The sequence below is a fragment of the Peromyscus eremicus genome, chromosome 20, assembly GCF_949786415.1.
Source record: "Peromyscus eremicus chromosome 20, PerEre_H2_v1, whole genome shotgun sequence".
NCBI classification, from domain to species: Eukaryota; Metazoa; Chordata; class Mammalia; order Rodentia; family Cricetidae; genus Peromyscus; species Peromyscus eremicus.
Genome location: NC_081436.1, coordinates 62,943,827 through 63,863,826, shown reverse-complemented (window position 1 = coordinate 63,863,826; position 920,000 = coordinate 62,943,827). Strand labels below are relative to the sequence as shown.

Here is a 920,000-nt window from a genome sequence, read left to right as displayed (position 1 = left end):
CTGTACATGTGTGCTCACACACACACACACACACACACACACACACACACACACACACACACACGGGGGAGGGCGGGGATAAAGAAGTAAATAAGATAATTAAAAGCTTTAGTGAATAATTAAATGAAGTATAAAAGCTTTAGCTGCCAACTCTGCCTTAAACATGCAGTGAAACACACAAACACATAAAAAGGAAAAAAAAAAAAACAAGTTCTGTGTCTGGAGTCAGTCTCCGCCCAAGATGAACCTGATTTTCCTCCCTGTCTCCTCTGATTATCATTCTCAATTATTATATATCCAATAAATACTGAGATCAGCACTGCAGCCTCTGGGAACCTTGTATTAAACTAACGGCTCTCTGCCTGTTGTACTTCCAAGTAATGGTGGTTAAGGACTAGTAAAGAAATGAGCATGGCAGTGTCATTTAAAACGCGCGGACACAGGCGCACACACACGCACCGTCAGCAGGGTACAGGAGTTACTCTAGGCTAGTCAGGCTTCTCTGAGGATGAGGTAGGTGATCTGACCCGAGGGACTGGGAAGACCCCACCATGAGCAGACCTGCAGGGAGGAATAGGGCTGAGAGCCTCTGTGACAGTGGACTAGAAGATGTCTGCTTCAGCTGGAGCAGTGTGAGCAAATGGGACAGGAATACAAGGTGACAGGAAACAGAGGGAGGGGCTGGAGAGACGGCTCCGCAGTTGAGACACACTTGTTCTTACAGAGGACCCAGGTTGGATTCACAGAATCTACATGGCGGCTCACAACCATCCATAACTCCAGTTTTGGAGGAAACAACACCCTCTTCTGATCTCCACAGGTATCAGACACACACATGGTATGCATACATACATGTGAGTAAATCATAATACACATAAAATAAAATAACCTAAACATGATTTTAAAAAAATAGCTGGCAGTCCAAGTATGATGGTCACAGCAAGCACATTACTCCAAAGGCCTGCTAAAAGACACACTGTCTCAGCTACAGCAAGCTCTAGTGAGTGTTTAGGGCACTGGTCTCCCACCTCTGAGCAACCAGCAGATGCATTGCAGTCCGTTGGTTTTTGTTTGTTTTTGTTGAGACAGAGTCTCACTCTGTAGCCCTGGTTGTCCTGGAACTCACAGATCTTCCTGCCTCTACCTCCTGAGTGCTGGGATTAAAGGCTGCTGACACCACACCCCTAGACTCATTGTGATGTTTTCAGAAGGGATGTCGATACAGGTCGCATTCCAGGGGCAGGGTTCACAGGCAGGCTTCATCTGTAGTACACAGAATGTTTGTGTCCCTACACAATGAATATCTCGACCTTCTTACCCGTAATGGTATTAGGGTAAGATGGTATTAGGCCTTTAAGAGATGGTTTGGCCCTGAGAGTAAAGCCTTCATGAATGTGGTTAGTTCCCTTTTAAAGGGACCTTGTTGTGTGACAAAACCCCCTGGGTGGGGGTGCAATACACCTGTCTACTCACCCCAGACAGGGAGCCTATGGCAGACCCAAGGACAGAGACCACCAAGTCAAACTGGGGTTACTTACAGGGGTGTGGGTGAGGGTTACTCACAGGAGCAGAAATGACCCATGACAGCTGCATCACCAGAGCCCACCCCAGCGTGGGTGACAGCTATAAAGCCGGGAACCCGGAGCACACCACACAGCCTGCAGGCAGATCAGCAGGCTGGAGAGTGCCCTTTCCAGGTGCCTCCGTTGGTTTAAACTTCTAGGCAGGTTGGCACGTTTCTGCTCCTCCCGGGCAGCTGGTCTGGTCTCAGAGTCTTCATGGCAGCCCAACCTCCTTGATGTAGGAGGGACTCTCAGCTTTTATTGCTTACTCCAGCAGGGAGGGGCCAGTGAATCTGGTCAGTTTCTGGGACTTCCTGAAGCTACTTGGAGTTGTTTATCTCGCTGTTGAAGAAGCTTAGTGAAGGATGGAAGGAGTCAGTCTCAGAAACTGTTGCACAACAGGCCCTGACCAGTTCCTCTTCCCATTCTGGCCACATCAGGAAGTGGTTCCTTGACAGACTGAATTTATTAATCTTTTAGTTTTGGACTTGTAGGCCTCTATAACTGTGAGAATTTTTTTTACATTAGTTTATTTGTGTTTGTGGGATGGGTAGGTGGGTGTGCGTTTCTATTGGTGCTTGAGGAGGTTTCCGCCTTGTGAGTTCTGGGGATCAAATTCAGAATGTCAGGCTTGGCAGCAAGTATCTTTACCCACTGAGCCGTCCTGCCGGCCTGAGAAAACAGCCTTGTATTGTTTATATTCCATCTGACCCCTCTTACTGCTTACTCCAGCAGGGAGGGGCCAGTGAATCTGGTCAGTTTCTGGGACCCCTCTTACCCTGTTCTGGATCTACTGAACCCCTGCTGAACCCCAGGAATGGAGCCCAAGGCGAGTGTCGTACCCCTGGATCTGAGGACTCAGCGAGCATCTGCAGGGGTGTGTAGGTCTGAGGACTCAGCGAGCATCTGCAGGGGTGTGTAGGTCTGAGGACTCAGCGAGCATCTGCAGGGGTGTGTAGGTCTGAGGACTCAGCGAGCATCTGCAGGGGTGTAGAGGGAGAAGGAAGACTCAAGGCCTCTCCTGTGCTCCTTCCTCACTACACAACCTTGAGCACAGGAATCACCCACTGCTAATATTAAATGCTGTGGTCCTTTCTGTGGGCCAGGCTTACATGCATTATCTCATTTAATCTCCAAGAGGGGAGATAACAGCGCCCACTTAAGTGTGCACTAAATAAATGTTTTTTAAAAAAGAATTTTTTGTTTAAATCAGACCAATGATTGTCTGGGAAAACTGAGTAGGGTGGTACTTCAGGGATTTCCCCTGGTCATGAAAATAACTATTGTGATGGTGTGGGAGTTACATGCATGATTGTTGTAGCCATTTGCCACACTTGTACAGCCAAAAGCTGTATATGGAAATTATCTTAAAAACTGTAAGAAGGGATGGGGAGAGGCCTGGGTGTGTAACCTACAAGCATGAAGACTTAGATTCAGTTCCCCAGCACCTACAGAAAAGCGGGGTGCAGGCGCCTGTGTCTGTAACGGCAGCACTGGGAGGCTGAGCCAGGAGACCCTGGCAGCACACTGGCCCATGGAAGCACTGGAAGCCTCGGGTTTATCGGAGAGCGATTGCGGAAAGATCATCACCCTCTGACCTCCACGCCCGCCCGCACTGGTGAGTGTCCTTTCACTACTTACAACGCACACACAAAAGAAATTTAAATAAATGAAAGAATAAAGCTTACCTTATTTTAAAAACCCCCACAAGATAAATAGTAATGAAGTGGGAGCAGGGAGGTGACTGCATCTGTGTTCTCTTTACTTGAATATGTTCAGAATTTTCCACATAAATAAAAACTAGGAACGTTTTTATTAAAAACAAAGGAAGGTAGTCTTGGAGAAGAGCGAGGAGCCATGAGGTCTGAGGCCCACATAGGGGAGAGAGGTGTGGGAACAGACTAGAAGGTCTGGGGAAAAAGTCCTTTCTCTCCTGCACGCAGCTTGTCAAATATAATCCTGTGCATAAATTTGTACTTCTCTTACCTCCTCTCCCCCTCCTCTCCTTTTTAATTGAATTTGAATTTTTCCCCATTGAATGTTCTAACTATAGCAGCAAGCTAACACGTCTATGTATTTGCACAGATCACTATCTTAATAGTTACCATCCCAAGAGAAAGAATTAGAAGGTAAAAACTGTTTAAATGTGTCTACCCGGTAAGTGACTTCAGCGAGGGACCCACAAATTCAAGCTAAAATTGCTTAAGAAATTTCCACATGAAGATGGTTGTGTTCCCAGAAATGGCTCTCATCAAACCAAAAAATGGGGGGTTGGGGAGGGAGGTTAGTGAATAGCCTTCATGTGTAGATGGATTTCTCCACCACGGCCTGGGGTTGTCAGAAAAAAGCCTCCAAACTCATGGAAATTAGCAGTAATGAGACATAAACAGTCAAACCTCAAAATAACATCTCTGGCCTTTAGAATCAACACAGCTCTCCTGTCAGCCTGCACCTGGCCTGTCCGGCTGGATCTGGGAGCCAGTGGGGTTTTAGGCCCCTTTTAACAGCTGCCAAGAGCACATTACTCATGGTGGGGATGCTGGCCTTTTATGTTGCCACAAGTGGCCCAGCCGTTGTTTGGACCTGGTGGAGTCCATTGACAGCTTTTCCTCAGAGCTGAGACTTTGCTGTCTGATATTTCCAGAAGCTCCAGTGTGTCCAAATGTTACCCATGTATGCTGAGCAATAGCTCCAGGCTCCTGTGCTGGCCCATAGCCACACTCACTGCCTAGCTATGTACCCTGGTCCTCGGAGAAACATAGCCCGGGGCCCAAGTTAGACCCGCAGAGGATTATGGCCTCTGCCTGGTAAATGGTGGTCTGCCTGGTCAGTGCCTGGGTTCTCAGCACAGTGGAAGAGCTGGGAGGTACCAGTTGAAAATGAAAATTGCCTCCCAAAACCAATCTCTAGAACTGCAAATAAGCCTAACTGTAAAGTGCACCCTTGAAACACACCAAGTCACGTGGTTAGTGTGGTTACATGAATAAGATATTTTTAAATCCCTATGTCTAATTGACCATATTCTCTGCATTTCCAAGCTGCAGGTTAGCCTGCTGTGATTAGATTTGGGGTTCAATCCTAGTAGATCATTAAAATCAGGTAATTATAGCAAGTCACCATATTTTATTATAATTATTTTTTATCGCCCTATGTTTGCTTCCCTTTTGGATCATAAGTGTCTTGGAAGCAAGGGCTACGTCTGCCTTATTAACTAGTATGCCTTCGAGGCATAGTCCAAAGACAGCCCTCAAGTAAATCTTTCCTGAATGAATGAATTAGGTGACCATCTATCTAGTCTTGGAGTTGCTACAGGCTGTGAAGACACACTGGAATTTCACACTGCGTGGGACTGTTAGCTGAGGTCTAAGCCATTTGCACCTTTCTCCTTCCTACGACAGACGTTAGAACACCTCCCCATAAGGACTTGGGATGTACCAGTGTAGAGCACCTGCCCAGCTTGCATGAATGGGGCTCCATTACAGATAGGCGTGGCCACGTGGCACCACTCTAACATTACGGCATAAGAGGCGGACTGCTGAGATACATCTGGAAAAGATATCTTGTTTCCTGACTTTAAAAAATACTTTTTTCAGATAAAACAATAGAACTTCTAGAGTTTCCCTTTCCCATTTTTTATTGCTGTGAATGTAGACTCAAAGCCAAACACCATGACCCTCATCTTAGAACCAAGAGTGGCAAGTAGGGGGAAGAAAATGCAGCACCCAATGACTGGAGCACAGAAACATAAAAATAATCTGCCTCCTCATGCTCCACTGAGTCACTGGAACCATCTCTGGAACCAATTACCTCCACCCTCCTGCTTAAGGAAGATAATATAAATATCTGTGAGGTTTGCGTCACACTCGGTCTCACTCGATTTTCTGTTACTTGCCTTTAAATACTTCCTAGCCAGTGTCTTTTCTGCCTTCCACAGTTGATAGATAGGACAGAAATTGTTTTGTTTTGGTTTTTAAGTGGGTTACTCCCAAGCACCTAGCTTAGAATGTGGTAACGACCGATGCACGAACAAGTCATCCAGGAGCTGACAGAAAAGCGTTGCAGCAGGTCGCTCCTGAGCTCTTGTTTTGTCCAACTGGCTGCTGAGTGACTGCTGTCGGAATCTGTCCGGTTGGATATGGTCGGAATCTGTCCGGTTGGATATGCTCGAACCATCATATTTATCAGAGGTTGGTTTCTAGCAATTGTAATTCTTGGGTCTTACTCTTTGATTTATATAAAGTATGGTATATCAAAGTACATGCTGTCTGCTTGTCTTCTTAATATACACAATGCACACATATTTGTTCTGGAAGCTTGACGAAAAGGAATTGTCCTTCTAAGTTTCTCTATTACGTTTATTAGCAGACCCTTTCTATGAAATATGGAAACTATTTCTCCTCTTTGAAATTAGCTGAAATTGGTTCCGCCGAAGATTGTCAAACTCTAGCTGTTTGCTGACATCATTTCATTTAGAGGTCTAGGATATGTACCATCCATGGGGTTTCAAAATGTTTGATGTTTGGAACTTCTAAATTAAAAAAAAATGTGGAGCCTTGATCAAATGGAAAGGTTTTAAATATATCTAATGCAAATTGTAATGAAGCAAAATGTATACTAGCTTAGAGTCAATGACCCGTGTTAAAAGAGGGTCTGAAATAACAAAGGGAACAGCAATAATGCAAATATTATGCTAATAAGTTTAGGGATTGCATCTGTGGGAATTATAATAGGATTTCTCTTTCCTTTCATGCCCTTCTTCATCAGAGCCCAAGTGAAACTAGAGTAATGCGTTTTCCATCAACAGGTGGCCACCCTTGGCCTGCCTGCGACAGGGGGCCTTGATTGCTGCAGAACCGATGCCCTGATAGCTGGCAAAGATAAATGTGATGGTTTTCAAAGCAAAGCAAAATAACATCCTCACATAAGAACCATGATCAAAAAATTCTCAAAAATAAGCCAGCCAACAAAACAAAAACCTAGTCACAGTAATAAAAATAGGGAGGGGTCTTGGAAATGCCACACAAGTCCTTTAAGCAAAATAGATGGGTTCTCCCTAAGATGGAGCATCCTACAGGCCCACGATGGGAACATAAATTATTGTGTAGGCTGGACCCATGAATAAGATGAACTATTCTACAGTTGTTCAAAGAAGTTGAAGCTGGGCATAGGGCATGTGGTAGTGAGTTCTAGGCCAGCCTGGCTACAAAGCAAGACACTGTCTCATATAAATAAAGAAGTAAATAATTGAAGCCCAGGGAACCAGCCAAGTCAAGACAAAGTGTACATGAATAAAGTTAAGTCAAAAAAGCAGAACATAAAACTTGAAAAACGTGTGTGTGTGTGTGTGTGTGTGTGTGTGTGTGTGTACAGAGGTAGGAGAGAATTTGGAAGCACATCAACTGTTTTATGTTAAGCCAGCCAGTTCTTTTTATTTTTTCCCCTGTGGAAGTTGTTTAAATTCATGATGTAAGAGGAAGAAACGTTCTCACACTGGAGGAGGTTTCAGGCCTTCCTAAGTGGGGGTACTTGAAGAGGCCTGACACCCGGAACAGGAAAGCCAGGGACTGGAAGACGACTCAGTAAGTAAAATGCATATTACACAAGTCCAAAGCCCTGAGTTGGGATCCAAGTACCCATGTAACAGACAGGGACACACGTGGAGGGAGTCACATGTGCCTATAACCCCAGTGTTGGGGGTCAGGGGCCACTGGCCAGCCAGCTAAGCTGAAACATCAAGTTCCTAGTTCAGAGACCCTATCTCAACAAAAATAAAGTGGGCTCCATAAATGAAAACACTCATTTTTTTGTGAGTGTTTTCTGGCCTCTGGCCTCCACATGTGTACACAAGGGGCACATCACCCCCATACACATGAATACACACACACACACACACACACACACACACACACACACAGGGGGGTGGGCAGAGCAGCCTGAAGACAGGAATCTTGTTTTGCTTTTGCAGATCTCGTGGCCAGCCTTCTTCCCTAGGTGGCCTCCCCGTCTTGTTCTTCAGATCATGGTTTAGGCAGCAGAAAGAACCCTTGTCTGTTTAATAAGTTTGTGAGCAAAGGCCGGCTGCTTCCCTTTCAACAAACAAGTGTTATCTGCTTCTCTGCGAAGTTGAGTTTCTGCTCACCCTAACTGCTTATACAAAGCCGTCTGTACACAGGAGAAAGAAATGACAATACAGTGTAAGCGGGCAGCCCTGTGCAGAGCATGGAGTCAGAACAGTTTATTTCTGAGATCCTTTCTTCTTTTTTATGCATATTTCTCCCTCATTTAAAGGTCCAGATGGCTTGTGAAGCTGTGGCTTTCATCTTGCATCAACCTATTAAGGACTAATGGAGCTATTTCTAGCAGTCTTTAAGTTTAAAAGAAAATGAAATAAAACAACAATTTGAAAAAATGAGAAAGATCATAGGCCAAGGAATGAGTCACTATTGACTGAAGTTTGGACATGGAGGTAGGGTTTGACATTAAGCCACACCACATAGGCAACAATCTTTGTAAAATCCGGAACCGAGGAACAAAGGGTTAGACATACTGAGCCAAGGTCAAAATGCTGAAGAGCAGGATGGGAAAGATTCGTAGGTGGGCCTGCAGAAAGTGCACTAAGAGGCTGAGTTCAAGGAATGTGCTCTTCCCATACTGTCTGGGCAGCAAGCACAGAAACTGTCACAGAGCTGTAGTCGGTGGTGACACAGTACAGCCCCTGTCAGAAGGAAGAGGACAAAGTCTGGTTTTAACATAATGAGGGACAAAGGAGAGAGCAGGAGAGAAATGTTCACTACAGTCATTCAAAAATGGGTTCATCTGGAAAGAGTTCTGCAGAGGAGATGATGTTGCTGCAGTTCAGACTTTCCCCAGGGAGCCGCGAGGAGTCTGAGTGACTAGACTGAGTCAGTGTTTGATGCCCATCTGCTCCCCAAAGTCACCATCAGGATGTAATGGCCACCCTTCTCTGTGCAGCAGCCTCTGGGGCTCTCCTGACAACCCCTAAAGCAATTTTCTAACCTTACTTAGGCTCAATAATCATAATTTTTCTGCCAACATTAATGACAATTTTTATTTTGCTTTGTTTTTATTCCAGGTTGACCTCAAGCTTGCTGTACAGCTGAGGATGACCTTAAGCGAATCCCTGTCTCTACCTCCTGTGCATTGGGACTGCAGGCGTATGCCACCACACCTACAGTCCTGGGGATAGAACCCAGGCCTTCATACATGCTAGACAAGTACTGATCCACTGAGCTACAGACCCAGCTGATAATGGAAACTTAGCTTCAGATCGAAAGCTATAAAATAAAGCATCCAGACCTCTGGTGTCAGGAAAATATGGTTACTAAGACGTGCATGAGAATTTCTGGGGAGCTGAACATGGTGATACACGTAGATGGAAGTTTCTCCAGTCCCACCCAGCCCCAGGGTCCCACAACCACTTATAAAATAATCACTCAGAGACTTAATATTGATTACAAGCTGTATGGCCTGTGGCTTCGGCACATTATTAACTAGCTCTTGTAACTTAATTCAGCCAATTTCCATTAATCTACGCACTGCCACGTGGCTGCCTGGCTCACCGGTACTTTCGCATCTTGCTTCTCCTGGCAGAGGCTGGCAGCATCTGCCCACTCTCTTTTTCTCCTCTCACTCTCTCTCAAGGATTTTCCCGCCTGGCTCCATCTTGCCCTGCCATAGGCCAGTGCAGCTTTATTTATTAGCCTATGGGAGCAACATATATTCACAGCATACTTCTGTGACATCCCACAGCAGGTAATCCTGTAATCCCAGCACTTGGTCTGCTGAGGCTAAAGGAGCATGAATTTGAGGCCGTCTTAACAAGATGTTGAGACCCTATTTAAAGCCAAAGCAAGATAAACAGTACCTAAGAGCTGGGGGGGAAATGGTTTCTGTGCTGAATGCATCACTGCTTTAACCGAGTGACCTAAGCTGTGGGGAGACAAAGACAAATGCTGCAGCTGATGTAGAGAAGGCAGCCCCAGGGCCTTCAGGGTCAAGAACACAAGTCAGGGCCAGTGAGGGAGACATGCAGCCAGTAAAGGTGCTTACCTCAGAAGCCTGGTGACCTGAGTTCATGTAGAGCACACACAGGTACACACAGAACCACACACACACACACACACACACACACACACACACACAGGCACACACAGACACACACACAGGCACACACAGACACACACAGACACACACACAGACACACACAGAGACACACACAGACACAGACACACACACACAGAGACACACACACAGGCACACACATACACACAGACACACACACAGACACACACACAGGCACACAATACACACACACAGACACACACAGAGACAGATACAGAGACACAGACACATGCATACACACAGGCACACACATACAGACACACAGAGAGAGAAAGAGAACAATGAATTTTCTAAAAAGAATATAATTTCATTCAAATGCATCTAATTGTAAAGTTTTTTTTTCAGCCCCGCTTTCCAACCGAGACTTTTATTGCTCTTGGCCCAAAGACCCCTACTTGATCACCCCTCTGCCTGTTGAAAGTGCAAGCTCTCTAAAGAACTCTGTTTAATCTTCAAATCAGCTCAGGAAGATGGAATTACCATCCCTGGAAAAGTGCAGTTCGGTTTCAGGAGACTTAGTGCAGCTGCAACACCAGGATGGAAATGTGACTGGCTTGGAGGCCGGGCATTAAAGGAGCCTTGCTTACCCTAGTGAGTAGCATGATTCCATAAATCACAGGCTAACCTTTGCTCTGCTCAAATTAAAACATGCACCGTCATAGCCTCCCCCAATCAAGACTTGTCATCTCCAACATCGGGATGGAAGACACAGATGCCGAAGAGGGGCCGGAGGGAAACAGAGGAGGAGGAAGTGATAATCCTGATGATAGTGACCGCTGTGTTGATAGGAACCAGAGTGCCTGCACCGTTTCAAGAACCTTGTACAAGTACAAGCGCTGTTGGAAAGGAGCCTTCCAGCTTTGCTATGCGCCTGACTGTAGAACGCTGATAAGCTCCAGAGAGAGAGAGCAGCTGGAACTCTGCAGGCTGCTTGGGTTGCCTTTCTTGATATTTATTCCTAGATCACATTTGCAGCTGCTTTTATCTGCTCTTTAGAAGTTCTTGTATTTGGGAAATCGTTTATGGTAAAATAAAAGCCCACTTGCTGACATGGAAATGTAATTTATTAGCCAGCTAGAAAACCAGTTATCTCTTAATGCATATATATGGAATCTGGAACTTTCTACTCTGTTCAAGACTCCATTTAGAGAGACTCAAATCTGTCATACCCAATGTTGCTTGGGGCTGACATTGAAAATAGTGCCCACTTTAAGAGAAAGTAAATGTGTATTTCCCCGTAACATGCATGAAAGAATGACCAACCGAGAATAAGACAAACATAGCTGGATGAGCAGACTGTAGGGAAATACAGCCTCGCCTGATCTCGTTAAAACAGGGTCAACAGATACCCATTCCTCCAGCAAAGGAGCGTTAGAGTAGGGCAGAGATAATGTCGTGAGGAAACTGACCCCAGGAGAGCTAAGGTATAGGCTTTGGACACAGTAAGCTTGGCTGTAGGCTGCCATCAACTGCTCCTAACCAGGAGGCAAGGCAAGGTCCTAAAAGGCTCCTGGCCTTGGGTGGGGGTGGGGTGAGGTGCTGTGTGTGGGGGTCAGAACCTTGGGGGGTCAGAGGACTAGAATCCAGAGCAGGCTGTGTAAGAGCTGCAGCCACACAAAATAAAGTCTGTGGTATCACGGGTATCTTCAGAGCCAGGGTTTCTAGGCTGATGTCTTGGTTTGCTTTCTGTTGCTGTGATAAAACACTAACCAAGAACAACTTGGGGAGAGAGTTTATTTGGCTTACACATCAGTAAGGAAAGCCAAAGCAGGAACTCACAGCTGTTTACCTGCTTGCATTCCTGGCTTCTTTTTTTTTAAGACAGCCCAGGCCCACTGGCCCAGGGATTTTACCATCCACAGTGGGCTGTGTCCCCCACCCCCCAAATCAATCAGCAATCAAGACCAGCATGGTGGAGGTAATCGTCAGGTGAGGGTCTCTTTTCTTAGGTGACTCCAGCTTGTGTTAAGTTGACCAAAAACTACCCGGCAAAGCTGGATACCTAAGTAGATTCAGAAGTGGGATCAAGATGTGTGGGAGGGTGTAGATCTGAAAGCGTAAGCGGGGGCCGCGCCTCCACTTCAAGCCTTGCTGCAGCACTTTTTGGGTCCTATCAGCTAGGACAAACCAGACCGAAGAAATCATTTCGTTCAGTCCAGCTTGGTGATGCAGTGAGTGTGTTGGGCTTGCTTATAGAAACACGGGTGAGGGGTTCCTTACAGGATCGAGGGCACTGTGGTTTGCTTTCCACAGCTGCGGTAAATTCCATGATCAAAGCAACTTGGGGATGGAAGGGTTTATCTGGGTCACACGTCACTGAGGGAAGCCCAGGCAGGGACTGAAGCAGAGACCTTGGAAGGACACTGCTTACCGCTTTCATCCTTCATGGTTTGCTCAGCCTGATTGTTTCGTACAACCCAGGGCCACCTGCCCAGGGGTGGCCCTGCCTCACAGAGTTGCCTGCAGGCCATTCTGATGGAGCCTTTTTCTCAACTGAGGTTCCCTGTTTCCCTTTTTCTCAACTTTCAAAACTTGGGTTTTCTCAGCTGAGAAACCCAACCATCGTGATGGGTAACAACAGCATCAGCATCATCACAAGGTCCCAGCCAGCATGAGTCACGAAGCTGCGTCACCAGTAACCAGGCCAAATCAACCCTCCACATCCTGTATAAAGAAACCCTGTATAGTCCCAAGGCTGTGCATAGCAGGAGCAGGGTATGTGGGGGAATATGGATAAGGTTGGTGTGGAACATGGGTGATGATGGTGGAAGGTCTGAGGACTCCACCCTCTACCAGGAACGGTAGAGACACACCTGTTCTTCTTACGTCATGTCATTCAGGAGGACATGACGTTACAGGTTACATTTGGCCCAAGGCTCAAACTTTAAATGTGACAGAATGCTGACAGTTTATCCCAAGTCACACAGAGGCCAGGGCTGAGGCCCTAGTGGCTTCCTGTCATGCTCACAAGTGAATCAGATGCCGCCCCGTAGTGGACAGGTCTAATCTGTGTTGCCAACTTGGCTTGATCTGGAATCAACTAAGCTGCCAGCCAGTGGGCATATTTGTAAGGGATTTTTCCGATCAGATTGTTTGAATTGGGAAGAAATACCCTAAATTCAGATGGCACCTTCTGGTGGTGCCCCAGATAAAAAGGCACAAAGAAGAAAACACTACTTTTTTCCTGCTTGCCTTCAGTCCTCTGGCAAGTCAGCCAGCAGCATTTCCCATGGATTCAACTTCAGTTCCCACCTCCAGGTTCCTGCTTGCAGCTCCCATCTGACTTCCTCCATGACGGAGTGTGACCTGGAAGTGTGAGAGGAAACAAACTCTTCCCTCTTCAAGTTGGTTTTGGTCACGGTGTTTTACCACAGCAGTGAAGCAAACTGGGACTGTGGACCTGGGTGTTTTGTCTTCCCAGCAGCCCTTCCTTTGGGTCGTGCCCTCCTCATGCTCAGGAGTGGGAATGTGACTCAGGTTTATTTCCCTGGTGAATTAGCCAGATAGGCACACTGCACCATAAGCCAGCATCTCCAGGCCTTCTCCTGCTAGGCATTCATTATTTACAAATAACCTTTCTAAATGCTTAAAATTTATTCTTTCATCTAAGACTCATGTAATAGGATACAGTAACACTATTACTATCTCTGTTTATATGAAGGAACTGAAATACATACGCAGTCACTGTCGGAGATTATACGACTAGATGGCAGAGGTAGACTGCAGAGTCAGCCTTCTCCTACAGCTTGTGCTGCTCATCCCCAAGGGATGACAGTCGCTGCCCCGGGATTATGAGGATAACCTAAACTGGAAACAGTAGTGGCCACTGTCCCAGGCCACCGGGCAAACAAGAGCAAAGGAGAAAGACCAGCAGCCAACGAAGAAAAGAAAGGGAATTCAAGGTGTGATTTGAGTGTGTAGGTGTGCCTGGACCCATTCACTCACGGCTGTGCAGTGACACAGACCAGTAAACTCTCTAACCACAGGGAGTTGGGGGTTGTCACCCAAAACCTAAAATATCCTGGCTAATAAGGCTTGTCTGGGGGTGGGGGGGGGGGGGTGAGGCGACCAGGTAAAGGAGAGCAAAGACGTGAATCAGGATGTGGAAAGCCCAAGGTAACATTTTTAAAATTATTTTATCTATTATTATTCTGGGTGTGTATGCATGTATATGTGTTGTGTGTTGGGGGGCACCTATGTGCCATAGAATGCATGTGATCAGAGGACAACTTGTAGGAGCTGGTTTTCTCTATCATATGGGTCCTGGGGATCCAACTCACATAGTCAAGCTTGGTGGGAAGCCCTGCTGGGCCCATCTCGTGTCCTCAGGTTGGCAGCTGTGGTATACTACTGTGACATTCACATTGCCTTCATTACCATGGCCTGTATCGGCGACCATCTGCAAATGTGCTGTCTGTCCACAGACGCAATCCCCCGGCCCCTGAAAAGAAGCCTAAAGTCAGAGGCAAACAAGGTTATCACCTTACCAGGACAAAAATGTGTGATCTGCCTTATAAAAGCCTGGAATTTACAGCACACTACAAATAACCCATAGAGAGCAAGTTAAACACAAAACAGCCACACTTTGGGAACTGTGAAAAACAAGATTATGGTAGTGGTTGTGTTTTGTAACACATCTGCATGCCTCCTCCAAAGAGCCAAAACGGTGGGGAGACTTCCAGGAACAGCCACGGAGAGTCTGCCTCACCGACTGCTGGCCGGTGTAAACTGTCCTTTCTAGGTTCCTGAGCTCTGGAGCAGGGGACTTAGAGTTAACATCAGTCAGGCTCCTGAAACGGTATCTGTTCCACAGCAAACACCACCCCAGGAGTCTCTTCTTGGCTCCCCAAAGCTTCTGAAATGCTCTTTTAACTTTTCTAATTTTAAAACGTGATAATGAATTGCTGACTCTCCTGAGAGGAAGCACAGTCCTACTTGAAATTACTTCCCCACAAAGCAACTTTGTGGTCCAGAAGGCACTTCTTAAACGTACTGACAGATTCTGTGGAGAAGGGAGCATGGAGGGGTTTACCAGCTGGTTCTTGGAAGATGACTCTTTAGTCAGCACACCCACCCGGAGACCAGCGGTGAGAGTCAGAGTGGATTTTTAACTCAGCCAATACTTGGAGGGAGGTGTGGTGGTGCAAGTCTATAGTGCCAGCGACCACAAAGGCTGAGGCCGACGGTGCTCCTGAATCAAGGAAGTCAAGATCTCAGAGTGAAAAAAAAAAGGTCAAAGCTTAAGAAACTGAGACAAATGACCAAGAATCCACAGCCAGTAAAGCAATAGCCTTGTAAACAAAATGCAGGTATTAAGTTTGCCAGACCTTTGTCAGCAGCGACAGGGTAAATAAGTAACTCATGCTTTGTGAGTGTGTTATAACTTTGTTTCAAAAACCTGAGGGGCTGAAAAGATGGCTCCGTTGGCAAAGTGTCATGCAAACATGAGGCCCTGAGTTTAAATCCCCGGAATCTGTGTAAAAAGCCAGGTGCGCACCTGTCACCACTGGAAGGAGGGACCGGAGACAGAAGGATCCCTGGAGCTCCCTGACCAGCCAGCCTAGTGAAGTGCAGGTTCAGTGGGAGATAGTCTCAAAAAACAAAAGTGGGGAGTGAAAGACACACCCCCACCCCAATGTCAGCACACACATGCACACGCCCACACCAAGAAGTACAGACACACAGCATACCAAAAAAGCAAAATGAAATAAAAGTTGAATTATTCATCACAGCTTTTTCCTCACAAAATGCACTAGTTTGAAAAGCCGAAAATGCTTGGTTAGCAAGATCTGGATGGCTACAAATCAGTGCTGAAGAGGAAAACTGTAACAAGCAGGCCGCTCCTGGTGGGGCTCAGCCTTGGAGGAGCTGGAATGCACTGATTTGATTCTCCAATGCAGGACTGAGTACACAGCCTTTCTCAAAGTTCTTCAACAAAGGAACAACCCCACCACTACCACTGTAGCAAAATTATTAAAATTTTGATGTGTCCTGAACACTGTGTAGGAAACTGTCATGATCTCAGGGGTCTCTGTCAGGGCTCACATTTTACTCTGTAAATCCTAATTATGCTCCTGCTAGCTGAGGCCTAGCACCTGGGGTCCTTCTGGGACCTCCTGGCTCCTGTTCTCTCCCGTGCCTCCGCCTGTGTGGGAGAAGCCAGAAAGTACAGCTGCTGCCCCAGGCCCACCAGCTCCACTCCAGGCTCTGGAGCTTTGAATTCCCCCTGCATGTAATTATAAAGTATGCATCCAGTTATTTACTTTCCCTGTTCCATGCAGAGTGTGTTACTGAATAATCACAGTTCACAAGTAAACCCAGCTTTTCTGCTGCAAGGTCTGAATTAAAAAGATTACAACCCTCTATCATTCCACCTTAAACAGAAACCACTGCTTGTGCGGCTTTAAGAAGAGGACGGATGGAAACAATGAATCTCTGTGCTCTCAGGAACGCCAGCACACTGTGGAATTAAGATGTTTACATGCATTTTGTTGTTCCTGACAGCCCTAAATTGCCTCGTTTAGAAAGGTAGAAAATAAAATGTCTGTATCCCTTGCATTTCCAGGAACCAAGTCTGGCAGCTGATTCACTGTTGTCTTCTAAAATTTGAAGCAAGAAAAATTACAGCCGAAGTGGCATCAATTTGCTCTATTTATCTTGGGAATTAACTTTAAAGCTTAATTGTCAGAGACAGTGACCTCTATCCTCATGAAAATCCCCAGAGAATTAGACAGACAGGCTACTGGGGGGCAGGGGGATGGAATTCAGGGTTGAAACCACACTCATGGAGCCTAAAGGAAAACTCAGCCCAAGGATGCACAATGGCCCTACAAGGACCGTTGCTCAGCACTCAGACCAAGTTCCTAACCCACTGCTTCTCTCTGACCTATGTTTCTGCCATCGAACTGCTCCCAGAATTGCCTAGATGTCCCTTGCCAGAGGGAAAGGAAGTATCATTGAAAGAAGCTGAGTTGAGGTCTAACTCTAGACCCGGTTCAGCTCTCGAAAGACCTTCTGTGGATGGACAAGTAGCTAGAGGATGAATTGAAGAAACTCTGATTGTTTAGGAAGGCCTCTGGGCAGGATTTTGCCTGGAAATTTCTCTTAATCTGGCAGAACTTGGAACAAATGTTTGGCTGAAAGCATATACTATCAAATTAATAGAACAATTGTAGGATAGAGAACAATAAGTCAAAAAACAAAACTCCAAGCATACAGCTCATAAAGTTTGCTTTATGTAAGTTGTACAATGCTGGAAAAGTACATATTGTACTCAGTGAAATGACACTCCCACCCCACCCCCATCCCTCCTGCCCCAGCCCCATCCATTCTGCACAGACTTAAAAACAAAGAAGAGGGAAAGAAAGGTATTTGAGCAAATGATGTCCAGGCCTCTGCTGTGGTCAGTACTAAAGCCAGGTACTCAAGAGGGACATCACTGCTGTAATGAGGTCATGGAATAGCTAGAGGAAACACTGACTTTACAGAACAGCCCATTGGAAAGTACAAAAGCCTCAGCTGACTGGCCCTGCCCTGTATCATTGCCTTGTAGAAGAGCTGTGATGAGCGGAAGCGATCAACCTGAACTGGACTGCCCCTGAGTACACAACCATCTCCTTTCCTGGATCTGTTAGATCAAGTTCAAAATCTGCAAGAGATGACATCTGCTTTCTCTTTTCTCTAGAGCATGGAGCTCATTCCTTGCTTTGGCTTTGTCTGTTGAGCGGTCTCTCTCACTCTAGGAAAGTTGTTCCCTTGACCAAGGACAGTTCCAGGAAATACTTTCATGCAATGATGAGTAGGTGGAGAGTTGCAGTTAGCAAAATCAGATCAGGGAAATCAGTCACAGTGAGGGCCTGAATGTCAGATATCAAAGCCAAATAATCTCAGGGTGGGGTTCTCCAATGGACTGAAGAGGTTTCTGGGGCAATTCCATCCCACCAGTAACAGTAATTAATCCTGGGGAGTAGGAGAGCTAATCTGAGAACGATGCAGAGTTTATCTTCTCAAATACAAGCAAGTGGAAGCCAATGAAAGGGGACACGAGAAAACAGATTTGTGGTTTGGGATCTGAGGAAAAAAACAGGTCATAGGGAACAAGACTTTGGAATAGTTACCTCTCCTTAGCTATTCCTAAGCAGCATTTTGGACCAATAGTTCTCCAACATCCAGCTTAGTCACCTGGAGAGGTCTTTTAAATGGCCGGAATCCCAGACCCAGCTCTTGAGAAAGTCTAGTATATGGACTGGGCAACAGTACTACTCAGGTTTAGCAAATGGATTGAGACTGAACTTTTGAAACATTTGGACAGAAACAGATAAACAATAGGAAGCCATTAGAGATTTTAATATATTCAAGGAAAATGTTTTAAAAGGTCCTTAAGAAAATACCTGTTAGTAGAGACAATGGTGTGAAGGAGCTCTTCTCAAATTCTATAGCCAAATGTCACCTTAAAGAGGAATATTCCCGTCGGTAGACTGTTAGAATTCCACCCAGCCCTTCCTAACTCAGCCCTTCACTCCACACTCCACAGAGGACAGCTAAGGCTGGACTCTGGTACCTGAGAGTTCTTGGCAGCACACAAGACTTGGCAGATCAAGTCAGCATCTTTTCCTGGAGCCAAATGTCAGCTTCACTCTAGATGGAGTTGTGAGCCCTAACAAAGAGAGCCCTCACCTGAAGTGGTAAGTCCCAATCAGGTCTAGCATACGGAAATTCATCCCACCCACCCTCAAACCCTGTCCTGCCTCTGCAGCCAAATGTGTAAAAAGAGAGGACTATAAGTTACTGTCATCAAAATAATTTCTCATTCCATGGTCCAAAATCCTTAAAGCCCAACATGTAGAAGAGGGCCAAACCAACTTAGGTGGGCTTTTCTACCTTTGTGGGCGATTGGAAACTGTATGGTGAAGAATCACTGGGTGTTTTAAATACATGTGTATGTGTGCTATAGAACATGCATGCCCTTCCTATACATCAACTGTATACATTACTATTTAGACATGTAATTACACCCTAAAAGGGGGAAATACGTTTGTATGTGAGGGGTTGATAAAAGAAAATGTGATTGTACACAGACGGAACATTATACTTTATTTTTAAAATATCGTATGGCTGGCATAAACAAGTCATAGCTTACAGATGTGTGTAAGTCAGCATGCACTGTGCACATCTGCTGGTTGGGAGTGGGGAACCTGGGCTTTAAAATTTGTTTGGGCTGTGTGTTCTTTTCCTTTTCAGCAGAGTGGGAGCCAAAAGGATTGAGTTACGGTAGAATATAAAATACCTCCTTTAAGGAGATGAATGTGTAAAAGGAGCTATCTAGCCAGTTCTCTCAGACACGGGAACCCCCTGGGGCTTGTGTAGATGTATATTAGTATCTCCTCAATGACACTCCAGATGTTCCTGCAGCGGTGGAATCCCACTCCCCACACACTTGTCCCAAGCCAGGTAGCAACCTGAAGAGTGACCGCAGATGGGAAGAGGAGCAATGGCCTTTGCTACCACCCTGTCTGCCTCCACGGGGAAGACCAGTTACTGAGATCCATCCTAGGTTTGGAGTGAGGAACTCAGCCTGTGAGTACTCACATGTAAGGCTCGGAGGCAGAGCTAACCCGGCAGGCAGAGGTCCTATCAGACCAACTTTAAATGGTAATTAACTTTCTCTATACTTATCTTTTGAGATCGTTCTTGGGCTCTGGCTGAGCAGAGACGTCCTCACTGTGTGTGAGGTCTGCCTGCAGTTTTGACCCTGCCCTCTGAGGAACCTGAGCTGTACTTTCCCTCCACCCCTCAGTTTCTTGCAACAGAGGCTATTAAAAAAAAAAATACCACTTGTTCCAGCTTTTACAGCCCCCTCCCCAACCTCTACCCCACCCCCACCCCAACTTGTTCTGCCTCACATAGCAATGGGGCCAAGAAGAAGCTGGGACTGCCTCCACGAGTGATGTACGATCTCTTTTTTCAGCCCCTCTCCCAAGGAAAACATGGAGTACCGCTGCAAAAGACTAAATCGTTCAGCCTGCCCAGCACGGTGCCATGAGGTGCCACGAGGCCTTCCTTATGGATCCATAATCTCCCTTTTCCAGGCTGGCTCCTGACGTCGGCTTTCTTTGTCCCGGCCTCCTCACTCTGGACAGAAGGCTGTCTACAGCAGCTCTAACTGGAGTCAAGACTCAGTGAGCAAAGGACAGGTGGGGGTAACCGGCTCCACGGCTTCAGAATCCCGCAGATACAGACTCACAACGCCCGCCAGAGCAGCGAAGGGAGAGTGCACGGGACCCCAGATGCCCGGCAGTGATTCTGGCGCCAGCGCATGATGTCACACTGCAGTACACGAAGGAAGCGGGCTGCAGCGCACACACGCTGTGGCTCGGACTACTGGCTGTCCTCAGCGTCCATTCTCTTCCTAAGTGGGAGAAGTCTGTACTGCATCTGGAGACCCAGAGAAAAGATTCCATTTGAAAATCTCCCTTGCCACCGGATATGCCTAGTGACGGGGTCCTACTTTCTGTGGTGTCTCATCAGAGAGTGAGCTTGTCTTCCTCCTGTAGTCCTCGTTGGCACTCGGTCAGAACGTAGCCATGTTGGAGTAGAAGGTTTAACAGAGTCATCGACAAGTGGCAATATTCACTCAACCTAATAGAGTCATCAACCGGTAACCTTGGGTCTGGGATTTTGTGATTTACATGGTACCAAGGTTATAAATGTATGTGCCTCTCTCCACAATAGACTGAAGCTCTTTATTCACTGTTGAATCCCACTTACCCAGGGCTGATCATACTGAAACCACAATGCATACATTTTAAGTTATTTAACACACGAGTCATTCACATTGGTGCACATCTTTAATCCCAGCACTCAGGAAGCAGAGGCAGGCCGATCTCTGTGAGTTCGAGACCAGCCTGGTCTACAAAGTGAGTTCCAGGACAGTCAGAGTTACATGGTGAGACTCTGTTTCAAATAATAACAACAACAACAATAATAATAATCACATTTAAAATCTACCCATCATGCCCTTGCTTCCCCGATTTACAAGCATTTTAGAAACCGTTGCTCTTAATACAATCCAGGTTACTACCAGGTCATACAGCCTGTCAAGATAATGCGGTCAAGGGTGAGACAGAGGGGAAAAGGACTAGTGAACACACCCATATGACACATTCGTGGTCTCCTTCACACTCTCCAGGGCCTGGGTGGGCCCAGACTAGGGCATTTGGATGCGCGCCTCATGGCCTGGGCAGCACCACATACTATGTGTGCTTTTCCAGGCAAAGGAAAAGGTGACTGAGGCCTAATGCACATTAGAAATTCTGCAGCCTGGGACCCTGACATCACAGCACCCACCCAGTCCGGTTCCTGGAGACAAGCCTGCTTGCCAAGCAGAGCCTGGGTGTGTGTGGGGACAAAGGACAAAGAGGGTTAGGTGACTGTAAAATGGCATGTATAGTTAACACATGCAGTGTGACCAAGTGTGCACAGGGTACGAAAGGAGTGGGCCTCTCAGGGTGTTTCTCTGATTTATGACATTATCTAAGTTTAGGGCTCAGAGGCAAATTAACAAAGCTTATCTCTTTCTATAAGATTTGGACTCTCTGAGCTTGCATCTGAGTTTATCCTGGTCCACAAGAACCAGGCCAATCTACTTCCTTGACTCCTCTGAGGAGGGTAACAGAGCAAGAAGTAATCTTTTTCTCTTTGGGGCTCGTAAAGAACCAGAAGTGAGAAGAGGCCCATCAAGGCACCGGCCTACTGAGAAATAACATCGCTGTACACGTCTTCTGGTTGGAAAGTCAAAGGCTATGCTGCTGCTGGCATTCACTTTTCTTTCTTTCTTTTCTCTTTTTTTTCCTTTTTTCTTTTTGGTCTTTCGAGACAGGGTTTCTCTGTATAGCTCTGTCTGTCCTGGAACTCTCTCTGTAGATCAGACTGGCCTCAAACTCACAGAGATCCACCTGCCTCTGCCTCCTGAGTGCTGGGATTAAAGGCCTGCCCCACCTTGCCTGGCTAGCATTCACTTTTCAATAAATGAGCTGGCTTAGACAATGACCTTCTCCCCTTGACTTACAAGAATGACTTAAAACTGTAGGAGAATTCAGCTGGGCCGTGGTGGCGCACGCCTTTAATCCCAGCACTCAGGAGGCAGAGGCAGGTGGATCTCTGTGAGTTCGAGGCCAGCCTGGTCTATAGAGCGAGATGCAGGACAGGCACCAAAACTACACAGAGGAGACCCTGTCTCAAAAAAAAAAATTGTAGGAGAGTTCAACATAGTTTTAAAGATTACTGATAAATAGAAACGCTAAACACTCTTAAAACCAAGGGAAACCAATCTTAAAAATTCTACTTTCCTTCCCCTATCTCAACAGAATAAAAGTTCAAGGTTCCCAGCAGTGACACAGTTACCCAGCACACAGTACATAATAGACACTAAAAAGTATTTGTTGAAAGGGAATTGTATGGGCCTTATAAGTTGGCACCACATAGTCTATTTGGAGTTTGGCAACTTGGATTGGATTCAAGAAGAGTGTATAATCCTCCGGGGAAATATTCTCAGGCAAACAGCTACAAGGATCTGCATATTCCTTTGTTAAAACTTGTGTCTGAATTCAAATATTGGCCTTGGCATTTCCTCTGTGCTGGCTGCTCTGAATGTTACTGTGTCAAACTATTTGCACTGGGAAGCAAAATCCTGTTAAGAAATAGGATCCCTGGTTGTAAAGAGATTACCATGCTCCTGACCATTACATATTTTATATTTAAAAAATCCTCATAAGAAAAGATCATTTTAAAATAGCGGCTATTTGTTTAGGCTGGAGACAGATGTGTGTATAACTCATCACTGTGGTCAGTGCAAAAATTAATTTTTCTATGTTTTCAGTGGCTTTCCTGTATTAACTCATTAAAAAGAAGCTTTTTTAAAGTCTGGAAATTGAGGATGACAAAGCCTTTGATTAAACTGGATTGGGGCAGGCTACTGTCTGTGAGGCTTTCTAGTACTCTTACTGCTAATAGTCCTCTGACCCCCAAATCTCTGAGGGAAACACATGGTCAGTGGAGGAGACTCTTTGTTCAATGAAAACAGACACAGGAGTCAAGGTCTAGAGAGTAAGAGAGAAGTGGCCTCTCCGGGAAGTGAGTTCAGTTGGCGTAAGATTAAGAAGCTTGTTTACATTCAGGGCTTTAGTCACTCCATAAGAAAATCATTTCGTACTCCTGAGAGAAACGTAAAGGACTTGATCCAATTTAAAGGTGGCAGATCAGCAGGTCCAGAATGAAGACCTACGTGCTGACATGTGGCCTGGTAGGTGGGCAGTTTGGAGCAGCAAGATGAAGAATGAGAGTTGGTTGGAACCAGTGCAGACAGAGTGGGTAAGCTGAATGTGTAGATAGTTTCAGGGTCCTTCAAGTGTCCTAAGAGCCTCAGGTGACCCTGGAACACAGCAGCCCCTAGCCCTTGCCCACACTTCATCTCATCAGGTCCGACGACACTTTACCCCTATGCCGTACCCTTGTGACCTAATGCAGAGAGGACAGGCAGGCAAGGGCAGATGTGTGTGGAAGGGTACACAGCACACATTTAGAGTCCCTGAGAGGTGGTGACTGTAAGAAAAGAATGACATTCGTCTGGATAAAGAGAGTGGGTGAGCATTCCAAAAACAGGAACTATAAAATGAGGTTAGATGCTTGGTGCACTTGGTCCCTAACGGAAACATTTGTTGAAGTAAAATGAGATCTAGTATTAGATTAAAGATTTGGTGGCTGCTAAAGAAGACACTCTTTTGGTTTTTCGAGACAGGGTCACAGGCTTTCTCTGCGTAGCTTTTTGCCTGTCCTGTATCTCACTCTGTAGACCAGGCTGGCCTTGAACTCACAGAGATCCGCCTGCCTCTGCTTCCCAAGTGCTCGGATTAAAGGCTTGCACCACCACCACCCGGCTAAAGAAGACACTCTTATCCTCAGCAAGTTTCCAGGGATATTGAAGTTGTCCCTGTAGAGCCAGGTGACCAAAGGGAAGAAATCAGTGACTGAATGAGCAAGCTGCCCCACATGTATAGTTCCCCCCCCCCCCCCGGGAAGGAAGAAAGAAACGGGTGGGGAGGAGGAGGAGGAGGAGGAGGAGAGGGAAAGACGAAGGAACCTGAAAGAGGCATGGGGCTTCACCATTGCTCCCAAATGTTGATTTCATCTAGATCAGTGATTCTCAAATTATAGTGCCTCATATTCACCTGGAGGACTTATTTAAATGCAATTTGCTGGGCTCGCTCCCAATTCTGACTCAGTAGGTGGGGCAATACGTTTGGCTTCCCTCACAAGCTCCATGCTGATAATAGACCACACTGAGAAGCTTAAGTCTCCTACTGTCTGTGGATAACTGGAAATGCCTAGGCTGTCTTCCGGCCAGCATTTTAAAAAAACAAAAGTCAGCGGCAGAGGAGGAGCTGCTGAGCTGGGCCAGGAGGATTGGAACTCATTGGAAATCAGGATTTCCGTTAGAATTCCCATCGTTTTAACATTAGGAAGCTAATGCTAACACACACAGGCACACACACACACACACAGGCACACACACACACACACACACAGGCACACACACACACAGGCACACACACAGGCACACACACACACACACACACACACACACACACACAGAGCCACCACGTGAAAGTCCGATATAACACAGTTCCACCTGCTGTCTTTTAAGACATGATAGCCCATCTGGTCCCAGGAGAGACGCAGTCTTCTGGGACGCTCCTGTCTCTTGCCCTCTGCTGTCTTCCTAGTTGCGGACACTGACCAGCTCAGCAGGAAGAACGTAAAGCTGTCTTTAACCTCTCACCTAGGAGTTGACCTGACTTTCCATCCAGGAAAACTGCAGGAGATCCGCTGCTCTGGGACACTGGGAGGACAGAGCCCTCCGTGTCACCACGACCCTGGCAACCACGCTTTCGTTGCACTGGTCTTGAGATGCAGAGCCGGCTCTTGCGGGTCTTGCCCGGTACTTGTGGAAGCCGGTCCACTGTTTCTGCGGTTCTACGCCCTCCTCCCACCCTACCCCAGACTTAGTGACCTGGAGACCTGCTATGCTCTAGCCGGCAAGAGATCATTGGGCCGCTCTCGCCCTGGTGACAGGTCGCTGGGGTGGCCTTGTTCCAGCCCTGGACTTGACAATCCAAACACAGACTAGACCAGAGCCCTGGGTTTGCCCCCCACCCCCACCCCTCCCCGGCTTGGTCATGCAGCTTTCACCGAGATTCCATGTTTGGCCTCCCCAAGCTGCTTCCCCTTTAGTGTGTCCGGGTGCCCCCCAAGGTGGCAGGGAGAAGTGTGTATGCTGCAGACTCTGGTGGGAGGAAGCTGAGTGAGAGGCTCGGGCACAGGGAGGGTGCCCCTGGGGACAATACGCCCTCCTCACCTCCCTCTAGTGGGTATGGTCCAACAAAGGGCGCCCGGGGCTGGTCAGTCAAGCCTGACTTGGGATTGCCAGGGCGAGGATCCATGACTTGGGTGTCAGTCTAGCCGCCAGCTGTACACACTACTTTTCCTCTCCTGCAAAGGGGCTCGGGTTCAAGCCAAGGGAAGCAAGGGGTGAACGAGATCGGGGGAGGCCACACACTCACTCCCTGGAGCCCACGCCACGAAGTGTTCGACCTGCGCCTCCAGGGGGCGCTGCCGCCCTTCCAGCGGGCTGCAGGGCTGCGGCCGGCCGCGGCGCTTTCCCACCTTGTGCAGTCTGAGAGCCCAGCCACACTTCCTTAGAGGATGGGATTCTTAATCCTGGCCCCTACTTCCGCACCCTCAACTCCGCGTCAAAGGCGTGCCAGCCTCTCCGCTCCCCTGGGCCCTCTTTGCTCTGTGACTGGAGTGCACGCGTTGTCTGCAGCAAAAAAGCAGCAAAGGTCTCCTCTCCGCAGAGGCTGGGGAAAGCTGGGGACCGGGAAGCCGGCCCTCAAAGGAATCCTAGGAAAAAAGATAAGCTTTCCATAATTTGATTTTTAAAAACGGTACAGGTTAGTTAGCATGCTCGCAGCGTGCAGTCAACTCCAGTGTGGCACCTGCTGGCTCCACCCGCAGACTCCTGGGTGGGCTGGGGGCAGTACGTCGCCACCACTCCCGGCTCCTCTGAGTTTCCTGTGCTAGGCCTTGACCCTTCCTCCCATAGCGTAAACGTTGCTGTTGGGTTTGGGGCTGCAACCGCCCAGCCCGCTCCTGATCAGTGTGTTAGCCATTTCCTCGCAAGCGTCCCTGGTGTCGAAAGCCCAGTGCCGCGAGGACAGCAGCTGACCCGATTCGCAGGAATTTGCAAGTGGAACAGGCAGCTGAGCTCCGGAGGGAGCTGGGACAGCCCCGCGGAGACTTCAGACCTGGGGGCACAGCTGGCCTGCCGCTGACTCCGGGCGGGACCTCGGCTTCTGCACGCCAGGGCCCCGCGGCTCCTTGATGGTAGCCGGGTGGGCCAGTTTTTCTGCACCCGGCGTTGTTGGGGGTCTAGCTGGTGAGCGACTCGTGGGCGGGCTCTCCCAAGGAGTGCGCCCCTGACTCCGGCCAGCACTTGGGCCTCCCGGGGTCTGAGCACCCCGAAGTTCCGGTGAGGGTTCCAGGTGAGCAGCAATGTTCCGGGATGGGCAGGTGCAGCCCGCCGAGCCTGCAGCCGTGCGCGGCTCAGCACCGCCGCACCCCTCCAGGCCGCCGGGGCTCCCGGGGCCGCCCGGCTACGCTCAAAGGCGCCAGCTCACTCTTCCCCACCTTGCAGCCACGGCAGTGCTGGGGCTGGGTCGGCCCAGAGTTCTTCTGAGGCCCGGGTGCGCGAGGTAAACATGTTTACAGCAAAACCCTGGCTCCGGAGGTTTTGGGAAAGAGGGTACAGCTAAGGGGAAGGTGGAAAGCCCATCTACCCCAGGGGGAAAGCGGGCGGTTCGGTACCCAACACACACTGGGCGGGAAGGTGCGAAGCCTGCTGCTGGAGAGGTTGCCTCCGCTTCAGTGCAAAGGAGCCAGGAAGCACGGGCTCAGCCCTCAGGTCACCACCCGGTGCGTGTCTGTCCTGGGGGGTCTGAATGAAGAGAAAGTTCTCTCCCGTTCTCCAAATTGAGAAAGGCTGTGGAAGGAATGAGGCGGTTGGAGAGAGGGAACCGCAGGCATCCTGGGAGCTGAGGCTCGGGACCAAGCGCTAAAATGAAAGCACCCTATGGAACCCACTCGGAAAAGGGTTTCTTAAACCCCCTAACTCTCCGAGGCGTTCTCCTACTTCCACGGTGTTCGTCAATTTTATTTTGAAGTGGTTAAGCCCTGCAGGATACTGAACACGGAGTCGCATGTCCCAGGCTCACTGTGTAATCCTTGAGAACCGAAAAAATCCTTGAGAACTGGGGAAAAGGGGGGAAAGAGGACCTTCTGCTCCTGAATTATGTTTTTACCAAAGAAACGAAAATTTATATTCACTTCGACGAATAAAATAAAAGGCTTTTAACTTAATATGAGGTGGTTTGCGTAGTGACCGCCTGCCGCCTGTGCTTAGCCTTTGACGGCTCTCAGCGTGCGGCGCACGTCCAGCCACCTCCCCACACAGTTGAGGTTATTGTAATTGTCCTTTGAGAAGAGTGACTGAAAAGCATCTTTTGGAGGGACGCTTTTGAATTGTACGGTTTCTTTAAAAGATCTATGCGTCTCCAAGCAGCCGCTAACGTAAGTGCCCTTTGGTGACTCGTTTGGGACCAAGGACGGTTTGCTTAGTTTTGTTCAAGCGCATCTGAAACGAAGCTATATGATGTAGATCTGTGCCATTCCCTGTCACTCTATTCCAAAGGGGCTGGAGTGCCTTTTCATTCACACGCTCACAAAGTAACTAAACCTTTAGGAGAGCTAGGAAGCCTAACAGTGCACGTCAAATTCGATTAATTTTTCTGGCGGCTGGACAATGAACTCAATTTTTGCTAAGAATGAAGATAATGCATGTTTTGAGACGCTGGGATAGTATTTTCCTAAAATTTAAAAATGATTGTTCTTCACCCATTCCAGATGGGCTCTTCGTTGTTTGCCAATGGATCGCAGATGCCCACTCCTTTAACCAAGTTGGTTAGCTGCTTATGAAATGTACATTAGCTGATTAAAGCTTACATATTGGAAGAAATTTCTTCTGGAACATTCCACATGTCTTGACACTAATTATGAAATTAGTCAATTGTCACTTCCATAAACAAACTTCGTTTTGAAGACAGTGAAGGAAAACAGGCTACACATATAGCCATAATTGATCAAAAGTATGGACAGAACTATTTCACACTGGGGCAAGGGCGGTACATGCTGGAGAAGAAAATCCAGAGCTGATTGCCTCGGCCCTTTGAAGCAGATGATCATATAAACGTGTTAAGACGTGGAAACGAAGCCGGCCAGCTAACGAAGTAGAAGTACAAAATGCAAAATGCCCTTTGGACTTCTCTGAGGAAGCAAAGACCCAGAAGCTGAGCTTCCAACAGTGTAAGGAAAAGTGCTGTCCTGGGAGAGGGGATGGGCGTTGTCTTAGTGTGTGAGATTCGAACTGAGTCACCTTGGGTTCTGTGTCTGGGTTAACAGGGAAACCTCGAGCAAACCTGCGCCTTTAAGACTCAGTTGCTATCCAAACACAAGTAAACAGAGTGGACCATTAGCGGGCGCCGGGCGTGGAGGCGGAGCCTGGGTGCCGCGGCCCCTCTCCGCTGCAGGACGCCCGCGGGGAGGGGAGGCGGGGCCGCTACTAAAGCCTTGGACTCGGGGCGAGGGGCAGCCTGGGGCGGGACGCGGGCTGCGACGGAGCTCAGCGCGCTCGCTGCCGGAGGGGGATGGCCCTGCAGGGCTGCGGGCTCCGACTTCACCCGCAGTCGGCGGCGGGAAAGTGGCCCGGGCACCGCGCTCTGGGCGAGCGCTGAGCACGCCTCCAGAGCACGCGCGCTCTTTTTTACACATTCCGCTCCCACGGACCGACGAAGAACACGATCCGCTCCCCTAGATCATGTCCTCGGCTCCCGGGACTTCGCGCCGAAAAAGAAGTTCGCCCAGCTTGGACCTCATGACCTTTCCAAGCTGTGCGCGCTGCTGCCCCGACCTGGTCTGAACCGCGCTGCCCAGGCAGTCCTCGGCGCTGGCGGTGAGTGTCTCCGGGGCCCGGCTGTAGCTGTCCTAAGGAAGGATGTGGGGGTTCCAGGAGCGCCCCGGTTCTGTGTGGAGAGCCACAGGTTCAGAAAAGGAAAAGCACTCCCGTGCACCCCAGTCCCGGGCCTCGTGCTCTGGCTCCCTCCGGTCCCTCGCACGCAACTCCCAACTAACACACCCAGTCGAACTTTTGTGTGCTGCCCCGAACTTTTGCGTGTATTTGGTTTGGGTAGATTTACGCCTTCGGCAAGATTTATAAAAAGGCAGATCGTCGTATTTTGTGGTCAAACCCCATCATCCCAAGACGTTGCTCCCCCGCTCTAGAAAGCCCGACCCACGCGTCCCACAACAGCCCCGGCTCGCAGCACAAAAGGGCCGGGACACACGGTGCGGCCAAGCCGGCGACTCCGAGGGCGCATTTCACGGGGGGAGAGTCCAGTCATAGGTGATCCCCCCCCCCCAAGCGTGTGCTGGCCTCTTGCTTTTTCCTTCCGCTCCCTCCTTTGCCGAGAGGGCAGCAGGCAAGCTCCCCAGGGGCTGAGACGCTCGGATCGTCGAGAGATAGCCGGGAAGGGGGTCGCGGTTGTGGGAAGAAGGGAGGACAAGGTGTTCGTGGAGACGGCCGCGCCGAGTCAGTCTCCCCACCTGTGAGCAGAGAACAAAAGAGCGCTGACTGCTCCCGAAGCGAAACCGGGTGCAGCAGACAGCTCACTGCAGCCGACTCCACAAACTGCAGTCTTGAACAGAACAAGAAAATGACACAGGAGGAGCGAGGGAGCGGAGACAAACCCAGATTATGTGGAAGGCATCCTAATTTAATTAACTCCTTGGGAGGGCAGAGGCGCGGGGAAGGGGCAGGAGCTTGGTGGCTGCCCCCTGCACCTAATCAAGTGTCCCCCCCACCACACACACACCATCATGAGCTCTTTCTTCTAGAGCTCTCTGGTTTATATAAAATTCTGTCGTATTTGAGTATTCAGCGAGCATACCCATCTATCCGTCATTTCACTCAGAAATCAATACAGATGGGTTAGCAGATGACCCCAAACTGTGTTATTTTTAGATAATTCAGTGTAACACCCCTGTTACCAAAGTTGAAGATCCTTTATCAAATTACCAGAGAGCCTGTGTTCCCGGGTGTTTTGAACGTCTCAGTAAACTGAAATTAGTACGTACAATTCTCCCCTGCTGACAACCAGTGAAACTTACAAAACGTCTAACGCCTGGGAATTCCATTGAAAACTGATGAAAGAAATGTAGCCTCATCTCCACTGAACCGTTTATGACTTTTCATGGTTTAACTTTCTCTCCTCGCAAAATTAAAAGTAACCAGTGGTCCGAAACAGGCCGGTGGAGAATTGACAGACAGCGGAGGACTCGCAGTTAGTGCCTGAAGTGGAGTGTGCACTCAGCCAACCCCAACAAAACGAAAGTGCCTTAGAGCTCTGCCTTCACCTAAGCCATGGCTTGACGCACATTGCCAGCGACCGAAGCGGGCTGTGGGAACCCGAACTCCCTGGTTAGTTAGGCCAGCGGTGTGGGGAAGCTGTTTAGGGGAGTTCTGTTTGTGAAAGGGTTCCGGATGGCGCACTGGCTTGCTCTTCCTTTGCAAATTACAGCAAACTTACTGTGAAGTGGCAGTTTGGGACCAACAGAAATGATAAAAGTGTCCTTTATGCAGTATACGTTACTGGAGGAGGAGAGTGGCCGCAGACAGTTAAGATTGTGACCTTTGTGGCCAAGTTCACTTAGAGGATTTAGAGTAAAAAAAAAAAATCATAAATGCTGATGGTCATTCTGACGACCAACACTCCATCCTGGCCCTACACGGCCTATGCTGAGGATCATGCAGGGCCTCTTGTATTTATTTCTAAGAAATCTAGTCTGGGAATACACCCAACTAATAATTTCGGTTTCCTCTCTGTGTAGAAGAGAGGCTGCTTTTCAACACTAGGGGGAAAATGTTTTGACTCCCTGGAAAATCCTCATTACCCACGGAGAAGGAGCTAAAGATGAAATTTATTATTTTTAATTGAAGAGAAAATAATCAGTGATGTTAGTAGAATCTCCCCCCCCCCCCACACACACACTCCATAGGAGAGAATTTGAGGGCTGAACAAAAGTGAATAGTGATTTGTGTGGTGGGAAAGTTTATTACTAATGGGAGTTTACAGTTTCGGTTGAATGGTCTGACTGAGACCCTCTGACTGTTACACACCTCTCATTAACTCCCAGCCTGAACTCCCAGACCGCATACCACCAGGCAGAAGCAGTTCATTAATAAATCTCTTGTCTCCAGACTGTTCCAAGCAGCGGAGGAAGGTGGGGGCCCACGGAAGCAGCCCGTTCCAGCCCTGCCAGAGCGCTGCGTCATAGCGCAGCCCCCTGAGCCTGCTGGCAGATGCACCCCAAGCACCACTTCATAAACGCCTGGGGAAGAACAGTGTGGTGTAGGAGGGGTTAGCGGGGCAGGGGGAGCGGGTCCCAGGCCCCAGGTGTTGGGGTTAGCGGCGCGCTTGGCCGGCTTGCTTCCTTGCCTGGCGAAGGTCTTGCTCTGAACCCCGCACCTGGAGGCCACCCTCGGCGGGGCTGGCGGAGCCCGCTTATAACAGGGGGCGGCTGTGGGAGGCTGTGGGCCCACTGCGCACGCAGGTGAGGTGCTCCAGGGAGCCCGGGCTGCCCAGTGCGGACGCAGCCAGCAGGCCACACACACCCCGGGCCTCCCGAGGGGGCCAGGTCGGGAAGCAGACCCCTCATTGAGAGCCTGGTGCTCAGTCTGGGAAGAGGGGTTCGGGCCTCAGAAACGTTCTGTGTCCTCACCCCAAGCGGGCTGGCGTCTGAACCATCTGGAAGGGATCTTGGTAGGGGTGGGAGGAGGGGAAGGGGTGAGTCCAGGCCGAACCCAGCCCCCGGGTGTCACTTTCCTTTCCTGCGGGCCCGTCACTGCTGATAAATGGGAGGAAGGCCGAGGAAGGCGCAGGGAAGCCAGCGAGGTCAGCGCGGGGCGAGGCGGAGCCCTGCTAGTGCCCCGGTGAGCGCGGGCGAGGCGACCACAGCGGGGCACAGCGTGGGGACAAGCCACGCACGTGGATCGAACCGGGCCTCCGGGGCCGGCTGGGAGCCACGGCCTGCGGCGTCCCGGGGAGCTGGCCAGCTTCTCCGAGCCACCCCGCTGGCTCTGGGCCTTGACCCCTCAGCCCTCCTGATCCCCCCTAAGAGGATGCGGGTGACGGGGTCCAGGCTGGCGCCTTTCTTCCCCGGGCGGGGTCCCCTCTCCGGGAATCCGATCTTCCTGCCACCCGCTCGCCAGAGGGCCACTTGCCGCCCGGGCCCTGGAGTCCTGGAGACGGGAACTTAGGCGATGTAACCGGCGGGGTACTCGCGGGGCTGAATAATAATCACGGTGTCTCCCTCTCTCCCCTGGACGTTTTTAGGGCCTCCTCTGCGTGCTGCTGTTTTTTTCTTTCTCTCGCGCCCGCCGGCCTCTGAGACCTGGAAGAAGGGGGCGGCTTCCCGCAGCCCCCCGGCGCCGCCGCCAGGAAGATGGGGAGCAAGGCCCTGCCAGCGCCCATCCCGCTCCACCCATCGCTGCAGCTCACCAACTACTCCTTCCTGCAGGCGGTGAACACCTTCCCCGCCGCCGTGGACCACCTTCAGGGCCTGTATGGGCTCAGCGCCGTGCAGACGATGCACATGAACCACTGGACGCTGGGGTACCCCAACGTGCACGAGATCACGCGCTCCACCATCACGGAGATGGCTGCGGCGCAGGGCCTCGTGGACGCTCGCTTCCCCTTCCCCGCGCTGCCCTTCACCACGCACCTGTTCCACCCCAAGCAGGGGGCCATCGCCCACGTCCTTCCAGCGCTGCACAAGGACCGGCCCCGTTTTGACTTTGCCAACTTGGCGGTGGCCGCCACGCAGGAAGACCCCCCTAAAATGGGAGACCTGAGCAAGCTGAGCCCCGGGCTGGGCAGCCCCCTCTCGGGCCTCAGTAAACTGACTCCGGACAGAAAGCCCTCCCGAGGGAGACTGCCCTCCAAAACGAAAAAGGAGTTTATCTGCAAGTTTTGCGGCAGACACTTTACCAAATCCTACAACTTGCTCATTCACGAGAGAACCCACACGGACGAGAGGCCATACACGTGTGACATCTGCCACAAGGCGTTTCGGAGGCAAGATCACCTGCGGGATCACAGGTGAGGCTGGGAACTACGGGACATCCCAAGTGTCACTGAAATCCAGATCCCTCCCAAAGCCGGCTTCGGCGAACCACCAGCGCTTACCTCCCCACCCCAAGCCTGCGGCCGCCGCTGTGTCCTTTGGGATGAGAAGCGGCCTTACTCGGTCCTCGAGCAGGAAAAAAATCTGGTAGCTTGGCTTTGGCCTAGGAGTCAGTAATTCTATTTCCTCTGGGTCGGCCTCGGTACTGAGTGAGGAGTGAACAGTTAACCTCAGACCCCGGAGTCCTTCCAACTGGGTGGACTGGGTGGAAGGGGGTGCAGCGTTGGAGGCTGTGGAACCGTTTCCGGACAATCCATTGGTCTCTCCCCACCTCCCCGAGTACCCTAGAGCCGCCCACAGGCTTTCTTATTCTTTGAGGGGTCTCGAGGTCGCTGTATTTAGCAACAGCTCCCACCACCCTCACACCCTGGATTAGTAAAAGACAGCGGGCTAAAATAATTCCCACGGTGGGGGTGTGGGGGTTTCGCCGAAATCTTACCTGTGACTTCTGAGGTGGGACTTTCGTGTCCGTCCCCGAGGCGGTGAAGTGCTTCCCAAAATCAGCCTCCACCCCACTCAGCCTTGCCCTCCGTCTTGACTTGGTCAGTTTAAATCCCAGGGAAAAGCCTGGAGGCCTCGAACGGCTCTTTGTGCAGAGCGTGGAGCTCCAGAAATTCGCCAGAGAGGGCGGTCAAGTGTAGATAAAGCCAGCCGGCCCCGAATGTTCCCAAGAGTCTGTTAGCTGGGGTTAACTATAAACAGAATTTCACAGAAAATCTAAGAACAACATAAACAATAGACATTCTGCTTCCTTTGCCCTCTCAAAATTTCGTTGGAGTAATTGTGGAAAGTAAATCCTAAGCCAAAGGGATGATCATTTCAATGAAAATTTGTATTGATTTTCAGGTATATCCATTCCAAAGAAAAGCCCTTCAAATGTCAGGAGTGCGGCAAAGGATTCTGTCAGTCTAGAACTCTAGCAGTTCACAAAACTTTACATATGCAGGTAAGTTCATTTTTTTTAAAAAATTGCTTCATTTTTATCATTATGGCTTTACAAAAAGTGTTCAAGCCAGGGTCTGTTTCTTAACGCTCTTTTTAGGTTAGCTTTGGGGAGGGGGAGGCAGAGACCCTTGTGGTTTTTTTTAATATAAAATGAATATTACATAACAAAGAATTTTTCTTAACGAACAGGCCAACCAGTCTATAATAAATCCTAATGTTAGTATTGTATTTTTTCATCCCATCTGCTCCGTGTTTAAAACTTCCGTGTTTGGGAGGAAATAAAGGTAATTTTGACAGTGGAGCCAGGGTGAAATCCCATATGCTCTCTTTCCCCGGGGCCTCGTAATTTGTAGCTTTCAGGACGTTGAGGAATAGTTTAATTTTCCAGCAAACAGGAGCTTCATTTCCCGGGAGAATGGAGTTCCCTAGGAGAGGATTGCCCCCCCCCCTTTCCTGCCCTTGACGGGGCGATGAAATACGTGGCCACCGAGGTGGTCTTATCAGTGCAATCGGGCCTCCGCGGGCGCCTGTACGTGTGCTTCACGATTGGCGGATGAAGAGCACAGATCTGTCCCTGCAGGTCCCCTCTTTTGTTGTGCGCGCTTGTTATGTTAGGGCTTGGTACAGATAAGACAGAAACTGTTGAGGTGGGTGCCCGTGGTGGTGTGAAGGATTAATCCTTTGCCTTGCTTCACATCTGAACAGGAATCTCCACACAAATGTCCCACATGTGGAAGAACCTTTAATCAGAGAAGTAATCTGAAAACTCACCTTCTCACCCATACAGACATCAAGCCCTACAGCTGCGAGCAGTGTGGCAAAGTGTTCAGGCGAAACTGTGATCTGCGGCGGCACAGCCTGACTCACACCCCGCGGCAGAACTTCTAGCGAAGCCCAGGATCTGCCCTGTCCACGCCTCCCACCCGAGGGGCCCACCCCCACCCCCACTGACCCCAGCTCTTCCCTGGCTGCAGCCGCACCTGCAGCTCCCGAGAGTTAACTGTTCTTCCGGAGGACTGAGAACTCTTAGAAAGCCACACACTCCCCCCTTCGCAACCAGCATGTACTAGATCCGTGTAGATATTCACGGCTCATTTTAGAGCTCTGTACATAGTGTCGTGGGTCTTCGTCCCGTTGTGTTGTTTTGTTTTCGTATCTTGTTGGATGCACCCAGACGTGGAAAATGGAAACCAAATTTATCTTTAAAGACTGTATTTTCAAAATAAAACTTTTCTTGTTTCAACGCTTCTTGAGATGCGTCTGCACGCTAGTCAACTTCTGTTTTCCCTGTGGGTTCCAGAGTGGGGGACAACCCCTGGAGATTCAATGGGAAGGGTGTTCTTTATTCCTCGGTTTTAAAAACAGGACTTCTCGTTCTCTTAATAAAATTTGAGCACTTCCTTTTTTTGTACTGTGGCATTTTGGAATGGGATCATGTCCGGTTTTTTTTCTTTCAAATATATAAAATTGAATCGCCTTGGAGTCCTAGTCCTCTTGTTTACTGCAGTCCCTACGTTTGTAAAGTTTATTCCTTCAGGTAAGTATACTGTAGTAATCACTGTTGATAACACGCTGTTCACTGTTATGCCCTTGAAAGGCCCTGATGGCAAGAAATATAGGAGAGGAGCTCCGTGTTCTGGAAGTCCTTGACCTGTTGTCGAAGTTTATGGTGGGCAACTGCTCCTGCTTTAGACTTTGAACACTGATTTCTCACTATAAACACAGACTTTATCCTGCCTTCAGGGCATGAGTGTAAAATCCTCCTGCAGAACAAGAAGATACGGATGGAGAAAGGAGGAAGGAGAAACCACTTAGTAGTGTTTGCACACAATATTTCTTTCCAAGGGTGGAGATCAGTTCTGTCAGAAGGGTAGGATTTCTCCACAAAGCAAAGTGAGTGAGGTCACTGGCCAAGGTCTGCCCTTGGAAAAATGTCAAGTGTAGGCTACTCCTTGTAGGGAGCTTGCAGTAGATACATGGTAGCCTTCTAAAGCATGTCCCTCTTTCCCAAGTAGCTCTGGAGCACAGGACACTGGGGCAGTGGCAGCCTGGAGTCAGCAGGATTCGGGTGGAGGGCTCTGGGTGGAGGTAAACAGCAGATGGATCCAGATGAAAGGAAAATGACTCAATTCAGAGAACATCCCTGGAACCTGTGGCCCAGTGGCCCAGTAGGCGCTCATAAATAGTTTAATACTGAATAACAGGCTGAATCAGGCATTCTCAGATTTCTTTTAAAAACTGTATTATTTGTGCAAGGACAGCTTGTTTAACCTCCGGGGATATCAAGCAACAGGTCTTTCGTTTGTTTGATACCTTAGGATCTTCCAGAATGATAGGTGGGGATTTGAAGATAAAATTTGAAATTTCTCACCAGTGCCTGTTTGATATAATTTCCCAGGGGATTTCAAAGCATTTTAGGTTCTTCTGTTATCCTGCTCTCAAGGGAGCTGGATGAGAGTCACCTCTCGGTCTCCCAGGGGCTCATTTCTCCACACCTGTCTCCTCACCTGTCTGTGTTCTCTAACACAACACAAATGCATCCTCATAAAGAAGAAAGCTCAGAGCCTTCACTAGGAGTGAAGTGGTGTGTGTGTGTGTGTGTGTTTAGAGGAATTAAATGGCTGTTTATTTTCTTCTGTTTGTACAGAATTAACTCTGTGACCTCCCCTAACCCTGCTCTCTCAAGATTCTGCTTGCCTTGACATGGAAGATTTGAATACTTTAGGGCAGGATTAACATTGACTGTCCCTAGAGACAACCCCCCACCACCACCAATCTTTCAGGATTTTTCCATGTATTCAGACTCACAACCCCACCCCCTACATACTACAAGTGTCACAGTTCCCCTGCACAGAGGTCAGATGAATCATAAAAGGATGACCCTTGCCCATTACCAAGCTGCAAGCCTGTCGTGGGGGTCCCTACCACAGATAGATACGTGGATTGATACAGCCAGCATATCATTTCCTCCCATTTATTCTAGTTGGTAAAGTAAGGCTCTTAAGTGAAGGAGGAAACAGAGAGAGAGCCCAGAAGGCAGTTCCCCTTCCCATCCTCACACCATTTCAAAAGTCAAGGTCAATTCACACACAATTTATTTCCTTATTCCTTGATTTATCAAATGTCTGTTGTGTGCTTTTCAGTTGCCGAATCCTGTGACAGTTGCCCCTGCTCTTTGGTTTCATTTTTGCTATTGTTTTATGTAGAGACCAGGGCTTCCACGGCAGCTCAAGCTGGCCAAGAACTTACTTTGTAGCCCAGACTGGCTTTGATCCTTCTACCTCGGCCTCCTGAGTGCTGGGATAACAGGCATGGGCCACCACACCGGACCTGGTTTTCGTTTTCTGTTTCTGTCTTATGCACATAAAGGCACATTTAAAGACTCTTGACTTCTCAACTAATTTAGAAATCTGTATGATAGAGCTTAATTTAATAGCTCTTAGGTCCAGTGGCCATCTAGGCTCAGACAGGACAACACTTTGTGACCTCCACACAAGTGACTCCACACAGTCTTCATGATTCCAGGTAAAATTCTGAATAGTTGATCCCTCTCCAAACTCTGCGGGGTTTTCTCCTCTATGCTTAAGTATGCAGGAAATGAATCTTGTGTGAGACATTCTTCTAAGACATTATAAGGACAAGGCAGATCTTGTGTCTTGGGAAATAGAGTTGCTGTTTTTTATTTTATTTTATTTTATTTTTTTAGTTCAGAGAAGAGTCATTATTTGTGTTTTAGATTAGCCTGTGTTTCCTTACGCCCCCTATCATAGTCAACTTATGAATCAATTGCCTTGGCAAAAGACTTGGCAGAGGAAAGATCACCCATCATAACCACAGTGCAGAAAAATTAATGAACAGCAGTTACAAATGACCATTGAGTTGTGACTATAATATCATCTTGTCATCTGTGTGTGAGATCTGAAAGACATTTCTGAACACTAATTATATTGTGACCAGTTGCCTGTGTGGAGTTATGAGTGAGGGTTAGATGCTCTCATGGGCACTTAGCTTGATGTGCAGGCCATTGCAGCCTAAGGCCTTTATTACTGCAGAAATTAGCATTATTATCTTGCCATATATCATTGTATAAGAGGAAAACTTCATAAAATCTAACTCTAAGACAACTACGTGCTTTAAAAGTCAGCAAATTCAGAGTCTAAAGTTATAAATCGGCCCAATTACCTCTGCTGATAAAATAAAAACAGTGTCGGGAATTTCCTCATTTCACCTCTGTCTCAAGCCTGGATGGGCAGCCAGCTCCTGGGAGGTGCTTGGGAAACAGAAAGACTGTCAACACATCCAGGTTTCACACTATGTAGAAACAACAGAAAGTCTTAATATGAGATAAGTACGGAATGAGCTGCTTTTCTCATTACCATATCATTTCTATATTATTGTAATAAGGGAAGAGAACAAATTGACGAAACCATATAATACATTGCAAACACTTGTACGTTGGGAGGATTACTCGTATTCACACTCACCAGTGTGTTATGTTGAGACAGTATTTCTCAATTTTTCCCTTCTAACATGTCACTTGACATTGATAGCTACTACTGATGACAATGATGAGCAACAGAGGAGGTGGAGACGCAGAATGATTCAGCTCTGATGACCTGAGATAATTCAAGTTCATTCTTGTTTCTTTTCTTCTTTTTGTTACTTATTGCCTGCACCCCACACAAATTACCTTATTATCTAAGCTATGTGAGTTTTCTTTATTGAAACAACCCAAAACAAGAATTGATAGTTTAAAAAAAAAAACGTAAATAACCTTTAAAAGCCCACCCCTCCAAAAATTTTTATAAATTATGCCATATCTGCTAGGACAATTTTTAATGAAAGAAACAGAAAATGTAACTAGTAGGCGCTTCAACAACAGAGGATTCTTCTTCTGTTTGATAAGATGTCTTAAGACAGGGTCAAGAGATTTGTAATTCACTGAAGTGACAAGGTCGTTTGGACCCAGCTCTTCCCACTTTTCTGTTCTTCCATCTTTACTGTGTAGACCGGGGCTCCCTTCAAGGCCACAAGATGGCTGCAGCACCTCCAAGCCCATTGTTCGCTCATCAGACACATTCCAGAGGCAGGAAAAGATGAGCTCTTCCGTGTGTTTCTTTGTAAGAACTAGGAGTCTCTCCCACAATCCACCTGCAGACCTACCTGGTCTCCTTTGTCTGAAAAGGCAAGCTGTCTTCCTGCTCCTCCTCCAAGCACTAATAAGAAGAGCACTATAGCATGAATGGCCAAGACTGCGTAAAAATCACACTAGTAGGTCTTCCCCGAAGCCCAGGACTACCTGAAGGAGAACATAGATAGGAAAGCAGGCTACCGTGAACAGGAGGCAAGGTTGAGAAATGAGGTTCCCAAGGGCCGCAGAGATGCCTCAGCCAGAAAACTGCTTGCCCTGCAAGTTTGAGTTCAAGCCACAGCATGCACTGAAAAAGGCCTGTGCGAGGGAAGTCACTCAATCCCAGTGCTGCAGAGGCAGACACAGGTCTCAAAATACCAGGTGGACAGAGCCTAAGGAACCGTTTCTGACCTTGACCTCTGGCGTAAACATTCACCTGCACATGGATGATCACACACACACATACACACCACCACCACCACCACCACCACCACCACCACCACCACCACCACCACCACCACCACCACCACCAGATAAAGCTTCTGTTAATAATATTATGGTGGAGAGGCTGATGTCATGTCAGACGCAGGATATATCGCATACATCTATTTATTTCAACAATATAAAATGACAGCAACCTTGGAACACTAAACAGAAAGACTGAAACACACCAAAAAAGTTAGTAGCAGAGATTCCTAAGTGATGGACTCAGGCTCACTTCTCTTTTCCTTTTTTTAAAAAAAAACTCTTCCTCAAAAATCATGTTTGTATGTTGTTGTTTTTTGGTTTTTGGGGGTTTTTTGGGTTTTTTTTCGGGGGGGAGGGGAGTTGTTTTTTTGAGACAGGGTTTCTCTGTGTAGCTTTGGTGCCTGTGCTAGATCTCCCTCTGTAGACCAGGCTGGCCTGGAACTCACAGAGATCCACCTGGCTCTGCCTCCTGAGTGCTGGGATTAAAGGTGTGCACCTCCACCACGCAGAGTTTGTATGTTTTTAAAGACAAAATGTAATACACAGTATTTTAAAAATTCAAAATAAAGCCTTAACATGCTAAATACATTGGTATTTCTGTCTCGATTTATTGCCTCTGAGCGGCCTTGCTTGTCTTTCTCGCAGCCCCGTACGGCCTCCGGTGGCTCCTGACCCCCTCTCTTCACTTGGTTGTATGTTTACTTTCTTTTAGTTTTCTCTCCTTTCTTCCTTGATTTCCACTCAGAATTCCTTGTCCTATTCTTTAGATTTCTTTATCCTGGGTCTGTGTTTTTTCCCTTCTAAGAGCTTCTTCAAGAGTGTTCTTCAAGCTGTCACATTCAAGAGCCTTTTTTTCTGAGCCCTCCCCAACCCCTCGGGTGAGTTGGAATTTCTGGTGATAACGACTAAGATCTCTATTTTAAACAAACACTTCAGGTAGTTCTTATGTGTGTTAGAGCCGGAGGACTTCTGAGTTAGCCTTTGACACCACTGTCCCTTATCTTATCCATCAGCCATTTACTATGTGCTTACCGTAATAAACACAAAACAAATCTCGACCTCCTTTCTTTACTGACTCCCTGGCCTTGAAGTTGTCAGGTTTTCCTCTGCCCTGACTCCTGCTGCCCTTCCACAGTCTTTCCCATCTACTTTTCTATCGTTGTCGCCAAAATTTTCATTTCTTTTCATATTGGTAGACGTTCTTGGCTTTGATGTCTTATTTCTCATTCTTTGTCTTCCTAATCTACTCACTAAAGAGGCAAAAAAGGAATAAATAGAGTGCAATATTTGATTAAATGAGAACATAGAGTAAAAAGGGGGAGGAGCAGGCATCGCAGTAAGCATAATTTTGTTTTCAATCTGTTGGTTGAAATATTGTTATTGAATGTCTTTTTATTTTCACTCCTATATGGAGAATATTCGTTTACTATAGTGATACTTTATATATTGAAGTACAAATGTGTGATAGTTTTAAAGTAATAATTAGTTTAAATTGCTTTTTAGATTTTTGAAAAATATTAACAATACCCAAAAGCCTCAGAGCAGGAGGTATTTTGAGATACAGCTGCGGGACTGTTTATGGGCAAGACATTTGGCCAGAGGCTCAGTGTCTTGTCTGTAAAACAAGGATTTACTCTGGAGCTTCCCAGTGACTCTAGCTTGGAAGGTTCGCGCTTTTCATTAAGAAAGTCTAAGTGTGACTTAAAAAAAGTATTGTTGACATCACAAAACCCAGAAAATAAGAAGTCCCACCAGCTCTGGCACATCAATAGAAACAAATGTGACCTATACCTCAGACTGTTCCTTTTGTTTTCACAGAACCGTTAATGTTTAGAGAATCCACAGAAGACTGTTGACCAAAAATAACGCATTCACACTGAAAAGTAAGTGCATTTATTTTTAAGTGATAAAAGCAATCACATTTATTGTAAAAACAAACAAACAAACAAAAAACAAAAAAACTCACATAGTATAGAAATATATTAAGGAAGTTTAAAAAATCTACCTACTGTGACCTCTGTCCTGCAAATGAATCATCTTAATTCCATTCCAAGAGACAGCCACTGTGCGCGTTGAACATGTCTTCACACATGTTTTGCTATGAATAAGCAGACTGTGCGTACACACACACACACACACACACACACACACACACACACACAGTCATCTATTTTGTAACTTGATTCTCTTTCCTTAACAAACATTTTTTGAGATCCAAATACATAGATCTGCCTCTAACGTTATCACAAGAAAACAAAACAAAACACTTTTAGATCTAAAGATTGCTTAAGAATCTGAAACAGAGAAATAAAAAAAAAGAATAATTCTGTTACTGAAGTTATTTGCAGAATGCTGCCCTTGACTGACAGTCTTTTGTCCCTGATCTGCGTGGCGGCATCTGAGAGCGCCCGAAGGGTTCTGAGGATTCTTCAAGGTGTGTCACATTATGGTTCGTGTCAGCGCACCTTGCTCTACCTCCCTGGCAAGAACTGAAAGATACAGTTCTTAAATCCCCTGGTGACCCATTATCTGTGGATCACTGGCGAGACAGAATGTAATAGCTCCTGCCTCTTCACCAGCATAAACTTCCCGGAGAAACCCGACTGCCGAGCCCTACATCCTCTATCCAAATAGGAAAGCCAGTGTAGGAGCAAAGAAGTACACTGAGTAGACAGGCTTTTCTCTTCTTTATTTATTTTAATTTATCTATTGTGTGAGAAAACAGTAACCATTTAATTGTAGAGACCAGGACTGGGAAAGTCTTGGCGTAACCCATCTTCACGTGGATTATGTGAAATAAAAGGCTCATGGGTTGCACAAGCTGCAGCTTTTGAGACACCAGGTAATGGAGAGCCATCTTGCCTATGTGAGAACAGCATAAGAAGGTTTAGTTGGTGTTATGGGTCAGAACTGATGACTTCCCATTACCTTGTTCTAAAATAATCAGTGTTTCTCTGTCTTAAAAGCATTTCTTTTGTGAATTGAGTCACAAAGACTCATAACTCTCTGAGGGACTGATTCGCAGGCCTCTGAAATGTTTACCATGTGGCACTGTTTTCGCAACATCGTACACTGACAGTGTTGTGTTGTAAATATTGCAATGTGATGACAGGACATGGCCGTGGTTTTGTGTGGTTCTGATCTAGGGCCATCTAAAAGCTCCTCATGTCATAATAATTGTCTTTACTTCCAAAGGGATCCTGCTGACTCTACCTCTCTAGAGATAGAAAAGGAGAAAGATAAAGATGACAATCTTATTAAGACTTGATTGACTCTTTGTTTCCTGTTAGGCAAAAAAAAAAAGTACAAATAATCTGACCACCCTTTTCTAAAGTAATACAAAGCAAGTAATCAGATCCTGTGACCTAGACTATTGAAATTGAAAATATATTCCTTCAGCCCTGTGGGTTCATGAGAGAAACTCCAGCAGAAAGAGACATGGATACGAATATTTTCTGATACATATACACACACGCACAAAGACCTACTTGTTTTTGTTATTGTTTGTTTGTGTGTGTGTGTGTGTGTGTGTGTGTGTGTGTGTGTATGTGTGTGTGTGTGTTGTGGGGATTCTGCTGGGGGTGAGACAAAGACTCTACCATTGATCAAAATCCCCAGCCCTCATATATTAAAACTCAAAAGAACATAAATATGCAGTAATAGGACAATGAATAAAACTCATATTCACACAGAGAACAGCAGATAGTACTAAAATGACCATATAACACGGTGTATTGAGTGTAACGCTATATATTAGAAAGCAAGTTGTGGGAAGGTAAGAACACAGCATTCGCAGTTTGAGGACACATAGTTTACATAAACATAATGAAAATATAAAATGTTCTCAGAAATAATGAACTCCAAAGGCTGGATAATGGTTATAATAACTAAAGAGAAAGAGGAAAGAAATTGAGAACTAGTATTGACTGGGGACTTAACATTTATGGTCTTTTTTTTTTTTTAAAGATATCTGAAGCAAATACAGAGAGGAAGACAACGGAACTGGACAGTAGCAGTATTGTGTTATAGTCGCCTCTGTACTTTCCTGGACGGTTGGAGATCCGCAACCTCTCTCTCTCTCTCTCTCTCTCTCTCTCTCTCTCTCTCTCTCTCTCTCTCTCTCTCACACACACACACACACACACACACACACACACACACACACACAACTTGGGATCAAATCCAGGGCCTGCCACAACCTAGTCAAGCACTCTGCAATGGCTCATGTGTGTGTGTGTGTGTGTGTGTGTGTGTGTGTGCATAGACACACACACGCACACTCGTGCTCGTAGGGTGTGCATGTATGAAGGCTGGAGGTTGACTTCAGGTGTCTTCTCCCCATCTTATTCTTTGAGACAGGGTTTCTCACTGAACCCAGTGCCAGCTGATTCAGCCATACTGTCTGGCAACCAAGCCCAGAGGCCCCCGTCTCTGCTTCCCCTGAGTTGGCATGACAGGTGTGTGCTACCGTGCCTTTTTTTGCGGGGGTGGGGTGGGGGGTGGGGTGGGGGGGTGGTTCTAGGGGTCTGAACTCAGGTACTCAGGCCTGCACAGCAAGCATGTTACTTGAGCCATTCCCCAAGGCTCCCTGCCCTGCCCCTAAACTCATTTTCCAAAGAAGAATCAGAGGTGAAAAGGCTTCGGGAAATGTCTATGATTGGATATTTAAAAAGAAGTTCTTCAGAGGCGTTGGTGATGCACTGGGGTGCCAGGGATGATGTGTCTGTGCACTCGGAACTTATATTCTACCAGAGAGACTAGATTGGAGGAGGAGGAGGAAGAGGAGGAGGAGGAGGACGCAGAGGAAGAAGAAAAAATTAAATGACATTACATAGAGAATTTTATTTCATCTAAGGATGACAAAGTGGAGGGGCAGAAAAGTTACCTGATTTTTCCAAGATGCAAACTGTTTCTAGAACCTTCCTTCCCACCTTCCTCACATACTTCTTCTATTACTGTAACAGCATAAGCCAGTTTGCTAAAAACCTAACTAAATAGCTATAAGGAATTTGAACATTTTGAACATGACATTAAATTTACACAGCTTCTTATTAGTTAGGTCACCACTATTTATCCTCATTTTATGGGTGAAGAAAAAGGTGAATGGGGAGTAGCAGTGGGGTGGAGGGGCTTGCCTAAGGCTCTGGAGGTAATAAGAGTGACAGGTTCTGGGTCAGAACTCAGAACTCCAGCTAATTTAATGCAAAATCTTGACTATGTGTCCCTTGGGTCTTGTTTTTCAGGTTAATGTGTGTCGAGTTCACACATCCCTGTGAAGCCAACAGCACTCTGGACACCGTCAGGAAACGTATACTAATATCTTGTCAGGTGAATTGTCTAATTCTTTTCATTTTCGAAGTTGGAGATTCGTTGGTTAAAAAGCTTAGCATAGCTTTTGTGTTCATCGAGGTGTGCAAATTTCCCCCTCCAGATGGACACAAAGAATGTGGGGTTATCATTTCCCAAGCTGGGACTGAGCCGCTCAGAGCTCTGCAGACAGGCTGCAGGCGAGCTCACCCACAGCTGGTAAGTACGGGAAAGAGAAAGAGAAGGAAAAAGAAAGAAAAAGAAAAGGCCCATGATGAGCTGACCCACTCGGTGGTGTTACCAAACTCCAGCATTAGCAAAGTTTCCACTGATTGGCTTCATTTCTATCTATTAAAACAATCCTACTGTGATGGAATCTAAAGGTGATAATTCTGGCTCCTTCCCAAGTCCATTAGAAAATAAATGGTCACTTGTAGAAATAAAATTGTCTTCTTTTTGTTTTCATTGTTGTTTCTGTTTTTTGTTTTGTTTTGTTTTTGAGACAAGGTCTCCCTCTTTAGCCTTGACTGTCCTGGAACTTGCTCTATAGACCAGGCTGGCCTCGAACTCACCGAGATCTGCCTGCCTCTGCCTCTGCCTTCCAGATGTTGGGATTAAAGGTGTGCACCACCACTGATGGGCTGAAATAAAACTCTTTAAAGAAGAAAACACACACAGCCCCTTTGTGTTTTAAAGAAGAAAACAGAAAACCCTTTGGTATCACCTGTGTGAGTAGACAAGAGGACACTTAGAGGAGGCAAGTCTGTCCTCCCACCTGGCGGGCCTCAGGGATTGAACTCTGGCCAGCAAGCTTGGTGGCCAGCTCCTTTACCTGCTGAGCCATCTTGCTGGCCTATATCGAAGTCCGTAAAGGAAATACATTCCAAGGTGAATTTAAATACACAACTGCAGGATGCAGTGTGGCCTAATTCCACCACCACCCTGGACTCCATTTGCAGAGCTCACTTCTCCACCCACATGTCCACTCACTACAGCTCACACTCCACCCACATGTCCGCTCACTACAGCTCACTTCTCCACTCACATGTCCGTTCACTACAGCTCACACTCCACCCACATGTCCGCTCACTACAGCTCACACTCCACCCACATGTCCGCTCACTACAGCTCACTTCTCCACTCACATGTCTGCTCACTACAGCTCACACTCCACCCACATTCCCCTCACTACAGCTCACTTCTCCACTCACATGTCTGCTCACTACAGCTCACTTCTCCACTCACATGTCCACTCACTACAGCTCACACTCCAGCCATGTGCCCCTCACTACAGCTCACACTCCACCCACATGTCCGCTCACTACAGCTCACTTCTCCACTCACATGTCCGCTCACTACAGCTCACTTCTCCACTCACATGTCCGCTCACTACAGCTCACACTCCACCCACATTCCCCTCACTACAGCTCACACTCCACTCACATGTCTGCTCACTACAGCTCACACTCCACCCACGTGCTCCTCACAAATCTGATTACAGGTTGAGGTTGGAAGCGCTCAATATTGATTGGTTCAGGAGTGCTCGAGAATCACTTGTTATCTTCAGTTTCCAGCGAGTTCTCTTTCCTGGGCTGATGTGTGAAGCCCTGCCTTCTAAGGATCTCTCCAGGATCCTTATTAAGAACATCTGTAGGGAGCATCAGGACGAAGTGTTGAATTTCACCCATTTGGATTTCATTAAAGTGTCTATAGTTGTCAAGCGTTTAGAGAGTCAAGACACCAAGAGTTTGGGGTTTGACCCAAAGGAAATTGGTCTTCATTTTAAAGCTAAACAGGAGAGATAAATGAGCCAAAGTTTTCTTTCTTTCATTCTTTTTTGAGAAAAGGAGATTTAAAAAAAAATCCTTTCAGATGTATACTCTGAGAATGGAAGCTTCACCAGCCATGTGTTCTACTGTAAGTTTTCCTAAGGCCAGAACAAATGTGGGTTTATTTGAGGTGCCCATAAGTCAGAGTTCGTGGACCTTGGTGGGTCCACAGGCTGACTGCAGAGGGCCCATAAACCGTGAAACTTTAAGCAAAATGTCACACGCATATATAGATGTTATTCTGGAGAGGGGAAGCTCTAGCCTCCATTAGGTTTTCAGTGTCAGCTGTGACTCAGAAAGGTTAAGAGCCCATGAGACGGCCCAGTGCTCAGCCTGATGAGCTCGACCCCTGGAATCTCTGTGGTAGAAGAGAACCTGCTCCTGAGGAGGAAGAGAGAGAACCTGCTCCTGAGGAGGAAGAGAGAGAACCTGCTCCTGAGGAGGAAGAGAGAGAACCTGCTCCTGAGGAGGAAGAGAGAGAACCTGCTCCTGAGGAGGAAGAGAGAGAACCTTCTCCTGAGGAGGAGAGAGAACCTGCTCCTGAGGAGGAAGAGAGAGAACCTGCTCCTGAGGAGGAAGAGAGAGAACCTGCTCCTGAGGAGGAAGAGAGAGAACCTGCTCCTGAGGAGGAAGAGAGAGAACCTGCTCCTGAGGAGGAAGAGAGAGAACCTGCTCCTGAGGAGGAAGAGAGAGAACCTGCTCCTGAGGAGGAAGAGAGAGAACCTGCTCCTGAGGAGGAAGAGAGAGAACCTGCTCCTGAGGAGGAAGAGAGAGAACCTTCTCCTGAGGAGGAAGAGAGAGAACCTTCTCCTGAGGAGGAAGAGAAAGAACCTGCTCCTGAGGAGGAAGAGAGAGAACCTGCTCCTGAGGAGGAAGAGAGAGAACCTGCTCCTGAGGAGGAAGAGAGAGAACCTGCTCCTGAGGAGGAGAGAGAACCTGCTCCTGAGGAGGAAGAGAGAGAACCTGCTCCTGAGGAGGAGAGAGAACCTGCTCCTGAGGAGGAGAGAGAACCTGCTCCTGAGGAGGAAGAGAAAGAACCTGCTCCTGAGGAGGAAGAGAAAGAACCTGCTCCTGAGGAGGAAGAGAGAGAACCTGCTCCTGAGGAGGAAGAGAGAGAACCTGCTCCTGAGGAGGAGAGAGAACCTGCTCCTGAGGAGGAAGAGAGAGAACCTTCTCCTGAGGAGGAAGAGAGAGAACCTGCTCCTGAGGAGGAAGAGAACCTGCTCCTGAGGAGGAAGAGAGAGAACCTGCTCCTGAGGAGGAAGAGAGAGAACCTGCTCCTGAGGAGGAAGAGAGAGAACCTGCTCCTGAGGAGGAAGAGAGAGAACCTGCTCCTGAGGAGGAAGAGAACCTGCTCCTGAGGAGGAAGAGAGAGAACCTGCTCCTGAGGAGGAAGAGAGAGAACCTTCTCCTGAGGAGGAAGAGAGAGAACCTTCTCCTGAGGAGGAAGAGAAAGAACCTGCTCCTGAGGAGGAAGAGAGAGAACCTGCTCCTGAGGAGGAAGAGAAAGAACCTGCTCCTGAGGAGGAAGAGAGAGAACCTGCTCCTGAGGAGGAAGAGAGAACCTGCTCCTGAGGAGGAGAGAGAACCTTCTCCTGAGGAGGAAGAGAGAGAACCTGCTCCTGAGGAGAAGAGAGAACCTGCTCCTGAGGAGGAAGAGAGAGAACCTTCTCCTGAGGAGGAAGAGAGAGAACCTTCTCCTGAGGAGGAGAGAGAACCTGCTCCGGAGGAAGAGAGAGAACCTGCTCCTGAGGAGGAAGAGAGAGAACCTGCTCCTGAGGAGAAGAGAGAACCTGCTCCTGAGGAGGAAGAGAGAGAACCTTCTCCTGAGGAGGAAGAGAGAGAACCTTCTCCTGAGGAGGAGAGAGAACCTGCTCCGGAGGAAGAGAGAGAACCTGCTCCTGAGGAGGAGAGAGAACCTTCTCCTGAGGAGGAAGAGAGAGAACCTGCTCCTGAGGAGGAAGAGAAAGAACCTGCTCCTGAGGAGGAAGAGAGAGAACCTGCTCCTGAGGAGGAAGAGAGAGAACCTGCTCCTGAGGAGGAAGAGAACCTGCTCCTGAGGAGGAAGAGAGAGAACCTGCTCCTGAGGAGGAAGAGAGAGAACCTGCTCCTGAGGAGGAAGAGAGAGAACCTGCTCCTGAGGAGGAAGAGAGAGAACCTGCTCCTGAGGAGGAAGAGAACCTGCTCCTGAGGAGGAAGAGAGAGAACCTGCTCCTGAGGAGGAAGAGAACCTGCTCCTGAGGAGGAAGAGAGAGAACCTGCTCCTGAGGAGGAGAGAGAACCTGCTCCTGAGGAGGAAGAGAACCTTCTCCTGAGGAGGAAGAGAGAACCTGCACCTGAGGAGGAGAGAGAACCTGCTCCTGAGGAGGAAGAGAGAGAACCTGCTCCTGAGGAGGAAGAGAGAGAACCTGCTCCTGAGGAGGAAGAGAGAGAACCTGCTCCTGAGGAGGAAGAGAGAGAACCTGCTCCTGAGGAGGAAGAGAACCTGCTCCTGAGGAGGAAGAGAACCTTCTCCTGAGGAGGAAGAGAGAACCTGCACCTGAGGAGGAGAGAGAACCTGCTCCTGAGGAGGAAGAGAACCTTCCCCTGAGGAGGAAGAGAGAGAACCTGCTCCTGAGGAGGAGAGAGAACCTGCTCCTGAGGAAGAGAGAGAACCTGCTCCTGAGGAGGAAGAGAACCTGCTCCTGAGGAGGAAGAGAGAGAACCTGCTCCTGAGGAGGAAGAGAACCTGCTCCTGAGGAGGAAGAGAGAACCTGCTCCTGAGGAGGAAGAGAACCTGCTCCTGAGGAGGAAGAGAGAGAACCTGCTCCTGAGGAGGAAGAGAGAGAACCTGCTCCTGAGGAGGAAGAGAGAGAACCTGCTCCTGAGGAGGAAGAGAGAGAACTTTCTCCTGAGGAGGAAGAGAGAGAACCTGCTCCTGAGGAGGAAGAGAACCTGCTCCTGAGGAGGAAGAGAGAGAACCTGCTCCTGAGGAGGAAGAGAGAACCTGCTCCTGAGGAGGAAGAGAACCTTCCCCTGAGGAGGAGAGAGAACCTGCTCCTGAGGAGGAAGAGAGAGAACCTGCTCCTGAGGAGGAAGAGAGAGAACCTGCTCCTGAGGAGGAAGAGAGAGAACCTGCTCCTGAGGAGGAAGAGAGAGAACCTTCTCCTGAGGAGGAAGAGAAAGAACCTGCTCCTGAGGAGGAAGAGAGAGAACCTGCTCCTGAGGAGGAAGAGAGAACCTGCTCCTGAGGAGGAAGAGAGAGAACCTGCTCCTGAGGAGGAAGAGAGAGAACCTGCTCCTGAGGAGGAAGAGAACCTGCTCCTGAGGAGGAGAGAGAACCTGCTCCTGAGGAGGAAGAGAGAGAACCTGCTCCTGAGGAGGAAGAGAGAGAACTTTCTCCTGAGGAGGAAGAGAGAGAACCTGCTCCTGAGGAGGAAGAGAACCTGCTCCTGAGGAGGAAGAGAGAGAACCTGCTCCTGAGGAGGAAGAGAGAACCTGCTCCTGAGGAGGAAGAGAACCTTCCCCTGAGGAGGAGAGAGAACCTGCTCCTGAGGAGGAAGAGAGAGAACCTGCTCCTGAGGAGGAAGAGAGAGAACCTGCTCCTGAGGAGGAAGAGAGAGAACCTGCTCCTGAGGAGGAAGAGAGAGAACCTTCTCCTGAGGAGGAAGAGAAAGAACCTGCTCCTGAGGAGGAAGAGAGAGACCCTGCTCCTGAGGAGGAAGAGAGAACCTGCTCCTGAGGAGGAGAAAGAGAACCTGCTCCTGAGGTTGTCCTCCGACCTCCACACTTGTACCATGACACTTATGTATAACTGCATATAAACATGAACACATGCACAAAATAAATAGATAGAATAAAAATTTTTTAAAACCTAGCCTCTAAAAGATTAAAAAATGTTAGTTTATTTTCTTATTTATTATATATTTTTAAATTTGCAAAATAAGTAGTTTTTAAATTTCTCTTTTATTAAGAGTATACAATGCATATAAAATTTAAAACTCTACCAAAATATAATTATTTAAAAATATTTTCATAATTCATGTAATCTCTACTATGGAGTTCAGTTTGCATGAGCACACACCCTGATTTAGTCTGGTTTAACAAAAATAATCTGACTCGTTCTTTGCCATGAAAGGGTGAGAAGTGAAAATATGCTGTAAAATCGGCACAAAGTGAAAAAAAAAGTAAAGCCGTTTAAAAGTTTTTCTCCATTACATTCTCTGTTATAAGAGGTTTTCTTTTTGGCCAATCAGTTATGTTCTGATTATACTACAGTGGCATGTAATAATTTAAGTTGTGACTTTCTGAGTCAAAACAGCGATTCTGTTTGGTAAAGAACAGCAAATGACACAAATTCTGATGAGAAAAAGCACTGGCTTGTTTTGTTTTTGTTTTGTTTTGTACATGTATAATGAATACAAATTTACACAAAACATATATGTACAGGTAATAAATATAATTCAAAGAAAAGAGATTATCAGTTAGAGAGTGGGAGGCCTGGGGAGGTTGAGGACTGGGAAAGGCTGGAGGGAGGAAAGGGAGGAGGAGGTGAGATGTAATTCTAGTTCAATTAAAAACATTTAAAAAAGAAAAATAAAACTTTGGACATTTGGTACAATTTAAAAAGCCATATTTAAAATTCAAATGTAATATTTATTTTCTGCATGTGATTTTTAACATATTTTGAGCGGATCATATTTGGTTTTAAAAACAGATTATGTAGTATGCATCCAGCTAGCAGCATTTCTTTTTCAGTGTGGTTTTCCTGGTGACTCACCCACTTTAGACTGCACAGATGAGAAACACTGCATGAATCCTTGGTTGATGGACTGTCTGTGGCTTGTCTTTCATAAAGAACAGTGTACAGCTTATGCCCCCCCCCCCCAGCTACCTCAGGCACAGCCTACCCTGTCTGTCTTACCTGCTCCTTGTGCGGCAAGCCTTCCTCGACCACCTTCTTGAATTTCCTATGCTTTCAGTCAGTTCTCAGCTTATTGTACGTGAACCTGGCTTGTTTCCAAATTAACTTGGCTGGTCTTTTCATCTTTCCTGTCCTTTCTCAAAAGCCTTGATTCACCCTCTTGATATTCTCCAAACCAAGCTTCGTTCCAGGCCTCACATTCTCCACGTCTCTGACATGTATTTACTGTATGTCAGTAACTTTTATTTATGATGTTTCCAAGTGTCTTTATTCTCTCCTGAAGCTTTGCCTCTCTCTCTGACTTTGCCTCAAAATATTTTCTTCTTTCCAATCTGTTCTTAAAAGCATGCTTGAGTTTAATTGTTAGTGAAGCATGGGCTCTCGCGGAGCTGCTCATTTGTTTGTATAGTCATGGTTTGTTTTCTGTCCCCTAATTCCAGTTTTTATTTAAATAAGATTACAGATTATGGTCTAAAATTATATCTCAATAAAACAGATACAACTCAGAAAAAAGTGAAACAGAAAAAGCATGAAGTAGATGAAGTTATATAAAAATATTGTGCCTAGACACTAGCCATTGTTACTAATCCATGTTCTGCTTAGCCCTCCTGGCTCTCTGGAGCCTGCCTGTCAACCAGAAATTCAATCTTCTCTGCTAATTCACTGTTCTAGAGCTACACAAATACAAGTTATACCCAAGACTTTAGCATAGTGACCAGCACATAGGTGCCCACTAAGAGTTTACCAAAGGAACGGGAACTGAGTGATCGAATCCCCGCGTATACACATCAGCACAGGACTGAACATCTAAATAACTTCTACGGCTAAGCAGTCAATTTAAGGCTTAAAGATGTTGACTCTGACGTTAGAAGTAACGAAGTGACAGAGCTGGAAAGCCTCAAGTTGAGCGTTCAGGTCAGTCCTTTGAGAGCCACTGCCTGACAAGAACTGAAATTCGGTTTGTGGACTAACGTCATGTTCCCAGTCACCTTCTCGTTGCGGGGATCTCACACTTATGATGACCCAGTAGTAAATAATTTATCCCTACACAAGTCTCCCTTTGGGAAGCAGAGCAATTTTAAAAAGTTTTCTCTAAAATGTGTTTGCAGTAGTGGACAGGTGTTTGGAGGTGTTTCAGCAGCCGGGGTGGTGTCCCGTCTGTGATCTCCGTGTAGGATCAGTGTAGGTGACGAAATGTTATGTACACACTTCATTGCTAAGGAGGGTTTTGTTGTTTATTTTGTTTTCTGCATTCTAACCTCACCTCCGTTTCAGGTCTTCAGAAGCAATGCACAAGGAAACAAGACTTTATCAAGGAAGGTGAGGTGGAGGTGGGGAGCATCGGTAAGTTTTCAATGCTGTGATCTTTCTTATGGTTCAAGAAAAAAACAGAGTATTTTTGTACTTGGGAGGAGCTCAAGCCATGTCTTTGTCTGTCTCCCGCACAGTATTAGTTCCACGAGGACCTCTTTCTAGTTTGTGAGGCTCTGTACCATAGCTCTGAGTGTTAAAAAAAATGCATCATCATGTCAAATACCACCTCACAGCAGCTTCCAGTGGTAGGTTCCAATTCTGCCCTCTAATGTCAGTACGCCAATAACTTGGGAGAAGTAGAGGAGAATCCATCTTATATAAACAGATGAGATATTTGTGTTGAACTTCATAAAATGTGTAGAGTCATTGGGCAATGGATCCACGTCATCAGGCCCTCAGCAAATTGCACAGCTTCTTCCTTTTAGATTCTAGACTTGGAAGTTTTCATTTTTTTTAATCCAAATGTGCCAGTGAATTTAGCAAGATTTCAGTCTTCCTGGGAGATCTGCCAACAATTAGCAATAAGTCAACATTAGCACACCTCTGGGAGGAGAGCAGGGTTAGAAGCTCATGCTTCCTTTCCGCCTTTGGTGGTGTGGTTCGGAGGATTAAGTCACTGGCTTAAGCTGAAGCCTTACTGGGTATGAAGCGCTGAAGTCTGTGGCCTCAATTGACTGAATGATCAAGTTGAACGCCAGGCTGTCAAGAGGACTTGTATCTCTCTGATTTGCCTAATAACTGATCTGATTGCAGCCACCTCCCCCTCTAACGAGGAGACTCCATTGTCCTTACCCTGCAAGTTCTAACTTGTGGTCCCATCTTGACTCAAAAGGGTCTGAAGCACATGGCAGTGTGTCAGCCAGCAAAGCCACCACTTCAAGAAACGAAAGAAAGAGAAGAAAAGAAAAGAGGAAAGAGTGTACTGTGGCAGCTCACAGAGCAGGGCTCTGAGCGCCCACACCTGGCTGGCCCTTGTGTGACACGTCCTCGTCTCCTTAGTCATCCAAATAATAACTTCCAAAAACGTAAGAAAAAAAAATGAGTCACCCTGGTACCAAGCCTGAGATAATGTGTATCAGCTTTGCTCGCATCCTCTGGGGTTCGGGAAATGGCTTGTTAGAACTGAGTGCCATCCCTGGCTCTTCCCTGGAAACGCTTTTCTTAAACGCTGCTTTTGATCATATTTTTAAGACATAATTAAGGATCCCTTTCCTAGTCATGCTTTCTCTCTTGAGCCTTATGGAAACAATCCGATGGAATTATACAGCCATGGCTCCACTCACAGGAGCTCTTGGTAACGATTAAGGGTTCCTGGCTGAAACAATATGAGATAGGTGTTTGCCTAGTGGGTGTGTCAGCAGGAGGGGTTACGTTTTTTCTGTCTACACCCTGGGGTCCTATAAGGAAGCCTAGGGTCTGTATGCAACCAGGACATGCTCCTCTGACTCAAATTATGTTTTTCCAGTACTTCTCATTCAATAGCTATTCAGTAAATATTTTAGTACTGTTGTGTGTTAGGCATTGTACAAAAATGTCTGAGATAAATAAGGAAAAAGAAACCCGTGGATACTAGGAGGGAGAGAGAGAGAGAGAGAGAGAGAGAGAGAGAGAGAGAGAGAGAGAGAGAGAGAGAGATTATGATGCAGGTATTCCTAAGAAGTATGTAGAAGGTTCCTCTGTCAGCAGGTGCAGAAGGGCAGGGTGAAGGGGCACTCACAGGGAGAGAATACGAACCGGTGTGGAAGAACATTCAGATAGCTGTCTCCAGTGGAGGCATACTGCTTTGGTAATGATCAAACAGCAAGAATGATGAAGCATAATCCACAGAATAGAAGTATTTTTAAACACTTTGAGAAAAAAAAATTTATCATCAAAACACCTGGACCACACAATGTACATTAACAATTAACGTATCTGTGAAATCTGATAATAAAACCCCATGATTACTAAAGTATAACCCAGCATTTTCCATACTGCTCTAACCGTAGTTCTGCTCCACTGGAACGACCTAGATGGCTTTTAGAACCTTTAGTCTCTTTCTGACTGAAGGTCTGTGTGCCTTACCCTAAAAATGCCACACAGGAAGCTGAATGTGATGGGGCATATCTGTTGCCCCAGCACTCAGGATGCTGAGGCAGGAGGATCATGAGTTTGATGGCAGCCTGGATTGTATACATGAGTTCACAATAAGGCTATAGGCTATACAATAAGACCTTGTCTCAAAATACAAAAGAAAACAGACCCCTCCAGCTGCCTAGGCTCTTCACTGAGGTGGATGGGCTGAAGCCCTGGGGTAGAATATGCTGCTGCATTCTTTGAAACAAGTGTGAAGAAAACTTTCAAGAACTGCCATGATCAAAAGTCCCTATACTTTGAAATCCATAATCATATTAGAGGATTAAAAGCACATCACTGAACAGTAATTTATTCATTTCCGTGTCTCCTTAGGCCTTTTGATTTTGATAATACAAATAGTGTGTTTCTGAATTGGAGGAGATTTCTGAAGTGTTCTCTAAGACCTTTCTCTTGCCTTCAGTCTGGAAGGCTCCTTTTGATACAATGTTTGCTTGCTATATACTTAGGTTCCTGTCAGTTTCTGGCTTTGCCCAACCCACCTTTCTCAATGACTTTTGCCTAGAAACATGAGGGTTATGAAAGATTAAGAAGTCTTTACCAGGAATGTAGGGGGATGGGAGATGTAGGTCAAGAACAGAAAGTAGCAAATACATAGAATAAATGGGTTGAAAGATCTAACAAAGCAAGGAACTCTACTTACTGACTAGTGGCTCCCCATGCTGTGCACTTGACAATCTGTTTACTTAAAAAACAATCTAATATGCATCATGGGAACATTAATAATGGTCTTCTATTCAAGGTTTCTTTGCTTAATGTATAGATACAGCTGTAAATGCAGCAGAAAATGGGTAGGCTCTGGGATGGTGGGTATATTCATTTGCTCCACTATTGTAACTCTTTTTGCTATTTTTTGAGACAGGGTTTCTCTGTGTAGCCCTGGCTATCCTGGAACTAGCTCTGTAGACCAGGTTGGCCTTGAACTCAGAGATCTGCCTGCCTCTGCTTCTGTGATGCTGGTGTTAAAGGCCTGTGCCACCACTCATGGCTTTTATTGTAAACACTTTAACATATGTATTCAATATACATACATATGTATACATCTTATAAGATCATGTTGTATGCATTATAGAATCACAATACATCTATTTCAAGATCATAGTTGCTGAGCCCAGCAGCAAGTCTCGAATTCCAGCTAGTCACAAAGCTGAGGTAGGAGGACCACAAGTTCAAGGCCAGCCTGGGCAACTTTTTGAGCCCTGCATGGTAAAGTAAAAAGAGGGCACACTGGTAGACTGCTTGAGCAGCACGCTCAAAGCCCTGGGACCCACCACTCTCGTTTTATTATTTTAGAAGTCAGTGTTAAATAGAAGCTAGAGAAACAGCTCAGCAGTGAAGAGTGTTCGCTGCTCTTGCAGAAAACCTGAGTTCCATGTCAAGCAGCTCACAGTCCCCAGTGACTTTGACATCCTCTTCTTCTGGCCTCCTCAGGCTATATACACGTATGTTGCAAACACTCATATACACATTTATATAAATAAAAACAAACTTTTTTAAAATCAGAGTCATAGGTAGCTATGGTCACCACTAAGGATAACTACCAGTCATGCTATCTTATGTAATCCATACAACAATCCTCAAAGTAGCTTCTATCAATCCCATTTTGCAGAAGATAAAACTGAGACTCAGAGAAATCAAGTACTTGTACATCCTGTAGCTACTGTGCGGTTTCACCTGACTCTTGAGCCCTGGTCAAGTTACTTATCATTTTAGCACTGAAGTTTTCTACTTGAAAACATGGACCTTTTAGGGCTGTTAGATTCTAAGAACATGGGGGATTTGATGAATAATGTGTGTGTAGGTGGGGGAGGGGGTTGTAGGTCCAGTTGTAGAGTATGTACTTAGCAGCTCAAGATCCTAAATTTAATGTCCATCATGGGGGCAGGGCAGGGCCATTGGTTAGAGTTGCTATCGCCTATATGATGCTTGTTTGTATACTTCCCTGCTACCCTCAGGACCCTGACTGTCCGGGAACTCACGCTGTAGCCCAGGCTGGCCTCGAACTCACAGTGATCCACCTGCCTCTGCCTCCCGAGTGCTGTTCTTTAGCATTTTGACTGAATTCATTGGAATCCATGGTTTCAGTGTTACTGAGCTCAGATCCCTGCTGACTCCATAGTTGTCCATTCCTCGGGCCTCTCTACTTGCATGTCTTACAGACACACCAAAGTGTGTGTTCCAAACTGAACATGCCATTCTTCTGTCCCAATCCCATTCCTCTCTCAGTAAGTGGCACCACGGAGTCACCAGCAAGCCTGGGAATCTCTCTCCTCATTCTCACATCTCCCTCAATCAGTCATCGCATGTCTTTATTATCTCTGCTATCAGGCCCTCCCTTTCCCCCTGTAATCTCTTAATTTCATTTCCATAGCCACTATCTCCGCCTAAGCTTCAGATTCTCATCACTTCTGCCAGGCACCATTGCAATGATCTTCTGACTTTCTACCTGCCCTCAATATTGCTGTCAAGACGTTCCTTCTGAAAAGCAAAATGCATCATGCATTTCACAGTTAAAATCTCTCAAGGGTTCTCCACAGCCTTCGGGATCGGGTTCAAATTCACTGCACAAGAGCCACCAGGTCTCTTGCAGCTCCTGCTGATCTGCTTCCCACTGTTTTTGTTCATTTGTTTCTGCTTTCATAGACTGCAGGTACTGCTCCAAAGGAAGCTGTTTCTAGCCTTGGACCCTTCTGCATGTCACGGATCTTCCCCGGCCTCCAATTGCTCCTTTCATTTCTGCCTTTAAAGGCCAGCTCAAGAGTCACTCCTGTGCATAACTTTTCCTTTGTACCAACCCTAGGGTCTCATGACACTCATGCATTGCTGTGTGAAAACATTTTCCATACTATCCATTTTCATCAGCTTTTAACTCAGTATCAAAGTCTATTCCACATAGTGTCACTCCCCCCCCCACCCCCCGTGACACACACATAGCGTGAGCACTTGCACACATCATAGCAGATGCTGCATAATACAGGGTTAAGGGAGTGGATTCTGAAACAGATGTTTCTAAACTTTGGTTATGGTGTCTACACCTATGAATCTGAAGGAGCAGCCGAGCTCCACGTTAAGGCGGCACCAAGGCTCGTGTCCTTCAGCCACTTCTCTCTTCCCTAGGCTTGCTTCTGAACTGACAGCTACACTCCTTTCACCCCTGAAAGGAGAGCCAGTGGCAGTCTAGGATATAGAACAGTATGATTGGAACTGACCAAATGAACAGGCTTCTTGCCGTCTACAAACTTGAGCTACTGTCTTCCTGCATAAACTTGAGCCAGGGGCCGAGGTCTCAAGGACTTGGTTTACATCATTAAGGATGCCCTCTTCGATGCCATCAATTGATTTCTACTTTCTTTTCCCCATTTTTCCAGACGCCTCTTAGTGTTTTGTGTAAATTATTCACCAAATTTCTTTCTGAATGTGTAAAGATTTTAAAGACTAAAAAAGGAAAGAAAAACAACCAAATCAAGCTAGTGAAATGTTCTAGCTAATAAGCTTTTCTAGCTTTCTTGAGGTGGTGGGGAGACGTCCAAACATGAAAAGACTTTAGGAACACACATCCTATTCACAACTTTATTTAGTACATGATTAAATAAGGGGCTAGCAACTTGCTTAAAACCCCTTAGCTGAGAGGAAGAGCTGTATATTTTCATTCTACCAAGGTCTGGTCCTTGCAGTCTTCTTGGAGACTCTCAGGTAATTCGCCTCAGCCAACGCATTGTCTATGCAAGATCCTTCAGCAGCAGATGCAACTTAATTATCTGTAACTATCTCCTGAGAGCAAGAAGAGAATCGCGGTCTATGGGCAGGATTCAGGTGTAGCTCTTTGTGTTTTGACCCTGATAGAGTAACAGAAGTTGCCAAGGGACCTCAGACTGGGGCTGGTTCAAGCCACTGGTCCTCTTTGACATTTTCCAAAGACAGAATTGATGCCCAGAGTCCGGGCAGAGAACGGCGCGCCGCAGGTGGAGTTTGCAATGGCTAGGAGAAATGATCAGCAGAGCCACTTCACACACAGCTTTAGAGATTTGGAACCCCAGATGCAGGGCTGGGATCAGGCTTTGGACCACCGCCGCGCAAATCTGGAATTCTGTCGGTGTCCTCTCCAGGCCTGTGACCAGACTGCAGCCTGCTCACCTGTCCCTGAACGCTCTTAGCTGGGACCAGGCAGGTCCACACTGTCTTTGACCTTCCTAATGAGTGGATGGGCTTCTCTTAGAGACTTCGTCTTGACCCGCACAGAAATCTTCAGGTGGAGATCCTCCTGAGAGCCCACTTGATACTTTCATAGCACCTTTGGTATACCCGAAGCTGTTCTGCACTACAGGTAAAAGGATGAATTTAACCGCAGGCTTGCGATACTCATTTCACATGAACGAAGAAATAATTAGGTCTTGCCGGTAGGTTGTGGCGTACGCCTTTAATCCCAGCACTCAAGGCCAAGGCCGAGGCGGCTCTCTGAGTTTGAGGCCAGCCTGGTCTACAGAGTGAGTTCCAGGACAACCAGAGCTACACAGAGAAACCCTGCCTCAAAAACAAACGAACAAAAACCCCAAAGAAAATAAAGAAATAATTAGGTTTGAAGTTGATGATGGCTCACACAAATGCAGCTTTGGGGGAGAGAGAAAGCAAGCCGTGAGGGAGAGGATAGAGAGCAGGAACGGGAAGTGGGGAGGTTGGCAGGTAAGCAGATGTATAAACAGGGAAATGGGGAGGGAAGAAGGCAGACTAGGTGGAGAACTGGGCAGAGGCGAGGCACGGAGTGGGCAGGGACAGGCAAGGCTCCAGGACCTCTCTACAAGTGTCGCAAGCCCCACACACGGCCGCGCCCAGCCTCGCCGCACCGCTGCAGCCCCGCTCGCTGCGCCCCCACGGCCTCACTCCGCGTGGGTCTCGGCGGGTCCCGAGGCGGCGAGGGGGACGGGCCACGCGGATCCGAGGCCGGGCTGGCTGACCCCCGCGCGGACGCGAGCCGAGGGCCGCTCTCCCTGCCCGGAGCCGGGCTGCGGCCACGCGCCACGCGCGCTCGCGGCCCTGGCGGCGGCTGCCAGCGTGCTCGCCCTTCCCCGCCCTCCGCGCCCGCGCTTCCGACCGGCAGGGGGCGCTGCGGGGACGAATTCGGACCGGATGCCGAGGGGAGGCGGAGTCCTGGACCCTGGACGGCTCTGCCTTCCCCTAATGGAGCAACCCCACTTTGGGGGACCTTGGGGTGGTTGATGTTTGCACCTCCTCCTTCGCCCTCTTTTAAATGGAAATGTAGGATTGAAATGTCAGTACAAGATTGAAAAGTAGAAATGAAATGTTCAGGTTTGGCGACCTCGCCTTCTAAAGGAAGCACAAAGGACAGAATTTTAATTCTTGGCTATTAATAAGTATTGTAACAGTCATTAAAAATTCTTCAGTCTCTGGAACAAAATATTTATTAAAATTTGGCCTATTTTGTTGAAATAAAGATTATTACAAGGCTTTTTTGTTTATTATTGTCTGAGAGATTACATATCAGTAACCCAGGAACAAGGCAAAGTCTATCCAATTTATAAAGAAATTTAAAAACACATTTATATCAATGCTCTTTATAGTAGCCTTTGTCAAACTATCAAAATTATATGATTTTTGCATTCATAGTGGCCAATGAATCATTTATGAATCTACTGTTAGGGAAATGATGCGAAGATGAAATGAATTATTTAACTTATTGTCATGCTTAAATGCAGAGCCAAATCCTAATGGGGACTAGTGTTGTGTAAACTCTGATCAGAGATGAGGAGAAATCCCCAAATCCGCTGTGCACGTGGCCAGTTTAGACTCCTGAGTCCTGTGTAAACGATGGGACTAATATGGGATTGAGTTGTCTCGGTTATGTGAGATGTACGCCTCAAAGGGATGGGCATCCCATTAAAGCTGGCACTGCTAGACTTCAGTTTTCAAAGGTGATTTATGCCGTTTTGAACAATTATTTGGCAGTGATTATAAAAGACAAAGTGCATGGGACATGAAGAGACTTGTCATCTGTTAATGTTTACTCTAATACATACATGTGTAATTATCTAGTATAGCTTCTATTTCAAAGAAGATTCCCAATGGCCCTATAGTAGCATGATTTGAAGATAATGTTATTCTGGCCAAAAATTAATCACATCAGGACCCCAGGACATTAAACTTAAGATCTGTATGATTGGGGGGGGGGGGGGAGAGGAACCTCAATGACTGTAGTTCAAGCAGATGTTAGCTAGTTAGGCATTTCCCCAGCTTCTGCTAAAACACAAATCTTCAACCTGCTGTGCGTGTATCTGGTAGTGGAAGTCTACCTCTCTTGTATCAGCTACACCCCAATCAGGGGTAAAGTAAAACTGGTTAAATAGTTCTTTCTCTTTGGTAAGGTTAGATTAAGTTAGATAACTTAGGAAAACTACATAGGACACTAAATGTATTTAGCAGATTACCTTTCATTTGTTCATTATATACAAATCTCACTGAGACCTGCAGTGAACTGTCTGAAACAGTTCCTTATGTTTGTTTTACAAGAGGGAACAGAAGGCTCACAGCAGTGTCAACTCACTCAAACGCCAGACAGGGTTTTTTAGTTTGTGTTTTATTGTGCAATGAGACACCATGACCATGTTAACTCTTATGAAGGAAAACATTTAATCACAGGTGGCTTACAATTGAGTGGTTTAGTCCATTATAAGCATGGAGGGAAGCATGGTGGCATGCAGACAGACATGGTGCTGGAGAGGTAGCTGAGAGTTTTACATCTGGATCATCAGGCAGCAGGAAGAGCAAATGAGCCACCAGGCCTGGTTTGAGCTTCTGAGACCTCAAAGCCCAACCCAAGTGACACATCTCCTCCAATAATACCACACCTACTTCAACAAGGCCACACCTACTAATAGTGTCGTTCCCTTTGGGCCCACGGGGCCATTTTCTTTTTCATTTTCCTTTCTTTTTTTTCTCGAGACAGGGTTTCTCTGTGTAGCTTTGGAGCCTTTCCTGGAACTCACTCTGTAGCCCAGGCTGGCCTCAAACTCACAGAAATTCTGAGTGCTGGAATTAAAGGTGTACGCCACCACCACCCGGCTTCATGGGGCCATTTTTATTCAAACAACACATAGGGCTAAAAATGTCTTCTTTTATATATTTACCAATTAAATGGTACATTTTAAATCTTAAGCTTCCTGTTCAAATTCTTTTTCAAATTAGTCAATATCCATCTTATTTCAATAAGGACATCACGAAGTCATTACTGATTAAAATGTGCCAAAGATTTTGATTGAAAACTTGAGTCAACCAACACCTGAATGCCCTCCACAGTAAGCAAGCATCGTTCTCCAAGGACCACTCCTGTTACTGTTTTGTTTTGTTAGTTTCATAAAAGTTAGAATATAGCTCTTTGCTTAGCGTTTGGATATGTCTCCCTTTAGCACCAATTTCATAAGTGAAGAGAAGAATACATTTATGCATCGTTGTAATAGATGTAGCATCATTCCTGTGGGGATTAACCTTCATTGTGGACCTGACGGGGCTCCCCTAGGAGACAGACTTCTGGATGTACCTATGGTGGTGTTTCTGGAGAGGTTTGATGGGGGAGAGGGGGAGATGACCCACAGTGACTGAATGTGGGTGGCACCATAGCCCCGGCTGGGGTCCTACACTGAACAAAGGGAGAAATGAGTGTCAGTGCACCCTGGTCTCTGTGTCCTGCCCTTGCACGTGTGAGAAATGTTAGCAGTGTGTTTCCGCTGCCAGGATCTGGCCACACAAACCTTCCTTCCCTTCTGTCACCCTGTGAGGTCATATGTCACATCAGTGAGAAAGTAATGGATGCAGCATCTTACATGTGCTTGGAATTTAGTGGGCACAATAAACATATTATAGTAAACGACGTTTACATCTTTGTCCACTTCATCTCTTTGAAATTCTATTTGGTCCTTAAAGCCTGAATTAAATGATAAATCTTTTGCGAAGTTCTCTAATCTCTCCCACCACTAAATTCTCCAATGCCCTATGCATGTCTCCTTAGAGCATTTACATATCCCGGGTGTGTAAGGGTGACTTGTGCTTACAGACCCCAGGTGTGTAAGGGTGACTTGTGTTTACATATCCCAGGTGTGTAAGGGTGACTTGTGTTTAGTATCCCAGGTGTGTAAGGGTGACTTGTGTTTACGTATCCCAGGTGTGTAAGGGTGACTTGTGTTTAGTATCCCAGGTGTGTAAGGGTGACTTGTGTTTATATCCCAGGTATGTAAGGGTGACTTGTGCTTACATATCCCAGGTATGTAAGGGTGACTTGTGTTTACAGACCCCAGGTGTGTAAGGGTGACTTGTGCTTACAGACCCCAGGTGTGTAAGGGTGACTTGTGTTTACAGATCCCAGGTATGTAAGGGTGACTTGTGTTTACATACCCCAGGTGTGTAAGGGTGACTTGTGCTTACGTATCCCATGTGTAAGGCTGGCTTGTGCTGGTTTCACACTTTCCCTTCTGGACGGCAAGCTGTTGACAGGCAGCAGCAGCTTTGTGTGTCTTGAGTGGTGTCCTCTAGAAAGGGGACCAAGTGAACAGATCCAAACGTGTACAGCCCAGTGTGAACTGCTGTAACTCCCTTATAAATTTCTGTAAAGTATAAAATTTATAAGCAAGGACAATTTGACATACAAAACTAGCTTATTGGAGCTAGGATGATAACTCAGTGGGTAAGGTGCTGGGCTGCACAAGTGTGAGGACTGGAGTTCAGACCTGTAACACCCACGTGACAAGCCTGGTGGATGTGGCAGCCCCATTATCCCAGCAGTCCTGGGAGGTGGGAGCAAAGAATTCCTGGGGCAAGCTGGCTAGTGAGACAAAACCAACCTGTGAGCTCCAGTGAGAGACCCTGCCTCAGAACACAAAGTGGAAAGTGATGAGGGAGACACTGTTATAAACCTCTGGCCTCCACACATACATGCATATGCATGCACCCAAATACGTGTGAACATGTTTGAGCACACACACACACACACTTAACTTGCTGAAATTGGTCGTAATCATTTCTCATTTGGTAGATATTCTACAATACTTGCTTCGTGATATAAAAAAAGTAGCATTTAGTGCTGCAATTAACAAAATTTTAGCACTAATCATGAATCTACAGCAACACTTGCAGGGATTTTTAGTATAACCTTCTATGTCTAATAAAATTCATTTACCCAGCTGCATACTGCTTCTCTACATTATAGAGCAGAAATGTTACATCAAAGCTGTTACATGTGTTTTCAGAGATGGTGATTAACGTTTGGTATTGGACGATTATTTTTTCAGCTTCTATTAAAAGAATTAAGTCCCAAACAACATTATTTTTGTAAGAATAAAGCAACTTGAGGGCTAGCAAGATGGCTTGGTGGTTAGAGGTGCCTGCCAACTAGCCTGCTGACCTGGACTGGATTCTTAGTGCCTCACGGCCTGGGTGCCCCGAGTTGTCCTTTGACCTCCATGCACATGCTGTGGTGTGTGTGCATTACATGTACTAAAACATACACCCTCCAAATAAATAAATAAACATGATTAAATATATAACTTACTTAAGAATAATTAACAGGCCTGGAGAGATGGCTCAGTGGTTAAGAGCACTGGCTGCTCTTCCAGAGGTCCTGAGTTCTATTCCCAGCACCCACATGGTGGATCACAACCATCTATAATGAGATCTGGTGCCCTCTTCTGGTGTGAAGGCAGAACACTGTATACAAAATAAATAACCTTTTTTTTTTTTTTAAGGAATTAACATTGAAATATATATTTTAAAGAACAAATTGAGAAAAAAAACTTACCTGTAAATGGATGGTTCTCCCCCACCCATTAATTCCCAAATAACCACTCAGAGGCTTAATATAAATTATAAATGCTTGGCTGGTAACTCATGCTTATTACTAACTAGCTCTTACACTTAAATTAACCTATAATTCTTATCTATGTTTCGTCATGTGGCTTGGTACTTTTTCTCAATGCAGCACTCTGATCTTGCTTCCTCTGCATCTCACTGGTGACTCCTGGCTCTGCCCTTCCTCCTGCCAGAATTCTCCTAGTCTGGCTTCCCACCTAACTTCCTGCCCAGCTACTGGCCTGTCAGCTTTTTATTAAACCAATTTGAGTGACAAATCTTCACAGTGTACAAGAGGATTATTCCACAGCACTCACCTTTATTTATTTTGCTTCCAAATTTACCAACTTTGGTAATGATTTAGACTCAGTGGAAAATCCTTGCTTTTCACACCATTCATTTTATATATAACATACTATTAGAAGCATATACCAGGAGTACTTCTATAGCTTTTAAGCTACCATAGGAAGTCATGGGCTTCAGCAGACATGAATACTATGGCACTTTGTACACACTCATAACTATAGTACCCTCTTGTGCTACCTAATCTTATGTCAACTTGACACAAGCTAGAAGTTGGAATAAAGCCTTTTCTCCCCAAGTTACTTATGGTCATGGTATTTTATTGCAGTGTTTAGAAATCCTAACTAAGACATAGCTCCTGTTCTTCCCTCCCCACCCTGCTGGCCCCTTCCTTCCTAAATAGTCCCCCTTTTCTGCTTTCACACCATTCAGATATACATTTGTGTCTTTAAATACATATATTAATTCTTTTATTATTAATATCTTTTTATATCTAAAAAATGGGTTCCATATTTGGGATAAAATATAATATTTGCTTTTCCTTTTTATTTTTTACAGTTTTAAAGTTTACACTAATTTAGATAGTCATTTTTACTGCTTTAAAATACTATTTTATTTTTTGTGTACCTGTGTTCCAGAGTGTATGTATGTGTGCCATGCATGTACATGAGACCAAACACAGAAGTCTGAAGAGGGAGATGGATCCCCTGGAACCAGAGTTAAAGAAGGTTGTGAACCACCATGTGAGTGCTGGGACCAGAACTTAAGTCTACAAGAGTAATAAATGCTCTTAACTGCTGAGCCATCTCTCCGGATCTTACTCAGCTGTCAAGATGACATTCCACACATGTATAGAATGTGTTTGTTTATATTCACTCCTTTCCACTCCCACTCCTGTTGGCCTCTTTTTTCTTCCCAACTAGTTCCCATTTAATTTATTTTTTTCTTTTCATCAGACCTGAGGCCCGAACCCAGGGCCTTGCGCTTGCTAGGCAAGCACTCTACCACTGAGCTAAATCCCCAACACGCCTTTTACTTTCATCTTTCCCTCCCTTCCTCTCCTTCCAGTAGATTTCATTAGGGTTGCTTACAGGACCACAGAAGAAAATGTCTCCCCTCCTTTAGAAACCCTCAACTTCCTAGTGATTCTTAGGGAGGGGCAGGCCTCCTGAGTACCTCCATGCTCCATGACAGAATATTGGTCGGTCCAGTCTTGTACAGCTCTCCTGAAGTGAATGAGAGCCTCTAAGAACTCGAGTCCAAAGGCCATGTCATGCCTAGAAGACAGTATTTCACACAACTCCTTCCCATGTTCTGGTTCTTACATTCTTTCTGCCTACTCATCAACAGTGTTTCCTGAGCCTTGGAAGGAGTGAGGTAGACATTCCACTTAGGGCTGAGCACTCACAGAAACATTCTCAGCTCTCTACTGGTTATGTCTCTACAGTAACTGGCACCCACAGCAAAAACAAGCTTCTCTGACTAACGTGGACAGAGGCACAAAGTTATGGCATAAACATAAATATTCAGAAGCCAGTCTGACAGACACACCAGAGATAAACAGATTGCCTGGACTCTCCTGTCTTTGTAGAGTGAGTCTACACAGGGCTCTTTGGAATAATGTTCAGAAGTAAGTTTGCTGGTCCGTTCGATCTTTTCATTTTAGCTCTGCCGCGCAGTCGTAGCAGCCGGCAATGGAAACGTGCGGACCTTCTAATTGCAATTGCTCAGAAGACTCAGTGTCCCTGCACCAAGGGGACGGATTTCCTAACGGGCGGAAGACTGATGTCGTTCTAAAGTGGGAACTGGGGGTCGTGGGAGAGATAGGTTTCTAGTCTAAGATTTAAAATATGAAAGTACAAAGTGTGTACTTCTGAGTGTCTTTAAAAGCAGCTGTGTGGCAAGTTTATCACCCAAATAGTTCTTTCTCAAGAAGGAGACAAAACAAACAAATAAACAAACCAACTCCATGCTGCTCAAATTTTAAAGTAAATTTAAACGACAATGCTAGGATGTCTTTTTTTGTTTTTAACTAAATGAAAGCAACCTTTAAAAGTTTATTTCCTTGGACACTGAAATGTAATCTGTGTTGGTGAGGGGACTCGAATAACAGATAAAAATGACTTACGGCCTGGTGAAATGCCAGGCTGAAATAGATGCTTGCATCCCTGCTTCCCCTGGACCAGCTGTTTATGCTTAGTCTTCATTTGCTGCTTCAAGAGTCATATTTACACTTCTCCAGATACACTTCGTCCATATGTGCCTTGGCCTTAGACGTCACAGAAGGCTCTTTTCGGGCAACTTCCCAATCTTCTCGTTAAGAAGATGTCACGCTCACCCTAAATAACCCTATAGACCATGTCAGATGACATCACCACCAAAATAGCCCCATAGAAAACGTCATCTGATATCACTTATGGGCTTCCTTTCATTTTTTTTCCAGTATTGGTCTTTGCCGGGTTGCTCCTGCCCTTTCAATAGCTAGGATGTTTTCTTTTTTCCACAGATAGAAACCAGTGATCTAAAATACTTCACATTTCACTTGGTATGAATTTAGTTCCTTTAAGGGAATCACAATGTAAAGATGCTTTTTGGTTGTTATAAGTGGGTGTGCCTAAAGCCCACTGACTGCACTTTGGTTCCTAAGTGAATGTTGGACTGTGATTTCCTAACTCAATATAAAAGACATCACAGAGTCAGGTGCAACCCCAGCTGTGTGGAAGCTGAAACACTAAGATCTCAAGTTTAAGGCAAACCTTAGCAACTTATGGAGAACCTGGAGAGCAAAGTAGACTACATTTTTGTCTAATAACTAGTTCATTTCTGTTTTTTCCAGAAATTTAAAAAATTATAAGTCTTATAAATTATTTTTATGAGTGAATTAATGTGATTTTTTTTTTACTTTGACTGCTGAAAATAATTATGCATATTTATTGGGGGAAGACCAAATCAGTGAATTAGTTTGATAGTACTTAATGGTTGATTCATGGAAGCTGGCACAAAGACTTTTATTTTTAAAGCCTATTTATTGAAATATGCAATGATCTAATAGATCTGAATTATTCAGTATCAAAACAGGCTTAAGAACTTCATCTGTAAAAGAAGTGGGGTCTTACTTGTCATCTTTCAGGAATATTTAAATTTTAACTTAAGCAATGCCAGATAAATTATATTATAAAATAAATTTAACATGCTACAATTATTAGCTCTCCTGCATCTTTAACGTTGCTTATAAGAAGAATGTGATCTGATAAACATGCCCCACCTCTCTCTCATATGTTCTCGGTAGGAGAAGATATTGGGGCTGGGAAGATGGCTCCGTGTGTAAGACACCTGCTCTGCAAGCACGAGGCCCTGAGTTCAAATCCCTGGAACTCATGTTAAAGCCAGACACGGCAGCTGTGTTTGTAATCCCAGCGTTCCTGTGACGAAACTATGGATGGTTGAAAGGAATGGTATGTGTTAGCAAAAATTAATGTCTTCTTTAAATTTTTAAAAAATTTTTCCAGGCATGGTAGCCTTTCATCCCAGCACTCAAGAGGGAGAGGCAGGAGTATCTCTGAGTTTCAGGCATCTAGGCCAACGAAGACTGTGCAGTGAGACCCTGTCTCAAAGAAACAAAAAACGCATTTTTAAAATTTACATGAAAATGTGGTATTTTAAAAATATTACATCTAATGCAAAAGTTATATGAATTTTCAGTATAAAATTGTGACTGTTAGAGCTAATAGAATTCTCCATCAAACTGTGCACTGCCTGTCAAGACCATGAATCATTCTATAAGCCAGCTTTGACGGTTGTGAGATATTGACAGCTCTGGCATGGTGTACTAGATTACAGTTTTATGTTTCGTTGAGTGCTTCTACTGCAGACCTCCTTGTCGTCTGGACCATTCGTTTTGATGCTTAGCCACAGACTTGTATTTTAACATTTGCTGTCTGCTTTGGTCTTCTTAAAACCATAATGCTGTCAAAGTCAGGTTCTATGCGTTACAAGATTTTTAAAAGTCTGTTTCCCAACTCTTGAGAATAGTTTTGGCACACAGTACTTATTCAATGAAAAATTCTTCAAATAAATGTTGACTTTTTGTTGAGTGTTCTGCAAGACAGTTTTCTAGAGGTGTGAAAAATTGGAATAGATGGTCTACAGCATGGTGGCACACTCCCTTAATCCCAACACTCAAAAGGTAGAAGCAGGGGGATCTCTGTGAGTTCAAGGTCAGCCTAGTCTACATATCAAGTTCCAGGACAGGCAGGAATACATAGACTCTGACTTAATAATACAGAAAGAAAAGAAAAAAGGAAATAGATGATCTCTGATGCTGTGATATACATAGTCTAGTGAGAAAAAATAATCATACCAAAGCCTGTTTTATTTATTAGATAAGCAATCCTTGATATGTAATTTTGAAATCCAAAATGCCCAGAGACTAGTTTGTTTTAGACAATGTATTTGGAAATAAAAATCTAATCCAAAATTAAACCATTAGGCAGAAATCCTGACTTTTACTGGTGTGAATAATTTACAGCCTTTTGTTCCATTTGAGGGAATAATTTATAGGTTTACTACAGAAATACTAATAGTTTTGATTAATTGGTTTTATCTTGCATGCTATGTGTGCTAAATTATCTTTTCAAAAACCCAAACTTTTGTATTCTAAAAATCTATTAGATCTCAAGAACTTTGACATTGTAAAATGCATAATCTACAGAGAGTTAAATGATAAAATTTGTAATAACAACCAATACACAAGAAAAGTGTCTAAAACCAGCACTTGGGACATAGCTAGTCCTTGAGTCACTGTGTCTCTGTGGGGTGTCCCTGGAGATGGACAGGGACTCGGTCGAGGCTCCTACAGGCCAGAGGAAGACAGGTAGGAATGCTTTCCTAACACGCAATAGTCACATAAGAGAGTCCAGTGAGAAAGCCAGGCTGCCTTTAAGGACACACGGAGTCCTTCAAGGAACAGTTCACATTCAAGGCAAGGTCAGTCATCACGGGGATAGAAACAATTCAAGAAATGCTGTGGGATGATCTGTATGTCAAATGCTCTGATTGGTCAATAAATAAAACACTGATTGGCCAGTGGCCAGGCAGGAAGTATAGGCAGGACTAACAGAGAGGAGAATTGAGAGAACAGGAAGGTGAGAAGAGACACTGCCAGCCGCCACCATGACAAACAGCATGTGAAGATGCCGGTAAGCCATGAGCCATGTGGCAAGGTATAGATTTATAGAAATGGATTAATTTAAGCTGTAAGAACAGTTAGCAAGAAGTCTGCCATGGCCATACAGTTTGTAACCAATATAAGTCTCTGTGTTTACTTGGTCGGGTCTGAGAGGCTGTGGGACTGGCGGTGAGAGAGATTTGTCCTGACTGTGGGCCAGGCAGGAAAACTCAAGCTACAAAGAAAGAGCAGAGGGACACCAGAAAGGAGACAGGAAGTGAGAATCAAGTGAGGGTCTTGGACAGTTATACAGGTGAGAAACCTGCCAGCTGTTCCGCATGAAGTGGACAGCCTGACTTAAATCATGGAAGTAGGTATGGACCGGTATGGACAACAGTGCTGGGACCCTAGGTCTGGTGGTGGGCCTTTGGAAGGTCGTTAGCCCTGGTACCCCCTCCCCACATTACACATGAGTTACGCATAAACCTGACGTTAACAGTCATTTTCCCAACATCTATAGTAACTGAGCCGCAACAGAAACCATTGCCTTTTAGTGTTCTTCCCGCTACCATGGGGATGGTATTTCAGTTTGCATTTGCCAAGACTGGCCTTTCAGAGAATATGAGATCTGGGCTGAATTACTATAGTAATTTGTGAAACCTTTATTCCTCTTAAATATGTACATATCATGGTGCCAAGGAAAGTCTTGATTTTTGCAATCCCCGGTCACCAAGGTAGTGTGTTTTCCACATAGCTTGGGTGTAGATTTCTGAACACCTCTCAGTTCCAGTTTCCACTGTTATTCTGTGACTTAGATGTGTGTCTCTCTTTGCTAGGATAAAATATTGCCATTAACATTCAGTGGCTTTAATTATTTATGAATTAAAAAGATATAGGCTATATGGCTTGAGATTTTCTAAGGACTATATGCATTATATAGTGATGTCTGTATCTGCATTGAATAGAGGTAGGTATTTTGATAAGATAAAATATAAAATAAATTAATGGCAACAATATATTTAACAATGATAATTTTATATTTGTGTGCAGGTATTGAATAAAAATGTTTCTGCCTTTACGTTGTTTATGAATCAGTAAGAATTTAGCTTGAAACAATGAAGGCAAACACCGGAGCTCTGGAGCTCACAGTCTGTGATAAGTGTGATGTGGCTGCCTATTCAACCCCTCGTTAGCACTGAGTTACTGTCTCATAATGTAAATATTTTGATACCATACCTCCCTTGGCTCATATGAAAGTGCCTTAGCATTACTAATGAAAGTTTTCACTCTTAAAAACCAACTCAGAGTATAGTGTTCCTAATTGCAGGTCCCCTTCTTGAGGCCTAAGCATGTTCAAGCAGTATCATATTTACCTCACTCTCTGTTGTATCAACCAATGCCAATTTTTTTTTGTTGCAACTGCAGAGCATTGTGATTGACTGGTGAACATTTTAATGAAAGAGATCTAGAGAAAGATAACATTTTTCCAAAGCAGGACCCTGCTGGTACGACTACCTGTTCTGTGGGTATTTATTTAGTCTTGTCAGTTAATTTAGATAGAACGTTTGAAGTTACCAGTTTGTGACAGTCTTCAGAGAATGAACCATTGTGTGAAAATTTCTTGTAGGTACTTTCCCAAACAAAGAATTTTTTTTCAAACTTGAATGTGACCCACGATATGGAATACATTTTATGTTGTGACCCAGTATGCACATACGCATATACCTGGGACAGAACGTTCATGAAACAGTGCTTTCTTTGCTACCCGTCATGCACATAGCTTTTAAAGCTCGGTGTTTAGAGTGGTTGATCCTCCATCCACTAAATTAATTCCTAACTCTCAGAAGGGTCACAGTCTGCCTTCTGAAAAGCTTAAGCCAAACATTTTTAAAGGGCGATTACTGTGTATTCCTTATCTTTTCTTCCCAGTTCCTAGGGTTGTGCTCACTGGGGATAGACCATTTAAATGTTTGGGAAATATTTCATTTGTCCTTAACCTAGTTTCAGAGATGTTATGATGTCACCGAGGTTTATCTACAGAGGCTGTAGGAAGCTCTTGAAAGAAATTTATCAGTAATTAGAAGGTGAAGCTGAAACAAAGAAGAAGTCCTCACACCCTGAAAAAAACAACTGCAAAAAACCGTAACAGTGTTTGGTGCCCCACTGGAAACTTTACTATAAGTACTGACATATCTTTTTCACAGGCCATCACTTCAATCAGAATGAACAATGAATTTACAAATAGAGCTTATTCTTTTATAATTTTTATACAGAACTGTTGTCTCAGCCATACAGCACGTTCCCTCCACTGCTTATACTGGCACTGTCTTCACACGTCAGGTAGATATCACAGCTCCTAAGAGTGGTGCACTGTTGCATATCCCCTGTTATCATTCCTCAGATAATAATCGGAGTCAGGGCTGGAGAGATGGCTCAGGGGTTAAGAGAACTGACTCTACTTCCAGAGGACCCGAGTTCAATTCCCAGCACCCACATGGCAACTTACACCTGTCTATAACTCCAGTTTCAGGGGACCCTGACACCCATGGCAAAACCACAAATGCACATAAATAAATAAATAAATAAATAAATAAATAAATAAATAAATAAATAAGTAAAATAATCAGAGCCAAATACTATTTATGTATAAATCATATTTTTGCCTTCTAATAATACAAACTCCCCCCTCACAGTATTTGCTCAATTTAGGGCATGCTATTCAACCATTTAAATTTCTCATCTCTACATATTAATAGTATTTTATAGGGACCTCATGATTATATTGGCACCTTATAAATGCTACTCTAATTCAATTCTGTTAAGACAAATACTATCAGAACGGACATTTCTGAACAGATCTCTGTGTTTATCAGTTGTTGATAGCTTTCTTTGTAGCAACATTTTCTGTTTAGCTGAATAATTAGTTGAGTTCAATAAAAATTTGGGTTATTTGATTTATTTAAATAAACAAAAATGTACATTTAGTTATCCTGAGAGTTGGGAGGCTTACCTGGGGTCATTTTACAAGCATTTTCATATAATGGCATACAACCTTTAAAAAAATTTTATTCTTCTTCTCTCATACATTATGTCCCAAGAGCAGTTTCCCCCTCCCACTGGCATTCTATCTTAACAACACTAAAATTCGCGTTTTCTTCTCAGCAAAATTCCAAGTCCATCGGGGAAGCTTCTGTTCCTTTCTCTTTCCGATTACTCTTCCTGTGTTTGTGTTCTTCCATTATTCCCATAGCACACAGATAACCTGTCCCTCGCACACTGTACAAGCTCATCGCATGCTCACTGGTGAGCTTTTCAAACTAAGTCATTTGCTCAACGGTTTAGGGTCATCAGGACTCTCTGATCTTTAGGTTACTTTTGGGTAGTGAATTAGGTTAGAAGCTACAAAACCAAGCTTGCAATTCCGTGTATTTGTGAGTGTTCAGTACCTAGTGATTTTAATCTATTCTTCAATATTTCTTTCAAATTATTCCTGCCCTAGGGCTGATATTTGCTTTTGTTTTATCTGTTTTTTTTAGCAAAATATGAACTCAACATGACATAATTCTAAGAATGCTCCTTGAACGTTTGAAAGAGCGATGCACACATAAACGGCTTAGTGTGGCCCTTCCTGTATGATAATTAAATAAGGAAAGAAAGATGTGTTAGGAGAGGCTGAGATAATCTGAAAGAAAAATCTGGTGAATAAAACTGTGACAGCTTCTTTTCTGGGCTGTTGTATTATTTTCTCTTTGAGAAAACCAGGACAAAAGGATGACTGTCCTGAGAACCTGTTAACTCCCTTCGGAGCACAGCTTCGATGCTTCACAATGTCATACTTACTATTTTTTCCTTTTCATAATTTTCAAGTGAACCGTAGCATAAGTGGTTTATTGGCTTGTTCATTCGTGTTTAGGTGCTGGGCATCGCTAACTCCTTGACCTACAGTTTGAAATGACTATTCACTTCCCATACCACATTGACTATCAAACTGTTCGATTTTCACTCAAAAAAAGTTCAGTTTGTGTGAAAAGGAGTAATGCCAGCCAGCAGAGCACTCAACACAAAATGAGTCTGTGATGATGGTTGGCTGAGGTTAATATTTCAAATTTGTATTTTTTTATAAATATGTTTATAAATTTCAATCACTCTATATTTTAAATGTTAAAATTTCATAAAGCTAAGATTTTTGTAAATTTCTTTCTCATGCTTTATATTTTCCTCAAGTTTCTTAGCTAGGAACACTACCCTTCCAACCTGTTCTGTTACCTTATTTCTTATACCAATTTTCCATTTAATAACCTTTTAAATATACAATTATTTACATTTACGATGCAAATTGAAAATAAATTTAAAAATCAAAGCAATTACCCAATCTGATAGTCTATGGTATTGAATATTTTAGTTCCATATTATGAGTTATAATAATTTGCATTATTCAATAATCATGTAACAATAGGACATTTAGTTGTTCAAGTTATAGCAATTGTTTTGAATTACATAACCTTGTCTAAATTTTATTGTCTATTAATTATATAAGTCAAATTTACATTGCATTATTTTTATGAGCAACAAATATTGTATGACAGGGGACATTTTAGCCTATTGATATTAAAAAAAGTAATAAAACAATTTAACAATTTAAAAGCCACACAGTGAATTATATTTTACTTAATAATGTTGTTAGGGCTTCTTATTTTTCTTTCAAACTATTATTTTGTTTTCTCACCAACATAGTGAACCCACACTAGCCTTCTTATTTTAAACATTAATGACAATTCATGCTTTTGCAACTGAAAAGTGCATGTGCTTTTGTTGCGTGAATGTGATTTAGTGAGTATGGTTCTCTTTTCAGGAACCTTCCACTAAATGTTGGAAGAGGCACAGACAACGTTTGCAGTTTTTGTTTCGCTTAGTGAACACGTCATGAGCTTTCTGCACGACAGCCAGACAGCAGCCTAAGTACAGGGGTTGTGTTCTTACGTGAGCAAGGAAATGTTCTGCCTCCAGTTCCCACATGCTGTTCATTTTTTCAGTGGTTTTTGGACCTCCTATTCCGCACCACTTAACCTTCATTCTTTCGGGCATTCATCTGTTCAATTTGGAAGGCAGAGTGATTAAACTGTTTTCAAAAGTTTCTGTGTATGAAAGACACTTCATGGAACCACCTACAAAAGCCACAGAAGGGCTTGTGCAGACCCCCAAGATGTGCATGGTGTCAAGAATGTTCTGAGGAAAGAAAACTCACAATCTTATTTTAAGAACATCTATTGATTATTTTTTTAAAGTCAAGTAAAATTCCCCCCCTCCCCCACTTTTTAAAGTGCTCGATTGGCAGGCGAATTTTTAATGGCATCCGTTTTCAGGAAACAGCAAGGGACTGCCAGAGTCTGAGGCCACAGCTCTTGGCCATCTAGGAGTCTGGGGCTTAATTTGGAGTTAACTTGTTTCACTTACCTGTTTGCTGACTCTTTACACATGTACTCAGTTTTCATCAGCTTCTCCTCTTTCCTTCAGCATAATCGCGTCATCTCCTTAGCCCGGAGAATCGCTGTCTGCTCCCCAGCTCCACTAATAAAGACCTTTAATTCGAGACTGGCATTCTTTGAGACAGGTCGCTACTTGGTTTTGTTTTGCTCAGATTCGTTATCAGGATTGTAGTGACTGTACTTTCGTTCCTGTGTGTACAATAATTTATTTCCTAAAGTATTTGTGTTACACATTTTTTGTACTGGGGACTGAACCCACTTTTGTTCTCTGGCTTCTTTATGATTTATAGAGATTCTAAAAACAAAGCAAAAAACACCCCAGCCACAATCCAAACCAAATACATTCTTTTGGTTCTGAAAAAAATCTTAATTCTTCATTTTTATGCTTCTTTGATTTCATTCCTTAATTATAAATACTTAAAAATTAGTTTGAAAAATATTTACTTGAAATCTGATAGTTTCTTCCTCTGGAGTTTCTCCTTTTCAGTTTTACCTTCAAAAAAGCCTTGTTATGGAGGTGGTAACTCCTTCCACCAACTTCATCCAAAATGAAGTGAAAACTTGAAATAGTCCAGTGAATCAGAACTGCTGTATACAGGGAGAAGTGAGGTGAACATGATCAGAATACGTTGTGTGCACACATGAAATTCTCTGCGTTAATGAGAAATATTGTATTAAAAACCTAGTTGGCATCCAAACCGGGTACACAGACTACAAATGAAGTTCACTTTTACAACGTGGCTGAGAAGATGACGCAGAGTTAGAGACCTCTGCTCCTGCCCAGGACCCGTGTTGGGACGCCACCAACCACCAGGTGCCTCACAGTAACCCCAGCTCCAGGGTGTCCAACACCCCCTCCTGGGCTCCACCGGCTCCTGCACGTGTGTGCTACACATAAACGCACGCAGGCACCTACACACAATAATAAATAAGCACTGAAAACTTCCTTTAGAAATACAGTTGTTGGGTGGCACTGTCTCAGGCTGTCTACCAAGATGGTCCTCTCTTCCTTGTTTTAGGTAGCATATCTACCTGACTGGATGTGAGTTTCTCTCCACGATTTGTGTTGTTCCACAAGTACTGAGAGCCACATGGAGTTTCCATTTTCTCTAAAGGGCTTTACAGCAGACATTGATTTAGCCTCCTGTACGTGGGGCAAACAAATTCCAAGTCACTTGTTGAAAAGGCTATGAGCCTCCTGGATTAGCTACCTCAAGAAGAGCACCGGACTGGGTCCAGAAAAGGGACTGCAAGTTTGGTTACCCTTCTCAGAATTCCTCGAGGATTTTATTTGGCTAAGAACTGAGCACATTCTGGGTCACCTTCTCCCTCACCATATCTTTCATATTTTCACTGGATATCTTCCTGCTCCAATTTTATTTCAAGGTTGGCATTTCAGGTGCCTATACTTTATTAGTTTTTGAACCTTCATGTGCTGAATTTAACTACCATCATTTACAGTCTTACCATATAAATCTCATATTTTTGTATCTTTAAAATCACCTTTAAGTGTCTGGTGTTTTGAAAGAAAATGGCCCCCATAGGGCAAGGCACTATTAGGAGGTGTGGCTTTGTTGGAGTGGGTGTGGCCTTGTTGGAGGAAGTGTGTCACTGTGGGGGTGGGCTTTGAGGTCTCCTTTGCCTAAGCTTTGCCCAGTGAGACAAACCACTTCCTGTTGCCTAAAAGTCAAGATATAGGACTCTCAGCATCTTCTCCAGCACCATGTCCTGTTACACCATGATGATAATGGACTAAACCTCTGAAAATGTAAGCACCACAATTAAATGTTTTCCTTTATAAGAGTTGCTGTGGTCATGATGTCTCTTCACTGCAATAGAAACCCTAACTAAGACAGTGTCTCTGAGCCCAACATTTCCTAAGTCAAAATTTATACATCAAGTTTCCTTCTATGCATATCTGTTTTTTTTAACTTAAAAATATTTGTGTTGTATTTTTAATCATGTGTATATGTTTGCATAGGGGTATGTGTGTGATTGCCTCTAAGGAGGCTAGAAAGAATGTTGGATCTTTTGAGCTGGAGTTACAGGCCATTGCGAACTGCCTCCCATGGGTACACAGAAGTGCTTTTAACCACTCAGCCATCTCTCCAACCCCACCTTGAAAGAATAAACAGTATATGCTCTTAATGGCTGAGTCATATCTCTGGCCTCTGAACATACCAATTTAGAAAACACAAACCACTTTATTTTTAGTAAAACCGAGCTGGTTTCTCCTCAGACCTCCTCTTTCTCTCTTATACTTCATCTAAGTACGTGGCACTTAGCCAGGGAGCCAACTGTGCTGGGATCAACCTGACTCACTAACATTTTCAAATCATCCCCTTCTATATCTGCATAGTTCACAGAGTCTACAGGAGGTCCACGGAATTAATATATGTAAATAATAGCTATTTATAAACAGAACAGACCACTATACCTTCAAGTTTCCTTAACTTCCTGTCTTCTGCAGAGAAAATCCAAATCACTGGTCTAGCTCTTGCCTGCCTGAGACTCACATTAGTAATGTGTGTGTGTGTGTGTGTGTGTGTGTGTGTGTGTGTGTGTGATTCCCAGAATTTCCTGTGCTATTCTCATGCCTCTGTGTCTTGTCTCCTGTCTTTCCCTCTGTCCTCTGTCTTTTTCTTGCCTAAGTAATTACTATTCATCTTTCAAGATTATGCTTGGATATTATTTTTCCCCCAGAAAACCTTATTGTGACCTTGTCCTCTCTGATTTCCCATAAATTCTGTCATAGCACTTATCTCTTTATCTATGGCTAGAATCCACTAGAATGAGCTCTTTGAAGATATGGGCCAAATTGCATTTGGCTTTGTGAAAGTATTATAAGAAATATCTGTTGAACTGATATTTTCTCCTCTCTGTCTTAAAAGAGAAGTTGTCCATGCCATGAAGAGTGTTGACAAAGGGGGAAACCACGCCAAACACACAGGCATGTCGTAGACTACTGATAGCTCTGTTGATAAAGGCAGCAAGGTCAATCATCTAAATGTTTCACTTGTTCCTTCACGGTGAGGGAATGAGGCTCAGCATTTCACACTGAGAATTCTACATCGAGGAAATTCTGCCCGGTTCTATAGAGCTGCCTAACTTGGACAACTTTTGGCATTCCACAAATGCTCAGATTTTTTTTTTAAGAAAGGATAAGCCATATGTAGCAGGTGTACTCTGCAATGGATGCTAATAACAGAGAAGAAAATACAGCTAACTGATCCCAGCTCTGGAACATCGCTCCTTAACTATGCTCCAAAAGCCTTTGGCAGGCATGTACTGGAATGCTCTGACTGTCCACATTCTTGGAGAGATGTCAATAGGAAAAAGTTGCTTTCATCCAGCCAGTTTTCTGCAGTTCTACATTTCATGAAGTTTAACCTCTGAAGGAATTTTGAAAAGAAAACAGAATGTAAGCACACTTAAGGAAACATATTGCTAATCCCACCTTTACCCATTCTCAAAATTGGACTAATTTCCCATATGTTTCTGGGAGAACTGGCAGATCATAATGCACAATACTGTTTACTGTCTCCTATTAGGGAGGTTTGTACATGAAAAACATCTGCATGGCCTGAAAATGCAATGCTTTTAATATTGTTGAGAGAGCCAGATGTTGTAAACAGATACTGTAGTTGTTCTCGGGGGTCTGTGATGCAGACACAGAAAGGGTAGTAGTAGTTTTATATGTTAAGAATTTAGGTAAAGATTTATGGAAACCTTTTGTAAGATTATTCTATTACTGCTATTGTTTTTAGTGCATGCATATGTAGAGTATATGTGTACTTACATGGGTGCATGTGTGTGCTCCTGTGTGTGTAGGGGGGCGTGTGTGTATGTGTGTGTGTGTGTGTGTGTGTGTGTGTGTGTGCATGTATATAAGTCAGAGGTCAATATTGAACATCTTCTCTTGTTTTCCACCTTATAGTTTGAAGTCAGGGTCTCTCACTGAATCTGGAGCTCACTGGTTGGTTTGACTATCTGGTTAGGAAGGAGCTCCAGCCATCTGCATATCTCCACCTCCCCAGAGTCAGGATTGCCAGTACCTAGTTTTTCACGTGTGAGCTGGAGATTCGAACTCAGGTCCTCATGCTCGTGTGGCAAGATTGTTGCTAAATGAACCATTTTCCCAGACATTTCTTTGGATAGCTTTTTATGAGGAACTCTAAGACCTAACATTTTTAGAAAACTGAGAGCTAAATATTTCCCATATTAATCTAAGGACTTCACCACTGTAAAGATAGAATCAAATAATTTTACTAAATTGAAATTTGTTCACTGAAGTTAAGGATAGAGGGATCACCACAAGTAGGAAATTTAAGGACACATGTAAATGAATAAATAACGTCAACATCACTAATTAGATTTAAGAAATCTGAAATTGCCGGGCGGTGGTGGCGCACGCCTTTAATCCCAGCACTCGGGAGGCAGAGCCAGGCGGATCTCTGTGAGTTCGAGGCCAGCCTGGGCTACCAAGTGAGTCCCAGGAAAGGCGCAAAGCTACACAGAGAAACCCTGTCTCGAAAAACCAAAAAAAAAAAAAAAAAAAAAAAAAAAGAAATCTGAAATTGTCTAAAATGTGTGTAACATTTTTAATGAGCCTCTGTGTGATCCTCAGTCACTTCAGAGTTCTGGGAAGATGGAATTAGGGAAGTAGGAGACAAGTCATCCAGAAGTCACTGCTGAAGGAGAGATGGGGCTAGCCTGTGCTCTCAGTCAAATCAGAAGTGCAGTCCCCTCCAAGGGACTCCGTGGCTGTTAGATGGAAATAAAGTGATCTTTGCCACTCTGCCCTTCACCTCACCGGAGCTTTAAAGTTCTGCTGCATAGAAGAACAGTCCTCTACACATTTATTGAAAGTTTGCTTTGTGACACTTTCAGTCTTGGAAAGATCATTGTGAAAAGCCATTATCACCCTATCGTAGTACCCCCGGAAGGTCCAAGAGTAGTTACATAAGGAAGCCCATGAAGGTCGAGTTCTCTCCACCCATAGAGATGATTCCACCAGTCTGAAACTAAGTTCTTAAAAACATTAGGAATGCATTATTTCAGAGTAAATAGAAACAGACTCAAGCATTAACAGTTTGAGATTTGATGAACTTTTTCTTTCAGTCAGATTAAATTTTTGGTGATGAGCATGCAGGTTCAGTTTAGATTCTCAAGTGAAAAGGCTGAATCCAAGTGTCTGGAGACATTCTTGGCCCTGTGAGGAGCACGAAGAGCCAAATTTTTCATGAGAAAAAGACAACCTGTTTTCTCAAGGTTTCTAGTCCAGCCAGGCAAATTCAAAAAGGGAGACTCTCGCTGTGTTTTGTTTTTGCTTTCTGAGACAAGGTCCTGTGTAACTGTTTGGCCCCAAACTTAACTTATACAGCATAGGATGGCCTTGAACTCCTGACTCTACTGGGATTACAGGCATGGACCCCATGCCCAGTTCTTAAAGAAAGGAGATGCTTTTTGTTCTTATAAAGATTCACTTTCATTTAAATTAGGGATGTGTATGTGTGTGTGTATGTGTGTGTGTGTGTGTGTGTGTGTGTGTGTGTGTATGTGCACATGCAAACATGAGTGCAGGTACCCGATGAGGCCAGAAGGGGTGGTGGGTCCCTGGGAGCTTGAGTTACAGGCAGTTGTGATCCATCTGACAAGGCATTTGGGAATGTGCGAGAGCAGTGTGTACGCTTAACCTCTGAGCCACCTCTCCAGCCCTGAGAAAGGCCATTGTTGGCTCCTCAGTCTGTAGAAGAGAAAAGGAAACCAAACACTCGAGGCAAGTAGCAGAAAGCAGAGTGGTGAAGGGTGCTGGTGTAGAAGAGAAAGATAAAGCGTATGCACAACGGAGTATGTGCAAGAGTGAGTGTGAGCAGAGTGTGAGCTGCAGCGTTTAAGGTCAGTAATAAATATTCAATCTTGGAAAGATCATTGTGAAAGGCCACTATCACCCTATCATGGGACCCCCGGAAGGCCCAAGAGTAGTTACATAAGGAAGCCCTTATTGGCTCTGTGTTTCCAATTTCAAGAATGGTCAATGGAAGGAGCGGTTATGTAACTTGCAGAAGGTCACATGGGCAGTTGGTGGGTGGACTGGATTTTAAACCCACAGCACTGATGCCAGAACCTGACCTCAGAGTGCTTACCAATCCCGTCCACGCTCTCTCCTCCCCTCTTGCCTGGCAGCCATTTCTCTGTTTTACTTTCCTTGGGGAGCGTTCCCAGCATTTCCTCATCACCTCTCACATCTTCTCCTTTTATTGTTAAATCACGGTTTCGATTTTCTCCTATGAAGAAGCAGAGGTGTTTTCAAAAGATGATTGCCCTTTTAGCAAACTAAAATGTTTGCTTGCTTACATACACATTCTGCCCTCATAATTCTCCCAAGATTTATTATGTGGAAAGTGTCAGAAATGTATGTGAAGTATATGCACAAGGAATAAAATCCAAGTACAGTTGGTAGTATAGAAAAGTTAGAACAATTGTAGTGACTAGCAGTGGGGTTAAACATAAGTCCAACATTACACATTATATGGTGGGATATTGCAAAACTAAGAAGATAATTAATATGGAATGACAGGGCAAGTGCTCACATATGTTTTTAAACTCATTATGAAACTGAAAATGTTTGATAAAGTTGTCATCCACACAAGATAATAAAAGAAACAAACACCCATCTGTCCAGCCTCCACTTGACTCACTAAAGAAAGGATAGGTTTAAATGTTAAGAACCTCCCCCATCTCAGGCTGGGAAGGTTATAGTCAGTGACTGCAACAAGGCTCATCTACCACTCATCACCAATCACTCATTACCATTTTCAATAAGCATAACAATGTCAAGTCTCTTTTGACATAAGGCAAATGGCATAAAGAATCATCAGTCGGGGCAGGAGAATTGGTCAGCAGTCAAAAGCACTGCTTTCCCAGAAGACCTGTGATTGGTTGCCAGCACCCACATGGTGCCTCATAGCCATCTGTGGTTCCTGTTTCAGGAAATCCAGTGCCCTCTTCTGGCCACCATGGGTACCAGCACTCACATAGTGCACAGATATCTATGCAGGCAAAACACCCAGGCACATAAAATAAAAGATTTATAAATGCAAACATTCTAAAAACAAAACAAGAACCGAGATGGAGGATGGAAGGCCTCTCTAGTTGTGGTGGCCACAGAGCTTATCAGTGAGCAAGGTGCTGATCTGGACTTCAAACAATGCAGAAAGTTTAGATAAACATGGCTCATTCTGGTCTTCGAACTACTTTATAATGCTTTTCTATTATTGAGGTCACAAAAGAGATTATGTTCATGTGGTTTCTGTCCATTTATATTTACCTTATTAGAATCTAAAACCAATAAAAATGTAAAATACTCACTTATTTAAAATAAAGTGTTAACATGTTAACATGGGGCTAAGTCTATAGCCCCAGGGGAAGATCCTTTCCTAGCACGCTCAAAGCACTGGATCCTATCCCCAGTAGGCCGACAAGAACAAAAACAAAGAGTGACATAATAGTGTATTTTAAGGAAATGTAGGTTTATTTCCCTAAATGACAATATTTATTTAGGAGAATGGTATGATTTTTACATGTTGCTCTATTTTTTCTTTCTTTATTATTAATTTTATTGTGTGTGTGCATGTATGATGTGCATACATGTACCACTGCATGCATATGAAGGTCAGAGGACAACTTGTGGAAGTCAGTTCTTGCCTTCACCGTGTGGATTCTGGGGATTGAACATGAACTCGGGTTGTCAGACTCGGCATCAAGCACCTTTACCCTCCAAGCCATCTCATCAGCCTGACATCTGGCACCTTTAGTATGTGGTTTAATAGAAGAAAGCTAGATCTCCTATTTACTTTATTATGATGTCACAAGTTACATAGCATCTGAGAAACTCCTTTGTACACTTACAAGAGACTAGAGTGAGAAGACAAACAGGATTTCAGCACCAAGAAACTTATTGAGGAAACAGGAGTATGGAATGCACAATTCAGAAGTGGGATAGGAACTGGGCTGGGGAGCAAGCGCTTGTGATTGTAACTGGGAAAGATGTGACCTGGAAGAGATGTTTCTAGTGGGCAGACTGGGCTATACCAATTTAAAAATCCTAGCATTTTTACTTGTGGCCATCATACTGGCCTCTACCGGGGCTTTTGAAAACTTCCTACAGGAACAATGGAATTTAAATTCATCATTAGTCCTAGGCTTTTATAAAATTATGTAGTTGTCAATATTCTTATAGATTGTTTTATTTAATGTTTATACATTTATTTAGTGTTCATACATTCGAAGAAGCAAGATAAGCAGTAGTGACAAAGACAGGAAGGTGAGTCTGCTTATTGATGCTCTCTGTTGAGCGGGAGGTTCACACGCTAACACACCATTGAGAGCATTAATCTGGAGTACCATGGAGGAGAGTTACTAATGTTGGCAAGTGGGTGAGATGGGCAGTTGGTGAGTTGAGCGTGAAATCTTTAAATGAAGTCCCCAGTACCAATACTCAGTGACGCTTGTGGGCCATAGTGTGGGACACAAGTGTGCCATAGTGAGAAGTATAAAATACAGCTCTAGAGTTAATTCATCAGGGTTGGTTTTTTTTGGTCAGGCGAGGGGGGAGACAGGAACTCACTCTGTAGACCAGGCTGGCCTTGAATTCACAGAGATCCGCCTGCCTCTGCCTCCTGAGTGCTGGGATTAAAGGTGTGTGCCATCATGCCTAGCTAATTCAGCAGTTTTGAGGAAGTGGGCAGGGGCTACCATGGGACAGTTTGAAAATACAAAAAACTAACAAAATGTCTTTCCTCTACAGCTGCGTCATTTCATTGCTAGGCCTTGTCGATTTAGCATCAGATATTTTAATCTCTTGTTTCCTCCAGTTGAATCACCCTTTTCTGTGTTTGTTTTTCCTCTGTGACTCAGTAACTAGAGAAGGAGTAATTGAGAAGATCACAACAGTTTAACCAAATACTGAGAACATCTTTACTAGCTGAAATAATTATCAGGAGAGACGTGTCCAGACACCCTGGGTAGCAGCACCACCTGCAGGGGGTGGGTAAGTCTGCACAGGCTGTAGTACCTCTGTGGAGACCTGGGCTGCTGCACATGGAGGTTGGGGACATGCTATGTTGGTTTCAAAATATTATTGTCCTTATTTATGACCATCTTTGCTGACTTCAACTTGGGCTTCTGAAAGCTTCAGGGCAGGAACAATAGAATTAAAACAATAATTGTTTCCAGGCTATTATCAATATTCCTTTGGTGAGCACCTACTAAGAGTGGCTGTGGAGAACACAAAGATCAACCACAGCCTCCCCCCCCCATGCTCACCCACACTCTGAGAACTTATAGAACCTTGTCAACAGGTAGGAATGGACTCCATCTAGGGCACTCAGCCTTCTTTGGTGCAGGCTGAGTGCTGTTTGTGACGTTTCAAAAACTTAGGTGTACGATGATAGAAAGGAATATGTATTGCACACTACTGTATGTGAACCAATTAAAGATGTTCTTTCCCAGTGTAAGGCTCCACCAAAAATCTCATTGGCACTCAGCTGGTCCTACAAGGGATCAGATGAAAGACACTATATGGTTTAGTACAAATGCATGAACTTCAACTTGAAGTCAAGTCTATACTACCAATACGACAATTTTCTTTTCCTTGTTAAATCATGTCCGAAGAAGCTAAAAAGATGTCTATACATTCCTACTCTTTTTATAGTCTAGATAACAAGTACAAAATATTTTATTCCTAGTTTTTTTTGTTTTTGTTTTTTGTTTTTTTTGTTTTCTGAGGCAGTACATCACGATGTAGCCCAGGCTTATTTCAGCTTGAGACCCACCTGTCTTTGCCTCCATAGTTCTGTGATTGTAGGCACATGCTGCCACAGCGGGCTCCTTAATTTCTAGAATTTGAAAAGGAAGTGAAACAGACCAGGTATATGAGAAGCAATGTGAGAAAACAGCCTTCATTGTCTTCTCTTCATAGCAAAGAAAACATCTTGGGGGGAGGGGGGGCTGGGAAGACAGCCAGCGGGAAAGTGTTTGCTGTGAATGTATGAGGACCTGGAGCTGGGGGATAGCTCAGTAGAAGAATGCTTGCCTGGAACATGCAAGACTCCTGGGTCAGTCCCACCAAGACACACGCAAACAAACACAAGTAAGGTTGATCTTCAGGACAGTAGTATTTTTTTAAATCTGAACTTAGATTCTTCACGTACACTCATGCAGAATTTTTAGGGACAGTCATCATCATCTTTCTCTCCCATTTGACAGTCTCAGGCAAGGACACAAACTTGTGCAGTCACACTGCAATACAGCACTATCTCCCAAACGAAACCACCACCAGCTTCAGCTCAGCTGTGCTGCTTGCAAAAGACCCTCACCTCACAGAAGACACTCCCTCACTGGAGGGGGTGGGCAAAGTCATGGGACCTTCACTGGAGTATCCAGCCACTTCTTTCAACCAGTTCTACGTAATTCTGTCCCAATTGCAGCCGGCCTCGAGGTTTCAGGGAGGGGCTAGAGTATACATGCTAGGAGCGGAGAAGATCTGCACTGGCATGGGGGAGCAAGCACCCATACAGGTGCAGACCATGTGGCTGTTTAAGGCCACCCTCACTCCTCGCTGTAAGCCCTGACCAAGCTTCCCTAAGGAAGCCTAATAAGCTCATTGGTTTCTTGGGGGAACTTTGGTAGAATCGAAGAACTTGAGTTTGTCATTGGGACCTTATGGGGATGGGGTAGACATTGCTTAGGCCCCCAGGGTGAAAACTCTCTCAGCACATATTTTGTCTTTTTTTTCTAGACATTTACACTTTCAAATGAAGACTAAGGTTGAGTCAAAACTCCCAATTATACCATGTTCAAATATCACACAAGTTATGAAAGTAATGGTAGAAAGTAGTGAGTAGAATGACATTGTCAGAGGTGAGGGGATCTTAGCTTTTATGGAATCCTGAATTTCTCTATGTGTGGTCATGTCTACCAAAGACTTTCTTACTCATTACAAATACACTATTGGCTTGTCCTCGAAGTTAATCTATTTCAGATTCTAAGGGTGAGTAGAAGATTCTTCATTTTAAGTTCCTTAAATAGATAATCACATTAAGATTAGGGAACTAGGAATACATCTTGTCATATTCCTTCATACCACAGTACTGAAATAACAAGAGAAATCAAATAATTTGGTCAAAGTGCTGTAGCCAGACAAAGGCAGAGGTCAGACTCGGAGACTGTCAATCCTAAGTAGTTTGTACTCAGTTGTAAATACTCAGGGACCTCAAAGAAAAAGGAATTTATTTGAGTTCTTTGTTCCTTGGTATTCTTTACAGACTTAATACCAATGCTTTCCCTTTAATGGGCTCCCAGCACTTGCTAAGTGACCTGCTTCTCTGGGGAAATTTGGGAAATAGCAACAACAGGAGCTTGTGGACAAAGAGATCTTGTTATGTTGCTACTATCTTAACTCTTTACAGTGAGACAGACAAAATCATTTTAACAAGAACATACACTCATTTTTCTCAAATCATAAGACATAATAAAAAGCAAATGGGAAACACTTTGCTACTGGTGTTCAGCAGGACTATCCCACCCTCCGCAACCGCGAACCATATGGTATCCCCTACCTGGTTCAGTATTTAACCTAAGGATTTATTGCTGGGTGTCTTGGCAGCAAGCTGTGTGAGCCGAAGTGGAGTCTGATTGAGTTAATTAATGTGGTGGCAGCTTGGAATGCTGTCCAGCTGCCAGTGAGAATTATGTTTGTTTGCTTTTGGCCCAAGTGTGAAATGGCTGCCTGTTGATTTCAGAAGTGTGAGCGTACATTTTTATATCTCACACAAATGAATACATTTTTTTGTACCCTACACATTTGGGGAAATGCTGAAATTTATTGGGTAATGTAATGTTATGTACCACTTGTGTGGCAGAAAAAGAACGGTGGAATTTTGCCGGAGAGGTTGACTTTGCATCTGTACAAGAAAGCGAAAACAGGTGGTTTATACTGTGAGCAGGTAAATAAACCACCTGAAATTAGTTCACTGGGCCTAAGGCTTTAAAGACTAACATTAAAAGCAAGTTTTCTCAACTAAAAGAGACCAGCTCTAGTAATGATGAAATAATTCCGAACATAAGAAACATAGTTTTAAATTTCTCCCAGAAGGAATGGCTCTCGGGTTCTTCATGGGCTTGGAGGAGTGTGCTTTTCTCTTCCCCAAACACAACCCTTACTGAAGCCGTCACCTCGCTGTGCACCCCTCTCTCCTACGGTGACTGACGGGGGTGACCGACTGCTGCTGGTTGTCCTGGAAGGCAGTATGGATTTTGACGCTTATTACTTGTGTCTCAAGGGAGTTCTGTAACCCAGCAGGTAAGTGCTGATATTGGACAAAGTCCCGTCGAAGGTGCTAGGCAGCATTACTCCCCTAGTATTTTCCCCAGTGCTATTTTATTGAGATAACATACGTCAACAAAAGCAGAGTGGGTTAAGAAAATGCATATTTAGAATATATGAATACATTTCCTTTATTTCACTGTTCTGAAAAATTTAAAACAGTGAAACTAAATGAAATCACAGAGTACTTAAGAGCAAATAATATGAAGAAAATTCCTTCTCTCTCTCTCTCTCTCTCTCTGTGTGTGTGTGTGTGTGTGTGTGTGTGTGTGTGTGTTTGTTGCTGGGTGTCAAACCCAGCACTTTACTCATACTGAGTAAATGCTATTCCAAATGAGCTACTTCATTATTATTAATAAAGGGTCCCAGAATTATTTTATAATGATAAGAACATTTTTAAAGATGTGAATGTAAGTATATCAGGAAGATTATATACTTATTATATATTTATACTTATTTCATAAATGAAAAAGATGGGAAAAAAAGCACAGTGCAATTCTACTCAAGGTTCTCCCCCTGACCCCTAGAGTCTCCTAGAGTCTCACCATGTAGCTCAGGCTGGCCTGTGAATTTTGGCTCTTCCTGCCTCACCCTGCCCAGCAATGGAACTATAAGCATACACTACTACATTTAATTTGAATTTCACTTTATTAGAAGTTTGGGGAAGGTCATTTTTTTTCTAGTCACCTATTGGCTGGTTATTTTTTTGTCAACTTGACACAAGCCAGAGTCATCTGGGAAGAGGGAACCTCAATCGAGAAAATGCCTCTATCAGATCAGTCTGTTGGCAAGTCTGTGGGGGCATTTTTTGACTACTGACTGGTGTGTGAGAGACTAGACCACTGTTGGGGACTGCCATCCTTGGGCAGTGGTCCTGGGTTGTATAAGAAAGCATGCCACTAAGGTGGATCTCTGTGAGTTCAAGGCTACCCTGGTCTACAGAGTGAATTCCAGGATAGGCTCCAAAGCTACACAGAGAGAAACCCTGCCTTGAAAAAACAAACAAACAAACAAACAAACAAACAAACAGCCTAAACAGCATTCCTCCTGGCCTCTGCTTCAGCTCCTGCTGGTTCCTGCCCTGAGTTTCTGCATTGATTTCCCTTTATGGTAGACTATAAGCTGTTGTCTTGAAGTAAAACCTTTTCTCTCCAAGTTGCTTTTGGTTTTAATGTTTACCACAGCAATAGAGAGCAAACCAGGATACCTGCTAAATAGCAGAACATGGTATTTTCTTTTCCTCCAGTGATCTTTTGCTGTGAGCCGCAGAAATATGAAGTAGGAATTCAGCTGACTATGGCAAGGCTAATACCTAGAAGAAGCTAAGGGCTCTTCCAGAGGATAAAGTCAAGGCTCAAGGAGTCTTGGCGACATTGGCTTTGAATGTATTAGCCGTTTCCTGCAATGAATTTCTTATGTGCTATTGCAGCTTTCCCATTTGATTCTCTTCCGAAGAACTTCTAACAGTGTGGTTGATAATTCATTGGGCACAATGTCCCCCTTTACAATTGGGGTATTTGGATAACATCCCCAACCTTGCTGACAGCAGCCACACAGCCAGACCCCTGATTTCAGGCCTTTCTGTAATTGTCATCATAACAACATCTGGTCAGGACCATCTTTGCAGGAAAGCATCTTATCTGAGATACTTCCCAGACTCTCTGAGAACAGACTCCAGACTATTTGTTAGTTCCTGAGAGAAGGTAGAAATTTACAGTGAGACAACCGCCCAGGCCAGGCTGATGTGCTAATTAATCTTCACCCTCCTTCTTCCAAGTGCTATCTTTAGTTCTAGATCTCCCTTTAACAATTAACTCAGAACTAAAGGATTTTACACACTTGGTACATCAAGCTGTGACCCAGGTTGCCTAGTTACAGAGTACACTTCCCCCATCCTGCCAGAAAATAGCGCAGCTTGTACAGATTTCAGTGCCAAAGGGAAAAAAAGGCAGTTTTATTTTCACTCGTGACTTAGTGACTTACAAAATCCTAATGTTTTACCTAACCACTTCTAAGAATAAAGTTTGAATACATAAATTCCCTTTTTAAATCTATTGACCAAATTTAACTCTTAGTTGATTCATTCCCCGTTAGTCACTTCCATTTTGGGTTGCTAATGATGGCTGACAAGTACGAGTCTTTGTGTGGATCTTATTGTCTTTCCTTTTGACCCTGAAAGAATTCAAGTCTGGTGACCTTGCCTCGGCCAGAGTATTGCTGATTACATGGGTATATAACTGAAAACCTCAGAGACTTGGGGGAGAATTCAGATGGGAAAAAAATTAAGATAGGAAGAACTAGATGGGGAAGAACTAAGATGGGAGAATTAAGATAGAACTTAGAACAGCAGAAAATGTAGAGAGAATAAGGCAAGAAAGGAGCTAAGTATGAAGCAGAAAGAAGCTGTGTAGAGAGAGAACTGACTCAGAAGAATAAAGTGAATGGACTAAAGAGTTTCGTGTACGTAGATTCATTTAACATTTCTCAGATTAGTTAATTCACCACTTGTAGCATCTCTTCTGGAACTCTGGGAAAAGACTATAGAGGTACTGGTCCCCAATAGTCTTTGTTAATCTTTGGTGTAATATTATTTATGATGCTCTTCTGTTGTTAATTATTTTTTATGGTAGGACTGGGGACATAGCTCACTTAGTTAAATATTTGCCTTACAAGAACAAAGAACTGGGTTTGATCTCCAGAACTCATGATTAAAAAGAGCAGGGCATGGTAGCACACAGTTGCAATCCCATTACTGATGGGCAATAGGAGATAGGCAGGTCCCTACTTGGTAAATTCTAGGCTTAGCAGAAGACCCTACCTCCGAAAACCAAAACAAAAAAGATGATCAGTACATAAAGTACCTCCCCCTCTTTCTCTCTCTCTCCCCCCCGCCCCCGACACAGACACAGACACACAATCACCCAGTAAACATTATTGTACTCTGCATGTGTCTTAGTTAGGGTTTCTATTGTTGTGAAGAGACACCATGACCACAGCAACTCTTATAAAGGAAAATATTTAATGGAGTGACTTACAGTTTCAGAAGTTCAGTCCATTATCACCATGGTGTGACATGGCGGCATGCAGGCAGACATCATGCTGGAGATGTAGCTGAGAGTTCTACATCTTGCACAGGCAACAGAAAGTAAACTGAGATACTGGGCGTGACTTGAGCATATATAAAACTTAAATGCCTGCCTCCACAGTGACACACTTCCTCCAACACCAACAAGGCCACACCTCCTAATAGTGCCACTTTCTTTGGGGGCCATTTTCTTTTAAACCAATACACCATGTTACAGGGATGGCATAAGTTTGATTGTTCACAGGAAAGTAACCTCAGGGTTGTTTAAGGTGGTATTGCTGTCAGAGTGAAGAATAAGTTAGACATATTAATATAATATACACCCAGTGGTTATCAGGCCGAACTTATAAAAGACTGCTGCCAGAACTTCTAGAACTTACTTGTTATTATAAGACAATTCAATAAATCTAATTTGGCATCAGGGAAACTGTTTTCCTTTAAAAAATTCTTATATTTGTGGTATGTAATGACTATGGAAGAAAATCATACACAAAATTACCCCGATTTTTTATTACTATAATATAATCTTTTGTTTTCTTTAAAAAATGAACAAACTCCAAGTCTAATGCATGCTGCCCATGTACACATGGGTGTTGGACCCTTCACTGGGGTGTAGGCAACCTACCAGTGGCCACATGCCCAAAGGAATGTGGCTCTCCCTTCCTCAGCAGCAATAGTCTCTCTGCCAAAGGCGAGCACTCAAGGCCACACCCCTAACCATGCTGGAGCTTTAACTGACCAGATCTGGCTAGGGCTTGTGCAGGTAACCACAGCTCTTGAGAGCTGATGTGTGCAACAGCTATGTCATGTCCAGAAGTCAGGATTACACAGCTTCCCTCCCCATCTGCCAGCTTTTTGCTTTCTTCCTATGCCCTCAGAGATGTTCTCTGAGCCTGCACTGAGGAAGGCTGGTATAGATGATTCATCCACAGCTGACAGTTGCTTACAATTAGGCTGGTTAAGAGTCTGCATTAAGCATTACACACTTGTGGGCAGATAGAAAATGGCCCTGTCTTAGTTAGGGTTTCTATTGCTGTGAAGAGACACCATGACCACAAATAACTCCTATAAAGGAAAACATTTAATTTAGGTGGTGGCTTACTTTTTCAGAGGTTCAGTCCATTATCATCATGGCAAGAAACATGGTGGCATGCAGGCAGGTGCTGGAGGAGTAGCTGAGAGTACTACATCTTCCAGGCAACAGGAAGTCAACTGAGACACTGGGCAGAATCCTGAGCATAGGAAACCTCAAAGCATGGCCCCCACAGTGACACAATTCCTCCAACAAGTTCATATACACTCCAACAAAGCCACACTTCTGAATAATGCCATTCCCTATGAGATTGTAGGGGCCAATTACATTCAAACTACCACAGGCCCCTGAAGGGAGTTGCTTAGAGATAGTTCTTGTGATATTATGGTGAAGAATGTGGCTGCCTTTCGCCCTTGTCTGAAGAGTCTGCCTGAGGCTAAAGTGGAGAGTTTTGGATTCATTCTGTTGGCAGAGGAAATCTCAAAACAGCCTAGTATCGACTCTGTCATGTGGTTATTAGTGATATCTCTGATGAAAAGGAGCAAGCTGAGCAGGGTAAACTACAAAATGTAATATTTGAGGAGAAAGGCAGCACCAGGAAGTGGAATGGAGCTGAGTCCCGTGTTCAAGGAGATAAACAGATTAAGAAACGGAATAAAGGGAGTGGTGACCTCAGGGCAAGATCCCACCCAGGTAAGCTTCCAACTTGTGGAAAGGAATGAAAGAAAAGCTTAGAGCCCTGCGTGGTGTGCACGCCTTTAATTCCAGCAGTGGGAAGGCAGAGTCTGGCAGATCTCTGAGTCTGAGGCCAGCCAGGTTTACAGGGTAAGATCCAGAACAGCCCAGCTTAGTCAGTGAAGGAAACCATTGAAAACAGAAAGCTGGTGAAGATGTAATGGAACAAGGAGGCATGTTCCAGCCCCAGCAAGCAGCAGAACTTGGCAGCTTTGGACACATGGTTCTGGAGTCAAGGAGAGAAGAAAGGGACTATGGAATTTGCCTCTGGAAATTGCTGGGCATGTGTCAGGGGTGTCCCTGAATGGAGGCCCAGAGAGGCCATTGTGTGAAGCTGTGAAGGATAAGCCTGGCTTGTCTTGAAGACCCAAAATGTTAGAGATGCCAGAGTCATGGGATACCTGCTAAGGAGAGTTGCTGACAGGGAGTGGAAACCAGCCCAAGAGAAAGACTGTGTTTCAGTCAACAAAGCTGAATGGCATTTGGAGATCTGAAGGGCAGCTCTTAGACGTCAGGCATGGAGTTTGGAGTTTGCCTAGGTGGTTTTTGGTCTTTCTTGGGTCCAGTATTTCCTCATTATGTTCCCTTCTCTATATTTTGAAATGAGAATGTATATCCTGTGCCATTATATGTTGGAAGTATGTGATTTGTTTTTTTAAATTTTTATTTTATAGGGGATTACAGTTAAGAGATTGCATGAATTGCAGAAGAGACCTTGAACTTTAGACTTTTAAATATTGTTGAGACTGTTATAGACTATGAGGACTTTTAAAGTTAGACTGAATGCATTTTTCTATTATGATATGCCTATAAGCCTTTGGGGGCCAAGGAGTATAATGTGGCAATTTGAAATAAAATAATCCCCAAAGGGAATGGCACTATTAGGAGGTGTGGCCTTGTTGGAGTAGGTGTGGTCTTATTGGAGGAAATGTGTCACTGTGGAGGTGGGCTTTAAGGTCTCATATATGTTCAAACCACACCCAGTGTCTCAGACCACTTCCTGTTGCCTGCATATCAAGATGTAGGACTCTCAGCTCCTTCTCCAGCACCATGTCTGCCTACACAGCTCCATGTCCCACCATGATGATAATAGGCTAAACCTTTGAAAATATAAGCCACCCCAATTAAATGTTCTCCTTTATAAGAGTTGCGGTGGTCATGGTGTCTCTTCACAGTGACAGAAATCCTCACTAAGACAGCTCTGAAGAAAGAAGAATCTCTAGCCAAAGTTACAGCAGCCCACATGCAGGGTATCAATTCAAATACCCAGAAAGCAGCTTGGCAGCCTGACCATTCATCAAACAGCAGTAGGACCCCTCCAGGGTCTATAATCCCCCAGTTCAGGGCTTTTGCCACATAAACTTTATGACATTAATGTATTGCATACTTGTTATGGATGTTTAGCTCAGAAAAGGTTTTAATAAACACATAATGAGATATCCTAAAGTTCTAACATTAGGAGGTTAAGGTTAAGATAACACTATGTTATAGGTTTTTGAAATGTATGGAAACTGTGTGTTTCTCTATAGAAAATACATCAGAAGGACGATGTAAAAGCCAGTTCTGTGGCAGAGTGACTGAGTTTCCTCCCCAGGTTCCACTGCAGACAGGCCTGGTTGCGCCTGAGATCTTCATGGGTTAGTTCATAAACTGAAGTCTTCGATTCCAGTTTGAACTAATTTTTCCTTATAATATGGTAAGAGTATAACTCCATTCTTTTGCAAGTAGATTTCTGGTTTTCTTAGTAACATTTATTGAAAATAAATGTTCTTTTCCAACTGGTTTGCATGTCCAAAAGTAACTGACCATAGATGTCAACTCTCAGTTTTATTTTGCACTTTGTATGTCAGTCCAAAATTATCAAAAACTGTTTTTATTCCTGACAGTCTATAGTAAAAAGTAAAAAATTTTTTGAGGCAGCTTTTTACTTCGTAGCTCAAGCTGGCCTTGAACTTGCAATCTTCTTGCATTAGACTCTTAAGTACTGGGAGTAAAGCCATGTGCCATCAAACCTGGTTTATAATAAATAATGCTTTGTCCAGTACAGCTCCAGAAACGGCCCTGTCTGGAGCAGGGAGGAAATGAAGAAATGACAGACAGACATGAAAAGAACTGATTTCCACTGGGACTCTGTGTGGTTATTGAAACACCCTGAAAACCAAGAGAGTCGTTAGTACAAACAGACACTGGAGTATGTGACAAGTTTCTGAAGGAAAAAGCATAGGCCCAGCAGGCTCCTCCTTGACCAGTCTTAGCTGCATGGATGCAATTACCAGGTAGCATTTGCAACTTGTAAAGCATTAAAACAAACAACCAACCCTTTGGCTGGGTGCCTCCTCTGTCAGTACATTGGCTGCCTTCTTGTCTCCCAGGACTAGGCATTTATATATGGAAAACACTAATTGAATTCAGTTGGTTATTAAAAAAAAAGACATTGTGGTACTTTAAATAAGAACAGTCCCTGTAGGTCCATGTATTTGAAGACCTGATTCCAGTTGGAGAAACCGTTTGGGAAGGATTAGGAGGTGTGACCATGGAGAAAATGTGTCACCAGGGGCAGGCTCTGAAGTTTCAAAAGACTTGTACCATTCTCTCTCTCTCTCTCTCTCTCTCTCTCTCTCTCTCTCTCTCTCTCTCTCTGAAACCTCAGCCCCAAACTAAATGCTTTCTTTTATAAGTCGTCTTGGCCATGGTGTTTTATCACAGCAATTGAAAAGTAACTAAGACAGACATGGAGTTGGGAGCTGTATGAGGGTGGATCCAAGAGGAATTTAGGGAGAGGATTGGAGGGTGAATATGTTCAAAATACTTTGCATGAATGTATGAAATTCTCAAAAAAATAATAAAAATAGTATCTTCTTCAAAAGAATGGTTTATCCTGGATTTTCCAAGTTACCCCTAAATCTAATGCCAGGTCTCTTTGCGACAGTAACAAAGGACAGCAACAAATGCAGACCAGGAGCACACGGTACAGTGCTGGAGGTTAAGAGCCAAATGATGTAAAGCCAAGGAAGGCCAAGAGGTCAAGAACCAGCAAAACTGGAAAGCCAAGAAGGCAGCCAATGTGCTGACAGAGGAGCCAAAGGGTTGTTTGTTTTAATGCTTTACAAGTTGCAAATGCTACCTGGTAATTGCATCCATGCAGCTAAGACTGGTCAAGGAGGAGCCTGCTGGGCCTATGCTTTTTCCTTCAGTAACTTGTCACATACTCCAGTGTCTGTTTGTACTAACGACTCTCTTGGTTTTCAGGGTGTTTCAATAACCACACAGAGTCCCAGTGGAAATCAGTTCTTTTATGTCTGTTTGTCATTTCTTCATTTCCTCCCTGCTCCAGACAGGGCCGTTTCTGGAGCTGTACTGGACAAAGCATTATTATAAACCAGGTTTGTTGACATATGCCAGGTGGACATTGCCTGGGCTCCTAGGCAGGCAGAGAGTACAGGCTCCTGAAGATGGCCACCTCCCCCAGCCTCGACTCAGGGCCCACACAGATGGCCAGTCACTGCTCAGAGCTGCCCCCCCCAATGTAACAGGAAATCAGTTAAACAGAAGGCAAATTGGGAACACACTGAGTTGGGTTGGGGTGGGGTAGGGCTCGGACGTGTATCTATCCCTAAGGGGTTGTTGTTTTTTCTAGTTACTCAATTTTTCCCCAAGTAGTTGAATACATCACCCCCTTTCCTGCAAAGTAAGGGCAGGAACACAGTCCAAGAACCAAGGAGCTGGAAAGCCCTCCCTGCACTTCCCTGTTCCCAAAGTCTCCCCAAAGCACCAGCATAGAACTACCCATCTCTAGATTTCCTTCACCACACGCTTACAATTGCATCCTCTTCCACCTATTTATTTATTTATTTATTTGGTTTTTTTGAGACAGGGTTTCTCTGTGTAGTTTTGGTGCTTGTCCTGGATCTCGCTCTGTAGACCAGGCTGGCCTCGAACTCTTTTTTTTTTTTTTAATTTTTTTTAAAGATTTATTTATTTATTATGTATACAGTATTTTGCCTGCATGTGTCCCTACAGGCCAGAAGAGGGCACCAGATCTCATTACAAGTGGTTTAGCCACCATGTGGTTGCTGGGAATTGAACTCAGGACCTCTGGAAGAACAGTTGGTGCTCTTAACCACTGAGCCATCTCTCCAGCCTGTGGCCTCGAACTCTTTATCCTTTGCTCTTCTTACTTCCCTTCTCATATGTTCCCTCATCTAACAGACCAGAGTTCCCCGAAGTCAGTGTCCGTGCCCCTGTTTGTACCCGTGTTAGGTGCCACTTTGCTGAATCCTGCCTGGTTCCAGGGACTTGCTCTGACTAGAGACAGTGAAAAGCTGGACTCAGGTGGGCAGGGCACTGACGGAGAAACCACAGCTCCCTGGAGATCAGCATGTTTGTCGTATACAGTAGAACAGAGAGGCAGGGTTACTGCATACAGCTGAACAAGGACATGGGGTAATTACATACAGACAAACAAGGAGGTGGGGTTAGCTAATCTCAGTAGAGACGGTGTCTGTAGTGGAGTGTTTTCAGAGAAGCAGCCTACAGGGAGAAAACAGGTAGGTGCCCTCTGGGCAGTTATCTTGAGATTTCATAGGAATGTATAGGATGAATCTGTTCATTTTTGTAACCAACAACAAAAAGCACCTTTAGGACTTACCTATTTTGCAGTGTTACAGAGTGGGGACTGAACCCAGGGCCTCGAGCACTCTACCCATAAGGTACACCCTCTTCTTTCCCTTCTCCCTTCCTGAGGTAAGTGTTCTGCCCCAGGTGGCCTGGAACTGGCTGAGTTTCTCAGATGGCCTTAAGCTTCCAGTCTTCCTCCTCCTCTTCCTCCTCTTCTGGGAGCTTTCCCGCTTCCATGACAACTTCTTCTTCCCCCTAACTTTTCAAGGCTGGGTTTTTCTGTGTAGCCCTGGAACTTGTTCTGTAGACCAGGCTGGCCTTGAACTCAGAGATTTGACCCTCCCCTTGGTGCCGCCCTGTGTCTTGATGTAAAAGCCTCATTTTAAAGAAAAACCCCTCCCCTTCCTGTCTCTGCCCCCCCCCCCCATTCCCAGGAGGTGTGCCCACTTGCGCTTTCCCTCCCTTCCCTTTCTTCCTTTCTCTCTCTCCCCTATCTTTCTCTTCATCTCTCTAGCATAATAAACTCTCTCCACATGGATGCAGCGCCTGGGTATGAGTGACTGTTCCATGCACTGCCACCCGCCCGCCCGCCCGCCCGCCCACAGCTGCATCTGCCAGCCATGTTTCCCTGCATGCGTGGGATACCCTGGCCTGGCCAGCTGGGGTCCCCCATGAGATATATCACAACACTTCTGCCTCCTGAATGCTGGGATTAAAGGCATGTATCACTATTGCCTGGATGCGTTAGATCTTTTTGGCTCAGGCTCTCAGGTCCTGGAGTTACAGGCTGTGCCGCCATGTTCAAGAGATTATATTTGTGTGGCTTTGCATTGTACTGACATTTAACAATACATTTTCCATTCTTGCATGAACGCTTGCGTTGAGCTCCGCCTCCCCCCCCCCCCCACTAGGCTTCTCTGTGTGTAGCCCAGGCTGTCCCGGAACTCACAGAGAACCGCTGGATTAAAGGCGTGCGCCACCACCGCCCAGTGCTTTCTTCCCTTTTTTTTTTCTAATTACATTTATTTATTTATTGACTGGTTGTTGTACATGCATACACATGCGCATCTGTGCATGTGTGCCACAGAATGTGTGTGTGGAGGTTAGAGGACAACTTGCCAGTGTTTGTTCTCTCTTTTTACCGTGTGAGTACCGGGGATTGAACTCAGGCTTGCCCACATTCAGGCCTTATTTTTTCCACCTCAGTTCACCCTGTGTAAAAGCCCACAGACACACCTAAGGATGCACTCATTAATGCCTTAATTGCTTCTTAACCAAGTTGAAAAAACTGAATTGTTCATCACACGTCCACCCTGGTTACCTTGCTACCCAGACAAGGCACTTTGACGCATACATAAATACGCTCTGTCCTGATCCTCCTCCTCCATCCCGTTTGCTTCCCCGACCACTGAGGTTCTATCCCTACCCTCCAAAAGGCTCTTTGTGTCCCATGTATTCCACTCCCTCTGTTTTGAGTCTCTCTCCTCCCTTGAGGTTTCCTCTTCCCCCTCTTGGTCCCCTTTACTTTTGAGATCCTCTCGATCTAGACTCTACATATGTGAGAAAACAGGTGTTTGTCTTTCTGAGTCTGGCTTAATTCACCTAACGTAATGATCTCCAGTTCTCTTTTTCTGAAAATATTATATCCTTTTTTGTTTATAGCTGCCAAAATTCCATTGTGTGTAAATGCATTTTCTGTATCCATCCGATGTTGATAGACAGCTGGCCTGGTTCCACTACTTAGCCTTTGTGAGTAGTACAGCAACAACCATGGAGGGATGTGTGGTCCTGGGTGTGTTGGCTGGGACTCCTCCAGCTTCATACCTACAAGTGCTATAGCTGTGCTGTATGATAGTGCTAATTTTAGTTTTTTGGGACCCTCCATATTTTTATTGTGGCTGCATATTTATACCAGCAGGGGATAAGAAGTTCTCTTTCTCTACATTTTTGCTAGTATTTATTATCATTTGTTTTCTTGTTGTTAGCAATTTTGACAGGGATTAGATGGACTCTCAAAGCAGGTGTGTGTGTGTACATGTATTATGCATATGTGCCTGTATGAGTGTGCACATGTGTAAAGGTACATGTGGAGTTTGAGTATCTTCCTCTTTTGTTGTCTGTGACAGCTATTCTTGGTTGTAAACTTGACACACTTTAAAGCTAGCTCTTGAGTTGGGAAGACACACCTTCAACCTCGGCCACATCTGCTGGAAGCCTACATAAGGCCATGGAAGAAGGAAGCGTTTGCTCTTTGCCTGCTTGCTCTCACCTTGCTGGCAAGTTCATTCCTTCACTGGCATTGGAGTCTACTTCTTTGGAATGAATTCTAGTGTACAATGAAGACCAGCTGAGACATCCAGCCTTGTGGACTGAGCAACTATTGGATTCTTGGATTTTCCATTCATAGTCAGCCATTGTTGGGTTAGCTAGACTGCAGCTTGTAAGTCATTCTAATATATATATTCATTCTATGACATATATTCTAATACATATACATACATGTCTGTGTGTATACACGTGTATGTGTGTGTATATACATACGCATATAATATATACATGTTCATCCTGTAAGTCTTGTTACTCTAGAGAACCCTGAATAATAGAGATTTTGGTACCAGGGTGGTTCTAGAGCGACAGAAGTATGATGATGAATCTTTTAAGTATCTGGAATTGGCTTTTCAGGTTGCCCACACTCAGTTATCTCAGCCTCTCCTGGGAGCTCAGAAAGGATTCAAAGCCCATGGTGTGAACTATTTTACAAACTTAGAGATAAATGCATTTGATTCTCTTGATTCACTGATTGTGGGTGGTGAAGGATTGATTGATTCTGCACATGAAACTTTTGGCAATTTTGGAAAAATTAAGGAAAATGATGATGCTGGATGGTTGCTCTTAGTATCTTTGGATAAACTGACAAAGGCCAGGGATGAAGTTAGTGATAAAATTGACTGGCTCCAGAGGCATAGGAACAGTCAAGATTTCTGAGTGTGTCCTAAAAGAGAATCTTTCCAGCAGCCACAGAGCCCACGTTGCAGAAAATCAAACCCAAGTCCTCATTACAAGGCTGGCTGAATTACAGTGAAAACTCAAGTCCCAGCCATTAAAGTCAGGACATTAACTAGTAAAGAATGGGATCCTAACTTGGCCTGGGAATGTGTGGGAGGACACTATTGAAGCTGAGAACTTTGAACCCTCAAATTCTCAAGGGTTTATCTCACCTGAGGAAGTAGTACCCTCAGCCCTACTCCTTGAAATATTGTGTTACAAATTATGCCTGAATGTAGGCTAAAAATAAATAATTACCTTCTCATAGTTCTAATGTATTTCATGAATTCAGGGGTATCCTCCCTGGCTCCGATGAGGAGGGGGTTCTAATGGTTCAAAATTAACTAGCAAGCTTTTGACGGAGAACTTTCTCAATTTGCTAATACAACTACAGATCCTGCAGCTAATAGCATGTTTACTGGTGGGAAAGCTGAGTTTCTGCTCAGCCCCCTGTGCAGATGCAGACTGAGGGCGTTCCTGTACAACTGCTCTCTCCCCAAGCTGCCTCGTCTTTCAAGAGAGACTTCAGAAAGATTGTGCACATGTGATATTTGGGAAAGCCTACTCATTTGACAAACAATATTGGTGAAAAGGAATTAAATTTACTTTACGTATAGAACAATGCTCAATTGAACACAGGTGGATAACTACTAATTTTTGATACTACAAACTGTGCCCGGATAATATTCTTAGGCTAGGGATTTGGCACCTTTTCCTGGCTACAAAATAAAAATGGCATGTTTAGCATTCTACACATTATTTTTTGCTAAAACATATTAGTCATATTTATTGCTGCTTATTTTAAGAAACTGGCTAACATCCTGATAAAGTTTTATTAGATTGTCACACATCTATATGTTTAGTGGAATTAGTTTTGTTTTTGTTTTTGTTTTTTGAGACAGGATTTCTCTGCATAGCTTTGGAGTCTATCCCAAAACTCACTCTGTAGCCCAGGCTGGCCTCTAACTCACAGAGATCTGCCTGCCTCTGCCTTCCGAGTGCTGGGATTAAAGGTGTGTGCCACCACTGCCCAGGCTGTGGAATATTTTTTTAATATTAAAACTTCTCAGTCATAGCTTCAACCTAGTTGCTGTTCAAGTGATGCAGGTAACTTAAAATGTTTACTTTGCTAATTAAGTTTTCATAACTCAAATTACATGGTTATTTATTAAGGTATTTGAGGAAGCAGCTGCTATGAATTAGCAATTGCTTGCTGCTTTTCTGCGTGTGAAATCTAATACATTATTTTCACTATTAAAATAAACTTTGGCATCTCCATAAATCTCATTTTTTACAGCAATCACCAATTCTCTTTCAGGAAATAGTAATTTTTTTTTTTAACTTCAAAAGAGTTTTAGGCATGAGTGGGTACTGAATAACCTACAAAGGAAAACTATTTTCAAGACACAATGTTTTCTTCAGAAGTTGCCCAAAGTAAGACGCTGGTAAAAACAAAACAAACAAACAAACCAAACCGACAAGAAAAAGGAGACAACTTATCCGGTGCTGTTTCCACCCACTCAGGGTACGTCTTCCAAAGCGGACGTCTGAGTGTCTGCTGTCAGCCTACAAGTGGCTGTAAAGAAGCATTTTACACATCTATTTCATAACATAACCCACACTGGCCCTTAAAACGGAATTTATTCCTTATCAGTTATTTCACTTTTGATCCAGACTGTAGTCTAATAGTTGCCCAATCACCGTCTCTGACCATTTGTCCTCCTTTCTATGCACCTGCACTCGCTGACTATGGATTATTTCACCATGCTTTGAGAAAGGAAAAGAACGAGCTATGTACACGGTTGCTCTAAGCGCATTCTTCCAAGCTGTACACCTCTGGTCTCAATTTCATGCCCTCAGCCACCTTCCCAATAAACTTCAGTTGTAAATTTAAATCTTCCGCCCTACTTAGCTCCTCCTACCTGCCTTTTACCTCCACCCCACCGGACCCGGTTCCTCTTCCCAGTTCCCCCAGTAGCCGCGGGAAACAGCCGCCTGTTTGCAGTGCTGGAAGAAGGCAGGCTCCTGCCTCCGCCGCAGAGCCCCGACATCGCGCTTCTCCAGTCTCCCGGCCTGCCCTGGGGCGCCTCCTCGCCACCGCCTCTGACCGCAGCGCCACTTCCGGATCCCCGGTGCCTCCGCTTTATCGGTCCGCTCCCCGCCCCGAGCGCTCCGGAGGTCGGTCCGAACCCAGAACGCGGTGGCAGCGGGGGTGCGGGCCTAGCCCAGCCGGAGTCGTCCCAGGCTGAGGCTCCGAGTCGCTGTTCCTGCCGAGAAAGCCTGTCGGACAGCGAAGCGGGCACACCCGGAAGTGGCGCGGAACGCGAGCGGCGCGGCGGCGGCGGCGGCGGCGGCGGCCAGGTGCCCGGAGGTGGAGTGTGAGCCGCCGCTCCGTGGCGTGTTCGGCTTCGCAGCGGGTGCGGCGGCTGGAGCGGGCCGGACGCCAGCTCGGCTTCTATGGCCGGAGGTCCGGCTGCGCTCCGGGAGTCGACCGCCTCGGGGGCAGGCTGGGCTACGGCAGGGCTGGAGTGAAGGGGCCGTCGCCTGCTGTCGCCGCCTCTCTGCCCACCCCAGGCCAGGTGAGGCGCGCGGTTAGCGGGGAAGTCGCGGCCGGACGGACGCGGAGGGCGTTCCGGGAGAAGCCTGCTGACGTTGTCGGCCTTACCAGCCTTCCTGAGAAGTGCTTTTCCATTCGCTGCCCGCCGATTCAGATGCGTTTCTATCTTTACCCCTTTCAGGATCCGCCGTTGAGTCCTCGCTTTGAAGATGCTGGAGTCGTACGTAACTCCGATTTTAATGAGCTATGTGAATCGCTATATCAAGAACTTGAAGCCCTCGGATCTCCAGCTTTCACTATGGGGTGGGGACGTGGTTCTCAGCAAACTCGAGTTGAAGTTAGATGTTCTGGAACAGGTACGTTGTACGGCTGTCAGTGGAAACATCTTCGGTTGTTAGACATAACCTGTTTACTATGTTTTGAATGACAAGTTTCCTGCTAGTGTGTTTTGCTGTGTAGCTAGAGACTTGATTTTATAGAAAAAAAAAAAAATGAGACTTTCTGCCTAGCAAGGGTTGTTTATTCTATTAGGATTCCCAAAGGTTTTCAGCTGATAGGAAAACAGTTCTGTTCTTGTTAGCAGAATTTTTCGTCCTGTTTACTCAGTTCCCAAGCCTTGCCAACTATGCACAGTCAGTTTTATATGAAGCTGGAAAACATTACATTCTTGTTCTACTTTTGGGTCATCGGAAGAGTGAAAGACAGCAAGGTCGCACACATGTCAAAGTTCCGTTCCTTTTACCAGGAAAAATGACATTACCCATGGCATCCTCAGAGGTTGTGTAGACACAGATGGAGAATGATGATAAAATTGGAAACATCTTTATTAATCACTTCTTATTTTTAGCATTGAAACGATCTGATGCAAATGAACTGTGACTTCAAAGTTCACATGTTTATTAATTCACTTACCACATTTATCAGTAACATATGCCAAGTACTTCTGTTCTGCTTGAGGATCCAGGTTATCTGTGGAAACCAGCTGCTCTATAGGAGATAAGGAAGGACTTGATCTGATGGTGAAGATTTTCATAGAGTACTCTTTCCTGTTACTGGATAATCTAGATCCTTCCTCAGTTCTCCTCGGGCTTAATTGGATGTCTTAATATTTTCATTTACAGTTTTAAAAAATGGTAACAAATCTGAGGTATAATAGTTCAACTTTCATGATGGCTGTATCTGTGAATGTACCATCAGGTTGAAGACATAGACTGTTTCTAGTACCCTACAAGGTTCTCCTGCATAACTAACACACCTCACCCCTAAAACACTGCTCATCTCATTTCTGGATGTTTGTTTTACACATACAAATAATTGAATTTGGAACTCATGCATGCTGGTCACATGTCCTGCTGAGCTACGTGCCCTGGCAGTTAGATTTCTGTCAAGAAAGAGGTTTTTGCTTTTTATAAAACAAAAACAAACAAACAAAAAAATTATTTATTTTCCTATTTTTTTTTTTTCCGGTTTTTCGAGGCAGGGTTTCTCTGTGTAGTTTTGTGCCTTTCCTGGAACTCACTTGGTAGCCCAGGCTGGCCTCGAACTCACAGAGGTCCGCCTGGCTCTGCCTCCCGAGTGCTGGGATTAAAGGCGTGCGCCACCACCGCCCGGCTTATTTTCCTATTCTTGAGGCTCAGCTACATTGGAGTGATTTCTGATTTCTGTTTAGCTCCTTCTTTACTAACTCCCATATTGTTGTGAGCAGTAGTTTGTATAAGATGGTCACAATTTAGCTGGATGGTGGTGGTGCAGGCTTTAATCCCAGCACTTGGGAGGCAGAGGCAGGTGGATCTCTGTGACTTTAAGGCCAGCCTGGTCTGCAGTGAGTTCCAGGACAGCCAGGGCTGTTACACAGAAACCCTGCCTCAAAAAAGAAAAAAAAAAAAAAAAAGCCACAATTTATCTGTTTTATCAGTAGCACTTTTGGTTGTTTGTATTTTTGGCTATTATAAAGAAAGTGCCTATGAACATTCTTACATGTACATTTTTATATACATAAGCAGTGATTTTCCTTTAGTATATACCTAGGAGGTCGTCATATGTTTGGTTTTAATATGTATTGCCAATAGTTTAACAGTATATTCATAATAGTGTATTAACAGTCATACTGTGACAGTTTTAATTATTTCACATTTTTATTCCTACTTGGTATGTTTGTTGCTTTGAATTTTGGCTTCCTAGTGATAAGCCATTGTATTGTCTTTGAATATCTCTAATGCTTATTGGCTGGTTATTTGGATATCTTTGGTAAAGTAAATTCTGATTTTTTCTTTTTTTTGAGACAGAGTAGGGGAATGAGATTATTTGCTTTTTCTAATTGCTGTGTTGGAATTGATTTTGTTTATGTTGTTTTGGATCTGAGTATTGAATCCAGGCGCTCACACGAATTAAGCCTGCCTTTTGTGAGGAGGCTGCCCCTCCAGCTCTGTTTTGTGTCTGGGAAATGAGTTCTTTGTCAGATGTGTGTTAATATCGCGTCTTCCAATTTGTTACTTGCCACGTTTACTTTCTTAAAAGCATATTGATGATAGACGTTTGTAAATTTTTTGTCCATTATATCAGTGTTTTCCTTTGTGCTTAGGGCTAGTCCTATCTTGATTAAGAGATCTTTGTTTTTCTAAATTATCAAACAGATTTTGGTAGGTTCCTTCAGATTGATAGCCCATGTACACTGTTATACCATTATAAGTAATGCTAGTTTTATGTCTTTTAAGCCAGTTATTTTTTTTAATTAGTATATAATATTTAGATACCATCAATGGTTATAGTTTTTATTTTTAGTACTGCATGTCTAGAAACTCTTAACAAAATGTGAGCAGATGTGATGAGAATAGACTTCCTTTTTGTCAAATTGGTTCTTTCCTTTCCTGCGTGGGTCCTGGGGAGTGAACCGAGGTCATCAGCTTGGTTGGCAAGCACCCTACCTGCTGGGCCACGTGCCTACCTTCCACTAGTATTTTTTATTTTTATTTTTTAAGCTAAAAGTTATTTTTTAATTTATTTTAGGTGTATGATTGTCTTGTCTGCTTGTCTGTCTGTGCACCACATTTGTACTTGGTGCCCTCAGAGGACAGAGGTGTCAGATCCCCTGGAGTTAAAGATGACTGTGAGCTGCCACGTGGGTGCTGGGAATTGAACCTGAGTCCCCTGCAAGAACAAGTGTTCTTAGCCGCTGAGCCATATTATTTTTGAGGTGTCTTTTTTTCTTTTCAGTTTTGTTAGATTTTGCCTTATGTATTTTGTGACTTTCTTGTATATTTTATGTGTTCTTCATGAATTGATCTTTTTTTTTTTTATCACTGTAACATGTCCTATTTGACCTTTTGTTTTTGGTTTATTTGGTGTGGCTGTGTGTTTGTATGTATGTATTTATGTGTCTGTGAGCATGGTCTAAGTGTTTGAGGTGTATGTACATTGGCATGTGCATGTGTGTTTGTGCCTCTGTGTGTGGGTGTAGGCCAGAGGAGGACACTTTGTGTACTGCTCTATCACTTTCCACTGTTTCTTTAGGGAGAATCTTTACGGAACCTGGAGCTAGGCTGATGCATGCCAGTCCCAGCAGTCCTCCGTCTTTCCTCTCCCCCAGTGCTAGAGTTATAGGTGTGGCTGTGCCTCTTTTTTTTTTTTTTTTTTTTTTCCCCTCCATGAGTCCAGGGATCTGAACTGGATGCTCAGATTTTCTTAGTATGAACTATTACTCAGTGGGCCATCACTCAGGCCCACCCCTATTAGATTTTCATATTTTGGGTATGGTTTCATGTAGTCCAGGATGGTCTCCAACGCTTTTGATCTTTAGTAACATTTTTTTCTAGATCCCCTTATGATGTCGATCTTATCTGATAATAGTATAATTTAGCTTTCTGTAGTTACTATTTGCGTGATATGTGTGATGGCTAATCCTGCTTGTTCATTGACCGACCCCGAGGAGAGAAGCTCAGTCAGGAATTGCCTTCGTCAGACTGGCCTGTGGGCATGCCTGTGGGCATGCCTGTGGCCGCCTACTGTGCTGCTGTCCCTGGGCAGGTGGGTCTGCTGTGTAAGAAAGGCAGTTGAGCAAACCCGGGAGGAAAGTCAGTAAGCAGCATTTCTCCATGGTCTCTGCTTCAGTTCCCGCCTTGGCTTCTTTTGATGGTGTACTGTAACCTGGAAGCCACACACACCTCTCCTCTTCAAGTTGTGCTTATCACAGCAACAGAAGGCAAACTATATATAGGACAATATATGTTTTGTTTTTTATTTTCATTACATTTGTGTTTTCATATCTGAAGTGTTTCTTTTGTAGAGAGTATATAGTCACATCTCTTATATTTTTAAATCATCTGACAGTCTTTGCCGTTTGGTTGGAGTATTTAATTCATATATGTTCAGTACTTATATTTTATATGGTTGGATTTTCATCTTTCATTTTCAAATTACTTTCTGTTCTGTCATTTTTCCCCTTCTGGTGTGCCTCTGCCATTTACTTTTGTATTTAATAGAGATTTTTCCCAGCTCCTTATTCTTTTGATTTCAAGTTATTTTTGAGTTACTGTCTTAGTGATTGTCCACAGGATTACAATATGCAGTTGATTCACCACACTCTGAGATTAATGAGAACCTTCATTTCACTTCATTGTGTGCCTTTTTCTGGGGATGGGAATAAACTCCATTTACTTTAGACACTAACAACGTAGCAAAGAAACGATTCTACTAAGTCCGGCTTGGGGAACTAGTGAGTACATTAAAGTTACTTATGGGAGTATGAGTGTCCCAAAGGCACCTGCACCCCTGAAAATCCCACCTTAGCATGGGTGACAACTCATGTTTGTTGCATCCCTGGAGCTCACTGCACAATTTGCAAGCTGCCCTACCCAAAAGTCTCTCCTCTCTCCAATAATTATTTATTATTAATCTGGGGCAGGGGGATTGTTAACCATCTAACATTGAGAGCTTTCTAACTAAGGTACACTTCATTAGCTTTTTGAATCTATTAAGTCTTCCTTCTTCCTCTAGGAAGAAATGTTTTCATTTAAGAAAAATAGCCAAACAAGTCACTCTAATACACTTTGCCCTTGAAAAACCCCTTTTCTGGCTGCTGTGTTATTTTTGAGGGGAGCATGAGCAGTGCCACTTGACTTGAGCAGGGCACTGATGACAGAAAAGAAAGTCTAGCTTGGGGAGCTTGTGAGCGCCTGTAGTTGCTTCCAGGAACCTGGGTGAGGGGAGCAGTGTTTGTCAACCTGTAGCTGGAGAACTTTTCTCCAGCTCCCGCCACCAAGTCCCGCCAGTCCCAGAGCCCACTTATAAAATAAACACACAGACTCTTACATTATTTAAACTGCTTGGCCATTAGCTCAGGCCTGTTATTGTCTAGCTCTTACTCTTATATTTAGCCCATTTCTATTAATCTTTACTTTGCCACATGGCTCATGGCTTACTGGTACCTTACATCTTCCTTGTCCTCATGGCGGCTGGCAGTGTCTCTCTCTCAGCCTTCCACTTCCCAGAATTCTTTTCCTTGTCCCACCTATACTTCCTGCCTAGCCAATGGCCAATCAGTGATTTATTTACTGACCAATCAGCAACACACTTGACATACAGACCATCCCACAGCACTTCCCCTTTTCTTTTCTTAAAAAGGAAGGTTTTAACTTTAACATAGTAAAATTACATATAACAAAACAATTATCAAGCAAGAATTACAGTTACAATATTAAAGAAGAGATCCTATCTATCTTATATTTGTAAGTTTAAGGTTTTATATCTAACTTATCTTTTATTATAACTAAGGAAAATTGTAAGTATCTAGTCTTTAACCACATCAAAGACCTCAGAAGGATATACTACTACCTGAGAAATGGAGAAGGATATAAGCAACTTTTAGGAGTCTTGTAGGGTAGACAGAGACAGCTGGCAGCCTGGACAGTCATTCAAAGTTCTCTTGTAAGGTTGGGGCATCTGTCTTCAGCCCACAGGCCTAGAGTCTCTTATTCACTTTTCTCTGTGTCCTGTAGAATGTCTGGCAGATTTCTCTGCAAAGCAGGAACCTGAAGGACCATTTTGTCAAGCAAAGTTCAGTGGTCACCTTTGTATGGGTCCTGCATGTCCAGTTGATCAGGCAGTCCAGGCAAGAACAGTTTCTTGCCCAAATGGCTATTTTTGTCAAGGTGAAGATAAACTCCGTATGGAGTGTCTTCGATGCCCATCCTCCTCTCTGAAGTAAATCGGTGCTGTCAGGAGCAGACATGTCTCACTGTCCAGAAAGTCTAAATTTTTAAAACATTTTAAATGCCATATTCTGTAGGTCTTTGAAGTGTTTGAAGACTACCTATCTATCTGAAATATAACTATGTATACCTAGAAGACTTAACTAACATGGCTACAAATATGATTATCATAGATGACTAATTATTAATCTATTTTTTAATTATCCATTATAATTTTAAATGAGTTACATAAACATAATACCTCAAACAAGAATAGAAATATATATACAGTATAACAAAATTAAGTTTAAATTTGTATCAATAAACTAAAATCTATAGCAATGTAAAACATTTTAAACAAGTTGTTACTCTTTAAAAGTAGGTTCATTAATCTACCCTTTCATCCTATCATATCTAAACTATCCCCCTTTTTGTTTTAGAAAGAGATTGTATTTATAATCAACCTGATTTAAATAAAAATATTGGTTTTTGTCTGTCCCACACCAGAGGGCTCTTCTGATTTGGGACATAAGAATCTCTTAACCATTTTTTTTTTTTTTTGAGCAATATGTCTGGGTTTAGAGGGGGAGTGAGCCAATTCCATCTCTAAAGCCAGCTTGGTATATTTGGGAATTTGGGCGTAGCTTCTCTTACTACTTCCTGCTGGAGGGGGGCGCTGTATCTTATGGGGACACGAAGAAAATTTTAGGATCATGGAGTAGTCCATGAGGCTGTATCGTCTGAGCCAGTTGCCTTGGAACCATTATGGATGTTGAGTCATCTGGGCCATGGTGTCATTGGAGACCTTTCAGGGGGTCTTGGCTGGTCAAACCTGATGTATCTTAATCTGGAACAAATCCATAGTCTCTGGCTTTCTGTGGAAACAAAAGAGACTCTTTTCCAAAGCAACATATCCTTACATCCAAACTTTGAAGTCAAGGTACCTTTAAAATATACATTTTGGCATAACTCAACAGCTTTTACAATCAAATGTTTTTCTGCAGTTACGAATATCAAAGAGAACATAATCCAGATTCTTTGTGTGGTAGCCATCTTTACGTGGCTTATTTTTTTATATTAGCGTGAGCCTATTGCTTTAAACTGCAGCCTTCTAAGCCTGAAATGGCGCAGTGGCTGCTGGCTCCGCCCACTTTAGCTTCCCAACATGGCGGCAGTCCGCTTTCCGCCAGCTCTGGGAGCCATAACTCTCAGAAATAGTGGGTCTACACTTTTACCAAAGTAGCTTGTAGCCCAGAAACCTCTTTTTTTTTTGTTTTGTACTAGCAAAGGCTAAATTCACCACACAGTTTAATGTGCTACTTGCAGAGGCCTCATTCCCACCATACTGCAGGTCGAGAGCGCACGCTAGGAACCCGCCAGTAGCTCAAACCGGCAGCTGCCGCTTATTTGAGAGAGACAATTAGGAAGCTGTTTTTAGGTCCATTTTAGAATCTTTTTTCTAAGTTTTTAGGTGGAAACTCTTGCCACCACGTTGGACGCCATTTGTAGCTGGAGAACTTTTCTCCAGCTCCCGCCACCAAGTCCCACCAGTCCCAGAGCCCACTTATAAAATAAACACACAGACTCTTACATTATTTAAACTGCTTGGCCATTAGCTCAGGCCTGTTATTGTCTAGCTCTTACTCTTATATTTAGCCCATTTCTATTAATCTTTACTTTGCCACATGGCTCATGGCTTACTGGTACCTTACATCTTCCTTGTCCTCATGGCGGCTGGCAGTGTCTCTCTCTCAGCCTTCCACTTCCCAGAATTCTTTTCCTTGTCCCACCTATACTTCCTGCCTAGCCAATGGCCAATCAGTGATTTATTTACTGACCAATCAGCAACACACTTGACATACAGACCATCCCACAGCATCAACCTGTGGTCTCGACTATGCTAACAGCCCTTTCACAGGGGTTGTTGATCGGATATTTACATTACTATTCATAACAGCAAAATCATTTTATGGTTAGGATCACCATAACACAAAGTGTGTTAAAGAGTTGCAGCATTAGGAAGGTTGAGAACCACTGATTTAGATTATAATGGGTGAGGGAAAGACAGCTGCATCTTTTTTTTTTTTTTTTTTAGTTTGGGCATCATCAGTTTATTATAAAAGGGAGGCATGGAAATTATTTACATGATGAATAGTTCAGACCGTCAGCGGAATGGGCAGCTTCATGTGACACCATTTCAACAGTGATTTCATTCTACATACTTTCCAAGAATGTCACCATCTCTAAATAAGAAGTAATCCTTGTCGTCTAGAACTACTTTGGTGCCTCCGTATTCTGGGAGAAGAACTTGGTCTCCAACGTTGACACTGACTGGCTGAATCTCTCCACCCTTGCCTTTGGCGCCTGATCCCACAGCCACTACTGTGGCTTGCAATACTTTTCCTTGAGACTTTTCGGGAAGCATGATGCCACCCTTGGTCACGGTTTCGGCACTCCTTTCAACCAATACTCTGTCAAAGAGCGGGAGAAACTTTCTGAAAGCCTGTCCAGCCATGACTCGTGCCGCCGCAGCTCGGACTCAGCACCCGCGGCCGCCGCTGCAAGGAGAGTCCTGCGGGCCCGGCTGGGGGGGGGGGGCGCACGTGAAAAAAAAGGCCAGCTGCATCTTTGAAATGTTCACTCAGCATAGGTGATATATTCCCAAAAGCTGCATCCCTGGAACTCTCTGCCCAGCTGGCAGATCAGTCACAGAGGAGTCTCTTCTAAGCAACAGTTGTCACTGTTGATGTATCATTGGGGAGGAGCCTTGTGACTCTGTTCTGATGTTCTGAGATTCTTTTTTTTTTTTTTTTTTTTAATTTTTATTTTGCAATACAATTCAGTTCTACATATCAGCCACGGATTCCCTTGTTCTTCCCCCTCCCGCCCCCCTCACCTTCCCCCCAGCCCACCCCCCATTCCCACCTCCTCCAGGGCAAAGCCTCCCCCGCGGACTGAGATCAACCTGGTAGACTCAGTCCAGGTAGGTCCAGTCCCCTCCTCCCAGGCCTAGCCAAGCGACCCTGCATAGGCCCCAGGATTCAAACAGCCGACTCATGCAATGAGCACAGGACCCGGTCCCATTGCCTGGATGCCTCCCAAACAGATCAGGCCAATCAACTGTCTCACCCACTCAGAGGGCCTGATCCAGTTGGTGACCCCTCAGCCATTGGTTCATAGTTCATGTGTTTCGGTTCATTTGGCTATTTGTCTCTGTGCTTTATCCAACCTTGGTCTCAACAATTCTCTCTCATATAAACCCTCCTCATTCTCGCTAATTGGACTCCCAGAGATCCACCCGGGGCCTAGTCATGGATCTCTGCATCCAGATCCCTCAGTAGTTGGATGAGGTTTCTAGCACGACAATTAGGGTGTTTGGCCATCCCATCACCAGAGTAGGTCAGTTCGGACTGTCTCTCGACCATTGCCAGCAGTCTGTTGTGGGGGTATCTTTGTGGATTTCTGTGGGCCTCTCTAGCACTTTGTTTCTTCCTATTCTCATGTGGTCTTCATTTACCATGGTCTCCTATTCCTTGTTCTCCCTCTCTGTTGTTGATCCAGCTGGGATCTCCCGCTCACCCAAGCTCTCTTTCCCTCGACCCTCGCCCTTCACTACCCCCACTCATGTCCAGGCTGTTCATGTAGATCTCATTCCATTTCTCTGTCATTGGGCGATCCCTGTGTCTTTCTTGGGGTCCTGTTTTCCAGGTAACCTCCCTGGTGATGTGAGTAGCAGTCCAGTCATCCTTGTTCCACATCTAGTATCCTGCTATGAGTGAGTACATACCATGTTTGTCTTTCTGAGTCTGGGATACCTCACTCAGGATGATTTTTTCTAGATCCATCCATTTGTCTGCAAACCTCATGATATCATTGTTTTTCTCTGCTGAGTAGTATTCCATTGTGTATGGAACTCAAGAAATTAGACATCAAAATGCCCAACAGTCCAATTAAGAAATGGGCTATAGAACTGAACAGAGAATTCTCAACAGAGGAAACTCAAATGGCTGAAAGACATTTAAGGAATTGCTCAACATCCCTAATCATCAGGGAAATGCAAATCAAAACAACTCTGAGATACCACCTTACGCCTGTCAGAATGGCTAAGATCAAAAACACTGAAGACACCTTATGCTGGAGAGGATGTGGAGCTAGGGGAACTCTCCTCCACTGCTGGTGGGAATGCAAGCTTGTACAACCACTTTGGAAATCAATATGGCGCTTTCTTAGAAAATTGGGAATCCATCTCCCCCAAGATCCAGCTATACCACTCTTGGGCATATACCCAAGGAATGCTCAACCACACCACAAGAGCACTTGTTCAGCTATGTTCATATCAGCATTGTTTGTAATAGCCAGAACATGGAAACAACCTAGATGCCCTTCAACTGAAGAATGGATAAACAAAATGTGGTACTGTTCTGAGATTCTTGAGTCTTGAAAGTTAGGAGAGCTTCTCCGTGTCTCTAGGAGGGTGTCTTTTAGTTTCGCAGAAATACGGCACAGCATCCCCCTTCTGTAGTTGCTTTCTTCACTGGAAGAAGAAAGGAGGAAAGAGTACCTCAGCTGTCCATATATAACCATCTACTTACCTTTGTTTCTGGGCGGGTTTTCTTTATAATTTGATATGACTTTGAAGAACTTTTCATATTCTGCTAGTGGTGAATCTATTATTTATTCTTTGTTGATTTATGTGTCTGCAATTACATTTTAAAAAGTGTACACATTAATAAATAAGGGATCAGAGCTCACTGGTTTAGGTTTGTATTCTGTGATGGTTTGAATGTTGACCGTCTTTTCATGTGCTCGTTGGTGTATGTAAAGATGGTCAACTGTGTAGACCAGGGTGGCCTTAAACTTAGAGAGCTGCCTGTTTCTGTCCAATTCTGGGATTAGAGGGGTGCACCACTATGCATGGCTCCCCCATCCATTTTTAAAAATAGGATTTTGTTGTTAGATTTTAGAAATTCTGTACAGTAGATACTAACACTTGTCCAGATAAACGTTTTTCATCTGTTTTCTCTCTTATCTGTTGTTAATGTGGCCCATTTACTCTGTTTTCTTTGCTGTTCAAAGGTTTTAAGTTAGATATAAACTCATGTGTTTTGTGTTTGTTGCCTTTTATGTTCATTTAATATTTTAAATTTATATTTATAAAAGAACACCCCCTCACACACAATTATAGCTTACCTAATAGTAATTAGTTTTATAGATAAAGTCCTTTGTTGCCTACTTTGGCCTTAAAACTTGATCCTCCTGCCTCAATTTCCTGAGTAGCTTGATTATAGGCATGGATCACTGTGATTGGTTAGACTCAGATTTCTGAGAGATATTCAACTCTCAGCTTAAATCTTGGCTAGCAATATCCCATGTACAGCCATGTACAGCCATGTAAGCCATGTACAGCCATGTAAGCCATGTACAGCTATGTACAGCCATGTACAGCCATGTACAGCCATGTACAGCCATGTACAGCCATGGACAGCCATGCACAGCCATGCACAGCCATGTACAGCCATGTAAGCCATGTACAGCCATGCACAGCCATGCACAGCCATGTACAGCCATGTAAGCCATGTACAGCCATGTAAGCCATGTACAGCCATGCACAGCCATGCACAGCCATGTACAGCCATGTAAGCCATGTACAGCCATGTACAGCCATGTACAGCCATGTAAGCCATGTACAGCTATGTACAGCCATGTAAAGCCATGCACAGCCATGCACAGCCATGCACAGCCATGCACAGCCATGTACAGCCATGTACAGCCATGTACGCCATGTACAGCCATGTAAGCCATGTACAGCCATGTACAGCCATGTACAGCCATGTACAGCCATGTAAGCCATATACAGCCATGCACAGCTATGCACAGCTATGTACAGCCATGTACAGCCATGTACGCCATGTAAGCCATGTACAGCCATGTACAGCCATGTACAGCCATGCACAGCTATGTACAGCTATGTACAGCCATGTACAGCCATGTACGCCATGTAAGCCATGTACAGCCATGTAAGCCAGTACAGCCATGTACAGCCATGTACAGCCATGCACAGCTATGTACAGCCATGCACAGCCATGTACAGGTGTTTTAGAAAGCACCTCTCCTACTCCTTTCCTGGCTTGTAGTTCTCATTGTCAAGCCTCACACCACTCTGTAAGTACTTTGCCTCTTTAGCTCTGTGTGTGTGTGTGTATGTGTAGATATTCTAGTGGAGGGTTGTGAGTACAGCATTTTAAAGATGTAGCTTTGTATTTCTAGGAGTGGAAATAACAGAAAGGAAGTAATTTGTTGTTGGTTACTTGAAGATCTAGGTACAGTAATCAACATTTGTATTTTACCCTTTTCAAAGTAGATGCACCTTGTTTATCACAATACTTCGTTGTAGGCGGACGTTTCCTGTCCCGACTGCCCAGTCCCAAATAATCGACTCAGAGACTGAATATGAATTATAGTGCTCGGCCAATACAATAGCTCAAGTTTATTACTAACTAGTTGTTACAACTTAACCCATTTCTATTAATCCATGTACTGCCCCAAGGCTTGTAGCCTTTCCCTCTATCCCATTTTGTGTGTCCAGCTCGTTCTCTGTCTGTCTGGACTCCTCTCACTCCCCCTTCTTCATCCCATCCTTGTCAGGTTGGCTCTCCTGCCTGACTGTATCCTGTTCAGCTATTGGCCAGTCAGCTTGTTTATTAAACCAGTTACAGCTGCAAATCGTCACAGTGTACAAAAGGATTTTTCACAGCACTTTGTAAACAATCTTATTGACAATCAGATGACTACTAAATATAGAATTTGATTTGTACCACTGACATGGCCTGTATGGCTCATAATTCCATTCTCTAACGTAGAGAACTGCTCCTGTTTTAGTATGTTGATAGTAGCTCAGTTGATGAATTAGCATTCTGATGACACTAAGTTCTTGAATTTAATCCAAGTATCTTCTCTCTGAGAAAATTGATTTGTGTCCATAGACTGCAAGTTTGTTAGACATTTTGCAAATACATTGTTGCACAAGTCAAGAGGTGCAAGAGGTGGAAATGTTACCACTCATTGTGATTGAAGACAGTGTTAGTAAAGGAGGTAGAAGGAAGAAGTATTTAGTAATATTGTGTTGTAAATACCGATTAGCGTATAATCTTGTGCCAGTGGAAGAGTATTTGAAGACGTTATTACCTCTTTAAGCTTACTATAATGAGATGCACGTATTAGTAAAGGTTAGTAACAACAAAATTTTTGTAGTCTGGTTTTAGGCAAAAAACAAAACAAAACAGCAACAACAACAAAACTCCGGTTGTAGTCATACATCCGACCCACACTTATATAGTAGTAGTAATTATAATATTAGTGCTCGCATCCTTAGAGTGAGTTCTGTGTGAGAAAGACAGTTTAAACACTTTTTATGAATGAATTGGTTAATCCTCAAAACTATTGTTCTAATCTAAACATTGCAGATAATGAAAAGAAGGCAGATGAGACAAATTTGTCCAGTGTGACTGGGTTAGTACATGACAGAGACAGGATTTGAATCCATATCTGATGGTTCCACAGTTACTGGTTTTAACCACTTACCTGTACTTAGATGTATTTTTATTATGTTATGAAACAAGTATTCAGGCAAAAAATTATATGTTTAATAGTTATTAAGTTTACAAGTACCTGCAGAATTGTACAAATGCAGTAAATATAGTTTCTTTGATTTGTTTCAAAAATTTTATCTAAAAGTAAGATTAGTATGAAGTGATTTTGGTCAAATTTATGTTTATTTTTTAAATCTTTGCCTAATAATAGTGGAAAGCACATGGAAGCCCTTCAAGTTGATACCCTCATCATAGCTAGGTTAGATATTTAATTAGGTGCAGCACAGTAGATTATCCAGTCTCTGTTTCCTCAGGTCAGTCTGTGTCTCCAAGCAAGCCTCTTTTTCAGCTTGTTTTAGGGACATGGTTGGAGGCATGTTGTGAGAGATAGGGGAAAAAATACCATCATGGATAGCCCAAGTCTTGCTGCTGACTTCTTCTATGATTGCTGCTACTCCAGCATTTATAAACCTGTATCATGTACCTGAATTGGTAGACTGTTCCTATTTGGCAGATTAGGAAACTGAAACCTGGAGAATTTAAATAAGTTTTAAAATGTAACTTGTATAGCACATTTTTGTGGTTTATTATTACCTATAGTTTAACTTTTTTTTTTTTTTGTTTTGTTTTTCGAGACAGGGTTTCTCTGTGTGTAGCTCTGGCTATCTTGGAACTCACAGAGATCCACCTGCCTCTGTTTCCTGATTAAAGGTGTGTACTGCCACCGCTGGGCTATTGATTCTAAATTTTGATAAGCAGTAATGCCTCAAATTTTTTTGAAAAATTTCTTTTCCTTTAAGAAAGGGACTTATATATGACAATAACAATACTTTAAATATTTACTAACTTTTATTTAATATTTTGTGTTTTAAGGAACTGAAATTACCATTCACTTTTTTAAGTGGCCATATTCATGAACTGAGGATTCATGTACCGTGGACAAAACTGGGCTCCGAACCTGTGGTAATTACCATCAATACAATGGAATGCATCTTGAAACTTAAAGATGGAATCCAGGTAAGGAACTGCTGAGCCTAGCTGTTACTGTTAACTACTTTCCATGGTAATTTATTTGCTTTCGGGTATGTCAGCTGTCACATAAATCTTGTATACTTAACTTTCTACATGTCTATTAAAATAACATAATTATTTACAAAGCTATTTTTAAATTTTGATAAAGTATCTAAAGGGTGTTTTTTATATAAATTTTGATTAGTCAGTTGTAATCCTACTAGGGATCATGTAGAGTTCTCATTCCCTGTATCCCTCAGCACACTTGATCTTTATTTAATTGGATATCTGAGACAAGATCTTGCTTTGTAGACTTTTGTTCTGGGACTATTCTTGGTATGCTTGCTCATCATTGCCTGCTTGCTTTCTAGTCTTAAGAGAATTGACAAGTATGATTGAAATGCCATTCTTTATAAGAACTATAAGACAGTTTTAGTGTATCTTAAGTAGATATACTATCTTATCTTAGATAAAAACTTTTAATTTCTGGGAAATTAGGGTTGTTTATGAGCTAAAAATTATTTCCTATTTGAAGTAAATACTTTTGTTAGAGTAACTCATTGGGCTTCTATATTTTTTAAAAATTTGTTTATGTGATCTTTGATTCTAAATCTGTATTATCCATTTTCATTTAAATAATGTGATTCTGGGAAATAAATAGACCAGTGTTACATTCTCACAAAAATTTATTTTGTGAACTTTTAGTATTTGAGATTTATTTATAAATCTGTAGTTATATTTCGGCCTAGTTTCCTTTTATACTTATACTTGGTAATTAATTAGTAGTCCTTAACCATCATCTGTTATTTGGATTTAAGTTTAGAGAAAAAAAATCTGGACTTAGTTATACCACCCATGTGGTGTTGTACATTAAAAGAGGGAAAATTACCCAAACACTAAGCATTTTTTCAGTGGGAAGGTAGAAGTTCCAAGGCCAGATGTCCTATAAAAAACACATTTTAAATGAGACAGATTACAACTAATTCCACAGTAGGGGCTGTAGAATCATATTTGTAACACATGACTTAGTACAATCTAGAACTAATATCTGATATTGGTCCATGCAGATGGCTACTGCAGGCTGATCAGATTTCCTCCTTGCACAATATTTGAGATGTGAGTTTTGTGGTATTTACAGCAAAAGGTCAAGTGTCATAAATGTAAACCACTCTCAAAACAAGTCTTTTTATAAATGTTTAAAATTTTGGCAAGAAAGAATTTTGAAAATTGCATTTGACATTTGGACAAATTATTTAGTATTATACACCCCTAGAGAGTAATACTCAGGTTTATGCTAGTGATTGGAATTACATTTTGACAAAAATCATTACAAATGAAATGACATTTTAATGATATTTAAATCTATCTTCAGGTTTTAAGTTTTGATTAGTAGTTTGTAATAAAGTTAAAACAATGCCAACTGTGAGTACAGCTGAAGAGCTCCATTCAAATGGAGCTGTGTAGATGTGACGTCTTGGGAAGTTTGGGTTAGAGGGCAGGTATATATGGGCATATGGAAAAGTTAGTACTAAAATATGATTAAGAGCTGTCTGAGCCTTAATTGTTGTTATTATGCAGATACACAATTTTAACTGCTCTGCTAGGAAGGCATAGCTTGTTTGTAATGTTCACTCAGTCAACACCTGCCTATTACTTAATTGATGGTGACCTGAAAGCATTTCTCAAGTTATTCTGTTTTTAGCAGAGGCCACTTAGGGAAAGAGATTACCAGTGATTTAGTGTGACTATGGCCAACAGGGTTATAATTGACTGCCTTAACATGCATTTGTAATCCATTGTAATTACAAGACTTTTAGAATGTAAAGGTGACCAAGTTGCGTTAGATAAAATGAAGGTTACATTGCTGGTCATGCAACATCAGTTTTGACATTTAGAAATTCATTAGTAATGCCTTTAACTATCTGCTGTCTACTGTGATAGTCACATCTGTGTCAGTCATTGTCCCTACCTTTAAATCTTCTTGACTTGTTACTTTTGACCTATTTTCTTCTCTTTTTGGACTTCATATAACAATTTGATTCATGACATATTATGAACACTCCAGTGTAATCTAATAAAGTCCTGTGAACATAAAACTAAAGAGCTAAAACAGTATAATAGCTTACATTTAACTGTACATTCCTTTCTTTTCTTTCCCTCCCCCATCTCTCTCTTTCTCTCTCTCTCTTTCTTTCTTTCTTTCTTTCTTTCTTTCTTTCTTTCTTTCTTTCTTTCTTTCTGTTCAGCCTTTGTGGGCTTGTTCTGTAAAATAGGAATAGACTTTCTACACACTTAAAAAATTCTGTGATGGAGAGAGATATATATCTATATCTCTATATATACATATATTTATTTTATTAAATCTTGAAAAGTATCTCTTCAAATTAAGTGAATGGAAATTTATTTTAAAAACTTATTATGATTTTTTTTGTATCACCTAGAAAGTAAATGTTTAAAATCCTTTTTTTTTTTTAAAGATTTATTTTATTTATTATGTATACAGTGTTCTGCCTGCATGTGTCTTTGCAGGCCAGAAGAGGGCACCAGATCTAATTGCAGGTGGTTGTGAGCCACCATGTGGTTGCTGGGAATTGAACTCAGGACCTCTGGAAGAGCAGTCAGTGCTCTTAACCTCTGAGCCATCTCTCCAGCCCCTTGTTTTGTTTTTTTAGGGTCTAAGTATGTAGCCCTATCTGTCTTGGAACTTGCTGCATAGAACATGCTTGTCTTGAACTCACAGAAATACACCTGCCTTACCCTCCTTAGTGCTGGGATTAAAGGCTTATGCTGCCAGACTTACTCATGTTTAAAATCTTTAAACTTAATAAATGCAATAATTTTTAAGACTATCTATAGAATTAACTTTATTATTATTAAGATTGAAGAAATCATTTGAACTTACATCAAAGCTTCAAAATATCATAGAAGAACTAATAAGCTTTAAATTTTTTTTGGTTAGTATATGTAGTTATAAACCCTCCTCAGTATTTGGAGTTATAGAATAAGTTTTTCCCATTATCTTTTCTTGCATTTTCAGATGCTATGAGAATCCCTTATTGGCTTAAAATTTCTGATTAGGGCTCTGGAATTGCCATACTCTGTGGGAGCCCACAGAGTTTTCCTAGTGAGATCTGAGCTTACTTTACCCAGCAGGGCTGCATAAGGGGATGGATTGACCATGTGCATGGTTACCAGGTGTTTGGAAGGGTCTGCTTTTGGTTGTGCTTAGGGGAGGTCTTTTGTTCCATCCCTTGGCATTCCTTTAAAAAGCCCTTTAGAAGAGACAGAAGGGGCTGGTGGATAAGGATCCAGGCCCTCCCAAGGCTGTCCTGTGTTTCTGTCAGTCTCTTTCTCCCCTCTGTATTTCTCTCTAAATCTCTTATCCCTCACTCCTCAAGAGTACTAAGGGGGAAAAGGTGGGGATGGTTCCCCCACAAATGGTGCCAGAACGGGGACCCAGGGACTTGACGAAAGGGGTATCAGGGGGCTTCGTGGGTGTAAGGCATGCCGATAAGGAATTGATAAAAGTGACAGTATCTTATTCTCAGGAGTTAGGCGGTGGAATGATGAAGTTGGAAAGTGAGACTGCAGCATATATTTTTATATATCTAAGTTTCTCTCTCTTTTAATTTCTATCTATAAAAATTAATGAAAAATATAAAGTGGAATATAGGAATATAGTATAGGAAGAAATTTAGAGTAAGGTAGAATATAGAATTATTGAGTTAGGAATATAGTTTAAGAAAAAAATTTAGAGTGAGATAAGCAAAAAGACAGAGAAACTATGTCCTTGATTTTCTAGCTATGGGGCTGTGAATGCAAAATCCTGGGGAAGAATCAGAAATATCTGTCAAAGATGAAAAAAAAAATCAAACCAACAACAACAAAAAACAAAAAACAGGCAGAAAAAGATTTCCATGGAAGCTCTTGACCTGGAGACATCTTAGAATCAAGCTTTAAGAGGCAGAGGAAAGAATTTTCCTGAGGTGGATGTGGGTGAAATAAAACTTTCACTCCTCTGATGCTGCCACTGTATGAAAACATTGTAACATCAGAATTAGTTTCTCTTTGGCCATGAAGCCAAGGAGAGGAGAGGTCTTAGGAAAATCTTAATAATCCCTCTCTAAAAAACTAAAAGCTTTTCAGACCTTTTCTTTCTCAGATTTTTTTTTTCTCTTTCTGTAAGGGCAAAAATTTAGCTTACTTGGAAACAACATCTATAAGTATGGGAAATTCACCTGTAATTGCTTTAAGAAAAAACAAAAAACTTCTTGGAACAGGGCAAATCCTTTTTGCTAGTCCTGTCTCTCCTTCAAGGCAGTATTAGAAAAACAGCAGCCAGAGTCCCCTATGGCTAGAGCCTAGCCAGAAAGTGCAGGCAGAAAGTAGAGCAAGAACAGCCTCCCCCAAGGTGAAGCTACAAAAGAGGCAGGGAGGGTCTGCTGGCATGGAGGAAGCAGTGGAGGCTTAGTTCCCAAAAATCTCTCTGAATAGGCTGAAATGACTTTTCTTTAGGTCCTTTCTTTTCTTTTCACTGACCCGGTAAAGCGGAAGAGCAAGCCCCGAGAGGTTTTTGCTTCTGTCACCAAAATGCCTGTCCAAATGTGTGCGATTCGGTGGGCATGACCCTGCTCTGGGGATAGTGTCAGGTGAAGGAAATACATCTATCAGTGCCAGCTCAAGGAGAATCTTCCATGGTAAAAGAACAAACACTTGACTCAAAAATCTCCTGTGGTAAAAGCAAAAGTATGAAAACAAACTGTGTAAATGGAAATGGAAGTGTGGCATACCTGAAAGGCATCTTGGGAAATGTAGTCTGTAATATCATTCGTAGCCATGGAACAATAAAGAGAAAGACAGTATGGGAACACGGAACAATAAAGAGAAAGGCAGTATGGGGAATGTAGTCTTTCAGCTCAAAATGGCGATACTGCCCCAAAACTCTGTTTTTTTTTTTTTTTCCAACTCCAAGAAGTAAGAACAGGTGAACAGCTTGGCTCTAAGGAGATTATTAAAGTGCTAATACCGTTTGTCAACAAGCTACTTTGAAATCTTTTAGAAAACAAGGGAAAATGGTCTTTACACTGGGAAATTGCTTCAGGTATGAAAAAAAACTTAAAGAATGGAGTTGTGTTTAAGATACAAGAGGGAAACACTGGCATCATTAAAAGCACTCATGTTAATCTTAAAAAGCAGGTTTGAAAAATTAAGAAGAGGGAATTTTACTCTCAGTCAAGCTTAGATGAACTAGTCTCTGACTTAAAACTCTCAAGAAAACTTTCAGAATGATATCAAAGTTGACTTTAAACTCTGAGCTTTAGAAATGATTTGTGTACTTTCTGTTTTTGTTAATACTTGTTAAGAAACCTCTTCTAGTTGTTTGCTAATAGAGTTTGCTTTTGAATATAAGTTAGTTCTGTTAAGAGATTCTTTCTAGATGTTTGATAATAGTTTCCTCTTGAATATAAGTTTGGTAAATAGTTCTTCTAAGAGATCTCTTCTAGATATGTGCTAATGTTTGTAAAATAGTTTCTTTATGAATATAAGTTTGTAAAATAGTTCTATAGTTTCCTTTTGCATATAAGTTTGTAAGAAGTATAAATGAGTATATGTTGAATGTGAGTTTGTGAAAAAGTGTAAATGTTGAATGTAAGTCTAAATGTTTAATGTAAGTTTGTAAGAAGTGTAAATACATATAGTAAATAGTCATGTAGTTGTAAATATGTATAGTAATGTTCATCCCAGAATTATGGTTGTAGCTAGAGTTTTCCTGCCTGGCCCACAGTCAGGACAAATCTCTCTCACCTGCCAGTCCCACAACCACTCAGACCCAACCAAGTAAGCACAGAGACTTATATTGGTTACAAACTGTATGGCTGTGGCAGGCTTCTTGCTAACTGTTCTTACAGCTTAAATTTCCATAAATCTATATATTGCCACATGGCTTGTGGCTTACCGGCATCTTCACATGCTGTTTGTCATCGTGGCGGCTGGCAGTGTCTCTCTCTCAGCCTTCCACTTCCCAGCTTTATTCTCCTCCTTGTCCTACCTATACTTCCTGCCTGGCCACTGGCCAATCAGTGATTTTATTTATTGACCAATCAGCAAAACACTTGACATATAGACCATCCCACAGCATATGGTGATATTAATGAATCAGAGTTTGGTTCAGTTAAGGGAATCTTTAAGTTTGATGCAGTTTATTTGATGCGGTTTGCATCAAGAGTTTATTGATTTAAAAAAGGACTTGGAACAGCTAAGTCTTTTATAGACATCTTAAGACTTATTCAGAAAAGAACATTCCATTTTGGTCATCCTCTACTCCTCTACTGGGGGGTGTGGCAGCCTAGGGATTGCTGGGTTGTTCAAACTACTTGCAAGCTCCTGAGTCAAGAGTTGAGTTAAGCTCTATACTCCCTCCTGCCAGAGGCTGGTGGTCAGAAATGGGCAGCTTTCTTCTTGATAGCTTCCAACCTAAGCCAAAGTATACCTGATGGAAAGCTTATCTCCAAGACGGGTAATGGAAGAAATAATCAAGGAGGACAACCTAAGATAGACCTAGTCTATCTGAGAGGCCTGAGGGGTTCTTTAAAAAATTAAGAGGAGGGACCTGTGGGAGCCTACAGAGGTTTCCTAGTGAGATCTGAGCTTGCTTTACACAGCAGGGCTGCATAAGAGGATGGATTGACCCTGTGCGTGGTTACCAGATGTTTGGAATGGTCTGAATTTGGCTGTGCTTAGGGGAGGTCTTTTGCTCCACCCCTTGGCATTCCTTTAAATAGCCCATTAGAAGTGACAGAAGGGGCTGGTGGTTAAGGATTCAGGCCCTCCTGAGGCTGTCCTTTGTCTCTCTCTCCCCTCTATATTTCTATCTAAATCTCTTATCCCTCACTCCTCAAGAGTACCCTAGGGGAAAAAATTTGGAGCTGATCTCCCACAATACTCTTGGTTTTATCCTTTTTTTCTAGTGTAGACCAATGATGACCTTGATATAATGTAGATAACACAGTCCAGTTTCTGTCTGTAGCCTCTTTTATTTGAAGACTGAGAAGCAAGAATTTTATATATCCCATGGCTAGCACCTTTACTGCCTTTGGAGAAAGGAGCCCTTGCCTTCTTTGATGAGCTCAGTCTTTTGGCATGTATAAGAAAGAGCTCCAGCCAGGTGGTGGTGGCACACGCCTTTAATCCCAGCACTCGGGAGGCAGAGCCAGGCAGATCTCTGTGAGTTCGAGGCCAGCCTGGACTACTAAGTGAGTTCCAGGAAAAGGTGCAAAGCTACACAGAGAAACCCTGTTCGAAAAACCAAAAAAAAAAAAAAAAGAAAGAGCTCCAAAAGCTGCACACTTGTTAACAAACTTTATAAAAATTCGTTATATTATCATGTAGTTGGAAGAATATTTTTAGGTGGATCCTGTGTTTAAGTAACTTCCAGACACTGGCCACATACCTGCTGCCTGAAAACTTAAGGCCTTGGGTTTGAGTTCTTGTTTCATGTGTTGTAACTGGAATGAACAAGTACTTGATTTTGATGTTTTCTGCAAGAAGGTAAATGGAAGTATCAACAAAAGTGAACCCACTTGCAGTGCACTGATTTGACTAGACTGGTCAGTAAGTCCCATGGATCCTCTTTCTTCTGTTCTCTGGCACTGGGATTACAAGCAATATGGCACCAAAGTCCTCAGCTTTTTTTTTTTTTTTTTTTTTTTTTTTTAACATGAATGCTGGCATCTGAACTCAGGCCCTTGTTCTTGGTGGGGAACAAGCACTTTACCAACTGATCTCTGCTCACCAGCTCCTTTTACACTTTTGTTGTTGTTGTTGCTACTGGGTGTTAGTTTGTGGGGTCTCTCTCTCACCCTGGTAGAAAACTTTGTTTCACAGTCTTTTTTTTCTTTGTTGTTCATCTTGGGTTATTTCATTGACCAGCATTATCATTATGAAATGCTGTAGCAACACAATTCTTTGGCCCTAACTCCATAATCTTTATTTCTGTTCTCTTTGAACTAGTCTGTGGCATTGCTATTGATCTTATTATCCTCTTCCCTTTGCTGCAGATCCCTCTCTGTGCCTTCCTTCAATAATTATCTTTCACTTGCATCTTTTATCTGCATAATCGGCACATTGCTGTCATTGTTTAAAGTGCTTATTTTTTTTCTATACTGCTCCACACAATTCTTCCAAGAAGCACAAAAATGAAAGGTGAAATTAATATACAACCAACCATTTAAAAATGTACAACTTAATAGATAGTGGTATTATATTTTGTATAAAGGTTATTGTATTCACAATATTTTATAACTACTAGCATAGTTTAGTTTCAAAACTTTTTCATCACCTCATTAAGATACTCTGTACCTATTGATGCTTGTTTTAATCTGCTTTCTCTCTCTGGGTTTGTATATTCTAGAATGTTACATAAAGTAGTAAAATATCTGACATTTGTGTCTAGCATCTTTTGCTTAGCAAGATGTTTTTCAGATGGTCATTTAAGTTGTAGAGTATGTGGTAGTTTAAATGAGAATGGCTCTCATTTATTTGAATACTTGGTCCCCAGTTGGTGGAACTGTTTGGGAAGGATTGGGAGATGTGGTCTTGTTGGAGGAGGTGTGTTAAGGGGATGGCCTTTGAGGCTTCAAAAACCTCGTGCCATTCCCATGTGCTCTCTGCCTCCTGCTTGGGGATCCAGGTGGAGCTCTCAGGTGCTGCTTCAGTGCCATGCCCACGTGCTTGCCTCCTGTTTCCCACCACAGTGGTCGTGGACCTAACCTTTGAAACTATAAGCCCAGTTAAACTCATTCTTTTATAATTTGCCTTGGTCGTGGTGTTTTGTCACTGCAATAGAATATTAACTAATACAGAGTAAATCAGCAATTCATTTTCATGGCTGAATAATATTGCATTACATACATACAAAACAATGTATCCATTTTTTTCATGGATATAGACATGAGTTATTTTCACTTTTTGGTATTATGAAGAGTGATGGGATTACAAGATTTATGTACGAGCTTCTGAAGAAAGTCTCTTGGGTATATCCCCTGGGAAGTGCTTCTGGGTCCATATGGCAGTTCTCTGCTTAACATTTGGATGACTTGCCAAGTTGTTTTCCAAAATAACCCTACCATTTTATGTTCTCCCTTTTAATATTCAAGAGTTTGTTACTGTTTGTTTATATCCACGGAACCAGTTATTTTCCTTTTATTTCACAACAGCCATCCAAGAGAATAAGTGATATTGCATGTGTTTTTGATTTGTATTTTCATAGTAACTAATGATGTTGAACATCTTTTTATGTTCTTTTTGGCCATTTGTATATCTTTATAAAATGTCTTTGAGTAAAATATACATATTATGACTTTTTTATTTTCCTTTCTCCCTCCCTCCCTCCCTCCCTCCCTCCCTCCCTCCCTCCCTCCCTCCTCTCTGCTTCCTTTCCTTCTTTCTTTCTTTTCTTTCTTCTTTTTGAGACAGGGTTTTACTTTGTAGCCCTGGATGGCCTATGTAGACCAGGCTGGCCTTGAACTCCACAGATCTGTTCCTCTGTCTCCTGAGTGCTGGGATTCCACTTTTAAATGTATAGTGGCATTATGTACTTGCCTATTCATTGCCATTCAGTTTAAGTTGGTAAACAACTTGTGGTTTGAAAAAAAATGGCTCCCGTAGAGAGTAGCTTGTTGGAGTAGGTATGGTCTTGTTGGAGGAAGTGTGTCACTGTGGGTGTGGGTTTGAAGTCTCCTGTGCTCAAGCTTCACCCAGTGTAGTAGAGTTTAATTCCTGTTGCCTGCAGATCAAGATGTAGAATGTCAGCCACCTCTCTAGCACCATGCCTGCCTCCCTGCATGTTGCCGTGCTCTCTGCCATGATGATAATGGACTAAACCTCTGAAACTGTAAGCCAGCCCCAATTAAATGTTTTCTTTTATAAGAGTTGCCATGGTCATAGTGTCTCTTCACAGCAGTAGAAACCATAACAGACAGAAATTGGTACCAGGGACTGGGGTATTGCTGTGATAGGCCTGACCATGCTTTTGTTTAGAGGAATTTGGACTTTAGAAGTTTGGATTAGGAAAGCAGTTGAAAGCTTTAAGTGCTGCTTAGTGGGCCATCCTAGTAGGAATATGGAAGACAGTGCTGCTGAAGGTCTGGCTCAAGAAGTTTCAGAGGAGAAGAATGTTGTTAGTTTGTGGCCTAGAGACCAGTCTTGTGATATTTTAGTGAAGAATGTGGCTGCTTTTTACCCTTGTTCAAAAAGTTTACTTGAGACTGGGAGATGGGTGGGATTGGGGTGCATGGTCTACATGACTCAGGGCAACAGCAGGATGTCCAGGGAGTTTCCATGGGGTCCAGTGTTGATGGCGTTGGGGTTGAGGAATATACAGCTGCTGGGGCCATGCTGACCTGAGTGGCCTGTGCTGCTACCCATGGCCATGGAGTTGTCCGGGCCTGCTGCTGCCACATCTGTGTCCATGGGTCAGGTTACCACCGAAGGCAGTGCAGATGCCTGGGGTTGACACCTGAGGCCATGTTGGTGCCCCAGGATCATGCTGCTGTTGGGACTGTGCAAACCAGGGTGGCCTGTGCTCTCACCTGTGGCCATGTTGACATCTGGGTCCGAGCTGTGCCTGGGGGCCATGTCTGGGTCCATGGCCCTACTGCAACCAGATCTGTGTTCAGGTCTGTGGCTCCTGTTGCCATGGAGCCTTGTGACTGCTTGGGATCTCTACCTCCACCTGGGACCATATTGGAGTCCAGGGACCACAGGAACCATGCAGCTGCCGATCTGAGAGGCCTAAGCTGCTGTCCAGGGCCATTTGACATACAGGCCCAAGCTGCTGCTGCTGGCCACATTTGAGTCGGTGATCATGTGGCAGCTGGGGTCTGTATTGATGCCCGTTGCCCATGTTAATCACAGGGGCCCATGCAAACCATATTTTAAACCATGAGTTGAATTCCAAGGACTTCAATGAGTGGTCCTACCCTACTTTGGCTCTGGGATAATGGACCAATGACCCCAGCACAGGAAAGCTGGCTCTGCCCCTAACAGGAGAGCTGGCCCCCCAATACTTGGGAAAGATGGTTCCACCTCTCCACATGAGTGTTCTGGAGCTGGCTCCAACTCTCATCCAAGGGGAGTGGTCCCAGGGACCCAGACTGACAAACTCAGCAGCCACCCAAGTACACATTCAGGGCTTTGAGCTAGCACACTCAAACATCTACCCCATCTATGACCTGCTGAAGTTTGTGAAGGGACTGGTCCTGAAGAACCATGGCTGCATGGTCTACATGACTCAGGGCAACAGCAGGATGTCCAGGGAGTTTCCATGGGGTCCAGTGTTGGTGACGTGCTGGAGGCCAGAGGCCTTGAACCCGGCCAACAACATATTACACAGTGAACATTTGCAAGGAAACTGCATGATACACAGCAACTCCCAAGACCACTAAGACAAATGAAGAGGTGATAGAGAGGCAAAGATGGAGGAGCTAAGTTTTTCCTTTTTTTTGGTTTTATTTGCTTCTTGGTTTGTTTTATTTATTTCTTGGTTTGTTTTTTTTTTAATTGAAATTGATATTCTTAACTTGTTTTTTACTTTTTATTTTTATTATTTCTTTTTTATCTTTATCTTATTATTTCTCTTTTAATTTTCCTTTGGGAGGGACACTACAAGGGTGAGGGGTAGATGCAGAGGGACTGGGAGATGGGTGGGATTGGGGTGCATGATGTGAAATTCCCAAAGAATCCAAAAAAAAAAAAAAAAAAAGAAATGGAATAAAGGGCATGATGACCTCAGAGCAAGATCTCACCCAGCTAAGCTTCCAGCTTTTGAAAAGGGTTTAAAGAAAAGCTCAGAGCCCAGTATGGTGGTGTACCTCTTTAATCCCCACACTCCTGAGGCAGAGGTAGAGGGATCTTTGAGTTTGAGGCCAGCCTGGTCTACAGAGCAAGTTCCAGGACAGCAAAGCTGATGCAATGAAGAAAACTATGGGAAGCAGAGCTGGTGAAGATGTAATTGAATGAAGGGGGCATATTCCAGTCCCAGCAAGCAGCAGAACTTGGCATCTTAGGCTACGTGGTTCTGGAGTCAAGGATAGAAGAACGGGACTATGGAATTTGCTTCTGCAGCTAAGGAAAGCTGCTGAGGCCAGGTATGTGTCAGGATTGTCTCTGAATGGAAGTCTAGAGAGGCTATTTATTGTGTGAAGCTGTGAAGCTGAAGCCTGGATTGTCTTGGAGACCCCAAGATGTTGGAGATGCTAGAGCTGTGGGATACCTGCTGAGGAGAGCTGATGGAGTGGAACCAGCCCAAGAGAAAGAAGTGTGCTGCAGTTAACAAAGTTGAAAGGAGTTGGAGATCTGAAGAGCATATTGACATCAGATATGGAGATGCAGAGTTTGGAGTTTGCCCAGCTGATTTTTGGTCTTGCTTTGGTCCAGTATTTCTTTGCTGTGCTTCCTTCCCTATGTTTTGGAATGGTAAAGTATATCCTGTGCCATTATATGTTGGAAGTATATGATCTGTTTTTTGATTTTGATTTTATAGGGGATTATAGTTAAGATATTGCATGAATCTCAGAAGAGTCTTTGAACTTTGGACTTTTAAACAGTGCTGATACTATGATAGACTATGGGGACTTTTGAAGTTGGACTAAGTGCATTTTGCATTATGATATGGCTACAAGCCTATGGGGCCAGGGAGTAGAATGTAGTGGTTTGAAAGAAAATGGCCCCCATATAGAGTGCACCATTAGGAGGTGTGGCCTTGTTGGAGGAAGTGTGTCACTAGAGGTGGGCTTTGAGGTTTCAAAAGCTCTTACTAGGCCCGGTGCTATTCTCTCTTCCTGAGGATCAGTATGTAGCTCTCTGCTACTGTTCCAGCTCCATGAGTGCCGCCATGCTCCCACCATGATGATAATGATAACTCAAGCCTGAGGACCTGAGTTCAATTTTAATTGAGTTAAATTTTAATTAATTAAAAAAGAAACACTTTGCTCCTTCCTCTTGCCTTTCCATTGCCTCTTCGTTCCTCTTAATGGCATTGGGAGCTGCAGTGTGTCATGCAGTACACCCTTTTGTCCAAACAGCTTTCCTTGCAAATGTTCACTGTGTAATATGTTGTTGGCCGGGTTCAAGGCCTCTGGCCTCCAGCACGTCACCAACACTGGACCCCCATGGAAACTCCCTGGACATCCTGCTGTTGCCCTGAGTCATGTAGACCATGCAGCCATGGTTCTTCAGGATCAGTCCCTTCACACATTTCAGCGAGTCATAGAATGGGTAGATGTTGGGGTGTGCCAGCTCAAAGCCCTGGATGTGTGCTTGGGTGACTGCTTAGTTGTCTGTGTATTTTCCCAGCAATAGAACTGGGAACAGTGACTAAAACATTAGTTTTAGGATTATCTAATCAATTTTTAGTTTAGCTCCTGAAACAATTAGAATATCTAAAAATAAAAGTAAAATACCCAAGCAGATAACCTTTGGGTGGGTAAAAGTATAAATAGAGCATACGACATAGTTTGAAAAAAGTCTAAGAATTTGGGAGTAGAAGAAATCATGGTTTTCTGAGTGTTACCTGTGTCTGGAGTCTAGAAATAGTGGAAGGAAGACTTTAATTTATCTTTTTGGAATGTACCACTTTACTGTAAAGATGTGATTTTAAAAGTACATACAATAACAATAGCAACAATAGCAGCAACAACCACAAACTCCAAACAGTCTGACTTGTCTCTCTCAGGTTACAAATGAGCCTGAAATTGATGTTGCTTGAATATCAGAGTTGGCTTACATGTTTCCACACAGTCACTCATTCTTTACTTACTGAGGAAGTTGTCACTGTTGTTGGCTGTAGATAGAAGTCTATGGACTTCTGTTGTACTTGCTTATCCTTTTTGATCTGGAAAAGGTATATATTTATTTTTATTCTTTTATAGCTTTTTAATGAAGAAGAAATACTTGGCTAGAATCTAGGAGACTGTAGTTTCATGAGGGTTCTGTAAGAGCGTTATGAATGAGCGAACATTGGGGTTGTAATAGAGAGAGGGACCAGTGTGACCTTAATTCCAGTGTCCAGTGCTGTGAGCACTATAGTTTATATGCCTAAGTGCTCGCAGAAAAGAAACTGTGGTTTGAGACTTCATGACCTGCTGGTGGTTGCACATTTTCTCTTTGCTGCTCATATTTTGCCGTTGTAATTGCTACTTTCCATTAAAGCTAGCAAAGCCATAGATTGCAACTTCCATCTGTTTGTTTCTGTTTGCTCCACAGGTTCAATATGCAGTAATTTCTTGAGTTAGATCTGATGATTAGATGCCTGTTATTTTCTTCCTTAAATGTATTCATTTTAAAAATAGCGATAGCCTCTGTGTGTGTGTGTGTGTGTGTGTGTGTGTGTGTGTGTGTGTGTGTGTGTGTATGAGCGGCACACGTATGACAATCAGAGGACAACTTGTGGGCGTTGGTTCTCTTCCAGCTAGTGAATCCTGGGAAGTGAATCTAGGTGTTCATGTTTGGTGACAGGTGCCTTAACCCACTGAGCCATCTTGCTGTCTGAACTTACTTGTTTTGTCATGATTTTCTTTTTATTTTTTCGAAATTATACTGAGCCTTTGTGTCTAAACTGAGTTTCATTTCAGTAGACTTAAGTTTTTTTTTTAATTTAAAAATTATTTTATGTGTATGAATGTTTTGCCTGTTCATAGAGGCCAGAGAGGGCATCAGGTCAGGTCCCTTAGAACTAGAGTTACAGGTGGGTGTGAGCCACCATATGGGTGCTGGAATTGAGCCTGTGTCCTCAGAGTGAGCAGCCAGTGTTTGTAACCACTGAACCATCGCTCCAGCCCCTGGAGTTGGGCTTTACTAATCTGACCAGTTCTGTCTGTTAATTGGAGTGTTTCAGATTTTTATATTTCTTGTACTTTTTAATATGGTTAGATTTAAGTTAATGTCTTTTATGTTCCATTTGACTGCTCTTTTTTTTTTTCCCCTTTTGGATTGAGTTGTACAGTCATTCTCCTTTATTTCTTGTTGGTCTTTCTGTGAGTTCTGTCAGTGGCCAGTTGTGGTATGGAAATACTAAATGGAAAATTCCTAAATAAACAATTCATGTTTTAAACGGCACATCATTTTTGTTAGGGTCACGAAGTCTCTAGGATATGGAATAACCCCTTTCTCCCCAGCATATCCATGTAGTATGTGCTACCCACCTGTTAGTTCCTTGGTAAAAATTCAGTGAAGTTTCATGGTTCTGCAGTGCTTATGTTCAGATAACCTATTTTACTAAAAAATAACTCAAAAGAGCAAGAATAATTGTATGATATTTTGATTGTATTCAGACAAATAAAGCTTGCTTGGAGTCAGAGGGCAGAGCTAGCCACTAGCTGACTTAAATTAACCATAGAGGTTTGGATGGCTGTAGACAGAGAGGAGACAGGAAGTAGTAAGGTGGGGTGGAGAGAGGATCTCAGCCCTTTTGGACAGAGGGATGGTAGAGGTAGGAGGCGACTCTGATCTTTTAGGTTCTTACCCTAATATCTGACTCCTGTTTTTTTTTTATTGATAAAGATTAGATTAATGCTTCAAATAATGATACTTGCAATTTTGATATGGCATAATTATAATTTGTTTTTGGTATAGGGTCTCAAGTTGCTTAGGCTGACCTCAAACTCTTGACTATGTAGCTGAGGATGACTTTTAACTCCTGTACTTCCTGCTGTGGTCTACCAAGTGCTGGGGTTACAGGCATGTGCTACCATGTCTAGCACAATTCTGTTATTAGTAGTTATTTTTAATGTTACTAAAAAGGTTTATAAATACATTTATAAAGGAAAAAGATGATTTCTCTATTAGGTATTTGTTTCATTGCTGCTACAAAGATACTTGACAGAAGCGGCTTAAGGAAGGAAGGGTTCCATCTCCAGAGAATACCGTCAGTCATGGCGGGGAGGACAGGGAGGCAGAACCAGAGGCTGGGCATAGTGCCTCTCCAGTCAGAAGCAGAGAGCAGCGAATGGTTGTGCTCAGCTGCTTTCTCCTTTTTCCTCCTTCACCACATCCCCGGAACTGTAGAACCTATGTGCATTCCCACTTCAGTTAACCCAATCCTAAAACATCCTCACAGACATGCCAGAGATTTGTTTCCATGGTGATTCTAGATTCCATCAAATTGACAATGTTAGCAATCAGGTTCCAGTTTCTACTCTACAGGTCTTCTATTTATCTACTTACCCATTTAGTTTTTGGGTATGATATGTGTTTGTGTACATACTATGATGTGCATGGAGAAGCTATAGAAACCAAAGGACAGCGAAGGTTTGAGGCACCTTGTCTGAGGCAAAATCTGTTTTCCTTCGTTTGCTAATGCACATGCTAGGCTGTCTGCCTTTAAGCTTTGGGGATTTTCCAGTCTCCACCTCCCACTAGAATTACAGATCTGTGCTACAGTGCCTGGGTATATATAGGTTCTAGGGATTCAAACTCAGGTCCTGATGCTTGCACGGCAGACAATTTACCCACTGAGCCATCTGCTTACTCTGCTTCAGTTATTGTTCATGGACGTGTGTGTGTGTGTGTGTGTGTGTGTGTGTGTGTTGGGTGCATTCATGTCATGGCGTTTGTGTGGATATTAGAGGACAATTTAAGGGAGTCACTTCTCTTCTCTCACCATGTTGAGTCTGGGGACTGAACTCGGGTACTCAGGCTTGACAGCAAGTGCTTTAGCTCACTGAGCCCATCTCGCTGGCCGCAGCTTCTTTTTAATAAAATGGTTAGTTAATCTCTAAGTCACGTTTGTTTATGGGAAAGATAAGAAATGCTATTTTTCCTGCCAATAAAATTACTATAGCATTGGCAATGCAAATACTAATTCAGGAGGGGAAAATGTTCTTAGGGTTTTCTTTATGTGCTGCTTCCTATTAATAGAGTATTTTCATATGTATCGGTGAAAACCCAGTCAGAGTAGATACACCTTTAAGAAAATTCAATAAGTTAATATTATCCTTTTCTTATAGTCAAGTGAGATGAAGTTTAAACTATTGGAAAATATGGTCTCTCGAAAAATGTGATGCATTTAATTTTTAGTCTTTATTACATAAGTATGCATTTTTTTTTTAATAAAAGTTAAAGGTATTGAGACCTTTTCTCTACCATTGTTTAAAATATCTGAATATATATGGATAGTCTAGAGTAAACGTTAGAGAATTGTAACTACTGAACAGGATTCCTCATTAATTCAAACAAGAGCATAGTAAATAGTATGCTTTTGCTTTCTTCTATAGCTCTTCTTTAGGAGCCAAAGTCCCCTTCATAAAAAAAAAAAAAAAAGATGAAATGCATCATTATTATCTAAAAAAATTTGTACTTTTTTGCCTGCTAATAGTATTATATATAATTTGATATTTCTGATTTTACTTAAATTATTTAAATCTTTAGTGGATAAGTTGGCTTCAGTAATACTGTTGAGAGTAATTCTGTGCTTGATTGAAGATTGACCTGAAATACAACTTTTTCTACTTTCATACTAAACACGCCTTGCATTGGTGTTATTGATTGGTGGTTGTGCTGAGGGTCCATCCCAGAGCCTTCAGACGCCAGACCAATGCTAACCCCGCTAGCCTCTAGAAGTCATGCATGGTCACTAGGTGCTTGTGACGTTCTGCCTGCATGCTCATCTGTTTCCTCTTTCTACTTTTGATCTTATTATGTTGGCCAGATGATGAACAGATCTTCTTGCTTTTACTCACCCATATGTTGAGAACAGGGTGTTTAAGATTATGGGAAGCTGTGTATATTATTTCTTTCTAGAATTTTTTTTCTTTTTTTTGTTTTTTTTTCGAGACAGGGTTTCTCTGTGTAGCTTTGGAGCCTTTCCCGGAATTCACTCTGTAGACCAGGCTGGCCTCTAACTCACAGAGATCCTCCTGTCTCTGCCTCCTGAGTGTTGGGATTAAAGGTTTGTGTCACCACCACCTGGCTCTAGAAGTATTTATAGTTTGCTTTTTCCCTGAGTCCCTGGACTTGTTCGTCTCTTTATTGACTGCTTATTTACTTTTTTTTTTTTTTTTTTTTAATTTTTATTTTGCAATACAATTCAGTTCTACATATCAGCCACAGATTCCCTTGTTCTCCCCCCTCCCGCCCCCCTCACCTTCCCCCCAGCCCGCCCCCCATTCCAATCTCCTCCAGGGCAAAGCCTTCCCCACAGACTGAGATCAACCTGGTGGACTCAGTCCAGGTAGGTCCAGTCCCCTCCTCCCATGCTGAGCCAAGGGACCCTGCATAGGCCCCAGGTTTCAAACAGCCAACTCATGCAATGAGCACAGGACCCGGTCCCACTGCCTGGATGCCTCCCAAACAGATCAGGCCAATCAACTGTCTCACCCACTCAGAGGGCCTGATCCAGTTGGTGACCCCTCAGTCATTGGTTCATATTTCATGTGTTTCCGTTTGTTTGGCTATTTGTCTCTGTGCTTTATCCGACCTTGGTCTCAACAATTCTCTCTCATATAAACCCTCCTCATTCTCGCTAATTGGACTCCCAGAGATCCACCTGGGGCCTAGTCATGGATCTCTGCCTCCAGATCCATCAGTAGTTGGATGAGGTTTCTAGCACGACAATTAGGGTGTTTGGCCATCCCATCACCAGAGTAAGTCAGTTCGGATTGTCTCTCGACCATTGCCAGCAGTCTGTTGTGGGGGTATCTTTGTGGATTTCTGTGGGCCTCTCTAGCACTTTGTTTCTTCCTATTCTCATGTGGTCTTCATTTACCATGGTCTCCTATTCCTTGTTCTCCCTCTCTGTTTTTGATCCAGCTGGGATCTCCCACTCACCCAAGCTCTCTTTCCCTCGACCCTCGCCCTTCACTACCCCCACTCCTGTCCAGGCTGTTCATGTAGATCTCATTCCATTTCTCTGTCGTTGGGCGATCCCTGTGTCTTTCTTGGGGTCCTGTTTTCCAGGTAGCCTGCCTGGTGATGTGAGTAGCAGTCCAGTCATCCTTGTTCCACATCTAGTATCCTGTTATGAGTGAGTACATACCATGTTTGTCTTTCTGAGTCTGGGATACCTCACTCAGGATGATTTTTTCTAGATCCATCCATTTGTCTGCAAACCTCATGATGTCATTGTTTTTCTCTGCTGAGTAGTATTCCATTGTGTATATGTACCACATTTTGTTTATCCATTCTTCAGTTGAAGGGCATCTAGGTTGTTTCCATGTTCTGGCTATTACAAACAACGCTGATATGAACATAGCTGAACAAGTGCTCTTGTGGTGTGGTTGAGCATTCCCAACAGTCCAATTAAGAAATGGGCTATAGAACTAAACAGAGAATTCTCAACAGAGGAAACTCAAATGGCTGAAAGACATTTAAGGAATTGCTCAACATCCCTAATCATCAGGGAAATGCAAATCAAAACAACTCTGAGATACCACCTTACGCCTGTCAGAATGGCTAAGATCAAAAACACTGAAGACACCTTATGCTGGAGAGGATGTGGAGCTAGGGGAACTCTCCTCCACTGCTGGTGGGAATGCAAGCTTGTACAACCACTTTGGAAATCAATATGGCGCTTTCTTAGAAAATTGGGAATCCATCTCCCCCAAGATCCAGCTATACCACTCTTGGGCATATACCCAAGGAATGCTCAACCACACCACAAGAGCACTTCTTCAGCTATGTTCATATTTACTTTTGAGTCTTCGTCTCACTGAGTAGCCAGGGTTGGCTTGGAACTTAGCATACGGCCCAGGCTGGACTTGCGCTCATAGCCTCCCGTCCGCCTCCAAGCATTGTCATTACAGACGTGCCCTGACACCCTCTGCCGCTCTGCCTGTTTTTAACGGACTCTGTCTTGTCTGTTCTCTTCGCCTCTTCTCTTACTGAAACTCAGTTAAGGGAAGAGGAGTGCCGCATTTCTTTGGCAGTGCTTTTTTGTCGGTCATGAAGTTTGAACTCGCCTCCATCTGTTTTTACAGGTTCTCTCATAATTCAGATATATTTATTTGTGGTCTGAATTTTTTGCATAGGTAATAAAATCAAATCACTAGATTATAAAATGTCTTCAGCTTGAATCATAGCTACATTTTAAATACTACGTTTTAAATGGAGACAGATGATCTAGATACTGGTCATGACTCTGTTCTGAGCCCACGGCTTGTTTTGTAAATGAGAGTTTTAAGAGATGGTCATAGTTATTTGATTGCTGTCCTCTGCGATTGTTCTAGTACTTCAGCAGCACAGATGAGTAGAAACAACAGAGCATATATCGTTTGCAAGCCCTGAGCATTTATTTAGTGTCTGTCTTTTCACAGAAAAAGTCCTGTTTTAAAGTTACATAATTATTTGAAAATTTTATTTAAATTAAAAATATAAAATATATTTTCATAGGAAATTTTATATTGATGATTATTAAACATTAGATAATCTGTATACATTTTTATTGAGTTGATACTTTATTGAAAGTTACTGTATGTGTTACATTAATATTATGATAAGAGACAATTTAGCAAGGTAAATGTTAGATTAACATATACTGTGATATCCATGTAACTAGAACCCTGTGTAGTCATTTTGTGTTAACTAGAGACAGGGGAATGAGGTAATGAATTATTAAAATCAAATTATTAGAATATATATCAACTATTGTTATAGAGAGAGACTGTTCATGTATCTTTGTGGTTATATAGGTTTTAAGGTTTTGGATACACACACACACACATACACACACATACACACACACTTGACTTCACAAAAGGTTTTTCAACACGTATTACCTTGGCAGTACAGAGGACCTGCAGTATTGGTATTGGGTGATGCTGGACTTGCTTATCTAAATTCTACAAAGTTTCTTTCCCTTTGACATTCTTTTTTTTTTTTTTTTTTTTTTCCAGGTTTGTGTTAGTTCCTTTCAAGGACTGAGACTTTATTATTGGTTTCATATATAGAGCTTGGTAACTGTCTTCTGCTGTTCCTGATCGCTGGCTGAGAGTCCTTTGTCATTTTCAAGCTTTTGAGTGCCAGAGACTTACAGGCTGGTCTTAAAGCCCCCAGGGTCTCATAGTTCTTACTCCTGAACACTACAGAGGCTTATGGTCTGAGGTTTTGAGCCAGAGACTAATAACTTTTAGGTGTTCATCAGAGGTGTGTTGTGCTAGACTCTAGATGCCAGCTTCTAGCAACTCAGTGTTCCAGCATCTAACTTAGGTTTTGGGAACAGTAGCTAGTGGTACAGCAGCCTCTGAGCTTTGGGTATCAAGACAGTAGCTCTTAACATATAGCATCTCTGCCTTTTCCTGAGAGCAGGGCTTCCAGTCTTGTCTCTTTAGGACCATTGCCTTCTGGAGTTAGTTCGTGGTCAGCGTCTGCAGTGTCTTGTGTCTTCCAGCCATGTCCTTTGCTGGTGCTCTTGCTGCAACTCTAGGCTGAACTCCAGGCCATGTCTTCCCTTGCTGTTACTAGGTCGTCCCCTCTGCCTGTTGTAGAAGTTAAACAAGTTTAGGGGGCTGGGAAGATGGCTAGGCAGTTAAGAGCATGTTCTGCTTTTGTGGAGGACCTGAGTTCAGTTCTCAGCGCCCATGTGGAGTTGACTCACAGTCACCTGTGTTCTAGGGTATCCAGTGCCCCCTTCTGCAGAATGCAGCAGTACTCATGTACGTGTACACACACACACACACACACACACACACACACACACACATACACACACACACACGGAGAGAGAGAGGAGAAGAGGGAGGGAACTAAAAACAAATCATAAAAATTGATGAAACCACTTAGGAGAAGCCCTGCCTGGTTCTTACGTTGCAGCACTGGGGTCAGGGGTGGAGGGTCCAGGATGGAAGTACAGGTGTGTGGGGTGGAAATAGGATGCAGCTTGTTTGAGAAACCTGACTGTTCCAACAAGACAAATAGCCTGCTGATGAGACAAGTAGTCTGCCTAGGTAACTAAAAGAAGTGAGTGTGTGTGTGTGAGTGTGTGTGTGTGTGTGTGTGTGAGTGAGTGTGTGTGTGAGTGTGTGTGTGTGTGAGTGTGTGTGTGTGTGTGAGTGTGTGAGTGTGTGTGTGGCTTGTGCTCAGGTTGCAATTCTGCCTGTCATGTATGGCCAGTTCCCTCCCAAGCCATACAGATCACCATTGAGAAGCTTTGCTTGTGAGTCAGTCACAAGCCTCACATGACACCTACATCACAAGCTTTTTTCTGAGTCTTTGGGGAGGGGCTCCCCATCTGACCTGAGTGAGAACAACCGAAGGGGGAAGGGTCAGCTAGAGTCAACTGAGGTCTCCTATGTGGTGTCTTCTGAAGTCTGTGTGATGTCTACAGCAAGGCTTGCAGAGTGGTCATGGCCACTTGATTCCACTGCTCCTGGAAGCTGGAGCAGCCTTTCCTCAGGATTGTGGAGTGTTCGAAACAGCTGGCTGCCAGAGAAGGGACTGCTTCATTGAAAGACCCTTAACGAGGCCTGTGCAAGGGAGGGGTCTGACAGCTGTCAATCAAGTGGCTGCTCCTATCAGCTTAGAAGAAAGAAAAAACAGTAAAGGTGCTTACAGGGAAGGCCTACCAGTCATGGAACTGACATGCTCAGCTGCTTAGTCTCTAGCTAAATACCCTTAGGAAAAGTGGGTCCTTCAGATCCCTCTCCTGGTCTCGTAGCCGTTCTGTATCCTCTGGTCTTCACTTCCTTCTGGCAACCTCTGGCTCTCAGCAGAGCCGTGCTCCCCTGCAGTCTCACTCACAGCCTGAGTCACCTCACAGTTCCCTTCAGGCTTCCTTGCTAGCATTTCTTCCCTTCAGTGTTTCCGTTTGTCTCCTCAGGCGTGTTATCAGAACAAATCCTCCCTTTGTATTGGAAATCTAAAGTTTCAAATACTTAGACTTATTAGATGAGTCCTGAATTTTTCGAGACAGGGTTTCTCTGTGTAGCTTTGCGCCTTTCCTGGAACTCACTCTGTTGCTCAGGCTGGCCTCGAACTCACAGAGATCCGCCTGCCTCTGCCTCCCGAGTGCTGGGATTAAAGGCGTGCGCCACCACCGCCCGGCCCAGAGTCCTGAATTTTCATCTGATCTCCATTCCTACATAGTCATATTTGTTGGTATGATGTACTTCCTGGAAATGCCCTTTAACGTTTATTATTTTATTTAAAAATTATATCCTTTAGGAAAACTCACTTGTTCTCCCCCCGCCTTAAGATAGTGTGGAGTTTAGGAAGAAGTATTTTCACATCCAATTCATGATCAAGAATCTCTTTTTCAAGCCTGGAATCAGTGGGCCCCATCAGCATCATTTTCAAAGTCCGGTCATAGTCCACAGTCTTTGGCTCCTGAGAATGAGGTAGAGTTATCAGTTGAATTAGGGCATTAAAAGCAGATGATTCCTTTGGGGTCAGGGAATGGCATAAGGGTAGTGGGAGAAGGAACTGAGTCAGTTTCAGAGATTATGGGTCTCGTTTTACACCTCTATATTCTGGGCACTAATGTTTAATCCCTTTTTTTGTGCATGTCTGTGTTGTACATGCACGTATACATATATACAGGCATGTGTGTGTAGCTGGAGAATTTCTCTCCAGCTCCCGCCACCAAGTCCCGCCAGTCCCAGAGCCCACTTATAAAATAAACACACAGACTCTTACATTATTTAAACTGCTTGGCCATTAGCTCAGGCCTGTTATTGTCTAGCTCTTACTCTTATATTTAGCCCATTTCTATTAATCTTTACTTTGCCACATGGCTCATGGCTTACTGGTACCTTACATCTTCCTTGTCCTGATGGCGGCTGGCAGTGTCTCCTCCACCCAGCTTCCTGTTCTCTCAATTCTCCTCTCTGTTAGTCCCGCCTATACTTCCTGCCTGGCCACTGACCAATCAGTGATTTATTTGTTGACCAATCAACAACACATTTGACATACAGACCATCCCACAGCATGTGTGTGTGTGTTGTACATGCATGTGTATGTGTATACAGGTGTGTGTGCGTTGTACGTGCATGTGTGTATGTATACAGGCGTGTCTGTTGTACGTGCATGTGTATATGTATACAGGCCCAATCACTTGTGCTTTCATTGTTGAGGTCAGAGATTGAAGTTATGTGTCCTCCTGGAATGTTTTCCACTTTGTTTTATGGTAGAGGGTCTTTCACCGAACCTGGAGCTTGTCAACTTTGGCTATTCTGGCCAGCCAGTGAGCTCCAGAGTTCCACCTGTCTTTGCCCCCTGTGGCTGGAGTTTTCATCCAGTCCCACCCGGTCCACAGCTGCTCAGACCCAAGTAAACACACAGAGGCTTATATTAATTAAAACTGCTCGGCCATTAGCTCAGGCCTACCACTGACTAGCTCTTACACTTACACTCAGCCAATTTCTGTTAATCTATATGTTGCCAGGTGTTCTGTGGCTTTACCTGTGTGCTGTTACATGCTGTTCCCTGGACGGCGGGCTGGCATCTCCTGACTCAGCCTTCCTCTTCCCAGAATTCTCCTTGTCTGCTTATCCCACCTATACTTCCTGCCTGGCTACTGGCCAGTCAGTGTTTTATTAAACCAGTGTACAGAAGTGTTATCCCACAGCAGCCCCCAGCACTGGGGCTGCAGAAGGTACTGCTGCCCAGCTTTTTATGTGGGTGCTGAGGATCTGAACTCAGGTTGTCTGCTTGTATAACAAACAGTTGTACTGGCTTTAGTTAATTCATCTAGAGTCATCTGGGAAGGGGAACTTTAACTGAGGAATGCCCCCAACAGATAGGCCTGTGGCGTGTCTCTGGGTGCATTTTCTTGATTCATGATTGATGTGGGTAGGCCCAGTCCACTGTGGGTGGTGCCATCCCTAAGCAAGGCAGGCCTGGCTGGATAAGCAAAGCTGAGCAAGCCAGGGGAAGCCAACCAGAAAGCAGTGTCCTCTGTGTCCTCTCCGTCAGCTCCCGGTCCTGGTCCTGGCCTGTCTTTCCTCAGGGAGGGACTGTGGCTTGCAAGGGAGTGAATTTTCCTTCCCAGTGTTTGTCACGCCTCTGAAAGCAAATGTGAAGAGCGTTTATCTGCGAAGTCATCTATCCCCTCAGGGTCTGTGTAAGAAGCCCGCATTGGTGTTCCCTCACCACTCAGGTTTCTGAAGTTTTGCAGCTATTACTTATTGGCACCTCTTCTTTGGAATGTTTTTCTTCATATTGCTACCTTCCCACTTGCAGGCTTTATTCTTACCAGCACATAGAATAAATACCTAATTCAAGGACACTACCATTGGTCTATTTTCACAGCATCCTATTTTATTGCTCTCCATAGTGCCTAAACTTGGGCTACTCATTTCTCATTTTCATAAGAACTAAGCTGTTTCCCTTTTCCTCTTTTATTCTTCCTTCTCCTTTCCTTTCTTCTAGTGGAAAATCTTTTCAAGCTTCATGTTCTTTGTGATTCTTTCGTGGCTCCTCAAGCACTGGTCAGGATTGTGCATTGAGTAGTGGGATAGTTTTGAGCCATCCTCTCCTTAATGCTTTAATATCCTCATCTTTAAAATGAGGATATTCTTGTATTCATTGGTTTGAATAGGAAGAGAGTGAGAGATGTGAGTATATGTTTTGACAATGTGATAATTTGAGAGCATCATGAACACAGATTTTCCTAATTTTTTCTTTCCTACTTTACCTTACTCCTTAGGTTTTTAAAAGGGAAGTCTTAGTTGCCTTATTCTTTAAATCCTTGCTGCTCAGCACATACAAGTATTCAATGAGGGAAGGAAACTTCTTTACACCACATGCTACCACAGATTAGGTCTGAAACTGCTCTTACTGTTTTAATGTGTGTATCTGGACAGAAGTACCACTTACTCTATTATATGTTTTCTCAAAGTGCTCAACATATACTTTTCTTTGCTCAGCTATTACTTGTTCAGGAAAAGTACTCATTAATGTATAGTGTAGTAAATTAAGTGCCCAGTTCCCACTCTAAATTCTGGTAATTATTATATGATATAATGTGGTTTTGGTCAGGTTGCCTCTCTCTGTATACTTTCTTCCCCAAATTTCTACTTACTTCGTTTTCCAAATTCAGTGGTTCAAGAAAGGAGTATACAGAGAATTGTCACAGACCTCAGTAAAGAAGAATTATTCAGTGTGTTACTGCTGACTGGCATGGCTGGATTGTAATGTAGCCAGAACAGTATTCTGTGTGAGGGAGTTGAAGAGAAGACAGAAAGACTGGCTGATAGTTGAGTCATCTGTGAACAGGAGCTCTTGTCCTGTAACCAGGTAGTGTGGCTCTCAGAAGATGGGCCCCACCACATAGATGTGTTCTCAGTCACTACACTTTTATTACTAAACTGTGGACTACTAAATGGTACTCTTGGCTTTGGTGACAAATTAGTTATTTCTTTGCTTTTTGAGGTAATTAAGTGCAAGAATGAAAGGTTGTCATTTTCTTTCCTACCCTAATTGCTTGTTAAAGCCTATATGCATAAATGAATTTTGGGCTTAAGTCTCTGACCCATGAATGTTTGAAGAATGTATTAAAACTAAGGGAATGACCCAAATTAAGTTCAATACAGCTCTTAGTTTTTAGGGGTGAGCCAGAGATTCCCACTTAAAACATTATTATTTGTGTGTGTGTGTGTGTGTGTGTGTGTGTATTTGTGCATATGTATGTGTATGTGTGACCCTGGAGGCTAGAAGAGGGTGTTCGATCACCTAGAGCTGGAGTTAAAGGATGTTGTGAGCTGTCTGATGTGGGTGCTGGGAACTGACTCCTGTCTTCTGCAAGAGCTGCAAGTGCTCTTAACTCCAGAGCCGTCTCTCAGCTCTGAGGTTCCCATTTTTGTCACGAGGAATAGTAAAATATTTTCTGTGTTTCCTTTTTGTCCTTCCAAGCAAACGTCTGAGTTGGCTTCTGCTTTTCTGGCACCCTAAAGGGTATTGGTGCTCTTTGGGGTGCCTTTTGACCTGAGCATTACAGTGCCTATTACCTGAGAGGACTGAAGGGGAGTGTTCCTGAGTCTTGTATTAATTTATTTCCAAAATCTTTTCAGTGTCTCAGGAGCTCTTGGTGTCTAGAGCTGCTGGGTCTTGGGGAATATTATTTTAAGGTGTGTTACTTTTGTTTATGTTGCATCTGTTTAACTCTGTGAAGCTGTGTTACTGTGCCTGATGGTCTAATAAAGAACTGAATGGCCAATAGCAAGGCAGGAGAAAGGATAGGTGGGGCTGGCAGGCAGAGAGAAGATATAGAAGGAGAAATCTGGGAAGAGAAAGGAGAAGGAGCCAGAGAAGGACGAGGACCAGCTACCTAGCTGCACAGTGAGTCTCAGAGTAAGAGTAAGATTTTCAGAAGTAAGAGAACGGGAAAAGCCCAGAGGCAAAAGATAGATGGGATAATTTAAGAAAAGCTGGCTAGCAACGAGCCAAGCTAAGGCTGTGACTTTATAATTAAGTATAAGCCTCCATGTGTGATTTATTTGGGAGCTGGGTGGTAGCCTCCCCCCACCCCCAAAGAAAAAAAACCACCCAACAACAGTGGGTAAGCCTTCATCCTTTTCTGCTTTCTGAGTTCTATCCCAGAAAGCACAGTGCACATCACTTTTTCTCTCCCCGTTGGCTCACTCTTGTATCTTAATTTATTGCCGTTTTTACAACGATGCAGTTACCTATTTTAAGTTTTGTTCTCAGTCTTATCACTGCTTTGTGAATTTGCTAGTTGATGTTTTTCAAGTTTTAATTGACTAGACCTGTAAAGGCCAAGGGGACAGTATGCTACCTGAGGCCATGACCTGTCAAATGCAAGTAATAGATATATTTGCATTCAGTATTTGCTGCATTTCCCTCTGTTAGGAAGAAATGACATTCTTGCTTATTTAACGAGGAGCGAAGGGCAGCATTTTTAGAAATAGCTATGTGATCCTCAAGAGAAAACATTTTTTTGCAATGAAATAGGCTTTCCAGAAATTTTGGAAAAATTGAAACCCCCAAAAAGAAAGATAGAAATGTAATATTTTGGGGTTAAAAGTTATCTCAAATATTCTGACTAGTATTTTTGAAAACATAGTTACTTTTATTTGAAGTTGGAAGTTTTCAATGGATAAAAATGTGTAATATTCTAAAGAGATGCCTACTGGTGAAAAGCACAAGACAAATTTAAAAATAATGATGAAACAATTCGAGTTTTAGAATGTGGTACATTTATTTTGTATTTTTATCTTGCTTTATTTTTATTAATTGGATTGGGCAGGCTTTGACTGGAAGCCCACTTGTAATTGAGACAATTAAAATATAATTGAAGTCAAATAAATTCACATTACAAAAGGATTCTTACCTAATTATAATATGTATATAATCACAGTTTCTTAACCACAGTTAAAAAAGTATTCACACATTTGGTAATGTTTGTTTCATAGCGTATATTCCTTTGAGTACCATGGCTAATGCTCATTTGTATACATACTAAAATTTCAAGTATATTATAAATATATTAAGCTTGCTTTTCTTTCCAGTAACAACAATGTAGTTCTTTAGAGAAGCTTTATTAACAGTGAATTTATTTATTTTAAAGAAAACCTCTTTAAAAACTCATATTTAGTCTGCTGTATTCTCTTTTTGCTTCTAATAACATTTTAAAAATAAAAATAACTTCTTTCTTTTGCTTTAAAATGTTTGTCATCTCTTATACCCCAGATTTATTGGACTGTGGTAGCGTTGAGTGGCTTTTGGCTGGAGTGTTTATTATGACATCACTGTAATTTGATGCAGGTTGTGATTTCAGATGGTTTCGGTGTTAAATATTTTCATAATTATGCTAGTTTTGGCAGTTCATGTAAGATTTTTTTTCACATCTCCTTAATGAACGTGTTTTACTTCTGGGCTTTTGAGGCAAACACGTTTCAAAAATTAATAGTGTGCTTTTAATGTTAATATTGTGCAGAAGCATCTAACTGGATGTTGTAAGGTCGTTTCTTGAACTGAGGGTAATTATATTTAGGTTTTGCTCTTAGTAGTAGTCTTGAAGTATTGGAGGTCTGAAGCATGCCCGTGGCTACAGAAGATGTCATTGTAAAGCTGGAATTAGAAAGTTTTGTCGAATGAAACATTGTGGAATTATTACCCATTATCTTAAAAATGAACAAAAGTTTATGCACATTCCCTTTGTTTATGATATCAAATATTTTGCTTTTTGCTTATATGAAGTTTCAGACAATATTTTCCCAAATGTGTCACTAGCATCTGAAGTTATGTTGTATTGTAAAAGACTCACCTTTTATTAGGCTATATTTCTCTTGTGTTATTGAATAAGGATTTTTCTCTTTTTGTTGAATGTATGTGTGTGTTATGCTTGTATGTACTGTGTGTATGGTTCACATGTGGGTGGGTGTTTGGTATGTGTGTGTGCATGCTTGTGGAGTCCAGATGTTAAAGCCAGGGACGTTCCTTTGTTCCTCTAGTGTTTATTTACTGAGGCAGTGTCTCCTGCTAGACCTGGCGCTTGCTGACTCTGCTAGTCTGGCCATAGCTGCCCTGCTGACCCCGTCTCTGCTTCTTGAGTACTGAGATTAAGTGGACTACCATGCCTAACTCTTTGGTAGTTGCTGGGAATGCAAATCTTGTCCTCATACTTGTGTGGCAAGTGTTTTATCCATGGAGCATGTAACCCAGCCCAGAAGTTTTGTTTTATATATATTAGATTTTATTTATTTATTTTAATTTTATGTGTATGGATGTTTTTCTTGCATGTATACCTTTGCATCATGTGCATGCCTGGTGCCCCCAACGATTAAAAGAGGGTGTTGGATCCCCTGGAACTGGAGTTACAAACAGTTGTGAGCAGACATGTGGGTGTTGAGAACCAAACCTAGGTCCTCTGGAAAAGCAGCCCAATGCTGTTAATTGCTGAGCCATTTATCCAGCCCTTGAATTCTAGTTTTTGAAAGAAGGTCTTTATGTTTTTTAGTTGCTCTTACTACCAATTAGATCAGCAAATTTAGTAATTATTAGTTTTGTGTGTGTGTGTGTGTGTGTGTGTGTGTGTTTATGTGTGAACTAAAAACTAAATTTCTCCCCATTATTGTAAATGTCATAGTAATTCCTGAGTAGTGAATTGGAGGTCAGGGCACCGTCATTTACCCTTTGTATTGGACTTCTCACTGCATATTTGCATGTCTCAAGTTAAAAATGTGCCCTTTTATTCTTAAAACGAGAATAAGTTGACAATTGTACTTACCTTATTATTTGGTCTATTCTCTTTTCAATTAATTAGTTAATTAAATTTGTGTGTGTGTGTGTGTGTGTGTGTGTGTGTGTGTGTGTGTGTGTGTGTTGTCTTAAGGTGTAACTTATCTAGTTTTTCCAAATAGAATAACTGTGTTTATCTTCCTGTTACTTAAAAAAAAAAAAAAAGACAAAAGAAAAAAAGAAAAAGAAAAAAGTACTGCTTGGAACTACCTAATAATCTTTTTGATAGATTTTTGAAACCCTTAATGACAAGCATAGTAACTAATTTATCTTAGGAAATAAGTCCACCAATTAAGACTATTTTGTAAATGTTGATTTAGGACATGAAAATTATAATCATTTGCATTTTATAAATGAGATAATTAAAAATGTGCAATTTAACTTTCTATGATATCCATATCAAACCCATGTAAACTTTATATCTACCCTCAATAGTAATTTAGTAAGTATTGTTAAGTAGTATGCAAAGAGTGTAAGAATCATGACATTAATAGTTAAAGATAACTAAGATGACTGCTTGGATTCCAAATAATGAAAATTTTAACATAGAAGTCAAAGAACAGGACATTAATTCCCTTTCTATTTATTTTGTGTTTTGATATGGAAATCATTAAGAAATTTCTATTAATAGTCATGTAGTTTTATAAAGCCATAAATAAGAAGTCTTTGGCTATTGCCAGGTAATTTGTTTTGGTAGTGGCTGAAGAAAGAAGCTTTGAAGTAGTTCGTGTGTGTGCATGGTGGCTGCACTTGCCTTTGTGTGCACTGAGGCCAGAAGAGGGTACTGCATGTTCCCCATCATTCTCCACCTGATTCTGTTGAGGCAAGGCTTCTTTTTTTTTTTTTTTTTTTTTTTTTTTTTGGTTTTTCGAGACAGAGTTTTTCTGTGTAGCTTTGCGCCTTTCCTGGAACTCACTTGGTAGCCCAGGCTGGCCTCGAACTCACAGAGATCCGCCTGCCTCTGCCTCCCAAGTGCTGGGATTAAAGACGAGGCAAGGCTTCTTGTTAACCCTGGAGCTTGTAGGTTTTGGCTAGCCTGGCCATCAGAAGGCCCCAGTAATCCTCCTGTCTCTGCTTTCCTCTGTGCTAGGTTGCAGGTGTGTGCAGCACCATGTGTGGTGTGTTAGGTGTAGGCTGGGATCAGCAGTCCTCATGCTATGTATCAAGTGCTGTTGACTGCTGAGCATCCTCCCAGGCCTTAAGTTAGTTATTGTTAAGTGCTGTTTGCAAATGCAGAATTTGAAAATTGGTTACATCAACTTTTAGAGCTAAAATATTGAAAGTCTGACTTTTAGTAATCATAAATTCACATGCTGACCAAAATTTCCTAGTCCTTGAATGTGATCAATGTTTCTTTTTCCTTTAAAACAAAAATAGGATGACCACGAAAGCTGTGGTTCTAACTCTACCAACCGAAGCACTGCTGAGAACACAAAATCTTCTATAAAACCTCGAAGAGTCCAGCAGGCTGCTCCTACAGACCCGGATTTGCCACCAGGTAACCTCTGATGTTGAGATTACTGCTCTTACTGACCATGTGCTAGTATTTGTAGAACATATATTTTCAGTCGTATTTGCTGCCATAAAATGTTTAGGCCATATGACCGTGTGCTTTGCCACATGACTTCAGAACACGTTGGGCCAGAGCCCTCACAGATGGCTTCTAGTCAGATCTTGGTCCTTTCTTCAGTAGCAAGTTAGAACCTCTCTCGGCAGAGACTCAGGGTCTCCCTCCTATGCTTTGTGTTAGAGCCAAGAGAATACACTGGGTCACTGAGTTAGCGGATGCTTAATTTACCAGGGAAATGATAGGATAGTGTAGCTGTAGCTGAAAGAAACCATAGATATAACCTTTTTTATTTCCGGATGTCTTTATTTACCTGCTAGCGTTGTAGTCAGACACATTGCTGCTTCCACAAGTGAGTTGTCAGTTACTTCTCCTTCGATTTAAATTTTTTTTTTTGGATTTTCAAGACAGGATTTCTCTGTGTAACAGCCCTAGCTGTCCTGGTACTAGCTCTGTAGACCAGGCTGGCCTTGAACTTACAGAGATCCACCTGACTCTGCCTCCCGAGTTCTGGGATCAAGGGTGAGTGCCACCATTGCTTGGCAATTTTTAAATTTTTATTAGTCAACTGTTTTGTGTGTTGTAGTGGAGATTGGTGTATGCTTCATTATACTACCTAGGTTTGAAGGATCTCGGCTAGTTCTAATCCAGTTAACGTCAGAGGTTAGAGTTAGAGACACCGTTTTGCAGCCCTGCTGCCTTCAAATATGTGTTCAGAGTTCCTAGTGCCCTTAAGTGAGAGTTCTTGGCAAGTGCTACGGGCAGCTTGGTGCTGATGCTTCTTACGCCGGTCTCAGCAAAGTGGCTGTCTGCTGTGGATACCGCTGTACGGCGGGCCCGGGCGGGCCTGGAGAAAACTCCAGCCACAGCTGTCTGTCTGCCTTGCAGTTGCTTTGAGCTGGAGAAGGTGCCACAAGGTATTTCTAAATGTTTCCAATTTTGCTTAATTTGGTTCCAGAAGTTTCTCAACTTTTTCTTACTAATTACTCCTTTGGAAAAAATTAGTGTAAGTTGAACTGGTAGTTTATACTAATTTTTTTTAAATTTTTTGGTTTTTCGAGACAGGGTTTCTCTGTGTAGCTTTGAGCCTTTCCTGGATCTCTCTCTGTAGACCAGGCTGGCCTCGAACTCACAGAGATCTGTCTGCCTCTGCCTCCTGAGTGCTGGGATTAAAGGCGTGGGCCACCACCACCCAGCTATACTAATTTATTAAATGTGTAGCTTCTTAATTTCTTCAGGTTTGACAATGTATCTTCTTAAACTTTCCAGCATCCCCCATGGTGTATAAACCTGTCTCTTGCTCTTTCCCTGTCTCTCCTGCCTCCTCTCTTCCTGTATCTTTCTTCCCTTCTGTCAGTTTTAGGTGAACCAGGTTTTGTTCCGTATTCTGTTTTTCTTAAGAAAAACCTCAGAATGTTGTTACTTATTAACTGCAGACAGAGCCATTCTAAGGAGGACTTGGTGTGGACTTGGATTTCAGACACTTGACGGCTCTTTCGGGTCAGCATTAGGATTAGATGGCTAGAATTAGGACAGCTGGCTTATTTGTAGTGCCGTAAAACAGCTGGGTTCTCCCTGGGCAGCTTGAGTAGCTTGTGGGTCAACATGTGCTTTCTACCTTGTCTGAAAAGTTAGGAGGTTGGCAGGAAGCAACTGGATCCATCAGCTCAATACTGGGAGTCAGGGCAGGTAATTTTTGCTCAGGCGGGAAAGAGGAAACATTGAGACGCTAATTGGGTAGGCCAACAGTGATCATTTATTTAAAGGATGACCTATACTGCTATTATTCTGCATTTTTTTTTCATGGTAGAGGCAAACTCTTGTTTGTAGTTTTCTTAAGGCAGAGTTATGTCTCTGTGGTTATAGTTTTTAAGTTGGAACATTTGTATGAATCCAAAAATGATTTAAAACTTTAACAATGAATAATGTTTATGTGTGTGGATGTTTTGCCTGCATGTGTCTGTGCACTGTTTGTGTTCCTGCTGCCTGCAGAGGCTAGAAGAGGGCCTGGGCTGGAGTTACAGGATTGGACTAGGCTCCACCAGAGAGTAGCCAGTGCTCTTAACCATGGGACCATCTTGCCAGCCCCTCCAGAAATGATTTTTAAGAAAAGCTTTGGTGTTGTTAATAGATAGGCATTTGTTCTGCTGTTTTGCTGGATAAGTAGCTTTCTAACAGGCAAAGAACAGAGTCAGTATCTAGAGCAGTCTTTCAGATTGTGTATCTTTCCCTGTTAGTGCATTGTTAAAGCAGTTTAGTGGGTCCCAATAAGCGTTCTTAAAAATAAATACTCAGGATAGAAAACTGCAAGATAATAGCATGTAGTGAAAGTAAGATCTTAGGACACGTGTGTATGTGTGTGTGCGTGTGCGTGCGCGTGCGCGTGCGCGTGCGTGTGCGTGTGTGTGTGCGTGTGTGTGTGTGTGTGTGTGTGTGTGTGTGTGTGTGCTTGGGCTGGGATTTAATGTCATTTCTGACTGGATAAAGGTCAACAGGGATGAGTCTAACTGATTTGAAGCATATGTATTTTCTTTAAGTTGGTGATACACATCCAAGAGCAGCAGTTTGTGGGAGTAATAGTCTTGAGTTCTGGGCTTAGCTCTCCTGTAGAGACACTGGCAGTTTTTCCTGGCTGTTCACGGTTTTGTGCCTTCCTCCATGTTCCCTGAATGGGTTTTTTGTTTTTTTTTTTTGGTTTTTCGAGACAGGGTTTCTCTGTGTAGCTTTGCGCCTTTCCTGGAACTCGCTTTGGAGACAAGGCTGGCCTCGAACTCACAGAGATCCGCCTGCCTCTGCCTCCCGAGTGCTGGGATTAAAGGCGTGCGCCACCACCGCCCGGCATCTGAATGGGTTTTTTGTAGTTGCTGTTTGTCTTTTCTCTCCCTTTTCTTTTCCTTTGCTGTGGATCAAACAAAGCTTAACACAGGTTAGGCAAACACTGTACCACGGAGGTCTGCACTAGCTCAGGTTTCTGTATTTTATCATGTGTAAGTGAGTATGTCTCCCTTCAGTCTTTCTGAATTAGAGTTTGGCTTTGATTGAAGGCCATTTTCTTTAAAATGTCCTTAAAGAGTATTGCTTTGATTTTAGTCAGAGTCTATTAATTGACTTACACTTTTCTTTATGAAATATTTTCTCTTTTAAATTTCCTACTTTAATTGTATGCTAGAAAGCTCAGAGATAAAATTTATGTTTTGCTATGTAGATGTAGTATAGACGCATTAACACACACACACACACTTTAGTGCAAATATTTAGGGTTTAGTTAAGGTCAAAACTATGTACTCATTGGACCAGTAACTATAACTTAGTCCTTTTTGATTACCAGTAGCATAAGAGCAAGCAAGCACATTCTGTGAAGGGTCACTTCGACCACGTAAGCCATGTTTTGTCCGTCTTCCGAGAATATGGTGGAACCAGCTATATGTGATGAATAAAGTAACAACTGGCTGTGTGCTGATAAAACTTCAGTCTTGACAAAGTTCATACAGCCCATGCTATCACGCAGCCCATCCTCTCCGATCACAGTGCAAATGATTAGAAGAACGTAACTACTGATGCATTTGAGTTCACATTTACTGGGTTTTTTGGGCGGTGTGTGTGTGTGTGTGTGTGTGTGTGTGTGTGTCTTGTCTTTTCTAAGCTGTTTTTGTTCTGTCCCGCCCTTGTTTACTGGTTTCATAATGCTAAAGTAGCTGTTCACTGTGCGTTTTTCTAGGTTTTTATGGCTGTACTTGGGAGGACTTCAAATGATCCTTCCTAGATCGGAACAGCATTTACTGTGCAGCCACAGGCAATGCACATACGCTTTGCTTTGTTCCCTGGATGTTTTCTTGGTTTATTATAACATTATTCCAAGACATTACTATATTTTACATTTAAAAAAACCAGTGCTGTGCAGTAGTAGTTTCTCTATAGTTTGCTAAACTATCTGTTATTCTTTAGAATGTTTTCATTTTTAGTTTTGTAATAGTTTAACATGTAGGGTAAGTCCTTGCATACATCTCTTTATTTCCTTAAAGAGATTCTTACTAATTTATAGAATTAAAATGTATAAATTGTTTTAAGGTTTTTCAGCATAGGTGACAAAATTATTGTGTGATAATCCCTTATTCCAACAAGGTTTTGGTGCATTACTATTTATTTTTACTATTACAAATCTTCTATTGAAATTTTCAGGTGGAAAAATGCTATCCCATACATTTTATAGCTACATAGGATTAATATTTTACCATCTAGAAATAGTTTTGTCACTTTGTGTAAAAAAAAACAACTAAACCTTAAAATATTTTATTAGCTGATTAATATTCTGCTCTTTTCAGTTATTGCCCTTTGATTTTTTTAATATAAAAATACCACTTGTTTGGAATTAAGAAGCCTTTATCATTTTTAGTATATTTACTTGCTTTTGTTTTGTGTATGCCTGTGTGTGTATGGTCACATTTGTGCCGTCGGGTGTGTGTGGAGGACAAGATGAAGAAGTTGTTTCTTTTTCCCACATGTGGATCACAGGGTCAGGTTCAGGTTGCTAGTTAAAAAACTGAAGCAAGTGATTTAACTCCTGAGTCATCTCGCAATGCTGCCCTGTGTTCTTTATTTCCTTCTTTCACTTGTGTGCAGTACAGGTGTGCACACATGTGTACATGTGCAGTACAGGTGTGCACACATGTATACATGTGTAATACAGGTGTGTGCACACATAGCAGCCTAGGGCTAACATTGAACATGTTTTTTTTGTTGCCCTCAACTTTATGCTTTGTGGCGGGTTCTCTCACTGTACCTGGCATGCATCAATTCAGCCAGACTGGATGCCTGTGGAGGTCCAGGGATCCACCCGCCTTTGCTTTCCATGGGACTCAGGTCCTCATAGTTGAGTGGCAGGCAGTTTAATCACTGAAGTATCTCCCCAGCCTTGCTTTTTCTTTTCCTTTTTTTCCTCTGAAACAGTGTCTCACCATATAGCACTGATTGGCCTGGATCGTGTTATGTAGACTAGACTAGTCATGAACTCACAGAGATCAGCCTGCCGCTGTCTTCTGCAGCTCTGTGTTCCTTCATGTTTACTTTCAGTTGTCTTCTCCTTGTCTTCTTCTGCACTCAGGTTTCTTCTCTGCTGTGTGTCACATTACATGTTAGCCAGTGCAATCATTTCCCATAGCTTTCTGTTCTGAGGCAGAGCTTAGATATTATTATGTTCAAATGTAGTAAGGATGGAGTAACATTGCTGTACTTTAATTAATTGATTAATTCACTTTTGAGATCATTTCTTGTTATGAAGCCCTGGAACTCTGCTTCCTTCTACCTCAGCCTCTAGGGCAGCTGGGACTGTAGGTATATGACACCATACCAACTGTTCATGAAACAGGCAGAAACCAGACAAAGTATGTATGTAATACAATGATCATTGTGTGGGATCTAGTGTTACCATTATTAAATATGGTCTCTGGTTTAGTATATTTGTTCATGTTTCCTTATAGCGTCTTTTAGTAAAAGCGTATGTTGGGCTGTCTGCTAGTCTAGTTTATTTAAACTTTAGCTTCCATTTTACAGAATCGTCTAAAACAATATTCACCTTTTATACACATTATTTAGTAGCATTTTAAGAGTATTTATTGGTAGACTTACAGCTAGCTAACTGAGCCCTTTACTTGCTTTGTAGGATACGTGCAGAGTTTGATTAGACGAGTTGTAAATAATGTAAACATTGTTATAAATAATCTCATACTAAAATACGTTGAAGATGACATTGTCCTTTCTGTCAACATCACTTCTGCTGAATGCTATACTGTGGGTGAACTATGGGATCGGGCATTCATGGATATTTCTGGTGAGTAAATGTCAAGAAAATAGTGTTAGTGCGTGCTTTCCTGTAAATGATAAAATTGCATTCATTTCTTAACCATTTTTGGGGACCTTTTGGTAGCTGTGATATATATTTTGCATTTGATGTGGGAAAAGTGCATGTATACAAAAGTTAGCATATAGCTATGGGAGGTTAATAGCAATTTAAGAACCATCAGATTGCTTTTGAAAACTTAAAATTTTTATTCCCTTTTACCTATCATATGGTGTGATATGTTATAACAATGAAAATTATATTTGCTTTGTATTTTTAATGCTTTTTAAAAAATAATCATTTTATGCACATTGGTGTTTTAGTACCCTAGAACTGGAGTTACAGACAGTTGTGAGCTGGAAATTGAACCTGGCTCCTCTGGAAGAACAGTCAGTGCTCTTAACTGCTGAGCCATCTCTCCAGCCCCATTTTTAATGCTTTTTATTGAAAGAAAGGAAGTATATTGCTTTACATACCGAACGTTTGGAAGTTTTTGATTTTCTTGAAGCTTTTGGTTATGACTCGCCTCACTCTTGTGCTTATTGCAGGGAGTTGTACAGCACTGGCAAAGCAGCCGGGCGCTGTCATTTGCCGTGGCTCTTCCCGGACTTAGGCGGGTAGACATCTGTGCTGTGCGTTTGTCAGGGGAGGTTCTAATTAAATAAATCATAAAATTAACATATCTGACACATTTAGAAGTGTTCTAATTTTCCTGTTTTGCTCACAGTGGTTTTCTTTTTTTTTCTTTTTTTTTGTCTTTTTAAGCAACTGATCTGGTGCTGAGGAAGGTTATCAATTTTTCTGACTGTACAGTTTGTCTTGATAAAAGAAACGCGAGTGGTAAAATCGAATTTTACCAGGATCCTTTATTATACAAATGTTCTTTCAGAACTCGCCTTCATTTTACATATGATAACTTAAATTCCAAGATGCCATCTATTATTAAAGTGAGTATCTCTTTTTCTAGTAGTTTGTTTATATACCTTTATTTTGTTTATTGGTTCTTGTGCATGGTAATTATAATGGAAATAAAGGAAAAAACCTTCATCAATATATGTGCTATTGGTTTTTGTAAAAAGTTAAATGTATTAGTTTTTATATTTTTAACTTTTTGTACAATGTATTCTGGTAGAGATATTTTGGAGATAAGTTTTTCTGCAACTATAAATTTCCATTTTGGTTTTGCTATCTGTTATTAATCCTTACCTTATTTAAGTACTGAGGACATCTTATAAAAAGTAGCGCAAGCCCTGAGATTGAACTGCAATACCACTCAGGAATTCAGTACAGCAGTATCTGTATTTTAGTCCTTAATATTTGCTCAGCATCATCTGATGACTAGTCATGTGCCTTAAGCTGTTTTATAAGATTTGATATGATAACCTAACCTAATACTATAATTTATTGGCTCAAAATTTTTTGCTGCTGCTGTTGAAACTGGATCTAACTCTATAAGCCCAGGCCATCCTGGAATTCATTGTATACCCCAGGCTGGGTCTGAATTAGTGGCCATTTTCCTGTCTTAGCTTCCTGCCTGCTGAGCCACCATGAGCTACCATGCTAGGGCAAGTATTAGCTTTTGACCCATAGTTTCAATATGTAAATAAAGTTTTAGAGTACTGGAGTTTTCCAGGATATGTCTTTTGATGCATGTAAAGATTCACTGTTTTCTAAGGTGGTATATCTTTCATTGTGTGTAGTATGTAACCATACGTCTTGTTTTATTACCCACTAGTTTTCTGAACATTATCACATTTTATGACTGTCTGTATAAAAATTAGATTTTCTTTTTTTTAACATTACATTTTTAGTAAAGCACTTTAAAAAAATATAAATATCTTTTATTGAAACTTTGAAAACTGATTTCTAAGAACCTGAACATGTGTTTTAATATTTTTAATTTTCTGGATGTGGAAACCAGGGACCAGATAAGTGATTAAGTTGATGTCATATAAATTAATAGAGCAAGAGTGCTGGATGACTGATTCCTGGTTTAGGGTTGTTCCAGCTCCCGACAGGAGGATCCACTTGCACATGTATAATAGTATGGATTATATTTATGAGAACACACCCATAAAAATCACTCCTCCCTCTCTCTCTCTCTCTCATCATTAGGTGGGAACTGTTTTCCCTTTCATTGAAAATAGATTTTTTTTTCTCATATAATATATCCTGATTATGACTTCTTCTCTCTCTACTCCTCCCAGTTCCTCCCCACCTCCCCTTCTATCCAGATTCCCCGCTTTCTGTCTCTTATTAGAAAGCAACCTTCTAAGAGATAAGAGAAAATAAAGTATAATAAGATAAAACAAAAACTAACATTTCAGACCAGGACAAAACAAAAGAAGGAAAGGAGCCCGAGGGAAGACAGAAGGAGATGATTAGATGCAGAGACCCACTTGAGAGTTCTCACTCAGGAATCCCATACAAACACTCAACTGGAAGCCATGATATATACCCAAGGGACCTGTGCCTTCCTTGAGAATGCTGTCCCAGTCTGTGAGTTCATATGTGTGTTGATCCTGTTGATTTAGAGGCCTTGTTTCCTTGTGTTCTCCATCTCATCCGGCTCTTAACACTCTTTCCACCTCCTCCTCAGGGATCCCTGAGGATAGGGAGTTGATGGAGACATCCCGTTTAGGGCTGAGTGTTCCAAGGTTTCTCATTCTCTGCATAATGTCTGGCTATGAGTCTCTTTGTTTGTTCTATCTACAGCAGGAGGAAGCTTCTCTGATGATGGCTGAGCAAGGCACTGCTCTATGTATAGCAGAATGTCATTAGGAGTCCTTTTATTGCTGCGTTCTTTTAGTAGAACAGTAGTAGTATTTGGGTTTCTTCTAATTCCCTGGGCTATCTAGCCTCAGGTTCTTGGTTACCTTAGCAGTGTTGAGTATGGGTTCTGTCTGGTGGAGTGGGCCTTAAGTCAGATCAGATAGTGGTTGGTTCCTCCCACAAGCTTTGTGCTAGTGTTGCACTAGCGTATCTCCCAGGGAGATGCCATTGTAGGTCGGAGGGATTTTAGCTGGGTTGGTGTTTATATCTTTCCTTTGGTAACATGCAGAGTACCTTCCTGTACCCAAACTGCTGGAACTTAGGGGTGACGGCTCTATGTCGGGCACCAGCTGAAATTCTCCATGTTCAGTGAGTTGTGTAGGTGTTGTCCTCAGCAATAAGGGCCTTGCTAGTAAAGTACCGTAACTCTGCCTTACTTTATATTTATATGTACAATTTTGTTTTTCCTTGATGGGAATCAGTCATCTGTATTTTACTTTTATTTCCCCACTGTGTTTAATCTATATTGGTTTATCTAAATTTGTTAGTCTTTTCTTCTATATTTGAATGAATGAGTGTGTGTGTGTGTGTGTGTGTGTGTGTGTGTGTGTGTGTGTACACATACACACGGGAAAGTGTTACTCAGTAATAGTATCTCTGTCTCAGGAAATAAAACTTATGTTTCTAAGCATGAATTGGCTGTTGACGTACATGTACACACAATACACTTTTTGAAATAGAAACTTGATATATATTGTAGGCTGACCTTCAATTTGTGATCTTCCTGTTTTATCCTCCATAATATTTTGTATTGTATCATTGTGCCTGGCTCCAAAACACATTTTGAAATCATATAATAGGTGTATAGAAGCTTTACTATATAAAATAATCTTGCTCATTAGTGCAAGTTTAATTGTCCATTATAAGATTTGGCTAAATTAGAGGAAAACATAAAAAAATAAGTTAACTAGAAGGAAGGGTTATTATTGGCATGCTATTAACCTGTGGTTTTTTGTTTTTTCTTTTTTAATTGAGTAACTGATATTTTATTTTGAAAAGTGCCTTGGTGTAAAGAAGTTTGCTTATAATTGCTCTTTTTTTTTCTTTTGATTTTTCTAGACAGGGTTTCTCTGTGTAGTCCTGGCTGTCCAGGAACTTGTTCTATAGACCAGGTTAACCTCAAACTCAGAGATCTGCCTGCCTCTGCCTCTGGAATGCTGGGATTAAAGGCATGTGCCACCACCACCCAGCTTGTAAGTGCTTTTGACTCTGCTGATTACCACAGAAACTTTTAAAAGTATATGTGGCTAAGCTTACAGATCATTTAAGATAGTTTTCCCTTAATTATTATTCATTTTTATTTTGTAATTTTGTAGACCTTTTTCAAAGGCTTAAGTGGATTTTGAATTTATTTGTATTTTGTGTAGGCTGTTACAATTTTCTATATTTTGTATGAAATGTGTTTTAGAGATTGTGTCATAAGAAATAGATCATGTGGAAACATAACTTATTTGATTTCCCCTCTATTTTTGGAGTTTACTCTTTCCTTCCTTCCTTCCTTCCTTCCTTCCTTCCTTCCTTCCTTCCTTCCTTCCTTCCTTCCTTCCTTCCTTCCTTCCTTCCTTCAGATGGTACTATGTTTGTTAGCACATAAGGTGAAGGGTAGCTTTTCTCCTGCAAGAAATTGAGGTGATCTGCCTGGGGGAAAAGCTAGTTGCAACCCTTTATAGAACAGGGTGAAGGGCTTGAAAATGGGGAGATTGCTGCAGCCATGGGAGCTATGTGCAGTTCTGCAGTCTGTCTTTCCAGATTATCTTGGGGGATGGTTGATCTCTGTAAACACTTGTCTGGGATGACTGAGCAAAACCATCTTTAATGTTGTAGGAGTCCTGTTTTACCACCAATACACTCTGTCATTCTACACTCCTAAAAGATTTAAAACTGGGTGGCAGGGGTCTTGATCCTTTTTAATTGCTCCCTGCTGAGGAGGGTCATCTTGAGGAGGAGATAGTTTAGGGTTCCTTGAAGAGGGGTTCTCTGGTTACGTAGCAGGAGGAGAGTTTTAACTTGATTGGTCTCAAATGATCATGCAATTGCCATCGTGCATTCCTGGAGAGCCTTTTGAAAAGTAATTATATAGGGGTCTGTAAATAGATGATTTGGTTATAGAGCAAAACCGAGAGATTTCCCAGAAAGGTGGATGGGGAGGGAGAAATGGGGGCAGGAGAGACAGAGTGAGCTGGGTAGAGGAAGTGGGTATAAATCGATTAAGGGCGACAGTGACAAGTCCCACTGCCAGGAAGGCTGCACCCCAGTCAGCTAGCAGAAGCAGCGAGGAGCCACAGAGCACTGGGGGAAGGGAACAGGAGGAAATGGAGGGCTGATGCAAAGAGCTGGCCTGGGGTGGATGGGATGAAAGTTCCTTCCAGCCAGGGTTGCTCTGCGGCATTCGAAGGGCTTTTTGCAGATGTGTCAGGAAACAGTGTCGGAGGGTGAGAGCCATTGGGAAAGCTTACATGGAACCTTTTGTTCGGGTATAGGGCGAAGTTCAACAAGTAAAACATTTAAACGACAGGGTAAAAACATAAGAAGGCGGAAAGGAGAGATCCAGGGGAGGAGCCAGAGTTGGAGGGAACCAGATGCCCATACATAGGAGGCTTGTGGTTGAGTTATTGTTTGGTTCTTGTGTCTTTAGCCCCATCTCAGGCAGTTAGAATTTGTAGGTGCAGAAGCAGCGTCACTGTGGAGGAGGGCACAGACCCATCCTTAGCAGCCCTCAGACCAGTCTTGGAGTGCTGCAGCAGCCAGAGGATTGAGGTGGTGCTCAAGGAAGTTAAGCTGACCTAAAATGTAAGAGGTTTTTCTTTTCTGAGAGCTGGTGAGACAGAAAGGTTAATTCATGGGAAGAAGGCTTCAGTCCAGCTGTTTTAGTTCCGAGTCCTGAAAAGAACGGCAAGGAGAGGCATGAGTGGGATGGCCCATGGCCCATGAGTCCACCTTTTAGGGGTCACTGGAACTGCTTTCACGGGTTTGGGGGCACTGATCTATTTTTCACTGCTTCACACTGGCAAAATGGGTGATGGAGAAGGGGCAGAAGTTAGTGTCTCAGAGCAGGGTCCATCCGAGGGGCTACAATATAACTCAACAGAGGACAGAGATCCGTAACGTGAGTCGGGAGATAATAACTGTACAGCCTGTGGGGGCTGTTAAGAGACAAAGTTAATGAGGAAAGGTTTTTTGTTTTTTTTTTTTTTTAATTAAGAAAAAATTTAAAACTCATTTTACATACCAACCACAGATCCCCCTCATCCCTTTTCCAGCTCCTCCCCCCATCCTCTTTCCTCACCCCCCATTCCCTCCTCCAAAAGGGTCTTTTTTTTCCTTAAAGAATGAAGTTTGTATATAAATATTTAGTCATGTATGATTAATTCCTTAGGAAAGTTTTCTATAATTTTATAGGTATAAATATCTTATTAATGTGTTTAATTTTTTTCTAAGACTTATAAATCTTATATATAGATTTATATTGAACAATTATCTCCAGAGAGATTTAACCAGGACATATAGCCATTACTATTAAGGAGACTGTTCATATTATACTCTTGTTAGCCTGAAATATTTGAAAATATTTCCAGCTTGTTAGGCAAGGAATGGTAGGTAGTTCAACTGGTATTTATTTATTAGGATTATGAAGAAAATAACTGGACATTTGATTGTTGAGATATCCATTCAGGTTCTTTGTCTATTTTTCTGGTGAGGAAATCTTTACACACTGGTTTTTCAGTAACTCTTGATGTATGTATCGATGATAGATCGTCCTTTTCTATTGCTTCTCTTTTTTTTTTTTTTGGTTTTTCGAGACAGGGTTTCTCTGTGTAGCTTTGCGCCTTTCCTGGAACTCACTTGGTAGCCCAGGCTGGCCTCGAACTCACAGAGATCCTCCTGGCTCTTCCTCCCAAGTGCTGGGATTAAAGGCATGTGCCACCACCGCCCGGCTCTCTTGCTTCTTTTGCTACGGCCGCTTCCCACTGGTGCTGTTGTCACAGTGCACCCACATCAAGGATAGGCAAGGCACAGGGCGGCAGGGGCTCTTCATCGGGCGTGGGAGGTCCAAGGAGCGGGAAACCAAAGACAGTCTAATTGGGACAGACAACTCAAGAAGAGCTTAGTCTGGCTGTGGTGGTGCGTTTGTGCCTGTAATCCTAGCACTCTGGATACCAAGGCAGGAGGATTGCAAGTTCAAGGCCAGGCTGGGCTGTATAGCATGACCTAGGCCAGCCAGCCGCCAGCCTGGTTCTTCTCTCCTACAAATTTAGCAGCAGATTCATATTCTTTCCCACTCATTTTCTTGTTCATTCATGGCTTATTCAGTGTGTGTTCTCAGGTAGCTTTTAAGGAACCTGGGATTGTTTTTGAAGTTTTGTCCCCAACTTCCACCCCACATCCATCTCCCTGGCACCTTTATTTGGATGCCTTGATTTCCAGTAAGAGGATGACTAGGACTTCTCTTTGGTGTTTCATAGATACTCAAGTGCCAGTTATTCTCAATAAACTAAGAAGGGCTTGAATTTATGGGTAATTGTTTCCCTCCCCACCATGTTTATGTAACAGCAGGAAACAATTACAGTTTAGCTGTGTTTGTATTTTATAATTATTTTTCTTTTTAAGGAGAAATTTCAATGCTATGTCCTACGTGGTGGTAGTCTTATTTTTTTCTTATAATTGATTCATGTTATAAATTTTGTGTCATGTTTTAATATCTTTAAAGATTGTCTGAAGAACTGCTTGAACATAGTTACTTGATTTTATGTATTTTGACAATAACATTTTAATTATTTCCATACTTATACACTTATAATGTGAGTCTTTTACGCAGTTTTAACATACGGTTTTAGGTTGCTTTATGGTAATAAAATTGAAAAGAATGATTGAAGTTCTACTAAAGTGACATCATGAAACTCACTATTTTTTGATTTGACCTTTTTTTTAGAATGATGAAGTGTGAAAATACTGTCATATTCTTCAATTGTTTGGTGACATTTCTCTTCTAGAATAATCTAGAACTCTAGTATGAATATATCTTCTGGTTATTAATTCTGTTTCCACAGTATTTGTCTTAGTCTGACTTTTATCTAAAGTATATTCATCATAGTAAATTTTTTTAACTACTAGAATTTCAGAGTAAATATTATTTTGGTTTAATTATTAGAAATGCTTGTTACGTTGTTGCTTTTTATATTACATTTCATTTTAGGACTTGGAATTGGTCAACTTAATTTAAAAGATATCTTTAAACATCTTTTTGATAATGCTTTTTTTTCTCCAAAATACAGATTCATACTTTAGTAGAGAGTTTGAAACTTTCTATCACAGATCAACAGTTGCCTATGTTTATCCGTATAATGCAGCTTGGGATTGCTCTTTACTATGGAGAAATAGGCAGTTTTAAAGATGGTGAAGCCGAGGACCCTACCTGTCACAGTAAAGATGCATTAGGAAACATTACAGGTTAGTATAACAGAAACTTAATTTAGAACTACCGAGTTTCACTACTTAAAACTTGAAGAACAGAGCAGAGTGAAGCCTGTCAACAGTGACAGTTCGGTTGCCCCATCCTGACATGTCTGCTGAAGCCACCCTGTGTTCATTTGCCGCCCGCTGTTCTGATGGTTACGTTGTCACAGCACATGGCTTTAATTTGCATAATTTTGATGGGTAAATATTTTGAGTGTTTTCATAGGTACTGGTCTTTAGTTATTTGTCCTTGTAAAATATAAGTTAAATATTGCCCATTTTAGCGGTTTTTCTGTTTTATTATGAATTTGTGTTTATGTGCTCTGGCTTCAAGTCACATTTTGTGAGTTTTCTTTGTCAGCCTGTGACTTGCATATTCATTTTTAATTAAAACGTTGTGTACACATGTATGGTGGGAGTGGGTGGGTGTGGGTGGGTGTGGGTGGGTGTGGGTGGGTGTGTGGAGGTCAGAGGAGAATGTGGTGGGGTCCATTCTCTTTTTTCACTTCCATGTGGTTTCCAGGGATGGGACTAGGGTGGTCAGGCTCGTGGGGCACCTTAGCACCTTGGGCATCTTGTCACCCAGCCTCCTCATTTTTAATAGGTGGTTCATGAACAGAAGTTACACATTTTGACAGAATATAATCAGGTTTTTCTTCAATAACTGCTGCTTTCAGTGCTGGGGAGTTGGTACAGATGTAAAAGCATATGCTCGGCAAGCTTGCGGACAGGAGGTTGGATCCTCGGAACCACATAGATGCCAGCTGGCCCTGGAAACCACCTGTAATTCCAGAGTAAGCGGGTAGCCAGCCTAGCTGTGTCAGCGGCTCTGTGGTGACTGAGAGACTCTGCCTCAGTGAATAAGGTGGAGCGCCATGGAGGAGGACTCCTGATGTTGACCTTGGGTCTCTACACTCCTCACAATGCTCCCACATGCCTGAGAACAACAGATGAAAGAAAAATATTACTTTCTGGACCTCAGAGAGTGACTAGGGTTTTTTTGTTTTTGTTTTTTGTTTTGTATTTTATCAGAGGGCGAAAACAGCTCTACTGTTTGCTTCTGAAGGAGCTTGATTAAGTTTTACCATTTTAAAAGGGAGGATGTTTTCTTTACTGTTTTATTGTGTACGTGTGTGATTGGGAAACCCTGCAGAGCTCCCAGAAAGCTCTGGGCAGTTTGATTATGACACCTGCTGGTGTCCTGTCTTCTTGTCCCTTGTCCTGGGGCTCACGGAGGCATCTGTACCTGGACATCTGCAGCTTCCCTGAATAGTGTAGACACAGTCTGACCACACGTCTTCATTTTTTCCTGACTCTCTACTTCAGAGAGTTCCCGTCACATGCATTCAGGTGACCTGTTTGATGGAGCTCTTTTGAGCTTGCCTCAGCTGTTAATGTTTACCTTTCGTTCTGTGTTTCATTCGATACAGTTTTTAGTTCCTGAATAATTCACTCATTTTCTTTTGCAACTCATCTGCTTTTAGCTTCATCTACCAATGGAAGTTCAGTTGGAGACTTCTGTGGTTCATGCCAGTTTAAGCCTCATGAAGAGGTGTGTGTTCTGTAGCTGCTTGGTGTCCTGTTCTAGCACTGTGATCTTATTTTTCTGGACTTGTTTCTATTGTTTTACTTTTCCCTCGTTATGTTTTTTATTTGCCTTAATAAATTTTATTTATTTTTTAAGATGATAATCTTACTGGCTGCCAGGGCCAGACTCAAGATTGTCGAGTTTATGCACTGCTGCCTTAGCCTCTGGAGGAACCAGGATGGAAGATGTGGAGGAACTGGGATGGGGGATGTGGAGTCCCGGGATGGAGGATGTGGAGACTGGGATGGGGGATGTGGATTAACTGGGATGGGGGATGTGGAGGGACCGGGATGGGGGATGTGGAGGGACTGGGATGGGGGATGTGGAGGAACCGGGATGGGGGATGTGGAGGAACCGGGATGTGGGATGTGGAGGAACCGGGATGGGGGATGTGGAGGAACCGGGATGTGCACCACTGCCTCTGACTGCCTAGTTGTTTTGGTTGAGTGCTAGACATTGTAAGTTTTGTCTTGCTGAGTTTTAGATGTATTTGTGTTCCAACAAACAGTGACATTACTTGGAAATGATTCCTTTGTGGCTTCTTCAAGTCTGTTAGATGGCAGCAGAATGTCTGTCAGCTTAAGTGCCTAGATCTGCTGCTGTTCTCTCTTTAAGAGAGACTCCTGAACTTGGTTGAGTTTCTCCTTTGAGGGATATGGCTTAGAGTTCATTCCAGCAGTGAGATGGGGGTGATTAAAGAGTTCAGTGTTCTGTCCTTCCCTCATGTTTGACAGCCATTTTTGTGTGGAAACCTTTATCTCTTACATTTTATCTTGGTTTTTAATTGGGATATTCTAAATACTTAGAGCAAATAGATTTGATTACAAAAGACACTAATCATATAGTTCCACTTTTCTTATTTAAATCTCTTTATTTAGTTAAAATGACTATTTTGATTGGCAGGTACTGAAGATGAGACAAGAATAGACATGCAGTGTTCTGCTCAGTACAAAGGCCAAGAGTTACTGTCGCAGGACTATGAGGAGCCTCAGGGATGGGTGTCCTGGGCCTGGTCATTTGTTCCTGCGATTGTGAGTTACGATGACGGGGAGGAAGACTCCCTTGGGAGTGACCCCGTATCAACCATGCTCCAACAGACAGTGCAGACTCTGAAGGACCCCATTGTTTCTGTAGGATTTTATTGCACAAAGGCAACTGTGACTTTTAAAGTAGGTTTCTCTTTCTTTTGTTCTAGTATCTGTTAACTTTAATGTTTAAATTGTAGCAGCATTGTAATTGAACCAGGGCGAGGTGGGGGCTCAACGGATGAAAGGTAGGATCTCATAGTTCTTCATAAAATTGCCTGATCCTTCTAACTGAATTCTTGACTTTGATTTCTTCTTGTCTTGTTAAAGTTGCCACCACTTTTCTTTGTTATCTGTGTCATATAAACTCCCCTGCCCAGATTATTCAGTTGGCATATAAACCTGCTTTAATATTAAAAAAAACCAAAATCTTATAGCTGGTGCTAGAGAGGTTTTGGCGATTAAGAGCTCACATTGCTCTTTCAGAGGGCTGAGTTTTGGATCCCAGTTCACATCAGTCTCCAGGGGAGCCTGTGCTCTCTTCTGGCCTCTGTGGGTACTGCATTCATGTGCACACAGCCCCACATAGACAGACAGACACATAATTCAACATAAAATAAATCTTTAAAATCTCACAGCTGCCTCTTTCTGTGATTTCCTTACAGCAAAGTTGATTTCATATTAATTATTCATTACTAATGAGACTGAATGTGACATTTTCACACACGTGTGTAGCACGTACCGGAAGTTAATTGTGCCCCTCTTCCCGTTGTCCCCCTGCATCCCCTTCTCAGCCCTTGGAGTCACTGTTGCCGTCAGGCCGTCTTCCTTTGGCTTCCTCCGCCAGAGTGAATATGCAGTGCTGATTTTTGTTTCTTCTTTTTCTTTTTTTGTGGTAGTGGTGTGTATGTGTGTGTGTCCAGCATGTTTCATTTAATGTAATGTTTTCTAGTTTCATACTTTTTCCTGGAAATTTCATTCTTTATTACTGAGTAATATTGTGTATCTGTATCACTTAAATGTCATTTATTTCATGATAGGTTTCTAAGCTGTTTCTGTATCTTGGCTATTATAAATAGTGGCATAATAAATACGGAATGGAGGTATCTCTTTAGTATGCTGAGCGTTTTCTTTGAATACGTATCTTAAGTGGGCTTCTGGGTCATATATGGCAGTTGTATTTTTTATTTCACAGACATCTCGATACTGTTGTCCATTGGCCATGTTGATTTGCATTCTCACCAGTAGTGTGGCCAAAGTTCCTTTTCTCTGTATCTTTGCTAATGCTTGTAATACGTTTTTATTGTTTATGTGTAGATTTACCAATTTTACTTCATTTGTGTGAATGTTTTGTTTGCATGTATGTATGTGTTCTATTTGCACCTGATACTCACTGAGGTCAGAGGGCAGTGGGTTCCCTGAAACTGGAGTTAGAATAGTATCTGGGTATTGGGAACCGAATCCATTGTGAGAGTAGCAAATGTTCCTAACTGCTGAACCATTTTTCTAGCCTACATTTTTATTTTATTTGCATTTTTACTTTTTTTTTTTGGTTTTTCGAGACAGGGTTTCTCTGTGTAGTTTTGCGCCTGTCCTGGAACTCACTTTGTAGCCCAGGCTGGCCTCAAACTAACAGAGATCCACCTGCCTCTGCCTCCCGAGTGCTGGGATTAAAGGCATGCGCCACCATTGCCCAGCTGCATTTTTACTTTTAAAAGAACTACTTTTATCCTTCCTCTCTTTGTTTAAGACAGTTCAATTTATATCTAGGTCCTCTTCTATTTTAAACAGCATTCAACTACTTTCTTTATTAAAAGTGAATATAGCCAGGCAGGGGTGGCGCATGCCTTCAATCTCAGCACTTGGGAGGCAAAGCCAAGAGGTTCTCTGTGAGTTCGAGTCCAGCATGGTCTACAGAGTGAGATCCAGGACAGGCATCAAAACTACACAGAGAAACCCTGTCTCCAAAAACCAAAAACCAAAAAAAAAAAAAACCAAAAAAAAAAAAGAATGTAGCTATATATTCAAATAGAGTACATAACATGTATGATCATAGTGAGTAAAAGGGAACATTCTTTTGTGTAAGTATAGTTACTAGTACTTTGGTATCCCGTATTTGTTCTTTGATAATATTTTGCCTTCCCTTCCTTTCAAATACAACTCAGCTTGAATTTTGAGTTGTTTCCTAGCTTTTTCTAATACTATTACCATACATGTCTGTAATCAGTTCTTAGTGTTTGCAACAAATATTTACATATTTATTTGACCCAGAGTCTCATTTAACACAGGCTGGCCTCAAACTTTCTATTTAATAGCCAAGGATGACATTGGATTTCTGATCCCGTGTCCTCTTAAGTGCTACGAAGGTTTACAGCTCTCTACTGCTGTGCCTAACTTCAAATATTAATGCCCGCTGTGTCCCTGAGTGAGACTGCGTGAAGTCAGCAATCCCAGTCTAGAGCTACATTGTAATTGTAAACCTAAATGATGTAAAGAACGTTTATTAGTGAGTTAGGTAGAGAGAGAGGAAAGTAACAAAAAGGGAGAGAATTACGCATTTTAAAATTGGTTGCCAAGGAAGGTTGTTTTGTGAAGGAAGCATTTAAGCAAAGGTTCCTGAAAGAGAAAGCCTGGTGGATATATGGGAATGAGCATTTCAGGACTAGCAAGTGTTCAAGAACTGTCAAGTAGGCAGCTAGTTTAGAACAAGAGCTAATGTGTCAACAGTGTAAACCTGTCTGACAGTGGGGCTTTGCAGCAGTGTGGTTTGAAAACCACTTAGGTCATTTTAAACTTGTCTTTATTTTGAGTGAGTTAGGAAGCTTTTGGACAGAAAAATTATATGGTGATTCAAATTATTCTTTACAGTGGATCATTGTGATTGTTGTGCTGAATGAATGCGTAGATGCTGCCGGGGGTCAGATTTGTACCTTCCCTCTCCCTGGAGGGCACCGTGGTGTCACATCTCATGCTTTAACACATACAGACACAGAACACTTGGTTTTCCTATGCTGTCCTGCACTCTCCACTGTTTTACATTTTATGAAATTCCAACATTATCCATTTTATGAATATTGTTTCCTAAATCTCTATGTCAAGTTAGTCATCATATTCCATACTTCTTAGAAGCTATCCACAGACTATGAGGTTTTTTTTTTTTTTTTTTTTTTTTTTTGGTTTTTCGAGACAGGGTTTCTCTGTGTAGCTTTGCGCCTTTCCTGGAACTCACTTCGTAGCCCAGGCTGGCCTCGAACTCACAGAGATCCGTCTGGCTCTGCCTCCCGAGTGCTGGGATTAAAGGCGTGTGCCACCACCGCCTGGCCCTGACTATGAGTTTTTAAACTTAGTACATCAGTATGTATTTTTAAAAACAAGTAAGTAGTGAGGAAAGTCAAAGATTAAAAGTTAAGTACTGCCTTTTCTAATGATTTATTAAATTACTGTAAAAATTGTATTCCATAGAACCAGTGCCTATCACTTATGCAAAATATCTGTGGAGGGACAGTATTTGTTATTAGTCAGTAAAATTTTTGTTTGTTTGTTTGTTTTTTGTTTTTCAAGACAGGGTTTCTCTGTGTAGTTTTGGTGCCTGTCCTGGATCTCACTCTGTAGACCAGGCTGGCCTCGAACTAACAGGGATCCACCAGGCTCTGCCTCCTGAGTGCTGGGATTAAAGGCGTGCCCTACCACCGCCCGGCAATTATTTTTAAAAATGTAAAGCATTTGTGCTTCTCTAATGTTTCTCTGAGGAAAATATGTTGATATATAGGAGGAAAATATTTGAATTCAGGGTTCCGCTTGGATTTTAAGAAGGTATGGACTTAATTTGTGGTTTATATTTTGGTCAGAAAATAAGGTCATGTTTCTATATTAGCATTTGGAACAGTTGATATTAGTCCAACAAAAATCATGCTAAATTAAATGTAGCATTTTTGTAGTAATGTTTAAGTTGTTCTTGTAATGTTTAAGTCCTTTTAATCAATTAATTGCTTTTTTCTGTGGAGTAATTGTAGACAGCTGAAGGCTGATCAAGTTTTGAAATTCATTTTTACTTAAATATTTTAATTTCAGAATTCTTTTTAAAAATAGCAACTTTGAGAATGCCAATACTAGAAACATATAAGAAATAAAAGCCTATCTGTAACAGAAAAAAGTATAGAATCATTAGATTAAATGAGAACAATTAGTTCTTCTCAGTATAAAGTAGCTAGGCTTAAAATTATAATTTCCAGTTCAATAACTTTTATTTGGCTTAATTTTTTTTTTTTAAAAATGTGATCTCTCTCTTTGCATTTCAATTTGAAGTATATTATATATCCATTTTGCAGAATAACACTAACCAGATCGTTGCCAAAGCCAGGAAGGACACGTTAATTAAAGAACTAACCCTTTCATAAGGGAAGGGATGTTAAATTGCAGAAGAGTTGCAGCAGGACTGCACAGTTCTCCTCTTTGCGCGTTTCTCCTGTGTTTGTTACCAGTTTGTGCTGTCATGTGTGTCAGCCATGAGCAAAGTTAACCAGTAGGCAAAGACTGTGTAATACTAGTTGTTTCTAGACTGTAGTTAACCCTTGTCACTTTATTTTTCCGTTCTGTGATGCAAACTAGGCTGGCCCATTGTGTTCACAGGAGTGTAGTTCAGGTCAGGTGTGCTCTCTTGCCCCCTGCACTTGGACTTCAAAGGCAGGGGTCTGCTGCACATGTGAGCCAGCCTGGTGGACATGTTGAGCTCTGGACCACTCAAGGTTGCATAGGGAGACAATATCTCAAAAAACCAATCTGCCAAACAAAAACAACCAAAAGGGGAAGTAATATAAACACATTCTATAAATAATATACTACGAGTTTCAGGAAACAGCAGTGTTTGTATTGTGTCATTGGTGGTCCACATGAGTGCTTGTTTCCCACAGATGACAAGTGTTTGTTGCATGAATGAATGGGTCTGTGAGATAATGTAGGGGATGCGTTTTGATAAGGAACACCTGTGATTCTACCTCCTGTGGGAACTAGAAAGTCTTACTGAATCTGTGTTTCTCTGTAGCTTCTTTCTTTTAAAAATAGTGGAGAATCTTGGAAATGATTGAAATTAAACATATTTGAAAAAATAAATTAAATGAATTAAAGTCATAATATGTATATAATACGTTTTTAATAGATTATTTGGGCCGTTTTATGAGTGGGACTGTGAATATATGTAGCTTTTTTTTTTAAAGTGCTATGAAGGAGTTAAAAATGTTGCATGTTTGACTATTTTTTAGTCCATGGATAATTCGTAGCAGCTGTTTTTTTCTTTCTTTCTTTCTCTTTTTGCACCTGTTTTTCTGCTTAATAATTAAATTTCCTGAATCTTAAAATTGGCCTTATTTTCATAATGTATAATGAAAATGACAATGTATTGCTATTTATGGCTAGTTTTGATTGACTTGATATCCTTCTGTTTCTTAGCTCACTGAAATGCAAGCTGAGAGTAGCTATTATAGCCCACAGAAGGTCAGATCTAAGGAAGTGTTGTGTTGGGAACAAGAAGGAACTACAGTTGAGGTAATCTGTCAACATTAATGTGGGACACGGGCTGTTGTCAGAGCTGTGTGTTTAAAATACTTAGATTTACAGACTTGCAATCATTCTGTTTTAGTCAGTATTATTGATTGGAATAATTATTACTTCAATATGCAACATGAATTTGTTTCAGAATGTGTGTCTGTGTGAGTGTGGGAGGCTTGATGTTCACAGAGTTCCAACCATTGAGGCTATGAAGGTTTGAAGATACAGAGACAAGAAAACTGTCTGTGTCATAGTGTATCATTGTTGAATGCGTATGAAAGACAGCAGTTCTAACTGTTTTATGTAGAGAGTCTACAAGGAAATCCTGTACTGCCGTTGTTCTTCAATACAAGTTCTCCATTCTGATGTCCTTTTCCCTTACAGGCACTTATGATGGGAGAGCCTTTCTTTGATTGTCAGATTGGATTTGTAGGATGCAGAGCCATGTGTCTTAAAGGAATTATGGGTGTTCGAGATTTTGAGGAGCATATGAATAGAACTGAAACTGTAAGTCAAGATCTTCCCCTTATTTTAGATAGAATGCAAGGATAATGAAGTGTACTAATAACCATATAAGATCTGCTTGGCTGCCTTTGACTGTGGCTTGAAAGAGGGCCTTTCCTGTTCCCTCTGCATTTCCTGTGTAAGAAATAATGTATCTCAGGAGATATAAAAAGTTGATAGCACTTAACACTTAGATAATCATTCCAAACATATTTCATTCATAAATGCTTTATTGTTTATGGTAGTTGCTTGGAGTTCCTTTTTAGTTTTTAAATTGTTCTTTGTCAAAATAGCAGTAAACAGAGATCACATTCCTTTCCTTTTTGTAGGAGGACATCAAGCTTTAGTGATTTCTGTTGAGTACTAAAGGAGTGAAGTATCATTAATAGTAATGACTTTTTCTACTGTTCAGATTTATACATTCATTTTGCAGGAATCCTGCTTCTTCATTTGTGGTGAAAATTTGAGTACAAAAGGTTTGACATACCTTACAAATTCGTTGTTTGATTACCGAAGCCCAGAGAACAATGGTACCCGTGCGGAGTTCATCTTGGATGCAGCTCACCATAAGGTCCGGGATAGATATTTGAGCCAAATACTTGCTGTGGGTGGGTGGACACATTGTGTGAGTACTTGTGATTGTTGTTTGCTTCTCAGTCTCTTCCAGGCATTGATTGTTTATTGAAACATTTGGAATGTTTTGGTCTAGGTTCTGAACCTAGAAAGGCTTAAGGGATGTACAGAAATGTTTAGCTTTTTGTAGTATAGCCATAGTTTGTTTATGCATACTTTACTATTAATCAGTTATGGAGGAAACACATAGAATTACCTCTATTAATTTTTTTTGTCTCTAAACTGTAAGATTGATGAAAAGGAACAAACTTCACTTTTCACTGCATACTTTTTTGCCATTTTTTCCAATTTTTCATATAAGATTATATTAATATGGTTACAGAATATTAGTGAATTTTCAGATAATTAATTACAAATCCTTTGTATTCATGTAATATAAACTTATAATTTACATTTTAATTTTTTAATTGAGATTGGCTTTCATAGTTAAAACTAAACAATTTAATGTTTCCTAGTGTGATGAACACACGTTTAGAACATTCGAGTGTATTGTCAATGTTTGAAGTGTTTCATGTCAGTATATTGAGGTAATTGTGGACTGCCTCAATTTAAGGATGCATTATTGAGCAGTTTTGTGATAGTGGTAAAGGTCAAGAGTATGTACTACATACTCATTAAAGCTATTCATTAACTAGCCGGTGTTCCAAATGTCTAGTAGAGATATGGTTGGCCTCCAGTGAGGTCGGCATTAGAGGAACACCACTCTTCTTAGGAGGGAATTTTCTGGAAACCTCTTTTCTTTTGCTTTGCAATCCTTTGGTTTGATGCAGTCAGTGTAGGGTTGTGAACCAGATGTATTCTGTTTTAATACTTTGTTCTGTCCAACGTTGTGCTTATATTTCTGTGTTTATTGGCAGGAGACACATACTGAAGTAGCAGGCATGCAGAGGTTTGGTGCTTTCTACATGGATTACCTATACACCGTGGAGCACAGCAGTGGCAAAGGTGGGCTTCTCTTGATTTGCAGTTACCGCTCCTTAAGCAGCAGAAAATCAAGGCAACTTCAGAGTTAGTTGGCCCTTGGCATACTATATTCCATTATATTACATTTATCTTCAGGTATTTTGGGGGGAAGGGTTTAATTTTGGTATTGTAATAGAATTTTAGTGTTATAATAGACTGTTCTAATAGATCCTGGCATTTTAAATCCTTTACTTGTATAGCTGTGCAAAAATACATTTAAAATACCCAACTAATATCAGTATCCATACACATTAAATATAAAAATTATATATATAAAATTTCATTTTACATTAGCATGTCAGAAAAAACAAACACTTATTTTTCTGTACTAAATATATTTTGAAGACTATGTATAGAGATTTTTATTATAAGTTTGTTGTTATGAGCAGAAAAGTAGAAATAAATTCCTTCAGTGCTGAACACAGGTTTAAATAGACATTTAAATAAGTAATAGTTATAAACCATGTTAGAAACAGGAGCATAAATAAGGAGCGAGGGGAGGTCAAAGTAAAAAGTGACAGTTTGTTTGAAGGGTTGGAAATTTCAGAGTTGATCTTGAAGGTAAGGTCTTTTTTATAAAGAGAAGAACATGAGGCTGGAGAGATGCTTCAGCCACTGAGAGCATCTGGCTTCCTTCCAGAGGTCCTGAGTTCAATTCCCAGCAACCACATGGTGGCTCACAACCATCTGTAATGAGATCTGGCGCCCTCTTCTGGTGTGCAGGCAGACGTGCAGACAGAACACTATACATAATAAATAAATCTTTTTTTAAAAAAAGAACATATCAGCAAATTTCTGTCATCTTTTTTTTGCATTGTTTTTGTGTTTTTAGTTTTCATTAATCAGAATTAAATATGGTGTTTATACATTTACTTTTTATGTCTGATTGATGCTTAAAATACTAATATAAAATTGATTTCTAGGTCCAGCAAATCAGCAAGACTTTCCTTCTGGGAAAAATGAGGATTTGGGAATAGTCCAAGAAAAGTCTACCAAAAGCCTCGTTATAGGTCCTCTGGATTTCCGCTTGGACAGTAGTGCGGTACATCGTATTTTGAAGATGGTTGTCTGTGCTTTGGAACATGAGTATGAACCATACAGCAGGCTAAAACCAGGTGTGTTCTTGGCTTAATTCTTGACTGCCAAGATGTTTCACTGATTGTGTGATTCAGTTTTACTTTCTTTCTATTATATTCTGCCTGTTAGCATGGGCTTTCTTTCACGTGTACATCTGTCAAATTAGTGAGTGAACTTGTTTGTGGAAATCGTCAGGTGAAATGTGTAATTTTGGCATCAGGGCTTGAATAAGCCATGTTCGTCAGTGTTTCCTTGTCATGCTTCTTTATCTTTTATTTTATGTGCATTGATTGGTGCTTTGCCTACATGTTTGTCTGTGTGAGGGTGTCGGGTCCCCTGGGACTGGAGTCACAGACAGTTGTAAGCTGCCATAAGGGTCCTGTCATGCCTTTTACTAGTCTTTTTAACACATGATTGTGAAGTATTACCTGAACGTGCATATTTAACATTCAAGAAAACTTAGGAACTACTGATAAAAATGAGTTTGCTAGACAACTAATTTTAACACATGATATGAGATATTATATTTTCTGAAAACAAATTACTTTTAGTTCAGTGAAACGACTCTATAGAAGAAAGACCATACTGAGAGAGTGTAGTACACCAGTTACGAACTCACCTATGGAATCACAGTATGGTCTGAACTTCAACCGTCACTTTTTTTGTTCCATTTAATTCTCCCCCCCCCCCCAAAAAAAAAAAAAAAAAAAACAACAGGGTTTCTCTGTGTAGCCCTGGCTATCCTGGAACTTGCTATGTAGACCAGGCTGGCCTTGAACTCACAGAGCTCCACCTACTGCTGCCTCCTGAGTGCTGGGATTTAAAGGCATGTGCCACCACCACCAGTTTAACTTTTTTTTTTTTAATGTATATTGGCCTCCCTTCCTTCCTTCCTCTCGCCCTCTCTCCCTTCCTTCCTTTTTGCCTACCTCTGTGTCTGTGTGAGAGTGTTGGATCCCTTGGAACTGGACAGTTGTGAGCTACCAAGTGGGTGTTAGGACCTGAACTCGGGTCCTCTGGAATAGCCAGTGCTCTTAACAGCTGAACCATCTCTCCAGCCCCTTCAATTATCTTTTTATTTATGGGTGTGTATGTATGTTTGTATGAATGTATGTATGTGTGTACAGGTGCCGACAGACACCAGAAGAGGTCAGATATACTAGATCTAGATTTACAGGGTTGTGAACCTTCTGAAGGCTGGGAACCAGATTTTGGTACTCTGGTAGTGCAGTAAATGTTCTTAACTACTGAGCCATATCTGTAGTCTGTGATCTCACTTTTCAGTAACATTTCAAAATTTCTATTCCTTTCTCTATATATACTGAATTAAAATTATTATGGAACATAGATAATTGTTTCTTCAATATTCATTTTTTTCTTATCATAGAAACTTCTATAATAAAATTAAAGAATATGCATCTTTGGTACATTCATGTGATGATGTTCTGGTGACCAGGATGGGAGGTGAACTTTGTGTGGAGTTTGGGGCTATGACTTTAAAAGGAAAGAACATGCCTTTTTCCTTTTCTTTCTCTTTTTTTCCTTTCTTCTGTTTCTTTCTGCCTGGAAATCAAGTGTAATCAGAAACTGGCTTTGCTGTCGTAGACTGAGCTGAAAGCTGCATGCCATCCTTAGGAACGTCAGGGCAACAAGGTGAACTCAATACTGTGGTTGCACTGTGTCGAGCCTGGAGCCTATAGACAATAGATATGTGATGAGACATTTGTCCAAGGTTAATATTCAGTGGCTTCCTTGATTGCTCTCTACCTTTCAATTTCAAGCTGAAAATAGTTGACTTTAGTGTAGAATAGTGATCACCAGTTGATGATTTTAATCATCAACCCAGGAAACAGGTGAAAGTTGTATGCACACAGAGTTTCATTTTGAAGACATGGCTTTATCATTTTATTTACCAAAAGTGTGAAATGTCCTCCTATTTACCTGCAAGGTGATTTCCAAGCCCCATATACTTGACATTAATTCAAAGAGTTTTAATTCTAAATGAAAACAACAACAACAACAACAACAACAACAACAACAACAAACAAGCACACAAAACAAGGTGTCTTGGGTTTCTATTGCTGTGAAGAGACACCATGACCACAGCAACTCTCATAAAGGACAACATTGAACTGGGGTGTCTTACAGTGTCGGAAGTTTAGTCCATTATCATCATGGTTGGAAACATGGTGGTGTGCAGCAGACATGGTGCTGAAGAAGGAGCTGAGGGTTCTACTTCTTGATCTGCAGGCAGCAGGAAGTGAACTTTCTATCACACTAAGCATAGTTTGAGCAAAGGAGCCCTGAAAGCCTACCCACACAGTAACACACTTCTTCCAACAAAGCCACACCTCCTGATAGTGCCACTCCCTTTGGAGGCCATTTTTTCCCCCCAAATCACTACACAAGGTGATGAATATTTCAAGGCAATTGGTGATCTTTTCTGAAGGCAGATTTTTCTGTCCCACCAGCCAACTCCCAAATAACCACATGGAGACATCTTGTTAGTTATAAAAGCTGGGCTGATAGTTTAGGTTCGTTACTAACTAGCTCTTAGAATTTAAATTAACCCACTTCTGTTAATCTGTGTACTGCTCCAAGGCTCGTCCACCCCATCTGTGAACTTCCCATGCTGCTTCTTCTGTGTCTGCTGGCAGCTCTTGGAGTCTTCACCCATCTTCTGCCAGCATTCTCTCTGCCCTGAAAATCCTGTCTAGCTATTAGCCATTTAGCTTTTTAGTTAAACCAATCACAGTGGCATGTATTTACGCCGTATAAAGGAATATTCCCACAACACTTTCCTATAGAAGAATTATGTCTATTCATCTATATACATACATATATAATGCATATATACACACAACTAAAATTTTAAAATAAATAAAATTTGAAACAGTGGATCATCTGATAAATGTGATATCTGTATATATGCCTTGTAATCCTAGTACTTGGTGGTGGGAGTCATTATACATGGCCAGCCTGGGACAGATAATGAGACCTGGACTTAAGCAAACAAAAGCAGGAGTGCAAAGCAAGATGTTAGTAATCAGTGAGAAGATGGATTTGTTCTACACTTTTGGTCCAAAAATTAAAATTTCTGTTTCTACTTGTTACACATATGTAGAGAACAAAAATTAAAAGAAATTATAAAAAATTAAAATAAACTTAGAGTTTAAATTTCAAATCAACAAGCAAGCAAATAAATACCACCCCCAAACAAAACAAAGAACCAGCCTGTGGTATGGTCAGTTCTTGTATTGTTCCTGAGTGATTTTCGTTGTAGAGTGTTCCCTTGGCATTCCTTTTTCTGTTTGGGTAAGATTTCAGGATTCTTCTCCTTTGTGTCTTCAAAATCTTGGAAATCCTGAGACGTTCTTCAGGGATCTACTTGGCTTTTCTTGTGTCACTTCCTCCTTCCCCCAGTGTCTGTGGTGTTTGTTTTCACTAAGATCTTCTACTTGATATGTAGAAGCTGGAATGGTGCACTGCTGGTGTTCTGACGGCAAGCTAGTCTATCATGTATATCACTGTCTATTGAATATAAGTATATGATATTTAAATATTTATATAAATTTATGTATTGAATATTAATATGCAATATTCAACTAGAATTTTACTTCCTGTATTGTCCAGTTTTGTTTCTTTGCTGTACTTCTGTCTTTAATGATCACTTTTCTGTTTAGATTATTAATTTTTGTAAAATGTCACACAGTTTTATTAGTGGTACATATTCTACTGTTTAAGCATGAGCTTAAATAGCAGATGTGCAGTAGTAATAATTGTCTAAGCAGGATATAATAGAAAAAAATGATATGATTGATGATTGATCATGATCCTCACCTATTGCTTCCCTAATGATTTGTGGACTGAAGACCTGTAAGTTCATAATTTATATAATTGGAGTGAATATACCCTGCTAATTGATGCTTGAATTCTACAATTATGCTAGTTGAATTCTTACATATCAGCCTGTAGATATGTATGATTACATATGTTTTAAATCTTAAGTTGTTAACAATTCTCCTGTATTGTTTTTATGTACTTCCCCATCAGTATATATTTAAGTGAAAAGTTAAGGGTACAGTTCTATGAATTTTACAAACTTAACCCCATCTATTTACGTAACTGCTCTAGAAACACAAAACATGATCAGTTTAGAAATCCTCTTTGCGCTTTCTTCAGATCATTCATTTTTCTGGCTTCAAGGATAACCATTATCCTTACTTCTAACATCTGAGAGTACTTTGAGTGTTTGAATGCTTGTTTCTACTATTTATTTATTTTTGAAATAAGGTCTCATGGTCTAGCCTTAGACAGCCTGGGACTTGCTATGTAGATCTGACTGACCTTGAACTCATAGAGATCTATCTGCCTATGCCTCATGAGTGCTGGGATTAAAGGCATGTGGTACCAACCTTGGCTTGAATTCTCATAAATGGAATTATACAGCATTTGCTCTTTTTATATTTGCGGGATTGTTCTTATTGAAGTATAGGCTTCTTTTGTGTGGATATAATCTACTTATGCATTTTACTTTCAATGACTATTTGGTTCACTTTTAGTTCTTTTGCTGTTTTCATAGCGAACACTAGCTTAAATGTTTATACATTCCACTCTCAGTGGATACTTCCAAAATGCATGTGTGAGTGGCTGAACCTTTCACTCCTATGAGTATGAAACTTTCAGTTGCTTTTGATCAGGTTATCACCTGCTACCAAATTTTTATGATCCACAGGCAGAAATGGTTTTTTATGTCTTAAACAGTTAAAAAATTTCATTTTGTACATATTAAAATTGTATGAAATTTAAATGTGAATGTCTCTAAGTGTATGTGTGTTTCGAACTCAAGGCCTCATGCATTCTAGGCTACATCAAGTTCCACGAACACGGATTTGTTGAAGCCCATATGATTGTTTCTTGTCTTGGACTGCTTTTGTGCTCCAGTGGTGTATCTGGGTAATTGTGACATGATCTGGCCCATCAAGACTAACATTTATTTACAGTATGACACTACAGATAGAGTTTACTGACCTTCCCTCCTATATGCCTGTCAAAATCCAGTCATTTCCATCTTTTAAATTTAACCGTTCTAGTGGGTGTTCTGTTATGATACCTAATAATGTCTAGCTTTTTATATACTGTTTGGTGTTTGAAGAAGTCACATTTTGGGTAAGGTGAATAAGTTAGCTCAACTCCGTTTTCTCTTAATTATTTCTAAGGGGTTTTACATTTTAAAAAAATACCCATTTTGGGGCCTGGAGAGATTGCTCAGAATGAAAATCGTTTGCTGCTGTTTCATTGAACTCAGATTCTATTCCCAGCACCCATGTAGCAGCTCACAAGCACTTGTAACACCAGTTTCAGGGGATCTGACAACCTCTTCTGGCCTCTCTGGGTACCAAGCCCTTCTGTGCTGCACAGATGTACCTGCAGGCAAAACGTAAAGAAAATACAAAAAATACACACATAAAGAAATCCTAAAGGACATCTGTCTGTCTTTGTGGGTATCTCTGTCTCCATCTGTATATATCTTTGTCTGTATATCTGTCTGTGGCAAATAGTTTTTCTAGTTTGTGTTTTGTCTTGTACCTTTAATTTTAATGTTCAGAAAATTGGTATTATTTTAAAGAAAGAAATTATGAACTCCTGAAAAGAAATATCAAAATAAAATATTTAATTTCTGTATACCTAGGACTTACACATTTATATTATCCAGTAATTTGTATTATAATCTAGAGTAACTAGATTTTAACTATTTTATGACTGTTTCATTGTTGAAGAATTGCCCTTAAAAATCATGGAGCTGATTAATTCAGTTTTTAGTTGGTTAAGAAAATTAACTTATTTAAAATATTCTTCATTGACTTTTCATCATTTTCATTTTAGAAAGTAAGGATGAAAAGGAGGCAGTAGTGACTCCCGAGGACGTGGCTGCTTTGGAGGAATACATTCCTACGCGGCATACGAGTGTTACTCTGCTCAAGTGCACTTGCACGATTTTCATGGCAGAATTCAATTTGCTAGACCGTTTGCTTCCTGTCATCATGGGAGGAAAGGTGCGTTTGCTGTTCATGACCTGTTTTCTCTGGTGCATGCATTATTAAAGTGTATCTGCTTTTATTTTTCCCCTTATGGGGTAAACGCAATATAACTATAGTTGTTGATTTTTAGAAGCTAACATTAAATAAAAAACTTTTAATAAATCTTAAGTTAAGGCTGTATAAAGAAATGCTGAAGAGTATGGCTTCTAGAAATGAGAGCATATACTGCTGTGTCATCTCAGAGAGCTGCTCTACAACTTCAACTCTTCCTTTCTCTTCAGGGTTTGATATTTCAAACAGTTGTTAATTTAGGGGTTAAGAAATCAAAAATTCTGCTGAATTATCTTTATTTCTTTTAAAAAATATTATATTTACTTTCTCTGTCTCTGCCTCTCTGTCTCTGTGTTTCTGTGTCTCTGTCTCTGTCTCTGTCTCTCTCTCTCTGCACCCTGTATCCCTTGGCACACTTTGGGAGGTCGGAAGATAGCCTGTGGGAGTCAGTTTTTGCCGTCTAGCATGTGTGTCCCAGGGACTGACGTCAGGTCTTAGGTTAGAGGCAAGTGCCCTTACCTGCTGAGTCGTCACCTCACCTGCCCTTTACGTCTTTATTTATACAATGAAGGCAGAATCAGTATTGCTGGCAACTTCTCAGAGGACCAAGTGACTTCAGTCATGTGTCAAAGACCATATATTTGTCCTTCATTGCAGCTAAGTGTTTTATAGGTCCACAGCTGTACTCCAGGAGTGGTTTTTAGAAAGCCCTAATGTCTTACTGGAATGAGAGAAGCCAATAATCTAAACAAGTCATCTTGTTCCTATTCAGGACCGGAACTGGACAGTTTTAGAACTAACACACTTCTGCTTGTTCTTCCTGCTGATATGTCACCCTTATAAAGGCTCAAAGGAAAGAAGCCGGGGAAGGGTCCAGCACTCTCTTCTGACCTCTGCAGGCATAGGCACACACCCATTCCCAGATACACATGCAGGCGAGACACTCCTATGCATGAAAAAAACCTAAAATAACCTTAAGACAAAATCCAAGGAAGATATGGTCCCTACACGGATCAGAGGTTGAGTGCACAACCACTTGCACTAAGAAACCACACAAATAAGAAGAAAGAGGGGTAGAGTAGCCAGAGTTGGAGGACCTAGAGCTGGGCATTTCACAAAAGCGTGGTTCAAAGTGGAGAACCAAGAAAAAAATCAAGGACAACTTTTGCCAGTAAACTCTTAGGCTTTATTAAGCTATTGGGATTTTTGAGTATGGACTTCAATCCTAGTAGCATCAAGGAAAAAAAATTAAGGTAAAGAATATTAACAGAAATTGAGCCAGGCATACTGTTTGCATGCTTTAATTTCAGCACTTGGGAGGCAGAGGCAGGCAGGTCTCTGTGATTTTGAGGCCAGCCTGGTCTACATAGCAAGTTCCAAGACTATATAGAGAGACCCTGTTTTTTTTTAAAGGAAAGAAAAATTTAAAAAAAAAATTACCAGAAATAAAGGGAACCACTCCAGAATGCTACATGTGTCTTTTTAAAGATTGAGGGACATACACAGTTCCTACAGCTGTTTAGTCAAAGTGGGTATTTTGTATGATTCCATTACATGGAGTTTAAAAAGAGACCAAACTGATCTACAATGCTAAGAGAGAATGCTGGTTTCTCCAGTGCTGGTGTCAGCCTTCTGGAGTTCTTCAAATCATTGTGCTTCGAAGTTCAGATCAGTGTGGTTCATTTTAGGTTTTTCCCCCAGGTACCCACACTAATTTAGAAAGCAAAACAAAGCAATAACTGAATTGGAAGCAGTTTCACAATTACTGCTGATGTAAACAGTGAGGGTAGTATGTTCATTCAGTTAATTTTAACCATGTTTCTCTGTGATATCACTGACTTTTGGGTTAGAGAAACAGTTTGTCAATAGATTGTCTCAAGACAAGAAGGTCTTGGTTTTCTTTATTGAAAGCCAGAACCGGGACATGTTGAGAGTTCTAGGAAAGGTGGGGGTACTTCCCATTAGGGTCCATTCTCTTCCAAGCCTGTCTGTGCCAATTTGTGAGCTCGCTGCCACTGCCAAAACCTCTTTGAGATAGAGACTTTTGTGCCTTTAGCATTTGTACCTTTTTTTTTTTAAGGTTTTTAAAGGCAGGGGTTTCTCTATGTAATTTTGGAACCTGTCCTGGAACTCGCTCTGTAGACCAGGCTGGCCTCGAACTCACAGAGATCCACCTACCTCTGCCTCCCCAAGTGCTGGGATTAAAGCCGTGTACCACCACTGCCCAGCTTAACATATGTATCTTAGTAAATATGTTTTGGATCTTATTTTTGCTTCGTGTATACTTTATTATGTCTCATACAATGTTTGGTGTGATCCTCTCCCGTTTAGAGTGGTTAAGGAAATAAGGAGTGTTACTTTTTCTGTTGAAAAATAGAAATCGTTAGCTAAAAGAGCAAGAATAATTTTACTTAAAATGCATTCTTTAAAAGTTGAGGCATGCCGGGCGGTGGTGGCGCACGCCTTTAATCCCAGTACTCGGGAGGCAGAGCCAGGTGGATCTCTGTGAGTTTGAGGCTAGCCTGGGCTACCAAGTGAGTTCCAGGAAAAGGCGCAAAGCTACATAGAGAAACCCTGTCTCGAAACCCCCCCCCCCCCAAAAAAAAGTTGAGGCATACTTGAAATATCTGGAAGACATTTGTATTGGGTTATTTCATGAGAGTACTAACAAAGGTATCTCTGGAGGTTTCTCACTGTGAAATAGGAGGGTCTGAAGTTTGTTTAGAGATATATATGTAAATCAGTCATTGTTCTGCTCAGATTAATACCATTACTTTCCAGAACTCAAGTAACTTCATGAATGCCACAAACTTCCAGTCACTTCGACCTTTGCCATCCATTCAGATATTAGTGGATAAAATTAATTTGGAACATTCTGTTCCTATGTATGCTGAACAGCTGGTGCGTGTAGTCAGCAGCCTTACTCAGCCTTCTGATAATCTTCTGCATTATTGCTATGTCCACTGCTACCTTAAGGTATGGAAAGAGAATTTTCCTGTTTGTTAGTATCTGTTCACTTTAGTAATATCAAATGAATTGCTTATGAAATCTTTGTTCTTAAGGTTGTAATTTTATAAAATCAATATTTCATAAGGTAAGATTTAAGTAAGATTTAGTCACTACTCCACTATAAATTAAAATGTCTGTATTTTAAATTCCTTTGAATTCCAAGAAATTAGTAGTTTGATATTTGTAAGGCAATTGTGATTTTACAGTTTTAAAGATTTAAAAATATCAACCACAATGAGTTTTGTAAGCAGTATAACAAAATGTTTAATACGGGTGCTGTTTTAAACAAACCCAGGATACTTGGAAAGAAACATTAATATAGGCGTAGTGCTTTTTAACACTTTAACATACTTACTTTTAGTCAGTTTCTTCTTCTTGGACTCACAGTAATTCTTGATTTAAAGGAAACATCTTATTTGTTTAGTGAGTCTGTGTGCAGGCATGCATGCATGCATGTGAGTACACACCCTTGTCCTTGTGGCTCTGAAGCTGAGGTTGACATTAGATGTCTTCTTTGATCACTCTGAACATGATTTCTTGATAGTGGGTCTCCACTGCACTTGCAGCTCATGGATTAGCTGACCAGTGAACCCCCTGGCTGAGGTTACAGGCATGTGTCACTGTGGCTGGCTTTTATCCATGGGTTCTAGGGACCTAAGTCAGATCTTTACACTTGTGTAGCAAACCATCTCCCCAGTCCTTCTACCTCAAACTTAAAAACTATTAGGAGTAATCTTGTAGGGCCAGTGAGATGGCTGAGTGGGTAAAGGTGCTTGCTTCCAAGCTTGCCATGGATATGGGCACATATGGAGTGAAAGGACCACTTGGGTAAAAAATACTTCCTCTAAATGGGTTTCAGATATTGAACTCAGCTTCTTAGGCTTGGTGGTGCTTAAAAAAATTCTTAGTTATATATGTATGATGTAAAACAGATATAACACTAAAGATAATACTTTTATATCTCTTCAGATTAATTTTAAGTGTAAAATATTGAAATGTAACTGTTGTTAAACTGTTTCAAATAGAAGACTGTGTTTTGTAGGAACTTCATTTGAGAGGTGGAACAAACATGGTAACATATTTATTGTGCAGCTGTTGGTGGTGACTCCCATCCTCGCTTACTCTACTCTGAACATCTGATTGTGCTCTGTTGTTCTAGGTGTTCGGTTTCCAGGCAGGACTGACATCTTTGAATCACAGTGGATCTTACTGCTTACCTGTACCAATTATTCCCTCTTTCAGCACTGCCCTTTATGGGAAACTTCTGAAGCTCCCCACTCTCTGGTAAGTAAGTACTTGTTGAACTTTGTGATTTACCTTCATTTTTATTTTATAATTTCTGGATGGAAAAACTCCAAACATGTCTATCTTATGCTTATGTACTAGCTTTATACAAAACTTTAGAAAACAAATGAAATTTTTTTTTTTTTATTGAGACCTAATGTGGAATAATCTTTCTGTACACTGTGAAGAAGTGTCACTCTGATTGGTTTAATAAAAACCTGAACAGCCAATAGCTAGGCAGGATTTCCAGGCACAGAGGATGCTGAGAAGAACAAGGGAGAGTCACCAGGAGACACAGAGGGAGCGAGACATGCTGGAGGACAGGTAAAGCCATGAGCCATGTGGCAATACATAGATTAATAGAAATGGGTTAATTACAGTTGTAAGAGCTATTTAGTAATAAGCCTGAGCTATTGGCTGAGTATTTATAATTAGTAAGAAGTTTCCATGTGGTTATTTGGGAACTGGCTGGCAAGAAAGAAAAGTCAGCCTACAACCTAAGAAATGAAAACCTCTTTTTTAAATTAACGTAATTTTTTAAATGATTCTTTGGGAATTTCACATCATGCACCCCAGCCCCACTCATTTTCCAATCCTTCCATGTCTGCCATCCACCCTTGTACCTCTCCCTACAAAAGAAAATTAAAAAAATAAAAAGAAAAATAATAACAAAAAAAGAGAAAAAAAAATCACTCCACTCCTCTGATTTTTCCCACCTCTCCATCACATAGCTTTTTGTTGAAGTGGTCTTGGGAGCTGCTGTGTGTCATGCACAATAACCTTTTTGTCCAAACAGCTTTACTTGCAAATGTTCATTGTAATGAGCTGTTGGTCTGGTTCAAGGCCTCTGGCTTCTGGCACACCATCAACACTGGACCCTCACCGAAACTTCTCTGGGATATCCTGCTGTTGCCCCAGTCATGTGATTCCACAGGACCAGTCAGTCATGTGCTCCAGTAGGTCACAGATGAGGTAGATGTTGGGATGGGCCAACTCAAAGCCCTAGATGTGGGTTTGGATGGTAGCAGAGTTGGTCAGTCTGGGCCTCCACCAGGACCAGCTCCCTCAGGAAAGGGTCAGGGCCAGCTCTCCCTCGCACATGCCATTGGGGCCAGCTCTCCCTCAAGCAGGGATGGTGAGGGGTAGGGCCAGCTCTTCCTCTTGCAGGGCCAGTTCTCCCATTGTGTTGGCTGGCGAGGGGGGGGGGGGGACAATTTTTCCAGGGCCATTGAGGCACCTGTGGACAGCTCTCCTGCATCCATGACACTACTGTGCAGTTCTCCTGCTGAGGCAACCATTGTGGGGCAGGACCAGGTTTCCATTGCCAAGGCCACAGGGAACAGGTGGGAACTCAGGCCATGGACATCATTACAGTCCCTGGCAGCAGTAGGGCCACTGACTCAGACATGGCCCTGGCCTGCAACTCGGCCCTGATGTGTCACCATGGATATTCTTTTCTAATATACTGTTCCCTTAATAATATACAATTTGAAAGTAAAATTAGTAAGGTTCACCTTTTCAAAGAAATTTGCCTATTAATCCAGAAAGTTTGTAAAAGGACATAGTATAATTAACTCTTGGAATGTATCCTGTGAATAAAGCCATTTGAAAGTTACTCTTAATGCCTCTGGTAGGTTTATTTTAGTAAATGTAATTTTCCTCACATGTCATTTATTATGCTATGCACAGATGGATTTAACTTTATATACATGGCGTATTCCATTTGAGTCTAATGCAGTTTATATTTTTATGTGTTAAGAAATGGGGGCTGGGTATGATAGTGCATATTTTAATACCAGCCACTCAGGAGACAGAGGCAGGTGAGTTTTTATGAATTTGAGACCAGTCTGGTTTACATAGCAAGATCTATGACAGCCAGGGCTACATAGTGAATAGTGAGACCCTGTTTCAAGAAAAAAAAAAAAAAAAGAAAAAAGAAAAAAGAAAAAGACCATAGGATTTTTTTGTAGTATCAATTTTGGTATCATTTTTACTAAGTGCTTCAGAAAACTGTTATCTCAATTGTGTTATTTTATTTACATTGTGGTCAATGAAATACTTAGTTTCTTTGTAAGAAAGCCTTTTGTGTTGACATTTTCTGGATAGACATGAACAGGCATCTGCATGTTCCAGAAGTTTAACATCCCAGTATTTGACTTTGCAAATCTTGCCTTTGCCTTTGAGTGACTCGGGCAGATTCTTGTGTTTTGCCCTTAGCACATTTTGATTCCTTTAGCATTTTAGGAACACAATTTATATTTTGGTCTCTGTTAGTTACTTTTCTTGTTGCTGACTCAATGCCTAATGGAAGCAACTTAAGTGGAGAAGGGCTTTTTGGTTTATACTTTGAAGCTGTGTAATCAATCATGTTGGGGAAAGCATGGTGCCAGGAGTGGAAGACTGCCAGCCACATTCTATCCACAGTCAGGAAGCAGGGGCCAGAGTATAAAGTCCCACCCCTGTGACCACCTCTTCCAGCACAGCTCTACCTCCTAAAGGTTACAGCCTTTTCAGACAGTATCACCAACAGGAAAGCAGGTGTTCAAACACATGAGCACACCGGGTCCTTTAACATTCAAACCACAGTATGGTCTGAATTACTGAGATCTACCAGCGACTCTCCTACCTCCAAGACCACATACTACCATGGGGAGCAGCAAAGTCTCTAAAGCCTCATGGTGGTCCTGACATCCCTCTTGAATCAACAACCTCTTTCTTAACTCTCTTGTGAACATGCTCCTCTTTGACCTGATAAACTGGGCAGCAAATATTTTCTCTCTCATATCCTGTTCTCTCAGGAATGCCTGTCCTTTTTCTGAGGACTTCTAGGTCTTGAAATTAATGAAGACCTCAGCCTGCAATCACCAAGTGTTCCTAATGGCTCATACGAGACAGCCAGTCAAAGACTGAGTAACTTCATATTGCCTTAGTTTGTATAGCCTTTATTTAATGGAGGAATGAGTGGGTAGTATATTAATTCCCTTGTTTCTAAAGCATTCATACTTACTCCATTTACCTCCATGTTACATAGTCTCACAAGCCAGGTTCTAAGTGTCTCTTTCCCCAATTCAGGCAATCCAGTTACAAGGTATTCTCTGATTACTATAGTTTTCTGTAGTAAGACATTTTTGAGGCCCCCATCTACTAGTTAATTATGGATTTTCCTTTCTTTATTATTAATTGTTGCAAATGAGGGCTATCTTCTATCTCTTATTATGTTTTCCTTCATTCACTGTTTGATTTTTATTGTGAATTCCAAGGTTTTGGATCCCAGCAAAGGCTCTGTACCAGTCTTAACTTGTGTGCTCTCTTTCCCTTACATTTGGCCAGCTGTGAAATTAGTAAACCAACACCTCTATCTCCTCCTTTGGTTGTTGGTTGTTTTTGCTATTTTGGGGGGCCTGCCACCCAGCTCCCAAATAAATCACTTATGGAGGCTTATTCTTAATAATAAATGCCCAACCTTAGCTTGCCTTTTTTTTCTAGCCAGCTTTTCTTAACTTTAAATTATCCCATCTGTCTTTGGCTTCAGGGCTTTTTTCTTTCTCTATTCCTGTATACCTTTTCATTTCTTCTTACTCCATGTCTGGCTGGGTGGCTGGCTCCTTAATTCCTCCTCCTCCTTCTTTCTATTTATTCTCTCTGCCTGCCAGCCCCACCTATCCTTTCTCCTGCCTTGCAATTGGCCGTTCAGCTCTTTATTAGACCATCAGGTGTTTTAGACAGGCACAGTAACACAGCTTCACAGAGTTAAACAAATGCAACATAAATAAAAGCAACACACTTTAATATTCTACAGCATCCTCTTTTTCTGCCAAATCAGAGCCTGATGTGAAGAATGGCATCTTCATGTCTTTTTTCTGTTGTATTTTATGCCTTACATAGACAAGTTTTTTTATGAGCAGTCAGCTTGATCTCAGTTATATGTCTTAATGTCTACAACAAATGCCACTCAATAGCCACCAAAGCTTTTTTATGACATTGTCTGATAGATGCCACTTCTTTGAGGATTGCTGTATATTCTTAGTTCATCAGTTGCTTTGGAGGTATCTTCTACTCATGAGGTAGCTGCCATTTTTAGTGATTGGAATAGGAACAGCCCCCATCGGCTCACATATTTGAATGCATAGTCACCAGGGAGTGGCACTATTTGAGAAGGATTAGGAGTGTGGCCCTGTTGGAGTAGGTATGACCTTGTTGGAGGAAATGTGGCTGCTGTGGGTGGGCTTTGAGGTGCCAGAAGCCCATGCTAGGCCCGGTCTTGCTCACTCTCTCTCTGCCTGTGAATCAAGATATAGCTCTCAACTACTTCTCCAGCACCATACCTGCCTACATGATGCTTTGCTTCCTGCCATCATGATAATGGACTACCCCCCTGAAACTGTAAGCAAGCCCTCAATTAAATTTTTTCTCTTTTAAGATTTGCTTTGGTTATGTTGTCTCTTCACAGCAATAGAGCATTGACTTAAAACATCATTCATGAAAGAGGCATGCCATCTCATACCGTGAGGAGTAAGATGACCTCCCTAAGGATACTCTACTATGAGATACCTCAGCTAAGGTTGCATATCTTATCACGCATCACAGTGAACTGTCAGTACAACAAGGATATATTACCCTGTATCATATAGGAGAAGGTAGCCATATCTGAATTGCTTCTTCTTAAATTTCTCCCTTGAACTGATGAGCCCCAGGTTCATGTCTCAGCCATTGCAGGTTACATATATACATGTAACAAACCTACCCAACTTATCTTTGTCTTTGTCAGTCCCTGTTAAGAAACTTATGCTGTGGAGCAATCCTTTTCTATACTATGACTATGTATTACAATAAAAATTTGACAGATTGGTGGCTGGGTAGGAAGTTAGGCAGGAAAGCCAAACTGAGAATGATGGGTAGAAGGAGGGCGGAGTCAAGGGGGATGCCAGTGAGCCGCCCAGGAAGCAAGACATGCTAGAGGACAGGTAAAGCCATGAACCACATGGCAATACATAGATTAATAAAATGGGTTAATTTAAATGTAAGAGTTAGCTAGTAACAAGCCTGAGCTACCGGTTGAGTGTAGCCGGAGTTTTCTCCAGTCCTGCCTGGCCCACGGTCAGGACAAATCTCTCTCACCTGCCAGTCCGGCAGCTGCTCAGACCCGACCAAGTAAACACAGAGACTTATATTGCTTACAAACTGTATGGCCGTGGTAGGCTTCTTGCTATCTAGTTCTTCTATCTTAAATTAACCCATTTCTATAAATCTATACCTTGCCACATAGCTCGTGACTTACCAGTATCTTACATGTTGGTACTCATGGTGGTGGCTGGCAGCGTCTCCTCACTCAGCCTTCCTGTTCCCAGAATTCTCTTCTCTGCTTGTCCTGCCTATACTTCCTGCCTGGCCACTGGCCAATCAGCATTTTATTTATACAGAGCGATATCCACAGCATGTTGAGCACTTATAATTCATATTCAGCCTCTGAGTTGGTTATTTGGGACCTGGTGGTCAGGACACGATACGTCTGTTTACAAACTTACCTTTGTTAACTTGACTGGAGAAATGTGAATAAACATGTCTTTACCCAAGATAGGGCACTGATGAAAGTATTCTGTCTTTGCTCAACTTAGGAAACTAGTACGTTTATTGGGGTTGTTTACTGGAACCTGAATAATGACATAGCAAAGCCTACATCCCTGGAGCTCCTGGTAACTTGTAGGCAGCTCAGCTGGTTGGAGTGCCTCCCTCCCCAGCAGTTCTTACTACTTCTCTAAACTTGTGGATGTTGTGACATTCTGAAGTGCTTTGGCCTGTAAGTTTTATTTATTTCCTGAGTTTTATGAGGTGTTTTGTTTCTAGGAAGGATTGCTTAAATTCAAGGAAAATGGCTATGGAACACAGCTGAAATTTCCATAGTTAAAAAAGGAATATTTAAATAAGGTTTAGTAATATGTAGATCTTAATAGTATGAAATTCATGTAAAATAGGTCTACAGGCACCTGAAGGAAAATATTCCAGTTTAAATACTTTTGAATGCATTCAACATCAAAAATTATATTTATTTCCCTGTGCTTTGTAGTTTTGCAAATAAGACCATTCCCCATAATTTGTAACACATTTTTTTGTTGTTTACAAAGGCATGTTGCTTTGAAATATTTTCTTTATAGTTTTTTCTTCATAAGTACTACATTTCTTTAGTTCTTTTTTTCGTTGTTTCTTTTCTTTCTTTCTTTCTTTCTTTTTTTTTTTTTTTTCTTTCCTAGATAACATTTCTCTGTGTAGCCCACGCTGTCCTGGAACAACCTCTGTAGACCAGGTTGGCCTTGAACTGCAAAAATCCACTTGCCTCTGCTTCCTGAGTTCTGGGACTAAAGGTGTGCACTGTCACTGCCTGGCTAATAATTACAGAACTTAGTACATTCAGATACTGCTAAGATAAGTGCAATTGGAAGCCAGTAATCCACTAGATAAAACAAACCACACAGTTGGTGATTGAAATCAAAATCCACACAAAGGCCGAGAGTTCTTTTGAGCACTTTTTAAGATTACTGCAGTTCTGCTCCCACTGGTTTCTCTTTCCCACATCGTACAGACTGTCCCATGAGGATGAACACGTTCATATCCCAGAGTTCTTGAGCGTAGGTAGATGATGCTGTGTGTGTAATCCATTTTTGTAGCATAAAGAACATTGGAAATACTCTTAGTATGTTTTGAGTTAGCAATTAGAGTTTATGTAAATGAGCAAAAATGGTTTGTACTTTTTATGTAAAACTATTTCTAAATTGAACTGTAAATTCTGTATGAAACTTTAATGAGGTAAATTAATATTTCCAAAATATGTGATTAAATAACATTAAAAATACATTCTTTCGTTTAAATTTATTTTTTATTATTTGAAATTTTGGGTTGTGTTTTATCTTTCATTCTGAACTTCATGGTTTTGAAACATAAACTTCAAAACCTCTTTGTTTGTTCAGTGGTTGTCATCAGTTTAATATGTAGTTCTCTTGTCTCAGAAGCAAATTGGACTGTGTCAGGCATGCCAGGACTCAGTGGTCAGCAGCGCTTGATAGAAGTCTTGATCAATCACTTTAAATTTGTAGTTGTCTGTTCCCAAAATAGGAGGGTATTTCATGGTTATTAAAGAGTGGCCAGTGGATAATGTGGAAGCATAATCTTTTTGCTAGTATCAGTTTTAATCCTTAGTCCCATGCCGATCGCTGTTTTTAGATACCTGTTGGATTTCCAGATGAATGTTGAGAACGGAAGAACGTATTTCCAAATGCATTTTTTAAAATTTCAATTTGAGTATTCTATGTAGAAAGATGTGTTTATTGTGGATGTGCACTGAGATATTTCCTGACTGAACTGGACCTTTGGTAACTAGCTTAAAGATGAAACTCAGCATTGTTAGTATCTCAGTAGCCTGTGTAAGTTTCTTTATTTTACAGTTTATCATTAGCCTGATTCTAATAGTGGCTTAGTTTTAGCTGTTCTGTGTATAGCACAGGTAACATATATTCCATTTTGACTGATTTATGTCACTCAGTGCTTGTGAAATATATCCAGACAGTGGAATGTAGTTTTGAAATTGCTTATTATTGCTAGTGTATGATATTCTATTACATGAACATTTTTAATTCATATGTTCTTGATCTGAAACTTTATTCATTTGTATAAAATTTTTTTATTCCTTTGCCATTTCCCCTTAAGCTTAAGTTGTGCCATCTACTAAATATTTTTCAACTAACCATGATGCAATAGGGCACTGTGCTATGTGTGAATTTGGGCAAAAACTGTAGTAGAATATAGAGAGCATGAATTGTCATGTGTCCCTGGAAAATTAAGTAATAATGGAGAAGACACTAAAAAGCAATCACCTCTATATTTAAAAGGTGAGTATGAACCACTCTGCTCTGTGTGTTTAAGAAAGGAGACTATTTCTTCAGTTATCAGGGACAGCTTAAGAGAAGAGGTTCTGTTAGGACTAACCATCCCTTCCATGATTGAGGGAAGTTTCTGCCATCACAGGAAATACAGTGAGCCAAACTCTGCAGAGTCCCTTGAACCTTTGATTTGCGTATGAATACAGTTATCTATACTTTTTAATGTCAACAGTTAAAGGCAGTTAAGCTAGTTAATCATACGTTTATTAGCCCTATTTGTTTTTGATGAGGTTTTAAAACTTGTAGTACAATTTCAAATCACTTTTCTTCAGTACTTGTTTAAAAATGTTGTTTATTTGTTTATTTTTATTTTTAAGACAGGGTTTCAATCTGTAGCCCAGGCTGTTTTGGAACTGAGAGTGATCCTCCTGTCTCTGTCTCTTGAGTGCTGGGATTACAAGCATGAGCCACCATGCCCAGGTTAAAGTGTGAGTTTTATTTACCAAGATACATGTGACATGTTTTGAAGGTTGAGTGCATAGAGCTATTACTTGAGGTGCAGCCGTTTCTTTGGTGGTGGTGGTTGGGCCCTCACAGTGCTCTAGCCTTCTTGGGATACAGTGTCTGGAGGGTCACTACCATGTGAGTGCTAGGAATAGAACTTAGGTCCTCTTAAAGACCAGCCAGTGCTCTTAACTGCTAAGTCAATTCTCCAGGGTCCCTTCTTTAAACTTCATTTGTGTTTTTTATGTGTGTGGTTGTTTTGAAGGTATTTTTATGATAGAATCTAAAAGAATATTTCTGATTAGATGCTAAAATTTAAAAACACATCTCATCTAGAATATGCAAGCTTCTTCACTAAAAATACATAAAAAGGAATGTCCTGGCTTGTTTTATTTCAACTTGATACAAGCTAGAGTCATTAGAGGAGGGAGCCTCAGTTGACAAAATGCCTCTATAAGATGGGCTGTAGGCAACCTTGTGGGGCATTTTTCCTAGTGATTGATGGGTGGTGCCATCCCTGGGCTTGTGGCCCTGGATTCTATAAAAAAACAGGCTGAGCAAGCCATGATGAGCAAGCCAGTAAGCAACACCCCTCCATGGCCTCTGCATCAGCTCCTGTTTCCAGGTTCCTGTCTGTTTTTGAGTTCCTGTCCTGACTTCCTTCAGTGATGAACAGTGATGTGGAAGTATAAGGCAAAACCTTTTCCTCTCCAAGTTTCTTTGGTCATGGTGTTTCATTGCAATAATTGTAGCTCTTACTAAGCAAGGAGTGTGGGTAGTTTGGCTAGCTTGTCCTTTTTAAACAGTAATTTGAGCATGTATCCCTGTTGTTTTTCTATAGATTTATTTTTTAGAATGTTTATTTAACTAGATTCCTTTTTAGCTTGTTTTCATAAACATTTACTGGACGTAAGTTACAATTATGTCCTGGAGCATAAGAGCTCCAGGTATGAAGAAACCAGTCATGATACAAAAATGATTAAATTCTGAATATAAGACTAATATAATTTCTAAGTTGGTGGACTTAAAGATTTATATTAAAAAGAACAAACTAACACACAAAGCTGCCTCTCAAGAGCACTGCAGTCTTCTTGAGAAAAGCGCACTTCTGATACAGTTCTGTGAATTTGCATGAATTTTGAATGCTGGTATTTACAAGGTGAGCATGTATACCATTCCCATGACAAAAACCTATGTGTCCTTGAGGTTGCAGAAAGGACACTGCCACAAAAAGTATTCTTCCAATGTCTATGAAAGCAGCAACTGTAACAAGACCTGAAAATTCTTCATCCATCTCTGGAATTTAAACATAGCTTAGCGAGGGTGAGTGTAGTTGTTTGTAGGCCTGACTAAAGTTACAAATTCTAAAATGTAAGTCAGCTGTCTGATGCGTAGAAGTCAATGAATTTAACGTTTTTTACCAGCCCGATAAATTTTCAGTAGAATCTCATCAATGTTCTTTGCTACATTAAAGATTGTTTTCATCTTAGCTTTAGTGGACTATAGATTTACTTCCTAGGTATATATATATGTCTTTTCCATCTGCCCTTGGACTCTGTAGGATGTGGTCTTTTGTTCCATGTTTCAACCATGTTATACATAACAATAATTCTTTGTTGTATTTTTAAGTAGCATCATGTATGTGGATAGACCTTATTTTGTTTCTCAATTCACATTTAAAAAATGAATTCACAATAGTAATTATAAGTATATTACAAGAGAAAGCTCTGGTCTTGTCCATAGACCACGACAACAACATATTTGTATTACACTTTCTCACTTACACATTTTTAACAAATTTTAAGTAATTGACTTGCATTTTTATTTGCACAGACAATTCATGCATTTTATAGTGATGTTTGTATACTTTAAGATTATCTTAATGCAAGGTCTATTATGAATCTTTATTTTTAATATACAATGTAATACTTTTCAAAAATAATTTTATTAGCATATATTATCAAAATAGCAATTTTCCTGATGACAGGTTTCTAAATCCTTTGAGTTGGTCAATCTTTCCCCTCCCTAATTCTTCTGAATTTGTTTGTTCTTTGCTTCATTTTTACCCTTCTGCTCCCAATAATTCCCTCTCCACTGATAAAGTCTCTTTTTGAAACAAGGCCTTTCTATAGTTCTCTGACTGTTTTGGAATTCACTATGTAGGCCAGGGTAGCCTTGAACTCTGAGATCCATCTGCTTCTGCCTTCCAAGTGCTGGACTTAAAGGCATGCACCACTACATCCGGCTTATAAAATGTTTTCATTTTTTAATATGACAGGATGTAATGTCTACAGTGTCCTTAGCTAGCACTGGTGGTGTTGAGAGCAGGATGTTTAGGTGCACTGCCCAGGACCTTGACATTGCAGTGCAGCACCATGCAGCATTGGAAGAGCAGCGAGAACAACACACACTCTAACTCAAATGTAACTTTGTTAGAGGAAGCAGGCTGGCACCTGTTCATCCATTTCCAAACTAATTGTTGTCACTGCAGTGCATAAGATCGATGCACAGCGTCTGTGTGTATGTTCCTTTTTGGAAAGTGGTTGTCTGGGATAGGGGAGTGGACTGGGAGTAGAGAGTATTCACTTTCATTTATCGTATCATTTAATTTTTAAAAAGAACTTAAAAGGTTTTACTTTGAGTAGGAAGTGTTATGTCAGTTAAGTAACCATTCTATAAAACAAACAAAAACCACAATTTTTCATGGTTTAACTGGTCTCGTAAGTTAGTAAGATTTTGTATTAACTTTATTTTGGAAAAAAAAAATGACCTAATCTTACTTTATTGTACATGATATGAGCAATAACAAAAATAAATTTTGGGAATCAATCTGTTTTCAATCTTTGCTTTTGGGAACTCTATATGAATCTTTATATCCAGCTGTTGATGAAAATATTTTTTTTTAATTTCTGCAAAGTGTGTCTTAGAGTGGGTGACCATGCCTGCAGCGTGCATACGGCAGATGTTTAATGCTATCTGTTGGAAATTGAGTGGATTGTTTAATTTCTTGGTATGCAATAGGAAGAACCACACTGCTGAATTTCGTTTTTATGTATTGAATGCAAGAATTTTAAAAATAGAAATTGTATTGGCACAGAAATTTGATTGCCTCTGTATTATAATTTGACAAGAAATGGCAGATCACAGTCTTTTACATTGTAATTAGGGTATATTCATTTAAAGTATTTGCTACCATGCAGTTAAGATCTACTTGTTTCTATTTCCTTCAATTTATCCTGGAATTTGTCCAAGTTGAGTTTTAATGAGTTTTTTTATCCCACTAGTTACACTAGGATTTATTTTTCCTTAGAGAGTAATGTTTGAATTGATAGTTTTTAAATCTATTTTGTAAAATGAACATATATTCAGACCAAGATTTCTGTATATGAACACTAGACATTTGCCAAATTAATGACTTTATATTAACCAACAGAACTATTAAAATACAGCGTAGTGATATTTTAAGACAAGTCAGAACTTGTTAGCTGCTTTTGTATGCTTTTAGATTGAGTTGTTTTAAATAAATGCGTAGTGGTATAAATCACAAGGAAAAGTCACACTTTTATTGTATATTTGCACTGACGTTTTAAAGAGTCCCCCAAGGAACTTTAAGTTGTAAAATCTATTGATCTTTAAAAATTTTCTGAAGCAAAGATAGTATAACATGAAGATTTGGTGAACTGGGTAGTAGAAACACCAACATTTGTTACTTTCCCTTGTTGGTAACCTATGAAATATAATTTAAAGTTGACAAAAGAAAGAGAAAAGCCTTCCCTGTTGATATTGTTCTGTCACAACAGTAGGTACATTGTGTCAGTTACTGTGTGTTGCCAAATCACTTTAAGTTTGTTTAGTTTAGTTTAAATACTAATTTAAAAGAGGTGTAGTAAACTATACTTATGTTTGTAATTGTTTTACTGAATAAGAAAAACCTTTAAAATGTCATGTGTATATGGGAAAATTACCTTGCTTTACTATGGAAAAATGACTTGTGCAAATTGTATTTTCTCTGATAATAAATCTGAAGAAAAGAATTACTCTCCAACCTGGGCAAACAATAGAATGTAAAATAATTAAATTGTTTTTGAATTTGCATATGGTTTTTATTCAAACCAGTGTAATCCATTGAAAATCATTTGACATTACATCTGATGGTTTGAAAGTCATCGTATTGTATAAAGTATGTAAATTTATTCTGAGATAATAAAGTCCCATTTGTGTCAAGTATCCCTTCTGTAATTTCATCTTACAGTATGGTGTTCTTTTAGGAGCATGACTTTGGTTCTACTCCTGTGCCCAATGCTGTGTTGAGATGAAAGTGCATTGTCTAGGTTTGTGACACATTTTCATAATGTAGACGACTCAGTTGTTTGTGTTCTTTTTTTTTTTTTTTTTTTCCAAGACAGGGTTTCTCTGTGTAGCCCTGGCTGTCCTGGAACTTACTTTGTAGACCAAGCTGGCCTTGAACTCACAGAGATCCACCTGCCTATGCCTCCATAGTGCTGGGATTAAAGGCGTGTGCCACCATGTCTGGCACTTGGGGGTTTTGTAATTGCTTCTTGAATCTAATTTGAATTAATGGTACTAGATACCCTTTTGGTAATATGCGGTCGAGTGCTGGGATTAAAGGTGTGTGCCACCACCACTTGACTTGTGTTCTTTATTAGTATTAGTAGTAATAGGATTTTTATTTGTCCAGGAATCCAAATGGAAATCTGAGAAAGTGGTAAAGAGAAGCAGCTGTCTGTTTTGAAACTCTCAGGAAATGGAAAAAAAAAATTTAGAAAAAGGTCCACATTAGAATAAATACTGTTTTGTGAATTCTGTTTGATTTTATACTTTTCCATTCTGATGACCAAAGTTCTGTTTATTTGGTGTAAAGAATCATGTGTGCAGTGTACATTTATTTTCTGATTCATTCACTTTAGTGTCTTGACTGTTGGATTTTTGAGACAGGACAGTCTTGGCTATCCTGGAACTCGCCCTGTAGACCAGGCTGGCCTCAACTCACAGAGATGTGCCTGCCTCTGCCTCCTGAGTGGTGGAATTAAAGGTGTGCGCCACCATTGCCTGGCTATCTTAATTTTTATGGCAAAGCATGATCAAGACTGTGGATTGAAGGGTAAATTTAGGTAGAATTCTTTGATGCTGATGAATGTTGGAAAGTTGTGGGGACTTGTGGTGGCTATCTTAATGTGTAACTGGGTATTTTATTATCTGGCATGCCAGTTAAGAGGTAGGCCATTCTAGTGCTTGTCTTCCCATTGCTGTTTTGGTTTTTTTCTTTCTGAGGGAGGATAATGGCCACTTGAAGCCATGTTCCTGGGATGCTATAGGGGATTTCTCTCCTTCCTTTTAAAGCAAAATTTAGCATTTTAATAATTTAACAGTACACAACTCAGTGCTTTTTAGTATTTTTATAATGTGGCAATCATCCTCCCTCTTTAATTAAAAAATTTTAAAACTGCAAAAAATAAAAAAAAAATCATGAGTGTGGGAAATGGTTCAGATAGTAAAGTGCTTGCTGCACATGAGGATCTGAGTTCTAATCCACAGAACACACATCATTTGGATATGTCAATGCATCCCTGAAAATACCAATTTCACTGATGGGACTGGAAGGTGGTGGTGGGGGGCTGTGGGAGGAGGATCCTCGGGGCTTGCTGGCCACTCCACCCAGTCTAGCCTAATTGGTGAGTTTCAGGGTCAGTGAGAGGCTGTCTCAGAAAGTAAAGTGTAGAGTGATTGAGGAAGACACCTGACATTGGCTTCTGGCTTCGCTCTCAACACACATGTACACATGTATAAAAATACATGAACATATACATGAGTATATGCACATGCATACCATACACAAACATTTTTAATGTATACCTTTTCCCCTTTTGTAGCAAAGTTTCTCTGTGTTGTGTATAAACACTATTCACTTACTTATTTGTATTGTTTTTCTTTCTACTTTTATGTATAGGACCAAAAGATCTCAGACTGTTGTAACTGAAGGTATTTTTGAACTCCCACATCTCACAATTCAAGCAACAAGAGCACAGACACTTCTGCTGCAAGCGATATATCAGAGTTGGTCTCATGCTGGAAACAGCAGCTCTTCAACAGTGAATGAAGCTTTGATGACTGAAGTCTTCCAGACTACAGGTAAGAGCATGCTTTTCCTCCTTAAGGAAAGTCTGTTTTAGAGGTGACTAATATTTAAATCCCTGTGTCCAGCAAGCTCAACTTAAGGTATATTTCTATGAAAGTAGATCTTTACTTGACTGATATTTATACCACATTTTTACAAACCACTCATCATTTCATGGCATCTAGACTGATTTCTTAAATTGGCAATTATAAGTAATGTTCCTCAGTGCACATGAATGTTCTGGTGTCTCTGTTTATTTGCTAGGTCATATATGTCTAGAGATATAGCCATTTCTTTTGGAGTTTCTGGTTTATTGAAATATGAGTTTTTCAATTATTCTTCAATGGTCCTTTACACCCCATTTGTGTCTGCTGTGATGTACCCTTTTTCTTCTCTAATATTTGTCTTCACTGTTTCATTTTGTTAGTTTGGTTAAGAGTGTGCCAATCTTGTGTATCATTTTAAAGATCCACCTCTTTGTTTCATTGATTTTTTTTAAACACTATTTTAACTACTTTTTACCATTTATTATTTCTTTCCATCTTGTGGGTTTGGGTTTGACCTGTTTTTGAGTTTCTAAGACCTTAGTTACATGTGTATGCTATTTATTTGAGTTCTTTCTTACTTAAGTATAGCTACTCATATCTATAATGTTGTCTCTGAGAACCACCTTTGCTGTTTAAGTTAGATTTTCTTTGATTCTAGGAAGTTTTTGTTTCCTCTGTGATCTTCTTTAGTGACATACTTGTCATTCCAAAATCAAGTTTTCAATTTCTATGTGTTTTTGTAATTTCTTTTGCTGTTTGGTTATAATTTTATTCAATTATGATACAATAAAGGTCATGAAGTTCAGTATTTTTGTGTTTGTTTGGCCTCAATGTGATGTATTTTAGAGAAAGTTCCATAAACTTTCTAGTATAAAGTCTCTTCTAGTTAGATTTCTATGAGGAGGATTGGGAATGGGGGCTCTAACTCACTAGGTGTCATCACATGACAGTAGACAGGAGGACATTTGTCTGTCTGTCATCTTTTGTTCTCTTTCTAGGCTGGCCTCACACTTGGGATCCTACTTCCATTGCCTCCTGAGTGCCATGGTTGCACGTGTGCAGCCTTGCCAAGCCTCTCTCTTCTTTTATGGCACTGACATCGAGTCCTGGGGGCCTACTTTGATGGTATTGTCATTCTGTTCACATCATGCTGGGCGTGCATTTCAAGTTCATGACCTGATGAAGTTTCTGTCCTCTCAGTACCTCACAGAGGGGGCTAAACTCCAAGACGTCAACCCTTGTAGAATACACTGGTATCATATGCATCTCTAGCTGAGTTTCCATGTCCATGTAAGCTCACTCTGTTTCAAGACCATTCAAAATTTTATTATTTCTTTCACTTTTGAGATTGTAATACAATTATATCATTTCTCCCTTCCCTTTTCTCCCTCCTTGTTGTCTTTCAAATTTTTCATTAGTTGTCATGTGGATGTCTGTATGTGTCTATACAAACATATTCCTAACCTGCTCTGTCTGTACAGTGTTACTTGTATGTATGTTTTCAGGGTATTTGGTATTGGATAATCAGTTAGTGGTGCTTCTGAATTCTGAGGTTGGTTGAGGCTGTTCATGAAAGTACTATTATAATTGAAATTACCTTGTTTATTTTTCACATTTCTATCTCAAGTGATATTCTCTCTGGAGGTCTTTTTTTTTCTTTACTGTTTATCTTACTGCCTACAGTATTCATGAAGTATTAAAATTTTTATTTTTGTGAATTGGTTAAAATAGCCTAAAAATGGTTAGTAGACTTAGGGGTATTGATTTTCCTTTATAGTATTTCTTTTTTTCTAAGCAAATTTACTTTCTCTTTCCCTTTATGAATTTATAATATGAGCTGTAACATAAAAAGAAGCTTTTTGTAAATTCTCCTAAAGGGATGATAGCTCAAGTATTAAAGAAGTCTTCCAGACAAATGGCAATAATTCAATGTTTTGTAACCTGGTGTATCATAAGATCTTAGTTTAGTGGAACTAATGTTTTACAGACTGAGGAATTGGGCAAATGGGATTGTTAGAAAATGTTACCTCTTTTCTAAGTACCTGAAAAAAAAAATGAAACAAGTCATCTAAAACACTTAAAATAGTATGGGAGCCCACAAAAGCTTCCTAGTGAGATCTGCGCTTGCTTTACAGAGCAGGGCTGCATTAGGGGATGGCTTGACCACATGCACAGTCACCAGGTGTTTGGGATGGTCTGCACTTGGCTGTGATGGGGGGAGGTCTTTTACTCCACTCGTTGGCATCCCTTTAAAAACCCTTTAGTAGAGACAGAAGTGGCTGGTGGTTTTGACCCAGGCCCTCCCGAGGCTATCGTCTGTTTCTAACTGTCTCTCTCTTCTATATTTTTATCTATATATTCCTCATTCCTCCTTGCTCAAGAGTACCCTGGGGGAAAAAGTGTGTGACTAAGATTTTAGCTTACCAGATGCAGAGAGATCCACGGCCAGGCGCCAGGAGTCCAAATGATGAGAGAGAGGAGGGATTTTATGAGCAAGGGACATTGAGATCATGATGAGAAAACTAGTGGAAACTCATGGACTGTGGACCAATAACCAAGGAGCCCCCATGGTACTGGACTAGGCTCTCTAGATAGGCGAGACAGTTGTTTAGCTTGAACTGCTTAGGGGGCCCCTAGGCAGTGGGATCAAGACCCATCCCTGGTGCATGAGCCGGCTTTTTGGAGCCCAGTGCCTATGGTGGGATGCTTTGTGCAGCCTTGGTGCAGGGGACAGGGGCTTGGACCTGCCTCATCTGAGTGTACCAGGCTCTGCTGACTCCCCATGGAAGAGATGGGAATGAGGGTGGGTTGTGGAGGAAGGCTGGGGGGTGGGAGGAGGGAGGAGAGGGGAATCTGTGGTTGGTATGTAAAATGAATAGAAAATTTCTTAATAATAATAATAAAAAAAGAAATCTGAAAAAAAAGATTTTAGCATACCATTTTCAAAGTTTACCTGTAGTATAGAACGTATCATCACTTAATCCTTTTTCTGTTGCTATGACAAAATAGTTTGGGTTCATTACAGTTTGGAGAGATTGATTTTGCTCACAACTTTGGTGGCTAGAGGTTTCAGTGTGGAGTGCATGTCCTGCTTCACTCTGTCAGGGACCCTTCTGGGTGTCACAGGTTTTAGAGAAGCAGAAGGGAGCATGGCTAGTTCCCTGGTTCAGCAGGGAGAGCTCCTTTGTCTACAGTTCATGTTGAATACACTTGTAAGAATCAGCTCCTCCTGAAGTCAGCAGCACCCTTCCCGTGAGCACATTACACTCTGATCTCCATTCCTTTTTAAAAGGTTTATTTATTTTTATTTTATGTGTATGAGTGTTTTCCCTGAATGTATTTAAGTGTACCATGTGCATGGGTGTACCTGAGGAGACCAGAAGAGGGTGGTGGTCCCCTGGAGCTAGAGTTCGTGGCAGTTTTGAGCTGCCATGTGGGTGCTTGTAACTGAACCTGGGTCCTCTGCAAGAGGAGTTAGTGTTCTCAACTCCTGAGCAATTCTCCAGTTCTTAATGGTTTCACCCCTTTACCTTTAACATTGCTGCACTGGAGACCATATTTCCAGCATGTGAAACTTGGTGGATCACACTCAAGCATGCATGCCTGTTACTGTAGAGTGCCATTGTGTGTGTATTTCACATTTTGTTCATCACTTGGTATATATTTGATTGTTAATCTTGTTCACTGTTATGCAGTGTTGTTATACTTTCATACAAGTTCATACAAACACATACTGTCATTTCTCCATAGTATATTCCTAGGAGTAGAATTATTCTGTATGAATTTATAATATGAGCTGTAACATAAAAAGAAGCTTTTTGGAAATTCTCCTAAAGGAATGATATGAGAAGTCATTCTGTATTTAATTTTTCGAAGAACTGCCAAACTTTCCAAATATGTAACTGTAATACACTCTTATTGGTGTGTGTGGTGGTGTGCCAACCTCTCCACATCTTTGCCATATTTTAATCTGTAAGGTTGGTGCTGCCGTCATTGTGGATGTCAAGTGGTGTACTTGAGGCTTGATTTTTTTTTTTCCCCCATGAATAATGATGCTGAGCACATTGTTAGGCATCTATTTGCTATTTATATATCTTCCACTGAAAAATGGTTATCCTTTTGAATTGTGTAAATTCTTTTATATTTTGATTACAATACCCTTATGGTTTTCAAACATTTTCTACTTTATGAGTTCTTTTCGTTTTTCTGAAACAAGTTATCCCAAAACCCACATACATTCATGTCCAAGCAACTTGTTATAGATTAACAGAGTGTAAGCAAGCGGGTATTTTTCTCATACAGTTCTTTTACTGGCAGGCTGCATATTGTGGTTACAAAGAAAGAATCAATCACTTTATTACTTATATAAGGAATCTTAAAAGAATCACAAACCTAAACTTTCATCTATGAAAAATAATCAATCAGCTCTACATTAAATCTTTAGGGTGCATACCTATTCATCAACAGTTTTGTATATCAGGAGATTGAGGGTAAAAATGGGTACAAGGAATTAATCATCATCTTTGACCACCAACAAATCCCAGCAAGGAAAGTACATCAGCTAATAATAATTGGGCTGCTTTGTTTTTGATCCTTGACCTTAATGAGTCCCTCAGCTATGTGTTCTTGTCAGCTTTAGATGTTTTTGAGAGTTTTTCATCTTATAGCTATTATCAAAATATCTTAATCTAACCTGAAGTCATTCTAAGATTCGTTTGCGCTATGATGCACTCTGAATCCTGTGAATACATCTCCCAACATTAAGATTAAAAGAATTGAAGCCAGCCTAGCTCCTGGAACTCAATTGTTTTTCTTAATTATTAACCTAAGGCACAGTCTATATGGCTCCTCAATAGAAACTTATTGTCTTCTAGCTGTGTGACATTTCCTTGTTTTGTTTTTTATCCTCTGCAGCCTCTGCTTTATCAGAGGCAGGGCAACATGTTATCCTACCTTAACCCATGTTTTCCACTGAACTAACCTCTATCATAATTTTTTACTATATTTATTAAAAACTCTCAATCATCAAAATCCTACTGAAACTAACACTATTACTGTATAAAATCACTGCTTCAGTTAAACAATACAGCTTAAGAGGAAATCATCTTCATAATAATCCACACGTAAAAATGCCCAGTAGAACAGGGTGTTCCCAAGAGATGATCATACTGCATTAAGGGGAGACGGGACCCCCCACACCCATTCACACCATGCCAGATACCAGAGGACAGTGGCAGCAGCAAGCATGCAAAGACCCAGCAGTAGCAAGAAATACTCTGGGGCTGAGGCTCTTGGGGCCTGTCTGAGATTCACCTGTCAGGGTTCTGTTTCTTGGTGGGCCTATCACCTGAAGTCAGTTGCCATTTGGTGTTCCTGATACGGCCACTGACAGGTTTCCTCTGCCCAAATGACTCTAGCTTGTGTTGAGTTGACATAAAAACTAGCTACCACAGTCAGGTAATATGAGTATTTTTCCTTTTTAATATTAAAATTTAGGAGAGATCACTTAATTGGTGTGTGATAATCCATCTTTTAAATACCATTTTCTTTCTTTAAAAACAAACAGACAGACAGACAGACAAACACTGATCCTGGAGATTGCAGAGCTTCACAGGTGAAGCAGGTTCTCTACTACTGAGCCATATCTCCATTTTCTTAGTTTTGTTGTTGTTGTTTGTTTCATTGAACTGAGAGGTTAATTCTCTCATCTTCCAAATGGTGGTAGAATTATTATAGCTGCTTGTGATTACTATATATTATCTGTGGAGATGACATTTTTCTTGTCTTGGACGTAGAATCTTGCCAGGAATCATCTATGTGGGGTATTCACTATGGAAGTGGTTCTAGGGAGTAAGTTCCTAGAGATTTCTGTTTTCCTTGGAGTGTGTTTGATTCAATGTTTTAGCTGAGCAGATAGAGGATAGGTAAAGCTGAATTACAAGAACAAGGAGAGAAAACAATTTGCATAGAAGACAGTGATGTTGATACGAGAAGAACACAATTCAAGAGGTTGGTTATGTTTTGTTTGAACTTAGAGAAAAGAGTCTTCATTGGTGTCTCTTTAATATGCTTGATTTCAAGGTGCCAAACAAAGCTCATGAAACCTGTGACGAAACACATGTTCTCAGTTTTCCTACAGAGTCCAAAGGGGAGTGCCGCAACAAATGTGTAAATGGATGTGACAGTGCAGTGGGATAATAGAAATAAGAAACTCTGTTCTTTCCTGTTCACATATTCTACAGCTGTCTGCTAAGCATTCTCCTCTAGTGAGCTGCATAATGGAAGGAGTGGACACCATAAGCTTTACTTGAATACTCGGAGTTGGCTCACCTATTTTAGGATGACATTTCTTATACATTAATTCAGTTGGCTTTTTACCAGTGATATTGTTGTTGGCAGGCTATAGATTCTGTTCTACACATGGAAAAATTTATGGTCAAAGTGATATAGTGTTTTTTTTCCCCCCTGAAATATTATATCATAGCTATTCACTAAGTCAGTTTTTGAAGTAAGATCTTTGGATCTTTCTTTTATTATTTTTATTGTTTCAAATTATTTTCCTAGTGTATGAGACCTGAAATAACTGGCAAAGATTAACATCTGGTAACCCATTAGAAATTATTTAATGAATGTCTAGTGAATACTTGTAGTTCATTTAAAATGTAATTTAAAAGAATGTATTAGAGTTGTAGTGTTTGGGCTTAATTTTTAATACTAATTGGGATCATTATTTTATGTAATTTTGTTGTTAATATTTCTGATAGTCATCAAAACAGAATTAATAATTCTTGTCATTTTTCCTGAAGATAAAATACTAAGTTACATGTGAATTTGCTTTGCCATGGAAAACAACAACTTTCTATTCAGATAGTTCATTATTTTGTTGACTTAGTTCCTTTGATCTGATATTTTCAAGGAAATAATTTACAGATTTAAAAAGGTATAAAATAATGATCAAGTGGATACTTGAATCCCCCATTTAAGTGATGTCTTAATGTGAAAATAAAATTCTACTTTCCAGAAAGTAACTGTAAAAGTATTTTATGCAAGATTTCATATGGGATACCTTAATGGTTGAATAATAAATTTTACCTCATAAAAATGAAATTCAATAATACAGTAGCTTTCTCAGCTCAGTAGCATCTGGTCTATTCTCTTGAGAGCCAATATTTTCCAACTCATTAGGATCATGTCATTCTGTATGTCGTCAACATTGACTTAGCCAAGCTACCTTTACTTACACAACCGCCAAACTATTAAATAGGTCTCTTGTGGAGTGAAGTCAAATATTCCTCTTACTTTACTTCTGTCTTAGAAGAGAGGAAGAAAATATACATACTGTAACATTTAAACATCTGGTTTAAAACCACATCAGTGTAACTCTGAGCAAATTTACAGATTTGGTATTCTTCCCAGGTGTGCATATAAAAAGGATTTTGGAATTATTGAATACTCTTAAACCACTTAGAAAATGACTGAGGGATAGTGAGATGTTTTTTTCTGTTTCTCTCTTTTCAAACTATTTTCTCTGCCCCCAAATCTGAAAACATGTCTTAAGTGTTCCACTGTACATATTTTTGATTTGTTTAAGAACTATCTTGCTGTATAGTGACATTAGCTATGAATATTTATCTAATAATAAAAACACTGAATTGAGTTATATTTATGTTCCAGTGGAAAGATGAGCACTTCTTTTCTTCCTTCTCCTTCATCTTTGTTGTCTTATTGAGATCACCAAGACTGGCCTCTTGTCTTGTAATGATGCTTTCTCACCTCTAGAGTGCTTAGATTATAGGCATTAGTGAATTTGCTCCGCTAAAGCTTCTTGATAGTTAAATTTAAGCAAAAAGCCATTACCTTTTGCAAGTCTTGCAAAAATATATTTATGTGTTTATTAGTGTGTTTCCATGTGTGTGAGTGTGTAATCTACATGTTTGTAATATATGCAGGTGAGCATATAGCTACACATGCATTCAGAGTCCATAAAGGACTTCAGTGTCTTCTCCATCACTCCTCACCTCACTGACTTGAGACAAGGTGTCTTCATGAACCATAAGCTTGGAGTGTTGCCTAAGCTGGCTGTCCTGTGAGTCTGGGAATCTGCTTCTCTCTCTGCACCCCAGTTGTCGAGGTAGAAGCATGGTCAGCCATGCCCAGCTCTGTGATGGTATTCGTATGCTGGGATTCGAATTCAAGTCTGTATGCTCTCAGAGCAAGAGTTCTTACTGTTGAACCATCTCCTCAGTGTCGAGTTTTCTGAATTTTAAAATGTCTATGTATGTTGTACTTGCTACCTTACTGTTGCTGTGATAAAACACCATAACTAAAGCAACTTACAGAAGAAGGAAGATTTATTTTAGCTAGTAGTTCTAGAGAGATGAGCTCCATCATGGTGGAGAAGTGTGACATGTGGCAGATATGGAGGCCAGATCAAGAAAGCCAGGAGCTCACATCTTAATGACAGGCATGAAGCAGGGAGAGTGAACTGGAAGTAGCAGACTTTCCTGCGGTGACACACTCCTCCTGTGGAGTTGTACCCCTGGCCCTCCCCGCTCAAACAGCACCACCAGCTGTTCAAATTCCTAGACTGTGGGGAACATTTCCCATTCAAACCTCCATCTGTATACACATGTACGTACACACACACACACGTACATACACACACACATTCATAATAAAAATATTTGAACATCATGCTTCCTTTTCAATTGAATTCCTGTCTGGGCATTGAGAATCCATTCATCAATCATGTTATCACCACTAATAAATCTATTAAAAATGAATAATTTATGTAGGTCTCAAGGACTGATTTTGGATGTTAATAAGGTATGTGTAACTTAATTTCTTATGGTATTTTCATTTAGACATTTGATAATGTTTCTAAAGTATTGTTTTTTTCAGATATCTTTTAGCTCAAGAATGGCTTCTTTTTTGGGGGGTAGGGGGGTGCTTCATCATCAAAAGGGATTGGGTGAATGATTGAATAATTTCAAGTAGGAGAAAATAACCTTTATAAAATCTGAGTCTACTGTGAAGACTTGAGAAAAACTCAAATTCTTAAGTATTTCACTGGGCTTTTGAAAAACATGCAATTTTTGTCTTTATTATGATTTGTTAGTCTTACATAAAATCTTTTATAAATATCAAGAGTATATTTTAATATGAATGTTGGTAATGATGTAACTATAGAAGAATGTGTTAAATTTGTTAAGAAAACATGTTGTTTTTGGCCTACAAAAATACTGTATTGAATATTTGCTTATTAACTTAAAATGTACTTGTCAGTTCTGTTCACTAAATAAACTTGAAAATATGTATTATGTCATATGCTTAGTTTTAGGGACAGTTAGTTAACCATAAATAGACATGGTTGTGGTATGTTTTGTATCAGCTATGACAGGATCAAGTATGACTAAAGATACATAGCGGTTACTTACACACGCTATGGGAAGAAGCTGTTGATAGGGCAGTGCACACTGTCAGTGGCGCTTCCGACAACATGTTACAACTGGGCAGCTTCAAACAGCAGCTGCAGGTGTCATCTTAGTCCGGAGATGACATGTCTGAGGTCAAGGTGCTGCTAGCCTGTGGTGAGTGCTCTAGGGAGAGTCTTTTCTTGCCCTACCCTTTGGTGGCTGGCAAGCTTTGCTTTTCCTTGGTTTGCAGTTCCAGTTCTGCCTCTGTCATTGTTATGATCCCTCTCCCTCCTGCTCTTCCCCTCTCTCTCTCCCCCTTTCCCTCTGCCTCCTCTTTCTCCTCCTCCTCTACCCTTTTCTCCTCCTCTCCCCCTTCTTCTTCTTTTTTTCCCCCCATGAATAGTCTCTTGTGTGTCAGTCTCTTTTGTATAAGGACAGTTACTCAATGTAAAAATATTCCTGGAGTGAAGACATACTTGGAGGAATGGGCACAAGGCATCTTCCTTTTCATTTACCATCTACCAGAAGACAAGACTTCTGGCAGCCATTCTGCTCACATCTGAATGCAATCTTGAAGGTGTTTGCCGCCTTCTTTGAACTCATAGATACTTCTGGCTGGATTCTTGCCCACTGCTTGCATGTCTTACACTAGTCTTCCACATGGTCAGAGTGAGCATGTAGTAGAACCGAAAAAAGAGGAAAAGGAATTGGTTTGCCATCTGCCCAGAGTGGAAATTTCTTCCTGTGTCAGTGTATTCTGGGTCTCTGGTGTTCAGTATTTCTGGTGGACTTTTTTGTTAAATACTGACACACTGGATTATGGAATGGAGCATTAGATGTGACCTGATTTGGTCTGCAGGCAGCAAGGTGGAAGCAGTTTTGCTCTATGGAACCTATTACAGCACTTCTGTATATCATTACCAGCTTTTAGACTTACGACTCCTTTCCAGAGAGCAGAAGCTGGCTACCACTGCCACAGAGAGGTTTAGGTTATCACCTTTAGTTATCAGATACAAAGGGGACTTTGGGTCTACAGACATAATTTGAGATGTTTTTGTATAATGTGTTCAGACTGCACGAAATATGAGTCCTCTCTGTCAGTATACCATATTATAATTATCATTGACATGATGTCAGCAGCTAACCACCAGTGGTAAGTTAGTCAGTCCACCATTATCTAAGAACTGCAGTACTGAAAAATAAAATCCATGCTTCAGGTCTGTAATGGTTTTTCTTTTCTGTGTATCGCGTATTACTTATTACTGCTTTTTCTTTCCTGTTTCACTAATTAAGATTATATAATCACTATTTTCTAAAGTTTTCAGTGTTTTCTATGTCCTGTTTCTATTAGTGTGTTTCAATCATTCCAATATAAATGATGGCAGGGGTGAGTAGAGGAAAACAATGACTTACTTTAAAGTTTCATGTCTTTTTCCTGCTTAGCTAGGCCCTTCCACAGTTGGTAGTGGAAGTGGTGACGGTGAACCACTTGTTCACCTGTGCAGAGGGAAGAAGTCATTTGGCATTTCTCCATTTAGTGAGAATGCCAGCTTTGATTTTCTTTCAGAGGTACTTGTGGGACTGAGGGGAGTCCTTTTTCTTCTGAGTTTGTTGTGCTGTACATTTCAGCTGACCTCCCTAGTCCATTTCTGCTTCCTGAAGGTTCTTTTGCAATACTAGCCCTAGTTTGTGTTGAATCAAAAAAAAAAAAAAAATGAGATAGCTTTGCTTAAATATACTTTTTTCCTTGTTGATGTAATGTTATCAGTGAGTTTCTCAGCATCCACTCTTCTTTTGTTCTCAGTAGACTTTGTTCCTTTTAGAGAATTCATCTTTTTGCCCTGTCAAACTGTAATCCAGTTTTTGAGGAATTGATCCATAACTCAATTTCATTTTCCTCTTCTTTAATTCTATATTTATTAGTTGGAAGCCCTAATTGAGAACAACAATGAGATAGGAAAGAATGTTGATCGTGCAAGTCAGAAATGATCCCCCTTCTAAGGTGTTTTCCATGGGAAGTGAGGTATGATGCTATGAATCGTGAGTCTGTTGCATACTTCAGTTATGCTACATTATAACCAGGAAGATGGGAAATCGGAGGAAAGGAGACATGGTAGGTAAGAAAGAGAGGAGGAATCTCAGAGAAGTGGTGTGGTAAAGCTGATGTCATTTGCAATCTCAGAACTTATCTAGTGCTCTTTCTTTCCTCTTAAAAAACAAAAGTAAAACATGAACTCAAGTCTGGGCTGCTTCACTAGCTACACTGAATTCAGCTTTGGGCACAGCTTTGTTTGTAGTGCTGGAGACTGAACTTGGAACTTTGCACATTATCTGAGTACCCTCAGTTGCCAATCTAGTCTAAAGCCTCCTGTAGCCACATAGTGTCCAGTTACTGTAACCCTAATCTCCAGTCTGTTTACGATGTTATTCGTTTTCTTCTTGATCTTGCTAGTACTTTCATTGTGACATAAAGAATCTTGAAGGATACAGCTTGTCATAAAATGTAGGGTAAAACTCTTAACATGAAAACCATGTGAAATGATTGTGATACTATTTTTGGATACTAGTATTTGTAGCTTTGTTTTCCAGAATGATCATTGTTCCTCTTTTATGTCTCTTCTCTTAGAGATATTCTTAGTCATACAATGAAGTTTCTAGGTTAAGTCAGACTTTCATATGCTCCAAATCTCACTTTTTCTTCTTTCAGATTTATTAGTCTTTTTTGTTTGTTTGATTTCTGTTTTTTTGAGACAGGGTTTCTCTGTGTAGCCCTGACTGTCCTGGAACTCACTCTGTAGACCAGGCCAGCCTCAAAATCACAGAAATCTGACTGCCTCTGCCTCCTGAGTGCTGGAATAAAGGTGTGTGGCACCCAAGCCCAGCCCAGGATTTATTAGTCTTAATAAGTATCCTCTGTAAATTCTTATTTTTTAATTCAGTCAGGCAATGGTCACTCTTTCTTTCTTTGTAGTATTATAGATTATTATATCATGTCAGTCTAGCAAATGTGTTTATTAAGTGTTTTCAAAGGTCTTTCAGTCTAGCTGAGAAATACATAATAACATGTATTTTATTTGTGTATGTGTGCGTGTGTGCGCGCACGCGCGCGCGCGCGCATGCAACCAGTGAGATGCTACCTATAGAGGCCAGAGAAGGGAGTTAGATTTCCTGGGGAGGCTGAATTGCCTAAATTGGGTGCTGGGAATTGAACTCAGATCATTGGGAAGAGCAGAGAGTGCTCTTAACTGGTGAGTTACCTCTCTGTCCCTAACATGTATTTTTTGATAGCCATCACTCTATTGCAGTAACTTTTTTCCCCTGTTCTGTGGTAAGATCTCTCAAGCTAGTTCAGGCTGTCTTGAGCTTATAGTTCTCTTGCTCCATATCATAGCCCTGGGATTAAAGGTTTGTCCCATCATGCCTGGCTTTGTCACAGTAACTTTGTGCTATGATTCTTTCCAATTTAGTTTGCTGTGATAGATGATATTGTTATATGAATCATAAGCTATTCCTATTAGCTATCATTACTTGCTCTTAATACTTAGATTTAGTTACATCTTTGTGTAGTTTGTGTATCAGGGTAACTGTAGCCTCATAAAAAGAATTTGGTAATGTTCCTTATGTTTCTATGGTGTGGAACAATTTGAAGAGTATGGGTATTAGCTCTTCTTTGAAAATATGGTAGAATTCTGTGATGAAACCGTCTGGTCCTGGGCTTTTTTTGGTTGGGAGACTTTTAATGACTGTTTCTATTTCCTTAGGGGTTATTGGTCTATTTAAATAGTTTATCTGGTCTTGATTTAACTTTGGTATGGGGTACCTATCCAGAAAACCATCCATTTCTTTCAGATTTTCCAATTTTGTGGAGTACAGGTTTTTGAAGTATGACCTGATGATTCTCTGGATTTCCTCATTGTCTGTTGTTATGTCTCCCTTTTCATTTCTGATTTTGTTAATTTGGAATGTCTCTCTTCTTTTTGGTTAATTTGGATAAGGGCTTATCTATCTTGTTGATTTTCTCAAAGAACCAACTCTTTCATTGATTCTTTGTATTGTTCTCTTTGTTTCTATTTTATTGATTTCAGCCCTCAATTTGATTATTTCCTGGTGTCTGTTTCTCCTGGGTAGTTTGATTCTTCTTGTTCTAGAGCTTTCAGGTGTGCTGTTAAGTCATTAGTGTGATATTTCTCCAACTTCTTTATGTGGGCATTTAGAGCTATGAGTTTTCCTCTTAGCACTGCTTTCATGGTGTCCCATAAGTTTGGGTATGTTGTACATTCGTTTTCATTGAATTCTAGGAAATCTTTAATTTCTTTCTTTCTTTCTTCCTTGACCCATTGGTGATTCAATTGGGCATTATTCAGTTTCCATGAGATTGTAGGCTTTCTGTAATTTTTGTTGTTGTTGAAATCTAACTTTAAGCCATGTTGGTCTGATAAGACACAGGAGGTTATTTCAATTCTTTTGTATCTGTTGAGATTTGCTTTGTGACCAAGCATGTGGTTGATTTTGGAAAAGGTTCCATGGGGTGCTGAGAAGAAGGTATATTCTTTTGTGTTAGGGTAGAATATTCTGTAGATATCTATTAAGTCTATTTGAGTCAAAATGTCTTTTAGTTCCCTTATTTCTCTGTTAAGTTTCTGTCTGGCAGACCTGTCCATTGGTGAGAGTGGGGTGTTGAAGTCTCCCAGTACTAATGTATGGGGTTTGATGTGCAGTTTAAGCTTTAGTAATGTTTGTATTACGAATGTCGGTGCCCTTGTATTTGGGGCATAAATATTCAGAATTGAGACTTCATCTCGTCGGATTTTCCCTGTGATAAATATGTAGTGTCCTTCCTGATCTCTTTCAATTGATTTTAGTTTGAAGTCTATTTTATTAGATATTAGGATAGCTACACCAGCTTGCTTCTTCAATCCATTTGATTGGAAAGTCTTCCCAGCCTTTTATTCTGAGGTGGTGTCTGTTTTTGAAGTTGAGGTGTGTTTCTTGTATGCAGCAACTGGATGGATCTTGTTTTCGTATCCATTCTGTTAGCCTGTGTCTTTTTATAGGTGAATTGAGACCATTGATATTGATGGATATTAATGACCAGTTAATGTTAATTCCTGTTCTTTTTTGGTGATAGTGTTGTATGTTTCCCTTGGGTATTTGTTGGTATGGGACTATCTATATTGCCTGTGTTTTCATGGGTGCATCTAACTTCCTTAGGTTGGATTTTTCCTTCAAGTGCTTTCTGTAGGGCTGGATTTGTGGAGAGATATTGTTTAAATCTGGTTTTATCATGGGATATTTTGTTTACTCCGTCTATGGTGATTGAGAGTTTTGCTGCGTTGGCATCCATGGTCTATTAGTATTTGCATAACGTCTGTCCAGGACCTTCTGGCTTTTAGAGTCTCCATTGAGAAGTCAGGTGTTATTCTTATGGGTCTGCCTTTATATGTTACTTGCCTTTTTCCTTTGCAGCTCTTAATATTTTTTCTTTATTTTGTATGTTTAGTGGTTTGATTATTATGTGGTGAGGAGACTTATTTTTTGGATCCAGTCTATTTGGTGTTCTGTAACCCTCCTGTATTTTTATAGGCATTTCCTTCTTTAGGTTGGGAAAGTTTTCTTCTATGATTTTGTTGAATATATTTTCTGTGCCCTTGAGTTGGTATTCTTCTCTTTCTTCTATCCCTATTATTCTTAGGTTTGGTCTTTTCATGGTGTCCCAAATTTCCTGGACATTTTGGGTCATGACTTTGTTGGCTTTAGTATTTTGTTTGAGTGATGAATCTATTTCTTCTACTGTATCTTCAACGCCAGAGTTCCGCTCTTCCATCTCTTGCATTCTATTGGTTATACTTGCATTTGTAGTTCCTGTTCGTTTACTCAGATTTTCCACTTCCAGCGTTACCTCAGTTTGTGTCTTCTTTATTGACTCCATTTCAGTGTTGAAATCTTGAACTGTTTCCCTCACTTGTTTAATTGCTTTCTCTTGGCTTTCTTTAAGGGATTTACTGATTTCTTCCCATTTTTTGTTGGACTTATTCTTGATTTCTTTAAGGGAATTTTTCATTTCCTTTTTAAAGATCTCTATTATCTTCTTAAAGTCATTTTTAAGGTCGATTTCTTCTGTTTGCTCTGTGTTGGGATGTTCAGGTCTTGCTGATGTAGGTTCTGATGGAGCCATATTGGTTTTTATATTGTTGACTATATTTTTGCACTGGCACCTACCCATCTCTTTCTCCACTTGGTGCAAGCAGTGTCTGTGTCTGAGGAAGCCTCTCCTGGTCTGATTGATACTTTGGTCCCGTGGGAGCTCTTGGTCTAGTTTGGGCTCTTGGTCTAATCGGTGCTGATGTACTCTTTTTCTCAGGGAGCAGCTCTTAGTCCAATTGGTGCTGGTGGGCTCTGTCTCAGGGAGTAGCTGCATTCTCGGAGGGTGCGTGGGCTTGGGAGGGATGGGGCTTGTGAGTTACAGGATCTGGTGGGGGATGGTGGTAGTCCAACCTGCCTGCAGGAGGTCTGCTGACTGGCCTGAAACTGGGACTGCAATGGTTGATGGTATGGGGACACAGGGTTGTGCCCCTGGGCCCAAAGCCTAGGGGCTGGGGTGTTTTGCTATGAGAATTAAAAACGCACCTCTTAGTCCAATCGGGTGTTGGTGGGCTCTGTCTCAGGGAACAGTTGCAGTCTTGGAGGGTGGGTGTGATTTGGAGGAGGTGGGGCTTGTGGGTTACAGGGTCTGGTGGGGGGATGGCAGTCTGACCTGTCTGCAGGAGGCCTGCCTATTGGCCTGAGACTGGGACTGTAATGGGTGGTGGTGTGGGGACGCAGGGTTGTGCTCCTGGGCCCAAAGCCTAGACAAAGACTCACCTCTTAGTCCAATTGGTGCTGGCCGGCTCTGTCTTAGGGAACAGTTCTATTTGATACTTATTTAAAACACTAGTTTTTATTAAGATTTTTTTATGAAAAAGTTACCATATTCATTCATGTGTTTGCCATGTAACTCATAAAAATTGACTTAATCTGAGGCTCAAGAATTCCTGGGCTTTGGCCGGGCGGTGGTGGCGCATGCCTTTAATCCCAGCACTCGGGAGGCAGAGCCAGGTGGATCTCTGTGAGTTCGAGGCCAGCCTGGGCTACCAAGTGAGTCCCAGGAAAGGCGCAAAGCTACACAGAGAAACCCTGTCTCGAAAAACCAAAAAAAAAAAAAAAAAAAAAAAGAATTCCTGGGCTTCAAGAAATTGTCACTATTAATTTATTTTCATTCTTCAGAGAATTATTATATTTTGAGAGGCATGTGTGTATGTGTGTTTGTATAGGTGCAGGTGCTCTTGGAGGGCATAGGCATTGGATCACCTGGAACTGGAGTTACGGGTAGTTGTGCGCTGCCTTGTGTAGGTTTGTACATGAACTCAGGCCATCTGCAAAAGCAGTGTGTACTCTTAACCATGGGTCCATCTCTTCAGCCCCTGCTTTTTATTCTTTGAATCACTATTTAAAAAAAATGTTTTACCCCAAATACATGGGTTGATAATGGCATCTGACTCTTCTGGCCTTACTTCAAAGACCTATGCTTGTGATCAATCAATCATAAATTTTTGACACATTCATCTTGTAAATACGTTCACAACATTCATTTTTCTCCAACTTTTTTCATTTTCTCATTGTCCTAAAGAAACTCCACCATAAAATCCCCTTCCATTTTTTTTTTTTTTTTTGTCTGCCACATAGCAAGGGAACTTTGGAAATGTAGATGTAATGAAGCTACCCCTATTAATTCAGGGACTCAGACAGAGTCTAGTCTGTCCTGCTGACTCCTGAGAGAGGTGCTTCTCCTTGACATAGGTTTGTCCCTCACCTTCTTTTGATTCTCTATTCTATTTCTCTTTAAAATTTATCAGTTTATCCAATTTATCAGTTTATCCCAATTCCAATGTTAGTTTCTTAAAGGAGCCTTCTTTAAATTTAAAATACTTTCCATGACTGTAGTCACTATGCCTTACTTGTTCCTCAGTTGCTAGTATTTCCTCAGCAAATGGTATTTACTTTGGACAATGTCTAGAGATTGTGTGTGTGTGTGTTTCAGAGTGTCAATAGTTAACTAATTCTACTAATTTTAAAAGAGTATATCTTTTTCCCCCTGCTTTTCCACCTGTGATACCATTTGTGGTATAAAGAATATGAAGTTAAAAATCTGTATGTGTAGTAAATGAGCAAAGTTACCAGCTAAAGTTAAGTTAGGAAATTTAAGTTACACATGGCAAATTGTTAAAGTAGATTTGCGATATACTTTCATTGTCTTCAGTCCTCAAGACCATCGTCCCTACCCCTGGAATTTCACTAGAAGGACTCACAGGTTGAGAGTAACCCTTGATGAGAGTTTCTCTAGCGTTATAGTGAGGTCATGAAGGGAAAGACACAAGCAGACTGAGGAGACATGCTCCCTCTGCTCACTGCCTCCTTCCGGAGGGTGTATTTCAGTTTTCTTCCCTTTACCAGCCACAAAAATGCAACAAATTCTGTGATGTTTCTGCCTAGGGTATTTCCTTCAATACCCAAGTTTTTTATTGTATGCTTTTCATATAAGCAACCTCTGCTTTGCAAGTACCAAAATCCCAGGCTCCAAAAAGAAAAGCAATTGTTCAGTATAAACTATATTTTTATTGGTATAAAATCTAGGCACAGTCAACGAGTCTTATCTGTCAGAGAATGGGGTAAATGAAGTTCCCGCATACTGCCATCCAAGAGACAACTTCCAGGCAATCATTCTAAGGATGGCAGTCTTAGGGATGCTATAATTTTTATTTAATCTTATTCTTACTAGGTTTTTTCAGACAGGGTATATCTGTGTAGCCCTGGCTATCCTGGAACTCACTCTGTAGACCAGACTGGCCTTGAACTCACAGAGATCTGCCTGCCTCTGCCTCCTGAGTCCTGGGATTAAAGGCCTGTGCCACCACTGCCTGACTCAGCTATGATTAAGAAAGTTTGTATAGTTTTTACCTGCTGCTTGGGAGTGTGCTCTCCTTCTCTTCCTTCCCCACCCTTCTCTCCCAGCCGGCCCATGAACTTCCAAGAATTCTCATTTCCACCTTCACCTTCCATTTCACTGCAGGTATGCTGGCAAAACATATATGTTCTGCTACTTCTGGTTTTATGTGGGTTCATGGGGATTTGATCTCTGGTCCACATAATTGTGTGGCACATGCTTTTACTGTGCTAAATCACCAAGCCCTCTTTTTGTATAGTTCTTAAAACTATCCCCCGCTCCCCATGGTATCTTCTATTTTTTTAGTTAGGGAGGATATGAATGGTGAATATTTTTAGCTAGATGCCTTGGAAAGTGTTAAAATTCGTTTAGTAACTATGAAAAGGGAATGAGTATTGAATAGACAGCTTTCAGTTCTACTATGTAAAAGTATTTAAAAATCTCCTTTAGTGAAAGTTTGAATGCCTGATGGAATAGATCCTGTGCCACACTTGAATTGTGTTTGTGGAACTCAGCCACAGTGATCTGTTCTCTGATCTTCAGCTCACCTCTGTTCTTTTTCTCTGTTGGCATATTTCTACTCCCCCCGCCCCTTTTTCCTCCTTTTTTCCCTTTTTCTTTTTTTGGAGGTAGGGTATTTACAATGTAGCCTTGGCTGCCTTGCTTGTATTCAGTATATAGGCTGTGATAGTTTGAATAGGTATGGTCCCCATAGACTCATGAGTTTGAATGCGTGGCTCATAGGGAGTGGCACTATTAGGAGGTATGGGTTTGTTGTGGTAGGTGTGGCCTTGTTGGAGGAGGTGTGACACTGTGGGGGTGGGCTTTGAGTTCTCATATGCTCAAGCTATGTACAGTGTAGGAGACAGTTCACTTCCTGTTGCCTGTGGATCAAGATGTAGAACTCTAGCTACCTCTCCAACATCATGTCTGCTCAAATGCTGCCTTGCTTCCTGCCATGATGATAATGGACTGAACCTCTGAACTGTCAGCCAACCCCTATTAAATGTTTTCCTTTATAAGAGTTGCCATGGTCATGGTGTCCCTTCACAGCAATGGAAACCCTAACCAAGACACAGGCCAAGCTGGTCTCAAAGTTGGAGCAACTTTCCTGCTTCAGCCTCCCGAGTGCTGGGATTACAGACATGGGCCACCGTGCCTAGTCTCACTTACCTTTATCGTCAGTATAAACTTCCTGCCTCATTACTTTCTTTCCCATGTCTTTTAGGTTATCTTCCCCCGATGTCAATTTCAATTGTGTTTTGTTTACTTTTTATTCTTTGCCTGAGGAATGTAGCCTTATACTTACACCAAGGGTGAATGAATGAATACAATAAGGATTTGGGTGGGGAGGAGGAGTAGGGTCTAAGGAAAAGGAAAAATGAGAGATTAAAGTTTATATAACATTTTGAGAATTCTTTATTTAATAACTAAGAATTGTCTTGTCTAGTATCTTAGGCACTAGCCGCATGTAGTTTTTGAGAGTTAATGTGTGGCTAGTCTGAATTGAAGCGAAAAACCCAAATAATAAAATATCTGCTGTAGAATTCATACTTTTTAAGGGAGTAAAAAGAATGTGGAAATATCTTCACTTTTTTTTTGTTTCTACATTTTATGCATCCAACAATAATGTTTTAGATGTATCTGGGTTAATAAAATGTTAATGATTTTGCCTATCTTTATTTAATACCATGCATGTGTTACAAATTTTAAATTATGTAGGTGACTGCCATACAGTTTTATTATATAGCACTGGCTTAGAAAGTGAGGTGATGATGTTCTACCTATTGTTAAAGTTCAAGAGTTTAAACTTTAGGCTATTACTATGAAGAAAGTGTGGATGTATTTGTTACTTCTTATCACTAACAAAAATATCTGACAGACCCAACTTAAGGGAGGGGCAAACTTGGCTCAGTGGTTTAGAGGTATTTCAGAAGTTCATTACTTCTGGGCAAGGCCCAGTGGTCAGAGCCACTTTGTGACCCTGGGAGCATGGGCTACGGACTCTTCACTTAGTGGCAGACTTGGGAAGCAGAGTCAGGTTGGAAGAAGGAGCTGGTATGACTTTTAAAGGTTTGCCCCTAACTACCTACTTCAACCATCTTCTGACATGGTCCCCTAAATGACAGCCATCTTAGGAATAGGTGTTTAAAACATAAGGCTGTTGGAGACTTTAGATTCAAACTCTAACAATGACTGAAGGTGACACATTAGCTTCTCTTTCTTCTTCACTGTCTTGCAACTAACTTTGTGGCAAAATTAGTTTGCTGGCCCATCTGGCCTACTCTTTTTGACAGTCCTTAAGCTAACAGTGTATCTTGGCATTTAAAACTGCCAAAGGTTTCAAAAACATACAACAACAACAACAACAACAACAATTTGACAGAGATCATATGTCATTTACGCAGTCTAAAATATTTATTGTTGTAGAAAAGTTTACTGACTCATAGTTCATCTCCACTGCTTTCTCCCTGTAATAACCCTGGGGGTGACCAAAAGGACATTGCCCCTTTGTAATGAGAGCTGTGTTTAGTAGTAGTCTACTTCATTATTGAGTAATGTGGGTAACAACCATTTGAGTGGTTGACAATATTAGGTGCCTGTGGATTGATAAGCGTCCTTCCAGTATTTCTGTTGAGCTGTAGTGTGTTCTTTGGTATAAAAGGTACATTGCTGGCATCTATTGTGTAGCCTCAAGTTAAAAAAAGTCACAGCTTAATTTTGATGTCTCCGGTGGTATAGCATCAACTGGCTGATGAGTAGACGGTGAATGGTATGTAGGCTTGATGTTAGTTTTCTGAGAGCAGCTTGACAGGGATGGGTGACATGTGAGCATGGCTGATTTCACAACATAACTTTTTTCATGTTAATAGTCATTAGTCTACCAAGGGTGGCAACCTTTGCATCACAAACATATTTCTTTCCTCTTTGCACCGTTTATGATGCTATATTGCCATGTCTAAATGGAGATGGTTCCAGACAGCAGTACTGTCCTTCTGCTTGACCAACAGCTTGGTTCTTACTGGTTAGCTCTTCTTGTGCCATCAGCATGGGTAACATGGATGTTTGATCAGATGTTTTTGTCTTTTTCTTTATAGTTTGTGGCACTTGATCTTTAGTTTATGTGCCTGCTGCTTCCTATAGAAACAGGCCCCTGGAAACAACTTATGACAAGACCCATCAAGAACAGTGTTGGCCAGAGTGAAATTGGCCTTGACGTCTATACATTGCATGTGGGAGCTGTAGTTGATCAACTGTAGTACTATGATGGACACTATTAGCTTTCAGTTCTTGGTCACTATCGGGGAATTGACTTTGGTTTTTTGGAAACTTCCATGTATGACAGGCTTCTAATAGAGCTTACTGTTTTACTTCAAGTGGTGGTGCAATAGGGGTTAAGTTTCTCTACTAGGTTTAGCCAAATGTGCTTGAGACAACTGTAGCAGAATGCCAGAGACTGGGTAATTTATAGTGAACAAGATATTTATTGGCTCATGATTTTGAAAGGATACATTTGCTAGAATATATAAATATCTATTGCCTTCCATTGTCCAGTTACCCACTGTTTTTCACTCTGTGTGGTATTTATGTCCTTTACTTGTTCTGATTTCTCAAAAAAAGATTAGTTCTTACTGGGAAAATCACAAGAGTGACTTGCAGACCTCAAATGTGACTGAACGAGATACCACAAAATACTTTGACCCATGAAACATTGCTGTAGTTGGCTTATGACTACTTTGCCTGCTTACTAATTTCTTTTCTTTTTTTTCTTTTCTCTTTTTTGAAAGTCATAGACAATTTACTACTCTGTAAGAAGATAAGGGAGAAAAAGACCCATCCTTGGGTAGCAGATAATAAGCAAGAGTCTTCTCCATTTGAGAAAGTTGTTCAGTTGCTGTGCATTTCCATTATTTTTCCAGGGTAGAACATATTGGAGAGATATAGAAACTCACAAGCTTGAAGCCAGGTTATTCTTATATTCTATAACTATGTCATTTGCAGGACTGTTGTTGCTATAGAAACTGGCTGTGCCCCAGACAAATGGGGTGCTATTTTGTTACCACAAATCTTTATTCCAGTCTTCACAAGGAAGGCACTGCTATGTGCTTTCAACCAGAGTCTCTTGTCCAGGGTTCTTGGTTTGGTTGACCACCTCCTACTCAGTACAGCTCTCATCATCCCAGTTCTCATCATGTTGGGTTACAGTCTGAGGAACCTGTCAGTCATTGAATGATAAGTAGCCAATTTGTTTGCAACATTAGGAGGGTTTTTTCTGCACTTGATAAATGACAAGGAAACCTGCAGGCCATAATGTGGTGATTTTGGTCATAGGGGCACAGGGTTCAGAGTCAGGATTAGCATCTTTGTCCTTGCTGTTGACAGAGGAGTTTGTTCAAGGCTGGCTAGTTTCTTGTTGCCTAGTCAGGTCTTCTGCAACCTCCTGCCCACCTCTGCCTCTACTGGAGTTCACTGCTTATGGTATCTTGGCATGCTACTTAAATTCTCAAAATTTATTGTTTCTTTAGTGGAAAATGTGGATATAAACATTTTTTGTGTGATTTATCATTATGTAATTACATTAATAGCAATAGCAAAATCTATTGGCTTGTTTTATAATTTATGAAAGATGAGTTTTTTTAACTATATAAAGGAAAATAAGTTAAAACTGTAAGGGATTTAGATTATATAAAGAGCAACCAATGGTATTTGTAAAAAGGAGGATGGAACCTCCTAACAGTTACTTATTAAACTTCATTGTACTGTTTGTTTTCTAACGCCCTTTCCCCACAGAAGCCTGTGTGTTTTTCTTACAATGCCTGCCCTTGTATTTACCGTAAGTTGCCATCTAGTTCCTTAAGTGTTTCCAATTTCATTTAATGGGCTAGGGGGACATTTTGTTTTATTCTGTTTCAGGCAAATAGCTTTTAGCATCTGTTGCAAACAATGGCCTTAATGCAGCTATTAACTTTTCGTTATTAATATATGAGTCATTCTAGATAATTTTTATTAGTATAAGGGAACTTTACGATTAAAAAATTATTTTTACTGTATATTAGAAAAAAATATATCCTGCATGATTTTAAATATTACCTAAAATATTTTTTGAGTAAAATCTTGGTTATACAACATTGCTTTGTGAAAATTATAGATACTGTTACAGAAAATGTTAATAATGACTTCAGTTACTAAGTATTTGTTATGTGCAGGCACTCTTTTGAGTGCTTGATATCTTTGTTGCACCCTGTAGTGTCTTATCAATTTTAGGGAACGCCTTTAGTCCCAGCACTCGGGAGGCAGAGCCAGTGGATCTCTGTGAGTTCAAGGCCAGCCTGGGCTACCGAGTGAGTTCCAGGACAGGCGCAAAGCTACACGGAGAAACCCTGTCTCAACCCCTCCCCCCCCAGAAATAACACCCACAGTTTTAGGGGAAGATACCAAAGTCCTCATGTCCAGGTAAGCCTGGGTCACAGGAAGGTTCTGGAGCTGGAGCACCGACTGCGCGTGGTGACTGTGCCCGCTCTCCTAGCGCTGCACCACTGTCACCGGCCACCTCGCTAAGGAGAGGACAGTGCAGCTGCTGCGTGGATGACCTGGTCACAGGTTGCTGTAGATTAGGTGACGTTTATAAACCTCTCTGGGTCACAGCACCTTTCTATTTTATAATGTGCACATGTGGAGTTGAGTAGCGATGCATTTAGAAATCCAACAGTAATTTTAAGCATTCAATGAAGCACTTGATTGTATTTTGGACACAAAGAATGCTTCCTTTTTAGAAGAGTCATGGTATAGTTAGTTATCGTGATGGTTTGTACCACTCTTGCACCTGCTTCTTTTAAAAAGGAATGTCACAGTTTATAAATACTAAGAGTTAGTTTTCTTTAGGTCACTCACAACTGTGTTATAAAGTACTTGACATTTTAGTTTTAGGATTTAACCTCCTAACAAACATCACGTGACATTAGCAGCATGGTGCAATGAGAGCTCTCATAGGAACATTTGGAATGGAAAGGACGACTTTGGGTCTGTGAGGTTGTGTGGGCTTGAATGTGATTTTTATTTGATATATGAGCTGTGACATAACTGTTGCCTGACTGAGATGTGCTTGTAAGTGCGACACTATGCAGATGGGTTTTTTCTGAAACGAAGCCAAAAACAAATCTTGAATGTGTTCGTTTACTGGGAAAATAATACTTCATAGAAACATATGGAAACATTTTTACATTTTTATTTCATTAAATGAGCCTTTTACTTTCTAAGTATTTTTATGATTGTTCTAGTTAATATGTCATTTACCTCATATTTTCCGAGTTTGGTGAGACACGGGAAATCTTACACAGGAAGTACTGAGATGTTGGGAAGCAACCAGCTTACATTTAGGAACTTATGTGTTAGAACTAGAGTAGATGCTTATGGAAAGTTACGATTGGATGGCTTACATTCTTTGGCTATTAATAATAAGAGCAGCTATAGTTAATTCTTTTAATCTCCAGTGGGTCTCATGAGGCTTTGTACAGAGTGGTTATTTTCTTTTTACTCAAATTATAAAATCACAAAACATTAAAGGAACTCATGAGGAAAAAACAAGAGAAGAACATGACTGTTTTTAATTTTTCTTTCTTTCAATCTCCTGCCTTTATATAGAAATTTTATGTGGTTTTATTTGCTATGTATATATCATTTTATGTTATGCTTTTCATAATATTTTAAAATTTCTCTTTTGGTGGCCACATACCACTCCCATTGGCTTTCTCACTGCTGCCAGGCATACAGAGACATTTTCCTCAGATTCTTTACGTCTTTTTCTAGCTCTCATTGTGTTTTCCTCTTCTGTCATGGAGAAATGATGGTGAATGTGGTGTATATTGTCTTTTCATTATATTGAGTAATTTGTGGTTTTATTTTCCGTTAGTTTCATCTGTAGCATATGTAGACCTTGTATTGATTTGTAGCCTTTCCTGTGTTTGCGTCCTTGATGGAGGAGGGAGCACTTGAGCAGTTTGCTCTGTACCTTCACGTGTCACCAGTGTTGACGACTGGTGGATTGAATTGTGTATCGTGGAACCCTTTCTAGAAAACAATTCTGGTAAAATCATTCAGATGAGACAAGGTATATAGAATTCACTGTTCAGTGTGAAACACCTTGTTCTCTAATTGTAGCTAATGTCATTATTATTTATCCATTTGTTTCACAAAACTTTATTCTGAGACTTTATTCAGCCTTTCCACAGCTATGTCTTGCATTATTTCTTCTTTTTTAATCTTTCTGGCTCTGAACCGATACTTGTGTTCGCATCCTTTCCTTTCTAACTGGGACTGCTGCACTGTATCTGAGTAGACTTAGTGATAATGCTGCAGAGACATTCTGGTTGTGTCCTTCTTTCTACCTGTAAGATGAAATTGGAATTGTCTCTCAGTGTCAGTCTGTAATCATTTCATGACCTTCTCTCAGCCTTGGAAACTTTCTTCCTTGAGCCCCACTCTTTAGATGTTTGAATAACTGGGAAATGACAGTTTTTTTTTTTTTTTTTTTTTTTTTTGTGATCTCTGGGCATCGTTTTTTTAAGTAGTAATTCTTAATACCAGTCTTACTCAGAGTATAGCAAGAGGGGTCTCACAAACCAAGATGGTTGGTGCTGGTAACATTTCCTGTTTAATCAATTTGCCATCCTTCAATAACATTCTTTGCCCAAGTGTTTATACTTTCTGTAATTAGTTATGCATATGGATAGTGCTGTGCCCTGGGCTCTGTGTAAGACATCAGCAAAATGTGTAGTTCAGCTTTCTTCCTTGTCATTATCTCCTTGGTTAATTTCAAAGCAGGTTTCCCAAGAGCTTTGAATAATAATAATATCTATAATAAAACTTGTGCATCTAGTATGAGCTGCTTTTTAAATGTGAAGACAAAATGGGGGTATCTTCAACTTAATAGTGCCGTAAGGTTAAATGATTATATATATATATATATTGTTTGGCAGTGGTTTCCTTACTTGTAAAATTGCCCTTTTTCATATTAATTTTGAATTTCAACTTCTAATTCTTTACAGTAAAGGACTATTTTTTAAAGTTAGGCTCCGATTTTAATAATGAGTAGTAAAAATTAGTTGTTTTGTTAAAAAATATGATCAATAGATTGCTGAGTAGAGTTTAAGTTGCCTTTTTTGGTGACAAGTTGAACTAATAGGCTCTAGTATTTTTATATAAAAGTTTGTTCTGGTATATTTCATCTTTCAGTACTCATACAGCTAAGTGATTATAGAGTTTCTTCGTACATGATGTCCACATAAGAACTCTTTGTACTTTGGGCGGTCCTGTTATAGGGTTCCTTGCTAGAGTGAGTAAATACATTACCTCAGCCCTTACCCAGCCTTCCATTGCCACTGATGACCCAGTGCTTAAGTTGTAACTCTATGCTGCCGACTGGGACCCAGGGGACTTATTTTATTTTATTTTTTGATGCCTTGCTGTAGGCAATTTTAAAGGTGTGGAACTAAGCCATTCTCTCCCTTGGACTCATTTCCACTTTTATTTCCTATGGGACAGCTAACCTTCCTTTAAAATAGTTGGATTTTAAAATTGTTCACCTAGTCAGTGATTACTGTGTGTAGTAGTTATACTACTGGCTCCGTTTTAGCTCACCAATTTTTTTTTTTGTTTTAAAGTATGGCTTAACTGTTAGTGTTAAACAATTCTCAGACTTGCAATTTTATAATTTATCATGTGCTTTTCTGTTGTACACTTTATTCTCTCTGGGTGAATGTTTTTCATGGATTACTTTTATTTTATGCTTATATACTAAGACTTTTTGGCCTGATTTTTCTACCAGGAGTGTGTAATTGAGAACTGACAGATTATATGAAGTTGAAAAGAAATTTAATGAGTTGTAAAAATCAGTGCTTCATTTTTCCTTGGTAACTAATATGTTATTTGTGAGGAAGTATCCTAAAAGGTTCCAAATGAATAAGCCTCCAAATTGCTTAGTAGTTTTCAATTTTAACACTAATAACTACTTCTTTTAAACAAGTTGAATTTTACTCCCTAAGAAGAATAAAGTTATTTTTAGAGCGCATGAATGTTTGAGGCTTAAATATGTTAATCTCAGTTGTTCAACCTCACAGATAAAATATATCCATGTAAAAACTATGTTTACAATAAGAAGTATGCTCTTAGTTTAGTTTGTTTCCTTTTTAAAAAAAATTATAGAATTTTTTTCTTTATTTTTTTATTTTTTCATCCTTCTGAGATAGTATCTCATACTATAGCCCAGGGTGGCATCAGACTTAGGAGCGGCACTCCTATTTCAGTCTCTGAAGGCCTGGTATTATGATTGTGAAAGATTATGCCCAGGTGAATATTTTATTTTGATCTGCTGTATTCTAAGGCATTGGATTTATCACTTTGAAAAAGGTGTAGGTCGTCTGAGTTTCCTCTTTAACAGGGAAACTGGCATCATAGGCGTTGAACAGTGTGTTAAGTCCTCTGCAAGTGCAAGTGGGAGCCAGAGAGGATCAGAAGCTGGACTGGATTTGGTGATTCACAGAAGAGTTGACATTCTGTAGTGTTCTCTCTCTCTCTCTCTCTCTCTCTCTCTCTCTCTCTCTCTCTCTCTCTCTCTCTCTCTGTTATACACACACACACACACACACACACACACACACACACACACACAGGAGGGATGGAGTGGGGTGTGAATGAGGCTAAGTTCTTTTCATCAAGATATTGATGTAAGTGAATGGTATGCTCTGTAAAGAATTAGCATTTTATTTATAGATATAAGGAGTGTGTTTTGAAACTGTCTGAATTACTAGAAAACAGACATTTAGATGGGAAGCAATACTTCTGGGAAGAAAAGGCTGGGTACAATTTTAGGCAGAAGAGTAGTCATGTTTTGAAACCGACTTGACAGAAGTCTCTGCTAGCTCTGTAGGGAGCTCTAAAGATAAGACTTTGGAGGAGATGACATGGGTGGAGATGTCCAGTCACTTCTGTCAGCATCATCAGACACTTACTGTGGGTTTCCCCAAAGGTAGTACACCTTTGTCAAGAAATCTGAGAGAAACTGTATAAAACTGGAGGCTTCAGGACAGTTAAGTTCACTGCAATTAGTGTGTTCTTGTTGAAAGGTAATTGAAGGATCTTATCTATGTGTGTGCCACAGGAATGAGGGTGTGCTGTATCTGAGTATGAAATTAATCAGTAACACATTTGTTCATTGAGTCCATAAATATTATTTGATACTTATTCTGTGCTAGGAATAGTGCTGGGCATAGATGGTGTGAACAAAATAGGTTTCTCCCTGTTTTCCTATAGTGTGATGACATGGGGAAGAATGTTTCAAGCTGATGAGAAATGGGTTACAAAGGACCTATTATGAACAAGATGTAATACAAAGGAGGCAGTTTTGCCTAGAGAGTTTTGAGAGAAAAAAGTGTATGTACATGTTTGTGTATAGTAAAATGAAGATAGAGATTTTAATAGTAATTATTTTCTAGAACCCTTGAAAACACAATGTGAATTTTATAATTCCAATAGCAGTGGAAGTCATCAGTTTTAATCAAGAGGTCATTACAGTTTAATTTATGGAGTAAAATATTAACTGATGCCCACTAGTTTCTGTTTTGAACAGTCATGGTACAAATGTATCTTGACTTCTGGCTTATGTTATGGCGAGTCCACCAGAGAAGACCTTTATTGTGAATTGAAAGTCTTTATTCCACCTGGCAGGGACTATACTCAGGTATTCAGGACCCAGAGTGTATCCCAGAGTGTTTAGAACAAGGGGCTCTTAAAGGCAAAACTCACATCCTGTTATCTTGCTGGGCAGCTGCAGGCGGAGGTTTTGTGCAAGCAAGCAGTTTAACAGAAGCCAAGATAAAGTTAACTGGGTCATCTTGACCATGGGATATCAGACAGGCTGCCATGTTTGCCTAGCATTTATGTGGGTGGTGGGAAATCTCTGAACTACATCCTCACAACCTAAATGGCAAGAGTTTTAACCACTGAGCCTCAGGTAACTCTGCTTTTGGCTGGAAAGAGCCAGCCTACTTATAGAAGTCTTAATGGCATGTTTTCCTTGCTCTTAGTCATTCTCTTCTCTCCCCGACCTAACACTCTTCCCACCAAGCTGTTCCCACCTGTGAATAACTTAGTCTTTCCTCAGGTTGGTGGGTCCTCTTTTTCTGTTGCTTGCAGCACTCTAGGCCAGTCTATCTTCCCATCCTTTTCTGGTTTGCCTAAAAAAAATATTTTTCATATCATTTCTTTGGGTGATCTATAAGGGCCCCTTTCATTATATTTTTTAGCATCTTTCACTACCGTTTTGATAGTATTTATCATATTTCATTGAAATGTTTTATTTAGTTATCAATCTCTAAATTTATGTAAGACAGCTATGGTAAAAATAACAGTGTATATAGATAATAAGAAGAAAATAAATATGTTTTGAAAGAATAACTTCCAGCTCTAGTATTTCCTAGTTTTTAAATTTAGGGAACATATATTAAGTGCTATGTTACCTTTTTGCTCATCTTGGTGGGAATGGGAGACAACAAGTGGTGATGAGCCATGGTTAGGTAAGGATGTTGCTCAGTTCAATTGTGAAGACTGAGTTAATTTGGATCAGTAACAGGTAAAAATAGCTCATGTTTGTAGGAAATCTTGCTCTTATGTATTTTGTCACTCTTTTGGTGGAATAAAAAAAGTTGAAGGATGTTGGACTGCAATGAAATCTATATTACAAGAATAAAAATTTTGTAAGCTATTTACTTTATGTGAAAACTAAAAAAATCCACCATTTTCAAATGTTCTGTTTCTACACTGACAGTTATTGGCCAATTTGCTTCACAAGCAAAAAGATCTGATAGTTGTTCCTAAGTGCTCAGAGACTAACTGGTGTTGAGAATAAGTAGCACTGTATGCTAAGCATGGCATGTCACATGGTGATGCTTTGCTGCTCTATAATGATTGATAGAGTTATGCCCTTGACAACCCCACCCCCTCTCACTGCAGATCACTTTACTCTGTTCATGTCTTTTTGTTTTCTGACCCATTGGAGTTAACTTGAGTGGTCTCTGTGACCATTGAGTTATCTAGTGCAGCCAGTGGGCTCAGCAGTGGGTTCATAATACTTCCGTAGATAATGATTTGCCCTTTCCCAGAATCATTCAGTAACCCTTAGTTCAGAAGGGAGGGGTAGGCTCTGTGAGCAGGCCCCTCATCATTCCCTGGATGTTAATAGAGCTGGTTTTGTTCAGGGCCAATGCAGGAAAACATAGCTGCGTTAAGTTTGTCATTGCAGTGGCTGTGTCACACTTAGAGGACAGTGTTTTGCTGCCCTTCTCCTCATTTGCAGGCTTTTATATTATATTCTTGCCATTCCTTTGTCTGGGATAGCCTAGCTGTAGAGATGGTTTTAAATGCCCTGCTTCTGGCCGAGCCATTCAGCCATGCCCTTTTCTCAGTACATTAAACAGCCAATAGACTCTGCATTTACCACATGTTCACTATAAAGGAAGCTTCTCCCATGAAGGCTGAGGACAGCATTGCCTATAGGTATCAACATAGATGTTGGGAAGGCAGTTTAACACAATTGCCTGGGATTGCTAAGTGCTTTGTATCCCAACTCTCCTGACTACTCAGTGGCAGGGCTGACACATTCTGTGTTCATCTGAAGTTCTTGAAACAACTATATGCATTCTGTCATGAATTTTGACTACTCAGTTACATTGGATGGTCCGTTATTTGAATGTATAAAGTTTTAGGTATAAGTTGATGAACAATAATTAGATACTTTGTCTACCTGGTCAACCGTGTTTGCAGAATGAGCTATGCCATTAAGGGTTCTTTTTATTTCAGTCCACAAATCAGTACTGTTACTGTAAATGCCTGTGTGGCTCTGCAGCCTTGGTGGTTGTCTCTTAGTGATATGATGCAGTGTGCTTTCATGTCATTGCTGTCCCACCAGTGCTAACTGTTCTGAGAAGCATGCCTCAGTTTCTGCATTAAACTATCAGGTTTTTAATCCTGTGTGTGTGTGTGTGTGTGTGTGTGTGTGTGTGTGTGTGTGTGTGTCGTTACCTATGTGTCATGGCACACATGTGGAGGTCAGAGGACAACTGTAGGGTTGTTTTTCTCCTTCTACCAAATGGGACCTGGGGAGCAAACTCAGGTCATTAGGTTTGGTGGCAAGTGTCACCAAAAGACCTTGCCATCTTGGTAAAGACCTGATGAGCAATCTCACTGCTCCTTTAAAAACTCTTCAAATCACCTCATTTATTTATTCATTTGTGTGTGTGTGTGTGTGTGTGTGTGTGTGTGTAGGGAGAGAGAGAGAGAGAGAGAGAGAGAGAGAGAGAGAGAGAGAGAGAGAGAGAGAGAGAGAGAGAGTTAGAAATCCTATTTAAAAAACTTTGGGATATAATAGATTCCTCCATTTTATCTGATTCCATGTTGCTTATAAGACAAAGTGTGTGTATTTACTTTGCTTTTTATCTTTAGAATGTTGAAGTTAAAATAAGTTCATATATGTATGATCTTTTAATGTGTGACACAGTATATGAATATGTGAGGTTTTGTTTTTAAAGTTAATTTCCTTATGCCCCTACCCCTCCATCTTTTTTTTTTGTGTGTGTGTGGACTCAAACACATGTAGGTTGTTTTCAGTGTATATTTAAATGTACAGAAAATAGAAAGTATTTTTGCATACTTTCATAAAGAATATATTGAGTTTTGGGTCTTTTCAGAACCATTAACTTCTCTCCTGCCTTCTTGCGCAGCTCCCACTGAAACCCTTCTTTCACAGAGCTTTCCTACTTTGACTTCCTTTCGTTTTGACACACCAGGTTTAGTTATGGTTGCTTGCCAAGCATGAGTTAGGTACTGCTGGCTGGAGCTTGGGCAGCTTCTCAGTGACTATACCACGGAAGGGAGTGACCTCCTCCCTGCATCCATTAACTACCCACAGTTCCTCAGGGAAGGGTGAGGCCCTGGGCTCCCCTCACACATGCATGACGCAATGGGGAGGTGTGTTGTATAGGGCTGTTCAGTAACCACATCTGCAGGAGCTCGTGAGTGTCATGGCTGTGTGTAGATGTAACCGACCGTCTTATTAAATAAGAAACACAGAACCAATGCAAAGAAGAAAGCCAAGAGATCAGAGCTAAGAGCCTTACCCACCTGCTGCAGCTAGCCTCTTCAGCCAAGAGACCTCTCCGAAAGAGACCTACTTTCTGTCTGTCTTTATATAGACTTTCTGTTCTGCCTTCTCATTGGTTGTAAACCCAACCACTTGACTGCCTCGCCACTGCCTGTCTGTATAGACCTCCAGACACACATTGGAGCGTGTGTCTCCAATGCTGGCTGTATCCTTGAACACACAGAGATCTACCTAGCTCTGCCTACCAAGTGCTGGGATTAAAGGCATGCGCCATGAACGCCCAGCTCTGCCATGGCTTGCTATTAGCTCTGACCCCCGGGCAACTTTATTTATTAACATACAATTAAAATCACATTTCAGTACAAATAAAATACCAACATAGCTGTGCCTTGTCCAGAAGCCCTGGTGATATCACTTCTTCCCAAACACGGAGGGAATGACACAACATGTCCCACTTCGGGCTGAGCACTCCAGTCACTTCGAAGGATGCTGCTACAGTGATGTAGGTAGCACCCCACCCTTCCATCCCGAAGACCGTAAGTCAAGCTTCCTAGTATTTTTGTTCTTCTATGGGCCCTCTCCCTGAACCCGGGCTCTTTCTCTGACGTGCTTTTCACTAGTAGATTGTGGGGAAGGTGATGCTGTTTTCTTTCCAAGGCTGGGTTGTAAAAGGCATTGAGGTTTCTGCCTGGATCACTTGGATAGTGTACTCTGAGAACATCTAGATGTTCTGTCTATTATAACAGAGGTGTCAGATACACTGGTTCAGTTGAGATTTCATATGTTCCAGGCTTACCCACTGACAGCAGCTTCATGGGAGAAGCAAGTAGTACAAAAAAAATGTTGAATTGTAACATTAAAACAAAAGATGATGTCCGAAGCCACCAGATTTTTGGAGTAGTTATACAGGAATAAGTAACTGGCACAGATAACTTTAAGACTTGTTTTTAAGGGGGCTGGAGAGATGGCACAGCAGTTAGGAGCACCTGCTCCTCTTTCAGGGGATTTGAGTTCAGTTTCCAACAACCATGGTGGGCACATCACAGCCCCCTGCACCTCCAACTCCAGGAGATCTGACAACCTCTGTGGCCTTCTTTGGCGCTTACACACAGGTGGCACACATACATATACACACCACATATACATATACTTAGATATAAATAATAAAAATAAATCTTATGAATAATTTTTATAAAATGTATTTTATCGTTGAAATTAAGAAATATGATATTCTTTTTATCCTCACCATTTGACACTTTTTGGAATGTGGTAGTTTGTGCCAAAGGACACCCATGTCTTGTGACAGAATTGCAGTTAACAGATATTTTATGGTGAAGATTCCATCTAGATCTAACTTTCTATCTTGAAAAAACCAATAAAATAAGATAACTCACCTTAAAGGAGCTTAAATAAGCATGAACATTCCATTCCTTTCTCTTTACTTACTCCTTTCCTGCATTATGTACTAGGTTGATAGGCCAGTAAAGTAGTTCTGAACAGGCTTCCTGACAGGGAGATTTGTATCAGACTGGTGTAATCTTGAAGAGTTTTTGTATATTCCAGATAGAGGAAAGCACCAATTCCTTGTGTGACGGACTGCTGTTTCTTGATTACTAACTCTTTGACCTCAAGTTCCGCGGAGGTCAGTGTATTAGGCATAATGCATTCAAGCTCGTTTTCTAAGTTATCTCTCATGTTTTGTCAATTGCCAGGTGGACTCTGAGCATCTGGGGGAAATGTAGTTACTCATAATTATTATGGCCTGAAGTGCTTAACAGATATTTTTAAAGAGTATTAATAAGGTCAAGCTTAATTAGGTCGGGGGCTTTCATATGATGGTGAGAAGACCAGGCCTTTTTCATGTATTTTCATATATTTCCTTAGCCAATTTAGGCCAGTATACTTGTATATCACTCTTGAGAATTAAATGTTTTATTAGTGTTTACAGTTTATCAAAACAGTTAATTTAAGGTAGTTAAATGTTGCCTAATACATAATTTTAGGCTTTATTATCATGTATTAAGAATTATATCTTAAATATAAACAGCAAAGCTGAATTTTAAACATTATACAACTAAATGTGTAACTAGTAAGTATGTTAAGATATAGTGATTATGATTTGTAATATTATAAATTTTGTAATCATGATATAAGTTCTGATAACTAAAATTTAATTTATAAAGCAATTCACATTTTGCACTTAAATAAATTTATATAAATTTTATTATATTTAAAAGTAAAAACAGATTTTACTTTTCTTCAGCCATTCTAACAAAAACTTAGTAATAAGCACACTTTACTTTAAAAATGACACAATCCTTCAGTTATTTTGTAAAACTAGCATAATCATAAATTTCCTATCCATGGTTTTTTCCAAAACTCCTAACCCATATTGTTCTCTCCGGACCTGTTCTAAGGATGACTAATTCCGCTGCTGAGACCTCCTTTATGTGTTTGATGGACACTTGGCTTGCTGGAACACAGCTGTGTGTTTATGTGCACTGCACACCTGCAGGCCTGACAAATAGCTGGGCTGTGCAGAGGATACAGAGTTACGCTGGCAGCACTGCAAATGAGGAAGTTTCTGTTTTGAAGTCCATATGTGTGTGTGTTTGAGATGCCAGCTGGTATATTTATGTTGCATGCACAGATGTAAAAGTGTCAACTGATTTTAGAGCAGACGAAGGCCTACCTACTCCTATGTACTTTGTGTCAACGTTAGGAAGTGGTATGAATGTTCTTACAACTTAGGTCTTTCAAAGTAAAAGCTGCTATTAAAATTGTGAATGTAGGGCATGATGAGAATAGAGGATAGTAACATAATGAGAACATTATTGCTTTACCATTAGGTAAATGAAGTCCTGACTTATTATAACCATTAATGATGTGTATCCTCTTCTGTGGCTAGCACAAATTGGCTTTGTGTCGAATTCAGTTTGTGCAGACTGAAATGTGAAAGTCAGACTCATAATAGCTACTTAGCTCAAAGGCTTTGACTGCACTGTTTTTAAAAATATATTTAATTTTAAAAATTGAACTGATAGTAAGTTCTTGACAGTTTTACCACATGTATTTAAATTAGTTATGATAGAGATTTCAGCCATTGTAAGTACCAGGAATAATATTTTCTAAGTTTAGGAATTTTTTATTTTTATTTTTATTTTTTTAGTTTAGGAAATATTTAAAACTATCTAAAATAAACCAACTAATTAATCAATCCTTTGAAAGAGCTGTCAATTGATTCTATTAAAATAGTCTCTGCAAATGAAGACCCAAAGATTTTTTTTGAAATTGATCTTCAAATTAATATTTGAAAATTAGATGCTTTGTATCTGTTATGTGACTGAGGAATTAGATATGGATTTGAAACTGTAAAATTTATGCTCACTGCAGTCATATTCCCTAAAAACTAGTATAGCTTTTCAGTTAATTAAGTATTTTTAGCATTTAGTTGGCTTCTAGTATTAATTAGATCTATTTCAATTGAACTATTTAAAAATATTTGCTTTTACTATATTTGAAATCTATACAAATTAAGAATTTTTAGACATTTCCAAGTACAAGAGAGGAATTTTAGAACTTACCCGAATAACATAAGATATGTTAAGCTATAATTTTAAATCCTGTTTTGAATTTGGAACATTTGGATTCAACATGTAGCTCTCTATTAGTTGATTCCTCTGAATTTTATATACTTTTCATTTTTCTGAGTTTATATTCTCCAACTTTTAAAATCATAATTATGTTTCACTAATGGTTTGTGTGTTTCTAATTACTATTTTTATTGATGAAGTCAAACTTATAAATATTCTATGCAGTTATTTGAATAGTATTTTAGTTAGCGTGTCTTCATTTTCATCATTAGATGTGGTATGTTTTTCTATATAGAAAGGATATATATTTGATATAATTTTTAAAATGATTTTATCTAAAAATCTTACTTTCATTGACTTTCAGCAAATGTGTAAAGAGCTTGAACGTTTAGCATTATATATGAACCTTAAAAGTTTGATTTTTGACTAAATCAGGTTTCTCAATTCATGCTGACAATTTGATGTGAGATAAGTTTGTGTAATGAGATAGAAAAATGGAATAGAAACTACATCTCTTAATGTCTGATCTGAGCAATTCAATGTTTCTGACAAAGCATATAATTTATCATATAATAGTGTGGAATAGTTGTATGAGTTATGAGGACAGGTTCTTCGAGCTTTAGTTTGCTTGGGTTTTTCCTCCAGAAAAGTGGAACAGTAATTCCAGCTAAATATTGTTGTGGATATTTAGATAATGAACAAAGAGCCTTTCTGTGGGCAGTGTGTAGAGCGTGTCGGTTGTGGTCAGTGAAACTGAATATTTCTTTCACAGCAGCAGTGGTAACGGTTTGAAATGATTCTTTACATGGGAAGTAAGGGATGTGTCCGCTGGCATGAAGATGGAAAAACCAACGCATAATTGTTGTCATGCACTACTTCCTCGGGAATATTTTCAAGAAAGAACGAAACCCCATTTTTTTTTTACAGTGGAAAGACAGAAGCTTTTACTACTCATTTGAGAGATTATGTTCCATATATTGTGAGGTTATTTCATGTCAGGGCCAACCGCCTTTCCTAGGCTATCACTTCAAACACTGTTGCCGCCACGGCAGGTTGCGAGCACATGATTGAAGCTTCTAGTTCTCAGCTCCTGCACAGATGTCTTTCAATAGCTATAGCCAGTAATTTCTTCAAATTGCTCACTTTATCAGCAGCACATGTCATCAATCCTGAAGTGGTTGCTCAAGTCAGACTGCAGAGTCTTTAGCTTACAGATGCAGCTGCAAACAGGTGAACAGGCAGAAAGTAATTTGTGTCGCTTGGTGGCTGTCAGACGAAAGACAGACAGTCTGTGTTTCAAACAGATTGCAGGCCCTGCCCGTGCGGGTCAGACAAAAGGGGTCTCTCCAACTGCAAATAATTCCAAGGTTAACAGATTTTCCTTTCTGCCATTAGGTGATTTGTTAAAATTTGAAACAATGAACATTATAAATCTACACAGAAACTGGAGACAAGATGAAAGAGAAAATCAGATTATAAATAGGTTTACATTTGTCCTTCCAGAAAAGTACAACTGGCATTCATAGATGCTTTTTTCTCACAAATTAATTCAGGCCATAACAAAACAATTCTTTGATACTTAAAGATTGTAAATATTTAAGTTACATTAAGCATCACTGCTATGAAAACACAGTACAGCCAGAACAGGGCAGTTTTATGAAAATATTTAGTTTCAAGATTGTTATATTGTAGATATTGGAATTTGCTCTTGTCAGACATTTTTTAGTGTTTTGTGTGACTCTTTCCTAGTGTACTTAAGAAGTAGTGTATGCTAGTTACACCATACGTTTCAGAATATCTTAATATACAGTAGATATAAAACAAAAACTTGCATAAAGAAAAGACTTCCAGAGTATATGTATCTAAAAACTTCTCCTTGGTTTTGTTTTCTTGGATTAGAACATGAGGTGGAAGGGTACTTGATTCTTTAAAATAGTCATACTTTAGAAGACTGTTCCATAATTGTATTAGTATTGGCAATATTCATCATTTTATCCATAAATCTTTTTTTATTTTTTCAAAACATTTTTTTTTTTTCTGTGTAGCTTTGGCTGTCTTGGAATTTGTTCTGCAGACTAGACTAGCCTTGAACTCAGAGATCTGCTTATGTCTGCCTCCGCCATGCTGGGATTAAAGGCGTGGCCACCATTCCCAAATGTTATTATTGATAAACTATCTTATGAGACTCTCAAATCAGATAGGTAATAATCATCAGTGTTAGGCTGTGTAAGTGCAGACTCTCTTCACAAAACAGAGTGAAGAAATTTGCTTCCCATAGTCTTCGTGAGTATCTCATAATTGAAGATTATCAAACAATACATACGCACTCTTATGTACATTCAGATATTCATATGATACGGTGTTTCAAATATACATGCCATGAATGCACTTGGTGCCTCATTCATTCATTCATTCATTCATTCATTCATTCATTCATTCTTTCATGTCTGTGTGGCACATAGGAAGGAAGTAAACCAGTAGCTTGTGTTGTTATCACCCAGAACTTGTGTGGTACCGCAGTGATTCACAACTCTGAGTGACTGTGTGCTGATTTATCCATTTTTGTTCTTTTATTCAAAATTAATTTAATATTGTAATTATTATAGATAATGGGTCTTTATGCATATTTTAAAGCATAGTGTTATGTATGAAATCTGATGCTAGTTTTGTTTATATTATGTGACTTGGGGAAGTTGATAAATGTCTCCTTAGTTTTTAATGATCATAGTACCATTGAAGTCATTTTCATATTAAAACAATTATCGTAAGTATTTTGTGTGATGTCTTGCAAAGATTTTTAGTGGTCACTGATGGACAGATCCTACACTGGGCCTGCAGCCTTGACGATGCTCTCCCTCACCCCACCCTTAACCCCTGTGTGCAGGGAAGATTGTCAATGTACTCGTCTGTCTGTCTGTGTGTGTGTGTCCGTGTCCATGCAGGTGCCTGTTTGCCATGCAGACAGGTTCAGAAAAAGGACATTGGACATCTTCCTCTGTTGCTCTCTACCTTGTTGTTTTTTGTGACAGGGTTTCTCATTAAGCCTGACGTTTACCATTTTTTTGCTAGACTGGCTGGCCAGAGTTCCCAAGATCAGCTCGTGCCTGTCCTTAGTGCCGGGGTTACAGACATACATGGCAAACCTTGGTGTTTTTTACTGGAGATTCTAACTTTGGCTTTCCTGCTCAAAGAGCAAGTGTTGCTACTTACAGAACCGTCTCCTCAGTCCTCTAGAGCCTGATCTCAAAGTTGCCACCACTGTTGTAGCAGTCTCCTGTGGCCTCAGGACTGAGAAGAACTGCCTTAGGACAGTAAGTGGCCCATGGGTCAGACCCAGCCTAGCGCCAGTTTTGGACTGTAGCAAAGGCAATCATTATTAATTAGTTTTTGGCTCAGTTATGTTCTGTGGCTCCTTTGTGTGACAATAGTAGAACTGAATAAGTATAACAGAAACTTTACATATTGCACATACTAAACATTTATTTTTAGCGTACTAGAAAAAAAAAGTTTGCCAATCCTCACTGTAGACTGAGCTGTTTCAAGCAAAGCTTCGCATAATCCTGGATTTCATGTTTTGTGTTTTTGATGTGTTTTTTTGTGTCCTTGATTTATATATTTGAATGTGCTAGATTTTTCCTGTGTTTTATTTCATGCCTAATAAATTATAACTGTTTAAGGCGTGCATATGCTTGTAGCTCTTTGAATTCTTCAGCGTCTGTCATAGGTATTTTGCCTTGTTTAGTAAGTTTATGACTAGTTATTTAGTACTGCTGTAGGTTACTTACGTGGGCACCATCACGGGAGGTATGGAGCCTTTGCCTGACCCATTTCTACTTTCTGTTTTTAAGTTTATTTCTCTCTAATTTATTAAAATAAATATTATAGTATTCCTAAGTTATCATTTTATAACTATGAAATACCTCTTGTTTCTCCGTTTCTGTAATTCCCTGCAGTCTTTATATAGTGTACTTAATTTTTAGGTTTGTCTGAGCTATGGAACAATAGATCACATTTTCATCATTGTTATACTTTAAATAGCCTTCGTTCCTTAATTTTAGATAGTTTTGGCAATGACTCAGCTATTTTTGCTTGGAAATGCCTTGGGGGCTCTGGTGGATATGGGCTTGCTGCAGTCTGAATGGATAGCTCCTCTGTCCAGGCCCTTCCTGGGCCAGCACCCACTTAGTTCTGGCTGCATCTCCACTGCAGTGCTTTTCAAGTACTAGGTGGTTCCAGAGATGGTCAGTGGCTCTCCCAGGATTCGGTGATGTTCTGATGGAGTGCTGTGTATAGCCGCTTTCTAGAGCCTCACAAAGTCTGACCAAGCGTTTTATCTCAGCATTGTATTTCAAATATACGTACCACACATACCTGCATTATGTATTTATTAAGAGAGCAATATCATACATAATACAATTTTTCATTTGATGTCCTAAATAAAGTAAATATATTTTATTGGTCAGTGCAAAAAGTACTTCGGCAGTCTAAAGGGCTAATCGGAGTCTTTTTATGCACTGGAAACGTGCTGTGCAATATAAGCTGAGATCTATCCCACAAGGGAGGAAAATGGGGTAGGTTACACACACCGTTCCTCTGAGTAATGCAGGTAAGAGACTCCATCACTCACTTTTGGCAGGTGATTTTATGTGAGCCTGCTGGTGAGGTGACTGTTTCCACAGACACCATTCAGCATCCAGTTTTGCAGGATAAAGAAGCTGGCAGCATTCTAGCAACATTTCACCAATGTCTTGTGGGCAACAATGAGTGAGTGCTTATTAGTGGAAGCAATGCATGGTAACACTGCATAGTATGTGCAGCTTTTCTGTGACTTATTTAAGAAACATTATCAGGGATGCAGTAAAATTTTGTACTTTTGTTCTTAATGAGGAGGAAAGGTAACTTCCTGAAATGTCTTTTATAGATACATACAAGTACTTTGAAAAATATACACATTGTTTTGTTTTTCAAGACAGGTTTCACTGTGTAGCCCTGGCTGTCCTAGATCTCACTCTGTAGATCAGACTGGTCTGGAACTCACAGAGATCCATCTGCCTCTGCCTCCCTAGTGCTGGGATTAAAGGCGTGCACCACCACCGCCCAGCTGGAAATATTTTTGAAAGACTTACTAAGTAGTATTTCTTTGTAGTTTTAACCTGTTCTCCAGAAACTGTATTTTATAGTGTTATGTTTGGGCAAATTTTGGGACATAGGATAAATTTTTAGGATAAGCACTTCAGTCTAACTATGTTACTCACAAAGATTTGCAGGCCATACCTATATATTTAAGCTCTTTTATTTCTCTTCTTTGACACTTTGATTTCCTTAGAGAGAGAATATGCATCCATTGTTTAAACATTGAACATTCCTTCACAAAGAAATTTTCTTGTACATGAACTAAAAGTTAAATCAAGAAGATATTAAATATGTTTTAGAATTGTTTTAATCTTTAAACCTTTGAATGAGTGGGTTTTTAAAAGGTCTATCATTGATACAGCTTTGTCTCTCCCTCCTCCCTCCTTCCCTCCCTCTTCCCTTTCTAACTCCTTCCTTCCCTCCCTCTTCCCTTTCTAACTCCCTCCCTCCTTCCTTCCCTCCCTCCCTCTCCCCTTCTTGTTACTTGGACTAATTGTTTCTGATCATAGTCTGCTTCCTGTTTCTATGGAATTACTTGTCATGAACAGATCATATGAAAGAATCAAAAGTGTGAATCTCTAGAGATGTAGAAATGTTTACTGTTGTCTAATAGTCTATGATACAGTTAAACCACAGTTCTGGGTTATTATGAGCAAGGTTTGTTCAGATAGTCTATGATAGAGTTAAACCACAGTTCTGGGTTATTATGAGCAAGGTTTGTTCAGATAGTCTATGATAGAGTTAAACCACAGTTCTGGATTATTATGAGCAAGGTTTGTTCCGAGCTTAGTCTTCCACTTCTCTTTGATTAGCATTCAAGAGTACTGCTTATGAGTGTCACGGTAGCTATATACTTAGTTTTTTAAGAAACTATCGAAGTACCTTCAGTAATTTCTGCACCAGTTTGTGTGTCCTACACAGCACATGTCCACAGCACAGTGCTCAGTGTCTGCACATCCTCACCAGCATATGATTTGTCATGTATTTGTTTTAGATGCTGGGGTAGGTGTGTAATGATGTTATTGTTACTGTACTTTTTTTTTTTTAACCTAAATGCAATACAATGATGATACATATCATTTTATTCACAAAAAATTTTACACATTTCCTATTATTATTTGTGTATTTGGAGGAGTCTTTATACATTCTAAATATGTTGGTTCTTTGTTGGATCTGTGATTTTCAAATGTCATTTCTCAACATCTTATATCTCTTCTCATTCTCATATGGCAGGATTCTTTATGGATTTTTTTTTTTTTTAAATTTAGGTTAAGAATTCTTTGCCTACTTCTAGGTCCCAAGGCTGTTTTTTCCTGCCGTAATTTTTTGGTTTTTCGAGACAGGGTTTCTCTGTGTAGCTTTGTGCCTTTCCTGGAACTCGCTTTGGAGACTAGGCTGTCCTCGAACTCACAGAGATCCACCTGGCTCTGCCTCCCAAGTGCTGGGATTAAAGGTGTGCACCACCACCTGCTGTAATTTTTAATGGCATTGTATGTATTGAATTTTCTTCCACTTGTGAATTTTTCTTTCTATTATTGAGTGGGGTTCAGTAACTCTCACTAATTGAATTGCTCTTACACCTCTGCTAGAAGTCATCTAGGAGATTTATGTGTGCCTGTTAGGATTCTCTGTTCCACCCCTTCATTTGGGTGTTGGTCTTTCACCCTGTTTGCATGGACTGATTCTTCTTCTAACATATAGATCTAGTGTTGTTAACTTCCCTTTTCACACCACCCTGCCATGTTCTGCCAGTTTTGATACATTATATTTTTATAAATAGGTTAAATAAATGTCTTTGAGTCTTCCTCTTTGACTTGTGAAATACTTAAATTTGTTAATTTCTCAGCATTGGAAGATTTCACATTTGAAACTGCTGTGGTCATAGAACAAACTCTATCAACTCAGTTCTGATTTTGATGAGATTCCGTTATGGGCCGGAAGACTATGGACTGCCCTGTTACATCTCCTGTGGGTCTTTGGGCACAGTGCACATTCTACTTCTTCTATAATGTGGTTGGAAGCTTGTGATGTGGTTTTTATCATCTATTTCTTTATTGAAATTGAAGGTAGTTGTCAGTCCCTGGGAATGTTTCCGAAGTTTGTAACTGTAGCATTTCAGCCAAATCTGTTCCGATATTCCACATCTATGCACCCTGGTTTACACACATATTCTACAATAATGCTCCCTGGTTTACACACATATTCCACAGCTATGCTCCCTGGTTTACACACATATTCTACAATAATGCTCCCTGGTTTACACACATATTCCACATCTATACTCCCTGGTTTACACACATATTCCACATCTATGCTCCCTGGTTTACACACATATTCCACATCTATGCTCCCTGGTTTACACACATATTCCACATCTATGCTCCCTGGTTTACACACATATTCCACATCTATGCTCCTTGGTTTACACACATATTCCACATCTATGCTCCCTGGTTTACACACATATTCCACATCTATGCCCCTTGGTTTACACACATATTCCACAGCTATGCTCCCTGGTTTACACACATATTCTACATCTATACCCCTTGGTTTACACACATATTCCACATCTATGCTCCCTGGTTTACACACATATTCCACAGCTATGCTCCCTGGTTTACACACATATTCTACATCTATACCCCTTGGTTTACACACATATTCTACAGGTATGCTCCCTGGTTTACACACATATTCCACATCTATGCTCCCTGGTTTACACACATATTCTACATCTATACCCCTTGGTTTACACACATATTCCACAGCTATGCTCCCTGGTTTACACACATATTCTACATCTATACCCCTTGGTTTACACACATATTCTACAGCTATGCTCCCTGGTTTACACACATATTCCACATCTATGCTCCCTGGTTTACACACATATTCTACATCTATACTCCTTGGTTTACACACATTCTACAGCTATGCTCCCTGGTTTACACACATATTCTACAGCTATGCTCCTTGGTTTACACACATTTTAGATTTCCATGTCTTCTTACAGAATTTTCTTTTGTAATTTTTTTTTATTACTTGAAATTCTACGTTAACATTAAAATGCTTGTTGATAGAAAGGCTCTGTCTTTGTGTTCTATGGCACAATAGGGGAACAGGAATATAGCTGAAAAAGAACATGTACTCAAGCATAGGTAGAAGAGAGAATTCTGCTTGTTTTGAGCTGTAGTCTGTCTGTTGCCTCAGTTGTCCTTGAACTCTGGATGCTCGTGCTGCCTCCTCACTAGTGCTGGAGTGCAGCCTCGCTGGGATTGTGCACCTTTCACCAGGAAGAAGTGACTCAGGACTGAAATGAACCATATGTCCGTCCTGATGTAGCACATGACTCGAAACATCCCAGTGTACCCTACATTTGTGTGACAGATTATCATAGAAATGGAAAACTAGCTCAAGTGGACTGAGACTTAAATGCAAGACTGAAGATCCTGGAAAAAGCAGAAGGGGAAAGCCTCATGCTATAGGTGTGGACAGTCATTTTTAGGTTAAAAACCCCAAAGACTAGACAATAAAAGAAAAGTAGACAAATGGAGTTTCTCCAAATAGAAATAAGTCAGATAGTCTCCAACTGAGCTTACTGTCTTGTGTTAACTGGTCAAAGGCTCAACAAAATGTAAAATCATGATAGTATGGAATAGCATTCAGCCATGAAGAGAAATGGATTTCTGGTGAACCTTAACAGTATCATGTTACGTGAAAGAACTCAAGCAAGTAGAGAATAAGGTGGTGGTTACAGGGAGAGGGGAGAGTTACAGCTGGACAGACATTTGTATATTCTCTTTGGAGAAGTGTTTTCAAGTCCTTGGCCACCCCCAATTTTGAAACAGGGTCTTGGTGTGTATTGCTGGCTAGCCTGCAACTTGCTATGTATATGAGCTTGGCCTTGAACTTGAGACCACGCTCCTGTCTCTGTCTCCTGACTCTGGGCTTACAGGTGTGGCCACTGGGTGAGGCCCTTTGCCCCTTGTGAAGTAGGCGCTCCTGGTTGTCCTGGAGGCCATGTAGGCTTTGTCACCTGCCGACTCCTAGAGTGTCCTGGGTGACGTTCCGTCGCCTTAGTTGTCCCTTCTCCAGCCTTTCACTAGGTCCTTTCTTCATTTCATCTCAGTTTCTTCTTTAGTTTTTACCATGAAAGAATGTTTACTACTTAGCATTAATTAACTACTTGAAAGCTCTTTGCTATAATTGAGTGATGAATGTCCCTTTAATGTACAGTTTAGAATAATTTTCCTCTTTAGAAATCTTTATAATTGGTATTCTCTTCTATCATTTTGTAGATTTTCTTTCTGAAGCACGAGTTCTGGCTGCTTGAGTGTCCTGCATGGCATGTTATTTTATTTTATAAAATTATAATTTTGACGGTCTTAATAGGAAAAGTGTAGTTCTTGGGTTGCTTATGATCGCTGCCTTTCAGAGGCAGTTATTTTTATCTGACTCATAGATATTTACTGGAAACTCTTAAACAGCATGCTTTAATAGAGTTTTAAATTATCTGTCTTTAGGTATCTATATAATTTTAAAGATCAAAGTCTTGGTTTTGTATGTATATAGGTGTTTGCCTTCATGTATGTGTGTGCACCAAGTGTGTGCTTGGTGCCCTCAGAGGCCAGAGGGACCATCAGATCCCCTGGAACTGGAGTTACAGATGCTTGTGAACTGCCATGTGGGTGCTGGAGATTGAACCAGGGTCCTCTGGAAGAGCAGCCAGTTCTTTTAACTACTGAGCCATCTCCCCAGCTCCCTCATCTATATAATTTTTAGTATTGGATTTAAGGAGTTTAATTCTCCATTGTTTCTTCAATAACTTTTATCAAAACAGCATTTTTTTATAAAAATTAAATTTTGTTAAAATTATGTGTTAGGGTTTATGTATACATGAGTATAGATGTCCATGGAGACCAGAGGCATTGGACCCCTTGGAGCTGGAACTAGAGGTGGTTGTGAGCTGCCTAATATGAGTACTTGGCTCCTTTGTAAGAAACAACACATGTTATAACTTCTTTACCATCTCTACATCCTTACAGCACATTTTTGTTCTTACAGTTCTTTAGTATACAAATAAGACTGAAATAAATTTCAGATAAAATCAGGTGTCAATAGGTCTGCTATATGGAGTCTCTAGGGACAAGCCTTTGCCTTTTCTAGGTTTCTGAAGTATCAGCAGCTAACTCTTGGCTCATGGTCCCCTTCCCCATCTTCAGAGGCATCAGTATCATGCTTCTATGACAGTGGTTCTGACTTTATGTCTCTTTCTTTCTTCCTTTCTGTTTCCTTTTTGTTTCTAAGGGTTTTTCACATCACATCAGGTTTACCCGAGTAGTCGAAGTTCATCTCCCCACTGCAGATCAACTCATTAGGGTCTTGTATGTTCTCCCTGTCTCTGACCCCCACCCCACCCCCTCCTTCTCAAGTAGGTCAGTATTACTGTCCTTGCTACCAAGGATCTAGTTTTTAGGACCAATACTATATGGTCTTCCTTTCTCCTAAATTTTTGGGCATTTTACATCATAGTTTTTTAAGACTATGGATAGAGTGTTACATGTGATCATTGAAATTTTCTCTTTTAAAACTTTAGTAGTTTTGTTCTTGCCTTGTTAGTGTTTTCTGTACATATTTTTGATTTATTTTCTAAAACTGGTAGAAATTCCAAATGCATGCTTAATTTTGGAATGATTTTTAGTATACTTTCCTCTTTTCAATGTCTGGTTGCTCCCCAATCCAAATCTAAGGCGTCTTGAAATTTCTTTGTCTTTTTGCTTTTTTCTTTTGTTGCATTCTGTTTCTTGGATAAGTGTTTTCTTTCTTGACGAACACTCTTCCTGGGGTATAATACTCTACAGTTACCATTCTAGTGTAGGAAGTCATCTAGTCTGGCTGAAGAAATCCTTGTTTCTTTATTTTACCTCTTGTCCCAGTTCCATTTCTGCTGCTCAGGTAAAGCACCCTGACCCCGCAATGCAGCTTTAGAGAAGAAGGCTTCATGTATGGCCTACACTTCCAGGTCACATTTTATTAATGGAAATTCAAGGCAGGAACTTTAAAGCACCATGTCTGCAGCCTGCTTCACTCTTGCTTGTGTTGAACTAATTTTCTCTACTCTTACATAGTCCAGGCCCTCAAGGTGGGAATGGTGCCATTCACAGTGTCCTGGATCTTTCTGTATCAGTTAACAGTCTAGACAATTGCCCGCATCCTCAGATACGCCCACAACCAACCTGATCTAGATAACTGCTCACTATGACTCTCTCTTTGGGTGATTTTGGGTCATGTTAAGTTGACAACTAAGCAGCACATTTTATATGTGATTGATAATTTGGCTGGGTATAGATTTTTAGATTGAGATTTATTTGTCTATAGTGTTTCAAAGCATGCTTTATTTCCTCCTGCTCTCAGTGATTCAGATGTTTGATGTCATTTTTTTTGTTATTTAACCTTGTGTGTGTTGCCTATCTTTGTTCTTATGGGTCTAGGGTTATCTTTACTTTGGTGTTATTTCAGAAGGATATTGCATGCCATACTATTTCACTCTCCACTCTATTCATTTGAAATAGGATTTCTCACTGAACCTGGAGGTAGGTTTGGACCCAGAAAGTTTCAGAGGTCCTCCTTTCTCAAAAACAGTGTTGGGATAGATCTGTGGCCACACTCAGCTTTTAACTTGACTGTCAGATTCTTAAGCTTGTATATAGCTGACTCTTATCCAGTGACCCATCTCTCCAGCCCCATGCATCCACTGTAATAAGGAAAACTGTGGTTCAGATTTTCCCACTTTCTGATTAATTTTTGCCAAATCTGTATTTCTCCAAGCCTTTGTTTTCCTATCTGTAAAATGGGAATAGTAATAGCTTTCTTATTTTTTTGTGTGATGAATAAATAAATTAGGCGTAATTAAGTGTTCAGCCAATGCCAAATGTTATAATAATTATACTACTAGCACTATGATTATATAAGTTTTTCTGCCATTTAATTTTCTTGAATATTATTTAAACGTTTCCTGTCATGGAATTTGAAAACCTGCGAAATACACAACATTTGGATGCCACTTTATTGGCTTCATACACTCTTTAAACCTGTTACAGAGCTCAGTTCAGCTTTTGTTCTGAAATTCTATAAATTAAACACATGCTAAACATGACAAATTAACAATTAATTGATACACGGTTGTAAAATGACTGTTTTAGAGTTTCTTCTGCTGTGGGATACGCCATGACTAAAAGCAATGTGTGGTAAACACCATGACCTTGGGGTGGAAAGGGCTTATTTTGCTTATACTTCCTGGTAACAGTCCATCACTGAGGGAAGCCAGGGCAAGAATTCAAGGAGAGCAGGAACCTGGAGGCAGGAACTGTAGAAGAGGTTGTGGCTTACTGGCTTGTTTCTCAGGGCTTGCTCAATCTGCCTTCTTATAGCATTCAAGATCACCAGCCTAGGGGTAAGCCCTACCTATGACATCAAGATAGTACCTCACTGACTTGCCTGTAGGCCAGTCTTAATGAAAGCATATTCTCAATTAAGAGTCTTTCTTCTTAGATGACTCTAGCTTATGTCAAATTGACAAAAATCAACCAGTACAATGACTAAGGTGAAGATTAGAAAATTAAGAGTTCTTTCAGAAATGAGGGTTAGTATATGGGAAGTTTTTCCAACATGTTGTGATCATTCGGGAATCATTTAGCATGGTAATTCCTGAACACTGCTTAGGAAGACTTTCATATACTTCTGGAGAAACAGTAGGTATTCATGAACACACAATAGTTGGACATGAGATTTTAGAAGAAATTTTAATATGACATAGAAAGCTTATTTTTAAAATCATGTAGAATTAAAGAATCTTCAAATATGAAGGATAATACTTTGTTTCACTAAAATTTGAGGTGAGGAACAGAAGGGAAATAGTATTCCTGGATGTTTATGAATATACTCAAAATGAGTGGTAGAAAGACAAAATTATTCTGTAACATATATGGCATTGTTTAAGACTTTGGTTCTTTTTTATTACTTTTCGTAAGTGGTGCAAAATTTAGTTAATGCCTCTAATTTGTGATATTCTTATCTATACAACGAGGATACTAACATTAAATCATAGTCTTTTGTGGAGATTGAATTCATTTGTATGCATACCACAATACAAGTCCTCAGTAAATGTTAACTGATTACAGATCCTCCTGTGAAATTTAGTTTTCGCCCCCAACCTATGCATCAAAAATGAGGAAAGCAATATCTGTATTACGGTCTTCTGTGCAGACTGACTCCGTTTGTGTAGCTAACACACAGTGAGTCTTGAGTAAATTCTGTTAATCAGAGATGACTCCTCCACTTTCCTCATCCCCCCTTTCTTCATCAGTGTTATATTCTGTAGGTTTCTCTGTTTGTATGATCCTCCCTCTGCTTTATGTCCAAAGTCAGGGGTGACCATTAAAATGAAGGTTTCTCAACTATTCTCTATTAATAAGTATCATCTAGTAGAGATATTGATATTTACTTTTTTGATTAATTGATAAAAAATCCTTTGCTTTTTTTGCTTGTAAGAGATTGTCCTTTATCTTACAAACTTTCTTGGCCTCAATCTATCTCCTTAATCAGGTAGTTTTCTTTGTAAATATCTGTGCCAAAGTAAGTTAAACTTGTATTAAAATATAAAATTTATTGTGTTTTCTAAAACTAAATATGATTTTTAAACTTCCTTTTGAGTTTTATGTAATGATTTATCCATTTAGTTTCATGTCTTGAATCCTACTAATCAAGATCTGGTTACAAGAATAGTTATGAGAGTTCAGCCCATTTATTTTAAAATTGCATTTTTTTACCTTTTAAATATTGAACTCTGAAACCTAACACAAATACTATAAGGACATCTAAGGTAGATAATTAAAGTATAATTAACTTTAAATACCTTGGTGAAGGAATATAAAAATTATTTAAATTCAATCAGCTAGTACATTTGCAGTTTTCTTTTATTAGGTGTGAAATCTAAGAATCCCCTGCCAACTCTTGAGGGCTCAATCCAGAATGTTGAACTGAAGTACTGCAGCACATCATTGGTCAGATGTGCCTCTGGGACCATGGGATCAATAAAAATTTGTGCCAAAGCCCCAGGTATGTGCAGCTGGACCGTGTAAAACTTTATTGCCTGTGTAGGAGAATCGGCCTTGCCTTTTACAAGGAGCGTTTGCTGAAATAAGAATTTACTCATTGTTCCTATGAATCAGAGCTTTTCATTGTTTTGTTTATACTTAATATTTTTAGCAGTACAGGGATGATACTTACAAATTAATTTTTATTTAAGGTAAAGAACTTCACGTATTTTTAATAGTAGTTATGAGGAAAACATTAAAAGAATAGTTATTGCTATAGTTTTGATAGAAATGTGCTGTGATAATGTATGATAATTAAAAATTGAATTAAGATGTTAGCATTGTAGATTTAAACACCTCATTTGGGTGTTACAAAAGTTAGTTTGTAATTGTATTCCTCTGTTTGCAGTGTTTTGTTGCATAATATTCTCCTTAAGCTATTTGCAGTTCTTTTAGCAAACTTAAATTTCATCACATCATAGTATGTATTTTGCTGAAGTATATCTCTGTCATTTCATTTTATGAACTGTTCTGAACATGTTCTGCGTTCATTAGCATCATGTCAAAACTTCATTCTTACAGCTAAAATGGCGTTATCAGTCACTCTTTAGATTATTAACTAGATAGTTACAGTGGCAACTATATGTAATCATTATTTTAGTGATATGGTTTGAGATCAAGCATCCCCAAACTATTGTATTTTATATAAATATTATTAAAATTTTTTCCTTTTATTTTTTCAATCAAAATTTCTCTTTAGGTGACAGTGGAAAGGAAAAGTTGGTTCCTTTGCTTCAGGGTCCTTCTGACACTAGAGACCTTCATAGTACCAAGTGGCTTAATGAGAGCAGAAAGCCCGAGTCCCTCTTAGCTCCAGACCTGGTAGCCTTTACCATCCAGGTTCCCCAGGACATGGACGACTGCCACCATTCTGGTACGTGCGGCCTATCGGCTTCCTTCAGTTACGTTGCCATCTTAGAAGTTCCTTTCAGTGCGGACTTCTAAGTCAGTTTCTGTTTGTTGGGATATATTCTGTAGTTAGTCTTTAAAAATTTTTGTTTTATTTCATAACAGTATTGATAAATGAAGTTTATAAATCGGGTTTTATGAAAGATTCAAACTCTTTGTGTAGCATGCAACCACAGAATTGTGTGTGTGTGTGAGTGTGTGAGTGTGTGTGTGTGTGTGTGTGTGTGTGTGTGTGTGTTTTAGATTACAGCTTCTTCTATAGTACAAATTTTCTAATGCTGCAGCACTTTGGCTGTGACCCACAATTTACCAAATTTATTTATTTACCAATTTATTCAAATTACACATTTGGCCCACTCATAACTTTTTAAAAAGTAAAAGACTTTGATAGTGAAATTTAAAAAAATCTAAAAAATCAAAACAACTCAGAAGTTGTGATTTCATTTTTAGGTTGTGTTTTTTCTGTTTTGCATTGCCTTCTATTCAGAATCATATCTGTCATGTTGAGAGGCTGTATCTTAAGGCTGAATGGGGACTAGGAAAGAAAGATGAGAAGCAGAGGCCAGTATTAGCCATGTGCACAATGATGTGCTTGGTAAACCCAGGGTAGTCAGTCAGCGGGGCTAGAAATTAGGGATCCTTACAAAACTTCAGTGAGCTTTCAAATAGTGTGGAAGAAGAGAGCTCTGTTGACATCAGTCAGTAAAACACTAAGTGGAAGCACGTGTTAATATATTCAATCAGAAATTTGAGAAGTTTTATAATTGCCCAGACAATGAGTATGTGTAGACCGATACTAAGGAAGCAAACAGTTACATATTCAGGACTATCATAAACATGTGAAATGAAATTTTGTTACAATCTATGTGTAGCTGAGTCATTAGCCACATTCAAAACTTGAAATGAGTAGTTTCAAAGGCTAGTTTAAAATGCCTTACCATGATGCTGGCAAAGAGAGTGCTTTTCAGAAAGAAGGAATTACTTGCAAAGCAGCATGCCACCAGCACACAACCAGATACCCAGACCCATGAAACAGAATAGAAGACCCAATGATGATCCCACACCACTAAAGCAGTCTGAATTTTTCCAAAGGTATCCAAAACATACTTCATTAAGAATGGTAGCCGTTCAACAAATATTGCTGGTGAAAACTGAGTATGCATACACAGAAAACCAAAAGTAGATATCTGTTCCTCACCCTGTCTTAATTCAACTCCAGATGGGTGAGAGATGGAAGGACTGGAACTTTGAAACTGTTGGGGGAAGTAGAGAGGAAACATTGGCTCCCTAGGACTCCTAGTATACCAGAAATAACAGCAATTGAGCAATGGGAAATACGATCACATGAAGTTAAACAGCTTCCGCATAGCAAAAAATGTAGCAGTTGGCCAGGACCTACTCCACAGGGCTTGGAGCAGCCCAGAAATAAGAGGCGCAGTTGATAAATATGATCTCCTGAAGTTACAAAAGCTTCTGCACAGCAAAAGGAATAGTCAGTGAAGTGAAGAAGACACCGTTCCAGAATCAGAATCTTCACTAGGTGCTCACAGGGAGGGTGAGGAGTATTGACATGGAATATCTAGAAAAGGGAAACAAGATGTCAGAAAAGCAAATAATCTAATTAGTAAGTGGGCAAGTGAAGGGGACAGATACTTACAAAGTGATAAAGTACATAGGCCAATAAGCATATGAGAACATCTTTAGACTCTTTAGCTATCATGAAAATCCAAATCTAAACTACACTGGAATTCTGTCTTATCTCAGTCAGAATTAAATTTTTCTTTTTTTAATAATATTTAATGTAATACAAATGCTATATACATACAGTTTTGAGGAAATAATGACAAGAAAGGTTTTTATACGTGTCCTTTCAGAATTTTTATCAGTCACAAGACATGAACAAATGTTTATATGGATACAGGGAAGGGAATGGTAATATAGTATTGTTGAGCATGTAGATTGGTTTAGTCACTATAGGAATCAGTTTAGAGGTTTCGTGCTGACAGTTAAAAATGGAAGTATTTCATGATTCAGGCATACCATTTCTAGACGTGTGCCTTAAAGAGTCATACTTGGCTTACTACAGAGATACCTTTGTGCTCATGTTTATTTTCCCATTATTTACAAAGTCGTTAGAGAATCAGCACATACTCCATATATACCTATCACCAGGTGAATGGATGAGGAAAATGGCGCACTCACGCACACATGCACTTGGAATTGTAATAAAATGAAGCACTTTGATAGTTAATAAATTCCAATAAAGAAAAGCAGTGTGCTTTTTTAGGAATTATCTTCTTTAAAGAGGAAGGCTGTAGTTCATAATAGTAGTGTGTTGAACACTGACTGATACAAGCATGAGATGATAATTATGGACAAAATATTTTTCTAGTATTCTAAGGCAGAGAGAATCTTGTGAATCAAATGGTCTCTTAACTGTCCTGCTCTTACAGCACAAAAATATCCATTGGCAGAACATAAATCAGTGGCTGTGACTGTGTTCCCACACAGCTTTATGTACTAAGATGGAAAGTGGCTAGTTTGGCCTTTGGGTTTCCTAACACCTGTGCAGAGAGGTAGGCATGGTGATTCAATAAAATACCTTTGTTAACGTCTATTTAATCATGTTTTAAAAATCTGCATAAAATTAAGCACCTTTGCACAGTTATCCATGCTTTAGTTTTAGTTAGAATTTGTGTTCAAATCCGGAAATTATCAGGGTGTTGAGCTCCCCAGACCATCCAGGCTCTGTGCTGCCACCCAGTAAAGCACAGTGGTGTTTGAGTCCATCATTTACTGTTGAGTTAGACAGTCTTCTATTCTTTTTGTTTTCTCACGTACAGAATTAGAATAATGAGCCACGCATATTTAAGTAATAATGGAATCTTTTTCCTAGCAATATTAGTATTATGCCTGATAATTAAAGACCATTCTTAGGGTTACAAAATTTATCTGCCTCTCACAAAGTTACAATCAGTCTAAGAACAAGTTGGTATAAAAAAATATCTGTGACATTTAGGGTACTTATCAGTTCAAATTTTATAATTTCTTATGATGTTAAGGAAATTCACATAATCATGTTCAGATTTATGTTTGGTGGTATTTTTATAATTTCTCATGGTTTTAAGGAAATTCACATAATCATGTTCAGATTTATGTTTGGTGGTATTTTTATGGATTTGTGTGTAAAATGTTAATGTAATCATGTATTTGGTTTTTAAAGAAATACTCTTTTGGGCTTATTTTACTCCTTAAATGTAATGTATTTTTTATTTCTTTATTCAGGGTATTTTAAAATAAAAATTTCTACCCACCTTGGAACTACCAACCACATTCATGGTTTAGGATATAGTAAGGAACACATAAATATTTTTATAGAGCCAGGTTCAATGTGAGGTTGATAAATCTTTTGAACAGGAACCTGGATTTGAATTGAATGTGTGCATCTGTGCTTGGGTATCACTGATGTTATAGCCAAATTATAAGTCAGGATGTCTGAATGAAAGAAAGGTAAACAGTTTATAGACAGCCTTTCCAGACTGAAGTATTAACCCCTCAGTGCTGGAACCCTGTCTGGCTTAGACCTGTGCGTGCTGCCTCAGTCTCTATGAGTTCTTGGTGTGTCAGTCCTGGTGTCTACAAGGCCTTTTTTCCTTGGTGTCTTTGATCCCTTCTGGCTGTTAAAATCTTTCCGCCTCCTCTTCTACAGAGTCTCCTGAACCTGAGGGAGACATCTCGTTTAGGACTTAGTGCTCCAAGGTCATGTACTGTGCACATTGTCCAGTTTTCTGTATTTGTTCCCATCTGCTGCAGGAAGACGCTTCTCTGATGATCCAAGGAACTGATCCATGAGTATAGCAGAGTATTGTTAGGAATCCTTTTATTGCTGTGTGACTGGCAGATAGTGAGGCAGGGCCCATGTGTACCCCCACCCCTAGGCGATACATGGTGGACACAAAACAAACTTAATGGTGACTTTGGAGGTGCTTTGTCTCACAGTGCTTTGTCTGAGTATTTTTTTTTCCTTTTAACCTTATAGATCTTTTGCTTATATTTGTGGTTTCCATTTTTTTTTAATAGGGTTTCTGTGTGTGCGTGTTTGTGTTTCAGCATCTTTGTGTTTCTTGTGCTTGTTCTTTGACTCTTTTGTTTGTTTTTATCCCATTTATCTGGTTTGTTTCTTTTAATTTAATTTAATTTATTATTATTATTATTATTATTATTATTATTATTATTATTTTAGTTGCCCTTTTTGTTTTCTAAGGAGAGAATTAAAGAGTGGATTTTGATGAATGGGGAAGTGGGCAGGATCTGGGAGGAGTTGGGGCAGGAGAAACAATAATCAGAATATGGGAAAAAAAATCTATTTTCAATTAAAAAAGTTCCTAACTTCGAAGAGTCCCCCTTTCCCTTTATAGCTTTGTCTCAGAAAGCCTCACTTGAGAATCTCACAGCATTGCTTTGCCTTTGAAGTTTTAGCAGCTCCCCTTGCATCCTCCTTCTCGGGGTGGGGGCTGGGGTGTGGGGGTGCCCTCTCCACTTGACAGACTATGTTTACAGGGAAGGACCCGAGAGTTCTTGTGTGGTCTTAGCATGCCAGTTCACATGCTATCTTCATGGTCCCCCTTTGGTATGACTGCTTAATGATGTGAACATTGTGATGTTCATATATGTTATTAGAAGTAGACAAACAGGTTTTTCCGTGACTTTTTCATAAGTAGAAGCATTTGATCACTGTAATTTATTTATAGATACTACTTTAAAATTAGTTTTAGATAAACTCTTCATCTTTTATATATAGACTCTCGCTTTTCTTTATATGTTGTGTTTTGTTTTTATAGCATGATTTTATAGCAAATTCTGCTTGCTAAAAAGCTCTGCATTTTTATTAAGTGTGGTTATTGATATAGCAGTTGGTTATAGAGTGTGTACTGTGTAGAAATATGAAGTAATCTTGGAGGACTGTGTACACTCCAAGTTCCTGGGTGCTGTCTCTAGGCCAGTGTTAGGAGACCTTTTCTCCATGGCCCCCTCTTGGTTGGCTCAGGTCTACTGGCCTGGTTTCTCTCCCTGTTTCTTACTGTAATTACGTTTTCTGCATATACTGTTTTTTTTTCCTGTTGACAATTCTTAACATCTGTCCTTGTTCTTTATCTCTGTGCTTAGCACCATTCAGTCTTAAAATCTCTATCCAGTTTTTCCCTCTTTCTCTGAAACTCCTCCATCCCCCAGTTTGAATAGGTCTGTTACTGTTTGTCATAGGTGCATGTAGTTTTCTCTCTTAGCTTTGGTGGCATACACACTTACACAATCTGTCTTTCTCCATCTGACAGTGCTCTCCATAGTTAGTCACTGGATGTTTGTCACATGGTATTTAGGTCCTTACATTGTCTGACATGTAAAGAATGCTTGAGATGTTTTGGCGGGTAATGAATAAATGAGTGAACATTCCTGACAAATAGTCAAGCTTATGAATGTGTTTGATAGACAAATAGTGTGTTTTTAATATGTACTAGCTCTCTCAGCCTCTCCTTTCCACTGTTTAGCAGGTGACTGTACTGGTAGAGAATGTCTGCCGACGTCTTCCTCTGACAGTTCTAATCACCACTAGATAGCCTGTTCACTGGATTATAACTTGCATTGTTCTGGCTTCACTCTTTACAGTGACATGAAACGACATGTCAGCCTTCAGTGTGCCTCCTGAAACTTCCCTTCCCAGCTTTCTCTGCGCATCTTCTTCTGTGATCTTGCCTTTGCTGTGGAAACCTTGGTCATTCTCGGCTCTGTTAGCATACTAGTCTCCATAGGCCTGAAACGTTGTTTACAAACCCCAGAGTGCAGGTACTGACTTTTGTTTTGGATTATCGTTTCCAAGATGTCTGTGTAGTTTATAGCTTTGAAAGATAACATACAGTGTCTCCTTTAGGAATCAAAGGACGTACTGCGTATCTTAAAATAATCAGTTCCTCCACTCAGGTTCATATCGTGTGTGTCTTTTGGCATGCACACATATGTTTGTGTCACAATGTCTGTGGAACATGGGAACAAAGGTAGCTGTTGCCACTGTATTGGTATCACAGTTGTGCTTATTATGTGGTAACTGAGGCTTCAGTCCCAGTCAGGGGAGTCTTTTCTTCCTCAGCACCCACACAACTGATTAGTAAAATTTCAGGTCCTTCATAGTTCTTGATGCCAGAGTAATGTTGTCCTTTTTGGCTCCACCTTAAAAAATAAACAAACAAACAAACAAACAATTCCCTGCCAACATGTTTCTCTTTTCTTCCTTAAGTGTAGGTCATATTTATTTATATTTGTGTGGGTGGGTGACATATGTACATGCGTTTATTGGTGCATTGGGTGTCTTTTTGTATTGCTTTCCACTTTATTTTAAATTATTGAATACTTAATGAACTTGCATGTCATCTTGTGTAGGGACAAGCTAATTATTTTTGTACAGTTCCAGTTTTATATGCCGCTGAAGTGAGTATATCATCTTGTTCCTGAGATAGGTTCTCTCACTAAACCTGCCTGGCTGGCCAGTGAGGTCCTGTCTCTTCCCTCCGTTGCTGGCACACGTGCCTTCCCTGTGTTTTCCATGTGTGTGGAGATTTGAACTCAGGTCATTTTATTTCGACAGAAACTGCTTTTACCAAGTGAGCCATCTCCTCATCCCCAAGGTTATATCATTAAATTTTTTTCTTTTTATTATTTATAATTGTGTATGTGTGTGTTGGCGGAATTGTGTTGTGTGGGTATGTACATGTGAGTCCAGAGTTATTGGATCCCCCTAGGGCTAGAGTTATAGGCAGTTGTGAGCTGCTGTGTGGGTCCTAGAAATTGAACTTGCATCTACTGAAATTGAAGTATGTAGTCTTTACCTCTCAACCATCTTTCCAGACCCAAGAACAGGTTGTTCTAAAGATGATGCTGTCACTCTCCTTCTTGCTATTTGATGATCTCATCAGTACTTGTGTTACCAAGTAACTATGTATTTATATCTCTGTGTCCATTTATTGTTTTTTAGAATCAGCCTCCAAAGTTCAGCCAATACCTTAATGACTTTCCCCAAAATATATTAAAAGTGTTTAAAATTAGCATGAACCTTTTTTCTCTATTTCATAGTCCATTGATTTGCTAGCACTGACTGAATATCTCCTTCTTTTTCTTATATATAAGATTAGTTGCGCTCTCTCTCTCTCTGTCTCTCTGTCTCTGTCTCTCTTTCTCTCCCTCCCCCCCCTCTTCCTTTCACAGGTCTAAACATCAGTGTCAGCCATTTTCTGTATGATTTAAATTCATCCTCATGTTGGTTTCCTCTGTCTGTTTGAAACTGACACTTACAACAGTGCTCCAAATTGACCACAGGATTCTACATAACACAAGGATATTTCTGCATGCATTTCTCAGACTCATATAGACTTAATTTTAGTTACTCTTTGTTTTTAATTTGTGTACCACTGGATGCAGTGCCGTTTTTCTCATACAAATGACTTTCGCACAAAGACAATTTCCTATATTTTATATATTTATATTAGTTTATGAAAATGAAAACTCTAGAATGAATTCTGTAGAGTGCACCCTAGTTTAGTTTGTTCACCGTTAATAGACAGGACCTCTTTGAAAGTCTGGATGACTTTAATTATTTGTGCAAGTTGAAGTACATGCTTAATTTTTTTCTCTTTCTTTCTTTTTCTTCCTTCCTTCCTTCTTCTCTGTCTCCTTCCCTCCTTCCCTTCTCCTCCCCTCCCCTCCTCTTCTCTCCCCCCCCTTTGTAAATGTTGGGTGGTGGTTTGAGTGAACTGATCCCCATTACTCTGGCATTTGAACACTTGGTTCCCAGTTGATGGCCATGTTTGGGAAGGTTTAGGAGGTGTGACCTTGTTGGAGAAGTATGTCACCAGGAGCAGACTTTGAGGTTTCAAAGCCAGGAGCCATTTCCAGTTCTACTTTCTGTTAGTGGTTTAAGATGTCAGCCCTCAGCTTCTGTTCCAACTGCCATGCCTGCTGTTTGCTGTCTTTTTACTGACCATGACATGAGCCCAACTGAACTCTTTTGTAAGTTGCGATGGTCACGGTGCTTTATCACAGCAGCAGCAAAGTGACTGATACAGTCTTGTAGTGTAGCCCAACCTGACCTGGAACTTGAGACCTTTCCCCCCATCCTTGCTGAGAGCTAGGATTATGGACCTGTGCCACCACACACAGCACTAGGTTTTCTTTACTGTATAATACTGAAAGCACCATTTTCATTTTAGAGTTGAATTTAGATAGAAATAGGTGTTTTCAATGCTATTCTGCAATAATGTAAGTGTTTCTTGTAACATAATCTTTGACAATTTAACATAATATTGCAAATTTAAGACATTCTTTTTATTTTCCAGAATTGTTAATTTCATAAACCAGTATAAGGGTTTGTATTTTATTAGGTTTTTATGAATGGAAATTATTTTATCTGTTACTTACCAAATATGAGAGGGGGCTTGTTATTGTTAGTGGAAAGTTAAAATTACAACTCTGGACTCAGGAAATCAGCTCAGTTGAATTAGTCTACCTTTTTGTTGATTAAAACATATCAGAAATTGCACACCATTCAAAGTTTTTTGGTCAGATAGGAATTTCTAAGGAGATTTAAGAACCTCTGCTTTCATTAGGGAAATGTCTTGTTTCACAAAATTCTCTTCATAATGGAAAATTAGGTGAATTGCCTTGAAGTTATACTTTTAGTATTTTTGACAGGACACTTGACTAGAAATGTTTATATATTGGACCAATTAAAGACAATTCACATTTGTGCTTTGTGTATAAATAGGTAAAAATTATACCCATCTATCTTACTACATTTCCTCTCTCTTCCCTGAGGACTTTACTGTGGACTTCATCTGTAATTGTTGCCAGTTTCTATCATGTTCCCACTGGGCTTCTGGTGCAAAAACCTTGTCCTCTTAATGACAGAGCTTGCCCGCATGATTTCATGCTCTTAGCATTTTTGTTCATGGGAATTAGGAGCAAAATGTAACTACAGCTGAACAGAGAGTCTATTTTTGTAGTTTTGGAGTTTGGGCTCTGTTATTGGAACTAAATGAAGAGATGCAGGTGTTCTCCAGTCCAAAGCCTTTGGGAGTTTTGAGGGTAAATGCTTGAAAAGAAAATGCATGTGTTTCCAGAGTCAAACAGCAGCTGTGAGACAAGGATTTATGTTTTTCTCAGAACTTTGGGATTTCAGAATGTTACATTTAATCACAAGCACAGAAAGGGGAGCAAATGTTAAAGATGTTAGGCATAAAAGTAAGTTTACTGATCTCTTTACCTTGCAAACTAGTTGTGGGAATATGTGTACAGCTTGACTTTTAAGCATGATGTAACAATTTTTAAAAGATTATAGTAGTTACAGGATATAGCATTTTGAGAATGTTGCATTTGTAGTGGGAAATTTTTTATTCCACTAATTATATAACAACCTATTTTCTATTTAGAGAAACATATACATTCTCACACATACTCACTCATTAGATAATAGGTGTGGAAAATATTATCCATATGTACTTTGATTATAGCTTTTTATGATAAAATTTTTAAGTCATAACAATCTTATAAAAACTAAAATATTTTTTAAATACAGTAAGTATAAGTCTATAATAATGAATTTTGACAGGTTGACGCTTAAATAAAGCATATATAAATACATTTTTTTTTTTTCCAAGACAAGGTTTCTCTGTGTAGCTTTGCGCCTTTCCTGGAACTCACTTTGGAGACCAGGCTGGCCTCGAACTCACAGAGATCTGCCTGGCTCTGCCTCCCGAGTGCGAGTGCTGGGATTAAAGGCGTTCGCCACCACCGCCCTGCCTCCCCCCCCCCCCCCCCCCCCCCCCCCCGAGCTGAGGACCGAACCCAGGGCATTGATCTTGCTAGGCAAGCGCTCTACCACTGAGCTAAATCCCCCAACCCATAAATACATTTAAAATGGTTTCTCGGATCATAAAGTCTTTGTATTTTAGTTGCTAAAGAAAGACTAAAATATTTCAGTATTTATTTGTATTCTTGCATTTTTATTTAGCTTCCTTTTTAAAACTGCTTCTTTTTGACTTTCTGAGGGTCAAATGTACCCTGGCAGGCTTGGTACTCAAGGTAATGCCCATATTGTCCTCAGGCTTGCAGCCTCCTCTGTCTTCTGCCTCTGGAGTGTAGGGTTGTTATTATTATTATTATTATTATTATTATTATTATTATTATTATTTGAGACAGGGTTTCTCTGTGTAGTTTTGGTGCCTGTCCTGGATCTCGCGCTGTAGACCAGGTTGGCCTCAAACTCACAGAGATCCGAGTGGGTCTGCCTCCCGAGTGCTGGGATTAAAAGCGTGTGCCACCACCGCCCGGCTGGAGTGTAGGATTGTAGGTGTGTGCCCCCATGCCTTGGCTATTGTGCTGATTCTTTTTGTGTAATCAGTCATTATTTATTAATTTATGCAACAAGTACTTTGTTATAGATTTTCTGTAAATAATCGTCGTTGCTAGTGGAAAATGCTAGTATGTTCAGGAGACAGACATACAAAGTCATGGAAGAAGGAGTGAATGGTATGATAGGTGAAGGGGCTGTTTTCTTTCTGATCTTCTGGGCTCAGCTCCATCTTTGTAAATTGTAGTGCTTGGACCAAGTTAACCTTTCTGAGTATTGGTTTCTCATCTTTAAAAAACTGATCTATTTTTCTCAGATTTCTTTTTTGTGAAAATTAAGTTTAACATAATAAACTCAAGTTTGTTGTTAACTAAAATGTAATGAAAGCTTCAATTATTATTTTTTAGTTAATATATCATGTTAGACATTTCAAATTTTCCTGATTCTTTTATTTTCCCTCCTTGTTCTGTTCATCCCACCTGATCCCTTTGCACTTCAGTTTTTCCTCCAGTTACTTTATAAACCTGGTGGTGTTTGGTTCTAAAATGGGCAGCAAAGCCTTTCCCTGGTTCCAGAATGTTCCTTCCACATTTACGCGTCTCCTGAAATCCTGGTTTGGGAGTCAGGAGCAGTTTCAATAGCAACAGGAAATTACTTTGCTCCTGGATTCTGGAGGGAATCCAGAGGGAGGGACCCCATGAGTCTGTGGGCGGTCACTCGTTTTCCTCATTTACAGCAGAAGGCTAGAAGTTTGTGTTTTTACTGTGTTTAGTAAAAGAGAAATGATAGAGAAAATAGTAGTAATTTCACTAATAAGTAGCAAATTAATATAAAAGAAATAGTTTGGAAATGGGCTACATGTGTACTAAGCTATAAAGCAACTGTAAAATCTGTAGTATTTAATCATTTATTTAAAGTCTCTTTAAGTGAATCAAAAGTCACTGTTATCACCCAAGTTTATATTTTCGAAAATGATATAATTCTTCAAACTGTTTTAGCTTTTCAAATGCTGGCTTTTGTATTTCATGTCAGTCACACTAACCTTGCGAATCTATCCATATTTTGAAGTTGATTGTTAGCAACATTCAGGGTTGAAATTCCTATTAATCTTTGCTCTCTTCCCCCTTCCTAGGTGTTTTAGCCCCATTCCACAGCTCTATCCCAAAGACAGCTTTTGTATCTCATTGTAATATACACTGGGCAGTTCCTAAAGACAGAGGCCATTGTTACTATATGAGAAAGAAAAAAATATTTTTGCCATTTGGGTATAGCATTACTGTTTACAGGTTTTTGTGACTTCATTCCTAAATTGCTCAGTGGGAGAAAAAATGTCGTCTGGCTTATAGAGAATAATTTGGAATAAAGGTAAACTTTATGATTCTTGCAGAGATTTAAGTTTCTACTTAGTGTTTAAGTTTCTACTTAGCTCATTATTGGTGAGGGAACCGGGCAGATGTTACAAAAAGGGTGAAAGAGAATCTTTAAAATCCACAAACATTTGTAAACCATTAATAACATAAATTGGGGATTTATAAATTGGCTTTTTTCAGTAGTGAAGGAGGCTGGTTTTCTTTCTGAAGGAGTTTGTTAATATTTGCGTACCTATAGTGAAGAATTATTTTATATTGCTTTCATTTATTTATAATGTATTGTGCGTGCGTGCGTGTGTGTGTGTGTGTGTGTGTGTGTGAGAGAGAGAGAGAGAGAGAGAGAGAGAGAGAACTGAACTCTCAAAGGTGATGAAAAGTGCAGAGGCCTCGAGAACCAGACTCAGAGAACCAGAAGGTGTTCTGAGCAGTGCAGAGCACAATGCTGCAGTACGTGATTTCCCCTCACCCCTAGCTGGGTCCAGATGGCCAGGCTGATTCTAGCTTGGATAGTTTAAATTCAGGCACAAGCTAGAAGTAATGTGGTGAAAGCAGAGTTCAGTGCGTGGAGGGAATTAAGGGGAAATGTTATTCCCGGCAGAGGGCAGTGATGAAGTAAGAGTCCCTCATGTCTGAGGGAGGTCACAATTGTAGTTAAATTTGGTATAGACCTTATCGTGAATTTGGCTTTTGAAATCTTGGCATACTAAAACGTCTTCATCTAGTTGTTTGATTAGTAACAGAAAAATCTCAGGGTGAGGTTTTTTTTTGTTTTTTTTTTTTTTCATGGTGGTTGTGGTGTTTTAAATTAAGTGTTCAAGCCTGGCTTTAAGTAAATAATTTATTTTAAGTAATTAGAATGTTCTATTGAGAAGAGAATTCAGACAGCAAATACTTAAACACCTCGTGTGTGCACAGTCACTCTGTTTTAATCATTAAGGAAATAGCTAATCGCGCACACACTGGAAAGAAGAGTTCCCTTTCACAGAAGTGACTTTCGGTTGACCATCACAGTTTTAGTTTCGTAGTTATTTCTCCTTTATATTTATTATGAAAATTCAAAGGGAAATATTTAAACTACATGACTCTTTTCTTTGAATATAACAAGTTAGGAATTCTAAGTAGATTACATTTTTATTTTTCATTTGAAAAGTAGAACTCTGAAGTTGGATGGGAATAGCTGAATGAATATAGTAGAAAAGGTTCTACAAACTCTATTATGGATGACTTGTGAAATCACATAAATATAAATATTCCATAGATAGTAATCCCAGAAAACACAAGCAAAAAAATAAGTTAACATGTAAAAAACATAAGCTACAGGTAGTCAACAAAATAGATCTTAGTATACCAAAACATCTTACTTAAAACAACACCCCCACTGCCACTTTTTGTGTGTGTGTGTGTGTGTGTGTGTGTGTGTGTGTGTGTGTGAAACAGAATGTCTCTACAGAGTCCTGGCTATCCTGGAACTCATTGTATAGGCCAGGTTAGCTTTGAACTCACAGAGATCCTCCTGTCTCTACCTTCGGAGGGCTGAGGTTAAAGTCGTACACCACCACTACGCATGGCTCACATGTTTTTGATAAATGATATAATAGAACTGAGAAAGTTATGAGACTAATGGCTTTATTAGTCCTTTTGGATTATATTTACAAAGTCTCCAGAATTTATAAAGCAAAGTTTATGTCAGACTTTATCGGAGTTACTCCCCATAATCCTAGTTCTAAACTGCACCCTACGATCACTATCCATGATGCAGAGAAAGAACTGTATTTAGGTCTGCAGAGATGGCTTAGCAGTTCAGAACATTTGCTGCTTTCGCAGAGGCCCTGGGTTTCGTTTTGATTCTCCACATCAAGTGGCTCACAACTGCTTGTAACTTCAGCTCCAGGGCATACAGTGCCCTCTTCTGGCCTCCACAGGTTCTTGCATGCATGTGCAGGCCTGTGTACACACACATCCACCTCCCCCCCACCCCCCATTTTATTTAAAGTACAGGATATTCATGTCAGTTATTTATGGCAATCAGGAGGGTTTTTGCTGTCAAGTAGTAATTAGGAACCTGTAAAAATATTTGATGTCATTGGAAAAGGTTCATATTAAAAGCTTGTTTTAAAAAGTAGTTAATGTAGCCTACATTGAAGAGGACTGGGAGTATAGCTCGGTGGCAGAATACTAACCAGGCCTGCCCAAGGTCCTGGGTTCAAGTCATAGCACTGCCAAAATAATCAGTACAACAAATAATGCCACACTGCTTTATTAATGACTTTTCTTGTAGCTGTGGCACTATACCCGACAAAACAACCGCAGGAAGTAAGAGTTAATTCCGGTTCACCGTTGAGCCTTCTCGGTGACACCCAAGAGTCTTCAACATGGAGGGCACCATCCCATAGACCAGGGTCCCAGAGTGAATAAGAAGAAAAAGGGAGGAAGCCAGCATTATCTTTCTGCGTCTTGACTGGGAACTCCATGTTACCAGTTTCCTCATGCACCCACCAGCATGCCTCCCGCAACGCTGTATGCAGCAGAAAGCAAAAATGCAGTTGCTGCTGTTCCCAGTCAGCTACTTGCTCAGCAGTGTGAACCACAAATAGTCTCACATGGACTGTCTTGCGAAGCCCGGATGTGTGTAAATGCTCTTTTGACTTATAATGCTTCCAATTGTTAATGTGTTTGTTGGGATATAATATCATCTATTCTTAATGGTTTGGAGGCTGTTGCCATTGTAGAGCTACCATTCTTAAAGGACACTGTAAGAAAACTTTAAAGTTGATAATGCCTTTGCTTTGTTTTTTGAAGAGTAGGTCAAAATAGTTGTGGAATACCTTTGTATAGGAACTTAAAGGTTGAAGCATTTTCAAGACAACAGAGGTTTGTGGTGGCTGTTCCTTTTGATTATACATTTGTTTCTAATTAACCTTTTGACTGAAGCATAATTCATGATTATTAGCTAAGATTTTTAATTTTGGAAGTAGGACATTACCTTGATGTAAATGAGTAAGGATTGAGAGGAAGAAAAAAGTCAAGAATTTAAAGAAGTATTATTACTTCATATGAGCACGAGGCTTTCTTCAGCAGCTCTATAGGTGTAGAAGGCAGGCCACACTTAGCTGATCAGTCTCGATAGAAAGACAGGAAGTAATGGGCTGTCCACTGTTGGACAGATGATGTACAGTCATTAAGTGGAGGGAAAAGGAATAAGCAACGTTGAGTTAACTGGAATAGGTGCTTTTTAAAAAACTGTTTTCCCTTATAAAAGAGTTACTAACCCTATCGGAGAATTTCAGGGTAGAAAGCCTTTCAAGATTATTTCTAGTTGAGAAGAGTAAAGCGAACATCTTATAGATGGCCAGGCATTGTTTTCAGATGTAAGCAGGTAGAGAATGAAAGAGGGAAAACTGACTCTTGCAACCCAGAATTCCCACTACTGTGCAGAGCAGCTGAAGTGGCCCTGTCGGGTGACCAAGTGCTTATCTTCATTCATTCATTCAACACATTTTTTTCTTTCTTTTTTCCCCCCAAACCTTGTGATAAAGAAATGAATTAAATTCTTCCTTTCTATTTTTAAAAAAAGAAATTTACTTACTTTAATATGTGTGAAGGTTTTGCCTACATATATGTTTGTGTAGCACATGTGTACAGTGCCTGTGGAGGCCAGAGAAGGGTGTCTTAGCATCTGGAACTTGAGTTACAGACAGTTGTTGGCTACTTTGTAGATGTTGAGAACTGAATCTGGGTCCTCAGCAAGAGCAACTGTTTCTTACTGCTGAGCCAGCTCTCCAGCTCCCTTCTGCTCTTCCTTTTAATCAACTTATAGTTTCTTACAGATCTTGGGAATTTTCATTGAAGTTCTTGTGATATGGGAAAGGATTCCTGCAATAAGTCATGGCCAAGTGAGACTTAAATTGTGAACTATATGAGGAACAGTGGGTCATTTTGGAGTGGGACTAAATAATTCCTCTGTAACCAAAGCTTAAAAATGGGACTAAATAATTCCTCTGTTACCAAAGCTTAAAAATAGTATAAGATCATGTCTGAAAGAATAAGCAAGCCTCTTCATATTTTTTGAGGCTGTGAAAATCATTTGAAAAGACTGAATTCTGAGTGGAAAAGTCAAAAGGTTTTGTCAACTTAACGTTTGGAAACCAAACTGGGTGGTGGTGTGGTTGAGTGTGGAAGGAGGGTGGGGCGTAAGTTAGCAGAACGGCCCAATGCAAACAAAAATGCTACTGTTAGTGTAAAGAGTGCCACAGTCTGTACCGCAATAATATGCTGGAATTAATAGAAGTTGTTGATTGGATTTGATGTGTGAGGTAAATGGCACAGCTAACAAACATTCAGCGTGTGTGTGTGTGTGTGTGTGTGTGTGTGTGTGTGTGTGTGTTTAGAGATCTCGGTAGTCTCCAGTGCCTTTCATAGCAAAGAACCTGGAAGACCCTGTCTTCGATTGCTGTTTGACTAAATAAATTAGAAGCAGTAGACATTGGTTTCACTATGGTTCTGGATGCTGCCAGAGGGTACACCTGGCCAGGGTCCTCTTACTGCTTCCTGAATTTAGAGAGCTCTTGTGTATGCATCGGACAGTTGGGCTGCACGCCATTGCTCAGATGACTCACTCAGTGCTGCAGCCAAGGCCTCCCTTCTGGAAACTGATATTATCAGTTCAGTTCAACATGAGTTCTGGAGGTGATGTTCAAACCACAGTGATGTCTACACGGATACTTCTCAGGTTCTTCATTTGTGTTGAGTGTTCTTCTAAGTAGTTATCTAAGCAGTTTGATTCAAGAATACATGTTCAACATTTACCCGCGAACACGGTCTCTGCTGAAATCCAGACCTCGAGAATTGGTTGTTCAGTGTACTAAAGTTTGTTTTGTTTTATTTTACTGGCTGCAAGCTGCATGCAAGGCACTATAAGAGGCTGGCTTTAAACTGTGGTCCAGTTAGGGCTATGAATAAACTTGCATGTAACTATTGTGAAAACAGAGGGAGAGACTGATCAGAATGGGAGAAAGGCTTGAATAGTCTTAGGAAAGGAGAGTTAAGTTTCAACTATTATTGTATATGAGTTCATAGTTCTTATTTTGGCATTTTAAGTACTTTAAGTTTACATTGTTTTGTTTTAAATGGTAGTCATTATTAACTGAAGGCCACGTTGCTTTAAAAGTATAAAAAATGCATTTAAGAAAATTGCTTGACAAGCAAGGCAACTTTTCTTCTAAGTATTTCAGTTTCTTTAAGTAATTGTTACTAGGATATCATGCTTCTATCAGGCATGGTGGCATGTGAGTGCAGTTCCAGCGCTCAGGAAGTAGAGTTGGAGGACTGTGACTTGAGGCCATCCTGGGCTATATCATATAACCCTGTCTGAAAAAAAAAATGAAAAGAAAAAAAAAGAAATTAAAAAGAATATTGTATTTCAAAATGTTTAACTTTAAAATTATTTTAAAGTATAAAATATTTGGATCATCATTGTCAATTCGGCTGGATTTAGAATTACATCAGAGACCATGCCTGAGAGTGAGTGCCCTGTGAGAGCATCTCCAGAGAGGTTTAACTGAGGCAGAAAGTCTGTCCTGTGTGGGCAGAACTGCCGTGGTGTATGTGGCGGGGGAGAGAGCAGGAGACGGGGAGGAGGCACCCAGACAGATAACCCGCATGAAGATGGGAGAAAAAAGTGGTGGTGGGGGTAGGAAGGGGGTCAATCGGGAGTGAAGTGTGTTAAACCACGTTGCACACATGCCTGTGTGAGATTCTTGATACAAGGTGAGGAGGAGATGGACTAAGTACCATCGTTCACCTGCCTCTGCTTCCTGACTGACTCTGTGTTGTTAGCTACCTCACATCCTGTCTCTCCACCTTTCTGCCATGCTATGATAGATCTGTCTTCCCAAATTGTGAGCCAGAGTGAACTCTGTCTTCATTTGGGTCTCTCAAGCATTGTCACAGCCTCAGGAAGAGTAAGTGATATAGCTTGTTACTGCTGCTTTTGTTTTCTAGAGCAAACCTTTTTTTTCTTTATTATTTATTCTTTGTGTCTTTATTATATATCTAGATCCCATTCATTTCCCTGTCCCTGCGAATCTGACCTCCGCCTCTGCATCCCCCTCCCCAAATAAAACAAAATTGAAGAGAAAAAAGGAAAAAAAATAAAAAAATGGGGGGGGGGTTAAAATCTGATTATGGAAGCTGCAGTGTGACACAGTGAGTCATGCCGTAAATCCCTTTGTTCATACATCTTTACTTACAAGTGTTCATTGCACAGTCATTGGTCTGGTTTGGGGCGTCTCTTTCTACTACACTGTGGATGCTGGGTCCTCGCTAGGACTCTCCCTGGATATCCTGTTGTTGTTCTATGTCGTGGAGATCCTGCAGCTTTGGGTCTGTGGGTCAGGTCCTTTCATGTGCTCCAGCCGATCATAGATGGCGTGAATGTTGGGGCAGGCCAAGTCATAACCCTGGATCTCAGCCTGAGCAGCTGTAAGGTTGGTCAGCCAGCCAGTTGGTCACCATCAGGATGAGCTCTCCAGCGTTGCCCAGGCTAATTCACCTCTTGTAGCAATAAGCCAGGGGCAGGACCAATTCTCTTGCTCTCCAACCCTCTGGTCGGCTCTCCCACATCTGCACCATTAGGGTCAACTCTATTGTGTTGCCCAGGAGCGGTACAGGGGCCACTCCCTGAGTACTGCAGCTGGTGAGGGATAGGGACAGCCCTCCTGCTCTTATGACCCCAAGGCCAGCTTCTCCACCTCTCTCAGGTGTTGATGGGCAGGAGGTGGGTGGGGGAAGGACATCTGTCTTCTGCTCATACTACCACATGTCGGATTATTAGTGAGGGCATCTTTGTTTTGCCAGGTCACCCTCACCTCTGACCCTGGGGCAGCTTTGCTGTGCTGCCTAGGTGAGGAGCAGGGCCAGTTCCCTGAGTGCTAAAGCTCTCTCATCTTTTGCAGGCCATAAGGGGAGAGGGGTAAAAGGGGTGTCTCTCACCCTCCCATACTACCACATGACAGACAAGTAGTGGGGATAGCTCTCCCACGCTTACAACTTCGGGGCTGGCTCACCTACAATTCCACCAACAAGGTTGGCTCTGTTGTGTTGCCCAGGCAAGGTTCAGGACCTTCTCTCCCAAGTGGTGTAGCTGGTGGAGTGGGGGATAGGGACAGCTCTCTTTTTCTTATGACCACAGGGTCAGCTCGCCAATCTGCCTCAGGTGTGGATGGGCAGGGTGAGGGAGTGAGGAGGACATCTCTCCCCTACCATGCCCCCCACAAGACAGATGAATAATGGGAATAGTTCTCCCATGCTCTCAACTTCAGGCCTGCCTCACCCATACCTATGCTAACAGGATTGTCTCTATTGTGCTGCCCTGGAGCAGTACAGGGCCTGTTCTCCTGAGTGTTGCAGCTGGGGGGGGGCGGTCAGGAACAGCTCTCCCACCTGCCTCAGCATTGATGGAGGAGGGGGAGAGCATCTCTCTCTCTAGTCCATGCCATCATATGGCAGATTTTGGGGGTGGCTAGGTCTCCCACACTCACTACTTCAGAGCTGGCTCACTCACCTCCACCAACAAGGTTGGCTGTATTGTGTTGCCCAGGCTAAGTGTAGGGCCTACTCTCGTGAGTTTACAGCTCTCCTACTCTTAGACCACAGGACCAACTTTCCCACCTGCCTCAGGGGTTGATGGGTTAGGGGGAGGGCAACTTTGCCTTGCCCATGCTGCCACAAAAAAAACAGATGAGAAATGGGGACACAAACTTATAAAATAAATATTAGAATGGTTAAGATTATGTTTAGTTTATATGGTTTAGCTTAGAGCTAATTATTTGGTAGAACACAATTGTTTGTCTCAGAGAAATAAATTCAGGATTGAATTAAGATTTTATTTATTACTGCTGTACTCATTGTTATAAAGCATGACAAAAGAGACCTTCAATCTGCCTACAAGGGGAGGACTTGACACAAGTGTTGATGCATTTGGAGTGAAACATCTTTATCAGACAGGAAGCCCCCTTTCCATCCTTGAATCACTAATTTCTAATCCTCGAGCAGCAGCCTGCATGGGGCCTGTGCAGTCCTAGGAAGATAAGATGCCTGCACACAGCCACACGGAGCCCACACTCCTCACAGCTGGGACGTGGTGAGCTCGTGTCATTGCCGAGGGTTTAGCTTTAGGGATGTGATCAGTTTAATTACTGACCAACTTTATCCACCACTTTTAATGAGTATGGTGTCTAATGCCTGTGAGGTTGGTTAAAAAGATAATGTTCAGATGTTATATGTTCTAGATTTCAAAAATTTATCATGGAGTTTAATGTTTTTACTAGCTTATCACATGCACTCAGATCAGTAAAACAGCCAAGATCACCTGTAATCATAGAAATAAATTTGTCATTTTGAATGGAATCTTTAAAGTGTGTTTGCTTTTAAGAATTAACTGTATATCTCAGTACTGCAGTTCCAAGGTAAACTTTATACTTTCTATTCATTCATCTGAAAACTTGGGTAATTTTCCTAAAATAGTGCTGAGGCTTACTTTGAATCATAAATATTTGTACCTCTTCTGTATTTTCTTTTTATTATCTTTATAGTGACCATCCCAAAACAGAATTTTAGAAACTCGTGGTTCGATGCTTCATAGTTAAGAAGGAGTTTTATATAGTGAAAGAATGTCTTGAAACCCAGGCTCTGTGTGAGTTACTTGATCTGTCTTTGGTCATCTCTTTGTCTGTTGCACAGTTTCAATAGTCACAGCATTTACGGTTAATTTATCAACTATTGCATAAATATACCCTTTTAGAGAGGTCACTATTCATGTGGCAAACAATGGGAATTTCTTACATGATCTTTCAGAAGATGGCAATGAGTTGCTAGTCTCACAGTATTTATGTATTATGATAATACTTTATAGTTGAAAGTTATGGTGCTGACTTTGTGGATGGTGGGGCCAACACTGATGTTGTTTAAATTTATGTATTAAAATATTTGTTGCTATTTGAAAGGTAAGGTGCTCTCATTGGCAGTTGGTAACATATTTTTATTTTTGTTTTCTGTGTACAATTGTATATATTTTTGAGGTACAGTATGATGTTCCAATACAGGTATGATTGTAAAATGACAAAGTTAGAGTAATTGGCATACTCATCACCTTAACCATTATTTCTTAGTATTAATAATGTTCATAAGCCTCTCACACTTACTGTCAAGTAATCAATATATTATTGTTAGCTATAGTCACCCTAGTGTGTAATAGAACACTAGAATTTGTTTTGTCTGACTCTGATTTTGTTTCTATTGATCAGACTCTTCCCATTCTTCCTTTCTTCCTGTCTTTTCCACTGTTGGTAACCACCATTATATTCTAATTCTTTGAGGTCAACTTTTATGAATTCCATCAATGAGTGAGGAGGTCATGTGGTGTTTATCTTTTTTCCCTGGCTTACTTAATTTTGTGTTCTCCACATTTGTCCATGTTGTCACAGGTGAGGGGTTGTGTTTTCTTCTTCTTTTTTAATGAAAGAATAGAACTCCATCATGTATGTGTCTCACATTTTCTTTCTCTTCATCTAATAAAGGAACTTAAGTTGCTTATATGACCCATTGCCTTATGGTAGAGTCATATTGATTTATAGATAAAGTGATAGGTAGCGGAAGCATTATGGAGATGGGCTCCATAATGCTTCTTCATAGAACTCAACAATGTTCATGAAAGGGGCTGTCTTGGAAGCAGAGACCAGACCCTGAAGGCACTTATTCTCAGTCTTCCCAGCTGTTAGATCCATGAGAAGTAAGTGTCTAATATTTATAAATTATCCAGTTTAGGTATTTTATTATGGCAGCATAAAGGGACTACTTCATGTTGAATAGTGTATAAAGTCCTATCTGAGTCAGCCTTTTTCAACTTTCATGATGAAAATTCAAGCAGGAGTAATTCCTTCTCAAACATAAGAAAAACGCAATATGCTACAAATCAGTTGGAAAGGAAAACGTCAAGAAGTAATAATAATTTTCTGAAACGCTGGCCTGGAGACTAGCAAGTGTTAATATTTTGGTGATCGTACTTTTAAAATGTTTGTTTGGAAGATAAATATAAATTTTACCTAAGTGATTTTATTGTATGCTTGCTTTTTCTCTCATCTGTTTCCTTCCTTCCTTCCTTCCTTCCTTCCTTCCTTCCTTCCTTCCTTCCTTCCTTCCTTCCTTCCTTCTTCCCTCCCTCCCTCCCTCCCTCCCTCCCTCCCTCACTCCCTCCCTCCCTCTCTCCCTCCCTCCCTCTCTCCCTGTTTGCTAGCATTCTCTGCCAATAGTGAGAGGCTTTTCAGACTCATTTTCTGTGATATCTTAGCAGTCTTTCACAAAGTTGCATGAAAATTAGTATAACTATTATCTTATTGATGGAGGCAGAACAATTTAATTTTTAGTAAATATTTCAGATTTTATTATGAATGATTATCTTCAGAGAATTACAATGAATCTGTCTTATATTATAATGAATATGTTTGAGAGGAAGATGCGTTTTTTTTTTTTTTAATTTGGGAAATTTCAAGATGTCATATAAATAGTCCCCAAGAAAGGTTCTCTTGCTTCAGCTTACTCTCAGAATTATTTGTGAAATAATAATAGATAGATAAATAATAGTAGACTTGTGAAGTCTCTTCTTCAGTTTCCTTGTCCTAGCACCATTGAGAAATTGTCTCAGCTTTGGAATCTTGCAGACTCCTTCCAGGTACCTGTTCGGGTTACCTCTTTTTTGTTTCTTTGGGGCTTGTATGACTCTGGAGTCTCATTTCCTCCACTGTAAAGTTGATGAAACCATCTCCTCTTTATGCAGTTCTTTTTCAAGTTGAAGCACAGGGAACATAACCAGCCCCATGCCAAAGAGCTAGCTGATGGCTGGTGCTCAGAAAACAGCATTTGTGCTTTGCAGAAATGGTTAGTTGCTGTGGTCAGGAGTACAGCCTTTGGGGTGAGACACATGTAGATTCAGATCTCTGTGCTGCCCATTTGACAACAGTGAGCATGGCTGTGATTTACTTTCTTGGTTAAAAGAAAGATAAGAGGTTAGTAAACTAGCCAGTGGTTAAGATTGTACACTTCACTGCCAGAGGACCTGAGTTCAGTTCTTAGCACCCATATCAGGAAACTCCTAACTGCCTTGGACCTCCAGTCTGGGGGTCTGTAATACCCTCTTCTAGCCTCCATGGGTACTGCATGTATGTGCATACACTCACTCTGGGGTACTTGTATACACATAACTAAAATGAAAAAGTACAAAATTATGTAACTGTTTCATTGTTTAAGTAAAGTTATATATGTGAATTACTCAAAACAGTTTTTGGCAAACATTCCTTTTATTACTAGGAATATTAGATTCCACATTTAATGTGAATTTATATTTAGGTTAATTACTCTATTGTACTAAAAGGACAATTTTTTTTTTTCTGTTTTGTATTCTAGAAATAAGGTTGTAGTGTTGGGAACATGGTTCAGTGGGCGAAGTACTTGCTGTGCAGTGTGAGGCCCTGAGTTTGGATTTCCTAGCACCTGTGTGAAGAGCCAGGCAGTGACACCTACCTGTAATAACAGCACTGGGAAGGCAGAGAGACAGCAGGGTCCTGGGGCTTGCTTGCCTAGCTGAAAAGGAAGTTACAGGGTCAGTAAGAGACCTTGCCTTAAAAATAAGGAGGAGGGATTATAGGAGCAAGGGGTGGAGGTCAAGATCATGGTAAGGAAAACCACAGAGACAGCTGGCCCAAGCTAGTGGGAGCTCGCTGACTCTGGACTGACAGCTGGGGAGCTGCATGGGACTGAACTAGTCCCTCTGCATGTGGGTGACAGTTGTGTGGCTTGATTTGTTTGTGGGGCTATTGGCAGAGGGACCAGTCCTTATCCTGGGTACATGAACTGGCTTTTTAGAGTCATTCCCTGTGGTGGGATGCCTTGCTCAGCCAGGATCCAGTGGGGGAGGGGCTTGGTCTTGCCCCAACTTGGTATGCCAGCCTGTGTTGACTACCCAAGGGAGGCCTTACTCTCTATGAGGAGTGGATAGGGGGTGGGGTGGGGGGAGGTAGGGTGGTTAGAGGTTGGGGAATGGGAGAAGGGGAGGGAGGGGGAACTGTGGTTGGTATGTAAAATAAAAAAGAATTTTTAAATAAAATGTAAAAAAAGATGATTAAAAACTAAGGTAGGGAGTGATAGAGCTGACATCATCATATGGCCTTCACACACATGCATGAATGGAGGATGGTTCGTGCATACACACAAGGGGTGGGAATTATTGATTTGTGGTTAACATGAACTGATTATCTTGATTAGTTTTAATACGTGATTGTGTAACGAGGCCAGACTGAGAAAGAAACACATCGTATGTCTTTCCTTTTATGTGGACTCTAAAACATACATCTATAGATGACAATGAAAGAAGAATGGTTAGGAATAGGAAGGTCTAGCAGCAGGGAGTTAGAGGTGGGCGTGTATCCTGAGGACAAATAAAAGGCAAAATTCTTTGTTTAAATTATGAAGACACTGTAATCAGATACATTATTTTATACAATTAATATACGCCTTTTTTTTTTTTAAAGAAGAAACTGGATGAGATTTGGAGTAAAGCCTGCTTCACATGTTTCCAGGCTGGTATTTACTAAGTTCAATGTGTACAATTTAAGTCTAGTTTTAACAAGATGGTAATGCAAATTTGGAATCTTTTGTTAGTGGGAATTCTTTCTTGGGACTATATAGGGAGGGCTATGCTCAGTGCCCATAAAGTAAGGTATACTATAGATGTTCTTACTAGAATGATATGCTTTTCCATAACTTATGTTTATATCTATGGTTCTCTGTAACTTAAGATTAAATTCCAGATTTATATAATGCTTTGTGATTCTGGAAAGGTTTCTGATTCTTTATTTTGTGTTATTATTGGTATGATGTGAAAATTAATACTAGATATTTCACCATATCATCATGAAGATTAAGTGAATTCATGTGAGTAAAATATTTAGAATAACATTTGATATTATGTTTAGTAAGGACCCTTCCTGTCTGAGGGTTTCTATTGCTGAAGAGACACCAATACCACGACAACTCTTATAAAGGAAAAACATTTAATTGAGGTGGCTTACAGTTTCAGAGATTTAATTCATTATCATCATGGTGGAACTTAACAGTACGCAGACAAACGTGTTGCTGGCTACATCTTGATCAGAAGGCAACAGAAATGAACTGAGACACTGGGTGTAACTTGAGCATATATAAGACCTCAAAGCCTGCCTCCACAGTGACACACTTCCTCCAATGAAGCCAAACCTCCTAATAGTGCCACTTCCTTTGGGTGCCATTTTCTTTCAAACTACAGCACTCCCTAACACAAATCAGATCATCTTCATTCTCTCCTTATCAGGAAGCACTTCCCTGTCAGGGATTCTTGAATATAAAGACTAGAAGACATTTTAATGATGCTTTATATTTTGTATACATAAAAATGATTGCTTTGAATGAAAACCAATGTTATTGAAAAAAGTATTGAATCTAATGACTGAAAGGAACCAATACCAAATCCATGCCTTTTAATATTTTTAGTTCTATAAAAATGAATTTTTTAATTTGTATCATATCCCCTACCATTTGCAGCCACAGCATCTTCTTTGCTCTGCATATGAATTTTTGGTTATATCAGGAATAGCTGTGTTGGATATCCCTGGTACAACATTTGGAAGTTAATTTCCTCATTTCAGTCCAAGCTTTTCATGGTATCATTTCAATGTGGTCACTATAGCCATATGTTTACTGATCACTCAAAGTTTTTTCCTTTCATTTCCCATCTTTTCTGAGTGGTAAGAAACTATCAGACTTTTCTATAAACCTTCTCTGGATGGTAGAATCTGATCTTGTTTCTCCCTCACAAGTGTTCTTTAAGGGCCTCTTCCATTGCTTTCTACTTCATCTCATACTTGTCAGTAGGACAGCTCTGTCCTCCATGTGCAGCATCCTCCCACACTGGAACTACAGCCCTTACAGGAGTGTGCCTGTGTCCTGCTGTCTTCCTCCTCAGCGTAGATAGTGTAGTGCTTACGCTGGACATCAGTCTTTCTTCTTTCTTTGTCTTTCCCATTCTCCTCATCGCAGATATCCTCATTCAGAATGTTTTCATGGATTCTCCCCCCAAACAGGTAAGAGCCTCTTTTACTTGCTTCTCGTCTACATCCTGGAGGTGTTTATGAATATTTTTATTAAAGTTCCTTCCAAACACAATTATTTTTGTCATTGTTTCCCACTAATTTATGAGCAGTTCAAATTTGGGGTCTGCTCCTTATGTCTGGAAGTTCACTTTCAGGTATGTGGTTGGTGTTCAGTAAACATTTGTTCAATTAGGCAAGACATGGTGGTGCATGCCTGCATTCCCAGAATTTCAGATGGAGAACAGCATGATTAGGAGGTTAAATTCAGCCTCCAGAGGGTCTTTCCATGCCTTCCTGGCGCAGTGAGACCCTCTGCTACTCCCCCCCATCCAGAAAAATGTCTGTTGGATGACCAGTCCTGAATAAAAATTTACTTCAGTAACAATTACATGCTAAGCCCATCTAACATGGGAAACAGTGAGAATTAACTTAAGGCAAAAATAGGAAAATGGGCTGGTAACCAGTGTTTTATCTAATAATTAGCACTGGCCAATTTGCTAGTGTCTTCCCTTATCAGGTCTCTACATTGTCATTAGTGTTTGGTCTTCCTGGCTTTCTTATTTGTATTACTCACTTTGTCAGAAACAATGGCTGCTTCTCACTCAGAATAAGTGTATGCTTGCAATAACTCTCTCTTTCATTCTTAGTTATTTCAGAATGGTATCATTTTTGTTATATTAGATGAAAACCAGTTCGAAAGGTGACCCTTATGTTTTTGCACATTTATTGCACAAGTGTGAAATGGATTCACTGAAGTAATTTAGGAATGTCTAGTTAGGAGGACTAATCCTTGGAGCAGATTAAAGAGATGAAGATAGAAATCTATGGCTTGTAGGCTAAGAAACCAGGAAACTGTATGTACCAGATGAATATTGTGTTAGAGAATTTTCTCATAGAAGCTAAGAATCTGAGTAAATTGGTGTGGATGTGGACAGAACGAGGTAAAATGTCCGGATTGACAGATGGGCTGGTGTGGTAGAGGTTATGTGTCTTCATTGTTGCATGCAACATCTTGTGCCTTGTAGGTGAGAAGAGAATGAACTGGCATGGGTTGAAGTGATTGCCAGTTGAAGCTGATAGACAGACCCCACACACAGGAGTGACCTGGCTTTGGGATTAAATGTAGTTACGTTTAATGCTGAAAGTCAGGATCACACGCTTTTGTTTCTGAATAACCTAGATCAGTCTTGGTCTTAATCACAGGGGAGAGACTAATGTTCAGATTTATTTAGTGAAAAACCTGGAGTAGTTTTCTGTGCCATTGGTGGAACAGATTAAACTCTGACTGGTTGAGTGATTCTCCCTCTTCAGTGTGGGGTGTGGGAGGATCTTCAGCCAGTTTGTCTTATTGGCAGCAGAGAACTCTATAAATAGAGTTTTCCCATGGAAGTGGTGTGTTAGTTGAAATTCCAGAACTTTTACTAAAAAATTTATGAAGTGGGATGATAGTAAGTTACTGAAGAGTCATCAAAGCAAGTATGTTATTAATTGGCAATTTCTTGACTTCATCCCTAGGGCCAGTTTAAAGAAAAGGGAGGGAAGGTTAGATTTGAAGCTATGCTTTGAATGCTGTGTGAGGTCTGTTTGAACTTTCTGCTTAGGCTGCAATTAATTAACTCAATTCAATTAGTATGTGAGTAAAAGTACACTTCTCTGGATCTATCAAAGGTATATTAATGGATTAGGTCCTGACAGAATTGTGATTCTGAGTCTGGTTAATATCAGAGTGCACTCAAATTTACCTGTCATCATTAATCTCTTAATAAAACGTAGCAATAACTACTCAGTATTTTATGTGTGTATTCTGAGGTTTGTTTTTCTTTAGCATATATCTCTACCTATGTAAGGTAGTGTATGTTTATTTGACTTCAGAGGACATGACATAAGTAAGTTTTAAGCCTCCTTTTTAAATGGTATTTTAAGATGTTCCCTTCCAGTTCATTTGACTACTTTAAAAATGGTTAGAAATTTCTATCCTCGGGCTTTATAGCCTTCTCACGTGTGTAATTTTACCACAAAGAAGGGTGTTGAAAGTTTCTGACCTTCTTTTATTTGCTGCTGTTAGTTTTTTAGTAGCTGTCTTAGTCAGAATTTTCAAGAGAAACAGAAGTGATAGATTTAACACACATTAAAGAGAGATTATTAGATTGGCTTACGTGATATGGTTAGAGTACTCAATGGCTTTTTTAACAAGGAGAGGCAGTGGTTGGTCAGTGTATTAAGCTAGGTCCCTCAGCAGTCCTAGCTGGTGCCCAAAGTCTATAGGATTCTTGGAGAAGCTCTGGTCTTCAGTCCATGTTGGAAGCCCACGGGAACTAGTTTTAATATCCACAAAGGAATCAGCAGGGTTTTTAGTTGACACTGGAAGTCTAAAGAAGTTGGCCTTAATGTCATCAAAGGAGTTAGCAGCAACAGGGCAGGTGGACATGCCAGTGCCAATGAAAGTCAAGAGAGCAAAACCACCAAGTCTTTTTCCCCCATTTCTGGGCCACCACTCAAAGGTACCATTCACATTGAGGAGGGTTCTTTTCACAGCAGTTAAGGCAGACATGGCCATAGGCCGACCTGATGTATATAATCCCTTACTGAAGCTCTCTTACCAGGTGACTCTAAGTCATGTCAGGTTGACTGTTAAAACTATCTATCAAGCCCGGTGATGGTGGTGGCGCACCCCTTTAATCCCAGCACTCAAGAGGCAGAGGCAGTCGGATCTCTGTGAGTTTGAGGCCAACCTGGTCTACAGAGCGAGTTCCAGGACAGGCTCCAAAGCTATAGAGAAACCCCGTCTCAAAAAAACCAAAAACCGCCGGGTGGTGGTGGCGCACGCCTTTAATCCCAGCCCTCGGGAGGCAGAGGCAGGCGGATCTCTGTGAGTTCGAGGCCAGCCTGGGCTACCAAGTGAGTTCCAGGAAAGGCGCAAAACTACACAGAGAAACCCTGTCTTGAAAAACCAAAAAAAAAAAAAAAAAGAAAAAAAAAAAAGAAAAAAAACCCCAAAAAACAAAAAACCACCCAAAAAAAAAAAAAAAGACCAAACAAACAAAAAACCAAAAAAACCCACCCTATCCATCAAGGTGGCTTTGTATCTTGATGCTCCCCTCACCTAGATGCTTGATCCCTATAGCATTTTGACTTTATTCTTAGTGGGTTTAGACTATAAACATGTACGAATAAAGTTTAGGTAGAGAATCTTATAGTCCATACACTATAAGACCAGTGTTACCTCAGTGTAATCTCTGAGGTGAAACTCCCAAGACCCATTTCACTATTAATAATGATTCTCAGTCAGGCAGCAATTATTCTCCTTTCAAAACCTTTTGGTATGAACTTAATGATGCTGAAAGCAACTGAAATATTCACAAGTTACTAGTACTTACTTGTTTTGTAGAGATACATATTTTCCAAGCAACTCATATTTCTGTGTGTGAGTAAAGCCGGGAGACCCTTGAAGAAATAGATTTCACAATTATCCACTTCAAAGCTGACTTTAATTTTGTTAACTGAGATATGAAACCATTGTATGTCTGTCCTAATTTACTACTTGTGCATATTAGTCTCTTAATTTTCTTGGTAGGTATATGTACTTGAGCTGTGTGTCAGTTAAAGACTACCATGTTTAGTAGTGTTTTTCTTAAGTGAAATTTGCTATACCATATATATTTTCAAGTATGTATAGTGTATACATATTTGCAATCATTGTATTTTCTTGGTGGATCAGACAAGAAAGTATACTATGGGCTGGAATGAATATATGACCTTCCAACCAAACTCAAATATTGCCTTGTTATATTGACTATTTCATCACCTTAGAATGGTTACTAATTAGAAAATTCATTTCAAGTTATTTCCAGGGACAGTAGAAAATACATGTTACAGAAAGAGATCTGTTACGAGAGAGACTTACTGTCATAACAGTATACTAATAAGAGCCTTACTATGGATGGAAGGTGGGCAAACAGAGGCAGAGTGGGGGAATATAGAAAGGCAATAGGTCAGTGAATATGAGCAAAATATGATTAAATGTCTATTAAAGCATGATAATGAAATCCATTATTTTTGAAGAGAACAATTCCAATGACTTAATATAAAGACTAGATTTAGATAAAGACTGAGCTGTTTCACATGTTGGGTTATTCAGTTCCTGAGCAAACTTGTAGCCAAGTGCTGTGAAACTAACTGTTCTATAAACAAATACTCCCCCCCCCCCCCCCCCCCGCTACCTGAATGATGTAAGGGAGAGAGAACTGGATACATTCCAGAAATCAAGTCCCATCTCACCATTGCAATCCAGTGTAGCCGTTCCTGCCTTGCACTGTCATCTCAGGACAAAGAAAAGGATAAAGGATAGAATAAGGACTTTGAATGCAGTGTATGAAAATGTTCTAATAATGAGAATAACTAATGTGAGCGTCTTCCTGAGAAGAGTTGATCTAATTGGAGTGGATTACATCCCTCGGAATAGCTTAGCTACTGCCACAGGGATACAGTGATGTGGAGTAGGTCTCTGTCATAACAGATCTCTTTCTGTAACATGTATTTTCTACTGTCCCTGGAAATAACTTGAAATGAATTTTCTAATTAGTAACCATCCTATGATGAAATAGTTAATATAACAAGGCAATATTTGAATTTGATTGGAAGACTACACAAGGAAGTGGTCAGGTCATATATTCATTCCAGCCCTGTGTATTATATTGAGGCATTTATACAATTTACTTGTCTATGGGTGTCATACTGGTAATGCAAATTCTGAAATGTAGGATTATGTGAAATGTTGAATATATTGTCTTCAAATTTCAAATGATAACATTTTTAATATTTCTGCTGGGTAAACTTTGCAAAGTTTCAGAATTTATTAAGTATGTACTGGCTAGTTTTATGTCACCTTGACACACGCTAGAGTCATCAGAGAGGAGGGAGCCTCAGTTGAGAAAATGCTTTCATAAGATCTGGCTGTAAGGCATTTTCTTAGTGATCAGTGGGAGAGGGCCCTGCCCTTGGTGGGTGGTGCCATCCCTGGAATGGTGATCCTGGGTTCTGTAAGAAAGCAGACTGAGCAAGCCATGTAAAGCAAGTCAGTAAGCAGCTCCTCTCCATGGCCTCTGCATCAGCTCCTGCCTCCAGGCTCCTGACCTGTGTGCGGTCCTGTCCAGGCGTCCTTCAGTGATCAACAGTGATATGGAAGTGTAAGCCAAATAGACCCTTTCCTCCACAACTTGCTCCTTGGTCAAGTGTTTCATCTCAGCAATAGAAATCTTAACTAAGACAGACTGGGTTTAGCCTTTTTTTTTTGTTGTTTAAATAATAATAATAAAAAGAGATGGAGCCAGGCGGTGGTGGCGCACGCCTTTAATCCCAGCCCTCGGGAGGCAGAGGCAGGCGGATCTCTGTGAGTTCGAGGCCAGCATGGGCTACCAAGTGAGTCCCAGGAAAGGCGCAAAGCTACACAGAGAAACCCTGTCTCGAAAAACCAAAAAAAAAACCAAAAAAAAAAAAAAAAAAAAAAAAAAAGAAAAAGAGATGGAGTATACATATTGAAGTAATTATAAAGAAAGATTTTACGTATGTAACTGGGAGAGCATAACTTTACTATCCTTGGCTGACACTTCATGTTCTTAGTATCTCCTATTCAATGTGACATCCAGAAACCAACCACATAAATGGACTTAAAGACAAAAGTTACATGATCATCTCAATAGATTCAGAAAAAGCCTTTGGCAGAATCCAATATGCCTTCATGATAAAAGTCTTAGAGAATGTAGGACTAGAGGGAATATACCCAAATACATAAAAGTTATTTTTGAGAAACACACAGTCAACATCATCCCAGATGGAGAAAAACTTGAAGCCATCCTTGTGAAGTCAGACATGAGACAGAGGTGGTCACAACCTCACTCCTTTGTAATATTGTTTTCTGTCCTAGTTGGAGCAATAAGGCAAGGGAAGGAAATTAAAGGGATACAAATGGCAAAAGAAGTCAAACTATCCCTATTTACAGATCACATGATACTGTATATTAGAGATCTCCAAAGTTGTACTAGAAAACTATTATAAATGATAAACAAATTCATTGGTGTAGAAGAGTACAGAATCAACTTTCGTAAGTCAATAGCTGTACTATATACCAGCAGCAAATGTGCAGAGAAAGGAGATCATGGATCCACTCCAATTCCCAATAGCCTTAAAGAAAATAAGGCATCTAGGAACAAACCTAACCAAAGAAATAAAGGACTCACGATGAAACTTTAAATGTCTGAAGAAAGAGATAAAGATACTGGAAAATGGAAAGACACCTCATGCTCTTGTATTGGTAGAATTAATGTTGTGAAAACGACTGTTTCACCAAAAATCGTGGTAGAGAATGATACACCCTTATATAGAATCCCCTGGATATGGAACAAAGAACAGTTATTACAGAGAGAAGACTCAGTCTTAAAATTGATTTAAAAAATTATGTGTATGTGCACATGCCTGTGAATGCGTGTGTACGCACATGTATGGGGTGGTCTCAGAGGCTAGAAAAAGACATCAGACCCTCTGAACATAGTGTCATATGCTCTGGAAGAGCAGCAAGTTCTCTGAACCATAGAGTCATCTCTCTAGTCCCCTTACATTTAGTTTTTAGTTCGACTTACTGACTTGTTACCAGTTTCTGCTGTTGAGAAGTTAGTTGACCTCTTATAGTCTCTGCTTCCTTTCTGGAAAATTGGGGTGATAGAATTTTTGTATGTGTAAAATAATGCGTTTTAGGTATATAACATGTTAATGCTTGCTTATTATCATCAGTATTTAACTACTGTTAAATCACATCATGCCTCACTATTTTCTGTAAGCTGAGCACATGTAAGGGAATGACTGTTTATAATAAGCACCAGGGAATCATGTGTTTTTCCTCCAATGTTAATGTTTTGGAGTTTTAACTTTGACAGTTCTGTTCCTTTGGATTGTGGCTTCTGGTTTCCAGTAGCATGTAATTGTTTGGCTTGGAGCTCTTACCTTTACTACTTTTCAAAAAGAGACAATTTCAGTCCTGAAGATGAGTTCTTTCTTTCAAGGTCCTGATTGCAGTTATTAGGAAGGCATTACCCCTGATATTTGTTGCCTAAGAATTACTGAATTATTTAGTGAGGCCACTGGACAACTGATGCCATCTTCTGTAGTAGAGTGTATGATTAAGGATTCACTAGGATTAGTGTCTGCCCTTTGTGACTGTCCTGGAATGATTGAAGTCTCCAGGGATGGTTCTTTAGCAGACTTGTTGCATGGTGACAAGAGAACAGAAGACACATCCAGCACTGCCATTCTACCTGTCCTTGGGCTTCCATTGTTGTGATAAACACCATGACCAAAAGCATCTTAGACTCCATCATCTAGGGAAGTCAGGTTTGGAGCTGGTGCTGACGCCATGGAAGATGCTGCTTACTGGCTTACTCCTCATGTCTTACTCAGCCCACCTTGTTGTAGCACCCATAACCATAGTGGGGTGGGCCATCTCAAGTAAATCATCAATCAAGAAAATGTACCCCAAGCTTGTCCACAGGTCTGTCTGGTGGGGGCATTTTCTCAATCAAGGGTCTCACTTCCAAAATGACTTCAGCTTGTGTCAAGTTGACATAAGAACTATTCAGCACACTACCTGTGGTTACTTGTTTAGAGTATTTTATCAAGTGTGGATTAGCAATTGCCATACTGACAGGCAAATTCCACTAGTAACCGTGTTAACCAGCCTGGTGTATGGATGGACAAGGTTGAATTATTCATGTTCTTTGGTCCTGCAGAGCAAGGAAGGAGTGCAGGTAGAAATTTTGGCAGATGCACGCTGGCTCATGAATACACCATCACTTCTCATGTTCGCTTTATTTTCATTCTGATTTTGTTAATCACAGGAGTATAGGAACAGAGACAGATGCCTTGCTTAATGATTTCCTTAGGAGTTAGAACAACATCTTTTACTCAGATTAGCAATTTTCTATCTATTAAGGTATATAAGGAAGGAAAGTAAAAATTGCCATTTACTATTATCAGATCCTATTCATAGCACTTTATCTTACATTTTTTAAGTAATGGAGACAATTTCTTCATTTTTAAACTGAGAAAATAGGCTTAGACATGCACATTTCAAGAGGGTTTATAAATTGTCTCAAAGATACACCAGTCATAAGCGGAAGAACCAGGGATAGAAGCAGTAAGTGTGTGCCCCATCGCCCTGTGTTCTGTTTGCTGTTCAAGTGGAACTGTAAACGTAGCAGGAGCCTGTAGCCGGCAACACTGCGCATCTTCCTGTCGCACTGCTTTGCCCGTGAGTGTGTAACTTCCAATAGTCTGCTGGGATTTGATTAGTCTTGATTGTGTTCTGATGAAACATTTTAATTTACTTGACTTGCAACCTGCTTTATAAAGCTAGTGATTTATTGAATATCTTGGAACCATATCCCTGACAGGCAGTATTTTAAGGTGAAATTGCTGTGTGAGGATTTTGTTAACCTGACGTTTTGTGGTTTCGCCTCATAAAACTGGTAAAGGACTCCCAGTGTGGAATGTTAATGGGGTGAAGTAATGAGTGCAGGCTGGGGTGGAAGCAACCAGACATGAGCAATCCTCCAGTTCATACTCAGTGATTCTCCAGGACTGCTTTGTAGACAGTAGCCTTTCTAAAGATAAAAGCATTTGATTAAGTTCTGAAGCTGTGCTTAGATGCCAAACTGTGCTCTACTCATGGGAAAGTAATTCATGTTAGGCTACTAGACTCTCTCGTGATCATTTTCACCTTTTAACTGAGTAATTATCAATTACTGATTTCTTCTAGGCCAGCAGTACTTTTACGTTCTTCTCATGTTCTGATGTCTGTAACCGTCTGTTCCACTTGTATATCTCAGTTGGTTAATGAGATTAGTTTGGTTTTAGGGTTAGTTGTGTGATTTTATTTCACTGGATCAAATAAATATGTATGTTTTTCCCCTTTACTTATTTTTTCTTGAAAAATTTAGAAATCACAAATGTTTAGAAGTGCCTTACTTACGGGGCTCTGAGCCCTCACTTTTAGACTCCATCAGAGGACCTTTGTGTTTTTCTCTGCCTTTTTTCCCCGCCACTGCTTAATAGGGTTTTGTATGTGGGAAAAATAAAACGAATAGGATTCTTCTATGAAGAAAGTTTGAAACCCACAGGTTCAGTGACAATATAATTCAAAAGTCTGCCAATCTTAATATACAGTGTTGTATTTTTTGGTTTGAATTTCAATGATAGAGCAAAAGAATGATCTTGAATCTTTTATTGTGAAGGAGATGTAATTGTTTATAGATGGAGAGGAATTTTAAGGCTTTTTGGTGAAAGTGATCAGTGGTAGAAGTTATAAATGTTTTTAAACCTAATTGTTACATTTTGATATTTTACAAGTTCCTGAACATGTAACCTAGTTTGTGTTGTTACTCTCAAGACTAAACACAGTTTTAATCTGTTAGTCGATTGCTTCATAGTCAGGCAACAAGTTGTAAACTTATTTTCTTTGTGATTCACTTAAATACATCCCATTTTAACTTACTCTTGTTTAACCTCCTTTAGACTAGATTCTGAGCATTAGACATAGAATTGTTGAATATTGTGTTCCTAGTTTTACTTTCTTTTCTTTGTGTTTAAACTGCTGAACTGTTTTGTTTTGTTTTGTTTTCCTCCTGAAGCCTTGCAGTACTATGTATCTGTTTTCAGATAAAATTTAAAGGTTTCACTCAGTGCAGCTGTTTATGTGTTATCTAATTTGGTAAACAGAAGTCAGTTTTATTTCAGGATTCCTTTGTTCTTGAGAATATGGCTTTTCAGGTTAAAGGGTAGTGATACTTTAACCTACCTCTCAAAGGCAGTTTGGTAAAAAGCATTTAGCTACAAGCACCCATCACAGAGCAGTTTTAATCTGTGCAGGTGCATGTCTTCAGTTAGAATGTGGTATATCTAGAGAATTAGAATTCAGATCTCTTAATGATTCTGATGATTCTTCATGATTACAAGGACCTGGATATGTATTTTTGTCAAGGTCTTTGGTCAAAAACAAGAATATCAGCTGTGGTGGTTTGATAGTAAATGGCCCTCAAAGGTAGTGGCACTATTAGGAGGTGTGGCCTTGTTGAAGTGGCTGTGGTCTTGTTGGAAGAACTGTATTTCTGTGGAGGCCGGCTTTGAGGTCTCATATATTTTCAAGCCAAGATCATTGAGAAAGACCATTTCCTATTGTCTGTGAGTGAAGGTGTAAGAACTCTCAGCTCTTTCTCCAGCACAATGTCTGCCTGCGTGCTGTCTTGCTTCCCATCATGGGGATAATGGATTAAACCTCTCAACTGCAAGTAAGTCACCACAATTACATGTTTATAAGAGTTGCCATGGTCACCATGTCTCTTCACAGCAATAGAAACCCTAACTAAGACATCAGCTTTCACTTATTAAATAATTTGTGTTTAACCTTCATAACTTCGTTTTATATACCTTTTACTTTATCTCACTGTTTACATGACAAGTATTTTAACAATTTCAGAAATAATAGTGATTTAAAAAAATTTGTTCTGACTAAATTATTTATTAATCATAGAATATGGCTGTGAAGGTCAATCAGCCATTCTAAACTTCTGCTATGATGATTGATTTACTTATAATAAATTACCTCTTTGTACCAAGTTTATTGAAATAAAAATAAATATGTCTTGCTCATCCCTTTCTTAGTCCTTCTCTATTGGGCTTTCTTTTGTTTTGCATATCTAGAACATTTATGTATAAGATTGGCGGAATGGAGAAGATAGCCACATAAATAATTATGTATATTTTTGTAGTTCACAAATGAAAATACTGTATACTCCCTGACATATAAAAGACTGATTAAGTGGCTATTGTGTGAACAAAGTTGTATTTTAGCAGTTCCGCTTTTCCATGGTTTTACCTTTGTGATTTCACTTATCATGATCATCTATAGTTCATAGGTATTGAATGTAAAATTGGATAAATCAACAATTCATAAATTTTAAATTGTTCACTGTTTTGAGTAACATGAAATAATCTTGGATCCACCTGCTTTATCCCATACTGGATGTAAATCATCTATTTGTCTAGTTTTTCCCTGCTTTCTAAGTATCTTTCTGGCAGTCATCTCAGATACATTACGAACTCTCGTGACATTGCACTGAGTATCATCAGGTAATAATGGCGCCACTGTATTAAGACTAGTGATATTGGTAATTCAGAACTGTCAAAGAACTCCTTTAAGTGAAAAGTTCTAAGTACAGTAAAGAAGAAAAATGCCGAGGTTATTAAGCTCTGTGGAATGAGTCTTAAATGAGTTTTAGTATGTCTAAGAAAATGAAAGACTAACACTTCAGAAAAATAAAGTTGAAGGTGTGTGTTTGCATATATAAGTGTATAATTATGAGAAAATTACTTCAGAGAAGACTGATTAAAATTTTCTATTCATAGGTTTTTGTCTTGATATCTACTGCATGATTCTCTTTCTCTCTCTCTCTCTCTCTCTCTCTCTCTCTCTCTCTCTCTCTCTCTCTCTTTCTTTCTTTCTTTCTTTCTTTCTCTTAGTTTAAAGAATCCCTCTGCTCTGAGAGTGAGGAAATGGTGTTGGCTCCAGATGTCACAACTACAGTGGATTGCAGTGTTACTGCCATTTCCATTTTGAAGCAGTTTGGGTGTATTTTTGTTATTGTTGTTTCCCGAGCCATCAGATACAATGGATTATATAGAAACACAACCACTAAGCATTCCCAGTGACCTTTATCTTCCTGTTTGGTCTATGACTGTTTGTTCCCATGGGAATTCCATGAAATAACATCTTCCTTAGCATTTTGCAAGATTCTTATGAAAGACAACCATCTAATGATTCCAACAAATAAAAATAGGAAATGAGAGCTTTCATTCACCTTTTTCTCCTATTCTTTTCCATTTTTTCCCTCTACTCCTTCAGAGTGGCATAACTAACATTTCATACCTGGAATTCTGTCTTGTACATTATTGGATATTTTGTAGCTTCTCTGATCTGTAGCATTAAATACTAGCACAACACCCACTAAGTTTCGATAACCAAAAATAGTTTTCAAAGCATGTCATTTTCTCTCTAGAATCAGTTACCCCTGTTTGCGAATCAATGTTTGGAATGTGTGGTACATATTAACTGTAGTATGTATTAGCTCATTTAAAATGCCTATTTAGAGGGCAAGTGTTTTCCTAATTATTTGGGATTTCAAATTATTTAGATGTGTTATTTGGACTAGGTCTCCTGGCACCATTTTTTGAAAACATGTGGGACTAGAATAATTTTATGTTAAAGTACCCTTTCAAAAAATTTTGAACATATATATTAAAAAGTTGTCTGGGTTTAGTTGTGCATGCTTTTAGTCCCACCACTTGGGCAGCAGAGGCAGGTGTATCTCTGTGAGTTCAAGGCCAGCCTGGTCTACGAATTCCAGGACAGCCAGGGTACATAGTGAGACCCTGTCTTGGAGAAACAAACGAACAATTACAGGCTTGGCCTCACGCTCTCCTTTGCCATCCATAGAAAATGTGAAATCCTACAGAGACCTGGCATTGCATGTGTGTATTTAAGGTGCAGGCTTTGGAAAAGAAAGAATTGGAATTGAATTATACAGAATAAAGTCAAAGTCCTGGCTCTTGCTCTTGAGCCACCACTTCCCATCTACTTCTTATCCCTGACCCCGAGTGTGTGTGCACCTTCCATCTGCTTCTTACCCCTGACCCTGAGTGTGTGTGCACCTTCCATCTGCTTCTTATCCCTGACCCCGAGTGTGTGTGCACCTTCCATCTGCTTCTTATCCCTGACCCCGAGTGTGTGTGCACCTTCTGTCTGCTTCTTACCCCTGACCCCGAGTGTGTGTGCACCTTCCATCTACTTCTTATCCCTGACCCCGAGTGTGTGTGTACCCTTCCATCTACTTCTCATCCCTGACCCTGAGTGTGTGTGCACCTTCTGTCTACTTCTTACCCCTGACCCCGAGTGTGTGTGTACCCTTCCATCTACTTCTTATCCCTGACCCCGAGTGTGTGTACCCTTCCATCTACTTCTCATCCCTGACCCTGAGTGTGTGTGCACCTTCTGTCTACTTCTTACCCCTGACCCCGAGTGTGTGTGTACCCTTCCATCTACTTCTTATCCCTGACCCCGAGTGTGTGTACCCTTCCATCTACTTCTCATCCCTGACCCCGTGTGTGTGTGCACCTTCCATCTACTTCTCATCCCTGACCCCGAGTGTGTGTGTACCCTTCCGTCTACTTCTCATCCCTGACCCCGAGTGTGTGTGTACCCTTCCATCTACTACTTTTCCCTGTCTTCTTTCAGTCTTATTCTCGGTCTCTTAAGTGTTTACTTTCTTTTTCATTTTTTTGTGTGTATGTGGAGTGCACAAACATGTTTATGTGTGGGTGTTTGTATGTGTCCACCTTAGGCTAGAGTTACAGGTGGCTGCCTATCTTGCATTTACATGTGTTCTGTTTATATAAATTCCAGTCCTCATGCTTGGCAAGTGCTTAACCACTGAGCCTCTGTTTCTTCTCTTTGCCCAATTGAAAATTGACCAATGAAAAGGAAAACAATGTTCTCTTGGGTTAGCTCAAGATGTTATTTGACCTAGTCATTATCTACAAACAGATACTGGAACTATAAATATCCTGTATTTTAATTGGCTTTTAGATATTCTCCAAGTTTTCACATTAGCCTCTTTTTAAAGTACCTAATAGTCATTGGACAAAAATGTAACCCCTAATCTTAAAAGCAGTTTAGAAAGGTAAATGGATTCAGTCTCTTCAAGTTCTTATTATTCTGGATAATGATTATTTCTTTAATTTTCAGCTTCCATTCTCTGCATGTTGAAGTATTCTTCATATTGTGTAATAATAGATAATTTTCTTTATCATACATTTGATTTCCTAAAGTTTTTTTTTTTTTTTTTTTTTTACCCTTTTCAAGTAATAAAGTGGTTTCAATAAAATCTTAACTTCTTTGGCTTATGATAGTGAAGAAGACCTATAAAAGAAAAGTTAATTGATGACTATTAGCAATTAATAGCCTTTTCTGTTGTTTTATGATGGACTGGCCCTGTAAAGTGCTTAGAAAAGTTTATTTGAGGAATCAGTTGTGTTAGTTTGCTAGTTTTTTTTGTTTTTGTTTTTTCCTTGAGACAGTCCCACTGTGTCGCTGACTGGCCTAGAACTTGCTATGCAGACTAGGCTGGCCTCTCACACAAACAGAGATTCCCTGTCTCTGTCTCAGTCTCTGCCTCTGCCTCCTGAGTGTTGGAGTTAAAGGTTTTCAATAGTAGGCCTGGTCTTAAGCAGCATTTTTATCATTGTATTGCAAGGGAGTAATTTACTACAGTAGCCATGACAGTGGCTGCTCAGTGACCATAAAACAGCTAAACTATGTAAAACTGTTTATATTCTGAATCCTAGAACCTTCCAATTATAGTTATAGGGCAGTTATTATCCCTTTAAAAGGAACTGTTTTGTTTTAATTGACATGTTGAATTAGCATAAGTTATATTAGTAATCATTTTGAAATACAAATTTTAAAATTTCAATTTAAGTGACACTTAACACTGAATTAGGAAATCAAATACAATCTGTAAGAGATAGATGATTACATCATCAGCATACAATAGTCCGTATTATATTTGTACATTTTTATACAAATAAACACAATGATGTTAATGTATTTCTTCATTGGTGATGTTTGTCTCTTAGATTGTTAATATAAATGTATATTGTGATTGTACACACACATACACACACAGGCATACAATTTTCAAGTTCCATGGGAATGTACATTAGGGCTTTAATTGGAATTTTCTTAACCTTTCTTTGTTTTATGCACATGCGAACCTCAACTGACTATACATTTAAGAGTGATTCTCAACAAAGATCAAAACTACTGGGAAAACTTTTGAGGGGATTATCACTTGTGATCTATGGAACAATGAATTAAATTAACAACTTTTTTAAGCCATTGGGCATTGAGGTTTGGGTTGGTATGTTGCATAGCAAAAGTGTTTGTATTGCTTTTTCCAACCTCATTTCTTTATTTAACTAATGCTGTATAAGCTGTATTTATATACCTATATTTCCTCAGTAATTGTTTAGATTATATTTGTAACTAAAAGTAATTACAAATAATGCTGCTATGAGCATTTTTATATATGTCTCCTTATGTACATGCATAGAAGTTTTACTGATTTTTTTTTTTTTTTTTGGTTTTTCGAGACAGGGTTTACTGATTTTTTAAGCTTTGGGCCTAGTGTTTAAGAAACTTAGGTTATGAGTTTAGTTAGGAAGTAGTTTTCAGAATGTGATATGACTTACCTCTGTCTCTTTTATCAAGTTTGGATTGATGGAATTGATGCTGTTTCTTATTGTACACTTTTCATTTTACTGTTGTATTCTGTTGGCCCAATGGTTGTGAGATTTGAACCAGACTTTTCTTCAGTGTCTGCTAGAAGATTTCTCTTTTTGGTTAAAAAAAAAAAGAAGATAGATTTTATGACTATATGTTTTTCTTAAAACAACTACAGCAACAATTCTATCTTTATCATCTCTCTCTCTTATCTATCTCTCTCTGTCTCTATCCATCTGTCTCTTCTATCTCTATCATCTATCTCTCTCTGTTCCTCTATCATCTATCTATCTATTATATCTCTATCTATCTATCTATCTATCTATCTATCTATCTATCTATCTATCTATCTATCAATCATCTATCTATCAATCATCTATCTATCTATCTATCTATCTATCATCTATCTATCTATCTATCTATCTATCTATCTATCTATCTATCATCTGTCTGCCTATCTATCTGTCTATCTATCCATCTATCTATTACCTACCAACTATCTATCATCTCTCTATTATCTATCTGTCTGTCTGTCTATCTATCTATCATCTATCTTTTTCTATCTATATCATATATCATCTCTCTGTCATCTGTCTGTTTTATTTTGTGTCTGTGAGTGGATACAAGGGTACTTGTGAAAGTCATAGGATACCTTGTGGGAGTCAGTTTGTTTCTATCAAGTGGATTCCAAGTATGGAACTTAGATCGTCTGGCTTGGCTAGCGGTAGTGTCACGGAGTCAATTTGCTGGCCCCTTTGCCTTATGCTTTTTGTTGTTGCTGCTGCTTTTTGCTTTTTGTTTTTGGTATTTTGAGACAGGGTTTCTCTGTGCAACGACTCCGGCTGTCCTGGAACTCACTTTGTAGCACAGGCTGGCCTTGAATTCACAAAGATCTGCCTGCCTGTGCCTCCTGAGTGCTGGGCTTAAAGGCGTGTGCCACCACTTTTCAGCTTTGGCCCGTATGCTTTTATGTTCTAGCAAAGTAAACTATTTCTAGACCATGGTTCACATGTGATATTTCTGATGTAAATTCATTCAAATTATGAAATAAAGCAATCATGAAAATAAAGTTTTCAGATGACAAGGGAAAGTTAACTCTTTAACTTCTGCAGTGTTAACTCCACAGACATAAACTAAGTGAATATGCTTCTTCTAGAGCACATGGAACAACTCTACTCTAGAAGCCCTACATCCATATCACATTGTTATGAGACAGTTAGGACTTGCAATATGACCTGTTCCTAGTAGCTGGGAGCCTCCTAACAAGTGTGCTTATTTTTCAGGTATTCTCGAGTGTTCCCTTCTTAAGGATTCATCATTCACACTTCCTCCTGTAATCTTTTTTGTTTCCTCCTGTAATCTTAAGACAAAATGTTAATAGGTAGTAATTAGTGCAAATGAGATTGAGATAGAGGATTTTCTTTTTTACAAGAATATGTTCAAATATTATTTTGAGGAAACTTGTAATACTCTATGGTATTAGTTTTTGTAATATTGAAATAAGATTATTTTATTGAGAGATTGAAGCAGCACAATCAAGAATATTGAAATAATCTCACGTCTTCGAAGCTGGTGTAGTCTTCTTCATGTTCTAATATGAGCGCAAGGACTGAAATAAAAACTGTGCTGGCACAACATCTTTGTTCCAAACCCTTCTGTGAGGGCTGAGAGTTTGCCTCAGCACCAGAACATTTGCCTGGCAGGCACAAAGTTCTTGGTTCAGTACCTATCATTGACAAGAAGATATAAAAAAAGAAAACAAAAGAAAAAACAAAAAAAAAAATCATGAAAGGAACTGACAAACTGACGTAGTGTTTGCTACTGAGTGGATCCCTGGAGCTTGCATGGTGGAGGAAAGAAGCACTTCTGCAAGTTGTCCTCTGGTCACCACATGCATGGCACGGCAAGCACCTCCCTCCCCCTCCTTCCACACACTGAGAAAATGAGTCAAGAAGTCCTAGCCTGCACGTGCAGTGCAGCTTCAGTGCAGCTCATGGTGGCGTCTTCGCTGCTGCTTCCCTTCTCTCCTCTCCTCTTCTCTCTCTCTCTCTCTCTCTCTCTCTCTCTCTCTCTCTCTCTCTCTCTCTCTTTCTTTTTTTGGTTTTTAGTTTTTCAAGACAGGGTTTCTCGTTAGATATGGCTGTTCTAGTATTCCCTTTTAGACTAGACTGTCCTGGAACTCAAAAATATCAGTCTGCCTCTGCCCTCTGAGTGATGGGGTTAAAGGTGTGCACCACCACTGTCCTACTGTTATCCTCTTGATTAAGCATGTGCATTGAGGGCCGGGAGGATGGGGATATATATATATATATATATATATATATATATATATATATATATATATATATATATATATATATATATATATATAGAGAGAGAGAGAGAGAGAGAGAGAGAGAGAGAGAGAGAGAGAGGGAGGGAGGGAGGGGCCAAGCAGGTACAGAGAGACTGTCAATGCCCTGGTGCCTTGTCTCCTTAAATATGCTCACTTTTCTTTCTAGAATACCCTTTTAACTCTCAAAATAGTGGCTTAACTCCCTAGATTATTAACTGTCTCACAATATGAATATCTTCAGGGTAGGAATTTCTCTTATCAAATTTCTATGAACTTGCAAAAATCATATTCATACAATAATTTATTTATGATGCTTAGTAACTTATTAGTGTTCCATATAATATAAAAACTACAGTATATAACATTCATATTATGTTGTGTTTCTAAATTAGTTGTTCAAATATTTATTCTGGTTAAATATGAGGGTTTTTTAAAAAACCCAGGCACAAACACACACACAAACCTAGCATTTGATTGTTTAGTAAACCTTTGTTATAATATTAATCATGTCCTGACAGAGGTGTTTTATTCCTGTCTACAGATAATAGATGATCAGATAACTGTATCATTAAATATCCTAATTTTTAGCAGACACAGTAGATACATAGGTGTGTTAGTCTACACCAGCATGGCTAGTGTTGGAGAGATGCAGTGCTGCTTGGCAGACTCGTCTTTACAGAGCCACTGTTTTCTCTTCAACAGGAGACTATGATCCATCATGCTTGTGTATCGCTGATGGATTAGTTTTCCTTTCTGGACTATTTCTCTGAATCTTAGCATTCCTTCTGATAGAGGGAAGTAGAGATGCTACCAACACGGGCTGACCTGAATCATTTAAAATTTTGGATGTTAGTTGCACTAGTAGACTGTAGTTGGCCTCCCCATTAAGTAATTTTCCAAAATAAAGTGAAATACAAAACTGCCTGTGCAGACTCTGACCACTATACCTGTTCCTCGTGGCATATGTGGGCATTGCCAAGCTGACATGGCCTCGCTAGGCTCTTTCTCAACAGTTGTGCTTTTCATTCTCATCTCAGCTTTTTACTTAGAATAGTGATGTCTTTATATCATGATAGCTCTCTAGAGTTAATCTCAGCAAATAGGGACTAATATAGGAAGCTAAATTTTAAGAGATGAAAGGAAACATGGAAATGACGAGGAAACCTTGAGGTTTAACATGTAAGGGGAATACATTGTTATGTGATTGAATAATGAACAGATTTAAGATGTCCTGAAAGAAAGATTCTAAAAATAATAGTAGCATAATTATTTTCTAAATCCTAAGTTGACATTAATTTACTTAAAAGTGAACAAACGAAACAAACTTATATTCTTGATAATAAAGAAATAACTGGAGAGGACAAAGCATGTTTTGTCTATATTTTAAAGAAAATTGTATGACAGAGCTCATGTAGTCAGTCATGAGATGTTGGAAGAAGTAGTCTCAATAGTTCACTCATTTGATGGCATAAAACAGTGTGTAGTGAGGGATTAGTGATTATCAGTACCATACAGAGATCTGTCTCTGTTCTAGTCTGTGTATTTACTTTTTGATGCAGTACCATATTCCGGTCCTGAGCATCTAGACAAGTGTTGTGCCCCTAGGCTTGTGTTCCCCAGCCCTGTGCATTGGTTTTAAAGGCAGGTGTACTTTCAGGGTGAATACTCTTTGAGGAAGTACATATGGTACAGCTGGCAAACTTCTTCCAAAACAAAGCAGAAACACCACACAGCAGTTGCATGCCCATGTTAGTACTTAATTGTTATGGAAAAATGCAACCCTGGGTTTAGCTCTCATTGTTCTATTTACCTGACCTGAAGCCACTGTTGATGTGTCCACCTCTTTTCTTCCAAAGGGACTAAATGTATTTCCCAACAAACCCTAGAGTCTCCATCTTTGGTGAAGACTCCTCACTGATTTATAGCAATGTAAAGTCATAAAAAGAAAGATAAGAACTCTGAAGAGCATTTTGTTATTCTTCCACATTATCTTTGGTTTTATGTGAGTTTTCCATTCTAAAATGTTTTTATTTGTAGTACTTGGATGTCTCACTTATTGTAGTAATATTCAAATTTTTAGATACATGATTAAGAAAATGATGATAAAATAGATTGATTTAAGTCATTTGAGCTCTCATTTGTGCTTTCTTGTTTTAGAACACAACATAAATATAAAGAGAAAGGTATTTAGAAGTCAAATAACACAGCTTGCTCTCTGAGATTTGGGCGGTGTTAGGAGGCATGGATTCAGTGAGAAGTGAGTTACAATTGTTACTCGGAAAAGCTAAAGATATCCAACTTTTAGGTGAAATCATTACCAGCTTGCTATTCCTATCTTTTTTCTTTTTAAGTTTCAAATTATGTGCTTTCCAAGCAATATAGAAGTATTCCAGAATACAGAGAAATGCCACCCATGCTAAAAGTGGTTGTTTCATTAGATTACTAAGACTGATTTTAGTTTTTCAAAAATTATTTTTGTATGTTCATGTTCTTGGAACTTGAATATATTTAAATACTTGTTCTTAAACTGCTTGTATTTAAAAGGTGTGTCAACTGCATTTTTTAAATGCAGTAATTGCCAACTACAATTTAGGTTATCTTTACTGTTTCCCTATTTAAAACAGTCTGATTATTTAGAAATCTGTTCTTAAGAGTTGTAGACATATATTTTATTGTTCTTTATAAAATTAAACTCTTTCACATGATAAGTTAAGAATATTTAATTCCAGTAAGTCCAATATTCTTTTTAAATATAACTAGCTCCTCCAACTGCCTGTGAAGTTATTGTTTATTTTCTTTTAGATCACTCTTTGTAATTAACCTTAGTTTTTAACCACGTGTGATATTTTTGTTTCCTTCAAACATAAGGAATTATTATTTTTAACATTTTATATCATTTCAGTGTAGTTTGAAGTGAACTGACTTGTCGTCTGTTTTGCATTTTGAGTCTCTTTCTTTGGTTTCTGTCCTAGCATTTGTGTTTTTCACTATACAAGCTTACTAAAAGTGAAGAGTTCCGATGAAATTGATCATTTATAGTTAAAGAGTAAACGAACAGCAAACACAAATCAAGACTTCTTTATTTTCTGTTAAATAGCTGTTACTTTTTGTGTTGTTTGGTTTTTCTCAACATGACACACTTAGATATATTTTTGAAGAGATATATTGTGGGAAGAGAGAACCTCAGTTGAGAAAAAGCCTCCATCGTATATTGGCATGTGGGTAAGCCTGTAGTGCACTTTCTTGGTTGATAATTGTTGTAGGAGGACCACCTTATTGTAGGTGATGCTACCTCTCAGCAAATAGCCCTGAGTTGTATAAGAAACCAGGCTGAGCAAGCCAGTAAGCAGTGTTCCTCCATGGCCTCTGCTCTAGTTCCTGCCTCTAGATTCCTGCCTTGAGTTCCTACCCTGACTTCCCTTCATGATGGACTGTTACCTGGAAGTGTAAAGTAAAATAAAACTTTTCCAAGTTATTTTTCTTTTCAAGCAATAGAAAACCTAGCTAAGACAGTTTTTTCCAAAGGAAATAATGTATGTTTTATCTACAGCATCATATACTGTGGGATTCTAAGTGGTACATACTTAGTGCCTTGTTACTTAGCTTGAGATTTCAGCATGTCTGTGTAGTGTTGGATGTTTCTTGGGAAGGTTTTTCAGTCTCTCTGTTCCATAGTTCCTTCATTCATAATAAAGAAAATGGCATTACCTTTTAGGTAGCAGTGTGACCTAGGCAAGAAAACAAATGTACAGTTCTTACCACATTTGTTGACACAAGTTGACACTCAGTAAATGACAGTAGTGATCTTCATTGGTAACCACAGCAGGATTTTGAGCTGTAATAGAGTGCATGTATAATGGAGTCCATGTCACATTTTCCACTAGTGACACCTTTTCAGTTGATAAAATTCTAAGTGATGTAGGTTTACATAGTTACACAAACCAAACATTTACTAATAATAAACCACAAATTATTGAAACAGCTAATATTTACGAATTTATCATTTACTAAAATTGAAAGAAGTTTGCATACTGATTAGACTGATATACTTATTTTTACATAAAGAATGAAATATCTGAATATTTGTCACTAAAAGATGTAGAGCATCTTCAGTGTTTGTCAGAGTTGATTGATATTTGATTTTTTTAAATTATTATTGTTGCGAACATTGCTTCACATAAATGGCAGAAGTATATTTAGAACCACTTCAGAAGTTGTTAGAATTTTTACCTTAATACCTGACCAAAATTAACTGAAATGTTCTTTTTTTTCTTTTCTTTCTTTCTTTCTTTCTTTCTTTCTTTCTTTCTTTCTTTCTTTCTTTCTTTCTTTCTTTCTTTCTCCTTTTTTCTTTTAAAGATTTATTTATTATGTATATAGTGTTCTTCCTGAATGCCAGAAGAGCGCACCAGATCTCATTACAGGTGGTTGTGAGCCATCATGTGGTTGCTGGGAATTGAACTCAGGACCTATGGAAGTGTAGTCAGTGCTCTTAACCTCTGAGCCATCCCTCCAGCCCTCTTTTTTTTTTTTTTAAAGAAGTAAAATCCAGCCACTCAATCAGCCACTTTTTTTTTTTTTTTTTCAATACAATTAAGTTCTACATACAGGCACAGATTCCCTTGTTCTCCCCCCTCCCGCCCCCCTCACCTTCCCCCCAGCCCACCCCCCATTCCAATCTCCTCCAGGGCAAAGCCTTCCCCACAGACTGAGATCAACCTGGTGGACTCAGTCCAGGTAGGTCCAGTCCCCTCCTCCCAGGCCGAGCCAAGCGACCCTGCATAGGCCCCAGGTTTCAAACAGCCGACTCATGCAATGAGCACAGGACCCAGTGCCACTGCCTGGATGCCTCCCAAACAGATCAGGCCAATCAGCTGTCTCACCCACTCAGAGGGCCTGATCCAGTTGGTGACCCCTCAGCCATTGGTTCATATTTCATGTGTTTCCGTTTGTTTGGCTATTTGTCTCTGTGCTTTATCCGACCTTGGTCTCAACAATTCTCTCTCATATAAACCCTCCTCATTCTCGCTAATTGGACTCCCAGAGATCCACCTGGGGCCTAGTCATGGATCTCTGCATCCAGATCCCTCAGTAGTTGGATGAGGTTTCTAGCACGACAATTAGGGTGTTTGGCCATCCCATCACCAAGTATTATAATATAACATAATCCAAAGACACTTAAATGCTGGGGGATCATAGGAAATTACTTAGTATCTTTGTTTTCTGCAATTAAAACATGTTTCTGATTATTTTGTATGTGCAGTAAAAGCACTGCAATTCATAATTATAATCTCAAATCTGAGCATAATTTCATTGGTCTTGCATGGCAAATGTGTAGTGCAGAGTTTCCATGCTCTGCCTTTAGACCCAGGCAGGGCTGCAGTGACATTGTGCCTTTGGATCCACTGTGTATTTGATTTTGGATTACCTTTGGTCTTTGAGCATTCAGAAACCCTTTACTGTTGCAACATTTCCCATGTTCAGTTTTGTGATCCCCTGTCATGTTCTATTTCTCTAAGATCTAGGTTCTATTTTGATAAAGATGAGATTTTTTTTTAAATCTTCGTAGAAACTTTTTGTAGAAAATTTTGTAGAAAATTTCCTCATAAATTGCTAGTGTGTTCCTAGAGCCGATCAATTCATTTGTTCCCTTTCCCTTTCTCTTCCTCTTCCCCTTCAAGGATTGTTAATGTTAATATTAACCTAATATTAATACTTCGTAATTATTATTTCAGGTTTGTTTGGTTTTGGTAATGAGTAATTAGAACATCCCAAAGTATTGCTCTTAGTTTCCTATTGGTCTAGAAAATGTGACAGTTACTATCTACCCATATGATTGGTCAGAACATCCCAAATATTGCTCTTAGTTTTCTATTAAACTAGATGATGTGACAGCTGCTATCCACCCTTATGATTGGTCAGAACATCCAGTATTGCTCTTAGTTTTCTTTTGAACTAGACAATGTGACAGCTGCTATCCACCCTTATGATTGGTCAGAACATCCAGTATTGCTCTTAGTTTTCTATTGGTGAATCTCACTTTGGTCACATCTGAGTGGCTGTAGTAGTCTACCTTGCCAGTTATTGGAGGATATCAGCACCACCTTGTGGTGCCTCCTTTGCTCTGCCATTAACAGTTAAAATTAAGAAGACCCTAGTGTCAAAAGTACTCTTGAAAGTGTTTACAGTTTTGATCACTTCGTCTTCATGTTATTTAATCTTTCATATTTCCGTCTTTAAATATGAAATCCATTTATTGCAATGATTTATTTAAACACCTTAGATTTCTATAGCTTTTAAAGTGTAGGAATATTTTAAAGTGTATCACTACTCTAGTAGTTTTTCTTGTTCTGTTCTAAGTTATATAATATTATTATGAGTCCTTTGATCTTAAAGTTATTTTACAAGTTCTATTTTTGTGTGGGATAATGTCTTAGTCACTATTGTGTTGCTGTTAAGAGATACCATGACCAAAGCAACTCTTATTTTTTTTTTTTCAAAAAAAGCATTTAATTGGGTGCTTGCTTATACTTTCAGAGGTTCAGTCCATAATCATCATGTCAGGGATCATGGTGGCAGTCAGGCAGGTATGGTAGCTGAGAGCTAAATTCTGATCCACAGGGAGTAGGCAGAGAGAGGGAGAAAGGGAGAGACAGGGACAGAGAGACTGGGCTTGATGTGAGGTTTTAAAATATCAAAGCCTGGGCTGGAGAGATGGCTCAGAGGTTAAGAGCACGGACTGCTCTTCCAGAGGTCCTGAGTTCAATTCCCAGCACCCACATGGTGGCTCACAACCATCTGTAATGAGATCTGGTGCCCTCTTCTGGTGTGTAGGCATACATGCAGACAGAACACTGTATACATAATAAATAAAAAAAAAAATCTCAAAGCCTATCCCTAGTGACACACCTCCTTCAACAATGCCATGCCTCCTAATGCTTCCCTGACAGCTCCTCAGCTGTGGGCTAAGCAACCAAATAGATGAGCCTACAGGGACCAGTCACTCACAGGTATCCACCTGCCTCACCCTTCTAAGTACGAGGAGTAAAGGCACATGCCACCGTGCTTGGTGTAACTGAATTTTGTCTTGACTACTGCTGTAATATAATTCATGAGTTTATCGTTATAAAATGTAATTCTTTGCCAAAAATTAAAATATACTGATCATTTCACTGAAAATAATTATATAATCATAAAATAACCTTTAAACGCAGCATTTTAAATAAATGCCAGGATATTGATTTTATTCCAAAGTTTCATCGTACATTTAAAAATTTTTGAACACATTGTTCCTTAATATTTTTCTCTCTTAGATTACTTTTTGATTTTTGTTTTTGATTGTTCAGATAGGGTCCTTTTCTTTGCCCCAGGCTATTTTGGAATGGACTGTGTGGCTCAGATAGGCCCAGTATTCTTGGCAAACCTACCTCAGCCTCTTGAGCATGGATGTTACAAATGTGAGCTTCCATGTCTGGCTTACCTTTAGGTCTTTAAAATTTTTGACTTGAAAGCAAAATATGTGAATTGTTAGGGCTGTGTAATTTCTTTAAAAAAGTTAATGGAGAAGGTTGAATGTAAACTTAAGGATTCACAAATATGGTAGATACTTAATAGAAGACATTATGCATTTTATATGAAAATATACTATAAGTGTCTCTAAAAGTAGTTAAGAATTTGTCTACTGTGTTCATTAGCCTTGACTGTAATAAGGAGCAGCTTAAATGTAGAGTGAAACAGAATTACCCATCTAATTCAGTAGATAGGTAAAACACATCTCAGATATGCTCTTAAGTAGTACCCTAATTCTAACTGAAGAATAAGGCTGGATATGTGGCTCAGGGCAAAGTGCTTGTGTGCCAACATAAGCACCTGAGCTTGGATGACCAGAATCCATATAATACCCAGTGGACATGGAGGCTTGCCTATAATTCCAGAAGGCTGAGGTGGTACCTATAAATCATCAAACTGGAAAGCAAGACTAGCTATAGTTGACTTCTGGGATTGATTGAAAGGCCCACCTTAAAAAATAAGGTAAAATACAATGGGAGAATATACCCCACATCAACCTTTGACCTTCACATGCATATACGTGTTGCACACTATAGACACACATGAGTCTATATATGTGAACAGGCATACATACTCATGCACATTAGACACATACACATACAAATAAGGCAAATTTGATGTGTGAGTGTATGCCTGTAATCCCAACCCTGGCCATTGGACATAGGCTCACTGGCAAGCCCGTCTATCCAGTCACTCGGGAGCTTCAGGTTCAGTGAGAGACCCTGGACAAACTGTGGTCGAGAGCAAGAGAAGACAACACCCAGTGTCGAGCTGTCTCCAGCACACAGGCACTCATGTGAAAATGTGTTCTCTCTCTCCACTAAACTTTGAATCAGTGTACAAGAATAATGATGAATTACTAAATTATAAAGAACTACTGTTTTTATCTGATAATACAATTTGGAAGCATTTTATTATTATAAACTTGAAAATTTTGTAACTAAGAAAATGCTGCCTTTTAAAATTCTGTACTTTGTTTTCTATTCATACTTTTAAACATATCTATGCCCCTTTAGTCTAACCCAGGAGCAGTAATAAAGGGTGATGTAGACAGTCTGTTATGTAACTTGGAAAACTGAGGCTAGAGATTCCAGGGCCAGAGCAAAGGAATTATAGTGATGGTCAGTTTGGATGGATAAGTTGTTAACCATTTCAAAAAGATGTTCTTTGCTCTGCACACTGGTTGTAGGTTCTATGACTGGAGTGTATGCATCACTCTGTTCACTGTAGAAATCTCTTTTCCTTGGAGGAAGTCACCACTCTTCCAATTCTGTTTTCTAGTCCCTTTTAGCAGGGAGTGGTGTTACTTTCATGGGCTTTGCAGCCACAGACTGAACATTCCACTGTCTTCTGTTTCGAAAGTATGAACTGTGAGCTAAAAAAGAAAGCAAGGTGCACCTTTTATTGCCCCCTTCAGTTTTCTCACTTGTGAAACAAGATAATACCTGCTTATAGAATAAATGCCCGGAAGTCATGGTGTCACTTGGTGTAATCACCAGAAGGGGCCGTAGAGTGATCTTATCTGAAAATCCAGTAGACCTTCAGCTGCGTTACTGGGGAACTGAGGCAGGTGTTCAGTATCTCATAGTAATGCATCTGAAGTTCTATATGCTTTTTACCTTAGTGGGTGGCAGATTTTTTTATGAATGGCTAGATAATTCATATTTTCAGTTTTTCTGTTCGGAATTGCACTGATCCATGCTGCTGCTGCTGCAGCTGGGCAGCCCCCAAGAATAATATGTCAGCGGACCAATAGGACATACTCCAGTAAACGTTCATTTATGGAGATTAGATTATTATTTCTCAAGTTGTGCATTGTTCTTTTAAAAAAATTTAAACTAAATTCTCCCCATTCAGACTCTGTAAAAATAGATGTTTGCTTACAGAATACAGTTTGCTTATTCCTTTCTAATGTGAAGGTAGGATCATGGACACTACAACAGAGCACCAGAGACTGCATTTCCCATGAATGAACCATATCATTGTACTTCTGTTGTAAATGTGAAGCACTCTGGTGTGTGTGTGTGTGTGTGTGTGTGTGTGTGTGTGTGTGTGTGTGTGTATGTATATGTGTGTGTGCGTGCTTGCAGGCACATATGTATTTGTGTTGTGCACTTGATATTGAGGTGACAAGTCTCCCTCAGATGTTGTTCCTCAGTAGCTACCTACCTTGATCTTTGAAATATTCTCTTGCTGGGATGTCTAGGCCTCAACAGATAGGCTAGGCCAGCTGGTCAATGAGGTCCCAGTGTCCTCTAGTTCCTGCCTGCCCAGCACTAGATTGCAAGTACCATGCCACTTTGCCCAGCGTTTTCATGTAAGTGCTCGGGATCAAGCTCAGGTCTTCATTCTGTGGGGAGAGCACTTCCCTGACTGAACCATCTCTCCGTCCTGGTCACTCTGATTTGGGAAGGATAACTTTTAGAGGATGTGTCTAGAATGGTTATCATGTCCCCTTAGGTTATCAGAGTAATTAGCACACCCCTCTCCACCCCAGACTGACTAACTAATGAGTAGAATTATTTTATTGAGATATCAGCAGTTGTTGCAGAATAACTCTGAGTCGGTCATCATGAAGAAGAGTAAATGGAGAAAAGTTGCTATTTGGTATGATTGCTTGAGACATATTCAAGTTCTCAAGCACCTCCTGAAAAGGCCGTCTTTATTAATGTGTGCACTGCTAGTTTCTATCATTTGAACACTACAGTGTTTGAGTCTGATTATGCTTACAAGAACACCCCCACCGTTTCCCCACTGGACACTGGGTCTTCCTCCTGTCCTTTGGAACGGTTGTTTCTCAGGCTGGTCACCTAGTTAGCTAATTGAACAAACTCTGCTCTGATGCATAGCAGTTCTATTAGGAAGTATCTATCTATCTATGAGGAAGTAGCTCTTCTTAAGTCTTTCTATAATCTCATCAGAGTAATAGGCTGTTAGAGGAAAGAGGATTAGATACAATCATTAAAAACATGAAGAACTTCATAACTAGAGTACTATCAAAAGCAATAATTGAAAAAAATAACAATCAGGTGTTAATTTCAGCACTTGTGAGGCAGAGGCAGGCAGAACTGTGAATTTGAGGCCAGCCTGATCTATGTAGTGAGTTGTAGGGTAGCCAGGGCTACATAGCTATAAAAAAAATAACAGCATGGATGACTTCCCTCTGGTATTTGTGACCAGCACAGCTGGTTCTAGGGCTTATAATTTCAGGTCCAGGACCTTGAAGACACATGTTTTGAAGGGGTGTTTCACCAGATAAAAAGATAATGTGAACCAATAGACCTTTTCATCGTCCGCTGTACTTTTTGAAACATTGAGTCGTGTCGTAGCATCTTAGTCCTCTGCATTCCATCTTCTTTACCCAGGCTAGTATAACAGAGCAGTGACGTTTGAAGTCCCCGACTACGTCACTGCTTGTGTAAAAGGAAAGTGTTCCTATTTAGAAATGAGAAAGTTGTTAGCTTTGCTGTATGTTATGGTCTATGTATCTAGTCTAATACAACACAGTTTTATGTTTGTTTGTACATAGTGACTGACCACATTGTCTTATGTACCAATCACACTTGAACTAATTTGATATAAACAAATAAGAATTGTAATATAACAGATGGTTTAAATTTTGCCTTTAACTCAAAATAAATAGACATCGTCATGTATTTTATTATAATTCAAAAATACAAAAAGTACTATCAGTCCTTTGAATTATTATTGGAAATATATGTTCGTGGTCTGATGCATACATAACATTTGAGGTTGGAAAATACTGTGAGGGGAGGGAGGGAGGGAGGGAGGGAGGGAGAGAGAGAGAGAGAGAGAGAGAGAGAACGAACTAGTAACTGATGGGGGCAAGAGGCCAAAGAGAGTGTGGGAGAAATAGTGTGACTTAGAGCTTAAGGGATGAGGAGAAAAGGATATTTGCTTAAAATGAATATTTTATAGACAGAGTATCAGACACTAAAAGAGAAACAATTTTTTTTTTTTTTTTTTGGTTTTTCGAGACAGGGTTTCTCTGTGTAGCTTTGTGCCTTTTCCTGGAACTCACTTGGTAGCCCAGGCTGGCCTTGAACTCACAGAGAGCTGCCTGGCTCTACCTCCCGAGTGCTGGGATTAAAGGCGTGCACCACCACCACCCGGCGAGAAATAATTTTTTTTTTTTTTTTTTTTAAGATTTATTTATTTATTATGTCTACAGTGTTCTGTCTGCACATATCCCTGCAAGCCAGAAGAGGGCACCAGATCTCATTACAGATGGTTGTGAGCCACCATGTGGTTGCTGGGAATTGAACTCAGGACCTTTAGAAGAACAAGCAGTGCTCTTAACCTCTGAGCCATCTCTCCAGCCCCGAGAAATAATTTTTTAAACAAAACCTACAAGTACAGATTTTTATAGTCAAATGACCTGATTTTGAAACCTCTTCTCCAGGCTTATTAACTTTCATGATCTTAGATATGTTACTTCATTTTTCTAAGGTTCAATTTTAACATCTGTTAGGAGTTTAAATATAACCTACTTCCTTGGGTTGTTAGGACGAGTGTAGTAAAGGCTGTGAAGTATTTAGAGTAGTGGCTAATATTTTACATGTTTTAGTATTTATATTTTATATCCTAGAGGAAGATCATAAGGACCACGGTTCATTTTGCATTTAAAATGTAATGATAAGACTAACAAGGGAATAAAGGAAGGACAGACAAAAGACACAAGTGCAGCAACACTGGGGTCAGGTGGGCTGTGCACACCCTGATGGAGCTGCACCAATGACCTCAACTCCCAGAACCCTGCTCAGTTTACTAAGTAAAGCACAGAGGGGAGGTGTCAGCACATCCCACAGGAGTTCTCAGTCATCCTGGAGGAGGAGCTGGAATTGCTAGTTTTTATACACACTGGTCAATCATTGGTAAACAGCTGTACTTTAACAGTGGGAGGCATTGCCTTTCCAAACCTGACCCACAGGAAAAGCTTTGGCAGTTTTCCTTAGGACCCTTTCCTTTGTCCTTTAAATGTCTAGCTCCTGTCAGACAATATACATTCACTCTTAACCTCACTGTTCAGGATCTTACTCATTCCTTACAATTGGTCATCTACTTTCCCATACATTCCCTGCTCAAATTATAGTCACCATTAACTCCTTTAACTCAGCCTTTCCAGACTCATTTTTCTGATGATGATTTTTTTCTCTGAAGACTGAAGCAATTAGCAATCTCCCTTGCCCACCCGCACAATACTTCAGTGCTTCAGGGAAGTCTACTGGTATTCTTCATGCCTGTTGCTCTGGGTGGAAGAGCTGTGCTCCTGTCTAAAGCTGGTCCATCCTACCCATCTCTTCCTTACCCTCAAGGACACTACAGCAGTAGCTGTTCTCCTCTTTATGTCAGGACCATCCATGCTGCCCTCTCTGCTGGATCAGCCTCAGCAGCTCTAGATATGCCTTCTTCCTCTACCATCTCCAGAACCCAGCACTCCCCTGGATTCCATTTTCTCTTACCCACTCACCATATTCCATTACTTCTTCATGTAAAAACTCAACAGAATCGTCTATCCTCTCTGTGTCCATTTCTTCTCGTCTTTCTGAACTTTTCTAACCATTCTTTTAAAAACCCCTCCTCTTTGTTTCATTAGAGGTGCTGTTGTTCAAGTTATGAGGAACCCATATCTATTCAGTTTGCTGTTCTTAGTCCTCGCTTAATCCTTCTTGTGGCAATATTTGACAAAGCTGGCAATTTTTTTTTTCAAGTTTGGAACACTTCCTTCTATTTGTCTTCCCTTTGTTTCCCTACTTCTCTGGGTACTCTTAACTCTTTTGTCTGATTCCTCATGATTTCCTAGGCCTCTTGATGTTGCAGGAGCTCAGTGTTGAGTGCTTGATACCCTTTGCCCTCTCCTTCTAGTCCTCACTGACATTACTGGTGGTGTCATTTCATTCCGAGGTTCTAAGTATCACTTATGTCTACTTTTCTCATATTTATCTGTCTTGGGCAAGGTCCTTGCCTTTAATTGTAAAAAGTATTTTTATTAATTCATTGTGAATTTCAGACAATGACATTCATCACATTCACCCCAACTCCTTCCTTAGCTCCTCCCATTCACCTCATCTCCATGCCCTACTGTGGCAGCTTCGATGATATGCCCCCATGTTCTCATGCTTTTGAAAATTTGATTCCCAGTTGGCAGATGAGGGGAGGCTTAAGAGATGTGACCGTACATCAGGAAGTGTGTCACCAGGCAAAAACTTGGAAGTTTCAAAAGACTTACACAATTTTTAATGTGCCTTTCTCTGGCTCCTGCTTACTGATCAAGATGTGAGCTTTTTAATTGTACTTAAGACTGGCTCAACCCACTACTGGAAACCTAGCCACCTATTGAGTGCTTGTGAAGTCATTGATCGTAGAGGAGCACCTAAAGCTACCACTTTACTAAACTAGCATAACTCCTAACACCAATCCAAACATTGGTCTTCATGTCTACAAATAAGGGTCATCCTCACTCCTTACCACAGAAATTTCATTTTTTGCAATAGATGGAAACCATTACAGAAAACCACAATCAACCAAAAGGCAGAGTTGTGGTACATAGTCCCAGCAGATACATCTGCAAAACAACCCCACAGCTGAAGCACTGGGAACATTATGGAAGGAGTGGAAAGATTATAAGAGCCAGAGGATCGGGGAGTTTACTTTGAAACTTTGTCTCCTAGGAATGTTAGAAGTTACACCCATGAAATCTTACCAATGTGAGTGCCTAAACATGAGCTGAACAAGGATGTCATCAATAGATGTGGCAAAGTAGACCAGGGCATGGGTAGAGGGACCCAAGACCATAACCATATACAAAGAATTGCAGGCAACTAAGGGATGCTGAAAGTGGGAGAAATAGTTCTTCTCTAGGGAAGAACACACTAATTTGTTGTACAACACCAAACTGTCAGTCCTGACATACCTATGAGTAACGTTATATAGACTGAGCAGGTTATAGCTAGGAACCTATATGTATATGCATATATGCATGTCATAAAATTAATGAAAAAAGAGGCTATGAATTTGAAAGAGAAAGAAGAGTAGTATATGGGAGGCTTTGGGAGGAAAGGGGAGAAATGATATACTTATGATCTTAAATAAAAGTGTGTGAGCTTTCAGCTATTCTTGCCACTGTTCTTTGCTCTGCCATCATGAACTCTAACTGTCTAAAACTGTCAACCCAGTTAAACACTTTCTTTTGTATGTTGCCTTGGACATGTTGCTTAGCATAGCAGTAGAAAAGTTACTAGTATGTTCACCAGTTGTGGTTTTCTTTTTTAAATAAAGTGTCAACTCCAATTTGTGCTAAATACACACACACACACACACACACACACACACACACACACACACATTCACACTCCCTCCCTCCCTCCCTCCCTCCCTCCCTCCCTCCCTCCCTCCCTCCCTCCCTCCCTCCCTCAACCCTTTCCTCCCTTTCTCTCCTAGGTGTGGGACCATTCACTGGAGCATGGTCTACATACTAGGAGCCATACCCTTAAAGAAAACTGACTTCCCAGATGCCATCAGCTGTCTGTAGATCCTCAGTTAGTGGTGGGTCTCATGAGTCTCTTCCCACTCCATGCAAGTCTCTTGACTAACTTGATCTCTTGCAGGAAGGAAGCTTTCTGTTTAGTAGCAACTCCATCACTCTGGTTTGGGACCAGTATGTGTAGTGTTGTCAATAATAGGATTTTACCAATAAGTTCTAGTGGGAAATCAAGACCAATCTGTAGCCTTTTCCCTTTAATTTTGTTTAATCAACTTGGACTTGGGCGTCAAGGAATATGTGTATGTGTATGATGAGCTGCTGCTTTTCCCTGCAAACATGTCTTTTCATCATTCTTTCTCTTAGGAAAATTTCCAAAGTCTTGAACATAAAGCATGATACCATCTTAGCTCTTTTTGCTTACATTAGTATCCAATATTATGGAATAATATAATAACCCTTTAAAAATATTCTAATTTAACTAATATGCCTTATTGATTTTTTTATCTGTTTTACTGTAATATTAATTGCTTACTGAATTTTTTTAAACTTGTAATCTTGACCACTTACTTTGGGATATAGACTCAAAATCAGAAGTCCAACCATTAGCTGAGTCTGATAGTAGTTGGAAAGTGCTACCATATAGGTGTATATTTATTTTGTTCATGTGATTGCCATATTTCCATGTCAGAATCCAAGTAATAAATTGTACGTCTTTCATCTAAAAATATTTCATTGAGGAATACTCATTTCATCAGTCATTTCATAAAATGCAATTCTTTTGTCTTTGCCCAAGTAGAGAAATTTGAATTATGTATTTACAAAGGACCCACATTTCCAGTACAGATCATTTAACCACATCAGAGCATACCGCATCAGAGACTAACTTACATTTAAAGGCTCTTAGATATATTTAGGAAACCTAAGTATTTCATATTGATTGTACTCAGAGATGGAGTTTTATACATTTACTTTTTAAAAATATTTTACTGATAAAATGTTAAATATAAAATACCCATTTGCATATTGGATACTTGTAATTTGGATGTTAGCATGCTTTTGTTAATTTATTTTTGCTTATATTTTTTAGAAAAAAACTACAAACACCATGATGTGTCAAGTTTACATGCCTCAATATTAAATAATGCATTTTCCAGATGTAATTCTCTTTTAGGTAAAAGTCAGTATTCTCATTACTTACTTAGCACAATTAACAGAGGTTTCTTGAAGTCACCCCCAAATGACATAGTATTCCAATTTTTCTAGTCACTCCCCCTCAAATGTTATTTAGAGACTTGTTTGTTTACAACAGAACCCACTCAAGCAATCAAGAGTCTCTTAAGCCTCTTGAATTTGGACCTTTCCTTTCCAATGTTCCCACAAGGCTCTTATTAGAAGTGACATCACTTCAGGCTTTTTATAGTCTTACTCTCATGGTTCTGTTCAACTTTTTGTTCTAACTCTTTCATTTTCTGTACATTATAAGTTTGATTTATTCCGTTCAACTTAAATTTTGTTGCTAAACCTGATAGATGATGTATACTTAACATATGTCACATCAGAGGAGGCACATATATTTGCTCATTGATAAATTCATGATCCACGACTGATTACTAAGTGGAGATTATGTTGAAATGTTGTATTTTTGTTGTTTATTTATTTTGTATTATTTTATATTTTTAGATTATAATTACATCATTCTCCTCTCCTCTCCTTTATTCTCCTCTCCTCCTCTCCCCTTCTCTCTCCCTTCTCTCCTCTCTCCCCTCTCCTCTCCAAATCCTCCCATATTCCTTTTTTGTCCCTTTTCAAATTTATGGTCTCCTTACTTCATTAGTTGTTTCATACATGTATTTTGAGCACAACATCTATGAGAAGTCTTTTAAGTCTTCTTCTTGGACATAGGGTATAGCACCAACTTTTCACAAATGATATTTTCATCTGTCTTCCAACTAATATTACTAGAGGCTTTTTCTGTCACTAAGTTCTTTCTAAAGTTTAGAAATAGAGTTAATTTCCTAAGATGTGAACCGGAAGCAGACAGCAGCAGAGCATCCATGTTCGTCTCTTGCAGACTGTGCCCCTTTGATCTTCTGTTCTCCACCCCACTCCCTTTGAGCAAGCAGCTCCATCCTTAGCATCGGTCCATGGGATTTAGACAGATCATCTTTCCATGATCATTTAGACTGCCTGTTTTCAAAACCTAGATAAGTATGACAGATCTCTCTGTCACATGAATTACCAAGTTTATCAACTTTTCATTTGTTAGTATACAAGAAATTACTTTCAGTCTTTATATTATTGCTATAATACTTGTAATATGGGTGGTACTGCACAGGGCCTCCGGGGCAATCATTGAGAAGGAGATCACAGCTATTCTTATCACACTAAGGAATAGTCTGAGTGTCCTTGCCTCTGGACATCATATGATGGGGTCTGTTCTTCTTGTTTTCGTTCTCCAGTTTTCCTGTCAGTTCTATACATAGTTGTCATACATGAAAATGTAAGTGATTGTGTAATTGAAGATGTTGCAACTGGTTAGTCCAGTGCTTCGTCTGTGAACGACAGAAGCCTCATTCACCATTAGTTCCCTCTACCAAACTCCAGGATTGTTTCAGTGCTCCCTCTCCAGCATCTACTGCCATTTTTGTTGTAGAAGAGAAACAAGCTTAGAATTCAGTCAGTGAGCACAGAGCAAAGGATTTAAGTGTGAACATTCCAGGGGGAGCCTTGACTTATTATTTTATGGTAGTCTATGCTTGAAAAAAAAATCTTTACTCTCAAAAGTTATTGCACCACAAGGAGAATGCAGTAAGTGATACTTAGCCTAGGAATCTCAAACACTTGTGTGAAGATAAATGTAAATTCACATACAACTTTGGGTTATTGGCCATTACTATGAAAGTATTATTGGTATACTATTTGGTTAATATGCCTAGATAGTATTTACTTTGTTTATGTTATTTGCTTTATCCATTAACTCCAATATTCCTAAGAACTATGTGTTTATTCTTATCATTTTAATACTGAGAAAACACAGGTTTAACCTTAAGGAAATAACTATACTGCAATTCAATCCCAGATTCTTGTGATTATAAAATGAGCTAATCCTTGAAGTGAGAATTTGAGAACACCATAATGTAGGAAGGATGTTTGTTAATATTTTCAGGTTATTGAGAAAACTTAACAGTAATCCAGTATTTGTTCATATCTTCTCCATGTTTACTTCTAATTTAGTTCTTTATACAACATTTTGGGAACAAATTGTTCTCTAAGAATGTAATTTGATCATATCCACCTCTTTATACACCTTTCTACTCTTCTTCAACTGCTCCCATCCTTCCCAACTTGATGTCCTCTTTTTATTTTTTTAATATAAAATACTGACTTGGTTTACAAATTTGCCACTGCACCTGCCTCAGCAGTATTTTAAAGTTGTAGATTTCATGTCTTGCACTTTTTGTCATATTTATTCCTCAGTAGTTAGCAGTATTGATACTACTACAAATCATACTTTTGAACTGTTTTTTAAAGTGAAGGCTATGAGTCATTCCATCACAGGAATATGTTTTCAGAAATGTGTTATTAGGTGATTTCTCCTTGTATATGCATCATAGCTTGTCATTATTCACAACCTAGATAGTATAGCCTAGCATAAACTAAGGTGTGTGTGTGTGTGTGTGTGTGTGTGTGTGTGTGTGTGTGTGTGTTACTGTTAGGGCTCAGTGGAAAACACCATGATATTATCCTGTCAAGCATGGATAGCCCCAGGAAGGGGAAATGGCTAAGTCCTCCTGGATAAACTAGGAGCGGGGTAGAGGGGAGGGAATGGAGATTTGGGGACATGGAGGGATGGAGATGGCTGAGTTGGGAAAGGGACAGAGTGGGAGAGCAATGAAAGAGATATCTTGACAGAGGGAGCCATTATGGGGTTAAAGAGGAACCTGGTGCTAGAGAAATCTCCAGGAACCCACAAGGATGACCTCAGCTAAGACTCCTAGCAGTGGTGGAGAGGGTGCCTGAACTAACCTTCCCCTGTAGTCAGATTGGTGACTATCCTAATTATTGTCATAGAATCTACATCCAGTGACTGAGGGAAACAGATGCAAAGACGCACAGCCAAGCACTTGCTGGAGTTCCTGGAGATCAGTTGAAGAGAGGGAGGAGGGATTATAGGAGCAAGCAGGGTCAAGATTATGATAGGGAAAACCACAGAGACAGCTGGCCCAAGCTAGTGGGAGCTCGCTGACTCTGGACTGACAGCTGGGGAGCTGCATGGGACTGAACTAGGCCCTCTGCATGTGGGTGACAGTTGTGTGGCTTGATTTGTTTGTGGGGCTACTGGCAGAGGGACCAGTCCTTATCCTGGGTACATGAACTGGCTTTTTAGAGTCATTCCCTGTGGTGGGATGCCTTGCTCAGCCAGGATCCAGTGGGGGAGGGGCTTGGTCTTGCCCCAACTTGGTATGCCAGCCTGTGTTGACTACCCAAGGGAGGCCTTACTCTCTATGAGGAGTGGATAGGGGGTGGGGTGGGGGGAGGTAGGGTGGTTAGAGGTTGGGGGATGGGAGAAGGGGAGGGAGGGAGAACTGTGGTTGGTATGTAAAAATGAAAAAGAATTTAAATAAAATGTTAAGAGTCATAATTCTATACCATTCCTAATTGTGTTGTGTGTGCTCAGTGGTCCTGCCAGCCTCGGGATAGCTTCCTTCTGAATGTCATCCTAGAAGTTCCTGGGGGTGGCAGTACAATGTGACAGTTGTGAGAGTAATGTTAATTGTTTTTCAAATTTCATTGTCCACAATCCTCTGTTAGCAGATTTCCAGGGTCTTGCATAGCTTGCATAATGTTAAATAATAAGATTTTTCATGCAGGAGTTGGAATATGGCCTGGTCACTCCATCTCAATACCAAATAGAATACTTTTATCATTCCATAGAGTAGTTGAGGTCAAGAGTGTTCCATTTCAGAATAAACCTGTTGAGATTCTTGTGAAGAATTTACCTGAGCTCTTCTATGCCCACCATGTGGGAGACTCACCTTTTCTTGTTCTTTTCCTGGCCTTCTGCTGACTGCTGTGGATGGATATCGAGAGTAATCAATTGCTCTATTTTGCTAGAGGCTGTGATATTGATTTATTTCTTTGGGGAATAGAGAGCTTTCTAAATGAAATTTGAGTCCCTTCTATGACTACAGGCAAGATTTGAGAAATTCTAGATAATGCAAAGTATTTCCTTGGAAAGAAAGAGGCTGCAGCGGACTTGCTTCTCTTGGGATGTCACACTTCCTCCTCATTTGTGATGGCGAGCTCACTCCTCCCAGCAGTGCTAGAAGATTTCATAGGGTACACCTTTCTTTTTAAAATAAGGAACGTATATTTAAAAATAAGGAGATATTTTTAAACTGTTCAGAAAGTGTTTTAGCAATAAAATATGTTCAGAAAGATAACATTTGTGTCAGAGCATATCCTTGTTTTTAATAACAGTTGCAAATTTGGAAGTATAGTATATTAGTTCTCCTATTTACTTGTAAATGGTTAGTAAGGTAATATGTAAGTATACATATATGCACGAAACAGTTTTCCCAGCTTACAGTTAAAGCTTTTACATCATTTAAACTCCCATTAGCAATGTGATATTAGGCCTCAGAAAACACTTTCTTAAAGGGCCAGTTTGATGGTAAATATTAGGCTCATGTGCTATATATATAATCTTTGTTGCAGCTGCTCACTTTCCTGTTGAGTGGAAAGTTACTTTAGACAACAAGCAATAGCTATGGCTGTATTTCAGTAAACTTCCTTTAAATAAGTCAGGTGACTGACTTATAGTCTGTGGACTGAAGCATGTATTAGCACTAATAAATTTATTTCCTTAGTCAGTGTTCAGATTTAATCTTTTATAATTATATGTCCAGTTTTAGAATTCAATAAGTTGATGAACTTCGGTGTAGCTATATTGTTGTTGTTAGAGATGACTTATTCTGAGATGGAATCCTGAGAGCTGCATGTGGCTATGAACTCACTGTGGACCCCAGGCTGGTACACAACTCTGATGTTCTTCTTCAACTTCACTAGTATAGAGGAGTAGGCAGGAATCACAAAGTAAATAAAATTGTTTTCAATTACATGTTATTATAAGACTCCTCATTGTTAAAAACAATACAGTAAGAAAATATTAATGTGTGTTATAATCCTGCTTTAATTGTATCAATAATTCATATATTTCTGTATTTTGGGACTATGTTCTGTTTATAAATTTTTATATCCTAGATAATAATTGCCTGGTATTAAGTGAGTAATACATTTACATTCTTAATCACTGCAGTCAGATACTCCATTTAATACCAAATACTGTTCAGGAACTAGAAGTCTCTATTTTTAATCCTCTTATTCCCATATAATCTTTACATCCTTTTATCCTTTACAACTTTTATCCTTGAAATTCTCTGCAATATTTAATATTTTCAGCTCTTCACTTTTACCTGTATCTTATTTTATGATTCTGTTACAGAGAGAAAACACAAAATTTAATCCAATGTCTAATAGGGTAAAGAAAACACAAAATACCTTTATACCTCACAACAGTGCTATTCCATGGAGTGTTCTGTGTAGTATAAAAACAGTGTTATTCTAGTTTATCCTCATATGCCTTAGTAAGTATCAGAAATGTGAGGTAGGCTACATTAAAGATGAAGATGGCATTTTACCTTAATATTTTTTCCCTCAAAGACAAACTAATTAGTGTGGGAAGTCCATTTCAGGTTACCTTTTGACAAATCTGAAACTTTGATTTTTGTTTGATTTTAAAGAATGAAATGAAGAAATTTTTTTAAAAAAATTCTTTATGTTCCAAGGATAACAACCATGATTTTGAAAGATTAAAAAAAAATAACTTGCAGCTAGAATGGAGAGTAGTATCTTGTTTGTATCAGTTTTAGGAGCTGTTCTGTGATGTGTACCACTAGCCCTTAGGTGAGGTATCAGGCTGTGATGGTAAATATCAGAAAATACTGGAAGCAAGGATTTACTATCGATAAAAATTTTAGTATGAAGGGGTCTGTAATTAAACAGAAATACATAGTGTCATCTCATTTGTCTTCTGTTACAATGATTTTGAAAGAGTAATTTAAAATGTCTATTGGTATACAGAAATTTAAAAACCTAGAGATACTGTAATGTGGATGACTTAACATTTGTTCTAATTAATTTAGAACATTATCATAACAAAATATTCATGAGCTAGATAGATGGCTAAGTCGGTATTAACAAGATCATCACTTTAGCATGGAGTTGTGAGTTTGGATCCTTAACATCCGTTCAGGAAGCTGGGTGTGGTGGCACTTACAGACACAGTCCTGAGCAGGTGGAGACAAAAGGGTCCCTGGGACTTGATGTCCAGTCAGTCCAGCAGAATTGAAATTGAGAGAAATGCTGTCTCAAAATAAGGTGGAATATGATTGAGGAAGATATCTAGTGCAATCTTTGGCCTCTACACACATGAACATGAACACCAAGAATTATACAAAATTTTATTAGGCTTTCTACATGAATCTATAAACTAAAACACATGCATATGGTATTTTTTTCTGTGCATTTGAAATTTTGCCCAGATATGGGGAATTGTATATATTCATCAAGAATAAAATGCTAAATCACTATAGTATAATATGAAATAATAAAAAATCTGAGTCAGATGCAAGGGGATGGACTATTAACTTTGTATGTTCTAAAACACTGTTAGAGATATTACATCTTGAGTAACATCAAGAGTAACAGCATACCGATACATTTTCTCTCTCTGACACATGGAGACACACACACGCGCACACACACGCACATGAAATCTAGTATTACATGTTCAGTTCATATTGTCTCACTTTGAATTCAAGACTAAGGGGAATATGCCATTCTTCAATGTTATACTGTGTGTGTGTGTGTGTGTGTGTGTGTGTGTGTGTGTGTGTCTCAACCTTGTGACAATGTGATGTGTTAGAAAAAATTTGCAAATAAAAAGTCATGGTGTTTGAAGTTGTTTATGATTTTATGTGGGCCACATTCGTAGCTATCCTTCATGGTTGTTTCCCAAAGCACCTGTCGATACCTCTGTCACCTTTATTAGGTGACAACATTCTTACCTTCATTGAGAAAACTGAGTTCTCAGTGACCAAAATGAACCACATAATGTTTAGTATTGTGGTCCGTCAGAGAATTCAAGTTGAACCATGTTAGGAAGGCTCAGTGGTGAAGGATGTGTAGAACTGGGTATTTAGGGAAAGACAAATGCATTTCTAATATACTAGTGTTTAGTCAGTGTTTGTGTTGAAGGACGTGACAGCAGCGTTGGTGAGTTCAGAAGACAGTGAAGAACTAACTCTCTGCAGGCTAAACCAGCCTCGCTGCCGTGCTGCTCTCCTTCCAGTTTCCACTGCTCACTCCTCATGTTCAAAGATGAGCTTCACTTTATAGTTTTATTGTTTTTGCTTTAAAAAGACAAAAGTGATTTGAATGATATTCAGAAATAATATTTGATTTGTATATTTACTTTCAAAAGCAGCATTTGTTTTTCACTGCTGGGTTCTTTGTTCCTTAGAGTTGGGGTTCTGTCTGGCACATTTTCTTTTGGCCTAAGCCATTTCTCTCATAATATATTGCAGGATAGTCTTTCTGCAGATAAATTATTTCTGTCATGTGTTTTTTCTTTTGTCTTGTTTATCTGGTTAGTACTTAGGAACGGGTCATATGTAACTAGATTCTAGATACAATGAGTGTGCGCTTGACGGCCTGCACATCCAAACAGTATTTATTACTTTTCTCCTCTCTTGCAGCCTCTTATTTTGGTATGTGTCATTTCAATAATTCTAAAATATTTTATTTTAGGTGCTGTATTTCTTTGTAGTGTACAAGGACTAGCAGTTAACATTGACCCAATATTGTATACATGGGTCATCTATCAACCACAAAAACGAACAAGTAGACATATGCAACAGGTGAGTGGTCCTGTAAGTTTTTATTTTAACAAATCCAACATTTCTTTTGTTGTGTTGAGTTAGATGCTGCTGCTGTTAATGACTGAGACTAGATGATGCAGGTATATCAGGGAGTTAGATGCTGCTGTTACTGTCTTAGATGATGCTGTTGTTAGTGACTGGGGTTAAATGATGCTGTTGTTACTGATTCTCTTCTTATTTATGTGTTAGAATTTCTTTAAGCCCCATTTTATGCCTTTCAAAGATCTGTAATTTTATTTATAAGAAGTTGTGTTCAACATAGTTTGGCTAATGAAGTAACTTTCTACATAGTTGATTATAAAGCAGAAGGACCATTTTGGCAGTCCTGTTTATTGTTACACATCTTTGGTTTTATTTAATAAACATACTTTGAACTTTTTTGTTTGTTTGTTTTTTTTGTTTTTCGAGACTGGGTTTCTCTGTGTAGCTTTGCGCCTTTCCTGGATCTCGCTCTGTAGACCAGGCTGGCCTCGAACTCACAAAGATCCACCTGCCTCTGCCTCCCGAGTGCTGGGATTAAAGGCATGCGCCACCACCGCCCGGCCCTACTTTGAACTTTAACCCTGGCAATTTGATAGTTCTGATACGTATTCATTTGAAACAATGTAAATTACAAAGGAAGAATAGGTCATTATAGTTTCTAGAATCGTTAAATATGCTGTGTTAGGATACATCAATGTGATTCTGACAAACTGTTACTGTTCTCATTTTAGATGAAGTGACATTTTTGAGGCTTTTGTCTGTAGTAACAGTGTTTAGTAAATAGCAAAATTTAGTCCCTAAGGTCATGTTTATGCTATATTGGATTGTATTTATTCATGAATAGTTGTAATTTTGCAGTATTCTCTTCGAGATGATTTTGTTATCATTTTCCTGTGATAAACTAATGCTATTTAGTAGTAGACAGATTGTTGCTGGAGTTATCTCCAGTCCTGCCCTGGCCTGCAGCCACTCAGACACACAGACACTTGTATTATTTAAACTGTTTAGCCTAATGATTCAGGCTTCTTGTTATCTAGTTCTTATATTTTAACCCATTTCTATCAATCTATAACTTGCCACGTGGCTTGTGGCTTACCGGTACTTTCACATCTTGCTTCCTCTGTGTCTGGCTGGCGACTCCTGACTCAGCCTTCCTGTTCCCAGAATTCTCCTCTCTGCTTATCCTGCCTATCCTATACTTTCTGCCTGGCTGCTGGCCAATCAGCATTTTATTTATCAATCAATCAGAGCAACACATTCACAGCATACAGAAAGATATCCCCAACAACAGATGAATCTATAATTTCATAAGATCAGTCTGTTCAATCCGAGGAGCATTTAGTTGCTGTTGTTTGGTGTTGGGTCACACTGTAGCCTCATCTTGCTGTGCACATGTTCTGCCACACCCCTAGCTGCATTACAGCTCCCAAGTAGCAGTCCTTAGAGTCTTGCCAGTCCTTTATCTTGATTGAATGTCTACACCATATCTCCTGTTTACTCTTCATTTTAACAAGTGTTTGCTTGCTAGACACCAAGACTGAAAAATGGTGTCACTAAAAGCTTCCATCCCTCTAGAATATTTAGTACATTTGAGAATATCAGAGAGTACCAAAAGGCCCGTTTTGGTGATGGCTGTGCCTGTGAAGGCAAGAGGAAATTTTCCTAAGCAGATGGTCTGTGAGAAGAAGGGGTAGGTTACAGTGTGTGCCACAAGAGCGAGGCTGACAGAAGCTTGTTCCTTCCTGAATATTTGGGCAAAGTCAGGGAAGTGAGAATCGTGGCAAGGAGGATTCTGGGCCTGAATAAACTGTTCTAGACACCAGCAAAAATAAGAACACAGTTCTTAAAAGCTTTTGTCTGGAATCCTCGGTGCTGGTAACTGAGACTTCATCCTGAAGGATAGCGAGGAAGTGCATGAAACGGTTGTGAACAGACCTGGATCTGAGAACGTTTACTGTAGTCTGGTGTTGGGAGGGCCTCTAAAGGGTTTTACTGTGTCAACATACTGAAGTGGAATCTGCCCGAGGATGGTTGTCCTTTGTCTGTTGTTGGGTGCACCCACACTGTGACTTCAGTCAGTCTTACCTAAGTGTTCCATCCTTTCTGCTAGGACTTACTTTCATGTCTTTGTTCTCATTTTTAGAAACATCCTCACTTTAATCCTTAATTGTGGGGCGTTTACCCAACCACCCCCACAGTTCCCCAGAGTTTTCTTGAGTGCGAGCAGCAGGAAATATTAGATAGAAGGATTTATTGCGGAGAATATCGCGGAGATAAACAGATAGAAAATAAAGGATAGCCTCGAGAGGGCCTGGAACCTATTCCAACGGGCCCCGACTGTCTCTGCCCCAGGGTTTTTATAGAGACGCCAAGGGGTGGAGCAAAAGACCTCCTCCCCCAGCACAGGCAAGTGCAGACCATCTCAGACACCTGCACTCAGGCCCGTGGTCTAATCATCCTCTATGTGGACCTGCTGGGTAAAGCCACAAGGAACCCGAGAACGGGCTCCCACACTTAATATGATTATAATTCTCGGAGCGCTTGATTTTCTCTCAGGTATATAAATGATGGGCAACAGCTGATGGGTCCATCAGGCCCCTGGCCTGGAACTCAGTTCTTCTGCCTTGGAGTCCCTTGTGGTGGAATTACAGGCATATGCCACCATGCCTTCTAACTATTTAAAGTGTTAAATAAACTTTCAACATAATTAACATATTAAATACTTTATTATAATCAGGTACAAAATATTTTTGTCCTCACATTTTCAGTTTTTTTTTTTTTCTTATTCTTAGGATAGATTTCCACTTACCTTCATTTTCCTGAGTGCTGGTTTGTGAAACGTTGTTGTTGTGGGAACCACACCACAGCCAGCTGCATGTACTGTTTTATACCAAACACCAGGCTTATCATAGCTGTCATCCCTTGTTTCCCCAGCTGGACTTTCCTTCTCAGTTGTGGCTAAAGCCCCGTATTTGATGACTCATGCAGTTCAGCATTGATCTTTCATTCTACAGCAAAAGCATTTTTTTTTTTTTTTTTTTTTTGGCCAAAAATCTGACAGGTTTGTATTGGACGTCACTGGCAGTAACATCAGACTTTATTTCACTGAATAAAGAAGAAACGGCTGCTTCCTTGTCCAGCCCTGACTCATGTGTTCAGTAAAGAATCCTAATGCTTTCCAGCTTTTTCTAACTTTCAGTGGTGTTCTGTGTTCCTTAAATATGCTGTGATTATCGCTTCATCAGACGACAAAATAGAATTCTCAAAATTCCTTCAAAAATTGGACTGTTCATATAATCAATAGTTATCCCCCCCATTCCCAATAACATTATTTCCTAGTTGTCACTTTCACATTGGGAATTTAGATTTGATTTGGTCTCCCAGTATTATGTTTATATTTCTCATTACAATCTATGCTAACCTATAGCCTTATAGGTTTTCATACGGAATTCTCAACCCTCTTTTGAAAATACTATATGGGAAATTCCAGAAATAACTAATTCATAAGCTTTGATTAATTGCTATTGCAGTATTGTTATTATGTTCTTTTGTTAACCTCTTATTAACATATAAATTAAACTTCACTATATGAAGTATTTGTATGGAAAAAAACTAGTACCATTGTCTCTTGGGATCCTTGAAAGACTATTGGTTCCAGGAACTAAAGTGTGTTGATGCTTGAGTTCTCTATGTGCAATGACATAGAATGTTCCCACCCAACCTAATCACATCCTGCCATGCTCTGGAGTACCAATAATAATGCCTAATGCAATGTAAATGCTCTGTAGGCGTGTTCCAGAAAAGACCTCTGTAAGTTTAGTATAGTTGCATTCTGCCCTGAATATGCTTGATCCACAGTTGGCCAAACTCATAGATCCGGAACTTACAGATAGGCAGGGCTGGTTCTGTCTCTTGTGAAGGAAATCCTCTAGTAGTATTGTAATATATTCCCTGAGTAAAAATGGGGATTACCTAACACATGAGAGAAACAAGAGAGAGAGAGAGAGAGAGAGAGAGAGAGAGAGAGAGAGAGAGAGAGAGAGAGAGATGTTGTGATTTACAACAGTGTTCAGACCCAGCTTCTAAAAGAGTGTGCTTAGTGATGCCATCTCTGCCCTTCGTTGCTTCATTTTCCTTTGTTTGTTTCCTTTGCAGCCTGTGGTAGCAGTTCCTCTTGTCCCTTCAGTAAACAGGAGGAAAGAAGAGGAGCTCTCTGTTGGAAGTGCCCCATTGGCAAAGCAGCAGTCATACCAAGCCTCAGAATATGCCAGCAGCCCTATAAAAACAAAAACCGTCACAGGTATGTGTGAGGAACAGATGTATCAATTTTCTGAGGATTAGTTTACCTTATTATTCTTTTCCATGTTTTTAATTAGAAGATAATATTAATTATTGAGGGAGGAAAAATTAAACACAATTTACATGATTAGTCATTATTCTCTATATAATATAAAAATAAATAGTACAGTGATTATTTTCCCCTTCAAATGATTGGTCTATACTGTGGTATTGTTGTTGTTTTTGTCTTGGAGAGGGGTTCTGTGTTTAGTTCTCCCTAGCTTTAGAACTCTCATGCTTTCTAAGTATACTTGAAGATTTATAGATGCTGAATACCATGGGCATAATGTGCTGTTTGTGAATTATGCATCCTCTTTCTCAGATGCCTACCACTTTTGCCTCTCTTGGGAGGCAAATATGGTAGCAATAATGTTCCTTGAGAATAAACATTTTTTAACTTAAAATTTGATTTTTAAAGTTTTTAATTAATTTATAGTGTTTGCTTTCTTTTTCCATTAATTGAAAATAGATTTTCCTTACCTAATATATACTGATTACTGTTTCCCTTCCCTCTACTCCTCCCATCTGGATCTACTCCATTTCTGTCTTTCATTAGGAAACAAATAGGCTTCTAAGAGTTAATAATAAAAAAGAGAAAACAAAAACTAACACATTGCAATTGAACACAACCAACAAACAGAAGGAAAAGAACCCAAGAGCACATTCAGGAGTCCTATAAAAACACTCAACTGGAAGCCACAATATATATGCAAAGGACCTGTGTAGACTTTGCAGCCGCTGGACATGCTGCTTTAGTCTCTGTGAGTTCATGAGTTTTGCTCATGTTGATTTAGGGGGCCTTGTTTTTTGGTGTCTTTCATCCCCTCTGGCTTTTATACTCTTTCTGCCTCCTCTTCTGCAAGGTTCCTTGTGCCTTGAGGGAGGCATTTGGTCTCTTATTCTCTGCATAGTGTCTGGCTGTGGGTCTCTGTATTTGTTCCTATCTGCTGTAGGAGGAAGTTTCTCTGATGGCCGAACAAGGCACTAGATCTATGATCTATAAGTGTAGCAAAATGTCATTAGGAATCATTATTATTATTATTGGAACAGTAGTGTTTGTTTTTACGCTAAGTCCCTGGGCTATCAAGTCTTTGGTTCTTTGTTACCCAAGCAGTGTTGTGTATGGATTCTTATCTCGTGGAGTTGGCCTGAAGACAAATCAGATTTCTTTGAACATACACTACACATATTAGTGTGTATTCATCATTTTTATTTATATTGTATAATAAATTAATGAATTTGAAAGTTATTTATAATTTATGGTCATTTGCATATATCTAATTTTTACTTGCCTTGTACAATGGAGAAATGAATTCCCCGACTCTTGTTTTTCTTTTTAATGAGATGATTTTTTTTTTCTGTTGCCAAGGCAATTCTCAACTTCATACCATCCTCTTGCTTCAGTTACCCGTACTACAGGTGCATACCACAACTTCAAGATTTATGCCTCGGTTCTTACTAGAAGTGTTAGTCTTATATTTTTAGCCACTGATGCAGTGTTGATCACAAGTTTGTCTCTAATGAAATTGTGTGGCATTTTTAGTTCATGATGACCAAAGCATGGTGATACCAAAGCACTGGGTTTGATTTGGCTTTTTAATTTCAACAAGAAGCAGTGTGTGTCTTCTTTTATTCTTGTGTAAGCCAGGCAGCAGGGCATGTGCTAAAAGGCTGGGAATATATTAACAGCACAGCAGTACAGGATTTTCTGTACTCTTCAGGAAGATCTCTGTCCTCCTAGTAATTAATTCCTAATGGTGTGATGCATTTGTCCAGTGTTTAGAAGATGATAAAATATCTGCAATAAACATAAAAACTCTGAAAACATAATATTGTGCAATTGTTAATTAGAATTTTATCTTAGATGTTTATATATTACTTATGATGTCAACAATAAAATCAGGCAGAAACTATGGCAAGGAAGAAATCAATCAGTAAGAACACACTGAGAAACAGCATGGAAGAATTAGCAGGCAATTTGAATTTAACATTAAAAAAAAATGACATCTTCATTGAGATAGGGATAAAAGAATATGTATCATCCATTTACTTACCATTCAATCTACAAACAAATACTTCTGTGGCCTAAATATTGGGTTTTCTCAAATTATTATGGAGATGGTGAGACTAATTTTATGAAGGTATAAGCCTTTTTCTTTTTACATACATAGAGTTCTTCTACGGTGATAAAATGTGGCATCTTCCCTTCTGTTGTTCCTTTTTTTATTAGTTTAACATGTCATTCTAAAGTCTATACTTTATTTATATAATAAAGGAATCATTCTAGTCATAGGCAATGCACTTTTCTAGGACAATTTTAACTGGGGAGACTGCCAATTTCTGTAAATGTGGATTCTATGACTTTTTTTAATATCTAATTTTAGTAACTTGATTAAAAGCAAAATGAGTAATGCCACTCCAATCAGTATCCATCAACAACAACTCATCTCAAAGTTCTCAGGCCATCCTTAATTTGGTTAAGTTTGAATTTGAACAGATATGTTCCTGATTATAGTGTGGAATTAGTATTATGCATTAAAAACTACATTTTTGTGAATTTATATGTTTTAGTTACTTGCTTTAATCATGCAGTTTAGCTTAAAGTTCTATTCTTTTGTAATTAATTAGGCATTTAATTTCATTTGAAAATATTAAAGAATTGAAGATGGACATTAATGTGTAATGTACTGTTGAATTTATTCTCTGAGATAAAATGTAGTGCAAAAATGTTTTCTGCCTTACACTAGAAAAAGATTGTGTTTCAAGAATTTTCTCCGTTGGGGTATAGACAGAGACCCTGTTCGTCTGTAGATTATAATGATGATCCAAACTTCCATTTATCCAAAATTCACTCTGAAGAATCAGTGAGTTTGTTAGGCTTACTTACCGAGCATGGTGACCCGAAGCAGCGTCACTGAAAAGTTGCCCCCATCATGGAAGACGACTCCCGCATGGTTGCAGAGATGGAGCCCCAGTCTTACTCTTGCCCAGCCTAGATTGTCTGACTCATCCCAGAGACTCCGAGGCCCCCGTAATTGGGGCAGAATTGCATCCAGTTGTTGAGATGACGGGATGGATACTCAGATGAGAGTCCCATGACTCTCCTCGCTGCCTCCGTCTAAGAGGGAATATCAACAGTTAATGCGCCCAGCTGAATATTGAAGTGGTGACTCTTCGGCGTGGGGATAGTGTGCTGTACAACAGGTTCAGAGTTACAGAAGTGATACCTGACACAACATAATTTAGTACTAAAACAACTGGGAAATACTGGGGAAGGCAGTGGAAAACTCAGTCAAAACTAGGTTTATCAATGTGATTGTCTCCATTTGTAAATTATAAGAAAATTATTTTTATTTCTGAGTCAAATATACCCCAGTGAGGCACTGATCTAGGAGTATAATAGAATGTTCTCAGGATACTTTTTTCAGTTTAATTAATTACATTTTGGAACATTTTGTTGAAACCAAGCTAAGGAATTTCCATCTTCCAAATATAAGATGTATATTTTCAATCCAACGGCAAAGGGCTGCTCTTTTTTAAAACAAATTAATTTTATCTTTAGGCTTTGTATTTGGGTATGTTTCTTTCCCATGTCTCTTTTTTAAGGTTTTATTTTTTTCATTGTGTGTATATTTGTGTGGGGGATAATGTAACCAGACTTTTCTTTTTGGACTGCCAACTCACAAAAAATGACACAGAGACTTATTATTAATTATGAAAACTTGGCCTTAGCCTAGGCTTGTTTCTAAGTAGCTCTTATAACTTAAATTAACTCATATTTTTAAATCTACGTTCTTCTATGTGCTTGTTGCCTTGTCTCGATTATGCCCATCCTGGTTATTCTGTGTCTGGCTGGTGACTCCTCCTTTCTTCTTCCCAGAGTTCTCTGTCCGTAGAAGTCCTGCCTAGCTAATGGCCATTCAGCTCTTTGTTAAACCACTCACAATGACACATCTTTACACAATGTAAAGGAATATTCTATAGCAGGATGATATGTGCACATGGATATAGGTGCTCATCTAGGCATCCAGGTCTCCTCAGAGTTGGAGTTCCAGGCAGTTCTAAGCTACCCAGTATGGTTCCTGGGAATAAAACTCAGGTCTTTAGTGAAAACTGCACCTGTTATTAACTACTAAGATATCTCTCTGGCACCACAGGAATCTTTTAAATGTGTGCATACATATTGAGACAACTGTAGTTAAAGATAGTTAATAAAATTTGTAAAGCTGCTTAGCCATCACCAGTGAAACAAATTTTAATTATCTGAGAAAAAAAGAATGAAGAACTGAAGGGCGCTTGCCATTTCCTTCTTTTGAATGTTCATTCTTCCTCCGATATACTGACGATCATTTGTAAGGGCACTAAAGTCTCCTTAGGCAGTTGGCTTTGGAGATCCTGTCTCTACCATTAGAGGCTGCAGTTCCAAGAGGATTGCAGTGCTCATGGAACATTTACATGGGTTCTGCGTCTCTTACGTTTATTTGTTAATTCTGCATGTATGTGTATGTGGGAAAGGGTGGCACTTTCACAGCATGTGTGTGGCTGTCAGAGGACAACTTTGGGGAGTTGTTGTTTTTCTGTTGTGTCTGGGGATTGGTCTCAAGTCTTTATGGGGATTGGTCTCAAGTCTTTAGGCTTGATGGTAAGTGTTTTTACCTGCTAACTATCTCACTGGCCTAATTTTGTTTTAAAAGCATTTTTAAAGATACTCCCTTTTTTTTCTTTACATTTATATATTTATTATTTACTGGGAGGTAAGTGGTAATTGCAAGTACATTAACTCTCCAGCCATCTTGACAGCCTTGTGACTTAACACCTTTTTATCTTTGGCTTTTTGACATAGGAACAGCTCTAATGTCAGTATATTTTATTTAATATCAACAAACTGCATATCTTTCTCATATTTAGGTAAAATATACATAGATGCTTCAATAATTTGCTCGATAATAGTTCTGTTTATAGATTTGTATTTTATATACCTATTTTAAAGGAAACTGCTATTTTTTAAATATTATCTGGATTTTTAGAGTTATGTAGAATAAACTTCTTCCTAATTAAGAAGGTCCAGATACTAGGCCGTCTGCTTGTCAGTCACTAACTTGTATACAGTTAGTTAAAGGTCAAGGGCTGTACAGATAGGCGGCAAGAAACAACACAAACATACAATTTCTCAGGAGCCAGGGTCTAAGAGGGCAGGACACCTGTCAAGGAGATCTGGTTCCTCATCAGTGTGTGCCCCATTGGAACTGAAACCTGCCCACTCTACATTTTATCCCCTAAGCTGACATGACTTGCTAATTAAAGCAGTGGCAGATCCTATATTGAATGTGAAGTAGAACAGAGCATAGCTGTTCTAGTCAGTCCTTCCCTAACTTAAGATGTTACTCTTCTCTTTTCCTTCTCCTTCTCCTCCTCTCTTCCTCTCCTCCTCCTCCTTTTTTTTTTTTTTTTTTTTAAATGTGCTCCAATAAGTATGTGTGGAGAAGTTGGTAAATCCTGAGAGCCCAAGACTGGTTGAAGACCTACATGCTGTGTTCTAAGCCCCAAGAGCCAGGACATATTCTTTCAGTCTTTAGAACCCAGAGTTATGGTTTTAGCATTCATGTGAGGCATATTGTTATTGGCTTTACAACCAGCGTCTCTGGTACATGGGAGTCATTACAATCTCTGGATTCTAGTTCCAGTAAACAGTTGCAGGAGACAAACAGCAGGCAGGGCCTTCTAGTGTTATAGCTCTCAAACAGGTCTTAGATTCTGGAATCCTCAGCCTTATAGTAATTTTATAGCTATAACATTGCAGTGATTTAACAGTGTTCTAACACTATTTACCTTCTACTTCAATGCTCCAGAGAAAGGGATATCCTCTAATCTGGCTCAAGGATGTTACACTTCTAGAATATTCTACAGCTTTTCTTGAAACTACAAGCAACAAAGATAAAAGAATCCCGTAGGGTCAAAAGCACATTTTGCATGTTCCATGGAGCCAAGTTAATCTGTGAAGCATATTGACTGGGTAAAGAAAGTATCAGAGGACTGTAAAAAGTCAATAGCACCTCTAAATTTGTGGGCGTAGGCAGAATGAGGACGATAATGACTAGTGGATGTTGAAACAGGAAGTCTGAGATTCAGATTAAATAGGATCGCATAGTGTGACTAGTTCCTTAGGAAGGAAGGCTGGGAGACAAGCCCCGAGATGTACAGGCATCTGGAGATCTGTGCGAGCTGGACAATGAAATGCTAGATGGGGAATGTACATCTATAGCATATTGTCTACTGGTTGATAAATCATTATTTACTGAGAATAAACAGTTTGAAATTAGAAAGATTACTCACAAAAGAAAGAAACAATAATCAAAAGGAAGAAGGGTGTTTATTGATTTCCATAACTAAAATGATCAGCAGGAAAATCAGATCTTGGGCATGAAGTAGTGCTAGAGACTGCACCGAGGAGGACTTTATCTTTTCATGGCCTGATTTTCTCTTATTGTTCATAAGTTTCTTGGCTGTAGTAGTCTGATAACATGGCTATGATAACCTTGAGCTCACATACCTAATGCTTTGTGATTAAAGAGAAACAGATCTTGTTTAGTGTCCATTGGAAGTATGCCTGGGGAGGATTTGCCTGACTTGTCCTGGATCGTGTGTCCATTCTTGCATAATTGTTATGTACAAGAGATTAGTTGTTATGATTGGTCCACTGTTATCACAGTTGTGTATCCAACTATCATGACATACAATACCAGAAAATGAAAAGACAGCAGAAATATGGCTCATAAGTGCAATTTCTGTGAGCAATTACAATTTGTTTCTACTAATGTTTCATTTTATAATTAGGTATAGCATAATTAAAAATGAGCAGATAACATATGCTGCAGTCACACATCCTGTTCTGAGAAGAGCTGAATAATGTGGGTACTATACACATGTCTATAAGAGATTGAGGATATAATCTAAACTAGGCATGTTATACTTAAGCCAGACTAGGGACTTTACAAGTCCCCCACTGAGGATCAAAGCCAGGGCTTAAGCATGCTCACCAAGTGTCCTATAGCAGAGCTGTAGCTCCAGACCATGACTTTTTGAGATGGGGGTCTTGTGCTATAGCTCCAGACCATGACTTTTTGAGATGGGGTCTTGCTCTGTAGCTCATCCTTGCCTGGAATTTGTGGTCTTGCAGTCTTGGCCTCTAGGCTTCCTAGTGCTGGGATCACAGGCTTTGAAAGTCTGCCTTACTATTTTGATTTTTAGCGTAGAGTTTATTCAGCCAGGGGACAGGAATTAGGATATATATAATTTTGAACAGCTCAGCTCTTGTTTGTATAATTTATAATTTATTTCTCAGCTTTATCTGTTTCATTGTAAATTTTTTCCTAGAAATCCATGAACTTGAGTCATTATAAAAGTGATTTGAACTATAATGTCAGTTAACTATGAAGTTCTTTGAAAACACGTTGTGGTGTTGATAAGTACATTGCAAGTGTCTCGAATATGAAGTTCTTTGGAATAAGTCAGTTATTCTAGTTTTTATATGAATTGGCAAGAATTCAGCAAAAATTCAAATTCTTTTTTAATGCAGTCTTTTCACTCCCTTTTAGCAGTCAGAATGAGATTATAGTTTCCAGATGAAATTCTGAATGTCAACATAGTGATGACATATATTTTCCTGGTTGGCTCAGCATGAGATGCAATTTTGCATGCCATGTCACGCTGACTAGCAGAATCCAAAAGCCATTATTTCCCAAGGGGCTTTCAAGAGTGAAACATCTAATGTAGTTTGTGTTCTGATGAAAATTTTCAGGCATTATTGAAGTTTGTCACAAGTTGCTTGAAGCTTAAAATACCATCTTGACATTAGAAATTAAAAAGGAATTATAAAGGTCATTTTCTCCTTTAATTATTTAGATGTATATTGCCAAGTGAAGTTACCAAAAATAATGATCATTGTAAAATACAGATCAGAAATAAATAAGATCTGGGAGATAATCCATAAAGGACTAAAAACTGTAATTTTGACACTAACCCGAATTCATCTCAAACTAATCACGTACTCTGATTTACTTTAATTATAAAACAGTATTAAAGTTATTCCTAATAATGTGCTATGTGCCCAACAAAGATATGTGGAAGCTCTTTAAAATTGTATACACACACCAGCAGGTAAAGATCACATTTTTTGTGTATTTTAGACATTAAAAGGAAAGTGTAGACTTGAAGCATAGTAGAGCTTATTTTATCTAACAGTCTCTACCTTGAAGACCGTAGGGGAGTAATCTTATTTTTTCTTTTTTTCCTTTGAGTCTTAATCATGTGCAAATTCCTTTAAGTCATTTCCATGGTTATCAAGTAGAACACTTGCTGTTCAGGTCTGATGATCTGTGTTCAGTCCCTGTGGCCCAGTATGATAGGAAAGAACTGAGTCCACAGTCTTGCCCCTGACTGTCATATATATGCTGTGTAATAAGGGCATCACACACTAATAATAAAACATAATCCATTATATCACTGCATGTGTGCAGAACAATTAGTTTACATTAATGCTCTCCTTTCAGTTTTATATTTATTTGTTATCTCAACTGGTTTGTAGCAACAGTAGTATTCTTCTTTATGAAAGCTGTCATATTCTATTTTCCAACAGCTTTCTGCTTAAGTATCTTGAACGTTCCTTAAGTCTAGAATGTGTTGTGATCTATGTTTTCTTAGATATGTTTATCTCTATACCTCTCCTTCTCCTGCTGTGTGACATGTTTGAGGCTGAAATCAAGATTCCTGCCTCTTGATCCTTTCCATTCTGTCTCTAGTTCCGATGCTGGTTCGTCCATCTGTCTCCATGCTGCAGCACTGGTCGTGGCTGTCTCACCCCAGTGTTAGTATTTCCGGGAAGTCCTAATTAGGCTCAGTGGTGCCCTCCTTCATCCCTTCAGTCTTGCCACATGTCTGCTGTCAGTTATCTGCTTCCTTCTTTAGAGTCTCACTTTCTTAACTGAATGTAGGATGCCATGAAAAATTTGACACCAGTACAATGTTCCTGAACATGCATTGACCCAAGTTAATTCACATTCAGACATGTAGTAAATCTGATGTGTTTCTGCAGTGCTTGTCTGTATCACACCGTGCAGCTTTACTGCAGCCTCAGTCTGAACATGCAACATGCATGCTTTGTATTACATTTGCCATTGTGCAACACAACACCAAGGAAAGCTGCTGAGATAACTTGACTCATATTCAAAACTATGTGATGAGGTACAGTGTTTTTACTACATACAATGTTTCCTGATGTTATGGATGCATAGTGGTTTAATTGTGGAAAACAAGGACTTTTAAATATTTTTCTTGGCGTGTAAGTATCAAATTATTAGAACTTTGGGTTTTAGTATGTTAGAAGTTTGATTTAAAGATTGCTGTTTGAGTTGCTGACTGAGTTTCATGACAGTGTTTCTGTATGTGAATGGATGCATGTGTTTCTGCACTTGCGTGTACATATGCCAGCCTTGGCTTGGTTGTCATCCCTCATGACCTGGGCACCTTTTTTGTTTGTGTGTCTTTGTTGTTGTTCTGTAAGTTCGAAGTTTTTAAAAACAAATTTCAATTTTTTGACATTATGGATAGAATAACATCACATCTGCCTTTCTTTATATTACATTACTTCTTTGAGACTTCTTCCCAGATCCACTCCTCTTTTCCCTACCTACCCAATTTGAATCCCTCTTTAGAAAACCCATTTTGGACATGGTGACTCACTGATCTGGAACTCCCCATTAGGCTAGGGCGGCTGGCCATTGAGCCTCAGGAGTCCCATCACTGCTTCCCCATGCTGGGGTTAGAAGCATACACTCCCACTCCTGACCGTGTAAAATGAGTTCTGGGAATCTAACTCAAGCCCCATGGTTGAATAGGAAGTACTGTATCAGCTGAGTGCTTTGCCAACCCTGCCTAACATTTTCATTCTGAAATAATCTTTTTCATTTTGATATAACTGCAAGTAATGCATATAGAAAGATTATTTTGTACTGGAAGCATAAGAATAGTTGGGGACACAATCCAGATTTAACCACTTCCATTTATTGCTGTACCATATTGCTCAGCTGTTACTTTGGATAGACAAATATTCCAATACTATTATATCGTGACCAATTCTGTGTTATGTATACTTAGGTCCAAATTCTGCAAGTTTATAAAAGACTAAATATAATTTTAGGAAACCAGTGTGTTGTTCAAATCTTAGATGGTCTTTTAATAAAAAGCCCAGAGTCAGATATCAGGTGAAAGCTGAAAGATCAGAGAAGCAGAGCAGCCAGCCACTACTTCTTACCTCTACTAAATCCCCAACCTCAAGAGAGTAAATTCCTGTTTCCTCACACCTTATATACCTTTCTCTGCCCTGCCACATTACTTCCTGGGATTAAAGGTGTGTGTGCTTCCCAAGCAAAGGCATGAGATCTCAAGTGTTGGGATTAAAGGTGTGTGTCACCACTGCCTGACCTCTGTGTCTAATCCTCAGGCAAGTTTATTAGGGTAGACAATATATCCCCACATTTCCCCCTTTTTTCTAAAATAATAAAAGAAGGTTATAACTAATAAAAACCCTAAGTATATACAATATATACAGTCAAGAATTGCATTAACAATCTGTCCATTAACATTTGGCAGATTCAGAGAAAACACTCCAGTATTTATCTTATTTTGATTAGTCCAAAATGTTGTACCTAATTCACTCTCTATCCTAACTTATATTACCAACCAAAAACTATCTTTTGATGTCTTTCAAACTTGCACACTTTACACATCTTTAGCGACTTTCTTTTCTGAATTTGTTAATGAGGAAAACTATAACTACAACTAGTCTTCAACTCCCTCAGAGACCTGAGAATGAAGTAATATTACCTAGTTAAACAGGAAGTGCAAACAAGCGACTTCCAAAAAATGTGAGGAATGACAGAAACAGTTGTCTGCCTAGAGAGTCACCTGAGGTTTCTGTGCAGTGTTGGGGCATCCATCCTCGGCCTACAGGCCTAACATATCTTCCAGATTCATCTGTGAAGCAGGATTTTCTGAAGGGCCTTCCTACCTTGTCCTGGTAAGGTGCAGCAGTCCTTTCTTTTGTGTCCTGCTTGTCCATTTTGGACAGCATGCTGTCAGCAGTTGAGGCAAGGGCACTGTCTTGCCCAGTGGCTAACTTTCGCCACAAAGAAAATAAACTTCATCTTCAGTGCCCATTATCCTCTCTGAAATATATTGGTGCTGCCACGAGTAGACATGTCTCATTGTCTACAACAACAAAAGAACCTATGTTATTAAAACATCTTAAATACCATATTATATAGATCTCTGAAGTGTTTGAAGATGATCTAAAATATATCTGTTCGATCTTGAAAATGTACCTAATCTGACTACAAGTTCGATTATAATAACTACTAACTTTCATTTTTTATATCCTAATTAGTTGGTAATAATAACTTTCAAGGACTAGGAATTAGCATTATATTGTTAAATGAACTGTATAGGTACAATACCTTGAACAAGATTAGAAATATATGTACAATATTTTCTAACAAAATTAATCTCTAATTTGTATCAATATACATAATTTGCATACAATATACAAAAATCCAATCCAGTGTAAAATCTTTAAAACTAATAGTTGCTTTCTAAAAGTAGATTCAGTAATCTACCTTTTTATCTTATCATATCCATATTCTCTCCTTTTTCTCTTTAGAGTAGATTCAATAATCTACCTTTTATCCATCATTTCTTTATGTTTTTTTTCAGAGTAGATTCAATAATCTACCTTGTATCTTATATCTATATCCCTTTTTTTTGTTTTTCTTTCTTTTTTTTCAAACAAGAACTCTAAATCTAATTTTCTTTGTTTAGCACTTTTTTGTGACCATTAGCAATAAAAACTTGTAACCAACCATCCTAAATAATGACAATTATCCATACCCAATGAACAATCAAAAACCACCCACCCCACCTTTTGGGAATGTCAGCGTCGTGTTCTTAAAATTACTTCCAGCTCTCTGGGGGCTAAGGCATCTTTAGGGTATTCTGAAAAGAAAAATTTTGGGTTGTCAAGTCCTGGGAGGGGTAGCTGTATCATTATTTGTTGTCTAGTCTCTGCATATTGGGAAAGTGCAGGGCTTGTCTCAAGCCCTTGCTCAAGTTATCTGTGAGGCTGGATCATCTTAGCTGGCCATCTTGAAAATGTCCTGAACAGTTTGTAGTCCAAAGCTGATCTTTGGGTGGATGTTTGTCAGCTTAGTGGTATTATCATTGTCCTGATGGAATCTTCGTTGTGGGGCCCCATCATCTTTTTGGAGACTTCAAAGTCACTGTTAGACGTGGTGATGATTCACTATAGAAAACTGATAGAGACTCAAACCTGAATCATGTACAGGAAGCTAGATGCAGCCTTTTTTCTAGAATTAGTTAGTACTCTATATTACCATTAATATCATGACAAAAATTTAAAATATTAATATATTAATCTTATGAATTTTGATATAAAATTGATACCTTAAGAAAAGTTTTTAAGAGTTAAAATAAAACCAAAGAATTATGAGATTAGTGGTAATAGAATAGACTCTTAATTTTGTTTTTCCTTTTTTGTCCCATATCAGGTGGCTCTTCTGACATGATATAGAGATTTTGTATTTTCCTTTTAACAAGCATGTTTGGGTAGTAAAGGAGAGAGTCGTACTCTAACTCCAAAGCCAGCTTTAATTTTCAATTGAACTGAGACTACTTAAAGACCATTTGCATTATGTATCTATAGAGAACAGCAGAAACAAACATTTAGGAAGATTTATGAAATTTTATCCTGTTAGATATGTGATATATGAATAGGCCAATTTACTCTTTTTCTTGGGACATTTTTTTTCTGGATGATTTGTCTTTTTTCTTCAGCTGTCTCATTTGTCCAGTGTTCTTAAGATTCCTTAGCCTTCATTCTCCTGAAAGACAAAAACAAAAACCTTTCCCCAACCCTAACTTTTTGGAGGTTCCTTTTTGGCAAGTTATATCTGATTAAATAAGTTAATTTAAATTGAATGACCATATATGAGACCTCAAAATCCTGCCCCCACAGTGACACAATTGCTCCAACAAGGCCACACTTCCTAATAGTGTCATTGCCTATGGGTCAAGCATTCAAACACATGAATCTATGGGGACAATACCTATTCAAATCAATAGATTCAATTACCTCAAAGACTGATTTATATACATCATGACATTTCAAATGAACAGTATTTTCATAGGAGAAATAAACGTTATTAGCTTTTTTTTGATGGGTTCAAAGCTGACACTTAGCTTTTCCTGATAAGTGCTACAGTTGAAACACTAAGTTAAATTGGTTCCCAGCATAATACTTTTTCCACAGCACATACATACATACATACATACATACATACATACGTAAATAAATAAATAAATAAATAAGGTAGTCAGTAGTGATAATACATCCCCAAAAACAATTATTTGCATTATTTTGAGCTAATAAAATTTATGTCTCAGAATTATCCTTACTCATTGCTAAAATAGAAAATGTTTACAATTACACTGTGATAATTGTAACTTTAATACATCTCCAGTAATACAAAGTAACTCACTTTAAGAATTATTTGTAGTATGATAGAAATATGACACATCCTCTATGCATTTGGTTAAATAAGATGTCATAGTGCAGTATTTGAATGACAGGAAATGAATGTAGTAGTTGAAAGAATAGACCCTGAAGGCTTTGTGTGTAGAGTCCAGTATTTCTGTTGCCACTGCCTGTCTAGTGACTTGGGGTAAGTTAATTAACTTCCTTGTGATTGGTTGTCTTATATAGCAGTCTTGTTGCATCTGGATAATAATTTATTCTTTCTGGGCTGTTATAGCTTTAATGGTTGATTGTTTATATGTATAGTAAGTAGGTGATGTAGAGGTTTCAGTAGTGAATGTAACTGTATATTAGCAAAGGTTTATACAGAATATTTATCCTGCCCATAAAAACATACTGAATTGTCAACTTACTTCCTGACAAAACACAAGACACAAAAGTGAGCTGTTAATTGTTAGAAAATATGGTAGATTGAAAGTAGTGTACATTTGTATTTCTAATTGCCACATTGTTAATAAATGATAAATATTAATTATGTTTTTCTGTAGTCAGAAGGTTTTTCCGGTCCCACCAGGCCCTCGCAGTCCCATGGCCCACTTATAAAATAATAATTGAGAAGCTTATATTAAGTATAACTGCTTGGCCATTATCTCCGGCTTATTACTGACTATCTCTTATACTTAAATTAACCCATAGTTCTTATCTTTGTTTAGCCACATGGCTTGGTACCTTTTCTCAGTTCTGCCTTGACATCTTGCTTCCTCTGTGTCTGGCTGGTGACTCCTGTCTCAGTCCTTCCTCTTCCCAGAATTCTCTTCATCTGCTCCCCCCCCACACACACACCTGTACTTCCTTCCTGGCTACTGGCCAATCAGTGTTTTATTTATCAACTAATCAGAGCAACACATATTCACAGCAAACAGAACAACATCTCACAGCACTTCCCCTTTTCTGTCTAATCAAAAAGGAAAGTTTTAACTTTAACACAATAAAGTTACATATAACAAAACTGTTATCAAGCAAGAATTACAGTTATAATATTTACTCTATTTGTATTTGTCAAAATTAAAGAAAACATTCTATCCTATATTTGTGAGTCTAAAGTTTCATATCTAATTCATCTTTTATCATAACCAAGGACAGTTATAACTATCTCGTCTTCAACTACATCGTAGACCCCAGAAGGATATATATTACCTAAGTAAACAGGAAATGCATTGTAAGCAACTTCCAAAATTCTAGAAATGATGGAGATAGCTGCCTACCTGGACAGTCATCCAAAGTTCCTCTGCAAGGTTGGGTCATCCATCTTCAGCCAGTAGGCCTAGAGTTTTTTAGTTGCTTCTCTCTGTGTCCGGCAGAATGTCTGGTAGTTTCCTCTGTGAAACAGGAACCTGAAGAACCATTTCACCTTGCAAAGTTCAGTGGTCACCTTCCTGTGGGTCCTGCATGTTCAGTTGATAAAACATTTTGTCAAGCAGTCCAAGCAAGAACATTTTCTTGCCCAAATGGCCAGTTTTGCCAAGAAGGTAAACTCCATATGGAGTATCTTCAATGCCCATCTTTGTCTTTGAAGTAAATTGGTGCTGCCAGGAGCAGACCTGTCTTATTGTCCAGGAACATCTAAATTTTTAAAACATTTTTAAATGCCATATTCTGTAGGTCTTTGATGTGTTTGAAGATTACCTACCTAATTGAAATATATCTATGTATACCTAGAAAACTTAACGACCATGACTATGAGTTTGATTATCATAGATGACTAATTATTAATCTTTATTTCTCAACTATACACTACAATTTCAAATGAGTTGCACAAACAAAATACTTTAAACAAGAGTAGAAATATATGTACAGTATAACAAAATTAACTTTAAATTTGTATCAATAAACTATAATCCATAGCAATGTAAAACATTTTGGTAAGTTGTTACTCTTTAAAAGTAGATATCTATATACTTTCCTCCTTTTTCTTTATAAAGATGTTGACTATGACCAATAAACAATAATAATGGAATATGTTCTCTGAATTTGTCAAATGCAAATGGACTAGACATTGTTGATGTATTTATTGCTTTTATATATTGAATATAGTTATTGTACTTATTGTAAATAGTTTTTCATATATTAGCTATAGTTTTTGACAAAAAAGGGAAAATGTGGTAATGTATTGTGAACGCCCCAATATACTGTGATCCCCAATAAAATTTATCTGAGAATCAGAGGAAAAAGCCAGCCACTATAAGTAAACAGAAATCAGGCAATGGTAGCATACGCCTTTAATCCTATCACTTGGGAGGCAGGGATCTGTCTGGATCTCTGTGTGTTCAAGGCCACACTGGGGAACAGAGCAAGGCGTGGTGACACACACCTTTAATCCTAGCACTAACCATAGAGGTCTGGAGTTTGTACAGATAGACAGGAAGTGACAGAGCTGAGCAGGAAGAGGAAGTGGTGTAGCTGGGCTGAGAGAGCCAATGGGAGAACAGAACAGAAAGGCATATAGGTGTGGGTATACAGGAAGTAGCTCTCTTTGGAGACTGAGGTTTCGGTGAGGTGAAGTTAGCTTGTGACTTTTCCTATTTCCCTGACCTCTCAGGTTTTCATTCCTATATCTGGCTCCGGATTTTTATCTAATAAGACCATTCAGCAGTTCTTCTACATTTTTCTTACTTGCACAATTCCTTTAGGCTACAATCAGATTTTAAGGACTGCGATTTTTAAAAATTGTATCATTTGAGGGCTTCATACATGGGTACTATATCTACATTCCTTCCTCACACCAGCTTCCTTATCAGATCATTGTGTGGGAGAACACTGTATTTACAGTAAGCACACAAGTGTCTTGGGAGGTGGCCTCATTTCATTGTTAGGGGGTAGTTCCCTTGATAATATTACCACTCTCTAAATGGATTTATTCCAAGTTATAAAAGTTATTACTTGGCTATAATATTTTTCAGTACTTTAAAAAATTACCATAATCCTCTGTGAAAATCTTTTATATTCATATTTCAGAAAAGATTTTAATTAAATTGATAGAAATTTAAAATATGTTTACTTTTCCACTTTCTTATGCAAAGAGGTCCAAATGAGTATAAAGTTAATTTCGATTAAGAAAATCAAGATAGGTAATTGTTATAAAGCAATTTATATCCAAATGCACACAGTAGAACTACTGTGTTCACTTCATTTGCCATGTTCTGACTGACCCCTCACAGGTATTTATGCCATGGTTTGTTGTTCAGTTTCTTGTTGCTTTTGTTTATCTAATAGACAAGTTCTCACTAAAATTTATGCTCTATTTTAAAATATCTTTGGATTATATCACAAAATTTTAGTATATTTCTATTTTGAAAGATATCGAAATATGTTTTTGTCAGTGCCTTGAACTGTATGTACCTCATCTTCAACTGGCTGAATTATACTTTTTACGGAAGGCAGTAATTGTTCAACATTTTCCGTCCCTCCCTATCATCTCTTCTTACTTTTGTTCTTCTTCTCCCTCTTCTGTTTTCTTTTGCATATAAATTTCCTATTTGTAGTAACATATTCAGTTTAATTTTCATATGAGTTTACTAAGATAAAAATACATAATTTGCATGTTGTTAGAAATTTAAAATAGCTTAAAGTTATTCTTGAAATTGTAAACAAACTTTGAAGGCCTGTAGTTCTTAATGAACAAAATTTTCATTAACAGTAGAATATAATTTTTATTTTATGATAACATAAGCTTTCTGTATACTTGGATTAATTTTTGTCACCATGAAATCTTTTGTAGTTGAGAAATTCTATGAGTCTTTGTCATCAGAAATTTTCATTTATGAGAAGACCCTTTTTCTATCACTTTATGATGATGTGTAGATGAATTTCTAAATAGTCTTATTAAATAAAAAACACGGAGCCAAATATAGTGGCGAAAGCCTTAGAGATCAGGGAAATAGGAATAGCCACCAGCCCACATTACCTCACTAGCTCTGTAGCTTTCAAATGCCTTTACTACCTGTCTACCCAGGTTGTTATTGCTATGCTGTTCTGCCCTCTCATTGGCTATCTTAACCCAGCCGCCTCACTTCCTTGTCACTGCCTGTCTATACACACCTCCAGGTCTCTATGGTTGGTACTGGGATTAAAGGTGTGTGTCACCACGCTTGGCTCTGTTCCCTAGTGTGGCCTTGAACACACAGAGGACCTGCCTGCTAAGTGATTGGATTAAAGGTGTGTGCTACTGCTGCCTGACTTTTGTGTTTACTTAAAATTGCTTGCTATTTCCTCTGATCTCCAGGCAAACTTTATTTAACATACAAATAAAATATCACCACATTTCAGCACAAGTAAAATATCACCACAATGGTGAATAAGTCTTTTGCAGAATCTTTATTGGCTTACTACTTTAGTGCTGAGAAATCAATAAAGTTACTGCTTAGTAAGTGTTCATAAAGGGGTGCCTCTCTGTGTAATCAATTAGTGCCTTCCCTCCTTCCAGAAGTTAGCTTCAGCCATCGGTGACTTGAATTGCTGCTGATATCAGTAACTTTAGAGGACAAAGTGTTGTGGCACATATGATCTCAGATAGTTGCAATGAATTTAAGCAGAGAAAGAAACCATCTTAGAATACTTTCAGTATAGCTTTGTGAAATTACAGTGTATGCATTTTGCTAACTAACAAGCTGTTCTTATACTTAAGAGTCCCGACCACTATCAGTTCCTGTGAAGGCCATGCTGCACATTCATGAAGGTTGTAGAAGTCCTGAAGAAAGAATGAAAGAATTTATTGGAATATTATGGAATGCAGTGAAGAGCCTCACATTACAGGTAAATTTAACTATTAGAAATATTATGGTTCCTCTCATAATGTTATAAAATTGTAGCATATTTAATTGTGGTATAATATTTCTGACAACATTCCCATGGTCTGCTCATGTATATTGAGGTTCAGGATGGTGTCCTCTAACATTTCAGGGTTTCATTTGTTTTCTGAGTCTCTGATTCCTCGGTAGTACTCGGCCGTTTATAGAGAACTACTTTTGTGATTTTGGTGAGACTGTCAATCATACTATCTCAAGTAAAGCACTATAAGCTGGTTACACTTGAATTAATTGAATTTTCTCCTGGAGAATTCCACCAGATTGTGGCCAGTGATGAAATAATCATATTTTTTGATGTCTGGTGAACTTCCTGACTTATCTTCAGGATCAGTTATGAGTAGACATTTTTGGACAGGCAGATGAATAGTCAATCACATTAATTATGAAAACATGTTTTATAACATTAATACTAATTGTTTTGTATATGCATGGTAGCTTCTTAGCAGGGATAAACCTGAAATCCAACTCTAGGAGTTGCCCCTCCTCCTATCAAAATTGAATGGTAAAAGTATGGAAGATAATCCATGTTTCTCTTGGAGATTTTATTTTGTTTTATTGTTATTTAAAACTTAAACTACGGTATCTTTAGATTCCATACCCAAAATATTCCCATGACATATTGTGCTGGCTGGTTTTATGTCATCTTGACACAAGCCAGAGTCATTACGAAGAAGGAACTTCACTTGAGAAGATGCCCTCACCAGGTTGGCCTGTGGGCTAGTCTGTGACACATTCTCTGGATTGATGATTGATGTAGAAAGGCCCAGCTCACTGTGGATAGGAGCTATAAGAAAGCAGGCTGAGCAAGCCATGAGCAGCAAGCCAGTGCACAGAGCTCCTCCATGGCCTCTGCATCTACTCCTGCCTCCAGGTTCCTGCCTTGAGTCCCAGCCCTAAACTGTGTTAGTGATGCTCTGTGACAGGGACCTGTGAGCTGAGATAAACCTTTTCCTCTCCCTACTGATGTTCTGTGACTGGGACCTGTGAGCTGAGATAAACCTTTTCCTCTCCAAGTTGCTTTTGGTCATGGTGTTTTATCACGTCAGTATAGACCCCACATAAGAAACAGACTAATAACATAAAACAAGAAATGAATTTGGTTACAGTTTTGTGTATTTGTTTTGTTGTAGCACGAATAGAAGGCTGATAATTTTGAAAGCCCATAAATATATAGGTAAATAATAACATTTTAAAGTATGTGCATCGTGTACATCTTCTTAAGTCCTTGAAGGCCAATATATTTAGTCTCACAGGTAATAGTGTTTATTCGTGGATTTAATTGTTTGGCAAATTTTTAGTTGACAGTATCATACATTTTTCTGTCAATTTTGTATTTCCCCTAAGGAAAATGACTTATCACTTACACCTCAACTTTGCTTGAACTTGTCAATAAGTGAATTTTATTGATTGCCCTAATAGATTTCTTATGTGGAACAAAATAGTAAACAGCATAAATGAAATGATTTTAATCTCTGGTGGCAAAAATCATCCTTTACTTATTTTACAGTTGTTTGTTCAGTACCTAGTAAATGCTGGGCACTGTGTTGTGTGCTGTAGCAGAAATGAAATGGTGCATGTTGACTTAGAGTTTATAGTCTGCTGAAAGTTTTGTAATATCCAGAAATTCTCTGAAATATTGTCAAGTAGTTTTGCACTACTAGAGAGTCTCACATGTTAATGAACCTTTCTGCCACTGTGCTTCCTTGGACTTTATTGTAAGCTTTTCCATGTCAGGCCCATTTCTTTTGTCTCTGTGTTCCTGAGTTCCAGCTCAGATCATTGTTGATATTCAAGAGTGCACAGATGAAAAACCATGGATGCCGTAGTTTACAGTGTTCATTTTTCTTTAATTTGAAATTGTCTCTTAAAGAATAAAGGACAGTCACTTAAAGACCACCTAGCACAGCATTAGAAAGCATTTACATATGAAGTGTTTTATAAGGTGGCCACTGACTAGTTAAGATTTTTCAAATTAATGTGTAACTAGTTCTCTGTAAATGATACATTTATACAGCATATAAATGACAAAAATTCTTTTTTTTCATTTCACTGAAAATAGATTCTTTCCTCATACAATATGTCCTGATTACAGTTTTCCCTTCTTCTATTCCTCCCAGTTTATCCCCACCCCCCCTTCCCGCCTCCCCTTCCCGCCTCCCCTTCCCGCCTCCCCTTCCCGCCTCCCCTCAGGATCTACTCCCTTTCTGTCTGCCCTTGGAAAAGAACAGGCTTCTAATTTTGAAATCTCACAAATAGAACCAGAGAACACCATGGCATAGATCTGTTTTAATAACACATAAACTTGAAATTTAAGAAGAAGAATACACTGCAATAATTTCATTTGTTAAACTATGAATACCAAGCCTTTTTTACTTTATTGGTTTACTGTCTGTATCTGATACCTAAGTGCATAGCCCCTGACCTAGTAGGAATTAAATAGAGGTGGTTCTACTTCAAGAATTTGTAATAATCCCTTACTTTCACCGATGAATGTGTTCAGTGTTGGCAAAAGAGCATGTTGCTACCAAAACTGAAACAAGATCCTTGAAACAGAAAGGATGTTGCCATGGAAAAATGAAGTAACACTCAGTGCAGCTGCAGTGCATTAATGAAGAGGATATTTTTTTAAAGATCATTTGTGTTTGGTGTGGTGCAGAGGGTCCCAACCAGGTGGTTTCCATGAACAGAATCTGACCCCCGACTCAGGATGTCTTACTGGCAGATTACTTCATATTCTTTCCCTTGGATTGTCAGGTCCTTACATTAATGCAGAATTTACAGCCTCACATTTATGCCCAGTAACATAAATCACTGAGAATTTTACATTAAACCACAGTTTAGACACAAGGTTTAACAGTTATTCTAAAAATGTGAAAAGATTCATGTGATAGCCTCAACGTATAGTATACATGTCACTCTATTTTGAGTGCTCCGCATTGTGCGTGTTTAGATTCTAATCGCCAAAGAAGTTCTCCTCACATGTGTCATCTTTAGTAAGCTTGTCTTCTAGACTGTTTACCTAGCTCATACTGTATTGTTATATATGCATTATTATTGTATCCCTGCTAGGAAATAGTTGATGCTTAAGTTAGTAGAGTGGGATGCTTTATGATTTTGCAAATTAGAGTGCAACTAAAATTGTATTTCTGATGCTGACTTTCTGTATGTGGTCACATGTTTTAATATTATTAAATGAATGGCCTCAAATTGTTGAGAACATTTTTAACATGACATCAATATCTACATGAAATGTTACTCTTTATTCATATTTTGTTCTTTTAACCTGAGTTAGGAAAGAATGCTCACTTAGTTTATGCCATTGTAAAATGTACAATTAAACATTACTAATGCATTATGTTATTTATTTAAAACCTACTAGTGATACATATAAGACTATTTAGACTTATTTCTCTTTCTCTTTATCTCTCTTTGGTTTTTCGAGACAGGGTTCTTCTGTGTAACCCTGGTTGTCCTGGAACTCACTCCGTAGACCAGGCTGGCCTCTAACTCACAGAGACACACCTGCCTCTGCCTCCTGAGTGCTGGGATTAAAGGCATATGCCACCCCTGCCTGGCTTGACTTCTTTCTCAATGAAGTACATTGTGATCTTGAGCTGATCAACTGTTTTACACTTGCATGCTTAATTTGCCTGAGCTGTAAGATAAGGTTCTAAAACTTACTAATATTTTCACAATAAATAATGAAGTAAAAAATGCAAACAGGCCCTCTGTGTGTCTTCATGAGTTATTTTTTTTTAATTTTTATTTTTTATCGAGACAGGGTTTCTCTGTGTACCTTTGTGCCTTTCCTGGATCTCGCTCTGTAGACCAGGCTGGCCTCGAACTCACAAAGATCTGCCTGCCTCTGCCTCTTGAGTGCTGGGATTAAAGGCATGCGCCACTACCACCCAGCGAGTTATTTTTTTTTTAAGAAATCCAAATGACAGTTGAAAAAGTCAGTTGATATATCATATACATTTGTTTATGCAAAAGGTTATGTGCCATTTTTTCCCTGAGTTCAGTAGTTGTCCATACCCAGAAATATGAAGCCAACGTAAACCAGGTTGTTTATTTGTAGGTCAGTGAATTATTTATTGTGTCATGGAAATCTAAGTGGAATGCCATGCTCTCATTAGAAATATATTACCTTGAAAGCAGGGATATTACTATACCTATTGTTATCTTTTATAAAATATGGTATCCTTGCTAACCCAATTACCTGAAGTATCCCACGGCTTAATAAGCAATACAGTTTTCATCTTACCTTCAAATCACGTCTTTGTTGTATAATTTCTATAGGAAACTAACAAGTTGTAGTTTATATTTACTTAACAAAATAACTCAAGTATGCTAAAATTTGAGGCAATATTATAGCCACATACAAAACATTATTTTGTAATAGTCAGCTAAGACTAACAGAGCTTAATCTTTACTGGTTCTGAATTCAGAAAACAAACAAACAAACTAACAGATATCAGTGAGTTTTGCATTTGGACTTATTCCGTCTTAATGTACTGTAAGTCTGGTGAGTTAAGTAACTTCTCAGTTTTTAAGGGGTATTAAACATTTTATGGAAAATCACAATTTACATAATAACTTGAAGGCTAAAATCAGAAAAAGTGCTTTGATTTCTAAGACTTTTCATTTTACCATGTGTAATACATATGGCGCGCACGCGCACACACACATTGCCTCTTAGGGTGTATATCAAAGTTTCTTACATACACACATTCTTTTAATGGTTGTTTAGAGCTGTGAACTGAGTATTTTTTGTGTATGTTCATCTATTTTAGTCTGTAATTTTAAAATACAGGGCCCTGAATGGGCGTACAAATAGCATTATTTAAAAAAAAAAGTTTGGATCCTTATCTGGCTGCTGCTAACCAAATCTAATGAACTAGAGAAGCAGGGTGATCTTTATCCATTTCCCAGCACATTTTCTAACTCGATCGTGGTTCTTGAAAAGTGGTGAAGGGCAGCTGCAGGTTTGATCTCATGTCACTGGATGCTTTAATCAAGTTTGTAGCTTGAAATTGTCATTTGGATATCTTAAGTAAAATATCTCATAAAGACACACACAGGGCATGCTCTTAGTTTTGACTTCATTATTTATTGTGAAGTTATTAGTCAAATGTATGTTTGATCTGACCCGCATATTTTCATTCTGCTTTTCTTTTCTAGCTTGATGTCCAGTCTTGCTGTGTGTTCATTCCAAATGATAGCCTGCCTTCTCCGAGTACAATTGTATCTGGTGACATCCCTGGGACAGTAAGAAGTTGGTACCATGGACAAACCAGCACACCAGGAACACTTGTCCTTTGTTTGCCACAAATAAAGATTATCAGTGCTGGTCACAAGTGCATGGAGCCTCTGCAGGAGATTCCCTTTGTCATCCCACGTCCCATCCTTGAAGAGGGTACATTTAAATATTTTTTCAATTTTCTAAGAAAGCGCCATATTGATTTCCAGAGTGGCTGTACAAGCTTGCATTCCCACCAACAATGGAGGAGAGTTCCCCTTGCTCCACATCCTCTCCAGCATAAACTGTCTTCAGTGTTTTTGATCTTAGCCATTCTGACAGGGTAAGGTGGTATCTCAGAGTCATTTTGATTTGCATTTTCCTGATGATTAGGGATGTTGAGCAATTCCTTAAATGTCTTTCAGCCATTTGAGCTTCCTCTGTTGAGAATTCTCTGTTTAGCTCTATAGCCCATTTCTTAATTGGACTGTTGGGCATTTTGATGTCTAATTTCTTGAGTTCCTTATATATTCTGGATATCAATCCTCTGTCAGATGTGGGGTTGGTGAAGATCTTTTCCCATCCTGTAGGCTGTCGCTTTGCCTTGTTGACCGTATCCTTTGCTCTACAAAAGCTTCTCAGTTTCAAGAGGTCCCATTGATTGATTGTTTCTCTCAGTGTCTGTGCTACTGGTGTTCTATTTAGGAAGTGGTCTCCTATGCCAATGCGTTCAAGACTACATCCTACTTTCTCTTCTAGCAGGTTCAGAGTAGCTGGATTTATGTTGAGGTCTTTGATCCACTTGGTCTTAAGTTTTGTGCACGGTGATAGATATGGATCTATTTGCAGCCTTTTACATGTTGATATTCAGTTTTGCCAGCACCATTTGTTGAAGATGCTTTCTTTTTTCCATTGTGCACTTTTGGCTTCTTTGTCAAAAATTATATGTTCATAGGTGTGCGGATTAATGTCAGGGTCTTCAATTCGATTCCATTGGTCCACATGTCGGTTTTTATGCCAGTACCAAGCTGTTTTCATTACTGTAGCTCTATAGTAGAGCTTGAAGTCAGGGATCGTGATGCCTCCAGAGGTTGTGTTATTGTACAGGATTCTTTTGGCTATCCTGGGTTTTTTGTTTTTCCATATGAAGTTGAGTATTATTCTTTCCAGGTCTGTGAAGAATTGTGTTGGTATTTTGATGGGGATTGCATTGAATCTGTAGATTGCTTTTGGTAAGATTGCCATTTTTACTATGTTAGTCCTGCCTATCCATGAGCATGGGAGATCTTTCCATTTTCTGATATCTTCTTCAATTTCTTTTTTCAGGGACTTAAAGTTCTTGTCATATAGGTCCTTTACTTGCTTGGTTAGTGTTACCCCAAGGTATTTTATGTCATTTGTGGCTATAGTAAAGGGTGATGTATCTCTGATTTCCTTTTCCGCTTCTTTGTCCATTGTATATAGGAGGGCTACTGATTTTTTTGAGTTGATCTTGTATCCTGCTATGTTGCTGAAGGTGTTTATAAGCTGTATCAGTTCCTTGGTGGAATCTTTGGGGTTGCTCAAGTATACTATCATGTCATCTGCAAATAGGGAAAGCTTGACTTCTTCCTTTCCAATTTGTATCCCCTTAATCTCCTTATGTTGTCTTATTGCTCTGGCTAGAACTTCAAGTACTATATTGAATAAGTATGGGGAGCGTGGACAGCCTTGCCTCATTCCTGATTTTAGTGGAATTGCTTTGAGTTTCTCTCCATTTAATTTGATGTTGGCTTGCTGTAAATTGCCTTTATTATGTTTAGGTATGTTCCCTGTATTCCTGATCGCTCCAAGACCTTTATCATGAAGGGGTGTTGGATTTTGTCAAATGCCTTTTCTGCATCTAGTGAGATGATCATGTGGTTTTTTTTCTTTGTGTTTGTTTATATGGTGTATTACATTGACAGACTTTCGTATGTTGAACCATCCTTGCATCCCTGGAATGAATCCTACTTGATCATGGTGGATAATTGTTTTGATGTGTTCTTGGAGTCTGTTTGCCAGTATTTTATTGAGTATTTTTGCATCAATGTTCATGAGGGAGATCGGTCTGAAGTTCTCTTTCTTTGTTTTATCCTTGTTTGGTTTAGGAATCAGGGTAATTGTAGCCTCATAGAAGGAGTTTGGTAATGTTCCTTCTGTTTCTATTGTGTGGAACAATTTAGAGAGTATTGGTATTAACTCTTCTTTGAAGATCTGGTAGAATTCTGCACTGAAACCATCTGGTCCTGGGCTTTTTTTGGTTGGGAGACTTTTAATGACTGTTTCTATTTCGTTAGGGGTTATTGGACTATTTAAATAGTTTATCTGGTCTTGATTTAATTTAGGTATGTGGTACCTATCCAGAAAATTATCCATTTCTTTTAGGTTTTCCAGTTTTGTGGAATAGAGGTTTTTGAAGTATGACCTGATGATTCTCTGGATTTCCTCAATGTCCATATGAAGTTGAGTATTGTTCTTTCCAGGTTTGTGAAGAATTGTGTTGGTATTTTGATGGGGATTGCATTGAATCTGTAGATTGCTTTTGGCATCTTGTTATTTTATGCTGGCAGTTGTAGGTTCCCCTCCACCCCCATTTTTTGTTTTATCCATATGAGTGTTTTGACTGCATGTATGTTTGTGTACTATATAAGTATAGACTGCAGAGACATCAGAGGAGTACATTGTATATTTTGGGACTGGAGTTACAGATAGTTGTGTGTAGCCGGACATTTTTCTCTGTCCCGCCCCAGTCCCACAGTCCGGCAGCTGCTTTTGAACAATAATCACTCAGAGGCTTAATTACAAATTGTTTGGTCCATGGCCCAGGCTTATTGCTAGCTAGCTCTGACATCTTAAATTAACCCATTTCTATTAATCTATGTATTGCCACATGGCCATGGTGTTACCATTCTACTGGCATGTTGCTCTTTGGGCAACGGGCTGGCATCTGCTCTGACTCTAACCTTCTTCTCCCTCTGTTTCTCTTGGATTTCCCACCTGTCTATATCCTGTGTTGCCGTAGGCCTTAACAGCTTCTTTATTAACCAGTAGTAGCAGCACATATTCACAGCATACATAGAGACCATCTCACAGCAGTTGTGAGCTACCATGTGGTTGCTGGGACTTGAACTCTGGTTCTCTAGTAGAGCAGCCAATGTTCTTAACTCTACAGCCATCTCTCCTGCCCTGTTTTGTTTTTGATATTTTAGTATATTTCAACTTCTACATGAAGATTTATTATAAATGTACTGTGTACTGGTATATTTTCTTGCTCTCATACTTTTAAATTATCATTTATATATTAACATAAATTACCTATAAAATGTACAAGATAATATGATTAAAAAATACAAACAAGGAAATATTAGGATGAAAATTGGTTTGAATTTATTTTATTTTTAAAAAGGTTTTATAAACTATACTTTGATTATATTCCTTCTCCTTCCCTAATTCCTCCCTGGTTATCACAGCCTCTCTACCCACCCAACTTCATGTCCTTTTTCTCAAAGAAATCCAAAATAACAAAAACCAGGAAAACAACAAAAAAGAAAATCAAAACTAACAAAAAAACCCCCAAGATCAACAGGACATAAGAATACCAAAACAAAAGAAAGAGAACACAGAAAAAACAGGGAGCCTATTTTGTGTCAGTCAGCTACTCCTGGGCATGGGACCTGCCCTGGAGTGTGGTTGATAGGCCCACTGACACTCCATTGGAAAAACACTTTTTCTTATTCCCAATAGGTACCAACCAGTTGCATAGCGTCTTGGTTAGAGTGGGATATGTGCTCACTTTTCCTTCTCAGTGCCAGGATTGTGTCTGCTTTCAGCCTGTGCAAGTGTTGAGGGTGATGTCACCTTCCTGTGTCAATCCTGTTGTGTGGGAGACATTATTCATGTGGAGTCACCCAGCAGCTCTGCTCTTACTCTGTCTCCACTTCCTGGTAGATCCCTGTGGTCTGAAAGACATCACACCTTGTCTGAGTGCTTCCAAGTCTCTCACTCTGCCCCTTGTTCACTTGTAGATCCTGTTTCCTTACTGTTGACTGCAAGTAGAAGCTTCTCTGATGACGCTTGAGTGGTGCTCAAATCTACGGTATAGCAATATGTCTGACACTGGGAATCTTTTAGTTATTATGTTCCTTTAACTGAATAATAGTATTAGGCCTGTGACCTGTCTAGTCATAGGTTCTTCTTTAGCAGTGTTATATACATACATGGTTTTTATTTCATGGACTGGCCTTAAATCCAAACAGAATGTGGTTCACTAGTCCCATAGCATTTGTTCTCTATTGCTGTGGTATATTTTGCAAGGAGGTCTCTGTGTAGGTTGTAGGGTTTATAGCTGGGTGAAATTGATGATTACCTTTCTCTGAAATTCATGATTACTCTGGTAATGTACAAAGTACCTTCCAGCACCATAAGCACTAGTGAGTATGGGTAAAGTTTCTAGTTAGCCACTAGCTCAGTTTCTCTGATGCCATAAGTTAAGTTTTCCCTTCAGTGATTAGGAGCTTACCCTCAGGTTATGGAAAGTAACCAATAGCTTTGTGATGTTTGGTAGCAGGGTGTGTGTGTGTGTGTGTGTGTGTGTGTGTACACATTGTATTGTGAGTCCATTTAGCTTCATATCATATGTGTATGTATTTTAGATAACTTCTACAGTAGTAGGCTTCTGTATGGCTTTTCAAAAGGCCCTAAGCGTTAGTTGGCCCTCCACCACATTCCCTACTTTGCCTGTCCTCTCATTCCCCTCCACATCCTATTCTAGTTTCCACTTCATGTATTTGTTACCCTATACTGTATTTCTCCTTCCATGGAAGCTCCCCTCCCCCCATCCCTTACTAGCTATTCAGATTGAAACGTACATGTCTACAGCATAAAACTGACACACAAATATCAGAGAAAACATGCAATGTTTGTTTTTTTCTGCATCCTGGTTACCTCACTTGGGGTGATTGTTTCTAGTTCTATCCAGTTGCCTGCAATTTCCGTTTTTCTTAACAGCTGTATAATATTCCATCATGAAACTCTACCACATTTTGAATTATCCATTCATTAGTGATGGTCATCTAGACTGTTTCCAGTTTCTGGCTGTTAGGAAAGGAGCAACAGTGAACATGGATGAGCTAGTATCTTTGGAGTACATTGTAGAATCCTTTGTGTATATCCCCAAGATTAGTGTAGAGTGGTGTAGCTGATCTTATGGTAAATTTATTTTCAGCTTTTTGAGGAACTGCCAAAGTGATTTCAATAGGGGCTATATTAGTTTGCAGTCCTGCCAGCAGTGAACAGTCCAATTTGATTATGATGGGTAATGTTTTCATGTGTTCTTATTCAGCTTGCAAGTGTTTTTATTGAGAAATTTTGCATTTCTATTCAAAATTACTAGTCTGTCACTTTCTTTTTTGGGGGAAGGGGTCTTTGTATGGTTTTGGTTCAAGGTAATAGTGGCTTTGTAAAGAAAAATAGGAAATGTTCCTTTAGTTTCTGTTTTGCTTAATAATTTGAGGAGTACTTTTGTTAGTTCTTTAAAGTCTTGTAGGATTCTGTACTGAATTCATCTGGCTATGGGTGAAAACTTTCTTTTCAGAATGAAGTCCTTCTAGTACCTTCTATAGAGCTGAATTGGTGCACATAAATGGATTGTTTGATGTTTTTTCTTTTTCCGTAGATTGTGATTGATAGTTGTACTGGGTATATTATTCTAGACTGGCATCAGTAGCTTCTTAGAGCTTGTTTAACAATGTCCAGGATCTTCTCGCTCTCAGAGCCTTCATTGAAATGTAATGTGTTACTCTCATGGGCCTGTCTTTTTAGGTTACGCCCCTGCAGTTTTTAATATCCTTTTTTTTGTTCTGTTAATTTGCTATTTTGATTATTTTGTGTTATGGGAAAATTCCTTTTTTTTTTTTTTTTAAAATCTTATTTGGTGTTCTGCATGCTGCTTGTACCTTGATAGGCATCTCTTTCTTCAGACCTGGGACGTTTTCTTCTATGACTTTGTTAGAGATATCTTCTGTGTCCTGGGACTCTTTTCCTTCTTCTATACCTATTATTTGTAGGTTTAGTCTTTTCATAGTGTTCAATATTTCCTGGATGTTTTGTGCCTAGATTTATTTAGATTTGACATTTCCTTTGATTTAGATACCCACTTTGTCTACCTCGTTTTTAAGGTCTCAGTTCCCTCTTCCATGGCTTTTCATCTATTGCTGAAGCTTACTTCTGAGGTTGCCCTTTTTCACTTCCACTTTTATTTCAGTGTGCGTTTTCTTTAGTGACTCTATTTCTTTTGTACATTCTTTCATGTCTTTGCCTGCTTCTGTTTTCCTGGTCTTCTTTAAGGCATTTATTTATATCCTCTTCAAAGTTTTTAACATGTTTTTGACTGATTTTGGAAGTCCTTGTCCTGTGCTTCAGCTTAATCGCTTTTCTCTGGACCTGAAACAGTAGGGCTCCTGAATTCTGAAGGAGGTGTATTGTCTTGGCTGTTTGTGTTTTTGCACTGGGATCTGGTATAGATACCTGGTCTCCTATTGTTGGGTGAGTATTCTGTCCTTTGGTAGCTGTTGTCCATCTTAGTTATAGTCAAATGTGGAGACTGTGTCATCTTGGAATCCCAGCCAAGTGTGGTGGATATGGGGCCCCTGGTAGACAGTCATTTTGCTGATGTGTGGGGAAGTCACAAGAGTAGAGATGAGCTAGAAGGAAAGACTGAATGGGGCCACCGGTTGGGTCACTGGCTCTTTACCAAGAATCTGATTCCATAGGGGAATGGGATTGGTTGGTGATTTGGGGTATTTTTATAGGCCAATGTAAAAATTAAAAGAGGATGATTTTAATTGCAGCCAATTGAGTTATGAATGAGTAAATTATGGAGAACTCATTGAATATATTGTTTTTCAAGTTTCTAACTTATTCACACCAAGTAACTAATTGTGAGATGACTGGAGCTACGGTTCATGTTCAATATGTACTTGATCTCTTAGATTGTAGTGTTTTCAGTTTCAGATTGATACCTCTACCTCTTTGAACTTGGACGTGCTCATTTCAAACAAAAGGTGAACTTGGAAAAAATTGGATTCATAAAGAAAATAGTATGATTATGTGTTGCAATAACAAGGCTCAAAATTTGACAGTACTACATAGGTCAACACCTTGTTCATATTATTAGAATGCAAGAATAAGAATTATGGTATTTGATTGCTGTATATTCTGCCTAGAGCCAAAAAGCAGATAGCCTGTGGATGTTTTAGCTCCAGATTTGATGTTTAATTCTCAGCCTTTCTTGAAATGAAAGCTCCATTGAAAACTTTTTTCTGGACTGGTAATATGACATATTAAAAGAAGGCTTTTTAAAAGTTCTTTATATTATCTTTGTCCTGATGTAAGGCTTCTTTCTCTAGCATCTTGAACACATTCATTCTTTCCTATTTGAATTTGGGTCCTGGGAACTCTCCCCTGCCCCTGTCTGGGGGTGTTCAGAATCCACCTCAGATTGTTGTGTATCCCATGCAAAATGTTCTGGTCATAACGATTATGTCAAGTTCAACTAGTGAGTTTTGGGGACTCTTTTTCTCAAGTATAGAATTAATTTTGTAAGGTCTAAATGATTTGTCCCTACATGTTACTGACATTCATTAATGTTTATGTAGCAGCTTTTAAAGATGTAGTTACCATGCCACAAAATTCCTTTTAAAGTATCTAATTTCATATTCTTCAGTATGTTCACAGTCCTGCGCAACCACCACTGTTGTCGGATTTTAGAATACTTTATTTCCTACAAAAGACATACCACATTGGATATTACTCTCCATTTCTTGTGATCTCAGCCTGTGGTCCTTATTAATATGCATTTATATCTGTATGAATTTGGTGTTTTAGATATTTTTTATGAATGGAATCATAGTATGTGGTCTTCTGTGACTGACATTTTAAAATCATTGATGTTGTAGTAGGTTTCATTTTTTGGATATTATGCTTAACAGCACATAGTTTATAGTTCTCTCTTTTCTAGGTTTCTTTTCCTTCCGTCTTCACCCCTCTCATCATAATCCTCAACCGAATCTTCATTACTTTTGTTCAGCCTGTGGTTTCTCTACTAATGTGATGAGAATAGATGTGATTCCCCTCTTACTGTATGCTCAGTTCCATCACCTAGCATGGCGTGTGAAAAGAATCGAGCTGACTACAATACCTGTAGTCTATAAGGTTTTCACACAATTTTTAAATATTATTTGAAAGTTCATCGGTAATCCAACAGATTTTTTATTAAAAGCCTTTCTAGAAAATTACAGAAATCAAAAATGGAATGATGTAGAAGCTATCTTATGAGAGATTTAAGGCTCTTTCTGTATTCACTTATTTTTAAAGTTCAAGATGCTGAAATCTATCATCTGATTTCAGATGCATTGGGAAGAGATGGTCCCTGCTGTAGCCAGATTTAGTTTATGTAGGATGTTTTGGTCAAAGTCAACATCTTCAGTTTCATTAGGGAGTTCTTGCAGTGAGCCTTGCAAATGTAATTTGCTACATCCAGCCAACACCTCTGAGCAGATGGGTTTTTACCCTGTGCCTAACAGAGGTTTGTTATTTCTTCTTTGAAAGAGTTGCTTGTGACGTTAACAAAATATTTTGACGGAAATGGAATATTGAGATCATTTGTAAGTTCAAACTTTGCTGCTGTTGGATTTAGTGAGTTTCAGTATAAGCTAGTGTGGAAATTATTCAGCATCTATGTAAAACATAACGGTGCTTTTTCTTTGTTGTTCTTGTTCACTCTATTGGTTTATGTGCATTGTTCTAGTTGAGTTGTTGAAAAGGTGTCATAATCAACTTCTATCAGTTATGAAGATGGTGATGTGCTATTGCAATATTTTATTTTCTCATTTTTTTCTAGGCTTATTTGTTTGAATTCTTAAATTATGTATTCAAATAGAAATCCTTTGACTCTTAGAAAAGAACTTCTAATTTTCTTTTTATGGTAATATTTTTAAATGTCTTGAAAATGACCATGCATATTTTACAAATGATGTTAAATTTCAGGCTGTTCCTGAGCCCGGGCTAGCCTAGCGTTTACGATCCTCTCCCCTCAGTCCCCCAAGTGATGGGATTAGTTGTGCAGGCTGTCTCACCCTTTGGTGCAGCTTTTGAGTTACCTACATCTGGCTAACTTGGTTGCTGCAGGCACTGTTCTCTTACTACTCACATTCAGCCTGCTCCATCTTTTATTTGTCTATGGGTTTGGTAGCTCCTAAATGCTAAAATGGATTCTTACACCATCTACGCCATGCTCGCCAATTTTGCCTTTATGAATGTTAGAACATTTACATTAAAACAAAACCTAGTGTGACAGAACTAAATGCTTACATAGTTTCCTGATCACCTCTTAAAGAAATCATTTTTTTCTTGGACACTAAGGAAAAGATAATGTTTTTCCTTTTTAATATTTGTTTTTAAAATCATTGTAAAATGTTTGATACTATTGTGACACCTAATTTTAGGTTCACAGTAGAATTAAGAGACAAATACAGAAATATCCTATATATTTTCTGCCTGTACACTTGCATTTCCCAGTTGACAGCATCGCAGACCTGAATGCTGTATTGGTTACACTTGATGGGCCTATTGAGACATCTTTATTTCTCAAAATTTGTAGTTTACTTTAGGATTGTCTTTTGGTGATATTTGTTATGTATAATGACAAATTTCTACTATTATCTTTTCATACATAGAATTTTCATTGCCGCCAAATTCTCTGAGCTACCCTTACTCATCTCTCTGCTTCTTTATCTGTTAAAAAAGCTGGCACTCAATGATATTATTATTTATTGTCTCCTAGCTTTACATTTTTAGCCATATGATAGTGCAATTGACATTTCTTCTGGGAATTTTGATGATTAGTATCTCTTTCTCTTTTCTATACTAGGCTTGCATTGTCTGTAGGACCTTTTATCTGTTCATCAACCAGAAATATCTCGGTTACTTTCAAATTTGGGCAACTTATGAATAATACACAAACTCACATATCTATAATATTTTTATGTTAACTCAACTCTGTTGAATAATTACAGAAGTGTGTGTTTGTTGGATCATGTACTCTGTTTACTTTGGTTAAAAACTGCCAAACTGTCTTCAAAGGAGGTGTGCCATTTTATTTGCAGCATCGATGAATGTGCCTCCTTCTGATGACCAAACCTGCATCATGTAAGGTTGTGTTTTTGTCTGTCTCACAGCCCTGCGATACTTTCTCCTTGTTTTAAGTTGCATATTCTTTGTGATATGTGAAAGGAAGCTTCAGTGCCATGTGCATTCCTTTTTGTTGTTAGTGATGCCTTCTAAGGCTTTTACTTTTTGAATAGAATTTTATTCTTACTCAAGTTTAATAGTTTTGAGTTTGGAATAATAATTCTTTATTAGATATCTCACTTAAATATTTTCTCCCAATCTGTGCATGTGTTTTCAACTCCTGAATATTTCTTTAGCACAGCATAATAGTGTGACGTTCATTGTAGCCAGCTCATTGGCTCTTTCTCTTGTGGACTGCTGCTTTTAATTATTTCTGAAAATCATCGTCCATTTTCTCCTGTTACCTTTTGGGAGTTTTCTTAGTTTTGTATGTTACATTTAGTTGTAAGCCATTTTGGATAATTTTTGTGAAATGCATATAGTGCTAATTTTTTCAAACAATTTTTATAATTTATGTAGTTTTAATACATTATATGTTTTATTTGTATTATAACTTTTTTGTTTTATTTTATTTATTTATTTTTTTTACATCCCAACTGCAGTTCCCCCCCCCTCATACCAGTTCTCTCCCCCCACACACACACTTTTCCTCCTCTGTTTCTCTTCAGAAAAGGGCAGGACTCCCATGGATAGCTACCAACCATGGTGTATCAAGATCAGTGAGAATAGGCAACTCCTCTCCTATTAAAGCTGGACAGTTGGACAAGACAACCAAGTAGGAGAAAAGGGTCCCAAAAGCAGGCAGCAGAGTCAGAGACAGCCCTGCTCCCACTGATAGGAGTCCCCAAGAAGACCAAGCTACACAACTAACATGTGCAGAGGACCCAGGTCAGTTGCTCCCTGGTTGTTGGGTCAGTCTTTGTGAGCTCCTAGGAGCCCAGGTTAGTGGATTCTGTGGGGTTTTTTTTTTTGTTGTTTGTGTGTATGTGTGTGGTGTTCTTGACCCCTCTGCGTCCTATAATCCTTCCTCCCCCTCTTCTCCAGAGTTCCTCTAGGTCTGCCTAATGTTTGGCTGTGTGTTTCTGCATCTTGTTTCATTAGTTGCTGGATGAAGCCTCTCTGATGACAGTTGAGCTAGGCACCAATCTGAGTATAGCAGAATATTATTGAGAATCATTTCATTGATTTTTTTCTCCCTCCAATCATGTTTGGTTCTATCCTAGGTCTCTGGCTGTCCTGCCTCTGGGTCCTGGCCATCAGGAGGAAGCTCGCTCACATGGCATGGATCTCAAGCTGGACCAGTTATTGATTTTCCACTCCCACAGTTTCTGCACCATCTTTACCCAGCACATTTTATAGGCAGGACAAATTGTAGCTTGAAGGATTCATTTCTGGGTTAGTGTCCCAGTCCCTACACTGGAAGTCTTGCTTGGTTTCAAGAGATAGTGAGTTCAGGCTCTGTATTTCCCATTGCTAGGAGTCTTAGCTAGAGTCACCTTCATAGACTCCTGGGATTTTCCATTGCACTAGGTTTCTAGTTTTTCCCAGAGATGCTCCCTGATTCTAGTTTTTCCCAGTATTCTCTTCATCATCCTTCTACTTGTGCCCTCCTGTTCCCATCCCCCCTCTTCCCCCCATCCACTGGTTATATCTATTCTATTTCCCCTTCACAGTATGATTTGTGGGTCCCCCTTTGAGCCTTCCTTGTTACTTAGCTTCTCTGTTTCTGTGGATTGTAGCACCACAGTTATCCCTTACTTTACAGCTAACATTCATTTATAAGTGAGTACATACCATGTTTGTGTTTCTGGGTCTGGGTTACTGCTGGTAGCTGCTGATAGCAATGGTTTTATCAGAGGCCGTGGGAGTATACAGCAGGTGACAACTAGTATGTAATAGGTTGACCTACCAGATGAATAACTCTCTCATGTGAAGCCCTACCTGGCAAGGCTGTGGGGTCATTGATTGTAAATGACTAGTTCCTTGTGTCTGTAATTTCTCTCATGTGCCACTACATTTCTTCTCTAAAAACTGCTATGGGTATTTTCCCCATTACTTGTGGGTTTTATCTCGAGAAAATATTCCATCTTTAGGTACACATACAGCTGTGGATGGTCAGGAAGATGATTTTTGCTTAAGCTGTATAATTCTAATGATAGAAAGAATGCTAGAATATTTTTCATAACTGACACAGGAAAGTAACAGTATTCTCAGTCACAAACACAGCTAATTTTAGACTTCAGAACAAATTCAAAACAGACTACATGCCCCTGCAGAGAATACACAAAGACAAATTCCCAGGTGTTTATTGCTGAATCAAGGTCAGATATGAAGCAACTTTGTTAGACATAACCCTCTGCAGTAATTGACTTTCTGCATGTACTCTCAGCCTCAGTTTATGTTTCAGGACTTAGGGTTCAGCCAACTTAATTGTTATTGTTAAGTCCTGACTTTCAATGTCATGTTTGATCTGGGAATCCTGACTAACTCAGAGCCAAGTGCACAGCCAAGTGTTACTCACTGGCTGGTCAGTGTAACCTCCCTAGCCTGAGAAAACCTTTGTGACGTAACATGTGTTATGAGAATGGGTAGGACCCTGAAAATGTAATACATAACTGTCCAGAGTTTGGCTGTTGGAGAGAGAGGGAGAGGGAGAAGGGAGAGAGGGAGGAGAGGGAGAGATGGAGAAAGAGAGAGGGAGAGTGCTGAGAGAGAAATGTAGTTGAGAGAAGTGTGTGTGTGTAGAGAATGTAGCTATGTTTAGAGACTTTTAGAAAAGAATTGTTCAAGATAGAGTAATAAAGAAATTTACCTTCAGAATTACTCTTAAGTTTTCCCTAAAGATCTTTAGATAGATAAGAACTTTTTCCTAAGCCATCACTATTAAGAAGCATTCTATATACAACCCTGTAGCAGTTCTGGGAGCTGGACTCCTGGGCGGCATTAGGTTACCTCACCCAGGATGTTCTTTTTTAGTTCCATCTATTTGCCAGCAAATTTCATGATGTCATTTTTTTTTAAAAAAAAACTGAGTAATACTCCATTGTGTAAATGTACCACATTTTCTTTATCCATTCTTCTGTTGAGGGACATCTAGGTTGTTTTCAGTTTCTGGCTATTAAAAATAAAGCTGCTATGAGCATAGTTGAGCAAGTGTCCTTGTGGTACAGTGGAGCATCCTTTGGATATATGCCCAGGGATGGAATAGCTGGATCTTGAGGTATATCTATTCCTAATTTTTTTGAGAAACTGTCATTGAATTCCAAATTGGATCTACAAGTTCCCTCTCCCATCAGCAGTGGACTATTCCGCTTGCTTCACATCCTTGCCAACATGAGCTGTCACTTGAGTTTTTGATCTTAGCCATTCTGACAGGTGTAAGATGGAATCTAAGAGTTGTAGTGATTTGCATTTCCCTGATAGCTAAGGATGTTGACCATTTCTGTAAGTGTTTCTCAGTCATTTGAGATTCCTCTGTTGAGAATTCTCTGTTTAGATCTGTAACACATTTTTTAATTGGATTATTTGGTTTGTTGATGTCTAGTTTCTTGAGTTCTTTATATATTTTGGAGATCAGCACTCTGTCAGATGTGGGGTTTGTGAAGATCTTTTCCCATTCTGTGGCCTGCCTTTTTGTCCTTTTGATGGTGTCCTTTGCCTTACAGAAGCTTTTCAGTTTCATGAGGTTCCATTTTTTAATTGTCGATCTTAGTGCCTGCACGATTGTGTTCTATTCAGGAAACAAAACCTTTCCCCAAGACTAATTTTGGGGAGGTTCTTTTTGGGCAAGTGTTCAGTGTTCTTCAGATTCCTTAGCCTTCATTCTCCTAAAAGACAAAATCAAAAACCTTTCCCCAAGACTAATTTTGGGGAGGTTTCTTTTTCGCAAGTTATTATCTGATTAAATGAAAAGGCATGTGTTACTGGTACAAGTTAGTTTAAATTGGATGTTCATGCTGGTTGATGAACTATCACCTCTTCTAATTAAGAGGTTTCTCTTGTTCAAAACGAACCTTTATCAATTTTGATGGTACCCACAGCTTATCTTCTCCTGTAGAAACAAAAGCAAAACCTCATCCCCAATGTAACACATATCCTGGTTTCCATTCTGAGGTCAGCACATCCTTAAAGTATATAGGCTGATTTAATTCTGTAGTTTTTTTCTATTATCCAGTGTCTCTCTGCAGCTGTTTTTCGTTTCTCATTGGCACTGAGAAAATTCAAAGTTAATAGAACATTATGCAGTCTATTTCTGGGGGTTTTTATTACCCCTTTCTGTTTATTTAGCATATCCTTTAGAGTTCTGTTTGATCTTTCTGTAACTGCTTGACCTGTAGGATTATGTGGTATACCTGTAATATGCTTTATATTGTAATAATAATAAAAAAAAAACAGTTTCATTTTAACAGAGACATATGCTGGAGCATTGTCAGTTTTGATTTGTGTAGGTATACCCATGATGGCCATAACTTCTAGCAAATGAGTGATTACAGAGTCAGCCTTTTCAGAACTCAAAGCAGTTGCCCATTGAAATCCTGAATAAGTATTGATGGTATGGTGTACATATTTCAGTTTTCCAAATTCTGCAAAGTGAAACATGTCCATCTGCCAGATTTCATTCCTCTGAGTAACCCTTTCGGTTATATCCTGCTGGTAATGGCGTTTGATTGTAGAAGGAACAAGTAGGATATTTCTTTACTATTTCTTTGGCTTGTTGCCAGGTTATGAAAAAATCCTTTTTTAAACATTTACTATTGACATGTTTTTTATGAAATTCTGAGGCCTCCAGCACAATTTCTATCAATAATTTATCAATCTCATCATTGCCTTGTGCTAGAGGGCCTGGCAGACCAGTATGGGATCGGATGTGAGTTATATATAAAGGATGACTACTTTTCCTAATTGTATCTTGTAATTGAATAAATAGTGAAGTTAATTCTGAAGCATCAGGGATAAATTCTGCAGTCTCAATATGTAATACCACTCTTTCAGCATACTGAGAATCTGTTACTATGTTGAGAGGTTCTGAAAAATCCATTAATACCAACAGAATAGCATACAGTTCTGATTTTTGAACTGAATTATAAGGACTTTGAACCACTTTACTTAAATTTTCTGATTTGTATCCTGCCTTTCCTTGTTTGTTGGCATAGGTATAAAATGTACGAACTCCAGATATGGGTTTTTCCCAAACAATTCGAGGCAATATCCAATCAACTCTCTTTATAAGATCAATTCTATCGCTTTTGGAATATTTGCTGTTAATTTTTCCCAAAAAAATTACTGCAAGCTCTTTGCCAAGGTTCACTTTCTGTCCATAATTTTTCAATGTCCTCCTTAGTTAAAAGTATGACAGTTTCTGCTGGGTCTATTCCTGCTAATTGACCAAGTCTCAATTTTCCTTTCCAAATCAAGTCAGAGATTTTTTTCACATAAGTTTTTAATTTTTTATTCGGTTTATTTGGTAAAAATATCCATTCCAATATAATGTCTTCCCTCTGCATTAATATTCCTGTAGGAGAATGCCTAGAAGGTAAAATAACCAAAATGCAATCCAGCTTTGGATCAATACGATCCACGTGCCCTTCATGTACTTTCTTTTCTACCAAGGCCAATTCTTTCTCAGCTTCAGGTGATAATTCTCTTGGACTATTTAAGTCCTTGTCACCTTCTAATGTTTTGAAAAAATTATTCAGTTCATCATTTTTACCCCAACAATAGTTCGTAGATGAGAAATGTCTCCAAATAATCTTTGAAAGTCATTAAGTGTCTGTAGTCGATTTCTCCTAATTTGCACCTTTTGGGGTCTAATTTTTTGTAGCTCTATTTTATATCCTAAATAATTAATAGAATCTCCTCTTTGTATCTTTTCAGGAGCAATTTGTAATCCTCAGGAATGCAAAATTTTCTTTCCTTCTTCAAACATTCTTTCTAAAGTATCTGCATTTGAGTCAGCTAGTAAAATATCATCCATATAATGATAAATTATAGATTTAGGAAATTTTTTACGTATCACTTCCAATGGCTGTTGTACAAAATATTGGAACAGAGTTGGGCTATTCAACATTCCCTGTTGGAGGACCCTCCATTGAAATCTTTTAACCGGTTGAGAATTATTGTAAGTAGGCACTGTGAAGGCAAATCTTTCTCTATCTTTTTCTTGTAAAGGTATTGAAAAGAAACAGTCTTTTTAATCAATAACTATGAGAGGCCATCCTTTTGGTAACAGAGTAGGCAAAGGAATTCCAGATTGTAGGGAGCCTATTGGCTGAATTACCTTGTTAATTGCTCTAAGGTCTGTTACCAATCTCCATTTACCAGATTTCTTTTAAATAACAAATACAGGAGAATTCCAAGGGCTGGTTGATTCTTCAATACGCTGAGCATTTAACTGTTCTTCTACTAGCTCTTCTAAAGCCTGGAGTTTCTCTGTTGTTAAAGGCCATTGCTGAACCCATACAGGCTTGTCCGTTGACCATTTTAAAGGTAGAGCTGTTGGTGTCTTTGGAAATTCATCAATTGTTGTGCCCTGTTCTTGTATAATATGGTTGGCTGGTGACCACTCATTAGAATAATATCTTCTATCATTTCTCTCAGAAACATGTGCTAGTTTATGATTTGTTTCTGAGGTTGGAGGGATGTTAATCTGAGTATTCCATTGTTGCAACAAGTCTCGACCCCACAGGTTCGTAGCTATGTTAGCCAAATATGGTTTTAATTTTCCTCTCTGTCCTTCTGGACCTATGCGTTCGAGCCATGTTGCACTCTGTTTCACCTGAGATAATGTCCCAACTCCTAACAGTTGAACGTTTACCTCCTCAAGAGACCAAGTTGGTTGCCAACATTCTGGTGCAATTATGGTAACATCCGCACCTGTGTCTACCAGACCAGACAACAAAAAACCATTTATTTTTATTGTTAATTTTGGTCTTTGTTCATTAATAGAAGTTTGCCAAAAAATTTTCTTTATGTTTTTTCCTGCATTTTCTATTCTCTCTGTTTCATCATCCCTACCAGCATGATTTATTCCAATAGGCATTTGATTATTTAATTGCTCTGAGTAGGGGTTTCCTCTACAACTGCAGGAAAGGTTTGAACTGGATTTGCTATGGGAGCCTGCCTGAGGCTCCTCTGGGAGTTTCCTGAAGACTGAGGCAAAAGATTACCTTGCTTGTCCCTTGTTGATCTACATTCGTTGGTCCAGTGTTTTCCCTTATCACACCTTCTGCATACTCCAGAACGAAGGGGCATTCTCTTGCCATTGTTCTTTCAAGAAAGATTGTTTCTAGGAATGACCTGTTTACAGTCCCTTTTCAAATGTCCTTGCTTTCCACATCCAAAACATCTAACATTCCTCAAACCTTTTGAAATTGCTTCTCTTACCCACATAGCATCATGGTCATGAGCCTCAACATTAACCGGGTCTCTAATCCAATCTTCCAAAGGTGCAGATCTTGCCTTTAACGGCCTGATTATTCTTTTGCATGCTGCATTCGCGTTCTCAAAGGCCAAAGATTTGATTATTATCTGACTAGCTTCTGAATTTGGGACTATTATCAGGAGAATGAAGGTTAAGGAATCTGAAGAACACTGGACAAATGAGACAACTGAAGAAAAGGGACACATCATCTTTCCCAGGAAACATAGTAAAATGGCCTATTAGTATATTATCTATAAAATTTTATAAGTCTTTCTAAATGTTTGTTTCTGCTCTTCTCTAAAGAAATTTAACGCTGTTGGTCTTCTAATAGTCCCAGTTCAATTAAAATTTAAAGCTGACTTTGGAGTTGGAGAATGGCTCCCTCCTTCTTTAAACTCAAGCATTTTGTTAAAAGGAAAATGCAATCTCCCTGTATCATGCCAGAATAAAAGAGCCATCTTCTGCTATGGTACAGGAGAAAAGCCAAATTAATTAATGGACTATTATATTACTAATCTCAACTCTTTGTTTCTATTCTGATTCTTTAAACTTTTCTTAAAGTATGAATTTTATATCAAAATTTACAAGATTAACATATATATATATATATATATATATATATATACATTCTAATCTTTGTTAAGGTATTAATGGTCATATAGAGTACTAACTAATTCTAGCAAGAAAAAAGGCTTCAATTAGCTGCCTATACATGTTTTTGTGTTCGAGTCTCTTATCAGTTTTCTGCAGGAAATCACGGCCAGGCTTAACATCAACTGAAGTCTCCAGGAAGAAGATGGGGCCCCACAACAACAACAATTCTACGTGGACAATAATAATATCACTAAGCTGACCAACATCATCTATAGATCAGCTTTGAACAATGTGCTCAGAGCAATTTTTATAGGGCTAGTGAGATGATGCAGTTTCATATACTACTTGAGTAAGGACTTGAGATAAACTCTGAACTTTGGCATTATGCTCAAACTGGACAATGAAGGATATAGTTACCTTTCCTAGAAATTGACAATTAACCTAAAATTTTTCTTTTCAGGATAAAGATACCTTCGCCCATACCTAGCAGGAAGCAATTTTAAGAATACGATGTCCACCTTCCCAAAGAGGTGGTGTGGGGCGGGGTGGGGCGTTTACCCATCCACCCCCACAGTTCCCCAGAGTTTTCTTGAGTGCGAGCAGCAGGAAATATTAGATAGAAGGATTTATTGCGGAGAATATCGCGGAGATAAACAGATAGAAAATAAAGGATAGCCTCGAGAGGGCCTGGAACCTATTCCAACCGGGCCCCGACTGTCTCTGCCCCAGGGTTTTTATAGAGACGCCAAGGGGTGGAGCAAAAGACCTCCTCCCCCAGCACAGGCAAGTGCAGACCATCTCAGACACCTGCACTCAGGCCCGTGGTCTAATCATCCTCTATGTGGACCTGCTGGGTAAAGCCACGAGGAACCCGAGAACGGGCTCCCACAGGTCCCCCTTTCTTAATATATAAAAAAAAATAACTATTATGGCTTACAGCAATCTCCATAGCTGTTACACCTCCCAGTATGGGAGTAGAGGATGATATAGATGGCATTTCTCTTTTGAATTAGGTCCAAGGTGACTACAGCAGTCTTAGCTGCCTCAAGCCCTTTCTAAGCCAAAAACTCTTAAGGCAACTACAAACTTAAAGAATCCCTTAGCTTCATCATTACCATTAACAGGTTAACATAAATATTGCTATACATAGTCACAATTCTCTCAATCTTACAACTCAAAGCAAACTCTTAACAGAACCATTTGAATTAGCATATATGGTGCTATATATAGTTAACAATTTTCTCCATCTTACAACTTTAACTCAATCATTTGAATTTTCTTGCTAACAGAACATAGGAAAAACTTTGATGTATTCACATCAAACTTAAATATTTCCTTAACTCCACAAAACCAGGGTGCATTAATATCAATAGGTTTCTGCAAACATAATTCAATCTCATAACTCTTCCTTTTCTTTATAATTTTTTAAACAAAATCTCAAACCTAGTTAGAGGAACCCAAACTTATACAATTCCTACAGACCCATATTGAAAAGCAATATTTTCAATCTAACCATGAACACTTTGAAAACTTTTAGCAAAACATCCAAAAGCAGTTTCTTAATAAAACTCTTTACACACTTTAAAAGTAGTCTCTTAGTATACCCCATTTGCGTTTCTTACTAACAAAACATGACATTAATCCAAACAACTTTTGAAATTAGACTAAGGAATATTAACTCTCCCTTTTAGAATTTTTTAAGCAAAATCTCAAGCCTAATTATAAAACCCAAACTTCTGTTTAAACAGTTCCATTTGTAACACAAAACCAGTTCCATAAGTAATTCCATTTTTACATAAACAGTTCCACAAAACAATTGCATTTTTAACACAGAATACATGAATCACCAATTAATAAAGCATATATGCATACACATCTTGACTCTAGGTAGAAATAATAAATTTCTTCATTTAAACAGTTCCATTTTTAACCCAATTCCAGAAAACAGTTCCTAGGTCATTACTATAAGTAAACTCAAAATTGTCCCATTGCAATGAAATCTCTACTATTCATTTCATTTCTTAAGTCCCAAAATTCAAATGATAAATTCTGGTATGAGCCTTCCAAATATGAAGAAATCCATAACCAAAGTCTTTTTGTAATTTTATCTCATTTTAAGTTCAAAAAGTTCAAACAAATAAATTCTGGTATTAGGCTTTCACTTCAAAATATGAAGAGATGGTTTTCAACCAAAACTTTTTGCCATTAACAATTTTACTTCAAACAAGCGTCTCTGCAACTTTTGTTCTCACAGACAGACCTTTTTAGGTACAGTAGTATTCTAAACCGCACCGTTTTTGATGTTAGCTCAGGTTTTTCTGTGTTGCGTTGATTTTCCATGAATCTCAGCTGCGGATGCCTTGTGCTAGTTCTGGCGTCCGCCATTCTTAGCTTCTTAGCGGCTTCTGGAGCTTTTGAAAAACCGCTCAGACTGCCTGCTTTGCAGTCTGCTAGGACACTAAGCTCTGTATCTCAGGTTCTTTCACCACATACATTAAGAATAGACTCACACTTAACATTTACACCTTTTCACAAACTCACATATAACCTTTTTTGCCTTGCAAAGCATTTAGACTCACATTCAACATTCTACAAACTCACATATAACATATTAACATGTACTTATTTATACTCCTTAAGGAAACTATAGAACTACTTTAGCAAATATATTTCTTATTACTTATATATTTCTTATATTCATTCCATCTTATTCTTATTTAAACTTACATTTACAGCTAACATCTTTACTTCTTACAAGCTTATCACTACATGCCTTAAGACTACCTTAGATACTTCTTGCAAGCTTATATTCTTAAAGGATCTATAGATCTATTTTACAAACTTATATAGGGCTACCATTAGCATATATTTAACTTAGCAAACACCTAAAGATTTTTTAACACAGATCTAACAAGAGAATTTTTATAAACTTACATATCTTATTTTCATCTTTTTCTATTTCTTACTCTTAATTATTATCACTATCTCTATTAGAAAGATTCTTAACTAGACAGGAAGTACGTACATCATTGCTAACGTTTAGAGTTTATAGTCAGCTTTGTTATAAAACACTGGGATTTAGTGAGTGTTGTTGTTATAGAATTGTGATAGTTGTTGCTAGGGGACTATAACCTTCCCAGGATGATGCCATACTCCAAAGTTGCCAGTTCTCTCAGCCGTTCCGGGCCCAGCAGAGATGCACTATCAGCGGTACACGGTTTTTAACTAGAGGCTGTCCCTTCACCCAAATTCATAATAGTTCCCCTAAGTACTTCAATTCAGACAAACATTTCTATTATAGCAGTACTCTTGGTTTGCTCTACCGAAAAAACTTCATTTCATACTGAGGGTGAAATTACTGTATTTAGCTGCTGTAAAGCTCGTCGCCAAATACTGCACAGCTATTAGGTGATATAAAGTATTTTTCTAAAGGAGCTAGTAAAGCCAAAAGCGGCACAGCTCCGAACTCTGTTTCCTCACTGTTAGCATTAACCAGTGACAAAACCTCAGAAACACTAATTGAGCCACTTTCATTCTGGTTTCTTTATAGAAACGTCATTGGAGCTGACCTTCCTTAGTTCCACGCTCCTTAGGAAACGCTCCGGTAACCACCGAGCTTCATTCCCCTCTTGTGAAAAAACACAAACATGTCCTCGAGACCGCATATTAACACAGGATCGGGACCCTTCCACAATCCCGAGCAGGGATCTTTCTATTTCTCATTACCCTCAGCTAAAGGACCAGGAAGATTGGCGTGAGCTCTAATATGGCCCACAAAGCATGGCAGCTTGCTTTTGTGGAATAGCATCTTGGAATTGTTGAAACATTTTGACTGGATTGTTGTTAGTTCCAGTGTTTTAACCAAAACTGTTACTATTCAAAGGAGTCAAGAACATAAATGTTCTTTCATGAAACATATCCTTCATTAGCTTATTCTGAGAAAAAGCATTTTCAGGATTTAGCATTTTCATTTTATTAGCTTTAACTACTGATGTTATTAGCAGCTGTAATATTTAGCATTGATTTTTTATAAGGAACTTTCAGGTGAAGCAACTCTTTTGTAAGACAGCTAGATTTTCTGAAGTTTGTTTCCCATCTATAAAGCAGTCATTTTTTTTGAATGCCTGTTTCTTATCCCCTTAATTAGATTTGCAAAGGAATTACTCATTGCAGGCAGTTTGTTCAAAAGGTAAATAACTTTTAATTTCACATAAGTTTCTTCATATCTAAGACAACGTTCAGTGTATAAACTGCTCTCTCTTGCTGTCTTAAGGATTTTTAAAGTGGCTTGTTTGCTCTTAAAGGTAGCTTTTGTCATCCAACTACCGTAAAACTTTGCACAGCTATTAGGGTAAATAAGTCATTTTACCAACCCCCAAACCGCGAAGTGCCTAGTTCCATATCCTTTCAATGTTTCATTGGAACTGACACTTAAAACTCTTAGATGATTTTCCTCCTTATTCTTTTAAAAGCTGTATTTTAAAGTTTACCATGAACGTATTTTCGAGCTGACAAAAGTGTTTCAGGGCAATGTCGCCATCTTTAGTGGAAAAACTACCTTTCCCAGAATGCATCTCCCTTATATCAGTCTATAATAATATCAGTCTCTTATATCAGTCATTTCCCATAGTTCTTTTCGGGTCTGAGCGTCAACTTTTAAGTTCTTTTTTTACCAGACTTGCTTACAAATTCTTGCCCGGGAGGTTTGAACAAAGTTTTTTGCTTTTGCAACGGGAGATTTGAACAAGCATTTTACATTTTCAGCTATGGCACATTGGGAGATTCCTATTCTCTCAACTGGCCCCCAAATCAGAACTGCACCTGCCTCGTTAGCGCGCATTGAGGTGGGCAATTTCTGATAGCAATTTTCCTCGGGGCTTGTCTTTGTCTTAGCCAGTCAGTGAAAAACAAGATCATGCACTACAGCTTTTCCATAGCTCTTTCGGAGAGATTTTCTCCCACTGATCTAATTCATTTTGCTTGTTCCTCCCTTCCCCAGATGCAGAGCTTCAAGTATCTGCAGCTCTGTTTCTCTGCTAGCTGCCTTTGGAGGTAGGGGCTTTTTTCTCCCCCCAAATCTGCCTCAAATTCTAGCAGCTTTTTCAGGTCATATAGTTTTCTGGGGAGGATTATGTCCCTTCTCTGTTTCTTCAGAGTCTTTCTCCCAGACAGTTCCCAGTTTGGTCTCAGTTTATCCCCTCTACCCCAGAAACAGTTTCCGACACTACAGTGGCGGCTCTCCCTGCTACTGAAGGTAGGGGCTTTTTGTCCGTTTGTTTTCTGGGTCTGTGTGGTTTGCGTACAGACTGAAAATCTAACAAGGGAGGTTTTTGCCATTTCTAAACCCCCATTAGCACAGGTGTTTTGCCTCATCAGGCCTTCACCTGGCCCAGTCCCCCAGTGGGTTGCATTTGCTTGTCTGGGTGCTCAAGGACAGAGCTTATTCCAGAGGCAATCACCCCTCAGGGCTACACTCCCTCATCTCAGGGGAGTCAGTTGAAACAAAGCTTTTCTCAAAGAGGTGTTTTCTCTGACAGAAAAGAAAGCTTTACTCCTGGATAGTTCTGTTCTGCCCTGGCTGGGCTCTTTCCCCAGACAGCGTTCTGACTCAGCAGCACAACTGCTTCAGACACAGTTCAGCTTTACTGTTTTCCCAGAAAGGTCCTTACTGATAGGAAAGCTTTATCTCAGATTTTTTGCAGCTGTGGACCTATCAACCCGGGACTTGTAGGAAAGTGGACAACTGTGCCGTTCCCACTGGCTTTAGTTTTGTTCATTGGCAATCTTCCCCTGGGTCCTGCACCTTCCTGCCTCAGCTCTGTGCTCCAGGAAGTTTACCACTGCAGGAACCCTAGTATCCCCAAAATGCACCCCAACTCAGAGACGCTGGCCATTCGCCTCTGGGTTTTTGCTCAAAAGCGAGGATACAATGCTTCAGGGGATCTTTGATTTAGGAGCATCTTTTCATTCTGAAACGCTCACTCAAAATCCTTGATGCCTCAGCTCGGCTGTAACTGAGAAGCTTGACTTTTTTGCTTTTCTCAGGTAAAGTTTCCTGCCCTTTTGGGCTCTCTGTAGCTCTTTACCCACACTCTCCCAAGCATTTCCCTCAGGGTACTCTGACCCACTGTCTTTTACTAGCTTGAAGAGACAGAGCTTAGAAGAGGTTTTTAGGAACTTGTCCCTGCCTCCTGCATTGCAGGGAGGATTTTTAAAGCTTGAAAGAACTTAGGTTTTGCTATCTTCAGAAGTTTGTTGTTTTCCCTTTGAGCTAATCACAGGTGGTCCCCATACTAATATCTTCAGGTGATTCTAATTTTTGCCCTTCTGAGAAAGTTAAAGGCTTTAGTTTTCAAGTTTAAGAGCTTTTAAGATTAAGGCTTTTTAGAGAGTTTTTTCCCCCCAAAATTTTCCAAGAAAAGCTTTTAGTTAAGAGAAAGATCTTTTTTCCCCCAGGAGAAAGACCAACTTTTCCCAAAACTTCCCAACTTTAAACTTTGGCTTTTTACACCCCCATTTTTGCCTCAGGGAGAAATCACTTTCTCCTGCCGCTTGGACTTAGCATTTCAGCTGTCCCCAGGACAAAAGCTTCCATAGGAAACTTATTCTTCCCCATAAGCTCGAAGAAGAGCTTTTTTAGTACCCAAATAGCCCAAAGAAAGATTTTTTTCCCCCAGTTTGCATTCAGAGCCCCCAAGTTAGAAAATTGAAGAGTTTTACTGTCTAGTTGCCTTACTTATTTTTTCCTACACAATCTTACACTTCTAAGTTTTTCCTACACTATTTTACTACCCTATGCCTTATACTTATTTTTCACAGATAGAAATTGAGAAAGGGATAGAAGATAGAAAATTTTGACAGAAGAGAATTTCGCTGCAGCATCGGACATCCTTCCAGTCCGCTTTCCTTTTCTCTCGAGGATAAAACCCCTGCCTCTCAAAAATATATATATAAAAAATATATATTTTCCATAACACCGGCATGCCTCATCCACTGGCAGGGCCGAACTCAGCACTTTCGCCAAAAACTCTGTAATAAAACTATTATTTTCCTTTATCTTTAGTCCCTATTACTTTGTCTTTAGTCCCTGTTCATTTGTCTTTAGTCCCCCCTTTTTTTAGTCCCCCTTTTTTTCTTTAGTCCCTTTTTTTTCTTTTTTCTTTAGTCCCTGTTCATGGCGCCATTCTGTGGGGCGTTTACCCATCCACCCCCACAGTTCCCCAGAGTTTTCTTGAGTGCGAGCAGCAGGAAATATTAGATAGAAGGATTTATTGCGGAGAATATCGCGGAGATAAACAGATAGAAAATAAAGGATAGCCTCGAGAGGGCCTGGAACCTATTCCAACCGGGCCCCGACTGTCTCTGCCCCAGGGTTTTTATAGAGACGCCAAGGGGTGGAGCAAAAGACCTCCTCCCCCAGCACAGGCAAGTGCAGACCATCTCAGACACCTGCACTCAGGCCCGTGGTCTAATCATCCTCTATGTGGACCTGCTGGGTAAAGCCACGAGGAACCCAAGAACGGGCTCCCACAGGGCGGGTGGTTTTTTGATCTTTTAATGGGTTTTAGGTCTGGGATAATTTTCATTGTTTAGAGGGGTTGGTTACAAGTTGTTGTCAAGGGTTAGGAAAAGGGCTAAGCAAAGGAGATTAGATTTAAGGTTATTGTTTAAAAAAAACAAAGAAAAGAAAAGAAAAAGACAATTACTAGTTTTAAATACTTTACGTTGGATTGGATTTTTTATATTGTATACAAATTATATATCTTGAAATTGATATTGTTAGAATATGCTATATGTATATTTCTAATTGTACTTATACTGTTCATTTATCAATGTAATGCAGTTTTCTGATCTTTGAGTGTTATTATTACCAACTATTAGGATATAAAGAAATGAAAGTTAGTAGTGAAACATTATAATAGAACTTGTAGTCATATTAGGTATGTTTTCAAGATTGAGCAGATATATTTTAGATAGACAGGTCATCTTCAAAACCTTCAGAGATCTACAGAATATGGCATTTAAAATGTTTTAATAACTTAGAAAATTTTTCTTTTTGTTATGACTATGAGACATGTCGGCTCCTGGCAGTACCAATCTACTTCAGAGAAAATATGGGCATTGAAGAAACTGCATATGGAGTTAACTTTCTTTGTTGCAAAAATTAGCCACTGGATAACAAAGTGTCCTTGAATCAACTGTTGACAACCAGGACAGACAGGACATGAAACAAAGGACTACCGATTCTTGCCAAAAAAGTGTGGTTATGGCTTTATCAAAAGGCATCTTCTGAAGCCAGGACCATATGGCACCATCCCTGAAGTGGCCTTCGCAATCTGGAAAAGGTACAGTGCCCTTTTCTTTGAAGGCAGCTGAACAGGCAATGGGCCGATGGCTTCTGATGTGCAATGGAACAACAGCTGAAACAGTTATTCTTGAAGAGTAACTAAGCTCACACCTCTCAATAGTAGACTGGCATTCAATAGAGGGATGTGCAGAAGAACGAGATGCTGAGATGAAGCCACATATACACAGCCAAGAAGAATGGGCAGCTGAATTAAAAAAACATCAACAATTTCCAGAATTTAAAATCCTGAATCATGACAAGACACTAGTGGAATTCAGGTGTTTCTGGTGCATGGACTGCTCTCACCCAATGTGAGGTTGAACTGTTGACCTTGTGTACATCCTACTTCACAAATGAGTCTGTCAGATACGCTAAGCCTATAGGCTGAAGATGATGCCCCAGCACTGTGGAGAAACCTCAGGTGACTGTCCAGGCAGCTGGCTGTTTCTGACAACTCACATTTTTTTTTTTTGGAAGCTGCTTTCATTCACTTTCTGTTTTTATTTGGTAATATTATTTCCTTCTTGGGTCTCTGAGGGCGTTGAAGATTAGTTATAGTTGTAGATTAGTTAGTTATAGTTGAAGATTAATTAGGATAGAAAGTGAATTAGATACATTTGGACTTACCAAAATAGGATAGATAATGGAATTATTGTCTCTGAATTTGTCAAATACAAATGGACTAGACATTGTTTAGGTATTTATTACTTGTATATATTGTATATAGTTATTGTATTTTGTATATAGTTTTTCTTATGTTAGTTATAACCTTTTTCCTTTTTCTTTTTATTAAAATAGAAAAGGGGAAATATAGTGATATTTTATTTGTACTGAAATGTTATTTTATTTGTATGTTAATAAATAAAGTTGCCTGTGGGTCAGAGCTAATAGCAAGCCATAGCAGAGCAGGGCGTTTGTGGCACATGCCTTTAATCCCAGCTCTTGGGAGGCAGAGCTAGGCGGATCTCTTTGTGTTCAAGGATACAGCCAGCATGGAGACACACACCTTTAATCTCAATACCAACCATAGAAGACCTGGAGGTCTGTACAGACGGGCAATGATGAAGAGGTCATGTGATTGGGTTTACAACCAATGAGAAGGTAGAACAGAAAGTCTATATAAAGACAAACACACAGGAAGTAGGTCTCTCTTGGATGAAGAGGCTAGCTGCAGCAGACGGGTAAGGCTCTTAGCTCTGATCTCTTGGGCTTTCATCTTTGCATTGGCTCTGTGTTTCTTATTTAATAAGATGGTTACTTCTACACGTTTCATTTTTTAATTGTTCATCTTAGTGCCTGCACGATTGTGTTCTATTCAGGAAGTTGTCTCCTGTGCCAGTGTGCTCAAGGTTATCCCCCACTTTCTCTCCTATCAGGGTGAATGTAACTGGTTTTATGTTGAGGTCTTTGATCCACCTGGTCTTGATTTTTGTGCAGGGTGACAGATAGGGATCTATTTGTTTTCTTCTACATGCCGCTGTCCAGTTGTTCTAGCTCCATTTGTTGACGGTGCTTTCTTTTTTCTATTGTACAATTTTGATTTCTTTGTCAAAAATCAAATGTTCATAGATGTGTGGATTTACTTCTGGGTCTGTAATTTGATTCCATTGATCTACCTGCCTGTTTTTATGCCAATACCATGTGATTTTTACTGCTCTTGCTGTCGTACAGCTTTTAATCAGGGACAGTGACACCTCTAGAAATTTATTTTATTGTACAGGATTGTTTCATGTATCCTGGGTTTATTGTTTTTCCATATGAAGATGAAGATTGTTTTTTCAAGGTCTGTAAAGAATTGTGTTGGGATTTTAATGATTGAATGCATTGAATCCGTAGATTCCTTTTGTAAGATGGCCACTTTTACTATGTTAATCCTAATGATCCATGAGCATGCGAGATCTTTCCATCTTCTGATACCTTCTCCAGTTTTTTTCCTCAAAGACGTGAAGTTCTTGTCATATAGTCCTTTCACTTTCTTGGTTAGAGACCCCAAAGTATTTTGTTATTTATAGCTATTGTGAAGGGTGTTGTTTCCTTGATTTCTTTCTCAGTCTTTTTTATCATTTGTATATAGGAGGGCTACTTTTTTTTTTTTAAGTTAATTTTGTATTCAGCCACTTTTCTGAAGGTGTTTATCAGCTGTAGAAATTCCCTGGTAGAATTTTTGGAGTTACTTATATATACTATCATATCATCTGCAAATAATGATATTTTGACTTCTTCCTTTCGAATTTGTATCTCCTGATCTTGTTTAGTTGTCTTATTGCTCTAGCTACAACTTCAACTACTTTATTGAATAGATTTGAAGAGAGTGGACAGCCTGTCTTGTCTCCGATTTTAGTGGAATTGTTTTGGGTTTCTCTCCATTTGATTTGATATATTGGTTTTATTATGTTTAAGAACATCCCTTGTATCCCTTATCTTTCCAAGATTTTTATCATGAAGGAGTGTTGGATTTTGTTAAAGGATTTTTCAGCATATAATGACATGATCATCATTTTTTCTTTCTCTCTTTTTTTTATACGGTGGATTACATAGACAGATTTTCATAGGTTGAACCATCCCTGCATCTCTGGGATGAAGCCCACTTGATCATGGTGGATCATCTTTTTGATCTGTTTTTGGGTTTGGTTTGCCAGTATTTTATTGAGTATCTTTGCATCAATGTTCATGAGGGAAATTAGTCTGTAATTCTCTTTCTTTGGTGAGTCTTTTTATTTTATTTTATAATTTAATTTAATTTTGCATATCAGCCACAGATTCCCTTGTTCTCTCCCCCAGGGCAAAGACTCCCCTGGGGATTGAGTTCAACCTGGTAGATTCAGTCCAGGCAGGTCCAGTCTGCTCTTCCAAGGCTGAGCCAAGTGCCCCTGTATAAGCCCCAGGTTTTAAAGAGCCAGCTCATACACTGAGGACAGGTCCCGGTCCCACTGCCTGGATGCCTCCCAAACAGATCAAGCTAATCAACTGTCTCACTTATCCAGAGGGCCTGATCTAGTTGGAGGCTCCTCAGCTATTGGTTCATAGTTCATGTGTTTCCATTCGTTTGGCTATCTGTCCCTGTGCTTTTTCCAATCTTGTTCTCAACAATTCTCGCTCATACAAACCCTCCTCTTTCTTGCCAGTTGGACTCCTGGAGCTCCACCTGGGGCCTGGCCATGGATCTCTGCATCCAGTTCCCTCAGTCATTGGATGAGGTTTCTAGCACGAAAATTAGGGTGTTTGGCCATCCTATCACCAGAGTAGGTCAGTTTGGGCTTACTCTCGACCATTGCCAGTAGTCTATTGTGGAGGTATCTTTGTGGATTTCTGTGGACCTCTCTAGCACTTTGCTTCTTCCTATTCTCATGTGGTCTTCATTTATCATGGTCTCTTATTCCTTGTTCTCCCTCTCTGTTCTTGATCCAGCTGTGATCTCCCGCTCCCCCAAGCTCTCTTTCCCTTGACCCTTACTCTTCATTACCCCCTCTCACGTCCAGGTTGTTCATGTAGATCTTATCCATTTCTCTGTAATTGGCTGATCCCTGTGTCTTTCTTGGGGTCCTGTTTTCTAGGTAGCCTTCCTGGGGTTGTGAGTAGCAGTCTAGTCATCTTTGTTTTGCATCTAGTATCCTCCTATGAGTGAGTACATACCATGTTTGTCTTTCTGAGTCTAGGTTACATCACTCAGAATGATTTCTTTCAAGATTCATCCATTTGCCTGCAAACCTCATGATGTCATTGTTTTTCTCTGCTGAGTAGTATTCCATTGTGTATATGTACCACATTTTATTTATCCATTCTTCAGTTGAAGGGCATCTAGGTTTTTTCCATGTTCTGGCTATTACAAACAATGCTGATATGAACATAGCTGAGCAAGTGCCCTTGTGGTATGATTGAGCATTCCTTGGGTATATGCCCAAGAGTGGTATAGCTGGGTCTTGGGGGAGATTGATTCCCAATTTTCTAAGAAAGTGCCATATTGATTTCCAAAGTGGTTGTATAAGCTTGCATTCCCACCAGCAGTGGAGGAGAGTTCCCCTAGCTCCACATCCTCTCCAGCATAAACAATTATCCACAATGATCAAGTAGGCTTCATCCCAGGGATGCAAGGGTTGTTCAATATACGAAAGTCCATCAATGTAATACACCATATAAACAAACTCAAAGAAAAAAGCCACATGATCATCTCACTAGATGCAGAAAAGGCATTTGACAGAATCCAATACCCCTTCATGATAAAGGTCTTGGAGCGATCAGGAATACAGGGAACATACCTAAACATAATAAAGGCGATTTACAGCAAGCCAACAGCAAACATCAAATTAAATGGAGAGAAACTCAAAGTGATTCCACTAAAATCAGGAACGAGGCAAGGCTGTCCGCTCTCCCCATACTTATTCAATATAGTACTTGAAGTTCTAGCCAGAGCAATAAGACAACATAAGGAGATTAAGAGATACAAATTGGAAAGGAAGAAGTCAAGATTTCCCTATATGCAGATGACATGATAGTATACTTGAGTGACCCCAAAGATTCAACCAAGGAACTGATAAGCTTATAAACACCTTCAGCAACATAGCAGGATACAAGATCTTTGGTGAGTCTTTGTGTGGTTTATATATCAGGGTGACTATGGCCTCATAAAATGAATTTGGCAATGTTCCTTCTGTGTCTATTTTGTGGCATAATTTGAGGAGTATTGGTATTAACTTTTCTTTGAAAGTTTGGTAGAGTTTTGTTCTAAAACCCTCTGGCCCTGGGCATTTTTTGGTTTGGAGTCTTTATTTATTTATTTTATTTTCCTTTATTAAGAAATTCTTTACTCCTCATGCTATCCACAGACCCCTCCCCCTCTTGGTTTGGAGTCTTTTATGACTGCTTCTATTTCCTTGGGGAGTATAGATCTATTTAAATTGCTTCTCTGATCTTTGCTTAACTTTGCTAAGTGGTATCTATCAAGAAGACTGTTCATGTCTTTTATATTTTCCAAATTTATGGAGTACAGGTTTTGAAGTATGACCTAATGATTCTCTGGATTTTCTAGGTGTCTGGTGTTATAGTTGTGTTTTCATTTCTGATTTTGTTAATTTGGAAATTCTCTGTCTGCCTTTTAGTTAGTTTGGATAAGGGTTTGTCTATATTGTTGATTTTCTCAAAAGAACCAAGTCTTTGTTTCATTGATTCTTTGTATTGTTCTTTTTGTTTCCATTTTATTGATTTCAGCCCCGAGTTTGATTATTTCCAGCCATCTACTCCTCTTAGGTGTGTTTGCTTCTTTTTGTTCTAGAGCTTTCAGGTGTGCTGTTAAGTCTGCGATCTCTCCAAGTACTTTATGAAGGCACTTAGTGCTATGAACTTTCCTCTTAGCCCTGCTATCATTGTGTCTCATAAGTTTGGGTATTTTGTGCATTCATTTTCATTGAATTCTAGGAAGTCTTTAATTTCTTTCTTTATTTTTTCTACATGTCATTCAGTAGAGAGTTGTTCAGTTTCCATGAGTTTGTAGGCTTTCTGTTGTTTTCTGTGGTTCATGAAATCCAGCTTTAATCCTTGGTGGTCTTGTATATTTTGGTTTTTTTTGTTTGTTTTGTTTTTTTGTTTTTCGAGACAGGGTTTCTCTGTGTAGCTTTGCGCCTTTCCTGGGACTCACTTGGTAGCCCAGGCTGGCCTCGAACTCACAGAGATCCGCCTGCCTCTGCCTCCTGAGTGCTGGGATTAAAGGTGTGTGCCACCACCGCCCGGCACAGTCTTGTATATTTTGATACTTTCATTTTTACCGAGTATATGGAGAAGGTTCCATGAGATGCTAAGAAGAAGGTAAATTCTTTTGTGTTTGGATGAAATGTTCTGTAGATATCTGTTAGGTCCATTTGAGTCATAATATCTGCTAGTTCCATTATTTCCCTGTTTAATTTCTGTCTGGAGGACCTGTCCTTTGGTGAGAGTAGAGTGTTGAAGTCTCCTATTAATGTTGAGGTCTGATATGTAATTTAAGGTTTAGTAATGCTTTTATAAATGTGGGTGCCCTTGCATTTGGGGCATAGTTGTTCAGAATTGAGACTTCATCTGGATGGATTTTTCCTTTAATGAGTATGCAATGTCATCTCTTTTGATTAATTTAGGTTTGAAATCTTTTGTGAAATAGAATATTTGTATAACTATGTAAAGATGTGTTACACTTGTTTATTCTACAGAATAATTGTTTAACAACGTTAAAGATGTGTTACTGTTTCAACTTGCCTTCCTAAGGCACCTGATTGGTCTGACAAAACGCTGAATGGCCAGTAACTAGACAGAGGAGCAGTAGGCAGGGCTGGTGAGCAGATAGAAAAGGTCAGCCAGCCAGTGGCCAGGGAGCAGCCAGGGACCAGCCACCCAGGCAGGGGCCCACCAGACATGGCAGAAGCAAGAAAGTAGGACATACAAAATGAAAGAAAGGTAAAAAGCCCCAAGGCAAAAAATAGATGAAGAATAACATGTTATATTAAGTTATGAGAACTAGTGAGATAAGCATACGATAAAGCTAAGTCTTCATAACTAATAAGTCTCCATGTCATGATTTCGGCCTGGCAGTTTGAGAAAGCCCGTGGTAGAAGTCTGTTTTGTTAGGTATTCGGATAGCTACACCAGCTTGCTTCTTCGGTCCATTTGATTGGACAATCCTTTTCCAACCCTTTATCTTTGATGCCTAGTTATGTGTCTTGTATGCAGCCGAAGGATGGATCCTGATTTTGTATTTGTTCTGTTAGCCTGTGTCTGTTTATTGGCCAGTTGAGTCCATTGATATTGAGAGATACTAATAATCAATGATTGTTAATTCCTGTTATTTTGGTGGGAGAGAGAGAGGATACAGAGAGAGGGAGAGGGAGAGGGAGAGGGAGAGGGAGAGGGAGAGTATGTGTTTCCCTTACCTTCTTTGGATTTTGTTGGTGTGAAATTATCTATTGTATGGGTTTTTGTGGATGGAGTTAACTTCCCTGGGTTTGAGTTTTCTTTCTAGTACCTTTTCTATAGGGTTGTTGGTTTTACTAACTCTGCTGTAGCCTTACTGAGTTTCACTTATTCTGTCATAATTAAAGATTATTGAAACCAATAACCATTATTTTTAGTAGTATACCTCCCTCTGTAAACCATGTCACTTTTTGATTCACATAATTTGAGACTTTGTTATTAGATTTGTATGTACCTGTAACTGGTATGTATTCCTAAAAGGATGGCTTTGTAATAGTGCTACATGAAGAGCTTCTCTATTTCTGTAATACTGCTGGCCTGAATCCATTTTATCTGTTGCTTATGGACGCTCCTGATTCTTGTGGGATTATTACATGCTTTCCCTTCTTTTGCTTTAATTGGAATTATCTTTGAATCCAGGTGATTCTCCTATATTTACATTTAGCTAGGTCTGTACACTGCCGCCTGACAATGTGGGTTTTAGATTGTGTGTGGAGATCATTTTATTTAGTGTAATATTAATCTGTTGCCATCTATTACTTTTCTCTTATTTCTCTTTTAGTGTCTTCCATGTAATACAGCTGTATTTTAGTGTGCTGCCTCCTCCGTTGATATTTTTACTATGCTTTTCTTTGTATTTGAATTTATCATATTCTGATGAAATCTAGATTAATATAAATAAATCATTTAATTGTTCATCTAATATATGCCTCTTTATACTTTTCTGTGAAAAATACTTAATATCCACATGTATAGTAATGCAGGTTTATAATTATAATTATTGCTATATAAAATTGACTGCTTTTATAGTACTGAAGAAATGAAAAATACAGATTTAATAGAGTCTTTCATATAGCCCACATAATTGGTTATAGCTATCTGCTATTCTTTTTTTTTCTTGTGCATGTGAGTTATAATTTAAGGCCAATGTATTACTTGTATTACTGGCAAATTTTTTCAATGTTCAGTTATTTGACAATACTTTATTTTTTTCGTCCTGTGTTTTGTTCTGTTCTGTTTGGTGGTGGTGGTAATTGAACCTAGGGCTTTGTATGTGTAAAGCAAACACCTTACTCTGACCTATATCCCAGCCTCCTTGCCTTTACTTTTTGAAGAATGGTTTTGCTGGATATTTAATTCTTTGTTGCTCATTTTTTTTTATTTCCAATTGTAGTTTGGTTTTTCTACCACCTGTTGTGTTCTATCATTTTTATACAACAGTTTGTTTTGTTTTGGTTTTTCAAGACAGGGTTTCTCTGTGTAGGTTTGGTGCCTATCCTGGAACTCTCACTCTGTAGACTAAGCTGGCTTCGAACTCACAGAGATCCACCTGACTCTGCCTCCTGAGTGCTGGGATTAAAGGCGTGCACCACCAGTGCCTGGCTAACAGACTGTTTTTAAATATACTAATTCTTTATTGTATGTTGTGAGTTACCTTGTATTTTGCCATTTTCAACAATAATGAATTATAGTTATGATAAAACATCATAAAGTTGTAATTTTAGAACTTAATTCTTAAATTTCTAGATATTGAAGAAAATCTTTTTAACTGGAGTTCAAGTATTTAATATTACCATTTTTATATTTTGAACAGTAGGTGTACTTCCTATTTCCTAGTGTACAGCCATTTCTGTTCCCTACATACAGTTTTGTTGACAGAGAAAATAACACCATAGGCTGCTTATAATTTCCCATTCCATCTCATAAACTTGATATCAGAATAAAGGTCTAGACAGTTATTCACTGTTCACTGACTCCCAAATGTGAGGATAACCATTGTTATGATCGCAATATAGTTTAGTATCAGTGCCATGTTATATACTGTATAGTAAAATAACAGGGCTTTTTTTTTTGTTCCTTGTTTTAATCAGTTGTAATTACTTTGCTTCTCTGGTGACTGTTGGTGCTGAGACATGTAAGGAATGCATAGTCTGACTTGTTGTTTTTAAGGTTTACATTTCATCCCTCTGCTTTGGGTCTTTTTATTCTGTTTTTCCTTATTTGTTCTGAACTACTTTGGCACTTAGTCATTTTCTGTCAATTATTTTCTTTTCATTATTTTTTCTTTTAATAAGGCAATGAAGTCTCAAATTTACACATGATTTTTAACCTTCGTACTTCTTTTTTTTCTTCCTTGTTATTTAGAATTTTGTTTGAAAATTAATAAATTTTTGCCAGAAAGAATATATCTAGAAAATGTAGACACAGATTATAACAGCTGGACTAATTAAAATGGAAACTCTTTAACTGTGCATAAAAGCTTACACTTGCGTGCCAGCAGTTGAGGCTGGGGAAGATTTCTGGAGCTCAGGGATGCAGTGGCAGCCTGCCCCACCCCGAGCGCCTGTCTCAGAAGTTCACTGGTTAGATAATCAAAAAAGTGTGTCAGGCTCCTCTGGGAGAAAGCTACATGGAGTTCTCAGAATAACACAGTCTGGGCTAGTAATGGGTTTTGAGTTTATTTGAGAACTCTCTGCATTTATTATTTGATTTATAATTTATGTAGATTATGAGTCTCTATTTTGAGGTGTTTATGTGTATAAATGCATTAATGATTTGTCAGTTTTTGTCATAATAGTTGATCTTTGATTTTTTGTGATTGAATGTAAATTTCAGATCTCAGAATGTACATTTTCTTTTGAAGACAGACAACGTGTGTGCTGAGATCATGAAGTATTGGTACTTTTTTAAAGATTTATTTATTTATGTGTACCGTGTTCTGTCTGCATGTATTCCTGCCCTCCAGAAAAGGGCACCAGATCTCATTATAGATGGTTGTGAGCCACAGTGTGGTTGCTGTGAACTGAACTCAGGACCTCTGGAAGAGAAATGAAGCTCTACCTCTGAGCCATCTCTCCAGGCCCTATTATTATTTTAAGAGAGTATGACATAACCAATTTCAGTTTATTACTCTTATTCTGAATCGGAAATATTTTTCTAAGATTGGTACCAATGTCAGTTGTGATGTTTTTAATTTAACAAATTTAAATGTGATTCTCTTTCATCAAATAAATCACCATTTGGTATTTGTTAGAATAACGTTTGGAAACTTAATATAGATACACCTATCCATTTAAAGTAAGTATCTTAAATTATTCCGAAGACGTGAGACAAAGTTGGCAGAAGTTTAATTTTGTAAAGAGCATGGAATTTGATGTAATTTTAAAAATTATATTAGAATTAGTTACAGATGATTTAAGGTTCTAAACTCTCCCCCTCAATTAGGAGCAAAATACTACTCTGCGACAGGGAAAGTGCTGACTACGTACTATTATTCACTTGTTTCTAGTCAAGTTACTATTAAATACCCTGTAGCTGTATTTATTATATTATCAAAGTCCTAATTTCAAAGTTTCCTTTTTAAATATTTTGAATGTTCACACTTTTCAAGTATCTAACTTATATATCTGTATCTATATCTATATAGATATATCTGAATTTTAACACATTGTATGATTCACTTGGCAATATATTTCTTATATTGTCTTCAATGAAATCAAAGCAAATGTGGTCTTTGGTCCTGTGTTTTGCTTCAGTATTTCTGTCAGTCATGGAATTTATTTGGGAACTGCAGCAGAATATTAGTGTGTGATTGGGAATGGCATAATGGATGATGGAGCCATGACTTAATTCTGATATTTAACTCTGTCATATATCCTCAAATATCTATAGTAAGTATTAAATGCCTCTCTAATTGGAAAATGAATGATCTCTGTATGGTTTAAAATACTAGCATCATTTCAACAATAAGTATACTGTCCTTTCTGTACTTATAAGTACTCACATAACTTGACATTCTAAAATATGTGATAGGAATGTATTTTTCATAAATTGACAACAGAATAATGAATGTTAAATATTCCAAGAGGACCTTTTAAATTATATCACACTACTTTACCAATAAACAATTCTTAGATGTTTTATTTTGTATGCTTTTACTGACAAATTCATTGTACATGAGATAAATACTAAACACAGTAAAAGAAAGGACTTTTTCTTTTAATTCTGATATTTATGCATGCTAAGTTTTTTTACTTAAGCATGCATTTAAAATGTACCTCATGCACTTTAAGAACCATCCAAGAATGTGTGAAATATGTCTGAGCTTTCCCAAAAGAGCCGACTCAGTTCTTCCAAGGCAGTGCCTAGAAGCTTCTGTTTTAAATAGCATGCCACGGAATTGTGGTGTGGGTTGCCCCACACAATAATAGTTATATCATTTCCCCTCTCATTTCACACCCAGATCTCCTGGCTGTACAGTGTCACTGCACATCATTAAATGCAATCCATTTTACACAGACTCCAAATGCAGGGACATTTACTATCCACCAAAGTGGGCAAAGATGGCGTTTGGACTTCTATTCTGATTTTATTTCTTGTATTTAATTTTGCTTATATGTTGTTTATAATGTACACACTGAAGGGTATACAAGTACATTATTGCAGTTACTAATATTAAAGTTAAATTGATTATATTAAGTAGCATGAAAACTGTGTATATCTGAATATCTGAGACCGCACCTTTGCTGTGTCAAGTCTTAGATTTCAGATAGGAATGATAGAAAATTTTCTATTGATGTTAATTAACTATGATTTTTTTCTCTTATAGGTGATGCATTTCCTTGGACTATAAGCTTGCATCATTTCAGCATATATACCCTTCTTGGAAAGCAAGTGACACTTTCCTTAGTGGAGCCCATGGGATGTACCTCTACTCTAGCGGTCACATCGCAAAAGCTCTTTCCTCCGGGACCAGATGGGAGGCATTCTTTTGTTGTTTGTCTCCATGTTGACTTGGAGTCATTAGAGATAAAGTGCTCTAATCCCCAGGTTGGTACGTTGATTTATAAGAGCTAAGTGTGTTCAAAACATGTTCATTTGTTTTATCAAAGGACTGTTCTTTGGTTTTACTCTTTTTCCCCCCCTTTTGTCTGGCCATCAACATTGTGGTGATTAGATTAAAAATGGCTTTGTAGTTCTGTCAACTTTTATAATGAGAATGCATTGATGGTAGAATAAACTCATCTTTTGACTGGTGGAATATAATCAGTTGTAGTTGTGATGTTTTCAAATTCTGATGAACTATTTTTTTTTTTACTATTAAACTGGAGATGTACTGAAATGATAATTATACTGAAGTATAATTTTTAAGCAGATTCTCACAGCTTGCTATATTTCACACAAAAAGAAAAGACCATTTCTTACTCAAAGTCATTGTTACTCCCATAACATTTTGGTTGCAATATGCCAATCCTGTTACCTTCTGTAGTTTTACCGTTACTGTGAATTGATATTATCTGAGTTTCTGTAAATCATTAGGTAACATGAAATTTACACTTTTAACTTGAAATATATTGTATATTTTCTACATATACAGTCAATGTTGAATACTATTAAAAGTTATATTTTTAAAAACAATCCCTTTTAGCATCTTGTTGAATCTGATCGGTCAATATTCTTAAATCTCTATTCCAGCTATAGTAGTTATTAGCCATTTTTTGTCGTATTTAAAGAAATGAAGTTCCACTATCATTCTATATTATTAAACTCCTTTTCAGTACAGTGCAGCTCTCTTCTCTTTTGCTTGCCTCTTTTGAAATATTTGCTTATCTATTTATTTATTGGGGTGCATATACATACCGCAGGTGAGAAGACACAGGAATTGATTCAGTCACTGACCATGTGGTCTTGGTGATGGAACTTGGGTTCTCAGTCTTGGTTGTTGACACTCTCCCTGCCTCTCTGCTATATGCTGTGTGTTTGGTTTCTAGTGCTGTGTTTACTGCTCTAGTTGGTGGCATGAACCTGGGAGAATGGGGTCTAAAGATGAGGCAGGTTCAAATCTCATGCAATGGCCAATCTTATTCAGAGCAACAGACAGTTTATACTCCGAGGGTTAAAAAGTCACCTGAGTAAAGCATACAATCACAAGGACAAGCCACATGTGGCAAAACTATGTTTTTCCATAGAGGCACATGAATAAGAACAGCTGATGTAAACTCACTCCTACCTGCTACACCTGGGAGGAGCATGAAACATGTTTATTCCAAGAACAAATTTGTGCTTTTCAAGAAAGTGAGCTCACAAGACTTAGCTTGTTTTCTTGGAGTTTTCTCACAAGCACTCAGAATTTGCCTGGCACAACTCCATTCTTGGACTGTGTTCTAACAGCACATGAGTCTTCATCTCTTATGTTGCTCTTGGAATGTTACTGCTATTGGCTGTTATCAAATGTTTCCAAGAGTAAGAGAAACTGTTGAGTTTGAGTGGTGGCCCTTGTGCACTAGGGTGTGTGTGGGGGGTTATTCTTGTATAATATTAATAAAGGACCAGCCTTAATATTATACTTCCCAGGGGCTTAGAAAACTACGAACAGTGAATATTATTTTTGGGAAATGAATCTAAGTACACCAAGCTCTTTATCTGTCTACTTGATTCCTCTGGGATAAAATCCTATCTACACAGCTTAAGTTCTGTTCTCGTGCCTGGCTCCTCTCTTGCCTGATTTCTCTCTACCTTTATCTACTGCTCCCTCTAAGTTCTATCTTAATTCTCTCGTCTTAATTCTGCCTCATCTAGATCCTTCTCATCCAGTTCCTATCCAGCTAGTACTTCCCCATCTGGCTCTTCCTCATCTTCCATCTCGTCCACACATTCTCTCTGGTCAAAATCCTCCTTATCCCTCTCAGTTCTCTGTCCTCAAGTTCTCCACACCTCTCTTCCTCTCCGTTTCCTTATACTGCTAGGTTCTATCTTTTTTTCTCTGAAAATAAAACTGCCTTTTTATCCCTTTGACCCTTATCTGTCCAAGCTATCTGCCGTTTTTTCTGCAAGGTAGGGGAAAGTGTACTTGGTTGCTAGGCAACCTTTGTACAGCTAGATGCCTCTGGTGATAGTTAACGGGAGATCTGGAACTAGAGGTAAAATTTGGGAAAGGAGAAAGTTAAGCTTAATTGGCACATCAGCCAGGCCTTCTCAAACAGCTTAAGTTTGTTCTTAGAGAGTACAGAGGTATCTCTGATAAGGTACTTTCCTCTAACTGGGGATGGACCTGGTCGGATGCTACCAATGACGATAATTACAGGGAGGCTTGAACTGGGGTTCAGGCTGTGCATAGCTGTCAGTGCAGAAGGTTATCTAAATATTCCTAGAAGTGGTTAGGTAAGGAGTTAAAGGTCTATAAAGTTAGTAAGGCTGTAAGAAAGGAGGGTCCAAGCTAAATTGTGTGAAGCTATTACTTCAGGTCCACCTGACCTAGGCGGTGTCTCCGTGTGGAATTTACCTTAAATCAGGAGACCTTCATGTGGACTGTTATTACTGCTAGTCCTTGAATGTGGCTTAGGGAGATATCTGACTCCAGCTCTAAAAGAGAAGAAATGGATGGGCCTGAGGGAAGGAAATCTTTCCTGAGGTTATTCTCCAAATACCTTGAATGTGTGTGTCCAAATCGTGATCAGTCCACACTGTTAGCACTTCTTAGGAAAAAATTAATTGGGAAAGCTGTGAAGGCACACGTGATTTTCATAACAGAAGACATCTGATATATAACAAGCCAAACAACACCAAATGCTCCTTGGAATTTGGCTTCCTCTGAAGGAATTCCTTGATTCCTTCAGGTAGTGGCTTTGCCATAACCAGCTGAGTTCTTATAATAAATTCCTGTGGCCCATAGCAGGTTATGTTGATGTGCTATCCCCATTATCTCAGAATATGATCTTATATATAGTAAAGGGTTGTGATCAAGGTAAAAGGAGAGGCCATTGGAGTGGGCACTGATCAATTCCATTACAAAGAAAAGTTTGGATACAGATATTTGTAGGCAGACATTAACATGAAGGCCATGGGTACATACTGTGCATTTGTGGAGCAGAACCTGTAATGTGCAGCTACAAACCCCAGGACACCCAGGTCTTAGGGAGAAAGGCAAGGAGTAATTCTACTCTGCTCTCACATGATATGTTATAGTGCTGATCTCATGGTTTATTACTCATATTCTGGAACTGTGACACAAACATTTCTGTTGTTTTAAGACACCTCCTTGATGGTGCTTGGTTCCTTAAGTTTTACAAAATAGAGCATGAAAAAACAGATTTAACTTCATATGTGTTTCTTAGCTTTCCATCACTATGACAATAGTCTAGATCATGACAAAATAAAATATAACAGTATGTAAAAATGAAAATGTTGGTTTGTAATGTTGGTTTCCAAGATTAAGAGTCTGCTACTATTTCAACTCCCAAAACTCTGAATTAATTCCTTTTCACTTCTCAGAGTTGGAACATAGGTGATTTGGGCAAGTCTTTCCCTCTTCTGTGCACCTCTCTCCCTCCCTTACTCCCTCCCTCTCTCCCTCTCCCCCACCTCTTTTCTTCTATGAAATCAGTCATTTTTGTTTTCACCTGGCTTCCTTGGTCATTGTGTAGACAGATTGCTGAGTGAATAGCTGTTAAATAAAGTTGTGAGTGTGCATTTCCTCTTTATGTTCTAGGCCTCAGTGGGTATCTATATTTAATGTTTTAGACCTCAATGTGTATCCATCTTGTGTTCTAGACCTCAACGTGTATCTATCTTGTGTTCTAGACCTCAGTGTGCACCATCTTGTGTTCTAGACCTCAGTGGGTGTCCTATCATGATCTCAATGAGTATCCATTTCATGTTCTAGACCCCAGTGGGTATCTGTTTCATGTTCTAGATCTTGGGGGAATCCATTCCATATTCTAGATTTTGGTGGGTATTCCTATCATGTTCTTTTTTTTTTTTTTTTTTTTTTTTGGTTTTTCAAGACAGGGTTTCTCTGTGTAGCTTTGCGCCTTTCCTGGGACTCACTTGGTAGCCCAGGCTGGCCTCGAACTCACAGAGATCCGCCTGGCTCTGCCTCCCGAGTGCTGGGATTAAAGGCGTGCGCCACCACCACCCGGCTCCTATCATGTTCTATATTTTTAGCAGGTACTGATTTCATGTTCTAGATCTCAGTGGCTATCCGTATCATGGTCTAAATTCTTAGCAGGTACTTTTTCATGTTCTAGATCTTAGTGGGCATCCATTTCATGCTCTAGATCTCAGTGTGAGTATCCATATCATGTTCTAAATTCTTAGCAGGTACTGATTTCATGTTCTATATCTCAATGCGTATCCATTTCATGCTCTAGATCTCAGATAAGCTTCCAGATGAGTTCTATTATTTATGGTATGATTTTCTTCATCTCTTAATATTTAAAGAATAAAACATTTTTTATTTAGCCAGTACTTCATACTCAAATTGTCATTGTATTCAGTTGCCTTAACACATAGTTCATAGAATGTTGCTTCATAGATACTTATTTTTCATTTATATCTTAATCCAGTTTTACTGACATCCACTTAGCATACAATAAACTCTGTTTAAGTTACCCAGTTTGAAAAAGTTTGGGATGCATTCACTCATTAAACCATCCTAGAAACTACCCTCAAAAGTAGGTTATATTCCTTTGAAACCCCACTTCCTTTTCCTCAGACATCTGTGTAGATGAAATTATGCAGTTGTGATTTTGTTTAGCCCCTTTCATTCAGCACAATTATTTTTAGATTACTTCATATTGTACACGTGTCAGTCCTGTTTTTATTGCTAAGTAATGTCCAGCTATATGGTTTTGCTTCAGTTTATTCACTGCTTGTAATTAAACATTTCGGGGTTTTTCAATTTTGAGCTATTACAGATAATGCTATCAGTATTAATTTTATGTCTCTGCAGACATCAGCTTTGGTGTTTAGGGATACAACTTGAAATAGCTGGATAATACAGTAGATATATACTCTATTCAATACTACCAAAGTGGATTAAATTTTATATTCTCAGCATTAGAAAATGAGAGTTTCTGTCACTGTGTGGTAATATTTAGAATGGTTAGTTAGGCTTTTCAGTTACACACATTCTAATTTTGTTGTGATTTTAGTTCTCAGTGTTCAGTTCAACTCCAAGGTTTTAAATTGATCATTTATCCTCAAAATGTTTGCTTTATTTGGGTGGAGAAGCAATGTGTTAGCAAATTTTTCTTTGAAAATAAAATTATATTTGAGGTTTATGTCATTGTTTGCCAGGTTAAACACATGTGCTTCTACGTCATTTTAAACGACATAAAAGTTGAAGGAATTAGAAGTAGTAACAATCAAAACAGTATTGTGCCTCTTAAGTAAATAATCCTAAATCCTCAGGGGTAGAACTTATTTCCTTTGGTTAATGCTTCCCGTGTTAGATAGTTCTTTTATTTACAAAAAAGTAAAACAATCATTCTTAAGGATTTGGATTGCAACAAAGTTGTTTAAGAGAAAAATCTTTCATTATGAAAAAGAAAATGACTTGAAGTATTTTTTTGGTTTATCTATAGCCATTAGATTATCTTAAAACAAGAAATATCCATGACCTAAAATTTGAGAACTCCTTACACAAAGAGCAGCAGAAAACAGTGCTTTGAATCAAGGATGCATTGGCAGCAGGGTTTGTATGCATCTGTTCTGCCCTCATGAGGAGCCAGCCTCAGCATCTGGATGTGTCCTGGGGCTGAAACTTTTTATAAATAGGAGAATTTCACTTTTTAAAAATGGCAATCAGAGTATGGCATCCAGCTGTGGATTTGCTTATATGTTGTGTCTGCATTTCCCCCGGGCTTGTTTTATACAGTATATGCCAATATGTTCTCCTAAAAGTCCGTGATTAATGCTTATTTATGAAATCTTGTATAAATATCTTAGAACTCAGTCAAACATTTTGCAAGTTAAACAGTTTACTCTGAATATTGGAATGACATATCCCAGGGGAAGTAGATTGGTTATGTTTTCTATCTCTAGAATTCTCATAATGCAATATTTTCCTTTTCCTATTCTTTATTATATCACTCTTCATTTGCTTAGAAAGAAATCCCATTTCAGATTTTTATCTCTGAAAAATAGAGAACATTTAGGTATGAAAATTATCTGGAAAGAAGGATGATAATGATTTCATAGTTCACAAAGTAATCACATTTGCCCGGGTATATGCTTGCTTTCTGCTGTTCACCCCATTTTCTGTGTAAGAGGCTTTTGTGTTTGTTCCTTTATCATGTATGAAAAGGAATCTACTTCTCCATAACGAACTGCTGATTACACTTCCATCCACGGAAATGCTTCTTTGGTTATGACATAGCACAGTGTGAGTTTGTGGCTTGTGTAAACAAATCATGACCCATGATGCCCTAGGAGTTATTTATTTTGTAGACTTTTAATTTTGGACTTGTTAATTTTCTCTTATATAGCATTTTAGTATAGTATATTCTAGTATAGTATTTGTGAATAGAGTCTGAAAACCTGATTCTTCTCCCTACTCTGCTCTGCTCAGGTCCAGCTCTTTTCTGAATTGGCTGATACAATGAGTAAAGTCTGGAGCAGGATCCAGAAGAGAGGCCATCTTAGTTCATCTTCAGTCTGTCCAGAGAGCACAGCAGGCCCCGGCCCTGGCTCTCCAGTGCGGAGCAGTGTTGGTACAGTTCCACCAGACACCAGCACATGCAGCCCGTCTGCTGACATAGTGACTACCACTGAGGTAAGTGCTTTTTAGAATCTGTTACCCAATGAGGTAAGTAGGATGAAGTTCTCTGTCACTGTTGAAAGTGACCATGACCCTTCCTACCATGGAAGCTGACAGATTGAGAAGGCTCCTGAGGAGCTCTAGTGTGTTCTGTTCTGTATTGTGTTCCTTTGAACTTCAAGTCACCTTAGCACTTTGCGTAGGCCGTAAGGTGATCCAGGACTGTGCAGAGTCTGGGGTGCCGGAAGGGTACTGTTTGGGACTCTGGGGGCTTAGAAGTTGAGTGACAAAGGCTTGCGCTCCCCTTGGCTGTCTCTATGCTTAGAGCCACCGTGTAAGTCAGAGTGTTAACTGTTGTCTTAACTTAGTGGTTGTGAGGTCTGTTGTCCCCAGTGTCCTCCTTCCCTTAGTCATGAGTGCTGTAAGGACAGAAGGAATGCCATTCTCCTTTTATACAGTGAGTACTTTGTAGTGACCCATTTAAGTAGATGACATAAGAAATGTTATGAAAACAAAGATAGTAGAACATATATGTATGTATATACATACATGCAATATTACTACGATATAATATAAGATCTAGTAATGTATACTTCACTGTATGAATGCTGTGGCATAACTATTAGAATTCATAGCCAAATAGTCAGATACACATAAATAGAAAGAAACTTACCCAGGATTCATATGCAAAGGCTATAAGTAGAATTATATAGATCTGTATTAAATACTACAAGTAGTAGTGTTATCGAAGCATGACTTTCTGAAGCAGTGGTAAACTTTTGATACAGTTTTGAACCAAGCATAGTTTGGTCTTTATGTAAATTTCTGGGACTATTATTGCTAAATAAAAAGGTGGGGAAACGCATAATGAGGTTTTTTTGCCCAAATATTTATCAACAGCATTTTTGACTGTGTGATTAGTCTGTGAGACAGTCTTCATTGTGCAGGACTGACCTATTCACCACAGGACCTTTTTAATCTCCAAGTCCTAACCGTTAAACGTCTGAAATGACATCAGTCACTAACGCAGCCTAAATATCCTCCTTCATTTCCAGCTCTCATGCCTGCCCCTCCAACTGAGTCTCCCTGCTGAGAACCCCGGTTCTGCAGTAGGTGGTGGTAGGTGCTATAGTTTTATTTTTGCAGAGACAAGACAGTTTCCTCTGGAAACAAAGCACTTCCCAAAATAGAGAATGGGACTCAAGTAAGGGGAATGTTGCTCTGTTTTTGTAATTTTATAAATCAGTAAGAGCAACTGAACTCCTCCAAATGGCAGACTTTACCTGCCTTTAGCCTTTGCAACAGTTGGAAAAGATATATTTCTTGTTCTCACAACCAGCTTCTCTCTACTGTTCATCACAAAGCTCAAGAAGTACAGTAACCTAAGTGGTGGGAATTTTTTCCCCTTTTTCCAAATGAGGCAGAGGTGGATAGACTGACATCTTTTAGAGGAAGAGCAGTCAATTCTTACCTATGGTGCCTCAGTGTTATTGGTTTCCAGGGCTTTGACAAATGTTATAGGAAGTACCTGATTCCATTTGGCAGTTTCCAGATTTATTTATTGAGTACTCATTTGAATAGTGTACCTGTTATGATGCTATAAGATAAAATAGTTTGTGAAATAGAACGATTGAAGTTTGAAGTAACAAATTGCTAGACAAAGATGGCAATGAGGAAGTTGGTACAGGCAGTTAAACTGTTTTAGTGGGAGGTTAGAGAGTGTTTCATTAACACATGCTAGAGTCCTGCAGTGTGTAACTAGTACCGAAGCCCTGGCGGCCTGAATATACATGAGCTGTAACAGCAATAAATAGTATTGACATTTGTACAGAAACCATTATGAGATTTCTTCTGGGAAATGTGTTGATAGTTTGGTGAAGAAGTAATATTTGAATTTTTTTAATAAATTAATGAGATTTTAATAGTGAGACTTGGGTACAATTTTGTTTTAGTAGAGTTACAGTATAACAAACCAGAAGAATGGTCTTCATTCATCAAAGTGAAGACATTTTAAAAGGAAGAGATAAGATAGATCAACCAGGGGTGAGAAGATTTTATTCATTTACTTTAAAACTAATCCTGAGCTGAAGATGGAGGTCAGTGTAGACCACTTGCCAAGTTTGCTACATAAGGCCCTGGGTTCAAGTTCTGCCAAAGAAACAAAACGCAAACTAATTCCGACTTTAAGAATTTTTTTCAATGGCTCACATCAGTTCATTTGAAATTAGAGTATTGATTTCTCTCAGACTTTGATATAAAGATAAGTAATGAATTCCCTCAGAGAGGATTTATTAATTTGAATTAATTTGGTTTGACAAAAAAAAAAAAAAATTAAAAGAAACATTCCAGAATTAATCATCAAGAAAAACTATGTAAAGAAGCTTTACAGGAAGCAATATAACATCGGGCTGAGCAGCAAGGCAGTGGCAGTCATTTGCACAGGATGGACTCTTCTCTTGTACAGTGTGGCCGAAGCAGGAATCACTGCTACCCAGAGGCATTGGAGTGACTAGGGAAGCCTGATCCCGGAGAAGTAACTTCAGATGCTTTGGCTGGTTTGTCTCCAGAGTCATTGGAGTGACTAGGGAAGCCTGATCCCGGAGAAGTAACTTCAGATGCTTTGGCTGGTTTGTCTCCATGAAGGAGGCTGTGACTGGGATGGTTCTGATGCACTGTCGAGGCTGAGGCTGGGACTTGTTTTACATCTTAGATGTTCATGTTTTATATATCTTAAAGTTTCCTTTCCTCTCAATAAAATATTTATGTGGGGATCACAGTGAACTGTGAATACACCTGAATTTAAATTTATCTCCTTGATAATTTGGTAGTAAAGAACAACATAAAATATTTGATTGTGCTGGGGAGTGGTGGCGCAGGCCTTTAATCCCAGCACTTGGGAGGCAGAGGCAGGCAGATATCTGTGAGTTCGAGGCCAGCCTGGTCTACAGAGTGAGTTCCAGGACACTACAGAGTAAGTTCCAGGAAAGGCTCCAAAGCTACACAGAGAAACCCTGTCTCAAAAAAGAAAAAAAAAAATATTTGATTGTTTTCTCAATTTGTGTGTGTTAGCTGTGGCTTAACCTGTGCCCGATTAATTCAACCAAAATTCAAACTTTGGGCCAACCTTTCATTTCCCATATCCTTTTGGTTATAGTGTTTCTAGGGATGTGCTTTATGGCTTTTCTAATTTTCTTTCCTTCTACCTTTGAATTATACAGTGACCTTGTTGTTGGGATCCTTTGAGTTCCCATATAACAGGTATCTGTTTTTCCTGAATTTCCCTGTGTGCTCAGTGTATGACCTGCTCATCTTAATAGAAGTAAAAGTGTGTTCTCTCCTTGGAGAAGCTGCTGAAAGAAAGCATGGAATACGGAGAACCTGTATCCCAGGAAACTGTCCGTTTGCGTCTGTTCCAGGGCTTCCTTGAACATGGCCTTGCTGGACAGCTCTGCAGTCCTTTGCTTCTCTTAGTCATTATTACACTCGTACTGTCTTTTTCATTACAGGAAACCTTCGCATTAGCAACACTGTACGTGAACATCAGAACCATCTGAGCACAGAGCATGCACTACATGTTTTGATTCTAGCTCTATTCCTGACCCTTGCTCATGTGGTTGCATGTTCTTATCGTGAAGTGTCAGTAAAACTCCAGTTGACTCCAATGCACCATCTACTCTAAACCCAAGACACCACAGACCAAGGGAGCCAGTGTGTTGGCTTTGTTGTGACAGTTCACATGCTTCATTAGCGTAAAGCAAACTCTTAGTTACACTTTTTCCAACATACAGGCATGGATTTAAAGAAAATTATTATATTTTATTCGTTTTTGTTTTCACCTTCTGTTTTTTGAAACCAGGTCTCATTATACATCCCTGGCTGGCCTGGAATTTGCTACATAGACTAGGCTGGCTTCAAACTCACAGATCCACCTGCCTCCCTAGTGCTGGGACTAACGATGTGCACCACCCTTCCTTGGTATAACAAAGTAGTAATATAGACAATAACATAGAGCTGCTGTGGAAACCCTATAATTAGTACCCAGAATCTTCCTCATACATAATCTTAGAGGAAAATTAAATGCTAACTTAAAATAGTATAGTTTTTAACCATGATAGTTTAAAAGAATCTCTTAATAAGTTACATGTTTGATTGCTCGCTTCTGGATAAATCCTGGTATTGCTGCTGTCTGCTTTTCAAGGCCAACGTCCTTGTTTGTCAAGGAGAGTCACAGTAGCTCTTTATTGGGAGTGCTTATTAAAAAATGATGGCTTTGCATGCATTATCTCTTTGTGTTCTCGAGTCTATACTTCAGGTGGGTGATACCATTTCTACTTTCAAAATGAAGAATTTGTTGCTAAAAAGGCTAAGTAGCTTCCCCAAGGTCATAAGGATACTAAGTGTCAAAGGTGAAGTTTAAATCTTTGCATGCAAGCCGGGCGATGGTGGCGCACACCTTTAATCCCAGCACTCGGGAGGCAGAGCCAGGCGGATCTCTGTGAGTTCGAGGCCAGCCTGGGCTACCAAGTGAGTTCCAGGAAAAGGCGCAAAGCTACACAGAGAAACCCTGTCTCGAAAAACCAAAAAAAAAAAAAAAAAAAAAAAATCTTTGCATGCTGACTTCAGAATCTCAAATGTATAAATTCTCAAACTTAATCTACTCGTTAAAATTTTCATTTGTAATAAATTGTCCCCAAGTGCAGATGCTTCTTTATGCTGCCTGATTCATGATGTTGTCTGGGCTGTTTCCCTTTAGTTCTAGGTAATTCTTGGCATATGCCACTTGAGACAACATGGCTCTCACATTCTCTATTATCTTTGCTCTGCTTCTGGAACTTGTCATTGTCTTTCCTGTTTTTTAGTCACCTCCTGCCTTCCTACCTTGCTCATTCATTAACTTTGTTTTTTCCCATCTTATTTAAATCTACTTTCTTTTCCTTTTACTGTCCCTGAAGATGCTAATTCTTCCTGTGGTTATTTCTAATCTTCTTGGTTTCGGTCAGTCTTCATCTAGTCAGGAGATTGGCGGGTGATAGCAAGAAGAGAGGAGAAAGTGAATCCACATCTCTTTGAATCTAGTTAATTCAGTACTGATTGCCAGCACAGTAGGCTTATTTCTGTCATTCCTTTGGCTTGCTTAGTTCTAACCCAGGTGATATACAGTAGCATTGAAGGTCTGACCAGCACACTGAGTATGGCAAAGAGTACTTCAAAGTTTTGTCAGAAAACATGGGTATCAAAGATGAGAAGGAAGACAAAATGTGGTGTGTTGACTTTCTAATAGCCTTTTAGGCCGCAGAAGAGAGCTCGTGGGTCTTTTCTCTGCGGTGTATTGTTTGGGTCTTCTGACTGGAGAAGATTAGCTCAGCCTTGTCTGCTTTCCTCCAGGTTGTTATGGACCTCTTTTCTCTGCTGGAAGAATGCGTTTCTCCTCGGAGAGGACGTTTGCAGAATTCATCACAGGGACAAAGATGTTTTCTTAGTTCTGTTAATAGCAGCTGACTTGTTGAAAGAGATCCATCCCACAGAGCGATCTTTTAGAACAACATTTCCATTCTTTACACTAGGAAATAAATGATAGTGAGTTAAAGTTAGCAGCACCCAGAGTGTCTGGGCCACCTTCCTACTGTGACAATAGTTTATGAGATCTGTGGAAGCGACCTTGGAAATAGGCAACTTGGGTTTTATGTCCGCAGTGTCAGCATCACATTACTTCTCAAAACTTTAATCCACTGTGTACTCAGTTTAAGTATAGTTCATCCTAGTCCCTTGGATACAATATATCGTATTTTTGCTTTTGTCCCCTTTTGTATTGGCAAGATTCTGCTTTTCATTGTAATGGGATGACTTGTTTTACACTGGTTTTATTCCTCAGGTTTTGTGGGGATCTTTTGATGTTGTTTTATGGGTTTTTTGTTGGTTTGTCATTTTGTTTTTCCTTTTTTGAAACAATGCTTCAGTATGTAGTCTTGTTTGGCATAGAACTGGCTACCTAAGTTAGGTGGACCAGGAACTCAAAGAAAGCCACTTGCCTTTGCTGGACTAAAAGAATTCATGTGCCACCACACCTGGCAATATTTGATTCTTATTCAGTTGAGATTTTTTTAATTAAGGAATTTGTATTCATTTTACATACCAACCACAGATCCCCCTCACTTCCCTCCTCCTGCCCCTCCAGCCTTCCCCTCCCCCAACCTACCTCCTATTTCCTCCTCCAACAAAGTATAGCCTCAGTCAGCATATAGCTCTTTCAAGGTGACTAATTAAACATGAATTTATTTTTAAATGTTAAACTAGCCCTGTACTTCTGGGATTTATTGTATATTTATTTTATCCTTTTAGATGCGGGGGTAAAGTTTGGCAGGTTCGCTATTGCTTCCCCAGAATTCATTGTGTAAACCAGGCTAGAGCTCTGGCTGTCTCTGCATCCTGCATGCTTGGGTGCTGGGGTTAAAGCTATGTGGCACCATATTTGATCTTTCTTTTCACTTTTTCTCATGATAACCTTGCCGTATTTTAGTAGAAAGAATATTATTGTTTTAATGAAATAGCTTGGGAAGTGTTTCTTTGGTTCTCTTCTTTTTGGTTTTTTTGTTTTTTTGTTTGTTTGTTTGTTTGTTTGTTTTTCGAGACAGGGTTTCTCTGTGTAGCTTTGCGCCTTTTCCTGGAACTCACTTGGTAGCCCAGGCTGGCCTCGAACTCACAGATGTCTGCCTGGCTCTGCCTCCTGAGTACTGGGATTAAAGGTGTGCGCCACCACCGCCCGGCCTTTGGTTCTCTTCTATGGGAACATGATTTTGTTAAGAAAATTCTTATGATCTCTATGCTACAAAGTAATCACAACTGAAATGACACTGGATGTGATAGTTGAGCTAAATAAAAGAAGTTTTAACTTAGAAGACTATCAGAACAGAGAGACTGTGACATGACACTGAATTTTATACTAGTCATTGACAAAATAATACTTAGGGATAAAAATCTGAACCCCACTTAAGTGCTTAACTAATGTCAAACAAATCTGTTGCTGACCACATTCGATGTGCTGTTTTTGGTGCATAACTTAATAGATTTATATTCCACTCAACATTATTTTAGTCTATATTTAAATACACGTTAGTCAGTTTTCCTCTTGTGGAAGTCCAGTTCATGAAAGGGATTAAAAGAGACCAGAGGAGGAGCTGAGCTCCTTGAAGGACACACACCTAACTATGAGAAGACTTCCCATACGTATTCTCTATACAAGGATACCCCTAACTACCAGAAGATTTTCCATAAGTATTCTCTGTGTGCAAGGACACACACCTGACTGCCAGAAGGCTTCCTGTAAGTGTTCTCTGTGCGCAAGGACACACACCTGATTGCCAGAAGGCTTCCTGTAAGTGTTCTCTGTGCACAAGGACACACACCTGATTGCCAGAAGGCTTCCTGTAAGTGTTCTCTGTGCGCAAGGACACACACCTGACTGCCAGAAGGCTTCCTGTAAGTGTTCCCTGTGTGTAAGAACACACCTAACTACCAGAAGATTTCCCATACGTGTTCTCTGTGTGCAAACACACACCTGACTACCAGAAGACTTCCTATACATGTTCTCTGTGTGCAAGGACACACACCTGACTACCAGAAGACTTCCCATAAATATTCTCTTAAGTGCAAGGACACACCTAACTACCAGAAGACTTCCCATACGTGTTCTCTGTGTGCAAGGACACACACCTGACTACCAGAAGACTTCCCATACGTGTTCTCTGTGTGCAAGGACACACACCTGACTACCAGAAGACTTCCCATACGTGTTCTCTGTGTGCAAGGACACACACCTGACTACCAGAAGACTTCCCATACGTGTTCTCTGTGTGCAAGGACACACACCTGACTACATAAGACTTCCCATAAGTGTTCTCTGTGTGCAAGGACACACACCTGACTACATAAGACTTCCCATAAGTGTTCTCTGTGTGCAAGGACACACACCTGACTACATAGGACTTCCCATAAGTGTTCTCTGTGTGCAAGGACACACACCTGACTACCAGAAGACTTCCCATAAGTGTTCTCTGTGTGTAAGTTTGTCTGCAAATTGTTGCTTTCACTTCTTTCTTAATTTAGAATTTTTATTTTTTGTCACCTAATTGCTCTAACTAGAAACTTCAGTACTAACTTGATTTTACATTCATTAAAAAAATTAGGCAGTATTGCAAAGTTAAATATAATTTTAACTTTTCACAATTTTCTTTATTGTGAAGGAAATTCATCACATTGTTTTGGCTTTAAAGAGTTTCTGTACAAAGAGTTAAAACACATATTGAAAAGTTGGCTTTGATTTTTTTCTGTTTCCATATTAGTTCTATATTTATGCTGTTTCTGTAATTTAATAAGTATTGTTAAATATGATAAACAGAAATGAAATGATCTGATTTCCATTGTTTCAGAAGTAATTTTGCTAAGTAATGATTATTTCAGGTTCTTACTGGATATGGCATACAAACTTCCAGATGAACCAAGATAAATTGACCTAGAAAAATAAACTAGGTGTTTTGGTTAATTTGTCATGAACTTTATATTTTAGACTTGGACTAGGGAGGTGTGGGAAAAGAGTTGAGCCTTGCTGTTTTGGGTGCAGTTTTCACTGTAGATGTGCAAAACAGAGAAGGGAATGAGTGCAGAAGCACGTTTACCAACGTCACAGCGCATGCCGATCCAGAAAGAACGCTGAGACTGCGTGATGGGCTAGCAGCAAACTTTTCTCAAGAGTGCTTCCTAACTAAGCTGGCAGCCAGGCTTCTCAGCGTTCTTAGCAGGGTACTCTGTAGTGATAAAAATTAATTAGAGGTCTTCTCAACACCTTTCCTCCCATGGAGTATGTTGTTAGTTGGAAGATTTGATTAGGAGTGTTTCTGTTAAGAAAGGTGTGATAGCCATATTGTGTCATCTTTTATTGATTTGATTTTGTAAAAAACATCCTGTTTTGGAAGTAGTTTGTGCTTTTTAGATGTTGTGTTAGACAGCCAGCCAAAAATAAAATTTCTGTAGTTTCTTAAGTTCTAGAAATTTCAGTTATGGAAATTTAAGATCTACTTATTTTGTAGAAATATGAAAAACCTGCAAACAGCTTTTGGTTATGTTTGGGACAAGGAGCTGCCTAATAATTTCCTGTCTCAGTAAATCCCAAGACACTAGTTCTTTACTGTGCTTGGTCACACCTTGCTTGTGAGCTCCTGCCCGGAGCACCCAGTTGTCACAGTTGTCTTTCACATGTGATCTTGGCTCCTTCTGGGGATTCCGACTGTCTTTGGACTGAAGGGTCTTCAGCTAAAGCACAGAGGTCACTGGGAAAGCCTCTTGAGCAATGTCCTAAGCACCTGCTCAGGACAGCATATGTGGGAAGAGCATGGGTTGTGCTTCCTCTGGTATGGCTTTAGTTCTCACCCTTGCTTTTGGGTGTGATTTGACAGTGACTTCTGCTCTAACCATCTCCAGTAGAAACAGCACACTGCCCGCCACTGCATGCCTTCTCGGAAACAGCACACTGATCACCACTGCATGCCTTCTCGGAAACAGCACACTGATCACCACTGCATGCCTTCTCGGAAACAGCACACTGCCCGCCACTGCATGCCTTCTCGGAAACAGCACACTGACCGCCACTGCATGCCTTCTCAAGGATTCTAAGAGCATTTTGCACTTGCATGATTACATAACCTAAGATATACACGTTTTGTTTGAGACATTCAAATCAACAGGGAACCATAAGAGATTATGAATGTATGCAAATGAAAACGTGTATATAATTAGATAAATGACAAAATCAGAAAGCAAGAGGAAGTGGATACTAAATCCTACCAGAAGATGCAAGTACAGTTTCTTTAGTATTGCTGTAGCTTGGTGTTAATAATTAACCTACACTTATGAAACCTTTACTATGTAGAAACACTTCCTTTGTGTTCATGGTTTATTTTATGTTCTTATTTATTCTAGATTCTAAGCAATAAATATTATCATAAAAACTAATTTACAAAGGAGGTAATGGACTCTAATTGTTACAAAGTCACATGAGTAGTGTATAAAGTCCTTATCCTAATATATCATAATGCTTACTAGACTCAACCTAATTAAGTAGATATATATGTGTGTACAAATGCATCTTTTAACAAAAAAACATATATGGTCTATTTCCATCTAGGTTTTACGTCCGCAGTAGTGGAGGCTTTGTCTCTAGCAGCATCTTTTCCTGCATCTGAGACTGAAGCTGTATAGCTCCAATTGAACTTCAGATAAAAGGGTTTATTTTGATCCAGGCTACTAAGCGCTTTTGAAAACAACAAAAACACCCCAAACAAATAAACAAAATGCCACCAAACCTTTCACAGCAAGTTTGCTACCGTGGAATTTAGGATGTTATACATACCCAGAATTCAGTATATAGTTAAGAAATTGAATAAGCTCATACTTTATTCCTCTAGTTGTCAGTCATACAAAACACTTTATGAAGTCTAACAATCTACCAAAATAGGCAAGAGAAATATTTTCTTGATTGTTAAACTGTGCAGATCATGTTATTACATTTTTTTTTTTCTAAATTCACCAGTAAATGCTCTATACCAAGCACACATTTCCCTTGTAAAGAGATACAGGGTAAATAAATACCTTAAGCTGTGTGGGTCTTCGCTTCCCTGTAGCAGTTAATCATCTTCATCTAAGAGCAGAAATAGACAGGAAATTATGGCCTTGACTGTGATCTTATAAAACTGTATTCCTAGACATTAGCTATTTGGAGATAACCATTGGTATAGTCCTTATATATTTACAGAGAAAGCTGGAATGTCATGAACTTACATTATAACTATGTAAATAAACCTTTTGAGTAGTATATGTTTATAATACTTAGCTTTATGTGTCAGTGGTATCATTTATATGGTTAGCATATATAGTACTGAAAAGTTAAAAATAATAATTTTTAATTTTGTTTGATTTTGCTTATTTTGGGTTAAATATCAACATTTGCTGGTTTCTTGCTTTTCCTCACCACAGGGAGATTCTATTCAAGCAGGTGATGATTCACCGTTCTCAGATTCTGTTACCCTGGAACAAACTACCAGTAACATTGGTGGGTCCAGTGGCCGTGTTAGTCTGTGGATGCAGTGGATGCTCCCCAAGGTCACTGTAAAGCTCTTTGCTCCAGACTGTGAAAACAAAGGCACAGGTACGGGATGCTTTTCTTCCTACTATAAAGATAAAACAGTGAGTACTGCTTTTAAAAGAAATATCAGGTTCATTTTCTTTGATGTTGCCATTTATAATTTAATTAGCTCTTATAGTGTTTTTAAGGGTGTTGCTCACATTGACTCTCATCTCTGAGTAAAGTTTATGTGTACATATTCTTTGACTTTGTAAAATCTAATTTTGCTTGTTGGTAATTAAAATTTTCCACAGAAGGTATGAGAGACTTACCCTCTGACCATAACTGCATTGACTTGTCAGTATTCAAAGATCCTTGACTAGTAACAGATTCAGTTATTCAAATAATAACTATGGTTTCTCCTAACTTGAGACAGATACACCTTCTCTTACTAGTAAGTTCCTTTGACACTAGTGTTGCTTATAAGTATGGTAGTTTGTGTAACCTTAACATGGTCAGGATGTGTTAGCCAGTGTGAAATATAAAATTGGACATTGGATGTTGATTATGAAGACTCTCTTGATAATTGTACCTGTTTCTTTGCAGAGGTTTGTATGGTCAGTGAACTAGAAGACCTCAGTGCATCCATAGATGTACAAGATGTGTACACCAAAGTGAAATGTAAGATAGAGAGTTTCAATATTGACCACTATCAAAGCAGGTAAATAATGAGTAATAAATAAAGGAAAACTTCTGTTTTCTTTGAGCTCAGTCACCATAAGGATGTTTCTATTTTACAATTATGATTACTCCCAAAGAGAATGCTTAACAGATGAAGTTGTTTTCTTAGTATTCTTTTATTCTTATCCAATAAAATTTTATAACATGGCATATAGCTCTTCATAAATATCCAAACTACTCCTTTTACAAATCACCTCATGAGTGTGTGCCATGTGTTACAGATTTGTTCAGATGTCTGAAGCACAATTGACATGTCTGGTTATTGCTTACTCCATAGTCTACACTGAGGTAGAGCACCTGCTCATCCTCCTTAACACTTAGGGACTTCTCCCTTACTGTACATCATATAAATGTCATAGACCTAAAACCACATATTCCCTATTGTAGTCTCTCTGTACCAAAAGTAAAAATGTAGGAAAATGATTTGTTTGTAATAAGTCATACAGAAAAAGTGAAGATAGAGATGTTTTTCAGTGTTTTAAAATGATTTAGCCATTATTGTTCCCTAAATAAAAGTATAAATCCATTTTCTTCGTTTGACGTTATAATTCCAGTGTTTTATTTTTAATTTGAAATATAATACACATCTATAAAATCCAAAGATGCTATTGAAATATTTTAAATGATACTGTATTTTTAATTTCACAGTAATTTCTCTTATACATAGTCTTAAAATCTATTTTCGTATGAACTCATAACTCATCAGCTCAAGAGTTTTACTGTGTAGCTGTAGATGCCCAGTGTGGTTTTGTACAAATATTTATTGATTACATTACCTAAAATAATTCTGCAAACATATTTCTAGTTCTGCTTCTGTATTTGTCTATTCTCACATATCATACTGCTTATATCAGTAAGTACAAATTCATGATAGCTGAAAATTGTCATTATGAAATATAAAATATTTCAATTGCTATGTATTAGGACTTGTCATAATACTATCTTAATAATCAGGTGGTGGTTATTTTTGTCATATTAACAATGAATTGTTTATTGGCATTTGATGTTTATTTCTTTCATTTCTTTCTAGTGCAGTGTACTTAACGTGAAATGATTTTTCATGTAATATATCAATGCAAGAACTGAAGTGATTTCTGATATGAATATTATGCACTATAGTTTAGTATTAGTTTTAATGTTGCATGTAAAATTTAAATTCTATGTAAATTTTACATTTAAGATAAGTTATTCATTATGACATACTTATTAATATACTTTATATGCTGAGCTCTATGCTAAGCACTGGGAATATAGGGTTTAACTAAAATAGACAAAGATTTTACATCCCTTTACCTTCTCATCTTATGGAAAAGACACAAATTGATGAAAAAGAAAAACAGTTAAATCTGTCCTTAGGAGAAATGCTCCATTGCCGAGCCATTGGAGTGCTGTATTGATGGTTCTGCTAGGTGCATTGTTATATCTGTGCTTTAGTACAGTGGATTGTGCTTTGCTTTAGAACTGTTGATATGCTTATGTACGGTCAGTTTTTTTAACTGAGAGAAATTGAAGAGAACAGATAAGGTGAACTTATGTTTTCCAGGCCAGGGGAAGGTTGGCAGTCAGGACATTTTGAAGGAGTATTTCTGCAGTGCAAAGAAAAACCTGTGGTGAGACTCATTTAGTAATTTTGATTTTTGAAAATATATTTTAAATTGTTTGTGTTTGTTCTACTCTGCAAAAGGACTAATAATTTGAAGAAATAGAACTCTAAGTAAATTCTTTTAGACTTCTTCCTCTAAAATTATGTTAAAAATTAAAGTTGCTTATTCTTTTAATCTGCTCATGTTTTGTAACCATATTCCTTTGTAGCAATTAAGTAAACTTATCCAAAGGCAAAGGTAGGATTGTGTCACATTTATTGCTATATTTTAGCATTTTTGAATGCCATGTTGACTTTTTGGAAGGTTTGTTCCTTTTGTAAGTAAGTTCATCTGGGATTGCCATTACTAGAAATGTAAAGTAATAATTCTATATGGAAAGCAATTATTTCATTATTTTTTAATTTACTTTCATTTGCAATGATTTTGCAGAAGAAAGTACAGACAGAGAGGCCATATTCAGGAATGGCTCAGACCTGAACCTGTGCAAACTTGAGCAGAATTAAAAATCTTGCCAGCTTTTTTTTTCTTTTGGCTTATTGCTTTTATTGCTTTTTTTATTTTTTGTCTTTTCACCTTCTTTGCTCCTGTCCATCACCTCAAGCCATGGGGAAGAGTGTTGGTCTTTGGGGCAATGTGGAGGTGTCTTCCTTTCCTGTACTGACAAGCTGAACAGACGCACCTTGTTGGTTCGACCCATCAGCAAGCAGGACCGTTTCCGTAATTGTCCTGCCTTCTTTCCTTCTGTAAGACATCATTTTAAAGCTGTACCCCAGAACTCCCCCAACAAGTGCCCGAAGAAGGAATTGAGCTGTCTGTGCAGTCAACTCTTGATGTTCATTCTTGTCAATCAAATTATAAGTGAACTATAATGTATTCTCATATCATAGATTGCCTTTCTACCATACTCTGGAAGTCCTCTGTACATACTATTACTATTCTGAGTTTATAAGTAAGAGTGAATATTGCCATCACTGTAAGAATATCAAGTTAATTATTAAGCAGAATGGCTTTCTGGTTGACCCGGTGTTGAATGATCAAGAGTTGACCAACACTGCGTTTGCTGTTCCCCGTTTACTTCTTGCCCTGACTGCTTTTTGTTTGTTTTTTTTTTTTTGTCATGCAGTTATCATCTTCTCATAGATAATTGGAAGTGCTTTATTTATTGCTGTCTTGTATCTAGACAAGTTTGTACTTCTGTTGGTTCCTGGTTACAAAATATATTTAGATTACTCCCTAATAACTTTCAGAAGTATCAAATGTATTCTTTCTAATGGTACAACATATGTAAATATGTTATTCGAAATTCTTTTTAAGTGACAATCTTAAAGTTAATAATATTCATGAAATTTTTAAATATAGCTGATGCGTGGTCTAATAAGTCACTACAAACATTGTTTCATCAGTGTGTGCAAAATACTTTATATTTTTTACATAAATCTCAAAAAGTCATAAATATTATCCTTATAAATATTTCATGATTTTCTCCTTACACGTAAAGCTTATTTGTATATTTGCATAATAGCAATTTTTTTTTCCTTTGGGTTTTAACTTTTCTAATCATTTCTTCAGTACTAGAAATAGAGTCTGAGATGTGGCATTTGTATCAGGAGCAGCTCTGCTTAGCTTTCTTTTTCTTTACTTGCATGCTCATTAATATCTATGAGGAGCATTCTTAGGTCTTAATCATTTTAAATGCCTTCAGAGAACCCCACAAATTTTATTGTGAATTCCTTTAAAATTTTTGAAATTTTTCTTTCTACATTTAAAAAAATTGTGTTAGAATAGGGTTGGAGCTCTGTAAGGGACTACAAGTTGCATGAATAATCCCTGGGACTCAATCCTCACGAGAGTTAGTTACTTCTATGAAAATTTCTTAATTATTTGCTGCCTCTAAGAATTCACTTTAAATAGTATAAGATACTGATTTTTCGCCATATGAAAAGAATACATTAGCTCAGGTTTGTATTTATTCTCCTTATTCAACACAGTACAACAGTTTAAAAGAATTATAGCCTTTCCCTTATGTAGCCCAGCTTTCAAGAATGTTTCTACTGAACATGTTTCAAAGATTTTAAAACGTTGATATATCGAAATGCCTTTTATACTCTTTCTAGGGTTTAAATGAAAGCTTATTATTACTGGATTATTTAAATTAGTGTAGCCTCTCAAAGTACTTTTTAGACACCTGGGACATGGAGCATTGCTGTGGCCTCTTCCACTGGGGTGACAACAGACTCCTTCCACCTGTTACTGCCTACTGGCCAGCAGCATAGGAATCAAAGTGGTAGCACTCTGTCTTGCTTTCCTGTGGTTCTGTTTCTTTCAAGCATAGAAAGAGAAAATCCGGGAATCCGAGAGTGGACACAAGAGGAAGTTTGGAAGGGTTGAAATGGTATGAAGGCAGACCACTGAGGGAAGGTGATAGTTAGCACTAAATGATTACCTTCTATGTATTTTCCAGTGCTCAAGGAATTAACTCCAAAAATGCATACTAAGTTTTTTTTTTTTACCTTTCTTCATTATAAAATCCAGTTTAAAAGAAAAATTAGGAGTTTGCAATTGAGCTCAGAAGTAGCGTACTTACATAGCATGTGTTAAGACCTTCATTCAGTTCAATCCCTGTGAATATATACACATACATGCATGCATGCACTCACCAAACCAAAGCAAACAAACAATAGGAGGAAAGAAAAAACTCAAAATAATATCTAAATTGCCTAGTCATTCCTCTCATCTGTTGTTTGTTTATAGACATCAACCTGAAAGAAAGTAGATAGCAAGGTGCCCTGGGGTGATAGAATCACAGACAGAGACACCATGGCTCATGGCTTGCCACGTTGCCCTGTTTTTCTAATGCACTCCTTTCTTCTTCTTCTTCTTCTTCTTCTTCTTCTTCTTCTTCTTCTTCTTCTTCTTCTTCTTCTTCTTCTTCTCCTTCTTCTCCTTCTTCTCCTTCTCCTCTTCCTCCTCCTCCTCCTCCTCCTCCTCCTCCTTCTCTATTTGAGTTCTGTTATTAATATCACTCCATGGGCCCTAGTATCTAAAAACAATAATCTTGTCTGGAATTAAAAAGAGGTGTTGGGAATGAGATAATCTCTCCCAGTCTAATTTTATGTTAAGCGATGTGTAAAATAGAATTTTACGTACCACTAATTGATTAGGGGAAAATAGTTTTCTCAGGGAATTCTTAACTCTCAGATCTGTCCATCTAATATAGCCATGGAAGCTTTCAACCTCTCTATAGAATTGACCACTCCCCTGTTTATTAACAAGTGTAAGATGAACAATACAAAAAGGTCAAAATACTAGTCTTTTTTTCTCTCATACAAGTACTGTCTCCTTTAAAAAAAAAATGAAATGTGTATTGTGCTTGCCTTTTCTGGAACAGACAACTACAAAACTTCTAGATGGTGCTCATCAGCAACATGGATTTCTTTCTCTGACATACACAAAAGCTGTAACAAAAAATGTCCGTCACAAGTTAACCTCGAGAAATGAGCGAAGAAGTTTTCATAAATTGTCTGAAGGTTTAATGGATGGCTCACCTCATTTTCTTCATGAAATTCTTCTTTCTGCACAAGCATTTGATGTTGTGCTTTGCTTTCCTTTACTTCATGCTATTTCAAGCATATTTCAAACGAAACTACCAAGGACCCAAAAAGAGAAAAGGAAATCTTCTGGTCAGCCCATGAGGACCCATACGCTGACTGCCCGCAATTTACCTTTGATTTATATCAATACAAGTGTCATCAGAATTTTTGTTCCGCAAACTGAAGAAACACAGTCAACTGTCGAAGGTATAGTTTTTCTGGTTTCATTTTTTCTCCATGTGCGTGTAGTGTGGAGATGGTTGGGTGGATGTGTTGCATTAAATAATTTTCTGTATGAGGCATGGACAGTAGTCTTATTAATATATGGACAGAAGTCTTATTTTAAATTTTGTCTTCTTTTTACAGGTGTTACTAAGTATCTAACTGTTAATTTAGTAGAATGAGAAAATTGCAATTATTTTCCTCTGACATTTTCTGTCTGTAATTCTAATTCTGTATTCAATTAGTATCCAAGATATGTCATTTTAATTAAAAAAAAACAGAATAATATTTATAGGGATGAAATTTATGAAAATTCTGTTATAAATACCCAATGACAGGGTAGGAAGAAAACTATCAACAGACCATCATGGCTTCTCCAAGCTTCCTAGTGGCTTCTAGAAATCCAGTCTTTGATTGTATGAAGTTAATAATCCTGCTTCCACTCACAAGAGTGATTTTAACATTTTAGTTTCCTCTATTGGATAAAAAAATTTGAAAATTTAGGAGTTTCGAGAGACATTAAGCTCAGTTGTTTATGCTGTAAGTTTTCAGATTATATAGACTAAGGTAAATCCCAACTTTGCTGCTTCCATTTTGAAATCCTGAGCACATTAATCTAAGTTTTCTTGAGTGACGGCACCAGTGCCTTGTTGGATGCAGGTTGTAGTAATAGAATATTGACACCCAAGCTCTCTCATCGTGTTGCTAGATGCTTTCAAATAATGACACTAGGAGACGATTTATAGAACAGCAGTTCCATAGTCAGTTCTTAGTTAACAGAATTAATCCCGTGAGGAAGTTGTACCCTTTCTGCTAAAGCCTCATGTGAATCTCACTGTCGCAAATAAATCTTTAGCCAGATTGAATGATGTAACAGTACTAAGGTGCAGAAGACACTGAGTTGTGATCTTTTTTATGCTATCTGTCTGTTCCTGTGGCTATAATTATCTTAACTGGGAATTAATAAATAATAGAAATTTATCTTTTACATTGGGTGCTTGAAAGTCCCAGATAACGGTGTTAGCAGATTCTCTGTGTGATGAGAGACATTTTCTGCTTGTCGATTGGCACTCCATTGCTCTGACTTCACAGAGATAAGAATGGGGCAAATGGGACAAACTCATTGACCAAATACTTTTAATTAATAGCAGGATGAATGCTGAGGACTGCATTACTTCCTATAATTCCCACTTCTTAACACTATCATCTTGACTTTATCTCCATCATAAGCATTTTGGAGGACACATGCATTTTAACCCATAGCAACTACCCTGCTAATCATTGTAGTCTTAGGAATTCAAGAGAAATGAAAAATTCAGTATTGAGGCACAGGCCATACTCTATGCTACATAAAAATATAAGCAGTCTTTGTTTTTTGTTCTCCTTATTATTCTGTAGGGGAAGAAGACTGAGTGGCCAGTGCTAACAGATACCAAAAAAAGAATACCTGATTACACACTATCTTCTCAGAGTCTGTCACTGTCTGTTTTCTGTCTGCCTGGACAGATAATCTTAATTGCAGAAGATATTCTGCCTAAATATCACCAGTTACTAAGGTTTATTAAAATAGTTCTTTCCATTTCCATAATGAAAAAGTATTTGTATAGCTTTATAGACTTGTCAAGATACCTAGAGCTAACTTCAGTGAATTAGTAATTCTCAGTATGTGTTCATTCCTATCTTTATGACTATTTTCATTAGGGATTACTTACTTTGACATTGCAAGTTAGTATCTTTCAAATATGCTCTATTCTAACTACTATACAGTTGCTTCCATCCATTCAAATAGTTTATAAAAGCGCAGGAGTCATGAAGAAAAATTGACCCTTGTGAGCAAGTGATGTGTGAGCACCTGCTAAGCAGATAAAAGCTTCATGTCCTTTGCAGATGTAATGACCTTTATGCATTTACCTAATCACTGGCTTTAGTTATGTGACTATCTAATGAATATTATTAGATAAGTAATTCACATTAAATTACACAAGTAAAAAGAAAAACCTACATTTTCAGTAGATAATTCTCTAAGGGCCTAATTTGCAAGTAATTGTTTTCTCATGACCAAGGTAGAGATGACTGATACGAAAGACCACTTAGATTAGCAAACATCCCTTCATTATCAGTTTTTTTTTTTTTCTTTTGGTTTTTTGAGAAAAAGTTCCTCTGTGCAGCTCTGGCTATCCTGGAACTCTGTAGACCAGGCTGACTTTAAACTCACAGATACCTGCTTGCCTCTGCCTCCCTGAGTGATGGAATTAAAGGCATATGCCCCCACCACCTGGCTCGTTATCAGTTTTTTTAACTTACAAGTGTTTATGAGGAAATGGGTGCATGCCGCATAGGCATGTGGAGGGCAAAGGTCAATTTGGGAGAGTCAGTTCTCCTCCTGGGTAAAAAAGATTGAATTCAGAGCATCAAAATTGGCTGCAAGTACCCTCATCCACTGAGACATTCCTCTTATTTAATTTAAAGTGCATTAATAAGCCATATTATATTTATATTTATATTATTGCAGAATGTGTTTTATGTTCTCTATTCTATATATATCTAATTTTAGTTGAATGTAAATTGGTAAGGCCAAATTTCATTGAAAACTAAGACAGAAATATTGGAGATGAGAAGTTGAGATGACAGAATACACATAGGTAGCATGCTCGGGAGAGATAGTGAGCAGCAAGACCAAGTAGCGTAGAAGTAGTCCCATGTTGCTGTATCACCATATCGCTGAGATGCTTGATTTACCAAATACTCTCATTTTAATTAATTGCCTTTAACATGTTAATTGGCCCTAAAATGAGTCTTTTCTCATATTATGTCTACTACTGTTTTCTTTTGGTTTCTTTTTCTTATTTTCTGTTTGTTCTTGTTTGTTTGTTTCTTCCCAGTCCTGGGTGGAGCCTGTGACCTCATGCACACATTAGCCTAACAATTTCTTAGAAATCCATTTCATACAATATAAGTCAATATTGATTATAAATACAGCTTTAAAAAACATGGGTTCATTTCATTATCAGCTTACCTAGTTTAAAACTGCACCAACACTACGAAGCAGTGTCAGCAAGTTAGTTTTTTTCTGAATGAATTAGTCTAAGCTGGTCCTTAACATCCATCCAAGCCATGCTCATTGGCTGTGCCTGTAATCCCAGAACTCCTGAGGCAGGGGCAATAAGATTGCCACAAGATCAAGACCATTCTGGTCTTCATAGTGAGTTTTCAGCCAGTCAAGGCTACAAAGTTAGACTCCATTGCAGGTGTGTGTGTGTGTGTGTGTGTGTGTGTGTGTGTGTGTGTGTGTGTGTGTAATTCTACTGGTATGACTGATTTAGATATAACTTGGCCTGAATGTGGTCCTCTGATTTGTACTCACTGTTTGCTCATTTGTCTTCACGTATTCTCTCTAATTGATGTACTGCATGATTTTCACAGGCGTTGATATTTGTCTTCACGTATTCTCTCTAATTGATGTACTGCATGATTTTCACAGGCGTTGATATTTGTCTTCACGTATTCTATCTAATTGATGTACTGCATGATTTTTACAGGCGTTGACATTTGTGAACAGAAAGTCTATTGTCACTGTGTGTTGAACCTTTGTTTCTGCTACTTCATTATAGTATTCCTATGAATGAATTGTTTGACTGACTCCAAGTTTATGAAAAAACCTTACAAGATAGATTTTTGTCCTCCTTGTCAGTGTTGATCACATCTCTTGTGTGGAGTGCCTTGTTTAGTGGTAGCTGTTTCCTCCTGAGGTAGAATTTGCCAGTTGCTATGTTTTGTCATTGATTTGGAAACATTTTTCCTTATTGGGATATTTTATTTTATTTGGGGCAGGGGAGACACAAAATACACATCATAGAAGATTTCTGCTAACAGTTGTTAAGTTTATAATTTGATGACGTTAATTATATTCACAGTGTTGAACAAGCGTCATAATACAGTATCAGTTTAAAAAAAAAAAAAAAAGAAATCATGTTACCCCAAGCAGAAACTTTAGACACATTAGGCAATAAACTTTCCCCAGACCTTGGAAATCTTCACCTATCTCTGCATTTACCTGGTCTTGAAATTTCAGTAAAAGTAATCATGTCATATTTGTCTTTTTGTACATGGCTGATTTTACTGATCATGTTTTAAGGTTCATCTAAATTGTAACATATAAGAATGTTATTGGGGGCTAGAGAGATGGCTCACCAGGTAAAGGTACTTGCCACCAAACCTGGGGACCTGAGTTTGATCTCTAAGACCCACGTGATGAAAGGAGAAACCTGGCCCCCATGCGTTGTCTTCTGACTGCCACATACCCCACCACCCAGCTAAATAAATAAAATGTAATCAAAATATTAAAATAAAGAATGCCATTGGTTTATGAATGAATAGCATTTTTGTTTAGATAAATATGGCATTTTGTTTATCCATTCATCTTTTTAATACTTGGGTCATTCTCTTTTTTTCTTTTTCTGTGGATGTGGTTAGTGTTAGCATGTGCTGTAAATACTGACTTGAGAGTATTTGTAGGAATCCGTGTTTTTAGTTCTTGATGTATCCAAAATATAGACTTCCTGGATCATGTAGTAGTTCTCTCCTACAATTCTCTATTGTTGAGTAGCCACTAACCTGTATGGGAGCCCTTTTGTATTATAGCAGGATTGGTGGGGCTTTTATGTTGTTGTTTTGGTTTGGTTTTAATATTTCTACATAGTCACATTTATTTTAAGAAGTGAGAATGGGAACCAACTCCAGCTGACACAGTATAGCGCTGTGGACTGAGGGCAGAAATTCATCATTTAACTCTTGATGTATTTTGTATTACACTTACCAAAAGCTTATCAAAACCAGTTCTGTCCATCATTGATGTCTCTGTATATATGTCTAAAGCAATAGGAATCTGGCTGATAGAGAGGAGATTTTAAAAAAATAGCATTATTTCTTCTGTATAGTTTTAAATTTCCAATAGGCTTCTAGAATTATGGAGTCCTATTTTAAACAATTCCAATAATAAATACAGAATTTTACTACTTGATTTTAAAGTTATTTATGTTGTTTGTTTTTTTTACATTTCTTTTATTTTGGTGGCATTATTATAACATATATAATTTCAGAGTTCAGGTACTTAAGTGTTCTCTTAGATCGCTTTGAAGAACATTATGAGACAGAATATTACTGTAGATATCTTTGGAAATATACATGCTGAAAGCAAAATTTAATATAATTAAAGAAATCTTAGTAGATGCAACAATATCATTGTTATAATACCATTAATTGACTGGCTAGTAAAACAGAATAAAGAACAGAATGTTTGTTCATTTTATTGTAGAAGTGCTTTGAAAGGAAGTTTGTTGGAATAATACCTTGAGAAGAGTAATTAAATTGAGAATGTCTGATAAATAGTCTCAGTGAGTATAATAAATGAAGAAACTCTTTAATAAAAGTGGCCAGTGCAGTTTGCAATGTTCAGCTGGCTGTGTGCATCACAGAGCAGTCTGAGATGACTCATAAAGTGTATTTCCCTTTAGTATGCATGTGCTCATCTTATTCACACATATTGAACCTTACTGCCAACATGACAGTAACTCATTTAAGCCTCTTGTTGTGTGGCTGTTATAGTGGTTATGATGTTATAAAACTATGATATTACACATGATAAGTTCAGTATGCTTTCAACTTTAGGTATTTTATTCTGTTGAGCTTATGAGAAACCTAAAGGGAAGTCTCCCAAACACCTTTATTTTCTATTTGACTTTAGAAAATTGGGTTTGAAGAGAAAAGTCTTACACTGATAATTTCATGAAAATTCTCTTATTTCTACTTCAGAATAATGAAGCAAGATTATGATTTCAGAGTTGTTTCTAGCCTTTTCACTTAAAGCACACATTCATGCGCACATACAAGCAAACACACACACACACACACACACACACACACACACACACACACACACACACTTTTACCTCCACAAGGATGATCTTTCTGAATTATAGTTCTTGCTAATGTAAAGCTTGGTAATATAAAGCTTTTTCATAACATCTGATAATGATAAAATTATCTTTAACATTCTAGTGTTTTATTCAGGTAGGTGATTTTGAAAGTCTGGGTCAACCTGAGTATTGTCTGCCTCTTTCACAGTTATCAAGATTCCAAATCTACAGGTATTCTACTTCCCATGTTAGTTTTTTATTTCAGCATAGAGAGCTGGTTTTTGGATATAGTATGTGTCTCCTCGGGTGAGTGGTTCATGATGAGCCTCAGTTAAAACAGCTTAAGCGAAGAAGGAAGGCATTGATTTTCATGTTGAAAATACTTTAAAAGAGAATATTCCCTCATGTGGCCCAACTATTAAATACAGGTTAAATAAGCCAGAAAGGTAGGCTTGTTTGTTTCCAGCTATAAAGTAACAGAAGAAAGTACTCAAGGCATTTCCATATGAAAATTCATAGTTTTATCATTTTTTTATAAATGAATGAAATTTTTTGATAAATTGAATACTGTTCATAATAAAATTAATATTTTGATTTAATTTATAAATCTTGTCAGTAAGTAGTTCTTTATGTACTTTACTATGTAACCTATGTAAAAACATGAGGTTACATAATCTCTCATTCAAGCACACTTGGCTCTAACAGAGTTCGTTCTCTTCTTGGACCTGGCATTGTGTGTAACACAAGCATGTAATTTTTCTCTCATATGCTCCCCATTTACTGCTTCTGTTGCAATGGGGATTTATATGGCGGGTAGTATCTGCAGCCTGGAAGGACAGTTAGCACGTCCACTAATTGTACTTCTGTGGTATAGTCTATTTTCCAGGCTTACTATTTATTGATTTAATTGCTGCCTTCTGCTTAATCAGAGGCCTTACCACATGGAACTATTAAGCTTGGCATATAATGCAAGATCTGTGAAATGTAAACACTGTTCATAGTATGAGGACCTGTAATCAAGCCAGATCTCCTGTCATTTGAAAATAGCACAGCTGGCTGAGACGTAGTTTTCTGTTTGATCTTTTTTGCAATGGACTTTTTAAATTATTGTGTTTACCAAGATGTCCACATGCTAATATTTATTATGATAGTTCATCTCCTTACTCCCACGTGCTGCCCACCTCCTCCCACCCCAACCACTGTGGCGCTTTCTCACTGTGTACCATCTTCCTCCTGCCCTGGGCAACTAGCTCTATTCTGCTTTTTCATTTTCTCAATTCTAACTTTCTTTTTTTGGACTAATCAAAGTCAGACCATTCCAGCTGTTAAAGCAGCTGGAAATAATCTCCTAGCTTTTGCATTCTTTGGGCAGCACAGTTTGGGAAACACAGATTGTGCCTTTGTAGGATGTCTGGAGGCCTTGCACCCAGCCCTTCTCTGTTCTGTTTGTGGCCGATCCTAATGGTTCCTTGAGAAAAGAGGGTTTCCATTTCTTTCCTTGGTTTCTAATACTTTGTATTCATATTCCCACCACCACCTTTCTCAGTGGTATTGGTAGTGTCTCACACAGGTAGGCAGGTATACTATCACTAAGCTAATTCACTGACCTCATGGGTTATGTAGTTACTTAAAGTGCAGAGAGTTGTATATTATGTTAATAATGTTTAAATAATAGCTAAACGTCTATTATAGTTGATTTATTGTTAGAAGTCATCAAATTTAATAAAAAGGGTCACTAAAAAGGCCCTATCCCTTCCAGATAATTTGAAGTAGCTGAGGGTTACACACACACACACACACACACACACACACACACACACACACAAAAAAAAAAAAAAAAAAAGTTGTGAACTTTATAAGAACATGAGGTTACATAATCTCTCATTCAATCCGAAGAGAATAATTAGAGCTCAGGTATCTGTTTAATCTCTCTCACACTTTGTCTTTTTATACTCTCACTTCTCAACTTCATCAGGAAGTGAAACCTGTTCCTCAGTGAGCAGCCATGACTGTCCCCAGGAGCAGTCACTGCAATTGGAGACACCTCTGCTGACCAGCTGAGATGTTCTCTCTCATGCAATCCTTTGGCCTTTGTCATCTTCAACACTGGGACCATCCCATGTCGCTTAGATTTTCTGACATTTCACAGCTGAAAGTCTTGCCATGTAATTGTGATATATTTAGTTACCGTTACACGTGTAAATTTAAATGACTGAGAGTTTTTGCTGGCTTGTTAATATACTCTGTTGTATGTTTGTAATGTTAAAATTCCAGACCTGAAAATTTCTTTCAGAAACTCTACAGTAGTATGATTGTAGAATTAACTAATCATATGGCTTTAGTATTATATACATACACTTAATAATAACAACATATTGTTACATTGGGTACAGTTGATTATTTTTATCATTGTGATTTTAATTGTGGTAACAGAAAACTACAAAATAAGATTTAAAGGAAATAGACTTTAAAAAGCATCAAAAATTTTATTCTAATATAACTTTTTGGTTTTTTTTCCTCATTTATTGGCTGTGTTGTAAGGTATTGGCATCCCATTTCCTCAAATATTACTCATTATGCATCCAAGATCCACATACACTCATGTCTCTTCCTTTTGTTGCAGTGAATCAGGCAGCAAAGGAAGACACAATGGTTTTGAAGGTTGGTTCTGTTGCCATGGCTCCCCAGGCTGATAATCCGCTCGGCAGATCTGTTCTCAGGAAAGATATTTACCAGTAAGTTGATTTTCTTGCATTCAATCTTGCAATAATTTTGTCCTGCAGAACACAGTGATCAATAAAACTTGGTTGGTGTGGCCTCTAGAAATACTTTTTACTGGAAATCTTTGATATTTCAAACCAGGCTTTTCTGATTTTTCCTTAGTTGTGGGTTTTTAAATTCCTTCAGACAAATCAAGTATTCCTGTGAAGTGTTGATGAACAGCAGAATGTAAGTACCAACTCACCATAAAGTGAAGAAGCAAAGCATGGAAAATTCTAGCAGCCTTCATATTTGACCAAATCTCTAATCTCATAAGAAAATGAGGTCCTTTCTAGAACTACCACATCCTGCTGGAGTCCTGTTGTATCAAAGTGAAGCATTTTCTTAATTTAAGCATAAGCCATTATTTGAAGTGTAGGCTTGTGGATGTCATATGGATCAAAGCTGTAAAGAACAGCAAACTTCTAAGGAGAAATTTCATAGTAAACACTTTCTGTGAAAATGCCGGGCTCTGGATTCTGTCACCAAGTGTTTGCAAACCACACCAAGCATATAGGGATGACTCCGCTGCTGAGCGTGTGTAATGAGCATGATAAAAATAATAGAGAACCCGCCCTGAAGCTGGCACTGCTGCCAGGCGTCGAAGTACAGCCGCAAACAGTGCCAAGTGAGAAGAGTCACAGAAGTGCAGATGAACAAGCAGGTTTCTTGCTCGTCTGCTGGTCTGGACTTCAGATGTCATCGTCTTAGTCTTTTAAAACTAAATGGCTACTGCTGTCCAGTAGTCACAGCTTTGAAAACGTTCCAATTTAAGTGTCACTTTCACCACCTAGAAGATGACAGGGTCCCTATATAGTCAGAGTTGACCCCAGGTCTCCATCCTGCTGCTGCACCACTGTGTCCCCGTACTGAGGTCAAAAGACCATCTCTGTAATGGATGTAGATATGACTTATAAAGTCTTAATTTAAGGTCTTATTTTACTTTGGATGGAAAAAATCCGTATTAAAAGATCGTTCTTCCATTAGTGAAATAGACAATGAGATTCCCCCCCCCCCCCCGCCCCTCCTCCTTTGCCCTTCCCTTTCCAGTTGCAGACCCTGTGAATTGCATCCTTTGTGTTTGGAACTCAGTTTGTCCTCAGTGGGATTGTTCCCTCAGGTTTGCTTCCTGTTCTTCCTGGACTTGTTGTTACTTTCCTTGCTGGTCTTTCAGAGTGCTTGCTTTAATGTCAGCATCCCTCAGGGGCCCCTTCCTTTCCCTTCCCTTTCCCCTTCTCCCTTCCCTCTTCCCCCTTCCCCCTTTACCTTCCCCCTTCCTCCTCCCCCCTTTCCCTCCCCCTCTTCCTCCTCCCCCCTTCCTCCTTCCCTCTCCCCCCTTCCCCCTCCCCACTTCTCCTCCCTTCCCCTCCCCTCCTCTTCTCTTCTCTGGATTTCTGTTCTCATGGCTCAGGAGAAATTGAATTCAAAGCATGTATAGTAACTTTGAAGTCCCACATAGACTAGGCTTACACTATGTGTCAGAGTGTCAAACACCATAGAATTATGGAATCCACAGGCCTGCTAGGGAGAGCAGTTTTTTGGGAAGCTCACATTCCAAGTCATTTTCATGTAACTAAACTAACAAGGTTGACCCAGAAGTTCATCAGAACATTTCCGGATCTCATTGAAATGCTGTGTCCTTAGCGTCAGAGAACAGAAACCACATAGGAAGGAAGGCATCCGAGTAGGAGTGACTCATTGGGAATAAAAATACTGGCATAAAGCAAAAGACCCTGAGCCCTAGGGCTTTGTTTGTTTTTTATGAATATTTTAACCATGAATCCCAGTGGACAAGGCTGAAAAGATTCATATTGTATGTTTCCTGAATATATGAAACTTTTGAGAACCCAAAGATTCACAATAGTGGATTACTACTTCTTGTGGTATGGAATGAGGAAAAAATGGGAGTTGTATTAATAATGAAAGTTTCATTTTGATTCATGAAAATACTCTTGATTTAGGTAGCAAAGACAGTCTTTAAAAAGAGTGAGAACTCATAGTTCCTGGTCTTTAAATTTAAATCAGACAAAAGCAGAAGCTTATCCATATCCTTTTGGGGTTTTATAAATAATTATCACATAAATAAGATTATTTACAGTTTTGGCCAATGACAGGCTTTAGCCCATGCTCCCCTAGAGACTAAATAAAAATTCCTATCATAATTTTACCTTAGTCTTTCAGAGGACATAGCCCTATTTACCTCATTAGCTTTCAAATATACTCATACTACTCTAGAGGGATAAAAAGTTTTAGGAGTTGTGTGTCAGGAACTAGGCATAAATATACATACATACATATGTAAATATGCATACACACACACCTACATACACACATACTTACATGTGTTTATGATACCACAAAAATGCCCATATATTTCTGGTGGGAATGTAAAATGTCTATGTAAAAGATAGTTATCATATGGTGCAGCAGTTCTACTGTATACCTACATGTCCACACAAAAGTTTATAGTAGAATATAATACTTTTAATCTTTTAAATTAAAAATAACCTAAAGGCACATCACAGTGATGAATGAAAAACCAGAATTTGGCATTCCATGTGATTGGCCATTATTCTGTCCTAGGAAGAAATGGAGTAATGATAAATACTGTAACATGGCTTGACCTTGTACTCTGTGCAGCAGTGGGGAGGTGGTAGGTCATTCTCAGGTCAGATCACTTGGCTATAGTGATTACTCAGCATCTGGGGGAGCCCCATACATACATGCAGCACTCTATAGGACCTTTGCTAAGAGGAAGAGCCAGCCAGAAGAAATTGATTTGAACATTTCTTAAAAGACAAAGGCACACTAGAGGTATACCAATCCATACAATGGTCGCAACTATATGTCACTCTTCTGCCTTTCAAATATGGCGAGCCAAAGCTGGGATTTTTTTTTTTTTTTACATGAAACACTATTGGATTTTAATGAGAAAAGTTTTTTTCCTTTATTATCTTTATACTTTTATTTACTTCAACAAACATATGAGATATATAATAGGTGTTTAGCATCCTTTTCTGATAGTTCCATCATCTTTTTCATTTTGAGATGACCTTTTAAACAGAGCTTTAGCAAGAATCAAAAAACATGATTGCCAAAAGGAGAAAATGTTTTAGTAAGTAAAAGACTTCATTACTGTTCTTCATATCAAGTATGTGTTGCTATGGCATTTTGGTTGGTATATGGATAAATGTATTATTGCAACTGTATTCCACTTTAAAAAACCTTTTTCAATAAGACTCCATATAAATTTTGATTGGTACAATGGCTTTTCTTTGTGTTTGGTTTCATTCCCACTGAACAGTGCTATACTAGATAGAGAAACTGTGAGTACACAGGGAAAGCCCAGTCTTAGAGACAGTTAACAAAAGGTGATATAATACAACTAAAGTTGCAAATCATGCCACCCTGGGTCAATTCCAGTTAGATTGCAGAGACCCATATACTTTATTTTGTCTAATTGGCAAGAAAGGTGTGCCTCTCAGATGTGTGTGGGGCCAGTCTTAACTTTAGTGTCCCTTTATATTTGTTTTCTATATAACAATTATAAAATATCAAAGAAGCAGGGAAATGGGACCTCTTAGCAGGAGACAGATAACTCAAAATTAAGTCAGTAAGAGAAAGACCACCAAATGACACTGTTGCCTTCCTTAATTGATCTCAATCTTTATGTTTTTAGCCATGGTTCCTCACTGAACCTGTAGCTTGCTGATTGAACTAGACTGCCTGGCCAGCAATTCCCAGGTGTCTACTTGGCTCCACATCCCCAGTGTTGTGTGGTTGATATATTGTGACCCCAATAAACTTATCTGGGGGTCAGAGAACAGAATAGCCATAATATTAAACATAGAGGTTAGGCAGTGGTAGCACATGCCTTTAATCCTAGCATTCCAGAGGCAGAGATCTATCTGGATCTCTGTGAGTTCAAGGCCACACTGGAAACAGCCAGGCACAGTGACTCACGCCTTTAATCCCAGGAAGTGATGGCAGAAAGCAGAAAAGTATATAAGGCATGAGGACCAGGAACTAGAGCTGGTTAAGCTTTTAGGCTTTTGAGCAGCAAAGTTCAGCTGAGAGGCTTCCAGTCTGAGGAAACAGGATCAGCTGAGGAATTGGCGAGGTGAGGTAGTTGTGGCTTGTTCTGCTTCTCTGATCTTTCAGCGTTCACCCCAATACCTGGCTCTAGGTTTGTTTTTATTAACAAGACCCTTTAAGATTCCTTCTACAGTGTTGAGCTTATAGATGGTTCTATCACCCCTGGCTCCACCCCTGGCTCCACCCCTGGCTCCACTCCTGGCTCCACCCCTGGCTCCACCCCTGGCTCCACCCCTGGCTTCACTGGGGGTTTGAACTCTGGTCCTTGTGTCTGCATAGCAAGCACATCTCCCTAGACCCAATGTTCATTTTTTAAATTCAGCAATACCAAAGTATATGCACTAGGAAATAGAATTTTTCTTCTTACCAGTACTTATAACAAATACCAGCCACTTCTTCATGCTGTGTTCACTGTTTCTGCTTAGGTCCGTTCTGTTTGGGCCCACTTTCTTCTGTTGGTGTCTCTCTGCTGTCTTACATAACAGTGTGTCCTCTACATAGTGTTTTCCAAAACGTATTTGTGTGAACTCATTAATATATTATGGTCATCTTCTCATATCATCCTATTCAGAATAAAATGCCTTTTTAAACTAATATTTTATACAGCATAGGACCAAGGATTATTTAAATGGTGATTTTTGTTTTGAGCCAGCTAGATATTCAGCACAAATTCCCTTAATGTAACTATTCTTTAAACATTTCTATTGAACTTCTCAGACCTGAATCATTTACGTGATAAAATGTAAAAGCAAACATGAGTTATCTTCTTCAGTGAAAGGTCTAGTAGATCTGTCCTTAAGAATAACTGTATCACTTGGTAGTTGAAATTATTATATTGTGTTTTGTTGCCATGGAGTCATGAAGGCCGCACGAGTCACAATTCAACAGTACTTCATGAGTTCCATTGTTATAGGAGTTTAGGCTTTAATGAACTCATCAGAAAACCTCCAGTCTTGTATCTCAGCATCATCTCCCTCCCTGAGCTGACCTCACCCTGTACCTCAAACCTCACAACTAATGCCTCTCTTCCTAGGACCATGTTCAGGTTAACTATTCCCAGTGGTGTTTATTGTGTAACATTCTGGGGCCAGAATGCATATATTTTCAACTTCCTTGAAGTACGGTTTTCTTCTATTTAAGTTTTTCAGAAGTTTTGTAGATGGATTTTTCTTTGTGACTCCAGCTCACAAAAAATGTCATATTAATTATGAAAGCTCAGCCTATGGCTTAGGTTTGTCCTACTAGCTCTTAAAGCTTAAATTAACCCATTTCTATTCACCTGCATGTCTTGTTCTCACTGCATCCAGCTCACAACTCCTCCTTTCCTCTTCTCAGAATCTTTCTGTCCAAAAGTCCCTGCTGTACCTCCTGCCTAGCTTTTGTTCATTTAGCTTTTTATTAAACCAATCACAGTGACACTTCTTCACACACTGTAAAGGAATAGTCCACAACAGAATTCTTATTATGAAGGAGTTTACTTTGGAGGGGTTGTAGATTCTTAACCTATTTGCGCCAAATATTTTTTATTCCATAAGCGTTTCAGATATTTATATAATGTATATCAATCATATTTTCCACTACCTCCCTCCAACTCTCCTTATTGTCTCCAGCGCTATGCCCCCAACTTCATTTCCTCTTTCATTGTTGTTGTTAAACCCCTTATCCAGTTAATGCTGCTCTGCGCAAATAGGTGTGTGGCCATCTACTGGACCGTGAGCAGCCTCCCCCCCCCAATCCTCCTCTGTAGCCAGTAGCTACCAGTACCTCCTCCAGTGGAGGTGGGGGTTTCATTTAGTGTTGAACATTATCATTTTTAAAAGTCTTTAGAACTTCTGTCTTCGTTTTTCTCAAATCCTGTTCTATTTTGAAACTTTTGGGATCTTTTGATTTAAATTTCATGTTCTTTCCACAGTCCTCTGGAGCTGTGGCTGACAACCCATGTGCAGTGAGGTCGTAATTGTGTGCAGCGGCCTTTGGTGCATAGAGCACGCTTCTTCCAGCACACTTCTGTGTGAGCTTGTATTTCTCTCCTCGGTTCAGGGCACACTATCTCATCTGTCAACATACTGAGCTCATGACTCAGGCATAGTGATTATTGTTTATGTTTTACAGCAAGAACCTCAGTCTGGAGACTTTTCACCTGAAGTGTTACATTTACATCTCATCGCAGAACTTTTTTTTTTTTTTTTGCTGTTTAGGTAACTAGATTTTTGTTTTTCATATAACTATTCTTGTTACTAGGTGGGGAAGAAGTTTGACAGTTTAGATACATTTTATTTTGCATTCTTAAAAATGTTGTATGATGAGGTAGAACTAGTATTACAGATTTATAGCTGGACTTTATGATGAAAGCTCTTAAAAATTCCTAATATTTGCATTTCTTGGTTCTTGAGAATTCAATCCAGTTTTTGGTATGTGTGTTTTACAAGCTCTGAAATGACTCATGACCAGATATAAATATTAACATATATTTATCTGATAGATAAAGTCAATATATTTTATTTTTTACTTTATATGAGATAGTTTTAATCATTTTGAGTGAGGTAACCCAGACCCAGAAAGACAAACATGGTATGTACTCACTCATAAGTGAATATTAACTGTAAACTAAAGGATAACCATACTACAATCCACAGACCCAGAGAGGCTAGGTAACAAGGAGGACCCAAGTGCAGTTAGGGTGTGTGTGTGTGTGTGTGTGTGTGCGTGCGCGCGCGCGCGCGCGCGCGCGCGCGCTCAGATCTCTCTGGGAAGGGGAAATAGAGAAGATCTCCTGGGTGGACTGGTGGAGGTTGGGCATTGGAAACTTGATAGATTATGTTACAGGTTGGGCGGAAGGGGAGAGTGCTGAGAGATAACTGGAAAAAGGCGCCTTTGGGGGCTTGCAAGGATCGAACTAGCTAAGACTCCTGGCAGCAGTGGACACATAAGCCTAAACAGGCCATTCCCTGTGAGCAGATTGCGAGTGAGGAGGGATTAGAGGAGCCAGGGGCTTCAGGAACATCACAAGAAAACCCACAGGAAAAGCTAGCCTGGCTCATGGGAACTCACAGAGTCAGAACAAACAACCAGGGAGCCTGCATGGAACAAACCTAGGCCCTCTACATATATATGACAGTAGTGTAGCTTCGTCTATTGGTGGGGCTCCTGGCAGTGGGAGCAGAGGCTGTCCCTGATACTATGGCTGGCTCTTGGGAACCTATTCCTCATACTGGATTGCCTTTCCCAGCATGAATACAGGGGGAGGTGCTTGGTCTTATGACAGCTTGACAGGCCATGTTTTGCTGATGCCCAGGAGAGGCCTGCCCCTTTCTGAGTGAATATCTAGGGGCGTGGATGGAGGGGAGGTGGAAGGAGAGGATGGAGGGGAAGCTGTGGTCTCCATGTAAAATAAATAAATTAATTAAAACAAAGATGATTCTAATTCTCTTTTTTTTTCCTTAAGAAGTTTAGTTATCAATCTTGTTCTGTTTATTATACAAGGAATCAAATTAAAGCTCGTTTTAGTTTTTCTCTTGGCCCTTAAGTAGTCATATTAATAAATCAGCTTCCAAAGTAAGTTTAAAGTATTGAATTCAATATTTTTAGAAAATGGTACTTGCAGATTGTGTTTTTCATACACCAGAACTATGTCCAAGTTAATAAGTATCCTATGAAGATGTCTATTCTTTTCCACACTTGTCCATACAGCTGAGGAATCCTGAGCTCCACTTCCGTATCTGAGACTGAATCTTTTTTTTTTTTTTTTTTTTTTTGGTTTTTCGAGATAGGTTTTCTCTGTATAGTTTTGCACCTTTCCTGGAACTCACTCTGTAGACCAGGCTGGTCTCAAACTCACAGAGATCTGCCTGCCTCTGCCTCCCGAGTGCTGGGATTAAAGGTGTGCACCACCTTACAGAACTAATAAATGTGGAAACCATTTGAATTCTCTTGACTACCTATGTTATTATGCTGTCATATTATCCAAAAACTTAGAAAAGCTTTTAGTATCTATTCTAGAAAAAATTTAAGTAAACTGAGTGTAACAATATGCTTTTAAAACCAAATCAAGTAGCATATATTAAAAGAATTTTTGAAAGATTAAAATCTTTTTTGTGGCATTTTAATGGTTTCTTAATTTTCCTCCTGTTCTCAGGAAAGCCAGGCCTTTTTTGTATTAGATATTCATGAGCTTTTGCATTCCACCTTACATTCATGCCACAAATATCCATGCATCTGCTTATGTCCATTCTTTAAAAACTTTGTGAATCGTCCGTTTTCTATACAGTTCTTTGATACAAGCATTCATTTGCTAGTCATTTTTAGTGCATTCATTACTTAACAGATAGGAACTTGATTTTCTATTTCAGTTTTTCTCCATAGAAAACTTATTCTCTTAAAAATATCTACATGTTATATGAAAATTACCTATGAATTTTGCATATGAAGAGACATCTTTTGTAAGTGAGACTTATGACGTACATACCTTCGTCTATGGCAGTTTAGTCCACTATATTTTAGTTTGAAAGAATTCTGAAAAGTAGAGGAGCTGGTAGGCATGGTGGAGCATTTCCTTATTTCCAGCATAGGAGTCGAAGGGCAGCCTGGTCCATATGAGGCCCTCTCTCTAAGAAAAAGGAGGGAAGGAGGGAAGGAAGGAGAAGGGCGCCTGGTCCATGTGAGGCCCTCTCTAAGAAAAGAGAGGGAGGCAGGCAGGCAGGGAAGAACACTGTTTTGTTTTCTGCTGTTAGAACGATTGCTGTGTTGATTTCCTCCAGGGATGAGCGCAGACTCTGTTTCTGATGTCATCTTTGCATCTTTCTAAGCAACTTTTGAACACTGGCTGCTCTGATTTTCTCTCTGAGCCTGAAACAGCAGAGTAAGGTGCAGAATATATGGTCAACATGTCTTCTTATGCAAATGCTGAGAAACATGTAACTTTTGTTACAAAAATTTACTTGATGATCAGTGTTTTGATTGCATTAAAGTTTTCCACAAAACTTCATGTTTCCTAAATGGAAACTTTATTATTTTACTCAGATCGAAAAATATTTATAAAAAATTTAAAAGCTTAAATTTAATTGACATTCATGTGTTATTTATTGAGTTTTTAAAAAACATTTAATTATTTTATGTGCATTGGTATTTTGCCTATGTAAAGGTGTTGAATCCCCTGAATCTGTAGTTACAAACAGTTGTGAGCTGCCATGTGGGTGGTGGGAATTGAACCCAGGTCCTCTAGAGAGCAGTTCTTAACTGCTGAGCCATGTCTCTAGCCCCCTCCCCCGCTTTTTATTGAATTTTTAAAAGCATAATTATTCAAGTCTGGAATGTACTGTCTTGTTCAGAGTTTTAGTAGGTAAGAAAATGTTCATTTGCAGGTACACAACTGTTTTACACAGTACTTTTTAAAAATAATTTTAACATCTAATTTTAATTCATTAGTTGTATATGGTCTCAGAGATCTTTATAAGGGCAGCCCCTACTTTCAAGGACATAGATGTGACTAAGAAACTGTTGGCTGAGAAGAACTTAACTCTTCAGTTCACATTTATTTCAGCTGCATATTAAAGCACACAAATAGAAGAAATTCACAGCTGCACTTATTATCTACCCATACATGAACTTAACATTAGTACTCTTCAGTTATGGTTTTCAATAAAGGGTGACATTTAAAAACAGGGCATTATGTGGATTGGAGAGACGGCTCAGCAGTTGAGAGCACTTGCTGCTCTTGCAGAGGACCTGGGGTTGATTCCCAGCACCCACATGGTGGTTCATAACCATTTGTAACTCTAGTTCCAGGGGACCCAGCAACCTCTTAGAAGCACAAGGCACACACGGTGCACAAGCATGTGTGCAGGCAAACACGCACACACACAATTAACTTCAAACACTGGGAGATACTTTTTCCAGGCATTGTTATCATGAGCTTTCTTTTCTCTTGGTGAATGTAGCTCCATTTCTATCGTCATTCCTTCTTGTAGTCTGCTAAAACTTACTGTGTTAACAGGGAGCTCATTTGCCCCAGAGATGCTCTCTTTCCTTCTCTCAGCCTCTGATTTCCGCCTAATTCTGAATATACAAATGTTGTCCAGATTGTCATTGTGTTCATTTTTGACAAGGTGCGTTTCAGTATCTAGTGATATTATGCCCCTAATCTTATAGTACTTGATGTTGGCTTCAAATACCTCCCCTCACAAGTCAGGCTGACTCAGAAGAGTAGGTACTTAGAGGAACTTGACTAAAAGCTTTGTTCTAAAGTGCTGTTGGCAGAGTCTTAGTCCTTGTCATGTTCTTAAGCTATCTAGTTGAGGGCTGGAGATTTACATTTGGCTTTAACTAAAGTAACTACATCTTTTGTGGCTTCCTGTATCAGGATGTACATTCCCATGAATCTGTGTCTGCTGCCAAAAGCTTCCTCAATAGCAGTCTCAGAATGACGCTATGCTCTACTTTCATAAATTGTAGGACATTTTAAAAATATGTTTTACACTTACATTGAGTTCTTTTGCTTTTTTTCTTTTGCTCTTATAATCCATATTGGAAAGAAACTACAGAATAGTAGGATATACTTCAGATCCTATCATGAGTTTCTTAATTTGGAAAAAAAATAAATCTATCTTATGGTTCTTTCAAATGCCCTTGGGTTTGTGAAGTGCACTGAATGTGGGATTTTTCAATTCCTGATTGGAGTCTTTCATTAAGGCACTAACATTTTCATGCCAACTTAATATATAAACGTTTATGAGCTTAAACATAAAAGAGAAGGAGCATAATGTACCTTTAAAATATACCCAAAGTGTCAGCAAGATGGCTCAGCAAGTAGGAGCTTGCCAGCAATTCTGACAACCTGAGTTCGATTCCTGAGACCCACACAGTTAAAGGAGATAACCAGCTGGCAGAAATTGTCCTCTGACTTCCACTCATACCCACTCACCCACCTACCTACAACAACCCACAAAATAAATGTTCATAATTAAAAACAGTTTAAATATATCTTAAAATAGATGTAAACATTTAAATCTGCAGAACATTTGGAATGTAATGCTTGTTTACTGACATGCCAAGAAGATCTTTAGAAAAATGGTAAAAATACTCTGCTGTTCTCTTAAGTGCATGATATAAAATATTATCTTTTCTCTGGTAATAGCAGTAATTGAATCTTACAACTGAATAGTATCCTGAAGGTTTGTTTCCTATAGGTATTCATGGATGGAAGAATGAATGGATGGATGGATGCACATGTACTTTTTAAAATGTCTTTTTAGCAAACTTGTAAGTGTGAAATGCAGTGTGGACCATTTAGTTACAATTTTAGCCTGTGTTGACTAGTGTCCATTTTCAGCCTAGAGCCTCATATCTCTACCACAGAAAAGCTAGTTAGAAGGAAAATTAGGAAGCAAGGATCATACACGTATTTACTACATATGCACAGTAAGTTCCTGTGTATGTCGTGTGTGAGTGTCTTGTAATCAGCAGTGAGGTGACATGCTGCCTCAGAAAACAGCCTTGTACTTCTCATGACTAAGCAAATAAACAGTTGTTTTATAAGTGTCAGTGTCCATAACAACTGTCCCATGCACATTTCTCTTCATCTATTACTGTGTCCACTGACATTAGTGTCCCAGGGTAAACAATACAGTTTTTATATACAAGACATGCTTATCCTTTTTTAGGAGGCTGTCTATCCTCCTTATTGAAACCATTCCTTAATCTGATATACTTTTGTCTGTCCCTGTGATTTCTAACCTTGAACTTTGGTCAGAACTAAATTCCAGAAAAGCAGTTCATGCTCACTAAAAGAGTGAGAAGCACAGACCTGATTGTCAGGGTAGGTAAAATGGCCATTTAATTTTCTCCTGTTTGTGCTTGTCATGTTTTGAAGTTTTATATCCATAGGAGGAAATTTTAATCACTTGTACACAGTTAAATGACTTTGTGCATGTGTAATCAGCCACATTAGCACTACCCAGAACCCCAGCAGCCTTCATTCCTGCCTATAATACTATGTATGTCAGAGACACTATCCTGGCTTGGCTTTTATAATCATTGATGAGTTTTAAGAAAACTAAATGTTGGGGATGGGGGACAAGAAAAAGAAAACTAAACGTTAATTTCAGTTTCTAATTAAAACTAAATGTCAATTTTAATTTTTAATTTGTGAATACTTCTTTTTTCAAACCTCTGTCACCTATAAATTTTCTTGTCATAGATTCTGAACCAAAGCAACACAATTAAACAAAAAATATAAATCAATAATTTTGAGAAATGTTAAAGCATAATGTTAACATAAACTCCTCATATTTTAATATCAAGTGATAGATACTTATCCTCTGTGGTATTTTTCATACAAATCTCCTAGTACATCAGTAAACCTTAATAACTGGTTATAATTAGCATTTGAACCAGTTTCTATCCATATTATTTATTGCTTTAGTTATTTAGTGAAAACTGTCATATCCATATGTATTTGAGAGCACAGAACTTCTCTATAGGAAATAGTGCTTTGAATTTTGGGGGTGTTTTTCCTGTCATTGAATTGCCTGTCATCCAGGTATGGGTTTGATAAACTGACCCAACAGTGGAAGAGACTCCTGTCCTGTGTCAGCTTATCAAGTACACTGTGGACAGATGGGTTTGCATTGAGTACGGCCTCAGTCACTTTGAGTTCTGAATAGAGTCCATGAAGCTCATGTTCCATGAAACATAACCTCAGTATTTTCAGGTGATTTTAATGAACACCTGATAAAACTGAGGTATAGTGCCACCGAACTTAGAATTTCCCCAAATCTAGGAAAAAGAAACATATGCATAGGGTTACAGAATTGTAGCATCATTTGTTCACTTTAAAGGCAGAAGAGGAATTAATGAAATGTTCAAAAAGATAGTCCTTCAATTTTCATTCTTTCTGGTAAACAGTGTCAAGTTATGTTGTGAAAATAATTAAATTGTGAAATAAGAAAAAAAATTAATATATATATATATAATTGAATATAAATACGTATGTATACTTAGTTTGTATCATATCAAGCATTCTTCTGGAAATTTTTGCTTTTATCTAGATCTGTATTTTATCTAATTTCAGTTATTTTATTTGAAAATGCATCCAACAATGCACCAGAATCATTTGTACACTGTCCAGGTTCAAGTATGGTCATGTGAGAAAGAAAATTTATAAAGTTTATTCTTGTATTTAAAGTTTAATTCTGGTTCAGGTGAAAAGCCCATTCATAAGATGATATGGTTTAAAATGTTATAACATTTAGCTTCATTCATATCAAGCTAAGATAAAATGGTTGACCCTTTTCAATTTTGGATGTATTTGCCTGCTATATAGTACACAATATGAAAACACAGTTTTTTGTGGCTCATCCTGTTTTCTAAATGGCGTTGTACAGCTACAGTACCTCCTCGGTGTGGCTCCAGGGCTCTGCAGCAACTGCATGGGTAGCACAGTGGTCCCGGGCAGGAGGTGCTGTCCCTTCTGGTGGAAACTGCAGCATCCAGGAGCTTATTTTACAGGGGACTTCTTTTAAATGTGTCTGGTCACCTCGATCACTGTGTAAACCATTTCCTGCTGGTAGGATTAGAGGAAGGAAGCACCAGGGCAAAGCGTTTGATGTGTGATATACTGTAATTCCTTTCATGTGTTTGGTGGCTTTTCTATGATGATCAGTGTTCTGCTACCAATTGTGACCCTGGTGTGGTCCAGGTTATTAAAGTTCAAACATCTTTAATGTATAGGCTCTGTAACTATACCTAGCAGCATTATTGTAATTAAGGATACTGTTTTATTTTAAATAGCCACCTCTCATTTTTATTAAAACATTTATTTTTTTATAATTGAGTAATTTTCTTAGTGGCTGAAAGAGATGATTCTATGTTGGGGCTGTCAGTTCTTACTCCACTGGTGGTAATCACATACCTTTATGTCTCCTCAATTTATCTTTTAGATGTGAATTTTAAGTCAGCATTTTCCCCCATAGTTTGAGTATATAAAGTTGAAAATGAAATCTTGCTTTATAGTATGTGTGGATCACTGCTTCATGGTGTGTATGGATCACTGCCTGACAGTGTGTATGGATCACTACTTCACAGTGTGTGTGGATCACTGCCTCACGGTTTGTATGGATCACTGCCTGACAGTGTATATGGATCACTGCTTCACAGTGTGTATGGATCACTGCTTCACGGTGTGTATGGATCACTGCCTCACGGTGTGTATGGATCACTGCCTCATGGTTTGTATGGATCACTGCCTGACAGTATGTATGAATCACTGCTTCACAGTGTGTATGGATCACTGCTTCATGGTGTGTATGGATCACTGCTTCACGATGTGTGTGGATCACTGCTTCACAGTGTGTATGGATCACTGCCTCACGGTGTGTATGGATCAACTGTCTGACAGTGTGTATGGATTACTGCTTCACGGTGTGTATGGATTACTGCCTCACGGTGTGTATGGATCACTGCTTCACAGTGTGTATGGATCAACTGTCTGACAGTGTGTATGGATTACTGCTTCACGGTGTGTATGGATTACTGCCTCACGGTGTATATGGATCACTGCTTCACGGTGTGTATGGATTACTGCTTTTATTGCTGTTACAAAAGATCTGACCAAAAGCAATTTACTTTTAATGAAACTGTGGTGATTACATCCTTCTTTATTGTCAGATAACATATTAAAGAACATTTAGTGATGAGCTGTGTTGGATTTAGGATGGCTTATTTTGAGGCATAAATAGGAAGATTATTGATTATATAAAATTATCCTGAATTAAGCAATACTAATGCTCAATTGTAGACGGTGATTTAATGTTGTGATATCCATGGAGGGAAATTCTTTTTTTTTTTTATTCTTTGAGTCTTCCACACCATGCATCTCCATCCCACTCATTTCCCTGTCCTTTTGTATCTGCCCTCTGCCCTTGCAATCTCCCCCACAAAATAAAATAAAATAAAATTTAAGAGATACCAAAAAAGAGAGAAGGAAAAATCAATCTTGTCATGGAAGCTGTAGTGTGACATAGTGAGTCACACAGTAAACCCTTTTGTCCATCTGTCTTTACTTTCAGGTGTTCACTGCAAAGAGTCATTGGTCTGGTTGAAGGCCTCTGGTTTCTGCTATACTATGGATGCTGGGCCCTCCCTAGATCTCTCCTCTTGTTTATCCTGCTGTTGCCCTGTGTTGTGGATATCCTGAAGCTTTGGGTCTTCAGCCCAGCCTTTTCACATGTTTCAGCAAACCACAGATAGTGTGGATGTTGGGGTGGCCAACACATTACCCTGGTTCTGGGCCTGGGTATTTTCAGGGTTGGTCAGTCCACCAACTCTCTCCTGTCTTCGCCACCAGGGTGAGCTCTCTGCATTGCCCTGGCTAGTTCACCCCTTGCAGTGAAGAGCAAGGGCTGGAGCCAGTTCCTCTGCCTTTCTGTCCTCAGGGTCAGTTCTCCCACACCTAGACCTTCATGGCCAGCTCTGTTGTGTTGCTCAGGCATGGTGTAGGGGCCACTCTCCAGATGGAGTGTTGCAGCAGATGAGGGGCAGGGACAGCTCTCCTGTTCTTATGACTACAGAACCAGCTCTCCCACCTGCCTCAGGCATTGATGGACAGGGTTGTGGGGGAGGGCATCTCTCCCACACCTATGCCACCATGTGATAGATGAGTAATGGGGACAGCTCTTCCATGCTCACAACTTTAGGGCTGGCTCACCCACACCTCTGCCAGTGGGGTTGGCTCTATTGTGCTGGCCAGGCAAGATGCAGGGCCTACTCTCCAAAGTGTGGCAGCTGGTGGCAGTCAGGGGAGCTCTCCTGTTCTTGTGACCTCAGGGCCAACCATGAAGTGAAATTCTATGCAGCCATCAAGAATGATATATATATATATATATATATATATATATATATATATATATATACCATTTATTAACATAAAATGGGATGCAGGTGTTTAGTTATTCGATAATAGGGTCTTAACTGTATATGTATTATGATCTTGTCTTTTATTGTGTTTATGTGAATGGAAAATGGCCTGAGGGCTTTAAGAGTACAACTGGTAATTTATAACTGTTCCAAATCTTTTGGGTAGATTGGATTAAAGTGATTTTATGATATTATTTTGTATTTATTGATATTTTAATTGTTATATATAAAATATCATTATTCTATAGTCAGATTAAGCAATTGTTTAAAAAAATATTCAACTATTAAATGATGATGACTGGATTCCCATTAGTATTTTTTTTTTTTCAGAGCTGAGGACCAAACCCAGGGCCTTGTGCTTGCTAGGCAAGCACTCTACCACTGAGCTAAATCCCCAACCCCTCCCATTAGTATTTAACAAGTCCTGGTAGATGTGCTTATTTCTTATGAATTAATTCCTATAGCCCTTATGCCATCTGAACTGGGCAGTTGTGTTCCACAGTGCTGTAAAGAACATTCAGGCTGCAGCTTCAGTCTGCACAGCCTACCACCAGAACCTAAAGAATCTGTATGTGCTTTCCATCCCGTACTCTGTCATCAGTGTGCACCTGATCTGTAAAATGCCCTGGGGTCACCCATCCACAGACAAGGCGGCCTCCACAACCTCCCTCAACCAGTTATTCTCTACCTGTCCTCCCCTGAGAATTCGAATGCGTTTCTCTGTGCTGAGCTGAAGGAATCCTAAAAGTGCTTAGGATCCTCTAAGGCTGGAGATGAGATGATGATGGTAAAGAAAATACCTTTGCTCTTCTCTGCTGCATTATCTCATTAAGTTTTTTCCTTAATAAACAGAATAGCTAAATGACTAACGTATGTAAATTTAAGAATCTTAACTTCCGGTTCCTGTTCTTCATGACCAGTTTTGTGGTATTTGTGGGTTTGAAAATCCCCATAGATTATAAACACAATTTTATTTTTAAAGGAGTTGGATTGTTGCATGCCAAATCTAAATGTTTTTCCTTTCAATGTTTTTTAGTTTAAATCAGTTCTGGTCTGTGACCTTGATGGTACTGTCTTTATCTAGTTTAGTTTGAAGTCTTACAATTTTCAACCATCTACATAACACAATTTATTTCAATAACATATTATGCTTTTAAAACTTTTGTTTCTAAGAGTGTTTTGTATAGAACATAGGCAACAAGAATCTGAATTTATAGTCAAGGTGTAGCTTTGGACTGTGCTGTTTCAGATCTCTCTTGCCTAAAGTATCTGCGTCATAATCTGCATGTACCCCTGTGGTAATCTCCCTACAAGCACTTGAAGGCAGCTGGAAAGTGCAGTTATTAGTATCATCACTATCATTTTTCATGTGATTATGTATTTTTTTTCATCACAAACACATTAGAGTTTGATAGTAGAATTCATATGGAATGAAAGTATGTAATTAAAGAAAACAAAATTTAAATGATACAGAGAAGTGTGTTAATAAAATGAATACATTAAGATAGGAAAGGAATTGTCTTTATTAAAATGTTTTATTTGAATTTGGAACTCCTGGACTAGTACATTCCAGTTAATTCAGGTGTAATTTATCTTTATTAATGCCTCTGTTAGATTTTTTCTCAGTATAGAAGCTAGTTAGAAAGTTAACATATAAGAATGAGTATTTCTAAAGACTCGTAGTTGAGAACTCTGTAGTGATTTTAAATGCACACTGCAAGGAATGGGGAGGAGGAGAGGGGAACAGTATTCCTGAAGGCTAGCTGACCCATGGTAAATGAAACTGTCCCTGGGGGAGTCTAGCATTGCCTCCATGCTTCTTAGTGGTTCTTGTGAGGCAGAAGAGCGTCCTGCCCTGAGTCACTCATCCGAGAACTGTGTTGGTTTGTCTGACAATCCGCCATTTTTATCTCCTGCTGTATTTATTTTCCAGATTAATGTCATTCGTGGAGAATCGGTGATCAAATGTAGACACTGAATTTATTCAGTACACAAAAATTGTACTTGGATTTACATTCCTATTTTCTGGCTTGTTTAGCATTTTGTAGATCTCAAATTGAACTATAAGTGAATGAATTTTGCTACTTTACATTGAATTCCCAAGATATGCTTATTCAGCAATGAGCAGTAAATGGTTCAACATGAGCTGCTCCTTGTGTAAACATACAAAAGGCTTGCCTCAGACTAAATCAATTTAAAAAGGAAAACATTAAAGCTATGTTTCCTGTTATACACTTAAAGTCATCTGTGGTTCCTTATGATTACATTATTGACCAACTATTGCAGATTTGAGTTGACCCTCCTACACCACCTGCTGAATGGATCAAATGGTATGGGAGGAGAATTTCAGAAGGCCAAAGCAATTACAATTATAACTCCTACGAGGTAGCCGGTAAAGCAGCCTTCTGTGTTAAGGATAAGGAAGTTATGAGAATTGTACTTCTCCTTCTTTCCGGATTCACTGCTCACTTTCAAAGGCAGCAATAAGGACAGAACAAAGTTGGTAGAACTTTTTAGAAGCATATGCATTTGAGTCAAGAAAATCTGATTTATGTTTTCCATAGCAAATTTGTCTAGAAAATACTTAATTGGGAAAGGAAACAATACTATGAGGCTTTTTGCTGTAAGATATTTACATCATATTCTTAAGAAGGGTGTTATGAATTTTAGACATTCTAGTCCTTACTGATTTACTACTAGTAGTATATTTTCTTTGTAAAGAATTGAAAATATATTGTTGAGATGGTGTAAGATGAGTTGGACTTGTATTTTATAAGTCTAAAAATATCTGTACCGGTTGGCAGTGGCATACGCCTTTAATCCCAGCACTCGGGAGGCAGAGCCAGGCAAAATGGAGCCTGGTCTACAGAGTGAGATCCAGGGCAGGCACCAAAACTATACAAAGAAACCCTGTCTCAAAAAAACAAACAAACAAAAAAAGGCATCTACATTAAGTTTATTACAGAAAAAGTAAACCAAACTCAGTTTTTATATTTACTAGTTCCTTAAAATATAAAAATATAATCTTTATAGTGTTATACTTTTGTAGTTTCTAATATATATATGAAATTTTTACTTGGGATACTAAATTGAAAATATGTTTATGTGTCCTGATTTTGATATCTTAGGTGCTAAGATATTTAAGAAATTATTGAAGAAACTGTTTTACAAAAATACACATATTTTTTAATTGGTCTAAATTTTCCATAATAAACTTTTTCTTAGCCTTTGGAGTACAAAATTTGTTATGCTAACCAGCATGCTATTATGATGGTTTTAGGCTAATGGAAATGTGGTTTGAATTCATTAAGGACCAGTGTTTTCTCTGTTGTGTTGTTTGTTTGTTTGTGGTTTGGTTTTGGTTTTCCAAATTCTAGTGCACATTTGATACGGCTGCATCCCTTTGTGTCAGACACTAGTGCTTCACTTCTGTCTAATAGTTTACACGGAGGTTTAGGAGAGTTAAAGTAGGATGATTTCTTTCCCTTCATACCTACTAAAGATTTCATGATGTAACAACATCTGCACACATGCACACATGTGTATGTATGTGTTCTCGGTAATCATAATTAACCAGAAACCGAGGCTTTCTCTGGATAGCCTGTGTTGTGGAACAATCTTTTTGTACACTGTGAATATGTATTACTGTCATTGGTTAGCAGCTAATAACTAGGCAGGAAAAGTTGAGCGGCACTTGCAGACAAAAAGGGAGTGGAGTCACCTGGAGGGTGGGTTGTGAGATGAACATGCTGTGCTGAACAAATGTACCACCATGTGGTAGAGCGTAGATAAGAAATATGGGTTAATTTTAGTTGTAAGAGCTAGTTAGTAACAAGTCTAGCTATCAGCCAGGAATTTATAATTAATATCAAGTCTCTGTGTGGTTATTTGGGAGCTGGCCAGTAGTCCCAACTAAAAACTCCCACCTACAGCTATGGCATTCCATCATTTCTGTATTCTATTAGACAAGGTAAAATGACCATTGTGTGAAGTGAGCCCACCTTTTAGGCCAGGCCTCTTTATTCTCTACAGCTTCTTTTTCTCCTTTAAACTTTACCAAATAAGAAGTGGGTGGAACTCATTTGGTGCTTGATGCTCCTCTTGCCTATGGCCTTCCTTCTTTCGTGCCCATTCTCCACAGTAGCTTTTCGAGCCTTATGTTTGCTGGATCTGCTGTTGCCATACCTTTGGGCCTTGTTTGCCCTGTGTGAAATACTTCATTTGTATGAGAAGATGGGGCTCTTTGGCACTTCAGACCTAGATATTTCTTTTCTCTTTCCAGGGCTACCCAAGTCTGCTAGGAGGTCCTTGTGTGTTTCCAGCTGTGTTGTGCTCAATCTTTTTTTCTTTTCTCTTAATTGCTTCTAAATCCCCACTAGATGTGAGGGATTGGGTAATGGCAGGAACCCTGCCAGCAGCCTGGGACTACCACAAAAATCAGATACAATGCCCAATAACTATCTATTCAGGAACAAATGTAACATTGCTCCTTTGAGAAAATACTGTGTTGATAAGATGTGGTTTCATAGTCCCAAGACTAGAGATGGTGACGGATTTCGCTACTTGCCCACTCGCTACTTTATATCAGTAGTGATTGTGTTGTCCAGGTACTGAAATGGACCATTTTTACACACACACACACACACACACACACACACACACACACACACACACACAGAACTTGTACAAGGAAAATTAGTGTCCTGTTGAGTGGAAGAAGTGAGAGGATGGATGTTATTTAGTACTATGATGGGATGAAAAAGAAATACATTCCAGGAGAGTGATGACCAGGAGAGCGTTTCCTTTTGTTTGTGTTTCCTGCAGAAGTTGGAAGAGCTGACTCTGCAGGCCCGTTGTCTGTTTACTCAGTTCAGCATTGTAGCTATGTTGCCATTTCATTGCAAATATGTTATTTACTCTTTTTATCCTTTTCCCCTTTTTCTAGACATTCATCTATTGCAATTTGGCCTTGTTGATCATCTCGTACTATTTCCCTAATTTCTGCTTTTAAATCCCACTCTTTGTCAAGCCTGCTCTGCCGTTTTATGTGGCGTTGTTAGTTCTGAGCCTGTCTTCCCCAACAACACATGTGTGTAAACAGTGCGTTTTCCTCAAGTCGATCTCCACTGTATCCCATGCTGTTAGTGTGCAAGATGGGAGTTGTTTCTTTCTTAATATTTGGACCAAGGAGTAACTAACGTAGAAATGTCTTTTAAATTTCTAAACATAAACAGTTTTGCAGGTTCTCTTTAATAAAGCATTGAAGGTAATTTTATTGGCTCACAGAATACAGTCTGTATGATATTAATTGGTTGAAATGTGTTGAGGCAAGCTTTATGCTAGGTGAGAATCAGTTTTTATAAATATTGCTGTGCACTCGAGAAACATGTTTTCTAATTGTCAGATACTATGTTCCATAAATATCTATATTATCAAATGTAGTAATTTGATTTTTCTAATTTTCTATTTCCTTTCCTCCTGCTTATTTTTATTTATTTATTTATTTATTTATTTATTTATTTATTTATTTATTTATTTATTTTGGTTTTTCGAGACAGGGTTTCTCTGTGTAGCTTTGCGCCTTTCCTGGAACTCACTTGGTAGTCCAGGCTGGCCTCGAACTCACAGAGATCTGCCTGGCTCTGCCTCCCAAGTGCTGGGATTAAAGGTGTGCGCCACCACCGTCCGGCCTCCTCCTGCTTATTTTATGACTGAGAGAGAGAGTTTGAAGTTTTACACTAAAGTGTAGCTATTAAATAGAGCTATAACTGTGTTCTGTAATAACTACTTCTAACAGGTCTTTTGAACAAGTTTTTTGTCTAGTATCTGTTTTTCCATTTGCTGACTTTTAATCATTCTATTTTTAAATCTTTAGCTATGTCTCTTGGGCAAGACTATAACTACAGTATGTTAAACTTGTTCTTATGTTTTAGATGGAGTATGAATCAATTATATTTATCCTGATATTTATTGTTACCAGGAAAATCAGGTTCCTTCTCTGGGATTTTAGTCTCCTAAGAAAGAATTTAAAGATGCGCTCAAATGGGAACTTTCAGAGTTTGAAAAAACAACAGCACAGACAGACAACTGTCAGTCTCAGCAGACAGACAACTGTCAGTCCCTGCAGACAGACAGACAAGCTGTCAGTCCCTGCAGACAGACAGACAAGCTGTCAGTCCCAGCAGCTGCTGTCTGGAGAGAAATGACAGAGATGACAAGAACAGTTCGTGCTTTTTGAGTTTGGGGCAGAAAACACCACCGTGGTGAGCAGTGGAGGTTGCCAAGATGGAACATGGCAGGAGTCGGGGCTTCAGATAAATAATGAGGATCCCAGAGTGTCCGAGAAAGCACGCTTAGGCTTTTGAGCAGTATCTAAAAGAAAAGGGGAAATGACACTTTTCTGAAGTCAGAAATGTGGGCAGGCTTAAGCAGCCATGGTGAGGGTGGCGCTTCTGGGAAGGACAAGTGCATTATCTCATTAAGGGGTCATCATTTTGCCCGACTCCTTAGCATTGTTTTCAGGTGAGTTAGCTTTTCTGGGGTGTGGGCTCTTGCCAGTGGGTTGACAGGCCCTGTTGAATTCAGTCTTAAAGGAGGATACAATGTTGTTAGTATTCTAACTTTGGATAAAATCAGAATATCATGACTCTTTTCCCTTGGCTAGAGGTATGTTGTTCTTTTGATTGATCAAGAAGCTAAAGGAGGAGCGGTTGTAATGTTTTCTTTTCTGGTGTTTTCAGGGAAGCCAAACATGGGGTCCAAAGAAGGCTGTAAGCAAGGGATCCATCCTCCAAAGGCTGCTAATCCTCCTCCTAGCTCCCTAACATGATGTACATATCCTCCCAGTCTGTATATTACCACCCTGAAGCTCCCTAAGCTGTCTATGTATCCAAACCCCATTTTATCTATAAGTGGACTTTGTTTCTCTTTATTTTGTTCACTGTGCTATCACTAATGTTGTGCTATCTGAATTTTAAAATTTAAGTGATTCTGTTCTTAGTTGTAGTTTTGCATGACTTTTTAAAATTCTTTCTCTCTGCTGCATATTGAGGATGTGTGTATTTCTTATCTGCTAGTGCAATGTTCTTGAAGTCTTTGAGGCTCTGTTTCTGGTTTCTATTTCTGCTCTGTCCCACTCAAAAAACCTGAGCAGCATATGAGAGTTAGCGTTTGTACCTTTTTGTGTCTTGTTTTACTGAAACCCTCCTCATCTAGGAGAAATTCTTTAAATTGAAGTTCAGTTCAATTCAGGAAAATTTGTTTTTAATCTCCATCTGAGAACCCTGTCTGCCTCCCTGGGACAAGCCTCTTCAAATTTAAAGTTTTTGTATAATATATGAGTGTCAAATGTCCAAATGCTGGTCATGACCTTGCCTAACAATGCAATGGGGTTTTTAGGAAGGTATATGATTGGCCCTGGAAAGGGCTTTGAGGAGGGAGAATCTCTAAATTATGCTTGAAGTTTTGTCACATGCTAACTTTGCAGCTTGGCTGTTTTTCAGCTACTCTGACCTGTTTTTAAAAAGTGACCATAATAGAACCTGAATCACAACGTTAAAATCATATATGTAGAAGTACTTAGAAAAAGAGGATAGTGCTGTGAAACAATCATTATACTGGATAATTATGAATATTGTACACCTTTATTAAACAATGTATGGTAAATTGCTAATACTTTTATGCCTGTGATTAACCTAGTTTATTAACTAATATCTTTCATGTTGATTGTCAATTTAGGGCAAACATCGTTATGATACTCTATTAGTAAGCAAATAACTCTGGAATATCGTTTGCTTTTTTCATTGCTTCTCAGGAGAGCCTTGAACTTAGGAATTCTTCGAGATCCTGGATCAGAAATTGAAGATAGACAGTACCAAATAGACCTGCAGTCCATCAATATTGGTACTGCCCAGTGGGATCAACTCAAACCAGAGAGAGGGAGTGGCGCAGGAGGAGTGCTAACAGAGAGTGAAAGGAATTCTCAGAATCCAGCCCTGGAGTGGAATATGGCCAGCAGGTAGGAGAACACTGGGAAATGGCCTCCACTTTGTAATCTTGTTGTTAGGGCAGTTAGTAACCTTAACATACCCAACATAAATGCTTTTATAGTGTTTCTGCTTTTTGTTGTAAACATGAGATCCTTTTCGCAACTAGAGCTGGTTTGTTGTTGTTCTTGTAAATAACTCAAAATGATTATTCCTGGACTTCATAGATAATATAAATTAGGCACACATAAAGAGAGGAAATCCCATTATTTTAAATTTTGTAGGGAGCTCTCTGTCACTCTCAGTATGTTCTTGCTAAGCCAGGCCATTCCTGTTTTCCCGTTCAGATGGACTGGAGCTTTCTTAGCCTTAGGGGCTCAGACCTAAGGCCGCTCACCGCCTTTACCCCAGACGTCCTCTGCGGGTGCTCCAGGTCGACCGCTGTTTGATTCTGCACACTGTGTGTCCTCTCAGTGCTTCTCTGCCCTCCTCTGATTCATCCTTTGAGCATAATTGGTTTATAACATTTTTAATTATTTTTCAAAAGTTGATCGTCACTTCAAATGTTTGTCAGTGATGGCACAGAAGAAACCCTCTCATTACGCAACAGAAGATGGCTGATGATTTGATGAGGTTTCCTTTTTCCTGTTGTGGTAAAAGCACTTGTCTAGTTGGTGTCACTGATTTAGTTCCTCACACAAGTGAGAAAACATCCAGGATAGGGACAAGGCCTTTTCTTCACACCGCACTGCAGTTGGTGTTCATTCTGACTCGGTTTGCTGCCTTCCTTTCCATTTACGGCGTTTTAAAGCGCCCTGTGTCTCAGCACGCCCCTTCCAGAGCACATCGTGTTTCGTGTTTCTCACATTGGTCATTTTATGGAATTTGAGCTATTAGACTGTAATTATGGTGTCTCTCAGGATCTCAACCTTTCCTCCATAGTCACAGATTTTAATGTTTCTTCCTGTTGCTCTCTACTTAGCAGATCTCTTAATTCTTTCAAATTGACTTTCCTGAAATTCAATACTTATGTGTCACAGAACCAGATGATCCAATTTGCTTTTTTGGCAGATGCCATATAAAACTCTGCCCACTGGAAATTTCACAAAAGACATTAGTGCTCTCTAGACTATTCTAATTTTTTTTAAGATGTAGTGAGACTTGCATTTTATCTGCATTTTCACATGAGGTAAAACTTATGCCAATTTTCTGCTTTCAACTTTATCATTTTTATCATAAGGGAATAATAAGGTTGTACTTATGGAAAATATTAAATTAATTTTAAAGGAAATTTGGAGGTGTGGTTTCTAGTCAAACATAAACACAGTGATCTACTATTTCATAAAATGAAGACTAAAACTGCAGAGAGGTGCTCGGAACATCTGTGCCGTCAGAAGTTGTGTTTCTCGGGTGTTTTCTAATTTCATCTTCCATATCAGTACTGCTTCCTTTAACTCACTATCAATTGTGGGTGCCAAACAGAAATAATTGATCAAAGGTGAAAATGTATAAAGTAGAATTAAAACAGGCCAGACGCCGGCCAAGTTCTAGAAGTGTTGTTTCCATTGAGTGTCCAAGCTATTTCCTCATTTGTCTGATAAGGCTGATAATGATCTTTCCTTCTTACAGGATAGTTTTGAGGAAGCATTAGGTTTCAAATACAAAAGCTATTGAGTAGACAAAGAATGCTTTAATATACATATTATTATCCATAAACTCCAATGGATCTTCAAGCTTAAAGCAAAAAGAGTTAAGAGATGAGCACCATGGCGCACACCTATAATGCCAGCGCTTGGGAGGCAGAGGCAGGAGGATCACTGCAAACTCAAGGCCAGGCTCCTCTACAAAGGAAATTCCAAGCAAGTCAGAACTACAGAGGGAGACTCTGCTGGGGGGTAGGGAGGGCATAGAATGTACTGGTGAATCTAATGAGATTGGGAAGATGGCCGTTGTCAAGTGAAACATACAGTGTATTAAAAATAGGAAACAAAAATTATTACAAAAGTAGTAAGTTCATTGATGGTAACAAAAGAAATATAAAACTGTAAGAACAGATAGAATTACAAACAGAAAACAGTTCATTGAAAGGCCTAGGATGACACTGATAAGAAATTGCTTAAGTCTGTCTGAATTTCTCAGAAGTTCTTTTTTCTGACAGTGTTTTGAGATCTTACAGAACTGAAGGAGCTGACTATAAAGTCCTCAAATAGGCACTGTCAATCAAAACAGGGGTGAAATTTTGTTGTGCTGTTTATAGGACAGACTTAAACACGTTATCCTTGAAAAATATCAAGTGACTAGTAATTTTCTTTTTTAAACTCTTTGACTAACAATTCTTTGTCTTATCTTTTTAGCATTCGGCGACATCAAGAAAGGAGAGCAATTTTAACCCCTATCTTGACAGATTTTTCTGTCCGAATAACTGGAGCACCTGCCATCACTTTCACTAAAATAATCTCCCCAGAAAATCTGCAGACAGAGGTTAGAGCATAATATAGACTTCAATTTATTCTAAGTAATGGAGTGACTTCTCTGTATGTTATACAGTTTCACTGCGTCAGCCTATCTTACACCACAGTAGCTAATTAATAATGAGAATCCACATCCAAACTAATAAATGCTGAGTACCTTCTGCTGCCCATAGTAACCCGTCAGGCTACTCTTCATAACTGGATTTTTATAGGTGAGAAAACTGAGGTGCAGCTGCCATTGGCCACCTGGTCTGAAGGAATAATTCTGTGGTGTTTGTGTTTACTAAGCGAGCATTTCAGGTCCATTAAGTGGGCTAGGAACTGCAGTAAGTTCAGGTAACTGTGCATCTATTAGCTTGCAATCCAGTGTTAAGTGAAAATAGTTTTGTATATTAATTTAAAATTATAGAACCTTAGATTCCTTCTCTAACTTTTTGGAAGGTAATTTTTTATAAACTCCTTTGAGGTTTATAATATTCTAGTTTGGTTTCTTTTTAAATTAATTAAATTTTTATTTAATGTTTTCATATAATAAATTTTAATCATATTCTGTTCTCTCCCCCAACTCATTCCAGATCCTCCCTAGCTCTCTGTCCACCCAATTCATGGTCAATCTGTCTGTCTATCCGTCCATGTCCTCCCTCCCTCCCTCCCTGTTTCTCTTTCTCTCAAGAATAAAACAGAGGCTGGGCATAATGGCACACGCCTTTAATCCCAGCACTTGGGAGGGAGAGGCAGGTGGATCTCTGTGAGTTCAAGGCCAGCCTGGTCTACAGAGTGAGTTCCAGTATAGCCAGGGATATACAGAGAAACGCTATCTCGGAAAAAAACTACAAACCAGACCCAATGTTTAATTTTTGTGAACCAAATATAAACAGGAAGTTAAACAGTTCTGTACTGTGTTCGAGACAGAGAAACAGTCTCAAAAACAAAAATAACAAAAAAGAAGCAAACTAAAAAACCACCAATAGACAAAAAATAACAAACAGAAAGACACACACACACACACACACACACACACACACACACACACACGACGGGAAGGGAGGAGGAACAGTGGGCGGTATGTAAAATGAAAAGAAAACTTTAAATAAACAAGTAAACCTTAAAAAAAAAAAACACGAAGTCCATTTTGTTTTGGCCAACTACTCCTGAGTGTGGAGCTAGGCCTGGCCTGTGACTCTTAACACCGAGTGATGCTCCACTGGAGAACACCCCCTTTCCCTTTCCCTACAGGAATCAGGTGAACATAGCTTTTTGGTGAAGGGCAGGACCGTGTCTACTTCCCCGTCTCTGTGCTGGTTCCATCTGGTTTGAGCTTGTGCAGGTCCTGTGGGTGCTGTCACAGGCTCTGTGGCCTATGAGAGTCAGTCCTGTTGTGTTGGAAGATCTACCACCTCTGGCTCTTACAGTCTTCCTGCCTCTTCTTCCATATAGAGAGGTTTGATTCAGCCATTCTGTTTGGTGCTGAGATCTCAAAAGTCTTTGCCTCTCTATACAGTGTCTAGTTGTGGGTCCCTGTGTTAATTACTATCTTGAAGAAGCAGCTTCTCTGAGGAGGGTAGAGTGCTACTGTGACGGAGTCCCACTTTATTATTGCAGCTGTGGGTTCCTGGTAGAGTGATTATGGGTGTAGTCACAAAAGAATGGAGATGCTCTGGAAGGAAATGTTGAAAGAGGAAGAACTAGGGGCCGTAGGACCACACCAAGAGGCTACGTTCCTATGGGATGGAGGTGGGCCGGGAAGAGGAGCTAGTTTGGTTTTTTTAGAGCCCCCAAAGGTGTATAAGGACTTCGTCTTACGGTTGGTTTCTTAGTAACACAGCTGGTTGAGACATTGCACAATACCTTAGGAGGTGCTTTTCCCCCAAACTGTCATTGCTATGAAAATATGAGCAAAGATTCACACATTTGAACACATCAGAGAACTGGTTAACTTCCTGTTTATATTTGGTTCACAAAAATTAAATATTGCGTCTGGTTTGTACCTTCCTCATAGAGGAAGCCATGAGATAGGCCCCCAAAACTACCATCAAAATAAAAGAAGAGCAAATAACCAACAACAAGAAGAAACAAAAGAAAATGGACAAGAAACAAAACAAAACAAAACACAGATCACTTTTTTCCTGGAAATAATTCCTTTCTTGTAGTCTTAAGAACTTACTATCACAAAGTTAAGAAATGAAAATAAAAATATATAAAAATGTAAATACAATTCTATCCCAGCTTAATTAACTGATAATTTGATTTGAAGGCCTTAGTAATAATTCCTCCTTCCCAGGGAATGGGACTGGAAGGGGAGCAGGACTGGAGCTTTGTGCCTGGCTGGCATTGGGAGCGTTGCAGGCCTTAGCTGCAGTGCTCACTTCCCTTCTTCCTCTCAGCTCCTGGACTTTTCTTAGCTGTCCCCTATAAGTGCCCCAGTTCAGCTCCAGTTGTTCTGGAAGTCATTACAGGACAAATGAGAGTGGAAATTATTCTTGCCATTGTGTTGCTAAGCTCCTCATCCTACCCACTGCATTTCACGCAATTCAGCACTAGGACAGGATTGCTCATCCTCTAGTTATAGGTCATGTGTCACTAACACAACTTTATTTCTGTAGAAATTTTTATTCCTTTAAGACATGTTACAATGACAAGACAATTTTTTAAAAGGTACCTCCAAATTATTGTCCTTTCTTTTTTCATCATGACTTGAGTAAGAAAATAAGAATTCAAGTATAATAAACTAATACAGGAAATTTGTGAAGGAGAGTTTATTTAACCCCCCAAAAAATCATGCCAAACATGCTGTTCTTTATGACTTTATTTAAAGCAGCTCCAAACTGTCTGGTGTGTATTTCAACCAACCATAGTGTCCTTAAGTCTATTCTTTGCATAACATTAGCAAGGAGATCTGCTGGACATTTGCAGACATTTGAACACTGTCCACATGTGCCTCATGACAAGAGGCAGGACTTGTGCTTATTAACTGAAGCTTCTGGATTGTTTTTGTTTTGTTTGCCTCCTCTGAGTGGCTTCTAATGATAAATGTTCCAGGGACAAGTTATGAAGAACAGCACCAATTAACTGGTGGTCATCTACCTAGTGCTGCCAAGGTCTTAGCAGTTTAAAGAAGAGAAATTAGTATAGCTGTCTTGGAGTCAGCCCTTTTCTTTGTTATAAATCATTTCCTGTGGTCTTTGGCGAATGTTCGTCCTGTGGTGTTTCTAATTTTAACTGCTTACCTTTAGTGGCCTGTTTTCATCTGTCTGCTCCAAGAGCCTGTTGGCCTTCAAGGCAACTATAATCTTGGCAGTATTCTTAAGGTCCCAGCACTCTGATGTAGAGCTTGCTATGTAAAAGATTCTCGTTAGCTGTTTGTACATTTGAATTGATGAACAAGATCTTAATACAGAATTGCACCATTAATTACATATAAAACAATGGCAGTAGTTTGAAGTGTGGGGAAAAAATAAATGGACATGAAAAGGTAAAAAAAAAATTCCCATTGTTTCCTGACTTACGTATATAGCACACAGCCCAACAGACAGTACACCCTTATAAGTACTTGTTAAATTGATCCATTACACTATGTTAGTGGCTATGCTTGTTAGTTTTGCTTTTCTCATTAATATGTATACTTGAGTCCCTAGAGAGTTAGAAAGTAATAAGCATCCAATAGCAATGATAAGCTATTTGAAGACTATCATTTTATATTTTTCAATTAAACCTATTTTCCCCTCTTTAGGAGATTTTAGTGTGTGGCCATTCCTTGGAAGTGAACATAACCACAAACCTGGACTTCTTCCTAAGTGTGGCTCAAGTTCAGCTCTTACATCAGTTAATAGTAGCAAATATGACTGGATTGGAGCCATCAAACAAGGCCACAGAGGTAACTGTTACCTGGTGTTGATTCTACTTTCTTCATTTTTGACAACTTTACAAAGGAAAACTTAATTAACTAAATGCTTTCTGTTAACTACTCTGCATTAACTTTTTTCAAAATATGGTCATAAATCACTTTAGATTGATAGTTTTTAATATATTTTTTTAATTTGTTTAGTCTCTTTTCCTCTTATCATGCAACATCAACAAATTACTGTGGACTGACGTCAGAAAATCTTTTGTTAAGATATGAGAAACCTGGTGCAATTTTTATATACTCAGATATATTCTGGGCGGGGGCTCTTTTATGTGAACTTTGTAAGCATTCTACAGGAGTATCTTCCAAGAAATAATACCTAAAGCATTCACTTCATTTGCTTGGTGATGAATGGCCATGATCATAGGCTGAATGCCTGCTTAGAATTTCCGTTTTGTTCTGGTGTTGATTCATTAGAAGCCTAAAAATGCCTTCCCTAGAGTAAAATGCTCACAGAAGAGTTAGAGTGTACCTCGTTAGATGTGCCCAGAAAGCTTGTTTGTTTCCATGCCTCATTAGTCATATCTGTACAGGAGAATGGATCTTCCGTGCAAACTCTCAATATGGGGAAAGAGGTGTTTCTGTTCCTCCAGTGAGTGACACAGAATGCATCTGAAGTACCCCTTGGTGAAGAAGGTGCATGCACTGTGGCCTCATTTTATAGACATTTATTCACAGATCTTCAGGCATATTCTAATAATCTTGAAAGAAGATGCGGTCTTCCCACCCATTATATAGGTGAGGCCTTGGGATCATAAGGTGTAACTAACATGCCTAAAATAGATCCTGAGTTAAGAAATGCTGCATGGCAGAGTTGAAGTTCAGCCTTTCAAATCAGTTCACTTTCTGTCTCCCAGAAATTGTGTAATTCTCCTCATGGTCTTTATTTTAAAACAAACAAACAAACAAACAAAAGTTAAGTATGATAAAGCTTATGTTTGTAAATGGAGTTCTCTAACCTGATCATCTTTTACCTCTTATAATTTATTTAGGAATTGATTATCTTATAAACAACAACACTACAACAATTTTTCTTAATTCCTAATTTGAACTTGATTGTTAATGGACAAGTAGAGGCAGAAATGTTTGTTTAAATGTGTATCCTGACCCAAAGAATTATTATTTCATGTTAGTGACGACTTAATCATAGAAACAAGGAAGTCATCGAGAAAGATACCTGATGTGGACCTATGGCCTCCATCTGTGTGTTTGATGGAGTGAGGCCTGGCTCTAGAAATGTCTATTTGTCCTGTGATTTTCACTGTCCCTGCAACATTGCTACTGATTTGTGGCTCCCAGAATATGCTGTTTCTTCTTTTTAATATTTTCTTGGTTATCTATACAACACAGTCTTAGAAGGTATTTAGGAGAAATAAATATTACTCATAACTCCTTCTATAGTATAAAATACTTTTGATCTCATAAATGGCCTAATTATCCGATCATGGCTGTTAGTAACAGTATAATATTTGCCATCAGTTTCAGGAACCCTTGCAAGAATGTCTGGGGCTGGAAAGATGGCTCAGAGATTAAGAGCACTGGCTGCTCTTCCAGAGGTCTTGAGTTCAATTCCTAGCAACCACATGGTGGCTCACAACCATCTACAATGAGATCTGGTGCCCTCTTCTGGCATGCAGGCATACATTCAGGCAGAACATTGTACACATAATAAATAAATAAATAAATCTTAAACAAACAACAACAACAACAAAATGAGAATGTCCTTCCTCACCCAGCTTACTTCCACAGTCCGCCATCCCATATCGTCTTTGTATCTCCAGGATTACATGGGGCTGTAAAGTACAACTACAATTGGTATTTCATTTATGTTCTTGGGTCCTGGTTCCCTCTCTTTTATATAAGGGAGAAGCCTTAATAGTAAAGCCAATGTACCATTCTGTTCTCTCCCCTTGATTTCTTCCCAGTAATTAGCTTGTCTGTGATACTGATCGATACAACTGCTTTACCTTTCAAAAGGTTCTCTTACTTTATTACAAAACGCTATTGTTGCCCATTAAGCTCAATCATGTGGACGTTGCTATCACTAATGAAAGCATATTATGCACAGGCAGTGGTGGTGCACACCTTCAATACCAGCACTGGGGAGGCAGAGGCAGGCAGAGCTCTCAGTTTGAGGTTAGCCTGGTGTACAGTCGAAGTTCCAGGACAGCCAGAGCTATGCAGAGAAACCCTGTCTCAAAAAACTAAAAAAAAAAAAAAAAAAGAAAGAAAAAGTCATAATATACTTTCAGAGTAAGTATGGAAGATTGACTAATTACATCTGCCAGTAAATTTCTGGAAGTCATTGCATTAAAGTTAAAATTGTAATTCATGCAGATATTTTAAGAAATAAATCATTTTTATATCATAATAAAAGAAAACTATTATTGTAAATATCCCTAAAGCTATCAATGTATAGATATATAGGACATCAGAAACAGAAAATTCTGCCATTACATTATTTTTACTCCAGTAATGGTTAGAGAAATGTTCACCATAAAGATTATTTATATATTATTTTAAAGCATTTGAGAGATATTGGCCAATAAGATGGAAGATAATAAACTATCTGTAAAGTGATGAAAAATACATATAAGATACCAAAACTATAACTCGAAGTAATTAATGTATTTTTCTAGTGCATGGTGTTGTCCCTGAATAAATAAAATAACATAAACTTAATTAAGAACGTCTTGATGAGGTGTATCAAAGCCATGCCTGCCCTGTTGGGTGTCCCACCTCACCCTAATCCCGTTTTGCCACTTTCGTCTCTGTAAGCTGCTCCTTTCTGGTTTCCCATCTAATTTCTAAGGGGCAGGAATAGACTTCCACCTCTTGACTCACTGTGGTCTTAGCTGTGTACTTATTGTAAGTAAGCAAGAGGACATCATTGCTTTTGGACCCTCCATCATCCCAGTGTTCCCAAAAATTCCTCTTTGCCAATGTGAAGTGTTTCATCATAAGCATTTCATAAGTCATAAGTCATATTCATTGCATAGTGGAGTAGGATAGTGTGATCTTCCTTTTATTTTTCATATTTCCTGAAATTAGTTTTAGCAGTTTTTATTTACTTCATATTTAGAAACACTATTTTTTGAGAACTTCATGCATGAATACTACATCCACATCACTCCTACCCTCCTTCCTCCACCTCCTCTTATTTCCTTCCTCCTTCCCCAAATTATGACCCTTCTTCTTATCATAACAATTATCATTGTTATGCATTTATTCATAGACACACACACGTATACAGCCTACTGAGTCTATTTAGCCTTGCTCATAAATCCATGTGTTCAGAGCTAACCACTGTAATTGGACATTTCCCTGTGTGGGAAATGGTCTCTGGAGGAAACTGATTCCCCTCTCAGCAGCCACTGACCCCTTGTAGCTCATCATCTAGGGGTAAGAAGACCTGGTGCAGTTTCCCCATCTGCACTGGTGTGTCTGACTAGTGTTACCATTACTGAGGTCTTGTTCAGGCAACTGTATTGCCATGCTTTGAGAGTTCCCAGGTGCACCGTCACTGTCATGTTTAGGGAACATTAGCCACAAGCATGGTCGCTGTTGTTATCATTGTCCCCAGTCTGTATCCGACTCACACCAGTGGCTTAGCATCATGCCTAGCAATTTACTTTTCATTCTTTGAACCATCCCTCACTTCAAGCCACTTTTCCTAAAGTATTTTCTTCCTTTTAACATGTTTTGGACTAGTCTATAGACCTAATGCACCTTGGTTCAAAATATCCAGGTAAAAGAAAACTGTGATTTTTGAAGTGAATGTGAAGATTTTTTTGAGAAAGTCTAGGTGTCAGAAAAATAATGTGTTCTATGAATATAAATTAGTAAATTTACCAATGGATTTATTCGACCATAATAAAATATTAAGTATTTTGAGTTATTGTACTAATATAGTATAATAGCATGTAAAAATATTGAGATGTGGCTTTTCATCACTGGCTAATATAGTTTTCTTGGATAGTTTTAAAGTTTATTATATAATAAATATTTTCCTATGAGCTGTGATTGATTATATTGCAAAGAAAATGGTGGTAGTGATTTTTATAATAGTAGATATTAATAATATACATTTATTAATATATGTTAACACATAAGTATATGTTATTAACATTGATGTCTACTATTAATTATTAACATTATTAATATTTTAATATCTACTATTAAAACATTAATAAATAGTAGATATTTCAGTGATTTATTTTTCTTGCTATTTTAACTTAGAAATAAGCTGCCTGGTCTCCATTTTAGGGGTAGAAACTTTTGGTTGAAGGTAAGGCTTTGTTACCAATATTGTAATAATCTAAAGATCATTAGCATTGATTTAAAGAGGCCTTGAGGGTAAATAAGAGGGAAAGGAACTCCTAAGTGTGTGGTGGTGCAGAGCTTGAGTCAGTGGGGGGAGGTAGGGGAATGTGCCTGAGAACATGGAAGGCAGGGTGGGTCTGCGCAGGGTCTCAGGGAGTGTGCTTGGACCATCTGTTATCTTGCTTGAGGAGGGCACGAATGGAGAAGGCCAGATTAGAGGGTAACTCTGAATTTATAAAAAGAGGGGAAGGCTTATGATTTGGTTGGTGTGTGTGTGTGTGTGTGTGTGTGTGTGTGTGTGTGTGTGAGAGAGAGAGAGAGAGAGAGAGAGAGAGAGAGAGAGAGAGAGAGAGAGAGAGATCTGTGTAGATAGAGAAGTTGGGATTGAATATAGAGAAAAGTTGCCTATTTATTTACTCTATAAATATTCAACTCTACTTCTGTATCAAACATAATATCATGACTACTAAAATAAATAATAGATGTCAAGTGTCTTCTCTAGTATACATAGATTTAGTAGGGAATATAAGTAATAAATGAATAATTGGAGTTAAATACAAATATATATTCCATTTCTCAATTCTGCCAAGATTATGTAGCTAAAGCTTTGTAACCAATTTGCTCTCTAACCATCCTGTATAAACCTCATTTGGATTAGAGGGGTGGTTGTCAGGGAAGCAAAGCACCCAGGGATAGAAATTAAATTTACCATTAAATAATATTTAAGGGAACTAAGGAATTGGCTCAGCGGGTAAAATCCTTGCCATGCAAATTTGAGAACCTGCATTCAGATCCTGAGAACTCATGTAAATCCAGATGGGGTAGCAAACATTTGTGATTCCAGCAGTCCTCTGATAAGATGGAGAGTGCAGACAGGAGAATCCCCAGAAGCTCATAGGCTTCATAGGCAACAGCAGACAAGAAACCCTGTCTCAAAATAGGAGGAAGGGAAGGACCAACCCTTGGTCCTTATCCAGGACTATCCCTGGCCTCCCATGCACACCACGGTGCAGGTGGCCACTTGAGGGCAGCTGCCCAGGCCCAACATAGCCGTCCCAGCTGTATGCCCTCTTGTTTTTTCCCGAGCCAAATCAGTTTTTCTAGGGAAGAAACTATTTAAGGAACTAATGGAAGATACACTTGGAAGTATATCTTTGCGAACCAAAGTTTAAAGATGGGAACAGCTGGGGTAACATAGTCAAAGTGTTATTTTTGTGAAGTGTACTATGCTCATCTCTTGTTAGAAGATTTGTAGTGATCTTCACTAAAATACATGTGTACTACAAGAGAAGAAAAATGCAGACCATCAGGCTGTGAGAGTGCGTGCTAGTAATCCTGGGGTTTTGCAAATGCTGGCAGAACCTTGGCTACATAGAAAGCCATCCTGGGAAACATGAAATCTGTCCTAGAAAAACAGGGATGAAGAGATAAGGTGAGAGTGTGGGAGTGGGGAAAGGGAAAAAGAAAGGAGAAAATGGAGGGAAGGGGAAAGGGAGGAAAGAAGCAAGCAAGGAGAAGAGGAAAGAAAAAGTTACTACAGGACCGTTGTTTCTAAAGAAGAATAAAAATAGAAAACCAGTCCTAGAAAATAAAATCTAGCATCATACAAATAGGATTATATACCCATGACCAGATAGAATTTACCTAGAAATACAAGATTGGCTTAACGTTGACTGTTGAAACATCTCATGAATGGAATTTTAAAACTAGATCATCACAAGTGAAAAGGGGTTTGGCGAAAGCTTGGGTACTGTCCTATAAGAATTTTCAATTTATGTGCTGCAAAGGACATTACTAACAAAGTGAACTTATATAATGATGGAGAACACTTGGAATTTGTGAGCTTGATAAAAGCCCTCCAATGTATACAGAATCCTTACACATCAGTACTGAAATAATATATACCAAACTTAAACACCGATGCAAAGGATCTGAGTAGCTCCTTCTCTAAGGATGGCACAGACATGACCAGTACATGAGTGGAAAGGCTGTTCACTGCATCAGCCACTGGAAAATGCAAATCCAAACCACAAAGAAATAACCCTCCACACCTACTAAGATAGGTGTAATGAAAAAAAATCAAAGAAAAAATTGGTAAGGAAATTAGAACCTTGATAATTGGACTAGAATCTGTAGATGAACAATCTTATTAAATAAGAAACACAGAGCCAATGCAGAGTTAAAAGCCCAAGAGGTCAGAGCAATAGCTAAGAGCTAAAAACCTTACCCTTCACTGCCGCTGCTGTCCTCCTCCGCAAGAAAACTACTTCCTGTGTGTTCGTCCTTTTTATTGACTTTTTGTTCTGCCTTCTCATTGGTTGTAAACCCAACCACATGACCTCCTTGTCACTGCCTGTCTATACAGACCTCCAGGTCTTCTGTGGTTGGTATTGAGATTAAAGGCGTGTGTCTCCATGCTGGTGGTATTCTTGAACACACAGAGATCTGCCTGTCATGTGATCGGGATAAAGGGCATGTGCTACCACTGCCAGACTTCTGGTATGGCTTGCTATTAGCTCTGACCCCCAGGCAACTTTATTTATTAACATACAAGTAAAATCACATTTCAATACAAATAAAATACCACCATAAGAATCTTTATTTGCATAGCCTGCTGTTAACCATGTTGACCATCAGGACATCGCTGCAAAATTCTGGTCTTAGGTTGAAAACAATGGCCACTCTTCTCTGGAGAGTTTTGCTGAATATCCTTCAAAACTAAAAAGTAGTCCTCCTTGTGCTTTTTTATATAGGCTACACTAACTGAACTTAGTGGGTTATCAAAGCAAAGGGGTCTGGGAGGGAGGGAGGCTTTTGGAGGGTGGGTTGACAGAGGGAAATGTGATGTGAAGTGAGATATATATATAATATTGTATATGTAGTAAATATGTGTATACATATACACTGCATATATATTGTATATGCATATAATGTTTTCACAAATCATAAAATTTAAGACTTTTTATATTTTTCATTACTGAGCTCTCAAACTGGAATGTAGAATATAGCTAATCACTAGCGTTCTGAGCAAGAATATGTATAAACATTTAGAAAACCACTGAGATGTGAAGTCTGACCAAAGGCTATAATATTCAGTCAGTGTCACCAAAGCCCCAAGAAGATGTTTCTCTCTTATATACCAGTCTTTACATCAGTGTAGAGATGGTGGCTCTGTGTCTAGAAAACTGTGTCCTCTCCTTCCTTTTGTCATTTCTAAGGTGCCTGCATTTATTATCTGTCAGGTTTTAGTCAGCATATTCAAGGAAAGAGGAAATGAATTGGGGAGTGATGTACATATCCATATAAGGACAAGCTTTGAAGTTGTATACATCACTTGTGCTGACGTCCTGTTGGTCAAAACTTAACATGTGTTCACTTCCAGCTGCAAGGAAGGCACAGAATTAGAGTCTTTCTATAATATCCAGCTGACCATCATTTTATTGCCATATGCCTTATTGAGAAATACTTAGAAATAAGGAGATCATGGAGAAGTCCATGCAGATAGATCATCAACACTCTTAGCCACAGGGACTTTGAGGTTACCTTCTAAGCAAAGTGAAAATATTCTTCACAAAGTAGCTTTGCATCCTTCACAATACGTGACACACATCCCCAAACAGCCTAAAATTTCATACTGTATACTGTATTGGAAATAATCGTAGCTTGCAAAATGGGGTGACACTATAGGGACATTATCTTCTCCCATTGTTTCTAGCACTCCTCTTCTTTTTTTTTTTTTTTTTTTTTTTTGTTTTTCGAGACAGGGTTTCTCTGTGTAGCTTTGTGCCTTTACTAGAACTCACTTGGTAGCCCAGGCTGGCCTCGAACTCACAGAGATCCGCCTGGCTCTGCCTCCCGAGTGCTGGGATTAAAGGCGTGCGCCACCACTGCCCGGCTTTTCTAGCACTCTTAATTTGAGTGTAGGCCTTAAGTTTTGAGACAAGTCTTGCTGTATAGGCCTGGTTGACTTAATATTACCATGTAAACTAGGCTACTCTCAAACTTATGGTAACTCCCATACTTCAGCCTCTCCAAGTGCTGATTTGCAGGGGTGCACCACCATACCCAGCTAGGCAGCTGGTATTTTGGTGGTAAAGTACTTTTTCTGTGTCATGTGATTTTGAAGCTACCATTGAAAGATAGCCATGTTATACATCATCTTCCAGACTCATTTGCTGATGTGGCTACAAGACTCAGGAAAGGGCAGTATTTCATACGAAGGCATTCTAAGAACAAGCTCCCCTTCCTGTGGACCGTGTACTCACATGTTGCTGCTGAAGCTCTCACCCTGTTCTTACTCCTAATCACTGTCATGTGCAGAAAACGGGTCTGTGTTTTGAGAGGAGGTGGACGCACAGAGGCAAAGCTGGGGGCAGAGGACTTGATTGGCAGCATCTGACTTCCTTGATACAATCCTTGAACATATGGTTTAGAGAAATGTACAGAGTTCTGGAAAAGTCTTTCCTTTCTTGTCCTCTCCTCTGTGGCATAACCACAGTGGAAGTAATTGGTCACACTGTGACTATGTGATGACAGAAGTCACACAGCACTGAGACGTAAATGACAACTGCTATACCAGATGGCACTTTACAGTCTGTGAGAAGCATAATCTATATTGTTAAGACACCAGTATCTGGGTTTCAGTTACGTAAAGCCAACAGTATTCTAAGCTGAGTTAGTTCGTCCAGCATGGTTCTGAGTGTGTAGTAGATGACACTGAGTAAATGCCTTGCTCTATATACTAATGACTGGATTCTGTAACTCATGGAAATTCCATCTCTTTCTAGAACTAGAAAATATAAGGCGTGTACAACATACAACTCCAACGACTTTAAAGAAGTTGGTATCTAACACTCAGTGGGGACAGACTCAGTACACGGTGTAAAGCACTGTAGAAAGAATGACAGATGCTTTAAAGCCCAAGCCTGTTCTAGTCCTCAAGGAGGCATCTGTAGGCACGTGGCTTCAAGCGTAAGTGCTGCCGTAGGTTTATTTCCTTATTGCCAGTGTATGAGACTTTCAGCTAGGAACTGAAATACAGCACCACGTAGTGCTACATAGTCTTTCAAGAAGCTCCAATTAATCTGTCTTGTGTTTTTCTTACACTGTGACCACACTTCCCAAAGTGAGTTGACTTAAAGAGGAAGAGGGCTGGATGCCCTGGGTTATGCTCATTGGCCTTCAGTAATGATTGTTATTCCTTAATAGCAAGTAATCATCTAATTTAGTCTCCTCACAGAGGTGGTGTAAGGAGTAACACATGCTCATTTTCAAATCAGTGCTTTAGAGAGAAGGAAACTTTTGTAGGGAAATGTAAACCATGTTTTTGGAAGGCGGACCAGAACCACATCTTTGGAGATGTGCTGTGGGAGTCCTTTGAACCAAGCAGTGTGTCCTGAGAAGAATGAGAACCACTCACAACACTAATTGAGCATTGCTTCCTTCGCCTTCCTGCCTGCCTCCCCCACCTGACCACTTGCTCTTAGGCGCTTCCTTAGCTGTTTTCCCATCTGCCCCCATTCAGATTCCTTGCTAGACTGTCCCCTGTGTGTGTGAGGCCTGTTACTATTTTTTAAGAAAAAGAAAAAGTCTTACTTGTAAAAATAACTTACTTTATTTTACTTAGCCATCACAAAACACACAGTGCTTAGTCTAAGCTCCATTATGATTTTTAAAGGAATGGATATTTACACCCAAAGTGACATTTCTATTTCCCCAGACTTTTTCCTGTTATTACATTTAGTCTCGGTACAAGTACCTAATGAATAAAAAACTACGTCAAGCAGTACTTGGCTGTCTACTGAGCATGGTAAGGTCACCTCTTAAACCATGTTATTGTCAAACTGTCCTTTGCTGCTGCTGCCTCTCCATGCTCAGCAACCAGTGTCTCTCTGGGCTGCTCTTCTGCCCTCCCCACACCCCAGGCCTCACTCAACTATTTGGCTGTAATTTATCTTCTTTCTTTCCATGCTCAGGTGTCTTTCTGACATCATTCCTGTGATAGCCTAGTGGCGGTTCAGTGTCACGCACTGGAGCCCGTGATTTAAGTTTGTGTGTTTCTACCAAACTGCCTGGAAGGCTTTCCTTGCAGTTACATAAGATGCTTGATTTAAAGGATTAACAGCAGAGCCATGAGAATGTATGTAAGGCTGATGGGAGGTTTCTAAAATGATGAAATGTATTTATTAATCATTTTGTAAACCTAGCTTTAAAAACTACTGGACTATTCAGGAATGCTGCTGTAGTAGATAGGAACCCCAGGCCCAGGCATTCTGCATCCCTGTCCATTGTCTGTTGATGGTACAGCTGCCTGGACTCTGTGGTACCCACCAGCTGTGGTTTGGTCTCACTCACTCTGTGTGAGGGGGCTCTAAGTCTTCTCTGTACCTTCGCTCCTTCATTCTATAATATGCCTCTGACTTGGAGATTCCAGATTGTAAAGGTATGGAAACTGAATTTCAGGAAGGTCTCAAAATTTGACAAAATAGGTAGCTACGATCAAAGCAAAGTTTCTGGTATTCTGTGTTTTTGTCTATCTGTCTGTCTCTGTGCCCCCCGCCCATGTCTTGCTCTCTTTTTCCCATCTCTCTCCTCCTTTTCTTTCCTCCTTCCCTCCCTCCCCTGCTCACTTCTCCTTCCCCTCTACTACTTCTCTCTCTGTCCTTCTCCTCTTTTAATCTCCCTCTTCACCTTCTATTGAAAATACTCAGAACATGTTGAAGTAGTTCCCTCACTTACAGGAGTGGGGATTGCAAAGAGTTTGAATGGTCCAGGGTTTCATTATACTTTGCACCTTTGTTCTTGCCCCCCTTCAGTGTGTTGTCCATGCTGGGCTGGAGTAATCCTCCTGCCTTGGTATGCTGACTGTCAGACTGCTGCAGACAATCACTACATCACCCTTTACCTGCTCTTGAACTCTTCACGATTTCAGTATTTCCTTTATGCCCATACATAAAAATGTTAGATTGAAATAGGATTGTTTATGTTTCCATTGAGTGGGGGGCAATATTGCTTTGGTTTTAGGCTTTATTTTTAAATATGGAAAAATAAACGTTGAAATGTCACTAGAGATTGACATGAATTGGAATGAGGAAGAAAAACTGATAGCATGGTGTTATGAAATAGTAAGAGGATAGACTCTTCCTGAAAAAGATGGGCTGACATTAGAGCGTGTAGCACTTGTAATGCAACAGGGGGAAGCACGCTGATGGCGGATTTCAGAACATTTGTAAGCTTAGTTGATAGGGAGCCAAGGAGGTGCCCATCTGACAGTTTTCATTTTTATTCTGAATAGGCTATACCGTTAGATTGTAAGAATAATAACCAGGGCTAAAGGTTGAAATGGAGCAGGAACCTGCTTATTAACCTGAAATTCTAACTTTTTACCTGGTGGATATAGATCAGAATCTATAGAAATGAATACACAGTAGTAGGTTTTAATGATTTATTTAAAAAATAAATCAATAAACCAAAGGTATATAACAACGTAAATTCAGAGCTCGAGGTCCAAACCTCAGGCTTTACTCTTTCTGGAAGCCCAAGAGAGAGAGGGATTCAGATACTAGACACTAGGAAGTTGCTTAAAGGCTATTATACTTTTTAGAATGTGTGTCATCAATTTAAATAATTTAAATAGTTCTAGATTTATACAGTAGTATAGAAGATTCCCTTGTGCCTTATACCTAGTTTCCTTTCTCAAAAGGAATGAGCCAGCACTGATACATTATTATTAACTGGATATCACAATTTTCACTGAGTTTACCAATGCCCTTCTCTAGAAGGGAATTTTGTTTCGGGATCCCATCCATAGCACCACATTGTTCTGTCTCTGGAGGCTGTCTTAGACCAGCAGTCCTTGACCTGTGGGGTTTGAATGACACTTTCATAGGGGTTGCCTAAGACCATCAGAAAACAGACGTTTACATTATTGTTCATAACATGCAGCAAAATTACTGTTAAGAAGTAAGTAGCAGGTAGGTTGATCTCAGTCTGTGGGGAAGGCTTTGCCCTGGAGAAGATGGGAATGGGGGGCGGGCTGGGGGGAAGGTGAGGGGGGCGGGAGGGGGGAGAAAAAGGGAATCCGTGGCCAATATGTAGAACTGAATTGTATTGCAAAATAAAAATTAAAAAAAAAAATTCAAGATCAGCCTATGCTACATAGTGAAACTGTTTAAAAAAATAAAAAACCAAACAAATGCTACAAAAAAAAAAAGAAATAAGTAGCAATGATAATAATTTTATGGTTGGAGTCACACAACATGAGGAACTGTATTAAACAGTTGCAGCCTTAGGAGGGCTGAACACCACTGCCTTAGACAATGTCAGTTTCTCATGGTCCCCTTGTTTGGAATGACATTGACAATTCCGAATCCTAGATTAGTGTAGTACCTGTCTAAACTGTGCAAAATCCTTCTGTTCAGATTGATCTGTTAGAATATCTAAGTAAAATCCTTTAGAATCTGTAAAAGTATACCTTTAAGTGTAAAAAGATTGAAAAGCAGTAAGTCAACATGTGTTGAAATGGGAGTTCATCAGTGATGTGCCAGGCATTTCTCCATGTCGGGCATCCTTCATGTCTGCATCTGCAGAGGGTTGTGCTGTCACTTCCTCTGCTGGGCTCTCGTTGGCATTTTCATGACCTGAGAGAAAGCCCAAGATACAGAGTAGGAGCAAAGAGTGGTTAAAGTAACTCTCGCAGAGACAGTTTCTTTTTTAAAGCTGATAAGAAATCATAAATTTATTGTAAACCAGTCATTTGGTATACATACAATTTTACCACTTATTAAGGGTAGAGACAAGTTTGTCTACTAAAGTGATGGATATGTGTGTTTATTTTTACATAAAGAACCATTTCTTGGCTGAATATTTGATACTGAAAGACATAGTGCATCTTCATTGTTTTTTAGAGTTTAGATTTTGATTTTTAATCACTGCTGAGAATATCATTTTACATAAATGAATTATAGAAAATGGTAGAAGTGTATTTAGGACTGTTTCAGAAATTATTAGAAAGTCTGTCCTAATCCTAAGCCAAACTTTTAATTATTAAAACAATATTTTATTAGTCTTTTTTCTTCATAACTCGTTTTTATTGATTCTTTGTCAATTTCACATCAGACACCCCAGTCCCACCCACTTCCCAGTCTACCCACATGGTTCAGCCATTAAAGGCTAGGCTCTCAACCCAAAAATATAGACAGTTTCTTATTCATTATAAGTAAGGAAAAGTCTCAGCTGCTCTCTGACACGAGGAGGAAAGATTCAGGAAGTAGCCCTAACCTGCCACTTCCTTCTACTTCATTTGACCCTTTGGTGGGAGAAGATGAGTCTAAACTCTTAGAACTCTTAGTTGTTGGAATCACACAAGGAATTGTTGTGCTGTAGTGATTTCGTCTTTATCTTAGGAGGGTCTGAGCAGCCCTTAGTCCTAGTTCTCCTCAACCCTCCTTCCCCTCAGAGACCTCACTTTATAGGCCCATGCTCACATTGAAACTATGATGAGTCTTTCCCCACAACCAGAGAAAAAAGTTGTAAATATAAATACTTTCTATTTCTAGCCGTGGCTCTGGAGGAGAGTCCATTTCCTTGCTTTTTCTAAGGCAAGAGAGGCCTTCTATATTCCTTGACTATGTGTTCATCCTCCGTTTCCAAAGCCAGCAGTGGCTTCCAAGTTGCTCTTACACTGTATCACTCTAACCACAGCAAGGACCAGTTCTCATGTGAAAAATAGTTACCAACATTTATCACAGTACAACTTACCACATTTAAAGGAATTCATTCAGCAGACATAAGTTAGGAATAGATAAGGGTGGGAAGGGGGAGAGTGAGTAGACGTAAGAGTAATCCTAATGTATGTGTACATGTGAGAAAGTGTCTTTGAACAAATTCAGTAGAAGTTAATTTTAACTTTTAAATGGAAAATTTTATGACAAGTAAATATATTTTCTAAATCAAAAATAAAGATTGACAAGTGCCTTAAAATTTCAAAAATCTTTCTACTATATTCAGTATGTCTTAAGAAATAGTATCCTTTTTATTTATATTGTTACTGCATTTTAGCAGCTTCTTTAAAATGTAGTTCATATACCACTTACTCATTGAATGTGTTCATTTTTCTGGCATTTAGTGATATTTAGTATTATGTAGTCATACTACAATCACTATTAGAATGTTTTTTTTTTACACCAAAAAGAAATATCTCACTCATAAGCCATCACTCCCCAAGTTCCCCGTGCTTGGGCAACACGGGCATACTTTTTTTCTTCTACATTGGCCTATTCTGAAATTTGACATACAGAATCGTATCATAGATGTCCTTTCACTTAGCACAATTTTATATTATTCACTGTATGTTAGCTGGTATCAGTACTCAAATCTCTTTTTTGTTTTTTTTATTGTATAGATAAGTACCACAGAGTTTTGTTTTCTGGGACTTTTTATACATTCATCAATTGATGGTCTACTCAGGGCTATCATTAATGGAGCTACTATAAACAGTCATATGCATGCGTTTGTGTGAATGTGTTTTCATTTATTTTGAAATGTACCTGGGTCACTTGGTAACTCTATTCAACTGTCCATCCATCCTTCCTTCCTTCCTTCTTTCCTTCCTTTCTTTCTTCCTCCTTCTTTCCTTCCTTCTTTCTGTTTTTTTTTTTTTTTTTTTTACTGGGTTCCATAGGAACATTTTCATCCAAGTGTATAATGTACACTGAGCATCCTCCCATTCCTCTCCCTCTTGTGCCCCTCACCTCGCAGTAGACCACTGCTACTTTCATGGTACACATACATACATTTAGGAATTTTTGTGTCTATATAAAATCTAAAACCTAAAGTTGAGAATAAACATGCAGTATTTGCTTTCTGAAACTCAGTTTACTTAATATGATTATCTCTAGTTTTATCCATTTTCTTTCAAACAACACATGGTTGAAAAGATGCTATTATGTGTATATACGACATTTTTTATCCATTCCTCTGTTGACTGGTTAGCTGTTACAGATAATTCCACAATAAGCATTGATGTGCAAGTATCTCTCGATAACTCAGACTTTTGGGTAAATTCCCAGGAGTGGTACAGTTGGGTCACATGGTAGGTAGATCTTCAGTTTTCCTTAGAGTGCCATACTGATGTTCCCAGTGGTGATACAGCTGGATCACATGGTAGGTGTATCTTCAGTTCTCCTTAGAGTGCCATACTGATTTTCCCAGTGGCAGGACTAGTTTACATCCTCACCACCGTTTGCTTTTTTCTTTGATTTCTTGATGACTGCCATTCTTACTAGTGTAAGATGCAAATTCAGTGTAGTTTCAATTTGAATTTCTCACATAGCTTATTGGACATTTGCGCTTCATATTTTGAGAATTTCCTATTCATTTTATTAGCATGTTTATTGATTACTCAGTCAATAATTTATTTTTTTTTTATTTTTAAGTGTATAATCTATGTATTATTTCTCTGTCACACTGAAATTGACAAAGACTTTCTCCCATTCTCTAGGCTGTCCTTTCACTTGACCATTTATTTATTTGCTTGGCTGCAGAAGCATTTTCATCCCAGGAAATCTCATTTGTGAGTTGTTGGCATTATTTCCAAGATGACACAAATCTTTTCCAGAAAGCCCTTGCTTATGTTTATGTCTTGAAGGGTTTTTTTTTTTAATATTTCCCCTATTGTTTTTTTTTTCTCTGAACAGTTTCATAGTTTCAAGCCTCACACTAAGGCCTTTGATCCGTTTGAAGCTGCTTTGTCTCCTTCTTCTCCATATGACTATCCAGTTTTCCAACATGAGTAATCATTTCTTAAAGGATAATTAAATTATGGACTCTGAAACTATAATAATGAACGTTCCTTATCCTGTCATAATTAATTAATTTGTCCTGAACGTAAGTGAATATGTTACCAATACAGGATTTTGTAATACATTGGTGTTTGAAAGTACTATTTACTTGGTGGTATAGAAAGCTTCCACACACTGACATGTTGCTTACTCACATTGAAGTTCACATTTGTTAATGTCACCGCTGATCTCATCTGAAGTCTGTTTGAAGTTATAGGCAGCTTCATGATAGCAAGCAAATGCGTTTTCACAAAACATTAACTTTTGCCTGAAACCTTGAGTTTTATCACTAGGAACAAATACAAATATATTTTCCTTCAAGTCGCAGACTTACTTTGTTAATTTTTGGGAAAGCATTTGTAAATACCAGTTAAGAATGACAATAGTTTTCACACTCATTCATTCAAATAAAAATGATTTTTCTATAAAGAGCTCAGCTGGTGCAACTTGTGGTGTAGGTCTACATGTGCATATCTTCCAGACAGTTGTTGTTCTCTTATGTCCAGCAAAATGCTTGATCATCACACTAAATACTAAATATTAAAATGATACAGATTTAAAGTTCGGGACTTAGTGAATAACTTTTAGTGTTTCATTAAGGAAAGTATTTTCTTTGCGTGTGTGTATGCATGTTTGTATGTTAGGGCTGCACGTGTGTATGTACATGCACGTGCATATGGAGGCCACAAGACTGACATCTGTGTCTTCTATTACTTGCCACCGACCTCAGTGAGGTGGGTCTCTCAATGGTTGTCAGTACACCTTCAGAGTACTGGAAATACTCCCCACCTGGTAATTCACTTTGTTCTGTGGCCCCTAACTCCTCACATCTGTCTAGCAAGTGCCTTACATGCTGAACCATCTCTCCAACCCCAAGAATGCTGTTAAATGATACTTAGGTGTTCTTTACTGCAATTGTGTGGTTGGGAAGGATACAGCAAAAGCAGCTCCTGTTGTGCTTCTGCCCAGGCTCATGCTAAGGGACTCACCTTTTCTATTTCCGTGGAAATGTCACTGAAGTGCAAAGGGCAAGTAGCACTTGAGAACTGCCGTGGCATGGGCTCAAGGAGTCTGTGTCACTGTTGCCGTGTTAACCTCCCTATCACTTCTCAAACACATGTTAAAATTGATTAAAAGTGATTGGTCCTTTGAAAAGTAGACCAGTTCTTGTTATTATGTTAGAACACCATATTGTTTTGTTTTGTTTAATATAACAAAATAAAATATTATATACAACAAAAACTATCATGTTGCAGCTGGACAAGAAAAACCAACAGGAGGAAAACAGCCCAAGAAAAGCGCCATGAATCAAAGACCCACATGTTCACACACTCAGAATCCCATAAAAACACTAAACTGGAAGCTATAATAGATGTGCAAAGGACCTTCAGTCTATGTGATTCAAATGAACTGTGAGCATGTTGATTCAGGGGACCTTTTTTTCTTGGTATAGACTATATGAAATTGTCCTGGTGGAAATCAAACACTCAGCGAATACCCTCTGAATTTACAGTAATAATTATGCTGGAACCACCTGGAATTTTAAAAGTTTATTCCTTTAGTAAGGAAAACTATAGCCAAATATGTTTGCTAGTTTATAATTGATGATATGAAAAATTCCTTTGGATAATTCATGAGTCTAAGCTTAATTGAAATTTGAATACTGTGGTATTGTGGGGTAGTTCTAAATGTAGAATAATCAAGATTACTAAAAAAAAAAATTGCTTTGCTGCTAACAACAGCATCATAGTTCCTCTGATGGAGTGGAGACAGAAGACTGTGTCTCCACACGTGCTCCAACTTAACTAGCCATCAGACATGTTTTTAAAAATTAGAAATGAATGTTAGCAGATACGTTTTGTATACCCCCCTCCAAACTTATTATGCTGCCAACAGTCATGTGAGCAAGGTAACATTGTACACAGGGTTACATACCTGCTCACCGTAGCATGCTTTCAACTTTGTGCATGTTTGAAAGTTTTCATGATGACGTCTTGAAAATGTATTTATAAGAATGATTGTGCTGTAATCGAAACTACTGAGGGCGACTTGGAGAACAAAAAACGAGGATGCTCTGACAGCAGGAAGTATACCCCAAAAGGCACTTCAGGGGACATGCTGCAGTAGTGCCAGCTAACCTCGGAGAGCTCAGAATCCCATTTCTTCACGGGGAGACACATGGTCCAAACTTAGAAATTTCTTGCCTTAAAAATTGTTTGGCAGTGTTAGGCATGGCAGTGCATTCCAGTAACCCAAGAACTTGGAAAACTGAAGTTAGCCTGAGCTACGTGAGACCCGCCCCCCTTCCTCCCTCCCTTTCTCTCTTACCCTCTACCTCCTACACACACACACACACACACACACACACACACACACAAACACACACACACACACACACACACACACAGAAAAAATCCCACAAACACACTTATTTGTTACTGTTTGTTATTGTTTTGTGAGAGACAGCCAGAAGGTAACAGGTGTATGTGAGATGTCTCTAACAGGCTTTAGAGGCCCTCAGATGAAGGGAAGAGAGAGCTGCACATAGAAGGGTGTCAGAAATGGTCCTTAGCTGAATCCCTGAGCATATATGTTCAAGACACCAATTGCAAGAAAGAGTAAAATATATTCACAGCCTTAAGAGAGTTCGTACCTTAGATCAGAAGACACACTTTGAAAACATAGTGGGAAGGAACTGTTAGCAGATCTCAGCTGTTCCAGGCATGTAGGCTTCTAGTATTAGATTATTCCAAGTTGTATTCAGCTTTCCTGCTAAGTTCACTAGGATTTGATAAGAAACCTAGAGATTCTGCCTCTGAAAATTGGACAGCTTCCCTTAAAAGCATGCTTAGCTGGCTCCTGTCTTACAGAGGAGAGCTGATTCTTCAGGTAACCTCTAAGGTGTGATGGCTTCTAAGGTCAGACCTCTTCCCTTGCTACTCTGTCTGGTGCTTACTCTCCCAGCCACTTTGGCCTGTTGGCTGTCTTTTGAGCATGCGTGGTAAGATTACTGCCAGCAAACCTTTGCAAAGGCTTTCTGAAAAACTCCAGTGTTCACACACACATTTTCTGAGAGAAGCTTTCCATAACTTGCCTTAGAACTCCTCAGCTTCTTCACCCCACCCTTGTCTTCCTCTTATGCTAATGATGTACTAAAACATTACAGAATCTAATTGCTTTTCCTCACCTCTTCAGAAGACAGATTCCACAAGAACGTAGTGGATTTTGTTTGTTTCTGGACTCTTATAATCCCAGTGTCTTAAATCACTAGATGCATTTAAGGACTCAGACCAACTTACAAAATAAGTGCATAGTGGATATATTAATGAATATCTGTGAATGAAAAGTTCATATTTGCACTTAATCTGTGCTTATTCTGACAGCAAAGACAATAGAAGCCTGTGTGATAAAACTTAAACTTAAAATAAAGAAGTGGGGATATCTACACCCACACAAAGTTCATTAGTATGTTCGGTTTTGGAAATCAGGCCCTGTGCCCCTCAACTGCCACCAATAAGCCATCAATGCTGCTGGTTTTGTTGTTTGGGGGGAGAGCATTGTTTGTTTTTACCAATGATCTGAAGACAGGCTGCTGTTTTCAAGAACATGGGTATACTATTCTCTATACTCTGCCTGTCTACTTTAATGACAAATGAACTAACTTTCCTATAACTGCATGATATTGGTGTATGGGGTACAGGGATTGGAAAGGATCACTAGTGGGTTAGGTCTGGCGGCCAGAACAAGTTTGATACGACTTTTTTTCTAACTCTTGCTGACACAGTTGTTTTAGCTTAAAACAGTACTTCTGTTTTGATGTGGTAAGAACATTTTTTTCCTATAAAATCACCCATTCCTTGGAATGAAGACAGTATTAGATCCTTATAAGTCAGATATCTTTTAGCACGGAATTGTTTATTATGTAAAAATATTTTATTTAGACTGAGTCTGTAGCTTGATAGTGTTTCTAAAAGTGCCGAAGAGTAACTCATAGAAGATGCCAGAAACAGCCATAGTTGGAAGAGATGTATAGTGGTTGCATCATTTTCCTGGTAGGTGTAACCAGGCTTGAAAGTCCATTGTTGCTATTTGTAAAATATGTTCTTAAGAATGTACAAAATAAAGTAGCACCCTGGGAGCTACATTACATATAAAATAAAATGCCTGCGTCAAGTGGCTGGCCACTCTCTTTACATTGCTAAGGAAGCATTCCTTACTGAGTTTTACTGCCCAAAGCAGCAGTCATGTTTTCACCACAGTCAGCGTTTGGAGCAGGGTCTTGGTGTGTGTTCTCGGCTGCCCTCAAAATCACAACTCTCCTGCTTCAGCCTCATATGCCAGCATACCTAGTGTTTTCCCACATGTCATGAGTGTATTGTGCCAGTGAAACCTTGGACCAACCAGGCTTTTCCTTATTTAGTTTTGAGGCAGGCGTGTTCTTGTTAACAAGTTCTGGTAAAGTATTTTAAGGCTTCAGTTCCAAAGTATGCTTTCTCAATTAAAGCCCAGAGGCCAGTATAACCAGGGGGAGCACATTTGTATAAAATTGCCTGAAGATTTTGAATAACGCACAATAATCAAGCTAACACAGCTCAGATTTCAAGATGAATAAAGTGTGTATGACAACACATCACCTGTGTTTATTCTCTCATAGTACAGAGTACTTCAGAAATATCCAACTACAATTTCTTTAGTCCTTGTGAATGAAGGACACCCCAAATAAACAATGCATTCTGTAGCTGGAGAATTTCTCTCCAGCTCCCGCCACCAAGTCCCGCCAGTCTCAGAGCCCACTTATAAAATAAACACACAGACTCTTACATTATTTAAACTGCTTGGCCATTAGCTCAGGCCTGTTATTGTCTAGCTCTTACTCTTATATTTAGCCCATTTCTATTAATCTTTACTTTGCCACATGGCTCATGGCTTACTGGTACCTTACATCTTCCTTGTCCTGATGGCGGATGGCAGTGTCTCTCTCTCAGCCTTCCACTTCCCAGAATTCTTTTCCTTGTCCCGCCTATACTTCCTGCCTAGCCAATGGCCAATCAGTGATTTATTTACTGACCAATCAGCAACACACTTGACATACAGACCATCCCACAGCACTTCCCCTTTTCTTTTCTTAAAAAGGAAGGTTTTAACTTTAACATAGTAAAATTACATATAACAAAACAATTATCAAGCAAGAATTATAGTTACAATATTAAAGAAGAGATCCTATCTATCTTATATTTGTAAGTTTAAGGTTTTATATCTAACTTATCTTTTATTATAACTAAGGAAAATTGTAAGTATCTAGTCTTTAACCACATCAAAGACCTCAGAAGGATATACTACTACCTGAGAAATGGAGAAGGATATAAGCAACTTTTAGGAGTCTTGTAGGGTAGACAGAGACAGCTGGCAGCCTGGACAGTCATTCAAAGTTCTCTTGTAAAGTTGGGGCATCTGTCTTCAGCCCACAGGCCTAGAGTCTTTTATTCACTTTTCTCTGTGTCCTGTAGAATGTCTGGCAGTTTTCTCTGCAAAGCAGGAACCTGAAGGACCATTTTGTCAAGCAAAGTTCAGTGGTCACCTTTGTATGGGTCCTGCATGTCCAGTTGATCAAGCAGTCCAGGCAAGAACAGTTTCTTGCCCAAATGGCTATTTTTATCAAGGTGAAGATAAACTCCATATGGAGTGTCTTCGATGCCCATCCTCCTCTCTGAAGTAAATCGGTGCTGTCAGGAGCAGACACGTCTCACTGTCCAAAAAGTCTAAATTTTTAAAACATTTTAAATGCCATATTCTGTAGGTCTTTGAAGTGTTTGAAGACTACCTATCTATCTGAAATATATCTATGTATACCTAGAAGACTTAACTAACATGGCTACAAATATTATCATAGATGAATAATTATTAATCTATTTTTTAATTATCCATTATAATTTTAAATGAGTTACATAAACATAATACCTCAAACAAGAATAGAAATATATATACAGTATAACAAAATTAAGTTTAAATTTGTATCAATAAACTAAAATCTATAGCAATGTAAAACATTTTAAACAAGTTGTTACTCTTTAAAAGTAGGTTCATTAATCTACCCTTTCATCCTATCATATCTAAACTATCCCCCTTTTTGTTTTAGAAAGAGATTGTATTTATAATCAACCTGATTTAAATAAAAATATTGGTTTTTCTCTGTCCCACACCAGAGGGCTCTTCTGATTTGGGACACAAGAATCTCTTAACCATTTTTTTTTTTTTGAGCAATATGTCTGGGTTTAGAGGGGGAGTGAGCCAATTCCATCTCCAAAGCCAGCTTGGTATATTTGGGAATTTGGGCGTAGCTTCTCTTACTACTTCCTGCTGGAGGGGGGCGCTGTATCTTATGGGGACACGAAGAAAATTTTAGGATCATGGAGTAGTCCATGAGGCTGTATCGTCTGAGCCAGTTGCCTTGGAACCATTCTGGATGTTGAGTCATCTGGGCCATGGTGTCATTGGAGACCTTTCAGGGGGTCTTGGCTGGTCAAACCTGATGTATCTTAATCTGGAACAAATCCATAGTCTCTGGCTTTCTGTGGAAACAAAAGCAGAGACTCTTTTCCAAAGCAACATATCCTTATATCCAAATTTTGAAGTCAAGGTACCTTTAAAATTTACATTTTGGCATACCTCAACAGCTTTTACAATCAAATGTTTTTCTTCAGTTACAAATATCAAAGACAACATAATCCAGATTCTTGGTGTGGTAGCCATCTTTACGTGGCTTATTACCTTTAATGTTTCTTTAAAGACTTTATTTTTAAAAACTATCTATTTGTTTATATAACTGTATATATTTCTTTTTTTTCTCTTTTAAGCCTACGTACATTTTACACACATTGTGAACTATTCCATCTGAATCAGTCTTATTGTGAACCTATTGATATAAATAAACTGCAGCCCTGTAAGACTGAAATGGTGCTGTGGCTGTTGGCTCCGCCCACTTCAGTTTCCCAACATGGCGGCGGTCCGCTTTCCGCCAGCTCTGGGAGCCATGACTCTCAGAAATAGTGGGTCTACACTTTTACCAAAGTAGCGTGTAGCCCAGAAACCTCTTTTTTTGTTTTGTACTAGCAAAGGCTAAATTCACCACACAGTTTAATGTGCTACTTGCAGAGGCCTCATTCCCACCATACTGCAGGTCGAGAGCGCACGCTAGGAACCCGCCAGTAGCTCAAACCGGCAGCTGCCGCTTATTTGAGAGAGACAATTAGGAAGCTGTTTTTAGGTCCGTTTTAGAATCTTTTTTCTAAGTTTTTAGGTGGAAACTCTTGCCACCACGTTGGACGCCATTTGTTGCTGGAGAATTTCTCTCCAGCTCCCGCCACCAAGTCCCGCCAGTCTCAGAGCCCACTTATAAAATAAACACACAGACTCTTACATTATTTAAACTGCTTGGCCATTAGCTCAGGCCTGTTATTGTCTAGCTCTTACTCTTATATTTAGCCCATTTCTATTAATCTTTACTTTGCCACATGGCTCATGGCTTACTGGTACCTTACATCTTCCTTGTCCTGATGGCAGATGGCAGTGTCTCTCTCTCTCAGCCTTCCACTTCCCAGAATTCTTTTCCTTGTCCCGCCTATACTTCCTGCCTAGCCAATGGCCAATCAGTGATTTATTTACTGACCAATCAGCAACACACTTGACATACAGACCATCCCACAGCAGCATTCATTTATAGTAAAGGCAAGAAAAGTAGAGTCTCTCATACAGCTGCCTCTACTCATTTGGAGACGTCCTGCCTGGGGCAAGGCAGGGCATGGGAAGGGCTTGGAGTGAGTTATTGACATCTGATAGACTTGACAGCACTGACTGGAGTGGAGTATACCTTTGGGGCAGGTGAGGTGGTTCAGAAGGTAGAGGCCTGAAGACCTGAGTGGCAGGAAAGAACCTACTCCCTGGAGTTGTCAGCACACGCATGCCCACACAAACTTTAAGAGATCTAGATCCTACCTTTTGACAGAAGGGAGCGGCTTACCCCCATCTTCCGAAAGGTAGCACAGTGAGGACAGTCACAAGCATAGCTGAAGAGCAGATTAGCACAGGAGCACAGAATGCTTCCTCTCAACACTTACTCAACTTCAACCACTCTGCGTGGAGAATAATTCCTTACTGTAGGATGCCAAAAGCACAAGCAAAGTAAATGAAGAAAAAATGCCTCCTCAACATTAGGGAAGTATAACCCAATAACCAAATAGAGGAAGGTAAAGTCTCACAGCTGGTAAGGGGCATCTATGTAGAACACGGAAAGAAACCTGATACTTATTAAGAAGGTGACCTGGTTTAGAATTTGGGCAAAGGATCTCTACAGTCTTTTCTCTAATAAAGATGTAAAATTGACAAATTAAACACTTGGAGGAAATCTCAAAGCTCAATATAGTAATTAGTACTTGGGAAATGCAAATTTACCACCTTCAGAAGAGCCGCCACGCTACACCCACTAGCTTGGCCACAGCCATAAACACAGGGAGCAAGTGCAGACGAGACACTGGGACCACCTGGAAATGAGAGAATGGGAACAAAGCCCCTTGAAGGACTAAACAGTTGCTATGGAACAGCCATTCTGTTTCTAAATATGTAAGCAGGAAAAATGAAAACATGTCCATTTGAAGACATATGTACATGTTTAGATTATCATTATGATAGGAAGCAACATGTCTACAAGCTAATGAATGGTTAAATAAAATGTAACACATCCATGTAGTAGAATACTTCTTGGCCTTAAAAAACAATGAATCACATGTTACAGCATGAGTGATTCTTGCAATATTGTATAGAAGAAGAGAGCTATGATTCTATTTTCATAAGTTATCTCAAGCAAATCTGTAGAGACAAAAGTTTTTCTAGTTACCTAGGGCAGGTAGCATGGCGGTGAAGTGACTGCCAGTAGATGCAGTGTTCAAAAACTGATAGAATGGATAGCATAACTCTGACGACTAAAAAACATTCATATACTTGAACTAGATTAATATTATATATGAATTATCTCAAAACATATTTTAAAATTATATGAAAAGTGGCAAGTGTTGCCAAATATGTGAAGAAAAGCTAACTCATTCATTATTGGTGAGAGTGTAAATGAGTACAACCACTATTGAAAATGGAGAAATGGCTCAGAGGTTAAGAGCACTAGCTGTTGTTCCAGAGGTCTTGAATTCAATTCCGAGCACCACATGGTGGCTCACAACTATCTGTAATGACATCTGATGCCCTTTTCTGGCCTGCAGGAATACATGCAAACAGAACACTGTATATATAATAAATCTTTTTAAAAAAAAGAGAGAGAAAGAAAATGATATGGAAATTCTACAGTGATCAAAAGTAGAACTTCGGTATGGTCATGCTAGTAGGTCTATATCCAAAGGAACTGAAGTCAGAATGTTGAAAAGATAGCTGCAGTCCTGTGTTCATAATGTCATTTACTCTAGGTAAGGTATTGAATCAATGTAAGTATCAACCAGTAAATGAATTGATATAGAAAGTGTGATGGATAGATATGTATGTATACACTTACACACAATATAGATGGATAGATGATATTCAGCCTTAAACAGAAAGTCTTGCCTTTTCTGACATATAAATGAATCTAAAAGATATTTACTATCTGAAATCAGGCACAGAAAGGCCAATATTGCATGATCTCACTTATATCTTATACCTAAAAATGGGGAACTTGTAGAAGTAGAGAATAACATGATGGTTACCAAATGCTGAATTTGGGGGAAAGAAATTGCAAGTTGTTGATTAAAAGTTAAAACATTTCAAATAGATTGGAGTTTGGTAGATTTTGAGATCTGTTCCACAGAAGCATGACTATGTTCATAATAATGCATATTTCAATATAGCCAAGAGAATAAATTTCAAATGGCCAACTATAAAAGTATTGTAAAAATGCAGGCACTGGATATGTTAATGAGTATAATTTTATTACCCTATGTTTGTGTGTGTGTGTATAGATATATTATATATATATATATATATATATATATATATATCTCAAAACATCTAACTGTGATTTGTCATTCAAAACTAGTTATGGTCATATTTGCTAGACATAGAGGTACACACCTTTGATCCTAACATGCAATCAATAGTCAGAGCAGGTGAATCTGAGTTTGAAGCTGTCCTGGTCCATAGAGTGAGCTCTAGGACAGCTAGGGCCACCTAGCTAAATAGTGAGACTGTATCTCAATAATAATAGTAATAATAAAACAGTAATAATAGGTAAATAGTGGGACCCTGTTGTAGCTTTGCCTTTAGCTTAGGCTTGTCTCAACTAGCTCTTATATCTTCTTTTGTTTTGGTTTGGTTTGGTTTGGTTTGGTTTGGTTTGGTTTTTCAAGACAGGGTTTCTCTGTGTAGCTTTGCGCCTTTCCTGGGATTCACTTAGTAGCCCAGGCTGGCCTCGAACTCACAGACATCCGCCTGCCTCTGCCTCCCGAGTGCTGGGATTAAAGGCGTGCGCCACCACCGCCCGGCTAGCTCTTATATCTTAAGTTAACCCACATTTTTAAGTCTGTGTTTTGCCATGTGACATTACCTCTCTCCCATCGTGCACTTCCTGTCTCCTCTTGTGTCTGGCTGGCAACTCCACCTTTCTTCTTCCTAGAGTCCTCTCTGTCTCTGGACGTCCCACCTAACCTCTTCCTGCCTAGATATTGGCCATTTAGCTCTTTATTATTTCAATCAGAAGGCACCTTAACAAAGACACATCTTTACAGTATAAACAAATATTCCACAACATTTCCCCCTTTTTGTTTAAATGAAAAGGAAAGATTTAACTCTAACACAGTAAAACTATATATAATAAGAACAATTTATCAGGTAAGAATTCCATTTACAATGTTCGGTCCATTTGTATTTGACAGTTTTACAGAAAATACTCTACTATCTATCCTATCTTGAGGAATCCAAAGTTTTACATTTTATCATAACTTTATTGCTATCTTTAAAAATATCTCTTTAGACCTTAAAACATATTCTTAGATAAACAACTTAAGCTTTTATGTTTCTCAACCTTATAAAATTTGCATCCTTTATGTAAGTTTCTTTTCTAAATTTGGTAACAAGAAGAACTATAAAACTATAACTATATAGTCTCCAACCCCCTTCAGAGACCCAAAAAGGATAAAATATTACTTGAGTAAAAAGTAAGTGTAGAGCAAACACCTTCTAAAAGTATAGAAATGACAGAAACATCTGGCTGCCTGGACAGTCACCCAAGGTTGTTCTGCAACATTAGATCATCTGTCTTCAACCTACAGGCTTAGAATATCTGACAGACTTTTATGTTAGCAGGAATTTTGAAGGACTTTCCTACCTTGTCTTGGCAAAGTTTGGCAGTCACTCTCTTTTGTGTCCTGCTTGTCCAGTTTGGACAGCATACTGTTTCTTGCCCAGTGGCTAACTTTGCAACAAGAAAAGCAAACTCCATATGAAGGTCATGAAAAGCCTTATGTTATTAAGACATTTTAAATGCTATATTCTGTAGGTCTATGAAATGTTTGATGACCACCTCTCTATCTAAAATATGTCTGTTTAACCTTGAAAATATATCTAACATTACTACAAGTTTGATTTTTATAGATGACTAACTACTAACCTGTATTTCTTAAATATCCTAAATAGCTTTCTAGGACTAGAACTTTACTTTACATTTTTAAATGAGCTGCATAGGTACAATACTTTAAACAAGAATACAAACATATATACAGTTTAACAAAAATAACCTTAATTGGTGTCAATTTACAAAAATATCTTAAACAAGAGTAGAAACATATATAGACTCTGTTCCCAAAAAAAAGATAACCTTAAATTTATATCAATATGCTCCAGGCAGTGTTGGCACACACCTTTAATCCCAGCACTTGGGAGGCAGAGGCAGGTGGATCTCTGTGAGTATGAAGCCAGCCTGGTCTACAGAGTGAGATCCAGGACAGGCTTCAAAAGCTACAGAGAGAAACCCTGTCTTGAAAAACCAAAAGAAAGAAAAATTTATATCAATATACAAAAATCCATACCAATGTAAAATATTTTTGCATAAGTTAAATATAAGTTGCTTTTTAGTTAAAAGTAGATTCAATAATCTACCCTTTTTTCCTATTGTTCCTATATCTTCCCCCTTTTTCTTTTCAGAAAGAGATCCTTGTAACCAATGTCCCTTGCTTAGTTTTCTCCCTTACCATGACCAGTAACAACTTGTAACCAACCTCCCAAATGATGACAAACATTTATAACCCCTGACAGCACCTTCAGGAGCACCTGAGAGAATTGGGATAATGCTCAAGTCCTGGGAAAACTAGCTGTGTCAATTGTTGTCCAGTCTCTGTGTGATGGGAAAGTGTAGAGCTTATCTGAAGTCCTGGCCGGAGAAGTCTGTGAGGCTGAACCATCTCAGGTAGCAGCTTTGAAGTTGTTCTGGATGCAGAATTTTGAGGAAACTGCAACAGAGGCATTCTGAGAGGCTGGATCACCTGGGCTACTTGTCTTTATTAGTGTCTGTCCCTTTTTTTCTGAAAACACATAAACTTTTAAAGGTAACATACATATCTCCATTAACACAAGTATGGAATGTGCAGTGTGCACAAGTCAGTTAAAGGTGATTGTTCTATGTTTGATCAGGTAAAAGGCATCTGTTAACTTTATAAGTTTATTTGGACTGTATAACCAAACCTTATCTATGCCATATGAAAGGATGGCATGTAATAATAAGTCATGAGGACTCTGTAGCCAACAAGATTTATCATTTCTCATCCAGTCTCAGAGCTGTTCCCATGTAGAGGGATCAGCATATACACCACCTGTCCTGTAGTCTTTCTTGGTTTCTTTTTTATGTCTGTAATCAAGATTTTCAGGAGGTCTTTCCCAATCAAATTTGACCTTCATTAATTTTTAAGAGAACAATAACTTTTTGTTTCCTGTGAAAACAAAGGCATAACCTCTCCCCCACCACAACATATTTTTTGGCTTCCATTTTGAAGTGAAAACATTCTTAAAATATATTGGTTGGTTTGATTTAGCCGATTCCATAATTCATTGTTTCTCAGTAGCTATTTTTTTTTTTTACATGAGCATTTAAAAATTCAAAGTACCAGATAGGATCCGAACACCCCATGTATTTCCCATTCTTGTGTGCCTTATTGTTTTTATATTACTTAGTCTTTCTTTAAAGACTTTATTATTTTTACACTATTTTTTCTGTGACTGTCTATACCCATACGTAGCAGTGGGCTCTGCATATGTGCCTCACATTAGACACCAAATGCAGACAGATTTTTATTACACCATCAGCTCACAAATAATGCTATGGAGAGTTATTAATTATGGAAGTTTGTCCTTTAGTCTTGTTTCAACTAGCTCTTATACTGTATTTTTTAATCTATGTTCTGCCACGTGGCATTACCTCTCTTCCATCTTACACTTCCCTTCTCCTCTCTGTGTCTGGCTAACAACTCCACCTTTCTTCTTCCCAGAGTCCTCGCTGTCTTCAGAAATCCCGCCTAACCTCTTCCTTCCTAGCTATTGGTCATTTGCTGGTTATTAAACCAAGCAGAAGGTACTTTGGCAGAGTTCTTCACAGTGTAAACAAATAATCTGCAACACCTGCCTCAATAACAGTAACAACAACATTGATACTAATAAATACACTGAGGGTGGCTGACCTGTGGCATTGACTTTGTTGTTCTTAATGCACCTGTATGCACAAGCATGACACAACTGCTTTGTAGCAGTCTTACTTTTATCTTTTACATGTTGTCCATCAATCATCCTTTTGCTATCAATATCTCAACATCATCACCCCATAAGTTGTTCTTTGAAACAGTTTCTTTCTGGGTTTTTTTTTTTTTTTCCCAAGACAGGATTTCTCTGTGTAACAAACCTGGCTGGGCTGGAACTCGGAAATCTGCCTGCCTCTGCCTCCCCACTGCTGGGATTAAAGGTGTCTACCACCAAGCCCGGCAAGTTGTTCTTAGAAGAAAAAAAAGAGATGGGGCGGGGTGGGGATGGTTTAAAATTTTCTCAAATCAGTAAGTTCCATATCATCTTCCTGCTCTAACAAACTTGATTCTTATGCACTGAGCTGTGCATTTGAACTTGACCTACATCATTTCATTTTATTTCTACCTACACAACAAAAGCTGTAAACAAATCCTGTTTTCCTCACATAGTAGGTAGGAATTAATAGAAACAATGGAACTCAGCCATTCATTCATTCATTCATTCATTCATTCATTTAGCTCCCTGGTTCAGTACTCTAAACTCCCAAGCTGGATTTCTGTTCTTGAACATAGTCATTTTCAAACATCATGCACCTGAGTCCCAGTACCTTGTAAATGTCTTTTTGTTTCTACATGTCAATATAGATCCATATAGCTAGAAAGGTTTTCTTTTGAGAGCCACCTCCCTGGAACCTAAGTAATTAAAAACTCCCTGGCTCCCTCCAGTTCTCCTGCTTACCTCCTTGCTTTGCTCATCTACTCATCTCTCCTGTTCTTTTCTTTCATTTGTTGTGTCTACATCCTGCATTGTGTGTGTGGTAGCAAATAAGATGTTTTTATGTACCTACAATTATTGATTTTGCCATTTAGTAGAGACACATACATTAACAACAAAAAAAAGTATAAAAGTTTTTTGAATTGGGGTAAAAAGTAAGATTCTAGGAAACAGACACTATAGATTGTGGTTTCAAATGAATTATAGACTGGATGTAGATATTCAAATCCTGACATCATTACCTATTAAGACTATGATTTTGATCAAATTACTTTATATTTTGGGGCCTCTTTTTTTTTTTTTTATCTTAGAATTGTAGCTAGAGTTTTCCTGCCTGGCCCATAGTCAGGACAAATCTCTCTCACCTGCCAGTCCCACAGCCTCTCAGACCCGACCAAGTAAACACAGAGACTTATATTGCTTACAAACTGTATGGCTGTGGCAGGCTTCTTGCTAACTTTTCTTACAGCTTAAATTAATTCATTTCCATTCATCTATACCTTGCCACATGGCTCGTGGCTTACCGGGATCTTCACATGCTGTTTGTCATCGTGGCGGCTGGCAGTGTCTCTCTCTCTCAGCCTTCCACTTCCCAGCTTTATTCTCCTCCTTGTCCCGCCTACACTTCCTGCCTAGCCAATGGCCAATCAGTGTTTTATTTATTGACTAATTAGCAACACATTTGACATACAGAACATCCCACAGCACTTCCCCTTTTTTTTTTTTTTCAAAAGAAAGATTTTAACCTTAACAAAGTAAAATTACATATAATTTGGGAATTTGGGCGTAGCTTCTCTTACTACTTCCTGCTGGAGGGGGGCACTGTATCTTATGGGAACACAAAGAAAATTTTAGGATCATGGAGTAGTCCGTGAGGCTGTATCGTCTGAGCCAGTTGCCTTGAAATCATTCTGGATGTTGAATCATCTGGGCCATGGTGTCATCAGAGACCTTTCAGGGGGTCTTGGCTGGTCAAACCTGATGTATCTTAATCTGGAACAAATCCATAGCCTCTGGCTTTCTGTGGGAACAAAAGCAGAGTCTCCTTTCCAAAGTAACATATCCTTATATCCAAATTTTGAAATCAAAGTACCTTTAAAATATGCATATTGGTTTAACTCAGCTTCCTTTACAGTCAAGTATTTTTCTGCAGTTAAAAATCCCAAAGACAACACAATCCAGATTCTCTGTGTAATATTCATCTTTATGTGGCTTATTTTTTATATTAATTTTACTGTCTCTTTAAAGACTTTATTTTTTAAAACTATGTATTTGTTTCTATAACTGTATATATCACCTTTTTTGTCTCTTTCAAGCCTACGTATATTTTACACACATTGTAAACTATTACATCTTAATCTGTCTTATTGTGAATCTATTGCTTTAAACTGCAGCAGCTGTGGCTGCTGGCTCCACCCACCTCAGCTTCCCAACATGGCTACATTTACCACCAGCTCTGGGAACTATCATGGGTCTATGCTTTTATCCAAGCAGTGTGTAGCCCAGAAACCTCTTTTTTTGGTTTGTACTAGCAAAGTCTAAATCCACCATGCAGCTTAATGTGCCACTTGCAGAGGCCTCATTCCCGCCAAACTGCAGGTCGAGCGCACATGCTAGGAACCCGCCAGTAGCTCAAACCGGCAGCTGCTGCTCATTTGAGAGAGACAATTAGGAACTGTTTTTAGCTCCGTTTTAGATTCTTTTTTTCGCAGGTTTTAGGTGGAAACTCTTGCCACCACGTTGGACGCCATTTGTAGCTGGAGTTTTCCTGCCTGGCCCATAGTCAGGACAAATCTCTCTCACCTGCCAGTCCCACAGCCTCTCAGACCCGACCAAGTAAACACAGAGACTTATATTGCTTACAAACTGTATGGCTGTGGCAGGCTTCTTGCTAACTTTTCTTACAGCTTAAATTAATTCATTTCCATTCATCTATACCTTGCCACATGGCTCGTGGCTTACCGGGATCTTCACATGCTGTTTGTCATCATGGCGGCTGGCAGTGTCTCTCTCTCTCAGCCTTCCACTTCCCAGCTTTATTCTCCTCCTTGTCCCGCCTACACTTCCTGCCTAGCCAATGGCCAATCAGTGTTTTATTTATTGACTAATTAGCAACACATTTGACATACAGAACATCCCACAGCATAGAATGTATAAAATAATAGTATATACTTTATAGGGTTAATATATATGATAAGATAAAAAAGAGCCAAGTTCTTGCTAAGTGTCTAGTAAATATTACCTGTGAATTGATACTGTTGCTTCAGAGACTACACAGGAACCAATTAGGTCATCATTGTTACCATCTTAATCACAATTATTAGCCCATCTGCAGATACCTATCCTGTACGTGTTTATGCACAGGGCTTACATAAATATACACAGCATATTCCCAAACCCCCGAAGCCAGTAATCTAATTGAGAGAGAAAGTATCAGCATTAGAAGAAAATTGCAATAGAAGGCACTGTATGCTGCTTGCCAGCAAAGTAATAGAGATCACATGTCCTACCCGTTTGTAGGAGAGACAGTTAGTTCTGTGGGCCAAATGAGGGTAGGCTTCACAGAGGACAAGAACTTTTCAGAGGGAAAATAATCCAGGCTGGGTGAACAAGATAAACGATAACATAGAAGCAGGTGGATGAGCATGAAGTCCTAGAATGGGGAATTTGAAATTTGAAGTAGAAGAGTTGAGAATACTGGGTCAATAAGGAATCCCTTGTGTAGTCATAAGTTTTCTTGTGTCCCACCTGGCCCGCTGTTGGAACAAATCTCTCACCCCCAGTCCTGCAGCATTTATAAAATGATCACAAAGACACTTACATTAATTACAAACTCATGGCCATGGCCTATGGCTCAATCTTCTTGCTCTCTAGCTCTTATAACTAAACTCAGCCCATTTCCATTAATCTATATATCGCCACATGTTCTGTGGCTTTACCTCTGTACCATTTCTTGCTGTTCCCTAGACAGCAGGATGGCGTCTCTTCCACCTCTGCCTTTCTTCTTCCTGTCTCTCTCCTGGATTTCTCGCCTGCCTCTCAGCTGCATTGCCATAGGACAAACAGCTTTATTTATCAACCAATCAGAGCAACACATATTCACAGCATACAGAAAGACATCCCACAGCACTTCTCCTTTTTTTTCTAATCAAAAATTTAACATAGTAAAATTGCATATAACAGTTATCACGCAGGAATTACAGTTACAATATCTAGTCTATTTGTATTTTGCAAAATTAAAATATTCTGTCATCTATCCTATATTTGGGAGTTAAAACTTCATATCTAATTTATCTTTTATCATAACCAAGGAAAATTGTAATTATAACTATTTAGTCTTCAACTACATCAAAGACCCCTGAAGGATATAATATTACCTAAGTAAACAGAAAGAGCATTGTAAGCAACTTCAAAAATCTAGAATGACAGAAACAGCTGCCTGCCTGGACTATCATCCAAAGTTTCTCTGAAACCTTGGGGCATCCATCTTTAGCCTATAGGCCTAGAGTCTCTCTGTCATTTTACCCTGTGTCCTATAGAATGTCTGACAGTATCCTCTGCAAAGCAGGAATCTGAAGAAACATTTCACCCCATTTTGGCAAATTCAGTGGTCGTTTTCCTATGGGTCCTGCATGTCAAATGTTTATACAACATATTATCTGCAGTCTAGGCAAGAGCAGTTTCTTGCTCAAATGGCTGTTTTTGTAAAGAAGAAGATTAACGCCATATAGAGTGCCTTCGAAGCTCATGTTTCTCTTTGAAGTAAATCAGTGCTGCCAGGAGCAGATGTGTCTCATTGTCCAGAAAGTCTAAGCTTTTAAAACATTTTTAAATGCCGTATTCTATAGGTCTTTGAAGTGTTTGAAGATTACCTACCTAAATGAAATAGATCTATGTATACCTAGAAAACTTAACTAACATGACTATAAGTTTGACTATCATAGAAGACTAATTATTAATCTGTATTTCTTTATTATCCATTACAATTTAAATGAGTTACATAGATATAATACCTTAAACAAGAGTAGAAGTATACATACAGTATAACAAAATTAACTTTAAATTTGTATCAGTAAACTAAAATTTATAGCAATGTAAAACATTTTTAAACAATTTGATACTATTTATCCTATCATATCTATAATATCCCCCTTTCTTCTTTAGAAAGAGATTGTATTTATAACCAACCTCTTTAAATAAAAATAAACATTTATAAACAATATTTTGGGAATTTGGGTATAGCTTCTCCTACTACTTCCTGCTGATGGGGGTGCTGGTAATCTTATGGGGATCCTGAGAAAATTTAAGGATTATGGTTAAATCCTGACTGGAGTAGTCTGTGATGCTGTATTCTTAGCCAGTTGCCTTGAAGCTGTTCTAGGTGTTAGATCTTCTGGAGACCTCTCAGAGGGTCTTGGCTAATTACACCATATTAGCCTAGAAGCAATCCATAGGTTCTCATCTTCTGTGGAAACAAAAGCAGAACCTCTTTTCCAAAGCAACATATCCTTAGACATAAATTTTGAAGTCAAGATACCTTTAAAATTTATATATTGGTTTAACTCAGCAGCCTTTACAATCAATGTCTTTCTGCGGTTAAAAATCCCAAAGACAATATAATCTGGACTCTCTGTGTGTTTTCCATCTTTATGTGGCTTATTTTTTATATTATTTTTACTGTCTCTTTGACAGTATACTGTGTATACTCCTTTTCCTCTCTCTTCTAAGCCTACATACATTTTTATACACACTGTAAACTGTTTAGAGGTTTATTCCATTTGAATCTGACTTATTGTGAATCTATAATCTTTCTCTGACCAGGAGAGATTTTAAAGATTTATTTATTTATTATATATACAGTGTTCTACCTACATGTATGCCTGCAGGCCAGAAGAGGGCACCAGATCTCATTACAGATGGTTGTGAGTCACCATGTGGTAGCTGGGAATTGAACTCAGAACCTCTGGAAGAGGAGCCAGTGCTCTTAATCTCTGAGCCATCTTTCCAGCCCCAGGAGAGATTTTAAACTGCTAAACTGTGTGTTTAGGACTAAAGGCAGCCTTGGCTGCTGACTCCGCCCATTTTAGCTTTTCAACATGGTGGAGGTAATTCACCACCAGCTCTAGGAGCCATGCTGTCCGCTGACTCTGGGAGGCAGTGCGTCCATGCCTCCATCCAGCAGCATGTAGCCCAGAAACCTTTTTGTTTGTTTGTTTTTTGTCTGTACTAGCAAAAGCTAAATCCATGCAGCATACTGCACAGCCTGGAGATGCCTCTGTGTACTGTGGCAGGAATCCGTTGTGCTGCAGTTCAAGCCCACACACCACAAACCCACCATAAGGTAGCTCAAGCCCACAGGCTGCGGCTGGCCTAATAGACACACTAGGAAGCTGTTTTTAACTCCATTTTAGAATCTTTTTTTTTTTTAAGTTCTCTCAAGTTTTAGGTGGAAAGTCAAGCCAACACGTTGGGCAACCTAGTGTAGTCAGACATTTTCCTGTGTCCCGCCTGGCTTGCGGGATGGCATCTCTTCCACCTCTGCCTTTCTTCCTGTCTCTCCCTGGATTTCTTGCCTGCCTCTGAGCTGCCTTGCCATAAGCCAAACAGCTTTATTTATCAACCAATCAAAGCAACACATATTCACGTTATAGAGAAAGACATCCCACAGCACCCTGGAGCTGCGGAGATGGCTTAGTGGGAAAGGTGCTGCTGCCCCATGCTCTTCAAGCTCTGGAACTCACATGGTGAAAGGAAAGAACAAATGTTACAAGCTATCTTCTGAACTCTTCATTTGTGTTAAGAGACAGAAGAGGGAGAAGGAGAGGAAAACAGAACAAGAGGGAGAGATTGATTGATTGATTGATTGATTGATTGATTTTAAAAGAGGAAGTCTCAGAGAGTAGGTAGATTATCCATATTCTGTCATTGTCTGCTGCCCTGCACACAACCACCACTTTCTGGAGCACTGTCCTGTGATTGGTTTGCTTAGGGAGTTTTTCTAGTTCTTCCTCACGTGGAACAGTGTTTTCCAAGCAGTAGTGTGCATGAAAGTTGCTGGGTACTCATCACTGATGCAGATGTCTGACACAAGGCCCTAGAATCTCTGCTTTACTAAGTGCCTTTGGCCATGCTGAATCGCATGCCCAAGGGGCCCTGCTGTGAGCCCGAGTGGCCTCAAATAAAGAGTTGACATTTTTAAACCTGTTGTCGAGAGTCTTGCTTTCCAACTTTGTCTTCCATTATTCTCAGTCATCTACCCTTTGAGCTACAGGCAGGGCCTTGTGCTTTTCTAGATACTTTGCCTGCTCTGAAATTTTTTTTATGAGGTTCCTTCAGCTTAGGTTTGAATCCTACCTTCTTCCAGTCTTGATTCAGATGTGTCCAGAAAGCATCTTTAGCAAGAAGGCAAGTGCTAACTTCCACTTGAACTACCCTCTGAGTGACCAAATGAGTTCTTTGTAAATGATTTGCTCCGTTTGATCCCTTTATGAGTCATTCATTAGATATTTATGAACTCTGTAACAAATATTGTTTCAGGTGCTGCTGATAACTTGGGAGGGGACCACAAACTTTATTTTCATGGTCCTTTTATTCTCCTGGGGCTAGTATTTATAATTTGATGAGGGCCCTTGTGGTATATTTTATGTTTTAGCCTTTGGGAAGGAGTAAATAATAGAAAGGTAAGATGGGAAGGTGATGTTACAAGAAAAGAGCATTTGGAAATGACGTACCAAAGTATTTTGTTTCTGGCATTGATCATGCAACATGCAAATGGAAACTTTCAGTGACAAAGCGAAATTCAGTTGAGCCTGGCTTTCTGGCAGGTAACTGTGACCCCTGCTACTTGGGAGATATGGTTAGCCAGTGTAGCACTTTTTTTTTTTTCATCTCTTAATGGTAGGGGAATGAAACTTTTCACTGTTGTTCAAGAAGTCCCACATGACAAATGTCCAAACTTAAGGTACATGTCAAATTTCCTTTATAAATAACTATGCAGAAAATTACCTTCTTAAAATTTTAACTGTCAAAATTTTACTACTTACAGTACACCACACTATGAAAACTTCCTGGTGATCTGGATCAAGCTGAGTAGAGCTGTTTTTAAAACTTTTTACCTGATTCAAATACAGTCACATTTGTATGGAGGAGTATAGTTGTAATTTTCATGGAAAGGCAAAGAAGTCAGGAGCACTTTCTAATGCAGTAGAACATAAATGTTCTCTCATCTTGGCTACCTTTCATTTCAGGACTTTTACATTATTCTTTTCAAAGTATCAATAATATAAGACAGAGGAAAACATGTGGTCTTAGTTCAGTTCACATTGGATGGGCTGTTAGGAAGTTAGGGTAGCCAGTGAGGTGTGCAAGTGATCCTTTGGTTTGCAACTACAAGGTGCGTTTCAGTGTGTCAGGAAGAGAACAGAACACTGAGGGTTGAGCTACTTTAAAGATCTGGGGTTAACTGAACCAAGTTTATTTGGGAAATAGACAAAAGTCTTCTGCCAGGCGGTGCTTGCCTACTGCTAGATAAAATTAACTGTGCATATGCTCAACTTATTCTGCATATTGGGAGAGATTTGGTTTAAAGCATGCTGATTTTTTGCTTCATTTCTGTGAGTTGTGTAATTTCTTTAAAGACTTAAGTGATTCACATGATAATCAAATAAGAATTTATATACAGTTTCTTAGTAGGTATTTCTTCAAGTTCAGCTTAGTTGGAATTCTTAATGGCCAGTCTCCTACATTGCTGCAGAAGCTAAACACATACTTTTGTTTGACTCTTACAGAGAGTGCATAGGCTCAGTAAACTTTCATCTGCTTCAGGGTTATGGCTGATTCCATCTTAAAGCAAATTTATGAGAGTAGCTGATGTGATACAGTTGTTTCTAGTAAAATCAGACCAGCTATAAGGAGCCAATCTCAGTCAGTCTCTGAGTAACATTCTATGAGAAACAGACTCCAACTCAGACACCATTGTAAAGCCTGACATAATGAGCACTTGCAGCTGACTTAATCCTAGTGCAGATCTTTAAGCAGCCATGGGACAAAATGGTTTCCACATTGACATCAGTGGAAGGAGCTTTAGATTTTATCAGCAGAAAGAATAGATACCTTGTCCGAACAGTAGCCACTTTTAAAGAATTAGCATCGTGATCTTTTCTGAGCCAGGTTGTTCCTGATACAAACCCATTTGTGTTAAGGTGCCCAGAATGTGGTGTTTTGTTTTCTTAAAACCCAAGTTCATCAAAAAAATGAAAACAAATAAGACTTAAAACTCAGGGTATATTATAAAGAATTATATCTGTATGCAATGACCAACCTATTCTGATTCATTGTACATGTGAGAGGTATAGAGAGACGATAAGGGCTGGCCTTGAGTTCAAACCCTGTAATGCAAAGTTTTTCTTCGTACTGATTTGTTTTCATGAGCTTAGGAATCTCTGAAAATAAGTTTATGCTGTGAAAGCTTGTGTGTGAAGGGAACAGGCATAACAGGTAGATGTTGAGTGACATGTGCCCCTGTGCATGGGTTATACATCCTTTTTTCTTTCTTTTTTTTTTTTTCTGGCCTATCATTTTGAAACAACACCAATAAGTATTATAGTCAGTTAACACTAGGCCTGGCCCCTTTCCTAATTTACAATGTAGATTAGAATACACATTGCAGTAAAACTCAACTTGACTGAGCTGCCTCCCCAGTGCAGTTAGTACAACAGTGTTGTAAAATGTGATGATTTAAATTGATACTAAGCAGGCATGGGTGGCCAGGAATACTACTTCAAAGAACTGGGATGCCATTTGGTGAAGGGGAACTGAGACTGTTGGGCTCTTCACTGTTCTGTCTGTGGGGTGGTAGTGAGTATCATTTGTGCTGCATTTTGGCATAATTGCCTCATTATTGAGAAAACTTTCTTGTCATTGTCTGGGACAGATACATTGTGTGGGATGTCGTGTGACATTTCACTTGGAGAAAATGAAGCGTTAAAAACCTTTGTTTTATTATACTCTGTAATACTCAGATTTATGTCTTGATTCTTTATTAAGTTTCAGTTTTGTTGTAGTTCAAAACAGAATCTCATATAGCCCATAGGCTGTCCTAGAACTTGCTAAAAGATCAAAGATGGCTTTGAACTCTGAATCCTCTTGCCTTTACCTTTCAAAGGCTGGGATAGCAGGCATGTAGTACTACCCCGAGCTTAAGTTCCTTTTAAATAAAAAAATACCATTGACTGGGCTCACTGAAGGAAGTTTTTCACATGAAAGTCCATTTATTCTATTCTCAGTGGTAGAGCACTTTGCCGTGTGTGTGTGAGGTCCTGGGTTCAATCCCCAGTATCACAAAAATATTTTATACACTAAGATAAATGTTACCTAGCATATCACTGAGTTGAAATAGTAATTCACTGTAATATTTTCTGATCTATGATACTGAAAATTTGGAAGTATAAAATTATTCTCTTGTTTCTTGATAAAATTAATACAATTTGCTATTTACATAAACTTTCCATTGTGGGCAATCTTTGTATTAAAGTCCAGTAACAACCCCTTCCAGCCCCAGCATGCCATACCATTCCATAAATATTTAGATAATGAAGCACGTGAGTTTTTTCAAGTTTATAAATACTCTGATTTGTAATTTCAGTATGCTGTAACCACTCCTCCCTTTTAACTATATTCGATTTTGTAAGGCAGACATGATGTTTACTTGTTTGAAGCACTGCTAAGTTTTAGTCAGGGCAGTAAAATTAGGGTACATGTCACAGTGATACACAGATGTGGTTGAAACTTTGATTCTGTGGTTTTACACTTGACTTTTTTATAATTTATAAGATGTGGAAAATGAACTCATAATTGGAAAAAGCTACTTTGATCAAGGTCAGAGTCTGACTGTTGCCTGCTGAGGGATATGTCACTGTGGTACCACGTGCCTGGTTACCATAAGGCAGAAGCACAGGTGTGTGCACCTCACCTGGCTAAGTTCTGGACGTGCTTCTGCTTGCCATATAGTGCCCATTAGACACAAAAATGGAAAGCAGTAATGCGAAGTGATACATTGGAATGAAAGCTGAATTTCCCTTCATTGTCTTCCATCAAAGCAGAATTTATTATAGTCCTTGACAATACTCAAGAGTTTGCTTTTCACACATTTCTTCATGTAAAATATTTGAACATGTTTTTATAGCATTTGTGTTCGTTCATCAAGCTGGTGCGTGCGTGCGTGCGTGTGTGTGTGTGTGTGTGTGTGTGTGTGTGTGTGTGTGTTGATTTGGTTTGGATTTTGTGTGAAACAGAGTCTCATCTTCCATTCTGGCCTCACACTCATACTGTTCCTATCCCCGTCTTCTAGATGTCAGGGATGCACTAATGTACCACCACACCTGGCTAGAGCTGCTTTCCAGTGGGATTGTTAAATGCTGACACTACCTAAGAAGAAGCTTCAACCCATCTTATCTTTTCTATTCTAAAATACCACTGACAAGCATCTAATAAAAATAAGGAGCAATCGCTCTACTTCCTTCTTTGATGTTGTCCCCTTACCAAGTGTGCTTTGAGTCACGTCTCCTGAGCACCGTGAGTCTCAACAGCCCAGGCTGGACCGGGAAACCTACCTATCTCGCTCCCTTGAGAAGAGGAGCTAGCTCCAGTTCTCTTCTCCACTCCAGCTTTCAGCACCGTCTCCACGGTGCTCCTTGTCTGTATAATGGATAGCTGTGAAAGGATGGGGAAATGCGCTTCAGTCATCAACGAAGTAAACTATCAGCATGACATGTTTTCCTAGCTATTGAAAACCTTCTTATGTTGAAACCCACTGATAGTGAAACTGTAGAATTCCTGGGAGTTCAGTACCATCTGGTTGTGCTCCAGGCTTTAAAGCTGTTATCTCCACATAAAATTTCAGAGCCCTATACTATTTTCCTCACCAAACTATCCATTTTTAAGCCACAAATATTTTTCCATCTCTTTCAGATTTTATCTAAAAGTATATTTTAACAGTATTTTTAAAAGTTCTTAAACAATAACAATTTATCTTGATGGATAGCATGCTGTGTTTTTTCATTTTATTTTAATTAGCCATTGTGGAACCAAATTCCCTTTTGTTTTAGTCTTTGGAATATTGTTTAATTATTGTTATCATGCCAGATATCTTAAAGGTTATTTTACCAATACAGTTTCATTTAACATAACCCATATGGAATCAATAGTCTAGTTTCCTAAAGTGAATGCTTGGAAAATCTTACATTCATATGTTAAGAGTACACATCCTTTCCTCATTAGTTGGAAAGTACGGGGATTTTGGCACAGGTTCTGTGTGGAAGCATTGTGCAGCTTTTATATGGATTTTGTTTTTAGCCTTTGATGACACTGTTTAGAATAGGAAGTATCTAATAAGTAAAGCATTTTGTCTCAAGTGCTGCCAGTGTGTTTAATATATGCCTGGAGGTCTGAAACATTATCTTCTTCACTACAGTAATATGCATTTAATTCTCTGAAAGCAGAAGGTCGAACTTTTAAAAGGGACGCAAAGTACATTTTCAAACAGAATAATTCAAAACATATGGAACAGGGGACCAGAGTTATGTACAGTTGGTTTTTATGGTTTAATCATGATCATGTTAATGCACACCAGTAGCTAATTAAAGAAAACTTTTATTGTCCATTTTAAATAAGTTAGGTAGAGAGCTGAGGTAACAGTGCCGCAGAGATACACAGTCCACTCCCCCGCTGCACACAGACTGCTTTTTTTGAAAACTTAGTCACGTTCAACAGTACAAAGCAAAAGCTATCTTGAGACTAATTACACTGTGGACTTTTTGTTTCCCTCAGAGGAATGGTAAATTTGGTGATGCACAAGTTTAAGACCTAATACATACAATGCATCGTAAAGTGGTTCTTCACAGTGGGCCAGAACTTCCTCAGCTGGATAGGTAAATCTACAACGAGCTGGACAAACGGGTGGATTTCCAAACATGTCTCAATAGCCACCTTATCGTGGCGCTAAAATAATTTGGAAGTTTGGAAAAATGGAGGAAATCCAGGCTTTTAACTAGAGTTCTCATTTTAAGGAATAGTTTTCTAGTACTGAGAAATTTACCTCCTTTTCTTCCAAGGAGAGCCAGTCTTTTATCTCCGGGTCACTGATTCAAAGTCCATTCTGGTCAGTAGTGAGCAGAATGAGCTCCTGTGCAACTTGTGTTCAGTAACCCGAGTGTCCTGCGTGGATGGCTGCCACTCTGTGCCTGCCAGGCTTAGCGACATGTGCTGGGGCCTGACGTGCGACTCTCCCTGCAGACTGGATACCCACTTCCCTTCCCTTCCTACAGTCAACACCTATAGGAACACTGTTCTAGGGGAGACGAGATTTTAAACATTTATCTGTAAATCAGAAGCAAATTCTGCGTGTATAAACACTGCAGCCTCGGGTATGAAATTGCAGCTGACTTTCCTGATTGAGGCATAAAAGTAGCTTATGAGGCATCAGTTCTTGGTTGGGGTTTGCCATGTAGCCCAACCTGTAGATTTACTTAAACTATATAAAACTTAGTTTATAAGGCCTCAAAATGTGGGCAATAATCTTGGATTACTTAAGTACTTATATTACTTTTTCGAATGTTATTTGAAATTTTGTGGTTGGCAATGTATTTGGAGGTCTATTTGAAAATCTTGACATAGTGACACAATGCTTTAAAATTAATCTTTTATCTTAAAAACAAGTGACTTTATTTTTACTTAGTTCCTAAATCAAGTCTATTTGTTCATGTATTCCAAGAATATTAACAAGGTGTTCCTTCCCTTTTACTAACAAACTGCCAGCTTTCTCTTCAATGACCTATTGACTACTCTCCTTTAGCCTCAGTTTGTTCAGCTGTAAGATGGGAATAGCAATACTTTCTCCTCAAAAGATTATAGCACTTAGGAAATACAGTGTATATAATATGTAACAATATGTAGCAAACAATAAACACACTTGTTCACAATCCTTGAGCCATAATATAGGGTGGGAAGTTAAACAGCATGGAAAGGAGAGAGTTAATCTGCACCCAGAAGGATTGTAGACGTTTTTATAAAGAAGGGGTTGTTTTAACTTACCCTGTATCAAGTACTTTATTCTTACATTCAGTACCTCACCTCATTCGGTGTTGTCTCAGCCTTGCATACCAGTGCTCCAGTGTGAGAAAGAATCCATCCAGAGACTAAGAGGATTGCTCACACTGTGCTCATTCACAGTGTGGAGGATGTAGAGCTCCACAGGCTTCATGAATGAGTTCGTACTGAGAAGTCTTCCTACACATGTATTTGCATCTTAAAGGTCCTTAATTCAGTCTGCTAGGTGATTTGTTTTCCTACTAGATAGGAAGATGAGTTATCACTGCACATTTGTGGATCTTCTTCAGTGTGTTGAGGATCTACTCCTACTTATGCAGTGGAAGAGATCATATCATCTAGTGTTCTTCACCTGGTAAAAGCTACAGATCTATAGCAGCTGCCCAGTTTAGGGAATAATTTCCTGTGTGCCAGATACATTATGAGGTAGACTGCATTTCCAGATCTTCACACCTACTCTATGAGGCATAATTAACTCTATTTTATGCATATCCTTAGAGAGGTTTGCAATTTTGTCCAAAGTCCTATAGTTAGAGAGTGTTGGGCTTGGTCTCAGATTTGTCTGACTCCAAAGCCTATATAGAGCTATACATCACTATCCCTTATCTATAACAGTACTCTGAGAAGTGTATGTACCATTAGACACTCTCATAGCTGTATGAATGTGGAGTATGAATGTATAGCAGGCCGGATGGTATAGCCTGCTGTATATGTAGTTTGAATGTATGTTTGTGTGTCTGTGTAATATCCCATTGTTTTGGGGGCATGATTAACCAATATAAGAGAAAGTAATGCAATCAAGAAAAGTAGTAAATAAAAAATGTAGAATGCTACTGTGGGTACATGAGTGTGTTGTTTACCATAAACCTTTTGTAAGCAGGAGCACACATTAAAATAAGGATACAAAATATAGCATAATGAAAACAGTTGCATAGTCACTTAATCAAGTATCATATACTGTGCAGCACGATGTGTGTAATATATTGTACTTTTATGTGACTGACAGTACAGAAGGCAAACCCATTGCATTAGCATACTCAAGACATCAAAATGAAACAGCAACTTTTGAGTCCCACACTCTTGTGGGAACTCTGGTTTATGTGCAGTCCACCATCTGACCATATTGTTCTAACACTATCTGGTGTTAATACCACAGAACATTTTAGCATATAACTTATGCTGTAGGAGAATTTTGTGAAGTACTAAGATCACCAAGAAGGAAAAGTTTGGATGGATGACTCTTTGCCAGCTGTGACCAGCACAGTGAGATGCTGTGGTCAGGGAAAGGGCACAGAATACATAGAGTGACTTCAGAAAACATGGTGCCTCTAGAAGTAGGGACACATTGTTTTGTTTCAAATAATGGTTTTGTGTTTCTTGGTTCTGTAGAATCGAGATAAATGTTGTTGGAAAACCTTTCCGTAAGTGTCTCCTCGTCGTCTTTCATTATTCGTTATCTAACACTTAACAGTGAGTCTTTGGTGGTCAGTAGAGTGAACGGAGAAATCCCTCCCAGAGTCCTGGGGAAGATGCTGCTCTGAGATTGTCCCTTTACTTTATTCCTTTATGACAAAACTCTGTGCAGCTTCAGTTCTGTCCCAAGTCTCAGTTCCTCTTTGTCCCTACTTTTTCTGACCCCCGAAGGCCCTGGTAATAACTAAGCCTTGTGTTTTTGTCTCATCTCCGCCCTCTTCTCCCTCGTCCTCCATCTGTCCCTCCTGGCTCCTTACCCCTGGCCCTGATAAACTCTACAAGAGATCTGCTTCCCCTCTACAGAATCTGTATTCTCCCTTCTCTCTGGCCACGTGGTTCTCTCTGCCTGTGGAATTCTGCTCCAGTCCTCACTGCCTCTGGTTATGCAGAAAGCTCTATTGTCCTCAGTCAATCTCTCTGCCATGCCCCTAGGCCTGAAGGAAGGGGATGGTCTGAGCTTCGTTTGCACAAGAAACAAAGCTATGTATCTACAGCCTGCTTGTCTCCTAGGCTGGGGGCAGGGGTTAGTTACCTAGAGGTTCAGCAGGTCTGAGAAGCTGAACTGTTTGCCAAATGGTCTATTAATATATGGGCCCACAAGAAATTCATAGTAAGGCACAGCTGAATATTAAAGCTGTATAACACCAAATATTCCATGATAAATGGCTTCCCATTTGACAGACCCTTGGTTGGTCAAAGTATAGCTTTAATACACAGCTGAATCTCTATAATATTCTTGCAGCCTGCAAGAAGTCAGCTTACAATAATTTGTAGCATTTGACAAAATATTTTTAACCAGTAAAATTGGAATCTAAAAACTGATAAATAGCACTTAGTAGTTACACTGTGCTTTAGGAATGTTTGTCAATCACAAATGCAGTCCTTTTGGAAATACTCAGTAACTTAACAGATTTTTATGCTACTTACCTTGTAGTTTAACTTCTGGGAACCTGTCCTAAAAGTTCTTATCATTTCTTATAGATGCTTGTTGGCATGAATTAAAAGCTCAAATTTCTAATTGTGTAGGAATTGTTGAAAAAAATTACTCCTAACATTAAATGAAATGCTGGCAGCTTTTTACAGATTCTTTTAAAGTGGTGCTCATGAGGCTAAGGCAGGAGGAGAGAGAGACTGTGTGACTGAGTGTATGTGTTGGGGCCAGCGTGGCTTACATAGCAAGACCCTGCCACAGAAACAAAGTAACTTACAATTACAAGGATAATACCTTGTCTAGAAATGGGTTTCAAATTTGTCTCTTCAATATGAAGTCTGAGTAGCAGAAAGAAAAAAACTGAATATGTTAAATAGTATGGTTGATGTTACTTGCTAATGCAGTAGGAATAGGGAAGGTTTATTTTCTTTTTCTTATTTTTATGGATTCCCCATGTTTATATGGATTAGTCTGTATCACTTCAAAGAGTAGCAAATGAAATGCCCAATGCCCAGTAGATAGTCAGAGGATCTCAGAAGAAGCTGAAGGTCTCAGAGGAATTCTACCCATCTGCTGCCACCAACCTGTCCTTTCTTCTCCACAGGGAGTCATTAATGGAAGACATTAGAGTAAAGCTACTTCCAGAGGCTTTCTTACTGAATTATTGACTCACCTTTACTTTCTCCCAAATTCTGTTGTAGGAAAAAAAAAATTAACATCTTTTTAAATGTCATGTATTTATTTTAATTTGATGATCTTTGCCCTTTAGAGTCTGAGCTTCTTATATTTTCCCCCTTTTTTACTGCTCAAAGTTCTGTAAACTAGTTTTATAATAAGGATGAAAAACACAGTACAACCTGCAGCCATGTGAAACCTGTATTCACTAACAATAACCCTGATTGGTGGCTGGAATCATTTATTATATTATTTGGGGGATTATTGTAAGACTACCAAAGTAATTATTTGGGGTGACATTTTTAAAGGCTGATTTGTTGTATTAATATAAAGTGAGAAATAGTAACCCTCAGAAGTACATTTGATTGCACACTTGATATTCATTCTCAAGAATTTGAGATGGTGTCAGGCATCTTGGCTGTTGGGAGACTGAGGCATGAGGACTGCTACAAATTTCAGGCTGGCCTAGAGCAAGGAGCAAGGAGCAAGAGCCTTTTCAAAAAGAAGAAGAAGGAGAAGAAGAAGGAGAAGAAGAAGAAGAAGAAGAAGGAGGAGGAGGAGGAGGAGGAGGAGGAGGAGGAGGAGGAGGAGGAGGAGGAGGAGGAGGAGGAAAGAAAGACTCCCCTTGGATTATGAAGTGATTTAGGGGTGGGGTAGACTTTCATGTAGTTTTTGTGGTTGTTATGTCTTTAAGTTGAACTAAATTCCTTTTATGTTCCTTTAAACAGCATGTTTAAGTAACATTATTCATATAGTGACACTTTATGCATAACTACCTGACATATCTGCTTGTTTTTTCTTAAAGATCTGTAAACAAGAACAGAAGAAAATGGATACATTTGATGGAGGCATAGCTGAAACTTCTTCCCGATACAGTGGTGCTCAGGACAGTGGAATTGGCAGCGACAGTGTTAAAATCCGAATTGTACAAATAGAGCAGTACAGTGGTGCCAGTCAGCACCGAATTGCCCGCCCCTCACACCAGTCATCAATTGTGAAAAATCTCAATTTCATTCCCTTCGACATATTTATTACTGCAAGTAGGATCTCACTAATGACCTATTCCTCGGTGGCCTTACCCAAGTTCAAATCACCAGAACAGAAGGAAGATGGGAAAACAGGCAAGAATTCCTTAAACCTGCCAGAAGTTGATTCTGATGTAGCTCAGCCTAACCAGGCATGCATTTCCATGGTGACTGCTGAAGATCTCTTAAGCAGTAGCAATTCTTTTTCTTCAGGGAAAAAAATAAGGGTTCTCTCTCTTGAAAGCCTCCATGCGTCCACACGGTCATCTGCTAGACAAGCACTTGGCGGCACTGTTGTCCGGCAGCCTGGCCGAAGAGGGACCGGTGACTTCGAGCTCCATCCATTCCTCTACTTAATTGTATCCCAGCCTTCCTTGCTTCTGAGTTGTCATCACAGGAAACAGAGAGTGGAAATATCCATCTTTGATGCTATGCTTAAGGGGGTAGCCTCTGACTACAAATGTACAGGTAAGAGCCTTGATATATACTCGAGTGTAGTTATTTTATTTCCCTTTTCAAGATTGACCAAACAAAAACAGCTGACAGATCAGACATGTTTTCTCTTCTCTGCAGAATATGGTAAACACATGTCTGCAACTGAATTGAGTGTAAGAAAATGTTGGGAAAATGTAGCAACATTTAACATTAGTATTCTCATTGTGCCTCCGAATATTTCATCTTTTTCCTCAGTAAGCTCTTTCTTGGCTGTAGATATACTTATACTGTCTAGTGTTTGGGAATCATAGCTATTTTTACTGGTAATGGCTCTTTCTTGGCTGAAGAGATACTTATAATGTCTAGTGTTTGGGAATCATAGCTATTTTTACTGGTAATGGCCCTTAGGTTGGCGATCCAAATTAGTACAGTTGTTTTAAAAAAAGAATAATAAAAAGTCATAGCCCCTACCATGCCTTTCTTACAAACAGAGAGCATCTTATATTATTATAACCATATAGAACTTCTGAAATTCGTTGAGACTAGGAACGGGAGCTGTTCAGAGTTAAGATGTATGAACATTAAATAGTAAGATCCAGTGGAAATGGAACCAGAGTGTGAGAGACCCTGGAGATTTAGCAGTGAACACTGGAGAGTAGCTCTGAATGTGATTCAAGACTTGAAGAGGAACCTAGCAAGCACATGATAGTTTGGCATGTTGCTATCACACCAAATGGATAGAAGTCAGCAGTGAGACATTTGGAGAGCTGATCTGATCTGAAACTCAGGCTGTTAATTTTTCTCATTAGAGAGAGCCATTGAATTAACTATTTTCTTGTTGATACAACAAATGCAACTTCAGGAAATGGAGGGTTTTCTGGCTCATGGTTTGAGGGGATACATACAGTCATTCCATCATGGCAACAACAGCATGGTAGCACAGATATGAGATGGCACTCACATTGTGTTCACAAAGCACAGGAGATGGGTACTGGTATTCCATCTGCTTTCTCCCTTCCTCCTCCTTATTCTTTTTCCCTTCTTATTTTTGAAATCCCACTCTAGTCCTTGGGGTGGTACCTCTCCTATTTAAGGTGGATCATCCCTTCTCAGTTAAATCTTTGGAAAGTCCTCACAGTAACACCCAGAGGTGTGTCTCCCAGGTGACTGCAAATCCATTCCACTTGACAACAAAGATTAAATATCACAACCATTTTACATAGCACATTACTTGAAAACAGGAAGCAAGGTGAAGACTCAGGCCAAGGGTGTGGAACCCAAGGCTCTTGCCAAAACTGCTTCCTGGTCTCTCCTGTAATCCTCTGTAATAGTATCAAGCTGGCAGCTCATACTAGGCTTCTAAAGGCCAGCTGCTCACCTGTAAAGAACTGTTAATCCACTGGCAGTTTAAATCAGCCATGTTGAGTATTTATTTATACCGTAGATATTGGGAAATGCTATCAAACAGCTCTACTGTTGTGAGAACAATTTGTTAACATTAACTGGCAAACTACTGTCTTCTCTTCAAGCATTCTCGTCACTGAGAGCCTGTGATGTAATAGGTACTTCAAGGCACTAGAGATCTTGCAGGTGCTGTGTTAGCAGAACTTCTATTATTATCTGAGGATTTCTACCTACTTAACTGATGCCTCTTTATGGTTCGGCTTAGCATTGGTTGGAACTTGGCACAGATTAGAATAGTAAATCTTAATTCCCATCACCTCCTTAAAGTTACTTAGCTACAATTTCTTATGTAGATAGGGGTCTTCAGTGGCTCTGCTAAGAGGTAATTGGAAAGACAGGGAAGAATGGGGGTGGGGAGGAGGAGCTGATAGGAACATCTATCGCCTCTTCCCAAGCTTGCATTGTAGATATACCGAAATCACAAATCACTCTCTTTGCTTACTTCAAGCTCAACCTATTGGTATGCTCTGTGTGTGTGTGTGTGTGTGTGTGTGTGTGTGTGTGTGTGTGTGTGTGTGTACACATATATGAGGCAAGCAAATAGTCCATAGTAATGAATGGAAACTGCCAATGATGGGTTTCACTTTTCCAAATATTTAGAAGTAGGTTCAACTTAATCTATTTTATTAGTATACTTCTAAATAATGTCTGTGTCTTTGTCTAAATTTGTATTCAACAAGGTCATAAAGAGCTCAAAGCAAAGATACTCATTTAGATGATAATATCTTCTTAGAATAAAAGAATAAGGAAAGATTTAGGTAATTCTTTCATGAATTGGGAATTGGTATAGAACCCAATTGCAGCAGATGAAGCTAGAGGAAAGGTCATGGCCCTGCCTGAGTTTGAGTGGAGTCACCTTCTGAAGAAAGTCTACTGAGGAATATTCTATGGGTGCCTTCCTTGGGCATCTCCTTAGACCCTTGCATAGAGCAATTCTTGATTATAACCAAGTATTACCAGTATAGTATGTACTTTACATGGTCATGTTTCTTAAAAGTTAGTTTAGTGCTTTGAGGAAATGTGGTAGAAAACCAAAACTGTAAGTAATTAAAATATAATGACTTAAATAAATAAATAAATAAATAAATAAATAAATAAATAAATAAATAAATAAACTGTCACTGAGTACTCCACCAAGAATTGTCCTGCTTTAATACTTTAATACATTCTCTTATTTCACCCTAATAATAACTCAGTGAGGATGTCATGTTTCGTATCACAGATGGAGAAACTAAGAAATAAAGCTTAGAGAAGTAATTGCCCAAAGTCAGAGCTGTAGTGGGAACAGCTACAACTGCAAACCCAAGATGAGTCACTTTTCTGTAGCTAGACTGTCTGCCTCTGGGTGCCCTGAGGAGAGAGCTGTGAAGCCGTTGTCTCCTTCAGACTTCCCTCTCTACACAGGTTGTACAAACGGTTCCCTCTCCAAGTTTTTTTTTTTTTTTAAAGATTTATTTATTTATTATGTAGACAGTGTTCTGTCTGCACGTCTGCCTGCAGGCCAGAAGAGGGCGCCAGATCTCATTACAGATGGTTGTGAGCCACCATGTGGTTGCTGGGAATTGAACTCAGGACCTTTGGAAGAGCAAGCAGTGCTCTTAACCTCTGAGCCACCTCTCCAGCCCCCCTTTCCAAGTTTTAACTGGTGAATTTGTCTATTAAATGTGTCTAATGATGTGACTATATAATATAGCCTGTCTTCACAATGTGACAAACCTGACTTCGAATTCCGGTGCTATTATGGGATGTAGAATTATCTGATAGGGCAGTTGTGATGAAGAGAGATAATTTATGAATAATTCTAAGGTACTAATGCTAATAATTCCTAGCATTAAGTCTAGTAAGTAGGAGGCCCTAATAAATGTTTATTATTACTGCTTTCATCATGGTTATATGACAGAAAGATTACTAAGCTAGAAAACAGAAAATTGGACTTTTATTATCCACCCTGCCATTAGTTGGCAGCTCTCTTATGCAGATACTTCACTTCCTTGTGTTTCTGTTACCTTATCTACTAAATAAGATGTCAACAAGGACAATTCATTCCATGTCTATAGCTTCATCATTCTGTAATCTAGAATGCATCTCCCCACCATTACTGTTTGAAAACGGTGATCTATAATTAATCCATACTGCTTTAGTTGAAAGCCAAAGATATTAGGTTAAAATCTGGAGGCAAGCCTCATACCAGTTTAATACTGCTGTTGACTTTTGAAGATATGAATTTTCCTTGGTACACAAAAATGCACTGATTAGTTTTCTCAGGGTTTTAAATAATTTTTATTAAATATTAATGACATTGTCATTTAAAACTACATTTTGGAAAGTTCTTTTCAATTGGTCGTCCACTTGGGTGAACTGATCAACTCCCGTTATCAATTTAGTCATCAAAACAGAATATATGTAGTGCTTTCCCATGCCACCAAAAGAAACCTGTTCCATGTACATTAGTCTGTGGCAGTCCTAAGATAGTAATTTTTTTTTAAATATTTATTTATTTATTATGCATACAGTGTTCTGCCTGAATCCCTTCAGGCCAGAAGAGGGCACCAGATTACATTGCAGATGGTTATAAGCCATCATGTGGTTGCTGGGAATTGAACTCAGGACCTTTGGAAGAACAGCCAGTGCTCTTAACCTCTGAGCCATCTCTCCAGCCCTAAGATAGTAATTTTACACATAGAAAAGTATGCATGGCTATTGTGTTAAAGTTCATAGGATGGGAGGAGGAAAGAGTGAGGTGGAAGTGGCCAGCTCTGTATTTGAGTTCTAAAGTCAAAAGTCCTTATTATCTGAGTTGAAAGAATAAAATGGATTGTCAAAATGAAGCTAACCTTCCAAGAAAGTTTAAGAGAAAATTCAAAACCAACAGAAGTTAAAAATCAAGGAAGAAACAGGTTGTGTCTTTCTACATTGTTCATATTTTGGGGACATTTAAATGAATATTTTACTAAAGTAACAGCCCGGCGATGGGGAATTTAGCATGTATGTATGTGCAGGTTGGTTTGGTCAACTTAATACAAACCTACACATTTCTGGGAAGAGTGAACCTCGCTTGAGGAATTAGTTCCACCAGGCAGACGTTTGGGCATGTCTCGGGCATTTTCTTGTTTGCTAATTGATATAGGAGCCTGTCCCACTGAGGTGCTTCCCTCAGTGAGCAGGTAGGCCTTGGCTATATAAGGAAGGTAGCTAAACAATCCTGTAAGTAGTGTTCTCTATGGTCTCTGCTTCACTTCCTGCCTTGGTTTCCCTCAATTATGGACAGTAACCTGTAACCCTTTCCTTCCCAAGTTGCTTTTGGTCATGGTGTTTATCACAGCAACAGAAAGCTAACTAGAGCAATATGCTTCTCAATGGCTTTATTAAATCAATGTTTTGAACATACCTGCAGTTCTTAAGGAGATATTGTTTGGGTTTGGAAGGTCATTTTTATATTTAGTTAGTTTTCAACTAAAAAAAAAATTTATTATAAAAAATTGACACATTGTTACTTGTAATTGTTTATTGATTTCCATGAAGGTCATAGCCATTACTGCATGTGCTCATGTATATCATATATATAATATATCTTTTATATGAGGATCCTGTGGAGCAAATGTAAATAAAGAATTTTGTTTCACTCCTTTAAAGGGCCTGTTATGTTTAGAGGATAATATTTAAAAAGAGAAAAATAATTGTTTTATTTAAGAAAATGTGATGTTTAGTTTTTTGTCAACCTGACACAAGCTTGGATTTTCTGGGAAGAGGGAACCTCAGTTGAGAAAATTCCTCCATCAGATTGACCTGTAGGCAACTCTGTGGGGCATTTTATTGATTAGTGATCGATGTGTGAAGGCTTAGCCCACCATGGTGCCAGCCCTGAGCAGATGGTCTTCCTGATATAAGAAAGCAATGCAGTAAACAGCATTCCCAACATGGTCTCTGCTTTTTCCTGCCTTTGAGTTCCTGTCCTGAGGTTCCTTCAGGGTAGACTGGAAGCTGGAAGCTGAATTCAACTCTTTCCTTCCCAGGTGGCTTTGGGTCATAGTTGTTTATCAGAACAACAGAGAGGCAAACTGGTATAAAACAAAATTAGCATTGTCAAAGATTTTATTTAACTCATGATGTGACATCTAATTCATTTTATTCATTCATTTGTGTTACAAAAGGGAAAAAAATCCATGCCAGGGTCCTAGTCTTCTTAGACAACAGGAGTCTAGAGTTCAAACTGTTACAGCGTTAACTGATGGTCCTTCACATCACACCTTGTTAAAGTGTGGCTCTGGGTGCTCTAGGGAGGTGGAGGTCTAATGTTAGCTTATGAAGGATTCATTCTGCTAACATATTAAGGGCATCATAATGAAGATTTTGAATGCAAACACTAAAACTCTGTTGAACATTTTTAGAATGTGCTGTTATATCTCAAAATAACTCTATTAAATTTATCAGTGTAGTTTTTGAAACTTTCTTCCTGTTTATTTAGTCAGCTCCACTTAATGCTGTAGGACCTCTTACCCCTTTTTGTGTGCTTTCACTCTGTTCTCAGACCATCTTTAGGGCAGTCACTCATTCATTGATTTTGAACTCCTGTCATTTATGAAACAAATGCAGATGCTTGGAACCCTGTAATAAGGGAAACCTAGTTTCTGCCTTCAAGCACTCACTTTAATAACTGTGCTGAGAATTCCTGATAAAGATTTAGGGAATGTAGGTCTTCGTGGAATGAGGTATTGAATGATGGACTTGTATTTCTCAAGAGACACTTCAGAAAGCTGCGTTAGACAGCCTGAACACAGAGGACTGTTCTAGTTCTATTAGTGGTAGATTCAGCTTTCACTCTGCCCTCCGTGAGTTCTAATGAGAATTCTGGGGTTATTGCAATCACAGTTTCTAAATCCATAATTAGTTGTTTTTCTGTAACTGTTCTCATGACCCTGTTTCTTCTCTATGCTAGTTATCATGTGTTTGAACTTGAATTGTTTGAATTTATCCATTTTGAGGTTTGGTGAGCTTCTTGATTCTGTAAATTGGGTTTTTGGTTTGTTTGTATTAAATGTGAGGTCTTGGAGACATCATTTATTCAAATTTGTTTACACCACTCTGTCTGGCTTCTGGTGCTTAGGGTATCTTCTGGTTCTGTCCCACAGAGCTCTGCAGACTTTTTCATCCCACCTTGACCTGTATGATCATATGGTTTTTATTGACTATTTCATTTTTTGCTTCCTTGTTGGAAACTTGTGTTATTTCTACCCATTTCAGGTATGTGTGCATTGGCTTTATCAAGTGTGAGTGTAATATTGACTTACAGTCTTAAATACCTTTGTCGCTGCCATCATAGCACAGACATCATCCCCTCCGTGTGCGCGCTCTCAGCACAAAGCCAAGAGAGGAAAGAGAAAGGATACAAGGTTCCCTTTCCCAGTTCCTGAAACCATAGGGACCTTAGTTCCCAGAGTGTCTATTGCTGTTTTCGTGGTCTGCTTCCTGTTGCTGTGCACACAGCTCAGGGCTCACTCTCAAATCAGTTATAAGAAGAGAGAACAAAAACAAAGACAAAACAAATGCAGAGACTCATTGCTGAATGAGTCATATCTGTAAGCTTGGCACCTCTTCCCAATTTGTGGTGTTATTACTTTTCAGAGTGTGTGTGTGTGTGTGTGTGTGTGTGTGTGTGTGTTTAAATTAGTAACAGGATATGAGTTAGGTGGAAATGAACTTATTCCGTTATGGCTGGTACTAGAAATTTTGCAGTTTTAAAATAATAATTTCCAGTCTAGTAGCTAGGGCCTGGTGTTCTGAAAAATTTACTATGTGTTTTCCTGTAGAAGTCATATTTTACTGTCTAAATCTGTGAGCATGGGTCATTGGAGTAGATGGTAATGATAATTACTACTCCCAAGAAATTGTCAGTATTAACCCAAATTTTATCCATGTCACCACTAAGCTAGCTCCTGCCCAAATATGCAGAGGTAACAGTGATGTTCCCTTTGGGGTTCCTTAGTGATTTGTTTTCATACACCATTTAGAAAAGGAAATGCTGTGAAATTGTCTTTGTTGTCAGTCCACAGGATATGTGAAATATACATTTGCCCACACATATGTATATGTATTTTATATATTTATACATAATATATTATAGGTTTATATATGTATTTCTGAGACAGGGTCTGGGGATGGAGCCCAAGCTTGCCTGCAGCTTGCCCTCTCCTGCTGCAACCTCTCAAGAGCTTGGAATCACCTATAGACCACAATACCTGCCATACATTTACTTCTTATATGTATATATACATGAATTATAAATTTTGTAGATTCTAACCAGAATATGTGGCAAGTAAAATCTGCTACTCAGCTACATCTAATTTATAAACTTAAAGTGAGATAAAAATTGTAGCAGTTCTTATCTTAACCATAGTATTTTATAAAGTGTAATTTCCAATCTGCATAACTTAGTGATCCCAAATTATACTAGTTATATCATTAAGTATATGCAATACTATATTTTTATTTCCTTATTCTAAAAACTGGAAGTTTATACTTAAAGACTAGCTTATCAGCTTGAGTTCATTTTTGACAGTTAATAATCAATTACAAATGATTTTCAATATAGTCCGAGTAAATAATACCTCTGTAAGTCAACAAATTTTTAAATATTAAAGTATTACGTCAACAGCCCTTTTCATGCCCTGCCCACCTGGAGCAACCTCTAGCAGAAATGAGCTCTCTGCCAATACCTTTATATGTAACAGCTGTAGTATTGGCAATTTTCATTTAAATAAAGATGTATGTAGTTGTTTTCAACATAATCATATTAGTTGTGTTTATAAATATTTTAAATAGTATTTGTTTTGTTTAAGTAATGAAGTCCAGGTTATAAGTGGCCTCCTAACTTGACAGTGTGGCCTAAGGCAGCTTCAGACGTCATTTTCCTGATTTGTTTGACGATTTTGTTTTTTTTGTTTGTTTGCTTTTGAAGAAATGGCTGTGCCATCTGGTCATTTGTGGACAAGTTCAGCCATTTTAAGCGAATTAACCAACCCCATATTTCCTTAGTACACAGTCAGTCCAGGATCTTACTTCTCAGGCCAAATGAAAACAATTCCTTTGCCCACTCAGAACTTCTATACTGATAATAACTTTTCGAATATCAGATAGATTAAAATAAATTTAAAGTTTATCGGAAAGTATCATACTAAGAAAAAGCAAGTCATAACACACTTTGTTGGATACTAACATCAAAGACACAGTGTATGTAACACTGGATATTTTTCTGTATTTTCAAATGCTGTAGATATGAGGTAAGGTCCACTAAAGAGTCAGACATTGAGTGGAACCCAGTAAGAGTTCTAGATTTAGAGATTATCAGTATTGAGTTCTAATTTCAGCTCTGTGTTTTTATAGCTCTGTATGGCTGTAAGCAAGTTAAACGTAATCTCTCTAAGCCTTAGTTACACTATCTGTGACGTGGGGATGACACTGGTAGCAGCTTCTTGGGGCCGTCAGGAGGAACAGACAATGTGTATTTGCTATTCTTAGTTCATTGTGTGGCATAGAGTTTAATAAATGTTAATGTTATTGCGGTTGCTTTTATTATTTTGTGTTACTACCTTTAAGTCTATTTAAAATAGTGATTGTAATAGGCTAAAAAAAAATTCATCTGTCTCAGTGTCATTAAAGCTATTGTGCAACATGAAATGTTTCAATTACATCAGTTGGCTGGATCACCCTTTCAAATAGGACTGAAGAACATGTGCCAAGGACATTTGAGTAAACCAACAGTTGAAAAATCATAAACTAGTTTCTTACACCTCATAAATCATATCTTGATTTCATTGAGTCATTATGGCTTTATGAAAAGGACTGAATTACATGTGTCTTTAGAATATAAGGTTGTTAATGTCCCTGGAAAGGCTTAGAATTAATCTGTGACTTTAATGTCATAAGGATCACAACTTGAACATTTATCTGAAAATTTAGCTTCTGGGAAGATTTCTTGCTGGTCTGTAACATGAAGTGAAACTAATTCACACACTTTGGCAAATAAGTAGATTGCTTAAATGCATCGCTCAGGGAGAAAGGTAATGAGAAGTATGTGAGAAATGACCTAATCATTGTGGAGGATTAATATATGATGAAATACATTGGAAAGAAAATCACAAGACTTGACTTTTTATCTTGGTTCTGCTGCCCAGTTTCTTTTACGCAGCAACTAAATTTTTGATGATATAAATTCCTTTATAAAAGTGATGCAGCAATATCTGCTCTGTATACTTTTGTACATTTTAATGTTGCTGAACTTTTTGCTTAGAAAACGGATGTTTATAGTTAGAATTAAGTTCATCTTCCTTGGACATATGACTACTTTTTATTAAATAGGAGAGCAAGTACCTGTGTTAAGTTGCACTAAATTTTAATCAAATGTTATTGTATAAAATATTTGAAACTTGTGCTATAATTTAACATGAAAACAACCAAATAGGAAAGATTCAGAATATCAAAGAAAGAGCAAAACAAAACAAAATATAAAGTCAAAAGAAATGCATTGAATTGTTATTGCACACGTTACCCTCTGGTTACCATCATGAAGTAGCAATACCAACTTCCGTCCAGCAAGGTGAGGAAGACTTATTTCTAAAAGTAAGAACCAAGGACACTTTAATCCATTCCTTTCTCATTGCTGTAGGACACAGAACAGCAGAGCATGGCAAAAGAGCACTTACATATCTGTGCAGATGCCTGGGCAACAAAATGAGCTGCCGCTCACCTGGAATCCAGTACAGTTCAGAATTGGAGTCCTGGTTATTTTCTGTCCAGCACTGAATTATTAGAACATATTCTTTACCTCGGTTTCTTCACAATTTAATTTTCAGGTATTATAAGACCTCATAGACTACATTTGATTCTGTGGCTTTATAACAAAGAAAGGCTAGCTATGTAAACTATAAATCATAAAACAAATACAGAAAAGCTTACATATTATATATTTGTTTTCCTTTTCCATGTCCAGTCGTCAGATGCCTGGCCTTTCATTGCAGGGACCTGCATTCCATGCATTGTGCACGGGAAAGCCAGATGCAGCTGTGACCTCACACTGCTCTCTCTCCCACAGACACTGATCCTGTGTGTAGGCCATCCACAGTGCTTCCCAGTAAATTATTGACAAGCTCTGTCATCAATAAAGATTCTTTTTTATGATTTGGTTTTATGTGTATTGGGTGTTTTGCCTTCATGTATGTGTATGTGCCACATGCATGTCTGGTGCTCATGGTGACTAGAAAAGGGTACCAGATTTTTCTGGAACTGGAGTTACAGACAGTTATGAGGCCCCATATGGATGATGGAAACCACCCAGCTTCCCTGAACAGCAAGTGTTTGTACCTACTGAGCAATCTCTTCAGCCACAGTTGCATCCATTCTTGACTGGGCCTAAAAGGACTTAGCTAAAAGATGGCCTTTTCTCAAGTATTTAGAGAAATGTGGTAGCTATGGGGTCCCCAAGTCCTCAAGGAAGGAATCTTTTAAGTGTACTACAATTACTGTGACACTTACGGTACTTTATCATGCTGCACTGTGGCTCTCTGTGAAGCTTCATCAAAAAAAAAAAAAAAAGCCAGTGGAATTTTACTATACTCAGTGACTTGTTTGTGATTCATAGTGGGGTCTTGTTTCAGTATCGTTTTTGCATCCAGTTCAGAAAATTGAAAGCTGGCTGCTCTGCTCTGGCTTGAAGATTGTTTACCTCCTTGGTTCATATGTAGGCCATATACTTCTAATGGATGAAAAAGAGTATATGAGTAGAATTTTGATAATCATTAGAAGTGAAATAAAAGGAAATTGTCAGGTCTGTAATGTTTAATAGGGATGTAAAATGTATTGATTATTTGAACCCTTGATGATTCGTTTTATTTTTATATAAAGTAGCTTTTTTTATATGTTGCAACTGGTGACCAAACTTTCTTATTATTTTTACCTTTTTTATTATATCCCTCTTATTTTAGATTGGAGATAAAGAAAATTAAACTAGATGGAATAGACAATAAAAGGTATACCATACACATTGTGGTAGTTTGAATGACCTCCATAGGCTAATATATTTGAATGCTTAGTCATCAGGGGTGGCATTATTTAAAAAGGATTAGGAGATGTGGCCTTGTCGGAGGAAGTGTGTCAGTGGAGGTGGGCTTTGAGGTTTCAAAAGCCCTAGCCAGGCCCAGACTGTGTGTGTGTGTGTGTGTGTGTGTGTGTGTGTGTCTGTCTGTCTGTCTGTCTGTCTGTCTTTCTGTGTCTCTGTGTCTGTCTGTCTGTCTGTCTGCTGGCCTGCCTGCTTGTCTGTCTGTCTATCTATCTATTTATCTCTATCTCTCTCTGTATGTGGATCAGGGCCTACTACTCTCAGCTGCTACTCCAGTGCCTGCCTTTATGACATCATGTTCCCTGCCATGATTAAAATGGACTAAACCTCTAAAACTATTGTGTGCTTTTTTTTAAGAGTTTCCTTCATCATGGTGTCCCTTCACAGTAATAGAGCAGTGACCAAGACAGATGTTGGTATTGCTGTGACAGGCCTGACCATGCTGTTTGTTGTGGGAATATAGAAGACTTTGAGACTGTGGACTAGGAAAACAGTTGGACACTTTAAGTGAGGCTGCTGGGCCATCCTAATAGGAGCATGAAATAGGAGAACAGCAACAGTAATGCTTAATTTCCAAATAAAACCAGCAACAGAGCCCTGATTTCACTGTTCCACATACAAACACTAATGTACTCTTTTTCCCTGGAATAGGTGGCAGAGTACCTTAAGGAACTTAGTTTTTTAGTGTCCTGTAACTTAAATATAATAACACCAATCTGCAACACTTATCTACTGATATTATCTCAGTTGCTGTGGGGTGGGGAACACAGATATCTTTGCGCGCGCGCACGCACACACTTTACAAAAAAAAAAAGAACAGAAATGCTTTTGGCAGTTACAATCCTGTGTCTGAATCTCGTCACATGGCATTAGCTGATATTGTAACCACCTTCTTCAACTACTCATTATGTATTTCCTCTATCCTCAACAAGTGCTTCAACCTCGAGAGACTAACCATAACCTCATTCCTGAAGTGTCTGAGCTCTTTGTCATCCTGCCTGTATTAGGTTATTGCAGTTTCTCATTGACCTTAATGACAAAACTTAATAATACCAAGAGATACCCCAAAGGATCTCCTACATTCATAATCTTCGGTAACTCTGTTGAGAAGGAGCAGTTCAGTTTACCTCTAGTGGTCTGAATCATCCACCACTCTGAACACTATAACTCTCTCTTACTCTCTTGACTCAAGGACATCAGTAGCCCATAGTGGCTGTGGTCTAACCTACCAGTTCAATGGAATGTGTGTAGTGGTCCCCTTATAGAAGCTCATCCCCCTCGTCTGTAGGCCAGTGGAGCAGAAGGTCATGAGAGCATGAACCAGTTTTTTCTAGTGGGTCAGTAGAGTTGATGGGAAGTGATTTCTACTCATTGATTCCTGGACCAGTGAGTCCTGGCTGTAGGAAAAGTATTATCATACATTAGATACTAGTTTAAATCATATGCTGACTTTTGAAGAACTCTGAATGAGCCCTACAAGCTTTGGACACCTAATTTGGCATGATAACTGTGTTTTTAAAAGGCCATTCCACCATTCTATTAAGGCAGCTGCTTTGGGATGATGGGGAAATGTTAAGATGAATTGATTCCGTGGGCATGGGCCCACTGTCACACGTCTCTTTCTTGTGAAGTTAGTTCCTTGGTCAGAAATAATGCTGCATAAAATATGAGATGTTGAATAAGGCATCCTGTAGGTCCAAGTATGGTGGTTTTAGCAGAAGTATTAGATTCAGGAAAAAGCAAATCAATAACCATAAAAAGTATCTACCCTAGTAAGGACAGAACACTGCCCTTTCCATGATGGAAGTAGTCCAATGAAATTAACGTGTCACTAGGTTGCTGGCTGGTTGCTCTGGGAAATGATACTATCCCAGGGATCTAGTGTTGATCTCTGCTGTTGGAAGATTTGCTGTTCATTAGAAGCCATAACCAGTCCATGTTGTTGAGCCCAAGTGTAACTCCTGTTTCAGCCACGGTGGCCATTTTGTTCCTGAGTCCCTTGTGCAGTGATGGGAATGGCCAGCAAAAGAGGGTGATTATCACGGGATGGGTTATCTTATTTACTTGATTACTGAACTTCTCCCCTGCTGAAGTCACCTTTTGATGAGTGTTTACATGGATGTAAGTATCTTCACATCCTTTGTCCACATGGATTGATCTGTCTACCTGTCTCTTCTTCAGATGCCTTTCTCACCAGCTTTCCAGTCTTTGATCACTGAGCAAAACCATTGCCTCTACTCCATAAATCACTATATAAACATATATCTGGCCATTTCTCCTTCCAAGAAAAATGTATGATCATGTGCACTGAAATTCTATCCATTGTGAAGAGTTCTATCCCAGAAAGAAAATGTAACCCTTTAGCTGTCCACTTCTGGACACACTAAAGAGTGTGCAGAACCATCTGTAAACCATGCCCTAGCCTTCTCTTTCTCAGTCAACCAGTCATAGAACAGATACCATGAAACCACAGGTGCATGTTTGGATACGAAAAGCATTGGAACCGGAGTAGGAACCATAGGCATTTGGACAGCCACTTCAAGTAACTTGCTTGTACCAATAACACGTTTGGGCTATATTGCTTATGAACCATGATGGGTTGCTATTTTGCATGCCCACCTTAATGGATTGGTATGTCAGTAGAGGTGATACTGAGTGACACTGTTTCCATTTACCAGCCTAGGGAACATAGAGGGGCCTCAGCTTAAAAACAAACAGGGAAATATAGTTACAGTGAGGTATAGCAAAGCCCCAATAATCAATCATCCTCTAAATTTTACTAGACTTTTTCATGAGCAGAAATTTACAAGAGCTTTCTGCCAGAGGGAAATTTAATACCCTGATGGTATATCATATCTGAGTTAGCACTCATATCCACAGTAGACCAGGGTCTTGTGATTAATATTGTCAGCTTGACAGGACCTAGAATCACCTGCAAAACAAACCTCTAGGCATGATTGTGAAATCTTAACAAGATAGGCTAATTGAGAGCATGCCCATCAGGGAGTTTCTACATTAGGTTAATTAAGATGGGAAGTGATTCCCTAGCTATGGACAGTACCATCCCATGAACTGGGGTCCTATGCCGAATAAGAATTAGAAAGTGAGCTGAGCACCAGTAGCATTGGTCTCTCTCTGCTTCAGGACCAGCTGCCTCAGGCTCCTGCCACCAGGCTTGATTTACCTTGATGTGTTGTACTCTGGGACTAGGAGCCAAAATGAACCCTTCCTGGGTTGCTTTTCTTGGGTATTTGTGGGGCGTTTACCCAACCACCCCCACAGTTCCCCAGAGTTTTCTTGAGTGCGAGCAGCAGGAAATATTAGATAGAAGGATTTATTGCGGAGAATATCGCGGAGATAAACAGAAAATAAAGGATAGCCTCGAGAGGGCCTGGAACCTATTCCAACGGGCCCCGACTGCCTCTGCCCCAGGGTTTTTATAGAGACGCCAAGGGGTGGAGCAAAAGACCTCCTCCCCCAGCACAGCCAAGTGCAGACCATCTCAGACACCTGCACTCAGGCCCGTGGTCCCAATCATCCTCTATGCAGACCTGCTGGGTAAAGCCACGAGGAACCCGAGAACGGGCTCCCACAGGTCCCCCTTTCTTAATATATAAAAAAATAACTATAATGGCTTACAGCAATCTCCATAGCTGTTACACCTCCCAGTATGGGAGTAGAGGATGATATAGATGGCATTTCTCTTTTGAATTAGGTCCAAGGTGACTACAGCAGTCTTAGCTGCCTCAAGCCCTTTCTAAGCCAAAAACTCTTAAGGCAACTACAAACTTAAAGAATCCCTTAGCTTCATCATTACCATTAACAGGTTAACATAAACATTGCTATACATAGCCACAATTCTCTCAGTCTTACAACTCAAAGCAAACTCTTAACAGAACCATTTGAATTAGCATATATGGTGCTATATATAGTTAACAATTTTCTCCGTCTTACAACTTTAACTCAATCATTTGAATTTTCTTGCTAACAGAACATAGGAAAAACTTCGATGTATTCACATCAAACTTAAATATTTCCTTAACTCCACAAAACCAGGGTGCATTAATATCAATAGGGTTCTGCAAACATAATTCAATCTCATAGCTCCTCCTTTTCTTTATAATTTTTTAAAGAAAACCTCAAACCTAGTTAGAAGAAACTCATACAATTCCTACAAACCCATACTGAAAAGCAGTCTTCTCAATCTAACCATTAACACTTTGAAAACTTAGCAAAACATCCAAAAGCAGTTTCTTAATAAAACTCTTTATACTTTAAAAGTAGTCTCTTAATATACCCCATTTGCATTTCTTACTAACAATAACATGACATTAATCCACTCAAACTTTTGAAATTAGACTAAGGAATATTAACTCTCCCCCTTTTCTTTATAATTTAAGCAAAATCTCAAGCCTAGTTAGAAAACCCAAACTTCTGTTTAAACAGTTCTGTTTGTAACACAAACCAGTTCCATAAGTAATTCCATTTTACATAAACAGTTCCACAAAACAATTCATGAATCACCAGTTAATAAAGCATATATGCATACACAAAACTGCATCTTGATTCTAGGTAGAAATAAATTTCTTCATTTAAACAGTTCCATTTTTAACCCAATTCCAGCAAACAGTTCTAGGTCATTACTATGAATAAACTCAAAATTGTCCCATTGCAATGAAATCTCTACTGTTCATTTCATTTCTTAAGTCCCAAAATTCACATGATAAATTCTGGTACGAGCCTTCCAAATATGAAGAAATCCATAACCAAAATCTTTGTAGTTTTATCACATTTTAAGTTCAAAAAGTTCAAACAAGAAATAAATTCTAGTATCAGGCTTTCACTTCCAAATATGAAGAGATGGTTTTCAACCAAAACTTTTTGCCGTTAACAATTTTATTTCAAACAAGCGTCTCTGCAACTTTTGTTCTCACAGACAGAGACCTTTTTTAGGTACAGTAGCATTCTAAACCGCACCGTTTTTGATGTTAGCTCAGGTTTTTCTGTGTTGCGTTGATTTTCCATGAATCTCAGCTGCGGATGCCTTGTGCTAGTTCTGGCGTCCGCCATTCTTAGCTTCTTAGCAGCTTCTGGAGCTTTTGAAAAACCGCTCAGACTGCCTGCTTTGCAGTCTGCTAGGACACTAACTTCTGTATGTCTCAGGTTCTTTCACCATATACATTAAGAATAGACTCACACTTAACATTTACACTTTACAAACTCACATATAACCTTTTGCCTTGCAAAGCATTTAGACTCACATTCAACATCTACATTTTACAAACTCACATATAACGTATTAACATCTATTTATTTATACTCCTTAAGGAAACTATAGAACTACTTTAGCAAATATATTTCTTATTACTTATATATTTTTTATATTCATTCCATCTTATTCTTATTTAAACTTACATTTACAGCTAACATCTTTACTTCTTACAAGCTTATCACTACATGTCTTAAGACTACCTGAGATACTTCTTGCAAGCTTATATTCTTAAAGGATCTATAGATCTATTTTACAAACTTATATAGGGCTACCATTAGCATATATTTAACTTAGCAAACACCTAAAGATTTTTTAACACAGATCTAACAAGAGAATTTTTACAAACTCACATATCTTATTTTCATCTTTTTCTATTTCTTACTCTTAATTATTATCACTATCTCTATTAGAAAGATTCTTAACTAGACAGGAAGTACGTACATCATTGCTAACGTTTAGAGTTTATAGTCAGCTTTGTTATAAAGCACTGGGATTTAGTGAGTGTTGTTATAAAATTGTGATAGTTGTTGCTAGGGGACTGTAACCTTCCCAGGATGATGCCACACTCCAAAGTTGCCAGTTCTCTCAGCCGTTCCGGACCGGCAGAGATGCACTGCTAGCGGTAAGCAGTTTTTAACTAGAGGCTGTCCCTTCACCCAAATTCATAATAGTTCCCCTAAGTACTTCAATTCAGACAAACGTTTCTATTACAGCAGTACTCTTGGTTTGTTCTACGGAAAAACTTCACTTCACACTGAGGGTGAAATTACCATATTTAGCTGCTGTAAGGTCTTTGCCAAATACCGCACAGCTATTAGGTGAAATAAAGTATTTTTCTAAAGGAGCTAGTAAAGCCAAAAGTGGCACAGCTCCGAACTCTATTTCCTCACTGTTTGCATCAACCAGTGACAAAACCTCAGAAACACTAATCGAGCCACTTTCATTCTGGTTCCTTTATAGGAACGTCATTGGAGCTGACCCTTCCTTAGTTCCACGCTCCTTACCAGACGCTCCGGTAAACACCGAGCTTCATTCTCCTCTTGTGAAAAAACACAAACATGTCCTCGACCCCATATTAACACAGGATCGGGACCCTTCCACAATCCCGAGCAGGGATCTTTCCATTTCGCATTACCCTCAGCTAAAGGACCAGGAAGATTGGAGTGAACTCTAATATGGCCCACAAAGCATGGCAGCTTTCTTTTGTAGATAGCATAAGTTTCCTTCATATCTAAGACAACGTTCAGTGTATAAACTGCTCTCTCTTGCTTTAAGGATTTTAAAGTGGCTTGTTTGATCTTATAGGTAGCTTTCTGTCATCCAACTACCGTTAAAACTTTGCACAGCTATTAGGGTAAATAAGTCATTTTACCAACCCCCAAACCGCGAAGTGCCTAGTTCCATATCCTTTCAATGTTTCATTGGAACTGACACTTAAAACTCTTAGATGATTTTCCTCCTTATTCTTTTAAAAGCTGTATTTTAAAGTTTACCATGAACGTATTTTCGAGCTGACAAAAGTGTTTCAGGGCAATGTCGCCATCTTTAGCAGAAAAACTACCTTTCCCAGAATGCATTTCCCTTATATCAGTCCATAATAGTATCAGTCCCTTAAATCAGTCCTTTATATCATTTCCCTTATATCAGTCATTTCCCATAGTTCTTTTTGAGTCTGAGAGTCAACTTTTAAGTTCTTTTTTACCAGACTTGCTTACAAATTCTTGCCCGGGAGGTTTGAACAAAGTTTTTTGCTTTTGCAATGGAAGATTTGAACAGGCATTTTACATTTTTAATTATGGGACATTGGGAGGTTTCTGGTCTCTCCTCAGCTGGCTTTAACAGGTGTCTCTCCTTTAATTGACACTGGCCCCCAAATCAGAACTGCACCTGCCTCGTTAGCGCGCATTGAGGTGGGCAATTTCTGATAGCAACTTTCCTCGGGGCTTGTGTTTGTCTTAGCCAGTCAGTGAAAAACATTCACAACAGAGTTTTTTCATAGCTCTTTCAGAGAGATTTTCTCCCACTGATCTATCTCATTTTGCTTGTTCCTTCCTTCCCCGGATGCAGAGCTTCAAGTATCTGCAGCTCTGTACCTCTGCTAGCTGCCCTTGGAAGTAGGGGCTTTTTTTTCTCCCCACCGAATCTGCCTTAAATTCTAGCAGCTTTTTCAGGTCATATTTTTCTGGGGAGGAATCGGTCCCTTCTGTTTCTGCAGAGTCTTTCTCCCAGACAGTTCCCAGTTTGGTCTCAAGTTTATCCCCTCTACCCCAGAAACAGTTTCCAATACTACAGTGGCGGCTTTCCCTGCTACTGAAGGTAGGGAGGGGCTTTTTGTCCGTTTCTGTTTTCAGGGTCTGTGTGGTTTGCGTACAGACTGAAAATCTAACAAGGGAGCTTTTTGCCATTTCTAAACTCCCATTAGGACAGGCGTTTTGTTTCATCAGGCCTTCACCTGGCACAGTCCCCCAGTGGGTTGTGTTTGTCTGGGTGCTCAAGGACAGAGCTTATGCCAGAAGCAATCACCCCTCAGGGCTACACTCCCTCATCTCAGGGAGTCAGTTGAAACAAAGCTTTTCTCTAAGAGGTGCTTTCTCTGACAGAAAAGAAAGCTTTACTCCTGGATAGTTCTGTTCTGCCCTGGCTGGGCTCTTTCCCCAGACAGCGTTCTGACTCAGCAGCACAAATGCTTCAGACACAGTTCAACTTTACTGTTTTCCCAGAAAGGTCCTTACTCTGATAGGAAAGCTTTTTCTCATTTCTTTTTGCAGCTGTGGACCTATCAACCCGGGACTTGTAGGAAAGTGGACAACTGTGCCGTTCCCACTGGCTTTAGTTTTGTTCATTGGCAATCTTCCCCTGGGTTCTGCACCTTCCTGCCTCAGCTCTGTGCTCCAGGAAGTTTACAACTGCAGGAACCCTAGTATCCCCGAAATGCACTCCAACTCAGAGACGCTGGCCAGTCGCCTCTGGATTTTTGGTCAGAAGTGAGGATACAATGCTAACATTTTGCACTGCTTCAGGGGATCTTTGTGTTAGGAAGATTAGGAGCATCTTTTCGTTCTGAAACGCTCACTCAGAAACAAAACCCTTGATGCCTCAGCTCGGTTGTAACTGAAAAGCTTGGCTTTTTTGCTTTTCTCAGGTAAAGTTTCCCGCCCTTTTGGGCTCTCTGTAGCTTTTTACCCACACTCTCCCAAGCGTTTCCCTCAGGGTACTCTGACCCACTGTCTTTTACTAGCTTGAAGAGACAGCTTAGAAGAGGTTTTTAGGAACCTGTCCCTGCCTCCTGCTTTGCAGGGAGGATTTTTAAAGCTTGAAAGAGAACTTAGGTTTTGCTGTCTTCAGAGGTTTGTTGTTTTCCCTTAGAGCTAATCACAGGTGGTCCCCATACTAATATCTTCAGGTGATTCTAATTTTTGTCCTTCTGAGAAAGTTAAAGGCTTTAGTTTTTAAGTTTGAGAGCTTTTGAGAAAGATGAAGGCTTTTTAGAGTTTTTTTCCCCCAAGTTTTCCAAGAAAAGCTTTAAGAGAAAGGTTTTTTCCCCCCAAGAGAAAGAGCAACTTTTCCCAAAACTTCCCAACTTTAAACTTTTTGGCTTTTTACATCCCCATTTTTGCCTCAGGGAGAAATCACTTTCTCCTGCCGCTTGGACTTAGCATTTCAGCTGCCCCAGGTCAAAAGCTTCCATAGGAAACTTTTTCTTCCCCATAAGCTCGAAGAAGAGCTTTTTTACTACCCAAATAGCCCAAAGAAAGATTTTTTCCCCCAGTTTGCATTCAGAGCCCCCAAGTTAGAAAATTGAAGTTTTTCTGTCTAGTTGCCTTACTTATTTTTTCCTACACAATCTTACACTTCTAAGTTTTTCCTAAACTATATTACTACCCTATACCTTATACTTATTTTTCACAGATAGAAATTGAGAAAGCGATAGAAGATAGAAACTTTTGACAGAAGAGAATTTCGCTGCAGCATCGGACATCCTTCCAGTCCGTTTTCCTTTTCTCTCGAGGATAAAACCCCTGCCTCTCAAAAATATATATATAAAAAATATATATTTTCCATAACACCGGCATGCCTCATCCACTGGCAGGGCTGAACTCAGCACTTTCGCCAAAAACTCTGTAATAAAACTATTATTTTCCTTTATCTTTAGTCCCTATTACTTTGTCTTTAGTCTCTGTTCATTTGTCTTTAGTTCCCCCCTTTTTTTTTAGACCCCCCTTTTTCTTTAGTCCCCTTTTTCTTTTTTCTTTAGTCCCTGTTCGGGCGCCATTCTGTGGGGCATTTACCCAACCACCCCCACAGTTCCCCAGAGTTTTCTTGAGTGCGAGCAGCAGGAAATATTAGATAGAAGGATTTATTGCGGAGAATATCGCGGAGATAAACAGATAGAAAATAAAGGATAGCCTCGAGAGGGCCTGGAACCTATTCCAACGGGCCCCGACTGCCTCTGCCCCAGGGTTTTTATAGAGACGCCAAGGGGTGGAGCAAAAGACCTCCTCCCCCAGCACAGCCAAGTGCAGACCATCTCAGACACCTGCACTCAGGCCCGTGGTCCCAATCATCCTCTATGCAGACCTGCTGGGTAAAGCCACGAGGAACCCGAGAATGGGCTCCCACAGGTATTCTGTCACAGCAAGGAGGAAAATTACTGATACAGGTATCACAGAAATTGTACCAGTGTAATCAAAACATTTTTGTGGCTCTGGTTACTTGTATCTATCACAACAAAATATGTTGCCTGAAACTGCCAGAGAAAATCACTACTAGACGAATTTCTCTTTCTGGCATTACTTAACCAGTTCCCTCTGGAGCATTGGTGCCGCTGATGAAAGCACCATTAAGGTACAAGAGGTGAGGATGAGGACAGAGTTATACTGGTTTTGAAGACCTTTCTATAAGAGATAGTAACTTTTAAGTAAATAGATTTCTATGTGCTTGGCTTTTTAAAATTCAAAATTCATTACTCATAAAATGTCCTGGGGGCTGGGAGAGATGGCTGATCTATTAAAAGTGCTTGCTGCTCTTTCAGAGGACCAGGGTTCTGTTTCTAGCGCCCACGTCAGGCAGCTGTGACTGCAGTTTCGTGGGGTCCAGTGCCGCCTTGCCTCTACCAGCACACACACATGAATGAATGATTGAATAAACAAATGAATGGAAGGATGCGTTTTTGTCTCTATGGTGGGAACAAATGAATGTAAGTATTGTGTTTTTGTCTCTGTTGTGGGAATAAGCATTTAGAAGAACCTACTGGACAGTACCTGGGCCTCATCATCTGGTAACTACCATGTCACTCTCAAAGAAGGAAACGACACTGAGATCTCCGGCAAAAGGAAATATGTTTCCCTTTAGTACCTAAATAAAAATTCATCTTCTTATAACAGAGACACACCTTCCATCCTCTGGTGGAAAAAAGAAGAATAATTAATATTCTTATTATTAATTATTATTTCACTGTTTATGTGAGCTTGACAAACATTTTGTGGTAAATAGGAAATTTCAAAGAACTTTTGGATATTTATCTCTGCACCTATTTTGAATTGTCTGTTCTGAATTATGTTGCATTTTGTACAATCCAAATGATACACTTACTGTGACTGTTAGGAATTAAAAATAACAGCAGCACTTTCCAAGATGACTATCACAGGTTTAGTGGAAGCATTCCCGAGCAGCTAAATGAAATGGCTGTTTCTCCAAAGTAGAGCAAAGCCATCTGTCAGCAGATATGCCTCCATGATCAACCTTCTGAAAGCCATGGTTTTGACTATCCTGGGATTAGCTTTTGTAAAGACTTCCATAGACACTGAAAGGAGGCTTTCTGGATTGTTCTCTTTGGGTACTTTAGTGTGATAGATTATTTTCTTGTGCAAGGCTTCCTAAAAGAAAGTATTACAACCTTGTCGCTAACTCTCTGACCTGACTTTCTCACCTTGAATAAAATTTATGGCTATGAGCAGTTGATCACTTTTTCTGTCTCATTTCCCACCCCTGGTTTCTCATTTAAGAAAAAGAAAAAACAAAAAACAAAAAACTTGCCCTCGTTTCTTAGGCTTAGAAACAAGAAGTTAACTGCACTCATCCACACCAGCAGTTTATCCTCTTTGAGAGCTTCCAGTACTTAATAAATAAGTGCTTACTACATATGAAAAGCCTGGAGGAGCATCCAATATGAAACAGCTGTCGCTGTCTGTCACTTCATGTATACAATCTTTACAAACTCCTTTAATGTCAGTTTATCTGGGCTTTCTCAGGTATAGGGCCTGGAAGAATATATAGTGCACATCCCATTGTCTGGTCCTGATGATGATACCTAGGAGAAATTAAACTGAAGATAGCACTCAGGAGGTCCAGACATCGTCTTTTTTCATTGTATGGTCATTAGAGCATGCAGCGGTGTTGGAAGTGAGATTGGAAGTGAAACAGTCCTCGAGCATTCTCACACACCTTTTTACCACCACTGCTTCAGCAGCCACCAGGACTGCCTATAAGTAGGGTAAACTAGAGATTAACATACAAGTCCTGTTCTGCATTCAGTAACCATCAGCTCTGAACTCACATATTTTGGATGTTTCTAAGTTCAGTTATTCTGTCAACCTTTTAAGTCTGTATACACTTTTAAACCCAGTTATCCAAATACTTGGTTAAGAAGTAGCCCTCCAAGTGCTGGTTTCCTTGGCTAGATTTCCTAGACGTTTGTAGTTGCCTTAATTCCTAGTTCTGGCTCTGCTTCGATTCTTCCCAGTTGGTTTACTGTCTCCCCGCCTAGTCAGAGCCCTGTAATTGCCCCAGAACTGATTTCTTGCCAGAGCTCAAGGTGGCCAGACCCTCCAACTTCTGTCCTATGAGGCACCTGCACAACACCTTACCAACCTGGAAAACACTCAGACGCATTTTCAGAATTAGCTTTCCATTCCCATTCCTATTACCTTCTTAAATTCTTTAAGAGTCCTGTTTTATCCTCCATCCTGAATAACTTACAGTTCCATATATCAGCATGTGCTTAAGCTTGTCTCAAGAATGGTGTTCTAGTACTTAAAAAAAAAAAAATTGCCGGGTGTTGTGGTGTCCGCCTTTAATCCCAGCAGTCAGGGGACGAACAGGTGTGGATCAGATCAGTCTGGTCTACATAGTTCTTGGACAATCCAAGCCATGACCATGTCTCAAAAATGAATGAATGAATGAATAAATAAATGTATATTTGTGTGTGGAAGGGGGGTCATATTTGTATTTACTAAATCCGATTTCTGCTTTGTCTGTTTTATTAACTAAACAATGTGTGTTGAGGTCTTCTATAGTAGAGTGTGACGTGAGCTCTTGTGGTCAGGACGTAGCCGTCCACGCAGCGTTCGCCGCGGTGCTGGTGACGTGAGCTCTTGTCGTCAGGACGTAGCCGTCCACGCAGCGTTCACGGTGCTGTCACAATTATTGTTCTCTTCTTTAGGTGGATATTTTTTTCCCTGAATTTTGATTGGTTCAAATTATTCTGAAGTCAACTTCTTTGAACATTAATCTATGTGTTTCTGTAAAACTGTAGAGGTTCGCAGATGTCATTTCTGGTTCCAAGGGCATGGATATTTAGAATTTTAATGAAAAGGTATCTGGTCTCTGTCCTGTCTATGCAGAAACACTGCATGTTCAGTCATATCTACCACGTATGGGAATAACCATTTCTTCTCTACCACCCACACTTAACATAATGATCTTGTATCTGTTTCAATTAATGAAAATTTGATTCCTCATTTTAACTTGTATATCCCTGGTGAACAGTAAAGGTGAGTAGATTTTCATGTTTATCTTATGTACTCTCCTGAAGAATTAAATAGTGAAAATTTAAGAAGAAAAGCAAAACATGTTTCCCCAAAACACTAGGAATAGATTCATAATTACCTAAAAATAAGTCTTTGAAAGTATATCTTTTTTCCTACATCTGTTAAATGATGTCTGCAGGCACAGAGCATTAGAATGCAGTTGAAAGACATCTAGCATACTAAGAGCAAACAGTCAGTTCCTAGAAGTCAGTAAGAAAAGGAACCCTGTAGGAAAATGGGAAATAGATGTTCAGTAAGTGTGAATGTATGCATGTATCTATTCAGGGGGACTAATTTCTAAAGTTAGTTTGCTATCTCCAATTATTACACATATAAAAATCTCCAGAAGGGCCTCCAGTATTAGAGGACAGTTGATGTCCCCTCCCAAACCACCAAAATAAGTGTTGCTGATTGTCTTAGTGTTGGTCCAGCTTGTTCTGTGAAGATTTCTATTTAATGATGCTGAGATCTGATACCCATTAATGTTTCTATACCATTCTCAATGGTTCTGTTCAGTGATACCCATACTGTCTGCTTACTTTCCAGACACTTTTTTTTTTCATGATTTCTTAGTCAGTGTCAGTCTTTATATTCTCTAGTTTGGATTGTGATTGATGTGTATCAGTTAATGTAGTTACGGTCCCACAGCCTGCTCAGAATCCTTACCTCTAGAAAGTACAGAAAGTGGTCTGTAGTTTTTAGATGCTATAAGTACAATAAATTTCCAGCTTCCTGCAAATTGTACTTCCTGTGAGTTGTGTGAGTCTTCCTTGCCAGTGTTCTATACGTCATGTTAGTGCTTCTGCACTAATTTAATGGATTTCTATTGATTGTCATTACATTTAATCTGTTAGATCCTCATCATATTTACTGCTTGATTATTTCCTCGTACAGGTGAAAAATGTCTCCTTATATAGATCTAACAGGAAGTATTTACTTGATGGGATCACTTTTGATGATGTGTAGATAGGTGATACCTTGAAGAGACGCTCAGATGCTGATAAGTTACACAGCTCTTGCACACTGAGTTGAGTCAACTCAAGTTGAGTTGAGTCCAGCAACAAGAAGTTACCATGCTTTCCCCAGACATGACTGTTGTATTTGAAAGAGAGAATAGTGTATTGTTCCTGTGTAATGGGACTACTCTTCATATTTCCCCTGCTTTAAATTTAACAGCCGTAAAAGGGAAGCATGCACTAGCTTAGTGTTTGATCTTTACCACATATATTGAACGTCACAATCAATCGCTTTCAGGATTTTCTTTGAAATAACATAAAGGTTCATATGTGCCAGTTTTCATAAGGATCACATGATAAGGTCAAGAAACACAAATTCCAAGGCAGAATTTATATGCCCGGTTCACATATGACAGTAATACTATATAACCATATGTTGAATATAGTATACTATATGTAAATGCCATTCTTGAAAGCAAGCCAATCAATAAAGCCTAAAATAAATAATGCTTTAATAACACATTTCAGATAGGCTGAAAATGGGATAGATGGGTTCTATGGCAAGAACATCTCTATAAAAATGGCGTTCAAAGGACATTGAAACACAGAATAAAGCAGTAGTGAAACTGAAGGAAAACTGGATATTGAAAAGACTTTTTAAAGCCTATTGTATTATATGCAACATACAACAGTCATTTTTATTTAAAGAGCTATCTAAATAAAAAAAAAAAACTATACATTTCCAAGTCTTTAAAAGCAAGTTCTTTGGCATTACCAGTATCCAAAATATATTCCTAAAGGATATGTAATGCTAAACAGAAAAAAATTGAAATACATCATATAAAATGGAAAATGTCAAAATAGAGTCTAAAGTTGTAGTCATAATTAGAACTAGTAAAAGGCTGACCAAACTTTATCATCATGGGAAAATGGGTTTGGGGAAGGCTACCAACAGCAACTTCAAAAGCTTAGCCATGAAAAGTGGTTGTGCTGTCGGAAAACTCTGAAACAGATCAAATTAACCCCAAGTAGTTCAACCCACTGCATCTTTTGAACGTGTATGAGCCTCTTTTGTAAGCTGACAAGCCATATTTCCCCTTTGTTTCCAGCAATCGGTGTCAAGTAGGATCCAGTCATCAGCGTACAGTCTTTACCTTCACACAGACACTGTGACTTAAAATGGGAAATTATTTTGGTCTAGTTCTGGTGTTATCATCCCTACCTTGTGTACTTAGTTATCTGTTTTAGACATGCATATATATATTTATATATACACACCATATGTATGCAAATAAAGGAAATACGGAAGTTTACATAAAATGGTTTAGCCATACTTTGATCTTATTTGTCCACCCAAATTCATGCACCAAACTGAGATGTTTGTGGTTTGATCAGTGTGTTTCTCTTCAATTTTGTCCCTTAGATCCTGGGAAGACCCTGCCAGAAGCCCTTGACTATAACACTGTGTGGCTGCAGACGGTGCCTGGAGAAACAGACAGTAAAAGTGGGATTCCACCTTCCCTTGTTACACTACAAATTAAAGACTTTCTTAATGGACCAGGTATGGAAGTCATAATCAAGTATACTTTATTTCCTGTGTGAAGATAGACAAACGACCTCAGGTCTGTCAGTGGACAGTGAATAACTAGCTTGTTTTCCAGAAGTATGCTCTCTTTAGGCTGCCCATCCTAAAGATCCCAAAGCAAACATGAATTTGAGTACCACCTTCGTCCTTACTGGCAGGAGGTTCCCACCCGTCAATCATAGTTGCCTGGAAGCTGAAACCTTGTATTTTATTGCTGCTTTTTCTCTTAATCATGTGCTTCTAAAGGAATTGATGCAATTTTCTGTTCCTCAGTTTTCTTACTACATATGAAGAAAATAGTATGTATGATGGATGAGTTTCATGATTCCATATATTATAAGGGATCATGCATAGACGAGCATACTTATTTCAAATGCATAAAGAAGGGTTTTGAGAGGCAGTAAGTATTTGGTTTTAGATAGATAGCTTAATATCAAGTCTTCACATAGGTCTAAAGAGCCAAGGGGCAGTTACTGCTCTTCTCCTAGTCTATGAATAAGGAGACTTAAGACTGAACGAACATGAAGAACACTAGCTGATGTCACAGGGATAGATGAGCTGTTCAAACGGTAGGTTTCTGTGACTCTGAAGAGTTGATCCTTGTGTAGATGATGCTGATTAGCATGGCTAGGTCAGAGTTTCCTTCCCTATCTCCTCTTACAGGCTCCCCTTTATCTCCCCCTCCTGTTTTCACCTCCTTGGTGTGATCTTCACTGTTTGCTTACTAGAACTGACTGTATTTAGTTTTGTGTTTGTTATACTTAAAGGACTTCGAATGTATTAGTACTCAAATGAATATTGGTTTCTTCATAAGAAATTTAAAACAGGGACATTAGACTGTCCCAGAATCTCCAGTAACAACTAAAAGGTAGGAGTTTTGAGGAGAGATACTATCCCTTTGTGGACCATGCTGAATGTGTATGCTGTGGCCTGTCAGTCATTTCTGTATAATGGTAGGCAGATAAGAAGACCAGTCCTGCCTAGCAATGGTGGCGCACGCCTTTAATCTCAGCACTTAGGAGGCAGAGACAAGTGAATCTCTGAGTTCGAGACAGCCTGGTCTAAAAAGGGAGTTCCAGGATAGCCAAGGCTAACAGAGAAAACCTATCTTAAAAGGGAAAAAAAAGCCAGTCCTGATGCCTGGGCTGAGTAGACCTGGGACTGCCTGTGCTGATCTTCACTGCTCTGGTTCTGCAGCATGTGTCTCCAGGGCTAGTGGGAAGAGCTGGTTCTAGCCGGGCAGTGGTGGTGCACGCCTTTAATCCCAGCACTTGGGGAGGCAGAGCCAGGCGGATCTCTGTGAGTTCAAGGCCAGCCTGGTCTACAGAACAAGATCCAGGACAGGCACCAAAACTACACAGAGAAATCCTGTCTCGAAAAAACCAAAAAAAAAAAAAAAAAAAAAAAAGAAAGGAAGAAAGGAAGGAAGAACTGGTTCTATTCATAGCAAATATACACATGTGATCTTAGGGAATGGGATGGCAGATGGACTGGAAGAGTGTGGATCCCACTTCCTAGTGCATAAGAAATATTGGATATAATCAATTGTAGGGGAAAAGTAACAATTTATATCCCACTAAGGAGAAAGAAAAGAACACTGCCATTGACGTGTGGTGCATGCGTCCCTCACTCCATCTCCCGTTGACGTGTGGTGCATGTGTCTCTCACTCCATCTCCTGTTGACCTGTGGTGCATGCATCCCTCACTCCATCTGCCATTGACCTGTGGTGCATGCGTCCCTCACTCCATCTGCCATTGACCTGTGGTGCATGCGTCCCTCACTCCATCTCCCGTTGACCTGTGGTGCATGCGTCCCTCACTCCATCAGTTGCAGGGTATCCCGATTACAGGGATGTTCCCCTGTAACACTGAATATGGTAGAACAGAGTGGAACATGCAGTCAGGTGCTGGAGGAGAATCAGGAATTGGGAGTTACTTGTTACTTTTCATTTAGGCTTAGGGGGTTTTTTGTTTGTTTGTTTGTTTGTTTGTTTGTTGGCAATGGAATGAGTCTTTCTCTGTCTCACCAGCCAGCTCCCAAGTAATGACACAGAAACTTACTATTAATTAGGAAAGCTCAGCCTTAGCTTAGGCTTGTCCCACTAGCTCCTGTAACTTAAATTAACCCATATTTTTATTAATCTACCACATGGCATTACCTCCCTTTCATCTTTCACCTCCTGTTTCCTCTCTGTATCTCCTGACATCTGCCATGCACCTAGATTCTCCTCCTCTTCCTTTCTCTCCTGGGCAATCCTGCCTATCCCTCCTGCTTATCTATTGGCTGTTCTGCTTTTTATTACACCAATCACAGCAAATACATCTTCACACAGTATACAAATGTCCCACAACAAGGCAGTCTTTCAGTTTGCCTAGGAAGTTATCTTACATTTCAGATTATTGATTTGTTTGTTAGAAGGGTGGGATCTTTAAGTCAGTGATAAATTGAGCACTGTATTTGCAAGACAACCAGATAAATTTATTTGAAGTGTATGAGTGAATAGTTACATGTTCATAATTCTAGCATTTACTATGACAACATAGTAAAAACATGAGCATAGCAAATGGTTTTAAAGCATTTATACTTATGTTTTTCTTAAGGTACTTTCAAAATTTGGAAATGGATATATATCGTTTCTGATTTCATAGTTAAATTAGCAAAAATATATTTGGAAATTCAAACTTTTAAGATATTTAATTAATGTAATTATTCTCTAACTGTATTTCTTAAGTTTGAATTTGTACCTGATGCATCTCTACAAATGGTGTTTTAGTGGGTATGTTGCTGAAGTCTATTTCTACTACACTGCAGGTGAAGTGAATGCTTCTAGTCTAGACATACCATTTGTAGCAAAGTGGTTTTTGTTTTGTTTTGTTTTACATTTATTTGTGTGTCTGTGTGTGCCACACAGTGTCTGGTGGGTCACTTGGGGGGTCACCAGACAACATGCAGGAGTTGGTTTTGACCTTAGTGATAGAACTCAAGTTGTCAAGCTTGGTAGTGTCTTTGCTACGGCCTGGGAACTTTTATATGCCTTATTAAAATTCCTTTTAGACTCGTGTGTAAGCACACATTATTTCCCTTCATAAGTGATAGTTTTCCAAAGGCACCAATCACAGTTGAGCCAGGCTAGACATTTGTGGTAGAGGAGAGAGTGCTACGGAGGAAGTGGAGCAGAGGTTAGAACGCTTATTTTATTATGAAAACATTGAACGTTGTTTAACTTCTTCCAACCCTAAACATTTTTATCAAAAATACATTCATTTATTTGTTTATTTTGTATTAAGGGAATATTAGGTGGAATAGTATGTCAGCTCTGTGACCTGTCTTCTAAAACACTAGCCTAACAACTGAGACAAAATCTTTCTTACAGTAAACAATATCAGTTCCAGCACCTTGTAGATAGTAATCCACTGAACTATTCCATTTCTCTTACTGGTTTGCCACGTTGTTCCATTATATTTAAGACTTCACAAAAGCTGTAGCAAAAGTAGGATTAATTAAATGGGAAGCACAAGGCATGTTAAAAATCTTTTCACATATAAAGAATATATTGTGTTGTTCATATTAGCAACTCAAAAAACTTCCTAGGGTTTCCATTTGTTTTTTATTTTGTGTTAGTGTTGTTAGGTAGTAGATCTGTAAGAGGACTGTTCCTTGTGCTAGGACTGGTAACACCTGTCGCCGTTCAGATTGTCCTCCCGCCATTGCTCTGCTTTGAAAGAAACAGTACAGATAACCCAAAGGGTAGCAAATGGCACTTCTGATCTTATTGGCAGCATTGGTGTTAGCATTCAAATCTTTTAGCAATTAGTTTTTAAAATCTGTGTGCACATCATTCATTACCAAGAATGTCTTCCTGTTACATCTCTAAACTGTGTATTTTTATTTCCTTTTTGCTTGTTCTCTAGGTTGGGTTACAGTAACAATAAAAACTGGGATCATGAAATGTAGAGGGAAACTGTAAGTGCCTACCCTTCAAGTTCCCTCAAAGGATATGAATGTAGTTGCTCTCGGATTTAGCCTTTCAGATCCATTTCTAGGCTCAGTTTCTCTCAACAAGGTAGCACAAATGCATTTAAGTTGCTAAAAATGACCCTGAGTTGTTGGTGTGTGTGTGTGTGTGTGTGTGTGTGTGTGTGTGTGTGTGTGTGTGTGTGTTCTTTACATAGTACCTTGGACAGCTGACATATATAACCCCCATGTCATAAGCTCCTCTAAAGCCCTCCCGGTTTCACCTCCTTCCTCAGAGGCAAACAGTGCCCATTAGTGAGGTCAGTGGCTTGGAGAAGCCCACAAAGCAGCAGCTACCACAAACCCTGGAACAGTATTTCCACAGGTGAGAGATTAGTTGGAACAAATTGGAACCAGTGCAGTTCAGCTATCCTGGTTTCTTTCAACCTGTTTTTAAAATGTCGTCATTTTAATACACAATCTAAGCCCCGCGGAACAGTCCACGGCAGGTTAATTTGAATCATATGATGTGTCACTGCCCTCAGCTGACATGAGCTCTAGTCCATGTGTGAAGCCATAATAAATCCATTCCCAACCGAGGAAAATTCCCCGGGAGAAGGTGAACTAATCCAGGCCTCACACTGGCATGCTAGCCCCTGTAATTGAAAGCAGGGCCACCTGTTCCCTGGACAGTTAGCCTACACAGAAAAAAATTAGTGTTAGATCAGATATTTCTTATACTGAAAAGCCACTCATACTTCTTGAAAACTCAAATTCAGCTGTGGAGTGTTCACTGTGACATCATACATAAATGTAGGAATGCGCTTACTTGAGCCCAGTTCAAAGTTTTGCTAACCATGGCCATTCTTAACTGTGAAAGGACTTTTTCTTTTTAATTTAATCAGAGCTGACGTGTGAGCAGAACTGGTAAGGACGCAGCCTTTTCTAATTAACTCCAGGTCATTTGTAAAGACATGTGGCTCCCTGGGATTTTTTTTTCCCACTGATCTTTTGCAGAAAAATTTCTGAATCACTGTCACTTTAGCCATCAAGTGACATTTAAATGACCACAGAGAACAAAAGTGTCAAAATAGGCTATCGTTCCTGAGTCGTTCCTGGTTTATTATGAAATAATGATTAGTCTGCCTCATTCATCCTATTTTTGAAGTAATGAGATTATATCCAACACAGGTTCTGAGTGGTTGCCTTTCTTTCCATCTATCAGACGTTACATCGTAGTTGAAACTACTGAGGCTGGGCTTGGACTGTGAATTAAAAAGGCTACTAAGGCCTGTTCTTCTAAAGGAGCCTCTTGATGAGTCCTTCCTTCCCTGTATAACATGTTCATTCATTTTCTCATCTGGTTTTCAGTTTTTCTCATTCCTTTTTAGTTTTGGATTGCTTTTCTCTCTCTCTCTCTCTCTCTCTCTCTCTCTCTCTCTCTCTCTCTCTCTCTCTCTCTCTCTCTGTGTGTGTGTGTGTGTGTGTCGATATATATATATACATATATATATATGTAGCTAGAGTTTTCCTGCCTGGCCCACAGTCAGGACAAATCTCTGTCACCCACCAGTCCCACAGCCGCTCAGACCCGACCAAGTAAACACAGAGACTTATATTACTTACAAACTGTATGGCTGTGGCAGGCTTCTTGCTAACTGTTCTTACAGCTTAAATTAATCCATTTCTATAAATCTATACCTTGCCATGTGGCTCGTGGCTTACCGGCATCTTCACATGCTGCTTGTCCTGGCGGCAGCTGGCAGTGAATCCTTCTGCCTTCCTGTTCTTTCTTTTCTCCTCTCTGTTAGTCCCACCTATACTTCCTGCCTAGCCACTGGCCAGTCAGTGTTTTATTTATTGACCAATAAGAGCAACACATTTGCCATACAGAACATCCCAATATATATATAAAATTGTATATAATCTGCTTTCCTTTACTTGTTCATAATCCTTTTTCTTTTTTTTATTCTCTCATACATTACATCCCGACCACAATTTCCCCTCCTCCAGATCCACTTCTCCTCCACTTCCCTTCAGAAAAGAACAGACCTCCCAGGGATGTCAGTCAAACATGGCATTACAAGATGTAAGTAAGACTAGGCATAAACCCTCATATCAAGGCTGGACAAGGCAACCCAGTAGGGGGGAACAGGTCCCAAGGACAGGCGAAAAATTCAGAGACACTCCTGCTCCCACTGTTAGGAGCCCCACACGAACATTTGTTGGGGTGTTCTGTGTTGCACGGGTTGGTTGAAGAAAGAAGGTGCTCCAAGATGAAATTTCAAGGTCTCTGTGGCAGCAGGAAGGTCCAGCCTCTCTGATGGACTGAACCCCCAACATCCATACAAAGGCGCATTTATTAATTGATACACAAAAGGTCCTTAGTCTAATTTGCATGTCTTCCTGAAGGAGAGCATCACATGCCCTCCTGACTCTAGTCCTTTATTATGGATTGTGTGCAGTACACAGTAGTACAAGAGCCTCAGGTGTGCCTGAGGTGCCTTGTGACCAGTCATGGGATATGGCTGCACAGCCCCTTCAGCAAAACAGTTCGACAACTCCCAGAAAACAGTCACTGTTTTTACAAGGATTCTTCAAGGATGGTCAAAGTACTTCTAGAAAGCAGCTGTTTGTTCTAATGTCTACCCTGGATACAGGGACTTTGCTACATTCCTACACAACCATAACATGTATGCAAAGGACCTTGCACAGACCCATGCAGGTTCCATGACTACCTCAAGTCTCCCTGAACCCCTTTGAGCCCTGCTTAGGTGATTCCATGGGTTATGTTCTCATGTCTTTGATCCCTCTGACTCCTAGAATACTCCCCCCCTCCTCCGCCCTTCTGCAGGATTCCCTGAGCTCTGCCTAATGGCTGTGGGTCTCTGTATCTGTTTCCATCAGTTGCTGGGTGAAGCTTCTCTGATGATGATTGGGCTAGGGACCCATCTATGAGCATAGCAGAGTATCGTTAGGAATCATTGGATTGATTTTTTTTTTTTTTTTTTTTGCCAGTCCTGTTTGGTTCTATCCCAAGTCTCTAGGCTGTCCAGCCTCTGACTCCTGTTCCCCCGGGCAGTGTCAGTATGGGCTCCCTCTAATGGCATGGGCTCAAGTTGGACCAGTCATTGGTTGGCCCCATCCTCAAGTTCTGTGCCACCACTGCCGCAGCATGTCTTGGAGGCAGGACAAATTGTAGGTCCAAGATTTTGTGGCTGGGTAGGTATCCCAGTCCCTCCACTGGAAGTCTTGCCTGGTTAGATGGCCAGTTCAGGCTCCAAATCTCCTATTACTAGGAGTCTTCGCTAGGGTCACCCTCACAGATTGGAGGGAGTTTCCACTTTGCTAGGTTTGCCCCCCAGTTTCTGTGATCTCTTCAGTATTCTTCCCCCCAGTGTCCCACACACACCAGGTATCTCCTGTTCTCATTTCACCCACCCCAAGTCCACTCGCAAAATCTACTCTATTTTTCCTCCTAGGAAGATCCATGTGTGTGCCCCCCCAACCCCCCGCCAGCCATCATCTTCTTATTTAGCCTCTTTGGGTCTGTGGATTGTAGCATGATTATCCTTTCTAGGCTAACAGCCAAAAATCATAATCCTATTTCTAATCTGTCTTTTGGTATACTGTGGTTTTACTGGTTATAATGATTTTAGTTGCTGTTTTAAAAATTTCCTAAACATCCTCAACTCTTTCACTTCTGCAGACCTATTTGATTTGAATTAACATGTATACTTGTTCTGTAAAGTAATGAAAAATCCCCTAGGTACAGTGACACACCATTCAGATGGATTTTTATATGGATGTAAAGTAGAGATTTTAAAGTTTAAATTGTGTGTATATGTGTGTATGTTTAAATATGTGTGTGTGTGTGTGTGTGTGTGTGTGTGTGTGTGTAAATATGTGTGTACTATGTTTTAGCTTTTCTTGGTGGAACTCTGCTCTTAGGTTCTGCTGTTACTACATCCATTACTCAATGAGAATTCAGTGTAATTTTAAACTTTATTGATGTGGGGAAGTATGTAAGATATCTGAAGAAAAGCCAAATATGGTGATACACTCCTGTCATTCTGGCACTGAGAGGTGGAGGCCAAAGAATCAGGAGTTCAAGATCATCCTCAGCTATATAGTAAGTTCCATGTGTCAGAGGTGGGGAAAAGGGATTTCTGGAGAAATTCTTTATAAAATAGCATTTTATAAAGAAAAAGAAAGAAGAGCCTATGACTGTAGCATTATTCATGGATTTATTGTGTGTGCATACACTGCCACACAGCATGGCAAGTATAAGGCATCAATCAGATGACAACTTGCAGAAGTCACTTCTCTTTTTCCAACATGTTGGTTCCAGGGACCAAAATGAGGCCATCATTTGTGGTGGGGACATCTTCATCCACTGAGCCATCTTACTGATCATGTTTTGGTGGTGGGGGGAGGGTGTTAATGGTGTAATTTATAAAGGCAAGAAGAATCAAAGTGAAAAGAAAAATAGATCTGAAGTCTACTTAATTTCTTCTTCTTCTTTTTTTTTTTTTTTGTTGTTGTTTTTTCGAGACAGGGTTTCTCTGTGTAGCTTTGTGCCTTTCCTGGAACTCACTCTGTAGCCCAGGCTGGTCTTGAACTCACAGAGATCCTCCTGCCTCTGCCTCCCGAGTGCTGGGATTAAAGGCATATGCCACCACCATCCGGCAATTTCTTCTTCTTGATGTTGCCCTGGTAGTTACTTGAGAAGGCCCTTCTTTAGTCTCTGGAGTCCTGGCTCTGGTTTGATCCAGTGACTTCCACTGCAGTGCTCACATGTACATTTAAGAAACATAACCCAGTTAATAAATCTCTAAGAACCTTAAAGTTTCCAATTTCCATTGTCAGCATATTACATGGTTTATTCTCCACATGATTTATCTGCATGAGCAGTAAATGTTGAGCTGACAGTCAGTAAATGGACCAAGGACTTCAAAGCAGGAAAGGTGTTCATCATTTTACCCCTAGTTTTTCAACTAGAATTCACAGTTTTAAAAGAAGTGTCAAAAGTGGATTATACTTGGGGTTTTTCATTTGTTTGATACAGAGTCTCACTATGTAGCCCTGCTAACTGGAGCTCACTCTGTAGACCAGGTTGGCCTTGAAATCAGAGGCCTGCCTCTGCCTCCCAAGTGCTGGGATTAACGATGTGAACCACCATATCTTCGAAAATGGGTGATTTTTAATAAGAGACATTCCTTTTTTAAAATTATATACATATATGCAATGTATCCTATTCATATCCCTCCCTATTACCACCCCTCAACATATCTTATTCCCAACTTTGTCTTTTTTATTTTAACAACCTGCTCAGTCTAATTAGTGCTGCCCATATGTGCACGGGCTTGAGGTCATCCACAGGGGTGTGAGCACCCTACCAGTGTTTCCCCCAGAAGAAAAGTGACTCTTCCAGAAACTGTCAACTGCTATTCACTTCTTGGCATTGGGAGCCTCTCCCCATTCCATGCTGGAATTGTCACTCTCTTGATGATGTAGAGATCCTGTGTAGTTTACCAAACTACTAAGTCCCTGTGGGTAGCAGCCGTGTCTAGAGGCCAGTGTTTCACGGCACTCCTCCCCATCCTCTCACTCTTCCACTCTTTTCACCCCTCCTTTCTCATGTCCCTGAGCCTGGGGGCAAGGTTTGGTAGATGCTCCAGCTATGGCTGAGCACTCACAGTGGCTTATTTTCATCATGTTGAACAGCAATGCTTCTCTGCATTAACCACTACCCTCTTCAGGAAAGTTTCCTAACCAAGTTGAGAGCAGCACAAGTCTGTAGATATAAATAAATATTTATTGGGGGAGTTTGATTACATAGCCATTTAGCAAAACAACATGAATAAGTTCTCCCTTAGTGCCTATGACTTCCCTAGCCATGGGTTTTGACCATGTTTGTAGAACCAGGCATGAATTCCCTCCTGTAGAGCAGACCTCAGATCCAATCAGGAGAGAGTTTATTGTTCCCATAAGCTGTAGAGCAGACCTCAGATCCAATCAGGAGAGAGTTTGTTGCTCCCGTAAGCTGTAGAGCAGACCTCAGATCCAATCAGGAGAGAGTTTATTGCTCCCATAAATAGTCTTTTGACTGCTGTACCAGTGCAGTGCACACCTTGCTTATTGTCGTTGTTGCGGTCTGTAGAGTCCAGCCGGGTAGGACTACTGATGTCTTTTCTTCCCCAGCAAGCCAGAGAGCACTTTCTAGCTGTCTGAAAGCTAACCTGCAGGGATAGAGTTTTCTGGTCAGCTCACTTTGATTGTTCTATGTCCTGCAACAGAAGTATTGGTGCTTCTGGAAGTAGGGTCTTACTATCTAGTTATGATGGGCACCAAAGAGCAGTGGCAATAGTTTGTCTTGTATGGGATAAGGAGGGTAACCTGTGCGTGGCATGAGATTTTCATTTACAAACCCCTGTCTTCTAGGAACAATAGTGTTCACCCATGAGAGAACCTTTATTCAAACTCGAATTTTAAAGAACATGACTTGATTAGCTTATTAGTTAGTAGCTTGTGTTCTTCATTCGTCCTTGACCTTGGTTAGTCTACTCCCTACCTTACATTTCTCCTGTCCCCCAATCCCTCCCACTTAGTTCTCAGTTTTGCTTTTCCCAATTCTTTCGTATCACATCTGTTGTACTCTGTCCTTTGTTTGTTTGTTTTTTGTTTTGTTTTTCAAGACAGAGTTTCTCTGTGTAGTTTTGTGCCTTTCCTGGAACTCACTCTGTAGCCCAGACTGGCCTTGAACTCACAGAGATCCACCTGCCTCTGCCTCCCGAGTGCTGGGATTAAAGGCGTGCGCCACCATGGCCGGACTACTCTCTCCTTTTGTTACAATTTGTACTTGGGTTGGCAATGCATTTTCCAAAGGGGCTAATAGATTATAAGTGAGGAAGTGGAGCGGGGGATACTGAGGTCAGAAAGGATCAAGCAGATAGTGGGTGATAGGGATAAGGTAGGGGAAGGGTTAACCAAATTATGCATGTGTACATGAAGAAGCAAAATGATTTTTAAATAAGCCTTTTAGCTTTTTATTTCAGGAAATTGCTTTTTGTAACGGTTGTTCTTCATGGAATCAGCAGTGCAGTTAGAGGGAAGGAGCCTAAGTCCTCTCTGCAGGGCGGACAGTGATGCCTCTAGGAGAGCTCAAGTCTCTGCTACCTCGCTCAGCAACAGGACCCCATGGTTGCAAATGCTGCTCTGGGGTGTGAGGTAGTAGCGAGCATCTGTGACGTAGTAAAGGGTTGTTTACACTTCCTCACTGTCTCAGGGAGCTTAATTCTGTCAGAGTTTATTCCCCTATGAAGGAGAATGAGAGTGACTGGGAACATGGAGTAGGCTAGGGAGGAAGAGAAGAGAAACAGGAACAGCTCCTCACCTGTGCTTCTGCAGCTCTCCCCTTACTCCAGTCCCGCGCCTTCCAGGGCACAGTCCTGGGTCTTCTGATCTCTGTACACTAACCTCAGCTGTCCCTTTTATTTGAGCAACTTCTAAATGCCCCACTTTAGTCTTGACTTACTCTCCAATTCTCAGACTGCTTCTCCATGGAGTGTGTTTCACTATTGAAACACTCACATCAAATGAAGTCATTTTTACCCTTCCTCTTGCTCATCTCTTCCATTTCTGCAGTGTTCAAATTTCTTTACAGCTTCTAGTGCTGAGGGCATTGTTCCTGTGTCCACTCCCCACTCTGCTGTTCTCTCTGATTCACTCTCCTTTTGTTCAGGTCCCAAAGTGGTCCTGTCCTGTACTTCCTTCCTGCTCAGGCAGCTTCCCAGCAGCCCTGCTGCTGAACTCCTACTCAGCAGTCCTGTCCCTCTGCTTCTTATCAGCCTCTCCTGCCAGTCCCCTAAGTCTGGACCTCCTCCCCACTGCCCTCAGTGCACCAGTCAGAACTCCATCACCCCTGCTCCCCTGTCCCTTCCTCTGCATTTCCTAATGTAAATTGTGTTTCGTTTGTTTGTATTTAGTCTGAATGCTGTTTGCTTGTTTAAGTGAGACTGTGTTGTCGGAAGTTTTGTGCTGTTCTGTCAGGATACAAAAGGTGTCTGAAGAGGTCTTTGTGTGTTTGCAGTCACTGGTCCTCGATGCCTACATTCTTGAGAGATTGTCAGTATCAGTTTCCTGGTTCTTGCTCTTCTCTTGAAATATTTATTTTAGCTGTCATGTGCTGTAAAGAGAAAGAGTCGTCTGCTATTTGGTTACTTTGTGATATCTGTTATCAAAAACCAAAATAAGTGCTTAATTCATTCTCCTTATTTATCCATTTCAAAAGTGAATTGGTTTTCTATCTCATCCCAATGATGGCCATTTTGTTGGTATTATATGCTATTATTTTAAACTTTTTTTTTTTTTTAAAGATGTTCAGATTGTCACATCATTTCACAGTAGGAGCCTCTCTTGACGTTTTGAATCCCTGGGAATTCATGCTTCCTGTTCTTTTCCCGTGTGTCTGTCTAACCCCTACCATTACCCCACTGTAGTCTGTGTTCTGTTTCCTCTGATAGTCATATCCTTCCCTGTGCATTCACTCTGATCTCAGTGATGCTCATTTCACAAGCAGCTGAGAAGATAGATTTCACTAAACTGTAGACTTACCTCAGAACAGTGTTTGGCTCCCTCCAGAAGATCTGTTCATTCTCTCTAAGGATGAATCTATGTCACTGTTGAGAGCAACAAGACAAACAAAAGACACAGGCACCAAAGAAACTGCCAAGACTATTGGAGTGGGACCCATTTAGCCCCTTACTAGTTTCTTTTCTTGCCGCAGAGCCAGAGTACCTGACACAAACAACCTCAGGAGGGAGAGGTTCATCTTGGCTCCCGCTCAGGCATGTGGTCTGTCTGTCAGGGCAGGTGTGACCCCAGGAGCAGTTCCTGTCCATGGTGATGGAGGCTGCCCACTCACATCAGTGAGTCCGGAAACAGAGGAAAGGGGGTGCTGGATTCAGCTGACTTCCTCATTCCCCTTCTTACCAGGGCAGACCCCTCAAGTCCGTGGGATAGTGCTGCTCCCATTCAGAGCAGTTCTACACACACACTCCTCTCCCGCCTCAGCCAGTGCTCCCCAGAAACACCTCCTGGAAGCTCCCACAGCTGTATAGCACTGGGCCTCCACTCAGACTGGCAATCAAAACTAACAGTCGCCGGGCGGTGGTGGCGCACGCCTTTAATCCCAGCACTCGGGAGGCAGAGCAGGCGGATCTCTGTGAGTTCGAGGCCAGCCTGGGCTACCAAGTGAGTTCCAGGAAAGGCGCAAAGCTACACAGAGAAACCCTGTCTCGAAAAACCAAAAAAAAAAAAAAAAAAGAAACTAACAGTCATGCCCTTGCATAGGCTTCCCTGAGGGGAGAGGCTCACTGGATGAGTTTAGTCCAATACTAATACAATACAAAACCAGTGCAGTTACCTAATCATACTTTCTGTATTGTGGTTTGAGGTAGGACAAGGAATCAAATAAAAAGACAGTGCGTGCTTCATCACAAAAATGAATAGCTGAATAATCGCCCTAGGAGTCATGGCGCTAGATCCCAGTGAAGGCACCAAGGCGTGCTGCTGGCTGATGGACTCCAAGGTTGCCAGTCCGGCATCAGCACGCAGACAGAACATACCCAGTCCCACTCACTGTGCTGCCATTAATTGGTGCACTCAGGTCTGCCGCTGCTGAAGACCTTACATGTCACATCTTCAGTGAAGACACATGGATTTCACTGTCTTCAGCAGCTTTCTGGTTTCAAGGTCTGTCCTCTAACTACACAATCTCCATTGTCCACTGTCACCAGGAATATATTTGTTTGAACAATGTAACAAAAATCAGGATTTGAATTACTAAGCAAGAGAAAATGTATATGACCAAGTAATAAGAGGAAAGTGCATTATAGCTAAGTAGTAAAAAGATTTTATTACAATTATCCAGCAAGTCAAGCTAGATGATGCATCTTTAAGTCCTGTGCTGTGCACTCGCCTCCCTAGTCCAGGGCTTGGATTCCCCCTGTCTGTGCAGCCACCCCGTGTGCATTCTTTCCACTAAGCTTTACTTGTCTCAAATAAAATCGTTTCTTTTACAAATAAAATTCCAAAAGAAGGAACACTTAACAAAGAAGCTTTCCTTCATAGATGTTCCCATTTGAGTGTAGCAAGCCATATTGAACCCACTGGGTTTTTGGTAAGAGATTTCATAATACATCATAAATGTAAGTAATATGATGACTATGGGTCAAGTCAAGTTGGAACATTTTCAATGAGAAAATAGCTGGAACTGTTTCCAGGAACCTTCTCCAGTTGGTGTTTGGTCCCCCACAAGGTGCGCATTACCATAAACCGAGGAGAGTCACCCTGGGGTTGACTCCCACTCTGTTTTCATTATTGCAATCTGATTCTTCCTGCTCACTGTGAAGTCACCTTGCATGGTGAGAGCAGCATGAAATAACTGCCATTTATTTGTATTGGTCTAATCTCCTTCTAACTCAATAGTCAGTCCGTCATTCTCTTTCCTGGTAGCTGTTCAGAAAGTTTGGAAGGGTAATTAGGATCTAATAATTGACAGCCATGGGTTTATTTGGTAACTTAAAGATACAAAATACGTTCCAGGCTTGGTGAGAAACTTGATCTGGCAGACAAGATGACTCAGCTGGGACATTCTATTATTGCTGTATTTTCCTAAAATCTAAACTTTGAAAATAGTCCATTTATTACAGTTTAGTAAGGATTATGAAAAAATTCAAAACTCTCAAGTCCAAGAATCTGATAATAGTTGGAATAAAGCCCACATTAACAGTCTGCTGAGTCTAGTTATGTTTATGGTTCTTACGTAGCATTATTCTGTATAATCCTCACTGTGTCCCCATTGGTGATGATGTTACTGTATTTTATCAATTTGAATAACAAAAGTGGATGGCCCAATTTTTATTTTTATTTTTCTATGTTTAAACATAGCACACTTTTTAGAAATTATTTTCCCATTTCTTAAAATATTCTCCTTGTTATCCTTCTGATATTGAAAATACTCATTATGAAGGCACTAATTTTCACACACACACACACACACACACACCACAAAATGCCTGGCTAGCGTAAGGATGTGAAAGTATATTGACCCTTAGTAGTAAAACTATCAGCCCAAATTTAGTGAATGGGCAGGCATGACAGTTGTGATGTCAATGGAAGAATTCAGACATGCTGCTGAACTTTGTATGCTAACAAGTGTACTAGCTGATGTATGGCCCTGCACACTCTGGCGTGTGGTTCCAGTTTCTTGATGGAGCTGATACTTGGGGAGGAATACTGCTTTGTCTAGTGGTCTCGTCTCATTTCCCGACGCTTTTCCTCTTTCCACCTACCTGTCCAGCTTGCCCAAAGGGGGCTTCCCCAGTGACGCTGTCTACATTTACAAGAGCGTGTTTGCTTGTTTGTTTGTTTGTTCTAGCAGGGTGGCTCTGCAGTCTCCCTGAGGGGAGCAGGGACAAGGGACTCTGAAGCTGAAAGGCATCTTGCACAGAGATTGCACTGTGTACAAGCATACATTTTTAAAATGAATAATTTTAGTGTTTTAAATACTACCCTGGTTCTTATTGGAAAGCTAGCATTACAGTTATCTTGTGCTGTGTATGGCTCTGTAGGATTTCAGGTTCCTAAGAACGTTCATCAGTTGTTGTTCAGTGGCGAAGAGGATTTACTTGTGATATTAAATCTGACATACACAGAGCAGCTTGGCCCTGACTCCACAGGAACAAAACCAGTGTTCTAGGGGCCAGGGAGGAGTTTTTGCAGTCACGCCGTGGTGTGAGGAAGTCACTCAGAAACCAGCCCACAAATCAGCATTAAACCACACTTCACAGTCAGAAGACAAAACTGATGTCTAAGAAATGGAAACAGACTCTGAAATTATTTTCATATTCTGAGGAATCTATGCTTTTGACTTCACTGAGGCGTTAAGGCCCATGTGAGAAAGCATGTCCCATGGTGCTGCTCAGAATGTCCTGTTTCTGCCCTAGATCAAGGCCTTGCTGATCATGTATGCAGGCTGGCCTCCTGGAGTGTCTCACAAGACAATAAGGAAGGAAGATGTACTTGCCTAATTAATTACACATTTGCCTTTGCACTTTTGTGCTGTTATTTGTGAATAAGACTGTAGACCATCCTTTTTTCTGAGGAAATGTATCTTTCTAACTTCAGAGTATTACAAAAAAGTCATATTCAGTAAAGTAAGATCAATAATACAACTCAGATACATGTAAAGTTGAATACTACCAAAAATGACTGGATTTTTAGTATACATTTCTTTTTCTGAATTAATAAGGATTTGAATCATCAGTAGATGAACAGAAGCCTGTGTTTAGCATTTATTTTATAATATGATCACAATGTGTAAGAGACTATTCCCATGATAAACTGAGACTCCACCAAACTGGCCTGTGTTTTTGAGTTTTACTGACTAAATCGACTTAGGTTTAACTAATTTTCATCTGCTACATCTTTTGATGTTAATAAATTTAATAGTAGTCCTATAATTTTCCTAACATTTAGAAATGGTATTCCATCATTCTCAGATTCTGAAAAGGGGCCACCATGACCTCATCATTTATGGTGGAGAATAAATGTTGAACTATCTTGTGCAGACTCAAGGAGAAGTAGAAACTTAACTTGAAAAGCACACTGAGACTCTGGGTCTTCATTGCCTGGGAGAAGTCTTGCTCAGTGAGAAGTGAGCTAACGAACGCTTGGCCCTGATGTGGATCTGCTTGACCCACAAGCTTGTGTAAGACCATTTTATCAGCCTTTGTGATATATAAGTGAGACTCAAATATTGAGATGGAGGAGGTAAATCTATCCTGTTATGCATCAGATACTCAGTAGTCATTGAGCTAACTGTTTTAATAAGACATAACTGCATAACCCTCTTAAACAGAGCCACACACTCCTCTTACTACTACATGTTATACTGCCATTCTCTTACATTACCATTTCTTACCGTATATAAACATTTTAATTTAGTTTATAAATTTTAAAACTGTGAGTCATACTTTTGTGTGCCATCTGCAAGAATTGTATCTTATCTCTAAAACTTGAAGATTCATCTACATTTCTCAAAAATTCTATATTATACCTCATTCTTAAATCTATTACACACTTTAAGCTAGTTTTTTAATGAGGTTTGAAGTCAAAGTACTTTTTTCTTTTTGTATACATAGCTAACTACTTGCTAATACTACTGTCTTTATTCCATTTAATTGCTTTTGTGACATTTTCAGAAATCATTGGGCAATATTTGTTTGTACCCTTTCTAAATTCTGTGTTATGATCATTGAAACACACACACACACACACACACACACACACACACACACACACACACACGCGCGCCCTGTTCCAAGTCTATTGTATCTTTGTACATGTGTGTATGTTTGTATATATGCTTGCATATGTGCTGCTTTGGATGCAGGTTCATGTGGAAGCCAGAGGTCTCTTCCTTGGTCACTCTCCACATTATTTTATTTTTTCAAAGACAATGTCTGTCACAGAACCAGGACCTTGCCAATTCAGCTATACTGGATAGCCAGCAAGCCCCAAGGACCCTCCTGCTTCCACCTACCCACCACACCAGCTTTTTTACATGGGTGCTAGGGATCATTTTTAGCTAAGCTGGGTCACCAGAGAGCCCTAGGGATCTGCCTATATTTACCTTTCAAGGGTGAGGTTATGGGCACACATAGTCATGCCCAGCTTTTTATGATGGATTTCAACATGTAACAATCATGTCACCTACAAATAAGCATTGTCTTTCTTTTTTTTTCCTTTACAGTCTGTATACTTTTTTTTTTTTTTGGTTTTTGGTTTTTGGTTTTTGGTTTCTCTGTGTAACTTTGCGCCTTTCCTGAAACTCGCTTTGTAGACCAGACTGGCCTCGAACTCACAGAGATCCGCCTGTCTCTGCCTCCTGAGTGCTGGGATTAAAGGCGTGTGCCACCACCGCCCGGCAACAGTCTATATACTTTTATTTTTCTCCCTTTATTTTGGCTATGATTTCCAGTATGATGCGATGAGTAATGAGATGGACATAACGTCCTTAGCTAGTTCCTGATCTCATGGAGAAAGCATTTCAACTCTCATAATTATGATGCTAGCTCTAGACATATTGTATATGACATGTATCAGAGTAAAATATTGCTCTCTGTTGATATCTTGCTTAGGAGTTCTTAAATTGAATAAATATCGGACTTTTTAATATGTTTTTTTCATCAATTGATCTTTTTTCTCTCTAGGCTTTTAATTTAGTTAGTCCAGCCTTCAAGTTCCTGAATAAACTGTACTTGGTTGTAGAATTTTTAAAATGTTTTATTACATATTGTGTATGTGTGTGCATGCACATGCACACACATGTACATGTGGAAGTCAGGATAACTTGCCCACTGAGACATCGCGCTGGCCCTTGATGTGGACTTTTGTGTCTCTGTTGCTGAGAGATGTTGATGTGAGTTTCTTATGTCAGGAATGGCAGTTCCATAAAGTTACTTCAAAAGTGGCCTTTCTCCTTCTGTTTCTGGAGCACAGAAAAGAAGAGAGGAAAGGAGTGCCCAGAGCCCCTCTGGAGCCTGGACTAGAAGTCTCCTTCTGCCCCTCTGTTGCACATGGCAGTCATGTCTGGGTTTAAGGCTGCTGCTGTTCCAAGCCAATGGTGAAGGGAGAGTACAAGGAGGCACTCAGCCCCGCTTGGATAATGTTTTGAATTCTGTATTTCTTTTCTTTCACTTACCATTTGCTTTTCAGAATCTTCCAAATAGCTGTCTCTGGAGCTTTTACAGTTGTGGTCTTTCTGTTGGGAGAGACAGGGTTCCATCTTCCCTGGGTTCCTGAAACAGTATTGAAGGAGTAAACTCATGACAAAGGGAAGCATGCATTATATACTTAAGACGTGTTTCATTACTTTGCTATGGGAGAATGGGTGAAACAAGGTAAAGCCAATTTGCATAGACCTAGAAACTTCATTTATATTCACATTAGGACCTGGATATGTTATGTGTGGGTAAGCAGCCATATGGAATGTATATTTTTATTGATATATAACAAATTACAACAAATGTGAATTTAGTCTCTCATGGACTGTAGTTGTTTCTAGGTGGGTTCAGCTGGTTCTCTGCTAAATATGTGCGTCATTTGGGATCAGCAGTCCTATGGAGACTTCCTAAAGAGAACCTGCTTCTAAACTCATTCCAGCTGCTCCTTGTGTTTATAGGAGGGAGGTCCCCAAGTCCTGGTTAGCTGTTGTCCAACTGTAGGGTCACATGGTTTTTCTCACCTTTTTCAGGCTTCACGTCCCTAACTTTCCCTTTTAATCTTTCATGTGCCCTTTCCAAGGCACATATGATTATATCAGCCCCTCTAGATAATCTCCTTATCTAACTGGGGACCTGGAGCATAACCACAGACTCTCTTTACAGTAGACCAGTACCTATATTCAGTATCTAATTCAGTAGCCAGGGCATGGGAATCTTTGGAGGGAAGTTCATTATTAGAATTCTGTCTGCCATAGAACCAGATTAGTATGTTCTGAAATGTTTGAGTACAAAAAGACCAAACACGGGTTTAGTGCTGTTTGAGGCCTGGTGCAGTGTACTGAGGATGAAGGATGTCTAGTTAGGGTCTTCTTAACTAGCAGGACATATAGCTCAGAGAAAGACAGTATGCAGACATAGAACCCCAAGGAGGAACACATGCTTCACCTTGTGAATGAACTTAAAGAAAATGCTGAGCAGTATTTGAACATTAGAGATTATAGAGACACAGCAGAGATACATTATACACATGAACAAATGCCTGGTGCATGGTAAGGATCAGGAGAAGTAGGTTCTATATACTGAGCCTTTAAAGATGAGACAAGCAGGATCTACAGCTTAAAGGCAAGATTGTTTTTCTTCTATCATGATAGGTTGGATTTTTATGTCATAAATGAATAGGAGTCAGTAAAGAGTTATAAACAGAGGTAAATGTCATTACCTGTACAGCTCGGGTACTAGCACCCTGGCTAGGGGAGGAGAGGGAATTAAGAAAATACAGACACATACAGTAAAGCTAGGATTATCTGGGGCTCTGCCATCACCACAGCCTAGAACCACAGCATGTTTACTGGGTACAGTGTAGAGGGACTGCTCAGCGTGCCTCTGTAGGAAGTCTCTGTAGCAAGCAGCCTCCAGATGTAAACATGTGGGAGGGAGAGAAAGCTGCAGTTGCCAGTGTTTGCACATCTGGTCAATTGTTCACAAACACTCACTTGGACTGAGAGGAGCTTTGCCACCCCTCTTCAGCCTGGCCCTTACATGGAAACTACTTTGTAATGTCCCATGCGTCTAAGGCCTTGGAGTCCTCAACTTGACTATGCCCATGTCAACAATGCACGTTCACTGAGGACTCCACTCTCTCAGGTCTTCCTATGCTTCCTACAGGCGCACCTATCAGGATCACACCCAAAACAAATACTTTGGAAATTGCTCTGTGGCACTGGATTGAAGGAAATGCCTAGGCAGAGAAATCAGTTAGTAGACTTTCTAAGAGATGGGGAGGAAAATGAGGAGTGGTGGACGTGCTGGAGGGGGGGGGGGATTGGAGTCAAGCAACGTTTTAGAAGTCAAATTGGCACAACTTATTTGGTAGTTTGACTGGGAGTGAGGAAAGAAAGTAGAATGAGGAGCCAGAAAGTCAGAGTCCTGCTCTGAAGCCTGTGGTTGACTGACTGTAGAGCCGTTCACTAGCACAGGAGCTGATGAACTGTTCTGGAGGACCGATGGATGGGCCTTTGTCAGTTCAGTTACGGGAGCCATCGTTTTCCTCCTACACCTTTTTCATTCAGTACACACAGTAGTCTAGGTGCTCAGTACACTAAGATGTACGACAGCTGCCTCCCCATCGATGCACTGGAAATGCACTTAGTAACAGAAGTTATAAGAGGTGGCCTAGAAATAAGAGCTGAGTCTCAAACGACAAGTTAGGCAAGTAGCCAGGGTTATAAATAATTTTCATCTGTGTTCCTGGGAACACAGTGATAGCTGAGAGATGGGGATTCATCTCAAGGTAATAGTTGGCTACTCTATGTCTACCCTCCATGGATGTTATACCAATCTGCAGTCAGAGAAAAATGGATGCCCTAGGTCTACCAGTTGACTTAGTGGGCCTGTCTGGGCAACCTCCTGAATAAGTGACTAAGTTGTTGCTATGGGTACAGAATGAGTACTTTTAAGTTCAAGTTTCTTGGAATAAAACCAGGAAGGCGAGGGGCACACAACTTATCAACTTTAGTTTTATTTGGTCTTACTATTGTAATCATCTGCTAAAACTGTTCTCTGATTCTCATTGTGATAAAGTCAATGTTACTTACTATGAGGCCACAGAATCTGGAGGCACATATAAAGGGCTGTGTAGACAGAGCAGGTAAATGTGTGGACCATTTGAACTATCTGTTTTCCCCCACAATATTTATCCTACTGCTCTATTGTTTTCTGTAGAACCCCAAATAATACCTTTTAGCAGCATATGTTACTGGTTGACCTAGTATCCACATCCAGAGTGAAGTGAACCCCTACCTCATATAAGACACAAAGATTGATTCACCAAAGATGGTAGACCTAAATGTAAGAGAGATAACGATAAACCTCTTAGAAGAATCATAGTACAAACTTCTGTGATCTTAGGTTAAACAGTATAAACAAAATAACGGATATGTTGAGCCTCACAAAATTTAAACATTCAGTGTTGAAAAGCTGAAAGTACTGTGCTAAAAGCAGCCAAAATAAAGTGAAAAGACAGTCCAACTTAATGAAATAAAATATTTACAAACCATGTATCTTAGAATAAGGACTTTAAAAACCCTTCAAGTGAAAAAAAAAAAAGCATTACTGTTAAAAATTAGCAGATTTGGGGGCTGGGGAGATTTCCAAAGGGGAAACCATTTATTGCACAAATATGAGGATCAGCATTCAGGTCCCCAGAGCTCACATAAAGCCATGTGAAGTCTAACGTGTCTATAATCCTGGTGCTCCTCCAGCACTAGGAGATGGCAGCCAGCACAGGAGAATCTCTGCGAGCTTGTGGGCCACAAGCTTGACGTCTGCAGCAGGAATGAGACTGCTCAAAACAAGGGGAAGAGGAGGGCGGATCCCTGGACTTGTTCTCTGAGCTCCACACTGGTGCCTGCCCTTCTGCACTCACCTGTTCATCTCTGTCTCTCTCTGTCTCTGTCTCTGTCTCTGTCTCTGTCTCTCTCCCTCTCCCTCTCCCCCTCCCCCTCTCCCCACACACACCCAATGAGCAGAGTTAAATACATATTTTTTAAGCATTTATACAAAATGGACAAGAAGTACATGAGAAAGCATTCAACAAATTAGTCACTAGGGAAATCAAATCAAGGCCAATCAAAACTAACATGGATGTGTACCTCAAAAGCATGTTGATACATAAAGGAAGCAAGGCAGAAAACATCCAGTATTTTATGGTTCTATTTATATGCAGTGTCCCCTAATCAGCAAGTGTGCAAAGACAGAGCTTGGTGGTAGTTTGAGGCTAGGAGTGGAAGAAAAGTAATAAGTGATTGCTAAGTAGTCAGTTTGTCTGTCTGTCTGTCTGTCTGTCTGTCTGTGGTGATGGTAATGTTCTGAACTTAGAATGTGAATGTGTCAATAAGGTGTCTAAAAACGAGTTCCTGGACTGGTAAGATCACACACCTGGAGAAGAGGATATGCACAGGTATGCTCTCAAGGACACTTGGATCAGCTCCTTACTAGGTCATGCACGGTAAAAAGAAGTGGGAAACAGAAGTAATAAGGCCAGTATGAAGACATCTGACATGATACATGTAAATTGGACTATAGATTTTAAGAAATTTCTATCTACTTAACATTTATTGGAGTGATGCACATCAGTGTTTATCAGTGCAGAATGTACAGCAAGTCCCAGAATCTCTTCAGGTCATAACAGTTCGTAAAGGAGGAAGGTAAGGGAGGCACCTTGGTCTGGAGATCCGTGATGTTTAGGATTGACATTTTGTCCTACACTGTTCTGGTCCTGTGAGGAGTTCTGTTTCCTTGGGAGATCAAATGCCAGTTTCAGCTAGGTACCAAACTGGGAAGCCTACTTTAGTTTGCCATAGAACTTGAGGGTAGAAGGGCCTGTCCCGGTGTGGGCCCTGCGTGAGGGGCCAGCAGTTTAGGCCACTAAGCAGCTCGATGATAATGTTCCTTTGGTCAACTACAGGAGAAGAGGTGACAAGTAAGACAGTGCAGTGCTCTGGCACTTTGATGAGTGTTTAGAGAACTCCAGGAAGTTTCTTAAGGTTTTATTGTTGTTTTTGTAGCTGACATCAACTTGGATGTATCAAAGCCTTTGAAAGCAAACTTGAGTTTCACCAAACTGGATCAGATACATCATTTTTTAAAGAAGATTAAAAAGGCACACAGTTTTGCACATAGCAAAGAGACCTCAGCCCCACCAGACCCTGTACTGAATAAGGATGAGCCTCCCACCTCCAAATGTTACCGCGGAAAGCTGTCTAAGCCCAAAGTTCACTGTGATGGAGCACAGAAGACTTCTTTTCAGGAAAACATGTGGAGAGCCATTTCCTGCTTTCAGAAAGTTTCTGTCCATACTACCCAGATTGTGGTCTCCATGGAAACTGTCCCACATCCTCATACACCATGTGTGTTGGCATCACTGTCGAACCTCAATGGAAGCCTTAGTGTCAAAGCAACACAAAGAGCACCTGGTGAGTGACAGAGGAAGGAGGGCGGGGCGAAGGGAGGAGGAGCAGAGGAGAGAAAACAGCGTCCTATGTAAGGTGTGAAAACGTAACATTTAAAGATCGGTGTTGTGTAGAAATAAGTTTTAGACTCACTCGACATTGGGAACATTTCCCGCTTGTGATCTTACTGCAGAGATGCTGGTTAAGTTCTGTTCGGTTTGGTTTGGATTGGGGCTGTTGTCATTTTGTTTAGGCTGTTTGTCTGTTTGTTTTAACAAATCCTGTGAGCCTGGGGTATTTCCAAGCCCTAAAATGCCCTATCCACCTCTTGAGGCACATTCTTGTAACTGTCTTCGAACTGTTTGTTCCTGGCTTTCTTTAGCTGAAATGACCAAGGTGGAACAACAGCGTGTCGGGCATTTTGAAGCATCGGAACAGTGTTTTTCACGGTGCAGTCCGTGGAACAGCACATCAGAACACCTGAGACCCTGAGACCATGCTGGGAATGTCCGTGCTAGACCCCACCCTAGACTACTGAATCAGACTCTGGGCACAGAGCCCGATAGTCTGTATCTTGTAAGCCTTGCAGGTGATTCTAATGCAGTACACTGCCTCACTGGGAACAATTTATTTTAGAAAGAGAAATTGCCATGGTAGCAGGTATGCTGCACAAAGTGTCAAGCCAAAGCTCAAGTCAGCGAGAATGCTGCTGAGGCATTTTTGTCAAGCAGCAGCACCTGGCCAGGGGAAGGCTGAGCCTCTGTGTTCAGCCCACCAAAGGCCAGCTGAGAACTGTAGCGGCACAGGAAGCTAACTGGCCATGACATCTCCATTTTTCTCTTCTGCTACTGTGACTAAGTTGTTAGGTGCTTTTCCACACACTGAATCAGAAAGGGTGGGCACAAGGTATGTGAAGAGAAGAGTCAACACAGGCAGGAAATAACCATTGCAGTCACAGACACTGCTACTGTGAAAGCTGAGAGCCAGGTGCCAGACATCTCAGGAGGGAACCATATAGTTTCCACAATCCTTTCCCCCCGCCTGTCCGTGGAGGAGGGCTGTGGACTGATAGTGTGTTAGCTCTGTCAGGCCTTAAGGTATGTGCATCCTAGCTGCACACAGAAGGGAACTGAGTGGCAGCTGCAGACTGATTGTGATGTAGTTTACAGAGCCAGTTTGAGCACGGTAGATTAAGAGATTTTTTTGTTTTAACTTTTATATATTTGAGTAGTAATAAATTTAAGCCAAAACATAGATGACTTCTTTCTTCTTCAATGAAGTTTTTGTAACCAACCCAGCTAAAAGCTGTTTTTCTTTGTTGCCTTTGAAGTTAGAAATGAAAAATGCAGGGTTTGGGGGCATGAGAAATTCCAACACTGGACACTACAGTGTCGAGTCCACTGTGCTCATCTCACACCTTCCTAAATGCTGTCCCTTAATTACGGCGGGGAAAGGTTAAGACCAAACAGAGGAGCAATTTTAAACACGTTGGACTGAACGTCTGTAGAGCAGGGCCTGCTTTTTCTCATCCTCACTCTTCTGAATTCATTTGCTGCTTATATTTTATTCACTTTTAAAGGTATTTATGCTTCATAATTGTTTTCTCTACAATACAATCGAAATTGTAATTTCCCCTTTATATTAGAAAAATTATATAACCCTCTTATAATTAATGTTCTTTTTATCTTGTTAAACAGGAAAATAGAAACTTCCACTTTGACTAAAACTTACTTGGTATTGCTCTGCTGTGCAGTGTCCAGCAAACATTTTAAAATAGTTTTTTGTGTCACATTAAATCAAAATTGAAGTCAGTCATTCAGTTGAAAGAATTTACTATGGTGAAACCACAACAGAATTTAGTCAGCAAATCCACTGTATGTGAGTTAGATAAGAGAGGAGCAGGTGCCAGTTGTTGCTGTGGACATTATAAGAGAGGTCACTGCATATCTCTTTTGGTGGTGTTGTTTGTTAGTAGTGAGGGACACGCTCTCTTTTTCTGGAGCCCAGGCTGTCCTCGAACTCACCTTGAAACCAGCCTAGCCCTGAACTTGCCCATCACACCAGGATCAGCACACAACTTAAAAAAAATTATTATATATATGTATATATATATATATATATACATATACATATACATATATATAGTTGTAACGATATTTTAAAAAAAACAAGTATTTAACATTAATTTCATTATGTAGTTTGATGTTTTCAAATTGCATGTTTTGCAGTTTATTTGAAATACAAATGTGTATTTTTGTGTAGTTTGGAATTTTTTTATTTTGTTTTGTTTTTGGGGTTTTTTTGAGTTGGGGAGTTGTTTTGTTGTTTGTTTATTTTTGACTTGTTTTATTTCATGACAGAATCTCACTATGTAGCCCTGTCTGTCCTGGAACTCACTATGTAGACCAGACTGGCCTCAAACTTAAGAGAACTACCTGCCTTTGCCTTCCCAGGTGCTGGGATTAAAGATGTGCACCATGCCTGGCAATTAGGTATAGTTTTGGTAAGTGATAAAAATGAAAAAGTTACACACACACACACACACACACACACACACACACACCTACCAGTAGTCACATTTCTTTTTGTAGTTTTCAAGTGGTGGTGTTCTCTATACAACCCAGTTTTTATGGTATATCTTTGAGCTCACTGGAATGAATGTCAGATTTGTATAGGTTGACTCTAATGCAGAAATACTTCACTGAGTCTTTGATTTTACAGTTTGTGTAACTATTGTGAGCATCTGCAGCAGCTGCACTTCTCAAACTATTTGCTGAACCAAATTGAGCCCAGTGACAAAGTAGTCATCTCAGACGAGCTATTAACAGAGAGCGGGATGGTGCCGTGCACAGTACGGCATCTGCTGCACACATGGTGCCCATAGAAGAACTCAAGATAAAACCGTTGTCGAAAATTTCTTCATTCAAACCTCAGCAGTTTGCACTTGTTTATCCGAATCTGCATAGCTCCCCAATGAGACAGCACACTTGGGGTTTCTTTGGTTCTCACTCACTTTCTCTTTGATCCTTTTTGATGTGCTGACTTTAATAAACACACTCAAAAACACTGTGCAAGAACATTGTGGAAAAAACTACAAAGGACCAGCTCCAGCAGCAGAGCTCTGCTAATCCCTAACTTACGCAGGCTATTTTTAGAGAAATATTTTTTTAACACTCTTTATGTGACAATTTTATATAAACAGGGAAAAGCAGTCCTTTCCAGATGAATTTTAATTTAAGAGCTGAAATAGATTTGTAATTCTAGAGGAATCCTATGTGCTAAGTAATTCTTAGAGAAACACCGTTGGGAATGTGCTGTAGGCATGTTCCCTCACTTGTCACGAGGACAGAAAAAATGAGTTTGCCTGATGATTGTTTTTTTATCATCTAAGCTGTTAGAAGCTTATGGAAAGTATGTGGGGAAAGGGAATAATAAAGGCATGAAACAAGAAAGCTAATGCTTTCCCCCAACATCATCAGTACATTTCTACAATCTGAGGGCTTTCCTATTCATTTCCTCTTTTTAAAATGATCAGTTACAAATTATTTACTGAGCTTGCTAAAAGAATTCCCATCATCTAGCAGAACAAGGTGAAGTGGTTAAATATTTTCTGCCTAAGAAAAATAAATAAAATAAGCCATCCAGATCTCCTCAGACTCCTGTGCTCCTGTGGACTGAGTATTTCAAGGGACTTGAGTCTTCCTGTTACCCCATTCCGCAGATGCTTTAAGCAGCAGTGACTCGTGTGACTGACTACTCTTTCTGCTGGAATACTTACATTCTCTCATGTGTCTTAGTGAAAGGGCCCTTGCCATTGGATTGTAGAAGATGCCATGCTTGTATTCTTTTAACTTGGTATATACTACAGGCAATCTTAGGAATGTTTTACCAGTAACAAGACAAACCTTAGTTAGAAATTATATCTTATAGTCTGAAATATTCTAAGGTCAATAATTTTTTTTGTTATCTGTTAAATCTGCCCCATTGTAGAGTATGTTCTTTAAAAGTATGTTCTTCCCCCAAATGGGCACACATTGCGATCCCCTTTTGCTGTTTAAAGCATGTCATTTCGGAGACACTCGAAGTATGTAGTTATAAATTCTAAACTGGCAGCAAGTCTCTTTCCACAGGAGGGTGGGGATTGATCTCACTGTAGCTCCCTGTCAGAGTAATTTATGGCTCTATTAAGATGGCACGCCTTAGATTTCTGCAAACAAGAGTACACAGTTAGGAGCTGGGAAATCCCTGGACTGGAGGTTGCCATGCTCTGTCTCGGGGCAATTAAATTAGCAACCTCCAACTAGACAAAGAACAGGGAAACACAGCATGAACAACTTGATGACATGCGGGGAAGATCCTGGGTAACGCCGTTGACAAGAAAGACTCTGACCATGGAGACATTGAGGGGTTTTCTCCCAGGCAGAAAGCAGCGTGTTGAGCTCATTGTCAAAGGAACAGTGGTTTAAATCACTTTCTCTGCCCTTGCTGTACTTAACTTTGTATATAAACAGAACAAGAGAGAGAGAAAGGAAGCATAGCCGTTCTTTTCCATGAAACTGGAATGCCCCCTTCATGTTCAGCACATTCAGGACCAGCAAGGCCTAATACACATAGAACCTAACCCCCTCCTAACACACATAGAACCTAACACCCCCTCCTAACACACATAGAACCTAACACCCCCTCCTAACACACATAGAACCTAACTCCCCCTCCTAACACACATAGAACCTAACACCCCCCAACACACATAGAACCTAACCCCTGCCTAACACACATAGAACCTAACACCCTCCTAACATACATAGAACCTAACCCCCTCCTAACACACATAGAACCTAACCCCCGCCTAACACACATAGAACCTAACCCCCCTCCTAACACACATAGAACCTAACACCCCCCCAACACACATAGAACCTAACCCCCTCCTAACACACATAGAACCTAACACCCCCTTCTAACACACATAGAACCTAACACCCCCCAACACACATAGAACCTAACCCCCTCCTAACACACATAGAACCCAACCCCCTCCTAACACACATAGAACCTAACACCCCCTCCTAACACACATAGAACCTAACACCCCTCCTAACACACATAGAACCTAACACCCCCTCACTCCCCAAAAGTGAAACTAAGTCATTAACTGAAGCAAAGTGTTGGTCCCGCTTTCCATGTTGTGCTTATCCTGAAGGAAATCTCTAAGCATCCTCGTAGCTTTGGATGCCAGTTAGCATGGTAAATTAGATAAGTCAACCTAAAATGCCATGGTGCAGTGGTAAGCCATTTACAGCACCCCAAAGACCCTGCTGCTTTCAAACAGAAATGCATCTCTTTCCAGGGTCTTAAGGACAAGAAATGAACTTCTTGACAGTAAAAGACAGAAGACAAATGTAGCTTTTAAGGATCCACTGAAGATGGAAACATAAATATAGCTAGTTGACAGCTATACAAATCACCAACAGTCCTTAATGAATATTGGGTGTGGGCATCAGGGTCCTGTCTTTTTTGACACTCTGTCCCAAGTAGCTTAAAGCCAACACTCAAGGAAAAGTGGAATGCTCACTGGTCTGCAACATCTGGGGTTTTATTTGTCATTTTGGCATACCTGGTGAGCACAAAAGGAAGAGTAAAGGGACTGTCTTGACAATGAAATGAGTTACCGAATCTTGTGATAATGAGAAGCAGAAGAATTCTAATGCCTTTCCATAGTCCCTGAGGTAGAGGTGCGTTTATGGGTTTGCAGAAGGAATATGTAGGCAGGCAGAACAGATGGGCTAGAGTCCGTGAAACACAACACCTCCTCATCCCCGACTGAGTACCACTGTTTACCCCAGGCAGAGTCCCTCCTTTTGCTCTAAGGTTCACAGTCCCTCCTGATAAGCTGGCATGGCATCTTTTCACCCTGAGATTACTCGTAGACTACTTGTTTTTATCTGTGAGAATATTTTTCTGCACATTCTGGTAAGTGATTGGGCATTTCCCAAAAAAGTAGGAAGTTCTAAAACTTGAAAATGAAATAAAACCTAGTAAAAATATTGTAATTTCTCCCCAATTAATACTTCATATTATTTCTCTCATATGATTAAAAATAAAAAGTACATAACTATAAGAGACTCAACACTGAAATTTTTTTTCGCTGTGGTTGTTATGATCTGTGAGTAGATGAACTATTAGACAATAATGAGCAGTATCAATTCTACAACTTAGGAAAGGTAGTTTTTATGTTTTAGAGTGTGTATGATGCGGGGTATGGGTAAGTGCACGTGCCACAGCACACACATGAAGGTCAAAAGCTGCTCCATCTTTCCATGGATCCTGGGACTCAAACTCAAATCACCAGCTTGCACCGTGAGTGCCATTACCCACGGGGCCATCTCACCAGCAGAAAAGGGCTTTTCTATGCCCTATGAATGTTTAGTATTTTTAAAAACTAGTCGACTTTTGCTATTTGGACATGTTTGTTTGTTTATTTTGGTTTTTAGAGATAGGGTTTCTCTGTGTAGTTTTGGTGCCTGTCCTGGATCTCGCTCTGTAGACCAGGCTGGCCTTGAACTCACAGAGATCTGCCTGGCTCTGCCTCCCGAGTGCTGGGATTAAAGGCGTGTGCCACCGCCACCCGGCATTATTTGGACATGTTTATACAGAAGTCATTTATTTTGTTGAAACAAGTAATGTCCCTGAAATGCCCATATCTTCAGTTTTGTGAAATGTATATATTCTGTGGTAAAGAGCTATGTCATTAAAATGTTTCTTGTTTGTCGGGTACATTTGTGTTTTAGTGCTGATGAGGTTCCCATATCTGGTATCCCAGCAGGAGTCATTTAAAATTCACAGTACAGTAACTTCAGAGAAATAGAAGTAAGCAATGTTTTCAGTCTTTCGTGTATTCATTTCAAGGCGGCATGAAAAATGAAAACTTTCTAATGAGCCACAGAACAGGCTATCAAGGCGATCTCCTGTGCAATGGTGAACATGATGTACCTGCCCAGCCTTTCTAGAGGGAGATGAGCTCACAGCAGAAAGATAGCCATCTCTGACTTTTTCTTCTGATTCATCACTGACCTGAACTCCATTTGAACCTGGTTAGACAAAAAAACAAGCAGAATTCCTGGCCCAAACTATAAAATATAATTAAGCCCTTTTGAAACGATGTGTAAAAGAACATTGCTGTACCCCCACTTATAACCACTACCACCACCACAACCAATAAAGTTAAATCAAGCACTGCCTGTAATGGATTAGAATAATAAATGTTCCTGGACTTCAGTGTTTGAAGTGCTTGAAGAAAACAGGCTTCCAACAGCCGAGTAGCTGAATGGAGAAAAGACATTTATTAATGACGAGTTCAAGGATGTGGCCTGCTTAAGATCATTGCTTTCTGTTTACTGTGTGTTACACATCTCTTGTGTTTTTACACAGCCCACATGTGTCCACACACAATAATGGAATTCTTTTTTCAGCAAAAGAATTGTTAATTGTATAAATCTGGTTCTCTGAGGGAACTTTCATAAGACTGTGCTTTTTTCTGATAGGAAACAATTACCATTGTTATAGTGTCTTGTGTAAATCCACCTTCAACCTTGTCTCTAACAGCATTAGCCTATCTTCCAATCAAATTTAGTCACCGGATTTCAAACTTAATCCAATTTTTTTTTTTTTGCCAGACTACTTTTGGCCTCAAATGATATATTTTCACCGTAGTCCATAATAGTGACATGTGCCTGTCCTGTATGATGCCAGGGTGTGGTAAAACAGTGTTTTCTATTCAATTTCTCTAGATTTGGTTGCATCTGAATAAAAACAACAACTGTACAAACTTCACACATAATCACATTCAAACAGTGTGTTTTGTAGAGAAGAAAGGAGGCCTTTAAAACAACAAAATTGCAGTCAGTTGCTATGAATGTCATTGCACAAAAGGTTACTATAGAAGAAAGTTCCTAGTCCTAGTAACTCAGTACTAGAGAGAGATCTTTTCCTAGCAGTCCTTCTTTGCATCCTAACATAGCACCTGTTAGTTTAGTGTTCTGTGAAATGGGTGTATGTTAAGAGTCACAGCCCTGAGAATATAGGAAGCCACAAGCAATCCTCCACCCATGCAGTTGGTTGAATGTATGACAATATTAAGTTCTGCCTATGGCCACAGCAAATTATCCTATTGTCCACATAAGCCATGTGCTAAAGAGATTACTGGCAAAACAAGGCTGGCAGGAATGAATGAATAAAAATATATTTGAGATACTCTTATACCCTGGCTGGTTCCCTAGACCTGTTGGCCACGCTAGCATTACATACTGAGGCTGTGCAAGAGAGCTGTGACAGAACAGCATTTATTTACAGTGCTGTTACTACCTCCAAAGTGAAATCTGAGAATAGAGTTTCTGTAAAGCAGCAGAGTGCTTAAGTCAGAATGACAGACTCAGTGCTCTAGCCTGCTGCTTACTGACTAGCTGCCATCTTCCTATGGGAGGCAAGACTACCATGGGAGTCTGGGTGCTTGGCATGAACTGAATGCCTTCTTTCTTTTTAATCTTCTTTTCTCTCTCAATAAAACTACATCACTTGAATGCTGAAGTCATCTATCATTAAATGTTTGAGCTAAAAATTATTTCTATATCTTTATAAACTTTTCTTTATCAAGAACCCCTTTGTCCTTTCCTCCCATAAACCTTATGAACCAAACACATTGCATTTAATAAGATAGGTTATGATACCAATTTGATAGAATAGTAACTACAAATAAAAACCTTAGTAGGTCTCCACAGCCCCCGTTTCGGATTCCTGACTTGTAGGTTATTTGAAATAGTAAAACAATGTCATGGACTTTTAGTTACTTTGTGCCCCTAAATGTCAAGGAATGCTGGGATGAAGCCCAGTGAGGTAGTCTTCTGCTTCATTGAGTTAATCCTGAAAAGGTAAAGAGATTTGCCCAAGGAAATTCTGAGGGAGAATGGACTTTCATGACCTCTGGTTTGTCTCAGACTTTTGATCAGACTTTATTATGTAGACCAAGACCAGTTTCTAAGCCACTGCAGCGAATTACCTAGCAAGTCATTTTGCTTTTAAAATTAAGTTTATATGCTGAAGTCTAGCTCTGGATGAAGGCAGGGTTTGAAGATGGATGGATGCAAGAGCGGTAATGGAGGAATCAGATATGGGACACTCCTTAGTTTGATTTTAGGAGAAGTGGACAGAGAGGAAGCATACAGGAGTCATCCCCAGTGGGACAGGTCCCAGCAGAGGATGTAAGGAGTCAGCAGGGAAGGAAGTGAGTCAGGCCATGGTGGTCGAGAGACTCTTGCAGCCAGACTGACTAGCAGCCAGAGTGTTTCTTTATTTATACAGAATTTAGTTAGCAGGGATACATTCATGATGTTCCAAAACATAGAACATATCATTTTTGGTTTTGGACATATGTTTCACTTCCTTTTGCTCATCTTTTAGTCATCATTAATAAACTATGACAGAACAGAGTTATCACTTCCAATCATTTTCCCTGAAGTTTTGACATCATTAATAAACAGAGTTATCATTCTTACTCATTAACCCCATAACCCAATTTTTGAGAACCTAGAGGCATATGACAGCCTGTTCTCAGGCCAGTAGCTTTGGTTGCTTCAAGGACACTAGACCAAAACAATCTTCAACCACCCTGGGCATTTTGCCATGTCCCAAGCAGTGTATTATTAACTCTTAGCGGTCAGAGTGCCCAGGAAAAATCCTCAGGCTAAAGCTGCAGTTATATTCAAATTCTGGCATAATACAATCAATGTTCACATTTATATCCTTATAGAATTTGTCTATATGTCTAATCCTGGCATTCTGTTGTTCCTTGGTCATATGACATAGTGGCTCTACATGAGAAAACTGTTCTAAGAGAGGGAGGTCCTGACACCTCATACTTTTATCATCTTTCCACTCCATACTTTGTTCATCAATGTGTCTCTATATAGTACCGAGTTGTATGCCACATAATTGTCTGAGTTTACAGCGGGAAGAGGCTTGTAATTTGAACTGTGGACAACTCCTCAAGCCCACCAAATCTTACTGACCTTTTTGAATTTACTTTGTTTTGAATATCTTGTTCTGGTATAAGTCAGGAACAGATGTTTCAAGAATGTCTCATAGCCTAATGAAGAGACCTCTGGCTTCTTTATTTGTCACAACCTCCAAGGCATAAGGAAGACCTTCAAGTAGATAAGGATATCTCCCTCAAAGTGGGGGGTTGGAGTATGTTCAAGACTTTCTTAGGTAAGCTTAGAAGCAGCACTCCTGGGAGAAGGCATAAATGATTCATAAGGAATTTTCCATCAATCCAATATCCCCAAACTGTACAAATATTTAAAGTCCCTCAAGTATGCAACAGGTGGAGATGATAACCAAAGGTGGCATGGCAGCCATCATGTGGCTCAGCTCTGCTGGATCTTTGTCAAGCAGCTGTGCTGGCTTTATGACTTCTGCCATTCCATTCAGATATGGCTGTGCCATTTATACCCAATCTTCATCCATGTCACTGACTGCAGAAATGACTTCAGCAGGCATGATGGCACATAACTATAAATCTAGCACTAGGAGGGTCTGAATTCATGGACAATGTGGGCTACAATGAGACCTTGGCCAACCAAGCAAAAACTAAAACAAAGAAAAACAACCAAAAAACCAGCCCAGCAGAACTTTCTTCATGGAAATTACTTACTGTGTTCATCTCAGAAACTTTACAGGTGTCTTTTACCATTCTTCCTCTCTAAGAAGGCTGTCATTTAGTCATGTGGCCAGATGTGCCAACCTGCTTTCATAAAGTAGGTCTATAGGATCAAATCAAATTTTATTTTTCCAGTAAATTCATACAGTGTTAAGAAAGAGAGCATGATGGCAGACTGGAAGGGAGGAAAGAGCTATGACTTTTTAGTATTTTCATTTTGGTTTTCCAAGATCCGAGAGTTTTTTAAAAAAATATACCTTCCCAAGACAAGGACCAAGTATGAGCAGCCAGTGTAGAAGATGTTTCTTCTTTCATGAGAAATTCTCCTTTTATATGGAAAGGAGAAAAGAAGACCTTCCTCTTCTAGCTTATTTTCCTGATTTCTTGAATTCAGAAGACCAGGCTTGGGTTAAAGTGGGAGTCTTGACTTTTAGTCTCTGACAAGCACTGAGTAAGAGGTCTTGGGTGACTCTAAGTTCTCCCTACAGGAAATGAAAAGGTGCCTTGGAGACAGCCCAAGCTGAGCTCCCAGCTCCTGTTCTTTCGTTCTGGGCACTGGTACTCTATTCACTGAACAATGGGTACAGCTCCATGTTTTATTACATTACTGTAGTCTGTCTTTTCATTTATGATAGTCATAGGCATAATATGTTTAACTAGGCTTATTGCAAATATAAGTAGGATCCAATCAATTTGCACATTCTGTTTGAGGGTGGATAACAAGATGTTTTTGTTTCTGTTTTTATGGTTAAAACATGCAAATGCTGTATTTTATGTGCTTCGAAATAATTGCTTGAAGGAATATGAAGTGGAAAGAGTTTAGTCTTTGGTAGTTTAGTCATATTTTTGTGAATTATACTTAAAATATTTTTTCTTCCTTTCTTTTTGAGGCATCCTGATATTTCACTGTTATACAAATTTGCTCCTGGATGTTCTAACATATCCTTGCTGATTTTTAGTAGCCCAAAATTACTTCCAGCTGGGTTAAAAAACCAAACCCACCTAGCTGGCTGTGCTTTGCCGGCACGTGCTGTCATTGAGCACCCTTGCGAACTCAGTCTGCAGGGGCTCGGTTTAGGTTGCACTTGGCGCAGACGGCATGTGGAAAGGAGGAACGTTACGTGGGGTCTAGTACATCCTGACGCTGACAGGCTGGCAGTGTTTTTAAATAGTTTTCTAAACAAATGGTTTACATTTATTCGTCTTCTAAAGGAGTATTTTAAAGGTCACAAGACTATTTGTTCCTTGAATGTAGTTTTTATATTCACTTGCAAAGTATGTCAATATGCAAACAAAGCAAGATGCCATTTATCCCATCATTTACTTCTGACATTATTCCTCAGTGTTGTTACACCTCATTTACTCTAATTAAATGTCTGCCATTGGTTTTCAAAAACAATTTTAAAATATAAACAAATTTTTGAAAGAGGTAGTTCAATTGGAAACAAAAGCATTTCTTTAAAGTTGGGAGACAGAAGTTACACAGAGTGACGATCACATGGTCACTGAAGGCAACACTGGATCTTGGAACAGTAAAGAAGTTATGAGAGGAAAATCCAGTGGGATTCCCAAAATGTCTGTGATTATACCACTGTCAATGTCCTTGCTGTTGAGAGTATACCCTGGGTTTGTAGAGTTTAGGGGAAGAACATAACTTTGCTGAAAGACTAAATTTGAGAATTTGTTTTTGTTTTGTTTTGTTGTTTGTTTGTTTGGTTTGGTTTTTTGAGACAGGGTTTGTTTGTGTAGCGTTGGAGCCTTTCCTGAAACTCGCTCGGTAGACCAGACTGGCCTCGAACTCACAGAGATCTGCCTGCCTCTGCCTCCCGAGTGATGAGATTAAAGACATGCGCTATCACTGCCCGCTATGAAGTTATAAAAATGACTTGATCAGTGGGATGTGGTGGCTTATACCTTTAGTTTCAGCATTTAGGAGGCAGAAGTGAGTGGATTTCTGTGAGTTCAAGGCCAGCCTGGTCTACTTAGTCTCTAGCTAGCCAAGGACTATGTAGTGAGACCCTGTCTCAGAAATTAAATAAACAAAAATACTTGATCTCTAATTGAAATAAATTTAATATAAATATTTTGAAGGTTGTGATAATTTCATATCTTTTAGTTGAGAAATAATTTAAATCTATTTTTAAATAGAATATTTCTTCTAACATTTGAAAATTTAGAGAACAAAATATACAGAAAATGTAACAGATAGGATTTCAAATACCTTTGTACTTCCCAGCCAGCAGACATGTGTACATGTCCTATTTGTAGTCAACACAAGAGAACTCTATGGAGTGACGCAGCCATCTCCAGTGTGTGTCATTTCCATTGTGGACGTGGTGTCCAGCAGTTTAGAATTCCACTAAGCAGAACAATATGTGCCTTAACTTACCTTCTCTTGCCATTTGTCCAGAGTTTAAATGTCCTGGGATCCAATTTACATAAACTCTGAGAATTCACTGTGAGAGGTGGATCTATGACAGCCCAAGAAAGCTATGTAGTATGTTTCTTAATGACAGAAGACGAGGTTAAGGAGGCTGTCACAGAGATCGGCTCCTTAGACTGGAAGAGAGGGGAAAGGAAATGAATAACCATGTCGCGAGTCCCGGAGATTATGTTCTTGTTTTGTCAAAATTACGAAGTTGGTGACAAAGTTATGAAGTTGATCTACTTTCTCTTTTGACTCTGAAATTCATCGCCACTCTTTGTTAATAAAAAATTGCCATAGTCTTACAGTCTCTTTTACCAAGATTAAAACCATTTGAACTAATGTTTTCCTATCACCACGCTGTAGCTTTCTAAAACTGTGGCAGATGTACTGTTAAAAACTTACAAGAAAACGCTTGTGGATGAACCTGTCTGTGGTGTCAAAGGTAACAAGGTCCCTTACTAGGAGCATAGTCATAGTGGGTTGATATGTTGTAAGCGTGGCAGGCAGGGAAGACCCATGGGAATGAACTGAGTTAGTCTTCTAGTCTTGAAAGTGAGCCGTTCCTAACCTCCTGTTAGCTGTATGACAAGAGCATTCAAGAAGGGGGTGACAAGGACCAAGAGGATGTTTCTATCTGCAGGCCGTGTGTTTTCCTGACGCATTTCACCATACCCTTTTCTAGGCTCTAATAACATGAGCATGGTAGTTTCTTCGTCCTTTTATTCATCCACATATTTGTATTTTCTTGGATATCACTCAGGTGTTTATTGTTATCCTCTTGGAGTTCAATGAAGTGTTTCTTCATTTTGTTTTTAACTCCAATGAATTCTTTGATAAAGTTCATCATTGTTTTAAAATCTGTGTCCTGGTATTCATCTAGGCACTTAGACAGTGCTTCTATAGGAGTAGTGGGTGTGATGGGAGACATGCTACATTGTCCATTCATGTTGTCTTTGCTGTTTGACCTGGACATGTGGTTGTGCATCTGATGTGATAATCTGGCTTTCATTAGATTGGGCCAGTGCAGGAGTTGCATACGCTGAATTAGGCTGGGTAAAGCTGGTGGATGAGCTGTTTAACAGACCAATGCAAAGATGACTCAAACATGGGTCTGGAGCTAGGCCTGTGGGTGCAGATATGGTAGTGGACAGAGGGAAGGATGGGCATGGGAAGGAGGTTCTCCTAAGTCAAAGGTGACTCTTGAACAAAGTAGATTTGAAGGCCACTAATCTGGACCTAGACCTGTGGGTGGGGAGATGCCCACAGGCAGCAGTGGAGTGGATGGAGGAAGGACAAGAAAGGAAAGAAGCAACTTACCAAGCAAAGGCAGCTAGGAACTAGGCCTGTGTGAACTAGGTGGTGGGAGAGAAGGAACGTTCACCTGTGCTGGGCAAAGGTGGGTGAGAAGGACGTCCCCACATGCTGGGCAAAGGTGGGTGAGAAGGACGTCCCCTGTGCTGGGCAAAGGTGGGTGAGAAGGACATCCTCTGTGCTGGGCAAAGGTGGGTGAGAAGGAGCATCCCCTGTGCTGGGCAAAGGTGGGTGAGAAGGACGTCCCCTGTGCTGGGCAAAAGTGGGTGAGAAGGACGTCCCCTGTGCTGGGCAAAGGTGGGTGAGAAGGACATCCTCTGTGCTGGACAAAGGTGGGTGAGAAGGAGCATCCCCTGTGCTGGGCAAAGGTGGGTGAGAAGGACGTCCCCACATGCTGGGCAAAGATGGGTGAGAAGGACGTCCCCTGTGCTGGGCAAAGGTGGGTGAAAAGGACGTCCCCACGTGCTGGGCAAAGGTGGGTGAGAAGGACGTCCCCTGTGCTGGGCAAAGGTGGGTGAGAAGGAGCATCCCCTGTGCTGGGCAAAGGTGGGTCGCAAACAAAAGTTGGTTTGAGGGCTGAGGGTCTGGTGCCAGGTCTGCGGGTTTGCAGACGGTGGAGAGGCAGAGACCATGGTAATTCTCAATGCCACTAATATGTTCAAATAAGCCAGTGATCAGTGTTAGTAAGGATAAGATACAGGCAAGTGCAAACTGTAGATGACTAGGAAAATCAGAAGTGAGGGTGAGGTTTTGAGGAAGAATTAAAGAGACCAGAAAGAAGACAGATGAACAACATTTTTTTATTCATTTTACATACCAACCACAGATCCCCCTCTTCCCTCCTCCTGCCCCTCCAGCCTTCCCCCACCCCAACCCACCCCCATTCCCTCCTCCAACAAGGTAAGGCCTGCCATGGGGAGTCAGCAGAGCCTGGTACATTCAGCTGAGGCGGGTCCAAGCCCCTCCCCCTGCATCAAGGCTGTGTGAGGTGTCCCACTATAGGTAGTGGTCTCCAAAAAGCCAGCTCATGCACCAGGGATGGATCCTGATCCCACTGCCAGGGGCTCCTTAAGCAGATCAAGCTACACAACTGTCTTGCTCATGCAGAGGGCCTAGTCCAGTCCCATGGAGGCTCCACAGGTGTTGATCTAAATTTCGTTAAGTTCTCACTAGTTTGGTCTGGTTGTCTCTGTAGGTTTCCCCATCATGATCTTGATGCCCCTTGCTCATAGAATCCCTTTTCTCTCTCTTCGACTGGACTCCTGGAGCTCGGCCTGGTTCTTGGCTGTGGATCTCTGCATCTGCTTCCATCAGTTACTAGATTAAGGCTCTGTGATGTCAGAGTATTCACCAGTTTGATTACTGGAGTAAGCCAGCTCAGGCACCCTCTCTGCTATTGCTAGTAGTCTAGGATGGGGTCATCTTTGTGGATTTCTGGGAACTTCCCTAGCACCAGGTTTCTCCCCATCCCCATGATGTCTCCCTCTATCACGGTATCTCTTTCATTGCTCTCCCACTCTGTCCCTGTTCCAGCTCGATATTCTTAATTACAGTAAAAGAATTGATAGGACATAAAGTGGGTTTTTTTAAATACCAAGAGTAATGGAGTTTATGAGCTATCAAGAGGAAGTGTTCCTGCTCTGCAGCAGTTCATGTGCTCAGCAGTCCCTACATAATGTTGTTGGTTAACTTTAACCCCTTAGTACTTACTGAGATCTCAGAGCCTGAGAGACTCTGGTGTGAAAGAAAATTGTAAATGATTTCCTTTATCTTGGTATACTGAGTGGATGGTAGGTAATTAGTGAATGTCAGTTCAATAATAAATGTCCAAAATCCTCATAAATCGACAGCATAGGAGTGCCGCTTGTCTGACAGCTTACCCTGGCTATATGGACACTGTCAACAAGAAGTTACCACGAAGGCCATTAAGACAAAGTCAGGTTCACTAAAATAGGAGACTGTGCGTGTATGTGTGTGTGTGTGTGTAGCAGACCTTTCAAAATCCAATTGGCTAGAAGATATTATCAGATACTGGGGGATGGATCTGTCTTTAAAATGCTTTCTATAAGAGCTTAAGGACCCAGGCAAGATCCCCAGCACTCACATTAAAAAGTTGGTGTGGTGATAATTTGTAATCCCAGTGCTTGGGAAGTAGAGGCCAGGGAATTCCTGGGACCTGGTAGCCAGCTGGCCGGCCTATCCTAATTGGAGAGCTCCAGGTCCCATTAAGAGACAGTCTCAAAAATCAGCTTGTTTGGCCATCTTGAGGAACAACACCCAAATTTAACGTCTGACCTCCACATGCATGTACACACATGAACACACACACACACACACACACACAAGTACGAACATGAACACAAGGAAGTAGAAAGGGGCCCAGACAGGTTAGCACTGAAGGAGGCAGCAATGTACCTGAGATACAGAGATCTTGCAACTGAGACAGGAATCGTGCAGCTGTTGCTAAATAGTCCAATGACAGCAGAATTTGGTGACTGAAAACTTGATACGTTTTATAGATTCTAAAACTTCAGAGAAAGAAGGTAAAAATAAAGGCAGAGAAATGACCAGAAACCAACCAGTGATATTTAATTAGAGCCAGAAATACCAGTATTAGTTCATGATTTTAATACATTTACTGATGGGTACATAGAGAAATAGGTACAAATGTGTATGTACATGCGTTAGTATGTATTCACTTCTCATGGCTTTATCTACAGCAAGTGTGTGATTGTTTGAATGAAAATGACCCCCATAGACTTATAAGGAGTGGCCCTGTTGGGAGGTGTGGCCTTGTTAGAGGAAGTGTGTCACTTGTAGTAGACTGTGAGGTTTCAAATGCTCAAGCCAGGCCCAGTGTTGCTCTCTCTTTCTACTGCCTGTCAATCCAGATGCAGAACTCTCAGCTCCTTCTGCAATATGTCTGCCTGCGTTCCACCATGTTTCCCGCCATGATGATAATGGACTAAACCTCTGAAACTGTAAGCCAGCCCCAATTAAATGTTTTCCTTATGGCCGGGCGGTGGTGGCACATGTCTTTAATCCCAGCACTCGGGAGGCAGAGACAGACGGATCTCTGTGAGTTCAAGGCCAGCCTGGTCTACAGAGCGAGATCCAGGACAGGCAACAAAACTACACAGAGAAACTCTGTCTCAAAAAACAAACAAAAAAATGTTTTCCTTATTAAGATTTGCCATGGCCATGGTGTCCCTTCACAGTAATAGAAAGCCTGACAGAGACAGAGCACTGCGAAGAGGTGAAACCCAAGGAGTAGTAGGCATTCCTGCCATTCAGAATTGGGCTTAAGTTACCATTCTTCTACAAGAACGAGGCTAGAAAGTAAAGATGTTTATCCCCAAAGGATAGTTCAGAAAGACCAACTTAATGGTTTAGTTCCCAGGGACCAAAGTTGGTTCATTTTAAGCAGTAAATAAAAATAATAATTGAGCCAGGCATGGTGGCGCATGCTTTTAATCCCAGGACTTGGGAGGCAGAGGCAGATGGACCTCTATGAGTTCAAGGCCAGCTTCTTCTACAGAGAGAGTTTCAGGGTAGCCAAAGCTACACAGAGAAACTATGTCTCATAAAAACAAATAATAATAATACTGAATTTTGATTTGTAGAGTAGGATTCCATACTAACACTAACACAAAGACAACTTGTAAAGCAGGGCACTAGAAAGCCACCATTATCACTCAGCATAACAATAATCATTATGAATGCCATTAGTGAATAGTAACAGTGTGTGGAAGTTAAATGAAAAGATATCTACTTAGTCTCCAGGAATCTTCCCCCAAGGGTAACTCTATAGTGAGTGGAAAATCTGACAGACAAAGCCCTCAGGGTTACTGTACATAGCAGTGAAATAGAAAGATCACATGTCCTGTAGGATGCCCCAAGGGCATCCTTTCTTTGGTTATCCTGTGGGAAATGCCTCGCCTCATTCTGCTCATGGGAAAACAAGATAAAGTGAAATTGACAGATGGGCCATGGAATAGTTGAGATTCAGAATCTCAGAGTCACATAAGCCAAGAAAGCTGGAAGGTTGGTTACACAGATTAGGAAAAGTCTTGACACCTAAACTCAGTGGCATTCCAGCTTGGGTTGTAGGCCAGGAGAAAGACATCATGGGGGAGGAAGAGAATTTTAAATAAGATCTAGCGAGGTGTGGTGGTGGTGGTGATGGTGGTGGTGGTGGTGGTGGTGGTGGTGGTGGTGGTGGTGGTGGTGGTGGTGGTGGTGGTGGTGGTGCACACACACCTTTAATCCCAGGACTCCGGAGGTGGAAGCAAACTGATCTCTGTGAGTTGAAAGCCAGTCTGATCTACAAAGCAAGTTTCCAGGTCAGCCAGAGACATTGTAAGACTCTGACTTGGGGAAGAAAAAAAAAAAAAAAGGAAACAAATAACATGGCTGTGTGAAGGATGTATTGAAACTCCATATTTTTGAAGCTAAAATATTTCAAAGTTCTTGGTTTTTTGTTTGTTTGCTGAGACCTAGAGGAAGTGGCTTCCAAGGTTTTCCATTCATCTTTCTTCTCTTACGGTGATATAAGATGAGGAAGGTCAGAGATGTGGGCACTTTCTTTCCTGCCTGGCAAGTCAGAAACTTGGAGGGCAGGTCGTAAATGGGGTCCCCCGTTCTGTGGGACAGCCTCATCAGCACTTAGACCACACAGCCTCTTTTCCTTGATGACCTCCGGAGATACAGTGACTCCATTGATAGAGACACTTTTTAATTTGGGGGTAAATTGGAGCTTCTCTCTAGATTTTTACTTTGTTTTTTTTTGTTTGTTTGTTTTTTAGTGTGTAAGTGAAACATAGCTTCAAATTAAGATAATCAGCTGGGCATAGCAGTGAATGCCTTTACTCCCAGCACTCCAGAGGCTGAGGCAGACAGACTTCTATATGTCTGAGGCTAGCCTGTTCTAATTAGCAAAGCCTTGTCTTAAAAAATCAAAAATCCTAAACATAATTGTGAAAAAGGAGAAGTTTCAGTGGTACATGTTTGATAAAAAGACTTAAAAAACTCATTTCTCACCATGGTAACTTTTAAACAAACCTTAGCCCTAACACTTGTGGCTCTGATGCCTTCTGTGGAGGACTTAAAGTTGTGTCTCTTATTTCCACAATAAGTACATACAACATATGAAATTTTCAATTCTCCACAGAACTGAAAAGTCAGTGCCGGCCGGTACTGTACTTTAAAATGTGCATACACCCTGGGCTGAAGGTGTTTCTTAATCTTTCATCTTTTTGCAGGATCAAACAGCGTTAGGAAAGTAAGCCCTGAGCATTACAAATGTGGCCTGGTGAAATTCAATATTCACAGTGACAATTTAGAGTATGAGTTTCTTGGGAGGAAAATGAACATACCACTTTAACTGTGCATCTAAATATCTTAAAGTCTGCTGTAGGCTTATGAAAAGGTTTTGATCCACACTCCTACTTCAAGTTCAAAAGGAAACCTATGTTTTAAAGTGTATTCCTTTTCTGGGTATATTTACTTTGAACTATAACATATAGTTTTTCTCATAAATCTAACCTGCCACTATCTGTTTTTAAGGCTTTGTAAACGTCAAGTGGTTATGAGGTGTGAAGTTTGGATTAAGCTAAAGTTTTTAGAAAGCACATGTTTTGTATTTTGATTGTTTTGAATTTCAACATGGGCCAACCCAAAACTTGAGTGTTTAGCAGAGTAATATACTGTACTCTGTTGCTGTCAGAAATCACAGAAAATTGCCCTTTCACATCATGTTAGTAATGGACAAATGAAGCAGCTGTTCTTATTCTTAATGGACTTGTTTGAAAAACTTGAAAGTTTAATGAAAATATCTCCACTCATAAAACCTAAACTGTGCACACATGGAAAAAGTCATAATGTTTTGGCAACTATTGCTTTGTTAGGAATGTGAATGTCTACCTGCTTCAGAATTCTGTAATAATGGCCTGAAACTGCTGGAAAGCCAGCTGGGAAAGACCCTGGCAAAGGAGGAATCCCCATTGATTAAAATTTGCCCAGTCTTCTTCCTACCCTTTTTGCTTTCTTGGTCAAGGAGTAATTAAACTATACGGCCTTTCTGTTTATCTCCTTCAGGCCCAAGTCTTGGATCATCAGTCCTCCTCAACATAAGTGATTTTCTCCTTAAAACAAGCCTCAAAGAAAGAAGTCGAATTCTGATAGGACCATTCTCTGCTACTGTGAATCTGGAAGCTAAATGGTGTAAACACAGCGGCAATCCAGGCCCGCAACAGTCCATACCAAAAGTAGCCTTGGATTTAAGAGGTGGCCTGCTGCAGGTCTGTAGGACCGGCCGTATTTTCCCCATAAGTTTTCAACTAAACTGTTGTTTTGTTTCGCTTTGTTTTGAAGTGCCTCACTAAAATTTAAATTTTTGTGTGACAAGGAAGCGTATAGTATGATGGTGCCCATTTTAACAGCATTATTGAAGAATGAGTCATATATCATCTGATTTACCTGTTTCAACAGTATAATTCAGTGGGTTGGGTTTTTGTTGTTATTTGTATATTCAGGGTTTTATGCTCATTATCATCATTGTCAACCTTAGAACATCTTTTCATTCATCAGTTGAGAGAGTTTGGGTATCTTTCCACTTTGGACTATTTCCGAATAATGCTTCTGTGAACATTTGCAGACAAGTTTCCATGGACATACATTTTTCTTTCTCTTGGTTGTATAATTGAGAGTGGAAATGTCTGGTGAAACTTTTCAGTGGGTGGAGTTTCTAATTATAGAGCGGTCAGCCTGGATCAGATCCAGTGTCACTGAGACACATAGAGCTGTGCCATAGCTGTACTTCCTTAGGTATATGATGCTCCATTAAAACTTGACATGTTTTACTCCAACCTCTTATTCATGTGCCTATAGCCAGATATGGAATGTGTAAGATTCTCTGTCCTATTTTGTGATAATACTTAGGTAGCTCTTAACTTCCTTATGCAATTTCATGTCCCTCAAGGTTGTTAGACATCAAAAAAGTTGTAAGATTCACAATCATAGAAAATTTAAGTGACTAGTTTATTAGTAAAGGGACCATATTAAATATGAATTTCTTAAAATCATCAACAAATTGTAATTTTTCAACTGCTCACCGCCTTATACTGACATGAACCACATTTTAGGGGATTACAAAGAAATTACTTGTGACTTTGAAAAGGCTTTTATTTCTATCAGTAACCTTTTAAATGTGCGCTGCTTCACAGTGAGTTTCAATTGTGCTACCTTTTTCCAAGGCAGGAAAGTACACATTAAGAACAGTACAAACAAGAGAGACAAATGAGGTTTATCCTCTCTGCATCCTAGCCACTTGGCATTAATCACTGTGCCCACAGTCATACGGCTGCTATGGAGCTCTGTGCCCTTGGCTCTCAGACTCCTCATACTATACTCGGATTGTCAGAGTCGGGGTGTGTGTTGACAGTCTGACTAAGCACAGACTCAGAATCCTGTAAGTTCAAGTCCGTTGGTCAGCTCCCTTCTCTCCTGTTAGAAAGCAGCCTTGGCCAGGACTATTTGATCCCATGACAAATGGAAGAAGCTATTCCACAAGGCTGTTTATCATTTTATTAATATTTGGCCTAGAGAATCTGTGTGTCCTAATCTTGGACTTTTAAGAAATGTTCTTTTTCCTCTTTGTTAAATGAATTCACAAATAATGCTTCGCACCAATGTAATATCATCATTAATCTAAAGTTTAAAGTTTACTGTTATTCACACTATCTGAAATACGATTTTCTTGCTGTTATATATGTATTCAAATATTAGAATATCAAACAACAAATTATTATTTATTGGAAATTATAGTTTATTATCAGTAATTATACTGAACATGATTATAGTCCCACATTAATTCAGATATGATTTGTACCTAATTATCCTCAAGATAATGTTTAAAGACTGTAAATATTTCATACCCTTTTGCAGGTCTTCTGGGGTCAAGAACATTTGAATTGCCTGGCCCTTCTGCATGAATTATGCAGTGGGTATCTTAAGGAGGAGGGAAAGTTTGAAGTGCCGGTTCCCGAATCAGTACCCCAAATGCCATCTCCAGTGGATAAGACACAAGCTTTTAAAAGTGAACAAAGTTCAGATGACCTGCGGACAGGCATCTTTCAGTACATACAGGATGCTGGTAAGTACAAACAGTGTCAGCATAAGAGTACATGCATCCAGGTGCACTTAAAATGAGTTCACTGAGTAGCACTGTGGAGCACTAGAAAGTACATCCATCCACACTTAGAGTATGAAAGTCATATATACACCCATCATTTCCTCTTTTAAAGTTGACTTTTCCCATCTCAAATCTTTAAACTCATCAGTTTCATTCTCTATATGATTTTCTTTTATTCTCTTTCTGAGAAATCAACATGTTCCTTTTTTAAAACATGCATTTTTGTTTTTGTCTGGCAGAACCTTTGAAACTCCCTGGTATCTATGAAGTCTTGTTTTATAGTGAAACAGAAGAGAGCCCAGGGATGATGTTATGGAGGTATCCAGAACCTCGAGTACTCACCCTTGTGCGAATAACTCCCGTGCCTTTCAACACCACAGAGGACCCAGATATCAGCACAGCAGACCTGGGTGATGTGCTGCAGGTGTGTAGTGGCTGGTTTTTCTTTCTAAAATAAAAGCAGTATGAGGAAATGCTGACCATTCAGTAAGGGAAAAAAAATGTTTAGAGCATATTTATTTCTTATGTCAGTAGTAAAAAAGATAAGTATATATTCACTTGTGTACTGTATTATGCATACATGTATAAAAAGAAGAGCTGTATTTTGATGTCTCTGGACCACCTAGAGTAGTGCAGATCTGGTCAGTTCCAGGTGCCCAGGTAGCATGCAGGAAGCTTGCCAGTGCTCAGCAGCCAGAGTCAATATCAGGTTCTGTAATGTTTTATAACTTAATAAAAATATAAGGAGCCAAAGTGTAGGCAGAGTTCAGAATTGGAGATGCTGGCCTAGGCAACAAGACAAGGCTGTGGTTTCTGAAAGCTGAGGACAGCTTGCTCTAGAGTTCATGATATGGATTCTGTATATAGAGTAGTATGGAATTCTCAGTAAGGATAAAGGAACAGGACATGACAGTAGGAGAGATGCCCTGATGCCATCTCCTGAGATTCTGAAGCTGACCTCCTATTCTGCCAATGAGCAGCAGAATTGAACTTGGGGCTGGAATGGGTCTCTTAGATAGAAACAACTCTTAGGTTATAGGCTTAGAATCATACAAATCATCTTGTTTCCTTGGAGAAGTTGAGAACAGAAAATGTGTAGCATTGGTCACAGGTTTGGATCAACTGAGATGTTCTCCTTTGTACCTAAAGTGCCAGGCCCAGAGTTGCTCTTGTGGATCAGAAGGCAGCTGACATGTTCTCATGTGCTGGGAGCTCAGTCTAGTGTAAAAACTTCTTTGGTTGTTGAGGGGTAGAAGAGTCTCCCTACTTGATCTTCCAAAGGGAACCTTCCTGTTGTCACTGCCATTTTATTGTGAGGGTCTCGAGGTCTGTCCTGGAGGCTCAGGTTGGATGTTGATGGCTGATCCTGAGTGGGAGGACAGTGTGAAGAGGGTGCCCTTGTCAGTGTGGTGCAGTGCACATACTGTGTGCTGTGTCATCTCTTCCCCTGACCCTCTGTGTACTGACTTGGTCTCCTTAGGCAAACTCTGGTCTCCTAAAGTTTCTATTTCCTTGACTAAAAGTAACAGTTGATGTTATCAACCCTTCAAAGTAATTATGGGCTATTACAATAACTGGGACATTACAGTTCATATGCTTAAATAAATGCTTTACACATAGTGAGGTCCTAAATGTTAATTCTTCTTCTCTACTCATTTTACACAATCACCTAGAGATTATTGTGAGACTTCTCCATGTCATCGCAGCCTCCAGTCTCCCACCCAACCTAGCCTTCTAGAAGCCTATAGGAACAGATGGATCATATGACTCCCTGGGGGGAACCTTCAGTGACTCTGTCACCCTGCTGTGCCTGCTATGATAGCCTGGCAGGCCATGGACATGGAACATGCTGTAGTTAAACTAACCTATTCGATATTCCCCAAACCGGCTTTAACTACCCATTTTTCTTTTGTTTATTAGTTTGGTTTCTATTGTTATGATAAACTCCATGACCAAAACAACTTGGGGCAGAACAGATTTATTTCAGCTTACAATTCTGGGTCACAGACTACCATGGGGGAAATCAGGATAGGAACTCAAGCAGGAACTGAAGCAGAAACCACAGAGGAACACTGCTTTCTGCTTGCTCTCCCAGCTGATGGTCAGCCAGCTTACTTACACAGCTTGGACCTCCCTGACTAGAGCTGTACTTCCCACATTGGGCTGGAACTTCCTATATCAATTAACCATTGAGAAAATGCCCTAGAGGCATACCCACAGGTCAATCTGATCTATGTAATACCACAACTGAGGTTCTCTCTTCCCTCTTGACTCTAATTTGTGATGATGATGATGATGATGATGATGACGACTAAATAAGCCAGCACCCTGTCAGTTTCTCCTTTCCTGAAAACTGAAGCCCTGTCTACTCTTGGGATAGCTAACATGCTGTCTGTCCCTTGGAAGATTCTTGGACAGCATGTCCAAATGTGCGTTCATCCTCCTGAAATCCTCGAGTGTTGATCCACTACTTTGATGCTGTTTTTCACTTTACCCTATTCCTCTATATTTTTTCTTCTAGATTATGTATCTCAAGAAAAGGATCATATAACTTCCTGCTCTGTTCCTTATATTAAATAGGGCTATTCAAACAGTTGTTTGTGGTAAATACATGGACGCCTGGGTTCCTGCTGCCTGCTATGCAGAAGTATTGCACGGTTTGCCACACTGTGGTGATAAAGCATGCACACTGATTTCTAACTTGAGCTGTGTCTTGATGTAGCATGCTGTTCTTCAGTGGTATCATCTGCCATGAACACATTACATAACACAGGCTCTTGTGAGCTGATTGAATATTCTGCCAAGATCATTTTCCCTAACAGAGACTAGTTCCTGATTACCAGGATAAGTCAGTCTGTTGGCCTTAGTCTAAAACAGAATTGAGTTTGGTTGGCTTTTTCCTTCAGGACCTTAAGTTCACTAAAAACTTAAGCTTCTGACTCTAAATATATAGGCTGACATCCCATCATTTCCTCATGACCAATGGGGTTTAGAAACAAGTTATTCATATTTTCTTAGTAAATTTATTTTGGAATTTTAATGGAACATATAGGAACATGCCTATATTATTCACCTAAATAGGTTCTAAATAAAAACCCTGAATTTAATGTTTATAGAAACAAAAATGAGTTTATTTTGTGTTCATTTATAATTTTATCACATAAATTTTAAGGTTATAATACTAACGTCAACAAACTTGGGGTCTGTAAGTAAACTAAAATGATGATGTATGTAATATAACAAGAACTGGGGTTAAAGGAACGCCACCAACCTGAAAGGAGTGTTGTTTTAAATGGAGTTAAGTAGAAGAACTTCTTGCTATTACGATTTTATGTGGCAGTTTTCAGGTTTCCCTTTTCCTCACCTCACTGTATCTTTTAAGGATTCCAATGTGGAAAGTCTACTTTCTGAACTTGGCAATGGATTTTTTTTTTTTTTTAGATGGAGTCTCACTGTACAGCCTTGGCTAACCTGGAACTTGCTATACACACACACACACACACACACACACACACACACACACACACACACACCAGACTGGGCTTGAACTCACAGAGATTTGCCTGTTTCTGCTTCCCAAATTCTAGGCTTAAAGGCATCTTCCACCATACCTAGATGAATATTTTAATCTTTAGATAGATCCATTATGTTACTTTTTAATGGGAGAGGATAACATTTAGCTTGACTGATTGTTGTATGCAGCATATTAATGAGAAAGCAAGAGTACAGTACTGATGGAACAAGAGCAAAATTAGAAAATGCCTTTTTAAAGTATTTTAAGGTTTATTTTTGTTATTTATATGTATGTGTGTATCTCTGCCTGTGGGTATGTACACTTGAGTGCTGGTGCCTGTGGAGGCCAGAGGCATCGAACCCCTTGGAGCTAAACAGACAAGTGTAATCCACCTGATGTGGGTACCTTGAGTTGAACTCGCGTCCTCTGGAAGAACAGCAGGTGCTCCTAACCACTGAGCTGTCTCTCCAGCCCCTTGAAAATGTCTTTAACCACGGAAGTACTTTGACATCTTTTAGTGACAACTTTATTCCTCCCATTTAATTTTGCCCTTCAGATCTCAGAATTCTCCAAATTGAATGATTTTCCTTAGTGAAATCTTCAGAGTTTGGTACATAATTCTTCTATGAAAACAAATCATGTTTGTAATTCCTTAAAGGTTTGTGCACGGGTGGGGGTGGGGCAGGAGGAAAAGGCAAGGTCGATGGTGTCATTTGTTTATCATGAGGGAGACAGAGAATCCTCTGCCGAAGAAGTCAGTGTGCTTGTGCCCAGTTCTCTTTCGTTTATCCAGTTTAAAAGTCAGGACAATTGGTTTTGTTTTTTTTTTTTTTCTGAAAACCCATTTTTAATTATGTTTATCTTTATCGGGAATGAGCACATGTGAGTGCAGGTATCTAAGGAGGACAGAAGAGGGTGCCAGATCCCCTGAATCTGGAGTTAACAGGCAGTTGTGAGCCATCCAAAGAACTCAGGTCCTCTAGAAGAGCAGCAAGTACTCTTAACTGCTGAGCCATCTCTCTAGCCTCAGAAAAATTAGTTTGTAAAAATCAAAGTGAAGCCCCATTGCATGAATAACAAAGTAATTTCTTATGAAATGGGCATTATCTCCATTTTACAGTTGAGTAAACTGAGACCTAGAACAATTAATGAACTGTTCCTGAATCACAGAATTTATAAGTAAGGGAGTCACAACTTCACACTCATCCATCTGACTACAAAGCCTGTGTTCTACATAAAAATCTGGGAAAAGAATATTCTAGATGGTTTACCTGAGTGACAGTATGCCCTACCCTATTGAAAAATGTGGGGGAAAAGAAAAGAAAATTATCCTTTTCCTTTATCATAAAATAATTATCCAATAATATGCCTAAGTAGCTTTAAATCAGTAAAGTAAATGCAAGAGAGATTAGCTCTTTACATATCTGAAGAAGGACCTGGAAGAGGGAAAATGCCCAGACAAAGCATTATGAGACAAAAATTACCTCCAAAAATACCATTGAGGGTTTTTGTTTTTGATTTGTTTTGTTTTGTTTTCTCTGTTGTTGGCCATTTACTGCTGGTTCTAGGACCGATCTTTAAGTGTGGTTTGTATACCCAGTGAGACTCCATTGAAGAAAATTAAGTTTTCACTTGCCAATGATTATCAGTTGGCTATAGCTTCTGGGTTAAGGATGGTAGCTTGTGTCCACTTCCCCTCTTAGTGCTGGAACCTCCTCTGGCTTAGACCTGTGCAGGTCCTGTGCGTGCTGCCTCAGTCTCTATGAGTTTATAGGGGTGTCAGTCCTGTTGTCTACAAGGCTCTGTTTTCCTGGTATCTTCCATCCTCACTGGCACTTACAATCTTTACCTCCTCTTCCACAGAGTTGCCTGAGCCCTGAGGGGAGGGATTTGATAAGATATCCCAGTGGGGACTGAGTGGTCCAAGGTCTCTCTCTGCACATTATCCTGCTGTGGGTCTCTGTTTTTGTTCCCATCTGCTGCAGGAGGAAGCTTCTCTGATGATGGCTGAGTGAGGCACTGATCTATGAGTGTAGTAAAATGTTGTTAGTCATTTTATTGCTGTGTTCTTTCAGCAGAATAGTAGTTTTGGTTTTCCCCTTGTCTCTGGCCTATCTAGTCTCAGGTTCTGTGCCACCTGAGCGTGTTGGGGATGGGTCCCTTCTCAATGGGCCTTAAATCCAAGCAGAGAGTGGTTGGTTACTCCCACACTTGAGTGCCACTGTTGTACCAGTGTGTTTTGTGTACAGGCCACCATTGTAGATCGCAAGGTTTGTGGTCAGGTTGGTGTTTCCCTTTCTCCTCTGGGAGCGTGCAGAGCACCTTCTACTTCCATGAACACTGTCAGTAGGGGTGAAGACTCTAGGTAGTCACAGCGTGACTCCTGTGTGTTCAGGGGTTATATAGATATCGTCTTCAGCAATGGCCTTGCCATCACTTTGTGGAGAGCAGCCATTAGCCTTGGCAATGGCCTGGCTTGTTTGGGGTTTCCATGGAGCCCCTTTGGGCAATCTAAGGACATAAATCTTTTAAAAGAAGAACAACTTTGAATTTACTGTTAGAAAAGAAGCCCTGTCTTCTGGGAAAGTTATCTTTTGTGTGAGTAGCTTCTTGGTGTCATAATAATTCTGGGGAATGCTGGATCTGCATGTGATTAATGGATGGAATGCTTTTGCTGACAAAGTGACGGCCAGAGGAGTCAATGCCTTTCTCACAGCTCCACCGTCAGTGGTTTCTGGGTATTATGTCCAGAGGAAGAAACTACAGTGAGGGCAACTTGAGCGACAGTAGGGAGAGTTACTATCAAGAGTCAGTAAGGAGAGGAGCCCTAGAGCAAGAACATGGTGGTGTGGATGGGCCCCAGGGGAGTACCTCTGGGAGAAGGGCCAGCCCTGGCAGAGGGGCTCAGGGAAGACTCTTTCTTAAACAGGAAATAAGAAAAGAAGAAAAAAATAGAGTTCATTTACTGTGTTTTTCTAGCTTCTCCTCTTGCACCTGCCAAAACGATTCTTGCTACTTTAATCCCTTCACTGTCCCCCTGGCCTTTTCTGTAGACAAGGTCTCCTGTCACTCAAGACACACAGGAGGGCATTTCTTGTCTCCTGTCACTCAAGACACACAGGAGGCATTTCTTGTCACAGCAACTTAAAATCAGTGTTTGCATTGGCCAGTACAGTGACTGTGTGGCATAGCAGTTTCACAGATTCACAGCGATAATGAGGCTTCAACACTTTACATACCATTTTTAATTTTAAAAATTTGAGTTTACAATATGGTGTATTGATATCTCTAGATTAGCATGGATTTGGTTTTAGTTTACTAATGGCATTTAACCCATTGTTTATCTAGATACCAAACTAAGACTTCATTAATTTTACAATTGTGTGATTTTTTTTCTTTTCTTTTTTATAATTATGTGGAAAATATTCCAGGTCAGGCATATATACTTGATATTATGAAATAAAGTATAAAAGACTTTTACTGCTCTAAAATCTAAAATTTCACAATCTCCATATAATTCTAGAACACATGGACCCAACAGGCAGAGATTAGGGTTATTCACAATGTAATATGATTTGTCTCTTCCACACATAGCTTAAGAAGAGTAGAAGGAAGTAGTCTTGGGTGTTTCTTTTCAGCAGCATTGAGCGGTTCACTTAGAATCACACATGTGTTCCCAGAATCCTGAGCTTTTTATTTTATAAGCGCCTCCTGCCACTGGCAGCTGTACTAATGTGTCCCAGAAGGCTTTGTGCCTATCCATCATCTTTAGGAGAAGTGCTCAAAGCCAGATAGGAGATTCATTGTTGTTGAAATGCAGAAATGGAAAAAAAAAAACCTGGATAGGCCTGGAGGAAGTGAGGAGCTGGGCCAGAGTCTTAGGACTCGAGGAAAGGGAAATGCTGTGTACCCAGTGGATACTAATAAATGTTTGTGGATGATGGACGGTGCTGGGTGAGCCACTAAGAGTGGTAACTTCCGGAAGCCACTGCCTCCTCTTTTGGATGGAAAGAGGAAATACAAATAGAGAATTCCCTGAATACACTTTTACTCATTCTGTTTTTGTGGTGTTGTGAAAGTCTGGACCAATTTAGGAATAGATCCCAAGGAACTTCTGATCACCTCAGCAGATGGAGATGAGGAGAGCAGGCCTAGGTGCTTGAGTAGTGAGAGGACTGTAGCTCTATTCTCCAGTCCTGTCACTTCCAAGAGGCCCAAGTACACAAAACAAAGCCTGGCAGAACCTGTTCTAGAATAGAAGAGACACAGAGAGTATGCCTCTTAGCAAAGCAAGTTTCCAGCTCATGGGAGCCACCACCACAAGACTGCATGGAAGAGATGGCTAGCTGGGTGGTCAGTGGTGAGTAAGTAGGATTTCAAGAAGTAGAGAAGGGAGAAAGGGTCTTTTAAAAATAACTATCAGGGCTGGGAATGCAAAACTCAGTGGTAGAGTGCTTGTCTACCATATGTGAGGCCCTGGGTTCAGTTCCCAGTACCATTAAAAAGTAAGTATGTTTGGAATTAAATAGAGAAAGTTCAACATAACATTTCTAGGAAGTAGAATACAGTCTGATTTGACAAAGACAGGCTGAACAAGGGTGGGGTGAGTAGAAAAGCTCTAGTTGTGGTCCTTGTGTGCTGGTCTGTACCCATTCCGTTGAGGGAAAGGAAGTGATGATTTGCTGAGCACCTAGTATGCACAGAGCACCAGATTTACCATTTCTGTCATGTCTCTTCATTATCCCTGTAACCTATGAAATAAGGACTGTGATTCCACTTTGGATGGAAGGTAAGTGAGGTCTAAGAAGTTAAGTAATTTCAGAAAGTGAGGAAGAGAGAAAACTAGGATTCACACTGAGATTCCTGTGGATCCCTGAGTCCTATGTTGTGTTGCTTCAGCAACATGAAGACCTTGGAATTCATCTTTTACTTTATAGCTTCATAAGCCATTGTCAGTTCAGTCCTTAGAGTAGATTGGCCCACTGGTCTGTAAAGAGGGAAAGGAGAAAGGGAAGACAGACTGGGAATGATAACCTTGCCAGGGCTCTCAGAGATGACAAGGTTATAAACCAAGAAAGCAGTTTTGACAGAGAAAAAAAGGAAGAGACAGACAGACGTGTCTTTGGCAACTTAAAGTCAAGGTGACAGGCAGATGTTGGGCAATGAGAAGTATGTCGTGAGAGCATTCCCATTGTGGAAATAAAGGTGCTGCTGTGCCTTTTTTGTGTGGTTCACTTTGCAAGGCCTCACATGGATGTGAGGTGAAGCTAGCCCTGCGGAGGGATTGGTGGTATCCTCACTCATGTCAGAGACAAGGGAAGTCTCCTTGGGCATCTGCCCTCAGAAAAGTGGATGAATTCATAGGGATTTGACTCTGGAAGTTTACAGGCCCTTTGAGCTGTGATTCTCTGCTGAAAGTCCCAGTAGTGCCAGAAACACTGCTGCAGCTGTTTTGTTCTCTGGGACAAGAGCTCAAACAAAACAGTAGCTCAATCCCCTCCCATGTGGGAACCGTTGAGGTAGGTAATCTCAGACTGTCTATACACAGCCTGCAGGCCAGGCGTCATCAGCTTCGTGCTGTCTCCAACACTGGATGTTGTTGGCATAGTCCAAGACGGCTGCCCAAACCTCAAGTACCTTATTCCCACTCTAGCATGGGAAAAGAACAGGAGACAGACAGAAGCCATTCTCCTCCTTAAGGCTGTTTCTTGATGCCCACATCCTGTACTACTGTGCTGCCAAGATCCAGAGTCCGGTCACTTGACCTCACCTAGTTAAGGGGAAATTGGTATTGACTTGCTGAAGAGGCAGGAGGAGAAGATGCTGGGAGACTAGAGCAGTCCCACTGGCGCAGAAGCAGCCGAAGGACCATGTCCAATTCTGTTTTGTTTACTCCAGAGCTCCCCCCCCCCCCCCCCACTGTGGGATGCAGCATCTAGTCAGTGGTTCAGGAAGAAAACTCATTTTTTAGTTCATTGTGTGAAAAGTCTGTTAAGATAGAATTAGATAAAACTCTAAGTTACTGGGATTTGGAAATAAAAAGCAGTAAATAGTTTTAAATGATAACATTCCTTACCCTTCAGGAAAGAAACAGGGAAGGAGCCTGTCGGTAAGATATGCTTTTAGAGTAAATGGAAACCATTTGCAAACTGGAAGAATCCTGAAGTCATCTCTGTCCTGTCACTTTATTTGGTGATAGAAATTTTATTAGCCTCTCTCCCTCTTCCTATTAAAGACTCTTGCACTTAGGGATGGAGGAGGGGCTGTTTCTGTAAACAAAGGGCTGTGTTTAACAACTAGAGTGTTTGATGTTTACTATTCAGCACTAAATCCGTTTGGGAGGGGCTGGAAAGATGGCTCAGCAGGGAAGAGCTCTTGTTGGACAAGCATGAGGACTCCAGTTCGAACCCCAGTGCCAACATAAAAAGCTGGGTATGGCTATGTGGGTGCCTGCAACCCTGAACACATGGTGAGCAGAGGAAGCAGGACCACTCCAGTGAGAGACAATCTCAAAGGAGTAAGTTGGAGAGTGGTAGTGCAGGACACCCAGCCTCTTCCTCTGGCCTCTGAGTACGTGGGCACACATACATGTACCACATACACAAAAATACAAAAAGTTTGGGTGTAAAACTATCTAATGAAGCAATAGTAAATATTACTAGATAGTGTATGAATTCGTTTCCACTAAATAGAATTTCTCCTTCTTAGATCCATTGTAAAAATCATGTTCATTTCTTTGGCTTTTTTTTTTTAACTTGAGGATTTACATAATATTTCTGCATCCTTCCCACTCTTCTTCTCTCCCATGACCTGTTCTTCCATATTTATGATGCACATACACACCACTGAATCCAGTTAGTGTTGCCTGTATTTGCATGTGTTTAGGGCTGACCCCTTGGAATTGAGAGCTCATCCTGGAAAAAGAGAGAAGTAAAACTGGTTCTCCTTCTCTCAGAAGCTGTTGACTTCCTATAGCTTGTCACCTAGGGATAGGCTTTGTGAAGTGTCTCACCATCTACATTGGCATCTCAGTGGGTGTGGTCTTTGCAAGTCTTGTGCAGGCAGTCATACTTTTGAGAGTTCATGGGAGCAACATCCATGTCCTGCCCAGAAGAAACTATTCACCACAGCAGTTGTCCAGGTCCTCAGGTTCTTGAAGTCTTTCTTCATCCTCTGTGGCAATGTTCCCTTGAGCTTTAGGTGTAAGGGCTGTCTTAGAATTTCCCACTGGAGGCTGGATACCCTACAGTACTTAGTCTCTGCATGTTGGTTTATTATGGATCTCTCTAAAGTTTCTTTGATGAGATATGAGAACTACGTTTATCTATGGGTATAAAGATGAGTACGTAGGAGGCAGTTGGAAACTCTATTACTTTAGCAATATAATGTTAGTAGGTTTTCCTCTAGGGTCTGTGACATTTCTAGCCACTGGATCTTGCCAAAGCTTATAGTACTAGGCATGAGTTTCCTTTAACTAAGTGGGCTGGAGGTCTGATCAGACAGATGTCAATTGCTTCTAAGATAGAAGTGTCACTATTGCACCAACGGGGCTCAGTTTTTAGGAGCACAGATTTGGGCATAAAGACTAGTTCCGCAAAGCTGGTGACCATGGGCGAGTTATGTAACTTCTCTGCTCTTTGGCTCCCTGATCTATAAATTATGGATAACACTGAAAAGAGCACTTAGCACCGTGTCTAGCATGTGGGAGGGGCTGTATGAATGTGAGCAATTAACACATTCAGCTAAGGGCTTGCCCTAGGCAAGTACCAGTTTGCCTCTTGTCTTGCCTAGACTATGGATGTTGAAAGACAAGTAAGTTTCAAAAGCATTGCCCTACAAGTTCTTTATCCATTTCCTATCCTCTTTATAAAGACATTCCCCTGTAACCTCACACTGTAAGCTATCTGAGAGTTTGGGCCATATCCATGTGCTGCTGTGTGGTGGCTAACAAACTTCGACAAGTAATAACAAACCTATGGTTTTGGGACTGGAAGAGGCTATTGCTTACTTGTTCTTGGTTCTCTGTTCCCATTCACTGTTTTCCTGTTCGATGCCAACATCATGCAGGCCACTTTAAGGGACTGCCTTGGTGCTCGTGCTATGAAAGTCACTCTAGTTTTATCACAGCTGTCACTCTTTGTATGCAAGAAAACTGAGGCTCACAGAGGTTACAGAAGGCCGCTCAGGCCATACCATTGGTAAAGGGCAAAGCCAGGACTCTAGCTCAGATGGATGAGCACTTTTTAGACTGAGGGACCGCTATGGTTTACTCAATTTGAGGCCCTTCAGGGCATGAGTTTGTCTTTCCCAAAATACACCTTCACATATGGTCAGTGTGCCTCAAATTTACCAGTCCATAGATGCTGTCCCCAAGCAGCAGACTCCTTCCTACAGCACATTTTTTTTTTAAAACACCTCTTCTTTTCCACTCAAACTCTGTATTCTGCTCAATATTGCATTGTATTGCTTCTATAATTATGAAATAATATTTGAATTTCTATCTTACTACCTATATTATTGTTGAACAGGTCATCTTGCATTGTATAAAACTGATCTAAATCAAAAGCATGTGTCACATAGTTTCCTAAATATTGGTCACAATGTTTGAATAACGCAGACTTGCATAAGTCAGTAACTACAGATGGCAATGATTTCTTCATGACTTTATCAGCCACATAGTAGCAGTGAGATACTTGGAATGCTGCAGAAACAGCTGAATTATGTCTTGATTCTAGGCTACCAGTGGAACCCATTCTGGTGTCCTTCCTAGGGTTTTTTGTTGTTGTTTTTTTCTTTTTTGAGTCATCTATTGGTCTGGTTGCTTTTGTACAGAGAATACAGAAGAGTCTTAGCTGTAGGAAATTCTTGTCAAAAGGCCAATTTCAGTGGAAGCATGAGAGATGTGGTTGGTGTGTGTGTGTGTGTGTGTGTGTGTGTGTGTGTGTGTGTGTGTGTGTGAGAGAGAGAGAGAGAGAGAGAGAGAGAGAGAGAGAGAGAGAGAGAGAGAGTCATGTATCAGCTGACTTAAACAATCTCAGAGGACTCTTCACCTCAACCAGCGCTGTAACACACTCTCAGATGGCGTTCTGCTACACTGATTTTGAAATAAGCATCAATTGAATTCCTAGATTTGCTTTATTCAGAGCCAACAAAATGTAATATCATTCCTTACAAATACTCAACATGGATTCTCTTCTGTGGTAATGAAATTTTGTTCCCATATTCCACTGAGGCTCATGAATTACATTAATTTACAGATTTCTCTTTTTTATTTCTCTCTCTCTCTCTCTCTCTCTCTCTCTCTCTCTCTCTCTCTCTCTCTCTCTCTGTGTGTGTGTGTGTGTGTGTGTGTGTGTGTGTGTGTGTTTGTGTTGGCATGTGTGCATGCATGCATGTCTGTGTATGTTTACTTGTGGGGGGTAGAGGTCAAACTCAAGTATCTCCTTCTATTGCTTTCCACTATGTTTTAAGACAGGCTCTGTCACTGAACCCAGAACTCACTGATTGGCTAGGCTGACTAGCCAGCGTGTTCTGGTGATCTTCTTATCTCTATCTCCCCAGTAGGGTTACAGATGCATGTTGCCATGGGTAACTTCTTTTATGTGTTCCTCAAGCTTGTGTAGCAAACATTTCACTAACTGGGTCATCACTTTGGCTTCCCCTTTTCCTTCCTTCCTTCCTTCCTTCCTTCCTTCCTTCCTTCCTTCCTTCCTTCCTTCCTTCCTTCCTTGCTTGTCTTGTTTTATCACCCAAGCTGAGCTCAAATTCTTGATAATCCTCCTGCCTTGGCCTCCCAAGTACTGAAATTCCAGATGTGTGCCAACACACCAGGCTGCACTGATTGATATATTTCTGATATCTCTTTTAATTTATAACAGTTCTCTCCTCCTATGCCATGTATTTGTTGGAGGGAAAGGATTCTTTGACCTGGAACATCCCGTCTTCTGTGCTGTGGACCACGGGTTGTGGTAGTAACACTATTGAACACCTTCCTTATCCCTCTTTCTGTAATCTTGCAGTTGGGTTAGAGCTTGATTAGATGTAAATTGAATTTTGGAAAGGTTACTGCTCAGGCAACATAGTATTGACATCACAGTAGGAGGCACAACATGCCTGCTCATCTCACTTTCAGCAATGTGAAGATTGACCGGTGTGACCTGTCATATAAAAGCCCCATGAACTCTTAAGCAGCTGTTCTAGCATCTAGTAATATGTACTGTGTAATTTCCCTAACCCACAGATCTTAAATCCAGTCGTGTGTGTTGACAGCATTTCAGGCAATCCCTCCATAGCCAGAAGGTTTGCTGCAGTTGACCTGCATTCTGACTTTGCCCTTGCCCATATAACATATATTCCATGTCTCCCTGACATGAAGTTTGCTTAAGATTAATTAACTCAAGGTCATGTAACAAGTAAGGTAACACAATCATGTAAATTTGGAGAATTGGTTAATGAAAAATTAGCTATAAAATACTGAGAAATTAATAAGGTAGATTCAAACTGAAATCAAAAGAATCACAGTAACAGTAGTGTTGAATCATTATGAATAAATCAAGACTAATGTCCAAGAGACATTGTATCTTTCTAGCCCTAGCCTTAAATCCAAGCCAGTGATGGATCTCAGTGTTAGCATCCGTTTAATGAGGTAAAACCGTAAGCTTTGTGGCAGCTTGCTTTGTATAAAGCCATGATGTGCAGCAAACACCATTCCATAAAGTGAAAGTATATCACAGAACAGTTCCTACAAGGCTCTAAATGTCATTTGCTTTCATGACTTGGAGTTTATCTTGTCCAGAGCAGCAAGTTGCTGTCTGTATGACCTCCCACCCTCCTTCTGAGTCCTCTGGTTCTCACACTAATGAATTCAAATAGAGAAGGATTACTGGGCTAGAACTCAGAGTCTGTCTTTAGAGCCAGAATGGAGGAAAAGTTACAAAATACAGATGTCTGTCAGGGATTTCATCCAAAGAGAAAAGCATGCCAGAAGTTAGAAATAGATATGTTATTCTACAAAAAAAAAAAAAAAAAAAAAAAACTTGAATTTGGCTTTTAGCCAGAAAAAAAATTTTTTTTTCTTAAATACTCAGATCAACCTATTAAGCCTTAATGTACTGTTAAGGTACGATGAAGTGTGTGACTAGAAAGACATACTTTAAAAAGTCAAAGTTCATTATGTCATAGTGAGGGCAAACCTGCTTTCACTTCCTCAGAACCATGCCAGATTGTACCTGTCAAGATTCTGTAATCCTATATTTTTATTCGTGACTAAAAGTGTTCTGATATTTCTGAAATCATTAGTTTTTGCATATTAAGAATTTAAACTGGAACTCAAAACTTCCAAGGTATTTTTAAATTACGAGTAAGTCAAAAATGTCCATACTTCCAAATACTTAAAGAAAGCCACTCTGTTCTTGTTGTTTTATTGGGATTTCTGTTATGTTTCTTTGTGTACTCTGTCATTGTGTGTGTGGGCACACACTTGCTGCAGCATATGTGGGGATCAGAGGAGAATTTGCAGGACTTGCTTCCAGTTGTGGGCTCCAGTGATCAAAGGCAGGTATTCAGGCTTGGCAGGAAGCACTCCAAAGTGTTTGGCCCTCTGACGAGGCCCCATTTTATTGTTTTTTATTAATGGAAAAATCTCTAAATTCAGTGCGATTTATTTTGATTACATACTAAACTTTATGAATTGGTTATATTAGGGGGAATTTGTTCTTTGTAAAGTTTGGTTGGTGTTTTGTTTTGTTTTGTTTAGTTTTCCCTTCAGTAAAGAGTTACTTATTCCAAGAGGCAGAAAGTCTGGGGATGGGGAGTGGGAGACAAGAAGGCTCCTGGTTACTCTACACTCCATGCAAACTTAAGAACACATGTAGACACCAGTGCTGGGCAGTCTTTTCTTTTTTATTCTCGTTACCTCTAGCCAAACTTTATATTAGTTTTCTACTTCATACTTTTGTTTTACTTTCAATGAATCTTGCTAGGAAAACAGAAGCAGCTCCCACTGAAGTCTGCTTTGTACCCCTAAACGAATCTCGTAGCTGTGCTTTAGTTGTAGCTTATGATGTTATGAATTTGACTGAATTGTCTAAATAATTACATTCCCCAAACGTATTTTTTCCACATCACATTCTTTCTACATGATGATCTATTTAACAGGACATTGGTCACCACCAAATAACAGTGGTCAGGGCAGACAGTCATTCTGACTGAGAAAATCTGCCTCTCTATAAATGTTTGAAGAGTTGATTTAAAGACTTAAGAATTGGCAATAGCTTTGAGAGCACTCTTTGTTCTGTTAGCTACCTGGAACCTGAAAGGGAGCTAAGTGAGCAGAGCTGTGCTTTGACATGTCCGACTGAGAAGTCAGCAGGCATGCTTTTTACACTATATGGCTGCTCTTGTGATAAATTAAGGAAGTATAAGGTTAAGATTGATTGGGACCTAATTACTGGAAGTTATTATTTCAGGCAAATTTGATATGACAGAAAATAAGCAGTGAATGATGATCACTGTCAAAGACATTCATGTATTTTGTGATGCTATATATCATATACATGACTACTTTTTTGCATTCCACTTGGCTATAATGTTGAGGTGGTCACTTATGAATATGATTTTCTTGATAAAGTAGTTTTATTCCCTTTATTTAATTCTATTTGAAGAAATACTTTTAAATTCCAAGAATTTTTACTTTTGCGAGCAAAATTTAATACACATGTAATGATTAAAAAAAATTTGCTAATCTTTTAATTTTACACTTAAGTAAGTTTAATCCATGTCTTTTCAAAGATAGTTCACTATAGTATGTGCCAATAACATTGTCATTTCTTGGTAATTTGATTTATGGATGTTTGAAATGTGATAACTTAAAGTGGTATGCATTTTGTATTCATAAGGAAATCTTTTAAGATAAGTGAGGCCTTATCATGAGCCTCAAGGATAATCAGGCACATCCTATACCTTTGAGTTTATGTTTTTTGGTTTTTGAGGGTTTTTTTATATTTTCATTTCTTGACTCTTCAACAGAAAACCATGTATGACATCCAACCAGACTTAGGAAAGTTGTACTTCTTTAGAACATTGCTAATACCTGGGTCTATTTGTATTACTGACTCTATCCTTCACTTTGCCTTCTTGAGAAGAAAGATTTTGTGCTATTTATCTTTGTTCTTCAGTGCCTAAGGTAGTACTCACTGAGTGAAAACCGTGCCTGAGTGGAAACTCAAAAAGAAATAGACATTGTCTAATTTGTTGAGTCTGTCTCCTGAAAGTGATGGCAAAATGAAAACCCTGTCTGTGTATTCACTGTAGTCTGGACTTTACATATGTCACCATTTTCTATGGATCTATGGAGATCAGTGAATAATTAGGCTAAAGACTATGAGATCCTTGTGGTACTTCTGGTAAGAAATTAATACACACCACCTAGAATTGGTGCAAATCTGCACCATGTACCATCAGGGAAGCGCAGAGTCCCAGAGGCCCACAAACAGAAGTTCCATCCGTGTGCACAGTTTTTAAGTGCAGTGAGAAATCTGTGTATCTGATTTTGAAGTTCAAAAAAGAAGTGCCTTTTAGCTTGAGTGGTTCAGAAGGGGTTATTTTTGGCTTTTGCTTTTCTAGGAGGGAGTGTAATGAGTAGTTTTGAGAGAAGGGGGATTTGAAGAAACACTGAGGAGACAAACTGATAGCATCTAAAGGCCTGTGCAGCATAAAAGCCGGAAACTGGTCTGCAGAAAGAGCCAGGGGCCAGAATTGGGACTCATTCCTTAGAAGTTTGCAGACAAGTTCATTTTGATGAGTCCAAGTTAGTCTCCTAGGACATTTACCCAAAAGTACTAGAGGTCAGCCAAGCTCATTACTTGCTGAAGTGTATCATCCAGTCTGTCCCGTACTCAAGAGTTGATGTTGTGAGCATGTATGTCGTGCACGTATAGTTTCACATTTCTAACTTTTCCTTCCTGATATCTACAACTAATTTTTCTTCCTGTCAGAATCAGAAATCTCAGGTCTATCTTACCCCTTTGTCAGTATCTCCATAGAACACCAGGTTCTCTTGCTTTGATGTTTAGCTGCACTAATTTAGACTATGAAGACAAACTCAGATTTGTCAGAAAAGTATGGAATTTGTACATTGTGAGAAAAAAGTATGCTTTTAAAAACGTTATTTCAAATCTTTGGTGGCAACCCAAAGTATCGACTAATTTTTATATTACATGTTTCTAAGTTTCCTGAAATTAAGAACTGTGTGTGTGCTTTCCCGACACTGGTCCCCTCTGTCATGGAAACATTACATTAATACTGATAAATTAAGTGTAATCTGAGGGTAAATGTACATATGTTATACATACATTTATTATTGTTATACATACAGTCATACTTTCTCAAAAAGCATGATGAGTCTGTGTTTTACCCTATGTGAAAGTTAGTTAGCCATTGAATTTTGAAGTCTGCTGTGGACAACAGACTGCTTACATACAAAGGAATAATGTTCTTAAATACTTAGAGATAAGATTAAAATATATTATGAATTTAGGGTTTATATTAGTTTTATTGAAAAAAAAAGCCCTATAATAGTAAAATGATCTCTATTTTAAGTTAGTTTTTATCCAGAAGTTCTTAATATATTGGTATTACTCCTCTTTTGGGAAAAATATGATCTTGAAAGATGTCATATTATACACCTGCATCTGCTTGAAACCTGGTAGCTTGATAAATTGATAAGATAACTGGGTCATGTGTTAAGTTTTCTGAAAAACCAAGCCAAACAGAGATCCTAATAAAAGAATGTTACACATTTCCTTTTAAATACAAAAAAGTATTTCTCAGGGCTCTTAAATTACCATGTTCTAATACCAAGGGAAAATAAAATCTGGACTTCGAGTCTTGTTTGTACTTAGAGGTTTTCCGGACAGGAAGGCAGTCTTGATGCAGTACAGTAAGCCACAATACCAGTGGGGCATTACAGGTGAAGAGCACAGCTGTGCCCACACTCCAGTGTGGTACAACTGTACGCTGAATAGTTCCTGTGCAGAAAGAGAGTTTGCTTAACTTGGTTTCCCAAGAGTAGATCATATTAAAATGTTATAAAATCATGATTTCCTGCATTTGAATACTTGTGGTTTCTCCACTGGTTCCAAGTGTGTGTGTGTGTGTGTGTGTGTGTGTGTGTGTGTGTGTTTCCACATGCATACCCATGTGACTTCCATTAGCTGAAGATGTATAGAAGCTTTTCCTTCTTAAAAAATAGCATGAAAGGCAGATGCATGTTAAAAATACATAGAAGCAGAAGTATTAAAGATTAAAAACATTTGCATTTTACCTCATTAAATGGTAGACTTTTATAGTGAAGTGGAAACACAAAATAAGCAGATTCTGTGGTCAAAATATATTTTTATTAACTATTAAAAACTATACTCAATTTGCATTATTCTATTTGATGACTATATCTCCTATTCTGCATTATAAATAACTGAGTGTAAGAAATGGTCTTCTGAAAAAAAGAAAGAAAGAAAGAAAGAAAGAAAGAAAGAAAGAAAGAAAGAAAGAAAGAAAGAAAGAAAGAAAAGAGATAGTCTTCTGAACAGCTTTAGAAACCTGGAGCATGCCATCAAGTGCACTAACAACACATGCAGAATGGGAGTTTCAGGATAGCTGATGGGAGGAAGGGTGATTTGACACAAGCCTTTATGTGTGGTGTTATATTGTGTACCCCAGTAAAACTTACCTGGGGATCAGAGGACAGAGCCAGCCACTATATTAGACATAGAGGTCAGGCAGTGGTGGCACACACCTTTACTCCTATCACTCGGGAGGCCGAGATCCATCTGGATCTCTGTGAGTTCAAGGCCACACTGGGCTACATGAGAGAAACAGAACCAGGCAGTGGTGACACACGCCTTTAATTCCAGGAAGTAGTGTGCAGGACACAGAAAGGTACATAAGGCGTGAGGACACAGGAACTCTCCTTAGACTGAGGATTTCGTAGAGGTACGAGCTAGTGGCTGGCTGCTCTGCTTCTCTGATCTTTCAGCTTTCTCCCTGATATCTGGCTCTGATATTTTTATTATAACACTTTTTAAGATTCATGTTACATTTATGCATCTAAGAGGCCCATTGAACTCCCACTGAATACACTCAAATATAGCCATACTTTGTCAGAAAGACAAAGAAAATATCCTAGAAGCAACCAGAGAAGCAGCTTATTATATACGTAGACAGTCGATACGATTTCCATCTGATTTCTCATCAAACATCGTAGTGCTAGAAAACAATACATTCAAAGTGCTGAATGAATACTTTTAATTAAAACTGCCCAACTAAAGTTAAATGCCTGAGGGAAATGGCAAAAATTAAACATGTATTCTACATTCATTTTGTTCCAAAGAATGGACTTTTTAAAAACCTGAAAGTACATAAGCACTCATAATGACTGTGACTGCACGCACAAGCCTTGCACCGGACACAGCAGCCAGAAACCCAGCGTGGACAGGGGAGGGAGAGTCAGTTTCTTCAGGAAGACAGCCCATGCAAGGTTACCCGTGCTCCAGTAAACGGTTCTGCACCCACACATATAGACCGCACTCAGCGTGCTCAGTGAGTTCAGGAGAGAGAACACACGTGAACTGGAAAGGGAAATGTGGTAGGTTAGAGACTGGGGGGAATTTGATCAAAATAGATATGTATGTGTGGAGTTCTCAAAAAAAATGGTAAAGTATAAATGACATATAAAAATAGTCTATTTTTCCTCTTTAAATAATGAAAGAGCATAGTTTTTATAGCCACTAATTATGTATCTCTGAGTAAGTTCCCTAACTTGTATCAGCCACAGGTAATTTATCTGTAAAATGGAAATATTTTTCTCACTAAGCTAATATATAAGAAACATAGGAACTGCAAGGTGGCTTGGTGGGTAGAGATGCTTTGGCACAGGCCTGACACCCTGAGCATAGTCCTCTGACCTCCACTTTCTTGCCGTGGCATCCGCGCGCGCGCGTGTGCGCACACACACAAGGCAAATGTGACTGAAAAGGGTAGGATCTTCTCTCACCATAGTTTTCCCTCGGTTGCGATCATCGGTTAACTGGACTTCCTGGAAAGTGTGCTGGGAGGAGCAAGGTAAGTCATAGACTGTTGTGTAAGCAGGCATCAGTAACCGAGTCAGGAGTGCAGACTGCTTTTGTATTCACTAACCAGTCCTGCACGGGCAAGCCTGCCTTGTTTGTGGGAGGACAGAGGAAAGGACAGCTGAGCAGGGTCATGGACTTGAGTGACCTAGTCTGTCCTGTCGACCTAACAGCGCAGGTGTACAGGAAGGACAGTGCCTCTGCCCTCCACCTAGGTGCTGTAGTGGGACTGGGCCTATACAGGGGTGGCTAATTGCCTCACTTCAGCAGCACAAAGAAATGGGAGCTATTCATCATGAGGACAGACAGGCAGTTGTAACTGCTAATAGTCTTGGCAGTACTAGTGAGTAATAAAAACAAATTAAGTGCCAAAATATTCTTTGTACCAAAAATATTTTTAAATGGCCAACACACATGCAAATCTTCCCAAATTAGCCATCAAGTAGAAACAAATTGTGGAGTAACATTTTAAATGCATAAATAGATGTGCTTTTACCAACTGGCAGATATACGGCCTAAAATGTATTCATATGCAAAGGCCCCATATGCTTAGAGTGCAGTGGGTTATATATGGCTGGCTAATTTTTAGATCCTGTCAAATAGTGAATAGGAAAACAAAATGTAATAAAAAATTATAATCTTGACAGTCATTTGAAATGTACCATGTGTTACATGGGGAATGTGAGACCAGTCTACTTGTCCCACTTCCCATGACTCAGTACTAGATAGCCAGGCTTTCTAAACTGTTCTTTGGCAACCAAACTTTCTTGGAATAGTCATTTTCTTTCAAGTTATTCAGCACAGGCATTAGTCATAAATCCTCAGTTATAGATATATAACTAAAAATCATTCACATGGCCTCCTTCAAACCTAAAAGCTCATACTAAAATTATTTTAATAGATCACACAAAGCAGAGCCAACTCTTCCTTGGGAATAATTAATTGCTACCATATGAAGCTGTAAGAACAATGTGACCATGTTTGATTTTTAGTTTTATTATGTCACTACTTATCTAGAAACTAGCTGGGTGACGTTAGCTCCTAACGGAAAGACAAAGGAAGATAAGTGAGCTGCAAGCAACGTTGTTCACAAATGGATTTGATGGCAAAGTCATCTGAATGAAAGAAGCAGGGCCTAATGGATGCTCTTAGAACAATACAGTGTCAAAACTGACACTGTTATCTCTTCACCAGCTGCCTCCCTCCATTCATTAATTTGGGGTGTGGATAGTACAGAAGACTGAACCGGGCCTCTCTCACACTAACTAAGCAAGGGCTACATCCAGCTGTATTAAATCAATTGAAAACTTTGCTCAGAATATCCAGTATACTAGCTCATAAGCAGCTACAGCTCTAAGAATATTCAACCAAGAATACATGAGATGCAAAAAAGTCTGAAAGAAGTAGCAATGGGCTCCTTTTAAAACCAGACATTGATCCTCTCTTCCACATCAAGACTCAGTCGCAGCTTCCTCTCTCTCCTCCCTAGTCACCACCGAAACTGAGATTTATCCTCTCCTGTCTGGACACTGAGTTGTATCTATCCCTCCCAATCTCGCTGGACTCATTTCACCGAGCACATCCTCCTTACCCTCTTGCTTGGCGCTCTCTCTTGTTCTCAGAAGTCCTTTGCCACAGCTGCCAGCCTTTTTCTTTAGTGCTCTCAGCAGTCATGCAGATGATGTAGTCGACTTCTGCTCCTGTTTTCTCTCTCCAGTGACCCCTCACTCCCTCATACAAGCCCTGAACTTGTCATCTCCCAAAACTTTCCTGCCCTCCATGTCAATTCACCAGCATCCTGATCTCCGTCAGTGGCTCATAGCCTTGTAGCCTGACGGCCCAGCAACTTCTACTACTCTCAGCCATAGAGTGCCCGGAGTTTTCCTGCCGGCCTACTGTGTTTCCATACTCTTAACCAGTCTGTATGCCTAACTCATCATTAAAAACACCCTCTAACAAATAAATACCCCAGACCCCACTAGTTGCCACCCTTCCATTATATGCTCCTGATGGAAGGGTGATGCAGGATAGCCTGTAGTAAGTTCTGTATCAGCAGTTAATCCCCCTTTGCACTCTCTGGAACAGCCAGCTCCTCACTGACTATTTCTACTGGGCTCCTTGGTACTTCCTACTCAGTATGTCTACACATGAGTTCATGGTTGCCCTTCCTCTACCCCACACAGAACACAAATCTCCTCTCCAGAGACAAATTGATCTTACCCATCCCACTAGATGAGATCAGCATGCACACAATTGCTCAGGCCAGCAACCTTGACATAGTGTCACTCACTCATATAATATGATCAGTCAATAAGATTGATTATTATGCCCCAGGAGTCTCTCCTGCTACATGCTCTAACATCTCCAGCAAAAATCTCGTAATTGGCTGCCTTTCCTCTACACTTACCTCTTAAATCCATTTTCTATAATATCTAGAATCTTTTAGAAATACAAATTTTACTGCATCATTTCTATGTCCTCTAAAGGACATTAAGACAAATTGAAATTCTTACTTTGCTTTTAAAATAACATATGTTTTATTAGCCTTATTTTGCAAATTAGGGAGTTGTGGCTTATACTCATTAAGTTGCCCAAGAACTGTGATTTTATTTGCCAGGACCAGGACTTTTTCCCTTTTATTGAAAAATAGATTTTTTTCCCTCACATAATATATACTAATTATGTTTTTCTTTCTCCTATTCCTTCCAGTTCTTCCCCACCTCCCCTCCCATCTGGATCCACCCCCTTTTAGTCTCTGATTTGAAAAAAAAAAACAGACTTCTAAGGGATAATAATAAAACATAATATAGTAAGATAAAATAAAAACTAACACATCAGAACAGGACCAAAAAAAAAAAAAAAAAAAAAAAAAACCAGAAGGAAAAGAGCCTAAGAAAAGGCACAAGAAATAGATCCAGATGCAGAGACCTGAGTGTTCGCACACTCGGAATCCATAAGAACACTAAACTGGAAGCCATAATGTATACTCAAAGGACATGTAAGATAAAAGGAGAGAAAAAATATATATAAATAAAATAAAAATAAAAAGTAAAATTTAAAAAAAAAGGCCCTGACATGACATTACGAGACAAGGAACCTCCAGAGGTGGCCAGGACCAGGATTTTTCTCCTGGTGAGGCTTTTCTGTTTATAATGTTAGGATGAAATGATGATATAAAGATGACCATCTATAAAGTTTTCTTTTAGTAATAGATTGCTCAGTTTGTATTTGGAACACTGAATAAAATTATCTTTAAAGTACTAGTAATACTTAAGTAGATTTTGTTTTAGTCGCACATACTTTTTTGTTTTAGAAGGCAAATCTTTTCATCTTTTTCCATTTAAAAATTTCTTTTACAGTTTCGAACATGTATATAATGAACTTTGGTCATCTCATTCCCTCTATCCCCCCTTCATATGACCTTCCTTTCCTGCTAAAACCTTTAAACCTTTCCTCCTCCTAGAATATCTCCTCCGTCTTTATGTCTTCTTCTGGTTTGTGATCCACTGAGTTCAGTTATAGTTGCTTATATGAACATGGATGAGAGATTATTTACTGGAGTGTAGGCAGCTTATCAGTGGCTATACCTTTGACAAAATGACACTTCTTACCCCCGCATCCATTCACTGCCAGGAATGCACAGGAAGGAATAGAAGGCCCTTCTCCAGTGATGAAATGCTGACAGACCCCATCTTGTCTAGTCCTTGTACAAGTAACCATAGCCACATTGAGCTCACGAGTACAGTGGCTATGCCATCCACATCTCCCCATCCCACCCCCCACTGGCTCTAAGATCTTTTCTGTCTCCAGCTTCTGTAGATGTCCAGTGTAGGACAGAGCAGTCCAGCATCACTTCTCAGCTCTTTGGCTAGTTGTGAGTTTTTGCACCAATCACTGTTACCACTGTAAGAAGCTTCTCTGATGAAGGCTGAATACATGTGTATAAACATGAGTATTCAGAAGGCAGTTTGACAGAATGACCATTTAGCAAGACAGCATTAATTAAAAAAAAAAAAAAAAAAAAAAAAAAAAAAAGTCTTCCCCTCGGCAAACCCTTGACCAGGTTTACAAAACCAGGCATGAGTTTCCTCCTGTGGAGGAGGCCTCAAATCCAGTCAGAAAGCAATGGGTCATCCACAGGACACTTAGGCCACTTTTGCACCAGAGGGCAAATCTTACCTGGCAGATCCTTATTGTAGCTTTCATAGATGGGTGAGACTATTCATGACTTGTTCTTCCCCAGCTCCCTGAATAGCACCTTCTGGCCTTAAGAGAACCAGCCAATAGGAAGGAAGCTATCTGGTCAGCTCCGTCTTTGTTTCCTTATGTACCGTGACCAAAGTGTATGGCACTGAAGTCAGATATATCTTTAACTCTTGTAAATTTATGCATAGGCATATAATTTGAATGTTTTCACAAGAGTTTCATGTGAATTTAATAATGCCTTCCATTAAGCAATAAAAATAGGATACATAACTAAAAATCTTGACAAGCACATGACTGGCATGTGGTAGAACCTATTTCTATAGTAGTTTTCTATTGTTTCCAGAATTTTCTGAGTCACTTGGAATGTTCCAGTTGAGGAATGTTAACTGTAGAGTCAGCCCCGAACAAGTTGTGAACTGCTGTGGGAAAAAAAAAAAAAAAAAAAGCGTCCAACGTGGTGGCAAGAGTTTTCACCTAAAAATTGAGAAAAAAAGATTCTAAAACGGAGCTAAAAACAGCTTCCTAATTGTCTCTCTCAAATGAGCGGCAGCTGCTGGTTTGAGCTACTTGTGGGTTCCTAGCAAGCGCTCGACCTGCAGTATGGCGGGAATGAGGCCTCTGCAAGTGGCACATTAAGCTGCATGGTGGACTTAGACTTTGCTAGTACAAAACAAAAAAAAATAGGTTTCTGAGCTACACACTGCTTGGATAAAAGCATAGATCCACGACAGCTCCCAGAACTGGTGGTAAACCACCGCTATGTTGGGAAGCTGAGGTGGGTGGAGCCAGCAGCCACAGCTGCTGCAGTTTAAGGCAAGAGATTCACAATAAGACAGATTCAGGTGTAATAGTTTACAATGTGTGTAAAATATACGTAGGCTTGAAAGAGACAAAAAAGGTGATATATACAGTTATTGAAACAAATACATAGTTTTGAAATATAAAGTCTTTAAAGAGACAGTAAAATTAATATAAAAAATAAGCCATGTAAAGATGAATATTACACAGAGAATCTGGATTGTGTTGTCTTTGAGATTTTTAACTGCAGAAAAACATTTGATTGTAAAAGCTGTTGAGTTAAACCAATATGTATATTTTAAAGATACCTTGACTTCAAAATTTGGATATAAGGATATGTTGCTTTGGAAAGGAGATTCTGCTTTTGTTCCCACAGAAAGCCAGAGGCTATGGATTTGTTCCAGAGTAAGATACATCAGGTTTGACCAGCCAAGGCCCCCTGAAAGGTCTCCGATGACACCATGGCCCAGATGATCCAACATCCAGAATGGTTTGAAGGCAACTGGCTCAGAAGATACAGCCTCACGGACTACTCCATGATCCTAAAATTTTCTTTGTGTCCCCATAAGATACAGCGCCCCTCTCCAGCAGGAAGTAGTAAGAGAAGCTACGCCCAAATTCCCAAATTATATGTAATTTTACTTTGTTAAGGTTAAAACCTTCCTTTTTGGAAAAAAAAAGGGGGGGGGGAAGTGCTGTGGGATGTTCTGTATGGCAAATGTGTTGCTAATTAGTCAATAAAACACTGATTGGCCATTGGCTAGGCAGGAAGTGTAGGCGGGACAAGGAGGAGAATAAAGCTGGGAAGTGGAAGGCTGAGTCAGAGAGACACTACCAGCCGCCATGATGACAAACAGCATGTGAAGATCCCGGTAAGCCACGAGCCACGTGACAAGGTATAGATTTATAGAAATGGATTAATTTAAGCTGTAAGAACAGTTAGCAAGAAGCCTGCCACAGCCATACAGTTTGTAAGCAATATAAGTCTCTGTGTTTACTTGGTTGGGTCTGAGCGGCTGTGGGACTGGCAGGTGAGAGAAATTTGTCCTGACTGTGGGCCAGGCAGGAAAACTTTAGCAACAGTGAACTCTTTTTTTTTTTTTTTTTTTTTTGGCTTTCCTTATTTTTTTTTAAACTGCACAGTTCTCTTCCCTCCATCCCCAGTGTCGAAACAGCCGGCTTTCATTGACTGAATGGCCTAATGATTTCCCACACTGCCTCCAGCTTAGATTTTCTTATGTCAGATACCGAGTCCATTAGAACCTACTGGTATCCTTTTCCTTCTAATTTCCAATATGACAGCCAATTTTCATTAGCTATTGTATGTTTACTTTGATGTAGAATTTCTGGTGCAGAGTCAGAAACAATTTTTAACCCTATTCACAATGTAAACCTCTCCACCAAGACAATGCAGAATTTTACATTCCATTATTTATATTATGAAACACACTGAGTATGTTAATGTGCTTTTCTAAACTCCTCTAGTCTTCCACCAAGGTTCTTGAACTCCTTTCTAAGGTTCCTGTTTAACTCATATCTCATATTTCTTCTGCCCCTAGTTATGAGTCCCTTGATCCAAAGAGCAGGCTCACTGGCTGCCCAGAGAGGAGTTAAAGAATGAGATGCTTTGATCTCTTAAGTCGGTGTGTATAGAGGACCATGGTTGATGGTTGTGTAGCAGAAAAAGCATGTGGAGCTATGGTGTGGTCAAGGTTTATTTTATTTGTGAAAGTTCAGCTCAATGTTTAGAAAAAAAATCTAAAAAAGAGCTAAAGAGATGTCTCAGAGGTCAAAAGCACTTGTTCTTGCAGAGGACCAATGTTCATTTCCCTGAACCCACATGGAGGCTCACAACCATTGTGACTCCAGTTCCAGAGATTCTAATGCCTCTTCTGGCCTCTGTGGTTACTTCAAAATACTCTACACATAAAATTGTTTAAAGATCTAACTAGCAACCTTACTGCTTACCTGTTTGCAATGGCATTCAAGCTTCTGGGGCTCCTTGGGCAAGAGTAAGTAACTAAGTGCTAACATTCTTTAAGGGCTTACTATATGCTAATGAATTATTTTGCCTCATTTTATTCTTACAAAAATGTGTGACAGTAGTTACATCATTATCCACTTTTTAGAGGAACTAATGTTAGAAAAATCAGTTTACCCAAGAACCTATAGTAAGTGGAACTGGGATTTAAATCCTGATAGCTCTGGCTGCAAAGTGCAGGCATTTGTCTACTGTCCGTTTTTTGTGGCAAATTGATATGGGCTGAGTCACCCATATCAATTCAGTGTGTAAATGTTTGCTCGTTCACATATGAATTATGCACTCATTCAGCAACTCTCTAAACATTTGCTGTACACCCTTGCCAGGTGTGTGAAAACTTGGTGTTTGCCCAAATGGAGATCATTCCCTCAAGGAATGTGTCTTCCAGAGAGAATACAGTGTATAGAGATAAATATAACATGTCATGGACATGAGAAGAGCTGTGAAATAGACTTATAAAAAAAAAAAAACTATTGGCATTCAGAAAAGGGAGGAAATTTTTCTATTTGGGAATTGAAAGGCTCAAAGAAAGGTAACATTTGGTTTGGGCTTTGATAGATGGAAAGGATTTAAACATGAGACAGTGAGAAAATAGGTATTTCCAGTTTGAAAAAAATATAGAAATAATGACCCAAAGAGGCTATAGAAAAGTTTGGCGTAGAAAAGCTTGCCATGGGTATCAAAAAAAGAGAATTTATTTTCTTTTTACTTCTTGATCTTCTTTGTGTTTTGTTTTGTCTTGTTTTGTTTAGCACAGGTTGGCCTCAGATTCCCCAAGTGCCTGCATAGCTGAGGATGACTTGGAATTTGTGATTACCTTCCTCCTCCTCACAAGTGCTGGGATTACGCATGCACACCTTACTAACAGTTTCAAGAAGCAGTTGCTTTCACTGGCTACTCTGACTGCAGTACTTTTAAGTTCCCCAAACAGACACATCTGTTTCAATGTACTCATGCATTTTGATTTCCTTTCTTCTTCATCCAGCATCTCCCTCCTCAGACGTGCATGCTCAGGATCCATCACTGTGGGGCTGGAGAGGTGACTCATTGGGCAGAGTCCTTGCTGCCTGTGCTGGCCAGTTTTGTGTCACTTTGACACAAGCTAGAGTCCTCTGAAAGAGTAGAACATCACTTGAGAAAATGCCGCCCCCCCCCCCTAAGAACATTATAGGGCATTTTCTTAATTAGTGGTTGATGTGGAAGGACCCAGCCATTGTGGGTGGTGCTATCCCTGGGCTGGTCATCCTGGGCTCTATAAGAAAACAGGCTGAGCAAGCCATGGGGAGCAAGTCAGTAAGCAGCTCCCCTCCATGGCCTCTGCATCAGCTGCTGCCTCCAGGTTCCTGCCTTGTGTGAGTTCTTGCCCTGACTTCCTTCAGTAATGGCCTACACTATGGAAGTGTAGCCAAATAAACTCTTTCCTCCCCAACTTTCTTTTGATCATGGTGTTTCATCACATCAATAGTAACCCTAAGACACTGTCTAATCCTGAGGACCTGAGTTCAGTGAAAAACCTAGTGTAGCAGCCTTCACCTATAATCCCCATGCTGGAAGGCAGAGATGGGAGAATCCCTGAGGATCCTTGCTGACCAACCAGTGAGCTCCAATTTCAATAATGTAAAGAGTGATGATAGAAGACGCTTGACACTGATCTCCATTCTTTTCATGTGCGTGTGTGTGAACTTCACTGTAGGTGGAAGTGAAATATGTTCCTGCTAAATGATGAAACATAACCCATTAAGGAAGGAAAAGTTTATTTAGGAAGGTTTTGTTTGTTTTTGTTTTTGGTTTTTTTTGTTTTTGTTTGTTTGTTTGTTTTTTAGATTTTATTATGGCCTCCAAACTTTTAAATGCTAAAGACAAATTGTAAAGTAATGTATCCTTCTTCGCTCAGGGGTCTCAGAGTCTAGTATAGTCTAGTATATGAAGAATTAAGGGGTCTGAAGTATGTTAGAGACATGTACAAGAGTTAGTGCCAGCTCTGTTTGGCAACTAGGGAATGCTTGCAAAAGAGGAAACACATCTTAGTACAGCACTTTTTAAGACAAACAGGATTAACCCACATGTTGTCATTTTAAAGCTAAAATTTTAAGTTTAATAACATCTCATGTATCTTTTGTGTATATGAATATGTGTTACTCAGTTTGATCTTTGTAATTAATCCGCTCTGTAAATATACAACAAAGATATTTGAGTTGTTTTCACTTTTCTACTAACACTGCTGAAATACATATGCAAACACATACTATGCATAACAGAGACACACATGTACATATACATGCTGTCTTGCATTGCCATAACAGTAAAACAAAGCCTTAGAAATAAACTAAGAGATATAAGCACTTAATTCATAGTGGCTAGGAATGTTTTCTTTTCCCACATACCTTTGCAAAAACTGGAGCCGTCAATCTTCTTAAGCTGCCAAATTAATAAATACATTATCTCATTGTTACATATTTGCTTAAATTACAATTTCTTGAGTATTACTGAAGTTTCGTAGCTTTTCCTGTCTACTGGCCAGTTTTATTTGTTCTGTGAAACAGTTGCTGTTAAGATCTGTGCGTTAGCCTGTGCAAGCTGGTAAGTGTTTCATGGGTGCTATGGAAAGCATCATCTCCTAAGTCAGAAACAAGACTGCGTTAGCAGACAACCCCACAAGCACTTTGAGCATCACATGTGTGTTGATTCCCCTTGCTTTCTAACAAGGGCTATGCAGAAAGGTCCTGGGGGATGCTGCACTGCAGTGGACACTGGGTACAGCTGAAGTATGTGGAGCTAGAGTGGTGTGTCTCTTTAAGGCACATATGTGTTCTTCTTTATGCTTCCAGTTGGTTTATAAGAGCTGTCTCCTGTCTGAACAAATAGTGCCTGGTCTCTCATTGAGTCTTGCCTGTCTTACCTTGTCTGAATTTTTATATTTGACTTTTATCAATGATGCTTTTTCCTGATTGCTGAATTTTGTTGCATACATAGCAATACTTTGCTGTTTCAAAATCAAAATGCAGCAGCTTTCTTTTCTCTTATACTTTCACACTGTGATCGTTACTGGTTTGATCCTGTATTTACTTCTGGGTGAGCAATGATGTAGGGTCTCATCTGGTTTGTCTTTAAACGTCCATCTTCTCCCCCCACACACACACATCTGAAAGCCTGCTCTTACTTCATCAGCATCGCCGCTCACTGCTTTGCTGTTCTCTTCCTTTAGTCTATTTGTATCTTAACTCCGGCCGTAGCTTTTGAATACTGTAGTTTCAGAAAAAGCATAGAGTTTATTCTCCATTATTTTTCTTTTAGATAGAAAACTGTGGGTGTTTTTACTATTGAGTGAGTTTTTTTAATGAATCTTCTAGAGTAAACAGGGTTAATGTAACGGAAAAGGATAGCCTACAGCATTCTTTTATACCTTTATCTTACTATCAAATTGTAAGGTTATAATTTTTTGAAGGTTTAGTTTGCATTTCAGTGAGTATAGTTTCAATTTTATTTTTTTTTAAATTTTATTTATTTATTTTATGTGTATGGTTGTTTTGCCTACATGTATGTCTATGCATCATGTGTGCCCTCAAAGGTCAGAAGAGGGTGGAGTGTCAGATCTCCTGGGGGTGGAGTTACAGATAGTTGTGAGCTGCCGTGTTGGTGCTGGGGATTGAACCTGTGTCCCCTGCAAGGGCACTGAACCATCTCTGCAGCCCCATAGTTTCTAGTTTATAACTTTTTTTCCCTTTATTTTCCTATAGGTCCCTTGTAGTTTGGAATATTGGGATGAACTCCAGAAAGTTTTTGTTGCATTTCAAGAATTCAGCCTGTCTGAAAGCAAAGTTTGTGAATTGCAGTTGCCAGATATCAATCTTGTGAGTGACCAGAAGAAACTGGTGTCCTCAGATCTGTGGAGAATTGTCCTGAACAACAATCAGAATTCAACAGATGACCAAAGGTAACACAGGCAGGTGACAGAGGCAGTGGTGTTACACTAGAGAATGACAGCCGGGGGCTTGTCTTCTCCCACGCCTCCTTTCTTACCTGCAGAGTGGAGAGCTAACAGGCGTGTGCCTGAGTTAGAGACAGAAAGAAGGGAAGCTCGGTTCTGCTGTTTGACAGTCTGGGCTTTACTCATAACGTAGTCTGAGAACCCTATGAGAGAACCTGTAACCTAAATGTAGAGTGAAAACAGGGAATAGTCAATCTAACCTAACAAGCCATCATCCTGAACTCAAAAATACAGGGAAAATAGCCTAATAGACTCTTGATGTTACAATTAGTGGGATGAAAATAAACGTGGGGCAGTAAAAGGAAGATGATGTAAATGTGCTTGTCAGCATATAAAGTCAAACTTTGAAAATATATTCATCTTTAATGATTTTTTTTTTTTACTCTAAGAGGTAAACCTTCAGACACTAGGAAAATTTGATCAACCAAGGTCAATTAGCTGATGTTTGCGGCTGTGAAGTCACATTGGTCATGATGAATTCCAGAAGCTATAAGCTTCAGATAGTCTGATCATGTGTCCAGAACTTCCTAGTCCACATTATAATTCCAGATTATGCCCATTTCTAGTATTTGCCTACTTGGTGTGTTTATAGACTTAAAGTAGAGAAAAATAACTCCAGAAAGCTATTCAGCATGTGTCCTGGTTTACGTGTTGTGCCAAGCCTTTGTCCTTATGCTTTCATGAAAGGCGAGAAGAAGAATGTGAGCCTCAACCAGGGGCCCTTCCCTGGGCCATAGGCTGTGTGTGCAGTGAGACCCCACTATTCTTCCCTTTCAGTGTCTTACCTTCTGGCCCTCCTCATGGGTTAGCCTAGGGGCTGGCTGCCTTAGCTCCCTTGTCCAGTCCCTTCCTTTTCTTCCTGGATAACATTCAAACACTAATGGGAAGGAAGACATCCACCACTCCAGGGCTTTGCAAATCAGGTGTTGTTTTGTTTAATGTAACTTTGATTCTGCCCATACGTAATCATCATAACACAGCATGTTGTGCTGGTTTCTACTTTATGTTGTAAATAGTGGCAAATGGTTTTTGTTCTGAAAGTGTTTATTTGTGTTAATAATACGAGCTTGTTAAAGCACTACACTGAAGTGACTCTGAGCAGCATTCTTTCATTGATTACATTGTATGTTTCATAATAATAATGTTTTTTAACTTTATATATTCTATCTCCAGGATATCTAGGCTCTTTAAAAATAATTACCTTCCAACGTATTACCTAGTAATGTATTGTCAGTGAAAGTATATGTGAGAGGTAGGGTCTTGATTTTACTGAAAGTAAAAGAGCAGCAAGCCTCTAGGGATTTAGCAGATGTAGCGGAAGATTGCTTTCTCAAAGTAGAGGTTACCTCATCACAAACCAGGAGATTTCAGAGAATAAGCTGGAGACAGCTAAATTGATTTTTTAAAGCTGTTTCATTAATAGTATCAAGTTAGAAATGATTTCTTGATTTTAATTCTGGAAGAATGCATTTTCACCATGGAAAGTACTCTGGGCAAGGTCAATCCCTCTGACTCTGAAGCATTCATAAAAATTTCTGTTGTGGCGAGTTTGGCGCTGTTGAAGTGCAAAGCCCTCAGAGGACAGAAATGCATGCCGCTGTCAAACTCGGGCTCTTCCATCAAGCTGTTGACAGTGCAGGCACAGACCTTTGGCCCTTGCTGGGGAATTTTCACATTACCTAATATTTTGCAATTAATCTTATTTTGAATTGTTTGGGATGAATACCTTTTCAAGTAGAAACTGGTATTAATGAAATTTAATTATAACTGTTTTAAAATCCAACATAATAAATCACTATTACTATTGAACTCGAGTTGGGAAAAGCAAGTCGGGTTTCCAAATGGAGGGCCATGAGCCAAAAGAAGCAGAGCAGTTGAGGAGATGCTCTGCTCTGAGCTTTGGAACTACGATGGTTATTTAAGAGAACACTCTGGAAAGGGCACAGTTACAGACTGTGTAGTAATAAGAGACCCCCAAACAAAATATTCCAGGAGGGAGCTTTGGTATTGAGACTTGTTCTTGTGTTGCTGAGGTGGAGGCAGCAATGAGTACTCCACACAGAAGGCTAATGAATGCACACATAAGGTTGTCAATATCTTTGATTCCACTGCTTGTAGAAGAGGTTTCTGGAAAGCCTGCTGCCCACTGAGCAATGCAGAACATGTTTGCCAGATGTATTAGAGTAAGATACAGAAGAATATAATTTGAGAGGCTGCTTTGAGAAGTGTGGTAAGATTGAGACCAGAGAAGTTATGGAAGACAAGCAGAGTGAGGGAAAAAAGAGAAGATTTGCTTTTATAGCCTTTGATGGTCATGCTACAGTTGATAAAATTGTCATTAGAAATACCACACTAGTAATGACCATAATTGGGAAGTGAAATGGCCCTTTCTAAACCAGAGATGTAGTCTGCTGGAGCACAGAGAGGTCATGGAGGTGGGGCTGGCCATTTTACAAGTCATGGAGAAACTTTAGGAGAAGAAGGGGCTGGGTCAGTAGAGGTGGTGGCAGCAGAGGAGATTATGGAGGAGGTGGTGGTGGATGGAATGGTTTTAGAGGTGGTGGTGGTCCTACTTACAGTGGTAAGGAGGCTGTGGTGGTAGAGACGGTGGATAAATGAATGTGGAGGTGATGCTGGTGACTGTGGCAGTGGTCCTGGTCATGGCAGTAGAGGCAGCTATGACGGTGGAACAGGATATGGAAGCCACGGTGCTAGAAACTGGTAAAGGAGGAGGCTATGAGGGTTACAGTGAAGGAAGCAGTTTCGGTGGAGGTAATTATGGTGGTGGTGGAAACTATAACGATATCTGAAGTTGTAGTGAACAACAGCAATTCAGTTAGGGTCACTTCGTGGGGACAGTGTTGGTTAAGGACACTGAGGCAGTCACTATGCTGGTGACTAAAGTGCTGGGTACATAGCAGCAGGTTTTAAAGGACAGCAGAAGAGAGCTCCAGTTCTTAGCAGGAGAGAGCGGGGGCCGTCAGGAAAGCTGCAGGTCACTCTGAGACAGTTGTCCCAAACACCTAGAGAGCTGGGACAGTCGGCTGTCTTCAGAATGTCACTGCAGCCCACTGTCCCAGCCAGCCCCAGCTTGCAGAGGCCGCCGTTGATGAATGCAGGGTTGTGTAGTTCGATGTACCCCGGAGCTTGTTGGCCCGCTGTCCCTTTGTGCCTCTCTCTTTTCACTACGTCGGGTGGGGTGTCCTATAGTTTTGGTAGTGGTACCAGGAATCCAAAACTACAGAACTTGTAACTTTTCAGTGTTTTCATAGTTTAGTTTTTCTACATTTTAGTGTAGAGATTTTAACAAAATGACATTTTGAAGGTCTTTTCTTGTGAGTTAGCAAGTAAAGACCATTGTTGATTACCATTTTGTATAAATTTTCCTAAAGTTAACTATAGAGAAACGCCTACTGACTTGCAGTTTAAGAGGACTCTATTCTCCTGTTTCCAAAACCGTGATGAATGGGCATGGCATATGGGGAGAATAGCTATTTTTATATTTGCAATGTGTGTCTTAGATAATTAGGGTTGGGTAATTAAATTAATGTGTTTGTGAATTTAATAGCATTAAGATTACCTTAAAATGAAAAAAATATATATCGAAAGTTCCTGTTTGATTTCTGCGCATTTTCTTTGTTTTAGGTGTGTTAGTTTATTGAGTCCTAGCTGTGTTGATAACACCCCTGTTCCTCGTTTACATGACCACAGTGAAACTGCTGATGGTAGTCAGGGTTAATACATGTCCATTGCTCTTTGCTAGATTCTGGAAAGGGACAATAGATGTTTCCCACCTCCCACGTTAGCATTCTTAACTGATGATACGGACCACTGAGTATCTCTGAGCAAATTCAGAGTACTTGGTTTTATTCTGTTTTCAAGTTTTATGGCCCAGAAGCCCATAAACCTTCAGTCACTTTCTTTGCTAATTTTGTTTGGAGTTTTTGTCCCATACAAGTTTTCAGAGCAAAAGAATAAAAGTCACTTAATGAACCCTTAATTTTCCAGCACACGTTTCCTGTCTTACCCTATATATTTTGCTGGATGAAACCAAGGATAATTCATGTGTCATTGTTCAAAATAAGTACAGCATAGTCACTCAGTGCAGGCCTCTCTCTTCCCCATTCCCCATTTGGATAGTTTCATATTCCCTAAGAACTCATGACGACTCTATGTATTTCAACCCAAAACATGGTACTGTGAGTTACAACTAGTTTGGAAGGTCATGGTTGAAAAGAGTTTTAGAATAGAAGGTCATATATCTGCAAAGTCACATCTATTATTTTGCTCCAGTTAGCACTTGACAGTTTCATTCAAGTCCTAAGTGGATGGCCTGCTGTTACTCTTTCTTTGACAGTTGAACACTGAGTTCAAAATTTTACTTGGATTTTTAAAGTGCTAAGCAAAAAAGCAATAAAAAGGAGAACAGGGAAAAAATAAATCACCATTAATATATTTTCCTAAAAGGAATATAAATACATTTTATGCAGTTTCTAGAAAGAAAACATCAATTCTTTGATAATATGTCAGTATTACATGCAAGGACTGGGCTGTAGTTCCATGGTAGAATGTGCCTCGCATACACAAAGCCCTAGCTTCTCTTTTCAGCACCAAAACAACAAAAGCTTGCATGTAAACAGATGCTTTTATGGTTAGTAATGATGTGTTTGTCACATAGGATCTGAATGTGGACCAAACGCCAGCATTCTTATGCCTGGAGATTTTCTTACCATAATCCTCTAAGATTTAGGGTTTAGGAAAGATTGGCTCAGACTCTTGTGCTTTACTGGAAGAAAGGTCATGAAAAAAAAAAAAAATCTCATGGACCAGAGAGAAGAAGGATGGGGTGAGAAGTGAGCAGCCTCTTGCCGACAGTTGAGAATAAGTAGACAGCTGCAGCTTGACAATGACATGACTAGATATATGTAAATAGCAGTATGTTTGTTAGAGAACTGAAGCCAGAAGACCTGGGACATCAGTGGGGTGATTGGCTTTGAAAAAGACTGCTTGAGAGTTTGATGAACCATTCAAGTATTTACTCTTCACATTTGGAACTACTTGTCACCCATTTCTAGTCACAGTGGTATAATTCAAGATTTACAGAGGAAAGTCTTTCACTCTTTCCTACATCTAAACCTGTCTCTTTTGCCTTCTCTCCCTGGGATGGAAGTGACTGACCTTTTGAAGCTTTTTGCTAATTCCTTTCAGCTGATACTTGATCTCACCAAGAACTTGTCTTTTGCTATATACTCCTCCTATGCACATTCCAGGGTAGTTGGCATTCATGGGTTCTCACTGAAAGTTCTGAACTGATGGCACACACACACACACACACACACACACACACACAGAGAGAGAGAGAGAGAGAGAGAGAGAGAGAGAGAGAGAGAGAGAGAGAGAGAGAGAGAATATATCTGTCATATTTCCAGAAACCCTTTCTGTTTTAGATGTGTTTGCAGGGTTCTAATGAAGATATGTTGACTGTGTCGGGGTAGCATGTAGACCTTTGAAAAATAGCACCTGTAGGGAGCAGAGAGCATGTGGTGCAAAGGACAGAAGCCCCTCGTGTCTCCTCATCCATTCAGCACTCTTCCAAGATGGACAGAGCAGGTTAGAGGCAGGAAACAGTGCCCACAGAGGTGGGTGCCAGTGTAGTACCCGGCGTCCAAGAATAAATGTGAGACTATATAATTAGTTTGGACTTTGTTTTGCCAGTGCAGAGGGGTAGTTCTAACATTAAATGCTAGACATTACTGTAGTCTGTATACAGTATCTCACTTAATATTCAAAAAGTAAATCTCATTACTATTTTCACACATAAGACTAAGACTTAGCCAGGTTGAAGTAACTTGTGCATTTCTACTAGAACTGCATGATTTTAAACTAGATTATCTTCCCCTGTTCACTCGGCTTGCCTGTGTGCTGTATTATAAAACCGTATTAACCATGTAGAGATGCAGAGGTCAACTGAGAGCTTCGTTGGTAAAGACAGATTATTGTTGGTAGATGTGCCACTTTTAGGAGTTCACTCCGAAAGAGCTTATATGAATGAATTTGTAGATATTGTATCTGACCCCCACGTGCCATTAAGATAGGATCAGTTTACATCTTGACATCCTGAATTCCCCCCTGTTTTATTTAAAGCATTCATGACCTTCTAGCGGTCACCCAGAAAAACTGAGAAGTAACCCTTTGGCTGCCCTGGAGACAGCTATGTAAAAGTCCTGTTGTGTGTTCTTTGTTTGGTCTGTTTTCACGGCTCTACACGTTTGCATTTACAACAGACTTCACGATGGTTCGACACAATGCCGGATGATGGGCCCCGCCTACTTCTAGAGTTATTACTTCTAGGAACTGTTTTCTTAGCCTGTTACAAGTGAGCAACATCCGAGCGCCCTCTAAATACTCTGATCGGCCGTAAATTCGACCTGTTTTGAAAGGATGAAGTATGCAAACATGAATAGTATAGGTTGTGAGGCTTGGGGTTACTTTCTATTTCTGCCTGTTTCCTACAGCTTCTTTACTGTAGCATATTAAGTGCAGGGACAACTAATATATCACTCTGTCTACAAGTAAACATTTCATTTTAACCCTGATGATGAAATTTCATTTGAAACCGCACACACTAATTCGTAGAAAGTTGCTTAAACCAGCTTTCCCACTTAGAGACATTCTGAGAATTCCTCATGCTGGGCACAGTGATGCATGCCTGCAATTGCAGCACTTGGAGGACAGAGGCAAGAGGGCTGCGAGTTCTAGGCCAGCCTGAGCTGTAGAGCAACTCTATCGTAAAGCAATCACAGCTACATTTTTGTGCACAGTGTTGGTTCGGTTCTGGTGCCCTGGAGTTTGTATTCTGTCTGTAGTCAGTGTCAGTTGACCGGGCTTGCAGTAAACACGACCACGTCAGCGGGACTGCGGTCAGACTATGCAGTCAGCGTGCTGGTGTGCTTTGTCTTCACACCGCTCCTTTCCCAACCGCTTTCAGACGGCAGCTGGAGTCACACCTCAGAGACCCCACACATCCATGCCCTCCTTCCCACGTCCACTCCCTCCTCCAGGAGAAGGTTCTGTTGTAGAATGGATACAAATGGCAGTGTCGCCGGTTGGAGTGAGAGTTCTTTGAAAGCCAAGAACTTAATCCTTCTGAAACTGGATGATTTCACTCTTCATTTTAATCAGACCACCATGGATAGGAGGACAAGCAAGTGAAGAGAGAATTCTTGTAGTATAATTACCCACAGGACCACATTCTTTGTGCATGGTCATAACTTTATGCCACTTAATGCAATATTCAGTGGGTCTTCAATAAAGAGTATAAATTAATTCACAGAATACATGTTGGACAATACAGAGAAGTAAAACGGTGATAAAACATTTGTGGTGACACAGGAAGTTTTAGGTTTTTAAACATTCATGCTCACAATTGTGTTCTCCTTACCAATAGGACACCAAACTGTCCATAAGTTTTGTGAAATGAGTATAGGAAAAAACTGGATTTGATCTAAGTCAACGTGCATGGAGGCTGAAGAATAGTTTGAAAGTTTTCTGCAAATAATCCAAACAGAATATTCAACATAAACTGAATTTTAAAACAAAAACAAAACTCTTGTGTGTGAGTAATGCATGATACTTGATGATTAATATATTGACTGGAGGATTTTCAGTTCTGGCTTTAAAGGCCTTTTAGAAAGACATTGTGCTCTTGTGATGCTGGGAAATGGATGTTGCTGAACTTGTTTTTCACAGCTCTGCAAGTGAATCTGGTTCTCAAAGCACCTGCGAGCCCCTTGTGACACCAACAGCCCTGGCGGCTTGTGCCAGAGTCGACTCCTGCTTTAGCCCGTGGTTTGTCCCGGCGCTCTGCATGGCCTTCCAGTTTGCACACCTGGAGCTCCGTCTGTGTCATCACTTGGACCAGCTAGGCACAGGTATGCATCATCTCAGCATCAAGAGGACATCTGCTTAGTAGCGCCATGGCACTGAGTGTTCTCCATGTGGTGCCTCCCTTTACCGGCACCAGCCCTGGACACTGGCAAAGCTACTCTAAAGTTGATCTGGTACAACAGGTGTGAACCCTACTCCTCACTGAGCAGTACTGTAGTACCATGTTGTGACATGTTTCCTAAGAGCATTTTCAAGGAAGTTTTTTTAACTGCAGATTTTACTGTTATTCCAATTATGATATCTTTGAAAGAAACTTGTTTTAGTCTGTATCATACATTAGTGAGAAATAGATCCCCAAAGTACTTGGCGCTTATCACCTGAGTTCACAGTGCACATTCTCATTAAATTACAAGATTCGTATTTTTACACATTTAGAAAACATGAATAAATTTTCCCCACCCAGCAAAAGTATGCTCCTATAAGTTCCCAGTGTTACTTGAATAATTATTTCTCAAGCATTGTGTTCAGTATTAATGCTTTTCTAGTTAATACAGTTTGATTTAGGTTTTGGGTTTTCAACCTACATGTTATGGCAAAAGGAGAGGGACATTAAAACTGGACACAGCTCCTGTAAAGCACCTTGTCTTTTCAGCAAGAATAGGGTTTAACTGCCTTTGCCTGAGTCAGTCTTTGTTGTTGTAGAGATTTGGGTGGTTACAGAGTTTAGATGGTTGTCTCCTCTTGTTACTGTAATCAAAAATTTTATCTGTGGAAGTGAAAATTTATGAACATCAAGCACTAAATTCAAGAACAAAGGGAGTTTTTTTTTTGGGGGGGGGGGTTTGAGACAGGGTTTCTCTGTGTAGCTTTGCACCTTTCCTGGAACTCACTCTGTAGCCCAGGCTGGCCTCGAACTCACAGAGATCCTCCTGGCTCCTCCTCCCAAGTGCTGGGATTAAAGGCGTGCACCACCACCGCCCGGCGAAAGGGAGGGAGTTCTTTAAAAGTCACCTCATCTGTCTCCATGAAAGACTGGCACATCTTAATTGGTATTTGTCTTGTTTTCTTAAAAGCCTCACCACAGCACCTGCAGCCGTTCATTCCTGATAAAAATGTACCATCTGAACTGGAGTACATGGTTATTTCCTTCAAAGAACCAAACCTGTATCTTCGACAGTGGAACGGTGACTCTGTCTGCCAGGAGATCCGGTTCTCATCTCAAGTAGACTGTAAACTGCTGGAGTGCAGAAACGTCACCATGCAAAGTGTGGTGACACCCTTCAGCATCTCTGGGCAGATGGCGGTCTCCAGTGACGGGGTGCAGAAGCTGCTTGACGGCACCATGATCATGGACTCTGTGCTGGTAAACTTCGGGCAGCATGTTGTTCACTCCCTGCACACTGCAGTGCAAGCTTGGCAGCAGGTATGCACATTCCAGAACGGTTGGCCATTTAGCCGCGTGTGGTCTGTTATTACACACTCCATGTTATCGCTTGTAATTAATTATGTGTTAAGCACAAACCAGAATGTGAGAGAATGAAGAATTTGATGGGTGCCACTGTATGCTGGCCTTCTTTGTCTAGGTAAAGTGATGTAAGGGTTCTCTTTAGGAAACTCTGGAGAATGTGGGTTCACACACGCATCAGAGATCATGCCCATCTACAACTAGTATATGACTAATATACCATATCTGGGTGGAAAGTAACATATTCCCAGGAGTTTTTTCAAAGTGCTATGGCTTTATTTAGCTGAAGCTTTGACTTTGGTGTGTACCAGAGTGTCTAAATGTTCAGTGCAGAAATGAAGGGCTTACAACAGAAACATAATGCACAGTGGGATAGAACCTGGGAACAGAGCAGTCTAGTCTTGCCCTTTGTTGACATCCTGCCTTTTTGATTCACTAGAATATTCTTATACTCATAGAAAATCATGGTAACTTTAATAATTTTCTTGTATTTTTGTAAGAAATTGTTCATATCAAAAAACAGAACACGTATAAACCAGTGTTGCATGGCATATTTAAAATAGGAAACGTGCCTGTGTCTGGCAGTATGGAAATGGCCCCACAGAATGTCTGAATGATAATACATCCAGAGATACAGCAGTAAGTTGCTTCTGCTTTGGGGCCAATTTTCATTGCTGCCTTGTGTTGCCCTCACATTTAGTCACCGTTTCAGCTGAGACATTTGTCTCCATTTGCGCATGTTCCAAACACTTTGGTAGAGCTGGTAGAGCTGGCTTCCCTGATGAGTCCTTCTCTTGTGCTGACCTCCTTCAGTGGCAGGCATGAGGAGGGGGGTTGGGAAGGGGTCTGCTTCTACAAGAAGTTTCTTGGGGATGAGGAAGAGAACTTAGGGGAATTTTTATGAGAATAACTTGAGGGTCTTTATGGAAACAATTTTATGAAATAAATAGTTCTAAATTTTTTAAGTTCTCTAACCTAAAATGTTTATGAGAATTAGATTTTGTAAAAATAAAATTTAATGTTCACTTTATACGCATGAAGACCTATACAAGACTAAGGAATTAATTGCTTGACATGGTACTACAATAGCAAAGGGAAGAAGATAACACATCTGGTTTATATTTTAAGTCTTTTTTAAGGGCATTCCATGGTTTTCTTGTTGCAAAGGACATGCGTAAAATAAGAGCTAGTGTGATCTAAATCTTTGCAGCTGGTTCAAATAGCAATGTGAAAAAAACTTCCATAGCTCCAATTTCTAGGGTTTTTTTTCATATCTTGAACAATGCATTTAATAAAAAACAAACGTAGAAAATAGAAAAGAATTCTTGATAGAGCATTTAAGCCCAGGACATTTTTGTCTTGGTGTGAGAGCTTTATAAGAAGACTCATATGTAGCAACTACTGCAAGATGGCCTTCAAAATATCAGTTTTCTCCCAGAGAAAAAAAGATTCTCCTAGACACAGCCATACACATAAATAAAATATGGTACATAAATATTTAAATGTTTTAAACCACATCAGACTGTGAATGACTGACTGGTTAGCACAGTGCCTTGCAGGAATATTCCATTAAATAGAGCCATGTGTCACACAGCAGATTGCTGACAGGTACATTCTATGAATAGTTGGTTCTGATTTATACAGGGATTTGGCAATGTTAACATGAGCCACAGAGGATATGCTTCTGTAATTGTTGCTGTAATTTTCTTGTTTCCTCCCATGTCAAGGGTACTTGCCACCAAGTTTTAAAGTGGTAGGCGTCAAACCCTGTGTATTCTAAAGTAAATACGAAAGTATACTACTTTGAAATCAGAGGACATTTGACATTGAAATGGGCTGATAAAGGCTTATTAAATTCATTATTTCTGTCCTGAATGTAGTTTATTGCCTTTAGAAGGAAGTTTATTTTGAAACTTGGATTTTATTGTATGTTTAATAATGCTGACATATAGTATAGTTATTGGCAATGAAAAATGAATTTAATAAGTAGAACAAGAGATTTGAGTTCTTCATTTACTCTTTAAAATCAGCTTACTATCAGGCATGAAACAGTTTGGCCCTTCACCTTCAGGTCATAAGTTCAAAATTAACAGAACTTTGCATCAGTTCTGATTTCTGTGGTTGTAGAACGCCCACCCCCCTTCCCTCTCTGTATGTATGTGTGTGTGTCAAATGATGATGGCTACTTTCATGAAACTAAACTAAGAACTCAAATCACCACTTCCTGTCTGTTTCCTGTCAGTTTCCCAGGTTTGAACAAAATAGCATTAAATGGAGGTCACGCTCACATGTCTCCCTTCTTCCAAATGTTAGCTCTACTCTGCCGATTCCTGTCCAACAGGACATGAACTTGCAATATGAATAAGCCATCTTTTAACTACAAATCCTTGCAGGCATTCTGGGACTTAGTGTAGATGATGTCACATAAATGAATATATACATTTTATATGCTATAATAGAATCTAAAACATTCCAAGAAATGTTGAGGCTTATTACAGTTATAGTAAATTCCATAGATGAAGGAGAAGTTGAGAAACTTCCCCAAGGACCTCAAGGATTCTTTAAAAAAATGTAAACAATCACTTTGTGTTCTTTAATTTACATTTTCCTCCTAAAATTCTCATCACATTAAACCATCATCAGGTTTTAGGGATGAGGAGAGGGATGTGATTTTTTTTTTTTTAACCTCCAGCTGGTAACTTAACCTCTGTGTTGAGATTGATCCTAGTTCATTATGAAAACTCAATTTTAACCTCAGGGTGTGGAACTGAGTGGGAACTGTAGTCATAGCCTTCCTTCGTGTTTGTATTCTTGCATGGAAAGGAGAGAGAAATGTTTACAAGGAGAGCAGTCTACTTTGATTATATAATACCAAGTGGAAAAATCAAATCAAAACTAATCACACACTGTGACTCTGGTTTGATTAAAGGTTTTAGATAAATACATTAAATAAGATTGGGTAGAGCAGGCTTAAGTAGTCAGGGCCAGAGCAATCAGGAAAAACCCTTCCAAATGAGCATAAAAGTGATGGCTTAAAGTCACTTTTTGAATATTTTTCTAGTTTTTATAAAATTAATATGTTTTACCAATATAATTATTAATGTTAGGCTAGGTATGGCTCTTTGGTAGAGTGCTTACCTGTGTGCATCTGGCCCTGGGTTCAATTCCCAGCATAGTTAGAAAACAAACACCTACTTGTTTCTGTTGTTTCCTAAATGGTTATTGAGAACTCAAGCATCAGCAATTACTATGAGTATTAGAGGTAAAGTTGTAAAAGATCCAGGTCCTGTTCCTTCCCATAGACAGCAAGCATAGCATCTGAGTGGAGCAAACTAACAAGTCCTCTGAGCTGATACATGGTGATACGCCAGCATCAAACAGAGAAACCTGATCAGGCCTGGGGAAGGCTCAGAGAGCTACGTTGAGGCACTGGCTTTATACATAGGAACCTACAAGCTGGATACACGCAAGTCGGTCCAACAAGAGGTAGAGGAAAAGAGGTCCCAGCAGAGGGAAGGGACTGGGCCTGGAAGCAGCTGGACACCTGACTGAATAAAGGAGATCAGGGATGTGAAGTGCCTGGGGGAAGGGGCAGGACTGGAGTGCCCTTAGAAAATGGCACTTGAAATGCAACTAGTGTTGTAGGCACAAGCCCAGGAAAAGCAGACACCTGAAACCCAGCAACAGATATGTTTTAAGCTCATGACTAATGGTTAAAAGCCATGTCAGAGAGCATTAATGGTTATAAGTGTTTGGGTCTCAGCCAGATTAGTGTGCCCGTCAAGCAAGGTTCTCCACCATAAGAATTGAGAGGTTAAGCAAGAATGGATAGATGATTTAAAAAGAAGAGAAAGAAGAAAGAAGTAATTGTAGTGGTGGTGGTAGGTAGGTAGTGGTAGTGGTGGCAGTGGTAGTAGTTATAGTAGCAGCAGTAGTTGTTACAGTAGTGGGTAGTAGTTATAGCAACAGTAGTAGTTATAGTAACAGTAGTAGTTATAGTAACAGTAGTAGTTATAGCAGCAGTAGTAGTTATAGTAACAGTAGTAGTTATAGCAACAGTAGTAGTTATAGTAACAGTAGTAGTTATAGTAACAGTAGTAGTTATAGCAGCAGTAGTAGTTTTAGCAGCAGTAGTAGTTATAGTAACAGTAGTAGTTATAGTAACAGTAGTAGTTATAGCAACAGTAGTAGTTATAGTAACAGTAGTAGTTATAGCAGCAGTAGTAGTTATAGCAGCAGTAGTAGTTATAGCAACAGTAGTAGTTATAGCAGCAGTAGTAGTTATAGCAGCAGTAGTAGTTATAGCAGCAGTAGTAGTTATAGCAGCAGTAGTAGTTATAGCAGCAGTAGTAGTTATAGCAGCAGTAGTAGTTATAGCAGCAGTAGTAGTTATAGTAACAGTAGTAGTTATAGTAACAGTAGTAGTTATAGTAACAGTAGTAGTTATAGCAGCAGTAGTAGTTGTTATAGTAGTAGTAGTAGTTGTTACAGGTGTGGTAGTAGTTGTTATAGTAATAGTAGTTATAGTAGTGATCTTCAAGGTTATCTGGGAGAATGAGTCCTGTCAGGGCCCCTTCACCACCCAAAACTATAGAACACACACCTTGGGAGTATTCTGCATGGCTGGGGTTGGATTCTGTTTCCCACAATTTTTTGCTGATGGAGCTGTGGGTCTGGTCTCTGACCTGGCTGGATATCACTGACATTCATCCATACTCACCTTGGACTTCATGCTTCCCAATCCCCTGTATCATCCTGCTTCTGAGTTATGTCACTCTTTGTTTTTCCTCTCCTCAGTAAAGAGGCATACTGTAGAGTGTGGCATTCTTTAGATCCTGAGCCAGAAAACAGAGGCCACTAGAGAAGTATCTGCTGTCTGTTACCTCCCATTACCTGCAAATCAATGAGCTACTTGGGAATTCTTCTTCTTTCCTCAAGTGGATACCTTTCTTAGCTGCACTCTTAGTTTCCCAAAAGCATTTGATGGGTTCTTAAGCCACGAGCTGGGTGACAAAGGCAGTGAAGCCAGTGTTCTGATGTCCCAGCACCAAGTAGGGACTCCTTTAGGCTGAGAAACAGTATCAGCATAGTAACTGATTACTAATCAGATGAGCCTTCGCTGTTTAATGGAGCATATTAGCTACTGAGCTATTTGCTGAATGAAACAGACACTGGGAACTTTTTCAACTCACATTATTCCTCTTAAAAACTGCAACTTGGCCTTTAAATGGATTCTGGAGTTGATCTGTTTTGTATGTTCAGCCTCTTAACAATAGAGGGAAAGTTATGGTTTTATTTATATCTGTCCTTGAGCAGATTTACACACACACACACACACACACACACACACACCTCCTCCATCCTTCCTTCCCTCCCTCCCTCTTAAGAACCCAGGGTTGTAGTAACCTAAATGATCCTTACTTTCTGTAGGGTACAAACTGTGGCTTTGGTAATTGGCCTTGATTGTGGAGTTTAGAGGGCTAGGAACATGGTAATTCTAGCCTCTAGTACTCTGCTCAGAAACGTGCATGACCCAGTACAGCACTCTTTATAGCATGTTAATTCGTTTTAAGAAATGTTAAATGTTTGTGGGATCTCATTGTTCCTTTCTTCTTCTGGTGTGTATGATTTATTTTGTAGGAGTATAAATTGAAACACATTCCTGGAACGTATGATGTCTTTAAGATATTTTTGTTGTGCTTATCCTGAAAGTGTAGAATATTCTATATACCAGAGCTAATGACAACAGATCCTTTAACATTTGTGTTATAACAATGGCCACTGGGCAGACAGCTGCCAAACATCTTGCAATTAATCTGATACACACATTGGCTTTCATATTCTTTTTCTTTCAGAACAAATGCCCTGAGGTAGAGGAGTTGGTCTTCAGCCACTTTGTGATCTGTAATGACACACAGGAGACACTGCGGTTTGGCCAGGTGGACACTGATGAGAATATTCTGCTGGCCAGTCTCCATAGTCACCAGTACAGCTGGCGTTCTCACAAATCCCCACAGGTATTTGAGAAGCAGTCTTACAAACAGCCATTGTTCAGGTTGGGATTTGTTTATTCTGCATTTATGTGTGTGTGTCCGGTTATTTCCCTGTGTAGTGGCATCTGATGGAAACCCAGGAATGTTCAGAGGCCATGCTTCCCGTGGAGTGGAGTGCTCCCTATAGCATAGGTGCTGCTGCTCAGGACAGAGAGAGGCCTCTAGAGCTGATGCACAGAGGTCTGAGTCTTGTGCTGGGCAAGCTTGCTGTTCCTTCTGTGATTTGGTTTTCCCATCTACAGAATGGGGATGAAACAGTCCCCGCTCTGTAGAAGGTGCTGGACTGCTGCCTGGTATGCAGTCAGCATTATGTGCTGAGCACAGCACCCATTTATGTACTCAGATCTCCTCTGTGCACATGTACAGCACCCATTCATGTACTCAGATCTCCTCTGTGCACATGTACAGCACCCATTCATGTACTCAGATCTCCTCTGTGCACATGTACAGCACCCATTCATGTACTCAGATCTCCTCTGTGCACATGTACAGCACCCATTCATGTACTCAGATCTCCTCTGTGCACATGTACAGCACCCATTCATGTACTCAGATCTCCTCTGTGCACATGTACAGCACCCATTCATGTACTCAGATCTCCTCTGTGCACATGTACAGCACCCATTCATGTACTCAGATCTCCTCTGTGCACATGTACAGCACCCATTCATGTACTCAGATCTCCTCTGTGCACATGTACAGCACCCATTCATTTATCAGATCTCCTCTGTGCACATGCACAGCACCCATTCATGTACTCAGATCTCCTCTGTGCACGTGCCTTGTACCAGGTATATGCTTGTCTCTAGCAGTGCAAAAACAGCAAGTCAGTGGTTTCAGGGACAGCTCAAGACAGCGACTATAATGACACACTGTACCCTGGGAGCACTGAGAAAAGACATAGCAAAGGACGTCTGTTTCCCAAGTGGTGTAATTCCACTTTCCTGTGACTTTAGATGGGGATAATTAGAGAGATGTACCCTGCAGGGATAGTCTAGGGATGAATTAAATGCAAAGATGTGGTCTTAAATGAGAAAAAGAAATCCGAGCAAGTATTCTTAAGAAGGATGTATTTCTAAAACTCCGTGCAGTAAACTATCTGCTTGTGATTAAAAGTAAGCCATTAGATTAGAGAGCATGTTTTCCCATGTGGTCCACAGGTCTGTTCCACCCTCAGGCTCCACCTCCCGTCTTTCCTTTTCTCCTCTGTACCCCAAAGAGCTAGATTCTTGTCTTTTACTTATTTTGAGTTTTTTCACATGAAATGACCCCATTGTTGTTATAAAATTTGGAAAAATAGATACGATGAAATATTCTTTAACTATCTTAATTTTAAATCAAATTAATCTGACAGGACTTTAAAATTCTAAGCTTTTGTAATAGAAATTTTTTGTAAAGATTTGTTTTTATTATTTTTAATTATGTGTGTGGGAGTGAGTAGGTCTATGTACTTGAGCACAGGTGCCCACAGATGCCAGGATCCCCTGGAGATGGTGTTATATACAGTCATGAGCTTTCTGACATCGATGCTGGGAACTGAACTCTGGAAGAGCAATACATGCTCTTAGCCACAGAACCATCTCTCCAGTGCCTTGTAATGTGAATTCTTACAAAAGCTTCTCACACAATGATACTGTACTCACAATTTTGTCCTAAATCACACATATTTCCATTTCCATTTCCATTTGAAAATGTCCCATGCTGGAGTTTTCATTTGTCCTGTGTGACATGATGGACATTGTATTTAGTTCAACTTTTTCTTCTTGTTTGTTTGGTTTTTTTTTTTCTTATTGGCTGCAAAAGTTAGAAGCATACAGGAATATACCCAGAACAAGGGCCCATCCACGCACTTGCAATGCCAGCCGTAGTAACACTAGCTGTATAGCCTTTTAATCCTCTAAAGTTTTCCATGGTCACTGCATCCCTAGCAATGCACTACCAAAGGCAGGAAGTAAGCCTCCGAGTAGCTACAATAACATGTGGCTGTGTACTCTAGTAGCCATATCACCCACACACAGCCAGCTATGGGCCTCAGCTGACAGAGAGCAAAACAGAAGACACTGAACCCTCTGCAGTGTGATACCCCCATCCCCACCACCACCACCACTGCCACACCACCCCCACCACCACCACACCACCGCCACCACCACCACCACCACCACCACCACCCCGACCACCACCACCACCACCACCGCCACCACCCCGGACCACCACCACCCCAACCACCACCACCACCACCACCCCGGACCACCACCACCACTACCACCACCACCACCACCTCCACCCCCACCACCCCCACCCCCACCTGGACCACCCCCACCACCACCACCATCACCACCACCACCACCACCCCGACCACCACCACCACCACCACCACCCTGACCCCGACCCTCAGGATTCCTGGACATTGGAGCTCAGCTGGAAAGGCCTCGGGACTGTGGGGGCATGCAGTAGAAGAGAGGTCAATGAGAAACAAGAATGTAATGTAATGTCACCATTACACCTGTCATATTTAAGCTTTAAAACAGTTATTACTAGTTTATTTCACATCTCTATGTAGTTTGTTGCTAATATTTTAAATATAAGAGAACTTATTTTGTTTTCTTCTCTGGAGACTTTTATTAGTTTATATATGTAGTTCTATACCCACAGTCCTGTCTTCTTCCCCTAGATTTTGGCTGCATGATTTGTTTGTTAAACTAGCCAAGCTGTGAGATTTTAAGAGAAGGGCTGAGGAATCTCTGATACAGTACACCATGTAAGCCTAAAGCTAAAGATTTAGAGGATTCTTGGTCCAGGTGTGAACCCTTGCAGAGGGGTTAACTGTATCACCAAACTTCTGTAACTTTTCACTTCCATAAACTAAGTTCATGTAAAACATTATCTGTAGCCAGGTGTCATGGTGCACCTGTAATCCCAGCAGCCAGGAGGTTGAAGCAGGAGGATCAGAAAATTCGGATTATTCTCCACTACATAGGAGTTCAAGGCCAGTCTGAGCTGAGTGAAGCCCTGTTTCAACCCCATCCACCCAAAAAAAAGAAAACTTTGAGTTTAAATCAGACTTCTTTAAAAGAAAATGATGTCCTTTTTATGTTTCTATGTATGCTGAAATGTATTTTAAGACCTCTGAAGCCAGAGGCCTTAATGGGCCCAGAGGGTGCTCCTGGAATTCCTAACATCCACAACAGCACATGCTGCTCTAATGAGAGGTTACATCTGAGCTCAGATCAGAAAAACCAACCACTTAACTCTAACTGCACCTGGAGCTCATCAGAGATGCACAAGTGAGCAAAATGTTCCTTTTCCAGATTCCAAGGCACAGCCTGCACTGCCCTGCAAACTGGGTTTGGGAACGTTTGTGCCTGTGTGGTTATGCAACCTCAGGATTAGTCGATTCATAGTCTCCAGGAGAATTTCTAAAGTTCGTGGACCTAACTCCACCGAACAATGCAGCTTATATTACAGAGATCAAGGAAGTGGCCGTGACACCCGGGAAGGCTTTAGAGGTCAGGAGATCTTCGAACCACACAGAAGGTTGCTAACAACACTGAATCCCCGTAGGACAGGAAGAAACATGGACATGGCCAATCCCAGAAATCTCAAGCTGAGGAACCTCTTAGGGTTGAGAAGTCATAAACTTCTCTTATAGTTTCTAACACATGCTCTGAATCACTTCAAGTGTTGGACATTCCACAATAACTTCTTGCCTAAACAAACAAAAGAAGAACAGAGCTGTTTCTTAGGGGATAAGTGAACATTTTCAGCTGCACAGAATTGTAGATGACACCACAAAGGACTTGTAAATACTGGGTTTAGCTCACTAGATAGGTTGAATGACCACAATAACCATCAAGGAGTTGGTCTTCAAAGAAGTTTTTCATGTTATACCGAGTTGAATCTAATTCATGGCATCTTCCCAGAATATGAGCAAGTGTGTGCAGCTCAAAGATAAGGGAAGTCTTGTTTGATTTAACCAAACTAGGTAGAGCAACACCTCCATAAACTGTAGGCTTTATGTATAAGCTATCAAAAATAATTTCCTTTCTGGTTCTAGAGAATACTTTGGTTAATCTCTTGAATGGAAATACTTCTACTCTGTGTGTAAGAGTTCACACTTCTTTTTACCTTCAAAAGGCACAACTTATGAGTTATGAAAATTTTTAGAAGTGTAGAATTCCAATTATTAGTGATTTAGTTTGTTTTATTATACAGATTTATTTTGATTTCATGTATATGTGCACCATTGTGAGTAGAGTTAAGGATGGTTGCTAGCCACTAAATGGGTGCTAAGAACTGAACCCTGGTCTTCTGCAAGATCAGTCAGTGTTCCTAACTCCTGAGCCATTGCTTCAGCCCCACAGTCATTTCATTTTAGTAATGAAATCAAGCAAGGTAAAGAAGGGGGAGGGGGTTCCTAGAGAGTGTACATAAAATAACAAAATATTTCTCTGCAATGAATTTAAAAGTAGTTTATAAGTTCATGAACATCTTTTAAATTGTAAAATGTAGCTAGGTAAGAATTAATTTTGATGACCAGCGCAGGATCTTGCAAAATATTCAATAAACAGACATAGCACCAAAAATACAAACCCTACATTAAAGATGTAGGTTGGCAAATGATCTCTAAGGGCCAGGTGGTAAATATACTAGGTTTCTATAGCTTTCCAACCTGTACTGCAGCTTCTCAGGATGCAAGAGCACAATAGAGTCCATACATGAATGAGCAGGGCTGCATCCCAGGGAGACTTGATTTATATATAGGTAAGGGGTTAATTTCATTCCACTTTCACACATGTTGAAATGCTTTTATTTTTCAACATCAGAAATATAATGGTTCAGGCTGGAGCAATAGCTCAGCAGTTAAGAGTACTTGTTGCTCTTACAGAAAACCCAGGTTCGATTCCCAGCACTCACATGATGACTCACAGCCATCCCTAACTCCAGTTCCAGGGGCTCCAGTGCCACCCTCTGGCCTTCTTAGGCACCAAGCATGCACATGGTGCACAGACATACTTGTAGGCAAGACATTCACACATTAATAAAAATGAATATATCTGCCGAGCGGTGGTGGTGCACGCCTGTAATCCCAGCACTTGGGAGGCAGAGGCAGGCGGATCTCTGTGAGTTCGAGGCCAGCCTGGCTACAGAGAAGCCCTGTCTTGAAAAACCAAAAAAAAAAAAAAAAGAATAAATTTAATTTTTAATAAAATCTTTTTTAAAGTCAATTTTTAAAATGTAAAGGTTCACAGCCTAACCAAAAATGCTCTGTTTGCTCATGAGCCCGTGTGCCAGTGCCTGTTTTCAGGCCTTGTGCTAATAATAGACTTCAGTAGGCTAAGGTTTGATTCACAGGACTCCTCACTCTGACCTTTGTGATGGTCTCATCACTTCCAAACCTGGCCAAACTTCTCCAAACCTTGAGAAATGATAAGTAACAGTGTACCTCATACAATAAGCATGCTCATGAAGTAGCAGTGAGGTATTTTGTTATTCTCATTCTGTACCCAGGCAGTGTATGAGCTTTGGAAAGTTCCCCAGTTCCCTTTGCGGATGTAGAAATATTTTAAGGTGAAATCTGATCATTTTTTCATTTTCTTAAAAAAAGAAAGCAGTGTGTATTTTGAGTACAAGACTGTCTTTTGTTTGTTTGTTTGTTTGTTTGTTTTTGTTTTTCCTGATTTTGGAGAAAGTGTTTCCCTGTATAGTCCTGGCTGTTCTGGAACTCGTTCTGTAGACCAGGCTAGCCTCAAGCTCAGAGACCCACCTACCTCAGCCTCCTGAGAGCTGGGATTAAAGGCATGCGCCACCACCACCCGGCTCAAGGCTGTCTTAGATTTCCAGCCAATTGTCTGTTTTGTGAACTGGACTATAACTCCTATTCAGTTGCCGCTCTTTCCAACTGCGTTCATGTAACACATTTGTTCACACACATCCAGAGAAAGAACAGAGCCCTTATTGCCTCAGTCACAATTTAAAAACTCAAAAAACAGACATAGGCAGGAACGGCTCTGTGTTAACAACATTGTCAAATGTGTCAGGTAGGCTCTGTATGCACACACATGTTAAAGCTGGTTTGGTTTTGTTTGTGGTGCTGGGGACTTTGAAGTCTGTTTAAAAGAGCAAATGAACAATTTTGAATGAATTATTTGAGAATGTCATTCATATACACAATGAATTTTTCACCCCTCCCCCAGTCCTCCTGGATCCTACACACACACTCCACACCTTTTTTGGGTGTGTCCCTCTTATACATTAAAGTTGCTAATGGAACCAGAACTTCCTTTCTAGAATTGTTTGGGTAAGAAGCTTCCGACACCATTAAAATAAGCCCAGACTTTGACCCCATAACTTTCTTAGTAATCTCACATTAGAAAAGAATGCAAACTAAAACAATTTTAAAAACACTAAAAAAGAAAAAAAGATACTCAAATGCTTATGTTTTAAAATACATTTTAATTAAAATGGAATTACATCGCTTTCCTTTCCTCCCTCCAACCTCTCCCATGTCCCCTTCTCAAATTGATAACCTCTTTTTATTTGATTATTATTGTTACATATGTATACATATGCACAAGTACATAAATATTACCTGCTGATCTATTTTTGTTGTTTGTGTGTATATGGTCTCAGGGATGACCATTTTATATTGAATAGTTAATAGAGGCCCATCCCTGGGGACAGTTACTTCCCCCTCCCTGTAGTCATTAGTTGCCTGAAGTTTTTGTGTAGGGTAGCCCCATGAAATTTCCCACCTTCACATCAGCATGCCTTTTGATCTTACAGTTGCACCTGTCTAGTTCATGTAGCCATTTCGAGGAGAGACTGATTCATAGCAGACTTCCTGGTGTTCTGTCCCATCTTCCAAGATGTTCTCTGAGCCCTAGATACAGGAGCTTTGACGTAGATGTACCCACTGAGGCTAGGATCCCCACAATCCATTGATCTCTACATTGTGTCCAATTGTGGTTCTCTGTAATGGTCCCATTGGGTGTAAAGAGAAACTTCTTTATGGCAACCACACTTACAGCCAGAGTTTTCACAGCTCTAGTTCCCCGCACACGGACCACTCTGCTCCTCCATCTTTCACACCTCTCCATCACATGTTCCTTCATTGTAGAGGTACTGGAAGCTGCGGTGTGTCACACAGTACACCCTTTTGTCCAAACAGCTTTCCTTACAAATGTTCATTGCAATGAGTCATTGGTCTGGTTCAAGGCCTCTGACTTCTGCTGTGCCATCAATACTGGGCCCTCTCTGAGACTCCTCTCAGATATCCTGCTGTTGCCTGAGTCATGGAGGTCCTGTGGCTGTGGTTTGGCAGGACCAGCCCCTTCACCCACTCCAGCAGCTCATCAGCGGGGTAGGTGTTGGGGTGGGTCAACTCAAGGCCCTGCCTCTAGGCCTGGGTGGTGGCTGAGTTGAACAGCCAGGATCTCTGCCAGACCTCCCTCCTCCTCAGCAAAGGGTCAAGGCCAACTCTCTTGTGCCCACATTACTGCTGGCACTGCAGGTCAGTGAGGGGCATGGCCAGCGCTCCTGAGTGGGGTGGCCAGCGAGGGGCATGGCCAGCGCTCCTGAGTGGGGTGGCCAGCGAGGGGCATGGCCAGCGCTCCTGAGTGCGGTGGCCAGCGAGGGGCATGGCCAGCGCTCCTGAGTGGGGTGGCCAGCGAGGGGCATGGCCAGCGCTCCTGAGTGGGGTGGCCAGTGAGGGGCATGGCCAGCGCTCCTGAGTGGGGTGGCCAGTGAGGGGCATGGCCAGCGCTCCTGAGTGGGGTGGTCAGTGAGGGGCATGGCCAGCTCCCCTGCCTGTGGCTGCTGTCAAGAGGTGGGACTAGCTATCCAGCACCCAGGTCTCTCTCAGCCACTGAGGGGCAGGACCAGTAGGACATCAACACGGCTTCAGGGGGCAGCCACATGGACATCCACTTGGCCTTTGGTGGTAACATGGGCCTCAGACATCAACACAGACCCCTGCTACAGTGGGTCCATGGACCAAATGTTTATTTTTATGGAGATACAGTAAAGTAAAATCTAACAAGCCTATAAGATGATCAGTCTTTTAAAGATTTTATATAGGAAATAGGAATGTTGTCATCTCCTATAAGCAAGAGAAGAATTTAAATTCTTTATATAGAATGTCATCTTTACAATATAAGGAAAATGCACAAAAATATTGAAAGAGATATGGTTTTTATATGATATAACACAGTGCAGTGTTAAAAATCAAGGCCTGACTTAGTTTCCTCACAGGTCCTTCTGTCATTATTTTTCTCCACCTTAATTAGTCTCCTGTCTTCTGTTCATTTTTTAATTGATAGTGGTTAGTTTCTTTTGATCTATTGTATGTATTAAATGTGTGCACATCCTCCTAAGGAATGTATTCTCAACTGAGATAAATTTTGTAGACACGATCAGTACCTATCAGGATATCCCTGTAAAAGTTCAGGACAGGGAGAAATGCTCACTGACTAATTAAAATCCCCGCTTTGGGAAGAGATGCCAGGGAATTAAGAACTAAATCGGTTGTGTTTAGAAGCAAAGTCTTCATGGGAACATGAAGGAAATGTTTCCAAGTCTGACATGAGGTGAGACCCTGGCAAGGCTTCTATATTAAGCAGACACGGGATCTGTATTAACCGGCTACCAACCCAGTGAGGTGGAGTGCAGGTGGTGGTCCAGATGCGTGGACGGCATGAGATGGCATGCGTGGACGGCATGAGATGGCATGCGTAGACGGCATGAGATGGCATGCGTGGACGGCATGAGATGGCATGCGTGGTAGGGAACTTAACTAATCTGGTGCCAGTGTAGAGTCCATATGTGGAGCTGCCAAAGGGGAGCGTGGGTGAATGCTTGCTGTGAGAGCTATGATATGTTGTGCTAATCAATTTAAGATGTGAGATGTGATGACATAAAGGTAAGATGATCTACATACCCAACACAGGCTGGACTGAAGGGTGAGTAGAGGTACCCAGTAGACTACAATGGAGAGAGCACCCTGCAAAGCCTAGGAGATACATGCACATAAACAGCATGTCATGGTCAAGGACATTCAGTATGTTTTCATTGTAATTCAGGGGTGAAATGGCAGGTTATGCTAAAGAGATGGCTCTTAAGATGGGTTGGCCAAATTTTGAGGTATAAATATTCCTGCCATAGCTGGCTTCAAGCTGTCAATGTCTTAACAACCTTCTAGAAATCTCTGGCTACTCAGAGACTGGTTTTCATAATCAATTATAAGCCAACTCTAGTTTACCAGTGTTTGGAGGAGTTCCGTCCTCAAGAGCCTGCTGGTCGTCTGGATATGCCCCTGTGTGTAGCAGGTGGCTTTGGGCAGCTGTTGAGTTATGTGAGCAGAGGAGTGTCACAGTCACAGACAGTCAGCAGCGATGTTTCTGGGAGAGTTGAGGAGAAAGACGGAGGAGATGAAGCACACAACAGGAGAGTGGTTTGTACACTGCTGCATATCCTAAGCTGGACAGACGCCGTGCTGAGCACAGGAGACCGATTGCTTGAGGAATAACAGCTGGGAGTTGTGAACATCACTGAAGCTGTTTGAGGACTCTGGGTTCTAAACAAAGTGGGCAAGTTTGGGAAGGGGTCAAAACTAAGCTACTAATTGACAGAGTTCGTCTCCTTTCTGTGGCTTTTCCTTGAAAGCAAATATAGCCATAGCGGTGCAGGGTGGGTGCAGGGTGGCCTGTCGTTTTTTTGGCCCAGGACACCAGCACTGCTAAGGAATGAAGAGAGAACCCTGGAAAGAGGAAAGCCATGAAATTAATTATAATTTCTGTGCCACGCGTGTGCACAGAAAGACTGCGAGTGCCTTGCATGTCAAACTTGAACGGAGCTGTCTCTCACTGGGTGTGAGAGTCTTCTGTATGACTCTGAACAAACGGACTCCCCCAAATCAGCACTCCTCAGAATTCACTCTCTATAACATAGCATTGACAGTGTTGCATGGTATAATGTAATAGATCAAAAAATCACCTCAGAGATTGTTAAGTCAAAAACAAACAAAAAAAAAGAAAGAAAGAAAGAAAGCTACTTATTTTGAAGTAAAAGACAACTCCAACCCACAGTGATCCAGATGTTGGCTTTATCAGACATAAACCTTAAAGCAGCCATCAGAATGAAGGATTTGATAGATACAATTAAGATTCTGAAGTGACTGGTTTTTAATTAATCCTGGGTGGGCCTAATTTCATCAAATAAAAGCCATGAGAAGCTCAGAACCTTAGTGAAGTGAGACCTAAGAGTCTGCCTACCTTTCGGAGCCCCCCACCCCACCCCCTGTGACCCTGTGAGTAGGGCAGTAGGCAGTGAGCTCACTGCAGGAGCCACACAGACCTGGAAGGGGTGCTAGCGGCAGGCAGCCCACGGGAGGCCGCAACCTTCCTCATCAGGCCGCCACTGGAGCAGTCGGAACTCGGTCTTCCCCACGTCTACCTTCCCAGTGAGGAGGGAGTCCTGCTGACACCTTATCTCAATCTTGTGACACTGAGCAGTGGACACAGCCAATCCTGCTGCCTCCAGACCTGCAGACTAAGGTGTATTAGTTAGACTTCTAGATGCTGTGTAACTTGTCACTTGTCTATAGAAATGTACTAAAATGTCATAGAAGGAAGACATTTATGTGGAAGTCAACTGGAAGATATTGATTAGAATTCATCCAATCTGAAGAAGAAAAAGAAAAAAGACTCAAAGTGATTAGAATCCCAGAAACTTCTGGGAAATTTTCAAAATGTGCAACATATGAGTAATTGTAATTCCTAATGAGCAGAGAGGGTAAAAGGACACAAAGCATTAGTCCTAGAAGACATCCCAAATGTTGTAAAAGATGGAGATTTGTAGGTCTAGTAGGTCAGAAAAACTCCAAACACAACCAGACACATAATGAAACTACTAGAAACCACCATGTCAGAGCATGTAAAAAGCAGCCACAGAAAAACAGCACACAGTGACAAGGACAGCGAGGATCTCCACAGCACGGTGACAAGGACAGCGAGGCTCTCCACCGGCCCCACTCTATAAGAGGCCAGAGATGGAATCTCAGCTTTAACCTGCTAAGAGCTCTGGTATGGTAGAAGTCTGTAGGTTAAAATCAACAGATTTGATTATTATGGGAAGGAGACTCTTGTTTGACTCTGGGCGTGGAGGTGACAGTTGCCCATGACAGAAAACTGAGTGGGAGAGTTGATTTTGAGAAAAAAGATGGTGTGCCTGGAAACATTAAAAAACAAACAAACAAACAAAAAACCAACCTAAAAACTCTTGGGCTACCTTGAGGTGTAGGTTGCTTTGGAGTGCAGGAGAAAGAATATATGGAGGAGAATTCACACTTGAAACATGGAATCCCAGGTTCCACTCCTAAGAAAATGAAGAAATACCAGTTTCTTCATTTCTCAGCACTTCCAGTTTCTCTTCTGCCAAATTAAAAAGTTATTTTGGATAATCCACACCTAAAAAATGTAGAAAGTAGCTAGTAACAGGCTCTGCTCTCTGCAATTATGGCTTCCTTCCCTCTGTCTTCTTAACTGAACTCCAGGCTGTCTAGTTGGGGTTTCCATTACTTTGATAATACACAGAAAAAAAGCAACTCAGTGAGACAAGGTCTGTTGCGGCCTCTGGCTGATGGGAGTCAGGACCGGAGCTTGAGGCAGGAACCTGGAGGCAGGGACTGAAGCAGAAGCCGTGGAGAAACACTGCGGACTGACTTGCTCCTCCTGGCTTGCTCAGTGTGTTCTCTTATACACCCAGTACCACCTGCCCATGAGTAGCAGTATCCACAGTGGGCTAGGTCCTCCCACATCAATTATTGATCAATTATTAAAAATGCCTCAAAGGCTCACCCACAGACCAGTCTTATGGAGGCATTTTCTCAGTTGAGGTTCCCTCCTCTTGGGGGAGTCTAGCTTCTGTCAAGTTAAGGAAAAACTAGGCAGCACAGATGGACATATAGAACAGGCATGCTCATGTGTGTGAGTCTAGAGTGCAGCATAGAGTCTCCAGAGCAGTGATTCTTGGGTCATGACCCCTCTGGCAAACCTCTATCTCCAAAAATATTTATATTACAGTTCATAACAGTAGCAAAATTACAGTTATGAAGTAGCAACAAAAACAATTTCATGGTTGGGGGGTCACCACAACTTGAGGAACTGTATTAAAGGGTCACAGCGTTAGGAAAGTTGAGAACTACTGCTCTAGAGATTCAAATTTGGCCTATCATCAAAGTCTGGGCAGCACTGGGCTGTCTAACAAATCCCCAAGTGAATGCTAAGAGAATAAGACCTTTGGTCCACAGTGCTACTTAAAGGACAACATGCTGTGAGGTTGTAGAGACCCCTGTAGGTGTTCGAGCCTGTTGACCGGAGGCATGCAAGGGCTGCTGGTCTAGAGACAGTATGCTATGAGGGTGTAGAGAACCCCTGTAGGTGTTCGAGCCTGTTGACCGGAGGCATGCAAGGGCTGCTGGTCTAGAGGCAGTATGCTATGAGGATGTAGAGAACCCCTGTAGATGCTTGAGCCTGTTGACAGGATACATGCAAGGGCTGCTGGTCTAGAAACATTCTGAAACCCCACCAAACAAATGCTAGGCCTTCCTTGATTCTTAGTCCCCATATTCTGTTAGGAAGGGGTTCTCCGTGGCTAGTAGCTTCAGGCCCTTGGCTCTAGCTTCCGCACCATCCATCTTTTTCTATGAAAGTCATCTCTCTGTGTCATTTTCTTAACTTGCTTTCTGCTTGCAGAATTTTGAAAGTCTGAAGACCCTTCATTTTATATTCTGTCTCTTTGAGTCTAAGGTGGCAATATTCCTGACAATATAATCCTTTAACCAACTTTGTGGATCACTCATTGATTTTATTGAGGATCACTATATCAGGAAATTAAACCCAGAAATCTCTCCTAGATAAGCCCTTCTGAAATTCTAGACTCTACTGACTGTGTGAAGGATATTGCACTTAAGTGTCTGAGACGGCAATATCAATATGCCTGTGGCCTTAACAAGGAGTAGTATAGGCACACTTGTATTATCTCTAGACCACTTTTCCTTGCCATGTCCTACTTTTTTGGTTTTTTGAGACAGGATTTTTCTGTGTAGTTTTGTGCCTTTCCTGGAACTCATTCTGTAGCCCAGGCTGGCCTCGAACTCACAGAGATCCACCTGGCTCTGCCTCCCGAGTGCTGGGATTAAAGGTGTGCGCCACCACCGCCCAGCTGCCATGTCCTACTTTTGATTTTAGCCTGGAAGCCATTACTTTGTTTAGTGTCATTTTCCATTTGATAAAGCTGGAGCTTTCTTAACTAGCCAATTCTGGCCTTCTTTTATCTGACAACCGTTCCTTAGTCTTATGCATCCCTCCTGGATTTCAGCACAAGCCAGAGGTAGAAACTAGGAGGCTCTTCAGCACTGTCTGGAAACCTTAGCCATCCCTTGGCTTATTAAGCCCATTTGCTACTTTCTGTGACACTGTAGGTGACAGTGCTGCTGGCCTTGGTGACGCTGCTCAGCAGCCAGCCCTTTTCCACTTTCCTCAGTCCCAGCCTCAGCTAGCCTGTCAGGTTCCTGCTCATCTTCTCTTAGGAATCTCTTAAGAATACTTTCTTATGTCTGTACAGATTTTATTCGTCCTTTCTCCAGATCCCCTCCTCCATCTTAGGCTTCTGTTACAAGAGCACCCATTATAAATAACAAAATCTCTCTTCTTTGGCTATTGCTATCTAGCAAATTATCATAAAACTTGACTACCTAAAATAATAAGCCTTATATCTCAAAGGGTTTTTTTAGTCGGGAATTTCAGGACTAGATAAATAGTTATAACACAGGGTCTGAAAAGACTGTAAATAAGACTTCAACAAGAGCTGAAGTATAGTAACCATCTGAAGGCTTGACTGGGCTGCAGAATTGACATCCAAAATGACGTACTCACATGGTTCATGGTAGGAAGTTTCAGATACTCACTTCAAGGATCTCTCTATAGAGTTGCTTGTGTATTCTCTTGATGTGGCAGCTGGCTTCCTCTAGGTTAAGGAATCCAAGACAGAATGAGGCAGAACCAGTGTCTATGCATAAGCTTAGGAGTCGTTATCATTTCTGTAACATCCTAGGGGTAACAAATCAAGCCTATGTAATGTGGAAAGGATTACACAAAGAAATGGATACCAACAATCGAGCATCATTAGACTGTCTTAGAAATGAGCTTGGTAATAATTACCTGTAGTAGAATTGGTGGGGGATAGTTTGAAGAATGGAATCTGTACAGGGAGAATAAGATACATAATAAAAAATAAGATGTAGTAAGAAAACTGGGACATACTAGTATTTTAAAAGTCAAGAAAGGAAGAATTGGGGAGATGCCTCAGTCAAGTAAAGTACTTGGCATGCAAGCATGAGGACCTGAGTTTGTATCTCCAGCGCCATGTTTAAAACAAATGAAAATCAAAACCTAAGGACAGCACCATATGCCTTTAATTCCAGTGCTAGGTAGGTAAGCAAGGGAATCTCTTAGGCTTACTGGCTAGCCAGTCTAGCCAAATGGTGAGCTGCAGGTACAATAAGAGGCTATGTCTCAAGAAAATAAAGTGAAGAATCATGCAAGAAGTCACCCAACATTGACCTCTGGCTTCCTCACATACATGCACACATGTACACACACATACACACGTCAGAAAAAAGAGAGTATCTAGCTGGATAGAGTTATCACTATTGTTAGATGTCATAGGAGATTGAGTGATGCAAAAATTGAAGAGACTGTTATATTGGATATTTAGGACATCAGTGTTGGCTTCATTACTGAAAGAAAGCTCCTTGTGTGGAAAGATAAAGATAGAAACCTACTATGGAAACATACTATAGTGGGCTGAGAAATGATTGGCAGGTAAGAAAGTGGGGAGGATAAGCCTGGAGTTTTTGTTTGTTTGATTGGTCAGTTTCATGTTTTTGTTGTTCTTTTTAAAAAAATCTTATTTGGAGATTAGACACAAAAATTGCAAGGCCAGGGAAGATTTTAAATAAATTTAATCATATGAAAAGACATTGTGAAGAGATTGATGATGTAGAACAGAGAAAGAACTTTTAATAACATGAGGACTTAGAAAAGAGGACATTTTGAATGTTAGCCACAGGTTGACCTTGGATAGTGTCTTAGTTGGGTTTTTATTGCTGTGAAGAGACACTATGACCACAGCAACTCTTATAAAGAAAACATTTAATTGAGATGGCTCATTTACAGTTTCAGAGGTTTAGTTCATTATCATCATGACAAAGAGCATGGCTGCGTGCAGGCAGACATGGTGCTGGAGTAGTAGCTGAGGGCCCTATATCTTACAGACAACAGGAAGTCAATTGAGACGCTGGGGACGGTGTCATAGGAAACCTCAAAGCCCACCCCAGTGACACACTTCCTCTAAAAGGGCCACTCCAACAAAGCCACGACTCCTAATAGTACCACTCCCTATAAGATTATGGGGGCCAATTACATTCAAACTATCATAGATGGAAGAAGTTCACAGCAGATACCTATTGCTGCTTAATAAACTGCTCCAGGCATAGAGGCTTAAAACCTTTCATCAGTTCATGAGTCTATGAGAGATCTAGAGCCACTCCAGCAAAGACTTTGCTGTTCCTATCATGGTACACTCGGGAGACCATAGTTACCTTGAAGATCAGCAGATGCTGAGTGACCTAAGATGGCCTCACCCACATACTTGGTAGTAGGCAGGATATTGGCCAGGTATCTTGGTTCTCTGGCATGCACAGAATTCTTCACATGGCAAAATTGTTCTGGGAGAACAAGAAGACTGTGTTGTCTCTTAAATCTCATCTAAGAACTCTTAGTATCATTCTGACACATTGGCTAGAGCATGTTACAAAATTAGGCTGGCAAAGAACCTGCACAGATGATTTGTGGCCATTCACAACTTAGAAGGGTCTCTTCCTCTGAGGTCAGAGAGACAGGTTAAATGGAATGGGTTTACCCAGCGTGAAAGGGAGGAAAGGTATAGGAGACTATAATGATGCTGGTTGTGATTTGTGATAGGCCTTCAGTAGATGCTTACTGAATAGAGAAAGCTAGGGGTACTCAATAACTTCTCAAATAGTTCTCAAGATCCAGAGGTTAAAATAATAATTTAACAATCCTGTGCTATAAACCCCACTTCTGTATCATTCTGGATGGCTCTGTATATACTATGCAGATTTTTAAAAAATATATGTATGTGTATATACCATCAGGGCAGTCAGATTCTTAACCAAGAATAGTTCCTGGTCCTCTCCATCCCTGCCTTTTTGGTTACAAAGCCAGTGCTACAGAAGGAGATGAGGTACATGCTTTGAATGGAGGCAACCTCCAGGCCTAAATGCATGTCCAAGTTTTCACACTCCTGTTTAATCTTCTATATTTATTCTGTAGAAATTATTACTTACCATGAACTAAAACTGCATAGAATAATTACAAAATGTTGTGTCTTGAAAGTAGACTTCACTACACATTAAACTTAGCACATGCTGCCTTTTTCTCAAATCGTGGAAATCATTTCCCAGAATCGACAGTACCCCCTTATTGTTGTTTAGGGCACAGCTGTCCGCAGCTAGCAATCCCTTTGGGAAGAAGGCTTTTATGCCTTGCTCTGTGGTGACAGTAACAAGGTTCTTTTTATTGTTGCTGACATCAAGATAGCTAAAATCAACAGTGAGGTAAACACTTCTTGGGACCATCTGGCAAGGATTGTAATCCAAACTGTTCTGTAAACATTGACTCTGTTTGAGCACCAGGAACTACTGTCCATTTGCCCTCGATTGCTTCCTTCATTTTCCACGGCAATCAAAGGGCTAAAGGGGGTTCTAGACTAGTTTCTTCACTCTTCTTCTTTTCAAGGATTCCAGGAAAGTCACATTTCTCTGAGGGACCTTCCAGTGCCTTCCAGAGTCATCTGTAGACTAAATGAGGCCAGAGTGGGTTCCAACAGTAAGTGTCTAGCAATGGTGACATCTCCTTACTTTCTTCAGTTGGACACAGGAGTTTGAGACGCAACTTCTTTATAAAAATCATCTGCACTGTGGCCTTTCCAATCTTTTACAAGATAGGACTGTGATGGGCACTTCATCCGATCCCAGGGCCCATTTCTGGAGCTTTCTACAAGGCTGCCTGGAGGTTGACTGAGGATTGTTTCAGCTGTGAGGCTCAGAGGAACGGCTGCTGGGACTGCTGATGCCTCTGGGACAGAAGTCCAGGGTATGCTGGGCCTGACTCTGCCTCTCCCTGGCAGTAAATTCCATATATTGAAATATAGTTTGGAGAATACATACTACAGATTCTGTAAGGTTTTTTTACAAGACATTCTAAGCCTTTCCACAAGCCATTACCCTGCAAATGGGAGTCCTCAGTGTCTAAATATAAAGGTTCTTTACAGGGCTAATTTTAAGTGTGAATTTGAATATGGAGTGCTTAGGAAAAGGCTATGCAGCTGGACCATTAAGCATGATGCTATTTTGCCATTTTTAACTTATGAGAAATACTGATTAGGAATGTTATAACAACCTCAGCATACATAATGTGATTGTCTTTAATCATGACCCATTTCCATGGGTCTGTGTGACAAGCACATTAACTGAAAGACAATGGCATACTCTTGTGCTGTGGCACTTCTAATTGTCTCCATGCTTTTCATTGTTTCCAGGATATTGAATAACTATTATTTAAAGGTCAGAATAATGCCCAAGATATGGCCAAACCCAGTGAGTGTCAGACACAAGGAATGTTGGATGACTTCAGTTATGATTATTTCATTTCTCATGACAATTCTTGACTTGCCAAGTTAGTGGATTTTAAGAACGCAGAGAGCAGATTTTAAGATAAATGTGAACTGACCCGTTCTTGTGGAGTCAGGGGCTTCCCTTCAGGCAGCAGTTGCTGTTTCTCTTGCCCGACTTGCACTTCGGGATAACATGAGTTAGGACAAGGTCTTAGACTGCACATTTCCTCACTGGGAAAGAAAACCAACTGCACAGCTTGGAGCGGCTCTGAGAACCCGGAGTCACTGTGGTTATTTTAGCCTTTATAAAAGTGTTTTCTCAGTGTGGCAGCACAACCCAGTTCAAGGAAAATAGAGATGAATTTTGGATTTCTGTCTGTTGATTTCTTTTTTTCTCTAATTAAAAATTATAGATAATGATTTTAATTGTCCATAAATTTAACCCCTCAGAAAACCTCTCAATCTTTTCTTAGGACACGTGTTGGCAGTCTCCTAAATTAAACACTAAATTTTCCTGAACAATGACTGTTGCATTTGAGAGCGATTTAAAAATCAAGTTTCAATTCTAACTTTGGATAGCTTTCTCCATCATTTAGTTAGTCAACAATGGATTTTTAAACAAACAAACAAAAGCTCACAATTTTGATTCACAGACTCAAGGATATTTATGCAAATCTGAATGGCTGTCAGATGGCCTCTGCAGTTTATCTTCTTGGCTTCTGTTTCTCAGCTCCCCTAAGTCACCCTTTTCATTCCATCCAACATATTCTAAACTCTCCCTCAAAGAATTATACCTGACTGAGTTCATGACTAGCATCAACTGCCGTGCTATCCAGAGAGTGGGTCTGTGTGTCAGCAACACCAGAGTGTGTAGGTATAACTGTATTAAAGAATAAGACATTTTTATTGTTTTACTTATTAATTAAGAAAATGTAAACATCCTCATCTGCATGCACATATCAAAGTTCATTGAATTCTTGCCTTAGACGCTATGTGGTAGAATTAAAAGTAAAAAGGCTCACAAAATTCTGAACTTAGAACAGCTATCTGTCAACATCAGAGCTCAGATCATTTTAGTCACATATAACTTAACTGTAGGGAACACCCACACCCCTTAGAAACATATGTGATGTTGAAATGAACTCTTTCATAACAAGCCTGTATATCATTGCATACTTTCTTAAACCATGTATATCTTTATCTGGTTTCATGATGGAAATATTTGAAATGTCATTAATGATAATTTTAATAAATGAACAAGCTTGGTTATTAAACTTTTTGTCCAAAAAAAAAAATCCCTATTTTGTTTCCTCTAGTCTGATGCATTTAGAATTGATCACCTTTGAAGCAAAGAATATCCATGAGCTAGCCCATCGTTTGGGAGGCAATGTCTAAATGGGAAGTGCCGCTGCTGTTCATGCTGCTTCTCTTAGCATCTCCCAAATAGTGTAAGCAGCCAACAACTGAACAGAGATTCATGCGTACACAGTAAAAGTCCATGAACAGATTCCACATACAGATCTGTTAAAATAGTGACTATTTCAGAATGCTGGATAGAAAGGTGTGGTATTGGACATCACAGCTTACCTCTGGAAAGTCAAATGGCTATTATAAACTCAGGATGAAATGGCACAGTGCAGTGACTGAACTTTTTGAGGGTGTCAATAGAATGTGTGGGTACCATGTCCTTCAACCAAGCACGTTCTTTGTTTCCACTGTTCTCACTGTCTTCCCTGCTTCAGTCTCGTGTGTTTATTGATCAGTGGCTTCCAGAGGAAATGGCCACAACTGACCAAGACTCCACTGCTTCTGCCTCTCTTTTACCAGCTCTTCCTGCTGACCCTCACATCTCCATATACCCTCTTGACTGCCCAAAAGTAGGGTTTGACTTCCTAAAACTGTTTTTATTCCAGTATGACTCTTCCATTTCCAGGATGAATATTCAGTGGCTCTATTTGGATTATAAGAAAAACTAGTAGAGAAAAGGAGACAAAAGAGTTAATAACATAAAATGTTCTAAACTATATTGGCAAAAAATGTTAGTTTGAAGCCTTTGCTTGCCACTTTTATGATGTGTCTTTGTTTCTGATGCAGTCAGTATGCTTTGTAGGCATTAATTTTATACAGAAAGAACCACCGTATCCCTAGTTGTCACATGACTGCTAGGCTGCTGCTTGCTTTTGTTTGTTTTTCTTTTTTTTCCAAAATAAAAATACTATCATTTTTTAACTACACTCCAACCTGTGTTTCTTCAAGTTATTTTTATTTTAAATAAAATATGTCCTCTGGTCAAACTTTCTGCTCTCCCAGGAGAGCACCTCTGGAGCCTACAGCATTTTTTCCCTAATGTTTAATAGAATTTTGCAACATAAATCTTGTTTGATATCTGTTTTAGTACTGTTACTGTCAAGATTTTTAGACAAGCAAAGTCTCATTCTCTATACCCCCACATGTGGTACAACTAATTGGCTTATGCTAAGTATTTAAATAGCTGTAGAGCTCTTAAAAATATTTACTTAATTTCTAGAAAAAAATAACTATTACCCTAACAAAGCTTCAACCGTCCTATCAAAGTGCTCTGAGTAACACAGGAGTATGTAAGACAGCAAATTTAGCAAGCCAGACCCTGTGAGAGGAGCTGCAGAAGCTACAGAGATGTGCTGAAGATCAGGGCACCATCAGGACAAGTGTGAGGGGAAGCTCTGACTCTTACTACAGTCTGATTGCAGAATAATAGAGACTATTATTGTAAGTCCGTGAGAGCATGCAAGACAATATGAAAAAAGGAAGCCTACAACATAACCCAAAGTTGATTACTCAATACTCTGGTATATGTCTAATCTTTTTCTCCCTCAGAAAAGAAGGGAGGAAGGAGGAAAGAAAGGATGGAGGGGGAGGGAAGGAAGGAAGGAAGGAAGGAAGGAAGGACAGAAGATTTTGTTAGTTCCTTTTACCAAAATGAACTATACCTTTGGTAATCTTATAGATTAATCTGCTATTATACACTTACTGTTCCTGCAGAGAACCTACATTTAGTTCCTAGTACCCACATCAGGCGGCTCACAACTACCTGTATTTCCAGTTCCAGGGGATCTGACACGTCTTCTGACCTCTGTAGGCATTTCCATGCATGTGATGCACATATATATATACTCACTTTCACATTCACATATATATAAAACACAAAATAAATAATTTAATTTAAAAATAATAGAGGCTCTGAATTCGCACATGGAAAGGTCTTATACTTTCCTCTCCCAGAACTGTGGCCCTGCGGAAATCACTTGGGCTGTTGTATTCCATGTTGTTAAGGTTGAGGAGGGTAGGGGTGCTCTGTGAAAGTTGAGTGAGGAGGGGGTTATCTGACTTATAAATTTGTTTTAAGGGACAATTAGGACAATATATAAGCAGCATTAGTCTTGCATATAGTAAGTGTCTCATGGATGGCAGGTTAGTAATCTACTGTACTTTATCTTAGCAGCTTCCTAGTGCGGGTGTATTTTCATTATACACTGTGCCAGAACAAAAATACATCTAGAGAAATCACTGGATACACTTATATAATATTCCTTGCCTTTTTTATATGACATTAGGATAAATTATTACATAGAGCTGGTGGGTCAATAACTATACGAAACTGAGATTTTTACACTAGGAGTACTCTCTAGCTAATATTTCCACCCTGACCAACACTTTGCAAGATGCCAGGTTTCTCTTCCTTTAAGTCATTTCATTGTAATCGCACAGCATTTGTAACCTTAATGAAGTCAGACAATCTTGAGGAAAAACTTACAAGCACTTCACACTCTATGAAAAATGAAGTACTCAGTGGCCCATGTGCCCTGGCAGCAGTCACCCTCAGGAGCACACGTACCACGGTGGCAGTCAGCCTTAGAAAGTTGTTTAGAAAGGCTTTCATAAGTTAGCACTCGGCCATTTTTCTTTTTCCTACCCAAAGAAGCTGTACAAAAAAGTCCAAGTTCTGCACTAAAAAACAGTTTTATTTCTACGTAATCATTCTTTCTAATGAGAAATTGTATCCTACAAATGTGAAAGTCTCTATAGGGTCCAGAAATTTTCAGTGTTTAGTCATGATGATATCAAGCCATTATGTAGAATTATTTCTGCGTGGTTCAAGCTAACCTGAACATTCTTAAATTGAGCTTCCTTGAACAGTTACAATGCGTGGCATATCTCCCATATTTCCTCTCATTGTTGTGCTAATTTCCCAGTTTTTCACATACATGTTCCACTTAAACCAGACACTGCAGACAGGTAGTTGAACTTTGTTTTCCAGATATTATTTTGTATAAGTAACATTTTTTTAAATTTTCTAACTTTTATTCATGATGCTCACCTATCATGTCATTTTTTGTTTACTTGACCTTTTTCCATATTTTTATTAACAGTTTTCCACATGATATATTTTGATCATGGTCTCTCCCCCCAGATTCTCTCCTAGTTGATGTTTTACTATCAGTGTCTCAGCCTCTGGATTTGGACTCTTAGAGGGCACATTGATTTGTAGTTTAATATCATCCATATAAGACATAGCTCCTATATTGAAAGTATATTCAAAACAGGCAAGTTTTTAATATTGTGATTTAATTTAATACTTATTTTATGCATAAATATCTCTACTAAAATTTGAGTATTTAATTTTAGTTAGTCTCATTACTTGATTCATTTATTCAATAAATTTATTAAATTCCCACTGTGGACTAAAATTTTACAGTAATGAGTTTAAAGGTTTAACAAATTAATGGTGTGTAAGTTTTAATGTATTAATATATGCAAAAGTTATAGGTTTAATATATATCAATATATATCCAGTTGCTTATTTCACTTGAATTACATCTTAATGTTTTACCCTCCTTAAAAATTCCTTATAATGAGTACAATGAATTATGAAAATTTTTGAAGCTGTTGGAATTTTTAGTTCCTCTTTAGAACATGATACATTACTCTAGAGTAAATTATAAAACACAAAAGCAAACCTCACTAATTTATTTTTGAGATGTGAAAATCTTTACAACAGTTTTTAAATGAATAATGAATGTATTAGTTCACAGTAAAGTATTTGGCAACTGTATCATGTAGACTTTAAATGTAGTGTACAACATTCACTTATCCCTTTCCCTTCCTTGGTCTGCTCTGCTTTTCTAGATTTCATCTTATTTTTCTTTCTTCCTGAATGTATCAGTTCGGGAATTCTCTCTTTAGACATGTCTGTGGGTGGTCCTCAGGGTCGATGTCTAACTCCCCAACCACTAATTCTGTTTTATTTTGTATAGAAAAAAAAAGAGTTGAAAGCTGTCTATACTCCCATCTGAAATCTTCAGTAGTAGAATTACACATTTAGTCTGGCTGGCAGCACAGCCCTGGGGTCTGCTGAATAATAACGCACAGTCCTCAGGATCCCCCACAGTTGTGGCAACTGTCCCTTGCCCAGTTGTTGCCTTTAAGTTGTCCTTTAGAAGTCCAGCAAGTGAGTCCTGGTCCAGTTTCCAACTCAGTGGGAAATATGCAGCACTAGCTAAGTAGTCCAGAGAAGATGAAAGCCTGGGTTGATGGGAAGGCAGCAGGGAAGTGACTCAGTAAGGAAGACTCTTCGAATAAAGCTCTCTAGCTGATAGAGGAGCATAAAGAGCCTTGGGCTCTGGGCAGAAGGGGGAGCCTGGTCCTCCTCCCTCCACACAGCCTCTCGTCCTGATGTGCAGCTGTTGGGCCTCCACACACCACTGACTCTTCTGTCGATACCATGCTGGGGGGGGGGGGGGGGCTGAAGGTTCTGTGACTACCCACTAATTCCTACATAGATCACAAACTCCTTAGCTTCAGAAATCAGTGCCTGCTCCACCTAGGCCACCTGTCCAACTCCCACTCCCTTCTCCAGCCAGCTGACACTCTGAGCTGTGTATGCTGCTGCTTTTCAAATCTTACATTGTCCCTCTGGCCTCGAATGAACTGTGATCTTTAATAGAAGTTCTACCCAAACTGAGACCTGGCTGTTGATGAAACAGCCTTTCCCTTGTCTGTCTGCCCCTGCCCCTTCTCTCCCCCCCCCCCCCGCTCCCCCCCACTGCTGGTCTGCTTTATCTGCTCTTGAGTATTCTCCCTAGACATAGTCCACTCCTGGTGGCTGAACACCTCTGCCTCATCTCTTCCGCAGTGCGTCCATAGTACCTTATGCAGCTGCAGAATGAAGGTGTACTAGGTGGATGACAGAAAACATCTCATTAAAATTAAGTAGTCTAACATAAATTTCATAGTTTTGTGCCAGATTCTATATTTATGTCTAGAAATTAAAATCCAGATAGGAGTATTAATTCTTAGTGAAAGCGTTCAGGTCCTAGAGCAGGGAACTTCAGTAACTGGAAACAGGAGATGACCCCCACCCTAGCTGGGGTCTGTGGGTAATGAGTGCCAGAGTCCCAGGCCTAGTGATTCCACCATGAGCAGAACTGATGTGCTCCTGGGCCTTCTCAGTTTCTTCTCACAGATTTTCCTCCTAATAATATAATTGCTTAACTGGTAAATTATATGCGTGCAATACCAGTGATAGATATTTTTTAATGGTAGACCCAGAACATTGTAAATACCCAATTGATACATATGGAGAGAAATGGTTTTTTCCCACTTAACTTTTTTGTATGAACTGAATCAAAATGTATCTGAAATTTTATAATTCAAAGAAAATATCTATGCCCACATTGAGAAGAAATAACTGCCAAGGAAAACCCAACTGTATTCCTTGGTGATACTGAATCAATAAAAGTTGTGTGCAGGAGGGAGAAGCTTTAATTAATCGAGCTCATATGCAAATGTGCACATCCTCACTTAAAATCGCATTGTATTATATAAAGCCTTCTCTGGAGGCTTTGGCATGTTCAGAAAATTTAGCTTGATTTGACCTTGAGGACCTTGAGTCTCTCTTTTTTTTTTTTGTTTCCTTTAGCTTTGTGTGGACCTGAACCTTATTCCCAGTTGCTGCTATTAAAAAAAAAAAAAAAAAGGAAGGAAGGAAGGAAGAAAGAAAGAGAGAGAAAATGGTTCCAAACACTGCTATTTGTTTCTCTCTTTTTTTCCCCCTTGTAACTAATATTTAACCATCAAAGATACTCTGGTACTTTTATATTGTGGAGTGTATGTAGGTGAGAACATATTTCCCCTAAGGTACTTGCTGTCCTGGATTTTTGCATTTTGTCCCTACAAAAGCCTGGTTATTTCACAGGCCCCTTGGCCATTGTGTGGAGGAAGAATTGAAGAAAGGCCTGAATAAAAGCAGGGGTGTTAGGAGGGTTTAGGGGAGACTTAGCTGTTCTCAAAGGAAATGCTACTGCAGTCGGCAGCAAAACACATCTTGTAACAACTAGTGACCTCGGGAAACTTTTAAACTAAAGAATGTTGTCAACGCTGAAATTAAAAGAAAACGATGTGCTTCCATCAAGACTTTGATTTTGATGATAATTCTGTGTGTACCTTAGGGCATCTTTGTGGATTTGTAGCTCTGTGGATGTTTTCAGTTTCCCTCAGTCTGTAGTTCCATGTTCCATGAGTTTCACCTTTAGTTAGATCTACTAAATAATAGAATGAAAAGTGTTAGATTTTTGTATCATATAAACACTTTACTTAACTATCAGTTTCTTTATAATTACAAAACATATCAAACATTGCTTAAATATTTTATAAAGAAGTACTAATTATTATGTTTAATATATAAACTGATTTTTATAGTTTAAGTTAGTGATTAATAGTCAAAATAGTAAATATTTGAATGACTCACAAAATGTTATTACCAACACTCTCAATTCTAATGAGTAAGTGAAAATATGTACCCAGAGGTTCAGTTGGTAAAAGTTACAATTAGTATATAATGCAAAAAATAGAAGGGCCAAAGGCGTTTATCTCATATCAAAATGTTGAAGATTTTTCTGATTTAATACTGCAATTTCATAAGAGGTATATTAAATAAACTGCATCTTTTGTTTTGTGTTTTATCATAAGAAAAAAGTAAGGAGTGGTAATTTAGAGTAAAAAATAGTGCCACAAGCCAGACTCAGCTGAATCTGCTATCAGCCAAGACCAATGTTCTTTGATCTCACATTTAAACCTTCTTGTCCTCCAAATGAATGAAATGGCCCTTTTCCTCCTCAAATGTTCAACAGACCTTTTGCCATTTGATAGGACCATTATTTTAAAATGCGATCTGGAAAACAACATTGACTCTGTGGCATATTTGCTATTCTTAGCCTGGTGAAATAAGCTGGAAGTAGATGAATAATGCAGGTTAGAAAGAAAACACATGCTAGAGATTACAAGTAGAGAGGTTTTCCAGCAATGAGACTTTCATTTTAGGACTAGATTTTTGTTGGCATGTTTGGCATTATGATGATTATTGTTTTTCTTTCCAGCTGTTACACATCTGTATTGAAGGCTGGGGCAACTGGCGTTGGTCAGAGCCCTTTAGTGTGGATCATGCCGGAACATTTATTAGAACGATTCAGTACAAGGGTCGAACCGCTTCGCTCATCATCAAGGTTCATCCCCTCAGTGGGGTGCAGAAACAGGTGAGTTCCCTTGTGCTCATGCCCAGATAGCTCCTGAGTCTTTGTATAATGGACATGAATCCTAATTGTAACCAAGTAATATGGAAAAGGAAGCAGAGGTTGTGTGTCTCTGCCTCCTGACACCACGCACAGGAACACTTAGTGAATGCCCTGCTGGTGATGCTGCTGCTGATGGTGGTGGTGGTGGTGGTCCCAAACCCCTGTCCCTGTCCTTTACAGGAGCTGCTAATGAGCAGTCAAGTTTACTGAGGTTACTTCCACCTTTTCTCCCTGTCACCACCCACCTCTGGGAGAGGTGCTAATGAGCTGTGAAATAACCAAAAGGCCTTTTCTGAAGAGGAAAAGAAGCAAAGAGTAGTGGAGATCCACCAGTGGGTAACCAAGAGCGGCTTCTCACGCATGTGCACACAAGAATAGTATGTGCGAAAGTGTTGCCATTCTCTCCTGTGACAGACTGAGCTCACACTCCAGCAAGCTTTTCTTTTCCTAAGAGTTAATAGTAACTGCAGTAAAAGTTCACTGCAGGCTGACTCTTGGCATATAAAACCTCAGCTCTCAGCACATATTTTTACGTATTTTATAAAACTTCCTTTTGGCTGTTTTTGAAGTTCTAAGACTGCAAAGGGAAAAAAGTATCTGACACTTTTTTTTCTGTGTTCTTAAGATGTGAAAATGTGGTTTCTAAAAGATATTTTTCAAGTATGGAGCATATGACAGAAGTAGAAAGAAAAAAAAGGAAGTATTAAAATCTGGAAACTGGCTTCACCACACACACAATAGCTGGATTTGTCGTAAGGGTTTTAACAGACACGCCTGCATCTGGATTGTAAAGGCAGAGCAGAGCTGATGTGAAGAACTGAGGACACCATAGGGTCAGCATTAGTCCTGGGAAAGGGGCGCCCTCTGAGGGAGCCACAGGGGTTCTTCTCCAGGAACAAGCAGGCAGCGACTGGCAGGAGGGCGTCAGGCCCCACCAGCGTCCTTGGTCTGTAGCCATCAGGAATCTGGACTTGAGGTTCTTGTGACTGTGGACAAGAGCAGTGAAAACAGAACTCCCAGCAGAGCCAGACAGGAGGGAAGAGGAGGGGAGTCCTGGTTAGACCTTCACTCCTCAGAGTAGTGACTGTCCACAGGAAGACTCCAAGGATGGGGCACCATCTTTGTTCATAAGTTACAAATTCATGTAAACCCTGGCCTGTACACTACTGGCAGTAAGTGGAAAGGGAATGTCGAGGCCTCGTTGAAGATGATGCTTAATTGTATCTTTGAAAAATAGATAGATTTTCAAGACAGGACACTGCAAACAAACATAGTCAAGTAGACAAAGACATAAGTGTAAAACAAATGAGTCTTTCTTATGAGAGGACCTGCTTGCTTGTATGAAGGAGAATCCCAAGGAGCTGAAGTATTCGCAGGCTCCTATCTGCCCTAAGAGTTCTTATATGGTTGTACTCATATATGGTAAATGTGGTCATTCAGAAATACATCATCCACCTTCCTTCCTATTTATGCTAGTCTCCGAAATGGTCATTCAGCTTTGGTTCAAATAGTTTAGACAGGAGGCCTGATCCATCATACCTCACAGTCCTTTCTGTTGTTAATCTCTACCACCGCTTAGGAAGTTCTTCCAGAAACTGGATACAACATCTTCTACCAAGCTTTTACTGTTCTCCATAATTGTCAGGCATACACAGCCAGCACACAACTTACTGTGGATTCTGCAAGCAGCCTCTATATTACAGTCCCTTAAAAATACTAGAAAGCACAAACAACAGAACCATCCTCAGCAGGCTGCATTTAGATATGTGCATATATACATATGCACAATAAAGAAAAAGAGGCTACAGTTTGAGAGTCGGGGCAGATGAAGGAGCTAAAGGGAGGGAAGGGAAGGGGCAGTGATGTAGTTATATTTTAATTAAAAGTATATTTAAGGGGCTGGAGAAGTGGTTCACTGTACCTGGGTTCAATTCCCAGCACCTACTTGGCAACTCACAACTGTCTGTAACTCTAGTTCCAGAGTGATACCCTCACACAGACATTCATGCAGGCAAAACACCAATGCAGATAAAATAAAAATAAAAACATTTTAAAGTATATTTAAAAATAGGTAAGAAAAAAGAAAGACATTCCAACATGGATGGGAAGGTTTGTAAGCCCTAGGTTGCAACAGTACATACACACACACAAAAAAAACAGTTTCTAAAAAAATCTTATCAGTTTTCCCTCTCTTCTCCTCTCTCCTTCCCACTCATACACACAAGCAATATTTAAATTTTTTTCCATTAGATTTCATTTCTGTTGCCATGATAATTTAGTGTTCAGATCTGGTACATCCAAAACACAGAATATTTTCAAGTGGTGGAGGTTACGAAGAAAGAAAGTAACCAAGCTTCTGGGAGCTTTGCCTCTTCTCTTGGCCTCTTTCCTTCTCTCCCACCTGGATTTAGAAGTCTGCAATAAACAGCAGCTGCCTAATTACTGAGGCTCATGGGATGCAGGTCCCTAGCATGCGGTAGACATGTTGATACTTGGTCGTCTTTCTTACATGACTTTTCACAAGTGAATGGAGCCTGACCACGTACACAGTTTGCAGGGATCTTCATGTGTTGTGCAACTACTGTTGTGCAAATCTTGTACCCACGTTTGCTTCTATGTTTCCTGTCTCTTCACTGACAATCACCTACCAGTCTAAAAGCTGGAATGCATGTATTTGTGCATCTCTGAACATCCACTTGGAATCACAGTTAAGATGCTGTTTTCCGTGCATCTGGCACTCTGGAGTTACTCTTTGATATCACTGTTCTTCTTGGCACTGATCTAAGAGGAGCTCTGAAACCTGCTAAGTGAAATCATGTGTAGAAGTCTTCGGTATGCATCTTTGTGGCTTTGGGGAGAGAGGAATTAGTGTGAAACCTGGAAATGTGTATTAAAGAGAAACCCTACACTTAAAAAAAATTAAGTAGCTGTCTTCAACTGGTAAATTAATCTTGAAATTCTAACTGTGATTTGCAAAATAAAGGCACTGTAGGTTGGCCAGTTTGAAGAAAAGCAGACAGCTCTCCTGAACCTGGTTCCCTGAGAGAGCACCCTGCCAGTGACTGGGCATTTTGGATTTTCCCTCATCTAAATAGTCTTCCCTCACTGGCCATTTTTAAGGATTTTCCCTTTTATCAAATTTGAAAGCCTATTTAAAGGGCTTTTTACTTTAAAATGAAGCTGTAAAACCCACCAAGAGGATCTTTGCCTTTAAAAGAAGTGAGTCCCAGATGGTTACAAAGGTGCTGTGGTCTCTGTGAGAGCCAGAGTGTCTCTCAGTCCTGGGTGCCCAGGCCGTGAAGTAAGCTTCATGCCTACATGTTGCCAGGCCTGGCTATATTAAGAATTAGCCAGTTAGATACTACCTTGGAGTTTTCAAATGTTTATTTAAAACTCGGTGCTTCTATGGCATCATAAGACGGACTACCAAGAGGGCCTAGCAATCCCAGGCCTATGTTAAAAGGAAAGCTTGCCTATTTAGGACTCACAGTTGAGTTGTATGGTTTGCCTCTGTGAAAGCATAGCTCGAGAGGATCATAGTGGCTAGCATGTCTAAGGAAAGTATGACAGTGGAGAGTAGCTTCTTTCACAAATGTGCTCCTAAAGAAATTGAAACAAATGATTGTGAAGCAAAGGTTTAAGGAAAAAAATGCTAGGAGTTGGAGAGATGGCCCAGGACTCAAGAGTGCTTAATAACTTCACTTTCAGGGAATCGAAGCCCTCTGCCCTTCAGAGGTACCTGAACACACATGATCCACACAAACTCATGCAGGCACGCACATACACATCAATAAAATAAATCTTTTTTTTTTTTCCCCAAGACAGGGTTTCTCTGTGTAGCTTTGCGCCTTTCCTGGATCTCGCTCTGTAGACTAGGCTGGCCTCAAACTCACGGAGATCCGCCTGCCTCTGCCTCCCAAGTGCTGGGATTAAAGGTGTGCGCCACCACCGCCCAGCCAATAAAATAAATCTTTAAAAATAAAATGCCAAGTCCTTACTACTCAAATAATGCAGTGTACCTCAGAAAGGTCATTTAATATTGGGTCTCTCATTCTAGGAGGTTTGTCCTGGATAGATAATAGTTCACTCAAATTCAGTTACTCGTGGGCCTGGAGAGATGACTCAGCAGTTAAGGACATGTCCTGCTCCGCCAGAAGACCTGAGCTTGGTTCCCAGCACTCACAATGGCTGACTCACAACCACCTGTAACTCCAGCTCCAGGGGATCCACATCCTCCTCTGCCCCCCACCTGCACACATGGCAGACACACACACACACCCTCATCTCATAAATACAAATTAAAAATAAATCTTTAAAAAATAGTTATTTGTGTTGATTCGTATAAAGGTGCATTGAAACCGTGGTCACAGTGTGCTGTCACTGAAAGGAGCTGTGTTGACTTTCGAGGTTGCTTACACCTGATGTTATAATGACGCCTCTTAATCTTGATAGCTGTGGTGAGGCAGAGCCTGCTGGCCTTTGGGTGGCTCCTCGTCAGAAGGAGGGGCCGAGCCCACTTCCTGCTCCTTTCTGTATTTGACTTCCTAGTCTCAACGCGGCCACACAGGCTCTGCATGTCCTCTGAGAAGACATGATGACAGATGCCGGGAGACTTTCTGAGTCCCAGATTATCTCCTGTACCATTGAAGAGTGAAATATTCACATTAAACACACAGTTCCATGTTTACCCTAGGCATTGGCAACAAGAGAAAGGAATTACCTTATACCACCTGTAGTACAGCTGAGGGCTGTCTTTGATACCTAAACCAACTCCAAGTGTTTAATAGCAAGAGAAAAGCAAGGTACGCTGTTGAGATGAGCAGGGAGCCAATGGTGCTTGTCAAGTTTGTGTATTCTCTTTCTTGTAAGGTCTGAATTGATGAGTAGGTACTGGTATTTTAAGACCCACGTTTATTGGGGTTATCTTCAGTATAGACTATGGGACAGATTCTGTGGGAGTCACCTGGCAAGCTACTCAATATCTGCAGACCAGTGTTTTCTTCTTGTCAAGGAGAATCATACCAGCACCTACTTTATAAGAATTAAAATGGCTAATTTGTGAAAATAATTTGTATTGAGTTAGGGTTCTCTGACAAAACAGAGCCAATATAGTATGGGGAGGGGTTGATTGATTGATTATAAATCAGTTCCCATTACTATGGAAACAGAAGTCCCAGGATCTGCAATCAGCAAGTTGAGGAGTCAATATGTAATTACAGTCTGACCTGAAGTCCTAAGAAACAGCAGAGCTGCCCAAAGCTAGCCAGTATTTCCATTTGCATGAAATGACCGAAAAGACCAGTTCCCTACTGAGCAAAATACACACCCTGTACTATTCACATTGGCTGGATGCTGCCCTTTCACCGCAGGAGGGGCCGTCTGCCCATTCACATGGTAATGTCATCCAGAAGTACCCAGAATAGATAACATTTGGCTAGATATCTGGGCAATCCATGGTCCAGCCAAGTTGATATATTAAAATTTCATGTGCTTAGACTTGTAATAATATGTTTATTAGTTATTGATATTATTTTATAATCTGGAAAATATCAGAAATAAGTGATACAGTTTATAAAAGTATTATATTTAGGGTCTGCAGTTATAGCTCAGTGATAGTGCACTTGGCTAGGATGTGTGAAGAAGCCCAGGGTTCAATCTCCAATACTACAAAAAAGAAGGAAGTCCTGTTTCCCTTAGTAATGGTGAATATTCATATTACAGATGGATTTGCTTTCTAAAAATATTACCTATGTAAGAGTAAATTTCACAATATCTTTCCAATTTCAATCAACTTAGAAAATATTTCTTACTATCCTCTGTAGCCTATACACTCATAGCTGGGTGCAAAATTAGATAATCCATGATATTGTTTATTTTTCAAGTTGTATACTTCTACAATGTGGAAAAACAAAATGTAATTCTGTATTTCAACCCAAGCTCATTTGTATTAGTTTCCACTGAGAGCTTGAATGGATAAGATGAGCTCTTGGAAAGCAGCCTGGGGGAGCATGGTAATGGCACAGCCGCTCAAACTTCCCTGTCCCTGATTCTCAGCTTCTGTGTCCTCTCAGTACTAACCACCACTCCTGGCCAGTCACTTCTCAAGATAGGACAGAAGGGCTTCCTACAGGCTCCACTTTATGTCTGTCACCCTTCTCCTCCAGCCCTTCTCTGGCTTCTCACTCTGACTCTACTTATGGTAATCCGTAGGGCTGAGCTTCCACCCTGCCTGCCAGGTAAAAGTGCGCTGGCATGCTTTCACAACTTTTATGTCACAGGTCTTTAGCTCAGTCATCTCTCTCAAGAACCTGACCATTTCCAGCTGTTACCGGTCCATGCATATGTATCTCCTCTTTAAATATCACCAACTCTGTATGATCAGAACAAAATTCGTTTCCTCTTTAAAGACGCCTTTCCCTGTCTTACTTCATTTGTAACGAGCATCAGTGGATCGCTGCAGGTTAACGACATCCAAACTGATGAATCTTTTGTGTACTTATATGTCATCTTTTAGATTATCATCTGTGGAAGACAGATCATCTGTAGTTATTTGTCTCAGAGCATAGAGCTGAAAGTTGTTCAGCATTACATTGGTCAAGATGGACAAGCTGTAGTCCGAGAACACTTTGATTGCCTCACAGCCAAACAGAAATTGCCTTCATACATATTAGAAAATGGTGAACTGACGGAGTTGTGTGTGAAGGCCAAAGGAGATGAAGACTGGTCAAGAGATGTGTGCCTGGAACCCAAGGCCTCTGAGTATAGCACTGTCATCCAGGTATGCGAGATACTGGCATCTTAACAGAGTGACTTGAAAAGAGGAAATGGTCTCCGTGTGCACCTCACTTATTGTAGCCCTTGCTCTGTAATAAAATTACAATTGTAATGTGCAGAAAGTGAAATCTGAAAAAGCATAGAAAGACTTTGGTGAGTGCTTCAAGCAGCTGGCTCCCTATCAGTCCTTCCCAGATGCTACTGTGATGCATCTTGAGAGTCTGATGCTCTGAGGCTGAGGTGGGACTGTGATCCTCACCTCCCCCATTGAGGATATGTTGCTTTTTATTTCTGTCTGAATATTCACCACCATTTTCATCCATTTAAAAAATGAATCTTGCCGGGCGGTGGTGGCTCACGCCTTTAATCCCAGCACTTGGGAGGCAGAGCCAGGCGGATCTCTGTGAGTTCGAGGCTAGCCTGGGCTACCAAGTGAGTTCCAGGAAAGGTGCAAAGCTACACAGAGAAACCTTGCCTCAAAAAAAAATAAAAAAATAAAAAATGGATCTCTTCATTCTCATGGCCCATCGTGCATCGCTATCTGTATGCAGATCCTTCACCTTTATGGAAAGGATTCCCTTTGTCTCGCCATATTCTGTCTGTGCCATTAGAAAGTCTGGTTTTGCTTAGTTGGTTTTCTTAGTAGCTTTTTCCTATAACTGTAAACTTCTTTCATCATCTAAACTGATATTCTGTGACTTATTTTGCTTAATTATCAAGCTGTTTAGAATCTAATGGGGCCTTTCCTGTCTTACGTGCAGGTGCCTGCTTCAAACAGTTCCATTATTTATGTATGGTGCACAGTTTTGACTTTGGAACCCAACTCTCAAGTTCAACAGCGAATGGTGAGTGCTTTCCCAATCCTGAAATATGATGTACGACTCAGACCTTTCCTATTCTCAAATAAATAAGGTCAGAGTGACCCAGGGAAGAGATTTATTACAAGTTTATTTCAGCATCAAACAGCTGGAATACCGCAACAAAGCAAGTATGAATGTTGTTCTGTCCTTTTACAGATCGTGTTCAGCCCTCTTTTTATCATGAGGAGTCATCTTCCAGACCCCATTATCATACATTTGGAGAAAAGAAGCCTGGGTCTGAGTGAAACCCAGATTATTCCAGGCAAAGGGCAGGAGAACGCACTGCAGAACGTAGAGCCCGACCTTGCACACCACCTGACATTTCAAGCACGGTATGAGCAAAGCGGGTTCCCTAAGAAGCTTGGCTGAAAAGTCACCTCAAACTCTTTTTGTTTGCTTGGATGCTTATGTCTTTATCTGAGAAGAATGTTACTTTAAAACTGCTCTACCTCAGCCATGTGCTTAGATAGAATTTGGCCTTTTTCATTAAGCTTATAAATAACCAAGTGGAATCATTAAAAGTGTGATTTAATTTAGATTTTATTGACATGTTACTACAGAGAAGAAGAGATGGCTAGAGATTTTACCCAAGTATGGACAGGTGGGAGGAAGAGGTAGGGCCCAAATCATCTAATAAATGTCATAAAATCTCCAAAAAGGGGGAGCACTCCCCACAAAACAGTATGTCAATCTAAGAACATTTATAATTGGATTTTTTCAGTAAATTATAGATCACTTGGAATCTGATAATGTTTTTTCTTTCCATTTCCTAGAGAAGAATATGATCCTTCAGATTGTGCTGTTCCCATATCAACAGCCCTCATTAAGCAAATAACCACTAAGATACAACCTGGAAGCACAGTTAATCAGATGCTTGATGACTTCTATGGGCCAGAAAAGTCCCATGAACCCATTTGGCCTTACAATAAGAAGGATTCTGACAGGTAACGTTCATCATTAATTTTCTACATGTACTTCTAACCATTAAGAAATAACCATTCATGGGGCTGGAGAGATGGCTCAGAGGTTAAGAGCACTGACTGCTCTTCCAGGGATCCTGAGTTCAATTCCCAGCAACCACATGGTAGCTCACAACCATCTGTAATGAGATCTGGTGCCCTCTTCTGGCCTGCAGTCATACATGCTGTATACATAATAAATAAATAAATCTTAAAAAAAATAAAAAAAATATGCATCTTATAAAAAAAAATTAAAAAAAAGAAATAACCATTCACAAAATACTAGCTGTGTCACTCAGATTCTCTGCTGCTGTGACAAAATGCCTGAGGAAAACACCTTGCAGGAGGAAAGATTCATTTGTCTCACAGTTTCAGAGGTCTCAGTCCATTATAGTAGGGAGGGCACCACAGAGCAGACCAGAGCCTGTCATGGCCATCAGAGCACAGAAAGAGAATGCCTTTGCTCTTAGCTTTCTTCCCTCTCAGTCCCAGCCTATTGGATGGTGATGCTCACATTCAGAATTAATCCTCTCTTGGAATATCTTCATCAGCATACCCTGAGGTATTTTGCTGGGAATCTCATATGCATTTCTCAGTCCAGTCAAGCTTATAGCTTGATTAACCATTATGCTAGATACAGTAAATGCGGTGGAGAAGATCATTTGCAAGCATCTTTCAGATTCTGATGTCATCTAGTTTGTTTTAGCCTTATGAATATCTTTACTCATAACGTGAAGCTTCATTACATGACAAGCTGCTTTCTTCTGCTTGCAGATGCAGCACTGGGTGAGTCTGGTGTGCCAAGGTATTCTGTGGGAGCATTGTGTATCTGGAATGCTTAAACATACTTCATAAATTCTGAACTCATCATGTTTCAGTGAGTCACTTGGATGTGTTATTTGGAACAGGAATGAACAGCTGAGTCAGTGGGATAGCCCAATGCGAGTGAAGCTGTCAGTCTGGAAGCCATATGTGAGAACCCTGTTGATAGAACTGCTGCCCTGGGCCCTGCTTATCAATCAGTCCAAGTGGGACCTCTGGCTATTTGAAGGAGAGAAGATTGTTCTACAGGTCCCTGCTGGCAAAATTATCATTCCTCCTAATTTTCAGGTAATGTGACTTAAAACTTGCACATTCTTTTTCCTCAATAACTCGATTTTATTCTTAGGTTATACTTAGGATCTTAACAGGATGAATCACTTATGAAAACTGACCTGGTAGGTGCATACATAAAGGGTATAGAATGTTCTTTGATATTGAAACATTTTTCAGATGTGTTTTCCCTCATCAGCAGTACTACCCATGACTGAATTATCATTACATCTAAACACACATACTGTTTACATTCTCATTCTCGTTGTGTACAAGATAGTTGACAAGCACAGGAGCTGTATTAAACACTAAACACTGAGCCTCTTGTCCTTATAACTGGACTTGCTGTGAAAGTTCACTTGGTGATTATAACACCATAGAATCATTAGTGACACATGGTAGAAAATCCTCACCAGAATCAAAATTCACAAAAAGACACCAGAGAACTAACTTTTTAAAGCTAACCCATTTCAAGAAGAAATATAAATTTATAAGGAAATCTTAAAAAGTATTTTCTAGTAGAGAACAATTTCAGAATCTTCTTTTTGAGTTCCAGTTTATAAACATCTTTATTCAATTGTATATTTCCTACTTCTTAAAGCAATCAGATGCCATCACCTTATTGAATTGGAATGTTAGCCCGTATGGACCTAATATTGCATATTATTCTGATGTCAAATGAGATGGAACATCCCAGTTTTTAAGTCTTTGGAATTCATGGGGTAGTCATAGCTTGAATTTGGTTTTTCTCTCTTCCATGAACTTGAATTTCATTGTGAACCAAAAAGGATATTGGAAACCAAAATAAAATACATGCTGTTGTTACAAAAAAAAAAAAAAAAAAAAAAAAGCAGCACAGGGGACTGTTTGGTTGCCTTAATAGACCTATTGTATAATTTTGGTTTAGTTTGGTTTGGTTTGATGTGGTTTGGTTTGGTTTTTTCAGACAGGGTTTCTCTGTGTAGCCCTGGCTGTCCTGGAACTTGCTTTGTAAACCAGGCTGGCCTCGAACTCAGGGATCAACCTGCCTCTGCCTGCCAAATACTGGGACTGAAGGTGCGTACAACTACACCTGGCTTTGTATAATATTTTTTTAAAATCCTGGAATAAAATACAGAAGAATTAAGAACAATAAAATTGAGGCATTGTTTTTCCAGGAAGCTTTTCAAATAGGAATTTACTGGGCAAATACAAACACTGTGCACAAGTCAGTGGCGATTAAACTGGTCCATAACCTGACCTCTCCGAAGTGGAAAGATGGCGGCAACGGTGAAGTAGTGACTCTGGATGAGGAAGCGTTTGTTGATGCTGAGATCAGACTCGGTGCTTTCCCAGGACATCAGAAGGTAAGGTCTGTGTGGCTGTGTTGCAGGGAGATAATCGGCCACTCTCCTAGACTGTCCAGTGCATCTGCCTCCCCCTTCAGCCCCTCCTGGTGCCATTTGTCTAAGTCGTTTACAGCAGTAGATACCTGGTTGCTTCACTTCCTACACTTCTGCTTTACAGTGGAATTTTTTTCCCTTACTGATGATAAATCCTGGGTTACGTAATTCACCCCGTAACTGCTCCATTTCAGAACACTCACCAGTCACTTGATTTACGGTATGGGGAGTGGACTTACTCCCGAGTATTCACAAACTGCTTCTGACCTCCTCCTTCAGAACAGGAAGTAGGCTATCTAGCACTATGAGCATTAAGGAAAATGTCAAAGACTGCACAGGAATGGTCATCTTGCTGGAAAGGGCATCCTGACCAAAATGATAAGACTAATTTGATTCTCTTGTGGAATTAATGTTATAAGAAGGAATTATATTCTTCAACGCATGATTGTAAAACATTTTTATTGGTTCTTTGAGAGTTTCATACAATGTGTTTCGATCATATTCACCCTTCTCCCCCAATTCTTCCCAGATTCACCCCTACTACCATACCCACCCAACTTCGTGTCCTTTAAAAAAAATCGAGACCAATTTGTGCTGCCCAGATATTATTATTTGATGTGTGGTCTCCCACTGGATCGAGGACAGCTTACAAGGGATGGAGGGCTGCACTCTTAGAGCGCACACACACTCTCCAATAGTTCCACTGCTGGGGATAGGATTCTGTACCCAACTCCCATCTCCATACCAGAGTTTGTTCTGGCTTGGCTTGCACAGATTTGCGTGTCCTGTCACAGCTGCTGTGAGATCATATGTGCAGCTGCTCTGCAGTGTCTAGATGGCCACCATTTCTTTGTTTCATCCACTGCCTCTGGCTCTTACACTCCAATCACACCTTCTTCTGCAATGATCTCTGAGCCTTGGGAAGTGATAGAATACATACATTCCCTGCAGGGCTGAGTAATATGCAGTCTCTCTGCACCTTGATCATTTGTGGAGCTCTGTGTTAATTAACATTTACTGTAAATAGAGAATGCTAGTAAGTACTCCCAGAAAAAGGTAAAATTGGTACTGTCCTGGGCAAATCTATATATAAAACAACCCTTCAAGAATAGTTGAGGTTAGGTGTAGTGGTACACACCTGTAATCAAGCACTTAAAAACTGTCACAAAAGAAACAGCAGTCCAGAAGTCTCCGTGTGTGTGTGTGTGTGTGTGTGTGTGTGTGTGTGTGTGTGTGTGTGGTGTAAACACTGCTGTCTTTCCTTGCTCTCCACAGCTGTGTCAATTCTGCATCTCCTCCATGGTGCAGCATGGCATACAGATTATCCAGATTGAAGATAAGACTACAGTAATCAATAATACACCGTACCAGATATTTTATAAGCCACAGTTGTCTGTCTCCAACCCCTGTTCTGGAAAGGAGGTAAGCAATCTATAACATGGTTACTCAACTCTTTTCAGCCCAGGGCAAAGAAAAAGCTAGCACTGAATATAGAAATCCTCCTGTTTGTGCTGGATTTGAAACCATCGAGGGCAAGTTGAAGTTACACAGTGACAAGTGAACAGAACGCTGCTGCAGCAGCCCTGGACAGTGCTGAACCAGCTCTCCTCAGCAGCATCTCCTCAGAGGCGCCAGCATGGTCCTGATGCAGCCTACTGCACAGTAGTGGCTCCAGAGTGTGATTATGAACATGAAGGCTAGTGCCTGAACTGAGCCATGGCTCTGAGAGCAATGAGCTTTGTGTCCACAGGCAAGCAAATGTGCTCATGGGCCAGTTTATTTTGTTAACATCTTAAAGTGGCAACATGTGCAGAAAAGAAATCTGAGACTATCCGGGATTTCTAATGTGATTCTTTGTACAATTTGTACAACACAACAGCAGTCATAGTTTAAGAAGGTAAAGAAAAGCGTTTTAAAACAATGTAGAAGCGCCTTCACACTGTTAAAACTGTCTAGCAGATGATGATTCTCTAGTCTGTGCTCAGCATTGTCCCTTCCAGCTCGTAAAAGTAGTTCTCAAATAATCAAGTATGGCGAATGTCTTCCTTTTCACTTACCGTGGGTTGTGGTGTTTACAAAAGTGTCAGAACAATGAAATTTTCATCATGCTTTGGCACAGCTTCCTACAGAGGAGTGGAGGCCTGATTCCTCCCTGTGTCCCTTTTCAACAGTGACCCTGCCTCAGGCAGGTAGGATCGTTTTGAGATATGGAGTCCCTAGCCATTCTGGGAGACTATGGGACAGTAGGGATTTTTTTTTTCAAGTCTAAAATTCAGAGGCTTGAGTCATTGACTAAGCTTAACAGCCTGAGTTCATTCTGCAAAACCCACAGTAGAGAGACCCACAGTAGTTCTCTGACCTCCGTGTGTGTGTGTGTGTGTGTGTGTGTGTGTGTGTGTGTGTGTGTACAGACGCACTAAACAAACAAACAAAAGGTACTAAATATTTGTGTGAAGAGGCTCTAAAGTTGGAACTGTAAAGCTCCATTGGAAGGCTGGGCTCAGAGCATGTTCCTCCTGCAGAGGAGCCTTACAGCCTGCGTCTGCGTCCCCAGTGCCTTTTCCTGAGTCCTGTTGAGATCTCTTTCTGCAGACTCCTCCTGTTCCATATGACTCCTTCCCCAGTGCATGGCATCTCTTTCCCCAGGCCAGGAGGATTTTGGCAGTGCCTAGGGGACTTTGGTACTGGCTCACAGGTCGATGTGATGCCATGTTGTTTGATTCTGCCTGAGAAGCAGCCGATGCTTCCACAGCCATCGCTGTCACGGCAGGGCCTTTGAGTGGAGGCAGGGTCGCTGGCGCACCGTGTCTCCATGTTGGCCACTCTGTGAAATCAGAGTTACTGTTTCTTAGAATAGATGCTGCTTTGTGCTGCTGGAGTGAGCATGCTCCTCTGTCTTGTCTTTCCAGTATTTTCATGTTCCAGACTGTGCTACCTTCAGCGTTTGTCCAGGTGGAGAACATCCTGCTATGAAATCCAGCTCCCTGCCTTGCTGGGACTTCATGCCTGATGTGGGGCCATCAGTGGACACAGCCGTGCTTCAGAAACAGATACTGCTGGGCTTTTCTCCTGCACCAGGTGCCGACAGCTCTCCGTGCTGGAGCCTGCCGGCTGTCATTAGACGAGAGTTTCCTAGACAGAGTGTAGCAGTGCCCTTCGGAGCCCTACAGAACGGGTTCTGCACCAGGTATTTTACAGTGTGCGTGCTCTTGGCCTGTCATTGTTGCTGCTCATCAGGAGGCCAGGACAGCAGTGCTCCCATATGTGATCCTAGGTCCCCTTTCATCTTTAATGATTGTAGATATTGGATACAGTCGAACAGAGGTCATGATCACAAACAGGTTGTCTGCTTAGAAGATTTTCCCCCTTTGTCCCGTACGCTGCAGGGAGCTGGGGAGTGCTGTTGTACCGGAATGGCAGTGATGTATGGTAATGGGAAAACAAAAACAAAAAAAAACCAAAAAAACAAACAAAAAAAAAAACGTCCTTTTAAGAGCTCTTACTCTCTGTAAGAAGGAAGGCAAAAGATTGAAGAAAGTACACTCGGGAAGTTTTTCTTTTCCAGTATTTTACTTTTACTTCAAAATGGAATTTTTCACAGAAGACATTTAGAGAGATAATAACATAGATAAACCCAAGCCAAGGAATATGCTGTGCTGTGGCTGTTCCTGCACGCAAGCTGTTCCAATTGCAGATTACCAATTATGCAAATAACAACCACAGGATTGGGCAGAGACATGTAACCGTTTGTTCCGACTGCACGTGCAGCTTGTGGTTGTTTCATAGTGGGGTCTTTTCTGCAGCTGTCAGGAATAACTTACTATGGTCCATGCAACCACAAAAGACCTTGTGCTGTGAGGCACCTTCTTCTCAGGGTTCAAATTCATACACTGTGACCTTGTGAGAGGCACCTTCTTCTCCGGGTTCAAATTCATGCACTGAGATTTAAACCACCCAACTCTTTGGATGTGTGTAGAGATTTGTAATAATCATTTTAAAGATTACAGCCTAACTGAAGATCTCCAAAATGGCCGGTCCTGTTCCCTCCACACGCACTTTTTCTCACATGTCACGAAGACCCCATTGAACAAATCTTTTTCACCCCTAGTCCTGTGAGGATGGTTGCTTTGTGTTTGGTTTTAGAGAACATTAATCATGTTGAGTTCTCTTGAAAGGTATGTGAATTACTTTTAAATGGAAAGTCAAAATTTTTAACAAAACATGTGGAAATTAGGTTTAAATTTGCTAAGACTCACAGTATAAATTAATCTTCTGTGCAAATATTAAGTAAGTTAAAAGTATGACCCTGTAGTCCCAGCCCCAGCTTCTGTGGCTCAAAAGGAAATTGGAAGCTGGCTTGCCCAGCCCTTCCAAAATGAAGCAGTTTCCTTGTCTGGGTGAAGACTTCACTCTGGAAGGAAATGTCCTCTGTTCTCTGAGCTCCTCCTCTTTCCCACCTCAGTCCAGCAGTGGACATTTGGTAGCATGGTGGCTGCATTTCCACCAAATGTAGTGGATACTTCCCATTGTCACTCCAGACAAGGACAGTTTCAGGGGAAGCCTCTCGGCAAATGGGGAAATTTTTGATGCAGCATTGACCCTTTTTAGTCATCATGAACTAAGAGCTGCATTAGGCAAATTACCTAATTTCCTTAATTTGATAATCAGTGCAGTGTATCTGAATTTTTCTTTCTATTCAGACATAAGTACCATTTGTAATCTGTAGGACAGTGGTGCTTTTCTCTTCATAATAGCAGTTCTCTGCACCTGTGCAACCACTTTAAACAAGGACTCCCAGCCTGCTCTGGTGGCCACATGTACGTCCTGTAAAGTGTGGTCATTCTGTGCAATTTGACAGCACACTGATGGATTTGCCTGCCTTTAAAATGGAAAATAGGACAAACACACAAATTCTCTAGAAATTTCTTTAAAAAAAAATTAGAAGTGGCTCAGTTCTTTCTTTACCAAACTTGTTTGAGGAGGAAGAAAGTGCAGTACTTGAAGAGTGTCAGGCACACAAGCACAGAGCCAGGGTGACAAGCAGGGTCAGCACAGGGCCAGCAGCTGTCTGTCTCAATGACAGTGTCATGGAGGGTTTAATTTAAAGTCATTTTTCACATTTTGAGTATTTTATAATAAATGCATATTACTACTTCTATAAAATTAGTAAACCTGCGTTCATGTACCACAACTATATAGTGGGGGACAGGCTCCTTTTCTGGAAAACATACCCTCTGAGTTAGAAAAGAGGCATTCCAGAGTTTGGAATCTGCACATTCAAGTAAACATGAACCAGAGAGAAGCCTGTATTCCCCTGTAAACCATGCTGTCTCTGGTCTCTTCCAGGGCAATAGCACTGACCTATCAAGAACACTTTGGAATCACTTATTTAACCCTCTCAGAAGACCCAAGTCCTCGAGTAATTTTCCACAACAGATGTCCAGTAACGATTCTCATAAAGGAGAATATAAGAGGTATGCTTCACAGCCCTGAAGGGAAATGATAGAAGACATAGATTCTTTGGGGAATTTTGATTTAGTAGATACCTGTGGTCCTATGAAGAATACTTACTAAAGCCTCATTCCTTCCTTCCAGTGTTTGATGTCCCTAAGTCTTTGTCCTTAAAACAGAAGTCTGCATGCCCCCCCCTTTTTTTAACATTTCAGATATTCCAAAGTTTGAGGTTTATTGCAAAAAAATTCCTCCTGAGAGTTCAGTCCATCATGAGCTGTATCACCAGATTATCAGTTACCCAGACTGCAAGACCAAAGAGTTGCTTCCCAGCCTCCTTTTGAGAACGGAAGTGATGGAAGAAGTGACAGCAGAGTGGAGTGATGCTGTTGACATTAACAGTCAAGGAACACAGGTCAGTGATTGCTTTTTCTGAACACAGCTTCCTTCTTTCCCTCCTCCCTTCCTCCCTCCCTCCCTCCTTTCCTCCTCCTCTTCCTCCATCCCTCCTTCCTTCCCTTCCCCCTCCTTTCCTCCTTCCTTTCCTTCCCCTCCTTTCCTCCTCCTCTTCCTCCATCCCTCCTCCCCCTCTCCCTCCCTCCCTCCCCCCTCCCTCCCTCCCTCCCTCCCTCCTTCCTTCTTTCCTCCCATGTGTATTATTTGTGTATATGGGCACACACGCACCATCGTGTGCATGTGAAGGTCAGAGAATAATCTGTGAAAATCAGTTCTCTCCTACCTCAAGTTGGGTCCTGGATATTGAACTCAGATTTCTAAATGCTGAACTTGTTGGGTTGACAAGATGGTCCAGCAGGTAAAGCACTTACTGCCAAGCCTGATGGCTTTAGTTTAATCCCTAAGATGTATGTGGTAGGAAGAGAACCAGCTCCACAGGTTGTCTGTCCTCTCTCTCTCTCTCTCTCTCTCTCTCTCTCTCTCTCTCTCTCTCTCTCTCACACACACACACACACACACACACACACACACACACACACACACAAATATATAAACAAACAAATAAATAAATAAATAAATACATGTTAGAAAATGAAAAATCACAGCTAAACTTGTCTCAGTGTGAGGGCACTTATATATACATTTTTATATCTTCATCAGGCTCTAAATTCTTAAATACCAGGCACATGAGGGGAACCCATCTCAGATCTAATACATGTCAAAAATACAATAAAATTATAGACTTCTTTGTATGGAAGGTTCGGCTGTCCAGGTTTTCAGATGTTTATAGTATTGATTCTAGATTAATTCCTTCTTTTGAAAGCATGCCAATTTAAAAATTATGCTAGTAATCTATAAATATGTTTTTAGACTTCAGCAATAAAATATCTTACCTTTTACTCTAAGTGTTCCTGGCATTATTTTTATTGAAATGACACTTGAACATAGCTTTTTTTCCCTGTTGTGCTTAAAATTTAAATACATTTACAGTGTTGTACAATCACCAGTTTTCCGTCACTATGACAAAACACCTAGGAAAATCAGCATAGGTTGAAAAGATTGGTTCCGGCTCGTGGTTTCAGAGCTTTTAGTTCTGACCAGTTCTGTTGCTCTTAGGCCAGTGATAAGGCAGGAATATGGCAGAGCAAAGCCTCTCACCATGGGTGCAGCAAGCAGAGAGGGGAAGCAGAGACCAGAACAAAATACATCCCTCCATGGCATGCCTGCAGCGGGGCCCACTTCATCCAGCTAGGAACCACTTCCTAACCATCTATTTGGCTGTGAACTTGGAATGGCTGACTCCAGGAGGAAGTTAGCTCCCTCCTGATCCACTAACCTCCATAGCATCACCTGCTGGAGAGCTAGCCTTTAGCACATACACCTTTGGGGCCTTTTATATCAAAGCCACAGCACTGACTACCTGACTTCAAAGCTTTTCATCATTCCCAACAGAAACTGTAATCTTCCTCTCCCCTGTCCTGGTAGCCTCTATTCTGCTTTCTGTCTCTATGAATTTGTCTACTCTAATCATCTCAGATAAGGAGATGATGAAGTATTTGTTCTTAGTGCCTGGTCTGTTTCATGGAATAGTTGTCTTAAAGGCTTATTTATGTTATAGCATGTATCAGAACATCATTGCTTTTTATGACTGAATAAATTTGTGCTTATACTTTCTTACAGGTCTTTCACATTAGTTTTTCTTCACAAAAGCTTGTAAAATATGACCTGTTGTAATGGCCATAAGTATGTGTTAAAAGTATAAAGTATTTATGAGAATAATAATAGTTAACATTTGACAGCCACTCTGTGTCTGATGCTGTGCTGAGCACCCTGACTCTTCTTTAAGCTTTACAACAGCCAAGCAAGTTACGACTCGTTCTAGATGTGGGAGGGGAGCCCTCCAACAGTAGCATGACCTAAATCCCATGCATTTAGAAGACCCTAAGAGTATATCCAGCCCTGCCTAGCTCCAGCATGCGCTGCCTATGCCGGTCCTTATTTGGATGCCCTTGACTTTTCTTTCCTGGTCCTCAGGAACACTCTCCTCTCAGGACCTATAAGAACCCCTTTACAGTCTCCTGCCTCCCTCTTTGGGCCCTCCATGGTCTTGTATAGCATTTGTAATTTTAATTGAACTTCTCTTTTCTTTAAGCATTAAACATCCAGAATCCTCTATGTGATATTTATTCAACTTGAATGAAAAAATATCCAAGACAGTTCTACAATACAAATACAAACCATTGAGGTGTTGTTTTTGTTCCAAAGAAGTCGCCATACTCACTAATTTATTTAATATCAAATTGCACATAGATGTTCTTATTAGGATTTTTGGGTTTTTTTATATTTTTATATATGTATATCATATACTCTGATTGTGAAAGAGAAAAAACATGCAATTCTTGTCTTCCTGAATCTAGTTTATTTCATTTAATATGATGATATCCAGTTCCATCCATTTTTCTGCAGGTGACATAATTTAGTTCTCTATGTTTGAATAATATACCATTGTGGGGATATATATCGATAGGTAGGTAGGTAGGTAGGTAGGTAGGTAGATAGATACATAGATAGATACATAGATAGATAGATATCACACAATTCCAGGTATGACCTGGAAGCACAGAGCACCAAAAGAGACAAGAAGGAAAGGGCCAGATGGTGACGGGAAGGTCCTCAGCATGAGCCTGACTACAAGTTCCTGCCCAAAGCCAGAGTAAGGCAATAATGAGGTTGCAGGCTGGGAGCAAGCAGAAGGCCCGAAGACGTAGGAGGTGAGCATGTGTGTGGCCGTAAAAGTGAGGCCAGTGTCGGGGCAACTCTTCATGCCCGGAAAGGAGCAAGTGAGAAGGTAGTAAAGGAGACAGTGCCCGGAGAGACAAAGCCAAGGACCAAGAGAATAATTCCACTTGCCAGAGGGGCACCTCCACTTCTCTGCTGGGGAAAGAGGCCGGAGTGGGCACAGGAGTGGGTGGAGCCATGTAGACGGGGGAGACTGGAAAATTAAGTGACTGGGTTTTTAGTAGACTAGAGTTTACGAAGTAGATAATGAATGGTCTGCTAAGAGAGAGGAAAGAGGGCAGTGGTCTGAGAGGAGCAGTAGCTGTGAAAACAGACGACGGGTGGGAACAGAACAAAGAGTGGGTGAGCAGCCTGTGGAGCTGCATTCACTATGGTCACCTGCGTCTCCCCGGGACTGAGCCTTACATCGGCAGTCCTCATGTGAGCTGAAACTCTGCTGCGTCTGTGCAGCCTCAGCTGGCTACAGTCTCAGGACTTTACACATAAGTCCTGTCAATCCCCAAGTGTCCCTGAACCCCCCCCTCCCCGCATCAGCCTGAGCGTTTTTGAAATCTTACTCATGTATGACTAGGGAATTCCTTACCATAGGCATGCTGCCTGCCAAACTGTATTTGGGAGTTCCCATTCACTTTAAATTCCTCAGCCTTTTGTACTGGGGGACACTTCAAAGCTCAGAAGAGGTGCTCTTTCTGACACCTTGTCACCTGTGGGGGGAGGACCATGGAGGCTCATGTTCCCATTCATCTTTTGGGAGCTGTGTGCCATATGTCCTGCAGACTGGCGCACTTCCTCCTCTGAAAGAAGATGTCTTTCAGAGCCTCTCACACATCTTCTCAATAATAACCAGGCATATAAACCACTGGGGAGAGAAGTCGCCGAGTCCTGAGGGAAGGCAGTCCTTGGTAAGCATTGCCTTGCCCTCCGGGAGCACTCCTCAGCTCGAGGTCCGAAGGACAGGACACGAGGGAAACACTGACCTAAATGAGCATAATGAAATCACTCAAAATTTGTGATGGGTCCAGACTTTGTGTTAGTCCTAGCTACATCTCCAGGCTATTTTGTACAGTGGACAGTCTTGTGTTTTATAATTTTGAAATGGGGTACATGAAACAACACATACAAATAATTTTATGATCTCACAAAGAAGATTCTTTGAGCACAGAGAATCTCAGTAAACAGTGATGGCCTAAGGAACAAGTTTTAAGCCATTGTTTTGATCTTATCAGCAGAATGGTTTGGAACCTGCCATAGCACATGGGATTTCAGTTCTGGTAGTCAGAACCTTATTTTGGGTAGTTAGTCAATGGTATGTTGAAAAAGCCAACTCAAGATGTGGAGAGCACATAGAAGTTACTGTGTAACTAGCAACCTTGGCCCAGCCTGCTCCGTCCAGTACAGATACTGGGTTATGACACGTACCAGCGTCAAGCTTGGTGCTACTGGACAGAGGTGTCACAGCCCATGCCGTCAAGTTCACATGTGAAAGAGACACTAGTAAAAACAAGCGGTCAGCTCTCATAGTACTGTGGAGAAAGGAGACAGGTACCCTCAAGGGAAGCAGGGGCTGGGAGTGTGCCTCTGGACGAGGACCTGCCTGCCATCAGTGCCATCAAGGCTGGAAAGGCGTGAATTAGACAGGGCAGTGGGAGAACTGTCTAAGCAGAAAAAACACGTTGGAAGCTCCAGAGCATGGATTAGAGCATAATCCTTCTAGGGCACTACATGCCAACGTGGCTGTGATGCCAGGTGAAAGAAAAGGAGAAAACAGGGCTCTGGGGCATTTAGAATTTGCTAAGACCATGTGTGACCTTGCAAAGACTGAGCTTCATCTTAATATCATTGGAAGTCACTACATTGTTCATGCAAACTCATTTTTTCTATCTTTCTTCGTGCGTGCATGTGAGTGTGGGTGCATGCGTGTATGGCATACATGTGAAAGTCAGAGTCCTTCCCTTCTACTGTGTTTGAGGTAGTCTTCAGGGACTTTCTCCACCTTCCAGCTCACTGTAGGAACACTGAGAGTCACATGTGTTCTTGGGATCTAAATGCAAAATCCACATGTTTAGTTTGCAGGCACTTCACCCATGAAGCCATGTCCCACTGCCTGTGGGCAGCCATTTCGGAGCCATTAAATGACAAAGGGAAAAAATTGTTTTGTTTTTTGAGACAGGGTTTCTCTGTGTAGCCCTGGCTGTCCTAGAACTCGCTCTGTAGACCAGGCTGGCCTCGAACTTACAGAGATACACCTGCCTCTGCCTCCTAAGTGCTGGGATTAAAGGCATGTGCCACCTCCACCTGGCTAAGGAAAAAAAATTGAGACAGGGTCTCTCACTGGATCCTGGGGCTCATGAGGCTAGCCAGCTTGGGAGCCCCAGGGAGCATTTTGTCTCCACCTCACCAGCACTGGGATTACAAGAACGTGGTACTGGTAACGTGTCCCCAAATACGGTGTAATTCTCAACTTGAGTAAACAGATAAATGTAGTTAAGTATAGTAAATCTAAGGTAGCTCCTTTGATCACCACAGGCTCTCAGCCAGTAGCTTTTGAGTTTATTTACTGATGAGAGGCTGCAGGCTCACAGCATGTAATCAGTTAGGTGACCTAACACTGAACTCCACCTGGTTGGCACCTGGAGTTACTCAGGAGTTCCCCACTCTGTTTTCCCTCCACCAGGTAGAGGTCACTGACTGGCCTTTGGGGTCTTGCCTTGGCTACAGATGCTATCACCTGCAAGTTCACCAAAGCTTCAGTCAGACAAGCTTTCTAATCTCCCCTTTGCCTAGTACAGAGCCTCCTCAGTGGCATCTCATCTCAAAACATCCGTGTGTCACACTTGTGGCCTTTCCATTGGAGATGGTGAGGAACCTCGTTCTTCTAGCTGGAAGCTGTCTCAGTAGCATCTACTCTTTATCCTTGTTTTACCCTCCAGGGCAGTGGTTCTCAACTCCCTTTCACGGGGATCACCTCAGATATTTGCATTATGATTCATAACGGTAGCCAGCTTACAGTTATGAAGTAGCAATGAAAATGATTTTATGGTTGGGGTCAGCACAACATGAGGAACCGTATGAAACGGGCCCAGTGTCAGGAAGGTGGAGAACCACTGCTCTAGGCCTCACAGAGTATTACTTCTCCCTTGTACAGTCCCACTACAGGTTTTTGATGGCAGCCTAAACTGCTAAGTGTTTCCTTACCCAAGCCAAACATTCTGGCTCCTTGAATCACTCCCTCAGCAAATGTGATTCCAGACACATCCCTAGTTACCCTTGTCTGAACACACCAGTGTGTTATGTTCCTTTTTTAAAATCTGGCAGCCGGAATTACACACAGTATTCTAAATGTGGTCTAACCAGCTACTCCTCCCTTTCCTTTCATTAATAAAGCAGGAACTGGGCTAAACTTTTTATTTACAAGTTCAGACTGTTTGTTATTACTGAAGTTGGGGTCAGCCACATCCCCCAGGTCTTTATCGTATGACTTGCTATACAGTTGACTTTTTGAACCCAACGATAAGACTTTACATTTATTCCCAGTACATTAAGTCTTGTTAATATCGGCCTAGCCTATCTTACTGAAATTACTTTTTGTTAAAAAACGGGGTGGGGGCTGTCATTTAACATATTAAGTATTCATGGTAGTCTTATGTCCTTTACAGATGTGGTGAACATATATTCTACATATTCATCCAAGCTAGTAATAAGTATATTAAGTGAGAAAACCCAAGGTTCTCATGTGGAGAACCCCTGGACACTTTTCTCATGACTGGGTTAGATCACCCCGTAGTTCACCAGACAGTACTTTCATCTACTCCACAGTTCTAAAGTAAGACAGTGGGCCCCAAAGCACTTTTAAACTATGCTGAACATGTCACATGTATAAAAATATTGTGAGACACATCCATTAAGGGTTATAATGAACCAGGACACAGATGATAGTCAGTTCATATCACAAGGGGTCACCATGAACACTGGTGCTTGACACAGGTAGTATCTAACCTCCATCCTGGAACTTGAGTATGGAAGAAATTGTCAACCAGTGTGGGGATCTGACTGAAACTATGTAGTATGGGTACTGGAGCTTCTTGCTTATTTCTCACACACACCCCAACCCCATGTTGGGGCCAGAAGTGATATCAGCAAGTTGATACCCACTTCCAAGTGTCTGCCAAGTGGCCTGGTCTAGAGCCTCCTTATGTGTTCATAGTTTGTTCTGGCTGAGTCACAACCATTTCCAAGATAGTCAGGAACAGAGATATCTCTTAAATGTTTTTTTCAAAAAGTATATAGCTGGTGAAATTATATCCAGAATATGTACTGCTCTCTTTTCATCCCCTCTCCAAGCTTTTCTATTTTAATCATCTTAGAAATTTATCTTTCTCCTTTTCTTTTCTTGGAAATCTGATTAAATCCACAGCATTAGCTACTGTCTACCACCCGATCACACCCAGACATCTCTCTGGCCCTCAGATTTCTCCTGAGCTCCAAGTCTGTATTTTTGGCTACCTACCAAACTTCTCAGCCAAAGAACTTTACAAGCACCTCAACCTCAACCTGTCTGCAGCTAAGATGATCATTTCCCAGACCATGTGCAGCCAAGGGTAGCTGTGAATGCAGCCCAACAGAGAATCACAAACTTGCTAAGAGAGTTTTGAAAATTTGTGGTACTCAATTGCGTGGATCTTGAGCATGAACTTTGTAGATGACACTATTGTGTTGTCAAAAGGTTGAGCACACCTGACCTGTCTCTGCTTCAGTTAGTGTCAATATTTCCCCAGAACAAACACCTCATATGATGTTAATATAAATGCATATATATATATATATATATATATATATATATATATATATATATATATATAAATGCTGCTTGTCTCAGACACTCTGTGTTGCCCTCAATCCACCACAGCCCCTCAGTGTAGACACTGCACCCAGAGCTGGAGGAAGTGGACTGGGAATTTAAACCCAAGACTTGAACACAACATCCAGCACAAAGACAGCGTAGAACTGAGCATGGCTGACAGCAGGCTGTATCTCCCTGTTCTCCCCCCGGGTGAGAGGGGGTGGCTGACAGCAGCCTGTATCTTCCCATTCTCCCCCGGTGAGAGGGCGTATCTCAGCACACTCACACACCTCTTTGGAGGCAGTCTACAACACATCAGTGCTCCTAGTTGAAATGCTTTTTAAAGAACTTCTCAGCATAGCTGGGTGTGCTGCTGCATGCTAGAATCGCAGCCCTTGAGAGATGGAAGGAAGATTAGACATTCACAGCCAGCTTCTGCTGTATACCAGGTTTGAGGCCAGCGTGGGCTACATGAGAACCTGTTCCAAAAGAAAAGGCCTGTGGTGTGTGTCTGTAACCTCAGCACTTAGCAGCTGGGGCAGGAGATCAGGAGTCAGGCTCATCCTTGGCTCTAAAACAAGTTTGGGGACCACCTGGGCTCTATGAAACCACCTCAGAAACTTGAAGAAAACTTTTAAATTAGTACTTCATACATACATATATAAATAACAAGATTTAAACTTATTCTTCCCAATATGGGGATGAATATTTAATGAAAAATAAGTCCTAGCTTAAGTCAGCTGAAAAAATAAAATGCCTAATTATCTTTAGGTCATTGTAGACATAACAATTCCTTGCTCAAAGTAAGTTTTATATCATCTTTAATGTAAAATTTCAAAAGTAGGAAACTGTTGTCTTTTATCATTTTTAAGAATAGAGTTTCTCCGAAGGAGGAAAAGTCTCTAAAAATGTTACGTAATTTTGAATGTGTGTGTGTGTGTGTGTGTGTGTGTGTGTGTGTGTGTGTTACAGAGTGCACACTCTGTGGCACAGTGGAGGGGGCAAAGAACGACTTTTTGAAGTGGATTCTCACTTTTCACTTTAACGTGGTCTCTGGGAGCAGACCCAGGCCTTCAGGATTGCTCAGCAACACTTTTCCTGAGGTACTGGCTAGTCTTATGTAACCCTGATGCAAGCTAGGCATTGGAAGGGAGAACCTCGGTTGAGAAGTGCCCCCACCGCATTGGCCGTGGGCTAGCCCGTGTTACACATTTTTGACTGAAGCTCACTGAGAGAGGGGCCACTTCTGGGCTGGTGGTCTGGGATGCTGTAAGAAAGCAGGCAGAGAGAAGACCAGGAAGCAGCACTCCTCTGTGGCCTCTGCATCAGCTCCTGACTTCCCTCGTTGATGGAATTTAGATGAAACAAACCCTTCCCTACCTCAGTTGCTTTGGTCATAGTCTTTAGCACAGCAGTAGAAACCCCATCACTAAGACAGTGGGATTTTCAGTTTTGTTTGTTGAAAGGTAGCTAGAATAGGCTGGGAATAAAAGATAAGGATGCCTAAACTCTTCCACCTAAGGGAAAAAACATGAAAATTTGAGGTGATGCAGGAGCACTCGGGTAGGAAATAAGTTGCAACAGGAAGTCAGGCCGGCAGGATGTATGGTAATGGGAACTGGGGACCAGTTGCGGGGATTGGGAAAGATTGGAGGAGGAGACAGCATAAAAAATTTCACTGACAGGAAGAACTTTTATTTTAGTGTGACTACCATACTAAAATTGCTTTATAAATCCCTTCTGGTACCCCCAGATCCTCTCATGGGTTTCTAGGGGGTACACAAGGAATGTCTGCCTGTGTATCACCACAGAACTGATCTGCATGGGAAAGTTAAATTGGTATAATTTTAAAATACTGCTTGCTAAATATAAATGTGATAATCATTTTGATGAACATGGCTGAATGACCAGAAAGGCCCAAGTTATATTACATGTTTATTATTGGTGATGGTGGTAAGAGGAAGGCCCGTGCTGTTCTTCTCGACAGCAGGAAGGACGTGCTCGGTGAAGTTCTGTAATGCAGACTCACATGACACAACACGCGGCAGCTCCTGACTGTGTTTGCTCTGCCAGTCACCGGTCCCTTTGCAGTCACTAAATCTCCGACAAGAAGAAGCCTGGTGTGACAGGGGTTCCTCTGGCTTGTGGGCTGCCCTGGCAGGGAAGGCAGTGTTGTAAAATATGATTTCAAGGTGTGTTACTTTTGTTTATGTTGCATTTGTTTAACTCTGTGAAGCTGTGTTACTTTGCCTGCCTAAAATAGCTGATGGTCTAATAAAGAACTGAATGGCCAATAGTTAAGGCAGGAGAAAGTATGGGTGGGGCTGCCAGGCAGAGAGTATAAATAGAAGGAGAAATCTGGAAAGGGAAGAAAAGAAGCAGCCAGGGAAGGAGGAGGACTCCAGGGGCCAGCCACCCAGCTACACAGCAAGCCACAAAGTAAGAGTAAGATTTACAGAAGTAAGAGAACAGGAAAATCCCTGAGGCAAAAGACAGGATAATTTAAGAAAAGCTGGCAAGAAACAAGGCAAGCCAAGGCCGAACATTTATAATGAATAAGCCTCTGTGTATGATTTATTTGGGAGCTGGGTGGCGGGCCCCCAAAAGAGGAAAAAACCCTAACAACAAAGCAGAGCAGCAGAGTGTGTCTGCAGTCACAGAGAGAGTATGCTGGTGCTCAGTTCCCTTTGTCCCATTTCTCTTTCTTTCAGCCCAGGACCCTATCCCCTGGAACAATGATACCCCACATCAGGCAGGTCTCCCGTTACTCAACCCTCTCTGGAAACCCCAGGAGTGTCTCTGATACTAAACCCTGTCAGAGTGACAATCAGGATTGCCCATCACAACTACCTCAACCATTCCACACAAGCGTGTACTAGTGTGCAGTGGAAAATGTAAGCTAGGACTAAACGATGGCGTTGTTCTTGAAAAGGTTACTCTGTGGTAACAAACCACTGCCTCCCTACTCCCCTCAAGAAAAGTCTGCTTGGCCATCCATCATTCGGAATCTTTTTTTCACACAAGAAACAAATTAAAGCTCTACCCACTCATTACATCAAAATTGAAGTTCACTGTTTCACAGTGGTGCTGGATCTACATATTCTAGACCTGAGAATTTAACTACTACCTCTCCCTGCTATTCTACAGAACAGAATAACATCTCTAATTTGGAAAGGGGGGAAATAAGAGACATGTTGCAGCCATTTACCCATACCAACTCTGAAGTTTCTCTGGGAACATCCTGAGGAGTTGTACCTGAAACAAGGAACAGTCTTTAAGCCCTGTCCCTCCTGGGAGCAGAGCACCTCAGAACTCTTCGGGTATCTGGTCAACCCTTAGGGGATCTTCGTTGACTATGTGAAACTTCGGTTGGCACTCAGATAACAGGTTCCACTTAGCCTGGACTTCTCCAAAGCTCAGCTGACTTGTTACCTGAGTCCCACTAGGCAGTGACTGTAATCTTGATCCTTTCCAAGGCCTGTCTCTTTGCTTTCATTCTTCCCTAAGTCCTTCTGTGCTGAAGGCAGGTCTTAGAGAAAGGTATAGCATTTAAGCTGAATTTTTAGTTACTTCAACAGTTAGAAAGTTTTAACCAGTAATGTGCTATCTCCCATCAGTTCCAGCCTGTGTGCTGACCACCTTCATTCAGAGGCCCTCAGACTTCACGTCTTGCTGGGGGTTAATATTAGTCTACTTGGACTGTAAAAAATACTGTGGACTGGGAAGCTCCTAATAGATTTATTTCTCATGTTCTGGAGTCTAGGAGGTCCAAGAAGAAGGTACTGGTAAATCCATTGTCTGACATTGACTTCTTGGGTCATGGGTAGCCATCAACCCCAGCAAAATATCCATTGTCTGGTGAGAACCTACTTGCAGGATCATGGGTAGCTGTAGCAGGCTTTCTTTTGGGCCACCAGCCAGCTCCCAAATCATGATGTGGAGACTTCTTATTAGTTATGAATGCTTGGCCTTAGCTTATGCTTGTCCCACCAGCTCTTATAATTTAATTTAACCTGTGTCTCTTCATTGACATTTTGCCTCAGGACTTTTTTCCTTTCTGTATGTCCTGCTTTCACTGCTTCTAGTGCCTGGCTGGTCCCAGGTGTCTCCCTCATTCTCCCCCTCTCTTCTTATTCCCCAGCCTAGATTCCTCCTCCTACTTAATCTTTCTGCCCACCAGAGAGATTATCCTCTACTATCTCTATCCCTCTCCTGCCTAGCTATTGGCCATTCAGCTTTTTATTAGACCAATCAAGTGCCTTAGGCAGGCAAGGTGAAACAGCAACACATCTTTACATAATTAGACAAATGCAACATAAACAAATGCAACACACCTTTACATAGTTAAGGTAATATTCCACAACACGTAGCCGTCAGTCCTAGCATAATAGGCAGCATTACTCAGAGACAGTAAATCATTTGTGATTTAGTGAGTGTGTAGAGCTATTATTTATTCCATGTGTAGAAAAAGAACAAACCAAATAACTGACGGCCACAGGTATTTATTTACTGTCATTTTTCATGCCAGAGAGTGAGGACTTTCTTGGTAACCTTCTAATAGGGAAGTTGGTTAGGATTTTGACATTCCAGTTAAAGGGAATGCAGACATGGAGACTACCAATAATCGTAAGAACACTTTTATTTTGTAAGTACAGAATTTCTAGATGTGTTCTTTCATTTGTCCTCACAGCCTGGCCATTCTTTCTCATTCATTACTAGACATAGCCAGCAATGGCCAATCATGCTGTCAGTGTGTTCTTACGTCTCCATCGTCTGCCCTGGCTTTATGGTTTGTCTCCTAAGTACTTTCTTTGACACTTCTTTGATAACTTCCATTTTTGTAGCTTTTACTGTCCACTTTAACTTCTTGACCATTAAGCCAGGGCCTCATCTTTCGGGGTTTTGTTAAGACCCTACCTCTATTGCGAATGTGTGTGTCAGCAGTCTAAGGTAGGTTGTGCCTTGGTTTCAGTCTGCAGACAAGGGAGGAAGCGGCTCCCATGATTTCATCAGTGGTAACGTGTATCAGTTTTGCCTTCAGCCTATTGGCCAAAGCTGATGGACGATATGGCTGTGCCGATTTGCAAGAATGGGTGTAAATCGTGCTCTGTACTGGGAGACCTAGACATGGAGCACCAGGAAGGTATGATCTTATCGTCTCTCATAACTGATTCTTAGTAGCTTCTCTACGTAATTCCAAAGACTGAATAAAGAGATTAAATGACAGTACCATCAGAGGCAAACAAAAATCTCCTCGAAATTTCTGGCAACTTGGGTATTGGTCCCTAAATCTCTTGGGTATTGTCTTAGTTTGGTTTGTTTGTTTGTTTTCTTTTGCTGTGACAAAACACCATGACCAAGGCAACTTATAAAAGAAAATGTTTAATTTGCCTATGGTTTCAGAGAGTTAGAGTCCATGATGACATAGCAAAGGCATGGTGGCAGGAATAGCTGAGAGCTCACATCTTGATCTGCAAGTAGGAAGCAGCGAGAGCAGACTGGGAATGGCCAAGTCTTTTGAAACCTCAGAGCCCACCCCCAGTGACACACCTCCTCCAATAAGGACACACCTCCTAATCCTTCCTAAACAGTTCCATCAACTGGCGACCAAGGACTCAAACATAAGAGTCTAAGGGAGCAGTTCTCCTTCCAAGCACCACAGGTACCTAATCCCTGACCAGTCCTCCTACACTGTACAAAGCTTTGAAGTTGTGGCTTGTTGCCCTGACTACAGAAAGCGGCAAAGAGAGGTGTTATGGGTCAAAATCTTTTTCTTTAATTCTCAGTGTAGAAAGAAAGGGACATAGACCACAGAATCTCTCTTCAAAGTCCAGACTCTTTGGTCAGAAGTACCTTGAAAGTTTAGGTTCATTTTCTTACTATCAAAAGTCCCTTGGGCACTTAATACAAACCATCAGCCAGCCTTGTCTTTATTAGCTTAGACTATTTAAACATCTTTACTTCATAATGCCTGGAGATTACTCTGAGGATGAGCTGAACACTAAATACTTCCCTGTTCTGATCATTTCATTTCCTTCCTCAAGGCATGAGGCAAGTCATGGACAAAACAGTTCATCCCTGAGAAAACAGAATATAGATGGAAGCAGAGAGCTTTATAGGTTACACCAAGTTAGTCATCCCAGACCTGTCAACCTGGGAGAAAATACCATACAAAGGATGATTTTAAATAGCAGAAAAGCTTTCATACAAAGGATGCCTTTAATTTTCTTTTAAATTCCATTTATTTATTTAGTGCATGTCTGTACACAAGGCAGCTTGCAGTAATAGAGACTCTCCTTCCATCACGTGGATCCCAGGGGTCAAACTCAGGTCATTGGACTTGACAGCAAGCACCTTGACCTGCTGGGCATCTATCTGTCCAGCCACGAAGTGGCTTTTATAACTGGGAATATTTCTTTGAGAATTCATTTAGTTTAGATTTATAAGATGAGACATTAATTTTTATGATAATTTAATTCTTATGTTGAACAATTAGAGCAAATTCAAGATACACAAGCACAGCAAACTGACTTTGTCTTGCTGTCAGGAAGTTTAGAAATGTGATTGAGTCAGATCTGGAAATAGGTAACTGTGATGCACACATGAGAAACTTTGTGATCAAGCAGAAGTATGTTTAACTGCTTTTAGAACGTGGAGCTGAGGAGGGGAATAGAAATAATAATCCCATAGAATAAGACTTCCCTTAAACTGTGTTGAAGATGTACAGGTTTTGAAAAGGGGTTGGGGATGTTCTAGGCACAGAGAACCCAGGAGTCAAGGTGAATGCAGTGAGGGCCAAGACTATAAGAGTAGCCAGTCACAGTGGGGAGGAAGAGGAGGCAGGGTGACATCCAGGTGCCCTGGAAGCTTCGGAGGGTCAGGATTTCTGAGGGAAGAGCCACTGTAAAGAAAGAGTCTCAGTAACCTTGACATTGCTTCCGAGTGTGAGTCTGCACCTCTTTCTGTGGTCTGTGTAAACACTCCCTGGTGCCTTTGTGTGCCACTATTAGAATGCGTTCACTGCTTGTCAGACAAGCAACTAGCTTATTTCCTCATCCGGGGTTGTCAGTCTGCTCTTCGCTTACTGGCGTGGACCTAGGTGCTATTGCCAGTCACGAGACTCAGCACTCAAGCACAAGGAGGCTCTTGCCTCTGCCCTCAGGTAATCTTAGCTGTGAACATGATGTTCTTGGAGTTGTTTTTCGCATAGCTCTGGTCTGTTTTCAACTATTTATCCATTTAGGCATCCTTGGTATTTAATGCTGAAAGGCCATCTGTTCTGCTGGCCTGGCATCTGGCTTCTGAGATAGTAGAGGCTCTTATTTTTTAGCTTTTAGTACACTTTCTCATGGTTGAACAATTAATTTTGATAAGCAAATTAACTTACATGAAGTTTCTGGTCATGTGAGGGTCTTTGGGGGTCTTACTGCTAGCTCTGGAGAGAGTTCATTTTTGTGTTCTACATGTCCCTGTAATAGTAAGTCAACAAGCAGGCACCTGAAAAGGTTTGCACATTGCGTTTAGAGTCCTGAGTTGTAAGGTTTTTTTCCCCACAGCAATTCATATGCACATATAAAGCTGGCCCCATAGCTGGCCTCCAGCCCACAAGGGGCTAGTGCCAATTCCAAAAAGCAGAGAATGAAGACACACTCATGCTCCATCATCCATCATTTTTCTCCTATGAACCTTACAGCCTGGATATTGAAAAATCTGGATTTGATTTTTTTTTTCCAAGTCAACCAGATAGCCTATACACATGGTTAGAAAGTATGTGCAGTGTTGAATCAGAACTGGAGGACTTGACATCAGCCATTTCAACACTGTTCTTATTTCTTTTTAATCAGATCTGGAACATTCTTTTGGCAGGTTGTGTTCCTCACTGGCTTCGGATATGTGTACGTGGACATTGCCCATCAGTGCGGCACAGTCTTTATCACGGTAGCCCCAGAAGGAAAAGCAGGACCTGTTTTAGCCAGCACCAACAGGTGGGTCTGTTTGCCTAGCAGCAGTGCAGCGGTTAACTATAACATTATCCACAAGTAACACAACTAGTAAGATCTAGTTGTTAAATTATTCCTCCAGCATATATAGATAATAATACCATCTTTCTTGAGTCTTCCGGTTCTATGCTAAGTTCAGGAAACTTATTTTCAAGCTAAGATATGCTCCTCAGAATGATGCCATTATTTGTAGTATAAAATGCAAGCTAGTATCTCTAAATCCACATAACAACTTTGTCAATAACTAGACTTTTCAGTTAAACTGACAATAAATCTAAACATACAAGCCCGACCATCAGACTTTAAAAACATGAATCAAGGAGGCTGGGGAGGTGCTCAGGGTAAAGCGCTGGCCGTACAAGCATGAGGACCTGAGCACAGCGTGACACAGAAGCCAAGCACAGCACCACGGGTCTCAAATACAGTGCTGAAAGACTGGAGACAGGCAAACCTCAGGGGCCTCTGGCTGGCCAGCTAGCCCAAATGGCAAGCCCCAGGTTCAGTGACAGACCCTGTCTCAAGAATAAGGTATGGAGGGGATAGCAAGATGGCTCCCAGGTAGAAGTTTATGCCACCAAATCTGATGACCTGAGTCCATCCCCACAACTCACATGGTAGAAAGGGAGAACCAGTTCCTGAAAGTTATCCTCTAACCTGCATACATGAACCAAAAATGAGCATTCGCCCCAGAAAAGGAAATAAAAAAATAAAAACATAAGCCATGCAAATAATATCCTTAACTTAAAATAATCATATAATTCAGTAGACGTAATGTAAAGATACCCCCTACTCCAAAAACAAAAATGGCAAGAAAGACATGAACAGAAACTATAGGAAGAGAGAGCATAAATAAGATAGTACCTATCAAATTAACAGTAGTATTTCATCATATTCAGTTGTCATAGAAATGTAATTGATACAATTTTTTTGAACACACTTTCTACATATTAAAAACTTTGGTTTAGGATAGTGGTTTTCAACCTGAGGGTCAAATGACCCTTTCACAGGGGTCACATATCAGATATCCTATATAACTGATACTTACATTATGATTCATAACAGTAGCAAAATTATAGATATGAAGTAGCAACAAAAATAATTTTATGGTTTGGGTGTCACTACAACAGGAAGAACTGTGTTAACAGGTCACAGCATTAGGAAGGTTGAGAACCACTGGATTAGAAATTCCACTTTGAAGAGTTTGAGTTCAGAAAATAATGAAAACAGTACACAAGGATATACATAGAGATGTTTATTTCATTGTTAGTTATAGTGACATAATATTGAGAGTACAAATGCTTATCAAATATATCAAAAATGTTGTATCACAGGATATAGGTGTTAATGGCTGCTGTGGACTGGAAGAAGCATATAATCTAATGTAGAGTAAAGCAAGCCTGTTATGATGCTGAATATATGTTCCGTCTGTGAAAATAGACACCAATATATTTTTAGACAACACTGGAAGAGAAAGAAAAATTTCAACATTAGTAATAGATGTGGGTTTTTCAGTGCTTATTTAATAATTTCTGTGTGGACAGATTTTTCTTTGGGCTGCCAACTCACAAATAACAACACAGAGACTTACATTAATTATGAAAACTTGGCCTTAGCTTAGACTTGTTTTTAACTAGCTCTTTTATATTAGCCCATTTCTATTAATATACATTCTGTCACGTACCACCCATCCTGCTTCCTCCTTGTCTCCTTGTGTCTCTCTCATGCACCTAGATTCCTTCTCTTCCTTTCTCTCTCTGCCCAGAAATCCCACCTATACCTCCTGCCTAGCTGTTCACCGTTCAGCTTTTTATTACCTCAATCACAGCAATATACCTTCACATAGTGTACAGATATCCCACAACATTTCCCTCTCTTTGTCTAAATAGATAGGAAAGGTTTTAACTCTAACATAGTAAAACTATATACAATAAAAAACAATTATCAAGTAAGAAATATATTTACAATGTTCATACCATTAGTATTTGGCAAATTCAGAGAAAATGTTCCATTATCTATTTATCTTGGTGAGTCTAAAGTTTTCTACCTAATTTATTTTTATTCTAACTTTTATTACCAACCCAAAACTATCTTTTTAGACCTCAAAAAATTTTCTTAGATAAACAACTTAAGCTTTTATGTCTCCCAACCCTATATATTTTACACCTCTTTTGTGAGTTTCTTTTCTGAATTTGCTGACAAGGAAAACTGTAACTATAACTATCTTGTCTTCAACTACATTAGGGACCTGAGAAGGAAATAATATTATCTGAGTAAACAGGAAGTGCAGCAGCACAAACAACTTCCAAAGCTATAGAAAAGACAGAGACAGCTGGCTGCCTGGACAGTCACCCAAGGTTCCTCTGCAATGTTGGGGCATCCATCTTTGGCCTGTGGGCCTAGCATATCTGACAGACTTTTCTGTGAAGCAGGAATTTTGAAGGACTGTCCTATCTTGTCTTGGCAAAGTTTGGCAGTTGCTTTCTTTTGTGTCCTGCTTGTCCAGTTTGAACAGCATAGTGTCAGCAGTCAAGACACAGGCAGTTTCTTGCCCAATGGCTAATTTTGTCACAATGAGAGCACACTCCATATGGAGGTTCTTTGATACCCATCATCCTTTTTTTTGACATAAATTGGTGCTGCCAGGAGCAGACATGTCTTACTATCATGAAAAGTCTTAAGTTATTAAAACATCTTAAATGCCATATTCTGTGGGTCTCTGAAGTGTTTGAAGACCACCTATATATCTAAAATATATCTGTTTAACCTTGAAAGCATATATAACATGACTACAAGTTTGATTATTATCATGACTAACTACTAACCTGTATTTCTTAGTGATACATTACATTTTTAAATGAGCTGCATAGGTACAATACCTTAAACAAGATTATAAACATATATACAGTATAACAAAAATAACCTTAAATTTGTATCAATATACAAAAATAATCTTAAACAAGAGTAGAAACATATGTAGAGTATGTTCTAACAAAAATAACCTTAAATTTGTATCAATATAAAAAAATCCATACCAGTGTAAAATATTTGAGATTAATAGTTGCTTTTTGGTTAAAAGTAGATTCAGTAATCTACGCTTTTTTTTCCTATCCTTTACATAGTCTCCTTTTTCTATTTAGAAAGAGATTTTTGAATCTAACCTCCCTTGCTTAGTTTCCTCCCTTACCATGACCAGTAATAATTAGCTACCAACCCCCTTAAGTGATGACAAACATTCATAACCAGCTGAACAACCAAAAACTACCCACCCCACCTCTTGGGAATGTGGGCATCATATTCTTAAAATTACTTCCTGCAGTCTGGGGGAGATGGCATCTTTAGGGGACTCTGAGAGAATTGGGATAATGCTCAAGTCCTGGGAAAACTAGTTGTGTCAATTGTTGTCCAGTCTCTGTGTGATGGGAAAATGCAGGACTTATCTGAAGTCCTGGCTGGAGAAGTCTGTGAGGCTGAACCATCTCAGGTAGCAGCTTTGAAGTTGTTCTAGATGCAGAATTTTGAGGGAACTGCAACAGAGGCATTCTGAGAGGCTAGATCACCTGGGCTACTTGTCTTTATTGGTGTCTGGCCCTTTTTTTCTGAAAACACATAAACTTTTAAAGGTAACATACATATCTCCATTAACACAAGTATGGAATGTGCAGTGTGCACAAGTCAGTTAAAGGTGATTGTTCTATGTTTGATCAGGTAAAACGCATCTGTTAACTTTATAAGTTTATTTGGACTGTATAACCAAACCTTATCTATGCCATATGAAAGGATGGCATGTAATAATAAGTCATGAGGACTCTGTAGCCAACAAGATTTACCATGTCTCATCCAGTCTCAGAGCTGTTCCCATGTGGAGGGATCAGCATATACACCACCTGTCCTGTAGTCTTTCTTGGTTTCTTTTTTATGTTTGTAGTTAAGATTTTCAGGAGATTTCCCCTAATCAAATTTGATCTTCATTAATTTTTAAGAGAACCATAACTTTTTGTTTCCTGTGAAAACAAAGGCCTAACCTCTCCCCCAACACATTTTCTGACTTCCATTTCCATTAAGACATTCTCCCCACCACCCCACCCCCGGAGCTGAGGGCCTTGTGCTTGCTAGGCAAGCGCTCCACCACTGAGCTAAATCCCCAACCCCAAGACATTCTTAAAATATATAGGTTGATTTAATTTAGCAGTTTCCACAATCCAATGTGTCTCAGTTTTCTGTTCATTAGCATTCAAAAAATTCAAAGTCAACAAAGCACCATACAGGATCCAGACACACTATGTATTTCCCATCTTTGTGTGGCTTCTTTTTATATTACTTTACTCTATTTTTAAAAACTTTATTATATTATCTTTAAACTGTTTTTTTCCTATGATTGTCTATACCCATTTTTTTTCTTTCTTTAGCAACTAAGCACATTTTTAAACATACTGTACCTTCTTAGAGGTTTTCTATGTCTGGACCTAGCTTTATTAAGTGCCTGCAGCATTTTCTGACCACATAAGACAAGTCTTAAACTACCATGTCAGCTGCTGTGTGGTTCAGCTTAGCTCATGGTCCTGGCACATGGTGCTGTCTGGCTCAAGCCCACAGGCAGTGGCCAGGAGCAGCATCTCTGTCCTCTGAGCACCTGCCTGAGAGACTGCAGGGCTAGGAAGCTACATCCAGCTCCTTGTCCCAAACTTTTCTTAGCTTTCTCAGGCCCTATGTTTGGATATTCGAGCCTCCATTGAATACCATATGTAGATAGATTTTCCTTTGGACTGCCAGCAAATAACAACATGGAGACTTATTGTTAATTATGAAAGTTTGGCCTTAACTTAGGCTTGTTTTTAACTAGCTCTTATAACTTATATTAACCCATTTCTATTAATCTATATTCCGTTATATACCATCCATCCTACTTGCTCCATGTCTCCTCACATCTCTCTCATGAGCCTAGATTCCTCCTTCTCCTCCTCTCTCTCTCTTCCCAGAAATCCTACCTATACCTTCTGTCTAGCTACTGGCTGTTCGTTCAGATTTTTATTACACCAGTCACAACAATACACCTACACACAGTGTACAGATATCCCACAACATTTCTCTACTTTAATTTTCTGGAATAGATTTATATATTTTATAATCATAAAATTAAGTTACAATATAAAATAATAGTACCAATTTTCATACATTTGTTTAGGACTTTTAAAAATATATTTCTTGTATCTACATATGACTAAAAACTCATTAGTTCAGACAGACCTTGCTGATTTTTTATAATATTTCAAGTAATATTAGATAGGATGCTTACTTTGCCCAAACATGTTTGTTTAAAAAAAAAGTATAATAAAATTGGAGAGTAAAATTAAGTTATACAGAATAAAATCTCAAGCCTACACATGTATTTCAGAAAATTTTATCTAAGGCATAGTAAGTGTGAATGATAGTAGCCACAACCCACACATTTGAAGGTAAAATTAAGAATAGCACAGTGTCTGCTCATATTTGTTTGGCTTGCTCTTCCCGGGTCATGCATTCAAGTGCTTACTAGATGTCAGGTCTGTCCTAGGGATGGGGAAATGGTGAGGAAAAGGGGGGAACCCCTGCTTGACATTCCATTCTCACAGGCACTGAATGGGAGAGGCCGGAGCAAAGAAGCTCCATGGGTACAGTAGAAGATCAGCCCAATGAGAGAGGTGTGCAGTGGCAGGGCCTTGAGACAGGGAGAGTGGATTCTGGAGAGTGAGTTGGAGGGAAGCCTTTTCAAGAGCCTGGAATCGGAATGTGAACTTGAAAGCAACAAGGCAGTTCATTTAAGAGCGTCAGCTGCTGGAGGAAGTGCGTCCCAGACCCAGCACACAGTCAGCCACAGCCAGCAGAGTGCCTGGCCTAGAGAGAGCAAGCAGAGGACAGGGTGAGCCCACAGCAGTGGGTGAGGGTGAGATTAGAAGAGGAGAAGTGTATGGTTCAGCGCCTTGTGAGCTCCTGGGAGAGCGTGAGTGTAACTGAGTGAAATGAGAAACTTGGGAGCCGTTTAAGCAGAATGCTTATGAGACTTAAGTGTTTAGATCATTGGCTGTTTTGTTGAAGTAAGATTGAGAGAAAGCAGTCAGGAACCTCTTTCAGTTATTATGGGTATCCACACTAGAGGCCCTGGTATCGGTGAGAGTGGTAAACATGGTCAGAATCTTGGCATGCTTTTACAGAAAGCCAATGGGGTTCCCTGCTGTTAGAAATAGGGATTGAAATAGAAGCATCAAGAATGATTCTGACGTGCTGGTGGGATATGGTTGCCATTAACTGAAATGAGAAGGGCTGTGTGTAGACTGTGGGTGTGATCAGAGCTTGATTACAGACGTGGTCAGTTTAGTGTCACTTAGGTTAGTACTTAGGAGCACAAGAATGGAGTCAGGAAAGTCCTAGGCACCCACTTGTGGGTGGTTGTCAGTGGAGATGGGGAAGAAAAGAAAACCATGTGCTAACTCTGAGCACTACGAGGGTAGGTAGTCAGAGAGAAGGGGAAGGACTCACGGGGTGGCTGAGGATGAGAGAGCAGACGGGAGAGAGATCTGCAAGGGCCCAAGGAAGGAAGAGGAGGCTGCTGACGGAGGTGGATGGTGCAGAGCTGAAAGTCTGCATTTTCCTTAGCACCAGTGACCTTGATCAGGGTGGTTTCGTCACACTGGGGAGCATAAGCCTGCTTGCAGCAAGCTTCAGAGAAAAAGAAAGGGAAGGGTCCGAGATGGCATGTGTGGGAATGCTTTAGTTTTTACTAAAGAGGATTGGAGAACTGGGAAGTAGGTAGAGAAGAAGTGAGGTTGGAATAGGGTTTTGTCTGCTCAGAAGAGGAAGACAGCATGTTCGTGTACTGGCAGTATTGCAGAGGAAGGGAATGTGGGGCACGTGGCACTCCAGAGTCATGGCTTTGAGCAGGTGAGTTGGGGTGGGGGTGGTACTGAAGTGCCCCAAAGAGGGCATAGACCTGGCCAGGGACTCTTCAGCTCTAGAAGTGGGTGCAGGGCTGGCAGAACATACTTGCACACAGTGGTTGTAGGTACGTACTAAGCTGAATTTTCTTCTTGCTCAGCTTATCTTTTTTAACATAAGAAGTGTTGTTTATTTTTCTTTCTGCCATGATCATCATAACAGAGAATTAGTACATAAAAATGAGGAATTTGGAGTAAAAAAAGGAATCTAGTGTTGATGAGAGAAAACACATATAAAAACGTGACAAGAGCTTGTAATAGTCCTAATGGGGACGTTTCCCCAATCATCTTCCAGCATAGCTGCCTCTGTCCAGACATGCACCGAAAGTTGAGTTCTTACTTGTCTTTTATGACAATCTGTCCCAACATGGGGTCCTCGGTGAGGCACTGTCCTTAAAAAAGACAGCAGAGATTCTAACGAGCTTTGCCCTTCCTCTAGAGCGCTGCAGAAGACTACTACTTTTAAAATGTTCATCACCCGCTTGAGCCTGGCAGTATCTGACGATCTCACACACCACGAGGCGTCAACTGAACTTCTAAGGCTCACTCTGGACAACATTTTTCTCCATGTATGTCCTGTGCCTGGTGTCCTCCCAGGGGAAGAGCCCCCCTCCACCCTCCTCCAGCTTTTCAGTGTGGAAGTCTACTTCGGGGACCTGCAGCTGGACAACCAGCTTTACAACAAGTCCAATTTCCACTTCGCTGTCTTGGTCTGCCAGGGAGAGAAAACTACACCAGCCCAGTACGCCAGAGTGCAGAGTCTCCTGCTCTCCACCAAAGACTTGGAGGGGTACAAGGAGAACTGCTTCATCAAACTCCACCTCACTGGATCTGAGGGGACAGACTTCCTCTTTGATGTCAGCGAGTTCTCTTTTGAACTGAAACCAGCAAGGCTCTATGTGGAGGACACCTTTGTATACTACATCAAAACTTTGTTCGATACCTACCTTCCTCACAGCAGGGTGGCTGGTCGCCATGCACAGCTCTCTGCAGGGAGGCAGGTGCTGCCCCTGCAGGTGAGACAGCATGCCAGGGCCTTGGTGAACCCCGTGAAGTTGCGGAAGCTCGTCATCCAGCCAGTGAGCCTGCTTGTCAGCATCCATGCTTCTCTCAAGCTGTACATAGCCTCCGACCACACCCCTCTGTCCTTCTCTGTGTTTGAAAGAGGACCAGTGTTCACTACGGCGAGGCAGCTGGTGCACGCACTGGCCATGCACTATGCTGCTGGGGCTCTTTTCAGAGCAGGTGAGGATGCAAGGGAAGGGTCTGTGGTGGGCTCGCACCCAGACAGAAACGGCACACTGGGGTGGAGGGCTCTGTCTGCTTGACAGTGCAAGGGAGAGCAGGGAAGAGGTGAGGCATGCAGGCTACACATCTAACAGAGCTAGGTGTGAACTGTGGCAGTGTAAGCCTTGGGTGACTTCACACCTCCCTCAGTCTGCGTCTTCATCTGTAAAGTGGATTTTAAGATCCTGAGATCAGCCGAAGTATGTCAAGCCTGGCATTTTGCTTGGCACTTAACAGACTCTCAAGCCTTTGTAGCTGTAGTAGTTTAGCTTTTACATAACATAGATTAGTTAAATGTAGCAAACACGTTTTTAGTACCTTGTAGGCACAAGACTGTCTCAGTACACTAGTGCAGCCAGGAAAGTGAGCCTGGGCCCTCAACTCCTGACCTAAAAGATGTCCAGCTCTAGGTGGCCAGTCGCCTTCATTCCTGATCGTGTAGGTGAGAAGCATGTACAGAGAGCCCTGTGCATCCCCAGCAGTCACTGCCTGTCTAGACAGGGCACAGGGAAGGCCGTTGGTGCCTCTGCTCTCCACAGACTCTTCCAGAGAAGAATGGCCCTTCCTACCCTCTGCTTGGTGGCAGGCAGATGGTCTGCTGCAGGCTGTGGGGTGCTTTAAACTCGGTGTCAAGGGGAGAGGTAAGGCTTCTGTTTCCCATCTGGCTGGAAGAGCCTGCGGGGGTGTCTGCTGTGAGGGCAGAATTTCCCGTGGGGAGTACTGTGTGCTGAAGATGAGAAGTGGTTCCCTGGGATCTCAACCCCTTGACAGCTGTGTTTCTGACTCAGGGTCACTCTTAGACAGGTCCAGGTTGATAGCCTGGTCCTCAGGGTCATTAGCACTCATGTCAAGAGCAGTATCCACACTTGGCTTTGTTACGTCTTCTCCAGTAAAGAACCTGAAGACCGACTTCCTGTAAGTGACGAGCGTAAGAGCTGCTGTCCTTCCATCCTCGTGACCTTGTGCTTGTGAATGAACCACCATAGACCAATTAGACTGTGGCAGCAAGGGACTGTATTACCGTCGATGAGAGAGAGGCCAGTAATCATGCTCCATGCGTAAGACTGAATTCCCCCATAGTGAACCACGTAGCGAATAGGGCCGTCCTGACTGCCCTACCAGGGAAAGTGGCAACTCCTGGCCGCTGGCCTGACTGACCGGTGTCTGGATAGTTTGCACAGTAGTGAAGATAACATCCCTCCATTGCCAAGGAGTCAATTTAAAATGATCCATAATACTTCAAATTGAATAGATGTGTATATCTGCAAACTACCCCAGACACTTAGCCTTCTGGGAGCTTGGCTTGTAACAGCTCTGCTCAAGGCCGAGGAAGGAGGGAGGCTTCCTGCAGTCAGAGCCGGCACTAAGCTAGGAAGACGGAGTACAAACCCCACCTGTGCCCAAGTAGTCATGGCCTCTGGAGCCTTTGTGCTGAGCTGACTGCCTCGTTTTACTAGGGGAGTCTCATGTGAACATTCTCTTGGCCTTTTTTCTAATTCACTCTAAAATCCTGTGATTATGTCAATCTCGGTATATAGCAGGAAAGAAATTCTAATACCAAAGCCATTTTAAAGCTGTTGAAAATATTGTCACTAAAACTCAGTGGTCAGTCTGAATATTGTCTGAAGAAAACAGCCTTTGGAGGAGTGGGGAAGAGAAAGGTCCCAGTGAGGGCGGCTGACAGAGCTAAGGATAACGGACCAGCATTCCTGTAGAGAGAGGGTGTGGGCTGGCTGGGAGGAAGCAGGTTGTATCCATCTCACTTGGGTCTGCATTCACCCGTTGGGCTCAAGAAGGCTCCTGGCTGGGACAGTCGAAAACACCCTGACCTCATTTCTAGGGAAGTTTGTGAAGTCATTTGAAGAGGCTTTAAAAATAAATAACAGCTAACTAGAAGTGAGTGACCCTACTCAGAGGGAGGAATGTGGGCTTGAGAATTCCCCAAGGTCCTTGACTACTTTCTCTCGGACTAAGCCATGTAACTAAGGTTATCAACAAAATTTCCAAACAGCTAAGCCACAGATATGCAGATGGCCCTTTGTATTCTTGAGTCCAACCAACTATAGCCTGAAAATACTCGAATTTCGTGGGTTGAACTAAACTTTTGTTCTTGACATTATTCCCATAAATATGCAGAATAAAGAGGCCAGCAAGATGGCCGGTGGCTGGCGCAGTGGGTAAAGGTGAAAGGAGAGAACTGAGTCGTAATTACAGATTGTCTTCTGGCCTCCACAAGTGTACTGTGGCCTTTGTACACCCACATCCACACAAATAAGTAAATGTAATAACATTTTTAAATTCAGCATAAGAACATTTGAGGCCACTTTTGCGTTACACACAGTCCAGAGGCCATTTCCATATGCTGGAGGACGGAAGAGTTTGATGAGTACACACTCTGTACATCAGGGCTGGACATCTCTGGACTCTGGTGCTTGTGGGGTTCTGTGCCTGGTGAAGCTGAGACCACTTCATTTGCTTTTGGGGGAAAGCCAACAAAGAGTGTCCTCAGATACTTGGTCTTCTCTGCCCAGCATAGATGCCACTGAGTTGCATCTCACTCCATAGACAGCCCTCTGGTGGTGGCAGGCCTCACTGACCACAGCAGAGGAAATGTCAGCGTCACCCTTCCTATCTAGGAAGAACAGGAAAGAACTCCCAGTAGCTGGGTGGGAACTAAGAGACCAGGCTGGGCTGGCCCCTCTGTGTTCCCAGATTTCCAAATCTGAAGCAGCGGTCAGAGAGATCTCTGCCTGACACAAACGTCAAGGGAAACCAGTGCTTCTAAACCAGCCCTCGGATAGAACTTTGTGATCATTCCAGACTAAGGAAAATCTTTTTTTTTTAATTTTTTTTTTTTTTTAATTTTTAACCTCCACAGAGTACCTTTCATGGATGACTTATTCCATATGACCCTGCTTTTTTGTGGGGGAGGGGAGCAGGGATCAAGTAAACTAGCTGAGATTGTAAACCCTACTCCCTGTCTTACCAGCCAGAGACTGTGACTTACGGACATAATCTTAGCCTTAGTGTCCTCTGCTTCCTGTTCAGTGGAGATGCTAACCTGCAGCACCAAGTGAATACCCATACAGCTCTGAGCCTAGAAGCTCAGTGGTCAGGGTACATTTGCAAGGTGGTGATGGCACTGTTGGCCTTGCTGCTTGGAGGATTCCATGATCAATGCCTTACCCCCATGTGGCTCCTCCACTCCCCACTTTGACTGAACCCCATCTTGTCATTCTAATGTTCCAGGGAGAAGGGCTCAAAATTTATGGGTGTCCTTCCCTCCCTGCCTTGATAGTGACCTGGGAACTTGGGATTCCTCTTGGGTTGGTGACTTAACTGCACATCTCTGTCACCAAGACGTGATGTTGAGAGAGAGAACCGTTCCCACATGGCCCTGGCCTCACAGCTTTCCCAATAATAAGGCCACAGTACCCGGCTGGTGCTTGAAGATTCCTGGAGGAAGTTGCTTTTGCAGAGTTCTCCCCACTTGACCCTGGTCCTTGCCTGGCCCTGGAGTCCTCTGGGTTTATAGCCCTCAACCCCCATCCTCTCGTCCCCTTCCCTCCAGGCGGAAGGGGAAAGGCAGCTGTGGACCGCACCATAGCCTCATTCCCACAAGGCAGAAGGCTGTGTAGGCCACTGAGCAGGCCAGCTCCTGGCAAGCCTGAGTTTAAACAGGAAAGCAAAGCCACCCTCCTGGGACCCTGGTGGGGAGCACCACTCCCTCTCACTAACCTAATCAGTACATCCCTGTCACCAATGTTTACACAACTGAGGCCAGGGTGGAAGGGGAATCATTTGTTCACTGTGGCTCCGCTCTAGGAGAAGCGCTCAGCTTGATAGGGTTGGGAAAGATTAAAAATAGCTCCTCTCTCCTTGGCAAAGTTTGCATCCCTTTTGCAACACCCTGTTTAGCATCTGCTCCTCCCCATCAGGCAGCTCCTGCTGCTGCTGCTGCTGCTGCTGCTGCTGCTGCCGCCCCCGCCGCTGCCCTGGCAGGTTGGAACTTCCCAGCCTGTGAGCACCTGCAGCCCAGAGCGCCTGCCTGAGCTGGGGGGTGTTCTCTGCACATGGTTCCCTTTACAGGAGTACAGGAGGCTTAGACACAGAAGTCATATTAAAGCCATTTGCAAGGCTGCCAGAGGATCACTGTGATTTATAAAGTATGAAAGTTCACCATTTATGAATTCACAGAGAATGAGTTATTTCCCATGTTTTGCTCCAAAGCAGCTTATGACACCCTCCATTCTAGTGTGAAAGGGAATTTCAGGGAGAACAGGCCACTTTTCACACATGTTGAAACCACTGAACTCAAGGTCTCACTAACCCTTTCCCTTTGTGTCTTGCAGGCTGGGTGGTGGGGTCTCTAGAAATTCTCGGCAGCCCCGCCAGCTTAGTGAGAAGCATTGGAAATGGGATCTCGGACTTCTTCAGGCTTCCATACGAAGGGTTGACACGAGGCCCAGGGGCCTTCGTGAGTGGAGTCTCCAGAGGGACCACATCCTTTGTCAAGCACATTTCCAAAGGTAACTGGGGAGGTCCTTGCCAGTCATTGTCTGGTTTTTCCAGTGTTCAGGCTTATAGCAAAGCTCGTGTATAAGGCTTCATGTTTTAAACAAGTCACTGCTTGCCTGTAGTGTATGAAAATGTTTCAGAAACTGGAAGATTTTAAACCTGTCATTGGGAAAACATGGACTGGCTCAACCATCATTCCATGCAATGAATACAGAAATATTCAAAGTGTCCATGACTGCCGCTGAGCATCAGGAACCCTACACTAGTTGCCTCATGATATTTTTAAAATGTAGATACAGTTGTCCCAACTTTCTTAAGGACACGAATACATTGTGGTGAGGAAGCTGATTCCTAAGCCAACTTCACTCCAGCTCCCTGCATACACAGTGCCATCTTGTGGTCCAGACAGGTCCTCAGGCATGGAGGCCTAACTGCTTCCCACCAGGAGAATGTTTTCATTTCATCCAGTGTTTGCTTGATATTTTGGTCAGGTTGGCAGTGACTGGGAAACTAACAAGGGCCATCTGAGTCCCCTTCTCTTCTCAGCAGGAGGCAGAGAAAACAGGGCAAAGGCCTTCTTGCCCATAAAAGGCATTTTACTGTAGACAATACCATAACTCTGTTATGAGTGAGCAGGTTATAGAAGTCTCTAGAAGGCTCAAAAGAAGACTTAAGCTTGAAATATGAGAACCCATGATCCATAGCAAGGATGGGGCTATGGGTGGGGGGTTGGCAAGAGAAGAGCAAAAGCAATAAAAACGAATTCCATGGACAATGAAAGGGAGCCTCCCCCAGCCCCAGATCCCAGGAGGCCTGGGAGCTGACGAGTGGGTCACAGCTGTGTTCCTGGTGGGCTTCTCGTTCCTGCCGTGCGTGCGTCTCTGAGGTTCTCTTGTTTCTGTTTACAATATGACAACAAACACCTGCTAAGCTGAACCTCAGTGGTAAATTTAGCATCCTGCACGCACGCGCGTTCAGACCACAGGTAGGTGGTAGCTGCAGAAATGGAACATGCCATTCCTTTTCCTTCTGGCTGTGCTGACTGAGACGCACACGCACTTGGTGGAGGTTCGAACTCTTCAGCCCGTGACTGAAGCTGCCTTTCTCAGGAAAACCAAACAGAATCGTCGCTTTGATGCCTTTGTTGTCTTTTCCAACAGTCAACATCTCGATGACCAAAGCTACGTTTAAGTTTCCTGTAATAAATTGTTATTTCCTCAGAATTCCAAATGGTAAGGGTTTAATGTCTCCCTTTTTTAAGATTGAAGTCATGGCCAGGTGTGGTCATGCTTGCTGAGGAAGATCCCAAGTTCAAAGCCAATCTAGCTTGCATAAGAGAACAAAGGGAGAGGGAGAAGACTGAATTCATAAAAAGACAATAATTTGAGTCCTAACGTGGGAACATTTCTTGGCAATCTATCTAAAACTAAGCAGCATACACATAACCTTTCTGAGCTCAGGAAGGCAGGTAGGCTGGGGATGTGGTCAGTAGTAGAATGCTTACCTAGCATAAGCAAGGCCGAGGTTCAATCCTCACTAATGTACACACACAGCAGAGCAGGTAAATTTTAACCTTTTAGAACCGTACCTCATGGAGGACTTCAGAAGTATTTCCCCAGGTCTCAACAAATGATTGGAAGGGTGTAAAACTCTCAGCTGCTTAGCAATATTTCCTGTGCCCCACTGGAGAGTGCCAGCACCCCCATGTGCAAATGGTACATCTCCTGCCTCTAAAGGCTGGGGAGAGAAGAGTGTCACTCCCCACCGGGCATATCGAGGGAAGACCCGAGTCTGCCGGTGTCCCTCCTCCCCCTCCTCCTCCTCCCACCTCCTTCCTCCAGGGCCACCACCTCGGGTCCACCATGTCTGTGACGAGGAAATCAGCCCGTGCTCTTGTCCCCTCAGGTACCTTGACGTCCATCACCAACTTGGCCACCAGTCTGGCCCGGAATATGGACCGGCTTTCGCTGGATGAAGAGCACTACAGTCGGCAGGAGGAGTGGCGGCGGCAGCTGCCTGAGAGCCTGGGCGAGGGGCTGCGGCAGGGCCTGTCCAGGCTGGGCATCAGCCTGCTCGGTAAGGGCTGCGGCAGGGCCTGTCCAGGCTGGGCGTCAGCCTGCTCGGTAAGGGCTGCGGCAGGGCCTGTCCAGGCTGGGCATCAGCCTGCTCGGTAAGGGCTGCGGCAGGGCCTGTCCAGGCTGGGCATCAGCCTGCTCGGTAAGGGCTGCGGCAGGGCCTGTCCAGGCTGGGCATCAGCCTGCTCGGTAAGGGCTGCGGCAGGGCCTGTCCAGGCTGGGCATCAGCCTGCTCGGTAAGGGCTGCGGCAGGGCCTGTCCAGGCTGGGCGTCAGCCTGCTCGGTAAGGGCTGCGGCGCTCCTGTCCATCGGACTCAGCTCGGCACACTCTCCCAAGAACGGCCACAGTACCTTGGCCATGGGAGTGGTTGGGAAGTTCATGACCTTTCACAGGCAGAGCTGAGCTTAGACAGGACCCAACATTGCTGCAACGCCTGCAGTTGTCTGTGGAGCGCTGCGACAGGACCAGTTCCACAGAGTTGTGCTCCTGAACAGGGCTGTCAGGACTGTCTGGGGAAGAGACTCCCCTGCACAGTGCCCAACATGGGCTTGGTGTAAGGGCTCCACGGCAGAGGGTAACTGCACAGGGCAGCCCTGGGCACTTCTAGAAGTGAGTAGCCATCAGCCACGGCCGTCGCTGTCCCTCACCGTGGCTGCCTGAGCAGTGTGCACATGCCGTGTAAACTGTAGTGAGGAGCCAGCTTCCCCTTCGATTTCTTTATTTCAGATCAGCCCATCTCCAAGCAACTATTGTTTGTCAAGCAGCCAGAGAGTATAGTTAGAGGTGAAGATTGCTGTGGGTATTTCAAAGTATCAAGTGTTTGGAAATAAGTTGCTTTGGAAAAATCTATAAAAAGGAAGCTTCAGAGCTGGAAATGTGCAGGGTGGGATTTTCAAGGGTGTTCTTTGTTTATTCACTTGCAAAGGAATTTAAAACTGGACTGCTTGGCCCCCTGCCTCCCACACGTCTGAGGGAGTGTGCAGTGTGTGGAGATCAAAGTGACCATGAGGTGCAGAGCACAGGGTGGAAGAGATAAGTCTGAAAGGCTTCCTCCCGCCTTTATCCTGGTCTCCACTCAGCTGCTCACCCTGCAGCAGCACAGCGGGCTGAGGCTGTGGGAGGAAGCGGTAAAACATTCCAAGCACAGGTTAAGTTACTAGAGATTATGGAAGCAGTAACAGTTTGTGGCGTGGGGTGCTGTCATTTGATAACGTGTGGAAAGGGGAAGCCCGTGACCTGTGATGAGCGTGGGTAAATCAGCAGCCTCCTCGATTGATTCTGCAGCCCAAAGACTCCTGGGGGCAGGCACAGTGGACAAAACTGTGTCCCTCAGGGCCCTGGACTCCAGGCTAGGTTATCCAGGTCCTTGCTTAGTGACCTTAGGCAAGGTTTTAAGGTCTTTAATCCTGGACTTGTTTGTAAACTGGAGCTGATTAATGCAGTTATAAGAAATAGTGAACAGGCAGGGGCCACAGGGCACTTCTGGGGCAGACATGAATTGGTGTTCTACAACCAAAGGAATTGTGAATACTGTCCTGACTTCAGAACAGCATTTGAGCAACTACAGGAATGTTCTTGGGGAAGTCTGTCTGATGAAGTCACTCTGTCCAGAGGGAATGACAGTAAGGTTATCTTGGGGGCCTCAAGGTGGTTATGTGGGGACTTGGGGTTGTTTTAAGCTAAGAATCACCCTTTGCTTTGGTCATGAGTGCTCCTTCACCTGTCCAAGAGATATGAGCTGGCTGTCAAAGGCTGGTCTTGACTCCCTTCTGGTCCTCGGATTCTGTACTCTTCCCACAAGGAAGCTGCCTCTGTCCAGCTTCCCCTGTTCAAGTTTACCCTCTGGCAGAAAGCTCTGCTGTGTTCAGAGTGTCTCTGCCACGCTGGGAATGGCAGTGGACTTACGTGCTGTCTGCCTCTGAGGATGATCCGAGTGTCCACCCCACCCCTACCACCAGTGCCCTAGCGCTGGCCAGCTTGGGCCCCCAGGAGCTCCAGTCCAGACTAGTGCCCCTCCCTGAGGGTGCAGACATTGCTGGACTCCTCGGAGTTTACGGTGAGTGGCTCCAGCTTGGTGGAGTGACTTCCTGTCCTCCAGGGTCCAAGGGCCTGTCCATGTCTCACAGAATATACAAGCTGCCCTACAGTGCATGGTCCCAGGTTCTCAGCTGTGTGCCAGGAGGACAGGAAACAAGCCTCAGTGTCACATTTCAAACTGATCCCCAGAGTGTTTAAAATTGCCACGTGAAGCTCAGAGCTGTGCACAGGTTGGAGCTGTTGTTCTATAATAATTGAAGACCACAGTGGGGACTGGAACTCTAGCTGCTCAGATTTTTCTTTCTGTAAGACTCAGTTACTGAGATACATTTACAGAGCATTTTAGGGTGACAGAGTCCCTTCACACATGCCATCTACCTTAACAGCCTTGGTGTTAACGTGTGACTACTCAGCAGGAACCTGCCTCTCTCCCGAGTCGCCTCCTCTCAGGGCTCCCAGTTAGAACCAATCAGGACAGTAGAATGAACCGCTGAGAGTCCCAGGGTAGGAAAAATGCATTGCCACTAAACGTGCCCCTTTCCTGCCTCCTTGGGGACACTGGAGTGCCATAAAGCACTTGAAAGTCCAAGGACGTCTGTAGCTACTTCAGGCCATGTGGCTCCAAGTCATTGAGGCCCACGGGGTTTTGCATGAGCTTTACATTTGGGAACTGGTGGCCCTGCAGAATTGGCACTGGCTTTGCTTACATGTACCAAATTCACTTCACTTACCCAACCTGCCACACATGCTTCTGTGCCCTGGAGCCTAGCTAGGAAAAGCTGACCACTTCCGTGTCACTGTTCAGTTCCAGGTCCCCCCAGCCCTGGCTCTCCCACCCCCCAAGGGTACTGCTGCCTAACTAACTGATGCTGTCGTGCCCAGTTTCACCTCTAGAGATCTTGGCACACATGGGGGCGGCGGGGAGGCAGCAGAGCTGGGGCTTTCAGAATCCCCACAAGACAGGCCTATAATAGATAGAGCCAGAGCAACAGAGGAGGTCCCCTTAAGGAGACCCTTGGACATCAGACCTGCTACCAGCAGTTCCATTTTCAGTTAGTTGGGACTTGCAGAGTGACAGATCCCAGTTTAGCTGCGTCCTAGTTTGCTCATCGGTTCTGATGAGAAAAGCTGGCCCCAGGCTGGAATGCCAGCCGCACCATGTTGTCTCTCTTGCAGGTCCCCAGCAGCACGGTGTCCTAGCTTAGGCCTACACTCCTGTTGTGAACAACAACAGATTGCACTGTGTGAAAAGCTACCGTCAAAATAGACTAGTAATAAATGTCTTCGCTGATCCCTGGAGCAAGTCACAGGAGAGAAGGAAACACTCAGCGAACAGTTCCTTGCTTCTTCAGGACAGGCCTCCTACAGCTCAGGGTACAGAAAAGGCTGTTCTCGTTTCCTGAGGCCCCTCCCACACACTCCTCCCTCCTGCACTCACTTCATCACATTACAGCACTCTCCATGTGGCCGCCCACTCCCCAGGCTGGTTGCCAACAGACAACTCTTGAGATCAGTTTCCACTACCTAAAGCCTTAGAGCAGTTTGAGAATATATGATAGTACATAACTTACCAGTTGTGGGACTTGGCTGGATCATACCTACAGAGAAGCCTCCTAAAGCCCTCCCCAAGCAGCTACTTCCCTCCAGCTAGATTTACAAACTACGGGCTGGCTATTCATGTCTAAAGAGCCTGTTCTCCAGATCACTGGCACAGAATAGGGGTCCTTGGCATCTGGTGGTGGGTGAGCTCCATGATGGCCCCTGGGCTACAGGAAGGGTGGCTGATGCTTGCTGCAGAGTCTGGGGCTGCACTGAAGACAAGTGACCTGGCAACTCCTTCTCTAACTGGTGGAATCTAACACTTGGTCCTGGAGCTCAGGGTTCCACTTTTCTAGCTGTCCCAGGAGTGTATCTATTAAAGTCACTGCAATTGGCGTCTTCGTTAAGTATAACGAAGTCTGAGATCAGAAGGGAGTCTCACTGAGGTACCTGTCTACACATAAGGAGACAGACAGAAGTGAGCACCATGTGGATAGTACCAGCTATAAGGGGCACATCCCTTGCCCGGTTAGGTCTGGCACATGAAAGGGAAATGAGGGAAGATCCTAAATGAGGCAAATACCAACCCCCAACTCAGAGTCAGTAGTTACAATGAAAGCCACACTGGGAAAGGGCATTTTCACCTAGAACATTGGCAACAATGTGTGATGTATTTGCAATTATTTATCCTAGCTAATAGGTAGAGGCATAAGGATCAGGAAGTCAAAGCCATCCTTGCCTCGGTAGTGACTTAGAAGTCAGGCTGGGTTACAAGAAACACTCTTACAAACCTGTTTCAAAGCAAAGACTCCAGGCCCTGGGTCTTCACTGCACTGCTCCCTGCCCCACCCCACCATGTCACTGTGGCCCCCTGGTCTTACAGGGAGCAGAGAGCATCTGATGCTTTAACTGACAGCACCAACTACCCAGGGCCCTATAGGAGTGCTGCTCTGTCCTAGGAGCCAAGACAACCTGGACCAGCGGGAAGCTGTCATCTCTCCTCAGTCCATCATTTCCTTAGGTTTGGGTGGCATTACCCTAGGCTGTCACCTCTGTCAATGCCTAAACTTAAATGTCTGTTAAAACCTAAAGGCCAGGCACCTGTGAAGAACAGTCCCCTTGGATATGACCTGAAGGAACTGGTCTAGTCTTCTGTTTCAGTGGAATTAGGTCATTAACTGAGACCTGGAAATCTCCTTTTACCCAAGAGACGCTGAATTGGTGGCATTTGGAATAATGGGATTTGACATGTACTAAAATTTCCACCAAGGGACTGTGGAAATTTTTGCGATAATCCTGCCAGGCTGGAGCTGAAGGCAAAGAGCTGTCAGGAATTATAAAGCAACCTCTCCTGAGATAAGGAGCCCTCTGCTACATCATGAAAAGTCAGGACCCATGAGGCCCTTCCTGACCTTATCACTGACCCCTGAATTTAGAGGATCAAAAATGAGTGGCAGAGGGATGCCTTTCATTTGTAACTACCTTCAAGCTCAGTTAAAAAAAAAAAATGGGGGCTGCAATGGTAAAGCTGTACAGCAATTTGTCAAGCAAGTAGTGTTTTAATGGCTATTCCGAAGTCAAGAGTGTAACCAAACCTCAGCTAAAGTGAGAAAGAACGTAGTTTTTTCAATATGGAAAAGGAGAGAAGAGCCTGTTTGATAAATTGGGTGAGCAAATAACCCAAACTCCTTGGACTCAGATCAGGGCCCAACCACTCAGCAGTTTGTGACCTTGGGAAGATCCCTTAACTTCTCTGTGTCTGTTGGCCTTACTCACAGGATGATGATGATTGAATGACCTCATCGGGTGGAGTTCTTTGTACAGTGCTCAGTTCATAAGCACTCAATAGATGGGCTATAACAGAAATCATCTGCCAATGACTACTTTTACTAAGTAAATATTAAGTGATGATATTGAATTAGTACAAAATCATTGTTTTAAGGCAAGGGCGTAGAGAGAGGGGCCAGTGATTAAGAGTGGTGGCCGTGAAATCCTGAGGACCTGAGTTGAAATTCCCAGCACTTATGTAAAGTAGCAGGTCATAACTACATAACTATAACCCCAGCAACAGAGCAGATAGATCCTGGGCACTCACTGGGCAACCAGCCTAGCTAAAACCTAAGGCAGAGAGCACTAGAGGAAAACACCTAACCCCTCCCTGTGGTCTCCAGAGGCACCTCTCCCTACCCACACACAAAAATGGGGGCACAGAAAGGGGCTGATCACCTTCCAGTTAAGTTTATTGGGCTATGCAGGCTCTCGAGGCAATGCTTTCTCCCAAAAATGTATTCTTTCTGCAGAAAGGCACATGGGTAACTGTTGTGGGATATTTGTACACTATATGAAGAAGTATTGCTGTGACTGGTGTAATAAAAAGCTGAACAGCCAATAGCCAGGCAGGAGAATATAGGCGGGACTTATGGGCAGAGAGAGAACTCTGGGAAAAAGAAAGGCGTAGTTCCCAGCCAGACAGCGAGGAAGCAGGATAGGTAGTAAGGAGATGAGGTAATGAGTCATGTGGAAGAATGTAGATTAAAATGTGAGTTAAGTTATAAGAACTAGTTAGGAACAAGCCTAAGCTAAGGGGGAGCTTTTATAATTAGTAAGTCTCTGTGTCATTATTTGTGGGCTGGTGGTCCCAATGAGAAAGTACTACCACAAACAACACTCCAGAAGTCTCAAGTTTCTAGATCCTGACTTATGAACCAAACCCAAGCTAAGTATTGTTTTGCTGAAGAAAACATCTAGTGTAAATGTTCTTTAATATAGATTATTGGTGAATAAAACATTATAATGAGGGAAGGGATTCATTTTCAGTCAAGGTTAAACTGAGTTCCAGATTGAGGTTTTTCATAATCTGAAGATTCTAAGCCTCTGTCCTCACTCGAAACCTTTTGTTACTTCAGGTGCTATTGCTGGTATAGTTGATCAGCCAATGCAGAACTTCCAGAAAACATCCGAGACCCAGGCTTCCGCAGGACATAAGGCCAAGGGTGTCATCTCAGGTGTGGGGAAAGGAATCATGGGGGTATTCACCAAACCCATCGGGGGAGCTGCAGAGCTTGTGTCGCAGGCTGGCTATGGTGAGTAGGTTAAAAGAGATAGGCCAACTGAGGTCTTATTAACTAATGTACATTCCTACTCAGGTTCTCTGAATCTAGCCTTTCACATGAGCAAGGGATGAGGAATAAAATGGAAAAATAGTAGCTATCTTTTTGTATCCTAATGTTTATTTACCGAGTATGACTATTGCCAATTAGTAACATCAGTGAGTACTTTCAAATATTTCATGCCCCCCCCTTTTTTTTTACAGTACACTTAACAGACTTTAATAAAAAGTAACCAGTTAGAAGTTTCCAACAGTATGGCAACAGATTACTTTCCATGTGATAAATTGGGACAGACAAACAGGTCTTAAGTCAGGAAGACATATGTACCTGTTGACTATGGAGAGCAGGAGAGGGCATGCACACTCATCTTTGGGCGTCAGCTGCATTTTCCAGTTGAGTCTCCTGGCCAATGAGAGCAGAGGCACATGGTGTGCAGCTAAAATGCCTTTCCCCAGGCAGACACTGGGAGGCCTGGGGCAGAGGCCAGGCCATCTCCCCAAATGTGCCGTGTACAAGTGCATAAGGGATGGTGCGGAAGGAAGCACCTCTTGGCAGAACATGTTAAAGTACCTTGCAGTAAACATGTGACTAGAATTACCTTTTTACTTAAACTTGATGGCATCCTTTGGCCATGCAACAGGCAAATGAGCTGGCATTTCAGGCCACAGGAGGGCCACCCACTTGTCAGACAGCATATTCTGTGTCTGCATCTGGCCAGACAGTCAGGACACATTTCACTGCAGGAAACCTGTACCTGAGTTCTGACAAGACACAGCCTCATCACACACAATATCCAGAGCACCCTTTGAGAAGCCACACTGGCAGCCATGCTTCTGCTCCGCTCTCCACTCCAATCCCCTATGGGCAGCAGGTCACTCACGGGGAAACTGACCGTACAAATTGCTACAACTCAGAGGTGGAAGAGGTTAAACTCTCCCTTACTTATTAAGAAAAAGTGTTCTTTTTGCTCCAAACCCAAGTGGGGTAACAACTCGTACTTCATAAGCTGCTGGGGTTTTAAAATGCCATTGTCTCTTACATGTTTCCCAGGCCTAGGCACTTATGTAAGAGCGTCTCGGAGCAGAGCTTCCCATGGCCTTTTGGGTTTCCATCACTCTTGTAAAACTTTTATTACCACACTGAAGGTTTTACAAACCACTAACTCTTAGTCTAATGACTATGCCTCGTTTATAAACATTTACAAGCCCTCCGAAAGCACACACGCTGTACCATCTTTGGTTCTGGAGTCTCTTTGGAGGCTTATGTGGCTGCTGCTGGGTGCCCTCATTTGGTCCTGGCACCAGCGAAAGCATGTAATAAACCAGAGGCCCCAAGAGCACTCATAAATGTATACAGAATCTTGTTTAACAGCTGGATTAAGTCATTTAAATTTAAATACTCTATCTGGGCAAACCGTGTGCTTTTGTGTATGTGCTTTTGGTTTTGTTGTTTTAGGCCAGTCATAACAGATACAGAAATACTGTATTAAGCAGCAAAACCAAGTAACAGTGACTTTTAAAACATCTAAGTTTTAAATGACATGTAAGATACTGTTGATGACCAGTCCTCTTAGCATTATGCTTCCTCTAAGTCAGTGGTTCTCAACCTTCCTAATGCTGTGACCCTTTAATATAGTTCCTCATGTTGTGGTGACCCCCAACCATAAAATTATTTTTGTTGCTACTTCCTAACTGTAATTTTGCTACTGTTATGAATCGTAATGTAAATACCTGTGTTTTCTAATGGTCTTAGGTAACCCCTGTGAAAGCAGTGGTTTAATGGTTATCTATAAACTTATTTCCAGAGATGTGACTTCATCTTGAATCTGTAACATTTTATGGATAGCTGTAAGATAACATCACTGTAGCAGAGAACTGTTTTCCAGAAAATTAGTACAGCTCCTTTGCTTCTCATACCACAGGTATTTTACATGGAGCTGGACTTTCTCAGCTTCCCAAACAACGGTACCAACCAAGAGATCTACATGCTGACCAAGCTCCAAACAGCCACGTCAAATATGTCTGGTAAAATTCTTGAACCCCTCACTCCGTTTACATTCACACTGCACCTTGGTTTGCTCTCTTGCTAATGGAGACCAAAGGACCAGCTGGTTTCAACAGCATTGTCTTGGGCAGTTTTAGGGAAAGGCTGCTCTTCCTAGAGGGAAGCTGGAGAGAGAACTCTGCTCCACGTAAGAGGCTAAGGCAGGACTGTCAGTTCAAGGCCAGCCTGGGCAACACAAGGAGACAAAATTATCTTCACTACTTGGATCTCTTAAGGATACACACTGTTAAAAGTCTGGGCCTGCAACAAGGATCAAAATTCCCTGTGGAACCAGAGTTCTAACTGGGGGTGTCATTTCTAATGGGAAGAAAATAGCTAAATGAAGCGTAAGAAAATCTCTTCTCCAGGAGCCAGGCTCTGCTGACCAGAATCAACTTAAGAATTGACAATATTTTTTTTTTTTAGCCAGCTGTAGCAAATACAGAAATACTGTAATATTAAGCTAAAGTTAACAGTCCACTCTGCCCTTGGGAAGGGCTTGGTTTTGGAGGGGATATGCCCCAATCACTGATATACACAGTGAAAGCTGTTGTGACTGCCTTTCAGGATGGCTCCTAACCACTTCCTTCCTTTTAAACAGGAAAATGCTTCAGTCTCTGGGTAGACCAGAAGTCCACATGACCCTGGATGTAGTCCTGGTGAGGGGCTCAGGCCAGGAGCATGAAGGGTGCTTGCTCTTGACATCTGAAGTGCTCTTTGTTGTAAGCATCAGCGAGGACACACAGCAACAGGCCTTCCCCATCACAGAGATCGACTGTGCACAGGACACCAAGCAAAACAACCTGCTCACTGTGCAGCTCAAGCAACCAAGAGTAGCCTGTGATGTGGAGGTACAGTTCCCAAACCAGGATGACTGGGGCTAGCTCTCGGGAGTTGAAATGTAGCATCATCACTGGTGCTTAGGCATCTAGACCAGGAGAGACAGGAAGGATTGTAAAGGAGACAAGGTCGGTATTGCAGAAGGGACTAGGAAGGCCCCACCCACCTGTGTGTGTGTGTGTGAACCCTAAAGAGAAGAGGAACAGTACCCTAGATGTGCTAGCCACTGGATCCTGGCAGTGTTTACATAGAATGGACGCTCAAGTAGAGCATCCAGAATACCAGGATTCAGAAGCCCAGCCTGAGCAGAGTGGTTCTGGCCTCCTACAATCCAACCTACATTAAGCAGATGCACCCACTGGGACACTGCTCTCTTCCTGTCTACCTCCCAGTAGATGTGGCCTGAACCACACATCCTAATTACTGAGATTTTTTTTTTTTAATTTATTTTCCCATATGAGATAGGGTGACCCTTACTGGGCACTGAGGACTGAACAATCAAGGTTAAAAAACTACCCCCAGCAGGACCTGCCCAATTCCTTCTTTCATGATTCTTCCTGATACAGGATCTTGTCCCTCTCACATTATTTGGGTAGAATTATCTGAGCAGATGGAAAGCAGCCAACCACAACATCTCCTAAGATCTCTCCTATTTCTTGGACTGTAATCAGTCAGGCTTTAAGCTGGGGCTTGGCACCAAGACTACACTGCAGCTTTCAGTTGATGACTTTCTGGGAATAAACAGGGGTCGGATGTCCAGGCTGACTTTATTAGATCTGCCAGAAATCTTCTGATCCAGTTGACAATAATTATAGCAGCAGTGATCTGGCTACAGAATTTGGCAAAGGACAGTAGCATTGTCTTCAAGTCCTTAGTCCTGGAGAAACCTCCAAACCCCAAGAAGTACCTGTGACCAGTATTTTTCTCAGTTGGCATTGAAATACTTTAGATCTTCAGCTATGTGATTTATCTTTTACTGATATCTAATTCTCATCCTCCTTTGCACTTCTGTTTGAGGATGGGGAGCGGGGGCGAGGGGGGGGGTGCTGAGTAACACCAATCGGCATGTTGGAAGCTGTGAAGGTTGAGGTGATGAACTCACCAAGCTAAGAGATGGAAGCATCAAAACCTGCTTCCGTCCAGGGATAAAGGAATGGCAGTTAGAGGCAGAAACACAAAGCAGTCCTTCAAGACTGCCATTCAATAAACAGCACCCAGTTCACACACCTCTCTCTGGTACTGTGCAGAGTAGAACCCACTGGGCTTTCTCAGTACTGCTTTGTCCTACCCTTACCTTCAGCTCGTAACTACTCCCTTCTTGTGTCCATGACCTAACCCTCCCCAGTGAAGACTGAAGCTGCAGGACATTGGAGACCCTTCATTGAGAGCTGGACAACAGTGTCTCAGTAGGAGGGAAGCGTCATTGGAGGAGGCACTGGTTGGACTGTCTTCTGCAGCTGTCCTGTTCAAAGCAGAACCTAACACAGTCCCAATCCAAAGCCTCCTGCTGTGAAAACCAAGAGCAGTATTTCCAGCTCTATAAAGTGCCCCTCACCTTAGAGGCTAGAAACAGAACTCCTTTGAATTCTGGAAGGAATTAATTTGTAGATGACATCACTGAGTATATTCAAATATGGCAAGTTTTGGATTTTTTTTTTTTTAATCAGCATTGCTTTTCTTGGTTAAATGCAGTCATTTTTTTTAGGGATAATTGCTTAATATGCCTGGCACATTATTAAAATCCCCTATGAGAGGCTCAAAATGAGTCAGGAGGTCAATTTATTCCTTGGCCAGGTTCCTTTCACAACACAGGCTTTCCTGCTGCTGTTCAGGAGCAATTAAGCTTTTTTGTATATTCAAAGCTCTCCAGCTGAATTCTGGCCCCATCAAATGATATCATCAGAACTCTGGCCTTTGCCTAGTGGTACACAGCTTTCATCTGTCAGTGAATCTTAAAGGCTTTTTTTCTTTTCTTTCTGAGGCTGAAAAATATTAAGACCCAAACTCTAACACAGGCCTTAACTTACACCTCTGGCAGGCCCTTCTACTATCTGCTTTCTGTAGCTTTTTACAACTTTTTATACTTTTAGCTACATTTTTTTCTGGGCCCTGTTTAAATTCTTTACATTACCGCAACTCTGAGAACTAAAACACCTCTATTAAAAGGTTTCTAATTCTTCCAGAATGGTCTTGCCAATATTCAGTAGGTCACAACACCACAAGGTTAGTGGCTACTAACTTGTACAAACCAGTGGCCAGCTCTGCCAATTCCCTCCTCGGCTTGATCTGTGCACTAGATAGCTGTGGGACTTCAGGATGAGAAGAATTTATAGTCCCAACTGCCTTTGATGGGTGCTTCCTCAGACTGTCTCACTTAAGAACTTAGGTAGTTTATCTATCTGTCTCAGTTCTTAAGTTCCACTGAAGATGAGCCAGACTTTTATGAACTATAAATGTAGTTTGCATCCTCCCTTTTTGCCATAAAAATTTCCCCTTCCTCTGCCCAGTTCTATTTTTTTTCTGGCTTTAAATCCTAGTATTTATAAAAACAGAAAATGTTACAGTTCAAAAAGGTAGGAGGTTTTGTTTTTTAAGCATGTTCTGCCCAAAGCCACTGGTATGAATGAGGTTCTCTTCCCTGCCTCTGACAAGCTGTGGCAGCTCCGGGAACCGGGGCAACTCTTCTTTTGGGATGCCGAGTTGCATACTGATTACATTTAACCAGAGGGCCATTTTTATCCTTTGTTCTAGGCTGCTTGGTAAAAAGCAGTGACAGACGTGTTAATAGTTAATGAGTACTATCAAATGGGTAACGTTAAACATGGGAATTTTACGCAAAATGAGCCATTTATTCAAAGGGAGGGAGGGTGTCCTGATAGTCTTATGGAAACTGGTTACATGTGCCAAACTTGCACTGGGATTGCTTTTTCTCAGAAGAAGTGCTGACGTGGACAGAATGGCTCACAGGATGGCCTAGGAGACAGTGAATAAGTGCATCCAGGAGAATAGTTTTGTTGTCACAGTGTCACAAAGGCTGGTGACTCTAACAGACCTTTGGTTTTGGCAGGTGGATGGCGCCCGGGAGAGACTGTCGGAGCAACAGTTTAACAGGCTTGTGGACTACATTGCAGAAACGTCCTGCCACCTGGCTCCAGGCTGCTCTTCCACGCAAACAGCATGTTCTGTGGTAGCTGTGGAGCCTCCCCCTGCCACTGTTAGGACCTACCATTATTTAGCTGACCCCCATTTTGCTCAGGTGTTCATTAGTAAATTTACCATGGTAAAGAATAAAGCCCTAAGGAAAGGCTTCCCCTGAGTCCCTTAGGGAGGAGGAGTTTGATTTTTTGCTGAGCAACACAGAGTTCCAACACTCAACATGGACAGAAGGCCAACATGTCTGTAGTAACAGGCATACTAATTTTGTAGGGATTTACATCTTACCTTCTTCCCAAACAAAAAAAGATACTCCTCCAAGTGGGGAAAAAAAAATTCCAAGTGGGAGAGGAACAAATGATCAAAGAATCCTATGTATGTTGTATTCTTACCATTCTTTTTTTTACTCTATGCCATTTGCAGAAGTTTTCACTGTAATTTCAATCTGTTAATGCTCTGCTTTGTAGTAAAATGTGGACAGGCCCTAGAATACAGACCCAGAAAATAAAACTCCAACACCTCTGTAATACAGTTGTTTTGCTTGTTGAATGTTTCACTTAACTACAATACCATTCTTTTTAGGAAAAACAATGAATATTACCCTCAAAGTCAGCAGTCTGCTGATTTGTCAGACTTTTAACTGCTCAGGTATATTTTGGAAAGCTTATGTTTTACAAAGCTAAAAAGTAACATTTTGTGTCTACCAACAAGAACAGACCATAATGCCTGTAAATTTGTTTGGTTCTAGAACTCCTTAGTATATGGGTGTGAGTTAAGAAGAACCCTAACACTGCTGAGCCGTGGTGGTACACACCTTTAATCCCAGCACTCGGGAGGCAGAGGCAGGTGGATCTCTGTGAGTTCCAGGCCAGCCTGGTCTACAGAGAGAGTTCCAAGGCAGCCAGGGCTACAGAGAGAAAGCCTGTCTCCAGCAATACCACCAGTCAGGACAGTTCTCTATGAACTGACTTGGCAAGGCTTGGAGATAATCCCTAGTGTCTGTCTGCTAAGTATTATTTAACACCTAAAGAAAGGCTCAGATGCAAGACCTGGAGTCAGCAGTGATCTTAAAGTTCTCCGTGACTGTCTCAGTCTACCCACTGACGGCAGGCATGCGGTGGCCTGCAACCTGTTCCCTTCAGCTGTAAGTACGACAGTGCCATTTCAAAGGCCACTGCCCTTCCACTCTCAGATCTGCTGGGCACACATCCCCACTATATCCCTATTACTGAAAACAAGTCATTGGTGGACAATTCAAGCCAAATGTGAAAACCATCCATGCACTTAGTCTGTGACTCATTTAGGAAAGCAACATTTTTGTCACCCTCAAGAATAATTATTTTTAAGAATGTAAATATGTATTGATTCTTGTACGGCTTATGGTAATTTTACATATTGCCAGGAATTATATAAATAAAGTATTGCTGACCATGGATGAATGTCTGTTTTGAGTTTTTAGTTGGCAGGTTTTCACCCATACCTTATTTTAATATAGCTCATTCACTGAGTCCTACACAAGTTAAACAGAATAAGGACTACTACTGATCAAACTTGCTTTTTCATTGTACACACTGGATACAGCGCAGTCATAGAGCTCTTATGGGGGGGGGCTGGGTTCAATGCCTGTACCACCAAAACAATAAAAAAAACTAGACTTGCATCAAATAAATATAACTTTGGTCACAACAAAATCTAAAGGATAGAAAAATTCTGAAGATACTAATGAAAAAAGTTTTATCTCCAAAAAGAAAAAAGTTTCATCATTTATTAGACTTTTTTTAAATGACCATAAGACATTACTAGTTAAGTGTTTTTCTAGATACTACATGTATTTCCATTTCTCATACATACTGTGGTTCATTAATAAAAGCAATTATTCAACGGGTAGTGGTGGCGCACGCCTTTAATCCCAGCACTCGGGAGGCAGAGCCAGGCAGATAGATCTCTGTGAGTTCGAGGCCAGCCTGGACTACAGGGTGAGATCCAAGACAGGCACCAAAACCACACAGAGAAACCCTGTCTCGAAAAACCAAACAAAAGCCATTATTCTAACAGCATGTCGTCATATCTCCCTATTCTTTCTGGTGACAGCACACTACCACTTTCAAGGAAACCCAAGGACAGATTTCTTTAAGAATGGCATCTAAACATCTATCCCTAGCTGATCTGGAACTCGCTATGCTGGCCTCTAACTCGAGATTCACAGACACCCATCTCCCTCTGCCTCCTGCAAAGAGAGATTTCATTGATAGGACTGGAACACCCAAAGCTGGAAGTCTAACCACCCAGGTACTCCAAGGGACCAAAGGCAGGACCAAGTAACTGCAAGAAGGACCTATCTCAGTGAAATGACAAAATATAAGAGCAATTATACATGTGTTGCAATAATGAATTGGGAGCTGGAGAGATGGATCATGGTTAAGAGCACTGACTACTCTTCGAGAGGACCAGGTTTAATTCCCAGCAACCACATGGCAGCTCACAACTGTCTAATTCCAGTTCCAGGGGACCCGACACCCATGGCAAAAACACCAATGCACATAAAATTAAAAAAAAAAAGAAATAATGAATTGACAAGTTATCTTTTAATATTCATCCAGTTATATGAATAATAGATGTCAGATTTTTAAGCCCCTGAATTATCCATAATAATAACCAAGCAAAGACTTACTGTCCATATAATTGTTAATTGTTTATTGAGGTAAACTACTCCTTAGCCCACATATTCATGTTTCATAGTTCAGGAACACAGGTCAGCAATGAACTTCTATCGAGTGCAATCCAAAGAATTCTATGGAGAGAAACACAATGGCTATGTTAATGATGATCAATCTTTATTAATACCAATGAGGTCTATACCTACTACTTACTGATACTCACCTTCACCCATTTCTGGCTGCCTAGTGTCAAGCTCCCTAACCACCCTGCCTAGCTTCCATTCTAGGCAGACCATAACTTACTCTTATTTCTGGCTTTTATTTTAGCAGCATTCTTGTTCCTCTGACATCTGCATGCTCTTCTTTAAATTGTTTAACTTTCAATAACATTTTTTATGTCTCTTGATATCAATGCTAAAGGACATTAACAGTCCATGGTATGATAAAGATTATTCTTACTAATTTCCTACCAATGGAAAAATGAAGTTGTTGGTTTTGTTTCTGTTTCACTGTAATGATAAGTCAGCAGTAATACTTTGGATATTTAATGCATGCAGCTGTGGTGGTTTGAATAAGAATGGTCCCCATAGGCTCATTCATCAGGGAGAGGCACTACTTGAGAGGGATTAAAAGGTGTGGCCTTGTTGAAAGAACTGTCTAGACAGAAGATGAGGAAATAGAAGGCTTAAAACAGAGATAAATGGAATTCATATGTCTGCATCTGCTCAGTAACAGAACGTGGAATTCTCTAAGACATTATATGTGTGGTGGTTTGAATAAAAACGGCCCACATAGGAGGTGTGACTTTGTTGGAGGAAGTGTATCACTGAGGGCAGGCTTGGAGGTCTCAGATGTTCAAGCCAAGCCTAGTGTAGCAGTCTCTTCCTGCTGCCTGTGGATCAAGATGTAGAGCTCTCAGCTCCTTCTCCAGCACATTGTCTACCATGTGCCACCATGTCCCAGCATGATGATAATAGACTAAACCTCTGAAACTGGCAGCCACCACCCTCAATTAAATGTTTTCTTTTTAAGAGTTGCCATGCTCACGGTGTCTCTTCACAGTAATAAAACCCTAAGACACCATGATAAGGCAAAACAAATCTTGGGAGCCTTGATGAGTATCTTCTGACCACACTGGCTTAATTAAACTAGGAAATCCAAAATTCACTGAAGCAATGGATCAATGAGAAAGTCACAAGGAAAAGTTAACTCAAATGCACAACCTAATAACATACAGCTCAGGGAATTTAAAGAAGAGCTAGTAAAGCTACCAAAAGAAAGGAAATGATTAGATCAACAAAATAATAAGCAATAAAGAAAATCTTGATTCTTTGTAAATGTCAAGTATACTCAAAAATCTTTAGTTAAAATGAATGGCAAGAGAAAAGAGAAAGCTCAACAAAGAACAACAAGTGAACTTGTAAGACTTGCCAGCATGAACTCAAGAAGCAATAGACACTAAGTCTACACAGCAGACTGAAATTATTAAATTAGTAAGATCAAATCAGAAATCAAAAACTTCACAAATGAAAGTTGAGGACCAACCAGATAAATTTTACCAAAAGTTAAAGAATTATCACCAATCCTCAAATTCTTCCCAAATAGATGCGGTTATTTGAATAAAACTTCCACACTGATTCTAAGTTCAGCACTGTCCTGATACCTAAACTAGACAGACATAAGAACTCCAGTCCAATCACAAAGCAATGGAAATCTCCTCAAGACTAACACACAAATCAACCACCCAGTGAAAGGACTGATTATATACAAAGCACAAGAGACTTAATTTCTAGAATGCAAGGGTGAATTAATATATAAAAATTAATAGATGTAGCCAGGCAGTGTGGCACACACCTTTAATCCCAGCACTCCAGTACTCAGGAGGCAGAGGCAGGCAGATCTCTATGAGTTCAAAGCCAGCCTGGTCTACAGAGCTAGCTTCAGGACAGCCAGAGCTGTTAAAGAGAAACCTTGTCTTAAAAAACAAAGTAAAACCACAACAAAAAACAAAAACAAAAAAACTAATAGATGTGATACATCATACATAATTTTTAAAAATTCCACAACCATCTCAATAGACGTAGAAAAAAATCTGATCAAACAACTTTTTCATGATTTAATAAACAAAACAAACAAACAAAAAACAAATTGGGACTGGAGAGTCGGCTCAGCAGTTAAGAGCACTAGCTGTTCCTCCAGAGGACCAGGGTTCAATTCCCACCATCCATATGCCTGCTCACAACCATCTGTAACTCCAGTTCCAGAGGACCTAACAACCTCTTTGACCTCTTCAGGCACCAGGCACGCAAGTGGTCCACAGTCATACATGCGGACAAAGCATCCATATACATTATTTATATAGCTACAGACTTAGATTTATTTATGTAGAGATATATACGTGTTTGTTTGTTTGTTTAATTTGGTGGGAGTGATGAGATAGGTAAATCTCTGTGCAGCCCTAGCTGTCCTAGAATTCACTCTGTAGACCAGGCTGGTCTCAAACTCAAGAGATCTGCTGCCTCTGCCTCCTGAGTGCTGGGATTAAAAGCATATAAGTGTTCTAAACTGTAAAGACACACACCGGGTACTCTAGTACAGTGTATCTCAACACAGTCCACTACAGGAGTCCATGGCTAGCAGGCAGCTCATGCAGCTCAATGAAAAACTGAAAGCTTTTCCTTTAGACTCCTCAGGAAAGTAAAGATGCCCATTCTTGCCACTTCCATTCAACATAGTATTGAAAGTCCTAGTCAGAAAAATTAGGCAAGAAAAAGAAAATACACCCAAAAAAGTAAAATCTCTTTGTAAGTAATATTTTATATGTAGAAAATTCTAGTAATACACACAGAAACAAAACAAAGCTGCAGGGCATAAAATTAAAATACATTAATAATAGAAGAAAATGAAAACAATTCTATCTCTAATGGACACTTAGGCAGACTTCTGAGCCCAGGGACAAAGCACCACTGAGAGACGAACACTGTTAAGATGACCACACACCCCAGAGCCCTCTGCAGACTGAACACAATCCTTATCAAAATCCCACTGTCATTGTTGATAGAAGAAGAAGAAAACCCACTCTAAAATTGAGATCTCAAACAGCTCCAACAACTGAGGGGGTGGGAGGGAAGACTCACATAGCCTAATTCCAAACCTACTACATAATCAGAGCAATGAAACCAATGTGGACCAATGTGGTAAACATAAACCAGGCTGAGGTCACAGCTCAGTATGTGAATGCTTGCTATACAAGTATAAGGATTTGAGTTCAAATCCTCAGCACTCACATAAAAAGTCCCCCAGCCTCAAAGAATCAGGTGGAGCTCAGGAGCTCACTGACCAGACAGTCCAGTTGAAACAGCTTCTTGTTCAGTGAGACTGTCAAGAAACTACAGCAAGAAGCAACAGAGGAAAACTCTGAGAGGGAAGAATGTGTTTTAAAAATGATTCTGGGACAATGAGTTATCTATACACTAAAGAATAAAGCTGGATCTTTCTATTTCATCATAAATAAAAATTATCTTAAAATGGATCAGAGAAGACTTAGAGCAGTGGTTCTCAACCTTCCTAATGCTGTGACCCTTTACTAACTCCAACCATAAACTTATTTCACGGCTACTTCATAACTGTAATTTTGCTGCTGTTATGAATGGCAATGTTACTCGATATGCTGAATATCTGATATGCAACTTCCAAAGAGGTCTTGACACACAGGTTGGGAGCCACTGACTCAGAGGTATAGCTAAATTATAGCATGCACTTCATATACACAATCACCCAGCACCACCAAAAAAGAAAGGATCAAAGACCTAAAAAGCATTAAATACACAAAGTGTAAGACATTTGAAGAAAGCATTTAAGATGCTGGATTTGGCAATGATTCTGGGATATGACACCAAAGCCCATTCAACAAAAATAAAAAATTCTGTGAGAGAGAGAGAGAAAGAAAGAAAAAGAAAGGAAGAGAGAAAGAAAGAAAGAAAGAAAGAAAGAAAGAAAGAAAGAAAGAAAGAAAGAAAGAAAGAGAAAAAGCCAGGCAGTGGTGGTGCACGCCTTTAATCCCAGCACTCAGGAGGCAATGACAGGCAGATCTCTCTGAGTTCAAGGCCAGCCTGGTCTACAGAGCGAGATCAAGGACAGCCAAGATTGATAAAACAGTGAAATCCTCTCTCTCTCTCTCTCTCTCTCTCTCTAAAAAACAAAAACAGAGAACTGCTCATCTAAATGAAGATTTAAAAGTAACCAGCAGAACTGAATGAAGAATCCCCAGGGCGGAAGGCTGGCCAGTGACTAAAGCACAAAGACACCAAATCAAATCCAGAGTTGAGAGTCCCAGAATCTCCACAAACGCCAAACAGACACAGCGGTTCACCTGCAACTCCCATCCCCAGAGTAACCAACTCAGCCAGACTAGCCTCATCAGGGCTCTGGGGTCAATGCAGTCCTGCCTCAGTAAGGTGGAAAATAATACAGGAATACTCTCCACATTAACCTGGGACCTCCACATCCCCACACACACATGCCAGCACAGTTCAGGGGGGAAAATCCCCAATATACCCAGAGTATATACAAATGGCCAATACATGCAACCCCCCAAACTACAAATCATTAGGGAAGCTCTAATCAAAACCACCCTGAAGTATGTCAACCCGATCTAAGATATTCAAGATAGCCACTGTAAAACAAAGTAGTTAAGTGCTAGGAAGCACGTGCAGAAAGAGATCCTTACACTGTGGAAGTGCAACCCTGCAACTACTAAGGAAGACAGGAGTGACTGCAAACACACTATCCTATCATCTACCAATCCCGGCAACGGACAGGCAAAGACACCCTACCGTCTACTGACAAACAGATGGACTGAATCAGTACACACAAACAACAGGACAGGAACGGTGGCACACACTTAGAATCCCAGTCATTCAGGAAATAGTTCACAGCCAGGTTCTGCAACTTGATAAGGCCATGTCTCAAAATTAAACATCTTGAAACAATACATATATTACATATATATATTATATATATTACATATAATAACATGATACATTGTATATTACAGTATGTATTATATGTGTGTATATATGTGTGTGCATGTATATGTATATATAAAGGATAAGATGTAGTCAAAGTCAGTGATATAATGCTTGCCAAGTATGCATAATGCTCCAGGTTCAATTCCCAGTAACAACATAAAGTACAGTATTTTCAGCCTTAAAAAGGAAGAAGTTCCCGACAACATGATAAAACACTATGCTAACTGAAATGAGCCAATCACAAAATGACAAATAGGGCCAGCAAGATGGCTCAGAGGGTTAAGGCACTCGATGCAAGCTAAGTTGGATCCCTGGAACTCATATGCCAGGTGGAAGGAGCTGTTCTATGACTTCCACACGCATAAGAGGAAGAACAACTCCACAGAAAGGCAAATAATGTGGTCAAATTCCTAACGAGGAAAACTATCCAGGTCTGGGAGAAAGGCATAGTAGCAGTTTTGTAAGAACTTGGTACCACTGAACTGACAATTAAAAATGGTAAGATTATTCATACTTTGCTAGCTAAGAACATTTTGACATAACTTCAAGTAACTGATCACCTGTACATTCTGAAGTCACTTCGCACTCTGGAAGATACCAGCCCTCCTCATCTCTTCAAAGTCCTTCATGGAGTCATAATGCCTGTAGAAATCTGCATACGCCTTCTTTCTGGGTTCAGCCACGCCAAACTGAAAAGGAACATCGCCCATTACCATACTTATTTTTCAGATTAGAAATGCCTAAAAACAAAATAAATCAACAACATATTTGTGTTCTTTACTGAACCCTCTGTTTCCTAAGACAAGGGAGGGGTAACACAATGACAGGAAGAAAGTCTCATGGTAACTACACAGCAGACGCTTACTAGGGACAAATCACCCTACTCTTGGGTAAGGTTGTGTGTCCATATTTGTATGTGTGTTTGGTAGAATAAGTGCACAGTTAAAAGACAGTACAAAATAAAGGAACAGCCTTCCCTCCAGCAAACCCTAAATATTGCCAGTTGAAACATGGTAACATATCCTCCTGGCTCAACTAAGCAGAATGTGACACAAGAGAGACACAAGCAAGTGCCAAGTTACACTTTAACAAAGGAGAGAATGGAACCCAAAGTGACAGCTGATTACTTCAAAAGGCGGCCTTTAATAAAATCACTAACACTTCAGCATCAAAGAAGAAAAAGATCAGGAAGAGGTGTGTTCATTTTGGGTTTTGTCTTGCATAGATGATCAGCACAGAAGGAAGGAATGGTATTTCAGAGACCAGGTGGAGTTCAAGCAACTGATCAGAGGCGAAGCAGGAGCCATGGCTGGCATCTGGTGATCCAAATGCATGTCTGGGACATGGCAAAGATTTAGTCTCCAACAGCATCGCTTAGTGTATTCTACCAAATTCAATCTCATCCTGCACATATAACAGTACAACTTCAAGTACCAATCCACATCAGTAAGGAGCTACAAGAAACGCACAGAATCATTCTGCCTAAAATGAAGTAATACAGTCAATTTTACTGTTCCTCCTTCTATTAGAATCTCCAATTTTTTCTAGCAAGAGAACAGGAGGAAGACTCCTCCGTGCTCTCTGCAGCCTGCTGAGGCCCCTCACTCTATTAGTGGTTAAGTCTTGTCTACAGGACAAGGCTAAAGGATGTCCAGACAGCTGGTGTTCTGTGAGGCTGGTGTTGGGAGAAACTGGACTAACAGTCATCTACTCTCCATGATGTAAATGGAGGTCATCCAATGCACAGAGGGTCCAAACACAACAAAACGTTCACAGAAGACAAATGCTCACTCTTCTTGAGCTAGAGACATCCATCTTTTCCCACAGACATTAAACCTCCTAAACTTCCAACTCTGGGACTTATACCAGAATACCCCATTTCCCACGGGCTTTTGTATTGGGTAGTGGACCATCAGTTCCCTTGGTGCTCAGATCTCCTGATATGGAATAAATTATATATAACACCAGGTTTCTTGGTCATCAGTTAACCTGACACATCTGGGAAGAGGAAACCTATGGGCATATACATAGGGCATTTCTTAATTGTTAACTGATGTAGGAGGGCCGGGCCCAGCCCACTACGAGCAGTGCTGTCTCCTGCCAGGTGGTCTTAGGTTATATAAGGTAGCTGAGCAAGTCAAAAGAAGCAAGCCAGTAAGCAGCATTCCTCCTTGATTTCACTACGGATTGCTACTATAAGCTAAATAAACCCTTTCCTCCTAAGTTGCTTTTGACCACAGTGTTTATCAATCATAGCAACAGAAAACAAACTAAGACAACTCTACAAATTTTAGATGGCACAAGGTGGGACTTTTCAGCCCAGTAAGCTCATGAGCCAATCGTGCAATAAACCTTGATGTCTGTCAATACCCACAAGGGGATGTACAAATGCACATGCACATATATCATGCCGGGTTTGTTTCTCTGAGTACCACAATACAACGGGCAAGTCAACCATGAGTTATTTGTTAGAACAAGAAGTATTTTTCATTAACATAATTTGAAAACAGCATGACTTTATAACCTCATCTAAACTAGTGAGTACACATATTTAGTCATCCGTCTATCCAGTCTTCCACAAACTGCCCACTACATAGTAGGTAGCGAGGATCTGGAATACCAAGCAAGGACTGAGGTTTTTCTCTCTCTTTCAAATGGTAGCAAGGCATGGGCACACTTACCACCTACAAGGGTTTCCCTGTCAGCTCTCAAATTCCACAGGGACTCCCATCCCTGCTCCCCAAACACTCTCTTTTATGCTCTACACGTCAGTAACTTGCCTTAATTAGACAGACTGAATCCTACTGTTCTTTGTATCCTCCAAACCCACCTACATTACACACTGTGCCCCTCATTCAACATATATTTCTAAAGACCCACTTGTGTGTCCCACACTTGACAATGGAGTGCCCCATTTAAAAAGAGAGAAAAAAAGGCACCTGACCTTAAAAAGCTCAGTCTGGTAAAGATTTATCAAAAGTTTCTAAGGTCCTGATTTTAGCCAGGCAGTGGTGGTGGTGCACACCTTTAATCCCAGCACTTGGGAAGGAGAGACAGGTGGACAAATGTTCCCAAAGAATCCACTTTAGACACTCCCTAATCCTGCTGACCCTCAGATCTCTCTGAGTGGTCTATGAGCAAGTTCTAGGCCATCCAAGGCTACATAATGAGACCCTGACTCACTACCCCTCAGATCTACAGAAGGCCAGCATTAAAATGCTACTCTGTTCAATTCTTCAAAACTGCCTAAATGAGGAACTGTTTTCTCTATATCCTGCACATCTACCCTCTGTTGAAGGTGGGAGTTTATTCTCCCCAAATGGATAAAATTCTACCTTGTAAGACCTTTGGAAATAAGGTCTTAAAAGACGTTCAAAATGGCATGGGTCCTAACCTAGTCTTTATAGGAGGAAATCCAGCCAGTTACAGAGACATATGAAGAAGACAGCAAAGGAGAAAGGACCTGGAAGGCATTACCCTTGCTCTTTAAAAACTGAAGAGTGTGGTGGCACAAGCTTTTTAATCCCAGCGTTGAGAAGACAGAGGTAGGCAGATCACAGGAGCTGAAGGCCAGCCTGGTCTAGCCAGTTATATATCTCAAAACAAGAAAACCTATGGGAAAACAAATGTGTTTAAAACACTCAGTCTGGTTCATCGACATGGCAGCCCTAGCAAACTAACACAGCTTCATCTGAAGATGAGGGCAAACTACACGGGGCCTGAGTGTTCCTGTCACACTGAAGCCCAAGGGAGGTAGAAGGAAGGAATACATTTAAAATGGGAGTTTCTTTTTTAAAAAGCTCCTAATAAATATAAAAATGTTTTAAACAAAAAGCTTGTGACCTAAAGCACAAACAGCAAACACATACCTTATAGGAAGCGGCAACTCCCAGGGCCATAATGAATGCGCCAACAATGTGAACCCGCAGGCGCTTGGCCAGAAGACCACGCATCTGAGGTTTTGGCAATGTACCGGAACTCATGGTAGCGGATGTCCTTTACAGGTAAAACAACAAAAAGAAAACGGGGTAAGTGACTGAATGAACTCTTCACGCACGGCGCATTTTTTGTACTACAGCCGAGGCCTGACTCCTGCAAGGCTGCAGTGACTTAGGCGGCTTCCTCCCTGCCCCACTGCTCTCCGACGCGGGACGGGCCGGGGCCCTCCCGGCGTCTCCGGGGCCCTCCCGGCGTCTCCGGGGCCTGCGGCGGCGGCGGCTGCACCCCTCACCAGGTGCAGCACCAGGCCCCACAGGTCAAACGACCCAGTCAAGGTCACCCTGGCCTCGGCAAAATACACCGGAAAACGGGCCCGGCGGCCACCCGGGAAGCCCCGGGGCTCCGCAAAGCCCCTCAAAGACCCGGACGGCGCACAGCGGCCGGCGGCGGGGTCGCCCGAGCCCTCCGCACCGCCAGGCCCGCAGCCTCCCGAGGTCGCGGCGGGGACGAGCGCAGCCGCGGGGAAGGGAGGCCGCGGCCCCACTAGGCCGGAGCGCGGGACACATCCTAGCGCTCGGCCCCAGGAGAGGCCGAAACCCGCAGCTGTCAACCCCCAGGGTGTCCAACGCCACCCGCCTCACCTCTACACCAACGTCCTTCCCGGTCCTCGCAGAAATGGAGAGCCTTCCGGCAGCACGCAGGCGCACGAATCCACGGAGGGCCCGGCTACGGTAGCCGCTGGAGTGCAAAAGTGTGCAATCGCGTATCCAACGGGTCGTAGCCGAAACGTAAGTCAACACTACTTTCCTTTCTAGGTGCAGCCTTGAAAATGAGTCTTGACTACCTAAGAAGGTTTCTTCAATAAATTGGAAATATTTAATCTTGCCCCGTGTTGTGAATTTATTAAAGAATTCATTGATATTTCACATGTGGGGGGAAAAAATCAATGTACTATATGTACATATGATGTACTATATGATGCATTACATCATCTTGTTGAATGAAATATAAAAATGGGCGCAGCAAAGAAACCAAATAGCCTCTCCGTGGGTAAAAAGGGAAAAGTTTATTCCAAACTGCAAAGGCTGGTTTCCGGGAAAGCGGAGAGAAGCGACATGGGGGTGGGGGTGGGGAATGTTCTCAGGGTTATAACTGAACGGGTACTTGGGAGGAAGGCAGCCTGTGAGCCAGGCTGGGGCACCACTGTCATATGTTAATAGAGTCATATGTTATTAGAGAGCTACGTGTCCATTTTCATAGAGATTAGGAAAATGATTCCTTTTAGCAAGGAGGAACTTTCTTCAAGCCCTGAGATAGTGCTGACTTTTGTCTGAATTCCTGACCTTGAGAAAACGAATGTCCTGGGGGACCTGATACTTGCATCAAAGAATTGCCCAAACCATGCGCGCATTGTCATTACAGCTATCTTGACGCGAATAAACACTTGGTGTTGGTAAAGAGAGAAAAGGCTGATTTTAGAGCTTAACAGATACAAAGATATCAAGCCCTAGGAAGAATGGGAGATGTACCCCACAGACTGCAGGTCGAACCTGAGCAAACTGTAATCAGTATTTGTGTTCTTAATACAAAAAATAACTACTTCCAATGATAACAATGTGGATGTTTTTGGAAAGCCAACAAGAGAAGAAGACCTTTTGTGCCTTGGGATGTTTATCTTGCTTTTTATTGAAATCAACTAGATTTGTTACGTAAGTAAACTGAGTAAGCCTACTTACATGAAGGGCTTCAGATGGAGTAGAGTGGTGGTTTAGGAACCCTGGCAGAGAAGCACACGCCAATCACAATATATGGTAAATAACCGAAGGTGGTGTAACCCAGGGCACAGTGAAACCACTGAACTATACCACTCCATGGTTAGAAAGAAAGGTATATCGGGAATCAAAGTGCCAAGGCTATCAATAATCCCACAGGGTGAGAATAAGACCACTACCACAGTTTTTGAGCCAAAGCAAGCTTTATTAAATACTAGTCAGGTAGATACCCAGGATTCCCAGAGCATGACACCAAGGTACATTAGTCAGAGGCTTGTAAAGGCAAAACCCACAAGGCTACATACTTCTGTCTTTGCCCAATCAGAGCAAGCATACATCCTGACATATTTCCTGCCTAAGTACCTCCCACCTACATCTGCCTACCCACGATCAAGCACTTCTTATAAAGTTGGGGCAACTGAGCTTGTTTACTGAGTGAAACACTGTGGCTTGTTATCTTACATAAACAACAGCCCCAGCATTCCAGGAAGTTATCTGCCCTTGGGCAAGTGGGGCTTACAGGTTAGAGGCATCTTTGTTTCATACATCTCCTGAGCACAACTTAAACCACCACACTATCTCTGCAGGAGGGGAAGAAAAATGGCAGAAAAGCAAACAGATTTTATGTGACGGTAAATAGTCTGGGGTCTTTGAGCGGCCACAGGCTGTTCAGACTGACCTGGAACTAGATGCCTTTGCCAACCTTTGAGGGCAGAGTTAAGGGAGGTTCCTGCTAAACAAAATCTCACTATTAGTCATGTTTACCCAGCGAAAGTCCTTCTGTTTAGGGCATTGTCACCAGCACTGCTATTTTGGGGATCCACTTTGGAACTGGATTGTAGGGTGAAAAGGGCCAAGGAAAAACACCTTGACCCTGACTTGACCACAGGACCAAGGGCTTGAAAAAAAACCAATCCCTGAGATTGTCCCAGAGTCAGGCTGCAGAATCCCACCAATCCCTGAGGTCCCTGAGCTCAAAATGCCACCAATCCCTGAGCTTGCCCCAGAATCAGACCACAAGAATACACCAATCCCAAGCTACCCTGGAAAGCTCAACCCCCATCCCCACCCCAAGAAATCCTATATAAGGTCTGTACCCTGTTGAGTTTGCTGCTACTTCTCACCCAAGGCAGCTACCCTCCTGAGTTCTTCCTTCCCAACAAATCTCTTGAGCGAGGTTTGTTGTGTAGTGTGACATTTTCGCTGGAGCTGGAGCAGAACAGAACTGTAACACTGGGGACCCTCGCCTGCTCGGGCAGAGTTGTTACACTTGCATTGGGGAAACCTCTCCTTGGAGCAGGGCTGTAAGATGCTATACTCATGGTGACTTTGTGGTATCCCTTGGCTCTGGACTGCCAGGACATCCTTCCATCCGAACTGCAATGCTTACACAGATGGCAGTTAAAACAGCTCAGCCCTGACTTTTATTATAGCTAGCAGAGATCTTGGTTTTGGTATCAGGATAATAATGCTGACTTCATGGAATGAGTTTTGTAGTGTTCCCTCCTTTTCTAGTTGCTGGAACAATTTCAGGAGCATTAGTGTTAGCTGTTCTTTAAATCTTTGGTATAAACTGCTGAGCCTGGGCCTTGTTGGCAGATTTTTATTACACCTCAATTGTTATGGATCCATTTAAGTTGATCATACCCTCTAGATTTAAATTTGGTAGCTCATTTAGGTCCTAGAACTCTATCCATTTCTCCTAGATTTTCCACGTTTTTAGAATCTGTTTTCAAAATAATCCCTTGTGATCTCTGAACTTGATTGGAATCTGCAGTCACCTCCTCTTTCCCATCTTTAATTATATTAATTTCGGTCTTCTTTTTTTCTTTTCGGTAAGCTTGTCTAGGGTTTTGCCAATCTTGTTTATTTTCAAAGACTAACTTTTTAATGATTCTATGTGTTGTTCTTTCAGGCTCTATTTTACTAATTTCTGCCCTTCCCCCAAACAAACAAACAAAACCCCGAAGTACATCATTAGGTTGTTTGAGATCTTCCTGTAGGGTTTGTTTGTTTCTGAGATGAGGTCTCTGTAGCCCTAACATTTGCTATGTAAACTAGGCTGGTCCTGAACTCCTGGATCTCTGCCTGCCTCTGCCTCCCAAGTGCTGGGATTAAAGGCTACTATGCCCAGCCTTTCTCCATTTTTAACGTAAACACTCATAGCTATAAACTTCCCTCTTATAATTAATTGCCTCTGGCTCTTTGAACTTGTGTTCTCATCATTTGATTCTAGAATTTTTAAAAATGTCCTCCCTGATTTAAATGACCCAGTGTTGAATCAAGAGTATATTGTCCAGTCTCTATGTAACCATGTCACTTCTATGGTTTTCCTTGCTATTGATTTTTAGTTTCTCTATGAACTGATAAATTACAAAAAATAATTTTGACTCATCTGTGTTTGGTAAGACTTGATTAGTCTGCTTTCCCCCCTAAAATGGGACCTGTTTTATTGGTTGTAGTACAAATGAAATTTGATAATAAATGTTTGTCTAGTACTTCTAAATAGACATTCTGAACATGGAATCCTCCCTCTGTCCTTTTGTTAATTTCTATTTCTTCTTCTCTACTTCCAGTGCCAGTATCTGATTGTTTTCCAGAAGTCAACTCTCCCTCACTTTCCTCCACACACTTCTAACAAGTCCAAATCTGATTTTAGTTTCACACAGGACCCAAGTGGGCCAAATGATGTCATACATCCCCTTGGCCACATCCATTTGCTGGATATGAGCACAGGTCCTAGACAGGTCGATGAAGCTCAATTCTACAACTTCTGTTAAAATTAATGGGCCTGGGTGAATCTTCCAGGTAGGAAAACATAGTATGTGAAAGAGTTTTGTAGATCTGCAAGAGGACAAGGCCAGAGAGTAGTGGATGCTTACATGGACCAAGTGTTGTTTGGAAAAATAAATGGTGTTAATAATTTACCCTTATAATGGAATCTTTAGGAAGTTTTAAGAGTAAATTTATTTCATTTGCACAAAAAATGGGCTCAGAAAAAAAATAATAAGCTTTAAAAATAAGCATCTGGGGATGCTCAAGAGATAGCTCTGTGGTTAAGAACATGCACTGATCTTCTAGAGAACCTAAATTTAGTTCTCAACACCCACATCAGGCGGCTCACAACCACCTGTCACTCACAGAGGACTTAATTCCTCCATAGCACCTGCACAAATAATACAATCTTTCTTTTAGCCGGGCGGTGGTGGCGCACACCTTTAATCCCAGCACTTGGGAGGCAGAGGCAGGTGGATCTTTGTGAGTTTGAGGCCAGCCTGGTCTACAGAGCGAGATCTAGGAAAAGGCGCAAAGCTACACAGAGAAACCCTGTCTCGAAAAACCAAAAAAATAAAATAAAATAAAATAAAATAATCTTTCTTTTTCTTTTTCTTTTCTTTTTTTTTTTTTTGAGACAGGGTTTCTCTGTGTAGTCCTGGCTGTCCTGGAACTTGATCTGTAGACCAGGCTGGCCTCGAACTCAGAGATCCACCTGAATCTCTGAAATAAAATAAAGATTACTTAAAAAAAAAAAAAGGAGGTTGAAAGCTTATGCTGTGTGATCTAATCCTGAAACATATACAAGCATGTATACATATGTATTTATATGCAAAAGTGATGCTAAATTGGAATCCCCTCAAAACTTGGGGATTTTTGTTTGTTTGTTTGTTTGTTTTGTTTTTGTTGTTTTTTTTTTTTTTTGAGACAGGGCTTCTCTGTGTAGCCCAGGCTGTCCTAAAACTGGCTCTGTAGCCCAGGCTGGCCTTGAACTCAGAGACATGTCTGCCTCTGCCTCCCCAATGCTGGAGTGCTAGGGCTAAATATGGTGATATTTTATTTGTGCTGAAATGTGATTTTATTTGTATGTTAATAAATAAAAGTGCCTGGGGGTCAGAACTAATAGCAAGCCATAGCAGTCTGGCACACACCCTTTAATCCAGATCACATGACAGGCAGATCTCTGTGTGTTCAAGGACACCACCAGCATGGAGACACACGCCTTTAATCTCAATACCAACCATAGAAGACCTGGAGGTCTGTATAGACAGGCAGTGACGATGAGGTCATGTGGTTGGGTTTACAACCAATGAGAAGGCAGAACAGAAAGGCAATAAAAAGACGGGTCACACAGGAAGTAGGTCGCTTTCTGAGGGGAAGGATGACAGCGGCAGTGAGGGATAAGAAAGGGTTTTAGTCTCAGCTCTCAGATACTGCTCTGACCTCTTGGGCTTTTAACTCTGCATTTGGCTCTGTGTTCTTATTTAATAAGACCGTTATATCTACAGCTAAAGTTGTGAATTCCTTCTCGAGGGTCTAAGGAAGAATCTGCTTTCTTGCATTTTCTAGCTTTTGGAAGCAGTCTACATTTCTTTGCTCATAGTTCCTATGCGACTCCATTTTCTGTTACCATTATGAAATGCTTGAGACTGGGAATTCTATAAAGGAAAGAAACTTATGAAGCTTTCAGTTAAGAAGGTTCAAGGCTGCAGCATAACCATTGTCTTCCAGCTTTGGTGAAGAACCTCTTGGCTCTGTTACATGTTAGATGGAATCATGGTGGACACATCTGTGAGAGCAGTGATGTGGTAAGACCACAATAGGAGAACAATAAACTGGTCAGGCTTGCTCTTTTATAACAGTCCCTTCATGAGAACTAACCAGGTTCCCACAGTCTGCATCAACTCCTTTTAAAGGCAACTACTCCAGTGACCTTCTACTGTGCTGTGGGATGGTCTGTATGGCAAATGTGTTGCTGATTGGTCAATAAATAAATCACTGATTGGCCAGTGGCCAGGCAGGAAGTATAGGCGGGACTAACAGAGAGGAGAATTGAGAGAACAGGAAGCTGGGTGAGAGAGACACTGCCAGCCACCACCATGACAAGCTGCATGTGAAGATCCCGGTAAGCCACGAGCCACGTGGCAAGGTATAGATTTATGGAAATGGATTAATTTAAGCTGTAAGAACAGTTAGCAAGAAGCCTGCCACGGCCATACAGTTTGTAACCAATATAAGTCCCTGTGTTTACTTGGTCGGGTCTAAGCGGCTGTGGGACTGGTGGGTGAGAGAGATTTGCCCTGACCGTGGGCCAGGCAGGAAAACTCTAGCTACACTACTGGGTCCTACATCCTAACAGTTCTACTTTCTCAACACAGCCTGCAATGGGAATCAGATTCCAGTACCCAAAAAGTGGGGGCATGTCACACCTGAATCATAGCAGCCACTTTTTCAGCTTCAAAGCTAGCTGCCACCCCCCACTTCTGTATTGTGTGAGCACGTTTATCCTACATGGATAAAGGTAATCTCCCTATTTTAATATCATCTAATTCCACATGAAACTCAGCTTCCCTTTGCCATGTAATGTAATCCAGGGGTTAGCAAGTAGAATTTTTAGATGGTTGTCGTTATGCCTACTACAAGAGATGTAGTCATAATTAATACCATATAACAAATATTTCTATTCTCCATTCAGGCACATAATAGCGTATGTTTCCCGTTCCTCGCCTCCTTTTTTGTGGTATTGGGTACAAGCCTAGTACTTCATGAATAGTAGGCACATGCTTTACTTCTGAGCTGTATCCCTAACCCTTTCTGCCCCCTTTCAAGTCAGAGCCGTATGTGGCTTGCTTTGACTGATGAAATCTGACTGGAGGTGGCTGTATCGTTTCAATAGAAACTTTACAGTCCTGTAGTAAAGCTTCACCCCTGCTTTTGCTGTGATGCATGTATCAATTGAGATGAGAGCCTCAGTCTGGGAGACTGAGTAGAGTCCTCCTGGCCTGTGTGAGGCCATGTTGTGAGAAGAGCTATGTGGTGTGTTATCCCACAGAGAGTCAGGGGGTGTTTGGAACTTGTTCTAGTTAGATTTAATTGTCAACTTGAAACAGCCTGGAGTCATTTAAGAGGAAGCCTCAATCTTCCTGAGGAATCGCCTACATCATATTAGCGTGTCTGAGAAGATTGTCTTGGCTCTTAAATGATGCAGGAGGATCCATCCCACTGTGGGCAGCAGCAACCCTAGGGCAGGTGGGCCTGGGATGTGTAAGAAAGCAAGCTGAGCATGAGCCAGAGAGAAAGCCAGCAAGCGGAATTCCTCCATAGGTCCTGCCTCCAGGTTCCTGCCTATATGTAGTACCTGCCCAATGTTCCTTGGTGAGGGATTGTGATCTGGAAGTATAAACAAGATAATTCCTTTTTTCTTGCAAGTTGCTTTTAGTCAGAGTGGTTTTTTTTGTTTGTTTGTTTGTTTGTTTTTATCACAGGAACAGAAAGCAAATTAGAACAAAATGTGTATGTGTCCAAAGGCCATAGATTAAAGGCTTGGTCACCAGCCTGTGACACTATTGGAATGGGGTAGAATCTTCAGAAAGTAAGGACTAGAAGAAAATTGGGTTATTGAGGTATGGCCTTGAAGGGGACATTGGCATCCCTGCTTCCTCTACTGTATATTCTCTGTCAGGGTTCTCTAAAGAAACAGAATGTATAGAATGTATAGAATACCCCCCATATATATATCCAGATATATGATATATATATGGGGGGTATTAGAATGACTTATAGGCTGTGGTCCAGCTAATTCAACAATGGCTGTCTGTGAACAGAAAGTCCATGAATCCCAGTAGTTGCTCAGTCCATAAGGCTGGGAATCCCAGCTGTTCTTCAGTATGTGTTGGAATCCTGAAGAAGTAGGCTGTAATGCCAGTGAAGGAATAGATGTGTTATGACGGAAGAGCAAGCAGGCAAAGAACAGAAGCTGCCTTCTTCCATGTCCTCATACGGGCTTCCAGCAGAAGGTGTGGCCCAGGTGATAGGATCAACTCAAGATCTGGATTAGAAGTGGGTCTTCCTACTTCACATCAATCAAGAATCCTCACAGGTGTGTCCTCCACCTTCAAGTTTGAGTTAATTTCAGATATAGTCAATTTGACAACCAAGAATAGCTGTCACACGGGATGTGCCTCCTCACCACAGGCCCCAGAGCGTCAGGGCCAGGTGACCACGGATTGCAATCTCTGAACTCATTAGCGTCAGTGAATCCCTCCTCCTTTCAAGTTGATTTGCTCAGGAGCTTTGTAACAGTAATACAAGAGGAAGAACGGCAGCCTGAGGCTGAGCTCACCCTGACTATGCAAAGGTTAAGAGTTAGGTTCGCATGCAGTGTGGATGCCGAGACGTGAAAATACAGTAACAATGGGTAAGCAGGGGCTTACGGTGACACTGGAATTATATTATGTTGAGCATCACCATATCTTCCAGGTTAAAAACAAAAGAAAAGTTTGCAGCTCCACCCTGGATTAATGGTCTCCCAAGGCTTAACTCTGGCCACCAGGGGAGCTGGGAAAAGGCCCTGAGTCTTGAAATGGAGCCTGCCTTGTGCTTACAAGATCTGCATGTGTGGATCTAAGAAACCCTAGATGTTTAGGCACCTTTAGGTGTTGAGGGCCCAAGGCATCAGCTCCCCCAACATTGCTGATGAGACACAAGACTCCCTCCCCTAAAGCTTAAATGTGGATCAGGGTCAATGTTCTCTTGCTAGCGAAATGACTGGCCACTGCTTCCTCTACTTACAAACCCCGGCAGCCTCTAGCAGTTTGCAAAACGTGCACATTCTTGTGGTGACATTTTATTTGTGCTTTGATAAATAAAGCTCGCCTGGAGATGAGGGGGAAAAGGCTAGCCATTTTAAGTAAACAAAGTCAGGCAGCACATGCCCTTAATCCTATCACTTGGCAGGCAGGGTCTCTGTGTGTTCAAGGTCACACTAGGGAACAGAGCCCAGTGTGGTGACATATGCCTTTAATCCCAGTACCAACCATAGAGACCTGGAGGTCCGTACAGACAGGCAGTGACAAGGAAGTGAGGTAGGTGGGCTAAGAGCCAATGAGAGGGCAGAAAAGCAAGGCATACAGAGGCCTGGGTAGACAGGAAGTACCTCGCATTTGGAAGCTGCAGAATTGGTGAGGTAAGGTTGGCTGGTGGCTTTCCGTATTTTCCTGATCTCTAAGGCTTTAACCCAAATTTCTGGCTCCGTGTTTCTTCTTTAATAAGACCATTTAGAAATTCATCTACATTTCTCATTGCAGCCTCTTGCTGATCCCATGAGAAGAGCATGGGTTCTTGTTATCTGAGATGGACCAAGGGATGCAGGGAAGCAAGCTGGCAGAAGCAGAGCCAGAAACTAGAGCGCCAGGCTCTAGGGATTTCCTGCTCTACAGAAGCTCTAGAGAAAACCTCCAGAAACACAGATCTAGGGCTGGAGGGGTGGCTCAGTGGTTAAGAGTACTTGCTGCTTTTGCAGAGGACCAGAATTCGATTCTCAGCTCCCACATTAGGTAGCTCACTCTTCCATACCACCACTTAAAAGGAATCCAACATTCTCTTCTGGCCTCTACAAGCACCCGAAAGCCCATGTATGTCTTCAGAAGAAAGAAAAGCAAATCTACCTCACTGGCAGCCTTCATTGGCCTATGGTGATGATTTATTAGGCACCTACTGTATACTCTGGGTTGTTGCTAATGGCTGGGAGTATTATCCCAAGCAGCCAGGAGGACACTCTCCCAAGTTTATTTTAATTGGATAGATATGTCCTCCTGAATCCTCATAATTCAGCCCACTGCAGTGAGGTCTGGGCTTCCTTTGGACGTTTCAGAGCTAGTACTAATTAAAACAGCTTTCCCCAGGTCAGTCTGCTATCAATCACAGAAGTCAGGCACAGATGTTCCAGCCTGATAAAGGCCCTTATGAAGTGAAGCCATTAAATGTAAGAGTTGTGTTCAACTTAGCTGCATTAAGCAGACAGAGAGAGAGCAAAAGAATCAAAGTTTACTAGGTCAGAAAAAAAAGAGGAGGGAAGAAATAGCATCTTTATTTTCAAGAGGATGCAATAAAGCCAAAAGATATAAATTATCTAAGATAGGACACTTGATAACGACCTTTTAATTGACTTGAAAAAAAATGGATCTCTTGGTAGTTACTTCAGAATCCCACTTTGAACTTATGTTTATTTTAATTTATGGACATGGTGAACTAATCAAATCCAATAAACATGGGTATCTTTAGTTACCAGATGTTCTGCAGAGCAGACAGTCACTGTGTGCCAGCAGAACACGGTTTACACAGTTGTTAGAGGAATGAATGGTCACACTGACACCGTGCTGCATTTCAAATCTGGTGCCTGGGCCTGGGGAGATGACTTAGTTGTTAAGAACACTTATTGTTCTTGCAGAGGACACAGGTTCGATTCTTAAGACCTGTGTGGTGACTCACAGCCATTTGTAACTCCAGATCGCTCCTCTGGCCTCTACAGGCACTGCATACACACAGGCATACAAGCTGGCCAAACACCCCCCCACACACATAGAAAACAATTAAAATCTGGGGGCCCCAGTCTCTTCAGAAAAGACCATGTCCATCAACACTAAGAACGAGTAGACCTGGCCTCTTTTGCACCTTCCCTCTGCGTAGTGACCTGCTGCATTCTCTGGACTTAGGATTGGAGCACAAAGAGGGTGAACTGTGTGATTTCAACCTCATTTTCAGGAATTAGCTAACCGAAAGGCACCACCACAATTCACACTTCTCTGCACCTGCGCTTGCCCTTGTGTGGAGGGGTGAGAGCTGTGTAGCCCACCCCCTTACCCTTAGCAGCTAAGAATCTTGTTAAAGAAGACTCATGAGCACCAAGACCAGAGACTAGAACTCAGTACCAAATGAGATAGAAATACTTAAAGATAAGATGGGAGATCACTTGTCCATTCTTGTATTCAACAGTCATGAAACAAAACCCACATTCAAGCATTGCCCAACCTGTCAGAAGACAATGAGAAGAACTTGTCCTCACACAATTTACACTTCTGCACTGATTGCTCTGCTTAGCACAAGGGTGAATAAGTAAATATGTCTTATATCTTCTAACAGTGAGAAATTATGTGAGGAAATGAAGCAGAGAGAGCACGCCACAGCACCCTTTTAGACGGGGCCATCTTCTAAAGATACAAAGTTACATGAAAAAATGAAGCGGAGTGGGCATACAGTGCCCGTATAGATGGGGCCATCTTCCTCTTAGAGGAGGGGCCGTGAGCAGAGTCCCTACCTATCTTAGTCACTGCTCTATTGCTGTGAAGACACACAATGACCAAGGCAACTTTTAGAAAGAAGGCATTTAGCCGAGGGCATGCTTGCATCCTAGACCATTAGTCCATCGTCGTCATGGTGGAGAGCATGGTAGCATGCAGGCAGGCATGGTGCTGGAGAAGTAGCTGAGAGTTCCACATCCTGAGCCCCAGGCAAAAGGCAGAGGGAGAGACTGGGTCTGGCATGAGCTTTTGAAACCTCAGAGCCCACCCCCCAGTGACACTAAACAAGGCCACACCATTCCAACAAGGCCACATCTCCTAATCCTTTTAAATATTGTCACTCCCTGGTGACTGAGCATTCAAATATATGAGCCTGTGGGGGCCATTCTTACTCAAACACCACAGGTACCAAAAAGGAGAAAAGAAAGATACAAAAGAACCTACAGATCGAAAAGCAGTCACGTGGCCAGCAAGATGGAGTGTGTGCCAGCATATGCATGTGAGTGCACACACACACACACACACACACACACACACACACACACACACCACACACACACCACACACACACACACACCATGAATTTTTAAGTATCCGGAAACATGTCAAGAATCACAGTTAGTGAGGAGCTATATTTTTAAAAACCACAACTGAGCAAAGGAAAAACAAAAAAACTACAAAGACCTGGAAGTCAACAGACATGTGAGTAGGAATTGGTTATTGTAAGCCAGGTGCAGTGAAACCACCGAGCTGGACCCCTCTGTGGGTAGAGAGACGGTTTCTTTGGGAAATCAAGCTGCTGGGCTGTCTCAGGGCACGGAGTGGGTGAGGATGGGGCAGTAAGGAGCAGGAAAAGTCAGTTTTATGGGGACAGGTAGAGCGGAAGGAGAGGTGCAGGCCAGGAAACCCCGGGGCACAGCACGGAGCTTTGATCTGTAGCAGGCCCTTTGGGTTACTCAGGAACTAGATGCCCTCTGCCGGAGGCGGCTGGAGGCAGATAATGGCTTTTCCTGGCAAACAGAAACCCATTCACAAGGTTTGAGGAATACTGAGTTTGGGTTTTTTGTTTACCTACTAGCAATCCTGTTTACTGGGCGGGAGTCTAGCCTGAGCTGAGCCCCCACTGTTACTGTGTCAGTGACTCTGCCATTGGGGCACCGGGGAGGGGGGCGCTTTGGACATAACAGTGATTTGATGATATTAAGGGGTACAAGGGAAATATCTTTTTGAGAATTCAATGACACTAGAACTTAGAAATGTATGCATTGGAATACTTATTGATCAAATGATATGATGATGAATATTTGCCTCAAAGTAATCCAGGGATAACTGACAAGCTGAATCTGAGGAGAAGTGTGGATCCTGAGGGTAAAATTAGGGAAAACAAACCGGATAGTAACTGTGCATCAAAGTGTCTGCTTCCACTGCTGAACGCTGCCATTGTATTGTGAAAGCAATTACAGGCAAAAGACAAAGAAATGGCTGTGTGTTCCAATAAAACTTTATCTACAAAGGCATTCAATGGAGCTGGGACTCAGGCTTTGGACTATGTGGTGGTTTGAATGAAAACAGCCCCCACACACTCATAGGGAGTGGCACTATTTGGAAGGATTAGGATGCTTGTCCTTATTGGAGTAGGTGTGGTCTTGTTGGAGGAAGTGTGTCATTGGGGGTGGACTTTGAGGTTTCAAATGCTCAAGTCAGGCCCAGTGTCTTTCTCTCTTCCTAACGTCTGTAGATTTAGATGTAGAAGTCTCGGCTCCTTCTCCATCACCATGTCTGCCTGTGTACTGTCATGTTTCCTGCCATGCTGATCATGGACTAAACCCCTGAGACTATAAGCCAGCCCCTGTTAAATACTTTCCTTATTAAGAGTTGCTGTGGGCCGGGCGGTGGTGGTGCACGCCTTTAATCCCAGCACTTGGGAGGCAGAGCCAGGCGGATTCTGTGAGTTCGAGGCCAGCCTGGGCTACAGAGTGAGTTCCAGGAAAGGTGCAAAGCTACACAGAGAAACCCTGTCTCGAAAAACCAAAAAAAAAAAAAAAGAGTTGCTGTGGTCTTGGTGTCTCTTCACAGCAATAGAATACCAGCTAAAACAGAAGTTGGTACCAGGAACTGGGTTATTGCTCTGATAGGCCTGACCATGTTTCTTGTTGGTGGAATGTAGATTTTGGATTAGGAAAGAAGTTGAATGCTTTAAGTGGGGCTTGATTGATATGTTAATCTAATTAATCTTTATCAAATATTGGGGTAAGAACTTGAAAGATCAGAGAAGCAGGGCAGCAGCTGCCAGTTGCTTCCTACCTCTCTGGTTCCTCTGACCAAAACAAAGCTAGATCCTCTCTACACCCCACCTTATCACTTCCTGTTTCCTCTCTGTACAGACCTCCAGACCTCTATGATTAACTAGTGGCTAGCTCCACCCTCTGACTCCAAGCAAGCTTTATTTGTCAGAACACAAACAAAATATCATACAACATTTCCCCCTTTGTGTCTAAATAAAAAGCAAAGGTTTTAACTAACATAGAAAAACTATATACAATAAGTACAATAACTAAATACATATATACAGGTAATAATTACATTAACAGTGTCTAGTCCATTAACATTTGACAAGTTCAGAGAAAACACTCCATTATCTATCCTATCTTGGTGAGTCCAAAGTGTTGTACCTAATTCACTTTCTATCCTAACTTGCATTATCAACCCAAAACTATCTTTTTATGTCTCTCAACCTTGTACACTTTACACGTTTTCTTTGAATTTCTTTTCTGAATCTGTTGACAAGGAAAACTATAACTATCTAGTTTTCAACTACATCAGAGACCAGAGAAAGATATAATATTACCTGAGTAAACAGGAAGTGCAGAGCAAACAACTTCCAAAACTAAGAAACAACAGAAACATCTAGCTGCATGGACAGTCACCCGAGGTTCCTCTGTAACATTGGGGCATCAATCTTTGGCCTGTGGGCCTAGAATATTCGACAGACTCTACTGTGAAGCAGGATTTATGAAAGACTGTCTCACTTTGTCTTGGCAAGGTTCAGCAGTCATTTTCTTTTGTGTCCAATTTGGACATCATACTGTCAGCAGCTGAGGCAAGGGCACTTTCTTGCCCAGCAGCTAACTTTTGCCACAAAGAAAGTAAACTTATTGAGTTTCTTTGATACCCATCATATTCTCTGAAGTAGATTGGTACTGCCATGAACAGACATGTCTCAATGTTATAAGAAAAAAGAACCTATGCTTTTAAAACATCTTAAATGCCATATTCTGTGTGTCTCTGAAGTGTTTGAAAACCACCTAAAATGTATCCCTGTTTGACCTTGAAAATGTACCTAACATGATTACAAGTTTGATTGTAATAGGTGACTAACTACTAACATGCATTTCTTTATTATCCTAAACAGTTTGTAATAATATCTTTGAAGGGCTAGAAATTTACGTTACATTGGTAAATAAGCCATATAGGTACAATACCTTGAACAAGAGTAGAAAAGTATGTACAATGTGTTCTAACAAAAATAATCTTAAATTTGTATCAATATACAAAAATATCTTAAACAAGAGTAGAAACATATATACAGTATAACAAAAATAACCTCAAATTTGTATCAATATACAAAAATCCATATCAATGTAAAATATGTGACTAGTACTTGCTTTTTTGGTTTAAAAGTAGATTCAATAATCTACCCTTTTATCCTATTTCTATACCCCCTTTTTTTCTTTTTAGAATGAGATCCCAGAATCTAATCTCCTTTGTTCAGCTTTTTTCCTTACCATTACCAATAACAACTTGTAACCAACCGCCCCCCCCAAACAATGACAACTATCTATAACCCACTGAATGACAAAAAAAACCACCCACCCCACCTCTTGGGGATGTGAGCATCATGTCCTTAAAATTACTTCCTACTATCTGGGGTGAACCCTGAAAAAAAATTGAGATATTGTCAAGTCATGGGAGAGCTAGCTGTATCATTTGTTGTCCAGTCTTTGTATAATGGGAAAATTCAGGGCTTGTCTGTGAGGCTGGATCATCTCAGCCCAGCCACCTTGAAATTGTTCTGAGCAGTTTGTAGTCCAAAGCTGATCTTAGGGTGGTGTTTGTCAGCTTAGTGTGATTACCACAGTCCTGGTGGAATCATCATTGTGGAACTCCATCTTCCCTTTGGAGACTTCAAAGGTCACTGTTAGGCATGGTCATGGTTCACTGCAGAAAATGTAAACATTTTAAATGTCATACACAGCAGATCTCAAAGAGGTTAAAGGACCATAATTTGTTATGTATATCCAGAGTACAAAAACATAATTCCTAATTACCTGACAGAGACTCAAACCTGAAATCATGTACAGGAACCTAGGTGAAGCTTTTTTCTAGAATTAGTACTCTATATGACCATTAATATCATGACAAAAAACTTAAAGTATATATATCTTAAGAAAAATTTTAAAGAGTCAAACTAAAACCAAAAGATTATAAGATTAATGGCAATAGAATAGTCCCTTAATTTTGGTTTTTCTTCTGTCCCATATCAGGTGGCTCTTTTGACTTGAGACAGAGATTTTGGATTTTCCTTTTAGCAATCATGCTTGGTTTTAGAGAGCCATGTTCCAACTCCAAAGCCGGCTTTAATTTTTAATTGAACTGGGACTACAAAAAGATCATTTGCATTATGTGTCTGTACAGAACAGCAGAAACAAATATTTGGGAAGACTTATGAAATTTTATCCTGTTGGAAATGTGATATACCAATTGGCCAATTTACTCTTTTTCTTGGGACATTTTCTCTGGATGATTCATCCTTTATCTTCAGATGTCTCATTTGTCCAGTAGTCTTCAGATTCCTTAGCTGGATTCCTTCATTATCCTGGAAAGACAAAAATAAAACCCTTCCCCAACCCTAATTTTGGGGAGTTTTCCTTTTGGCAAGTTGTATCTGATCAAATGAAAAGCACTTGTCAGTTGTATAAGTTAGTTTAGATTGAATGGCCATGCTGTTAGATGAACTATCACCTCTTCTAATCAAGAGGTCTTTCTTGTTCAAATCTAATCTTTTTAATATTTGCTTTATGGTTTCTCCTGAAACATTTGTTTTATAATCTAAAGCTGTTCTATCATCCAGAGTAGTTTGTTTTTGTTTTTGTTTTTTTTACAATAGGCATTAGGTCCTTTAATTGCTCTGGGGAGGAGTTTCCCCCATGGTGACAGGGAATAATTGAACCAAATTTGACATGGGGGCCTGAAAGAGGCCCCCTGAGGGCCTTCTGTTTGGATTATTCCTAGAAAAAAAACATTGTTTCTAGGAATTCCCTGTCTACAACCCATTTTTAGGTAACCTTGTTTGCCACAATTGAAACACCTGACATTTTGATTTTTCTTCAAGCCTCTAGAAATTACCTCTCCTATCCAAGCATCATTATGGTTATGAGATTCAATACTGACTGTATCTCAGATCCATTCCTCTATGGGTACTGATCTTGCTTTTAAATGCCTAATTACCCTTTTGCATTGTGAATTAGCATTTTCAAAAGCCAAAGATTCAATTATTATTTGCCTAGCTTCTGAATTTGATATCATTCTATTTACAGCTAAAGTCAATCTTTGTAAGAAATCATTGAAGGTTTCTTTAGGGCCCTGTATAACTTTAGTAAATGGCTCAGTTCTCTTTCCAACTTCTTCAGTTCTGTCCTAAGCATTCAAAGCTGCTGCACAGTATAGAGCCAGAGTGTGGTCATCATATAGAGACTGTCTTTGTACATCAGCATAATTGCCCTTTCCAAGAAGTTGCTCTTGGGAAATTTTAATACCTCTAGCCCTACTTTGTTGATCAATGGTCTTAGCCTCATCTTTCCACCAGGTCCTCCACTGTAACTGAGGCCTAGGTTCCAATACTGCTGTAACCAAGTCTTGCCAGTCTTGTGAGACAATTCTGTTACTAGCTGACCATGAATTTAACATCTGCTTCACAAAAGGTAAATACAGACTATATGAGACCAACTCTTCCTTAAATCTCCTCAAATCTAACATTTCCACCAGAGTTCAGGCAGCTCTTACACAGCTTTGGGGATATCTGTCACTTGGCAGTTGTTCCCATAAAGTGACTGGGTAAATTAAGGTTGGTTGCTTGAAAACCTTGGCTGTTCCTCACTAATTTTATAATATAATGGTGAGGTTGGTTCTTCTTTAAATTTCTGTCTTTGTCTGAATATCTCTATTATATGTTTTAGTGTGGTTTTTCTAAGGCTTGTAACTTATCAGTCAAAATGGCAATATTTTCTTTAGTAACTTTTTCTAAGGCTTGTGTCTTGGTATTCATATCAACCAACTTGTTTTAGAGATAAAGCAAGAACTATTAAACCAATAATGTTTATAATTGACGTTATCTAAGTTAATTATCCCCTCACTTAATTATTCCATTTTTAAATCACCAATTGTGTAATCATACAGAGACCTAACTCTCTCCATTGTAATAATGTTTCCCATTTTTCAACCTGGGAAAAAGTCTCTTTTTTAAAAAAACTAATTCCCCACTTTAAGAATTCCCAATTGTCTCACACATGAAGTGTGAGACTGGCTGCCGCTGTGTAGCATGTCTGAGCAGAGATCACAGTCAGTGTACAGCCTGGCTAAGGACAGCTGCAGCTGCTAGAGTGTAGCTGTGAGCTGAGAGTATGTGATGGTCACAACAAGAATAAAAGCCTGAACGGGTGTCAGTGCAGCTATCTAGTGTGGCAGCAGCCTGAGGAGTGGGTCCAGGGGAAGCCCACAACCCACGGGGAGAGGGAGCTGGATGTCTGAAAAATGCACACAGGGGTTCATGTGGAAGAAGCATGTGTGGTAGGAGCTGCTTGAAGGCAGAGCTGGCCAGTGGTGATGGGCTAACTCCCGTGGCATTCGGAGCCCAAGTGCCTGTGGAGATTGTTATAGAGAAGCTGCAACAGAAAAATCCCAGACTCACTCAGAGGGCTTTTGGAAGAAAAAGAAAACCTAGCCAGTGGGGTGGTGACTCCAGTGGGTACAGCTCCTGCATGCAGCTCTGGTAGCTACTTCATGAATTCATGCCCCAAAAGTTGGATGCCAGATGATGTGTTAATCTAATTAATCTTTATCAAATAACAATCAGGACTCAAATATTGAGGTAAGAACTTGAAAAATCAGAGAAGCAGGAAAACAGTTGCCAGTTGCTTCCTACCTCTCTGGTTCCCCTTGCCAAAATGGGGCTAGATCTTCTCTACACCCCACCTTATCACTTCCTGTTTCCTCTCTGTACAGACCTCCAGACCTCTATGGTTAACTAGTGGCTAGCTCTGCCCTCTGACTCCAAGCAAGCTTTATTTTTCAGAACACAAAGAAAATATCACACAACAGGGCTTAATGGGCTATCCTGGTAGAAGCATGGAGGGCAGTCATGCTGAGAGCAATGTAGATTATGATGGCCTAGCTCAGAAGGCTGCAGAGAAGAATATTTGTATGTGGCTTAGACACAGTTCATGTGATATTTTGGCCAAGAATGTGGCTGCTTTCTGCCTTGTCCAAAAGTTTGGATTAATGGCATCAGCAGAGGAGATTTCAAAATCTGAAAACAAAGAGATTTTAAAACAGCCTAGTATTGACTGTGTTGCATGGTTATTAGCAGCCAGTCTTATGTGGATCTGTAGTGAAAAGGAGCAAACTGAAAAAGGAAAAATACAAAATGTACAATTTGAGGAGATATGAGGCACTAGGAAGTGTAATGGAGCTAAGTCCTGTGCTCAAGTGAGATAAACAGATTAAAGGAAAGCCTGATATTAAAAGGAATAAAGGAATGGTGATCCCAGGGCAAGATCCCACTCAGCTAAGCTTCCAATTTGTGAAAAGAGATTAAAGAAAAGCCTAGGGATGTGAGTGATGGTACATATTTTGATCCCAGCTCTCTGGAGGTAGAGGCAGACAGACTCCAGGCCAGCCCAGCTTAGGCAGTGAAGAAAGCCATCAAAAACAGAAAGCCGATAACGAAGTAATTGAATGAGGGGACCATATCACAGTCCCAGCAAGCAGCAGAACTTGGCAGCTTTGGCCACGTGGTTCTGGTTTGAGACTTAAGGATACAAGAAAGGGGTTGTGGAATCTCTCTTCAGAGCCGCTGGGGCCAGGCATGTGTCAGGTGTGTCCCTAAATTGGTGGCCTAGAGAGCCCATTGTGTGAAGCTGTGAAGGTGAAGCCTGATCTACCTTGGAGAGCCCAAGATGTTGGAGATGCCAGAGTCATCGGATAGCTGCTAACAGGGAGTGGAACCAGCTCAAGACAAAGAAGTGTGTTTCAGTCAACAAAGCTGAAAGGAGTTGGAGATCTGATGAACATTTTGACATCAGACATGGAGATGCAGAGTTTAAGAGTTTGCTCAGCTGGTCTTCTGTCAAGCTTTGGTCCAGTATTTCCTCACTATGCTCCCTTCCCTATGTTTTGTAATGTATCACCTATACAGTTATATGTTGGAAGTATGGGATCTGCTTTTTTATTTTTATTTTACAGGGGATTACAGTTTCTTACCATGAATCTCCAAAGAGACTTTGAACTTTGGACTTTTAAACATTGTTGAGACTATGGGGACTTTTGAAGTTAGACTAAATGCATTTTGAATTATGATATTGTTACAAGTCTATGGGGGCCAGGGAGTGGAATGTGGTGGTTTGAATGAAAATGGCTCCCAGAGACTCAGAGGAAATGGCACTATTCGAAAGAATTAGGACATGTGGCCTTGGAGTAATTGTGGTCTTGTTTGAGGCAGTATGTCACTGGGGGTGGGGTTTGAGGTTTCAAATGCTCAAGGCAGGCCAAGTGTCTCCCTCCCTTCCTGCTGCCAGTGGATCCAGATGTAAAACTCTTGGCTTCTTTTCCAGGACCATGTCTGCCTGTGTGCTGCCATGCTTCCTGCTGTGTCAACAATGGTCTAAATCTCTGAACTATAGGCCAGCCCAAGTTAAATGCTTTCATGGCAATAGAACAGTGACTGAGACAGGCTATAATCTGCCCACCCCTGTAAAATGATCATTATTGTAGTTGGGTTGTATATGCATGGAGTTCACTGTTTTATTCTATTTTCACACATAAGCAACTCTGCTTTTTTTCATAATAAAACCTTGAAGATAATTGTATGCTTTTTAGCATCACTAACAAGACCCAGTTCAGTCTTCAGCCTTCTTAGCATTTGTCTTAAAGTGAGCATTTCTCTTATATTTTACTTAGACTACTCACCTTTTATTTTCTCTTTTGTAAATGACAAAAGAACCTAGGAGCCCCTAAGCAGGAACACTGTTTGCCCTTCCTCTTTTCTGCTGTGCCGACATTGTATGAGGTTATACTTCAGTTTTAATGTTTCTCCTTTGTTATACTGTGTGTCACTTCAAGTCTTCTTCTTCCTTTCAAGTCGTTCCATTTGAAGTTCTCTAAGTAACTTAATACAAAAAGCATCTCGCTTTCGGTCGAGGGTGTGCGGTCCATAGATAGTCACGGAGGCTTGTATTGGCCAGCCTGTGCTAGTTCTGTGGGAGTGAAGAAGACAGTCCAGTCTTAAACCCTGGGCAGCTCTCCAGATCTTCAGCCCACTTCTTGCTTATCTCTAACAATGTCCTCCAGGATTCCATGTTCTGACAATAACTGGCTCTTCTGTCATCAAGGAACCAATTATTTGCATGATGTCCCCTGCTATCTAGGGAGACAGACTAAGAGCAAACACAGATGTAACCCAGGAAATGACTCTAGGATCCCACAAGATGATGCCACACCAAGCCTTTCCCAGCCTTTAGTTATTTTCACGAGCACACATTATTTATTTAAAGTCTATCTGCCTCATTTTATTTACTTTATGTTTGTGAGTGCTTTACCTGCCTCTATACCTGTGCACCACATGCATGCCTGTTGCTGGTGGAGGTCAGGAGAGGGCATCCGATCTCCTAGATCTGGAGTTATAGATGGTTGGGCTGCCATGGGGGTGCTAACAAGTGAATCCAGGTCCTCTGCAAGAGCAGCAAGTGCTCTTAACCACTGAACCATTTCTCCAGACCCGTCTTTGGCTGTTGTTAAAGACACCATAGTCGTGCATACTGTGAGATGCTGGCTTGGGTTTTCACATCATCCATTCCTTCCATGGTCACTAGGGAGAGAGATTCTTCCCACAGAGTTCTTGGGAGTGTTCAACTTGCTAAAATGATTTAAACCTCACAGATAGAGGCAAATAATCTTAAATGTCATAGCTTTTGGTTAATATTTTTAAGGGAAGAGGATGTTTTTGATAATTAATCATCAAGTCTATCCAAGAGGAAGGGCATAAAGAATAGATAATCACTAAGTATAAGATATACAAAGTTATCTAGCCAAAGGGAATTGGATGGGAGGAAAGTCAAGAAAGGCAGCCATAGAGTAGAGTTTCCCTGGTGGCTGAGAAGGGACTCAGGATGATTCTAGCAGGCACTGGGAAGTAGTGATCCTTAACCTTTAATGTCGTATAGATTCTGATTCAGCCACAGGGCCTGACAGTCAACATTCCGACAGTGCTTGGATGGTGTGATGCTCCTGATAGACCACGTTTTGCTCAGCAAGGCTGCAGAAGATCCTAAGTGTTCCCATGACTTCAACAGTGTTAGGGGGAAGGATTGGCTCTAAGACTGGTTGGTTATGGATCCAGAAGCAGATAAGAAGGGCGAGACCCTGAAGCCAGGAACCAGTGTTCAAGCACACTGTGTAAGACTTGGGAAATCACAGTGCATTCTATGAAGGGAAACAGTATGCCTGGTGCTGGCTCACTCCCTAACACCAGAGCACAAGCTACTTCAAAGGACCCGGGGGATTGGGATGCCCAGCAAGGTGGAGTGAGGAGGGCATACATGAGGAGGTAACGTGGCTCTGAAGAAACTGCAAATGGATACATGATAATGTTTTCATCCAATGCATGCTATGCAGCAGTAAGTATAACCCTTACTGGGGCATGGCACATACCCAGTCTTTAGTTCTGTAGTTGTCTGACATTTCTAATACAAAAAAGATTAATGAGTATAAGACAGATCTGTTCAAATAAAAATATCAAGTAAAATAGGAGGGAACTATCTGTGCAGAATACTGAACTGGAAAAACAGCTGGCACCCTTAGGAATGAACAGCTGTTTTAAAAGGAAAACCAAGCAGGTCAAATGTCAGCAGAGATAAGACTAAGGATGGAATATTGGCCAGAAGAACCAAAATATGACACACTAAACCATGTGGATAAACTTCAGGAAGGTGATGGGTCACAACTATCACCTGGAAGGGTATCCAAAGTGCTTGCGGCAAATCAGGTCCCTGGGCTGAAAGTAATAGCCAAGTGTGGTAGCACATGCCTGTTACAGCACTCAGCAGCACTCAGAAGGAAGAGCTGGGAAGATCTCTGTGAGTTCTAGGCTAGCCTGGTCTGCAGGGAAAAGGGGCCAGCCAAAGAAACCCACCCTGGCCCTGAAACCAGAGCTACTGAAAGAAACATACCCTGGCCCTAAGACCCAAGCCAGTGAAAGAAACACTTTAGCCCTGATCCCAGAACCAAAGAAATACACCCTGACCCCAAAACCAGAGCTAAAGAAACATACTTTGTCTCTAGAAAAAGAGCCAATGGAAAAAAAATACACCCTGGCCCTAAAATTAGCGCCAAAAGGCTAAAAAGGACCAGTGAAAAAAATACAGTTTGGCCCTGAAACCAGAGCCAACTCTGCCCCTGACCAACTGACCAACAAAACCAGCCAACCCCTGAGCAAGAAAACCAACCAATCCCTGAGCAGGAAAACCAACCAATCCCTGAGCAGGAAAACCAACCAATCCCTGAACACAAATTCTAGCACCCTGACCCTGAACCCAGAACCAAAGAAACACACCCTGACTCTAAAACCAGAGCCAAAGATACACAGTTTGTCCCTAGAATCAGAGCCAGTGAAAAAAGACACCCTGGCTCTAAAATTAGAGGTCAAAGGCTAAAAAGGACCAGTGAAAGAAACACATTTTGGCCCTGAAATCAGAGCCAACTTTGCCCCTGTCCAACAAAACCAACCAATCCCTGAGCAGGAAAACTAGCCAATCTTTGAGCAGAAACTCCACCTCTAAGAAGCCCTATGTACCTGTTCAGTTGTGTAGTCAGAAGTTTTCTCTGGTCCCGCCAGGTTCCCACAGTCCCGCAGCCTTTTTATAAAACCACACAGAAGCTTAATATTATTTATAACTGCTTGGCCATTAGCTCAGGTTTATTACTGATTAGCTCTTACACTTAAATTAACTCATAATTCTTATTTATGTTTAGCCACGTGGCTTGGTACCTTTTCTCCGTTCTGCCTTCACATCTTGCTTCCTCTGTGTCTGGCTGGTGACTCCTGACTCTGCTCTTCCTCTTCCCAGCATTACTTTAGTCTGATCGCCGCCTATACTTCCTGCCTGGCTACTGGCCAATCAGCATTTTATTAAACCAGTGTACAAAAGCATTATCCCACAGAACAGTTGGGGGCTGTGCTTTCCCTCCCTGGCAGAGGTAGCCACTCTCCTGGACTCCTCCTTCCCAAATTAATCTCTTTCTTAAAAGAGTTTTGGGTAAAGATCTTCATTCACCAGTAGAACAGAAGAATCTTCCTGAAACATCCCTTAGGGGGACTGAGCAGATAAAACCTTGCGTAGATGTTCCCTTAAGTGGGCTGAGTAAGGCTGAGCAGAAAAAAAGTAAAAAACTTTTTGCCTGAGCCAGAGGAGATTGCCACATTTCTGCAGGAGTTTCCCCTTTAGCAGAGTGAAGACAAAGAAGCAACATCTTGAGCCAGGGAAAAGAAGCGGAGCTCTTCTGGGAAGCCACTTTAAAGGGGTGGGGGTGTGGAGCAAAGCTGTAATGGCTCTCTCTAGAAAAGAGCAGATTGCTACATCCTGCAGGGAGACCATCCCCCACAGGCTCAGTTGCAGGTATCACCTGACTTCCCAACAAGTCAGGACACCTCTCCCTCTAGAGCTGTCCTATTGCAGCTCCAGGTAGAGCCTGGCTTCCCAACAAGTCAGGATTCCTTTCCCTCCAGAGCTGTAACACTCGCATGGACAGCCAGGGCTCCAAAGTGGGCAAAGTGAGAGCCTGTCTCAAAACCAAAATAAAATAAAAAAATTAGCTTATTGGAGCAAGAAAGTGAGTCATATACCCATATTCTAAACAAACAAACATTTCAGATCTTCCAGAGTTCCAAGGGAGTGTCATGAACAAAACAATAAGGCTTGCTACTCCCATTAGCCAAACTGAGAAATTGCTGCTCTCACTCAGTCATGAAGTAAGTATTTGATATGCTGCTGTCTTTGTATTATTTAAAATTTCCATAACTTCCTTTATATATTCCATAATGGAACTGTGCACTGCTCATTAATGATTTTAAATTTCTTTTTGAATTAAAGAAAATTTGCTTCAGAGAAGCAGGAGGGACATGAGTGTGAGGACAGTCCCCAGCTGACGCAGAAACATGGAATTTTAAACTGAGACTGAATTCAATTCCACTTTCTGTCACTAACATAAAAAAAGGGCACAAGAGCCAATGTGCTCAGTTAAAGAACAAGGTAACTTCTACATGCAGAAGCATGTCGCCCAAAATTCATATTTGTTAAAATAATTGAACATCTTACAGTATCTCTGTATGTTAAACAGTGGATCTTAGCCATTTGGAGAGCACATGTTGGTAAGTTGTGTGTTATAAACCTAACGCCAGGATTAACTGTAAACCAAACAACTTGATGTCTTACTTGTGTCTCTGAGCAGAACTAGATAGCAAAGGTTAGAGGCCCCATCTAACCAGGTGGGTTAAAACGTGTTTGAAAGGGATAATATTCCCACTGTGTCACTCAATTCTTAAAAAATTAAATTTGAGAACTGTCACACACACAGTTGGGTGGGAAGTCTAGAAAGTTCTTGTCACTAAGCAACCATAGTACTCAAAATAAATATCAGGCACCACAGTTCCTCTCAACTCCCCATCCTCTCCCCTAACTGATTACTCGGAGCCAGTGCCAGATGCCGGCATGTAATTTCCCCTGTACATATTTTATTAATTGTCTCTAAAATATAAAATATATTTTATAATGACAATAACATTATTATCATACCTGAAATGAGGACAATCTTTAATGTCATAAAATTTATTATCATAAAATTTACAAGTCTGTTTTTTGACTACTTGAATCAGGACCCAAGTGAGAGATAGCATGCTAATGGCTGGCAGCCTTTCCATCTCTTTTAATTCCTAGTTTCTTCTCTCATCTTTTTATTTCCCATGGCAAGTTATGGGACAGTTTTTTTTTATTGCAGTGGCTGTATGCCACAAAATGTCATATTGCAGTTAAAGCTGGCTACTGGGACAGCACTGTGTCCTGCATGCAGCTCCTGGAGCAGAGGATGCAGCATCAGTATCTGTAGACAGGACAGCACTGTGTCCTTCACGCAGCTCCTGGTGCAGAGGACACAGTATCAGTGTCTGTTAAAGGAAACAAAAGCCAAGGAAGAAGGCAGATTGGGAGGGAGGAACAGGCAGTCATGCTTCCTGCTTCACCACAGTCTCAGGGAAGACTCTCCCATGAGTCCTAGGTCACTACGGTCAGGTCACCTGGACTAAGGTCCTCAGTGGCCTTCTCATTGCCTCAAGGCAAGGCCATGCTCGTAACATTGTGAAAAAGCAGTTCTAATGGGCCTCAGTTTGCCTTTCCAGTTTCTTGTCCAGTGTCACCTGACCATAAAGGAACTAATCTATGTTCATGGTTATAACACCAAATAGCGGGGCTGGAGAGGTGGCTCAGTGCTTAAGACCATGTACTGCTCTTACAGAGGACCAGAGTTGGGTTCCCTGCACCCATGTAAGGCGGCTCAAAACAGCTTACAGCGGAATCTCTTGCCCTCTTCTGGCCATTACAGGTAACTGCACTCATGTGCACACAATTTTAAAATAAAATAAAGCTTTAAATGAATCAAACATTGTAGGTGGCTTTATAATGAAGTACCACAGACCTCTGCCTCCTGTGTCCCACTGTTACTGCACTTTCCAAAATCAACTATTTTTATCTATTCAGTTGATTACCTTTATTTTCACAGATAACATCATTGTGTATTAATACAATAGATTGAAAATATGATATCAAATAAGTTTCTTGCTTTGTTGACATGATGTTGACATGAGATACACCTCTGAATCCCAGCTGAGTCACTCATCCCATCTCACTACCCTTTCCTGTTTCTCCAAATACCACCTTCTTGGTCACTCTGAAAGCTACTAATAGTCACATGCCTCATTTGTGTTACGTGCTCCTGAAGTTTAAACTTTATCAACTGATTTCTCCTCTTGGTAGAAACCAATAGTGCTTAAGATCTTGCCCTTGGAACCATAGGAAGGAGAAATCTAGAGAGAAAAATGTTCTTGTTTCCCAGAGAAGACATCCAAGTTATTTAATGGGCTCAACGAGAAAGGCATTTCCCACTGTTAGCATCTGAGAATCACTGAAGAAAGACCCCAGATTCAAATAAAATGCAAACACAAGGAGCATTTATTCTGCAGAAATACCCAGCATGCAGGGTCAATCATCCTCACAAAATGGCGATGACAGCCTGAGACAAAGGGCACATGTCTTTTTAAAAGCGACTTGAGGAATTCTAGTGTGATGAGCTAATCTCTATTCTAATTGGGCAGTCAAGGGGCAGTTGCATGAGACACATGTTGATTGGGCGGGGCCAGCAACAGTCCCACCCACTGTGGGCTTTTGTCGTACATTGTCAGTAACAGCCATATCCTGTAACTTTGGGCCCCCAAATTAGCTAAACTTGGCTGGGGACTTCCAGGACACAGGCACAGTCCATTATCTACAAGGGAATTGTTCTGTGTCTAAGATGGGTGCATATTCCGGGCTCTTCACCAACAAGGTTGGCAACCTGAGTTTGATTCCTGGGACCCACATGATAGGAGAAAACCAATTACTATAAGTTATCCTCTGACCTCTACACACATGCTATAGTAGATGTACACACACACACACACACACACACACACACACACACACACACACGACATAAATAAATAAACGTAGCTTTTAAATCACTTACTAAAAGGTATCACATTCCTACATTCCTACTGGAGAGGAAGTAGATATGACTATGAACTGTGCTCTAATCAGGCAGACCCAGCCTGATGACAGGCTGGAACCCAGAGGATCAATACCAGATAGTCTGACCTTTTCTTAGAGGCCAGAGAAAAACAGAAATCTACCTCCCAAACTAGCGCCGTAACTAAACCTTTCAAACACTCCTGCAGGATGCTTCTTCCTAAAAGGATTACTGCAATGCTTTCTGTGACATGAGTTTTGAAAGTGAGAAATATAGAAGAGTTGATGAGGTATTTCCTTTTTAATTTCATTTTATTTTTACATTTTTAATTGTTTATGTGTATGACTGTTTTGTCTGCATGTATGGGCACCACATGAACATGCCTGGTACTTGAGGAGACCAGAAGAGGATGCCAGATCCCTGAAGCTTCTGTGAACCACCATGTGGGTACAGGAAGCCACATCTGGGTCCTCTGAACGAGCAACAAGTGCTCTTAATGACTGAGCCATCTCTCCAGCCCAAGTTAATGAGTATGGTGATATTTTATTTGTACTGAAATGTGATTTTATTTGTATGTTAATAAATAAAGTTGCCTGGGGGTCAGAGCTAATAGCAAGCCATAGCAGAAGCTGGGCTGTGGTGGCACACACCTTTAATCCCGATCACATGACAGGCAGATCTCTGTGTGTTCAAGGATACAGCCAGCATGGAGACACACGCCTTTAATGTCAATACCAACCATAGAGACCTGGAGGTCTGTACAGACAGGCAGTGATGAGGAGGTCATGTGGTTGGGTTTACAACCAATGAGAAGGCAGAACAGAAAGGCAATAAAAAGACACACACACAGGAAGTAGGTCTCTTTCTGAGGGGAGGGACAACAGCGGCAGCGAAGGGTAAGAAAGGGTTTTTAGTCTCAGCTCTTAGCTACTGCTCTGACCTCTTGGGCTTTTAACTCTGCATTTGGCTCTGTGCTTTTTATTTAATAAGACCGTTACATCTACAGACGAAGATTTTACAGGCACCAGCACTTACACCTCTGAAGAGTCAAGTGATCCAGGCAAGCTCCAAAGATGTCCTGTATCAATTTCCTCTGGGATTCAAACTTCCATCTTGGAGGGAAACTTCTTAAGACTTAGTGTTTAATAGGGAAAGGAAATAACAGGATGTTTTAGGCAGGATGCTTACACGGAGTCCAAGGGGAAGTGAAACACTGCATCCTGCAGGGAAGCCCAGTAACGCAGAAGTAAATGTGGTGACATTTTATTTGTGTTAATAAATAAAGTTTGCCTGGAGAGCAGAGGTCATAGTTATAAACAGAAGTCAGGCTGTGGTAGCACACGCCCTTAATCTGGTCACTCTGGACAGAGTCTATGTGTGGTCAAGGACTCAGCCAAGCGTGGTGACACGAGCCTTTAATCCCAGTACCAACCATAGAGATCTGGAGGTCTGTATAGACAGGCAGTGATGAAGAAGTGATGTGGCTGGGCTTAGAGCCAATGAGAAGGCAGAACAGGAAGGCAATAAAGGCACAGTTTAGACAGGAAGAAGCTGGTTCTCTTGGGAAGCTATGGGAGCGTGGTGAGCTAAGGTTAGTTGGTGGCTATTGCTCTGATCTTCACAGCTTGAACCCCTGTATTTGGCTCTGTGTTTCTTATTTAATAAGACTGTTTAGAAATTTGTCTACAAGTAAACAACTAAAGATAATTTCAGGAAGTCCCTGAAACCAGCCAAATCCACAAGTTCCCCTCCCTCCTTATAAGTAAAGGCTGCAGGGACCTCTCAGACAAGACAAGCCGCAACACAGAACGTTAGACACGCTGAGCTGCTAGGGGAGGTTCAAACCGAGCACCCCAGAAAAGGTAGAGACAGCAGAGCTGCTGCCTGCACTCTCCAGCCTGTTGATCGGCCTGCAGGCTGTGCAGTGAGCTCCAGGTTCCCAGCTTTGTGAGCTGTCACCCACGCAGAGGTGGACTTTGGTGATGCAGCTGTCTTTGAGTCAGTTTTGATCCTATAAGAAACTCCTCACCCATACTCCTATAAATAGTCCCAATAAAACTCATTAGCTCACTAAGATGGACTTCGGTGGTATTTGTACTTTGGTCTCTTGTTGATTTTTATCTTGTTGAGTTCACATCTCCTCAGGAATAGTGTCACAACAGGTACCGTCAAAAAGAAGCCTCAAGGCATCAAGTATGAATATCCAGTAAATGGTCCAGAAGACCTCAATCAGACGAGCACTGCTAAAAAGTCAGGTGGATCCTTAGCTGCAGCCTCGGAAGGATGCTCTGTGTGGTCCATTAGTCAGTACAGTAAATAGAAGACTGCTGCGTTGAATGCCAGTCCTCCCTTGGTGTACGTAAAGTGAATACATTCAGGCCAAGGTTCACCAGGGTAGGGGCTATCCTGTCATCTTTCAGGGTGCACTAAGTGTTCTATAAACACATGCAAACACCACCCAATAAACCTAACCTCTAAAGTTTTATTGGTGTGAAATTAAATTCTTACTGGCTAAATGTTGTTTCTCATAAATTGACTCATAAAGGTTTTTGTTAAGCTCAAGATTTTAATACTGCAACTCACCAAAAAGCCCGAGCTTTGTGAAGACAATCACCATGTCTGTGTTAGCCTCCACGGTTGCTGCATTTCTTCTGCTTAGAGAGTAAATCATAATCTCTCTGTAAATTTGGGACATAATTCCTTTATTCTTCCTTGATCAGAACAAAGTAATGGGCCATACTGTCTTTTTTTGTTTGTTTGTTTGTTTGTTTTTCGAGACAGGGTTTCTCTGTGTAGCTTTGCGCCTTTCCTGGGACTCACTTGGTAGTCCAGGCTGGCCTCGAACTCACAGAGATCCGCCTGGCTCTGCCTCCCGAGTGCTGGGATTAAAGGCGTGCGCCACCACCACCCAGCCATACTGTCTTTATAACACACACTGACACTGATTCATGCTCCCAGTAGGAAGGCTGAGTCAGGCCAGTTTAAAATTTAACCGTAACTGCCCCAGAATGGTAGTGCTCACTCACATTCAGCTAGATCTTGAAAAGCATCATTCTGCAAACATTACCTGCGGAGTGAGAAAGCTGCTTTGAGTGACCTGGCCTTTTGGAAATCAAGGTGTATCCTCAGGAGACTGCCATGTTTTGTAGCAACTAATTATAATGCAGATTAAGACTCCTAATCTACTTTGTTAACAAAACTAACAGTATACTGATAAAACTGGACGTGTTGGAGACATTTCTTCTCCTGCAGAACTGGGCTGTGTCAGCGACTGTGAGCAGCAGGAGAAAGTGGGAGTGTGTCTCCTCTGGGGTCTGGGAAAGGAAATTCCTAGAACAATTTAACCAGGTGCTGTGAAGTGGGAGCAGGTGCCAAGGGTGACATTCATGGGGAGTGTGTAGCGAGGGTGAAATTCACTGAGGACTGCCCAAAGACATTCAGATGTCAGTGTTGCTGACATCACAGACATGACACTCACCAATGTGGAGATGCACAAAGTTGGAAGCAGCAATACCAGCTTTGTATTAAAAATAACATTGTAACTCAGCAAAACAAAATAAATAAAAATGAATGAATAGTTCTTCAGTTACAGTGAATTAACACTAACCCCACCCTCCCGCCCCCCAATACCTGTCTTCCTTCTCCAGTGTGTAAAGCACTGTGAAACCGGACAACCCTATTCTAGGCTCTATTGCTAAAACATTCCTTTAAAGTTATTTGTGTGGGGGCTGAAGAGAAGGCCCAGTGATTAAGAGCACTTGCGAGTCTTACAGATGGCCCCAACCTAGGTCCTAGCACCCACATTGGGTGACTTACAACTGCCTATAATTCTATCCACCTCCAGGGGATCCAGTGTCCTCTTCTGGCCCCTGTAGACCACACACACACACACACACACACACACACACACACACACACACTAAATAAATAAATAAATAAATAAATAAATAAATAAATAAATAAATAAATAGCTAAGTCATTTGTACAGACGTAAGAAGTTAGTCTTTTCTATCAAACACTTTAAGAAAACTTGTATTTAGGACACAAAGCACACGTTTTTATCTTCTCCACCTTTATGCAAATATATTAATCCTTCAAAATCCAGTACACAGTATTCTGGTGGGAGCTCCACCTCAGCCCACCTGGCATCCATATACCCAAAGAGTCTGGAATGTTCTGTTGGAAGCTCCACTTCAACTCCCCTCCCCCATCTCTCCCTGCCTCATCTCAGAAAGCCCTGCGAAACACATCTTCTCCCCAAGAGATGCTCAAGACCACTCCCGCAGGTTATTCAAACTGCACCCCAGAAATAGACACATGGTTTTTCTGTCTCTCTTCCCCATCTTCTCTCTGGGGGGCGGGGGCAGCTGGAAAATCATCCGGGAGTGTTTTACCCATTAAACCAGGGCTTTTTCTAATTCGGTTTAATTTGGTCTGATTTGGATTGCTGCATTGGCAGAGAAGCTTAACTGGGTACAGAAACTTTCACACAGGAGCCCTGATGCATTCCAGGAGCCCGTGACCTGAGTAGTAATGGAGAAAAGACACAGCCAGCCTGTGTTAGGATTTTTTTTTTTTTTAAAAGCATGCTTCCTGTCCCTGTGTGCCTGCTCTTCTGATTTGGTGAACAAGGCACCCACTTGATCAAGAGTAAGATTTTTTTGCCTTGTTGAAACACTTCAATTAGAGTGGAGTTCTCTTTGTGACCCAGAGTCATTTCTAACACAATGACATGTAAAGATTTCTACACTTTGAAGTTCATGTCCTTTAAAATGTAACACTGTCCCCCGTTAGGCTGTGTTTTGTTTTGTTTCTGGTTTTTTTTTTTTTTGCTTGTTTGTTTAAGACAGGGTTTCACTAGGTAGTTCTGACTAGTAAACCTTTCTTTTTGATTAGACAGAAAAGGAGAAGTGCTATGGAATGGTCTTTCTGTATGCTGTGAATATGTGTTGCTACCATTGGTTAATTAAAGAAGCTGCTATGGCCTATGGCAAGGCAGAATAGAGCCATGTGGGGAATCCAAGCAGAGAGACAAGGAGAAGAAGGCAGAGTGAGGAGATGCTGAGTGCTGCTGGGGGAGCAAGATGTAATGGAACACAGGTAATGCCATGAAACCACATGATAAAACAGATTAATAGAAAGGGGTTAATTTAAGATGAAAGAGCTAGCTAGCAAGAAGCCTGAGGCATAAACCAAATAGTTTGTAATTAAGCCTCTGAGTGATTGTTTTATAAGCAGTTGCAGGACTATGGGTGGGATAGATTCGTCTGGACTGTGGGGCTAGGCAGGACAGAGAAACTTCCACTTACAACTGGTGTCCACCATCAGACACTAATCCACATAGACCTGAAAAATCTTTAAAAAGATTCTGAGAAACAGAGCCAAGAGCAGCTTCCTAGTTCATGTCTTTCATGCGGGCCATGGTACAGACACTGCAGCATTCAAGCTTGAACACAGTGTGGCAGATTCTCACCGCAGTACACAGAGGCGTCTCCAAGACATGCAGCACATTGCATGGTGGATTTAGGTTTTGCTAGTACAGACAAAAAAATATTTCTGGGCTACACACTGCTTGATGGAGGCATAGACCCACTGCTTTCCAGAGTTGGTGATGAGCATGGCTCCCAGAGCCAGAGGTAAACATGCCTCTGCCATGTTGGGAAGCTGAATGGGGTAGAGCCAGCAGCCAAAGCTGCAGATTCAGTCCTGACCACAAAGCTTAACAGTTTAAAAACTCTCCTGGTCAAAAAAATGATTACAGATACACAATAGGATAGATTCAGATGGAAAAAAAACCCTCTAAGTGGTTTACTGTATGTTTAAAAATATATGTAGGCTTAAGAAAAAAGAAAAAGAGTAGAGAAAGTCCTTAAAAAATGGAGTAAAAAAAGCCATGTAAAGATGGAAAATACACAGAGAGTCTGGATACTGTGTATTATTGTGTTGTCTTTGGGATTTTTAAATGCAGACAGACATTTGATTATAAAGGTTGCTGAGTTAAACCAACATATATATTTTAAAGGAACCTTGACTTTAAAATTTGGGTCTAAGGATATGTTGCTTTGGAAAAGAAGTTCTGCTTTTGTTTCCACAGAAGATGAGAAGCTGTAGATTCCTTCCAGGTTAATATGGTTCCACCAAGGAAGACCCCCTGAGAGGTCCCCAATGGGAGACATGCAGAACAGCTTCAAGGCAACTGGCTGAGACAATGCAGCCTCACAGACTACTCCAGCCAAGACATAACTATAATTCTAAATTTTCTCAGGATTCCCATAAGATTGCCAGTGCCCCCAATCAGCAGGCAGTAGTATGGAAAGCTATGCCCAAATTCCCAAAATATTGCTTATGAATGTTTGTTTTTATTTAAAGGGGGTTGATTATAAATGCAATCTCTTGCTAAAGAAAAAGGAGGATATGATATAGAAAGGACAGAATAAAAGGATAGATTATTGAATCTACTTTAATCCAAAGAAACAACTGTTAATCTCAAAATACTTTACATTGGTATGGATTTTGGTTTATTGATACAAATTTAAGGTCAATTTTGTTATATTATATGTATACTTCTATTCTTGTTTAAGGTATTATATTTATGCAACTCATTTAAAATTGTAACATATAATTAAGAAATACAGATTAATAGCCATCTATGATAATCAAATTTATAGTCATGTTAGTTAAGTTTTCTAAATATGCAAAGATATATTTCAATTAGATAGGTAATCTTCAAACACTTCAAAGACCTACACAATATGGCATTTAAAATGTTTTAAGAACTTAGACATTTCTGGACAGTGAGACACATCTGCTCCTGGTAACACCAATTTACTTCAAAAGAGGATGATGGGCATCAAAGACATGTGGCTGGAGAGTTTTCTCTCTGGGTTCTACCAAGCCCCGGCAGTCTGACAGCCCATTTATAAAATAAACACACAGACACTTATATTACTTATAAACTGTATGGCCGCGGCAGGCTTCTTGTTATCTACTTCTTCTATCTTAAATTAACCCATTTCTATTAATCTACAAGTTGCCATGTGGCTCGTGGCTTACATCTTGCTTGTCATGGCGGCGGCTGGCTGGTCTCCCTGCCTCAGCCTTCCACTTCCCCCAATTCTCTTCTCTTTGTCCCGCCTATACTTCCTGCCTGGCTACTGGCCAATCAGTGTTTTATTTACTAACCAATCAAGTAACACACGTAACATACAGAACATCCCACAGCACTTCTCCTTTTCTTTTTTTCTAAAGGAAGGTTTTAACTTTTGCATAGTAAAATTATAGATAACAAAACAATTGTCAAGCAAGAATTATAGTTATAAAGACATCCCATATGGAGTTTATTTTCTTTTTGACAAAATTAGCCATTTGGGCAAGAATCTGCCCTTGCCTGGACTGCTTGACAATATGTTGTATAAACTGAATATGCAGGACCCATAGGAAAGTGACCACTGAACTTTGCCAAAACAAGGCAGGATGGTCCTTCAGGTTCCTGCTTCACAGAAGAAACTGCCAGATATTCTACAGGACACAGAGAAAAGTGACTAATGAACTTTGCTAGAATGGGCAGAACAGTCCTTCAAATTTCCTGCTTCACTGAAAAGTATGCCAGAGACTCCAGGTCTGTAGGCTGAAGATGGATGCCCCAACATTGCAGAGGAACTTTGGGTGACTGTCCAGGCACCCAGATGTCTCTGTCATTTCTAGAATTTTGGAAGTTGCTTGCAATGTACTTCCTGTTTAATCAGGTAATAGTATATCCTTCTGAGGTCTTTGATGGAGTTGAAGACTAGTTAGTTATAATTATAGTTTTCCTTAGTTATGATAAAAGATAAATTAGATATGAAGCTTTAGGCTCACAAAGATAGGATGGATGATAGAGTATTTTCTGTAATTTTGCCAAAGACAAATAGACTAGATATTGTAACTGTAATTCTTATTTGATAACTGCTTTGTTATGTGTAATTTTACTATGTTAAAGTTAAAACCTTCCTTTTTGATTAGACAGAAAAGGGGAAGTGCTGTGGGATGTCTTTCTGTATGCTGTGAATATGTGTTGCTCTCATTGGTTAATAAAGAAGCTGCTATGGCCTATGGCAAGGCAGGATGGAGCCAGGCAGGGAAACTAAGCAAAGATATGGGCAGCAGGAAGGTGCAGTGAGAGGAGATGCTGAGCGCTGCTGGGGGGACCAAGACGTAACGGAACACAGGTAAAGCCACAAAGCCATGTGGCAAAACACAGATTAATAGAAATGGGTTGAATTAAGTTGTAAGAGCTAGTTAATGATAATCCTGAGCCATAGACCAAACAGTTTGTAATTAATATAAGCCTCTGTGTGTTTACTTGGGGCGGAGTGGCTGAGAGACACAGGAAAACTTCCAGCTACACCTAGAGTCATTTCCAACACAATGACATGTAAAGATGTCTATACTTTGAAGTTTATGTCTTTTGATATGTAACACTATACCTTGTTAGGCTGGTTTTTTGTTTGTTTGTTTGTTTAAGACAGAGTTTCACTAGGTAGTCCTGACTGGGCTGAAATTACTGTAGATTAGGCTAGCCTCAAACTCATGGAGATCTGCCTGCCTCTGCTTCCTGAATTCTGCAATTAAAGTTGTGTGCCACCATGCCAGGCCATTAGTCAGTCCTAATAGATTATTTTAAGAAGTTGATCCCAAGGCTAGAGAGTTGACTCAGCAGTTTTGAGTTTTTGCTGTTCTTGCATAGGGCCTGAGTTTAGTTCCCAGCATCCTTAGGGCAGCACACAACCATCGCTCCAGTTTCAAGGCATCTGACGCCCTCTTCTGGCCTCCTCCAGCACCAGGCACACTCATAGTGCACAGACAGACATTCATGCAGGTACTTGCACACACACACACACACACACACACACACACACACACACACACATATATATGTAAAGAATTTTGTTTTAATTTTAAAGAATTACTGAGCTCGGCTCCCAATCATTACATTTATTTCACCAGTTTCTGAAAGATAACTGGGAAGTCTTTTTTTTTTTTAATCTGCCTTTTTCCTTTATTACCCAAAGGTTGCATTGACCCTATCTCTGTGTTAAGGGAGTTTGAACCCCCTGAATTAACTTAACTTAATAATTTCAAATGACACATTTTTTTAAAACAATTATTTCTGGATCTGTTAACTAAAAATATCCTACTGTTCTCTTTTTAGATATTGATTTTAATGATCTTACCTTCCCCTTTACAAAATTGCATGCATAAGCATTGTTTTATTAAATAATATATTGACAGAGAAAACGTGTCTTCATAGCTAGGGTCTTCAGGTCAAGAACTAATATTTAAAGCTAAAGCCAAGCATCGCATCTTAGAAAAATCAAACACTTGTAAGACTTCACTCTTTTCCCCACAGAGGTATGAAATCTGTACTTTTCACTCAGGGATCTCTCACTTTGGTCTTTGACGTGGTCAAAGAATTAAAAGGATGGAGAGAATCATGATTTGGTGATGTAAGCTGTGGTACCAGAGCCATAGACAAATTATTTAATCCTTTGCATCCCAATGATCTAGTCTGTAAGGTAAGTTTTACCGGTTATGGTGAGGAATACTTGGAACAACACAGTACATGAAAACTACTGAATGAATGTTAGCAATTGTCACCACGATTGTGTTAACTTCCTTTCCTGTCACTGTAAAACTACCCAACAGAACAAATTAGGGGGAAACATTGAGTTGACGTTTCAGAGAGTCCAGTAGTCCAGCATGGCAGAAAGGACACGGAAGCCAGGTGAGGGAGAGGGGAGTTCTGAGGGCTTGGCTGTCTTTCTCCCCTTTCCCCCTTTCTTCCAGCAGGGGTTTCAGCCCCTGAAACTGTGTCACCTACATTCAGGGTGGGTCTTTTCCTCAGTAACGCCATTGGAAAAGCCCTCATATACACTCCCAGAGCTGTGCCTCACCAATCTCCAAGATGAATCTAAATTAAGTGAGGGTATCAACGAGGATCAATTACCATCCGAAAAGTTACTGCACCCTGATAAGCCTCTCTGCTGATGCAGCAATCCAAATCAGACCAAATTAGAAAAGCCCCAGTTTAATGGTAAAGCATTCCCTGGTGATTCTCCTGCCCGCTAGAGAGGAGACAGGGAAAAGAGACTGAAAAACCATGTGTCTGTTTTCTGGGTGCAGTTTAAATACCCTCTGGGAGTGGTCTTGAGCATCTCTAGGGGAGGAGCCATGTTTGGTGGGACTTTCTAAGGGGCAGGGTCTGGTCAGAGAGGTGGGGCTTCCACCAGAACATTCCAGACTCTTTGGGTATGGGGGTGCCAGTTCAAGTCTGGCTACTTCCTGCAGGTATGGGGCAACATGAGAAGGGGAGTTGGGAGTTGGTGGGCTTACATTCAGGAGGTGTGAGTGGAGGAGCATCTGGTTAATTGTCATCCTGGAGATCTCAGGCATCTATTTCTTGAGGAAGTAGAGAAGGCAAGTTTCTAGGAAAAAAATAGATCATTAACATCTGCCCTAGTTGTACTGAAAAGATGAATGCACAGTGTAGAAGAGCAGATAGGCCCTTCATTGGGACATCTTGGGAAACCGGAGAATAGAGGCTTCCAGCTGCTGGACAGACCATTTATCCTGAATAGGTGCCCACTGGAGCCTGCAGAGATGGTACCAGCATGGATGTCCCAGGAGCTTGGCAGCTGAGGGGGTGGTAAGAATCACAGTTTAAGGTCCTGTCCATTGGGGCTCGAGAGACTTAGGAGCTAGCTGTTTGAGGAGAACTCTGTCCCCCCCTCCATGCCCCAGGGAGAGTGGGGCAGGCTCAGGGGCAGTTGGGAGCATTGATGTGGGGGCAGGAAGACAGCTGTCAGCATGTGAACAGAGAAGGGACCTCAGGAGGGAGAGGTAGGGGAGGTACCTGGCCAGTGGGGGAGTTTGGGCTGGGGGGTGGTGATTGAGGAGGAAGGGCCTTCCATAAAGGAGCTCAAAAGTCCTCAGGCCTGTAGGAGAGTGTGGGGCGGCCTGGAGGCAGATAAGGGCAAGGGAGAAGGGAGAGCCAAGATAACCTGAGTTCAATGGAGAGCGTGGTGAGCTGTTGTTTGATGAGTCCATTGGCCTTCTCAGCCTTTCCTGATGATTGTGGGCGATAGGGAATGTGGAGCTTCCAGGAGATGTTGAGAGCTTCTGACACAAGTTCCTTGATCCTGGAAGTGAAGGTTGGTCCATTTGTACGTCTATGGCAGGCCAAATCTAGGGATGATGTGGTCCAGGAGTACTTGAGCCACCACATCTGCTGTTTCCCTGGAGACAAGGAAGGCTTTTATCCATTCTGTAAAGGTGTCAACCAGAGTTAGGAGGTAACCGTTTTTTATGTGTGGGCATGTGAGTGAAGTCCACCTGCCAGTCCTTGCCTGGTTGGTGTCCTCAAAACTGGTGTAGAGGCTGATGTATTTAGAGAGCTCCCTGTGGACTGGCCTCAGAACATGTCTGGCAGGAGGAGTGGATCTGGGAAATATGGACTCAAAGATGCGTGGGGTCAAAGAGGGCCTCTAAGAAGTGGAACAAAGCTTTGGGGCCTGTGTGTAAGGTCTGGTGGATGTCTGAAATGATCAACAGTGCCTGGTCCTGAGGAAGAGCGAGGTGGTCATTTAAGAAGAACCATCCATCCTTTGTCTGTGGGGCCCCTTTTTAGAAGTTTGTCCCTCTCCTCTGGTTGATAACAGGGCTGATAGGAGGGTGTCAAAACCAAAATATGTTCTGTTGATCCAGTGGAGCTGGAGGCCAGTCCCTGGGCTACTGAGTCAGCCCTGGCATTGCCTAAGGCCATTGGGTCCTTGGAGGACTGGTTTCCCCTGCAGTGAATAATGGCTACTTCTGCAGGGAGCTGGAGGGCCTCCAAGAGCTTCGCTATAAAGGATACCTTAACTGTGGGAATGCCCCTGGTAGTGAGGAAGCCCCTTTTCCTCCACAGGACAGAATGAGTGTGGGCTACTAAAAAGGCATATTTTTATAGTCAATATAGACTTTAGGATGTTATCCCGTTGACCCTTGGCTATCTGGAGTGCTCTAGTCAAGGTGATTAATTCGGCTTTTTGTGAAGAGGTCCCCATTGGCAGGCAGGTCACTTCAACTGTTTAGTGGAAGTGGCCACTGCATACGCTGCCTAGTGGTTTCCTGATCTGTCTATAAGAGAGCTTCCATCAACAAACAGGGTGAGTGGGGGTTTGTGTGTGGTTGGTCTAGGAGACCAGGCCGGGGTGAGCATAAGGCCTCCACAGCCTCTGGGCAGGAGTGAGAGGAGGTACCCGAGGGGGAGGGGACAGGAAGGAGAGTCACAGGGTTTAGAGCAGGACTGGAGGCCAAAGTAACTTGAGGGTTTTCTAGAAACACTAAGTGAAGGATTTGGACTATGAGGGCCCAAGGAGGGAGAGAGAAGAATGACTCAGAAGGTCTGAGAGGCAGTGGGTGAAGTACACCTGTCTGGAACAGGTGATCTTGAGAGCCTGGCTGTGAGTTCAGCAGCTGCTGCTGGGGCTCTCAAGCATGGCTGCCATCCACAGACGGTGAGGTCCAGTTGTTCGGACAAGAATGCCACAGCCCTGTTCAAAGGCCCAACTGGTTGGACTAGAACCCTGGTGGCCGTTCCCAACCTTTCATCTGTACAAAGGTCGAGAGGGGTCTGGAAGAGCAAGGGTGGGGGCTGTTAGCAGGATGTCTTGTAGTAAAGGGAAATGGCAGCAGACAGTGGCTGGGTAGGCAAGGGGCCCCTTGGGAGTCTCTCTGGCTGCTTGGTATAGAGGCCTGGTCATAATGGTAAAGTTAGGGACCCAGTGATGGAAGAATCCCATCAGGCCCCAAAATGAGAGAATCTGGTCTGTGGTGGTCAGGGGCTGTGAATCCCAGAGGGCTTGGACCCTGTCAGAAGTGAGGGTCTTAGGCCCCAGGCTGAGTTGAACACCCTATACACCACAGTAGGAGAGCAAAGCTGAGCCATAGATGGGGAACACGATATTCCAGAGAGCCGAGGTAGTTCAGGAGTAAAGATGTGGCCTGTTGGGACAGAGGCAGAGTCGGGCTACAGAGAAGGAGACCATCTATGAATTTAAGGAGTGTGGTAGGACTGGAGTCAAAAGTGGAGAGATCCCAAGCCAGGGCTTGGCCAAAGAAATGGGCACTGTCCCAAAAACCCTGTGGGAGAATGGTCTGTGTGAGCTGCCTGGAGGACTGGGTATCGGGGTCCTCCAGGTGAAGGCAAAGAGCAAGTATGTGTCAGGGTGTAAAGGGACAGTAAAGGCATCTTTCAGGTCCAGAACAGTAAAGTGGGAGGTGGCAGGAGGTTGTAGGGGTTGTTAACCACTGGGTGTGTTGGAATAACTGCCTCATTAATGAGGTGGAGATCTTGAACTAAACCATAAGCCCTGGAGGGCTTACACACAGGAAGAGTGGGGGTGTTGTACGATAGGTACCAAAAGTCCCTGAAATAAAGGCAGGTGATAATAGGCTTAAGGCCTTGGTTTCAGAAATAGAAAACTGGGGTCTGGAAGGGAAGGAAGAAGGGTCCTTAAGGTGAATTAGAACTGGCTGGTGGTGAGCTACCATTGGAGTTGAGGTATCCCATACTTGGGGATCCACTGGATAAGGGAGGGTGGGGACAGAACAGTCTGGGGTAGGAACTTGTGAGGCTGTGAAGGGGAGGAGAAAGTGGGACTCGGGAGAGGGTGTGGGTGTCAAGGTGAGTGTGGCCCCAAAGAGGCTGAGAATATTATGACCAAGTGGAGGTGCAGGGCAAGCAGGAATGACCAGAAGAGTGTGAGAAGAATCGCCATGCAAGAATGCAGGGAAGTGTCAGGGTCTTAAGTGGGAAAGAAGGGATCTCGTCGATTTTCATGACAGAAATTGACGAGGGAACTGTAGGACCCAAGTGAGATGTTAAAACAGAATAAGTATTTCCCGTGTCCAAAAGAAATTCAATGCACTTACCCACTACCTGCAGCATCATCCAAGGCTCAGAGAGGGCAATGGGAGTCACCAAGTCTAAGCTGCACAGGCTGCGGAATTCAAAGGCCAGAAGTTGCCAGTATTGGTGAGGTTGGACCTCCATGGTGTGGCACAGAGGATGAGCCTGCATGAAGACATTCAGATCTCCAGTGTCCAGGCTGTCAGCAGACAAGGTATGGACTCCTGGACGGCTGGGGGTCAGGGCAATACTGTGACCAGTGGCCTGCTGGCCACATTTGAAGCAGGCTTCTGGTGGAGTTGACTTGGGCTGAGCTCCGGTGGGATGGAGCCTCGTGGTTGACTTCCCTTGTCCTGCTTGTGGGGGCCCCAGTGGCTTCACAGCAGCTGCTAAGGCTTGGGCTTGGGGTATATTCTGTTGCAGCCTTGTCTGTCAGGATAATTCAGTTGTCTCTTCTTGAGCATTAAAAACTTTAAAAGCCATTTTTACCAATTCCTGTAGGGGAGTTTGGGGACCTTCCTCAGCCTTTTTAAATTTTTTCCTAAAGTCTGGCACTGACTGAGAAGTGAAATGGGTGGCCAGGACCGTGACTCCCACTGGAGAGGCTGGGTCAAGGCAAATACATTGAACCATGGTCTCTTGTAACTGGTTTGGAAAAGTGGCTGGATTTTCATCAGCTAGCTGTTTAATCTCTCGGGGCTTATCAAAATTAACACGTTTGTCTGAACTTATCAAATTTAACAACCATTTCCATACCTTGGAGGAGGCAACAAACCATGAGGCCTCTTCTCTGGTCGCAGTTTTGACCTGGTTGGCAATCCCAGTAGGGCTCTGTAGCTGGCACCGCCATGTCACCCACAGGGACTGTATTGTCCACTAGGTGGGTTTGGTCTGCATGCTGCCTAGCTAGCTGCTGCCTAAACTCAAGCTCACTCCTCAGGAGTGAGAGTGGAGGCCTGGATCATATAAAGGTCATGCCAGGTCAGATTGTAGCCCTGGGACAGATAACGGAACTCCTTGATATAAACAGAAGGATTAGCAGAAAAGGAACACAACTGCTTTTCTGTTTGTAAGAGGTCCTGAAGGGAGAAGGGTGCATGGACTCAGACAATTCCATCAGCTCCAGCTACCTCTCAGAGAGGGTAGAGGAGGGCAAGAGTCTAGTGAGACCAAGTATGAGAAGAAACTGGGGAAGATTCAGGGGCATTAGGCCAGTGTGTAGAAGGGAACCAGGATGTAGGTTGAGACATCGAGGGATGGGGGAGCAGTGAGGGGAGGGGAGAGCAGGAAGGCAGGTAAGGAGGAGGAATTTGGTCTTCCTGGAGGGGAAGAAGTAGGGAGGGGTGGATAGAGGGAGGAATGTGAGGAACGCTGGCCACTGAATGGAACAGGTGGCATTGTAGAAAGGGGTGGGTAGAGAGGGTTGGGGAGGGGCCAGTGACTCCAGCATGGTCAGAGCAGAATTTTCAGGGTAGGCAGGAATCTGGAGGTGCTGTGACCCTAGCCAACAAGACCAGTGCTGAGAGACACCAGCTGCTGTAGGGAAGAAGAGAATGCGGTACCCAAACCATGTTCTGTCCACTTATCTCCATGGCAACAAAAATTTTCAAGATGTTGGAGGATGGGAAATTCTAAGGGTCCCTTTGGAGGCCATCTTGATTGGTTATTAAGGGTGTATTGTGACCAGACCTTAGTGCTTAGAGAAATAAAGCATTCAGGACAGATGGTACCAGATAGCCCCAATTTTGAACAGAATCTGTAAAAGACACCCCAGGGGTGTTTGTGGATCTGACTTTGAATTTCAAGTGCCCATTTCACAAGTCTATGCCGGCACCAAAGCCTAGCACAATACACCCACTGTGGTATGCTTTGGGTCAAACAAGGGGTGGTGGTGGTGGGGAGATACTCTGTTAATATTCTGACCTGCCCCTTGAAATTCTGCCCCTTGGTGCTGCCCTGTGTCCTGACATAAAAGCCTCATTTTAAGGAAAAACTCTCTTCTGCTTTTCCTCCCATGAGGTGTGCACCCCCTCCCCTTCTCTCCCTCTTTCCTATCTTCTCTTTGCTTCTCTATTATAATAAATAGTTTCCAGGTGGATCATGGATCATGACTGGATGCAGCATCTAGGTCGTGAATCACTGTTTCCTGCCATCTTGTCACCATGCCTGCATGGTGTGGGTCATCAGCCAGCCTGCCACTGCATCTACTCAGCATGCCAGCATGTTTCCCTGCACATTCAGGATACCCTCAGGGTCCCACATGCAATATATCACAACACTGGTGCTAGTGATTCAGCAGAGGTCCTCCTGGCACATTTCTCCTGCTGGCTGGCAGTCTGAGACACACTAGGAGCCCTGGAACCTTCAACACTCACTTCATCCAACACCGACATAATAGGTCTCTTTGATATGGCCATCTATATTTCTTTCTGACTGACTTTTAAAGGCTTCAATTTATCTGCTCAGTTTATTTTGGGGAAAAAAAACCCACATGAACACATGGTCAGGCACCATATTTGATAGGGATGATCATGTGGTCAGGTGGCACCATCTTAAATAAGGGCAATCATGTGGTCAAGCTGCCATCTTAAATAAGGTCAAACCAGACAGGTCATATGGCCTCACCACTGTCTTTACTAAGGGCAGCAAAGTCACTCCTTGTCTGTAGCTCAGGCATGGGCAGGGCACTGGTGCTCAGGCCATCTGTACCAGGGAGAGGTCAGGAAATTGCTTGCACCACACATTGTTTTATGGACTGAGAAAAGACCTCTGGTCTTGGTCTGATGTTTCTCAGCAGCCGCTCTCAGGCTCAAACAGGTGGGGCCTGGAGACCCATCCTTACATGCTGGCCAACTTGCCAGCCCATTTCATTGCCTGACTCAGTTGTGGGCAGGGGCAGCATGTTCCTATAGTGTAGCAATAGTGATGCTTAAGAGATTTTAAATCTTTTTAAAATGCCATGTACATTATTTTTGATATTGCAAGAAGACATTTGAGAGATCTTGAACCTTTCCTTGGGAGCAGTTTTTAGGAAATGAGTCAGGATATAAATACCAGTTACACATACTTTTTAACACAAATCTGTAATTCTGCTAGAACTCAAAGGTATGAGTCTACTTCTGCTGTTTTGCAGATACCCATTGTCTGCTCTTCTATGATATGGATTTCAGTAATGATTGATAATGCCAATTTATCTAAAACTTTTATTTCCTTTTATAAAATAATTCATATAAGCCTCAGAGGATCAAAAGAAACCATTGGATCCACTTTACAGAGGTCAAATGAGCTCCAGATAAATGAGTTTCCTCACCTGTCTGTTCCTGAGGATGATATCTCTCTCCCTCCTGGTCTCCCTTTCCCAATCACTAAGACCATGGGCCAAGAGGCTCCAAATAAATTAATAAATTTTGACTCCCATCTCTGGTCTGTATTTCAGCAGGCTGGCAGAAACATCAAAGCAGCAGTTGTGGACAGCAATCTACAGCACTTTCCCTGCTACGGATGTCAGCAGAGACTCTTGTCTATATGATGTGGCCCAGCCCAGCAAAACGTAATTATTTCCTTTCTCTACAGCTAGGTCAGATGACCACATGCCTGCATTCCCTCCTTACCTTTTACTAGCCAGAGTCCTGACCACCTGAACCCCACTTCAGCTTGAAGCAGCAATGGCTAATATGTCATCCTGTGCTCCCTGTTCCCAGGACAGGCTGGAGGGCTACATTAAGGATGGAAACCCTGGCATAAGAGTCCACCAAGAGGGTCTTTTTCATTTTTTCAGAGGGTCCGTTTCTCAGAGTTGGGCTATATCCTGACTCTCAAGCCCCTTTGTTCCTGTTCCCCTGTCAATCTTCTTTGCCCTCTCAGGAGACAGCTTAAGAAATAATTATTTCTATATAAATAATTCAGGATTGTAGTCTGGCTATACTCAGGGATCAGAACTACAGCTACAGGGCATTAAAAGTGGTAGTGGATTCAGATTACTGCCAACAGCTTAGAGAATGTCTCTCCTTGCTCAGGATCTATTCAGGCTTAAGAATGTAGACCTCCCTGTCCTTGCTGACTTCACTGGGCTGTGACCAACAGGGAAACCTGTATATTCAGATTTAATTTATATATATGCTCTCAAGTTACAGATATACTCTCAAAGATATATATATATATATATATGTGTGTGTGTGTGTGTGTGTGTGTGTGTGTGTGTGTATATATATATATATATATATATATATATATATATATATATATATATATTTAACAGATTTTGTTCCCCCAGTATCAAACACCTGTAGAGATCTGAGAATATGGCATTTAATATAAAAGCTTTTGATGATAGGGAGAAGTATTCAACTCCTGGAAGCATCCTGTGTCTCCTCCAAGAAGATGGATGGCCACAGAAGAACTTCAACCTGGAAGTTCATGGCAAGGCTGGCCACACAGTGAAAAGCTGAGATCCTGTCCAGACTGTGAATAAAAGGAGGAATAGGGATTAGTTTCCCTCTCTGCCAAGACAGGTAGGATGACCTGCCAAACTTCTACTTCACAGAAAAAATCCGTCAGATCTTCTGGGCCTATCATTTGAACAACTGCTGCCTTTGGGGCCTCTGTACCCCAACAACCACAGAGAGACTTGGGATTGCTGCCTAGGTAGCTGGGAAGCTGTCTCACTTCTTCTTAAATTTATCCTTCTCAGATCTGACAATGTTTGATGACTAGGGTATCAGTTTAACAGCTCCAGTCCCATATATATATATGTATATATTATATATATATAAAATGCACTCTCCAATTACAGATATGTATTCCTAATTCACAGACTTCATGGTACAGAATATACTGGTTTCAGATATAACTCCAGAGGTTCAAAGGTTTAATACTGATAAATGCAGCTTTGATAAACCAATAGAACACTGACTGCAAAGCATTCTTAAGAGCCCTTAAATGGATTTTTAACCGTTTTGCTATGATAAAAATCTATTCCAGCTGTCTTATAGATACCTACAAGCTCCTGGGAAAAGTTCTGCTGCTGTATCAAGAAATCTGGTCTGATGAAAACCAGCAATCTCCAGAGCCCATTTTTTTTTTTTACCTCACCCATTTTGAAACAGATTTTGCAGTTTCCCTCATCCTGACTGGGCCAAAGGGCTCCCCAGATATGCCAGCCCCTGCACCAGCTGGCACCAGCTCTGAGGATGCCAACCCCTTAATGAGGATGCCAACTGGGATGGATGTAACCCCCCCACCTCCAGAGAAATGGCAGATGTGATGGCTTCTGTACTCCTAAAGAACACATCCTTCAATTCACTGTCAGTACCACCTCTCTACTCAGGTGGGCACCTGCCCAGCAACTGGAACCTGGTTTTCCAAGATGTCCCAGTAAAGGGCATATCTGCTGTCATGTCTCACTCACTCACCCTTGCCTCTTCTGTACCACCAGGGCACTTGTCTGTCCATTCTCTCTGGCAGTTATCACTCTTCCCATGGCTAGCCCAGTTCATAAGGCCAATGATAACAATCTATTTTTTCTCCTAGCGACCTCAAGGAACAGACACCTGATATCTCCACGATGACCACCAACCATGCTTCTTCACTCCCACCTCCCGTCGTGTGTGACTCCCGGCTCCCCGCTCCTCACTTCGCCCCTTGTCAGGTTGAAGCAGTCTCAGGAATTCAGCGTCCTTGTTCCCCCACTCGCTATCCATAACTCACCTTTTTATAATCATCAAAACGGAGGAATGTTAATATTCTGACCCAACCTATGAAATCCTGCCCCTTGGCCCCGCCCTGCATCCTGACATAAAAGCCTCATTTTAAGGAAAAACCCTCCCTTTCCTCTCTCTTGCTTTTCCTCCCATGAGGTGTGCACCCCCGTCTCTCTCCCTTTCTTTCTCTCTCTTCTCTCCCTCTTTCCTATCTTCTCTTCGCTTCTCTATTATAATAAACCATTTCCATGCGGATGCAGCATCTGAGTCGTGAATGACTGCTTGCTGCTGCCCGCTACTGCATCTGCCCAGCATGCCAGCACCCTCAGGGTCCCCCACACAATATATCATAACACATTCCCTTCAACAGAACATCTTCTGAATAAGGGGTCCCACGGAACAAAGGCAGGTCTTTGCTCCAGGAACGGGTCAGGTCCTGGCACAGCCACGTCTTTGGCAGGACACCCCGAAAATTGGAGGAGGCTCTGGCCTCTCGGTCAATGACTTGGAAGTGACAATTTACCCAGTTGAAAGCTGATCTTAGTCTGGTGGAGAGCAGGTGTGGGGAAGGAGGGTGTTTTCCCACCATGTGGACCTGGGCCAGTGGGGGAAAGTCAGGCCCCTCAGTGGGACCTCCAGATGAAAAGTTTTTGCACCCCGATAAGCCTCTTCACAGATGCAACAATCCAAATCAGACCAAGTCAGACTGAATTAGAAAAGCCCCAGTTTAATGGGTAAAGCACTCCCAGGTGATTCTTCAGCTCCCCAGAGAGGAAATGGGGAAGAAAGATGGAAAAACCATGTGTCTGTTTTCTGGGGTGCAGTTTAAATACCCTGTGGGAGTGGTCTTGAGCATCTCTGGGGGAGGAGCTGTGTTTGGCGAGACTCTCTGAGGGGCGGGGTCTGGGCAGAGAGGTGGGGCTTCCACCAGAACACCATCGTTAGCAATATGGTCACTCTTTAGTAAAGAAATCTAGATATTATTAGTTCTGACCTCAGCTGTGCCAGTCACTTTGTATAAGAACATGAAAAAGAGCATAACACAGTTTTATCATTTTGGACCTTTCCTCAACTCCCTTTAGTAAAATATGGATATTGTCATCAGTGACACACATTAGAGAACCTGAAAGCTATGACAGGTGCTTGGAAAGGAGGCAGAAGGTGCTGCTGAGACAGTTCAATGGGAACCCAGGACTGGGGTCTGAATCCCCAGCACCCAGGAGAAAGTCTGACATGGTTGTGTACGCCTGGAACTCCGGCTTGGGGAAGCAGAGACAGGTACCACGGAAGCTTCCAGCTCAGGGAGAGACTCTGGCTCAAGAAAACAAGGTAGAGAGCCACAGAAGAAGACAACTATTGTCCTGTTCTGACCTGCACAAGAGCACACAGAGCACACACCTACACGTGAACATACATTCAGCACACACACACACACACACACACACACACACACACACACACACACACGGAGCAGGGGGGATTGGAGGAATAGAATTCTGAATTAAGGTTTTATTTTTCAGGTAATTTTCAATTAAATCTTAAAAAAAAACAGACCATGACATCTTGGAAAAGATCATTTAAAATTATGAAGACAATAGCCTTAAGTGAGCCACACATAGGCTTTTCCATCATACTCTTAAAGATTGTTTTGAAGTAAACTTGTCATTCCTTTGGGTCGGACAAACACTGACAGGCATTACCTAATACACTAAAATTACCTTTTTGCTGCCTAATGGTGAATCACCAGGCTCTTGGAAGTATGGTAGAATTACCCGATGCTCTGGAAGGTCTTAAAGTGTGTGTGTGACTTTCAAACAAATGGGGATTAAGGTAGCGAGGGGGCAGGACAAGTAGTGCTTCAAATGTGGTGGTGGGTGCTGGTTGCTGAACCCACGGCACAGACCATCTCCTACAGTGTGTAGAAATCCAGCTAAGTGAGACACTTTGCCAGCTACACATACGTGCTATGCTCCAGGTTGGCGGACTGAGTTTTAAAGTGGTCTTTCCTCTTTATCAGCTGAATTCCAAGAAATGTGAAGGCTTTAACTCAGCTGCATTCTGTAGTCTACAGTTTCCAGAATTTAAGACTATCACCCAAGTAGCCTTTTCAAAGTTTAAACACACTGAAAGTCTGGGCCGAATACGTGGCACAAAAGTACTGAACTGACATCTATAGACATTAACACAAGACAGCACGTGGAGCCGTGAACCTTAGAATCAATCAAAATGCCATAGCATTGTGTGGATCTGCTACAAGCTTGGTAGGTGAATGAACACAGGTAATTTTCGGTTCATTTCACTAAAACGACGGCTGTATCAGATCACCGACCTAAATTTACTGAGTTGTTGCTAGACACAGTGTCTGCCAGCAAAACAAGTGCAGATGTAAACTTTGCTGTTTCCATAGGTTTCTATCCAGGTCTGAACCCTATAGTTACCATTCCTTCATGTTGTCACAAAGATCCACAGAGGCACACAACTGTTCTTCTAAAGCCACAACGCTATTGTTCTGTGCACTATTTGGGACTTTTAGAAGTCACAAAATGGTCTATTTTTACTTTATTGTTTTACTGGGAGAAAAACCAACTAGGAAAACGTAGATCTCCTATTTCTGCTGCATTGAAAGGCTTGCACTGGGTGATGAACTGTTTTGGCAATAGATAACAGTGTCAACGGCCCCCACAAATGTCTCTTGGTTAAACGCATTTAGACCTCCATGTAAGATGCATTCTGCAGTGTTCAATATGGTGCTAGACATGGGGAGAAAAAAACAGCTCATATGTAATTCTTTCAAGCAGGAGGCATGAGGTTGCTAAAATCCTCAGCCTCCACAACAGCATTATTAATCAGCGTGTTTCACCAACCAAAGCTGTAAGGTTTGTGGGAGAAATTCTAGAAGGAGCATCCAGCTAGAACAGGATATGGGAGCCAAATGGAAAACATGAACCAATAAAAGAAAAACGTTAAACTAGCTGAAGTCTCGGTTTAGTCTTTGAAGTCAGTTCAAGTCCCGCATACTTGAGTTCTGATGTAATCTTAAGATGGTGGGTACAAACAAGGACTCAGAAACAGCTTTTGTAACTTTTGGACCGATTGCACATGAATCAGCTTGCTGATGGCTGTAATGATTACGCAGTGGCCTTTGCTGAGCTACATTTGAATGAAAGCAGCCATTCTCCCCAGGATGAAACATGTTAACAAAGACTTACCAAGGAGAAAGGCTGGGCTCCCAACTCACACCTCCCCACACGTGTGTGTGAAAGACTTCACACGTCCGTTACATCTTGCTCCTCCATGAGCCGGGTCTCCCAGACAGCAGTAACGCATAGGCTTTTGCACGCAATCGCATTCTTCCCGTGTGACACATGTTTGTTCCTTGCTCGCCCTGTCATCTGTCGCTTTTCACATTCTAGTTAATGAGATGATTGCTTTTCTCTGCACAAGAATGCTTTTCTGAGAAGAGATAATTCCCTTGATTTGAAAAAAAAAAAAGATATTTCTAGTAGGATGGGGATTCCAAACACACATGGTATCAAAGGGCCATGCCCATAATGGACAAAAATGTATTCAATTAAAAGCACATCTCATTAAGTGTGTCCTTTTGTGCTGACAAGTCTTAAAAGTAAATAGTATGTAAGATGAAAGTACACAGTGATTTTTTTTATAATAATCCATTTAAAATCCTTAGATGAAATGAGTGTTGTTATAGTGCTTCACTTTCCCTCCCTCCCTCCCTCCCTCCCTCCCTCCCTCCCTCCCTCCCTCCCTCCCTCCCTCTCCCCCTCTGCTGCTGTGATTTTGGAGACAAGGTCTCATAAGTAGCCCAGGTTAACCTCAAACAGCAAAGCTTCTGCTCCCAAGAGCTCAGACTCCATGTGGATGCCTACTCCTTAGCTATAAAGTGAGATGCTTTGAACGACACTCGCCTTCTTCCGATGACAAACCAGAAAACTTAGGAAATAGTACTTTAACCTTAAAAAGACAGAACATTGCTGACTAGCAGTACTATAATCTTAGTATACTTATGATGCCAATTGGATAGAAACTCATCAATATTTCTTTGTAGACTACATATCAATAATCAAAAGTGGCGTAACTAAGAAATACAGCTTTGTACGGATAGACTGTGCCACACATAGTGCAAAGTCCCCTGGTGGCAGTACATGTAAACACAATAGCCCACAGAAGAAAAGAGTTGCCTTGCCATGATTTCTGGGGGTAGTTACAGGGCAGCTTCTCAAACTATTGAGCACCTAATCAAACACGCAACCCAAGCTACAGTGTGGTGGATGACTACTACTGAGATGCACGGTAAGACAAGAAAGAAAATGAAGCTAATTTAGTTGAGGGGAAACTAGGGATAGTTTTAAAATGGATAATTTGTAAAATGAGTCTCTGAAAATGAGTTGGGCAATGAGGAAAGGAGGGATTCCCAGGCAGATGGACAGACACAAAACTGCCACAGGCCACTGGAGTGGTAGATGACTTGAGTGCAGGATTGATCCAAGTGTGCTCTGGGCCCATTTTCAAGGGTCGAAAACTTTTCATCATGGTGCTAAACCACCAGGAATATGTGAAAGTTTACCGGTGATCACTCCAGCTATCTCAGATTTCGTTTTCTTTCTGGTTTGACTACTAGTTTATGATTGCTCAACCAATGACACAACCTCAGTCTAAGTGTGAGGTTAGTCTTCCTGCATTTCTTGCTGTTGTGCATGGGTTATTCAAGTTTTCACAACAATCCTGGCCCAAATTATACCTTTCCAGGAGAAAAACATCTTTCCCAGACAAGTAGCGCTGTCACATTATGGTAGCTGGGTGATGTGCAAGCGTGCGTGCATGTGTAAACAGCATTAGTTCGAAATGGCACAGGCTGTAAGCTATTTGTATTAAGGTTCAGGAATTTTTCCTTGAATTGGTGCCTAGAATTCTTTGGTGGTGGTCTTCGACGATGTTTTTCTTTTCGTTTCTTTTTTGTGAGATGAAGTTCCACCCTATTTAGCAATTCAGCAATTAAAAAAAAAAACTTGCTAGAAACTCCACATTTGCTATGTGAAACTATATGCCTTATGGTGTACCCTTTCTTAAAATCTCACAGACAGGATGATTAAAAAAAAAAAGCCAAAGAGAAGGATGCATTCATGTTGAGGATGGGAGAGGAAGCCGTGAGTGCACCAAAGACTTGGATAGTGTGTGAGACAGAGGATGGAGGGTATGACCCTGACGTACAACCTAAGGAGAGTCTGAGGGCTTGAAACATGTGGATGGATAACGTGGTAGTCACAATTCAACCTGTGTCCAGGAGCCCTGAAGAGGCCTCCCTATGCCTTGTCCTCTGGGCATTGACTTTGACTTCTAGGAATTTTTTCCTCATCCTTTTAACTAGACTACATCTGCAGTTGGCATCACAGAGGCCTTTTGTGGGGGTTGTACAAATTTCATAGCTTGTTTCTGATGCAAAGTTTGGGGGCCTAGTGGTTGTTTCAGAAATTGAAAAATTATAGTGTTTTCAAGCCAGGTTAGTGGTTTTGTTGAGAATACAATCACATCAAAATTTTAGCTTTCAATCTAGTTAGTATCAGTTCCAAGTCAAAATCTCTTCTGATTATAGTGTTTAAGCAGCCGGCACACATTTCTGTGCTTAGCGTAGTTCTCCCTTGTTTTAACTGTGTCTATTTTAAGGCCTTCTAAAATAATCAGTTAGAATAAAAATGGTAGTCATTTTTATTGAGGTGGATGTTGTGAGAGTGGGGGAACCTTTCTGGGCTCTTGGTAGGCTCTCAAGGCCAGTGTGTCTGAGGGCTACTGGTCACCAGAGCCATCCTGAGCCAGTGGCTTGAAATTTTTTCTGAATGAACATAGATTAAGGAAAAATGTGAAAGAACTCCCAAGAACAGGAAGAGTTCTAAGGGAGAAACATCACAGTGTTGCCCTGCCCAGGGGTCTTTTATGAGTCTTATCTGTTTGGTTGTGAACCTAACCTTTAAGGGCTGAGCCATTTCTCCAGCCCTCTTTTATGGGTCTTATGGCAGGAATTGGAGACTGAAATTACCTTTATTGAAATTGGTCATTTTGAGTACCTTGTTGGGTAAGCCAGCAAGGAGTCTTCATGCTCTATTCATGCTCCCTAGCATGACCAGAGAAGTATTCATGTGTTTGTTACTCATCCAATCAGGGTTGTAGACATGTGTTTGTGGCTAGCTGGTGGTCTGCCATGAGCCCTCCCTAACTCCTGCCTCATCCTTACTTGGGCTTTCACCAGGAGGCTTCCACTACCTAAATGAAAAGCGTCAAAACTGTTGAAAAGGGGAGGTTGCAGTTGACTTTCTGAACTTGGAGAACTCAAATCATCAGATTTCATACTAAGTTTTATTGCAAGACATAGAGAACGTGCCTCCTGGCTGGACTGTGCTTCCTTCCACATCTACTAGTTAAATGGATTAACTTCTGCCCAATGCCTTCTCACAGTACTTGCTAAAAAGCAAAGATCACAAAATGCATGAACATCAATGCCTTTTAGCCTCTTTTAGAGGTCTGGACACATTGTGTGCATGATCTGCCCTCCAAGTCATCAGAGGCATCAGTTCACCAACTATTTTGCCATATTACAAAACTCGTTACTTTCCTGCCTGAGATTGTCTCCTTGCTGTACACTGGCTGATTAGTACCTTCCATTTTGGGTTTTTGTTACCCTATACCTAGTAGTAACTTTGCATTAGTTAAAGCCTAGATAAACTGCTGTAACAAAAAGGCGTGAAAAGAAAGTAATTAAAAAGATGGCAGTTTTGGCTTTCTCTACATAATTGTCCAGAGTGAGGGAACTCTAATTCCACAGAGGTTCCATCTATGTGCAGAAGCTTGCCAGCCAGCACAACTGTCATCTGGCTTATAGGAAGACTTGAAATGAATACCATACACTTCTGTGCACATCCTCTGGGCTTGAACTTGGTCAGATAGCTATATCTACTGTTGCAAAAATCCCTCCCCTGGGGGTACCTAAACAACAGTCACCCCTCCTCCTAAGGGCCCAAGGACAAACCAAAGTTTAATTCCCTCAATATTCACCCTGGGAAACTAATGACTGTGTGAGGCACGCTGACAGATCATGGGTGAGGAGTTTCCGGTAGGAGCATGGGTTACCCTAAAGCAGCAGATCTTAGAAGGCTTGGGCTCAGTGGCGGCATAGAACTTGTGGGGATACAGGTCTAAAAAAAAAAAAGTATCAATAAATTGACTCCATAGATATTCTGCTCAACAGTCATCATCAAAAAGCCTTCCTGCAGCAGCAGATGGAATCAGATGCAGAGACTCATAGACAGATTTACATGGAGTGAGAGTCCAAATGGGAGGTCCCCATCAAATCCCTCCCCTCAGAGCCCCATTGAAGGGGATGTGGAAAGATTCTAAGAGCCAGAGGGGAGGGAACACCAGGAGGACAAGGCCCTCTGAATCAATTAAGCAAGGTGCATATGTTCTCAAAGAGACGGAAGCAGCAAGCACAGGACCTACATGGGTCCTCTGTATCACAACTCTCAGCTTAGTGTTTTATGGGACTCCAGAGTGCGGGAACGAGGGTTCTGTTTCTTATGCCTGCTCTTGGGACTCTCTTCCTGCTCTTGGGACTCTCTTCCTGCTCTTGGGACTCTCTTCCTGCTCTTGGGACTCTCTTCCTGCTCTTGGGACTCTCTTCCTGCTCTTGGGACTCTCTTCCTGCCCTTGGGACTCTCTTCCTGCTCTTGGGACTCTCTTCCTGCTCTTATGACTCTCTTCCTGCTCTTGGGACTCTCTTCCTGCTCTTGGGACTCTCTTCCTGCTCTTGGGACTCTCTTCCTGCTCCTGCTCTTGGTTGCCTTCTCCATCTTTGACATGGCTTTTGCTTCAGGAGGGGAGGGGGGAGGAACTGGGAGGAGTGGGGGTAGGGAACACTATAATCAGGATATATTGTATGAGAAAAGAATATTTTCAATAAAAGGAAAAACATGGGGAAAAACCAAGGCTTGCGCTCATCATGGATGATGGCTGCCTTCATGGGTCCTCTTCTGTTAGTCTCCCCCAGTTTATACTATGGGGACCATACATACTTAAGGCAGAATTGTATGCAGATGGCTGAGAGGAGTTACTGGAAACTCCAGTGAGTGTCCAGTGATCTTCTCCACCTGCTCCTTTGAGGGAACATCAACAGTCAATAAGCCCAGCTGCTGCAAGGAGGCAAGCTTACCTGATGATGACGATGTTTTGCTCTATAACATCTACCCATGAAGTAGCCTGAGACACGATGGTGAAATACATTATGTAGTTATGGGAATTCCGTTACTAAGAGGAATGAGGAGAGACGCTGGGAAACAGCAGTTTGTTATAAGGGGATAAACAAGAAGACTCCACTTAACTGTATCACGTACTGCTGAGTAGGTTAGTTCTATGTGGCCAGCCCCAATCAGTGGATAATTCTTTTGCTGTTCAGATGGAAATCATAAACAGGCAAAATCTGGCTGCCTTGGTGATAGCAAGTTAAGCCCACACTGTCAGGACTGCACCCAGTGTGACAGTTCTGGACTGCACCAGTGACCCAGCACACAGGAGTTAGTTGTAGCTCTGAGCTTACAGTGTTGGGACCCCTGTTTCTTAGAGAGAAAGCTCCAGGCTTGGAGTGTCAGGACCCTTGCCTCTTAGCATTGCAACTTTTCAGCAGCCAGAGCTTGTAGCTCTCAGCAACTTTCTGGCTCTCTCCAGGTTGGATCTGCAGCTTTTCTAGAAATGCCACATCCCCTCTCCCAACTACTTTCCTATAGCTGCTGCTGGGTGCTGGTGATGGCCAGCACTGGGAGGTGCCTGTTCTCAGTACCAGTGCAGCTATTCAACCCACAACAAAGAGTACAAGTAGACAACAGAGCAATCAAATGAGGCTTTACTGGGGTCTAGGCCACAGCACCTGGGGAGAAGTGTATAAGAAAAAGCTCCCCTAGACTGCTTAGAGGAGACAGAGGTACACCATACCTAACTGTCATTAGTCAGGAGGTATTCTGCCCAGACAGATTGAGGACTACAAGGCCCAGGGTGGCTGTAGACCAGTTCATCTAAGTCCATCTGAAGGTATTATGGCCAAGGTAAGACCTCTGGAACTCTTAGAGGGCCTATGGGGCAGTTGAAATTGAAGCAGAGTCCCCAGAAGCTGTGTTTGGAATGGCAGTAAAGGCAATTGCAGCCATGGAGATGGAATAGTTCCCACTGCAGTGGCAGCCATGGAGATGGAATGGTTCATACTGCAGTGGCAGCCATGGAGATGGAATGGTTCCCACTGGAGTGACAGCCATGGAGATGGAAATGGTTCATACTGCAGTGGCAGCCATGGTGATGGAATAGTTCACACTGCAGTGGCAGCCATGAAGATGGAATGGTTCCCACTGGAGTGACAGCCATGGAGATAGAAGTGGTTCCGGCTGCAGTGGCAGCCATGGAGATGGAAGTGGTTCCTGCTGCAGTGGCAGCCATGGAGATGGAATGGTTCACACTGCAGTGGCTACCATGGAGATGGAATGGTTCCCACTGCAGTGGCAGCCATGGAGATGGAATAGTTCACACTGCAGTGGCAGCCATGGTGATGGAATGGTTCCCACTGCAGTGGCAGCCATGGCGATGGAATAGTTCACACTGCAGTGGCAGCCATGGAGATGGAAGTGGTTCCCACTGCATTGGCAGCCATTAAGATGGAATGGTTCACACTGCAGTGGCAGCCATGGAGATGGAATGGTTCACACTGCAGTGGCAGCCATGAAGATGGAATGGTTCCCACTGCAGTGGCAGCCATGGAGATGGAATAGTTCACACTGCAGTGGCAGCCATGGTGATGGAAGTGGTTCCCACTACAGTGGCAGCCATGGAGATGGAATGGTTCCCACTGCAGTGGCAGCCATGGAGATGGAATGGTTCACATTGCAGTGGCAGCCATGGAGATGGAATAGTTCACATTGCAGTGGCAGCCATGGAGATGGAATAGTTCACACTGCAGTGGCAGCCATGGAGATGTAATGGTTCCCACTGCAGTGGCAGCCATGGAGATGAAGGGGTTCACACTGCAGTAGCAGCCATGGAGATGGAATAGTTCACACTCAGTGGCAGCCATGGAGATGGAATGGTTCACACTGCAGTGGCAGCCATGGAGATGAAGGGGTTCACACTGCAGTGGCAGCCATGGAGGTGGAATAGTTCACACTCAGTGGCAGCCATGGAGATGGAATGGTTCACACTGCAGTGGCAGCCATGGAGATGAAGGGGTTCACACTGCAGTGGCAGCCATGGAGGTGGAATAGTTCACACTCAGTGGCAGCCATGGAGATGGAAGTGGTTCACACTGCAGTGGCAGCCATGGAGATGGAATAGTTCATACTGCAGTGGCAGCTATGGAGATGGAATAGTTCACACTGCAGTGGCAGCCATGGAGATGGAATGGTTCACACTGCAGTGGCAGCCATGGAGATGAAGGGGTTCACACTGCAGTGGCAGCCATGGAGATGGAAGTGGTTCACACTGCAGTGGCAGCCATGGAGATGGAATGGTTCACACTGCAGTGGCAGCCATGGAGATGGAATGGTTCACACTCAGTGGCAGCCATGGAGATGGAATGGTTCACACTGCAGTGGCAGCCACGGCGATGGAAGTGGTTCTCGCTGCAGTGGCAGCCATGGAGATGGAATAGTTCACACTGCAGTGGCAGCCATGGAGGTGGAATGGTTCACACTGCAGTGGCAGCCATGGAGATAGAAGTGGTTCACACTGCAGTGGCAGCCATGGAGATGGAATAGTTCATACTGCAGTGGCAGCCATGGAGATGGAATAGTTCACACTGCAGTGGCAGCCATGGAGATGGAATAGTTCCCACTGCAGTGGCAGCCATGGAGATGGAATAGTTCCCACTGCAGTGGCAGCCATGGAGATGGAAGTGGTTCATACTGCAGTGGCAACCATGGCGATAGAATAGTTCACACTGCAGTGGCAGCCATGGCGATGGAATGGTTCACACAATGGCAGCCTCTCAGTCTCTAGGACTCAGTGGCTGGGTAGAATTCCCTTGAGCAGCCTGAGGTTTTGGTTGTTTGTTTTTGAGATAAGGTCTTGTTATGATGCACAAACTAGTCTCAAACTCATTTTCCTGCTTCAGTCTCCCAAATGCTGAGATCACACACACGCGCACGCACACACACACACACACACACACACACACGTGCGTGCACACACACACACACAGAGTTAGAAATGACTATAGGAAAGGAACCTGCCAAGAAGAGGTGGGCTTAGCAGTGGTGGGAGGGAGATATGACAGGTGGAGGCTAAAACTAAACAGAATGCCCTCTCCACACAAAGGAAATTGTCGAAGAACAAATTTAAACAGGAAACTCCACCATTACAGTTAAAGCTACAAAAGATTCTGAATTCTTTATGAACAACTAATCAGAGATTCAAAGAGATTAAATAAAATGCCCCAAATAAGAAAGAGCAACAGATGCAGAACTAGACCTAATTTCTGCTGAGTCTGTGGATGTTTTGTTTTGTCTGGTGCTCAGGCCTCCTACATGCCAGGCAAGTGCTCTACTGAGTTACAGGTCCGCCCTCACTGGATGTATTTCTGTAGGCAGAAATTTCATTGTCATTGTAAACAGTATGAGAATTAGAAAAAGAAAGTATGCTCGGTTTATATGCTGTATTTTTCAATTATATGACAAATGGAAAGACACATGTTTAAGAAATACAGCATGCCAAATGTGGTAGCACATGCCTTTAATCCCAGCAGGGGCAAAGCTGGTGAGTTCAAGGCCAGCCTGGTTTACATAAAGAGACCCTATCTCAACCAGGCAGTGGTGGCGTACACCTTTAATCCAGCACTTGGGAGGCAGAGGCAGGAGGATCTCTAAGTTCAAGGCCAGCCTGGTCTAGAGAGTGAGTTCCAGGACAGCTTGGGCTACACAGAGAAACCCTGTCTGGAAAAACAAAGGAGGAGGAGAAGGAGAAAGAAGAAGAAAGAAGAAGGAGAAGGAGAAGAAGAAGCACAAATTGTATCTTTAACTGGCCAGAGTACTTTTGGGTTACTTCTACTGAATTTCCTTCAAAATACTTATATTTATCTCAAATAATGTAACAAAACTATGAGCTCAGGTTCAAGCTTACAAAATTGAGGTTTTGGTTTTTTTTTTAAAAAGAAAACTCATTAAAATCAAGAAGAATGTTTCATCAAATGCCCAAATATAGAACAACTAGAATTTATTTAGTTATCTGTACACACTCAGGTCAGATTTAGTCAGTTAAGGCTGTCTAAAATACAGCATCATTATATTAAATGCAAGGGACTGACTTAGAGAAGAAAAGGTTGATTTGGCTTACAGTTCCAGGTTACAGCCCTTCATCTGGGGGAAGCAGAGGCTTACAGTTCCAGGTTACAGCCCTTCATCTGGGGGAAGCAGAGGCGGGAGCTCAAGTAGCTAATACATCACATCCACAATGAAGAGCAGAGAGAAGCAAATGGATCTGTGCTGCCTGTTCATTGGCTTCTCCAGCATCTCCTGCCTGGTTCAGTTTCAAGTCTAACCCATGCTGAAGGTGAGCCATCCCACCCAATCCACAAACAGACAGTCCCACACTCATGCACGTGGGCAAAGGAGACTCTTGGGTGGTTGTAGGCTCTGTCATGTAGATGGTTCACTACAGCACATCGCTATAGTACACATTTTCAATGAACAGTAGTGTTTACCTTCTAGGGATTTAATACTAGAGTCATTTCCTTTTTTCCCCAACAACTGTTTCTTGAACATCTGTTCTTTGGGTGTTCTATGTAAGGTACTAGAATAAAAGTAAACTAACAGCTGCATCTAAGCTGTGCTGAGGCTGCGGCTGCGCAGTGACTTCTGCAGCTGTGTGGTGATCTGTGTCTGTAAGAAAGCAGTATCAGCAGGTCTGACCAATATCAGGAGGAAGAGGGCCTATGTTTCAGCCCTCATCTCAGCAAGGCACTTAGCCAGGAGAATATCATGTTTGCTTTTAGAGAGTTCCCCCGAATGTGGGTGGAAGGTGGCCATGCAGGAGAAAGAGATAAACTAAGTTCCAGATTCCAGGTTCTAGAATTAGGTAATTTAATTATCCAGCAATAGAGAGGAATGGAGAATTCAAAGGATGATAAGAACAAGCAGGCCAGGACCAGACACACACGGGCACATGGCTACAGGAAAATCTCTCCTGATGGCAGCGATTCTATTCCATGCTTTGAGGAACCAAAAATGAATGTGTAAATACTTACAGTATAAAAATTACCACCAATTTAATAGTTAAACTAACCTTTCTTAACTATAAATTTTATAGCTAAGCAAACTGTCTACAGAATACTTAAAACACAGATGTCAAACATCAGAGCCCACTCTGACATGTAAAGTGTTGGAAGTCATCACAATCACCTCTGCAACAAGAAAGCAGCTCAGTGAACAGAAAGGCAACAATTCATGGGGGCATCAAAGAACTGTAGTAACAGGGTGATCTCCGCCTGCAGGAAGGCGGTGCCTGCAGACAGGAAGGCAGGCAGGAACACACAAGCACAGCACACCAGGTGCAGGGCAGCAGGTGATGAGGCTGACCACAGAGTTAAAACCTCTCAGTGGCTCAGTCTTAGGGGTGACTCCATACTTCCTTGAGGGTTTTGTTGTTGTTGTTTGGCTTCTGTTTTAATTTTTATTGATTTATTTATGTGTATAAGTGCTTTGCTTGAATATGTGTTTGTATACCATGTGTGTGCCTGATGTCCACAGTGGCAAGAAGAAGGAGTCGGATCCCCTGAGACTGGAGTTACAGAGAGTTGTAAGATACCACGTGAGTGCTGGGAATTAGCCTGTATCCTCTGAAGAGCACGTAAATGCTGTAACTCGTTCCATTTTCTTGAGTTTTACCCCCTAGGAATTCTATCATGTTCTCCTTTGAAGACCAGAGCAAACCTCTCCTACTGCTGGAAGGGGGCTGCTGTGGGATAATGCTTTTGTACACTGGTTTAATAAAATGCTGATTGGCCAGTAGCCAGGCAGGAAGTGTAGGTGGAATAAGCAGACAAGGAGAATTCTGGGAAGAGAAAGGCTGAGTCAGGAGATGCCAGCCCGCCATCTGGGAAACAGCATGTAATGGCACACAGGTAAAGCCACAGAACACGTGGCAAGATATAGATTAACAGAAATGGGCTGAGTTTAATTGTAAGAGCTAGTCAGTAGGAAGCCTGAGCTAATGGCCAAGCAGTTTTAATTAATATAAGCCTCTGTGTGTTTACTTGGGTCTGAGCAGCTGTGGACCAGGCGGGACACAGGAAAACTTTCAGCCACCTCTATAGTTCCTTGAGTTTTACCCCCTTGGAATTCCATCATGTTCTCCTTTGAAGACCAGAGCAAACTTTTCCTACTGCTGGAAGGGGGAGGAGTAAAGCAGCCGACGTGAGGTCGCTCAGGTTCTGATAACCAGGCCACCACCAAAGGCACAGCTATACTAGAACTGACAGAAGGAAGACTAAACCAATGCTCCAACAACCTGGCAAAAGAGAAACACTCCATTCAGGCTCATTAAAACACTGAGACCTAATCATAAGACGAAATATGTTTTCTTCTTTCCACATAATAAGGTTTAACAAGAACTTCAAGCCTTCCATACTATCAAGGAGGCTTTAGGAAAAACAAAACAAACAAGCAAACAAAAAAACTCAGAGAAGATACAAGTAAGAGCACAGAGGAAATCTCAGACTCCTCTACCACAGTAAGTTCAAAATTATTGCCAGCCAGATACACACAAAGCCCACACCTCTATCTAGCTCATCTTCTTTTGCTATGTACATGTCTTGCTTTCAACAAAAATTAACAACTCTAAAAGCAGACAGCACAGTCCAAACTACAATAGCAACATCTGAACCAGGCTCAAAGATGGTAGGAATGTCGGAATTGTCAAGATGAGAAGCATACAATGACTGTGTTTAATAATGAAGAGTTCCCCTTTAAAAACTGGATGATAACTAGGTGGTGGTGGCAGCACACACCTTTAATCCCAGCAGAGGCAGGCAGATCTCTCAGTTTGAGGCCAACCTCTTCTACAGAGCTAGTTCCAGGACAGCCTGGAGAAACCTACACAGAGAATGCCTGTCTATAAAAAAATAATCAAACCAAACAAAAACTGGATGATAAACAAGATCAGATTCATAATGCAAGCACAGAGCAGAAAATTCCAAGGAAAAATCAAATGGAAACACAAGAAATAAAAACCAGTATCTCAGACATGAAGAACATGTGATGAGGTTATCTAGAGTGGTCATTAGTGGGAACTTCCAAAACTGAAATGCAGAGAGGGAAAAGGATTGGAAGGAAGGTGGCTGTGGGGGATGGGAAGAGCAGAAGGCAGAGACAGGAACGGAAGCAACATTCGACAGTGATAATGGCAAGTCTTTCCAAAACTGATGACAGATGCCAAGCTACAGATGCAAGAGGCTTAGAGACCAGCACCCAGGACAGATGTGCAGAAATGTGCAGCTGAGTAAAAGCTCTTAACCACTGAGCCAGCTCCTCAGCCCCCGGCACAGGCCATTCAAACTCAGGAGGACCAAGACCTTGGAGCCAGGGGAAGGGTAGAGCAACTTCCCCACAGACAGGCAAAGGTGACATCTGACTTTTCTTCAGAAATTACACAAGCAAGAAGAGAAGGAAATGAGATATTTTAGGCACTGAAGGAAAAAATCTGATAACCTATACTTTTGTATCCTGTGAAGTTATCTGTTAAAAGGGAAGGAGAAATAAAGGTTCTCTAAGTCTCAAATAGAGCTGCCTTGCAAGAAATGTCAAAACAACAAGAGAAGAAAAACTGTATAGGTTAGAAACTTTATCTGTATAAAGAAAGGAAGAATATCAGGGAAGGAATAAGTGAAAATAAGTAGTATGTATTAGATAACTCCTTATGGAGTTTACTTTCATTGTGGCAAGGTTAGCCACTGGGCAAAGAAACTGGTCTTGCCTTTGACTGCAGACAATGGGCTGTGTAGACTGGACATGAGGACACAGAGGAAAAAAAGAGTGTTTAACTTTGTCAAAACAAGGCAGGACAGTCTTCAAAATTCCTGTTTCACTGAAAAGTTTGCCAGATATTCTGGGCCTATAGGCTGAAGATGGATGCCCCAACATTGCAAAGGAACTTTGGGTGACTGTCCAGGCATTCAAATGTCTCTGTTGTTAGGTAATAGTACATCCTTCTGGGTCTTTGATGGAGTTAAAGACTAAATAATTCGAGTTATAGTTTTCCTTAGTTATGATAGAAAGTAAGTTAGGTATAAAACTTTGGACTCACTAAGATAAGATAGATAATGTAGCATTTTCTCTGAATTTGCTAAATGCAAATGGACTGAATATTGTAAATTAATTCTTACTTGATAACTTTTTGTTGTATATAGTTTTACTATAATGTTAAAACCTTTCTTTTTATTTATACAAAAAGGGGGAAATGTTGTAGAATATTATTTTAAGATATGTTACATTTGTTTATGCTGTGGAACATTTGTTTAATGATGCAAAGATGTATTGTATTCTTTTATGTTGCATTTATTTAACTCTATGAAGCTGTGTTACTTTGCCTGTCTAAAACACTTGACGGTCTAATAAAGAGCTGAACAGTCAATAGTGAGGCAGGAGAAAGGATAGGCGGGGCAGGCAGGCAGAGAGAATAAATAGAAGGAGAAATCTGGGAGGAAAAAGGAGGAGGAACAGGAGAACAAGGAGAGGACACCAGAGGCCAGCCACACAGCCACACAGTAAGAGTGAAAGTAAGATATGCAGAAATAAAAAAAGGAAAAAGTCCAGAGGCAAAAGGTAGATGGGATAATTTAAAGTAAAGAAAAGCTAGCAAGAAACAAGTCAAACTAAGGCCGGGCATTTATAATTAAGAATAAGCCTCCATGTGTGATTTGTTTGGGAGCTGGGTGGCGAGCTAAGAGTTACAAAAAAAAAAAAAAAAACCAAACAAACAAAAAACCCTACATTGTATTTTATTTTTATCTTAATTTTCTTCATATCCTACAATGTTTGTACTACCCAGGACATCTAATCTGAAAGTGGGCTTTCATTAGTTGTAATGAACCTTGAAGACTCTGGGAAAACCAGAAATTTCAAAAGAATTATAACTAATATGTTGAGAGGACAGAAAATTGAACCACAAGAAAACAAACAAACCAACAAAATCTCAACTGAAAGCAAAGGAGGCAGGACAGGAACCACAAGAGCTTGGTGAAACAGTGGCCAGTTCCACAGCCACCAGAGGATTTCTGGACATTTTATCGAGCAGGGCAAGGTGGTCCACACATTGTCTGGTAATCCTGAAGACTCAGGAGGGTCAAGGACAGCTGCACAGCACAGCAGGAGCCTCACCTCCAAACCCAGAACCATCTGTTAGTCCCTTCTTTAGGAGAAACGTGAAGTATGCCAGCTGATACTTTGCCCATTTAAAATTCCAAACAACCTAGAGATTTGGGATGACAGTTTTGTCTTTGAAAAGACCCTCTGGGACTGTGTGGGACTGTAGAACATAGTTTCTAACCTGGGTTGTAGTTCTTGGAGGTCCTGAGTTATGTGGGCCACAAACGCCCCTCTCAGGTCACTCCTTCCACGTCCTCCTTTCCCAGGACGCACATCGGAAGGTGTGTCTGGTTCTCTTTTGCCACAGCTGTAGCCCTGGACCAGAGCACTATTTCTTTCTGCCCTAACAGTGTGCCTCAATGAACAGTCTGTGGTGTGAGTCTGTGTGGAAGTCACCTAGGCATCTGGTAATGATGGCAATTTCAGAGTATCTCCCATGAGTAACTGGAAGGTTTGCATGGAGTGCCCCATGGAGTCTTAAATGCTAACCCACATCATGTGGGCCTTGTACACATTGCTCTGTAAAAACCACTGCTTCAGCATAGTCTCATCATAGCCAGGAATGAGGTGGAAGGCTCTTCTATTTCTTGGGTTAATTATACTAGGAATAGTCACACCCTTAGTCACCCAATGAATAATAGATCTGCTAACCAGAGTAAGCCTGCCAGGAACATTTGTTGAAAGATTGCTCAAGGGGCATAATATTGCTTTTTCCTTAAGGACTATAATAGGCAAACAATTTTAATTCTTCTAGCCTAGATAGTATAGTATTCTAAAGTAATGCAGACTATCCAAAAACTTGGGTTTTCAGCTTCTCATGTTAGTTAAAGTTGGCTTAAGGAAATCCTGCAAAAGAAAAAAAAATGAATGAGAAAAGATATCCAAACAATAATGATAAAAATTTAAAAGAGCTTTCCACTAGAAACAAATAAATGTGGTGTCCTCAATGTTCAGGGCATTATGAAGTTAACCTAAGAGGTGGGGGACTTTGAGGGTGTGGTGTGGAGGCTGACTAGAAAGAAAAAAAGATCAGCAGCCTGAGAACATTAGTCACCCCCTCCCCACAAGCCCCCAAGTGCTGGAAAATGGGATTCTGTGAAACCAGATAAGACAGAGGGTAAGAGAGGTGCCTTCATGGGCTACTTTTAGTATATGGCCTAGCTGTTCACATGCACACCACATTTTGCCTCTAGAATGCTCTGGAAAGGGCTTGTTAAACTCTAACATTAGAATCCAGTAAAATCTTACAGGTCCATCAGTATCTGAATGGAGAGGGATCTAGGCTTGGCGTTTAGTGTGTTATACACTCCCAGCTTAGAGGAGCTTAGGAAGCCTGAGCTAGTAATGCACATTTCCCCTCCCAGGTTCTTGATGGTGTAGAGTAAACAGAAGCAATTATCCCTGGAGAAATCTCCTCTTGGGAGACTGTACATAAATCAGAAGACTAGCTGTTCCTACCCTTTGGTTTGGTAGTGAGGCATGAGTGTGTGATCAGTGTGTCTGGGCATGTGGTTTGGGTCTGTGTAGATTTGTCTGTGTGGGAAGGTGTTTAGTCAAAGGGAGTCTCACACTCTGGCTTACCTGGCACCTATCAGCAGCAGAATGTGAACACGGGCTTGAATGTTGCTACCCTGGAAAACAGGAGAAGTATTAGGTATGGGTCCTTATTACTCCTCCTTAGCAGAGGAGAAATTCTAGAGACACAGAGAGACTGAGCATTCTCCTAACTGGAGGGTGAGAAGTTGGTGGTGGGGAGAGTGGGTGCCTCTGGTTCTGGAAGGTTAGCAAAGAGGCAGAAAAAGGACCAGAGCTGAGGATGACCACTGGGAACCGACTCTGAGTGCTGTGGAGAGACAAGTTCTCCTTCAAAGACAGCAGAGCCAGTGGGAAGCTTAAGCACATTTGTGAAAGGTGACGCACCTGCACAGAGGTGAGAGAAAGGGACAAAGTGAAGCGTCTGCTGCAAACTCCAGGAAGTAGTCTGCGTGAGGCGTCCACAGAGCGACTCTGCACAGGAGGCAAAAGTTACCTGTAAACATCTTTCTTTCCATTTCCTCTTGAATTTTCAGAAGAATTCGCTCCTGTTCCAAGGCTTCTATATACTTTGAATAGCACCAGGTTGGCTGAAAAAAGTAATTTCAAACTTAATTATTAAAAATTTTGCCAGATTTCCCTCAGGAAACAAACTAGATGTAAAATAAATCTTTACTATTCCTTTATTTAAACTTTTTATTGACATATAACACGTACCAAGGAAAGTACATCTTAGGTATGGTGGCTCATGCCTGTAATTCCAGTGTGAATGGGTCTGAGGCAGGAAGATAAGCTTAGTTTTGAGGCTAGCCTGGGGTACATATTAAAGCCCAGGCTAGCCTGGACTATACAGTGATACTGTTTAAAAAAACAAAATAAATTGAAACAAAGAGGGATATATTTGAGATATTTCTGTCGTATATCTTTTTTGTTGTTGTTTTGTTTTTTTTGAGACAGGGTTTCTCTTTGTAGCTTTGGCGCCTTTCCTGATCTCGCTCTGTAGACCAGGCTGGCCTCGAACTCACAGAGATCCTCCTGGCTCTGCCTCCTGAGTGCTAGGATTAAAGGCGTTCGCCACCAATACACAGTTGTATATCTCAAATGATAATACAAATTTTCCCCATTTATGCATTTTCATCTTTTTAACTGTGTACCACAGATCATTATCAACCTACTTTATTCTACTTTCATAAGAATATTTATTCCATAACAAAGCTACTTCTGTCTGTAGCCTTGACCTGAATCTGTAAATTCTCTGAGTGAGGAAGAATGTGAGGATGATGATACAGTTGACCACTGAACAAAGTCACAAGAGCTTATGGATACAGTAAGAGTGACTCAGTTATCTTTATCCTGATTATGAACTTAGGTGCTTATAAAACAGCTAAGATTATTTTGGGGGTGATAGTTTTGAATTTAGGCTGACTACTGAATAATAGTAATTGATTATTATTCCCTAATTTTCTAGAGTGACAACATGCAGAAATAAAAAAGCAAAAGTCAGTAGTAAATATGAATATTTTTAAGGTGCCTCTGACATCCAGAAGCCATTCAGTTTCCTACAGAAGGGACACGATTGTCATCAACGACATCATCATTATCAGCATCATCACCCTTTCTCTTTTTGCTCAAAGGAGATTCTATGCCTCGTTTCGGGCAGCAGAGTAAACTTGGATGCCGACAGAGCTCAGGACAAAGCCTCTATGTCCACATCCCTCACTTAAGCTTATGGTGTACTTCCAACAGGTCATGCCGATCATTTGCTGATGCATGAACTGGCCATCATCCACTTCAGATAGATCTGTCAGTACACGTCTCTACAAAATCAGCCATTTCTCTTCTTCCATGAGAGTTTTATAGCCTATCAGTTATCTCAGTAGGGTAACAACTTATTTGGCATTTTTAAGTGCAGAAAACATTGTTTTATGAGTTAGCATTCTCCTAAGATGCAAACTTTTTAATATAAGTCATTAAAAATGGATATAAATTAAACTCATGTTTCCGAGAATTGGTATGAAGGCACTAGTTATAAACAAAGGAATGCAAATGTATTAGGTGGTGGGCATGTACTACAAAGAATCAAGAAACAGACTAAGTATTTCGCATTCTCCTCCATCTCTGAACTCAGCACATCAATCTATGGTTGGTTGTCGGATTCATACCTTTTTCTTCAGGAAAAGATTGTCACTTCACTGTCTTCAAGTTCAACCTTTGTGAGCTAAGGAAGAACTCAGCGAAGGACCACATGCCTAGTATGTACAAGGCCCTGAATTTCAATTCCCGCATGCTCTGGGGAAGCACTTCCAAACCCATAAAACACGATTTTCCTTTATTATACTGTCCGTGATCGGGTAATGTACATGTTCTCTACAGGCTGGAGGACATTTTCTTCCAGTCTCTCTGAGGATTACCATTTTAGCCCACTTTTATATCTGTACCATACACGGGCCCATTTCACCGACAACCTCCTGCTGCTGAGTGACCAAGTCACTGTGCACCCACTGCTCTGGAGAGGAAGTGGCCCTGGCGTCTTACCTGCCGACCATAAGCTTGCAGGCCCAGTAAGGATTCGCTGGCTAAAGGAGCTTTGGTTAGAGAGCCTGTGGTGCTTGCGTACTGCTTGACGGCCTGTAAGGAAAAAGGAAGTTATTCCCAAACAAGTCACGAGACCTTAAGAAGGTACAGTATCACATAAGAAATTAGTTCATGGTGATACTACACTTGAAGCCTCAAGCCAGTCACTTTGATCTTTAATGTTGGCATATTATTACAAAAACATTGAAAATAAATGAGACAAATAATGAGGCAGAACATAAAAATCCAAGCATCAAAGAAGGACTACAGTTCTCATGAACATAGAGCCAGATTTTCCACTAGGGAAAATGCATGGGCATAGAATTATAATCTGCCTACAAATGGAATCAAGGTGTATGTGCTCCTTTTTCATGTAGGTGTATTGGGCTATGTCCCAATACGAAGAAATGCAGAACTGAAAGGCAGGCCTTGGATTGCTTAGCACCAAGTGTTTGCAGAACAGTATCTCTGTTGTGTGGTAAAATGAACACACAATGTCCACTGTGGTGGCTGATGGTCTCATGCACTCAGGTATTTGCTGAATGGTGACATGAGTAACTGTGCCGTTACGTTGTGTGGACAAATAGAGTATGCCTGATGCCTACCTTCATTCTTTCAAGTGGAAACTAAGGTCATTTCCAACTTTGTATATTAGAAATCAGTCAGTATACATACATCTGTGTTCATTTTTATGATTGTCTCATGCGTAGTAATTTCCTAGAAACATGTTAGCTGAACTAGAAAGAATGAACATGTTAAAAAAATGTGTTGTCAAACAAGTGTGTATGTGTGTTCGTAAGTGTACAGATACATCTGAATACGGAGCCCAGAGAACAGCCTTGGGTGTTGCTTCTCAGCACGGTGTTTATGAGACAGGGTCTTTCTTTCTTTTTTCTTTTCTTTTATTAAGAAATTTTCTATTCATTTTACATACCAACCATAGATCCCCCTCTCCTCCCTCCTCTTAGCCCCGGCCTTCCTCCTCAACCCACCCCCAATCCCACCTCCTCCAAGGCAAGGCCTCCCATGGGGAGTCAGCAGAGCCTGGTACATTCAGTTGAGGCAGGTCCAAGGCCCTCCCCCCGCACCAAGGCTGTGTAAGGTGTCCCACCATAGGCAGTGGGCTCCAAAAAGCCTGCACATGCACCAGGGACAGGTCCTGATCCCACTGCCAGGGGCCTTAAGCAGGTCAAGCTACACAAGAGGACAGGGTCTTTCATTCCTAAGGTAGGCTAGGCTGCTGGCCAGTGAGCCCTAGGGATCCTCCTGTCTCTGTCTCCCAGCGCTGGATTACAAGCACATGCCACCATGCCCAGCTTATTCACATGGTGCTAGGGACCAAACTCACAGCACTTTACTGGCTGAACCATCTTGTCAGCCCCCAAAGCTTGAAATTTGTATTTAGTTACATTGATGCAACACTGTTTTTATGATCTTGGTATTAAACTGGATGTTCAATTAAAACTTTTCCTAAGTCTTCTTCAGTCACATTCTTCAGGTGGTCTAACTCCATTTAACTCCTCTCAAGAATGAAAATGGGTGATGTAGTTGATGCCATTTTGATAGAAAGATCTCAATGACTGTGAAGACAGTTGGTCTTTTTAGTGGGCTGCATATATCCTTTCAACCCTGTCCTCTGGGATACAAGTGTTGTGACTGTCTCCATTTACTGACAAGATGAGAACTTGGAGAACTGAACTGCTTTGCTTAAGATGACCGAATTGACCGAGGGATGGCTTGATCTGCCACACAAGCCTGGTAGCTTGAGTTGGATCTCCCTGAGCTCATGTAGAGATGGAAGAAGCAGACTTCAGAGGGTGTAGGCCCTGGCTGCCAAGCCTGATCACATTCTTGAATTTGACCTTTGGGACTCAATAGTGGAAGGAGAGAACTGACTCTGACGGTTGTCCTCTGACCTCCACATGCACACTGTGGCATAAAAGCTGGGTGTAGTCAGGCCCCCTGTTACCCCAGAGCTGTGGGCATGGAGACCAGAGGATCACCGGGCCAGGCTATTTCACTGTGGGACCCTGCCTCTAGTAATAGAGCAGAGTGTGATAGAAAAGGACATGAGTTCCTGCTCTGGCATCTACATGTGCATACATAGGCACCCCCACACATGCATACACACACATCACACACATACACCTCTCTCTCTCTCTCTCTCTCTCTCTCTCTCTCTCTCTCTCTCTCTCTCTCTCTCACACACACACACACACACACACACACACACGAGGAACATCACTCCAGTGGATGGAAGCTGTTGGTGTTGTCTAGAGGAATCAAGAGACCCTTCATGAAGAAGAGAACATATCTGTCATTAATTTTGGGAAACTCAAGAACAGTCTGAGAGCTGTGAATGAAGGCTTTAAGTCACTAAACCCTGTGTTCCATAACTCCTCTGCATATTTCCCTATCCCACATTCTTCTATAAACCACACATATCACCTTATTTTTTAGAAGTGTGATTCCATCTAGAGTGATCCGGTCTTACCTTTCCGATCCTGTCTTCCTCGGACTCTGACATTCTCTTTTTCTGCTTGTATTCTTGTCTTCTCTCTAAAACACTCATAATTTTTTCATCTGTTAAATTCTTCCTAAACTCACAAAACTGTGGCCAAAACTTAAACAGAACTCCAAAAATTGTCATCTGTAAAAAAAAGTACGTCTCCGATTACAATTTTCTACAAATGTACCGAATTAACTCTAACTTGCCCCAATAATGAATTAACTTCTCCATCCTCAATGCACACTGCATCCTCTCCACCTTATCGTTTGCAGACGGAGAGCAGTGAGCTCAGCGTGAGCTTCAGCGTCTTTTCCACCAATGAGAAGTCCTTTAAACACTCACAGGGTACACTTAAAAGAGACTTTATTCTTTATGTTTCCCTAACCAATTGATTACATTAATAAAGACTCCATTAGGTCTTTTTAAACAAGAAATTCATGTTTTCTTTTAAACTGCCCTGGTTGGTGAGCCGCACTCCGAAGTTTTATGCAAGTATTCCAAGTATTCAGTTCTTCAAGGGAACTCTCCCCCCACCCCCCAGCCCTTCTCTGTCTTTTAGAGAAAGGAAATACCATTTTGCCTCTGGAAAGGCTCTTAAACAAAGCTGCAGATCTGAGAATAAATCTTGAGTAACTTTTAAATGATACAATCTCTTTTATGTGAGAGCATGAAAAAGTAACATTTAAAAAGCAAAACGGTATCCCAGACCAATGCTCTATGAGGACACTGCACATTAAGTGATTAATTGTGATATTTATGGAGATAAGAGTAACCGCTGTAACTCCCGTGCTGGGGTTTTACATTAGCTCCAGAGGTGTACATTACTTCCAAGAAGGTAGGACTTGCCACATCAAATCAAGCCCAACATCTTATGGCTAAGAGTGTCCTTGAAGAAAAATGAGCCTTCCCATTAGGCTCCAGGCCAGCTCTGTTAGGGTAAAAGAGGAATGTTTTCCAAGTCAATGCTTGAGTCTTGAATTAGCAAAAGTCACTACTCACATTTTCTAGTCATGAATATAACTACTTATTCACTCTTTTTGTTGTTGTTTGTTTGTTTGTTTCTCCGTAGCCTGGAATAGCTGTCCTGAAACTTACTCTGTAGACCAGGCTAGCCTTGAACTCACAGAGATCCACTTACTTCTACCTCTTGAGTGCTGGGATTAAAGGTGTGTGCCACCACCACCCAGCAAAAAGTACTTTTTGTTTTGTTTTTATTTTTGTGTTTTGTTTGTTTTTTGAGGCAGGGTTTCTCTGTGTGTGGCCCTGGCTGTCCTGGAACTCTCTCTGTAGACCAGGCTGGCCTCAGTTCACAGAGATCCTCCTGTCTCTGCCTCCCAAGTACTGGGATTAAAGGCGAGCGCCACTATTCCCCAGCTATTAGTCACTTTTTTTTTTTTTTTTTTTTTTTTTTAAAGATAGGGTTTCTCTGTGTGACAGTCCTGGGTGTCCTAGAACTCACTTTGTAGACCAGGCTGGTCTCAAGCTCACAGAGAGCCACCTGCCTCTGCCTCCCGAGTGCTGGGATCAAAGGCTGCACCACCACTGCTATTATTCACTCCTTTTAAAATACAATCTTCGCAAAGCTACACAGAGAAACCCTGTCTCTAAAAAACCAAAAAATAAAAAAATAAAATAAATAAAATAAAATAAAATACAATCTTGTCATTGTATTCTGTAACTCTTTAGGAGCATGAATGTAAAAATTTGGAGATGTGTGCCCATGGATGCCTTAGTGACAAAGCATTAAACTGATTCTGAATGACATCATTCTATCCATGGGTTAGTGCATCAGCCCTCATCAGATGCTTCTATTTGCAGTAGATGGTGATTAACACAAAAATCCAAAACTTTCCAAGGTGCAGAGAAGAAGAAACTCTAGAATGTATAGCCCCAAATGGAACATCTATACCACACCCCCTCCTTACAAAGGCTCGGGAATCATTGCAGAAAAGGGGACAGAAAGAATGTAAGAAGCAGAGGGAGTGGATGACCACAAGGACACATCTGGACAGAGCAGGGCAGCTTCACATGTGAACTCACGCAGCTGTGACAGTGTGCACAGCATCCGTGCAAGCCCAAGCCACACCAGATTCCAGCATGGAGTTGGGAATCAGGCACAAAATCCCAACCCTAGAGGGGGAGCCATCGGCAACTGGCAGCTGTTGAGAGAGGGGGAGTCAGTCTTCTAAGAAGGTAGCTCCCTGTAAAATACCAAACTTCAGTAGAAGGCCACACATCAAGATTATTTGGGCAGCACAAATTTGGTCTGGATGGGTTTTAAAAAGAAAAGACACTAAGTTGGGTAGGTAGGCAAGAGGGCTGGGTCTGAAAAGAGTTGAGGGAGGTTGTGAATACAATAAAAGCATGTTATATGAGTGTGTGTGTGTGTGTGTGTGTGTGTGTGTGTGTGTATGTGTGTAGATGTAAGGTACGCTATGCGTCTCTTCAGCTTGAATGCTTGGCTTAGTAGTTGGCATCTACTATCCCTACTTCTCAGTTATCTCTGTAAAACCTGAGACATTCTTTCTTGTAAATGTTATCCTACCAGGACCCAAGCTTTCAATGGAAGGCATTAAAAATGTTATAATCCCCAAAAATGCAGTTGACGTTTGAGGCTAATATTGGTTATTAATACACATTCTCCTGTACCTGCAGAACCTTAAAAATGACCAGATTCTAAGATATATTAATGTATCTAGGTCTGCCTCGCTCACTACCAGCAGATGAGAAACCTTCAGGCGCCTGGCAGTGGTGTGGGGACAGACAGGGGCTAAACTGATGCAAGGCTAGAAGAGCAACTTCTAATTTGTGACTCAGCCCTTTGGTTCCACTTTGCTCTCATTTCCAAGTTGACCTTACACTCTTCTGTCATGACATCTCACACATCCTCGTGGTCAGAAATACCTACTCTACATTTAGACCACAAAGATGAGTAAGAAACACTGTCCTCACAGACTTGACAATCTCCTTTGGATTTCATGTTTTAAGTCTCACGACAGGGACAAACACAAGGGAGAGGAGAGTACTGCACGAAGCTCAGGACTAAAGATGGAAAAGTCCATTTATGGAACCACAGCCATTTCAGCGACCCTGGGGAAGAGAGAACGGGGTGGGAAGAGATGCAACTATAGATCTGGAGCAAATTGACTTTGCTCTGTGGGCAGTGGGAGACAGCAAAGCATTTCCAGCAGAGGCTGGCATGATCCCACGCCCTTCTGAGACATCTGCTTGCTGTGTGTTGGTTGGAGAGAGCCCAGAGACCACAGCTTTGGTAATGGTGAGAGGTCTGCAGATCTGAAGTGGTATGGAAGTGAAGAAAAACTGATAGTATGTCACAACAGGAGATAATGACTGAGTTTTAAGGATTGATCGAATGTGGGGTTAAGGGAGTGAAGGAGAAGAAGGACATAAAGACAGCTACCAGATCTCGGGCTCGCATCTCAGAGCTGCCCCTCGGCAAACAGAAATAATTCCGGATTTGAGGAAAGAGGACCTGAAATGAAGACTCTGTATTTTCAGATGTCGTAAGGTGCCTCTCTGACTCCACCTCAGGAAATCAGATAGTGGAAACCTGAGGACATGGGTCCTGCTCTGGACGTCCACGCTCCGACCTGAGATCGGACACAGAGGAGCATGTCTTGTTCTGGTGTATCAGGCCTGCAAGGCGAGGCCAAGTCCCCGGATCTTAGCAGATGCCGCAGTGTTGGTACCATGCTTTCTCCGTTTCTCTCTTGCACATCCTCAATCACTCCTCTGCCTGTCTTAATGCATAATTTGGATTGTGAGTCCACTTTCAGTCCCTTAGTGGACTTGAATACAGCTGGTTTACAAATGAATGCTAAGGGATAATGGCCTTTTTCCATGCCCCAGGGCAATCACACTCCAAATCTGTTTCATATCACTTAGTTTGTGACATGGCCTTCCTCGTTACCCCTATTATAACTTATTTTTTTAATCATTTTTTAGGAACAACATCACTAAAAGGGTTTTCAAAATGCAAATAAATTATACCCACCAAGTCAATGTTTTCTATTATTTATCTTAAAAAGAAGTAACTTGAGCAGGTTAAAAGAGGCATGAGTTTCCTCTCATGAGTGTATGTACTTTATGCTGGTTGAGCACTTAAATCTCCTCTTACTTTTTTATAAGCTATGTGAATATTTCAATCTTTAAAAATATACACATTTTAAGGCACACATATTTTACACATTTTTGTGGTAGTGGATATTTTAAAAGGGAATATGAATAGTGGGAAAGGAAGGAGGAGTTACCTGGAGTATTTTTACAATTTGTAGATAAAAACAGTAACTGTGAAAAGTCAAAGTATATTATTTAGTTCATTTATGGCATTATCAATAATGCAGTATGTAAGTTACTAGTTTTGTATATTTTAGTGGTATAGGCAGAAGATATCTACGTTAAAGAGATCAAACCCCAGTACTACTGGGGAGATTAAAATCTTGCCATACAAGAGTCATGTAAAAGCTTTGAAGAACACGTTGACTGCTGGTGTATTTAACACATGCTCAGCCACTGCCTTCAGCTCTTACCTGTGCCTCTCGGAACACATATGGTCCCAGCTCCTTCCGGTGTTCAATTATCTTCTGGGCCTGCTCAACTGGAATATCGATCTGCAAAGCTGGCGGGATACAGGAGTTGATGAAGCAGTTGATGATGGTCGTGATCTTCTTCTGGATGATGGACTCATCACAATGTGAGTGGCACAGATCCTGAAGAAGGAGAGGAGAGACAGAGCAGACGCCATCAGTGCATTTCCAGAGCACTTTACAGTCTATACCTCTTAGCTTGGGCTTGTGAGGGCACGGCGACATGCCAGAACTATCTTTAAAAATCCTTTCTTTTAGACCCAGGGAGCCTGTCACTTTGGTGCACGTGCCTTGCTTTCATTTAATCTGTCACTAGTTTCCCGAAGCAGAGATAGTGTTAACGCCTGGTGTTAACAGCTATACTGTCCATTTAGTACCTGCCACATGCCAGGCACTGCTCAGTCTCCTTGGAGGAGACATGTGAAAGCCTATTGCTCAAAACTGGGATGGAGTCCTAGCAGAACACTGAGAATCTGCATTTAGCAAATTACAGCTAGTTATAAAAGCTTTCCGAGCGGGGCGGTGGTGGCACACACCTTTAATCCCAGCACTCGGGAGGCAGAGGCAGGCGGATCTCTGTGAGTTCGAGGCCAGCCTGGGCTACAGAGTGAATTCCAGGAACAGTGCAAAGCTACACAGAGAAACCCTGTCTCGAAAAACCAAAACAAAAACAAAAAGCTTTCCATCCTGACTGCTGCCACAAGAAGCTAGCAAAAATCTGCCTGTTGCTGTTAAACAAGAAAGTCCTTACAATTACTTAGGATCCATAATACTCCAGTCATCTCATCTGTATGAGGTGCTCTTACATCACTGTGAACAAATACAAGGAAAAGCAACTTTGATATGGGCAGGGTGTCCTCCATCTGGTGTACAGCTCCAGGGGTTCAAGACCCCAGTCCTTGGCTAGGTGGATTCTGGGTGCCAGTGAAGCAAAACCTCCTGTTGGCCGAGCATGTGGTGGAGTTTTCTCACTTCTTGGCAGATAGGAAGCAGGAGAGAGGGGACCAGGGTTGAGGCCTACGTCCTTCAAGGTCATGCCCTAGTAACCCATCCTTACGAGGTCCTACCTCTACTTCTCAAAACAGTGCCTCCAGCTGGCAACCAAGTATTCACCAACTGCCACATGAGCCCCTGGGGGACATTTCGTGTTTCAACCATAACATCACCACATTATTCCTTCTAGAAGGATTTTAAAAGTAGTGATAGTACATTAAAATGTTCTAGTTTTAAAGTCACAGTTGAAGACAGTATTTTTTAATAGATAGCTTGGCTTGAATTACAGCATTTTTATGTCAAGATTTTTGCTCTGTAAATCAGTTGAAAGCAAACAAATTTGGAAACTTCTAATTCTAGGCCAGAAATGAGCTAACACTGAGTAAGTACTTGGGGGATACCAGTTACTGTAAGAGATGCTTTAGGGTATCAAAGAAAGGAAACTTGGTACCAGGCATGTGAAAGTTTGTGTAGGGTTTACCATATGTTATGTAGAAGAAAAGCTTGATACTAATATTTCATTATAAACAGCATGTCTATTCAACTTAGCATCAACTCAGAAAAAGCCTATTTGCACTGCATAAATTTGGTATATTACCAACTATTCACTGTTTACCATTACTTGTAGGATTAGTATATAATTACTTGGTGAACTTGATTATAATTATGGAATACAAACTTGTAAAGTAAAAACAAGTTTGCAATGTTACAGAATACTAATTCTGACTAATGGGATAGAACTTAGAATCATAACTGATATTTTTTCCCAATTTCTTTTTTTTTTCTTTCCAAGACAAGATCTTACTATATAGCCCTGGCTGTCCTGGAACTCACTTCGTAGACCAGGCTGGCCTGGAACTCACAGAGATCCACCTGCCTCTGCCTCCTGGGTGCTGGGATTAAAGGTTCTTGCCTTGTTAACTCTCACCCACTACTAGGGTTAAGAATGCTTTCCTCTAGTAAGCTTTCTGGGGTTCCTTCAGTCGATAGAGATGCCATCTTACCCTCTTCCCTAACATCCTGGGGCTTGGATGTGTCTTGTTCACCCATTCATCTGTCTCCCTTTAGATACTGTAAGTCTGAAAGGAAACACTACTTGGTCTTTGTTGTATCCTTAGCATTCAGCTTAGCCCTTAGTGTCAAGGGGTGGAGTCAATAACAAACCTGAGATTAGAATACATCCTCCCAATTTTTTTCTCTACAGATACTCACATGAACACAGACTTCATATGAAGTCCTATTACTGCTCAGTAACTAGCTCTAGAGAAATCAATAGGTAAACATTATTTTACATCACAAATCATTCTCCTAAATGATTTTTATTGACTGTAGAGATGAATCAACATCTCAATTAAGTACACAATATCCTGTTGTAGACTTGGTTCTTTCTGAATTTTCACAATCCGGAACACCATTTGTCCAAGATTACTGGAGCTGTCTCTTTGCTTATTTCCAGTGTCACTACTAGGCTGCAACACAGCTTTGTGGCTAACGACAGAGGCACCAGAAACACGATGACTTGGTTGAAATTCCACCCCTGTTGCTTCATGAGCTATCTCATGTTGGACGTTTCTTAGCTGTTCCCTGTTTTAGCATCCTCACCTGTAAAATGCTAACTATAGCACCCCTGATATCACAGAATTCTTGTGAATAATAAACCCATGATTACAAGACAAGCATTAAAATGATCCCTGTCAGATGGGAAACAATAAGAGTAAGTCGTGGGTGTCAAGGCAATCTGACTGTGACATCTGTGACCCCATTGACTGCTGGGGTTGATTTGGCAGGTCCAGCTGGCTAGGTGGGTGTCCCATTCCTCCATGATGACTCCATGTGTCTCTCCCAAAGCTGCATGGTCCATGGTAGAGGATGACCATTCTTCCATCAAGAGTATATGATTAGTTGCACTCCCCTGCTAGGACCTCCAAACAAGTTTTCAAAGTAAGCTGTCTAAGAGTTAGTCCAGTATGAGATTTCCAGGTAGACTGCCTTCCAACTGTCACACTCTCTTAAGACCTAATACAGATCAATACTTCCACTGAGACCTTCCTAACTTACCATCCCTCCATCTCAACCATCACCTGCTCTGAGCTAAAGTTCCCCTCATCAGAACATGGTCATAACTGACACTCCTTCTTAGTCATGAGGACATGCTTTGTGGATCCAGAGTATAAAGCCATCACTGGGAGGTGGTGAGGATGGAGCCTACCTGGAAGAAGCAGGTCACTGGGACCTGTCACTGGCCTACGCTGTCCTTTTCCTTCCTGTTTTGCCTTTCTCTGCTTCCTGTCTGCCACAGTGTCTACTGTTGTTCTTCCACACTCTGTCGGGCATGATGGACTGAGTGTCTGAAACCATGAGCTAAAATAAGTACCTCCTCTCTCTAAGCTGTTCTCTCAAGTATTTTGGTCATGGTAATATAAAGTCAGAGCACAATTATTAACTGCACAGCTGGCAAGGTGTGGCAATACACACCTATAACGCCAGTACTCAAGAGGCGTGTCTCAGTTAGTGTTTTCTATTGCTGTGATCAAACACCGTGACCAAAAAGCAACTTGTGGATGAAAGGGTTTATTTGGCTTACACTTCAGCATTACTGTTCATCAGTGAAGGACATCAGGGCAGGTACTCAAACAGGGCAGGAACTGATGCAGAGGCCATGGAAGGGTGCTGCTTACTGGCTTGCTTCCCATGGCTTGCCCAGCCTGCTTCTTAAAGAACCCAGGACTGCCAGACTCCCAGGGATGGCCCCACCCACTGTGGGTTGGTCTTTCCCCATCAATCACTAATTAAGGAAATGCCCTGCAGGCTTTCCCACAGCCTGATCTTGTTGGAGAATTTTCTCAACAGAGGCTCTCTCATCTCTAGTGACTCTAGCTTGTGTCAAGTTGACATCAAACTAGTCAGCACAACCGACCCCTTGTCAACTTGGCACACAAACACATCAGTGCTAAGCCTTTCCTTTCATATTTATGGTGGTTTGAAAGAAAATGTCTTGTCGGAGTAGGTGTGATTTTGTCGGAGGAAGTGTGGCAACAATGAGGTGGGTTTCTGAGGTCTCATACATGCTCAAGCCATGCCCAGTGAGACAGTTGACTTCCTGTTACCTGCAAGATACAGGACTTTCAGTTCTAGCACAATGTCTGCCTGCACGCTGCCGTGTTCCTGCCATGATGATAATGGAGGGAACCTTGGGAACTGTAAGGGAGCCACCCCAATTAAATGTTTTCTTTATAAGAGTTGCCATGGCCATGGTGTCTCTTCACAGAAATAAAACCCTAACTAAGACAATATTCATCCCCGAGATCTCACATTAATAAGAACATCACAATATAAAATATCCCAAATTTTAAAAGTCCCACAGTATTTAAAAATTGAAACACCTAAAAATCCAGTCTCTTTAAAATAGCTAGTCTCTTTTAAAATTCAAAGTCTCTCAACTGTAGGCTCCTGTCAAATAAAAAATAAATAAATACTCTCTCACTTCAAGAGGGAAGAACAGGGCACTGTCACAATCTGAACAAAACAAAACCAAATTCCAAAAGTGTAAATAACTCAACATCCAGTTATCTGGGATTCACTCATGGTCTTCTGAGCTCCTCAAAGGCTTGGGTCACTTCTCTAGCTCCGCTCCTTGTAGCACACACAGCTTGTCTTCAAAGTCCTGTCTGGCTCTACTCCATATCTGCTGCTGTTCTTGGTGGTTATCCCATGGTAGTGGCATCTCCACAATGCTGGGGTCTTCTGTTGAAAATGGGCTGCAGTTTCCCCAGTAGCCTCTCTTAGGCTCTCTTCAGCGACTCCAGCCCTGCCACACAGTGCCAATCCTCAGCTGCTCTCTATGACCCCTTCATGCCTTCAAAACCAGTACCATCCGGGTGACTCTTACACTACCAAGTTTGCTGCCAGCACAAGAACAGAGCTTCTGGGTGCTAACTCTGAGGAAACATTTCCCAGAAGATTTTCCCTCAGTGATGCTGGTCTCTTTTTAATCACCCCTAATTGCTTAGCTTCAGTTGATCAGCATCAACTGTCCCAGTAAAGCAAAGGTTTCACTTCAGTGGTTCTGGTCTCTTGTTAATCACAGTGGACGCTTCAGCCCCAGATGACCAGAACCACAGATCCTCAACTCAAAGTAGCAAACAACCCTGAGTCTTTAAGTGACTCTTAAACTTTCCTCTGGAATTCACAAGTCAGGCCTCTGTTACACTTCCTGGTGTTCCTTTTCATTATAAGTCTGCATAAGATTGGCCACTAATAATTACATGACACAGTCAATGCTACGCTGTCTTGAAATCTCTGCCAATGCCATTAATCCAAAACTCTTCAATTTAGTCTAAGGCAGATTTTTTTGGACAAGGGCTGAAAGTAGCCATATTCTTGGTATTTAGGCCATTTGCTAATATTCTGCTCTTCTGAAACCTCTTGTATGGGGCCATTACAATCCACATTGCTCTCAGCACCACTGTCTTCCATACTCCTACTAGTATGGCCATTAAGCTTTGCTTAGAGCATTAAACTACTTTCCTAATCCAAAGTTCAGAAGTCTACATTCAGCCAACAAGCAGCATGGTCAGGCCTATCACAGCAATACACCATTCCTGGTACCAACTCTGTCTTAGTCAGTGTTCTACTGCTATAAAAAAACACCATGAGCAAAGCAACTCTTATGAAAGAAAGCATTAATTGGGAGCTTGCTTATAGTTTCAGAGGTTTAGTCCATTATCGTCACGGTGTGGAAAATGGCAGCATGCAGGCAGACACTGGAACAGTAGCTGAGAGCTACATCCTGATCCTCAGGCAGAGAGAGAGTAGACCCTGGGCTTGGCATGGGTTTTTGAAACCTCAGAGCCCGCCCCCAGTGACACACTTCCTCCAACAAGGCCATACTTACTCCAGCAGGCCACACCTCCTGATCCTTCCCAAGTAGCATAACTCCCTGATGACTAAGCATTCAAATATATGAGCCTATGGGGGCCACTCTTCTTCAAACCACCACAAGGCCAAAGGCAGAATATCACCACAAGTTTGAAGCTATATTGTAGAAGAAATATTAAAACAGAGAACAAGAAAACTAAGCTCATGGTATGTTGGAAAAAACTTGGATTTTACTGAACAACTACACATTGAACAACTCATTAGTGTTGCTCAAGACACACTTAACTTATGAGCCAACAGAAATCACTATCTCAATTAAATGTATTCTTTTCCCACACTTTTGCAATGAGATAGAATAGGCTCCTTGTTAGGAAATCAGCCTGTACACCTGCAAGTATTTGGGTGTGGGTTAGGTACCCCTTGGCATGTCTAGACAGCAAAACAAAGTCTCCTCCTCTCATCCAAGGTGAAGATTCTATATGATTCCATGAAGACTCCCAAGCCTGAAACTAAGCTGCCTCTGCACCTAAGCCCTGTCCTTTTACGTCTTTGGCTCTGACTGTGGCCACTGTTTATAGCAGAAGAGCGTCCCTGTCCCTGCCAGTCCACCAGTATCTTTGGTTATTATCACTGTACACTTGGTTAGGAAGAATTCTTGTAAAAAGGTCTTTGTTATATGGATATATATTAGGAATGTCTCCAGGAAAAATGTATGTGGTGCATTTATGGATTCATGAGATAGAGAGGTGTAGTTAAAACACTCTTCAGAAATGTACTAGACCATATTACATGTTCTCAAAAGCACAAATACTATCATGGGGCCTCATTCTTATTCTTCATTATATAGCAAGAGGTGTCTCTAGAGAGTGGACAATAAGTATGCCAATGTTTAAACATTAGCATGAAGGAAATTGGTGATATTGGATATATTATACAAATTCATAAGCTACAGATGTGCATCTCCTATCTTACTGCACCATCTCTTCAAACAAAAGTCATTTTCTCCAGTTCCCAATACAATACCTTAAACTTCTGTACTTCTTGCCAAAAAAGTACTCCATTTTCCAATAAATCTCCTTTCAGGGCCACAAATCGTTGAAATTGCCTTGCAATGACTGGATTCAATAATGCTTTACGGAAAGCAATAATCTCACAGGATGAAGATATCCACTTACTTGCCACAGGCTGTGCAAACAATACAGGAGATCAGACATGTCCCCAAAGTAGCAATCAAGTCGTTAATTAGACTAAAACCACCAACTTCTATTTCTTTTGATTTGGCTACTGAAATTTGTGATGTGGGTATAATAGACTCTGACAGCTTTCCCCTCTTACTCGGCCTTTTGTCTTTTTTTTAATGGCTCCATTAGTTTTAGAAACCAGAAAGAAGAAATTACTGAGTGATTTACATGTAACTACACTGTTAAAACATTTTAATAACCATTACAGTTCGGGACCAGTGAAAAAAAGAGAACAGCATAATCATAATGCTATGATTGGTATAATTACATTGTGATTTATCTCATGATTGCATCATTTTTAATTATTTATTTTATTCTTGGGATTATAATAATTTTAAGAAAAGTCAAATAATTCTATAATTTAAGGTGAAAATTTACTCTAATTCTATCCTAGTAAGATCATGTTTTTATATGACATGTTTTTAAACCACTTTAGTAGACTATGAATTCTAATGAATAATTATAATAATTCATAATAGTAATTCACAATTGTTACTTATCAAATGTATTATTGTTGTGCTGTTAGGAATGGAAGCCAGGCAGGGCCTTATGCATGCAAGGCAAGTGCTCTCCCACTGAACTTCACTCCGGGACCACTACTAATTCTTTTCTGAGCCTCACTGTGTAGCCCTAGCTGGGCACTCACTGTGAAGCCCGGCCTGGCCTCACTTCACAGAGCTTCACCTGCCTCTGCCTCCTGAGTGCTGGGATTTTTTTTTTTTAAATAATGAAATTCTGACTGAAGATTTACTTTACAGATCACAAAATCTAGATATACCCATGATGTTTTAATAATGCTTAAAGGTATTTCATCTACATCCATTTTATAGTGTAGCAATTTTAAAGTAAACCTTTAAAAATATTTTGCCCATTTAAAGTCACACACTCAACTTCTTTTATTCTCTCAGATTCAAAAACCATGAATAGATTTTATTAAATTTACCACATTTATATATTGAAAATAGATTTCAATCCTGTCAGAATCTGCTGGAGTTGATGCTAGCAGACAGCCACACAGGGAGGCATCACTCTAAAGGCCACGTTTTAGAAGGACATACACATTGTACTGATGATGAAATGCCATTACTGACAAGGACTAAATGAGTTCCTCGAGACAAATCACATGTGACCATCCATACAAATGTTTGAGAGAAGTTTGCAAGAAATGCCCCAGGACACCAAGGGAAGAGTAATGGATTCCGCCTGGAGAGGGGCAGCCAGGACAGAGAAGGGCTGAAAGGGGACAGAGCTCCGGGCAGTCTGGGTGAGTGGTGGTGCCATTAACCCAGACACAGGACACAGATGCCTATCACTGTGTAGTGAGGCACATGCCATGTTCTCTGGACAAAAACTCAAGACTCTCAACATCTGGTCCATATTAAGATTACAACCCTATAAATAGGAACAACTATGGATTAAAGTGGGATGTTTATTTAAAACCCACTCAACAAAGACTGTTTTAAGACCTGCTTCTTAAGATACTAAAACTTAGCCATTTAACAAAAACCTGTAATTTAAATAAATAGAAAATAATGCAAAATATAATTCACAATAATATAAACTATAAGCTCACTATACTTAGTATTTCAATAAAACCATAACAAAAACAAACCTTTCAAGAGTGCCTCCTTTCAGGAGGAAGCCACAGAGGACAGCTTCATGATGGATAACACGTTCCTCCAACACATGAGGATAAACCTGTATCTTTGCTCGCTAATTTGGAGGGGTCACCTGGGTCTCCCTTCTCATGACCTCCAGAAGATAAATCCTCAGGAGCTTATAGACTCGCTAACAAGACTGTGCTCCTCATACTTGCTAAGAAGCAAAATAAGCCATCTACTAAAGCCTGGCGTTACAGAGATTGTAACAATCTCCAAAATTACAGTTGCCACAGTTACTTTCAAGCTAAGCTGTGATGTGAAGTACGGGGTAGGGAAGGATGATTTAACCTGCTAGTTGTGCTCATGTGACTTATTCGTTCTGTGTAATCCACTCTCCTGATACTAAACTACCACCCACTGTAAGAATAGCTTGTCCAACACACCCAGGACATGCACAATTAAACAGATGTACATGGGTCCATCCACCCCAGTGTTGGGGAACAAACCTAGGGCCTCAAGTGGAAAGTGCATGTTTAAAGTCAACCATGTGCTCCACAGTTGAGGTCAGGAGCTCTACAGAGTCATGCTTTCCCCCAAGTTTCATCTACCAGCAGGACACAACTGGCATTAGTCAGAGGTTTAGACAGTAAGGGTCAGGAACAAGAAGTGTGTGTGTGTGTGTGTGTGTGTGTGTGTGTGTGTGTGTTGGAGAGAAAGTGTATGTGGGTGTGAGTATGTATATGACTGTGTATGAGTATATGTATGTGAGTGTGTGAAAGTATATATGAGAGTGTGAGTGTGTGTAGTGTATGTGAAAATTGTATGATATAAGTATATGATAGTGTGTTTGAGAGTATGTGTGTGAGAATGTGTGTGAGTATGAGTGTGTGTATGAGTGTGTGTGTATGTATGCATGTGTGTGCTACTTTGACAGAGTAGAACTAATGTGAGAGAGAATATAATTACTTGCCTTCCAAACTCCAATTTTCCTGTCATGCCGCTGCAGTAAGAGCTCATCAGCGATGTCTTTCATCCGTATCTAAAAGCAGAATCAATTATTTTATCAACATACTCAGAATAGCCAAAGCTTGAATTGTTTATTATTTTAACAGCTTAAGAAATGAGGCAAATGTCAGGTTAGGTAGGAAAGTGTGACTCAGGAAGAAGATGACCCTGCAGGCCGGTCCTGGGTGGGGGCGGGGTTCTCCTGGGAAGCCAGTTTCCTCAGCTGCACTGTCACCTGACTGCTCCAAATGCAGGTGACAGTGTCACTTCAGCTGTGCAAGAACCGAACTGTGGAGCTGGAGACGGCCTCACGGGTGTTGTGCTGTTCTCTAGCCAGTCTACATTTTCCATAAGTGATTTTTACAAGAGGCCCAGAGTTCAAAGGAAGGCAGAAGGTACTGCTGCCTTCCATATCCGCTGGTTCTTCAGCTGTGGATTCAACTAACCTCAGATGCAAACTATTCAAACAAGAAAACTGCATCTGCGCTGAGCACATACAGGAATCTTCCCCTTATACTTATTATTCTAGATTTATTTAGCCTTTATATTGTATTGTGATTTTATAAGTAATCTAATGATGAAATAAAGTATATGGAGACATGTATGTAACCATATGCATTTTATAGAACAGACTTCAGCATCTTCAGATTTTCAGTATTCCATAGTCCTCTCAGGATACCAGATCTCTCCCTTTTCTGGGGACTACTCCTGCCAAATCTATGCTGTGTGTCTTTTGTTCATTATCCATAAAAGATATTCCTAGTAGCTCATCTAAAAAGGCCAGGTCTGTAAAACAAAACAAGGCTGCAGCTTGAACCTGGGGCTACCTGTATGCCAGGCAAGCTCACGCCATGCCCTGTGTCTTTGTGACAGCCACAGGTCAAAGGAAGGAGATCTGTCTTTCTTGCTACATTCCAGGGCTACCCTTGACTCTCTTTTCTAAAGCTCGGATCTCAGTTCCTCCCACAAGCATGTGAGATGATGCCCTAGCCCCGTCTGTTCAAACTTCCCACTGCTTTGATCTTCTGCTGAAGGCTGCTACAATCCGTTTGTTTGTTTGCAAAGCCAAGAAATGACTACAAGGTACACGACTGTGGTAAAGATAAAGAGAAAATGTGGTAAATAATATCACTAAGCCAAATGTCACTTCACCTGGTTATGGAGAGAGAGTTTCCCTCAAGTCCAAGGGGATTTGAGTTTCCCCAAAGCTCAGAAACATCTTGCTAAGCGAGTTAGCTTGTCCTTATATTATAACCTGTGTTCTAACTATACTGTGTCTTCCTAACATGCTCAGCTAAAAAGATCAAGGCTATCTCCAGACAAGTAGGCCCCAAAGAGCTTGACAAATTAAAAATGATAGAGGATACTTTTCATGATTTTTTCTGATCAGTATTAATGACACTTGTTTAAAAATCAAAATTATACATGATAGGCCAACCTCTTTTTAAGTATACTGCTGATGTTTTAAATGACCAAAGTAATATTTGCTTCATATAAAAAAAAGTGAAGCAAATGATAAACCTGCTTTAAAAAATAAAAATCGAAAGTCCTCACTTTCTAAACGTATTCTTCAGTGGGCAGATCTTTCCAGTACATTTTCATAAGCACAAACATCCAGAAATATGGCAGATGGTTGTGCATAGAGACGTGTATGAAGATCCAGAGGCAGAAGTAGACGTAACAGAGTTATCTCCTCTATGCTGCTCTGCACCTTCTTAGTTTCTCAGTAAATGACATCTGTCATGCATGTGGACATGTCCATACATGTGGACAACTCATTTTTATATGAAAATTAAGTATTCTCCTATGTGATAATGCAATGGATGCTCTTGTATATTCTTACTCATCTGTGTGAAAACTTAATAACATTAAAAATACCAATTGCCTGGCCAGGCGCGATGGTGCAAGACTGTGAGTTCCAGGCCAGCCAGGGCTATGTAGAGACCCTGCTTCTAAAACAAAAAATAAAAAATTAAAAAACGAAACAAAACAAAAAAACCTAAACCAAATGACAACAAAAACAAAAAACAAAACCCAATTGCATTACCAGATAAAATTTAAGTCTCTTCTCCTTGCTGGGTGCCATGCTGAGAAGCCAAGCACACATTACTGTTGCTACTGTTGAGATATATATATATATATATAATATATATATTATATATAGGCATATATATGCCTATAACTTGCAGCGCCCCCCCCCCCCCCACCTCCAGAGTCCTGGATTACAGACACAGGCTGCCATGGCCTAGTGCAGCTGTTGTTGAGAGTCTTGTTTCTCAAATGAGAAAAACTATGGTAATGAAAGAGGAGGAGCCACAAATGTGTGGCAAATGTTGGGGCTAGAATTTGAGAAGCCTGAGTCCACGCTTTTAACGATTATCTACTGAAGGGTCATGACTGGTCAACAGGTACTCACATTCAAGGTTTGGCTAGGTCCTGCCAACTGCTATCCCAAGATTATACTGTCATGTACCTTTATCTTCTGACGTGATGCGAACTGTTCACTTGTGAGAAACAATGGCAACCACACGTTTTCCAGTCTGTGCAAGACGTGCTTCTGGATTTCCACCAGCACCGGCGCATCAAGCTGCTCGTGAAGGATCCTGCCCCAGCCGCCGCTCAGAAGCATTATCTAGGAGAGTAAAGACAGAACAGGAAGCACAGGCTGTGTTTCTTAACCATTATTCCACCGACAGGTGTCGAGCTTTCTGTGTCATTCTGGATAGGAGCCACTATTTCCGTTTTCACAGAACGTCTTCTTGGTGTATGGTTTTGCTTCCTAGGGAATATTGGAAAAAGCGCAGGGGTGAGGGTGTTTTCTTGTTTTGTGCTTGTTTTCTATGTCAGGACCTAATTTCTGCAACTGAGCTCCACCCTGGCTCCCAAGTACTAAGTTTTTCTCTCTGTGGTCTCAATAACTATGACACAAGGCAGTGAATGTGGCTTTTCCGAGTTCTGTTCTAGACCTAATATTCTTATAAACATGTGATTCTAGCAGAACTGACCCATTCGAGGAAGCATATTTCTCTCTGTAGGTACGGAAAATGAGGCATCTGATTAGTTAGGAGGGATTCTGACCCAGCCCCTGGAGATGTACACATCAGCAACAACAAACCGGGTCGCTGGCTTGCTGGGTGGAGGTGGTGGGGGTGACTGCCACAGGCACTTTTCTGACAACATTCGGGAAGAGCAGAGAGGAAGAGGCAGGTAGGGGAAGGTCTGTTTTACAGGTGCTCATCTGATTTGTACACTGACAAATATCAGGAGTCCGCAGCCTGAATCTTCACTCATGGCATTTCTAGCAGCCAATCACGGTGGTTTCCATCTGTTTCTATGTACTGTCAATATTCTGCTCACCGGGAAAAGCCCTCATTGTTTAGTTCACCTTTGATAAAGAAAATACTACTAATATTTTATATAAAAACAAAGCAGAAATCATCTTTTTAATCGTCGCTAACAATATTAAATAAGAGTAAATAGTAAGATTTCATTTTCCTGAAAACAGAGACTAGCTTGCTGCTGAGAGAGCAAAGTGGTTTGAAACTCAGTCAGGGACAGGACGAGCTGTATAAAATGTGAGGCCAACTCCCAAGTATAAACTAGGTAGAGATGGACTGAGTAGAAGGCAAAGACAAAGACTGGCCTGCAGGAAAGTCTGCTGTTAGCGAGACCATTTACTTGACGGTGATGGGGACTTCCCACCAGCATCATAATCCGCATGTACTACAGCACGTTCACACAGTAAGTTGGAGGCCACAAAACCTCACTCGATGGAGCACAAGCCAAACAGGAGACAAATGCTTCTCATGTGTTCATCCCACACGTCACCTCACTGAGATGCCCACCCACGCCTCTGACAGGCTCCAGATCTGTATCTCGGAACTAACATGTTGCTCTTCTTTCCCTCCAAGCCAAGGCAGCCTGTGGGGCTGGTTGGCTGAACTCATGAATATCTCAGAGCTTTTTCTTTACTGAATCTAACATTAATCTGAAATTTCCACTTTCTAAGTATAAACCATTAAAGAATATTCATCCTTATAAGCTCCTAAAATAAAAAAAAAACATACACAATACATTTGTTTTTTAGATAGAAAAAACCCCAACAAAACAAAACAGACCACTTCACACTAAATAAATTATTTTTAACTCTGAATTTCAAAAGCACAATCAGATTGTTTCCTGTAACTGATGACTTTATTGTTATTAGAATCTGTAATTCAAGCCACTGCCATGGTACAACCAAGTGACTAAACCTATGTTCACAGTCTATGAGAAATTTCTAGGCTGGGCATGGAGGGACACGCTCTTAATCCTAGCACTTGGGAGACAGAAGCAGGTGAATCTCTGTGAGTTTGAGGTCAGCCTGGTCTACATAGTGAGTTCTAGGATTGCCAGGGCTGTGTAGAAGACACTGTCTAAAAATACAAAAACAAAGTAAAACAATCATTCCAGGGTAACAGAATCATAAACTGGGTTTTCAAAGATCAGAAGCCTTTTGAGTAACAGCAGTTTAGAGGAAGAAATCAGAGGTAGTGGTTAGGCTCAGTGGTGGATAATGGCTCTTTTCTGCTGTTGAAGATGTAAGGCCTTGTCCACATGGTTTCACACTTGGTCCTGAGCACCTAAAACAGTGTGTGACACACTAGTGACACACATAGTCACTCGGTGAATGAATGACAAATTCAAATCAGTGTGCAGCTGTCATGGTACCGCCAAATTTATGAACCCTGCCCTTAATACTGACCTAGATGAATGACATCTTATCTAATCAAGTACCTTTAAAAGAATACATTTTAGGACATGAGTGGACTTCAGATGTCTGTAGATACTCACCAAGTACCTAAACCAAAGTGTCTCTCCAAAAAGGCAGCACAGGATACAAAGAGACTGTAGTGCTGTTGGCAAAAGGAGGAGGACTGCTTTCACACTTCAAACACGCTCATACCTGGTTCTGCTGATACAGAGAAGCTGGGCTGTTGGGGCCGAAGAAATACTTTTTATTGAGGTATTTGTTTTTAATGTATATAGACTTTGCCTCCCTTTGCTTTTGGTCTTTAAAAAGGATTCTTCGGAACTGTTCGATATCTATCCAACACATAAGGTCGATGCTGGAAAGAAAGCACATTCCTTCTTAGTTATTCCTCTAAATTCAATTAGACACCAGCCAAGCTGTTGACAGCTGGAAGGGGACTGTCTGGTCAGGTCAAGGACTAGTGAATACAGCGCAGCCTCAATCCAAGTCCTGCACAGGATGCTCCACTGCTGGACAGGCTTAATCTTTGCTAAGACTTCTCGCAAGGAGTTCTGGGGTTGGAAACAGATCTCTCCTTTACTGGTGGTGTCTCAGAGTTATCACTTAATATTGGACTAGTATCTTCAATTTCAAATATGGGGAAATGCCACATATATGTCACAGTTATTCAACAACAGGACAAATTTAGAGTAATTCTCATCAAGATGAGGAGAAATGATCAAGTTTGGCTCTAAGTTCAAACCAGTTTCTGTTAATGTGAGCGAGAAAAATATGACCAATTATTTCAGTTTATAGCACATAAGTTTCTAAAACTGCAATGTTTGATTTATACATTAGCTAATAAAACTGTGAATTTTTATAATTATTAGTGAAATATAAGAGACACTTCCCAGAAGTACTAAAGGGAACAGCAGAAAAAAAGGAAAGCTTAAAAAGTGTTTCAAGCTGCTAGTGCTAAAAATACCAGCAAGCATCACATGATCTCTGAGAAGGACACGGGAGCGGACACAGCAGCGGTGCTGAGGAAAAGTCATCCAGTAGATTTTTGTTCATCAATTTTCATGACATAGGTAAAGATCTACCACCAAGCCATTAATACAGCATAAATCAAAATCAGCACAAAAAAGGATTTCTTTTTACGGAGAAATATATTTAAAACTAGGTATTTCCTCACCTTGAAGAATGAGACTCTAGGAACTGACGGAAATGTTCAAACTCCAGTTTGTTGTTAAGTAGATCATTAAAGGTAAAATGCTTGTATTCCTCAGGAACATTACTCCAATATTCTGTTTGTTTAGAGACTTCGGCCAGTGACGGTATGCAGGTTACAGATCCAGTAGTGTCCTAGTGACAAAATATTTTCACAAAAATCTCTTACTGAAACAAATTATTTATTATTTAAACAGAACCCCTGAAATAAAAATTTACTACTGGGCCAAGGCTGGTTAACAACTGGTAGAACTGGGTAAATAAACGAGATGTTCACACTCTGACTCTCAAATTCTTTACTGTTCCTTTTTACTCCATTCATTTTTAATAAATACTTAGTAAACATTTATAGACAAACAAGTACTCTGTGTGCATGTATGTATGAGCACAAGTTCATATGGGTACCCATGTGTTCAAAATATTTGCTTTCAAAATATTACTTTTATTTCTCAGTAAAAGGGAAATATCTGTTGTAATAAAAACAAAACCATAAAATAATACTTCCACCCAGAGATAACTACCATCACAATATATAGCCTCTTTGCCCTCCTCTCTCTGTATATATACATACACACACATATAGATCATATATAAATATATATGTAAATACATACACATATATAAATAAACTACATATGCATGGTGCACACCTTTAATCCCAGCACTTGGGCGGAAGAATCAGGTGGATCTCTGTGAGTTTAAAGTTAACCTGGTCTATAGAGTGAGTTCCAGGACAACTAGGCCTACACAGAAAGCTTGTAATGAAAAAATACCAAAAAACAAAAAAGTTGTCTTCTAGCATCCACAGAAACACATTAAATAAATAAATAAATAAATAAATGCAATTTAAAAACATATATATAAATATAGCACACATATAATACAGCACATTTTATATAATACATATAAACATAGCATATTTATATATAATATATAAATATAGCATATACAATATTTAAAAATCTTATATATTATGTACAAACAATAGAATATTTATATATGCTATATTTATAATACATAAAATATAAAACATGTAATATAACATTATATATTATGTGAATAATATATAATAATATAGCATATATAATATATACATGTGGCATATTTATATATTATATATTAAAATATATGTGCATATGTAGTTCATTATTAATGAAGATATGATCATGTACCTATGGTTTTATAACTATATTCTTTATTTCAATAATTTATAATGACATAAAATATTGTTTCATAACTATTTAAAATTTTTTAGATTCATTTTATGTGTATGAGTATTTTGTTGACATGTATGTATGGTGCCACATGTGCCTGGTGCCTGTAGAGGTCAGAAAGGGCATCAGACCCCTGGAATTGGAGTTACAGACCCTCGTGAGCCACCATATGTGATGGGGGAATTGAGCCCAGGTCCTCAGTGGCTCTTAACCGCTGAGTCATCTTTCTAGCACAAACCACATGTAATTTTTAATATAGCTTTATCACCTCTCTATTGTTTAAAAAATGTGCAGCCATGAGCTACAACGTTCTATGCGTTACCTCCGCGATGCTCACTACTTCCCAGGTCTGAATTAATGGTGCATCCAATAGAGAACTCTTGCATCAACAAAGCAACTACTGAGGTTTTATTTTAAAAACGATTGTTTTTGAAAACTTTATATATATAAAAATAAAAACTTCAGTTAAACAGAAAAAAGAAACTGAAAATCACCCTGAACCCTCCATTCAGAACTCTCTCCCCCATTTCGGTGAACTCTTTCCCAAACATCTCTTTTTGCATATATGTACACGTGTGTAAATACATGTAATGTTACATAAGTAGGATTACATGATATGAGTGGAGGGTTGGTTTTGTTTTGTTTTGTTTTGTTGACACAGGCACTGTCTTTGTAGCTCTGGCTGTCCAGGAACTCTCTATGTAGACCAGGCTAGCCTCGAACTCACAGAGCTTTGCCTGCCTCTACCTCTTGAGTGCTGGGATCAAAGGTGGGAGGTATGTGCCACCACACCCAGCTTGACATTAGTGTTTCTATTTCATGTATTTTTATATAACTGTATACCAAGAACAGATCAATTAACCGCAACTTTTATGTAGATGCATACATTAATTTTATGGTTTTATGGACCTATCAAGATTTATCTAATCAATACAAAACTTGAAAATTTGAGCTGGTCATTATGGCACATACATGTAGTACCTCCCCGGACTTGAGAGGAGGATGAGCGCAAGGTCATCCTCAGCCACATACTAGGTAAAGGCCACTCTGGCTTACATGACTGTCTCAAAACAAGCAAATAAATAAATGTCACAATTTTGTAAATAAAAATAAGAGTTAATCCCCTAACCAATCCTATGATCTTTTTATTGACTTTTCCAACTATTTTCCCCAGTTTTCTTTTTTAAAAATCTGTTGCTATAGGTATGAGAAATTCTTTTTGTTCAGAAAATGCAACTGAACTCTTGCAATTTGATAACTAATATAGCTACTGCCATGCAGAAAGTAGTGGGGGTACCACTTAAGGGGTTCTCCTGTAGTTGAAGCCCAAGTTTCTGGTCTTAGGAAAGTCCCTCTGTCACTTTACCAACCTGCTTTTCCCAGCCATGCTGAACATGGCATTACAATACCGTGACCTGTCAAATGTGGCAAGTGTGCCAGGCAGAGGGGCGGCAGGGTGGGGCGGCAGGGTGGTGACGCTACGAGTCCCTCTTTAACGAATATGCATCTCAATATAAGATCACTTACCAGCAGCGTACAAGACAGAAACTGTCTCTAGGATTCTGAACGGCGGTTTTCTAAGTACAGAGTGTCTTACCTCAGCCAGCTTGGAAACTGTTTCTTTATGCAAAGCCTGTAGCTTTCTGAAGTATGTGGAATCCAGCTGTCGAGTCTCTTCCTGTAGTTTCACCTAAAAATCAACAAAGCTTATAATACTAGTAGAATTCGCATTATGAAAATGGGGGACAGAACACAGTTTCCCAAAAACAGTGAGCTTTTGCCAAGAAGGCGAATTGCTTCTGAGGCAGGAGCAGAGAGCCCTACGTCATTAAAAATATTAGCTACAACAAAGGGACACATCAAATACACACAACAAAGAATGGACATTTTCCTTTTAATGACACAGTTGCTGTCAATGAACCCCTCCTCCCTGGACATACACGTTGATCACACTCTCAGTCTCTAATCAAAGTAACAGATGAGTCATGGAGAAGGCAAAGGCTGTGTGAACCAAACAGTTCACAGGAGAACAAGAAAGGACAATGTTGTTTATTAGTGTTCCTAAGTGCTTTATTGCTATAGCAAAAGAGGAAAGAGTTGATCAAATTACTGCTCATAGCAGGTCTGTCTTCCTAAACATAAAGCATCAATTCTCTATAGGCAGGACAATAAGACCACTTTCCAGTTCTCTATTGAAGGGAAAAACCAGTCATGCCTGGTTGGCTAGCTGCCTGAGAACTTTCTGTATTTAACAGCTAGCTTTGGTCATCTGCTTCAAAGTCCTTCTGTATACATCGTACAGTCAGTGAGTCTTTTCCAATAGCCTTCTGGATTGAAGTTAAGGAAGATTCTAGAACTAAGATTAAAGTTTTCCCCTTTATTAAGAACAAACAGTATATAATCTGTCTTACACATTTTTATAAGATTCATTTGCTAATGCCAAAATGTTTTGGTTCAGGACACTTATACATTCCAATGTCTTTTACAATTACAGGATCACATTACAGACTTCATGTCTTCTATGAAATGCAGTATATATTATAAATGTGTTAAGAGAGACTTTTAAAGTATCACAGGATATTCTAATTTTTCTACTGTACTTGTACATTCCTATAATAAAAAGGATACTATGTTAATTTTTTAGAACTGTAAGAATTAAGGAATGAAATCTAATTTTTTTTTTTTTTTGGTTTTTCAAGACAGGGTTTCTCTGTGTAGCTTTGCGCCTGTCCTGGAACTCACTTGGTAGCCCAGGCTGGCCTCGAACTCACAGAGATCCGCCTGGCTCTGCCTCCCGAGTGCTGGGATTAAAGGCGTGCGCCACTACCGCCCGGCGAAATCTAATTATTTTGATCTCTGAATTTATTAAGGTTTTAGAATTATTTTAGTTACAATCCAATGAGACAAGTCTATGCAAAGTTTTTCTGTATTAATTTTTATCATAATTTCTTAATTTATTCTTCTTTGTAGACAATGCAAGTCCTTGGGTAGATATTAATAAAGAATAGCAATTCAGCAGCAGCACCCCCACCTCCAACACACACACACCAGGTACATGTATTTACCTAATGGAAAAAATACCCAAGGACAGTTTTAATTTGTGATTCAAAAGAAATATCTAAAGAAATTTCCTCTATCCATCAATAATAATAACGATACTCCAATCCTGACATCTTTTGGAATATAAAAAGCTGTGTACAAACGTATCCAGTTGGGCATTATGATTTGGTAAACACTGGTACTTTAAATAGCAGCGTTGAAGTCAGAAGGTCTGCTTTTCACCATACACGGGAGGGAAGCATTTAGATTTCTACGGGTGTGCTATTTACTATAACCCATCCAGCAGAAAATAAAATGGGACTTTTCCATTCATCATAAGCCCACTGCTGAGGAATGTCAGTGGGGACAATAGCAATCTGGCTCGTTTGCACCAAGCAAAAGCTCACATTCCTCTTCTGACATATTTGTGCAGAAAACTAAAAATGGCAGAGATTAAGTCTTTTACTAGGAGACAATAAGGAAACTGGCAATAAAAAAACAAAACAAAACAAGATTAAAAAAATAAATAGAGTTAATAAGCATTTTCCCTGCATGGATCTTGTGTCTTCCCCAGTCATGACTGCAGAGCCCTGGCCCCCCTGAGGGCATGGCCCCCCTGAGGCTGTGCCCCCTGAGGCTGTGGCCCCTGAGGCTGTGGCCCCTGAGGCTGTGTTTGAGCTCTTTCCTGCAAGCACTGTTGACCAGGCCATCGTACCTTTCTGTAAGCCGCTTGGTCTGACATCACCATCTGTGTCCAGGGCTCCAGAAGTATGAGGAGGATGTATTCTTCTGCTGTGTCAAAGAGATCCTCAAACGGTGGCTGGATCCTCATGTAGATGTCTTTCTTCTCTTCCTGTTGAAGTCCAATGTCCAGAGTGGCCGATGGAGCGATGTAAGTGGCAAAAAGGTACTAGAGAGGAGAGGGCGGGACAGCGAGGCTGTGAGGAGCCACAAGTGAGCCAACTTAGAGCGGCAAAACTAGGACTTGCCCAAAGTATGTTCTCCTCCTCTTTTCTTTTTCACTAGAAACGAGCAACTAGTCATTTTTTCCTCAGATAACAAGTGTAGACAGATATGCTGTGATTGACTGATGTCACCCTAAGTGCTGGGTTTTCCTTGTGTGTATTATGGAATGACGCTGCATGCCAGGCCAGTGCTCTGCTAGTGACCCACACCTCAGCCTTCTCAACAGCCTGGAAATACCCTTTGGTTCTACAGCCTGCAATCCTAGCACTCGGGACAGGGCCAGAAAGGTCCGTTCAAAGTCACTTCGGCTTCATAGTGAGTAGAGGCCGACATGGGCTATGATGCTGCCTCAAACAACAACAGCAAAATCCCAAACCCATAAGAAACAAAAACCAAGATCATATAGGGCTAAAAATCTGGCTGTTGGTAGTCTTCTAACCTAGATGTCAAAGGAATTACCCATCCTGTATTTCTAAGAATGGCTAACTGGTCCCTTTGGGGCATAAAATGCCTCCATCTGGTGTCTAAAGCTGTGGGATGGATACAGGAAGGTGATGGGTAAATAGGAGGACACACACAGAACTCCCCACAACCTCTCACAAATGCCCCCATTCTACTTATTTGTCTTGTTGCTCAAAAATAGATATTCAGACACAAGGAACAATTTAACAACACTGTCATATCACTATCCCTGAATAGTAGCTATTGTTTATATTTATAAATTATATATTAAAAATGTTTTTAAGGCTCAGAAAGTACTGCCCCTCACATAACCCAGACCTGCAGAACCAGAAGAGGCCAGAAGAAGTGCAGGAATCCAAGAGAAACTACCAGGAAAGAACATATGGCCTCACCCATCATGGCAGAGCCCCAGGAACTCGGGGGCTGCAGAGACCAATGGCTCCTCCTCTCCCTTCCTCCACATCACACCACTAGGAACCTGCCAGGGATCCAGAGGACACCGAGAAATTCCAACTCGGCACAGCTGACAACAATTAACTCCGGGAGTCTTTTTATTCCTCATTTTCTACTTTGTCAGTTCCACTCTTACGTTTATTTCTCACGGCGATTTTGCTGTTGTTCGTACGTTGCTCAGTTAGGTTTTAGGACTCCACCCTGTTGGCTATAAGGCCACCTCTTACACCCTGCTCTTATGCCTAAGTCTTTTCTTCCTTCTTTCATCCTTACCCCTCTTCCTTTTACCTAATTGTAACCTGCCAGAGATCAAACAATCTCTAAATCTACAGCCCTAAGAGTGTCCCAGCTTCTCCCTCCCACCGACTTTACCCGACTCGATTCTTTTTCAAAGTCAACCCTTGCTCCTCATACTTGGCCACCTTACTTCCTCCCACTGCTCATCAACTAAAATCCAAGCACACTCCACACTATCCTCGATTGTTTATCCTCCAACAGTCACTGAAATCAAAGGGCCACTCTGGCTAACTGGTTAGCACATTTGCTTAGCTGAGCTACCAAGAAGCCACGCTTGCTTCCCCAGTCCTTCCACACAGGGAGTGACAGAAAGCTCACACCAGACCCCTGAGCTCCTCAAACCAGACCCCTGAGCTCCTCACACCAGACCCCTGAGCTCCTTAACCAAGCAATTATTTTCTCAAGGACACACCACCACAGCCAACTCTCATCTGAACATTGTAAATACTTCAATTAAAACAATATAGCTGATAAAACATAAAGAAAGGAACAAAATAATACCTGATCTGTAATTCCCAACAGAGGAGCATAAGAAACATGAAAAACCAATATAACTCCCCCCAAAATACTAATCCTACAGTAGTGGCATCTAGTGAGGGAGAGTTAGATGATATCCCAGACAGAACTAAAAGTGTCTATAAATATGTACAAAGACACAAACATGTGAATAAGGAAGATGGTGGACGATAGGAAAGAAGATTTCAGCATAGAGACAGAAATAATGAAGAAAAACCAACCTGAAATGTTGGAAGTAAAGATGCAGTAAGTCAATAAAAAGCTAGAAGGCTGTAGCAACAGTGAGCACAGGAGAAGCTTGCTCTGGAGGCATAGAAACATTTTCAAAACGATCATACAGACACTCTCCCAGTAAGAAACGAGATGCCAGTCTAGAGCTGGAGACAGCTAGGAAAGCAGAGAGAGTAAAAAACAAACAAGCAAAACCAAGAGAGACACCAAGTCACATACAAAGGCAGGTCCCCAAAAAATAGATTCATTAACTGGAACTATAAAAGCTCAGAGTCTGGACAGGTAGATTTCAGGTTCTGAAAGGCAACTGCCAGTCCAGACTACTAAACCAGGCAAATCCATCACAACTGAAGGAAAAATAACAACTTTCCATGATTAAAAAAAAAGTATGACCATTGAGCCAGCTGTACCAAAGATACTCAAGGAATCTTACATAATTAAAAGAAAGAGCATCCATCCATGAGGCTGTAGGAAAGAATAAACCACACTAGAATAATAGTAAAGCAAGAGAGGAAGACGAAAAAAAATCAAGCACTATAAAACCAAAAATGACAGGAATTAACGCACATCTTTTAGTAATGGTTCTGAATCCTGGTGGTCTCAATTCCTCAGTCAAAGGCACTAGGAGATAGGTGAAACATTGGGAACCACCTATATGTTGCCTCAAACAAATGCACCTCATCACAAAAGTAGACACTGCCTTAGAATAAGTAGATGGAAAAAAGTTTTCAAGCAAGTAGACCTAGCAAATAAGCTGGTACCACTGTTCTAACATCTGACAACAGATTTCAAAGCAGGTGAGAGAAGATAAAGGACACTGCTCATGATTAAGGGAACAGTCAGTCAAGAGGACACTAGAACTCCAACTTACAAGCCTAAAACACTGATACAATCAGTTTCATAAAGAAATACTACTAGATATAAAGTCACAGATTGACCCAAGCACAAAAGTGCTGGATGACATCATTCCCACTCTCACCAATAGACCAGTTATCCCATCAAAAAACAGGCAGAGAAATACCTCAATTAAATGATATCACAGATCAAATGGACTTAACAGACATCTTTAGAATTCCATTCCATCCAAACACCACAGAATACACATTTTTTTCTCAGAAGCCCATGGAACTTTCTCCAACATAGCTCATATATTAGGCCACAAAAAAACTTAGCAAACTCAGACAAACTGAAATAGTTCCTCATATTCTACCTGATTCCAATGGAATAAAAGTACAAACCAAGGGCAAGAGAAACCCTAAACCACATGCGAACTCACAGGGACACAGGAACACACTGTTGAATGATGAGTGCGGCCTGAGGAAGTCGAGAAGGAATGCAAACATTGCCAGAATCAAATACAAACGAAAACACAAGGTATGAAAACCCACAAGACAGGATGAGAGCCATCCTAAGAGGGGCACTTACAGCTCTAAGTGCCCACAAAATCAGAGTGTGGGGCTGGAGAGATACCTCTCGTGGGAGAACACTTCCTGCACTTCCAGAAGACCAGGGCTTAGTTCCCAGCACCCACACTGGACAGCTCACAACTGCCTGTAATTCCAGCACCAGGGGATTTGACACCTTCTGGTCTTAAAAGGCAAATCTTTAGGCAAACTAACCAAAAGAAAGAGAGAAGACCCAAATTAATAAAATTAGAGACAAAAAGAGAGCCATTAAAACAGACATCAATGAAATTCAGAAGATCATTAGCTCTTACCTAAAAATATATATTCCACTAAATTAGAAAAAAAATTAAGAATGGATAAATTTCTAGACATACATGATTGTAAAAATTCAACCAGGATGAGATAAACAGTTTAAACACAGGTATAATATGCAATGAAATTGAATTAAAAATTTACCAACTGAAAAAGTCAATGCATATATGAATTCACTGGTGAATTTTACCAGACCTTCAAAGAAGAATGAACATCAATGCTTTCCAAAACAGTCCATAAAATAATGAAAGGACATTACCAAACTCCTTCTACAAAACTGGTATTTTCCTGACTCCAAAACTAGACAAAGATAAAGAAAATATGAAGAAAATCACAGACCGATTACTGATGCAAAAATCCTCAACAAAATACTTGCTAAACAAATTCAAGAAAACATCAAAAAGGTCATTCATTATAATCAAGTTGGCTTTATTCCAGAGTTGCAGGGTTGGTTCAACGAATGCTGTAAATTGCATGAACTGTTTCAAAGACAGAAATCACATGCTTATGTTGATAGATGCAGAAAAAATGTTCTGGAAAGGTCCACCACCACGTCACATTGAAGGTGCAGAAGGAAGACTCTAAGAGTCTCTGCTTTGCAGATGACATGACTTATACTGAAGAGAGCATAAAGATTTCACCAGAAAACTCTCAGAACTTAACATTTTCAGCAAAGCGGCAGAATACACAATTAATATCCAGAAGCCAGCAGCCTTCCTTCATGCCACGACAAACATACCAAGAAAGATACCAGGAACACAATCTTAGTCAAAATAGCCTAAAACTACCTGCTAATAACCCTAACCAAGGATACCAAAGACTTCTACAACTAAAACTGCAAAACAAGGAAAGAAGAGGATCGGAAAGACACTGGGAGAGGGAGAGCCTGTCAACAGGCGGGCACCTCCGCTGGATGACCGACCATCCCCAAGTGTGGCACTGATTCCCTCCTCTTCCTCGCTTTCGCTAACTCAGACCCCGGGGTACTGTTTATTATCACCTGAGTAATTTCCCCTTGTTCAAGTCCAGCTCCTATGATGATCAGCATGATCCTTAGAAGTAACAAGATTTATTCCATCTCTTTGATCCTTTGTATTTTTTTGTAAAATCACAGCAGCAGAGGGTTTGTGCTTCCTCACCTCTTCAAGGTGATGGAGGCAAAGGCAGACAAGGGAATAAAGACAAGAAGGCTGAACTCAGTTGCCAATTCTTAAAGGGCACGGCATTAGTTTTCCTGGGGAGATGTAAAGAAATATGTACGAGCTCTAGATAAGAGTACCAGTGGCAGGCAAAAGAGGGGTGGTGGTGCCCACATCCAGCTTACGGGCCACTTACTAGGCCTACTTACAGGAGACGGGGGGAGGGATTACTCACAGGTGTGTGGTTGACCGCCTATCACTGAAAAGTCCCCTACCAACATGGGTGACTTCAACTTCCCCAAAGCGGCATATATAGAGCCCCCCTTAGCTAATTTCCACATCCTATATGTAATACAGCACTTCCCAATACCTCATACAGGTAGGAGAGAATTGCATACTGCTGGGAGGGTCAGGAGGAAGTGGCTAGAATTTCAGGTTAGAATCCAATGACCCTCCCTCACCCCTTTCTTTCCACAAGGATATAGTAACAGGCTTTATCAAGCCCGGTAATCACAGCTACTTTGCAAGATAACAATGGCCATGTTATGCCCAGGCGACAGTGTTCCACAACTTCAGAAAACAAAGTAAATTTACAAACTGACTTCCAGCATTAAAATCTGAATATCAGGCTGGAGAGATAGCCCAATAGTTAAAACCATTTGTTGCTCTTCAGAGGAGCCGAGTTCAGTCCCCAGCACCTGCATGGCAGCTCATCAGCATCTTTAATTCTAGTCCCAGGAGATGCAACACCCTCTTGTGACCTCCGAGAGCACCAGGAGTGCATGCAGGGCACGTGTGTCCTGTAGACAAACATTCACAAACATAAAAGAAAATGAATCTTTAAAAAAGTTAAAATCCCAAGATGTCTTTCTAATAACCAAGGAACAACTTGATGACTTATAACAACTATAGGATACTCATATAAATGAAAAAGATAAAACAACATACATAATAAAAAAGTTAAGCACCTTTATAATTTTTGTAAAGGTGAAGTAACTTTAAGTAGATGCTACATAACATTTTGATGACATACAAAGACTATATCATGTATTTCCTGAATAACTAATTTAACTACGAGTTAGAGGTATTATTACCATATCTTGGGTCATTTGGTGCTTTTCTGGCCACCCAGATCTTTTTCAACCACAAAATAAATAACAACACAGCTCCTGTTAAAGAGAAAATGCTCCCTTCATGTTCTACACAGCCACTCTAACTATAAAGCAAAGATTCACGCATACACAGCTGTGGCAGACATGATTCCAATTTAAACATTAACTTATGATGCTTTCCCAGGCCAGGAAAGATACAAGCATCGCCTGTCTATGATCAGGCTGCCTGGCACTGTGCACAACACAGCTCTTAGCTCCATCTCTCTTGGAGACCCTCAAAGGTTATATAATCAGGAAGTGCATGCTGGGCGTCCTGCCCACACCTCTACACCTGCATCTGTGACTCACTTTCTTGGCAAGTGTATCAAATGTGGGGGGAGGGAACAGAAGGCTTCTCCCTTAAAAATAGTTTGGAAATTCTGGGAGTCCATTTTCTTGCCTTGTTGAACTGAACTCTTAATAAGACTATTTCATTGCTAACAGGACAAGCCAGAGAAAAGGATGCATGATGGGTACCATGGAGACAGGAAGAAGAGCTGAACAGAGGAGGAAAAGGGAATAGCAAAATGAACCCAAAGAAACAAGGACCAAAACCAATTAAAAGGGCATGGAAGGGAAAAACAATGTTTTGATAAATATTTTGCTTTTTAATGGGCAATAAATGAAAATAATATTTAACTTACTTTGGGGGTGATAAGAAAAGATCTCACTATTAGCCCAGGCTAATCTTGAACTTACAATCCTGTCTCTGCCTCTTGAGAGCTGAGTAAATAAGTGCACACCCACTGTACCCATTTAATAAATTATTTTTATACACATTACTTATTTTGGCATCGTATGGAGAAATGTTTGTATTCTTGCTTAAGGAAATCTCAGCTCTTCATTAGAGAGGGCGTTCTGCACACTATCTGTACTGCACTACCTAGGACATGGAGCAAACAACTTATGACACTGGCCAGTGAACTTCGTATTTTCCAGGCCTATAATATTTTTGCATGCTAGATTAAAGTATCACCAACTGATAATTTTCAATTTTGTGGGTAAGCATTTGCCTGCCATGTGTTCAATACCCAACACCATGAAAATAATAAATAGTAACAGTGAGCATCTTCTTCATTTAGTAGACACCGCCCTCCTTTTAAATATGCCCTAACACAGGAAGATTCACCTTTACCATGCCAATGTTTTCCTCTTATACAATCAAGCTTGGACAAGCACACCTAACAGACGAGAGTACAGGATTTCTGAAATATCCTCTTTCTTTCTCTTTTTAAAAAACAATTTAAAAAGCAAAGCAACTGTGAGACATTCCACAGTTGTCTGTGATAGTTGGGTTTCTTTTTGTACCAAGTACTAACTGATGAAGTGAGATTCCAGTCACACTCTAAGAGTGTGCTACGTGCACACGGAGGAAGCACCTAGTGAAGCTTCACCGTGCTGAAGGTGAGCAGTGCTGGGAAGGAACCTTCCCATGAGCTCAGGCTGCCTGACGAGCTGCAGCCCAACACTCATCTGGGTTCCAATGAAAACAAGACCAATTTCTGTGCAGCCTTAAAAGGCAAAGTCAAGAAACCACCAAACACTGCGCCACATGTGCTGATTCGCCCTGCTACACTGCAGCTGTTGGCCGTGTTAATGGAATGGTTTCACATGCTTCCTTTTGATGTATTCATTTAATGACGGGGTGTGGGATCTTAATGAGACTGCCTGGCTACAGTGCTTGCCTGATGTTTGACTGTCCCCACCAGGCCGGGCCTGGAAGTGAGAGAAAGAAAGAGAAAACTTTAAAACTGGAAGATGTTCTTAAACCTACACGCTGTGAGACCTTAACACCGGCTTATAGGACATCTGGCAGATGAGATGGGCAGGCAGACACTGAGGACACTTGTCAACTTTCCTTGATGGTCTCAAGACAAAGAAATGATAAGTGTATGAGATATGGGCACACTTATTAGCCTGCTTTGTTCATTATATTAGGTATGCACATATCAAATCACAATGTACCCATAAACACATAGAATTATGGTGTGCTGATTTAAAAAGTAATAACCAACAAATTTTTCAACATAATTAGCTGAAATAATGAAGAGGTTAGGAGAAACCATGTACGTTTCAGCATGTTGTGCCATTGAGAAGTCCATTTTTCTTAGACTCATTAATTGACTATAACGGTAAGGTCAGCAGAAGGCTTTTTTTTTTTTTTTTTTTTTTTGGTTTTTTTGAGACAGGGTTTCTCTATGTAGCTTTGCGCCTCTCCTGGGACTCACTTGGTAGCCCAGGCTGGCCTCGAACTCACAGAGATTCGCCTGGCTCTGCCTCCCGAGTGCTGGGATCAAAGGCGTGCGCCACCACCGCCCAGCAGCAGAAGGCATTTTAATGTGTATCTTTCATATTCTTCTAGGAGTTTTCCAAGATATCTACCAAAGGAATATCAGAAAAAAAGGTCTGTCTGCAGTTGCTTCTCCAGGTAGGTCCTCTGGGGTTTGCCTTACAGACTGACGGGACGGTGCCAGCTGAACCTGTCAGTCCCTGGAGGAGGAGGGAGATGGCCTGCAAAGCCCACGCTACCACTTCTACACTGTAAAGACAGAGGAAGGGGAATCTCTGGGCTGTGGGAACGCACAAAGCTTGTCAAGTTTTAATTTTTTAAAATCAGCTCCTGCCGGGCGGTGGTGGCGCACGCCTTTAATCCCAGCACTCGGGAGGCAGAGCCAGGCGGATTTCTGTGAGTTCGAGGCCAGCCTGGGCTACCAAGTGAGTTCCAGGAGAGGCACAAAGCTACACAGAGAAACCCTGTCTCGAAAAACCAAAAAAAAAAAAAAATAAAAAAAAAAAAATAAAATAAAATCAGCTCCTGTTCAAGTTTACAGTAAGCAAACTATGGGGGACTCGCTTCTGGAGCAAGGGTAAGATGCCGTCTGTGAGGCACAAACAAGGAGGTTCTGAGCAGTTTCTGAAATCCGGGGAAATTCTGAAGGTGGAGGGTAGGGCTTCCAGCTCTAACGTCAGTGAAACTTGAAATGGAGAGGGTCAGAAGGGCACTTCTCCCCCCCTTCCATCGTCAGAACGCAGACTGCCTCGTCCTAGCTCATGGGAGCTAACCAAAAAACTCAGAAATTTTGTGAACCAACTATTAAATTTAGTCATTATCAAAAGTTGAATTAAATAACCTTTTAAATATAGAAATTATATTGAAATCAAAGATCATGACCACTTAAAACTCAATGCTTCCACTGGCACTATCTCACTGCCACTCAGGACTGTGATGTCATTTGCCTGCGCAGAACGATCCGGTGGAAAGAGTACATGCTGCTGCTGCACATCTCTGCCCAGCTCTGTATTCTACCCTGTCATATTAGGAGCTCGAAATCACCTACCCTGAGCATATTTCCACCCAGAGATTAGTGCATGCTACGGACCAGGGCTACCCTCCACCGTTAGCTGCTAAACATTCCCTATCACACCGCTGACTAAAAGGCAAAGATTGTCTTCTTCTACCATGACCACTAAAAGGCTTGAGATGGGGTTGGGAAGCAAGACAGCAGATAAATCACCTAGTTCTAATGTTTACTGGAGGTAAAGCCACGTAGCTAGAATATCCCATATCCTACTGGCACATGCCAATTTATAACATTTTCCTTACAGACTGTTTAATTAACCCCAGTTTTGAAAGTATGTAGTATAATAATTTCCCTGTAGTTTCATCAAAGTGAAGCTATCTGGAAGAAAAGTATTTCTTTAAATTCGCCTCTTCACACTCCGAACAGCATTCAGAAGGGCAAAGCTAAACCTGAAATGCTGAATTTAACTTGAGTCAGGGAGTAAAGATATCGTGGGAGAGAACTTGTCAATCTGTCCTCCTGAGGAAGTGTAAGGAACGGCTCTGAAGAGGAAACAGTGAAGCATGAGGGGAAATAAAAATGATATTGTTGGGTCTTAACTCAGCGCTTCGCCTGCCTATGGGGCCAGCTCACTTCACAGATCATCTTCAGCTCAGCACAGCAGCTGTGGGCTCAACCCTGACAGCAGAACACATTGATGTGCTTGAAGGCCAGCAGCAGGGCACAGGAACCTCTCAACTGGGCTCAACAACTCTGCTCTTGGAACTTATATAAAACACTGAGATGAAACTGCTCTCTGAAGCTAAAGGCAAAAGGAGTCCCTAGGGGTGTTTATAACAGGGACATGAATGCCCTGATGCTGGATAGTTCCAGAAACCACAAAACTCGGCAAAAGAGAAGTCTGTTTTTACAACCATCCACAGCTCTACTGGGCACAGAACCTTGTGATCTGAGTTCATATGAGGCAGAAAAAGAAAACAACATGCAAATCCAAGCAATCCAACCTTTTTTTTCTGCAAAAGGAGGAAAAAAATGATGATTTTTAATGACCTCTCACATCCCACTAGGAGCTCAAAAACATGACTGAGAGTCCGTGCCGAGAGGATAAATTACAGATGAAGCCTTGCACAGATGGACTTGCATGTGAAGAGCATTGCATTGTTCAATTAGAAATCCCGAAGATGGGGACCTAGGCATTGCAACATCGTGATCCTGAGAGGCAAACTGCCTCAGAGATCTGCACATGATGAGACCAAGAGATGTCAACATGGTGACAGGCAAACCGAGAGCTCCCGGCCACTGCTCAGCCCTTACTAATGAGACCTCGGAGCAGAAGAACTTCAGAAAACGCCAATAGGATATAAGAGGGACATTAGCTCGAACCAGTTTGGACAGAATGAAAAATCAGAACATGTTAAGAAAGCCGGAAACAAACCATAAACTCAAAGGACAAAATAGATTAGAGTTTTAAAACTGACCAGTCACTGCTTAAGACATTTTGAGCAAAGCCAATTAACCAAGCACACAGTGCAGTAAAACAGACAAATAGCTAAGAAAATCCCAACAGTCAAAGGCAATCTGAATTGCCCAAGGATTTTATCATCTCAATATTTTTTATTAAAAAACTAACAAAAGCAGCATGGATTTCAGGGAGATATTTAACCTCTAAATATCAATATAGAAATCAGTGAATAGCAATTCAATAAAAAAACATGATTATAGTCACTTTTTTGGTTTAAAAAAAAAAAACGACGAAACCCAGGCCAATTCAGGAAAGCAGACCATGAGGCAGTTCCGATGAGAAAATCGGCCATCCAGCAGGCCGCGTCCACAGCAGGTACAGCCCCTTGGAAAGCAAACATTCACGCAACAGGTTACCTGCCCGCTCAAGAGCAGACGCCAACTCTCCGAGCCCTACGGATATTCTCTCCAGCTAATGTGTCAGGCAGAGTAGCAGACACTCAGGATGGTGAGCTGGGACACAGTCAAGGATGCTCTGGGACACTTCCCTTCCGGGGAGTCTCCTCTTGACTGGATGTCCTTCCTTGGATGCATTGGCACCATCAGTACAAAAGCAGCCAGTGTGGCTTTTTACCTCTAGACAACCACTCAGAGTGATTTTGAATTATTATATATGGTCTACGTTTCAAAGGGAAATTTAAAAATTATTTGAGTAAGATAAGAGGGGAGGAAATGTCACTATTGTTCACGTCAACTTATTAGAGGATAAATGTGGCATCTGGAAGGCCGGGCTGTGGACCATTGTTGAAGGTGGGTGGTGGGATATGAGAGATCATTAAACCATTTCACTCAAAAAAAAAAAAAAAGCTGTTTAAAAACACATGGCTGGCAATGACATTCATAGAAAAATAATAGTTAACTGTGATTACCATGTTGCTGAAAATGCAAGCATGCCAACATATTATTTCATTTATTAACACAAGCCAGTTCCAGTTTCAAACATCCAAACCGGACACAGAGATTATCTTCACGGACTCCCAAGTCTCACGGGAAAATGTCAGTGGTGAAGGTCAACATGTAACGTTCACAAGGATATCTTAAAACATTAACGTGGAAGATTAAGCAAGGTGGTAGACACTCATCCTTGTAGAGGAAATAAATCATAATAAAAGCTTACAGTTAGTAAGGTCTGGAGCCATGACGGCTCTGTTTCCACAATTACCAACTGCTGGGGAACGCCCTCGGCAAAGTCTCCGTTTTCTCATCTACGGACTGGGGTGGGAGCAACAAAAATACCGCCTCTCAGGTTTGTCGAGAGTTACAGCAGCACACAAACGTATTTGCACAGAACCTAGGAGAAGGTAAACATTCCACAGCGGACATGATAATTGTGATCCAGACAAGTTCAGGTCCTAGCCTTCCTTGGATAAGATGGTAAGAGAAAACCTTGGGTGTGGGGGGGGCTCATTTTTTCTGATCCATAATATGTGCAGAATATTCAGGCTGCATTTGGGCAGCTGGTACGGACACCAGCAGGACACTGGAAATGAATGGTAACTGTGAGACAGAGACCTGGTCGCTGGACATGTTCACCCTGAACCCACTTCCCTAGCAAAAATGAAGGTCAAGCAAGAACTGTGCCAACTCTGCTCAGTGATTCACAGTGCCCAGGAATCCAATTCCACTGCTACTGGGGTTACCATCTCTCTGTGATGAAAACAAATAACGTAACAAAGCTTGGGAGTGATTGCCCAGCACTCAAGAAACTATCAAGACACTGAAGTTTCCAACAAAGCTCTAAGGAGGCCCATGGCTTCCCACACTCACTCACATCCAGCCTCACCCCTCACCCTGGTCCATTCATCTTTGAGACATCGCAGCTTGGTAATTACTGCTGTGTAAAGCAAGGAGTTCTGTTAGCGCACCTGGAAACACACGCCAGCCTAGAGGAGCACTTAGCTCATAGCACTTTAATGAAAACGTCAGGACCACCCTGAAGTGTCTAAGCCCCGTAACCACCGAGAGGAGTTAAACAATTACGGTAATGGATGGCAGTGAGCAGAGGAGACTCATCTCCCACACTGCCCCTCTTACGTCACCTTTTTTTTTTTTTTTTTTTTTTTCAAATGAGTTTGTGGTAACAACACCCAAGGTTTGGGTTAAACTAAAGTTAGCTCACATGTCACTGGAAAATGTTGCCAGGACCATGCAAACTTAGAGGAAAAGGTCTGCCTGGTCCTTTTCTCCGACCTTTCAATGTCTCCCTGAAAACTGGAAAAGGCCCGGAGGTCTGGGGTCTAGCAGCAGTGTGTGCTTTGCGAGCCCACAGGTTCCCTGCTCAGCTCCGAGCCTAGTCAAATGCAGGCGTCTGTGGGCACACCAGGGAGAGTTTCTGGGCTAAGGGTGATGCGCCGTTGCTGATGAGATTGCTCTTTGGTTTGTCTTGTTGTCTGTTGCTGCGGTTGCAGAGCGGGAGCGCAGCAATGGGGACAAGTGCGTGTACACTTGGAGAATCCCCAGGCAGGTTACCCTGTGCAATCTAGTGTGGCCATCGGAGCCACACTGCCTCCTGCCACCCCATAGGAAACGAGGTAAGGCTGCAGTAGACAGCTTCTGCATGGGTGTGTGAACTAATTCTGCACTGTGCTGCAGCTGAGGCATCCTAAGATCGGTGCGTGTGTCTAGGTCTTGTGTTACCTGTCAGCTCAGCTCCCGTGATTCCTTTCTCTCATGAATGTTGGAAACTAAATGGGTGGCAATACACCTGGGGGAGAAGGCTGTCAGTAAAACGCTTATCACAGGCCTTGAAGACTTGAGTTTAAGTCCAGTGCCCACTGTGACAGCGCACGTCTGTAATTCCAGTGCTGGGATATGCAGGCAGATCCTGGGAGCTACCCAGGGGTCAAGTCTGTGAGAGGCCCTGTCTCAAAAGATAAGGTGGAAAGAGATGGAGGAAGACAGCCAACATCAACCTTGCCCTCCTTCCCCAAACAGTGTTCTGAACCCCAGAGTCACAGGAACTAACTTATTCACTGGGCCTCTTCAGGGGGATCACTGGAGGAATGTGTGGGACAGAAGCAGTCAGTCTCTTACCACAGTCTTGGGCCAGAGAGTGCTGACAAGTCAGTGTGGGGGGATGTCAGGGTGGGACTTCCGATTATCAAGATGGAACCTAGTTACGGTTGGAAAGATTGGGAAGAACTCAAATTTAGTCTGAAGCTGTTAATATGAGCAAAATGGAAAAGAACCATTTTTGTGTGTAAGGGGTTGTCATCAAAAGAAAGATTTATTTTGTGTTAAATAAGACTAAAAGGAAAGATGCTTTTGGCTCAAAAATTAGAGAAAATGAAATAGGTCCCTCATTTCTAATGCATTTCAAAAGTTTTATTTTTAAAATTATTAAAATATTTTAAAATCACCGTTACCTACCAGTAAAGGAAGAGAGTATTTCCTCTCCCCCATCACTCCACAGTCTCTTTTCTTTCCAACACAACTGGGTTACTTGAGCAGTTCTTCCTCCTGAGGGAGCAAGCGTCTCCAAGGACACTTCTCACTCTTGTGTTCGGAGGACCCAGAGCGTGAAATAATCTTTTTTATTTTTTTAAAGATTATAATAATATAAAAACATCATTTCCCCCTCCCCCTTCATCTCCCATAGGGCATACATTCTCACTCTCTCTCAAATTCATTGGATTGTTAAGTATAGCTATGCACATGTACTGCACATATATTCTTAAGTACACAGCCACACCCTGCTCAGTTGTATGTACGGGGCTGGCTCTTTGGTCTTGGGTAACCAATCTTACGAGTCTTGGGGAGGACTGCTTTTCCTATTCTTGGCATTCCTCACTTTTCCTCTAGCTCTGTGTGGGGGGCCTTGTGGGCTTTCCCCATCCACTTTGGCACGCATGTTGTTATTGTCCTTGCTCAGCTCAGGCTTAGGTGGCGTGTTTGTGAGACTTAATGGGTGCAGCTTCTGACAGTACTAGGAGACACAGTCTCACAGGAAATCCCTCTGCGAGACTCTCAACAGAAAGCGGTTCTGGTCAGTCCAGTTTCATCACACTGTACTTGAACCCAGAACAAGTTGTAGCAAAGACTAAGGTGGTAGCGGTGGCTAAGGTCGTGGCTAAGGTCATGGCTAAGGTGGTGGTAGTGGTGGCTAAGGTCATGGCTAAGGTGGTGGTAGTGGTGGCTAAGGTCATGGCTAAGGTGGTGGTAGTGGTGGCTAAGGTCATGGCTAAGGTGGTGGTAGTGGTGGCTAAGGTCATGGCTAAGGTGGTGGTAGTGGTGGCTAAGGTCGTGGCTAAGGTGGTGGTAGTGGTGGCTAAGGTCATGGCTAAGGTGGTGGTAGTGGTAGCTAAGGTCGTGGCTAAGGTGTAGCGGTGGCTAAGGTTGTGGCTAAGGTGTAGCAGTGGCTAAGCAAACAGCCCTTGACTTAGTAGCTGTGCTTCTTCTATTTTCTTCAATTACTGCAAGTTCTTCTTTCCTTCCCTGCTATCCAGACAACTGGCAGAATCTTAATTAGATATTGGCCCTGAGAACAGCACGATTTCTTTCTTCTCCAGGTTGCTCTGCACTAACCACAAAATGTTGTCACCTGCATCACCTGGTACAGTCCCTGAAAGTCCACATGCGGTATGAGAACTTTCATGTAGAGAAGGAAGCAAAGCACAACAGAGGCTCTGAGCTGGTGACTGAACACGGGACAGCTCTCTGGGAAAGCACTCGGCTCTCTGGGGAAGCTGCAGCTCTCTGGGAAGCACTCGGCTCTCCTGCCTTCAGTGTGTGTGTAGCTATGCTTCCTCAAGCTTCTCCTTCATGCTCTCTCTAACACCTGTGCTCAGTTCACTATTAAAACCTTTTTTGCCTGGAATGGTGATCGTGCCATTAATCCAGGTGGATCTCTTTGAGTTTAAGGCCAGCCTGGCATACAAATCGATTCCAGGCCAGCCGGGACTACATAGTGAGACAGTGTCTCAAAAACAACACAAAAAAGCCTTTCTGGAGATATTCCAACTTTCCCTCAAAAACAAACACTGAGCTCGGCTTTGTCCCTGCCGTGTGACTTTGCCTAGTAAGTGCTTGCCATGCCTGAGTTCCAGTCTCAGAACCCACAGAGGAAGGAGAGAGCTGACTCCTGGAAGCTGTTCTTTGACCTCCTCACAAGTGTGCTGTGCTGTGCATATGCCTTTGCACACACATCACATACACACACACACACACACACACACACACACACACAGAATAGTAAATCATAAAAATAAAAATGAAACAAGTAAAAACATCTCATGTGCTTACTATGGGTTATATATAAATGTAAAGTAGAAAAATATGTATTTGAATTAAATACTAAAATATATTTTAATTTAAGCAAATAATATAATTTGCACTCTACATTTCACTTTGTGCACAACCATTAAAAACTTGTGTGTAGAAGTCTCAACATAACTTTCACTTCATGACATCTGCCACTTAGTCCCCATGTCCTGTTTCTCGGGTCTGTACTGTCCTGTTGTCCACTCAGGCTAATTGCCAGGTTTTCAATGTACCCCTCACTCTGCCCTGAACGTTCTCCATTGCTATTTCAGTTATATGTTTAGATGGGTGTTTCTTATACTTCACCCAGCATTTCTAGAAATTGTATAGAGGAGGCTTTTCAAGTCATCTGGGCTTCCAGAATGTCTCAGAAGGACAGCTCACACATTTTCTTTATGAAGAGCCACAGTAATCACCACACACACAAGATTCTTCCTACCCACTGAGCCTGGGAAACAAAACCCAAGCGCCTGTCTTCACCTTACTTTCTGTAAGAGAGAAACAATTGCCTTCCCTGAGAATTTGTCACTGTTTCCCCTTGTGGTGAACCTGTCTTTCCAGTTCACACTTTGTCAACGTTCACATCTCTCCAAGATAAGAAATTAGCATTTAAAATGTGCCCAGCAGAAGAGTGACATAAAAAAAACCCACAAAAGAGCTCATAATTCAAAATTACTAAACACACAAAGAAAGAATCCACTATGTCAGCAGAACTAAAAATTAGTTCTTCCAAGAACTACAAATCATAGAATTATTGAACACTGTGGCAGCCAGCCTCTAGGGTGGCCCCTATAAACACCCTGATGTCCAGGCTCTCTCTCCTTTCCTCTCTCTCCCCTTCTCTCTCTCTCCCCGCTCTGGTTTTTGAGATAGGGTCCCATTAAGTAGTTACAGTTGTCCTATGTAGACCATTCTGTTCTTGAACTCACAAAGATCCTCCTACCTCTACCTCAAAGAGCTGGGACTAAAGGCGTGTGCCAACACACCTGGTTGCCATGCCCTCTCTTGATCTCCCCCAGGTATGGACATAGTATGTGGCTTGCTTCTAACCAACAGTACACAGACACAGAGTGATTATTGTGCAAAGACAAGTACACAATTATATTATGGGAAAAGGTAACGCCCATCTTGCTAAGGAGTCTCCTCTTGGCTGAATGGACAAACAAGTTGTTGCATTGTACATATCCACATGCAGAGAGCCACATGGTGCAGCTCCAAGTGTGGCCTCTGGCCCACAGCCAACAAAAGTTCTCAGTGAGGTAGTATGCTGGGAAGTGAATGTTACTAACAACCACAGGAACAGTAAAGCAGACCCTTCCCCAGGCTGGTCCACGGTGAAAACCACCCAGTCTTGACCACAGAGAACCCAGCACTGCTGCCCCCAGAATCCTGGCCCACAAAGACGGATACAACACATGTGTGTTGTTCTGAGCCACAAAGTTTGTGATAAAACTGTCATTCAAGAATAACAAATACAGCTAAAGACTAATAACACCTGCTCTAAATGATAAAATGATAAAATTTAAAAATAAATTTAAAAGAAAATACCAGTAAGAACTATAAAACATAAACATAATGTTTAAGAATAAAAATTATAGCTGGGCATGGTGGCACCAACCTTTAATCCCAAGCAGAGGTGGGCACATCTCTAAGAGTTCCAGGCTAGCCTGGTCTCGTAGTAAGTTGTAGGCCAACTAAGACTATATAGTAAGACCCTGTCTCAAAAAAACAAACAAACACAGAACAAAAACAACCCCCCCAAACAAACAAACAAACAAATAAGCCTTATGAATAAAAGACATAATTTAACTCAGTGGGTGAGTTGCCTAGCAAAATGAAGACAGCATGCATTGCAAAGCGTAAACACTGAAAGACGTGTCAGCTGAGGGCTGCCCAGAGCCTGAGATTTGAGAAGCAGCTGAAGCCTGAGAAAGAGCATGGCAGCAGGCACATTGTGGTAAAACCCAGAACTCTGGAGTCAGAGGGCAGGCTGTGAACCAGTCAGAAAATGTGTCCAAGAGCATCAGCAGATTCTTCAGCAGCCCCGCCTGAACGCTGACGTCTGCCCAGTGCTGAGAGCAGTCTGTGGTCGGAAGGACGAGGGGATCAATGGACATGGAAGGAGCAAGACGGGGTAATGGGGGTGGATACAGTCAAAATACGTGATTTTCACTATGGAAATGTTACAATTACGTCTGTTATTATACAATTAATATATGTTAACTACAAACAACAAAACCATCACATCCTTAAGTCTATAATGAACTAAGTCATCAGAATAAAATGGACATTTTCAGGCAAATAAAACCTGTGATTTTTTTTAACTGCCTTCTTTTCCTTTGTACAAACTTAATTTTTATTTATTTATTATAGTGCTGGAGAGTGAACCCAGGGTCTCACACCTGCTAGGCAAGCACTTGCCAATAAGCCAAATGCCTAGCTCTGTTTCCTATTTCCTGAATCTTGTGTGTGTTGGTGTGTATGTGTCGGAACACTGTCCAAGAATGAATATGGGAAGAGATTTGTGAGTGTTTGTGAAACTCTAAGAAACCAAGACAAGAGTCTTGTGGCCTCTGTTTCTTCAAAAACATGGAATTGGTCTTGGATTGTGCTTTTGTGTACCCTCCACCCATATAGCAGATAGGGGTGATTTTAATTCAGATTATTCATTACAACTGGCTATAGTTTTTAGTTTATATGTCTCTATGGAAAAACAATTGTTTGCAATGCATGGCCTGCCCCTGTGGTTGTCCATTTTACTATGTGACTCCTCGTCACCCTCAGAGTACGAACTGTCTGATGCTCTGAATAAAGTGGCTGTTGCATGAGACTTAGCCCACCTCGTCTGTCAGCTCCCCTCTTCCAGATCCCACCACCTCTAGGTCAGCTCTGAGATAAGAGAGAGGAGACTCTCACGGGAGACGAGTGGGAATAACGGGAAGGCTTTGCCTTATGCTGAGCTTGTGAATCATTTGTAAAGAAAGAAGGAGCACAAGTATTAAAATCACGACTATTAGATTGCTGGCAGTTGTTATGATTATAATCCCCAGTTTCCAGAAGGAGAAACTTTAGGTGAAGAGGCATGAGACAGAGTGTAAAAGAATATTGAAAATGCATATAAACAAGGGGGAGATCCCTACTCAATTTGGGGTCACTTGGGCATTAATTAGGACTGCTTAAGGCAGCCTCAGTAGTTAAGAGCACTGGCTGCTCTTCCAGAAGTCCCGAGTTCAATTCCCAGCACCCACATGGTGGCTCACAACCATCTGTAATGAGATCTGGTGCCCTCTTCTGGCCTGCAGGCATGCATGCAGGCAGAACAATACATAATAAAGTCTTTTAAAAAAAATCAAAGGAGGACTGCTTAAGGAAGATAAGGAGGATATCAATCATGAGGAAGAGAAGGCTAATTCCTTGAATGAATATAAACTGGATGATCAAACCTTAAATTGGTAAAAGAGACAAAAAAGTCTGACCACCACCACCACCACCCCCTCACCCCCCCCCCTCGGCCAGGCAAAATTGAAAATAAAAACAGCGTCAGCGACAATGATGTCAGTGACGGTTCCCTCAGCTCCCTTACTGGAGCCTCCTTTAGATACATATCCCCCATTGCCTGGGAAAGACCCTGAAGCATGGGGTGAAGAATTCGATAATCAATGTAAGCTTAAATTCCCTCCACTTCCTGATGAGGACTCAGAAGAGCCTATGAAAATGCTAACTTCACAACCTAGGCAAGCTAGGGCAGGAAAAAGGAATCGTTTCCCAGTTCCTCACTGTCTTATGAGCTGTGCCTGGTGTTTCCAGTGCACTAACCAATCTATTTAAAACTCTCGAAGGAAAGAAGACTGCATTGGACAGTCCTCGAATATTATCTCAAGAGGCAAGAAAAGACCTACAGCTATTTGAATATAGACTAAAAGAGGAATTTGTGTATTATGTGGATCTGTCACTTCCTTTAAACTTACTTATTTTCACCATTAAATTGTCTGCCACAGGTATTATAGCATAAGAGGATAAACCTTTGGAATGGACTTATTCACACCATAAGGGTCATAAAATACTAACTGCTTACCTTTCTCTTCTTGCTCAATTAGTAAATCAGGGGAGGACCCAATGTTAACAATTATATGGATTTGATCCTTGCTGTATTATAATAACCTTAACTAACAATCAATTTTTTAAAGTGTTACAGAACTCTGAATTTTCAAATTTCATTTGCAGATTACTATAGAAGTCTAGGAAATCATTATCCAGCTGGCAAGCTATGGGATTCCCTCATACAACAAATAATTTTCCATTCCATCCATCCAACCATCTCGTGTTCCACCGGCAGATACTTATCTTATTGATGGCTCATGTAAAGACATTCATGGTCTAGATATTCATCAATCTATTAATACTTTTTTTCCTCAGCCCAACAAACTGGCTGTTTTGATTCATCTATTATGGTTAATTCATAAACCCTTAAATATCGTTTCAGATTCTGCTTCTGTTGTAGGATTCTTTCCAGCAATAGACTCACACTCATGCACACTCCAACCTCCCTGGTCTTACTGCAGAAGGGAATAAGCAGCAGATGCATTAACCTGCCCTACTTTTACTCCCCAGAAGAAAACTGGGAAGAGGTCTGCATCTGTCACTGCAGATGGATCCACTGGAACATTAGGATTCCTATTTGATTCCTCCAGCCCTGTGGTCATCAAGGACAATGGCTAAGGGTGCGGAGACAGTGGAGGTCACCGGAAAGATAGCAGACCTCCAGCTAAATGGCAAAAGGAGATATTCATCATGCCATCACAAGTCAAATCTGTCCGCCTGGGCCAAGTTAAGGCCCTTGCACCAACGGGGACGTTATTCTATGAAACACACAGAGCCTACGTCACCTGAGAATCCTTTTCTGCCGAAGCTTGCTGTTTTGATCTGCGCATTTGTGGTGCCTCTGAGCACATGTATTGGAGGTTCCACATCCTCCTTTGCTTCAACTTGTAGATTGGGTGGATCCAGCTCCTGTTATCATTACTAAGGACTCTGTGTTTGTGCCTGGACCTTGGGACTGTAATAGACTCATTCATTCATCTGATTTGAATCACTTCCTATTTGCATAGCACATCATAACATTTGTATTCCTATTAAAGGCAAATATGGGCTTATGTTCTACAAGATACTGCTAATCATGTGGATCTCTTTTCAAGCTACTGTCTAGATCTTTCTGACCAATATAATGATGTAACCAATAGTACTGGACACAGTTTGGAAATGCTTCCACTGTTCTAATATTATTCAATTAAGTTTATAATTGCTTACTTATAGGATACTCATGCATCAAATGACAAGTAGGTTTATCTACAACATCGCAAATCAAAACCACTCTGGCTATCCTGCTATTAAAAAATAAAAAAGAGAGAGAGATTGGAACATGGTTCATGAATGAAGCTATGTTGAGATTTCTGAGTGCTTGTGAGAAAATTCCAAGAAACCAAGACAAGAGTCTTGTGACCTCATTTTCTTCAAAAACACAGAATTGTTTTTGGAATGTGCTTTTGTGTCCCTCTTTGCTGTAGCAGATAGGAGTGAGTTTACTTCAGATTATTCATTACAACTGGCTATTGTTATTTGTTTATATGCCTCTAAGGAAAAACATGTTTTTACTGCATGCAGCTTGCCCAGCACATGTGGCCTGCCCTTGTGATTGCCCGCTTTACTCATGTGACTCCTCATAACCTCAGAGTATAAATAAATTGTCTGATGCTCTGAATAAAGTTGGTTATTGCATGAGACTTTAGTCTGTTTCATTTATTGGCTCCACTCTCCCAGGTCCCACCACCTCTAGAATGGTAAACATGCTTATAAATATAAGCATATCTAATATGAATCTATCATATTGTATTTGTTATATTTAAAAATATCAGTGTTTATGCTAGAGAGAGTGGTAGATTCTAAATGCAGCTTTTATTGCAACATAAATTTTCTTAGGATTTAAGAACACAAGTTAGAGGAGGCAGCAGTGTTCTGTTGTGAGTCCTCACTAAAACAAGCAAGCAAAGTAAAGTGCAGAATCTCGTCTCCAAATCCTCTCAGTGCTGTGTGGCCCTCTAGAGGCAGGAATTGTACCTACACAATGCCAAGGCCATCGTTCACTGTTATATTCTCTTGAAGTTGTGTAGAGAAATCCTCAAGGCATGGCCAGGACACTAGTTCAAACTTCTGGGCTCATGAGTCACACTAAATCCTTATTGTTGACTCTCCCCTGTCTACTCCATCTACTGCTGTCCCTATACTACTACTGGGAGAATAAAACTATGTTCAGAAAATCACATAGGTTCTTTGTCACCAACTCTTAGTCCCTTAGGGTATAACTTGGCAGACACATGAAAATGATACAAAATCAAGTTCATAGCACATTCAGCATGTAGTGGCAGATATATTCCCTTGGTGGCATTATCATTTGGAAGATCTGTATTATAAATGAATCTTTGAAGAAAGCCATACAATACTTCTATTACCACTAGTGAGTGATATTTCATACTGTAAAACAAATGGGTAATACAATGATATCATAGACAATTCCTGTATCTAGAAGAATAAAAACTTTGCATAATAAAACTCAAGTTGTTGTTCTTCCTCCAAGAATAAAAAAGTAAAACAACTATGGGTACAAGATTAAAATACATTTCTAAAACATCACATGAATTCTCTCCTTTTATTTCTCTCTATTCAATCCTTAAGGTGAGTATTCTACACTGGCCTGCTCTTCCCGTTCCTGCCTTGACTCCCAAAGAGCAAACCTTGGGGGAAATCTTCTAGCTCTTGGCAATCCCCAAATAGAGCAATCCATTTCTAAATAACCCAAACTGCCCAGTTTCTGGACCAGGCAGAGTTAGCTGAATAATAGCATTGCTAAGAACCAGGAAGCCTACAAAGCCCCAGCAGAATCTCCTTCATATGTATATGAAATCTGGTTAATTATCAACACACAAATAATTCCCCTTCACTGGGCAGCTGAAGACTTTTGGGAGGAGTACTCTCTGAGCAGTGAAAACATAATAAAACTAACAGATGGCGCTGCAGCAGACGGGGGCGGTGGGTTGGGGATGGGGGCAAACTGAATTACAGGTAGAGGATTAACAAGCAGAACTGTGTGGTCCCAGAAAACTGGTAAATTAGAGATTCATCTCAAGATTTTATGGAGACATCTGGGCTATGTCGGAGCTGCAATCCTTATTCTCATGGAAAGAGTGCAGAGCTGTCACTGAGCTACAGAGCACAGTTACTCATGCTGGAGTTGAGGGGTGGGGTGGAAGCAGCCAGCCAGCCAGCGGTGCACTCTGGTGTCCTGAGCAAGATTGTAAAATAATAAATAATGTGGTGAAACTAACTCCCTGAGCAGCATTTGGGGCTAGGATCCTCTGGGATGGGTTATTTAGGGTTATAAGAATTACCAAGTGATCAACAGATAGAGAAGTGATTCTTAGTTGTCTAATTCTGGAGACCTTGCTCCATAAAAGATCTGAAGAACCTAAGAATAAAAACCTCAAAAAGTCAGCTCAAGTCATAATTCTGTTCTCATCCCCACCTCCTGCCACTGCCCCTGAGAGGCTGCTCTCTCTGTCCCCATTTGCAGGGAATCTTCTGTCCTTCCTGGTCTTGTCTTTTGTTGTTGTTATTCCTTCCCTATTTTGCTTCAGGGTGGTCGTGAAACGCTCTCTCCTCCACCCTCTGAGTGTCAGTCTCATATGGCCGGGAGATGGAAGCCCAGATGCCTACATGGGGCCTGCACATGCACAGCGATGTGCCAGCAGCCTGGCACATCCAACAGCTGACATCTGCAGGAAGCTCCGGGGACACTAGGCAGAGCTACTCCTGGTCACTGCAGTGATTCACTGCACATCCTCTTAGTGTTCTCTTCAATCCCCACAGGCAAACCCAAAAGGTATGCTAGGAGGGGGAAAGAGACGAGGCACTCTTTATTGGAAGAACAAGTAGTTGGCAGGAAAAGAAAATAAAGCAAACCAAATAAAATAGATAAAACAGAAAACTCATAAATCAGATTAGAAAATGATACTCTGCCTCCATTTAAATGAAGTATTTCTGAGGCAATGCTCTGATGTCTGCATCCCAGCTCTCTCTAGCCTGGGGCTGGACACAATTTTAATTTTCCTTTGTACTCACAGCTTTGCATGGAGCAGTCTATCTGCTACTTACTTGGGCTTGCTTGCATACTTTAAAAGGCTGAAGTGTCTCTTGATAGAACAGCTGATGGTAAGCCTGGAGGTCAAACCAGAAGTACACACTGTGCTTCCACAGCTGCGGACGGAGAAGGGCAGAAATCAGCACAGCCAGTTAGTAAGGCCCTCAGAGCTCCGATTCCATACGTGTGTGTAAGTGCTTGCTGCTACCACAAATCGCGTGTCTACAGCAATATGTAATACAGTTATTGCTCTTGTCAGCTGAACACCATATTTTTGCATGTAACCCTCCCATACAGTTGATCATTAAAATAGAAAATGTTTAGAAATAGTAATGAATACAGAAGTCGCAAGCTTTCTAGTTGACAGATAAAGAGCATGCCTTTGTGGCATGAAAGCACAGTCTGAAGGTGTTCTGATATATCAACATATGGGCAAATGCACATCATAGCAGAACTAAATATTAACTACTAAGCCAGTTAGTCACTGCTTATACAGGTCATTTAATTTTAAAAACATTACTGGAAATCATTTTACCTCTATTCATTGTAGTTTATGGTTGTCAGAATTACTAAAAATCAAGTATTAATAGAAATAAACTGAATATGGTATATTAAATTGAGATTAAGTCATATAATTATAGTTAGTAATATATGTCAATATTTATCTGTATTTCACTTTTCTTTGTAATTTCAGTAGGGTGCTAGACCAAAGAGAATTGTAATTCAGTTGGATGGTTAAATATTAACTAAATGTCAAGTGTAGATTTAAATGTATCAGATGGGAATCTGAACATCAGATCTATTTATATGAACACCAAGTTATTTTAATGCCACTTATTTTTAAATCAATTAAAATAATAAATCCAGATTTTAAATAATTATTTTCTACCTTGTTCCCTGACTTCTCACAGAACTTAGTGAAGAAGAATCCAGCTCTATTTTCAACATACAAAGACTGTAACAAGTTTTCCATGTCAAATCCTCCCAAGGCATCTGATACAGTTTTAACCTAGATAACAAAACAGAAGTTCATTATTTCCCCCCAAAACAATGCAACTCTTCATAGCCCTGTACAATTGGGTTTCATAAATTCTGCTGGGTTGTCATTTTATTTTTGTAGCATATATGTAATTAATGCAATGTGCTTGCATCTGACTGTCATGTAAGATTCATTTATAAAACTCAATTATGGCAAGAGAATCCATTCTGTTATAAACCAGTGTGGTTCCAAGCCCGACGTTAGAGTAGCTCCCTGACCTCAATGACTTGCATGTTTTGGGCGCAGTGGCTTCATTGGAGAGCCTTCCAAGTCTCCGTTGGTGGCCTGTTTCCTACATATTTACTGTTATTTTAGCCTTGAGGTGCTGCTTTTCTGGCTACAAGTGGGTTATAAAAAGAACCATCTCCAAGGCCTCTCTGCGCTGCTTGTTAACTGGGAGGGGGCAGTCTTTGGACGGTCTCACTCCCGCAGGTCACGGCCTTCGGAATGAAATGGCCAAGGAAGTTCTCATAAAACCCTGCTGTTGATGGCTTCTCTGCCAACAGTGCTAGTAACCCTGATCCCACCCTTGGAACATGGGGAGCTGGCTACTTCTCAAGCACACGGATGGCTCCAGAACTCGGCCAGGGATGGACTGTTCGTGGAAACTCACTGATTTTATGGAACTCAGACTTCTTCACGCTCCCCCCAAACAAGCATGATGGGGACACGTTTAGCGAGGCTTTTTATTCCCTGCATCACACTCTCTCTGCCTGCTAAACAAATTCTGAGGCGAGAACATAATGTTTGTTGTTTTTAATGTCTAACTAACAGCATTTGAAACTAAAATACCCTTATTTTAGTAGGAAAAGAATCCTAGTTAGTAGAAAAGGAGAACTATTTACTTAAAATAAAAGAATTATGCAAAAATATAACTAAGTGTTCAGATAGTGTTGCAAAATGCTGAAGATTCTACTAATAGTACAACTCTCAGAGGACATGAGATCTTCATTTAATACACCTCTTTAGATGCTTGTTGTCCAAGTAGCTGCACTCTGCAAACCCCCTGTGGTAGTTTCACTGTAATTGCCCCCATAAGCTCATAGGGAGTGGCACCATGAGGAGGTTGGCTTTGTTGGAGTAGGCATGGCCTTGTTGGAAGAAGTGTGTCACTGTGAAGGCAGACTTTGAGATCTCGTATATGCTCAAGCCGTGCTCAGTGCTCAGAGCACTTCGTGTCACCATATCCCGTCATGATGATGATGAACTAAACCTCTGAACTGTAAGCCATCCCATTAAGTTTTCCTTTATAAGAGTTGTGGTGGTCATGATGTCTCTTCACAGCAATAGAAACCCTAAGACACTTTGCCTTCATAAAATAATTTGAAATTTCCAGGACATGACATCCACTGTTATTTTAAACAAGAGTTAAAAACTAAACAAGGTTGGATAAAGCACAGGGACAAATAGCCAAACGAATGGAAACACATGAACTATGAACCAATGGCTGAGGGGTCACCAACTGGATCAGGCCCTCTGAGTGGGTGAGACAGTTGATTGGCTTGATCTGTTTGGGAGGCATCCAGGCAATGGGACCGGGTCCTGTGCTCATTGCATGAGTTGGCTGTTTGAAACCTGGGGCCTATGCAGGGTCCCTTGGCTCGGCCTGGGAGGAGGGGACTGGACCTACCTGGACTGAGTCTACCAGGTTGATCTCAGTCCGCGGGGGAGGCTTTGCCCTGGAGAAGGTGGGAATGGGGGGTGGGCTGGGGGGAAGGTGAGGGGGGCCGGAGGGGGGAGAACAAGGGAATCTGTGGCTGATATGTAGAACTGAATTGTATTGCAAAATAAAAATAAAAATTAAAAAAAAAAAACTAAACAAGAATACTAAAGGGTCTTATTTTGTGTCTGAGGTAGCATCAATCCAGGCCATAACATTTGTTTGTGAAAAGACTGATCACCAGCATTTGAAAGGCAGAAGCAGGCAGGTCTCTATGAGTTTGAGACCAGCCAGAGCTACACAGAGAAACCCTGTCTTGAAAAACCCAAAAAAAAAAAAAAAAAAAAGAAGGAAGGAAGGAAGAGGGAGAAAGAGAAAGTGACAGACAGAGAGGAAGAGAAAGAGAGATCAGGACTAAGGCAGGGCTGAGTAGAACAATACTATAAAAAAAGTCACAGGTGAAGAGTTTGTGGGGAAATTCCTTTGCAACTAAAAAAAATAAAAGGTGTTGTTTAGTAGAGAAAAAATTACAAGTTTTTTTAAATCTCTAAAATTAGGGACATTGGTTGATTAAATGAGGAACATGGTTTTTTTTCAGTCCTTAAAATACTTACATTATGCTCTTCTGTATAAGTATATTTTCTGTCCAGCTGGGGCTTCAGACATTCAGAGATGTCAGTAAAAGATGTCAAACGAACTACTGTGCTTCCCTCTGCCAACTGTGACCTAAATTATAAACACGAGAACAAACTGATCAGTTAGCAAGTCTGAGTGTTGTTTATCTATGTGGCATCAAAGAATTCTTCAAAGTACTGAAGACTGGATGTGAAGCACGTAGTTATAGCAAAAATTCTAATTGGTCTTAATAATAAAAACCTGGAGCCAGATATTAGGATAAATATATTCAGATAAATGTTGAAAGATTGAAGAGACAAAGGAACAAGCCACAGCCACCTCTTACCTTGACAGTTCCTCAGCCTGAAAGGGATGAGCTCCTGTCTCTGCCTGCCTTATATTCCTCTCTCCACCCAGCTATATCACTTCCTGTTTCCTCCTCCCTAGTGCTGGGATTAAGGCATGTGCCTCCCAAGTACTCAGATCAAAGGCATAATATCCCAAGTGCTGGGATTAAAGGTGTGTGCCACCACTACCTGGCCTCTATGGTTAACTAGTTGCTAGCTTTGCACTCTGATCTCCAGGGAAGCTTTTTTTGTTAGAGCACAAACAAAATATCACCACATTTCCCCTTTTTGGTCTAAAATAAAAAAAGACAGTTTTAACTAATATAAGAAAAACTATATACAATAAGTACAATAGCTGTACACAATATATACAGGCAATAAATACATCATCAATGTCTAGTCCATTAACAATTGACAAATTCAAAGAAAATACTCCATATCTATCCTATCTTGGTGAGTCCAAAAGGTTTTTTCTAACTTGCATTACCAAAACTGTATTTTAATGTCTCTCAATCTTGTATACTTTACCCCCTTTTAGTGAATTTCTTTTTTGAATCTGGTAACAATGAAAACTATAACTATAACTATAAAGTCTTCAACTCCATCAGAGACCTGAGAAGTAAATAATATTACCAGAGTAAGCAGGAAGTGCAAGCAAGTGACTTCCAAAAAATGTGAGAAAATACAGAAACAGCTGGCTGCCTGGACAGTCACCCAAAGTTCCTCTGCAACATTGGGGCATCCATCTTCAGCCTACAGGCCTAGAATATCTGACAGACTCTTCTATGAAGCAGGATTTTCTGAAGTGTTGTTCTACCTTGTCTTGGCAAAGTTCAGCAGTCACTTTTTTTGTGTTCTGATTGTCCCATTTGGACAGCATATTGTCAGCAGTAAATGCAAGGACATTTTCTTGCCCAGTGGCTAACTTTTGCCAGAAAGAAAGTAAACTCTATGTGGAGTTTCTTTGACGCCCATCATCTTCTCTGAAGTAGACTGGTGCTGCCAGGAGCAGACATGTCTCATTGTCATAAAAAAAAAACCTTATGTCATTAAAACATCTTAAATGCCATATTCTGTAGATCTCTGAAGTGTTTGACGATGACCTGTCTATATAAAATATATCTGTTTGACCTTGAAAACATACTATGACTACAAGATTGATTGTAATAGGTGAATAATTACTAACCTGCATTTCTTTATTATCTTAAATAGTTTGTAATAATAACTTTCAAGGACTAGTAATTTGCATTATATTGTTAAATGAGATGTATAGGTACAATAACTTGAATAAGATTAGAAATGTATGTACAGTATGTTCTAACAAAAAATAATCTTAACTTTGTATCAATATACAAAGATCCATACCAATGTAAAATATTTTAAGCAAGTAGTTGCTTTTTAAAACTAGATTCAATAATCTACCCTTTTATCCTATCATTTTTATATCCTCCTTTCTTCTTTTTTTTCAGAATAAGAACCTTGAATCTAATCTCCTTTGTTCAGTATTTTTTAAAAACTATTACTAATAACAACTTGTAACCAACCACCCTAAACAATGGCAAATATCTATAACCCATCGAATGACCAAAAACCACCCACCCCACCTCTTGGGAATGTGGGCGTCATGTTCTTAAAATTACTCCCTGCTGTCTGGGGTTAATGGCATCTTTAGGGGATTCTGAAAAGAAAATTTTGTGTTAATTGTCAAGTCCTGGGAGAGGTAGCTGTATCATTCATTGCCCAGTCTCTGTGTAATGGGAAGGTACAGGGCTCGTCTCAAGTCCTGGCTAGAGTAGTCAGTGAAGCTGGATCATGTCCTCAAATTGTCCTGAGCAGTTTGTAGTCCAAAGCCAAATTTTAGGTGGTGTTTTTAAGCATAGTGGTGTTATCACAGTCCTGGTGGAATTGTCATTGTGGGGCCCCATCATCCTTTTGGAGACTTCAAAGGTCACTGTTAAGTATGGCCATGGTTCACTGCCAAAAACTTGAACATTTTAAATGTCATATGCAGCAGATCTCAAAGAGGTAAAAGGATCAATATTTGTTATGCACATCCAGAGTACAAAAACTTAATTCCTAGTTACCAAATAGAGACTCAAACCTGAAATTATGTACAGGAAACTAGATGAAGCCTTTTTCTAGAATTAGTTAGTATTCTTTATGACCATTAATATCACGAAAAAAAAAGATTAAAATACACACACATATTAATGTGTATATTAATCTATAAGTTTTGGGATATTTATACTTTAAGAAAAGCTTTAAAGAACTAAAATAAAACCAAAGGATTATGAGATTAGTGGCAATAGAATAGTCCCTAATTTTGATTTTGCTCCTGTCCCATATCAGGTGGCTCTTCTGACACAGAGATTTTGGATTTTACTTTAACAAGCATGCTTGGGTTTAGAGGAGAGAGCCACACTCCAACTCCAAAGCCAGCTTTAATTTTCAATTGAACTGGAACTACAAAAAGACCATTTTCTTCCTGTATCTGTAGAGAACAGCAGAAACAAACATTTAGGAAGATTTATAAAATTTTATCCTGTTTGAGATGTGATATACCAATAGGCCAATTTACTTTTTTTCTTGGGACATTTTTTCTGGATGATTTGTCCTTTTTCTTCACATGTCTCATTTGTCCAGTGTTCTTTGGATTCCTTAGCCTTCGGTCTCCTGAAAAGACAAAAACAAAACACTTCCCCAACCCTAATTTTGGGGAGGTTTCCTTTTGGCAAGTTATATCTGAACAAATGAAAAGCATTTGTTAAGTCTTAAAGTTGGTTTATATTGAACAGCCACACTATTTGATTAACCACCATCTCTTCTAATTAAGAGGTCTCTCTTGTTAAAATTGAATCTTTATCAATTTTGATGGTATCCATAGCTTTTCTTCTCCGGTTGAAACAAAAGCGAAATCTCTTCCCCAACATAACACTCATCTTGGTTTCCATTGTGAGGTCAGCACATCTTTAAAGTATACAGGATAATTTAATTCAGCAGTTTTTTCCCTGTTATCCAATGTTTCTCCTCAGCTGACATTCCTTTCTCATTAGCATTGAGAAAACTCAAAGTTGTTAAAGCATTATGTAATCTATTTCCTTTCTATTTATTTAGTATATCCTTTAGCACTCAATTTGATCTTTCTATAACTGTTTGCCTTGTAGGTTTGTGTGGTATACCTCTAATCTGCTTTATATTATAATAAGCAAAAAACTGTTTCATTTTACTAGAGACATATGCTGGAGCATTGTTGGTCTTATTTATACAGGTATTCTCATGATGGCCATAACTTCTAACAAATTTGTAATTACATAATCAGCCTTTTTAGAACTCAAAGCAATTGCCCATTGAAATCCTGAATAGGTATCAATGGTGTGTTGTACATATTTTAATTTTCCGAATTCTACAAAATAAAACACATCCATCTGCATATTTCATTCCTTTGAGTACCCTTTAGATTACTTCCTACAGGTAGTGGAGTTTGGTTGTATAAAGAACAAGTAGGACATTTCCTTGTCATTTTATTAGCTTGCTGCCAAGTGATGGAAAAATCGTTTTTCAAACCCTTGCTATTGACATGGTATTTTTTATGAAACTCTGAGGCCTCCAGGATATTTCCTACAAATAGTTGATCAATTTCATCATTACCTTGTACTAGAGGGTCTGGCAGACCAATATGGGATTGGATGTGTGTTATATATAAGGGATAATTCCTATTCCTGATTATTTTTTGTAATTGAATAAATAATGAAGTTAATTCTCACTCATCAAGAATAAATTCAGCAGTTTTAATGTGTAAAACAACTCTTTCTACGTACTGAGAGTCAGTAACTATGTTAAGAAGTTCTATAAAATTCACTAATACCATCAGAATAGCATATAATTCTGACTTTTTGGACAGAATCATAAGAACTTTGAGCCACTTTACTTAAATTTCCTGATTTATAACCTGCTTTTCTTTATTTGTTTGCATCAGTATAAAATGTAAGGGCTCCAGAAATTAGTGTTCCCCATATAATATGAGGAAGAATCTAGTTAATTCTCTTTATAAATTTAATTCTCTTGCTTTGGTGATATTTGTTAATTTCTCCAAAAAAATTATTGCAAGCTCTTTGCCAAGGTTCACTTTCTGCCCATAATTTGTCAATTTCATCATTAGTAAAGGGTACTACAATTTCTGCTGGGTCTATTCCTGCCAATTGATGAAGTCTCAATTTTCCTTTTTAGAATAAACATAACTTTTTAATTTTTTACTCTGTTTACGTGGTAAGAAGATCCATTCTAAGATAATACCTTCCCTCTGCATTAATATTCCTGTAGGAGATTGCATACAGGGTAAAATAAACAGAATACAATCAAGCTCTGGATCCAAATGCTCCACATGTACATCTTGTAATTTCTTTTCCACCAAAGCCAATTCTCTCTCAGCTTCAGCTGATAATTCTCTTGGACTATTTAAGTCCTTCTCACCATTTAAGATTTTGAACAAATTACTCAGTTCATCATTTTTTACCTCAGTAGTGGGTCATAGACTGGGAATGTCTCCTAGCAATCTTTGAAAGTCATTAAGAATCCACAATCAACCTCTCCTAATTTGCACCTTTTGGGGTCTAACTTTTGGAGACCTATTTTATATCCTAAATAATCAATAGAATCTCCTCTTTATATTTTTTCAGGAACAATTTGTAATCTCCAACAAGGTAAAATTTTGTTTACTTCTTCAAACATTCTTTCTAAAGTATCTGCATTTGAATCATCTAGTAAGATGTTGTCCATGTAATCATAACCTATAGATTGAGGAAACTGTTTATGTATCATTTCCAATGGCTGTCATACAAAATATTGACACAGGGTGGGGTTATTTAACATTACCTGTGGGAGAACCTTCCATTAATATCTCTTAACAGGCTGAGAATTATTATAAGTAGGCATTGTGAAGGCAAATTTTTTTTCTGTCTTTTTCTTGTAAAGGTATAGTGAAGAAACAGTCTTTTAAATTGATAACTATAAGAAGCCATCCTTTAGGTAACAGAGAAGGCAAATGAATTCTAGGCTGCAGAGAGCCCATTGGCTGAATTACTTTGTTAACAGCTCTTAGATCTGTTACCATTCTCCGTTTTCCAGACTTCTTTTTAATAACAAATACAGAAGAATTCTAAGGGCTGGTTGATTCTTCAATATGCTGAGAATTTAGCCTCTCTTGCCAGCTGTCCTAAGGCCTGTAGTTTCTCTGACATCAAAAGCCATTGCTCAACCCATACAGGTTTGTCTGTCAACAATTTTAAAGGTAGGACTGTTGGTGCCTTTGAAAGATCAGCAGCTGTTATGCCCTATTCTTGTACAACTTGAATGGTATGTAACTGTTCTTTATAGTACCTTCTAATATATTTCCCAGAAACATACATTAATTTATGGTTTATTTCTGAGATTGGAGGAATGTTAATCTGAGTATTCCATTACTATAATCAATCACATCTCCATAAATTCATTGTTATGTTAGCCACATATGGCTTTAATTTTTCTCTCTGTCCTTCTGGCCCTATACATTCAACCCATCTCACACTCTGTTTTACCTGAGACAACATTCCAATGCCTAAAACCTGAACAGTTACCCCCTGAAGAGGCCAATTTGAATGCCAAGATTCTGGTGCAATTTTGTTACGTCCACACCTGTGTCTATCTCCAATGATGATATTATTTATTCATAGTTTTAATTTTGGTCTTTGTTCACTTATAGAAGTTTGCCAAAATATTAGCTTTATGGTTTCTCCTGATTTTTTTTTGTTCCCTCTTTTATAGCTGTTCTATCATCCAGAGCAGTATGGTTTCTTACAATAGGCTTTAATTGCTCTGAGAAGGAGTTTCCTCCACAATGACAGGAAATCACTGAACCAAATTTGACATGGGGGCCTGTGAGAGGCCCCCCAAGGTGTTTCATGATGGCAAAGGGTTACCTTGTCTGTCCCTTGTTGATCTACATTCATTAGTCCAATGCCTGCCTTTCCCACACCTTCTACATAATCTAGAAGCAAAAGGGTATTCTGTTGTGATTATTCTTTTAAAAAAAACATTGTTTCTAAGAACACCCTGTTTATAATTCATTTTTAGGTGACCTTATTTACCATAGTTGAAACACCTGACATTTCAATTTTTCTTCCAACTTCTGGAAATCACCTCTCCTGTCCAAGCATCATCATGGTCATGAAATTCAATATTGACTATATCTTAGATCCATTCCTCTAAGGGTGCTAATCTTTCCTTTAAAAGCCTAATTATCCTTTTGCATTGTGCATTATCATTTTCAAAAGCCAAAGATTCAATTATTATTTGCCTAGTTTCTGAATTTGGTATCATTTTATTTACTGCTGAAGTCAATCTTTGTAAGAAATTAGTGAAGGTTTCTTTTGGGCCCTGTATAACTTTAGTAAATGGCTCATTTTTCTTTCTTCTTCAATTCTGTCCCAAGCATTCAAGACTGCTGTGTGGCATAAAGCCAGGGTGTGGTCATCATATAAAGACTGGTTTTCTACATTAGCATAATCTCCCTCTCCAAGAGTTGATCTTGGGAGATTTCCATACCTCTAGCCCTACTTTGTTGTTCAATGGTCTTAGCCTAATCTTTCCACCAGGTCCTCTATTGTAATTGAGCACCAGGCTCCAAGATGGCTGTAACCAAGTTTCTCCAGTCTTGAGGGATAATCTATTACAAGTTGACCACAATTTTAACATCTGCTTTACAAAAGGTGAATGCACACCATGTAAGACTACCACTTCCTTGAATCTCCTTAAGTCTAACATTTGCACAAGAGTACATTCAGCTCTTACACAGCCTTGGGTATATCTATCATTTGGCAGTTCCTGTAAGGTTACTTGATAAATTAAGGTTGGCTGTTTGAAAACATTAGGCTGTTTCTCTCTAACCTTGTAATGCAATGCTGAGATTGGTTCTCCTTAAATTCCTCTGTCTGGGTCTGAATGATCTGTTTTTAATAAGATTTTCTAAAACTTGTATCTTAGCACTTATATTAACCAACTTTTTAGTGATAAAACAAAAATGATAAAACTGACAATATTTATAATTGACATTACATAAATCCAATCTACATTAATTATTCTCTCATTTAACAGTTCCATTTTCAAACCATCCAGCAAATTATATACAGATACCTAATTCCCTCCATTATAATAGTGTTCCCAATTTTTTAATGTGGGGGAAAAATCTCTCTGTGTCTTTTTTTTAAACTTATTCTCCCCTTTAAGGAATCCCAATTGTCTCACCAAATCTGCTGACAATGACGGTGAAGATGTGAGGCCGACTGCTTCTGTGTAGAACAGGAGAAGCCCAAGCGGGTTTTCAGGGCAGCTACCTAGTTTGTCAGCAGCACAAGGAGGGGGTCCAGGGAAAACCCACAACCCACTGGGAGAGGGAACCCACTGTCCAAAAAATGCACATAGGGGATCATGGGGAAGAAATATATGCAGCTGGAGCTGCCTAAAGACAGAGTTGGCTGGTGTTAAGAGGCTAACTCCAGCAGCATATTGAGCCCACGTGCCTGTGGAGCTTGTTGCAGAGAGGGTGCAACAAAAATTTAGCTGGTAGGGTAATGATTCCAGTCACGTGCAGCTCCAGTCTGTGCCAGTGGCTGTAAAGCCACAGGCAAGCAGCTTTCGTGAATTCATGCCCCAAAAGTTGGACACCAGATGTAGCACGAATTCTAATTGGGTCTTAATAATAAAAAACCCAGAGCCAGATATTGGGGTAAATGCTGAAAGATCAGAGAGATGAGCAAGCCACAGCCACCTCTTATCTCACCAACGCCTCAGCCTGAAAGGGCCAAGCCCCTGTCTCTGCCTGTCTTATATTCCTCTCTCCACCTAGCTATATCACTTCCTGTTTCCTCCTCCCTAGTGCTGGGATTAAAGGCATGTGCCTCCCAAGTACTCAGATCAAAGGCATAATATCCCAAGTGCTGGGATTAGAGGTGTGTGCCACCACTACCTGGCCTCTATGGTTAACTAGTGGCTAGCTCTGCATTCTGATCTCCAGGCAAGCATTATTTGTTGGAGCACAAACAAAATATCACCACAGGTGAAACATGAATTTTTCCCCTAAAACTGTGAACAGGAAAGCCTTAAAGTCTGGCCCAGATAGGACAAGGAAAGAAACAAAAGGTGTCTTGAGTTGGGGGGAAAATGTTAAAATAATTGTAAGATGAATTGATAAACAGTCTTATAAATAAAAAACCTGGAGTCAGATATTGGGGTGAAAGACTGAGAGATCAGAGGAATAGGACAAGCCACAGCCAACCTCACCTCACCAACTCCTCAGCCTCCAAAGAGACCTACTTCCTGTATACTCACGCCTATGTGCCTTTCTGTTCTACCATCTCATTTCTTCTCTCCACCCAGCTACATCACTTCTTTCTGACCAGCTCTGTCACTTCCTGTCTGTCTGTACAGACCTCCAGACCTTTATGGTTAACTAGTGTTGGAATTTAAAGCATGTGCCACCACACTTGGCTCTGTTCCCAGTGTGGCCTTGAACTCACAAAGATCCAGATGGATCCCTGCCTTCTGAATGCTAGAATTAAAGGTGTGTGCTACCATTGCCTGACTGTTTACTATAGTGGCTGGCTTTTTCCTCTGATCCTCAGATAAGCTTTATTAGGGTGCACAATATATTGGGAGACACAATATATCACCACAAATGATCTTTACTCTTAGAAAATATACAGTGTCTACAGAAAAAAACTGCTAACACTAATAATTGAGTTCAGTTAGATCACATAATATAAGCTAAATGCACAAAAATAAATTATTTTTGTACACTAACAATGGACAGAACAAAAATAAAACATTTCATTCAAAATAGCCTTAAAAATGAAATATTTAAAAATCAAACTTTAAACTTTATCCTCCACATCCAGTGACTTTAGACTATTATTCTCTTCCTAACATTTTTTTGAGACAGGGTCTCACTGTGCTGTCTTGGTGGCCTGGAATTCACTGTGTACACCACACTAGGCTGGTCTCCAACTCATAGAGATTCACCTGTCTTTGCCTCCAAAGTGTACCACCACACCTGGCATGCTATTCTTTTTCTTTTTTTACTTATTAGTACAAAAAATGCTTTTATTGTGTTCAAACAAATCTGAAACCAATAACATAAATATATATGATAATTCTCAGAGAGGTGAATTTTTCATCAAAAAACCCCCCATCTATTTATTTTATTATATATTTACTCTGCAAATTTCACACTTATATACAATGAAATATAATCATTTCCACCTTCCATTTGTCTCCCTCAACTTCCCCCAAGTCCTCTCCCTCATAACTCATGTCTTCTTTTTCCCTTGTTACATCCAGTTAGGGCTGCCCATGTGTACATGGATGTGGGACGTCCCCACCTACCAGTGGTTACACCTTCAAAGAAGATTCCCCCTCCCCCAGCAGTCTCACCTCACAACAGCTCCTCAATGAAGGATGAGACTGGTGAGCATCTCCTTCATCTATGTGGGGAACTTTAGCTGCTTGATCATGTAACCACTGGTGGTGTGGGTTCAGGGCACACCCAGAAGACAGCATTTACAGCACTCCTCCCTGCCCTCCAGCTCTGAAATGCCTTCTGCCTCCTCTTCTTAGTGTTCCCTGAGTCTGGGCTGGTGTTGATAAAGATCCCCTTTAGGGCTGAGCACTTCCATCAGTTACGCATCTCTGTTCTGACTATTGTCGACCACCAAGGGAAACTTCTTTAATCAAAGCTGAGAGCAGCCCAGGCCCTGGTTCCGACCCAGTCTCCACCCCAGGTCAGCAGCCAAAACAGCTACGAGCTGTGCAACTTGGAACTGTTACTCTTATTTCTATCTCTATGTCTCATTTTTAGTGTTTAAGACAAGGTAGCCCACATTGACTTAAAACTCATCATCCTCCTGCTTCAGCATCCTGTGTGCTGGGGTTATAGGCATGTGCCACCATGCCCAAGTATGCACAAATTAAAAAAAGAATAAATTATGGAATATTATTCTGTATTAGAGGAACAAACTGTGGGTACATGCATCATGGGAATCATGCTGAGTGAACAAGGTCAAGTTCAACAGGTTGTACTATCATGATTCCATTTACATGCCATTGCTAACAGAATGGGCTACGTGAATGTCTCTTGTTTCTAATGCTGTAATTATTCAAGACTCCCTGACCCTGACCTTAGCATTGAGCACTGAACTCAGCATCCCATGTTTAAAAGCAAACATGGTAACAAAAATATATATGCTTCCCTGTTTTGTTTTTTACTTATTTAACAATTTTTAATTTATGTGTGTGTTTACCTGCATGGATATGCACCACATGCATGCCTGGTGTCTGAGGTGGTCAGAAGACAGTAGCAGATCCCTTGGGATAGGAGTTATAGATGGTTGTGATTTGCCAATGTGGGTGTGGGGAACTGAACCTGGGTCCCCTGGCAAGAAGAACACATGCTCTTCAGCACTGCATATTTTTGCTCTTTATTTTGAGACAAGGTCTCATCTGCAGCCCAGGCCTGCCTTGAACTTGTTGGGCAGTCCAGACTGGTCCTGACCTGCTGCTTAATTTCTCAAACAGTTGGGATAACAGGTCCTTCCACCAGGCCCAGTTTCCTTTCTGATAATAACATGTAAACTACACTTCTCTCAAAATAAAAAGTTCAAAGAAGGGTGATCTGTACTAATTGGTTCATTTTCACCTTCAAAATATTTTTCCAGGTAATAGCATCTGGCCTTGAATTCATGAAGTCAGTATTGGTTATTAGTCAATCTCTTTGTCATGGAAAAGTAAGCATTTAACCCGCCTACTTCACAATACACTCCCTTAAAATCCCGCTTTGTCCTCCAGGACACTGTGCTGCTCCGCGTGTGTGTCGTCCACTCCTCCGGCCTCTGTAGGTCTCTTCTGCTCCTCACCCACTCCACCTTACTAGACGCTCAGTGACCCAGTGTTCCTCTCGGGCTTTTCTGGGCTCCAAACCCTTCCTTCAGTTGTTTTGGTCATAAATATCTCAAGCATATCCTAATGTACTAGACTTTTATTATGGTAACATTAACAGTTTTAACACACAAAATTTTTGTTGGCAAGGATATGGAAAACCTGGAACCGAATATACTTTTGACTCAGCCATCAAGAGGACTTTAAACTCTACATTCATTCATTTAATTCTAATTTAATATACACCATTGCCACATATTACATATGATTTGCTGTACCTATAACTTATATATCTATATTCATATAGGCTTTTCCTGTAACTGAATGGATCATCTCCCTCCTCCAACCTTATTTTTCCTGTTTCTGAGCACAGGTTTACAAAAACTAATGTAAAATGGTTCTTAAATGAAAAGTTCAACTTCAGTGAGGAGAAATTTCTAAAGTCTATGTGCACATCAAAGGAAACATATATCATGTTGGTGACAGTATCATGAAGATGTCACTCTCACTCATACTAGAAAGATAACAAATTGTTACAATTCCTAACAGAGACAATTGTGTAATGCCTAAAAGAACTTGCAGTACTGAATTTGTCTTCATCCGTATATATGAATGAGACACAGGTTCTGAATTTGTCTTCCTCCATATATATGAATGAGACACAGGTTCTGAATTTGTCTTTCTCCGTATATATGAATGAGACACAGGTTCTGAATTTGTCTTCCTCCATATGTATGAATGAGACACAGGTTCTGAATTTGTCTCCATCTGTATGTATGAATGAGACACAGGACTTACACAGTGGTGGTAGCAGGACAACTTTGTAAATACGCTGAAAACCAGACTGTATCACTTCATATCATTTCAGTTGCTAACTTTATTGTCAGCAACAATGAATTTTACTTCAGTAAAAAAGAACAAATGTCAAGTAATACATTACAAAATAAAGAATTGTCCAATGCTAACATCAAAGGATATTCTTCCGGATAAAGAAAACATCCCACTGGGAATGCGGAGCAATATAAAGTGTGGAAACAGGAGCAGGAAGACAGTGCCCTGTTTTAGTGGTGCCAATGCTCTTCAGGTCCAGGTTCTCAAACTTGAGAAAATCTGGACTAGAAGAGAGCCCAGTAAGTATTAGAAGGCCCTCCTGGGAGGTCACTTACAAGTCCTGACTGTGGCTGGACACCAACACCGTGTCTTCTAACTTAGTGTAGGCAGGTCAATCCTGAGCCTCCAACACCTATTACTGAATCCTAAGAATTCATATTAAAAACCAATAAACTACTGCACTTAACATTAAAAACAACCTGAACCTACCCTTTCTCTGGCCCATCATCCTTAGAAGGAACTGGATGCAAGGACTCGCTCCTCCCAAATTTTTGAGTCCCTGTGCTTACTCTTGATAATTTCTTAGATTTAGGTGGTTGAAATAAACCGATTTCTTCTCCCTAAAAAGTGAGAAGATAGTGAAATAGAAAATGAGCAAAATGAAAACAGAGAATAAAGTTCTGCACATATACCTCAAACTTGTTTTATCTCTAGACTTTAAGCCTCCCTCTACTGCCTACTAAATATTTCATTGAAATAGAAATGCTACCCTTATAAATAGGCAGGTTTTATGGGACAGGCCGAGTGAAATACAATAGCAGTTCAGGCAATAAGAGGAACCAGAGTCTGGCTAAGTTCTTACTTCTAGGACCATAGAGGCAGACTCCTTCCTGGGAAAGAACTCGGCCGCCATCCCTTCTTCCGGAACATAGGTTTAAAACTTGTGTGGGAGAGCACCAGGAAGTGGTAGGGCAGGGAAATCAAACCAACATGCTTGCTTAGCTGTAACAAGGGATCTAGAATTTAATAGTACTGCATCTTTCCTTTTCAGGACATTTTATGTTTATAGTTATTTTTCTCATTCTTAAAAGTTTCTAATGGAACAAGCAGGAAAGATGGCTTAACAGTTATGAGCTGTTCTTAACTGGTTGCTCTTCCAGAGGCCTGGGTTCAATTCCCAGCACTCACGTGGTGGCTCACATCTGTCTTACTTCCAGTGCCAAGGGATTTGAAGCTCTCTTCTGGCATCTGTGGGCATGCTCTTAGTACACAGTTATACATGCAAACAAAATACCCATACATACAAAAGTAATAAAATACATTCTTTTTAACAAGAGCATAAGGTAAACCGTGCACCAGGGACAGTTGGGAACACTCGGGCAAGCTCCAAGAGAGACCTTGGATAAAGAATAGTGAGTGGGGTGTGGGAGGGGACCGCTAGACAAGGGGAGGAAAAGTCAGCCATGGGAAAGGGAACGGGGCTCAGGAAATGCGCCCAGCTTCTCTTTGCTGGTGGAGCTTCAGGTTAAGGCTGGGTCTGTAATCCCAGCACTCGGGAGGCTGAGGCAAGAAGGTCACAAGCTCAAGGCCAGCCTGGGCTACATAGCAAGTCTCTGTCTCAAACAAATTACATATAGTTTTAGGTATTAAGCAACTGTTAATGAGAAATACTATAAGAGGCTGACCTTATAAGCAAACATGTATTATATAAATATGATTAAATTTATAGAAATAGAAAATAGAACAGTAGCTTCCAGGGTCTAGGGTGGGAGAAGGAGGCAGAGTAGTCTTGAGGCTATGAAATCATTTTTATTTATGTATTCAAGGCAGGGTCTCACCATGTAGACCTGGCTGTCCTGGGACTCACTATGGAGACCAGGCTAGCCTCAAACTCACAGATCTGCCTGCCTCTGCCTCTCAAGTGCTAGGATTTAAGGTGTACATCACCATGCCTGGTCCATACATTATTTTTTAAGTGTGTGTGTGTGTGTGTGTGTGTGTGTGTGTGTGTGTGTGTGTGTATGTGTGTGTGTGTGTGACATGCTCTCAGAGGTCAGAAGATCCTCTGGAGCTGGAGTTGTATACAGTTATAAGCTAGGTACTGGGAACTGAACTCAGGTCCTCTGGAAGAGCAGCAAATGCTCTTAACCACTGAGTCATCTCTCCAGCCCCTCCTCATTTAAAATTAAATTAAAACATAGTTTAAGTGTATAATACATGGAAAAGCCTGTTGGTAAGTTTTTAGATTTGAGTGTGAGTGTGTGTGTGTATGTGTACACACGCACATGCCTGAATGTATATGTATGCATAGCACACTTGCATAAGTGCACACAGAAGCCAGAAGAGAGCATCAGATCCTCTGAAACTGGAGTTACAGATATTGGTGAGCCGCCTTATGTAGATGCTGGGAACAAAACCCAGTCCTTCTATAAGACAAGTGCTCTTAACCACTGAGTCATCGCTTCTGCATGTTGTTTCTTGGCTGGCAGCCATAGGACAGCAGAGAGATGGTTCGGCAGGTAGGGGTGTGTACTGCCAAGCCTGACAGCCTGAGTTCAGTCCCAGGGACCCACATAGTGGAGCGAGAGAATCAACTCCGCAAGTTGTCCTCTGAAGCCCCATCTGTGCTCTGTGGCATTTCACACACACACACACACACACACGCACACACACAGTGAACAAACAAATGTAATTTAAATAAGAGAAGAATAGAGTAAATGATGGGAGAAAACCAACAAGTCACTGCTGTGGGTGCCCTTCTGTACTCTGTGAATATGTGCTGCTGTGATTGGCTGATGGCTGTTTGGCCTCTGACAAGGCAGCTTAGAGGCAGGCAGGAAATCCAGACCGATACACAGAGAGAAGAAAGACAGAGGGGAGAGATGGGAGCCAGCCACCCAAGGAGCAGCATATAATGGGATGCAAGTAAAGCCATGGAACATGTGGCGATACACAGTTAATAGTTATGGGTTAATTTAAGATATGAGAGCTAGCTAGCAAGAGGCCTGCCATAGACCATACAGTTTGTAATTAATATAAGCCTCTGTGTGTTTACTGGGGTCTGAGTGACTGCAGGATTGGGTAGGACACAGGAAAACTTCCAGCTACAAGTCACAATAAAACAGAAGAGGAACTACCCTTCACTGTGAATGTGTTGATGCTTATGCACTGTATGTATCCATGTGCCAAATTTGTAGGACTACATACTAAAAAGACCATAATTTACTGGTTATAAAAGTTCCACTTCTCGCCAGCACTCGGGAGGCAGAGGCAGGCAGATCTCTTTGAGTTCGAGGCCAGCCTGGTCTACAGAGTGAGATCCAGGAAAGGCGCAAAACTACACAGAGAAACCCTGTCTTGAAAAAGCAAAAAAAAAAAAAAAAAAAAAAAAAAAAGGTTCACTTCTCAGAGCATTTTCTGCCAAGGAGTGATAGAGCATGTTGAGTGGGATCAGAACACATCACGTGGTGACGGTGCTCACCTCAGGAAGAGAACAGAGAAGTGGCAGACAAGTCTGGTTTATGTTACTTTCCACACAAACTAAGCTCTCTCCACTCCTCGGACACTGCCCACTCACTGGAGTGTCTTTTCTTAATGTGTCACTTATGTTTTTTCTCCTCTACAACAGCTCAGTTTGATGATGTTTATCTAAATCATCAGATATCAACAGATGGCATGCTCACTGTACTGTGCCTGTAAGACATGTCTTTACTTATTGTGGGTAAACTGCATGGGCTAAGACACTCAGTGCACAGGCGTGTGGTAGGGCCTCAAGGCAAAAAGCAGGTCAGGAAAAAGGAAAAAATGGATAAGAAAACAATAAAATGGGTAAGAAAATAATGAAAAGTGTGGTCTCTATTGGCAAGAACATCACTCGAGAGAGGGAATTAGAAATGTAAGTCCTACTGAATCTTGATCTCTGGTGAAACCTAGGGTCTCTGCACAGGTTCTTTGGATGACACTAAAAACCACCTACTAGCAGCAATGGTGAACACATAAATCACCTAGAATTTTATTAAAACACAGGTTCTAATTTGTGGCTCTCATGTTCACATAAGGCTGGAGATGTAGGTTCTAAGCCAACGCATTGGTTTCAGAGTGAGCCCAGGCTTTCCCAGGCCAATGACATCAATCTGAGAACTGGCATACTTTGAAATTTCCTGGGGAGATTTCCAATGTGTACCTGGAGTTCGGAAACCGCAGAGGAGGAGAAGCTGTGACCCTGCTGATGAACTGAACTACCGTGCACGGAAGGAAACACTGGAAATGTGTTACACATCTTGCTGCCTTTGAAATGAGACACGCTGACTGTAAAACAACCGTGGGGCAGTTCTGTGTGACTGTGTCCAGTAACAGAATATTCTGTGATACCCTTAAGGCAGTAAAGATGAGTGAGGGCCTTTACCACTGAGGTCAGTGCATCAATGTGAGAAAACACATAAGGTTACTTACTATTTCCTTCAAATACCGTCTCTTTTCAGACTTTCCCCTCATCTTCCTGTCTTTTTATTCTTCACTGTGTGTCCAGCTCCCTTCCTTTGGTTTCGGTGTGCTGCTTTCAGCCTGTCTACTCAATTCCTACTATATATACTACAGGACTATTCTATGCTAGGCTGTTCTAAGGACACACACTCAACACAGAGAATTCCCTTGTATTCTAGAAGGAGGTAAAAGGCAATAAACAGGTGAATCATATGACTGTAAGTTCAATAAAGCAAAGCAAGGCAGGGCAAAGGGCACAGACAACGACGGAAGATGTTCTGCATGTGAGCTTACGTGGAAGACAGCTCTCTCATTAAGTGATGGATGAGCTGCCATTCAAAGGATGTGGGAGTTAAGATTCATGGCTGTGCGGCAAAGGTGCATCAAACACAGGGAATAGAGAGTGCCAAGCCCTGTGGGTTCCCTTGATGTTCAATGACAAGCAAAGGAACCAGTGTGGCTGGGTTGGAGTAAACTGGGAAATGAGGGGGCGAGGCTAGCAGGGACTTGCACAGCTGTGCACAGTTTTCAAATCTTATTCTAAGTGGAGAACTTCCAGCAGACAAGTGAGTGGCATGGCTGTTATGTCAGAAGGATCCTGCTCACTGAACACACAGGGCCTTCCCTTCCTTCCTACCTGAGGTGGTGTGTATGCTGCAACAGCAAGAGCTTGTGATAAACTCCAGTATCCATGGCTGCCTTGGTCATTTCTCATTGCTCTGATGAATTATGCTAATAATGGCAACTCAGGGGAGGAAGGTGGTATTTGGACTCACAGCTCCAGAGCGATTCACTCCATCATGGTGAGGAAGGCATGGTGGTGAGAACCTGAAGCTGGTTGATCACACTGCACCCACCTTCAGAAAGCAGAGTGTGAACAGGAAGTGGGGCCTGGCCAATAAGGCTTCAGGATCCAGCCCCAGTGACCCACTTCCTACAACATGGCCCCACCTTTAAAGGTTCCACAACCTTCCTAAATAGTGCCAAGTGAAGACAAATTGCCCAGACATGTAACCCTGTAGGGTATAATTCACATTCATTCACAGCAGTTGGCAAACAACCAAGCATAGGTGTGAACTGTGCAGTTACTAAAGAGTAGTTCACACACTGGGCACCGTACCTGGACCTCAGGGACCTGTGGAATACAAGACCTTGGTCTTAATGGCAGGAGGGTAGCCATCTGTGGGAAAGGATCAACATCCTTCCTTGGTTTCTCTTGACGGAGGCGCCAGAATTTCAGTTCAGCACTAGCATTCTTTGTTGAAGATGAATGAGTAACACAAAATCGTGGTGCCCTGTTTATTGAAAAAAACAAATTTAAGGTTCAATATGTTACGATGAAACTTTAACAAATCTCAGACTCAAAAGCCTACAAGCCACATAATTTACTATCACAATTACTAACCCTTTCTGTTACTTTCCATTTCTTTTTCTGCTGGTTCACCTTAAAAATATTTTTCTATACATTACTTCATTATACTTCATTCACTAATAGAAAAGGTAATATATATTAGAAAAATTCATAATATTAAAATTATCTGCTTGATAAGAAAAAGAAATACATAAAACTATTAAGTAATTTAAAAATAACATAAAATGTGCTGTGGTAGTTTTAAAACAGTTTGACATTTATTTATAATATCAAATTAAGTTAACATTTAAAAATACATAAACATCTCATTTTATTTTTTGTTTTTGGGGGTTTTGTTTTGCTTTATTTTGTTTTGTTGTGTTGTGTTTTTTTGAGGCAAGGTCTCTTTATATATCCCTGGCTGTCCTGGAACTCACTATGTAGACCAGGCTGGCCTGGAACTCATAGATCCCCCTGCTTCTGCCTCCCCAGTGCTGGGATTAAAGGTGTGAGCCACCATGTCTGGCTAAAAATATAAATGCTTGAGAATATTCAAGTACACTACTAAAGTGGTCTATACTGCACATTTACATATTTTCAAGTCTTATACTTTGAAGGCAGAAATTAATTTTATAACAATTTATATAAATGAAAGATGAACTCTGCTTCAGAAACTGAAGGAAAAGACTGAGCCCACACCAGTTGGAGGACTATCCTAGTAGTCAGTCAGTGCTAAAACCCTTTGTGGTACTCAGTGCTAACTCCAGCTAGCAGGTCTGTGACTACATTGCTCTTTAGACCAGGTTTCACCTGAAGACTAATTCCTATTCCATGTTCCAGAGACTGACAGAAAACAGCTTCCCTTTAAAACAGGAGGAGAGAAGATGTTCCCAGTGTGGACATGTAAGGAGTGAAGAGACTCCAAAGGCCACAGTCAGTTTAAGAGCAGAAAACCATGCAGTCAGTGTGGCTGCTCCACAGTATGCTCCTGAACTTTCAGTTATTTCTTATTTGTGTGTTAATAGGAAGTGGGTCCACAAGCCCCTTCTCAACTCCTACATGTGGCATTCAGGGAATATAGACCCCCTTGATTCACATCATTAAAGTGTATTCATATGGATCCACACTTTTCTGCTGCCCTTACCATTTTAACTGGCTCTTATTCCACTCACAGCATTAATCTTTGATGAGCAACTCTATGAACTCCAGTATAATAGGACAGTCCACCATGAATTCTAAACTGGTACTGTATTATCAGACAGCATCATCATACAAGCTCTCATGCACAGTGGTTTTACATGTCTTTATTCTCAAGATCTAGTGATCAGAAGACACTTTGGATATAACCACCAAGAATTTGGTGTGTGTGTGTGTGTGTGTGTGTGTGAGAGAGAGAGAGAGAGAGAGAGAGAGAGAGAGAGAGAGAGAAGGGGAGGGAGAGGGGGAGAGGGAGAGAGAGGGAGAGGGAGAGGGAGAGGGGGAGAGAGAGAGAGAGAGAGAGAGAGAGGGAAAGGGAGAGGGAGAGGGGAAGAGAGAGAGGGAGAGAGAGAGAGAGAGAGAGGAAACAACTCTCTAATGTTTTTCAATGAGTGACTGGCCATACACACAAGGGAAAACAACTCGGGAATAAACAGAGCATACTGTTGATACACACAGCTTGGCTACACTTTGAGAGAGTTATGCTGATCTTGAAAAGCTTGTGCCCAAAGAGTACATGTTATATGGTACTGATGGTTTCCAGGAGTTGGGGAGGGAGGAGAGAAGGAGGTTGGTGCGGTGCTGAGATGGCAGTATGAGACTCACTTGTGGTTCATCCTATGTCTTGACTTTGACAGACATGCATGAATCTATAAATGATAAAAAACATCAAACTAAATATACACACACACACAAATGAGTGCATGTAACATGGATGAAATGTGGAAAAGATAGGTACATCAATGCTGATTTTACTCATTTTGGTATTGTGCTACAATGATGGCTATTCTTGGGTGTCAACCTGATTACAACTGGAATTAACTAAAACTCAAATGGTTGGGTACACCAGTGAGGGAATTTTTGTTTTTTTTTACTTAAGCAGTTTTTAATGAAAGCTGTATATGAGATGCCTCCAATCCTGCATCTTCTCAATCATTTCTTCCTTGTATTTGCCCTTCTCCTTTCCTACTGTTGAGACATGGCTTCTCTTTCTGGGATCTTTTGGTGGTCTCTGTCCAGCTTTAGCCTGACAACCACCTTGCTAGGGTGGATGCCCACATGGACAGCTGTGTCAATAGTCTTTTCTCGCTGCACTCGTTCGATGTCGATGACGTGTTTCTTCCTGTACACTTGGACCACTGTGCCAATCTGCTGGCTGCTGTAGTGTCTTTGGACAACCTGAACTTCATCATCCTTTCGAATGGGCACAGACTTCACATTGTACTTCTGTCTCGGCTCTCTGGAAAGAGGGGAAGACATGACCTTCCTCCAATATGAGAAGATGCATTGAAATGCCTTTCGTAGCTCTTGCCGTGGTCAGAGTTCACAAAGGGGTTGAACCTTGTTTTGGCAGCTGGTGTCCAGTGACGGCCACGGAAGGAAAGAGGGATCATTTTTTTCTTAATTAAATCATTTGAAGTATGAAGACCCACTTCTAATCCATATCTTTGTGGTGGGAAGATCCATCTTTAATCTGACCACACCTTCTGCTGGCAGCCTATATAAAGGATGTGGAGGAAGGATGCTTGCTCCCTTAGCCTGCTTGCTGTTGCTCTAGCTAGCTAGTCATTCCTCACTGGCATTGGAGCTGACTTCCCCAGGATTCCAGTGTATACAGAAGACCCACTGAGACAACCAGCCTTATGGGCTGAACAACTACTGTATTCTTGCACTTTCATGTGTTAGACTCTTGTGGGCTGCAAGAATGTATTATAGAGATTCAGCTGTGTATCAAAGTCTTACTTTGACCGGCCAAGGGTCTGTCAAATGGGAAGCCATTTATCATGGAATATTTGGTGTTATACAGGGTTAATATTCCAGCTGTCTTCTGCTATGAAATTCTTACGTGCCCAAACACTCCCAGACCATATTGGCAAACAGCTAAATTTCTCAGACACTGATCCACTAGGTAAAATAACTCCCCTGCTGAGCCTAGGAGACAAGCAGGTTGGAGATTCATAGCTTGTATCTTGTGCAAATGAAGCTCATATCATCCCTTGCCTTCAAGCTTAGGGGCATTACAGAGCAATTGACTGAGGACAATAGGGCTTTTTGCATAACCAGGTGCAATAAGGACTGGAGTAGAATTCCACAGGCAGACACAGAATCATGTGGCCAGAGAGAGGTGAAGTCAGAGATTCTGTAGAGGGTAAAGCAGATCTCTTGTAGAGTTTATCAGAGCCAGGGGTTGCTGTAGATATCTCTTTGTATGTTGTGAATGTGTTGCTCTGATTGGTTAATAAATAAAGTGCTGATTGGCCAGTAGCCAGGCAGGAAGTATAGGAAGGACAAAGAGAGAAGAAAATTCTGGGAGGAGGAAGGCTGAGTCAGGAGTTGCCAGCCAGACATGCAGGGAGCAAGATGTAAAGATACTGGTAAGCCATGAGCCACGTGGCAAAGTATAGATTTATAGAAATGGGTTAATTTAAGATGTAAGATCTAGCTAGCAAGAAGCCTGCCACAGCCATATAGTTTATAAGTAATATAAGTCTCTGTGTGTTTACTTGGATCTGAGCAGTTGCAGGAACCGAGTGGACACAGGAAAACTCCAGTGACAAGGGGTAAGGAGCCAGAAAGGATAGATGGAGGACAAAGGAACAGAGGATGAAGATCAGGTCAAAAGCATAGGAGCTTACTAAAACTATGAGGACAGGAGAAGTGGGCACAGAGAGGAGCTAAATGTGAGGACAGAGCTGAAGCTGTATAGATAGAATTTTTTCATAGAGGAATAAAGTTAACGGACAAAAGAGCATAGTGTATATAGATTCCTTTCCCTCAGATACCTCACGTCATATGTAGCATCTTTCCCAGGACTCTGGGAGGAATTTTCTCAGGGTAGGAACTTGGGAAAATTCTGTTATCCTTAGTAGTCCACAGCCTGTAAGCCATTCTAACAAATCCCTCATCTCTATATATAGGGAGATGAATTCTATAATTGCTGTCCCTCTAGAGAACCCTGACTGACATTGCAGGAATACTATCACTGAAGGAAAACACACTTATTATCTCTTTGGATTGTTTCTTACAACTGTATAAATATATAATTATCTCAAAACAAGATGTTTAATTTTGAAAAGAGATGCTAGAGAGATGGATTAGCAGTTAAAATCATGTACTGTTTGTTTGGATACCTGAGTTCAGTTCCCAGCACTCACCCCAGCAGCTCACAAACTCCTATAACTCCAGTTGCAAAGAATTGGATGTTATCTTTCTGCTTTCAAGGACACTGCACTCATGTGCACATACTCACACACAAACACAAAAATATTTTCATAATAAAAATAATAAAAACAAATTAAAGAGCCAGAGTTCTTCTATCCTGACAATTTTTCTGAAACTCAATGATAAGTTGGGTGGTGTTTATATATGAACCACCTATAATGCAATTTAAACCTTTCTGTGTGCCTCAAGATTTATTTTACTTTCATTTATGTATCTGTCTGCATGTGCACAGATGGATAGGTGCCCACAGAGGCCAGAAGAGAGTACTGGAGCCCTCTGAAATCTAGGTGCTGGGGACTGAGCTTGGGCTCTCTGCTCTTAGTTACTGAGCCACCTCTCCAGCCCCAGGATCATTTTTAAGGAAAGAGAACAGCACAAGTAGGTGAGAAAATACAAGTGAAAGTCATCACAAACACAAGCTGGTAGGTGACATTGGTGATGGTGGAGTCTACGTGACGTTAGAACATCAACATCGTCAAATCAAATGTACCACAGTGAGCACACGCTGGGCTTCTCTGGCAGATATTTTCTCCACTTCTCTGTACCTTGTGCAGTCCCAACACTTCTTATTACATTCATTTCACATGGTGGTGATATATTATGGTGGTATTGTGTTCCCCAAAATATTGTGTACTTTAATAAACTTATCTGGGGTCAGAGAACAGAAAAGCCACAAGATACTTAGGCTAGAAAATGTTAGCACACGCCTTTAATCCTAGCATTCCAGAGACAGAAATCCCTCTGGATCTCTGTGAGTTCAAGGCCTCATTGGAAACAGCCAGGCATGGTGACTCACGCCTTTAATCCCAAAAAGCAGCCTTTAATCCCAGGGAGTGGTGGTAGAAAGCAGAAAGATTTATAAAGCGTGAGGACCAGAAACTAGCAGCATTTGCCTGGTTAAGCATTTGGCTGGTTAAGCTTTCAGGCTTTGGAGCAACACAGTTCAGCTGAGATTCTTTCTGGATGAGGACTCAGAGGCTTCCAGTCTGAGGAAACAGGACCAGCTGAGGAACTGGCAAGGTGAGATAGCTGTGGCTTGTTCTGTCTCTCTGATCTACCAGCATTGACCCCAATAACTGGCCTCGGGTTTGATTTTATTAACAAGAACTTTTAAGACTCATGCTACAATATATTGTGCACCCCAATAAAGCTTGCCTGAGGATAGGACAGAGCCAGCCACTATATTAAACTAGAGGTCAGACAGTGGTAGCACATGCCTTTAATCCTATCACTCGGGAGGCAGAGATCCATTTAGATCTCTGTGAATTCAAGGCCACACTGAGAACAGAGCCAGGCATGGTGGCACACACCTTGAATCCCAGTACTGGGAAGCACACACATGCCTTTAATCCCACGAAGTGATGTCTGGGCAGAGAAAGGTATATAAGGCATGAGTAAACAGGAAGTCTCTCTCTTGAGGCTGAGGATTTTGTAGAGGTAAGAATGTGGCTGGTTTGTTCTTCTGATCTTTCAGCTTCCACCCCAATATCTGGCTCTGGGTTTTCTATAAATAAGATTGTGTAGCACTTCCTGTTACATCTGGCAACCCAATGTTGTGGCACAAATTTACTAAAAGGCCACTTCCTGGGGCTCAGGCCTGAGCAGCGAACAGCTGCAGTCTCCACCCGATGTGGGCTGTAGTCTCTTTGGATTCTTCTCTCCTAGTGGGTTGTGGGCTCTGTCTGGATTCCCATTTCATACTGCTACCACAGTAGGTAGTTGTTTTGAAACTTGCTCAAGATTCTACTGCTCTACAGAGAAGCAGCCAGCCTCATATCTGAATCATCACTATCAGCAAAACTTGGTGAGTCAATTAAGATATCTTAAAAGGAGAAGTTAGTTAAAAGAGAATTTTTTCTTTTAATTTTTCCATTGTAAAAAATTTTACAATGGAAGGTGTTTGGTCTCTGTTTGATAACACATTAGGTGGTCTGAAAATGGAACAATTAAATGAGAGGATAATTAATGTTAATGGGATAGATGTAATATCAATTATAAATATTATTTGTTTGATCATTTCTGTTTTATCATTAGAAAAGTTGGTTAATGTGAGTGCCAAGATAAAAATTTTAGAAAAACTTGTTAAAACAAATCATAGAGAAATTCAGATGCAGACAGAGGAATTTAAAGGAGAACCAATCTCAGCATTGCATTATATGGTTACAGACAAACAGCCTAAGGCTTTGAAACAGCCAACCTTAATAATCTATCCAATAACCATACAGGAACTGCCAAATGCTCAAGACTGTGTACAAGCTGATTAGACTCCTGTGCAAATGTTAGATTTGAGAGAATTCAAGGAAGCTATACTCTCATATGGTATGCATTCTCCATTTGTAAAGAAGATGTTAAACTCGTGTTCAACTTGTAATAGAATTATCCCTCAAGACTGGAAAGATTTGGTTACAGCCATCCTAGAAGCTGGTGCACAGTTACAATGGAAGACCTGGTGGAAAGATGAGACTAAGACCATTGAACAACAATGTAGGGTATGGAAATTCCCCAAGATCAATTTTGCAGAGAAGGCAATTATAATAATATACAAAGACAATCTTAATATGATGACCACACCCTAATTTCATGCCAAATGGCAGCCTTGAATGCTTGGAACAGAATTGAAGAAGTAGGAAGGAAAATTGAGTCATTTACAAAAGTTATGCAGAGTCCAAAAGAAAACCTTCACAGATTTCTTTAAAAGGCTATCTTCAGCAGTAAATAGAATGATGCCAAATTCAGAAGCTAGACAGATAATAATTGAATCTCTGGCTTTTGAAAATGCTAATGCACAATGCAGAAGGATAATTAGGCCATTAAAGGAAAGATCAGCACCCTTGAATGAATGGATCTAAGATACAATTAATATTGAATCTCATGACCATGATGATGCTTGGATAGGAAAAGAGATTTCCATATGTTTGAAGAAACTTAGTAATGTCAGGTGTTTCAATTGTGGTAAACAAGATCACCTAAAAAGGGACTGTAAACAGGACATTCCTAGAAACAATATTTTTTCAAGAAATAATATCAACAGAATGACCCTCCTTCTGGAATAAGGTGTGGTAAAGGGAAACATTAGACTAACAAATATAGATCAACAAGGGACAAACAAGGTAATCCTTTGTTTTTGCCATCAGGAAACTCCCTGAAGGGCCTCTCACAGGCCCCCATGGCAAATTCAGTTCAGTCCTTTCCTGCTATCATAGAAGAAACCCCTTCCCAGAGCAATTAAATAACCTAATGCCTATTTAAAAAACCATACTTCTTGGGGTGACAGATATGGAAGAGAGAAGAAAAAAATTCAAGAGAAACCATAAAGTGAATTCTTTGGCAAACTTCTATAAATGAACAAAGACCAAAATTAAAAATACGAATAAACAATGTTCTCACTGAAGGTCTTATAGACACAGGTGTGGAGGTAACAATAATTGCACCAGAATCCTGGCATTCAAATTGGCCTTTTCAGGAAGTAGATGTTCAACTTTTAGGGATTGGAACATTATCTCAAGTGAAACAGAGTACAAGATGGATCAAATGTATAGGGCCAGAAACACAGAGAGGAAAATTAAAGCCATATGTGGCTAATATAGCTATGAATCTAGGGGGTCATGATTTATTACAACAATGGAATACCCAGATTAACATTCCTCCAGTCTCTAAAACAAACCATAAACTAACAGATGTTTCTGAGAAAAATATTAGAAGGTATTATAAAGAACAGTCACCAACCATCCAGATTATACAAGAACAGGGCACAACAGCTGCTGATCTTCCAAAGACACCAACAGCCCTACCTTTAAAATGGTTAACAGACAAGCCTGTATGGTTCAGCAATGGCATTTAACAACAGAGAAACTACAGGCCTTAGACAGCTGGAAAGAACTGTTAAATGCTCAGCATATTGAAGAATCAACCAGCCCTTGGGATTCTTCTATATTTGTAATCAAAAAGAAATCTGGTAAGTGGAGAATAGTAACAGATCTAAGAGCAATTAACAGAGTAATTCAGCCAGTGGGCTCTCTACAATTTGGAATTCCTTTGCCTACTCTGTTACCTAAAGGATGACCTTATAGTTGTCAATTTAAAAGACTGTTTCTTCTCAATACCTTTACAAGAAAAAGACATAGAAAAATTTGCCTTCACGGTAACTACTTATAATAATTCCTGGCCAGTCAAGAGATATCAATGGAAGGTTCTACCATGGGGAATGTTAAATAGCCCAACCCTGTGCCAATATTTTGTATAACAGCTGTTGGAAGTATTATGTAAAAAAATTCCTAATCTTTAATTTACCATTACATGGATGATATTTTACTAGCTGATTCAAATGCAGATACCTTAGAAAGAATGTTTAAAGAAGTAAAGAAAATTTTGCCTTGTTGGGGATAACAAATTGTTCCTGAAAAGATACAAAGAGGAGATTCTATTAATTATTTAGGATATAAGATAAATCTACAAAAAATTAGACTCCAAAAGGTGCAAATTAGGAGAGAATGATTACGGACTCTTAATAACTTTCAAAGATTATTTAGAAACATTTCTTATCTACGGACTACTATTGAGGTAAAAATTGAACTGAATAATTTGTTCAAAAACTTAGAGGATGACAAGGACTTAAATAATCCAGGAAAATTATCAGCTGAAGCTGACAAACAATTGGCTTTGGTGGAAAAGAAAATACAGGATGCACATGTAGATCATTTGGATCGAAAGCTTGATTGCATTTTGGTTATTTTACCCTCTAAGCATTCTCTTACAGGAATTTTAATACTGAGGGAAGATACTGTATCATATGTGATCCCATATGGGTCTGCCAGGCTCTCTAGCATGAGATAATGAGGAGATCAATAAACTATTGATAGAAAATGTCCTGGAGACCTCAGAATTTCATTTAAAATATCATGTTAAAAGTAAGGGTTTAAAAAAAGGATTTTTCCATAACCTGGCAACAAGCCAAAGAAATTGTAAGGAAATGTCCTACTTGTTCTTTTCTTTTTTTTTAAACTTCAGACTCCCTGAAGTCCTTTGTTATTTATTTATTTATTTATTTATTTATTTATTTATTTTATGTTATGTGAATTGGTTTTTGCTTACACAAATGTCTGTGTGTGAGGATGTTGGATCCCCCAGAACTGGAGCTATAGACAGTTGTAAGCTTCCATGTGGGTGCTGAGAACTGAACCTGGGTCTGGAAGAGCAGCCAGTGTTCTTAACCTCTGAGCCATCTCTCCAGCCCCCCCTTCTTGTTCTTTTTACAATCAGACTCCACAACCAGCAGGATATAACCCAAAGGATACTCAGAGGATGTACAGATGGATGTGTTTCATTTTGTAGAATTTGGAAAATTGAAATATGTGCACCACACTATTGATACCTATTCAGGATTTCAATGGGCAACTGCTCTGAGTTCCAAAAAGGCTGATTCTGTAATCACACATTTACTAGAAGTTATGGCCACCATTGGTATACCTGTACAAATTAAAACTGACAATGCTCCAGCATATGTCTCTGGTAAAATGAAAAAAAAATTGCTTATTATAATATAAAGCATATTACAAGTATATCACACAATCCTACTGACCAAGCAGTCATAGAAAGCTCAAATCTAACTCTAAAGGATATGCTAAAGAAATAGAAAGGGGTAACAAAAACCTCCAGAAATAGACTGCATAATACTTTATTAACTTTGAATTTTCTCAGTGCTAATGAGAAAGGAACAACAGCTGTAGAGAGAGACATTGGATAATAGAAAAAAAACTACAGAATTAAATCAGCCTATATAATTTAAAGATATGCTGACCTCAGAATGGAAACCAGGATATGTGTTACATTGGGGACGAGGTTTTGCTTTTGTTTCTACAGGAGAAGAAAAGCTATGGATACCATCAAAATTGATAAAGGTTCTATTTGAATAAGAGAGACCTCTTAATTAGAAGAGGTGATAGATCATCAACCAGCGTGACCATTCAATTTAAACTAACTTATTACACTAACAAATGCTTTTCATTTAATCAGATATAACTTGCCAAAAGGGAACCTTCCAAAAGTTAGGGTTGGGGAATGGTTTTTGTTTTTGTCTTTTGGGGGAATGAAGGCTAAAAAATCTGAAGAACACTGGACAAATGAGACATCTGAAGAAAAAGAATGAATCATCCAGAAAAAAAGTCCCAAGAAAAAAGAGTAAATTGGCCTATTGGTATATCACATATAAAATTTCATAAATCTTCCTAAATATTTGTTTCTATTGTTCTCTACAGACACATAATGCAAATGGCCTTGTATAGTCTCAGTTAAATTAAAAATTAAAACTGGCTTTGGAGTTGGAGTGTGGCTCTCTCCTTCTCTAAACCCAAGCATGCTTGTTAAAAGAAAATACAAAATCTCTGTATCATGTCAGAAGAGTCACCTGATATGGAACAGAAGAAAAAACAAAATTAAAGGACTATTCTATTGCCACTAATCTCATAATTCTTTGGTTTTATTTTGACTCTTTACAACTTTTCTTAAGGTATGAATTTTATATCAAAATTATAAGATTTACAATTAAAATTAAAAGATTTATAAACTTTTGTCATGATATTAATGGTCATAGAGATCACTAATCCTAGAAAAAAGGCTTTATCTAACTTCCTGTATATGATTTCGGGTTTGATTCTCTATCAGTTTTCTGAAGGGAACCATGACTGTGCCTAACAGTGACTTTGAAGAGGATGGGGCCCTACAACAATGATTCCATGAGGATGATGATAATACCACTAAGATGACAAACACCACCCAAGGATCAACTTTGGACTACAAACTGCTCAGGACAATTTTGAGATGGCAAGCTAAGATGATGCAGCCTCACAGACTACTCAAGCAAGGATTTGAGACAAGCCCTGCATTTTCCCATTATGCAGAGACTGGAAAACAAATGATACAGCTACCTATCCCAGGACTTGACAATTAACCCAAAATTTTTCTTTTCAGGATCCTCTTAAGATGCCTTCACCTCCAATCAGCAGGAAATAATTTTAATAACACAGTGCCCACATTCCCAAGAGGTGGGGTGGGTGGTTTTTTGGTCGTTAAATGGGTTATGGATAATTATCATTGTTTAGGGTGTTTGATTACAAAGGAGATTAAATTCAGAGTTCTTATTTTGAAAAAAAAAGAAAAAGAAAAAGAGGATATAGATAAGAGGTATATTATTGAATCTACTCTGAAAAGAAAGAGAGGAAGGATATAGATATGATAAAATAAAAAGGTAGATTATTGAATCTACTTTTAAAAGGCAACTACTATTTAAATATTTTACATTGGATTGGATTTTTGTATATTGTATATAAATTATGTATATTGATACAAAGTCAAGATTGAAAATACTGTACACATATTTTTAATCTATTTCAAGGCATTATACCTATGCAGTTCATTTAACAATGCAATGCAATTTTCTAGTCCTTGAAAGTTATTACCAACTATTTAGGATAATAAAGAAATGCAGGTTAGTAGTTAGTCATTACAATCAAACTTGTAGTCATATTAGGTATGTTTTTAAGTTGAAGCAGAAATATATTTTAGATAGACAGGTAATCTTCAAGTCCTTCAGAGATTTACAGAATATGGAATTTAAGATGTTTTAATAACAGATTTTTTTTCTTTTTTTATGACACATGGCTGCTCCTGCCAGCACCAATCTATTTCAGAGAAGATGATGGGCATCAAAGAAACTCCTTATGAAGTTGACTTTCATTGTGGCAAAAATTAGTCACTGGGCAAGAAAGTGCCCTTGCCTTGACTGCTGACAATATGCTGTCCAAAATGGACAAGTAGAACACAAAAGAAAGTACTGCTGATCCTTGCCAAGACAAGGTAGGAAGGCTCTTTAGAAAATCCTTCTTCACAGATGAGTCTGTCAGATATGCTAGGCCTGTAGGTCAAAGATGGATGCCCCAACATTGCAGAGAAACCTCAGGTGACTGTCCAGACAGCTAGCTGTTTCTGTCATTTCTCACATTATTTGAAAGTCACATATTTGCACTTCCTCCTTACTCAGTTAATATTATTTCCTTCTCAGGTATCTGAGGGAATTGAAGATTAGATCATTATAGTTATAGCTTTCCTTGTTAACAAATTCAGAACAGAAACTCACTAATGAGGTATAAAGTGTATAAGTTTGAAAGATATCAAAAGATAGCTTTCAGTTGGTAATGCAAGTTAGGATAGAAAGTGAATTAGGTATATTTTGAACTCACCAAAATAGACTAGATAATGGAGTATTTTCTCTGAATCTGTCAAATGCAAATGGACTAGTAATTGCTGATGCATTTATTGCCTGTATATATTATATATAGTTATTGTACTTATTGTATTTAGTTTTTCTTATATTAATTATAACCTTTATTATTTTAGATAAAAAAGGGGGGATGTGGTAATATATTGTATACCCCAATAAGGCTTGCCTGGGGATCAGAGGACAAAGCCAGCCACTGTATTAAATATAGAGGTCAGCACACACCTTTAATCTTAGCATTTGGGAGGAAGAGATCCCTCTGAATCTCTGTGAGCTCAAGGCCACACTGGGAACAGAGCCAGGCATGGTGGCACAGGACACTAGGAAGGAAGGAAGATATCAGGGCACAGAAAGGTATATAGGGTGTGAGTAAACAGGAAGTCTCTCTCTTGAGGCTGAGGATTTAAAAGAGGTAAGAACATGGCTGGCTTATTCTGTTTCTCTGATCTCTCAGCTTTCACTCCAACATCTGGCTCTGGGTTTTCTATTAATAAGACTGTTTAGCAACTCATGTTACAGTGTTTCCTACTAAACCATGAACCCTGGAATGGAGCAGGTTTTAGCCTATAAAGAGTTACCACAGCATTTCACCAAAAGTGCTAAAAACTATTCAGTGAGATGACAAATCTGTACCAACAACTGCACACACATTATGAGAACTGATCATACAGTTAGCTGTACAGGGATGTACTTACAGAGATCAGCCAAACCTTCCATGCATCTAAACATACCCAAGCACACCAAGTGTCTTAGTCACTGTTCTATTGCTATGAAGAGACACCATGACCACAGCAACTCTTATAAAGGAGAACACTTAATTGGGGGCTGGCCTACAGTTTCAGAAGCTTAGTCTATTATCACCATGGCAGGGAGGACAGCAGCGTGCATGGTGCTAGAGAAGCAGCTTAGAGCTACATTCTAATCAACAGGTGGAGGTGGGGAACTGGGCCAAGCATGGGACTTTGAAACCTCAAAACATACCCCCAGTGACACACTTCCTACAAGAGGAACACACCTCCTAATCCTAATCCTTTCGATTACTTTCACCCCCAGTAAGCAAACATTCAAATACAAGAGCCCATGGGGGCCATTCTTATTCAAACCACCACATTCCACTCCCTGTCTCCCAAAGGCTTGTAGCCATAGCATAATGCAAAAATGCATTTAGTCCAACTTCAAAAGTTCCCATAGTCTATAAGAGTCCCAATACTGTTTTAAAGTCCAAAGTTCAAAGTCTCTTTTGAGACTCAAAGCAATCTCTTAACTGTAACCCCCTATAAAAGCAAAATAAAAGAGCAGATCACATACTTCCAACATACTATGGCACAGAATATACATGGCCATTCTAAAAGGGAGAAAATGGAGCATAGTGAGGAAATACTAGACAAATCAAGACCAAAAACCAGAAGGACAAATTTCACATTCTATCTTACATCAAAATACTCCAGATTTCCAACTCCTTCCAGGTTTGTTGACTGCAACATATTTCTCTCTCTTGGACTGGTTCTGAATTCAGTCTGCAGCTTTCCTTCACAAATATCCCAAGACTCTGGCATCTCTAACACCTTGAGGTCTCCAACACAATCCAGGCTTCACCTCACAGCTTCACACAGTGGCCTCTCTAGACCTACATGCAGGGACACCTCTGACACACACCTGGCCTCAGTGGTTTTCTTTAGCCATAGAGAGATATTCCACAACCCTTTTTCTTGTATCCTTAACTCTAAATCCAGAACTACATGGCCAAAGCTGCCAAGTTCTGCTGCTTGCTGGGACTGGGACATGGCCCCCTTGTTCAATTACATCTTTATTAGCTTTCTGTTATTGATGCCTTCCTTCATTGCTTACATTTTTCTTTAAATCTTTTCCCCAAGTTGGAAGCTTAGGTGGGTGGGATCTTGCCCTTAAGTCACCATTCCCTTTATTCCATCTACCATCAGGCTTGTCTTTAAGCTTTTTCTCTCCTTGAACACTGGACCTAGCTCCATCATACTTTCCGGTGCTCCTTTTCTCCTCAAACTGTACATTTTGCATTTCTCTTTCTTCAGCTTGCTCCTTCTCATTATAGATCTGCATACAAGTCATTACTAATAACCACATTACACAGTCAATACTAGGCTGTCTTGAAACCTACTCTACCAACACCATTTATCTCAGGCAGATTTTAGGGACAAGGGCAAAAAGGCCATATTCTTTGCCAAAATAACACAAAAATGGTCTCTAGGCCACTTACTAAAATTCTTCCCCTTTGAATCCTCTTGAACTAGGCCATGATAATTTACATTGCTTGTAGTACCACTTTCTTCCATACTCCTACTAGTATGGCCCCTCAATCCCTGCTTAAAGCATTCAGCTGCTTTCCTAATCCAAAGTCCCCAAGTCCACATTCCACCAACAAGCAGCAAGAGCAGGGCTGTCACAGAAACCCCCACTCCTGGTACCAACTTCTGTCTTAGTCACTGTTCTATTGTTGTCAAGAGACACCATGACCACAGCAACTTTTACAAAAGAAAGCATTTAATTGGGGGCTTGCTTATAGTGTGAGAGGTCAGTCCATTTCATCGTGGCAGGGAGCATGATGGCAAGCATGGTGCTGGAACAGTAGCTGAGAGCTACATCCGGAGCCACAGGTCAAGAGAAAGAAACCTCAAAGCCTACCCACCAGTGACATACTTCCTCCAACAAGGCCACACTTCCTAATCCTTATAATATTTATAAGTAGTTTCACTCCCTGGTGACTAAGCATTCAAATATATGAGCCTATGGGGGCCATTCTTCTTCAAACCACCACACTAAGCATCTAAAAGATAAGTGCTTTTCAAAAAAAGGCAAAGATAAGTGGGTCACTTTAAGTTTCCACAGCTATATAATCATGAGACAAAAGGTATTATTTATAACTAGCCTAAGAAAAATAAAAGAAAATAACTTTAATCCACATTATTTTCCTTACCAATACAGAAGCAGAGGTTTTATAACCTCAATCTGAATGTTTTTCAAATGTTCTTCTGTCCACCGGGATCCATGCAGCAATTTAAACTTGGATAGGATTTCTGTAGAAAGGTAGCACTCCCCACTGCTCACAAGGTAGCATTTCTTCATTTTCTCAAGATGTCTTAGATAAAACAGTTATACACATGTCAATACAATATTCAACTTCTCAAATGTAAATGTTTCAGACAAGTAGTAAATATCTCAGACCAACACTCATTACAGAGTACTAAAGGGTTTTGTAGACATAGACTATTTCCCAGGGTGTTTGCTTTTCTCAATAAGCTGGATAGCCTTGTAGAGCTGTGCACATCAAATCTCCAAAATGTGTAACTGTGTTACCTATAATGGTAAAAAAAAAAAGGCAGCAGATGTAGGTAAGTGAGGACTAGAGAGAAATCAGCCTGCAAATCCCAAGACCCATGGGAATGCCAGAAATTCTTCTACAAGAGAAACAGTGGGGCCAGAGCCATGAAGATGTAAGGGAGACATCAGAAAGAAGCTATGATGTCATGCTGCTGGCTTTGAAGGTAGAGGAAGGAGTCCTAAACCAAGGAGTATAGGCAGTCCTGTTGGAGCCCATTTTTAGGTTTCCTAGTAGCTTTACCCAGCAGGTCTGCATAGAGAAGATGATTGGATCACAGGTCTGAGTGTAGGTATCTGAGATGGTCTGCACTTGGCTGTGCTGGGGGGAGGTCTTTTGCTCCACCCCTTGGCATTCCTTTAAATGCCCTAGGGCAGAGACAGTCAGGGCCCAATGGATTAGGATCCAGGCCCTCTTGAGGCTATCCTATATTTTCTATCTACTTCTCTCCCCTCTATCCTTCTAACTAGTATTTCCTGCTGCTCCTACTCAAGAGTACTCTGGGAGTAATGTGGGGGTGAGGGATAGCCTCCTACAGATGGTACCCAAACAGGGACTAAGACAAAAAGACTAAGAAAAACAAATATATATATATATATATATATATATATATATATATATATATATATATTCCAGAGGGCTTGGTGAAAGCAGGAGTGAGGTCCTTCCAGGGCTGGTCCAGTTTTTTAATGTAAAAAGTTAAATGGGGCAGGGGGTTTTATCCTCGAGAGAAAAAGAAAAATCAGACTGGAAGGATGTCTGCATATAAGGCTGCAGTGTAGAATCTTCTCTGTCAAGATTTCTCTCTTTCTGTCTCTCTCTTAATTTCTATCTATGAAAATTAAGGAAGGTAGAGTGTAGTAATTTACTGCAGGAAGAAATTTAGAGTAAGGTAGTGTAGAAAAAATTTAGAAAAATAGTGTAAAGAAAACTTAGGATAAGATAGGCAACTACACAGAGAAACTAGGTCTTTAATTTTCTAACTTTGGGGCTATGAATGCAAACTAGGGGAAAAATCTATCCTCTTTGAGCTTAACAGGCAGAAAAAAAAGCTCTTCTTTGAGCTTATCAGGCAGAATAAAAGATTCCTATGGAAGCTTTTGGCCTGGGGACAGCTAAAATGCTAAGTCCAAGCAGCAGACAAAAGAGATTTCCCCTGGAGCAGATACAGAGGACAAAACAAAAATCCTCTGCTGCATCAGCAGTGCCCGTGAAAACTTGTGTAACACCTTACCAGCAGAATTAGCTTCCTCCTGGCCATGAAGCCAAAATGATTGGAGAACAGAAGTTTTGGGAAAACGTGATGGTCTCTCTCTCTCTCAAACTAAAAGCTTTCTTAAAAAACTTAATCTCTCTCTAAAAAACTAAAAAGCCTTTTAGAACTTTCATTCTCAGTTTCTCTTTCTGTAAGAGAAAAATTAGATTCACCTGAAATAGTTCACCTGTGGTTCTCTCTAAGAAACAGAAAAACCTCTTGGAACAGGGCCAAACCTCTCTGCTAAGCTCTGTCTTTCTTTCAAGCCAGGAGAAGCAGCAGTCAGAATCCCCTGAGGTTAGATGGAACCTAACAATAAATGCTTGGGAGAATCACCTGTAATGGCTTTAGAAACAACAAACCTCTTGGAATATGGCAAATCCTCCCTGCTAGTAAAAACAGCAGCCAGAAGTTCCCTGTGGTTAGTGCCTAGTGAGAGAGTGCAGGTAGAAAGCTGAAGCAGACAGCTTCCCTGAAGGTGAAGCCACAACAGAGGCAGTACAGGACCTGGGAAAGGGCTACTGGCAAGGAGGATGCAGTAAAGCCAAGCCTCTCAGCTGCAGCTGCAGCTGAGGCATCAGGGACTTTGTTTCTGAGTGGGCATCTGTCTGAATGAAAAGGTTGCTCATAATTACCCTAGTGCAAAGATCCCCCGAAGCAATGCAAACCCTCTCTGTTAGTGTTGTCTCTTCACTTCTAACCAACAACTGAGAAGCAATTAGCCAGCACCTCTGAGTTTGAGTGCATTCCAGGGATACTAGGGTTCCTGCAGTTTTCAACAGCTTCCTCCAGCATGGAGCAGAGGCAGGAAGGTGCAGGACCTGGGGAAAATCTGCTAGCATACAAGCAAAGCCAAAGCCAGTGGGAACAGCACAGTCACCTGCCTGACTACAATCCCTGGGTTGGTAGATGAGGCTACACAGCATCCATGGCTGCAAAAAGAAATCTCTCTAAGAAAAGCTCTTTTCTATCAGAGAAAGGACCTGGGGAAAGTTGCTAGAGTTTGAGACAGATTTGAGGAGAAAAGCTCCCACCTCCAGAGGCAGCTAGCACAAGAACAGAGCCACAGCCTGAGGCATCTGAAGCTCTGCATCTGGGAGGAAGAAACAAGCAGGACTAGATAAAGATCCATCAGGGAAAGTCTCTCTGAGGGAGCTGTAGGAAAGCTTTGCTTTAAGTGCTTTTGTTTCTTTTCACTGACTGGTTGGGGCAAATGAACAAGCCCTGAGGAAATTTTCATATCAGGGATGCCCACCTCTATGCATGCTAGCAGGGCAGGTGCGATTCTGATCTGGGGCCAGTATCAAATGAAAGAAAAACACCTAGTGGGGCCAGCTCAGGGAGAACAGAAATCTCTCAATCTCCTGTGGTAAAAAAGCAAAAAGCTTGACTCAAATCTCCCAGGCTAAAAGCATGAAAACAAGCCTGGTAAAAGGGAGCCAGAAGTTGGCTCTCAGACCCAAAAGAAACTATAGGAAATAAAGTTTGAAACATAGTGATGCTATAGAGAAAGGCATCCTGGGAAATGTAGTGCAAAGAAGCAAGATAGCATAGGCAAGCCGGTACAGAGAAAAGGCAGACAAACTGGGACAAAAACTTTCAAATGTTCATCTTAAAACATTGCTTTTTTTTCCAAGCACTGCTAAAAAGCTTGGCTTTACCTCCCCCGAAGCAAACAGGTGATCAAAAGCTTGCTCACAAGAGATAATTAAAATGAAAAAAGCTTATGAGATTGTGTTGTGTTTAAGATTCCAGAGAAACATTGATAGCATTAAAAGATGCTCATGGTAAACTTAAAATACAGTTGTTGTTGTTGTTGTTGTTGTTGTTGTTGTTGTTGTTGTTTTTAAGTAAGAAGGAGGAAAATTGAGAGTTTTTTGAATGTCAGTTCCAAGGAAAAACTGTAAGGAACTTGGAGCTGTGCCACTTTTGGCTCCTTTGGGAAAATGCCTTATATTGCCTAATAACTGCACAAGAAATTTTTGCTAAGACCTTTATGGCAGTTCAATACAAGAATTTCACCCTCAGTCTAAGACAAGGCTTTTTGGTAGCTTTTCTGCTATAACAGAAACATTTGCCTGAATTATGACATAGGGAAGCTGTTACGTTGGGGAGTGGCATTGTCCTGAGAGTGTTACAGTCCCCTAGCAACAAGTGTTACAGAACACACTAACTCCCAGCATGGAAAGAGCCATTGACAAATTAGGTTCTTGTTTCCAACTGTCAGGAGAACTTTTAGAATTATATCAAAGCTGACTGTAAACTCTGAACTTTACTATAAACTCTGAACTTTATTTGAGTACTTCCTGTCTTGTTAACAATTTTGGTAAATAGTGCTTCTAAAATCTTTTCTAAGAGATAGGTGATATAGTTAAGAGATTCTTCCTAGAGTAAACTAGTTCTGTTAAGAGTAAGAAGTAGAGCAGGGTGGTGGTGGCACACGCCTTTAAACCCAGCACTCGGGAGGCAGAGCCAGGAGGATCTCTGTGAGTTCCAGGCCAGCCTGGGCTACAGAATGAGTTCCAGGAAAGTCGCAAAGCTACACAGAGAAACCCTGTCTCGAACCCCCCCCCCAAAAAAAGAGTAAGAAGTAGAAAATTAAGAAATCTCTTTTAGGTGTTTGCTAAGTTAGACATTTGCTAATGGTAGCCTTATAGACAGTTTGCTAAGAGATTCTTCCTAGTGTAAGTTAGTTAAGAGTAAGAAGTATCTTTGCTAAGGTAGTCCTATAGAGTTTTCTTATAAATATGTTTGTCAAATATATCTATAAAATTTCTTTAAGACATGTAGTCCTATAGAATTTTTTTAAGACTATAAGCTTGTATGAATATAAGAAGTATATTTGCTAAGGTAGTCCTATAGAGTTTCCTTAAGAATATAAGCTTGTAAGAAGTATAAATAAGTATATGTTGAATGTGAGTTTGTGAAATGTGTAAATATTGAATGTGAGTCTAAATGCTTATTGTAAATACATGTAAATGGTCATGCTTGTTTTAAATGTAAGAAGTGTAAATAAAGTAAATCATAGAAATATAAGGAAGGATATAAGCTTTGGGTCTAGGGACATGGTGAAGGTTTATATAGAGCATGGTTTCCCAACCCGGGATGCAGAAAACAGCATCCACAGCAGACTGCAAACTTGGCAGTTCCAAAAGCCCCCAACAACAACAAGAAGCAGGTTCAAAGACGGCCAGCTTCAGAAAGCAGCAGCAGGCATGACCTGCTGAGACCACGGAACATCAACACAGCGCAGGTGGCAAACGCACAAGGGTCTGCAAGCTTTCTACCAAAGGAAGTTGTGGGAAGAACAGACACACTAAGCTACGAGAAAGGTGAACAACAGGCTTGGAAAGCCCAGGCAAGATGCTAGGCTGAAAGAAAGGCAAATGGCAGACAGTGGCTTGGAGAGCCCAGTGGCTTGTGTCGCTGAGGGAAAGGTGAACGGTGAGCAGCAGTGAGCAGTGGCGACTGCAGAAACCAGACTGCTTCCAGGAGTGGAAAAGCGGTGTCAGTCCCAAACAAGCAGCTGAGACATGCGGGAACTGCTGAGTGCTCCAGGCTGAACAGCCAGACCAGGATTCTGTGGAAACTGCTGAATGCTACAGAGGATTCCTAGACCTGAGATGCTTAATACTGGACTGTCAGCAAGGCAGGTAAGGGGATCCAAAAAAGCTACAGTTTGTAGCAGCTGGGTTTTCTACCAGAGCCAGGGTTGCCATGGGAGGACCACAGTTCAGCTCATGGCAGCTGAAGGAGCCTTGAGCCCATGTGGCTGTGAGGTGAAGCTCTCTAGCCTGGTCCAGGGGTGGTCTGGTTACAGAAGGCTACAGACTGTAAAGTGCAGCAGTAGCTGAGAGTGAAAGTTTCAGAGAGACTTGCTTGAACTGAAAAAGTTTTGGTTATGGAACTCCTCATATTTGGAGTTGTTTGCTATAGACAGACTTAAAGGCAGCTGACAAGCCAGGCCCTGATTCTGAGCACTCAGAAGAACTTTAAGAAAGGTACCAGAACTCTTTTTGAACTTTTGAACTTAAGAAAATGAACAGTAGCAATTTCATTGCAATGGGACAGCTTGAATTTGCTTACACAGATAGACTCTACGAACTCTGATGATTTATGGAACTGTTTATGTAAAAATGGAACTGCTAAAAAGTTGAATTGTTTAATTAGAGAAGTTTTTTCCTAAAAAAAAATTATAAAGAAAGGGGGGAGTGTTAATATTCCTTAGTCTATTTAATTAAAAAAATTTTAGTGTTACTTGAGTGAATTAATGTTATGCTTTATATAGTTCTATTAAGAAATTGTTTTTTGAATGTAGGTTTGTAAGAAAGTGTTAATGGTCATATTCAGAGTAGGTTTGTAGGAATTATAATGGTGTATAGTAACATTTATACCTATTGATACTGATGCACCATGGTTTGGTGAAGTCAAGGAAGCATTTAAGTTTGATGTGAATACATCAGAAGTTTATCCTATGTTTTGTTAGCAAGAAATGCAAATGGTTCTATTAAGAGTTTGCTTTAAGATGTAAGGTTGAGAGAATTGTAACTATGTATAGCAATATTTATGTTAGAATTATGTTAACCTGTTAATGTCAATGATGAAGCTAAGGGAGTTTTTAAGTTTGATACAGTTGCATCAAGAGGTTTTTTTTATATTTAAAGGGCTTGATGCACCTAAGACTGCTGTAGTCACCTTAGATGAATTCCAAAAAGAAATGACATCTTTATCACCCTCTACTCCTATACATACATAGAAGGTATGACAGCTATGGAGAGTGCTGTGAGCTCTTAATGGGGAGTTGTTTTTACATATTAAGAAGGGGGAACCTGCTGGAGCCCCTTTTTAGGTTTCCTAGTGGCTTTACCCAGCAGGTCTGCATAGAGAGGATGATTGGGCCATGGACCTCAGTGCAGGTGTCTGAGACAGTCTGCACTTGGCTGTGCTGAGGGGAGGTCTTTTGCTCCACCCCTTGGCATTCCTTTAAACACCCTAAGGCAGAAACAGTCAAAGCCTAATGGGTTAGGATCCAGGCCCTCTTGAGGTTTTCCTGTATTTTCAATGTTTCTCTCCCCTCTATCCTTCTAATTTTCCTGCTGCTCCTACTCAAGAATACTCTGGGGGAAATGTGGGGGTGAGGGATGCCCCCCACAGTCACCTCAATAAACTGGAAAATGTAAAGAAATAGGTTCCCTCTAGAACTGTTGCTTTAGGTCACTGAATGTGGGAAATTTATTATAGAGACAACAGAAGTCCTATTGGTCCTGAAAATCCCAAGGTTTCTTGCATATGACTCTCTTGATATGTCTTACAAATATAGATCAAGTCAGGTTACAGAATCAGAATCAACCATTTGTTGAGCCCTATTCAAAGCATAAAACCTGTGACCCAAATACTATTCTAATAAATATAACAACCCAGTCACTAGTAGATCTCTACCAAGCCCCTAAGAAGAAATGCAGCCTAACATGCTTCAGATTAGATTGGGAGCTACAGACATAAGGACTTCCTTAAAGTAGTATCCTGTTAAGATGAACAGTCACCGTAACCTGAAGCATAGGGAGATAGCCACAGGCAGATCTGAGCCCCACCAGACTTCAGAAGAGACTTCATACAAACAGACAGCTATGTGGAATCTGACCAAAGACCACAGGATGTGTTAGCCAGGCAGGTTGTTGAGCTAAGAGGCCCACACACTGGCATCCATACCTGTCTATATGAGTGTGGTCATATAGCTGATAAATTGCTTTTTGTATAAAATTTTTATAACATTATGACACTATAAAAAGTAGAATAATTTTAGAGCAGGTCTGGAATTTATGGGAAGAAACATTATTCAAACTGTTATTGGTATATTTTTCATTTATTTATTTACTTGTTTGTTTGTTGTTTTACTTATTTTGTGTGTCTTGAGTGTTGGCTTGCATGCATGTACATGCCCTACATGTGTGTCTAGTTCCCATAGTGTTCAGAAGAGAGAAACAGATCCTCTGGAGCTGGAATTATGGATGGTTGAAAGCCACCATGTGGGTGCTGGGAACTGAACCTGGGTCCTTTGCAAGAGCAGCAAGTACTCTTAACCATTAGGCTACCTCTCCATCCCTGGTATCTTAAAGCTAGGAAATCAGAAAACTTGTGATATCAAAAATTTATTATCATAAAATAAATGTCACTGTTTTTAATCCCTCCCAATGCATAAACTATATTTTAATATTTAATATTTGTGCTTGAATAGCTCAAACAAATATTCTATAATTTATTTTTTAAAACTTTTGAAAATACCTTTGATGTCTTCCAGGGTCCTTAAGGACTTTTAACCTCTCGATGTCCATCCACAGCCACCAGTATCTTTCTCCTAATGTTCCCTTTAGAAACTTCTTAAATCTTTCAAATTCCCTTCTGCTGCCAATGTCATAGGCTCTGTGAGAAATACACCAGTCGGCCCTGCCCTCCGGCCCAAGACTCTCACTCTTTGAACTTAAACTTGCTTTTTCCAATTTCTCTTCTGAGATTTCCTTTTCTGTTTCAAACTGAGGTGATCTCACAACCTTCCTTCTAGGCACAGGATCCATGCTATCGAATACCAGCTGGGATACGTTGTAGAAGTTGATGTAGCCTGGGATGTCCCTAAAGGAGTGGCCTGTGATGTGCTCAATGGCTTGTCTCAAGATAAAGACTATATAGTTGTTGAGAAATTCTTCAACTGATGAGAAATGCATTGTCAGGTTCTTGTCAACCTGGCCCTCTTTCCTTTCAAGGTATATTCTCAGAAGAGCTTGGGAAGGAGTATCTTTTATTGATACAGAGCCTTCTTCTTCTTCTTCTTCCAGCTCAGGAATTATTTCAGTGGTTTTAGTTGGGCTCTTTGTTTTCCTGGGGTGAATTCCATCATCAAATATAAAACTCTCTGTATTAAATTATAAAAGGCTGATAGGTTAGATATGACACAAACTCTTCCACTGTTAGGTGCTGTAGAAAACAGCAAATGGGGCAACCACATGGACCAGTAACTTCAGAAGAATTCTCAAGCCTTGTTGGGAGACCATGAAGGAAAATCTGCCAACAGGAATTAACTTTCCCTTCATGCATATGTACTAAATATTTATAATAGGCTTTAATAACTATCATGCATGTAATTCTTATCATTAAAGTAACAAAATAATGTAGGGACTTATAAAAGATTACATCCCTCCCAAACAAAATATAGTTTTAGTTCTTATTTTCTCTTTCAGAATTCAGTGAACTATGAAAGGGTCACTTGTCAGTCTATCCTCCCAACTCCACAGCTCAGGAGATTGTCATCAATGTGCCTGCCCTTAGTGACCACTTTCTGTTGCCAGATTTGAAATCTCCATTGACTAGAAACATTTCATTATAATTCTGTATTGAAAATGAATATAACAACTTTCTCCCAAGTCTGTAAACCTGTGAAGGGTTGCAAGCACTCTTCTCAATCCCATAGAACCGGAAGAAGGCTGGGCTGGGCACAAAGAGCAAGGAGAGCATTCCTGCCCAGTGCCCTTTGGCCAGCCTTTCTTTCTGTTCACTATCATGTGCTCTAGTCTTCCACTTCAATACAGTGAGAAAGAGCAGGAAGCAGACAGAAATCTAGATATTTTCAACCACAAAGGTTGGTTGGTTTTTAATCTAGACTTTTCGGTCAATTACTGCAGCTAGGTCCACCTTCTCTGGGCACTACATACTTATTGCGGAGAGGTTGGGGTGAACTGCTAGCAACTTCCTGAATTCTCAGGAATCATATCTGGAATTTCTACCTCCATAATATCATAGTTAGTGACTCCCATTTTGTGGCAGTTTCTTTCAATTTTTGTGAAAAATTGGTATCACCCACAAAAATTCCCTATGAACTGATCTATTTTCCAAGAAAAATAGTCTAAACTGAGAAGTAGGAAGCAAATTCAATTTCTATCAATGATTATTTCCATGTTGTTGTTGTTGTTGTGAGACACAATCTTCTTGCCTTAGCTTCTTGAGGCCTGGAATTCTAGCATGCTCCAACAATCCCAGTCCATTTGCTTTTAGGTCAGAAATATCATACCTACTTTATTGCAAAGATTTAGTAAGAGGAATTTATAAAGTGTGACAGAAATAAAGACAAGACACTCCCTGGCTGACTACAGAAGGTGTGCCGAGCTCTGGGGTTGCATTTTCTACATATTTACTATATATAATTAGTCTAAGCTGATAGATGAGAAAAAGCAAGATTCCAAGTGCAATAACTTCCAAGGACCATGCAGCTAAGAGCTGGGCATGCTCAGGTGGTCCCGCCAACACAGCAGAGGCTGGGGTGAGAAGGATCACTGTGACCGCAACGCCTGCCAGAGGAACTGAGCAAGTCTGCAATTAGCCTGGACTGCACAGTGTGACCCTGTCTCAGCAAACAAAATCACATGACTAATAAATATCGGAATTCAGTTCTAACTGCCTCCATTTTACCATACCCACTCCTTGAAGTAGTAAATGAACCAGGCACATGTCTGTAATCCTGGTACCTGGGAGGCTGAAGTGGCAGGACTGAGTTTGAAACCAGCCTGGGCTACATAAGGAGACTCTGCTTCAAAAACAACAACAAACAATAACAAAAGCCAAACTAAACAACAACAACAACAAACAAAACCCACAAGGAAGTGAAAGGCAGGCAGGACTGAGTGGTGAGTTTTTCCTCCCCGGCCCCTGAACTCAGACAACCACTCTGAAGGGAGGGCCTGGTCTTCGCTTACCGGACACGGAAGAAATAGCGGGGGGTGCAGTTTTGTGGTGGGGTTTACAGCAGGGTAACGAAAAGGTCGTGACTGTTTTCTGACTTTCCTTTGCTAGTGTAAACCAGTCTTTGGTTTGAGTGTAGGAGGCCTAGGAAGAAAGAGAGACATTAGTTTAACACAACCTTAACAGTGTTCTGCCAATCAAAACTCTAAAAAAAAATCTTTATAATTCAATTTATGGAATATAATGTGTGAGGGAAAATATTTCATTAAAAGACAATTGTACTAAAATTTAGTAGACAGGAGATTGGAGGCTGGAGAGGTGGCTTTGCAGTGTAGAGCACTTGCTGTTCTTACAGAGACCCAAGTTCATTCCTAGCACACAGAGTGGCTCAGAGCCCCCGTCACTCCAACACCACAGCAAACATGCACACGAATACAAAAACATTAAAGGGAGAATGCGAAGGAAATAAATTTCAGATTTTTTTTTTCATATTAAATGGTGACCACAGGGAAAAACCTGTGCCTGCCGCCCACCAGACTCCTCTCTGTCCTGACGTCCACCACACTCCTCTGTCCTGACACCCACCACACCTCTGTCCCCAGTATTACCAGTGTCTTCAGTGTTCTGCCTGACTCTGTGTGTCAGAAGCTCTCTATACACTGTCTCTACTCAGCCACCTCTGTGTCTCAGGCCAGGCTTCAACAACTTTGGTTGGGCTATGGTCACATAAGTGACTCCTGACTCTTCTTGTGTCCAGGTAGGCCTTCAGGCTTTTCTTTCCTTTAATCACCCACAAAAGCTCCCTGAAGTAGAAATTTCTCGGTTGTTCAAGGGGGAAAGGAATCTAAACTTAAAAACACAAGGGAGACTGCTTTGTGTATCTTGAAGCTAACCAAGTCAATCTTTGAGCTGACTGTTTACTAGAAGTTAGGAGGACCACAGCATATGAGGTCCCAACTCTAGCTGAGGAGCTACTGACAGTGGCTCCTGGGAGGGGTTATTTTTCTTTGGGGGTATAGCCACTAGTATGCTGTTCATGATCCAATAAATAACCCCATACTCATGCACATGCAAGGAACCATAATTAAATGCTCAATGGCTGCTCTTCTTATAAAACACAAGGATGTGGGAGGGAGACAGCTGAGGGAGGATCCTTCTATATGCTGTGAATGTGTTGCTTTCACTGGTTGATAATAAAAAGCTGATTTGACCTATAATCAGGCAGAATAAGGCTGGGCAGGAAAGCCAAAATCTAAGAGATACTGGGAGAAGGGCAGAGTTGGGGGAGATGCAAGCCAGTTGCCCAAGGAGCAGGATACCAAAGGACCAGTAAGCCATAGGCCATGTGGCAATGCATAGATTAATGGAAATAGGTTAATTTAAATGTAAGAGCTAGTTAGTAATAAGCCTGAGACATCAGCCAAACATTTATAATTAATATAACCTCTATGTGATTATTTAGGAAGTAGCTGCAGGATGAGACGGGACAGAAAAAAGCCTCTGATTACATGGGACTTGTTAGAGGGGGTCCAGAGGGAGGGGGTATAGCACAAAAGTCCTGAAGAGTCCAGTGCAGCTCTGTCGTCTCATTCATTCATTTATTTATTGTCTTGAGTTTTGTGAAACAGTAGATCTCTATGTATTGCTCTGGATGGTCTCATTCATTTATTTATTGTCTTGAGTTTTGTGAAACAGAAGATCTCTATATATTGCTCTGGATGGTCTCAGACTTACTAAATAGCCCAGGCTGGTCTTACACTTCAGCATCCCAAGTAGTAGGATACAAGTGTGCTACTACACCTAGCTTATATCCAAGTCATTTATTATTAATAGTTATAAATCCATTCAACATTAACTTGGGCCATGACTCTATTTCCATTTGTTAAAAGGGAGGAAGCAGTCTAATTTTCTCACTTGGTGCTGTTAAGAAATGGACCCATTGTTTGTGTGTAGATGACACAAGTGGAGACTCAGAGAAATATCACACATGATCACTAACAGCAATTTCCACCTACAGCCTGGTTTAAATAATCTGAGTATACAAAGAAACTTAAATTCTCAAACTTCAAAGCTGTGACAGATAATTTGCAATTGAGGTTGTAAGAAAGAGAATGGCGTCTCAGAGACAGCAAGGATACTGCAGCCTGGATTCTCACTGTCCACATGGTAGTTGTTCCCTTGCCAAAGGGACCTCCCCTTTGAGGTTTATTGACTCTATCAACAAACATTTCATGGCACCTGTGATATTTCTATAATATATAAGAGAAAAAATACTGAGGATAAGCATAACAGAAAAGAAATTGAGTCTTTAACACATCATCAAGCATTATTCAGCAGAGAAAGGGAGGTAGCATACTCTTAACATCTCGTAAATATTGCTGGATAAGAATGCCCAGACTACAAGAGTAACTAGGTGTGATACAATGAAAGGAAAAATATGCATTCAAATAACATAGATCTATCTACTGCAGTACAAAAGGCATAGGTGACTTCTTCCCATCTGCTTTTTGTTTGTTTGTTTAGACAGAGTTTCTCTATGTAGCCTTGACTTGTCCTGAATCTCCCTCTGTAGACCAGGCTAACCTTTAACTCATAGAGATCCACCTGCCTCTGCCTCCCGAGTGCTGGGATTAAAGACATGAGCCACCACCGCCCAGCTCCATCTGATTTCTCTAACTGTGGGTCTAGAACACTCCGTTGATAAAAATTGAAGACTAACTCTAGCTTAGCAGAAAAAAAACGGCCACAACTGATTGGCAATGTCTGACACAGACAAAGAATAAAAGAATAGCGCATGTGGGCAACATGCTTGATAGTCCAGATTTCATATAGATTTGTGTATCCTGGGTATATTGCAAGAGGAAAGAGTTGGTAATTGGAGGCAAAAAATAAAATAAAATATAAATTCTCACTATATTATAGACCATCTAAAAGGACAGTTAATTCTAGGTCACATCTGTTTAAATCACTCACAAGGACTCCACACTTAAGCAATAACAGAAAGGAATCTGTCTGATAACAGTTAAAAAGTGATGCATTTCTATAACCAAGTATCATCTAGACAATGCTCAGCATCTTTACTGAATTGCTACAATAACAAATTCAAAATATAGTCTGTAGTGGCTTGCTGGGGATGTCTTTCTGATGCTGTGAATGTGTGTTGCTCTGATTTGGTTGATAAAATGCTGATTGGCCAGTAGCCAGGCAGGAAGTATAGTATAGGTGGGATAAGCAGAGAGGAGAATTCTGGGAACATGAAGGCTGAGTCAGAAGTTGCCAGCCAGACACAGAGGAAGCAAGATGTGAAGGCAGAACTAAGAAAAGCAGCTGTAGGGCTGGCTGGTGAGAGAGATTTGTCCTGACCACCGGCCAGGTGGGGCACAGGAAAACTTCAGCTACAGTGGGTAGCTGTTCCAGCTTTGACCTGGAAGTACTACCCCCATTGAGGCTTCTGGTAACTGTCACACCTACAAGGCAGGGCCAAGCCGGGAGCACTTTAGAGCCGAGATCAGGATGTGCTGGCTCTCTTGGTTTCTGGATCCTGGATGCTGGATGTAGACCGAGCAGAGTTCTCCAGAGAACACCGCTGGACTGCACTTCACCTCTCCTGGATCCTGTAACCTAGCCCTTTACTTGTAAGTTACCCCCCAAAATAAACCTCCCTTTTAAGTATGTGGAGTTGCCTTAATACTTCCACCAATAATAGTCTCCATGCCCTTGCTTCCTCGTGATATGGAGCGTGTATCTCAATCCCCTTTGCTGCTTTGAATCCACAAGCAAAGTGCTTCTATTTGCATTTGCGTTTCCTCACATCCAAGGAGTCAGCATACACCCATAAGGAACCCGACTCTGCTTGGGGGTGGGGCTTTAAATCAATTTCTCAAGCTGAAACAAAAGGTTTTGTTGGTGCTGAGTCATAAAAACCCTCATCTTACCTGGCCAAGAGAAACGTAGAACTTTTTCATAATCATGAGATGGTCCTCTTCAATGGTAGGAGGAGGTGGAGTGGGCAGCTTTCTCAGGATCCAGGGGGAAAAGTTGGTGCCTACTATGAAATTCATGCCTGAGTTGCTCCATGTTGCTTGTGAGATCAACTTGGCCAGTCTGTATTGTAGAAATCACAAACTAACAAAGGCTTACTCATGGAAATATTCTCTTTTCATTTGTATTTTATTTAAAATTTTATTCTAAGCAAAGTTCAAATTTTATTTATTTATTTATTTATTTATTTATTTATTTATTTATTTATTTATTTTGGTTTTTCGAGACAGGGTTTCTCTGTGTAGCTTTGCGCCTTTCCTGGGACTCACTTGGTAGCCCAGGCTGGCCTCGAACTCACAGAGATCCGCCTGGCTCTGCCTCCCGAGTGCTGGGATTAAAGGCGTGCGCCACCACCGCCCGGCTAAGTTCAAATTTTAGTAAAAAGTTTCCATGTTACACTTTAAAAGGGAGTCCTCTGCCCCACACAGACATTCGTTTTTAAAGATTCATTTATTTTTATATTTGCCTGCCTGTATGAATATGAAGCACATGCATGCCTGGTACCCATGGAGATCACGAGAGGGCATCCAATTCCCTGGAGCTGAAGTTAGGGTTGGCTGTGAACCACCATGTGGGTGCTGGGACTCAAACCCATGTCCTCTGCAAGAGCAAGTGCTCTGAACAGCTGAGACTTCTCTCTTGTCCCCCACATTCTGTTTTTAATGTCACACTAACATTCCCTTTGTGTTTACATAAACACCACTATGGATGACAGGTAATTTTTAAAGTAAATGATCAAAGAGATAAAACTATGAAATTTCTTTAGAAAGGCTGTGTGATTTTTACCAGTGTTTTAAATATTCCTATTCTATAGCAGATAGGGTCCAAACTCAAGTCAATATCATAAAAAATAACTTTATATAAAGCAAATAGCTATTTAAAAAAAACACATAGGCAGATGGCAGCATGATACCTGTATTCAAAGTAGCAATCACTCTCCAAAAATGCCGGAAGTCTTTTTCTTTTGATCCACTTAATACCCTGCTCACGGTTGAGACACTATTAAGAGAATGTGAAGAGAAAGTCATCTTTGGGTTCCCATTGCAACCGTTTGCAGAGTGCTTGCCTAGAATGCATGAAGGTCTGGGTTCAATCCCCAGAACAGGCATGTGCATGGTGGTGAATCACTGTAATCACAGGCATGTGCATGGTGGTGAATCACTGTAATCACAGGCATGTACATGGTGGTGAATCACTGTAATCACAGGCGTGTGCATGGTGGTGAATCATTGTAATCACAGGCATGTGCATGGTGGTGAATCATTCTAATCACATGCATGTGCATGGTGTGAATCACTGTAGTCACAGGCATGTTCATGGTGGTGCAAGCTTGTAGTCCAGCACAGGAGGATCAGAAGAAGTTCACGACTATGCTATTTCTTCTTTACTTTGGGTCTCAGTTAACTTTCCTGTTTCTTGTTCCCATGGTAGTAGATAGATCCCTGACAGCGATGCTTGGTATTTTTATTTTCTATTACATATTTCTTATTACTTAATTGTACAAATTTCCTTTTAATGACTAATTTAGCTACATCTCAAATTGTGATAGTTTACTTTAGTTTCTTGTTTTCTTTGAGACTTATCTTTTGACTTATGGGTTATTTAGAAGTATGTTGCTTAATTATTTAAGTATTTGGAGATTTTTCCATATTTTTGTTATTGACTGATGGTTTAATTTTGGGGTGATCAATAATATATTTCATATATAATATATTTTGGTTATTATAATAACTTTAATGCCAGAATAACATCTATTTTGAAAATCACTCTAAGTGTACTTTGTAAAGAACATGCCCTTTGGCTTTGTGGGGTGAGGTGTCTATAAGCATCCGCGGGTTGGCTTCATTGCCAGTAAGATACAGAATTATCCTGTCCCTGTGATCATGTTTCTCCTAATTACCAAGAGCAATGTTTTCATCTCAAACCTCAACTATGGTTTTGGACATTTCCTCCTTATGTTTGATTAGCACTTATCATGTATTCTGAAGCACTATGGTTAGGTACACACATATTAAAGCTGGTTGTGTTTTCTATGAATTGACATTTCATTACTGTCTGTAATGTAACCCTCTGTATCCATAGTAGGAGTCTGAAGTTACTTTGATACTAATATAATAACCCTAGCTTTCTTTTAATTAGTAAGTATATGGCATATACTCTCTTACTTCTAATGTATGTATTTGATACTTAAGGTTGGTTTCTTTTAGACAGCAAATAATTGAGTCTTCTTTTTTTTTATCCCATCTGACTCTAATATTTAATTCAGATAGGTAAGCTACATACATTTAATGTAACTAGTGATATGTTACTAATTATTGTTGCTACTAAATATTTGCATACCTAGCTAGAAAACACTTAGCTAATTCAATTTTTCTGATCCACCTTCAAAACAATGCTTTAATGTAATTATTATTAGCATTACAGTGATAGAAAGTAAAAGAAGAAAAATATATCTGAATTTAGTAGCAGGAGAATTCAAGTTGAACTGTCTGAAGCTATGAGCAGACCTATTTTTCAGCCTACTTCTACCTTGTTCTAAAATAGCATTTTAAAATAAACCTTGTCCATGTCACTATCCACACAGCAAGTCTGAGGAGTAGTTAGTGGCAGCATGTGTCCACAGCAAGTCTGAGGAGTAGTTAGTGGCAGCATGCATCCACACAGCAAGTCTAAGGAGTAGTTAGTGGCAGCATGTGTCCACAGCAAGTCTGAGGAGTAGTTAGTGGCAGCATGTGTCCACAGCAAGTCTGAGGAGTAGTTAGTGGCAGCATGTGTCCACACAGCAAGTCTGAGGAGTAGTTAGTGGCAGCATGTGTCCACAGCAAGTCTGAGGAGTAGTTAGTGGCAGCATGTGTCCACACAGCAAGTCTGAGGAGTAGTTAGTGGCAGCATGTATCCACACAGCAAGTCTGAGGAGTAGTTAGTGGCAGCATGTGTCCACACAGCAAGTCTGAGGAGTAGTTAGTGGCAGCATGTGTCCACACAGCAAGTCTGAGGAGTAGTGAGTGGGCACATGACTGATGGGAGAAACAGGGTTCATCATGTGACTTTTTCAAGGGACACAGCTGGTGGGTTTAGCCAGCTTTGGTTTGCGGACCTAAAGCGAATGAGACAGAAACTAGCAGCTGATAACAGAATGTAAAGCCAGGAAGGTCAGAGTCACAGGGTATCCCTGGAGACTTCAAAGTCATCTCAGTTCCCAACTGTGAGTAGGGTTTGTTCAGAACCCCAGAAGAAATAGCTTCTTTCTACACACATTTCGAATTTAGGAAACTGAACAATAAAGAACATGCATATTTATACCAGCATAAATGCACCTGACATTTTATACATGCAAGGCAAACCACATGACCATTCTTATATTGGTTGATAAAAATCAACCAAACTGCTAAACCAGCCATTCTGTGTGAACAGACGACACATGCTTAAAGGATTCTCTGTGTAAGTACAGCACACTAACGAATGTGACGGCACTTCAGAAATTCAAGTAAGTTTCACCGAGTGCTCTCTTTAAAAATGATTTATTCCTATTTTCTGTGAATGAGTGTTTGCCTGAATGTATGTCTGTGCACCCTGTGCACGCCTGGTGCCACAGAGGCCAGAAGAGATCCAGTCCCTGATTCCCTGGAACTGGAGCTACAGATGGATGAGATCCCTAGTGTAGGTGCTGGGATCGGGGTCAGGTCTGGAGGAGCAGTAAGTGCTCTTAACTACTGAGCCCTGTCTCTGGCTCACCAAATGCTTTCTTGATCTTACAAGGAAGAGACTCAATCACACCGGCTCACCATGATAGTGTAGTTGACACTAATGGCTTCATCTTCACTGGGGACGCTCTTCTGAAGAGATGTAGCATCATTTTTCCCTTTCCTTATAACATCATAGATGGGATTTCGAGGTTGCTGGTTTCGCAGAACTCTTTTCAGTTGCTTTTCCAGAAGTTGTGGTGCATTATTAATTACTTCAAAAACTCCGTAGTCTACATTAAATCTAATTGCCTCTGAAAAGGTCTGTAAAATAAAGTATGAAAATTTTTAAAATTTAAAATACAGAAATTCATTGTCTCTCGAAGGACCTGACATCATATAGTCATCATCTCAATCATTATCTCTCTTCCCTTTTAGATCTTGGAAATCCCTTGGCTAGAAGACACGGGATCCACTGAAGGCTTCCTTACCAGGAATTTATGCCATGAAAAAAGTGCCAAGGAATGCTATGTTAGAAATCCTGTTTGTATAATCTTACCTCTGTGATTCTTTGAAACTAGAGGAAAATATACACCTGGCTTCTCTGAAGCAGCATCGCCCCCACAGGAGGGAGGAGGCGGGTTACTGGATAAGCGTGAAAAAAATGAAAACGAAATAATAATTCTATTGCCTTTTAGCCTCAGGAGTCATGAAAGCTAACAATTTCTCTTTCCCAAAGGAGGCAATTAACTACAATATGCTCTTCATTTAAGACTGTTTCAGCACACTGTTCTTCTCATCATGACGAAAAAAGGAAAAGAGACTGACATTCTGAGCTTCTCTTTAGAGTTCCCAACTTTAAAGATAGCCAGTTGATGTGCAGCTACCAGAGATCTGGAGTTTGAATTGTTGCTTGTCAGTAAATGGCTCTCTGACTTTGGGTAAAATTGTTAAAGAATTTTAGGTCCTTTATTTCCATAAGAATTAATGGTACATTGACTATATCTTCTCTAATTTTCCTTCTATAATTCTAGGATCAGGGCCCTTTTCGAGTATTCATTTACTTAAGGGTACCATCAGCGAACTGGCCACTCCTTCATGTAATTTACAGATGCTTAGCCAAGTGGTAGAAAGGATCAAACTCTTTCCTGTGGCTCACTAAGTGCCCAGGAGAGTGATGCTGTATATATTACAGTTATAATGCAATAAGTGGCAGGGTATCTTTGTAAACTTTAAGCTAAAAGTATATATTATATATGTCATATGGTATCACACTTCAGGAGTCTAAGGTATTTAATGCATAGACAACAGACTTAAGACACACATCAGTCTACAGTATATCACCCTAGAGTTCAACTCCATCGTGACAAGTTTAACTCAGTAAGTATAAACAATCAGGAAATTACCTAGAATGTTTCTTTAATAACCACATTTTATTCATGATCTATTACATTTGTCTTCTGAATACAGGATTCAAACAGACAACCTAAATGTCAAAAATACACTTCTTGATATGGTTTCCTTGGACTAAAGAGATGTACAAGTCTGTAATACCAGAGACAAGATTTATCTGGTTAAGGGGAGGAGATGGACTAAACGTGTCGGAGAGTCATCACACTTACAGGGTCGGGGAAGTGGAGCTCTACAACCGGAAGGGCCATCTGCAAAAAATCTCCTCTACTCCTGCAGGTCTGCCCTGCACCTGCCTCCACCCATATGAGATACAGCAGCAAGATGAACACAAGGATAGGATAAATCCAAAGTAAAGGATGCTAAGTAGTTAGCTCAGTGAAGAAAGAAAAATTTCCTACTAATCAAATAAATGTTCAAACAATGGTGATGCTCTGAGCCCACATGTAGCCAATGCTTAGTACTACTAGAAAGATACAATTGACAGAAATAGCAGAAGAAGAAGTTCTGCTTGCTGGGGTCTCCCATGTCTGTGATGATCACCTTAGTGCCCCATGACCAGCACTTCTAGCTCCTGAGACAGCTGTTTAGGAGACTAACGCTGCAGTGGTTAAGGGACAGCCTAGATTCAGAGCTATGGAATGACACGAACCACACGAACAAGCCTGGCCGGTTCCTAGGACAGCACACGTTCTTTCTTTACTATGTGCTTCAGATTAGAAAGCTAGTGTGTGCGACCCTTTCCTACGCCAGGTACTGCGCTGAGTAGTAACCCTGAGGGTCAGTAGAGCTCCACGGTCACCAGGCTGATGTTTAACGCCTAGCTTCTTATTTTCTCTGGTCTTACTAGTAAAGGCACAGATGCATGAAGCAACACCATATATGGAGGTAGAATTGCCATGGAATGACTACAGGGAGAAGAGAATAGTGTAAAGCACAAAAGAGAACGCTTCCAGTAAACAAGGCAGAAGGACCAGATAATGGAGGGGTTTGCATCTCACTTTCAGAACAAAGGTTTTATGTTAATATTCTGGGAAATAGGAAGCATGGCAACATGGTAACTATGAAGCAGCGTAGATCTCTTCAGTTCCTTGGTAGCAGTCTGGAGGGGGTGTGTCTCCTTGCCAGTGCATGAGCTGGGGGCTAGGCTGAGAAGAGACATCACCATGCTCTGGGGAGGTGTCACTACATAGAAACTGCCATCAAAGCCATGTTTGGTGTGGTAACTATGGGCTCTCTGTGTGAAGCAAACCAGAAGCTTAGGAAGGGTAAATGGTCTCTGTGGTATAACAGCAAGTGCCCCGATGTACTTGCTTGCTGCGGAACTCAGGAGTGATGACTAAGATGCCTTTAAAACCGGGGAATTTTAGTCAAGGCTCATGGGGAGTGCTATCACCCACCCAGAAGCCATCCTAACTTCCCAAAGTGCACAACCTAGAAAACTAAACATTTTTTTTTCCAGACTACCTATTGTACGGTTTGAAGAACGGCTTAGGTCATGCTGCTTATAGGTACTTACAAAGCCAGTTGGACTCTGAACCAAAGTAAAAGGTAAAAGATGTGTATCCATTATAGGAGGAAAAGCTCCTAAGCAGGTTAAAATGAGGGAAGTAGTGCTGGCACGTGCCTTGAATCCCAGCACTCAGGAGTCAGAGGCAGGTGGATTCTCTCAGTTCGAGGACAGCCTGGTCTACAGAACTAGTTCCAGGACAGCCAGGACTATACAGAGAAATCCTGTGTCCAAAAAAAAAAAAAAAAAAGAAAAGAATGAATGAATGAATAAAAATAATAATAAAATAAAATGAGGAGAGGAACTGATCAAAAAGTAGTACAGGGCCAGGAACAGCTGAAAAAATGAACAAGGGAGACTGAGACAGGAGGATCCAGAGTTCAAGGCCAGGCCGGTCTATATAATGAGTGGCTAGTTAGCCAGGGCTGCATAAATGAGACCCCATTTCAAACAAGCAGATGCATAAATACAGGATATTTTAAACTGTCCACAAACTGTGCACGGTATCATGTGCCTGCAGTTCCTGGCATCCAGAGGGCTGAGGCAGAATTGCTTGAGCCCAGGTTCAACAGAAAACTATACCAGCCTGGACAGCATAGAGACCCTGTCTGTACAAACCACCCAAGCCAGCCTGGATCACAGAGAATATTTTTCAAACACTCAAAAACATTTTCAATGTTTGTGCTTAAGAATGTTTAAAGGCAAGCACAGTACGTGCCTCTAGCCCTAGAATGTGGGAAGCTGAGGCAGGAGGAGCAGGAGTCCAAGGTCATCTTAGGCTACATAGTGAGTTCAAGTCCACCCTGGGATACAACGAGAGCCAGTCTAAAAAAATACAGAACAAGATCACTTAAGGCTTAACCATCTCTGCCAAGGGTAACATTTTTCTGCTCAAAAACTATGTGCTAGATTTGATCTCAGAGGTCCTTAATAGCAGTATGGCTCCAAAATGATAAAATGTCGAATAACAAATTCAATTGCTTCTTTCTCTGAAGGAACAAGTATATAAAAATTCATTATTTTCCTATGATAAAGTCAACAAAACATTCACTTACATTAAAATCCACATAAATGCAAATGCCAGTGGGGAAATATGTCCACAAAGACGGGGGTGCAATGCTAGGAAATTAAGTCTGGTCTGCTTAGTATACTTGAAAATAGATTCAGCTAAACAGAAACACTACAGGAAAGAGCAGGCAGAATGATTAAACTCGAGAAACACTGGGGAAGCTACTTTGCCTTTCTGAGCTAAAAGGGGGCAGAGACTTTAACTGGATAACCTAAAGGTGCCTTCCATGCGCAATATTCTATTTGCTCACGATTGTCTCCCAGGAGTAAGCAGTCTGTATTTGTCTTAGTTGGGGTTATCATTGGTCTAATCAAACACCATTGACCAAAGCACCTTGGGGAGGAAAGGGTTTATCTGCTTATACTTCCACATCACTGTTCATCATCTAAGAAAGTCAGGACAGGAACTCAGACAGGAACCTGGAGGCAGAAGCTGATACAGAGGTCATGGAGGGGTGCTGCTTACTGACTTGCTCCCCATGGCTTGCTCAGCCTGCTTTCTTATAAAACCCAGGACCATCAGCCAAGGGATGGCACCACCCACAATAGTTTGGACCCTCCCTCATCAATCACTAATTAAGAGAATGCCCTACATCTGGGTCTTATGGAGGCATTTTCTCAGTTGAGGTTCCCTCCTTTCAGATAACAGTGCCCAAGTCCACTGCTCCTCTATTGGGTCATTCATTTATACAGTACTGAGTCTCTGGTAAGTGACAGAGTATGATAGATGATCTATTACTATACTGAGGGAGCATGTATCACAAAGCCCTAACTGAAATGAGCCACAGAGTATGCATAATCTAATAGAAAAGATACATAAACACACACAGACAGGAAAGACTGTCTTCAAGAGGAATGAACTCTAAAGCTAGGACTGAAGTCAAATCAAGTTAAGATTAATCCTGCGGAGTCCTTGAAAGCACTATACAGAGTAATGTTGTCTTCATCATTGTTTAAGTTGAACACAGCCAGTTTTCCTCCAACATGGAAATGAGTCAACAACTCAGTTATTGACCAGGTGATGTTGCAAGCCTATGTTTAATGTTCATGTTGCACAGAATATTCATGTTTAATGATGGAGTTGCTCTTACATAGTGAGACAACTACATTTTTAGGAGGCAAGAAGGATGAGATCCATTAGGGAATGGCAGATTCTCATGGTAGGCCTCAAACCTTTCTAGGAGACATGTTCGTGGGATGGTTCAACACACAGAATCACCTCCTATTGAAATCACCTTTGTTCTGTGTGCTAGTGTGGGCATCTCAGTCTGTGTAATAGCATGTATGTTTCAGGGCCACATTAACACGTAAGAAGCACGAGAGAAGCGTTGTGTTGCATACAGGGATCACTTAACTGGCTGGCTTCAGAAAACTAAGGAAGAGGTGCAGAAAGTGGAATGCTCAAGTTGGTCTGAAAGAATGAACTGGCAGCCATCAGACAGACAAAAAAGAAAAAGATTCATCAGAAGGAAGAGCCAATGCACCAGTACACAGGAGCACAAAAGAACAGGTCAGTCTGGGCAAACCGCAAACAGCAAGGCGATGTTGGAGCTTGTGTGAGGAACACAGGATATAAACCTGGAGGACGGAAACCTGGAGGAGAGGCAGGAGTCCGTCCATCCAGGACCGGCCACTGCACGCTGCTCTTCACAGTGGAAGGGTCCACAGTTCATGGTGGTTCAGGCTGTTCCTTGACCAGCTGCACCAGCACCTGTTGTTAGAACCTTTGGGAAATGCCAGGTCTCGGGTCCCTCCCTAGAGCCGGAAACAGGATGGAGCCCAGACCTCCAAACCCTGTGAAGCCCTTCAGTAGTTCCAATGCTCCTCAAGTGTAAGAACCTTTGCTTTAGATGGACAGAGTGAAAGGGAGATAGGATCTGGGCTACGACCAACTCTGAAGTCCACATGTGCCCACTCCCTTACGCGGACTCTCTTACACAATCATGTATGTGGTGGTGCTGGCCATCTATGTCCCACCATGAAAGAAAGAGGCCAAGCCTTCAGTACAACCCAAATTTGACAAGTCCTTTTTTCTTTTCCCCATTTCTAAACTTATCTAAAAATCTTCTAAAGTGAATTCAGAAGTAACGGTAAAAGGCACCTCGAGTGGGGGACATGGAATGAATAACACGGAACATGTTCGGAGCCCAAAGCTGACTGGACTGATTTTGACAACACACAGCTTCCAATCCTGCAACAGCAAAGTCTGCAGCTTACGCCTCAGACCCAGACAAGCTCCTGCAGACTACCCCTTTTCTGACTTAATTTTCTCATTTTGGGAGTATCATTTTCTAAATGTTCTAAAATGGATTGACCTGGAGGTGGTGAGAGCTAGCTTTGTGGTACTAGTCATCCATGTGCGAAAAATATTTTCACAGAAAAAGTAAGTGCATGAAAATATTTTTACCACAATAAATTGCTGGTTCCACATTTCTCTGGAAAGAAGAGGGGGGAGAAAAAAAACCTGTGAATAATTAGTGATGTGCTTAAACTGCCAGACCAGCACCACTGAAACTTACTGGTGCCAAATTATTTAGCTGAACAGTATTTAAATTAAAAACTAATGACTAGGTTAATTTAAGACATGTCCATCTCTGCTCCAACTCTGTCTCTACTAATTGAGCTCCAAAGCTGTATTTCAAACATGAATCCTCATGGTGGATAAAAACCATCCAACTACTTGAGTATAACAAGTTGGTTACCATTAACAACTTCTCTCAATTTAACTTTTATTTTAGATGCTGAACTATAAATTGTTTACTAGACATTCAACAATGAGATAGAAGGAATAGTGTGCCACATGAAATAAATGTACAGAATATCCTTAGTTAACAAAATGAGTTACAGTGGGTAATCTGAGTGTTTTATGTTAGAGCTAAGGGTTTATCAAAATGCTCAAGGTATAAACCCTGAACTAAACAGTCACCTAGAGTTCCATCAACGTGCCTTTGAAAATCAATCTCTGAGTATTTAATTTTTGGCAAGGGAAGACCCAAGCTCTCCATCTCTTCTCAGGCCACTCATCTCTCAAATTTATATTCTTTCTCCATCCCCCCTCACCCAGCAATTCTTCAAGCATATAACTCTTTCATAAAGCTGCAAGAAATTATAATAGTTTACAGATTAAAAAAAAAGTGTGCAGAATCAGGCCAAAAAAAGTTATGGTAAAATTCCAAAAGTGCATAGCTAAGCATGGTCTGGCAAACATATGACATACCTATCCTTTCAAGGAGGGTATAGAACAGGCCACCCCTTCAGCTTCTGCAAACCATAAATGTCACAAACATTTGAAACCACCCACAGGGGACCAACCTAAATCTATGTGGGCTCATCTACTCAATCCCACAACAGTCACTGAGCATAAAACACACAAAACAAAACCAAAGGGAAAATGTTTTCACACTATAGCACAGAAGACAAGCTAATGAGCAAACACTTGTCCATAAAGAGTTGACAGGAAACAAACCCTCCCAGACACCAAATGAAAACAATATCTGAAAGTGAACTTGGCTTGAGAACAAACAGAATGAAGTTATGAAAGCTGAGATCTGGAAAGTGCCATGATCATTTATAACAGCGGCGACTGTCCTGGATTTCCCTCGTCAAGAGCAACATGAGGCAGGCTACCAGCCATCGGGTTCTGGGTCTCACAGCGTGTCCCAAGAGTGTGATGGTGTAATGGAAGGAAGTGTGAGAGGAGCCAAAGACTGACTCTGGCCCATTTTGGCCTTGGGCTTGTCCCTACAAAGGTGGGGTGGGGTCTCAGAAGGTCTGGAAATCTAGATTGACCCAAGACCCATATGAGAATATGATAGCTGTATTCTCGGGCTCAGAGTGTGTGTGATTTGGGAAGGAGGTAAGAGAGGGAGAGAAGTAAGAGAACACATTATAAGGATTCTCGGTTTCAAAGATTTTACATGGAAGACATGGAAATGAGAAAAGGAAGGATCTCTAAGGACTTTGGGGAGACGCAGGAGAGGCCTGGTTTGCCCATTTACAGTGTTGATTCTAAACTGAAATAAGCAGGAAATGAGGAATTAACATTTTTTTTCATTTGGGTAACTCCAGCCTTCCGCCATAGTAGGCAGACAGATGATAAATTAATAGCTATAGATATATGACAAATACTCTTTCTATACAATAAGAATGTGGGATAAGATTCATCCACATTCATCATTATTGTGATTTTCTAATATCTGTCATAGAAATCGTCTTAAGGGAAAATTTTATGGAGAAAAATCTCTCTCCCCCCACTTCACCCCTTCCTCTCTTCTAATATAATACATTTCCCAGCCTCCACCTGAATACCTCCACATACATGAAGGTTTACCACTTCCCAAGTCAGCCATCTTACTGTTTGAAAACTAGACTCTCATAAACGGGGCTCTGGCCTGCCTCTGGATTCCCGTTCTACGAATCCATTTCCCTTGATTAGATCTTTACATGTTTGAAAGAGTTACCCCATTCCACCCCTGCCACCTAGCCAGGTTAAACACTCACATTTCTTTCAACCCTTTCTCATCTGACATGGCTTCCTGAGTGTTTACAGGCTGAGTCTCCCTGAGACCGACTTGGCAAAGCAACTCTTAACATATGGGACCAAGATCGCAACACAATATTCCAAATGTGGTCTAACAATTCAGCCCTTTCCAAAAAAACACCAAGTGCCTTCTATGCTCCAGACTAATATTTTTCTTGATCTGAACTACACTTCAGTTAATGTACCCTAAGAACACATTAGCTTTGTTTGCTTTACTTCATTTATGTATCGGGATAAGCATGAGGCCACAGCCCATTATCCGAATGACTTGTTTATATTTTGTCCCCAGTTCTACAGTAGGACACTCAAAACTTTCCGGGCATGTAGCCTTGGGTGGACCCTGTCATTTACTAGCTGAGTGATCTTAAACTGGAAAAATATTGGTTCTCTTATAATTTTTTATCCAAGTCTCTAAATTTTTAAAAGGCAAACCTAATGCCAGATTTGTGTGGCATGGGAGAGTCGTCTGGATTGACACTGACCCACCACGTCAGCTGCAGGAATTGCATTGCCTCCTGTATTTCAGGAGTGAAAGGTGAGTCCCTGAGGTTACAGAGAAAATGAACTCTAATGTGTCACACACATTACCTCACTCCATAACAATCCTGTAAGATGCACTGGTTTTGTTGTTGAGAAAGAAAGAAAAAGGTTAAGTGGCATTTCTAGAAGCACGGTGGGTAATGAATGGAGGGCCAGAATCAACTGCAGCTCCTTCACATGCCTTCCTAATCACTATAGAGTGAGCACTGAGCAGGGTATGTGGAGTTTGTATGTGGGGTTCATGTGGTTTGGTGGGTTAAAGGACATAGAAACCAGCAAGACACAATTCTGTGAAGGTAGTCTGGGTAGAAAGGTTAATCTGAGGCCACACGGCAAAAGTCTTGAATTCCACACTAAAGTAATGTTCTGTTCAGCCTATTGGCTAATAAGAATCAACCCTACAGGTTATAGTTAGTGAATCAGTTCAAACATTTGAAAATTAATTTCACAGGTAATAATGAGGGTTTGGATGTAAAGAAAGCACTATCAGGAGTGTGTACTGGGGATATTACTTCAGATGGAGTTGGTGTGAAGGCTAACGGAAGTGATGAAAGTCAAGGAGACGGTGGTATCTCAGAGAAGAGAGTTCCAGGCTGGAGCACTCGGTGTCTTCCTTAGGGCCACTATTGCTGTGATGAAACACCATGACCAAAGCAGCTTGGGGAGGAAAGGGTTTGTTTGGCTTACATGTCCTGAATCACAGTCCATTGAGGAAAGCCAAGTCAGGAACTCAAACTGGGCAGGAATCGATGCGGAGGCTGTGGAGGGGAGTTGCTTACTGACCTGTGCCCCTTGGCTTGCTTAGCCTGCTTTCCTACAGCACCCAGGACCACCAGCCCAGGGATGGCCCCACCCACAATGGGTTGGACCCTCCCGCATCAATCACTAGGAAAGTGCCCTCCAGGCTTGCCTACTGCTGGATCTTATGGAGGCATTTTCTTAATATAGGTTCCCTCCTCTCAGATGACTTTAGCTTGTGTCAAGTTAACATGAAACTAGCCAGCACACTTGGCATATTCGTTTTTAAGAAACACAAAGAAGGCTGGAGAAGAATCAGGACATCAAAAGGAGAGGAAACAAAGATCAGGAAATGGAAAGGCCAAACCTTGCCATGGTTTAAAGCAGAGTAGGAAGAAACATGATTTAATTCATTACTTTTATAATACTATACTGAAATCATAACACACCATATTCACAGGTGCCTAAAATGTCAATATCTGATCCAAAAAGACAGCTTAGTTTGGCACACTTTCTCTAAGTGAACCCATATTGGCTGCTAATTCTTATCTAAGTGCTCATAAACTAAACATTACTAATCACTAATCTGATCTAGAACTCTGCCAGTCCCTTGCCTTGAGAATTCATCATTCCTCTCCTTCCTGTCCACAAATCCATTCTGGAAATCTGGGACAGCTTCTTCCTTCTTTTGCAGTGTGAAGAATTGGCAATTGATAGGTTGACTAAGTGGTATAAAATAGGCAAAGAGACCTGGAGAAACAAGAGGTCTGGGAGTGGAAAGGCAGAAGGAACGAGAAAGATGGAACGGAGCCAGGGGGATTGCTGCACTGGACCCTGACCTGTGCGAGTGCTGAGGGGTGAAAAGGGGGCTCCCCAGGGAGCTTCACGGATGCCACACCTGCCAAGTACCTAAGGCCTGAAAAAAAAACACACACACACACAAACTGGTCGTGTCTATTTTGACTGGATGGCAGGACTACGGCTGAATTTTTCCTATTTATTTATTTATTTTTTTTATTTTAAAGACGGGGTCTGAAACTATGTCCCAGGCTGGACTCAAACTTAGGGCAACCCTTCTGTCTCACCCTTCCAAGAAGCTGGGATTACAGACATGAGCCTTCGTGCTTGGCTTTGATTTTCTGTTACTGTTATGTTGATTTGTACAGCTTAACACAGATTTTCTGACCTGACCGTGGCTGGGAACTCATTTACTTCCTGGAGGCAGGAGGCAACTCCACTACTTCCTGGAATCATCAGGGAATCCATTTACTTCCTGGAGGCAATAGGGTACTCATTTATTTCCTGCATCAAATAAGCACCAAAATAGTCTCCAATCTTGGTACCAAGACATAAATGCTGAGAAACTGAAATTTAAGATTTAAATTATTTCTTGTTTGTTTGGTTTGGGGTTAGAGGGTGTTGTGAGGTGTGTGAGGTGCTGGGAGGTGACCCAAGGGCTATGAGCATGCTGGGCTAGCACTCTACCATTGAGCTATATCCTTACCCCACCCACCCCCTGCTTTCTTTTTAAGGTGGCCCCTGAACTCACTATGAACCTCTATGTATGACAGCCAAGCATGATACCAACCTTTCTTTTTCACACTTTACAAAATGTGCTTCTTTGGAAAGAATGGAGATTGCAGAGCCTTGAGGAGAGGGACAGAGATTATATAATCTGGAAAAGCAGAATTCTGGCAATTTCCTGATGCTACTGGAGGCTGCATTACACAGGAGTGGGCGGTGAGAGCTGGAAAGAGCCACGCCCTGAGGACCCCATGGGAATCCCAAGGGCAAAGGTGACTTGGCAGCTCAGCTCCCCTGTCTCTGGTCGTATCAAATCAAGAAGAGCACCAAATACTTTGAGAGAAAAAACATTCACCAAACCAGCACTCGTACACCTGTGGGTCATTGGTACAGACCTTCCCCCTTCAAAAGACACGGTCAGTGATAGGACTTTAACACAGTTTATGGTCCACTCTTCAAAAGTACTTGTGACTTCTCTATGTTCCATTTTCCCCCCAGTTAAAATTTTTTGTTTGTTTGGTCTTTTCTGAGACAGTGTTGCATAACTAAGAATGACTCTGAATGTGTGATCCTGCTGATCCCACCTCCCAAATGCTGGCGTGCACCACCACCACCGTGCCTGGTTTTGGTGGTTATCATTCCTAGCCACTTTACAGCTACAGGACCACGCATGCGCTGTCCAGCAGCCAGGCAAAATGCTTAGTCACTCCAGGGCCTTACTTGCCACTTAATCTGTGTGTGCCTTGTGGTCATGTAATCCGTGCACAGCGTGATCACGTCATCTATGTGCATCCATGGCATAGCTACGTAAACCCATATGAGAGGTGACCCATAAAAGCAGGGTCCCCGACCCTCTCCGCACGATTCCTTTCTGGTAGGCCTATTCGCATTCCCCCTTTTCCCCCTAACAAAACTCTTACAGTGGGTTCTGTTGTACCTCGAGTTCTCTCTCGCCCAGTAGACAGCACGCAAATAAAAGTGGCACTGGCATTACAGGCGTGCACCACCACCACTGGGCCTGGTTTGGGTGATGCTGGGGATCGGTACAGGATTCTGTACACGGTGACTAAGCACTCTATCAACTGAGCTACATTCCCAGCCCTTGGCTTGTAAAAATTCTAATGAAGAAAGTTTTCACGCTTTAAAATTTTTAACTAATTTCCTTTGAAGTGCCACGCCTCACTGACTTCATTTCTATAGGACAGTGCAAACCATTTCAGGAACTGTCGTGTTATGCTCCCCAAATCTCTTCATACCTACTCTGTCAATCATTGCTATAGAGCTGAAACTCTATTAACTGCATCCACCTATGTGTCCTGAGTCTTATTTACTACTGATACAAACTCTAGTTGCCGTAAATACAAATTCTACTTTAATATCTTCCCAAGAGGATAACAATAATAACTAGAGTAAAAAAAAAAAAGTAGTTTCTTGAGGTTTTGATATTGTCCTTATCAGCCTGCTCAAAATCTAGCATGCTGCCAAATACAGCAGGTCAGGACTTTGTACAGACGCCTTAGGTGGTCAGGGAAGCTCCAGCTTTCCTCAATAAGAATATTTCTACATAGGATTCAAGCCCAAATATTTAACTATAAAGAGATACAAACTGAGCAAAATTTCTTAATTGATCATTATTTATTTATTTACTTATTTATTTATTGTTCAGATCTCATTCTATAGCCCAGGCTGGCCTCTAATATTAATGTCAATTCTCCTACCTCAGGCTTCAAAGTGCTGGCATAGGGGTGTTAAAGGTGTGATTAATCACATCCACAGTTTACCTTAATTGATCTTTATCTCTTATATTTTATTTTATTTTACTTTTGAGACCAGGATTCACTATGTAGCTCTGGCTGGCTGGAGACTTTCAATGTGGGCCAGGATGGCTCCAACTTACAGAAATCCAACTGGCTTTGCCTCCTGAGTGCTGGGATTAAAGGCCCGTCATCTCACCCAGTCCTTTAGTTTATCTAAGAAAAACTATATTTGATAAATATGTCTGATAAGATAGTCCAGCTTTGGGGCTGGTGAGGTGGCTCCATGGTAAAGGTGCCTGCTGCCCAAGTCTGACAACTTGAGTTCCATCACCAGGTTCCATAGAAGGTGGGAAGAGAAAACTGACTCCATGTCATTCCTCTGACCTTCACATGTGCATGTATGCACTCACATGCACACACACACTCATACACACATGCACACACACTCTCTCACATATACTCTCCAGGACACACACACTCACATACACATGTACACGCACATACACACACATGCACACACCCATATGCGCACACATACACACTCACACATAAACTCACACACATGCACATGCACACTCACACACACACAATACACTCACACACACACCTTGCTGAAATATACCCAATAGAACATCATAATGTACTCACAGGAAGGCTTAAGAACTCATTAAAGTAATCCACAAGGAAGTCATCTGTTGCCAAGCAATTTTCCTGCAAAAACATAAAAACATATTATGGCCATGTTTTGAAGCATGCCTGTATTACGATGACTTAGGTCTCTGAGGGTTTTTAAGTCAGTTACACCTTGAACCCTCACTACAAACCTAACGCCTCTCTGGAAGGGCCAGGAACATGCATGAGCACTCAGCAGGCACAGAACTCAGAGTTCAAAGCCGCTGTCAGCGAAGCAGTGAGTTCAGAGTAAACTGGACAGCTTGAACCAAATAGAATGGATCTTCTCTCAAAAGTCCTCGCTACTGCAGCTATCTAGCGAATGGGACATGAAGGATGTAGCATAACATGTAAACGAAGTATCAGCAAATACAAACTGACGCACCACATGATAAACTTCTCAGACTTTTAAAATATGACTTCATAAAAATAGAGGCAGGAGGTCTACAAGCTAGCTCAACAGGTGAACGTTCTTGCCATGAAAACCTGATAACCTGAATTCAATCCCCATAACCCTCACAAAAGGAGACAGAGAGCAGACTCAGTAGAGATGTCCACTGACTCCCACATGTGCACCTTGGCACGCACCCAATAATAATAATAATGATAATAATAATAATAATACAAATTTAAAGTAAATAAAAATGAAGGCAGCATCATGGTTGAAGATGTGAAGCTCAGTTAAGGTGACAAGCTACGCACAATACTCATCTTCTTCTCTGTAAGCGTGAGATGCAGTCCGCAGGATCTGATCCTGCCTGATTCCGAACACAGACACGCTGGCAGGGCATGTGTTCTGCACACAGATCACATACATTGTTTTCTATAACTGTCTCATCCACCGACACAGCCACTTTTGAAACTGGCAAATCTGCATAACCACTGCCAAGAACAAACTGCTCTGCCAACCCTAAAACACCTTCTCTCATAGTCACTGTTTCCATTGTGTCAAGAGCACATCATGGCTCACTCGGCCCAACAGTACATGTGGTTATTTTGTTATTCATAATTATATTTCAATTTTGCAAATCTAACACGAAAGTTGAAACATGACACAATGCTATTATTTCCATATGGCTGATAATTTTCTTTTTATGAAGTACTAGCTAATTTTTAAAAATTAATGAAGGAGTGGCTGGAGAGGTAGCTCAGTTGGTAAAGGGCTTGTTGTGTGGACTGGGTGGTTTTGTGTGTCAATCTGACACCAGCTAGAGTCACCAGAGGAAGGAGCCTCAGCTGAGGAAATGCCTCCTTGAGATCCAGCTCTAAGGGATTTTCTCATTTAGTGATCAATGGGGAGGACCCAGCCCATGATGGGTGGTGCCATCCCTGGGCTGCTGGTCCTGGGTTCTATGAGAAGGTGGGCTGAGTAAAGCAGGGGAAGCAAGCCAGTGAGCAGCACCCTCCATGGCCTCTGCATCAGCTCCTGCCTCCAGGTTCCTGCTCTGTTTGAGTTCCTGTCCTGACTTCCCCCAGTGATGAACAGTAACGCTGACGTGTAAGCCAAATAAACCCTCCCTGCCCCAGTTTGCTTCTTGGTCATGGTGTTTCATCACAGCAATAGAAACCCTAAGACACTGTGTAAGCATTCGGACTTGACTTCAATCCCCAGCGCTCAAACAGGAAGCAGGGTGTGGTAGCGTGTGCTTGCAATACCAACTCTGGGGAGGCAGAGACAGGAGGATCCCTGGGGCTCTCTGGCTAGCCAGCCCAGATCTCAGTGAGAGACCCTGTCAAGGGAGGAGGCTGGGGAGAAGGTGAAAGTGGGGGAGAAGGCGAAAGTGGGGGAGAAGGGAAGAGGAGGAAAGAGGGAGAGAGCAAAAACCAATGGGCAGACTTCCGAGGAACAGCACCCGTGACTGACCCCTGTCTGCACTCACATACACGTGCATGTGCACCAGGAGGGGGGGAGGGGCAGAGGAGGAGAAGACGATGAAGATGAAGAGGTAGCTCTACACAGGAAGTACCATGGTATATTTAAACCTGCTTTGGAAAATAGATTTGTTTTCGGTAACTTTTAGTAACTGCAGTTTCTGAAGAGAATTATAAATAGTCCTAGTTCAAGATTCATAGCAAGGAACATATTAGAAATCTCAACTAATGAACACAGGGTTTAGTTTGCTAAGACCCAAGTGATTAAAACCTTCAGAGCAGCACCTTGGCAGCGTGGCTCCGAATGCTGGTCAGCAGAGGTCTGTTGAGGTGGAGCGAGGCAGACACCATTGTGAGAAGCTGTAAGTTAGTAACTGTCCGAGTTTGGTTTTTACTGCTGCAGACCAGGCCCTCCCTCGTCAGTCATCAGCTGGGATGGGGACAGCGGTGGGGCTTGCTTACAGGTCAGTCTGAGGCTGGTATTTTCTCAGTTGAGGGTCCCTCTTCTGAAATGACTCCAGCTTGTGTCAAGTTGACAAAACACTGGCCAGAACAATAGCTTCATGTATTTTCAAGCTTCTGAACTTTATTTAGTGAAGCACCAAGTTAACTCTTGAGAAACACATCCTAACTCAATAATTTTTAGTGTCGCTCAAGTAGAAGGCATTTGTGTTACAATAAGAGTAGCCAAATGTGGGTAGTGGCGATAAATTCCAAATGAAATAATACTTTAAAACAATAACTATGTCTTTCAGGTGAAATTCATTTTATTAAATTCTGTAAGTAATTTAAAAAAATAACCAAACTTTGTAAGCCACCAATTATGAATCCATGGATAGAAAAATGTATATTTTATATTAATTTTACAAATTAACTATACAATATCAATAAACATATTAATAGCAGTGGGTATAAAATTTCTTGTTATGTTTTCTAAAATATGCATTTCATTTTTAGCTGATTTAAACTTAGCTCTATGCATTTCATGAGCCTTGTGGACCAGCAACACCTCAATAACGCTCAGATTCACAAGCTCACTCTAGAGCAGCAGTTCTCAACCTTCCTAATGCTGGGACCCTTTAATACAGCCCCTCATGTTGGGGACACCACAACCATAAAACTGTTTTCACTGATACTTCCTAACTGCAAATTTGCTACTGTTGTAAATCATAACTATCTGTGTTTTCTGATGGTCTTAGGTGACCCCGGTGAAAGGGTCATTCACCCCAATGGGGTTGTGACCCACAGGTTGAGAACCTCTGCTCCTGACGCTTCCAGTTCCGAGAGCCTCTAACTCACTTGATGAAGCACCTGCTTTATTTTGACCTCATCATCCATTTCAGACATGAACTTTCCTGAAACACACCGAGAGTGAATCTCTAGGAATGAAACCGAAGGGCATATATTGCAGTCCGGTTCTCACTGTAGACTCTACAGTGATAAACACTTCAAGTGGACACAGCATTCCTCAGCATCTCTTCTTGGTTGCTGAGCTCTTCCTGCTTGGGACTGACTGCCCTCGGGTCACAGTGGCCCTGCCTTTCCTCCATGGTGAGTTGGCACTGTGGTACTGTCGCATGCTCAAGTTTGTGGGGACAACCATAGAAACTTACAATATTGTTCAAATACATCAAAATCAGCATTTCTTTTGTTTAGCTATGTCTTAACTTTTATGGTTATTAAATATTATTATATCGATTTGGGGCAGCTATGACATGTGAAATAAGTGTAAATGGCAAGTGCTACCTGCTCTGGCCTTAATGGCATTTCACCAGGAAGCTGCGTCTCTAAATAAGTGAGTATTTCCCACCACAGTTACTAGTTCAATGTGTTGACACATCTAGTCACATCAGCAGGCAATCCTGCAAATCAAAGAGGCTAGGCAAGTGCTCTGCGTGCGTGTGTGTATGTGTGTGTGCGTGTGCGTGCATGTGTGTGTGTATGTGTGTGTGCGTGTGCGTGTGTGTGTACATGTGCACGCGTGTGTGCGTGTGCATGCGTGTGTGTGTGTGCGCACGTGTGTGTATGCACGTGTGTGTGTGTGGTACTGGGATTAAACACAGAATCTTGAGCATGCTAGGCAAGAATTCTACCACAAAGTAGCATCTCTAGCCCTAAACCTATGGAGATCTGAGAAGCTTTTTACTCCCAAAGCCCTTGAATTATAAAAGAAAAGCCTGAAAGTCTTTAATCTGGGTTAGTGGCTCTACTTTTCTCATTAAGTTTCCTCAGTCCATTACTTGGACATTTTTAAATTAACTAAGTTTTCCAAGTCAGGTTGGTATCTTCCAAATACCTAGTAAACTTGATGGTTAAAGGAATAACAAGAAAATCGAGATACACTTAGTTCCTCCATTACCTCATCCCACAGGTGTGACTCAGTGTGAGGTGGAAGGAAGTGAGGGAGAGAGGGAGGAGAGAGGGAGGGAGGGCAGAGGGAGGGAGGGAGGGAAGGAGGTCTCCTTTAATTCTGCCGTTTACTACAGGTGTGCCCCCTGAGAAAGTGAAATCAGCGTGTCCCATTTTAGTCCAAACTTGCCAAGTTTCTTACAGAGGGAGGGTGGACCGGTCGTCTCTGCACACTCGCCAGATGGTAGCTTTCGTGTTCTTCCTCTGCATCCTCATCATTTCATCACAATTCTCTCTTTTTGTGTAGTGTGTGTAGGTCAGAGGACAGCTTTCGGGGCTGGTTCTCCTGCCATGCAGGTTCTCGGGACCAAACTCACATTGTCAGTCTCAGCAAGCACCTGCTGCGCCATCTCACTGGTCCGCATTACAGTTCCTCCCTTCCCACCCGTTACTTAACTCTAATCTCAAACATCCAAGGCTTCCTCCCTATATAAAAGTCCTTCCAGCCTGATTTTTTTTTTGAAGAATTTATTGTGTACAGTGTTCTGCCTACATGTATGCCTGCACGCCAGAAGAGGGCGCCAGATCTCATTACAGATGGTTGTGAGCCACCATGTGGGTGCTGGGAATTGAACTCAGGACCTCTGGAAGAGCAGCCAGTGCTGATAAGCACTGAGCCATCTCTCCAGCCCCCAGCCTGATAGTCTAACTTAAAGGAGACAGTGGTTCTCACTTTCTCCCCTTCTCCATCTTAAAGGGTAAAGGTGGATGTGATAATATCTCTAAGTCTGAACCTCACAATTAACACATAAATGTGACGCTTATCATCCTGACGACAGGAAAGGTTAGTGTCTTCATTTGCTTTTTCATGTTGTGATAAAACAACGTAGGGAGGAGAGGGTTCATTTCAGCTTGCAGCTCCCAGGTCCATCCCACCGAACAATCCATCGAGAAGGGCAGTCAGGGCAGGAAGTCAAGCCAGGAACCTGGAGGCAGGAACTGAAGCAGAGGCCGTGAAGGAACACTGCTTGCTGGCTTGCTCAATTTGCTTTCTTATACACACTGGGCTAGGCTCTCCTGCAACAGTTATCCATCAAGGAAATGCCCACAGCTGCACCTACAGGCTAATCTGATGTGGGCACTCTCTCAGCTGAGGGTCACTCTTCCCAGGTGACTCTAGCTTGTATCAAACTGACAAAGGAAAGCCGGACCAGCACCGTTCTCCCTCCCGTCAGAGGGAATGCTGTTTTTGGAATTCCTGACTGGTAATGTGTGTCCCCAGAACAAGCTACAGCCATTTACTTTATTTATGGAGCAGTTCCAAAAAGCATTAGAGAATTGATCCCTGTCCTGAGTATAGACCTCCATAGGGATGAGTGATCTCCAATAGCAACACTCTCCAAAGGCCCACTGGGATGCATCTCAGTTTCCAGAAGCCTTTGCTAAGTACCCTGGCTCCTAGCTCGAAGATGTCTTCAGGGAAGAAGGCATGAAGGGCGCTAGGACCAATGAATCCTGCATTTAACTGCTCTGCCCTCCATGGTTTCCACATGAAGCCACCAACTGAGTATGCTCACAGTCACTCAACCCACCATGTTCCGTTTGGAAAACAAACACTAAGTGATTACAGCCATGCAGCCTTCTTCCTTGGGGCTGGGATTATGGCTCTTTTGATATATTGTGTTTAAATATTTTAGGGTTTCTGTTGCTGTGAAGAGACACCAAGACCACAGCAACTCTTATAAAGGAAAACATTTAATTGGGTGGCTTACAGTTCAGAGGTTTAGTCCATTATCATCCATGGTGGGACATGGTGGCATGTGGGCAGGCATGGTGCTGAAGCTGAGAGTTCTTACATCTTGATCAGCAGGCAACAGGAAGTGGTCTGAGACACTGGGCATGGCTTGAGCATATGCAATCTCAGAACCCGCCTCCACAGTGACACACTTCCTCCAACAAGGCCACACCTACTCCAACAAAGCCACACCTACTAATAGTGCCACTCCCTTGGGGGCCATTTTCTTTCAAAACACCACAAATAAGGATGATATTTTCATGTTTTGGAAATCTCTCCATTTACTGTAATAATATCCAAGCTATAAAGATAACAGAGTGAATCTGAGAAAGCTAAGCCTTAGTTGAAAACAAACACCAGTTTTCACAATTAAATGCTATAAATACTGTTAGAAGCTAAAGGCCCTTTTTAAATGAATTTTTTGAGAATTTCCTTCACAAATCCTCTATTTACATCATTTCTAATCTCCCTCTCCCCTGTGACTGTCTTCTGTGCTCTCCTGACTCCCTCTCGGATCCACGGTCTCTTCTTCAATTATTATTATTATTACAACATACACACAGAGAGATATACAACCTACCGAATCCATTTATGTTGCTCATATGTGTGTGCTTAGGGTTGGCCATTTGGGCCTGGGTAATCTGTCAGGGGCTTATCCCTGGAGAAAACTATTCTCCCCCCTTAGCAGCCATTGGTCCCTATAACTCTTCATCCAGGGCCAGGGTCTTGTGAAATATCCCCCCATTCACATTGGCATGTCAACTGGTGTTGTCATTATGCAGGTCCTGTTTTGGCCACTGTATTGTTGAGATTGGATTCAGATTCTCAGTCACGTCTAGAAGACATGACCTCATAGCAGGTGTGTTAGTTACTTTTCTATGCTGTGATAAGACACCGTGACCAAGGCAACTCATAGAAGAAAGGGTTTATTGGGCTTACAGTTTCAGAGGGTGAGTCCCCAGCATCATGGCAGAGACCATGGCAGCGGCAGGCATGGTGCTGAGGAGTGGCTGAGAGCTACAGCCTTGGTGACAAGCAGGTGGCACAGGGAAAGCCACATGGGAATGGCATGGGCTTTTGAAACCCAAAGCCCACCCCCAGTGACACACCTCCTCCAACAAGGCCACACCTCCTTGTCCTTCCCAAATAGCCCACCAATTGAGGACCAAGTATTCAAGCCCATGACCCTCGGGGGCTGTTCTCATCCAAACAATCACAACAGGCATTTCAGTCCTCAAGGCCTTTTGCTTCTTTAACACAGGGTCTGGTGTAGCTGCAGCTGACCTCGAACTCTGCAGTGGATATGACCTTGAAGTCACTGCCTCTACCGCCCAAGTGCTGTGGTTACAGATGTGTGACACCCCATCTGGCTAAAGTCCCTTTTAATTTGATGGTAAGATAAAGACATACTTTCTCTTTTTAATTTTTTTTCTCTTTTAAGCAACTTTTAATTTGCTTTTTAATTTTTTTTTAATTTATTTACTTATTTTTTGGTTTTTTGAGATAAGGTTTCTCTGTGTAGTTTTGGTGCCTGTCCTGAATGTGCACACTGCATGTAGCATGAGACCATGTGAACCCAGGCCTTTTACCATGGAGATTGGTGGTGTGGGTCTGCTGCACTGTGAATGCAGAGGAGGAGTCAGGATTGCAAGCAGTGAGGGAGCATTCACTTATCTGTATTACTTCTCTCTCTCTTTCTCTTTTCTTTTCTGAGACAAGGTTTCTCTGTGTAGCTTTGCGACTTTCCTGGAACTCACTCTGTAGACCAGGCTGGCCTCGAACTCACACCTGCCTCTGCCTCCTGAGTGCTGGGATTAAAGGTGTGTGCCACCACTGCCCAGCAAGAACTAATGCATCATTTACATAAAAAATACACTCTGCAAAGGACATAAAGATATATTAGTGTTTTTGTACTTGTTTCTCCAAAGAAAATTACCAAAGTTCAACCAAACACACTGAAGATGCTAAGTAGGGTGTGGTGGCGTGGTACCGCAGCACATGGGAGGCAGAGGCTGGTGGACAAGAGTTTAAGGTCATCCTCATTTACAGCGTTAGAGGCCAGCCTAGATTACCTGACACTCCATCTCAAAAATTAAAATAAATAAATGAAAAACCAATCCACTGAACCAAATTAATCATCTAAGTAGCATGCTCTGTATTGCCATGTGCTTGGGAAATAAAAAGGTATGCCAAGACAGTTCCAGCCCACAGTTTGGTTAAGAAATTTCAAAATTTATAGATAAAATGTTTAAATAGCTGGGCATGATGACTCATGCCTACAACCCAGCATGTAGGAGGCAGAGACAGAAGGGTCAGCCAGCTACAAACCAAGTCCAAAGACAGTATAGTCTACACAGAGTTCCAAGCTAGCCAGGGCCACATAGCAAGACTCTACCCCAAAACAAGCCTGCCACCTAAAAACAGAAATTTAAATATACACAACGACCCTGGCAGACAAGCAGCTGATTCCAAACGAATTACTCTATGCTTTGAAAGTGAAGACCCCATGTGAAGGTTAAGATCTTTTGTAGACATCCATAATAAGAATGTAGTTTTCGATTACTGGTTGAGAAAATATGAAGAAAGTTATTATAAACACTGGAACACCAAAACACTTCTTAAATGACATAGGAAATTATTTGTGAAATCAAAGCAGTTTCCCGGCTGTTACTGAGGTTCCCTTTGGTCACGTGATTCTGTTCTCCTCAGAATGCCATCTCATGATCCAAGGTAATTGCTTCAGTTCAGCCTCACATCATTGTTCCAGAGAGTAGGAAACTGGCTTACTCTTGCTTTCTATACTTATATGAATTTTAGAAGCTCAATAACCCAGTATCTGAATGTGGCTGAACCGCAATAACAAGCCTGTGATGACGGGGTCAGTCACCCCTCTGCAAACACCAGCTCTCCAGAGGTAGGGCATAGCCCTCCTACTTACAGCCTCTCAACCAGAACTCAGTTACATGACCCTGTTTAACCCCTGCAGGAGAGATGGAAAACAAGGCTCGGGGTCGCCGTCACTCTTCTCGAAGAATGTGTAGTTTATTGATGAGAACACCATCACACTTTAGAGAAGAAGGCCAAGCATCTGTCCAAGGCAGGTTAATGATTTAATGAGTAGCTAACACTTGGTTGAGCATGTGAATTTGAGAATCTGGTCACAAACTGGTTTCCACAGGAAGCTCTCCAGAGTGCCAAGGCTGTCTGCATGATGTTAGGTTGGGAAGGCTTCAGGGAGATGAGCTGGGCCTGAAGGAATGTGCCAGATTGTGCAATGGATGGGGAGGGCAACCCAGTCAGAACTGACAGCAAGCGCAGGAGGCAAGCAGGACAGCTTGGCTGGAGCCGGAGGCATGTGGAAGTGCTTTGTAAACTCAAAACAGGGTGGCTGTGGTATTCATCGTAGAGAGCAGGGTTGCGAGGCCAGATTGAGGCAGACTCGATGTTTGAATGGCTCTGTAGGCTACTAGATGAGTGGCCTCCGTGGTAGTTAACTTCTGTGAACTTTGACTCCCTCGTCTGTGAAATGTGGGAAATAGCGGCCCCCTCATAGGGCTATGTTGAGGTTAAATATTAGTCTGTGGTCAGCATTCAAGGATACCAGCTATTAATCAAGTTTCCTACAGTGGAGCAACATGGTAATTTTGGAAAGAGTTAGCAGCAGTATGATAGCCATGGAAGAAGCGATGAGACACATAATCCAGTACAGCCCATGCACAGAAGCTTGCTCTTTATGCTTGAGACAAAGAAAAGCTATAGCTGAGAAAAGGAATACTGAAGCAGTGATACCAGTTAGGACTGCAGCCAAACTCTGTGCCTGGGGATGCAGCCTGAAATAAAACAGCAGGTGTGCAGATGCAGAGAAGAACACAGCTAGGAAAGGAGGTGGAGGTAGATGCTTGCAGTCAAGGGATGAAGAAAGAAACTTGGATGACTCCATACCCAGTGTGCCATTTACCAAAACACAAGAAAGTGACAGAAACGCAGAAATGGGGGCTGGAGAGTGGAAGGAAGCATTCTGGAGAGGTGACATGGGGACATCTAGAAGGTGAAGACACCGGATATGCAGGAGCATCAAAAGTGGTGTCTTCACACCTACAGGTGTGGTGGCACACATCTGTAATCCATCCCAGCTCTGGGGAAGCTGGAGCAGCTGGATGGAAAGTCTGATGTTATCCTGAGCTACATACAGAGCAAGTTCCAGGCCAGCACAGGTTATTTGGGAGACCCTGATTTAAAAAGAGTCTGAGCAGATGGGCTAGGGGTGTATGGACAAAAGAGGAGCTCACCCACAAAATTCTGTAGAACAGATCCCAAAGTCAACAATTTCACAGGAGAGAGAGAAAAGAAGCTGGAAAGGGAGAAGAAGGCAGGTCTGAGGACTGGAGACAGCGGGTGCCAGTGAAGCCAAGAGGAACAGGACCAGGTAAGAGTGTCCTCCAGCACATGCTCTAATGTTAAGTGGTGTGTTAAGTGCTCTCAAGACGCCCAGGCAGGAATAGTACTGGAGAGGAGGAGCTGGCTCAGAAGTCCTGCTTCACTGAAGAGCACTTCAGGCTTAGAGCCTGGAATAACTTAAATTTCCCATAAATGGGGCCTTGCCAATCTGCTGGAGCACTTCTGACGTGCTGTGTGTACCTGTATGTTGGTGTGGATAGACACTTGGAGTTGCTCTTTCATCCTCCTCCTCTTCCTCCTAGCCCCACCCCCCTCCATCCTTCTTCCAGGATCTGCTGACTTATCCCTCTCTCCTCTATTAGCCCCCTAGACTGTAAATGTCTTGAGACTTAGCCCCAACATTAGGACAATACTTTGAATATACAATCACTCATGTTTGTTGAACAAAAAGCCAAAATTAAGTAAGATATCAGCCAACAAGAGAAATAAGTGTTGGTGAACATTGTAATAATGGAAGTGGTTAGAGTCTGGCCCGGACCTTGGTGGGAATGGGCTTTGCTACTGTCCATCTGTACCCTGGGGCAAGTTCCTCAAATATGCAATAGGCTTTACAGAATATACTCCAAAGACAGCACTCTCCCAAACGACGTGTGTATTTGCAGATACTTAGGATGCTCGGTTTCTCCAAAGTCTGACCTGAGAACCATGTATAGAAAAAAATTTAAACAACTATAAATGGACCACTGTTTTTGTTTTCGTTGTTTGGTTGGTTATTATCAGGGCTTTTTGTTTGTTTGTTTTTTTGTTATTTATTTATTGGAGTCTTTTTGTTTGTTCGCTTTTTGTTTGTTTTTTTGTTATTTATTTATTGGAGGTTTTTGTTTGTTCGCGTGTTTGAGGCAGGGAGGGTCTCCCTATGTAGTCCTGTCTGTCCTGGAACTCTCTCTGTAGACCAGGCTGGCCTTGAACTCACAGAGATCTGCCACCTCTCTCCGCCTCCCAAGTACTGGGATTAAAGGCACACTACCATGCCCAGAGTTTTGTTTTTTTGTTTTTGTTTTTTTAAGCAGGGTCTCGTGTAGCCTTGAACTTGCAATGTCACAAAGAATGACCATGAACTCCCAATCCTCCTGCCCCCATCTCTGATGCTGGGATTATAAATGTGATCGACCCCTTTCTTCAATGCCGTATATACGAATGTTTACTGCAGCCAGGAACTGCCCGGCACACCACAACAAAACCATGGAGATAAGCCTGCCCTGGTGGAGACTCTGGGAGTACAGAGACACGCCCTTTTACAGGGAACAACTTTGTTTTTTTTTTTTTGTTTTTGTTTTTGTTTTTGTTTTGTTTTTTTTTTGTTTGTTTTTTTGTTTTTTCGAGACAGGGTTTCTCTGTGTAGCTTTGCGCCTTTCCTGGAACTCACTTGGTAGCCCAGGCTGGCCTCGAACTCACAGAGATCCGCCTGGCTCTGCCTCCCGAGTGCTGGGATTAAAGGCGTGCGCCACCACCGCCCGGCCGGGAACAGCTTTGACAATGGTTAACATCCTTATACAAATCAGGCCTGTGCGTTGTTCTCACCGATGTGCTAACTGAAGTGGCAAAAAGGAAAAGCACACACCTCATCCACCATCTAATCTTTTCTATTAAACAGAAGCCGAGGGGAAACCCTCTAAATTATACTTACGAAATCTTCTTCTGTAATATCTGGCGGGTCTGAAACGAGACAAAACGTTACATTTGAGCACTCAGATCCATCTGACTTTTAGATTAAGTTAAGTACTCGGATGAAGTAGGGCAGCGCCTCGCCCTGCTGTATCCTCCGGGTGAGCTCAGTAAAGTGTTCATTACCCGCACATGGGTTAGATTTTAAACTAGAATTCAAGGTGGAGGTGGGGAGGAAAGAGCTCTGGACTCTGGCTTGGAACGCACGGTGACCCCGGAGCTAGCCTAAGGCCCCCGCTGCAAAAGGAGACAATAGCGAGGCTGAGCGGCGCGGGCGCGGGCGCGGGCACGGGCGGGCGCGGGGCTGCGGGTCCCACCTACCGGCCGAGAGCCGCTTCTCCGGCATGTCCTCGGGGCACCCGCTGCCCGACCCCGCTGTCGGGGAGCGACCGGCGCCTCGCGCCGCGGCCTGGAGCTGCCCGCTGCCGCGCGTCCAGGGTTGCCATGGAGCCGGACAATGAGAGGCTGGGCTGGGGGTGGCGGCCGGGGAATGGCCGTTACTGTGGAGACCGCTGCGCTCCCAGGAGGAAAGGCCGCCAGGGCGAAGGGGACTCACCCACGAGAAAGGACCTGAGAGCCAGGCCCCAGTTTTCTTGGTAGAGCCACACAGGTTGGTCAGACGCCTGTGGCAAAAGGTAATCCCCCTGACTCCGTGTTAGGACCGATGCGCTTTCATGAACTCAGACCATTAAAAATTACCCGAACAGGCGAACACAAATTAAGATTATCCTGTAATGTGTGTTCTGGAAAACAGTTAGGGTAAGAGAGCTGGGCGTGGTGGCATACACCTGTAATCCCAGCAGTTGAGAGGTGGTGGTAGGAGAAATCAAGGGTTACGGGCTGTCCTCAGCTACATAGAGTTTAAGGTCAGCCTGGGCTACTGTGAAGCAAAACCACAAGAAAGAATGAGGGGGGGGAGAGGGGGGGAGGGGGGAGAGGAGGAGAAGGAGAGAGGGGGAAAGGGGAAGGGGGAGGGAGAGGGGGGAGAGAGAGAGACAGAGAGAGACAGAGACAGAGAGACAGAGAGAGAGAGAGAGAGAGAGAGAGGAGAGAGAGGAGAAAGAGACAGACAGAGAGAGAGAGAGAGACAGAGAGAGAGAGAGAGAGAGAGAGAGAGAGAGAGAGAGAGAGAGAGAGAGAGAGAGAGGAGAGAGGAGAGAGAAGAGAATTTAAACTAATAATTATTCTAAATATTAAAAAACATTTTTTAAAACATATGTCTGTATCTGTAGGCTTGACAGTGTGGTAAGCTCACTGCTTGAGCTTACCGGGCAATGCTTCCAAGACCAACGCCGAAAATGAACCGCTCCACCGCACCCTATCACCCCACACCCCATCCCCAAAGCGGATCTCCGAGCTTCCATCTTCTGGCCAGGGTTGTGGCAAAGACCCCCAAAGCCCTCACTAGGAAGGTGGAGGCAAAATGATCAGGAGTTTAAGGCCAGCCTGGGCTACATGAGAACCTGTCTCAACTAAAACACATCAGATAATACATCTCTTAAGCCAGAAACCTGGGAATCTCCCTCCAAACCCCATATTCAGCATGCATTGGATTCAGCCAATTCTACCTTAAAGTATGTCTGTGTTTGGAACCTTCTCTCCATTCCCACTAGCAGTCACACACAGCCTTAGTTAGTCCTGGCTCCCATCTGGTCTGTTGTAAAAGCATCCTGACTTGTCTGTCTTCCAGTCTTTGCTTCCAGCTAGGAGTTCTCCTTAAATCCATTATCCATGCTGAAACAAACCCAGCTATCTGCGTGCAGATCTGACCTACTTAAGAACCCTCAGTGGCTCCACATTGCCTC

At 40.7% G+C, this 920,000-nt stretch overlaps 5 protein-coding genes, 2 long non-coding RNA genes and 1 pseudogene across 10 annotated transcripts; 3 read left to right on the top strand and 5 right to left on the bottom strand.

The window, feature by feature from the left end:
* The first annotated feature begins 28,495 nt into the window (after positions 1 to 28,495).
* On the top strand, positions 28,496 to 35,311 carry Osr2 (odd-skipped related transciption factor 2). Of its 3 annotated transcripts, none has more exons than XM_059247566.1 (4): positions 28,496 to 28,824; positions 32,264 to 33,028; positions 33,960 to 34,059; positions 34,764 to 35,311. In XM_059247566.1, exons 2-4 carry the CDS (start codon positions 32,373 to 32,375, stop codon positions 34,944 to 34,946), a joined length of 939 nt encoding a protein of 312 aa, XP_059103549.1. In that variant the 5' UTR covers positions 28,496 to 28,824; positions 32,264 to 32,372; the 3' UTR covers positions 34,947 to 35,311. The 3 variants fall into 3 exon arrangements, with proteins under 3 accessions (XP_059103549.1, XP_059103551.1, XP_059103550.1); XM_059247568.1 differs by having other exon boundaries at positions 28,497 to 28,824; positions 34,846 to 35,311; XM_059247567.1 differs by lacking the exon at positions 28,496 to 28,824 and having other exon boundaries at positions 32,113 to 33,028.
* Positions 32,081 to 33,801, bottom strand: LOC131896772 (uncharacterized). The gene is made up of 3 exons (XR_009375512.1): positions 33,116 to 33,801; positions 32,918 to 33,014; positions 32,081 to 32,763 (listed from the first exon to the last, which is right to left on the bottom strand). It is a non-coding gene; the product is annotated as an uncharacterized LOC131896772 (long non-coding RNA).
* A 67,906-nt stretch (positions 35,312 to 103,217) lies between the features above and the next one.
* Vps13b (vacuolar protein sorting 13 homolog B) lies at positions 103,218 to 704,685 on the top strand. 2 transcript variants are annotated; one of them, XM_059247261.1, is made up of 62 exons: positions 103,224 to 103,430; positions 103,590 to 103,764; positions 118,056 to 118,199; positions 149,757 to 149,877; positions 155,606 to 155,773; positions 156,548 to 156,729; positions 163,888 to 164,062; positions 166,560 to 166,825; positions 172,127 to 172,222; positions 172,610 to 172,732; positions 173,163 to 173,300; positions 174,220 to 174,307; positions 175,249 to 175,440; positions 181,289 to 181,458; positions 184,276 to 184,470; positions 185,663 to 185,787; positions 200,131 to 200,312; positions 250,605 to 250,739; positions 251,478 to 251,651; positions 319,288 to 319,397; positions 323,556 to 323,700; positions 342,026 to 342,153; positions 347,388 to 347,622; positions 385,558 to 385,778; positions 392,299 to 392,502; positions 403,513 to 403,684; positions 404,207 to 404,321; positions 406,547 to 406,688; positions 409,334 to 409,742; positions 418,296 to 418,407; positions 442,251 to 442,454; positions 444,777 to 444,903; positions 448,624 to 448,767; positions 496,481 to 497,168; positions 524,170 to 524,307; positions 547,644 to 548,051; positions 568,577 to 568,779; positions 570,425 to 570,632; positions 570,911 to 571,095; positions 602,094 to 602,290; positions 610,094 to 610,275; positions 611,305 to 611,654; positions 617,552 to 617,713; positions 643,918 to 644,073; positions 650,627 to 650,890; positions 651,648 to 651,731; positions 651,903 to 652,078; positions 652,520 to 652,690; positions 653,614 to 653,815; positions 654,955 to 655,143; positions 656,455 to 656,601; positions 658,089 to 658,366; positions 660,526 to 660,653; positions 660,846 to 661,045; positions 676,592 to 676,710; positions 684,133 to 684,938; positions 689,333 to 689,509; positions 691,404 to 691,574; positions 698,057 to 698,233; positions 700,182 to 700,284; positions 700,905 to 701,154; positions 704,211 to 704,685. In XM_059247261.1, the coding sequence occupies exons 2-62, from the start codon at positions 103,618 to 103,620 to the stop codon at positions 704,457 to 704,459; spliced, it is 12,057 nt and encodes a 4,018-aa protein (XP_059103244.1). In that variant the 5' UTR covers positions 103,224 to 103,430; positions 103,590 to 103,617; the 3' UTR covers positions 704,460 to 704,685. The 2 variants fall into 2 exon arrangements, with proteins under 2 accessions (XP_059103243.1, XP_059103244.1); XM_059247260.1 differs by lacking the exons at positions 406,547 to 406,688; positions 418,296 to 418,407; positions 442,251 to 442,454; ... (29 more) ...; positions 700,905 to 701,154; positions 704,211 to 704,685 and having other exon boundaries at positions 103,218 to 103,430; positions 409,334 to 409,475.
* On the bottom strand, positions 111,679 to 112,164 carry LOC131896555 (10 kDa heat shock protein, mitochondrial-like). The gene has a single exon (XM_059247262.1). The coding sequence runs from the start codon at positions 112,106 to 112,108 to the stop codon at positions 111,803 to 111,805; it is 306 nt and encodes a 101-aa protein (XP_059103245.1). The 5' UTR covers positions 112,109 to 112,164; the 3' UTR covers positions 111,679 to 111,802.
* A 2,282-nt stretch (positions 704,686 to 706,967) lies between the features above and the next one.
* On the bottom strand, positions 706,968 to 716,658 carry LOC131896991 (cytochrome c oxidase subunit 6C-2). Its single transcript, XM_059247844.1, has 4 exons — positions 716,564 to 716,658; positions 715,853 to 715,979; positions 712,544 to 712,672; positions 706,968 to 707,087 (listed from the first exon to the last, which is right to left on the bottom strand). Exons 2-3 carry the CDS (start codon positions 715,964 to 715,966, stop codon positions 712,559 to 712,561), a joined length of 228 nt encoding a protein of 75 aa, XP_059103827.1. The 5' UTR covers positions 715,967 to 715,979; positions 716,564 to 716,658; the 3' UTR covers positions 706,968 to 707,087; positions 712,544 to 712,558.
* Positions 716,659 to 781,603: 64,945 nt separating this feature from the next.
* Positions 781,604 to 918,235, bottom strand: Rgs22 (regulator of G protein signaling 22; the record flags this gene model as incomplete). The annotated part of the gene is made up of 26 exons (XM_059247030.1): positions 781,604 to 781,745; positions 782,481 to 782,530; positions 782,929 to 783,022; positions 784,968 to 785,060; positions 787,501 to 787,656; positions 792,066 to 792,245; positions 799,017 to 799,178; positions 801,806 to 801,874; positions 804,314 to 804,472; positions 806,786 to 806,948; positions 807,768 to 807,937; positions 810,614 to 810,706; positions 812,771 to 812,965; positions 837,276 to 837,377; positions 838,151 to 838,270; positions 840,575 to 840,686; positions 853,205 to 853,335; positions 858,318 to 858,492; positions 874,190 to 874,351; positions 882,129 to 882,753; positions 884,588 to 884,717; positions 888,509 to 888,677; positions 889,528 to 889,613; positions 892,400 to 892,621; positions 906,033 to 906,095; positions 918,158 to 918,235. Coding segments are annotated over 25 exons (3,714 nt in total), but the record flags the coding sequence as incomplete, so codon positions are not given.
* On the bottom strand, positions 860,632 to 861,139 carry LOC131897089 (large ribosomal subunit protein uL24-like; annotated as a pseudogene).
* A 280-nt stretch (positions 918,236 to 918,515) lies between the features above and the next one.
* Positions 918,516 to 919,705, top strand: LOC131896906 (uncharacterized). The gene is made up of 2 exons (XR_009375545.1): positions 918,516 to 918,830; positions 919,428 to 919,705. It is a non-coding gene; the product is annotated as an uncharacterized LOC131896906 (long non-coding RNA).
* Positions 919,706 to 920,000: the final 295 nt, after the last annotated feature.

Coding starts and splice junctions, on each gene's coding strand:
- Osr2 (XM_059247566.1), top strand. CDS start 32,373: ATGGGGAGCAAGGCCCTGCCAGCGCCCATCCCGCTCCACCCATCGCTG. Junction 33,029..33,959: donor GATCACCTGCGGGATCACAG/GTGAGGCTGGGA, acceptor ATTGATTTTCAG/GTATATCCATTCCAAAGAAA. Junction 34,060..34,763: donor ACAAAACTTTACATATGCAG/GTAAGTTCATTT, acceptor ACATCTGAACAG/GAATCTCCACACAAATGTCC.
- Vps13b (XM_059247261.1), top strand. CDS start 103,618: ATGCTGGAGTCGTACGTAACTCCGATTTTAATGAGCTATGTGAATCGC. Junction 164,063..166,559: donor TGCATTAGGAAACATTACAG/GTTAGTATAACA, acceptor TTTGATTGGCAG/GTACTGAAGATGAGACAAGA. Junction 661,046..676,591: donor TTAACAGTCAAGGAACACAG/GTCAGTGATTGC, acceptor TTCTTTTGGCAG/GTTGTGTTCCTCACTGGCTT.
- LOC131896555 (XM_059247262.1), bottom strand. CDS start 112,108: ATGGCTGGACAGGCTTTCAGAAAGTTTCTCCCGCTCTTTGACAGAGTA.
- LOC131896991 (XM_059247844.1), bottom strand. CDS start 715,966: ATGAGTTCCGGTACATTGCCAAAACCTCAGATGCGTGGTCTTCTGGCC. Junction 712,673..715,852: donor GAGTTGCCGCTTCCTATAAG/GTATGTGTTTGC, acceptor GTTCCTTTTCAG/TTTGGCGTGGCTGAACCCAG.